Source organism: Diceros bicornis, chromosome 16, assembly GCF_020826845.1.
Source record: "Diceros bicornis minor isolate mBicDic1 chromosome 16, mDicBic1.mat.cur, whole genome shotgun sequence".
NCBI lineage: Eukaryota > Metazoa > Chordata > Mammalia > Perissodactyla > Rhinocerotidae > Diceros > Diceros bicornis.
The window spans coordinates 17262762-18176945 of record NC_080755.1 but is presented as its reverse complement, the minus strand read 5'-3'; the positions used below and the strand labels follow the sequence as shown (position 1 = coordinate 18176945).

Sequence of the window (914184 nt, the reverse complement as noted above, 5' to 3'; positions counted from 1 at the left end):
AAGTACTAATATAACTAGATTCATTCATTCTATGGATTACTTCAGATGACAATTTGAAATAAAAGTTAGTCTCACAAAGGTCACATATCTTTTTCAGAAATTAATCCTCAGTATCCCACTGTATCAGAGAAATAAGTAACTATTTTGCTTTCTGATTCCGTATACAAAATTTTAATTCTTTAGTTAACATAAAAACTTTAAAAAGCAAAATTACTTTATTCAGGAACTTCATGTTCACCTTATGCTAAGACAAATGTGCCTTTATCACTGACTAATCAAAAACATTACCATTTTTCTCATTAAGTAATGAAACTTTAGGTATGTAATTTTGCAAATTGACTAGATTTAGCATTACTTATATATTCTTTAACATAAAAACTTGGTTTTAATCATATTTACATTTACAATTATGGTACTTATGGCAAGTGAGATCATTTTAAATGCATGGCAGGGATACAGTTATTTTAAATACATGCATTTTAATGAAAAGTAACAAAATATAGAGTAGCAAATGTATAGGTGGAACACACATACAGATAAAAATTATGAAAAGGTCATGCAAATACCGATGTTTAAAAAGTAGTAATCTAGGGGCCGGCCCCATGGCTTAGTGGTTAAGTGTGCGCACTCCGCTACGGGCGGCCCGGTTTCGGATCCCGGGCGCACACCGAGGCACCGCTTCTCCGGCCATGCTGAGGCCGCGTCCCACATACAGCAACTACAAGGATGTGCAGCTGTGACATACAACTATCTACTGGGGCTTTGGGGGTAAAAAAAAAAGGAGGAGGATTGGCAATAGATGTTAGCTCAGGGCCGGTCTTCCTCAGCAAAAAGAGGAGGATTAGCATGGATGTTAGCTCAGGGCTGATCTTCCTCACAAAAAATTAAATAAATAAATAAATAAAAAGTAGTAATCTAAACAATAGATTATGAATGATTACTTGAATTAAAATAGAAAAATAATCAGCCTAAGTTTGTTATGAGTTAAAAGTTATGTTACTTTCATTGGGACTTTTATTTATGAATGAATTTTGGAAATACTAAAGATTTTAAAGTACTACTTCCAATTAAAAGAAACTGATTTTCTAAGGCTCCTTATTAATAAATTTTAAAAATCAGAAAAAATGTTTACTGTTAAAAGTAACTTACACAAAATTATTTGAATATGTATATATATTGATACTACTTTTTTACTATAAAATATTTGTAATAATGCAAGTAGGCTTTTTTAGACCCATAGTGATATTTATTTTTTTTTTTAATTTTTTGTTTATTGCAGTAACATTGGTTTATAACATTGTAAAAATTTCAGGTGTACATCATTATACTTCTATTTCTGCATAGATTACATCATGTTCACCACCAAAATACTAATTACAACCCATCACCACACACATGTGCTGAATTATCCCTTTCACCCTCCTCCCTCCCCCCTTCCCCTCTGGTAACCACCAATCCAATCTCTGTCCCTATGTGTTTGTTTATTGTTGTTATTATCTACTACTTAATGAAGGAAATCATATGGTATTTGACCTTCTCCCTCTGACTTATTTCACTTTGCATTATACCCTCAATGTCCTTCCACGTTGTCACAAATGGCTGGATTTCATCGTTTCTTATGGCTGAGTAGTATTCCATTGTGTATATATACCACAGCTTCTTTATCCATTCGTCCCTTGATGGGCACTTAGGTTGCTTCCAAGTCTTGGCTATTGTGAATAAAGCTGCAATGAACACAGGGGTGCATGTACCTTTGCAAATTGGTGTTTTCAAGTTCTTTGGATAAATACCCAACAGTGGAATAGCTGGATCATATGGTAGTTCTATCCTTGCTTTTTTGAGAAATCTCCATACTGTTTTCCATAGTGGCTGCACCAGTTTGCACTCCCACCAGCAGTGTATGAGAGTTCCCTTCTCTCCACATCCTCTCCAACACATGTTGTTTCCTGTCTGGTTAATTATAGCCATTCTGACGGGCGTGAGGTGATATCTCATTGTAGTTTTGATTTGCATTTCCCTGATAGTTAGTGATTTTGAACATCTTTTCATGTGTCCGTTGGCCATCAGTGATACTTAAATTGTGACTTTTTTTCCCATTCTAAGTTGCTTTTTTGGGAAATACAAGAAGAATGAGCATTTCTTACCAAATAATTTACTGCCATGAAAGTTTACTCTCAGCCACAACTGACCTTAAGATAGGACAGGCAACTGCTTGTGTGAGGCCATTTTAGAGATGTTGAAAATCACTCCAGCTCCCATGAAACTATAATATAACATTCTTTTTTTTTGGTTTATAATGTGAATCCTCATTAAAACCTAAATAATCCTAAGAAGGACACAATATTCTCACCTGTTAATTATTATTTATAATTTAGCATGAATCAAGTCTCTGAAAACAAACTTTGATTAGGGAGGAGTAAGGACTAATGTTTTAACTGAATATTTGAGAGAAAAGCAAAGAATGAGGTTGAGGAAGAACATGGGTCAAACACAAAGTCAAAAATTTCACAACTTTATTCAAGTCTGGCCCTAACAATTAATCTAAATCAGTTACTGGTGACATCCTGCCCACTCCTTGCAGATTCCTGAGAATTCAAATCCAGAGCCTAGATACCAATGGAGCCAACACAAGGGTTTTCCGAAGTCATGGTTTCAACATCACAGTCATGAGGCTGTGAGAACATTCTTGTCTGCCTGTGACAAGAAGGGGGTCCTGTGGTTAAAGTGAATTTGCCAGTGGGCATCTGAGATCCTGCACCTCTGCCTCCTGTATTAACTCCAGGGTCCCTGAACACTGCTTGGGGAGTACATTTGGAGTAGAGTTCCTATCAGCTGACATGTGTCAGTATGCTATTGAACACCAATCTGTATGCACAGTTAGAAAAATCTCAGTTAACACGGAAATCTTAGGAACCACTTATTCAATGGAAGAAAAGTATTTGCTGGGTTGAAGTCAAGTTTCCAAATCTTGCCATTATAACCTTTCAGAGAAAGGGCTAGGCTATGAGAGTAAAAATGTTATATAGGGGTGCAGGAATATTTTTTTCAAAGTAAAGGATGAAAACTACAAAGGAGATAGAAAAACATTTGGATGTTCTAAGATAAAATTCAAATGGAAACTTGAAGAATATGCAGTACACAATTTGTGTTCACACAATGCAGAAAAAGCTATGGAAATAATAATCACTGTTTAGAGGTGTGTATATTTGACAATAATTCTGGAGCTGGAAGGGATCCTAAAGATATATTTAATCCAGTCCTGTTATTTTACAACTTGAAAGTATCATTTATTCCATAATCACTGTATCCCCGAATAAAGAGTAAAGCTATTTTTAATCATTCAAAACCTAAAGAAGGCAACATAAAAAGCATAATAAAAGAAAAAAATTTGATACATTGGATCTTCCTAAAATTAGAACTTCTGTTCTGCAAAAGACACTGTTATAAAATCAAAAGAAAGCCACCAACTAGGAGAAAAATATTTGCAAATCACATCTGATAAAAGACTTGTATCTGAAATAGACAAAGAACTCTTAAAAGTCAATAATAAGAAAACAAAAAAAATCAATAAATTGAGGCAACAGATCTGAAAAGACATCTCTCAACAAAAGATATACAGATGTCAAATAAACATATGAAAAGATGCTCAACGTCATTCGTCATTAAGAAAATGTTAATAAAAACAATAATGAGATATCACAGCATACTTATTAGAAGAGCTAGAAAAGGAAAAACATAAACTGACAATACCAATTGCTGTTAAGGATGTGGAGGAATAGCAACTCATTCATAGCTGGGGAGAATGCAAAGTGCTACAACCACTTTGGAAGACAATTTAGCAGTTTTATATAAAGCTAAACATGGGTTTACCATACAATCTGGCAGCCATGCTCCTTGGTATTTAACCAACTGATTTTAAAACTATGTCTGCACAAAAGCCTGTACATCAATGTTTACAGAAACTCTTTTCATAATCACCAAATCTGGAAGCAACCAAAATGTCTTTCAATAGGTGAATTGATAAAAGTAAAACTTTAATATTAATCTAGTTAATATTAGTGTATCAAAATAGGTTCCTTAGGGGCTGGCTTGGTGGCGCAGCGGTTAAGCTTGCACACTCCACTTCTGTGGCCCGGGGTTCATGGGTTCAGATCCCGGGCATGGACCTACGCACTGCTTGTGAAGCCATACTGTGGCAGGCGTCCTACATATAAAGTAGAGGAAGATGGGCATGGATGTTGGTTACCCCAGTGCCAATCTTCCTCAGCAAAAATGGGAAGATTGGCAACAAATGTTAGCTCAGGGCTAAACTTCCTCACACACACACACACAAAAATAGGTTCATTAGTTGAGACATTAGTACCATACTAATGTAAGATGTTAATAATAGAGAAAACTGGGTTTGGGCATATTAGAACGTTCTGTACTATTTTTGCTATTTTTCTGTAAATCTAAACCATTCCAAAATTAAGAGTTTATTTAAAAATAAAACCTAGAGGATTTTTTTATTGGATAGGCATATGAACCCAAGCCCCAAGTTCCTATATCTGCACATCTGGAATTTCTTTAACATTTTATGATTAACTAGATTACTCAAATTAGTAATGATTTATCATTGTTAGTAAAAAAATAAAAATAGTGACATTAGAACTGCTAGGAAATATAATGGCTTTGTTTTTAGAAATTGGAAGTTTACTACCAAAGAATAAGAAAATCGCTAAATGGCCTAGAAAAATTTTTTCTCATGCTTATAATGACCTTTTCTCAAATTGTGATCAGAATATCAGTGGCAGAAGAATCACATGAGGTGCTCATGAAAAATATTGATTCCTGTGGCCAACCCTGGAACTACTGAATAAGAATCTCAGGATAGGGGAGTGTGGGTCTGCCAGGAAGGGGAGACCAAGAATATGAATCTTTAACAAGATTTTCAGTTTAGCCGATTGTTATCATAATTTCTGTGATTAAACATTTGTTACCGAGGAAGTAAATTTTGAAGATCTCTTAAAATAATGAAAAGTACATTTTGTTCATACATGAACATCATGGATTAAGTTCTCCATCTCTCTTTTTTTTTTTTTTTTTTTTTTTTTTTGTGAGGGAGATCAGCCCTGAGCTAACATCCATGCTAATCCTCCTCTTTTTGCTGAGGAAGACCGGCTCTGAGCTAACATCCACTGCCAATCCTCCTTGTTTTTTTTTCCCCCCAAAGCCCCAGTAGATAGTTGTATGTCATAGTTGCACATCCTTCTAGTTGCTGTATGTGGGACGCGCGGCCTCAGGATGGCCAGAGAAGCGGGACGTCGGTGCACGCCCAGGATCCAAACCCCGGGCCGCCAGCAGCGGAGCACTCGCACTTAACCGCTAAGCCACCGGGCCGGCCCTCTCCATCTCTTTTGCTTGAAGCATCAAATAATTAATACAAAGCTTGTATTTGCAGATATGCATGTGAATTTTGACTAACTTTCATGGTCCTGCTAGCACACTCTTTATTTGGTAAATTAATTGATCTTATTTTTCTAACTTGTTTTCTGAAAAGTCACTATCTGAAAGTTGTTTTTTAGGAGTTCTGTACATTGGAATCTTTTTTTTTTTTTTTTTTTAAGGTTTTGTCACCTTCATGCATTCACACACCTCAGGAAGTTTTGTAAATAGCAATTTTAGATAAATCCTAACAAACAAAACATGCATTACTCCATCAAAAAATTAATTTTCAATGAATTACTATTTTGATACCAGTTGCTGAATCACTTTTTTTGTATGTGTGTGTTTCTTTTTAATTTAGAAATCTTTCCATTTGATATTTCCTTGGTTGAATGGTATTCCATTTCTGTTGAAAGTCTAGTCGAGTCTTGAAAATCCTAAACTCAGTTGTGGTTTATTTTTTATTTTATTTTTGTTTTTGTTTAGCTATCTCTGATTTTTTTCTTCACCTAAACTTTTAACAATTCAGATGTATAAGACACTTTAAATTACAAATCTAACTATGTCCTAAAATGTCCTAGAATGGCAAATGATTCATTTTATCCAGAGGAAATAGCACCATGAAATCAGCATCTTTTTAGTTTATACCTGGGTTGTAAGGGCAGTAACAAAAATGCCTAGAGCTTGGCAAACAGAAATAATCATGGAAGTTGAGTTTGTTTTTAGTGTTATTACACACAAAGCTTTCTATTTTTCTTATATATTATTACAATTTTATAAATTTGTCCACAATCACAATTTGAATTTTAGACAGAAATGAACAGGTATATTTTTGAGAGTAAACGAAAAGTAAAACCAAAGCTAATCGGTGAGAGCTACATAGAACTTGATAGAAGAAAAATCTTAAAAGAAGCTGAGAGCTACCCAAAGGTGGCAAACTATGTCACAAAGTGACAACGCTTGTCCCTGAAAGCATTATCTGAAGTTGAACAATTATTTGGTGCAGTTGAGAACAAAAGTGATTGAAATAAATGTTCTCAAGTCTAGTACAGCTGGAGTTGTCTTCTGCATTAAGCCACTTAAGTTTAAAAAAGCGGGGAAAGGAAAGAGAGGGAGCAATAATACAATACTTTAGTGTATTTGTTGCATTTTAGGTATAGATTTTTAGTTTTTAGATTTAAAGATTCACATATAGAATTATATACGTTTTGATTATTATTGCTGCATTAAAATTGTACCCAAATTTAGAAGCTTAAAACAAGCATTTTATTTTGATCATGAATTTATGTGTTAGGAATTTGGGAAAGATTCAGCTGGGAAGTTCTTCCTTTGTGGTTTCTCATGCAGTCAGATCATGGCTGGGGCTACAGTCATCTGAAGGTTTGACTGGAGTGAGTATCCAAGATGGCTCCCTCACATGGCTGATAGTGGATGCTGGCCGTTGGCTGGGAGCTCTACTCAGTTATCAGTTGGAACACCAATTCAGCCTTTCCAGTATGGTAGTCTCAGAATAGTCAGAAAATGGGAAAATGCTTACAAAAGTGCTTATTGAAAAGTGAGAATATAAAATGGTATATGCTGTATGATTTAAAATAGTAGAAAAAAGGAAAAATTTTATAAACTGTTAATAAGGCAACTGATACAGAACTTTTTAAAATTTGTTTTATTTCTTCAGTTTATCATTTTCTCTTTACGACCAAGAAGACCTAAAGCAGTGCTTTTTTATTATAAAGTGTTAAAAAATAGAATGAATTTTCATACCTATATACATACCTACGCAAATTTACTATTTCCTTCCTTCATTTACTTGTCTTACTACATTATAATCTGGCTCGTTTTCTGATGATGCCAAGAACATATCAAATATTACTTCTTTTTGTAGCTTTTTCTGATATATCCAGACAGAATTCTTTGCTCTTAAAATTGTGCTCACATAGGGCATTTTAAAAACTTCAGATATAATTTATAATAATAAAATTCACCCTATTAAAGTGTACAATTCAGTATGCTTTATTATATACTTTAGTAAACTATTTCAGCAGTTTGTAGTGTATTCACGAATTTGTGCAACCCTCACCACTATCTTAATTCCTGAATATTTTCATCATCTCAAAAAGAAGCCCTGTACCTATTAGCATTCACACCTCGTTCACTGCTCCCCCAGACACTAGCAATCCCTAATCTACTTTCTGTCTCTATGGATTTGCCTATTGTGGACATTTCATATAAATTGAATCATTTAAGTGGAATTATATAATATGTGGCCTTTTGTGTCTGGCTTCTTTCACTTAGTATAATGTTATCAAGAGCCATCCATGTTGACTCATTTATCATTAATTGATTCCTTTTTGTGGCTGAATAATATTTCATTATGTGGATAGACCACATTTTGTTTATCCTTTCATCAGTCAGTTGACGTTTGGGTTATTTCCACTTTTTTGGCTATTATGAATAATACTGCTATGAACATGCATGTACAAGTCTTTATGTGAACATATGTTTTCCATTCTCTTGGGTATATACCTAGGATTGGATTTGCAGGGTCATATATAGAAACTTTATGCCTAACTTTTTGAAGAACTGCCAAACTGTTTTCCAAAGTGGCTGTACCATTTCACATTTCCATGAATGGTTCCAATTTCTCTACATCCTTGGCAACACTAGTTATTATGTTTTCAATTATAGTCACCTTAGTAGGTGTGAAATGGTATCTCATTGTGATTTTGAGTTACATTTCTCTAATGATTAATGCTATTGAGCATCTTTTCGTGTGCTTATTAACCACTCATATACCTTCTTTGGAGAAATGTCTATTCAAATCCTTTGTCTATTTTTCAGTTGTGTTGTCTTTTTATTGTTGAGTTGTAAGAGTTCTTTATACATTCTGGAAGCTAGATCTTTATCAGATATATTATTTGCAAATGTTTTCTTCAATTCAGTGAGTTGTCTTTTCACTTTCTTGATAGTGTCTTTTGAAGCACAAATGTTTTTAATTTTGTTAAAGTCCAATTTATCTATTTTCTTTGGTTGCTTTGCTTCTGATGTCGTGTATAAGAAACCATTGCCTAATCCAAGTGCACAAAGATTCACACCTATGTTTGCCTCTAAGAGTTTTATAGTTTTAGCTCTTATGAATAGGTATTTAATTTACTTCTTATTAATTTGTAGATGGTGCACAGAGGACTTTATACAGATCTTCTAATTATACTTGATATTGCATCACACTTTACTGAATTCATTCTTTACTCTTTCTCTATATTTTCATCTCCTAGAATACTGCACATAGTAACTGGTATGGTAGTACTGGAACCATGCAACCAGTTTAAACTGACCCCATCTTATTAACAGAATTTTAAAGTTGCCTTGCAGGGGCAGAGAGCCAAAACTGCAAGTCATGTAGCTGGAACATGTGCAGAGGAGAAAATTTTGACTTGAAATAGCACATAGAACCAAAGATTCTCCCCCCATGGAACCAAAGGACCCTGGGACATGACTGGAACTTGAAAGCTGGACTCTCATCAGAAGCAAGGGGTCCACGACCTAGGAAGATCTGATGTTAAGCCCCTGTCCACACATTACCGTAAATATTTAAAGCCCTCCAATCAAAACCTGCCCAGCCAGCACTTCTGCATACCAGCCTGTTCCCCCTAACTTCTTAAATGTTGCCCCAAATCCTCGATCAGACACACAGATTTGAGAGCCTTGCCTCCTGTCTCCTTGCCAGTCAACTTCGCAATAAAGCCTTTTCTTTTCCCAAAAGCCTGTGCCATAAGTATTGGCTTTTTTACATACATCAGGTAGTGGACCCCCTTTTGCTTGGTAACAGTAATAGGTCTGAAAAAATGATTATTTAAAAAAAATTGAATTGAATTCAACAGATTAAACAGTAGCATTGATGTATTACCCAAAATTTGTTAACTTTAACTTCCATGATGGTAGAATGACAAGCACCAGAAATCTAGGAAGCAAGCCCTGAGGCCACAGGGTGGAGTGTGAAGTTTCTGTCTATCTTCAGCTATGCAAAGCAGAAGAAAGACTTTGAAAATGCTGAAGATTTGGTGTCAAAGAAGGAAACGTCAGATGCGTTTACCAAATATTAGCTCGACATTCATGGCGTTGTTTTCCGTTAATTAGATTTCATAATAAAAATTCATGTAATTTCAGTTAATGGGTATCAGAAAACCCAAATAAACTGCTAACTTGTCGTTCACTCCTTTCAATAGACAGGGAACTCAGGCAGGTGCCCTTGTAAAGGGCAGATGCAAGATGAGCTACTGGAATATAAAAGGGTCTGATGGAGTAGGAGCCACACATGACCTTCCTTGTGTGAAAGAAGAGACTTGCCAGGAAAGAGACAAAAGGAAAAAGCCAGAGTGAAGGTCTCTAGGTGATCCAAGTAACAACCTAGATGAGAGGGAAGAGAAATCATCTCCTCTAGGCAGAACAAGGAGTGAGTAGTAGGTAAGTGCTTAGAGTCAACCAGTACTTTCAATTAGAGTCAACTTTTAATGGGAGGGTCAGGTGTTGTTAAAAGGGCCTGGGGCCGAGCACGTATGAGAAAGTATCTAAACAGAAGTGTGTAAAAATAAACTTTTAGAAAATGGAACACATTGCAGTTAGATATTGAGAAGCATATCTGATTTGTACTTAAATTTTCGTTTTATGTTTTGTTTTGAATGCTCCCTCTGATGGGGCATATGAAGCTGTGTAGATAAAAAGTAGAAATGATAGCTATATTTGCTTTTAAATTAATAAAGACACTTTTATGACATCAAAAACAACTAATAAAACTGTTCGTAATGCAAAATAAACCATGAACCAATCGTAGGAAACAGCACTTACTTAAATGGTTGCATCAATGTCATGTGGTGGTCCTAACAGACAATTTGGCTATCCATGCTTAAATACACTTAGATAAATACTCCCATGTAGGCACTGTGTGGGATTACAGAACAAAGAGGAAATAGCACATCCACATTAAGGAATTTAAGGCTTTGGGATAATTTCAGTTTCTAAAATAATCATTAACAACAATATACTCAATGGCAATAACTTGTGAAGAAAAGCCTGTGCTTCTGATTGTAGTGATAGTTGACATGCTCACTAACAAAGGGAGGGAAGGATAAGATACTCACTCTATCAATTTCCTTTTTTTCCTGTTAATGAAGTAAAATTTAATAACTATTCTGCCATCAAGAGTTGGTTAATGCAATGTTAAAGAAATACAAGTTTTTTTCGGCGAAATATCTATTTAATAGCATTTAGGGAGTACAAACTATTTGCCATGTACAATTCTTCCATCTTATGCTATAACTCTCAACTGTAGCAGTGGGAATGGAGATGAAAGCTTAGTAAAAAAACAGTTTAGGTTCTTGTAAGCATTTATTCACACGCATTTTGAGGAAGATTTGTATATAGAGCCTGACCTAGCTATAAAACCTCAGACCAAATCAAAGTTTTTGAAAGGTACAGAATCACAGAGACTATTTAATGTGAAGGCATGGGTAAAGATGAAGAAATTTGCCTACAGTCGCTCATTTGACTAATAATGGCAAGCATTGTTCAGATTTCATTGGTTACTTTGCAGAGCAGCCCCACTGGGGACAGTTTTCCTTTAGGTGGTGGCAATGGTGGTGAACCTAGATTTCCAGCTGTCCCCCCACTTTGCTCCTGGAGACCCAGATGACATTAAATCACAGAATAGTCAAAAGTGAACTTATCTTTCCCTACTGTGCTGGTCTCTTCTCTCACATTTTCAGTCTTCACCAATGACAGCACCAGTCACTTGGTCACGGAATCTAGAAACTTAGAATCTAGCACAGACTGTCCTCATGCTTTAACTTTCCATTGTAATAAACCCATACATACTGTTGAATTGAACTCTTTAATATCCCAATCATCCACCCCCTTTGTTCCACCCCCAATATGACAAACTGTTACCATCCCAAGCCAGACCAGAACCATGGTCTCCTAATTTTATTTTATTTTATTTTATTTTTTTCCCCCCAAAGCCCCAGCAGATATTATATGTCATAGCTGCACATCCTTCTAGTTGCTGTATGTGGGACGCGGCCTCACCATGGCGGGAGAAGTGGTGCTTCAGTGCGCACCCGGGATCTGAACCCAGGCTGCCAGCAGCGGAGCGCGTGCACTTAACCGCTAAGCCACGGGGCCGGCCCCAGAACCATGGTCTCCTAACTGACATTCCAACCTCCAGTCTTGATCACCTTCAAAGTATCTGAGTTCCAAAGATTACCAAAGTAATCTTATAAAATTACAAACCTTCTCATTTTCTTGCTTGAAATGCACCATTGTTCTTCAATGCCTACAGAGTAAAGTCTCAATGTCTTAACCCCTTAGCAAAGATTTAAGATCTTTCCTAATCAGGCTCCTTATTTATCCAATTGTATCTCCAACTTTTTCCTTATGCTTCAACAATATCAAATGACTTAGCTTTTCCTGCACATATTTGGTGTTACACTTTGGGGACTTCTCTCTGCCAGGACTTCTCCTGTTGTTGGTGTCTGCCTTGCTAAGTCTTATTCACCCTACAGTCCTTCAATGCCCTATTCAAATGTGTCCTCCTCTGAGAGCCTCTCCTGCTTCACAACAAGAAAAATGTTCTCTTTCTTCCTTGTCCTATTTCTCTGCTTTGTACATGCCTTTGTTATATCACATGTCATACTATTTTGATTATTTTTTCATGATTCTTTTTTCTACTGTGGTGTGAAAACGTATTATATTTAATCTTAGTACTCTCAGGATTTAAAACACTCTTCTTCATGTATTAAGTTCCCAATATATGTTTATGGAATTAAAGATTGTCTTGGAGCTCACAAGAGAAAATAAAGGGGCATTGCAGGCAAATGAAATGCAGGGAGTTATGTAAGGGTGCAGGGTCCTGGGAATGGTGGTAAGTATTGTGTAACCGGAGCTTACCATGGTCACATACTATAATAGGCAGTGGTGGAATTTATTAGGGTCAGATTGTAAATGATTTTATATGACAACTGTAGGAGGCTCTTGAAATAATCTAGAAAATGAGAGCCTGACCTTAATCATAGCAGATTGAAGGGGATTTCATAAGCATTTCTGAGGACAAGAATAGAGCCCATATTGGATGTGTGAAGTGAAGGAGGGTGAATAATGGAAGATTCCTCTGTGGTTTCAGCTCAAGAAACTGGGTAGATAGTGACACCATTATTTGAGATAAAGAATACAGGAGGTTGACCAAAATTAGATATTTTTTTTCCAGACAGGAGACTTCAGATATTCAAAAGACATAGAGCATGACTATTATTTGCGTGCAGATGGAAGCTGACTATGTTGGATACTTACCATCACTGAGATAATTTCAAGTTAGAATTGGATAACTTCCACACAAAGATTATGGTAATTTCCCTGTATACCACAAGGAATTTTGAAGAGGAGTGTCATATTGCCATCTCTGCCCTAATATCACCCTTGTTTGCCTTCTTGAAAAATGTCAAAATAAACAAACAAAATATAACCTCAAAGACAGCTAAAAAAAAAAATACTACCTCTTTCTGTGCATCCTCAGAGCACTTGAAAACAGTGAGAAGTTTACTGTTGGGCCAAGGCTTATACTTAACAGAGAAATAATGGAATTAACATACTTTTATGAATACATCTGGGAATCAGTTAGAATAGAGTCCTTGTTAGCAAATAGGTATCTAAAGGATATAAACACAAAACAAGATCATGAAAATCCAAGTACCAAACAAGTGCCTTTATTTTAGTTAAAGGCCAATCTGACGACAAAATTCTCAATGACACTACGTGGACAGAGCACAACTGTTTCCTCATAACCTCATGATGTCACTTGTCCAGGAAGTTTACTTGCTGAGATTGTTAAAAATTTTTTTGTAAAGTTTGACTCACTTTCAAGTGCCCCAAGACAAAAGAAATAACGTTTAAGCCATCACAAAAAGATAGATCTCAATTCAAGACAAGGAGTGAAAAAAACCATTAACATGTGACATATTTATATATTTAAAAAAGACCTCTTGATCTTAGAGGAGTGAACTTGGAAACACCTTTGTTTTATGCACAACACAATTAATCTTTCCATAGACATTTACTGACGACTCTCTTAGTCACTGAAAATACAAGATGAACAAGTCCTCTATCTTCTGGGCTAACTGCTCCCTGTCCTTTCAACTCTTTCTTATATAATATGGATTCTAGTTTCTGCATCACTCTTCTTGTCCTACTCTGGACATTCCAGTTTCTTACCAATCAACTTGAAATATAACTAGCAGATGAACTTTAACCCTTCAGCCACTGACTGAGATAAGCTGCAAACAGTAGAAGGCTCAATACCCCAGATCAGAGAGCTATTTTATGTCTCTTAATGGAACTATATCTTAAACATTAAATTTTACGGTAGGCACGCCTACTTTTGGTTCACATTGAGCTTATATTAAGCTTTTTTTTTTTTGCATAAATTGTTAGTAAATTTTTCCCTTCTACTTGATCAAGTGATCTTTTAAAAATTTAAGGGAAGAAGTTCTAACAAGAGGCCCTAACATCTATTTCTATTAAGTTTCATGTTATTGCAGCTCATTGCCTGAGCATGCCAGGCTCTTTATGAGTAGTCATTTGGTGCTCTAATGTGGTGCCTTTCCCAGGAGCACTGCTGCATTGGCAGATTTATTCAGCTTGGCTTCTTTATTCATTCCAGTGACAAAATTGTAAAAAGGGCATGGTAGAGCCCTGTTCTATGCCACTATTGATTTTTCTGACTGTCACCCTCCGTGACTGACACATTGCATTAATCAACACTCTTGGGATAAGATTGTTCAAATAAATATGATTTCAACTAATTGAACTACAATACAGTCCTCATTTTTCAATCTTGTTCACAGGATATGAGTGACTGACTTACATGCATTGCTAAAAATCAAGATACCTTCCCAGTATTTGTAAGCTTCTCCTGGTCTAGTCAATAATCCTATCTGGTACAAGTTAGCACGTGAGAATTTATTCCTTATGCGTGTATATTTATTTATATTGATGATCAGTTTCTTTGTTTAAGGGATTTATTAAATCATCTTTTTTGTAGTCCTTTGTAGAATTTTGCTGGGGACTGACATAAAATTTGGCAATATTTAATATCAGAAATTTTTCTTTACCCACTTTTGAAAAATATTTCAGTGACATCAGTACATCTAAAGTCCCAACGCTTCTCTCCATATCCAAAATTTTTTAAAAGATGGTTAACAATATTTCTTCAATTATATCTGCAAGTTCATTCAATATAATTTACTTTAACACATTTTAAGTACCTAAGGCTATCTTACTATTTCTCATCTCCATCAGACTTTGGATCTCTCAATAAAATTTTTCAAACTTTTCTATATTGCAGAAGTTTCTCTTTGATTAAAAAAAATCAATAACAACAAGAACGACACTGAAAATGAGTCAAGTGGTTTGGTAGCATTATGCCATCTGTTAAAATGATTGTGCTTGGTCCCTCTTTAGTCTTATTCCAATTTTGTTTTATGCAGTCTTATGTTTTTCCTTATACTAATAAGATTGGAGGCTGGACCATGTTTTCGTAGACATCTTTGGTTCTATGTTTCTCTTTTCAACATTTGAAATTGTGATTTTCAAAATCTGAGATCAACAGAAAGCCTCCTTTGAAGCTCATTGTGTTTCTTTAGAAGCTTTGCTTTTTCTGTCAATACAGAATAATTTGTGATTGTGCTGATTTTAGAATGTTTCATCCCTGTTGAATATTATTCCCTTTAAGGGTTGCTCACTATTAGATCATATCTTTTTTCTCTATGGATTTTGGAAGTGAAGGAGTCATGTTTAAGTATACCCAAATCTTTCCTATCATTATAATTTCTTCCTATGTCATTTTTGCTTAATACGTTCCAATTTTTGTTTACTGTTTATCTTTTTTTTTTTTTTTTTGTAAAGAAGATCAGCCCTGAGCTAACATCCGCTCTAATCCTCCTCTTTTTGCTGAGGAAGACCGGCCCTGAGCTAACATCTATTGCCAATCCTCCTCCTTTTTTTTCCCCAAAGCTCCAGTAGATAGTTGTATGTCACAGTTGCATACCCTTCTAGTGCTGTATGTGGGCCGTGGCCTCAGCATGGCCGGAGAAGAGGTGCGACAGTGCGCACCCGGGATCCGAACCCGGGCCGCCAGTAGCAGAGTGCGTGCACTTAACCGCTAGGACTCGGGGCCGGGCCTCCCTTTTTTAAATCAGAGTAACACACGCACATGGTAAAAGTCAAGTAGTGTTAAATAATTCATAATATTTCATCTCATTCCTCATCATCTCCAATCCTGCTAGTAGGAAGCAAGCATTTTTAGTTCTTCTAGTGATTCTTCTGGTGGTTATACCTGGAATTCTTAATAATATGCAAATATTTCTTGATTTATCAAGCAAATTTTTGATTCTGTGAATGATTAATAATTAGCTAATTTCAAATACCCCCATCTAACTCCCTCATAATGTTCTCAATTTTATTAGTTTTATTATTATTTTAGTTCAGTCATTGCTTAGTTTTGTAATTTTAAATAGAATTATCTATACATCTGGATCCATTAATTTTGGACAGTCTCTCCTTCAGTTGAAGATATTAGCTCTCCAACTTTTCCTCCTCATCTTCCTCACATCCGTCTTCTAAATTCTGTCAGGTGTAGCTTTATCTTTACAGTGGAAATACTGATGACAATCTATAATTAAATATTGTATAAGTTGATTCTTGAAACTCAGTAAATAGCATTTACAGGATTGCCGCTGTGTAACTACTGCCCAAGGAAGAGCACACTGCTCTAGGATACTATTTTAGTGTCTTCATGTCCAATATCACACACCCAGGAACATTTGAGAAGAATGTTGCTTAAATCCCAATCAAACAAATGTACCTTTTATATTTTCTTCAATTGTTTGAAATCATGTCTTTTTAAATTTTGTTTCACAAATTAACCATGGCTTTTTAGTACAGTTCTTTATTTTTCCTAGAATTTTTCATTTTCCCTACATTGTTCCTGGCTGAGAGAATAAATATATGAATTCCTCAATATAATACTAAGAACCTCCAGTTCCCTATTTATTTCATTTATTAATTGGAATTTATCTCATTCTTTGTAAAGACATTCTCTTAGAATTCACTGACTTTTGGATCTAATTTGAACCAATTGCTTTCTACACTTACTACAAGCATGTTATTCCAGTGTTCGTTTGACTGCGTTCCTAACTCAGTCACACTGTTTCTCTTTCTTGATTTTCACTCTTGTTTTGCTGGAGTACAACCTCAAGAAATTTCCTCAGAAAGGGTACATCAAAAGTGAGCTTTAATTATTGCTGCAAGAATTATATTGCCTCTATTTTACACTCACAATTGAGTAACAGTTTAATCAGGTATAGAATTATAGGTTAACTGTTTATAAACCTGCTGTCAGTGGGATTTTGATTGTTTTGTAGCTTTTATGTCCTCTCTCTCTGTCTCTGTCTCACTGTCTCTCTCAGATTTTCAGATATTTATTTATTCTTAATGTTAGGAGATTTCACAGGGATTTGTATATGCATGGATTTTTTAGGACTCATCTTTCTATGCATTCTATGGACCCTTTTTATTTTGTTTGTATTTTGTTTTTAAGCAAGCCAAATAGTTAATGGTGTTTCTTATCTTTCTCTTCACTATTTTTGGTGTTGTTCTTTTAATTCTCCTACAGTAGAATTCACTTGGTATAAATTTTATGAGTTTTGACAAAAGTATAAACGAGATAAACAAGATACAAAACTGTTGCATTGTCCCCAAATATTCCCTGTGCTGCCTCTTTGCAGTCAACTCCTCCCCCATCCTCAACCCCTGGCAACCTCTGATATGTATCCCATTCCTATAGATTTGTCATATAAATTGAATAACACAGTTTGTAGAGTTTGAGCCTAGCTTCTTTCACTCAGCATAATGCCTTTGGGATTCATTTGTGTTGCATATATCACTAGTTTGTTCTATTTTATTAATGAGTAGTATTCCACTGCATGGATGTACCACACTTTATATATCTGTCCACCAGTTAAAGGACATTGGGTTATTTCTAGTTTTGGACAATTGTGAATAAGGCTGCTATAACCCTTCACATATAGGCTGTTGTGTGAACATAGGTTTTTATTTCATTTGGGTAAACACCTAGGAGGAGTGTGCTCTGTATATGGTAAGTGTGTGTTTGAATATATAAGAAACCACTACACTCTTTTCCAAAGTGTTGTAACATTTTGCATGCCTACCAGCCATGCATGAAATTTCCAGTTTTTCCATATCCTCACCCGCATTAGGTATTGTGCACTATTTTTAATCTTAGGCATTTTGGTGATACCACATTGTAGTTTTGATTTTCATTTCCCTAATGACTAGTGCTTTGCACCCTTATTCATGGGCTAGTTTACCATCTATATATCTTCTTTAGTGAAATGTCTGTTCAAATACTTTACCCAGTTTGTCATCAGGTTGTTTCTTTTCTTATTATTGAGTTTTAAGTGTTCTTCATGCATTCTAGATACAGTTCTTTTGTCAGATATGTGATGTGCAAAAAATTTCTCCAAGGCTGTGCTTTGTGTTTTCATTTGTGTAATAGTGTCTTTCACGGAGAAAGGTTTTTATCTCGATAAAGTCCAATTTATATATTTTTTTATGGATTATGTTTTGGGTAACTAAGAACTCTTCACCTAACTCAAGGACCCAAAGATTTTCTCCTACATTTTCTTCTAGAAGTTTTATAGTTTTGGGTTTTGTATTTAGTTCTATGATCCATTTGGAGATCATGGTTGTACATGGTGTTAAGCATACATCAAAATTTTGGAGTTTTTTGCATATGGATATCTATATCAAGTCCCTTCATAGGACTCATTTAAGGGTCAATGATCCACTGTCTTCCTTCAAGGATTGTCATTTTAGAAGGGCAATGCCACTCTTAGTCTAAGACATGTTTATTCTTTTTCTCCAGAGAATACTGAGATTCTCATTTTATCAGCAGTGCTTTAAAATTTTATGATGACATAGCTTAGTTTGTTTTAAAATTTTATGATTATATACCCTAGTTTGAAACTGCTTATTCAATATGCTGAACACTTGTTGGGAATGTCAATAGATAAGATATTTCAACAAAGCAATGTTAGCAGATGAAATGGATTCCAGGCAGCTCTGGGCCGGCATATGCAAGGTATTGGTAAGAGCAACAAAGGAAAGAGGAAACAAACAAGGGAGATGAAAATAAGAAGAATGGAAAGCCTGGCCTTGGAGCAGCTGCATTAGATGATAACCTGCCCAAAAGATTCTTCCTAGGCTCTTGTCAAAAGAGTTGAGCCACGTTCATATATGGGAGAACTAGAGCAGCTTATCTCCATGTTAGTGGCCAAGGGGCCGTCACTCTTTATTCTAGTGCTTTGCAGAGTTGGAGAGAGGGGAGGATATTGTTCAGAATCCAATCAGTGGTCAGTTCCTAACTCTCCTAAGTACTAGTCATCTGGAGATCTAGTTGAGGTAGGATGATGAGAGAATAACGGACAAGGTAGATGTGGGATAGCAGGACAGCAGTAAGGACCAAGTGTGCTTAGTGATCTTCAGTTTAAAGTGAGATAGGGCAGCATGGCTCTGTGTGCATGTCTAGCCTCATTCACCTGTCCAGTGTGGGTACACTGTAGGTGGAAGGTGGGAATTTTGCCCAGTGCCATTATGTATATTAACTTCTGAAACCTCACAATCACACATTGCAATCATCTACTTAGTTCTCATCACAAAACTTTCATTCCAGTAGTTACCCAATCTATATTTCAGGGTTTTCCCAAAGCCAGTACTTTCCAAGCACAAGGATCTAGAATTCTCCACAAATGAATAGTCCTCTCATCTGTCCACGCCTCCTGTGTTCTTATCCCTCACTTGATTATCTTTGTGGGTCATAGAGCTCTTTCTGAGGGGAAAGGAAAAGAATAGGGCAAATAATTACACTGGCTTAGAGGGAAGGATACCTACCAAACATGTCTTATTGGAGCCAGCCAGTGGAAAAATGTTGAAGACTGTGTCTCCGCCAGTGTTTGAAACGTACCAGCAATGATGCAGGAGAGCAAGGTGCTAGAAGGAGCCAACTCAGTCCCTAACATTAATCCCTCAGTGTCAAGGGCAATGAGATTAACAGACTGATTATCTGAAGAGGGGCAAGGGGAAGCCTGGTATGTTATAGACGAGTGGTGTCAAATACCTCACTGAGTGCCTAAGTGCCATTTGAGGAATACTAACAGCAGAAATAGACGAGTGACTGGATGATGTTCCAGGATACATGGCCTCCTTTGCACTTTGGTGGATCACTTGACCTACAATATCTTTATGACTAAACCCTTGATCCTTTATTCTCTTGATCAGCTTCTCTAAGAAGTCTATGGACTGGAGCTGGTCTGCAAAATACTTGATGCTGGTCTGTGGGGAGATAAGTACCAAAAGTAAGAGTAAACCCTTAAAAACTTTTATAAGAGTTTGGCATTGCTGTGACATTCAAGCACATTTTGTATTTTATAAAAGTATTGGTTCTTGACAGATTAGGATTATTTTAAATTAGACTTGGTCTTTCTGAAGTTCTGCTCAATAGAACACTATTTGTAAAGAAAAATAGTGCATTTCTCAGGCTATTTTAAAATTTGAAATGATGCTCTTTTATACTTTCTCAAAGGGCATTTTTTGTCTTTAATCTTCCCACTCTCACCCCCAACAAAAAAGAGGAAAAAAGAGAAAAATATTCTGCCAAAATAACTTAAACTCATTGTTATAATGACCAAACCCATTCAATTTTCCTTAAACTAAGGGCAGCCCAGGTATGACTGTCACTCAGAAATGGGTTTCCCCCTGGTTAGTGTTTTCTTTGAGTCCTACCAGGATCATGTCAGGAGTGACAAGGTCTTCAAAAATCCTCCTTCTTCTTCATTTTATTCTTCTAATTCTCCATTTTCTATTTCCCTGTATTTTGCTGTTATTGATTTAAAGAGCAAGGAAGTTGAATATTTTGCAGGGCTTTATTGGAATGGAAGAAGCCCTCAAGAATGGTGCTTTTTAAGAATTTGATTTCTCTCTCCTTTTAGTACTGTCTTCAATGATCTGATTTTTTTTTTTTTTTTTTTTTTTAGTGTCCCTCATTCTCAACCAAAACACCTCAGTGGCTCCCTATTGCTAACTACATCAAAGCTAAATGCATCTGCTCGAGTAGGCTGAGTCTGTGGCTCTCCTCACACCATGCTGAACGTGTGTGTGTATAACAGAGACAGACAGCACTTTCGCACCTCCGTGACTTGACCCTCTTGTTCCCCAGGGGTTGTGAAAAGAGTTGAGCACTGCACTGTGAAGCGAAGCTGAAGGTGTTATATTGTGAAATAAAACTCGAAGAGCCAAGCTTTGAAACATAAAATATTCACACTTCTACCTGAAATCTCTTTCCGAATGCCTGTACAGTATTGGAATCTCTAACACAAGAACTATGCTGAAGTCTGAATTCTCAGAGGTGGTTTTTGTGAACACCTCATTATTCTTAACTTGGATGTTATCAACCATAAAAAAAAAAGGAATTGGCTGAAATGTCAGATGGCTTTATTTTAATTTAAGACTTGCGAAGAGCATAAATCTATGCTACTAGCTCCAGACTTGATCGGAAGAGGTGCCTGAGATTCCAAAACTAGTCAAGGGGACAGGAAAGCAGCATGTGAGGGATGGGATACTCTTTAAAACTATAATGCAGTTTGTTTCATTAGTCTTTTTAAGCAGAATCTTTTCCACGGGGAAAAATTCCTCCCTTCATCACAGGACTAAAATGAAAATTACCAAATTTCCGGTAAACTAGCAACATTTATCTAGAGCCTGCTTCGTAGAGATTATCATCCTAACACTCAGAAGGAGGCATCTCTATTAAATTTAATTACTCCTTCTTGCCAAAGCAGTGCTTCCATAGGTTTAGCATATATATAATTATGTTTTATATCATATAAGCTGTTCCTATTTCTCATTCTCTCACTAGACTACAAATTCCTTGAGGGCAAAGATCAAGTCTTACACTTCTGTGTTACCCTCTCAGCATCTACCATAATGCTTTCTACATACAAGATCATCAAAGAATGCTTGCTAAAATGAAATATTGGAAGAATAATAGATTGATCCCCCATGTGAAGTTTAAATGGGAAACTTGACCACAGTTGGGAGACAAGTTTAGTTATTAGTTCACTCATTTGGTCATTCTAAAAATATTTCTTTTGCACCTACTCTGTGCCAGTACTCTTTAAGATGCTAGGGATATAGCTACAACAAAGACATAGGTTGGGGCTGGCCCAGTGGCGCAGCGGCTAAGTGCACGCGCTCCACTTCAGTGGCCCAGGGTTCGCGGGTTCAGATCCCAGGGGTGCACCGACGCACCGCTTGTCAAGCCATGCTGTGGCGGCGTCCCATATAAAGTAGAGGAAGATGGGTGTGAATGTTAGCTTCCTCAGCAAAAAAAAAAAAAAAAAGGAGGATTGGCATCAGATGTTAACTCAGGGCTGGCCTTCCTCACACACACACACAAATAAATAAATAAAATAAAATACATTAAAAAGACACAGATCATGTAGTCAGTGCCCTCATGGAGTTTACACTTGAGTTGGGGCCCAAGACTGGATTGCCTTACTTCTGGCACTGCACCTGATGTGACTATGCCACAGGTAGTTATGCTTCTCCCCATTCCACTCTGGATTCATGACAATTACACACCTGCACCCAAGAGCTCCACGATTCTTATTTGTTTGCTGACATGTGAAGTAAGAGTATCTGATTGCCATTCATATTCTCTCTATACCCTAATAAAACAAAGACCCAGATATTTTCATAACTACCTGACTCTTCCTGGTGTCAGATTTCCTCCAAGATTTACTGATTTTGCTTATCCTACTGCCATATAGACCAAAATCAGAAGCCATGTAGAAAGACTTGACGATTCAGTAGAGGCAGTACAGTCTAGGAGAAAAGAATGAAAGGGCTTTAGAGCGTAGGAATCTGGGTTCAAGTCTTGGCCACAATACATATTAGATTTATGGCCTGATGCAAATCACTTAGCTTTTCTGAGCTTTACTTTTCCCAATTGTGCCTAGAAAATACAGAAGCTCATGAAGTAAAATTAATTATAGACATTGTGGAATAGATGTAGTCCAAATTTGAGCATTGAGAAAATATTATCCAAAATCTTGGTACCAGTTCAAATCAGGCCATGAAGGGAAATCACCGATCTGACTGCCCTGATGCATGGAGCAGTTTCTTGAGCAGCTAGAGGACTCGATACGTATAAAAGACCAATTTGTTACCTATTCTCCCACTGACATAAAGGACACCCCTCCAATACCTTGTGGTTGTTGTAACCATATTGCTGGAATACTGCCACTTAACTTGACAGCAAGAATAATGAATTAGCAATCTGTCTTAGTTTGGATACCCCGGTAAGCAGAGATTGAGACAAGAACTTCAGTGCAAGTAATTTGTTTGGGAGGTTAACACAATGTGCAGGAGTGAAGAACTACAGAGATTAAGAAAGATATAAGAAAAACTTATATATGGGTTACTTATCGAGGGAAACACTGTGAACAATAAGGCCTTACTCCCGCCAGGACTAAGATTATCTCCCAGAATAATCTATCTAAAGAACAGGAAGCAAGAGCTGCTATCCCTCATTGATCAAGGGTTGCCTCAGGATGTTAACTCCTCCTATATTTCCAAGATGCCTATGAAGATGAACAAGTGCCCGTGGATATCTGGTAGCTTTGGAGAAGCATTGAGGCAGAACACAAAGATGCTCAGTTCATGTTTAAAACAAGATGTTGTCAATGAAAAGTGAATCAAATCTACATGGAACTCTCCACCTAAGCTGTAGCTGGAATCAAAGTTACGGTCAAGAGGATGTAAGTTGGGGTACTGAATGCATCTCCTATGCAATCAGAATAGAGCAAGAGGTTTCTGGGAAAAAACATGACTGTGGGACAACTTGAACATAAAAACACGTGTCTGCCTCCTCTGAGGTTTTAAGGCCTCATATTAGGCATAAAAATCCCAAATAAATTGGCTGTTTATATTAGTTCTTTGTGTTTAAATATTTCTTTTCCTTGAAATTAAAAAATATATGTATTAATTTTATATTGTCAACTTTAAAAATAAAACAGCCATTTATTTTCCCAGTAAAACAGGTTTATTCAGGAATAGCAGAAAATTGCAATTCAGAACAAGCATGTTGTAGCAAAAGCTATAGGCAAGTCCAACAAACAAAGGAGAGGAATGTTACTTTATAGAGAAGAAGGAGGAAGTTGGGAGGGGGTGCTTTGAATGAAAGTCCATTGGAGGAAAGTGAGAGTTCAGGGTGGTGATGGTTTCTCATTGGCTGACTTGTGACACTTCCCAATGGCTGGGCTTGTTGCTGGGCTAGGAGAAATCTTCCCTTCCCTTGCTGGGATAGTAAAGTAGAGACACCTTGCTGCTAGGAATTCAAGGTACAGTCTCTTCCTGTTGGGGTCTGTAATTGACAGTTCTTCCTGTGGGGGTGTGTAACTGACATTGAGGGGTAGTGCTGAGAGTTCTCCCTTCTGGCCTTTCAACTCCGTTTTAAATAAGTTTCCTTTATTCAGTTTCACAATATATAAGCCTAGATGACTTTACTGGTAAGTTTTATCATACACTTACAGAAGAAATAATGCCAATTCTACACAAAATCTCAGAAAATTGAAACTCAACTCATTCTATGAGACTCAAGTATTATTCTGATATAATAACCAGAAAAGACATTCAAAGAAAAGAAACTTACTGACCAATATGGCTCATGAATATAAACAAAAAAATTTAACAATATTTTAGCAAATTGAACCCAGCAATACTGCAAAAGGATCATAAATCATGACCAAGTACAGTTTATCACTGGAAAGCAGGGTTGGTTTAACATTGCAAAATCAATCAGTGTAATTCACCATTCATAGACTAAAGAAATAAAAAAAATGTGATTATCTCAATGAATTCAGATTTATTATAAAGCAGATTTATGATTTATTATAAAGCAATGGTAATCAAGACAGTGTGAGATTGGCATAAAGATAGATACATAGATCAATGTAACAGAATACACAGAGTCCAGAAATACACCCACATATATGGTCAATTCATTTTTGAAAATGTTGCAAAGGTAATTTGGTGGACAGAGGGCTGATTGATTATCTTTTCAACAAATGGGGCTGAAACAGTTGCATATCTTCCCCATGGGGCCACTACAGGGAAGGGAAAAAGGAAAGTAGCTCCTTGCTACTACATGTGGGAAGATGGACTGGCCAACTCCTACAAGAGCGAATAGGCATCGCTGGTGAGCACTTGGCTGGAGGACACGGGTGTGATGCTGGAGTCATTGAAAGTGTGCCCTTCACCTGTCACAGGACTCAGGCAGTAGGATACAAAAAATAAACTTTGATCCTCATACTATATACAAAAATTAACTCAAAATGGATCATAGACCTAAACATAAAACCTAAAAACTCTAAGACTTCTTGAATAAAATAAAGGAGAAAAACTTTTATGACTTGGTTTAAGCAAATATTTCTTAGATACACCAAGTGCGTGATCCATAAATAAAAAATAATAAATTGGATTTCATAGTAATTAAGGGCTTCTGCTTTTATATAATTTTATTTATTTTTTTTTTTCCCCAAAGCCCCAGTAGATAGTTGTATGTCATAGCTGCACATCCTTCTAGTTGCTGTATGTGGACATGGCCTCAGCATGGCCGGAGAAGTGGTGTGTGGGTGCGCGCCCGGGATCCGAACCCGGGCTGCCAGCAGTGGAGCGCACGCACTTAACTGCTAAGCCACGGGGCCGGCCCAGGGCTTCTGCTTTTAGAAAGACGCTGTTTAAAGAATGAAAAGACAGACCACAGTCTGGGAGAAAATATCTGTAGAAAACATTTGTGAGTAACATATCTTATAAAGGACTAGTATCCATAATATATAAAGAATTCTCAAACTCAATAATAAGAAAACAAACACTCAATTAAAATATGCAAAAAGTTTAAAGATACTTCACTAAAGAAGATATATGGATGGCAAACAGGCACATTAAAAACATGTCCAACATCATTAGCCTGTAGGTCAATTGCAAATTAAAGCCACAAGGGAATACCACTGCATATATATTAGAAGGTCCAAAATTAAGAAGATTAAGCATACCAAGTATTAGCGAGGATGTGGAGGAACTTGAATTCCCATACACTGGCAGCAAGAATGTAAAATGGTCCAAACATGTTGGAAAACAGTATGGCAGTTAAATTAAAAATTAAAACCACACTTACCATATGACCAAGTGATCAAAATTAAAAATTAAAACCACACTTACCATATGACCAAGTGATCACTCTCCTTGGCATTTCTTACACTGAAATAAGAGCATTTGAACATACAAAGACTTGCACATACATGCTCATAAAAGCTTATTTTGTGATAGCCAAAACTGGAAAAGGATACCCATCAACATGTGAATGGATAAACCGAATGTGATATATACATGCAACAGCAAACTTCTCAGCAGTAAAAAAGAGTGAATTGTCACCATCAATACACACAATAATATGGATGATGCTCAGATACTATGTTGAATGAAATAAGCTGAAGGAAAAAAGTACATACTATATGATTCCATTTCTATAAAATTTTAGAAAATAATCTATGGATTATGGTAAGAAGAGGCAGAACAGAGTTTGCAGGGAAAGTGGGTTTGGTAGAGGGTGGGAGAGAGATAAAGGGACAGAGGAAAATTTTGGAAGTGTAAGATGTTTTCATTATCTTGATTGCGGTAATGGTTTCATGATGGTTTCACACACATCAAAATTTATCAAATTGTGCAATTTAACATGCACAATTTATTGTATATTAATTATATTTCAACAAAGCTGTTTAATAAAGCTGCACACTTCTCTGTCATCTTAAACCTTGTATATAAATAAAATTTCCTTTTTCTTCCTAACTCAGGATAATTATTGGGTATAGCAACCAGGTTTTAGGGCCACAGTATACAGATAATGTCAGTATCTCTAAAGTTAATTAGGCCTGTTTGTCCACACAAATGACCCTGGGCTTCTATGGCTTGTGAAATTGTGTTTCAGCTTTTTATAGTTTATTTGTTGTCTGTGATTTCAAATATCAAAATTTCTGTCCTTTGATTTATTGTTTTAAATCTGTCATAGAAATGAAACCCTTATCACCCATTTGTTAGAAGTCAACCAATGATTATAAGAGGATGTGTTGTGACAATACAATCTCTGAGGCCAGCAAACTCAGGTTCAAATTCTGACTTGCCACATACTGGCTGTGGATCCCAGGAAAGTTATTTAACTCAAGCATCAGTTTCCCCATCATGGAATGGGACTCCTTCTGGCTAATTCATAGGCTTGGTTGGGAGAATAAATAAAATACTGTCTATGTAAGGTCTAGTACACAGCAGACACTCCCAAAACTTTTCATTCCTTTCTTCACTGTATTAGATGAATTAACACTAACTCTGTAGCTGATAAACTCCGAAACCTCAATGGCTAAATGCAATAGAAATTTATTTCTTGCTTATAGAATATCCAATTGGTAGCAAGGGGGACGAGGGGCATCTCTTGGGGTCTCTGCCATTTTCAGTACAAGGGACACTCCATGTGTTAATATCCAACCAGCCATGCAAAGAGAGGTAGTGGACGATAGTGTAAGAGGTTTCTATGGGCCAGGCTTGGAAGTAACATATATCATTTCTACCTATATTTGTTTCACCGAAATACAGTCATATGGCCATAACTGTAAGGTAGTCTTGGAAAGGCAGATTAGCTCTGTAGTGGAGATCGAGTTTTGGTGAACAGCCAGTATGTTTCTGCCACATTCCCTGTGTAAATTAAGAATGACGATCTGAGAGGCCGGCCCAGTGGCGCAAGCAGTTAAGTGCACGAGCTCCGCTGCGTCGGCCCGGGGTTCGCGGGTTCGGATCCTGGGCACACACTTACACACCACTTGGCAGGCCATGCTGTGGCAGCGTCCCATATAAAGTGGAGGAAGATGGGCATGGATGCTAGCCCACGGCCAGTCTTCCTCAGCAAAAAGAGGAGGATTGGCAGATGTTAGCTCAGGGCCGATCTTCCTCATAAAAAAAAAAAATGAAGGAAGGTCTGAGAACACTCAGATGAACTTTAGGATATAGCCTTAGTAATATCCATTTATTGTGTAGAGCCTATGTTAGGGTGATATTTCAGAGGGTTCAGGTTCCTGGTATGTGAATTCTTATGTGCTGTCTTATCACTCTAAATACTAATGCTTACAAAACTATAATAGAAGTAATCATTGTGGACGTCATCAGCTACCATTTCTTGAATGCCAACTTTCCAACAAACATTACACTATGCATTTTATCAATATTATTTCATTAATTTCTGCTTTAGAGTGGAGAATGCTTAAGGACAGAAGGTATATTTTGTTCTTATTGTTTTCCTGAAAGTCTGCTGATATTGAGTAGAGTAAAAACAGACTATGATTGATACTTTTTGAAAGAATGAATATTAGAAACAGAATCTTAACCTCTAGGACATCAGCCTCAGTCGTTCTAGCTTCCCAGACTTGAATGTATACTCACTGTATTTTTTAATGTATTTTAAAATGCATTGGAATGGACATAATATTAACAGCGCATGTCTGGGAGCTATGCTTCTGAGGATTCAATAAATTATATCTTATGACAAATTTGTACCTAGAGAAACTTAATGCTTTTTTATTTATTTATTTATTTATTTATTTATTTATTTATTTATTTATTTATTTATTTATTTAGTGAGGAAGATCAGCCCTGAGCTAACACCCATGCTAAGCCTCCTCTTTTTGCTGAGGAAGACCAGCTCTGAGCTAACATCTATTGTCAATCCTCCTCCCTTTTTTTTTTCTGCCAAAGCCCCAGTAGATAGTTGTATGTCATAGTTGCACATCCTTCTACTTGCTGTATGTGGGACGCGGCCTCAGCATGGCTGGAGAAGCGTTGCATTGGTGCGCGTCCGGGATCTGAACTGGCCTGCCAGTAGTGGAGGGCGCGCACTTAACTGCTAAGCCACGGGGCCGGCCAGAGAAACTTAATTCTTAAGAGGATATGGCTTACTTACAGAATTCTTTGCATGTAACTTATCCAGTTATTTATGCAATCACTGGAAATTCACTGCTGGCTTTCCCTAAATTACACATTCTTTCACTAAAAAAGGAAGATGTCTTCCTTTTAAACCTGTTGAACACAACAATGAAAACAAAATAAAATTCTACACAAGTGTGCATGCTAATTGCGGGTTTAGTTGCTGGTTTATGCTAATTTCAGGTCATTCTAGTTTTATGTATTATTCTTTAATGTAGATTCTTTTTAACAAGGGTGATGTTTAAAACGGCATTTTCCTCCAGACATATCAAGAACATATCTATCTTTACGTGAAAAGAACATATCCATCTTTATGTGATTTAAATATGAACCGGAGTTGGAAAAGACAGTCAAATTACGTATAATGCAAAAAAAGTTATTGAGATTAATAACGTAACTATTTATTCTTTCAGCTGGCTGGATATATTGCAGGTAAAATTAAAGATCAAATCCTAATCCTATTATTTATTTTTAAATAATTTTACTTAACATAGTCTGTCAAGAACATTTATGTCTGTGGAGAATTTAGAATACTACATAATTAGAAGTGATTTCTTAAAAGGGTAAAATGTCTTGCTCAATTAAAATACTTAAAGGACAACTCCTTTTTTCAGCTTTATTAAGGTATAATTGACAAATAAAATTGTAAGATATTTAAAGTATACAATGTGATGATTTGATATACATATACATTGTGAAAGGATTTGTCCCATCCAGTTAATTATCACATTCATCACCTCACATATTTATCTTTTTTTTTTTTTGGTGAGAACATTTAAGTTCTACTCTCTTAGCAAATTTCAATTATACAACACAGCGTTATCAACTATAGTCACTAGGTTTTACATTAGATCCTCAGACCTCATTCATCTTATAACTGAAAGTTTGTTCCCTTTTGCCAACCTCTCCCTGTTTCCCTCATTCTCCAGCCCCTGGTAACCACTTTTCTACTCTCTTTTTCTATGAGTTTGACTTTTTTTAGGTTCCACATATAAGTGATACCATGAGATTTTGTCCTTCTCTGTCTGGCTTGTTTCACTTAGCATAATGCTCTCCACGTTCATCCATGTTGTCACAAATGGCAGGATTTCCTTTTTTTTTAAGGGTGAATAATATTCCATTGCATATATACACCACATTTTCTTTATCCATTCATTAGTGGATAGACACTTAGGTTGTTTCTTTACCTTGGCCATTATGGATAATGCTGTAATCAGCCCAGCCCAAGCTCCTAGTTGTCTCTCAAACTCTTATGATTGTCCAAGCCCCTTTCTCTGTTTTTAGTGGCTCCCAGTAATTGAGGGTGTGCCAAGATCTGTCAGTGTCCCAACAGGGAGAATTACAATCAGCACCTAGATGCAGGCTGATTGGAAGCTGGACCCTCAGGCAGCAGCTGGGAAAATGTGTAGTGAAGTCCCTTCCAGGGAGAAACTGGGAGATGGGAATTTTTGTCTGCTCCCTCTGTACTGGGCCCGGGTGTATAGCCATAGGAGAAAGGGGGGTGCTCCTATGCTTGTTAAGACCTGTTTCTTTGTCTGCTACAGTCCTGTGGGACTTGTGAATGCAAGCCCCATTGACTTCTAGGGCCAGGAAATCCAGGCTCATCCATCAGGTGGCAGCTGTAAAAGCTGGGGCCACAGATATGTATTCAGACTCCTTGCAGGGAGATACTGGCATCTCGGTGTTATTGTTGGAGCAGACTGGAGGTTAGGAGGTGGGAGAGGTGTCCACTGGCTTCCCTGGTCTCTGGGGAGGATCACAGCCAGAACCTAGCGCCTGCTAAATTAGAAGCCCAACCCTCAGGCAGCAGCTTTTAAAGTATGCAGATAAACTTCTTTCAGGGAAAGACTGGGAAATGGGTGATTTTGCCTGCGCCCTTTGTGCTGAGCCCTGGGGGGATGCCGCTTGAGAGTTGTTTCTTTATTTGCTCTAGTCTTGCGGGTGTCTGGGACACAAGCCTGTTGGTTTTCAGAGCTGGGTGTTTTGGGAGCCCTCCCTCCAGTTGGTGTCTGTGAAGGGCTTTGCATGTCATACCTAGGGTTTTAGATTTTATCTTGAAGACAAGGAGGATGTACTGAAAAATTATAAGCGGTAGAGTGAAATAGATAGCTTAGCAAGTGGATTTGACTAGCAGGTGTTTGGATTCACAAATATGAAACTGAGCTGAGAGGTCAAGACTGAAGATATAGATCTGGGATCACCATTTAAATGTTACTTAAAACCATGAGACTGAATGAGGATGCTGTGTTAATACAGAAGAAACTTGTATGTCTTTCACTCTTACCATTCAGACTGCTCTTCGCGTTCTTTCTTCTTGCACAGCTATACTTCATTTTAAGGGGATTTTACCTGTTTGATTATGTCGTGGTCTGGGAGGAATGCCACCATTTTGATTTAACCAGAGAAATGGAAACTCCTGACTAGGAACGCTATCTGTCCATGGTTTCCAATTTCCTGTTCTTACCAACATATTGCTGACTTAGCCTCCTTTGAGTTATCTTCTCAGAAGTAGACATACTTTTCTGTGTCTCTTCTACAGTAAGGGCTCTCATGCCACGTGCTACCAACAGTGTGCTTTGGGAAGGGTGCTCCCAAGGGTTAGGTAAGCTGTCCATATTAGTTACTTATGGCTGCTGTTACTAATTACTAGAAACTTGGTGGCTTAAAGCAACATGAATTTATTATCTTACAGTTCTGGAGATTAGAAGTCTGAAATCAGTTTAACTAGGCTAAAATCAAGATGTTAGTTAACTGGCGTTCTTTCTGGAGGCTCTAGGGGACAATCGTTTCTTAACCTTTTCTAGCTTCTAGAGACTATCTGTATTCCTTTGCTCACGGCCACCTTCCTCCATCTTCAAGGTGCATCACTCCAACCTCTGCTTCCATCATCCCATCTTTTTCTTCTGTCTTTGACTTTCTTGTTTCCCTCTTTTAACGGCTCTTGAGATTACATTGGGCCCATCGGGATAATCCAGGATAATCTTCTGTCTCAAGAGCCTTAATTTAATCACATCTGCAAATTGTCATGTCATATAACATTTACTAGTTCTAGGGATTAGGACATGGACATCTTTCCAGAGCCATTATTCAGCTACCACACTGTCTATGACTAGAAATGAACACAGACACAGCTGCTAGCCCTGGCTTGCAGTAGTGTGTATAGGCACTGTGCTTATATAAATAAAGTAACCGGCCACACATATGGGATAATTAAATAACATTCCTTAAGTAAAATTAAGTATATGTACAATAACTACAAAAAAGCTGTCAGTTTTACTTGCACAATATCACTGTTTATTTCCAGATAACTCTAAGAATTATAATGTAAATTTCATAGCCAGCTAGTGTAACAGGCATTTATCTTTTTTATTTTTTTGACCTCAGCATCATATTCTCCTTAATACCTCTCTGAACTTGTTTTGAGGAACCATCTATCTCCAATCCTGGGTACTTTTGGAAGAGTGATAAATGCAAGTGCCTGCTTTCCATTCTGGAAGTGAAAGAACCAAATGTTTCCTCTCCCTATCCTCATATAGCTGGGGAGTTAGTGCCTGACTGAAGGCTGGCCAGTCAAATGCTTTACCCTGTGACTTGAATCTTGATCCAGTAATGTGTGATTAGAAGAAACACTTGGCATTTACTCATGTTGACTGTGTAGCCCCAAACCAAACTTCTTCTGTCTTTGCAGCTTCCTAGCCCTCCAGTATTGCCTCAAATCCTGTTTCCAAGACTGCATTCCAGTCAGTTCCAGTCAATTCCCTTCAATTCCAGAAGCTTTCGACATCTTCCCAATAAATTACTTTCTCTTTACTTAGCCACATTTTATTTCTGTTGCTTACAGTCAGAAAACTCTAATAATAGCAGTGTTACATAGATATTATTGTTGCTAGGTTAAATCTACCATAAGAATTTTGTAAGATAATTGATTTTCTGCTTCAAGTAACTTTATTCATCGAAGTTACCTAATCTGAGTTAGGGCCTAACAGTTATATTAGTCTCTTATTTATGTGAGCTCATTAAAAATCCTATGGATTAAACATGTTTACAAATCTGGAAAGGCAAGGTAGTTGCTTATTCCAGATTATAAAGGCTATTTTTCCTATATCAGTACTTTGCCTTTTCATGGAATCTTAATGGAAGCAAAGCTGTCTCTATATAGTCATTCTTGAATTGGCTGGGGATATCTTTTAGAGCTTTTTTAAAGCATTGGTGATCACGGTCCACACTACAATACTGAAGATCTACCTCCATTTCTTTGAGTGTTTAGTGGTTTAAAGATTTTTTTTCTTTAATGGAAAATCACTCAGTGAAATTGCGGAAAAGTGATTATTTATCTGAGTCACATTTTTATGGAAACTGTTTTTCACTTCTCTGCATTTTTAGAAGTGTTTTCTTTAAAAAGGATATTCTATTAATATTTATAATTAGATATCACACAAAGCAGATGCTAAATCTTATGCTATAACTTTATGGGTACAGTTACATAAAGAAGATTATGTACTCTTTGGTATAAGGTTCTCTCTAGGAGCTGTAGAACAAAGGACATTCTCCATGAAGATGCCCATTCTTTTTCTAGTTGAGGGAAACATGAAGACCGTGATTAACTACGATTATTTTAACTATTATCATCCGTAACATTAGTACTTAAGTGGATAGAGCAGGAACTCCATAAATACGTAATCGATTGACTTTTTTCTCTCTTTGACCCACATCTCAGTTCACCTATACATACCATTTATCTTGTTCTTACTTTGAAGCCGTGTGGATTCTTTCTGTTTTCAGAGCAGAAAGGGGCGGTCCTCAGCCTGTGCGAGTGGCGGCTTCCAACTGCAGTTGGGGCGGATAGTGGGAAGTTTACTCAGGTCAAGAGGTCAAGAGGAAAAGAGATTCATTTTTCTAATTACCTTGAGCTCAATACCAAGAGGAACCGGTGGAATATGTATTGTCTAATCTAATTCACACAATCTCCCAAGAGCTACCGTTGTATAGATGGGGAAACTGAGGCTCTGAGGAATAACTCTTTGAAAGTAATGGCACTGGGTTTGAACGTCGGTCCTTGTGAGTCTAGACTCTTTTCACTACCCTGTCTCCTTCCTGGCGATTTCTTCTTCAAAAAGTCTACTAGGGGCCCTGAGGACGGACAGAATACTGCAAACCCTCTGCCCTCCAACTAGATCTCCTGTGATAGAAAGTGTTGTGAGTTCTCCTAATTCCCTCTTTTAAGAAGACAAGGTTAGGAACAACGGCTGGCAAGAGAGGAAGGGAAGGTTTAATTCTCCGGAGACGCTGCGCAAGGGAACGGATGGGGCACGCCCACTAACGAGTGGCCGCCTCTCGGTTCCATCCCAGGGATGCGGGGCTTTCCTCTCCTTCCAGTGTGAGTGCACTTGCCACCCGAAGGCTAAGCCCGCAGAATCCGCAGGCCAGGTACACGCTCCGGGAGACGCCGGGCGCCTCCCCGCGGCCTGGGCGCACGTGCCTGGGCTGGGGCCCGGGCTAGTGGCCGCGCCGTAGTAGCTGGGCGGGTGGGAGCGGCTGGCTCCGGGCCGCGGCCGCCGCCCGCTCGCCGGCTCCGGTGGTTGGGCGGAGGAAGCGCGGGACTCCTCCTCCCCACCGTATTAACATGCACCCAGGGGCGGGTGACCAGCCCAGCCTCGCCGCCCCAGCCCGCAGCGTCCCGGCGCTCAACCTCCGCGCCAGAGGCGAGCGCTGCGCTCCCGGCGCCGCAATCCCGAGGACACGGCCTCGCCGACACCTCCGGCTCCGGGGAATCGGCAGCATCAGCGGCGGCAGCGGCCGCAGCCGCCTCAGCTCCTCTCTTGAGTGCTTCTCATCACCTCGCTGAGAGCCTGTCCTGGCCCCGGGGACACCCCTTTCGTCCTCCCTGCGAGGCTCGTGGGACCGACGGACGGACGCAGGCACCGAGGGCCGGACTGCGGGCAGCGGCAAGGTAACACCGGGCTGCGCCGTGGGGCTGGGGCGTGCGCGCGTGGCGGCGGCGACCGGAGCCCGGGCCGCCGCCACCGCCGCGGGCGCGGCGCGCTGGGTGGCTCCTGCCCGCCGCGCGGTCGCCGCTTCTTTCGCCGGCGGAGGGACTACGGGCTAGGCTCTCCTGGCCCCCAGCCCGCCCGCGCCGCGCGTCCGCTTCTCCTTCCCCTTCCGCCGCCTGGGGCACACTCCCGGGCCCCCCTGGGCAACCCGGAACCTGGGGGCCGACGCGCCCGTCTCTGGGCGTGCGGTCCTCGCGGTTACCCCCAGGGGCCCGGGGAGGGGACGGATTTCTAATTGCGACAGGGTCCTGAGAGGGGGAGGGGAGGAGAACACCAGTCCCGGTTATCTCCACCGGCCAAATTCACACCTCCCCCCCCCCCGCCCCTAACCCCTGGTACACCTTGCAGGGCAGGAGAGGGCTGCTCACTGCAGGGGATTTCTGGACAGGCTCCTGGGTCATTTGCAAAGCAAGTTTGCACTGGCTTTTTAGGTGACATTTTGGCATTGGTTGTGGAGAGAGCCCCCTTCCCTGTGTGTGTGTGTGTGTGTGTGTGTGTGTGCGCGCGCGCGCGCGTAAGAGAGAACGCCAGAGAAACTGAGACACAAAGAGAGACAGAGGCACACAGGGAGAGACTGAGATACAGAAGGAGAGACACACACAGAGAACGGTGCCCAAGGAGGAGGTCACTGGAGAGTCGACCCCCGCCCGCGGCGGAGGCCAATTCCGGGCGAATCGCGTGGCGAGCGATGAGACTGGGTATTCAGCGAATTGAATGAGCGGGGCTGGAGCCGAGACGAAACAGGGACCTCTCCTCCGGGCTGGGAGAGATAACAAATTGCACTTTCATTGAGGGGCGGCTGCAGCTGCGGGAGGGACGTTCGGAGGGCCGCGCGGAGATGAAGACCCTGCATTCAGGACTCGGGCTGCTGCGCTCTTTGCGGAAGGCGAGCTGTCCCCGCTTCGCCGGGTGGCGCCGGGAGGCCGTGGGGAGGGGCGGCCCGCCGCTCGGGTGCCCGCGCCCGAGACGCTTAGTTCCTGTGCCGGAGCGCCGCTCCCGCCCCGGGCTCCCGGCTCCCGGGCTCGCCTCCCTCGGGGCCACTAGCGCTGCGGAATTTTCTGAGAAAGGGAGGGCGTGAGCAGGGGAGGGGGCTTGAGACCGCCAGGACAGGGACGTCGGTAGGTGAGATGTTATTTCTTTTACGGACTTGGGCGAGACTGTGCACTCCTGACACAGTGAGCTTGGCTCCGGTTCGTGAGAGGTCGATGCTCCTTGTCTCCCCCGGCGTAACACGTGAAGTTATGGAATTACAGTGATGAAAGACATATAATGAAAGTAACAATTGAAGACAGATCTTTAGCTTTTATAGTCTTCGTGAATGGCTTTGTAAAGTGATGATGGATCAATCTGAGTTGTAGTCAAACCCTCGGATGAGGAATGTTTAGAATTGGGAAAGCGATTTTAGGACCGAATGCAAACATCTTGCAAGTTATTTTTGCCAGGAAGGAGCTGTCTTTTGACTGTCAGGAAGCAACTTTCTATTGGCCTATGTAATTTTGCATATATAGCAATAGTCTTTATTGAAATTTGAACGGAAATGACATGAAGGCAAGAGACAAGTATCCTAATTTATCCAATGCCAAAAGGATAAAGTTTTCTTTGCTTAAAATTTTAAAAAGGAAATTCAAAGCCATAAAGAAATATTGAATATATATATGTCAAATGTATGAAATTTAAACGTTTAGGCTATAAAAGCTAACCTTCGTTCAGAAAATTCATATTCTGGCATGAAATTGGAAAGTTCATAGAAATCTGGAGTCAATAGCCGTGTTATTGATTTCCTTTGGATTTATTAGTTCAGTTTAAAGTTGCTGCAGTGAAGTCATTGCTTTGAAATAGTCCCAGTTCCGGATCTAAAATTCCATGACTATTTACTAAAAAAACTGACTGACTCCCTTAAGAGAAACTATTAGTTACTTTGTATGAGAAAGGACTTGAATGCATTTGCAAATGTGGGATATTTAAAATAAATTTACATCTATCTATTTCTCTTGGTATTTCTATTCTAAAGTTACTTTGCCAGATAAAATATATCTCAACAATTATGGACAATATAAAGATTGGAAAAATGAACTGGTTAACAGATTCTTTAAAAAATTATGAAGTAATTTTCTGAAAAATCTCTTCAAATCACACACGAGCAATTGTGCTTTGGGGGGAGTAATATGTACATGTTTTCCTTATAAAGGGAATTTCATGGTTTAGCATCTTTAATTTCTCCTTCCATATAAGCTTTGTTCTGCCAGAACTAAAACCTTGATAAAGCATATCAGTGATTATTGAAATCAAGATGTTCCTCTCCAAATATTATGTAACATATATAGAGAAATAACCTAAAACTAACTTTAGAAAGTGTTCTACTTTCTAAATCCTTCTAAGCTTGTGTCCTTTTGAATCAAACTTGGAAATACAAATCACATGCACTTTGACCTAACTCTATGGGTATGTATGCCTTTGTTCCATATAGCTATTTGATTTTTTTTTTTAAATATAAAAATTAATACTGGGAAGAGGGGAACTGAGGTTTTACTAACTACTCATTTAGAAATAATGTAACATAGTAACAGTTTCAGCTACAACTGGAGACAAGTACCATATTCTTTGAATAGCAGCTTCTGGAAACACAGAATTCAGCGTTCTGATTTTGATTTCATATTAAATTTCAAATTCACAAAGAACAGTAAAATGCTATCTAAACATGTATTTTTATAGTAAAGTTTCTATGACAGACTCAAATTCACATTATGATGTCTTCTGGATCATTCGCACAAATTGTTCCACCGTTTTTTTTTTTTTTTTTTTTGTGAGGAGATCAGCCCTGTGCTAACATCCGCCAATCCTCCTCTTTTTTTGCTGAGGAAGACGGCCCTGGGCTAACATCTGTGCCCATCTTCCTCCACTTTATATGGGACGCCGCCACAGCATGGCTTGCCAAGCAGTGCGTCGGTGCGCGCCCGGGATCCGAACCAGCGAACCCCGGGCCACCGCAGCGGAGCGCGCGCACTTAACCGCTTGCGCCACCGGGCCGGCCCCTCCACCGTTTTTCAGAGCAGATTTGCTCCATGCAGAAGGATCTGGTTCCTCTTAGGAAGCATTTAATTGGAAGACTTTTCTATAGAGAATTCATCTCTATAGAAACCACACTTGTCTCTCCTTGCTTAATTTTAAGGAAATGATCTAGTGGTAAGTTCTTTTGTTTCTTTTCTCTTTTCCCTTTGGAAATTATTTTCCCCTGCTAGAGGAGCACCATTAAAGTAGGAAGGCTGAAAGGACTTTTGCAAAATCTAAACACTGCTCCAATCCTCACCTCCCACACTTAAAATCTATGCCTTATATTTATGGTATATTGTTCTCTTATTGTACATTTTGTTTATTTTAAATAAACAAAACATATTGTTTATTTAAATAAACATAATCACAAGAAGACCCTTTGCTGGAATGTTAAAAATCTTTGTACTGCTGAGACACTTGGAGGTTTAAAAACACCCCATGTCTTGTGCTGTCTGTTTTGTTTCCAGAAGATCCTACAGGCTTGTAATTCTTCGTTTTCAAAGAAAGGAATCATTTCAAGTGGCCCCCAAATGACTTTCTTTCTTTTTTTCTTTTTTATCATCGGGAATTTGCAGCCTGATTCCTGTTACTGCCCAATGAAGGTGACTTTCTCTAGATGCGTGGTCTGTTAGGAATTGCCAAAGATGGTCTTCCTAGGAAGGTCTAAAACATTCTACTACAGAGGAGGAATTAGAGCTCATCTTCAGTCATTCACTTTAATTTATTAAACGTACACTGATAACTTGTATGAGATACCAGGTACCAGTTCCTTTTCTCCTAACACATACCTGTTTGGCTTATGCAAAATATATATTTGCTGTATTAGATAACATTAATGCAGAAAGCGTTAAAGCATTAATATATATTTGCTACTTTTTTGTGACCCTGCAACACAAACCGACAGAGCAAAACATGTGGTTGAGAACAAGAAAAATGGAGTGTGGATACAAGGAGGTTAAAAAGGTGAATGACTTCCCTTTGAGTACTTCTGTTCCTTACTCTGACTGCACCGAGGTTGGTATTGTGTATGAGATGTGTCGAACTATCAGTTTTAACATCTTTCGCTCTGGTAAATGGTAGGGGCCAGACGACTGGTGTATGAGTGAGAAACTGGAGATGCTCTCTTTCTGTATTGACTTAGGCATTTTCTTGGTTGGTGTTTATTGTTTTCTCCTTCCTGAAGTAGTTAATGATTACTGGGTAAGAAGTGATTTCCTACTTTGTAAGACCAGCTCACATACAAGAAGCCTTCTGGATATTAGCCACAGATCTATGACCCAGTTCCTTGGGACTTCTCTTGGGCAGATGAGAACCAATATAGCTGGGATATGTTTGCCCCATTTGGGGTTGTTGTGAACAAGATATCAACACTTTGGATCTACCATGAAGATGCAAACCCACCCTCCTCCTGAAATTTGCACGAAACTAAACTGTTCATTTTCATATTCACTTATTAGTTTGCTCATCTGTTGTCATTGGCAATTTCTATTTCTTTTCTCAACGTTTTCTTGTCAGGTTTATAAGCAACACACAAAACCAAACCATGTGAGGTGTGAAGAGTGTGATTTGGCAGTGTATTAACTGCCCAATCCTGCCAGGTTTTCTTAGTATTCAGCAGAGTGGCCGTCTTACTGAAACCCTGGATAAGCAATTAGGAGAGGAGGGTTTGTGCTGGGACTTGCTTATCTCCCCAGCTGTGCATGGGAGTCTCCACCAGGAGGGCTCAGAGACATTGAAATGGCTCCCTCAGGCGGCTTATGGGGAGGTCTCTCTCCGGGCGCATTTCCAGCTCTGCTGCTTTACTCCGTGACACGGTTTTGGCTAATTTGAAAACATCTGCTAGAGTAACTTCTCTTTTAATTCTACTACTGGAGAATGTGTCTGAGTAAATGATAGGAGGGCTGGCATTAACCCTCACTTGAGGCTTGAGATTAGACCCTTTCTCTGGAGACCCTTTCTTTCTCGGTTTCCATTTCAGTGGAAACTCACTGCGAAGTCTATTTCTGGACTAGAAATTTCCCTGCTAGATATCGCTGAGATTTCTTTACAAAAAACATGCTGCAGTTTCAGAGGAAAATGGCATTTTGATCTCATCTCAGACTTTGCAAACAACTGTTGTCTGATATTATTCATGATATTACTCTAGCAAAAAGGCGAGGCATAGTCCCTCCCTTCAAAACTCTTTTAACAGACATTAACCGAGAAGGCAGAGCAACTTTTTCATTCTTTCAGACAGGGATGTGCTTTCCCATTTAGAGCTGGGGAGGAGCAGCAGAGGAACCTTGAAGTGGTAACACATTTAGAAGTTTATTGTGTGAACCCTTGGCTAGGCAATTCAGATGAGACTCACTTGATTTGATAGCTTCTATGAAGCAGGATAAGATGTCTTTCCCCTGCTCTCCCTGGAACACTGCTTCTTACATTATTTGCTCCTTCATAGACCTCAGCTGAAAAGCCACTTCCAGTGAAGCTCTCCCATTAAATGCAGTTTTAGTGCTTTATACTTTTTTCATTGTCCTTTTACAGTAAATAATGATTCATTGACTTTTGTGATTATCTGATCAACTGTCTTCCCCACTGAGCTGTGCGTTCCATGAGATCAAGAACTAACTATAGCATATTCGTTATATATCACTGATGCCCAGCACAGCATCTGGCACTTAGTAAGTGGTCAGTAAACTTTGGTTGGGTGAATGAATGAATAAACAGATGAGTGAATGTAAATCTCTATTCCCACTGTGTAAGGACTGTAACTCTGAGGCTAGTATTCTATTGTGTTTGCCTGTCCCTCCTTGCAGTCTTCAACTCTGCATTCTTTGTTCCTAAGCTTACTCTGATAATACCTGGTAAACACAGGCCTGATCCCAGCATGGGCAATATGTGATGGGTTAGGTTGTGCTACATTTTCGAACTAGGGAAAATACAGTCTGCTGGTAAACAGAGGGAGGAAATAAGGATTAAAACAAACAAACAAACTCTGTCCCTTCCTCTTTTCTCCTTCTTCTTACTCAAAATAAACATACTAATAGCTTAACCACCCCACTTGCCTGTGTGTTGATTTCAGCGCCGCCTTTCAAGGCTTAGCACAATCTTCTTTCTCACCCTTCACCCCATAGGATTGAGCACTCCTTTCCGTGCCTCCTCTGAATCTGATACATATTCATATCTTAGTTTTATATTTCATTTTCTGTTTATATTTCTGTCTACCTCTATGACACCATAAGCTCAAGGGATAACAGATAGTGACTAATATAGGGTTTTCATACAGAAAGGATACAAATGTTCATTGGGGATTGAAAGATTGAATCACATCACAGAGATGAGAGACAAATGTAGTGGGATAGAGAGAAGTGGCTACAACTGACTTTCTTCCTTGAGGCTGATTTCTGTGTCGGTAGGTAGTTAGAACCTATATGGGGTAGCTCTCATTCATAGGGGATGTTGGAATCTACCATTTTAAATTATATGGAATCACAACCTTTTGGATATTTCCATGATTTTTTTTATACTAGTGTTTGGCCAGGCATGTAGTACATTCTATCCTACTCTCTGCTTCTGAGATACTTGAATGATATGGTGAAGTTGGCCAACTTCGTGGATATAGTAACCTGCCACTTGGCACTCTGCTTTAGTTGCTAGATCCACTGTTCAGCCTTAAATGATCTGTGAGGAAAGGTAAGACTCAACATGGACATGGCCCATGTTTTTACAAACCACGATGTGTAATAGTTTCTCTAGATCTGCCTTTCTTTTATTGACAATTTAAAATATTTTGCTTTGATGATAAGAGTCCTAAGGGATCTAGATGTCAGATGTCAGGTATTTGGCATGTATATAGCCTTTCCAAGTGTGGGAAAACAAAAAAAAATTATAATATCTCCAGAGTACTCATGTGTGGAGAATACAGAAGTGCAAAACATAGGTCAAATCCTTGGGCAGCTTAAAATCTAATCCAAAGGAGAAGATTAAGATGTAGGAAGTAATTAGTAAGAATGTGTTACAGAATAAAATTAAGCGCTCAAGTATCTGGGATCAATCATATTTATCTTGGGCTTTTATGTAGGGGGAGAGCTCAACAAAGAATGGGATCACTGTGGGATGCTTCCTAACCAGGAGGTCTTAAGCTGGACTTTCAGGATAGGTAAATAGGAAGTTAAATAGGAAGAAGGGATGACTTTTCAGATAAGACAAAACATTGACAAAGACATGGAGATGCAAACCAACTTGACATGTTCCTGGATCAGGAAGATGGTTTTCTCCTCTAGCTCCTCTGGTGCATTTTAATTAGACCTAGAGATGAATTTGATTGAGAAGGATGGGGACACACTATGAAGGGTTTTAATGACTATACAAGAGGGTTTAGAGTTGATAGGAGCATTGAAGGATTTCAAATAGATAGTGACATGAAGAAGCGGCTTCTTGGACTGATGGAAGTAGATCTGTCTACTACCAGATTGGGACAGAGAGAAGCATTAGGAGGCTGTTGCACTAATTGAAGCATAAATGATGAGAACCAGGTTTAGGGAAGTAGGAATGAGAGAAAAGAAGACATGAAATACTTTGAAAATTTTTCGAGTAATATTTGACACTTTCCTTTCTCAAGTTACTCTATACCTGTGTCACAAACTATTTTTCAATTCTTTATTATTAATTAAAAATTATTATGAAATATTTCAGAAATGCCAAAAAATTAAATATTATAATAAACACTTATGTACCCACCCCGCAGATTATGAAATGAGTCATTGCACATACTGTTGAAACTCCCAGAGTACTCTCTCTCCAAGCATATCTCCCCTCAGCAGTACCCTGTACACTGACTTTTGTGTTTATCATTCCCATGCATTCCTTATAATTTGCTATGTATGTGTGTGTACCCAAGCAATATAGTCTCATTCATTTTGCTATATTTAAACTTTATATAAATAGTAACATGCTCTTTGTAGTCTTCTTCACCTTACTTTAATTGATTTAGTATTAATTTAGTATTTTGTTGATAGGTGTAGATATTATTTATTCATTTTTACTGCTATATGGTATTCCATTGTATAATATATCATGATTAATGTATCAGTCTTCTTGTGATGGACATTCAGGGTATTTTCCAACAAGGCTGCTATGAACATTCATATGCACATCTCCTTGTACTATCATAGGAGCCTTTCCTTAGGGTGTCTCCTTAAGAGTAGAATTGTGGGAGGGTGGGATTTGTACCTCCAAATTTAACAGATAATGCCAAATTGCCAGAAAGAGTTGTGCATATTCATACTCCCACCAGCAATGTATAAGAGCTCCTTTTGTTCCATATCCTTGCCAACACTTAGTGACACATTTTATTTGCCAATATGGGTGTGAAATGATATCTTCTTGCAGTTTTAACATGTTGTTCCCTGACTCACTGCTATTAATGTTTACCATTGTTTTCCCCTCTGGATTAACATTCAAGTGTCTTTGGAATGCTTGTTCATGTATGTTGTCCATTCTCCCTCTGCTTTTCTAAAAAAAACTCATTGATTTGTAAGAGTTAATGGTATATTATGGATACCAGATTTTTTTTCTGTAATATGCATTTCAATGATCTTCTCCCAACTGGTGGCTTGTGTTTTTTTATGATGTCTTTGGGTGAAACGATTATTTTTAAAATTTAAAATAGATGTATTTTTGATTCTTCTCTTTATCGTATAGATAAGATGTCTCGTTTAAGAAATCTTGGCCAATTCTGAAATGATAAAGGTATCATCCTTTTATATCTCATAAAGTATTCAAGTTTTATTTTCACAGTTAGTTCCCCAAGACTTTCTTATCAGTGGTTATTTTATAAAGCCTTTAATTACATCCCAAATTTGGGCAAAACACATAACTTCTGTTAGTCGTAATTTCTTCCTCATTAAGTTAGAGTTTGAAGTAGTCGTACTGTATGAATTCTGCTGCTGCCGCTTGACTTCACAACTTCATCATTTTATGCCTGGAATGCACAGTAGTCTTTTAATAGAACTTCTTGCCTCCAAGGTCTCATTCTTCTAATTAAACTTACATCTAGATTTACTTCTCAGAGAACTGTCAAAGTCATAGTGAGACTCTTCAAACTTTGTCCCGGAGACCATGAGGGCAGCAATCACATCCGTCTTTAACTCCCGGGCATCCCCAGCTTGGAGCACATACCTGGGCGGTGGTTGGCCTTCAGATGTGTGGAGGGGACAAGCGTCTGAAGGCACAGCTGGCTCCCTTCGTTGCTCAGCTCCGTTTCTTAATGAGTCCCTTACATCAAACCTCTTCACCATGACCGCCCTGCTTGTCAGGACTCTGGTGTTCTGGCCCTTCTCTCTTCTGTCTTCATTTCTCTTCTCTTCCTGTATTTAAATTCTGTCGACTTGCAGACTCTCCTAGGGTTAGGACAAGGGGAGTGGGGGATTTTCTTTTCCCTTCACATCCTTCTAAATAGTTTGAGCTTTTTACCACAAGCAAGGATTGCTTTTAAAATAATTGTTTAAAACCCTCTCTGTCCTTCAAGGCCCAGTCAAATCCCACCTCTCACGTGAAGCATTTAGGACTGCTCTGGCCCAGGGTACACTCTCCTTTGAATTCCAGTAGCCTTTTTCTGGATCATTTACTTTATGATTTATATTTTAAACATTTTAGGTGAAAACTCTTAGATTTGAAGCTCCTTTAAGTGATGAATTGGCTTATCTGCTTTTGTATCTCTCTTAGGCCTAAACTCAGTAGCCAGCAGAGTGGTTTTTTCAATGGGTCGCAGCTGCTTTCCTGATGACTGGTAATTAGTTATTGGAGATGGCATGGGCTGAGTGGAGATTTGGATTGTTAGGAGATTGGAAATAGTGACATTACTGGAACATATAAGGGTTTGGGATAGGGAGCTAATTTGTAGTGAGAAAAATTGAGCTCAATTTTGGTTATGTTGAATTTTGAGATGATATTGGACATGTCCCATCAGCAACTTGGGAAACATTAAATCTGAGTTTTATGAAATGATAAGATTATTGATCTTTGATCAATGACAATTGATATCATTATCATATTGATTAGGAAGTTATCTGCTGGAAGGTGATCAGTAGATCTATGATGCTAGCAGCTGTTTCCATGTTCCAGATAGTAATGTTACCCCCTGCTCCTGCATCCTGATTCTGCTATTCTGATTCATCTAATTAGCTAGATGACTTTGGGCAAGTTAATTAATTTTTCTTAGCCTAGTTTTCTTATCTGAAAAATGAGGATAGTTAAAGTTACATATCAGAGTTTTTGAAAGGATTAAATGAGCCAATCTGTGTGGGCTCATGGTGGGCAATTAATTAAATGCTGTTATTAAAAATATATTTTATCTGTAAGAACTAATCTGCCAACCATCTTTTTACGTCAAAGTAGCACCAAGTAAAGAATTTAAAAGTTACTTGTCTAGTCATGAAATATTTTTCTTCTCCTATTGAAAATTCCTAGATCTTGTTTCATGTTCTTTTATTATCTGATGACAGTGACAGCAACTTGCCGAATGAGTTCAATAATAGTTGGCATTTACTAAGTACCCTGGTCTTTGTACTCTTGCAGGATACAACTTCAGGGATTGTCTGTAGGCTCCATGTGCTGTATTTATAGGGAAAGAGGCCCACAGCCCCTACAGCCCAGCCCTGTCTGAATGATACCATATGCTGTGAAGAGATTACAAAAGAAATCAAAGTCATGTCTTTCTCCCTAAGGAAGATTTAATTGTGAAACAATTCAGTGCATCTAAAGCAACATTCAAAATATGAATTTTAATTTTGTCTGTCCAGAATGCTTATTTATTAAGGCAAGATGGGACAGGGAAAAATACAGGGGCTAACCAGAAAGAGGCACTTATTCTTGATCTTTGCAGAGGAGCATCTCCTAACAGTCATGGTAGACCGTGAGTTAGTTGTATGTTGGCAGGTGGAGCACATGTCCTCTGATTACATCCACCTTCTCTGCTCCGTGGGCTTCTCTTCTGCCTCCATGTCATGTGTCTTCAGTCAGCTCACAGTTTCTCTCTTAGAAAGGGCTTGACGGACGAAAACCAATACAAATCAGAATAAGAACTTTACTGATTGATTAGGTGGGAAAGTTCCATTGGTTTTTCATTAAGGGAAAAGTTTCTGGGCAGTTATTCTAGATGTTTTGGGTTTTGTAATTTTTTAATCTGTTATAGGAACACAATATTTCATATCTTTGTGATTTAGGTTTAAAACCCCATAGAACAAAATACAAAATACTTTTTCTCGAGTCTTTAGTCTTTCAGGGATCCCTTTGAGTAGAAGTATTGGCACATATAAAGTGGCCTGAGATGCCCCAAAGAGAGGTGATAAACTCACTTTAAATGCACTTTAAATATTGGCAATACTAATTTACAGATAGGTTGTGTTCCAAAGTTGTGTTTATATGGTGAATATTTCTGGACATTGAACAGCATTACCCCGTAGAAATTGTGCTATCCAGTGGTGGCTGGCTTCTAAAGTTCAATTTCTAGAGTCTTTTTTACCCATTTTCTGGAAACAAAATAGTATTATTCTAGTGAAAGCCATATCTATGTAAAATTCAGAACCTTATATCTGCAAAAAAACCCAAATCTAAATTGTGACCAGGAACACATGCCACCCCTTCTGCCACAGATTTAGGAACTCCCTGGCTCTGCCAGTGGCCGGAGGCTGGATGCTGCTCAGGCAACAGCAGCTGCCATCACAGAAGTACGGTTTCCCTTGATCCAGGACCAGAACCTGGTGAGGGGATGTGGGGGGCAAAAGAGCTTGCGCATGGGTACTGTTAAATATCTACACTTATATAAACTACTTCTCTTTATTTGAATTTGAATGAAGAAAGGAAAGTCTAGTGTAGCCCAATTGTCCATATTATGTCTTGGACTGAGAACCAAGACCTGTAGGTTATTTATAAGTCAGATGTCAGGAAGTTGTTAGGAGTGGCAGGTAGAGCTGTAGTCCTTTGTACTTAGGTTATTTTCAACAGATATTTTTTTCAATGCATTTCAGATCCTAAGAAGCCCACTATTGGACGATGGGAATTACCAATTCATATATGCGTGCATGCATGCGTTCATTCAGCCAACAACAATTTACCGAATAGCTAGGACATGCCAAATACTATTCTAGGTGCTTTGAATTCAGACCTGAACAAGGACAGCAGACACAAGGAGTGCCCTTGTGGAGTTTTACATTCAAGTGGGAGGAAACAGACAACAAACAACAACCTTAGTACTTCTATTAGAATGTCAGAAAGGAATAACAGCTATGAAAAAAAAAGAAAACCAGGTAAGAGGGATTATTGAAGTACTGTTCTTTGATAGATTTCTGGTATAGAAGGAAATGAGCTTTTTTTTTTAATTCAGATCTTCACTGGAAATGTTCTAGCTTTAGGATTTGACAAGGCCCTAGGAGAGGTGTGGGGTTACTTTCACTGTTGTGTCATTCTTTTATCCTTTCTGTTTTGACAGCAGTTTGGATACTCCTCAGATATCGAATCTACCATATTGCATTGTAGCTACTTGTGTTTTTTAATCTCCCACTGAATTAAGAACTGAAACATAAGGCATGTTTCTGACAAACTTACATCCCTGTAATAATACTGCTAGAAGTAATAATAGTGATTATATATCTTATTGAATGCTTACTGTGCACTAAGCACATTATGCCAGCCCTACGTAGAAAGTGATATGATGCTTTACAGAATATATTTTCAGACCACAGAACTGCCATGGGTGGAGCTGATAATTGCACAGAGGTCTGTTAGCACCAGGCTCTCTATTCCCCCGGTTCCTAACCCAGTGCCTGGCATTTGGTTGGCATCCAAGAAGTGTCGCGTGAAATGGAAATCAAATAAGCTGCAGTTTTACAAAACTGATAACTCTGAGAAATGTGTCTCCAGTTGTCTGCAAGATATACACTCCTCTTGTTTTAAATCGTTTCACTTCACAGCCTAGTGGGACCAGGAGGTGGTTATTTGGAAATTCTTGAAGTGACCCTTGCCTTATTTTTCTTTAATTCCTTCCTCTTTTCATACATCTCATCTATAGAGAACAAAAGAGAAATGGAATTACTTCTGCTGAAATCATTACCCTCTAGTGTGAAGGCGAAGCTGCTTTGTTTTGTAATGTCTGTTGCATTAAGGAATCTCCGTGGATCTTTTTTAGAGTTTTACCTTGGTTTCTCCTAATGCCTGCTTCAGTGGGTTCTCTCTAGATGCAGGCGTCTTGATGGCATCAGGAACCAAGTGCATGAATAGGTTGTGTTTAGCTTACCTTCCACTTTCCACCTGCCTCTCCCACTGGTGAGAGAAATTTTGTGACAGAAGTGAGTCTCTGTGGGACCTTCTGGGGGTGTGACCATCTGCTTGCTCTGAAGAAACTCAGTACCTTCTTTCCAGGAAAAGATCTGTCAGCTGCAAGAGAAACTTCAGCTATGTGCTTCCCATTGAGCAGTCTATTTGAAAGGATAAATGAGCACATCCCTCAAAGACAAAGAAGCACAAACAGATGAAGTTTGCAATAAGGACACGATTTAGAGAACACGATTAACAAAGCTGGCACACCTTTGGCAAAGTTCAGATAAGAACTTGAATGGCAAGGGGGAAAAAAGAGATGTTAGATCGTCCTCCTAAGATTTCCCTGAAAAAAAGTGCTCATTGCCTCTTAGGATTCTTTGCAATTCAGCCTGATGGAGTTAAAAACTTCAATCTGTTTAAATAGACATTGGTAAATCAACATGGTTATATCTTTAACTCAAGAGCAAGGTAATTCAACTGACCTATAAAATACTAGAATGCTACTACTGATTATTTTTAACTGTAATTTTTTAAGAAAAAGGCAAGATGACTGTATAAGCATCCCTGATTCGGATAAATAAATATTAGTACGGGATTTCTGGCTCATGTAAATTGACAGAAGCTGAAATGGAGATGGATACATATAAAACTGATAAAATAGTGAGTGCCCTTTATGAAGTCCTTGTTGTCACTGTAGTGTCACAGACAACAAATGCATTTTATAAGTAAAATGTCTTAAATCTTTCTGCCAGTGTTTCTATATATTCTGTAGTTACATTCCCAAAATAAATTTGAATGTTTAATTGACATAGGACATAAATATAGTGAAAGTTCTAGACAGGTACTAGTAAAAGTAATATACTAAGAGTAAGGCATTAATTTGTTAAAGATAGGAAATATATGGCCAAACGGTTGGCCATTTTTCATTCTAAACGTGTCCTACATTGAAATTCACATTCAATTTATTTAAATTAGATGGGTTCTTGAGATTAATTTGTACACATAGGTATGGAGTGTACCAGAATCAAAACATTTTATTAGAAATTCTATAATTGAAATTGAGAAGTCATATATGTTTAGGTATAGGATGTAAGGATAATTAACATTTTCTAAGATATTTTGTTCCATCTGCCTGGAATTTTGCTTCCTCCCTACTCTCAACTCCTTTTCACCTGACTGCTTTCTTTTTCCTCCATTAATGCCACTCTTGACCACCATTTGCAAAATAGTTCAATCTGTCTCCCATTTTTCTCTTTCTCAGCATCTTAGCATAGAGCTTCTTAACAAATATTTGTCAAATATCAGCTCTTAATGAATATTTTTCCAGAGAATGAATGTGAGATAACAAAGTTATCAATAATTCAGATTTCTTGCTTATGATAACAAGGTATGTTTGAACATAGAGTTTAAATAATTATCAGTTGAAGAAGTTGAGTTTAAAGCTTTGGTTTTAAGTCTGAGTCCTATGAATATGTCAACTTCTAGTGAGTGCTCATCATTAGAAATGGGATCATTCCCATTTCAGTGAACTCACAGACTAATGAGAAAGAAGGAAGGAATAGGATTCAGTCCATTGGGGTAGCAGGATGATGAGGTGTTACACGATGCTGTGGTAGGACTGAGCGGGGTCACTCAATTCAGATGAGTGTCAGGGATGGTTTCTCAGAGATATGGATCAGTGATGTCAAGGCTGGGAAGAAAGCGTGCAGTAGTTGTTTTCTGATCCTTTTAAGTCAATTTGTATGAAGCTCCGCCTCTTCCTCACATTATGTTGCCACCAGCAGTGCTCTGTGGTGTGTAATGTGCACCTCTCTCAGGGTCTGTTTCACCTGACAAGGATGATCATGTGATTTTGAGGTTCTCTTAAATACTAATATTCTGTGAACTATAATTTCAAATGAGACTGGTGTTCCATGGAGGTTTCAGTGAAATATGAAATACACATTGAAGCTGAATGACTTTATAAACCATATGATTATAATGATGAGCAGGCTAGGGATCCAGCAGTTAGATTTTGAAACACTGGGGAGTCTGTGGAGGAAGGTTGAGTAGGTTTTCTGTAAACTAGGTGTGTATTTAACTGTAACAAAGGAAGCTGAAGATAAACTGCATTTCTTGGGGGGACTATGGGATATGCTCTTGGAGCGGATGATTGGTGAAAGTGATGAAGGGAAAAATGAGTGGGCAGAATGAAGGTAATGGGGTGGGGTTGGGGGTAAGTGATTGAGGACTGGGAGGGAGCGTGAGATTTTTAACAGTTATCTTGGGTTGAAAATCTTGGGGATAAAAAGTATTTAAGAAGGATTTGTAGAAGTTTTTTCTATGTCAGGTCTTAGGTAAAAATCCTACAGAAAAATCCACATTATTCTTCAAAATTTCTGGAATCAATTTGTTTTAATCCATCAGCAGACAGAGTCAGGCTTCAAGTCATTACAACTATGTGTGTATTAAGAAGAATGAGTAAATAAAGGTAATGAACACTTGTAAGGATCATGGGCTGAAATGTGATAGCCAAAATGTTTTCTAAGGAATTAAAATAATGTAGGACCTATTAGAGAATAGCATCAGTCTAGAACTTCAAAAACATTTATTGATCCTTTCTTTGCCATATACTATGTTTGATACTGGAGTACAGAAGCACCAGGTCATGGAGGGACCAGCATATAAACAAAAATTGGCAATATGTTATAATAAGTACACATGAGATACTGCCAGGACCCGGAGGAGGTGATACGTAAATCTTCCAAAGGAAGCTGTGGAAGCTCTCAAATTGTTTTTCTGAAGGAGACAGTCCATTATTTTGATGAAAAAAATTAGCCCTAGTAAAAAGAATTAAATACCTCTTCTGTGGTACTTCCTGTTTCTCTACCTTAAAACATCTTCCAACTATATTAATGGGCAATTCAAATATTGTAAGAAGCAAGTAGAAATGCCATATCAGTATATAATCATTTTAAAACTATGTTTACTACACAAGGAAGAGAAATTGGTAAATAAAAGCAAGATCATACCAGTATACTATATTGTACTAATTATTGTTCATTGATCAATTATTTAGCAATCTGAAACATGCAAAAGAGATTGAAAACATTATTCCTGGTTTCAGGTGTCTCACTTGGCTAGTATGTCGCAAGGGACTTGATTATTTTCCCTGTCTCTAAAGTTGCACTGAAAATCCTTGTCCACGTTTCAGTCAGTCGATATTCTTCATAAAATTTCAGAAATGAACCAGCCCATCTGTTCTTAGAGCACTGTCATTCCTTGGCAACTTTATTGGATTTTCCTCTTGGCTGCTTTATTGTTGCTTTGGAAAAATTGTTTTTCTCCTAAGTCCTGGCAGCATGGACGGAGAAAACCAAAGTCTTCCTTCCATTGTTAGAGATTTCTCCTTTGTTTCCTAAAGAGAAATTTAATCTTTTATGGTGGTTTATAAATTATTTATGATGTTACCTAAATCCTTTATTGGCATAAATAGGACTTTGATTGAACAGGGACTGTAAGTAAAGTGCTTTAGTTTATCATAACCACTATTTGACCCATTAAGAATTTAAACCCATAGGGCCTGCCCCGTGGCTTAGCGGTTAAGTGCGTGCGCTCTGCTGCTGGCGGCCTGGGTTCGGATCCTGGGCGCGCACCGATGCACCGCTTGTCCGGCCATGCTGAGGCCGCGTCCCACATACAGCAACTAGAAGGATGTGCAGCTATGACATACAACTATCTACTGGGGCTTTGGGGGAAAAAAATAAAATAAATAAAATTAAAAAAAAAAAAAAGAATTTAAACCCATAGGTTTAAAGAGAGAAGCCAGCTCCCCTTCAGAAAGGTGCCTTGCTGAATCCAAAAAAACTCCCTCATTTGTCATCATTTAACTTTATATCTACATGTGTCAGTAATTCTCAACCTTGTCTAGACATTGGAATCATCTAGGAAACTTTATAAAATAAAATATGAATGTAGACCACCTCAACCTCCATCTCTAGGGTAGGTTCAGATATGAGCAGTTATAAAGCTTGTCACATGATTCTAGGACACATATAGGGATAAGAACTGATGGCCGATAGCAGTGGTTCTTAAAGTATGGTCTCTGGACCAGCTGTACCACATTATCTGAAAACTTGTCAGAAATGCAAATACTTGGGCCCATTTCAGACTTAGTGAATCAGAAGTCTTACTCTGGAGGTGGGGCCCAGATGTCATTGTTTTCACAAGATCTCCTGGTGTTTATGATGCATAGTAAAGTTTTAGAAGCAGTGGCCTTTAGGTTCCTACCTCCCAGTGGGTACTTAGATTTTTATGTCTCTGCTTGCAGGTCCTAGGTAATCATCCTTGGGAATTGGCTCTTTTCATAAGAGGAAAAAACATAAAAAATCACGGCTTGAAACAAGGCAACATTACTAGAGTCTTCCTAACATGGCCATGTTTGTTTACTGTCCAGACCACTCCTCTGGGAACTTTCCATCCTTGCCTACTTCCCATAATGTTTCGCTGAGCTTCTGACCTTCTCCTTGCTACCAAAATTATCTTGCATATGTTGAGCCTCTCTGCTGATTGTTCTGGCCACTTTTCCTGTGGTCTGCTGGTTTCTGACCACCTAACTTATCTAATTTATGATATCTGCATGTACGTCTATTTGGTTTTGAGCCCCTGGGCTCTCCCTCAGCTCCTCCTGCATTCACAGTCTGTCTTCAACTTTCCTGGTCCCACCTCCTCTGTCTGTGACCTGCTGCCACGCGGGCTTTGGGTGCTATGCAGTGTAATCTTTTCATAAGTCGGGAGAGGGAAGTGAAAGAAAGAATTCAGAAATTAGGCAGCTTTCATCTCTGCAGAATTACATTTTTGTGGAGTGATTTTATTACTGTGATTAAAGAGTTATGAGTTTGTGGAACATCTGGAGTAATTGCATTCAAATATACTAAAACTCTTTCCTAAGTTAAATGATGGATGTGGCTAAATCATGGTAATTTTACATCAGCGCCCTCCCTCCATTGGTGTGGGGCTTGAGAGATGATTGAAAGCTGCTGCCTCTTTTGTTACCATTTTAACTTCTCTACTTTAATTTCTCCTCTCTTCCACCTTGTACATTGTTTTCTGGGACTGTGGGAGTTATCTTTCCTGACTCCTATTCCTTCTCTTTTCATTTTACCATAATATGTTTCCATTATTCAGAATTTTATGCGAGTATTTTTATGTGGCTATATTTTCCATTTCATGTATATTATCCTCCTAGTTGCTCCAGCAAGAAACCTGAGGCAATTTCTGAGGTAGCTTTCAAGTGAGTGAAAAGTGAGATAGCCTCTGCTTTTACTTCCTGATATCCACTTGTAAATTTTACTAACTGCCCACCTTTATTCTTTATTATTTTCTAACTGCCTAGCTATTCATCTCTCAAATAAACTTCCCTTTCACAACCGAGGAACCTCCAGCCTACCTGGTACCTTCACCATCTCTTTTCTCTGCTAATTCGAGAGCCTCCTTTCCTGCTCGTCCTGTGGTGCTTTCACCCTCCTTCAAACTATCCTCTGAAGTTATATAGATAAATCATTTTGAAACATTTTCATGTAGTTAAGTTCCCAAATTAAATCCATTTGATGTCCAGCCCTCCATGACCTGTAAGATAAAGCTTCAACTTTGTAGTGTGGCATGTAAGTCTCCTATGACCTGGTGAAGTATACTGTTCCAGCCTTAACTCTTAACACTCCTCTACATTGTGTAGTTTTATGCTTCAGCCCGCTTTATTTGTCATTTCCTAAATGACACCATTTTTAGCATGTTTCTCTCTATGTCTTGCCTCTGTTGTCTCCTCTTCTTGTGAGGTCCTTATTTCCTTTTCTGCATGGCAGACCTTTAAATGTTATTCAGGACAGCTCAAGGTTTCCACAGCTTCCCTTGGACGATTTATATACTACTTCCTCTGGGTTCTAGCAGTATCTCACGTTTACTTATTACAACATATTGTAAAACTTTGCCTCCATGCTGGTCTCTCCATGACCTGCCTGAGAAGAACTAGCTTCTTGCGGGACCAACAGAAGAATCATTCATCCTCCAGATAAACTGAGAATTGGGAACGCTAAAGGATAATGCTGGAACAAATGGGAGGTATGTGGGACCCAAGGTGGGTGAACTGGGTGATGGAGGCCTAGCAGTATGAGGAAAGGTAAGAGAGTGATGTGCAACTATTTCTGTAATCTGGACAGATTCAAGAAGAAAGAGGGTTTAGGAAAAAAGTTCAGAAAACAGAGAGTATAGCTCAAAAAACAAAGAGAGAGAAAGGAAAAGTTAGTTTATCAGTTATCTTTTGTTGTTTAACCAGTCACTACAAAAGTTAGTGATATAAAACAACCATTCTACTGTGCTTGCAGATTCTGTGGGTCAAGAATTCAGATAGATGGCCAGCCCCGGTGGTCTAGTGGTTAAGTTCGCCATGCTCTGCTTTGATGGCCCGGGTTCGGTTCCCGGGCGCGGACCTACACCACTCATCTGTCGGTGGGCATGCTGTGGCTGTGGCTTACATACAAAAAGAGGAAGATTGGCAACAGATGTTAGCTCAGGGCGAATCTTCCTCAGGAAATAAAAAAGAGAATTCAGTTAGCGCATAACATTCATGTTGGGGAGACATATATAGATGAGCATCTATGATATAAAGCAGGAGAGGAGAATGCTGTTATATAGGGACATGATGCTTTGGGAGTAGGAACAGGTTTTAGTTCATAAAATAAAAGATAGGATGGTGAAAACTTTATGAATCACATACCTTTTGGGATGGGCTTTGAAGGAGAAGTTTCATAGCCAGGCTCAAGCTCAAGGGCTGAGTGAGGAAATGAAAGGGCTAAACATGTTTAGATAGCATGATTAATTTGTGTGGCTGGAATATAGGGTGTGTGGCAAGATAGAGATCATAGAGAAGCTTTGGGACATAAACTCAAGAGTTTGATTTTATTCATTATGCAGCAAAAAATCTCTAACAGGTGAGATGCTTTAAGGTTCTGGTGATGAGGTTATGGAATAAATGGTCAAAGTGGTGAAGAGTGTCCTTGTTCTCCACCCTTCAGTCATCTTTCATGATAGGTACTTCCTTGGTTGTGACAGCACTGTAAGCTCCGTGACGGCTGCGATATTTATGGTGGCTACAATAGTGTCTCGTATGTTCATAAATATTAGATTAACAAATTAATTAGAGAATTTTTGTCTGCGTTTCCATCAGTGTATGTACGCATTATGCTTTAACGTCTTCAAAAACAAGGTATTCCTGGTAGAACTAAGTGGTTTTTAAAAGTTTGGTTTTGGTAACTGATTTCTATAAGCTATTTGAACACTTTTTGTTAACAATTGATTATTAATAGATCAAAATTATTAATAGGTCAAAAAATAGTTTCCAAGAACAAACTTAATTTAGGTAGAATTATAGTATGCTGGAACGGAAAATGTTCTAAGAGATGGCTACCTAAGACCTCTACTTTCAGGTTGGAAAAGGAAGATCCCTGGAGAGATTAAGTAACATGTCCAAGGTCACAATTAGTCCATTTCTGGCACTTTATTACAGATGAATAAATTGAAACCTAGGGAAGTTAAACGACAGCCACAGTTATCCAACTAGTAAATGTTGAAACCAAGATTAGGAATAGGCTTCTAATATGCAGTCTGATGTTATTTCCATTATAAAATGCTGCATGCCACTTTGATTTTAAAGTCAAATCTTAGCTTGAACTGTATGAGAGAAAAAAATCTCCATCTGGCTCTGCTAAATTCCCAGAGGAGAAGCCACCTCGTGTGGCTGCTGAAAAATTTAAATCCTAGGGTGGCAGAACTCAGGAAAGGAGAGGAAATGAGCAGTGTGGTCTTGTTGAATAACTTAATGTTTAAAAAAGACACATGTGGATGCTTGTACATTTAATTAACTTGTTGTGCTTGTTTTTGAAAATTGTATTCAAGTAGACTGGACTTTGTCTAAGGTAGAAGTCTCAGAAATTTATAGAATTATAAGACTATTCTCTAGAAAACACCTAAGGGACGGCTACCTAAGACCAATATTTTCAGCTTGGAAAAAAAGATCATGAGAGAGATTAAGTAACATGTCTAAGGTCATGAAACTATTAATGACTTTATCATAACTGGTAACCAGAGCTGTTAATTTGGGAGTGAATATTGCTTTTAAGATGTAAAGTGCACATCCTTAAAGGAAATAATTGGATTTAAGGCAATGCATTTTTAAAATATTTTACCTTTTTCATGTATAACAATTCGACGGATACCACAAACATGCCATCCGTCTTCAGTTAGAACCTCATCACCCACCATGAAATGCTCCCGTGCTCTCAGCTTCCTAACTTCAGTCCCCTTTCATCCTCCACACTGGACTACTCTCCAGATCTTTACTTTGTTGTCATTCTTTCTCTCTTCTTTATTCTTTTACCATTACATGCATTATTCCTAAAAACCTATTTTTTTTGTTTTGCTTGCTTTTGAACTTCATCAAAATGGCAGCAAAATGTTTGTATTCTTCTGCAACTTGCTATTTTTCTTTAATAGTATGCTTTGAAGATCCATCCATGCTAATGTACACAGTTAATATATTTTCAGTGTTGTACAAATTCCAGTTTATGACTATTCTACAATTTGTTCATTGATTTTTCTCATTTTTGATATGTGGCTTGTTTGATGGTCACTTTTGTTTGTTTGCTCGTTTTTGCTATTACCAACCAGGTTGCCACATACATTCTTATGCATGTCTCATGATAAATATGTGCAAGAGGCTGTGCTGTGCAGTGTGCCAGCTTTTCAAGGTAATGCCCAGCTGTTTTGCGAAGTGGCTGTGCCAATTTGGACTCCCACAAGTGGTATATGAGTCTCCAGTGTTCTAAATCCTTGCCAACACTTAGTGTCACCAGCCTTCTTAATATTTGCCAATCTGGTGGGTGGATATTAGCATTCAAAGGTTATTTTTATTGTGATTTGGGGTCTAATATTTTTCTGTAAGAAATACAAGTACAATATTACAAGAGAATGCAAAAATAAGACATTTTTTAAATATTCACTTGATACAAAATGATGAAGAGAAACATGACATATTTACATGAAAAAAGTCTGTCATGTTTTTGTTAGAGAATAGATATTTTCACACAGAGCGACGGTTGTTGATAAATTCAGCAATAACACCTTCATGTTCGTTAATATTTAATGATAATCCTGAATTAATTAAATGAAGTTCAATTTATTCATATTTATTTTTATCCTGCTGTTTTAACTCATCCTGGAAGAGAATATAGTAAGATGGGAATTTTATATATATATCTAGTTATCTCTCTCTCTATTTATATATATATGTAAATGACTCAGGATGAAATCATACATTGACCTAAATAGATTATGTTGCAAGGTTCATAGAAGTAATAATGCTGTAACTCTTAGGGCTGTTTTGAGATTTTCACAGTTTAATCTTTTTAAAACCCTCTTAGGTCCTTGGTTGAAACATGCCCTGGCTATGCTTATTATATGACATTTAATGACTCTAGTGATGTGACATGGGCTCTCCTGTCTCATGTTATAGGTTGTTCTCTGCCTCTGTGAGATCTGATGTGGTAACACCAACTTCCTATTTTAACATGGTGGTAAAATTTTGGAAACCCTAGTACCCACTTCCACCCTCCACTGAATCAATTAAGAGAAGCTTTGCTATAACTTATCAAAAATAGATGAATAACTCAGAGAAGTGGAACATCTGTTAGTAAAGAACCAGTAAGTGCCCAAAGTTAAATGAAATTTAATAAATATCTCCCTCTGTGATCACAGATCTGCACAGTTTACATATCAGTTTTGACAAAAATGATCGTCTTTGTATTATGAAGTTATTTTGTAATGAGATGCTGAACATTGACACAACGGGGTCACTTCATGCATTACAATTGCTGTAAGGACTCTGGATGGTCACATATCAATAATCAGAAGGGATAGAATTAGGAGAGCAAGTTTATTTTAGGATCTACTCAGAGCTCAGCATTTCCTCTGTAACTTATAATTCAAACCTGTGGGCATCCCAGAGCTTCTAAAAGAATGGATGACAGCAGCAAATGGTTTTTCTATCTGAACCTGGATGGAGCAGGCCTAGGCACTCTTGTTTCCCATCCATCTCTCCTACTCTCTTTAGGTGGGTTCCACCTTTTGATGGCAGCAAGGAACACAATCTAAATTTCAAGCTTTGAAAATTGCCAGAAGCCATGGCAATTTACAAAAGCTCCCAAAAGAATAAGCTCTACCAATCCTAGGTTCCTTCATTGCATTACGAGGCCCAGTAGAAAAGCTGAGGTGATGTGGCTTCCAAACACCCGTCTTACTTACCTGGCAGATTTGGGGGATCCAAGAAGATCAGGAGCTGACAAGTTCAGCAGAGCCAAGGGTGTCCCTCGGGGTTCCATCCTGTGTTTGTTGCATAACTCTCTTCCCAGCTCCATTTCCAACCTTCACCCAAGGTGGACCTAACCCATCTGCTTGTTGCCCTGTCCCCATTTATTCTTCCCTTCCTCTGCATGTGGCTTTACTCAATATGATATCACTAGCGTGGGAAAGCCGTCTCTCTGCTCCATTTGGTTAATTAATCTCCGACTGTGTCTGTGGCTCACCTTGTTCTTATATTTGCAAGATTATAAAAACTCAGACACTTTCCCTTCATAGTTTTCTTGCATCTTCATATATAGCACCAAACTATAATTTCCAAAATCCACTATGTTAAGGCATTCTATTTCTACTAACTCAAAATCTATAATGCTTCCAACTTAATAATCTCATAATCATTCTCAACAAATGATCTTCTTAACCAAACATATTTCATATACTCCTAATTTAACCTAATACGTTTTCTCTTTCATTATAATGTTTCCCTTCTGATTATTTCTTCTACTCAGTATTCTTGAAGGTACCCAATCACATTTTATTGGTTTTACATGATTTTGGATCTAATTGAGGAGATTCTTCATATGTAAGAGGAAAACATAACAATTTAATAATATCTAGAATTTACTGAGATCTTATTTTGTCCTAGGCGGATAATAGTTTGCTATGTGTTTTATGTGTGTATCATTTAATTCTTAAAATGACTCTATGATGTGGTAATATTATTATCCCCATTTTATAAATATGGAAACTGAGGCACAGAATTGTTCCTGATCACACAGGAAGTAACTTGTGGAACCAGTAGAGAGATGATGCAAACAGGAAAAGTCTGCTCCAGTCCCAACATTCTTCGTCACTAGTCTCTACTTCTTCATCAATACGATACATATTTTATCGTCTTTAAATCCCTTGTGAACAAGACAGGTCTTTTAAATAAATAAATCTGTTCCTTGGTCCAAGAGACTGGGCAGAAAGTAGTACAAGAATTCAAAAGCAGAAGCAATCACAGCCAGTATTTACATTTAAAAAAAGGCTTTCTGGACTTGAACTCAAAGGCATGAATGGAACAGGACTTTCAAATGCCATATCAAGACCACTGGGGGAGAGATTTTTAAGTAGAGGACAACTTCTCCTTCTACCATGGCCTCAGATCAGGCCATCCTGGTTCCCTACATGTTTAAGGGTATAGAGGTAGGAGTTAGGGTAGTTGGGGGACCAGAGAGGATGGGCAGTTTGTGTGCACATGGAATGTCATTTGTGTTGTAACATGACTCAACCATCACACAGGCACCCTGCTCCCTTGAGAACTTTTATCTTATCTATGCTTTATAGTGTTCTGGATGCTGTAACTTCCTTTTGCTAATTGCTTTTACCTGGAAGTGAGTCTGATCTTATCCATTTTGCAGGAAAAATGCTGGGTGAGTGTGAACTGCTAGGCAATTGGGTGTCTGGATCCAGAGGAGGTCATAAAATTTTCTATGATGTAGGATTCCTGCCCTCAAGGAATTTATTATCATGTTAGAGAGAAAAGACTGGTGCAACCAAATTCACTAGAGAAAAAATCCCTTAATACCAGGCTTTATGGAAGTAACTATAAAATCATTATAATCTGGTGGGGGTAGGGAGTTTGCAGATGGAGAGAGGTAAGGAGCAGTGTTGTCCATTTTCTTTCCAACCTCCCCTCAGCATATCCTACCTCCTGGTTAGGTTGATGAAGGTAGTGGTCAAGTCTGTCTTGGTCACTACAATGTCCTCAACACCTGGCATATTGCTTAGCCTGTAGCAGATATTCAATAAATGTTTGCATGAATGAATGAAAAGTATTTCGGGCTGAAAAATATAGGGAAAGAGTTTTCTGATTGCCCAAAAGCAATGTCCAGAGAATTGACTAAACTTTGTGTCTTTAAGCAGGTACGTAAGCGTCCTTGGCACAGGTTCAATTCTATTTGCAGGGTTGTGTTGCGTGCCCTATTATAGTGGCCGTGTCGCTGAGCTGGTCCCTGGAAAGTGGAGCTGACACCTTCCTTCACCTTAACATCAGCAGTGGGACAGTAGGAGCCTGAGCTCAAATCTGGCTCAAATAACAGCATGAGCATGGTTAGTTACTGCTGTCCAACTTCAGTCCTGGTGGCCAAATATGAAAGTCAATTTTACAATTGGATTTCAAAAATAATGTACAGTATATTATTTTGCTCAAAGCTGATTTAACTCTTTTGTTAACTCTCTCATAGTGATGATTTGTGGAACCATTTATTTTTTTAATTTAATACTTTTGCTCGTTTTGAAATTTTTTTCCTACATTTTGAGTCTGAAGACATAACAACAAAAAAGTAAATAAAATGCTAATCAAATTTTAGCCCACCGAATAATCTGTAGTTATGTTTCATTTCCGTGGACACTTGCAGAGAGTTTGGTGTATACTAAGCATTACATATGTGTTGGAGTGAGTGGGTAGATGGATGTAACTATATTTTAGATTTAAAAGAAGTTTCTTCCAGTAGAATAAACAATGGCAGTAAATGTTAGATTCATACCTCTAGGGAAATCTACCAATAAATTAGTTTTGGAAAACTAAATGAAGAATAAGGTGCAAATATAATAGTCAACTCACCATCTCTTGTATTTGTACTTTCCTTCCAAAAAAAAAAAGAAAGAAAAAAGCCTCCTAAGAAATAAATACTTAAGCAAAACTACTGCTTTCTTTTTCTTTTTCCAATTTGTGATTAATAACTCTGCACTTTCAGATATGCCATGAATTAAATCAGAATCCCACAGAGAACAGTATGCTCAATATTTGGTCACAGTTTGAAGGCATTCCCAGATGGTTTTAAAGAAAAACTAATTTTAAGAGAATGCAGTATAAATGACTAATTTTATCCTTGAAATTATTAAAAGTCCCTCTATCTCAAAGACTGTAGTTACCTTGTATTATGTTTATATCAAGTGTACATGAATTTAAATTTATATTAAAAATTTTTGATAATAATAAAACTGGGAAGATGGTGTAACAAGCAGAAACAGAAGAGATGAATTCTAGCAAATGTTTGTTAACGTTTTAAGCTTTTTCTAAACTGGAATGAGGAATTTGGGGTCCTGAGATATGGGACCCAGCATCTTATCAACTCAATTGTTTATCTGGAGTGGAGTAAAATTAGAAAGGAGGGTACCCTTTCAATCTGCAAGGATCCTACTGGATCCTTTTAGGACTCTCCACCAAGTGCCTAGTGAATTCATGTGGTTTCAGATTCTCTGCCCTCTTCTTCCCCGGGCAATGATAAGATCTTTTCTGGCCACCTCCCACTTATCTATTGTCTTCTGCCCTCAGGGTCCCTCTGGTATGTCAGCCTTCCCAGGACATCTATAAATGTTGTTCTGTTTTGGAGTAGGCCACCTTTTAGGAATCCTATGAACTGAGAATTGAAATAGCTTTTTCATGATTATCTTCTGTATTAGAAGAGGCTCATTTAGAGAGTACTGAGTTCTCCCAAAGAGAAACAGATGTGTGAATGAGCATATCTACCCTAGTTTTCTGTCAGGCATTGGAATAATCTAGTAAATTCTGTTGATAAAATATGAATTTGGAAAATTTTCTCTTAGATTATTTATGATGTGAACAAAGTCGAATCATTTACTCTACTTTGTTGTAAAAGGTTGAGACTTCTAACCTACGATAACAATTTAGGGAAACCATTCCTGTAGCTTGATGTGAAATGCCTTGCACTTAGTAGGCAAACAGATAGTCATAGTGAATTAAAAAAAAATTAACAACCTAATCACTTTCATAGTTGTTTAAAATGAATTGTGAACTACTTCTCACTTTAATATTAATGCAAATGTTCTGCCAGTGAACACTGCACAATTTCCATTATTCATTTTATGAAGAACTGCATAAAGTTCTCCATAAAGCTCTAAGAGGATATTTTTTTGATTAATCCATTTTCCAGATGAGGAAGCAAATACCAGTGGAAGTGAATATTTATTGGTTTTGGAAGAATTGGTGGATCACATTTAATGATAGCAAAAGAGCAATTTTATGATATTTTTTAGGTTTGAACTATAAAATATACTCTATACTAGTAGTATATAAAAGATCATTCTTTTATGACACAAATATAAATCAAAATAAATCTTGAAAGATGCATTTTGTGGACAGTATCACTAATCATGATGCTTAATAAGATTAGAGCCTCTTCCAGAAACAATTAAATTTCATACTTTATGTGTATAATTTAAGTTTGTAGGTGTAATTCATGCACAGTCTCCTTTAACAAGCACACATATGTGATTGGCTTTTAAATGGCTTGTAGAGTATATTTACAGCTATAGACTAGCTTTCTCTTAAATAATGAATGTTTATTACACTCAGGAATAAAGATTTTACTCTCATTTACTATATATAAATAGGTCATGCTAGTATTAATATTTTACTTAGGTGGTTCAAATTTCTTTGACATTTAGACTTTGTAATATTTAGAAAACAGAGATTTGTTTTTTTCCCAAATTTACTTGTATATATTTCTATATAGTTTTCTTTTTATCTATCAGATGATAATTTATTGCTTAGTTACCTTCAAATGTCTGAAATTTGAGAAAGGTTATAAATATATATTGAAGAAAGTTAATATGTGTCTGACAAATAAATTCACTTTTTAGTTATTTAAAAATATTATAAGTAAGCTCATTGAAGAAAAATTCAAAATTATAGATAAAAAAGAATTAATAAAATTCCAGTGATCCTAATAATATTTATATGAGCAACTCATTCAGATTCTTTTAAATGTACATTTTTTACTAAAATGTGATCATACCATATACATCATTTTATAACCTTTTTATTTGATGATATTTTAAATCCTTTTACATGTTATAAACATGGAATTTATTACCAATTTTGATGGCTACACATGATATCATTGTATGAATCCGTATATCATCATGAATCCATGATGTCATTTTATGAATCCATGTATATATATGAATATTATATATCCCCAGTACCTTGCTAACAGTGAGTCTTATTATTTTAAATTTTTGGCTAAGTGCTTGTCTGAATGGTAGCCCCTGAAAGGATATGACCTTATGACCTTATAATACAAAGGTGTGATTAAGTTAATGATCTTGAGAGGAGGAGTTAATCCTAGATTATCTATGTGGGCCCTAAATGCAATCACATGTATCCTTATAGGAGAGAGACAGAGGGAGTTTTGAGGTAGATACTTAGGAGTGGAAGGTAATGTGAAGACAGAGCAGAGAGAGACGTGGCCACAAGCCAAGGAATGCTAACAGCCACTAGAAGCAGGAAGAGGCAAGTTGTGAATTCTCCCCTAGAGCCTCCAGAGGAAATGTGGCCCTTTCCACACCTTGATTTCAGACTTCTGGCCTCTAGAACTGTGAGAGAATAAATTTCTGTTGTTTTAAGCCATCAAGTTTGTGGTAATTTGCTACAGCGGCCCCAAGAAATTAATACAGTGCTGTACCGAATTCACTATTTATGAACAGATATTGTAATAGTTTGAAGGGAAAATTTATGAACTAAATTCTCAATAATCATCAATACCTAGCCAAGTTCCCACTTTATCTTGAATATGTATTGTAATTCTCTCTCTCTTATCACCTCAATTGTCTTCAACAGATCTCAGAGCCTTGAGTCACCTCGTTGGCTCTGTCCTCACCTAAATTCTCCACCTAAGGCTTCAGTTACTACTATGCACTGAGAATCGCACTGAGAAATCGCAAAGTCTTATTTCTGCCTAACAGCTCACTACTGAGCTGTAGACACTATACAGTTGCTTTCTGGATAACTTATAAGCACCTCATACCCAACATATCTATTGCTAGACTCCACATCTTGCTCCACCTCCTTTATTATCTACCAGGGTGATTCATACCTCCCCCCACTCAGATATTTAAGCCAGAATCATGCATCTTCTCATTTATCGCCTCCACATGAAATCATTCCCAAGGCCCTCTTGATAAGGTGTCCTTAATATCTCTTTCTCCATTCCATCCAGAATACACAATGAGATAGCGTCATATATCATATCTGTAGTAGCTACCTCCACTGTATGTATCCCTCTCACCCGCATCCTCAACCACCTATTATACATCCTGTGTAGTGTAGCCAGAGGCTTCTTTCTAACAAAAACTACTGTGTCACCTTGTCATTCAGCACGTTGTTACAAAATAAAATCTAAACTGTTGAGAATGACAAGTGAGGCCTTTGGATCCCTTATTCCTGCCTACATACCTACCTACCATCTGTCTTTGGAAAACTGTGCTCTAGCAATTTGAATCAATTGCAGCTTCCCAATTTGCATGTGCTCTCACAACTTCCTGCTTTGCTCAAACCATTCTCTCCCTGGAATGTCTCCTTTAGCTTAGATAACTACTAATTCTTTAAACCTTAATGCAAGGTCTACTATATCTAAGAAACTTGCTTAATTCCTCCAGTTTCACACAAGCAGCATTTTCCTGTGGCCCCAGTTTTATAATGAGAAGTAATTTTTATGAATCTGCTTATCTCCTCATTAGACTGTGAGGTTCTTGAAGGTAAGGGCTGTCTGTCATTCTTATCTCCAGTTTCTACCAAAATGTCTACTAAGTGTTAGAAATTAACAAAAATTTAGCTGATACCAGACGTTGTGCTAAGGGTTCTATATAATCACATCTAATTCTTATAACACTTCTAGGAAGTGAGAATTATTGTTACCTTCGTTTTATAGGCGAGGAATTTGATTAAGCAAATTGCCTAAGGGCACACATTTAGTACAAAGCGGGCTCACATTTGACTGCTGGCAGTCTGATTTCAGAGTCATTGTTTTCTAATATAACCCTTTTAATACTAGAAATTTTCTTCTAAGCATTGCTTTAGGTGTATCCCACAAATTTTGGTGTGTTGTATTTTCTTTCAGTTCAAAATATTTTTAATATTGCCTGAGATTGCCTATTTAGCTCATAGGTAACTTAGAGAGTATACTTTATATTAGTTTTATTATTTTAAAATCTTAAGGGTTTTTTTGTAAGCCAGAATATAGTTTATGTTGGTGAATAGTTCATGTGAAATTGAAAAGATTGTATATTCTGCTGTTGTTGGAAGGAGTGTTCTATAAATGTAATTGTAAACTGTCAAGTTGTTCGGTAGCATTAGTCAGGTCTTCTATACCCTTACTGATTTACTGTGTCCTTGTTCTGTCAATTACTTAGAGTGTTGAGGTCTCCACCTATAATTGTGGATTTGTCTGTTTCTCTTTTCAGTTCTATCAGGGTTTGCTTCATGTATTTTGAGGCTCTGTTATAAGGTGCATATACATTTAGAATCATTATGTCTTTTTTGGAGAATTGACTCCTTTATTATGGCATGTCCCTCTTTATTACTAACAGTATTCCTTTTTCTGAAGTCTACTTTATCTGCTATAAATATAGCTACTTCATTGTTCTTTTGGCTAATGTTCACACAGTTTATCATTTTCCATCCTTTTAATTTTAACTATCTGTATCTTTATATTTAAAGTATGTTTCCCATAGACAGCATATATTTGGGTTTTGATTTTTTTTTTACCATCTATGTTAGCTGTTTTCTATTTGTTCCATCTGTTGTTTCTTCTTTTCTCTTTTATTGTCTTCTTGCATAAACTGAGCATTTTTTGTAAATCTACTTTATCTCTTATAGTAACTTATTATTTATTCATTTGTGTCAATTTTTTAGTGTTTGCCATATGATATGCAATATACCTCTGTATTTAATTAGAGCCTACCTTCAAATAGCATTATATCGCTTCATGCATCATGTAAGGACCTTAGAACGATATATTCTCACTTCCTCCCTTCCATCCTTTGTGCTATTGTTTTCATAAACTTTATTTTTATGTATGCTATAAATGCATAATATGTTGTTACTATTTTTGTTTTAGACAGTTATATTTTAGATCAATTAAAAATAAGAAAAAAAAGAATTTTACTTTACATTCATTGATTCCATTTTCAGCACTCTTCCTTTCTTTGTGTGGATCCAAGTTTTGTTTGCTATCATAATCCTTCTGCCTGAAGAACTTCCTTTACTATTTTTTGTAGGGTAGGTCTGCTGGCAATGAATTGTCTCAGTTTTTCTTTGCCAGAGAATGTCTTTACTCCTTCATTTTTGAAAACTATTTTCACTATGTATAGAATTCTGGGTTGATTTTTTTTCTTTCAGCACTCTGTTGTCTTCTAGTTACCAGTCTGATGTAATTTTTATCTTTGTTCTTCTGCATGTAATGTGTCTTTTCCTATAGTTGCTTTCAAGGTTTCCTGCTTGTCATGTTGTTTTGCTTTTGTTTTTAGTAGTTTGAATATGATATGACTAGGTGGATTTTGTTTGCTTTTTTTCTTTTCTTTTCTTTTTTTCTTTTTTTTTTTTGTGAGGAAGATCAGCCCTGAGCTAACATCCGTGCTAATCCTCCTCTTTTTGCTGAGGAAGACCGGCTCTGAGCTAACACCTATTGCCAATCCTCCTCCTTTTTTTCCCCCAAAGCCCCAGTAGATAGTTGTATGTCGTAGTTGCACATCCTGCTAGTTGCTGTATGTGGGACGCGGCCTCAGCATGGCCGGAGAAGTCGTGTGCTGGTGCGCGCCTGGGATCCGAACTCGGGCTGCCAGTAGCTGGGCCCGCGCACTTAACTGCTAAGCCACGGGGCCGCCCCCCCCCTTTTTTTTTGTGAGGAAGAATAGCCCTGAGCTAACATCCGTTGCCAAATCCTCCTCTTTTTGGCGAGGAAGATTGGCCCTGGGCTAACATCTGTGCCCATCTTCCTCTGCTTTATATGGGATGCTGCCAGAGCATGACTTGATAAGCGGTGCATAGGTCTGCGCCCGGGATCTGAACCTGTGAACCCCGGGCTGCCAAAGCAGAGCGTGGGAACTTAACCACTATGCCACCAGGCTGGCCTGATTTTCTTTGCTTTTTATCTTGCTTGGTGTTCTCTGAATTTCTCGGATTTGTAGTTTGGTGTCTGTCTTTAATTGTGGAAAATTCTTAGCCATTATTTCTTCAAATGTTTATTCTGCCCTGTTTTCTCCCTTCTCCTTCTGGGATTCCAGTTACATATATGTTAGACCATTTGATATTGTCCTGCCACCCTTGGATATTCTCATTTTTCTTTCTGTATTTCAGTTTGAGTAGTTTCTATTAATGTATCTTCAAATTCCTTCATTCTTTCCTTGACTTTGTTGAGTCTGCTAATGAACCTGTTGAAGGCATTCTTCATTTATTTTACTGTGGATTTTTTTTTTTAATTCTGGCATTTTCATTTGATTCTTTCTTATAGTTTCTTTCTGCTGAACTTTCCAATTTGATCTTGCATGCTATCCTCCTTTTCCATTAGATCTTTTAACATATTAATCATAGTTATTTTAAATTCCGTATCAGAGAGTTCCGCCATCAGTGTTATAGTTGAGTCTGACTCTGCTGATTGCTGTGTCTATTGGGAGTGTGTTGTTTTTCTTTCCTTTTCCTATGCCCTGTGATTTTTTGTTGTTGAAAATTGGATACTTGTGTAGTTCAATAGAAACAGAGGTAAACAATTTTTATGCTTAGAAATGAGCTTGCCTCTCCTTTTTTTTAGTCCTTTAGTGCAGGGTTTGAATGAATCTAGTTAGGAGTTGGATTAGGCTTGAAGTTTGTTGTCATTATCATGAACCTCACTGAAGGATAGGCTTCAAATTCCTCTAGTGATACCTTGTGTTTAGGATTGGGGCTGGGTTGTCTGAGGTGTTTTGTTTTCCCTCAGTGCCTGCTCCGTTTTCAGCTTTAGGTTTCTCCTTTGCCTTGAACCTCAGATCGAGTCTCATTCCACACTTTTGTTCCTTTCTGAGCAGTATTTTCTGTTATTTGCCGCTTGAGCTGTGTTAGCATGGTAGCAAGACATGGTGATGGTGATGGTGGAGTGTTCTCTGTGGTTCTCATTTAACCTCACTGTTAGACAGACACTGTATCCCTGGGTATTCAGGCTGTGGCCTCCTTAGTTCACCTGCCCCTTCCCCCTCCGAGCCCAGCATGTAGTCTTTACCCTCCCTCAGGTGCAGGTTTTCAGTTGTTTTATATTGTTTCTGTTTTCTTCCCATAGCGGCAGTGGGTTTTCTCTAGTACTCAAGGGTAGTTGCCCTTCTCTCAGCAGATTAAAGCTTTCGTTCTATAGGGGAGGTAGAAGAGAAGGTTCCAGGTGGAGTTCTGTGCCCCTCCAATGGCACTTGCTATTCCCTCTCCCCAGGTATGCATCACAAGTGACACTTCACTTAAACATTTTCCAGACTTTTCTGTCAGCACCTGGTGGGAATTGTGGGGAAACCAACCTGAAGGTGGCGTGGACTCCTCTTATTTCTGTGACCCCCAGGTGCTTCTAAATCTCGTGCCACTTCACCCTCGGCCTCTACTAGTTTGCCACCACCCTGACTGAACTCTTCTTACAGGTGTCTGGTTGTGTCTATCACAAGTCAGTGCTCACGTTATCTCTCACTGCAGTCAGCTGTCTCTTGTTAGATGTGGGGCCAATTGTTTTCTCCACAACCTCAGCTCTCCAGTGGGTACAAAACAACTCATGAATTTTTAGTTTGTCAAGGTTTTTATTGTTAGTGTGGGAGCAATCTCTTCCTAGCTTTCCATATCCCTGAGTGGAAATTGAAAGTCCCCAGAGCTCTTGTTTTTGGCTAAATCATTACACTAAGGCAGCATTTACCAAATCTTTTAGGTTCAGGACCCCTTTACATAAAACTTATTGAAAAGTCCAAAGATCTTTTGTTTGTGTAAGTTATATAATTGATATTTACTGTATTAGAAATTAAAGTTGAGATAAAATAATTTATTAATTCATTTAAAAATAAAAGTAATAAACCCATTACATATTACTATAATTTTTTTGGAAAATTAAACATTTTATAGAACAAAATATATTTAGTCATAAATATTTTATTGATTATTTTATAATTTTCCAAATCTGTTTACTGTCTGGTTTAAGAGACAGTGCAGCTGGAGCCTCATGTCTCCTTTCTGCATTCAGTGAGTTACCATATCACATCCTATAAACTCTGGAAAATTCCACTGTAAACTTGTGGGAGAATGAGAGCGAAAAATGGAAATTATGTTTTAGTATTATTAAGAAAATAGTTTTGATCTTGCAGATACTCTGAACAAGATGAGGATTGACCTCCCCTAATGGGTATAGGACTACTGCAGTAAGGAATAAATGAAACTATACCCCTGACTTCTAACCTTCACACAAATGAATATATATCAAATCGCAGTGTATTTGAAAGTTTAATTTTCTTGTAACATACGACACTTTTGATGTTTTAAGAAAGATAAAAATTTAAAGGCAAAAGTGGATCTAGTAAGTGATTGAACTCATGTTTGAACCCAGGTCTACCTGACTGTAAAGCCTATGTTCTGTCTCCCATGCCATTCTGTCTTTGATGGATTGGAAAACAGATAGTCAAAGTGCACTCATAATTAGCACTTATTTCCTATAGCATCCTACATTGGTCTTCCCAAAACTGAGATAGCATCTCTTACCCCCAGAGCAGTAAATAAATGATTAGAAGATTGGATTGTATAGAAAATTAAGTAATGAGTGTTACCTTTGGACATTAGAATTGTATAGGTCTGTATGTATTCAGGCAGTTCATAAGGTTCTTACTGTTTCAGATATTAACCAAACGTTTAATACTTTTTAAAAGTTCACGTTGTATGTTGTTCCACAAATGTCTTATGGTAAAATTCCTACTAGAACTAGAAAATGGTTGATAGCAACATGTAATTCTTTTATTTTTCATGAATGAAAAGAATTTGAAGTATAGAATTTGCTATTAATAAAATATGCCTATTTTAATATTCCTTTCTAATGTGGCATAACTCAGATTAGTAGTCTGACCTGAGTATATAGCTCATCTATGGAATTTGAAATTGTTATAAGTTATCCATGAGGAACACAATGGCCAGGACACCTGACAATAATTAACGACAGGATAGGCAATATTATATGAAGTGCGAACATACGCCTTGTTCTTTCTTAAAGGCCACTGCATCTTTGTAGAATTTCATGATGTATTAATATGTCACTACACATTTAGGTCCTGAAGCCTACAATATATTCTAGCCAGAATGCTTGCCAAGATTGAACAGCATAAACATAATGAATAGAGTTGCAGGTTTATATTTTACTGTGAAACCTCAAAGCGATTAAAAGAGAGGGAACTGATAAGATCTCTAAAAACTAAAACTAAATCCATTCTCAGGCACTCACCAATATGATTCATAATGCAAAGCTCATGATATAAGAGCCCCCTTTGTTGAGCTCCTACCGTATTTCAGTGTGTTAGGCTCTTTCTTGACATTGTTTTTATTCTTCATAATTACCTTCTGAGGCAAGTGATACTCTCTTTTTACAAATTAAAAAACTGAGGTTCGGGGAGGTAACAAACTTAGTCCAAGACCAAAGTTTGTAAGTGACAGAGCTTGTATTTGTATCAGCGAAAGTGCAAAATCTATACATATCATTTACATTCCACCAAGATTATTTTTGCAACAGTAGAGAAAAGGTAAACAAAATTTATACTAAAAAATTAATATTTGTTCTTAGAATCTTGAGTCATTAATCCTTTGTTAAAAGGCAATTCAGTATGCAGAATTATGTTGTAATGAACTTTACAAATCGGTAACCTGATTCATTGCATACAAGTTGTCTGATTTAAAAAATTTTAATTTTGAATGCTTGTTTTATAGTGCAAGTAATAAAATAAATTTAAATATTACAAACACTGTAATATTTTTTGCAGCTTATATTTTATAAAATATTGTCATATCATCACATTTTAAAATCAATTCCATGACTCAAATTGTGAAACACTAATTGAGAAAGTTGTCCAGAACATGATACTGTGGTCTAAATTATGAATTCCATTTCCATACATTTTTAATCTCATCCATCGTAAACATTAATTTATACTATATTATTACAAGTCTCTGTGCTGGGTACTAAGATTTACAGGGAATATAAGACACGTTACTTGATTTAAAATCTATTTGAAAATTATTCACTGACTGAAGATTGTTCCTCTAATATCAGCAGCCATTATGCAAATATACTGTCCTTCGCCATAAACAGGAAGAGGGATGAGAAATATATATTTCAATCAACCCAATGTTCTAAGCACAATGCTTTTTTATATAATATCACAGAAAATACTGTAAAATAAGCGTCATTATCTTTACTTTAGAGTTGAAGAACTATAGATTCAGAAGAGAAACAACTTGTGTAAATTGACAGCTAGTAATTGGCAAAGTCAGAATTCAAATATGAGAATATCAAATTTTATAGCCCATGTTCATTTGACAGTATGAAGGTGCCACCGACTCACTTTGCTGAGAGGGAATATATCCTCTACATTACTTACCACTGTTCTTGTAACAGACTAAATATATATCATAATAACAATGATTATTTATATACTGAGCATCATGTAAATAGAACTCTTCTGTGTACTCTAAATTTAAGCAATTAGGTAACTTTTATTTATTTTTTATGAGTAAAATAAGACAAACTATCTCATCTTTATTTTGAAAAGCAATTCCTAGGACATGTCCTAGAATTAGTTTAAATTTACTTTAATTCCTTAATACTTTAAGGAACCATAATTGTTAACATGTTATTGAGTGTTTTCTATATTCTGCCTTAACATTGTCCTATGTTCCTGAAATGGATTATCTTATTTAGTAATTTACAAAAATTCCATGTGGTACTATTTTCATTCATATTAGAGATGAAGAAACAAGGTTAATAGAGTTGAAAATCTGACCAGCTTCCTGTGGTTAGTAAGTATGTAACTCTGGATTGAACACAGGCTGTCGGATTCAGAGCCTAAGGATGAAAGATGATAATTCATTTTCATATTGATGATCTTCTGGCACCTCAAAACTGGAATAATTTTTGAATTTTTGAGAAGGACTGTGAAATGTAGGGTTCTAAAAAACATTTTCTTGACGCATAGAATATATAAATAAAATGCAGTAATCATAATTTCCCAGGTTTATGATTTTCAATGATTACATCCATGTCACTAGCCCCTAGATAAAAAACAGAACATTATCAGTTCTGCAGGTGCCCCTTATCTCCTCTTTGAGCCATTACTGCCCTTCAGAAGAAACCACTGTCCTGATATCTAACATTCTATTTTATTTCTGCCTGTGTTTGAGCTTTATGTAAATCTAATTATACCATATATGTTCTTTTGTATTTGGTTTTTGACTTCAATTAGCTTTCCTAGAAACTGACTCTGAGATAGAGATTAACATGCAGGAAGTTTATTGGGGAGTCCTCTTGGCAACATGACCTGTGAGGGAGTAGGGGAAGGAGGTTTCAGCAGAGGAGGAAGTTAAATTGAGATGCAGTTCCACCAAAGACATCAGCCAGTCCCACATGGACTCCAGGGCTGGGTGGCCCAAATGGGCAAGGGATCCAGGTTCTTGTACCCCTGCCTTGACCATCTGTCTTGAAAGGGTACCAGGGGAGGTGCACTTAGTATCTACTGTAGTCCACCACTGGGCCACTGCGATTCACGTGAGTCATTTAACCTCATGGGAAAGTTCCTCCAGAATTTTGGTTGGTCTCTTTTCCTGAGAGAAGTTGCAAGAGGAGGGCTGGTGGGGTGAAATAAAGTCCTTGCTGCAGTAGCTGGTCTCTGGGCCACAGGTGATACTCGTCATCTCCTTCCTACCAATTCTAGATTCTCCTCACTCTCAGTTAGCACTTCTGCTTGTCCAGACAGATTACTGAGTAGAGTGATCCAGATTTTCATCTCTAAAGGGTCTGAAATCCTGAACACCATGCCCTTCTCAGGCTGCTGCACTTCTCCGTTTACTGTCACAGCTGGTCAGGAAGATGTAAAAAAATGCCCCAGCAAGTTACGTGAGTGCCAAACACGTCCTTCACTACCCCATTGTGAGACCTCAGTCTTATCTCCTCCTGATGATCAGAATCATCAAATATTCCTGTCAGAATTGTGACTTCTTTCCATATCTGCTGGTCTCTTAATAGAAGATGTTCAGAGTGGCTAGGTGGCACCCATAGTTTAAAGTTTCATTTTTCCGTTGATGTGTACTGATGTCAGCTGACCAGATCATCTATCTGCCTGGTTGTGTCTGCCTCTTCTGTGGTGGCTGCTCTCTGGTAGGCTCTATCATGGGATAAAAAGCTCTCCAAGCTCTTCACACTTCGTGCTCGCTCCCATAGGTCTTTCCAGGTGCCTCTTCCTCAGACCTCCTTCCTCCCAATCTTCCAATCATTCTCCTTCCACTCCTCTGACCAATCAGGCAAGTCATGCATTACTGCCTGTAATTTTGTATACTGTACCCAACAGTGCTTGACATGTCTTGAGTATTCCACTTTCCCTTGTTTGTGGGTACTTGAGTAAATGGCTGAGGCCTCTTTGGTGAAAGACTGTGGGAATCATTAACATACGTACTTGCCATGAGTTTCTGGGTCCTTCTTCATTGGAACCCAGTTTTTCCTTTAGTAATGGGCTTGGTGTCTAAAAACTGGCTCAGGTCCAGAAATTAGGCAAGAGATCATGAATTTTTGTTGAGGCAGCTCTTCTCAACTTCATGATCATCCACCTTTGATTTGTTTTGATCATATAATTGAACAATACCCTTGTTGGCTGCCCATCTATCTTTCCACAAAGAATGCTGAATTTTATTAACCATCTCCATTACCCTATATGGGTCAACAATCCCCAGCTGCCATTCTGACTGCCATTCTTGATGATAATTGTGCTCACAATTGCTGTCATTAGCATTGGTCTGTAACAGCAATTCTGATGATCAGCCATGGCCTAGGAGGACAGTACCACCGAGCGTGTCAGTGTTGCTCGTGCCTATTTAGTTAGCACATTTCTTATGACTTTGGTAAACTGTGTATCCTCCAGGACCTCCCACAGAACGTGGTCACCTGGTAGGTGTTCTGGCCTTAGTATGTATATTCTGGAATATATACTCTACCATGCTCACTTCTTTTTACCTTTTGATCCTTTTTTCTATTGTCTGCCATGGTGTAGACCATTGCTTTCTCCAAATTTCTAACAGCCATCTTAGCAACGTGTTAGCACTGTCCTCTAGGATTATTTTCAGGGAGTTATATCCTATGTTGTAGGTGATTATTCCCATATCAGTAAACTGTCCCTTATGCAACATTATGTTCCTCACCACTTGCTCCAAGACTCTTAGGATCTAGACTGAACCCGTTCTCTCAGCTCTGGTCATACATGTTGGTTAGGTCCCACAGCTCCTTCAGTATATAGACCCCTCTGCTCCTTTAGCGGACCCAGAACTTACCCAGCCAGGCTATGTTGTGACTTGACCTAGTAATTTTTTTGGCAGCCTAAAGGGGAAGTGGCTGGCTATATCCTAACGGTAACACTTGTTCTCTTTAAAGGCAGAAGTCTAGTCATCGTCTTTATACACAGATTAGTGCCAGCCTTAGAGTGGAGTGGGCCACCTGGTTAGACCAAGGAGGTTCAGGGCAATCTAGTGATAAAATATTTTTGAGTGCATGACCGAGATGTCCATATCTCAAATCTCATGGTCGCTCTCCTTCCCAACAAGGGACCTGACCTTAGCACAGCAGACTTGCTGGGGCTGGCTAAGAAGTCAGATTTTCCCTGATATTTAATCCCAGAGCCTCCTCATCAGCCTTTTCTGCTCTCTGACTGCAAGAACTGAGAGTCTCTTTATATGTTACCAAGAAGGCTGGGTAGTCAGTCTTACAAGCTGAGGCTATCTCTACCCCCCGCCAATTCTCCCTGTATAAACATGTCACATCAAGAAATGGAGCTTATTTCTGCTCTCCTTGAATCTGGGCTGGACTTGTGACTGGCTATGACCGATAGAATGTGGCAGAGTGATGGTGATGTTCTTGGACTTCTGAGTCCATTAGAGGACTGGCAACTTTCTCTCTCCTCTTGGGACCCAGCCACCATGCTATGCGGAGCCCAAGCCATATGGAGAGGTCACATGAAGGACAACCGAGGTGCTCAAGTCGAAATCCTAAACTGATGTCCTAGGTTCACATAAATGAACTATATTTCATGTTGCAGAATCATATGTCCTCAGATGACTCCAGGCATGGAGAAGAAAAGCTGCCCAGCTGAGCCTAGTCAACCCACAGATCATGAGAGATAATAAAATGGTCATTATTTTAAGCCACTAAGTTTGGGGTGGTTTATTATGCAACAATGGAGAACAGAAACAGAGTCCCCCTGACCTTCAGACTTTGCTGTAAATTGGTGGCCTCTGCTTTTCATTGCCTTTCTCTAGTGTACCCTCAGCAAAAGCCATCTGATCCCATTGACCCTATAATTACTACTTTATCCAAACCTTTCAAACGGTCAAAACATTGTACTCTCCAGTGTATTCCCTTCCACCAGTAAAAGTTTTACTAATTGTATTATTATCACATCCCAAGGGCTACCAGTTCTCTGCTGGCAATGAGTCCTCATTGTTAGCTGTCTGGGGGCTGTTGTTGCACTATTCCTGGTACCAACCCTCTTAGCTTGAGTCCACCAGGAGACATTCTGAAACTCTAGAGATTTGCGTGGAGAAAGTTTATTGGGGAGCCCTCTTGGCAGCAACATCTATAAGGGAAGGAGAGAGGCAGGTTAGGCAGAGGGAGAATTTGAACTAAGATGCAGTTGCACCAAAGGCCTCAGCCAAACCCGTGGGGTGCTCTGGAGGAAGGCAGTCCTTCAGAGGATGTCCCACATTGAAACACTGGTGTCAGGCCCACATTAACCGTTCATTAGATGAGGGTTGCTCCTTTTAGCAGAGGAACTCAGGCATGAACCTTTGGCAGGTGACACTCCTGGCAGCCAGGGAAATAAATAACTTGGGTTGAAGGGGGGATTCTCTGTGGCACACCGTACCATACACTATAATTTCTTTTCTTGATCATGATTGTGAGATCCATCCATGTTGTTGAGTATAGCTATTAATAGTTTATTCTTATTGTGTGACTATACTGAATGTATTGAATAGTTCTATTGCTATGAACATTCTTGATCATGTTTTTTGATGAATATATATGTGTGTATATGTATATATTTTTATATCTGGAGGGATTGTATACCTGAGAGCAAAATTGCTGGATCAGAGCATATATGTAATTCCAACTTTAGCAAATACAGTTTTCCAAAATGTTTTAACCAGTTTATACTTCCATCAGCAATGTATGAGACTTCCATTATATATAGTTTCATATTTCATTTTAATTTTTGGAAACGTGATATTTTATATATGTATATACAGATGTGTGTATTTCTGATAATTCTCAATTAGAATGCTACATTATTTAGAAATATTTAGAATTCACTAATTTTTAAAAAATAGAAATTAATTTTATTTGTTGTTTTGACTTTATTAGTATTGAAAATCTATAGACTTATTGAATTTTTCTACCAATTTAATGTTTACCTGCTTAAAGCTTTAGCATGAATAACTGGGGGATTTGTTTTCCTTTCAACACTGTTAATTTTATGTCTCTTGATCCCTTCAAGAAGAGATAAATCTGTAGTTATTATCTTTTCTAGATTTGTGTATTCTTTGATAGAAGTAGGAAGACCAAAAAGTTATTATTTCTCAACATGACATGTATCTGTGAGGTGCCCAAATTCATAGATATCATACTGTGGTTGACTACCTTCCACATGTGAAGTGTTCTAAAGATTTTAACCTACTTGGAAAGAGAGAATTATGGAGACTGTAAAAGAAAGAAACAAATAAAAAATATAAGTGTAGTCTAAGGTGTCACTTTTTCAGCATCATTTTTTTTTTTTTTTGGCTGAGGAAGATTAGCCCTGAGCTAACATCTGTTGCCAGTCTTCCTTGTTTTCTTTTTCCTTTCGCTTGAGGAAGATTACCCCTGAGGAACATCTGTGCCAGTATTCCTCTACTTCATATGTGGGTCGCCACCACAGTGTGGCTGACAAGTGGTGTAAGTCTGTGCTCAGGATCCGAACCTACGAACCTGGGCCACCAAAGCAGAATGTGCCGAACTTAACCTCCATGCCATGGAGCCTGGACCACAGCATCATTTTTTAAATGAACACTGTCAGTAACTGCCTTTTCTCACAACATTTTATTATGGTTATTTTCCTTGTCATAAACAAAAAACATGCTACATCATCATTTTAATTATTTTGTATATTCCATGGTGTAGATATATCATAATTTATTTAAATAACTTATTGCTGGACATTTGGATTGTTTTCATTTTTTTAGCGCTTTTAAGTAATGCTAATTATATATATATGGTATATAACTTTTCATACTAGATTGATTTGTTAATTAAGCTTAAATTCTAGAAGCAATTACTAGGTTAGGTTAAAGAGTTTTGCTAGAGTTTGTCAAATTACCTCCTGAAATATTCTTATTTGGTAATGTCTTACCTCTGCTGTTGAGTATATAATTGTCCTACACTTTTTCTGGCAGTATTAACAACAAATCACCTTTGCTAATCCTTGTTTAGTAGTTAGACTGAATATTGTAGCATACTTTTATTGGACATTTTATTATTTCTTTTGCAAATTGTCCTTCACCCATTTTTAATTGCTTTGTTCATCTTTTATCAATTACTACCAACTATAAACCTTTTGCTATCCCATCAGCCAGTATGTCCCATGTGCCATATCCTATGTGTCAATGTCGTGTTTATATCTTGCCATTGCTTTTCAACTCTTACTGTAATTTTGACAATTTTTTTTTTTTTTTTGGTTTCTGGTTTTTGATTTTGCCTTATGCTTATAAAGACCTTTCCAACCCCTGGTTTCCTCCCTGATTTAGATCTCAAGTTGGATGGATCAGCCGTAGTGCACTGCTTACTGTTCTACTTCTGTGCTTTTTCATGGTGTTTTCTGTGCCTGGCATAGCACCACCACCCCACCCCCACAAATACAAATACACGCACCACTATAACTACTACCAAGAATATGCACCTGATAAAAATCGACCCTTTTAAGTCAAGACTTAGGTCAAGGATAAACTTTGCTTTGGATCCTTTCCTGAGTCTCCTCCTTTCCTCCCCTCTGTAAAGTTGACTGTTCTTTTTCTCATCTTTCCCTCTTCTACCTCAAAGTAGCTATCATAACACTCCCAACAGGTTTGTACGCTCTTACTGAACTGTAAGTTCTTCGGACAATATTTGTGTTATATTCATCTCCATATCTCGAGCAGTGTAGGATAGTTACACAACAGATGTCTATTGAGTCCCTGTTGGATGCTTTCAGATACACAGTTGAGTGAAATGATTTGCCCAGGCTTGGAGAGCTGCTAAAAAGCACAGCCAAGCCAAATCCCAACGCTCCATTCCTTTGACTGCACTGTGTTTTCGCTGTTCTTCTTGTGAGGTAATGAGGACCAGTAATGGATATCTTCTATGCAGATACTCAATCCAGAAATCCAAATCTCTTTTTCTTATCTAGTTTTCATCCAGCTAGGACTTATTTCATTTACTTGTGTAAAGATGACATCTCTTTCTCCTTTAAGGGAAAAACTTGAGTAGCCAAATAATACTTTGGATTGGTTTTAGGGAAGACTTCCATTCTCTTTAGAATTAAAGTCCTCCCACCTCCAATTTTCTTGTTTCGTACTGCAAATGTTACTTTTTTTTTTGCTTTTAACTAAATTGTGTTTTGCCCATTATTTTTTCTGGTTGGTAAAATTTGTATTGCTAAAGTGGGATTAAACTTAACGGTTATTGTTTTGTGGCTAGAATTGCGTGGAATAAGCCACCTTCTTACATAAAGTAAATGGACTTGATGGTTCACCAACTAACACAAAACTAATTTAATGTGACAGGAGAGCACAATTTTAAAAGTAAAGATCCAGATGATCCTAAAATCATCAACTTCTTTTGAGTTGGGAGAGACCACAGAAATTGCTGCCTATTCAAATCACCAAAATCAACATCATAGAAATTTATGTTTTTATTTGCCTTTTGACTAAATTGTCTCTATTTGCATTTTCTCATAAGGCCAGTGATTTTATATAGTTCTAGTTATTATAAGGTTTCTTCCTATTTCGAGTTCTATTGACCCCCTTTTCTCTCCATTTAATGCCTACTTGTTGGGTACCTACTAACCTCCTCTTGTACGTGGACTGTTGCAGTACTCTTCCTGCTGGCCTGCTGCTTCCCATCTAATTCACCCTGTCCCACAACCACTCCCAATCCATATTTTGCACTAATTCTAATGTGCTTAGGGCTGAAAAAAACATCTGCTTAGCAGTGCCTCTCTTCTCACCTGGTGAAAATATACCTGCCACTTCCTGGCAGCAAGTCAGTATTGTCGGTTAGAAAGGATGATAATACCTCTCTCACTCACAGACTGGTTTAACAGGTTACCTGGTATGCACAAAAGCCACTGTTACAACTACACAAGACTTCGTGGTAAATGCACAGGTCTTGGAGCTCTAAATCTGTTCCCTGGAACAGTCACAGGAAATGTCTAATCCTACCTCAACACAGCCTCCTGAATGTCAAAGCCCCACTTGTGTGTCTAAGTTCTCTCCTTATCAACTGTCTCTCTTTATACCCTACACACTTGGCCCCGGTAGACCCTGTGAGGATGTTTTGCTCTCCTGCCAAGTCTGTGACTTTTCTAATTTTACCAGTCCCTTCTGTGTTTTCCACATATTATTGCATCCTCTGATTTAATAGGATTTGCTGTTTATATTGGTACTTTTCCATTGGAAGAATTGAAAAAAAAAGAAATATATGACAAAATTATGTAGAATAAGAAACTATAGAGCCCATTCCAACTCGTTAGGTTTATTTTAGCCCTAAAAGCTATTTTCCAGTAGTGTATGTGAAAGTAAATTACTGTTCATCTGTATGTTATATGTAGCAGTAAACTCATCATAGGTTATCCACCTTATGTATTACCCGTGGCAGGTATATATATATATTTTATTGCTTTATTCTAACCTCTTCCTCCCACTTGCCACATTTTCTTACTGTCTCAGAGCAGTTGGTGTGTGCTCAATAAATGCAAACTCATGTAATCATTAGGAAGGAAGACTGGCTTCATAGGAAAAAAAATCAAAATGTATTTCAAATTAAGCTAGAACTGAATTTTGGATTATCTTAGGCTATTAAATGAGATTTCATTTGCTCACATTTCCTAATGCATAGCATTAAGAGTTGTCTATTCTTTTCAAGTAAGATGCAGTGAGATACTCATATGCTTGTAGAAACCAGGAACTGTTGGATAAAAACACTTTCATCACCATCTTCAGACCTTTTCCCCTTTCCTCCTTCTAGAGTCCTGTGACTTTGGTGTCGGGCATAAAGCCTCCCTCATCCAACACTGGCCGTCTGTGGTATCTCTACAGGCCCTCATCTTGAGAGCAATTTAGCAGAGGAGGCGTTTTGACTGGGATTGGGACACTTAAAGGTTGATGACCTGATAATGTGAGAAGGAGCAGCCAGGATTGAGCAAGAGAGAAAAATGGGCTTCAGAAGGAAGCCAGAGAGGAAAAGCAAAAGTGAGATTCAGTTCTCTTTAATGCTGCATAGCCTATTATACACACAAAATTTTCCCTCAGAATGTCAAATTGATCCTGCAAATAATCCTTGGACTCTCAAGTAGAGTTTGGCAAGAAAGAAAGAAAGAAAGAAAGAGAGAAAGAAGGGAGGGATCGGGGGAGGAAGGAAGGAAAGCCATTTCCATTCCAAGGGATAATCCCAGCTTCTTTAGTAAATTTTTTTTAATTTACATGAACATGAGAACAAGTTTCCTTATTTTAAAATGTAAAAAAAATTGATTTGCATAATTGAAACATTTCTTAAACATAATTTAGAATTTGGCAGGAATGATAGATTTATTGGGGGAGGGAAACTTTATCATCAGAATTTTTATATTTTAAAGTATGCATGGTGTGGGCCGGCCCTGTGGCTTGGTGGTTAAGTGCGTGCGCTGCGATGCTGGTGGCCCGGGTTGGGATCCCGGGTGCACATCGAGGCACCACTTCTCCGTCCATCCTGAGGCTGAGTCCCACATGCAGCAACTGGAAGGATGTGCAGCTATGACATACAACTATCTACTGGGGCTTTGGGGGGAAAAAATAAAATAAATAAAATCTTTAAAAAAAAAAATAAAGTATGTATGGTGAAATATTGCCTATTATTTAAAAAATTGTTTTCTTAAGGAGAATTTTCAGCTAAAGAGATCACTTATATTTTCTTTTAAAACATGGATAGCATTAAACATCATTATAATACTAAGTTTGAAAGATGAAAGAAAAATAATTAGAATTGTCATTATCTTGGTCAAATATATTATATTTTCTGTTTTTTAAAAGTTCAACCTATATATTCCAATTATATTGTAGTTGACTAGAGAGAAGTGGCCTTTTTGGCACAACTTCAGTACTTTGTTTAAATACAAAGTAAACATTTACATGCTCTTAATTCCCACTAACGATCTACTACTCACACATTACAATGGACACTTTTCAACAGCAATAGGGTTTATATTTAAAAAGTAAATTATAATGTATCAACTTTAAAATTTGCTGACATTTCCAAATCAGGACTAATAATATATAATGTTTATTTAGGAAATAAGCCTTTAGTTTGCAATATTATTCAGAAAAATAGAAAAACATATGGTAAGGATACCTTTTAATCTGATATTAGCAGGGCTAGGGTTCTACCATAACTGATATGTTGAGGCATTACCTCTTGCAATATGATATTAAAGAGGATTTAAAAATATGCAGTATTGTTGGAGATAAGAACATCTATAAATCCAAACAATCTCCGTCAAAGCTGGCTTGACCTGTAAGCATTCCAAATAATTACTTTGGGGGAAAGAGAAAGATTTTGGTGGGAGTTGTGGTAAGAAAAACAAGCTAGACCCCATTTGCTGCTGGCTACACACTTTTCATTATGGGCTACACCAGTCCTTTTGACTTTATTTTTCCTTTCTCTAATATTGCTTGTGGAATTTTGCCTATGATTTTCCTATGGGAAACCTCTTTACAATAGAAGTAGTGCATAGAGTATGTGAGTAGGAGTAAAGTGAAAAGTGGGTGTAACTTACAACATATGGAAGACCTACATAAAAGGCATACAAAAGGGCTACATTCAATAGAAATGTCAGGTATTAAGGATAAACCTTCTCTACCCGAGTAAACAACTGAAAATAATTATAATTATTGTTATTTGTTTTACACAGATTAATCCTTTTACAAAGCTTTTTTTTAACCAATTCAGTGCTTTTTAATAATAATAAAAAAGCAATATTCTATATTAGTAACGTCCTAATGTCAGAAAACTTGGCTTTGAGATCTGATCCTGATGTTCATGGGCCATATGACCTTGGAAATGTCCAAGGTCATGGACATAGACATTGATTTTAATCCATCTGATTCTTTCTCATCTGTAAAGTGGAATTAACCATGCTTTCTCTGCCTGCCTCCCATAGTTTTCTTGAAAAGCAAATAAGGTAATAAAAATAAAAACTACTTGTTATTTTGAAAATGACTGATTTAAATGAATGTGTAGGATTATTATTATTTTAGTTCCTAACAATAATATAAATGGAAATATCTGTTTATGATTAACCTATTTTGTTCATGTAAAAGTAATTCCCTCAAATTTAGTGGATTTAATAAAACATCGTTTATAATATAGTTGTGAGTTCAACTCTGACCCCTCAAACATCTTTTTTTTTTTATAATTTTATTTATTTATTTTTTCCCCCAAAGCCCCAGTAGATTGTTGTATGTCATAGCTGCACATCTTTCTAGTTGCCGTATGTGGGACATGGCCTCAGCATGGCTGGAGAAGCGGTGCGTCAGTGCGCGCCAGGGATTGAACCCAGGCCGCCAGCAGCGGAGCGCACGCTCTTAACCACTAAGCCACGGGGCCGGCCCCCCCCAAACATCTTAATGTCCTAAAGGAATATTAACCTTAATGTCTATTATCACAGCTAGATAGCACAAAGTTATGGACTTCTGTTTAGGTCCTTATTGGCCATAGAGTAGCCTACCTTAGCTGTTGCTGCCCAGGACAATAAATCTTACTGTTCTCTAAAAGCTACAATCAATAGCCCCCTGCTGTGGGACTGGGATTCCTTTCTTTCAAGGAGCCCTGGGCCCGTTCTCACCCTTGTCTGTGCTCCTCAGTGTGGTTCTTAAATAACCTGGGTGTTTGTTAAAATACGGGTTCTGACCCTTTCACTATGTGATTTTGTGATTATGCTAGTTGAATAAGACCTCCAGGTGCTGCTGATGTGACCAACAATTAAGTAATATCTCTATTTCTTGGTCAGTAAATTCTCAGTGTCTGACAAGTCGGTTAAGCGTAAGTCTTCTAAATATTTTACAAGGAAAACTCAGGGGGAAAAATCTTTGTTATGCCTAATAAAGTGATTGGCACTTTTTTTTAGATCTTCTTTTTACCAGCAATTGTGGCTAACTTTTTTGTTCTATCCAGGAAAAGCAGCATTAGTTTTGTAAAAAAGCTTAGCTTAAAAAATGCAAAGATGAAGTTAAAAGATTCAAACTTCTTTCACATCGTTTCTCCAACCAGAACCTGTGAACATTAACTGAGAAAATATAGTACCATTTTTGCAGAAGAGTTTTGTATTGCCAACTGTAGCAGCCATTGGTTTGGCTCAATCTACAGCTGGAATAAATGGTTGAAACTTTTAATCTGACCACTGACCATTTAGGAATGCTTCTGCTGACATTACTAACAGTGTATAACTTGATTTCTAGCTTTTTACCTGATTTACCCAACCCAATATTAATCTGCCTTGATAATGTCTAGACTTAAAAGTAATTTAGAAGATTTGCTATTTTTTAACCACCCAAGAGAAGAGTTAACTTGTGGGGTAGATGGTAGAAAAAAGGACATCCAGTGTTTTCACAAATAGGGAACTTTGGTAGGCATCTGAGGTAGGGGAAAGGACATCTTCAAAACTGTGAAGCCAGAGTCGAATTGTTCTACAGCAGTAGTTCTTAAAGTGTTTTCCCTAGTCAGCAGGATCAGGACACGTTGGAGCTTGTCAAAAATGCAAATTTTCAGGCGATACCCCAGATCGACTGAATTGGAAACTCTGGGAGTGGGCCCAGCAATCTGTGCTTTAAACAGGCCCTCCTGGTGGTTCTTATGCATGCTAAAATTTGAGAACTGCTCTAAAACATCATTTGTAGCCCTGAGATGCAGTCTTTCAATACCCCTAACCTAAAACAGCTTCTACTAGTCCAACATGAAACAGCTCACATGAAAGTGTTCATGTGACATAGGAAGAGCCAACTCAACGATTTACTTCCATTGATCTGGATCAGCGACTCTCCAGGCCAGACTTCTCAGAAGCACACGGCCATCATCCGCCACTAGCAGATGCTATAGCAGCAGGTTAGAAAGCTCTGCCTGTCCTTTCTCGGTTCAGAACAACAGCAGGAGAATTGTCCTTTATGATACACAAAGGGCAAAACTTGAATGTTTTTACAGAATAATTTAGGTCAGCTTGTCTCGAGGTAAAATCAGCCTGATCAGCCACCTGTTAACATCTTGGCGAAATCTTTGATAGTCTCCTCTCGTCTGAAGTGCCACACCTGCACCTTCTTGGCTGCCTGTGTGTATGGGGCAGATCCTGGTTTGTTGGGGTCCCAGTGCCTTTCCATAGTCAGGGCTTTGGGGATGATGTTCTAAGACTCAACATATCTAGCTTTTTGCCCAAATCAAGTTGCTACTTATTATGCATAATAATCAGTCTGTACTTACACACAATTATGCACAGAAGGAGAGAAGGCAGGTCTTGGGAGATACAGGGCACTTACAGAACAGGTGCTTTAGCTACATGCAACTTGAGGGTTTGTTTCCTTTTTTTCCCCTTTCCAGTAGCTGGATCCTTCTATGCCTACCTGCTTCTCCACCTGCCTCTCTTAATAAAGCCTGCCTCCACACCTGTAATTTGAAAGAAAAATTTAACCATCACGTATTTTGGGATTAATTGTGCTGAGTCAGAGTGCTGGCTTTGCTTGCAACACCCTCAACAAAGGATTTCTGAGAAAAGAGGGGAAAAAGTTTTCCTAAGCATCATAGCATAGAGGAAAAAAACCCCAAAACACTCAATATCAGTTATGTTTACATTTTTGTTTCTCTACTCATTAGCTGTTTAAGTTTGGACAAATAGCTTTCTGACCCTCAGTGTCATCACCTGTAAAATGGGGTAATACTTATTTTACAGGATTTTGTGTGCTAGATATAATTAAAATAAAGTGAATGCACAAAAGTAGACCCTGAACAACTGATAGCTATCATTTGTTACTCTTGTCATTTTTTAAGATATCCTGTTGGTAGAAGATTAAATTTATTTGCAATGTAGAAAAGGTAAGTAGTTTTTAAAAATAGAAAGATATCATTTTTTTTTTAAACAATTTGACATTGAAGTGAATTCTCAAAAAGATGTTTTGAAATCACCTTCCCTAAAGGTCTTTTAAATAGGTCACATTTGATTTGGAATGGTCTGGCTTGTCTTAGATGACTAAACTCTAAAAATTCTTTCCCATTTTGAGAGTTAGTGACTTATCTCTGGCCTAATGGACACATAGAAAATTGATTTAAGTAACACAGATGAAAGCAAAGGGACAACAGTTGCTCTCCATTTACCAATTTCCAGTGTTTGTGAAGTGGTTCCTAGATTTATCTTTTAGTAGCAGCAATAATGCTTTTAACTTCCATCCCCATAATCATCTTCCATCAGTTTCAAAACATTTTCTGTAATGGCTATTAGGTTAATAGACATTGCAGGCCTGCTAGACTCAGAGTTGGTAAACAACTTGTCCAGGATAGAGAGAGGCCAGGCATGTGTTATTTCGGGTTAGTATATCTATAGCATATCCACTAAATGTAAGTGCAGTTTCCCTGTTTACTGTATTTGACTTCGATTTCTAACGTAATTCTAACGTAATTGGGGAAAGTGAAAAGTAATATTTCTAATAAAAATAATTGCTTTATTAAAATCTTTTTTTTCCTGTATTTCTGCAGAAAAGCAGAGGAGACTGTGACATAACAAGAAATATATATTTGGTCTTCATTCCCTTTTCTGGTACGAAACTCCTAAAACTCTTGGAATTTCCTAAGTGATGAGAGATAAAGGTGTCTTTTGTCACGTTAGTGAGGTGACTTTTGGAAAGCACCAAAGGATAGGGACTAGTTACCAGTGGAGCCAACCATGTGATTAGAGGGTTGGAACTTTAAGTCCCACCGCACCCCCATCTCCTGGGAAGGGAGAAAGGCTGGAGATTGAGTTCAATCACCAGTAGCCAATCATTCACGCCTATTTAATTGAAGCCTTTTTAAAAAAAACAAAAGGACAGGACAAGGAAGAGAGCTTCTGGGTCAGTGAACGTTTAGAGATTCGGGGAGAGTGGTGTGCTCCGAGAGCATGGAAGCTCTGTGCCTTTTCCTCATACCTTGCCCCATGCATCTCTTCCATCTGGCTGATCTGAGTTATGTCCTGTTACAATAAGCCGATAAATCTAGTAAGTAAAATGATTCTCTGAGTTCTGTGAGCCAGTCTAGCAAACTATTCAAACCTGAGGAGGGGGTTGTTGGAACCTCCACTCTATAGCAGGTAGATCAGAAGCACAGGCAACAACCTGGATTTGTGATGAGCGTCTAAAGTGGAGGTAGGGGCTGCTGTCTTGTGGGACTGAGCCCTTAACTTGAGGGATCTGATGCTATACCCAGGTGATATCAGAACTGAATTGAATTGTAGGATACCCCGTTGGTGTCGGAGAATTTCTTCGTGTGGGGAAAAAACCTACATGCACATTGGAATTGGGGTACAGAATCTGAGGAGCAAATTGAAATGTACAGGAATTCACACTGGATATTGTTACAGTTAAAAAAACAAAATGCAACTGAGTAAATTTTAAAGATCTTCTTGGCTTTGTTCAACAATTCATGAATTGGGCAGCATCCAATCTAGCAGATAGAAAGGAGCTCCGAGGAGCTGTACAAAATGAAACCCTTATAGCAGAACGGCAGGAACAAAAAGTTATACTAGGCAAAAAATCAGATTGGTTATTACAAAGTTACTTCCCTTTAGTAGATGGTAGGGGTCCATCATGGCAGATTACCTAACTAGTACTGATCAGGTGAATCCTGATTGGATTCTGGGAGAGCTGAAACTATAATTAAGTCTCAGTTTGGTGACTTGGGGCTTAGCATAAGTGACTCCATTTTGGGCCTGTTGTTTAAATACTAACCGATGTGTTCAAAATGCATAAACATATGCTGTTCTCTTTTTCATTGCTTGCTTCACATGAGTGTGCCTTATCTCGCAATGTGATTTTGTATGCCCATGGTTTTGAGCACATAATAAGAATTTAGAAGTATTTGTTGACTTGAGATTAGCATTAGGTATACACTGATATTTCTAAAAAACATATATGGCAGTAACAACACACATCTGAGTACATACACCCTAACTAATATCATGCTGTGTGCTATATTCTCTGTTTAGAATTTATGCCTTAGGATGTCATTAAATCTTAAAAATAAAAGCACACACTAAATTAGAGGAACATATTGATGAATGATCTGTAAAACAGCTTTATTCACTATTAAATCCCTCTTAATAGCCAGGTAAATATGTCCTGAAAAGAGTAGAATTAAGAAATCTTTACTTCCGGCTGATTTACTTAAATTTTAAATACCACTGGCTCCTAAGAAGTGGTACGATTGAGCTACAAAATTACCATTTTCTCCTCATGTATCTTAAAATTTTATTAACTAGAAATGTAATAATGGGTGAAATTGACTAATTTTGGCTCTAATAATTCCAGATGTGTGACAGTTTTACCCCACTTAAAACTGTAGGACTTGTGGGCCGGCCCCATGGCTTAGCGGTTAAGTGCGCGTGCTCCGGTACTGGCGGCCCCGGGTTCGGATCCGGGCGCGCACCGACGCACTGCTTCCCCGGCCCACGTCCCACATACAGCAACTAGAAGGATGTGCAGCTGTGACATACAACTATCTACTGGGGCTTCGGGGGAAAAATAAATAAACCAAAAACAAACAAAAAAAATTAAAAAAAAAAAAGACTACTTCTGCAAGTTGGTCGCACATCTTAAAAAAAAAAAAACTGTAGGACTTGTGGCTGTGCTACTTATGAAAAAAAGGACTTGCTACACCTGTAAGTATAAGCAAGAACAATTAACATGTTTGAGAAAAAATATTCGGGGACTTTAACATATTGCATTACAATATACAAATGGATGTTGATAATTTCAAGTGAATGTTTATCTGTTCAAAGAAGGTAAATATAGGATCTGAGAAGTACCTTGGTGTAAATAAAGGTTGGTATCTAATGACATAGAAGTAATAAATCAAATCGTTTAAATGTTATGTAGACTTTAGTAATTTAAAATGGTCTTTCTTAGAATTAGTACTCACTGTGACTTTGACATCAAATAATTGCAACAAACCAAAATCAGTCTTATGAAACCAAACTGAGGAAGTACAGCCTTCTAAAGACTTAGCAAGTCATGGTTAGTGAGGAAACAACAAATAATAATGATTACAACAACTTGTTATACTTGTTATCCACTGGGTATTATGCTAAGCACTTTAAGTGTTTTATTTCCTTCTCACAATTACCCCTTGGAGGAATACTTGACCATACCCATTTGACAGCTAAGGGCACAGGGGCTCAGCGTTTAAGTGACTTGCCTTGGTAATACAGCTAGTAAGTAGCAAAGGGATCCAAACTCAGGTGTGTCTGGCTCCAGAGCCCCCGTTGTTACTGTTCGGCTCTCACTTAATTCCGTGGCACCTTTCCCCCGTCATTGTCAGTTCTTTCCCCATTTTGAAATATCACATAGATGATATTCTAATTAGATCAGGGAGAAAATTAGTGCAAATTATGCAATGTAGATTTTAGAAACAATGAGCAAAACCTAGCCAGGACTCCTTAATTCAGTGAATCACAAACCCTGCTCTTCAGCCCATTGGCCCTCTTCACCTATCTAGAAGACTTACTCCTCTGTCTGTCTCACGTGGCAAGAAAGATGTAGGAAGTTTTATTTCGTGCTCTTTCAGTTGAGCCTCTTTTGGCCACCCAAGTCCCAGTATGAGTTCCTACCTTCCTACATGAGCTAGCCAGATTGTTCTTGCAAGGGAAGAATGTTTAGTTTTCTCTCAGAGACAACCAATACCAATGCTACTGTCAGCTCCCACAGTTTGTTATATGGAAAACCTGCCTTGTTCTTTCTTTCCTGGTAAAGCCTTTTCCTTACTATCTCTTGGACCTCAGAATAGCAGAAGAACATAATTGCTGAGAATAATCCAATCTCTTTATTTAAATGTGCTATTTTGGAGAAATTCTTGGTCCTCACCGTCATGAAGGACATTTACTCTACAGAGTTGCTCTCATCCTTGCCCTTGTGGTGGCGATGGAATTCCATGTTGGGTTTCCAGGTGGTTTTACTCTTTCACAAGGTGAGGGTAATTGACCTTTAGATGACATCTTTTTTGTATCTTTGTAAAGCAGACACCTTATATGGAAGCTCAATCAGTTTGCTCTCTTCCTTTCTTAACTCTCTTTTCCTCCAGACTTGGAATCAAGTGTTAAATTTTTATTTCCTCTTAGTAATAGAGGCAAAATCTTCTAAAAGAGACTAATTAAGCATCTTTCACATGTTTAAAACCAATTACTCGGGGCCGGCTGGTGGTGTACCAGTTAAGTGCTTGCACTCCGCTGCTGGCGGCCCAGGGTTCGGATCCCAGGCGCCCACCAGTGCACCACTTGTCAGGCCATGCTGTTGCAGCATCCCATATAAGGTGGAGGAAGATGGGCACGGATGTTAGCTCTGGGCCAGTCTTCCTCAGCAACAAAGAGGAGGATTGGCATGGATGTTAGCTCAGGGCTGATCTTCCTCACACAAAAGAAACAAATAACCAATTACTCAATCTCTCTCCTTGCCGGAAACCTATGGAGTGAGAATTTCTGTTAGTATATCTAAGTTAAGCTCAGGATAGCTTCTCCATATATCTGTTTTCCAGGATGCATGTTTCTTGGGTAGAATAGACCCTGAGTCTCCATCAGATAGTCTCTGTCACTCTTCCAATGGTCTAGGGTCAGAATTGAAAGTGATCTTGAATTTGTCTTTATCCTGGGGCTTAGAAACAGTATGTTAATTCCAGCTTACACATTCAGTGTTAGGCTATTGACTACAAGTACTTTAATATTCCTTTTTGGTATTCGGGAGAGGCTGTAGAGTGTTCTTCTGTCTCCTAAAATTAGGAGTTCTATAATTCAATGGATATTGACTTAAGCAGTTTCTGTTATAAACTCTTGTAGTATTCAAAAATCATTAGGTTGTTAAAAAAAAAAAAAACATTTGGCCCTCAAAATATACACTGTATTTATCTACGTTTACCAGAATAATTCACCTTTTCATCTTCCCTACATCTGTCTCCATCCCTACTCTTTAATTAATGGCAAGTATTTATAGAGTACCCATTCTATGCCCAGTAGATTTACTAGGTTAAGAAATAATAGCATCTGGCTGGACATAATGCACTTTCTCTCACTGAGATATAAAATGGCGTTAATTTTTTTGTGTGTGTGTGAGGAAGATCAGCCCTGAGCTTACATCCGATACCAATCCTCCTCATTTTGCTGAGGACGATTGGCCCTGGGCTAACATCCATGCCCATTTTCCTCTACTTGGTATGGGATGCCACCACAGCACGGCTTGACGAGCAGTGTGTCAGTGTGCTGGAGATCCGAACCTGCGAACCCCAGGCCACAGAAGTGGAACCCGCCCACTTAACTGCTGTGCCACTGGGCCGGCCCCGTAAAATAGCAGTAATTTTTAATATGAGACAAAATCTTAATTTTATTTTAAACTTGCTACTTGATTTCAAATAAGTTTTTCTTGGTTTCTTTTGACCCAGGAGGCTGCTGTACTTGCCTCCTAATTTTTTTAGAGACAGTAACAGCAATATAAAAAGAAAAAAGATAAGATTAAATAAAAGTTAGTGCTCATTTGGAATTTTATCTTCTCATTTTTATTGTATATATCGATAGGGGAAAAATGTGAGCTTAGATAAGGAATTTCAAATGCAATATGCTATCTCTTCTACAACATATGTTTTGTGTTGGGACACTTCGAAGTCATACATAAAACTCAAATGAAAGACTGAAAATCAGAAATTGGAAAATTAACATTGGAATTTCTCGGTAAGTAAATAACAGTCTTCCTTCTTTTCTTTGGCACTATTTAACACTATTCTCTGATTATCCTGAGGAATATTTTATTTCTGCTGCTAACTAATGGCTTATTTCAGCATAGCTGGGCTTAATGAAGATATTTCCCATGCGTATCTCACGTTCGCTCGCTTGAGCTGAGCTATCTTTATTGTCAACAGATGAGAACTGATTCCCCCATAAAACATTTTATGAAATCTTTTAAGAGAAAAGAAATTGAAATGTCACTATTGACATCAGAACCTTACTAATTTCTCTGATCATCAAAATCTTGGTTTCTAAAAATAGAGTTGTTCCTACCTGCTTAAAATTATCTAATTCACTGGGAGAGGAGTGTATATTACAAAGAAGGAATATTTTAACAATAATACTGAAGTTTTCATTTAGGAACTACATTTTCATGAATAATTAATTAAATTAATTCTTTCAAAATATAATTGAAGCCAGAGATTTGGGGACTTGCCATTTTGGGGATTTTTTTTTTTCTCTAAATTCTTCTCCAAGAGAATCTTTCCATTTACAAGTGCATCATTTTGCATTATTGCTTTATTGTTTAGATGTTGTCATACTTAGAGTGAAGTTCTTTTCAAAATGCCAGTGAAATAGTGAGTGAAGAAAAAGGAAATTTTAAAATTCTTATCATTCCCAAACCTTTAATAGCTCTTTGTTTACTCCTAATTAAAGAACAGTAGACATTTGATAATTGATGCTTATTAAAATTTGAACAATTTATTAGCAACAGCAAAATCCATGCCTTCTGCTTTAAAAGGGTATATTTTGAGGCTCCTGGGGCTCACAGTGGGCCTTACTGTGGCTTGCTTCTTTTTTTTGTTTTCTTTGGGTATGCAGAAATTTACTTGTTACATTACCATATTCAGCCATATAGTTACTTTTGTATTCATTTATTCAATAAATATTTATTGCACACCTTCTGTGTATTGGTTGTACTAGGGGACAGAGACTCAAGGATGAGTAAAACATTGTGCCTACCCTTATAGAGTTCATGAACTAGTAAGAGGGACAAAAACAATCAGATAAATATAGACAAAAATGTAATTACAGATTGTGTCACTAAGTAAACAAACTGTAGATTGAGATAAAGAATAATGGGAGGGAGGTGCCAGTTTAAATAGATTGGTAAGGAATGCCTCTTTAAGGAAATAACATTTGATATGGGACCTAAATGTTGAGAAAGAATCAACCACATGAAAAATTAGAGGTGGAGTACTTTTTTTTTTTTTTTTCCAAAATAATATTTATTCACTTTTGGTTTAAAAAAACAAAAGATTCCACATAATTCTCACATTCCCAATTTCAAAGTCCTCACCACAGCCTAGAATGTCCTACATGATCTGATGATCTGACCCCTCTTCCTTCTGAAGCATCCTTGCCCCTTCCTCAGCCATTCCCATTACTTTGCTATTCTTGGAAACTTCAAGGGACATTCTCACCTCAGGGCCTATGCATTTGCTGTTCCCAGAAACCTACACGGACCCATTCCTTCATTTTTCTCAGACCTCTACTCAAATGTCACTTTTTCATAGAGCTTTCCAAGATCACACTAAAATAACATTCTCACCCTCATCCCCTTCACTCCCCGGCCCTTTACCTTGCTTTATTTCTCTTCATGCTCCCCAATACCTGACATTATATTATGGATTCATTTGGGTTTGTTTTTTGTTTGTTTTTTTTTTTGTGGTCATTTTCTCTGTGAGGAGAGGGATTGTGTCTGTTCTGATCCCTGCTGTAACCCGAGTACTTAGCAGTTCCTGGCACATAGATAGTAAGAGTTTAATCTGTTGAATGAATGAAAATAAAATCTGTGCCGTTCTTGCTTCAGTCCGTGTCTCTTCAGGTGGCACTGGGAGGTGGAGTACTTTTTAGGTATGTACAAATATGTGCAAGGCCCTTGGTGGAAAAGAGATAGGCATGTTCAGGAAATGGGGGGAAGAAAAGACTGCTGTGGCTGAAGCGTAGTGAGAGAGGGGCATGAAATAAGATAAAAGAGTCTAAGTATGCAAATAAATAGGAGTCTAGATATACAGTTTTCAAAGGCCAGAGTAAGGAGTTAGGATTTTATTTTAAGTGCAAAGGTCAGTCAACAAAGTTGTTTAAGTATGCACATGACAAAATCTAATTTATGTCTTAAGATTGTTGCTGTTACTTCAAGGAAACCCCAACTGTGGGAGTTTGACAATCACTTTGAGATCTGCTCTAAGTAATAAAAGGTGATAAAAGTCTGGTTCAAGGTGGGCAGAGGTCATACAGAAAAGTAAATCAATTCCTTCTGCATTTTGGAGATTGAATAGACATAACTTACTAATGGATTAGGTATGAATAGTGAGGGAGAGGAGGGAACAAGTGTGACTTGCATGTTTCTGGTTAGTACAGTTGCCTGCTGGTGCCATATCCTGAGGGGGAGAAGCTTGGCGTTGGGAACAGATTGATGTCAAGACTCCAGTGTTTTATCTTGGTCATTCTAAGTTTGAAACATACTTGAAACACCTAAGTTAAGATGCTAAATAGGCGGTTTGAAATGTGAGGCTGCATCTCAGAAATGAGACTTGACCTGGGGATATAAATGAGGGGATCATAAAACATAGAGATGATATTTAAATTCATGGGCCTGGGTAAGAACACCTTAGACTGTACAGTTATCATAGAGAAATCAGTGGATTGTTAAATTTCCTATCTTATATTAGCCTTTAAAGTTTAAGCAGGCTGATCAGCCAAGATAAGATATCTACCAGCATTATCTTTTATTAGTTGTCCTGAGGAAGGCATTTTTAAGTGTATTATGACATGAGGTCAAATTCCTCTTCTTCCTGGAGCATCTGAAGCTTGCCTATGGTCTCAGAATAAATAATACTCTAGTAAATGGTTTATATTGAGGACCTCTAGATCCTTGTTAACCTTTCATGAGAAAATTCTGACGTATTTTTACTCTCACTTTAAGGGTCCAATCAAGCAGTAAGTGAAGGAATCATACAGCTTCCAAAGGGAGGGTGGGTAAGCCCTGCCAGGGTGTGACCAGCGCTTTCACTAACATACCACAATGACGTGAAGTAGGAGGTCTCTGTCAATAGATCTCAGATTGTGCTTCCTACCACTTGTTTGTAAACAAGTTTGGGGCTGCCCATCTGGGTTGCTTATGGGATTGCGGGCCCCAGGCCCCATTTTTGTATGGCAGATGACTTAAGAGGAAATAGGCTCTGTTTCCCCTGACACACACTTCCCAAAAGAATAAATCCACTGATTAGTCTCTCCTCCTGAACCAATAGTTCAGTTTCTCCGCTTAAGAGTTTCTAACCCAAAACAAACACACAAGCAACAACAAATCAATAACAACAATAAAACCAACTACCTCAATCCCTTTTGCCTTACAAAATTAAAAAAATTTTCTTTTATATCAGATAAAGAGGGCCTGGTATCACAGAAATATGTAGATGAGGTGGAGTCAAGGCCAGACTGCTTCTCCATGCCAGTGAACTACTGTCTGATAGTATTCAGAAACTCCTTTGACCCCAGTGAGATGATTATTCAGCCTGAGAACATCTGTTTCTGGGAACATACCTTAACAAAGGGTATAGATCTGCTTGGCCATGAGACAACATAAGAGCCAATATTTCTACGTGAGCAACTCTGAAGGTTGCTGCTGCTGGGAAGGACTAGTTTATTTAAGTTGCAAGCTATAATTCAAAGGTGCTGCTGTGGGCTATGTGGTTGTTTCTTCAGTTGCCTTCAAGCTGAGAGGCTCTTCATCAATTAGTACCATAGAAGCCATTGAAAATAGGTGACAGCCTGCTCTTGGTTGGGGCCAACATCGCTCAGCATTCAAAGTTGCAAAGAAATAACCAAGGAATCAACTCTAGAGGATGGTGTAATGGGTAAATAAGGCTCTTAATTGAGCAAGGAATTGAGGCCCTAGAAATGTAAGAAAGCCTACTCTAGTTCAAATTGGCCAGAGGCAAAAATATGATGAAGAAAGCAAATTTTCTTGAGCACTTCCTCAGTAACTGCACTCTGTCATTTTTCTTGAATGAAAGAAGGGTGAGGAAAGTAACCTAGTTATATTTCCCTAGTTGCAGAAATCTGCTGACCAGTACTGTTGAGAAACAAGTGCCTGCATTTCAGAAAATGATCACAGGAGGAGCTGTCTTCACTAGGAAGTACTTTGTTTTGTAGCATAGACAGATAAGCTCTCCTTGAAGATTATGTATATCTAGTTTAAAGCAAACTTATATATAAATTTGACTCAACCAACTGTATCAAAGGAGATAGGCTAAATTAAGTTGAGGTAACAAATAACATTGCATATCACATACGTCCATTTTGGATTTCTTATTGTCCTGCACCCACCTTGTTTCTTCCAGAATGTGTGCAGGCTCATGGAGCTGGCTCAAGGTATAGCGCTTCCAGTTACAGGTCAGAGAAAAAAGAAAACAGGGAGGAACCATGAGAGAGGTCTTATAGATTTGCTCAAATGGGTGTTTAGGGCAGCTTTATTCATAATTGCTGAAACTTGGAAGCAACTGAGATGTCCTTCAGTAGGTGAATGGATAAATACATTGTGGTACATCCAGAAAATGGAATATTATTCATTGCTAAGAAGAAATGAGCTATCAAGTCATGAAAAGACATGGAAGATACTTAAATGCATCTTACTAAGTGAAAGAAGCTATTCTGAAAAGGCTATATACTGTATAATTCCAACTATATAACATTCTGAAAAAGGCAAAACTATGAAAACACAAAAAAAGGTTAGTGGTTGCCAAAGGTTAAGAAGGAAGAAGAGATGAATAGGTGGAGCACAGAGGATTTTTAGAGCAGTGAAACTATTCTGTATGATACCATAATAGTGGATATATATCACTTTACATCTGTCAAAACCCATAGAATGTACAACACCAAGAGTGAACCCTAGTGTAAAATATGGACTTCAGTGCTAATAATGTGTCTGTATAGGTTCATCAATTATAACAAATATACCACTCTGGTGGGGAATGTTGATAATAGGGGAGGCTATGCATATGTGGGGGCAGAGGATTATGGGAAATCTATGTACCTTCCCCTCAATTTTGCTGTGAACCTAAGATTGCTCTAAAAAATAAAATTTATTAATTGTTAAAAGTGGGGGTCATACACCACTTGTTCTCACAATTCAGTGGCCGACGTAGTGTGGGGAAGTATATTCCTTCCATAAGGAAGGGCAGAGAATATTTTAAAGAATAATGTAATTCGCTATAACAGCATATTCCTCAGGTCAAAAACTCGACCTAATTTATCCCTGTAACCACCATAAAAACTAAGAGTGCCTTATGTGTAGATGGTGTTCAAATAGTTCAGTAAAATTGGATTAATTAATTTTGTAGATATATCTTACAATCATAAAAGAAATAGACTTCTAGATTTAATAATGAAGACTTCACTAGTAGTATTTAAATTTTCTGTCATTAATTATGGGTTGTAGTAATTGATGTGTATTTTAATATTCATTATGTGCACCAGCAGACTCATGGCGTACAGAAAATTACATAATAATTCAGTTGAGCTGAAGACATGTTGGAGATATACATTCAATTTGCATATATTAGATGGTCTGGACTTGTTTATTTTAATAGCTTTTATATTGATTATAAAAGATCAACATTCCATTGTAGTAATTTTGGGTGATACATGAAAATGAGGAAATAACAATCATTTAATTCAACCAACCATAGAAACCCACAGTTAATCTGTTTTTGCTATCACCATTCAGTTGCTTTTTAAAAATTTTTAATCATAATAAATGCACATAACATAAAACTTACCATTTTAACCATTTTTAAGTGTACAGTTCAGTAGTGTTAAGTACATTCAATTTTTGTGCAACCAACCTCCAGGAGTTTTTCTTCTTGCAGAACTGAAACTCCATACCCATTAAACACTCGCAGCCCCTGGTAAGCACCATTCTGCTTTCTGTTTCTATGAAGTTGACTACTCTAGATACCTGATATAAGTGGAATCATACAGTATTTGTCCTTTCGTGACTGGCTTATTTCACTTAGCATAATGTCCTCAAAGTTCATCCATGTTATAATATGTGTCAGAATTTCCATCCTTTTTAAGGCTAAATAATATACTATTGTATGTATATACCACATTTTGTTTATCCTTTCACCTGGTGATGGACACTTGGCTTGTTTCTACCTTTTGGCTATTGTGAATAATGCATCTATGAACATGGGTGTACACGTGTTTCTTTGAGACCTTGCTTTCAATTCTTGTGGGTATATTCTCAGAAGTGGAATTGCTATATCATATGGTAATTCTATTTTTAAGTTTTTGAGAAACTGCCATACCATTTTTCATAGTGGCTCCACCATTTTACATTCCTATCAATAGTGTACAAGTTGTTCCAATTTCTCTATATCCACACCAATGCTTATTTACTGCGTTTTTTTCCACAGTAGCCATCCTGATGGGTGTGAGGTGATATCTCATTGTGGTTCAGTTGCTTTTTTGATACAATTTTGAAATATATTTTGATATATGAAGTGATTTTAAAAATATGTTAAATACTCTTTTGGTTAAGATGTCTTTGGTTGCAAGTAATATATGGTAATGAATGGTTCACAAATAAATTCATTGACTGCATTAGACCATAAAAATATTATTATTCTGCAATAGGTGGTTTATAACTATCAGAAGTTTTGTCCAAAGATTTTCACCAGTGTCAGTTATTCCTGGGATTAATAAATGTTTTTATCTCTGGTTCTGATTCAGGCATCATTCCTGTGATATTTGCAAGCTGTCACTCTGCTATCTCCTCTGAAATATCCTGTCATCTTCTTATACGGTTCTAGTGTTGCAATCATCATTGTGTTGTCTACTGCTCACAGGAATGAGTTGTTTTTGCCTTGTCTCCAATCTGTTACCTTCTCTCATTAAAAAATAAGATATTTGGGGGGAACTCTAAGCTGTCTAGAATGCTGTTATATCATAGAGTGAGAGATGAGCGTGAATAAGAAATGAATTTGGGGGGCCGGCCCTGTGGCTTAGCGGTTAAGTGCGCGCGCTCCGCTGCTGGCGGCCCGGGTTCGCATCCCGGGCGCCCACCGACGCACTGCTTCTCCGGCCATGCTGAGGCCACGTCCCACATACAGCAACTAGTAGGATGTGCAACTACGACATACAACTATCTACTCGGGCTTTGAGGGAAAAATAAATAAATAAAATTAAAAAGAAATGAATTTGGGGAGGTTAGGTAAGGAAAGAACCAGGTAATAAATGTCTCTTGTTCCAAGCCTAGGAGATTGGGCCTTTTCCTATAGGGACTGAATGCATAACTGGGAAGTATTGGGGTAAATAGTATGGAGGATGGATTGGAGACAAGCAATAAACATCAAGATAAGTTCAGAGATCTTTGCGTTGTTCCAAGAGAGAAATGAGGTTCTGAATTAGGGTAATAGCAATACTAAAGAGCCATTAAGAAATGGAATAGACAGGACAAAGTAAAGTAAGATACAGAGAAGGAGAATTTTAGGATGACTGCCAAGTTTCTGATCAGAGGATAGTGAAGCTAATGACTGAAAAGAAGGAGAAAGCTTTGAGCGAAAGAAAATGGCTTCCGTTTTGGAGATATATCCATGGAACATCCATTTGGAGATGTATATGGGTGGCTGGGTGTGCAGTTTTGGAAACTAGGAAAGAGTCCTTGAGCTGGGCATCTAGAGCTAGGAGTCTTCACTGAAGAGACAGTGGTTGGAGCCATGGGAGGAGAAGAGCTTGCCTAGTGCGAGCATGTAATTTAGGAACAGAACTTTAGGGTCAATAGCGTTTCAGGTGTGAGCAAAGGCAGAGAAGACAGTGAAGAAAAATAAGAAGGAAGAATGAAGTCCTGAAAGATGCCCAAATTTTTCTTAAGCAAGGTCTTTATTAACTTCAGATTTCACATTAGCAAAGAAAAAAAGATTTACTTTCCCCACCCTTCTCCATTGGTAACTCAAAACTTGTATGAATTTGGCACTTGGCATGACTTCTCCATATCTGGTTGTAGTTAGAGGTATTTATGATCTAACTTAAATCAAGAATCTCAAGGTAAGAAACAGACCTCACAAAAAATGACTCAGAAGGGTGACAGTGACAGGTAGGGGAAAGAGCTTGAGAGAGTCCAAGACCTGGGTGCTAGTTCAGATTTTTGCCGCTGAATAGCTGTGTTATCTTGAACATCTAATTTAATCTATCAGGGACTCAGTTTTATCATCTGAAAATTAGATATTCTCTTCATTTCCTTCCTGCTGTAAAATTTTATTGCCTTTAAAGCAAAGTCATCCATTTTGCTCATTCAAGGTCAGAGAAGTCTGCCCTAGAATATACATTTATTTCTGTTTATGAAATAATTTTCCATCATAATTACTTTCAATAACATTTTTAAATCATCATCTGGTCAATGATATGGCCTTGCTTTAATCTTTATTACATAAATTTTTTAAATATGGCCTTGTGTTGTTTATTTTCATTCATGTATCTCTTATTTCCCAATCAGGCTGTTAAATTCTTTTTCACTTCCCAAATTGTCTAACAAAATGCCTTGTAGACATGTTTGTAATAGAGGCTCAATAAATGTCTTTTAACTGATTGATATCACCTACCTTCCCACTCAACCTTGCCCCATCATTTCTTCTTTCTATCCTTTCCCAGGGTTGTCATTACCATTCCAATGAGGATTTAAGTAATTAGAACATTGTGGTTGTTCAATAAATATTAAAGAAAAGTATACTTCACCTTCTAATTTAAATCTTGTTCCATTTACAAAATGTGTTAGAATAAGTAGTTCTTTATCTCTGAGTGTTTTGGAGGCAACACTCTCTTTCACCTCACTCTTGTTCCACAGATTTTTTGCTTAAATTATACCTATTATGTAACTGTGACGCTTCACTATTTTTCTTTCTTTGCCTCATTTCTTTGTTTTAACTGGCATCTCCTCTACTGTAAACATAGCCCTACTTTCTGCATGCTTATTTTCATTCTCACATCTCTAGGTTTTACAGTGTTGGTCTCCCAGTTAGATATCTTATAATAGTTTCTAAAATAGTTACTGCTTGCTACTGCATTTCCTCACAAATGCTATGCATATGTGGTCCTTCTCCTTAATACAAGGACCTGAGAAGACTCCTACCCGTGTTTTTCCATTACCACCTGTGTTAACTCTTAACAGCCCTTTGACTTGGGTAGGTCTATTGGGCTGTCTAGGTGTGGCTAACTTAAAAATGTGTGATAACTGTAACTCTTGCTTCTACATATTGGTAATGTAGCATTAATCATGATGAACTGTAGTTATATTTGGTAATTTGCCATATCCAGTGGACTATAAACTCCTGAAGGGTTGTTTCAGTTCCCAAAGGAGGTCATAGCTATCATTGTAATCACCCCACAGCCCGTCCCTGGTCACAGGTGCACTTAAATATTTTTTGAGTAAATGACCTTTAGCTTTAAGATACTTATCAGCCCACATGAGAACATTTTCTAAATCCTCAGGGCAATTTTTAAAGTTGTGGCTCGTATTCTGTATATTTCTTTGTGCTTTTCTATGCTTGGAAAGCTTTCATATGATTTCCTCTAAGACTTAACGAAACTTTCATGTTCTCTGCAAAAGTAATTTGAACAACAGTATAACATTATTGTCAATTTAGGAGCATGTTAACCCTAAATCTATTCCACATTACTCCACAATTGATATGGGATTATTCATAACTGAAGTGATGAAGGAAAAATGTGAAATGTAAATCTACTTATATTTTTATTATGTATGTATATTTGTGTTTTATTGTATATCTTGTTTTAGAAGTCTCTGGATGGTAAGAACCATGAATATGTGAATTTCTTTTACTGGAACAGCCTGTCAATTCTGTGATATCCTGTGGTTTCTAAGGTCCATATGCTAATTCCCATGGCTCTTGTTTTATTTATTTATATAATGTGGTAAATTATTTTTTGCAGCAACAAGCAATCTGCATCTCTCAAATCAGATGTGATCAGCAACAGAGGGGCTTTCTGCTAACATATAAACCAGTGACAAAATGAATGTATTACAATGATGTAATTGAAGAAGAATGAAAAATAAATGTCCAATCTACTTAATACCAATTTGATCCAGATTTTGGGGAGTCTGAGGAAGGCATTTTGGGTGCTAACTTATCCTGGATATAGGGGTTATACAGCAGACATGGTCTCAAATAATCATAGAACAAACGTCATTGTCTCACCATTGCTTTGGCATTTTCTTTATTCAATATCTGCATGCTGCCTGATATCATCTGGGAGTATATACGAAAAGGAGAATGAGAAAAAGAAAGGGAAATCTAGTGGTCTAACGGTAGATCAAGGGAGTAGTTGTTAGTGTCAGTAAGGCTGAGTTCTATTTCTGGCTCTACCCTCCTTCCTGGCAACAGTACAGGCTGCCTAAGCTTTCATTATTACTTATTTTATTGTATTGTATTGTTTTTTAAAGTGATTATTTCCATGGCAACGAGGCACTGTTCCAGGCATCAGGGAGGCATGACAGCCACAATGGAGTTGGGAATCAGCAAAGATAAAGGGATTGGAGAGAAAAGGAGTGGGGGTATGAAGAACTTTGAGGGCAAAGATGTGGGATGGACCTGGCGAAGCACCAAAGATATTCTAATTTCAAATGTCAGTTAATGGAAAATTTTGATTTGTTCATGTTTACTAAGGCAAGTATATAAGACAGTTGCTTTAATTTTTCTAATAGTAAAAAACAGTATACTGTTTAATAGTAAAAAACAATATGCCGAATACTATTCTGTGATGATACTGCTGGTGAAAACACAAAGTCTAACCTCCAGATATCAGTAGGTAGTCTTTCTTGATCTGGCCATCATTCTTATCTTTTTGTGGGTGTCCAAATGATCAATGATGATGTGATAATTTTAGCTATGTCAGATTGAGGGAATATATAGACAGTATTTGATCTGGAGGCAGCCCTGATGTTAAAGAAAAAAAAATACTCCCACTATTGCTGTTAAGGTTCAACTTGTTTTCCAGAGATGAAGGAATAAAATTCTTTGGCGAAGATATGGTATATATATGAAAATTGATTAATACCTGGCATTCCATTCTGTCACCAAGGTGGACTGCGGTGGTTCCACAGGAAAACAAAAATAGTTAACAGATCAGTAATAATAATAATAGTAAGGATCTCAACTTCTTGAGCACTTACTAAGATCCAGGCACTGCTCTAATTAATTTCAATATATTCGCTTAATATCTTCTCTGGTAAGAGGAAGATTTTTAGAAATCATACTTAGTGTGTGCAATTACCTTCATAATGAAAATTCAGCTCTTAAAATGTCCTCAGTGGACCCCGAGAAACCTAGATAAAGCCGACATTAGGTAGGTTGGATATTTACTTCTCATTATTTGTCAGATACAATATTGAATCATACATTTGATTCTGTCCTTAGTGCTCACCTTACCAGGAACCCCTAAGTCCCTGTTGACCAAACCCGTTTTGGGGGATGAAAATTGTTTGTTGCTTCAAGAAATAATTTACCATTTTATGGCATTACCATAGTGTCTAGAAGCTTTTTTGAATTTTGCACTGTTTATTAGCAGAGTGAAAGGGCATTTTGCACTAATCTTTTCCTATTTACTGAGTTCTGGAGAACTGATCCAGAATTATTTTCTTGTGTTAGATAGGAGCTATTGAAATGATCTTAGTTAACCTTACTTTCAAACTTGTGGATTGGATGTACAAGTAGTGTAGGTTCAAATGGAAATGGAAGAATTTAGCTTCTTCTCTTCAGTATAATGATATATGGTTTTTCTTTTTTTGGTTACTTAAAAAGGCCACATAGTCACCTTACCTGGGTTAAAACAAAGGAAATATAATAATCCATTATATTTGAGCACTTTGTATTCTACATAGCATAGCCCCAAAACAATTCCACTTGATCCTCATGAGTAAACATTCCTTTGAAGTATTTATTTTCCTTGTTTTTTGAATGAGGGTGCTTCATTTTGTCAAAATCCATACATAGTTCATTAAATAACTAATCAGTTTAGAACTCAAATCTTTTAACTCTCAGTCTAGTATTGTTTCTAGTACAGCCTCCTGCTGCTAAACCAGAGAGAGAGATCTTACGTCCTAATTTTACTGGGATTATATTTTAAAATTTTAATTATGTAAGGAAAAGGAAAATTAATGATAATGAAAACCATGAGAATCTCATTAATATACTGAATATTTTGGGTTACATTACACAATATTTTACTCATTAATAAATATGCTTGCACAGTAGTTGAATTTTAAAAGTTAAAACTCCAAGATAATGACCTTTCAATTAGATGAATATTAGAATATTATTCTCCAGGTAATGTTTTGTTTGTGCTTTTGTACTGTCTAGAAAATAATACAGTAATTCTTAGAACATTTAGCCTTTGTAAGAAGAGGGAGTGAAGCTAATTAACTTCTGATTTCTTGGCTAAACTCTGTTAGGCAGATCAGTCATTTGACCTCTATTAGGCAAAATAATGTGGTAGAAACACATGGCCGGGAATCCCCTGCTAATTCTAAATACTGTTGCTGGACTAACTGACTGGTCCTATGTATATTACTTGGTTTCCAAGATAGTTAGTTGCCCTGCTTTGAAATAATTCAACATGTTGCCATTCAACCTACATTGTTGAAATATACTGTCAAATTCATGTTTGATTTAAAGAACTTCAGGAGACCCATACAATAGTCTTTATTACATTCTTGCTAAGTTTTAGCTACTATGCTGAAGTGAGAATTGTATGCATGTGAGATAGCATAAAATATAAAACAAGTGATATAGAAAAAGTTTTATTTTTCATATAGCCTTTTCAAAAAAGTAGATTAACATTCCTTTCCTTGAGGGTTAGCAAGTAAATATTTCATTTAAGCCTGGGAGCTAAAGACCAGAAATCTACTAAGGAGAAGATTTATTTCAAATTTTAAAATAATTAGTTCTCCTCCAAATTATTGTTGTAGTTTTGTTAGTTATATATGAAGAAACTTTTCAAAATAATTTCATACCAAGAAGTCATATTTCTTTTAAAAAATAGCATAATGCTATGTTTTTGTTGTCCCTGGAGTTGTTAATTCTTATTTCTCTGTTTTGAAATTTTGCCTATAAGGAAAATCTATTAATTGACCATGAGAAAGAAAGTAATAATAAAAACAATAACTGTAATGCAAAATAAAAATAAATATCTAATAATGGCTAACTTTGAGTGCTTAATATTTTGAAAGTGCTGCAAGCTTAAGAGGTAACTCCTACAATTATCCTCATTATATATATAAATATATATATATAAAATAAGGATATATCTATATGTATATTTAATGAGGATGTATATATCTATAATGATATATATATCACTATATACAATGAGGATATATAAATATATATGTATAAAGGTTTAGTGAGGTGGGCTATGAAATGGAATCTGGGTGAATCTGACTGTGGAGCCTGGGCTCAGTCACTACATTCCACTGTGTGAGATAAGAACAATTAGAAAGATATAAACAAGTGCCTGGAAGTTTAGAGGAGGAAGAGACCCCCTTGGTATGAAGAAATCAAAGATTTCATAAAAATGGTGGCACTTTAGTGAAACTTTGGCAGATGAATAGGATTTGAACATAGACATGCTAGTGTTAAAAATAACATCAGATCAATTAAAATTTTAATTAAGAGTTTATTGTGCATAAAAGAACAGTTCATAAACTGGGAGTCTTCAAACTGAAAGTGGAATGAAGTTCAAAGGTGCATTGTCATAGACAGCTTATAAATCGAAAATGCAGAAGCTATTTAACATTTACAGTGACTGGGTATAACAATGGAGATTTCCACATAGCAGTGGATTGGTTAAAAGTAATTATCTTATATCATTTTAGGAAAATGAATTGTTTTGTTTATGATTATTAGAGGCCCTTACAGGAAATGACCTAAGTTTTGCAGAATAAGCTAGATTAGATTTTGCTTACATGGCTTAACTGGTTTTGTCTGTATGTGGAATTCTCAAGCCAGGTCTCCATTTTATTTTATTTTAACACTAGTGAGTAAAGAAGCTTAAATACCGAAGGAATAGGAAATAGAGCCCTCTTATCTGGTTGCTTCCTATCTATTGATACGAAATGAAAAGCGAGACAGAATGTTAGAAAGGAGAGGGGAAACATGTAGTGGAGGATGTCAAGTATGAAATAACAGAAAGACATAATGATACCATTAATCTAGATACTTTCACTTTACTCCATGAAAGATTACTTTTGAAGATTTGGAGAGAAAAATCAGACTCATCAAATATTACCTATGGCCTGACTTTTTCAAAATGTGCTCCCTATAGCTTCTAGCAATTGGATATCATTGTGATCATATTTTATGGTATAAATACACCTCTGAATGTTTATCAGATTGGTCTTTGATTTTTTTAATATCTATCTATCTATCTATCTATCTATCTATCTATCTATCTATCTGTGAAAACAATTGTAAGGTCACTCCAATAGATACAAGAATGGCCATACAAGGTCTCAAACTTCTAGGACTTAGAAGCACAATAATTTTAACATGGGAAAACTTTTCAGTAAGCTATATGTCAATCACTTGGAATAGTATCTATTGGATGAATATATATATATATAAAAAATATATCTATAGATAGAAATCTTTGAGTAGTATTAGCCACCTGAAAAATGCTACATGTTAGGCTCATTGGTAATTAATGATTGTTTGTGGGAAATTAAAGAAATAAATTAGTATTCTTGATTGTTGGCTAAAGCTCCTTAAATGTTAAATTAGAGTGTGCCTCACACCTTAATACATCTGCTTTAATCAAATTAGTGGTGAAGGAAGTTGTATGTATGTAGCAGAGTAGAACTGAACTGGTAACTGCATCATTAAGTTGCCTTCTGGAATATATCTCAAGCGAGGCTGAATCCTGATACCAGAGCAGTGGATCAGAGACAAAGACATTACCTCATCAGTGTTGAGCCTGAGCAGAAATGAGATTAGTAAGCTAGTATACAAGCAATGAGTTGAGATCCTGGGAAGCATATTAATGGTATGGCAGAGCTTAAATGGAATGGACAAATAGGAAGTCAGAGGTTAGTAAAGATTAAGAGATAGTTCATGGTGAATATCTGCTAGATTGGATTCTACTCTCCATGATATCCCTTAATACTCAGCTTAGTGTGCTCTTGGGAGCACAGGTCTGTAAAGTGATCAACCTGCACATATATCATCTTTAGTAAATGAGAAGAGGGAGTGGTTTGGGAGAAGGAAGGGAAAGAGAGAAAGATGGAGAAGATTTATTAATATATATCTCATTTCCTTTCTCAGATTCTTTACCCTCCATTTTTATTCTATTGGTAGATTTATTTTCTCCAGTCAAGGGCAAGTTTTGAAGGGATGGTTATTTTATTATGTTTTAGTGGAAACTAGAACAAAAATATTTTCCAAAGTTTATTATACTTCTTTTACTTTCTAATGAGTAGTATTTGGGAAATCATCAAGGATAGTATGTTTGTGATGCATTATATTACCAATTGCGTGATAATACAACTCCTTTTAATAGTCATGAGTATAATTTTACTTTAAGGTTTTCATGTATCTCATTTATTCTATTCCTAGAAGAATATTTGTGTATAAGGGATACGACATATCAAGAATAATATTTTACTTGCATTCTTTCTTTTTCCATGAGATTTCATCTGGGTTTTGACTATGAAATTGGTGCTTGTCACATGTACTTAAACTAACTCTAAATGTTTAAGCAGTGTATATTGGTTTATTCATTTTTTCAAAATTGGCTCCCCTTTTCTAGTATATAACCTCTCTTTAGAGACCTCTTCTTTCATTTAAATATTTTTATTAGATCTCAGTGGTAGAATACATGCCTTAATTACTTGTTTCAGTTGAGTGAGATTCAGTTATATTTTTGGAACATAAGCTCAGCAACTTAGTCGATATATATTGAATGCCCACTGAGTTCTCAACATACAGAAGCTATTGGAGAAATGGAGCACTTTGCCTCTGCCCTAAAGAAGGCCCCAGTTTAGTTACTCATATCATTGCATCTCAGATGGAAATTGCTTCCATCTAAGCTTAAATTGTGAGGCACAGACTTTGTGTGGTGTATTCAGGGAAGGAATAATTGGTGTAAATTGGCATTCTGTCCTTATCCTTTCATGTAATTTAAGAAAAAGAATTTGGTTGGGCCTTGAAAGATGGCTGGATTTGGAATAGATATAGGGACAGTCCAAGGGATGTTCTTTATCAGGTATCTAAGACAAGACTCAGTCAAGTTAGCTTCACTATGAAAATATTTATTAAAAATTACAGTGATATCCATTAGGACCAAAGGAGGTGAAGAACCACTACTTTTCTCATGGGTAGAACTAAAAAGCCCTTGGGAAGAAAGCAACTATGTCTCTCCCCTTTCCTCTGCTCTTCTCTCTTCACTCTTATTCTCATTGTCATCATTTGGTTCTTGTTCTGCTTCTAAGTGCCTGCAGTCTGACTTTCTCTGTTTAATAATTGGCACAAGTAGCCCCAGGGGCTTCCATGGCTCCTGATGCTTCATGATTTTTCAGCTCCAAGAACAACTAGTAATTGATTCAGTCCTGGAGCCTATGACTATCTTGGTGAAATTCTTGAGAGACGATCTGATTGATTTAGTTGATGGGTATGGGGTGGACACTCAGTCCAACAAACTGGGAAGACATGGGATAGGAGATCACATGCTATGAACATGGAAGCAGGAACTCACTCTCTCTGGAGGGAAGGTGTCGGTGTGTAGTTGTCAAAGAACTCTCCGAAAGGGGGTGTTGGCTGAGGAGGCACCCCAAGTGCATCAAATGCAGAGGTACAGTAAGAATGGCATGGTGATTATGGAATTGTGAGACAACCAAGCTGTTAGAAGGAGGATCTGTGTTGGGGAACAGTAGGAAATAAAATTGGACAAGATGAGTTCAAATTAAGCAGCAAGTTAAAGTTCACAAGAAGACAGGGTACTAACACTTAAGGAATGCATATTATGTACCGAGAATCTTAGGTGCTTCCATATTGTATAGGGTGCTGCCTCACCTCCTACTCAGTCCACGAGCATGTGAGGAGCTGGTTTTTGTTTTTCATTTAGTTTTGGTTTTGTTTTTAATTATAATTCAATCTGTAGATTCATAGAAAATAATTCTTGATTTTGTCCCAAGGTATCAGACTAACTCACCAATACTATAGGACTACTACTCAGCTCAGTGTGGGTGTTAATTCTATTTACTGAGCATACTCTAGATGTTTACATTTAATTATACTGCATGATTTTGTGATTAAAAGTTACAGTTTATCACATTGCTCCTGTTAACTTGCCTTTTAAACTTTGAATTGAGAAGTGATATAGAGAATATGTTCATTGAAAACATTCAAACAATACAAAACTAAATGTGAAATGTAAAATGCAAAATGTGAAAGTCACTGTTCTTACCTCTTTTCTGGCCTCCCAATTTCACACTCTTCCTCATTCTACTGTCTTCCCTATAGATAACCATAGATGTGGGATACTTTCAGGCTCTTTTTCTAATACACACAGATAGAGAGAGAGAGAGAGATAAAGTTTTAGTTTTTACATGAATGAGATCATGCCGAATACATTATTTGTAACTTGACCTTACGTGTTTCACTTGACAATGCATCTTGAATATCTCTCCATGTCAGCACATGTAGCTCTACTTCCCCATATTTGACTGCTGCATATTTTTCCATAATATGGATTTAATTTAGCCATCCTCCAATAAGTACATGGTCAATATAAGTTAAGGAATTATACTATTAGTATTAATGCAATAGTAAACTTTATTATATATTTTTTGTGCATATGCAATTATATGTGGTGGATTCCAAATTGTATAATTTTTGGATCAAAGGATATATGCTCTTTAAATTTTGATACAGCCAAGTTGCCTTCCAAAAAGTCTGTACTAATTTACACTCCCACCAACAGTGTATGAGATTACCTGTTTTCTGCTCCCTCATCAGTTCTATGAAGAATGTTTTCTTGGCATCCTTTAAAAGTGAATCATGATTGTGTTTATATTACCTCAGAGGTGTGGGTTATGTATTTTATAAGAAAGTAATAATGTAAGGACATTTGTCACAATATAAGGACAATTTATAAGAATTTTTGAGTGATTGAAGATGACGTTAATTTTAAAATCCGAAGAAATGTAATCTCTTCGATAGAACTTGTTTATCCTTTAAAAGGAAATGTTTATCACACCCAACTCATTGAGATCAAAATACACTCCATGTTTTCTCCAACAAGAAAAACATGGCCAATGACTAAAGGTTTTACAGCTTTTATAAATACTTGATATTTTTCAAACAATATATTTGCATGAGAAAAATTATCACGGAGTCTAGGCATAATGGGCTTAGAGGAATATGCCAGTTCTTTTCTATTCTAAACTTGATTCTCTTCTTGAGATGATTAGAATGGTAGTAAATGCTCTCTCCAATTGCAACAGGCAGAACACGTCATTCACCTTTCTTTATCCTCTTCTTTATTCAGATTCTGGAGGGAGCATCATCCACAAATGCAGCCATCACGCCTGAACTCCGTACATGCGCACACACGTATGTGTGTGTGTGTGTGTGTGTGTGTGTGTGTGTGTGTGAATGGGGAATGAATATCAAGTACCAGGAATAGCCTTCTGAAATCCTAAAAATGCATCCATTACCTGGCAGAGTCCAGACCTTTGAAGGTAGTTGTGTTGGGAAGGGAGCAGTCCCTCCCATTGATTCACCAGATGGAGTTTATAGAATCTGAAGGCTCTGACAAAGATATACTCACTACAAAGGACCTAATCCAAAAGGAATCTAGATAACCATTGTCAAGGAAATTATATGTTAAGCGTACTCTGTATGTTGTGTGTTAATCTTGTAGTGGCCTGATGCAGAATAACAAGTTCCAAACACCTAAAATCGCAGGGCACTGCTTTGTGTCCAATGAGCGCTTAATGAATCTGTTAAATAAAATTTGTTTCACCTCTATCTAGTATTGAAGGAGAGAAATATAACCAATTAAGAATCACTGACCAAGTGCTCAGAATTCTTCTTCAAATAAACCCTGACTTTTTTATGGCTGTTCTTTTAAGACTAAAGACCATTTATTCTTCTGACTTAGGAAGTTTCCTATTGACACTAGTTATATCTAGACTAAAATGAATATTTCCTAAGCTGATGGGTATTCCTTCATAAGAAATGATAAAGATCACAGTCCTTGGATAGGAACAGTAGAGTTCCTATCGACTGAGACTGTAACAAAGATACATCACTTTGGTTTTCACTGAAATTTAAATAACCATTTATAACAGTGTAAGGCTATATGAGATAAAGCAGAGGGAGGAAGGACACATAATTCAGCTATTTCTCTGTGGATTCCAATAAAAGAGTTGTGGTTTTTATATCATGGAAAATGTAATCAGATTGAAAGCTCTCGAGATAGAAGAGAACGAGTTATGGAACTAGAATATGTGCCAAAAGTAATTACTGGGTATACTGAAAAATAATTTTAGTAAGTTGCGTAGGAGAGCACAATGACATTAACAGCTGCTTATTGCCTTGGCCCACATTCAGTATTTGAAATAATGCCATTATATATGCCAAGCACTATTTATGCTTGTGATGGTTTTAGGTAGCTATTTGATATTTTCTGTGATCAAATATGATTCAGTGTTTTCAGACTCTTCTGAAAGATTTTTCTTAGTTTAGAATCTACAGATTTTCCTTTTTATATTGATATATCAAATATAAGTGTATTATAAATTAAAACCACCCATGTTTGCCAAATTTCTATATATCAACATTTATAAATTGTGAGTTTGATGAAGAGAAAAAAGGTTTTGTATGGTTATAAGCAATGGGCCTCACATATGGATAGTCTTAAATATTAACTGGAAATAAGGATTTGCTCTCTTTGAGGAAGGCACTTAGTATGATAAATGCAAATCTCAAATCATAATTTAATCTAAAGGATTTTATTCTATTGCTTCTTATTCATCCTAGGCCTTTGCACAGACGCTTATTGAGATCCCATCATATACCAGGTGCTGTGCTTTGTTGTAGGGTGAGCATGGAGAGTCATAAGCCCTGTCCTCATGGTGTATACAGACTAGTGTGGTGCCTAAGGTTTACATTAAAGAGTGGAATAACATTGTCTCACTGGCTTTTTTATTGTAATGTTGAATCAAATTGATCTTGGGGGCTCTTATAGATAAAACAATTGCTTAGAAAACCATTTGCTTTAGAAAGAAGAACACAGCTTTGATCTCAGGTTGGTTGGTCTTGTTTTTGTTTGTTTGTTTGTTTGTTCTTTGTGAGGAAGATTAGCCCTGAGCTAACATCTGTTGCCAATCCTCCTCTTTTTGCTGAGGAAGATTGTCCCTGGGCTAACATCCATGCCCATCTTCCTCTGCTTTATATGTGAGACACCTGCCACAGCATGGCTTGATAAGCGGTACATAGGTCTGCGCCTGGGATCCGAACCCGCTAACTTAACCACTACGCCACCGGGCTGGCCCCCTGGTCTCGCTTTTGAATACCTAAATCACAAAGACGACGACTGGCTTCTGGAGCTGTATATTGTTGTGGAAGGGTGCTGAGCAAATAAAGAATATATGACATGTTTGGCTGGTTAACGTCTGACTGAATGCTAGCAATAAAACTTCTATTCCTGTTGAAGCTCAAATTGAGTGAAAAGTAACAACAAGATTTAAATTTTTGGACTAATTTATTCCACTTAATCCTAATGCTGCTGTTGAACCTTAGAATGTCATTCTCTAACTTCATTTCGTTCCTTATCAGCATCCATTTATTAATATTTCTTTACAAAACATGTTTGGAACTCGTGGGTCAGTGGGAAGTGTTATGGTAAGCTGATAAAAGTTAGAGGAGAGAAGAGCTCATGGTCACGGAGTGTCCAAAACAATTTAATTTCTGGATTTTCTCCCAAAATTATGTGGATCAAAGTTCTCTTTTGTGAATTATGTATAAATTGCTGTTTGTTTGAAAAGCATTAAATCCTCTAAATTATTAAAAGAGAAAAAGTGATATTTTAATTTTTTCTGATCAATTTTTCTATTAATGATAGTTAAAGGTCATTTATTTCGTTTTTTATTTAAAATCTAGTAGTTATATTTAAACTACAGTTTTATATATTACCCATAATTATATCTCATAAGACAGTATTTTTAACTCCCTAGTATGATCAGTATTGAAATCAGTGGATTTTCTTTTCCTCACTTCTTAACCCTTTTTCCCACCACCTGCTTATATTTCATAATATTTACCTTTTTACTGGGAAATACATTTAAAGCTACCATTGTTTGGTTTGTCAGATTTAAATGATATATTGTATTTCCACCCTCTAAAGGAAAGGAAATGAGAATCTTTAGAAAACATCCCATTTTTTTTAACTCCTTCTCTTTCAACTTTTGTGATAGTATTTGCATTCTCTCCTGTAACCATAATCCTCCATTTGTTTTAGCCTCAGTTCTACTGTTGAACAGATTCAATGCCCACTGCCATTCTTTTGTCATACTGTCCCCATTCATCTCTTGGATGGCTCTAGTAGTTTCAGTAATAAGTGCTCATGGGAAAAATGTTACTATAGTTTTTTGCATATAAAATATATTTGTATGTTGCTTTTTTACCCACATGCCATCTCAGCTGAGTATAAAATTCCAAACTCACATTTTCTTTCTTTCTTTTTTTTTGTGTGTATGTATTTAATGAATTTTAGAAGCATTGTTCCACCGTCTTCTAGACAGTGATGTGAAGTAGTTGGTGGCCAGCTGCATCATGTTTTTCCTTGTAAATAAGTCTTTGTGCGTGGCTTCCCAAATACTCTTTTCTCTGTTTTTACAGTCAAATAACTTTATTAGGTTATGTCTCAGGGTTGACCATTTTTGTGAGTTGTTTTCCTGGAAAATAGGGTGCCCTTTGAACCTATAGTGTCAAATATTATTTTCATTTTCTTTAAATTTTTCTTGAATTACATTGTTAAATATTTTCTGATTCTTTTTATTATGATTTTTTAGAGACTTCAATTATTGCCTACTTGGAACAATGTATCCCAAACAGAAATACTTATCTTTCCTTACAAACTTACTCCTTTCTATCTACACATATTTAATAAGATAAATATGTTAAATAAAGTATTTACATTGACTTCTACACTTGCCAGACGTGTAAGAAATGCAGATCTAGGGAGGATCTGTTCTTTGGATGAGCAGGGTGATGGGAGAAAAATTGAAGAAAAGAAAAAAAGGCTAGTAAATCATTCTATATAAGAAAAGGATAAATAGAAAATTCCAGAGTATGTATGTTGGAGAGCTGAAAAGAAGAAAAGAAGATACACGTGCAAGGAAGGAAGAGAGAGACTGATCTACTCTGTGTGCGCCGCTGCAGTGATGGGCGAGGCTGGCCTAGAGGTGGGCGCTGTGTGAGCAGTGGAGGCATGAGATGGCTTAGTTACATTTCACTCATACTTGGATTTCTGTTCTCACCCAAGTTGGAACCCTGGGAGTCTCCTTGGATTCCTCCCATTTCCTCACCTTCTTATTCTCTCACCTCCATTGACCCATGAATATTAGCCTCCATTTTCTGTTGATTCTGCTTCTGATCTGGCCTTTGTTATTCATTACTACTGCATGTCTTCAGTTCCTGCCTTTCTCAAGCCTTCATCATTTCCCTGTAGATTATTACTCTTCCCCTATAATCAATTTTTAACCCTATTGTTAGAGTGATCTTGTCAAAATTCAAATGTACCTTTCTTGTGATTAAGTTTACTCAGTGGCTCCCTACTGTCTGTACTAAGCATGATTAAGCCCAGCTCTTTAGCATGGTGTGTGACTGGACTCTAGGTTCTTGTTTGACCATCTCCCCCACACTCCCTGTACTCCAGCCATACGTAATTGCATGCATTATTTTTGCATTTTGTATGTTTGTTCTCTCTTTGATCTGTACCTTTTTGAAGGATGTTTCCCTCTGTCTCCCCATCACCCTAGTCTCAGTTCCTGTTACTTCAAGACCCAGCTTTAGCAGCACTGGGAAGCTTTCCTTCATGTTGGCACACACATCCAGCACCTGCCTCCCCCACCAAGTACATCCAGTCTGGGGTAGATGACGTTCTTGTAGTCCTCTTTATACTCTATGTGAATCTCCACACATACTATTTTGAACTCATTCCTTCAGCAAATATTGATTATCAGTACCATGTGGTCACTCAGCTGAACCCCTGACAAGGCCATATCCTGGCTGTCCATTGCCAGTACCTTCCTTAGTGCCTAGTAAGTGGGAGACACCTGGTAAAGGCTTGCTGAATGAATGAAGTAGTGATGAATAAGTATTTGTATTTATTTCCATAATATGTGTATAATGTTAATGTTAATATTTAGTGTTAGCCATTTCATGTCTGATTGTGTATGTCTTGTGGCCTGGCAAGCCTAAATTCCTCAAGAAATAAACCACATGTTGTATTTCTCTTGAACTGTGCCCACCCCTATCTCATAATGTTTTCTGTTTATTAAATAAGTACATTGAAATTACGTGGCTTTCGAGTATATTGTTGATTGGATTGCTGGTAGAAGCGTGTGCTGTAGTTAGATTTAAAGGATGAGAATATTTTCTCTACTTGAGAACAGCAACCTGGTCTTAATATTCCATCTTTAGAGAGATGCATTATTTCAGGTTAAGAATTAACACCTATTCCTGTGTCCTCCTCATGGTAGGAAATTAAAACAGCAGCACCTTGATCAGAATTAGACCATCAAGGTCTTGGGGCAGTAGTAAGTACAGCATCAAGTGGACTTGCTGAAAGGACAGAAAAGGGGGATGATGTATTCAGAAACCCGACTTTGCCTACCTTGCCACTTTGCTTCAGGCTAATCCCAAATACCAAAACATTTACTCTCTGTGGCAAAGCCTCATACATTTGTAATCTTCCTGCATTTTCTATTCCTAACTGAAATAGATATATAAATCCCAATTTTCATAGACAATGATTAAAGACTCAATAATTAAAACTAGAAATTATAAGGGTGACTGAAAAAGCTTAGAGCACGGATGAGATAGAGCAGGAAAGCATAATGGCAGTTGAAGTGAGGTAGGGTTTGAGTCATCTGAGCTTTGTGGGTTAAGAAGGTTGTCTGTTTAAATCACAAATGCATGCGATGCGATCTGCCCTAATAAATATTACATGGATAAGTCAACAAAATGCAAGTTTTAAAGCCAAGATGCTTAAACGCAGGTTTTTTTAGTGCCATACTTTTGCATAGTAGCGGTAACGGAGTTTTCCACTTCTCTCTCTTCAACTTCTTTCCCTGCCCCGGCCCTGCACTTAGCCGTGTACATTGTACTTAACAAAGTCTATTGTAATCACCTATTCATTTGTCTGTTTCTCTTGTACTTAACAAAGTCTATTGTAATCACCTATTCATTTGTCTGTTTCTCTTGGCCGACTGCAAACTCGTTTAGGATATTGACAGTCTTATCCACACATATCTCTGCTATCTAGCAATGTACCTAATACATCTAATTATTTTGGAATGAATGAGTCGGACAACTGCTCTTCTCTGCTGCTCATGTCACCTCTGAAGTTTTCTGAATCTTTCTGTTTCATTTTTGTTGAGTGTGATTGTGTGTACGCTATATTGTTGTTATGTTATTTTTGGCTAAAAAAGTATACTAGGCTGACTATTGGGGAATAATATGTCGTTAAATAGAATTAGTTGATCACCTCAGATGGAGGATGGAGAGGGAGATGATTAGCATTTCCTTAATTTTTTGTATTGTTTTACAGGGATATCACAAGCGTGTCTTCTTTTTAAAAAAACCATACATTTGCATATACACACACACAACAGAACTAGGGAATAGAGAAACAGAATGAAGATAAGAAATAAAAAACTCATACTTAGAGCCACTTTTTCATATTTCTTCCTTAGGATCACTAGCAACTCTGCCACCTACGTTCCTCTAGGGGTGATAAGAATCCAAGATTTGCTTCATTTTTCTCTCTGGAGACACAGGACTGGAATTAGTTGTTGGTGCCATTAAGTCCTAAAGCAAGATTAGGTAGATATGTTGATAAAAAATACTGAGGACAAGAGTAGAACTCAATGAGAAGCAATTCCACTTGAAAAATGGTGTTTTGCCTAAACCATCTCATTAATTACTATAGTTTTAACTCCTTATGTACCCTCGATTCTCCAGTCTCTATTCCAACTCTGACTTCTTTCATGAGCCTCCATGTTCAATAGATGCATGAACATCTCCATGTGAATATTCTGCAGGAACTTTGTAGTCATGATATTATCTCCCTACTACTTTCCCTCTCCCCTAGATCTGTTTTTCTGCCTACCTTCTCTAGCTCAGCTAAAATCTTCAGATCATTCTTCCCTCTGCTTCTTCTTCCTCCACACTCAGTAGGTCCTGCTGATTTTTGCCTCCTGAATGGTTTTTCTAATCAACCCCCTTCCTTCTAGTCTCACTACCTCTGTTCTAAGACTTAAGACCTTGCGTGTCTTACCTGGACTATAGTGCCGGCCTCCTAATTAGTTTTCTGGCCTCCAGTCATGTTCCCCGCGTCTACTCCTGTAATGATAATTGTTGCAATGCATCCATGACTGTATTACTCCTTTACTCAAGGCTGCTGTGGCTTGATCACCTGTCTGGTCCTCTGTGTGTCCAAATCACTGGATTGCTTCCGTTCCATCACATGGAGCACCATTCTCCCTTTTTTCTCTAAGGCAAGATTTGTACCAGGTTTTATTTTCTCTAAGAATTCTCCCTGATCTCATTTGCATACACTCCTATTCCCTTTCACTCTGGGCAAAATTCCTGTCCTCTTTATTCCCCAAGAGCCTGGGCCCATCTCTCTGTCAAATACTCACTATGGCATTGAAGGGAGGCATTTGTTTCTATTCCCCAGCATTGCACCTGTCTGTTCAGTAGGTATTTTAATTTGACTGCAGAAAGAATAAAAAAAGGTCCTTAGATGGATATCATAATTCCAGGGCAAATAGACAATATTAAATTATTTGAGTTAGAAAAAAGAAATAAATGTTATAAGTAAGTAAAGAATTGGATAATGATTCTAATTCTTGATGATGATTATAATCAGAAGATAAGACTGGGGAGTTCTTGTCAGCTAGAGACAAGGTAGAAGAACAAACATGTTTGACTCTTCGGTGAAATATACACACACATGCACACATGCACACATACGTGGTGTGCACACACAACGTTTATATTTTCTTGCATAAATATATATATATATATATAAGGTAGGAAAAGTTATTCCAACTGAAGAGTACATCTCTCATATAGGGAGAGGCAGTTCTATTTCTGTCTCTCCCATCAGATGGTTTTGTGGATCTTCTTAGAGATCTGTCTTTGTGACCTTAGAGATCTGTCTTTGTGACCTTAGAGATCTGTCTTCGCTTATCTGAAGCTGTTTCCTTCCCTTGGAAAAACAGCTACATATCTCTGATGCAGTGTAGGATGCTGGTCAGCTGTACTGCTTAAAACTTTATAGTAGTCTTTAACCTACTTTATTCCACAGTCACCGCTTCACCAGTGTTTGCAATAGAGAAATAGAGGGAATGGGGGAAGTGTCACTTGTTCCTCCCCTCTCTCTCTCTCTTTCTGTCTCTCCTATCTATAGAGAAAGTATGAATTTTAATAACAGTTTTACTTCAAATAGCAGTACGTAGGGGAGTTATTAATAATTTCTCTAGTAAAAACTTTTCAGTAATATAATACCACCTTTAAAATTAAGAAAGCATTATAAATCTGTAGCAGTCAAGGTTCCCCAGAGAAACAGAATCAATAGTATATAGAATGTATATATAGATATCAATACAGATATAATTTATCCTTTCTATCTATCTAGAGAGAGATTTATTTTAAGGATTTGGCTTGCAGTTGTGGGGGCTGGCAATTCCAAAATCTGCAGGGTGACCCAGGAGTCTGGAGACCCAGGGGAGAGTTAATGTTGCAGTTTGAGTTCAAAGGGAGTCTGCTGGCAGAATTCCCTCTTCCTTGGGGGGAGGTCAGTCTTTTGCTAAAGTTCTTCAACTGACTGGATGAGGCCCATCTACATTATGGAGGAGAATCTGCTTTATATGTTAATCTCATCTAAAAATACCCTCACAGCAACATCCAGATGTGTTCAACCATATATGTGGGTACTGTGACCTAGCCAAGTTGACACATAAGATGAACCCTCACAGGATCTAAACCATAAAAATTAAATACCATTGGCCAAATTGGAAGTGAAAATTGTGTTGGGTGGGAGGGAAAGATTTGTTAGAAAATTCTTAAAATTTCAGAACAAAAATTTAACCAAGATGCTGTTTCTGATTTGCCATCAATAAAACTATGTCTTGGGTGTTGTATTTAAATTGTTATTTCTCCTGGGAATTATGAATCTACCCCAGTGTAGTCATACCATATATATATTGCTCTTTGTTTTAAAGATCACTAAAATGAGTACATTGCTTATGTCCTTTATGCAAATATATGTTGATAAAATAAGATTCATTAATTTTTTTAGCATTTTGAGTAAAATATGTGACCAACCTAAAACTAAAGTAATATCTTTTTTAAAAACCACTTAAGTTTCCTGAAGAAGCAAATTTACTATTTCTGAGTGATCCCTCTGTCCCTGTAAATCAAGTTTTTGTATAACATTTGGTATACAAAATTTTGCTGAATTTTTTAAGGAATAATTTGATTTCTTAGTACTTCTGAAAGAGATAGATACATTTAATTTAATTAGGAAGCTTGTAGTGTTTTAGCGTAAAATCAAGCTTACTTGGTAAGATGAAGTGAAATCAACTTGAAGATAAAATTAGGAAAGTAGTCATAACGGATATATTTTTATTTTTTTAATTGGTGTCATACTAGTTTATAACATTGTGAAATTCAGTTGTTCATTATTATTTGTCAGTCACCATATAAATGCGTGATAAAATTAGGAAAGTGATCATCATGGATATATTTTTAAATCTAGTAATAGGAAATCAAATCATTGACCAGTTTATTTTTCAAATAGTTCTGGAAGCAATATGCCAACTAATGTTTCTGAAATTATACTCTGCCAGTTCCTCTAATGTTATCTACATTGCTACTTCTGAATAACTAACTATATTATGTGTTAGATGTAATTGATGTTTAAAATTAGTTTGCTTGATGGTCTTGAAGCAAGTCTTTTATAATTTAGGTCAGCAAAGAAAATGCCAGTGTACTAGATTAGCACAGTTCTCACTGCTTTTGTTCAGCAGTTGCAGGATAAGAAAACTGAGTACAAGATTCTCCCCCTCCCCCACTGACAGAGCAGTGTACTAAATTATTACATAGAATTTACATGTTATGAAAGTGAGGAGCAAAAAATCAATTTTTCCATGAGATTACTTTGCTGCCTGTCTATATTGTGTTTGATTTATGGCATGAAAGATCAGAAACACTATTTATTGACTTTTTGGATATAGCCTCTAGAAATATGCATGGAAAGTGTTTTGGTATTCTTAGTGTTATCTCACATTATGAGGTAGAAAGAGTTCACTTTCGTAAGTGTAACTGACAGGTTCTTACCTATAGTGTGAGTTTTTAAAAGTGAGAAGTGGAGGGGAGACCCAAATAAATTATTTTGAAATTATCCGTAGAAGTATGATCTACACCAGTGATTCTTAGCTTCTTTTCATCATTGCCCTACTAAGGGTCCTATATAGACATTGTTTTTCTAATAGCTCCCCCGTAAAACTTTAATACCGTGGATATACTGTACTCTATTTATGGACTCTGTCCCTTTTAACACAAACCATGGTAATATCTAAGATTTTTCACTTCTTGCAAGAAACAATCCTTGTGTTGAGAATGCGTGACTTCCTCTTTTTAGCTCTTCTCCATCAGATTTAGAAATGAATGGACTTTTACATTAAAAGGATTCAGGTTTTTTTCCTCAGAACCCTCATTTTCCAAGAAAAATTCAATTCCCCAACCTCCCTTAAAATGGTTCAAATTTATCTGTTTTCGGTCGTTTGATTTAACACAGATTTATTTACAACTAAAAATATCTTAAAAGATTATTTACTATTCAGAACCCAGATGGACTGTTTTCAAGGTTTCAGGATGATATAAATTCATTTTATACTGGAACTTTGGTCAACGGAATCCAGATCTTAGAGAAGTGTTATTGCCAAGTGTTGCTCCTGACTATATCAGATGAATATATATCTGAATCATTTTGACAATGTCTATATATGTTTATAGATCTTTGGCCAAAATTATCAAGATTTATTGTAATCTTAATGTAATTCCACTTGAAAAATCAGAGTATCTTGCTAAAGAGGAGAGACAAGATATATTTATACTGATATGATGTAAAAAAATCTATGACTAATTGCCAAGCTATCTACATTATTGTTGAAATAGAGATGTAGCTTTTGATTTAATATTAAATATAAATTTTAATTTCAAAAATTGACAATAGTCAAGTCGTTTATTTAAATATTTCATTTTTAATGGATAAAACTAAAAGACGATATTATATTGACTATAAAATTATGAAGAACAGGATCAAATAAATTTATTTTTTATTTTTAAATCTCTGCCTATGCTTAGCACTGGTTAGCTCAATTTAGTAATATGGAAGTTCATTTATTTGTGATATATACACATATACATATGCCTATTTTTCCACTGCCAATCAGGTCATTTGTATTTTGATAGCTTTACTGAGGTATAAATTACATACAATTAAATTCACTCATTTTAGTTGTGTAACTCAGGGATTTAAAGTACATTTGTAGAGTTACACAATTATCATTCCAATCCAGTTTTAGGACATTTTCCATCATCTCAAAAGACCCCTTCAGTCTGTTTGCAGTCAATTCTCGTTCCCACCTACAAGCCCCAGGAAGCCACTAATCTGCTGTCTCTATAGATTTGCCTTTTCTGAACTTTTCATAATAATGGAATTTGCTTTCTTTGAGTGTAGTTTGCTATTCTGTTTCTAGTTTTTTAAGGTGGAAGCTTAGGTTACTGATTTGAGATCTTTCTTTTCTAATATTGGTGAGCAAAGCTATAAATTTCCTTCTTAGCCCTGGTTTACCTGCCGCCCCATAAATTTTGGTATGTTATTCATTAGTTTTCATTCAGTTCAAAATATATTCTGATTTTTCTTGTTATTTCTTCTTTGACCTATGGGTTATTTAGAAGTGTTTTGTTTAATTTCCAAATATTTGTGGACTTCTCAAATTTCTGTTGCTGATTTCTTTCTGTTATGATTGTAGAAGACACTATATAATTGTTACTCTTTTAAATTTATTGAGATTATTTTATGCCTTAGCAGGTAGTCAATTTTGGAATATGTTCCATGTGAACTTGAAAATTTCGTATGTGTTGCTGTTGTTAGGGGAAGTATTCTATAAATGCCAGTTACTTCAAGTTAGTTAATAGTGTTGTTCAAGTCTTATAAAGCTTGATTTTCTGTCTAGTTCTGTCAATTATTGAGAGTGGGGTATTGAGGTTTCCAAGTATTGTCAAATAGTCTGTTTCTCATTTTGATTTTATCAGTTTTTTGTCTTGTGCACTTTGAATCTCAGTCATTAGGTGTGTATACCTTTATAATTATTATATATTCCTTTGAATTGACTCTTTTATCATCATGAAATGTCCCTTTTTGTATCTAATAAAATTTTTTGTCTTAAAATCTGCTTAGTCTGATATTTGTAGCCACTCCTGCTCTTTTATGGTTACTATGTGCACGCTTTATCCATTGTCATCCTTTTACTTTCAACCTGTTTGTGCTTTCAATCTAAAGTCTGTCTGTGCTAGAAGCATATAATTGAATCTTCTGTGTGTGTGTGTGTGTGTGTGTGTGTGTGTTTAACTACAGCTTGACAGTCTCAATCTTTTGATCACAGAATTTAATCCAGTGACATTTAATGTAATTATTGATATGGTTGGATTTATAGCTACCATTTTGCTATTTCTTTTTCCCTATGTCTCATGACTTTTCTGTTCCTCTCTTCCTCTTATGCTGCCTTTTGTGGTATTAAGTAGATATTTTCTAGTGTACCATATTAATTCCTTTGTTGGTTTCTTTACTACATTTTTGTATTATTTTTCTCAGTGGTTGCTCCAAGAATTACAATATGCATCTTGATTTACCACAGTCTACTTCAGGTTAATATTAATTTAATTCCAGTAAAATTTAGAAATTTTGTGGCAATATAGCTACAATAACAAGGAAATAAAAACTGATAGGCACAACAGCTTAGATGAATTTCAAGAGAATTATGCCGAGTGCAAAGAGTTAATCCCCAATGGTTATATACTGTATGATTCCATTTATATAATAACTTGAAATAACAAATTATAGAGATGGAGAACAGATTAGTGGTTGCCAGGGGTTAGGGATGAGGGATGTGTGGCTTTACAGAGGTAGCATGAAGGAGCCATGTGATTATGGAAAGTTCTAGATCTTGATTGTTCTGTTGGTTACATAAATCTGCATATGTGCCTATCAGTAATATATAATATATATAGAATGAATCTTATTCAGCCTTCAAAAAGAAGGAAATCCTGTCGTTTGTGACAACATGGATGAACCTCTGGGACATTATGCTAAGTGGAATAAGCCAGACACAGAAAGACAAATAGTGTATAATATAACTTATGTGTGGAATCTAAAAATGTCAAACTCACAAAAGCAGAGGGTAAAGTGGTGGTTGCCAGGGGGAGGGGGTGGGGAAATGGGAAGATGTTGGTCAAAGGATACAAACTTGCATTTATAAGATGTGTAAGTTCTGGGGATCTAATGTGCAGCACGGTGACTCTAGGTAATAATATTTGTATTGTATACTTGAAAGTTGCTAAGAAATGATGAAATCCAGCCATTTGTGACAACATGGATGGACCTTGAGGGTATAATGCCAAGCAAAATAAGTCAGAGGGAGAAAGTCAGATACCGTATGATCTCACTCATAAGTTAGAAGATAAAAACAACAACAAGCAATCACATAGAGACAGAGATTGGTGGTTACCAGAGGGGAAGGGGGGAGGAAGGAGGGCGAAAGGGATGATTAGGCACATGTGTGTGGTGATGGATTGTAATTAGTCTTTGGGTGGTGAACATGATGTAATCTACACAGAAATTGAAATATAATGATGTACACCTGAAATTTATATAATGTTATAAACCAATGTTACCTCAGTTAAAAAAACATGTTGCTAAGAGAGTAGATCTTAAGTGTTCTCACCACACACATACACAAAAATGGGAACTATGTGATGTGATGGATATATTAATGAGCTTGGTTGTGGTAATGGTTTTACAATGTATTTGTATGTCAAATCACCACATTGTATACTTGAAAGACATACAATTTTTATTTGTCACCTATACCTTAATAAAGCCGGGGGTTGGGCAAGGAAGCAACTCTTTACCTGAGGTCACTAGGATTGAGTGACTGCCTACTTTTCTATCTTCATCTTCTATAACTCTCCCTCCCACTTCCTAAGCTGCAACATACTGGCTTTCGTTATTTGTTTCTCAAACATGCCATACTGGTCCCTGAAGGCCTTTTAACTTTCTTTCTTTTAGAACCATTCTGCCCTCAGGTGTTGCATGACTAGTTCTTTTTAATTATTCACATTTGTGCTCAAATGTCACCACAGAGTAATAACAATCACACAATTTAAAGGAAATCTTCAGTCATTTATCATCCTATTTTATTGTCTTCATAGAATCAATCATTATCTGAAATTATACTGTTCATTCATTTGTTTGCCTGTATAGGGTTTGTTTCTCTCCAACTCTAACATATCAACTTCATGGAATAGGAATATTGCCTATTTTTGTTCCCTAACTTATCCTGAGTGTCTAGAACAGTGCCTGATTCTAGTAGGCCCTTTGTAAAGATTTGCTGAATGAATGAAAAGATTATACTTTCTGTTATTCTATCTGATACTTACAACAGACAAACCTTTAATTAAAAGCTCCAGTTCTGGGCAAGCACATATATAGATGTTTATCGTCTACCAACTCTCAAAGTATTGGCTACACTGGAGTTCATGTTTCAGATGATCTGGGATGAGAGGAAGCTAGTAGCATAGGTAAATGCCTCCTACCAGCTGCATTCCTTACTGCCCTGGGACTGTGGAATCCCTGGGAATAGGGAGCAGATAGGCCCTGCCCTTCAGGGGAGCTGTGTTTGTTGCTCCGTGGAGAGGTGCTGTGACTGTGAGATACCGGGCCATATGACTGGCAGATCTTGCAGAAGTGAAGTGATGTTTGCTGCTCTCACTGAAGGTGTCATAGAGCAGATGGAGTTCTCTGTGGTTTTTCAGGTCTTACAGAATTCTTAGAGTGTGTGCTGCTCCAACTACTCCAACTCTCATGCTACTTGGAAGTAGAGAATACTTGCACAATTGCTTAAATAAATAATTCATTTGTACCACAATTACATATTGAGAGCTTTATATATTCCAGGCATGATTTAGACACTAGCAATTCAGAAGTGACAAAACAGACAAAAACTCATATCCTATGAATTTTGTTTTCTAATGGGAATCCACAGATAAAGAAATAAATGGTATATCATATATATGCTCTACCATTTATATATATATATATACATATATATGATATACCATTTATGATGAGGTGATGTTTCCTATGGAGAACAGTAAGGCATAGAATGATAAGAATCCATCTTAAAAGGTGACATGGTGAGTACAGGAATTTGGGAAGGGGGAGGTTAGCCTGTGGGCTGCCCATGCTGGGGGAACAACAAATGCAAAGGCTTTTGTGGCATGTACTTGGTATGTTCTAGAAAAAGCCAGGAGGCCAGTTGACTAGAGCAGAGTAAACAAAGGCTATAATGGTAAGGTATGAGGTCCAGAAAGTATAGGATCTTTTTGGACAGAGGAATGTCGTGATCTGACATGATTTAAAAGATCCCTTGGGTTGCTGCACTGAGCATATACTGTAGGGAGCAAGGCCAGAGTGGAGAGTTAGAACACTATTTCAAGAATCCAGGCCAAAGGTAATAGTGGATTAGAATAGGGTAACAACAGTGAGGGTGGTGGGAAGTGCTTAGATTCAGGGTGTATTTTGAAAGTAGAACCAACAGTATTTTCTGATAGATTGGAGGTGATGCATGAGAGAGTGAGAGGAGAAAATGATGACATCAATATTTTTGTCTTGTGTTACAAGAAATATAGAGTTATCCATTTTTGACACAGGAAAAGACTGGAACGGGCAGATTTGGTGGGCTATCATGTGTTTGGTTCGGGGCATGTAGTATAAGATGCCTATTCGTTATCTACGTAGAGATTTGCCATGGCTCTTGGATACAAATGTGAAATTCAGACAGGAGGACTGGGCTAGAGATATACCTTTGGGAGCTGTCAGTGGATAGATAATAGTTAAACCTAGGAGACTGGATGAGTTTACCAAGGGAATGGGTAGACAGAGAAGAGAAGTCTCTGGGAAATAAAGAGGAACCTCCAAATGAGATTGAGAATGAGCCACTCATGAGAGAGACCCAGGAGGGTCCATTAAGTAAAGAAAGAGTACTCAGGACGAGTGTGTGATCGCTTCTGTCAGATGTAGTCATTGGGTCAGAGTGATAGATATACGATGAAGATGAGAAACGTGGGTGTCACTGGTGACATTCAGTGGACATTCAGTGGAGCTGTTGGAGGGGTCAGAGCTATGATTGGAGCAGATTTAAAATAGCAGTGTAAGAGAGGTATTAGAGACAGCAAACGTAGACAACTTTTAAGAAGATTTCTGTAAAGGGAGCAGAAGGGGAAGCAGAGAGCAGTAGCTAGAAGAGTATGGGGACCCAAGAGAAGATTTCTCTTTCTTTTTATAACTTTTTAATTTTGAAATTGTGGATTCACAGGAAATTGTAAAAAATGTAGAGGGAGGTCCTGTGTATCTTTACCCTGGTTTCCCTCAAAGGTAGCAGCTTGCATAACTATAGTACAATATCACAGCCAAGAAAAGAACATTGTTGCAATCCAGAGGTTATTAAGATTTTAGCATTATACAAGCACTGGTGTGTATTCTATGCAATTTTATCACGTGTATATTTGTGTAACCACCAGATCAAGATCCGGAACTTTCCATAACCACGTGGCTCCCTCGTGCTACCCCATTAAAGCCACACACCTCTCTCATCCCTAACCTCTGGCAACCTCTAATTTGTTCTCCACCTCTCTAATTTTGTTATTTCAAGAATGTTATATAAATAGAATTATATAGTATATAACATTTGGGGTTGACTTTTTGCACTCATCATAATTCTCTTGAGATTCATCCAAGCTGTGGTGCCTATCAATAGTTCCTTTTGTTTGCTGAATGGTATTCCATGGTATGTATGTACCCATTGAGGGATGTCTGTGCTGTTTCTAGTTTGGGCCTGTTATGAAGAAAGTTGCCATGAACAACTGTGTACAGGTTTTTATGTGAACATAAGTTTTCATTTCTCTGGGACAGTGTCCAAGAGTACAATTGCTGGGTTGTATGTTAAGTGCATGTTTAGTTTTATAAGACACTGCCAAGCTGTTTTCCAGAGTGGCTGTACAATTCTACATTCCCACTAGTAATGTATGAGTGACCCAGGTTCCCCACATCCTGGCCAGCATTTTGTGTTGTCACTGTTTTTTATTTTATCCCTTCTGATGTGCATATAGGGAGAGATTTCCGTTTAAGAAGAGAGTAATTGCAGAAAAGTCAGGAGCCTATCTGTACCTCTAGCCTCTTCTTAGGTAGCTTGAAGTTGTTAAAAACCAGCCCATATTTTAAAATATTGAGCAGCTGTTGTGATGTGTATGTACATAGATGTGATGTTTGTTTAAGAGAGGGCTATGCTCAGAAGATGTGGAGGTATTGAGATTATCTTGCTCTGTGGCATGAAGGGCAGTGAGCGTGTGCTTTGCATGGAGCCCGCACGCCTGTCACCAGTGGGAGCAATAGCCACTTAATGTTTCTATTTGTGTCCCAGCCTGAAAGTCTGATTCATCCGAGTCGTACACATCTGGACACTAAGACTACTCAGCCTCTAGGGTGAAATTTATGGTAGTTAGCAGTAACCGAGGAATTCTAAATTTGAGTCCTTGAGTTTTTTTTAATCTATAGATTTGTTTGTCTCTGGGACAGAAAATATGTAACTTCAAAGTGCCTATGAGTTGATATAAGCTTATTAAACACTGGTGAGCCCAACGCTAAAACTACAGGACAAAAGAAACCTTGGAAAACAGTGGGGAAAAATACATATTTAAATATATATTTTATATATATTATTTATGTATATATTTTATATATTTAAATACATATTTAAAATATGTTGTACAGGTTCAGGATTTCCTCATTTTTAGGACACAAAATGCTTTTCATTCTCAGTCTGAAAATAATGTTTCTCCTAAGCCAAATTTGCTCATCATAAAAAAATAACCAAAAAGCCAACAGCTGCAGAGAGCCTTTTACAATGAAAAGGAAATTATCTTGTGATGGAGAAAGAGAGACCTGAAAAGTGCCGATAGCAGGAGGTTGCCTGGTGGGGACCTGAAGGAGGCTGTACTGTGCTTGTTTTGCTCGGTGTGGGGCTCCCTGTTGAAGCTGCTTGTAACAACTTGATGGGACAGATGTAGCCACTTCAGGTCATTTGAAACATGTCAGCTCGGGAATGGTGATGGACACGGTGTTGTGACTTGCTGACCCCTGCTCAGGGGGAAGCCTTTATTGAGCCAGCTCATCCCCTGGGACCTAGAGAAAGCAAGGAAGAACAAGACAAAACAAAACATGAGATAAGCAGCCCAGTGTTCTGAAGTCAGAGAGGGAACAGTTAAAACCAGAAAGCCGCAGTGTATGATTTGCATTTTACATGCTGTAAACTCCTGACTTATAATTTAAAACGAAAGTTTTCTGAGAACCAGAATTTTTGCCCAAATGCTTGCCTTCTTACATTCGGTCACTGTACTTGATATATTTATATAGTCTTTTGGTGTGTAATTCTGCCCAGAAGACTTCCCAGGAGTGAGTGAAGAAGCATCTATAATTCTGGGTTGATAATCATTGTAATCACAGAGGACATTAGTGTTTAATTGTGTAGAGGGCTCAAAAACTCACATGCAGTCCCTCTTCTCTAGGAATTGACAACCACATATGCGACAATAATGGAGAGTCACATACAGAGTATCAATGATAAAGAAACGTTAAGTCACATAAGAGTCAAAGCTTAGACATTTCCATAAAATACTGGGCATGAGTGTATGTTGGAAAAGAAAAAGGCAAGAGTATGTGCAGAATTCTGGGTGGTGGTTGTTGGGGGAAGGGAATGTTGGCCTTTCTTAATTCAAATGGGAAAGCTTGTGGAACAGACAAGGTGTCAAGTGGGGGTGAGTCGGTGAGAGGTTGTTTGACTGCCAGGGGGTGAGGGAAATTTCAGGCATCGGGGAACACTTACCTTTGTTTAAGGAAAGACGCTCTACGTCCTGTGTATGTGTGTATCCCTCACAGCAAATCGGGCTATGACTTCCACTTAGCAGGTGCTAAGTAAATGGCATTATCTTGATCAATAGGACTTGAAAAAGGCAGAAGGGTTGCCTTTTCAAGCCATGATTAGAGAAAGTAGTGTTGATGAGAGCGCTAACTTCGCATAAACATAAGGGGTAAGGTGCTGAGGAAAGGGAGAGATTTGGGAGCATTTTTCTCTGAAGGCTGGAATTCTTGGCCTATATAATAAAATGGGTCTGTCATATTCAAGATAGAATCTAAAAGCCTAATACAATTCTTTTCTTTTAGGTGGAGAGAACAGCCCAAGTCAGGTAAGAGAAATCTGGCAAGAAGTAGGGAGGTGTATCCTCGTTTTGATGAAGTTGACAAATGCCTCTGAGTGATTAAATTTGATGTTATTGCAAAAGTTGTACAAACTTTTCCCGAACTTATGCATCAGACTTTTCTGGAAACAGTATACCATCTTCAGTGACGATCTTACTGTGTGGCACATTTTAGTACCTCATAGTTTTATTCTAGATTTGTAAATTAAGTGTGGCTTGTCAGTCTATGAGATATAATTCTTATCTTATTGCTTGCAATAGGAAAAAAATGCACTTAAATGTTTCAAATATACTGAAACAAACTCCTTACTAAAGAAGGATCATTAGTTTTAAGTCTTAGCATAGTTCAAGAAAAATGTATAAAATAAAGAAAATAAATTTGAGTCTAGTATGACTTAATGATTCCATTTGTATATCAATTCTAGATTATTCATGATGAAACTAATATTTTGATAAAAGATTACTTATGGAGACATCTTTTTTCAGAAGGAGTCAGAATGAATTGAATCAGAAAGGCATGGTTTTAGATATTGACTTTTTTCAGTTTATTTTCAAATGCTATAGATTTAAAAATATCTTGTGCTGTCTGTATATGTATCTTTTTAAGTTAGAGATAGGAGTCTATTCACCTAAGAGAACATAAGGTAGATTTTGAGTCAGAGTGACCTAAGAATTTGGCATGTGTAAAAAAATTAAATTCTTTATCTCAGAGCTACTAAGAACTTACAAATGTGACCCTGGAATAAATAAGTATGGCTATTTTTATGAAGTCTTACAAACCAGAAAACTCCTCCTCCAAATATGTCAAGCTTAATTTTCTGCTCTGTGGAGCACAGTTAGTAGGGTAGCAAAGCCCAGTGACATTTTCCACGGTGTTGAGTTGCCAACCACTAGAAGCCTGTGGCAGTGTTTAAACCTACAGCAAACAAGCTAACAATTGGTTGAAGAAAGGATTATGTAATTCTTCCTTAATATTCCTTTCTGTGGCGTTTACATCACTGTCAGAGAGAATCATAAAGGCAGAACTGGTGACTGTCTGCTAAGGTAGCGTTATCTTATAGCTATGAACCGATATCATCTTGCTCTTTTTTGCTGCTTGTTTTGGTTAACCTCCCCATCTTTTTGCCAAACTCCTGAAGAAATAGACCCTGTTTGAGTGTACTCACTTAAGTGTGTTGGGGGGCTGTGATTTCAGTGGTCATTATTTCTGCAGAGTGGCTTATATTAATTGCAAAGTCTCCTGGAGAGCAGTAATTAGTAAGATAATAACATGTTGCTACCTAGGTTCTAATAATACTTCAGTAATTAGATCCAGCCTACAAAATGAAACATTGATAATGGCAATAGGAAGAGTTAAATTCAGAGGAACTGAGAAACTTTATTTATTGTGTGAATACAGTAGAACAAAAGTCAAAAGAGGACCTCTCGTATAATGGACAACAGTATTTGTATGTTATAAAACTATTAAAGTGCTTGGGGAAATATGGTTATCCAAATGGTCCGCAGCCTCTCATTTTTACCCCTGGATCTGTGAATGACATTGTGTGTTTGCACAATAATACCTCATTTACCTGGCAGTGGTTGAACAAGAAGAGTGATAAATTTTCTAGATAATTGGAGCATATCCCAACTGCTAGATTTATTTTATGATTTTGCTTTTTAAAATTGGATATATATGTATTTCCCAGCCTTTTCTTAACAGAAGATGTTGATCATAATTGAACTTTTTCTTTTTGCCTTAAGGGAGTTACCTTATGGAAATTAGTAAAGCAATATGCTGATATCTGGCCATATTCGAGACACTGTGTCATAGGCCCTGTGGGTAGTGTAGTGGCTTATGGAGATCCTGAACATCTCACATTCTATTGGTAGAAATCAGTGGTTGTGTGACTAGTACTCACATTTCATATTCTGATTATAGATTTAATGATATTATAATTGTCTATTTTCCACAACAGAATGTAAAATCCTTAAGAAAGAGACTATATAATGTTCAGAGAAAAGTGAGACTTTCAGAGAAAAAAATCATGATGACTGCAGGTTAAGAGATTTCAAACTAACTAATGTGAGTTGATTTTAGTTAGTTGACTGGAGTTGTAGAGATGGAAAGTTATAGAACTTTTACCATTATCAAGGGAAAATGTGATTATATTTACTTTTAATGTTAAGGAAAATTGAAATACAGTTGGCCTTCTGTATCCTCAGGTTCCACATCTACAGGTAAAACCAAACTCGGATTCAACCAACTGTGGATTCAACTGACCTCAGATTGAAACACCTACCACTATTGTTTCTATACTGAACATTTACAGACTTTTTTTTTCTTGTCGTTATTCTCTAAATAATATAGTATAACTATTTACGTAACATTTACACTGTATTAGGTATTATAAGTAAACTAGAGATGATTTAAAGTATACAGGAGAATGTGTGTAGGTCATATGCAAATACTACACCATTTTAGATAAGGTACTTTAGCATCTGCAGATTTTGGTATGGGTGGGGGCTCCTGGAACCAACTGCCGTGGATACTGAGGGATACATTGTTTTGCGTTAGCACCTTTATATAGCTAGAAGTATTTTGTTAGTTTAGAAAAATATAATACCTCATTTTAAATTTGTTTTTTCTTCAAAAACAATCAGGTTTGGTACATGTAAATTAAAAATACTTTGCTAAGATATGTGCTGAACTAAACAGTACCCAATAACTAACATTTCCATCCATTTTTTGAGATGAAATAAACACGTGGAACAATCGACGCTGAAAGTAAAAGCCAGGATGTTATCTTTTCTTGTTCTACAAAGTAATAAACAGATAGCTAAAGCATCCATTTTTAGCAAAGGAGTTGAAGGATAACTTCTTTTTCTTTCTTTTGTTATTTTCTGTAGAAATGCATTCTCAGAAATTAATACTCGGTTTTAATTGCATCCTTTGGAAAGGATTTGGCATATTTAAACTATGAAAACTGAGAGAAAAGAGTTCATTGAAGAAAAAAATTTTTTTTCTTAATTTCCACGAAATTATAACCTACGTGCTAAACTGTGTGAATCTTAAGTATAAAGCTTAGTAAACATGATGGGTGGATATACCTGTGTAACCCCCACTAATATGAAGATACAGAATATTATCACCAGCCCGAAGAACTCCCTTGTCATACCTCCTAATTAATACTCCTGAGATGTAATCACTGTAATGCATTTTTCCACTATAAATTAGTGTTATCAGTTTTTTGAATTTTATATAAACGGAATGATACACTATGCTCTCTTGATTTTTTTTTTTTTAACTCAGTATTATCTCTGTGGGATTCATCCATGTTGTAGGCAATAGTAATTTGATCTTCATGACTGTAGAGCAGTCGATTTTATAAATAGAGCATAATTTATTAATCAATTCTGTTATTGATGAACATTTGCCTTGTTGCTGGGTTTTGACTTTTATGAATAAAACAGCTATGAAGATTCTGCCCCACATCTTTTTGGTGCACATACTTATTCATTCCCTTGGTTATATACCTGGGAGTGGCATTGTTGGTCAAAGGCTCTGCATTTGTACAGCTTTAGCCACCCAGTCTTTCAAAGTGATTAAACCATTTTACACTTGGACCAGTCACATGTGAATTCCACTTCCTCTATCTTTGCCAACACTAGGTATTATAGGTTTTCATAATTTTAGCCATTTTTCTAGAAGCTATCTTGTTTTACCTTTCATGTTAGTCTACAGTCCATCTGGCATTATTTTTATGTTTTGTACACAGTGTGAAGAAGTGGTCAAGACTCTTTTTTTTTTTTTCCCACATGCATTTTCAGTTTATCAAGCACCATTTATTCAAAAGACTCAATTTATTGTTTTCTCCATTCATTGAGATGGCATCTTTGTCATGAATTAGGTGGCTATATATGTGTGCATGTGTTTCTTGGCTGTTCTGTTTTATAAGTTACTAGCATAAAGTTTTTTGTAAGACACTTTTATTTACTTTAGAGATGCCCTCATTTTCATGTGGTATTGCTACATTTCATTCTTCTTTTCTTAATAAGTACTAAGAGTTGTTAGAAACAATTTTTGACGTAGTTGTTTTTTTCCATTATAGATCTTATTTCAACCCAATTTATTTCTGTACTCATTTTTATTCATTCCATTCATCTATTATCTTTGAATTTAGTTTGCTATGCTTTTTCCAGGTGTTTTTAAACTTTCATTTTGAAGTAAGTTGAGTTACAAAACATTTGCGAAAGTATTACAAAGAGTTCCCATAAACCATTCCCCAGCTTCGCTGAATGTCAACATCTTATACAACTGTGTTACAATTATAAAATCATGAAATTAATGTTGATACAATCTATAAACTTTCTTTAAATTTTGCAAGTTGTGCCACAAATGTCTTCTTCCTAGTTTGGGATAAATCCAGGATCACACATTGCATTTAGTTGTTTGTTTCTTTATTCTCTTTGATTTGGGGAGCTTCCTGAGACTTTGTCTCTTTTTATGACCTTGACATTTTTGAAGAGTTCTGGCCTATTAATATGGGGAATGTTCCTCAATTTGAGTTTGACTGATGTTTCTTCATGATTAAATTCAGATTACTCATTTTTGGCAAGAATACCCCAGAAGAGATGATGTGACTTCATTGCGTTATATCAGGAGGTAAATGATGTTGACATGTCTCATTTCTGGTGATGTTAAGTTTGATTACTCAATTGAGGTGGAGTCGGATAGTCTTCTGCACTATAAATTTACATTTTTTCCTTTGTAGTTAATAAATATCTGGTGGAGAGACAGTTTGAGACTATGCAGATATCCTATTTTCTCATATACCTTTTCCCACTAATTTTAGCCGCTGTCAATGATTCTTGCTTCTGCAACAATTATTACTGTGGTGTCTGTGAGATGGTGATTTTTCTGTTTGCATCATTCCTTCTGTATTAATTTCAGTTCTACCGTAAGGATGAGCTGCTTCATCCTTATTTATTCCTTCAATTACATATTTGTAGTATGGACTCAAGGATATATATGTTATTCCATGAGATGAATTTCATTATTATTATTTAGTTCATTGCTCCTTATTCTAGGTTTGGTCATTGGGAGCTCCTTCAGGTTGGCTCCTCTGTCTTTTTGACATGCCATCAAATTTTGAGCACTTGCTTAGTTTCTGGCATCGCAAGATCTTGTGGGCTCATCTTGCCTCATTCTCTCATCATGCTTATCTCTGCCTCATCCCTGAAATTGACCATTTCTCCAAGGATTTTTGGTTCATTTTATTTAAGAAGAGTATTTGAAAACCAGGATCTGGGGGCTAAGTGTGCTCATTGATCTTTTTTTTTGTGAGGAAGATCAGCCCTGAGCTAACATCCGTGCTAATCCTCCTCTTTTTGCTGAGGAAGACCGGCTCTGAGCTAACATCTATTGCCAATCCTCCTCCTTTTTTTTCCCCAAAGCCCCAGTAGATAGTTGTACGTCATAGTTGCACATCCTTCTAGTTGCTGTATGTGGGACGCGGCCTCAGCATGGCCGGAGAAGTGGTGCGTCAGTGCGTGCCCGGGATCCAAACCCGGGCCGCCAGTAGTGGAGCGCGCGCACTTAACCGCTAAGCCGTGGGGCCGGCCTTCATTGATCTTTTGCCATTGCTTCTAGATCCTCTCTCCCCTGACAGAGCTAGGACATATGTGTTTATAGACAAACACACAAATATCTATATCTGCTTTATATCTATTTGTGTATACACACACACACACACACACACACACAATCTTGAGTTCATATTGATATATCTGATTCCAGTCCAACATCACAGGGTTCATTCTAGTGAACTTCCTTCCATTACTAACTCCTCTTTTTTTCTGCTGAGGAAGATTTGCCCTGAGCTATCATCTGGTGCCAGTCTTCCTTTTTTGCTGAGGAAGTTTTGCCCTGAGCTAACATCTGTGCCAATCTTCCTCTTTTTGTTTGAGGAAGATTCACCCTGAGCTAACATCTGTGCCAGTCTTCCTGTATTTCGTATGTGGGTCGCTGCCACAGCATGGCCACCTATGAGTGGTGTAGGTCTGTGCCCAGAACTGGACCCGGGCCACCGAAGCAGAGTGTGCCGAACTTAACCACTAGGCCACTGGGCTGGCCCTTAACTCCTCTTTTTAACATTGAGAATCCTCACTCTTGTTGTCATCAATATATTTAAGTATTTACTCAATACGAAAATACACATAGTTTCACAATTGCAATTTCATACTTATGTGAAAAGCAAATCTCTGTGTGTACACTGTTTATGAAAGTTACTTAGGTTAGATCCATTCTTTCCCACCCCCTTCAGTGTGGTTATGTTATTTATTTATAATGCAATGTATATGAAAGCTATTTCTGAATATTAATTCATATTCTGTTGCCTTACTAAATTCTTTTATTGTTTGAGGTAATATTGTTATTGATTCTTTAGCATTTTCCAGATATCACATCATCTATAATTTAATCTATAGATATCACATCATCTATAATTCTATATTATAAGAAATAATTTTACCTCTTCTTTGCCCGTTCTTATACCTTTAATTGATTTATTTTGTCTAGTTGCATTTGCTAATACTTTCAGAACAGTCGGGAATAATAATGGAGATCCTCGGCATCCTCCTCCTGTTCCTGATCTGAGTAGAAATGCTTCTGTTTTCCCATTAAGTGATATACTGGTGTTAGGATTGAGGAATATAAATATTTTTCATGTTAAGAAAGAATCCATAGCTCTTATGTTCTTGAGTATTTTTATAATGAATAAATGTTGAAATTTTGTGAAGGCTTTTCAGCATGTATGGAGATAACTACATAGCATATAACATTAATAAATTTCCTAATATGAACCAACCTTGCATTTCTGGAATAAATGCCACTTGGTTGTGTGCATTATTTTCTTAATATGATGCTGTATTCTGTTTGCAGATAAATATGTTATGGTGCAATTATACCATATAGCAGTGAGGATAAACAATAAGCTGGACAAATCTAACATACTTATGCTGCTGAGTGAAAGAGCTGTACAAAAAATCCCCACTTGTTTCCTTTACTCACTAACTCTCAATACTTAAAATAATACTACTATTTTCAGTACGTCAAGTATGTGGGGGTTTTCCCACACAAAGCAATTCTCAAATTCTCCAGATGCCAGCTGGGTATCCTACAACTTAACTCAATTCTGACACTATCTACCAGGAGATGGCGTTAGACCCCGTAGGTTAAGAGCTCAGTCCCACAAGACTGCCCCCCTCCTTCAGATGCCAGTTGCCAGTCCAGATTGTTACCTGTGCTTCTGACCAACTGACTATAAATTGGAGGTTCACATGACCTCCTCCTTGGGTTAGATTAATTTGCTAGGGTGGCTCACAGAACTCAGGAAAACAGTTTGCTTACTAGATTACTGGTTTATGACAAAGGGTATTGAAAAACATGAATGAATAGCCAGATGAAGAGGTACATAGGGCGAGGTTTGGAAGGGTCTTGAGCACAGAAGCTTCTGTTTTTTTGGAGTTTAGAGTGTGCTACCTTCCCAGCCTATGGGTGGGTTCTTGTTCACCAACCTCGAAGCTCACCAAACACTGTCCTTTGGGGATTTTATGGAGGCTTCATTACATAAGCATGGTTGATTAAATCATTGGCCATTGATGATTGATTCAACTTTCAGCCCCTCTTCCCGTGGATGGTTCCCCTGGTAACCAGTCTCTATTCTTAGGGGCTTTCCAAACGTCACCTCATTAACTTAAACTCAAATGTGATTAAAAAGGGCTTGTTATGAATAACAGGACACTCCTTTCACCTTCATCACTCTGGAACTATTTCAAGTATTAGAGCTATTTGAGGACAGAAGACTAAATATTATAACGAAAGATTGTCCCACTGCTCCCACTGCTTAGGAAATTACAAGAGTTTTAGGATCTCTGTGCCAGGAACAAAGGAAGACCAAATATGTTCTTGGATAGGAAAAACAAGTTTTATAAAGATATATCTTCTTTCCAAATTCATGTTTGATAAACTTTCCAGTTGAACTTCTGTGGGATATTTTGAGAAACTGACCAAAATATTATGAAATTCATTCAGAAAGATAAATGTGTGAGTATAATGATGAAAATATGAAAAAAAAAAAAAACAGTGGAGATGACTTATAGGTTAAATGTCCTGTCAGATATTTAATATAATTTAAATCAGCAGTAATTAAGAGTTTTACATTAGCAAAGGAATAGATGAAATATTAGAACAAAATGGTTACTTGGAACTTGAAATATAACAAATATATTTAAGAATGGATATATGTCAAATACATTTAAGAAATTAATACATGACAAAAAGTGCTGTGTCACTAACTACGAATTTGGAAGAAAATTTTTTATCCTGAGCTTCACACTGTCCATTAATATATTTTACATAGTTTAAGTAGTTTTATATTAAAAAGAATTATCTTAGCTCTGGCTGCTATAACAAAATGCGATAGTCTGGGTGGCTTAAACGACAGACATTTATTTCTCAGAGTTCTGGAAGCTGGGAAGTCCAAGATCAAGGTGCTAGCAGATTCAGTTCTTGGTGAGGGTCCTCTTCCAGGCTTGCAGATAGCTGCCCTCCTGCTGTGTCCTCAGATGTCTGGAGGGGAAGCTCCTGTCTCTCTTCCTTTTCTTATAAGGACACTAATCTCATGATGGAGGCTCCACCCTCATGACCTCATCTAAACTAGTTACCTCCCAAAGGCCCCACCTCCAAATACCATCACATTGGGGATGAGGGCTTCAACATATGAATTTTGGGAAGAATGTAGTTCAGTCCATAACAAACATGAATCATTAAAATTAGGGAAAAAAGAATATTAGACATTCATTAAATTTCCAGAAAGAGCATACTGCTTAAAATTATTTATCAGTACCAAAGAATGATACATTTGACTTCCCAAAATATTTTAACATTTTGCATTCAAATCAATTCAACAAATATTTATTGAGTGCTCCCTCAGTGACAGGCCGTGTGCTGATGTCGATGTTGGGGACAGAGCTGTGAATAAGGGAAACAACACATGCTGGGTGCCCTAGGGGGAAGAAAAGGTGGGAGTAGGGTCACCTAGGGATCCTGAGATGTCAGGGCAAGCTTCCTGAACGTTTCTTGGAAGCTAACTAATCAGGTGGTGGATCAAATTTGTGGGAGGGCTAAAGTATTTCAGAAAGAGAAAGCAGTGCATGGCAAAGCCTTGGAGTAAGGAAGTGTAATAGACTTTTAATGAGACCATTCTCATTGCCTTAACATTTTGCTTAAAAACCTATAGCTGAGAATGAGGGATAATAAATGTCCCATATGTATATTAAAGACACATGTGCTTGCAGGACTGGCTGAAAGACAGTTGAATTGGTGTCATCTCCAGCTTAGATTGCTAGAAATTTGAAAGTTTTTTGAAGAAGATTTGTAGAAAGAGAAATTGCTTTGGCTTTTCATTCTTTCTAAAGCCAAAGGTTGGCAGAGGTGCCAAGAAAAGCATCAGAGGTGGAATGCTGGATGAGTTGTTCATGTAATGGACAAAAGTTATTCTCTAAAGGAGCAATGAAGAATGCCAAGATGGTGGTAGATGATAAGAATGAGTAGACTCCAGTGGAGCTGAGGGGCATGAACTTCAGAGAGACTGGGGTTTCTGAAAGGTACCCGTGTTGGAGATTATCGGATGTTTCTGACTCATGAGAAGCTGCAATGAAAGAAAAGTCATTGCAGGAGAACATTCCAAGGAGTTCTAAATAATTCATCCCAGCAGTTCCCAAGTGAATGGTGGCGGATGGGAAAGAAAGGAGGGACAGAGGACCACTGTGGATTGATTGGGCTTTGAAAGGAGACTTCTTCCCGGTGAATATGGCCACAGAGTTACCAAGTCTCTTCCACAGGTGGGAAATGGTGGCAGCCTGGGGCTGATGGGTGACAGTGACAAGCCTGGAAGAGGTCATGCAGGTTAGCATGAGGAATAGGAATATATCAATAGATAATTATGACTCTAATTAGGCAAAGGATGTGATAAGATAATTGAAGAAACAGAAAACAAACCAAAAGTGATAACGGAAATATGCAAACATGTTCATTGTCATCACAAAAAGCAAGATAAAATCAAAGCAAACCACAAAATTAATTTTCTTTGCCTGCCAAATACCAAAAATTTAAAAATAGATTACAAGTAGTAACAACAATGATATGAAACGTCTTGTCATTCCCAGTACTACTGGTACAAATACCACATTCTAAGAAGACAGGCTGTCCATATCAAGATCTTAAAAATGTTTATTGACTTAGTAATTCTGCTTCTGAGAGTGAAGGACAGTGGTTAACAATCATGACTTAAGAATGCAGATGCTGGAGTTAGACTGTCTGGATAAGAATGTAGATGTTGGAGTTAGACTGTCTGGATTCAAGTCACAGTTTTGTGACTTCCTACCTATGTGGGCTTGAGCAAGTTACTGGGACTTTTTGTGCCTCAGTGTTTTCGTCTGTAAAATGGGATTAAATATAGTACTAACCTTGTCAAGGTATTTGGTGGATTATTATATGTAAAGCAGTTAAAATAATATGCCTGGAAAATGGTAAGCACCATATAAGATTTTGTTTCTATTATTTTAGGTCTACAACTGCTCATCCAAAAGTCTAAGGGTTTCAGAATTCAGAACTTTTTAGATTTTTAGAAAGGTAATATGGGGTATATAGCGTTATATTACATAATGCTTCCCAGTGGGTTCTGGGGCAGGACCGCATAACCAAACCCATTAATATTTCTCTTGTGAATTATAAGAAGAGTATTCATATTGAGTGTCGTAAATAATGATGATAAGTGGCCTCACATCAGTTTAGGTCAAATCAGGTTTTCCTACCAAATGAGACACAAGAAAATCTTATCTTCAAGAGATTTTTTTGGAGTTTGGGATTGTCAGTAAGGGTTTATGGATCTGCATTCCATAATAATAAAAATAATAAAAGTTAAAATTTTATATGAAATGTTTATTATTGCATTATTTAATAAAGAAAATGTTTACTATTAAACCTTGAACTGTTTATATTAATAACATATATATGTGCTATATATCTAGAAAAAAAGCTAACCATTGAAAAATAGTCTAGAAAAAAATATACCGTATTATTAGCAATGACTATAATGATGTTGTAGAATTATGTAAATATTTTTATTTATACTTTTTACAGATTTTAATAAAGATATTAATTTTATAATGAAAGACTACTTTTTTATCAAATTGACTTTAGTACAGTCTTAATTGTTAGGTAAATTTGACTATAAGCAATTTGAAAAGTTGCCTTTTGTTATCTTTTCACAATGGTAAATGTCACTATAAATCAATCCTTCATGGTAGAGAGGCAGATTGTGAAATTTCTTTGAATGTTGTTTTGTTTGTTTCATGTGCTCAATTTCACTGACTAATTTCAGTCTCAGCCAATTTATTGCCTAAAACTTAGTGTAAGTAAACTTAAGTCGAGTTTATAAAAAAACAATATTTTAAGGGGCTGGCCCCGTGGATTAGTGGTTAAGTTCAGCGTGCTCTGCTTTGGCAGCTCTGGTTCGGATCCTGGGTGCAGACCTACACCACTTGTCAGCCGTGCGGTGGTGGCGACCCACATACAAAATAGAGGAAGACTGGCGTAGACGTTAGCTCAGGGCTAATCTTCCTCAGCCAAAAAAAGAAAAAAGAGTATTTTATATTAAACCAATATTAAGAGTTTAATTTGATATATTTGCTGTTTTGCTATGGACAACATCAAAATGTGCCAAATTGCCCCTCAAATATGAAAGAGTTCAGAAGAAGCAAGGACTTTGAAAAGCAGACAGACATGGTTTAAGTACCAGCTCTATTGCTTTCTTGTTGTCTAACTTAGAAAAATTACCAATTCCCTGAGTCTCAGTTTCCTTATTTGAAAAACAGAAATAATAACATCTCATCTGAGGATGAAGTGAGATAATTTCTATAAAGCACCAACCCAGTGCTTTATATTGTGTGCTCAATAAAGGAACGTTTGCTTTATCTTCCTTCCTAAGTTTTAACCAAGAATCAGAAAAAAAAAAAGAAGAAAGGAATAAAATAACTACTCTTTACTGAGCACTGTTAAAAGCATTTTACTTGTGTTAATTTAATTACTCTTTTCACAGCCCTCTGCATAGGGCCCACATAGCTTGTCCAAAGGGGCAGAGTCAGTGGCTGAGCTGTGACGTGAAGTCTGGTCGTCAGAGCCCAAGCCCACACTCTGGATGCCTAGAGTAGCCTGCCTCTGAACTGTCAGTTAAAAGATAAGAGTAAGGCTGCTATTCATGTGGTTTAACGTGTACAAATAATATTGGAAAAGTAACTATAAAGCTCTGTTAACAGATTTGCATTCCTTTTTTGGCCCTGTCTGTGTTTCAGCGCTCGGTGAATGGTGCTCTGGAGCACCTTCTGTGATTACACCTCACACCTTTTCCTGGGACACTTTCTTGAAAGGATCAGCTAACATCAATTGACTCAGATATCATCCCAGATTAATGGAGTTGTTGCAGAGCAGATTACGCTTGTCTTGCTAAGATTGGGTAAGAGTTTAAAAATACGCTTAACTGTTTTGGATCATGATTGATGTCGTGACCTGTACTGAAATATTGCTGCCTTGTTATAAATTGGAAAGTTGTAATAACTAAATCGTTATATGGTGGAGGGAAAAAAATAGGCTACCTCAAAAAGGCGTTGGTACATTGATGGATCTGTTTATTATTAGATAAGCATATGCTGATGTACTTGGAGATATTTTTATTACGTGTGTACAGTGTGGGGAGTTAACATTTAGTGCAAGGAGAATTTCATGACAGGCATTCTTCTTTTAAAAGGTAACTGAATACAGTTTTATGAAACTTGTAATTACGACAATCTGTGTTATTTCTACTGCTATAAAATCAATAAGTGTAAAATAGAGAGGCTATCTTCTTAAAATTGGTTATGATGAAAATGTACCTATTATGATCATCTTTATGCAAGTCCTTCCCTAACTGTGAGCTCCCTTACCTGTACTTCTAGTGCATATACGTTTTACTTCTGCATATCTTTTCTTCGACGTCAAAATTTTCTGTTCCATATGTATACTAAATTGCCAGTTGCAAAAGAGAGAATTGGGCCTGGGAAAGGACATTAAAGCTGAATCCGATGGCAGAATAGGAGTAGTCACTGCAGGGACTACGTGGGGGAGATGAAGAAGATGAACAAGTGGACTCTGCGTTGCTTGAAGTACACTCCAGTGGCTGCCGTAAGAACAGACGCTAAGGGATGCAAATAGCTGCTTTGGCCATGACATGAAATTATCTTGGGTGGATAGATGTTGAGAAATAAAGGCCATCCAAAGGTTGTCCTTTTCAAGGATACGAGTTATTGTGCATCTCAACTACTGAAGTTCAAGATGAGTCAACCTTGGAACGCATATTCATCTATAATGCGTAACAACTTTTCACATATTTCATACATGATGTACGGAAGGGATATCCCAAAAGTTTCTTAGTGAACAAATCCTGGTAAATGGAAATTGGGAAGGTTGAAGGTATGTAAATGCCCCTGGTCATAGCCTGGAGGCTGAGAACCTGGGCTTTGGGGACAGATCAGTTTCTCTGGTTTGAATCCTGACCTTTTGGCCATGACTTCTGGGGTAGTTGTGAAAACTAAATGAGCTAATTTATAAATTAGCAATTAATAATAAGTGTTCAGGGCCGGCCCCATGGCTTAGCGGTTAAGTGTGGGCGCTCCGCTGCTGGCGGCTCGGGTTCGGATCCCGGGCGTGCACCGACGCACTGCTTCTCCGGCCATGCTGAGGCCAAGTCCCACATACATCAACTAGAAGGATGTGCAGCTATGACATACAACTATCTACTGGGGCTTTGGGGGTAAAAAATAAATAAATAAAATCTTTAAAAAAAAATAATAAGTGTTCAAAAATAGGTATTAGTGTGTTAAATGATTGTGCAAACATTTATAAGTGCTTTTATAGGTTCACCAGTCTGTGATCTTAATACTGTTTTCTCTATGAGGACTGAAACTGCTCATCTGTAAACTCTCCTACTATGTTTAATTTTCCTTAATCTCACCTAGCCAATCATAGTTGGGGAGACTTTACTATATTTTTCAAGAGTAGATTTTTGGTTTTCAAATCTAGCATGGATTATATTTCTGAAGATCATTATATTTTAAATTTTATGACCTCAAATCTGCCACTTTCTAGCATCTTAGTATTGAGTAAATTACCTACCTTTTAAAAATATTCTCATCTTTGAAATGGGAACAATAGGATATCTATCTATGAGAATTTGGGGGGAAATTAAATAATGTAAGATATAGTGTATGATGCAGAAGTACACAATACATGTGAGGTACTGCTAATATTACTACTGTTATGATTGTAATTATCATTCTTAAACATAATCTTATCTACCTCTGATGTGGTTGCTGATTTTGTCCGTCTTTAGTTTGTGGCACTTGAAGCAGGTTGTTCTACAGAGTTTTCTATAAACTATTAATATATGCAAAATCTCAGGCCACTTTTTAACTTTAGAAAACATGATGTACCATCATCATTTTGTGCCCTCAAAATACGGTATATATAGTTTAAACACAAATGTCATTTCATGATGTTACTAACTTATCTTCAAGGACAACTGCTTTTAAAACTCCTTGTATTTTATCTTTTCCAGAGGAAATTATATAACTTCCATTTTAAATTGCTTCACATTTTGATGATTCTTAATATCCAAGTTTGGCCTTTTCACCCTTAACTTTAAACTGCTGACCCAACCTACTGAATCTATAAAATCATAAAATAAATACTGGGTAATCAGGATACTACCAATCTCTCCTACCTACTCCATCTGACTTCTATCTTTGTACTCTGTCTTATCTCCGTGTTCTGGAAGTTTAGCACTCGATTCCATAATCCAACCTTAATGCCCAACTCTGACTCAGATTATATTCACCATAGTTCAGTACTGAGTTGGAAATAACCAGTGAATTTTAGGAAACCAAAAAATTTGGCTCCGTTTCTCATATTAAGATCTCATATTGACCATGCAAAGCTATGTACCAGAGTTGATGATAAGGGTCTCTGTGAGTTATTATAAATAATAAAATCAAACTTGTTTTAGATTTTTCTCTCTATTCCATTTTCTTCATTTTTTGGTTTATTTCCAAAATGTTTTTAAATAATTATATGAGCAAGCAGGAATAAGAATATGTCAAATGTTCAATATGCAGTTGAAGATTTATGGCATATGTAGAATTAACAAATAAAGTAAACTTTCAATAGAGCTAATTTATCTTTTTATGTAATCTGGATCTAAACTAGATTTTTGACAAGAACAATGTAATTAAATTATTTCATTGAAGCATTTACCGGTAAGTACACCATGAGATCCTTCAGAGTGGGCAACAAGGTAACATTAGACCACTTGAACAAATTTTATAACTTCTTTTTATTTGCTACTTATAGTATCTGGATAAATAAAAGGACTTATTGTGCAATTGTATATAAAAGCTAGAAACTGTTTTTATTGAAAAGAAAGCAAAATTTTAAAACCATTTAGTCTTAGTGGTGTAAAATATTTCCTTTCAATTTTTAAAATGTAAGATCTTTGAGAGTGTTTACCCAAACATTTAATATATTTTTCTATTTATATCCTTGAACATAATCTCTTATAGTTCAAAAATATAAGTAAGAAATTCAAAAAATTTCATTGCCTACCATTAGAATCCAAACAATATCAAGTTCAGGGGTGATCTCAGTGTTACTAGAAACACTCAGCTGCCAAAATAGGTGATCAGAGAAGACTATCAGTTTTGGAGTATTATGCATTACCAGATATTTAATCTTGTGACTTAAAATTCTGTGGACTGGGGAAGGCTCACTGTATGCCAAGAATTTAGCTTATCTGGTAATAAATTCTGGAGATGATCTTGTGAGCTGAGTCCAGCTATTCCTGCTTTACTTATGGATGAAATGAAGATCAAGGAATTAAGCAATTTGCTCAAAGTCACACCCCCAAGAAATGCAAAGAGATGGGGTGGGGGGATGTCTAATCCAGATCAGTTTAATTTCAAAGTTGCCTTTCATTTTATCATGTTTTCCACTTTATTATTCTATCAAAGACTCTTTGAGAGAAAACTTCCTCCCAACTAAGTCCTTGTTTTTGATGTCTAACAGAAATAAGCAATTTCAAGTGCAATGATACCACTTTTTAAAAGTTTCTAGATGATCTGTCTGATTTTTCATGTAGTTTCTGAAGACTGTTATGATTGTTTCTTGCGAAGGGCAGGAGTAGAAGTACGGGTAGGTTTATAGGATGGGGAAGATGTAAGAAGAAACTTCAGGTGTCTGACTGCATACTTCTGGTGTCTCCCAGGACAGTTCCTGAGAAGAAAAATTCTGTTATTTTTCCTATGTGCGGAAGGAAACTAAACATTTGGTGCTGATGCTGGTGGTTAATGAAAATTTAAGGTCAACTTTAATTGCTATGACCTTTCATTGAGTCAATACCTAGTCATTTTTGGTATTGTTTACTGTGGTGTTCATTGATAACCCAATTGTCTTTCATTGATTTGTTTAAGTTGTGCTGAGAAATCTGTAGAAACAAAAAGTTCTTAATATTTGTGATAATTTTTATTTTCCAAAGGGTATAATGTATCATTAGTACTTAGTCTATTTTCTTGTTTAATCTTATTTCTACTTTATAAGAAAAATGATACTTTTCCCCCTTAAGCACATTTTCCTTATTGTATTTTCATATTCTTATGCTAAAAGTATGTGGATAATAGCAGTAATTCATAATTCTTGGTATGAATTGACAGGAAAGAGCATAGAATTTCATACAGACCTGAAATGAACTAGATTATATTTATGAAACATTTAAGTGCACCTTAGCTCTTAAATAGTATCAAAACTCCAATTGTTCTAAACATTCTAGAGATTTTTCTGAAAGAGTCATTTCATATGTAATCTCTTATTTAGGTTCACTTCTATAATATAATTTTAAGAAGATTGTGGTCTAGTGAATTTTCCTTTTATATTCTTTGTAAATGTCAATTTTATCTAGGAATAGCAAAATGTGTAGACTATTTCTTGGCAAATTTACTAAAAGAGATCTGCTTAGGTGTATTGAAAATGTGACAGTATAATTAAGAAGTAGGGTTGTCAGGCAAAGAAGAATAAAGTGAGTGCACAAATAGCTTCCAGCTTTTTATATTTGCCCTTAAATTAAGTCTTTGTGAGAGAGAGAGTGCTGGGCATGAAGTCAGAAGATCAGCTTGCTGACTGTGATTTAAGGTCCCTCCCTTCTTGGCCTTTGGAGATTTAGTTTATTTTTCCTTAAAAAAAAATACTGAGTTGTTGTGGGAATTAAATAAGATAATGTTTGTGGAAGTGTTTTAGCACTTTAAGGCTCTGTAAAAATGGTACGTGTGAATGTTGCTATTACCAGTGATGTAACATGGAAACTTTTATTATCGGAGTTTTAAGAGTCTAAACGTAAGTCTTTTAAATATTTTAATTTAAAGAATTCCAAAGTTAAGCATTTTCAGTGGGCTTGACGTCGCACTTACTGTTATTTTACTATGTCAGAGTGTGTCTCCTTTCATTTAGCGTGCAATGATTTGTGTTTCTTTCATTGATAGAACTTGTACGTTCAGAGAAATGGTGAATATTGACAAGCAATATTTTATTTTTGTTAAATATTAAACTCATGCTGGATTATTGAGTCTTGAAGATTCAGAGTTCCCTGTCATTGGTGTCAGAGAAATTTTCAGTGAGGGATAGTAAAGATTATAATTTTAGCAGTTCTGATGAAGTCAATTAAAATTTTGTATATTCTATGATATAAATTGGAAACTGGAGTGAGCTCATTATTGTGTGTGATCAGGAAACATAGAGAATTTATAAGAGGCATCAGTTTGCCTGTGTGGACTGTATTTCTTGACACCAGCAGATAGTTTTCAGGTATAGATGAAAACTCGGTCCTGACATCATAAGGTAAATGACAGTAATTTATAGGGGTGGAGTTAGAACCTAGTTTTGTCTGAGTCCAAAGTCAGGGCTCTTTAGCACGTAACTATACTGTCTTCATATATATTATAAAAGAAATCATTAATCTACAGTGTGTTAAAAGACTGTTTTGTCCCCATTGGTTCGACACCTAGTCTCAGTGCTATATAAATTGTAAAGTGCTTATAATAAGTTGTTTTGAAGGAAATTTGTAATACGTGAACAAGAGAGATATTTTTGAAGTTATACTACCAATTTTAGACTATTCACATCTAATAAATGACCCTTTTAATGTCTTGATCAGTTTCTTGTTGACCTATAAAATGATTCATAGATGACTACATAGGGGAAATAGTCTATTTGCATAATCTATATGTTAAGAAATAAGGAGCTCTCTGCTCTAAGTTTATTTAACATCTTATTCGTTCAACTTCTGTCATACTTACCTTCTGCAAAGGATGTACACTCATCAGTTTACCCTTTCGTTGTGAGCTCCTAGTGAGAACCTTCTATGATCTATACATCTTGGTGTCCTTGCTCCCAGCCATAGCTCCTGATAAATAGTAGGCACTCAATAAATGTCTAGGAAATGAATGATTGAAGGAGAAAAATAATGAGGTACATGCACAGGATCGTATAACATGCCCGTGTTATCATTGATCATAAGTGTCTTATTTTTTATTTCCCGTCTACTGACACATTCTGTGACTCATTTATTTACTCAAGAAGTATTTATTAGACATGTGCTATGTGCTCAGCACTTTTCTGGATCCTGGAGGTATATTAATAAGCAAAAGTGACAAAAAAATTCCTACCTTTATGGACCTTATATTCTAGCTAATAAAAGTGCACATGGTCAAACTTTTAAATCCTGTATAGAGTAAAAACATAACTTTTTTCAATAAATTATTTATGATCATAATTTAAAAAGGATTGCCTTAACCATGGAAAATAAATGTGAAGTTTCACAAAATATTCAAAGGTCTATGAATTCAGACTGATTGGAATTTTTTAAAGGATGCTATAAATAGTGATAAGATTGTATCTCTACTCAACATCCATTATCTTAAGAAATTCAGCAGAGAGATAAAAAGTGTGTTTCATTTCATAGTTTTCAACTCTGTTTTTAAATACAGTGGTGTTCCAAATACCACTAATAATTTAAAAACACACACAGGAGCAAAGGGAAGTCTTGAGACAATAGGAAAAATAGGACCAGTGGCAAAGGACATTGTGAAATGAACATTGTGAAATACAACATTTAAATAGATTTTCATTTTAGCTTTCAAAGGATAAGTTAAAAAAAAACTAAGATGGCTCCAATATAAGGAAGAGTAGCAGATCAACTCAAATATTTCAATAATGTCAGTAATGGTCTAGTGATGTTTATGGGAAAATTATCATTTTACTTATGTATTTATTTATTTTTTGGTTTGGACTGGCTGATAACTCTCTTTATTAATTAGCATTGACAATCAGCTCCCAACACACAACACACAAGTGTTAGTATAAAAATCAATCTAAAATGAAGTAGAGTGGATGTTAAGCTTTGAATTAGTCATCGACCCAACCCCTTACATGAGCAAAGAGATTAGATGTTTTGGGATCATTTTGTTATAAGGAACAGAATCTCTTTCTAGCTAGTTTAGATAAAAGGGATTTAGAGGGGTGGCACACGAGAAGTATTTTTCGTAAGTATGCTGTAGGAGTCCAGCCTGGCCTCCAGGTAGCTATTACTCTCTTTAGTTGACAGTATCTGTGGGCCTTGTGGCCTTTCCTCTTTTGTTCTTTCTGTGACTCTACTTCATCACTATCTTTCTACCTTCAGACCTGCCCCTTCCACACTTGGATGTGGCCAGTGCAGTGGCCCCCAAAGCATGGTTTCCACAGACTTTCCAGATCAGCTGTCTAGAGCTGAGTCCGTCTCTGTGGACCAGATTCCATTTCTGGAGAGGGTCTGATTGGTCTCCCTCGATCAGTTCTTCATTCAGAGCCCAATAAGCAGTAGTTAGAAGAATGGGGTTACCTGGTACATATATGTATAAGCTCCTTTTGTGCCAATGGGCAGCAAAAGTACCCAAGAATGGGGTTTGGGGATAGGAAGTCACCTTTGGCTTCTGTATTGTAATAGGCATATCACAATGTGTTAATAGTGATTATAGGCAGATTGGCATTTATGGTTTATTTTGGTGCTCCTTATGTGATACATTGAAAACTTATATTTTGATGTCTCAACTTGTGACCTAAATAGTAATGGAAACCAAGCAATAATCTTATACTTCTAAATGATAAAAATGTCACAAATAGATTCATGCCTATATTTAATATGCACACTTTACATACCTGAATGTGATAAATTGCTGATAGAATTTTTAATTTAAAAGTCCAATGGAATTCACACTTTTCCAACCCCCATAGCATTTCAATTTTGTGACGTTGCTGATTGTCTCCTTTAAAATAAATTTTGCACCAAAAATTTAGAATAAATGGTTCACGAAAGCTTAAAACAGGATATGGGTAATTTTACTTTTCTTTTCTTAAATTCTCAGGTTTAGTGTGTAAGCGTTGATGTCTAGCCCTGGAGTTAGCCACATTGCTCAGAAAAGGGACCTTATTTCCTCCAGACAGTGGCTTCTTATGTTTCCTTCTCTTACCAGAGCTGTGGAAACTATAGGACTTCCCCTTACAGTCCCCATAGTCTGAATTTTCAACGAACATATAAACCCAAGAATTCAAGTCCAACTAAAACAAGCTTAAGTGATATGATGAGGCTGCTTGGTTTTTTGAACTATTGGATTGAGTATGTAGCAATTTTTACTACTTTTATCATGCAAAACACTGACTTCATTGCTGGGGACCTAGTGGTGATCCTTGTTCTTTCTCTGGTGCAGTGGATGGTGGTGTGGGAGGTAGGTGGGGTAAAAAACAGCTTTATTATTTGATACACTTTTGCCATTTGGTCCAATATTCCTGCTCATTCTTTGGGATGGCTTTAAAGCCAACCATATAAGAATTCCTGCTTCTACTCTGGACTTTCTCACCCATAAGAAATTTGCCCCTATTAGGATAACTTTCATCACTCAGTCAGCTATTTTTTGATTTTGAGGAATTAACTGCTCACTGCTTTATTGTATTTTCCTGTAGCCATTTGGTCTATAATGCATGGAGAGATATTTTTATTGAGGTATAATTGACATATAACATTATATTAGTTTCAAGTGTACAACATAATGATTTGGTATTTGTATATATTGTGAAATAATCATTGCAATAAGTCTAGTTAACGTCCATCACCATACCTAGTTACAAACTTTTTTTTCTTGTGATGAAAACTTTTCAGATATACTCTCTTAGCAGCTTTCAAATATACAATACAGTATCGTTAACTACAGGCCCCATGACTTATTTATTTTATAACTGGAAGTTTGTGCCTTTTGACCTCCTTCACCCATTTTGCCCATGTCTCAGCCCCCTCCTCTTGGAACCACCAATCTGTTCAAGAGAGAGATTCTTGAGCCAATTTGTTTTTAACTGTATTAGAGTCAATACATCTATTGCATTAAATAATATACAAATTCATGTTCAATTTTTAATTTATTGTTCAAAGTCAAATGTAAACACTACTGAGCTTTTAAAATTCCTCATGGCTTTCTTCCTTGTTCCTTTGATTTTTCTCAAGGATTTGGAGTACCACAATGATGATTGCTACTGCATATTTCCTATAATTTAGATAAAATCAAAACTCAAAGGAATATATTGCTTTTATTTAAGAGCATTCTTAAGATAAAATCCATACTCGGAGGCAGATGTGAAAGTGAGAAATGGTATTAGTGGTTGTAGTTGCTGTAGTGTTAAACCTCTTGCCACCCTATGCTAAGGAGATAGGAAACCTCTGCTCTGTCTTGCGTCTTATATTCCTATCAAGTTGATCCCATTGTAGAATGTAATTTGAAGTTCACCTGTATGACCTGAGTCTGTGAAGACACATCTCTAAAGTCAGAGTAGGACCTTTATATAAACCCTTTTGCAAACTGAGGTCAAGAAGCTTCCAGCCGTCATTAAAGCCAGAGAACTCATTTGCTACATACAGTAACAAGGAGATGCTTCTGCAGCAAATAAATCAGGTCTAGAAAGTAACGGTAATTCACGTTTCATGTTGCCCAATCAATAACTTGAGTTATCCCGTTTCTTGTATGCAAATGGCATTAATGTGCTAACACAAATAATGTCAATTGATAATTACATTGTCACAGAGATGAAGATATGAAATGGACTAAAGTAGGGGTCTTTCATCCATCTACTCCTTCATTTATGTATTAGATTGGAAATGTATTTTGAGTGCCTTTCGTATATGGGCGGTACTGATTTAGGGATTCAAAGGAAATGCTTATTGTTGTTGTTTTTTAATCTGAGAATGTCGTCAATTATAAAAACAACCATAAATTATTTCCTTCCCTGTATTGATAGTGATGTTATAGATCTTCCCATTCAAAAGTGGGTTGCTTTGGCCAGTGAGACATTAGCAAAAGTGATGTGAGCAGAGTCTTGAAAAGTGCTTGCACAGTGGAGCCTGCCCTCTGGATCCTTTTAGTACCTAGTATCCACGGGAAGCAGCATAGGCCAGCCTGCTAGAGATTAGAAGCAGGTGGCCCAATTACCAACCAACTGCCAGAACTGAGTGAGGCTGCCTAGGACCAGCAGCCCCCAGCTGACCCTCAAACTGATCTCAAATGCGTAAGCTAACGTAGGTGAGATCAGCTGAACCTGACCCAGACGAGAAGAATTGTGAGCTAAATAAATGGTGGTTGTATTCAGCTATTGAATTTTGGGGTGGTTTATTAAACAGCAAGTAATAATTGATACAGGATATGAAATAATGCACCTTTAAAATAGTTACATAGGAAGGCAGGGTAACATATGGCTAAATATCTTCAAGCTTAGATTACCAGAATTTGCTGACAGAGAAACTTTTATAAAGATGGCAGAGCTGAGGAAGAAGAGCTTGGTTTTCAGCTCAACTTTAAAAAATAAGTAGGATTTGGGTAAATATAGGTGAGCAGATTATAGATCAGGAGAACATTAATTTCAGCACAGCTGAGAGGTAAGAAGGAACATGGGACTTGATTGTAAAAATCTTAATTTCAATTTGATGCAATATATCAAATGACGTCATACCTCTACTAGTTTTACCTCCAACCCAGCCCATTTATGATGAGAGCCCCAGAAACAGTTCCAAAATATCCTAATTTTCCTGTCCTTTATATTGGTCCATTATGGCTCCAGTTTTAAGTCCAGATCAAAAGAAGAGTTGAATTGGGTTGGGATATTTGGATGAGGCCTAAGAAATGTGCTTTTGGAAATGCAAGTACTTCTTGTTTTTACTAAATTAATCTCTACAGTCATATAAATAAATTTTCATTTTACTAAGTTGACAAATTAGGAATCAAGTTTATTAAAAAACTTGCTATTACTCTTTTCTTAGCTCATCTATCTCATGGTGCACAAAATATCATTCTTTTCCAGCTGAAATAATAAACCTATAATTTTGCTTTTAGGTATATGACAAGATTGTACCAAATTGAGAGTTGTTGTAACTAATTACTAATCATGATGTATCTAATCAAAATTGTCATAATGTATCTTGTTAACAGTACATATGAGCTAAAATTTCAATTAATATGCTTTTTATCTCTACTGAATTCACAATATGCCATTTAACTCTTACTCCCCCTTCAGATCATGGTCAAAGAACCCTTCTTCAAGGATGCCTATTTATGACTTCAGTCTATTTCAGTTTTACTATGGGTTTTTAAAGAGCTGTCCTCACTTCTTTTATGGGACTTTTTTCAGAGAATATTTGCACTCTCATTGAGTGATGTCTGTCTTCTTCATTGAATTGTAAGTTCCTTGAGAGCAAAGACCAGACATCTTTAGACTTAACCATTTTATTCTCAGCTTGGAGCTCAGCGTCTGGCATCTAGTATGCACTGAACAAATATTTGTTGAAAGGATGAATTAATGAAGAGATATCTCTTTTGTATGCATGAGGTCTCAGTTTAAATGCTAACAATGGAAAGTGATGAGATGAATTTATTCCAGTTAGAGGCAACAGCTGAGATCTTAAACTGAAAAAAAGTTTATAGAATCAACAAACAGAGAGACCAGGTGGAACCAAAGCTGGGCGATCCACGAGGAGAGGTAGGTTTAGAGAGCGAGTCAGGGCACCAATCATACAGGGCCTTCTATGTCATGATAAGAGCTTGGAGTTTATTCTAAGTATAACAGGAGAGACTGCAGGTTTTAAACCGAGTAATAATATAATATATGCTAAGATCACCCTTGCTACTGTGCGGGAAGTGGAGTGGTGGTGGGCAGGAGTGGGAGCTAGGAGATAGGACAGGAGCTCTAAAGTAGTGAAGATTTTGACCTCTTTTAGCTTCATTCTATGGATATGGAGAAAAGGGGATGAATTTGTGATATTTTCTGAAGAATATTTAGGATGTGCTTGACAGATGAGAGAAAGGAGGAATTGAGATATTTTCCCAGATTTCTGTCCTGAGCAATTGAGTGTATGGTGTTTCAGTCACTGACATGCAGAAAATCTATGGATGGGATGAGGGGTAGTGCATTGTTGGAGGGGTGGAGAAAACACAGTCCTGTGAAACATTTAATTGTGACATAAAAAGTAAAAAGGGAAATTGGTATACCATGAAAGCACTAATCAAAAGAAAGCTAGAATGTCTTTATTAATGTAAAACAAAGAGTTAGTTACCAGGGAAAACATTTCATAAGGAAAAAGAGATGGTTCATAAAGATAAAGAGGTCAATTCATCAAGAGGACATAATAGTCCTTAATGTGTCTTCATCTAATAACAGAGCCTTGCATCACAAGAAGCAAAATTTGATAGAACTGAACAGAGAAATAGATAAGTCCACAACTATAATTGGATATTTCAACACTCCACTCTCAGTAACTGATAAAACAAGTAGAGGAAATCGGTAAGGTGTAGAGGACTTGAACAAAACTATCGTCTTATATGACCTACTTGAATATTTCAACAACAACAGAGAATATATACATAGAATATTCATCAGAAGAGACCATATGCTGGGTCATAAAACAAGTCTCAACAAATTAAAGAAGATTGAAATAGTGCAAAGAATGGTCTCTGAACACAAAAGAATTAAATTAGAACTCAGTAACAGAAGAGTATCTTGAAATTTGGGAAATATTTGGAGATCAAACAACACACTTATAAATAATCCATATTTCGAAGAAGAAATCACAAGGGAGATTAGAAAATATTTTCAACTGGCTGAAAATGAAATCACTACAGATCAAAGTGGGTAAGTGCAGCTAAGCAATAATTAGAGGGAATTATCTTGCATTAAATGCTTATATTAGGAGTATCAAATTGACGGTCTAAGCTACTACCTAAAGAGACTGTAGCAAGTTTCAATGTAATTCCAGTGACAGTCCCAAGAAACGCCTTAGTAGATTGACCAGTTGATTCTAAAATGTACCTGAGATTGCCAAAAAAAAAAAAAAAATGGAGAATAGTCAAAATAATTTCTAAATAGAAAACAAAATTAAAGAACTTACAGTACTTGATTTCAAGTCTTATCATATACTATATTAGTACATTATATACTACATTAATCAAGACAGTGTGGTATTCAAGTAAGACTATTTATATAGATCAATGGAAAAAATATGGTGAATTGACTTTTGACAAAGGAGCCAAAGTAATTCAACACAGAAATGCTAGTTTTTTCAACAAGTGATGATAGAGCAATTGGAAATCCATATGGAAAAAGATAAACCTCAACTGTTACTTCCTATACAAAAACTAATTTAATCTGAATTATAGACCTATAAGCTATGTATAGACCTATAGTTTATAACTTGTAGGGAAAAACAAAGGAGATTATCTTTGTGACTTTTGGTGAGGCAAAAAGCACATCGTAAAAGGAAAAAAGTTGATAAATTGGACTTTTAAAAATTAAAATATATTGCTTTTCACAATGCACTACCTAGAAAATTAGAAGACAAGCCCAAGAATGGAAAATATATTTGTAAAATGTAGATGGTAAAAATTTTGCATCCAGTATATATAAGAACTCTTATGACTTAATAATGACAAACAAGCTTATGTTTTTTTAATGTGCAGATTATTTGAATAGACACCTCACCATAGAAGACATAGGAATGACAAACTCATGAAGAGATGCTCAACATCTTTAGTAATTAGAGAAATACGACTGAAAATCACAAATTAAATCATCACTCCCATGAGATGGCCAAAATGAAAAAGACTGACAATAACAAATGCTGCTGAGGATGGAGAGTGCTGGAAATATCATACATTACTGGTAGGAATGCACAATGGTAGAGCTTCTTTGGAAAACAGTTTCACAGTTTCTTACCAAGTAAAGCAAACACTTTCCATGTGGCCCAGAAACCCCAGCACTAGGTATCTCTCCAAGAGAAATGGAAACACAAGTTTACACGAAGACTTGTATTCAGGTATTCTTGGCAGCTTTATTTATAACAGTCAAAAACTGGAAATACCCCGAAGTGTCCATCACTTGGTGCATGGATAAACAAGTGGTGGAATATGGATACAATGGAATGCTACCAGCTTTTATAAAGGAACAGAGTATTGATTCATAGAACATGGATACATCTCAAAATCATTTTGCAAAGTGAAAGAAGCCAAACACAAAACATTGCATACTGTATGATTCCATTGATAGGAAATTCTGGAAAAGGCAAAACTATAGTGAAAGAACGCAGAAAAATGGTTTTCAGGAACTAGTGAGAATATTGACGTCCAATGGGCACAAGGGAACCTTCTGGGGTGCAAAAAATATTCTATATCCTGATTGAAATGGTATTCATCCAAGGGCAAATATTTTACAAATATTATTAAGTTGTGCATGTGCAATAGGTGAATTTTATTGTATGCAGCTTTTATATTTCAATGAAGTGCATATAGAAATGTTTGATTTTCTACAGAGACCATAAAGTATGAACCACTATATTTAGAATCTTTTTTTTGTTTTTTGTGAGGAAGATCAGCCCTGTGCTAACATCTGCCAATCCTCCTCTTTTTTTTTTTTTTTGCTGAGGAAGACTGGCCCTGGGCTAACATCCATGCCCATCTTGCTCCACTTCATATGGGACACCGCCACAGCATGGCTTGCCAAGTGGTGCGTCAGTGCGCGCCCGCGATCCGAACTGGCGAACCCCAGGCCGCCGCAGCGGAGTGTGCACACTTAACCGCTTGCCCCACCGGGCCGGCCCCTATGTTTACAGTCTTGAGTAATTTCTAATTCTATTACTGGATCTCTAGATTGAATAAAAAATTCCAGAATTTAAAAGCTCTTGATACTTAAAACCTCAAAGAGTGAAAAACATTGGGCAAATAGAATTGCTTAAAACAGCATTGGGCTTCATCAAGTATAAAGAAAACATTCATGAAAAATTGTTTCATGGTTCCCTGCTACCTCCTCATTTTGTTCATAATATCTAGAATCAAGGAATGTCCTAAGTGGTAAAATATAAAATATTATTGAACTGAATTGGTTTAGTATTTTTCCCAGATGACCTATTGGTCTGCTCTGGCTTTTCTGGAGTGCTCAAAAGCTGTCTTTGGTGTCTAGATGGATACTATCAAGTTTGGAAATCATTTGTGTCCTCAGAGTCTGACTTTAAAGTGAGTGTGGTCTGTGGGGTGGAGGCTGCTTTAAATTGAAAGTTGTTAGAGATAAACTCTCAAATACTACAGAAGCAGCTCTGCTGTATTTCACCATAGTTAAAGGGTCAGAGACAGCCTGTCCTCATCCTCAGACTTGGAGCTGCTGAGTATTTTGCTGTAGTGGCTTCTCCTTGTCAATGATTGAGTGCTTTCAACTATGAACATGAAGTCCAGTAACAGCTAAAATAATGATGATGATACATCATAATACTTATAATTATGTAATATTTCTTATGGCTAACACAAATTGATCCTGTGTAAATTATTTCCACCTCATTTTATGTTAATATTAATCTCATGTGTTTATAAATTTGTGGTGAAAATATATTGTGGCAATACTAAAGAATCTTGATTGTGCGTATTGAAAATGATGTTGTTTCCTGTATTTGACTGCATAGTCCTCAAATTAAGAGATGAGAAAAAGACATTGATGACATTGCTTTTTAAAATATTTTTCTTTTATAAATGATAACAAAGTTCATAACCATTTTGGCAATGGTATCTGATGCTATTTATTAAAAAATATCTACTTTTCCATCCTGAAATTCTGGAGTTAAAAGTATTATAAAGAATATTTTAATGCTAGCACCGAGAAAGGCTCATTAAGTTGCATAGTGCCTAATAGATACAAGGAGAGCAACAGTCTAGTAATTTTTCATTTCCTTTAAACAACATCTGAGAATCATGAGTTAGTCTTCTTTTTCAATTTTGTGAGTTTGGTTTTTTGCAGTGGTATTGTGTGTGTGTGTAAAATTATAATTAGGGTTTCCACCACAGATTTTTTTTAAAGCTTGGAAAAGGCAACTTTAATTCATTATAAATGAGCGCAAGAATGAATTAAAATTATAGCTTTTGACTGTGTTTACAGGAGAGAAAATGGGGGGACTTGGCCTGTTGACTATACAGCCCCACGTTTGACAGATCTCCTGCTGGCTTTATGGATTTGCCTCCTACTCAGTTTTGCTACTGCTTTGGCTAAGAAGAGAGTCAGAATGTACTGTGGGGGTGTGCTCAAGAGAACAAGAGAATTACAACTCTCCAGACTATGACAGAATATCATTTATTGAGCCATAATAAAAAAAATAAATATATTTAATTCAAACAGATCTTTAAAAAGTAGATCTAAGTTAGCTGTTCAGTTTGAATGTATCTAGAAAGAAAAACAGAGCTCATCAAATAGGCATCTTCTTCCATATTTGGAGTTGTTATGGTCACTTCCCCTTAGCCCACCAGCTAAAATGACGCAAGCAGCTGTAACATCGTGGGAGAGAACAAACAGTGGAAACATGAGCAATTATACAATATCTCACTGTCTTTCTCATAATTGCCTCCTTTCAAAGCATGCTGTGTTTAGGGGGAAAAATGCCCCTAGGACCTTCTGTGCTCCCATAATATTTTTGAAAGTGATTCTTCTAGAATTTAATTAACACTTGATAATGAAATTCTTAGCAGGAAGTGTCAATGGCAAAGACAAGGTTGAAGGGAGAGGGAGAGGAGACCAGTGATGGGTGAAATTCCCCCTGAGAGTGTGAGGGCTGAGACCTTAGAAGGCGTGGATGGACTGGCCTCAGAACTGAAGAGGAAAAAGGCAAAGGTGTTAAGTTGAGGAGTGGGAGGTGCTGCAAGTTCCTCCAAGTGCTGCCAAGTTCTGTTTCTAAAGTTCAGAAGTTATTTTCCTACTCAGAAACTTTCAGTGGCTACTGTCTAAAGTATGTAAAACAAATGGGGATTTAAGGACACAAAAGGCCCATCAGTCTCCTCTCTCATAAACTTTTCCTCATTCTCACTTTAATCTTGTGCATTGAAATGCTGCATCCTGAGTGCACCCAAGAAGGTTTGAGCCTTTTCAAGAACATCTTTCCCTACCTTGTGTTCCTGTTAATTTCCGTCAAAATTTTCAGAGCCAGTTGACATATTTCCACCTTTCTATAATATTCTACAATAACTACCTACGAGAGGTAAAATTAATTTCTCCTCCTGGGACCTTCCTTCTGGTTTGTTAATGCCCGTATAGTAGAGCTTGTCTCATGTACTAGCTTTATACATTTTGGTCCCCCAAACTGAACTATGCACTGCTTTGTGTTTTCAGTCCTCATGTTCTTAGCACTTGTCATGTAGTATGATTAGACACCCACTAAATGTTTAAATTTGAATATACAGAAGAAAGTAATTTAAGACAAGATATTCCTCATGTTTCAAAAAGCACAAAAAAAGTATTAAGGGCCACGTAATATAAGATACGATTACTGTTCTTTACTGTTCCAGAGATGATGCATTTATAACTTTTTCAACGTTTATGACAGAGGTAACTAATAGTAAAACAAGCAGATGCTAGGAATTCTGTAAAAACCAAAAAAAGGACTCTCAGATATTTCTTGAGATGAGAATTCTACATTATCTTAATCAGAAGCCATGTACAATATTTTTGATATTAATAATAAACGTAAGACACTTCAAGATCTAAATATAAAAGATTATCTTCAGTGTAATGTCTTTATTTAGGCAGGTAAATTCACTGAGGTTTTTTTTTTAATTGAAATATAGTGGCTTAAGATGGCCATTCTTAATGAACTTGCAAATTGAAAATGACATTTTTGAAAAATAAAGAAGAGACCTTGCTCTTCCCAGTTTTCTTTGTCTCAAGATGGAACTCCAATATTTTCTCCAGAAAAGCCTTTGTGAGTGTATCCTACTGATGCTCTCCCCCTGACCTCTTCTCTTATATGTGGAAAGCAATTCTACATTGTATAAGTGAAGACTCACATTGAGAACTGGCTTAATGCATTGTTTTAGATTTTGCCTGCACTTGAATTGGGTTTTGATTTTAATATTGTTACAACTTTCAAATTTCCTACTGTCTTTCACACAGTGCAATTTTATGATTCAACAGTTCACATCTTAATATTTCTTATTCTCCATAAAGATTTGGAAAGTTTGCTGTGTCAAGCAATAGAAATGCACTGAATTTGCCTTCAAATTAAGAATGGTGAAACCGTAAGAGAAATGTTTTAATGATGTCTGAAGTAAAATGAATCCTGGGAAGTGTTTGAGCCATTTTCTATATCTCCATGCTATGATATGTCTTCCTTTTAACTAGGTCTTTCCTTTTTAATATCACTTTTTCATAAGCAGAGAGATATTCCTATTAAAAAGGCAACTTAGTTCTTTTTATATGTTTTGGTCACTGTTCTATAGGTTCCCAACTGCAGGAGGTATTAAAGTTTGTGTTTGATCATTTGTGGAATCAAATTCTAATTATTCTTCAGCTCTCTGCCTTTCTCCTCCATCCCATATCTGTACTTGAGACTCTAGAGGGACATGAGAGAGATAAATAGAGACAAAATCATGGGTGAATAGGGAGCATGCAACTCACTTTTGGGAGCTTGTTAGCTTTTAGACTTTTTAATATCAGTAAATTCAGTGAAAGAATTATTCATGAAATAGTGACCTTAGTGCCCTGGAAAAAATATTTTCCCTCCCATCTATTCATTCCCAACTTCAGGAGCAGAAAATAGAGCAAGAAATATGCTCCTGTATTATTAGAAGATACAGGAAACCATTGAGTAGATTTTCAGAGGTAATTCCCTGCCATGATACCTTAAAAATTATAATACTGCTTTAAAACAATTACTGTGTATCTGTCTTTTTCTATGTCATGTTATGATTGATCACAGCCTGTCGAGTGTTGTTAGAGCAGAGTAAACATAGTAATAAGTCCAGCCCAGTGAGCAGACCAAATCATTCAGAAATGATGGTAACAGAAGAGGAGTTGTATGAGCAGGTGAGTGTATCAGTAACAGTGGTCCAATAGCAAGGAATGGATAGGCTTCCTACCAGGTGGTAGAGCAGAACAGCGAGGAATCTAAGGTCAGTAGTATGACTGTGACCATATGTAGGAAATAGGAAAGCATATGGACTTGTCTTTGTCTCCTACACTCTTCAAATTTTGTGTGGAAATTGTAAAACCTGTCCAGATTTCAAAACAGGCAAGTGACATCTCCACTTAGGCTACCTTAGGTCTAGGGTATCTCTCAGTGTGGACCTAGCCAGTAGGCCTGAGTGTAGCTCATGCAGTGAGATTGACGGGAGTAGGAGAGGGATTGCTGGTAGAAAATGCCCCCCCCCCAAAATTTAAAAAACCCACTGAATCCCTGGAAGGGGGTTGGCAATAACAAGTCAAGATCTCTATCCTTAATAAACTGGGAAACTCAGTAGGGATATGGGCAGGAAGAAAATGTCATGGATCTAGTGACCAAATTGTGGCACCAGGTAAACAGCAGCTCTTAGGAAAAGTTGATCCTGATCATTTAATCATAACTGGGGCCCTGAGCAGTGCCAGAACTTGACAAGTGTTCTGCTGGAGTGCCTTAAATCCTTCCTAACAGTCAGGATGTGGCTGCAGCCGTGCAGACAGTGTGCAGTGGCAGAGAACTATGCAGAGGCTGACACTATCATCAGTGGGGTCTGTCATCCTTGTCTTTTGTGCTTGGACACCCCTCTACTAATGCACAGTCCTCTGGGGCACAGTCATAGCAGGGAGAAGAAGTGCAGTTTTCTGGGAGATCTCTGAGTAAGACTGTGTCAGAATGACACTTGAAGCAGGGTTGCTACCTGTAACTGTGCACCCTAGCCCTACCTGATTCCTGTCTTCTCCATCTGCCCTGTAAGAGCACTTTACCATAGGAAGGGAGTAGAGGCAAGAGCCTCTTGTTTTCTCTATTGTACACCTGTGAACGGTAAATAGAACTTGTGGTATTTTCATATCCAATATAGAGTTTAAATGGTACATAGTTATTTCTTATGCCCGTGTGAGATTGTTATTCTTATTGCTTTCAGAGTGCACAGTGCTAGGTAACGCATAGACAGATAAACATTAGCAGTCCAAAGTTAATGAAAAATATTTAGACGAGAATATCAATATAATAGATCCAGTTGGGCGTAGGAAATGTGCATCTTCTGATGTCCCTTTAATTCATATTTTCAACTAGTAGAAAAAGAAGTCATAGACAGCAATGGAAGAAGATTTTTTAAATTATTTTTTTCTTGTATCAGTTCTTCCATGTTTTTCCTTATGTGTTTATACCAAATACCTATGGTACAGTTATTGGTAATATGTTTAGTAGTAACAGATCCCAATAATTCTATGAGCTCCTTAGCCCATCACATGTGCTATATCATCAGTTCAGCCATGTATTCACTCAATCAATATTTATTGAACACTTACCATGTGCCAAACATTATGTGGCTTCACTTATTCCTACTTCAGAGTAAAAAAATTATTATGACATATCATGCAGATATTAGAGACAAATAATCTGAATATTTATGAAGTATCTTTAAAAGGTTTGTGTATTTCTGTTAATTTTTCTTTAATATTTGGTACCTGGGCTGAATTAACTTTCATTAGTTTAACTTTGAAAATCACTTTACTTTAAAATTAATTGACCTTCATACCAATTTAAAAGATATAATTGCAATGAATTTGGTAATTATAAGCATAATAAATAGCATTCAATGCGTAATACCTAAAATACTATAACTTTTCCCTTGTCTACTTCTATGGTGAATTTGAGGAAATTTATTGTTGTAAAGCTTTTGTAAATCAATATAATTAAAGAGTGTTCAAAAGATATATCAAAAGCTCATTAAAGGGAGAAAGAGAGCATTGCCAGGTACCCAGATATTTGTAACAGCAAGTAAGCATTTAATTCATTGTAAAGGGCCGGCCCCATGGCTTAGTGGTTGAGTGCACGCGCTCCGCTGCTGGCGGCCCGGGTTCGGATCCCTGGTGCGTACCGCTTCTCCCGCCATGCTGGGGCCGCGTCCCACATGCAGCAACTGGAAAGATGTGCAGCTATGACATACAACTATCTACTGGGGCTTTGGGGGGAAAAATAAATAAATTAAAAAAAAAATGTTTTAATTCATTGCAAAATGTTTAGATGGTACCATGGTAGCTTGTATAGTCCATATTATTAGTTAAAAGTATATAGATAACAATAATATAAATGTATATCCCATTTATCATATGCCAGATACTATTATAAGCACTTTACATATATTATATAATTACATTCTTACAACTCTAAGGTTCAGCTTACAGTTCTTATCCTGGTTTTGCAGAGAAGGAAATTGAAGTTAAGTAACTTGCCCATTTAGTAAGGCACACAGCTGGGAGACCACCCTAGCGGTCTGATTCCAGGGTCTGTGCTCACAAACCCTCCTTCAAATGATTAAGTTAATGCCTATATTATGGCTAATATTTAATATTGTGGAGAATAAATTTTAATTTAATTCCCCAAATTTAATTTTTGGAAAAAATACAGATGTTGTTCTTCAGCTAAATGCTTCTTATATTATCCCTCCTTAAACCATGAAGGAATAACAATGTTTTAAATTATTGAAAACAGCACATTTTCTTTGTTTCTGTATGCTCTGGGTATTTCATTATCTCCTCTTATCAACTGGCTTTCCAACTCTTCGAATTTTTTTTTCTCTTCACCACATTCCTATGCTCCATCCCACTAAAATAACTGCCTCCATTTTGTGTCATAATCACCCCGAGCCTCTGTTTTCTGGATGTCCTCATTTATTTATTTGAGAAACATTTATTGTGTGTTTCCTTTATCCAGGCATTGGACTAGGTGCTGGGGAAACAACGGGCAATGAGACCAACAGATCTTGATCTTGAATAGGTTCTTGATCTTATGATATATTTTAGAGAGAGACATGCTATAAATCACTATTACATGATTAATGTTTTAATCACAATTACAGAATTTCTATGAGATTGTACAGCTAGGCAACTTTATATAGTAGGGGATTTGGGAAGCCTTCTTTGAGGAACTAATCTTTGAATTGAGAAATAAATGAGAATAATAAAAATTAGAAACCTGCAATTTGGGAAATTACAGAAGTTCATGAAGTCTTATTAAGTCCTCAGAGCAGTAATTGTTTGGTTTATACTTCCCGACATCGTTTCTCACATCGTGGTGCATTATTATGTCGTATGTAGTGTCTTCCAGGCATCGTTTCTAGACATCAGAATCTGCTTACCCAACTCTGAATCGATTTGATGCCAACTTGCTCAGAATTTAGTTAAAGCTCAGACATTTGAAAAATCGGCTTCCACATTTTTTCTATATGCAGGACCCTTGGCTTTGCCCCATTTACATCTCCATGAGGAAGACAGGTCATTCTCTAGCTCACAGAGATCTTCTCTTTCTACTCTTGTGGAGACTGGAAATTTTGAAGCTGGCTTCTGAAACTATTGTCCTTATCCTTGGCCCCGTGGTGGAGGAGGATGGTTCTCCATCTGGCCTCCTGACATTCCTCTCCTGAACTGCATTTCTCTAACAGGCCCAACTTTATCCATCATGGAAGTCTTATTGAACACTGCTCTGGGCAAGTTTTAGTCACTTTTTTATTATCAATTTCTTTATTTGGTGTTCCGGCAGCATGCTCCCTAGCCATCTTTAAGGTCTAACCTTTGGTGAAGTTCAACTTCATATTGTATTCAACTTCAACTTATGTATTCATTTTCAATTTATTATAATAGGAAATGTCATCATTTCAGGAGCCTGCCTCCTGGTTGTCTTCTTGCTCTCACAGGTCCCAATTGATTACCTCTCTTTTTGTTCTGAGGAAAGCCTGGTGAATTTCTATTTCTTATCTCAGATATGCTTCTAAGCCAGAGTCCATTTGCAGGAGACAAATGATGATTATCTCAGGCTGTTTACAGTTCAGGTTTTCTCTAACACAACATTTGGGTGCTCCTCCTGACAACACTAAGATTTTACAATCAGTTTTAAGTCTTAAAAATATCCTTGACCGACCAGGATGCACTTCCCTCGTAGAGCTCCGTGACTGACTGCCTCTCTTCCTTCAAGTCTTTTTCCTCAGATGGCCCTTGCTCAATGATACCTACTCAGACCACCCTATTTAGTGTTACAGCTTACCTCAACTACCCTTCCCCAGCACTTGCTATCAACTAACCCAACTCTATTGCTTCTTTATTCCATAGCACATATCACCTTCTAACCTACTATAAAAGTTACATATTTATTACATCTATTGTTTCTTGTCTGTCTTCTGATTCTAGAGTGTAAGTTCCATGTGGCAGAGGTTTTCTGTTTGTTTACTGATGAAGCACCGTGAACATTGCAATCAACAAATATCCACTGGATGACTGAATATAACATACAGAAAACATTACAAGCCTAATTCTTCAGTAGAAGAATAAGTGCATCATTTTTTAATAGACTTTAGAAAGTTAGAAGGAGGTGAAGTGAAGAAATATCTTCTAGAAGCAACATCTAGTTGTGAGCATCTTCTTAGTTGTGAGACACTGAACAAATTTTAAAATATTTCTCGATTTTTTCTATATAAATCACTTAAAACAGTACCTGGCAAAGTGTAAGCACTAAGAACACTCTTATTACTCAGCTATCCCTTCGAAAATTTTTTATGAAATTGATGGCATTGGATCTAAAGGAAACCATATGTATGATTCAAATGTAGAAATAAGTCCTAGTAATGCCCTGCTAAAATGTTCAAGAAGAGCAAATTCTAAATGATACACTAATGGCCTATAATTTCTCTTGTTGGAATCAATATAGAAATCTCAAGGAGAAGATAAACAGAACTTGACTCTAATATAGCCCCGAGACTATTCCAAAGGATTTGTTACAAAAAGATATTAAAAGCCTAGTATTGTTATTCACGAATGTTGTTCACGTATATTGTATTCAGTGCTATAGATAGAAACTGCAAAGGCATCCCTGGCCTTTTGGGCTTATTATCTAAATAAAGCAGACAGAAGTGATACAACCACTGTTATTATCCCAGTGGGCACTCTAAAAAAGTGAGGCTGATGCATGAATTAGGAGGTTTTATGAATCAGAGGGTAAAACGATTTTGCCTTTGTCAAAGTTTAGCTGTATGCAATAAAATGCTGAATAGTTCTGCTCAAGTTAGTGCCCAGGTGCACTGATGCAGATGAATTTTGCCCACAGGAAGAACACTTCCTTGTCAAGTAGGATGCTTGGGTCTAATGCATTGGAATTGTCCTTTGACTAATACCTAGGCTTCCTTTGTGTAGTGCTGCAGAAGTTTTTGAGTTGTTTTTCTCTTCAGACCTAGACTTTAAAGGGAGAAATAAATCAGCATTGTTTACATGCAAGCATAGAGTAAATGTGCATTTAGTGGGCTAAGTAAAAAAGAGCTTGAAAGAATTGAACCCACGAGAGAATTACTAAAATAGTCTGTAAGGCATAGGATTGGAGAATTGCTTACATGAATGAAGAACTGGGACAGGGAGGTGCTATCTTATATTCAAGAGTGACTTGGAGAAGCATTGAAGCAAGAATGAATGAAACTTTTCCCTTTTGATGTGTGGAATAATATTTACCATATAAATGGTAAAGGAAAGGTGACGTTTTTGTTGCTTTTAGATAAGTATCTTGGATTCTTAGCTACTGAGTGCTTCATTACATGCCAGGCAACTAAATCGAGGATGCAAAGAGGAATCAGATGGTTCCTGCCCTCAAAGATCTCACAGCCTAGTGTAGGAAAGAATATAAAAACATATGCTATTTGAAGCACAATACTAAACATGTGTTTCAAGATATTAGAAAATCACATAAAAGGTACATCTAATCTAACTGGAGGAGGGGAGTGGGTTAGATACACCTTCTTGAAGAAGTGACAGATGAACTAATCATGAAGAATGAGATGGGAAACTTCCTAGGTAGGATGACAATTGAAACCTCATTGTAGATTTTTAACTTCGAAAACACGAAGTTAACTACACATAAGTACATACACGTGCACACACACACACACACACACACTAGACACTCATAAATACACACAGCAGTGTTAAAAAGATAATGAAAACAAAAAATAAAGTATATAATTGAATGCAATTTAAAAAAAAGAAAAAACAGCTGGCTGCCGAGGAAATGAGGAGTATCTTCTGAATGAAAACTATCATTTCCCACAGGAATGATCTAGACAGACTAAATCTTTGTGTAAGGCTTTTAGTGAAGTGTCTCATAAGTGAGAACAGAGCCCAGGGATTCTAACAAGGATGGCAAAATGCATCAACTGAGGCTTTCCTGTTTCTCCTGCCACTTAATTAGATTATAAAAATATGGATGGATCACAAAATATTTAGCCCTCAAGTGTAGGTTGGAGGGGCAAAAAAATGATTTCATCTATCATTACAAATGTCCAAGAATCCACACATACTCTATCAGAGGAAATACTCAGATCCTCCTCCTCTAGACTTTGAGAAGTGGTGTAAAGTGAAAGGAGCTAAATATTGTTGTAAAAATATCATTTTCAAAAGGCCTGTGAATGGAATCTTATTGCCCCCATTTTATAGATAAGAAAACTGAGATTTAGAAATGCTAAATAACTTGCCCTAGTTCACAAAAGTAAGAAAGTTCTCGAATGAGAATTTGCCTTCATTTCTAGTAAGCCAAAGCTGTTGATTTTTCTGACACATATCATGTTGCCTCCTTGGCTTTGGTAATTCTCTTCTCTTCTCCACTAATCCACATTGGGCAAAGGAAGAGAGAATGAGCTAAGCAAATTATTTTACAATAGTTCCCCCTTGTCCGCAGAGGATACGTTCCAAGATCCCCAGTGGGTGCCTGAAACTATGACAGTACCAAACCCTATATAGACTATGCTTTTCTTATACATATATACCTGTGATAAAATTTAATTTATAAATTAGGCACAGTAAGAGATTAACAACAATAACTAATAATAAAATAGAACAATAACTAATAAAATAGAATAATAAAGTAGAACTAATGATAAAATACAAAAGCATATGATTTTTTTTCTTTCTTTATTAAGTAAAGAACTTTCACCTTTGCACTTAAAGTATTCTCTTTGGCATATCTAAATTGCCAGCATCACTACTCTTGCATTTTGGGGCCATTATTAAGTAAAATAAGGGTTACTTGAACACAAGGACTGCAATACTGTGATAGTTGATCTGATAACAAAGAAGGCTACTAAGTGACTAGCGGGCGGGTAAAGTACACAGTGTGGATCTGCTGGACAAAGGGATGATTCACGTCCCAGGTGGGACAGAGCAGGACGTCAGGAGATTTCATCCTGCTACTCAGAACAGAGCACAATTTAAAACTTATGAATTGTTTATTTGTGGAATTTTCCATTTAATATTTTCTGACCACGGTTAACCATGGGTAACAAACTGGGGAAAGTGAAACTGCAGATAAGGGGGCACTACTGTATTGCTCCTTGCATACCTCAGTTCTGTGATTAAAATTTTGGAGAAGGCAAAGGCTAGCTTTTAGAATGAAGTGCTTAGTTCACTCTCTTAACCTTTCAGAGTTGACCTACTTGTCCATGCCTATTTTTGTACCTTTTCAAATCCCATCAAAACTGCAAAACTCAGTGCAAATTCCCACTTTCTCTCTTGCTTTTGAAATCTACCTCAACATTTTTAAACTTTTCTCCCCTGACCCCACAAAATTCAGCTCTGGCTTATATTCCCCCATATATTTAGTATTATTTTTGTGTGCACTATTTTCATTTCCCTAAGTGGTTTGTTTAAAGGCTCGGTACACATGGATTATGCTGTAACTTTCTCCTTTAGACCATAAAGCACAATGCTGAGCAAACTGTGCATTCTCAGTGAACACCGTTGTCAGAAAGTGTACTGGTAACCGAGTCCTGAATTGAAAACGAGACCATCTATGTTGTCATATCTTGGCTACCTCCATCTAACCTGATCATTGTAGAGGTCTGTAGTTTATGGAATGTTCCCATATGCATTATTTTATTTTATGTTGCATCAAATGTATTTATATGACTTAGTTGTTGTAATGATCAGGAGATGTTTACTTGTCACTTGCTAATGAATGAAGCAATTACACTTGTTCTTCTGGCCTCTATATCATTAAAAGGCTTGGATTTCACGTCTTACTGTTTAATAACTTATTTTAGCTTGGTTGGAGCTTTTAAAAGGTGAAGTTCATTTTATTTGGCAAAAGAGTGTGATAACAGTTCCTTTGCCTGAGGCTTTGTGTTTTGTTAATTAGGTTTGCTGCCAGCTTTGCACATAGAAATTGAAGTTGTCCCTTAGTGTTTTTCTCTTTTTCCTTTCCTTACTTGAGGCTCAATCAAAGATCTACTACTATTTGTACAAACTTAAACCCTTTAATTTGTGAACACAGCCTGATCTTACTTTAGTAATTCTTTGTCGGGTAGCTGAAGGGCAGTCCCTGCATTTTTATTGTTACTCTGATGGAAAGGTTTTATGATTTTCCTACACCTGAAAAAAATAAGATGTTTAAAGTTATACATATGGTTCAGGAAGAGAGAATTAGAATTCTCTCTTAGGGTTTTGGAATTCAGTTAATCTTCCATAAAATTGAAAACGTTACTGTAGGTAACTATTACAGCTTACAATATGTGAATTACTTTAGAGAGCAGCTTTTAGATACAGTAGTTTTGATCACCATTTCATGTTTCTGGCGTATTTATTAGCTACTTTTTACGTGGCTCCAAATAAATTTATATTTATTAAGTACTTCGTGGAAATCAGCAGCCAGTGATAGGGTACGTCTATGTGGCTGCAGATGTTTAGTCAACAAGCAGTTTAAATGTGGAGCAAAGGCAACAGAGTGCAGCAGAGAGGAACTCGGGCTCAGGACAGGGCAGTGGGGTCACATGCTCACTTGGCCACTTATCAGACGGATAATCTTCCTCAAGTTACTTATTCTCTGTAAGCCTCAGTTTCCTCATCTGTATATGTGAATAACAACAGTGCCTTGCTCATGCATTTGTGTTAAGGTTCAAATGGGCTGACAGGTGTTTAATGTGTAATACAGGGACTGGCATCAAGTAAACCCTCAAGTTGGCTACTAGTGTGCAGAGCAGCCATGAGCCAGGGTGCAGTGAGCGTGGGCTCTGGGGCCCAGCTCTGCCATTTTCTACTTCCATTACTGGGCACATTACTTCCCTAGGACTTGGTTTCCTGCTCTGGTAAAGGACATAATAATTTATTGGAGGATTGTTATGTATAAATTAAAAAATTATGTAAAGCATCTAGAACATTATGTAGTATTTAGCAGAGCTTAAATGGTGGGTCTGTGAGCGCATGTGTGTATGAAGAAATATTTGCCAATTGAATGAATTGATGCACTTCAAAGGTGGAAATCGGAGAAGGCATTTGCGAGGCTCTTGCAGAATGGAAAATCTTTCATTGAAGTGACGTAAAGAAGGAGTAGGAGTTTGCTGCCTGGCAACGGATATCCTAGCAGAGAAAAAAGGAATCTTCTGGAATGTTTCAAACACATATGTCTTTTCACTCTACACCATGGAGACTCAATTCTGTTGGATTAAGTTTGTCTTAAGGGATGCATTCTTGCCAGGACAACCTGGGCACAAGCAGTGTCTCTATCCTACAGCATGTTAACACATTCCAAAAGTATTTTGGTGCTCAAAGAAAGGCTCATTGCATGAAATCTCAAATTTCAAACATATTAATTTGGGCGATTTTACTTATTAGCACCAAACTTTTGATGGCTCTGTATTTGCGTTTCTTGTGACTCAATTATAAAGTTAGATTGTATGCCTTTTAAAGTTCAAATTAACATGTTATTCTGAAGGAAAAACAAAAAAAATCTCACTCATTCTCCAAAGAATTTTTATATCGTTTACCTATAACATAAGAACATAAATAATCTTGCTTCTCTAGAATAAACAAGGTTAACAGACTTAATCGATTCTCATGAAAATTACTCAAATTGCCTTTCAGTAGATAACTCACATCCTAGGTTTTGGGATAAAAATTTAATTTGAAACACAAATACTAAACCCCCAAAAGAGGCTTAGAAAAGAATGTCAGTTAACTAAACCCTTAAACGTAGTCTAGGGGCCGGCCCAGTGGCATAGTGGTTAAGTTCATGTGCTCTGCTTCGGCAGCCTGGGGTTCACAGGTTCAGATCCCAGGCACAAACCAACGCACCACTTGTCAAGCCATGCTGTGGTGGCATCCCATATAAAGTAGAGGAAGATGGGCACAGATGTTAGCCCAGGGCCAATCTTCCTCACCAAAAAAAGAGGAGGATTGGCAACAGGTGTTAGCTCAGGGCTGATCTTCCTCAAAAAAAAAAAAAGTCTAAAATTCCTAAGTCCTCTATCATTTGGGAAATTCATTACAAAAATGCAATAATAAGTTATAATAACCTTTAAATTTAATATTTAGGTTTTTCAAAGTTATACAAGAAAATAATTTAAAGCCAAATAATTTTATGAGGCTTCTGTTTTTCCCTCTTTCTTTCTCATCCCTTCCCTCCTCCCTCCCCCTCCCTCCTCCTCTTTCTCCTGCTCCTCCCCCTCCTCTTCTCTGTCTTACACACACACACACACACACACACACACTCACATACTCTTCTTATCTCTTTTTTAAAATCTTCATATCTTCTAATATGAGTATGTGAAAATATTTGGAGGGACAGTAGCCCAATTGTTTGAAAAAGGAAAACCAGCCGTGGTCTCCGTGCTTCTTATATGGGCTTTCTATCACTCGCTCTACTTGTACCGCACTTGTAGCGCACTTTCCTGGGAGCCTGGGAGATTTGACATGTGAATCAACTTGCCAGGAAGCTTTCTTCACTCAGAGCCTAAGCAATTACCGTCCTCTAATCTGATTTTACGTTATCAGTTATCCATCAGTTTTCCAGATTGAAAGTTTTGTTGCTGTCGTCTCCTCTTCTGTAATTGTCTTTATATGATGTTTCAGAAGTGGCACCATGAATGAGGCTGATATCATTGTACTGAATAACTTCTCCCAAAACAAAACCTAAAATTCCTCTGACAAATAAACAATAGTCATGCCAAGTTTTCCTATACTCGCCTCTCAGTTCCACACAGTCTTATCTCTATTGTAGGTTTTTTTGTTTTGTTTTGTTTTAACATTGAAAGTAATAGGCAGTATTGTGAAACGTGGGCTTTGGAGTCAAAAACACTAAAGATGGATACCTCAAATTACTGACTTTCAGATACTGAGAATGTTATCGTATCTCTCTGAGCATGATTTTATCATGAGTAAAGTTAGAATAACAATGGTACTTCACTCAGAAAAGTGTTGGGAGGATCAGCTGGGGCAGCATATATACAAAGCGTATACCTTTGTGCACTCGATGTGACCTGTGGGTGTTTTGTTATTGTTTGTTGTTGTTGTTGTTGTTATACATTTGCTTATGTCCCTTCTCTCTTCCATCCCTATTCACCCCTACCTCCATCCCATTCAGGCGCACTCAGATCATGAGCTTCTTGGATTCAGTGTTTGTTCCTTTTCTGTATCCCCTCCACAGGGCCTGGCACATGATAGGAACAAAAATATTTATTGAATTAATTGAATGAATGAATGCGTTTCTTTAATAGTGTTAAGGCTGAATAGAATAAGACCTTTCTCTTCTTTTGGCTCCGATAGAAAGGGATGAACAGAAACCACTCAACTGAGCTACAAATGTTGGACTAACTGGGCTTCATTCCTTTATTCATTATTTCTGTGGCCCCAAAGGACTAGTCCTTCTGGGAACTGGGATTCCAGCAGTCAATAGAAAAGGTTCCAGCTCTTAAATTCTAGTGGGAAGAAACAATCTATAAAAAAATACATAAATGAGATCATTTTACTTAGTGGTAAGTGCCATGAAGAAAATTAAACAGGACAAATGATCAAGGGTTAAGTGAACATCTTTGGATTGGGTGGTCAGCAAAGAAGGTGACCTTTAATACGAAGAATGTATGACCAAACAATGCCTAACTTTGGAAGTGGAGGGGCTGCTTTCTGAAAAGGAACTAGCACAAAGACCCTGATGTGCAAGAATATATAAAGAATTCTTACAGATCAGTAATAAATGTATCATTCAGGGGTGATGACAAAAGAACACATATTTCCACATGTCAGGACTCAGAGTGTGTAACTTCTACATATACATCAAGAACAAGACGCTTGAGGAACTATTTTACGCTGTCTGCATACTCTGAAAGGGAAGAAACTTGAGAGCAGAAATAGTGGTGAGCAGTAGTAATAGTGGAGCTAAGAATCAAGTCTAAGCTACTATTGTTGTTAATATGGGTATGAAGTTTAACGCAAATATAAAAAAAGGATTTCTAGGGGGCTGGCCCCGTGGCATAGTGGTTAAGTGCATGCGCTCCACTGCTGGTGCCAGGGTTCGGATCCCGGGTGCGCACCCACGCGCTGCTTATCAGGCCATGCTGTGGCAGCGTCCCATATAAAGTGGAGGAAGATGGGCACAGATGTTAGCCCAGGGCCAGTCTTCTTCAGCAAAAAGAGGAGGATTGGCATGAATGTTAGCTCAGGGCTGATCTTCCTCACACACACACACACACACAAAAGATTTCTAGAGAACAAATACAAGATTCTTTAAATTGTAAAATCAGGAGGGGCATGGAATATGTGTTGGTGGGTGTGTTTGTATGTAGGGTGGGAATAGGTGTTGGGGAAAGCGATGAGTAAAATTCTGATCAAGGTTTTGTCTTGCATATTGATATTGGTAGAGATTCAAGTATTTTAAAATTTGTAGATAAACTATAGAATATAATTGGTACAAATAATTTATAAGTGGTTGAGGACTTTTTTTAAACTTTATTATTTTAGCAAAATGAGGCAAAAAGTGATATAATAATAACATAATCAACAGTCATAAATAAGAAGAATAAGATCAAATATTGTTATTTTTGCAGATTAAATCTCCCTATTAAAGCACAGACTCTCTTAGAATGAATCAAAAAGCAATATTTATCTATATGCTTTGTATAAAAGGCTTATCTGAAACAAAAGGACACACTTTTTGCAAGTAAAGACGTGGGCAAAGCTTTATCACACAAATGAAAAAGAAAATTTGCTATTACAAATGAGATTGTTTTTCTTTTGAACGTTCTGAGTGGATTTTTGTCGGTACATAGGAAAGCTATTGATTATTTGTAACTAAACATTTACTGTCTCTTATTAGTTTTAATAATTTTCCAATTGAATTTATCCTAAAGAATTACTTAGACCACTGTGTAATATTTTTTGCAGTAAAAAATTTAAAAAATATAAGCTTTTATATCCTACAGTAGAGGATGGATTGTTTATAAACAAATTATAGTTTATAAGAATATTATACAGCCATTGAAACCTGATATCTGATATTATCCTAAGGTAACCTTTTTTGTTTGTTTGTTTTGGTAAAAGCATTCTGGAAGAATACAGAATAGATGTTAATAGCTTTTAGTTTTTCATTCTTTTTTATATATTCTGAGTATTTTTTATGATGAATAAAAATTTTAAAAAATTAATAATTATATTTTAAAAAGCAAGACATTTCTACTTAGACAATATGACAAAATGGGGTTTTCATTTTCATAGATGCTCAATACAGATTATTATTTTTGGCTCAACTAAGTAATATAATACTTAGAATTGAGGAAACTCTTCTGAGTAGTGCTAAATCATAGTAATGAATGTAGAGTTTGTACTACATTAGAGAATTTTTTAAATAAAAAGTCAAAAGACGTAGGAGTGATTTCTTCCAGGAAATCAAAAATGTTTTAGAGATAGATCTATTGGGTGTTCTTTCAAAATGAATTTATGTTAGCAGGGCACTGTCAAATGGAACTATTATAACTAGAAATATATGAATAAAGTATATTTCAGTAGTTCATAAATTTTATTGTGCATTACCCAAATGGCTTATTAAAGAATAAATTGGTGAGCTCCAACCCCAGTTGGAGATTCAGTAGATCTGGACCGAGGCCCCAATAATATGCTCCTCTAACAAGTTCCCAGGTGACGCTAATGCAACTGGTCTAGGAACCTACTTTGAGAACCTTTGGTGTTAATTCTGAAACTGGGAAGACTCTCAAATTACCCTGCTTGCAATCTAACAAGTTAGTCTGCCACCGTTTTATACACATATACTAATGGAAGGCAGTAGGCTGTAGGTTAGAGACAGACAGTTTGTTACTCACGGCAAAAGCAGCAGCCAGTGAATTATCTTCACTCTGGTTCAAGTTCCCCACACCCCATCCCCACAGGGCAATGCTATAAGGCCAGATGTTTACCTGCACTTGCAGTAGGTTTGCCTCATAGAAGAGGAATACCAAAATTAGGAAACTTGAAGCTTTTATTGGCTGCTGGCACATCTGCCTGCTCTCCACCACGGAGAAAGGGATGGGGAGAGAGAGATTTTCCATTATCCTGGAATGTAAACAAATCTCTTCCAGAGAATTAGGAAGGAAAGAGTTTTGTCTCCACATCTCTCCAGTGCTCTCTATCCTAATGGCAACACTATCTGCAGCTTCTAAGGCTGTTATGCAAAGATCCTCGCAGGACCCTTTGCTCAGAAGGCTCGGGACCATACGGAAATATGAAAATAACCAGGGATAATAAAATAACCAGGGATCATTGTTTCCCAGCAGTGGGTATAGAGGATATGTTAAAATGACAGCTATTTTAAATTTCTAATTAAATATCTTTTTCATTTTCGTGAATAAGTTTTAATAATAAGGATTTGTCAATTTTTCCGTGTGTATATTATACTTCATTGACTTTTTCCCCATGGCATGGAGCTTCTTAGGCCCTATTAGGCATAGATGTATTTCCTCCAAGATAGAAGGCTGCATGGTGGAAAGAGAGGGCTCTTCACAGTCAAATTCACCCACACAGGAATCCCTCCTTTGCCACTTGTTAGCCTCTTAACTTGATGCTAAACCTTACTTAACCTCCCTGAGCCCCAGTGTCCTCACTTGTAAAATCAGCACTTTTTCCTTATTCTATTTTAGAAGATAAAAATATTTATCTAGTGCTTTGCATAGCACCTACTACATAACAGGGGTTCAAAAATTATAATTAAAATTATTATTAGGTGTGCCACAGCCAGAATCCCTTGCTAATCCAAACTAATGCACAGACCTATTCCATGCCTAGTTGAGGTGAAGTACAGGTGTCATTACCAGGAAAATAACTGCATATGATGCACCACTTATGGAGAAGTGCTGTTTGGTGATTAAAGATGTTGGAAGTTTAAATCCATCCATTGGCTGAGCAGGAAGGGGCTGCTTTGCCAGGTGTAGGAGAGCTGCTTGGGCAGACGCCACCTGTTCTGCCAGTTAGTTGACAGGTGATGGGAGAAGATAGGAAAATATGGTTTCTAGTGGTGATAACCTGGCCTCCGGAATGCAGTTCCAGGTGGTTATTTACTCTCTTAAAGCTGAAGTTGCCAACGTCTAGAGGTAAAGAATTACTTTGGAACACACAATGTTTCGTCCAACAGAGAATGTAGACATTCCAGAGCTATTAATCAAGGCAGCCGAGCTGAAAGCGTATTAGCTGCAGGATTTAGGAGAGAAGGAAACTGGGATTAACCTGCAAAACAATTCAAGATTGAAAGAGGATGAACTAACTGAATTACAGATTTTAGAAATTCAGCAAATTGTACCAGAGAACGTGTAACTCTGTGAATACAAGCATGTGTTCCATTTGGGTGGTCTAGTTTATTTGCTCATTGCTAGAATGTTTCTGAGGCTGGCCTTTCCTTTAATCTGCTGTGTTCTTTCCACCAACGTGGAGCTAGTTTGTCACCTTCTCCTCTACATTTGTGTATGTGTCTGTGTGTGTCTGTGTGTTTGTACTCCAGTTTTGAGCTGTGAGAGTTATAAAGGTGAGTGACACAATTTCTATCCTCAGTGAATTTACAATTGAGTAGGAAGGTAATGCATAAAATGATAATGAGGCAAAGTCTAGCAAATCAAGACAAAGGGAGTCTGGGCCCCAGTGTGTGACTGTCTTCATAGAAGTCAAGTTGAGTGTTGTGTATTTGCTAAGAACCTGGACTCTGACGGGAGAATCTCAGTTTTTACTCTCTCTCATTAATCTTGGGCCTGTTGTACTGCTTTAAGCCTGTTTCCTCTTGCTAAAATTGTATAATACAGTCAAGATTAAACGAGATGATGGATGACTGGCCAATAGTAAGCACTCAATAAATACTGGCTCAATTGAGTCTCTTAATACTTTAATCGTTAGCATCTTTAAATAACTTTAAGTAACACTTAAAGTACTTAAATAACTTTAAGTAACACTTATTAAGCATAAACTTGTGTTTCAGGCACTTGCTAAGCACTTTACCTACCTTTGTTAGATTTTATGAACAGTCCTAAGAGCTGGGTACCTTTTTTTTGTTTTTTTTTTTTATAATTTTATTTATTTATTTATTTTCCCCCCAAAGCCCCAGTAGATAGTTGTATGTCATAGTTGCACATCCTTCTAGTTGCTGTATGTGGGACGCGGCCTCAGCATGGCCGGGGGAAGCAGTGCGTGGGTGCACGACCGGGATCCGAACCCGGGCCGCCAGCGGAGCGCGCGCACTTAACCGCTAAGCCACGGGGCCGGCCCTGGGTACCTTTTTTACCCTCACTTTACAGATAATGATTAGAAGATTTGCGAGGTTATATAATTTGCCTAAGGTCACATAGTTAGTAAGTGGTAGACCCAGATGAAGTGGTACCAGCTCATTGAGTGTTAGTGGTCCTTGACCTCCGTTCATTCATCCGTCTATCTATCTGTCATCTACTTATCTTACTATTCTATCCTCATTTCTGCACACTGCTAGAAAAATCAGTCTTCTGGATATCTTATTCATTCACTATTTCAACAATCATTTTTTGTGCTCCTACTAAGTGTTACACATTGTGCTCTGGGGAATAAGGCATGATCTCATTCTGGAAACATAATACAATGAAATTCAACAAATGTTTGTTGAGACCCAACTAAGAATCAGGCACTGGGGCCACCATTAGTATACAGAGGAAGCCAGACATATAATCAAATAACCACAGTGCAGTGTGGTGCGTACTATCATCCAGGTGAACATGAATTCATTTGGAGCCACAGAGGCAGAAAGAATATAGAAGCGGAAGTGTTTTAATATCTGCACCATGCTGGATGCCGTACATGCTCTGTCTCGTTCACTCCTTACACCCAGCTCTGAATGTTCACAGAGGACATGTGTGGTCTTCCCAGTAAAGCCTGACTCTTATCCTGTGGAATCAGGGATGCCATCAGGGAGATTGGGACATTCGAGTTGTGTCTAGAAGGATAAGTGGTAAATGTCAGGGAAGACATTTTAGCTGGGAATATGACATAACAAGTGTGGTTTATCTGGGAAGAATGTATAGTTTGGCCTGATTAGAAAATAAGATATTTTCAGAAGGATAAGCAGGAAATGAGGCTACAAAGTTGTGTAGAAACAACTGATTCTGATAAAAGACTTTGAATTTCATGCCAGGGAGGGTTCTTGATTCACAGTGAAAAACAAAAATATGCACCAAAGGATAAAAAATTGGGGATATGAGATACTCCAACTTTGGGCTTAATATAACCCCAGGAATTTATAACTCACTGATTTGCCCATAGTTTGGGATGGGAGGGAACAGAGTAGAGATGAAGAAATAGAAGACACAAAGTTTAAAAGACATATATTTTTGGCGTACCCGAAAAATTAAATTATTCTGTAACCTGAGAGAGTGCCCCAAGCATCTGATTTACTCTGATTTTATACAGTTGGTAGAATAAGGGTATCATTATATCATTTTTAAATAAATGATGATTTGTCTAACTGGTGTTCCTAAAGTGGATTAGGAGTGGATCAATAAGTTTGTATTTGATCTATCCTTGAGGATGGACTATTAGTTTTACAGATTCACCCACTGTACTAAAATCGTAACTTTTCTGCATTAATTTTTAAGTCTCTTCTCTCCTGGGTATGTAGGAAAGTCTCCTAAACATGTATTAAATTAAAGAAATGAAGTAGGAATGTATTGTGTTAAAGTGATCCATCTTATTTTTGAAACCTTGAGTTCTCTCTTTGATGGCGTGTGGGGGTGCAGGTGGAGTGGGTGGGAAAATGGGCTCCGAAAACCAGTGAAATGCTACATTATGCATCGTAGTTGTCAATAATTTTAAAAAGCTATTAAGGTTTCTCTGAGCTAAAGCTTGTTGTCATAAAGATATTGATTCTGTATTCAGGAAACATATACAAACATAACCTCTTTAACAAATGCCAAATGGTCTTGTACATATCTGAATAAAAATGAGTCTTAATAATGACATATAGTCTAGAGAATTTGGTATGCTGTGACCTAATTGTTTTGTCATTGCATACGGAAACCTCCAAGAGGACACTTGGCTCTTAAGTGAGTCAGTATTATTTCTGGAGTGCAGTTTAATCTGATTTTGCTAAAAGCAGTGTTCTTATTTTAATAACATTGTAATTATGATCTCTATTAATATTATTGAATTTAACCTATAGACTAGATCTTACCTGTCCCTTCTCTTAGAAATTAGGAGACTTGTTTCAGAGCCAAAGTTGACTTGGCTCTGAACTGACTCTATCACAGACATTTTTTCAGAGGTATTATTGCTGGTAGCGTTTTCTGTATTCCCAAATGGCATATGTGTAATAATTGCATGCTTCATTATTGGAGCCAGTCCCTACCTTTGCACCTTTGCCTCTATCATCTTGCTCTATGCAGAGAAGGAAGAAATTTCTGTAGTAGCTTCCAGATGTTAGAATCCTAATTAACTTTGTCCTTAGACAGCACCTTGACCTGCCGTGGAGTCTATCTTCTTTTTCCTGTGTTCTTTGGAATACTGTATGTATTGTAATCACAGCTCTATCCAATTGAGTTATAATATTGAAGCTTTCAAAGCTATCCCCTCCATAGGAATCTGTAGGTGGGCCACAACAGATCTTCTCTGCTCCCTCATGCTGTTGGCAGTCCCTAGGAAGATAAGGACAGGGATGAGCTGCTGCTAAAAGCAACCCTGAGCCTCTTCTACAAGATGTTTGGTCCCATCTCACACCATTCCTCACTATGTTTCTAGCCTGTTCCTCCCTTAAGTAACTTCTATTTCCCAGTGCGGGGAAAAGATTGTCCTTGAAATTCTATCTGGCCTAATTTTTACTTGAAGAAAATATATTATACAGTTGTGTGTGTGTATGTGTGTGTATTTAACCTCCAAGCCTATTCCTGGAAATATATTAATTTAAAAGATGTAGGGGAAAATTTATCCTACACATAATCAAAGCAATATTTATAATAGATATTTTTCTTCTAATTTTTTAAATAATAGAAACTATTAAAGTGTACTATAGTATGGGCAAAAATAAATCATGAAAATGTAATGTTATAAGAGAATATCTGACAACATGCAAAATGTTCATATGTTGCTCCATAAAAATCTCTCTAGAATACAGTGTAATGATCTGATTTTTAAAAATATGTATATTCAAACATCAAAAAGAAAACTTTCATGGCAGTGGCAATCACTGAACATTTTGATAATGGGTGATTATTCAGGCTTTTTGCTTTTATTTCTGTTTTCCAAAACCACCTATGTATTGTTTATATAATTAAAAAATTAAACACTGAAAAAATTAATAATTTCTATAAACAGTATCAGTTTCTCACTAATCTGGTTAACTCTGATGGCTAACTCTGCTTAATTAGGGCAATTCTCTATCACTTATGCTATTCAACTTTGACCATTAAGTTTATTAATGGCAGAAAATAGATTGAAAAGACCTATTTGTAATGTTTTAGTTGAAAGCCGTCTAGCAGTGATTTCTGTACATTGCTGGGATTCTGGTAAAAATAGTTATCAATCGCCTACTGAATCAGAGTCTGTATATGAAACCCTGAAAAATGTGTTTTAGATATTGCCCCAAGAAATTCTATTATACAGCCCAAATTTGAGAACTGCTAGTCTAGAGGCAGCTTTGACAAAATGCTTTTCCTTTCTGATTTTATTTTTATGCAAATTAAACGTTTTTGCTTTTGTCATGCTCTTCCTTCAAGATCAATGCTTCAAAATTTTTCTCACATCTATAATTATCAATATTCATTAAGTGTGTATAAGCTAGTATCTTATTAGACTTCCTTTGCCAGGTGAGATTTTGACAATAAACTCAATATAAATTAATAGTGACACAAAAAGTATTACATAGCACTGTATTTGTGTTTCTTGTGGTAGATACAACTATTCTTACTCTATTGTAATAACTGAGGCTATTAGTGGCATTAAATATATGTGTATATGTATGTGAAATAATCCAATATTTATTCTTTAAAGAATATATGTATATCATACCTGGTAACAACTGGAATTCGGAAAGCTAGTTCTTAGTAGGTCATGAAGCCATCTGGTTATGGAAAGTTCTGTAGACAATCTGCTTAAATGAATATTTAGTAATCTCTCATGATAAAGACCACACCTATATGCATAGCACCAAGCAGAAAAAGTCATGGCCTCCCAGGGTCACCCCTCCCCTTGACAAAACCAGAGAAATGCGAGTAGCTTTGTAGTTCATTGTACAAAGACCTTCCACTCCCTTTCTAATGAACCTTGGCATCTTCTCAGTCTGTATTTCCATTTCCATTTATATTATCTGCCTGAACAGGACTGAGAGTAGGAAGTCCAGATGTTGTCACCAGTGCCATCACACATAATGTAAATATGCAAATTAGATTTCTTGTATTTTCAAAGTCAAGCATCTTGGGCTAAAAGGAAAAATTTTTTTTTAAGTATAATTGACATAGAACATCCTTTTAGTTTCAGGTGTACATCCTAGTGTTTATATCCATTACAAAGTGATCACCATGATGAGTCTAGTTTCATCTGTCACCATACAAAGTTATTATAATATTATTGACTATATTCCCTATGCTTTACATTACATCTCTCATTTATTTTATAACTGAAAGTTTGTACCTTTTAATCTCTTTCACCTATTTCACCTGCCACCCAACCCCTCCCCCCTCTGGTGACCACCAGTTTGTTTTCTGTATCTATGAGTCTGTTTCTGTTTTGTTTTGTTTGTTCATTTGTTTTGTTTTTTAGATTCCACATATAAGTGAAATCGTATGGTATTTGTCTTTCTCTGTCTGACTTATTTCGCTTAGCATAATACCCTCTTAAGTCCATCCATGTTGTTGCAAATGGCAAGATTTCATTCTTTTTTATGGCTAATATTCCATTGTGTGTGTATATATATCATATCTTTATCCATTCATCTATTGGTGGACATGTAGGTTGCTTCCATATCTTGGCTGTTGTGAATAATGCTGCAATGAACATAGGGTGCATATATCTCTTTGAATTAATGTTTTCATTTTCTTTGAATAAATACTCAGAAGTAGAATTCCTGGATCATATGGTAGTTCTATTTTTAATTTTTTGAGGAACCTCCATACTGTTTTGCATAGTGGCTGCACCAATTTACATTCCCACCAACAGTGCACAAGAGTTCCCTTTTCTCCACATCCTAGCCAACACTTGTTATTTTTTGTATTTCTGATAATAGCCATTCTGACAGGTGTGAAGTGATATCTCTTGGTAAATACTTGTTTTAAAGTGAAACCTCAATTCCTGTGTCTTCCTATTCCTCTACTTACAATGCTTTTGATTTTTAAAAAGATTAATAATATACAACTGTATTTCAGTTTCTCCTGTGGAATGCTCATTTTGTTATTAACAGAAATAAGAAATACCAAGACATTTTGATGATTCCCTGCAGGGCAATTTGTGTTAGGGCTATAAAAAGTGCATCATAGGCTGAAAGAGTTTATAAGACAGACCACGTATGAGTTTTATTTTCATGTTTTCTTAGAAAATTTTCATTTGTCCCTCCCTTTTCAATACTCATTATTTGATGTTAAAAAATTTATAGGGTTATAAATGTTAACCCTAAAAATCTAGGTGATCACTGATTGACAGCTCAAGTAAGTGGCCTTCTGTTTGTTTTATTTTTCTTGGATTTTAATTTGCAATTTACATCTTCACCCTGGGGAACCCAAGTGTATTACTTAGACTGGCTGTTGTGAGTGAATTCTAAAAGGTGGTTCCAGACAGACTAAACTTCACTCCTACAGTGGCTGGCAGCTTCTCTCTGCAATAACCATGTTCAGAGAAGTTGCCTGCCTTGCAGGGTGGTGCCGTGTTGTCTTTGATCTCCACACAAACGTACTCAGCTGTTGTGTCTTGCTAACAAAGAAAGAAGGGCCGAAGGTTAGATTTTATAGATTATCTCAACTAAAATTAAAGTTTTATATATATAATGTTCAATCCTCTGTTTTATACTTATATTCTATAAATTTCACCTACAGAATACTTTTTCATTTCAGTAGTTTTTAATAACTTTGTATTTTTCCTAATACTGTGTTTCTCCATTGATTGTAGAAAGTCTGTGCATGTAGCATATAAATACTACCTCGCATATAGATACTAACTAATAAAAACTTAGTACCTAGTATATAAATACTAATGAATATAAATACTTTTTGCAAGATTTAAAATGGTCACCATTAATCTTTCTGGTGACAAGAAGGGAGACAGTAGGTACCTAACAGCAATTCAAGTCACTATATTTGAAAAGCCTACCTTTGTGGGTAGGATGAAATGTAACAATTTACCAGGTATAGTAACATTAAAATAACCCAACCTTATTTCCATCTTGTGTAGAATATATATGACAACAACCCAAGGAGAATAGAATTTAAGTTTCAAAAGGTAAAGAATCTCAAAGATAAAAATTGCAAGGTGACAGAAAAATTCTCTTAATACCTGTATGTTGTGATTGGATGCATAAACTTATAACATTTTGTGTACAGACCTCTTATAATTATATAAGACTAGATTGTGAGATAAGTGCAATTGTTCATAAGTGTGGAATGACTAAGAGGGGTTTAAACTCATAATTCCAAGACAGATGCATTTCCACCTAACAAGACTTTAAAATTAGGTTTACTTGTTTCCCTCTCTTGGTTTCTAATAGAAGTCTTTTAAAATTTTTCTTTCTAAAAAAACTTTCCTTAAAAGTTTCATTACTTTAAAAACCTATTAAGAAAATACCTCTACCTCTACCACCCCCCTTCCGCATCCATCGATAATCCCTGTACGTACTTGTAAACAATGTTTTAACAGCTGTGGAATCAACCTTGGCCACCTGGGTATGCACACGGATGTTGGGCAGAATCAGCACTGTCATTATGGAACAATCTGTGATTTCAACCATAGATTCAGCAGCACTTTCATCACATTTTACTTTTCTGGTTTTAGACAACTCCTAGCATTCTTCGGAAATCAGAAGACTGCCAGGGATATAATTCTGATGTTGATCTCTGGCCACACAGGGTTTTCCATTTTGTCAATACTTTTCCTTACGTGCTCCTGGTTATTGCTGCATACATGGTAGATTATCGTTCACCCTTCAGGATGCTGTAAGTTCATCACATAAAAAATGTGGTCATCATAACCCCCCCCCCCACACACACACACAAAAGAGCAGTGGCACATCAAGGAACACCTGCCCACATCAGCATTTAGTCAGTACTTCACTGTTCCTTGTAGAGTGAGCAGCTTGCCCTCAGAAATAGGTCAGAACAGGACATTACTTTAATTATCTCCAGGAACACTGCATACCCTAGGCTGAAAACTCATCTGTTATTCTATGTTCCATTTCACATTATGCCCAGACACTTAATGCAGTAGAATAAGACACGAGAAGTTTTACAATGAGCAGCCCGTGAGAGCACGCATCCCAGAATATCCATCAGCAATAGAAAACTCTCCAATGTAAAAGATGAGCGTCCCTCTACCATTAATATATCCCCCCTCACCAGAAATTTAAGTTGCAAATGAAACCTGCTGTGCAAATTAAGTTCCAGTAACACCAAAGGCTAAAATTCTTGCCTCCCAATTTCTTATTCTGCTCAGTCTGAGGCAGATGGTAAACTGAACAGCAAGTGGATCGATTTTAAGCTATCTTCCAGTGCACTCTACATTTAAATGATTCTAACACTAAAACATTCATGTGTCCCTGTTTGTTTTTTTTTTTTTCCTCTCCAGAGCTGTGGAACGCATGAAAACATTCCAATACCGGGCCCACCCACAAAATTTCAAAAACACAAGCAAACCCCCAAGACCTAGAGCAGTTATCTCAGGCATCTTCATATGCACTGAAATAACGCATGGTATTAAATAGATCTTCCCTTCAGGTGTCAATCATGGAGCAGAATAGAGCTTTAGGGTCATTTGGAGAAAGGAACATTTGACAACCATGAAGGAAAAGATAAAATACTCTAGCTTCTGGCCTTTGCAGAGCACTCGTCATACTTTGCCAGTTCCTGGAGTCTATAACTTGTTAATTGAAACTTCTTTGAGAGAAATTTCCCATCAGAAGATGAATTGTGACACTATTCCTCTCATATTCCTAGAGAAAATCCCCAATGCACAGTGCCGCTTTCTCATAGAGTGGAAATCGAACCTTGCCTGCCTTATTGTAAAATTTAAAATTTGTCACGTTGCTACCCTTAGTCTCCTGACCTGACTCAATTTCCTTCTTCGCCTTAATGTTTAGCTCATGCATGTAAGATGTTCACTCCATTCCCTGTACCCCAGCCTGTATCTCTATTGTGATAGCCTCTACAGTCTTCCTTAGCAGGGCGCCTCTCTCTCTTAACATGGCCGTGAGTTCTGTACTGCTCTTGCATCTGTTGGGATCAGACTCACAAATGTCCATATGCTTATCCCTCACTTTTTATTAAAAACTCACCTCTTTCCCTGGCTACCATATTTCAGTTCTCAACCCCAATACTTTATATCCTCTTTCCCTGCTAATGTTTTTCTTTTAAGATCATCCCTAACATTTTCTGTCACCTTCCCTCTGATATAAGTCTTGTAAAAAGCAAAGTTTTCCATCGGTTTTGTTCTTTTCTGTATCCTTAGCATCATGAACAGTGATGCTAACTGACCTCACTAAATGTTTCTTGAATGAGTGACTGAGGCATGAATCCCCAAATCATGCTCTTCTGTCTTTCCTCCTCCCCAGCAAGATCCCACAGCAATTTTAGTTCTGTGCCAAATGGAACTGTGCTCTTCTTGCCCTGAATTCTGGAAGCCCACGGATCCTGTCTCCTGGAGCGGCTTCTCCCTAGGCCCTTTAGCTTTAAAGTCATTTCCGATGCTTGAACTGAGTCATTTGTTGGTGCTTTTCACTGCTTGTGCCCTGAGGGACCTCAAACATTGCCTTCCTCAGCTTTGGATTGTCCAGGTTCTGAGGAATGGTCGTTTTTGCTGTATTTCTAGTTGTAGTGAGGGATCAGCCTGCGATGGTCTATTTCCTTTCAGACAGACTCAGCTGGGGTTGCTGGCTTGCCTTCAGGTTTGTTTGATTTTATTACCTGCTGCTTAATTTAGCTCATCTTTCCTCTACCACACAGTGCTGTTTTGCCTGACAGTAATTTCTTCTTCCTTCTTGGCTTATGGATCCTGAAATTGTTTTTGTCCAGACTCTGTCCTTTCAAGTGTCCCTTGGTGAGAGAGATAAAGTTATTGTGTTCTGAGTTTGCCAAAGCATCATTTTGTTTTTCAAATTAATTTTGCCCACATTCCTCTCTCTGAGTAGGGTAATTTTACTATCAATCCAGGATCAGGCTACCTCAGTCCAGGCTGCTTTAAAAATCATCAGGATGTGCTTAGTTTCCTTTTCCCTTAAAATCTGTCTGAACTCCCCTGTGTGTTCTGAACATTCTCCTAAGGTAATTTCTTTCTCTTGTCTTTCCACCAACGTCTTCTCTTCTTTTCAATTTACTTCTCTACCTCTTTTAGACTTTTGTTTTTAACTACTTCATTTCTCTTTGAGGCTCTTTTTGGGATTCTAGATTGGAAAGATACCTTCAGCAGGAGAACTTTCAATTTCTCTCTTAGCTTTGAATTTGTGGTAATTGCACTGAGCTTTTCTGTGCGTGTACTTAGATAGAGAACATTGATAAGACGTCCCCTCAACCTACTTTGTTTTTTTAGGAATTAGGTCTATTACCCATAGTTTGGGTCCCTGGTATCCAAATGCTAATTAGGACTTACATGTGAACAACCAACATCACCAGAGACCCATGAGGCCATCACTCCAGAAGCCCCATGGATCTAAACCACCTCCTTAGTTGTATGCCATTGGAAACAGAGCAAAGCAGCCAGTCGGGTGTGAAACCTTGGTGCTTAGTGACTTACGCTTGTAAAATTGAATTTTTTTCAATACAAAGCACAAATTTTTTCAATACAGATACAGAATTGTATTTATTAACTGATTAACCTTCCCACTATTATTTTTTGTTTCCTCCTCTGTCTCGCCACTCCCACCCCACTCCACCCGCATTCAGCTAGTACTTTCTGGACCTGCTACCTCTAGGAAGAACTGGCATGTGTACCTCTGCTGCTGAAGGGCTTCTCCCTCCTTGGATGGCCACACTGGATCTTTAACTGGAAATGGCCTCTGGCCAATGGTTTTGAATCCCACTCATATATTCTTTTATGTGTCTCCTTTGGCAAGAGGATCATTTGTGTTTGTTCCCACATTCAAGCCCCTGAATTTTATTTAATTCTGCTGGCCTGTTAGCACTTTGGGTCTCAGCTTTCTTGGATCAGACAAAAGCATATTGATTCTACTGTTTGGATAGATTATTTTCTGCTTGACATTAAACTTATAAACAGTTTGATTAGAAATAGTGCGTTTTGGGGGCCGGCCCTGTGGTTTAGCGGTTAAGTGCATGTGCTCTGCTACTGGCGGCCCGGGTTCGGATCCCGGGCGCGCACCGATGCACCGCTTCTCTGGCCATGCTGAGGCCGCGTCCCACATACAGCAACTAGAAGGATGTGCAACTATGACATACAACTATCTACTGGGGCTTTGGGGGAAAAAAAAAACGAGGAAGATTGGCAATAGATGTTAGCTCAGAGCCGGTCTTCCTCAGCAAAAAGAGGAGGATTAGCACGGATGTTAGCTCAGGGCTGATCTTCCTCACAAAAAAATAAAATAAATAAATAAATAGAAATAGTCCTTTTTTGCTTATGTTAACTTCATTGAATAAAACATTGTGCAAGTATGTGGATGATTTCTTAGCAAAGTCTGTTAACTAATTATGTCCTCATTATCATGTTCAGTATGTTTCAAAAGATTCTTCACCCCAAACTGCTTCATCTTTTTAAAACTTACTTTACAAACTCTACTGATGATAAAGCCTTTCATACTCTGCTATTTAAATTTGCACACAAGTTTTCTTGAAGAAAAGCATATGTAGAGTGAAACGTGATGAAATTATTTTCACCAGAATTTGAAATCCCTGTCAGTCATTGTATTTTATTTTTATATTTATTTTTCAGGGTCCTTTACCCATTGTTGGCAACTAATATATTTAGGTGTTAGTACTGGTTTAGGAAGCCAAAATAAATCTAATCCTTGTGCTACATAATATCTCTTAAAATATTTAAAGATACAAATATATCCCTAACTATCCCATTTTACATATTAAACACCCTCACTTTCTTTAACTATCACTCATCTTGCAAGGTTTCAGGAGCATTTACTTTATTCCAAAAGCACATCAACTCATCAATGTTCCTTGTTTTCTTTTTGGTGAGGAAGATTGGCCCTGAGCTAACATCTTGTCAATATTCCTCTATTCTGTATGTGAGACTCCGCCACAGCATGGCTTGATGAGCAGTGTGTAGGTCCAGGCCTGGGATCTGAACCCATGAACCCTGGGCCACCCAACTGGAGCATGCAAACCCAACCACTACACTACCAGGCTGGCCCCACATCAGTGTTCTTTTTGAAAAGTGACTCCCAGAAATCAGCATTATACATCAGATGGGGTTTGATTTGTGCAAAGTCCAATGACATTACCACTTTCTTTGTTCTGCTTCAGTTCTGCAACCTATTATTTTCTTAGCTTCTTTTGACAGCTGTGTATACAGTGGAGCAATGTTGAGCCTGCTGTGCCACTTCCTATTGCTTGTCCTGTTCATTTTGTCATTTTTCACATGACCTGATATCAAAACAAGTTTTCCCCCCTGTGTGGCTAAGGTTGACACAGTGAACAAACTCATAACTGTTTTTGAAACTGAGTATTATAAAATTATGTGACTGAGACAAAACAGTCAAGACAGTTTGTTGCAGTGTCTGCTAATTTATGACATATTTCTTGTAGTTATTTGCTGTGATCGTATTTATAGTCTCTACAATCTAACTTTAATTTGGAGGCGTGTTTCCATGGTGCAACTGGAAAGTTCCTTTATTTCACTGCTAGCCCCGGTTATATGATCACAGAAAAGGTTGCTGCTACCCTTTGAGTACATAGATATAGCAAGGCTTTGTTTTCTTATCAAATATAAAAACTTGTTAATGCCTTAACTATGGCATTAACTCCTTCTGTGGCAAACCCCCTTTTCAGGCCTAAAATATTTTACTGTTTTCTGAAATGCTGGCCATACACCAAATATATTACTTTGCTTGGGTTGAAGTGAAGCTTGATGAGTTCAGTTAAGATTAATTGATGGCTTTGTACACACTATTTTCGTTTCTACAAGGGACTAATTTATGAGAGTATATTTTATCAGGTACCGTATCTGTACCAAATCTGTTCATAAATCATTTTGTCTCACCATCAGAAAAATCTATCATATTTACTCTTTTTATCATAGATATGTATAGATATTATCATAGATATTTATAGCAATGGGAATACTGATCATGTGGATTATTAATAAAAAGCTTTAAACATTTCTTATTGACATAAGTACTCATAACAAAGTCGAATGATTTTGAGTTCATTAAATAGACTACCCTTCTTATATTATATTCTCTTATAAGAAAATAGCTGTATTCTCATCACTTAGTGATATGGACAACAATAGAAAATGACTATTAGTACATAGGAGTGTGTGAAAGCTAATTATGGTGAATATAACCAGTATTAACGCAAGCTGTGTAGATGGATCATAGTTTTAAAAATTTGATAGCAAGCAAACAAACAAACAAAAAATACCACTGTAAGACTCTAACATTTCTCCAACTTTACATATCTCAGAAGCAGCTGCCTTCAGGTCATTGACATAAAATAGATATATGTTAGCACTCAACAGATAGTACTTTATTAGAATTTCAAATGAAACATGAAACTAGAGTAAACTTAGGCTGATAGTTTATTCCAAAATTAGCAGGCATAACTAATATATTTCTTGTAGGCTATCTCAAGATCTAACCAAAGACAATTTAGAGTTAAAGAGAAATTTATATTTCTACTAAGGTCATAAAAAAGAACAATAGGCTCATTTTGGAAGAATACAGAGGATGGAATTAGTAACAATACTATAAAAGTTTTCTCAGAATTCTTTATCAGAGGTAATTAGGCGTTGAGTATTTCATGCCATTTTTCTGCCCAAGACTGTGAGACTCACAAGTATAAGATGTGATGATTGCTTACTTCATAATTGGGAAGATGGACACATGGAGCCTCCTCCATAGAAAGATGTCAAGGGAAATGTGTCACTGTAAATGCTAAAAATTGTATTGTTTTTATCAGACTGTAGAAAAGTCTAATGTCAACATTTATTAAATTACTGTTTAAAACTTATTACAAGCCAATAAGGGGGTGGTGGGGTGGGAAGAGAGAGGGAGCAGTGTGGAATTGTGGAAATATCCCTCATCTGAGAGATAGAAGACATGGATTTTAAGCCTAGCTCTACCATTAACTAGGTATATGATGCTTTGAAGGCAGAGAAACAAATACTTAAAAATATACTAATCATATGCTTTTAAACAAGTAATTTATTCATACTAGACCTCAGTTTCCTTGTTTGTTTTCAGTGAAGTCGTGGAGTCAGGGATTTTATCTCTTTTGTTCATTGATGTATTCCAAGAACTAAGAACCGTGCCTGGCAAGATTGTTTCTCAATAAACATTTGTTGGATAGATTAATGAATGCATGAATAATTTCTTAGAGTAGCTAGATTGATTAACATTATACTTTAATTAATTTTTACCTTGAAGGGTTGGCAGGACTTAGACATGTTAAAAAATATTAAAATAACTTGTACAGTTATTAAGATTTCATTCAGTATCAGGAATGTGAAGTTCATGTAGAAGTTAAATAGCAACCAAAAGCCAGTGTGCTGGATTTGATAAAATCAATGAAAAAGAATGTAAATGTCAGAAAAATTTTAGCAATATTGCAGGAAAATAAGAAGCTTAAAATGACAGCTTATTTTTATTCATTGTAATTGAAAAGAAATTGGGAAAACTATGATATAATGACTTTTTTTATGACTAAATCAGATTTTTGGTTAAAGAATAGTCATGGATATACTTTGATAATTTTCACGCTAGTAAGATGAAATAACATCAATAAAAGTAGCATGGCGATGGAGTATATAAAATTAATGAAAACTGTAACAGTGAGATGCTATGCTTTAAGTTTTATCAATCTTCAAAGGGTTGAAAAATGATTTTTTTAATATTAGTAAATTTGATATAAAATAATAGGATTTATCTGCTTTGCAAGAAATATTTAGTTAAGAAAAAAGAACAGGGCAGGCCCATGGCCTAGCAGTTAAGTGCTTGTGCTCCAATGCTGGCGGCCTGGGTTCGGATCCCGGGCTTGCACCGACGGGCCACTTCTCTAGCCATGCTGAGGCCGCATCCCACATACAGCAACTAGAAGGACGTGCAACTATGACATACAACTATCTACTGGGGCTTTGGGGGGAAAATAAATAAATAAATAAAATTTAAAAAAAAAAGAACAAAGAACAAATTATTTAGAGTTCTCTTAATAATATTAGAATGTCAAACACATTTAAATCATTTTTTAATTAAAGATGTAGGCACTCAAGTGTTTGCTGAACAATAGGGGAGACCACATAATTTGTTTACCTACAGTTATGTCTGAATTTTACCCCTCATATACTTCACCACTAGGATCAAAATTCAATCAACATTTTATTTTTATAGCCCATGTAATCTTTCCCAAATAAGAAGCCCCTTTACTATTACCTTAAATTTAATCTAAATACCCACAGCCTCTTGTGTTAGCTAACCTTATTACGGTAGATACTTCACGACATATACATATAACAGATCATCACCTTGTACACCTTAAACGTCCACAATGTTGTATGTTAATCAAATCTCAATAAACCTAGGAAAGAATAAATAAATAAATACAGCCTCTTGCAATCACTGTAAAAACACATTATTTGGTGTATCTAAAATGCCCAAGACAAGGCCAAATAAAAATTACTAAATGCCAGTGCTACGTTTGTTCTTAATCTAATGTTAAAAAACAAAACTTTATGGACGTTTAAGGTTTTCCATTTTATAATATATTTCCAAAAATGTTACTAAGATTACTCTGTGAAGTGTTATTATCCCTATTTCATTGAAGAAGAAACACAGAAAATTTAAGTGACTTATGTGTACTTACGCAGCTAAAAAGAACCAGGAAGGACCTAAATCCAAGTCTGCTGTTTCCTCCTTCAATGCTTGTTCCTCACATTACTGTTGCCCACGTCACCATGGCCCACACTGTCATTGCCGTCACAAATGGCTGCCTCCAGTAGGACTCCAGCCTGTCTGAGTCAGCAAATAGATCAAGTGTACTAGTGTTTACAACTGTGTCCAAGGTTAAGGAATACGTTTTGTTGGTTTTGGCGAAAAGAGGTAATTAAAGATTTTTCTTCTTGTCCACTTAAGAGGACTATAGTACTCGTTCAGATTATCATTCTGAGAATAGATGTATTATATCAATACAAAAATAACCCACTTACATTCATATTTAACCTATATAACATGCCATAAATTAAAAACTACAGATTTGCAATGAAAATATTACCACCAAAGACTAAACAACAGCAACCAAAGAATAATAAAGAACCAAAGGTAAGGAGGGCCCTTTTTCTCCCCTAAATCAATCTGAGCATGTCCAGGAGTCCACAAAATCAAAAGCTCTCTCGCACTTATCAGGTCCCCTAACTAAAGGACCGTTTAATAGTAGATGTGTAAGAGAAAGAAGGTGGGGAAAAAGGCTTTTAGAGGAGTGGGCGCAGAGTGAGGGCACACATTCTACTTCCAATGACTGAAAATCCATGAAGAATACAATTTAATGCCAATGTTATTGTTCTTTTGGCAAATAAAAATTCAGACAGTCAAAATATATGAAGTGAGAGTAGAAGATAGCTTCGCGCTACCCCTACTGAGTTCTATTACAGTAGTATCTCTGGAAACTGTCTGGGTTACAGTAATATGTGATATCAATCCACAAAAAATAATGAGCACTAAATAACCCAAAAAGATAGTTATGGCAAGTGCAATTACGAAATGGCTTTTTATGCACAGCCAGTTCAAGGCAGTTTCCTTTAAGATGGAAAAATTAGTCTGTGGTTCATATACTAATCTACTAGACATCCTTCATGGAGCGCATGATGTATATCTTCCCCCACATAAAACCCACACGTACTATTCTTACTTTCAGAATACTAACATGCCTTGGGTTCAAAGTAACCATGACATCCTAAAATGATCAGAATTGGAATTACAGTTAAACAGTGCACACTGGCTTAAAACACTCATACACACACACACATACACACACATTCTCCATTTGTGAAATTGGGTTGTAAATAAAAATTTAAAAATTCTGTAAAGAAGTTTTAAATTACATAAAATTGCATAATTCCACATGTTTATTAAGGTTTTTTCTGATGGAAGAAGCTCACGGCATTATTGAATCATGAGGAGCTTCATTGCACACAGTCCCCAGTCGGAGTGTGGCTATTTTTCACAGTCCTCTATATCACCTATATGCACAGAAAGATGATCAAAAGACCATTACATTGTGAAGGGGGAAAAAAAACCCTCCTACTAGTCTGGTGACAACATTTTATTTTGACTTCTTCTCCTTTTTAAAACAGCATGAACTAAGCTACTAAGAAAATTTATTTATGGGTTAGAAACTATATTAAAGTCTAACAAGCAACTGAAATATGTAATACATGGGAAACCAATATTCATGCATATTTAACAAATAATTTAAGATGCACATTCCTTTAACTATTACATGTTTATATTTATGCATATGTATATTCTATAGTCAGATACATATAAGCTATATTTCTTTTCTTTCTTTTTTTTTTTTTTTTGGTGAGGAGGACCAGCCCTGAGCTAACATCCAATGCCAATCCTCCTCTTTTTTGCTGAGGAAGACTGGCCCTGGGCTAACATCTGTGCCCATCTTCCTCTCCTTTACATGGGATGCCACCACAGCATAGTTTTAACAAGCAGTGCATCGATGCACCCCTGGGATCTGAACCAGCGAACCCCGGACCACCGCAGCGGAGCGCACGCACTTAACCGCTTGCGCCACCAGGCCGGCCCCCTAAACTATATTTCTTATTTAAGCCTTACTTATAGGTTAAAGGTGTCACATAGAATTTAGGGGGCCAGATAGTCATTACTTGAATTTCTCTAACTTTATAAAATAAAAAATAGAATTTGAAAATTACTTATTGGTAGAATCATACTGTAAGACACATTGCACTTTTATCAGGAAATACTCCTACTATGGGAAAATACAATTGTTTGATTTGTTTTAACCTCTGTCTATAAACAGAAACTCTGAAAAGATCCCAAATAATCAAGAGAGCTCATTAGAATTCCTCAAACTGTAGCCAAAGCAATCTTACTATAGCATAATCGTGATCATATCTCTCATGCCTCCCCACTCCTCATCAAAAAAACCCCCAAAGGTCAGTGGTTTCCCATTTTTGTTGACAATGACACAGCCATCACATAGCCTACAAAAGGCTTATCTGGACAGATTCTTCCTACCCTCCTCCTACCCCGTGTACTCCTCTCTCTCTCTCTCTTTCCCTACTACCTGCAGGACATTTGCACATGCTCTTTCCTTGGAAAGTCTCTTCTTTACTCTCTTTCCTTGGTTAACTCTACTTATATTTACTATTTCAGTTCAAGAATAATTTTCTGATATTTGAGCAAAAGCTTTCCTAACCAATGAACTCTACTTCCAAATACAGAAGCTGTTCCTTTGTTATATTTCCATAGGACCGTTTATTTCCTTCAAAATGCATATGTATCTCAGTTTACAATTTGTTATGGGTTAATATTGATTAATGTCCACCTCTCCCACTCAAAGATAAACTTCACAAAAATAGAAAACAGGTAAGTTTTTACACACAATGTAATAATATGTCTCTGCACAATGGTTAGCACATGGTACATGCTCAACAAGTATTTCTTAGGAGAAGGAGCCATGCTCTGTTGTGGGTACTTATGATAGTCAAGAGAAAAAAAAAATAGCTAAAATCCCTGCTTCCTTAGGATTTGCATTCTAGCAAGGGGAGAAGGACCAAAAAAATACACTTAATAGACAAGCAAATTATGCAGTCTATTAGGAAAAGATAAATTCTAGGCAATATAGAAAATTTTATATCAGTAAGGGAATCAAGAGCACTAGGCATAGGGAGAGATATAGGGGTAGGTTGAAATTTTAAATTTGTATATACTTCTTTGAGAAGGTGACATTTGAGCAAAGGCTTGAAGGAAATGAGGAAATTTACCATGTGAATATCTGAGGGAAGAGCGTTCCTGGGAGGGGAAACAATCAGTGCAAAAATGGGAGAGTTCCTGGAATAGCAAAGGAACCAGTGTGGCTGGAGTGGAGTAAGCAAGTGGACAGTAGTGGTGAAGTCGCTAGAGAAATAACGGGGAGCAGATGTATTAATGGAAGTAATGAAAAGTATAAAATTTTAAAATGTATTTTGCTCCTGTCTCATTATTATTAACCACAATTTATAATACTGATTATAGTGTGCTACCAGATAGAGATAAGATTATTATGTATTTCCAGATTAATTCACAAATTGCCCAAATTAGAAGTCAGTCCCATTGCAGACAAATTCTTGTGAAGAATTTTTTTCTTAAATTTCAAAAAGTGATGGCTCAGGGGGCATGGATGATGCAAATTATTTGGATGCATCATACCAATGTGTTATCTTAATTGATCAGTGTAGTCTAATTTATCTTGGAATATTTGTGGTTAAGAACTGGATTTATTTCATAATTTCTACTTGTTATGCACTGAGATCTCTGTGTTTAAATACTCAATTATAGTTGAGGGTTCCTCAGTCATAGCTATCAGAATTATGATTTGATTGAATTGCAACAGGTGCCAGGTTCTGCACTGATTTGAAATGAAGGACACCTGCATGGATGGGTTGTCTGTATCTACCTGAACCTTGTAAAGGTTCCTTTACATTTGAGTAAACACAGCCTGATCTTAATACCAAAGCCTCTAATACAAATTCTATCCCAGTGGAGAAGTGCTTATCAATTATTTATGTTTTAATTTACACTAAAGACATTGGGAAAAGACATTTTGACTATCCAAAGTGACAGGGAAATGGAACATTTTCCATGATAGACCATAAGCTAGACTATAAAACAAACCTCAATAATTTTAAAAGGGTAGAAATAATACAAAGTATGTTCTCTGATCACAATAGAATGAAGTTAGAAATTAGTAGCAGTAAAAAATTTGGGAAACTCACAAATATATGGAAATTATGCAGTACACTCTTACATAACCAGTGAATTGAAGAAGAAATCAAAAGAGAAATCAGAAAATACTCTGAGATGAATGAAAAGGAAGACACAACACGCTAAAATTGATGGAATGCAGATAATGCATTGTTTAGAGGGAAATGTATAGCTTTAAATGCTATATTTAGAAAGAAGAAAGAGTTCAAACCAATCATCTAACCTTCTACCTTAAGACACTGGGAAAATAAAGAGAAAATTAAATCTAAAGCAGGGAGAAAGAAGAAATTATAAAGATTCAAGCAGAAATTGGTGAAATAGAGAACAGAAAAATGATAGAGAAAATTGATGAAACTAAGAGTTGGTGATTTGAAAACATCAACAAAATTGACAAACCTATAGCTAGACTGACCAAGGAAAAAAGAGAGAAGACAAAAATTACTAAAATCAGAAATGAAGTTGGGGATGTTACTGCTAATTTTACAAAAATAGAAAACATTAGAATATTATGAACAATTGTGCAGCAACAAATTGGATTTATAAAAATTAACTCAAAATAGGTCAGAGACCTAAATATGTGAACTAAAACTATAAAACTTTTGGAAGAAAACATGGGAGTAAATCTTCATGATGTTGGGTTTGGCAAAGGATCCTTAGAAATGATACCAAAAGCGTGAACAACAACAACAACAGGAAATAGGTAAATTGGACTTTATCAAAATTAAAAACTTTGTGGGGGACAGCCAGATGGCACAGCGGTTAAGTGCACACGCTCCGCTGTGGCAGCCTGGGGTTCGGATCCCGGGCGCACACCAACGCACCACTTATCAAGCCATGCTGTGGCGGCGTCCCATATAACGTGGAGGAAGATGGGACGGATGTTAGCTCAGGGCCAATCTTCCTCAGCAAAAAAAGAGAAAGATTGGTGACAGATGTTAGCTCAGGGCTGATCTTCCTCACACACACAAAAAAAATTTAAAAACTTTGTGGTTCAACGGACACCATAAATTAAGTGAAAAGACAACGCAGAGAATGGGAAACAATATTTGCAAGTCGTGTCTCATAAGAGACTTGTATCTAGAATATATAAAGAACTCTTACAACTCAATAATAAAAAGGCTACCCAATTAAAAATTGGGCAAAAGATGTCCCCAAGGCAGGTATACAAATGGCCAGTAAACACATGAAAACATGCTCACTATCATTAGTCGTCAGGGAAACACAAATCAAATGCACGATGAGCACAATATCAGGTAAATAACAAGTCAGATAATAAGTTAGCTAGGATGTGGAGAAATCTAAACTCTCATAAACTGCTGGTAGGAATGTAAAATGGTGCAGCTGCTTTGGAAAATAGTCTGACAGTTCTTCAAATGATTAAACATAGAGTTACTGTACGACCCAGCAACTCCACTCCTATTTATATACCCAAGAGATATGAAAACATATGTCCACACAAAAACTTGTGCACTTATGTTTATTGCAGCATTGTTCCTAATAGCCAAAAGGTGGCAACAACTCAATTGTCTGTCAGCTAACAAATTGATAAAGAAAAAATGTGTTATATCCATAGAATGGAATATTATTTGGCCATAAAAAGCAATGGAGTACTGCTCGATGCTACAACATGGATGAACCTTGTAAACTTTATGCTAAATGAAAGAAGCCAGACAGAAAAGAACACATATTATGATTCCATTCATATGAAATGTCCAGAATAGAGACATCTATAGACAGAAAGTAGATTAATGGTTGCTTAGAGCTGAGGGGCACAGGGATGATAGGAGGATGGGGTAGGGAGGTGATAGCTACAGGGTACAGAGTTTCATTTAGAGATGATGAAAATGTTCTGAAATTGACTGTAGTGACAGTTGCATATATCTTTGAACATACTAAAAACCATTGAATTATACAATTTAAATAGGTGAATTGCATGATACGTGAATTATTTCTTAAGAGGGCTGTTTTTTTCTTCTTAAAAAGTGATGGGAAAAAGGATTCGCATAGATAAATGGAATCCGCTGAATAGCTGCAAATCTTAGTTTAGCCAAATAACGTCGTCTCTTTTGTAATGTTATATGAGGGCTACTGATAAAATTAGTGTCTGAGTTTCATTCTTTAGAAGGGAATCTAATGAACAGAGTAAAGGAAAAATGGTCAGTCAGTAGATGGAGAAAGAAAGGAGAAGGTCTACCAATCTCCATCAGTCTGGTATAATTGTCAATTATCTGTATACAGCTAGCAAAGCCCTGGCTTCCTCTGATTAGTCAGGGCCACTTGGTCTTGCAGAAGACATTCCCTGTAGTGAATCACGGGGAAAGATCAGTACTGCTGACTATCCGGGTAATGCAAGACAATCTCAACTCAACTGTGGAAGTATGTGAATGTTTTTGGTAAGCCTCTTGTGAGTTTTAACTTTTTCTGATGGAATATATTCTTAATAGCTGTTGGCATAAATTTAGGTGTAACCGAAAAGAAGTACTATGTAGGAGATTCATTGTGTCAGAAGAAACTCTTCATACGGTCTGGAATCGGCATGCTCCAAAGGAAAGTTTGTTGTTCCATCCCACACGGTGGACAATCTTTTCCTGCATAATGGCCAATCTAAGAAAACTAAAAATGTTTATTGGCAGTGCTTTTATTTAAAATTGTAAAATACAGATCTGTGATCAGACTTACATATGATTTTACTATCCCAGAAAAAGAAAAGGATTTCATCTAAAGAAGATGATACCATCAACTATAAAATCAGCATGCAAACATGATTGTAATGCTGTGCTTTGAACATATGTCAGGTAATAACTGGTGGTGCTGGGTGAAGTGTTGGAGGGATTTCTTGGTTCAGCCAAAACCAGGAAAAGAAAAGGGAGCCCTCAAGAAGAGACCCATGGGGGCTGGGGAGATAGGAGGGGAGGAGCTAGTGGGATGGACAGTTTAAGAGATCAAGTCATTTCCCAACGTGGTGGGCAGTTAAGAAGTGACTGTTTTCCTTCTTCCTTCCCAAACTTGTTAAAACAGGAAGTTTTTGTTTCAATGCTCTGTTAGTTTTCTGGGGCTACCATAACCAATTACCACAAACTGGGGCACTTAAAACAACAGAAATTTATTCTTTCACAATTCTGGCGGCTTGAAGTCCAAAATTGAGGTGTCAGCAGAACCACTCTCTCCCTGAAGACTTTCTTGACTTTTCCTAGCTTCTGGTGGCTCTTGACAATCCTTACTGTTCCTTGTCTTGTAGCTGCAAACTATGCCTCTGTCTTCACGTGACCTTCTTCTCTCGTGTATCTCTGTGTATCCTCTCTTCTTCCTATAAGGACATAAGCCACTGGATTTAGGGGCTACCCTAATCCAGTGCAATCTCATTGTAACTGATTACATCTACAAAGACCTATTTGCAAATAAGGTCACATTCACAGGTACCAGGGGTTAAGACTTGAACATACCTTTTTGGGGGGCATAATTCAACCCATTACAAATGCTTTCCTTGGAGGAGAGTTAGGGGAAGCAGGGAACACTTTTATATTCATTCAATCTGTGTCGCTTTTGCTCTTTACCTCATTTGGTGTTGCAAAGAGTACCAACCCTGTCAACAGAGTTGGATCCCACCTTGGCCTGTTGATAGCAGAAGAGTAGCCTTGAATTATAAAAAACACCTTGGAGGCCAAGGGACTAAGTGTGATTATTATTGGCCTACTTTAATATTTTTAGGTGTTTTGTAGCTGTTATGACTTCACAGGGCATATAGTGATACTAGATAGAAATATACAGTCCATGGGTGCTGTGTTGCTCTCTATGTTTTACAGGAAATTTTACTTCAGGGATATTATTTTACAAGGATGTATATTCACCTCATGTTACATATCTATTCCATATGTAAAAGTCTCTACTGGTTTTAACCCAAGTAACACAAAAAGGTAGAATAAACTGAAATCACACCACACCTTATATCGTGATTTTTTGATGGATTCTTCTAAAAGGTTACAGATGAGGAAATCTTACATAAGTTTATAGGTGACAGTTTTTCAGAAGCAATTTTAATGACAGAAATATGCAAAGAATTATATAGTTCTAAGAAATTCAATAAATATATGTTTCTTACACAGATCTTGCTTAACTTACAATAGAGTTACCTCCCAATAAACCCGTCGTTAAGTTGAAGATATCCTAAGTTACAATGCATTTAATGCACTTAACCTAACCAACATCATAGCTTAGCCTAGCCTACCTTACACGTGCTCAGAACAGTTACATTAGCCTGCCGTTGGGCAAAATCATCTAACACAAAGCCTATTTTATAATAAAGTGTTGACTATCTCACGTAATTTATTGAATACAGTATTGAAAGCGAAAAACAGAATGGTTGTCTGGGTACAGAATGGTTGTAAGCGTATGGGTTGTTGATCTTCGTGGTCGCGGGGCTGACTGGGAGCTGCCGCTCAATGCCGCTGCCCAGCATCACAAGAGAGCATCCTACTGCATATTGCTAGCCCAGGAAAAGACCGAAATTCAAAACTCTAAGTAAGGTTTCTACTGAATGAGTATTGCTTTCGCACCATCGTAAAGTTGAAAAATCGTAAGATGAACCAATGTAAGTCAGGGACCGTCAGTATAATATTTTAATACTATCAGTGCCATTTAATACTATTCACACTAATATTATTCTACCTGCAGAAAGTTGGAATATGCCCTGCAAACATCATGAACTCCACATGTAAAAAAAACCAAGGAACCATGAATTCGTGCATTTTCAAGCAATTCACATGGTTTTTCTTTGCAAATGGCTGTTTGACTTATCTTTTAGCACAGTTATTGCTCATTCACCCCAATGTTCGGGGGATTAGAACTAGACCTCGGACTAATGATACATGTTTTGTGCAATCCAATCTGCCACCTCTGATCTTTTCCAAACTACAAATTAGGTGTTCTGATTTGGATTGAAATCATAATTAGAAATTATAGCACAGAGAATAAGAACATAATATGCTGAGGTACACATGGACTATAAATTTGGTAATTTTATCTAGCATTATTTTTTCTCACTAATTCTGGAACCTCTACTTGGAAGAGTTGTTGAGTTACTATATTGTATAAAATATCGTCTCTGGATGTATTCTCTATCTTTACATTTCTAGCTATTTCTCTTATTTGGATCATTTTGGGATCAACTAGATTGTATACTGGGCAATCTCCTGGTCCCTTCATCAGACAGAGTGATTCTTAGTTAGGGTTAGTGTGCATTCAGGGAGGAGGGCAGTGCTTCAGCTAATATTCAGGGATATCTCCTCATTATATGAAACTTACAGTCATCTCTCATTCAGATCAATGCTCTTTTAATCTAGATTTTTATTATAAGAATATCCTATTATCTAGTAGTCAAATTTCTGCCAACTTAAATTGTCTTGAATACAGTCATGAAAGGAAAAATATTGTTAAAGAATCGCAAGGAGAATTTGGTCATAGTGTTCACGTGCTTTCCTTTGTAGGAGAACAGGCATCTCTGTGTTCTCACAGCAGAGTCTGCTGACCGTGGATTGTATGCCTCATCCAAGGTACTTGATTTAATAAGCATGATTACCTGATCTCGCAGGCTTTAAGGTCTTCTCAAGTTATATTCAGCCATTTCAGCATAATCAATATTGGCATCATTAGATTAGAAGTAGGAAGGGCAAAAGCAAAGGGAAATTGGTGGGTGAGGTCAGACAGTTAAAAATACTAAGAAGTAATCATTGGGATTGACTTGACGAATGATAAGAATCATTGCCACCACAACTTTCAAAACTGAGTCCATTTAGTAGAGGTGCCTAAATATCACAAAAACAAGATAATACCATCACAGATGTCTACAATGGTGATATTGAACCATCAAGAAAAGATTAAAGTATGTTTAGTGTATTTTCTTTAGGGCAAGGAATTATGTAATATTTGTTAGAAAGATTTCCAACAAAGATGTTTAAATATTTACTATCTCAGGATTGATAGACTAGTTTTCTATTATCTGGAGAATTCTTTCCTTCATCATAATTGTCCCCAAAGGATAGCAGACAAATGATGTTTCTTTAAGATTGCCTTATCTCCTGTCAACTCATATATGTGAAATTGTGCTGTATTATAAAAGGCAAGATCACTGTGGTGAAGTTTTTGTAAATGTTGTTCTAACTAGAGGTTTGCAACCATGGTTGCATTTTAGAAACACCTGGGGAGTTTTAATGTATTGGGCCTCACCCCAGACTAATTAAATGAGATCTCCAGGCATTGGGTCTGGGCTTGAGTTCTTTATAAAATGTTCCCAGATGGTTCTAATGTGCAACCAGTTTGGAGAAAATCTGTTCCAAACGAATAAAAACATCCCTGTACCCCCAGAATCTCAGGCCACTTTCTTTTTTTTTTTAATTTTTGTTTATTGCAGTAACATTGGTTTATAACATTGTATAAATTTCCGGTGTACATCATGATATTTCTATTTCTGCATAGATTACATCATGTTCACCACCCAAATACTAATTACAACTCATCACAACACACATGTGCTGAATTATCCCTTTTGCCCTCCTCCCTCCCCACTTCCCCTCTGGTAACCACCAATCCAATCTCTGTCTCTATGTGTTTGTTTATTGTTGTTATTATCTACTACTTAATGAAGGAAATCATACGGTATTTGACCTTCTCCCTCTGACTTATTTCACTTTGCATAATACCCTCAATGTCCATCCATGTTGTCACAGATGGCTGGATTTCATCGTTTCTTATGGCTGAGTAGTATTCCATTGTGTATATATACCACATCTTCTTTATCCATTCGTCCCTTGATGGGCACTTAGGTTGCTTCCAAGTCTTGGCTATTGTGAATAACGCTGCAATGAACACAGGGGTGCATGTATCTTTACGCATTGGTGTTTTCAAGTTCTTTGGATAAATACCCAGCAGTGGAATAGCTGGATCATACGGTAGTTCTATCCTTGATTTTTTGAGGAATCTCCATACTGTTTTCCATAGTGGCTGCACCAGTTTGCACTCCCATCAGCAGTGTATGAGAGTTCCCTTCTCTCCACGTCCTCTCCAACACATGTTGTTTCCTGTCTTGTTAATTATAGCCATTCTGACGGGCGTGAGGTGATATCTCATTGTAGTTTTGATTTGCATTTCCCTGATAGTTAATGATTTTGAACATCTTTTCATGTGTCTGTTGGCTATCTGTATATCTTCTTTGGAGAAATGTCTGTTCAGGTCTTTTGCCCATTTTTTAATTGGGTTGTTAGTTTTTTTGTTGTTGAGATGCATGAGTTCTTTATATATTTTGGAGACTAAGCCCTTATCAGATGTATGGTTTGCAAATATCTTCTCCCAATTGTTAGGTTGTCTTTTCGTTTTGTTGATGGTCAGGCCACTTTCTCAATCAGGAATATCCCCAGTTTATAGATGGAGTTTTGAGTCAGCAGGTCTTTGTAGCTGCTGGAATAATTCAGGAGGAGAGCTGCCTCTGAATCCTGTGTCTGTGCTTGAGAAAATAATCCGCAGGGAAAGGAAAATTTCCTTATGAAAAACTGTTACTTCATAAATATTTGAGTGATTGGATCAAACAACAAAAGGACATGGTGAATAAGGAATATTCCTTTAATGTGAATATTCCTTTAATAAGGAATATTATTCACCATGAAAACTATTTAAGGTATAAGTCAATATCTGAGAACAGCATCTGAGACATGCCTACACAAAATGCATGACTGGCGTTCTTTAGAAAATTGTTCTTGTAACTTTACTTTTGGAAAGTAAGCTTGCCAAAAAGCATCTGATTACTGCTAAAAAAAAAAAAATAATGGAATCTATTAGTGATAGCTATAGAACGCTTATTAGAGGTTTTGGGAACTTAATTTTGTGGTGCTGGGGGGCAGAATTAGGAGTTTCCATTTTCCACATATAATAAATAATCTAAGAGATATTTCTTTTAATATAGAGGAAAAATAGTGATTTCCTTTTTGTGGTATAGGTTTTTTTTTTTATAATGATCTTCATTTTCAATAAGAGCTCCTCTTAAGAAAAACATATTCCAAATATTTAAAAATTATTACTTTTGGGGGCTGGTGTAGTGGTTAAGTTCGCATGCTCTGCTTTGGTGGCCTGGGGTTCATAGGTTCAGATCCTGGGCACGGACCTACCCGCTGCTCATCAGGCCATGCTGCAGCGATGTCCCATATACAAAATGGAGGACGATTGGCACAGATGTTAGCTCTGGGCTAATCTTCCTCAGCAAGAAGAGGAAGATTGGCAATGGATGTTAGCTTAGGGCCGATCTTCCTCACCAAAAAACGAATTATTACTTTTGTTGATGTCACCACCAAAATATTCCATTTTAGTGGAATATTAATTTTTCATGAAATTAATTGTTATCATGAAAAAATGCTTCCTGAGGTTTTAAATTAAGAGGTCATTTGTCCTGTACTATGTATTTTGTGCTTCTCCCTACTCCACAATGGTACCATTTGAGATGTTGGGCTACATGCTGACACCAGGAGCTGGGAGGAGAAAGGTTGCTGACTGAGGGCAGGATGTCTCTAGAGTACTAGCAGAAGGAGGTTTTGTTTTGCATTTTGCTTTAAATAGGCTGCAGCCATGAAGAGGACAAAATGAAATAAAAACATTGCAAAATGGTCTACGTGAGAGGTGCCACATCTTAATGAATCTGCCCTGTATTGTTCACACAGTAATACTTTGAACAACGCAACAGTGCGTCCCATCTGTAAAATTGATTTTCTCCAAGAGATCTGGTTCCTCTAGTGAGAGGAATTTTGACCATTTTGTCTGACACTAAATTTTAACACAGAGCTTCTGAACAATTAAAATGGTATTACTATAAAATGTGAAGGATCCTCTCATGAATAGCATGAGTTTGTGTTTCAATCATTAGCTTGCTAACATGAAACAGGCTGCACTAGGAAAGCCATTTCTAAAGAAGAGCAAAAAAAAGACATTAGAAACAATTTAAAAGAGAGAGAACTTCAGGATAAAATTATTTCAGAAGTCAAGTTTTGCAACTAGTCATCATGGTTAGATCTAAACTTTTCTTTCTTTTTTTTTTTTGGTGAGAAAGATCAGCCCTGAGCTAACATTCATGCCAATCCTCCTCTTTTTTTTTTTGCTGAGGAAGACCGGCCCTGAGCTAACATCTATTGCCAATCCTCCTCCTTTTTCTCCCCAAAGCCCCAGTAGATAGTTGTATGTCATAGTTGCACATCCTTCTAGTTGCTGTATGTGGGACGCAGCCTCAGCATGTCTGGACAAGCAGTGCGTTGGTGTGCACCTGGGATCCGAACCCGGGCCTCCAGTAGCGGAGAGCGTGCACTTAACGGCTAAGCCACGGGGCCGGCCCCAGATCTAGACTTTTCTAGATAAACATATGCGTTTGTAGAATGTCTGTAATGTTTGATAACTAGACTTATCATTTGCCATTTTTCCTTCATGGTTGTAACAATACTTATAAACTATTTCAATGCTCCTTTCCAATGGTTTTTTTCCTGAGTGAAAGTAAAATAATATTAGAATATGAATGGCACTGCTATTTTGTTTCCCAAAAGGAAATTTTTTCTACTTTCAGAGAATCAACATTATAGTCAATATCATGTGAAAATTAAATAGACGTGGAAAGGTCAAGCTGGTATTTCTTGGATGTACTTACTCTGATATCTTACTGCAACTTGGCAGAAATTCAATAAATAGCAATAGAATTATAAAAAGGATTTCCTAATATTATAACACAGTTAATATTCACTATCCCTACTCTCATTTACCAATTTTTAATAATTCACAAATCTGACACATGGCATTACTAAAAACCTTGTTCAAATTATCTCCAAATACCTGCCAATCACTAAGCAAGAAAAAAAGTTATATATAACATAGTACTGAATGAAAGAACTCTTTAAAAATCATTATTATTTACATCATTGATCTTATTCTTCACTGATTTCCTCTCTAATGTATAATTTCTTAAAATTGACATTGAAACAACCTAAAAATTGATTAAATACATTGATTTTAGTCCATTAATTCTTATATGTTTTCAGGTAAGAAGCAGACATGTGAAACATATTATCTTGAAAGTAAGAGTATGTATTTATGCAATATTTCAAGTTCAATAGTTATTCCTTCTCAACATAATAGTTTTTATATTTAATATCTCAAAAATTCTTACATGCACCTAACAATTTTGCCCTGTTTTGGTACAAATGGCATAAATGGAACTATAGTCACAGGACATTAGAACAGCTCTCACCCACAACACTTACTGTAAAACTAGAAAATAAAAGGTTAACCTGGTACTTTAAGGAAAGAAGGGAGAAGAGATGAACTGTGGTCAGTGTGGCAAGAGTAGTGGGCTAAATTATTATCCTAATACCCGTGTCAGCATCAGGTAGGCATTTATTCCTGTCTGTCTACATTCATGTCTCCTTTTCTCCTTCATTCATTACTTTTTGTGTGTGTGTGAGGAATATTAGCCCTGAGCTAACATCCGTTACCAGTCCTCCTCTTTTTGCTGAGGAAGATCGGCCCTGGGCTAACATCCATGCCCATCTTCCTCTACTTTATATGGGACGCCACCACAGCATGGCTTGACAAGTGGTGTGTCAGTCTGCGCCCGGCATCCGAACCTGCAAACCCCGGCTGCCGGAGCGGAATGCGTGAACTTAACCACTACGCCACTGGGCCGGCCCCTATTCACTATTTTTTCTTCCCTGGTATACTTTCGATTTAGCCTAACATAGAATAAAATTATTTTAAAATGCTATCTTTATTCCTTTTTAAGAGTTCCAACAACAGCAATCAAATTGAAACTTTAATATTCCAATAATTTAAAAAGTATATAAGCTATCAAACTCGAGTAATAGACAGATAATACACCATCTGACAGGAATACTTCCCTTGGCTGCAAGATTGGATTTTATGATTACCAATATATCTTCCAGCTCTAGCGTTTGTTAAAAAAAAATACATAGATGGGGAGAAGTTTCTCATTGAACATTATAAGCAGACAATGTAACTGTAGCATTTTCCAAAGTAATTTTATAGGCAATAAAATATTTCTGCAAGGGAAATATAAATAGCAAGTAACCTTTATAGTTTCCCACTGATATCCTATCCATCTTTGTTACAAGTTAGAAGTTCCAAGGATTAGGAGAGCTAGTGTGCCGGTAGCATGTAGCATTTATCATAGGATTAAGACAGCAGTTTACTGAAATATTAGATTTGTAAAATATATATGTATATTTACCTTACATTACAGTGACAGAAACAAATATTGATCTCCTATCTCACTAGGATAGTTGTGTTTGTGAAAAGCTCTTATCATAAAATGTCCCAAACCAATATATAAACATAAGAAAAAGGCAAAAGGAAAAGGAGAATAGATGCGATAGGGTAAATAAGTGTTGTTCAACTAATTCACATATCAGTGAGCGGGCATGTTAGTAAACCCATGCCTAAGATGGATAACAGACTTGCCCGGAATGTCCAATTTATATGAAAATTACTGTTGTTTCGTTTGTTTACATTACCTAATGTGTTAGGAAAAGTTGTACATATAGCCCATGTGCTGATTTTAGAAGTCTTCACATAAAAAAATCTCAGAGAGCTTGTTTGCACAGGATGCAGTTGATTCTTGTTCATTGTTGTCGTAAGACATGGATAAGTGTAATCTTCTGAAATTCACCCAAATCTCATTTAGTTTTTAGTTCTAACTCCCCACGGTTTATAGGAGGTGTGAAAAAACAGTTGAAATAGTTATCTTACTTTATTGTTCTCCTCTTCTTCTTCTAGCCTTTGAATGGAAATGCCCGTGAGCAGTGAAATAAAGAATAAAGTGAGCAAAGAAGCCAAGGATCTGTATAGTCAGCCCTAAAGTGTTCTATGCTGACCAGTTAACTAGTTAGACACTGGAGAATGGTTGAGCCCACTAGGAGTCCTCCAGTTCTTAAGATGAGCATTTGTGCCCTAATTGCTGTTATATTGATTTCCTATGCTCCCTAGCTCCATGTCATTGTTTTCTTTATCATCCAAGCAAGCAATTAGTGGAATCTGTTTATGCTTTATCTCTGACAAACCCAAATCACATTCTTTCCCAAATCGAGGACTGTTTGTTGTATAGTTAGGTGTGGTGTAGAGTTACTTACAGAGGTGAAGTGTTGGAGGTTGGTGCTAATGGGGTAGTTTTTTTTCAATATAATTTATTTTGGAAAATCAGCTAAAAGAAAAATGGCTCCCTGGTCAAACTGATCTCTAATGTATTCTACAAATTTTAGATTCCGTTAAATTATTGAGATTGATAATCACATTTTAAGAAGCAAAATGTTACAGGAGAGTTCTGCATACTGGACAATTCAGTGTTAATTGTATTAACTGGGTTAAGACTTAGCAGAAATCTGTCATTCTTCGAGGGAAAGAGTTTTAACTGGTGCACAGGGAAACATGAAGGGGAATCTGGGAAGGTCTAGCTGGATATTTATTGCATAGCCAGAGGGGCATCGGAAAGCAAGTGAAAAGCTCAAAAAGAAATTCAGAGGTGAGATTGAAAGATTCCATAGGCAAATTCTGCCTTCTTCGTGGGTTTATGTAGGGCTACGGTGGCAGTTGGTACACCAGGAGAAAACTCTGCCATCTGCTGCCCTCCCACAGCTTCCAGTTTCCATCTGCTGGAGATGAGCTTCCAGAACCAGTTCGGAAGACTAAGAACCTCAGGTTCTATCAATTAAGCTCAAGGTCTCCAAGGACTAGCATTTAATCTAGATTTAGCCTGCATTTCCTGTATAATTCCCATCCTTCACTGCTGAAAGTTGGAAGAAGGGCAAGTGAAATAATGAGTCATATCGGGATTTGGCTCAAGGCAGGGATTCTGAGGAGCCAGGTGGCAGACAGCCTGGGCGGAGGTCCAGACTGGGGGGAGATAGAGACAGGGCAGAGGTACAGTGCCTGGTTGAAGAGTAAATGCAGGTGGAGAATGAATCTTATGAAACAGTTAGGGAGACAAGGGCAGTAATCTAGCCGCTGATAGGGAGATCATCAAGGACTAAGAGCAAGTCTTATACAACACTGCCCAGAAAACAAAGAAATTGGGCTCCCTTCCTCTTGCTGGATTAGGTCTCAGAATATGAGCTCATTGTGGGAGCTGAGCCTAGCACAGACATTTGACGGCTTAGAGGGGTTCTGAGTGTGGTGATGAGGAAACAAACTGTTGGCCTGGAATGATTGCGGCATAAGGAGGTACTCTCCACCTCTCTCTTTCCCTCTTTATTTTTAGTTCAGTGTACAAGGACTTCCCTGCCTCCAGGGAATCTTAACACCTTTTTCCTAAAAAAAGCAAGAATCTGCTGGACAGACTTTATGGATTTTTCATTTTATTATTGATTTTGCCTACCATAACTCTTGCCCTCCCGAATATAATTTAACAAAGCACATATGACCTATTTATAAGAAGTTGTGGGAAAATATCTTCATGTGTGCTGTGTAAAGAAACTTTGATTAGAAAATGACTATTTGCTTTCATTATGATTAATATGTCTTAAGCAGTTCTGCTATAACAGAATGCCATAGACGGGGTGGCTTATAAACAACACAAGTTTATTTTTCACAGTTCTGGCAGCTGAGAAGGCCAAGACCAAGGTGCTGGCAGATTCCCTGTCTGGTGAGGGCCTGCTTTCTAGTTCACAGTTGGCTGTCTTGTCGCTGTGTCCTCACATGGCCAGAGGAGCGAGGGAGCACTGTGGGGTCTCTTTTATAAGAGCACTAATGGGCTCCACCCTCATGACCTAACCTCCTCCTAAAGGCCCCATCTCCAAATACCATCACATTGGGGATTTGGTTTCAACACAGGAATTTTGGAGGGACACCAACATTCAGTCTATAGTGTAATAATTAATTCAATATTAACCAAACTTTTTAATCATTAAGGAGTTGTTCATTTTGAGGTGCATGTTTGTAAATCATGTCTTCTTGTTTATGTAGTTTAATGTTCTGAAGTAACTGCAATCTATTCAAAAGTAAAAACATTAAAAAATGCAAAAGATAATGTACAATGAACACTTTCAAATTTGATAGCAACTCACTTTTCATAGCATATTTTGGGATAAACCATAGTTGATCAAATGTATATTCATTCATTTATTTGTTTTATACATATTTAAGTTCTAGGCATCAGGTACCAAGATAAAATAAACAAGACAGACATAGGTCCTGCCTTTATTGTACTTAGAATTTCAATGGAAATTAAAGTATTTTTCATCTAAAATTTTTTTTTGTCTTTGGCCAATCATTTTGCAGTAAGTCAGATTTTAGAGCCATTTATAAAGTCTTTCTTTGTGTTTTTCTTTATTTTTGCATTTTATTTAATATTTACTTTATTTGAATTTGAGTAAGAATCCATTTAAACTAATGGAAGAATTTATTAAATCTCACATGGGCATAATTGCATTTCAGGTAATTAAAGACAAGGTAGAAAGATGCCTCCTGTGTTTGTTTTCTATCACTGCTGTAACAAATTACCACAAACTTAGTGGCTTAATACAATACAAATTTATTATCTTATAGTTCAGGAGGTCAGAAGTCTGACCCAAGTCTCATTAGGCTAAAATAAATGTGTCAGCAGTGTTGCATTCCTTTCTGGAGGCTCTAAGGTAGAATCCACTTGCTTGCCTTTTCCAGCTTCTAGAGGCAGCCCTCATTCTTTGGCTCATGGCCCCTTGCTCCATCTTCAAAGCCATTGGTGGCTGGCTGAGTTCTTCCCCTGCTGCCATCTCTCTGGTACTCTTCTGTTCCCTCTTCCGCTTTTCAGGACCCTTGTGATTATATTTTTCCAAACTGGATAATCCAGGATAATCTTCCTATTTTAAGATTAGCTGATTACTAACCTTAATTCCACCTGCAACCTTAATTCCGCTTTGCCATGTAACCTAACATATTCACAGGTTCTAAGTGTTAGGACACAGGCCTCTCTGGAGCTATTATTCTGCCTTCTATATTTACTAAAATTTTTCTGTTGGTGCAAGAAATGACCACTCAGTCCAGCTAAGTACCTGTCAGTTTTTTTCGGGTGGAGATTCCACCATCTCTCTGAGTTGCCTGTTCCAATTTTTACTGACGTTTTTCTAGTTCCCTGTGCATAATCTAAAGTCCACCTTCCACTGTTTAAGCCCTTTCACACTTCTCTACAGCTCTAGGAGTCACTAGCCAGTATTCTTCTCCATTTGAAAATAGTTCATCTTCAGAAGCCATCTTTGCCTTCAAGCTTAGTTATTGACAGATATAGAAGAGATTGGCTTTATGCACAATATTAAATGTTTATCTTTATGCACAATATTAAATGTTTATCTTACATGTTTGATAAGAGGGAGTGATAATAACGAGAGCACGTAACCAGTGGAAGCATATTCTAAACTTTGTCATTATTAATTCATTTAATTATCTTAATAAAGCTGTAAGGTAGGTACTTACCCTGGGAATGAAAAGCTTGATAGGAAGGAATCTAATTTACTGTATCTCTAATAATCCTGATTCCACAACTTTGAATCTAGACCAGGAAATAAACACTAACTAGTAAGTAATAATATTTTACTTTGTATTGAAAGCTGTGGAACCACTTGGTGTGACAATATGTGCTGGTATAATAATAACAGCTAATATTTGTGAAAACTTACCATGTGCCAACACTGTTCTTAGTGCTTTACAGGGCTTATCTCATTCAGTTCTCCTCACAAAGCTATTAGGTGGGTGGTATTATCCCCATTTTACAGATATGGGAACTGAGGCATGCTTAAGTTAAGTAAGTTGCCCAGGGACACACAGTTATTGATTACTGGTCCCAGCCCAGGGAGGCTGAGCACAGAGTGCTTCCTTATTACCATTCTGTTGTGCTGCCCACAAATTGCCTACATATTGCTGTGTCATGAGGATTTTAAAATCTGTTCCTTTTCTTGCTGGACCCTGAATCAGTAGTTCATTTGAACAATGGCCAGTTTTATTCTTGTTTCCTTGCAAGTCATTAAATGCTAACAGTTACTCAGTTTAGTGTCACTTAGTACAAAATGCATTCGTTTATTTGTTCTTAAGTGTGGCCACTGTTTCATGATAATGCAAGAGTGCATTGTAAGTGTTCTTTATTTTCTCTCCAGTAATTTCTGGTAGTAGAACTCTCTTAAACAAATATACACCCTGCCTGCTTGAGAGCACACATGTGCACACACTCATACACAGAGATGGCACAGGAAATACTTTTACTTCATTAATTAAGGAAATTAGACAGAAGTGCTAAGTACTAGCTCACATTTTTCAGTTTGCTTTCTGGCTGTATCCTGCCACTCTACAGCAAAAGCTTTCTTTGAGTAGCTTCAGTTTTAACTAAATGGAGAGCTACATAGCTATCAATGTGTTATTTTAAAGCTGCAAATGGATATATTTCTCTCACCTATGACAAGGAAAAGAGAATATAGAATCTTAGTGTTGGAAGGGATCTTAGAAAGCACCTAATTGTCTAAGCCTCCCAATCATGAAATAATTTTCATATAGCATTCCTGGCACTTTCAATGATGGTGAACAAACTTCTTGACCAGGCATTCTATTCCATTTTTAAACAGATCTAGTTATTAAAAAGTTGTTTCCTTATTGATATGAGTTTCTGCTCACTATTTCTTTCTTTCTGGTATTAGCTAACTGAGCACACTGTTTAATGGGAATTCAATATATATTTGTGATTGATGAAGCTCATTCACGTTTTAACACGATAGACATTTAGCTCAATTCAGCAAATATCTTTTTGCAGCCACTAGAATCTAACTAGAAGTTAGATAGAATCTTTGCTTACCAGTTCACCTGCTACAAGAGACAGAGTTATACATAGATCATTTTAATTAAGTATATAATATAAGATATGCACAGGATGCTACAGGATCACAGAGGAGAGACTTTGGACGGGACAGGGAGGTAGAAAAGAGAGGAGGGGGTCAAAAAATGTTTTCTGGAATAAGTTTGATCTGAGTCTTACAGATGAGGAGGGGTTATGCCATGAAGAAGGAACGAAGAGGTGAAAGGACACATTAAGAAAAAGAATAGCAAGGAAAAAGCATGGAGACATCATGGTGTGTGTCAGGACACTATAAGCAGCTCCATAATGTGAGAGAGAGTTAAAGTGGAGAGTGGATGACTGGGGCTGGAGGGGTGGGTGAAGCCAGGTCACTGAAGGCCATGAGCACTGTATGTGGTCACTTTATATTTGTGGGAGTTGGGGATCAAGGGAGGCACAGGGTCACACTTGGATGGTTATCCTGTTTTCCTGAATTTGGTTTCTTTTCAGGCTAAGCAGCTACCCCCTTTCTTCATCACCCTCAATAACATATTTCACTTTTGTTTTGAATATTGAAAACTGAATTGAATATTCTAGTTGCTTCCTGACAAAATCAGGGTACAAGGGATTCGTGTTTTTCCTTTGCACACTCTAATTGCATTAACATCATTTATTTGTGTCAATATTTGGTAAGCCATGTCATACTGTTGATGCGCTTGAATATGTAGCCAATTAACATGCTAGGTCTTTTTCAAATGGCCTACTTTGTAGCCAAGACTTTCCAAACCTTTCTTGATGTCTTTTTATTTTATTTAACCTATGTGCATTTCTTTGAGTTATTAAATTTCACCCAGATCACCAGCATGCGTATCATTACTTCTTGATGAGCTCATTGGAATCCAGACTTTGTCTCTAGTGTAATCACAAATTTAGCTCTTTGCCATTTACCTTTCTGATAAGCCTACTTTTGTATCTTGGGGCAAATCAGCATAGAGATGTTGTTCCTAAGAATTTGATGCTTTATAAAAGGCATGAGAAAGATTCTCACTCACCTTCCCTGTATAAAATATATATCTAATATTTTTCTAGAAATATGAGTATTAAGAAACAAAAGCAATTTAACCATACCAGATACTCATTTATATTTAATATGTCTGTGCATAACAAATCAAACTGGAACACATTCTCTTGTAGAAGATAATTTATTTTCTTTTCTGTTTTAGACAAAAGTAGAGACATTATTTAATGTTTAATCACAAAACAAATGCTCCTTGTTTTCAACTTACGTGACCCTAAAATTGTATGTACTAGTTCCTTGATTTTCAAGACCGTGTCCTCTTTATTATATAAAATTGTTTTTATCTTCAAAGGAGTTCTTGTCCTGATATTATAGCCTGGAATATGTAGAAAGTAACAGAATTTAACATATAAAATGGAACAATAAAAGATCGCAGTAGACCTAATACACAGCGATTATTCTGATGGGCAGTAGATATTTTGTATTGGGAATGTCTGTTTCACTAATTCACTTGTCTTCTCTTTAAGGGCACAATAAGCCCTTTGACAAAAGTTGACTGTTTAGATTATTTTTGTTCTTTATATTATTATTTCTATCATTTATATTATCCATCAAAGCTCATTAACTTCCCTGTTAAATATTAGGTGTTACACTGTATAATGACACATAGGTCAAGTATGCACCCCAGTAAATCTCAGTGGGCTATTCACATTTCTTTGGGATTTGGTTTATTTCTAGAGATCACTTTCCTCCTCTTTCAGAGTGATGCAGACCCGGAAACTGAGCCTCTCCACTAACACTTTTGAATATGTAATTTCAGTAAAAATTTTCAGATCAAAATCTTCTCTCCACCATGTATGGGGGAAAGTTGATGAACTTAATTAATGAATAATTTATCTGTCCCTTTCTTCTGTACCCCAAAGTATCCAATTTGTGTATGATTTAGGCACAAGTCTAATTTACTGTCTTCTAAATGACTTTTTGCACAGATGTTCCAAGTGAAAACAGTAAAAGATTGTTTTCTGGGTCTGTTCCACGTTCCATATCCATATATCCTCGGCTCCTCTCGCTAATACCTCTGCGGCATCCCTTCCTTCTCTCCTCTCCGTTTATCCTCTGCCTTTTCTAGTTTCAGGCTAACACCCTACTGCAGTGGTTTGCTCCATATCCTCTGGAGGTTGAATGATTGCTAGGAGTCCTTGAATCCAGTTGTGTACCAGGCGTTGTCTGAAATAGAAATCATTGATGCCTTGCGTGTATGTATGACTAATATATTCAAAAGTATGTAGTTGCTTTAATGACTAATGAAATACAAAATCATGTACAGGTATTGCTACATTTACTTGGCAGTATTCCTAACTTGAAAAACAGCTATAACATCAATGTTTCATAAGATTTGTATTAGGAGAGCAGAAAGAAGGATTTAGAAGTCTCTGCTTGACTCCCGTTGCTCCTAATACCACAGATTTAAGATCCCACAGGGTTCCAAATCGAGGAAAAAGCAAATGCCCAGGAAATTAGTGCATCCTTCACACTTTTATTTTATTTTTGTGAATATTTTCATTTTGGTACATGCACTAGGATAAGGGGAGGTATTGCTATAATGAATTATCAGTTGGGAAATTATTGAAATGAAATCAATTAAATTTTATTAATTTTTTCCAAATGATTATAATTTGGTTGCAATGTGTAATATTTTAGTATTATATATATTTTCACTTTTTCCACTTCACTTCGTATCTATATTTTTCTTCCCTTTGGATAGGACAAGGTAAAAGTTATGCTTGATAAGCCTTACTGGCTGTGGGGGAAATGAAATATAAAATAGAATGTGAATCCAGATCGAACTCTCTTGTCCTTCAAAAATGGAAACTTTAGAAAGGGTAATCCATCAACAGATGGTCTTGACTGTTATATTGAAAACAGGAGTCTTTATTTTGTCTAACTATGTACTTGGCTCTTCTAGGGAACATTCTCAACATTCCCTATCCCTGAATTTTGGGTGGTAATATGGATTGGATGAGTCCTGTGCTTCTCCAAGCAAAAACGAAACAGAAAAACACGTTTTTTTGCTGACAGTATTTGACATAGTTTTTTTTTTTTAAATATATGTGTAACCCCTGTCACAATCTATAACAATTGCTTAATAAGGAAATAGAAAATTAAGTGGCCAATTTATAATTTGCTAGATTCCCTTTCATGTTGACGACCACATTAATTCCTAAGGATTTACCGTTGCTGGATTAGTTTATCTTTTCGGAGGATAGGAAGCCAGCAGGGATAGAAACAGAAAATTCTGAAAGTAAATTAATCAGGGGAGAGTAATAGAGCTTTGGGTCTTAAACCAGAGTTTATAAAAATTCTGGGAGACAGTTCATTGAGGGAAGTAAATGATTTGACTGATAAATTTCTTTGAGGAATATGGTTTTAAAACAAGTTCTTGTGAACAATTCTAAAATATAACAATTTCCGTATTAAACCATAACTGTTTAGCCAGATGCTACCAAGTAAAGTAGCATTTACATTAATGTTTATTACAAATCTCAAATTGTAGATTTAGCAACTGAAGTTGGCATCAGGCTCTATTTTCCCTTCAGACCTAGAGGATTTTAGCTGAGTGCCCTCCTTGGACCCTACGTCAGATAATGGTCCATCTTGCCATGTTGATGCTTTAGGCGTCCTACATACCATTTTGACATTTTGCTCAGTATTTCTCTCATTTCCTTACTATGGATCACAACGCCTTTCTGCTTACCCTGGCAGTTCAGTATTTTGTACTTTCAAGGTTTTCCAAGTGTAAACATACTAACCTGTTTATTCTGTTTTCTGCAGGCTTCTGTTCTCCTTGAAGTGGGAATAAATACATATACTATTAGTCCTTGGTGGTGTGTTATTTCTACTCTTTCTCTCAGCCAGAATCGATGCTGGAGTCACATTGTGGGAGCTTTGACAGTGCTCTTCACATTTCCTCCGTGCGGGGGAAAGGACCAGACGTTGCATTCCTACTCCTCCTTTCTAGCTGTCTTCACCCTTCCTCTTGGTCATGTCACGGTTCCTTGTGTCCTCGGGCTATCAAGGAAGCCTTGCGTTAAGAGCATTAAGAATAGTCCAATTGTCTTGATAGGGCATTATATCTACTTTTCAAGGAGGATCATTTTCAGTTTCACTACTTAAGGTTCTCTCAAGAGAGAGTAAAAGCCAGAATATCAGTATAATCCAAAATATTTTTTCAAAGCTTTTGGCATAAAGGACACTCACATAATAGTAAAATGAAAAAATGAAAATCTTAATCATGATGTGTGTGTATATACACAAACACACCTATTTTTCCCCTAAGAATTCTAAATTGGGTAAATTTTATAAAGCCCATTGGAGTAAAATGAATTCTTTTTAAGTAGCAGAACTTGTATACAGAAGAATGATTTTTATTACTGGTATTGCTTTTGACTAGGTCTTGCCCCAGGGCTGGCCAGGAGAACAGTGCATCAAGTGATTTGCTTGTAGTAATGCAGAGAGTCAGTGGTTCAACTTGGATTAGCATCTACATGCTGGCTTGTTGCCTTGAGTTGTCAGTGCTCTCTGCTTCTCTCCAGTCCTTGTTCTTACACATGAATATTAAAATAAAATATTGGGTGGGGCAGTAAAATCTAATCTTTAATTCTGTTACTAAAGAAACCAAATGAAGAATTATTGATACTGAATTTCCTTAGAATTAGTTGACATTTTCTAGATAAAAAGTCTATAGTAAAAATTTTACATTAAACATGGTTGCCTCTGTAGGTTCTTTTCGTTTGCAAAAGTCAAAAAATTTAAGTTTCTATTCAGTTTACTTTAGGAAAAGCTTAATTTATATCACTTCAATGGAGGTTTAAGTAGTAACACTTCCTAGCCTTGATTTGTACGCGATGGCCCAGACTTCAGGACAGATCAAACTGTGGTGGAAAGATGCTGAGTTTCATTGCTGGTACTCTTTTTTCCATGAGCAAAATTGGCACTTTGCTGAATAGGGAAAAGTATGGTCACTAATGACTACAGTTAAAAAAAAAAAAAAAGTTTAAATTAGTAAAGTCAGCTTGAAAGAAAATCAGAACAAAAGGTGAGGAAAAACACAATTTCCTTGGCAAGATGATGGAGAGGCAATATTCTGTTGAATAAAGGCACGAATTAAGAGCTCAGAAATCTGCAGTTTAGGACTAATGAAAACAAGTTTTCATATTCATTTGTCAACTCCCTTGTTTCCAGCTCCCTTCATTTCCACCTCTATAACTCGTGGCAAAAGGAAATCTCAAGGACAGATGAACTTGAATTTGTACTCTATTCCATAATGCATTAAGTCTAAATCCCTGTGCAGGGTTTTCATCTGGCATGCCTGAAACTAATTCCCACATTATTTCCCACCAGGCCCCAGCACCTCTTCTCTGTTTTGACCAGGTGGTTTTGATTTCTTAGCTGGTCTGTCATGCTAATTCTGTCCTTTTGTTTATGGTTTCTCCCTCTCTGCCTTTTAAAGACTCTGCATGTCTTCCTATATTTTGTTCCATTGAACTCCGTTCTATTCCATGCTGTTAGCACCTGACTGCAAACTGTCTTAATTCGTGCTTTTGTATATTAATATTTCCTTTGCAAGTAAGCTACTTCAGGTCATGGCTTATTCGTTGTGTTTCCACAGCTGTCAAGGAATCAAGGGCCGCTGCAAATCATGCCTTGTTTCAGTGTGTTGCTGTGAGAACCAGGAAATAGAGTCTGATGGGAAGAAAATGTTTTCATTTCAACTTTATGAAAACTGGGACAGACCAAGATGTGCATATTTGTGTAAAAAGATCCCTTCTTTCTTGCTTATTGACCTCAGAATGTGGTCTCATTGTCTATCTCTTGGAAAATATAAAACAATGTGATTGAAAGCATTATTGTATATGCTGGATATGCTCCCAGCTGCAGGACAAGTTTACTAGAGATAAGAATGATGTTTTAGATGAGTCTAATAAAGCCTAGATATTAGACCTGATTCAATTACCAACGATTGGGTATCTCAGAATTAACATCTTGAGCTATCAATTTTCTACTAACATGCTGGGTGACCATGGGCATGGTGTTTACCTTCCCTGGGTATGAATGTCAAGAACTTCAAGGCAGTTTGGACCAGTTAATCTATCTCTAATCAACCTTGCAGCTCCAACGTTTCAGGTTTCGTTTAATTGTTGATAACCCCAGTTACCAACGAAAGCACCTCTTATACAAAATAGGATACCTATGGATCATGGCAGTTAGAACAATCATTTCTAGGAATGAGGATTCCAAATTCCAGGTCTTGAGAAGAAGGAAGCTCCTGGGAAACATTTGCTATGATAAGCCTCTTCTCTCTTCTGTCAACAGTCCCGGCCTTACGTATTACATAGCACAACAAATATGTGTTGATCTTCAAAGGTGTTGTGCATCATGGGGTGTCTAGAGGGGGTGAGAGAGAAGGGGAGGCAGAACAAAATATGAGATGTTACCTACCAAAGATTGATTTTTATCTTCTCTGAAACATAAAAATTTTAGAAAGGGAATGGAGGAAGGGAGGGGCTGACACAGAGGTGGTAGATAGAATGCCAACCCTGAGAACAAAAGGAGGTAGAAACAGCATACAAAGTACAAATATAAATGGAGGGAATTGTTGGAATTTAGTCTTGTCTTTAGCAAAATCTACTGAGGATTAGGTAGATATTTATGCTTATTGTGGTCCAAAGCCATCAGCACGTAGGGATGATATCTTTTGATAATAATAGTTCTAAGAAATATCTCTGTTTTGTTTGCTGTGTTTGAATGTTTCATAATATCATTTTTCTTTTGTCACTGAAACTTATCTTTTGGGTAAATCCTGATCCTACTGCTCATTCTTTCGTTAACTCTTCATAGCATCCTGTGAAAAGTTAGTAGGGCTGGATGAATGGAATTGACTGGGCACAAAATCCTACTGCATAGTACACTAATGTGTTTCTTAGGATTTTTCCTTCATGTGACTTTACTGAGTTAATGAATGGTCCTTTGCTACTTCCTAGAAGTAGCACAAGTTAGTGAGTGTGCTGATGTAGCGCTACATATGGTTCATGCAGCAGCAATTGCCTGCCTTTATCCTCTCCCAGGGATTTCAGATGCCAGCCACCAGCACTAGGCCTGTTGATAAAAATCTTTAATTGCTGTGATACTTTGAATCTGAAGATCAATCTCCAAGTGTCTTGAAAGCATTCAGCTTCAAAAATTCTTGTAAGTAAGAAAAACGTGACTTCATTTAAGGAAAAAAGGTGGCTCGTGATTAGTGGCACAGGCATTGTCATATGTGAATTGGTTTCTGATGTTCAGCCCTGTGGCGATAAACAACACTGACATCTGGGGCAATGTTCTCTTGTCTCATCATCAGCAAATGTTTTATCTTCAATGGCTGCATTTGAATTCTGCAAAAACTGTTATTCTTGGATTTGAAGGTAAACCTAACTGCTTTGTTTGGTTTTGAATATTCAACTTTCCCTTCCTTAGCTATTAGTTTAAAGGGAAAGCACAAATGTTTTAAAAGCCCATTGCTGTAAGAGAGTTATGAGTGCTCTTTTGTGCAAAACAAAGGAGTCTAGAATGCAATGCTTCACGGGAATATTGCCGACTTTTTCTTTCTTTACTTTTCTGACTCTCCTCAATGTAAGTGAGCATGAAGTTTATTTTCAGTGGATACAATGAAGTCACTGCCAACCCCAACTTCAAATTCTTTTCCCAGATCTCCCTATCCATACTAAAAGGGTTTTTTTAATTTAGTTTCAGTAGAGTATACCCCCCCACACACACACACAATTACTCTTGTGTCAGGTTCCTGTTTACAGTGGTCTAAATGAATAAATATCATTTGCACATTCACAATCTCTGAATAACAAAAATGAGGCAAAACAGGTATAAGATCAGCTCAAAATTGCACAGGATGACCTTCTCTCTGTTCCCCGTGACTGTGTTGCCTCTCTAGTGACAGAAGCCACCAGGCAGACACCCTGAAGGCCCCTCATGGCTTGAGACAACTCAGTGTAACTCCATGAGGGGACACAGTCTTTTCGGTTCCAGGTGCCTAGATGCTTATTAAGCTGTTTAGTCCAGAACTCTGTTGGGTCCTCTCCAGAGCTCACGGAGAACCAGAGCGATGTGTGGAATGGAGTAAATGCTCAGTCCTTGTGTGTTACCCACCCCTCCATCAACACTGCCAAAGCCGATGTGAGGGCTTGGAAAGAGGAGCCATAGAAATGATGAATGGTTTAGTAATAGATGAAGAGGTTCAAGTTATTTGTCCTAGAGACACGTAAGCTGAAAGTTATACCCATATTCTTTCTCCTACAACAGTACTTCAAGTGTGTGTCTAGGATACTCTCCTAAAGCTCAACATAGAGTGGGATTCAAGGGAGCCCCACTCGTATTTTCTTCAGAGAAGATCAGCTTCTATCAGTTTTAATACTGACTTCTGCATATGATTTTATTTGAACCAGGGGTTGTGAGGCTACCAAATGTTTTTAAATCTCATTTTATTTCATAAAGAAAAAAAGTATGTGGCAAGTAAATATACTCTATTTCACTGGATTTTTAGTGAGGCAAAGCACTCATGGGCATCTGCTTACTTATCTGTCAAATGAGACACTGAATTCTTAGTCTTTTTCAATGCTAAGCAAATTCTGTAATTCTCCAAGGAGACCATAGTATGGTGGATTTTCTCTGACTTTGGTTACTAAGAAAAACACTGGAGGCGAAGTTAGGACCCCTGTGTTATAGCCCTCCTTGACCGTGACTTTACTGCACTCCCTTGGAGCCCAGTGCTCCCATCTGTAAGGTCAAGTTCTTGGACTGAATGAACTTGACAGACCTGCCAGCTTTAAAAGTTATATAATCCCATGTCCAGAAAACTTTTTAAAAAAGAGAAACAGTTTAAAAGATTTATATCTATGAAGATTTTTAAAGAGAAAGATAAATACACATCCTTCTCTCTCTCTCTCTCTCAATGCATCTAAGTGTATTTTCCTGAAGGCTGGACGCCTCTTAAAGTCTCTTTCAATTCAGTGTTTCTAGAAAGTACTTGATGCTCTAACATTCCAGCTTAACTTGGTTTTCTGTGGTGTTATAGATTTTACTTGTGTTTTTGTGATCTCTTTCAACCAGACATGAGATGGGGTTTTTTTGTTATTGTTTTTTATTATTTTGTGTCTGTATTTTTGTTTTTTTAGTATTGAATATATTGGATACAACAGCTGACTCAACTTACATGGTTATATTCTTCCTAAATCCATACATTAGGATTTTGTTTTATTGTTTTTCAGTATTATGTGGATCTGCTTTTAAATAAATTATTTATGCAATCAAGTGTTAAAAGAAAATCTTGTTTTATAGTTCAGCTCCACACGGAGAGTCTATATGATGGAAGGGACACATTGTCACTCCACTTCATAGTGGTAAGTTACATTGAACAGGACAAAGATTCAGCTTTTCTCCTTATTTAAAGTAAAATTTCTCAATAAAAATCCTGCTTAAGGATGATGGTGACAGGCATGAGAAGGTGCAATGCCATTAAACATGAACATAAAATTACAAGAACAAATGTCCCTCAGCTAAAAAAAAAAAAAATTAGCCCCTCAGTAATTTAATTAAACATGAAATATAAAACAGTAGCAAAATACTCTTTAATGGTGATCTTCAAAATTGTTGGCATCAGGACTTTCTCAGGTACAGAGAAACAGTGTGACACCGCAGCTGATGACTTTATTTTTTGTTTCTGTTAACGACTCAGGAAGGTGACAGCTGTGAGTGTTGTACCTAATAGCAGAAGTGAGCTCACCACAAATTATAAGTACCAAAGTTAATGTAGTGATAACTTCTCCCACTTAAATATGTTGCCCTCTCGGATAACAAAGCCTTCTATTTCTTCTAAGGGATAACTTCTGTTTTGAAACTGATGTGGGCCAAGGACAAAGAAAAGTATCTTGGAGTAGAAGGGAAGTGTGGTTTTCCCCCAGACATCTACAGGGTCTGCCCCTGCCTCCAGAGTAGCTCCCAAGGAACTTCTGCTAGACTTGGAAGTGCAATTTGCTTGGTGGAACCTAAACCCTTTTCTCTATAGAGAGGTGAAGTACTTGCCTATGGACACGTAGCTGAAGGATATGAGCTTAGAGACCATGAGATGTAACCCTGGGCAGTGGATAATGGCTTACAGATATGGGGAGATTGAAAGTTGAGGAAAAAATACTAAAATCTGTCATTACTGAATGGCTACTGTATTTACACAGGGTAAACGTGTTGCCTGTCTCCTTTGGGCGAGCATGACTAGAACCGATATTTACTGTTACTTATCTTTGGCAGAACATCTGATCACATGAGGCCATTAACTTGACAGGCTCCTTAGTACTCCCAAGTAGCCGGGTGCACAGTTGGTCCTTTCACATCTAGTCTCTTTTCCTTATTTTACAAAATGAAATTTCATTCATCATTCCTTCATTCCTTTATTCATTAATTCAAGAAATATTCACTGAGCACTGTGCCAGATGGTGTTCTACGCATTGGAAATAGAGTGCGAACAAAATAGACCCAGACTTGTCCCCATGCAGTTCACGTTATAGAGGGAGTGTACATCAATGAACAGAGTAAGTTATGACCATATATACAGTGTATGATATGGCGATGGGGCAATGGAGAGAAATAAAGCAGGGAAGTGAGTGGAGGGCCTGGGACAAAGTTGCAGTTTTCAATAGGGGAAGAAGGAAAGAAAGCCTCACTGAGCAGGTCACGTTTGTGTGAAGATGGGAAGGAGACGAGTGCTCTGTGACTACCTGGATGTTCCAGACAGAGACAGCGCACAGGGCCCTAAGGTGAGAGGTGCCTGGTGAGTTCGAGGAACTGCATGCACGCCGGTGCACTGATGCAGCAAAGGTGATGGAGAAGGCCGAGGCCAGAGGGGTACATATATCATGCAGGGCTTGGAGTCCACTGTGATGACTTCGGCTTTACTCTGAGGGAGGAAGGAAGCCACTCGATAGGTTTTGAGAAAGGAGTAACATGATTTGGCTGACTTGTTTTTATTGAGGTGTAATTGACATACGAGATTATATTAGTTTCAGGTGGAATTGACTGACTTTTTAAGAGGATCACTCTGGCTGCTGTGTTGAGAATAGACTGAAAGGGAGAAATTAGGAGGTCATTTATAAGCTTGAGAAGTCTAATAGACTCCAGGTGGAGATGCTGAGGGGCAGCTTGATATATGAGTCTGGACTTCATGGGAGCTCTCCATTGATATTTCTAGCTCTCCTTTTTCTACACTCATGGTAATGTGTCTAAATGTCTCCCCTCTTCCTCCTTGAATAATTAAACAGATTCAGCAGCTTCTGTAAGAAAATGATATAAAGGCAGTTAATTAAAGTAGAAAGCCATTTGTGAGCCTGATTTGCTAGAAAATGATAGAGAAGAAAAGAAAGTTTTACTTGGGGATAAAATAAAGCCCTATGCAGTGAAATCTTCACAAATGTTGCAGACTCCAAGGAGTAAATATCCTTAAGGATTTGCAAATATGGTTAGGGCTCCTGTGTTGTGTTCTTCATTTCACTGTGAAGGTCATTGTTAATTGTTTCCTTTGAGTTTAAAGTCAACATTGATGCTTGTTTCTTTAGGTTTTCTTCCTACTAAGCAATAATGCAGTGATATAGGAACCCCAGGACAGGCGTGCTGCTGAGAGGCAGCGTGGGCCTGCAGCTGGGGCTCCTTAGTGAAGGGCTGGGGAGCCAGGAGCACCATGTATTACTCTGCCATTTGAGGGCAACTTTGATCAAAATCACGGAGGTTTTGTTCATTTCTCCACCCCCCAGCACCACGTTAATACCCAAGGAATTAAAATAGTTTTGCTACGTTCGTCCCTGGCATATTGAATTTTAGATCTCAGTATATACTGAGTTCTTAGATAATAGGGATTTAATTATACAGTAGAAACAAGAGTGAAAACTTAGGTGACACTCTCATATCTATCATTTAGTGACCTTGGAAAAGGCATTGAATCCTCTTGACTACAGTATTTTTATCTTTCAAATTTTTGTTGTGAAAAACATATAGGGTAACATTTCTACGTATGCTTTTTACAATAATGGGCATAGAAATGAGGCAGAATATCGTAGTTGTAAAAACCATGAAAACTGAGGCTAGACTGTGTGGGTTCGAATTCTGGTTCTACTCCTTATGAGTGAGGGGAGGAAGAAATTTTCCTGTCCTCTTCTAGGTTCTTCTGGCTAGTCTAAGAATTAAATTGACATGAGACAGATTAATAGGAGAAAATCAAAGTTTAATAACACGTATACACGGGATAGACCCACCCAGAAAGCTGAGTAACTTGCCAAAATGGCCAAAGCCACCACCTTAAATACCATCTTCAGCTAAAGATGAAAGAGGATGTTGACAGTAGTGGTTTAGGACTTCAAAGGGGGAGGAAGTCAATTCACATAGAGATAGAAAAGTAAATGTTTGGTAAACGAATGTTTGCCGTGCCATGTACAGACAATGGGACATGGAGAGGACTCTGATCTCTAGGCCCTGCCAAGTATCCCCCACCACACCTAGTCCATATTCTTTGTAGATATCTCTGGTGATAGCTCTGTTCTTACTACAGGCCATTATCTAAATTCTTTTAGGCAGATGAGGGGGAGGTAAAAGAAAAACTTCCTGAGTCTTCTGTTTCTTAAAAATAATCAACCTAAAATAAACAGTATTCCAAAGAGGTATTTTTAGGGTCACAGACTCTTCCTCTTCATGAGCTGGGCAAATTCGGCCACATTTCTTAACATCTCTGTGCTTCAATTTCCTCTTCTGAAAAATGGGACTGAAAGTATTATGTCTCATGTAGCAGGTGGTTCTGAAAATGAAATGCCTTAATCCATAAAAAATGCTTACGACAGTGCCAAACACGGGAATGCCCTCAGTAATGATTTACAATCGAGGTTACTACTCTGACTACCAGTAGTGCTGCTATTGCCACTGCTGCCTTCCTCTTCCTCTCCCACCCCCGCTACTACTACAGGTGAAATTCTAAACATAACCAAAGCTCCTTAGAGGCTATCAGAATCCCAAGACATTATTTTAGAATAAGATAAGAGACCTTATCTCACTGAGTTTCACACCTTTGAAACAAGATGTTAGGAAAGAGTTGGTAACTCTCCCTCTTTTTTTTCCCCCCTGAATGGAGAAATAAAGGTAAAATGAGTTAACAAATGTCACAGGGAATTGAAAACAAACCTAACTAACTTGGAGCCTCCTCATTCCAAATCAGTGAAATAGCACAGGATGCTTCTCATCTATTGAGTAGGCTACCACAATTCTTAGACAACCTTTGTTGTTTGTCTTTGTTACTATTTTCATCCTGTGATACTACAAGACTCTTGTTTTCTCTTCTAAATAATTACCCTTGAGACTGAAGTCCTGATAAGCAAGAAGGAGATGTGGTACAGGCAAATGGTGGGAGTGTGGGGACATACACTGTGGACTGTCGGGCTCACACTGGCCTGGGGAGGATGGCAGACTCCTCACTGCAGCAAGAAGTTGTGGCCTCTTCTGTTCTCTGTGAATCCTCAGCACCCCAGAAGTGCCTAGCACCTAGTGAAAACACAATGGAGGGAAGTGGGAGTTAGAGGTGGTAATGTCCTAGATATTGCTTTAACATCTCATTGCTGTAAATGCTCTCAAGCTGTCCTGCTTAGGAAACATGACCCACTTTAAAACAAGTTTTTAAAAAGCAAAAACCACCCCCAAGTAGGACCCTTGTAATAGAGACATTCTATGTCAGTAAGTAACATAGTACAAGGGTGGAATAGTTTGAAATAATAGATATATAATACTTATTTTAAATTAAGTATATATTTTGTGGGGTTAGCTGTATACATACAAATGCTAACAATAAAATTAATTTGTACTTTTCTGTTACTATCAAATCATCCAGTTTTGTTGCATCCAAGACTGTTATACATAAATGTTTTGTCCTAGAAATTCTAACTAAAATTTGTTCAGCCTTCTGAAATAGTCTGCCATGGCTTTTTTTTTTTTTCTTTTTTTAATCAGGGAAGTAAAAAAAATCATTTAGAACATTTCCTTAGTTTTGTAAAAAAAACAAAATTCAACTGAGTAAATTTTGAAGATCTTATTGGCTTTATTCCATGATTCATGAATTAGGCAGCATCTCATCTAAAAGATAGAAAGGAGCTCCGAGGAGCTGTACAAAATGAAAGACTTTTATAGGCAGAAGGAAGCAGAAACAAGGAAGTGATACTAGGCAAAAAGCAGATTGGTTGTGGCAAGGTCTCGTTCCTTTAGGAGATGGCAAGGGTCTATCAGGCAAATTACCTCATAGTGCTGATCAGGTGAGTGGTTTAAGATTCCATTTCTGGGAGAGCCGAAACTGTAACGAAGTCTAGGTTTAATGACATGGGGCTTAGCATAAGTGACTCCTTTTTAGGCCTCTTGTCTTGTTTTTAACAATATCTAATGTTAAGAACTTCATAAAACCTAATTATGCTTTATTACCTTTTATAATTTTATCATGTTCTGCTCCTTCTGGGGAATATCAAATAAATATCCCCAAAATACACACATGCACGCATGCACACACTTACACACTCTCTTCAATAATAACAAACTCATATACTCAATAGTAATAACTAAGACAAAAATATGTAGGGAGGGTTTCTTTCTCATCAGCAAGTGGTGCTAAAAATTGCAGGTTTTCAGTGGTAGTGTTTGAATATGTATTTAACGCGTTGGATTTTTATGAAAAAGTTCCCCCATTCCTTGAGGATGACTTAAAGTGGAGCCTTACAAATGAAAAACTGATGACTCTGAGCCCTGCCCCCAGTCTTTTTGCTTTCTTTTCAGCATGTAGATGTGATCATGTCAGGTGAGTAAAAGAGCATGTTTGCATTTCATTGATATAAATGCTCTCAAGCTCGCTAGAAATAGCAGCAAAATCAAATCTTACTTTAAAAGGAAGTCTAATGCTTCTTGGCAAAATGATACTGCCCAAGCAGATTCTGATGATACATCATTATTTCCTGCTATAAGGTCAATGAGTTGCTCTGGGACTCTGTGTGTTATCTCTGTGCTGCTGTTGTCTGAACTTGCTGCTCATTTTAAAATCTAGGCCTATTGCTTATAAAGAAAAATAGCTTTGCTAGGATTAAGACTTTTAAGAGATTGGAATGTTTGTTTTATTGAGTTTAAAAAAAAAAAACTGTAGCAATAAAGCTGGTAAAACAGCAAGCTTTGCTTTTTTTTCTGAAATCCCTTACTTTACGAAAGAAATGTGCTGGGAAATCTCTTTGTAACATAAGCTCCCAAAAGACAACATAAGTCTTTTGTGGTTTTCGGGTCAACGTTTGTAACTCATCACAGTACATGTATTTGTAATACTGATGGAAAAAAAGGGTGTGCATAAAATGTTGGAGCATCAATAGCAATTAATGTGGAAATATTTGGACTTTACAGAATTAACAGCCATAGTAATAGCCCTCATGAATGCCATGTGCTGAGCATTCTCCTAAGCTCATGTAGGAGCTTACACAATTTGAATATCGGGGTAATGTCCTGAGTAATACCAGTAGTCATAAAAATAGTCAGCTACCACAACTGCCAGGTTGAACAATATGAAATTGCTAATATTAGATCATTTTTAACCTATTAAGTGGTAATTTTATATGATTTAACATTACTATACTTAAGAATAAAGAACTGAATGTTTATTGAATTTTATAAACTGTTCAGAAACTGTATTACTAGACCCTTGCTGCATTATAAGAAAAGCTCTACCAACATGGTGTGCTATCACAGTGTCCTTGGCTAAACCCATTCCGTCACACTGGATTACAGCAGATATCATTGAGTTGCAGATGGCTGGGATTTATGTTTTGCCCTATTGCCTGTCAACTAAAAGCAATTTCATCCTATATTCTTCAGCCTCTTATCCTTGTGATCTTGATAGCGATATGATCCTTCCTATTTTATGGTTGAAGAAAATGATGCACAGATCAAGTAACTTCTCTGTAGTCAATTAAATATTTTGGCTTGGGAGGGGGACAACCTATGATATAGAATCAACAAAGAAAGACCAACAATATTTATTTTAATGTCATTGCCGTTTCTCCTATCACTAACTTGGTCACTCACATATATATGATTGCTCTGTCACATTTAAAGCAATATTTACTCTGAAATATGTACCACATGATTTTCTATTAGGTAAATTGTATGAATTATGTAGTTTTTATTTTCAAGAGATGAATTTAATATGTTATGATCATGTTAAGCATCTAAAAAATATCTCAAATAAATCTAGAAAAAATGTTGTTATTTAATGAATAGTTTTTTTTTTAATTAGAGAACTAAAGTCATTTTTCAAATTCTTAGAATGTGGCACATTAATCTGACCAGAGCATGGTCATCTTAAGTGTCTTCCCCTCCTACAGAGGATGTGGAGGGAGAGAAGTATCTTGTTAGCCAGACTTACTGCTGCCACTCTCACCTATGAAAACACATTTCAAATTATGGTCCTAATAGAATGGATTGCATATTAAATAATATTATTGTATCAAAGTGACATTTTTTGGTGTACTTAAGATAGTATGATTATGTAGGAGAATGTCTTAGTTCTTAAGATATGCTGACACACTTAGGGATAAAACGTCGTGATGTCTGCACCTTAACTTCAAATGGTACGGCAAAAAAGAAACAAGAGATAGCAAGAATGAGCAAAAAAATAACAACTGATGAAATTAGATGATGGGCACACAGGTGTTCATTGTATTACTGTTAACTTTCTGAAGGTCTGAACAATTTGGAAATGTAAATGTAGAGAGAAAATATTCCAAAATATAGATATCCTACTTTTTAAAAGTCCATTAGCATGTTGCTTACTTTTTAGCCTGTGTAGGGTAGCCCATCTAGGAAAAAAAAGATGGGGCTGGCCTGGTGGTGTAGCAGTTAAGTTCATGCCTTCTGCATCTGTGGTCCAGGGTTCACCAGTTTGGATCCTGGGCGCAGACCTACTTACTACTCATCAAGCCATGCTGAGGCGGATTCCCACATAGAAGAACTAGAAGGACCTACAACTAGAATATACAACTATGTACTGGGGGGCTTTCGAGACAAAAAAGAGGAAGATTGGCAACAAATGTTAGCTCAGGGCCAATCTTCCTCCAAAAAAAAAAAAAAAGATAAGTGGGCTTCATTTTTCCAAAAATCAAAACTACACACCTGAATGAAATATCTTGCTTTCTTTATTTTAAAAATAGTGAACAGCTTTGCGCAGTGGCAGTATCGTAGCCAATGAAGTTTATCTGAGGTGCACTTATTGCTAATTGAAAACTTTTCCCAATACACCGCCATGATGACTTGAAATACAGTCATCATTGGCAATTTTTGACAGTCTCTATGGAGACCGAATTAAAAAAAAAATGGTGAACATATCTGGTGCCAAGGTGAAATCCCCAAATGATAATATATATCATCCAAGTAAATGGACTTAGAAGTAAACATTGTGGGACATGAGGATATCACAGAATAGCACATTGCTGTGAAATTGTTGTGTTTGATATTCAAATTTGTTTGTGTTATCGTGGGTTTGATAGCGAAATCTAAAACATGTCATCATATACTATAAAGTGACCTTGAATTAGCTCTTGATTTGATGAGATCATTGATGAAGAATATCTCCTCCCATGGGGATGAATTCTCTTCCTCTCATGATGGCCCAGGAATGCAGAGCCTTGGGGGGACCTGGCAGTAAGTTCACTGAAGCAAAACTGGGGACAAGACTGCCCTAGTACTCTGTGCCCATCAATTGTCAGTCTGCCTCCACATACCTGAGAGGTGATGATAATGCTACTTGTTTCTTTTGTCACTGTTATTTAAAGAGCACTTCCTATATGCCAGGCACGGTACTATGCACAGGCACTACCTACGAGAAAAGAACTATAATTATATCCATTTTATAGATGGGAAAATTAAAACCTAGAAAGATTTTAAGTAATGTGGTTCAAGAAACTCATTTTTAAAGTATCTAAGATGGACTTTTAATTCATGTGGGTATGACTCTAGAACTCCCCACTTAGCCTCTGCAGTGCAGTGCACAAGCCTCACAAACTATTGACTAATGGCAGCTTCATTGACAAAATTAGCTCTGGGTGTAGAGCAGCTGGGAGGGCAGGTGAGCTGGCAGCTGTGTGTACACTCTTCCCTTGCTCTGATGTATCGTCACCACGCCTGTGTGATCTGTAGCAGCTGAGCAGCTCGTGGGCACGTTGCATCACTGCGTCTCTAGCCCTCGTCATGTGTACGACGTGCATGATCTTGGGCAGCACTGGCTACCTGATTCCTAGTGCTCCTGCCTTCCTTTCTCCCCTTGTTTTCTGCCCTGGTATCCTAATGTTTCTGAAAAGAGTGTTTGAATGAGCAGAATAGCAAGATCTCTTTACTCTGCCACTTCTGAAAGGAAATCATGACTCCCTTCTGAAGTAAAAGGTTTTTTCTAAGTTTGTATTTCTAAGACCAGATCTACCCCCAAATACTTAATATCTGGCCACTGGCATTCTCCCTCATTTCGAGTCTGTCTCCCAGAAGGCTAGACATCCATGCTAGTACACATTGGAGCAGTCAGCTGTGAGAACAGATAGTGTCCTTGAAAAGGTGATCCAGGAGCAAAGTTAATTCCTGTGGATTAAAAAAAAATAGAATGCATAAAACATTTCAAGGTGAATCTTGATAAAGTTGTCACCTGGAGAATATTCCTTTGGCCTCTAAAAAGCCTAGGGAGGAAGCTGTAATCTTCCTAAAACAACGAAACGGAGAGCATTTTTTGTTTTATGGAAAGATACATTCTACAAAAAATCAGACTTATGCAATAGTAGGTCAAAGGCAGTGAGGATGAAAGGGAACTGCTTTTGAGTAGCAGATATGTGTGGCGTCGGATGGTTTCTATGACAGAAGCAAGATAATGCCATTTTGCTGTGTAATGGCAGATGACCATCCCAGATAAGTAACTATAAGGGACAAAATCCCAGTTTAGTATCACTGGCCACTCAATATACTAACAGAATCAGTGGCTAGGCTTCTATCTAAAATATTCAGGAGCACACCGATGGGTAGCAGTATGATGGCAGTTCACAAAACATATTTTTTTAAATAGAATAAAGAGGAATGAGGCTCCATACTTTTTACAGGTAGCATCCCATATCTTACAGCCAGGGCTTTTGGGGTTTGCATTTCTGTTTATTTCAGACTGATGGCAGATTGTTTTCCTTCTCCTCATTCATCCATTCAACAAAGATTTACCTCTTTGTAGGCACTGTGTAATTTCTATTGTATGTTCATATTTCATATGAAACCATTCTTTTGAAGAGTTGTATTCTAAGCTGATATAATGCATTTTTGTCGAATTTTATCAATAGACTTATGGTGATATTTCATCATCATAACTTAATGAAAATGAAAGGCAGTCTGTGAAAATTCACAGACTGGTTCACTCATAGATGCTGTAACCAAAATGTGGTTCTCAGATAGTAGCATCAGTGTCACCTAGAAACTTGTTAGAAATGCAAATTTGGGGACCTAACCTTAGAGTCACTGAATGGGGCATCAGCAATCAGTATTTGAAGAACCATCATGCATCAGAAACCCCAGGAGGCTTGCTCCATCACACAGTGCTGAGCCCCATCCCCAGAAATCCCAACAGAAACAGCCAGTAACAGCGAAAATTCTGAACAGTGATGAAAGACATGACTTAAGGCCCAGCCACTTACTGCTTTGGCTTTTAATAGACCAAAGATGAATTTATTAGGTCAACCCCAGTGGCCTAGTGGTTAAGTTCAGCATGCTCTTCTTCGGCGGCCTGGGTTCAGTTCCTGGGCATGGACCTACACTACTCGTCTGTCGGTGGCTGTGCTGTGATGGCGGCTCACATACAAAAAGTGGTAAATTGGCAGCGGATGTTAGCTCAGGGCAAATCTTCCTCAGCAAAAAAAAAGAAAAGAAAAGAAAAGAATTTCTCAAGTTAACCAAAAAAATAGATAAAAAGTCCACTGTTTTTTCTCTTTCAGTTATCAGCATCTTCACTGACATGGGGAGTAAAGTAATAGTGAATAATGGACCCATTAATAGTGAGATCAAAGGGCATGTGTATCTTATATTGTTATCCATCATCACTGAACTGAAATGAAATTGCGTAAGTTCGTGTAATTGCATGGAAACCACATGGAACTTATGAGAAGCTCATCAATTGTTGAGCTTTTCAACAGGAACATAGCATGCCTTGAAATAGATCCAAAAATTTTGTGAATTTCTAATAGAATACTTTCTACATTCCAGTGCTCTCAGCAACTCAGTTCACATCATAAAAGATAAAGTTATTTCTGTGTCATAACTGGAATTATCCAGAAGACTCTGATTATGTGAGTCATGTTAGAACACTTATAATTTTATTCTATTTGTTTTATTTTCATACTTGTCCATATATAGGAAGAGAAGATTATTGCACAGCTTGATATCTTTTTTCCTTTATGTTTTCAGTCTGGTCTTATATATGTTCTACTTTCATCCGAAAATTTCATTATAAGAGAATTTCTTTTTTATTGAGGTATAATTGACATATAACATTGTATTGATTTTAGGTATATACAAGAGATTGTTATTAGTCTGATAACTGATTTTCTAGGAACTTTCTGTCATTAAAAAATATTATCTTTTTAGGTCCCTATATCATTTTCCTTTTAAGTCTCAATTTTTTCTAAGATAATATTTTTATTTTAACTGTTTTTTCTGTAACAGTATATTTAAATATAATACAAGTATATTTGTAATAGTGTATAATAAAGTTATGGCATTATGGTGCTCATTCTCACTAATAAAATATACCAAATAGATTTGGATGCATAAGTACAGAAGTGATAAAAATACAATGCCAGGGCTATGAGGAAGAAAAACTACACATTTTTTCATAAAAAGTACATATAAACACTGTGGAAATCAAGTAAACAGTAATCATTCACTGGGATTTCCTTGCCTATTAAAAACAACAATTTTTATCTGATAACTAGTTTGCATTTCAGTAAGGACTATTTGGTTAATTGAGAAATTCTAACAAACAAGTAAATTACAAGATAAAGGAAATGTCTCTTTGGAAGGCAAACTTGACATGCTTGAAGGGCTTATAAGATGAAAGAATAGATTTAAATAAATAGACAGAGTATGGAAAAGAGGATTAAAAATATGGGTGAGGAAATGATATTAAGGAAGTTTTAATGGATTCAGTGTTGATTTGCTGAACCACATCCAGACTGAAAAATACGCTTTTGAAGTTGGACTACCTTGGAAGACCTATACTGAGGAAGGTGATAATCTTACTTTTTAACCTTCTAAAACAGTATTATTTTAGACTCGGTCACTGAGAATATCTGTGAACATGCTGATAACCAAGGAGGCTTATATAGTTTGTATTTAAATTGAAGACACTTGGCTTGGCATTTCGTTTCAGAAAATAGGTGTTGAGATACTACAATTTTCATTGTGGCTGTTGGAGCCACTCACCCTGATTCTCACTTAACTATACCATTGAATAATTTTTTAAATGTGAGACTGCTTTTTAAATAAGCAAGCCAGGTTTTGGTATTACTTACAAAGGAAGAAATGGATTTTTTTTTGTGTGTGTGAGGAAGATTGCCCTGGAGCTAATATCCATTGGCAATCTTCCTCTTTTTGCTTGAGGAAGATTGTCCCTGAGCTAACATATGTGCCAGTCTTCCTCTATTTTGTATATGGGATGCCACTAGAGCATGGTTTGATGAGCAGTGTGTAGGTCCATGCCCGGGATCCGAACCCGCTAACCCCAGGCCACCAAAGCAGAGCACACAAACTTAACCACTGTGCCACCGATCTGGCCCCAAGAAGTGGATTTTTTAAATAGTTGTTTTTTTTTTTTTTTCCCAGGGATCTTCTAATTCTTTACTAAAGAACTATAGACTGAAGACTGATAATTCTCATTAGGTAAAATTGTTTATCCAATACTTTAATGGTCCAAATTTTCTAACACTGGATTTTTTCTTCTCTAGCTCCTTGGTTTAAAAACCTAGACTCTATCAAATAAATGATGAAACAAATTGAATTCTGCAAATGATGTCAATAATTTATTTACTATTTAGGCAGTAAATCAAAATGCAACTCGTCATACATCTCATACTTAATGACATTGGTAACTGAGGCTTTGAAAAGTGCAAATGAGATGGATTCTTTCCGTTGCCATTTTGGTATCTTCTCCTTGGCAGTTATAAAATATGAATTAAGTTGTGCAATCAGAGCTACTGTAGAATATACACTGTGATATCAACAGCTCCTCCAAATTTGTTCAGTGTACACCTCTCCCAACATCACATAGTGGTCCTGCTTTGCCTTCTGTATGCTCAGTGATTAAGTCTATCAGATGACTCAAGTACTACTTCTCAAATCTTGATGTTCATGAAAATACGTGGGACATTTGTTATCAGTGTTCATTCCTGTTTTCTACTCCTCAAGAAATTATAATTCAATAAATCAGAGGCGTGGGGGACATTTCACAAATCTACTCTATCAAAAAGTCACTCCAGGGGCCAGCCCGGTGGCGCAAGCGGTTAAGTGCGCGCGCTCCGCTGCGGCGGCCCGGGGTTCGCTGGTTCGGATCCCGGGCGCGCACCGACGCACTGCTTGGTAAGCCATGCTGTGGCGGCGTCCCATATAAAGTGGAGGAAGATAGGCACAGATGTTAGCCCAGGGCCGTCTTCCTCAGCAAAAAAAAAAGAGGAGGATTGGCGGATGTTAGCTCAGGGCTGATCTCCTCACAAAAAAAAAAAAAAAAAAAAAAAAAAGTCACTCCAAGTAATTGGGGTGAAAGTGATTACTCTTGGAGAGATCTTTGCCTAAAGGTTACCCATTTCTAACAATCTGAAAGCATTAAGCAGCTCCCATTGCTAGCTCATTTGCTTTCAGCAGCCTGAAAGGGCAGTTACATATTTTGATTAGAATTAATGGTGCTGCTATAAATGTATAATCCCTCATTATCTTGTATCATCATGTTCTTTTTTACTGAATAAACCCTCTCAATAGTTACTGGATAAGTTTTTTCAAGGAAGGATACCCAAAACGAAGAATGAAAGAGGATATAATTTCTCAAAACTTATGCTGTATATTTACATAGTTGAAAATTTTTTTTCCAAAACTGAGAAGGCTTTTCTGCGTCTATTTAATTAAAAGAAAACACAATTCATCAAAATGTTGTCAGGAAGTTATCCAATTTACTTAAATTTAAAACCCAGATTTATTCTTATGATGGAAATAACTTCAGATGTCAGCCTCTTTTTTCTACTTAACAAGGGCGTAAACTTGACCTTTGGTTAACAATAGAAAATGGTTCGGAATTGCTATTAGAAGAATAGAAAGAAAAGAAAGAAGAACTTTCATGGATATCATCTCATTTAACTCATGATACTTTGAAGAAGGTGATATTTTCTTTTAAAAATGATGAAACAGACTGAGAGGAAATGTACCTTTTACAAATAGAGATGTGCCATACCTGAAATACTTTAAATGGTATATGCCATCTACAGATTGTTTTTGCAGGTAAAGGATCTTAATGAATTTTTCATTTTGTATATATAATAATATCACATCATAATATTTTCATTATAGCTTTACAACTCATAGTAACTCATTTGGCGCTAGTCATGATCAGTGATAAGAAGTAATTACAAAATGATTCATGTTAACATAACTTAGTTTAAGTTTAATAATTCATGCTGTCACTGGAGCCATTTGTACATATTAAATTTCATCTACTCATAACTCAGGCAACAATTGCTTCCTTTTTTCTCCTCTCAAAATGCTATCTGTTAGAGTCTCTTGCTGCAAACAGAAACTAACTCTATGTAACATAAGCATATCAGGAATTTATTAGAAGAATCTTGGGGAAGCCAACGTGTTTGAAGGGAAGGAAGCAGAGCAGGTCTCAGAAAAGGCAGGAACCTGACCCTCCGGAGCCCTGGGTGGAGGAAAAGTGGGACAGAAGCACTCAAATGCCTCACTCCTCCAGAGTCAAGGCATTAGCTCTAACCATTCCTTCTGTCTTTGGTTTCTCCACTCAATTCACATTCCTAACAGAAGGAGGCTCCAGGGACCCTTCTAGCTTCCAGGATCTATCATCTTCCCAAGATTATACCCACTAAAAGAGAGGAAATTCCTCAAAAGGATCTAGGTGTTCTGCTGAGAAGGGGAATGAATATTAGCTGACAAACAACAAGAAGAAAACAAATCTCTTTCAACTTTTGGGAAACAATAATAAATGACCTCCTCCTTACTCTCCTGAGTTCAATGTACATACACACACACAAACACACACACTCACACACACATTGAGAGATAGAGAGAGAGATCAGAGGTGACAATGTCACCTCTTTGTCATAATAAAGCTGACTGGAGAATGGTGTTAGAATTGCAGCCAATTAGGCTTGTCAGACCTCACCTCTTAATGAGACAGACTCACACACACAGGCGCTCAGGCAGCTGTGAACTCCAGCTCCCCCAGGGGAGGCCCGTGACCAAAGGACAGCATGCAGAACAGCATATGACCTTTTCCTATGCACGCAAGCTCAAAAGAAAGAAGGGACAGTTGCTGAACTGAATGAATGAAATGCTCCGTTCCTTCCCACCTCATCCACTAAAATGTCATCCCTTTTGCCATGAGGAAGAGTGAGTAAAAAGGCCAGAGGTATTATACTAGCAGAAGTCTTTTCACAAAAAACATGAGGTCGGGTAAGTCGGGGCCGCTCACCAAATTATGTCCATTACAGCTTTAATTTTTGTATCATAAAAGTAATTATTGCACAGTATAAAAATGCAGTCAATAAAGAAAGGTACAGATAACAGAATGAAACTTCTTCATAATACTACCTTCCCCAAAACCTTCTAACAATTTGATGTTCATGCTTCTTTCGTTCCAGACATTTATGCACATATGCATACCTACGTATCTTAACATACACACTTTGTTTACAATCCAAGAATTAATTCTTTTTTTTTTTTAAAGATTTTATTTTTTTATCTTTTTCCCTCCAAAGCCCCAGTAGATAGGTGTATGTCATAGCTGCACATCCTTCTCGTCGCTGCATGTGGGACGCGGCCTCAGCATGGCCGGAGAAGCGGTGTGGAAGCGGTGTGTCGGTGCGCGCCCGGGATCCGAACCGGGCCGCCAGCAGCAGAGCGCGAGCACTTAACCGCTAAGCCACGGGGCCGGCCCTCCAAGAATTAATTCTTAACTATGCTTTGTGCATGGTTTTTTGAATAGTATTTGCTAGTAATATTTTACCATTTGTTGAAGATTGTTGGTGGGCCAGTTCTACATAGGGAGAAGCCTATAGGGTTTCAAGGATGATTACTAACATGTTTTAAGCAGTGATGCATTTGTCCTGTATAGGACTGAGAAAGGAACCCTGCAAATGGGCATTCTACCAGCTGCAATGGCTGTGCATTTTGTTGACTCCATAATATCAGCAGATTAACATCTTCATTTATCTACTTATCTAGAGATCATCTTGTCCAATTCCTCATCTTTACAGATGAAGAAACTGGGGATGAAAAAATGTAAATGAGATATGTCTACATCAGGTTCAGTGCTCATCACCGCACCATGAAGTAAGCCTGCAAAATTTGTCACAAAACCTCGACATTGCAGGAGATTGATAATTTAATAGCACGTATTATATGCTGGATGTTCTGTTTCTATTATATAACTTAATCCTTAACAACAGTTCTTGCAACAACAATTATTATATTCGTTCCTCAGATAAGATTACTGAGGGTCAGAGATCCTCTAGTAATGTTAAATATTCGGATTCAAGTTTGACTGGTTCCAAACATTTTTTTATTGGATATTACATTTTATTGGAACTCACCACCACACAATATATTTCTGAATGTGGGAAAATACAGGAGAGAAACCTTGATTCCTGATTCCTCACTCATATCTGGAAGAGGTACAGAGCTGTTAGTAATAAGTCAAAAAATGGTGGTTCATTACTATGCTTTACATTTATTTATCTTTATTGCAAATCAAAAAAGCAGAGCATATAATCATCTGAAGCAGAGATTAAGCAATTTCCTAGGGAGGCACAGCTAGATAATGCAAGAGAATGCTGGAGCCTATCCACTTTGCCACTAGGCTACACTGGTAAAGTAATGTTTCAAGGGAGATGCTGGAGAAAATTATTAATTTTAGTATGAATTGTAAGAAGTTCAGGAACTACAATCCTGTCCTAAAGATTACAAATAGGTGAGGATCATAGCCTCATTTGGTAATTTATTGGTGAGTTCAAGATTAGTAACAGAAAGTCACCCACTGCCTTTCTCAGTAAGGCTTCCTCTACCCTAAGACTGAACCACTCATTAGCTGTTGACCATGTCCTCTGGGAAATGTAGTGGAGTTAGCATAGTCTTGACTTGTTCTATGTGGGGGTAAATATGTCTGGACCAGGAAGAACAGTGGACGTGATTTATTGAATTTTCAAGGATAGGAAAACGCTTTATATGTTGGTCTTCCATGCTGAATTGTGCCACCAAGCACATCTCTTGGAACTTCTCAATAAATGCTAAATAAAAATGAGGGAAAAAGAAAAAAGACCTATATGCAAACTGTTGGTTATTCAATATACTAGAGATTGGTAGAGACATAAGTCTTACATGTTTAAAAATCCACTAGAACAGACAGTTGTATAGATAGTATTATTTTCTTTTATGTAGTAGAAGTCATCTCCTCTAAGATAAATATCAATGGAAATAGCTCAGCATGGGAAATAAACAACATTGCATTAAAGTGTTAAGATAATTCATCTAAGGGGGAAAAATGTGTCATAATTTATCTATAAAATTTAAAGGGCCTGAACTATAAAATGCAGCCTGGGGATCAGGGAGTCATTTTTGACTGATCTTTGAAAACATTAGCTCAGTGTACTGCTATGGTACGTGAGCCAACAACTTCCTGAGCGTTACTAGGAAGAAATATAAAAACACAAGTGAAAATACTACAACATTCTTATACCATTCCAAGCTTCACTGGCACATATACTGTGTGCAGTTTTCACACTATCCCTCCAAGAGACCTAATCGACTTGATGAAGATCCAGAGAAGGAAGAGTCAAATGACTAAAGTGGTTATGGCACTTCCAATAAAAATAATTATAATCATTATATCCAACACTGCTTTAGTGCTTACTGTATGGCAGTCCACATGGGAGTTCCTGTACATGTATTTACAGATTGAATCCTCACAAAATATTATGGGGCAGGTAATACTATTTTATCCCCATTTTACAGATAGGGTTACCAAGGATCAGAGAATTGAAGCAACTCGCACAAGTCAGACAACTACTAAGTGCCTGAGGCAAGATTTGAACCCAGGCCAATCTGGTCCTAAAATTCATGCTCTTAACCATGACATTAAAAAGAGAAAGTCATGTATTCTGTTATGAGAAGAGGAAGGCAGAGAAAGAACATGTGGACATTTATAAAATGGTAAACTGTGCTGATGGACTTTACTTGGATTTGTCCTTCATTTATCAAAACAGTGAAAATAAGTCATATTTTCAGGTAAATAAGAGAAAGTGTTACTTTAGACAGTGCAGACAAAAACAAGTAAAAACTCATTTAATACATTATTCCAAATACTAGGAATAAAATGCCAGCAGGTTCAAAAAAGGCTTGACATTTTCGTGGATTATAGCTAAATAACCAGAATAACTGTTATGTCTCTGACAAATATTAACAATTTTCATGTCATTCACTTGATATTAATCTCATGTTAGTCTCATGATATCACCCTTGGCCTCCAGGTCACTTCCTCACATTTGGGGGAGGGGGGAAATGCACAGGCTCAGAGCCTCTCTTTTCCTCATCTCCTCCCCTAATGGGTGACTGTCATGAGTGATAGTGTCCTAGTTCCTCTCCCTTCACTCCTACCTCATTTTAGCAATTTGCTCACATTGGTGCACTTCGAAACTGCCAGTGAAATTTTTAATTGACAGTAAATTATTCTTATATTAATCCCCTCCTTTATTCTTATTATCCTTCTTTTTAAAATTCAACTGAGACCCTCTGCCATCACTCAAATTCTTCTTATTTTTTTGGACTCTCCTGGATAATCTCATTTCCTACCTGACCAGTCAGTCATTCCATTAACATTTTCAGCAACACCCTCACTTGCTTTACCCCAGAGTCATTGGACTCGACGTGCCCTGATCCCAACCTTAAATCCAACCAAATTTTCCCTTCTGCTTCTGCTTTTAGACACCTAGAAAGTGTCTAAAAATACAGTTCCTAATATTTGGCAAGGAGATATTAAATATATGATAAATGAGTCAATAAATGCATGAGAAAATAGAACATCTCTCCTAATTGGCTGTTGCACATTTCTGATTTCCAACCTTAGATGGTTCCTTAACATCCATCAGCAAGCAGCACTTATACAACCCTTTACAGTATCACGTGGTGGTTAAGAAACTGACACTGGAGCTATATCTGGGGGCAACGTAACATCTCAAAGCCTCAATTTTCGCATCTGTAAATGGAGATAATAATAGTATCCACCTTGTAGGTCAATTTCTTTCTATTTTTTTTCTTACTGTGCTTCTTCAGTTTTCTTCATTGGATATATGCAATTTTGAACTTTTAAAAGAAAACATGTTTTTAAAATTCAATTTAACTAATATTTAATGAGTATCCGCTGTATTTTGGATACCATGAGGGTACAAGATAAATGTGACATGCCTTGTGATTTCAAGGAGAGTTTCATCAAGTGGCAGAAGATGTGCTTCCAATGAGCTGGAAAATAGGCTTGAGTAGGATATGTGTTAAAAGTGAGGAACAAAATGGGCCGGCCCCGTGGCTTAGCCGTTAAGTGTGCACGTTCTGCTGCTGGCGGCCCGGGTTCGGATCCTGGGCGAGCACCGACTCACCGCTTCTCTGGCCATGCTGGGGCCGCATCCCACATGCAGCAACTGGAGGGAGGTGCAGCTATGACATGCAGCTATCTGCTGGGGCTTTGGGGGAAAAAATAAATAAAATTAAAAAAAAAAAATGAGGAACAAAAATGTTCTGGGTGAGCTCAGTAGAGGGAACAACACTGACCTGGCAGAAGTCAGGAAACAGGTCACAAATAAGGTATAATAGGCTTTAAAATTTTCTTTTTCATCCCATACCAAAAAAAAAAAGAAAGAGTTTAAAAAATAAGTTCTAGGGTCAACATGCTTTTCTGTTACTTCTTCAATAAATATCTTAACTCTTCTTTTAGATTTATTTTTATGGATCCGTAAGAAAGGAGATAATGTCAAGATGTATTCAAATTACCATGAGTAGAAAGGGGGCTAGTAAGAGGAGAGGCTGAGACTATTTCTCCCTCTTATATAATTACCAGTTACCAGAGCAGCACTAAATTCATTCACCTATCATAATTCTTCAAAAGGAATATATATTTGCTAAAATACGACTCAAAGAAGTGCTACTGTTTTGATAATGTATAGAACAAAAGGACTGGTTATATAAAATATTTTCCATTGGTATACTCTTTCAATCAAAGTTAAAAACCTGAAGAAATCTTTCAAAGGAACTGTTGTTCTCAGAAGGGAAGGTGGAAGAGTTTATGATTGGGAAATTAAATTGGCTGGGTGAATAACTAAGAACAAACTGAAAACTTACAGCACTTGAGCTGGGCGGCATTATCGTTGTATTGAATCACAAGTTTTCCTTGGTTACTGTCAAATGGAAATAGAAATTAAATTTAAACAGAGCTTATTAAGAATTGTTAGTCTGAAGAGTACTTCATCAGTCCTAAAGTATATATGAGTGTCATTTCTAATTAAAATTGAATTTTAGTGCTGCTAATACAAATTTAGCAATCTTAAGAATCTGCTATCTGGGAACCTCTCCAGTACTTTTTCGAGATGTTCTTGGTACCATTATCAGTATTCATTGGGGATCGTTATGGTTATGTGTAGTTGACCTTCCATCCAAGAAACTAAAACACAAAGCAAAACAAGAAAATTTACATATCTTGTGTTTGAAGAACTGTTTTTTTGTGTAATGGTAGATATTTGGAATTCTTCTCAAATTGAATCAGGGGCAAAAATTGAGATAATTAGGCATTGAAACCTTGCTTATAAAAATGTTTTTAAAATTTTGATGTATATTTTATGACAGGGGGAAGATATAATTTATGTGGATTATGTTTACTCATATTAAAATAAATATAGGAATAAAGAAACAATGACAGGCTATGAGTAGTCAAAATGAGGTTGAAATACTTTCCCAGATGTCCTATGATATTATCTGTTTCCTATGCAATCCTCTATCTCCATCAAAAACTATCTTCTATCTCCAATCAGAAACTTGTTGATCATTGTGGTGGGTTTAACACATGCGCACAAATTCTTGGATAATACTCCTTCCAGGTGGTGGAGCTTAACTCCTCTCCCCTTGAGTGTAGGCGGGACTTAACAGATGCTTCTAACATGAGTGTGGAAAGGGAAAAACAGTAAGTACAGTAGAGAGAATTGGCATATATCATCTTAATCAGGTCTTGGTTAATCACACTGGTGATAAATCATGTTGATAACAGGTACCTTGTTATATGATGTGATAAGAAGGGCATTTCACCTTCCCCCAAGCCCATAACGTCTATTTGTGAGAAAAATATCAGAAACCCATAACTCCAGTCTATTTGTGAGAAAAATATCAGAAAATTTCAAATGGAGGGATATTCAACGAAATATCTGACCAGTACTCTTCAAAATTTTCAAGTGCCTGCAAGACAAAGAAAGACTAAGGAACTCACATAGAGTGGAGGAGACTAAGGAGACAAGACAACAAAATGCAGTGTGCTTTTTCTGGTATAGATCAGGACCAGAAATAGAACATTAGTGGAAAAACTGGGGAAATCCAAGTTAAGTCTTTAGTTTAGGTCATAGTATTATACCAATGTTTCTTTTTTTTTTTTGATTGTGCTATGGTTATGTAGGATAACGTTAGGGAAACTAGGTGAAGGGTATAGAAAACTTTCTGTACTAACTTTTCAGCTCTTTTGTAAGTCTAAAACTATTTCAAGATAAAAAAAATTTTTTTTAATAAATAATTCATAACAAGTCGTGATTCTCATAATTAGTCACTCTGGTAGACAGGCTCCAAGATGGCCCCCTATAATCCTTGCTTTCCATATTTGCACACTTGTGTAGGTTCCTCTCCTATTGAGTCAGGACTGACTTATGTACCAGAATACTGCAAAAGGGATGGTTTGATTTCTGAGGCTCGGTCATAAAAGGTGTTGTGGATTTCACCTTGGTCTCTTGGGTCATTTGCTCTGGGGGCAAGTTAGCCTCCATGCTATGAAGCCTGTCATGCAGACCTGTGGAAAGTCCCATGTGGAGAGGAGTAAGACCTCCCACTAACAGCCAGCACCACCCTACTTAGCGTGTGTCTGAACCACCTAGGAAATGGATTTTCCAGTCCCAGTTATGCGTTCAGATGGCCACAGCCCAGCTAATATCTGACTTCAATCTCATGAAAGACTTTGCACCAAAAATACCCAACTGATGGTTATTGTTGTTTTAAGGTACTAACTTTGGAGTGGTTGATTATGCATCAATAGATGCTATTGATCAATAGATGATCAATACAGTTACTTAAATTGTAATATATAGGTTCATCAAATGCCGTTCTGACCAAGGAGATGATACTACATGTTATAGACAACTATTGTACCTGTTTAATGTTACTCAGAATGTTTTAGAACTTATATCAGATGTTCAACAATATAATTTGCTACAGAATTTGGAGTTTAAATGCTTGATGAAACGTGCTTATGTTCAAGATAGTGGTAAGAGTAAGCCAATGGAGGTCAAAATCTACCAAACTGAGGGATGACTAAATTGAATTTTAAATATTCATATTTCTTATATTTGCCCCTAGTTGAAAGTACTGCTGTTTTTTCCACATTACCATGAATGAGATACATTCCCATTTTTTGAAGAGTAAAACTTGGCTAAATCTAAGACTCTAGATCTACTGGAGACCCAGCCTCTAAATAAAACTCATAATAGTTTCACACATCATCAGTTGTATTTAGTGTCACTTTTTTTGTGTGACTGTTTCACGTTTATCAGCTGTTATATATATTTCTCAATGAGCTGCATCAGGAATTTATGCTTGACCTTTTCCTTACATTGAGTTACTCTCTTGAAGTCCAAAAAGCAGAACTTGCAAAATTTCGCACATTTCTTATGTTGGAACTTTATTTTCCTGTTCTAAATATCTGAATTTTAAAGTTGATAGTAAATTTCAGGCTCTTGCACTTATTTCTGCAAAAATGGCCTCTACAACAGCCTTGTCTTATCAATTCTGTTGTGCTATTATAATCCTTATGCCTTCATTCAAAAAATGGAACATGCATTAGGTCAACCTGCAGACTCCTTCAGGGTGCTGATTTATTGCAGAAAAATCATTACTGAGAAACCAAGTCTAACCCTTTATAATTTCTCTCTTCTATATATCTTGGCCTATCAATTAGTATATTTACATCTCTTATGTACGTATGAACACCTTTAGCCACATTTAAATTTAAGTTGAGCTGCTTTCAAATATGAAGAATTTTATTTTAATATTAACTGCTTATCAATAAAGTTAGAGATCAGAAAAATTTTTTCTATTTATATGTTGGGTAGCAGAAATTCTGGGGGCAGTTTTTGGGGTTTATGTCCAATTTTTTCTCTTTGTGAAACTAATGTGTAAAATTAATAGGCCTATGTATGACTAAAAGAATCTTTGATTTTAGTAATACCTTATTCTAAAATTTGACCTAACTTCTTAGTAAACTCCAAATATTTTTAAAATGCTTATTGATACCTACTATTAATAATGGACACAATGGGCTCGGTATCGTGGGAAAGTAGCCGTGTACTTGCATTCGCAGTGCTTATAGCCTATTCCCTACTATCTTGTACATTTCATGGGCCTTTAATGTTCACTTCTTGTCTACTAATAATCTGTCTTCTCAGTTGGATATATTAGTTATGGTTCAAACACCTTCTGTATCATTCATGGTCCTGGCAGGAAATAAGCTGCACTCAGTTTAACCGAAGAAACTTTTTTAAGGCAGAATCTACTTACAGAGTGGTTGCAGGACTAAGAAAAGAAATAAAGGATGTTGAAGGACCCAGAGAAAAAGTTATTTCCATTAAAAACTAAGAAACAAGGGGATGAGCCCAGAGAGGGCTGGAACCCTAAAAGAGAGATCATTCAGTGGGAGCAATAGTCTTCAGAAGTCGTAATTGTTCATGGTAATTTTGTCAAAGCAGTAAAGATACAGGGAGGAAATGCCTCCATCTCTCTCTCTCATCCTACCTGCTAATCTCCTGCTCTCCTGCAGATGCTTCCTACAGGCAAAAGTCCAATCAGAAGCCAGCTAGTTTGACAATATGTCCCAGAGACCAGCCATCCAGGCCTCCAGAGCAAGGCAGAGAAGTATGGAGAAGGGATCCTAAAAAGAGAACAATGGAGAAAAACAAGCACACCTTCATAAGAAAATGCTTTATTGGTGGCAGGCATTCTGATCTTAAGTCATACTTAAATGTACTTAAATATAATGAAGGATTCATAGTTGTTTGAGGTTTTATTCAAATATTAATATAAATTGAAATAATTACAATATTCTTGGATACAACATTTGTTTCTACTCAAAAGATAATATATCTGCCAATAAATAAACAATAAATAGTACCTGCTAGGTAATCTTGAAATTAATTTATGTAAGTGTTGACCATCTAATGAAACAAACTGGTAGGTGGCTTCTTTGGGACCATGGGTAGATTCCACAGTGCTCCTCTGTAGTTTTCAACAGTATATTATGCTTTTCATATTTCTCTAGCTAAAATTTCCCAAGTTTTGTATTTAAATGATTGCTGCTATTATCTGACTGGTTTTATAAAGATGTTAGGAGATTACAGCTAAAAACTTAAATAAAATGATTAGGGTCTTTGGTGTAGACATTTTCCCTCATATGGCAGGCCATATGAGCATCTGCCACAATGATGCTCTTAAGACTAATTCTCTGTCCTCCATGTAGGGTGAGAAGGGTAATGTTTTATGTTACAGAACCTGATGCTGGAAAAAATGAGCCTGTCACTACTACAGCTTCAAGAAAATCTGCATTTCTGGCATGGAAATATAATAATTTGGAGTAGCTTTTAGAATTATAGTAATGTCTTGACATATCTAGTGACCTTCAACTGTTGTTACATAATCTTGAGATTTATTAAGATCATTATAGATAATGAAATTCCAGATGACCTCACTAATTACATTTTCCCAACTATGTCAACTAGATCATTTCCTTTAAAACAAAACCACAGTACTTTGCTTTTTAGACTTAGCACATCCTGTCCAGATGTCAGAAGAACCCACTGATACCTCAGAGTGCAACATAAAAGGCTGCAACTATTTTGGTGCAGAATTATAAACTAAGCCACTAAATACAGAGTTTCAAAACATGGATCTGTTCTTGGAATACTTCTACAGTTTAGGAAATATGAGGAACAGTTAACTGGGCCAGTCTTACTCTCTAATGAATTATAAATTTTACTCCTCCATAAATATGTTGTATACTCAGCTGGAGGTAATAAAATGCATTTTAATATTTTTATTAAATATTATAAGATAACAATATTTATAAAGATGTCTATAAAGTATACAGAAAAACAATACACTAAACACCTGTGTAACCTACACACGGTTTTCAAAGAAAATGATATCAGTTCCTGAATGTGTGTGTATCATTCTCTTAATTTTCTTTTTGTTTATAGTCATTCCAATCTTGAATTATGTCCTTTATTTTCCTTCTGCATTTTAACTCCTCCAAATTAGACATTATGGTTTTATTCAGTAAATGTTTATATAGATTTACCCACATATTTGCCACTTTTCTGTCCCTCATTATTCTTGCATCTCAGACTCCCATCTGGTGTCATTTTCCTTTTGCCTAAAATGTATCTTTGGAATTCCTTTTAGGGAAGAGCCACTGGCACTACACGCTCTTCATTTTTTGATTTATGTGAAAAAGTCTTTAATTCTGTTTTGTTCTTGAAAGACATTTCTACTGAACATACAATTCTAAGTTGATAGTGTTTCTTGCAGCCCCTTAAATATATTATTCCACTAACTTCTGGCTTCCACTGTCAGTTCTGAGGAGTCAGCTGTCAGACTACAGTCAATCCTCTAATGACAACCTTTTCTTTTCACTTTTAAAATCACGTCTTTATCTGAAGTTTCACCCTAATATGTATAATTGTTAATTTTTTTTATTTATCATGCTTGGAATTTTGGCACCTTCTCACAGGTACTGAAAGAGTCAAAAACAGGCTTGAGCTCTATCTGATGAAGCTTATGAGGAAGTGGGAGAAAATGAAATGAACACTTGAAACACACCTGGTTTGGGGCTAAGGGTTATGCATTACATTTTGGACATATTGAATATGATATGTCTTTAAGGTATTTAAGTGGAGATATAAAGTAGGAAATTTGATATATGTGTCAGAAACTCAGAGAAGTTTGTACTGAAGATATAAGTTTGAACATCATATAAGTAAAGGAAGAAAATAAAATTATAGCTTTGTTGAAATTTTCTAAGATAAAAAGGTAGAATGAGAAGAGATGAAGTTTTACCATAGAGTCTTGAGATATTCCAGTATTTAATTGCCAAGAAAATGGGGAATGAGGACTGAGAGGAAGCAACAAGATATTTGGGGGAAATCAGGAATAGTCTGTGTTCACAGATTGCAATAGCATCTTTAAAAGAGAGTGTTTCATAAAGGAGGGAATGATCAACTATTTGAAATGCTGCTTGGAGAGATCTTTGTAAAGATACTACTGAAAAATAGCCATTTAACTTACTGACATGTAAAAATGGAGAGATAGCCCTGAAATCAGATTTCAGTGGGTTGAGGAGTAATGGGGAAGGAGAAAATGGAGGCAAGAAGTCATGTACAAGTCAATGTAGGCTAAAGTATGAGGCTGTAAAAAACAACCTTAAAATTTCAATGGGCACACTATCACAAGGGTTGATTTCATCCTCAAACTATTATCCATCGTGGATTGATATCAGCTCTGCTGATGTCGTGCATTATTCAGGGCCAGGATGACGTGGCAGCCATTATCTGGGACACCGTTGGTCTTATAGTGGAAGAAATAAAGAAGGTGACAAGACCATACAATTACTCTAAAAGCTTCTTCTTGGAAGTGGCACATATTACTTTCACATATATTTCATTAATTAAGAAAAGTCACATGACCAAACCTAATGTGAATGAGACAGCAATGAGGAGAGAATATTTTAATTAAACAAATAAACTATCATATGTATAGAGAGCTTTTTTCATTATAAATGAGGAGAGAAATGAGAGAGAGGCCGTATTAGTTGAGAGATTTTTTTTAAAGGGAGATAATTGATGATGTTTAATTATGATGGAGAAGAATCTAACCATAAGAGAATTATTGAATGTATTTGGAAAGGAGGGAATGGTTGACATTTTGAGGTTTCTAAGAAATAGGGTCCAATTTATGAGGGGTGGCCCTGGGCCTAGATAGGAAGACCTTCTCTCTCACTAATGAAATAAAAGGTTTTTTAAAAAAGGATAAGAGCTCATCCAGATAGATTTGTAGGCTCATTAGAGGATACTAGATGGAATTCCAATATGTGTGATGGCTTCTCTTTGCACTATGAAGTAGAACACAAGAAATCTTCTAAGACAATGGAGAAAATTAAGGAATGTGGCAACGGCTGAGGAAAGTGGAGAAGTTTTGAAACATTTCCTGTGGAAAAAAGTAGAGAGGGTAGAACAAAAAGTGTAGTCAAATTGCTAAGTATTCCTGAGGGCCAATTTGATTTTGCTGATTATAAATTTACAGTGTCACCATCTGCCCTCTTTCTTCAGCTGTATTTGCTCAGATGTAGGCAAAATAAAGCAGTGAGTTGTATTCATCCACAGTTGGGGTTTTGCCAGATGGAAGTGAAGAAATAAGAGAGATAAAAGATACTAAGTTCTTGGCAGGAGTGTAACTGAAGTTATGAACCATGGAATCTAAGCTAAAAGAAAAAAATGAAGTGAAGATAAGAAAGGCCTGATATACTGGAATGAAGGTAGATCAAAGTGGAGATTTTGATGAGGGAGAAGTGGAAGTCATTAAACATATAAGTTCAAAGGAGAGGAAGTGTAGGTTGTGACGGATTTTAGAGTTAGAGATTTGAAGAGTTTAGGGTGGTGACAAGTTTTGGAATGTGAGTGTGGAAGTGGATGGATTAGGTTGCTTGGAGACCGTGGCTTAGAGGTTGGATGGGTTATCCACTTGTGTGCTGAAGACATTCATTGTCACAGAAGGAGAGGGACTATGTGCTGGTACCAACAGCCTTGATGAATAAACAGTGATCTGGTTATCTGTAGCTTTTGGTGACAAGAAGAGAGAGATAGTGGCCTATCAAAATATCATGATTCTCAATGAATAGTCTTTTTTCCCCCAAGAAGCTACAGGGAGTAATCATAGAGAGAAGTAGAGAACAAATAAATCTAATCTTCAGATAAAGCATTTGACAAAATCCAACACCCATTCATGGTAAAAACTATCAGCAAACTAGGAATGTAGGGAACTTCTTCAGCTTGTTAAAGAAGATCTACAGAAATCCTACCCCTAGCATTATACTTAATGGTGAGAAACTAGAAGCTTTCCCCCTAAGATTGGGAACAAGCCAAGGATGTCCCATCTCACCACCCCCATTCAAGATTGTACTGGAAGTCCTAGCTAATGCAATAATACCAAAAAGGAAATAAAAGGTATACAAATTGAGAAAGAGGAAGTAAAGCTGCCTGGTCATAGATGACATGATTCTCTATATAGAAAATCACAAAAGAATTGACAAAAACACTACTAGAACTAATAAACAATTATAGCAATGTTACAGGATACAAAGTTAATATGCAAAAGTCAATTGGTTTTTTTATATACCAGTAATAGAAAAGAGAATTTGAAACTAAAAACATAATAGCATTTATATTAGCACCCCATAAAAATTAAAATACTTAGATATAAATCTAAAAAAAAAGTACAGAATCTAAATGAGGAAAGCTACACTGTGATGAAAAAGCAAAGATATAAATATATGGATATTCCATGTCCATGGCTAGGAAGAGTCACTATTGTTAAGATGTGAGGTCTTCCTAATTTGATCCATAGATTTAACACAATCCAATAAAAATCTCAGTGAGTTTTTTTGTGGCTATCAATAGACTGATTCTGAAGTTTATATGGAAAGGCAAAAGACACAGAATAGCCAACAATACTGAAGAGGAACCAAGTCAGAAGACTGATGACTTTTACTACTTGACTTCAAGACTTAATATAAAGCTACAGTAATTAAGGCTGCATGATATTGGTGAAAGAATAGAAAAAGTAGGTCAGTGGAATAAAATAGCCCACAAACAGACTCACATTTATAGTCAACTGATCTTTGACAAAGGAGTAAAGGCAATTCAATGGAGAAAGGATAGACTTTTCAACAAATGGTGCTGAATCAAGTGGACATCTATATACAAAAATAATAATAATTTATACAGATCTTACACTTTTTACAAAAATCAAATCAAAATGGATTATAGACCAAAATGTAAATCACAAAACTATAAAACATCTAGAAGATAACATAGGAGAAAACTCTAGGTGACCTTGGATTTGATGATGAATTTTTAGATGTAATACCAAAAGCATCATGCATGAAAGAAAACATTAAATTAGGCTTTATTAAAATTAAAAACTTCCACTCTGTAGAAGACAGTGTCAAGAGAATGAGAAGAAAACCATAGACTGGGAGAAAATACTTGTGAAAGACACATCTGATAAAGGACTGTTATCTAAAATATACAAAGAACTCTTAAAACTCAATAATAAAAAAACAGACAACTTGATTAAAAAATGAGCAAAAGACTTGAACAGATATTTCATGAAAGAAGATATACATGATCAGATGAAAAGATGCTCCACATCATATATCATTAGGGAAATGCAAATTAAAACAACAAAATACCACTACACACCTATTAGAATGGCCAAAGTCCAGAATGCTGGCAATACTAAATGCTGAAGCAGACATGAAGCAGTAGGAACAGTTGTACATCGCTGGTGGGAATGCAAAATGGTACAGCCACTTTGGAAGATAATTGGGCAGTTTTTTACAAAACTAAACATATTCTTACCATATGATCCAGCAGTCGTGCTCCTTGATATTCACTCAAACGAACAGAATACTTATGTCCACACAAAAACCTGCACACAGATGTTTATAACCGCTCTATACGTAACTGCCAAGACTTGGAAGCAACTGAGATATCCTTCAGTAGTTGAATGGATAAATAAACTGTGGTATATCTCGACAATAAAATAATATTCAACAGTAAAAATAGATGAGCTATCAAGCCATGAAAAGATAAGGAGGAACCTTAAATGCATTGTTACTAAGTAAAAGAAGCCAATCTGAAATGGCTACATACTGTATAATTCCAATTATGTGACATTCCAGAAAAGGCAGAAAACAGTAAAAAGATCAGTGTTTGCCAGGGATTCCTGGGGAGGGAGAGAGGGATGAATAGATGGAACACAGGGGATATTTAGGGCAGTGAAACTATTTTATATTATATCGTAGTGGTGGATGCATACCATTATACACTTTGTCAAAACCCATAGAACTGTCCAACAAAAAGAGTGAACTCTAATGTACACTGTGGACTTTAGTTAATAATAATGTGTCCGTACTGGGTTATCAGTTGTAACAAATGGACCATACTAATGCAAAGTGTTAATAATAGGAGAAACTGGGGCTGGTGAGGAAGGTATGTGGGAAGTCTGTATACTTTCTGCTCTAACTTTCTATAAACCTAAAACTGCTCTAAAAATCAACTCTATTAATTTAAAAAAATTCCATATTATTTCAATTTCCTTAACCCAACTCTATGGAGGAGTCAGATGGATGTTATCTACTCTGTTTAAGTATTTTGTGCTTGTCTCAATAACCAAATCCTACAACAAAAGATGCAAGATAAACCTGTAGACTCATTCATTGCTCTATTAAACTACAAAATATTTATTAATGCTTAACAAAATAAATGTGAATGTGTCTATACAAATGTTTGTGTATGGCATGCACACGTTTTTCCTAAGCATTTGAAATAGTATTTAAAAAGTTTGACTATGAACGTGGATAAAAGATAATAAGGAAGAAAATTAAAGAGAGAGTAACTAATTTAAGATCAGTTGGTAAGGGTAGGTGAATTTAAAGGATGCAGCATGTTTGTGTGTTCTAAAATTGCTCCACGTTTACTCCTTTTTGTCTCTACTTCTATGGTGCAAACATTGACCTTGTTCCAGTGAATTCCCAGTGTCCATCTTCCTTCCAAAACCTATTACTGCTCATAATTTTGGTAGGGGAGAAGGTACATCCACCTTCAGAGAAGCTGCACTGCCAGCAGTGTAATGTTTTCCCTTTGCTATGGCAGCTGCATTAGTGCTTGTTTTAAAAACATACAAGCCATTACTTGACTGTTTATTATCTGCCGGTGTCCTTGGCATGGAGAGGACGCTCCAGATTAGTGCTGATCCTCCTCACTTTGGGGCAGTAAATGAGCCAGTCTGTTTTAATGAAAGGTGGGGGGAAATGTCCCTTTAACTTGCCACAAAGAAGCAGAAATACTGACTGAAGGACTGGAATGGTGGCTGTCCTTCCAAGAGTATTTACTTTTAAGGTTCATTTTGTAAATCAATTCAATAAAAACATAGCATTGAGGCTGGCAGAAACCTAGATTATATGAATGTACTGTTCAGAGAATGAGACTCTATTTGCCCCCTTCATATCTGTTAATATGTTCACTCTTTCTCTTGAAACTCTTGAAAATTGTGTGTCTTTCAGTATTGACATAGATCATTGGTAGCAACATAAATGCTATATAAAGTAATATTTCGTCATATATAGCATTTATTTTAAGATATTTCATTGTGATATCTCTCAGTTGATGTACATCTAGATAACTTCATTGTGTTTTCACATTGATATGTTTTTTAAATAATCAAGTGTTCTATTTACATGTACACAATAGAAATGATTTGCACATATGGCAGAATTTCAAAGTATTTTAGAAGAGTTTATCACATTCGTCTCTATTAGGTATATAGGATATTAATAGCACAAAAGTATCTTGCATCTTGTAAAAAGGGAAGCTGGTGCAAAATCCAGTGAAATAAACTTCAGAATAAAAAGCATACATTGATATTATAGTAAAATAAATCTCAGCTTCCCTAATAAATGAGCCTGAATTTTTAATTCCTCTCTTTCCTTAATTATTTATAGGTCAAAAGTGCCATCTTCAGTTTATTGTGCATTTCTTATCAGAGGAAAGACACACTGTATCAAAAATTGCATTATAATCCTAATAATTAAGGTAAAAATTTTGGTGTTTGTTTGTATGTTTAGTTCTGTTGGGGTTCTTCCCCCTAAATGAACCAGATAATTAATCATATTCTCCAGAGTGGAAAATTGGCCTGATTAGACTAATGTCAAAATGCAATTCACTGCTAAGTTTAATTAATTCCAGTCCCCAGGCTAAATTAATAACTAATCTAGCCATCTAGTGGTCAACATTTATGAGATTGTGGTTTACAATAATGTTAGAGTAGGTGGATTATTTTAATATTGACTTTTATGTCTAAGAGATAGAAAGGTACGTAGGGCTTTTCTGTATTCATTGCAAGCTGTAAGTCAACGCTAAGATTATCCCAGGTTGCTTTGGGATTAGAAATGTATGTGAGCACCCTCTCCTCCACCCACCCCTAAAGCAGTGAGTTGCTTGTGGGCAGGGACCTTGTTTGATTTACCACTATGTCCTCTGTGTGCCTATCACAGTGTCTGCACAAGGTAGACATTCAACAAATCTTCTTAAATGAATAGGAAAAATGGGCCACTATGTGAGTGAAACCAGACTTACACATGGGGTTTTATACTGCATGCTTTTCCAAACAAAAAAATAAAGTGAAGGAGAACCCTGCCTCCTTAACCAGTGTCCGTGTGCCTTCATTTATCGGTAATCCAGTGCTCTCGTTCTCATCTTCATTTGGATCCTCATCTCTTCATCAGCTTCCCTCATTTTCTTTAGAGTCTCTGATATTTCTCTTGTTGTTGGCTCTTTAAACATTTCTGTCTGCAAACAAACAAAAATTAAAGCACCTTTTTGACCCCTTCTCCATCTTCCTACTATTTCATAGTATTTATAGTTGGGCTTCTTGGAGGCATTGTCTTCGCTTAATGTCTCCTACTTCTCATCTTCTGTGGCAACTACTGCTTATGCCAGGGCTCTCTGGCATCCACTGGAACTTCTTTGGCCAAAGTCCCAGAAGACTCTTTGGTGCCAAATCAGGAGGTCTTGTTACCCAGACTCTGAATCAACTGATGCGCTATGCCATGTTCCCTTTCTTTACTTTTAGTTTCCAGGACATTGACACCACTCTTCAATTTTCCTTCTGCTGGTGTGGCTAATTTTTAATCTTCTCAATCCTGATGAGAGACCAAGGCTTGTTCTTACCTTTGTCTTGTTACTCTTACAGAACATTCCCTGGGTTGGGTTAGGGGAGTCCTCATGGTTTTCTGTAGTTGTTAGACACTATTGATGTCTATATGTCTATAGCTCCCACTTGAAAATCTCCCCTCAGCTTCAAGGGGAGCCATTTCTATTGGAATTCCCCATTGACATTTCTAGTATAAAATACCCAAAATGTATCTCATTATTTCTCCAAGATTAAACCTGCTATTCTTCCTGTGTTTCACATCTCTGTGAGTGGCACCATCATCTCTCCAGAGGTCCACATTATAGTTTGGGAATAACCTCCCCTCATTAACCTTCAAACTAGTGGATTTTATGCTCTTAATGTCACTCCCGTGTATCTACTTGTCTCTATTCTTCCCACTGACTCTGTGTTAGTTCAGGGGCCTGCCAGGCATCATTTCTCACCTGAATTACTGCACTGGCCTTCCAGCTGGTCTCCTCTAATCATTTCCCATACCAATCTAAATGCAAAGCCGATTGTATCGCTGCCTTCCTCAATGCCCTTCAGTAGTTCTTCATTGCCCTCAGTGTAAAGATGAAATCCCTCAGGATTGACATTCATGTTTTGGTCCCTATTTACTCTGGAATCTGCTTAAAGGAAGAGCAGAGATGGGGTCTCATTAATTTTTATAGCCTCAAAAGTCTAGCTTAGTGGTTTGTACTTAATTAATGCCCCAAACATGTTTGCTCAATATATAAGCAAACAGATGCAAATATAAATGTGTTATTATTATGCTTTAATACATGGGAGAGAAAGTACCTCATGAAATAACATAAATATAATTTATTTGCAACTTTACCATCTGTAGATTTCTTATAACCATGTTTCCTCTCTTATGGTAAATACGATGTGTTCATGTTAATAATGCTGAGTTATTAGGGAAAAACTTCCTGAAAAACTCTTTGAATGGTTAGAAATTGATTAAGTTATTTTAAGTATGATTTCAGTGGTAGCGTGTTTTTGTTTCTGTTTTGGTGAGGAAGATTAGCCCTGAGCTTAACATCTGTTGCCAATCTTCCTCTTTTTGCTGAGGAAGACTGGCCCTGGGCTAACATCCGTGCGCATCTTCCTCTACTTTATATGTGGGACGCTGCCACAGCATGGCTTGATAAGCAGTGCTTGGGTCCGCGCCTGGGATCCAAACCTGCGAACCCCGGGCCGCCGAAGCAGAGCGCACAAATTTAACCACTATACCACCAGTCTGGGCCAATAGTATATTTTTTATACTCATTAAAAATTAATGATCCATATATGATATATTGACTCCCTATTAACCAGAATATTTGTATCATTAATGATATTATTAAAAGCAGATGACACACCCATTAGGTTATTTAATTTTCAGAAAAGTTGCATGATGTGGCATAATTATTATCCCTACTTTAAAGAACTAAATCACCCTATTCCCTTCTCTTACATTTCCAGATTAATAGCAGAATCAGTCAGTTTGTGAGTTATTGACACAGAAGCTGTGTTTTAAGGACTAAATGGCTCTGGCAGCATCCTGTGATCCAGCAGGACTATCTCAAAGTCACTGTGTTTGATGACCTTTGGAGTTCAGTGTCCCTTGCCCTTCCTGTCTGTACCATCCATTAGGCACAAGCTGCCTGCCTTCCTGTCACAGAGTTAAGTGAAGTACAATTGGACCTGTGTAGATTCTAAACCTGCAGGGAAAATGTATTCCTATTAGGAATGTCTGCTTTTGCAAAAAGAAACACAGGAAAGTAGTATATACAAAGTATGGTAAATTAATACATTTTCAAAAATGCATACAAAACATGTGTGTGTGTGTGTATATATATATATTTTTTTTTAAAGAGACTTTCTTAGAACACTGAAAACATGATTATATTCTCTCCTCATCTCGGTGAATGAGCTGTGAAAGAATGATCAAAAAAGGAGAAGGGGTAGAAAATGAAGCTAAAATATAATTCAGAAAAGCCTCATTAGTACAATGACTTATGTTTCCATTGCAAAAATAGCGTCCCATCACTCACCTGTAGTGATTCAGTCATTTTACATAATAATGTATTGCTTTATCCTTGTCTGGAGAGATTAAGATCTTGACCACTGTTTCTCTGTGTAAACATATTGAGTAATTACTGATATTTCTGGGTAAAAATGAAGGGAATTGTGATTTACCAGCAAACTTTTCAAACAGGATCTGTGCCAACCTATACCAATTCTGTTGGGGACTATCTAAGATATTTCACCGAGGAGACGCTTAAAAGGCCAGAGATCTTACTGGGCTCTAATGAGACATCAGCTTCCGTATCACCCTCTGCCATTTGCAAGGAATAGGTCTAATGTCTCCCAGATTTAAACTAAACACCCCACCAAAAAGGATGATTAAGCAATCTCTGTTGATAACTGTAACATTTAATAATGAAAAGAGTTAATGCATGCCTATCCCCAGTCTCTCATACTTTAATGTTGGTCCACCTTTTTTCTTCTGTACTTAGGCGTTATGAAGAACAGATGTTTATCATTCTCTACAAGCTGCTCATGATTAATGCCATTAATAACTCACCCCTCAGTGTAAAACACCCTGCCATCTGCACATCCATTGCCATCATAGTCTAGAAAATCTGTGAGATTTATTGTGATCTTAATTCACTAGACAGAGTGGCTGCAGCGTGCAGCGTACAGCGTAGTCCCATCTCACTCTGGTGCCTCAGAGCTTGGTGGAGAGAACTAGTGTCTACCTTTAACTTAAAAAATGTATTGTTGTAAGTGGATTAGGCTACATTATCCCTTTTGAATTTTATTCTTCCAACTTCTGGCCAATTCTTATGCTTCTTTAGAACTAATGCTGTGAGTCCTGCCCGCAAGGTCAAGAGACTGCAGTTGTAGTCCTAGCTCTGCCATTAATGGCCCTCACAATGCCAACAGGTCTCTCCTGGGGTCAGTTTCCTTATGTGTAAATGAAAGAGTTGAACTGGATCAGAGGTTCTCTTTGTGCATCAGGATTGTCTGAAGATCTTTTAATAGCATCTTAGGTCTGCCCTAGACCTAGTGAATTAGAATCCTCTGGGACTGAAATCAGGAATCTTCTAAATATTCTCAGGTGCTGTGTGCAGCTGTTTTCTATCTGGGAGCCATTGAGGTAGATGAAGTTCACGTCCACTCCAGCTCTTTAATTCGTCTCTGTTCTCTGTGAGGCTAGCACCCCTCTTTCATCTGCAAAGTTTTCCGTTCCCCTGCCCCATTTTCCTGAGTGATGTCATGTACATAGCAAATATTGAATCAGTCAAGGCGCTACGAATCATGTTTAAAAGGCTTGTACACTTGAATCATCTTTTCTTTTTCCTACCCCAGCACATATGGGGCATTAGTAACTCTTGAGTACAGTTTTCCAATCAGTAGTGTCCCCCCCAACAAAAAGATGCCCAAGTCACTCCATGAGCTGCTACATCATCGCTCATCACTTTCTGCTTTGAACTTGATGCTTCTAATTATGATCATAGAGTCATTCTTCCATTTATTTACTCATTCCTTCATCTATAAATACTTACCCAACACCTTTTAATTACCATACACTTGATAAGAAAGTGAATTCAGTGGTAAACCTAACTGAAATGGTGCCAGCCCTTAGGGAGCTAACAGGCCCGTAAAAGATGCAAACAGATAATGAATTGACTTTAAAAATGTATGGTGAGTGATAGAGGTCAGAGAGCATGCCATGGGTGCACTGGAAGAAGTGATTAACCCAGTCTAATTTAATTAAGCTGAAGGAGGGCATTTCAAGTCCAATGAAAAACCAGCTGTGAATACTCAGGGAGAGAAGTTTCAATGGAGTAGAGCAGCAGTCAGATTGCAGTAAATTAAGGAGTAGGTGGGAGGCCAGAAAGTGTAGATACTGAATATTTTGTGTCTGTCCTTTTCCTAGAAATCTTCCCTCTCTGTTCTCTCCCCCGGGCTTCGATAAGTCCTCTCAGAGCTCTTGTGCATCAGCCCCGGTAATGCACTGACTTCATTATACTGGCTGGCTGCTATGTGGCTGTCTTCCTTCACTACTAAACTGTGAGCTCTTTGAAGTCAAAGACCGTCTTATTCTTTGTATCTTCAACCTCTAACAGTGCAGTATGTATGGTAATCATGCAAAATTGCCTTTCGAACTAAGCTGAGCTAACATTTGCCTCTATCTATATCTTGGTATCCTCTTCACCACCACCCTTGTGCAAACTACCTGTAAGATAATAGAAAATATGTACTGGGGTCTCTGCCCCTAGTTCCTGGCACAGAGATCCTGAAACCCTTGTAATTTCCTACATGATAAGAGCACCAGGAGCGACTTTTGCTCTAATATTTGGTCTTCTTCCCTGATTCCTGACACCCGGCTCCTGAAAACCTTGTAATTTCCTGGATGATAGCAGTGTCTTTTGTTCTACTGAGTCAACTCTAGGTGGGCTCCTGGAGGGCTGGTCACCAGAAAGACCAAGCCATGATTAGAAGCTTGGAATTTTCAGCCCCACTCCTCATTCTCTTGAGAAGGGAGAATGGCTGAAAATGGAGTTAATGATCCATCATGCCTATGTGATGAAGCCCATAAAAATCACAACAGTAGGCGGTTTGGAGAGCTCCAGGTTGGTGAACAGTTGGAGGTGCGGGGAGAGTGGCACACCCAGAGAGGGCATGGAAGCACCGCACCCCTTCCACATACCTTGCCCTACACATCTCTTCCATCTGGATGTTCATCTATATCCTTCCCTTTAATAAACTGGTAAACATAAGTAAATGTTTCCCTGAGTTCTATGAAATGCTCTAGCAAAGTAATGAACCTAAGGAGGGAGTCATGGGAGCTCTGATTTACAGCCAAAGTGTCAGAAGCACAGGTGGCAACCTGGACTGGCATCTGAAGTCCCAGGATGAGGGTGGGGTTGGGGGGATTGCAGTCTTGCGGGACTGAGCCCTTAACCTGTGGGATCTAACACTACCTCCAAGGTAGATAGTATTAGAATTGAGTTAAATTGTAGGACACCCAGCTGGAGCATTGCTTGGTGGTGTGGGGGGAAACCCCCTCCCACATTGGAATTGTGTTCAGAACTTTCACACTACTATCTCACCTTTGTTACTGTGGCTTCTTGATTGGTTATCTGGACCCTGAACCTGTCCTCCTACACACCATTCTTCAATTTGTCCTCAAAACAAGTGCTCTAATAAAACCAAGATGGATATATTATTCCTTGTGTAAACCCTTTGGAAGTTAGAGGACAGACATTTCCCATGTGACTTTTCTCCCTTCAGGATTTCCTTTCTGTAGCTGTCTTCTGCATACTTTTTGTATTGATTACCATGTTTTCCACAGCAAGTAAAAGAATACCTTTCCTCAAACTGCCTTACACAGTGAGAAAATTATTATCTCACAAGAAAAAGTGAAGAGGTAGAGTGGTCTCTGGGGATGGCATATCTGGGCCCCAGCTTCAGTTCTTTGTAATGATCTTGGTTCAGCCCTTCTCAGTGTAATGCTTCATCCTGAATCTGGTAGCAAAACTGCTACAGCAATGGCTCCAAGTGTCACATTCCAACTTGATAATGTCCAGAAAGAAAAAGAGGGACTTCAGTGGCCACAAGAAAGCCTCTTGTGGCTTTCTTAATAACAAGGTGATTTTTTTTCTCAGTAAACCCTAGCAACTTACTCTCGTGCTCATCATCCAACAATGAGAAAAGTGGAAGAGTTACTGTGATTGGCGTGACTTAATCAGGATGTACCTGCTGGTCTGGGGCTGGAGTCATCTTGCCCTGAGCCATGAGGGTGGGGGGCAGAGATCTGAATGGGCTTAGGGTTCTGTTGGCAACCAGCTGGGGGCATTTGTTGCTGGGTAGGCAGCCAATGGTGAGAATTGCCCTCAATGCTTTCCTGATTCTCCCCACTCCACTCCCTTTCCCAGGAATAAACTACTCTCAAAAACCCAGTTATCCCACTTCTATCTGGAAGATTCCTCCCTACTTCCTGCCCTCCTTCGCTAAGTCCAGGCTCCTTGTACTTCAGGCCTCTACTTAGAATTCACTTCTTACAGAAACTTTCCTTGGACCTATGAGTGATACCATAGCAACCTCGATTTATCTTATCATAGCACATCTCAAAATATACAGCAGTTTCCTGTTTTCCTGTCTATTCTGCTGTGCTTTATCTTCCAAGGGGACAAGGACTATGTCTTTTTTTTTTTCCTTCTTTTTGTGGGGAAGATCGGCCCTGAACTAACATCTGCCAATCCTCCTCTTTTTGTTGCGGAAGACTGGCCCTGGGCTAACATCTGTGCCCATCTTCCTCTACTTTACACGGGACGCCGCCACAGCATGGCTTGACAAGTGGTGCGTCAGCGCGCGCCGGGGATCCGAACCAGCGAACCCCAGGCCGCCGCAGCAGAATGCGCGCACTTAACTGCTTGCGCCACCGGGCCAGCCCCATGTCTTTCTTATATATCATTGTATTCACTCCACCTGACATAGACCCTGGCACCAATATGTACCCAATAAAATTTTATTTATTAAATGTGAATTAACCTTTATAAATTATAGTTAAATTTCAGACAAACACATACTAAGTAACATAGTATTCTGCTTTATAATGTATTTTTATACATGTTCTTGTTCCAAAAAAGGATTTGTTTGATACCATCATAAGTGTATTTAAATATGGGGCATGCAGTCTTTTTAACTTTACTAAGTTAAAACAAAGGAGTATATACCTCAAGTGTTTGATGGCTATATCAGTTTAAATTAGTCAAGTTGAAGACTTATTAAAAAGAAAAGTATTTTGCACCATTAATCAAGGGAGATGTGCTTATCAAATATTCAGGATCAAAATGGAAGTTTCTGACTTACACATAACTGGCTACTGTTATTTAAATGAAAATGGTGTTTCTCTGTGACCCTCCTGTCCTCTGGCAAGAATAACTTTAGTTTGCTTGTGTTGGCCTCTTTTTATGGCTCCAGTTCTTTCCTTCTGGCAGCTCCCAGGTTGCCCTGTGGTGATTCACCACTGTCGTAACCCTAATCCTCACCCCTTGGGCACCACAGCCAAAGGAGCCGCAGGTCTCCTGCCTTCTGTTGCTGGTGGATGTGGGGGCGCCAGTATACTCGGCTGAGCCTCACCCTCAGCGCAAGTCCATTGGCTCTCACGCTTCCGCCTCTTCCCTTTGATGGAGCTGGCAGCTGCCCCAAGCCCATTGTTGGTTCAGCTGAGAAGAGTTACTGTTGTTTGCTTCTCTTGCCACTGCTTGGCACCTTAGGTGCTACCAGCAGTTTCTGTGGTCATGTGGGAGCTCTCTCCTCAGGTCTGCAGGGTGACTGGTTCTTTGCCTTTTGTAGCTGCCGCTTTGGCTTCCACCTGAGCACACATCTGACTAGTTGGCTTGTTTTCACTGCCCTCATTCTTACTCTCTCTCCTTTTCTTTCTTCCATTGGTCCTAGTGAGAGAGGGGGACATCTTCATGATTTTGAGTCTAAATGTTGTGGAAATCAAAGTTTTTTCCCTCATTGTCCCTTTCCTCCTAAACTCCAGTAAACTCCGTGTTACGTTACTGGCGTAAGGAAAATAGACCAAAACAAGCTCCCAACTCCACGTGTGGCTAAGACTCCAGCATTAAATTAGTCAAGCAGAGGAAACACTGGGCTTTGCATTGGTTCAAAAAGCATTTTAATGTGTGTAAAAGGAAAATAAGCTGTGATTCTATATGCTATCTTCTATTATTTCATGCAAATTTATGGTATTTCAAGCATGTTGTGTCTCAAATTTGTTTTTACAAGTTGGCTTGGAAACCTAATTACAATTTGTAATATCTTTTCTATGGAAATTATGTTCTATGTTCCAAACGCAATTTACAAGTGAACTTCCAATAACAGCATGCAGCTAAGGTGGAGACAGCCTATACAGGGAATCATAATGGCAGGAATTTTATTTCTTATTTCCTCTTTGATTGTTGTATCAAGGATAAATAGAGCAATTTTCTTTTTTAAATTTAATTGTGTAAAACTTCTCTATGTAGCTGAACTTTCGCTGAAAAATTATAAAAAATATTTTACAGATAAAGATCCTCAGAGTCGGTTAAAATTCTGTCTTTGAACTGAAATGGATACCTTGTATCATCATTAGAAAATGTAGAATTTATATAGTGTTATAAACCAATGTTACCTCAATAAAAAAATAAATTAAAAAAAGAAAAAGCATGTTCATTCCTTCAAAAATAGGGAAAAAAAGAGAAAATTTAAAAGACTAGGATTCAAACAAGATAAATATATCCCTGAGCAGCAACAGAAGCACAAATCTGGGATTTGAGTCCAAAAAACAGGCAGTGGTGGACGGCAGTTTGCTCTTTTGGAGCTACAAGGACTAGAGTGCTCCGTGTGGAAAAGAGAGTGGACCCAGAGTCTGCGTTTGGCCTCTCCCGAGGCTGGAGGAGCTGCCCCCAAGCATTGCCGGGAGCTATGACTTAAATGGAGCCAAGCTGCAGGTGGGCTCGATGACTATCCCAAATGGATAATTCCTTTGAAGCCTTTAGGATTCAGGTTAGATGTTTTCTCCTTCAGGGTCTACATTCTTGCCTGCTTTCCTTCTCTGATGACGGAAGGGTAGTCCTTCCTCCATTCCAGTGCTAATCCACCACCTGCGCTTCGATTCCATCGCCTCCAGCCTTTTATGAGACCTCATCAAGGAATCTTTCTCTTCTGTATCTTCAACTTCTTGGTCTTTGCTGTCTCTTTTACATGAATCTTTAAACATATTCAATTGACTCCATCCTAAAGACATTCTTTCTCACCCTTATGTCTCACTCTACCATTAATCAATTGTACTGCATACCTTCTGTGACTCTTTTTGTAAACCAGTGAATAAATGGGGATGCCTTCCCATGAAATAAGCAGGAAAGTGATGGAGATGAATGAAAGTAGCAGTGACCTTTGAGTTGGAATGTACCTCTGTTTTCTTTGCAAAGTAGGAGGCTTACTCAGTAGAGTAAGAGGAGGGGAAAGAGAACTGTCGGGGGAAGACATGGTTTGAAAAAGTAAGAAGTAGAATACTGAAGCCTTTAACTGTGGTGCAGAAAGATCCCCGTATTAGATAGTAGGTAGATCCTTGAATGCTGATGAAGACCGTCTCCAGACTCATGGTATGAAAGGCTGGAAGCCACAATTTCTTTCCTCTGACCTGAGGAGTCCCTCATCACTGACCCTCAGACCTTGGAACTAGGGCAACATCGGGGAGCAGCAGCCACTTCCTAGTATCCTCAGCTGGCACATATCCTTTGCACTGCTTATTTATATAAAATTTATGTATATATAAAATGAAGTGAAAAAAGCCTTAACCCTAGTCTAAGTCATCATTTTTGCCATTTTGAGACTCAATTCTCTTTTCTTCTTTAATCTACCTAAAAACTTCAGGAGTCATATGAAAACTTAGAATGCTTGTTTTAGGCAGTTGTGAAAGGACCTCCGTTACAAAGGAAAAATGATGAGAAATTACTTTTGAGACCTATTAAGTCAAACCTTCTAAGTCCCAGGCACCTACATAACTCAATAAGCCATAAAATAACCTAACCTCCACTCTCCAGCCCACTATAATTTTCTCTAGTGTCTTCCAGTCAAGACATCACCATGCCCCCAGTTATCTAGAAAAATTAATATGATCCTCTTGGTTCTACCCCTCCAAATCTTCTAGCAACTTCTCACTGCCACGGTTTTAGTTCAGTCAGTACACAATTTCCCTCTTATCGGCCCTCTGCCGCCAGTCGCACCACCGCTATGCCAGTCCTTCACACTCTATGAGTTACCTTTTTCAATCAAGCACAGTTTAATCAGGTCAGTCTTTTGCTTTATAACCAGCAGTTGGTTGTGGCTTCTCCTTATTTAAGGCAGTGCTGTCCTATAGAATTTTCAGTGATAAGGAAACATTCTGTATCTGTGCTGTTCAATATGGTAGCCACTAGTCACATGTGGCTTGAGCACTTGAAATGTGGCTAGTTCATCTGAGGAATTGAATTTTTGCTTGTGTTTAGTTTACATTTAAATAGCTGCACGTGGATACTGGCTATCATATTGGACAGTGGAAGTCTAAAAGGTAAAATCCAAAATCTTTGGCATAGTGTGTAAGATCCTTCATAGACGAACCGCGGCTTTCCCATCTCCCGTCTCATCTCTCATTCACTGGGTAGCTATACTGTAGACTCACACAGCTACCTATCATCAACTCGGAACTCCAAAAGGACCTCATGTTCTGGTTTGTTGTGTATGTATGTTGGTTTCTGTGTGTTTTTGTCTGATATGTTCTTTCTCTTCTTAACCTCTTGTGAACACCCATAAATCCTGTAAGATGATGCTCAAATGTGACTTCTGAAGCCTCCTTTGACCTCCTCAGGCATTAGTCAACTTCCTTTTGGGGGCTCCCGTAATAAATTGTATATTTTCTAATAAAGCATTTAACATACTGACTGGCAATTGCCTGTTTCCTTATCTATTATCCTAAATCTCATTTTTTCCCCTTAAGGAGCCAGTTAGAAAGCAAGTTTCAAAATTATTCCCTATGAAAGATAAGTAATATGTTGGGGGGAAAAAAGAATCAAGCTAAATTTCAAATGAATTATGAAAGAGAACAATGAAAAATAAAGTGGGAACAGGATCACCACAGTTACTGTCACTGCATTCTCTAAAACGTGTAAGACTTTTGAGGGAATTTAAGGGAAGGAGTTGACTTTGGCCTTCATAAACCGTCTAACACTGTCCTTTACAATTCTAAACTGTATTCTTTTACCTCTTACTTTGTCTGTATTTCAAATGTGTTCCTGTTTGATGTCAAATCTGTAAAAACTAATTAAGTGATAGATTTTCCATTGAGCACACCATATATCTTTCAAGGTTAAGCAAGAATAAAACACTTTGCCTGGATTTTCCGTTGTGAAATTGACGGGGGGAGGGAGGATATTTTTTGAGTGATGCACTGAAGTGGAAAAAAACAATACTGTCATTTAAAACTGCTGGATACAGCCGGCTTTGTACATGTTTTATAATCATTGTAAAAAATCAAAGTGAATTAATGATATTTTTGAAGTTTCCTGGGAAAACGACTTCCTGCTCATTGAATTATCTTGGCAATGTTCCCACCTTTTGAGCTCACTGGAGGGTGAAGAGAATAGCATCTTTCTTGTCCTGATTTTATGGAAAGCAAAGCAATCTGCTATGTTTTTGAGGATGCTATTATTACCATTAAAAAAAAACATTATTTAAAAGAGTCTGCTCCTTGGTACCTATTCAAACTATTCTAGTTTCATTGACACTGTTATGTACAGACAGTTGAAAGAATTAGGGCTATTAAGCAGAGTTGAATATTAAAGAAAATGAATACATAATGACTGGGTTTCTGTTACTTCCTATTTTTACTATGAAGAGTTTTATAGTTAACCAGATTTAAAATTATGGACCATGAGTTATTTGACAGTCAAATTTAGAAATGGTGATAATCCTAAGCCTCTTGTTTTTGTAGGAATGGTATCAGAAATGAATTTTGAGAAAGAGCTTAAGCATTAAACCATCTACCTCCTCTTTTTATTCCTTTCCAACCTCCTCAGGACGATTGGAACACTCTCCTCCAGGCTCCAAAGCATGCTGTGTGGACGGACATTTATTGCTTAATTTACCAGGTTATATTGTAATTTACCAGGTTATATTGTATTGTATTGTAAAATATGCAATAATATGCATATTTTTGCATTCCCCCTGTGAACTTCTTTAAGAATAGTATCATGTACTCTTAGTCATCATTGCATCCCCTGAGCCTAGCACATTGCTTTAAACTAGATAGGCACTCAGTAAATGTGCAAGGGAGGGAGAAGAAGAGGAAGAGAGGAAGGACATGGTTATTTCCTGGGCAAAATGAATGATGAGCATATTCGCATTAAATTTTATGACACCTAAAAGCCTAAAAGTTTTAAAGGGTGTCAAAGTAGAAGCCCAAATAAAAACTCATGGCAAAACAAACATATTCTTCTGCCAAACAGAAGTAAATATCTAAAACGCCATGAATTGTGTTAAGCATTCATTAGGCCGTATAGATTGAAAAATTGTAAGAATGAATATTTGCCTGCGTCAGTGTGATGTTGCGTTTTCAACTTTCATTATTATCAAGTACAAAATTTGTACTTGATTTTTTCTTTTAATATTTTAGAAATATTTTCTAAATTTTTCCTGCCTTGCCATAATATGTTGTTCTTATCAGTGTTGGTTTTAACAAGATTTTATTTTTCTACTGGATATGGTCTATCTTTGTAATCAAATTTTACTCAAAGTCTAATAGAAGAATTGAATAGAGCAGGTTCTCCTTACAAAGTTGTGACGATAATAATAAAGTGATCCTGATCGTTTGTCTAGGACCTTCATGTTTCCCACTTTTCTGACCTCCTTAGTATTCTGAAGTAAATCCTTTATACTAGATAAATAGAAAAGTGGTTAACAAAATGGTAACACCATTATCGGGACTGTGACCAATCACTTGCCTTACATGTGGAAATGAAGGGCAAGAATTACCCTGGTTTCAACATATACTAAGCTAGTCAATTATAATTTACCTGTGAATTACTGGAGGCATTTATCTTAAAATAAGACCTATAATAATGGTGCTTAGTATCGCCATAATTATTTAATATTGTTTTGAAAGTTATGGCCAATGCAATAAAAAAAATAGAGATAGAGGTATAAATATTAGAAACAGTTAAATAGTGATTCTTTATAAGTGATATTCTTACATATCTTGTAGATCAAAAGGAATCAACTGAAAAAAATTTACAATTACTAAAGTTTTGGTAACTTGGCAAGACATAACATATTCAATAATCAATTGTTATTTTTTTGTGAACATTCAAGAAATAAAATGGGAAAATATTTATAGAGGTAAAATTATATAAAATAGCTAGTAATCACTTTAAAGAATTATATATAATTTACATGAATAAACTGAAAAAATCATAATAGAAGACATTTATAAAAGAGAATGCTACATGTTGTAGATATTTCAGTTCTCTACAGTTTGACAGGTTTGTTGCAATCCTAATAAAAACTTCAAAAACATGTTTTTAAGAAAACTTAACAACATAGTTCTGAAGTTCATCAGAAATGTTGAGGAAATACAAACATATAAAAATGAATAAGGAGGTTACAAGTGAGCACTGCAAGACATTTGCCCAACAGTAATTAAAGTCATGTGTTGTTATCTTGAGCATACACAGATGGATTAGCTGGCCCAGAAATAGACCATGACATATCTAGAAATTTAATATATTACTAGAATGATCATAAATCTATGAGGAAGAAAAAAATTATCCAATATATAGGATTAGGATAATTGGCTAACAAAAATAGAATGAAATCAATGTACACCCTCATCTCATATAATGCAGTAAAATAAATCCTTAAGAATTAAAAAGTTATTTTTTTAAAGAACATTTAAAGAAAATGATTTAATATTTGTCAGCTCTCTGAATGGTAAAGAAAGAACTTATGCTTTGAAAAATACAAGAAAAAACAGATATATTTAATATGAAAGTTCTTCAACTTTTGGGTATCAAAAATCTTCATGTATATAAAAGACATATAATGGAATTTATTAGGCAAAAAGATTATAGTAATTGAGTGAGAAGACTAAAGTAACTCAGTATATAAATAAGCATAGACAGGGACAGACAATTTACAAAACAAGAACCATGATGATCAAACAAAGGTGGGAAGTTATTCAGCCTTGTAATTAATCAGAGAAATGCGAGTTAGGTTTAATTTCTCATCTATTAAAAAAAAAGCCCACAATAAAAGTAAAGCTAATTGTCATCACTAACTAGAGTACAGTATATATAGTATCTGCACTATTATAAATAGTATACAGTATAGAATTACAAATATATAGTTACAAATATACAAATACAATATATAGTTACAAATAACTAATATGCTTGCTCTATGAAGTCATAATAAAATGTATACCTATTGATATCCTAAATCTTGTTTGTTAAACTCTGCCTAAATATTTTAAAATACATGAATCTTATAGCTTTATATTGCCAAATTTTGGAAATAATAGGGAAAATCACATGTAAGATATAGGACATTCATTTAAGAAACCCTTATGCAGCCATTAAAGATGGTAATTGACAAAGCCTGCATACCACTCAGAAAATACTTGTAATCCAATTGTAACTAAACAGACACAAGATACAAAATTGTATATACATACAATAATAATGTAAAATATGATTATGAAAAAAGACCAGAAGGAAATACATCCTTCATGTTAACAGTTGTGTTTGAGTAATGAGACTCTGATTTCATAAGTTTGATAATTAAAAATATATTGAAATATAGGGCCTTTTAAAGAATGGAGTTATTTATCTAGGTAATCAGACTATCACTATGCTACTCAATCTCCTGTAAAGCTCTTGGGGGAGTGGTTTTCAACCGTAATGAGACCTTTACATCTTCTTTATAACATTGAGAATGCCAACATTCTCAGGAGGAAGAAATACTCTGAGAATTAAACAAAACACCTTGCCTCCCCATCTTTTTGTGGTCCTAAAGCTGATCTGTTAAGATAGTTTTCCATAAAGTAGTTTTGCAGAAATGGCTTAATTCCTAAAGACAAATCCAGAAATCAGAGATTCTCCATGTGTATGTGGTGATTATTTTAAGTCATTGGTTAAATGGGAGAACATTTTCCCCCAGTTCACACATGCCACTTAATATTAGCACAAATGACACACTCCCATTGGCATGGCTAGGATTGTTCATAATTATCTTAATTCATCAAATCTGATACTGTTACTGAACCAGGTTCGTTTTTGCCCGTTGGCTAGAAAGCCAAACACTGAGATGATGAGATTGCAGCAGAGAAAGGGTTTAATCACAGGGCAGCCAAGTGAGGAAAATGAGAGAATAGGTCTCAGATCTGCCCCCCTGATAATGGGGACTCAGAGATATTTATGGGGTAGGAGGCAAGATGGGCTGAAATGTGGAGATAGATGATTGGAGGTGAAGAGAGATGAGGTAATTGATGATCTGCACAAGCGTAGTCAGACTTCATGCCTCTTCATAGGACGCATGTTCACCAAATGGCGGTGTTAGCATGACCTAAGGTTGGAGTTTTTAGCCTCTTGACGTCAAAAGGTTGCTTATCGAACATCTTTGAGGGCCCGGTTGATGGGTTGGTGGTATCAACCGGCCTGAAGTGGACAAGGGGTTCTAATTCCTGAAAAACAGCTCGAACACTCATTACCATGGTGACCAAGGCTCTGGGGAGATGTTATCTATAGGAACCTAGTGGGAGTCAGATTGCCTAAACAGCACAGTTAACAATGGGTGGGTAAACAGGTAAAAGCTATAACCAGTAATTGCAAAAAGGAAAAAAAAACCTTTAGTTCCTAGCTACTTAATCATCAATGGCTAACTATTGGCTGGTTTCAATACCAGTCATAAAATACACCACATGTATCACTGAGTCAGGAAAAAAAAAAGTTTATATTTGAATTATGACATGCCATTGATTGTAAGAAGCATCCTATTTCATAGATGTTAAAATTTTTAAAAAATGCATATTAAAATTGATGAAAATAATGATTCTAACTTGCTTACAATCACTCCTCCTTTACCCTGCACCTCCGCTTGCAGTGATGAGAACTTGAGGCAGAGCGTGCCTCTTGCTGACCCTCTACCACTTAGTTTTCTGTCTCTCCTCCCACCACAATTGTTGCATTTCGCTTGAGCCACAAGATGCCATGGTGTTTGCTACCGCTCCAATGTAAGTAAGTGAGAATGGCATTGTTATAAGGATAATATTGAGTGTATCTTAATTGATTTTAGGTGTCCCATTGGAAAACCAGTGTGTAACAAATCATTTGATATGCACCTATAAGGAGTTTGGGGGAGAAAAGTGAATTGTAGCTTGAGGCCAAATACCGTAAATATCTTGTCTTAATTCGGATGATCGTGTTAAAGATGTAATAAAAAAACTGCAAAATTGAAACCTTTTACTACGATATGGTAACTTGAGAGTCCAGCCATTCACTGACATTCCTGGCAACTCTTTCATCCTATTAAATTTTTAATAGGATTAAACCTCATTTTTGAGGTTAGAGAGTTTTTGTAACATAATCAATGACAATCCAAATATATTTTTAAAGAATTAGAAAGGATGACATCAACTGATGCATTATTTAAATATGCATCATTCAAATATGTTCTCTAATGATATCTACTAATTGTGTAGTGGAGACATAACAGTACTTAAGAAAAAGAAATACACGTTGTCATCACATTTGTGGGGACAGAAGCTCATTGCTTTCATTGATAAAACCCTGGTTTGAGATCCTCTTGGAGCCTGTTTTCTTCCCCAGATGTGAGGTATATCTCAAATAGGTCATGACCCTCTTTTAGGAATCTAAGAATTGGTTTCAGCATCTTTCTCCACAAAGGTTTTCAGCTTCCCCTGTATTGCAGCAATTATGAGGGCTCTGGGAGATAAGTGCTGGCTCCCTACTCTTCCCAATCAATATTTTCTTCCTACTTAATCTCCAGTATTCAAGAGTTTCAGCTGCCACCTGAAGGTAAATGATTTCCAAACCTTGGCATTCTTACCTCTTAGAAATTCTAGTCCTGGATATTCTGCTGGCAGCTTGAACTCCTCATGTCTAAAGTATAACCCATCATCCCCCTCCTTGTCCCTCCTCTTTTTCGTCTTTCATATAAAACATTACTATCTTCTCGGTAATCCAGGCTAGAAAAACTGGGAACTTCTTTAACTTCATCCTCCGCCTAGTCCTCCACATTTAATTAACTGCAAATCCTGCCAATCTGATCATGCTCTGCCATTTCACTCTGCCTCCAGAATTATCTTCCTCCAGTACAGACTTGATCATCACTGCCCTGGCACTGCCAGAGACTCACATCTAAACTCCTAGAATTCTACCATTCTAGGCCCTCTGTATTTTGAAATCAACCTATTTCTGCAAAACTTCTGCCCTATATCTGCCCAAGAACCCTGTAATCCCATTTACCAACAGGGCCTCCTTCTCCAGCACATCCTTTATATTTCCTGTCTCTATGCCTTATTCCATATTTGAATACTTCTCCCAGTTTGGAAAGCCTTGATCTGGAGGAGTTGCTACTTCTGTTTCTCTTTTTCTCTGATTTTCTCTTAATATCTATTTACTTGTGCCTCTCTTCTCTTTATGAAAGGTTTTAAGATGTCTCCCAAAGATGGGTGTATACATGATACTGTACAATTACATAAAATAGAAGTGATGAGAAAAATGAAATAAATGTAGACACATAGCACAAAACTAGAAAAAAAGTTTACTTTGGAAATAAAAGAACAACAATAATTCCATGCACTTGCTAAGGCAGCTTCATCATCAGGATAACCTTCCCCTGTCCCCTGTGCTCCCTCTGGCTTTTACTTGCTTCTCTGTCACATTCGACACATTCTACCATGTACGTAGTGATAAGTCTTTCTGTCCAAGTAGTCGATAGATGTATTGGAAGCAGAAGTTGTGTCACATTCATATTTGTATTGTTGACAGTGCAGCGTAGGCACTGCTCCTGTAGGAAACATTGTGTTTTTATAAATGAAAAATACATGAATAGCTTGCAAATGAGATCCACATGGCAAGGAGGGTTTCTGTTTCTATTTTTTTTTAAAGTTGGGAGCAAAGAACTTTCATTTTATTCCTTAAACATAATGTCCATAGAAGCTTTGCCTGTAGCCAAGTGAGGTCAATTTCCTTCCCTATATTCTCTTACGGACCATTTCTCCATGGCCCTTTTCTAGTTTGTAATCATTTATACATCAGTGCAACTCCTTGATATCTGTCTCCTTTACTGTAATGTCCATGAGAATGGACACCTGCCTGTTCCTTTTCATGATGATAACCCACTGCCTCCCTGGACACTTGACAGGTGGCCATATTCAGTACATGGTGGTTGAGTAGTGAAGGAAGCTGTTAAGAACACTGGCCCCACCCTACCCCTCTTTGCTACACTAACACTGGACCAAGTACCAGCCCAGCTTGTCCACACTGCCTGTGCCCCAGGGCATGAAAGGCAACCCTCCAAGGCATAATAGCGATAACAAAGACACAAGCTGAGTATGGGTTTTCTGTGTTCTGATTTTCTTATTTCTAAGGTTTATCTTCCATCTGCAAACTCCTTCGTCTTTGAACATGTTGTCTGCTGTAGACAATAGGGTTGTCCTTAAAAAAGCAGTCTTCTATGAAAAAAAACCACCATCTGATATTCTGATGTTGATTTTAAAAAAAGTCTTCATGGGTAGCATACAAATTTCTCCTTTCATCGTTTTTAGAATAGTGTTAAGACAATGGGGGCAGCAAGCATAACACATTTGAAGCTTCCTCTCCTTACGCCTGTCTGTAGGTTTAAGAGTTTGTAAAGATGCATATTGTTTCCTCAAATGGCTTGTTTGTTCATGGGGTTGTTTTTTAAGAGGTAAAAAGGATTGTTATAGTCAAATGTTTTGTGTCTCGTGAATCTTGGATGGGAATTGCTTAATTTAGTAGTTTTCATGTGCACATAGACGCTCTATGATAAAACTTTCTGCTATGCTCTATTCCTGTCTTTCTAAAAAAGTAATCATTAGTGATGACAATTTCAATTTATTTTTCCTTCAAATGATCTTGGTGAGTTAAAGTAGAATACCCCTAATAACTCTGTTGAATCATAGAAGATATCCTAAAATTTCAAAACTGGCATGTGACTGAATTTTGTTAAAAATAAAGGCAGAATTAATAACTCTTTATGGGTAGAGTTTTTTCATTGGTAGGTTTTGACTCAAAAATAATTTATAAATCTAGAAAATATTAAGTAAAACACTAGGACATATTTTAAATACACACATATATATAAATGATATGCATATAAAATTATTAATAGGAAGTCTTTATTGGTGTTAGTTCTAAATAATTTCAAGATTTCTTTGGTCTTGAATTTACTATTACAATTTGATAAGATTTTTCGTGTGCAGTAAAGCTAATGATTTAGTGATTGAAGAATATATATCTTAATCCTTTTATCTCTGTATTTTTTACTAGTATTAAAAAGTATTCCAAAATTTCAGCTTTAGTTTCTACCTTAGAAAAATAGAGACCAAGAAAAAGTTTTAAAACATGAGCTGCTGAAAGTTAATCTCTTCTACATCTATATTATTCTGTTAAATGTTCAGGTTTTCATATGAGTTTTTGGATCTGAGTCATTGAAAATCCTTTTTTATTGCTGGGAATGTTACTGAGTTCACCTGGACTTCAAAAATATACCCAAAACAGAAAAGTCAAGAGGCCAGTGTGGAAGAAAATGTGCAAAACTCTGCATTTCGCTTTGTTTCTCTTAATTTCCCTTCTCACATTCATTCATTATTTCATTTATTTAACCGATATTTATAAAACACTAACAAGGGACATATTTTTCTCTAAATATCATCAAAACATCCTTTTATAAAATCCCACAAGAAATAGTTGTTGCTAGAATAGTCTTTTTAACCAAAAACCATAGAGCTTTTCATTTGATTTGTTGTTTAATTAATCTTTTCGTAGATTCCAGAATTGAAATTGGTGTTAGTCAGGTGTTTGAGTCTTTCTTCCCCGAAGCTATTGTTTTGGGGCAGTTGTACAGAGTCGTAATATTGGTTCCACTTTAGTACAACTACAAACCTCTAAACCTTTCTACTTGGTTGGGAGAAATTGCAAAGGTGAGTTATTACCTCTACTTAACTGATGATTTCATTTTTGACCTAGTTTCAATAATTTATGCATAATTTGGAAAATATAAAGAAAACGTATAAAAAATGAATTCTAGCCGGAGCTGGCGATGTCCCAGCACTGAAATCCAGGCCAGGCCTGCATCCAGCTCAGCCTCTTCTCTGCGGCATGCCCATACTGTCCTAAGAGAGAGCTTGGAGACTGTTGAGTCCTTAGTACATCTCACTTGAGTATAAGGATGTATTTGATAGCAGTGACTTCCAATTCTATTCAGTAGCTGGCTCATCAGTGCAGGCGGCAGCCTGTACAAATGACACGTAATAGAAATTTAAAGTGAACATCCATAAGGGGAGATATGAAAATTTACTACGCTATGTAGTTTTACATCACCCTTCAAGGGTATGCTGATTAAGATGTCTTTTCCTAGAATTTGAATTATCAGTGCCTTCCTTCAATGAGAAATTGTTTCCTATCTTTGTCACTCTTCTCACGTGCAATGCATCAACAACTTCTGCCAACTCTTTATCCAAAACCCATGATTTGGCATCTGCCCACAGCGTTAACCTCAAGTCTCAATCTGCGGAAGCCACATTGGTCTCATTTGGTTTCATTTTCCCACCTTAAGGAATGCTTCCTCTTTCCTTTGCCTGGAATTTGCTTCCTCCAGATCTTCTCTTGGTTGCCTCCCCTTGGCTTCAATGTTGCTTCCTCTCAGGGGCACCTAATATTGTTTTACAATTATAGAAATAGGAAAGATCAACAGATTCTACCTTTACAAAGTCTATTCCAGTTGTGTACTTTTGACAGGATGCCTTAAGGAGCAGTGTGGAGAGCAAAATTCAAATTAGTTGGGATTACAGAATAAATATGATAGCTTCCCATGATAGCTTCTGCTTTTGAAGATTAAATTACTTAATTTTATTCCAATACCAGTTCTAAGGACTGGCTGCTTGGGGGAATAACAAGTTGCAATGGTTATCAACTTATGTGCTTCTAATATTCCCATTGTTTCTTTGAAAGGCACACTTGTACAATCCTTGATTGTTATATTTAAGAACCACTATACTTTCTTTTACTTAGTCAGTTGGCTCATCAAGTGATTTTGAACAAAATAGAAATTCAAACCATAGTTTTTGGGTTTTTTTAGCGATAATGGGAGACGGATTGTGACAAGTAGAATCCTCCTTCCTCACAGATAGGAAATTTTATAAGAGCTTTTTTTTTGGTGAGGAAGATTAGCCCTGAGCTAACATCTGTTGCCAGTCCTCCTCTTTTTGCTGAGGAAGATTGGCCCTGGGCTAACATCCGTGCCCATCTTCCTGTACTTTATACGTGGGACGCCTGCCACAGAATGGCTTGATAGCGGTACATAGGTTTGCACCTGGGATCTGAACCTGCGAACCCCGGGCCACCAGAGCGGAGCACGCAAACTTAACTACTATGCCACTGGGCCGGCCCCACAAATAAGAGCTTTCTAACGGTCAGGAAAAAAAAAACGATGTCCCAAACCAAATGTATTGTTGAAGTTTCTTGCCCCATTTAGTTAATTATGTTATCTAAATGTGATTATTCCTCCCCCTCTGTCGTCTCTTTGCAATGAATCTCTTGTTGCTTTTTGTTTCTCTTCGTGATGATTTAGAATTATCACCAATAAATAATAATCTATGTGAGACTCATTCGTTCATTCATTCCACAAATACTTGCAGAATTCCTTTTCTGTGCCAGGCACTGAAAGTACTGACAGTATCAGGGTAGTTAAGATAAAGGCCCCACCCTTGAAAAGTTCCGTCGAGTGAGAGCTAGAGGCATTTGATAGAAAAATTCACGTTCAAAGTCAGAAGTTGTCAATGTTGAATCATCAGGCACCTTCATCTCCTGCTCTACCCCTTCGCAAACCCTCTACTTCTCGCATCATTAACACTCTATCTTCACACACATTTTGGGCTCTGATTTTCTACCGTTGACTTAGTAAGAGAAATTGGGAAATCATTTCAATGTCCTGATTTTTCATATGCTGCGCAATGAGGACAATATTTGATAATGGAAATTTTATGTAAAATATTTTCTGTTTCTATTGAGCAGAGAAATTCTGGGCCCTGTGCTAGGTTTGGGAGAGAGATACAAGTTTTCTGCACCCATGGAGCTTACTTTCCATTGGAGGAGATGAACAGCAAGTGTGTAATTGTAGAGATCACTGTATCATTGCAGTTGGACAAGTCCTCTGGAGGAAACACACAGCATCGCTTATCAGACTGTGAGAGGTGTCCTGACCTACTCTGTAGAATTCAGAATGCACCTCCCTAAGGACGTTCCATGAAAGCTGAGTCCTGAAGAATGAGAGACAATTAGCCACAGAAGAGGGGAGAAAAGAGTAAGCTTTTTGCTTGGAGCCTTTGAAGGATTTTAAGCACAAATGTGACATGATCGGATTGCACTTAAGGGAGATCATTATGGCTACTCTGTGGAGAAGGGATTAGAAAGGAGGAAAATGAAAGCAGAGAGAACCGTTAGGAGGCTATTCAAGTTGCCCGTGAAAGAGAGAGGTAGCTTAGATAAGGTGAGGGTATTGAAAATCTAGAGAGTAGATGTATTTTTTAGTGATAATTAAATCTTATGTAAGTACTACATGGGGACTTGGAGAATTCTCATTAATAGTATATCTGTGGTTTTCATCATTTAGCATTCAGGCTTTATTTAAAGTAAAATTTATATAAATACTCCTTTAATATGAATGGTTAGATTGAAAGAACATTTAGAAATATGCTTGAGTTATCATATCATAGAGTAATCACAAGATTCATGATGCAATCACAAAAAGTGTAAAAATAAATGTAAAACTGTAGGGAAAATGTCATTTTCATCTGTCATTATGGCAAATGTATTTTGATGTGTTAAATGTAACAAAACAGTTGTTTAAAGGAAAAAATTATCAATTTTAAATATATCTCCATGAAGAAATAAAGGAAAATTTGTAGCTTTTGGTAAGAAGGGATATATGAAGTACATTCTTTCTAGATACTTCCTCTTTCTGAATTAAGAGAAGTAATAAAAAGATTCTTTTAAGCTATTAGTTTCTTATTTAATGTATATCATGTAAGATTAATATACTTTGAAATATTTGTGATAAAAACAACTATTCTCAAATAACTTTCTCTAGACCAAGCATAACTGAATATTATCTCTGGAAAAGAAATTTAAAACTCTGCTTGTATTTTAAAGTGAAGAAAAGTCAGGTCTTTAGAACTTATGTGATAGCAAATTGACTGCTCTCTCTTTCATGGCTCCAAATCTGGAGACAAGGTTTCATTGAAAATTCATAGTATATGAAGTAAGCACCAATATTTACTTTTTAAATAGGATTCTTTTTTTAGAGCAGTTTTAGATTTAAAGAAAAATTATGCAGATAGTAGAGGAAGTTCACAGATACCCCCTTCCTTCAGGACACAGTTTATCTTATTATTAACGTCTTGCATTAGTGTGGTGCATTTTTTCACAGTTAGTGAGCCAATATTGATACATTAATATTAAGTAAAGTCCATAATTTACATTAGAGTTAACTCTTTGTATGTGCATACTATGAGTTTCGACAAATGTATAATGTCATGCATTCACCATTATAGTATCATACAGATTAGTGTCACTGCCCTAAATATCCTCTGTGCTCCATCCTCATTCCTGCCTCTTTCCTCCTGAGCTGCTGGCAACTGCTGGTCATTTTACTGTCTCTCTAGTTTTACCTTTTCCAGAATGTCATATAATTGGAATTAAAGTAGCTTTTTAAGACTGGCTTCTTTCCCTTAGCAATATGTATTTAAAGTTTCTCCGTGTCTTTTTTTGTAGCTTGATAGCTCATTTTTTTTTACATCGCTGAGTAATATTCTTTGCATGGATGTAAGACAATTTGTTTACCCATTCACCTATTGAAGGATGTCTTGGTTGCTTCCAGTTTGAGCAATTATGAATAAAACTGCTATAAATATTTGTGTGCAGGTTTTTGTGTGGACATAACTTTTCAGCTAATTTGGGTAAATACCTAGGAGTGCAATTGCTGGATTGTATTATAAGCCTATGGTAAGCTTTGTAAGAAACAGTTAGACTGTGTTCCACAGTGGCTGTGCCATTTATGCATTACAATGAGTAATGAATGAGAGTTCCTCTTACTCTATGTGATCTGTGTCTATTTTTTTTTTTTTTTTTGCATATGAATGTCCAATTGTCTCAGCACCATTTGTTGAAAAGTCTATTCTTTCTCCATTGAATTGCCTTGCTCTTTGTCAAAGGTCAGTTGACTACGTTTGCATTGGTCTATTTGGGGGCTCTGTATTCTGTTCTATTGATCTGTGTACTCTTTCATGAATACCACACTGTCTTGGCCACTGCAGTTTCATAGTAACTCTTGAAGTCAGGTAGCATCAGTCCTTCAACTTTGTTCTTCTCTTTCAATATTGTATTGTCTATCTGGGTCTTTTGGCTTTCCATATAAACTCTAGAATCAGTTTGTCAATATCCATAAAATAATTTGTTAGAATTTTGATTGAGATTCTATTGAATCTATAGATCAAGTTTGGAAAACTTGTTACCTTAATAATATTAAGTCTCTCATCATTTATTTAGCTCTTCTTTGATTTCTTACATCACAGTTTTGTAGTATCAATGCTTACTTTTTAGATGACCTGTTATGGAAGTTAAAATTTCTCAACCTAAATGTAATATAATTTTATTAAGACTTGTATTTTTTTATTGATGTTTTAATAGTTTATAACATTGTGAAATTTTGGGTTATACATTTTGGTTTGTCCATCGCCATATATATGTCTCCCTTCACCCCTTGTGCCCACCCGCTACCCACATTGCCTCTAGTAACCACAATACAGTTTTCTCTGTCCATGTGTTGGTTTATATTCCACCTATGAGTGAGATCATACAGTGTTTGTCTTTCTCTTTCTGGCTTATTTCACTTAACATAATACCCTCCAGGCCCATCCATGTTGTTGCAAATGGGACGATCTTAGTGTGTTTTGATTTGCATTTCCCTGATGATTAGTGATGTTGAACATCTTTTCATGTGCCTATTGGCCATCTGTATATCTTCTTTGGAGAAGTGTCTGTTCATTTCCTCTGGCCATTTTTTGATCGGGTTGTTTGTTTTTATGTTGTTCAGTTGTGTGAATTCTTTATATATTATGGAGATTAACCCCTTGTCAGATATATGTTTTGCAAATATTTTCTCCCACCTGGTGGGTTGTCTGTTCATCTTGATTCTGGTTTCATTTGTCTTGTAGAAGCTCTTTAGTCTGATAAACACCCACTTGCTTATTTTTTCTTTAGCTTCCCTAGTCTGAGTAGGCATGGCATCCAAAAAGATTCCTTTACGACCAATGTCAAATAGTGTGTTGCCTATATTTTCTTCTATGAGTTTTATAGTTTCAGGTCTCACCTTCAGGTCTTTGATCCATTTTGAGTTAATTTTTGTGCATGGCGATAGCAGATGGTCCACTTTCATTCTTTTGCATGTGGCTGTCCAGTTTTCCCAACACCATTTATTGAGGAGACTTTCCTTTCTCCATTGTATGTTCTTAGCTCCTTTGTCAAAAATTAGCTGTCCGTATATGTGTGGGTTTATTTCTGGGCTTTCAATTCTGTTCCATTGATCTGTGTGTCTGTTTTTGTACCAGTACCATGCTGTTTTGATTACTATTGCTTTGTAGTATGTTTTGAAGTCAGGGATTGTGATGCCTCCAGCTTTGTTCTTTTTTCTTAGGATTGCTGTAGCTATTCAGGGTCTTTTGTTGCCCCATATAAATTTTAGGATTCTTTCTTCTATTTCCATAAAGGATGTCATTGGGATTCTGATTGGGATTGCATTGAATCTGTAAATTGCTTTAGGTAATATAGACATTTTAACTATGTTTATTCTTCCAATCCATGTGCATGGCATGTCTTTCCATTTCTTTATGTCACCATCAATTTCTTTCAATAATGTCTTGTAGTTTTCATTGTATAGGACTTTCACCTCCTTGGTAAGATTTATTCCTAGATATTTTATTCTTTTTTATGCAATTGTAAATGCTATTATCTTTTTGAGCTCTCTTTCTGTTAGTTCGTTATTAGCATACAGAAATGCAACTGATTTTTGTAGATTGATTTTGTACCCTGCGACTTTGCTGTAGTTGTTGATTATTTCTAATAGTTTTCCAATGGATTCTTTACGGTTTTCTATATATAAAATCATGTCATCTGCAAATAGTGAGAGTTTCACTTCTTCGTTCCCTATTTGGATTCCTTTCATTCATTATTCTTGCCTAATTGCTTTGGCCAAAACCTCCAATACTATGTTGAATAGGAGTGGTGAGAGTGGGCAGCCCTGCCTCGTTCCTGTTCTCAGAGGAATGGCTTTCAGTCTTTCCCCATTGAGTATGATTGTTGGCTGTGGGTTTGTCATAAATAGCCTTTATTATGTTGAGGTACTTTCCTTCCATACCCATTTTGTTGAGAGTTTTTATCATAAATGGATGTTGTATCTTGTCAAATGCCTTCTCTGCATCTATTGAGATGACCATGAGGTTTTTATTCTTTGTTTTGTTGATGTGGTGTATCACGTTGATTGATTTGTGGATGTTGAACCATCCCTGTGTCCCTGGTATAAATCCCACTTGATCATGGTGTATGATCTTTTTAATGTATTGCTGTATTTGGTGTGCCAATATTTTGTTGAGGATTTTTCATCTATGTTCATCAGCGATATTGGCCTGTAATTTTCCTTCTTTGTATTGTCTTTGTCTGGCTTTGGTATCAGGATGATGTTGGCCTCATAGAATGAGTTAGGACGTGTTCCATCTTCCTCTATTTTTTGGAATAGTTTGAGAAGGATGGGTATTAAATCTTCTTTGAATGTTTGGTAAAATTCACTGGAGAAGCCATCTGGTCCTGGACTTTTATTTTTGGGAAATTTTTGATTACTATTTCAATCTCTTGTGATTGGTCTATTCAGATTCTCCATTTCTTCTTGGTTCAGTTTTGGGAGGTTGTATGAGTCTAAGAATTTATCTATTTCTTTTAGATTGTCCAATTTGTTGGCATATAATTTCTCATAGTATTTTCATATAATCCTTTGTATTTCTGTGGTATCTGTTGCAATTTCTCCTCTTTCATTTCTAATTTCATTTATTTGAGCCTTTTCTCTTTTTTTCTTGGTATGTCTCGCTAAGGGTTTGTAATTTTGTTTATCTTCTCAAAGAACCAACTCTTTGTTTCATTAATCATTTCTACCGGTTTTTTTTTGTCTCAATTTCATTTGTTTCTGCTCTGATTTTTATTATTTCTCTTCTTCTGCTGGCTTTGGGCTTTGTTTGTTCTTCTTTTTCTAGTTCTGTTAGGTGTAATTTAAAATTGCTTATTTGGGCTTTTTCTTGTTTGTTAATGTGGGCTTGTATTGCTATGAGTTTCCCTCTCAGGACCGCTTTTGCTGCATCCCATATGATGTGGTATGGCATATTTTCATTTTCATTTGTTTCTAGATAGTTTTTGATTTCTCCTTTAATTTCATCAATGATCCATTGGTTGTTCAGTAGCATGTTGTTTAATCTCCACATTTTTGTCACTTTCCCAATTGTTTTTTCATGGTTGATTTCCAGTTTCATAGCATTATGTTCTGAAAAGATGCTTGTTATGATTTCAATCTTCTTAAATTTATCGAGGCTTGCTTTGTTTCCCAACATATGGTCTATCCTTGAGAATGTTCCGTGAGCACTTGATAAGAATGTGTAGTCAGATGTTTTTGGATGGAGTGCTTTGTATATGTGTACTAGGTCCATCTCGTCCAGTTTTTCATTTAAGTCCACTATTTCTTTATTGACTTGTTGTCTGGATGATCTATCCGTTGATGCAAGTGGGGTATTAAGATCCTCTACTATTATTGTGTTGGTGTTAATGTCTCTTTAGGTTTGTTAATAGTTGCTTCATTTACTTTGGTGCTCCTATGTTGGGTGCATATATATTTATAATTGATAAGTCTTCTTGGTGTAGTGTCCCTTTTATCATTATATATTTCCCTTCTTTGTCTCTCTTAACCTGTTTTGTCTTGAAGTCTACTTTGTCTAATATGAGTATGGCATCACCTGCTTTCTTTTGTTTGCCATTAGCTTGGAGTATTGTTTTCCATCCTTTCACTCCGAGTCTGTGCTTGTCTTTAGAGCTGAGTTGTGTTTCCTGGAGGCAGCATATTGTTGGGTCTTGCTTTTTAATCCATCCTGCCACTCTGTATCTTTTGATTGGAGAGTTCAATCCATTTATATTTAGGGTCATTATTGATATATGAGGGCTTAATGTTGCTGTTTTGTCACTTATTTTCCTGTTCTTTTGCAAATCCTTTGTTTCTTTTCTCATTTGTTTTGGACTCCCAAGTCAGTTTGGTTGTTCTGTCTTATGACTCTTCTAGTTTTCTCTTTGTTTATCATATGTGATTTTGTTTTGATTATTTGTTTAGTGGTTACCTTGAGGTTTGTATAAAAGATATTGTGTATAAGATAGTCCATTATCTGATGGCCTCTTATTTCCTTATACTAAGCCAATTCAATCACTTTCCTCTTCCCCTTCTAAGTCGTTCTTGTTATACCTTATGCTATCTTGTGTTGTGGGTGTGTGTTTACAGTGATGAGATTATACTTATTTTGGGTGAATTCATTCCTTTCATCTTTGGTTTTGGTATTTAAGTGGTTGCTAACCTATTCCGGTAAAGATCTACTATTTTTCTGATTTTGTCTACCTATTTTTCTCCTTGCTCCAAGCTTTGTGTTCCCTTTCTTTTTTTTTTTCAGGCCTGAGGGCCTTCTTCGGTATTTCTTGTAGTGGGGGTCTCGTGACCATGAACTCCCTTAGCTTTTGTTTATTTGGGAAAGTTACTGTTTCTCCATCATATTTGAAGGAAATTTTTGCTGGATAGAGTATTCTTGGCTGAAAGTTTTTGTCTTTCAGTATTTTGAAATATCATTCCAGTCTCTCCTAGCCTGTAAAGTTTCTGTTGATAAATCTGCTGAGAGGCTGATGGGAGTTCCTTTGTACGTTATTTTTTGTTTTTCTCTATGTGCCCTTAATGTTGTTTCTTTGTCATTGACTTTGGCCAACCTTACCACTACGTGTCATGGAGTGGGCCTTTGCCTGTTGACATATTTAGGTGACCTATTGGCTTCACTTACTGGTATTTCCTGCTCCTTCCCCATATTTGGGAAGTTATCAGCTATTATTTCCTTTAATGGGCTCTCTGTTCCTCTTTCCCTTTCTTCTCCCTTAGGAATACTTATAATTCTTATGTTACATTTCCTAATAGAGTCAGATATTTCTCAGAGACTTTCTTCATTTCTTTTTAGTCTTAGTTCTCTCTCCTCTTCCATCTGGAGCATATCTGTATTCCTATCCTCTATAATGCTAATTCTTTCCTTCATATTGTCAGCTCTGTTCTTTAAAGATTCCAGATTCTCCTTTATCTCCTCCATTGTGTTCTTCATCTCCATCAGTACTGTTTGTTTTTTCTTTATGATTTAAATCTCTTTTGTGAAGAAACTCCTAATCTCATTAAATTGTTTGTGTTATCTCATATTTCGTTGAGTGTTTTTATGATAGCTATTTTGAAATCTTCTCTGTGTAGGTTATGGATTTCTGTCTCTTTAGGGTTGGTTTCTGGGTGCTTGTTATTTTCCTTCTTGTCTGGTGATTTCATGTACCTTTGCATTGTGGTTCCTGTATTGACTTTATTTTTCCTCATCCTGGAAATACCTGGTTGTAATTTCCACCTGCCGCCACCGTGTGGGGGTTAAGGGCTGTTTAATCTGAACCCCCTGTGCTCTGCCCCTGCTGTTCGCTGTGATCCACCAGCCACTTGGTGTGGTCTGGTCTGCTGAGCTGCAGTGTCTGGTTTGTGGGGAGGCGGGGGGGCTCTCTCTTTTGCCCGCTTGGTCCCTGGCATGGGGGGCTTCTCACACGCCCCTCGTTATCCGCTCTCCTGGATTGCTCAGATGTTGATGGTAGCCCTGTAGCTGTTCTGAGTCCTCCGTGTGGGAGTTTTCGCTGGCTGAGACAGCCCGAAGAGCTACAGTTTCCCTACAGAGGGCTGCCCCTCCCCCGTCTCTCGGAGCTACACCTGCTGGGATCGCTGATGTGATAGGGAGGGAGAGGAGTTCTCCTTACCTCTCCCCACTTCCTCCGGGGGCCCAGCACGTTCCTCTCTCAGATGTGCGGCAGTGTGGATCTTTCCAATCTTGCTTTTCACTGTCTAGGAGTCCATTGTTGGTCTGTGACTGTTCCTTTTGTTGTACCTTATCAGGGGAAGAGTTTACGAGAAAGCTCACTCCGCCATGACACTGACGTCACTAGGACTTGTATTTTTAAACTACCGTTATTTTTAAATAATTTTATCCAGTAATCAAAATGAAAACAAAAGGAAAAGAAAAAGTTGCAGCAACTGGGGAGGTCTTAATGAAATAAAAATAAAAACCATATCAATAACAGGTAGGAATTAACAAGAAAGAACTTCTTCAATAATTTTTACGGATAAAATACGTAGTCATTGATGACAAGAGGACCCTAGCTGTACAGCATTCATTGTATGGAGATGTCTTTCAGAAATATTGCAATTTTCATTTCTGGTGGTATAATTCCTGGATGTTTATCATATTTGTTCTCCTACAAATTAGAAAAGAACTTTAAAAAAACTAATAATTTGTAATTATTGAGACTCTTCACAATGAGACAGATTAATTTCAATATGACTAAATATGAAATAATAAACCATTGACAAAAATTTCATTTCAAAATAATATCTGCAAAGATATAATTTCTGCAAAAAAAATTTAGTGATTAAAAAAGGTCTACCAGCTGAATTTATTTGATTTAACTTAATCTGTCAGTGACTTTAAATGATGTTTCACACTGTTGCAAAGAGTCTGAGGTACTTATGTGAATGAATCCAGTTGGAAAATATTCCCTAACATATAGTTGGTTTTCAATAAACTTTTGAAACTGAATAATGACTGCATTTTAAAGGGAATAAATTAACAAGTAAATAGGAACAAAGGGAAAGTATTGACAGAGTTTTAAGGTGAACCCAATTAGCACAGAGAAATAACGCAAAAATGCATACCATAAATTTTTGAAAAATTAATAGAATTAGCTTTTTGTCAATCAAAACAAGGACAGAAAGATAATCAGATACCAATACCCTTTAGTATAAATTCTAGTTATACAATTTCTTCTAAAACAAACACAATTGAATTGCTGATTTAATTTTAAAAATCTCATAGGAGAGATTAGTATCTTCAGTCAAATTTTCTATAAAATGATTTTGTATTAGAAATAGCCCAGACCTCACAGCAACAATATAGAAAATGAATGATAATAATCACACTTTGCTTTTCATCTAACTGAATTAATATATGTGTATGTATGGAAATATATATATAAATTATAAATATAAAGTGTGCATGTATTTTGCATATACACAATATTAATGTACTCGTAATTGAAAAGGGGAGTTTCTCTAAAAATGGTTTTAGTTCTCAATACCTCAGTATCTAAAGTCTCCACATAAAATATCAAATAAGACACTTTAAAGAGAAAATTAAAACTTTAAATAGAAATAGTTGTTTGGTGCATATATTGGAGCACTTAAAGGAGCATTCACTCATGTTTTACATAAATTCACTAAATATTGAGATAAGACTATCTAATAGGCACTGTCCAGGGCCCTGGGAGTAAAAAGATGAGTAACAAAAGGGCGACTAGGGTAGAGCACTGTCTAGTGGGAAGGCAGGAATGTGCACAGACTGTTATAATAAACTATATCAAGTGATCTGATACGCATATCTTGACAGAACATCCAAGTAACCAGGGAGGTGGCTGGGAGAAGGGAATAATCTGAGTGACAGTGCTGGACACTGAGCACATATGATTCAGGCCTCAAAATATAAGTGGCTTTTGCAGGGTACTGAGTGAAAGAAGCCAGTCATCCTTGCCGAGTATTTAGAACATAAAAGCTGTATACATGTTGTAGCTTGCATAAAGGCATGGTGGGATCCCAGAATTATAGTTCTGTGTGGCAGAATAGGCAGATTGCGTTCCTAGCAGTAAGAAAAGCACATGTGATTTCCCTTTTATATTAAAAAAGAAAAGGCAAAGAGCTGTTGGCTTTTTATCCAAGTAGGAGGACCCCAGATGATGTGTTTTACTCTCTCTACAGGTTTATTGATACTTACAAACACCACTATTGAACAAAATCAATGTGTCTGTCTGTGAGGGTTGTTTACAATCCTAATCTATTGAGTGGATTTAGAATAATGACCCTACATTTACACTGAGAGATTTGTCTTCTCTGGGTAAAGTAAAACTGTGGTCTTCCAAAGCCCAATGGGAGAATTCCTGGCTTTTGAAACAGTGTATTTTAATGCAGCATTAACCAGTAAAGAGCTAGCTATCTGGTCTCCCAACAAAATGATCTTCATCTCCATATTAATAAATTTAAGTAATTACTCTGCCATTTGGTAAAATTAAGATGGCTGTGGATTTTCTTCCCCTGGGGTTTTGGTTCTGGTGCCTAATGCAGCTCTATACACTGTGCAGAAGCAAATTTAGATCATGGTCAATATGAGCAATTAAAAAGTCATTGTATGGGCCGGCCCTGTGGCTTAGCGGTTACGTGCACGTGCTCCACTACTGTCGGCCCGGGTTCGGATCCCGGGCACGCACCGACGCACCGCTTGTCCGGCCATGCTGAGGCCGCGTCTCACATACAGCAACTAGCCGGATGTGCAGCTATGACATACAACTATCTATTGGGGCTTTGAGGAGAAAAGGGGGAAAAAAAAAGGAGGAGGATTGGCAATAGATGTCAGCTCAGAGCCGTTCTTCCTCAGCAAAAAGAGGAGGATTAGCATGGATGTTAGCTCAGGGCTGATCTTCCTCACAAAATAAGAAATAAAAAAATAAAGTCATTGTAAAGTAGCTAAGCCTTGGAATTCATTTAATTATTTTAGATGCAGTGTGGGAAAAGAAAAGGTTACTTTTTCTCTTAAAGTTTATCCAGAATTCTTTCAAACATTTAAAGATCTTTTTTCTTTTTTGCAGTACTGATTTGCTTTGCGTAAACTACTTCTATTAGTCTAAAAATAAGCTCTTCGTAGAATATTATTAACTTTTCTGTGTGGGCATTTATGCACATTCTGTACTGTCACTCTCTGTAACAGATGAGAAAATACCCTCAGATCTCTTTTTTACTGTGAAAGCTTTCTGGAAAAATAAAATGAAAAGACTACTTAGACTATATCTGATGTGAAGAAAAGTATTAGTAGTAGACTAAGAGGCAGAATTTATAGATATGACTACCACTTAGCATTGGTAAAGAAACAATTTTGCATGAAACCCATGTAAAGATCATTCTGTTATCTTCCAAGGAAACCTACATGGAACGTAGTTTTTCTTGGCTTCTAGAAGGAAGATTGAAATCTATGAATCTTACCTTTCTGAAGGAAAGAGGATGTGGACCACCCTAAAGTAGCCACATAATTTTAAAAGAAGAATAGTTTACAAAACCAAACAAACAAGGTGATAAAAAGCTCAGGAAAGTGAAATGATAGTACAACAGGTAGTGGAGATTTTTGTTGATAATATGCCTTTTAGCTTGAAGCAATTTTTATTTCTCTAAACTGCCTACTTTTGGTAAACATATAATTATATAAATAGGGATAACGTACAAAAGAATCTTCCCTTTGATTGTCTACTCTCACACCATCTATGAAATTCTGATATATGTCTCTTCTTCCTAAATATTTATTTCTTTAGTTAGCCTTTCACATTAAATCAATTTATAGTCATTCAGTTTTGTGCTAGAATTAAATTTGGTCTATTAACAAAAAAAACCCTGAATTAGGGAAAATCATTTGCTTAGTATACATCAGGTTATTCGCAAAAAGATATGATGGCTTTCAGCATGTCTTGTGTATTCAACTTTCTTGCATAATAAGAATGCCAAGAATTTGAGATAATGTATATTTTTTTATTTCTAAAGAGGTTTTTTATTTGTTTGTTGTTTTCTTTTAGTCTATCTTGGCAACTCATGTTTCCGTAACCATCGTCCGTAGACTGTCTGTGAAGTAATAGAGATTTGTTTATAATTGCTATTTCTAAGGAGCTCAACTATGGTCATCTTTATCAGAAAATATCTTCCTTCCTGGCCTTTAGGAGGTGAATTCAATGTTATGAACTATTGACAGACAACATCTAATTAAGCTCGGTACATTTTTATTTCACTCAATTCTACCTGTCCATGGCCCAGTATTTATAAAACCCAGAATCATACTGAAAGATCTTTTATAGGCAGTGGTGTGCTGGTAATGTTGAATAACCAGCTTTCAGAATAAGATGTATAGTGTTTGCCAGCTTCTGTGGTGTGTGTACTTTCTCCATGGCCAACTTCAAGCTACCGGCAAGTCTTCACAGACCCCTGCTATGGGAAGAAATGAGCACAATCTCTCCAGCTGATACCAGCAAGCCCAGAACAACCATGTGAAATAATCCCAAGCATGAGGTTCTGAAAATCCCTCTATCCTCTTCTCTTTGATTGGCTGCACTTAGCACTGCAGATTGCGATACACATGTTGTTATTGGTGTTTCTTATAATGGATGAAAACAGCCCCTGTATTTCTTAGTGCTACTTCTGCTCCTTTCTCAGTAAGAACTCCCCTAATTTCTTTCCCTGGAGCAAACAAAACATCATGTACCCCAAGTGTCAGCTGTAGATGTGTTTGTTTGTTAGAACAACACATAAATAAGACCCATGTGAGAAGTAAGAGTGCCAAAATACCATGCACTTAAAAAAAGAGAGAAGAAATCCATAGAGATTTTACCAAGGGAGCAATAAAGTAAATTAAAGGTTGGTTTTTGTCCAGATAGAGTAGTGAAGAAAATGCAATGTGGATCCTTGAAGTTCTGTGAGAAGATCAGATAGAGGAGCTTTAGGTTTTGTTATGTATGAAAGTGTTTTTCCCCAGGATGATAGTGCTTCTCCTTTACTGATATATATTCTTGTATCACAGGTGGCCATTGCTGAATTTTCTCCTCTATGCTACGATAGTATGTCTTTCAACCAACTGTGAAATTAAAAAATTCTCCCTGTAGCATTTGGATACAGTTTGTTAGTTTGTATCTTATCAAAAACTGCTTGACTGCATCTCTGATGGCATTTAAATGATAATTAAAAGCAGAATTCCAACATTTCAGGAGTGAAGCATATTTTCAGTTTACTACTTAACTCGCCCACTGTAACTCTGCCAAGAAACTAGTCCATCACATGAAATAACAGGAGTGAATTTTTTCTATGGTCTTTAATTTATCACTCCATTGATGAATAACCAGAGTGAGAAAATGGATGTGATAATGGGTCTCTATTTTTTTTAAAAAATGTCAGACATCCTAGACATAAATCATCTTAAGTCAGGTCAAATGGTCAAGGACATGTGAGGCACTGTTATCTAACTTGGGCAGAAAAGAATATTATTTTACTTAAACCCATCGGTATCTCTTGTCCATCCCCAGAAGTTCTTGGCGCTGGATCTGTTGAGCACCGTATTGAGTGGTCTCTCTGCCTCCAGACTTTTCTTATTTCTAGACCTTACTAGACACCCTTGCAATTGCTATCTTCCTAAAGCAGAGCTTGGAACATTTAACTTCCCCGTGACTCTTTGCTTAAGGCCAATTCCTCCATCATTTCTTCCCAGTTAGAAGGGATTTCTCCTGCCTCTGAACATATCTATACTACACTAAAAAAAATTTTTAAAACCTTCACCATCTAAAAAACTACTATATGTAACAGAGAGAGAGAGAGAGAGAACACAAATGATAAAGCAAAGGGATAAAATGTATTAACATTTCAAATGTATTAATGTTTACCCTGGTGAATCTGGGTAAAAGGTATATGAGTATTTTTTGTTTATATTCTTGCAACTTTTTCGTATTTAGAATTTATTTCCAAGTAAATAGTTCAAAAAAAAAAAAACCTTCAGCATGTTATCTCAATTTGTCAAAACCAGTCATAATTCTCCTGTAGGTGCCATTTGTTCCAATTGTACCACATGATCTAGATGGTTATGGTATTGGCTTTGGATTAAGCCTTACAAGGTGTGCACTTCCTGATAGAGCAACATAGAGGAAGAAGTCAAATATGTGGAAGTTTGGGAAAGTGTAATGCCTCCGGGGTAAGTTAACTAACTCTCCCAGTTTTCTTGGGACAGAGGGGTTTCCCAGACACAAGGCTTTCAGTGCTAAAAGTAAGAAAGTCCCAGGCAAACCGGGATGAGTTGCTCACCCTACTTTGGGGAGACTCTGAATAGACAAGTGTAGCTGATGTCAAAAACTGAATAGTCAGGAGTACTGGCAGACAAGGCTTGAGCAGAACCTTGAATTCCAAATGAAGGCATTTCAGCTTCATTCTGTATGCAGTGGGAAACCAGACAAGCACTTTGAACTACAATGAGAGAGAGTTGTGTTCTAGGAAGTGTAAGTTGTGTTAAAGGAAAATTAATCTTTGATACACACATGATTATTCAGAGAGGGTGACCACGTCAAAGATGTTGCTTGCGGAGTAGGGGGGAATTCTCCCTTCCCCCTTATCCCCTTCTCGTTCTTATGATTGGTCAAATAATTAAAATGGCATAAGGCAGGTTAGCAGGAGAAAATTAAAGTTTAATATGTGTACACGAGGAATTCACATAAGCGTGAAGAATTCCAAAGACAGGCAAAATGAGGTATATATGTCTTTCTGGACTGAGGAGAGGAACATAGAGGTCTGAGACTTCAAAGGGGGAGAAGGCCATTTACAGGAGGATGAAAAGAATTAATATTTGGTAAACAAATGTTTGCTGGGCCACCTGTAGACAATGGGACCTAGGAGAGAACTTTTGATAAAATGGGCCTTGCTAGGTGCCTTCCTGCCTACCACACCTGGAGTTATCTATCTATATCTAACTCCTTCCTGGAACAGGCCCTTCTATCTTAAATTCTTTTAGGCTATTTGAGGGAAGGTCAAATGTTCTTCCTGAGTCTTCTGAGCCTTGATTGTTTTCAGCTCGAAATAATCCTCCTGCCAGAGTGGCACATCCTAGGGCGGCCCGCCCTGAACCCCATCATGCTCCATTGTTCAAAGAGTCCCATGGCCTACTCAGTGAAGTCTAAATACTTAGCGCAGAATGAAAGCCTTATTTATGAGAACTACCGTGTATCCAGGGCTATATAATCAACTCTCCCTCACCCCCTAAACAACTTGTAAGGTTAGTGTTCTCACGCCCAATTTGCAGATATAGAAACTGAAGATCAGAGAGATGAAGTGCCTTCCTTAAGGGCACTCAGCTGCTCATGGCAGAATTAGAAATCACACCAATATCTGCCTCTAGATTCTTGCTTTTCTATTCCAGGTTTATCTGTCACAACCTCCCCATAGAAGGCCATGTACTAGCAACATAGTTCTCACCACTTCCTGGAGGGGCTGCATGTTTCCCCATGGTGGGCGTGTCCTCCTCAGGCTCCACCCACCTAAACTCTATCCATCCTTTAATGATGCTGCTCCCTCCATGCAAATTCCCTGATATTAATTCAGCTAGAAATGATTTCTCTTCCCTCTGAAGACCTGGCGTATTTTATTTGTATCATCCCAATAGCCCTTCCAATTTGGACAGTTACTTGAAAAACAACATAATGGGTTAGAGAGTATGTTTTAAGACAAGATCTAGGTTAAATTCCTGCTCTACCCCTATCACGGGTAGTATGTGATCTTGGTCTGTGGCCCTATGCTATTTGAGCCTCAGTTTTCTCACATATAAAATCAATATAATATTACATTATTTACGGGATTACTATAAAAATCAATGAGATAAGTGTGTAAAGGATGACTTAACATACTATCTGACCATTGTCACCAATGAAATTTTAAAGCTATTAAGGGCAAAAATTCATCTTGCATTGTTTTTTTCTTTTTTGGTTCTGAGCTCTATGTTTTGAACATATAGGCACTCAGTAAGTGTTTGTTTAATGAATAAAATAAGGTTTTTACATAGGGGTGGTGGCATTGGAATGGAAAGGAAGATTTTTCAGAAAGAATAAATGAGACTTAATTAATGGTCAGATATGTGTTTGGTGAGGCTACTGGGGAAGAATTCAAAATGCCTGGAGTTTTGAGTCTAGGATTCATGTACTATAAAAGGAGATGGGACAGAGCTTTCATTAATTTTGATTTTATTAAAGATAAAATTATCAAACCATTAAAGTAACATAGGGTAGGGGAAGGCTTCTAGAGGTTAGAACTTGGGGTTATGTGTCAGTCTAGGCCAAAGTGCCCATTATATCAGGTGTGACCTTGAAGAAATTACTCCATGCCTCAGTTTCCTCCTGTCTCATAGAATGACAATATTTTCTATAATTAATGTAAAACATTTACCACAGTACGTGGTATACAATAAGCACTAAATCAATGAAAGCAACAATAACAAAAGTAATTAGGACTATTTTAATGTTAAAAGGAAATGATTAGGAATTTTAACTTGAACAGAAACTACCTGTATGTATTTTGTTGAAGAGTGAGCATTACTGCCTGTGAACATCATTAGGGCCATTACTTCTCACAGTTGCTGATATCATTTAGCAGAAGGCAGAGCACTTTCAGACAAATTCCTATGAACAGTGATGACTTTTTACTTATCATGTGGTGACATTTTTATGATCTATAATCCCTATTAGAATGGAAGTTAAAAAAATAACAAAACTACAATGAAGTATCATCTCGTGCCCGTTAGAATGGCTATAAATTAATAAGACAAGAAATAACAAGAGTTGGAAAGGATATGGAGAAAAGGGAACACTCATGCACTGCTGGTGGGAATGTAAACTGGTGCAACCACTATGGAAAACAGTATGGGGATTCCTCCAAAAATTAGGAATAGAACTACCATATGATCCAGCTATTCCAATTCTGGGTATTTATCCAAAGAACATGAAAACACAAATGCATAAAGATATATGCACCCCTATGTTCACTGCAGCATTATTCACAATAGATAAGACTTGGAAACATCCTAAGTGCCCATCAGTGGATGAATGGATAAAGATGTGGTATATATACACAACCAGATACTACTCAGCTATTAAAAAAACAGATGAAATCTTGCCATTTGTGACAACATAGGTGGACCTTGAAGGTATTATGCTAAGCAAAATAACTCAGATGGAGAAAGTCAAATACTTTATAATTTCACTCATAAGTAGAAGATGAAAACAACAACAACAATGAATAAACACATAGATAACAGAGATCAGATTGGTGGTGACCAAGGCGGGGCGGGGGCGGGAGGAGGGAGAAAGTGGTGTGACTAGGCACATGTGTATGGTGATGGATTGTAATTAGTCTTTGGGTGGTGAACATGATGTAGTCTACACAGAAATCGAAATATAATGATGTGCACCTGAAATTTATATAATGTTATAAACTAATGTTACCTCAATAAAAATTAATTAATTAATTAAAAAAACACAGATTTAGTCAATAAATAAAAAATATGTTTTCTTTATCTTAAGTTTAAAAGAAAGGGTTACATTTTAGTCTATGCTTTGTTGTCCTGCTGCTTGACTGTTAATAAAGATAAAATCAAAGGAGCAACCTTTACACAAGTCTTCTTAACATGTAAATATTTTATAGTTTTAGTGATAGGAACGAGGTTTCTAACATACTAGGATTTTCATAATAGACACAGAATTTTCCTTGCAGTAAGTGAATTTATTATAAATAAAAATGTTATGAATAAAGTTTTGTTTCAAGATCTGCCATCAAGTAAATAATCATTTTCATTATTTTTTAGTTTTGGTATTCCTATATTGAGCAGTCTTAACAACTTTGTGTTCACAAATACTCTGAAAAGTAATATGAAAAAACATTTCATTTAATATATGCTTTTTATTATAAGTTATATGAAATTTATTAAGTTCTCTATATTAAGATTCTTTTACAATCAAAGGTCTTAGCATATCTTTTCATTATATAAAATATGATTATAAAATTATTTGTAGATAGCCAGTATAAAATAACACCATTCTGAACTTTATATAAAAATTATATAATGGTGAGTGTCATTGATTAATTTGCCAAGGAAATGGGTGGGGAAAAATATTTATTTTTCCATGTGCTAAGCAGACACTTAATGAGCATCTACTTCTATTTCTGAGACACCATGCTAGACATTATGGGATATACAAAGATAAATAAGATTTAGCACTGATCTTCAGATTATTCCTACTAGAAACTAAGAAAAGTGTGCAGAAAAACTATAACATAAAACAGACTATGATGTGTTCTTAAACAACATGTTTTAGAATCAAGATAGGCAGACATCAAAAAATACATATTTATGAGAATAATAAAGACCTTATGCAGTGGATGTTATGGAGACTGGGTTTTCCAGGGCCTGTAGGATTTCTGTGGGTAGAGATAAGGAAGAGAGAACAAAACTCCAAGGTGATGTGATCTGAGTTTCAGATGTAAAAAGTAGTGTATACTGGACTAAGAATAGGACTTGAATGGAAGTAGTAGAGAGTTGTGTCTAGAAAGTTAAGGATAAAAAACTAGAGTTTCTAACTAAAGAATTGGAACTAAACTTGTAGTCAGTAGTAAGCCAAGTAAGTGTATGTGAATGTCTGTGTGTCTATGTGTCTGTGTCTGTGTTTGTTTGTGTCTATGTATGTATTTAAACAAAGGCAAGGGACATGCATTTGTCGGATTTCAATCATGAAAACAGCCACTTTAAGTATTGTGAGAATAAATGACTTATTATGGGAATTAGATCTCGCACAAATGTAGGAGGAGGTGGGAGAGTAAAGATCCAGAAGGGGAGTGTTGGAGGATCAGAGAAATAGTCACTACCTAGACCATCTTAGGGTGAAAGTGAAACCTGCAGGGAAACCCAGGGAGCTGAGCATGTGCTACCACAGACATGATACCTCAGAGGTGGCTTGTGCAGAGGTGGAAGGAGACTGCCATCTCTGGGGAAGCTGCTGACCCTGGGCAGCTCCTGTCTCTGAGGGTCAGCATCCAAGACCCAGTTGTAGGTAATGGGGTTCAGGGAAGGCTGCCCCAAATATGCCACTTTGGCATATTGATTATTTTTAGTTAAAGTTACTTAAGAAACAGCCAATGCAAGAAGGATACTCTGACCCTCCTCTCTGTCACCCTGTAAGCAAGAAATAGATCTCCTATGTGAAAGGGACCTTCCCTGCACCAGGAGGTAGAGAGACACCTTTATGGCCAGAGATAGAGAATTCGGGCCACGAAGCCTGTGTAAACAAACTCTGCTTAGTTTCTTTACTAATTAGTACCCAAGCCTACGTTTCTTTGTCTTGTCAGTTTTTCACAAATTTATTGTTTCTCTGACTAAAAGATATAAAAGCTGTCTGCTTTGGTCGCTTCTTTGGGTCTCATATTCTTATGGGGCCCTTGTATGTACAAAATTAAATTGGTTTTTCTCCTGTTAATCTGTCTCATTTCAACGTAATTTTATTAGACCAGCCAGAAGAACCTAGAAGGGTAGAGGAAAATTTTTTCTCCCCAATATAGGCCTGGGGCTGGTGTCAGTCAACAGGGCCAGCAGTCAGGAAGAGAAGCCAAGGACGCTGTGCAGGAGAGCAAGGACAAGCTGGTCCCTGCTGGGTACTTCTCCCTCTTCCGATCACCATGTCTCACCACAATAACCTTCCAATACTAATGGGTTTCTGCTCCATTCCACCTTCCAAATCTCACACAAGTTCCTCTTTTGGACAACCTAACTCAGAACCATAGGGGGCAGAGGAGATTCTGGGAAAAGTAGTTCCTAGACTTAGCCATGTTGGCACAATATGAGCCAGAGCATGACCAACACTATCTTTCTTTGGTATATTACCAAAGTACAGTAATGTGTAGGCTAAAAAGGAGAGGGGCTGGGGAGGAAGGGAAAGGAGATCTCTACAGTGTTGCAGGAGATTATAATTAGGATCTGAATGAGGGTAACAGCAGTAGAAATAAAGATGGCTTCTAGAATGGGGCAGATAAGGAAGACTAAGAAGTAGGAGTTAGCTCTGGGGCTTTGTACTTGTGCAATATGAATGTGTTGGGCCATTAAAAATAGAGAAGTCAAGGGGGCTGGCCCAGTGGCATAGCGGTTAAGTTCACGTGCTCTGCTTGGGCAGCCCGGGGTTCGCAAGTTCAGATCCTGGTACAGACCAATGCACCACTTGTCAAACCATGCTGTGGTGGTGTCCCATATAAAGTAGAGGAAGATGGGCACAGATGTTAGCCCAGGGCCAATCTTCCTCAGCAAAAAGAGGAGGATTGGCAACGGATGTTAGCTCAGAGCTAATCTTCCTCACACACACACAAAAAAAGAAAAAAAAATAGAGAATTCATGAATGGCTGCTGGTTTGGAGTAGAAATAAACTTGGTTTTAGATGTGTGGAGGTGCTACATAACCAGTGAAGAGGTATGTAAAATAGATATATGGAAATGAAGAGCTGGAATATTAGAGACAGAGATTTGGGGGGTCATTCATTGAGAAATGTCAGTGTCAATTTAGAACATGTAGGGAGAAGGGAAAGTCAGGTAGTAGAAGCTTCTGACCTAGGTTTACCTGGTGAACCTAGGGACTGGTAAAATTAAGTTGTGTGTCCAGGCAGCTCAGGGCAGGCTTCAGTCCCTATCACAAGGACTGGAATTCTAGGCGCAGACAGGAAGGCCCTTCTTGGGGGAAAGACTGGACTCTGGGTTGGGATAGGATATGATTAGGATTAAGATAATTGGGAGAGTTGTGTTTGGCGACTACTCTGAGGCACCTAGGACTAATGCCCTGGGAACACTGGATCAAATGTCTGGTTGATACAAAGAGGACTGGGGATGAGGGTAGAGATTGGGTGACTTCTGATTCTAAGAGAATAACTTATTTCTTTCAGGGTGGGAGGTGGGGGAAATGGAGGTCAGGCAGACGTAGGGATGCAGAAAGTAAAGTGGAATTTATACAAATACTGATACACATTTTCTTCTGTGAATAAAGGAACTAGAGATACCCTGGAAGCAGGAAGAAACCATGAGTGGATCCAACTGGGTGCAATAATGGAGAAAGGAGGGAAAGGACCACATATCTGAAATTACCTCTTTGTTAGGGAAGGAACTCTCAGCAGCCGTTACATATCTCATGTTCCTACCAGGTCTGTTCGCTTCATTGTCTTGTCTTCTATCAGATCACAGAAGGTTTTCCCAGCTCAAGTCTTGCTGGATTCACTTATTCATTCTTTTCCTCCTTTTGAGACTTTGTCGTTTATGATTGGGCTAGGCTGCAAGGTGATGCTTCACAAGTAGATATCAAAGTCCAATACTTAGGGTACTCCTGCTTCAAATTTTAATAAGTAGAACTACGGTTTATTAGTTTTCAGACAGAAAACATGGAAAATGAGTTGATTAAAATAATGAATGCCTGAAATGGTGGGACATCTTCCCACTTTCTATGCTTAATAATACATACATAGATCTAGAGCCACATGCTTATGGACCCTGAGAAGAGAAGCAGTCAGGAAGCCACATCACCTCCACTGGTCATAAAGTGCTTGATCCACTTCAGAGACAAGTTCAGAGGTCGACCTTGATTCATTGTAATCATATGGGCTTCTAGAGAAAACCAGCATGGAATTCTGAGATTGGGGCTCTGTGGAAAACTTTGAATTCCACACAGCACTAGCTAATGTGACGGTATGTCTAAGTAATAGGCTCGTTCTATTTTTGGCTCTTCCCCAAGAAGAGTTGTTGCCCCACCCTCAGACTCCCTGGACCCCTCAGGATGACATCTTCGCCAAAACTCAGGGAAGAGCTGGTGTTCACAAGAGTTGTTCCTTCCAAGATTTAGACCCTATAATGGAAGGCTTCATTGGCCTTTGATTCACAAGGGAAATGATCAGACTCTCCCACCTTCTGGAAATGTCCAGTGATCAAATGCTTATGTGAAACATGCTCAACATATATGCAAATGCTCAGCTCATAGGCTGGCAAAATCTGAGTCTACCGATTCTAATTTTAATGAAATGTTAGAATATTTATTTTAATCAGTATATTTCATTTTAGATCTTAATATTCCTCAAGTGCTGATGAAGTAGACTTGTAACTTCAGTAAAGTTTTCTTTCAAAAGATTCTTTTAAAAAATTGTGGGAAACCTTTTATCTTAGCAAAATAAAGGAAAGATTGTTCTCTAACTTTTCGAGGAACATAACAGTTTGGCTGAGAACAACCTAGGAAGTTTTAACTTCAGAGCACTTGGCCTTGAGGGCTACAATCAAAGTGACTTTCAGCCTGCACTGGAGCATTTACAGCTGCTAAGGAATAGTATCATTTAACACATGCACTCTCACAGATTTTTTTGTTGAAGAAAAATGTCATATTTGACTTTAACATGGATTATGCTTTTTTCTAAGAGTATTTCTTCTGATTTTTCTGCCGTGAAGCAGCTGCCGTTGCTATGCCATCAGCTCTGTTGCTATGGGGGATGCCTTGGGTGTTTGCCAGACTAGGATTGGTTATTTCGGCACCCTTATGCTCAGCAGTTGACATTTTTCTATGTTGAATCATGCTATTTTACCATAATTCGGTGGGTAGCCTCAATAATGTTGATCAGCTTTGAAAGAACTAAAATTAGATATAAAGCAATCTGACTATTTCTCTCCTTAGAAAACTTATTAAGAATTGAAGTGGTATGTGTAGGAAACATGCACTTACACATACACAGGCAAGACTAAATGGTGATATATTCAGAAACTTGTCTGTGTACAAGACATGTGACTCTTAAGTCATGAGATTCAGAGAAATAAAAAGGGATAAAGGTTGGCATTTATGCAGTTATCCTAAACAGAGAAATTATTTCAAATTGGAAGTAACCACATCCTGTCAAATACATTGACAACTGTCAAAATTAATGTAATAACTGCTATTTGGGATTCATGCTCCATAAATGCAGTTCTCTGCTTCCCCCTCTGCTTTTAACATGTTCGTGTCTTTGATAAAGGTTCTCTGCCATTGGGTCAACTTTCTAATGAGCTGTCCTTGTTGCTGGAATTTGGTGACATTAACTGAATATTACAGACAGTTGCCAACCAAAATTTGAAACTCTTTGAAAAGAAAAAAAGGCAGTCATTATCATAATGCTTGTCTTTCTTCTTGATCTTCTTTATCTCAACTGCCAGGACAATAACCTTTGAAAAATAAGATCTAGGAGCTTCTGTACCCTGATTGCTTAGTCACTAGTCTATTAAACAGAACAAGACCCAAATTTGTAATTTTTCCAAATATACATTCACAAGTGGGCTTGTAAAAGGAATATAAGTAGGTTGACTTAATACTGGGAAATCAAGATTTTACTACTTAGAAGCCTATAATGACCATATATTGTAATTATTTTTTCTATGACATTGTCAGTCTTCAATATTATAGAACACTGGAAACTAGGTTTATGAGTGCATTTGACATTTCCGCAATAAAATTTATTCTAGCAAATAACTTTGAATCATTTCATAAAAGCATTTATTCTCAACTGCTGAGTGGATTTTTTATCTCAATAATTCTCCTCCTAAAAACGCGTTCTGTCGGGGCCGGCCCGGTGGCGCAAGCGGTTAAGTGCGCGCGCTCCGCTGCGGCGGCCCGGGGTTCGCTGGTTCGGATCCCGGGCGCGCACCGACGCACTGCTTGGTAAGCCATGCTGTGGCGGCGTCCCATATAAAGTGGAGGAAGATAGGCACAGATGTTAGCCCAGGGCCGTCTTCCTCAGCAAAAAAAGAGGAGGATTGGCGGATGTTAGCTCAGGGCTGATCTCCTCACAAAAAAAAAAAAAAAAAAAAAAAAAAAACGCGTTCTGTCTATAACAATTAAAAAGGCTATATGCATCCGGGTTGCAGAGAACACAATTTAACATTAATTTCAAGGAATTAATTATATATGTCTTTTCAGACTAGTGAGATATATATGTATAGATAAATACAGATATTGTATTCTTGAATAAAAGTGTTTTTTATTCTAGATTGAAAATGATAACTGAAGAGGACTTCAAAACATGAATAATTCCCATGTCCAATTCATGATGGTATATATAGTCTTATGCATATTTAAGCCTTAAAATTGTGGTATATTTAGGAACAGAGCTCAGTGAAGGAATAAGGACAGAAGCACGCATATGTTGTTCTCAAGCTGTGTCCTCATCTCCCCCTTCCATATCCCGCCCCCCCACTGAAACCAAACAAAGAAGTGTAAAACCTGAATGAATACTAGTACTCTATTTCAAGATTTGCAAAATAATTTGAATTATTCTTTTATGTGGACAATATTTGAGAGGGCAGTAAGTAATGTTGTTCTTATTTCACTCTGTAAATGCTTTTAGATGGCCTGAAGTAAATGAGACATGTAACACTGCAGAATAACACTTGCAAATTTAAAAAACAGGGACAAGCAATTTGCTTCATGTCTTACCCCACAGGCATTTCAATCCTAGCGATCTCACAGATGTCACCCCATGTCCCTCATGCATACCTTAATTTTTGCACACACAATGCTCTAGTCTTACTGTCACCATTTTATTATCTGCTTTCCTAGTGAGCTTCTTGATGGTTGGGCCTGTACTTTAAATTCGTATCTGAATGACTTCGATTAGTGATTGCTGTATAGCTTAACTTCTCTTTCCCCTCTCCAATTTGCTCCTTCTCCCATCCTCTGTTCAATTGTTATCTAATGTCTCACGCCAGATGTCCTGGGGTCATGCATGAGCCCTCCCTGTCTATTTTATCTCATCTCCAATTGATTATCAAGTTTTATTCAACTCCATTAGATGCCATCTTCATTAAGTCCTTGCTGCCATTGCATTTTTTCATGTCCAAACTTATTCTTGTTGAGACTATACCAGTAGCTTCCATCTGGTCCCTATGTCCAAATTCATTCATCTCCAGGAATTTTTCCAAAACACAAATCAAGCCTCTTACTCACCATACTTATTTGCATGTCTAGTAGACATTTTATAAACTTAACATGTCCAAAGCCAACACTTGAGCTTCCCTAACACCCATAATTTTTTCAACCTCAGTCTTCTTCATCAAAGTAAATGGAACTCCATTATTGCCATTTCTAAGGAGGCCCAAACCTTGGAGTCTTTCTCAACTCTTCTCTTTCATGACCAGCATTTAATCAAACAGCAGATCCTTTTGGCTTTGCTTTGAAAATGTGTGTAGACTCTTACCACGTCTTCCCTCCTGCCTGGCCAGCAACCTGCTCTAAACCATTATCCCTGACACCCAGACCTCTGCGGTGGTCCCCAACAGTCTGTCTGCACCCTTGCCTCCAGCAGTACAGTACAGAATTCTGACAGAGAGGAGTGTGATGTGCAGTGAGTGGATTATTTTCACATTTTACAGATAAGAACCCTGAGACGCTAAGAGTGTGACTATGAGTGATGGAGTGAGGACTTGTCTCAGGCTCTGATTCCTAAGCACATATTCTCTTCACATAAGACAACTGAGTCTTGTAAAGGGTTAAGTGACTGGTTTACAGTGACACAACTGTAGAGGAAGAACAGGACTGGAATAAACTCAGTGCTCAGCCCATCTAAGTATTGCATAATTCGTACAAGGGAAACATTAAGGATGCATTTATTTTGACTAATAACATTTTGAAATGAAAATACACCTGGGAGTTCAGCAAATTGAGCTTTAGTTAACTCTACAGGGAACCATGAAACTTTCCTTTGAGAGCTGAGATCAGGGCATTGAGGGAACTGGAATTTTTTTTAAGTATATTCACAATAAACAGTATGTGTTAATGATAACTGCAACAACAATAGATACTTTTAATTTGCCATATATATATATTATGAGGTTACCTTTCTTGAGTATAACTAATATGTGGACGTTTATTCCATAAGATTCAAAGTAATTTATTTTTCTGGTCATAAAGGGTGGAACAGATTGTGTTCTTTTTGCACTTAAATAAATGTGTCTTTTTACAATTATTATCCACATAAGGGAAATGCAAATCAAAATAACAATGAGGTACCATGTTACACCCATTAAGTTGACTGTTATAAAAAACAAAAACAAAAACAAAACACCCAGAAAATAACAAGTGTTGGTGAGGATGTGGAGAAATTGGAACTCACCTGCATTGCTGCTGGGACTTTAAATGCTGCAGTCACTATGGAAAAGTTAAACATAGAATTACCATATAACCCAGCAATTCCATTCTAGGCATACACCCCCAAAAATGGAAAGCAGAGACTCAAACACGTACTTGTACACCAGTGTTCGTAGCAGCATTATTCACAATAGCCAAAAGGTAGAAACAGCCCATGTGTCTGTGAACAAAATGTGGTTTATCCGTACACAGAAATACTATTCAGCCTGAAAAGGGAATGGAATTCTGATACATGCTACCACATGGATGACCCTTAAAAACATTATGCTAATGAAATAAGCCAGACACAAGAAGACAAATATTGTATGTTTCCAGTTATAGGAGGTATCTAAAATAGGCAAATTCATAGAGACAAGACTGAGAAGAGGGAGGAATGTGGAGTTATGGTTTAATGGGTACAGAATTTCTGTTTGGGATGATGAAAACATTCTGGAAATGGATAGTGGTGATGGTTGTACAACATTGTGAATGTACTTAATGCCAATGAATTGTACATTTAAAAATCATTGAAATGGTAATTTTATATGTATTTTACCACAATACAAAATTATTATTCAAGTAAGAAATTAAAATGCAAATCACAAACATAAAGGGACTCTATGATGCGTTTATTACATACTACTTTGGAAATTTAAATTGTTCTATTGTTCTGTGTTATCTTTCATGAATAATATGATTTTCTTTGAACCTAAAATTTAAACTAAGCTTAGTGTTTTTTAATTGAAAATCTCATTGAGATAATGGTAGATTCACATGCAGTTTTAAGAAATTATACAGAGATACCATGGGCACTTTACCCAGTTTTTTTCAGTGGTAACACTTTGAAAAACTATAGTATAATATCATAACCAGGATATTGGTGTTGGTAAAATCCACCAATCTTAAGATTTCCACAGTTTTACTTGTACTTATTTGGGGCTGTGTATGTTTGTATACTTAGTTCTAGGCAATTTTATTACACATACTTAGGTTCATCTATCTACCGTCACAGTCAAGATACAGAGCAGTTCTATTACCATAAGGATCCCTTGAGAAACCCTTTTATACACACACCCACCTCCCTCCAGCACCATTCCTCTCCACTTACCCACCCCCACCCCCACCTGTAAACTCGGGCAAGCTCTAATCTGTTCTCTGTCTCAATAATTTTGTCATTTCAAAAATGTTGTGTAAATGGAATCATTTGTAAATGGTACGTAACTTTTTAGGATTGGCTTTTTTCACTCACACAACTCCCTAGGGATTCATCCAAGTTGATGCTTATATTAATAGTTCATACCTTTTTATTGCAAAGTAGTATTCCACGGTATGTTTGCTTAACTATTCACCTCTTGAAGGACATCTGGTCTTTTTCCAGGTTTTGGCTATAATGAATAAAGCTGCTATAAACCTATGTATGGGTTTTTGTGTGAACTTAAGTTTTTATTTTTCTGGAATAAACGTGTAATTGCTGAGTCATGTTGTAATTGCATGTTTAGTTTTATAAGAAACTGCCAAACTCTTTTCCAGAGTCCCTATCTCAGTTTACATTCTCACCAGCCATATGTGAGTGATCCAGTTTCTCTGCATCCTCATCAGCATTTGGTGGTGTCATTATCATTTATTTTAGCCATTCTCATAGGTATGTATTAATATTATGATTTTAATTTGCATTTCTCTTGCCAATGATGCTGAACATCTTTTGATACACTTGTTTGCCATCCGTATACCCTCTTTGATGAAATGTCTACTCAAGGCTTGTGCACTTTTTCCAATTTAATTGTTTGTTTTATTACTGTTGAATTTGAGAGTTCTTTATTTATTCTAGATACTAGCCCTTTGTTGGATATGTGATTTGCAAATATTTTCTACTACTCTGTAGCTTTTCATCCTCTTCACATGCATGTTCACAGAGCAAAAGGTTTTAATTTTGATGAAGTCAATTTGTCAAGTTTTTCCTTTTATGAATCACGCTTTTAGTGTCCAATCTAAAAACTCTGTATAGTCCTAGATCCCAAAGATTTTACTCTGTTTTTCTCCTGAAAGTTTTAAATGTATAAGTGAGTTTATGATCCATTTGAAGTTAAACTTTGTAGAAGGTGTGAGGTTAGGTTGATGTTAATTTTTTTGCCTACAGATGTCCAGTTGCCCCAAATGCTATTTGTTGAAAGGCTATCCCTTCCTCCATTGAATTGCTTTTGCACCTTTGTTAAAACCAGTTGAGCATATTTGTGTAGGTCTATTTTTGGGTTCTTTATTCTGTTCCGTAGATTTGTGTATACCTCACCAACACCTCACTGTGTTTACTGCAGCTATATATTAAGCCTTAATGTGAGTAGATTGATTTCTCATTTTTATTCTTCTTTGTCATGATTATTTTAGTTATTCCGGGGTCTGTTCCTCTTTGTATGAATTTTAGAAAAAGTTTCTGTATGTCTATAAAAGACCTTGCCAAGATTTTGATAGGAATTACATTAAGCCTATGGATCAATTTGGGGAGAAGTGACATCTTTACTGTGTTGAGTCTTCCAATCCATAAACGCAGTATATCTTTCCATTTATTTTGATCTTCATCAATATTTTGTCATTTTCAACATGTAGATTCTGTTCACGCTTTCTTAATTGTTTACCTAAGTATTTCATTTTCTTTGCATCAGTTTTAAATGGCATTGTGTTTTTAGTTTGTTTCCAGATGTTCATTGTTAGTATATAGAAATGTGATTGGTCTTTGTGTGTTGATCTTGTATCCTGCAAAATTGCTGAAATCACTTATTAGTTCTAGGAGTTTTTTTTAGATTACTTGGGATCTTCTATATAGACAATCATGCCATCTCCAAATAGAGGTAATTTTATTTCTTCTTTTCCAGTCTGTGTGTTGTTTATTTCTTTTTCTTGCCTTAATGTGGTGGCTAAAACTTCCAGTACTATGTTGAATAGAGAGTGGTGAGAGCAAACATCCTTGCTATGTTCTAATCTTAGGGTAAGTATGATATTAAAGTATGTTATTAGCTGTAGATTTTTTCTATATGCCCTTTATCAAGTTGAGGTAATTTCCCTCTAGTCCTAGCTTGCTGAGAGTCATCACAAATGTATGTTTGATTTTGTCAAATGCTTCTTCTGCATCAATCCTTATGATCATGTGACATTTTCTTTAGCTTTTTCATACTTTGCATTGCATTGACTGATTTGAGAATGTTGAACTAACCTTGAAAAATTGGTCATGGCATCTAGTTTTGTTCATACATTGTCAGATTTAATTTACTAGTATTTTGTTGAGGACTTTTGCATTTAAGTTCATGGGTGGAATCGGTCTGTAGTTTTATTATTTTGTATTTTCTTTGTCTGGTTTTGGTATCATAAAGTGAGTTGAGAATTGTTCCTTCCTCTTCTATTTTCTGGAAAAGATTGTGAATATTGGTGATAATACTTCTTTAAATGTTTGGTAGAATTCTCCAGTGAAACCATCTGAGTTTAGAGATTTCTTTTTCAGTAGTTTTAAATTATGAATTTAATTTCTTTAATAGTTATAGGGCTATTCAAATTATCTATCATATCTTGGTTGAGTTTTGGTAGTTTGTGGTTTTTAAGGAATTGGCCCATTTCTTCTAAGTTGTCAAATTTTTTAACATAAAGTTTTTTGTAATGCTCCCTTATCTTTTAACAGTTGCAGGATCTATAGTGATATCTCTTATTTCGTTTCTGAAATTGCTGATATGCATCTTCTCTCATTTTATGTTTGTCAGTCTTGTTAGAGCTTTATCAAGTTTGTTGCTTTTTCCCAAAGAAGCAGCCTTCTGTTTCACTGAATTTCTCTATTGCTGCCTTGGGTTTATTTCGGTCATTATTTGCTAGTTTTCTGTGGTAGGAACTTCACTTGATTTGAGACCTTTCCTCATTTCTAGTGCTGTAAGTTTCTCTCTCAGCACTGCTTTAACTGCATCCTATGTATTTTTAGTTTATTTTCCCTTCAGTCTGTGTATTTCATAAAATTTTCTTTTAGACTTGCTCTTTGACCAATGGATTATTTAGAAGTCTGTAGTGTAATATGTATATATGTAGAAATTTTCTCGTTAGCTTTCTGTTACTGATTTCTAGTTTGATTCCATCATGGTAACAGAATACATTAAATTTGTTGAGGCTTGTTTTTTGGCCCAGGATCTGGGCTATTTTGGTGAGGGTTCTGTGAGTGTTTGGAAAAAATATGTACTCTTCTGTTGTTGGGTGTCCTGTTCTGCATTTGTCTACTAGATTCTGTGAGTTGATTATGTTGTTCAGATCTTCTATATCTTTGCTGATTTTCTGTCTAGTAGTTCTGTCTGTTTTTAAGAGGAGGGTGTTAAAGTCCCAACTATAATTGTGGACTTTTCTGTTTCTCTTTTCAGCTCTGTCAGTTTCTGTTTCATGTATGTTGAGGCTGTATTTGTTGTGTACATATTTAGGGTTAGGATTGTCGTGTCTTCCTACAGGATTGATCCTTGCATCATTGAGTAATGTCGCCCTTTAGTAATTTTCCTTGTTCTGAAGACTTCATTATCTGATATAAATATAGCCACATCTATTTTTTTAAATTAATATTTACGTGGTCTATTTTTTTCTGTTGAATTTGAAGTGAGTTTCTTATAAACTGCATATAGTTAGGTCCTGTTTTCATTCACTCTGTCAATCTCTATCTTTTAATTCGCATATTTAGACTATTTATATTTAAGGCAATTATTGAGATGTTAGTACATATGTTGGCTGTTATTTGTTTTCTGCTTGTTTCCTCTGGTTCTTGTTTGCTTTCTCTTTTCTTGACTTTCTGTGCATTACTTGAACAGTTTTTAGCAGTCTGTCTTGATTTACTAATAATGCTTTTTTTATCGTGTTAAAATATACATAATATAAAATTTACCATTATAAACACTTTCAAGTATATATAATTCAGTGGCATTAAGTATGTTCCTATTGTTGTGCAACTATCATCACTATCATCTCCAGAACTTTTTCATCATCCCAAACGGAAACTCTGTATCCATTAAATGATAACTCTGCATTCCCCGCTGCTCCCAGCCCCTGGTAACCACCATTCTGCTTTATTTCTCTATGAATTTGCTTATTTTAGGAACATCATATACATGGAATCGTGCAATATCTGTCATTTTGTGTCTGGCTTATTTCACTTAGCATGATGTCTTATATGTCTATCCATGTTATAGCACGAATCGGGATTTCATAAGGCTGAATAATATTCCATTGTACGCATACCACATTTTGTTTATTCGTTCACCTGTCAATGGACATTTGGGTTGTTTCTACCTTTTGGCTATTGTGAATAATGGTGCTGTGCATATGGGTGTACAAATATCTGTTTGACTCCCTGCTTTCAATTCTTTTGGATAGGTACCAGAAGTGGAATTTTGCTGGATCACATGGTAATTCTATGTTTCGTTTTTTTGAGGAACTGCCCTACTGTTTTCTCCAACAACTGAACTACCTTATTTTATTTCCAGCTTTATTGAGATATAGTTGATATGTAACATTGTGTAAATTTAAGGTGTACAACATATTGATTTGATACACTTATATATTGTAAAATGATTACCACAATAGAGTTAGCTAATACCTCCAACACATCACATGATTACCATTTCATTTTTGTGATGAGTACATTTAAGATCTACTCTCTTAGCAACTTTCAGTTATACAATACTGTGTTATTAACTATAATAACCATGCTGTGCATTAGATCCCCAAAACTTATTCATCTTATAACTGGAAATTTGTACACTTTGACCAACATCTCCCCATTTCCTCTACCCTGCCAGCTCCTGATAACTACCAATCTGCTTTCTGTTTCTATGAGTTCACTTTTTTAGATTCCAAATATTAGTGGCACCATGCAGTATTTGTCTTTCTCTGACTTGTTTCACTTATTTCTGTCTGACTTATTTCACATTCATATCATAATGCCCTCAAGGTCCATCCATGTGAATTCATTTTTTTTAATTCCACATATAAGTGAGATGATACAGTATTTGTCTTTCTCTGTCTGATTTCATTTAGCATAATGCCCTCAAGGTCTATTCATTTGTTGAAAATGGCAGGATTTCCTTCTTTCTCATGGTGGAATAATATTCCATTGTATCTGTATACACACATCTTCTTTATCCATTCATACATTGACAAACACTTATTTCCATATTTTGGCTATTGTGAATAATGCTGCAGTGAATTATGGAAGTGCAGATATGTGTTCATTTCCTTTGAATATATACCCAGAAGAGGATTGCTGGATCTTGTGTAAGTTCTATGTTTAATTTTTTGAGGAACCTCCATACTGTTTTCCATAATAACTGCACAATTTAGATTCCCACCAAGAATACGCAAGGGTTCCCTTTTCTCCACATCCTCACCAACACTTGTTATTTCTTGTATTTTTAATGATTGCCATTCTAACGGGTGTGAGGTGATATCTCATTGTAGTTTTGATTTGCATTTCCCTGATAGTGATGTTGAGCACCTTTTCATGTACCTGTAAGCCATTTATATGTCTTCTTTGAAAAAATGTCTCTTCAGTTGCTCTGCCCATTTTTAATTCGATTGTTTGTTTTTTTGCTATTGAGTCTCACCAACAATGCACAATAGTTCCAGTTTCTCCACATCGTTGCCAACATTTGTTATTTTCTGTTTTGTTTTTTTATAATGGCCAACCTAATGGATGTGAAGTGATATCTCATTGTGGTTTTGATTTGCATTTCTTTAATGATTAGTGATGCTGATCATCTTTTCTTGAGCTTCTTGGCCATTCATATATATTCTTTGGAGAAATGTCTATTCAAGTCCTTTGCCCATTTTTTAGTTGGGTTGTTTGTTTTTCGTCATTGTTGTTGAGTTGTAGGAGTTCTATGTTCTGGATATTAATCCCTTATCAGATATATGATTTGAAAATATTTTTTCTATAGTCATTTTGAGTAAATTTTTTTGCATAGTTTTCATAGTGGTTGCTCTGGGTCTTAAAACATACATATGTGACTTATCACAGTCTACTGGTATCAACATTTTACTATTTTAAGTATGGAAACCTCACTCCATTTATGTCCCTTTGCCTTCTACGCTTTTAAATATCATTATCTTGAGTATTAGAATGCATTCTAACTTTTTTCAATCATCAAATATGATTTATGAAGCTTATGAGTAAAAGTATTGTATATAGCTGTCTTTCTACTCTTTTCCTTGTTTCTTTTTTTCTTATGCGCCAAGATTCTTTCTTTTAGTATTTCCTTTCTGTTTGAAGAACTGCCTTTAGCCAGCCTTTAAGGTTAGGTTTACTACTGACAAATTCTTTTAATTTTTCTTTGTATAAGAATATCTTTATTTCCTCTTCATTCCTGAAGGATAGTTTTTCTGAATAAAGAATTCATAATTGGCAGTTATTCTCTTTCATCATTTGAAAAATGTTTTGCCACTTCCTTATGACCTCCGTGGTTTCAAATGAGATATCTGCTGTTATTCAGATTGGTGTTCCTCTATAGAAATACTTCTTTCTCTCTGGCTGCCTTCAAATATTTTCTTTATCTTACATTTTTCAAAAGTTTAATTATCATGTGTCTTGGTGCATATTTCGTTGAGTTTATCCTGTTTGGGGTTTTCTCAGCTCCTTGAATCTGTGGACGTGTTACTTTACCAAATTTGGGAAGTGTTCAGCCACAATTTCTTTGACTACTCTTTCAGGTCTACTCTCTTTCTCCTTTCCTTCTGGGAGTCTGATGCAATGAATATTGAATCATTTGTTATTGTCCTACATACCCCTAAAGTTTCTATTCATTTTTAAAATATTCTGTTTTCTTCCTATTGTTCAGATTGTGTAAATTCAATTGATCTGTCCTTTGTCTCCACTCTTGTTTTGAGTCCATCCACCAAGTTGTTTTATTTTATTATTATTTCTGTTATTGTATTTTTTAGTTCTATTAATTTACATTGGGTTCTTTTTAATAATTTCTATTTCTTTGCAAAAAGTTTCTATCTTTTCATATGTTCAAAAAGAATTTGTAATTGATTGTTGAAATAGTTATATGATGGCTGTTTAAAATCCTTATCAGATAAGTCAACCATCTGACTCATCTCAATGTTGGCATCAGTTGATTGTCCTTTCTCATTTAAGTTGTGATTTTTCTTGATTTTTGGTATGACAAGTGGTTTTTTATTATATGTTGGACAATTTATCTAAGTTAGGAGACCTTTGGTCCTATTTATACCTTTTATTGTAGCAGGCAGTCACACTGTTTAAGTGTAGGATGTAGGTCCTGACCTACTTTTGTGGGCCATAGTTCCACTGGAAGTTTAGTTTTCAATGCCTTTCTGTTGTTATTTTGTCACCTAGGTTAATCTGGTGCTGCTGGGGCTTTTCACTGGTCCCTGCTGGTGCTGCCTGAGGGAGCTGAATGGGCTTTTGATGGCCAGGCCTCTGAGTGCCACTTAATGAGGGTGAGTGTCTTAGGTCTGCAGAGACAAAGAGGCTTTCTGGGCTGGAGCACTTGTTGTTAGATATTAGAGTTTTAATGAAGGGAAACTTGAAAAACTGTATCTGAAAAAAAGATATAAAATCAGAGAGGGGTGTACGGAAAAAAGACACAGAGAAGTGCAGAAGACAAAATGGGTGTCCTTCACAGCATTTTCTAGAGTTGGCCCTACACACTTTCCATCCATGATAGGGGTAGAGAAAATAAAAAGAGGCTCCCTGTCTTCCTATTCACTTCTTTTGCCTCTGGAATAGATTATCTCACCTAATTACCATAAAAATTAGCATTATTGCCCTGTATTTTAGCAGACATTTTATTGTGATGGCATTGGCCATGGGAAGTATATACACAATTTACTTCTACTGAATCTGCTGCCCAATGTGAACGATTAGGGAACCAAAGAAATTAAGTTACAACACACCACATTATTTGGGCATGCTACAGTTGACAGCATGCTTTCACAACAATTAGCTAACCTTGCCACATGAAACATGTTTCCCTCACTCTTCTAAAGGCACCATGAGGAACGTAGGTCTGAATAATAAAAGGTAGTTCAACTAATTGCTAACCCCTTAGATTTTTCTCCAACAACTACCATTCAGGATATTTTCTAAATGTGAATTCTTGTATATTTACCCCTCAAAAGTAGTGAATAAGGCATTCATGGTATATGAAAATACACTTCTGAATAGTGGGTATATACATGTTAGAAGATGCATCTTCAGCAGTTCAGCACCTGTGCAAGCTTATGAGTGAAGATGGTTATGAATTTGTAACAATAAATTACATTTTGGCTTCTCACGTCTTTCTATTGCTGGACTTTAGCCAAGATGTTTTAGTGTCATCCCTCAGTTGCAGAGTCTTCAGGGGATATGATAATCCACATCTACTCAACATACTTAAGTGGGAGAGTCAGACTGAAGCATTTAATATTTTGGAAGATACTAAAGCATAGTTTGTGATCAGCTCAAAACGTAACTATATTATATTTTTTAAATACCCTGGTTATTGCAGATAATAGTATGTACTGACACTGCAAAATATTGTAATTAAAGCATAGGCTTAGTATAGTACTTTAAACTGCATTGCCTTTTTGTTTTTCTTTATGAAATAGCTTTGGGGTGGCTGTTTCTATTCAGACTAATAGCAAATGCAGCCAGCCTTTGTGACCAAGAGCTCGATTTTGTCACTTCATTATAATAATTATTGGCAAGAGGAAGAGGTTGTATATTGATCTAGAGGCAAATTTACATTTTATTATTATTTCTCTGCCACTGCACAAGTTGACACAAAATAAAGTATGCATCATTTAAAATTCCTTTAAATAAATCAATTTCAGAAAATTTAACTGGGGCTTTGGGATTTCAGATTATTCACTTAATTATGGTTGTAATTCTCAGCAGCTATAGAGAATGATTTTTAATTGTTGCAGAGCAAAAGATAATTTTTCTTTTTTATTTATTTATTTATTTTGGTGAGGAAGACTGGCCCTGAACTAACATTTGTTGCCAATCTTCCTCTTTTTGCTGAGGAAGATTAACCCTGGGCTAATGTCTGTGCCCATCTTCCTCTATTTTGTATGTGGGATGCCGCCACAGCATGGCTTGATGAGCGGTGCATAGGTCTGCACTTGCAATCCGATCCCACAAACCCTGGGCCGTGAAGCAGAGCATGCTAACTTAACCACTATGCCATCGGGCCAGCCCCCAAAAGATAATTTTTAAATGTCATGGAATTTGCTTAAAGAAGTTCAACTTGAGGGGCAACATTCTCCTCTAATCTACGTGATTCATACTTCATCCTTAAGCTCCTTGAGAGCAAGGACCTTATCTTCTCCATCTCTACCTTGGTACTGCAAAACCGACCCCCCCCCCATTTATGTGCAATGACGAGGCTTTGATTATATGTACAAAATAGCAGATGTAATAATAAGGTTTTCTGTCTATGAGGCATTATAGCTTTGGATTGTCCATATTTCAAGCCAGTGTTTCTTAAAAATCACTTTTTTTTTTTTTTTACCAGTGATTAAATTCAAAGTGACTTCAATTCATATAACATTTTAGCATTTAAAAATTCAGTACAATTTACCATTACAGTACCAGGAATTTTCTTTTTTGTTTACCACCCTATTCCCAGCACCTAGACTAGTGTCTGGCACATAGTAGCCGCTCAATATTTGTTGAATATATGAATACATTTTTAAAGACACTGTGAAAAATAGCCAGTATAGGCTGCCTTTGTTGTATGGGATGAAGACTTCATATTTAGTGTCAGGAAATCTAAATTATTGTCCCAGCTCTGCTACTGATTTGCTGTGTGATCTCAGGTATCCATCTAATCTCTCTGTACCTTTCTTATCTATAAAATGAAGAAATTAGATTTGATGAATGATAAAGTCAAGTTCACATTCGAAACTGCATAATTCACTGATTCAAGATTAGCAACATGCATTTGGGAAGTGGCTGGCTAGAAACAAAGTTATAGTTTGTGACCATAGAACCAGTGTTGCCACCTGGCACATCCGGGCTTGGAATTAAGACTTTAGTCTCTGGCTACAAAAAATTTGGCTTTGACAGTTGAATTAATCATCAACTTGACAAAATAATAATAATAATAATAATAAAGCTTTTCTAAACTTCGGCATGGAAAACTGATTTTTAAGAATAAGGAAAACTAAATCTGACACAGAGGAGTGAAATGTAGCATAATGATAAAAAGAACTAGATTTAAATCCTAGCTCCAAAATTTTCTAATTGAGATCTTGGCCAAGTAATTTAATTTTTGTGCCTCAATATTAGCATCTGTTAAATAGAATGATGATAATGTCTAAATGAAGTAATTTGTTTAAAGTTCCTCGGACATGGTAAGCTCTGAAAGCCTTACAGCCAGGCTGATATAAAGGAATTAGACAGGTGGGTGAAAATGAACTAATGAGAAATAAATCCGTATATTTGGCTTGAGGCAAACACTGAAGTGAAAGAGAGGGTGAGTGCCTGGCTGAGACCAGACTGCCTAGGTCTGTATCATGGCACCTCCACTGAGCAGCTGGAATAACTTGGTCAGTTTCTTAATATCTCTGCATCTCAGTGTCCTCATCTTTAAAGTGGTGATAATAATAGCATCTACCTCATGGGGTTATTGTGAACTTTAGGTGAAACAGTCCATTTAAAGTGCTTAGAACAATGCCTGGCATATAGTAAGCCCTCAATAAAGGTGGCTGTTTTTATTATATTCCAATAAGTTCATTCAGAGGGAGAAAAATTGAAAGAGATATGAAAGATTGTCAGCCCAGTGAATGAAGAGGAAGCAAAGGGAATTCAGTAGGGCCAAATAGATTATGATAGTCTAGTGGGGTTGTGTTTTTGTTTTCGTTTTTTGGAAAACTACTTGTAAACCTATTAAACTTTGACGTTTTAGGAGAGAAAGGCAATTGAGAGTTCCCACTTAAGTCACTGACAACAAATATCACGGAGTCTCCTGCTTATTCATGGATGATGAACCTTCCTTTTAACCCAGAGATTCGCCCTAGGGAAAAGGACTTTTAGTCTTCTGTCACATGGATTAAAAGATATTGCTAAATAGTGCTGTAAAAGTTGTAAATAGATTGTCAGTCTTTTTGTAACAGGGCAACAGCTGTGATATCACAATGAGTCATTACACACCTTCTGTTCTCCAGGGAGCCCAACTCATCTTGTCTGTAGAGAAGCGAGTCAGGGGGCAGTACGTTAAAATTTCAGCACAGACAGTCCTTTAGCTAAACTCCTTATTTTGTTTTGGGGGGCAAAATTACGCTCAGAGACTGAGACTGTCTTTGCCAATAGTTTATTTAACACAGGTTTGCTGTGGGGTTTATAATCGTTTCACAAGCCAATAGCACACAGGATAATGTCTCTTAATAGGCCAATAAAGAAATAACATAACATACTCCAAACCAATGATAGATTAATCATACTATTGGTCCAGGCAAGGGGAGATGAAAGGAATAAAGTCCATATTTAGTTCAAGGTGTACCTTTTTATTTGAAGAGGTACTCAGGAAAGACGGCCTGACCAACTGAGAGCTTGTGGAGCTTCAAATGGAAGATTAAAATTAAATTAAATTAGAAATTAAATCAAAAACTGAGGGACTTCTGAGGTGGGTTGTCTCAAATTAGGAACTTCCGTCAGATGTCCAAGGAGTCATTGGGAAAGAAGACATTAGGAAATGTGAGACTAGATTAATTTAGTTTGCAATTATACTAAATTTTCAGAAGTAGGTGGTCCATTTCCGAAATTCTGTATACAGTACTTAAACTGTAAGTTCATAATGTTTGCAGTGCTTGTTAGCGTCTGTGCCAGTTCATTACGACATGGTGAATGTTAATGGCTACATATTAGCAGGGCCCAGGGCAAAAGGAAAATGCAGGCCCCTTGTTCAAAAAGCAGCAGAAAAGAGTTGTTAAGTATACTCAAATACATAACTGTTTCCTTTCTTCTACCATCTCTCTCTCAACTTGTCATAGTGTTTTTATTTGCTATTTAATGTAGTTCCAAGTAAAGAAAAAACAGAAGTTTAAATTAGCATGAGTTTTACCATTCATCTTTATATTGTGCAATGCAAATATAAGAATATTTAACCTGCATGCAGAATCACCAAAATTACACAATTTGTATTTAATAGATCATGCTTATGTATGTCATTCTTACCAGAACAGTGGAAACACCACAGAAAAGTGACTCTATCGCTTTTATTTCACTTCTTGACACATGCACATGTGTCGGCATAAGTAGTGGGCTAATACAGGGGGAAAAATGCAAAAAATAAAGGATATGGTAGGGTTTCTTGGTCATCCGTGTTTCTTAGAACACCAGTGCCTTCTTATGAAGTTTGAAGCAAGTTCTGGTTCCAATGGAAAGCATGACCTCTTGGATGTGTCAGCTTCCCCACTGACTCAGTCACAGATATAGCATACCTAACCTTGCTCTGCCACTGAATCCCTCTAAACTCCCAGGAATCCTGGGTCCACCAGAATTCACCATTGCACACACTGTGTGTGGATGAGGCAGTAAGGAATAGCTAGGGACATCATATTGTGCAGATACCCACTGCTCACCCACGTGCTCCTGTATCCCATTGGATTTTACCTGCAAAATACTGGTTCAAAAATGAAAGCATTAATCAAAGCACGGGGTTGTTCTGAGCATGGGGCCCTGTGCAGCTGCCCACGTTGCATACCCATGCATCCATCCCTGTCTTGAAATTTCTTATACCCAGATGAGGAATCAATTAGCAAAGTGGTTGGCAAAGGAAGTGGAAACTGGCTAGTCCTCCTTTTTTTATGATCTGATGCTGTCTCAGACATATAGGAAGTCACGGAATAAATGCAGACGTCGTTCTGAAATTGATTCTTACCCCAAGATCTGCAGGGGTGAGGGGACCAGGAGGCTGATTGATAGTTTAACATTGTCTTCAAATACAATGTTTTATAGACAATAAAATTTGAGTAAGATTTTAGATAAAACATGAGATTCAAAGGAATGATGCTGCTTATTAGGTAAAAGAGGTAATTGGGTGAAAAAACTTAAGAGAAACTATTTGAGTGGAAAGACAACTATACTGAGAGTTAAGAGGCTTGGGGTCTAGTCCTGGATTTGCTCTTGGCTAACTGTGGCCTCAGACAAGACATTTCCTCTCTCTAGTCCTCATTAACCTCATCTATAAAAGAGAGTTCAAACTTAGCTGGTTTCTAGTTTAAAATTTGTTTAGTTGAAAAAGCATTTATAAATCAAGAAACCCATTTTAAAGATATAATTGTAGACTTGAGAGAATTCTCTCCAGAATTTCCGGAGCTCCCAGCTGTGCCTTCAAGCAAATGTGCTTCCTCAGCTGTACACTGGGATCTATGGTCTGAATGATCGTCTTTCCCACATTTCTGCATCTCCTTTATCCAGAAGTACCAGTGATTGTTGCTGAAAATCAAGGGCGAGTTGAGAGAAGTTGGATGACTCTTTAGATCCATGGATTTATCTCATTTCTGTTTCATTTCTTCTTTGGATTTTCTTTCAGCTTGTGCCCAAACCAAAATTTACCTTGTTACCTGAAAGTTCTATTTTATGACTTATTGAGTACTATTATTAATATTTTATTGGGAGATTATTTTTGCTATATTTTAAAAAGGGCTGCCAAAATGTAAAGTATGGTTTTTATTAGGTCTTGCGGAAAATTGATTTTTTCACAGAAAGATAGACTTAAGCTTATAATATTGTCAATAGAGAAATAAACATTTAAAAATACAGGCAGAAAACAGAAGGGAATTAAAATTCTTGAGTTCCTGCTATGTACCAGGTTCTGTGCTCTGTATGTATTATTTTGTTTAACTCCTACATGATCGTCTGTGGTAGGTAAAACTAAGAATACTACCAGTTACCTATGCTAGACCTGAAAGTCTTCTGGAAACTTTTAATGCAAAGTCCAGCCCAGACTTCTCTACCGCATTCTGGTGTTGCATATCCAACCACCTACACAGCAAGCCCACTTGGCACTGACATCTCAAAATCAATATGGCCAAACTGAGCTCATCGTCTTTCTCCTGTGGCTGCTCTAGCCTTTCTAATGTCAAGTGATGGTAAGTGCACTCTTTCAGTTGCTTAGCCTAGAAACCTAGGGTCATTCTTGTCTGCCTCTTATTAACCCTCTCCCCCAGTCCATCAGAAGATCCTATTGAGTCTCGCTTCAAAATAAGCCCAGCCTGGATCTGACCTTTCCTCACCAGCTCCACCTGAGTCTGAGCCAATATCTCTTCTCACCAAGAAGACAAGCCTTCCACCTCCCTCTATCCTGACTTCTCTTGTGGTCTGTTCCCAACCAGCAGCCAGTATGAGCCTGTTGAAATGTAAGCTGTGTCAATTCTGAGCTCAAACTCCTGTGATGGCCCCCATCTCACTCTCAGAGAAAAAGCCAGAAAGCCTTGAGCCACCTTGATCCATCCCTTCCTCCACCTCCCCTGACTGCCCTACCATTTTCTCTTCTGCTAATCTCCCACTTCCTCACTTCCTTCCATCGCCACTGACTGCTTCAGGATTCCAAGAACAAAGAGGCATACGCCCACCTTAGGGCCTTATTAACCCTGGTGATTCCCTGTGCCTGGAACGTTCTTCTCTTGCATGTGAGTAACTCCCTCACATCTTTCAAGTTTTTGGTTACATCTCACTTTCTTAGTGATGTCTCTCACCTCCCCACATCCTCCAACCCATACACTTCTGATCTTCCTTAACTTGGCCTATCTTTCTTACATCTATAGCTTGTTTCACCTTCTAAAATACTCTATATTTTATTCCTTTGTCATATTTATTGTTTATTTTCTGTTTACTCAACTTCATTAAAATGAAATGTTCACTGATTATTCCAAGCACCCAGCATAATGCTTGGCATATGATAGATGCTCAACAAATCTTTGTGGAATGGTGGAATGAATGAATGAATGCTTTCATTTATTCTTCATACTAGCTTGACTAAGGTAGGTTTTATTGCCTCCATTTCACAAATGAGAAAATTAAAACTCAAAGAGGCTACTTAACTTTCAGAAGTCAGAAATCTTGTAAGAAGCAGGGCTGAGATTAAAAGAGGGTCTCTGATCTGGACCATTTTTCCACTTTATCACACTGCAAAACATGTACTCTATGAAAATATAGGTATTCCATAAAATGTGATGCATTTATAGTTTCTATTCCCCTTTCTCCACACTCTCAGCCAATATTTTTTTGAATGAGCATCTTAAAATACTGTAACTAAAGTGACTGGCTTGTGGAGTAACTCATATAAAATGAATGATATGAGGTGTATCAGTTAGGACTCTGGCTGCAGAATCATAGAAACAAACCAACTTGAGCTAATGTAAGCCAAAAATTAACTTAAAAATAAGTAATTAAAAAACATTTTAAGTAGAATCTGTCTTAAGGATATAGGAGCTCAGAGAAGCCACAGCAAAAAATGAAAAAGTGAGAGCAGGAAGCACGTGAGTTAGAGAGTTCTTGCTCCACCTTCCGTGTGTGTCTCTTTCAGTTTCCTTTCTCCACAGTTGTCAGTATTCACTCCCTCTGCCTATAAGGGACAAGGTGACCCAGCTGCATCCATAACTCTTTCACCTAAATGAGACTGCAGTCTCCTAGTCCCAAATTATAAGCCCTGCTTGGGTGAAGTCAACGATGGCCAAGGATGACGACTCCATGGTCCAGTCAACGATGGCCAAGGATGACGACTCCCTGACAAACAGCTGATAGAGGACACATTTGAAGGTTGGGGCATGCAGAGTGCTGGGTGGAGAGAAAGGGGCTGAGCAGACACCCCAAAAGTAGCTGACTCTAGAAGAAGCTGGTGGAATAGTGGAAAGCACACTGTTGAATCAAATAGCTTAAGTTCAGATTTCTGTGTGTTTTTTTTTTTTTTACCTTTATTTTGTTCTTGTTCTTTCTCAGATATAGGAGCTCAATATTTGTTACTTGATAGGAAGGAGCAGGAAGAAAAAATAAAAGAGAGACTTGGGGTTAGGAAAAGGAAAAATAAATCCGGAATTATGCATTCTAATCTCAGTTCTATCACCAGGGGGCAAATGCCTCAGGCAAATCAATTCCCTGGAATCAGTTTCCTCTTCTGTGTATTAAGGAAATTAGCCAAGAATCAGTAGGTTTCCCAGTCTGCTTGATCAGGAGAATGAACCTGGGAGCATTTTCAAAATGCAGATCTTGCATAAGATCCAAATATTATGATTTAATATATCCAAATACCTGTGAATATTCTAATAGGTTTTGCATAAAATTCTGTAATTTGTATTTTTCAGCAGGTTTCTAGACGATTGTGATGATCAGCCATATTGGGGAACCACTAGACTAGATGACATTGAAGACATCACCAGTGATTAAGATATTTCTTTACATAACTATTATCTAATTTAGGAAACACTCCAATTGTAATGAAATTGATTTCTTATTGTATATTAGGGTGTCTTTTTTGGAAATTGCATAATCTTTCCATTTTGTTTCTACGGACAATTAAGAGCAATGTCTAGCACAAAATAGATTCTCAATAAATATTTGTGAAGGAACAAAGATCAGTTCTGTATGTTTTAAAAATTATCAATTTTTCATTATCTCCTTGAGTAACCTATTCCCCATATATATAGGGAAAAATTTCTTTCAGAGTTTAGCTGGTTTGGTGGAATATTAAGAAAATTTAATGAAATTATTGTATATCAACAAGGGCTCAAAATCGTAATTTTACCTGATAGCTTTTGATAATGGAATCTCATTTTTATCCTTTATAACATGGATAAATGAGATCTATGTGAAAATATAATATTCCCAGCGTGTTTCAAGTGCTATGAAAATACATGATATTGTTGTTGCATTTTACCACCCACAGCATTCTGATATTTAACCTGTCAGCTTTGCCGGTCTCAAAATATTGCTTGAACAAGTTCTGCAGAGAATTGTATAAGCCTTGAACTTTTTGAATGTCGATGTTCTCTTTGGAAACAAATACATTGTTATGGGTTTCTAAAGGGACTGAGCTTTGAGGCAGAGATTCTGGGATGTCGTTCTGCCTCTGTGTCTATTAGCTGAATAAAATTGGGCAAGCCACATCACCTCTCCTGGCCTCTAATTTCTCTTCTGTAAAATGATTTCTACATTCATTCAGACATTGTAATTCATATAAATAATTAGGAGGTCCAAAAAATTGTTCACACCAGTGTTCTTTTCTGAATATCATTACATCTCTGTTTAATACTTAGATTTACTATTTTTCTCATTCCCTTCTGACACTATTTTAATATGCTACCCAGGCCCATAAAATTATCCTGCTTAACAGAAAATAGAAGCAGAACTCTGTTGGTACCTACACTTTTCAACACCAGACCAATTTTGTGTGTGACACAAGGCCTTTTCTTTGTGCCCTTTAGGAAAGGAAAATCACAGCTCAGTGTAAAGCATGTGACATGAAGAAAATAGGTACCTCTCCCCTAAGTCTCGGCCCAATTAGAAGTTCCATTTTATCCCTTTCTAGAGAAAGCACCACTAATAACTAGGGGTAGTGGTTTGGCTTAGGCATCAGCAAGCCCCTTGTAGTATACTTGGGAAGATTACACCATGGTTGATGTCCTCCTGGGATGTGAGAAGAACTAGCCTGGAAAGAATATGTTTTACCCCTTTTTTTAGTCACAGCTGCTTAGTTGCAATGTTGATAAAACAAATAATACACAAGAAGTGAATACAATCTTTGTGTATAATATATCTTTACAAAATCAAATGATCGATGCTTGCATTTTATTCCTTTTTAAAGAGGATATAAATGTTAATAGTAAAAAAGTAGATTGTAGAATATCAGACCTATTTATTACGATGAGTTTTTTATGGTTGATTTTATTTTCTGAAAACCATAAAAATATGAAGTGTAACATCATGCAAGAACACTGCCATGTAAATTTTCTATGAGGCTCTCTTCTCACATCATTGAATTTAATGGCTGCCAGAGTAGTTCTTATGAGATCTTCTTAAGTATCTTTTTGTTTCAGGCCAGTTATTCCATCTAATTTTTGCATTTTGTTATGTTTCAGAACAGTTGAACATCACGTACCAAGAGTGACATCAGGTTAAAAAAAAACGCCAAGTTTGAATCTTTTCCTGCCTTAGCAGCAAGAAAAATGGAAAATTGATAATCAAAGGTAAAATTATCTCCTTTCTCATTATAATATATCCCTGCAGCTTCTCTTCAGCCATCCTATGTGAAACAATTTCTTTTTTTTTTTTTTGATAGCATGGTATATTTGAATATAAATATTTCTGGCTTATGATTTCAGACATATTAATAGGCTACTAAGCTTAAAATCAGTGATTTTTAACTCCCTAGTTGCCTGTACAGAGTCTGGACGGGATGTGTTTTGTATGTTTGATCTTCATTCTTATTGTTAATCTGGAGTGGCACATCAGGCAGATCAATGCCATTTCTGTGACTGTGAACCAAAATTTTGTCCTTTAGGTTAAGCATGGAATTATGAAAGTAGATGACATAATATCAGCTTTTATTTTCTCTTAGAATGTTGTACAAATTTTAATTTATCAGTACAGACACGTTCAACATGATCTGCATGTGCTGAGAAAGGCTTTGGAAGCACTTGAGGTGAAGCTATGATCTCCACTCCTTTCATTTCATCATGTAGTTTGGGGAAGGAAAAAAAAAAAGGGTCTTAATGATGTACAAATCAGAAACCCTACATACACGGTGTCAGATCAGAGGGGCACCGATATTGCTGAGTGCTTCAATAAACTGTCATCTTTGTTTGGGTCGCTTGAACGAGACAATAACTTGGACACGGTAGTTGATTGGGAAGCTGATCCCACAGATCCAGAGTTAGAGAACAGGGAAGTAAATCAGGGAAGAAGCAAAGACCAAATAAGGGTGGGGGAGGAGTCCATCACCATGGACCAGGGAAACTGGATTCCTCTGGGAGCTCCAAGAGGGTACGGGACCCTCCCAGAATTTCTACCTAAAGGATGTGTAGCAAGAGGTTCCTCCGCTGGCTTTTCCCCCTGGGTTGTGGATTGCTCTCAGGGACATTAATTCTCCCCCAGTTCTGGGCTGGGTTGGCACCACATGGGGCAGAAGGCAGAAAGACACTCAGTTGTCACTTGAGGTAGACACTATAAAGGCAGCGAGGAGAACTGAGTTGGCACGGAATGGTCTGTCTCTGCAGCTATGGCTGAAATGAGAGGTGGGCCAAGGAGTTGTGATGCAGGGAACCAGAGGCATCTGTTACAGTTCCTTTTATTTTATTTTAAACCATAAAATAAATCACATTTTCCAAATAAATATCCCCAAGAGAAAAAATGTTTTGTATTTTAAAGACATTAAAGAGTTATATCCAGGGCCTGCCCGGCGGCTTAGCGGTTAAGTCTGCGCACTCCGCTACTGGCGGCCCGGGTGCGGATCCCGGGCATGCACCGACGCACCGCTTCTCCGGCCATGCTGAGGCCACGTCCCACATACAGCAACTAGAAGGATGTGCAACTATGACATACAACTATCTACTGGGGCTTTGGGGAAGAAAAAAAGGAGGAGGATTAGCAATAGATGTTAGCTCAGAGCTGGTCTTCCTCAGCAAAAAGAGGAGGATTAGCACGGATGTTAGCTTAGGGCTGATCTCCCTCACACAAATAAAGAGTTATATCCAAATGTCATAGAACCAGAGTGAACTCTATTTCAAAACTAACTTCTTCATCGATAAATTGTTCGTGTTCAGAGTGAGAAGTACATCTTGGTCCACATGTGCATTTGAGACATTATATAATAAGATTTGAAGTATGACCAAAATGTTGGAGTAGTTAGAGATAATATAACATTTTATTATATCTATACTTATTATTCACTGTATATTATTTTATATGCAAGAAGGTGTCTGTGGATACACAAAAACATAAAAACATAATTATTGTCTTTCCTATCTGGAAACAACCTGGTTACCAGTGTCACTATTTGTGTGAAAAACATGACAAATTAGGCATGTCCGAACATAATATTACATGGATGGTCAGAAGGCAAAATAGATTTGACACATTAAAGTGAATCAGGGTTTTTTTAACATGAGAACCTTAAACAGATTAAAATAAAGTCAGGTAAATGCTTCGGTTGTATTGTGACCTAGAAGATCATATGTTCAGAGGAAGAATGTAATTGGTGAGCTCTATAAGGAGCAGCTATTAAAACAAACAAACAAACAAACAACAAACATTTAAACATTAAAGAATGTGCATTCCCATCAAAGTCCTAGTAAAGGAAATGAAAATGCAGAGGAAAAGGCGAAAGGGCAGCAGAGAGAGGTATGGCAGGGAAACCAGAGCAGTGGTGGCTGATAGCAAGACGCAAGTACTGAAGAGGAGACAGAATCGAACTATGGGATGGAGAGAATCCCGTGACAGTGGAAAGTATCTCTTAGAACCAACCACATCCTGAACACAGAATGCAAACTGAGTGAATGGTCCCAGTTAATTTGAGGCGTGACAAATTCCTGAATCATCAAGGAAGGATTAATGACTGTGTCTTCTCACCTAAACAATGCAATCACCTTTCTATGGTCTCATTTGCCTCCAAAGCCTTCCTAAATAAAAATTCTGATCCTATCTGCTCGTTGCTCAGAAAATATTCTCTGATTTACCAATCATCATTGTCCAAACTTCTTAACCAAACATTTAAAACCTGCCACTCTAAGTTTTCAGACTTATTCCTTGACTTCACTCACCAGTGGTCTAGACCACAGTAGTGAAAATTCTGTGATTTGTATCAAATCCTCCAAGTGATTTTGATGCATTTTGGTTCTCAAACATAGATTCGTCTGGGACGAGGCCCAAGAATTTGCATTTCTAACTAATTACCAGGTGATGCTGATGCTGTTGGTCCGGAGACCTTACTTTGAGAACCACTATGTAAAACAAATGATCCAGGCTGGCACTCCAATTTCTACATTGCAGCTTGAGTCAAAGACTGCAATCAAAGGGCTCACTTGCCAACATCACCATTGTGGAGAGGTGCCCTAGTTTAAGAAGAGGGTCTGAGTCTTCTGGTCAGACACCATCGTAATATCATAAAATCCCCAACAATAAGGTTTTTGATACATTTTATATCCCTTGAAGTGTTATAGACTTTGTAGACCCGTAAGTATTTGTTGGACGGATGGTTGGATGGAAGGACAGACAGACGGACAGACAGATGGACAAGTTTGGCAACCAAGGGCTGGTTTCAGCAAGAAACTTAATGCTTTGCAAAGAAACTGCTCTGGCATATGCCATTAGGGAAAGACTAATTTCCTTCACATGAAAACCTCCTTATTGTATAAGACCATACTGATATATTATAAGACATTTTCTTAGGTGGAATAACTATGTATTCAGAGCCTGAGTGTCTGGGTATCAATAGTATTGTGCTCTTTAATAAGCAGAGTCTTTCACAAAAGACTTTTTGCTATTTGATTGAGTACAATGGGGGAAATGTCATTTATATCAAGACAAATTGTACATTTTACTTTGTAAAAGAGCCACTGGGTGTGTGAAACCAGGAAATCACATCTATTTAATAAATTCCTTTGCAAATGTCCCTTCCTTGAGTTTAAATTTTGCAGCTGCAGCATAATTTGAATGTTTATTCACATTTAGGACAATTGTGCTTTCTGGTTTTTTGCTTTTTTGCATTCAAATGTGTTCGTGTATCAATGTTGCACATTTTCTCTCTGCATCTTTTATCTGCATATGTCATCTCGTGATTGGCTTGATAAATTTATCCTACTTTTCTTGCTAAAATAACTGTTCCTGCTGTCTGTTTTCTGCCTACTCTTTGATTTATTCCAGAAATTGGGCTCAATGCCTACTTTTAGAGCTGAGTATGAAATTTATTCTGTATGTTTTTGTTTATTTATTTATTTATTATTATTTTTTTTTTTTGTGAGGAGATCAGCCCTGTGCTAACATCTGCCAATCCTCCTCTTTTTTTGCTGAGGAAGACTGGCCCTGGGCTAACATCCATGCCCATCTTCCTCCACATTATGTGGGACGCCGCCAGAGCATGGCCCGCCAAGCAGTGCATTGGTGCGCGCCCGGGATCCGAATCGGCGAACCCCAGGCCGCCCCAGTGGAGCACATGCACTTAACCGCTTGCCCCACTGGGCTGGCCCCTCTGTATGTTTTTAAACGAACTTCTCACATATTTTTTCTATTGTGTTCTATAGTGGCATCAACTTCAAAATGCACCCTTGAAAAAGCCTCTTATAATTATGTATTAGCATAAATAGTAATGATGATAACATGAATCCTGAAAATTTATTTTTGAAAATTTATTTCATAATTTACTTTACCAGTATAAAATTAAAATTTTTGTCATGTTCCTTTTAAAGGAACAGTCCTGGTTCCAACTTTGTTATTACCTTGATGTAGATTCTTGGCTGAGTCCTTAGGCCTCAGTTACCTCCATTATACAAAGAAGGATCTAGGATAAATATCTCCAGGGATTCATTTCAGTGCTTTATCTTGCAATCTCAGAATGCATATCATATGAAATGCTACTTAAAATCAGGCACGAAAAGTATGAGTGAGTCAGTCAATCAACTAATGGCATATATTTGATGGTAAAGTTGAAAGAGCAGGGTTTTGGATACGGAAAGATCTGACTACAAAACCTAGCTCTTTCACTATTAACAGTGTGAGCTTGGAGAATTTACTGAACCACTCTGTGTACCTTAGTATGTTCATCTGTAAAATAGAGGTAGTGTTATTATTACGTGCAAGGTTGCTTTAAAGACTAGGCATAATCTAAAAAATATCTAGCATTTATATGCTAAATGTATGTAGCTCTAAAGCCCTGTGCAGGCCTCTAAGCTGACCACAGCCCAGACTATGGTTTTAGTGATCAATGGAGATTACATTCTTCTTTTCCAATATAATGCTACAAGGCTTAGAAATTTTTATTTGTGACTCTAAAAGATGAATACAGTTTGGAAAATGTATCCATAATTTAGTCATCTGAAACTGGCAAGACTAATGGGAAAATTCAACAGAGTTTTTCAGGTGGACAGGATATCTGGTTCTCTACATTGCAAATAATTACACATAGCAAGCAAGGCCCTTTTCATAGAGTGACTCCTTCTGTGTCAAAGCATAAAGTTTGCAAATTGCCTTCTCTCCTCTGTCTTGTTATCTACTCACAGTTTGGGCACAAATTAAAATAATGATTCTGAGCCACTCCTGATGGCCTAGCAGTTAAAGTTTGGTGCGCTCCACTTTGGTGGCCCGGGTTCACTTCCCGGGTGTGGAACCACACTACTTGTGTGTCAGTAGCCATGCTGTGGCAGCGGCTCACATAGAAGAACCAGAAGAACTTACAACTGTTCACAACTCTGTACTGGGGCTTTGCGGAGGGAAAAGGAAGAAAAAAGGAAGAAGATTGGCAACAGATGTTAGCTTAGGGCAAATCTTCCCCTGCAAAAAAGTAAATAAATAAAGATTCTTCAGGACATAGATTTAGTCTGAGTAAATGTTTGTACACTCTTGATTTATATATGATTCCAATAAGTTCAAAGGTATTCCTTTGTTTTTTCTTTCTTGTCCTCTAAAACATTATTTTTATAGCCAATTTGCCTAATGCAACTTTATACCCAGAGGGAAAAGAAATAAAATTTTGGTCAAGAGATGATTCATTTACTACAGAATTCATGCAAATATTGAATATTTGTCAGCTCTTTTTATGTGTTTTTGAGGTTTAATTGTCACTTTGATATTGGTTAACCTCAGTACTTCTCTAACAGAAATTCAGAGCTGCCTACATAATGGGAGTAGACCAATAAAGTTTTGGTGGAATATTTCATCAATCTTAGCAGAAGATTTAATCATGTTGGTTTTTTTTCTATTTCAATATTCTATAAATCCTCTGTAAGTTAATATGTTTTGAGATATAGCTTACTGTTTTACTCTTCTATACTTTTTATGTCAGAAATCATTTAGGAGCTAAGAACTACTGGTGCTATTTGAGTACCTTGATTATTTCAGACATCTGCAAGATAACTAAAATCTAATTGTAGAATGCTGTGTTTATTTGTCATGTTGCAGAGACATATCACTGTCAAGATGAAAATCACATTGATGAGGCTCTTTCAAGCCTTAGGAGATATATGTATATGTACACACACAACACGCATATATAGCGCATGGTGGTGGTAGTGGTGGTGGTGATGGTGGCAATATTGCTTACTTAGACAACCCAGTCCTTCACAGTAGTATAGTTATTTCTAAATAGACCAATTATTACTGAAATTGGCATTTTCAGTGAAATCACCTATTAAGTACTCTCTGAAAGAAACATAAATATTCTTTGTGGTATGATAGAATAATTTCTTTATAAAGCAGAGTAGAGTAGAGTTTATTACAACTCACGTTTTTTAGTATTTGTTGACACTGTAAGAATACCCAAGGACAAGATTTACTATGTGGTAAAAAGATGCAGTTTGATGAGAATTATAAAAAAACAAAAGGAGGAAAGGCATGTTGGCCAAGTTTATTTCATTCTTGCTGTATTCTCATCATGTGCTAGAAGTTGTCACCTAAAATATCTTATCTATTTAAAAGCTAAGTTTAGGGAAAAGATGATACCATTTTAAACAGCCTGCATTAGTGGTGAGATTCCTTTACTCTTCCAATATAATCCTGGAATTATAAATCACATAAGGTACAAATTTGACAAAATAATTGTGGTGATACACAATGGCACTTCCAATATTTGAGCCCTTTGTTGGTATTTATTTATGATTAAAAACCAAGGTATGTGCCAATGTAAGGGAGGCATAATTTTATATCTGTCCTCTCAGGGTTTTTGGTTGGGCCTGAGAATTAAATTGACGTTAAGACAGATTAACAGGATAAAAGCACACGTTTATTTAATATAAGTTTAACATGATATGGGAGCCTTCATAAAGAAATGAAGACCTAAAGAAGTGGCAAAACCCAAATGTTTTATACCAGGTTTAACAAAGAGAGGCAATTTGGAAACATAACTGAAATATATGGGGAGGCTAAAGGGAGAGAAGAATTCTTTTAACAAGGTCTGTTTGTACAGAATTCTCTCAGCCTCCACTCCCTGTCTCTGGTGGTAAGAAAATTTCTTTCCTCCTTGTACAGGGAGGATGTCTTTCATATAGGAGTTTTGTCTCCTGCTTTTAGGAAGCAAAGGGGAGGTCAGAGTGCAGAACGCTCTTCTTACACCTGCTGTTTTTCAAGCACCTTGGCTCAAAATAATCCTTACGCCAAAGTGGCATATTTTGGAGTGGCGTATTCTGCCACTCTTCACAGGCATTGTTTTAAGCACTTTACCTCACTTAATCTTTACTATAACCTATGAGAAAATGTTATACAACTACAGGGAGAAATCGATAAGTCCACAGTCATAGTAACCGGTTTCAAGATATTTTTCTCAATAATAGAGGAAGCTCACAGAAAGTTTGTTGACAATATAGAGGATATGAACAACAGACTAACAAACTTCATTTAGTGGTCATATATAGACTTCTTCATTCAATAGTTGGAGAATACCAATTCTTCTCAAGTGTGTGTATAATATTTTTAAATTATGTGCTAAGCCATAAATCAAGTCTGAAATGTACTCTCCATTTCACAGATGAAGAAAGTGAGGAATGGAGAAACTAAATAACTTTCAAAGAACACAGAGCTAGTTATGTGGCAGAGCAGGGCACAAACCCAGACGATCTGCCTTCAGAGCCACTGGACTACTGCATTATCTGTCCATACTGATTGTCAAAGAAGAGACCTGGAGATTAAGCTCAATTTATTAAATTATATTTTGAAGCAAGGATGTTGTCAATTTTAACCAATTGGAGTGTCATGTGACCTACGAAGCTAGACTTAGAAGAAAAGAATTCAAACCATAAATTCAAAGTAGATTTAAACAATTGCTAAATGTTTTAAATAGTAAGAGCAAAGCAAAAATGACATAGTTTGAGTTATTACTTTAATTTAATTCCCTTTAGTAAATCATACCTGAATTATCGATCATGTTTAGGACCTACTTATTAAATATGAAGACAGCCACCGGTGTTTCACGGTCACATCAAACTCATTATTTCCAAAACTGAGCTCATAAACGCCTCCTCCCAGCTGTTCCTCCCTCCTCTGCTGTTCTCTGTCCCCATCTATGTCACCACTACCCACACACCCAGTTGCTTAAATTAGAAACCTGAGAGTCATCTATGAAATCTCTTTGACCGCCACCTTTGGTAAATTTGAATGAATTTGTTGAATGAAGTTCCATATTACCCATCTAATGTTTTAATGCCTGTCTAGTCAGATGATTACAGTCAGACAGAGTGTGGAGATCAGACATTATGCTCTGCTGATGTTTTCTAATGTGTTTTGGTTTCTGGCCACATTATTCAATTCCTATGTATAGTTTTGTTTTATTTTTTGTGTTAAGTGTAAATACATTCATGGAAGATCCACTATAGAATGGCTGAGATGTTTTCTCTTCTCCAAGAAGCTATTGTACATGTTGACAAATACAGCGTATTGCCTTTGACACACACACACACTCTCAGCAGCATTGCCCTCTTTAATTATGTCCCCTGGGAAAAAATAAGTTTCTTGGCAAGGCAGCTTTCCTCATCAAAGACTTCCTGGGTCTTAAGTAATAAGAAACTCAAATGTTTCAAAGTGAAACTTACAGTGGAGTTTAACTGGGCATATGTTTTAATCTATTTTGGGTATCAAGAAACTCTAAATATTATACTTAAAATATTTCATGAGGGATACAAGGAAGGTTTCATGCATTTTGATCCATTTTTATTTAAGAGAAGCTACTGGTAAATAATGTATCCATTGGTATTAAAAGCTGAATAATTTATCTCTTCCTTGACCTTTAAATTACTGCTTCTTCCCTGATAATTTTATTATCATTGTTTTTCACTCGAACCTATTTCTAGGTATGGAAAATTTTGCATAGTTAGAGTGTGGAGGAAGGTGCCTTGGGCAGGTAAACTGCAGGCCTGAGTTCCAATAGGATTTTAACAGTAAGTGCCCCTCACCCCCACCCCAGGGAGACAGTTAATAGAAAAAGAGAAGAATTATGGATTGAGCTCTAGGGAAGGCCCCATTTAGGAGGCAGGAGAGGAAGAAGGAATTAGCTGGGAAGTTCAAAGAAAATCAGAGCTGGGCAGTAGTTAAAGTGGTTAAAAACAGATTTTATTCAGGACTATTGCAATAGGGAAAAAAGAAACCTCAGTAGAGAACTGGATTCAATTTGAAATACACCATGGACAAGTAAGAATTTATAGCCAAGGAGCAGGGTAGGGGTCAGTGGATGGAAATTACTAAGAGGAAACATCGGGAGTAAGAGCATTCTGGTTAAATAGACCCAATAGGATTCTTGCTGAAGGCAGACCAGGGTGATCAGATACCAAGAGTAGGGGGTGAAGAATTTAATCAGATATCGAGGGTTATTGAGGGTGAGGGTTCTCTCTAAACTGACATAGCAAGATTCTTGCTACAACTGGGCAATGCAGGCCCGGCAGGGACTGACGCTGAGCCTAAGGTGGACGTCTGGAGGGCTCAGAGGAGCCTGACTAAAGTTAGTCAAGGAGAGTCTTTGTCAGAAGAATGCAAAGAGAGCCAGGAGAACAGGGGTGGTTTTTGTCATGAAGGCTAAAAAGACAGTTGCAGGATTCAGACTAGCAAACTTAATTAACATGTCATGACATAATTCTAAATTTATCAAATTCTTTCAAATATGGCATCTATTTTATGTTTGTGTAGTTATAAGTTGTGAAATTCTAAATTCATTTATCCCATCTCATCTACCTGACTTTTCCATTTTTTTTTAAATTGGACTACCATTGTCTCAATGTCAAAATCTTGAGGTCATGTTTGAATCTTCCCTCACTTAATTGCTTCTTATCCAGCCCCCTTAGGTCATGGGTATTTTTCCCCTGGTGCTTTCAAATCCCTCCCTTCCTAACAGCCTCCTCCATCCCCCTAGTTCAGGCCCTCACTGTCTCACCCCTCAGCTGCTGCAGTAGCACCCCTACCAATGTTGGTGCTTCATGCTGACCTCATTCCAAAATTCCATTTTGCAAGCCATTCTTAGCTTAACCTCCCCAAAATACCATTTCTGATATGTTTTTAATAGTTAGTGTTTGTTGACTCCTTATGTACCAGACGCTATGCTAACTGTACTATTTCATTTAATTCTTATAACCAATTTTAACTAGTAGGTGCTATTATTATTCCTACTTTGCCAATGAGAAAATTGACCTTTAGAGAGTTGGAATAACTCACTCAAGGTCACAGCAACTAAGAAGAAAAGTCTTTTAGAGGCTCAAAACCTGAGCCTTGAACCGTTGTTGCATAGTACCTTCTGTGGCCATGAATAAAAGAGATGATGGTGACCAGATTCCGGGAGATACAACTGGGTAAACTACAATTAGATTGTGAAAGATTCCATCAATCTCACCCAAGGGACAAAAGTTTATTCAACATTTTTAAGCCGGGGATGGGGAGAAATACGTTCAGATGGTGAATGGATTAGAGGGATTAGAATCTGGGGAATGAATCTCTCCCCTTCAGGAGCCCTATCATGAGCCCTTGCCTTATCGCATGTGCTGTCTTCTTTGCATGGGATGTTCTCTGCCTCACAAACCTCCTTCTAGATGCTCCTTCAATGTCACCTTCCTGGGAGAGGAGTGTGTCTCTCCTCCATACCCTTATAGCCTCTAGTCAAAGCACTTAGGGTGTTGAGAGCCTGTCATATTGCAGACCATTGTGCAGTGACTCACATTTGATTCTCTCCAAATCTGGTTGAGATGTTTCTACCCCCATTTCAAAGATGAGGAAAGTAGGTTCACAGAGTTTATGTGACTCATCTCCCTAGATTGTACTGAATCATTTTTGCATTACCAGTGCAAGTACCTAGTAAATGCTCAAAAAATGCGTAATGAGTACATCAATTACCCTTATCTGTTTATATATTTTATTAAAAAGATTTAAAACTCCTAGATCTAGATAGCAAGAATTATCTTTTCCATGCTTTTATATCCCTCATTATACCTAGCAAAGTGTATTGCACAGAGCAAATAAAAGTACTTCATTTATCTTAAGTATTCATTTATCTTAACAGATCTTCATCTTTTGTGATTTGTGTTTCATTTTGAATGCAAGATACTTTAGAGTAGGATTTTAAGTGAGTATTATTTTCCCAGAAATTAGTACAACACTAGGCTGTCTTGGAAGTCCATTTCTGCCCTAGAATTATATGATGTTTATATGCTAGATAACTATTGTACCTAGTAGAATGAAAATAAAGGTGGAATTAATATTATCAACTTTTATTGAAACTTCACATAGGTACTATGCCATTCACCTTACAGAAAATATGTCATTTTATTCTTATAATATCCTATAGAGTAGGTATTATTTTTAGCCCCATTTTACCAATGAGCACAGAACGTTAAGTAATTTCCCGAAGGTCACACAGCTAGTAAGTGGCAGAGCAGGAATTTGAACCAGGGCACCACTGCTCAAGAGTCTGTGTTCATTCACTCGATTAATAAGTATTTTTATACCCTAGTACACATTAGTCTTGATTTTACTCTCTAATAGGTGATCAATGAATGTATACTTAATGATTATATGAGATCTAGTCAAGAGTATTCACTGACTGATGTATATAAGTAGAATTATTATTTAGTGGTGGTGAACTCATTTCAGTTAAAAAATGATTTGTCTAAAGCATCCATTTTTAGTTTTTAGATTTTACATGCTGTACCAATTCATCCTCAATTAAAGGAAAGCAATTGCAAAGTGACTAGGAAATAGTCAATTATTACTTGAGCTGCCAAGCTTCAGGAATTAGCATTCTAAAATTGGCAAAAATGTTAAGCCAGGAAAAAGAGGTCATAAAACACCATTTCAAATGCTTTTGAAATTCTGCCAGATATTAGTAATTGTATTATAATGTAAATTTGGAATCATAGAATTTTAGAGTTGGATGGGAACTTTGGGATCATCTGTGCCAACTTTCTACTTAATGCCAGAAGTGTTCACACATGTTTAAAAAAATCAGGCATTTGACAAAAGTTCCTCTAACACTTGTGTGAAGTCAATAGAAACAGTTGTTGGATTTTTTCTACACATATTATATAACTTTGTTGCCTATAGCTAGCAAAATATTAGAACATTTAGCCAATTTAGTCCAGCAGGGTCCCTTGTCTCTCTTTCCTGAGTCTTTCGCATGCCTACACCTGGCCCTTTGAGGAAAACCTTGCCAACCTCTGCTCTAAAGTTCTGCAGCTTTTTATATGCTTTATTTCTAAATCTCATTATTTCTCATTTCATTCATCAGGTGGAATAAAATGATTGTGACAAACTAAACAACATAAACACAAAGAGCCTCCACATGGTTTGACTTTCTTCCCATAATGTCTAATAAGTAATTGTTCTTTCTCCCTGTTCCCCACGCCCCACATGCACTTTTTCCTGAAGCTGATAAACTAGGCACAATAATGGTCTTTCTTTCTGTGCAAAGTTTGAATGTCAACAATTGCCCTGGGATACAAATGATGTTGTCGCATAATACATTTCAGAAAAAAGACATAGTGATGTTGTTGATGATCATTTAAAGACATAATTTATAATCACATATATTTGTGACTGATTTTTTAATAGAATTAGATACCAACTGTCCCTTCTTCAGTAAATCCTTTTCCATGTGGTCCTTGCCTTCTCACCACCCTGTCTCATGATCCTTCCCTCTGGCTACCTCCTCATCAACCAAGTAGGACAGTTTCCTTATAAGTTTTACAAAGGGCCAACTTGTTGCTACTCCTTCTGCCCAGACACCCTCTGGTCTTTTTCCTGCTTCCAAAGTCCTCCTTTAGATCTTTGTTCAAATATCATCTTCTTAGAGTAGCCTTCTCTGACAACCCGTTAAGCTCCTGTTTTTTGACATTCATGACACTCATCACAATGTGCAGTCCTCTCATTGTCCACATTCCTGTCATGTGTGTGTGCACGTGTGTGCGGGAGTGGTACCTGGCCTCTCTACTAGAATGTAAACTTCATAGGGTCAGGGACTGAATCTGTCTTGTTCACCACTGTTTTTCTAGTCTCTAATATAGTTGGTGCTCAGTAAATATCGCATAAATGAATGTCCTGCAATTATAAGTGTTGAAATGGTAAGAGATATTAATGCACATTCAAATGTCATTGGGATCTTTACCCAATTTTGCTGATGCCATTTATGCATTCATTTACTAATTGGTCACTTATCACTGAATAATCATTATTCCTGGTACTGTCTGTGTACATACCTTCCTTTTATTCTTCACTTGTGGTGATGTGGGTGTATTTGTATCAGTGATGCCTCTGGAATTTGCTTATTCAGAAAATCTGGGAAATAGGGAATAGTCATCTGTCTATATAACTGAGAAAGTTTTTTTAGGTTACATGGAACTTTGAGAACCTGAAAGACCAATAGGGAGGGAAGCTGTTTGATGTTTTTGTAATGAAATCTTGTGGACTCTAATAGTTTAAATCACAGTGTTCGAGGTTTGGACATGGTAGAAAGGCAGTCAAATGACTGTATGATTAAGCTTTTCCAAGAAAATATGGTGAGGCATCTGTTTAACGTGCTTTGGACAGTGACCAGAATGTCCTATTCAAATATGTAATAAATAGTTCAGGATGGTACTGATTATGTTGTCTCTCATTAATTGTTGGAAATAGTTGTTTACCTGGTGGTCAAAACACTTTGAAATGTTATTTTATAAATTCTATCATTCCTTCCAATCGTATTTCAGAAAGAGGGATTATTTGCCTAAGGAATCGCACCCATTCATAGAATTATTGTAGACTGAGCCCCATAGTCCTAACACTCCTAAATAAGCCAATGCCAAAGTTGGCATTGGGTGGAATGCTCATCAGGTGGAGTGGTCAGAGGCAATTTAAAACAGTCCACAACTTCCCATCTGTCCTTCCTCACCTGTAAACCAGATGTCACAGGGCAGGCTGCATCGTTCCGTGTAGTTGTGGAGAACTGTGTGTCTACGAGAATGCAGATTGGCCTGTGAGGATGATGATGTGTGCCTGACAACTCTCATTCCAGGATGCACCACTAGTTCCCACCCTCCCCTGCATGATTAGGGAAAAGTAGAAGAGTTGCCCAGTGTGGCCTAATATGATTTTATAGAGCATATGAGAGACAGAATGCTGAGATGTTATTTATCATAAGTGTTACTCCTTTTGTCAGCTGCATGCTTGCGCAACTCATAATATATGTATACAATACTTTAATCTAGAATGAAATCATCAGGTCTTCATGGGTTCCTCTTAAACATACAGAAACTTTTAAGTCTCTTCCTTCTTCATCTCCAAATATCATTGTTAGTTTTTCTTTCTATGGAACTTATCAAAGGGACATCTTTATTTCTGGTGCTGCACACAATGAGTAGTAAATTAGCTATCACATTTCAGTAGCCCTTCTATTCTGATTTTATTAATTAGGTTTGGATAGCTCAATGGTGCTAAAGGATGGCCTTTGACTGCAAATGCCTCTCCCTCCCCTCCCCTACACCAAGCTAAGAAAATTCTATAGGTTCTATAGGCTTTTTAATTGTTCTGAATTTACCCCTAATTTATTCTAGAATACTGAGCACAACCTTTTGATGGGAAATTTGCAGGCATTTTGGGAAAACTGTAAGTAAAAAGACTTAATTTCCAGTTTTTCCCACCCTTAGCAATTCAGTTGAGTCATTGGAATACCATAATCATCTGTGGCCCAAAATGTGATATTGAAAGTCAAGAGATCTTGCATTCATTTCTAGTTTAATCACTGACTCTGCTTGACCTTGGACATATATTTTACCATCCATTTTAGTAAATGTGGCTGGCCTTGGAGGTTTTGTGAACTAGCTTGCATTTTTGCTGATATCATGCTCCATTTTCCTGCTTCTCCATGCCAATGTTATCTGTTAAAGATCTGCTTATCTTTATAAGGACTCAGCTAAGTCTATCCTTCCCGTCTATCATGCCTTTCTTCTCCACTAATTTGAATAACATAAGGAGATAGATTGTAAAGCATTTAGAAAACAGAAAGTGACATTTAAATGGTAAGTAGTATAATCATATTTTCTGGTATGAAATCAGCAGTTGCGGGAGATAGATACATAATTGCCTCTAGTGACATAGAATGCTGTTACAGAACTTGGTGGTGTTCTTGGGAAAAGATTATATAGCTAACAAAAGAAGGAAAAGTCCTTTTAAAAATAAGGTTTATCTCAAAATGCTTTTGGAAAAAACTCAGTCTTGCTGTGAGTATTGTATTCAGTGATTTCTTTTGACAGTATAAATGATTTGATTTCTTTGACTGTATAAAATGAACCTATTTTATACAGTCTTGAACTTTGTCAAATGAATTTTCTAGATGTGTTTCTTTTCACAGTGATCGGATGGTTTAAGTTAATGGAATAAGCCAGTAAATTACGTATGAAAACGTATCACAGCTTGTGCCCTACCTGGGATAGGTATCTTTAACATCTCCTATCTTTCAGGTCTTATTTTCAGAGGTCTTAGTTTACTATCATGTTAGAAGAGAAATTAGCAATAAAATAGTATTTTAATATCTGTTTTCCCATTTTATAGTAAATATGTGATCCTCACAAATGTACTCAATTATGCTTTTCAGATAATACATTTTTTTCTGAAAAACCATTATCAAGTCGATTGCTAGTGAGTACACTAGTGCGGTAGTACTGATTTTCCTCCTTGATGTCAATTGACATCTTTTGTTTCATCAATGAATCAACTAAATAAATGCTTCCAAATATTTCCTCTTCTATCATTCCTCTGAATCTGGGATCTTCCTTATACTTACTTTTCCACCTCCCTCTTTTCCCTGTGGCTCTTCTCTATCCCGCCATTCCTGCAGTAGAATTTGACTAATGATTACAAGAAGGGTGTCACTAGTCAACACCCTGATATGTTGGGAAGAAGAAATTAAATAATGTTTTTTTCCGTTCGGACAAATATTTAGTCTTTTGAAAATGTATTATTGGCTGCTAATCTATTTTCTCAGCTATACAATACCACATCCTACTTTGCATAGAGTGAAAGTAGGTAGGCACATGGCTTTGGAATAATCTTGAGGATATATGGTAGCCCATGTTGATGGTCAAAATCTCCACCTTATTCATATGTTCGACTCAAGATGGCTTCTTCTAGTTCCTCTTCTGAAGTGATATAATTTTCCTAGAAATTTCACCTGATATTACAGTATTCTGCGTCAAATGACTAGGAATAGAAAAGTGTTATTATGCAAATCTTTGTCTTTAAAGTGGAACCAAAAGGCCACTGCTATAAATGTATGGGAAAAATGAAGTGAAGGAAATTCATCTTCTGCACATACTGTTGTGCTACCTTTTGCTATTTCTTGTAGGATATGCCCATTTTCCCTTGAGGGAAAAGACGTTTCATTAATCTGGGCCAGCTATGTGAAGAGGTTTTATCCTTTGTAGAGGTTGCCTTTGAAAAGTTTCTTTGATATCTGTATATTTGGGTTTCTGTGATTTAAAAATAAAAAATCTTTCAGCACCACATGTAACCACTGCTAGAGTAATGGGGTTGCTGCTGTGAGGTTGCACAACAGACTTGGGGTAGGTCAGGGAAAAAGTCATTTTATGGTTTTAAGCAGCTTATGTATCCTTAAAAGGATCTTCCAAGAAGAAAGGCATCCCTATTTTTTTAGAACTATAAATGCATGGCTAAAATATACAGATACATATAAATATACTGTGTATTTACACTGTATGTATATATATTTTTATATATATACATATATGTATTTGTGTGGGTGTATATATGCATATACACACACATACATATATTACATTTGGACAACTATATAATCAAAACAAATAGGTATGGGGATGTTTAAAAATATGCTATGCAAGTACTTTAAACTATGCCTTTGTTCATGGTATTTAACAGGTTAATCCTGGGCTGGTTCTTTTTGGAGCTTTGTATTGTACAGAGAAATGTGATCGTAGAAGTTGTCCCTTTGCAATTGTGAGCAAATGAGTTTGTGCACAGCTGAGATTCCTGTTGCAATCTCTGCACTTAAGGGCAGTACAAAGTCAGCTCAGAGACAAAGTATTTAATAATTGTAGAGAGATTCGCTATATCCATCTTTGCAGTAGGTTTTATTTATTTTTTAATGTGACCCCCCCACCCCCACCCATGAGAGGCTTCACTTAAAAAGAGCTACAGCTGTGTCCCTGCTGTGCGCACGTTATCTTGGCCAGGTGCTTCTAATTGCACGCTTCCAGCTAGAAGCCTGAGCCCAGCTGTGCTGGGATTGATTCCTGCCACACAGGAAACCCAAGAGAGAGGCTGAACTAGGTCAGAAACTGCCTCACTCATCAGGTTTCACTGACTCTGGCTTGTGCCCTTATTTCCGTGTTTGCTGCTGCCTTGTCGCTTGGTCTCTGTGGGTCCCTGAGCTTGTGGCTCCAGTCACTCTGTCTTTGTAGAGGTTGTAGCATCCGCTTGTGGACCCAGCTCCATGCTCTGACTTTGGAACAAGTTCTTGGCTTCAGAGAAAGACATCAGGAGCAATAAATCTCTGGCCAAGAAACAAGTCACTCTGTATCTAGTCTCACTGTTTTGTCAACTTGAATCTAGTTTCTTCAGTGTCCCTTAGTTTCCCCTGTGGTTAGAGTTCATACTCTGGTATCCTTGATTCTTTTTTTTTCTCCCCAGAGTCCACAGCCCAGCCTTTCTGGGGTTACCACACTTCCCTGGCCCTGTCTGTGATCCCTGTAAACCTACCCCTTGAATCTCTACTATTCCAGCCCTATTTCTGCACAGCTAAATACGGAGTCTGGGTCTTTTGCCAATCTTGTTTGGGTCTCTGCAATCCATTGCAACACAATTTGAGATCAGCCTGTTGTCCCTAATGACTGGATTGCTCCTTTCCTTTGTCTGGTCAATTGCTCTGTGTCTGTTATGGCTCAGCTCAGGCATGAATTCTCCATGAAGCCTTCTCTGGCCTCCTCCTGCACCCCACACCCCCGCTGCTATGCTGGGCTAGATGGTCTTTCACTGTGCTCTCCTGATGGCCTGTGCATATTTCAAACATGTGCATTGATTTATATTATAACTATCCATTTACATATCTTTCACCTCCCCCCCAACCCCCCCTCCCTTCCCCCTCTGTGTGTCTCCTTGTGCCTGGTGTAAGTATGTGCTCTTTAAGTGTTTCTTGAGTGAATGAATGAATCTTCAGCCATGCGTTCCTATGTGCTAAATCTACATACAATAACTGACCCTTTGCCTTGCTCCTATATATTGACCTCCAAGCTTCAGCCAACTATCACTAGCCTTTGCTGGCCATGATCTGTACCTAAGCATGACATTTAAACACCAAACTAGACCACATGCTTTCTTGCCTGGTGCCCTATGACCTGATTCCTCTGTACCTTGTCTTGCCCATTAACTCTGGCTAGTGGTGGATAGTCTCCAAGAAGGTCCATTGAAGTTTGTACTAGCTGTTGACAATGACTAAAAGCCTGGGACAAATGCTTTCTCTGTCTCAGGCTGGGGAAATAATCCATATCATGATAATGTGATTCTCATGAGCTCTGAACCCTTGAAAGAACATGCCAAGCACTCAACCTTCTTCCTTAATGGGAAAATAAAAAATACTGAATTAATCACCTTTAACACCTTTAATGGTGATTAACAAGATAAAATATTTTATGGTGAAGGTCAGTAAACTCAAGACTATTATTTCAAAGTGAATGGATGGCTTCACCTGAGACCCAAGCTCTGCCTGGGGTCAAAGGCTGTTTTGGACCTTGTGAGAGAGGCCCTGCTCTGTCATTGTTTCTAGAGCTGGGGCCCAAAATGCCAGAGATCTTCCTTTCCTCAACCACACCAAAATTCTAAATTCTAAGCTATTTGTAGTTGGTGAGAGATATGACTACTTTTAGAGACAGTATTCAAATATTTTTCCCAATAATACTACATTCTGATAGTATTCATTTTGGGGACAAAATCAACCCACACTTAGTCATCAGAAATCTGCCTTGTAAACAGCATTCTGTTGGGATTCTGCCCGAAATCTCAATGAGAAGAAACGAGCTTAAATTAAGACACCGAGGAAGGAGAGGGTAACCTTCACTTTTCGTATTCGCAGAGCAGTGGCTGACGAGGTTCCACTGTGGCACCCAGAAGTCCTGGGTCATAATCTGTTCAGTCAGTGGTTCCAGTTACTTCCCTTGAGATTAAAGAATAGATCAGCATTTCCAAGTGCTCTGCCCACCTGGGTACTTAGGATGATTTGGTGATATTAGGTAAGATTTACTTAAGATTATCAGTTTTGATATGTTCTTGCCAGAACATTGTTTCTCTCCCACAGTCTAAGTATATTCCACCCATCTTTTCTTCAGTCCATTTCAGGGATTCTGCTCTTGCTGTTTCCTCTGCCTGGAATGTTCTCACAGTCAATTCCTTCTCACTCTCAGGTCTCACTGTATGTCTTAAAGAAAGCCTTCCCTAATGGCCCTAACTAGTCTTCACCCCATCTCACCCCACCCCTGCTATAGACACATTCTATCACGTCAACCTGTTTACTTCTTTCATAACATTTATAATAATCTGAAATCATCCTGTGTCTACTTGTTAACTGTTTGCACCACCTCCAACCATTGCCATTAGAATGTGAGTGTTAAGAATGGGGAGTTTTTACCTTGTTTTCTGCTGTATCCCTATTTTCTATCAAAGTGCCCGGCCTATTGTAGGCATTCAATATGTATTTATTGAATGAATAAAAGAAAGAAAAATAAAGGAGGGTGAGGTAAGAGAAAGAGAGAGAGACAGACAGACAGAGACAGACAGAGCAAAGAAAGTAATGAAGAAAGGAGGAAAGGAAGGCAGTCATTATGAACGATTTGTTTTCATGGTTGAGTACTTGAAATTTGGAAGAAAAGGAACCTGTGGAAATGGTGGCCAACGACTCTGCCATTTTTGGATCTCTTCTTTTGTCAGGAGAATTCTTCAGACCTCCCTAGCTGCTTTGAGCACAGATCTCATTCTTTCAATCATTGCTCAACTGCCACTGCAGATTTTATAATTACCAGTTATCTCTCAGTGATTCACATCAAGATTAAGCTGTGGACAATGGTTATGAAAAGTCAAGGATGATGTGCAATTCACCCTTTCGTGTTGGCTTTCTGTTATGACGGGGACTACATGTGGAACCTGTGTGGTCTGATTGTTCCCTTTGCAGCTTCAGCCTTTCCACTAGTTGGTGACGCCATCAGATGACCTGTAACAGTTTAATTGGGTGCTCTGATATATTTAGTCGCAGCTCACTGCTCCTTCTAACAATTGCTAACATAGTCGGAACAACCTGGGGCTTAATTTTATGGGTGTTTTTCAAACAAGAGATGGTTTTAAAGGTCTCTTAATAAATATCACTGTAATTAATCTTCATTAGTTGTCAGTCATGATAAATATTCATTTTCAAAATAGTGATTGTGTTGAAGAGAATCCTTCAGTTAAATGATGAACTGTCATTCAGCACATTCCTTTTTATTAATTCAGCCAGCCCCCTCTGCTGTTAAAAGGTTTTTTTTTTTTTTCATTTTCAATAGCTTTTTTACCTCCAACAAATACTTAAAATTCAGTCATTGTATCAAGTAAAGAATCGGTGCATATGTCAAGTAATTTCACCAGTGAGAATATTTATATATCCAAATGATATCTCATTTCATAGGAAATCCTATCAAAAGCAAAAGTTTCACCACATTATTAATGAATTAAAATATGGACAGAGAAAATTTCCCATTTAATAATGATCCAAATCTTTGTGGGTAGATAAGCTACTCATCAAGACAGAAAATAAACAGAATTTTTAAAAAGAGTACTTCTAATTAAAACAGTGAGCTTTGGGAGGTGGGAACCCTGAATTCTAGTCTAATTAATTCTGCCACCAATCACCTGTGTGCTCTTAGGTAATTATCCTCACTGTGTGTCCATATTCCAGCCACTTTCCAGTGAGTATAAAAAGTGCTATTATAATTTCAATAGCATTGTGAAACAGTAAAATGCTATTGAAATGTAAACCAATTTGAGAGGATATAAGCTCTTCACTTTGTCCTATAATGCACTAATTATTGGTGGCACTATCATTTAAAATACTGAGATAAAGTTATATTGGTATATAAAACATGTATAAAAGTAATAGAAGATACTATTGTTGTCATGAAAAAATATGTCATCCAAAAGAAGGGGTCATTGTTTGTATCTGCGTTATTTATAATGCAATGGCAAAGATGAATTTCAGAAGGAGGAGTGAGGATCACTGCGGATTCTCTCTGCAACAAACAGTCATTTAACAGCATAAAAGTATTTTTTTTAAATCATCATTGAAAGAGAATTGTCCTAAGGACATATAGCAAATAGAGAAATACTCAAGAAAAGGAGAAAATCTACTATATCTCCTTAAGGCAAGAGTCTGTAGCGTTTGAGCTATGACCCCACCTCCCACTCCAAGTTCCATTTTAGGAAAACTGCTCAAGAAGCTCTAATCTAGGCAGGTGTGACCAAGAAGATGGGCCTCCTTCTTTCCCCAGCAACCAGTCTGGGGCCATAGGTTTACTCTGGGAGGGATGGGCTGCTAACATTCTCATTTCTTCCAGCACCATTTGACAAAAGTTCTATTCCAGGTGTGACTAAGAGGCCCCGGACTCCTTTCCTCCACCTATCCCTGTTTGTAGGACAGAAGCTCTACCCCAGGCATAGCAAACCGAGAATCCAAGGGCCCTGATTGGTCTAACCCCAGTTCACTTATAAGGCTGAGGTTCCGCACAGGGAAAGAGAAGCCAAGAAGATGGGGCCATCTGCTGGTATCACTCTGGGAAGAGTGAGCCACTGTATTCTGTCCCCAACTCCTATGTGGTGGTACAGAGATTCTGCCGAGGGAGAAGTAGATCTCAAGGAGGAAGAACTCTACAGCTCTGCCTGAGGCTTTATTTGGAACAGAGCTTGGAGAATTCCAACCTAAGGGCATTGTCAAAAGCAATGAACACCTTGGTGAAGAGCAATTAAGAAGGCACCCATAGCTCCATGATACAAGCAACAACAAGCAAAATAACATAGCAGTCAGAAGTTTAACAGAGAGAAACAATGGAAAGAGACAGCTAAGGAGAGCCCTCCTGAGATCACATGTACCCTTGGTGGTCGGGAGGGGTCTGCCAGTGCTGGTCTGCACTCAGAAGCAATCAGAGCTGCATGTGGACAGACCTGAAAACATTCCCTAAACCATACACAGATCAGTCAACAAAGTGTAGAAGCCTCACTGGCACTAGGAGTGTAAGCACAGCATTTCACTAAAAACTAGCTTAACAACAGGCTACTTTGACCAGAGGCGGCTCTTAGGAGAGCAGGCTTAAGAACAAAATCACACCTATTTCTGGCAGTCTGAAAGACTGTGTGCATGCCTAAGACTGCGTCTTCTCAGGAGTGCTGGGAGAGGAAAAATCCAAGCTGGTTGTCCCTGACTAAATGTGGAGACAAACACATTAACTACGTAAACTGTGATAGCAGCCTGCAAGCCACATACACGTTGAATGGTAAAGAGTAAAAATATAACTGGCTGACAGAGCTTAAGCACAACCTTTGACCAATAAGTGGCTTAGGCTCTCCCAGCAGAAATCCTCAGGTAGCCAGGCTAAAAGATAAAAACAAAAGGCTGCACACCACAGGGGAAATAGACTACAAGTCACTAAATATATAAATAAATGACAGATAAAATGACAAAAACAACATCAGCCCCTTGGAGTGGGGGTGGGGGATAATCAGTATGCAGAGTTACTACAACACATTGTTTAAAATGTGCAGTTTTTCAACAAAAAATTACAGGACATGCAAAGACATAGGAAAGTGTGAGCCTGTATTAATTTACTAGGGCTGCCATAACAAAGTATCACTGACTGGGTGGCTTACACAACAGAAATTTATTTTCTCACAATTCTGGAGGCTAGCAGTCCAAGATCAAGGTGTCAGCAGGGTTAGTTTCTTCCAAGACCTCTCTCTTTAACCTGTAGATGGCCATCTCCCTTCAGTGTCTTCACATGGTGTTCCCTCTGTGTGTATTGATCCTAATCTCTTCTTAGAAGGACACCAGTCATATTGGAGTAGGGCCTACCCATATGACCTCATTTTACCATAATTACCCCTTCAAAGGGTGTCTATCCAAATACAGTCCCAGTCTGAGGTACTAGGGGTTAGCATTTCAATGTATGAATTTTAGAGGTGAAAGAATTCAGCCCATAACAGACCCATAAACAAAAAAAGGCAGGAAATAGAAACTGCTTTTGAATGGGCCAAGATGGTTGACTTACCAGACAATTATTTTAAAGTGGTCATTATAAATATGTTCAGTGAACTAAAGGAGATCATATCTAAAGAATCAAAGAAAAGATATGGTGACAATGTCTCAAAAAATATCAATAAAAAGAAAAATTATAAAAAAGTCCCAAATGGAAATTCTGGACTTGAAAAGTACAATAACATAAATGAAAGAATGATTAGAGGGGCTCAGCAGGAGACTTGAACTAGCAGAAAAAGGATCAGTGAACTTGAAGATAAGTCGATAGGGATTATGTAACCCAAAAGAGACAGAAAGAGAAAGAGAAAAGATAAGGAAAAATGAAGACTGTTTCAGAGAGATGTGGGGCACCATTCAACATAGCAACTTATGTATAATGGGAATACCAGAAGAAGAGATGAAAGAGAAAGGGGCAGAAAAAAATATTCAAGGACTTGATGTATGAAAACTTCCTAAATTTGATGAAAAAGCATCAATTTACATGTCCAAGAAGCTCAGTAACTCCAAATAGAAGAAACACAAAAAGATCTACACCCAAGCACATATAGCCAAATGTAGAAAGACAAAGAGAAAATCTTGACAACTGCAAGAGAAAAATGATTCGTCTCATACAAGGGAATCTCAACAAGGTTAACAGGTGACTTCTTATCAGAAACAATGGAGACTGTTAGGCAGTGGGCTGACATATTCAAAGTGCTAAAAGTAAGAAAATCTGTCAACAAAGAATCTTTATCTAGCAAAATTATCTTTGAATAATGAAGTCAAAATAAAGATAATCCCAGATAAACAAGAGCTGTTTGTTGACCTGGCTTAGAAAAAATACTAAGGGGAGTTTTTCGGGCTGAAAGTAAATCACACCAAGAATAATTTGAATCCAAATGAAAAAAGAAAGAGTGCTAATAAAGATAATTATGTATGTAAATATAAAAACAGTATATTTGAGGGCCGGCCTGGTGGTGCAAGTGGTTAAGTGCGCACGCTCTGCTTCGGCGGCCCAGGGTTCACATGTTCGGATCCCGGGCATGCACCGACGCACCGCTTGTCAAGCCATGCTGTGGTAGCGTCCCATATAAAGTAGAGGAAGGTGGTCACGGATGTCAGCCCAGGGCCAGTCTTCCTCAGCAAAAAGAGGAGGATTGGCAAAAGATGTTAGCTCAGGGCTGATCTTCCTCACACACGCACAAAAAAGTATAATTGAATATTTATTCCCTTTTCTTCTCTAAACTGATTTAAGCGCAATTGAATAAAACAATATGCATATCATGGTATTATTGATTTATAACATATAGAAATTTAATATAATAACAGCGTGGAGAAGGTGGATAGGAGCAAAGCTGCAGTGGAGTTAGGAAATGACACCAGATGGTAGCTCAAATCCGCAGAAACAAATGAAGAGAATCAGAAATGTTATAAAATAAGGTTAATATAACAAACTATATAAATATGTACTTGTTTTCCTTTCCTCCTCATTTCCTTTAAAAGACATAAGATTATAGAAAGTACTAATTATAACAATATATTGTTTTGTTTGTAACATATATCACCCAATATATATAAGATAATAGCACCAAAAAAGGGGAAGGGAATAGAGGTATTTATAGTAAAATTTCTTGGTTTCACTGTAATTAATTTTGTATAACAACTTTAAGAGAGCTGGAGTGGCTATATTAATATAAGACAAAATAAATATACTTTCAAACAAAAAATGTTGCTAGAGATAATGAAGGATATTTCATAATGATTAAAGGGCCAATACACAGGCAAGATATAACAATTATAAACATATATGCAACTAACAACAGAGTCCCAAAATACAAACAATATTGACAAAACAAAATTGAAACAAAAACTGACAAATTGAAGGGACAAAAGGAGAATTCAGCAATAATAGTTGAAGACTTCAGTACTCTACTTTCAGTAATGGATAGAACAACTAAACATAAGATAAACAAGAAAATCAAAGACATTAACAAACTTACTTATATACCAACTAGAGCTAACTGACATCTGTAGAACACTCCACCAAACAGCAACAGAATAAACATTCTTCTGAAGTGCACTGAAACATTGTTAAAGATAGACAATATAGTAGGCCAAAAAACAATCTTCAGTAAATTTAGAATATTAAAATTATGTAAACTATTTTCTCTGACCATACAGGAATTAAATTAGAAATCAACAACAGAAGGAAATTTTGGAAATTCACAAATATGTGGAAATTAAAGAACACATCCTAAATAACGAATGGAGCAAAGAAAAAAAATCACAAGAGAAATTAGAAAGGAATAAAAATAAAAATAAAGCATACCAAAACTTATGGGATACAGCTAAAGCAGAGCTCAGAATGAAATTTATAGCTGTAAATGCCTATATTTTAAAAATCTCAAATCAATAACCTAACTTTCCACTTTAAGACACTGAAAAAGGAAGAGCAAACTAAATCCAAAACAAATATAAGGAAATAATAAAAATTACAGCAGAAATAAATCAAATAGGGAATAGAAAACAATAAAGAAAAATCAATGAAACCAAAAGTTGAATATTAGAAAAGATCAATAAAATTGACATCCCCTTAACTAGACTGACCAAGAAAAGAGAGAAAACTCAAATTACCAAAATCAAGAATGCAATAGTGAATATCACTACCTATTTTACTGATTTTATTTACTACCGAAATAAAAAGGATTATAAGTGAATATTATAAATAATGTATCCCAACAAACTAGATAATGAGCAAATTCCTAGATGGAATTTCAAATTAGATGGAATGAGCAAATTCCTAGAAAAACACAAACTACTGAACCTGACTCAAGAAAAAATGGAAAATCTAAATAGATCTATAACATATTGCATTAGTAATTTTAGAACTTCCCATAAAGAAAACTCCAGGCTTAGATGGCTTTACTGGTGAATCTACTGAACATTTTATGAAGAGTTATTATTAGTCTTTTATAAACTTCTTTAAATGATAGAAGAGGTGCGAACACTTTTTTACTCATCCTATAAGACTGTCATTATTATGCTGCTACCAAACCAGGCAAAGGCATCACAAGGAAAGAAAACTGGGGATCAATATCCTTTATGAATATAGATGCAAAAATCCTCAGCATAACACTAGCAAACCAAATCTAGCAACTTAAAAAAAGGGGTTATACTCCTTGACCTAGTGGGATTTCTCTCAGGAATGCAAGGTTAGTCCAAAAATTGAATCATATAATACATTTTATAATAGACTAAAAAACAAAACCACAAGATCATCTTAAAACACACAGAAAAATATTTTACAAAATCCAAAGCTTTTCATGATAAAAAAAAAACCAAAAAACTCAGCAAATTGGGAATAGAAAGGAGCTGCTTCAACCTGATAAAGGGTATCTAGGAAAAACTCACAGCTAACACCATAATCTTTAGATGTAATCAGTTTCATGAAGTGAACAGACCTTTGTTTGCATTTTTAAGGAAAATGATTTGTAGGCAGAGAAGATTTTTGGAGAAAGAGTCAGCCTAGGACAAGAACATGGTAGGGTTGACTGGTATGGCAGCAAAAGAATCCTGAGAATCTAGGGAGACTTTTCTAAGGAATACTAGAAGGATAAAATAAATTAAAGAAAATGTGCAAAGAGTGTTTGAAGGATATCAAAAACAAACTCTTAATTTCAAAATATTCCCTCAAATGACTCAGCTCAAAGGAAAAGAGGAGACAATATTTTTTTTCCTTCTCTTTTTCCTCACATTCCCAGGATCCTGATCTCGAGTACTCTTACTACTATAATTCAGTTTTATTGTGGGCTATATAAACTTCTAGGAAACCTGGAAACCTAACCAGCGTTTCTCCCAAAATATAGTATCTCTGGGACTGGCCTCTAAACTGACTTAAAAATTGAACTTTGGGGACCTGACATAATCATAATTTGGAGACTGCCTTTGCACATAATTTTTACAGATGATTTGTTTTCCTAATTACAGTTTATTAAACTTAATTCTACAGTCCATGTCCATTCCATGAATACACGCTGGGGAAATTAATGGCTTGAGAGTAACCAGCACAGCCAAATATATATATATAAATATATATATATATATATATACTGTTTTTTTTCCTAGACACAAGAGAACTCTTCTACATGTGTGAATTTTACATATATGTAATATATGTGTATATATATTACAAATATATATATTCTATGTATTATTTAATTAATAAATAAATATATATGTATTTAACATTCTAAGACTTGAATAATCCTCAAAAAGCAAGCTAGGAAAGAAACTGAAGCCAAATCCTGCTCTATAGCAGGAAATGAACAAGAAAGAATTAAATGGTTGGGATTTAAGAAGAAAAGAATTTTTGGAATCGTCTGAGTTGGGATTAATGATAATTAGGTTCGTTGGAGTTGGACTTGGATCAGTTCTGAATTTGCGATAGGCTGGGGTCCTACAGCAGAAGATTCCGTAGTGAATCTAGGGAGGAGGAAATCATTTCAGAATTAGTGGCTCAGGAGATTCTCTACTGACTTATACCTGGTGATTGTTTCATTAAGTTGGAAAGGGCCTTCCTCCGGGATCAGGAGCTGAAAAAAGATATGTGGGTAGCCAAGCAGTGAAGCAGAGGGTCTAAAATCAATTGGCATTTTAGCCTCCTCTGAACATTACAGTAACCACTGAATATTTTATTCCAGTCGCTCTGTGACAGGCAGAATTCTGAGAATGACCCTTGCTCTGGTAAAATCGCCTCCCCTTTGAGTATGGGTGGAACCTGTGAAGAAGAGGAGATACCATTCCCATTATTATGTTATATGGCAAAAGGCAGACTATTTCAGCGGGCCCCATCTAATCACATGAGCCCTTTAAAAGCATTCATAGGTGTGCTCTGGCAAAATGGTCTGAGCCCCAAGTAGTATAGTTCAGTCAGTCCACACTCACAGCCATTTTCCCCAAAGTACACCCCAGGGCCATTTTGGATGGTGCAGGATGGTTTCCAGCTGTTGGTCACAAGCTGGGCCTGGAATTAGCACATCCCTTCCCACAGCATAATCAATGATATTGAGTCCAGGTCATGAAACCAGACTCCTCAGATGGGAGCTCACTAATAAAGCAGCTCATTGCCCTTTGGACAGCTCCAAGTCCAATTGCAGAGTTCTTACGTAAGCCTCCCTGTAACTTATAACCGTTGTGCTAATTGTACAACAGATACAGTTTTGTACTACAAGACCTGTGTCAAAAAGGTCTAGTAGTAGTTCTTTCACTTGACAATCCTTCAGTGATTTGAAGATAGGTATAGGTTTCTCCTAAGTTTTCCCTGCGCTCTTTCTCTTTCCTCTGGAAGTGTTCCAGGCTACAGTTGTTTAAATCTGAGCACATAGCCCCAGATGTGTTGACCAGTACCGACTAGAGGAACATTTCCTTCCTCAGACTTCATACTTCTCTCTGTTCAATGCTGCCTAAAATTGCTTTTAAATATTTTGCTGTGTGTCACATGATGAGCTCATTTTCATGTAATTAACAGGAAATGATTCCCAACCTTGTTTTGCATATGGACACATAATAAATGGCATTAATAAATAAACTGTTAAAATAAAACAAATACAAGATGTCGTTGGAGTCTTTCTCTGATTATGTAATATATGTTTTCAGTTTTGCAAGTAAAGAAATAAAAAACAGGACTCAGGCCAGCCCAGTGGCACAAGCGGTTAAGTGTGCGCGCTCCGCTGCATCCCGGGGTTCGCGGGTTCCGATCTCAGGCACGCACCGACACACCGCTTGTCAAGCCATGCTATGGCAGTGTCCCATATAAAGTAGAGGAAGATAGGCGTGGATGTTAGCTCAGAGCCAGTCTTCCTCGGCAAAAAGAGGAGGCTTGCTATGGATGTTAGCTCAGGGCTGATCTTAGTGACAAAAAACAACAACAACAAAAAAACAGGACTAACTTTTAATCAAGCCAGAAGCACTAAAAGAAAAATCTAGAAAGAAATTCAAACACACACACACTACATGGAAGCATAACAAAATGAAAGGGAAATGAAATCCAACAGCCAGATTATGTGGCTTTGACTCTCATTTTGGTTGAAATTCAAGAGAGGTCAACCATTGCTATCTTAATTCATTACTATCTTAGTCGAAGAGAGAAGTCCCTTTTTTTATTTTTCTTTTTTACAGTTTTATTGAGAAATAATTGACATACCATACAATTCACCCACTTAAAATGTACACTTCAGTAGTTTTGAGTATATTCATTCAGTGTTGTGCAACATCACCAGAAGGTATTGTCATCCATTTTGGGTCATGGGGAACAAGTAAATTGGGAAAAGGGAGGGAGGGAGGGAGCGAGAGATGGATAAAGGAATGTCTATATTCTCTATAGGTCGCACTGGACTTCTGTGCTTCTACTAGAAGGCAGACATCTTCAAAACAGTTTTCCCTAGAAAATTTAGCCTGTGGAAAATTCACTGTGTGATTCCATTTAAAGCTAATGGGAATGTCAGGGCTTATAAAAAGGCTGAATTGTGAATTACATTCCTCACCACCAGGCTCTCCCTTTCCTTTCTAAAGCGGTTCAGGCTGGAGTAGAATCTAAGCGCAGTGTGTGTTTTGCTTCAGCAAAGAGGCAATTGTAATCAAGTTGCCCTGTGTTTTAGCTGGGCAATTTAAAAACAAACACTGGCGTTGCGTTGCTTTTAATAAGGCCTATGTGATTTTATTCCCATTTTCTTTAAGTTTCAGGGACCAGAGTATTAAAGAAAATCTAGTGCATTTTATTTTAAGATTATCAGAATATGAATAGAATGTCCATTAAAAACAAACAGCTATAGCAAAATGCATGAATCTATTCCTTTCTGGGAGTTATAAAGTATGAATTGATCTAAGAATTGACTAAAATTTGGATGGTGGCCAGCACTGGCTGTTTATCCTGTTGTCCTCAACCTCAGACCCCCTTTGGGTGTATCTGGAAGTCTTTTCATCAGAAACGCCAAGTACTAAATCAGATATATTGTGCTGATAGTACAAGCCCTGGAAAACATCCTACTTCAAAAATGTTATTTTTCTATCGGCTATTTTTCTAAAGAAACAAGGGAAAACATAGTTTTGGGTTTTGTTTGTCTGTGAAGATAAGCAGCACATTACTAGATCTGTGAAATTCTGTGCCTCTGTTCCCTCTGCCGGCTGAAGAGAAGTACTACTGGCACTTCGTGGGTTTTGTTTTAGCAAGTGTGGGAGCCCATTTTCTGGCCTGCATGATTAAAAGAGATAAAGGACATACAATGGTCGATATTCAAGTTTCCAAAGACAAATGAAATTTCACCTACCTGCTCCTCTTCCTGGTCTCTCCTTACGCTCTGAGAATGTGGAAAGGTGACACACACAGGGCTTGGGGACATAACAGCTGATAGGACAGCTTTGTTTCAGCCAAAGAGATACTCATATGATGGTTGTAAAAAGAAGTGAATTCCAGAGAACGAAGTTTTGTGTGTGAGGAGTTCTCAGGAAGGGTCACGATTCTGTGTGACCTTTAGCTCTGTCAGTTATTTTGGAATATTGTAGGTATCTTGGCACTGAATATGCTGTTCTCTGAGTTGAGATGAGGAATCTGTCTCTTCTTTTTGTCATATATTATCTGTAAACTAGAGATAGTAAGCAACTGCTGCTTCTTAAAAATATATTGTTTTAAGTTTTTTTTAAGTTAAGCAGTTTTTTGTTTAATTATTGCCTTTAAATCCTCCTTTCCTTTGATATCTGGATATTGGGGTTAAAGAGACAATGGACATTTTTAGAAATAGATTGTACTTACGTTATTTTAAATAGCAAGGCGTTTCTGTCATCTACACGTTTATTTGGGTTAAACCAAAAGTTCAAAGGTAAATCAAAATTGCTAAGTTGAATTAAATATGCTTCGTTCACAAACTCAATGATAAATCAGTATAACATGACGTTAGGTAACATGGCTAAAGTATTGGAAGTAATTTAAAATTTGAGATTCAATTTACAATTTAATTTAAATGGTCTTTTCTACCTCTGAAATCATAAATTTCATTTCATATTGTATATTCTTAAGTATTTTTGATTCTCCTTTCCCCCAAGAAATGGTATCTAAAATTCACAAGCATATGTGACACTGGGGACTTTGCCACTACTTCTCAGAGTTTACCCTGCCTTCCTTACTGTGTCATGTCAAAGCTGGAGGAAAGACACACGAATCGTGGGGACTGTGGCCATGTGCCTGAGCGCTACTTCCACACCTCTGCTTTGCTTCATCCACCGTCATTCACTTGAGACTAATGGTGCTTCCTGAGCATCCATCCTCCAACAGCTGCTCTTGCTTTCAGAACACTGAGTACACTCCTTGGCTAAAGCACAGTCTCAGAGGATTACACACCATGTATGTCCTTCTCTCCCACACTACTGGAGGCTTCTTTTACCAGGAATATTGTTTTACTCTCCTGTGTGTCACCGGCACCCAGTACTGTGCCTAGCTCCCAGGATGTGTGTGTGCGCGTGTGTGTTTGTCATTGTTCATTGAATGAGTAAATGTGGTCCAAGTGCTAGACATTTTGATAGTCTGTTTTATGATTTCTTTTGCCAAGAGTTAATGCAAGGAAAGGAAGAAGAATTGACAAACCTAATAGAATTAGAGTGGTTGTAGAATAATTGTAATAACTAGAAAGATTTGTACTTTAAGCTATTTTATTTGAACTAGAGAAGGGAAAAACATTGGTTGAGTGACCAGGACCAATCTCTTTTTATTATATTCTTATTTTCTAGTATATATTCTGGAATGAGAAAGAGAAAGAGAGAGAGAGAGAGAAGATATGTATAACATACATGATCTGCAATCTAAAACAGAATGTATCAGAAAAAGAATGTTATCAGAAAATCAGTGTATTTGAAGACTTTTCAAAAATAAAAAGCATGTGAGACAGCAATTATCAGAGCAGAAAAACAAAACATATTAGAGTTGGAACAGTAAGTCAAGCCTGGTTCCTTAAAATGACCGGTAAAATTGACGAGTCCTTGGCAAAGCTGATCAAGAGGAATGATGGAAACCCTAAAAATAAATGATGTTAGAGCAGGAATATAACTACAGGTAACGGGGGGCGGAATTCAAGAAAGCATAAGAGATTACTTTGTACACATTTGAAAATTCTAGATGGAATTGTTATTTTTCTAAAATATACGCATTATGAAAATTGGCTAAAGGAATAGGAATTTTTGAGAACAATAATCATAGAGGAAATAAAAGTAGTCAAAAATCTATCCCTAAAATAGGCATGAGATTCTAAAAGTTTTATAGGTTATTCCTACTAAACTCTGAAGACATAGATAATTTTTATATTACAAAAATAATATATTATTTCCTATTAATTATTATAATACATAGTGTTTATATAATTATAATATTTATATAATATAAATAATAGATAATTTTTATATTATAAGTTATTTCTACTATAAAACCATGTCCAGATAATAGAAAAAGATTGGAAATAGCTTGGCTAATTAGAAAAGGCTAGTAAAACTCTGATACCAAACTAGATGAAGGGAACACACACACAAAAAGGAAAACTGTAGTCCAATCTTGCTTGTGAATATGGATGCAAAACTCTTAAATAAGCTATTAGTAATTAAAATATAGCAATGCATCTAAAGAATTAACATGCTGACCAATTGTGGTTTACATTAACTACATAAAGATAGTTTGATTTAGAATATCCATTAACATTATTCTCTCTATGTTAACAAAGAAAGGAAGAAAAAAATGTATGATTGGATGCTGAAAAAAACATTTAATAAAATATAAAACCCACTGCTCATTCTCAAAAAAATAACAAACAAGGAATAGAGAAAAGTTCATCTCACTTGTTTCAGCAAGCATCATAATCAATGGTAAGACATTAACCGCATGTCAATAAAAGTTAGGAACAGCATGTGGATACGTGATATCTTAGCTGTTCAACACTATAGAATTACTAGTCAAGGCAATTAATCCCAAAAGTGTAGTGGGATGAGAGGACAAACTTTTATTATTTAAAATGATATTATTGTCTATGTGGAAATCAAAGATGAACAGCTAACTAATTATTAGAACTAATAAAAGATTTAATTACATTGGCCAGAATAAAAATCAACAAGCAAACATAATTAGGTTTCTGATACACTCCCACTAACCAAATAGAAAAAATTTCTTAAATTCTCTTCACCGTGGTAATCAATATCACAAAATACCTAGGAATAGATTTACAATGAAATGCATTACACTTATTGAGGAAAACGATTAAACGTATGTGAAGTACATAGAAGCCCTGAGTAAAGAGAAAAATATGTCAAGCTCCTGAATAGGAAAACTTTTTTAGGAGACCAATTCTTCTAAAATTATTCTATAAATTTAATACGATCCCACTCAAAGGCCCAGAAGGAGTTTTCATCGGTTCTGACTTTAAAATTTATCTAAAGGAGGAAATGTGCAAGAAGCACCAAGAAATTTTGAGGAACACATAGGGAAAAAAAGAACCAAGGGACACTTTCTCTACCAGATATGAAAACATACTGTTGAGGGTTTTAAACACCCCCACCTCAGGTGCCTTACCTAATTGTAAAACAATTGTGCATAAATTCATGAGCTGGTTAAGAATTAAAATACAATTTCCATCATTGGAGATGAAGCCAGAGTGGAGAATGCAGCGTGGGCTTCCTCTTTCTTCCCTCAAATTTAACTTACCTATCCGGTCACAGGCAGAACAGCGGAGGAAAGTGTAGATGGCTCTGATGGAGCAGGGAAGCATCGCCAGGACTCTTAACCACGGAAGGAAGGGGAGAGGGAATGCACGTGCTTGTGGCCCTGCAGGTCCAAGAGACAGAGGCAAGAGCTTCCTTCTCTCAGTCAAATAAGTCACTTCTCTTCCCAAGAGGAGAGGTGAGTTAGGGAGAGAGAGGAGTGGGAAAACTCCATTACAAAATATGGGACTGAGTAATAGAGTTTTCCAATACAAAGTATAAAGTAAAGAAATTAAAATAGTTAAGTGTTGGCCCAAGAATAGACATACTGTTTATGAGAACAGAAATGAGTAGCAAAACACATTCATGTATATGTAGATATTTATTAAATGATAAAAAATAGCTATGTCAGTTGTGATCATTTCAGCTGCAAATAACAGAAAACCTAATTCTTAATAGCTTAAAAATTAAAAGAAATTTGTTGGCTCATAAGGGGAAAATGAAGGACTGGCTTCAGGTAGGATTAAGATCCAGGGGCTTTAAAAACATCTCCAATGATCCTGTGTCTTCCTTTGGTTTGCTCTGTTTTATGTGATGTTGGCTTTATTTGATAGCTGGGTCCCCTCATAAATGTGAGAGGGCATTCTCTCTTACATTTAGCACAAAAGAGATCATCTCTGTCTTGGCATGCCAAGCAAAGTTCCAAGTTTCAATCTAATTGGCTCAGATCACAGAAGTAAACCCAATATGGCCATTGTTATAAAATGGCTAAAGTTTATGAACCCACCCCCAATCCTAAGCATGGATTCAGTGTACACAAACCATAATGCCAGTGCTGGGTCAGAAGTGGTTTCCCAAAAGAAAATTTACAGTACTATTTCCAGAAGGCATGGCAAGAGTGCTTCCACCAAATGATAGATATCCACTATAGTGGTACTTCAGAAAAGTTGGGAAAATAATTGAGTGAATGAGTGAATGGATGAGTAAATAAATGTCAGACATCTATTTAGGAAAAAAAGTTAAATTCTTAACATCAGATTATTTTTTAAATTCCAGAATGTTGGTATATTAAAGTGTTAAAGCATTCTTTTGTGTATTAAAGGAGGATATATATATGTGTGTATATATGCATTTATACATATATAAGCAGTTACAAATATATAACATATTTGTATATATCGTGTGTATATGTATATATTTTTGTATTAGGAAGCACTGGAAGAATAAGAAAGAAACTAATTTAAATGGTTAAATATAGTGGCAAGAGGAGAAATGGGGAGAATAAAGTCAGCCAGCAGCAAGAACTCTCAGTATATATCTTTTTATATAACTTTGATTGTTTTCAGTATGTAAATGTATAACTTATTTTTTTAAATGTAGAAAAACTAAATCCAAAAGAGAAATTGGAAGAAACAGGAATATATTTATAACTTTGGATTAGGAAAGACTTTTCTAGAAAAAGAAAAGGTACAAAGGTAAAAGGTACAAAATCAAAAAAGCCTATACATTGACATCATCAACATTTTAAAAATTCACAACTATTCATAAAGCACATATATACAGTTAAAAGACAAGGTAATGACTGGCACAAATACTCGCAAAATATTTCAAAGACATAGAACTAATAGCACAAATATATGAGGAATCCCTATATGTAAATAAGAAGAAAGCTCAATAGAAAATTTGGACAAAGGATGTAAACATTCAGTTTCAAGAAGAAGAAGTGAAGGCAAGTGAGCCTTTCACTTTACTGTATTGGTTGTATCTTTTTTTTTTTTTTTGGTGAGGAAGATTAGCCCTGAACTAACATCTGTTGCCAATCCTCTTCTTTTTTGCTGAGGAAGATTGGCCCTGGGCTAACATCCATGCCCATCTTCCTCTACTTTATATGTGGGATGCTGCCACAGCATGGTTTGATAAGTGGTGCGTAGGTCCGTGCCTCAGATCCAAACCTGTGAACCTCGGTCTGCCGAAGCAGAGTGCATGAACTTAGCCACTATGCCACCGGGCTGGCCCTGTGGTGGTATTTTTTTATGCCATAAACATTTAATTTTAACTTATTGAACTAAAAATCAATTGATATCTTTGAGAGAGAGAACGCAGATGAGAATAGATTGACAGAGGAAGAGCAGATGATGATTCAACCCCGAGGCCTGTCTGACCATTAGGGAGCCCAGAGCACCTCCAGGCTCAGGGCACAAATGCAGGGCAGAATGGAACTGTGAGGCGGGGAGCCGGAACCTCATGATGACATGAAGGCACAGCTGGGAAAGTCAGCTGCTTTCCTCTTCCCAGGCCCTTAAAAAAGCAGCTGCCTGCAGCGGTACAACTGCTCACTGAAGAAGGTGAATGAACAACTCCAGTTCCTCCAATTCTCATCCCTCATTTTGTGCTGCTTCTCCATTCTTGCTGCTATTGATTGAATCATTGGAAAGATACAATTTGGACTCCAGTTTATTAATACTTAAGAATGAGTTGGGCCGGCCCGTGGCTTAGCGGTTGAGTGCGCGCGCTCCGCTGCTGGTGGCCGGGGTTTGGATCCCGAGCGCCACCGAGGCACCGCTTCTCCGGCCATGGTGAGGCCGCGTCCCACATACAGCAACTAGAAGGATGTGCATCTATGACATACAACTATCTACTGGGGCTTTGGGGGAAAAAAATAAATAAATAAAATTAAAAAAAAATGAATGAGCAAGCTTGCTTCTTCTTTCCTGTGACGATAATCATTTTATTTGTTTTCTTCAAGAATGGTCACATAGAGACAGAGATTGGATTGGCGGTTACCAGAGGGGAAGGGGGGAGGGAGGAGGGCGAAAGGGATAATTCGGCACATGTGTGTGATGATGGGTTGTAATTAGTATTTAGGTGGTGAACATGATGTAATCTATGCAGAAATAAAAGTATAATGATGTACACCTGAAATTTATACAATGTTATAAACCAATGTTACTGCAATGAACGAAAAATTTAAAAAAAAAAAAAAAAAGGTCAAGATCACCAAGAAATTTTGACAGCTCATAATAGGCTTGTCTCTTAATTCCACAAATAGAGCTTATTTGTCATGAAATAGTGTGTGAGTTATGGGTATATGTATGTGGATGAGGAAAAAAAAGTGTCAACATCTTTATAACATAAAAAGCACGACATATTAAGAATACACTCCTGGGGCCGGCCCGGTGGCACAAGTGGTTAAGTGCGTGCGCTCCGCTGCAGTGGCCCGGGGTTCGCCGGTTCGGATCCCGGGCGTGCACCGATGCGCTGCTTGGCAGGCCATGCTGTGGTAGCGTCCCATATAAAGTGGAGGAAGATGGGCACGGATGTTAGCCCAGGGCCAGTCTTTCTCAGCAAAAAAAAAAAAAAAAAAAAAGGAGGAGGATTGGCAGATGTTAGCACAGGGCTGATCTCCTCACAAAAAAAAAAAAAGAATACAATCCTACCCCAATAAACAAATGAGCAGAAAGTCTGAACAGGATTCCCTTAAGAAGTTAATATAGCTGGTTAAACTATGTAGCGATAAGATCAATCTCTTCAATATTAAGAAAAACATATTAAAAATGTTCACATACCAGATTATCAAAGAGTTTTGATTGAACTGACTCTCTCTCATTACCGGTGCAGCATACGTCAGAAAACAGTGCAATAATATCCTATAATGTTGGCATAACCGTTAGTTGGTGATTCCTCTTCTGCAATCCATCCAAACAAGCTGACCCTAAATACACAAAAAAATCTTTTATGCACAAACATATTTTTACACCATTATTTCTAATTATGAAGAATTGGAAAGAACTTAAATTCCAAAAAAAAAAAGAAAATTACAGCTATCTAAGCCACAGTAACTCTACTTAGTGGGATTTGATGTAGCCACTGAAAAATAGTGTTTGGAGAGTTTTAATAACATGGGGAAATGCTTGTTTTCTAACATGAGGAAATGCTTATTGTCTAATATTAACGCTATATTTTAGGTCAAAGAAATGAAGAAAAAGTATATTTTAAAAGATTGAATATGCCTACACTGAAGTGTCAGTTGTTATCTCTAGATAATTTTATTTCTCTTACACTGTTTGGTAGTTTCCAGATTTTCAATAATCAACATGTTACTTTTATAATGGAAGGAAACCATCGTTATTTTACAAAAAGAAAGAGAAAAAGCATGGGCCACGCATGGGACAGATCTAAGTTCAAAGCTCCTCATCTTATTGTGAACCTGGGGCAAATCACATTATCACTCAGGCCTGTCTCACTGAGTGGCAGTGGAAATGAAACAATAATGTTAAGTGCTCAATTCATAGAGGCAAATCAGTGTTGGTTCTCTCCTTTTCTTGGCCCTCACCCCTCACCCCACCTGCTTCAGTCCTTGAAGATGGCCCTTCTGATCTCCCTGCCCACCAAGATTTTCTTGCTTGATGTCATCTCCCTCCCCCTTCCTCTCTTCCCAAGTTCCAAGCTCCCTGGGAAGCAGCTCTGGTGTAGAAGTAATAATATAATAGGTAACATTGGTTAAGACTTTTATTATGTGCCAATTACTGTAAGTGTTTTATGTTATTTAATCTTTACAACAAACCTAGGAGATATGTATGGAGGGGAAATGAAGCTTAGAGGAGTTGAAGTAACTTACATAAAAATCGCAGAGCTGGCAGCTGAAAGAAACAAGATGCAAATCCAAAACCTGTCTTTTATCAAACCCAGTGCTCTTGTGGGAACTAGGAGTCCGAAAACTTGGATTCATGCCCAGGCTTCTCCACTTGGGTTGTTAAACAGTCAACCTATCTGAACTTCACAGAATATCTACAAGTCTCAAACAAAATAATAAATATCAACGTGCTATATAAAGTACCATGCAAATATTTGCTGTCCTCTGGATATTTATTCTTGAACATTCTATCTTTCCACAAACTCAGTTAACCTAAAATTGCAGTTTTATTTTTTCTCTCTGTTCTTTTTTCTCCACCATCCCCAATAATTTCTTCCTCTATTTTCTATATTTCCACCAGTAATTTTCTAAACTTCCTAACATTAAAATGTTGCAATATCTTAAACTGTTCCTTCTCCATTGCCCCCATTTAATCTCCATGTCCCATTTTTTCTTTCTTTAAACCATCTTTTGCTTCTCCTTCCCTTATTATTCCCTCTGCCACAGCTGTTGTCCAATTACTGCAATTACTTTCTAATTACCGCAGCCCTGAACTAGTGAAAGTGCTACCCCCTTTTCTCACTAGTTGGATTATCTCCTTATGTATGACAGCCTTTTCTTATTTTTTTTATGTTTTTTTCTGAAGAAGATTAGCCCTCAGCTAACATCTGTACCAGTCTGCCTCTATTTTATATGAGGGTCGCAGCCACAGAATGGCTGACGAGTGGTATAGGTCCACACCTGGGATCTGAACCTGTGAACCCGGGCCGCTGAAGTGGAGTGCACCAAACTTAACCACTGGCCACAGGGCCAGCCCCTTTTCTTATATTTTTGATGCCACTCAGTGACTTACAATAAATCTGTTGATTAATTTATACTATGAAGATATTTAACCTTTTTCCTGTATTTTCGAACTTAAATACCCATAACCTCCACAGTTGTTTCTAATGGACACTTTGAATAATGGGCTTCTTATATTTTTGTTTACTTATTTGACTTAGGGTATAAAATCTGCAACCATCAATTATATATTGAGTGCTTGAAATGATGCTGAATGATAAATATCAATGTCCTCCCTTGTGGAAAAATATCCCACTATATTTGTTAACATCCAATGGTTTCTGATGTCTTGTGGGAAAGTATATCTACCTGAATGTTTTTGTTGAAACATTTAAAATTTTTGTTTTTAACAAGGTAAGGAAGCTCTGCTGTATGATGCAGTAAAAGCATAACCAAGAAAATTGGTTCAATTCAGAACAATAATCATCTACGGAACTCCTGCCACATGAAAGGCATGCTGCTAGAACTTCAGGGAATACACAGATAAATAAGCCTAAACTCCTGCCTGCAAGAAGCTCGCAGTTGGAGAAAGAATAAGAGGGGAGTAGTAGCTATATCTACTGTGGAAACCATTATAGTTCTTAGTACAACATGATGACAGCTAACAAAGTACCATGAGGATTTAAGAGGCCAGAGATCACATTTGATGGGGCGATTATGATTGGCATCATGGAGAAGGCAGAATTTAAGACAAGGCATGGTGGGTATAAATTGAGAAGATGGAGAGTATTTGGGGCAGTAAGGACTACTCTGAGGCAGAAAAGAACAGAACAAGTTCAGGAAACAGTAAAATCTCCAGAATGGCCTGAGCATAATGCAGTCAAGCTGTAAGAGATGGGGATGAACCCTAATCCATGTTCTAGAATTCTTTGAATGCCGAACGCAGAAGTCTGTCCTCATTATGGTAAATAGTGGGGAGCCTTTGAAAGTTTTTGTGCAGTTGAATAATATAACTGGGCTGTGCTGTAGGAAGATTAATCTGGGAACAAAACACAGGATGGGCTGGATTGGGAAGAGAGAGGAGACTCTTATAAGAATAATGATGACAAAAATAACATCAACTAACACAGAGCGTTTACTATATGCCAGGCACTATTATCAGCACTTTACTTTTATTAACTTAATTCATTTAGTTTTCACAACAACTTTGTCAGGTACCATTGTTAGCTCAGTTTTGTAGATAAGTAAACTGAAATACAGAAAGATCAAAATAATTTACCCAGCATTCACAGCTAGTAAATAGCAGAGCCAGATGTCAACCCAGGCAGTCTGTAACAAAAGCTTCTGCCTCAGTCCAGTAGACACAGATGTTAAAAATACCTGTTAGACATGGGAAGGCTGGTAGGGAACTCTGAACCCATCAAGCTCCATTCCACCTTAAGATCAAAGAGAGCAAATCTGGCAACATCCTGCAGAACTGTGTGTGTCCAAAGGAAATACACGTCAGTTGACTAGGTCTTTGTTCATTCGAGGACGTATAAATGAAACATGTGAAAAGATTCCACAAAAAAAATTCAAACAGTGCTTTAAGCAAAGGAAAAAGGCTGTCTGTGGTAAGGACATATGACAAGAGACAAGAACATATATAGAATTTTTGGACAAAATATGGTGAGTGTAAATTTTCACAGACCACTATTAACTCAATTGAGAAAGTAATGTAACTTTCTTTACTTTTCTATAACTTATTTTTACCATTTTCTAGACCCTACATTCTACCCAAAGGTAAAAAAATAATACTAATCTTAAGTAGGTTCAGGTACACACAGTCTCTTTAGAATTTATTATTTTCAATGATTTCAGACATAAATTAAATCATTTCAGAGATTCTGCCTACCCCGCCTTCACTCTAAAGAGGCACGTATGGTCCAGGGGGAGGGGAACTCGAATGTGGCTTCACAGCATTGGAAAGAAGAGATGAATCTGAAGTTGTTCTCCTTCCTTTCTTGTCTGTACTCATGAACATATATCCCCATTGGCATCCATTGAGATGTATTATGTCGTTTCTAGTTGAAGGCTAATACCAAATTCCAGAGGCACACCATCATCATGATTATACAGCTCCTCCAGGACCACCAGTCCCGTCTGTTTCTGCACCCCACTTGGGGCACAAGGAAATTTCCGATGCTCTCTGGAAGGCATCTTAGGTTCTCTTTGCTTGGTAACCCCTTACTACCTTCCGTCCTTTACCCTTGCCACAACACATTGGCTGGGGAAGATGTCTCTACAAGGTTAGAAAGCACTCGTGCAAAATGAGGTACAATTGGGCCCTGTTTCCAGATGTCTAGACCTCTTTGGGGGTTCTGTTGTTCGATGTCTAAAATCATCGAAGCCTAAGTTCTCCCTCTATCTAAATCTCCCTCTGCCCAGCCTTGAAAATATTTATCTAGTTGGAGGAGGGTGGCCAGTGTCTCTATTTATACTTTTTTTAAACCATTGTTAATAGTGTAAATTTATTGATACTTAAAAACAAAATTTCTCTCTCAAAAAGAGAAATTCTCTCTCTTCTTTTGCCGTATCTTGCTTTGGTTTTAAGATTTTGTCTTCTCTGAATTTTAGAGCACAAAATCCAAGATTCTTACTCTTTGTATTAGGTTAAATTAGCCACCCCTTAAGGTGATGTGGCTGACTGACTGAAAGGGGAGAATGGTGTGGAGGAGGACACCTTTGTTTTATTACTCAAAATGCAATTCTACTAAATGGGTGGGAAAATGAAACAAAAGAGAAATGTCAGATAAGAAAAAAATAGTAGGTATATTAAAAGTATAAAAACTGAATTTATTATATAAGGCAATAAGAACAGATTAAATTCTACAAAAAAAGAACACATGATAGAGAAAACAAACAAGAGAAATTCATCAAGAGCACATTACACAGAGATGACAATTTTGAAGGGCAAGACAAAGATGCAGAAAATTAATTTTAGATTAACAGCCAACATTATATATAACTATGTACCACAGAGACATTTTCATTAAAATCAGAAATGTGTCATATATTGCTATTATTGTTTTTATTTCTTCTGGAAGTTCTCACCATACCAATAAAAAGAAAGAGACCAAAACTGTCATGTTATAAAGAACTAAGAATTAAAATCAAGACGTGAAATCAAGACATAGCTATTATCATGTTGGTTTCATGATAAACACAAAGGAAAACCCTGTAGTAGATACATGAAAGATTATGATACAAGAGTCAAAGTATAGCATCACAAAAAGTCATCAAGTCGTAAAGGAAGATAGCAAGAAAGGAAGCAAGGAACAAAGGATCTGCAAAACAGTCAGAAAACAGTCAACAAAATGGCAATAATAAGTTCTACCTATCAATAATTAGTTTATTTTATTTATTTATTTTTTTTGTGTGAGGAAGATCAGCCCTGAGCTAACATTTGCCAATCCTCCTCTTTTTCCTGAGGAAGACTGGCCCTGGGTTAACATCCATGCCCATCTTCCTCTACTTTATATGGGATGCCGCCACAGCATGGCTTGACAAGTAGTGCATTGGTGCACGCCCGGGATCCAAACTGGTGAAACCCAGGCCGCCTTAGCAGAGCGCGCACACTTAACTGCTTGCGCCACCGGGCCGGCCCCTCAATAATTATTTTAAATGGAAATGGATTAAATTCTTCAATCAAAAGACATAGAATGGCAGAATGAATAAAAAAAACAAGATCCTGCCTACGGGAGACTCAATTTAGCTTTAAGGACACACATAGACAGAGTAAAGTGATAGAAAGAGATATTTCAAGCAAAGGGTAAGCAAAAGAAAGCAGAGATAGCTATACTTAAATACCCAAAACAGACTGTAAACTAAAAATGGTCAAAAGAGACAGAGAAGTTCATTATATAGTGATAGATGGGTCAATTCATCAAAAGGATATAATAATTAAAATAATTACGCACCCAACATCTGAGCACCTAAACGTCTAAAGCAAATACTAACAGATCTGAAGTGAGCGATAGACAGTAATACAGTACTAGTAGGGGACTTTAATACTCCACTCTCAACAATGGGTAGATCATCCAGACAGAAAATCAATAAGGAAACAGTGAATTGGAACAACACTCTAGACCAGATGGACCTAACAGACATATACAGAACATTCTGTCTGACAACAGCAGAATACATGTTATTCTCAAGTGCACATGGAACATTCTCTAGGATAGAACATATGTTAGGCCACAAAACAAATCTTAATAAATTTAAGGAGACTGAAATCATATCAGGCATCTTTTCCAAACACAATGGTATGAAACTAGAAATCAATTACAAAAAGAAAACTGGAAAATTTACAAATATGGGGTGCTTGAACAGTGTACTCCTGAACAACCAATGGGTCAAGGAAGAAATCAAAAAATATCTTGAGACAAATGAAAATGAAAACACAACATACCAAAACATGGGATGCAGCAAAAGATGTTCTAAAAGGAAAGTTTATAGCAATAAATGCCTACATTAAGAAATAAGAAAGATCTCAAACAACCTAACTTTAAAGGAACTAGAAAAAAGAACAAACTAAGGCCGAAGTTAGCAGAAGGAAGAAAATAACAAAGATCAGAGCAGAAATAAATGAAATACATACTAAAAAGACAATAGAAAAACTGAGTTGATTCTTTGAAAATATAAAAGTGATAAGCCTTTACCTACCCTAACTGAGAAAAAAGAGAACTGAAATAGATAAAATTATAAATGAAAGAGAACACATCACAACTGATACCACACGAATACAAAGGAAGATAAGAAACTACTATGAACAATTATACACCAACAAATTGGCAATTGAAAAGAAATGGATAAATTCCTAGAAACATACAGGCTACCAGACTGAATCAAGAAGAAAAAGAAAATTTGAACAGGCCAATTACTAGTAACAAAATTGAGTCAATAATCAAAAACCTCCCAACAAACAAAAGTCCGGGACCAGATGTCTTCACTTTTGAATTCTACCAAAAATTTAAAGAATTAATACCAATTCTTCTCAAATTCCTTCAAAAAAAGAAGAGGAGGGAACACTTCCAAACTTATTTTACAAGGCCAACATTACCCTAATACAAAAGCCAGACAAGGACACTACAAGCAAATTACTGGACACTATCTCTAATGAACACAGATGCAAAAATTCTCAACAAAATCTGAGCAAACTGAATTGAACAGTACATTAAAAGGATCATACACTGTGATCAAGTGAGATTTATTCTGGGGATGCAAGGATGGTTTAACATCTGCAAATCAATCACTGTGGTACACCACATTGTATGGATGTGTCCATCGATGTGTCCACTGATGGATGAATGGATAAAGAAATGTATATATATGTATACATGCACATGCACACGCACACATACAATGAAATATTATTCAGCCATAAAAAGGCAGAATATCCTACCATTTGCAACAACATGGATGAACCTTGAGGGCATTATGCCAAGAGAAATAAGTTAGACAGAGAAAGACAAATACTGTATGATCTCACGTATATGTGGAATCTAAAAAAATAGACCTCATAGAAACAGAAAGTAGATTAGTGGTTGCCAGGGGTGGGGAGTGGGGAAGGAATGAGTAAAGTTGGTCAAAGGGTACAAACTTTCAGTTATAAGCCAAATGAATTCTAGGGATATAATGTACAGCATAGTGACTATACTTTACAATATTTGAAAGTTGCTAAGAGAGTAGATCTTAAAAGTTCTCAACACACACAGAAAAATTATAACTCTGTGAGGTGATGGATTTGTTAACTAACCTTATTGTGGTAATCATTTTGCAATGTATACATAGATCAAATTATCACATTGTACACCTTAAACTTACACAATGTTTATGTCAATTATATCTCAATCAAGCTAGAAGAAAAAAAAAACCACACTACTAAATAATCCATAGGTCAAAGAAAAAGTCACAATAGAAATTTAGAAATCATTTTGAATGGAATGAAAATGAAAACACAGCATATCAGAACTTGTAGGATACAGCTAATGTGGTACTTATACCAAAATTTATAGCATTAAATACTTATATTAATGAATAAGTTATTAATTAACTTAATCCACTAAGTTAATTAGTAATAATGCCATTTTTATTTAACACTTCACAGTTTAGAGAGCAGCTTTATTTGGTCTTTACTCTGAGCAGACCAAGACCAAGAGAGCAATTTAATGATTAAATCCAAACCAGATTTAGCGAATGGCAAACTAAACCTACTTCAAAATCCATCGCTCTTTGGAATGCCCTCTCAGCCTTCTTTTTCTAAAGTTTGATGCAGCAGCTTCCCCAAGCCTTTACCCACCCTTCCCACATGGTACCACACACCACTCCTGCACTGTGTCCCAGTTCTAAGCTTTATCATAGCTTGGATCATCCCCACCGCTGAGAAGCAGAGTTGAACATTCTATAAGCTCCACCTTGCAAATAAATGAAAGGTAATTATTTGGCACAAATGACCTTCTTTTCCTGTTTCTGCCCACCTTAAGTTTCCTTTAAGTTACCAAATTATTAAATCAAACTATGTTGATGGCAAAGTCAATAATCACTTTCAAAAGAAGTTCCCACAGTAAGCAAAATAGAGATAACTGGGAATTCAGGACAGAGCAAAAATAGAAAGACCTCTGAAACATTGAAGGAAGAGAGAGTCAGGTCAGAGAAAACTGCAGGATTTAATTTCAGATCATTCGATTGGACCAGGTAATTATGTTCTGAGGTTGTCTAAGGAAATCCCCTGTGTATTCAAAGTGGAAAAATACATTTTGTTTTCTATCGGGTCAGAGACTGAGATCAAGCAGGATGAGTTGCCAATAAGCAGCCCTGTGATTTGAAAGCTACATCAAAGGAACACAAGCTTGTAAAGTTTGTAAAACAGAAATTGACAGGTTTTACTCTAAAACTATTTCCATATGTTATTCAATTTATATATAAAGATACTATATGACAACTCTAGATCTGGACTAAGTATAAATGGATAGTCTTGTCCTAAATGTGAAGGAAGTTTGTCCTGTGACAGAAAGGATAAAGGTTTCCTAAGTAGCAAACTTCTGATTTAAGTTGGTTTTGCTGAATTAAACAAAGGAAGCAGATTCTTCAATGAAGATAAAGCCTCTAATTAGCCTGTAAGTGAATCGGATGCTGATGCATGTAATTGCTGCTTGGGGGAAATAATCAAACCCCAAGACCGCCCACGTTTTTTTCTGCCTTGGTGACTTGTCTGTGCAGTAAATAATTAGCTTCTTGATTTTTAAAGAGGTTGGCATTTGGAAAGATTCTGCAAATAGTGTTTTCCCTCTCCTTTTTCATTTACCCATTTAATTCTACCATTCAGTTGCACCAAGATTGCCTGGCCTGCCTCAGTAATTTTCTTCTGGTATATATAGAAAAATATAGAATGATCTGTTCTATATTTATGTCCTGTAAGTACAGAAAACCCTCCTGATTCATAGACTTGTAATATGCAGTTTTCAGTATACAATATGTTCCCCGTTAACCACCTGAATTTAGTTGATACCTGCTCCTTGCATGTTTTCCCCGATTTAGAGTCAATCATAAAAAACAAGGTTTAAAAAGGAAAACAAATCTAAATTTTTAACAATGGGGAGATTGTTGAAAAGGTCATTGTAAAGAATCACTTTTCCCATAAGGGAAATTCTTAGGATAAATTAAATGAAAAAAGAAAACTACAAGATTCAAATTCAAATCATGAATTCCATGACACCAGATAGAGAGATGATAGATTGATCCATTAATCAATTGATCAATTGACAGACATCAGTAAAAATAAAAATATGTGTCTATACATATGTAAATGCATAAGAAAAAATGATGTATACCAAAATATTTTCTCCACTTGGTTAATTATGGGTAATTTTTGTTTTCTTCTTCATATTTTCCCGAGGAACTATGCATTACTTTTATAATCAAGAAAAAGACACATTGTTTTTACAGAAAGAAAAGATGAGCATCTAATAAGGGTGCTTTTCCCCTAATGTAACCAGAAGAAATTAAAACACAATATTATGAAATAAAACAAAAATTAGAACAAAGTCATTTGGTCAGAAACCTAAACAGCAGGATTTATAGGCAATCAAGTCCCTATTAGTGCATAAAACCTTACAAACACTTAAGTGGAATATTCCAGGTGGTTTCCCTGAGCAAGTTCATACTTGGCCCCCTATTTATAGTGGGGATCCTATGTACATTTATCCCTTCTGAGTAGAACTTCATCAGAATTTCTAACTTTGAGGGTTCCTATCCTGAAGCAAGCCATGGAAGTGAAGCGAGCTACATAATTTGCAGGGCTCAGTGCAAAATGAAAATGTGGAGCCTCTTGCTCAAAAATTATTAAGAAAACAAGAAACTTAACCACCAGGCCACTGGGGCTGGCCCAATAACTGGAATTATTTAAAGTGAAATATAAATTAAGGAAATGAGCAAGGCTTTTCCAGATGGTTGTTTTTCTTGTTTTTTGTTTTGTTCTGATATCAAAGATAAACAAAGCTAGACACTAGTTAAAGGCTAAGGAAAGATTTTATTCAGTAATATACTATTGCAGTAGGGAAAAGAGTCCAGTGTGAACTGAACTCAACTTCAATTTGTACCAAGGTGCCTGGGTATTTTAAAGGGAGAATGAGGAAGTAGGAAGAAGGTCAAGCTGGGGCTTTGTAGAGTCAGAGAAATGAAAAATTACAAAAATTGGAAAGAGGAGGGTTGGTCCATCTGGTTTGCTAACTGGCACTTATCAAAGTTAGGCTCCTGCTCTCCCACAGAGGCTGGGAGACAGGGGCCCCGTCTCCAGGTGTTGGCTGGAACAAACAGTAAATTCTTTTGGCAGCCTTGAGTTTTCTCTGGCAGGTACTTTAAGGGGGGCTAGGGTCACCTAGGGATGCAAGCTTGAGCTATTAGAAACTATGTTAGTGTTTGTTCAAGTCTTTATAGGCCAAAGTTGAGGCCTAGTCAGGAAGAGGGCTCAGAGGAGCCTGACTATAGTTTGGTCAAGGAGAAAATCTTTGTCATGGGCTCACAGTGCTCAATAAATTATAGTCTCTTTCCCCTTCTCTAAACACATATTTCCTCCCTCATATCAAAAGGCAAAGAACAAGAAAAACAACCATCTGGAAAAGTCTTGCTCATTTCCTTAATTTATATTTCACTTTAAATAATTCCAGTTATTGGGCCAGCCCCAGTGGCCTGGTGGTTAAGTTTGGTGTGCTCCACTTCCATGGCCCAGATTCAGTTCCCCGGTGCAGACCTACACCACTTGTCTGTTAGTGGCCATGCTGTGGTGGTAGCTTACATTCAAAAAGAGGAAGATTGGCAGCGGATGTTAGCTCAGGGCAAATCTTTCTCAGCAAAAACAAAAGAAACAAAAGGGATAATAATTTCAGTTATCAAAAATAGATTTCACGAAGAGCAACAGTGTGGCACAGTGAAATAGGATTTAAAATTAAATCCTGGTTCCTCAAAAGCAAATTTTATAGAGGAAAGTACTACAGTATGTCTATTTTTAGCCGTAAAGAAGAACTTTAAATCTATTGTTCCCACACTTCACATTCTTGGTAAATAGGAACGTAATGTCATAAAGAATTTTTAATAGAACAAAATCAAACTTGAATTTTCTTTAAACTTGGAAATTACCTAGCAAAGGGAAAAGAAATGGCTCTGAGGTAGTTTATGACATCAAATTTGTTGTTGCCTTATTTCTGAACCTTCTTAACCAAGAAGAATTTTGTGAATAAACACTTTAATATTCTGAATTAAACTATGACAAATTTATTATGAGACATACATCTGCTGGTTAATGGTTGGTTTGGGCCATAGTTTCTCTGAGAGTGTGTAAGACTCACTTGAGGGACATGGTTTAAATCACAGATTCCTGGCTCCACTCTAGATTTACAGAGGCAGAGACTCTGGCGATGAGATGCAGAAATCTCATTGCGAACAAGCTAGTGAATCTTGTCAACATTAAAGTTGGACAGACACACTCAAATAACCTCTCCTTCATGTGGAAATAGATGAAAGATGAGTGATTTAGAACATGTAAAGATCAGAAGCACAGCTCTTTCTGCTTGTTTTCTCTCCCCTGGTCGGGGCAGGTCTACCTCTGCTCCTTTGACTCCATATGCAGAATCTTTTTTCCCTAAACCAAGCACCACATCCTGGATCTGAAAAAAATGAAACCTGAAAGTGGCCCCTTGGCTCATATGCATGGGAAGAATTCCAACACATACCCTCCCACCGATTCTCTCTCTCCTAGTTCCTTTCTCTCCACAAGCCGATGGACGATGGACGGTAGTCCAGGAGCATGTGCCTAAAGGGGCAGACAGCTCAAATTTGCCCCATCCACCTTTGGTTTGCTTTGAATTTACATGGGAAGTTGATGCTTCTGATCAGCCCCCTGTATGGGCTTGGACCCTGGGTGCCTTCTGGCAATGATGATGGTCTTTCAACTCATCAAACCACACTCCGTCACCTAAGCTTTGTGAACAAGAGAACCTATTTGCAAAGCAGTCAAAGTTTAGGAATATAATCTGTGGCCATAAAATAGAGAACAACTAACTAGTACACTTTGGGACTGAATCTGTGGTCTTTATCTCTTTATCACAGAACTATAAACCTGGGCTTGGCAGATTGTTACCTGAGTTCTCAGGTTTCAAGGAAACACAAATCTTTATATACATCCATCTGTGTCTCTACCTTTCTCCCTCAAACTCTTTAATTACCACTCAAGAAACATTACTGAAATCTAGGTTTTGAGATTATGTAAAGTTACTTCAAAGTAAGTTAGAAAGACTGTTGGTGTTGTGTAAAATTGTGGCACTGGCATGACCATATGCATTTATTTAACCTCTTTGTGCACCATTTTTTCATTTGAAAAATGGAGATTTTGAGGATTTAATCAAAATGTGTGAAATGTCTAGTGCTTCACTTCACATTAATACTTTGAGCTGCGCTGGAGATTGTCAACCCTCGTTTCATGAGTCACCATGGGGAGCTATTGAAATTACCAATTCATGGGTCCTCCCCAGAGATTCTGAGTGTGCTTTATGGCCACTTGTCTTAAACTGGGCCATTCATTCAATGATTTCTTTTAAATATCAATGAGTACAACTTTGAAAATGTGTCATGGAGTTTATGAGTCAAATCAGCTGATCTAATGCTGGTCCTGCTTGCCTCAGTTATTGATAGTAGGTGTTTTAATCTCTCAATATTTCAGTGTTAATTTTATTAGTTATACAGAATAGCCTTTCTAGAAGGATATGTATGAGGATAGTAAAGATTAGATCCCATTGTAACTCTGTCAGTTCTCTTAAGCTTTTAATAACTTACTTCTCTGAAAAAGGATCCAGTTTACCTCAAACTTTGACAACTAAGAGGCACTAAGGGAAGTATCTGTTATTTTCAGTGAATGGGGAAACTCCTAACACCAAAAAGCTCATGACGCTTTTCACAGCAGTCAGACCCTTGCCCTCAATGTCTAGGCCATAGTCCACCGCAGGCTTCAGCATCTCCCTGTTTACACGGGCTGCTTAAATTCCTATTAGGTGAACTTGCCACTTCCTGTGGTTTAGAGCTCTTGAGTACCAAATGCTTTCCTTCACAGAATGCCTAAATGACTTGCAAAGATGACCTAATAACACATTTAAATTTACACAGGGCTTTGGCACCTGTATACACCTAAACAGCTCACTTTTTTAGTATCATCTTTAAGATTTAGCAAGTTAAACATCAATGGGAATGTTGATTTCAAACATGGCTCTTGTCTACTTAGAGTTGAATCCTTTTAAATGAGTATCAGAAAAAAAGTCATGGAATATTTAACCAATTTATTTAATCCATTCCCTTAACGTATTTGCATTAATCATGCATTTAGATGATAAAATACCAAAAGGATAAAATTTGATCTTTAACTATGACCCTTTGGGTAGCATAGAGTGAAGGTAATCCATTCATATCTATTGGATGTCCCATATCTATTGGAGACCTGCTCTGAGCAGAACCAGTTCCTGCCCTCGCCGCCTCCTTCAGTCTTGTGAAGGAAGCCAACACCCAGCAAGCACTTACTGTATAATAACAACCACTAGTGATATACACTATGAAGGAAGGGAGAAAGAAAACAGAGTGTGTGGGAGAGTTTAATATAAACGGAGAGGGCAAAGTGTTTACATCAAGGCACAAGGCTTTAGTACTGATGCCTCCAAATATGTAAGTATGCAAACTCTTTGTTTTTGAAAACTTAGCTCTTTTGCATTAGAGTTTTTTTCTTTTGTTTTTCTCTACTTCATTGTATTAATTCTTCATTTTGAATCGATTCCATACATGAAAATATAGTTTCAACACTTAAATGGTATGGATTAGGTAGATGAGGCTTTTATTGTACCTTTGTTAACTCTCAGTTCTAGCAACTTTATGCCAGATCCAGTCAAATGTACCAACTACAGTGAGCTCTTTCCATTATACATAGTTTTTTAAAAATAAAATATATGGTATTGTTCTAAGGAGACAAGAAAAACAGCATATTTGGGAGAAACTACACTGAGCTGAGAATCAAAAAGTGAAGCTTCAGCACGTTTTTCTGCACTTCACATCATGTGACCTCACTGCAATGAGATGTGTACTCATTTCGGAGAGAATGCGGGAGGGAAGGAGAGAGTGAGGGGGTGAGGTGAGCTGGAGAGGAGAGAACCCTCAGAAAACAGGAGTCTTAGAAATGCAATGGCATTGTTAGAGAGAGATGGGGGAAAGGGTGGGAAGGATGAGGGGCAGGAACAGGAGAGGGAAGAGGAGGAGGAAAGAGAGGAGAGGAGAGATTATATGATGAGATATTGAGAGTCAACTGTGAAAAGAACCCTAGAGTGATAGTGGGTTCAGGTCTAACAATAAGCTCCATTATTAGATTACAGACAACAGATTCCAATTTTCTAAAAAAAAAATCTTTAGATTCTTTTTAGATACAGCATGTCTCTGGTGATGTGTTATAAACTCATGTTGCATTTAAATACAATTGAACAAAGAACAACTCTGTAATGAGAAACAGTGCTTGACTTGTTGCTGTTAGATAGGAATATCAAAATTGAATCTGTTATTCTCTCACTTAGTGCTATTATTAATACTTATATTCTAGATAATTGAACAGCATTCTATGCTTGCTTTTGTTTCCCAGACAAATGATGCCAGACAAAACAAGCTGTCTCTGGTTTTGTTCAATGAGATCCTTGTCACTCTTTATTTACCATCCATATTTAGGAACAGTGTACCTGTGACTGAAGTAATCAAACTAATTGAGGGCTCAGTCACATTTTTCCCATGTAAATGTAGCCATCAGGATCAGGAAGTATGGGTGCCTTCAACTGAGGTATAGTTGCTAAAATTTTCTCTAGTTATTAGAGATTCCAGTCTTTTCTTATTCCGTTTCGTTGAGTGTTTTTTATTTGTTGTATTTGTTAAGAAAGGAAGGAAAAGAAAGTATTTTTATTTGTTTCCTAGTTATCTTTTTTACACAATAAATAAAGGTTGACCCAGTCACAGCTCAGAAGCCTAGAACTAGCAATCATATTAAAATGTTTGACGATTTCTGGCTATTATTCACCAATACCATATGGTATTGAAACAAGAAAAAGCATATCTGGAGGAACTACTGCCACTGATTTTTTTTTTTAATGAGGTGATGCTGAGAAAGCTATTTAATGTCAAGTGGCCGCCCCCACAAAGTAAACACGAGGAAAATTCCCATTGGTAAATTTTGATGATTCTGAAATGGAAAACGTTTAAGTCATTTTACAGTCAAGAAAACTAATGAGACTAAAGACTTGACCTTCAAAAGGTTAGATTAATAGAAAAAGGAGAAAAATGTTCCAAGAAGGAAACAAAGTTTCTTTAGCAGAGACGGGAAGTTTTAATACTCTGTCCCGTGTGTTAGGTGTGGTGATTCATCCATTTATTCAGGAAACACTTTCTGAGTGCCAACAGCGTGCCAGTATAAGATGTACTCAATGAAAACTTATGTTTACAAGACAAGAAAGGATAACAATTTTGATATTACAAATGGTCTTTATCTCAGGTTTTCAGAACACTGCCTATTATATTTGTTCAATTTGGAGTTTGTGATATTGGTTAAGCTTGGTGAACATAGATTAGCTATTTGTTGCTTTAAATAAAATGTTAAAAAAAATTCCTTGAGCCCTGAGAGAGAATACATTTGGCATGATAATAATATAAGTGGCTGAACTATTTTTAAATTACATAGTAACTTTTAAAAATTTTGGCAATTGATTTGCCTTCCAAACTTAAGACTAACATTAAAATGACTTTCTGGGGGTCATGCTGAAATTAAAGAAAATTGGCAAGGGTGAGACTGTAAAATAGATTTATTTCTGTGGTAACATATTCTCCCTCCCTTCCTTCTAAATAGAGCAGACGGCCATTTTTATGAAAATTTAAGTGAGAGAAACTTGCTGAACTCTTTCAAGCCCTGAGATACAATATAATTCAACAGTGCCTAGAGAGAGTATTAGAAGTAGAAAGAACCTTAGAGATAATATATCCCTCTAACCATCTGACCCCCCAAAAAGTTACGATGCATAAAGAGGTAAATATGTAACTTACCCAAATTTAGACAGTTAGTAGAACTAGATTTAGAATCCATATCTGTTGGCTCCTTTTTTAAAGCTCTTTATTTCACCTGAGGCATTCCCTTCTTCTCTATTGTGTGCACATCTCTTGATAAATATTTCAAGCTTTATATGGTGTTGATTGTGGGGAAAAGATATATTTCATTTATTTTCTTCAAAATAATCTATTCCCATAAATAAGGTTATCTGCTCAGAAATAAGTTATAAAGCATGTTCTCCAATGCCTTCACCATCACCTTATGCCTTTTTGTTGAAAACATTGACCTCGCTTCATTCCTTTTATCTCCAAAAAAGTCTTATTGGGTTAGTTGTTTGTGGTGTTTAAATTATCAGAGTTTAAATTGTGAACTAAGAAAATTTCTACTATAAATAATCTGACTTTTGTTGACTCATCTGCCTAAGGAACTCCAAAATAGGGTGATTGATTGTTGGTATCTAATGTCATTTCCTCTCAGTGTCAACAGACGGGTTTTTTTTCTATTTCTTACTAAGCAGCTGATGTTGAAAAAAACATTTATAGGAAATTACTAGAATTTCTATCCACTTAGTTTGCTGTGTGTCAGGAACCTCTTTGCTTATTTATTTTGTTTCTGGCTAACATTAAAATAAAGTCACTTTGATCTGTGCATTAAAATACTTGTGTCGGAATTTTTAGATTTGCTTTTATCTCTTTTTTTCCCCTTCGTTATCCTCAGATAGCACTACTTGAAGGTGACTTTCCTGATTTGAAAGTGTGAAGTTGGAGGATTAAAATGAATTCGTCTACTCTCTGGAAAAGCATGCTATATTAGTGATGACAGGACATTTTAATACCTTAAGTTCTCGCCTTACGGAAGTGTGAACTCCTAATTGCATTTTCCTCTTAGATGAACAGCTGTGTCTTCTAGGGTCTGTATTGATTTTTACTTTGGAGCCTGCTTTGCATCAGAAACTGGCATTTACCAAATGCTGCTCTTTATTTTTTTAGTTTGGTTATGAGTTAAGAGCCTGGTTACTTCGATATCTATAGAGAACAGCATAAATATAAAACGTGATGACTAGTAATGTGGGGTTATGCCATCCAGTTTTCCCAATCTTCCCTCTTTCTACAGTTTATACTTTCCCTCTTCTCCATCCCATTTAATCTCCATAGAATATGTCCATTATTATGTGCTGCTTTTACAGGTGAGGAAACTAAGATTCAGGGTCATTAAGAAACATGCCTACAGTCACACTGTTTGTAGTGGGGGAGCCAGATTTTGACTACAAGCAGACTTACTCCAGATCCCAAGGTTTGACTCCAACATTGCTAATTCTATGACCATGTGCAACTTACTTAAATTCCCTTGCCTTAGTCTCTTCATCTATCAGTTCAAGATGTAATAACAATACCTACCCCATGGGGTTGTTGGGAGAGTTAAGGGAGTTAACGCTTGTATGTAACTCACAAAAGTAAAAATAACTATAAAAATAATGATGATGAAAATGATGATGATGATGACATGAAGATGAAGAGCACTGATTTCCAATATGATTAATACATTGACTGTTTAGGAAAGAGCACATCTAAGAGAAGTCAATCTCAATTTACGGAAAAAAAACTGTTTTACCTTCCCAATGGAGTCAGATTTCACCTAAAAATGCAGTAAAGTCCCCTTGCTTTGTGCCTCTAACCTATCTGGGCTCCTTAAGAGAATTCTTCTAAGGAGAACGTCAGAGGAAAAACATAGACTTAGAGTCTTTGCTCCACAAAGCTGAATGTCTACACAAAATGGATGTTACCTCTTTACTATTCATTGTCCCTTGTACCGGGGCATGGAACACAGGCACAGCATATGCCCTCAGTCTTTACAAGGCAGCTGCAGGAATCAAAAGATAATTAAAATTTAGACACCCATATGTGGGCACATTCTTTATTTTCTGTATAAAGAAATACTTTTCAATGGGAGGAAAGTATATAACCTTAGGTTAGACTGAAACTCTTCTCTTGCAATACAGCTCTAGGGGCTGCAATATGCTTAGGAACAATGGGAATTTTGAATGACAAAGTTGACATATCTCTGTAACGTGAAGGGATATTTGAACAGAGTTAGAGAAATCATAATGACAGCCTGGAAAGAAGAAGGCTATCATTGCCTTTTGCTCTTCTCCTTCAGGATAGCTCAGACAAGCAGGCCCGCCTTTTGGACCTATTACAATGTCAGAGAAAAACTTCTTTGTTGTAAGGGATTTCAAAATAGTGCATTAATGCACATTATGAAATAGTAATCACTACAGTAATGGAACTATTACTAGAGGTAATTCTACCTTAGAATGTGGTGTCAGCCACATCATTTTCCTAAAATGATGCTCACATACATTGCTTGTGAGCAGTAGGAATAAACACCACACTCCGTATGAGAAAGTGTTTATATTAATATTTAGTCATCTCAAAGAAAGATTCAAGTCGAGGCCAAAGATTTCTCAATAATTTTGCTTTTCCAATAAATATTTTAGTCATGTATTTGAATATATATACATATATATGACATACACAAATATACAAATGTGTACATGTGTATATATTTATATTTAGTTTTTAGTTTTTAAATTAATATTCTCCCATGTCTAAAAATCAATCCTAGGAAATAAGTCAGATATTTATGCTCATAGTTACAGAATTAGGTATAATAGTTAAATTTTGAAATATCTAAAATAGACAAAAATAATCTTTTAGTCAATCTCCCACATTAGCTTGGATCATCTCTGATAAAAAAATCACATTCCTCATAAATTATTAGAGGTCCCCGAAAAGGCATATCTTGGTTGAGCAGAGATGAGAATAAAGATTATGGCCTTAGAATAACACCATTTTTTTATGTAGGGCTGATTTCTGATGGTTCTTATGTTCACTAAAGTCTGAGAAACACTGCTTTAATCTTCACTTTTTTTTTAAATCACTTAATAGGTAGATTTCTGAGAGGCATGTATTAAAGTCTCCAAACATGATTTTTGACTCTGTATACCTATTATTATTGCTTCATATATGTGAAAAGCTCTGTTGTTCTATATGTTTATGATTATTATATCTTCTTATCCTTAATAAAGGATTAAACCTTTATTATCTCTATGGAAATATCTATCTTAGTCCTGTTTAATATTGCCGTGAATTCTATCTCATATTAATGTTTCCTCACCTCCTTTCTTCTTGTTGTTATTAGTCTGGTATATCTTTTGAAATCCACTTACTATCAACCTTTCTGTGTCATTTAGTTTTAGATGTGTCCGTTGTAGGCAGGCGTTCTGTTCTTTGTTTTTTCTTGTTGTTTCACATTATGTAAGAGTATCTCTTAAGCGGGTAATTTTATCCATTTGAATTTATTGTGATAACTCACGTTTGGAATCACGATTTTATTTATAATTCTTTTTTCTTACTTTTATTGTTTTCACCAGTTTTGATTTTTTCCTTCCTAATGTTCAAGCATCTTATTTCTAGGCCTGTAGGAGTTTCACTTAATTCTTTAGCATACTAATCACTGTATTGATTTGTCAGTATCTGTATCATTCTGCAATTAAAATAAGAACATTAACATGTTTTTACTTCCTTTCTACAACCTTCCTCACTCCCCATTCCTGTTTGGTCCCACATTGAGATCCTATGGGATCTCAGTTTAATATTATTTTTTTTTTTTACATTGTACGTCAACAATTATTTACTGTTATGTATGTTTAACAAGTTATTTTAATCATCACTATTTTTCATAATCAGCTTTCTTTTTCTTGGATACATCTTGTTTTGCCAGAGTACAAACCCATGGAAAACCCAAGAAAAAGGCTAGTTTAGCTAGGAATAAAATTATAGTTTCAAAACCAGTTTCCACCTGAATTTTGAAGATACTGTTCCATTATATTCAGGGCTCTTAAAGAAAGAAATCCTGTCAAACTGATTCTCTTTTTTAGTAAGTAAGTCACCTGTCTGTTCTCCCTAGAAGCCTATGAGAGTTCATATTTGTCCTTGCTTTCTGAAATATCAGCGTAATGTATGATTTGAGTTTCTTCAATCCCTCTTCTTGGCATGTAGAAGATCCTTTCCACCTGAAGACTTGTGACTTCTAGGATATGTTAATTAAATTATTTACTTTACTCGTCCACTATCCTCTTGTATATAATTCCATAAAACAGATGTTAGAACTTGTAGAATTATTTTAAATCTCTTACCTTTTTTATTATACTTTTTATCTCATTGTTCATTAAATCTATGTTTTGGGAGATTCCCTCCTCTTCCATCTTCCAGCTCACTAATACACTTCTCTTATTTCTATTGTAACAGTCAGCCAACTTAATGATTTTTTTTAATACTCATGATTAAAGTTTCTAAGTTCTCTATTTATTTGTCTAATCAATGTATTCTTGTTAAGTGCATGTAATATTCTAATTTGTATAAAGATATTAATTATACTCATTTTATATAGCCTTTTGTTTGCTCTTTTATACATGTCTTAGGGTATTCTTATTGTTGAGTTTTGTCTTTCTTTTTTGATGGTATTGATTTTTAGCAACTGTTCAATTATCCTTGGCTCTCTGCTCATGTTTGTGTTTGCAAATGTCTGTTTTATCCCTAAGGATGCAGGTTCTGATTGTGAGATCTGGCTTATGGGAAACAGACTTGTGCTTGATGCCAGTCAATATGCCAGGACCTTGCCTTCTAGGTAGCACTGGCTACCTGGGGCCTCTCCATTCCCAGTGCTACATTCAATAGTTTTTCTGGGGGCAAACGTGCTATGTTAAGCCCCTCAGCCCCCGCATAAGTAGTTCCCCAGTTGATCAGTCTGGGGATTTCTTCTTTTTTTTTTTTTGTTTTTGGTGATTTTTGTGAGAGGGTTAAAAACATATTCTTTCTATAATTTCCCAGGGTTTGCAGCAAAAGATATGATAGATAAATGTGACTAGTTTACCATCCATAACAAATTTCCTACCTAGCCTTGACACACCTCACCAATTTAAAGGGCATAAGTTCTAAATTTTTAAATCCTTAATTTAACATTCTTCTCCAACCATTCATTATCCATTTTATAAGCACTCCTCTGCTTATTCTGTTCTTAGATACTTCATCAAATTTAATTTTAGAATCCCTAAAGAACTGACAGAATAGTTTACAAAATAATATTATTTATATTATATCTAAAGAAATAACGTTAGGGAGTAACGAATATTATATTTTAAGATGCTTACAGCTATTTGGTTACAATTCATTCACTGCCATCCTCATTGTTTTCTCGCTGTCATTGACCACGAGTATTTTAAAACCTAGATTGTTAGCCACTGATATTAGTCCAAGTTTAGTCGGTTTTTCTGACTGCTGTTTCTCTGAGCTTAGGTTTCTGAAAATGAAGAACTGTTTTGTATATATCATATTTTGGGAAAGTTGTAATGCAAAAATATTTATCTTTATAAGTAACTTTCATATAAGTTCTTTGTACCTGGAATCATATAATTTTCCTCTTTTTAAATTTAGGTATAAATTGACATACAATATTATACTAGTTTCAAGTGCATAACATGATTCAATATTTGTATATATTGTGAAATGATCATCACAGTAAATTTAAACATTCATCACCATACACAGTTACAGAATTTTTTTTCTTGTGATGAGAACTTTTAAAATTTACTCTCTTAGAAACTTTCAAATATGCAATACAGTATTATTAGCTGTAGTTGCCATGCGTATGGGACTGATATTCTTCTTTCCGAAATATGATTCATCATAAATGTATGGTTTCTATGGAGGTACTAAACAAATCTGATATTTAGCTGTTATGAAAGAGATCAGAGTAGAAAATGTAGAATTAAGCGTTTGTCTGTAAATTCTGAATCAAAAAGTAGTGGTGAACATGAATATGATTTGCATGAAACATACACATTCACAGGTTAGGGCACCTCATGAAAAGCAAATGAAGAGAATAAATTGGTCACTATTACCTGCACTTTAAAACACAGACTTGTCAATCCCCAATATAGGATTTTCAGTGTAATTTGTAATGAGATTTGAGGGACTGCTCTTTCATTTATTCAAGAAAAGCTTATTAAGTACTCATTATGAACCAACTGCTTCAGACACTTTATCTCACTGGGAATTTTAGGTAAAATGCTTTTGGAAGAACTTACGTACAAGCAGGATAAAAATAATTACTATTTCTTAAGCACGGTCATGTGTGTGCTGTGAGATATATATATCTCACGTTTTATTCTCATGGAAATAATATAATGTAAATATTGTTAACCCCAAAAGGACATTGAAACTCAGAAAGGCTAAGTAACTTGCTGAAGGCTGTGTTGCCAAAATGCTACACTAAGACTAACTCCGGAACTCATGTTTTTGCCACCAAACAGCACTTCCTCCACATTCTGCTCTGCTAATAATAAGACAGACAACAAACTTGCAAGTCACTTAATCTCTCATGTCTCTCTTTTCTCACCTGTACATCCCAAAGTTGGTTAGGATGATTTCTCAATTCCTTCCCAGCTCTCAGGTTTTAGACATTTAACACATTCACTGTTGTTTTACCAGCACACAGCAGATGGCAATATAGAGCAAAGACCAGCTAACCCAGTTCCTTCTCTTCAGGCCCCTATGATTCTGTGAATAATGATTCCTCTTCATTTCTGTTACTAGCTCTTACAGAGTGACCACAAATGTAAAAACATTCTTATACTATAATGTATTCTGTGAAGAATATTTTATCATATATGTTAAAAATATATAGCTGGACATCATATTTATCAATATACGCAAATAACCTAAACATCTAAAACAGTCAGTATTGTTGATATTTTAAATATCTGGAAATCACAAGATTAAAGCTATGGCTTAAATATGTAAACACATAAAAATACATAACTATATATACTATATATACATGTAACATAGATATACATACAAATTTATATGCATATAAATATACATAACATTAATACATATGATTTAAAATTCATACCAAAATACAAAATGTATACTTTACCCATTCATTCAATATTTATTGAGCACCTGTTAAGTGAGGCTCTGTTACAAGCCTAGAGATCCAGTAGTAAACCCATAGACAACAAATCCTGCCCTTGTCGAGCCTACATTACATTGAGGGGGCAACAGACAATTGAATAAAAAGAGAGTATATTAATATATATAGTATGTCAGATGGTAATAAATTAAAAGGAGAAAAAAATCAAGGAAGAGGAATATGTTTATGTGGGAAAGGAGCATCTGCTTAGATCCTATTTTGTATATATTTATAATGCATGTTATATATGTTAATCTATATATAGCTTTATGATAAAAGCTAATTAGAAAGTATAAAATATATACAAGATACTATCCTTTTAATCCAAATGAGAGTGAATGAGAAAACCAGGGTAGAACCTAGGTACTAGATTGTGTGGTATGGAAAATCTCTATAGAATATCAATTCTATAGAATATCAGATCAAGGGCATCAAGGCTTTGGAATGCTGATGATAGACGTTAAAAGACTGGATAAGTTTTAGATCCATGAGGGCATTCCAGGTGGGTGAAATTATATGAGAAAAGGCTTGGATTTGAAAATGAATATAAAATCCTCTCTCTTCTGCATCTTATATATTCAGATGAAGAAAAGACACTTCCCTCCTGTGCAACATTGACTAAGTCAAGTTTATGTGCAAATGGTCTTCCAGTTCTTTGGGCTTGAGATATAAGGTTATTCCTGGACAACAAAAGCAAAAACCAACCCCTAATAGATTGTAGCAAACCCCAACATTGTATACTGGTACCAATAAGTGTAATACTGTTTCAGTGACTTTGCTATGTTTTGTATGCTAGCCATTAGCTTTTTCCCATTAGAGGAATTCTATTCTCGTTTCTATCACCTAGAAACTTCTATTTGGATACCACATTTATTCATAATGTATAGACTCTGAGTCTCTAATTTTATGTTAATTTTTTATTGATTTATTTATCTAAACTTAATAAAAGGCATTAAGTATACTTGGATGAATGTTTCCAAGGAAATATATATAGTATGTCTGGTGGTAATAAATGCACTGGGAAAAAAAAGAAAGTTTCTAGTCAACCTCTCCACTCTGCTACCAAATCTAACCCACAATTAGTCCAGGTGGCATCTGGAGATGCCTATGAATTAGGGAGATGGTAAGGTGTAGTGGGCTTAGAATGGCCTGGAAAACCCACTGAAAATAAAGGGGCTCTGTAGATTCTTTGTAGGTCCTTGCCTGGAGTTAGACTGGATATTTTTTTACGAACATCTCAATTCCTAGGTGGGCCCTGGGGGTCTCAGCCTCTCTGGAATTCTCCAGACTATACAAGGCCTTGGATTGCAGTCTCAGATGACAGTACTTTGGTTTCAATGATGAATTAATATTCCTTAACCTCTAAAGTTTTGTTATTAGTGCACCAGTTGTTAGCTTCCTTTGGAATTATTCTATCAAAGTAAGACCAGTGCTAATGCAAGAATTGACAAATTGTAAACACCGTGTATGGTGGCCATAAAAACACAGCACTCACATCTCTTGTTGCAGGAGTACAATTGTCTGAGGGCTCAGCTGCCCACTGTGGGCAGCCACCACATTTGTGCCAACTCTGTGTTCTCCATGTTCTGCTTCCAGCCAGTGATTGAGCACATCAGGAGCACAGAGACAGGCCTGTCCAGCGAACTGGGGGATGCTTCCTGAGGGTGGCTTTGCCTTGTGGACCTCCCATCAGCCTACCCAAACCTTTCTCAGAAATGCCTTACAGTCTGAGGTTCCTCCTTCCTTCCCTTTCTCCTTCCACAGGTGTCAGACCTGCTTTGAAGTCTGAATGCTCTCCCCACCTTCTCGTGCTCCCTCCTCCATAAAACTCTAGGCTCATATCTAATCTCATCTTTGGCATCTGCTTCACAGCAGACCTGAATTAACATATCATGTGACTATGTATCTATCTTTAAGGCGAAGACAGTCAACCTTCTGTTTTTCCATCTTCCCTGTGTTGACACACTCTTTGTAAAAGTATAGTCCTCCTCTGGGAAAGTCATCATCTCTGACTGACATTGAGAGAATCAACTCTGGCAACAGTGGGTGAAGATGATGCTTCCATCTACATTTCTCACCTTTCTTATTTATGACAATGACAATATAATTCTAAGGGATCCAGGGCATTCTGATATTTTTCTTAAAATTTTATGATGGCCCATTTAACTGGCATCTCTGGTGGCAGTGGGGACACTTGGGTGGCACACACATGTCTTACCATTCTGTGGTGGCTGTTTACCAAATATTGCCAGTTCTCCCTCCAAGCACATGGTAGAATTACATGTGCACCCTTTAAAGTTAAATATGACCATGGGACCTGCTTTGGCCAACAAAATATGAGCAGAAGTGCCCTGTCACTCCTGAGCAGAAACTAGGAGCCAGTGTGCACTCCCCAGTCTCCTCCCCCTGCTATGGTGAACTCGGAAACATGTATCCAGATGAAACCTTTCTCAGCCTGTGCCCCTCAGTGACTGTGGGAACCAGAGCCACCGCCAACCTCAGTGGTCTTGTCGTGTGGGCAAGAAATAAGCTTGTGTTGTGGTAAGTCACCGGGAGGTTTGGAATTATTTGTATTACAGCGTATGCTACACATGTCTCTCCCCACTAAAAATCTCCTTAAGAACAGAAAACATTCCGTCAACTTTCTGCTCTCAAAGCACATAAAATAATACTCAGGATAAATACTTAATGAAAAGTATTTAAATCATAAAATCAGATCACACTTGATTCAAGGTTTTGATGCCTACCTCTTAAATATAAAAAGAAGGTTTTCTTTTAACCATTCTAGAACTATGCATTTCCAAAGCCACTGCCCAAATAATGAAAATAATGTTCATTTTCTTTGAGTAAAATGTTATTAAAGAAGGTTGTTATGACAATCGGATATTGTGGCTGAAAATTGAGCCAAATTTTAAATGTTACTAAATATGAGCAATCACTATTCAGATTATCATTATCTTGAGTGTGTTTTGGTCTTCTTATGCTTTGTGTAATATTTGAGAAAATAATTTAAAAGAATCAGTAAAGTTACAGGGAATTTTCTATTCATTAAATTTATGCTAATACCTAAACCAGTGTTTGCTTCTCTTCCTAAAGGAACATTGCATCCCTTTTGTCTCTCTGTGTATACTGTTATATAGTTATGATTTATACTTGTTGACTTTCTATAGTTATGTACATGGAGATATTATATGAACTGTGATCTAATCCATAGAGAATTAGGGATTCTTTTTGACTTGGAAGAAATGTACACTCTTCAAAAAGAGACCAGTGGCTTTACACTCTTCAAAAAGAGACCAATGGCTTACTTCACCATCGTGAGAAGGCTTTTGATTAAATCCCTTGAGAAAAAATTAATTTTAAGAGATCCTACATCATGAGAGATTTGGGTTTTTTTTCCTCCCTATTGATATGGTACTCTCATGGGGCTCCCATGGTGAAAAGTTCATGATAATACCACTCAGAAAGTCTTCAGAGAATGGATATTTATACCTAAAGGATCAGAGAGCAATTGAGAACCATCAGGAGAAAGTTCTCCATTCTGCGAAACCAAGTGACAAAGTCACGTGAGGTCAAATGGCCTAGAAGTAACAGGGTGGCTGTCCCACTTCCCTTTGCCCTCAGGTTGTCAGGCTGCTCTCTGCTTAAGAGAATTCGAGAGTTATAAAATGACTTTTTAAATTTCTATAATACTTTTGCTTTAAAGTAATTGTGGTACCATAAAATCACTTTAAGATTTATCTGCAGGGGCCGGCCTGGTGGCACAAGCGGTTAAGTGTGTGCACTCCGCTGCAGCAGCCCAGGGTTTGCCGCTTTGGATCCTGGGTGTGCACCGATGCACTGCTTGGCAAGCCATGCTGTGGCAGCGTCCCATATAAAGTAGAGGAAGATGGGCACAGATGTTAGCCCAGCGCCAGTCTTCCTCAGCAAAAAGAGGAGGATTGGCAGATGTTAGCTCAGGGCTGATCTTCCTCACACACACACACAAAAAAGATTTATCTGCATGTACAGATTCCACATAAAAATGAAAAATTCCATATTTTAAGTATGTGATGCTAAATACTAGACTTTTCCCATCATTCCAGAAATAAAGTAAATAGAAAAATGGATTGGCCAAGATACGGTAGTATGGGACACTGTTGAATTTTGCTTAAATGGGCAAATTTGGCTTGCCCATGGCAAGCCCATGGGCAAATGGGCTTGGCATCTTAAAAACTTACTCATTCTGGTGGCTTGAAGGAGGCTGACCTAAAAAGGAAACTCTCAATTGCGGTTTCAAGGACACAGGCTGTTTGGAGAAATGAAAGTCATATTGTCATATGAAGAAAAAAAAAGAAAAGGATAAACAAACAACATATAACGACACATTCTGATGACTCTAATTAAATATGACAACAGATGATAAAAGGATGAGTCTTCACCATAAAGAGATGGTGGAAAGGAAAATGCCACAGTACAGCTTCAGCCGAGAATCAAAGTCTCCAAGTGTTCTTTGGAAAATGCCTCAAGAGTTACCTGCTGATTTTGTGAGCGTTTAGTAATGATCCCACATCTTTCCAAGATAAGAGACAAGTGATTTTCATCTTTCCACTTACCCACTTGGGTTCATAGATTAAAGTAATAAACAATTAATGGAAGATAAACCAACACTTTAGAGTTCTGTGCATTATCTTTTGTCACTTCTCCAGAATAGGTGACATACAAGGCTGTCCTGTGAGCATTACTAAGATTTTAGAAACTGCAAGTCTCCATTGAATTATTAATAGTCATAGCATTTCATATTAGCAATAATAAGGCTTGTTTGTAGTTTCAGCTCTCAATTTTGCAAAAGCTATTTTGACTACTATCAACATAAGTTTCTCTTCTGTAAAGTGAGGATGAAAATAATACTTACCCTGTAGATACCTCACAGGTATGCTCTGAAGATCAAATAAGCCCTGCGAATAAAAGAATTTGCATTTTGTAAAACTCAATGCAAATCTAAAGGATTTTTTGTGTGTGGGGGGGGGGAAGATCAGCCCTGAGCTAACATCCATGCTAATCCTCCTCTTTTTGCTGAGGAAGACCGGCCCTGAGCTAACATCTATTGCCAATCCTCCTCCTTTTTTTCCCCAAAGCCCCAGTAGATAGTTGTATGTCATAGCTGCACATCCTTCTAGTTGCTGTATGTAGGACGCGGCCTCAGCATGGCCGGAGAAGCGGTGTGTCGGAGCGCCCCCGGGATCTGAACCCGGGCTGCCAGTAGCGGAGCCCGCGCACTTAACTGCTAAGCCACGGAGCCGGCCCAAAAAGGATTATTATACAAATATGCATATAATATTAATGCTCGCTTTTCTGACTTGAAGTTTTATTTTTCCCCTAAAGTTCTCAATAAAAGAACCAAAAATATTAGCTTGTTTGGCCTCTACAGAGTATAGCTGTGTTCTCACAGAGAAACAGGGCAAGAAAGAACATATGGGAACTTGGCACTGGACCCACCTACTCAAGCAGATGTATGGAAATCCACTTATCACACTTTATTGTCATTGTTTAGTTAACTTTCTCCTCCGCTAGAGCAGGGATAATGTCTATCTTAGGAACCATCGTATCTCCAGCACTAAGCATAGGGTCTGGCATAGAGTAAGCCCTTAATAAGTAAGAATGAAAAGATGATGGATGGATGCATGCTTGCAGAGATGTATAGAGGGGTGGGTGTGTGCATGGGTGGATGGATGGCTGGGTGTGTGCATGGATGGATGGACGGATAGATAATCTCAGAGACAATTATGACCACAGTCAGGGGAAAAGTTAAAACCCAGTCCAATCCCATGGTTACAATGGGGTATCCTAAAAGAGAGTGCAGGGCTGGCACCCAGTAGTGTGGCCCACTAGGCAGCACATACCTGGGGAGTCTGTCCTCGGGTAACATGCTGGAGATGAGGACTGACAAGAGCAAGGCAGGGTCTCAGATTGTAGGCCAGCAAGAGGCAAACTCAGAAATGGGACTAAGGCAGATACCTCAGCTCCCAGAAGGGAGTGGGATGCTTACCATTTTACCAGAAAAGGAATTTCATAAGGGGACTGAGGCAAAATCCAAGACTTAGGAATTAGAGCCCACAGGGAAAGTTTGGGCCAAGCAAGAGCATAATTTTGAGAACAGGAAATGATGGGAGGCTGGACCAAGGGGATCATTTCTGGAGCACAGAGGCCCCAGATGTGATAACCAGCATGAGTGGCTTGGCCGAATAAGAAGAGGAGACCTGAAGCCGCTCAGCCAGGATTGACTCTCGAATTGGGCAAGACTGAGTTGGCATGAGGGCAGCACTGGCGAGCACAGCTACACAGAGCTAAAAATAGCCCAGGCATTGCCATCTGTGTGGCATAATCATCTATCCCCACGGGTATCGGGTTTTTAATTCTGATATGAGATTAAAGGTTACATGTGGACTAATGGCTTGCAAAGGATAGAAACATTTTAAAGAACTATGCATATAAGTAGTTCCTAGATTAGAGAGTATGTCTTATACTGAGAAAGGTGTTATGAAAGAGGCAGTGACAAATGTCAGCTCTTCTTTTTCAATCGCAAGCCAGCCTTTTACTGCTGCTTTTGCCTTGGCAACTAATATTCAGACTTGGCACTTATAATCAAAATTGTCCCCTGGACCCCCCTGGTTTGGGGTGAGATTGACTTAGCAGAGACCACAAGTTTATCAGGTCACAGTTTCCAGTTTCTATCAGTCCACCCATGCTCTAGGATTAAACTGTCAAGGGAAGAAAAGAATAAAATGATCAAAATCCCCCTTATTTCCAGCTTAGATTATTATACTGTGTGGGTGAGTGGGCACTGCTTGACTGACAGGACTAGTTGAGAAAAATGCTGCTTCTGACCAAAAAAAGATTTGGCAGACTGTGTGCTTCATGCTTTGTCATACTGTGAAAAACTCCAAGTAATTTAGAATCAATATGGTACAAGATAAGCACAAAAAGAAAAATTTGAATTTCATTACTTTAAAATGTCAAAAATGGGCTCTGATGGCTTAGATTAGTGTTTCAAATTTTCCTTCTAAATCGGAGCAATTTCTTCAAAAACTAACACGTTTTTTGAAAATGGCTGAATAAGAGTTTTTATATACTCTAGTATGGTGGAATTCACAATTTTTATATTTGTTTTTCTAATAATCTATTCAAATGAACATGGAATAGTTGGGATGGATAGTTCCTTCTAACTCAAATAGAAGTTTTTGGTCCTCATCAAATCTCAGCAATCTAATGGGAGAAACCATTTTAGTGTTGATGAGCAGATGCATGCAGCACATAACAACTCAGTTCTTAATTTAGATGAAGGTGGTTGACCAGGGTTTTCTCAGGGTAGTGTATGTCTTGAGACATCTGATATAAATGGACTAAAAACGACATCAACATCCACCCCAGCTACTGACACGTAAGTCATATGGGCTTGGTTTCTAGTGTGTCAGCTTCTCTTATCATAGGCACCTTTGAAGTTATATTTGGTAGCTAAACAGTCTTCATTTCATAAATAAGATCTGGGATGTTTCTTGTATCTATTTTATTGCTATTGGTTACCATACATAAGGCTTGATCATGATATAAGCAAATACAATTTTGGGGTATAACTAAGAAGTCCCATTATGTTCACCTAAGTAGTATTTATAAAATATCTTTTGAAATAAATATGTTTGGATAATCTACAACTTCTTACTCCACTATTATCTATATGCCAGTTAACATGCTAATTATGCATGTGTTATGATAAAGTAAGCTATTTTATTTCTCTGAAAGATTGCTTAAGCATTTCTTATAAAGACAGGAAGCTCTTGGAGGAGAATTAGAAATAGTAACATTAACAATGTAAATGTTCATTCTGCTTTGTTTCAGAGGAGGTTAAGGAAGATTTGACTTTAATTTTCTTCTGAAAATCAAACGTTGGAATACAGTAGGCTGGAAAATATGGTTTCCTATAATTCTATAACAGAAATCCTGGGCCAGCCGTGATGGCCTAGTGGTTAAAGTAGGGTGCTCATTACTTCAGCAGCCCGGGTTCGTTTCCTGGCTACAGAACCACACCACCAGTCTGTCAGTTGCCATGCTGTGGTGGCGGCCCACATTGAAGAACTGGAAGGACTTTTACAGTTAGGATATACAATCATGCAGTGGGGGCTTTGGGGAGAAAAACAAAGAGGAAGATTGGCAACAGATGTTAGCTCAGGGCAAATCCTTCCTTGGGAAAAAAATAAAAATCCCTTGTTTCAGGACAAGGTACCTGGAGGGTCATTAGAATCTCATTCTGGTCTTATCAATCTTACAATCAAAGTTTGTCACACCTCTTGCAATTCTGGCCTTCTGGGCCTACTCAGCTACTTCAGACTCAGCCTATCCAAGAAAGAACTTTCTGTCAAGTCCATATATCCTCCAAGGCTAAATAGTCCCAATTCATTCTTTATTACTATTGATGTAAGATCACTTAGTCATTTATTTAGTTTTTTTCTTTCAAGAAACATTTATTGAGAACACCTTAGGCACTGTGCTATGTGCTAGCTAGACATACAAAGAGATAATGCCCTGATACCCAGATTTAAGCATTTCTTTTACTTCAATCTCAGCCTGGTGCAAAGACCTGTATTTTAACTATTTATAATTATTCATTGATCTGCATGATTTATCTTGAGAATATGAGGCCCCAGGCATATTTAAAAATTTCATTTTTAAGTTTCCCAAGAATTATGCAGTCAACATTTATTGAATGCTAAGATGATATGGAAAGACACCCAATTTTCCTAGGCTAGGAACAGTAGGTCTGTTAAATCATTTATCACTGTACTCACTCCAGATGATCCTGTTCCCCTCTGATCTACAATTAGGTAAATATTATTGCTGAGATTTGGACAATAGACCACATGCAATCTTTACAAACTCTACCAGTAAGTCAACAATTGTACAAACGAACCACGAGGAGTAAATTTTGTAAAAAAAAAAAGAAAGAAACAAAGCTGTATATGATTTTGTTGATCAAAATTTGAAAATAATCAGCTTATAGGTCAGTTCTGTTCTGGTTAGCACCTTTGTATAATTGGCAGGTAAACACCAGAAGGAGACACACAGATTGCAGGTAAACTGAAGTTTCTTGTGGAATCTTACAGTTTTAGTGTGTAAGGTAGATTTGGCTCCTATGAGGTCACTACTATTCTTAGTAACTGTTTAAAATAGTGTCTAGTTTACATATATAAAAAAAGTTTAAAAGATTCTAAAAGAATATTAAAAGATTAGCCTTTTTAAACAAAGAATGCCAAATGGTGGTAAAGTGTTATGCGTGCCATGATCAACAACAAAAAATTCTAGTTAACATTATATTAATCAATTAAATGGTAGGAAATGCAGTAATAAGATTATGATAGCAAAGATGTTTTTTAAAATTATGTAGTATTTGCTACAATCTGATCTCGATTTCCTAGAAACTCAAAATTTTGGGATAACCAATGATTGGAAAGCCAATGATCAAGAATTATTGAAAGATACCAAGAAGTTATCAGTTCCTTTTTTCCTTTATTTTGAACTTATATGAAACTAATATTTTTTTTCAAATAGAGGAATGAGACAATTGGAAGAAGTTTGCACAGAGTGTGAGTAAGAGGCTCTCCTTACCCTTATGGTAAGGAGAGACTAAGGTACCTGAGTGAGGGGGGCAGGTAAGTCAGTAAGTGATGAGAGTGGCTAGCCTTGGAATCTTGTAGCCCAGTGGAACAGATTCATCCCTTATAAGAGATAAAATGTAATGTTGACTTGGGAAATCAATTTGGGTTAATTATTATAACAACTTGTCTTGAGTTATTCATCTCTTACGGATATAGTTATTTCATTTATATTGGTGTGTGTTGTTATTTGTTTTCTTTGTGGGGAGGGGAGGTAATAACATACAATATTTCCCGAAGCTTCCTAATGGTAAGATTCAACAAGACCCTTGTGCAAATGCAGATTACCAGGATTCTTTCTTTGCCAGACTCTTCATTTTATCTGAGATCAACCCTGGGGATGTGCGTGTTTAGCAAGTGTGCCTATTCATTCTCAACATTGACCACCTGGGGAAATGTCTACTTGCTTAGTTGTGCTCTGATTCATTGTGGTATTGAAAATTGGGGTGTGCAAAGATGTTCTTCCTGGCCTTTTACTATTGGAAGTTACACCTCTTTTACATGAGGCCTGAAACAGCTTTTAGACAGAGCCCATTCACTCTGGGTGGCCGGACTGTGACTATCTCCAAAACCAGGCATTTTAGGTGAAGTGACTGACTTCTCTAGGAAAGAGAAATCAGACTTTAGTAGACTCTGTAAAAGAATTGTCACTTGTCCTTTGTACTTTGCCCTTGTCTTTTGTATGAAATTTGTTGTCTTTTGATTTTAAATTTATTTTATTTTATTTTTTTGTGTGAGGAAGATCAGCCCTGAGCTAACATCTGATGCCAATCCTCCTCTTTTTCCTGAGGAAGACTGGCCCTGAGCTAACGTCTGTGCCCATCTTCCTCTACTTTATATGGAGCCACCACAGCATGGCTGGACAAGCAGTGCATCGGTGCACGCCCGGATCCTAACCGTCAAACCCCGGGCCGCCGCAGTGGAGCGCGTGTACTTAACTGCTTGCGCCACTGGGCCGGCCCCATGATTTTAAATTTTTTGAAAGAATTCTGGTTTGCCAGGGGTGACCTTTGCATCCCTTCTCATTTCTTATTCACTTATGCTTATTTTCTGCCCTTTCACTGATGGTGCCCAGTGTGTCTCTTGGTAATTACCTTTACAGTTTCTGGGTTCAATACACAGTATAGAAGAAATATTCTACATTACTCAGTTTATGTTTAGTACTAATTTTAAATGATTTTTAAATGTGCAGTTATGACATTTATCAGTCTTCATTATTGACTGCAAAGATAATATTCAAAAGTCATATCAATTTCCTCCCACTTAGTTCTCATTTACTAACGCTTGAGAGAATGATAAATTGGTACCTCACCACCAACTTTCTGACTCAGCTTTTTTTCCTCTCAATAAGTTTCTCCTGAGATTTGTTAGTCTTGTTGCTTCGATGTATCCTTGAAAGATACACACAAAGGGAAAAACAAATTGCTTCTGTGGATATTATAAATCAGAGTAGTGGTCCATAAAAGCTTAATGCACTTGGCTGCTCTAACTTATTAAATCAGGCTGGGGATGTTGAAGGATAAAAGGGAAAATGTGTCTGTCTTTCCAAGACAATCTTCAGAGATGAAAGGCAAGAAATAAGATGTAGGTTACATCTAAACTGAGCAGCCTTTTGAAATCTTCCACGTAGAGAATATTCTCCCCCCGGGGATTTTAGTGGCTGAGTGAAACATAAGATATAGTCTGTTGTAGAGTTTTAAGATAAATAAATGGTAGTTTCTTCAGAATACAGAAGGGGATCTGCCCAAGAACCGTGAAATTAGATACTATTATGACTCATACATTTCTGCCTTGACAAATTTCTGTTTAATTGTCAGACATTTGGTGATTAATTTCAGGTTTGTTGTTTTCTGTATTTGCATAATGTCCAGCAGAGTGGCTGTGCAAATACTTTTCTTTAATTAAATTTGATTGTATTGCCTATACTGGGCAATTATATTATAGTAAAATTATATTTATAGTAAATATTTCCAATAGAAATTAAGTATGTGCAAATATTACTACAGTAATGAAAATAATATGAGAAAGTCTGTTCTTCACTCTGCTTCCAACAAAAAAGATCAAGAGAAAAGTTAAAGTCTAAGTTTTTGGTGGGTAGAGATATAAACACATTTTTTAGTGGTTGGAATATAAAATGTTATATTTCATGTCAAATGATTTCAAATCTTATAAATGAATCTTTTAGAGGAGAAAAATTACCCAATATTCTGCTGTTAACTATTAATCATATATAAGCTTTGAATATTTTAGGATATTTATTTTAGCCAACATGATGATCTTTTGGGAGAATTAGGATGTTTTAGTCCAAAAATTTTAAAAAGTAACTGAAGTTTTCTACATTGTGGCTTTGAACCATAATTTTTTTATTAAAAAATTAACTAATATGTAATTGTAGGGGTATCAGAACTTGTATTAGTTTTCTATTCCTGTGTAACAAATTACCACAAACTTAGGAGCTTAAAATAACATCTGTTTGTTATATCAGAGTTCTGTAGGTCAGAAGTCCAGGCAGACTTGGCTGAGTTCTCTGCTTAGGGTACCACATGGCTGAAATCAAAGTATCACTTGGCCTGGATTCATACCTGGATGCTCTAGGGGAAGAATTTGCATCCAGGCTCATTCAGGTCATTGGTATAATTTAGTTCCATGCAATCACAGGACTGAGGTTCAGGCTTCCTTGCCAGCTGTTGGCCAACAGTTGTTCTCAGCTTCAAGAGTACATCCACATTCCTTGGCTCACAGCCCCTACATCTTCAAAGCTAGCAATGGCATGCCGAATCCTTCTTGTGCTGCCAGTCTCTCCAATTTCCCCTTCTGACTTCCCCTTCTGCCTTCCTCTTCTGCCTTTTAAAGGGCTCCTGTGATTAGATCTAGTCAAGATGATAATGTCCATAGCTTAAGGTCACCCTATTTGGGACTTTAATTACAACTGCCAAATTCTTTCACAGCACCTCCTAGATTGGTGTTTGATTGAATAACCTGGGAACCGTGGAGCCGTCTTTGGAATTCTGCCTGCCACAAAACTCTTGTAATACAGCTATCTGAAGGCTGTCATCATGTTGGTGATAAACTGCCTGTGAACTCTAGTCTTGCGGATATAAACTTCATAAAGTTTCAGCAAATACCATGCAATACAATAATCAAAAGGAATTTAGAAAGTTTGCAGTGTTTCATTAAACCAAAAATTTGAAGTAAGTTACATTTTATAGGGAATGAAGAAGAGAATATTATTTACATTAACTAGGACTTTTGAGGTATTTGATTTTTGCAAACTTTCCAAGTGACTTGAATATAGTACATTATGAAATTCACCAACCAAAACTGTCTAATCTAGTATTATGGGAAGAATGGCAAATCTGTAAAAAAAAAAAAAAAAAGTTTAGGAACATTTATTTACTCTATTGTTCTGTAAAGGGAGACATGATTGTTAGAAATGTAGGTCTCATCAAGACATTTATACAACACACTGGAATGAAAAAAAATTATTTTCTATAAAAATCAGCTCAAGTTATTGTTTATGCCATTTGACACCTCTGCCCAAGGCTGCAATTAGATCAACTTGGGATTTAGAGTATTTTCTTTTAAAAGAGATTCACAAAATGAGATTTCAAAACCTTTATTGTTAGTCTCTTTGTACCTCGTATACTCTTTAATGTGTTAAGAAATTATTGTTTACGTGCCTAACAGAGATGAAAAACATTTAATCACCATCCTTTGTAGGAGGCCCCTAGGGAAAAATTCTTTCCCATTCAGCAATAGAACTAGTGGGTTCTCCACTGCTAATGGTCCAGGTTCATGGGCGGGATATTAAAGAAAGGAAAGTTGCGTGAATGGAAGGTGAGGATGCCCATTCTTATTGTTTAGCTTTTTTTGTCAGACATAATAGCTATGCTAATCTGAAAATGTTTCTTTTGGGGGCATCAGTAAAAGTACAGAAGATACTTTCAAGTTAGAAATAGGATAATTAGAAGAGAACATTGCTCAAATTAAACATGGATCGTTAGATAAAGAAGACACCATGGCCGGGGATTCCATAAGGATGCCACATTGTGACGTTGAGAATGTTTCTTAATCTTGTAACAATATGACCTCTGTAACTGTAGCCTGAGGAGGAATATGTCCCATCTATATTCCTCATCTATAAAAGGTATTCCAAGGACTGATATGACAATCCTGGATTGTCCTTCCTCCTTCAGATAGAAGAGGATTAATAAATATAGTGTAACATGTTATGATGATGATGAATATCGATAAGCATCTTAACAAAACCCATTGGATGTCTCCATTTTCTTCCCTAAAATGAGTCGTTGAGTCAATAAACTGCAGGGAAATAGAACATGTTTTACACTGATATCTCCCCATGATTTTATTGCAAAGCCGGATTTCTATATAGTCGGAGGAACCTTTTGGGTGCCATGTTTGATCTCTGTTCTAGCTGCTGCTCTTGCTTTCCTCTGCTACTTATGAGTATGCACCTAGGGCGATGGAAAGGTGGACCCCATGTCTATTCAGGCACTGCTTTGTTTCCTTTAAAAATTCTTCTATAGCCTGTTATACTGTGGAGTGAGAATTTGGGTTCAATCCAGTAAGCGAAGGTATGGAGCTCTGAGGATTGTAACTGTCACACTGTTAACACCTAGTTTCTTGGGAGCCATCCTGGGGCAGATGGCTCACTGGCAAATATGTGGGGGTACTTTTAGCCACAATAGGAAAGATGCTTCTTGATTCAGGGAGCTAAGCAGCCCTTTGTCTTGTTGCAACTTACCTAAAAAGAATACAGTGTTGAAATCCCAAACTCATCTTGAGATTCCAGCCCTTTGTTGGCTTCTAAAACAATAGATATTTTCTTCTTGAACATCTCCCCAACAATTTTCTGTTGAGCACAACTTATTACCAATCTGTGGCATCTTAGCTCAAATGAGTCAAGTCACTCAAATTTTTTATGGCATGTCAGGATATGAGTGACAGCAGGAAAAGAGAAAAACTATACTTACAGCCTCACTTAGCAGCTTTTCACCCCATTGTGAAAATGGGATATTTCTTTTCTCTCTCTCTCCCTTTACTTGAGTAAAGGTAGAACTCTCTCTACCATACCTTGTTATGGATAAAATGTTTTGAGAACTCTGTAGGAAAAAAGCCATTAAACTGAATAAAACTCCATTTATATTTTATACATTATAAATACATTTTCAACAATAAAATCTGACTTAATTTTTTTAATTTCATTGTGATAAGAACACTTAACATGAAATCTGTCCTCTTAAATTTTAAATTTAAAGTACATTATTGTTGACAATAGATACAATGTTGTACATCAGATCTCTAGAGCTTATTCATCTTACTTAACTGAAACTTTATGCCTCTTGGTTAATAACTCCTTGTTACTCCTCCTCAGCCCCTAATAACCACCATTCCAGTTCTGATTTTATGAATCTGACTATTTTTGATACCTCATATAAGTGGAATCATGCAGTACTTTTCTATCTGTGTCTGGTTTATTTTACTTATCATAATATCCTCAAGGTCCATCCATGTCATCGCATATTGCAGAGTTTCCTTCTTCTTTAAAGCAGACTAGTATTCCATTGTATGTATATATCACATTTTCTTTATCCATTCATCTGTCAATATGCATTTAGGTTGTTTTCACATCTTGGCTATTATGAACAGTGCTGCAATGAATATGGGTGCTAATATCTCTTCAAGATCCTGATTTCAATTTTTTGGGATATATACCAGAGTGAGATTGCTGGATCATGTGGTAGTTCCGTTTCTAATGTTTTGAGTAACTTCCATACTGTTTTCCATAGTGGCTGCACCATTTTACCTTCATACCAACAGTGTGCAAAGGTTCCAATTTCTCCACATCCTTGCCAACACTGGTCTTTTGTTTTTTGATACTAGCCATCCTGACAGGTTAGAGGTGACATCTCACTGTGGTTTTGATTTGCATTTCCCTGATGATTAGTGAGCAACATGATCACTAATGATGAGCATTTTTTAATATACCTCTTGGCCATGTAACATGTAATTTTATGGTGCTGACTCAAAAGTAGTCTATCTTCAATAATAATTACAATTAACATTTGCAACATTATACAAAGAGCTTTCACATAGAATCCTCTTAATTCTGTGAGAATTGAAATATTAAATGCATGGAAAATAGCATAAGGGTTAAAAATATTGGTTCTTACTGTTTTGTCATTGCTTCTTTTGTATATTATTTAACCATCTCAACAAATAAGTAAATTAGACAGTGTTATCACCATCACCATTTTACATTTGAAGCATCATGCTCTAAGAAGTTAAAAGACTGACCCATGTTCCCAGTGCCTGATAATGAGTCTCAATGGTGGGAAGGCAAGAGGGGGAAGAAAACTAAATTACCAAGAGGAAAAATAACCCATAAAGTATTTTGAAAATATTTTCTACGTTGTGTCTTGGTTATTCATTCAATATTAGTTACTGTTTGTGGACTATCTACACCCTTACTTATACTCCTTTTCTCTCTTTTCATAGTCTTTTTTTGGTCTGTTTTACAGCTTATTAAAGAGAATAAGATGAAAAGATTAAACAAAGCTTCTTTATAAAATAGAAGATTTGAATGGAGGGAGATAAAACAGAACTATCTGCAGGCTTTTTTCATTCTCGCTCTTCTGTTAACTGCTTTCCTATAGGCTTCTGCTATTGGCTGTGAAATATGAAATGAATTATTCATAGGCCCCATAGACTGAAGACCCATATGTATGCCTTCAACAGTGTGTGTTTATGCGAGTGTATATGAAAATAAGTTACTGAAAGTTACCAACACTGGCTGAAAGAATGGTCCCAAAACAGTACTTAAACCCAAAAACCGAAGGCAAGTATTTGAGTATCCAGAAGTCCAAGTGATAAGTAAGTATACATTTGGAGCCCAAGTAGGGCAACCTGGCATCAAACCATAACTGTCTCTACCCTCCAAAGAGAGTGTGGTGAGCCAGCAGGTATTCAGGAACTTAAAGACTACTGGCACAGCCACATAAAAATCAGGTAATATGAGAGGACAGAGAAAGTATCAAATCCTTGACAATGACTCCAGATCCAAGAAGCATGCTACAGGTTCCCAATCCTTCAACATCATACATGAGATGTATTCATCAATGCGTGAAGCAACAACCAGAATCAACTGAATGAGTATGCTTATAAGTTGGAGTTAATACATGTCTAAATCATTATTTAATGTTGGTTAAAGTTTGTTATCAAGTCTCTTGCCCTGATATGGGACTGATTCGCTTCTTTGTAACTATGGCATCTAGGATTAAGAAATCACTCTTTAGATCTATGGAGAATTATGCCCACATTGCTTAATTATACATCTAGAGTTATTGGAGTGAGCAAATTTATAATTGAAAAACTATCAAAAGAAACTTATGGATATGAGAGCGATGTCTTTGCCTCTCCAATTAAAGAGTAAATTCAGTCTATGTTCTCTGCATCTGAAAAGCTCAATCCAAAGTTTCAGAGATCTGTTAAGCTTTATCTTTGCTAAATAGCCCCCAAAAGAGAGAAGGCATGGCTCAACTCAGAACAAAAGGAAAAGTTGGGTAAGAGATGAGCTCCCACCTTTCTAAAATCCATGTACACATTGGGTACAATGATACAATATTTATTAGCTAGTGTGGCTTTAACCAAGTCTAAGAGGTTTTAAAGTGAGATGTTCATATAATACATACAAATGAAAGTTAAACTCACTCACTGTATATATTAATTGAAACAATGGATACTATCCTTTCCTCTTTTTTTCACAAGCTGGCCATTTTTCTTAGCATAGACCCTGTATCCATATATCCATATTAATAATATACATTACAAAATGTCTGTAGCTGCAAGAAGAGCAATATACTTTACAAATTGACCCAAAAATGATGTTTCAGATCCCTCTGACATGTTGGATACTCTGTTTCACAAATGACACCTTGCCGCTCTTTTTCTCAACTCTTTCTCCTTTCTTCTGAAGTACAACGTTGCCTTCTAGTATTTTAGTGCCCGCCAGTGATCAGTTCTCACAATTCAATAAGTAAAGAGAGTTTGTGGCACTGTACCATATGGAATCTCTCAGTATGAAGTGACACAAATTGAGATTACAGTTTACAGAATTCTCAAAGAAATTCTATCACGCAAAAGCAGTTTCATGTCAGTTTGCTCAGATTAGCAAAGGAAATGTTACTAGAGTAAGGATAGAATATACTGAAGAGAAAATAATGCCACTTTTCTTTTGGTCCATTGAATACTTATATTGAGCTTTATTTATTTTGGTACTTAATTCTATTCTGAATTTTTCTTTCTCAGTCTTAAGCATGACAAATTTTCAACTCCCCCCTTTCCTCCACTTCACCTCCTGAAAAAATTTTAAATTGTAGTGGATTGAATAGTCCCCAACTGAGGCTTAAAATGTGTAATCTATTTTGAGAGAGCAAACAAGCTAACTACATTCTTTGTGTCAATGTGATAATCTTAAATTTCTTTTGAAAAAGTATTTAGAACAAAGATGTACAGTGATGAAAATACTCGTGTTTTTTGGTAAAGAATCTATGAAGTGACATCCTATACTTTCAAAGTCTTCTTGAGAAAGACATACGGATGTGGAAATGAGTAATAGTCTACTCAAGTTAAATGAGCTATAAAATTTGGGGCAGGGGCCACTACAGCAGATTTTTCCGTCTTTTTGTAATCATGTTAGGACTCAGTTTTTTCATTTGAAAAGTGAGAAGTGGAATTAAATGCTCTCCAGCATCCTTCCCAGTTGCTGCATTTTGAAATGCAGTGCTTTTACACCAAGACTAATTTTCATGTTCTCCTCACACCTGCTTTGTGTTTTAACACACCTGCTTTTAAAAGATGGCTAAATTGGTGACCAGCTGTGTTCCTTCTAGCATTACCTCATATCAAGGACTTGGTTTGTACAGTAGTATCTAATCAACTTAATAACAATTTTTAAAAGCTGTCATAGAAAACTACTAGCTTTAAAGGGATCTGGCCTATTTTTCCGTAACAGAAAAATAAATAAATAACCCATAACTTTTCCCAAACAACATATTAATGATACCTTTAGGTTTTCCAGGTAATATTTGTCAAAGAAGTGGACATGAGTTGTAAGTCTTGTAAGTATTGAATCAATTGTCACTGAAATTTGACTGATCATGTACTTAAGAATTTTCAAAACAGAACAGAACTGAATGCTGCATTTTAGATCAAATTAGCCAGTGGACTGTGATAGAATTGGAAAGAGGTGATCTCTTGGTGATTAAGAGAAAGAAAATCAAATTCTTAGCCAGAAACCATTAGCAACTGATACAGTGTCAAGTGAGTAGGTGGCTTCCTGGCAGCATAAAAGCTTTTTAAGTATGTAAGTGGCAATTTCCTGTTGTTCTCAGCTCAACAGATTTATTTCAGGAACATTCCTAAGGCCCAAAACCTGGTGAGGTGAAGGTATATATCTCCCCTCATCTAAGATAAGATATTATTTTCTGTGGAGTAAATGATCAATTTTTGTGTCTTTCTGTCCCTGAAGATTTTTTTAAAAATTCTTTTTTTCAATAGCCATATAATATGAAACACCCCCAGAACACAGCATTTGACTTACATTCTTTCACATAATGACATTTCAGTATCTTTAACACTGACTCAGAGACCTTATAACCTGTAATTTAATAGGTATTCTTTTCTCTGTTGTTGTAAAAAAAGTAAATTTTAGTGCAATGGGGTAAGACAGCTAAGTGGAAATTTGTACAGATAAAAGAAAAAGTCTCATTCCAATTACATTTTGGAAATTATAGGTACAATTTTGAGGGTAGATATTTGATTATATGGAATATTTCAGAAAGAATACCCAAAATGAGTGAAATAGGCATGATATGAATATAAATGGGAAATAATGGTGGAGTATACATACTGTTAATAGAAGTTGAACTTAAACACTGGTTTCTAAGAGCCAACATACTTCAAAATCTGAGAATAGAAAATATTAAATGGCTGTGTAGCTAGTTGCTGAAAAATAATTGATTTATGTTATTCAAGTACATATTTCTGTGATCACGCTGAAAATTCCTTGAGGGGGGACTAGAGTCAATAGACTTCTAGAGACATGTTGTGTTCCTGCTTGTGACTTTCATCTCAAATATATTAAAGCTGTTTCTATCTGGTAATTTATGCTTCTAAAGCTGTTACCATATAACATGGGGGTTCTTTTGCCTGATGCACATAAAAAAAAGCCAATTATAGCATCAGCTTTTGGGAAAAGAAATCACCTTTATTGCTAAATCGATCTGCAAGGAGACAGGGGCATATACTCTCCAATCTGTCTGCCTGATCCAGGGTTTGGGGCACAATTTATGGATGAAGGGCAGGGCGGTCTGAAGTGTGGAGATAAATGATTGCAGGTAAGGAGGAATGAAGTAGTTGATGATCTGCGCAAGCATAGTCAAGCTTCATGCCTCTTCATAAGATGCATGTTCACAAAATGGCAGCATTACCATGATCTGAGGGTGGAATTTTTAGCTCCTTGATCAAAAATGTCATTATCAAGCATTTGCACAGGCCCAGCTGAGGCGTTGGTGGTCTCAACCGGTCTGAACTGGACAAGGGGTGTCAGTTCGTGAAAAACCACTCTTAATTACTCTTTTGATAAGATGGGCTCAGTTGAACCAGTTCTGGAGGGCCCGCTGTTACAAAGCTTCTTCAAGTTACTTTTCCTTATTGAAGTGCTAATTAAAACAGTTCCGAATTTTACAGATTCTTATTGATACCTAATAGAAAATAACATAAATTTCTTCAAGTGGGTGTCAAGGCAGAGTTATCAATTGGTGAAAATTGCTTTAGCTCCCAGCCCATCTCTTTTCTCTTGCATTCTTACCCGCACACTCTATTCCTTTATTGGCCTGACTTTTCACCTGCTTCGAAGCCATCGTCCTGCTTTCAATGCTCAATTTTCCTTTTGCCTCTTGTCAAAAAATTTAAAAAATCTTTGTTCAAAGTTTATCTTTGAAACCAAAGCAGATCATTTCCTTTTTCAGGACATCTGTGTCATTTACGTAAAGTGGAGAATTTTATGAAATGAATCCCAGAAACAGGATTTCTCTGCACAACACACTTTCTCTGCACAATAGCAACTGTGTAGCTCCAGCTCTGCCCCCTCATCATGGGACTCTCCTTGACAGTGAGTGGTGCAGTGTCACAGGCTGGGGTCTTAGGAGCCTTGGCTAAGTGGGGAATTGGACAGGACTGGTCCCCAACTGCCTGCATGAGCAATGAGAATCCAGACTCCCTGCCCTTGGTAAAGCAGCTTTGTAGAGAAAGAAGAGTACTGAAATATCAAGTCCATCAGAAAGCTGAGAACAAAATCTGGAAATCAGAGGAGAGTATGCAAAGATGGTAAGGTTAGAATGACTGGGCAGGCACAAAAGGCAGAGCTTTGAGAGACCTGTGGGGTATTTGGGGAGGTGGGAGGCAGAAGCTTTCCAGAGAAGCCTGTAACTGAGTCTCTGTGAGAAAGAAAAGGAGTCAATCTGGACATATTAGTCTTGAGTCTTTCCTCATATCTCACCAGTAAGTCCTTTGGGATCCCAACCTTTGAATTTAAGATCATAAAGGCTCCACAGACTTTCGTCCAGCCTTTAGTCAGACATTGAATGAGTGTAGGGTCTACAGGGCATAAAAATAAATAAACAGGGCAGCTGAGGCTTAGGTGAATTGGGATGTCTGTGCCCCATAGGTGGACAGTTGCGCCCTGGCTCCAGCTGGTGGTTAAAATGTAGGACCGATGGACCCGTGTTGCCAATCACCCAGGATTTCAAGAAACACTTGAAAATACTTATCTTCATGTGAAATCTCTAAACTTTTTTTAATGCTGGAAGATAAAGCAAGGAAATTGATTTTGTATCCCTTAGTCTAACCAAATCCCTTCTTTTACTCAATAAAACACAAAAGTTCAGAAAAATTATCACAAGAATTGCCACACAGATGTTTAGTGTCAGAATGTCAGAGCTGAATGCAATCTCCTGATTCTTGGTTTAAGCTTTTTCTCACATGGTTATGAAATTCAGGGTGGTTATTTATAAGTGAAGGAGGCTGGAAGAATTCAAGTTATACTATTTGTTGAGCTAGAGTAAAATATGGTTTTCTAAAAATACTCAAGTACTTAAATTTTTTTGAATCTGAAACTGTTTCATTTATTTTCACCAAATCAGTGAATAATGATTGATATAGGGAAATTTTTTATACTTACTAATTGAAAAGTTACTTTGATGTAACATAAAGAGGAAAAAAAACTACTTCAGAGTCTAGACATTAAGTTGCCAGCACAATGAGAATGTGCATTCTTCTTGTCATTGATCTTTTATTTAAATAAAAACAAACTCATTTCTTTAAAAAAATTATAGAATTGTTCATGACAGATATGATTTAAAAATGATAAAGAAGAGGGCTCCGGCATCCTGGTATAGCGATTAAGTGCACACGCTCCGCTACTGCGCTACTGTCAGCCCAGGTTAGGATCCCGGGCGTCCACCCACACACGGCTTGTCAGTCCATGCTGTGGCGACTTCCCATATAAAGTAGAGGAAGATGGCCACAGATGTTAGCTCAGGGCCAGTCTTCCTCCACTAAAAAAGGGGAGGATTGGCACGGATGTTAGCTCAAGGCTGATCTTCCTCACAAAAAAAAAAAAATAGTAAAGAAGAACTATAAGTTTCTCCTTTTTGTAATCATTTTCTTACCTTAATAATGCCTGTTCCAAAAAATTATTAGTTCAAAAAATACCCAGCATTACATGGTCTGATTACCATTCAGTATGCGTGTGTGTGTGTGTGTGTGTGTGTGTGTGTGTGTAGTTAAAGTATCTTAACTAATAACTTTATGTCTCCATTTATTCCCTTTTACCCAAGCACTGTCTGTGCATTCAGTTTTGCTTATAAAAAAGAGAGAGATTTTTATTAGCCATCAGATAAGTCAACTGATAACTTTTTACTGTTTGAGCATAATAGTCTTCTACATGTGATCATAATTATGCTACTTCACAGCACAAGAAGACTCAGTCATTTTTCTTTCAAATGATGGTAGAGTTATAGTTTAGTGTGAGGAAAAGCAGGGAGAGTATGTTGTGTCTAGCATTGAGTGTTTACTATGATCGGGTTGCTAAATCCATTACAAATATAATATATTTTTTCTCGATGTACCTAACAATATGCCAGGCACAAAGGTTACAGAAGTATAAAGGTAATGCCTGGCCACAAGAAGGTAATATTAGTGAGGGGAGATTCACTTACAAAGTGGAAGAAGTGATGTTTCCTTGAAGTAAGGACTCTGTCCAGAAAGGTGACCAACTTTGCTGTAAAAGTGTTGAGCATTGTAACCTCCTGAGAAAGATTATAAAACTTGAAATGCTAGAGATTTTTTCAGGAGCCACATGAATAGAAAATTGTATATTTGTGAATAGTTGAAATGTACAGTTCTGTTACAATAAGGCAAGAGGACTGGATAATTTATAGTGGTTACTTGTGGTTTTTATGTTTTTATGATTTTAATATTATTAAAAATATAATGGCTGATATTAATAATACAGTGACAAATATTATATAATAAGTTGCTAAACTTCAATAGTAATATGGGAAGTGCAAAATAAAAGAAAATACCATTTTTCACCCAAATTATTAGAAAAAATTTTAATTTGATAACAAAAATATTTTGGCAGAAGTATAGGAAATGCATATGTTCTACATTACTAGGAAGAATGTAACTTTAGTGAGCCATTTTTTGGATAGCAATTTGGCAGTATTTAAATGTTAAAATTTGTGCTCAGTTTCATTTATCAATACCCAATGTAAATTCAAGGATGTTCACTGCTGCGTTTCCCATAATAGCAAATCTTGGTAATACTCTATAAATGTCTATCAATCAGTAGGGGAAAATTAAAAAACTTATCACACGACCATTTTATGGAATTCTCTACAGCCACTGAAAAAAATTTAAGTAATCTATATTTACTAAAATAGAAAGACCTCAAAGATAATGATCTTGTGTGCCAAACCACTATAAGATTTCTAGCCTGGTTGCTGATAGTCAGAAGATGAGTTAGATTTATCTGAAATCTTTGAATGTTTTACAATGTCATATATTATGAAATTAAAAATAAGTATAATTTTAAATTAAGGAACCACAGAAATTAGGGAGAGGTTGAGAACGGTTATTCTAGTACTTCCTAATCTACTGGAAATGTAGAAAGTTAATTAAGGACTACTATATTTAAGAGCTACACTTGGAAAGAATTTTGAGTTCATCTGGCCCAATATTCTGTAGAGACAAGAACATTCATTCATTCACTCTTTCTGTTGTTAATTCATTGTGTATTTATTCAACATCAACTAAGTCCCAGCCACTGTGGATACAAAGGTGACCATAATGGTTGCTGTCATTAAGAAGCTTGGGGGGCTGGCCCCGTGGCTTGGCGGTTAAGTGTGTGTGCTCTGCTACTGGCGACCCGGGTTCGGATCCCGGGCGTGCAACGACGCACCGCTTCTCCAGCCATGCTGAGGCGGTGTCCCACACACAGCAACTAGAAGGATGTGCAACTATGACATACAACTATCTACTGGGGCTTTGGGGAAAAAAAGGAGGAGGATTGGCAATAGATGTTAGCTCAGAGCTGGTCTTCCTCAGCAAAAAGAGGAGGATTGGCATGGATGTTAGCTCAGGGCTGATCTTCCTCACAAAATAAAAAAAAAAGAAGCAGCTTGTGGGGGAGGGGAGGGAGGGAGAGGCTTACAATCTATTGAAAACAATCCCTAAGAAAATTAATAATACTCTAAGAGTGATCAGTAGAGAGTATGATGGGAATACATGGGTTCCAGAACCTTCCTAGGAGCTCCTAACTCCATTCTGTAATCCCTAAATCTTTGGCTTCTAAGTGGCTCATCTCCCAATAGTGTGACATGATCATCTGCCTCTGGAATTGACTCAGTCCTGCTATGAAAGGTCTCTATGGATGGGCTTTTATTTGACTGCTTTCAGGAGCCTTTCAGTCTTCACTTTTTAGAGTGAAGTTTCCTCTTTGCCTCCTGATTCCAACAGTTATATGTAAAGCCCGTCTTCTTCAGACAGCTTTCAGGGATAAGGCAACCTGGACCCAACTACTCAACCTCTTCTTTTTTTTTCTTGATTTCTTATGTTTGAAACTTCACTGGAGAAAAACCAAGATAGCTATGTACTTAATGTACCGTTCCCTAAGGGTGCTCTGCAAAACAGTGGTCTTTCTCAGAATATCCATAGGTAGAACATGAAAAAAATAACACTTGGTCAAATGATTTGTGGGATAAATAAAGTGTAATTGAATCCTTTATTTTACTACAGAAATTTTCAGAGCCTTTAATTAATAGTTGCCTCATGAATCTCCAATAGGGGTAAAATCTTATTTAACCTCACATCCCTTTTATGTGTGAACAATGCAGCTATTATTATCTGGAAAATCCTGAAGACACAGTCTGGGAAATCCCTTTCAAATGTCAGTCCAAAAATATCAGTAATGCCCTCCATATGAACCAAATTTTCCTTAAACTGCTATCACTTATGCTCCATGATCAATATATTTCTTATTTTATTATAATATGAAGTATCAAAGCTGGGGAAATAGAGAAAAAAATTATTTTGCTTATTACTCATAATGCCGTGTTCAAGTTTGTCTACATGCATATTTTTACGTGGCTGCAGCCACCACATGTGGTTCTAAATATGTAAAGAATTTAATATTATTTCATAGAATTTTTCTAAGTTGCTCTATGGTGTTTATAGTCATCATTTTAATTGAAGCATCAGTTGCCACTCAGCAGTCGACATAACTGTTTCCTTATTGTTAAAGAGTTAGATTCATTCCAATTATCCCCTACTCTAAAACTGCAAAGAACATCTTAACATTCATCATATTTTTCATTATTTTCATTCAGATTCCTCAAAGAAGCATCGTCCTTTGAAACTCATTGTTGTAAAGCTCTTTTATGTACCTTCCTGAAGATTACTCTATAAACTATTCAGCAGCCCCTAGGGTTTTTACAAATGGTTCTTTGACAAGCTGTCATTGATTTCCCATCAGTTAGCTTTGAAGTGGCCACATGAGCTCCCTATTGAACAAGCAAGACCGCTTTTGGGCAGACAGACTGCAGCATTGATTGCAAACCTACTGGGTACACTTATAGAGGATTTTCATAAGTAGGTCATCATTTTAGTTCAAAATTCAGTTTTATTGATGGCATCGTCATCAATGCTTTCAATAGCTTAGTGGAAATATATTTGTAAATGCAACACATTTTATTGTATCATCTAAAAAGAAATCAACTTTTTATAGATACAGATTAACTCAACTTTGTATTTTAACCAGAAGACTTTACTTAATTTCTTTACCTTCTTTACCAACAAGAAGAGAAAATAACCCAGAAACCCATATTATTGAACATTATAACACCTGACTTATTCAGAAATCAAACTTCTGTGAAGTTTTAATCATTCAGACCAGGGATTTATTTAACAAATATTTACTGAGCACCTATTATTTGCCAGGCACTGTTCTAGCACTAGGAATACAGTTGTGAACAAAACAGACAAAAATCTTTTTTTCACAGAGCCCACATTCTGGTGAGAGGAGAAAGACAATACATAAAGTAGATTGCGTACATCGAATATTAGGTGGTGACAGATGCTGTGGAGAAAAACATCAACATCAGAGCAAAGTGAAAGGAATGCCAGGGGATGGAGGGAGGGTTGCAAATTTAAATAGTTGAGTGAGGCATCTGTGACTTTAAGGGAAGAGTATGCCAGGCAACGGGAATGGCAAGTACCAAAAATCCAATATAATTGGGAAAAAGCACAAATTTGGAATTAGGAAACCTAGATTTTAGGGTGAACTCCTGTAATGTCTACCTGTGTGACCATTAGCAATTTCTAAAGTTCAAGTATAAAATATGGGGATGGGCCTGGGGAATGGAATCATTTCTGAGTTTCTTTCCTGCTCTAAAATTCTATAACGATTTGTTCATTAATAACTGAGTCATTAAGAGGAGGTTAGATGGCATTTAGCACATTTAATTCACGAGGCAGGGAAATACATGATGCATTTAAGAAAACTCTCCATCACAAATGCTTACAATAAAAGGGTTCAGTGCTTAAATGTTAAACTTCAATAATCTGCAAAACGTAATTACGCCAAACACTTCAGTGAAACTGATCATCAGTAGGGTGGTACTGGGAGTGATAAGGATAAAGGGATGTAAGGGTAATAAATAGATTTTACTTTTCACATGTTAGTAGCACTGTTAGTCTTATGAAAGTTCCTATTTAGTTTGATGTGGCACATCATTTCAACATGTGGTGTGGTGTGCTCTGCATGTGGTCCGTGCATTTTTGAAAACTGTACAAGGTCTGATAGTAATTTATTTGCTATCAATTGAAGTATACAAGCAGATTAGGAGGCTGGCATCCTATAGATCAGATCAAAGTCATGCTGCTCTCAACATGTTAATTTTATGATCTGTCATATGCTTTTATATTTCCTTAAAAATACACTTTGCATAGAGCAACAAATAAACGTAATAGATATCTATGTCAATGCAGAGAGATGGTTCCCTGTGTATTTACATGCTTTGGGTGACCTTTGGTGATTAAAAATCCATGTGGCCTGAGACAGTCTTTGCACTAACAGCACTTCATCAGGGAAAGGAGGAGCTGAATTTTTAGAGTCTTCTGAGAAGCCCTGGGTTTATTTCTAGATTTTTCGATTTGGTTCCACTTTACGTCTGTTTCTAGGAAAGAAGCACACATTAATCTTCTCCAGATTGAAATGTTTTTTCATTTTTATTGAAGAAGATGAGATTGAAACGGATTGGCTTATCAAGGGCCCTTTAAGGAAGGCATCGCCATCATGTGCCGCTAGGCAAAACCGTCATGAAGGCACCACGAAGAATGGTTTTAAAGCTCAGCTCTGTGTGAAGTAAATCAGATTCAAGGTCATTTATTACTCAAGCTCTGCCCAACACTGCTGAGATGGAAGGTAAATTACGCAAGTCACCATAAACTGAGGTGTTTTTTATCTTATATTTTGCTATATCTCTGTTTTTGCAGCAATGGTATTCTAAGGTGATCTCAAATAAATTAAAATTTTATATAGCGAGTGGATCTGTATTGACAAGAACTGTAGAACTTACCTCTTCCTATGGAGAAGGGAGGGAATATGAGGGAACTAACATTTTTTGAATACTTACTATGCTTCAGATTCTGGACTGTATCACTAAATATGCCATTTCATTTAACCTTAGTACTGTATATTGTTACTGCTATTTTAAAATGGGGAAACTGAAACTCAGAGGAGTCATACAATCAGTACATAGTAAAAATCTCCAAAATCTCCATACTTTTCCAGTAAAAGCATGCTGACATCCATTATCTAGCCACTGACTGTACTGATAGAGTATTTGCTTGACGTTAAACCCAAGAGCAGCACTGTGGCTGCAGTAGAGTTAGGGTGGATCCAGAAGCAGGCAGCTGACTGTTCTGCTAGGGTGCACACTATTTCTGCACCGTTGGGACAGCTAGCTTATTCAGGCTGGGTCTCTCTTGGGGCTGAGCCACCACCCCTACAATTCATATCTTAATAATAATGACAGCTTCTAAATTCGAGAGGTAACAAAACTCTCAGATGGACTCACAAGGCCAAATGCCAACTGAGACATTTATTTTGTGAGATATTCCAGGACTAAGACCAAGGAAAAGATTTTTGCATCCCCTTTCTGATAGGTAATTTCACTGAGTAGTCTCTATCATAGCCCAGAAAAGTCTCATTGTGTGACCAAAGAATCAGAAATAGGGAACTGGATACTACTGAACCGATAATCGTCTAGCTAATAGAGGAAACTAGGATCTCCCGGTGCTTTTTCCAACCTAGAGAACCAGAAATGATGTTATAATCAGAGTTCCATCTTATAGAACGTGTTAGAGACTCAGAAAATTCTTATTCTCTCAACTATTCTCTTTTGATATTTTTTTAACTTTCTGGTAACACTCAGTCTCTATGTATTTATTACCTAGCATATTCTGAGGTTTAAGTATTCTACCCTGAAAAGTGCAAAAACAATTCTAAACTAGAGAAGATAGATTTGGCTTCATTATTTTCTTGATGCACCACTTTTCAATTCTTTTTACTTCCTACTCAGAATGGCATGTGAGAATCTGGGTACCTCAAATTGAAGGAGCTAGGGATGTTATGTGACCCTTTTAGACAAAAAGCCACCGACTTTTTGAAATGGTTTCAACAACCCCTAGAATGGTTTTCAACAGTATAGAAGCCTTTTCCTAGCACTTCTTATACTAAGTTCAACTTAACCTACTACTGTGTGTGTGTGTGTTTGCGTGTGGAGGTGGCAGAGGTCAAGAGGAATCAACTTAAGAACATCTTCACCTTTTAAAAAAAGAAGCACTGTTGTAACCATATGAACCTGACAGCGTGTCTTGACATAACACTGTCGATGCCAGAAGTCTGGGAAGAGCAGGCAGTGTTTTGACACTTAGACTCCCTCCCCACAACGAGGAAGCAGATTCAGTGGCTGACTGTATTTGCCTATATTAGAGATGGGACTACTTCGATCATAGCAAGCGATTGTTGCAAATCAAAGTAACCATTTTCTAAAAATACTTCGGATAGATTTGCTTGGCAGCTTAAAATGTCAGTTTGAAGAATTCTTCAGTGTTCATCTCAAGAATCCAAGAAGAGTCCTATATATATGGTGATATTAACATTCTATATATATTTTTTAAAAATTTGTAATCACCAGCAGTAAATAGGACTCAGGTGCAAAATGTCAACCTTAGAAAGTAAAGATCTAAACTCAGGAAACTTTTTAATTTGATATTTGTGTTCTGTTGAGAATGGCAGTGTCATAGTCCAAAAGTAAAGTGAAAAGGGCCTTTGGAGTCAGAGAACCAAGACTTGGATCAATTGTGTGACCATTGGCCAGTCACTTTACGACCCTGAAGAACTGTTGCCATATTGGTAAAATGGTTATAACAGCAATACTCACCCCACTGAGTTCTTGCATATATCACATGAGATGTGTGTTTTAAATGAAACGTAGCAGGTACACACCTGACTTTGGAGACAGGGTCAAAGCTGTTTCCCTGTACACACACCAAGCCTCAGGTGTCCTTTTTAATTATCATTCTCCCTCCAATTGTCTCATTTACTGCTGAATCCCCAGAACCTAGAATTATACTTGCCCCTTAGTGCATAAGAGGTATTTGTGGAAGGCGGGCAAGCAGGTAGGTTGGTGCATGCTCTTATCCTATTTGCCCGGTGTCTGTGTCTCGCTCTCTCTGCTTGGTCCGTTCACATTGATGACTCAGCAGCACTGCCTGCCTGCCTCTTGGTTTCTGTTTTACTCCTGGATTATTGTCTCCTAGGTCAACCATCTGGGTCTCAGACACTACAGCCCCTGATCAAGTCCCATCACCCTCTCGTGTCAAGTCCATGCTCCTCAGAAGGTGATTCCATCTCCAGATCTGCCCTGGGTGCCCCTTGAGTAGACACAGCAATACTCTACAAGGACAAAGTGTTTTTATCATTATACCCATCAAAAGTGAGGCTTCAGAGTGTGGTAGTCAATGGTGCCCTTCACCAAATATTTCTAGTCAACCCATTTCTGGTACATAAAGAGTTACGCTTCCCTGACCCTTCCTTGTTAGCTGTGGCCACGTGAGTTGCTTTGGTCAAGGACATGTGAGTGTGAATGGATGTGTCACTTCTGAGCTCAAGCATTCGGAGAAGAGGAGGATTTGACACGTCCCTTTTCTTGTCTTGGTGATCGTGGAAGCAAATATTCAGTGAAAAGCCTTAGAATTGATATTGCCAGGGGTAATACTCATTTGATCCAAGTCAGAAAAACTGGAATCCTGCCCAGCTGTGTTGCTCTCTGTCTGCACAGGCCTCATCAAGGAAGCTGGGATTCCACAATTACATGAGGTCAGGGCTCCACCATCTGAAGCTCCAGACTCAACCACAGCTTTCCCTTCCAGTCCTAAAGCTGAGAGAGAATTTTTCTGATGCTGATACTTAATCTAGAAAGACAAGTAATTCATATCTGATTTAAGAACAGAGCCAACAACCAAATAATTAGCAAGTAGGATGATATTTTTAAATGCTATCTCAGAGATTACCAAAGAGAGGGAGTTAAATTTGACTTCCAAAGCTTGACTTGTAATTTTGCACTTATAGATTAGATTAAAATTTTGTGAAAAGCTTTAGAAAAGATGAGAGATGTACCAAGACAAGAGAGCTCAGATCAAGTACATAGAGATAAATGCCAAAGGGGAAAAAAAAGAAATTCATGAATTTTACAAAATATAAAAACACTTTCACACACACATACACACGGACAAATGTCTCTGTATATATACCTTTTCTACTAAGTAAAAAATGCCAAATAAATTTTTTTAACTATTTTATTGAGGTCATATTGGCTTATAACATTGAGTAAATTTCAGATGTACATTATTATATATCAGTTTCTCTATAGACTGCATCGTGTTCACCACCAATAGTCTAGTTTTTATCCGTCACCATTCATATGTGCCTCTTTACCCCTTTCGCCCTCCCTCCACCCCTTCTCCTCTGGTGACCCCTAATCTGTTCTCATTATCTATGTATTTCTTTATTTTCCATGTATAAGTGAAATCATATGGCGTTTGTCTTTCACTTTCTGGCTTATTTCGCTTAGCATAATACTCTCAAGGCCCATTCATGTTGTTGCAAATGGCACAGTTTTGTGTTTTTTATGGCTGAGTAGTTATTCCATTGTTATTCCATTCCACATCTTCTTTATCCTTTTGTCCCTTGATGGGCACTTGGGTTGCTTCCATGTCTTGGCTATTGTGAATAATGCTATGATGAAGATAGGGATGCATAAATCTCTTTGAATTGTTGATTTCATGTTCTTTGGATAAATACCCAGTAGTGGGATAGCTGGATCATATGGTATTTTATTTTTAATTTTTTGAGAAGTCTGCATACTGTTTTCCATAGTGGCTGCACCAGTGTATGAAAGTTCCTTTTTCTTCACATCCTCTCCAACATTTGTTATTTCTTGTCTTGTTAATTATAGCCATTCTGACAGGTGTGAGGCGATATCTCATTGTAGTTTGATTTGCATTTCCCTGATGATTGGTGATGTTGAACATCTTTTTATGTGCCTGTTGGCCATCTGTATAACTTCTTTGGAAAAATATCTGTTCATATCCTCTGCCTGTTTTTTGATCAGGTTGTTTGTTTTTTTGTTGTTGAGTTGTATGAGTTCTTTATATATTTTGGAAATTAACCCGTTGTCAGATATATGATTTGCAAATATTTTCTCCAAGTTGGCAGGTTGTCTTTTCATTTTATTGATGGCTTCTTTTGCTGTGCAGAAGGTTTTTAGTCTGATGTAGTCCCATTTGTTTATTTTTTCTTTTGTTTCCCTTGCCTAAGTAGACATGGTATTCAAAAAGATATTACTAAGACCAATGTCAAAGAGTGTACTGCCTATATTTTCTTCTAGGAGTTTGTTTCAGGTCTTACATTCAAGTCTTTAATCCATTTTGAGTTAATTTTTGCCTATGGTGTAAGATAATGGTCTACTTTCATTCTTATGCACACGGCTGTCCAGTTTTCCCAACACCATTTATTGAAGAGACTTTCCTTTCTCCTTGGTATGTTCTAGGCTCCTTTGTTGAAGATTAGCTGTCCATAGAAGTGTGGTTTTATTTCTGGGCTTTGAATTCTGTTCCAATGATCTATGTGTCTGTTTTTCTGCCAGTACCATGCTGTTTTGATTACAATAACTTTGTAGTATATTTTGAAGTCAGAGATTGTGATGCCTCCAGCTTTGTTCTTTTTTTCTCAGGATTGCTTTGGCTATTCAGGCTCTTTTGTTGTTCCACATAAATTTTAGGATTCTTTGTGAAGAATGTCATTGGGGTTCTGATTGGGATTGCATTGAATCTGTAGATTGCTTTAGGTAACATAGACATTTTACCTATGTTTGTTCTTCCAATCCATGAGCGTGGGATGTCATTCCATTTCTTTATGTCTTTTTCAATTTCTTTCCATAACGTCTTGTAGTTTTCAGTGTATAGGTCTTTCACCTCCTTCATTAAATTTATTCCTAGGTATTTTAATCTTTTTGTTGTGATTATAAATGAGATTATGTTCTTGACTTCTCTTTCTGTTAGTTCGTTATTAGTGTATAGAAATGCAACTGATTTTTGTATGTTGATTTTGTACCTTGCAAATTTGCTGTAGTTGTTCATTATTTCTAATAGTTTTTTGTTGAATTCTTTAGGGTTTTCTATATATAGAATCATGTCGTCTGCAAACAGTAAGAGTTTTTCTTTTTCCTTTCCAATTTGGATCCCTTTTATTTCTTTCCCTTGCCTAATTGCTCTGGCCAAAACTTCCAATACTGTGTTAATAAGAGTGGCGAGAGTGGGCAGCTTTGTCTTGTTTCTGTTCTCAGAGGAATGGCTTTCAGGTTTTCACTGTTAAATATAATGTTGGCTCTGAGTTTGTCATATGTGGCCTTTATTATGTTGAGGTACTCTCCTTTTATACTCACTTTATTGAGAGTTTTTATCATAAATGGATGTTGGATCTTGTCAAATGCTTTCTCTTCATCTATTGAGATGATCATGTAATTTTTATTCCTCATTTTCTTAATGTGGTGTATCACATTGATTGATTCGTGGATGTTGAACCACCCTTGCATCCCTGGAATAAATCTCACTTGATCGTGGTGTATCATCCTTTTAATGTATTGTTGTATTTGATTAGCTAATATTTTGTTGAGGCTTTTTGCATCTATGTTCATCAGTGATTTGGCCTGTAATTTTCCTTTTTTGTGTTGTCCTTGTCTGATTTTGGTATCAGGGTTATGTTGGCCTCATAAAATGAGTTAGGAAGCTTCCTGTCCTCTTCATTTTTATGGAATAATTTGAAACGGATATGAAATAAATCTTCTTTGAATGTTTGATAGAATTCACCAGACAAAACTTTTGTTTTTGGAAGGTTTTTGATTACTGTTTCAATCTCTTTACTTGTAATTAGTCTATTCAGATTCTCTATTTCTTCTTGATGTGGTTTTGGGAGGTTATATGATTCTAAGAATTTATCCATTTCTTCTAGGTTATCAAGTTTGTTAGCGTGTAACTTTTCATACTATTCTCTTATAGTCCTTTGTATTTCTGTGGTATCTGTTGTAATTTCTTCTCTTTCATTTTTTACTTTGTTTATTTGAGACTTCTCTCTTTTTTTCTTAGTGAGTCTGGCTAAGGGTTTGTCAATTTTGTTTATCTTCTCAAAGAACCAGCTCTCAGTTTCGTTGGGCCTTTCTATTGCTTTCTTAGTCTTGGTTCTTAGTCTTTATTTCTGCTCTGATTTTTATTATTTCCTTTCTTCTCATAACTTTGGGCTTTGTTTGTTCTTCTTTTTCTAGTTCTTTTAGGTATAGTATAAACTTGTTTATTTGAGATTTTTCTTGTTTTTGAGGTAGGCCTGTATTGCTATACATTTCCCTCTTCGTTCCACTTTTGCTGCATCCCGTAGGTTTTAGTATGTTGTGTTTTCATTTTCTTTTGTCACCAGGTATTTTTTTATTTCTCCATTGATCCAATAGTTGTTCAGTCACTTGTTTGGTCTCCACATATTTGTGACTTTCTCAGCTTTTTTCTTATACTTGATTTCTAGTTTCATAGCGTTGGTCAGAAAAGATGCTTAATATGATTTCCATCATCTTAAATTTATTGAGTCTTGCCTTGTTTCCCAACATATAGTCTATCTTTGAGAATGTTCCATGTGCACTTGAGAAGAATGTGTGTTCTGCTGCTTTTGTAAGGAATATTCTATATGTATCTTTTAAGTCCATCTGGTCTAGTGTTTCATTTAAGGTCACTGTTTCCTTGTTGACTTTCTGTCTGGATGATCTATCCATTGATGTAAGTGGGGTGTTAGGGTCCCCTACTGTTATTGTGTTGCTGTCAATTTCTCCTTTTAGGTTTGTTAATAGTTGCTTTACATACTTTGGTACTCTGGTGTTAGGTGCATATATATTAATGTGTTATGTCTTCTTGGTAGAATGTCCCTTTTATCATTATATACTGCCCCTCTTTGTCTCTCATTATGTTTTTTATCTTGAAGTCTGCTTTGTCTGATATAAGTATGGCAACACCTGCTTTCTTTTGGTTGCCGTGTGCTTGGAGTATCATATTCCATCCCTTCACTCTGAGCTTATGCTTATCTTTAGAGCTGAGATGCATTTCCTGGAGGCAGCATATTGTTGGGTCTTAGTTTTTAATCCATCCAGCCACTCTGTGTCTTTTGACTGGTGAATTCAATCCATTTACATTTAGAGTAATTATTGATATATGAGGGCTAACTATTGCCATTTTATCTTTGTTTTCTAGTGGTTCTATATTTCCATTGTTTCTTTTCCTTGTATTTCTGTGTGCCATTTCCTTTTGGTGGTTTTCTGTGATGGTTTTCTCTTTATTTATGATTTGTGACGCTGCTCTGATTTTTTGTTTCATGGTTACCATGAGGTTTGTATAAAAGATCCCATAGATGATACTCCTTTTTCTGATAGCACTTATCTCCATTAGCCTATGCAGGTTCCAGCCCTTTCCTCTTCCTCTTCTATGTTTTTGTTGTCACACATTATTCTTGTTTGTGTTCTGAGTTTGTGACCAAATTGACGTTATTATAATTATTTTTGATGCTTTCTTTCCCTTTACCCTTTTTGTTATAATTGTTTGCAACCCTATTCTAATATAAAGCTGCAATTTTCTGATTTTGTCTGTCTATTTATCTCCTTCCTCAAAACTTTGTAAACCCTTTGCTTTTTCAACCTTTCTCATAGGGCAGATCTAGTGGCAGTGAACACCCTCAGCATTTGTTTGGGAAAGCTCTTATTTCTCCATCATATAGGAAGGATAATTTCACTGGATAGAGTATTCTTGGCTGACAGTTTTTGCTTTTCAATATTTTGAATATATCGTTCCACTCTTTCCTAGCCTGTAAGGTTTCTGCTGAGAAATCTGTTGAAAGCCTGATGGGAGTTCTTATATAGGTTATTTTATTCTGCCTTGCTGCCCTTAATATTTTTTCTTTGTCACTTTCTTTTGACGGTTTAAATATTGTATGCCTTGGAGAAGGTCTTTTTGGATTGATGTAATTAGAAATTCTATTAGCTTCGTGTACTTGTATGTCTAGTTTCTTCCCCAGGTTTGGGAAGTTCTCAGCTATTATTTGTTTGAATAAGCTCTCTGCTCCTTTCTCCCTTACTTCTCCCTCTTGAATACTTATAATCCTTATGTTACTTTTCCTAATTGAGTCAGATATTTCTCAAAGAATTTCTTCATTTTTTAAAAATCTTTGTTCTCTCTCCTCCTCCACCTGAATCGTTTCTATCTTTGAGCTCACTAATTCTCTCTACCATAAGGTCAACTCTACTTTTTATCCTTTCTACATTATTTTTTATCTCACTAATTGTGTTCTCCATATCCAGAATTCCTGTTTGGTTGTTTTTTAGTGCTGGAATCTCTTTGGTGAAGTATTCCTTCTGTTCATTAATCTTATTCCTGAGCTCAATTAACTGTCTTTCTTAGCTTTCTTGTAACTCATTGTGTTTCTTTATGATAACTATTATAAACTTCTGTGACTTCAGATTTGGTTTCTGGAGAGTTGTCATTTTCCTTCTGTTCTGCTATGTTACCATAGTTCTTCATGGTATTTGATGAATTGATCCTCTGCCAGTACATTTGTGGTAGTAATCACCTTATCTTATTTGGGTATGTCTTTGGTTACTTTGGTTATGGTCACCTGGGTCTTGTGTTCCTCTACTGGCTCTCTGTGGGATTGGATGCTATTGTCCCATGCACCACCTGTGTTGCTATTCCCCAGTTGTCTGGGGGTGCTGGGTTCATGGGTGTCACTGTTGCTGTTGGGGGCCTGGGGACCCAGGGACTTGTATGCAGCCCCTGCTGCTGGTGGAGTTGCTGTCGGGCATGCTGCCACTGGGAGCTGGGTACTCCCACCCTGTCTGCTCCCAGTTTTGCTGGTTGGTCCACTACCTCTGCAACTGCTCCACCAACTGTTGTGGGGTGGGGCTGCTGTCATGCTGCTGCCACCATTTCTTGGGCCTTCATACATGCACAAAGGGGCTGCTGTTTGTGTGCATGCAGGGCCACCACTGGCAGCTGCTGCCACCACCTCCCTGGGGGCATTTGCATGTGCATTGAGCCACTGCCACCAGCTCCTCCCAGGTGTTCAAGGGCATGCGGAGCTGCCACCACCCTGCCAGTGTTCAGGTGCACAGTGCAGGGCCACCCTTGCCTCCATTCACAATCACATGTACTGCTGCATGTGGATCCCCACCTTGGTTCACTCTGCGCCGGTGGTGGAGGTGGGGCTGCTTCCCTAGTTCCACTGCCTTCCAGGGGTCCAGTCTGCCCACCTTCAGATGTATAGCTGTCTCGATCTCTTAGGCATCCTGTTGTGCTGTGTAGGGAATCCTTTGTTCGTCTATGGATGTCTATTTGGTTGTAATTTAGAGGGGAGAGACAATGGGAACCTCTCACTCCGCCGTGATGCTGATGTCACTCACAAGTAAATTTTTTAAGATAACTTGATAAATGAAAAGAAACTAAAAACCAGATTCATTGCCAGGCCATTCCAGTTTTTCCCTACCTGTACAGCCTAAACAGTTTCAAGTGACCACTATGGTCTTCCATCTACTACGTAAAAAGTGTGTGGCTAAACTAGATGATCTCTACTGCCTTATAATTCTAAAATCCTATTGTCCTTCTAAGGTGATTGGGAACACACTTTGTTCTAGTAAGAAGACCAAATTAAACGGATACATGTTGAAAAAATAAACGTTAGTTTACTTATGCCTGACACCTTCAAAACATCTTTTGAGTTAGTTAGGTTATGACAAGAGACATAAAAAAAAGTTAACAACATTTAAGTAAAAATTTGGGTTCAAAGAAAATACAAGAATACAAATATACTCAGTGAAAGAGTAAATATAGCTGTGATTACAGGTCAAATATGGCTATAAGTTTCCTGAAAGCCATGGTAAAAAAGTTCACCATGACAGTTATATAGCTTTCAAAAAAGCCTACAGCTTCCCTAGTATTAAAGGCTTAAAAAAAAATTCTCCATGTAACACACTTAAAAATAAAAGGATAAATTGGATAACATTCTTGACAGGATTAGTTATTTTATCCCTACTCCTGAAAAAAATGAGAAAAAAATAAATAGGCAATCTCTCTGAATAGGCGATTCACAGAAAGAAAATTCTAAATGAGTAACAAATATTAAGACATGCTCAAACTCTCTAGAAATTAGGAAAATACTATTTAAAGCATCAATAAAATACCAATCTATAATCATCAGAGTGGCAAGAATTAAAAAGTCATGCAATATCAAATACTAGTAAAGATGTAGAAAAATGGAGACCCTAATTGGGAATATTATCTAATCAGCTATTTGGGAAAATTATCTCACTGAATTTACTTAAATTAAATATGCACACACCTGACGATTGTGCACACTCTAGCATTGTACTACTGGGTATATCTTTGATAAATCACTCAGGTCCTCAAGGAAAAAGATATGTTGATATTTATGACAGAGCTATTTTCTTGGTAGACTTACCAATATATGAATAGGATAGCATGTTATGGGGTATAAAAAGCAATAACTTAGACTTATATGCAGCAACATGGGTAGATCTTCAAAAAAAAAGCTGAAAAGAAAAAGTTAGAAACAGAAAGATATTTAAACCACAATATCATTTATGTAAATTAAACATGCTCCATGCCAAAGTTTTTCAAAGCTTCTTTTCATGCATGTGTGTGTGTCTGTATATAAAAGATGAAATAAAAGACATACTTTAAATATATTATAAAAGCTGCCTATGGTGGGAGAGGGGGTGTGAGATTAGTGACAGAAGATAATAGAGAAAAAAAGCAAAGCCAAAGGAAAGTAAATAAATAAAAGAGGAGTATTCTCTGTAGATTGACGATAATAAAATGTCATAAATGCAAGTCCACAGTCATCTTAAGTTTGCTTATCGGAGGTCCATTTTTTTCTTTAATTAAAGCTTTAAAAGTTAAGAAAAACAAAATTAAGAACATGTAGAAAACAACCATAAAAACACCAACTCTGAGAGTCTTCATGAAAGCTGGGCTTGAATCTCACACACTGAATTAACAGTAGTTTAGAGGGTTGGTCATTCTCACTTGGGGAGAGCAAAGGCAATAAAAACTTGTTGCTGTCATAGCAGTTGAGGGTGGGAACTGTATCTAACTAACTCATTTGAGGGTCCTCTGCCCCAGCATAGGAGCTGGCACATAACAGGTACTCAAATCTGTAGAATGAATGTATTCACATTTTAATAACAAACGTTATTATTCTTGTAGCTAAGCCTTGGGGCAATTCTGAAACATGAGCGAGGTTTTTCCATTAAGTAAACTGTATCAAAAGTAATAGCTGTATCCAATGGAAAAGTCCTGAAAGTAAGATTGGAACTCATCCTGACATTTACAGCCACTAGAGACCTGTGGTAGTTGCACCTTGATTTATACTATGGGTCAAATCTCTCAGAATAGGAATTCAGATTATTTCCTTTATTTAGACTGAAGCTGGATTAAGAGTAAGGTTTAGCCAAGCAGTGACTTCATTTATGTCTACATAAAAGGAATAGTTCTATTTTAAGACTTTGTCATTCTCATACTTGAAAATAGAGTGCAGGTTACTGACAGTAGAAAAGGAAAAAAAATCTATAAAATCATCACAGTGCTATGTCAACTATTGTCTTTTACCCCTGGCTTTTTTAAAAAAAAAGTATTTTATGCCTTATTAGTACCTATCAGTAAATAATAATGTTAAATTTTCCATTATTATTTTTTAATTATTTTGAGTTATTCTGAATTTCTTTCAGTGCTGATTCATGCATCAGACACATATCTGGGCAAAATTTAGCACTTCTTCCCTCTAATGCAGGAAATAGACATATTATTGTGCCTCTGCCTCCCCTCATCACCGTAATGATACCCTGCTTAGGAATATCTTAACAGGCGACCAAAGGAGGAGCTAATCGTTATACAAAGGGTATGTAATTTGCTATTGGGGTGTGTGGGTGTGTGTCTGTGTGTCTCCTGTCCTAGAGTCTCTGCATAGGCTTAATGCAGTGATCATGGCTAACCGGTCAGCCCTGTAATATAGAAGTATCTTGTTTAACAACCCTTATCATTAGAACAAAAAATCCTGGAAAAGACCTGACTGTCGTTTTTCCTTTTCTTTTTTGTGAGGAAGATTGGCCCTAAGCTAGCATTTATTGCCAATCTTCCTTTCTGCTTGAGAAAGATTAGCCCTGAGCTAACATCTGTTGCCAATCCTCCTCTTTTTGCTGAGAAAGATTGGCCCTGGGCTAACATCTATGCCCATCTTCCTCTATTTTGTATGTGGGATGCCGCCACAGCATGGCTTGATGAGCGATGCATTGGTCCGCGCCTGGGATTCGAACCTGCAAACCCCGGGCCACCAAAGCGGAGTGTGCAAACTTAACCACTACACCACTGGGCTGGTCCTAATAAATTATTTTTAAGTCTTTAATTGGGTAAATGTCAAGGGACAGAAATGTTTATGGGCTAAGTGTTAGAATCTTTAGTTTGAAGACTTCCAAGAAAAGAAGGTGAAGCATCTTTGAAATTGCCATAGAAGTCTCTGGATGAAACTGATTCATTGCAACCGTCTAATTTATATAACTTTTTTTTTATGTGGACATTGAGTGAAGTAAGGGGCACCATCTAATGCAGGAATGCGTAATGTCGGGAAAAATGTCTTGGTGATTAAATTGCTGGCTGCAAAGTGAACAGGTCCAAACACTCAGAGGAAGAGGTGCTGGATCATTAGGGTGAGCGGAATAGATTGTGCTCAGAAATGACCTTCACCAAGAGCTTTAGATGATGATTATGTTAGTTGAAACAGCTCCACACAGGAAGAGTGGTAGTTTTGGAAAGATTCAATCAATGATGCTTTTCACTTCTGTCTGCTGCTTCACACAAGACTAATTATTTCTTCTTTAAAGGCATAAAATTTGCTTTCAACTCTTGTGTAGTGGAATAATTGCCATTTTATAGTTGGGAGGGGGCTCTCACTTGTTGAACCTTGACTTCCCAAATCAAAGGCCATTTTGGAACTTTTTTCTTCTACTTTTTCCCGAAGGCTTAATAAATTCAGAGAATCTAAATAATTTTAATGATTAAATCAATGACAAAGTCACAATACAGATATCTGTGCTGGAAATTCTTCTGGCTTCTGAGTTGTTTATTGTAATTCTGTGTTTTCCTATAGCCTCATTTAAATCTCTTCTGATGAAGTTTAAATCCATTGCTTATCATTCTTCCCTCATAATGACCATTCATCCAACAGATATTTATTAGACATCCTTTATATGTAAAATTACGTATCACTTTTGTTGTCGTTAGTGCTGTCAAGTCAATTCTGATTCCTAGCAACCCTGTGCTCTGCAGCGTGCAACCCTGCCGTGTCTTTTTGCGCCATCCTCTCGCTTTCCAGTGCTGTATCAGACAATGCTCCACTGCTACTCACAGGGTTTTCATGGCCAATTTTTTTTGGAAGTGGGTGGTCACATCCTTCTTCCTAGTCTATCTTAGTCTAGAAGCTCCACTGAAAGCTGTCCACATGGGTGACCCTGCTGGGATTTGAAATACAAGTAGCATAGCTTTCAGCATCACAGCAATACGCAGCTGCCACAGTATAACAACCGACGGACAGGTGGTATGGTTCTCTGACTGGGAAACAAACCCGTGCTGTGGCAGTGAGGGCACAGAATCTTAACCACTAGACCGCCAACATGTCAGTTACTCTCTCTTTAATACATTATTATTTAAACTTGCCAGTTTTATTGGATGCTGTAATTGGCCACCCAGATACCCCTTTAGGACCAAAGTACTTATTCTACCTGCTGCTGGGAATATTGGCAGCTGATGGGTCTCCGCTGCCTCCCTTCTGGGGAACTACCTTTGGTTGAAGGGAGCTGCTTCACTCAAGATTATGCTTCCTCCCCAGGGCAGCCCACATCCAGTGACTGGTCAGTGAGGGGAATACAAAGGCCCAGCCACCTTGCTTCAATTTGGGACAATTCTGAAGGGCCATCCCAGCTCCAGAGTTCATTTTCCTCCACCCAATTCTTCTCTCTCAACTTTAGTAGGGTTTTCCCCAGTGCAGCCCCCATTGAACCTCCTGGTCTCAAATCTCCTTCTCAGAGTCTCAGGGAACCCAACCTAAGACATGATAAACCATAGGGCAGCGCCTGTCAGAGCCATTCTTCACAGTTCCCTCTATTGTTTCCAGCATCTCTGTTAGTAGCCAGAGCAGCACGGTGTTTTTGTTACCAAAATATCCATTGCTTATCAGATGCTAGCTATGAAAAATACATATACGTATTCTGATATTTTCCTCGAAAACTTTGCAGTCTAACTTGTGGCATGTGAGTGATTATCAGTGTCCAGATTATGCTTAAAAAGAGTGATAAGATTGATATTCAGTGCCAGTTTCTTTAGAAAAGCAAACTGAATCATTAACTGGTCCAGCAGAATGTTTCCAATTGACTTTCTACGGACCCAACTTTCTCACCCAGCAAATTATGCTTTCTTTATTCTTTAGCTGAGAAAGATTCGCCCTGAGCTAACATCTTTTGCCAATCTTCCTTTATTTTGTCTGTGGGCTCCCACCACAGCATGGCTGCTGATGAGTGGTGTAGGTCCGCGCCTGGGAAGCAATCCCAGGCTGCCAAAGTGGAGTGTGCCAAACTTAACCACTAGGCCGCTGTGGCTGGCCCACATTATGCTTTAAGTAGACTTCACTGTAGACTGTTTCACCAATCAGGAGAGCAGACACTGAGAACTAGCAAACCATTTCATCTGAGCATCTGTGTTTACGATGCGAATGAACTACTTTGTCTCATGCCTCAGCCCTTGCACCTTATGAGTTCAGGCTGGGTGGGCCGAGAGTGAAGTCCTCCTAACTAAAGAGATGCAGTTTCAGCTGGGCCACTCTTTGCTTGATATGTAGCTATGGTTACGCTGGGGTTTCAAAGGCAGTTGACTAATGTTTTTTGTATGTACTTGAAGAAAATGAAGATCAAGCACCTTTTCTGTGGTGGAAAATTAAAGACTTCTATTGTTTGTTAGAAAATAATTATTTTCATCCCCGAACTCCAAAGATAACAGAGCATCAAGTCCCAGAATGTTCCTGTTTTCTTTCTCACTATTTAGTTCTGCTAACCAAATATTTATTAAGCACCTAATCCTTATGAGAACCCTGGCCTACACATTTGGGATACATCCATGAACAGAACAGACACAGACTCTGCCCTGAGTTCCTACCTTTGTCCACTCTCTTTGCTTGCTATGGGAGAGAGAGAGATAGGAAAGGATGTAGCAATTATATGTAACATATTTCTAGATTTTCTGCACACACAGGCGTTGGTTTATTTATTCTGTTCTACTCCCAGACCACTTGGCTTATTCATTTGCTTAGATTATATAGTCACTTTATTTTGACTATCAAAATGTGATTTTTGGTGTGAATTAAAGTTCTCACCCCCTTCTTCATCTTTTGTAAGTATTGCTGGAGTGATGAGGGGCTGCGAAGGTGAAGGGAGGGAACTATCTTTGTTGAGCGTTTCGTGTACTCCACACACTTTCATAAGATATGGCACTTAATCTACACAGAGAATCTGAGAGTTAAATGCTGTTGTTATCCCTATTTTATGTATGAGGAAACTGAGGCATACAGATAGGTTTAAGTAACCTTCTGGAGATCACACAGATAATAAGTGATTGAACCAGGACTGAACCCAGGTCCACCTGCCTTCTCCCTGCTGTGCTGATTCTGCAGGTAGAAACATCACACCCCAGCCTCCCAAACTTATCATGACACCCAGAGCTGGAGAAACAATTTCCCTAAATTCAGTAAACATTCTTTTCAGGCTTTGAAACCAATGTACTTTAAGATGAATTAGAGCGATAGAGCCTCGTGGGCATAAGAAATTCAGAAGAAAAGTATGACAAAGATTGATGTAACGTTTGAGGCTTCCTTCGTGATGACTGCCACACACCTCCTCACAGTTCATCTTTAAGTATGAACCCTGGCTCTATTTCCCCACACATGTGCTCATCTTAGATTCTTCCACAGAAGCTTCTCCCAGAGAACGTACACTAGATTTTCTGTGTATCCTCCTCCAGCCACCTCCCTCTCATGTATCTTTGAATTGGGAGTAATTCCACACTTGAATATCAGTTGAGGGGGTGAGGCAAAGCCTGAAGACAACAGGCAAGCCAGACCACTGGCAGCCGTCTTCGTAGACCTGAGCCACTTGTTTTGGAGAAGTTATTTGAACTAATGGTTTTTTTCTATCAAAGATGAACACACTCTGAAAACCACTGTAAATTTATGTTGGTTTTATATGTGTAAAAATTTTATGTTCTTTCTCCCTACATTTTTAAGCATCTATAAAATTAAAAGCTAAATATCTATCTATAGGAAAAAAGTTGTTTGTTTGGTCATGCTGGAGAGAGAGAATGTGAAAGGGGAAGATGCCAACTGTATACTAGTTACTTAGATACATAAATCTGTTTATAGTATGTGTTTATTGCTCTTTAATCTTAAAGTTGTAAAATTAATGAATTGCCTGAAGCCAAAGGAGGAGAACTTTTTTTGTTTGTCATGGAAGATTTAAGGTATTTACGTATATAGGATATTACTTGTTTATATATCCTGTTTTGTTCCACAATGGATTTGAGATGGCTTATAAGGATAGTTAGATCAATGGAGTGATAGATTGATAGATCAAACCATCAAGACATAAATAAAAGTATCATTGTAGCCTGAATTTAGGGCCCTGAGTAGTTACTGACGTTAAGCTGATATTCCTAAAGCTGAAGCAAAAAGGAAAACTGTGTATTATTCATATTTTGTCCTGAAAGCACAGCATTCTTCAGTGAAGCAAAGATTTTCCTGACACCTTGGTTTGACAAGGACATCTTATCTGACGTGTGGTGGCCAGCGTTTCTTATGACATTCTGACAACAAAAGTAAAGACAGGTCACATAGGAAGCTTGAAACAATTTTTCCTTAATAGCAGCTGAGGTGGAAGCAATTTGCTGGAGAAATGAGAAAGCATGTGGTCAGCAGACACAGCCTGCCGATAGTTTACCTTAATTGCCAGAAAAAGGATGCCAAAACATAGCCCATTACCTGGCCCAGCACTTTCCTCACCCGTACATAGCGTGTGCAACGAGGTCACAGAACCCTCCTGCTGAGGCCAGACTGGGCTCAATTTCATTACAAAATAGTGCTCTTGGCCATTGCTACCGATTGGTTAGAACTGGCAGAAACTGAAGGCTATTTGTCATCATGAACTGGATTCTCTAGGGTCAATCTGTGCTTCAGCGGGTACTCAGGCCTCTGAAATGATGCACACCATTTTATGTGTATGTCTCTAAGCATATTTTTCTAGGAAGAGACTTCAGAGTTTCCAGTTCATGAGAAGATTACAGTAAGGAATGCATTGACCACAGGTCCTTCAAACACTGCTTCAATATTTCTGTCAAGAGCTTTCAATAAAGGGTGAGCAGCAGACAGTTCAAAAGCCTTCTCTCTGGCAAGGGCCTGGGGCTGGTGTTCTGTGCTGCTGATTAAAGGCAGGGCCATATGCACTGATGATCAAAGCCACAGTCGGCCACCACAGTCTTGTGAGAACTAAGAGCCTGGTGCAGGCTGGCACTGACACCCACCTTTGCATGGAGAGGACGAGGCAGAACCTATCAAAAATATTTCTTGAGTATCTGCTTTATGCCAGAAAATGAGGACACAGTGCTGAACAGATTCGGCTTATTCTAATGATTATACAATAATTAATTACTATTTTTGTTATTTGCTGTGAAGGACAGAAGGGCTGAAATTGTCCGTAAAAATGAGCTGAGTATCTTCCAGAACACAAACAAAAGAACAACATGTCTCCAAAATTCTCGCCAAGCGTAGGCAAGTATGCAGGATTTATTTTTAGAGTCTTTTACAGATCTAAAATCATCACGTTAGTTTAGAAATATAGAAATAAGGTATTTATAATATAGATGGATCTAAATTCATCTTTCCAGCTTAGAACTATAGAAATATATGGTTTATAACTTTGACCATAAAACAGTTTTTCGTGTGCAACATTCAGAGAATAGATTACTCAGACAATAATTACAAGTAGATTCATTAAATTTATGTTTAAATATTTAATGTTCACCATAAAAAGAAGCCACAAATTGATAATTTCTAAGAAATGTTGTGTTTCTTAATTTTACAATTGTTAAAACTATCCTGTAGAAGTGTGATGGCAATGTATGCTGGCTCCCATCTGATTGGCTTCTATTTCTCCATGAAGTATGAGAAAGCTTCACTGAGAATAGAGAAGGAAAAGGAGAAATGACAGAGGTTGAGGAGGGTAGAGCATATTAGAAATTATCACTGTAGTTTGTCCTTCATACACAAAAGCAGAGAAAACCTCTGTGGACTACCTAGATTAATCAACTTAATGCTTAATTTTTAACCATGAACCGATATCCAAAATGTACTACAAATTTGAAAAGTAGTATACCATAAGATTCTAGAGTCAGATTATCCAGATTTGGATCCAACTAACTCACTAGCTATGAGATCTTGGTCAAGTAACTTAACACTCTGTGCCTCATTTTCCTCATTGTATAATGGGGCAAATAATAGGACCTATCTTAGAGAAGTGTTTTAAATATTAAATGATTGATATATGCAAATGCTTACAATAGTACCTGATAAGACAGTAAGCAAGAGTTAGCAACCATTATTTGAGGAAAGCCAACAGCACAAGAGACTAAAGCTAAAATGAACATTCCAAATAAACGACCCCAATGGAAAAAGAAATTAAAAAATAAGAATTTTTTTAAATTTAAAAAAAGAAAACTTTTAGAAATTAGAATTTAATATTACTAAATTAGTATTTTCACAGAACATTGAGAAGGTATTGCAATCATAAAACAAGAATATGAAAAAGGAGCAATTTGTTAACAAGATAGTTAAAGAAAATGTAGAGCATGAGAAGTAAAAGGGCAAAACTATAAAATATAGATGGGCAGATCAGGACATCCAAGGACAAAGCTAAAATATATAGAAGACCAGTTCAGCAGATCCATGGCAGACTGCTTGCTGCTCAACAAAATCGGCTTTCTCTTCTTCCCATGCCACAGCTAGACTGCATTTCCAGCCACCCTTGCAGTTGGTGGGGCCAAATGTGTGAGTTCCGGCCAGTGGAACCTGAGAAGTGATGTGGGTCACTCCCAAGCCCAGCCCTCTATGCTGTGAGACCATGGCCGGTATTTTATAGTAGTCAGAGTCTTGTTTGTCTGTGGCCATAGCAGTGGGGAGGCTGGGAAGATGGGCAGAGGTCACAAGAACCTCCAGTGCTGCACTAGGAGTTTGAACTTGGTCTTGGGGCCATGGGGATCTGCTGAAGTGTTGGTTTTGTATACAGGGGAGTATAATCAGCGGATGTGCATTTCAAAAAATCCCCTCCTGTGGCTGGGTGGAGGACATCTAAGAGGGCAGGTGAGGTGGGGCGGAGTGGGGGCGAAAGCCAAGGCCAGAAGCAGTTAGGAAACTTATATAACCACCCAGGTGAAAAAGGATAAGGCCTGAATTGAGGCAGCGTCACTGGATGGAAGGAAGAGAGAGACAACAAAGGAAATTTTGGTAGATAAACTCAACAGTTTTGCTGGGTGTGGGAGTTGAGATGCCAGGGCAAGAAACAAAGATGGATACAGATGTCCTTAGTTTGAGAACGTTGAGCACTTTAGGGGGTGCTTATGCCTCATGGCCTCTATTTTTCTCTGTGAAATTAGAAGATCATTATTAGCACCCTCTCTATCATCACATCCTGTAATCTGTCTTGTGTCAAACTATTTTCTGGCTGTTTTGTTTATCCCTGCCTTTCAGGAGTTGTTTTCTGTCCTCCAACCTTGACACTCTAGAAGGTTCCTAAGCTGCCTTTTCCCCACATCAAGCATCAACTCTTCTTGTGAAGGCCTGTCTCACTCCTCCAGACAAGCGGGGTTGCTCCTACTTTGCGCGTTCTCTCTTCCTTGTGCTCTCCTCTCTTGTTGCACTTATGAAAATGTGGTCCACGTGCTCATTTGATATCTCTACAATTAGATGGGGAGCTTTTTGATGCTAGGGTTTTCTTTTTTCATCTTTGTGTTTCTTATTACTAGCAGAGGGCCTATAATATAATAGGTGCTCAGTAGATGTTTGAGCTAATTAGCTAATGAGAATAAGGGGACAGGAGAAAGGTATGGACTTTGAAATAGCACCATCCTCACCTCCATTCTCATGAGAAGAATCAAGGACGCCAAATAGCAACACGTGGAAGGACTGACAGCATGAAAAAGATTATAACTGAGGTTGAACCAACAAGTATATACAATCTACCAGTTGTATGATTCCTATTCTTTTAGTTGCTTCACAATTATCAATTTTCATATAAGAAAACTGCTTAGGAGAAAGAGCATGTAAACACACTTGCACTGGGGGCAGAGGGGGAAGAAAGAAAAGAAAAGAAATTACCCTGCCTTGCTAACAGCCAGAGTTTTCCAGAATTGTACATATACAGCATATTTAAGTAAACATAACCTTCACATCCACATAGTGAAATGGGTAATAGGTGACCATTACTCTTAGGGCATATATGCTTTTTCACAGGATGTGGAGTCTAGACTTCTAGCTGTTTAGCCAATATATTCTTCCCTTTCTCTTGGTATCAGAACCCCAGTTTTATTTGGACTAGCAATGTGGGCAGCCAAAAGACCACATTTCCCAGCATGCAATGCAGTGAAAGGTGGCCATTTATATAAGTACTGGCTAGTGAGATATTAGTGAAAAGATAGTATGGGACTTTACGTGGCTCTTCAAAAATAGCTGTCAGCTGGGAGATTTGCTCCTTTAACATCCTTCTTTCCTCCTTCTTCTGGCCCTGTGCCTGGTGGCTAGCACTCCAGCAGCTGTCTTGAAATATGAGGTGACCTTAAGTTGGAGGGTAGCTCTAGGAAGGAAGAGCATAAAGACAGTAAGTACCTGAGTCCCTGACTACCAAATACCAGCACTGAACTACCCAGCTCTGGGATGCTTTTCTTGAAAAAGAGTTATATCTCTATGTTTAGGCCACCATTATTTTGGGTTTTCTATTATAAACAACCAAACCTAATACTATCTAGTATGGCTTAACTTCTGGTAACTAACATAAGCGCCGTGATGATTCTTAATCTAATTTTACTATGATTGCCAGATAGTTTACTGTAGTGTATGCTCAGGAGGTTACAAATTTTCATGTCAATGGGAAAATAAGAGAAATGATATATAACCCTGCATTGTGTCCTGCAGTGTCTGGAAGGGCCTGCAGGTAGAGTCCATTACTGGAAAACAGCACAATTGTACTCCTTGTTGGTTACAAACACACTCAAATTTTAGGACGTAGGACAAATCATTTCTTGCCTTTTCTACATCTTCAGTCTTGAGTGAGTCAGGGATATATGGCAGTCCAAAAATCCTTTTCTCCCTTGGAATCCTTCCCTTCGTCTTTTCCACTGCCCTGTCCTCCCTACGTGCCCCAGCTCATCCTGCTGCTGCTCCTGGTGGTCTGAGGAGGGGACTCATTTGCCCAGTGGTTTCTGTTCCTTGGAGGGTGATGGTGGACACTGTCATTTTTTTTCTCAGCTATATTGAGATAGAATGAACATATAACATCGTATAAGTTTAAGGTATACAGCATGATGATCTGATATACTTACATATTGCAAAATCATTACCACAATAAGATTAGTTAACTTATCCATCACCTCACATAGTTAACCTTTGTGAGTATGTGGTGAGAACGTTTGAGATCTAATCTTTTGGCAACTTTCAAGTTACATAATACAGTGTTATTAACTATAGTCACCATACTGTACATTACATCCCCAGAACTCATTCATCTTTTAACTAGAAGTTTGTACCCTTTGACCAACATCTCTTCATTTCCCCTAGCCCCTGGCGACCATCATTCTACTCTGTTTCTATGAATTTGACTTTTGTAGATTCCACATAAAGTGAGATCATACAATATTTGTCTTTCTCTGTTGGACTTATTTCATTTAGCATGTTGCCCTCGAGTTCCATCCATATTGTCACAAATAGCAGGATTTCCTTACTTTTTATGGCTGAATAATATATTTATACCATGTATTTATTTATTTGTGTAATTAATTAATTTATACCACATTCTCTTTATCCTTTCATCGTCAACGGACACTTAGGTTGTTTCTATGTCTTGGTTATTGTGAATGATGCTGCAGTACACACAGGGGTGCAGATATCACTGGAAAATAGTGATTTCATTTCCTCCAGGTAAATATCCAGAAGTGGGATTGTTGGATCATATGGGTAGTTCTATTTTTAATTTTTTGAGGAACCTCCATACTGTATTACATATTGGCTCAATTTACATTCCCACCAACAGACACTCATTCTTTAAATGGGTATAACTGCAAGACAAACCTATCTCTATTGTGAGAACACTAATCACATTCATAGCATAACTTCCATGTGTTATTATGCTAAAATTTCCCATTTCCAGTAGAGTAAGGAGAGGAAGGAACAAAGGGAAGAGAGAATCCTATCCTGCCACGGGCATCTGTGTCCTCCACTAGACTGTAAGTTCTTTGAGGGAAAGTACTCTATTACTCCTCTTTATCCCCAATATCAAGGACAGTGCCGGGCACACTTCAACCATTTTGTCATTTATTTGTTGAATTAATGAATGAGTGAGTGAGGGAATGAATGAATATGTAATACTAGGCAAATGTGTTCTCTGGTGTGGTTGCTGTCCTAGCATCAGCTGCAACGCGGGAGGGCTAATGGATCTCAATGAATGCTTCTTGGTTAATGCTGTTCGTGAAAGCATACTAAGACCAGACAGTAAAGCAGTAACCTTGTCATCTGCATCCACTCGTTCCTGGAAAGGAGCAGAAGTCAAGAGGAGTCTGGAGCATATGAAAGAGAATTGGTGGCTATCACTCCCTTCCTATTTCCTGTAGCAAGGCTTTATCAGCACTTTTGTTCTCCTTCTGCCTTTGAATAACCCAGTTTCCCATTTTGTGCATTGATTCAAAAGTCAGAAAAGTTAACTAGAACCCTCAAAAAGCAGTGTATGGTAATTGTGTAGAAATTGTGATCATTATTTTTCCCCATCACTGGTTTTGGTTTGTCTGCCTTTCACAGCATGAGAATATAACACTTTCACAGAACAATTCAGAAAGTTAGAAAATACTGGAGATGAAAAATGATTTTCATTTTCAGACAGATGTGATATATCTTCAGAAGCTATTTATATCCAAACACTGTACCTGTCTTTGAAAAACTTGATTTTTAAAAAAATTGCAGCATAATGAAAGCCTCTACAGCTTACTGCATAGAATTTTTGGTAAGTCTTTTGCTGCTTGGATTTTAAGATAATAACTAAGAGAACATGCAAACACCTTGTAAAGATAGGAATTTTTGTTTATTTAACTATACTTGAAAAAATATAAAGCAAGGTGTTTAATTTTGTAAAAAGATGACAAGTTATCTTCATTTTACAGAGTAGCTGGGCATGGTAACTTTGCTGTTGTTATATCATAAAGTTGTACTGAAAAATCCTCCTGAGTGAAGTGCCCAGATAGAGGAAACACTATAAAAGAAAGCAAACTTAAGACAACCTAAAACAAAAGATAAGAAATAACTGCAAAGAGACTAATCTAAGTGAAGGTTGACTAGTATTCAAGTGATTTATGCAATAAGCATATATAAATACTTGAGATAATTCATCACGTAATGACAGAATAGCAAACCAATACATAAACACAGAATATCTTACTATGATGAAAATAGTATATGTTACTACAACTGTGCTTAGATTGAATGCTTAGCATGAGCCATGAGGTGCTATGCTGAATGTCTTAACATGTGTTATCCCATTTATTCCTCAATACAGCCCTAGCTCTATACAATTACTGTATGTTTTTTATTGAGCTAAACATTGCCATTATCTGCATGTCATAGAAGAGAGAACAGAGGGGAGGTTCCTCTTAAGGATGGCGACATAGGAAGATCCTGAACTCTGCTCCTCCCATGGACACCCTGAAACTACAACTACATATGGAACAGTTCCCTCTGAAAAAAACCCAAAAGCCAGCTGAGCAACTCCTACACATCAGGCAAATGAGAGGAAAACCACACTGAAGCAGGTAGGAGAGACTGAGACACAGTCTTGCCATAAACCCCACCTCAGGTGTAGCACCCATAATCAAGAGGGAACTCACAACCCAAGCTTCTCCTTGAGGAGCAAAGGGTTTGAACCTGCATCTGGTACTCCAACTTTTAAACCTGCACCTGAAAGATGAGCCCCCAAAACATCTAGCTTTGAAAGCCACCAGAGCTTGCATCCATGAGACCTACAATGCTATAGCAAACTGAAAAACAGTTCTCAAAGGGTTTGCATGGACTCATCACTTCAGGGCCCAGTACAGAGACAGCCAACTGAAAAGTGTCCAGTCTTTCTGTGAAAAAGGCTTATTTGCTTATCTTAAAGCTTCAGCCCATGGGCAGGTGCCATCTTTGTGGTCTCCCTCTGCCTTGCTCCAGCTCACTGGTGTCTCTCAGAAAGGAGCTTGTACACTCATCTAGCACCCTAATTTTTGTGGCTGCCCCCCAGGGAACACCTCTATATTGCCTGGCTCTGGTAGCCAGTGAGGCTTGCACTCACAAGCCCCACAGGACTGTTACAAACAGCCAAAAAGTTCTTAAAATGGGCACAAAGGGCACAGCACAGAGATAACAGACTGAAACACACCCTCAGTCTTTCTATGAAAGAAGCCTATTAGCTTATCTTCATAGCTGTGGCCTGAGGGGCAGGCTTCTAATTAAACACAAATCTAGGGGCCAACTATAATTGTCTCCAGAGACAGGGGAAGGGGGCAGGTGCCATCTTGGTTATCTCCCTCTGCCCTGCCCCACATCATCCGTGTCCCCAAGAAAGGAGCATATGTACACATCAGGCACCCCAACTCTGATGTCTGCCACCCAGAGGACACATTCCTTGATATCCTAGCTCTGGTGGCCAGCAGGGCTTGTGTTCACAGGTTCAATGGGACAGTAGCAAAGGAGGAAATAGTTCTTAACTAGCTATCACCCCAGGGCACAGCGTAAAGAGAACCGACAGAAACACCCGTCTGCCAGTCTCCCCCTGAAAGAGGTATATTTGCATACTTTAAAAGCTGCTGCCTGAGGGTCTGGCTTCCAATCAGCCTGAATCTAAGAACTGACTGAGATCCTCCTCTTTAGACACTAACAGGTCTTGACACACCCTCAACTACTGGGAGCCACTAAAAATAAAACTGGCTGCTTGAACAATCACAAGGGTTTGAGAGACAACCAAGAGTTAGGGCAGAGATGAATGATAAGGTTCATCTCCCACACAAGGCCACTCCTTCAAGAATGAGAGAGGTGGCTGTTTTATCTAATGCATACAAACCAACACAGAGAATCAAGCAAGATGAAGAAACAGAGGAACATGTTCCAAATGAAAAAACAACATAAAACTTCAGAAAAAAACCTTAATGAAATGAGGATAAGTGATTTACCTGATAAAGAGTTTAAAATAGTCATAAAGATGCTCACCAAGTTCATGAGAAGAATGGATGAATAGAGTGAGACTTTCAATAAAGACAAGTCACAGAGCTGAAAAATACACTAAAGGGGTTCAACAGCAGATTAGATGAAATGGAAGAAAGGATCAGTGAACTCAAAGTTGGCAGTGGAACTCACCCAATCAGAGCAGCAAAAAGAATGAAGAAGAGGAAAGATAACTTAAGGAACTTATAGGACAACATCAAGCAGGCCAACATTCGCATTATAGGGGTCCTAGAAGGAGAAGAGAGAGAGAAAGGATGGAAAACATCTCTAACCTGGGCAAGGAAATAGATATCCAGATTCAGGAAGCCAAGAGAATTCCAATAAGATACACCAAAGAAACTCACACGAAGACACATTATAATTAGAGTGTCAAAAGTTAAAGACAACGAGAGAATCTTAAAAGCAGCGATAGAAAAATAGCTTGTTAAATACAAGGGAACCCCCATAAGATTATCAGTAGACTTTTTTTTTAGCAGAAACTATGTAGGCCAGAAGGGAGTGGCACAATGTATTCAAAGTGCTGAAAGAGAAAACTGCCAACCAAGAATGCTACCTGGCAAAGTTGTCCTTCAGATTTGAAGGAGAAATAGTTTTCCAGACAAGCAAAGCTGAAAGAGTTCCGCACCACTAGACCAGACTTCCTAGAAATGTTCAAGGGACTTCTTTAGAATGAAACGAAGGGGTGCTAATTGGTAATATAAAAACATATGAAAGTATAAATCTCACTAGTATAGGTAAATATATAGTAAAATTCAGAATAATCTAATTATATAAAGCTAGGCAGTTAAAACACTTCAAATCTAGTATAAAGGTTAAAAGACAAAAGAGGTGAAAATAACTATAACTACAATAATTTGTTAATGGATACACAAGATAAAAAGATGTAAATTGTGACATCAAAAACATAAAATGTGAGGAGAGTAAAAACGTAAAACTTTAGAATGCATTGAACCTTAAGTTATTATCAACTTAAAATAGACTGTGATAAGTTGTTTTATGTAATGAAGTAACCACAAAGCAAAAACCTATTGTAGATACACAAAAGATAAAGAGAAAGGAATCTAAGTATATGACTACAGAAAATCATCAAATCACAAAAGAAGAAAGCAAGAGAAGAAGAAAGGAACAAAAGAATTACAAAACAGCCAGAAAACAGTTAACAAAAATGGCAATAAGTAGATACCTATCAACAATTATTTTAAATGTAAATGGACTCAATTCTCCCATCAAAAGACATAGAGTGGCTGAATGGATTAAAAAACAAGACATGTCTATATGCTGCCTAAAAAAGACTCACTTCAGATGTAAGGACACACACAGACTGTGTCAGGGGAAGAGGTGGAATCTCCCTCTGCTCTTTTCCTTAAGGTTCTTATAGCTGGCCAAATAATTAACAAGACAGGTTAGCAGGAGAAACTAATACCAAGTTTAATAACATGTATACATGGGAGAAAGCAGGGACACGGCGTTTCTCAACACAATAGCAGAAATTCTCGTCTTAAATACCATGTTCAGCCAACGACAAAGGAGGATGTTGGGGGTGGGGGGAGTCAGTTACAGGAGATTACCACTAAAGCACAGTAAACAAGAGTAAGGTTATTACGCAGATTTAAGGCCTCACCTTCCACATTGATAAGCCTCTAGAAATGAGGCCATCCCCCGCTCTTCCCAAAACAGAGAGGGAGATACCTTTACAAATGGAGATTTCCCTTATAAATGTAAATGATTGTCTGGCAACTCTTCGCAGGGTCATCCAGAGAATGTGGCCAGAGAGACAGAACTTCCGATAGGATGGGCTTGTTGGTGCCTTTTCTATTGTAACCTCTATCCTACATTATCTTTACAGCCATCATGATAGATCTGTTCCAGGAAGGAGGCACCATGTCAAATTCTTTAGGCAGTTAGTGGGGGAGGTCAAATGTCCCTCAGAGAAAACAATCAAGGTAAAGAGATATATTTCAGGGTGGCCAAATCTTGATCTCCCACAACTGCAAGTGAAGGGATGGAAAAAGATATTTCATGCAAGTGGAAACCAAAAGAAAGCTGGAGTAGCTTTACTTATATCAGACAAAATATACTTTAAAACAAAGACTATAATAAGAGACAAAGAAGGTCATTATATAATAATAAAGGGGTCAATCCAACAAAAGTATATAATGTTTGTACATATTTATGTATCCAACATAGGATCACCTAAATATATAAAGCAAATATTAACAGACCTAAAGGGAGAAATAGACAGCAATACAATAATAGTAGGGGACTTTAATACCTAACTGTCATCAATGGATAGATCATTCCAGACAGAAAATCAATAAGGGAACATTGGCCTTAAGTGATATGTTAGACCAGATGGACTTAAAGATATAAGCAGAACATTCCATCCAAAAGGAACAGAATACACATTCTTCTCAAGCACACATGGAACAGTCTCCAGGATAGATCATATGTTAGGCCACAAAACAAGTCTTCATAAATTTAAGAAGATTGAAATCATATCAAGCATCTTCTTTCCACAATGGTATGAAACTAGAAATCAATTACAAGAAGAAAACATGTGAAATTGCATTCACAAATATGTGGAGATTAAACAACATGCTACTGAACAACTAATGGGTCAAAGAAGAAATCAATAGAGATCAAAATATACCTTGAGACAAATGAAAATGGAAATACAACATACTGAAACTTATGGGATGCAGCAAAAGCACTTCTACAAGGGAAGTTCGTAGTGATAAATGCCTGCATCAAGAAACAAGCAAGATCTTAACCTAACTTCATACCTCAAGGAACTACAAAAAGAAGTAATGAATCACAAAGTTAGTAGAAGGAAGGAAATAACAAACTTCAGAGTGGAAATAAATGAAATAGAGACTAAAAAGACAATAGGAAAGATAAATGAAACTAAGAGTTGGTTTTTTGATAAAATAAACAAAATTGGCAAACCTTTAGTTAGACTCACCAAGAAAAAAAGAGAGGACTCAAATAATATCAGAAACGAAAGAGGGGATGTTATGACTGATACCACAGAAATACAAAGGATCATAAGAAACTACTGTGAACAATTATATGCCACCAAATTGGACAACCCAGAAGAAATAGATAAATTCTTAGAAACATATAACCCACCAAAACTGAATCAAGAAGAAACAGTAAATCTGAACAGACCTATTACTACTAAGGAGATTGAATCAGTAATCAAAAACCTCCCAACAAACAAAAGTCCAGGACCAGATGGCTACACTGGTGAATTCTAGAAACATTTGAAGAAGAATTAATACCAAGTCTTCTCAAATTCTTCCAAAAAATGGAAGAGGAGAGAACACTTCCAAACTCATTTTGCAAGGCCAGAATTACCCTGATACAAGAAAAAAGGAAACTATAGCCTAATATCCCTGATGAACATATGTGCAAAATCTTCAACAGCACATTAAAAGTATCATACACTGTGATCAACTAGTATTTTTGCCAGGGATGCAAGGATGATTCAACATCCACAAATCAATAAATGTGATACACAACATAAACAAAATGAAGGATAAAAATCATATGATCATCTCAATAGATAAAAGTCATACAAATTAGAAAGGAAGAAGTAAAGCTGTCACTATTTACAGATGACATGATAGATACAGAAATCTCCAGAGGCTCCAACAAAAAACTGTTAGAATAAATGAATTCAGTAAAGTTGCAGGATACAAAATTAACATACAAAAATCTCTTGCACTTTTATCCACTAATAATGAACTATCAGAGAGAGAAATTAAGAAAAAAAAATAGGGGCCGGCCCAGTGGTGCAAGCGGTTAAGTGCATGTGCTCCACTTCAGCGGCCCAGGGTTCACAGGTTCGGATCCTGGGCACACACCAATGCACTGCTTGTCAAGCCATGCTGTGGCGGCGTCCCACATAAAGTAGAGGAAGATGGGCATGGATGTTAGCTCAAGACTGATCTTCCTCACAAAAATACATAAATAAATAAAATAATTTACAAAAAAAAAAGAGAAAAGAATAAAAATACCTAGAAATAAATTTAACCAAGGAGGTGAAAGACCTGTACACTGAAAACCATATCACATTGATGAAAGAAATTGAAGAAGACACAAATAAATGGAAAGATACTCGGTGCTCATGGATTGGAAGAATTAATATTTTTAAAATGTCCATACTACCCAAAGCAATCTACAGATTCAATGCAGTCTCTATACAAATTCCCATGGCACTTTTCAAAGAAATAAAACATACAATTCTAGTATTTGTATGGAACCATAAAAGACCTGAATAGCCAAAGAAACCTTGGGAGAAAAGAGCAAAGCTGAAGGTATCATGCTCCCTGATTTCAAACTATATTACAAAGCCATAGTAATCAAAACTGTAAGATATTGGCATAAAACAGACACATAGATCAAAGGAACAGAATAGAGAGCCAAGAAATAAACCCATACATATATGGTGAATTAATTTATGACAAAGGAGCCAAGACTATACAATGGGGAAAGGTTATTCATGTCAATAAATCATGTTGGGAAAACCAGACAGCCACATACAAAAGAATGAAATGAGACCACTATCTTACATCATACACAAAAATCAACTCAAAATGGATCAAAGACTTGAACATAAGACCTGAAACCATAAAACTCCTAGAAGAAAACATAGGTGGTAAGTACCTTGACATCAGTCTTTGCAATGTTTTGGATTTGACAGCAAAAGCAATGACAACAAAAGCAAAAATACATAAGTGGGACTACATCAAACTGAAAAGCTTCTGCACAGCAAAGAAACCATCAACAAAATGAAAAGGCAACCTATGGAATGGGAAAAAATATTTGCAAATCATATATCTGATACTGGGTTAATATCTAAAATATATATCTAAAGAACTCATATGACAATAGCAAAAAAAAAAAAAATCCAATTAAAAATGGGCACAGGAATGGAATAGACATTTTGCCAAAGAAGACATGCAAATGGCCAACAGGTACATGAAAAGGTGCTCAACACCACTAGTCATCAGGGAAATGCAAATCAAAACCACAATGAGAGATCACTTCACACCTGTTAGAATGTCAGTCATTAAAAATACAAGAGATAACAAGTGTTGGAGAGGATGTGGAGAAAAGGGAACCCTTGTGTACTGTTGGTGGGAATGTAAACTGGTGCAGCCACTATGGAAAACAGTATGGAGCTTCCTCAAAATTAAAAATAGAACTACCATATGATCCAGCAATTCCACTCTGGGTATTTATCTGAAGGAAATGAAAGCAGTAACTCAAGAAGATTTCTGCCTGTTCATTCACTGCAGCGTTATTTACAATAGCCAAGACACGGAAGCAACCGAAGTGTCTGTGGACAGATGAATGGATAAAGAAAATGTAGTATACATATATATACATACACACAATAGAATATTATTCAGCAATAAAAAACAAGGAAATCTTGCCAGTTGTGACAACATGGATGGACTTAAGTGATATAGACCGAGAAAGGCAAATGCTGTATGATTTCACTTATGAGGAATCAAAAAAAAAAAAAAAGAAAACTGAACTCATAGATACAGAGAACAGATTGGTGGTTTCCCGAGGCAGGGGGTGGGCAAAACGGGTGAAGATGGTCAGAAGGTGCAAACTTCCAGTTATAAAAGAAATAAGACCTGGGGATTTAATGTACAGCATGGCAACTATAGATAATAATACTGTATTGCATATTTGAAGTTGCTAAATAATAGATCTTAAAGGTTCTCATCACAAGAAAAAAAATTCATAACTATATGTGGCGATGGTTATTAGATTTGTGTTCATCATTTCATAATATATACAAATATCAGATCATTATGTTGTACATGTGAAACTAATTTAATGTTATATGTCAATTAAATCTCAATAGAAAAAAAAAAGAGGGAACAGAGGCCTTGATTTTTCCAGGGATGTGTAATTCAGGAGTATTGAATGGTTAGTATGTTGATGATACTACTATTACAGCCGTACTGTAATACTACTACTACTGTAATACATACTTGTAATACTACTATTAAATTTTTGCAGTGACAGCTGTGACTGCAAAAATTCAGCAAACATCCACAGCTGGAGTAGTGCTCTTAAAGTGTACGTCTATTCTCATCAAGGACCAAATTAACTTTATACTAGTTGGTGGGAATAGAGTAGTAGTGTTCATGGGAGTGGAGGGGAGAGTGTTAATAAAGAAATGAGAAATAGAAGGGTCACTCCCATGGGAGCAGAGAATGCCAGAATTTCAAGTGCTTCTTGGACCTTCTGTAACAGAAGATTGGAATAACTTGTTTTCTGTCTTTTCAAACATAATTTAGACCTGCTCTGGCCCTAAAAGACAAACAGGGTGCAGAGGCTGGCTGGTCCCCAATAGTTGCTATTTTCCCTTTCACCAAAAAGGCAAGACCTGAATACTTGATAAAATGAAGATAAATCAAGAATTTCGTCTTCATCATTAAGCATGAAAGATGGGGTAAAATTGTTTCAGAAAAATTGACTTGAGCAGTGGAAGGAAGACGACTGAGAAGAGAAGAATGTGGTGATGTGGCGGGGGAAGAGGGGCACGTGCACAGCGGGGAGGCAGGGGCTGCTGTCCTCCCCTTCAGGCCACCCTGCATGCTGCCACACAGTAGTCTCGATGGCAGAAGTGGAGCTGGCCCCTGCATTCAATGCCTTCCACATCACAGGCTTGAAAATCACTTCTGATACTCACACCCCAAAGCTACGCCTATGCCACCACCTCACACTGGAATTTTGAGCCACAGAGCCCAGCTTTGAGATACTACTCAGCTCCTACTATAGATACTTACTAGCTGTGTTGCCTTGAGAAACCACTTAAACTGTACAAGCCTTAGTTATTATTTTTTTTAATCTATAACATATGAATGGTTGTAATACATTCCTTGGTTATTTGAAGAATTAAATGAAATAACATTTATGAAAATGCTTTATAAATTGTAAAATGGATTACATTTATTAATATAGTGTAGGCCTATCAAATAGAGATTTCTAAAAGGATCACGACTTTAAAGGAAATTCTGGAGTGATTCCTTTTAGGAGGAAACATGGGGTGTTGGGGTTAAAAGGACAAACTCTGGGACTAGCCTACTGGGTTGAACCTTGGCTCTGACATTCACTAGCTCAGGATCCAAAACAAGTTCATTGAATTCTCTATTCCTCTGTCTCTGTCTATAAAATGAGGTTTAAAAAAATACCTCCTAGAGTCGCTAATAAGGTTGAAATGAGTTCATATATGTAAAGCACAATTCCTGGCCGAGAGCTACTGCTCAGTAAGTGGTAGCAGTCATTGTTCTGCTGTGACTTAAATTTAGGACTTGCAATTTTAGGATTTAAGGTTTTGATCATTATCTTTATGATCATAGATACAGTAGGCAGAATAATGGCTGTCCACAGACGTCCAAGTCCTAATCCCCAGAACCTGTGAATATATAATACTACACAGCGAAAAGGAATAATAAAGCTTGCAGATGGAATTATGTTTCCTAATCCACTGACTTTAAAATAGGGTGTTTATTCTGGGTTATCTAAGTGAGCCCAGTCTACTCACATGAGTCCTTAAAATCAGAGAAACTTTCACAGGTGGGTGAGAGGGATGAGAGGTATGTTTCTGACCCCAATTCCAACATAGGGTTTTTTTTCCAAGACACCACCAAGCAAGTCTCTGACACTAGCTGGTGCCCTACAATTCAACTCAGTTCTGGTGCTATCTACCTGGAGATAGTGTCAGATCCCACAGGTTAAGAGCTCAGTCCCACAAGACTACCCCCCTGCCACTTCAGATGCCAGTCAAAAGTCCAGGTTATCACCTGTGCTTCTGACCCACCAGCTACAGAATGGAGGTTCCAATGATCTACCCCTCCCCCTTGGGTTCAATTAATTTGCTAGAGCAGCTCACACAACTCAGAGACAGTGTGCAGAGCTTCCATGCCCTCTCCGAGCACACCACTCTCCCCAAATCTCCACGTATTCACCAAACTGGAAGCTCCTCAAACCCTGGTCTTTTTGGTTTTTTTGGAGGCTTCATTACATAGGTATGATTGATTAAACCATTGGCCATTAGTGATTAAACTCGATCTCCAGCCCTTCTCCCCTCCCAGGAGTTCAGGTGGTGGTCTGGGATTGGGGGGTGGAGGGTGGAACTTCAAGTCCCACCCCTCTAATCACATGGTTGGTTCCACTGGCAACCAGCCCCCTCCTCGGGTGCTATCTGAGTTACCTCATTAACATAACAAAAGACCTCTTTTATTGCTCTCATCTCTTAGGAAATTCCAAGGGTTTTGGGAGCTCTGTGCGACAAACAGGAACAAAGACCAAATATATGTTTCTTATTATAAATCACAATATTACAGATGGAAGAAGAAGGAAGAGAGAATAGAAGTATGAAAGGGATTCAGCCTGTCATTGCTGGCTATCTAGATGGAGGAAAGGGGCCCAGAGCATGGTGAGAATCTATGATGTGCAGTGCACAGTCTGATGTGCAGGGGAGCAAGAAGATACAAGGTACTGTCTGTATCCAATGAATGTACAAAGTAATTGAAAAAAAATGAGAATGTACAAAATAAAAATGTAATAAAAAATAAGATAAGGGAACTTACACTGAGTCCCTTGGGGAGTTCAGGTATGAGATCAATTGTTCAGATAAGGAAGAGAAAGGCTTTAAGTAAAACCTGAGGTTTGAAAAGTAAGTATTAGGGAGTGGGTGGGATTTAAGCTGGGCCATGCATTTGTTGGGGGAAGAGGGAGAATCCCCCTCTGCCCCTTCCCTTAAGGTTCTTTTGGCTGGCCAAATAATTAACAAGACAGGTTAGCAGGAGAAAATAATACCAAGTTTAATAACATGTATACATGGGAGAAAGCAGGGACACTGCGTTTCTCAACACAATAGCAGAAATTCTCGTCTTAAATACCATCTTCATCTAAAGACAAAGGAGGATGTTGGGGGTGGGGGGAGTCAGTTACAGGAGATCACCACTAAAGCACAGTAAACAAGAGTAAGGTTATTATGCAGATTTAAGGCCTCACCTTCCACATTGATAAGTTTCTAGAAATGAGGTCATCTCCCCTCTTCCCAAGACAGAGAGGGAGATACCTTTGCAAATGGAGATTTCCCTTATAAATGTAAATGTTTGTCTGGCAGCTCCTCCCAGGGCCATCCAGAGAATGTGGCCAGAGAGACAGAACTTCTGATAAGATGAGCTTATTGGTGCCTTTCCTATTGTAACATCTATTTTACATTATATTACAGCCATCAGATAGAAGATCTATTCCAGGAAGGAGTTACTGTGTCAAATTCTTTAGCCAGGTAGTAGGGGAGGTCAAATGTCCATCAGAGAAAACAATCCAGGTAAAGAGATATATTTCAGGGTGGCCAAATCTTGATCTCCCACACATTTGTAGGGGAGAAAAGACTTTCCCTCTTCTCTCCTAGGTTCCATGGCTGAGTCTATGAAATAAACTGACAACAGGCAGATTAACAGGAGAAAAATTTACAAATTATTAATTTGTAATATTACATGCACGGGGGCATCACAGGGAAAAAAAGTGAATACCCAAAAAGATGTGAGATGCGAGAGTTTACATACTGTCTTAACGGGAAGAGGGTGGGATGTAGGACACTTAAGGGAGAGTAAATGACTTTTAGGAAAGACGAATGGGCCCTTAGAAGAGTAGATGGGAAGTATGATAGTTATGACAAAGTTTGTCTGGGTGTGGTGTTGCCTTCTAGTCTCCTCTCCTGTGATGAGTCCATCTTCCCGGGCTGATCAAACTCCCGGGAGGGGAATGATGACAATTGAGTTCCTTTTGGAGGATCTGTCTTTAGGCAGATGAGGGAAGTTCAGAGAAAGCCTCTGCCTCCATTTGCTGTTTTTCAGTTGCCTTCAGCCCAAAATAATCCTTATGACAAAGAGGCATATTTTAGGGTGGCATATTCTGCCACCCTTCACATTCAATAAACAATTCTTAAGCCTTTGGAGAGTCAAAGATGAATAAGGCATGGCATTTGCCCTTAGAGCTGGAGTAAGAATTTAGGGATTAGATAAGAGGAGAAACACCAGCTGCTAAGTAGAATAAAGACTCAGAGGCAGGAGTGTGTGTGACATTTCTGAAGAACGGTGATTGTGGATGTGTTTAGCCTGCACAAGGTGAAAGCTCAGGTAGGTGACCAGTAAGAGACTCAGTCTTTTAAAACCTGACTGCACATGAGAAACTCCAAGGGGGAACTTTACTGAATCACCTCTGCTACAGGTGAGTTCCTGGACATCTGTGTTAAAAATAAACAGACCCACCCCGTGGCATAGTGGTTAAAGTTCAGTGTGCTCCACTTCAGCAGCCTGGGTTCCCAGGTTTGGATCCTGGGTGTGGGCCTGCACTGCTCGTCAGACAGGCTGTGGCAACAACGTACATACAAAATAGAGGAAGACTGGCACAGGTGTTAGCTCAGGGCTCATCTTCCTCAAGCAAAAAACGAGGAAGATTGGCAACAGATGTTAGCTCAAGGCGAATCTTCCTCACAAGAAAAATAAATAAATAAACAGACCAATTTACCAATAAACTTTGATACACAGCCAGAGTTAAGAACTACTGGAACAGATCAGAGAGTGGAACCTGGATTATAGAGGCTTTAAGTTTCAGACTGCTTGAAACTAGTAAGCAGCTGATTGCTGTGGACCAGGCATGTTGGAGGGGGATCCCAATTCGCAAGGCTAAGGGGGGATGGAAAGGAAGAAACTCAAGACATAGGTGCGCTGATAGCCATGGCAGAGTGGATGGAGGGAGAGAATACGCAAACAGGAGCCTGCTGACTCTGCACATTCACCGCGCCGCCCCAGAATGCCAGCACCATGAGGGACACAGTTTGAGAACTGGATAGGTATTTGTTGAATAAATAATTGAATCAAGTAAATGTATGAAAAAAATCTGGAAACCGGGGCTGCGGAATATGGTATCACCGGACACAATATGGAAACTCAGATAAATGTATAAAGAAAAAATGCAAATTCAGTTTTAGGTTTACTAAATTCAAGTAAACTGACATGATAATAGGAGTTCAAACAGTTGGCAAATCTGTCTCGGGTACGAAGGAAATTCATAGGGCTCCTGAGTTTCTGTAAGTTTCCGTCACCCCCTCCTGTTTCATTTGTATGAGACCAAAGTATGTATTATGCTTCTAACAGGCTAAATCTACGGTGGGATCCACTGAGTGCCACTAGAGGGTCTGGTATCTGCTGTAGAGAATTCCTGACTGAATGACAAAGATGCAAAGAACAGTAAGTCACCATGGAGGAGCAGTGTGGAAAGAATGGAGCCCGGGAACTGCAGATATCCTAAATTAAAGTAGGAAAGGATTAGTGTCATAGGAACGTATATCTAAATTGCAAAGCAAACTGCCAGCTTCCTACTCTGCCTCCACAATCCAGCACATCCCACCACCAACACACACACCCCTGGAGGCAGTTATGGGCCCAAAGAGCCCTTTGAGTAAACTCCTATCTGACTTTTCTTGGAACCATAATATAGAAAGAAATGCCTGAGGGAAAAGGTCAGTGCACACACAATCGGAAATCAATGGCATCTCTATTTCTCCAAGCTCACCACTAACATTTCAACTTTAAAAATGTGCCCCATTATTTATTGGTTGATTTCTTAGTGATTTTGTATAGGTTACTTTGATGGAAGCTGAAAATCTTGCACACTGGTTATTATATACTTTGAAGCTGAAATTAATGGAATAGAAACACCCTCTTTTTAGTGACTATTTTTTCTTTTCTGCCTCATGTGGTTTTCCTTTTTATTTTGTTTTTCCACAATGTGGATCAGTGAATATTCCGGTAGTCTAATTCATATATATTTTAGGGCTAAAAAAAGAACACTATCATTGACTGAGGGTAGGGCTGGATAATGTTAGTATTATCTTCTTCAGTGAAGAAGAACTGGTTAATTAATAAACAAGAGGAGAAAAAGAGACCACAGAGGAGGAAAATCCTCCTAGCTTTTCAGTATTTAATCCACCTGCTCTATTTGTCATATCCAGGAAACAAGAAAAAGAAAAGGATTCAAAAAATATTAATACCATAGAGAGGAGAACTAACTTTCAACGACCTCAAGTCCTGTGATCTTTCTTTAATTATGGAAGAAACAGCATCTGAAACAGAGAAAACATAAGCAGCTCAGGAATATAAAGCTACCTATCCCTCTGAAGTCAAAATGACAATATTCTTGCTTACAGAAGAAGAGTCTACTTAACTTACATATGCACCATATATATGAATTGTTTAATTATGATATGGCCTTAAGTTATTAATATTCCCTGGAAACTGTAGCTGCTGTGGATTCCTCAGAATTTATCCTGAATATTCTATGCTTTAAGCTCTTAAATCACCCACCAGGGCTACAGTCAAGCTGTCAGTTCTTTGACTCATCTCTACCTTCAAACTAGTTACTGAATACTTGATGATCTTCCTTCCTAGAGCCTAAGGCAGTACCAGCACTGGCATCCATACAGATTGTTAATGCACCACACAGCACCTTTATTTGTCCGTGTACAAATGATGATAAACACATTTATGAAATTGGCAGAGCTAATGACCACTTCCAATGTCTGCTTGCTCCTGCCTATTCTCCTCTTGGGAGTTTTTTCCATATCTATGATATTGCTCTCCCCAACCTCTTTGCTTTCCTATATTCTCTCCCTCTATTAAAACAGCAACAGATTTTATATCATCAGTTTGTCTTTAATAGAAACACTTTCACACCAAATGGCACCTCTTTCAAACTTTCCCATTCAATGCCTATTTGAGCCAATCTCTATCTGTAAAGTGAAAGATTTTGTTTTCTGTTTAGAGTTGAGTTTCTAAGCTGAACATCAGGGATAACTTTAAATGCCTTGAAGATAAATCGGCTTCAGATGTTAAGCTACCTGAAGAAGAAGAAAACGGGCCCCCGAAGAAATTAGATCCTTGGGTCATTGTCTTCTTTTCTTTTTTTTCTCCCATCTCTTAAGTCATTCTCTTCCCATTCCTCTGCCCAATGCTGCCCAGGTGATGTGGACCCAGGGCCAGTTCTTATGGCACCCTCTCCCTCTCCACCTCCAAGAGCAGAGAATCCAAATACTATCCTATTAGAGGTCTATTAGAATCCCTTGGGAAGCTTTAATAAATCTACTGCTTTCTTCCAGTGTATTCCCTCCTCATTTATCTATATTCCCTTTGGGGCCATGCTCCTCTAAACCTCATCCTCTACCTCCCCAATTAAGAATCAATGCTAACACCCTGTTGGGGTAGGAAAGAAGAAGAGATGTTTATGATGTCCCATAGCCTGGTGATCTTTCAGGGGCACTTCAGAAGGGCAAATCATGTTCCATGGGCCTCAGTGTCAGCATCCAGGACACTTGGGACTATAGTAGGAATGAGCTGCTCAGAGATTCTTCACAGACTGGAGAAGGCAGAGTTAGATGGAGTCCTGGCAGTGTGAAAAGACACCCGTAGATCCCTGAACTGTGAAGATACTCATTATTGAGGAGTCGAATATTAACATTCATGGATATCAACACGACCAGGATGATTCAACAATATGATGCATCAGAAAAACTGTTCACGTAGACATAGGCATATAGATGTTTACCAACAAGTAAAACCAAAAAAGACTAAAAGTTTGACTCTTTAAAAATGATCTGGAAAATGGCAGCAAGGTGGCATAAATTTTTGACCTCCTTGAATTAACCCATAGAAACAGAGCAACTAAGAGAGCAAAAGCAAATCCCCACACCCCACAGACAACATCTACAGTAAAGCAATGGGAAAACACATCCCTGTGAACCTCTAAATATGGTTGGTTTGATATAAACTACTGGTGATTTGAAGACCTGCATGGTATCAGCAGACATAGTAGGGGAAACAGAAAGAGAGCAAAAGGGCTTCCGATGGCCTCAAGAGGCTATAAAGTCTTGCTGGTTCCAATTTATGGGTAAACACAAGAGAACCCTGGTAAGGTCACATTGTGCTGGAACAGCCTGGGACCCATGGACCCTTAACAGACATCCCCTCAAGACAAGGTCCCACATTGAGGAGCAACAGTGGAATCCAAATTGAGCAGGAAAGAGACAATAGAGGCAAAGGAGACAAAGGAAAGAAAAGATCCAGATAAAAGTGGGGGAGGGGGGAAGAGCCAGCAGATGTCAGACACAATAAAGACGTATTTGTAAACACTTTCTCCAAACAATAGACACGGGAGCTCTGTGATGCTAGGAAGTTATCCTGGCCCACCCTTCCCTTCTAAGGGTGCGAGAAAACTCATGTGACAAACATTAGTAAAGAAAAAAATTGCAACCAAAGCTATCATAAGGAAAAATGGACTGAGAAACACAATAATGTGTCTGCAGACACTAAAAGCATGCCAGAAAGACACACAACAAAATAAGAAAATTACCATCTAATATTTTAAATCAAACTAAAAAATTTGAAACAAAGGATAGAAGCTTTGAAAGAACAGCATCACTCAGAATTAGAAAAACTCAAAAAGAAGCTAACTGGAGAAAGCAAAGACTTGGAAAGGGACTTTATAGAATTTAGGAAAATATTAGAGATGAAAGAATAATTCATTTCAAAATTTGAGACCAAACAAGAAGAAACAAAATGATAAATGAACACCACAGAAAATGCCCTAAGAAAAATAGAAGAGGAAAGAATATTTTTGAAATAAATAAAGATATATATATGATATTTATAAGAAAAAGACCCAAAGTACATATAATAGAAATCCCTAAAAGAGAGAATCAATGTAATGAAAGAGAACAAATATTATCAATTATAATTCAAAACTACTTTTCCTAAATAAAAAAAAGACTTGCATTACATATTGTAGGACGTACCTGACAAAATTAACCCAGAATGACACCTAAACATAGTCTAGTAAAACTATTGATCTTGAAAAAGAAAAAATTCCTTTGGGCACCCAATTAAAAGGTCAAATCCCTTATAAAAGAAAGAAAATGAGATTGTCATCAGACTTTTTGACAGCAGTGCTTTATGCCAGAAGACAATGGGGTATGTTTAAGAAATACAAGAAAAGCAAATGTGAGCTAAGGATTTTATATCCCCCTACACCGACCTTCAAATGTACTCGTTACAAATGTTTTCTTTTTTTTGAGGAAGATTGGCCCTGAGCTAATAACATCTGTTGCCAATCTTCCTCTTTTTCTTTTATCTCCCCAAAGCCCCAGTGCATAGTTGTATAGCCTAGTTGTAGGTCCTTCTAGTTCTATGTGGGACGCTGCCTCAGCACAGCTTGATGAGCAGTGAGAAGGTCCGTGACCAGGATCTGAACTGGCGAACCCCAGGCCGCCGAAGCAAACATGCGAACTTAACCACTGTGCCACCATGCTGGTCCCTCATTACAATTTTTTATGCACGTGTAAGGACTCGAGTGTATTCTTCTTCTGAGCCTTTCCTGGGGAATTTACAACAATCTTCATACCACCAAAATGATTAAAGAGACGTCACCATTAGAACTGGTAGTGAACATTAAATGTACATTTATTTGTATAACTCAGAGTACCTGTAGGTTTTAAGGAGAGGGTATAAAATGAAATGGTCATTTGCTTTGTCTACACTTAATTGAACTGTCTAAAAATGAAGGAGGATGGATTAGAGAGAGAATACGAGAAGTAGAATGAGCTTCCTGATTGCCTCAAAGATATCACTGAGGAGTAAACAATGAGTTGAAAGTAGATTTTGGGGTATGGGGGACAGGGTGGAGAAGGGACCATAGCTAATTTCAATTTTATTTGTTAGTAGGATATCAAGAGAAAGTAAAAAGGAGATTAACGTTATCGTACACAGATATTAATAAAATCATGTCATATAATATAAACTTGTTTAAAGAAATTAATAAAAGGCATCAGAACAAAGAAACACAAACCTTCCTAAATAAAAAAGATATGCAAAACAGAGAGAGAGAGAGAGCAAGCAAGTAACATAGACCAGAGCGTCTCAAACTCTGTAGTGAAGGACCAGTTGTTTCCATTTTCAATCAATGACAGGCTGATACTTTTGTAAAAGACAAAATCACATGCTTGGACTTTCTAGTGATGGCAGATTGCCTACACGTTTCTAAATGTTCTCTTTTAGTTTCTGTACCTATATCATAGCTTGGAAACAAACAGTTCATGGACCAGCTCTAGTCAAGACAGCACAGTGAAAGAATAGGAATGTAAACGTAATATAGATATAGGGGTGTGTGTGTGTGTATATGGAAATATATGTAACATAAATACGACAAAACTGAGGTCTGTTAAATTAATTAAACAAGGAAGCCATTAGGCTGAGGTGGCTCTAATGCCTGGTGGCCTATGTAAGCACACCAAAATCTAAGCCTGAAATGCCTCAAGGTTACAAAACTGACACCTAAGGACAACCAATCACAAACAGCCAACTAGGCTTCAAGCTGCAGCCGATCAGTAATTTCCTTTCTTTGCTTCTGACTTTTCTCTGTAAAAGCCCCTCCCCAGGCTCCCATCATTGGAGCACTCCGTAACCACTTCCACTTTGACGCTGCCCAGTTAGAATTGATTTTTGCTCAAATAAACTCTTAAAATTTTTAATATGCCTCAGTTTATCTTTTAACATGTCAAACATTCAGATCCTATTAAAACATGTAAAAGAGCTTAATTCACCTTTGTTTTTAAGAAAGGATTTTCAGATTACCTAACAAAGTAAAATCCAACACTCCAGGTATATATATATATATTATTATTATTATTACATATTATTTTATATATGTACATACTTTTCTCCATTTGGAATAATATACATAATTATTTCAGGTGAGAAGAGTCTGCAAATTATGCTACCTTTTATCTAATAAAGGGGGAGGATAAAAATATATATGAATTAGTTTTACAGATTTATATATAAGTATGTATTAACATTAATGAAAGGATAAATCACAGCATTTAAAAATAAAATAGTTACATAAAGGTAGAGGAAGGAAATAGGACAGAGAAGACAGAAATAGAAACTGCTTTGTTTTGTAAATTTGACTTTAGAGTCATATAAAACTTACATAATTATAAAACAAAATTAAATTTAAAATAAAGCAATCTCTGAACATCAAAAGCAAAGTGAGACAACTGTGCCTGTGTATCCAGTAGGTGGCATAACAACACTAAGAGGACTATTCCTAGTGACTCTAAGACACACTGATTTCACTGTTCATCCTAAGTGGGATGTTATCATAAGGACAAAACTGCAAAGAAGTTTGAACTGGTTTTTTAAACATTTTGTTGGTGGTAGTCTTAATATTTATTGAGACAGTTGTGTGTGTGTATTATAGATAAAAGCAAATGAGTAATTTGTATTCATGACCTTAAAAAGCTGAATATTTGACATGGGAAAAGGACACACAAAAAATTCTCTACTGTGGAATTTGAATAAGAAATATTATTTCCTGATGCATATTATTTTATTAAACTAAAGGATTCCTAGCTTTGTCCTCTGAAACCACTTAGAAACAGTGCTCAATCCCGCACACTGAGATCATGGTCCCAACATACCATTTTCCACTAAAAGGCATCAAGGGCTCCTTGAAGAAATAGCTGATTCCAGGTATGTGGCAGGAAATGTACAAGATGATCCCAGAATATCAAAGGCTGCTTTAGTGATATCAGAACTCTGATAGCAAGTTAAAGTGGCTCCCAGTGGCCAAAGATGAGAAAATGTGAACAATATAACAGCAATAGATGGAAACACATCAGATGTGTTAAAGTTTGTGAATTCCTACTGATACTGTGAAAACAAGATACTACTGATCATCCTTGAAAGGCAAGAAAAGCAAAATCATTACTTTACAAACTAGCAAATAGAGGGAAGAGATCAAATATTTATTCTGCCTTCCCGATAGAAACCATTGCAAGTAACCAAGTAGTTGATGAGGAGATGTTTCTTCCCATAGAAGTATTCCATCTAATAAATGAAGGAGGAATTTTAAAATTACAATATCACCATTTTACGGCCTTTAATGAATTAATTATTTGATCTAGACAGTGGTCATCAATGACTGCCAATATCACAAAAAAGCCACCAGACATGCTTCTGGTTGGAGGTATACAGCACCACCTAGGGGTTGTTTTCGCCAGAAATTGAACCTCAATCTTATAGCATCTATGCTATTCAATACTAGTAGCCACATGTGGCTATTGAGCATTTGAAATGTGGCTAGCCCAAATTGAGATGTGCTATAGGGTAAAATAAACACCGGATTGCAGAAACTTAGTGTGAAAAAAAGAATGTAAACTACCTCAATAATTTTTAATATTGACTACCTGCTAAAATAAGATTTGGATCTATTGGATTTAAAAATTATATCATTAAAACTAATTTCAACTATTTCTTTTTTAAATGTCTTATTATAAAATTTAAAATGATATTTATAGCTAATATTATATTTCTGTTTGGACAGCACTGCTCTAATTGTGCTTAGAGGAAAGCAACTTACAGGAAAGACCTTGGACAGAGGAACATGTTAAATGACACCAGAAGAATGGAAACAGCAAAATCCAGGCTTTCAGAAACAGTGCAATTCATATTTCTAATCCATTTTAATGAGAGTCAGTTACTAAAAATGTATGTGTCTGAGCATTATAATTCACGTATAAAATAGTCCTAAATATTAATATCTATAAAATCATAGATTTGACATCTCAGTTACATTTTCTCTGTTGCTTATTGAAATAAGTGCATAACAATTAAAAATGTATATATTTGCATTACCTGAATTAATTTATCACCAGTGGTATGTGAACTACACTATGGAAAACACTGATATACAACTTATTTTTCCTGAAATTTTAATTTTTAAATCTGAAAACTTTATTATCTCAGTTTTATCAGAAACATAAATACATAGTTATTATTTCTCTACTACTAGAAAGCCTTTGTTTAAAATTCACTATGTCCTAAAGCTCCAAATAGCATTCCTATATCTCATGAGAATGAACTTTAATTTTCTTGATTAAAATATAACACAAAACCAAATTAGATATGTAAAATTTTAAAATCCTCTCCATTCTGTCCTCCATCTTTACCATTTTCCCCAAATTGGAGATCAAATTAATAAATGTATTATAAAATGTCAGACACTTTAAAACTTAGGTATTGAATTAAGTTTACTCAGACTTCAATTTTAATATATTTCTTACATACCTAACATAATAGGCACCCAAAAATATTAGGTAATTTCTCTCTCAGTTCATTAAATCAGGAATTATTTAATGGTATCTAAACTTTTACTTCTATTTTTACTCATATATGAAAAAAATTATGCGAGGTTAGCATGCTTTAATCTTTTATCTGGCCAAGTAAATATGATAAAATGTCTGACTAACCCACAGAAAGATATCTTACACACCCATATAGCAATACACCGATAAATACGGTATATATATAGAAAATAAATCTTGGAATTTTCTTTTCCTTCACTCACGCTGCACCAAAGTGAGAGAACACTAGGGGGCAGTGCTGTTAGCGTAAAGATCTCGTGAGGCTTGGAAAGGACGGCACAAATCTAACTACCACTCCCTAATGCGATAAACGGGGTCGGATAGCAACAAAAGAATTTGTTTAACCTTCCTTTGCTGAAGTTATATGGACCATACCCATGTTAATCATGTTGATCTCTTGGAAGAGACTTTGCAGAAATTCTGAGCCCTTTAGCTTGGTGACAATCTTTTGGTGACATGCTCTGTTAAATTTAACTCAGTTGGATTCCAAGTCAACAAAAGTGTATTAAGCAATTAACCCTAACGCTTCTCGGACTTTTGGCCAAGATCAAGTGTAGTAATTAACTCATAATGTCACTACCTACCTACAAAAAAGAATAGGCCCAAAACTAAAAGGTCAAAACTAAAAAATCAAAAGTTATAAAACCATTTTTACATTTTCTAAAATTATCTTAGTGTCTATATTAAGAACATAAAATTCTTGGAGCAGTGACTATATGGTATGCTTTGCAAAGAGTATTGGGTACAGTCTATATAGATGCTTAATATATGATAATAAGATAAACATTTACATGTCAGACTCGGAACGGACTGCTAAGTGCCAATGCCTTTTTAATATGCAGTGAATTTTCTAATATCTAGGCAACAAATCAATTTTTTTCTTTTTTCTTTTAGAATATTAGAATCTATAAGTACTATATGAGCTATGATCTGAATTGTGAGTTTGACCTACTTAAATTTTAATGAATCATTCTAGAGTGTTCACATTGTTTAATTTTGAACAATTTTCTAAGTCTATTTCGAATATATAATTTAGCAGCAGTTGGTTCAGGTAGTTATAAAAGTGCATGATTAATATAATTAATCCTAGTTGATTCTGATTCATTTCTTCAGATCTTTTGGCTTTGAAATTGTACCTGGAGTTTCTATAGCCTGTTTGTCTTGGGATTTTATAAACAAGAAATGGTTTGCTCTCCTCCATGTAGTGGCAATCATCTAGCTTTTTGCAATTAGAAATTGCGGTTCACCATGGTTTCTATCAGGTTTGAGGAATTTTTCGTCTCACCATATCAGTCAGAATCCCGTGGGAAAGAGACCTCACTTCAAAGGACTGAAATGCAGATTTAAGAAAGGGCTATTTACAAAGCAGTGGGCAGGGGTAAGAGAAAGCAACCAGAGAGGTTGAGTTACCTGGAAATAAGCACATTGGGAAGCAGTCCCCACCCTTGGCTTGAAGGGACAGAAGAGGGGATGGAATAGTATTTCCAGAGCCTGTGGGGACTGGACCTGTAAAGGAGCTGCCGTCCTAGAGGAATCACTACTGAAACACGAATGCTGGGAGAAAGTGGGGCAGAAAGATCAGACCGATCTGTCCTCCCACCCTCTGCTCTTCAGCTACTGCCTCACTTGACCACCCAGAGCTAGACAGGGAAAGGGGGACAACTGAGGGAGGGGTAGCCACAGCAAATGGAGAATAAGAGGACCACTGAATGCACTGACTCAATGAAAACAGTCTACTATTTATCGGAGGTTGTCTATATGGTTCCTCCTTAGCTTTTTACTTCACTCATCACATTCTTAGCAAACCAAAGGGAAACCAATATTTTAAGGAAACCCTTTCTTACAAATGTCAGGCTTTTAGATGGAACTTTTATTCCCTATCTCATATATCTTGTCTTTTGTGTGATTCGAAAGGAAGGATTTTCTGTGACATAAAAGTCTAGAACTTTTACTTTTCAGCATCTCGACCTGACGAGCTTTTAAGTGGATTCAGTGGAGTCGCTGCTCCTTGAGCTCAGTCAGTGCTCTGGCAAGAAGGGAGACTGGATTCATTGTCTCCTGTATCTCTAAGGAGTTTCGGTTAAAGCCCCAGCTAAGCTAATCATCCCCAACCTGGACTGTTGGAATCTCACCCTCTTTGGCTAATTTATAGATTTTTCTTTCCTTCTTATAATCTACTTGAAACTCTAGCAGAAAAAAAAATAAAATGCAAAACATGTTGTCACTTTCATAAAATATTGCTCTCATTGTGTCCCACCCCCATCCCTCCTCACCTCCCCTTCCCGATTTTTACTGAAAGGATGAAAGAAAAGGAGACCTCGATGGTTTCATTCTAATTACACTATCATTAAATGACTGATGGCTTTGTCGCATATGTATGGACAAAGTTCTGTAAGAAAGCAATTGATTAAAGCCAATGACTTTCTTTCAAAAAGCATATTCTGCCCTGAAATTTATCAGTCAATACAAATTCATTCTGTTATTTTTCTCTTTTCTAAGCGTCCTCTGCATTATTCAAAGGAAGCCTTGTCTTATTCTGTTTCCAAACTCCTTTCCCTTTTCTTTCCCCTGCGCTGTTGATTCCTCTCTTCTTCCCACTTGCATCGTTGGTGCACTGAGTGGGTCCTGTGTGTGTGGGCTTTGCACAAGTAGGCTTTGTCTCTTCGTCTACTTGCTTCTGAAGATAAATCCTTGGCAGACATGCAAACAAATGGAATGGGTTTGTAGATTTCTTCCAGGGGTGAGGCTATTTTGTGATCTTCTGTAGTCTTCCTATATGCAACCCAATCGCAAAACTGACTATTTTCTAACTGTCCTCAGAAAAATTAAAAACTGGATTCTGTTACCTGCATTGGGGCGAATTTAATATTGCTGGATTCTCTTGTGATTACCAGGGTACATCTTCTCACGTTTTTTATAAATAGATCTTAAAAGTTTTCCAGGGACCAGTGTTAGCTAAATAATCTTAAGAGTTATTACAAAGAAATTTTAATTATTTTTTAAATGTTTGTGCAGTTATCAATGCCAATATTTATAGTTCGGTTTATTTGTACAGGTTGTACAAGTTACTAACAACGAGACCTAATTTAAATAGGTAGCTTTTATGTGAATTATTATTTTTGGAGAAAGTGAAGAGAAAAGCTAAAGGATCTGTGCCTTAAAAAAAGTATCTATAACGTCAGTTCAAAGGAGCAAGTAGGGCCACTAGACAGCCCTACTTTGCAAAAGAGTTGCTTGGCCAAGGATGTTCCAACCAAGAAATCTTTTCAAAAGATGCTTTAAATTATTAAAATAGAGGAAACAAATCTAAGGAGGTAAGCCAATAAAGTAGGGACTTTTTTAATGAACATTTTTTAGGCATATAGAAAGAAATTGCTAAGAGTTAAGGGATTTTTCTGCACACACAGTTTTATTAAACTAGATTTATTCTGTTTATTGTGGAACTACGTGACTGGATTAGCCATCAGGGGAGAGGAGTACTCTATTCACACAACCTGTTTGAATTCACTTGTCATCCGGGGCATGCTATGGCACTGCCTCTGTGTGGGTACCTCCAGGGGACAGTACCCTACATCTTCCTTCTCTTCCATTGACACCTGGCCGCTCATCGGCTCCATTCCTGCCCACAGCGGCTACAGGAATCAGTGTAGTCTCCCCTGTGCTCCACTTTATTAACACACAGGAGCCTTGGAACCTTCTCCTCCTGGCCCTATACAGCTTCAGTTTCCATTCCACACCTCTGCTGGACCCAGAAAAGACAATGCCGACCACCAGCATGGACCTGAGCTGCGCTGAACGACAGCCAGACTGGCTCCCTTCCCACCAGAAACGTATTTTGACAGGGCTGTGGGAGAGAGAAGCAGAGAAGATACTGACTGAGCACCCAAGAACCTAAGAAGCGCAAAAATCGGAGGGCGGGTGTGGGGGGCAGGGAGTCTGCAGTCTCTTCCATAAACCCTCGTGGAAAGGATCACAATGAGGAATTTCATGCTCAGATTTACACCCAGTTGTTTATCTCAATTAACCACTTAAAGTCAAGAACTGGCACTCAGGAAATTTCCAAGCACATTTACAGCTACCTGGACCCATGTACACAGACTGTCAGTGAAAACCAATTTCCGGCTGGCCCCGTGGCTTAGGGGTTAAGTGCGCGCACTCCGCTGCTGGTGGCCCTGGGTTCGGATCCCTGGCGCGCACCGACGCACTGCTTCTCTGGCCATGCTGAGGCCGCGTCCCACATACAGCAACTAGAACGATGTGCAACTGTGACATACAACTATCTACTGGGGCTTTGGGGGGGAAAAAAACAAAAGGGGGGAGGATTGGCAATAGATGTTAGCTCAGAGCCGGTCTTCCTCAGCAAAAAGAGGAGGATTAGCATGGATGTTAGCTCAGGGCTGATCTTCCTCACAAAAAAAAAAACAATTTCCAGGGGCTGCCCCGTGGAGTAGTGGTTAAGTTTGGCATGCTCTGCTTTGGCAGCCTGGATCGCCTGCATGGACCTACACCACTCATCAAGCCATGCTGTGGCTGCGACCCACATACAAAATAGAGGAAGATTGGCACAGCTGTTAGCTCAGAGCGAATCTTCCTCACCAAACAGAAAAAAAACAAACCAATTTCCAAATCTTAATTGAAAGTGAAGAAACAAACCATACAAGCCACAAAGTATGTACACAGTCACTACTCTCTCTAATGAAATCCAAGAGTTAAAGACTGTATTTAAAAATACGGTCTTAAAAATGTGTCTAGAAATCTGTAGAGTACATAAGAAAGGAAATATTATGATTATATTTCATTAAATAGGCATCATAGGATTATGACCTTTGAATAAATTATGAACTCAAATGTATCTAAGAAAATTATAAAGTACAAATAAATATATCTGAACACACTCTTTTTAAACTTTAATAGTTATAATAATTACAACACTAGCTCATAGTGTTGTTCTGTGGGTTTAAATATGTAAAGCACTTGGAGCAATGCCTGGCACAGAGTAGGCCCAGTGTAAGTACTAGCTATTATTATAGAGATGTAATTTTTTTATAATTATGGTAATCATTTAATTTTAGAATTTTAAAATAAGACGAAAGATTAGTGTTCAAGTCACTCGTTTTCAACCTTTTTTTTTTTTTTTGCAGCAAAATGCATTTTTCAAAAGTCCTTTCTGCAAACAAAAAAGGTAGAGTGCATCCCCAATGAGCAGGCCAGATAAAGAGGAGCCTCTCGGCTTGAAATGGGGCCCAGATTCCCATCATCAGCAGTCTCCGCTTGAGGCAACTCTGGAACACAGTCTGAAAACTAAGCCAAAACACCACAACAGTTCACAGATGAGGAAAATAAACCCTAGGGAGGTAAATACCCTCATTCTTAAAGCTAGCACATTGAGATTGCTTTCCAGAAAATAAGTAGTATCTAATCTGCCTGGAGACAAACGCTCTTTGCAGGGCAATATACAAAATATTTAACCGGTAACCAACCAGAATATCTCTGCCTAGCCTGAGCCTGGTGCTGTTGATCCCTCTGATGTTAGTCATTAGCTAGTTAGTTGCTAAATTACAGAGCATTTTTGTGGGAGGCAGGGTGTCACAGTGGAAGGGCTGGGGGGCCCGGGGGCTCAGGATAATAGCATAAAAGTGATTTTAACAACTGTTGATTTCAGCCATGTGCAGTCCTGCTGAAGGTACACCAACTAAATGTCTGCTCTGGGTGTTTGAGATGCCCTCTGTAGGCTGGAAAAAATCTACATCAGATTGGAACCCTGTTGAAAATAGCTGTACTATAAACAGAAACCCTGGAGAACACTATCTAGTTCCTCTCATTTGGTCTTTCTAGAAATTAAAGTTCTGTTCTCCTCTGGCCTCATCCAAAACATTTAGGCATTTATTGTCTTCCAAAAGAAGGAACTACTGATGATGTTCACCATTTTTAAAGAAGGTAACAGTATGAATCACCTCTCTTAGATGGGAGAGAATAATGTGAACCAAATAGCCATTTCCATAAATGAATTTACTTATAGTAAAGAAGTATTGTTAAGTTAAAATAAAATTCTTAAACCCAGGTCATTGCAGACAGTTGAACAGTAGTTGTCTGGGATAGAAATTGAAAATGATTGCTTTGTAGTGGTCATTCAAAATAAGTTGAAGAATCCAAAGTGACAGCTAAAAGCTACTAATTATAAGAGTTGATCTGTGGCTCCATCTTTACAAAAGAATTTACAAGAATACTTGTCATTCCCTTGTACTTATTGAAATAAATGACTTCTGCCAGTGGTTCTTGACACCACCTATCTACCCACATAATAGGCAGGTGATGGTGACAGGAGGAAAAAAAGAACAAAGACTTGCAGAGTGCCCTGAGTGGGAGAATTAGTAGGTTGGGTTTCAATGGGAAGAGGATGTTCCAGAGGCGTATGGGGAGAGATGGGAATGGGAGATGAAGCATTGTGTGTGTTAGTGGGACAATCAAAGCATATACAAACAGCTTATTAATTTGAGCTAGAGTGGCTTCCTGTGACTTCATGAAGTTTAGACTCCCCTATGTCGAAGGCAGATCTGTACCTCTTTAGTATTCCAGAAAAATATCTGTGCATCACTTTTCTGGCTCCTGGGGAAAGGAGAGAGGCAAGGGATAAAATTCGTTTAAGTGTATGACTTAAAATGAAGAGCATTTGGCTAATGAGTAAGCAGCTGTTTGGTTAAGCAAATGACTCATACTGGGATATTTATGGAGCACAACTATTTTTCAAGCCTGTAAAAATGTAAAGAAAAAAAGTCTCCCTAAGATCCAAAAGCAGATGTTAACTGCATTTATGAAAAAAGTACTACTGAACAGTAAGCTCTTCCTTCAGGTTTATCACTTTATATGAAAACATATGTGAGTCTGCTTAAGAAGTACTACATTCATTTTTCATTGAGCAGAGAACATTTACAGATTACTTAGTTTATGCCAAGCATTGTTCTCTGCAAAAAAAAAAGGAAGATAAAGGCCCCAGCCTTTAAGGAGTAAAGTCTGATAGGAAAGTTATATCATATATCCCAAAAATATAACTAATAATGAAAATTGATTTTTTTTTTGCTTGAGGAAGATTTGCCCTGAGCTAACATCTGGGCCAATCTTCCTCTATTTTGTATGAGGGTCGCTGCCACAGCACGGCCACTGATGAGTGGTGTAGGTCCGTGCCCAGGAACCGAACCCAGGCCACCAAAGCAGAGCATACCAAACTTAACCACTAGGCCATGGGGCTGGCCCTAAAAAGTGATTTTTTTTAAAAATGACAACATATGAGTGCCATGGGCTACAAATTGGCATAACTTTTTATTTACTTATTATCATTAATTATATAAATATATTAGTTATATATAATTATCATGTATTACAATTATATTAATGTATAATATATTATATAATATATAAATCTAAATTAATGTTACATTATGTATTAACATAATTAATATATAATAATTACTAATAGCTTACAATTAACAGTTTATATTTATTGAGAGCTTACTATGAGCCAGGCCTTGTGCATTCGAGGCCTCCTGCTAGAAAAGCATGTATTCCAAAGAGAGTTTAAAATGGAACTAAAAGAAATATCATAAATCACGTTGAGAAGAGAAGGAGAGAAGTGTGACAGTAGCCTGAGATAAGAGATGGCTGTTGGGATGAGCATCACATTTGGCTCAGAAGTACTTGCTAATCAAGATAGAAAGAGAAACAGGATCTCAAGGAGGCAGATCATCTGGCTGATGTCTTTGAATAGGGCTTACACAGGAATTAGATCTAAAATTGCCTTTGAAGAATGGGTAAGATTCGATAAATGGAAGGGATTTCCTAGAAGGGAAAATGGCCTGAGCAAAAACAGTGAGGCAGAAATAGGAGACAGTCACTCCTCACTGACTGAACACAGGCGTGCTCAGAATCGGAAAACAAGCCCATCTGATTAGAATGGAAGACACATATGGGGACTAATGGGCGACAAGAGTAGTCAGGAATCAAGTGCTTCGGGGCTGCTAAATCCTGTGGGAAGGAGTGTGTACAGCTGAAAGACTGAAATGGATTAGTAGCAGGAAGACTGTTCTGGGCTGAATGCAACATGTCTGGCTACATGGCAAGATTGGAAGCAGAAATCTGGTTAGGAGTTTGCTGTAGACGGCCTAGGAGAAAGGTATGACAGGACTCACCAAGGTTGAGGCAGACAGAATGTCAAAGAACGGAAAATGAAGTCAAAGCAAGGAGAGGTGATGACTATTAAGCTGTGAGAAGCCTCAAGAGAAAAAAACAGAGATGGCATTAGACTCTGAAGCCTGGGTGACTGGATGACAGTGATGTGAGTAAATCTGTCTCATCTGACGAGAAGTGATTTTAGATAAAGTGGGTTTAGAGTGCTTGCTCAGCTCATTCTATTGACAAATACATGTAACAGTCTCGAAGGCATCCAAAATATGTGGAACTGCAGTCAGTAGCTAAGTGGGGACTTAGGATATCTATTTGAATAATCTAGTGGAGGTGAGACTTGGGGTAACTGAAGTGACAAGATCTCTAGACCGGAGGGGCAACTGGTGAAGATTACCTGCGCTTAGGAGGTGTGTTAGTCTGCTAGGGCTGCCATAGCAAGTACCACAGACTGGGGGGCTTAAACAACAGGAATTTATCTTCTCACAGTTTTAGAGGCTAGGAGTCCAAAATCAAAGTGTTGGTTTCTCCTGAGGCCTCTCTCCTTAGCTTGCAGATGGAAGTCTTCATATGGTCTTTTCTTCTTATAAGGACACTGGTCATATTGGATTAGGGCCTACCCATATGACCTCGTTTTAAATTTAATAACCTATTTAAAGGTTCTATCTCCAAATACAGTCATATGCTGAGGTACTAGGGGGTTAGGACTTCAACATATGAATTTTGAGGGGACACAAGTTCAACCCATAACAGAAGGTAACAAAACTCATAAATGGGGAAGAGAAGGAGCATTAAAGCTTTAACAAGAAGCAAAGGACGATGAAATTACACACTCCTCTTCTTGTTTGTATAAGTGGTACCAGAACTGGCGTTCTCTGAGGTCGTGCCCCATTAAACATCTCCCATTATATAACAACATTGCGAAGTTAATTTTTAACATCGCATCTTTTCTATTCTGTGTACCATGGAGCATAGTGCCTGTACTGAGTCAAAAATGACCTAAATAATGTGCATATGTGTGTACCAAAGTAGCTGAGAAGCATAAATGACGTCTCAGTGGAATTACTTTTTGAGGCAATTTTTTTTTTTTTTTTGTGAGGAAGATCAGCTGTGAGCTAACATCCATGCCAATCCTCCTCTTTTTGCTGAGGAAGACCAGCTCTCGGCTAACATCTATGAGGCAATTTTTTTATATCAGTAAAATCCGCATCCCAAAATCCTGGTGAAAATCACAAGAAAAAGTGGTTAAGATACTGTATGCTTTGTCTTAACGGTTTTCTGATTTTTTCTTTCAAAAGACGACCAACTGGAGAAGTTTCCAAAGCTTTTCCATTCAGTGAGGGTGTTTTTTATTTTCTTCTGTCTCTTCACTGGAGCCTCTTCTCTTCTTTCCATTATTTCTGACCAAATAGGGCCCTCTGTGCCTTTCTTTCCACTGGGAATTTCAAATCGCCTGTCTTTTCATATCTCTACCTCAGGTCGCAGTTCCTGGTTCCTGTGGAGGCGTTTCAGTGGTATCTGCCGTCATTATAGGGCTGTTCGCTGAAAACCTGCCCACTGTAACCTTCCTGCTGATTGCATTATCTCTTCAAAAAATACTATAGACTTTAGAGTGGGCTAATGATTTATTTCCTCATCCTGATAAGTGTTGCAAATGCTTTTCTCACAATGAAAGATTTTCTTTTTTTTTGGAATTTAGATGTTTTTGTTCTTGGCAGGAGGGTGAAGTGTGAGGAACGCCATAATCTTACATCTTTGCTCAGTTTATGTTCTTTTACAGATTTAATCTAGTATTCACTTCTTTCAATAGAGGACCGAAAGCATTTTTTTTTTTTACCGAAATGTGTCTTAGTTAAACTCTGGAACTCCAAAGACAGCTCATTTTGTACGTTACTTAGTGGAAAATATATTTTCACCCCCTAGTAACCAGCTAATGGAAACTTAGCTGCGTCATCTGCTCACAGCAGTGACTGATACAGTGCTGAGTACACCAGGAAAATGGGTTTTATTTTGGAAACGTTGAGTTCAGGGTCCTGTTAGAACGTTCAAGTAAACTTGCCCTTCTAGCGTTGTTGTGAGATTAAATGAGTACCTGGCATAAAGTTGATTCAAGAAATAGCAGCTGTTGAGATGATTATTATTAATTCAAGGTATCTTTTGCCTTTTGCTGTTGGATATCCCCTAAACTCTTGCAAATACTAGATTAATGAGGAAGAAATATGCTTATAACTTTGCTCTGAGATCTTAAGGCAAAACAAATCTAAAAAACAAATATTCTTTTTTTGTGTGTGGGTAAAAATACTTAACATGAGATCTACTCTGGATCTGTTGGACAATACAATATTGTTAACTATAGACACAATGTTGTACAACAGAGCTCTAGAACTTATTCAACTGAAACCTTATACTCAGCGAACAGTAACTCCCCTATTCCCCCCCACCCCTAGACCCTGGCAACCACCATTCTACCTCTGTTTCTATGAGTTCGACAATTTTAGATACCTCATTTAAGTAGAATATTGCAATAATGCAATATTTGTCCTTCTGTGACTGGTTTGTTTTACTTAGCTTGGTGTCCTCCAGGTTGCCACATATGGATTTCCTTCTTAAAAAACAAATATTCATCTGTATTCCTTTGATTACTCTAATATTTTCTGTAAGTAAATCTTATAGGAATCTATGTTCCTGATATGTGATTTTAATTCCTTAGATACAAACAATATTAATTCCATTTTACTCTTCAGTCATCATATTAAAGTTGAATAATTATAGAAAATTACCTCTAAGAGAAAAATTTTAAAAACAAATCTTGTAAAATATGTAAGCAATTGAGGTTTCTTGTTTTCGTCCTTCACTATTCCATCATAGTCTCAAACTAAATTAATAAGTAACTATTAACCACCTACACTCTGCAAGGCGCTGTGCTAGAGGGCTGTGTTATATACCGAGAAGTCAAGAATAGGCTGCCTGCTATCACTGGGCTTCCAGGCCAGCTGAGGAGAAAAGGCATAAGGATGAAAGGAAAGAGGGATATAAATGCAATGAATGTCTGAAGGGCCTACTGTGTGTCAGACACATAGATAGTAAGAACTTCTCATAGGCTATCCCGTTGAAACCTCACCACATCTCTGAGAGGTGCCTGACATTATCCCCATTGATGTTCAGAGAAGGTAAATTACCAGCCCTACATGACAAGTGTGTCTGTTCTGCTCTAAAAGCATAAGTATTTTCTGTATTATAATAGCCATTGTGAAAAGTTAAACAGTAACCACCAACAACATAATAAAGAACAGTCAAGATAACTGTAAAAGAGTTGTCATATGGTAATAGTGATGAAAAGTATGTGTTTTAGGACATCAGGGGAGGAAAGAATCATTGGATTAGGATAATCAAAAAAATTCCTACAAAATATAACCCAACACTATATCCTATATATATATATCTGTGGTACGATACACCAAAAATTCTCTGGTATCCAGTCCAGTCCATCCAGGGACAACCAGACAATATTCAATCGGTTCTTTATTTCAATTTCAAGCATTTTATTCCAACCCAAACAGAAACTGAAGGCATTACAGATTCAGGGAGAGCTTTTCTTACCTAGTTGACTCATTCTCTAAGCTCTTGCCAGGCCCCCGCCCTTAGCTTTCGGACCTTCTGCAGCATGATGGGCCACCTCTTTACAATGGGCAGAGAACATTTTCCAGGAACTCTTTCTTCCTTCCCTTCCCCTATGGTCCCTAAATCCTCTCGTAACCTTTTAACTCCCTCATGCCAAAGCCATGCCTCCTCTCCTCTTGTATATGATTCCAGCATGGGTTGTCATCTCAGCCATGTCTGGGTGATGCTGGTGTGTCCATTTCCTTGCCAGCTTTGAGTCATATCACAAAAGGTGGCAGAAGAAGAAGGGGAGGAAAATCAAGACTTCTCCAAAAATAACTATGATCCGAGTCTTTTAAGAGGTGTTCTGATTTAATAAATTAGTGCATTTTCCCCACAGGAGCGATACCTTGAACTCTTCCTATCCAGAAATATGGGCCTTTTGTAGGAAAGCATTTCTAATTTTTAATTTTCTTCTATTTTGAAGTTTCACTGTGTCCAATGTATTTGTTATTTGAGCGTTCTTTAAAAATAGGAATCTATATAAAAATGAACCAAGATCTTATCTTTAAAAAGTAACCTCAGAAAATGAGCAGTATTGAGCATATGGACGTATTATCTGGACCCTAGAGAAAGAACAATGCAATGAAAATTGCATAGGTTTTTTTCAGAGAGGAATAAGATGGATATGTGGCAGTAACACCTGCACATCTAATGCAAAGCTCAATTATTCTGCTAGAAATTAGGAAAACATCCTTCCTTTTGCAAACACAATTTAAATCACATTGAACAAAATTACTATGGGCAAAGATGCAAATCCCACCTCATTTTGGACAGAAATTATTAAGCCATGAGCACTTCCTGCTCCTCCTCGTCAGGCACTGCTCCAAAACCGGATATCTCTAATTTGGCAAAGTCTTTCTTATCTGGCTGATGTACCTGCTAAAAACTGAGCCACAGCTCCCAGGTCTTGCTATCTCCAATTAGCCAAGAGCCATGTGTGCTGCCTCTGGAGTAGACTTACTTAAGATGCATCAGATCAGATTCTTTTGTCCATTCCTCTTCTCCCTTCTCACCATTTCTACCTCTCATCATATCTTCATTACTCAGTGCAACCACCTTACCCAGACAAGTGGATTATTCTTATGCTTTCCACATATTCTTCATTTAATCCGACTTCTAAAATTTTGCTGTGCTGTTCCCCCAGTTTATATGCCCTCCTCTATCTCCCTGCCTGTCAGAACCTGTCCTATATACACAGTAAATTCCAAATGGAAGAGGAGCTGAACGTGCAAAATCAAATTATAAGAAAACTAGGGGGAGGGCCGGCCCTGTGGCTTAGCGGTTAAGTGCGCATGCTCCGCTGCTGGTGGCCCGGGTTCGGATCCCGGGCGCGCACCGATGCACCGCTTCTCCGGCCATGCTGAGGCCGCGTCCCACATACAGCAACTAGAAGGATGTGCAGCTATGACATACAACTATCTACTGGGGCTTTCGGGTAAAAAATAAATAAATAAAATTATTTAAAAAAAAAAAGGAAAACTAGGGGAAAAGAATGAAACAGTCTTCAAAAGTTCTAGAGTGAGAACTTTTAAGCTTTGGACCAATAGAAGAAACCATAAAAGTAAGAATCAACATAATTGATTTCATAACATTTTAATATTTCAGTATGGCTTTAAAATAAATAAAATGAAAAGTATTAACAAAAAGCCATATAAAAACATCAACAAATATGTGTCAAGACAATTTTAAAAAGAGAAAATATAGCTACAAAAGAGTCATATAGAAACATGTTAATGATTTAACATCCCTAGTAATTTAAAGAAATGCAAGTTTAAATCATGAGATGCAATTTTTTTGCTATTAAATTAACATATTTTTAATATGTCATCAGAGATTAGGTCATGATGATAATAATATCTGGGAAGCCTACAGCTGCTGACACCTGAGCCAGGGCCATATACGCTCTTGCACTACCTCCCCCTCCCAAAAGAGGGATCGATTTCCAAACCAGGCTATTTGATCACCCAGTAAAGGGCACGAAGGTAACAGAGTTCTTCCTAACTGAGATGAATTGCAGCTTCCAGGAATGAAATAACTCATAACTCATAGCTTGTTATTATTTGTCATTGGCTCCAAAAAATTGTACGTCCTAATTAAAAACAAATTTATTGACTACTTTTTGCAAAGGGCAATGTGATGGTTAATGTTGTGTGTCACCTTGGCTAAGCCACGGGACCTAGATATTTGGGCAAACTCCACCCTAGATGATGTTGTAAATGTATCTTTTTGATGAGATTGACATTTAAATCAATGGACTTTTAGTAAAGCAAATTACCCTCCATAATGTGGATGGGCCTTATCCAATCAGTTGAAGTGCTTAAGAGAAAAAAGACGGAGGTCCCCAGAGGAAGAGGGAATTCTGCCTCCAGATTGCTTTCAGCATGGAGCTGCAGCATCCCCTGGGTCTCCAGCCTGCAGGCCTATCCTGAAGATTCGGGACTCATCAGACTCCACAATCACATGAGCCAATTCCTTAAGATAAATCTCTGTATACACACGTACACGTGCGCACACACATGCATGCCCTATTGGTTCCATTTCTCTGGAGAACTCTGACTAATACAGACAAGAAAAACCAGGTAATTCTTTTCGCTGTGCCTATTCTTTTTTACTGAAAATTGTTTTTTTCTAATTAGATACAAGCAGCTTAAAAGCAGGACCCAGTATTATGTTTCTCTGTGTTCCTTATAAAATCTAGGAAAGTGCTTGGTATTTAGTAGGTATTCAATAAATATTTGATTACTTAATTTGAATGAAGAGAGCCAGATGATAACTTAATACTGCCAAAATTAAATCTTCTTGGGCAGCAATTTGTTGAGACTTTTTTTAATTAACCGTCAGACACGACAAGCCTGCTTATAGGACAAGACTCTGCTGACTTCAGCTCATGCTGCTTTGTTGTTATCCTTTTGGAGCACCAAACCTAATTCATGTGCAGGCCCAAGGTCTGGTTCCTATTCTGGGTCAAGGCTAAGACTGAAATCTGGGTGGAGAAAAGCAACTCAAGGTTCTCCTCTAGCTACTGAAAGAAGGTGGGTGGCCTAGCTGTCTTTGGTCGCAGTGGTCTGGGACAGACGTGGCATCTGACGAAGGCTGACCGGACGAAGGCTGGGATAGCCATCTCAATGCTTGATTAGGCCTAAAGCCTGTATTCCAGCATTCCTAGCTTCAGGAAACAAATGTACAGCTAGACCAGAGACTAGAATGGAAGCAGACCTCATAGGCCCCAGGGTACAGGACTCTAATGGTGTCCTCTGGGCAAGGGAGCAGGCTTATATTCACTTTCTGAGTCTCAGTTCATACTAAAGTGGATTTTGATTCCATTGGGGAAAAAAACTTTCCTTTGCGTATTTTTAATGTTAATATTAATACCAAGATACTTTAACATGATTTAATTAAAATATCCTTAGTTCTAGATTTTGTAGCTTTTTGAGGTTTAACTGATTGAAAACTGAGAGTGAAAACTCTATTACTACTTTGCAGTCTGATAAAAGGTCAAGATGTTTATTTCCTTCATTTCTCTTTTTTAAAGATTTTCTTTTTTCTTTTTTTATTTTGTGAGGAAGATCAGCCCTGAGCTAACATCCATGCCAATCCTCCTCTTTTTACTGAGGAAGACCAGCTCTGAGCTAACATCTATTGCCAATCCTCCTCCTTTTTTTATCCCCTTTTCTCCCCAAGGCCCCAGGAGATAGTTGTACATCATAGTTGCACATCCCTCTAGTTGCTGTATGTGGGACGGCACCTCATCATGGCCAGAGCAGTGGTGCGTCAGTGCACGCCCAGGATCCGAACCTGGGCTGCCAGTAGCGGAGCGCGCGCACTTAACTGCTAAGCCACGGCGCCTGCCCTAAAGATTTTCTAAAAGGTGCATCACTTGATTTGTTGTATTGAGTAGTCCAATATTTCTCCCTCATCTCCCATATGTTTGCAATCCATATTTGCTATAATTTGTAGCAATGACATTTGTTGTAAAATAGCGTGTGACAGTTGTACCTGAATAGTACAAAGTGTGTTCATTACCGAGGCACTCTTTCTTTGGAGGACTTTTTATTGTCATTGCTACATAATTGATCCTAATGGCTCCAAAAAGAATACCAGGATGAAGTCTTTTTTTTTCTTAGTTACCATATTTTCCTGGAGCCCCAGAGTTTGACAAATGCAAACAAATCAGCTCATATATTCTGAGCTTTAAAACTAAAGCTCTGATCATTCAGCCAAAGTAAAATTCAATAAAATCATACTTTTATATGAAAGAAGGGAGGGATAAACTGCATAAATACAGTGGTATTCAACTCATCTTAAATTCTGCATTTTCATTTTTGTGATGTGTTTACTTCATCCTGCTATGAAAAATTGTGTTCTATTGCTCTACCTACAGTGACAAACATTAATCAAACTTACCATTGTTATTAAGCACTGATTAAACGCCCACATTCTAACACAACAAATCTGCTAGGTTCTCTACATGTGCCTTCCATCTTAACAGACAGACAAGACAGACTAAAGAGAGCCTTTTATCAGAGATATTTAGTCCTAGAGTCTTCCTTTACATATATTCTACACATGAAAGGCCCTTTACATGAAGCATAATTTAAAATATTAAATAAACATCATCTTTGGATAGTGCTTCCTTGGCTGCAAGCTGACAGACATAGAATGGTTGGCAGAAGGAAGTTGGCAATCTTATTAAAGGCAGTAATTCTGATTTTGCATAGATTTGTGGATGTTCATGGCTAAAATAAAGACCTGAAGAGCTGGATCTGTGCTACTTTCTTGGTAGAATTTTTTTAAGAACAGACTGAAATGGTGAAACTTCTGTACCTTGGGCCATGGTGCTCCTTTTCTGCGAGTATGGGTATCTTTATTTTATTCTGGATCCCTTTTACAAATTAGGTCCTGGATCACTCTCTTCTTTCTAGGTGTATCATTTTTGTTTTGAGAACAAGCACGCTTCTCTCTTTATCTTCTTTTCCTAAGGCTGGAATGTGTCAGTGGTGTAACTCAGGAGGTACTAATGGAACAGATTGTGCAGCAGGGTGTTTTGTAAAACCCAGTGGTAGCTATAAAATAGGAAACCTTGTTGTGCTCCTCTGCCATTTAGTCTTCAAGAAGGAGTGACTAAAGACTATTTCTTTTTAGTTGAGAATTATTGGGTGTGTTGATTGGCCAACTGATAAGTAGTGAGATTTCTAATATAGCTCCATAATATTGGGGTACTGTAAAATTTGGTACATGTAAATGAAAATACTTTGACTTGGAGAATTAAACTACTTTAATCTATTTTTTCCTTCTAAATTCTTTCATAGTAATAAAATAGTCATTATTTTCTTTGAATATAATTAGAGAAAATAGTATTTCTCTTAGAATATACTCCCTATTTCCTGGTGCTGCTCATTCATTAATTATGTATTTCCCCTTTTTGTCTCATTGGCCTGTTGCCACCTGCAACATATGTCTTTTAAAACAAAATTGGAGGAAGAATGCTCTTCAAAAAAAAAAATCAGTCGTTTTGTTTGTTACCAGTTTTTTTTCATTACTTTTCTTCTTGATGCAAAATGTTGTCTGTTACTCTGATTATTAGCCCCATAAAGTTAGGCAGGGGAAGGAGAAATAAAAAACCTCCTTTACGTGATATTACTTATGAGCTGTTCAAATAATGATTTGATCGGGTATGATAATTTAAAGTTTTAAGGAAAAGTATTTTCTTTGAATTTCAATTATCTTTACTTTTTCTAGATAATATTTGCACCAGTAATTGAAAACTAGTTCTAAACCACCCTCTAAACATTACTGTGCTCTTTCTAAAACTTCATGAAACTACTATTTGTCTTTAGAAGTCTGGGAATATAAAGTTGTTAACTATTTAAAACTTCCATGATGGTTTTATTTACGTAAAGAGATGATACACGATATTTTTTTTTTGGTAACTTTCTGTATTTTCAAGTGTTCTTTAAGGTGTACATTCAGCCATTTTATTCAGTAAATATTAGTCGACTGCCTGCCATGAGCCAAATGACATGCTGGTTACTGGGGCTTTAAAGAGAAGAAGATAGACAAGTTCTAGAAATTTTGCTGCAAAAAATAAAACATTGAGATCAGTAGCTTGAAAATGATGTGAAGTTGAGACAAGATTTGGCTTTTCATTTTAAGATGAAATGGCCCCTTAGCATGTTTAAATGCTGAAGGAAAGATAGCGATGGACAGAAATGGGTTTAAGATGCAGGAGAAAGAAGAGGCGAGGGTGAGGACCTGGTGAACTTATCCTTGTATTAGAGCAGGGATAGCTCCCTCATCTAAGCGTGATTGAAGAAGGAGAGATGTGATGGAGTTAGGTAAATTTTCAGGATCAGTGTCAGGAAATTTTCCCAATAAGTTATTTTACCTGTGAAGAGTAAAAGGTAAGATTATTTGTTGGGAATGATAAGCAAATAGGCAAATAGAAAGTTCAAAACAGCTGCTGGGAGAAAGTGAGGGAGGGCTGACAAGGAAAACGTGGGCTCTCGCTTGGCATCAAGTGTCCAGTGCAGCTGAGCCATACATTTATACTGGGACCAATCTGCACAGTTGGGTGATTTTCTAAGAAGCTCTCAGTTTTACTTATATAATGGAAATAAATAAATCCAAAAAATTTTAAATAGCTCCACATAATCTGAAGCCAAAAGTAGACTCAATTATGACTTAATCCAAAATAACCAAGTATGGGCTTCAGAAATAGAACAGAGAGATAAATGCCACCATTACCTCTATATATGATATCTTCTCTTTAGATACTGTAATTTTTAAACAGAGCTAAAATACAGCCTGCCTTTCTCCTTACCAGTGGTTCTCAAACTTGAAGGTCAGAATCAACTGGAGGGCTTTTTGAAACAGACTGCTGATTAAGTTTGTGATTCAGTAGATCTGGGATGAGACCCTCGAATTTGCATTTCTAATAAGCTCCCAGGTTCTGCTGAGGCTGTTGGTCAGACACCATATCTTGAGAATCACTGCTCTAAATCAGACTACAACAGCAGTTCAAATAGCTGCAATGGTTCAAGTCACTGGAGCTCCTATGTTCAGGATCTATTTCTCATTCATTGCTGATTCTCCCCAAGCCAACTACAGTGCCTGGAACATAATTGGCACCCAAGACCTCTTTTGAGGAAGGAAGGTAAACTAGCATTTCCTGAGTGCTCTCTACGAATGTGGCAGGCATGTTCTCTCTGTGAATGCGGAGGCATTTCCACATACACCAAAGCATTAATTGGTTGATATATCTCTTTGCCAAAGGAATAAAATGCCAAGTTATTGACATACCCTAAACTAGACTAATAACATTTACTTCAGAATATGATCTTAGTGCTGTATAAAGAATATAAAAGGTCACAACTAACTAAAAATATAAATCTTTGAAAACTATAAAATGTCAAAAATTATATTATTTGCTCCTCTAATCAAGACATTCTATTTAGTACTGTAATCTACATTTTAGGGAAAATCATAAGTAACTTGGGCATAGCTATTGGCAGAACTAGGACTAGGACCACAGTCTTAATTCTCATAAAGTCACCCCTGACATAATGTCTTGCCAGGTCCCTTCACAGTTTTCTCTCTGTGTCTTAATCATTCAGCCGTTTGAGTCAATTGACTAGTCCTTTTTTATTTATTTATTTTTTTGTGAAGAAGATCAGCCCTGAGCTAACATCTGATGCCAAGCCTCCTCTTTTTTTTTTTTTTCCTGAGGAAGACTGGCCCTGGGCTAACATCCCTGCCCATCTTCCTCTGCTTTATATGGGATGCCACCACAGCACGGCTGGACAAGTCGGTGCATGCCCGGGATCCGAACCAGCGAACTCCGGGCTGCTGCAGCGGAGCGCGCGCACTTAACCACTTGAGCCACCAGACAGCCCCTGACTAGTCCTTTTTTAAACCATTCTCCTATAGGCTCTTTGCCACCTTACTTCCTGGTTTTCCTTCTGTTTCTTTTACAAGCCCCTGCTTTCTCCTCCTCTGCTGGACCTTGACATGTTGGCATGCCCCAGGGAGCTCTTTTGCTGACTGCCTTCTCCTCTATCCTTTGATGATCTCATCTAGTCCCAGGGCTGTAGATAACACCAACGTGCTGATGTCACCCAAATCTGCATCTCCAGCCCGGACCTGCCCTCTCAGCTCCATACTCATTTATCCAACTGTCAACTGGGCATCTCCACTTGAATACCTAATAAGCATCTCAAATGTAACGGGTCTAAAACAGAATCTTTATTTGCCTTGAACCTACTTCTCCCCAGTCTTCCCTGTTTTGGTAGATATTACACTCATATTATCAGTTGCTCAGGCCAAAATTTTAGGTATCATCTTGGATTCCTTTCATATGCTATCTTTCCACAAAACCCTCTAATCAGTTTTTGCCCCCAAACTGATTTCTGGTCCAGCCCCTTTTGGACTATCTCATCTGCTGCAACCACAGTTGAAACCAACTTCTCTCTTCCCTTAATGCATGGCAATAGCTTCATAACTCATCTCCCGGGTCCCACTCCCACCCTATTGCTCCATGTTTCACCAAGCAGCTGGAGTGATTTTGTTTGAGAGTGAATCAGGCCATAACAATTCTCAGATTATGACCTGCCAAAAGTTACCTTCCAGGGATAGGATAAAATCCAGCTCTCTTATCATGAAATGCCTGTAGGCACTACTTCTCTACCCTCATCTCCTACCACTTCCCTACCCAGCCACCTTGGCCTTCTTTTTCCCTCTTGAACATAAGAAGCTTCTCCTGCCTCTGGGTCTTCTCCCTTTACAGCTGCTGTTCCCTCTGCCTGCAGTGCCCTCCCCCAACCCCAGGCCATTCCCAACCATATCAGCCAAAGTGGTTCCCCACAACACCATCGCTCTCTATCCCATCTTTATTTCCTTCAGAGCACTTATTTTAAATCATTTATGTAGTTTAAGTATTTATCTGTATCTGGCAACTAGAATGTAAAGTCCAAGCAGGCAGGGATTTTGTCTTCTTCATCACAGCATCCTTTAGCACGTTCTTTAGAACATAGTACACCACATGAGCATGTTGAATTGATGAACTTTAAATCTGTTGTTTTTCTACAACACCATGCAGGTGCCTCTTTAGGTATTATTTCATAATCTGGTCAGAATCTACTCCAATATCTGGATAATGGGTTGTTCCAATCAGTGATAAATATACTCAAACGTGCTTTTGTTGAATCCCAGAAACCATAATTCCAAAGACAGATGCTTGGGCTGCTTAACAGAAATCTCATGCCATTGTCTTTATGCTGTCCTTCATATTTGTTTTTAATCCAGGTCATAGACTATATTTTGAACTCAACATAAACCCCCCCTGGGTAGTATTTTTCAAAATGTTACAAACAAGATCAAGTTTTTCATTCAGGTTCTCCAGAAAATTCTAGATAGACTTTAACTTGAAAGTTGGTACAAGTTCCCATACTGACCTGAAGCCCTAGCTCAAATATATTTGACAGTGATTCTATATTTTGTGGTGGTGGTCAGCATTTTGTGTTCCGAATTTAGGCCACAGAAGAGAAATAAAGAGAATCCATGCCTCACGCTGTTTACAAGTTTTGTGGGTTTTTTCTCCCAAGTTTAAATTCTATTGCTATAGCGTTAAAAACAATAAGAATCTCTTTTTGGCCAGGTACTTAGGATTTGAAATGTCCTTGCACTCTGCATTCGATTTGGAGTTGACATAAATTTGGTTCGTATCTACCATGGCTGGTTAATTCTCTTAGCAGAATCCTTTATGAACGTGCAAGAATAAGAGCTAGATTCGTTCATCCCATGTAAACCAAGGTGAGACTCCCTTGTTTCCATGGCAAACTCCCTTTGTTCACAGGTTTGCACTTTCTCCTTCTCATATTTATGTGCCACCTCTTAAAAACCCTTGACTGATAAAAGCTTCCACTGATTAAAACATACCTCATGTTCCAGTAAGTCCTGAAACACTAAGTGTATTGAAAGCTACTGTTGGCACAAGTGTCTCCCTGAGGCTGACCTTGTCCCACTGCTATTCTAGGTCTTGGAGTGTACGAGTTTATTAAGGTCGCTTTTGCTAATACTCCCTTTTCCTTCAAGGCTCTTCCTCATCAGCCCACTCTTAAATGGTGGGTTTCCCAAAGCACCAGCATTGAGGTGCATGCCCTCAGGGGATTTCATCCCCTGCACTGATGACCTCCATCTGTTTATCCCCAGCCCCATGCTCTTTCCCCAGCATTGCTCATGCTGTCCTCTATCTGTTGAACATGTAGATAGCCAGGGACTCCTCAAATACCACAAATCCAAAACCAAACTCATTATCTTCGTATCTCCACTGACATGTCTACTCAGACACCTTTCTTCCTGCGTGGCATCCCAATTCACACGATTAACAGGACTATTACTGACTCATTGTCCCAAGCTTGAAACACTGAATTTTTTCCTGAGCTTTCTACCCATAATAAACTGATCCTGAAATCATATAAATTCTACCAAAGAATATACCTCTGGTCTGACCTCTCCTTCCCATCCGCACTGCCACTTTCAGAAGCATAATTTATCTCACTCTTTTGTGTTTTTGTGATGAGACTTGAGGATAGATGGGTAACTATACATATTCAATTCATCATCTTGGCCTTCTCCTCTTAATTTTATCTCAGGAATGACTCCTGCAGCGTGTGAGCAGCACTGGCCAATGGAAATATAATATGAGCCACATATGCAATTTCACATTCTCTAATAGCCACATTATAAAGGTAAAAATAAAGAAGTGAAATTAATTGTAAGACTGTAGTCTATTTAAGCCAATACATCTAAAATATTAAGATTTCAAACTGTAATTAATAAAAAAAAATTAATAGATATTTTACTTTCCTTTTTCTTTGTACAAAGTCTTCAAAATCAAGTGCTCAATGATCACATGTGGCTAGTGGCTATCACATTCAATAACATAGATATAGGAGGTGAACTGGACTGGGGCTAACACTCATGGAAGGATATACCTATAGCTTCAATGAGAGATACAGCCATATATTAAGGTCCTGGCAATGAAAACAAAGAATCAATCCATAACCACCCTGAAAATTATTGAGGGAGCTATCAACAGAGAACTTATAAAAAGCATATGGAGTCAAACTGAAGATAAAACCACAGCCCGAATTGGGCAGATGTTTGTCCAAGATATAAACTTGCAACTAGGAGATGAATAAGTCCTGGAGATCTAACACACAGCATCGAGATTATAGTTAATACTGTGTTATATACCTCAAAATTGCTGACAGAGTAGATCTTAAACATTCTCATCACAAATAATGTGATAATTAAGTGACGTGGCAGAAGCGTTAGCTGATGCTATAATGGTAATCATATTGCAATATATAAATGTATCAAATCAACATATACACCTTAGACTTACACAATGTTATATGGCAACTATATCTCAATTAACAAAACAAAACAAAACACCACAGCCCAAAATACACAGAGAATGGACCTTCAAGGGTAAAGTAAAAAAAAAAGCAAATGCCACTAGAGAAGCTCAGAGGCAGACTGAAGCCAACACAAGCAAGGGCCCCAGGGCAAGTGAGTGGGTAATTAAGAGATGGCCTTGGGGTGAGCAGGGTAAGTAGGGCACCTCATCCTCACGCACCTATGAGCCCAGGCAGCTGTGATACTTTCCTCCAAGCTAACGGCCCAACTGTTCTCTCAACAAAGGGCATCTCCTCTGCTGGTTTGTCTTTGAGAGAAGCAGAGTAGAACCTGGCAGGATGTGAAATGGTGCCATCGAATCTCTGCTGGCCCCAGGGGAAGGCGCTGAACATGTATTCTGAAGTGAGGACTCTAATAAGAGAGGCCCAGGGCTATGCTCCAGGTAAAAAAACAATCCCCTCTTCCCCACCCCACAAAGCGAGGCAGTCTCAGCATCCTACCCTCCCCACAACTATAGACGGCAGACAGCAGAGATCAGAACGCACGTTAATAGAAAAGGTAATAGGGTTTCTTATTTGAGCTGAGGAATTCAGTCTTCAATCCTGTCCTTCAAAGTAAGTGTGAACAAAAAACCAAGAATCACCAAACTTCGAAAGAAAATCAACACCTTCAAAGAGACATCAAATTCAACAAATTGAAGAACTAATCCCAAGGAAATAGTGTCAACAGAAAACAACTAAGACAACTTTTAAATAAGCATGAAAATAAAATAATTATGTTCCTCAAATATTCAATAACATTTAATAAAATAAGAACAAGCCACTATTTTTTAAATTCCCAGGAGTTAACCATATGATCAAAAAACGCTCTCAATCTAAAGACTGGATAGCAGAACAAATAGAGCTAAAAGAATGAATGTTCTGGAAGGATTCTCTAAAACATCATGTAAACTAACATAGGGATAGAAAGAATGGGAAGAGTCAAGACATATAGGAATAAAGAATAGAGCAAACCTCCAACGTTTGTCTAATAGGAGTTTTAGAAGAGCAAAAACTGGAGGAGAGAAAATACTGAGCAAATTAAAAGAAAACTTCCCTGAACTGAAGGGCACAGCACGGTTCACTTCCAGAAGATTCAGATATAAATAAATATATGCATGTATAAAATGTTCCAGGCTGGAGGGCAGGGTGGGCACAGATTACTTACAAAGAAGTGAGGAGTGGATAGGCCAGACATTTCATCCGTGATTCTATGTGCCAACAGTCATGGGATCAGTTTTCCCAAGTGCTGAGGGAAAATGAATACTAGTTCATATCTAGTTCATACTCAAATTTAGTATGGGAAAACAAAGAGTCTTTCAAATATAGTTTACCAAATGAGGTCCTTTCTGAAAAAATAACTAGGGAATTTATTTCAGCAAATGAATCTAAGGAAGAAGAAAGAGTAAAAGTATTAGAAATGATAATAAAAGAAAAATCTTACTGCTAAGGTCTAAATGCCTGATTGTATATAATACAATTTTTAAAAAGTCTCAAACAAAAATTTCCAGATCTTATCAAAAAATCAATATACTAGGGTATTATCTTATTCCAAAGAAGGATCAGAGGATTAGATATGACCTGTTACTACACAGCAATGGAAGCCTTTACTGTATGTGACTCAGAGTCCACGAATCTGCTCAGTCACACCAGCATCCCTCATCCAGTTCTCCCCAAAATCTGAGCAACTGAGGCCACTGCCTTGGGCACCCTGCTTTAGAAGCCCCACTTGTGGCCTTCCTCTGTTTGTGCCCCTTGCAGTAGCATGAGGGGCCTGTGGGTCCCCCGAAATCCGTATTTCCATCACCCTACTTGTAGGCCACGCTGCAGTATCTGGGATGCTGGAACTCCCAGTCAAGTGGTCCTGAGCCCGCTTCCAACGTCTGCATAGCTCTTCCCTAGGTCTGCCCTCCCGTGGCTGACCAGGCACCGATGTGTGGACTCATTGGCGGAAGGATGGCCAAGAGGTATGGTTTGCAGGGAGCAGGGAATTACAGCAGAACTTGGACACCCTCGCAGGTGCCCATGTTCATGCCACTCACGGCGTGGAATAGGTCCAGGTGTGGGAAGAGAATGGGCAAGACCACAAGCTGGGATCCTCCATTTATGTTCCTGTCCTAAGCCCCCAAAATGTTAGGGACTGTCCTGGCCTCATCTTTGACACCAAGAAAGACAGGGAGGGAAGAGAGAATTCAATAGAGAAAGAAGTGAGGTTGAAAGCAGACTTAAGAAAAACACCAACCGGACACAGCTCTTGAAGTGGGAGAAAAGGAAAGTTCTCAGAGGGAATGTCAGGTGCTTATCTGCAGTCAGTGTCAGAAAACCCAGTTAAAAGTGGCCTAAATGACATGTATACTTATTATTGCTCATACCACAGGAGGGAGGCTGCAGGATAGTTTCTTTCAGTGGCTCAGAGAAATCCTCAATAATCTATCTCCCTTCCTTCTTTCCTCTCTGTGTCCGTGGTCAGTGCGCTGCTCAGTCTCTTTGGCTGCTCCCCTCAGGGGCCCAGGATGATGACTGTAGTTCTGAGGGATGCACTAGGCAACAATGTCCACAAACAGGAAAAGAGCAAGCCTGTCTTGTGTCCCTTTAAAGAGTATGAAAAGCTCCTAGAAGCTTCCCCATCTCCCCCACCACCAGGTCTCATTTGCCAGAACCTATCACTGACCAGAGCAAGTACATTTACTATTGGCCAGGACTGACTTAGGCTAATACAAGGCTGGCCATGAAACTGGTGAGGGTCAGCTGTCTCTGAAGCAAAGGCCACCTGGTCACTGAATGGAATCAGGGCTCTGTCACCCAGAAGAGGGGGCATGACTGTTGAGCAGGCACTTCCAGGGAGAACGCCAAGGACAGAAGCTTAGAGCAGTGGTTTTCAGAGTGGGGTCCCCAGACCAGCAGCAGCAGCACCTGGGAACTTAGAACTGCAAATTCTCTGGCTTAACCCCAGATCTCTGGAATCAGAAACTCTGGAAGTGGGGCCCAGCAATGAGTGTTCTAACAAGCCCTCCAGGGTCCTCCAAGACACTCTGAAGTTTGAGAACCACTGCCTATCCCTGATTCCCCTCTGTTAGGAGGAATCCCAAAAGAGAAGTAAGGAGGGAACAAGCAGGCGGCTATGAGAGCAACCAAGGGCGGGAAGCAGAGTTGTTGGCAATATCAAACGCAATGAAGAGGTACTGTGTTTTATTTAAAGAGCTTATCAGGGGTAGGACATTGAGAAATAGAACCTAAAGCAGTTACAATTCAAGTGAAGGGTTTTCAAGGGAGACCTGTGAAGTTTAAAGGCAGAGGAAAAGAATCCAGTGGAAAATCAAAGATACTGGAAATAAAGTGATACTCAGGGGAAGATTTTCCCAAAGACTGTGAAGGAGAGAAATTTATAGCCACACTCTCCAAAACATTAACCACTTGCCGTGTGTGGCTATTGGGTGCTTGAAATGAGACTTGTCTGAACTGAAATGTGCCATTAAAACAGACACTGGATTCCAAGCCTTAGTATAAAAAGAGAGGATGCACAATAAACCATTAATATTTTTATATTGATTACATGTCAGAATAATAATACTTTTTGATATATTGGTTAAATAAATATTAAAATGAATTTCACCTTTTTTTCTTTTTTAGTATGGCTACTAGAACATTTTTTTTGTGTGTGTGAGGAAGACCATCCCTGAGCTAACATCCGATGCCAATCCTCCTCTTTTTTGCTGAGGAAGACTGGTCCTGGGCTAACATCCGTGCCCATCTTCCTCTACTTTATATGGGACGCCGCCACAGCATGGCTTAACAAGCGGTGCGTCGGTGCGCGCCCAGGATCTGAACTGGTGAACCCTGGGCCGCCGCAGCAGAGCGCGCGCACTTAACCACTTGCACCACTGGGCCGGCCCCTAGAACGTTTTTATTTACATTTGTGGCTCACATTTTGCTTCTGATGGAGAACTCTGGTCTAGAGCAAAAGGAAGTCTAATAGGTTTGGAGAAAACCTGGATGAAAGAGTTGAGAAGTTTCAGATCAACATAAAGGCCTAAGGGAAACACCACATTCAATTGTTTCAAGATTCTTCTCATGTTAAGTTGTGTCAAAATATTGAGAGAAAAATGTTCTTGCCCCTTGAAAAGAAAAAGAACTTAAGGAGATTATAAAGATACAGAAGTTATCCTGTAAAAGACTGGCTACTCACTTCAAGCTGACAGGAAGAGTTCAGTTCATTGAATGAGGATGTAATTTGGTGCTGAAATTTCTTCTGTGTTTGAAAGAAATCTTCAGTAGGTTGAACTAAACTATTGGTGGGTGGAGGAAGAAAAAAGACCAAACATAATCCCTTGCTTTTCTGGTTTCATGATTGAAAAGGAAAGGTCAAAGCGTAATAAGATGTCTGAAAGTCTTCCTTGCGGTATTATAGACAAGTCCGTTTCAGAAATGCAGCGAATGTCTAAACACAGGACTTGCTTGGTAAGAATCCAGTACCAATGACTAAAGGAGACAGGAGGAGGGTGGCCATTGAGGGCTTTTTAAAAAAAGGTTGCATGTTACCTCCTGAGAAGCTGTCACTCAAAATATTCTTCTCAAGGCTTGGAGGCAACACAGCTGAGAGAAATAATGTAGAAAACATCCTATTTATAACTCCATAGTCTTAAATTCCACAAAACCTGCCACAAAGGCTTTTTTCCTAAAGAGGATTAAACTGTCTTTAAGCCTTCTGTTTATCAAATTGTGAACTCTCTTAATTGCCTTTTCTCAATTGTTTTCTTGGCCAGTCCTAAAAACCTGACTTGGCTAGGAGATGACTTCTTGTTTGTTCTGTAGCATCTTATTGCCTCTAAATCTCATTCTTTCTCAACAGCAGCATTAAAGTCCCAGCTATGGTACCAGACTGCTCCCAGCCTCCTTCTTCTACCTACTTTTCATGCATAACTACTTCTGCCTTATTGTTGTTTAAAAAAATGTGAAATAGGGAAGAATGTTAAAATGAGCCCACTGGAGAATGTACTCCCACCAAATACAGACTTTAATATTCCCCTACTGAGTTCTGCATGATTTAATATGAAAGAGAGATGAATAAGATCATAAGAAATTCCTTTAATTAGAGAGAGAACTATGGATTTAAGTGCTTTGCTTACAATGGCAAAAACTTTTAACAGAGATTTTAAATTTTCAAGTAAGCAATGTCTAAAATAATTTTGAAGCAGAAAATTTTGAATATGTTTTAAAGGTTAACTTATACAAAATAGAAAGGAATTATCAGTGTGAATATTAACAAACAGATGAAGTTTTTAAAAATAAGACACATGAGGGGCCAGCCTGGTGGTGTAGTGGTTAAGTTCGTGCGATTCACTTTGGCAGCCCAGGGTTCGCAGGTTTGGATCCTGGGCACAGACATACGCACCGCTCATCAAGCCATGCTGTGGTGGCGTCCCGCATACAAAATAGAGGAAGATTGGCACAGATGTTAGCTCAGGCCAATCTTCCTTGCCAAAAAATAAAAATAAGACACATGAGAAATCTACTTGGTTATTCAATTAGAACACAAACGTCATCCCCTTAATGTAAGTGTATTAATTTCCTATTGCTGCTGTAACAAATTTAGTGTCTTAAAACAGTACAAATTTATTTTCCTACATTTATGAAGGTCACAAGTCCAAAATGGGTCTCAGTAGGCTAAAGCCCAGGTATTGACAGGGCTGTGCTCCTTTTTGGAGGTTCTGGGGGTGACTTCCCCTTGCCTTTTCCAGCTTCTAGAGGCCACCTGCATTCTTTGGCTCGTGGCCCCTTCCTCCATCTTCAGAGCCAGCAGCATAACATCTTCAAATTAATCTCTGGCTCTGACTCTTCTGTTTTCCTCTCACTTATAAGGCCTCGAGTAATTACATAAGGTCCACCCAAATAATCCAGGATAATCTCCTGATCTCAAGATTTTTATCTTAATCACTCCTGCAAAGTCCTTTTTGCCATGTAGGGTAACTGTTATGGACTGAATGTTTGTGTCCCGTCCCCAAATTCATATGTTGAAACCCTAACCCCCTATGTGATGGTATTAGGAGGTGGGGCCTTCGGGAAGTGACTAAATCTTGAGGGTGAAGCCCTCATGGATGGGATTAGTACCCTTGTAAAAGAGACCCCACAACCTTGTCTGGATCCTGCTTTAAAAAACCAACTGAAAAAGACACCAAGGAACATTTGAATATGCACCAAGTATTAAGTGAGATTAGGCAATTATTGATAATTTTATTAGGTGTGATAATAGCATAGTTATTTTTTTTTAAATCTTTATAGTGAGAGATGCATACTTAACTGTATAACTGTGAAATTATATGTATAGGATTTGCCTTTAACATACAGAAAAGATGAGTGGGAGGAATAGATGAAACATGGTGACAAAATGTTGGTAACGTTCAAAGTGATGGTGGGTAATGAGGGTTCATTATACAATTCTCTTCACTTTTGTGTATTTGAAATTTTCCACAATAAAAATAGTTTGAAAAAGAAAAAAATAAAAATAAAAAACATAAAAGAGATCCCACAGAGCTCACTAGCTCTCCTTCCACCACGTGAGGACACAGTGATGACTCTGCAACTTGGAGGAGAGCTCTCACCAAAACCCGACCATTCTCCAGAACAGTGAAAAATAAATGTTTGTTGTTTGTCGCCCAGCCTAGGGTATTTTTGTTATAGCAGCCTGAATTGAGGCTTTAACAATTTCTCTTTCTAGAAAAGAAACGAATAAATAAGAAATGTTAGAGGAATTCGTTCAGAGTGAAACATATTTCACCTTCACTTTTGAAAGATATTTTCTCTGAGTATAGATTTCTAGGTTAATAGTATTTTTTTTCTTTCAGTACTTTATAGATCTTCTCAGTTACACTTCTTCTGTGAGAAATCTGCTGCCATTCTTATCTATTTCTCTGTATATAATGTCCTCTCTTTCTTTGGCTGCTTTTAAGACTTCCTCTGTATCACTGGCTTTTTACAATTTGATATAAATTGTATGTATTATGATGTACCTTGGAATAGTTTTCTTCATGTTTGGAATTCATGGAACTTCTTCAATTAGATTTACAGCTTTCATCAAATTTCAACCATTATTTCTTCACTAACCCTTTCAGGGACTCCAAATTTCATATATTAGCCTGCTTAAATTAGCCCCAGCTCAGCAATGCTTTTTTATTTGTTTTTGAGGAATTCATTTTTCTCTTTGTTCATTTTTGGGTAGTTTCTATGTCTATGTCTTCAAATTCACTAATCTTTTCTTGTGCCATGTCTAATCTGCCATTAATTGCATCCAGTGTATTTTTTATCTTACACATTAGTTTAATCTCTCAAAATTCAAGTTGAGTCTCTTTTATATCTTCTGTGTCTCTACTTAAGTTTTTGATTGGTTAGCAGACATTGTGAATTTTACCTTATTGAGTGCTGGATATTTTTGTATTCCTGTAAATATTCTGGATCTTTGTTCCATGATACAGTTAAATCACTTGGAAACAGCTCGATCTTTTTGGATCTTGCTTTTATGATTTGTTAGACGAGTCCTGAGCAGTTCTCAATGTAAGGCTAGTTCTTCCCCCCTCTGAAGCAAGACATTCCTGAGCACTCTACTCAAAGCCCCATGAATTCGGAGTTTTTCCAGTCTGCCTGGTAGGAATGGGCACTATTTCCAGCCCTGAGTGAGCACCACACACTCTTCTGATGGTTTTTCCCCCAGCTGTGGGTAGTTTCTTCACATGGATTTGCTGGTCAGACCCTCTGCAGATCTCTTGGATTCCCTCTCTGTGTAGCTCTCTCCTCTTTGGTACTCCGTCCTGAGAACTCCATCTGCCTTGGTCTCCCTGGACTTTCTGTCTCCTAAATTCAGGGAGTCAGCTGGGCTCAGCCTGGGTTTCCCCTCCAGGCACCAGAGCCTGGAACCTCTCTTTGGAATAAGTGGGAGCAACTGACAAGCTTAACTCATTTCTTTCCCATCTCTCGGGGGTTACTGTCCTTCATTGCGTGATGTCCAGTGTTTTGAAAATGTTTCATATATTTTGTCCAGTGTTTTTGGTTGTTTCAGGCTATTTCAGGAGTTAAATCTGGTCCCTCGTGACTCTCCTTGGGCAGAAGTACCTCATCACTTTAGCACTTTATGGACCCTTTGAGAAGTTCCTGATCTTATAATCATCATTATCTCAAAAAGCCCCTTCACATGTTTCTTATAGACAATTCTAAGACTTTCATTTCTTTGAACACAATGCTGTGGCACTAGAGAGATAAGTCAAATAACTTTTTGCTTTAAAATCATTAAGTGTGACTGGAACCTTCCAGTGTGAAATAGTTTTATTATTTTACTTATTAGTAAAAATGTTGTTTAACTTTCATTGAAGTACATTCACTGTTTGATCCGTCACTCATCCTATTACTCATCTTCAAATGTGTCAATTAAAATAAAATCTGTTCACACCACTTAACATCAAAAATCGTGTTTTGGCAGTTTAGTATCAGAGGCTTCTCAGTAGAGACAGTACCCTACAGGGCCTTTTATTCCCATCCCTTGTGTGGCTTCATATGGTTCTAATTTATGATGAGATGAGAAATGTTTTTAGGATAATATCTTTTTAGGAAGATAGCTTTATTCTAAAATATATTTAATCTTTTAGTTCTCTAAGTCTTTATCTTTTCCACAATTGACCATTTCCTTCCATAAAATAAAATACCTATGCATTTGCAAATGATAAACAATTGCCTATAGCTTTTATATTTTGAGAAAAACAAAATACCAATATTTACCTAATATTAAGGGCAAGAGATGAAGTGTCTTCTCATAATAATAATGTTAAAAATAATTGTCCTTGGGGCCTGCCCGGTGGCACGGTAGTTAAGTTCGGATGCTCTGCTTCAGCAGCCCAGGGTTCACAGGTTCGGATCCTGGGCGTGAACCTACGCACCACTTATCAAGCCATGCTGTGGCAGGCGTCCCACATATAAAGTCAAGGAGGATGGGCACGATGTTAGCTCAGGGCCAATCCTCCTCAGCAAAAAGAGGAGGATTAGCAACAGATGTTAGCCCAGGGCTAATCTTCCCCATCAAAAAAAAAAAATGTCCTTCTTCAGTACAGCTTGACAGTGGTGGAGATAAACATTTCCAAGTGAAAAGCCTTGGATGAAATAACTTCATCCAAACCATGGAATCTTCTCAGCCATTTTCTTCCATTTTACCAGAGACTAGTTTATGAGAATTCCAAAGAGATGACTAAAAAGTGTTCTGAACCCAATTCCAATGTGGGGGGGGTAGCAGTTTCCCCACACCAAGTAATTTTCAGACACCAGCTGGGTGTCCTGCAGTTTAATTCAATTCTGACACTATCCACCTGGAGAAAGCGTCAGACTCCACAGGTTAAGGGCTCAGTCCTACAAGACTGCTGCCCTCCTGCCCTCACTTAAGATGCCAATCTCAAGTCCAGGTTGTTACCTGTACTTATGACCAAGTGGCTATAAATCAGAGGTTCCCACAACCCCCTCCCTGGGTTCCAATAATTTGCTAGAGCTGCTCACAGAACTCAGGAAGCCAGTTTACTCCCTAGGTTACTCATTTATTACAAAGGATATTAAAGGATACGAATCAACAATCAGATGAAGAGATCCATAGGGCAAGGTATGGGGCAAGAGCCCAGAGCTTCCATGCCCTCTCCTAGCACATCACTTTCCCCAAATCTCCATGTGTTCACCAACCCAGAAGGTCTCTTGAACCCCATATTTTGGGTTTTATGGAGGCTTCATTACATAAGTATGCTTGATTAAATCATTGCCCATTGGCGATTGAACTCAACCTCCCCAGGGGCAGGGGATGAGGGGGGAAAGGAAGTTCCAACCCACTAATCCCACAGTTGGTTCTCCTGGCAACAGCCCTCATCCTTAGATGAAGTCCAAATGTCACCTCATTAACATAACAAAAGACACATTTATTGCTCTCATCGCTTAGGAAATTTAGGAGTATTAGAAGCTCTGCACCAGAAACAGGCATGAAAACAAAGTATGTTTCTTATTATAAATCACAATATCACAATGACTTAAAAGCTTAGTGTGTATTTTATACTGATTGAAACATCAGATACTTTACTATCATTTAAACAATCAATATTTCAATGTTTGAAATATTTCTGTTTGGAAAAAAAAGAACACTGGGACGTACTATTGCATGAGATAAGGAAGTTTAAAGGATTGTTTACTCAAAAATCTGAGATAAAGCAATTCCTTAGGACAATTAATTTTTTGTAAAGACTTAGCTTATTTTCTATGCTGCATATTTGGTTTACAACTAATAGACTTGGAGAGGACCTTCACTCTTCTAAGGGATGAACACAGAGCCTAACCTTAGTAGGAACTCAGTACAATACGTAGATGAATCCTTTCATGCTTAAGTAGGCAATGGCCCTGGACATCAAGAGAGCAACATGTAGCAATCTGTCCTGAACTGTTTAAAGAGATTCCAAGTGCTTCTTTACTTACTGTAAACTCTCTCCTGCCTATAGTTTTATTACATTGCTTATGATTCTGTGGCAATAAAGATAAATTGTTCTGCATCCTCCAAAATCTTTCATATACTTAAAGATGTAATTATTCACCTGATAGCCATCTTTCTTTATGTAAGACAGTCTCATTGAAGTTTGACAAATGAGTATTTGTTCAGTTAGATGATCAATATTAATTTATCCTCTTCTCTGTGAACAATGGCAATGTGTGATTTTTTGTGTCACCTCTCTGCTCAGTCAGTTGAAATACAAGGCTAGTTGGGTCAAGACTGCAGGTTTGTGCCCAGGGTCAGCCAGTTCACTTGTGGAGAATCAACCCCTTGCAGTGGGTCAGAGGCTACCCAGCTATCTCCATTCAGACACTTGCTAAATATGTATCACAAGGGAGACTGGTCAGCGGTGTGGAGTTCACTCAGAACAGCCTTTGCTACCAAAGGAAAACCTCCTCCAGGGGTGGAGGCTTGGTCACAATGCCAGACCACCATTACTTGATACATCGTGGTAGAGAGCCAAGGAGTTTCAATGAAACTTCCCCTGACTTTTTTTTATCTGACATCAAAGAATAAAAGCAGTAAAAATCATCCCTGAGAAGGGGAAATGTTTTTCTTCCCTAAAATGTATGATCTGAGTCAGTGTTAGTTGACTTTGGTCAAATGCTCCACACATGGCATTGGAATCTGTCTTAAAAACCAGCTAGTCATTATCAAGAACATAATATACCATTGGCAACCATCTCCCTCTAGTATAGCAATTGTCGTATATTTTTCTACCATCCTGCATTTTCCATAAAATATCTCAGTAATTCTAATAAACTAAAGCTTCAAGAAAATTAACACTCAGTTAATAGGTCAACTTTTCCTCTTTGTAAACCAAAAAGGTTTTTGGAATTACAAATGATTTTAGTGGATACATTTGAAATTAAATTCGGTTAGAGAGATAGACCAAACAGTAAATCAATAAACAAAAGAAAAATGAGAACCCAGTACACCAGTTTCAAGATACTTTGACAACTACTTTCCAAAAGTTTTCTAATATATTCATAAAAAGACATGTTTTACACTAAAATTTAAAAGTCAACCATTTAAGACTTTTAAAATATCAACTTCAGTGTATTAGATGTCTATTTCCACTGTATGATAGTGATTTTCTTCCCTAGAAGTGTTTTTATGTATGTATTTGTATATGTGTGTAACTTGATGCTTTTAATTTTAGCACTGAAAATGCAGAACCATTACAAAACGACTGTCAGTCATGTTTTAATTCACTCATTGTGTTCTGACTTGAATAAGCTCTAGATAAATTGCATTAGCCTTATAGCATGGGGCACACATGTCGGAACTAATGAGCTTTCTTCAGTTGCTGTCTAAGGTCTGCTGATGCAAAAACACTTGACTTTTTAAATATGAAAGGCAGGTAAGGTAACTTCTTACTTGAATGATTATTTGCCCTCATGTGCTGCTGTTAAAGGAAGAATTTCTCACCTTCTTTCCCGAATTTGGATTCCTCTCCAATTTTTCCATTCTTTGAGCATGGATAACTGTCATCCCATACAATTCATTCAAAATGATATCTATGCTTTTCTTTTGAATTGTTGACCTATCAAAATTCTCTTTCAGTTTTATCGTAGTACTACAACTAAACAACACAGTGAACAAACAGTCCTTTCGAAGGCTGGTAGGGATAAGATAGTTTTTGCCAAGTGAATTTGCCGCAGGCTAGGGCAAGTGAAGGCAGAGTTCAGAAAAGTCACCTGGGGTTTCAGCAGAAGTTAGGGCTGGTTCCAGTGCTGTCACTACTTCCTAAGCTTGAGAAGTTCTGTGTCTATTCTGTACCCATTCACTCATTCAGTTGGTTTGCACTAAATATTTATTATGTGCTATTCACTGAGAAAATAAACATTAGCAATGTTAGAAACAGTCCCTGTCCTCACAATATTTCCTATGTAGTAGAAAAAGAGATGCTTCGAATAATTCAGCAGACAAGTGTAGACTTAAGTGTGATACATGCTCCTGAATGTAGGTGTGGTCTGTGCATGTAACAGAGGGGGCTTGACTCCATGAAGAGGTGCCTATTGACCCCAGATTGAAGGATGAATGCCGTTAACTAGGCAAGAGAGAGAACATCATTTCAGGCTGAAGTACATGTGTGTGAACCTATCCCCCTTCGAGACCAAAGATGGTGATATGACTTTCCACAAATGATGCAATATTGGCTTCTGCCTCTTTTTTGGAGTTTCTGTCCTGTAAGGTTTATTAACTACTCCTGTAAGGTTTTTAAGGATGCTTAAGCAATTGAATTGTTCACGTATCAAAATTGTGCCTTAAATGGCAAATCCGATAAGCAAAGAGCAGCGATCAGCTTGTTCCTGAACATAGAGATATTTAATTGGTGGCATGAAAAAAATCTCTGAGTAATGTGGAATTCACTTCTCACTCTGCCTTCAGATCTCAGATATTGTTATAAAATTGCATCTATTCTAATGTTTTTCCTAGCATATACTATCTGTGTTTTAGAATTTAAATAAATAAATTTGTTTTCCTTAAAGAAACAAAATATCATGTGGACTACAAAATGTGTAGACAGGTGGTCTTCAATAAGATATTTTTCCAGTGTGACTTAAGCTACTATTTAGTCTAATTATTACTAACACTTCACTCATTTTATAAATGATCTTCTTAGAAAGATTGAAAATAACAGATTTCTTTTTGAGAACAAAGAATAAACTAGTATTTACCACAAATGTTATATCTATCTGATATTAAATACAAATAATTACATATTATATTGGGTCAACCACGTATACTCAGTTTGATGCTACATAACACAAGAGATAGTGTTGTCCTATGTAGAAAAAGGTATTGTTTAATAAGTACAAAAAAAGTGTTCTGACCAGTGAAATTATCTAAGATAAGGTGATGGAGATATTACAGCCAAGGTCCTGTGAGGAACAAGACACACGCTACATGATTCAATGGTGGTAATTTTTTTTTTTTTTTTTGTGAGGAAGGTCAGCCCTGAGCTAACATCCATGCTAATCCTCCTCTTTTTGCTGAGGAAGGCCAGCTCTGAGCTAACATCTATTGCCAATCCTCCTCCTTTTTTCGCCCCCAAAGCCCCAGTAGATAGTTGTATGTCATAGTTGCACATCCTTCTAGTTGCTGTACGTGGGACGCAGCCTCAGCATGGCCGGAGAAGCGGTGCGTCGGTGCGCGCCCGGGATGCGAACCTGGGCCGCCAGTAGCAGAGCGCATGCACTTAACCGCTAAGCCACGGGGCCGGCCCCTCAATGGTGGTAAATTTAATATAAGGAATTGGTTACAAAGATGGTGGCAAGAGCTGAAAAGCAGAGTAGCTGCGGGAAGCCTGTACCACCCCAGAGCTGAGGGTGGAGACACAGGGAGAAGGTCTTACCAGAACCCAAAGCCACAGCTGGGTCCTACAACCACTGAGATCACTTGAAGCAGAGGGAAGGATAAACGCTCTGGCTTCTCCCTTGCTCCTGCCCTTCAGTTTCCCACCAAGCTTCCCAGCGACTCAAGCCAGTTGTAAGGGAGACTGGGAAATGGAGTTTGCAAACAACTCTGTGATGCAGAGCAGAGTAAGGGAAGGGCAAGGAATGAAGCCTGAGGGCAGATGATTGGCACAGAGCCAGAAAATGACACTGAATGGTACCATGCATAAGGATTCAGGGCCCTAGGACCATTGGCGTTTCTTTTTCTTAATCTTTTCTTCGAAACAATAGCTTTCCTCAGAGCCATTCTTAACTGTTCCTCACTGAACGTGTTATTTTTTTCCTTCTATACTTTCACAAATGTAGGCATTCATGCTTGGCTCTACCCCTGTAAAAGAAACACACTAACTAGATCCACTAATCTGCAGTGCTTGAGAAGCCAGGCCATAGGCAATGTCGACACCCACATGCATAGAGCAAAAGGAGAATTCTGTGAAACCCTGATAGCAGTCAGAAAAAAAAAAACCCTCGTCAATACCCAACTCAATGTGTGTAGACTGGAATGCAGTCATGGTGATAGGAAAAATGGTGGGTTTTGGGATTGGAGGGAGTGGAGCGTAGAGACCCAACCTAGAGGCATCTCTCCTCCTCTCCAGCCGCCTTCTTTATTGTTGGAATCCATCCATCCAACGAATAAAACCAGGAGCTTTATCCCATTCATCATTTAAGACTGCTCCCTAGCAATATCGAGAACTTAGTGGAAAATCTTATAAACATATCTTCAAATTAAAGCAGTAAGGTCTAAAAGCACGTCAGGGTTTAAATGAATTGAGATGAATGTGATTTATTCCTTTTTTTCTTTCAATCAAAATTCGGTGTTAATTTTAGCAGTGACTCAGATCATTTTTGGCATCTTTTATTAGCAACAAGTCAGAACCGTTAATTATGAATAACTTTAGTCCACAAAGAAAATGATAGGACTTTTCCAAAAAGATTTTCATCAGTTAGAGACTAAATTATTTTAACACTTGCTAGTTTTCTTGAACAGAGGAAATACTCTGCAAAATTTTAAGTGTTTTTTTTTTTTTTAGTTTGTTTGCTTGTTTTAGATTAGGTAAATTCCCAGAAAAACGTCTTTACTGATATAATAATGTAATTAATTTGACAAGATAATAAAGCATATAGATAACTGATCAAAACTATTTTGATTTGGCTTGGGAGATGATTTAATTTCTTAACGTTTGGCTTTATATGTAAGACTTTGATTTCTTGATCCCTGTTGCTTGTGGGAACCATGCCATTGACACATTAGTCAAGGCCCTGGACTAATTTGGTTTAATAATTATGAAGCATGGTGCGCAAACGAACCAAGCCAGAGTCTTCTTGCTTCATATCTACCCACCACATTGTCAGACTGGACCATCCATGAGTCAGAGGAGATCCACACAATTGGCCTGCCATCCAAGACAGCAATGGAGACTAAGGAGGCTTCCATGGGAGAAGCTCACTACTTTTCATTCTTTTAAAACTATTTGTGCAACCAATAGATTCAAGGAAAAAACAAGGGAATAAAGTAACCTAAGCTATAAAATCCCTAATCAGATAAATGTTTATATTAAATATACCTGCTATAGCTTTCTACCAAAATCAAAACGATTATTAAGATTCAAGTTTTGGGACTCAATTTCCTAAAAGATGAGGTTGCCAATAGTATCATCCCCAGTCTTGGCTTATCTAATAATTTTCCTTAATAGAGATTCTAGATATGTAGCCCATAATTATCTTACACATCTACTCCAGCAACTAATATGTTAATGTTTTTATTATATTTGAAGGAAACCTCGTTATTTGAAATCATTGCTTTATAGAACATATTAACTCTTGAAATCCCAAAAGAAGATGTTACTGTCTTTGTTTTATGTAAAAGATACTGAGCAAGTATGTTTAAGAATCTTTGATGGTTATTTTTTCTCTTTGGAAATTTACCTGGACGTTCCTTTGAACATTTTTTATCTCTACATAAATGTTAGAACCAACCATAGCACTCGGTGATACTTCTAAGCCCTACATCCTGCCCCAAACAAAACTTTTTCAAGTATTATTATTATATATTCCCAAAGCATGAGAGGTGAAGAGATTGAAGAGTAGTGTATGCTTGTTGCTTCAAGTTTGCTTTTGTCTCATAAAGTGGCTCATACTTTGGCTGGTGAGTTCTATTTTCTTCCTAAAGCACAGTATTAAATACAATTGGAGATATTCTAATAGGTGATGTTCATGAACTAACATACCTGGCACTGTTAAAGATTTTACGTATATTAACTCTCTTAATCTTCACATCAATCTGATGATGTAAGTATTATTGTTATTCCCATTTTAGAGATAGGGAAACTGAAAGCACAGAGAGGTTAGTTAAGAACATGTGGGATTCAGACCTAGGCTCTCTGGCCCCAGAGCCTGGCTTTCAATGGCTATGCTGCCTCTGAGATTCTTACCCTAGACGTAAGGAATTCTCAGCTTTTTTGAAAAGAAAACACAAGTTAATATAACAAAAGGCCACCCAATTATTAACCAGACTGTGTTGTTAGAACAAGAGTCACATTCTCTGTTTTTCTCCAAGGATACCGTGGACGGGTTCCAATCCCACCACACCTGGGCAGAAGGCTTGGTGGGGCCCACTGTTCACACCAAAAGCCCAAGGTAGAAGCACAGCAGGGACCCTCTCAAAGAAAAGCCAATTCTCAGCTTCTTGCTGTTATCACACGATTCTGAGGGAAAATACACTTTCTTCAGTAACTGTTCATTACAGGTGGTAATTCTTAAAGCAGGCATATGCATGCTCGCTAGAGGTGGCATCTGTCAGTGTCATGGGGCCTCAGCCCCAGCTTACACCCTCAGCAGAAAGTTGACTGGGGCAGCTAAGAATCAGTGTTAGAAATGATCGGAGGTGTCAGTAGTGCTCCAGCTGTTTTTAGAATAGCGAAAATCAACTTGCACTCATTTTGTACTTCCATTTTGGGGATACTGAACAGGCAGGTAAAGACATTTTTCTTGTATATTCCACCATCATTGTGTGTGTATGTGTGTCTGTGTCTGTGTGTGTGTGTGTATAATGGGTATAAAAGTGATAAAAGTGATGAAATATGTATGAGAGACTGTATTAGTTTACTAGGGCTGCCGTAGCAAAGTATGGCGGACTGGGTGGCTTAAGCAACAGAAATTTATTATCACAATTCTGGAGGCTGGAAGTCCGAGATCAAGGTGCCAGCAAGGTTGGTTTCCTCTGAGGCTTTTCTCCTTGGCTTGTAGATGGTTGTCTTGGTATGTGTGTCTGTGTCCTAATCTCCTCTTCTTGTGAAGACACCAGTCATACTGAATGAGGGTCCACCTTAATGACTTCATTTTACCTTAATTACCTTTTTAAAGACCCTATCTCCAAATACAGTCACATTCTGTGGTATTGAGAATTAGGACTTCAACATAATTTGGGAGGGACAGAATTCAGCCTACAATGGAGACACAAATCCAGGAACTGTGATACTGAGGAGATGAGATACAAATATAAATTTGAGACGATAGTATAATAAAGCAATTAAAGTGATATTATACAAATAGTTGGAATCGTTTAGAAAGAAGAAAATTGGAATGTGAGTTATGTTATTTGAATTTCGGTTTATTTTTAATGCCAATTTTTCTTAGGTGTGATTTGCAGTTTCCAAGTTATCTCCCCTTCCCAATGGCTGACCAGTTCTACTGATTTGCAGATTCATAAAGTGAGTAATCCTATGTTAGGTCCAGATCATTTCCTGGTAGTGATGTTCTTTTCTTCATGCCAGAAAAATAAAACCTCTTTCACAGCAGATAATTCTCCATCTTTGTAGTTTATCACATTTAAAACCATGACATGAATAATTTCTTTGACGATGCCAAAATCAAAATAGCGTTTCATAATTAAGTCAGTGAAGCCTGGCAATCTATGAAGCCAAACTTCCAAATATCCAAGTAAAGTTTGTTTTCCCTTTTTTCCTTCCTTCCTTCTAAAATATATATTTGTCAATTTAACCTCTTTGATCCTTGGAAAATGACAGAAGTGAGCAGATTCAGAAATGGAAGACAGAAGATTGATCTCAGAGAATTAAACAACCAGAAAAGCGATGTGAAATAGAAAACTAAATGGAGAGCAGCAAAAAAAATGGTAACCAATTTTCTTTGAAAGTGAATGGTAAAGCAAGCTGAAGATGAAACCACTTCTTATTTTTAATAGCTGCCTCAAGAGATGGCTTAGGTAGGAAAAGCCTAAAAACATTAGTGGTCCTGATTCTCATCCTTAGGGTGAATCCTCCCTATCGGTTGCCCCATCTCCCAAATTCTACCCAAACCACTACCCCTATATCCAATCCCTAGAGGGTATATTAGGTGTAGGAAAAAATTCATTTTCTTCATAGTTTGGACAAAGAATTTTCTATAAGAATTTGAAAACAAATGATTTCAGTTCAAGAAACATTAATGCTCTTAATGTGTTAGGTATTGTACAAAATTAATTTCTGCCCTCAAAGGGGAAAAAATCCCAGAACAGATCAAAGTTTCTGGCCTTAACTCTGGCTACAGACTGGCTTGGCTCACCGTGAAGGGGCACCTGCATCCCGTGTTGTTCTCTCCATCCTGTTTGGGATGGATGCAAGACTAAGATACTGCAGCCTTTCCTAAGGCAAATGTGGTTGTCACCAATTCAGACCTAATAAATTTGTTCATCCTCCTGAGCACTCACTTCCAAGTCTGAATGTGATTTTCCTAGATAATTTCTTCTGTCTCCAGGACCTGGAATACTTGTTATATTCTGTAGCTTTCCCCTCCCAGGGAGGAGGTCGTATAATATAGAGCTGGAAACTCAGGCTCTGCAGTCAGATGCCTGCCTTCAGACACTAACACTTTTAGTTCTGAGGCCTTGGGCCTCAGTGTCCTCATTCATAAATTGGAAGGATAACAACACTCAGAGGGTTGTTGTCGGGACATGTGTTCAAGTTGCTGGGCACAGTGCCTCGTACATAGTGAAGGCTCTCAATATTAACTTCTGTTATGGTTCATTGGATGGGATGACCCCGGATGACTGCTCTCTTGGATAATGAAGGTATCTCTCTCTCTCTCTCTGTCCCTCTCTCTCTCTCTCTGAATCCCAAGAGCCTTCCAGGCTTCTGATCTTACAGTTTTCCCCTTCACCCTTTCTGGAATTCTTTGTCTCCAGATTCTGGGAATCAACCTTCTGTCTCAACCTATTTTCTTCTGGCTTGTTCTATTTATCATCCAGTTAAGACTCCTTCCACCTTTGCTCAGCCTTGGCTCCCGTCTTCAAGGCTCTTTCCAGCATCAGTTTAGGCCATGTGGCCCCATGGGAGGAGTGACACATGCCTGGAGCCTGAGCTTACTCCAGAAGCCAGGGCCCATTCCTCTCCTTGTCTCAACAGGTTCCATTTCCATTTTGAGCCTGGTGTCCTGCACCGTGTTCCCTGTCTGACAGTGCAAATTATTGCCCAACCACAGATCACTGGCAAATTTTGAATTCCATCAAAGACAAATGTTTTTGCCTCAGATTACAAGTTTCTTTCACATCCTGCTCTTCTGATTTACTAGAATTTAATCATTACAGTTTTGTCTTTACTGTACATTTAAAGTGTTATGGCAAACTAGCAGACATCATTTCCAACAAAGGAAGAAAATGCTATTCCTGCCTCATAGCCTGTGGCTTTCTCCACTGTGATGGACTAAGGTGTTCATTTGCTCCTGCCAACTTCCTTAATAGAGTGAAAGGATCTTTCACATGCCATTCTCTCTTCTCTCTCTCGTCTTTCTCTCTCTCTCTGTGGGAAATTTTTAAGTCCTTACTAAAAGTCAGGAAATGCAAAATTATTTCACTCACTTAAGCTCCTGTGTTTATTATGTATGCTATACATCTGTCTTAAAAAACTCTGTAAAGAGAACAAACAGAAAGAAGTTTCAAAGCAAAGTTATGATTTTTCAGAAGTCTGGATGATGAAGAAAAGGGAGCTTTAATGAAAACAACTGTGTAATCTTAAAACTAAATTGTCTGTTTAAAGATGCTTCTAAGGTTGACTGCAATGCCAACACTTAATTTACAAACACTGATTTTACAGGACTTGATTTTACCTGAACCAGGTGGTTACTTATTTTGACTTGAGTTATTGCTTTTAGCACCTTTCCCAATAGGTGGGAAGGAGGAGATAATGAGAAGCAATGAACCAATCCTAGATGAATCAGTCCAAAGCCAGACAATAGTTTTACTCCTTAGCAAGTTGTAGTAAGGCAGTTCTGAGGGAGATTTCAAAGTACTGGCTTAAATGGGGTCCATTTAATCTATTATTGCATAACAAATTACCCCCAAATTTAGCAACTGAAAACAACAATAACCATTTATTATCCATACAGTTTCTGTGGGCCAGGACTTCCGGGAGTGGTTTATTTGCATGTTCTGGCTCAGCGTCTCTCATGAGGTTGCACTCAAGATGTTGGCAGGAGTGTAACTTCACGGGGGCTGGAGGATTTGATTCCGAGATGGTTCACTCACATGGCTAGCAAGTTTTTTCTGGCTGTTGTTAGGAGGCCTCAACTCCCGGCCCTGTGGACCTCTCCACAGAGCTGCTTCCCCTAGAGCAAGTGATCCAAAAGAGCAGGGCACGAGCCAGAATGTCATTGATGACCTAGCCCTGGAAGTTACACACTGAAATTTCTGTAACATCCTATTGGTCCACAGGGCAGCCCTATTGCATGTGAGAAAACACTATACAAGGGCATGAATAGCAGGAAGCAGTGATGGTTGGGGAACATATTAGAGACTAGGGACCACATATACCACAAAGGTAAAAAGATCTTATAAATTATATGGCCTTATAGAAAAACTGGTCATTTGTGCTTAGAGGTGGAGAGTGTTATTTGTATTAGAGCCTCAGGAGTCAAGACTATCTTGAGTTAAGCCAAGGATTAGGCATGTTTCTTCATTCATGGCACATTACCACCTCTGGTTCTGGCATAGGCTCTCTTTTATTTTATTATTCCATGTTTCTCAATTCCTCTTTCCCTTACTCTCCCTTCAGTAAGCATCAACTGAAAAGACCTTGATGTTTATCTGTGGATATCCATGTATGTATATATGTATCCCTGTAAGATACATGAGGGTTAATGGTTATTTTTAAATTCACATAAATGAAATTGTACCATAGGTCTTTCTCCTTCTGAAATATATACTCACACCACGTTTTAAATGTCTATTCCTATCTAGTTCATTGCCGCATCATTTTCAGTAAGCTACGTCAGTCACATGTTACCTGTCCATTCCCTTACTGTTGGTTACCTAGATCTCCTCCAGTTTCACCATCCCTCAAGTTATGCAGTAATGAACATGTGGACGCCCAGAGCTTGGCCACTTAGCACCACCTTTACTTCTACTGTCCTAGTTCAAGCCCCATCACCTCCAGCCTGGATCTCCTGCTACCTGGTTTCTCCGTTTCCACTCGTTCCCTATAGTATATTCTTACCCGGCAGGCAGCATGATGCTTTTAAAAAGTGAGTCATCACATGTCATTCACTTGCTCCAAGCCCCCAGTGGCCTCCCATCATTCTTAGAGTAATGCCAGCGTGCTCACAATGGCCTACGCCCTCACATGGTCTGGACCCTGCTATCTTGCCGAACTTCCCCTCCCCCACACATCTTCTTGCTTCTAATTCTCAAGTTACATTGACCTCCTTGCATTAATCATTCCTTCAAGAACATTAATTGAGCAAAAACTATCTGCCCAACATTCTCCTGGGTACCTGGGGTATAGCAGTGAACTAAACAGACAAGCAGGCCTGCCTCATGGAACTTTTGTTCTAAGGTCTGAACACCCACCACGCACACCAAGGCTGCCGGCCTGGCACGTGCTCTCCCTCTGCCTGGCGTGCTCTATTCCAGATTTTCACATGGGTCCCTCTCTCACGTCATTTAGGTCACAGCCCAAGCTCCTCCTCAGAGAGGCTTTCTCTGACCTCCTCACCACTTCCTCTCCCGACGCCCTGCTTTATTTTCCCTCAAACCGCTTATCATATCTGATATCGTATCTTCATCTGTTAATTGTCCGGCTCCCTGGTCCGACTGAAAGATCTAAGAGGACAGGGCATTTTTTAACTTTTTCTAGTTATTTGGCCAATAGCCCCAAACTATGGACGTTTTCATGTTTGTGTTTGTGTTCTGATGCTGCATTGCTGCCAAGACCTCAGTTAACTCGGCTCTCAGCATATCTCCCTTGGCAGCACCATCTTACCAGCTGCTATTCCACTCCCAGCTAAGAAACTAGATAGCCACACTTTATAATATCTAATGTCTGAGGAGTGGTTTCATCCTCCTAACAACCCTATCAGTTCTGGTCTGTTATTTCCACTGTCCAGTTCAGGAAACTGAGGCACGGGGAATATAAATAGCTGTCTCATGGTGACTCAGTTAATATATATCAGAGCTAGATTAGAATGAATGCAGTCTGACTCCAAAGCCCTCACTCTTAACCACGGTAATACATGCCTAACCCTTTCTAGAATTGCATGTGAAAGAAAGAAAAATTGGCTTTAAGTGTCTGAGGGACCGCATATGAGTAAAAGACATAAACTTTAGTGCATGGATTGTGTGATATACCCGTTTTGGTTACTTCTTATTTAGCACCGCATCTCAGCGAGGTGAAAGTGTTAGGTGGCTGAACCCTAGGTGTGCAAGTTGTTTCATATCCTGTAAGCCGGATTTGCAATAAATGCAAGGTAGTAACTTGAAAGCATACAAAAGGTAACACAGCCTAGAGCATTCGCTTCACTCCCTCCACATGTTATTTCAGAAGCTGGCCTCTCCCGGGTGTACCCATGCTTCAGCCCCTATTCAGAGCTCATTCTCTCCCTGCATCATAAGCCCTCCATGTGCTGCCTCCGTGAGTTCTCTGCAAACTAGGTTTTAATAAGGGCTGAAGCACATAGCTTATGTGTCAGTGCCGACTGACTTCAAACACCCACACGAAATGAGTGTGTGTCTCTCACTCCATCCACCTTCGTTGGCTTTCAACATGTGGATTAGAACTTCCCAGTTGTGGGTCATCATTCCTGGTTCTTTGTTCTTGGATAAGCTGACAGTTGCCACATTACCCCATGTCTCCAAATTGTGAGTCATTTTGTAGATATTGGAATGCTGGAACCTCTCTAGAATGCTATTCAAGAACATTTCATTCATTCACTCACTCATTTGTTCATTCAAACATCATATTTAAACTCTTACTGTAGGCCAGAAATCCTTCAAGGGTATTAAACAGACAACAGGGCCTTTTCTCAAGGCATTCACAATCTAAGAGAGAGACAAGAATGTCCCCAGAGGATTTTAATAGTGTCGTGCAATTGTGGAGGCACTTGGGGGAGGGAGCACCTGTCCTGGAACAAGGGGGTAAACTCTTCCTTTTCAAAGGCTGGACCTAGCAGGAGGAGCCGGCCAAGTGAAAAGGCAAAATGATAGAGAAGGGAAAGGCCCAGCACCAGCCAGAAATGACATGATCTGTGGGAAAAACCAGAATTTTGTCACTGAGGAGACAACTGTAGAACAAAGAGTAGAACAGGAGTGGAGATGAGGGGGGCACAGGCCAGTCAAGGAGGTTTGACTGTGGTGAAGGCACAGGGAGCCAGAGGCTTTCAGCAGATTCATGTCAGGATGAGATCACAGCTTAAATACAGTCTAATGTCTGTGTAGAGATTGGACCCACAATGGGTGAGGGGTGGAGGCACCTAGTGAGTCTCTGAGGGGTTCAGACTGTAACCCCGTAACAGGGTAGGACTCTAAGATGGGGGCTTGACTTCTAGAGGATAACCCCAGGTGACTCCAAGGAGAGAACTGTGTATTATGGTCTGGTTAAGTCTTTTATTGGAATTAGTTACTAAGGCCAACATTGGGGGTTTGACTCTCGTGCAGGGTTTGCACGAAAAATAAAATATTTTCTTTTCCTTGGTAAAAAGACAGACTTCCAAACCCTGAAGGGAAAATGGCAGAATGGAAAAGGCTTGGACTTTGGAATGAAAGCTAAGTTCAGATCTGTATTCTAGCACTAGCTGTGTGATAAGTTATCAAACCTGTTTGATCACGGCAGTCTTCATCTGCAATGTTTAACTATATATACACAGTTCTGATACAGTGTTGGTACTCAGACTCAGTAACTATTATGTCATTTGCATTACTGTTACTGTCATCATCATCACTTTGCAAAGAAGAAGTAGACAGGAGCAGCAGATGGACCACTGTACACCCATATCTTGTTGGTCGTGAGAAAATGTATCAAATTGTGTCATCAGCCCATCGTTGGGCATAGTAACCCAATACTCCTATAAGCAGCAACATCCAAAATACTTCCTTGTGAGGCACACTTGACCAAGTCCTTTTCAATCCAATTTGCTCACCACTGCCAGATTAAGCTGCCTAAAATACTGCTATCTTTGATTTTTTCTGCTTTAGAATATTCAATGGTGCCCTATTACCTACTGAATTAGGTAACACCATAACTAATCCTAAAGTCATTGTTGGAGCTCACTATGGAGTGCTGTTCCATTTCTATTTCCCTAAGGAAGGGTAGTATAGTCGAAATTCCATAGAACCTATAAAACGAGGACATTTATACTTGCTTTATCCACCTCACCAGGTTGTGGTAAGGATCAAATCAGACAGTATCTGCAGAAGTGTTCTGTGTGTTATAAAGCACTATATACAAGAAAAAAGGGAAATCGTATTTACTGAGGGCCTACTGTATGCCGGGCAAGTATGTATTCTTTCTTACAATCGTTACAGTAACTCTATTAGATATTTTTGTTCTGTTTTCAAAGATTAAGAAAATCTGAGGCTCAGCACGATTAAGTCCCTTGGGCGAAGATACACAGCTCTCCAGAAGGAAACAAGGATTTGAATTACAAACTGTGCTTTTGATCCCTCATTATACTGCCTCATCCTTCTTTTAAAATACCCTGTCACTCCAGCCAGACTGATCCAGCTACTGCTCCATGGACACTTGTTCTCCTTGCTGTCTATCCAATTTTTATCCTCTCTTCACAGCCTTGTTTAGAACTTGCTCTGGCTGTACCTCATTAATCCATCACTTCCCTTGCCCCTAGACTCTTTATTTGGCACTAAATCATAATACAGATGGCATGAGGGATTTTTGTACTGCTGTCTGGTATTACTCTTAATTCTGAAAATATTGTTTTACTCTGCGTGTATGTATAATCTTATGTCACCAATAGGTCTGAAAGTTTTTTGAAGGCAAAGATTACCCCTTCTCTATAAGGCCTAGCATTCTATCAACGAATCAATCGATCGATCCATCTACACCAACATAAGGCAGATGCCCCTAGATATTTAAACATTTATTGAACGAATGGAGGAATGAATGAGTCAATGATAATGAGATTGAATAGTCTCATTTTTGTAAGTCTCCTCTGGAGGGCGTCCTCTTTCCAGGGAGCCTCCTAGCTTGGCTGCTGTATGTAGGCCTTGAAAGTTGTTCCGGCCCAGAACCTATAGGGACATTCACACAACTGCAATCTACTTTTACAGTGTCATGGGTATGATCACTAATTAAAATGAATGAAGAAACTGCAATGGAAATGACTGTCCTTTGTCACTACTTTTTTTTTTAGTAAATGCAGTTTCATTTTTAGTGAGTAGGCAAAGTCACTAAATAAAAGTAACCCTTAGCTAGCAGTTTTACCCAGAGAGACTGTTCTTCCCACACAGCTGCTCCCCGCCTGGGATGATGCAAAGATTGGATCCATAAATTAGTGTTTAGGAGCCCATTTGAATGCCTCTAATGACCCCAAGTGACCTAAGAATCAGCATCCTGTTGTCTTCAGACCAGAGTGTCCATAGGAGACTGTTTTGGAATACTGTGCAGGAGGATACCATCTCTTTTTAAAAAGACTATCAATTTGATGAGTCTGCCAGCTTTTCTGTATAATGTAGCCACTGGAAGGCATTGTATCAGGCCCACCCCTTTTAGCTAACCCCCAAAACATGTCCCTCAATTCTCTCTGATCAGGTCCCAAATCAATAAGGGTGTGAGAAGGGGTGTGTTCACACCATGTCTTTAGTTCCTCTCCCAGAGGGGCTTGCACACAAGAGTGAGGAGGCTGTGACTAAGGCCAGTGGCCAATGAGCAGGAGGGCCAGGCTGTCAGAAAGAGAATAATCAATAGCCAGAAAGAGCAGACCCCTGCCCAGGGCCGTGCTGTTGTGTCATCTTCTTGCTCCTGAATGCAAACCTAGAGAGGAAGAATGGAGGGAATACTCTGGAGAATGGAGGAGATCCTTTCATGGAGTTTAAACTTTGAGTCAAGCAAACTTGATTTCTAAATTGACTGTGAAATTACCAAAAAAGTTATGAAAAAAATTCCATAAACTCCTTAGCAGAAAAGGGGTCTTGAGAACAAATGGAGTTCAGATACAGAAAAACAGAACATTCCATTTCTGCCACCTGGATTGTGGCTATAAATTCTGACCTTGCTATGTGTATTGGTGATTATTTTATTCATGTCCATTTTCCTCAGACTATAAGCTACAAGAAGGCAGAGGCTATCTGTATTTTTTTTTTTTTCTGTGAGGAAGATCCTCCTCCTCCTTTTTTTTCCCCTTTTTCTCCCCAAAGCCCCAGTAGATAATTGTATGTCATAGTTGCACATCCTTCTAGTTGCTGTATGTGAGACGCCACCCCAGCATGGCCTGACAAGCTGTGCTTCGGTGCGCGCCCGGGATCCGAACCTGGGCCACCAGCAGTGGAGCACGCACACCCAACCACTAAGCCACGGGGCCGGCCGCTAGGCTATCTGTATTTTATCTTTCGTTTTATCTTCAGCTCCAAGTTAAATGAGTGCCCTGCAGAGTAACAGGAGGCAGAGAGTTAAAGGAGAAAGAGTACAGCCTCTAAAGTTAGAGGACCTGAGTCCACAGAATATTAGTTGCATAAATGAATGAATTCCCAAATGTAATATATCACCTAGTGATCCACTATCTTGAACCCACACCAACTCCCAAGGTCAAATATTTTCCCATTCGTTATCTGTAAACTATAGAGCCCACTTGGACAGCAAGCTGAACCCTGACTTCTGTCCCCTCCTCTACCTGATCACCAGTCTGCCTTTCCAGTGTTCCTCCAGTAGGAACCAGGCTGGGCCTGGCTTGCTTTGTCTGGTTTCACACTGCACCCCAGGTTCATGTTCTCGAAACTGAGAACATTTTTCTTTCTTTCAGCTTTTTTTCTAATGACCTGTGCAATTGATTTAAGTGTTTTCTATTTCTGGCAGTTAATGCCTAGCATCGAGCCGTCAAATGCATATGGAATGAGAGTTTTAGGGACAGGGGAAGCCAATTCTAATGTGATTTTGTACATTGGTCTGTTTGTGTTTCAATCATGCCCTTGATTCCATTTTTATCTGTGAGATGTGCTGGGCAGAGATGAGACCAGTCTCCTCCAAAAGTGGCTCAGTCCCTACTGCCCTTGTCATGTCCTTACTTTGACCTTATCATCAGTCACACCCCATCGAGTCCCTCAGGGATCCCAGAAGGTGGAGATTTGGTGTCAGCTGGGAGCAGGACCTGAGCTCTTCCTGAGGGTATTTCTGCAACTTTCCATCTTAGACGCTGATACCACAGCTTCATTCTGGCACAAACCTTGCAGGGTGGGGAGAGGGAATTGTTCCCATCTGCCACTGAGCTTCAGAAGATGCCTGTGAGGCCCTTTTTGTTGTCATTGGCTAGATCTCCAGAGGGGAAAAAACACACAAGGAGACTTTTTGACCTCACAATCTGTAGGAGGTGGGATGTCATGGGTTCTTTGGTTTGGACTGTATGTGTTCACTCACCTCCCCACCTCAAACTGCTGTGACAACCTCCATCAGCCCAGTGGCTTTCAAATGGCCCTTCCCAAATGGACAGCGACATGCCAAATCTCAGATTCAACCATGTGGGCGAGTTGGGAAGGAGGCTGTTTACATACATTCTGGCCTCTCTGACCCAACCTTTCTGCTTCTGTGACTGGGCCTGTGGGTGTTTAGTGTCTGCCACAGAAGCCCTCATCAGGAGAAGGCCAGGTAAAGCAGCAGTCTGAGAAGCAGAATGGGAGGGAACGCGCAGAGATCCAGAGACTTAGGCGGCACTCCCCAGGGCACGCAAGCTGGAGGACTGCAGACGAATCCATCCTGCCATTGCTGGAAGGAGATGAGTCACAGTTGAGGCCAAGATGATGTAGGAAGCAAAATGTGAACTCCCAAATGACTTCCTGGACGCTGTATTTATAGGCTGTACTTGCAAAAAGCCATCTTCTTTAACTGGGATTAATTATTACCGTAATTACTTTGCATTTTGAAAAATAATCCTCTGTCCAAAAGTAATACTAAACTGCGGTTCAGATTGTGGGAAGGAGGACATTGAAAATGATGCACCTTTAGATTGTTTTGGCCGGGACTAGTGAATGCTCCAATTCTGCCCTGAGTCCTTGCTTTCCAAATGCCAGAGGTGCTGTTAGAATTACCATGGGCATAATTAATTAACTAATTACAAACACCGACTCCCTTGCCCCATCCTATTGCATCAAAGGGGAACAGGGCTCAGGAATCTAGATTTTAACAGGTGTCCTAATTCATTCCAAAGCATATCCAGATTTGAAAACTACTATCTAGCCACTTTCCAGCCCTGCCCCTCATCTTCAGTCCCCAAGGAAGGCACATGCCCAGAGAGGAAGCAAATGACTCCTGGTTCCCAGGCCCAGAACCGAGGGAATCAGGCAGGACTGCATGAAGAGCTCCTTCCTTGAGTCCCATCAGCCTATTGGGTCAAGGCCAAAGGAGATGGAAAGACTGCTTGTGCCATTTCAACCCCAACTCCCAAGCCCAAAGCTTACATCTTACCTCTCAAAGCAAGGAAAGGCAATAACTACCAATTAGATACCAGCAAGAGGCTGAAGGGAGACAGGTGACAGCATATTTGCCAGCAAGTCAGGCCTTGGTGGAGTGAGCAGGGTTGGTCAGGAGCAGTTCGTGGGTCTGGCCCAACCTTTAGCTTGGCACAGTGACTGCACCAGAAGGTATGCAGTGTCTAGGGGCCTCCTTAGGGGAGAGAAGGGGCAGGCAGTAGAGAAAATGGTGGATACGGTAGTTAGGCCCTGCCCAGAAGGTAACATAGGGGCCATTTTAGAGCAGCTTTCACATAACCATGACAACAGGGTAGACAGTTTCCAAAACCACAAAAAAGGATCTCTCATGATATTTCAAGGGCCAGTGGGCCCTTCTTCTTCGATCCTAGTACTGTATGGTTTCCTACAGGTGCCTGGATAAATATCCGAGAGCTCTCTGGACTGTTCTTACCCCACCTCTTAGTGTTACTGGAAAGTGGTGCCATTATCGCCTCATCACACCTACTCTCGTGGTTCTGTCCCTTTGGGATCCATGGAAAGAGCAGGCACAGAGGGACGTCCACAGAGTACCGGGGACCTAATTCTGAGCTCACCACTGAGAGTCACAGGCCAGAGCATCTGGAGTAGTGACCGAGTGTACAGCCCGTCAGGCTGGGGCCTTTCTAATGAAAGACGCGCTCAGAGCTGCACCAGCTCAGGGGCAGCCTACACAGGCTCTGCGCCTCAGTCCCCCACTCAAGATGTTAAATGCTAAAAATGAACTAATGCAGACTTCTAAAACAGACTGCTCCAAAAACTGTCTCAAGAAATAGGAATGATGATTTCATAGGAGAGTATTTTAAAATGCAAGTATTTTAAACTTGGAAAAATATTTGCCACGTGTTTGATAGCAGTGGGCTCAGCACAGGGCCAGGCCCACAGGAACTATTGGATACGCTGTAACTGGTATTGTAGTCATTAAAATACGCTTGCTACATGTCAATAGAAGCATAGGAAAAGAAAGGGCTCACTGCAGACAGTTCACAGAAAAAGAGGTTCATATGGCCCATAAAGCATGTAAAATACTATCTTCATTAAAAATTGAATAAGTATAAATTAAAATAACAAAACACCTTTTCCTCACACATTGAATTGGCAGAGTTTGCTTTTTGTTTAAGATAATACCCAGGGTCGGCTGGGGGGCCGCCAGACACTCACGACGTTTCTATAGAGTGATCTGCCAACTCACATTACAAGATTACCAACTTCGGAAATGTTCATCTATACTTTGGTGCAGTAATTCCACTTCTAGGGAGTTCATCCTAAGAAAAATATAGAACATGCACAAATACTTATCTGTGGAATATTCCTCACACTGTTGTTTATAAAAGCAAAAAAATAGGAATTATCTAAATATTTAACCATCGAGGTTTGACTAGGTATATTATTGCACAGTGTAAAGACGTTCAGACCTTTCTATGATGTTGCAGACCATCTGTCTGTTACCATGCAAAGATGGTCAGGATAGCCACTGTTAGGAAAAGGAACTTACAACACCTGAATTAAAGTTTAGAAAAAGATCATAATGTGTGATAACAACGATGATCTATGGTTGGTGGAATTATAAATTTTTGTTTTTTTTGTTCTGCTTAACAGCATTTCTAATTTTTCTGTAGTGCATAGACATTGCTTCTATATTAAGAAAAACAATAAACAATTTTGACTTTCAGACTTCAGGATATAGTCCCAGGCTTAAATGCATGTCTGCATCGGGATCCTTCTTTCATCCCGCTAATATTTATAAAGTACTTCTATATGCCAGACTCTGTGCTGCTGCTGGAAATAAAAGTATAAATGTTAGCTGTTAACTCTTGGCTTGGTATTTGTGTTACTATTAGCAATATCATTAGTCTTAGTACTGGCGTCAAGATCAATATTAGGATTATTAAGATAGTCAGTGTAGATACTGAAGCAGGTCATTGCAGCTTAGTATGTTCAAACACAGGGAGATATAGGAGGGGTCACTAACGTAGACTTGGGAAGCCAGAGAAAGGAAGGCTCCCTGGAGGAAAGGGTGATTACAAGTTTAAGTCGATGTTGCTGGTAGAAGGAATAGCACATGCAGAGAGTTCAGTTAAGAGAGCTCTGGTACTGCAAGGAACCAGGGTTGTTCTGCTTGGATGCTGCAGAGTTAGGTGGGGAAGGTGCTGGAGATGGGGCAGGAGGGGCGGGGTGGGCAGGAGGCAAAGGGAAAGAGGTCAACCGGAGTCAGATCAGGAGGTCTTGGAAACTGTGCTGGGGACTCTCAACTTGACTTAGAGCTTTTGGAAAGCACTGGATGAGGCTTGCTCTATGGAAATGTCTCTTGCTGTGTGGAAAGGGGCCTGAGGCCAGCAGGACTGGAGTCACAGAGACTGATCTCTCCTCCTCTCCTTTGATTTAGTTTGTGGTATTTGACTTTGTCATGTGCTATATTCCTCATCCGCACATACGTGGTCCTTGATAGATGTTTTGTCAGTTCAAGATACCTCTGCTAATCTTTCATTATACTTCTAACTTTCTGAAGAACCTTCACATAATACTGCCCTCTGCCCCTATTCAGTGTTACTGCCTAAAACTCATTCCTCCCTTTCTGAGGAGAGATCTTGCTACTACTCAGCCTGTGGAAAGTATTCTAGTTCACTAAAAGCTGCATGATGTGTGTCCCTCCTGCACTTTTCTCTACCCCATTACCTTGGGCTCTCTGGTTTGTTTCTTTTGTAGTTTTAAGGCAACTTCACACCCCAGGCCCTCGCTGAGACTTTCTTACCAAGAGCTGAACACCTCCCCTTTGGTAAAAACTTTAATGAACACAGTGAGGCGGTTTTGCTCATGGGTAGATAAACAAAAATCCACAGCATAGAATTTAAAGTTCAGTGGAGAGAAATAAATTTGGTCCATATTACTGTTTTTCCTGCTAAATACACATATCATAGGGATAGAAAATGTTTATGTGGATTCACCTGCCCCCAGGGAGAAATCTATGGAGCCTTTTCTCAGCACGCACCTCGAGACTTGGCAGTTCTGGGAGATGGCCTCCAGGTGACACGAAGTGGTTTCCCTTGCTGCATCTAAACATTATAATTGGTTGAGAGGCAGTTATGAGAGCACTTTCCAACATTGCCATCGATGTTTGCACTTGAGCAAAAAACCACAAATGTGGCTCTGACTCAGATGAATCACACACCTCAGCCCTGTGGAGGGCTTCTCTCTTCTGACACAGATGCAGTGGCCCAAAATCATTGCTGGAATGGTCCAGACTGTAGGATTTGCTCTGTCAACTTATTCATTTCAAGTTCATTTGCAAACCCATGGGGATGATATGCTATGCCTTGATAACCTCAGACTTCTAGGTCTTGGCTTAGAGTGTGATTAGATTAGGTAAGCAACCTTACTAAATTTCTTCCATCTTAAATTTCTTCCATCTAAAAATGAAATCATCCAAAAGGGCAAGAAAAGAAAATTGTGCTTGGAAATCATAACGCATAAATTCAGCAGAGTCGGTGAGGGCCCACACTCTGGAGCCGGATGCCTGTGTTAAGCCCAGGTTCCATGACTTACCAGCTTTTTTACTTTGAACAAGTTACTTAGCCTCTCCATAGCTCAATTTCTCTGTCAGAAAGTCGAGGGATAATTAATACCCACTCCATTGTACTATTGTCAAGATTAAATGAGCTAATGTATCTGAAGTACTTGGAACCATGCCCAGCACATAGTAAGGTCTCTATACAAGCCAACTATTATTATCATCGTCATTATTAAATTATTATTAGCAGTAGTGGTATCTCTCTTCACTCCTCTCTTCATTTTTGATAAAATAATCAATAAATTAGAGCACTTAATTCCAACCTCCTTTCCTGGAATATTTTCAAGGAGCATAATGAACTTTAAGCATGATGACTGATGTGAGACATACATCTCTATGTTCAAATGCTCCTCCAAGGAAAAATGCTTAGGTGCAACAACTTATCTGCCAAAGGGATCGTCAGAAGGTCTTGTTCCACAAACCGGATGCCTAGATCCTTAAAAATGAAGAACTAAGTGTGTCCTTATAGTCAGATTAGTTCAGCAAATGTCTTGAGCACCAGATGCTGTGCTGGTTACAAACACAAACAGGAAATGATACAGACAGATGCCATGAAGCAGCAGAGAAAAGAAGTAGCTACGTGGATTGGGGAGGGAGGTCTGAAAAGTTCACGTGGAGGAACATGTAATGGTAAGTTACATAGAGTGTAGAGAGACCACCAGTGGTGGGGAAGGCCACGGAGGAGGGAAATCCCTCAGCAGGTGGATCTTCCAGGTCCTTTGCTTTACATGACTGGCTTACACCTCTGATCATCTCAGCTTTCTGAAAACTGTTATAATAGGAAGGAACTTTTTTATTGGTGTACAAGTTAACAAAAATCTAAATGAATCTAACATTACATTTTTAAAAACATTCATATTACTTAATGATATAATGTACACCGTACATTTTACAATTTGCATTCCTTAATAACAAGTTCACTTGCTGGTATCTCTATCAATTTACTCTACTGTACTTCATATTAAAAGGAATAATTCAGATTTGCCATTCTTATGCCACTAGTAGAAATGGTTTTTTTCAGTATCAAAACCCTAACTCATATGTATAGCTGAAGGTCTAACATTTAAAACTTCTCTGCTGATGTGATAAAAATTTATGCCGCTAGTTGCTTTCCTCATATGTCACAGTGGCACATTTATGATTCTTATATTGATGCCAGAGCCATATATCATACTTTAATGGGGATACATCATACATTCATTTAAAAAATATTTATTTTGCCAGGGATTGATGCTGATAAATATAATTATATATGTTCATTTGAATCTGGAATGTACCATAATGTAGACTTTGTTCACTCTTTCAATAAAAGCATTTATACAAAAATTCAATCATATGCTCCTCAATAAAGCCAGTGGTTTTCCAAGAACTTTAGGATGTAAATATACTGTTACAAATCCTCTTTTGCCTACTAGTTTTAGCATCCATTGATTATTCTTGCCTTTATCAATTATTACCAGACCATGTGATCTTCCAATGTGGGAATCATCATCACTTCCACATTCATTAGTTCATATCCTACTGTAAGGAAGAGCTTTCTCTTATTTATTTTGTATGGACTGTGTATTCTTATTTTACTCAATTATTATTTGTTTTGCTGCTCAAATTTTCTGAATCTGTTGCCCTAGATTTGCCCTAGATTTAAGCAGAGGGAGCACCTTCAAGCAAATTCCTATGTCGTTTTAATATGTCCCCATCATTTTTTTGAGCTTTTCCTTACTTTCTGGCATAACAGTATGTTCCAGGATCATCTCATATTTTCTCAGGCCCAGCCCTGGATATGATAGAGAAGTCTTTTCTCCAAGCAGCCCTGATTCCTTTTAGTCAAGAATAGTAGTTAGAACCCAAGACCTGGGTGCTAGATGTGCTCATCGCTACTATGGTGCCATTGCTTCCAGGTCCTCTCTAGGACTAGGAACTAGGAAATACATACATGCACACGTGTATACACACATCTCTAGCGATTTGTATCTAATAAAAACCATTAGCTTAGACTGGCAGTTCTCGACCAGGGCAGTTTTTCCCCAAGGGACATTTGGCAATGTCTGGAGATATTTTTGGTTGTCAGAGCTGAGGAGGAGGAGGAGGGTACTACTCACATCTAACGAGCAGAAGCCAGAGATGCTGCTAAATATGCTACAAACCACAGCACAGCCCCTCACAACAAAGAATTATCTGACCCAAAATGTCGAAGTGCTGAGGTTGAGAAACCCTGGCTTGTACTGTTATTTCATGTTTCGATCAAGCTCAGCAGTGTTCGCTCTTGTGTTTCCTTCTCCAACAGTGAGAAACATGGCCTCCTTCAGCCACCGTATACTTACTTATGTGATCAATCCTTGAATACACAGAAAGGGTCTTTCTGACATTGTTGTCCCATACCTCTGTAGAAAAACAGACCTACAAACGGAAACTCAGTATTTATTTAGATGGGATTTTTTTCTTTCTAACTTTTGGTTTTTTGTTTTTGTTTTTTTCTTTTTGGTCTTCAGCCTGAAGATAGTCAAAATACCACATTCTAAAGTTACTTGGGTTGGTTTCTCCCTGGAGTCTAATTAATGCATGAGAGCGACTTGAGCTTTATTGGTTTCCTTTTCTCTGTACCTGTAGCTTTGAAAACAAGCCGTGTTTTACTTAGGTCTGTATGTCCTGGAGTATGAAGGTCTTTAAACACGTTAGCCCTATTGGCCTGTATGATTTTCTGGCTAAACTTCTTATACCAAAGGAAGTTATTTTCATTATATTGTTTTTACCTTACACTTTTGCCTTAAAAGAGCAGGTGAAGATTCACAATTATGACAGTTCCAGGGTCTGCTGAGGCTATAGCAGGAGTGGCCAGGGCATCCTAAGGCTAGGCCTGAAAGTGACTGCTCAGGGTTAAAAACCAGTGGTCAGCCTTCAGCCTTCATGTCTAAGTTAGAGGTAAACGGGAACTTCTTAACATAGACACCACTATTAGAGATTATGTTAGAGGTAGTGCAAAATAAAATTTCCACGTTTGTGTTCTTGGGGCAGGTTCTTTGGGAGGTTCTTTGGGATCTTAAAATTAAAAAAAAAAAATCCCATGAATCTGTTATTAAACAGAAATGCAACAAGAATGGGCTTACGTACAATATCACTGATGAACATCGATGCAAAAATCCTCAACAAAATACTAGCAAATCACATGCAACAATACGTTAAAAAGATTATACACCATGATCAAGTGGGATTTATTCCAGGGATGCAGGGGTGGTTTAACATTCGCAAATCAATCAACGTGATACACCACATTAACAAAATGAAGAATAAAAATTACATGATCATCTCAATAGATGCAGAGAAAGCATTTGACAAGATACAGCATCCATTTATGATAAAAACTCTGAATAAAATGGGGATAGAAGGAAAGTACCTCAACATAATAAAGACCATATATGAGAAACCCACAGCTAATATCATCCTCAATGGTGAAAAACTGAAAGCTATCCCTCTAAGAATGGGAACCAGACAAAGATGCCCACTGTCAACACTCCTATTTAACATAGTACTGGAAGTCCTAGCCAGAGCAATCAGGCAAGAGAAAGAAATACAAGAGATCCAAATTGGAAAGGAAGAAGTGAAACTGTCACTATTTGCAGATGACATGATTTTATGTATAGAAAACCCTAAAGAATCCACCAGAAAACTTTTAGAAGTAATAAACGAATATGGTAAAGTTGAAGGATACAAAATCAACATACAAAAATCAATTGCATTTCTATACACTAACAACAAAGTAGCAGAAAGAGAAATTAAGAATACCATCCCATTTACAATTGCAACAAAAAGAATAAAATACCTAGGAATAAACTTAACCAAAGAGGTGAAAGAGCTGTACACGGAAAACTATAAAACATTGCTGAAAGAAACTGAAGAAGACACAAAGAAATGGAAAGGTATTCCGTGCTCTTGGATTGGAAGAATTAACATAGTTAAGATGTCCATACTTCCTAAAGCCGTCTATAGATTCAATGCAATCCCTATCAAAGTTCCAACAACATTTTTCACAGAAATAGAACAAAGAATCCTAAAATTTATATGGAACAACAAAAGACTCTGAATAGGCAAAGGAATCCTGAGAAAAAAGAACAAAGCTGGAGGTATCACACTCCCTGATTTCAAAATATACTACAAAGCTATAGTAACCAAAACAGCATGGTACTGGCACAAAAACAGACACACAGATCAATGGAATAGACTCGAAAGCCCAGAAATAAACTCATACATCTATGGACAGCTAATCTTTGACAAAGGAGCCAAGAACATACAATGGAGGAAAGAAAGTCTCTTCAACAAATGTTGTTGGGAAAACTGGATAGCCACATGCAAAAAAATGAAAGTAGACCCTTACCTTACACCATACACAAAAATTAACTCCAAATGGATTAAAGACTTGAATGTAAGACCTGAAACTATGAAACTTCTAGAAGAAAACATAGGCAGTATGCTCTTCGACATCGTTCTCAGCAACATATTTTCAAGCACCATGTCTGACCGGGCAAGAGAAACAATAGAAAAAATAAACAAATGGGACTACATCAAACTAAAAAGCTTCTGCACAGCAAAGGAAACCATCAACAAAACGAAAAGACAACCTAACAATTGGGAGAAGATATTTGCCAAACCATACATCTGATAAGGGCTTAATCTCCAAAATATATAAAGAACTCATGCATCTCAACAACAAAAAAACTAACAACCCAATTAAATAATGGGCGAAAGACCTGAACAGACATTTCTCCAAAGAAGATATACAGATGGCCAACAGACACATGAAAAGATGTTCAAAATCATTAACTATCAGGGAAATGCAAATCAAAACTACAATAAGATATCACCTCACGCCCGTCAGAATGGCTGTAATTAACAAGACAGGAAACAACATGGGTTGGAGAGGATGTGGAGAGAAGGGAACTCTCATACACTGCTGGTGGGAGTGCAAACTGGTCCAGCCACTATGGAAAACAGTATGGAGATTCCTCAAAAAATCAAGGATAGAACTACCATATGATCCAGCTATTCAACTGTTGGGTATTTATCCAAAGAACTTGAAAACACCAATTTGTAAAGGTACATGCACCCCTGTGTTCATTGCAGCGTTATTCACAATAACCAAGACTTGGAAGCAACCTAAGTGCCCATCAAGGGACAAATGGATAAAGAATCTGTGGTATATATACACAATGGACTACTACTCAGCCATAAGAAACGATGAAATCCAGCCATTTGTGACAACATGGATGGACATTGAGGGTATTATGCAAAGTGAAATAAGTCAGAGGGAGAAGGTCAAATACCGTATGATTTCCATCATTAAGTAGTAGATAATAACAACAATAAACAAACACATAGAGACAGAGATTGGATTGGTGGTTACCAGAGGGGAAGGGGGGAGGGAGGAGGGCGAAAGGGATAATTTGGCACATGTGTGTGGTGATGGGTTGTAATTAGTATTTGGGCAGTGAACACGATGTAATCTATGCAGAAATAGAAGTATAATGATGTACACCTAAAATTTATACAATGTTATAAACCAATGTTACTGCAATAAACAAAAAATTAAAAAAAATTGCTAATATAATAAAGAAGTAAACAGAAAAAAAGACAAAACGTTAAAAAAAAAAAAAAGAATGGGCTTACGTAAAGTAATGCTGCTGGGCCACTGTACTCAGGATGAGGTATTTTGACCTCTCAAGAACCGATTATAGATATCATCATAGCACGTAACCAAAAGGCAGGCAAAACAAGCAAAAAAAATGAAAACAAAACAAAAGCAAGATGTCTTTATTTCCAAATCTAGATCTCTCAATAGACCACTCTTCTGAACTCCAGAACCTCATATCCAACTGTATGCTGGATATCTCCTTCTAGGGCCCCGCAGGCACCTACACTCACTAAAACCAAAGTAGATTTTATTAGAGTTAACTGCAATTACTGGTTGCAGAGGAACTGTCCTGATGCTGAGCAGAGAACTGGAACATGCTTATCTCCATAGCAGGGCTCAGTAATTAGGTCAGGAGGTAGTTGACTCTATGACCTATTTAATTGACTAGCAACACGTGCTTATGTTCTCTCATGACCCTTAAGAAAGGTCTACATGAGTTTTGCTATTCATTCTGGCATTTACTTGTTAACTTTACCGTTCACAATGTGGTTTGACTGATATTTGATTATCTTGGCAATCTTCTCCAACTAACCCCTTGCTTTTTTTCCCCAAGAAATTCATCAAGTTTAACAACATTCTCAAGTTCATATGCATAGAAATTGATAGAAACAGACTTCAAACCTGTATCTTCTGACTCCAAACTCCATGTGCTTTCTACCACGTCATGCTTTCTGATCAGTGTGGGAATTGCAGGCACTAAGTTTCTCCTGTGGTGAGTTTACTATCACACACAGGGAAACAGTGTTTGCACACACACACACACACACACACACACACATATCCATATTTTTTTTTTCTCATATAAATCCTTACAACACCTTGAAGTAGTCTTCCCATTTTATAATTGAGGAAACTGTGGCTCAGAATACTGAATTATTTTGTCCAGTATTACTCAGATAAGAAGTGACAAAGCTAGAGCAAGAAACCAGATATTTGGGTTCCTAGTTTAAACTTTCTTTACATTAATAGTTCATAAAAGAATGCTTCCCTGGCTCATGCTCTCTACTTCTGTGGAACTATAAAATCATCCCAAGTTGCATCAGTATATTGGGAAATTACATAATCCCTTTTGCCATGTAGTGATTGTAAATGTAGCAGAACTACAGTTTTATAAACGTACAAGTTGGATTTTTGATGGTTAGGGCTGTTGTTGAAAAAGTAAAAATTATCCAATAATCCTTTCTAGCAGTTATCAGCACTGCAAGTTTCACTTTTGCCAGAGTAACATAGAAAACTGACATATAATTACTTGTATGAATCGGAATATAGCACTAAATATTTAGTGAAACTATTGAAAAGGGGAAGCAATTGATAAAAAGTGATCTCATCTTTAAAACAAGATGTGAATGTTGATTGCTATCTGGTCTACAAGACCTTTCATATCAATACACATTGCTTCATGGATACTTTGACATGTATCCTTGGGGGTGGGGAGGCAGTAGGGGGGGAATGGGATGGGAGAGAGAGCTGGGCTCTAACTGAAAGCCCAATATAATACAACACAATATAAATGTATTTACCTCACAGCTATCAGGGGAAACTTGAAGGGTGAGACATGTGGCGATAGGCAGCACTAAATATACTCTGGAAAAGAAATGGGGCATAAACTGGACATGCCAGGTGGCAGCAGAGGGAAGATCGAAAACTTGAAGATGATCCACTACAATTTTCTTAAGCTTCATGGTAGCCTGGCTTATAATGCATCAGAGAAATGGTGAGAGCAACAAGCATGGCAGATCTATTCCATATTCCATCCTACTAGTTGTTTCTCCAAGCATTTTTGAATTCTTGCTTACATTCAAGGTGGTAGATGCAAAGAAGATGTCTTTTCTCAGGCCTGTAACATCTGCAGAAAATCCATCTGGGCACTGACTCTCACCTCCGAGGCAGCTTTATCTAACTGTGTGCCCTGCTGTTTCACAGTGCCTCTTGCACTAGCTCTTCCTTACCATTGTCACTTTCTTAGTTTACAAATCAGTCAGCTTTGTCAAAGCTGGCTGTGTCACTCATTAGCTGTGTGGCCTTAAGCAAGTGCTCTAAATTTTCTGAGCCTTTGTTTACTCTTCCATAAAATGTGAGTGATAACATCTTAGCGTTGCTGTAAGGATTAAGTGAGATAATATAGGTTAGGCACTTTATTCAGCACAGTACATGGCATATCATCACATCAAATCACTTGTCGCTATTACAGTCATATAACCTGTATCTAGCACATTTCAGCAAGTGCCTGTTTGATAGCATGACTCAAGAACCCTCCCTTGACCCACCCATTTCTCCACTGCAGCCCTTTTAGCTTGCTAAAGTAATACTATGACTATAGTACCCCCTTGTGCAAAACCCCCACAGCTCCCCTTATCAATCCAGTAAATTCAAGATTTAAACACATTCATAATCTAGCCTCAACCTAACTTTCCAGGCTTATCTCCCAATTAAACTCACAGTAATCTCCATGGTCTGCACCTGATGCATTGTGCTTTTGTAGTGAACTACCTTGCACATGAAAACTTGGTACCATCAGAGGATGCTATCAGGTTCCCTTAACTGCCAAGGAAGGGATACAGATTTGCTGACATAAACCTTCAAAGAAAGCTCAAGGATTTGAGATGTGTGAATTTCAGGTCTTCCCAAGTTCTTACCAAGGAGATTAAAACTACTCAATATGCCTACAAAATTGAGTACTGGAGAAAGGTCAAGGCCTTTACCACTCTTTCTTGTTGATCAACTTTATCTATGTTCAGGAATCTTCTTGATACAGCATTGTATGTTATTTTGGCAAAACTCTCATTGGGCTGTGCATGTCACAAATTATCCAAACTCTTTTTGTCCATCTCCTTGCATATCTGGACTGGGCATAACTCTTGAGTACCTTGTCCAGTGCCTGCATTGCATACAGGTTCCTGAGATACCCATTGCTAGTGCTTGCAACTTCTTTCCTGAGCCTTGCATTCCTCCTCAATTCAGCTGCACAGTATTTCTTCCATCAGCCCCTTCCTTTCCAGTCCTCCACCACCAGCCACCCTAGTTCAAGGCCCTATCACTAATACCTCTATTGCAATAGGCAACCTCCTGGTTCCCCTCCTTCCACCTTCTCTTACTGCCCTCATCCCCCCAGGAAGGATAGTCTCTGTTCAGAATGCCAGTCCCTGGAACAACCTGCAGCACAGGTGGAAATCATGATCCAGAAACATATTAATGGCTTTACCAAGGGCCTCTAGCTCTTGAATCCAAAGTTCTGTGATACAGTCCCCTGAATGGCATTTTATCCCTCATCCTCCTTCAAAACCTGTGTTTGGTTGGTCATTAGTTAGTTGTTAGTCTCTCTCCACCTAATTGTTAGAGGCTAAAGAAAACCTGGAAAACATCTAACCAGAGCATCTTTATCGCAGAGAAACTGGGGCTCAAAGATGTGAAATGACTTATTTAGCATATATTCATTCAAAACTAGAATTTTTCTGTGTGTTGATTTCTACTGTATTCAGCTTATATATTTCAAATCTCAGTCTGGAGTGCTTTGTTTTCATAGCAACAGGCACGATATTAAAACAACAACAAAGCACACAGCCAGTCCACGAGCCCGGTAATAACAGGTCTGGTGTGTTTCACAGCTCAGCTTGGATAGAAATGATTGCAAAGAACCAAAGGAACACGAATGTGCAAGCAGCATCTTCATCCTTCAGAATGGTGATGTTCTAGCATTCCTTCTCTACCAGATTCTCTAGCTTATTGTCAGACCTGAGGAAAACTGTTAAAATGTTTCCTTTCTCTTTAATACTGTTTGGGTGAGGGGAAGGAAAGCAACCTCCTTGAACCTGGTTTCTTTACTTCCTTCCTACAATCCTTACTACCACCACCATTCCATATCCTCACACTGTAAGGGAAAATGTGTTATTTGCTTATTTTGATGTTTTTATCTATTTTTCCTTTCCCTCCGGGTATTGACTTTCCCATTTATACAATTTTCACAATATAAGCAACTTAGTATGATTATTATTGCTCCAGCAGAGTATTTACTGCATGCCCTTACATACTTAATGCTGCATTAAGAACCACCCAAAATAAGCTCAACAGTTGTCAAAGCCGAAGTCTCCTCTTATTTATGCTGCAATTTATTTAGTAGCAAATGACAGTTGAATGGGGCAGACCTTTGCTATTGACCAGGGATATGTCTAATGATTTGACAAACTTCTACATTTATAAATACTAGTGTAGCTTGTTACTCTATAAAATGATATAAAACAACATATCATATTTTAGGTGACTCTTCCAGAAATGAGGACATCAAGATACCAACAAAACTGCCTAAGAAAGAGAAATATTAGGCTCTTTGGCCTTTAGCCATCACTCTTAGACTGACCTCCAGTGCCTTCCCATTCTTATCCATTGGTGCAAGGGCAGGATGCTGCTGGGCTGTCGATAGGTCATTCAGTCCCTAATGCAAACCCCTGCCTTCTCTAATGGACACTCAGTCATTCCCTGGGAAATTCACTATAGTGCATGTGAAACGGGCAACATCCTCATGCGTCCTCGATGCTCTTTCTACCCTTTGCACTCTTTCCTCTGTCAGCACTCCCTACTACAGTGAACAGCTAGTTCCCCACACCCTTCCACAAGCATCGGCTCCTAGATTAGGTGGGAGACAGTGAAGCCTAATGGTTACAAGCACAGACTGTGGAGCTAGCCTTCCTTCACTGGCATCCATTGGGGTAAGTTACTTTATTTCTTTGTGCTGCACTTTCCCCATTTTCAAAGGGGGAATTAATAGTACTTATACTGTAGAATTCTTAACAGGATTTGATGAGTTAGAATAGATAAAGCACTTAAACAGGGCATCTGAAACTGAGGTTTAGTCTTTTAGAGTATTCTGCTCACTAACCAAATCGTTGGCAGGAACTTTGGAGGAATAGCTCAGGAGTTTCAAAGTACATAGTGATTAGTATGGACATGCTTTTAACAGAAACCATCATGGTAACCCTGTATGCCATCCATTACCACCTCCTTACATAGGGTGGTCTTGTAAACTGTATGTTTTGTATTGTTTCATTTGGTCATTTATAGATGTTGGTCCAAGTTAGAAGAAAGCATAAGATTTTTAGAGTAATAAAGGGGGATGCTAGAAAAGTCAGAATTCCGTTTTTCCTAATTAAAATAATTTCCACTGCCATTTTCATACCTTTCTGGTTAGGAGCACAAATTGTAATGGAAGAGAGTAATACACGGATCTCAATTTCATTGACGAGGATATTACACTGTACAAGTTTTTAGAAGTTACAGGAAGGAGTTACTGGACAACAGTTCAGTAAATGTTATTGTTTACAATAATAATGATGATATTATATAGCATGTGAATGAATGTTCGAGCTCAGTACAAACTAAGCAATAGGTAAGGATTTTCTCCCCTCGAAGTCATATAGGTTGGGGTAGATCTGAGAGGAGGGGAACCAAGTTTCTGTTGTGTGGCTTCTCACGGTCCCGTTTGAAACCTGTTCTTATCTGAGGCCAGCAGACCCTTCTCTGTGGAAATCATTATCTCCCAAGATCCATGCCAATTGGGATTGCATGCGCAGTCCTGCCCACTCTTGACAGATGGCAAGGAGCCCGAACCTTCCATATGCTCCTCTGTTCTCCGTGAAGGGATGGGCATGTGAACAGATTTGGCTGATGACCGTGGGTGTCTCTCAAGCAGCATCCCTATCCTTGGGCTATTTAGCACCAGACAAGGTCCCAGCACGTTGGACATGCTCTGTGGTGGAGAGCACAGAGACAAAGCAAGCTCTTCAGATGTCTGGCTATGAGTCTGGATATCTCTGGGGGCTTTAATTTGCTCACTTGAGCAAGGGCAATATGGTTTAGTGTAGCATCAGTTTCTACAGGCTGTTGGGCATCTTGCTATAGAGAATAGGGAATTTTCTGTTTTCATTGACTTTCATTCTCATCTAAGGTCTAAGATTTGTCAGAACTATTATTTCACAAAGGCAGCAAAATGTCTTCAGAAATGACATTCTCCCAACAGAGAGAACTTGCAAATTTTGCATCCAGATGTAACTGATCTTTCAGAAATAGCCTATTCTGGGCTGGGAGGCTGTTTTTCTTGTTTCATTGTTTCTTCCCCCTTGTGATCACTATTTTCAAAAATCACAAGTTTAATTGATTTTGAAAGTCTCCAAGTTTACAGAAGAATGCCGAGGAACAAATCAATCACATCTTATGTTGGGATTCAGTCCAACAGTGCCACTTTCAGTTGCAATTACCAGTTTCAATCTTTGTTCCTTTTCTTTTCTTTCCAGCTTTCATTGTTCTTTTTTAATCCTCTTGATTACCTCCTTAGGTCCTAACTGGGCTACTCATTCCTTGAGCAATGGTGCAGTGAACTGCCATTTCCTTCACCAGGTGACCCACTACTTTAAATCTCCATGAGCTTCACTTCACAGGGCCTCTGACTGAAACTCAGTTACTGCGCTCTCTTTAAGTATTCTCAGTTATTCTTGTACATAATTGTCATAGCTGAGATTATTACACTCAGCTTATAATAAAACTATTGAAATTCTTTTTTGAAAAAAACCATAGTGACCATTGGAAGGGCTTTTCATTAAGGCTGAGCTGGTAAATTGCTATGAAAGTAAAACGTAACAGTTTTCCAGTACAAACTAGTTATGGGTTTCCCATTTGTCATTTATTTGACTATTAATCTCTTGGTTTCTGTTTGGAAACAAAAAAGATCTCATCCTTATTGAAATGTTTTTAAGCTAGCAAGACATATGGTAGTGGATTAGGGAGAGAACAATTTCGGTTACTGTATATTCTTAAACAGAAGACTAACTGCAGAGTGGGATTTAGTTTAAGGAGCAATAATAATGAGAACTTGAACTGTAAGAGATTTTTCTGCTTTCAATTGAGGTTTTGATCTATTTTGAATTTTTTTCCAAGTCCAGAATGGTCTATATTTCAATTCTGCCATTGAAAAATTATTCTCTGTTCTTAAATCACGATAGAAAGTATAAAAGGTAATTATATGCCTCTTAAGGAAAATCCAGGGATTCAGTATTTTTCTATCCCATTTTGAGTGATAAATAGAAGCTGTTTAGTAGAAATATTTATTTTATCTTGTAGTTCCATAACAACTTCCTGCAAAGAATTCAAGGTATATCTTCCTACTAATGAATCCTCCCAGAACCTTAATAAGTAGAGACCATAAAAGCACAGAGCTGGAACAAACCTGAGATCATCTAGTTCAGAGGTTTAGTTTTTCTTCAGCTGTGGAAACCTTTTTTCAAACAAAAAGTTACATGGGGGCTTGATATATAAACAGAGAAACAAATTGCACTTCTAGTTGAAGCAGAAGGCACAGTTTCCCTGGTTTGGCTTCTTCCAACTTCCAACGCCTCGAAGTCAGCAAGGGGCCTTCTCAAATCACAGTTCTAGTCCCACCTCTGGCTATGGCCCTGAGCTAACATCCGTTGCCAATCTTCCTCTTTTTTTTGCTTGAAGAAGATTAGCCTGACCTAACGTTTGTGCCAATCTTCCTCTATTTTGTATGTGGGACGCTGCCACAGCATGGCTTGACAAGCTGTGTGTAGGTCTGTGCCGGGATCAGAACACATGAACCCCGGGCCGCCCACCTAAACAGAGCATGTGAACTTAACCACTACACCGCCAGGCTGGCCCTTCCTTTGACTGTTTTAGAAGGAAACAAAGGCACAGAAAGGGGACATGCCTTGACTTGACCAAACTCACCTGCCCAGCCGCAGAGGTGAGGCCTCCGACTGGTCAGGCCTGTAGACACACCAGCCTCCCACAGCACCGTGGGTTTCTGTTTGAGGTTTAGCCCCTATCTCCTCCCTGGCTTTGCATTTCTCCAGGGCGCTTATGGCATGCTGTGTATTTACTTTATGTATTTATCTATTTAAATATCCCCACTCAATTGTAAGACCCTGGAAGGGAAGAACTAGTCTTACTCCTTCACATTTCCCCCACAGCACCCAATGCAGTGCTTTATACAGAGTGGGTGTTCAGGCAACAGTTATTAATGTGAACTGAAGTTGCCCCACATGAAATGATGGGCCATATTAGGTTATAGCACTAGAGTTACTGGTAATATGAGAAATCTGATTTTGTTTTGTTAAAGTTTAGCTATCCTTATAGAACAGATTAATATGTAACATAATCTTTTCAAAATAAAGGTGGGCCTAAGAAGAATAACCCTTAGTTGTTAATTGGCACATTAAATATCATAGCTCAGTGGTTTCAAAATGTTAGGTGTCAGAATCACCTGAAGCACTTGTTAAAACAGTTTAATTCAATAGGCCCAGGGTCTGAGAATTTGCATTCTAACAAGCTCCCAGGTGATGTTGATGCTGCAGGTCCAGAGACTCACTCTGAGAACATTCATTGACCTGTCATTGCAATATACTAATTTGACATTAAGTAAATTTTCAACCTCTGTCACATACTGATCCTGTAGCCACTAAATAGATGTCAACTTCTTTGGTAGCCCAGCTGCAAACAGAGAGGAAGGGGAAGTGCTAAGATTCAGTACGAGGAATCAGGACTTCTTTATTTCAATTCCTGCTAAATATTTCACAAAGGAGACAATCCGCTCATTAGGAAACAGACTTAGATTGCCGTGCTGTAGGACTGAGAATTTATGTTATTTCCTTGCTGGGTGATTCAGTTAGTTATAACATACCATGTCACTATGTACCCCACAATGAGCAATACTCTAGTCACTGAACAACTTGAAAGTGACCAATAACTTGCTAGTTTTCTAAGTGTTCTAAGCCATCTCCTGAGAGTCTAGGGAGTACACTTCTCCTGACAATCAGATAAAATGAAGAGAAACTCATTCATATTGTAAGGGAAAAAGAAACAACTTAACTTTTAATAAGGATCCAATCTTGACCTTCTTTGCAGGATTACTGCCTGTCATCCCCTTCACCTACCATCAGAGAAAAGGTTTTTCTTCCTTCATTGGTGTGATATGATTCATGCAAAATCAATTCAGTTCAACAAATATTTATTGAGTACTGCTGATAAGCCTACCACGGTGCTAAGAATAATCAAATGTGTGTAAGATCCAGCCTTCATCCTAAAGGCCTGCAGAATATATGCTATGGGTGTGTCCCAAATGTCACTCGAAAGTAGGTGCCCAGTAAACTTAGTCTTCAGAGAGAAAGGCATTTACTATCTAAAACTTTCTAATAGGAGTTATGTATTGGCTCTATTTTGTACTCATCTAATTAAGCTAGGGCTTTCTCAACTCGCAGCTGGAGAAATTAAACTCTAGAGGGTTTAAATGTCTTATCCTCAAGCAATTCATGGGCCAAAACCAGGATTAGAACTATGACTCCTCACAATTGCCAGCAAACAATCATCCTTGCAGGTTTTGTAGAAATCTTCTCCCACCTCCACCCCGCCTTTCCTGTTGGCGTTCATGTTTTTTTAGACACTACTGATGACATCAGAAAGATTTCTATTCTCATTTTCTTTAATAGTTTCACATATTTAGAAAATGAACTATCCCTCCTCAATTCTTTATTTCTATCCAGGAGAGGAGGTGAGTCACTCCATTGAAGCTTGCTACAAATACAGCTCCATGATCACCATCCCCCGGATCGTGCAAAGTCAGCCCTAGCAGATGGCACTTATTCCTAATCACCAATTTTGCCCTTATTCCAAGCAGTCACTTTTAGAGTTTTAATTGCTCTGCAGTCCACTAAGAAGATGGTAAAACTTTAGTCCACCTGGGGTCGCTTACCCAGATGTCGTGTTCATTCAACCTAAATGGTTATCCAATTTGAATTTGGCCTATGGAAAGCAGCGGGTTTTAATGGATGGAAATTTTGGTCTGGAACTACTTGAATTTTTTTTTTTAATTCAAACCCCCACTCTGCATGCTTTGTCTTAAATCACTAAATTTCTCTCTCTTAATCTACTCTCATTCTGCAGTGGATAATACCAACAAAAAAATTGCTAGCAAATGTATTACATTTCACTTCTTTGAAAATAGGTGTGTCGGGGAGAAAGCTGTCCTGTGGATAATAAGAGAACATCTCCAAATGACTGCTTTTGTGACTCTTTAGCACTTGAATAATGTGATAATGTACATGCTCATTGAAAACATGTTTTAATTGTTCCTTAATATTAGCTAGGAATGCTAGATCGCTGACAGCAGGCATTCATTTTTATTGTCCAACTACTAACTTGTAAAAGTTTTTAACCATGAAAAAATAGGAGATAATTACTTCCTATTCATGCCACCGAAAAGTACATTCGGAAGATCCTCTCATTGAACCCATCAGAAAAAATGCTAGATCAAGAAAGCTGTAGTTGATCCATATGAACCTTGAACTTAAGTTGGCTTTAAAGTAGGGGAGGAAAGTATTTCTTCTAGAAAACTCGAAACCAGTTGAACATATCATAGATATGTAGGCAAGAGAAAATCATGTATGGAATATCTATTTCTAATGTGGAGTTTTTAGCATTCTAGGTAAATAGAAAGGTGAAATTACATAGAAGATGTCTTTTAAGGCAGGTAGTCAACAATAACTGAACACCTTCCTTGTGCAATACTCCAGAGAGACGCCAAAACCAAAGCATATGTATGGTCTCTGCTGTTCAAGGAATTTACCGACTGTTAACACTGTTCACTGGAAGAACCAAAAAAAAAAGAAATCTATAGTTTCACAATTCCAAGTGTTTTCTTTTTTTATTCAACCACTATCTCATTTAAGAAGTAATTATCACTAATTAATAAATCAAAAGCAAGAAAAGATCCATAGTCAGTAATAACAAACTAGTGTCCAGGGTCCTTGGGTGTCATTACTAGACGGTTGATCCTTTATAAAACCCAGCCTGTGAATATAACAAGTTGCAGTTAATGATTCATCCAGTGACATTAATGACCAGTGACATTAATTTGAGACAAAAGTGCAGATTAACTTGATTACTAATCAAGGACTGAAACCTTAATTTCCATCCAGTCGTTTGGTTTATATGATCTCGGGTCTTGAGTAAGAGAACTTAGGTGCTAAACACCTGTAAGCCATGACTCTGATGAGTCTTTCTTGCCTACGGTCAAAAATCTGCCTTAGGAAAGACCTTCGGCAATTAGTCTCAGCTGTTTAGGACAGAAACTACTCTTACCACCCTGTGCTGCTATAGCAAAAGGCTGTCATGGCAATAAACACCCAGGTGGTTTTAAATACAGAATTATCACTGTTACTTAAATTTTTCAATGTAGAGAAAAGTTTATTTCTAATTTGTGCTCCCAAATACCACCACCGCATTTTTAGGTAATATGCTTTTTACCTACTGATTTCGGTAACTCAAGCTAGAATTTCCTAAACAAACTATACCATGCCGCCAGAACTAGGAAGAGCAAGATGAATAAGGAATCCTATTACTGTGGTTTAAGCATCTTAAAAACTGAAATATGCAAGTCTTTGCCTGATAACACATTTATTATTCAAGATTTAGGAGTAGGCTACCCCTAACATAATGCTTCAAACACGTTTTTGTAAACTTATTACTTTTCAGAAAGTTTGTTAAAAGTATGGTCTAATTAATGCAAAATCGGATGTTACATGACAATATTATGTTTAAGGATATTTTTTCACTGAGAAAACATATTTGTGAGATAGTCTGAATGATTTTATATCTCTCCTCTTAAGAATGCCACATGAAATAATCAGACATAAATATAAAATCTGTAAAAAAAACACATATAACCTTCTGTGGCAGTGGCTACCAATTGGAGCTGCACAGCAGAATCACCAAGGGAACATTCTGAAAATACACATGGCCAGGCCAAACCCCAGGTTTTCAGGAGTAGGGGCCAGAAATAAGTAATTTTTTAAGACTGCTGCTGCTGATCTTGAGTCACAGCCAGCCGGAGTTAAGAGCAAAATTCTATAGTTATGCACTATTTTTAAGATGTTTAATCAATGACTTATGAGTGCCCAGTTTTTGTCCCATATAGCAATTACCTCTAAATGTCATGAGATTATTTATTTATACTTCCTAAATATGTCACATTCATAATCGTGCATATATCTCTTCCCCCCATTACACTGTCTCTTTGTATATTGTGTTCTTCTCATTTTGCCCGTGAGCCAAGTGAACAGGGAATTATGTCTCATTCAAATGTGTTCAGTACAGTGTCTAGAACATTGGCACTGAGTAAGTGTTAAAAATAACAGCAGGAACTGCATGTTGCTTTCATACACCAAAGATTCTTTCAATGCAGGTATATCAGGTTTAAAATCTACAGTTACAAGTCATATGTACAGGAATGTAACTTTTCATTATTTTCTACAAGTAAATTAAACTTACCTCTTGAGACCAGAATTCCAGTGAAGACCAAGAACGTGGAATACTGGTGCCATGAAGGTAACAGTCGCTCCGTGTAAGGGTCTCTCTTTTAGATAGATATTTGGTCAAACTAAAGATTCTTTCATCACGCTGGGAGGCCTACTCAGCATTCGGATCGTGGTTGTCTCCTCACAGGCTGCCCTCACTGGCCTCTGAGCTGTGGCTCATCCCTCCTCATCATTGGTGTCTGCTGAGAAGTAGCAACACCTGCCTGGCCCTCAGGTCCACTATACTGCCAACTGTTGCTGACACTGGTCTCTGCCACAGTCTTTGATCATGAAGTGAGTGCACCTGTGTTCTCCATGCCCCACTGTAGGCCTCTGGTTCTTTGCACACTTCTGCAACTGCTCAGAACAGTCACCTGTTCCTTCCTCCCTCAGCCAAGGAGTGAGGGGCTCTCTGAGGTCACTCGTCCACCAAGTCAGCCCTGGGCCCTCACCAATTACAGCGTGAATCAAGCATAATTATGAGGCTTCTATGGTAGGCTTGCCATCCTTCCAAGCTTGGATTCAGGCAAGAGATCTGGTGTGCACCCAGACCTATCTTACCCGAACATTTTTATTGCCACACCACATGTTGACCCTAGGAGTTGATAGGGTGAAAAATGAGCCTTCTAGCAGTGCCATTCATTATTTATACACTGTTTTATAGACTGTGGGTCAAGAAACAATTTAGTGTTCATGGCCAGTAGATAGGATAGGATAGGATCAACTAGAATAGAACATATTGCTGCATTACTTTTTTAAAATACTGGATCAAGAAGAAAATCCTATATTTCTTACTGTACTTGTAGTCAAAAAAAGATCAGAAACTCTGGTCTCTCATTTTGTCCCCTTTACACTCTTCTCGTCTCCCAATAAGAGTTTTTATCTTCAATATCTCTGCCTCTCCCAATAAGAAAACACTCCTATAGCGTCATCCTTCAAGCTCTCTATTCTCTGGTTAATTTTGTAAACTATACTCTGAGCGTTGCAGACTCTCCCATGTCTGGCTTTTCTCTCTCGTGTCTGGTCCTCCCACTTTCAAGTCAAGACGTTCATAAGGACAGCATCTAAACCGAGGGCATTTTCATCCCTGCTCCCTCTGCATCCCTTTGTGTCCTCCCTACCCTGGGGCAACTAGCTTCACCCTCTGGCCTCATTTTAATGGTCAGAGGACCCAGGGAATCAAGAGAAATAAAGTACAACACAGACAGCAATTCAAAATTTTAGCCTGCCACCCAGGAATGTGGCACTTTTCTAACACTTTAAATAGGGATTTTTAAGTGTTTAGACACATAGGGACAATTCCCCTCAACTGTTTGATTTATATATACTGGTAGTCAGCTACTTATAAAGGCTAGATGAAGCAGAGTCATTTAAAAATATTTTCTCCAAACATTTAGTTTTAACTTAAAACATATAAATATAAATAATCATTCACTAACTTTTTCATGAAGGACCAAGGCCTTTTTTTTTTTTTTTGGAAAATGACTATTGATTGGAGTTCTAAGTTGTCTTTCTTGCATGAACCACATTCATAGCTTATTATCTATGAATTCTTGTGTCAGTTTTCCTTAGATTTCGACATGCAAAACAATCTGAATGCAGAATCCTTCTAAATTGTCATTATTTTTTCTATTATTTACACTTGTCTCACGCACAACTACTTTGGCAGCAATTTTTAACAACTCATGTCTATTCAATCTTTATAAGCCTTTCTTAATTGAAAGAGAAACAACTCTTTTTTAAAGGGTTTTTAGAGAAATGACTCTTCTGTACTCATACTTCAACATTCTTTGTAATATTTAATTAAATTACATAACTGTAATTCCAAGTTAGATCAACATAAACAGATTTGAGGAAAAGTCTAGAAAAACTCTAGAGTAGCTTAATAGTGAGCATTCACTGTGCCTCGGGCAGCCTGGCTGTGTTTTCAGAGAGAAGGAAAAGTGCCCATTAAGCTGGGGAGTGGGTTAGGTGGAGTTTTGTGAAAAAAGCTTCTACTGTACTGAGAAAAAAATTCGACATAAGATAAAGCAAAATGTAAGCCAAAATAATTTCAGAAAAGTGTCTTCATCTAGTGGAAAGAGCACTTTCTAGGTGGGGGAAGGAGGAAGCAGAAGTGAGGAAATTCTAGATTCTAGACATGGACACTGGCTAATTGGTGACTTTGGGTAAATCAATTAAACTTCCTGGAGTTCAGTTTTTTCTTTTATAAAGATAGACTAAGTTTTTTCAGCTTCAAAATCCTATTATCCAGGGGCCGGCCCAGTGGCATAGTGGTTAAGTTTGCACACTTTGCTTCAGCGGCCCAGGGTTCGCAGGTTTGGATCCCGGGTGCTGACCTACACCACTCATCAGCTGTGCTCTAGTGGTGACCTGCATACAAAATAAAGGAAGATTGGCATGGATGTTAGCTCAGGGCTAATCTTCCTCAAGCAAGAAAATAGAGGAAGATTGACCACAGATGTCAGCTCAGGTGAATCTTCCTAAGCAAAAAAAAAAAAAAAAAAAAAAAAAAAACAGCCTATTATCCATACTTACCCAAGGTGTTTGTGGGTAGATGTGGTTTAGGTGAGAAGAGGGTGAACCATGCTCAGTGTCCTCATCTGTGAAATGGGGGATGTGGCCTGGATCAGCAATTCCTCGGGTATGTGCTATAGAATGACCATTCTGAGAAATGGCAAGAGATATTCTTCAAAAAGTTCAGTGGCCAGGCAGTTTTACAAAATACTGGGGGTAAAAATGTTAAAAAGGTTTCTTTACTGCAAAATTTCTCAGGCTTTAATAGGCTAAAGGGTGTTGTGAATCTCTAAAGAGATGTAATAACCAGCTTCCCTTAAGCATATTGCACCAAGTTTCTTTTTTTCATAAAATCTTTCAGGACTAGAGATCCACAGAACACACTGGAAAAATTCTGGCCCAGCTCTTCTTCTGTGGTTCTTTCTAGCTCCAACTCCACTATTTCACTGGGGCCTGCATCATTGACTCATTGAGACTTTTAACAAACAAGGTATTGGAAGTGACCAGAGAGGCAATGGGGATCATTTTTAAAAGAAAAAACCTTGAACAAAGTCAGAAAGGGGGATGGAAAGTTACCAGAACCTTCTTTTGATGTTTTCCTTTGTGCCAAGTAATGACCACCACTAAACTTTGTAATTATAAAGGAATTTGTATACAGTATTGGTATTGATAGAGGTGACTCCAAATTATCTTTATTAGTTCTTTGGTCCTTCCCTTTATGTACCTACATTTCAACTCTCGATTTATTTTTCTCATGTCAGTGAAAGGGCTATACAGAGAAAATGGAACAGAGATTAGAGATAATAATAGTAATGAATAATACTAATGAATAATAGAGTTGGGCCTTTCTATCAAGAAACCTTGCAAATTCATGCACCTTCAGTAGTCCACAAAATGTATTTATCTGTACCAAATGAATGGGGTGCATGTTTTATTCCTTTTATATTTTATCTACAAGGTATAAGTAGGCAAAACCAAAGTATATCTTAAAAGACTGAATGATCTCAAGATTTCTTAAGGAGTGAATAGCATTTTAGTGCATCATCAACTAAGAATTGTATAAATTATACTGTCTTGTAAAAACAAAATATTTAGTCTTGACGGCTTTGCTTTACTTATGAGGTCTGTCTCTTCCTCAAATGCTGATCTTTTAAAGTATAAAAGATCAAGTGCGTTTTCTCCTTGTTTGAATAGATTCTTTAATCATCACTGAAAACCCACCAAATGGCAACTTCAAGAATGCTTATGATGGGGCCAGCCCCGTGGCTTAGCGCTTAAGTGCGTGCGCTCCGCTGCTGGCGGCCAGGGTTCGGATCCCAGGCGCACACCAACGCACCGCTTCTCTGGCCATGCTGAGGCCACGTCGCACATACAGCAACTAGAAGGATGTGCAGCTATGACATACAACTATCTACTGGGGCTTTGGGGGAAAAATAAATAAATAAATAAAATTATAAAAAAAAAAGAATGCTTATGATTGACGCCATTATAGTCTGACTCTATAGACTGAAGTTCAGAGGCAGGACCAGGTGAAGTCCATGGGCTCCATTTCTCCAGCAGCATCCTCAGAGGCCCAGCCTACCCTTGGCTTAACCCCAAGCTTGAGGACCCCAAAGAAATAAATAAAATTCTAAAAGTCTGTATCCTTAAAGGTTTAGGTCATTCTGAAGCCGCGCCAGCACTGCTGCAGGGTTTGTAGACTTAACCAGGCTTAGAGCCACCTGCTGAGTTGTACCGCCACTGTTGACCACAGAGCAACTCGAACTTGCTCTAGACCATGCCCAGCGCTGCTCAGCCCAGTGGGCTACGGAGCAAGGCTGCATGGCCTGTTTCGTGTTGGTCTGGGTAGTGCCCTGTAAAAGGAGACTGCTCTCACATGTAACCCTTCACAGCCTTCGGTGACTTAGAGGATTCATTCTATGTAAATGCTGTGCCTGAGGGTGGATCGCCTCAATTCTGTCGATGATGTAAAGGGGAGCAAAAGGGAATTCTCACCAGACTAGGGTCAGGAAGGAAAACCTTACCTCCAGCCTGGAGTTTCAGGCTTGATTACTGGTATTTCCTTATAAAAGTGATCCATCTCTCTGGGAGATCATGGGAATAAACGTTACTCAGCCAATAGTCATCCCCACGAGAGTCTCTTTTGTTTTTGTTTTTTGTGTTTTTTGCTGAATAGTTCCAGACAAACTAATATTACTAACATTACTGCCTTTGCCTTTTCAATATCGGTCTTTTTCTAATGAGGCATCTGCCCTGAAACAAAACAACAAATTAAAGGTTAGAGGCAGCTATTTAGAAAGATTTTTGAAATGTGTCCCATGATAATCTCACTTCACCCTGTTAAGAATGGTCAGCCTAAATAACGCACAGACGGCTCTCTCCAATGTTTCTATAAACAACCAACAAATATTAGACCCTGCAGAGTAGACTACGTACTAGAAATACAGCTCATATTGTTTATGGTTCTATTTAAGGGTAACAGAATTTTAAAGAATGTGGTTCCTCTGAAGTTTGAACCATAGGCTGCAAAGAACCCAAGGACTGTTTTTACCCATGCATGTTTGCAGTGTGAACACTGTGCTAGTCATATATAAACTTATATATGTCCCTACAGTATATTTATAGTGTTATCTCAATTTTCTTACATCTAAAATAGAAGGATTTGGACTAGATTATAAATAATATTGATTTTAAAAATAATTTTTTAAAATATTATTACATATCATTTTTTTAAAAGGAGGTAGATTTCCACAAATTGAGTGAATTACTACATTCAAATTCCCAATGAGCTTTCCCTTGTGCTGAGTTTGCTGTCCATTTCTTCAGCTGAGGTAGCATTTGTAAGCAGTGCACTGATTTTATACATATCCTTCCCTCAGTATATCCTCTAATATCTCCATTAATTTCTTAATTCAGTCAGTAAGGTATTTAGTCAACAAAAATAGAGTGGGGTAGAAAGATGTGTAGGAATTGGTTCTTGCTTTCCTAGAGCCTGCAATCTGAAAGAGAAAATAAGGCACTTAGGAAAACACTGAAGGAATACCCTAATATAATGTACATATGATAAATATTCCCCCACAGGCAAAGTGCTGTCAGGGCTCAGAGGAGAGGCAGATCACTCCCAGATGGAATGAACAAAGGCTTCATGCAGGAAGGAGAATTTGAATGGGCCTTAAAAGATGAGTAGGATTCTGAGGGCTTTCCACTTAAAGTCTCAGGGCAAGAAGATACCAGGTATAGTCTAGGAATCACGAATATCCACATGTTTATGCAGAGGAACTCGGGCTGATGCATTTGGAAAGACAGATATGAGCCAGCTTTTGGAGGACCTTGGATGTCTGAAGCCAGAGCTTTATTGCTAAGTGAGAAGGAACCAGGGCCCGTTTATGAGTGGATCATGCTAGTGCATGGGGGGGCTGGTAGAGGCAGGAATATGGCTGAGAATATGAGATAATTACAGTACTACAAACTAGAGGCAGAACCAGATCTGCTGTGGAAGACAGAGAAGTCAAAAGAAGAGAGGAGATGCGAGAGTCATTCATTTATCCATTAAATCAACATTTATCAAGCACCTGCTTCATGTCACTGTTTTCCAGACATTTATATACCACCACCAAGATTTTTGCCATATTCATTTCTACTGGTATTATTTTCTCCCTTAATAATTTTCTACAAATAGATTCATTTCTAATTTAAATATATTTATTTTTTTAAAACAAGAAATGCTATCACTTCCAATAGAAATTAACCATAAAAATAAGAACAAGGAAAACAAAACAAGTTACTCACTTAGGTAGATGCTGTGTCTGTTGAAACCTGCTGAAAAGGGAAGAAAACAGAAAGGTGTTAAAAACATATCGTCAAGAAACAGGAATTGAAATGGAGATAACTTGCTCCCTACATGATTCAATGCCGCTGTGCTAGGGTCCTTTGCTGTAGGCCAGCTACTGTGCCGGGCCCTGGGAATGCAAAGGGGAACTTCACCGTCTGTTCTCAGAGAGCTCGGTTGAGCAGGAAGCTAAGATTCACACAAATGAACGCTGCACAGTGCAAGAAGAAAAATCTAGTGTGCTATGGACATCTTAGGATAGTACTGGCTGGTTGACAACTTTCTCTTAGACTTCTGCCTCAGCTCATTATTACTTGGAAATTAAATCTTAGTTCTAGGGTTTAATTAAATTCCCACTCCATATGTGTGAAGTGTTTCCCTCTAGTTGCTGAGAACAAGCATCATAACCTACCTTCATTTTCTGAGAAAACCAAATGAAGGGGGAGATTTCTTAGGCTGAACAAAAATGTTAAAATACAATGGGAAATACCCTCACATAGGTGGTAAAATATTGCTCCATATGAGGATCTAGGAGGGTCAGTCAGGTGTCAGATCCTCCTCCCCTGTCAGAGCTACACCCTGAGATGAACTGACCTCTTAACAGCCTGAGATCATGTGTCTGATGGCCGGGAGCATGGAGACCACTGTCCCTAGGCAGCCAACTCCTAAGTTCCTTCATGTGGTTCAGCTTTTATAGTTTTAGGAGATTATAAAGCTCATAATGATGAACAGTGAACTATTAAAGTAGAAAGAGTATTGGACTTGAGTGTAACCGTGGCTCCCTCGCAGTGGGAGAAGAAATGACTAGAAAGAAGAACGATGGGTGTAGAAAACAATGGCAGAGCTGTATTGGAGATGCCAGTGTGAGAGGTGACTAAGAGATATGGGAGGGAGAGCAGTTGCATTTTGAAGGATGAATAGACGTTATATAGGCAGTGAAGGGATTCCCCAAGTGGAGGAAGTAAGCACTGTGCACAAAGTCACAAAAAACAGGACAGCAGGACAGGTGAGGGAAACTGCCAGTGGTCTGGTGGTTGTAGCCCGGGGTTTGAGGGAATGGTGGGGGAAGGTAGAGATGAGGCTGGAGGATACTAACAGCAAGGCTGTGAGGGGCTGCACAGGCTATACAAGGAGTCAGGTTTTATTTTGAAGGAAATGGAGATAGTTTTGTGCAGGGAAGAGGCATGATCATATTAGGAGGGTATAAAGATCATTCTGGAGGAATGCGGAACATGAGGTAGAGGGAGTGACAGAAGAGGCAGTGGGACTTGGACAGAAAATCTTTTTTGCCTTTTCTGAATATCTTTCTCCTTTGCCCATTTTGCTATTATAGGTACCCACAGACCAAATAAGGGATGTCCAAGGCAGGATTCTGTTACATCAAACTCCCACATTGGAGAAAATAGCTTTCTGAAGTCAAATTCCTTTTTTCTTCCAAGCCACCCAATCTAATCTAACACAGTCATGTGTGGTTCCTCCTGCATCCCAAAGGCATAATGTTCCTCTTTTACAGGTCTTGGAGTACCCACTCAAATTCTTTTATGAGAGGTGTCAGTGAGCCAGCAAGCTGATGGAGTTTTTCCCCTCCTCTTGTTTTATTCATTCAACATTTGTTGAGCATTTACTCTGTGCCTGGCATTGGGCTAGTTGCTGAGCAGTCAAATCCCTGAAGCAGTTCACATTTACATGGAAGACAGAATAACGTGCAAATACCTACTCTTCAGTGAGAGAAATGCTTAAAAAGTGCTAAAATGCTATTCTTTCCAAAGGGCCGTGAGTGCCCAGGTATAGGACTCAGTGGTGGCGGGAGGAGAGATAGTGAGAGATCCTGAGCAGCGGATCTATGGGCTCGGACGAAGAACGACAATGTCATGTGTAACATATGCAAGTGTTATAAGTTACCTCAAACTTCCAGCAACCGCCAGGAGAGACAAATTGTGACACCCAAAGCAGATCCCCTCTCTGTCTCCCATTCCGGTTCTCTTATCCCTTGGGAGTATAGAAGGAGATTTTCCTGTGCGGTCCTCCACTACCCATGGATCCAGTTTACACTCTGATGTGTTGCCACTGGATTCCAACACTTTTCACAGAGTTCATATTGTGTTTCTCCACAATTTATTTTTTCAGGTTTTTTTCACATACATTCAGTGACCCAAAGCAATTCTCAGGGTCTAAAAATAAAAATAAATCTTGATAGAAGGGATTTCCTCATCTAAAGGATGCAGAATGTTGACCATGTTTAAAATCGATGATGTAGCTGCCAGTTGTATGCCAAGGACCTTAACAGGAGAACTCTTGCAATTTATAGAGCCGGTTTTTCCTAAAAGAGCTTCCCCAGAGAAGAGAGGAAACAACAACAAAGAGAAAGAGAAAACAATACAACTCTAAGCCCCGCAAGCAAACAGTGGAGTAGTAAGAGAAGATGCCCTATTTCTAGTTAAAGATGCTAAGTGCTAGAATGAAGCTCAAGGCAATGGTAAGGACATTTTCTGAAATCTGATCAAATCTGGGCGTCTTGTGTAAAGAGAAAGAAGTAAGACAAAAGCATCCCAGCTTTGAATCTCATTTCCTAAGTAAGCATCCTAAAGTTTTCTTCAAGTTTAAAATGAACCATCCTTTTAACCTTCCCATTCCCACGAGAAGCCACTTCTCATCGGACTTACACACTTAGCTCCCACACTCGCCACCAACTGCTTGTGCTCAGATCTCCTCCGCTGGAATTTTAGGCTGCCCATATATTTGGCTGGGAAATGAAATTTATAATCCTACTTAAGTGGAATTTTGCCTTAACACAGATTCATGTAGAGGAAACAATACCCCTCAGTGCTCAGAAGAAAAGCTGCCTTGGGCAGTGGTTACTACAGGGAACGCTAGTGCAGGCTGCTCATCAGATGACACCCCAATGAAGTATTTATTGTGAGTTCTCTCCCCAACTTATTTCTTTCATTTGGCTTACAGGTCTTTACTTATCATTGTAGTGCAGGATGCCTCCCTGAACGATGTGAATTCCCCCCGGTGCCAGCAATAGCAGATGGTGAGGAGAAGGGGCCATGCAGAAATTGAAAATTTCCAGGTGAAGCTTAGAGATGTTCAGAGAAAAAGGGCATTTTCTGTGGAGAAATTCATAAATTCTTCTAGGTTTCTAGCATTTTTCACTTTAAATGGCCTATTTAAAAGTGTAGATAATGTATATATTGAGTACATGTCTATGTCTCTGAAATATGTATGTAATCTCCATGGTTTCAATTGTTGTCTTATTAGATAATAATAACAGATGAATAATCCTATTTCTGTTTGCTGTTGGAATACATGATTTTTCTCTGGTATCCTCTTTTTAGTTATGCTTGTGTTATACATTTAAATGAAAGCACATTTCCTCACTGGCCCATCAGTGACAACGAAGTGACAGGGCTGCTGCACCACAGGATGTCGGCTTGCCCCTCACAGTTGCCCCTTACACAATTTATGCAGCCATATGCTGCAGCCTAGGTGATAGCGCATCACTGCGTTGAAGGACAAAGACAAACTTTCTTACTGATCCTGTAGAGGTGCATAGTACGAGCTCTGGGATCGACTTCCTGGCTTAACTCTGAGTAAATTATTTAATCTCTCTGTGCCTCATTTCCCTCCTCTGGGACGTGAAGATAATGAGAGTACCTACTTCATAGGGCTGCTATGATATTTACGTGGGACAACACATACAAAGTGCCTAGGACAGTGTCTGGCACATGGACATATCTATTTGCCTAATGTTTGCTGAAATAGACTAACAGGTATAAACTTTACTAAACGACCTCTTTAATAAATTAAGCCAATATTTTGTAAAATTTTCAATGCCTCCAGATCAAAGAGGTAATTATAAAAAAGACTACTTATGGAAGGCATTTAATATATTATTGCCTGACAGATTATATGATACAATTATCACCATTTCATACCTTATATATTGTCTCCTAACACAAGAATGTACTTTCCATGAAGGCGGGGATGTTTTTTTTTTTTTTTAATTTTTATTTATTTATTTTTCCCCCAAAGCCCCAGTAGATAGTTGTATGTCATAGTTGCACATCCTTCTAGTTTCTGTACGTGGGATGCGGCCTCAGCATGGCCGGAGAAGCGGTGCGTCGGTGCGAGCCCGGGATCCGAACCCGGGCTGCCAGCATCGGAGCGCACGCACTTAACCGCTAAGCCATGGGGCCGGCCCAAGGCGGGGATGTTTGAGTTGTGTTTACTACTGGATCTCTGGTCCCTAAAACTGTACCTGTCATCTAGTAGATAATAAATATTTTGGGGAAAAAGTGGAATACATGAATGTTACCTCTTTTATTAGCTTTTATAGATAACTGAGAAGTGATTTTCTACGTTGGCTCACTTCTATATTGAGGCAAAAAACATTACCCACATATTATATAAAGGTGTCAGTGGTGGGGAGAAAGGGGTAGGAGTGGCTGCAGCCTTGGGCTTAGCAGCATCACAGACCTACATCTTTGACTTGTATAAAGTTGCTGAGTTCTGAACAAGACCTCAGGGTCACAATTCATACCTGAGGATGTGCATTCCCCGGAAGCACTTTCTTGATTAGCTTATTAAACGTTTATTAAATGTTTAAGCCGGATGGTTCTTCTTGTATCAAAAAGAGGTGATATGATGAAGTATGATACTATTATCTTTTTTTTTTTTTTTTTTTCATTTTTTTCTTTTAGCAGCTAAACCTTTCTGCAAAGGCAAGTCCAAAAGCTGTGGAGATCCATTGATTGCAGGGCCATCCCTGCTGTGCTGCCTGCAGTGTCCTAAAGTTTCTTGGAGCTATTGATGGGGCAGAAAGATGATGTACTTTAAGTTTCACAGACCCAGGTTTAAGTCCTAGCTTAGCTGCTTACTAGTTGTGCTCCTGGGCAAGCTATTGAAATTCTGTGAACCTCAGTTTCTTCATCTGTGCAAAGGAGAGAAATCAAGCCAAGCTTTTGAGGGTTTGAAGGAAGGTATATTCAGTTCCCGGCACATAATAGGCACATAATAAAGCAAAACTTGTATTTCACTGGATTCAAAAATTCCAGTGAGGACCTTGTAGCCCACTTCAGAAAGAGAAAAAGTCTTCCCTCGTGACATCAATTTATTATCAGCAAGGTTCTAACCAGAAGTCCCCCTGTCTTCAGAGATGTGCAGAGAATCTGACATGGAGTTTTCTACAACAGTTCTTGCAATCACTGCCATTGTAGCTCAAGAGCTTCTAATTGCTGAGAAGGCCAAAGGAGGATGAATGAGCCACAGGACAGATGCAGCCTGTGTGCTGCAGATGAGACAGCAAAGCAGGCTTTCATCAGCAATCTTCATTAGGCACCGCTCAAATACTGCCCATTGAGCACAGTGCCCACACCAAAGACACGTTATTCCCGGTACAAAAACAATAATTTTATTTATAAATTACCACATTTTTCACATGAAAATATCTTGTTTCCCAAGCAAGAGACTTCCCATTCTTGTATTATTCAGCTCACATTTATTGAGTGCATACTATGTGTCAGGGATTTTCCTAGGAAATGGTGATATGAAAATGAGTGAGACTCGCTATGTCCCCTAGAGTCTCATGGTCTACTGGGAGAGACATGCATATAAGGCAGTAAATTACAGCAGACATTCTAGTGCCTGGTGGAGGTATAAATGATATGCTTTAAGAAAACACATGAGGCAGTTGTTACCGCTGCCTACTGGACTCAATGAAGGCTTCACTGAAAAAGTGACCACTGGGCAGGGCTGGAAGGAAAAGTATGAGATTAGCCTAAGGGAGGAAAGGAAGCTGTGTAGTCTAGGAAGAATCACAGATGGAAGAAATAGAGAGTCTAGTTCAGTGGTTCTCAAAGCGTAGTTCCTCAACCAGCATCAACATCACCAGGGAATTTGTTAGAAATGCAAATTCTTAGGGACCACCCCAGAAACTCTGAGGACGTGGTCCAGAGATCTGTGTCTTCAAAAGCCCTCCAGCTGATTCTTGTGCACACTCCAGTTTGAGAACCACTGTTACAGTCAACTGATGGTATCAAGTGAAGGAAAAAATATGTTAACAAAGTATTTATATTTTGCATAATACAGAGATATAAGGATAGACATAGATTTACCACCCCCACTGCAACTTGTTTCTACAAAGGATTAAGGTGGTTTACAAGATTATATATATCATGAAAAGGGATAAAGTATACAGCCAAAGGAAACAATGAAAATAGAATCAAAGTAGAAAAGTAATAAAACCATTACTATTTGTCATAAATTTCCCAATAAACTTATGGTATTCAAAGCGTTAAGTGGAAATGCATTCACTTTATGAGAGTAACAGTACCTGCAAGATTCAGTGGCAGTTGTTAAACACACAGCTTTGCTAGTACTAAGACCTGAAAGAGATTTCCCTCATGGTGCCTCATTCAGAAGACACTCTTTGCAGAGGTAGATGAGATCCCGACAGTAAAAACCATGCAAGTATAAGTGTCTGTTTCTTATAACTCCCTTCCATAGGCCAGTGGCTTAATATCAAAGAGAAGTTCAGTGAAAAGAACCCAGTGAGAGGCCTTAAAGATGAGGTCAGGTTTACAGCTCTCGCACGATCTGACTCACATCAGAATGGTATCATCACACATGAAAGGAGAGGTAGAAATGGAAGCATTAAAAAAGCCAGAGGAGAGATGAAATGGTTAGACGTGAACAAAATATAGAACAGGCGTTACACATTGTCTTAAGAACCTCATCTTTGAAGAATGTGCTGCTCTGGACTCTCTGAACTTCCTAAATTGAGCTGTCGTCGTACTCAACTTTTGTACCTTCTAGATTTCTTTTTTCAAAAGCTTTTTACTTGGTGTATTACATGTGCAACATGTACCACACAATCTAGTGCTTGATTAGATTCTGCCTTGTATTATTCTCTGATTGTTTCACGTTTATGTGGTTTATTTTCTCAACTAGTTCATAAATTAGGTAAAGCCTCTCATTTCCATGTTTCCATTAGCACAGGGAATATTTTAAGAGGAGGCTGTATTTGTACCTCCTCTTTTGTTTTTTTTTTTGGCGAGGAAGATCAGCCCTGAGCTAACATCCATTGCCAATCCTCCTCCTTTTTCTCCCCAAAGCCCCAGTAGATAGTTACATGTCATAGTTGCACATCCTTCTAGTTGCTGTATGTGGGACGCCGCCTCAGCATGGCCGGACAAGCGGTGCGTCGGTGCGCACCCGGGATCCAAACCCCGTCCGCCAGTAGCAGAGCACACACACTTAACCGCTACGCCACGGGGCTGGCCCCTGTACCTCCTCTTGAAGGAAGAATAAGAATGTGCTCAGTGAACAGAAGTCAGTATTTGAGAGAGCACAAAGCACATGGCATTGGAGAGCATGGCATATGGGGAAGAATACACCAAGTCCAGTATTGCTCGTGTAAGGGGTGGGGCATGATGAGAGACAAGGCTGTGTCATAGATGGGGGCCAGATCCTGAAAATCTCGGCTTTGGGTCATGTTCAAAGGTTTAAATTATATTGTAAACGTGTAGGGAGTCTGGGAAGAATTTAAAGCTAAAAAACAACATGACCAGATAACAAAGATCACATTACAAATCATACTGCTAGCATTGTGGAAAATACTGTGGAGGGTGTGTGTGTTAGAGGTGGTGAGAACAAAGTCATTAAGGCATAGTGGTTAAGAGCATGCTGGGTTCAAAATGTACTAACTGTTCGATCTCAAACAAATTATTTAATATTTAGTAGTCTGTTTTCTTATCCAGAGACTAAGTCCCTACCACATATTATTTGAGGATAAAATGAGATAATGCTCATTTAAAGAGGTCAATATGTGCCTTGTATATAGGTGCTCAAAAATGCTTGTAATTATTATGCTTGCTAGAGGCGGAGGGGCCATTCCTTTTTTATTCCCTTAGTATTTATTATTTACTGTCTATATTTTTCCAACCAAAATCCAGATGAGAAAGCCAAGAGCTTGGAATAGCTTGAACAGAAGCAGGAGACCCATGATGCTATTTCTAATCAGCTTTGGGAATAGAGCTGAGACTGGACACTGGGAATTTGTCGTGGCATCAGTCCCATCCCCAGTGACATTCAGTAGCCCCCATGTGGAAGGACAGAATGATGGTGGCATCAGTCCTTGGTTTTATATAGTCCAGAATAGATGAGACACAAGGATCACAGAGCGGGGAGCTGAGGGTGATAACAAAAGAATGTTTAACGTGATGTGTCTCCTAGGCTGGCAAGGGAAGGAGGGAGACCCGAGGGGCTGATAGTACTGGAGAAGAGGGAGGAGTTGAGGAACCAGAGAACAGAAGAAATCATCATGAGCGCTATCAGAGAGCAGCGGAAACGGGAGTAAGGAAATGAGAAAACTTGAGAGACAGGAAGTTGAGGGTGGGATATTAAGAATCCTTAATTCTTTTTACAATACCCAGTGCACTGCATGTAAACAACAGTTATGCAATAAATAAGTGTTGAATTAAATTCATGTGTGTTGATTTGATTTGACTTCAGGCCCGAACATTTAAACGATATATTCACTGCCGTCTTACCGGCCAACACCTTTGTTCGTCAAAACTGAATGACTTTAATCCAGGGGCAATGAATGTCGTCATATTTTCTTCTCTACCACAGCAAAAGTGTTTTCAGAAAGTTTAGTGGAGAAGGATTTGTTTGTTTAAAATTTAAGATTGGGTGTAGAAATCTAAAGGAGAATAAAAGACTGGTTCTAAAATGAAAAAAGCTAAAAGAGAGTCTAATTGCTAGAGAGGTGAAGAGTAAGAATAAGGCACTTTTAAAAATTATGTGAAGATGGATGCAAAAGGAGGGACTGTGTTTGAGGAATTGCAAATCTAATTCTCATCAACAGCCGCCACTACAGGGGCCAAGGAACGCTGAACTTACCTGCGGAAAAAGCCTTCACAGAGTGTTGAAAATGGCTGGCTGCAGAGACTGCCCTTCTTCTCACCCCCGCATCCTATCTGACCACTTCTCTCTAACGCATGCATGCACCAACGATAGTTTCAAAAGAGTGAATGTAAAATCTGAATGAGTGTGCACAGTTTGTTGGAGCCGATAAATACTTAAGGTGATAAGGCCATATAAAGACGCCTCAGCCAATTCTGATGGGGCTGCTTTCGAGACTCACATTCGGTCCCTCTGGGACATACAGCACTTTGTGGTGGTTCTGTCATGCTTGCAGTTCCCCAGCTGGGCAGCAGGGTCCCTTTACTTGGATGGGTGTGCTTTTGTGGGCCTGCCATGGTTCTGCCATAGATGACGACAGGGTCTCAGCTACTCCGGGCAGGGAGGTGGGCCTGACTGGATCCAGAAGAATGTTAGGCAGCTTCTCTGTTTTTTCCCCTGGGGCTACATGGAGTCTGAATCTGCTTCTCTGCATGTTTGCTTCCCTCCTCTCTACTCACATATTCCCCCTGCAGGGCCCTTGTTTCTGCTGCCCCACAGTTTCAAATAGCTCGGGACTCGGGCTTCCTATGGTGCCAAGACTGGCCCTTCCTCTACTTGACTTTGCAGATAAGCTCACCAGGACTCTAGGAACATTCCCACTTAAATTTCTGGGAGCCAGCATCTGACTAACTCAGCTAAGCCTCTGCATGGATGGCCCTGAGTTGAGCCTTCAAACCCAGTTCAGTCAGCTCAGAGGAGGCAGTGATCACCTTCAACATTCCTGGCCAGGATGTCGTCAGCAGTTGCTGCGGGTAGGGAAAAAATTCCCAAAAGCAAGTGTCAGCTGAACAGCTACCACAAAGGGGACCACTATAGGTATTTTTGGGGCCTCAGCATTCGGTACAGTAGATTTGTACAGCAAACTTGGTAAGAAAAGCAGCAGCATTTAAAAGAAAGGAATTTATGAGAAAAAACTTTTGATTCAGGTAAAAAAATATATACTAGCTATGAAGGAAGTTGCCTAGAATGTGCCAGAACATGTTCACAGACTATTCAGCTAGTTAGAGAGATGTAGACAAAAATAACTCAGTTTTCATCAGAGGCTATTTCCACTGCTTCTTTTCAAGTTGTATTGTGTTGTTTTTGCATTTTTCCATCTCTTCATCATGGCTGTCTTTATATCCTATTAAACAGTTTTTTATCATCATTCCTGTTTCTCCTAGATTAATCAGTGGCTTGCGTTTTTTCCTCACCTTTTTCTTTTCTTTTGGAGTAGACACCTATGATTTTTGCTCTTCTCTGTGAAAATTCTGTAGACATGTTTTACTTTCATAAGATAGGGTGTCTCCCTGCCCACAGTGCCTACTGAAGAGCTATTGGTCATGGCTGGTCAAAGTGACCACATTCTCTTAGCGACTCCCAGGGGAATGCATCTGTAGGCATAGCTAAGATAATCAGACCCTCTTATAGATGTGCAAAAGGGAACAATTCCATGGGGAGCACGTCTCCAAGGTCACATAGACTCAGGATAGTGACCTTTCTACCTGTGTCAATCCAAAATAATGTTCTGAGGTTTTATAATGTACTGCCGCAGTTATCTCCACATAAAATTCCCTCCTAGGTCCTATGATACTTTACTCAACCATCAATATGTATATACCAATATTAATGACTTACTAACCATTTCTCAGGGAACACCACCCTCTACCTTTTTATGCTCAAAAACTGTAATGAAACTGCTTTCTTAAAGCTTTGTATGAAGACAAAGACAGCTGTAATTGTGCTACCTACTGTGACCAAATTGGAGGAGGTTTGCAGGTTTTTTTTGTTTTGCTTTTTGTATAATACCATATCTTTTGAAAGAGAAATGCTCCAAGGGCATTTATTTGTAGGAGCCGACTGATTGAAGGAGGTATTCACAAACAAAATCAAACTGCAGATGATTAGGATAGCAATTAATGTTAACAAAAAGCTAAAATACATTCTGCATGTATAAAATGGCTTAGCAGTGTGCTTGGAGTAATATAATGTATATTTCAGACTGTGCTTATTCAAAGGTGCTCTCATGGTATTTGTATGATTTTAAGCTCACAACACATGAAAATCTTCAAGTAGAGAAGCCTGAAAAAGTGAAAGAAAATAGCATTCAGTTATGCTTTGCAGCTACAAATTCAGAAGGTCAGAAAATATCGGAAAAGTGGGCCTTTGGGCAATGTTGACACATGCTGTCTCCTCTGTTAAGTTTTCTGCTTACTTTTGCACTAAAATAGCATGGCTTTGCTTTTTTAGTAGTATATTGATGAGAACTGTTCCCTTATTTTTTTTAAAAAAATTATTTAAAATCAGAAGCCTGTTGAGCATTCATATAGTTCTTCATTCTCAATCTCCATAGAATTGGGATTTATTATTAATAGAGGGGAAAATTGCTAATAAAATATCTGCACCCATATTACATAGAATTTTTTTCTGTCTAGAAAAAGTGCCATGTGTGTTTAGACTGTGATGGAAATGCACATGTGTGGGCAAGGAGGCCTAAAATGGAAGACACTGCCTCAGCTGGCCAGGACATTCTCAGCCTCTTTTGGGGTACTCCTTCTTCCCTTTCAGTCTTCACTCAAGAACTGCCCGAGCAAGAAATAATTGCCTCTTTTAGATCTTCTTGCCTCTCCCCCCTCCTAAATCTAGTCTCTAACTACAGCCAGAGAAATCTTTAGTATAAGAATGGCCATGTCACTGCCTAGCTTGATGGAGCATGGAGCTCTCATGGAGCACAGAGCACCATGAGAACTCTCTCGCTTTCATGGAGCACCACCACCTGCAAAGTAAAGTCTGTGTACTAAGATAGCTTACAGAAGATCTCCGGGATTTGGCCCTGACTACCCATCTCACTTAGGAATAGGTTCAGGTGTGAGAGTCAGAAAACAAAAAACAGCGGCATAGAAAAAGATAAAGGTCTGTTTCCTCCCACATAAACAAGAGGCATAGGTACATGTCCAGGGCTGACATGGCACTCCACTGTGGCCAGGTCCTTCATCTTGTGCTGCTCCCATCTTCCCCATCCTCAAACTGTAACTTCCACTTCATGGTACAAGGTCACTGCTCAACCAGCCCTCATTTCTGCATTCCAGACAGGGAAGGGATAAAGAAGGTTATGCCCTTCACTGTAGAGACATTTTCCAGAAATTGCACATGCCATTTCCAATTATATTCCATTAGCCAGAATTAGTCACCGGTGCACATCTAGGGAGATTGGCAAATGTAGTCATTATTCTGGGTGTACTTTATACTCTTCAATAAGGGAGTCCTTTCATTCTCTTCAGTTGAATGTTATAACCTGGCATGGGCAGGTTGTTGGAGAGAAGCCAAAAACACTACTTGACCCTAAAAAGGTTTGTGGAGATTTCTTCTTCCAGATGTCTCCTCAAACCAGAATACGGTGCTCCCTGTTCTCTTGGGCAGGATCCTCCATGTTGTTCTTTCTAAAGCAAGTCATGATTGCCTGGCTGCCTGTCCTCACTGAGTGAGAGAATGGAAGTCTTTCACTTGTCTCTTCTCTCTGCATGTAAAGAAAAATCAAGAACAGCAGCTCTAAATAAAGACATGCACAGAAATCAAAAAGAAATAGGGACTTGCCAGCTTTGCAAGACTATTTTCCCCTCATCAGCATCTTCTAATATGTGGTTTGTTTGTTTTTTCCTCTGGTCTAGTAAATTACCTACCTTGAGAATTTCCTTTACAGTGCTGGATCGTTCTTGCTTTAGTCATCATCTGTACAACAATGCTTCTGCTCCAGGTGTGGGAACTCTGTAAAAACTGGGTGCATCTCACACTCAGAGCTCTTCTCATGGTAGCCAATATAGTCAACAAATTTTCCAAGCCAAAAATCAGGACATACGGTCTGATGGTAAAATCAAACTTAGGAGGACAACAAAACATAATTTTGAAGTCATAGTGAACAAGAAAAAATGAGATGATCACCATAGTCACAGAAACCCTTTTGAAGACACGTTGACTCACACTCCCCGCCCCTGCTCAAAGAGGAAGGCATGAAAGGCAATTTCCCTTTCTATTTTCAGAAATCTTTCACGGCCACTTAAAATCTAATTCAGGAGCTAGCAGCTTCCTTCTCCAAGAATGCAGAAGATAACAAGAACTGTCATTTATCTTTTTTCATGACTGGGTCATGTCTGTCTGAGCACATCCTAAGCCCTTTGGCCATTAGGGATTTGTGTTATGCGTTTGATTGTCTGCAACAGCAAACTCCAGGCCGTGCCTAGGAGGGATGCTCAGTTAATTCTTCTCCGGGATGCTGTTAGTCACACCACAGGCTACAGCAGGTGACGTCCATGGATGCCACTTATAAACATTAATTAGGAGATGGAAAAAAGTAAGCGGCAGAAAGAAGTGGTGCTAGAAATGGATTCGAAGAGTAAGGAAAGAGGAAAATAAAGATGCCAGAAAGAAGAGCAGGACCTCGATGGTAGATGCGACTAGCACTGGTTTAGCCATTGAGGGTTTTACATCATCTGCCCTCGTTCATCAGGAAGTCACTGAATGTGTTGCTTTATTTTATAATCACAAATTGATCTATTTTACTTTTTTTTTTTCTTTTTTGCGAGGAGGACTAGCCCTGAGCTAACATCCGATGCCAATCCTCCTCTTTTTTCTTGAGGAAGACTGGCCTTGGGCTAACATCTGTGGCCATCTTCCTCCACTTTATAGGGGACGCCACCACAGCATGGCTTAGCAAGCGGTGCGTCGGTGCACGCCCGGGATCCGAACCTGCGAACCCTGGGCCGCCGCAGCGCAGCACGCGCATTTAACCGCTGCACCACTGGGCTGGCCCCTGATCTATTTTACTTTTAAAATGACAAGAGGGCGGAAGAGAGTGTCAGACTTTTTTATAGAAAGGGCCAGGATATTAAGTCATTCATTTGGCCTTCACCAGAAAGAGCAGTTAGAAATGTTCGTGATTGTTCATTACCATTTTTTCATGACCTTATTTGCCCACATCATAGAGAAAAAAGGATCAAGATCTCAATATCCTTATACAAATATGAAGTAAAGAAGGAGGAAAGTTAACTTATTTATCCTTGATGCAATTTATTACGCTCTAAGAAAATATAAGTGCTTGTAATATAAATAGCCCACTTCCGTTTTAGTAAAAATCACACTGTGTATGTTTAATTTTCAAAAATTATCATTGGTTACATCATTTAACTTAAATCATTATTAATGGCTTTAAAAAGGCTCTTTGCTCTGCTTTTCCTCAGGTAACATCATCTTACGTGAAATGCTGTTCACATATTAAAGACAACTAAATATTGAATACATAATTCAATAATCTTGTACATTTTGGAGTAAATATATATAATTCACGTTTTCAGCTCTTGCCAGTTTCACATCTTATTTAGCAGAAAATATCTACCCAAGACCAAGCTTCTTCAGAAGGAAAGTTTGAAGCATTATTTCATATTGATTTTATATATTAAGATTCTATTATGTGTAATCATAATACTTAGGTGACTATAATCCAACTGGATTGTTTTTGTTTTTTCAAAGGCAAAAATGCCTTCAATGGGACCTGTTTAAATAGAGACTTCCTCATGCAATGGATCTTTACATCCAAATTAGTTTGTGCCACAGCTTTGCTAAAAATATGTACTTAACCCTCTTATATCCCTCCACCTGCTCTTGGGATCATAACTTCATACAAAGCAGTCCCAAGGTATTTTATGGTGAAATTTCCTTTTTCATTAGTCTCTCCTCAGTGGGCAAGTTTTGATTTATAGGTTCTTCCTGATCCACAGGTATCATGAGTCCTGCTTTGCTTTTTGTCTCTTCAGGTGTCAGTTTCTTTCTCTCCTTCAAACAGATTGTCTTCTGTCTAGATATCCTGTAGTCAGCAGGCCAGGCAAGCTCCTCAGACTTTAAAGTCAAGGCAGGTAGAGCTTCAAGGGGTGCTATATTCTTTGGTGGGTTATGGAGAGTCAGAAGTCAGAGGCTAACGGGTAGCAGAAGGAGCATTCACCTGCCTACCTCCTGCCTCGCCTTGAAAACCACTGTCCCTAGAATGCCCGTGTGATGGGCCCTTCCTTCTTTGGCCCTTCCCTTGTCACACAGTCACCTTTCTACTCAGTAGATGTGACTTGAACCACAGGATGGACTACTTTGGGAAATTTTGCATTGATGCATTAATTCCTCGAATAAATATTATACTGAGTTCCCACCATCAGTCAAGCACTTTGCTGGGCAGTGGATGGGTAAAACATAGTCTCTACCCTCAAGGAGTTCATAATTTAGTAGACTAACCAATTTCGAAAGATTCCAGTGATAAAAATTTCCCATCAGTTTTTCTGAGTGATTAATCCAGAAACTGAGAGGAGGAAGAAAGGAGCTTCATAAAGCATGGTTAGAGATTTTCAACATTGTCAGGAGCTCCCACATACAGAACATGCTGTGGAACAGACAAGACCTGACCTCTCAGAAGTCCATGTTTTTCTTCATTAGGCCATGAGTGGGTGTTTTATTTTGTTGTTGTTGTTTTAATTAAACCATTTATCTCTCTTTCTTTCTGAATATCTGAAATGACATTTGTGATATTTTGGAAAGTCACATTGGCTTTTCAGGACACCTCTTCATATGACAATTTTTGTATTGTAGGAAGCTTTAAAAAAATCAGGCTGTCAATAGGAACTCAGTCAACTAACATTCGGTTAGAGTCAAGAGGAAATACTCTGCATGGTGGAACAGCAGCCTCTGTTACTAAAGCATGGGGAAGACCTGTGCTCCCAATCAACTGAGTTCCCCCAGGTGGATCTGCAGGAGGCCCTTCTCTCCAAGGCAAGGCTGACCCTTGGGCCCAGGTCTTCATGTCCTCAGGAACACTGAAGGGCCTTTCCTTTGGCCATCTTGCCATTGCTTGTAAACATTTAACCAGAATCTTTTAATCAAGGAAGAGGAGATGGCATGATATTCAAACTAGCCAGTTCAAGCTTATTTGTTCTTGACTGCTCTGTTTGTTGAGAGGGAGCTCTGAACCCTCCCGTGACAGAAATACAGGGGCAGATTTTCTCTACAGCTCTGATTTATTTGCCACACTGTTCCTTTTTTCAACTCTAATTACCCATGGGGGGATTGTTTGTGTGCTGTAACTGTTACTACAGAACTGGGAAAGCATGTGACAGAAGATAGAAAGATACATCCTCAAGTCAAGTTGTAAGGTGCCAGTAGCCTCTTTTATTATTTTTTTTTCCACTCACATTTATTTCATAAGTGCTTACTATGCCTTTACATGGCCGGCCTGGTGCCAGATAGGGGGATGTAAAGGTGACTAAGAGGAAGCAGGCCTGAAAGGAACTTCAACTGTCCAGGAGAATGCCTGAGACAAACGATTCCACGCGTAGAAACACAGAGGGGAACTAATTCCCTCTGCAAGGGGGATCAGCAAAGGCTTCCCAGAGAAACAGCCCTGCAGGTGTGCTGGCTTTATGGTTAATGTACACTTAAGAATAAAACCAAGAAGCAAGGGAGAGATGCAACCAATTATTGGAATTCTAGAAGGAGGGAGGAGTTTTTCCTTCCAATAATTTTAAAACAACTTTTATATTTTGATAGTTTTCTCTTCCAGGGTTTCTAGCTTTCACCCCTGCTGTCTCCCAGTGTCTGATTGGAGTTGGCTTTCCTGCCTTTCAGAGCTGGTAGAGCTCTTCCAACAATGCATTAAAGCTGCTTTTAGGAATAGTGATAAGTTCTTCTGCCAGAAAACAAACACAGTAGCAGCACAGGCAAAAGAGAGCAATAGCTATTTACCAAAGGAAGCGTTAACCATCTTCCCCTCTTGTTCTTCATTGCCCCCAGGTCTTTGCGGGAGACGGGTCTGGAACCTAGCCCCTGGGTGTCCATGACCCCCGCGTCTCCGCCCCATCAGCGATGAAAGGGTTATCGGGCAGCCGCAGCCATCACCACGGCGTCACCTGTGATTCCGCCTGTGACTCGCTGTCGCACCACTCGGACCGCAAGCCATACCTGCTGAGCCCGGTGGAGCACCACCCCGCGGACCACCCTTACTACACTCAGCGCAACTCCTTCCAGGCCGAGTGCGTGGGCCCCTTCAGCGACCCGCTGGCCAGCAGCACCTTCCCGCGCAGGCACTACAACTCGCAGCAGGAGCTGAAGGACGAGTGCGCCCTGGTGCCCCGCACCCTGGCCACCAAGGCCAATCGCATTCCCGCCAACCTCCTGGACCAGTTTGAGAGGCAGCTGCCACTCAACCGGGATGGCTACCACACGCTGCAGTACAAGCGCACGGCCGTGGAGCACCGCAGCGACAGCCCCGGCCGCATCCGCCATCTGGTCCACTCGGTCCAGAAGCTCTTCACCAAGTCGCACTCCCTGGAGGGGCCGTCCAAGGGCAGCGTCAACGGGGGCAAAGCCAGCCCCGATGAGACGCAGACCGTGAGGTATGGCAAGCGCAGCAAGAGCAAGGAGCGGCGCGCCGAGCCCAAGGCCCGCCCCAACACCTCCCCGGGCTGGTGGAGCTCCGACGACAACCTGGACGGCGACATGTGCATCTACCACGCCCCCTCGGGCGTGATGACCATGGGCAGGTGCCCCGACCGCTCAGCCTCGCAGTACTTCATGGAGGCCTACAACACCATCAGCGAGCAGGCGGTGAAAGCCTCTCGGAGTAACAACGACGTCAAGTGCTCCACCTGTGCCAACCTGCCGCCCGTCAACCTGGACGCGCCCCTCCTGAAGAAGAGCGCCTGGTCCTCCACGCTGACCGTGAGCCGAGCGCGGGAGGTTTACCAGAAAGCCTCGGTTAACACGGACCAGGCCATGGTGAAGTCAGAGTCGTGTCAACAAGAGCGTTCCTGCCAGTACCTTCAGGTACCATTTATGTCGAGTGATGGATGTTTAGAAATTGTATCTGCTAATTGTGTGGTGTTTTGTCTTGGCTCTACTATGAATTGTCTGCGTGAACCTGAGCAAATTAGCATCTCAGTGGCTAAGTGCTTCTATCAGAAACAAACAGGCTAGCAACCTCATCCAGTTATCTTGAGATACTAGATCTAAAAGTGCCTTGAAAAACACGCCTACATAAAGACAAGGAGTTATTAATGTGTTGTGTTCCTCCTTTGTCTGAGGGATCGTGGGATAGGGAGGAGAGAAAAGGAGAGTCTGCACAGAATTTTAAAATAAATCCACCTTTTTACAAAAGTCAACAATAATCTTTTGAATTTTGGAAACAGTTTAATTAGATCTATGCAGAGTTTTTTTGTTTTGTTTTGTTTTTTGATTGTAAAATTCTGCCTGAAGCTATTAGTTTGGGAAAATTGATCTATGTCTTCGCTATGGCAATTGTCATCACCGCCAACACTAACCACACCCCCACCCAAGCCCCCACTCCCTGGAACACAGGAAATTGGGATAACGCCTGTGCCCTGAGGAGGTGGAGATCAGCCAGTTTGGGGGCCTGACAAGCACAGCTGCAGAGACCCAGGGCAACAGAGAAGAGGAGGAAAAGAAGAGGGAAGCATCCACACAATAAAATACAATTAGTGTCAGCGTGTAAATCCCACACACGTACAGACCCAACGCAGGATGCTCCTCCCCTTCCACAGTATCCTCATGTTTTTCCCTGCTGCCCTACAATCACTTAAACTGGATTTCACCTGGATATAAATATCAGGGGCGGAGTCTTTTTCTTCCCTACCTCCTCCCTCTAGTCTTGTCATTTTTCCCAAGACCCAATCCCCCATAAGAAGGACCCTCATAGTTTTCCTTTTCAGAGTGTCTTTTTTCTCTGTTCTCCCTTGGTATCTTCATCTTTTTAAAAAAGTTTTTGCTCACTATAAAAGCATGACATACGGGCCGGCCCGGTGGCGCAAGCGTTGTGTGCGTGCTCTCCGCTGCGGCGGCCCAGGGTTCACCAGTTCAGATCCCGGGCACGCACTAATGCACCGCTTATTAAGCCATGCTGTGGCGGTGTCCCATATAAAGTAGAGGAAGATGGGCACAGATGTTAGCCCAGGGCCAGTCTTCCTCAGCAAAAAAGAGGAGGATTGGCATTGGATGTTAGCTCAGGGCTGCTCCTCCTCACAAAAAAAAAAAAAAAAAAAGGAAAAAAAAAAGGCATGACATAATCATTTCCTACTCTCGCCTTAAGAACAAATGCAAGAAAAAAGTCTTCCCTTGAGTTCATCTTTTTGCTCTCTTTGGATGCCTCCTGAGAAACCGGGCTCCCTTGGGAATGCCTTCACCAAGCCCTGAGAATATTCCAGGCTGGCAGTCAGTGGGCAAGGACAGTGCCAGAGCCCATCCCCAGAGTTCAGAAGAAGCCACCAATGTGTGGGTAGTTTTCACAAACAACACACAATTACGTGGGCAGTATTTCCCACTGAAGGTGGTGTTGCCTGATTTGCTGTAAGGTTGCTACATGCATTAAGTCATCAAGAACTGTTAACAGAATTTTAGAGCTAAAGGGATCATCTAATCCAACCTCTTCATTTAGCGTATTAAAAACTAGGCTCAAAGAAAGGCAAAGGTTTAGTGAGTTATACTGTTACTATGTGGCAGAGGTAGGACTGGAACCCAAGTCTCCTAATGTATAGAAATGACCATTATCAGAGTTACAACTGAAGGCTTTAGAAATTCTTTAAGCACATAAATTTCCTCCACCACTGAGAATATTTTGATAAGAATATCTGTCTTGAAGAAAGGATTGGTAGTGAGATAGACGCCCTAGAATAGCATACATTTTGTCTATTAATTTTCTATGACTAGTGGCAAAAACAAGACAAATTAAAAAAAAAAAAAAAAAACAAAGCCCTGGACTTTAATAAGTAGTGATAAGATTAGATGAGAAATACCAGATTAAAGAAGGATACTCTACATGGATCTAGGACCAGCCTTGAATATCAAGTGATTTAAAGCCACATGACCAGTAAGTTATAGAACTGAGATTTAGACTTAGATCTATTTGATGCAAAATAGCTTTTTCCAGTACACCCCAGCACAACCCTGGAATCAAGGGCATGAAAATAGTGAGCAAGGAGAAAAATAATCTTTAAAGTAAACATTATTATTAAAGTTCTTCAGTAAAATGAGAATGAAAGCTTGAAAGGTTTAAGTATTAGATTTAGTATAGTAGCATTATTGGATCTCATATTATAAAGATTTGGAAATTCTATTTTCAAATTATTTATCTTCTTTTGAGCCACTTTTTTAAATGAAATATTTGAGGCTTACAGAAAGGTATCAAGAAAAAAATAAACACCCATTTATACATCACCCAACTAGAGAAATAAAATATTAGTTACAATAAATCACACAAAATTAGCTTCCTCAATCCCATTTCCTTCCCTTCCTCCCCAGAGTAATAGCTAATCTGACTGTGATACCCAAAGCAGCTTTGTTTTTATTTCTGAAATTATTTAAAGATTTAAACAAAATATTTTCTATCCTACATTGGGCAATAATTAACCCTAAACCAAGCTAGTGCAACCCTTTAAATATAAACTGAGCTCGAAGTCACCCATTCTTTAACAAATATTGACGTTTATATGAGCACCTGTTCTGTGCAAGGCTTTCAAACTGGGGAAAAAAAAAATTCCGTATTTCGACATGGGGAGAAAGTATGTTAAGCAAATAAACTAAATGTAGAACAGTGTATTCTTCCCAACCAGTTGCGAGGTTAAAGAGTTCCTCTAAAGAAAGGAAAGAAGGAGCTGGACATTTCCAAGGGGAGGGGGGAGAATGAGAACTCCTGAGAAATGGACATTCTCTCCAGATGTCTTCTTGCTTTATAGAAAAGAGACACTCTGTTGTCCTGCCGAAGCTCCTCTGAGAAAGATAGGTGTAGCCTGCCTCTGCTAGCTCACATGGAATAATTTCACTTATAAACTTATTCTTAGAAGCAAATTGGGGAACATAGAGGTTTTTGTTTTTCAGTTGTATTGCCTTAATTACCAAGTAATATTGAAACTGGATTTACAAATGTGTTTGACTTCAACATCACAAGGTTTAGTGAACAAAGCATGGAACTTGAAATAAGAGGGTCTTTGTTCTAGTCCCTGTTTGCCACTTGGTGATCCCTCACTATAACTAGTGACATGGCTTGGAACCATCATTTCAGCTCTCTGGGTCTCCTCCTCTGTTATGAAGTGAGGCACTTGGTCTAGAGGGCCTGTGATCTCAGTCCACATCTTTGAAGTCCCAAGTTACATGTGCAGAGTACTAATTACAGCAATTTTCAAGAGTTGTAAGGCCTGGAGCTCTCATTTAATAAATGCCTACCAAAAGTAGATGTTCTTCCAATGTTATCTTTCTCTTTAAAATTCTGTGAGGTATTTTACAGTTGAAGAAACTGAGATTTAGTAAATTGGGTTAAGTAACTTGCCCGGGGACACACAGCTAGCACATGGTAACATGGTGGGTCAAAACTGATTCTTCTGCCTTCAAAGCCTGGATTCTTTCCATTTACCTTTTTCAATCCCTAGTCACTCCAAATACAACACAGAGGGAGGAAGCGGCATATATCAAAACCTATCATTTGTGAGAAAACGTATGGTATCTCATTTAGTACCTGAAATAACTTTGTAAAGTAAGTATTACTATTTACTCCAGCTTTTCAGATGACAAAACTGAGGCACAAAATATTAAATCATTTGCCCAAGAACTCATAGATAGTAAGTGGGAAAGCTAAGACTTGACCCCAGACCTGAGTCTATAATTTGCTTCAAAAGTAGAAATAAATGCATTTTTTTCATTTTATTACTTGTTTCATTATGTAGCAAATCCTTACATTCATTTGACCTCACATATGTGCATGCAGTTAAGAAAGCATGTGTATGAAATGTGACCCTTCTTAGGCGAGCAATGGAATGACTGATATGTTCCTAATTGAAAACTGAACAAAGGTTAAATTAATTTTCACCAATAATTGAATCTAAATACTAGCAAAGTTTTGATTCTCTCTTCGTAGAATTATCACTTACAATTCTTTTAATTTAGGTCCATGAAGGGACATGGATTTGCCGTGATTATATAGAAAATGAGAGGTCTATAAGTATTTGTCTGACATTCCTTTAGAAATAAAATGCTGTAGCTTGAAATCATTGCAAGTTCCAATTAATAGTCAATTGGTGATATGTGCTCACTCACAGGCTGTTTGTAGTTAGTAAAAAAAGACTTGCTTTTTTCCCCCAATATTGTTATTTTTAAATGTCAAGAATCAGATGTCTGCTGTTTAGAACTATTGTACTGCTGCCAGTGACTGTCTAGATCAGGGTTTGGAGCAGGGACATGGATTTGAAGACGTTAAAACTGTCTAATTCTCAGTTGAGATGTGGTTGGCTTTTATACATTTGGAATAAAGCATTTATGGCACATCTTAGGGTAAGTAAATAAAATAGGAAGGGGTTCAAAGGTGTTTTTGTTGTTGTTTTGTTTTTGCTTTAGAAAAGCAGGATTCTTGATTCTGTATATGCCTCTTTATGTGAACGTTATGTGTTGAGTGACTGGCATATAAAGCCATTCAGAAGAGCAAGATTTTAGATTTCCAACTGTTAACCTAAAAAAAAAAAATCCCTTCAAATCATGTATTTTGCGTTCATCCAGCAGCAGAAACAGGAAAAGGGAAACAAAACGCTCTCCGGTAGAAGTAGAGAGAAACACAGAGAGAGAGAGAGCAAGACAGAGACCGAGAAAGCAAGCCCTCTCAGAGATGAAATTTTAGGAGAACAAAATGATCGACCTTTTTAAGGCTGAGTGGGTTTCTTCAGTTTGTGTGCAAGTTTCAAGAAATGGCAGGACTGACCAGGTTTGGGTACAACTCTTTTATTACTTTGTATTTGGTGATTGTGTGTTGTTGGTTTGGGTGGTTTTTTGGGGAGGAGGGAGGATAGTTTTTGTTATTTTATTTCTTCTCTAAATAATGGCTAGTAAGACTGGAAGAGCTAATAAACTAATGTGTGTACAGATGGTAAGAAAACAGGTTGAGACATCAGATACCTGCAAATCTGTGTCTCCAAATTTGCCTCTCTTCGTAAAATCTTTAATTGACACAGATGATCCAAGGTGCTGGGTGCTATTAGAGGACATTGTGTGGTTAATGATTGAAATGTGATCAGTCATTTTCCATTACAAGAATCCTGAATGCTTACTATTCCTTTGCAAAATTAAAATTTCTGGATGGTTGGGGTGTTTTGTCTGTTGGTTAAGTAAGACTCCACAAAAGATCACTGAAGAATCATTCATAACAAGCATGAACCCGGGATTTTTTTTTAATGCAGGTACAACTATTTTTCAAAATTTTGTTTTAGATTATTTCAGTCTTTGCCCAGTGGGGATTTTCTTCCCGTGGCTAAGGTTTTCCTTACTGCTGTTTTTAAACAATTTAAATTATATTAAATCAGTTAAAACTACTTTATGTGAAATGTATGACAGTGTTGAGCAATTCTGCTAGTGACTTGGGTTACTGCGATGTTTCCTTGCTGCCCTTTTTTTTTTTTTAATTCCATCAACCACATTGATGGTTTTATTTATTTTTAATTTAAATTGCCTTAATAATCCAGCAAGGAATGTCCAGATTTTTTAATGTGTTTCCTATCTGGCTTGCACAATCGTCTCCCTATTTTTCATTGATCTTAGTGGACATGTTCATCTTCATTGATAGAAAACTGAGTTTACTCCTGCCTGATGTTAGCTTTGAATGTAGAATTGGTGATCAGCAGCTAAATCTTGGTAATTCTCTCACTAATTCTTTATAATTTTCACTATTGCCTATATCTCATTAATGGAGGGAGGGGAGACAATTGGCAAAACACCATGAGAAAGCAGGGGTCCAGAAAGAGTCAGTGGTAGGACGGGAAGATCAAAAAGAAATAGGAAATCTTTGAAATCTGTTAAAGAAACTTTATTATTCTTGATCTGCAATTTCATTCTTCTAAAGACAGTTTCAGCAACACCAAAAGTGCTTGGTTAGCAACAATCAAAGGTTTCATAACAAATGCTTTCTGACCCCACAGAGTCCAGTTTCCTAATGGAAGGCTACTAACAGCATTGCAGCACAGAGTAAAAGAGAAAAACTAGCCTTGGGTCTCTTAGTGGCCAGTGGACTTTATTTCCTCTTTCTTATTCTCCTTAGAGGACAGTTTGCTTGGGTGCAAATTAAAGACAGGAATTCAAGGTAATCATTGACCACTTTGTAGACAAAGATTCATCCATAATCTCCAGTCCATTTGAAATCATGGCTTTACACGACTTGACACAAACAGTGATTTGTGAATGGTAGGACACATTGGTCTTTTGTTTGAGATTTTATATGAGCCACTAAAAAATATATGCAGCATTGTCAAGCTGACTTTGGTTTGATGACTAGATTAGGTTTTCCATCATTTTGGTTTTAGGTTCAAAGGCAACACCCTCTCTTAGTGGATTATTGTGAATTTAGAGTTCAGTAGAAGAAATTTTTACTTAATTAAGCTTCGTATCATTTTTCTCATTTTGGAAAAACGTGTATTGCTAGGGTTCCTGCCCACAGAGTTCATTGATATGGAGTTGAATCATGGAGACATTCCATTTTTAGAGGTCTAAACAGTCGACATCTGAAACTTTGTGTGGTTTGAACTATAGTACCCCTTAACAGTCATTTTTTTTTTCTGTCATTTGCTAGGAAAGCTTGGTATAGAAAAACAATTGGCCTTTTCAGGTAAAACTAGGCTATTTTTAATAAGATCCATGAAGAGTTATATGAGCTCACTATGATTTGCATTACTCATCTGAAATTTTAAACCCATAACTTTTCCCATGGGATAAAAATAACATGCATGTGTAACGTCGCATCTAGGGCTCATTTATCTGCTTCTCAAGACCATCTTGCCTCATCCTCCACCAGCAGGCTCTGTCTCTCGTAACTGCCGTTTGGAATACATTTGGCACAGGGAAAGTTTTTTTCCTTATTTTGTAAATGCATATTTAAGTGTTTTTGTAAATTCTTAGACTGAAAGCAAAGTTAGGGGTGCTTTAATTTTTTTCAGTGAATGATTTTTTCTCCTTCAGCCCAGTCCTCTCCGTTTGTAGCTAAAAGGTAAAGATATAGAGAAGAAAATAATTACTATTATACATGAAGGAGGGAATATAGTGTAAGGAGAAGCATTTTATCTATTCCTTCTGTTACTTTTGACTAATATTTCATTTCTATTTTTTAAATCTTTTATTTCTTGGAGAATACTCAGATAACCAAGGAAAGACCTCTTCTGATTCTCTGGTCTTTTAAGTATAAGAATATATAGGACTATCTTTAAAAACTGGGATTTTCTTTTTTCATTTGCTAAAGTTTAGCAATGTGCTGCCTTGCTTCCACTTCTAAGATAAAGAGACTTCTAATTACATTTGCAAAATGAGTTTTCTAGATAGGTAGATCTTTTCTTTCGCGTACATTAGGTCACTATTCTCTTTTTATTGGAGTTTCTACTCATTGTCCTCACAGAATTAGGAAACTTCCTACAAAATTCAGGCTTGTGATATGACAGAACTGTATATGAAGCAGAATGATGTGGAGTCTAGGGTCACTGTATGCCATGTGCATGCGTACAGGTCCATATGTACAGGTTAGAGTTACTATATGTTGTGTGCATGTATACAGGTCTATACACACAGGTTAGGGTCACCGTATGCTGTGTGCATGTGTACATGTCCATATACACAGGTTAGGATCACCATATGCTGTGTGCACGTGTACAGGTCCATATACACAGGCTAGGGTTACTGTGTGCTGTGTGCATGTGTACAGGTCCATCTACACAGATTAGGGTTACTGTATGCTGTGTGCATGTGTACAGGTCCATGTATACAGGTTAGGGTTATTGTGTGGTGTGTGCATGTGTACAGGTCCGTGAATACATGTTAGGGTTACCGTATGCTGTGTGCATGTGTACAGGTTCATATATACATTTTAGGGTTACTGTGTGCTGTATGCATGTGAACAGGTCCATGTATACAGGTTGGGTTACTGTGTGGTGTGTGCATGTGTACAGGTCCATCTATACAGGTTAGGGTTGCTGTGTGCTGTGGCCATGTGTACAGGTCCATATACACAGGTTAGGGTTACTGTATGCTATGTACATGTGTACACATCCATGTAGACAGGTTAGGGTCACTGTATGCTGTGTGCAAGTGTACAGGTCCATATGTACATGTTACATCTATGTAGGCATTTCTGCACCCATACTTCTAAAATATGTGTTTATGCATATGCTTTCTTTGATCTCTGATTCATGACATAAGATCCATTTGAAACATACCATTTCACAAAGTCCATGTAAGAAGAATGACTATAAAGTGGAACACGGATTTTTCATAAATCCCACTAGAAAACCTATTACTTTGCTTTTACAGTGATTATATTGAACTTCCATCTCAAACCGCTAGTGTAAACCAGTTAGGAGTGTCCTGTTTCCCTGGTGTGAGTATAAATCCCTTTCATACAAAGAGACATCCAACAACAGTGAAAGGAAATGACTTGTGCTCCCCTTATTTTTTTTTAACCACCGTTTAATATAAACCTCCAGGCTTGTCTAACTCCTCTCTGATTTTACTGTCCAGGTCTCTAAAACTGTAAGGTGTATAATTAAAGAACCAGGCAGGTTTTTTTTTTTATTTTTCAAAAAAAATGACAGTTTTGTATTTTCGTTACCAGGGGCAATGGGGGTGGGGGATGGGCACAAGGGGTGAAGGGAGACATATATATGGTGATGGACAAACAAAAATGTACAACCCAAAATTTCACAATGTTAAAAACTATTAAAACATAAATAAAATTTTTTTAAAATGACAGTTTTAGGGTTCTAGAACCTCCTCACTGGAAGGCCATCTGCTCTACCTTCTCATGCACAAACTTCTCTCTGCAAGGTCGACATAGCATCTTCCTACCTACCTATTTCTCCTCTGATAATAACTTTATGCAAGAATTATTTGAGATATTTTAGTCCAGCACACTCTTTCTAAAAATGAGAAAAATAAACACTAGGGAGCTACCTTGACTGATATAAGATCAGTCATCTTGTAGTAGCAGGCTGAGACTAGCAGCTCACTGCCTGGCGACAACCCTGCTCTTTTTCCCGTTATGTCTCACACATCTGTGAAAACCTTTAAGGCTCTGTTCAAAGACTAGCTTATTCATCCTTTTAAGGCAATGGGGTCAAGGCACAAGGAGGCAAATGGAGAAAAGAACTGATCTGAAAGTTAGATTTGAAACATGTTTGTGGCTTAAAAGGTTCACAAGAGATGAAGACAGTTGTGAACTAAATAATTACCTGCAATTTGTAATTCTGTGGTTACAAATGGCAGGGTAGTATTTTTCACTTCTAAAAAAAAAGAAATGGGTATGTTTCTCCTGTTATCCCTGTCAGTCCCTCCTGCATCCCAATGGTTTCGTTATGAGTGAACCACATTCCAGAGGAGGACAAATGGAGCAGAACTGCTCCGTGTTTGGGTGTGTGATCTGTAGACGCTCCACTCAGAGCCCCAAGACTGGATTCTGAAGACGACGCACTTCCCTCTGGCATCTTCCACTCTCTTGGCAGCCAGCTCCCCTCACCTCTCACCTCACTTTCCTAGAATAAAAATTGTTAACATAGCTGTAACCATATTTTCCAAAGCCAAAAAGAAAATTTTATATATATATATATATAAAATTTTCTATATATATATATATATAAAATTTTCTATATATATATATATATATATATATATGTGACCTGTAGGAGAGAATATATTGAGACAATGGGACCAAATATATTAAATCAGGGCAACTCTAGAAAATCTGAAAGGAATAGTGCATAGGAGATGCCAAGGGCTACAGGCTGATCTCTTGGTTATTGATTTTGAAATTAAAAAGTAAGTAAATAGAAAGAAGATCTAACTCTAAAGTTGGAAATGCTGACTAAAGCATTCTATGGTGGCATCCATATGGGTAAAAAATAGCGTAATATGACCATATTCGTCTGCGTGTATACAATCATATATGTGTGTGGCCACTTACTCTATCATCGAATATTTAGGGCAATGGTTCCTTAAATTTGTGTGCACAAGAATCACCTTGAGAGTGTGTATAAATGAGAATTTCTGGCATCAATCCAAGAGAGTCTAATTCTGTAGATCTGGAGTGATTCCGATACAGAGATCAATTCAAGAACCACACTCTAACCCAATTTTTTTAGGGAACTATCAGACTAAATTTATCATTTTATCTACTGAAGGGGGCAGTAGAGTCTAAAAGATGAAAACAGGCTTCAGGCTATCCATTGGCTTTAACATTTCCACTGACTTTCGACATGACTTTGGGCTCCCTCTCCTTAGTGCTTCCATTCCTATGTCTGTAAAATGGGCATAACGACGTGACTCTTGTGTTCGTTCAAGTCTCAGAAAAAAAGTTTAATTTCAAATTTGGGAAATAAATGAAAAGTACCGTGTGAAATGTTTGAGTTTACAAATCCTCAGATGTTAACCTGCTTCGCCACTTCCTCGTGTCTTTTATGTACCATACTACTTTTTCTTTTACCTTTTGCTTGATCTAATTTTGACTAAACCATGGTTAGGATGAACATATCTGATTCGGTGGTAAAGGAAAGCCCTCTCCCAATGTTAGATGACAATAGGTCTTCACCACAGTGTAGGTTTAAGGCTTCTTCATCCCCTGTGCCAACTAAACACATAAAGCTTTGGTCTGCAGGTGAAAAGATCACGAAGGGTCAGTCTTTTGATAGCTCAGCATCCATGGGTCAGGTTTTCCCAGGGCTCAGTATTTATCGAGGGAACACAGTTCTTCTGGCCTCCTCAAGCTTTAGTTTGTTCAGGTAAAACCTTTTGTTTTCATACCATAAGTCTGTCAAGACCCTGCTGCCTTATTCCAGGCAGCTTTAGTAAGTCAACAGGACAAATTTAACTAACAGCAACAGCTCTGGGGCTTGTCTGCAAGGGGCCTCTTCATCACCTTTTTTGGCTTATCCAGGTTCTCTGAGGAGTGTTTCCACCATGGCAACTTTGATAGGTGGGAGTTCTTGCACCACTGCTAGCAGAAGACAATGGGCCCTTGTCCATCACTCTTCTTTGCTCATGCCCAAAGTCTCTGATTAATCTGCTCCCTTCCCTGAAGCCAGCTACATCATTCTTATAAGGCTGTAGAAATTCGAACAAAGCAAATGAACATTGAAGCCAGTTCTCTCGCAGAACCTCTTTTCTCCACAGAGCCATGGGAAGCTCACACTTCCTGTCAGCTATCTCTTTTTGGTAATCTAAAGACAATCTACCTCACATGCTTCCCCATTGCCACCAAAACAATGAAAACAAAACCTATCAGAATTCATGGGAAGAATGGACTACATTTAACAAAATTATGACCCTTAATTATAGTTGAGAAACTAGTTTTGCCATTTTTAGTTGTAAAAGTGGAAAGAAATGATGATAAAGATCCTCCTGTGACCACAGTAGAATACCTATTAGGTCACCCAGGGCCTGCAGTCTACACTTCGAAGACTGCCTGCTGACCCAAGTTCTGCTACAGGCATCAGTTGGACTGGTGGCTCCTCCAGCAGTAAATAGATATGGAGAGAGACTCTCCTATAGGACTTTTCCCTTTAAAGTCCCTTTACTTGTAATCCTCAGAGAATTCATGTCTTTTTTTCCTTCTCTCCTTAACTAGTAGAAGTTTAGCAGGCTTCTCGGTAACTCAGGGGGTGTCAGTGAAAGTAACTGTCATTTGTTTGCAAATGAAACCTGAGCTTTCTGAAAATGACTCCCATGTAAAATCTTTCCCCCATAACACTCCTCCAGCCTTCTCGTTGATTTTAGATAGTTTCCTGTTCTCCCACCTCTTGGAAGTATTCCATGGCACGCTGAGCAGACACTTTTAGTCAAAAATGCCTATAAATAGCTGATTTTCCTGCTTGCTGCCTTCTCTCTGAGGCTTTCACAAAGGAGGTGAAACAAATCCACCAAAAACAAGAACTCTCGGTGAGGGGTGTGTGGTGAGGCTTACGAAAAATCAGATCCAGAGGCCAAAAATTGTCGTGTAGGTCTCTTTGCCATATTTAACTTATGCAATCACTGCACAGAAAAAGAAACATTTTATTTCATGCCAGATGATCTCATGAACTGAACAGTCAATCAAAAATGTCTCGTATGAGCTTTCAGGCTTCTTTAAAAATTTGTATTTTGACTTTCATGTTGCTTTTTTAAAAAAATCCCAAAGCCAATTGTTATTTATTAGATTCCATTGGTAAATCGAGATAACTGATTTCTGTAGCTATTCTATGATAGGAAATTTGAAACTCCTTCCTTGTTTTTTCTCCAAACTGCCCTTGCTTACAGAGAGCTTTTACTCTGGCCTGCCTTCTCTTGTTTTCCTATGCCCCACCCGTCGTCAACAGCACCAAATCTCCCAGAATGGTATTATGGAATTCCCTAGAAGACTGTACACATGCTAGGCAAGACCTTAATATCATCCTCTGCTGATCTTACTAACATCAACCTTAGAAATCACATATGTGACGTTAACTACACTCCCTCCTGCTTCCACCTCTCCATTGAGCAAAAGAGCATTGGGCTTAGCAGGACTCTCCCCTTTTCCTTTCTTCCTCTTCTCTCTTCTTTCCCTTACTTTTTAGGCAGCTATTTCATTATATAATGTGGAATGGGAGAGTATCTCAAAACCATGTTTACAGATGAGGAAACTGAGCCCCGGATATTAACTGGCGTTTCCATGGCTCCTCAGTTGTAGAGAGTGGTGGAGAAGCAGAGACACCAGGGCGTCTTCCCCAGTCCCTCTTACTCCATGTGTTGGTGGTCCTCAATCATGTAGTACGAGGCATTCATTCATCTTGGTGTTCTGTAAACTCAAGAAATTCTGCTGCCAGCCCCACTCCCTGCTTTTTCCACTCTATTCACTGGGTCTAATTCGGTGTGGCTTAGTCTGTTACTAAAGCTTCTAGAGAATGCATCTCATTATGCCTTTCTTTATGAACTCCCAGTGAACATGCACTGTCAGTATAAGCAGATATCTGAAAGAACTTAAAAGGTCAGTCAGCCCAGTGCATGTTACACTTTCTAACCGTGGAATTCCTTGTTTGTAAAGCAAAATATATAAAACAATTTAAAACAGAGCTACTCACATTAAAGCAAGAATAGGAGGATTTAAATCCAAATCCCCCCCCCGCCCTGTCCCCCACTCCACTGCCCTGCATCCAAGTTTCTCTGAAGGGGGACTCCTAAAGCACAATCTGAAAACTGTTGCCCATTCTCTCCCCACTAAGCAGATCTAAACTAAGAAAGAATTGAATGATCCAGCAAGGAAAAGTCTATATCCACTCTTGATAAACCTACTCTTGATAAATCAGATAAATCAGGAAACCCTGATAAAGGCCAAAAAATGTTAGGGAACTATCCCATGCTTGCTAAGTTTAATGAGAAGCTCTCCCAGGCTGCAGTCCTGGTGCCCTGTCCTTCATGAAAATGACAGCCGATCATGGGGTGCCAAGAGTTCCTGATTGACTCTCACTATAAAATCACTTCTTGGCTTTCACAGACAAATTCTTACATCACCTTCATGCCTTCTTCCTCAGCCGTGATCCAGAGAGAGGGACTGATTTTTCTAAGAACACACAGACCTCTTGATTCCCAGTCTAGCACTCTTTCCACAGCACCACACTGAACATCTTCTCATCTCCATCACATGCTGGATGCACTGTCATGTGATAATGAATGATGGCAATAAGAAGATGAAGGAGGAGAAGGAGAAGAAAAAGGAGAAAAAGAAGAAGGACTATATTTTATTGAGAAAGGTTTATGGGTCTATATTTAACATATATCATCCTTATTTCCAGAAGTTACTGGGGTAGCTGTTCATACCCTTATTTTATAGAAAATGGGAGATAATTTATTTGCTCAAGATTATACTGCTAGCAAGTGACAAAACGTAAACTTAAACCCTATCAGTCTGATTCCAAAATCTGTTCATTTTCCACGATATCATGCTGCCTCTGCTTTGTAAATATTCCCTTTGATCTTTTCCTGAAGGATTGTTTCTTGATGAGAATTTATTTTAATAACCATTTTTAAAAATGACTAACTACGGTTACAAAACAGATTCCACCTCTATGATTAAGTATAAACCTAAATCTAGTTTGGAAAGTGGCCACGTTAGAAAGCAAGTAATATATGAGATTAATTTGCAAAGTCAGATGTATAAAATGTTAAATTGTAGTAGAACAATATTATTTCATGTAACTGGAAAATTATATCTCAACCTGTGAAAGAACCATCGCTCTAGGCTATTTTTGCTTATTTGTTTGTTTCAGTGAGAAACAATACTCTTGACCCCTTGAGACTGCCAACCTGATTGCAGTTATAACATTGTTAATAACACTGTAAGGTTATGTCCAAATAAATGCTGTTGGCCCATTTAATATCCTTTACTTGGATTAATTTGGAGACCTTTGCTTCTATAAGAAGTAATTTCACTAAAATGATGAAGAGGTAAACTAGGAATCCCCAAACCCAATTCCTCTATGTCAGTGCGACTTTATTTTTTGCCCTTTTGGGATAGCAGATAGCTATCTTTCAGGCACATTGTGAGCCAGAATTCTGCTGGCTGCATGAGCTCCATATATCCCAGATTGTCAACTAAATATTTGGGAAGTTTACCTATTTTATTATTTGTTAAGTTACTACTCCAAGTCTGAAGAAAAAGATATGTTTCCCTAAAGGTCTACCTTTAGAATGCTTCTTAATTACCTATAAAAGTATAACTGAATTAAGTGAGTCATATGGTATCCAGTGCAGAGCACTCGTGTATGTTATCTCAGAGGTGGCTGCATATATCCAATAAATAGTGCTTTTAGAGAATGTTAGTAGAGTTTAAAATAAATTCTTATAATAGATAACAATACAGAATGGTCAGATTTTTGAAATCCCTCAGGATAAAAGGTGCCATACTCAGTTATGTACTTGGAAGTCAATGTAGTCTTCATTATCCTTCTTCTCAGCTCATTTTGGATTTTTCCTCATGTACATGTATCTCACTGCAGATAATTCAATGTTCCAGCAAGCCCTTATTTAATGCCCTCTCCTTTTTGTTTAAGCCCAGATGAAGTTAATTTAAAGTGATGAATACAGTCTTAATATGTTCCACAGCCTCCACTTTCTCTTGGTTCAATATTTTATGAAATATCCCTATGCATAAGAATGAAGTGTTAATTATTCACTTAACAAGGACTTGTAAGTAACTAAGAAATGAAAGAATTCACTAAAATTAAACCATGCCAATTTAATCTCATTTAATTATAGTAATGGATGAATAGAATGTAGCATTGTATTTCTTAGCTTCAACCAGCGATAAATCCATCCAACTATCGTAATATGTAGTCCCTTTGCATCACCTAGACCATGAGCGTATAATGAAAAATTTTGTTAAATGGTTTAATAGAACTGCCATGCTCAACAAGCCTTTAATTCAGCCAAGATTTATTCAGCACCTGTTTGACCCAGACTGAACTCCAGGAGAGGTGACTAGATAAAAGTGGGAAAGGGAAAGACCAGTTTAGAGAAAGGAACAGAACAGATGGGGTAGCCCACCACCCAGCTGGTGAGAATAAGTAAGTGAAGGACAGGATTTAGTCTCTAGTTGACAAGATGATATGGAATATTTTTTTCTAAAATACTCAAATTTCTCAAAGATGAAGGATATGGTCTAGCCCGGAGGTCCAGACTGGAGGCCAGGCCCAAGCAATTTAACTCTCTCAATTTAACGCAGCACTTCTAAGGACAACCAATGGTGTGAGGATGAGAAAGAGCGAGGACAGACTTTCCAGAGGGGCATGAGAGGTATCAGACTCCTGAGCCCAGTGTAACCAAGCTGCTGGCCCCAGAGGCAGAGAGGCTGACCGGATCCTAGAGCAGAAGTCTGGGCAGACAGCAGAGCACTGTTGGTGAGGGAAAGCGTCCTCACACTCCTGCAGCATTGTGTGCTCAGCCCAGCAGCAGGCAGCAGGCTGGGATCACTTGGATTCTGTGGATGGCAGTGTAACACTGTGCACCCAGAGAATTGAGGTGCAGCTGGGCCCACCTTTGGAGACCTGAAAGTTCACAGGCACAAGAAGAGCGGAGAGGGCAAGTCATGAGATAACTCCAGGGAATAATGAGTGGGTTTATTATTACACCAAAACCTAACTGTACCACCAGATCATAAACTTGATGCAACGATTAGATTAGGAAAATTTTTCGGAACAAAGGCATCAAATCTCAAGTAAGGTGAAAAGCTTCTTGTTATTAAAAACGTGTATTGGGAGGCTGAGTGAACATGTCAGGGATAGAGCAAAGGAAATTTCCCTATATGGTGAAAGGAGGGCAGATGGCCCCTAGGGTTCCTTCTAAATCAAATAATCTAATTCTGTGCTGTCCAGTAGGTAGCCACTAGCCACATGTAGTTATTTAAATTTATATTAATTAAAAAATTAAAATTAAAATCCAATTTCTCAGTCCCAGTAGCCACATTTCTAGTGCTCAGTAGTCACGTGTGGCTGGTATTTACCGTGTTGGACAACACAGATATAAAATATTCCCATTGTTGTAGAAAGTTCTTTTGGACAGCATTGCTCTAGTTGTTTTTTGTCTATTTTAATATATTGACTTCTACTAGATTTGGGCTTTGCCATGACAGGGTAACCTCCTGTTGTGAGGTCCCAGTGCTTGGAGGTGTCCGAGCTGGCCAGTACTTTTCTGTGTGTCCACATGGGCACAGGAAGGCACAGTGAGAGTGAGGGCTGCCCTGTGTGAATGCCTGTTCCTCCACTTACGCCCTATGTGGCATTAAATAAATCACTTCGCCACTCAACTAGTTTCCTCGTTTGTGAAAAGACTTACCTTGTGGAGTTATTTTGAGGAGTAAATCCTATAAAGTACCTAGTTTTCAATAAGTGAGGCCAACTTTTCACTAGAAACACGAGGACTAGCCTGGGATTTTGCCCAGATTCTCACCCACCATTTATCAGTCACTCGTTCTGCGTGGGGCATGGTGCTGGGCGCATCACAGGCATTGTGTCCCTTGATCTTCCCATCCACCCTGGCACTGTCCCCTCCAGGACCTATTCTGCTCCTACTCTGCATTTTGTACCTGACTCACCATTAGCCAACCAGGAAGTACCTGACATAATACTTCCATTCACACTCTCTGGGTTTTGGGCTGAAGCTGTCTCTCAGACCACGATCCTCATCTGTGATTCTCTTCCTCATTTATGAAAGATGTCTGCACAACTTGTCTCCTACTCACGCTTATTTGTAAATTACAATGTGTTGGCACCTGTAGGAGCTGCATCTGGGTGCAAATGTATTCAGAAATTGGCAATGCATACTAATATCTGCCACAGCCAGTCACACAGCCGGTGCCAATCAGACTGGCGCCCCTCCCCCCTAAAAGGTATGATTTACATCTTACCTGAGGCATTCCTGCCTACCTCACTTTCTTCTGCCTTTGACCAAAGGGCAAGAGCTTTCTAGAGAAGCCCTTGGAGTATTCACTGTGGGTTATCCAGGGTAGTGTTTACTTTAACCCTGTTTACTGAGATGAGTGAGTCTCACACCTTCCCATTGCACACTAAAAACTTGATGTACTGATTTATAGGTGTCAATGTGAGACTTAAGAACACCATTCTGAATTATAAATATAATCACCTATTTAGATAATAGTCAGTAGTCTCATGGAATAATAACCAGGATGTACTTTCTAAAGTAATCTTCTGTTTTAAGGGAACTGGTATTACCAAAAACATGCTGTCTGGCCTCATTTGTTTACTTACCAAACTTCAAAAGCTGTATTTTCTCGTGATGCTCTCTGAAACCAAGTGTTCTCTGGCCATTTTTGAGGCCTGGGAAGAGAGAGATTGCCTCAGCCCAGCAAGCCAGAGAAATGCCATACGTGGCAGGCCAGTTGGGAAAACTTAATTTCCAGAGAAGGCCTTTCTAGAAAAGCTTATTAACGGAGGACTCCCTAATGCAGAGCCTAGAGGAAGAGGGTTTCTAGGCTCAGAGCATCACGGGGAGGTTGCTCATAGGGCTGAAGCAGCCTAGAAGTAGAATTGACGAGCTTGCACATTTGACTGTCTTCTGAAGTAATCCTGCCTTGAGAAGACCCTTTGGTAGAGTAGGGGGCAAGGTGGGGGTTTGAGAACTCAAATGCAGAAAGACAGGGTGTACCCATCAACCTAATTCAAATGTTCTTAGCCTGGGCCTGTGTACATTTAGGGTGTGCAAGAACGGACTCCAGGGGATCAGTGAACTTGTGAACTTACATGAAAAATTGGAGAGAAGGGGTGTTTGTGTTCATTCTACTTAGAAGAAAAGTCCTTAGCTTTTATCACGTCCCCAAAAGAGAGAAAGAGCCACTAGCAAGTTTAAATTATGATATCTTTAAAATTAGGTAGCTTTTTCCTTAAAAACTTAAAATTGATGACTTTCTTTTTTCCTTATAACATTTAATTAGAAAAGCCTTTTTGGTTATAACCTTAGAATAATTTGAAGAATTTTTTTTTAAAGAGTAATTATTGTGGGTGAATATTACCTAAAATGGGTAGATCCTCTGCTAGAACTTAGAGATTCTGCTATAAAGTAAAGCTTGTAATAGGATTTACTATAAAGGAGCTTTTCTTGAGTAATCAATTCAATACAAGTAACAAAAAAAGATCTGCTATATACAAGAGTTGAAACTAACAGGAGAGAGGAATTCAAAGATTTGTAAAATAGTGCCTACTCTCAAAGAGTTTATAGTCTAGTGGGACACTAGATGGATAAATAAAATACAAGGCAGAGTAAGAAGCAGCATAAAGATACCTGAATGAAGAATATTGGGGTTCACAAGAAGAATTCCAGCCTGAGGTCTAGGAAAGGAAGGATAGAGGAGACGAGATGTTTCTCCATTTGAAATGCTATATCTCTGAACCTTTGGTTTCATTTCTATGGAAGCCTATTGTGTGAGGTTTGTCTTAGCATTTTCCCATTGTTTATTAATCTCTCAGTAATTCAGCCCTCTATCCCCCATGCCTAACTTAGTGTCTAGCAAACACCATTTATGGGTGAATGGATGGATGGGTGGATGAGTGGGTGGGTGAGTGGGTCACAGGCAGGAGAGAGGGAAGGCACAAGGGAGAGGGAGGAAAGGAGAGAAGAAGAAATAGAGTGCAAAACATCATAGCAGTTATTTCAGCAGCCAGCTTAGTTCAGAGTCTTGTGGGAGAGCAGTCAGAGAGGAGGTTAGAAAGGTGAACATTTTCATGGGTCAGAAGTCCAGGCTCAGCCTGGCTCAGCTAAGTGTTGTGCTCAAGGCCTCCCAAGACTGAAATAAAGGTGACCTGGGCTCTTATCTTTAGCCTCTGGAGAAGACTCTGCTTCCAAATGCATTCAGGTGGATGGCAGAATTCAGTTCCTTGTAGCTGTACAACTGAGGTCCCTTCATCTGCAAGCCAAGAAATGGCACATTGAATCTTTATCATGCTTTGAATCTCTAACTTATTCTGTCACATCTCTCTGACTTCTTCTTCTGCCCTCAGCCAGGAGACAGCTCCGCTTTTTAAAAAAAATTTTATTTTATTGTGGTAAAAATATACATAACATAAAGCTCTTCTTTTAAGGGATCATGTGATTACATAGGGTCCACCCAGATTAGTCCTTTTAAGATCACTGATTAGTAACCTTACTGACATCTGCAAAGTCCCTTTTGCCATGAAACATAACATATTCATATGGCATGATACCAGGGGGTAGAGATCATGGAAGCCAACTTTCTATCTACCATAGTAGTTATCAAGAGAATCAGTATAAATAGTAAATTGGTGAGGAGAGTACCTTCATTGACAGCTGTGCAATTGGAAAGCCGTGAAGTTAGTTCTAGGAAGAGCAAGTACAGCTTTGGAGCCGGACAGCTGTGTTCAAACCCTGTGTCTTACTGATTATGCAACTTTGAGTGAGTTATTTAACCTCTCTCTGCCTTGATCTCCTCCTCTGAAATATGGAGATAATAACAATACCTATCACAGAGGCGTTTTGAGAGGTTTTGAGTAAAAGGTATAGAACAATGCTTGCAAAAGGGACATTATATAATGCCTCAATAAATGCTATTATTTTTAGTAAGCCTGAAAACATGCTGGTAGCAATGTGAACTGAAACAAGAGAACAGATTTAAGAGGCATTGCAGAAGTTACTTTTAGAGATCACAATTTCATTTAGTCAGGCTTTTGATGAAATGAAATCCTACAGCATCTGTATTAGTTTCCTATGGCTGCTGTAATAAGTTACCACAAACCTAGTGGCTTAAAATAACACAAATTTATTATCTTACGGTTCTGGAGGTCAGAAGTCTGAAATGGGTCTCACTAAGCTTAAATAGTAATATCAACAGGGCTATGTTCTTTCTGGAGGTTCTAGGGGAGAATCTATTTTCTTGCCTTTTTCAGCTTCTAGAGGCAGCCTGTATTTCTTGACTTCTGGCTACTTCTCTCATCTTCAAAGTCAATTGCATCAGTCTTATCTCTGCTTCTGTGGTCACGTCTCCTTCTCTGACTCTCCTGCCTGTCTCTCACTTACAAAGATCCTTGCAATTACATTGGGCCCACTCAGATAATCAAGGATAATCTCCCCATCTCAAGATCATTAACTTAATCACATCTGCAAAGTCTCTTTTGCCGTGTAAGGTAACATATTCACACGTTCCATAGATTAAGACATGGGCATCCTCGGGGAGCCATTATTCTGCCTACTACAGACTCTATCACCTAACATATGATATATTTTTAAAACCTAACCATTTTTTAAACTTTGTATGAAAAGTGTGTGAAATCATCCATCCAGCACATATCAGCTAAGTGAGATCACTGTATATATGCACTGGATATTTCTTTTCTGTGGAGATGGAATGAAAAGCCGTCAGTTTCTGTGTTTGTTAGATTATTTTAAACTATTAGACTATTTAAACTATGTTAGTCTATTTTAAACCATTTTAGACTATTTTAAACTATTAAGTCTAGATTTCTGTTTGTCTATGAATTACATATTTGCTGCTTTTTTATTTAAAATGTTTATTATTCACCTAACTTTGCAGTAAAACACCAATTCTTTATATCACTTGAAATATCCTTCCAATATTTATAAATGTAAATACATACATTTTACACATTTGCAATTAATGTGTTATATATATTTTTGCCTTTTGTTGTACATAATATAATTTTTAATTCAAACACTTGTGAGCACTAACTATATGTCAGGCATGCTGCTAAAGACTGGGAGTACAAGGTTGAAAAGATATGACTTCTGTCCTGAAGGAGCTCTCATTATAGTGGAAAGGGAGAGGGATACTGGTGGTAAGGATTTTTAAAAAGAGAAAACATGTTTAAAATACACAGAATTGCTTAGACTTGGAGATTGAATGACTGAGGTGTCAGGAAAGAGAAGAGTAGAAATGACGACCAGTTTGTGGCTTGAAAAATTGGGTGCATGTCAGTACCTCCAATTGAGATAGATAATATGGGAGAAAAATAAGTTTGGGTGGAGAAGATGATTTAGTTCTAAACATCTTGAATCTGATGTGCCTGTGGAACATCTGGCTGAAGATGTCTCATAGGCAAGCATTCATTTATTCAAATACTATTTGGGAGATTATTACAATGATCCAGACAAGAGATGATTGTGGTTCAGACTAAGGTAGAAGCAATAAAGATGGAGGGAAGTAAAGATATCTTTCTACCATATGTAAAGATGTCATGTTGGTCAAAAACCCTCAGATGAGGAACACAGAAAGGGAAGGCAGGAGAATTTCTGATTCTGGGCTTCAGGAAGATGTCAGGACTGGAGAAAGCTTAGTTGGGAGTTTTCTCATAGAAGGTAGAAAAAAGTTTGAGAGTGAATGTGCTCACAGTGGGGCCTGTGTAGGTTAAAAGATGAGGCAGCACAAGCCAGTTTCCTGGGCTACACAGACGTTAAAGCACAGACAGGAAGCAAAGGAGAGCAATAATAAAGAGTCAGAAAGATAGAAAGGAAATCAGAACAGCATGGAAGCAAAGGGAGAAGAGGATTTCAAGAGATAGGGAAAGTTCAGTAAGGTCAACTACCAAAGAGAGTGGTCAGGTTAGACAAGGAGTGAAAAATCTACCAATGAATCTGGCAATTAGGAAATAACGTTGAATTTGCCAGTAGTTTCCCTAAAGTGATAGAGTAAAAATAATTTTGTATACATTGTATGCGTACATATGCTTCTCATTTTAATAAATGCTTATTATTTTTAATGTCATTCATTTTAATGAAAATATGCACGGCTATTAAAGTATGCTAATACACCATGGTTGGAATATTCATTTCTTAATTATCTGACATTTAAATTTTTTTTACAACTTTTAACCATTGTGAATAATGCCATAAATGTCTTTTTCAATAAAATGTGGAAACCTTTTTTCTGGTTAGTATTCCCAAATATTATGTACTATTCTTCAATTCAAAAAAAGAAGGGCAAGTAAATCTTGGTATCTTAAAATAACTTAAATATTCTAATTTTGAATAATTATTCTGCAGAGACTTTTTTTGCTCTTTCTGTTCTTTTCAGATGGAGACAATCACAAATGTCTGGATTGTTGACTAACCTGGAGGGCACAGTTCTAAAGCAAGCATTTCCTTAGCATACTACATCCTGGAGCCCTCTATTGATGTAGCATCATAGTGTATAATAATCTGTACATGAATCCATTTCCTTTCTCTACGTTACAATTTAACACCCTTAGTAATAGATTTCTTCACTTTCAAATGACTAATTTCCCACCAATTAGCTATTTTTGTTGACCTCACTTCGCTAGAGATCCTCCATCTAAGTTTTATTTTAGCAATCACAATTCTCTCATCTAATTAACAAAAAAACTGGGCCATTGCCTCAGTGGCCTGCATTCAACCTTATTTTGACTGGCGATTTTCTAATAATACCTCACTCTCCTTTCCACCCCTGTACTTATAATAGTAGTTTCTGTTCCACTGAGTTCATTCTCTTTCCCCCGTTCTTTTTGCCCCCATTCTAGTTTTTTTCACATTTCTTTTCCTTGTACTTAGTAAGCTATTCAGATCTTTTAGTGTTACAAATGCCTCAGGAAGCATCTGATTATTTGTTCAGTAGAAATTCCTGGAAGTATATTAGCTGGGCCAGTGGGTATACAAAATGTTAAGGATTTTTGCACATATTACCAAATGACCTCTAGAAAAGTTGTCTGAATTTTCACCCAGTACCAGTTTCCATTCTTGACACTATTTTTAGAAGAGTCTTCCCTATTGTGAATACAAATCCACCTCCCTTTAACATGGATGTAGAGCTATGTGAAATAAATCTAATTACTCTTCCAGCTGGCAATCCTTCCACTGTGTAACAAAAATTATTATCTGACCCTAAGTCTCCATTGTTCCGTCTTCAAAAGACCTAGCTGCTTCAGCAATTCTCTAAGAACAGGCCTTGAAGCGCTTTCAGCATCCCAACTGACAAATTGCATCTAGTTCGAGGAAAATCAACATCCCTCTTAACTTACGTATAATTGTGTGAACAATATTTCAGTTGAATTTGGACTTCACAGCGTCCATCGAAAATCTTTGAATATGAACACTCCACTTCTATCTGTGTACTAACTTGTCCAGCAGCTGTGCCAACCTGTCTCACACTCAAAATTTTTGAGCCATTTTTTCATGTGAAATCATGTTGACATGTTTTTTCCACCCTGTGCTGTGCACTTGGATGGTTTAACATAATGTAGACTATTATATTTATCTTTATTAAATGTCATCTTATAGATATGAACATGTCTTTCTGGCCGAGGGCCACTCCTTACTCTTGTATAGGTCGTGCACTATCTGACTCTAAAGAACACCACTTATATTAGTGGTTATCTTAGTGTTATTTATTTATTACTACAATTTTCCAGCAAATGGCAGTAGAATCTTGAGGAAGGGACAGCTTGTCTCTAATTCAACCACGTAACAGTGCCATTTGCACTACCAGAAAGAATGTTTTCGCTGTCCAAATTGGAGAATACTAAATCTGAAATCTAATATTTTAAATAGTTTCCCAAGATGTATTATATTGTAAATCTCATAATAATGTCTAATATATCATCATCGAAATTGATGATTTAAAAAATGTTCAGAATAGGGCCAAAAAAGAAAGGCTTATGCATGCCACTAGAGACCATTCTATAGTTTGTCATGAAATTATTTACATACCATTTAGGGAAAGTCATTCAACCAGTATGAATCTCCTATCCAGTCCACATTTCTTTATTTTGTTTTAAAGTGTATCATTTTATTACATGTATTATTGGGGAGGTTCATATAGTTAATACATTTACTGGGGAAATTTTGTAAAATACTTAGGAAAATAAGAAGATAGAAATTACCCACAGATAATGACTGTGAACATTTTTCAAAGAACAGTTGTTGCTGTTCTTTGAAAAGACTGATAATAATGATAAACCTCTGAATAAACTCACCAAAGGGAAAAAAAGAAAGTGTAATATAAACGCTATTAGGAATGAAGAAAAGAACATGGATAAATGTACAGTAGACATTAAATCTACAAATAGAATAGAAATAGACTTCCTATCAATACAGTGAAAACTTTAAGTGCATAATTTCTTAGAAAAATAAATTCTTCAGAACTCAATAAAAACAGAAACTTTGAATATATCCATAACAATTTAAGAAATTTACACATTAGTTCAAAATTTACTCAGAAAAAAAGAAGACCAGAGCCAGTTTTATGAAATTGGCAAGGAAAAGGTAGACTGTCATACAAACGTTCTTCTAGAGATCTGAACAAAAGAAAAGTTGCCCAATTTATTTTAGGATTTAGTGTAGTCTTAGACAAGGGCAGTCTGAGAAAGGAAAATTTTAATGCAATTTCTTTCATGAACTTGATGCAAAAATCTTAATAAATATTTCAATAAAATTAAATAATTATAAATAATATGAAATAAAATCAGATGGGATTTATTTAGTAGTGAAAGAAAGGCTTAACATTACGAAAGATATTCGCATAATTCATAGCATTAGATTAAAGGAGAAAACATGTATGACTATCTCAATATATGCATAAAAGGCATTTCATAAAATTCAACAGCCATTAATGATTTAACCAAAAATATTATACCAAATTAGGAATAAAAAAATTTTTTAAGTGTATCTATATATATATATAGCTGATGGAAACTTCATGTAATGTTGGATCACAAAGGTATTCCTTTTAAATTCATGAAGAAGACAATAAACTTCTAAAATGGATTGAACTCCGTTTGGGACCTGGTATAATTGACGCATTACATTGCATTAGGTTCAGGTGTACAACATAATGATTTGATATTTGTCTACATTGTGAAATGATCACCACAATAAGTCTAGTTAACATCTGTCACCATACATAGTTTAACAAAAATTTTTTTCTTATGATGAGAATTTTTAAGATCTGCTCTCTTAGCAACTTTCAAATATGCAATATAGTATTATTAACTATGGTCACCATGCTGTACATTACATCCCCAGGACTTATTTATTTTATAACTAGAAGTTTGTACCTTTTGACCCCCTTCACCCATTTTACCTATCTCTACCCCCATCTCTGGCAACCACCAATCTTTTCTCTGTATCTATGAGCTCAGTTGTTTTTTTTTTTCCTTTTTTTTAGATTCCATATATAAGTGAGATCATACGGTATTTGTCTTTCTCTGTCTGAGTTATTTCACTTAGCATAATGCCCTCAGGATCCACCCATCTCATGAATGATAAGATTTCCTTCATTTTCATGGCTGAATAATATTCCACTGTATAAATATATATATATATATATATATATATACACACACCACATTTTCTTTATCCATTCATCCATCGATGGACACTTAGGTTGTTTCCATATCTTGGCGACTGTAAATAATGCAATGAACATGTAGGTGTTGGCATGGTTCTTTGCTGACATTTTTCTGTTGAAGTCATGTCTGTCTATAGCTTTTCCTCTAGTATTTTCCACTTAGAAAGGCTCATTTAAGCAATATTACCCAAATTCTGGCAGGTTCAAAGCTGTCTTTCTACTTGAGTTTTTATACTTGAAGGAGCGCCTGACTGGATAGAACTCCTTGGCTCCTGCTTTCCTGTCGTGATATCTTACGGATATTGCTCCACTGTTCCCTGAGGATAAATAGTTCTGTGGGTGAGTCCAAAGCCTCACTTTCTCTCCCTTAAACTCATTTTGTCTCTTTGCCTGACTGCTTACAGAATTTTTTCAAAAAATTTTTCTAAGATACATCTTCATGTTGACCATTCTGGATGACTTTTCATGGACATAATGTGTACCTTTTCAATAAGTAGATTTAAGGTGTTTTTTATTTCGAAAAGTTTTCTTGAATTATCTTTTAAGATAATTATTCTATTCCACTGCTTTGACTTTCTTCTTTGTGATTATAGCTATGCATATGTTGGATAATTTCCTTGACTCTCTCATCTTTTTTATCTCTGCACCATTTCTTTTTCTTTTTTTTTCATTTTTATCTTTCAAGTCTCTTTCTTTACCTTCCTTTCCTTCAATTCTGCCAGTTCCTATTTCACATCCTCCAGCTGTCTACCAGCAACCTTTTGTTGTCTTCTCACTTCTTCCCTGAGTTCTTATAAATCTGCTCTGTGATCTTCCTTTATAGCTTTAATTGCTTCATTAATTATTGTTTTGGTAATATGCTTTTAATCTTCTTTGTGGCAGCATATTTTTCCAGTGCATTTTCATTGTTTACAAGAAATTTATGGCTGCTCTTTTTCATATTCCTTGTAGTACCTACACGTGTATTCCTTTTATGTTACTCCTATTCGAATGAGTTGCATTTTCCTAGAGAATCAGAAGAAGGTTCCTGTGGAGAGAATAGGGGACAGTAGTTTTCTAAGCATTCATGAATCAAGGGCTTCCTTTGCTGTTGCTACAGTTATAAACTGTTTCTTTATAATATGAGGCATCTGTGTAGTCACACATCCTCTGACTCTCAAACCTACTTCTCTTCTCCTTCAGTTACTTCCTGCATGACCTCACAGGCTGCCTGTCACGTGGGTACCCAAATGATACAGTCATTTTTAGAAAGAATTTTTCTGGCCTTTAATGAAATTTGCCCATTTACCCTCCACCACCTACATTCATCCCAGCCTTTTCCACAGTGCTTTCCTCTTAGATTGAAGTCCTCAACCGTTGATGGGGAGTGTGTATTTGACAGAGCTTTCTGAGCTCTGCTAATCAAGATCCCCTTCATACCTCCCATTTACCTACCACATTATTATGACTTACCCCTTCACTTTCTGCCTGACTCTGACTTTGGAGTTTGTGGATTTTCTGCTGGTTCTGCTAAAATTTGTGGGTATTCTCTTCATTTTGTTGTATTGTTGTTTTTGTTGTTTGGAAAGGATTCCAGGAAGAAAAGTGAGAAAATTCAGTTCCTGTGAAAACCAGTCCTGTTAACATTAAGACATATTTTCCTCCTGTTTTCTTTCTATAAAGATGACTTTACATAAGGAAGCTCAGGGTATGTGTTTACCTATCAACCAAGTTAATCTTCAAAAATAAAAATAAAGCAGAGTCGGCTTAGCATACTACTTCTTCATAAACCCAGGCTTCTTTTCTTAGTGCTCAGAGACCTTCCATCGAACAACATATTCTAGGATGATGCTGCTTTGTCTAGGCCCATCATGCTATTATGTTTTGGATGATCCAAAAGACTTGTCCATCTTTGTCTTTTGCTACCACATTTCCTTTAATAATCTTTAAGATCACCCACCTTGAATCTGGTGTCCTACCGAAAGCTCTTTGAGTACACAAAGACATCATTTGCCTGGGCACAAAAACTGAAGCTTAATGTTTTTAGGTATGCCCTCTTTTTAAAAAGGGAAATGTCTTCATTGGGAAAATTAAATGATTCATCTAATAAATCTTATGATATTTTAAATCAACATCCTACATGCTAATTTTCTAAGCAAAATGTATGTGTTTGACTAATAGTGGATCTTCATACAGTAGTGACATCACAGCCATGTTGACCAGGGAAAGATATAGAATGGTCAGACTATATAAACAAGAAGACCAGTCGTGACACCCACCATAGAACACGTGCTTTAAATATATTTTCCTAGTAGCAATTATGCTTTCATTACTCTCTTACCACAGCCTGCCAATTTAAGAGCTCTTTCATTTATTCATTCAAAAAATATTTATTAAGTGCCTACTATGCCAGGCCCTGTGTAGGTTCAAAGGATACAATGAGATCAGCAAGAGACATTATTCCTACTCTCATGCTCCTTATTGTCAGTGGGGACATAAACATTATTCAAATCAACCACACAAATAAATTTAAATTTACTACCATGGTCAGGGCTACTGTTGAGTTATGGTGGGAGCTCTTCCCTGTCTGCAATCAAGGCTGTCCTTTTCTTCATGGGGAAGAATTATGGCTGAATTCAGCTTCCCACAGGAGTAGGGCCCCTATGGATTCTACAAGATAGGCAACTAGTATTTCTTAGCACTCCCCTAAACATCTGGCACCTAAGATCAGAATTCTGGATCTCTGAGCCCAGAGGGTTTATTCTCTGCCTTCTCTCCATGCAATGCATCTCTCATACTTGCCCTGGAAGAGTGACCAATGGGGAAGCAGGGTCTCTCCATAGTGAGTTTAACTAAATGACTCAACCCAAGCAAATCTCTTCAAAGATGCCAAGTGTGTAGTGACCCATGCACTTCCTGAAGCTTCTGCTCATAAGTACAAGTTTATCCCAAATGACCACTTTGCCCAATACCTACAAAGGAGATTATGATACTGTAATAGCATATTGACTTAACAAGGTCAGGGATGCATGACCTAGGAAGTAATGGTTGAGCTTAAGTCTGAAGGAAGAGCTAGAGTAAATTAGGCAATGAGCCAAAGGAATCATGCAGAGGCAGGAAGACACAAAAGGCTCAGAAATAATCTAGTGTGGCTAGCTCACCAAAATGGTATAAGGTGAGTCTGGGCAGATGTGCAGAACTATATCCTTCAGGGCCCTGAAGGTTATGTTTAAAATTGAATCTTTATATCCTTGTTTATGTGTGTAGGAGGGTAAGAGTGGGGGAAGCTGATATCCACTTTGCCTTCTGAAAACATCCCTTCAGATGGAGTGAACCAATAAGTAAAATGGAAGAAGGAGAACCAGTTAGAAGACAAATATAATATTCCAAGTGAAAGAAAATGGTGACTGGGACTAGGATGGTAACAATGATATTGAGGCAAGTGGATAGTCTCCAGAGATTCCAGATCTATGGGACTTGGTCATATGGAGGGAGAGGGAAGTGTCCAGAATGATACCTATGTTTCTGACTTGCATAAAAGATGGTGTTTCCATTCACTGAAGTAGGGAATTCTAGAAGAGCTACGGTGGGGGGAGGGCAAGGAGAAAATGAGTGTGATTAGAAGGTGCTGTGTATGAACTCTGAAGTATCTAAGTGAAGTTGTCAAGTACCTGAAGTTCCTATGGGAGATCTGGAATGAAAATATGAATTTATGAGTCATCTGCATGTAAGAGGTTTTCGCAGGATTCAAATTTTTCTTAACCATGCTTATTCTTTTACCCTTTCCAATTTGAAGATTATTTTTTTGATAGAGAAAGTGGTAAAGTTTGAGAGTTGGATGTTTTGTCCTCTTCCTCCCTCCTCCCCACTGCTCCTCCTCCCGCTGCCTCTCCTCCCCTTCCTCCTCCTTCATCATCATCTGTTCACATCATACCATCTGGACCAAGCCTTGGGGTTGTCCTTGTTCTTCCATTTGTTCCAATTCATATCTTTTAAAAAGGTTTTTCTTTTTACTGTCCTTGGATTTTTTTATTCCTTTTATTTTTTTTTAATTCACAAACTTCATTTTATTCTGGGCTTTACCCCTCTTGGTGCAATTCTTGTAGATGCTCATCACTTACCTATATTCTTCCTTGATTGTGAACCTGTCTCTCATGTTTGAAACAAGTTTCTTTAATGTAAACACTTCAACACCCTCCTTGTACAGTTCTGTTGGTTTTTCTTAAAGGCTTTCTTCTTTTATTCTCCTCTAAAGTGTTTGATATTATATCATCAGAATTAAGGTCTGTGACTCTACGTTCCCTCTTGAATCATCTGCCCCTTCACACTGTCTAATCAAAAACAAGCCTCCTCCTCTTTCTTCTCTTCTTTCCCCTCTTCCTCTTTCTTCTCATCCTCCTCCATCTTCTTCTTCTTGCTCTCACTCTCTCTGATTTGGGGGAGTTTTCCCTATTGGAAATTAGCCATGATTAAACACCAGCACAAATGGTCCTTGAGGTAGGTCTACAGCTCGTGAGTCCCCAAGGGTTTCCCACATTCAGGGTTACCTTTACTCTTTCCCCACCTCTCCCTATCTACCTTCTACAGAATTTATTATATATAACTAATTCTTATAGTTACAGACATTATATGACAATGTTTCTGTGACAAATTAATAATTTTAACATTTTTATTGAGACATAATTTTCAAACCATAAAATTCACCTATTTAAAGTATTCAATTTAATTGTTTTAGTATATTCACAGAGTTGTGCAAACATCACCACGATGTGAGATGAGAACATTGTCGTCACTCCAATGTAGACCCCATACCCATTAGCTTTCACTTCCCAGTACTCCTACCCCAAGTCCAGGGCAACCACTAATCTACTTTCTGTCTCCATAGATTCTGCCTATTCCAGACATTTCATATACATGAAATTGTACAATATATGATCTTTTATGACTGACTTCTTTCAATCAGCATACTATTTTCAAAATTCATCCATCTTATAGCACATATCAACACTTTATTTTTAATGCCAACTAATATTCTGTCATATGGATATACCACATTTTTTTATCCATTCATCAGCTGATGGAAATTAGAGTTGTTTTCAGTTTTTGGATATTGTGAGTAATGGTGCTATGAACATTTGTGTACAAATTTTTGTGTAGACACATGTTTTCATTTCTCCAGGATGTATGCCTAAGAATGGAACTGCTGAGTCATAAGGTAACTTTCTGTTTAACATTTTGAGGCAAACCAATCATTTGGTTATTGCTTTTTCTTTATCATTTCTCATTAGAGGCAACCATGTTCTTATTAATTCAGGAGAGGAGAGTTTTAGCGTTTGGTTTTGCAATGTGACAAAGACAAGAAAGGTTTAAAAGTTTTTGAGCTAAAATTGCTTTGCTCAGTCTCCTTGTCCTTGTCTGTTGATAATCTAGAACGGGTCTTGTTGTGATTGCATATTTTACTTGCTAAAGCTGGATTTTAATAAATGCTGCCTGCTCCAATTCTATGAAGTAAGGCACCTGGGAGAGGACGCTGCAACAGCTCCTTTGCCCATCGGGAAACGAGACACACACTTCAACTAAATAAGATTTTTCTGGGCTGTTTTCTATGGAAGTCATTTTTTTAAGAAATAAAAAGTGTTTTCAAAAGGTTTCTAAAATACAGTTAATTCATTCAAAGAAAATTAATGAATTATTAAAGAATGTGACAAGAATTTTATGTCCAGAGGACAGGTATCTATTGCTGTTTTACTCCTGGAGCCCTAAAGCCTCTGTCTTTATTAGCTATCTGAATGTTGTATCCAATTTGTGTGTGTGTGCACACTTATCTGCAAAATTGTAAATGCATCTGTCTTTCCATCACTAGTCAGACAATCAGGTATTTTTTTTTTTTTTTTAGAAAATTGCAGAGATCGCTCCCCTACATGGATTTCTCCTAGATAGAGTATACATTATCCACTATTTGTGCTGCAAAGTAAATCAATAGGCTAAGAATGCACCAAGATAAGGAAAGATAGCAGTGTACTTTGCTGGGACAGTCAGCACGCAGGACACTGTTTTTCTATGCAAAATTGCACGGACTTAAAAATCTGCACTAAGTATTCACTTCAGTGTCATTCTTCAGTTAAAAGATTTGATTTCAGTGAGGATCTTCATGTGAATAAAAATGTAAAGTTGCAAGCCTAGAGTTGTGAGCCATGGCCAACGACACCCCACCTCCCAAGTTCTGTGTTTACTGCCTTACTCACCCACTTTGCATCGGCAAATCATAGAGAGAAGCTAAATGCTCTCAGCTGCACTATACCAAACCAAAGCTGAGATGAATAATGAACTTAATTTTCCATAAAGACATTCTGTTTGGCATTTCAGCTAATAAGGTAAGCTAACGGCAATTCTGGGCTATGGAAAAGAAAATAAATAGTCTCTTTGTGTTTGACTTCTGTGCTAATCCATAATTTTTCTTTTAACATGCTGGAGTTAATTTCATGTTTCATGATATCTGTGAATTGGGGATGAAGAATTTTATAAAGAGTACCCCCAACGCACCCTTTTCCTTTGATTAGGTTGCTTATGGTACTAGAGGGGCTAAGGGAGAATCCAGCTTTTTTGTAAGAATGGCATCTATATAATAACACTTTTACCATCTATAGTGCAAAGTGAATTTAGTTAAACAGCAGAATATTTAGATGCAGCAAAGACAGAGAAAATTATTTAAGCATTGCTTATTGAATATATTTAGCATGATATATTGTAAATTGATGTTGAATGTGCTCGAAAGAAAGCAGAATACATACATCATGTTGGTTTCTGAGTCATTTTATTTCTAAGTACATGTTATTCTAGAGAAGGTAGTAATTTTCAATTGCTAAAATTATTCCACAGCTTCGGTTTAGGTGGGTTTTATTTTGTAAGATTGTATTTTAAAAGAAAGCAGCATACCAGGAATGTGAATTTTCATTATTACTTCCTTGATTTACCATGGCTGAAATGATTTCAGTTCATGTGGAAAATGTACTTGTTCGTCCACTGAAGTTCATGGCATTAAAAACCATCAGACCTCTGAGACTTCCATTGCTACCTTGGCTACTGTATCTTCAAACACAAGAAGTGATGAACAGTTGCTAGGCTGGCTTTGCTTCTTGTGATAGAGATTTTCAGGGTTTAACACGGGGATTTTTATTTTAGTCAGATCGTAGCACAAATCCCTGAAACTATCAAAAGCTTAGCAAGATGGAGAAGAAATTCTGATCTTTTCTTTTCTATAAGAAGGACGAAAATGAAAAACATGATTAAGATTTATGTTTTCCGGACTCACTGTCATGTCACCTGAAAATCAGAGACTCTATTCTCTCAAAGTAGGTGACCTCAAAAGAGATTTTAGAAGGTCTGTTCAAAACAGCCGAAGTATGTGGGAAATTTTGGAGAAATGGAAAGGAAATGTTTCTCTTATTCCTACTGTCTGAGCTTCCATTTTGTTTTTTTTGCATGGGAAATGAGATGTGGGTGCTAGATATTTTTGTTTTGTGGAAATCTTTAAACATCACAATTAGACTTTTGTAGAAAGGGAAGAACTTTTATTTCCCCTCCTCCTTTAAATTGTTCACAATGCCTGTTTTTCTTAGAAGTATAAACCAGATGCTAAGTTTGAGCACAAGTATTTAGCTATCAGTAGTGACTTAGTTCCACTTACCTATCACCCATGTTCCACCTATCACTTTTAGGTATTTCTCTTGAAAAGCCTCTAATTTAGTAAACCTATGAGAAGCAGGAGTGTGGCATGTTAGTCTATCACAGTTCATTTTTAAGAACGCCAAGACAGACATATGTTACCTATTCATACTTCAGGGTTTTAAAATATGTTCAATTTCTGTTTGTAGAACTCTGTTGGAAGCTCAAATATGGTGGATTGTTTTGGATGTGTAAGGTGTTCGGGTTTTTTTCCTCTTTTCCTCCTTTCCCTCTCACACCTCATCACTCCAGACACCCTTGGCTGTCCCATGCACTTTGCTTCTTTAATTCTAACATTTTTCCCATTTCCCTTCTCCCCAGTATCACTGGTCCAGAACCTATGCATTGCACTGTGTCCATTTTAAAGCTGGGAGAAACAAACAAACTAGAAAACAAACTTTTGTAACCACAAAGTTGTTGTCTTCTATTTCCTGTCATTTGTAGAATAAGAAAACTTTTATACCAACGTGACTTTTTAATCCACTTTTGCTACCTAAAACCAACCTGATGATGAAAATGTGCAAGGCTCTCTGACCAGCATCTTTTTCATGATTCTTTTTTCTTAGTGTTCAGCCCACACATGCTTCCAAATGAGAGGCAAAGTTGTTAGTCCTTCCAGGCATTTTTAATGGGGCCAAATGCAAAGCATGTGTTACTGACAGACTCGCATGTTAACTCTCTGTATTAGTTAATTAATTGAGAAAATCTAGAGAAAGCAGTACTGCCATCTTCCCTTCACACACGCACACACACACACACACACACACACTTAGCAAAATCCACAGAGCACCCATCAACTGAGGACAGTGATAAGCGAGGCAGCAGCATTGTCGCAGATGGCCCGCCATCATAAGAAGTTCTTGGCACCATGGCAAGGAGGCCCGAGCAGAAGGCAGCAAACAGATTTGTTCCCAAATACAAGTGAAACCCGTTCTTGGGGGCAATCAGAATTAAGTGGAGGAGGGGCAAAGATCAGAGAGGACTAAAATATCACTAGACTTGGTTATTATTGTTAATGTTACTTCATTTATTCTCACAGGCTGGGGGACCCAAGGATATCTGCATTATGAAAATAAAGGCATTATTCAAAACCTGTCATCTCTAAGGCTGGGCTCAGAATCTTCCCCATTAAGCATCATTACCCTGTGTTTCCCACCCCTGTAAATAGCACCACTATCTACCCATTTCTTTCAATCCAGAAACACAGGGGAAAACCTTGATTTTTCTCTCTACCTCACCCTCACATCTCCAAGGTAGATTCATAAAAGTTGGTTGGATGAATGAATGAATGAGTGGAAAAATCACCAAGTCCCATGAATTTTATTCCTGTTCACTTTTCTCCATTCCCTGTGCCACAATCCTTGTTAAATCTGCATAGGTTCTCACCTAGATTATTATAGATACCTCCTAAGTGGTCTTCTTGCCTCTAGTTTCCCCTTAATTCAGTCCATTCTGTACACTATAGCCCAGATGATCTTTCCTAAACATGAATAGAATCACTAAATCTTCTGCTTATAAATCCTTCAGTGGTTCCTCCTTACCCTCGGGGTAAAGTCCAAACTCCTTACCATGACTTACAGGGTATGACATAATTGGGGACATTTTTCCCTCACAGCCTCGTTTCTTAACACTCCCTCTGTCCATTCTGCATTTCAGTCATACTGATCTACTTTTAACTTTATCATAGGTGCCATGTTCTCCTGCCTATGGCCTTTGCATGAGCTGCTTCCTCTTTTGTCTCTTCTATCCATCACCCCAAACTCCTCTCTTCCCTACTTACCCCCTTTTCAACGTTCTAGTCATGTCTGAGATGGTACTTCCTCCAGGAAGTCCCCTCTGACTGGCCAAGTTTGAGTCCAATATCCTCTCCCAGTAATCCTCATAGCATCCATTATTTCCTTATCATGCTTCTTCTATTTTATATAGGATCGCCAATTCCACTAGCCTATCAGTTTCATGAAGGTAGATATCCAGTCTCATATTCACAGTTGTGGCCATGAACAAGCGTAAGTAAATTCTATCTGAATGCACGAATAGATACTTGGACTTCTTAACAAGCTTTATTACCTCTTGTTTTGATGAGGTTGCAGAAACTGAATGCAGTGATTCTTTATATGACTCATTCCTGAAAAGTGCTATGCTAAAGCAGTTCACATAAATTCTTTAATCTTCATGCTTTTATTCCCATTTTATAAAAGAGAGAACTGAGGCTCAAGTTGCCATGAGGGACACTGATAAGGAAAGGTACCTCAGTCTGTTGGATTCTAGAGGCCAGGCCTTTGTATTCTCCACATGGCCCACTGCCTCCTTAGGATGAGAGAAAATTTTAATTTTAAAAATGAATAGTGGATCATAGAAAAATCCTTGATTTTCCACTGCCTGCCCATTCATTTGCTTTCTGGCCTCCAATAGTTTGCCCTGAGTGGATTTTTCTCTTATTGTTATTCTGAAAGTAACTTTCTTTGTGCTCTATTCTTTATTCTCCAGCTTTCTTCTGCAGCCCCTGTGTCTACAGGAGTGTTCTGCCTTTCTTTCTCTCTCCACGGTGAAACATTCTGTTTCATTTCCATTGTCCTTTTCAACATTGGTTTTTTCCTAGTCCTGCTCTGTGATTACTCTTTCCACGGCGCTTTTGCCTGAGCTTAGTTAGCCCCTAATGTTCCTCAGCCGCAGCCCAATGTCACACTGCGTAGGGGGCTTCCATGGGGCTTTCATGGGGGAAGCAAATTGCTGCTCGTTACCACCCAACCACTTAATTAGCAGTGCTCTCTGCAGAAGAAATATCTAGAAGTACAGCTAGAGAAGGGACATGTACAATTTCTGGGAAATGTTCCATTTTGTGTTGACTGTGATAGTCTTTAGGGTCCTTGGGATGGAAACCAACATACAGACACACACAGTCACAAAACATGAGAGACAATACGGCCTTGTGTGAGGAGCATAGGCATTCGAGTTGACAGACCTAGGTTTGAATCCTCTTTCTACCATTTTTCTATCTAAGTGACCTTAAACAAGTCAATTAATTTTTCTGTGCCTCAACTTCTTCATCTGTAAAACAGAGGTAATAATGGTGCCTACCACGTGAAATGTTGCCTGGCACAGAGGAGGTACTCAACCATGATGGTAGTGTTGGTCGTTGTGGTATATGGAAAAATGGCTCCAAATATGGCCACATCCTAATCCCAGGAAATTGTGAGTGTTGCCTTATATGGCATATGTGACTTTGCATATGTGATTAAGAATCTTGGGATGGGGAGATTATCCTGCTTTATCTGGATGGGCCCTACATGTAATCAAACGTGTCCTTATAAGAGGGAAGCAGGGGGAGACTTGACCAAAGAAGAAGACCATGTGACCACAGAAGCAGAAAGAGATTTGAAGATGCTGTGGTGCTGGTTTTGAAGACAGAGGAAAGGGCCTTAAGCCAAAGAATGCAAGGAATGCAGCCCTAGAAGATAGAAAAGACAAGGAAATGAATTCTCCCATAGAGCTTCCCCAGCAAGCTCAGCCCCTGTGATACCTTGGTTTCAGCTCAGTGAACCAGTTTTGGACTTCTGGCCTCCAGAACTGTAAGAGAATAAATGTGAGTTGTTTTAAGCCACTAAGCAAGTGATAATTTGATATATCAGCCGTAGAAAACTAATACAGTGGTGATATTTTGGGAAATTAAAGACGACTCCAAATGAGCTGATAATATAAGAAAGGGGATATTACAAAGGCTGATGTGTGGGGTGGAGAGCCCCTCTAAGTATTAAATATGTGCCTGAATATGTGGTTGGAGGTATCACAGTGCTGGTGTGTTAGGGAAGTCCAGAAGGAGAAGGTCGAAGGGTGAAGCCGTGTGTGGGGATTTTAGACGTAAACAGCAGTGAGGTCTTGCGGAGAAGGGAGGTGATGAATGGTGGTTGAGAGTGGGACATGACAGCAGAGGGTGGCTGAGCAGGTGGTGGAATGCCCTGTTCAGAAGCGAGTGATCAGTTCAGAAGAAAGGCCGGTTTGGGGAATTTCCCTGGGCTGAGGTGTGCTGAGGAAGGGAGGAAATGTGGATTTAGAAAAGAAGACCCAGGAACAAAAGGAGCCATTTTCTGTTGTTCTCAGCACCATATTACTGATAGAAAAAGACAATTCAAGAAAAGGAATTCTGAAAAAGATCTGTTGTGCTTTAAACCAAGTCAAGACTATTAGCAGGAGACTGAGTGCTTTCACCTTCATTTATTTCTAGCAGTACCCAGAAAGGCCTAGGTATGAAGTGAAGTTTGTTTTGTTTGAACTCTCCATGTATTATGTAAGTTGGTATTTGCTACAGAGCACACTGTGCCTTTTCATGTGGCCATGCCTCCACATGTGCTATTTCCTCTGCCTCTTCTCCCCGGGTCCAGCTGGCAAAGTCTTGCCCATCATTCAAGTCTCAAGTATGACCTCCTTGAACCAGCTTCCGTGCTAATTGCACTGCCTAGTATGTATTTTCTAGCAATTTCCATACTTCGTTGTAACCACACTTGAGTGCTTGTTGCTCCCTCCCCTCAGCTAATTCCACCTCTCCCTCCAAAAGACAGAGAGATGACGGAGGGCAAATACCAGTCTATTAATACTTATGTCTTCTGCTCCCACAGTGCTGGGCATATAGCAAGCATTCAGTAAATATGAATGATTGCTAAGAGAGTAGATCTTAAGTGTTCTCACCACAAAAAAGAAATAATATTTAAGTGATGTGATGAGATGTTAGCTAAAGCTAGGTGGTAATCATTTTGCAATATATAGGTGTATCAAATCAATACATTCTACACCTTAAACTTACATAATGTTATATGTGAATTATATGTCAATAAAGCTGGAAACAACAACAAAAAAAGATATGAGGGGGCTTCAAGAACAAAAAATAAACGTGAATGGATGGATGAATTGATTAAATAATTGTATCCTATGGGCAGGGTTATCATGGGATAAAGAAAATAATAAAGTTCATGAATCCTAGGGTTAATGTCTAAAGAAAATAAAGTCTTCCACCCTATTCACTCAAAAGCAAGAAATTATAAAAGGAAATAACACCAGAACTGCTTCATGCATGAAACATATTAATTCCTTTATCATCTATTGTATAGTTCAAACTACAACTCAATATTTGAGCTAGAATTTAAGAACAAGTTTTCTTCACTTCCAGATCTAATTTGCCATCTCTTTGATGACAGTTTTTTTTATCAAGGCAGTCTATAAAAGGAGAATAACAAAATACTATGTTAAATGCACATTAATTTGTTTTCAAGTATAATGAAACCACAGGTTGGTTTTTACCTATTGTATTTCACATTTGAGAGAAAATTGTCTAAAATTCAATTTTTTTCTTTAAAAAGACAAATTTGTCATGTTCAATACATACTACTATTATTTATGAATTTTATTCATAAGTAATGAAAAAAAATCATAAATAGCAGTATTTATGAATAGCATCAAACTATTATCTTTTTATTACAAAAATAGTAAAGGCAGTAGTAAAACAGATCGTGTTCACATTTGGAATAAAATTATCTTATATAAGTTAAATATATCACTAATAAATTATCAAGTGATTAAATATCTACAGCATCTACCAACAACAAGCAAGCAATTCAAAAGGCCAGCTTAGTATGGCCAAGTCTCAGGAACAAATTATAAACTACTTTATCCTCATTCAACATCCATCTGAAATATTTAGTAAATTTAGAATTCCGTAGTTAACAACCTGGCTCTGAGAGTTTACCGGTTACTGTGAACTGAAAAATTTGCAGCTCTCTACCGAATAGGGTAATTGCGGGCGAAAGTGAAATCCTACACTTCCCACGTACATCAAACATGTACAATTTGAACACTTCCTGTGTGTGCAAGGCACAATGCCAGGCCTTGAACGTGATCCAGATATGTGTACCAGCCATGCCCAGTTACTGTGCTTTACAACTACTGAGAATGCCTAGTCATATTTGTTTATAAACCATACAATGGAATAGTTCTTAACAACTGAAAGACCTGGATAAGTGTGGTTAAATGGGTGAATTGCTAAAAAAAAACAAAAAAAAAAAATTGCCTTGAAAAAAGAACAACTAACATTTTAATATTTTCTTATCTCAAGTAGACTAGTTATATTTTTACTAGATTTTATTTCTCTGTAATCAGTTCCTGTGCTTGTGATAGGAGAGTAATTTTGTTGGGCTAAAACACCAGGAAAACTCTGTCCTTTTACCCACTCACTGACGCTCTCTTGCACATGGTCAGCTCTTATTCTGACACAGTTTCTGAATCTATTTCTCTCTCCTCCCCATTGTTTCAATTCCATGGCTCCATCCCAATCTACATTATTTTTAATTACTAAGAAATTAGATGTCATCAACTAGTAATGTACTAGTTAAAAAAAAATTGTCTCTTTTCCCAACTACCATGGAATCTGGAGAGAGAAAAAATGTTTAGTATGTGCATTCATCACTGCATGTGACTTTTATAACCTGGGATATTTTGCTTTCTCAAAACGAAATTATAAATCATGTCTGTTTTTTTAAAATTTGATATTTTTGAAAATTTGGTTTATGAAGAGGATACATTTGTATAAAGTATAAGATTAATAAGTCCATTGCTTGACAAAATTAATGTATTCACAACTGAGTCAAAAATCACATAAAAATAGAGCTGAAAGGAGTCATAAGAGGGAAAATACTTAAATATCGCCTTATGTCTAAATGCTTCACTTTTATAGAAAAGAAATAAACACTCCAAGTTATTGAGGAGGGAGAGCTAATTCATGATAGTGGAAGTTTAAATGTAAAAGGAAAAGAGGAAAGAAAATAACATATGTTTAAATTCCAAAATCCTGCTACATCATGACACCCAAAATTGGAAAGAAGATGAAAAACACATCTTGAAAGCCTAGTCCACACACTTGGCCCCCCCGTCACAAAATCTCTGTGCCATTTTATTAACACGCTTTTTCACATGTAGCAGTTGGATCTAATGAGAGGCTAAATCTTGCCTTTGTGTTAGAAATTGATTTATTATTTCCCTCATTCCGAATTCTCCTGTAGCCAGCCCCAGGGCCTCAAGAGCCTGCTTCGTTGTTCATCATTAGTATTTATCACTTTTACAGATTGCCTCAGGGTGCTCAGAACTATACCATGCTATGTAAAAGAAAACACAAAATCCCTGCTCTTGGGTAGGGAGGGGGCAGACCATTAAAAGCATCCACAGAATGTAAGAAAAGAAAAATACAGCAGTGATGAAACAATGTGGCCAGCAGGAGGGCCACTTAGGCTACCTCTGAGAGGTAGATTCCTAGAGGAGAGGAAGAATGTGTGGTTGAGAATTCTTTCTCCCTCTTAACCTGACCACCCACTGCGGTGGCTTCAGGTCAGCCGGCTACCTGGGAGCAGGAGCAGGTGGCAAGCCCGAAATGGAAGGAGCCAGGTATTCAAGTCACATAACAGGAGGAGGAAAAAGTGCAATTCCTCCTCAGTGGGCAAATACCATTCACCTGCCATCTGTGTGACAGCATTCAGGGTCAGGAGAACGCTTGACGAAGGAATATAGAGAATCTAATTCCATTACGTTCTATGAGTACTCAGAGAAAACTTCTATAAAAATTGCGGATAGAAATGTTGCATAGTGATGACTTACACCTATGCCCTCACACAGATCTGATTTCCTCTTTCATATTACCCAATAAATGCAATTTCCTGCTGAAGTGTATTTTTTAATAAATAAAATCTCTAGGATTCTAAGATAGGTGTATTTTTCTGAGTAGGAAAGTGATGCATTTGGTTTCATTTCCTCCTGGTGTCATAATCCTTCGCCATCAGCAATGCTACCAAGATTGAAACACTGATTTTAATGTTTCATAGTTTAATTGACTATAGTTCTCCTGTATATCTACTCGGTTTGAAATTTTGGGTGACAGCATATTTTCACCTCAATCTATTTTAATTCTTATCCTGCACTCTGTGGCATCGTATGACAGCAGGTTTAAGGCTAATATTAACCACTTCTTATTTTTGGCAGGTTGATATAAACATTATTAAATAGGTCTATAAAGTCAGGTAAAATATACTCAAAATCATCTTTATATTCATTCTTGTAACCACGGTGCCTGCCACATTGCAGGCACTCAAGAATGATAGGGGAAAAGTACATAAATAGAAAGGTAAAAGAAGAGCAAAATCTTAATATGTAATTATAAGGGACCCTTTCCAACCATGTTTAGGTTTCCATTAAATTAATTACAATCACCGAAAGGTAAAACTCAGGTGAGATGCCCTTATACATCCAATGAATACGATTGGTTCCAAAAGAGCTATAGTTTATATGTTAGAAAAGAGAATAATATACATGAAATCCTCATAAAATAAAACTTGCCTTTCTTATATGATATAAATGGTAAATGTGGCGTTAGGGTTCTGCTTCTTTCTCCAAAGGATATTTTTTAAAAAGCTCCCACAAATGTCATCCCATCTATTTTTAAGCAGAGTGCGGCTGGATAAACAGCTGAATTGTCTAAACCCAATGGGAAAATTCAGCATTTAAATAAGCTATTTTATCTCATTGAAAATAAGTTGTGCACACTGACACAGAACATATGGATCTTTACATAGAGTTACATGTAAATTTTCTTAACTTTGAATATAAAATTCTAGCCCAAGCTGAAAAACTAGGAAAACAAAATATATTCTTTAATAATAGTTCTTTAAAGATTTTAATTTCTGCTTTTCCTACCCAACTTTTATCAATTTACAGTTAAAATCTGTTCTTTAGGTTTTCTTTGCAGGTGATAGAGTAGTATCCATAGATTGAGATAACGTAAAGACAATATCACAAAACAGACCTATGTTGGTTGTAAATTGGTGGTCTTTCCACAGATTTCATTTCTTTAAAGAAAAATGGGTTGGAGCCAGCCAGCCCTGAGGGTCTAGTGGTTAAAGTTCAGCACTCTCACCGCCTCAGCGGCCCAGGTTCATTTCCCTGTTGCAGAACCACACCACATATCTGTCAGTTGCTATGCTGTGGTGGCAGCTCACATAGAAGAACTAGAAGGACTTAGGACTAGAATATACAACCATGCACTGGGGCTTTGGGGAGAGGGGAAAAGCAAAAAAGAAAGATTGGCAATAGATGTTAGCTCAGGGGGAATCTTTCCCACCAAAAAAAAAAAAAAAAAAAAAGTGGCTTGGGGGTTTTGCCACAGAATTCATTTTTTAATAAAAGGGTTATTTTTAATTTAATTAATTTTTTATTGAGGTCACATTGGTTGATAATATTTTATAAATTTCAGGTGTACATCATTATATTTCGACCTCTGTGTAGACTGCATCATGTTACCACCCAAAGTCTAAGAAGTTACATATGTTAATTCTGAAAAAGTACAAACTATACAGAATGGCATAGAGTTAAAAGTAAAAGCCCCCTGCTTCCCAGTCTCCCCATTCCTACTTCCTAAAGATAACCACCACTATTATCATTTTAACATTTTCCTTCTGATATTTTATACATGTATTCAAACACAAAAATATATATGTATACACGCACTTTTTTCCTTCATTTTTAACTGACTGGGTATCATATGTAAATACTGTTCAGCACTTGGCTCTTGTACTTTATAAAATATACTGGTCTTCTTTCCACGTCAGTGCATGTAGATCCACCTCATTCCTCTTAATAGCTGTGAAATGCTTCACTATATGGGAGTGTTCATTCATTTAGCAAATGTTTAATGCTCTTCTATCATGTGCTGGGCACACTTCCAGACACTGAGAATACAGACTTGAACAAAACAAAATCCCTGCCTTCATGAAGATCTCATTCTACTATATTTTAACATTATGTATTAAGGAACTAGCATATTAACAGTACACACTGAGCAACGCTATTCACTATCACATTTTTAGCTTTTACAAACAATGCCATAATGAATCACCTAGTAAATAAATCTTTATACCAACTTATCAGTTGAATAAATTGCAGATATTATTTTTATATATTCAGTCTTTCAGTCAATGCTTTCCTTATTCTATCAACTTCTATAGAAATGGATTGTGAATTTTTCATTGTTAACTAAATTAATGCAATAATAGCATTTTACACTGAGGTACTCTATCTTCTGTAAAGTATATCCCCAAGTACTTTAATAAAGATATTAAAATTTTGTCTGAGTTGAATCCTCCTATACTAGCCTATGATAATACTCCAAAGGGGAATCAGCTCAGATCCCCAGTATCCCTCTACTTCTATTGATCACGTGTGCTAAGAGCTTCTGATTTAAATATTTCGTGATACCCAAATGACTCCCAAACACAATCTTTATGTCTCCTTTTGGTTTCTGTGTAACATGAGAACAAAGGAAAGATGTTTTGTAAATCAAAACAAAACAAATAACTGTATTTCTCCATTCATAGAAAATTCAAGAAAATTATGCCTCCTACAAAATTGAGCGGAAAAATCAATTGTTACTTATGTGATTCTCGTTCAGAAAGCCATCCATAAAAATCCCAGAGAGGGAAAATTGTTTATGAGTTTCTCTTGCCTGCCCCATTTATTTATTAGAACTGAAATCAGGTCAAAATTTACATTCAGGAAAATATCTCTATTTCTCCTATAAAAAATAATATTATAGGGGCTGGCCTGGTGGTGTAGTGGTTAAGTTCACACACTCTACTTCGGCGGCCCGGGGTTCGCTGGTTCTGACCCCAGGCGTGGACCTACACACTGCTCATCAAGCCGTGCTGTGGCAGCGTCCCACATACAAAAGAGAGGAAGATTGGCAACAGATGTTAGCTCGGGGCTAATCTTACTCACCAAAATAATAATAATAATAATAATAATACTATAAAATCATTGTCATATAAAGAGTCAATCAGAATATGAGCCATAAATTCTGGGGAAAAGTACAATAGAGGTCTGTTAGGTGATTAATAAGGACATTGTATTATTTTTATGGATTGTGTGATGTTTGCAGTATTGTCACTTTTTTAAAATTTGGAATCTGTTTTTATTCTTTTTTTAATTCTAAATAAATACTCAATTCACTCTTTTAAAAGAAAAGCTTACATCTAGGAGCATCTTGGATAAAAGAAGAAAAGAAATCCGAGTTGCCAGATGGGTGGGTGTACAAGAGAGAAAGTAGTCTCACCCCCTCTGCCTTGGTGGTGGTGGTGGGAGCACTAAGATGCCCCCCTTTCCCACCTCTTCCTACCCCTCAATGGCCGACTCACTCCCAGAACATATTCTGTATGTTTCAGACTTATTCCAGTGAGATCAGGGACATTTGACTGGTTTGGGTAGAAACAAGGAAGCCACGTAAATTTTTTTTTTTATGATTTAAGAACTATGTCCTCCTAAAAAAAAACGTTCCCTGTGGACATTCTGACACAAAACAGTTTGTTTTGTTTTGTTTTGTTTTGTTTTTTTCTGGATGTTGTCCAAATCTGTCTCAGGGAAAAAGAAAATAATTTCTTTTTGTCAAATAGGATGTCATAAGTAGAGCTTTCCTATTAATTCAGAATTTTTTACTCTGCACAAACAATTGCAAACTTGAGTAGGAGGTTAAGTGCCCACTCATCCAGCTGTAGTGAGGTGTATGTGAATTGCAGAAAGCCAGCATTGTTACTAGGAAGTATGAATATTCAAAGAACACAAATCAGGTCAGTTTGACTCATTACCAAAAAGGTAAAGAAAGAAAAAAAAAAGACTGAAAAAATCCTTTCTCAAATGAAATACATCTGCGTTGTTACTGTCCGTAGGTAGTTCACAGCTTCTGTAATAGGAAAAACATCGTCACTGAATATGAAGTGTGTGTATGTGTTCATGTGTGTGCGAGAGAGAGAATATGAAAGCCTGAATTCCAGTCAATATTTGGCCATAGAAGGAATACAGGAGTGTGCGTGCCATTAGCAAAGATTCTTCTACATCTAAAGATAATCATTTATTATCCTGAATAAGACATTCTTACCTCATTAGAGCTTTTACCATAAAAGGTTTGTATGGGCTAGATTTGTGATATGAAATGCAAGACATGTGACACCTATTTTTACAGGCCAGCACCACTTTCACTTCTCTTTTGCTGTATTTTGTTTGTACAGACTCCTTGAGTGGAACAAATAATGGTGTAGGCTTGACACAATGTGTAAGTTCCCGAAGATTAGGTTTTGTTACGGTTCCTCCTTTCTACACATAAAAGCCACCTTCTATTTTTGTCCTCTATGTATCCATACTGCAAGATCAAAGCAATTTTACAAATTGTTGAAAAGTATTCATATAGATTAATTATTTTTTCATTTTGTTGAGTTTGGTGGATAGATAAATAGTTACAATATGATAAAGCTGAAGGCACACAGGTTCAAGAGAGAAGAGATCTGGATTCTAGCCCAGTTCTATCAAAGCATGATGTGCATAGATGTTCACGTGAAGAAGAGGAATTGAATTTGATAAACTGAGTAATATACTCAGGTTTCTTTATTGGCAGATATCCTGGAATCTTTGAGATGCTAATATGGATGGCAACTCTCTATGAGAGCAATGCTATATAGAGCCAAACCTCTTCCGTCTTGGAACCCTCTTCCACAGAGCGTTTCTGAGGATGAGTGTACTTTGGAATACAGTGGGTGAGATGACAATTTTAGGATTCTGCTCAACTGGTCCTGCCACAGTCTGGTGATGGGCTCTCTGGGCCTGGTGGAGTTCATTGACCCTGCTTTGGGATGTGGTTGCAGTTCCCTGAAGACCTCCACAGAAACATCCAACTGCAGGTCCCTAGAGGCTACCAAAGACTCTCCTCTGGATGTGTCCACCCCGCCACCCCCCCGCCAACCCAACACCATGGTACTATACCCCCCAACCAGCTCCTTCATGCACAGGGGCCCCTCCTGACCTGTTCTGCTGAGATCTCTACTTGCCTACATCTAATGCCAGGTTTCCTCCCTGCCATTGGTGGAGGAAAATCCAGCACTAAAGTTTCCCACACTTCCCAACTGATTAATAAATCAGGTTATAACTCAGGTGATGTAATAAAAGATTTCATGAGCTATTTTATTTTATACTTTCCTTAGAACTGGGAATATAAGCATGAATAAGATGTAGTCTCTGCCAGACAAATGACATCATCCCTCCTCTCAAGTTGCTTACAGATTAGTGGGTGAGACAGATTTGTAAGCAAATGGTTTTAAAATAATGTGATGTATTATATTAGTATTATGTTCAGGTGATTAGAGTAAATTTTTTTTTCTAGGTTAGCTCTATATTTGTTTTATTTAAGCAGGTCATTATGGAATTCTTGGTATTTTAGAATATAGAAGGGTTTAAATAAAAGATCAGTCTCTGAAATTCCTATTTATTTCATATGGTATGATGTTTCAGGTGACTGTAGATTTTCCTGTTCATTTGTCAAAAAGAAACGAAAATTTCATGAATGACTCCCTTGCTCTTAAAAACTTGTCAGTTAGATTGACGTGCCAGGCACTCTGCTAGGCACTGGGTGCAAAGCCAGCATAGAGAGGCTCACTCTGCTTGGATGGCCTTTGGGGACCTCCTGAACAGCTGGTTAGGGAGTTGGTATTTCCACTTATGTCTTTGATCCAAACTAACTCCTTAGAAGAATGAAGGGAGCACATGCAGCTCACAACTGAAGAGAACCTGTATATCAATAAGCGGTGTGGTGGCCCTGTCTGCCTCTGAAGTCTTGCACCCACTACCCTAGAAGTTGCCACTCGAGTTCCCATCTGTGATAGTTAGTTCTCTGTAGCCATCTGACTAGGCTAGAGTACCCAGTTATTTAACCTAACACTAATCTAGGTGTCACTGTGAAGGAATTTTGTAGATATGGTTACTATCCCCAATCAGTTGACTCTAAGGAAAGGAGATTACCCTCAATAATATGGGTGGGCCTCATCCAATCAGTTGAAAGTCCTAAGAGCAAAAGTGAGATTTCCCTGAGCAGCAGAAATTCTGCCTTCAGACTGCAACATCAGCTCCTGGCTGAGTTGCCAGCCTACCAGCCTGCCCTACGGGTTTCACACTTGCCAACCCCCGTAATCATGTGAGTCAGTTTCTTAAAATAAATCTCTGTTTTCTGTTCTGCTCTGAGAACCTTGACTGACCCATCATCCCTTACACACAGGCCTCTGGAGATTCCCCCAAGTGCATGGATCTTCCCCACCCCAAGCCCCCTGCCACCTCCAGGCTCAAAGAGCTTTGGAATTATTGCATATTCCCTCATGGCTCAGCTCTGTTATGAGTTAAATAGGCTGTAGGGGTTGGCCCCATGTGGGAACTTAATCATCACTCACAACATGATTCCTACATGAAAATACCATCTGAATTCCAATAAACAAGCTTTTATTTAGTACACATTACATATATATACATATATATAATTTTATATCATCTTTATCCTTATAGTAAGTCCCTAAAGTATGTTACTGTCCTCATTTTATGCTTGAGAACGCTAAGGTTAAAAGATATTAAGGTAACTGGGCCAAAATCACGTGTCTGTAAGTAGTAGAGTCAGATTTGAACCTGGGTTATCCTGATTCCAAAATCTGTACTACAGTGATGAATCACTTAACAACATAGCTATGTTCTGAGAAATGTGTTGTTAGGCAATTTCATCCTTGTGCGAACATCATAGAGTGTACTTACGCAAACCTAGATGGTACAGCCTATTACACACCTAGGCTATATGGTACTAATCTTATGGGACCATTGTCTTATATGCGGTCCATCTTGGCCAAAATGTGGTTATACGATGTGTGGCTGTATATTCATTGCACTATGCTCCTTCCCTATAAGTGAAAAACTACCTGAAGATGAATTACATGGTGGAAAAATATTCCGTTTTCTTCTGTGTGCCACATTCTCTTTGGGGAAGTATTTAAACATTACCTAACATTTTATTGAGGGCTTACTACGTACCAGGCTCTTGTTTTAAAGATTCCTTCAATGAAATGTCTAGGTTGAATTACACATCGTTTCTTAGTTGATAGTTGAACACTTCAAAATTCTAAAACATGTTGTTACAAATGATTTTTGTCCCAGTTCCATCCATTTTGCTTTTGTTTTTTTTGTTGTTGTTGTTTTTTGTTTGTTTGTTTTCTGTGAGGGAGATCAGCCCTGAGCTAACGTCCATGCTAATCCTCCTCTTTTTGCTGAGGAAGACCAGTTCTGAGCTAACATCTATTGCCAATCCTCCTCCTTTTTTTCCCCAAAGCCCCAGTAGATAGTTGTACGTCATAGTTGCACATCCTTCTAGTTGCTGTATGTGGGACGTGGCTTCAGCATGGCCGGAGAGGCAGTGTGTCGGTGCGCGCCCGGGATCCGAACCCAGGCCGCCAGTAGCAGAGCGCATGCACTTAACCACTAAGCCACCGGGCCGGCCCAGTTCCATCCATTTTGGTCATGAATATTTAATGGAATTTTTTTCCTCCTGTTCCTAAATGAGAGATGTTTCATATTGACATCAAATACCATATAAATTAGAATAAAAGGACAGGATTTTTCTAAAGTCAATGAAAGCCTTTTATTTCCTTATTTGTTTGTTTATTTACTTTAGTTTTTAAAAATGTTTTGCACCCCATAGCGCCTGCCCCTGGAGGTTGATACATAAGAACGTGCAAACACATTCAACATCAGGCTGCCTGCTCTTGCTTTGCACATGTGATACTGACCCAATTGGTGGACTCACTCCATTTGGTTGGGCAGCTCCAACCCTGGCCAGTGAGTTCTCTGACTCTCGGCTACATAGGAGGCCAATTCAAAAACACACTCCTGTCTGTCCTCATTCTGAAGATAGAGAGCTTTTAGGAAATATTCTTCTAGACAAGTACAATCCGTAAAAGTAACGGTAACTAAGGACCAGAGAGCTCAATTTGAGAAGTATTCAAAGCTACTCATTCAATAAGCGCATACTAAGCATTTACTTTACAGAAGGTACTTTGGGAGAAACGAAGATGAATAATGTCTCTCTGATTAATAGTGAATGGATGCTTTATACTGGATGCTCTAAAAGCAGTGTTTTTCAAACCAATGGTCACAACCAATTAGTGGTTAATGAAATCAATTCAGTGGGTCACGAGCAACATTATTTTTAATCAAATAGAATACAATAGAGGAGAATAAAAAAGAAGGCAGAATGCATGGCATGCAGAGAGGTTAAGTATTTCTTTCTTCCAGTTGTATATATGCATATACTGGTTTCCAAAATAAGACGTATTTCTTACTGTGAAACGTAGTCAAAAACTGTTTAAAAGCTACTGCTCTAGAGAGAGAGAAAAAGAAAACAATAGCCTTGCTCTCAAGAAGCTTGCATCTTGCTGGGAAGATAAAGCTAATTAATGAAAAGCAGAACTCTTTGTATAAAGCAGCTAATGACCAAGGAGTAAAATGAATGTTGCTGATTTAGTGTCCCAGTGGGATTAGGACCAGAAAAAAATCACTGTGACAGTTCATTACTCCTTTCTCCTTGAAAAACTTTCCTCACTCAGCTTCCAGAACGATACACCTCATTGATCCTTCTCAGACGGCCTTGCTTGTTCCTTCTTAGCTCCCCAAGGCCTGAAGTTGGATCAGTGCCAAACTGGCACAGCTGTTGAGCCACTTCTGTCTTCTACCAACACTCATTTCTTAGGTCACCTCATTCATTCTCAGAACTTTAAATGCCATGCGAATACTCACATTTCTTTTCCCAGCCCAGATTTCCTGAACTCTCAAACTTACATATCCAGGTCCCTCTTCAATCCCTACTTAGACATCTCATGGGCATCTCAAGCTTAATATGTCCCAAAACTGAACTCCTAATCTTTGTCCCCCAATCTGTGCCTCCCTTAGGCCTCCTCATCTCAACTAATAGCAATTCAATCCTTCCAGTTGATCAGGCCAAAAACCTTGGCGTCGTCCTTGACTCCCCTCTCTTTCTCTCAATCCCCACATCCAAATCATGGTTAGGAAACCTAGTGGCCCTATATTCTCCTGACCCCCAACACTACCACCATTCCTCACCTTCAACTCTAGTCTGGATTATTGCATGAGCCTCCTGACTTGTCCCTCTGATTCCACCCATATCCCCTCTAGTCATTCTCAACTCAGCAACCTAAGTGATCCTTTTAAACCAGAACGTGGCACATCTATCATCAAAATCTTCAGTCTGTTCCCATCTCACCCTGAGTAAAAGCCACAGTCCTTATAATGGCCTGCAAAGTCCATGTGATCTGGACCCCACACCTGCCCATCATCAGGCTGTCTTCATCTTCCATCTCCCCTCACTCCACTCCACCCACTCGACCTCTGCTGGTCAGCATTGCAGCTGTGTTACCCCTCAGGACCTTCTCACTTACTCTTCTTTTGGACTTGTGCACTCTCCCTATGGATCTCAGGGCTAACTCCCTCCCCCATTCGATCTTTACTCAGAGGTCACCTTCTCAATGAGGCCTTCAAAGGCCATGCTCTTTAATATTGCGTAGCCCACCACCCTCCCTCATCCACATCCTCTCTGTTCCCCCTCCTCTGCTTTCTCTTCCTCCGTGGCACATATCACCATCTCACATACATTTTACTTATTTTATTAATGTCTGTCTTCCTCCTTCCCCATGAAGGCAGATTTTTTTTTCTGTTTATACGTTGCTATATCCCCAGTACCTAAGGCAGCACCTATTTCACAATAATATGCTCAATTAATATGCATGGAATAAATGAAAAAATGCTTTCAAAGTATTTTGAAAAAGTCACAAAAGAAATGGTGCTTTTAACTCCAGCTTAACCACTAAGTGAAGGAAGAGAATCCCATAATAGAGTTTGGTCTAAGGAACCTTACCTCGAACCCTACAATGAATACTCCAGTTGGGACATTTCCTTTCAATGGAGCTTGAGCCAGTCTGGAAATACTGGTTTAGCTAGCTGTTGAGTGTATCACACTCATCTGTGCACATGCTTGTGTAACAACTCCTGCTACTTCTAGATATCATGCTGCCTAGAGGAAATGGGCTGAAATATAGGCTTAAAGTACTGATCCTCAAGAGGTAGCTTCCCCATACGATGATTATTAAAGTGGAATTTTATATTACACGTGTGCATAGATGCCCAAAATATTTAGTTCTTTCTAGAGATCAAGAACTAGATTCACATAACTTGAAAGATAATAGTTTTATTGAATTAGAATGAATGGGATTCGTGAAGGAAAGATTCTATTTTGACCCATTTGAATGCAGTGTACTTTTAGGTGTTGTGAATGTAACTTGGAATAAAAAGTCCAAACAGCACCAAGATGCAGTAGTAATCTGATGACAGTGATGAAAAGCAGGAAATTTTGAGTTGTATCCCTTTGTAAATCTATTGTTTTTTTCTTTATAGACACCAAAAAGCTAAGTTAATGATTCACAAGTATAATAATTAACAGCCTTGCTTCCCAAAATTAATGGTAAAGAAACTAAAGGAAAATATTTGCTGAAGTTTATTTCAAAAGTATTAATACCAGAGATGATTGGCTTGATATTTTATAGACTCTAAACTAGCTATACCATTTGTTCATAATAAGATTATCAGACTTTTTCCTAAGGAAAAAATCCATACTCATAAGCATTTGGAAAATAGCTGTACTATTTGTTTGTTATATAATTATCAGATTTTAAATTCTAAGGAAAAAGGTCCATATTCATAAGCATTTGACAAGTAGTGGGGGCCTCATACATGCTGAGAGATTTATAAGATTTTAGCCAACACTGAAGTTTAGTTTTGGTGAATGATATTTCTGTATCTGGGCTTCTATTGACTCAGGAGGAAGATCACTAACCTTACCTACATCTCTGCTTCTGAATACCAGACAGAATTCTAGTTTGCCTCATGGAACTCGGTTTTTGAAATTATAGCTACAAATCACAGGGGATGTGGTAGCCAGACACCACCACACAAGTGACTGCAACAATAATGGAAAAATATGATAGCTCAGCTAGCCATTGCAAGCCAGCAGATATGCCTCCAAAGACATGTTAGAAATGAAGAGTTGCATTAAAAACTAAGAAAGTGTTCTAAACAGTCAGTGTAAAGACCTAAACCTCTGTTGTTTTTATCTTGCAACCTTGTAAGATTCTTTTGTTCTTATAGTCACTAAAACTTGTAGTCAACTGTAACTGCTCAGTGATGTGTGTCCTGTGGACATTACTTTGAGGTCTTTTGGTTCTTCCAAGCATCTAACCCTCACTACTTGTTACAATTTTCAAAATGTTATAGCAGGGCCGGCCCCGTGGCTTAGCGGTTAAGTGCACGCGCTCCGCTGTTGGCGGCCCGGGTTCGGATCCCGGGCGTGCACCGACGCACCGCTTCTCCGGCCATGCTGAGGCCGCGTCCCACATACAGCAACTAGAAGGATGTGCAGCTATGACATACAACTATCTGCTGGGGCTTTGGGGGAAAAAATAAATAAATAAAATCTTTAAAAAAAAAAATGTTATAGCATTGTATCTCCCAGCATTAACACTCGAGTTTTATGTTTAATGGAAAATTACTAAGTTTTGAGACTTATAGACAGCAGCATGAAATGATGCATAGAAATTTGAGTAAGAGAAACCTGCCTTTCAATTCTGACTCAGATGTACTAGCTGTAAAGTTTACTGTAAGTTATTTAATAGCACTAAGTCTCAATTTTCTCATCTTTGAATTGAGATTAATAACAGCATCGGGTTGGTGTATTCTGCGAAATAATGTTTGTGTGTTAGGAATTATAAAATGGCTACCAGCAGGCCCTAAGGCTGATTGCTTCCCTATTGATGTAGTGAGAGAGAAAATATCTTTGTCTCAGCATCCCAAGGTTCAGAGATGCTTGCTAATTGAACAGACTTAGATCAAACACTCAGCCCTGAGCCAAGCAATGGAGCTGAGAAATGTGATGTGCTGATTGGCTGAGCCCAACTCCTGTAACACATGGACCTCAAGTGGAGGGAGGAAGGTTTCCCCAAAGCAAAATCACAGGGATATGACTACAAGAACCTGAAGTAGAATGAGGGTAGCAAAACCCACAGATGTCCACTACAGTCAAAATACAGAGTCAACAACCAATAAAATTCACTTTCCTCCCCTGTCCCCACATTGTACTGGAATGTAATATCTTAGTTACTAGTTCCTGATATGGTGTCACAAGGGCATCTTCCTAATTGATAGTGCCCCTTTTGATGTCAGCCATCACCTCAGTGACATTCTCTACTAGCCCCCATAGGCCCATGGATCCCTCCCCTACTTGGAAGGTCACAGATCTTGCCCTTCTGCATTTCTCCTGCAGTGCCATTTCTCAATGGTATCATTGTACTTCACACACACACATTCAACTCCTAAGGAGCAGTTTTACCACCGGGGAGAGGATTTATGAGAACAAACTACAAACCCAGTAGGTAATTCAGAGGTACTGAAATTTAATACTCAACTCAGTTTGACTTGCTTTAAAGCTATTTTTACTCTTTTCCTTCATCCATCCCCAGATTTGCCTGATTCACTTAAAACTTGTAAACCCCTTTGAGACCAGAGACCGTGGTTTGTAAAATGCTTTTGGTGTATGTATTTACCCAGCAGCTGCTATAGTGCTGGGTACCCTGTAGAAAACTATAAACGTTCATGGGTGAGAATAATTCCATAGTGTCACAGTGAGCAAATGCCCATTGCCTAGTACTCTTGACAAACTTCTATTCAAGCATGTTTAAAAATGTTATTTGGAGGGAGATGTGGCAAAGGGTATATGGCCTATTTAAAAAGAAGTAGGTATTTACTCTTGTCCTTAAAAGGTAATTTTAAAGCAATCTGAAGCAAATTAAGTTTTACATCAGTGTCGGGCTTCAAGGGGAGTTAGAAGGGGCGGTTGCCAGGGAAATCTGATTGGAAAACACCAATCAGGCCTTGGGATCTACACATCGCGTAATTGTAATTTTCCTATTCTTGCTCTTTTTTTCTGCTTTTGCTATGAGAAGAGCAAGCTAAAAAGGCTACAGGGACATTTATGCCAAGTCGCATTTGTCAAGTTGAAAGCTGTGTGGAGCAGAAAAGCAGTTCTCCCAGCTGCAAAGAAGATGCAAAGGAGCCGAGTGAGTAGGGAATCTGAGAGCTCACTAAAAGTGCTTAGAAGGCCAATACATTACAGCCATTTCTGTAAAAAGTGGTAGGCGGGAACTTGAAATCCAGGGTGAAGCCTCCTTACAAATACTGAAAAGCCTCTGGGGTGCTTGGAGGCCCCCAAAGCCACCCTTGAAAGGTGTGTCTGTCCTGAAAGTTTTCTGATTCCCCCTGAACTGTACATTTGTGTTTAAGCAGGGTCTGATAACAACAGTAGATAGGGCGCCGTGAAACTGTGAGACAGCAAACGCTGTTTTACTTCATAATTAAGTATTTATTATTTTAAACCCTCTTTATCTATGCTAGCAAATTAGTGACAAGATATTTGTGCTTATTTCAATAGTTACATTTTACTAAAAAAAATACAGTTGAGTGGGAGCGTGCATTGCTTTTCTTTTTTTTAAGTTTATTTGTTCATGCACTCAATCAACATACATTCATCAGAGGTAGAGTGATATTATTAAAAGCTTTGGTGTCAAATGCAGACTCCTACTTGTTGTTATGACCTTTGGCAAGTCATTTCAGCTTTTTGAGTCTCAGTTTGGCAGCAATAAAATGGAAATTGGAATGCCTATTTCATAGGACTGCCAGAAGAATTAAAATAGAGTAACATAGATATCACTTCCAGTCCTTTGAGATTATTCCATAAATGTCAGATTATTCCGTCAGTATCAGATCCCTAGCTCTCCTTTCATAGATACAGTTTTTCCTCCTCATATTTACCCTTCCTCAGCAGGAAAGGCCACGTAGATTGACCTCCCTCAGCCATAGCCAAGTGCCCTCATTTACCTGGTTGCTTTAATTGACATACTCAGTTGTTGAAGAAATCAACAACTGCTGAGGGATAGTCTTGCAAATATAAACCTATTATTGATACCCACCATTTTAATCACTGCTCTTCCTTGCTGTATCATCTTTACTTCTACCTTATCAATCAAATGCCTAAGTTATTTCTCCCAGCCTTTTGGTTCCTGATGAAATAGAACTTTGCTTTACATCCCACCTCAGCCTTAGGTTCATCAGTTTTCCTCCCAAATCTCTGCAATCTGGAACTGCTCATAGAATTGCACTGGCCTCCCCTGGTATAATTCAGGACATATGCTCCATTTCAGCTGTCCCGGCTTTCTAAGTGTCTTCATTCCTTTTGTGGCTCTCAGATTTCCCAAAATCTCACGCATTTTCATTACTCCAAACCTCACCATCCAACTTTCCATCCTGAGATAATGGCTCTCAAGGAGTCACTCACACGTGGCTTCATCTCTCAGCCATCATCTCTCAGACCATCACTGGTGCAGAATGTCTGACTCTATCTACATTGAGTTACACTTTATGACTGTGGCCCGAAGTGGGGACTCAAAACCACATGTGCTTTGAAAGCGCCTTTTAAAAGTAAGCCTTCCCGTGTCTGAAATAGTATTTCTTATAACTTTTATTTCAAGGCATGTAATCTTTGTTTTATTAAGTTTTTTTCCTCCAGACAGACCTTAAAACTCTTAAGAAGTTGTTATCTTCTCTGAAATATGTGTTCTTTAGATGATCATAAAGTAACAGTTGTTATGCACATGATAGCCAAGATCTGAATATGAGGGAAAAAATCCTTGGACTGTGAACAGCAGACCCCAGCATGGGGACAGTGTCACCCAGGACTGCTACTAACCTCTTTGGAACTCAGTTTCTTTATTTGACAAGCTGAGATTATAATACGCTTTTTATTCTTCAAGGCAGTTGTAAGGATCATGACACATTATGTGAATTTATGTTTTTTGCAAAAGCATGACATAGATGAATGCTAATTATTATTATTAATTTGGTCACTAAGAAGTGTAAACATTAAGTTCTATAATTACTATCCCAGAATATATCCATTTCTTGTCCTTATTTTTGCACGTATTCTTTAAAAGGGTGTTTGATTCTAAGATCCATATTTTTCACATTTTAATATCTTTGATATTGGAATGTATCATACAATCTATGGAGCGTCAGAGTTTCATTGGTGATGTTTCTTTCCTTCTTAGTGGTACAAAAAATATTGAGGGGTTTGCATTGGTATCTTAGATTCAGGTATTTGGATCTTAGAGGAAAGCTGAAGGAAAGAAAAGTAAGAGCACCTTATCTATTCAAAATGGAAACTGTATTAACCAAGTGGCGACAGGGCCCACAAAAACCAGCAAAGTGTTTGAGATATTCAGAACAGAAGGTGTTACCTTGAATCATATCACCTTTAAAGGTTCCCCATAGGAAAGATTTTTAAAAGCCCCCTACCTGATTATAACTTTAGCTCACAGATCTCCCAGAACTAGTAGGATCCTCTTTCAACTGAGTTTGGGGAAGCCTAAAGGGAAAAAAGAAATTGGCAGCACCAGAAGATAGTCTGCTTTCAAAGATCCAGAAGAGAGAGAAATACATTTTTGTGCCTGTGGGCCAATTTAGGAGAGCCAATTTCTTACCATAAATGATATATCTATAGTAAAGGAGGAAGAACTATTCCTTTACCCTCTAGGTTCTTCTGGCAGGTCTAAGAATTAAATCGACATGAGACAGAATAACAGGAGAAAATCAAACAAAGTTTAATGACATGTATACATGGAAGAACCCCAGGAAAACACAGCAAATCACCAAAATGGCGGAAGCCACTACCTTAAATACCATCTTCAGCTGAGGACAAAGGAGGATGTTGGGGGTAGTGGTTTGGGACTTTGAAGGAGAGGAAGGCAATTCACATGGAGAAGGAAAAGCAAATGTTTGGTAAATAAATGTTTGTTGGACCATCTATAGACAATGTGACCTGAGAGAGAGAATTTTGATAAAAATGGGCTTAACGAGGTTCCTCCCAATCTACCACACCCAGAGTTAGTTATCTACGGTGATAGCTCCTTCCTGGGACAGGCCTTCTATCTTAAATTCTTTTAGGCAGTTAGGGGAAAGGTCAGAGTTTCTTTCTGAGTCTTTTGTCCTTAAAAATAATCAAGCCAAGGAGACACATTTTGGGTTGGCAAATTCTGATCCTGCACAATATATAAATATATATGAAATTTTTATATTTTTACATATGTATTTACATATACATTTCATTTGCATTTATATTCTTATACTAGAATATCTACTTTAGTGAATAGAAGGATGTTAGCTAAATTACCACTGCTTTTTAATCCCCAAGATATTTATGACTGGCCATACTTAAAAAATAGCCACGAACAGACAGATTTTTAACCTTTATTCTCAGATTTTTATGGTGCTTTGAAGTTCACAAACTATATTCACACACATTATCTGTATTCATTATACATCTATCATCATCCCCATTTTACAGATGGAAAAACTGAATCAAGGAGGTGAAGTGACTTATCTAAGCTCATATACAGTGAGTGAACACAAAGCTGGTATTGGAATTCACTCGTTCATTCAGTGTCATATTTACCCAGAATCATATTATGTTGCTGGCATTATACTAGGCCCTAGAAATAGCAAGACAAACACTAAGAAATTTGCCCCCTTTTACCTTTTCCAACCTCCCTCCTCACCTCTGTAACTAAGAGGTGGATAGAGCAGAAGAACCTTCATGCAATTCAGAGCTCCTCTGATCCCCAGCTGCTGGCCTTTACAGGCCTCATACAATCTGGAATGCATAGGTCTAGGGTCAAGTTTTCTAAAAAAAAAATCTTCTCCAAATACCAGCTTCGCTGGGAAGCCAGGCAAGCTTCAGGTGGCCCAAGAAAGCAGGCTGCCCTCTCAGTCCTGCAGAATAGAGACAAGTCCCCCAGGACAGAGCTGTGGAGTACTTCGTAATACGAAACCCTGACTTAAAAATGATGGGAATAGGCAGTATATTAGTAGTTTAAGTTTTTGCTTAATGTATTTCAATTTTTCTGCCCCCCCCCCCATTACCAAAAGAAATTGAAACCAGGCATCAAAGTCTCCTTGGAAGCCAATGTCATCCATCATGAGGGTGTATCTGTGTGCTTTTAACACGCCAAGTGCTGTGAGTAGTGCAGAAGTCCCATAAAACAGACCTCTACTGAGCACTTCCTGTGCGCTTGTGGACATTACCTCATTTAATCCACCCATAACTATGTGGGGTAGGAAGTGGACAAGGAAATTGAGGCACAGAGAAGTTAATTAACTTGCCCAAGAACGTACCTAGTTACTGGTCCAGCAGGAATCCAAAACTGGGCGGTCTGGTTGCAGAGCCCACATCTCTAACCCTCCAGCAATACTGCTTCCCCCAATTTCAGTGAGCTTACTGAAGTAGTTGGAGAGATGACACAAAGTTGCATAAAACAAGTGGTGTATATAAATGCCATTGTATGATTATGCAAATTAAGCAGTCAGAAGGAACATGTGGATCAGGTTGTGGGCCATACAGTCTCCATTACAACTATACAAGATGCCCTTGTAACTGGAAACCAGCTATAGTCATAATACATGAATGGGCATGACTGTGTGCCAATAAAACTTTATTTATAAATACAGAAGGCAAGCTGGACTTTGCCTGTGAGCTGTAGTTTGCTGACCCCTTATGTAGAGGACACATGCTATAGATTTCATAAAGGAGATCAATTTAGACTGGAGCAGTTGGAGGGAGTTTTGAGATTGCTGAGTTCAGCCTTGAAGGAAGATTTGAGATGAGCTTACAAGACCCTACGTGACCTGGCCCTGCCCCCCCAGCCTCTCCTCACATCACTTTCCTCTTGCTCAGTAGTCTCCAGCCACGCTGGCATGTTTGTTCCTAGGCTTTGATTACACCAGGCTTATTCTTACTCTAGAGACTTCACACTGGCTGATCCTTCTGCCTGGAAGCTCTTCCCCCACTCTCCTCAAAGCTGGCTCCATTGGTCACCAGATCTCCTCTCTAATATTACCTCTTCCTAGTGGCTTCTCTGAGAAACAAGTCAAAGCAGCCCCCACAGCCACTTTGTCACGTCATCCCATCTTATTTTCCTAATGGCATTTATGATTCCTGGAATTATCTTGTTCATTTATGGGCATGCTTCTCTCGTATCCATCTCTTCCTGCTATCCTTCTAGAATGTAAGCTCCATAGAATGAGATCAATGTTTGTACTATTCCCAGTGCCCGGACCATGGCTGGAAAGTAAACAAGCAAAAAATACCTGCAGAAGTGAAGGAAGAAGAGAGGGAGCCAAGGAGGGAGGTGGGAAGGGAGACTAGAAAATGTAAACATGCCCCATTAGGGGGTGTTTAATTTGCTCTTGTTCTGTGACTGAATAAACCATAGCCGTCTTTAGAATGGCCCATCATTCAGTGCCCATGACACTATTTCAATTAAGAAAACGTCCTCATCCTGTAATTAGAGGATGATAGCACTTGATTATGGTCATTCCTTCGTCAGAGGTAGGTCTTCTGTACTTCTGAACAATGACATGTGGTTTAAGTCATAAACTGGCTATACCTGAAATAGAAGAGTGTGCGCTAATTCTCATTTTGTCTTATCAAAAATAAAGGTCTCCATTAGAGCTTTAATGCTTAAACGTATGGATTAGAAGGCAAATAATCCTCTTTTTCTCTAACCCATAACTATCATTAAACCTAACTTTTTTTAGATTATTTTTATTATGGTTTCTTTAACATTTTGGGGGTCCAACCACCCCTAAGCTGGTGCAGACAAGCAGGACATCTGGCTAGCCTGTCATCAGCAAGTGCCCAGGCTGCTTGTCTATCTACTCCAGCTTTCCTTCCTTACCAAGACTTCCATTCCCTTAAATGGCCAGGACCACTAATAGCGAAGGCCTTCTCAGACAGCTGCAAGGTTAGTTTTTTCTTTGGATTTCTCTACATCTTTTCTGTCTGTGCAACTGATGCAGAAAGACACAGCAGCCTTTGACTGGATCACAATAGTAGCTGCAGCCACGTGATTCTCCTTTCTTTCCAATCAAAAGGGAGTAACGTTTCATGCTCTGGCTCCTTACAAAGTGGTATGCTTTCTGTGAAAACTATGTACCCAACCACTGTCTCCCCTTTTGCTTTAGAGTTTAAGAAACTCAGAATAAAAAACGTGGCTCAACTATAGCAGCTTTGCTGACCCTTAGTGTTCAGCAACAGTATTTTTCTTCTCCAAGGTCTTGATTTTCTGTTTCTTTACATTTTCCCTAGAACTGATGTCTGTATTATTTTATATGTAATCTTGTTGTAGGCTACCTTTAGGTGTATGAAAAATGTATTAATTTTTAAATTCCATTCCACTGTAAGTCATTTCCATAAACATCTTAGCTACTATCATTTGAAAAATATGTTTAATTGAAACGTATACAGATTAAATACTTCCCAGTTGGTTCCCTTAGCAACAGTTGCAGCCTGTTTCTGGCAGAAGCCCAAGTTTCTACCATAAGCTAACTTCGAAAAAACACCTCACCAGAAATTTGCCATGTTTTGTTTCATAAGCAATATGAGCTAATAAGTTTGTCAGTAGACTCTGACAGATTCCAGAGAGCAGTGCTGATGATCTGTGCATCAGTCCTGAGAAGTGGCAAGTGTTCTGTGCATCCTCTATGACCCTCAGCTGTACCAACTGAATTTATAAAATGTAATTGCTAAGCCAATAATAAGGTTCTGAACACGATCATATCTTTGCAGTGAGTCACCTGCCAATTGAAGGAAAACAAGACTGTTCTCAACATTTATCATTTTCCTAAAAAATCTCCCTTGTTGCTATGGTGATTTTGATGCTTTTTAGCTAAAAGAGTAAAAACTCTACATTGTTACTACCATAATTAATAAATGGCAAATGGATCAGATGTGATGGATTACGAAGGTGTCATGGGACTATAATTGTTCAGTTCTGCAGGTGCCATAGATCATAGTCTAGAAAGAGATACAGCATCCAATAGTGGTCAACAGTAAGGCCCAGGACCTGCCAGGTGGGAACTCTGCCCTTCATAGCTGGCACTTGGGGTGAGTTACAAAACACTGGTTTCCTCATTTGTAAAATGGGGATAATAATAATACTACCCCTTAACTGTGTGGATCAAATGAGTTAACATTTATAAAGCATTTAGAACAGTGCCTGCACATAGGAAGCGCAATTTAAGAATTTGTTAAATAAAATAAACAAGCCGCGTAGTGAAGCTTAATCAAATTTTATTAGTACTTTTCAGAATTAGAACCTACAAACCACTGTTTTCAGGTCCCTGAATAGCAGCATCTCTTCAATCGGATGTTTCTAGATAGAAGCTTTCAAATTATATAGGTAAATTCATAATTTAAAGAGGAAACAATAGTGCTTTTATTAGTGGAACATCTATTCTCACTTCCTAGAACCTATACTGTATAGAAATCTATGTCTAATCTGTGTATGTGTCATTGTGGACAATTTTCTTAACACTTTAGATTTAAAATTCATATATTATTAATTGTAAAACTTAGATTTAGCAAATTCCAATCCTTGGAGTTAAACCAGAAGGCTTTGACTCCCAGTGCTGTTATGTGTTCTTTTACCAGCTATGTGATCTTTGGCAAATTTCTTGAGCTCTCTGTCCTGTCTGAGAAACACAGAAAGAATGCAGAGTTGTTGTGTTGATGAAATAAGATCCTATAAGCAAATTGCTTACATAGTTAAATGCTAATAATGAAACACTGCAGTATTTAATGGATAATCAGTAAACAGCGTGAAAATATTAAACACCTTCTTACCTTCTCATTGCACACCTGGCCAGTTCCAGGGAGCCCTTTCTGGTCTTCCTTCCCCATCACCATTGCTGATAACTCCTGTTTCTAGCGTCTCGTTAGTGCGTATTCCATTTATGGCGCCACATCTGAAACTTTCTAACATGTTGATGTGGAACTGTTCCCAAATTTATTTATGCTTTGTTTTCTCATCTCTGTTATAAGCATGCTGAGGGCAAGAACCAGCCTCCCCCTTTTTTTTAATCTCTTTTAATTAAGCCCTGTGCAGCTTTCTGTGCACTGTAGGCTATTTGTAACTTCTTAACGGATAAAAAGAGTGGTCATTATGCATTTCTTTTACCAAATGGAGGAAGAATGGGACCCTAGGTTGAGTCCATGTTGAAGTGGAAAATCTAAGAGGAACTGAGGAGAAAGTCATAAAGAAGCCCTCTGACACCTAGTGTAGTGCCCTGCTGAACTCAGAGGAAATGAGTGTAGAAAGAAAAAAGTGTACTGAGAACATTATCTTGTGTGGTACCCACAATTAGGGACATAGAGGAGGATCCAGCAAAGCAAGAGGAAAAGACCAATTCAGATACGTACTACTTATACCAGGTAAGTAGAGTAACCAGAAGGCCAAAAGAGGAGAAACTCTTAAGAGGTGGTGAGTGTATGTGTGTGTGTATAGGCCAAGAAAAATTAAAATTAAGAAAATGCCACTAGGTTTCATGAGAAACCTAGATCATTGGAAACCTTGAAAGAGAGCTTTAAGCTGGTCTATGGAGGCTAAATCCCAATTAAGAAAGATTCAGAAAGAATAGGTGATTGGAAAATGAAGGCAGCTGGTATAGATCACTGGTTTAGGAAGGAGATTGGATATGAGATGGTAGAGATGGGAAGCGCAGGAAAGGTGTAGATAAAACAGAAACATTCTTGAATTTTAAATGACAATTGAAAACAAATAATTTAAAAGCTCAAATAAAACTGCTCTCCTTTCCAATGGCATTCTTACGCCTGACTCAGTTATTATTAGCATGAGAAAACTGAGAAGTATAAATGAATCAGAGCCAGTGGTTTTAATTTTTCCTAACATATAAGTTGTTTTAAAGATTGATGTGGATTTGCAAGTATTTAAAATATTTTCAAACAGATTATAGTAAAGCACTATTATTGAAAAGTTAATGTCTAAAGTTTTAGGTAATTATCTGTATTACCTATATTCAGGGTCATACGAAAAAAACAGGAAAGAAAAGAAAAATATAGGATTTTATTAAAAAAATGAATTATGTTTTATATCTGAATAGGTTCCTCAAGATGAATGGACAGGGTACACCCCTCGAGGTAAAGATGATGAAATTCCATGCCGAAGAATGCGGAGTGGCAGCTATATCAAGGCCATGGGAGATGAAGACAGTGGTGACTCAGACACAAGTCCCAAACCTTCTCCTAAAGTTGCTGCACGAAGAGAAAGCTATCTCAAGGCTACTCAGCCATCCCTTACAGAACTTACCACACTCAAGTAAGTATTTCCAAGGCTATAATTCTGGTAGTCCAGCTCCTTGTATTTTGCCTAGGGTCATATTTTGTGACTTCTAGAGTAAGTGGGGCAGGAAACATCCTACAGATGGAGCAGTGTGATGCATGGGATGGTCTATTGAGTTTTATGTTGGGTCTGACTTGTATGTCCCAGTGCCTTTGAAGACATGGGCATCCAGGTGTACTCTGCATATATCATAAGCTGGACCTCAACCCACAATTAGAAGAGTTTGAAACCATCCATAATGGCTTGTGAAAAGAATTAAGATTTCTGGTCAATGAGAATATTTATATATCCCAACACTTGGACATTTGTTCAACCGCTAAATCTGCGGGGCAATTCTTCCTTAAAAGACTCTTGAATTTTTTGGATAATTGAATAACGTAATAGAACAGATTATCTCAGAGAAGCTTACAGAATGTGGCTATGCTTAAAAATTGGGCGCTATGTGAAGGTTCTTGATGTGTTTTTAAATTTAGACACTCAATACATATTATAATTTGTAAGACCTTAAAAATGGTTTTTTTGTTTTGAAAAATATGATTATGAGTAGTCTTTACCTTCATTTGTGCTATCTGTAAACAGAGAACAGCATTACAAAAGAAACTACTGAAATTGATTATTTTAAGCAAGGCCTGGTTTGATTTTTAACATTATTTATGGAGAGTAAATCAGAGCCTTGGAACATATCATCCTGTCGATCATCATTTGGACCTGAAAAATATCTTACAGATAATTCATATTTTTAAGTGCCTTTGATTCTATATTTTGAGGAAATATTTATTACTATTCATGCATTTATATTGCATTACAAAATAAAATATTAAAAGACAAGATAAATAAAATAAAAAAAGAACAAAGCAGTCGGGTTAAGGAAAACAACTAAATTATTAACCTAGAACACTGAAAAGCAGCTGACTATTCTATGATAGGGATTTATTTGAATAATAAAGTACATTATATTTTAAAGAAGTGGACAGGGAGAGTCCCCTCATGAATTTTTTTTCAAAGGGTCATGTGGAATCACTCTGGATCATTTCAATAAAAAATTAATACCAATGAAACTAGTAACCCAACCCAAGAAAATAAGCTCTTCTTTCTTTCTTTTGGCTTCCAGTTGCCATCCTCTTTGCCTTTATTACTGCAAGTGTTCATTTCCTAGTGCTGCCGTAACCAAGTACCATGAAATGGATGGCTTGAAGCAATAGAAATTTATCTCACAATTCTGGAAGTTAGAAGTCTGAAATCAAGGGGTTGGCATGGTCATGCTCCTCTGCAAACTGTGGAGAATAATCCTCCCTTGCCTCTTCCTAGCTTCTGGTGTGGCCTGCAATCCTTGGCTTGCCTTGCTTGCAGCTGCAACACATCCATCTTTGCCTTTCTTGTCGCATGGCCTTCTCCCTGCTCTGTCTTCACATGGTTCTCTTCTTAGGGCACCAGTCATACGACCCTCCCTAGTGACCTCATCTTAACTTGATTAAATCTGCAAGGAACCTATTTCCAAGTGAGGTCATGTTCATAGGTACTGGAAGTTAGGACTTCACCATATCTATGTGGGGACCACAGTCTGACCCGTAACACTGCCACACAGGTAAAAGTTGACCATGGAAATGAAAAATAGAAATAGGTCTTCACTGCACTTCGGCACACCTCACAGAGGCTCAGAAAATGAAATATACCCAGTCTGAAAAGAACTGGATATGTAATAAAGGCAGTGGGCCAAGGTGGTATGAAATGGGGGTCGCCAAGGACCCTTCGGCAAATATCTTATATGGATTTTAAAATATCTCTCCATTAAAGACCATAATAGGTAGTCATGGCCATGGCATTAATTGATATCTTCCAAAAGATGCAAAAGAGGGAATGCTTTATGTAAGAAAATCACTTGAACCTTCAAGATTTCAGTTTCCTCATATGTAAACCAAGTGATGTGATTCAGCAACCTCCAGAGCCCCTTTCTCCTCCTTAGTATTCTGTTAGTTTATCCATCAGGATGTAATTGTCACATCAGCTGGATGACACTTTGGGTCTTGGATGATGAGATAGAGTGATTGCTGCTGCTCACAGTCATACTCAGGTATGAGGAGAACAGAAATGAACAGAGCCATAGGAAGAAGAGGAGAGCGCTCTGAGGAGGCCGAGGACAGGGTAAGTGCAGAAATCCACGTTCACAGTTGTGCCTTGGGGCTGCTGTCGTCATAGCTTCAGGGCTGTGGGGAATCTGCTCTGAATCATTGGAACTCTTTCTTTTCCATTTGCCTTCTATAAAATACTATCTTCCTTTAATACCCTGGACCCTATTTTTACAACCTTCATATATTTCTTTTACTGTTCAGAAGTTTTAAGAGCAGAAAGAGGCAAACGCACATATAGTGGCTAAGCTGCCGGTAGAGGGGGTCAGCTACTTCAGACAGTAAAATCAATCGTTGAGATGAGTTGAGTTGAGTTAGTGACTGCTGTTTTCTTCCTCCAAACCTATAGAAATTCAAAACGGTAATCAATTTACTAGGAGACCTCTACTAAACTGAAAAACTTTTTTCTTTACTCAGGATGGAATTTCACCAAACCATCTTTGTTGCCCCGTATTTTTTAGCAGGCAAGAGAACATCGACCGTTATTCAAACATGCCTTTCTTCTCTGTGCTACCATCCCATCCCCCAGACTTATTTCTTATAGTTCACTTTGTCTCTGTTCATTTCTCCCTTGCCTGCTTTAGGACTTCCACTTCTCATTATAGTCTACATATTAAGCTTCCATCATACTCTACTACATATGAGTATTAGTGATTTCCAGTTTAATGGCATTTAAGGAGGTACACAAGGAGAAAAGAGAAATATACTATGGAGGCAAAAATTCATATATGACATGATTCATAATCAATGCTTTTATTCCTTGATGATGTTTTGACTAGAGATCATTATTTTTCTAGAAGTTTGAAGCACTCAGTCTCTCATGAGATAAAAGATCCCCATATCCTGGAATTCTAGTTCCCCCAAGAAAGAAAACTATATTTTTGTTCCTACTTCTTTGACATTTAAGTCAAGTTTTTCTCCTCCTTCCTCCTCAGCAATTCACAGGTTTAGGGATGAATCATACCCATGAACCAAGATAACTAAAATTAGCCAAGTGAGATTGGGGCAACATTTTGTTTGAGGTTTTCAACTCCCATCTTCTCTCAGAAATGTTGGAGAGAAGGTACTCCTACACTTTCTTACATTGTTTTTCTTTTTTCTTTTCCCTTTTCTATTTTCCAAAGGCATCTGGAGTATTTATTTCTGAGGCTAGTTTTCATCAGCTACTTAATGTTAGTGATTGCGTCTTCTGATATATAAGGCCTAAGTTCCGTCGAGCAGTCTGGAGTCAGGAGTAATCTTGAGACAGTAAACTCCATCTTTGGGCTGCAAAACTGTAGCTACTCTCTGAGGACCATTATTTGTCTCACTTCTTCTTCTTCTTCCACAACTATTAACAAATCTCTTCACCTCACCACTAGCTTTTCCTTCTTCCTTTGTTATATGAACTTGAAATGGTACACCATCCAAGAATATTAGTATTTTCAAAAATAACTTCTGAATTTTTAATAGTAAATTCTCAGGCAAGTAGGGGACAGGTCTGGGGGCTAGAATTCCCTCAAGGCATGTCATCACAGCTCGGCCGTGACAAAGGATTTAAGCCTTTTACTTGGATTGGCTAGAATATGCTATTTATTCTGGAACTGATACTCTTGCCTGCTACCATGATTAGTTAAAACCATGTCCAAATCCCATCTTGGACTTTTTTTCCCAACATACTGTAAAAAGAACTTTTAAAAAATAACATAAAATGAACTGTCATTTAAAAGATTCTAACGTTAAATTCAAATGGCCATTAATTCAAATGCCTAGAGAAATAACAGTTTAAAATTTCTTCGTACTTATTTATCCCCTCATCCAAGCACTAAGAAAAATTTTCTTCTGGAGTAAGTAACCAACATTATAGACTTTTAATCACCTCTAAAATTGGCGAGAAGGGGCCCAGACTTCTGTGCATGTTTGGCTCTGGAGAGGACTAGTCAGAGCTCCTAGCAATTTTGATCAAGTATCTAACAAAAAGTCTTCAGGAAGGTTTATTTTCAATCCTAAATGCCTTGGAGAAAAATAGTTTTTCATTTCCAGGATGGTTAATTCTGTTCATCTTCATTCTTTCCCTAATGCTGAACCTTTTTTTTTTTTTTAATAAATTGGTGAAATACTAAATACCTCTGTGGCTTTTGGCAACTGGATTAACGTGTCTGAACCTCCCCCGCCCCCCTAATTAAATGAAAGGCTTGGCTGTTAGCATGGATGGCACCAGCAGATGACTCCCATCACAACTCGCCCCACTCCCCCGCACCAACCTGCACCAGTGGCAGGCAGCATTAGCGGATCCCAGCATTGATGGATCCCAGCAGCCTTCCCACTGAGCACTTTCCTACAGAGGCTCAGAAGTCCTCTCAACAGAGTGCTGTAGCCACCACTTCTTATTGACCAGTGATGCCATGGGGTGCTACTCCTTGTCTACATGGTCTTTAAGGAACCTTTCAGCACTAATAAGTATAATTGTAAGGATGAGTTGCAGAAAAACTGATGTTCATCATCTAGAGACAAAAGGAAGTCATACTGGTAAACAAAATAGTTTGAGAAGAGATAGGGTGTTCTCCTTTAACTTTAATTCTGAAAATTTAAAATGAGTCAGTTTTACATACAGGAACCCCAAACTGTAGCCTCCTGTTGGAGTCTCTGTTTTTTGGTTTTCTTTGTATAAGTTTTTCTCCCTTTTTTCTCACTAGACACACTGTGTCCTCTGCCGCTTCCTCACATTCCACATGCCCCTCCTACCCACCTACAGTTCCTCGTGTTCCTTCTCTTCCCAGAAAAAGAAGGCGGAGGATATGAAGATGGGAGCATTGCGATTTTTTTTCTAAGGATGTGAACCATATTTAAGAACATAGCAATATATATCATCCCATCTTTGTCCCAAGTGGTATGAAATGTCTCTGTTTTCCTTTGTTGTCTGCTTTCTGCAAATGCTTTGCTATTTTTCTCCTACCTGTTCTCAGTATAATTGTAACATATAATAGCAAATGCTCCTCACAATGGCAGAGAAAACAGAATAACAACCTGACAATACAAAATTGTGAATTTACCTCTTCAGAAATATAGACTTGGGACGGTTTCCCATCCTTCTCTGACAATAACACTTTCTTCTATTATCCTCTATCCTCCCAACTTTCCTCCTCTTCTAAAATAAGAAATGGAAAAATTTTAAAACAGGGAGACTCATTCTCTTGCTCATAGACAAATTATCTAAAAACCTTTCAACCCCCTGCTACAAATAAGGCTGGTTAAAAAACAAACAAAAACTTGTATAAGAATTTACCTATTATATTCAGCTCCCATCACCACACCCAGCTTAAAAAAATTGGTCCCTCTTTGGGGTATGAATACTGTCCTCCAAATGAGATGGGCGTGTGTGAGTATTGTAGTCTGTAGCATATCCTCGTCTCTTGCTATTAACTGCTCTTTAGAAAAGCCTGCTTTAGAGGAAAACCTGCATAGGCTGGGTGGTCCCTACAACTATCGTGACCTCAGAGAGGAAAAAAATACATGTATGTCTTTGAGGGAGGTGAAAGAATGAAAGGAAATTCAGATACTTTTTAGAGAGAAGGAATGGAGAGTTTAAAACATAGGAGAGAGATTTAAGTTTTAATGAGGTTCTAAGTGCCTGATGGAACACGAAGGGTTTAACATTACTTTTTTTTTTTTTTTTTATTTAATCACCACAACTCTATACATGAGATGTTCCCCACTTTACAAATGAGGAATCTATGTCTTAGGGAGATTAAATAACTTGTCCAAGGTTACATGTCAACTAACTGTCAGAGCTAAGATTTGAGCCCGGGTGTTGAAAGCAGAAAGAATAAAAAGCTGGGTGGAATGACAGACTTACCAAGACTGCAGAGATGAGCTATGTAAAAGAGGGTTCAAAAAGGAAGATCAACTGGGTATGGACAGCTGAGAAGCAGTGCCCAGGAAAAAGAGACGTTAAGACATTCATTCTGAGAACACCGTGGATTTGAGGGGGAAGTCGGAGGCTGCAGGGAAGTCACTTCTGACCCGGAAGTGTAAGCAGGCGGACATGCAGCTGAGACAGGAAGGACCTTGACAACATCTTGACTCAGGCTTGCCTGGGGTGAAGGGAGGAAGGACCACATGACCAAAGGATCAGAGATAAAGGAGGCGTTGGCTGACGGAGGTCACAGGGAAAAGTGAGGGCCTGAGTGCAGCAACGTCGGGACCAGTGTAATAGCAAATCCTGTACCTGTGTCTGTTCCGTGGCTGTGCAGTGTATAATCTGAGCCACCTTCACATGACCTGGCCCTCTGTGGCTGTGTAAACAAGGCCCTAAAGACAGTGGAGAGATGTGAGCAGTGGAAGACCCCAGAAGAGGGTTCTGGAAATGAAGATTCCCCACTTTCTTTAGGTAGTACTGATCAAAAATGCTACCCACTGTCCTGCCGGGATGATTTCTGTTTGCAAAGAGCCTTAAAATTGCTTTACTTTGCGCATCTGCTAGCTACCATTTCCTCAATTTAATATCTGTGTTCTCTATTAAAGTGCAGACAACCAGGTAAAAGAGAACACTCTCATTAGATTCAGAAATTGTATTCGTGTAAGCACTCACGCACTCATTCATTCATGTAAAACATTTACTCAGCACCTTTAATAGTGAAGTACTGTGCGAGGCATTTATACCTTGGTTTCAATAAATTTATTAAATGCTTTACTAAAATCTGGTTAGAGTCAAGTGGGAGTAAATACATTTATTCATTTTTTTATTTATATATTTTTTAGAATATTTAGATGTACTCTAGAATCCAAAAATGGCAAAAGCAGGCACTATAGAGAGGAAAGAAACTTAAAATTCAGAGGCTCGTGGTATTAAAGTTGATCATTTTGTTCAGAATTTTTTTCTGGTCAGAAAAATCCACTTTACCTGGCATGGGGAGGGCTTTTTTTTTCCTCTTCTTTTCTTTATTACAGGTTACTATTTTGTCAGTATAGTTCAAATTATTAGCTTTGCTTTCATTTTATATCATTAAAGAAATCCTCATGCACCTCTGATGGCAGCACACTATGCTGGAATGAAAAAAGCTACTTTAAAAGGAAGTCTAGGCAGACATATTAGGAGCTGCCTCTAATCCTTTTTGGAAGCAGGCTGGGCATAAGTCCTAAATAAATGTACCTTTACCCAGGATGCATCTGGAATAGCAAAACCATCGCCATTCCTATATATAAAGCAGGAGGAAAACTGCAACCCAAGGAATTTAGGTGAGCTGCAAAGTTATTAATTATTGAATAAATTAATTTGGTAATTTTGAGAGAAACTGCCAGGCATCTTTTAAAACAACCTGAACTATATTTCTTTGAAAGCCTTGATAATTCTGCTTGGAGACGTGAGTGGAATGGAGAAAATATCTGTATGAGATTTTTCTAGCCTGTGGAGTCTAAAATTTCAGCATGTGACCAGCACCATATTCTTATCATGTACATTAATCCTGTATTTTGAAGCTAGGCATGCAGTAAGATGAAATTTCAAGGCACCCAAATAATTCACTGCTCCCTAAGTACATCACTTCTCTTCCTGACTCTTCCATTTCTGTCAACTGAATTACGTTTTTCCTAAATTCAGTCTTGAAACATTGAGGCTCACCTCTCACCTCTTCAAGCTTTAGGGCTTCATTCTTCTCACTTGAATGACTGCAGTGGACCAACCTATCTTGCTGCCACTAGCCTCTCTCCGCGACAACTCCTTCTAGAGACTTTCTGCCAGGTTACTGGCTGTCGGGCTGCACGTCCACTTGGGTGAGCAGTGCAGGATAGGTTGCAGAGAGACTGAAGAAAAGACCCAGAGACGGCAAATGAGACATATAGGTTCATTAGGAGTTACTTCCAGCGAGGTCCAGTGGCAGCCAGCTGGACAGCAGTGTACACCCGCCACCATGGGCGGGGAGGGGACACTAAGGTTATATGCTTGTCAAGGGGCTGTCCCTGGTACAACTAGCGTTCCCAGGAACAGTAGCTCACGTGGAGGGGATCTGTGTCCCTTTAAGACGTGATGTTCTTTCAGTGAGGTAAGGTAAGATCCGGGCTGGCCAGGCCATGGATTGTTACAAATCCCAGCAGCTGGGCATCCTGCCCAGAAGGGAGCCAGAAGGACACATGGTTGCACTGGGCTTGTGGGTTCTTGCTGAGCAAGCAATGCCCAGGCCCTAAACTGGGGAATCATCTCTGATTCCCATTTTGTCTATGTACATAGTCCTCAATAGCATTCAGAGTTTCACTAAGACTCCATTCTCCTTTGTGATCTTCTTTCCTGCTCTCCCCTTATAAGTATTCTAGGCTTCAATCACGGAGCTACTAATTGTTCTTAGGATCTATTTTGCTAGTTTCAGGTCTATGCTAGTCAGGATAGGCTAGATTATGCTGGAAGTAAAAAACAACTCCCAAATCAGAGAGGCTTCTAACAACAAAAATTTATTTCTTGCTCATGCTGCCTGTCCATCTTGGGTCAGTAGGGAACTTTGCTTGCCGTGGTCACCCAGGACCAAGCTGTGGATACACCACATCAACAAAGGCTCCCAAAATCACCAAGGCAGGACAAGAGCACAGGGTCTTAATGTTTCCACTCATTTGTGGGACAGGTCGCCTCCATTCCCCTCTCATGAGCAAAAGCTAGTAACATGGTAATGTCCATCTTCAAAGAGGGCAGAGAAGGCAATCTTACCACGTGCCCAGGACACGGATACACAAAACAGTATTTGTCAAGCAGTGGTAATGACTATCAAAGTCTATCCTTCTGGACACCAAATATTTGGCTCACTCTGTCTTGCAAGCAAAATACATTCATGCCCTACCACCACCATCAAGGGGAGAAAACCCAAAAGCCCTGCCCTGGCCCTATCTTAGCCCTATAACCTCAAAGTTTGTGTTCTGTGGGTGATGTGTGATAGTCTGTACAGCAAGAAACGATACACTGTTATCTACATCTCGTCCAGACTCAAAAAGACAAACTGTTAGCCTCCCACACACCCAATATATAATGGCAGGACAAGGACAAAACATCTATAATAAACACTCCCATTCAAAAAGAAGAAGGTGGGAGATAACAGTAGTCATTAGTTCATAGCAGTTCTGTGATCCCGCTGGTTAAGATGTTCAGGCTTCGGAATGGGGAATGTTTCTTGATTAGGCTGCAGTTCTGCTCCCTGAGAGCAACTTCCTTGTTCGCCATGTCTCCTAGCTCCCTGCTTTGGGAGAGTCTTCCGTTTCTGTTATCCTCCTTGACCACATCCAAAGCACACATCAGGGAAGGTGTGCTCCTTGGAGCCCAACAGACATTTTAGAACTCCTCTCGTTACTGTATCTTTTAATTTAGGCTTGTGGTTCTTTTGGCAGTGTAGCTCTCTCAAGACTGTAGTCAACTTCCTATCTATAGGTTCTGGTGAGTACTGTGTAATAATCATCACGAACTCACAGAACCCTTTTAGATGCAATGATCATTTTTCCTCTATTTGGTTGCCTTCCCACCCTCATGCCTCTATTTCAGATACTCTCAGCTTGTCAACTTATTAGCTGCTTTTCTCTGAATCATTTTGTCTAATCAAAAATATTTACTTAATTATATCTTCATTCTAAACCATCTGACTCCATCCAGAGGTTTGAACAATGGCATGGCCATATCCTTTATTTGAACCTTGCCCCAAGGGGTAGTTCTCATCATGTCTTCTTCATTCAAAGGCCTTCTCAGGTTTACCTTTTACAATTGGGTTGAAATCAGTTGCTTCTTCCAATCCCACAAGTCCAAAAATATCTAGCCTCTCCATATTCCCTTTCATTACTACTTACAATCTAACCCATTCTTTCCTGAGTTTATTTCAAACTGCGCAACACCTTGTTGACGGCTGCCAACAGCAACCAACACATGCTATTAACATTGTGTTTTGCAACTACTTTCCCTAGAGTTAGGAAATTATTTGTTACATTATCTACTTTCCAAGTTGTTGTACACAACAGTTTACCAAATGATTCACCACGGCATAACATGGATCAGAATGTTTCCAGCCTCTGATAACAATTACCTTGCTGCCTGCTACCAAATTCTGAAATCATAGCCACATATTTTAGAGTATTTTGTTGTTGTTACATAAGTACCCCACTTCTGGTACGAATTTATATACTAGACAGGATAGGCTAGGTTATGTTCTCTTAATAAACAAGCCCAACTCTCAAAAGTTTATTTCTTGCTCACAATATGTGTCCGTCATGCATTGGCAGGAGGCTCTGTTCATTACATTCACTCAGATAACCAAAAAGACAGAAGGTCTATCTCATTAGGTATTTCCATGGTCATCGAACCAGAGAAAGGGAATGTGGTGAATTGGGCACTGTTTCCTGGAAGTGATACACATCACTTTTGTTCACATTTCATTGCTAAAGCCATCTACATGCCCACACTAATTTCAAAGAGGCAGAGAAGTGCAATACTACGGTGTGCCCGAAAATGGAGAGCTGAGTGTATTTGGTGAACAGCAGTAATGGTACCTCAAGACCTTTGTTTATACTGTTCCCCATCCTATACCCCAGGAGTACCATCTCCTCTTCATTTATTTGTTCAAAAAAAGACTGACTATGGCATGTTGCTCAAGAGTGCAGGCTCTGAGGTGAGATGATCTGAGTTCAAAATCATAGCTCTGTTACTTCTAGATGTGTTACTATGGGAAAATCATTTAACAAAACATTCTGTGTCTTAATTTCTTCATTATTTATACAGGAATGATAATATTTCCTATCTCAAGAGTAATTGTGAAGATTCAGTAAGGTAACATATGCAAAACACTTAGAATAGTGCCTAGCACATGGTAAGTGCTCCATCCGTGTTAGCTGTTACCATCATTATCATTGTTGGCCATCTACTATGTGCCAAGCATTCAGATATATTAGTAGTCAGGATTCTAGGTATAATAGAACTTACAATCTTTTTTTTTTTTAAATAATTTTATCTATTTATTTTTTTTCCCCCGAAGCCCCCGTAGATAGTTGTACATCATAGTTTCACATCCTTCTAGTTGCAAGAACTTGCAATCTAATGGAGGAGAAGAGTAGAAGAAAGTCTCCATTCTTTTCAGTCTTCCTCTCAAATTTAATCTCTCCCTATTGGCTGTTATTTCTTCCTCCCAAGAACTCCCAAAGCACTGTGTTGAAACATTTCTTAAGGTAGTTATAGCCTTCTTACACACTCTTCTATTTTCTCTGTCCCCCTTGTCAAAGGGGGTTTAAATGCTATCTGAAGTAATGTTTGTGAAGCACTTGGCACAGCCCCAAGGAGATGCTGAGTGAATGCTAACTCACCATTACACAATCCCCATATGCCTGAGGTGCCTTGAACAGTATCTTTCCAGAGTAGCTTTAACCCATAGTTGTTGAGCTGAATTGTCATCTAACATCTGCCCAGCACCCTTTGGCTGTGTCTGTGCTTGCTCAGACTCTTTACCCTCCCTCTGCCTCTGAATCTGTGGGTCTCTGGAAAGTTCCCTGTTCCTTCTCAGCCCTACTTTGCATTGCCAGCCCACCTGGAGGCTCAGAGCTCAGTCTGGCAGGTACACATTAGCATGTTAAAAATATCTATGCAGCCATCCCTACTATTATCATCCACTCTGAACATTAGCATATTTCCCTCAGTTTCTCTGGGGAATCCCTGTTCTTTCTAATTCTATGATGAGGAGGGGGGTGGCTATAAGAAACCAGCATTAACTAGTCCTTTTAGAATTGGAAAAGAGTCTTCTTCGATGATCACATTAACTACTTAACACTCTTCCAAACTTATTTGTGAACCGAAATAAACCAATGAGGATGAAATATATTTGATTATCTATCCTGATAATTAGTAATATTTTAATTTGCTTCCAAGCCTATTTTTAAAGATAAATAATTATAAATAACAGTTTATAAATTGTTTTCAGTACATCTTATTCGATCCTGCCAATGGACTCAGAAGGAATTTAGAACTGATTTTAACTAATACTTTACAGATAAACCAAGGGTTTTGCATGGTTATGAGCATCTTGAGGTACAGCCAGGTTTGGTCCTGGGTCTTAAGCTCCAGCCCTTTGCTTTCCACTCTAACTTTCTTCCTCCCACTGCCTCATGGAACCCTGGGGACTTTTCCCCGAACTAGACTATCCTCACTATCTGGACATCACTACTGACTTCCAGCTCAGAAACTTCTTTTAGTTCTTTGGACCACTTCTTTTTCCCAGATAAAGCAGAGCTGAGAGCTCTAGGCATAGATCCAGGTTACCAACTGCATGTGAAATTGCCACCACCTCGGTAGCATCATCCTTGTGCCAGATTTCAAGAGAAATGGACACTCTGCTGTGGGTATGGGCACCTGAGAAGATTGGACTGATCTTAGAGCTCATGTATGGTGAGGGTGGGATTAAAAAACCTAGATAGGACCACCATCTCTGGTTGTCTCCCTTATTCCCTTTCACTCGTGAAGAAAGGTTGTGTCAGAGATTTAGAGTGAGAGAAGCTAGTGATTAGAATAGCATGTTCATCCAGGCTAAGACTGTGCTCTTCTTCATTGAAAGGAACCACCCAGCGATGTTGGGCTGGATCCAATCAGCCGATGAGAGCCAACGATGCACATCTCTTTCCAACTTCACACTGGTTTTGTCACACCCTGATAGTTCGATATCGGCCATGATGGGAATATCTACACCACAGAAATCAACAAACTACAAATCAGAGCTTCCTCCCAGCGAGCCAGTTTTCATACGTTTACCTGTGTGCCATTGCACATTATCTTCATGTAGTCTTTCTTCAGAGATAAGATGAAAGAAAAATCTTAGAAGCAAACCTGGAAGGAACCTTAGAGATGATTCCAACCCTGTTATATTACAAATGGGGGAATGGAGGCCCAGAGAAGAGCAGTGACTTGTTTAAACTATTCAGCAAGTCTCAGGACCCAGGTCTTCTCAGTCTCAATCAAGAATTCTTTCCAGAGAAATCAAAGTTTTCAGGCTGCTACCTTCCCTGAGGACAACAAGAGAAATATAAGGTTTTGTCTCCACTGCACATATATGATTAAGTGCCACCAAGAGTGATGAAAACAATTTTGTGTAATTATTTGTAAGTTTGAAAATTACATTACGTATGTTACCGCAGACTAAAAGTGCTGTAATTGTTAAGAAAATCGAAAAGTTATTATGAAGTAGAAATAGCAAGGGATGGCTTCATGAAACAGAAAGAATTCAACCTGGAATGTGAATAATTACTCAGAGGCAGCGGACTAGGGAGGGAGAATGTGTCTGAATACGAAAAAACCAAGCTGATTGATGCACGAGAAGCAGTATTTAAAAATGGGAAGCCAGCTTTGGAAAGATAGTGAAGACCGTTATAAGCAAGATCCGTAAATATCCAGAGAATTAGTTTTGTTTTATTCTGGTGAGTGATAAGGAACCGTTGGTAACAGAGAAGGGGAATGAAGTGATGTAAGTGTTGTTTTAGAAAGATGGCCTGCATGGTGTGGAGTGAAAAGCCAGTTACAGGACAGCTTTTCTCTCATTTAGATGGAAGTATATTCTATATGATTTACGTGGGTATCTGTGTCAGGAAGGATGTTTTCTAACATCTCAGTAGTCATTCTGTCTGTGGGGAGGCTTTATGGGTGATTTTTGCTTTCTTTTTTGTGCTTTTCTCTTTTGTTGTTTCTTTTTTATTTGTTTTGTTTTATCAGAGTATATCTAATTTTAACCAAAAAAAGTCATCTGGAAGAATAATAATGACTAACACCTAGAAACACTCCCTATATGCCAGTATATATAATAATTCTAATGGTACCTATAGGACAGGAATTATTATTATCCTGAATTATACATTGAGGAAACTGGGACTCAAGCGGTTAACTGACTTGCCAAAGGTCACAGAGCTAGAAGTGCCACAGCAAGGATGTGAATCCAGAGCCCGTACCTTTAACCACTATACTATACTGCCTCTGGATGTGAAAGAGAGATGAAGTGGAGGCATAGAGTTTGAAATCAAGTAAATAAGCTGAGTGAAAATCACACTGATCCATACATGAAATGCTAGAAGCGTAGACTAGGGTGATACCAGGAAGGGCTGGTATGCAGAGTTACACAGATACATAAAGATACCAAAAATCAAAAGCCAACCAAGAATGGGTCAGATCCTTGTTGTTGTTGTTTTCTCTTTTTTGTTATGGTGATATCCTATACCACAATGAGCACCAGACCTACACACATCTCTTTTCTGTTTAGGAACAATGGAAATATTTCCTTTTCTGTTATAATAACAATAATACTCGTAAAAATTTCAATAGCACCAGAGTATTTTATAATATGTAAAAGTCTTCCTCCCCTCGCCAATCCTTTTTTACACTTTCTTAGAGGTAAGAATTTTAACCATTTCTTGTGTATATTTTCAGAAATGTCCCATGCATATATGTGTGTATTATATATACACATGTCTACACTTATTTTATACATACTGTTCTACAATTTGCTCTTTTCACTTAAAATTATGTCTTAAATGTTGTTTTATATAAGTGCATGTAGATTAATTTTTTAAAAAATTCTTTTTAACAACTGCAAAGTATTCCATTGTGTGTGTTCAGTAATTTGTATAACCACTTCCCTCTTTGAACAGGGAATATTCTTTATGCAAAGCTATAGAAGGCAAAAAGCCTTAGTTATAAGAAAAAGAGATATTTGCAACATATAAAAATGGTCATTAAATTATAAATCTTGGGGACCGGCTCCATGGCATAGTGGTTAAGTACGTGCACTCCGCTGCTGGCAGCCCGGGTTCAGATCCCAGGCGCGCACTGAGGCACAGCTTGTCAGGCCATGCTGTGGCGGCGTCCCATATAAAGTGGAGGAAGATGGGCACAGCTGTTAGCCCACGGCCAGTCTTCCTCAGCAAAAAGAGGAGGATTGGCATAGATGTTAGCTCAGGGCTGATCTTCCTCACACAAAAAAAAATTATAAATCTTGGATAAGAGTGCAGGAAGGAGCTAAGAATTTTAAAGTAACTTCAATAAACGTGAAGGCTTAGGATCTCAAAGCACTTGATCATTTGAAGAGAATAAAAATGAGGCAAAAAGCATAATATAAAGTGAAATATGTTCCCAGCTACCAAAATCAAAAAGTATAATCGTAAAACTTGCCTTTTCAATTCCTTGCAAGCAGGACTAGGTTCTACCAGACTATGGTTGAATATAAAAAAAATCTACCATTGATGAAAATAACCCAGGGGCCATTGTAAAAATAAGTGGATTTTTTGTTTTTCGATTTTTTTAACTTACAGTCATGGTCATATTTAATCAACAGCTAGAAATTTTCATCTTATTTTCCTTTTTGAATATTTTGAGATTGGCTGAGCTGTTTAGAAGATAGGTTAAGATCTGCCTTCCTATTCCTCTTACCCTGGCTGTTTTGGAAAAAAATAACAATCATCTTGGGTAGAGGAAATTCCTAGTATTAGCAGGAGGGAGAAGTGACCCTTAGGGAAAAAAAAAATCTTAGGTTGTTTTTTGTTTGATTTTACCAAAATAAGGTAAATCCATTAAATACCTGCACTACTCCACCCCCTGCAGCTTCCCTGAGTTTACTTCAGTAGTTGCCATAGCAACCACCCACACTTTAAGCAGCTGGGCTGAGTATTGTGGAGAACAGCTTGGTGAGTCTCTAACTTCTATGATCATTTCCTGTGCCCTGGAGGTAAATCTAAATGATAATTTAAATATATTAATAATATTTTCTGTGCTCCTTTATTTTAAAAAAAACCTTTACTTTTTAAATGACATGGTAAAATACTGAAAATATTACAATTGTCATTTGAGTCTCCTGGCCACCCTCGATACTGTTAGAGATGGAATAACTTCAAGAAGCAGAGGAACACTGTGAAGAAACCCCAGCACATGGAACAGCACGCTTGGCCACCCCCGTCTATCTTCTTCCCTCTCCTGTCATCACAGAGCCCACTCCTCAAGGGCCCTCCAGTGATAATCAGATTGCAGTTCTGCTGATGTAGAGGCAGCCTGAAATACGGGGGAAGGGCAGACCTGAGTATGGACCTGCACTTTACCACTTTGCAACCCTAGATAAGTTACTTAACTTCTCTGAGTGTGGGGTGTTTTTTTTTTTTTTTTTCATTTTTAAAATGATTCTAATTGTCTATAATCAAATAAATATTGAGAGAATTAAATGAGCTAACAAATGTTAAGCACCTAATCTGAAATGCTTTATTCAGTAAACATATATTTAGTGTCTCCAACATGCAAGATACAAATTTTACTTTAAAATAAATAAACAAATAAACCTAAAGGAAAAAAGACAACTGGAAAACCATAGAAACAGATACATTTACAGAGAATAGACTACTCAACCACCCACACTGTGCCAAGCCAATTAGGCACACTCTGCCAGGCCCTATGAGGTTCTTCCTCACAGAACTGGAATCCTATTCTCCTCCCCAAGTGGATCCCCTAGAACTGGCCCTGGACTATGTTTTTCTTCTACTTCGTAGCTGCTCTTAGCCTTTGAGCCCCATAGGCTTATCCCCAGTCCCTGTCCCCAAAAGGAAGGCACTTCCCTGGCTGACCTGAAAGGCTCATTGGCTGAAGGAGCAATCTGCTCCTACCAAGGCCTCTCCAGTTTTACTCTCTGACTGAGGACCTGTATGTCTTCCCTCAAAGTCATGTCTCTGTCCTTATCCGTTCCTCATTGATTCATCTCCTCTGTCAGAAGACTTCACAGGCAGGCTGCCGAGACTGATCTGCGGTTTGGTGAAGCTAAGTGTTTTACTTACTGTTCTAAATGAGTATCTTTGCCTGTGTTTCCAGGAAATCAATGGTTGGGGAGCAGGGGTTACAGTGGACCAGATCTTTTTGCTTAGAACCTCCTGATACACTAATTCCTTGACTCACTTGACCTATGTGGGTGAAACACACCACTAGAGTGTATGGGGTAGTCTATGTGATCTACCACTAAAAATGTTAAGAATATGCTGTTTCCATGCCCACTAGCCTTTAATAGTAGAAAGCTTTCTTTCTTCTCTTATTGTTCGTATTTTTCATCCTTTGATCTATACCTCACATTCATTTTCTGTCTCTGAGTACAATAGCTCATGAAAGGGTGGTGATGCACCAATGGAAGGAAAACTACTGGGAAATGCATTTTTAAAGTCTTAAAAATGAATTCTGGTGATTATTTTTACCAACAAAGTGCCTGCTGCTGGAATTTATTTGGATGGCATGATGAGGACCCACCAGCTCCCATCTCCACCTGTGCAACTTTAGCTCTTAGTTTAGTGGCCAAGCATTTGTGACTGACAGGTCTATAGCATACTAATGGATCAAAGTCAGGTTACACATTTTGACTTCCTCCCAGGATCTCTTGAATGAGCTTTTACTCAGTACATGTTCCCTCTCTTTTGGGCTCCTCAAGAAAACCCGTTACCTGAGTCCTTCTGATGGAGCATTATGACTATTCAAAACACTTCTCATATGCAGTAGTTATGAGAGTATTTCATTTTTATGTAGCTTTTACAGTTGTAAAAGTTTGTCATTATATCTCATTTGATCCTTCAACAACCTTCTTCTATTCAGGAGAATCTGCTCCACCAAATACAGATCATGAGCAGAACTGGAGCTTAGGCCAAGTCTTCTTACTCTTCAGCCAGAATGTTCTCCAGAATACCAAATGCCAGTAAGATATGAGTAAAGGACATAATTTTTTTTTCTTTGTGTGAAAGATTAGCCCTGAGGTAATAGCCAATGCCAATCCTCCTCTTTTTTTTAGTTCTGAGGAAGATTGGCCCTGGGCTAACATCTGTGCCCATCTTCCTCTGCTTTATATGGGACGCTGCCACAGCATGGCTTGACAAGAGGTGCATCAGTGCATGCCCAGGATCCGAACCTGCGAATCCCGGGCCGCTGAAGCGGAGCGTGTGAACTTAACTGCTGCACCACCAGGCCAGCCCCAGGACATAATTTTTTAAAAGAGAAAACAAGAGTTGATTTCCTCCAAATCTTCACTATGGAAAATTTCCCAAGATGACCTTGGGTCTAGACTTGTAAGTGCTATGCCTATTTTAATCACAAATTAATTTCAATCTATATATTTCTACACTAGAACCCAGGAAAGATGCAAAGGAATGACATCAGTAGTCAATCTCAGTGATAATATTTCCCTGAGGTTGCTGGGGAAACCTGGCTGCCAAGTGGCAATAACCCAGTGGGAGGTGTTGATTCTTACCTCCTTAATCATGTTAATGCTTTCCTCATCAGATGACATCTGTCTATGATAGACCAAGATCTGTAGCTCTGCCCTCTCCACTTGTTTAGCCTCACAGCATTGCCTAATGCCTAAAGAGATTGTACAATGAAAGGATAATAAATTTTGTTGTGGGTTTTGGTTGGTATATACAAGGATAACATTTGTGTTTTATTTGGGTAATTTGCACTCAACAAGCCATGCAACCCTAAGAAAACAGGTAAGGATAATAGAGGAAAAAAAATCTTAATGAGTATCTAGCTTAGCCCTCAATAAGAAAATCTCCTTGTCTGACTCAGTGGGGAGATTTGGAGACATCATCATGGTGGTGTGAGAGGATCCCTTTGTCCCTCCCTTTCAATCTACAGCAAGTAAAACATCCGTAACCCAACAAAGACTACATTTCCCAACGTACCAGGACACCGGAGAAATCCTCACGTCGGTATATATGAAGGTGTTTGGATTAGAGCACATAGAGGAGGCTAAACTGGGGGAAGCAGAGGTGGTGCCCATGACCCTGGACCTCCAACTGCAGCAGCTGCCAGCCGCTGTCCGCCTCAGAGAACCCATTGGGCAGCAGCAGAGCCACGCGTGCGACTCCAGCCAGGCAGCTATGGTGGCACCTGCAGCCATGGGGAGCAGAAAGCAGCAGAGATGGAGCACTGGGATCCTGGGATCCTGGGCCCCCAGCCACAGCTCAGTGCCTAGTAGCAGCAGTGAAGGCACACACAGAACTCCAACATCCTAACCACATCAGCACCTGTGACCATAAGGTAACAGGTAACAGCAGAGGCAGTGCCCTGCAAACGCAGCTTCCTCCCTACCCTCTCCCTCCCCCTGCCACAGTGGTGGAACTTCTGATCCCAGTAATCTTGGAAGCAGCAGAGGTGTCGGCCATCCCTGCACTCTGGCAGTGAAGCCAGTGACCACAGCAACACTGACAAGAGCAAGGCATCAGTGACCCTCAGAAGTGCAGGCAGCAACTACGAGAGTACTGGTGACACCCCAAATGCAGGCAGTGGAGGATGGAAATGTGCAGATCCTCACAGTCATAGGCAGCTCACATAAAGGAAACCAAAAACTAGCACTATACTGCCACCTACTGAAAAACAAAAGAAAAGCCAATAATAAGTTTGAATCAAAACAAAGCTGTAACTAAATAAGAAAAGTATTTGATACAACAAATGCACTGTCCAAGAAATAACTCAGCAAGCACCACAAAAAGCCACACTAACACAGTATCACAAAAAGAAAATAACAATGCTCCAGAAACTGAACATAAAGTCATGGAAGATTGTGATCTAACTGATAAAGAATTCAAAATAGCTGTCATGAGGAAGCTCAATGAGCTACAAGAAAACTCAGAAAGGCAGTTTAATGAGCTCAGGAATAAAATCAATGAACAGAAGGAATACTTTCCCAAAGAGATTGAAATTATAAAAAAGAACCTAACAGAAATTCTGGAGCTGAAGAACTCAATAAATGAGATGACGAATGCATTAGAAAGCATTGGAAATAGAACAGACCATACAGAAGAGAGAATTAGTGAGCTCAAAGATAGAAACCTAGAAATGATGCAGGTAAAAAAGGAGAGAGAACTAAGATTTTTTTTTTTTAATGTAGAAATTCTATGAGAATCATCCACCTCCAGTAGAAAAGGCAACATAAGGATAATGGGTATCCCACAAGGAGATGAGAGGGAGAAGGAAGCAGAGAGTTTATTTAAAGAAATAATAGCTGAGAACTTCCCAAACCTGGGGAAGGAACTGGATATACAAATCCATAAAGTTACTAGAACACCCAATTATCTCAACACAAAAAAGATCTTCTCCAAGGCACATGATAATAAAACTGTCAAAAGTTTATAGAATGTTAGACAAAGACAAAGACAAAGAAAGACTACTAAAGGCAGACAGGGAAAAAAACAATAGTCTACAAGGGAATGCCCATTATTCTATCAGCAGATTTCTCAGCAGAAACTCTACAGGCCAGGAGAGAGTGGAATGATATATTAAAAATGTTGAAAGAGAAGAACTGTCAGCCAAGAATACTCTATCCAGCAAAGTTATCTTTCAGATATGCAGGAGAAATAAAGGCTTTCCCAGACAAACAAATGCTGAGGGAGTTCATCGCCACTAGATCTGCCTTATAAGAAATGTTGAAAGGAACTTTCCTACCAGAAATGAAAAGGGAAAGGTATACAAACCTTTGAGCAAGGTGATAAATAGACAGGAAGAATCAGAAAATTGCAACTCTATATCAGAATACATTAGTAAGCATTTAATTGTAATATAAAGGTTAAAGGGAAAGGAAGCATTAAAAATAACTATAACCACTTCAATTTGGTAACAAACTGACAATACAAAAAGGAATAATTTGTGACAACAAAAACGTAGAAGGGGAAGAGGTAAAAGACAGAAGAGATTAAGATGGCAAATGAAGATAAGATACTATCAACAGAAAAAGGACCTCTCATCATATCTATGAGACCTTTTGAACAAACCTCATGGTAACCACAACATAAAAATTGAGAGCAGTGTCATGAAACATAATAAAACAGGAAATTGAGAAAAAAAATCAGAAAATCACCAGACTGAAATGGCAGACAGAAACACAAGAAAAAAGAAAGAATGGAAATATAGGGCAACCAGAAAACAAATGACAAAATGGCAATATTGTCTTCAGATATCAATAATCACCCTAAATGTAAATGGATTTAATTCACCAATCAAAAGATACAGAGAGGCTGGATGGATTAAAAAACAAGACCCAACAATATACTGCCTCCAGGAAATCCATCTTAGCTCTAAAGACAAACATAGGCACAAAGTGAAGGGGTGGAAGATGATACTCCAAGCAAATGGTAACCAAAAGAAAGTGGGTGTAGCCATACTAATATCAGACAAAAAAGACTTCAAGCCAAAAAGGATAACAAGAGACAAAGATGGACATTATATAATGATAAAGGGGACAATCCATCAAGAAGACATAACATTTATTAATATATATGCACCTAACATAGGAGCACCAAAGTATATAAAAAGCAATTATTAACAGACCTAAAGGGAGAAATTGACAGCAAAACAATAATAATAGGGAACTTTAATACCCAACTTACATCAATGGATAGATCATCCAGACAGAAAGTCAACAAGGAAACATTGGTCTTAAATGAAACATTAGACTAGATGGACTTAAGAGATATACATAGAACATTCCATCCAAAAGCAGCGGAATACACACTCTTCTCAAGTGCACGTGGAACATTCTCAAAGACAGACCATATGTTGGGAAACAAAACAAATCTCAATAAATTTAAGAAGATTGAAATAATACCAAGCATCTTTTCTGGCCACAATGGTATGAAACTAGAAATCAACTATGAGAAAAAGCTGGAAAAGTCACAGAGATGTGAAGAATAAACAACATGCTACTGAACAACTGTTGGATCAACGAAGAAATCAAAGGAGAAATAAAAAAAAACCTGGAGACTAGTGAAAATGAAAATAAAACATACCAAAATCTATGGGATGCCGCAAAAGCAGTACTAAGAAGGAAGTTTATAACAATACAGGCCTACCTCAAAAAACAAGAAAACTTTCAAATAAACAATCTAACATTACACCTAAAAGAACTAGAAAAAGAACAAACAAAGTCCAAAATCGGTAGAACGAAGGAGATAATAAAAATCAGAGCAGAAATAAATGAAATAGAGACTAAAAAGAAAATAGAAAAGATCAATGAAACTAAGAGCTTGTTCTTTGAAAAGATAAACAAAATTGATAAACCCTTAGCTAGTCACTAAGAAAAAAAGAAAGCTCAAATAAATAAAATTAGAAAGAAAAGAGGAGAAATTACAATGGATGCCACAGAAATGCAAAGAATTATAAGAGAATACTATGAAAAGCTATATGCCAACAAATTGGATAACCTAGAAGAAATGGATAAATTCTTAGAATCATAAAACCTTCCAAAACAGAGTCAAGAAGAAATAGAGAATCTGAATAGACTGATCACTAGTCAGGAGTTTGAAACAGTAATCAAAAACCTCCCAAAAAACAAAAGTCCAGGACCAGATGGCTTCTCTGGTGAATTCTATCAGACATTCAAAGATTTAATACGTATCCTTCTCAGACTCTTCCAAAAAATTGAAGAGGATGGGGCACCTCCTAACTCATTTGACAACACCAACATCACTTTGGTACAAAAACCAGATAAGGACAACACAAAAAAAGAAAATTACAGGCCAATATTGCTGATGAACAGAGATTCAAAAATCTTCAACCCAATATTAGCAAATTGAATACAACAATACATTAAAAGGATCATACACCACAATCAACTGGGATTTATTCCAGGTATGTAAGGATGGTTCAACATCTATAAATCCATACCCCACATTAACAAAATGAAGAATAAAAATTACATTATCATCTCAATAGGTGCAGAGAAAGCATTCAACAAGATTCAGCATCCATTTATGATAAAAACTCTGAATAAAATGGGTATAGAAGGAAAGTACCTCAATATAATAAAGGCCATATATGACAAACCCACAGCTAACATCATACTCAATGGTGAAAAACTGAAAGCCATCCCTCTGAGAACAGGAACCAGACAAGGATGCCCACTCTCGCCACTCTTATTCAACATAGTATTGGAAGTCCTAGCCAGACTTCCAATTAGGCAAGAAAAAAAAAAAAAGGGATCCAAATTGGAAAGGAAGAAGTAAAACTGTCACTATTTGCAGATGACGTGATTTTATGTATAGAAAACCCTAAAGAATCCACCAAAAAACTATTAGAAATAATAAACGAACACAGTAAAGTTGCAGGGTACAAAATCAATGTACAAAAGTCAGTTGTGTTTCTATACACTACCAATGAACTGGCAGAAAAAGAAATCAAGAATACAATCCCATTTACAATCTCGACGAAAAGTATAAAATACCTAGGAATAAACTTAACCAAGGAAGTGAAAGACTTGTACACTGAAAACTATAAGACACTGATGAAAGAAATCAAAGAAGACACAAAGAAATGGAAATACATTCCACGCTCATAGATTAGAAGAATTAACATAATGAAAATGTCCATACTTCCTAAAGCTATCTACAGATTCAATGCAATCCCTATCAAAATCCCAATGACATTTTTCATGGAAGTAGAACAAAGAATCCTAAAATTTATATGGAACAACAAAAGACCCCAAATAGTCACAGCAATCCTGAGAAAAAAGAACAAAGCTGGAGGTATCACACTCCCTGATTTTAAAGTATACTACAAAGCTATAGTAATCAAAACAGCACAGCATGATACTGGCAGAAAAACAGACACACAGATCATTGGAACACAATTGAGAGCCCAGAAATAAACCCACACGTCTATGGACAGCTATCCTTCAACAAATGAGCCAAGAACATACAATGGAGAAAAGAAAGTCTCTTCAATAAATGGTGTTGGGAAACTGGACAGCTACATGCAAAAAAATGAAAGTAGACCACTATCTTACACCATACACAAAAATTAATTTGAAATGGATTCAAGACTTGAATGTAAGACCTGAAACCATAAAACTCCTAGAATAAAACATAGGCAGTACACTCTTTCACATTGGTCTTAGCACTGTCTTTTGGATATATCTCCTCAGGCAGGGGAAACAAACAAAGAAATAAATAAAGAAATGGGACTATATCAAACTAAAAAGCTTCTTCACAGCAAAGGAAACCATCAACAAAATGAAAAGACAACCTCCTGATTGGGAGAAGACATTTGCAAATCATGTATCCAATAAGGGGTTAATATCCAAAATATATAAAGAACTTATACGACTCAACAACAAAAAAACAACCCAATTAAAAAATGGGCAGAGGATCTGAGCAGACATTTTTCCAAAGAAGATATACAGATGGCCAACAGACACATGAAAAGATGTTCAGCATCACCTAATTATTAGGGAAATGCAAATCAAAACCACAAGATATCACCTCACACCCGTCAGAATGGCTATTATTAAGAAGACAAGAAATAACAAGTGTTGGAGAGGATATGGAGAAAAGGGAACCCTCATTCACTGCTGGTGGGAATGTAAATTGGTGCAGCCGCTATGGAAAACAGTATGGAGATTCCTCAAAAAATTAAAAATAGAACTACCGTATGATCCAGCTATTCCACTTCTGGATATTTATCCAAAAAACATAAAAACACTAACTTGAAAAGATATATATCTTTTCACCTCTGTGTTCATTGCAGCATTATTTACCATGGGCAAGATTTGGAAACGACCTAAGTGCCCATCAACAGATGAATGGATAAAGAAGATATGTTATATATATACAATGGAATACTACTCAGACAAAAAAAGATGAAATCTTGCCATTTGTGACAGCATGGATGGACCTTGAGGGTATTATGCTAAGTGAAATAAGTCAGATGGAGAAAGACAAATACCATATGAGTTCATTCACATGTGGAAGATAAATAAACACATAGATACAGAGAATAGAGTGGTGGTTACCAGAGGGGAAGGAGGGTGGGAGAGTGAAAGAAGTAAAGGGGGACATTTGTACAGTGATGGATGGAAACTAGACTTTTGTTGGTGAACACGATGTAGTCTACACAGAAGCCAAAATATAATGATGTACACCTGAAATTTATATAATGTTATAAACCAATGTGACCTCAATAAAATAAGAAGAAGAAGAAAAGAAAATCCCCTTGTCTATTTCAAGGGACCTGGGGACTTTTTCCTGTCTCCAACTCCCTTGAAATCCAACTGCCCTGTTGCTTGGGACACTCAGTAAGTGGCTCTGTGATCCTCCTGATCCTGGCCAGTTACGTATGTCCACAGAGTATTAGGGTCATGCCAATTTGGAAATAAGTGGCGAACTCACAAAGGAAATTGGCTGAAGTTACTTTTTCCCTTAACAATAAATAAGTTTTCTTTAGATTATTCTACAATCTCTGAGATATTCTGTCTTCTTTAATATACTGATTCCATCACGCGGGAATGAACGCACAAGGCCTCACAGTGGGAGACGAGGAGACAGCAGCTTTGCAGAAGTCAGCCAGAGTGGGAGAGGAAACTAGTGACGCACTTTCTTTCCGCCATATGTTATCAAATTAGCCAGATCCTGTGTGCTGAGAATTGGCAGAGCTTCCTCTGCTGCTGGATACCTTGAACAGTAGTTCACAGCCACGCAATCACCTTGATAATTAGGTGGAGTCCCTGCCAACTTTTGCAATCTGCCCTCTAGGAGGCAGCCGGCCAAACCATGCCTTTGTGGCCATGTGTGGGCCCATGTGGATGATTCAACCCCGTCGTTCTATGTCAGCCTTTCCTGCCCCACACAAAATCCCCAAGGATGAGAAGCTCTCTTTATACATAGAGGAACCTTCAACATTCAGCATAGTGTATGTGCCAAACAGGGAACATGCTGGATTGGTTATTCATGGGCCCCTCCTCAGGCATCACTTCCCATTGCCATAGTCACATTCAGCAAGGTATTAGGAGCAAAACTTTTAACACGGAGAATTCTGAAGTCAGAAAAAAATGAATTAGTGCCTGTAATTCAGATGGGCTTCCAACAAGTATCACAATAATGCCTGTTGTCAACTACACAGAGTCTCTTATTTATATTTCATGTCCCAGCTGACAATTGTCCTGTCTTATTGCTGGTCCCTGAGCTGTCACCTTCCATGTGTCATAGTTAGAGAAGGATTAAAGGAGGACGTACAGCCAGATAGGGGAGCATGAGGGCAGGCAGTACTGAGAGACCAGCTGGGACCTCGCCAGCCACCCCTACCCTTCAGAGGAAAAAGGAAGAGATGTGCAGAGTTAGAAACGAACATGTAAATGCATGGACATCCTTGTTTGTTCATATATTCATCTATTCAACAAGTACTTACTACCTGCTGTGTACCCGGCACTATTCTAGGCACTGGAGATACCACAGTGAACAAAACAGATAGTAACTTCTGCCCTCTTGGGGAGCTCGCATTCTAGCAGAGTAGGAGAAAGTAAGCAAGATAGATAAGTGAAGATGGGGCTAAGAGCTGGGAAGGAAAAAATTAAGCAGAGGGAGATGCTTTTAGATAGAGTGACCCTGGAAGGCCATACCAAGAAGGGGATATCTGAGTAAAGACCTGAAGGAGGTGAGGGAGTGGGGGCTGCAGCTGTCTGAGGGAAGAGGATTCAGGCAAGGAGCCGTAAGTGCAAAGTCCCTGGAGTGCACGTGGTATGTTTAAGACACAGCACAAGGGCCTGTGTAGCCAGAGCAGAATGGGCAAGGGGAGAGCAGTAGAGGAGGGGTCCCAAGGGAATGGAGCCAGATTGACGACAGGTTTGTAGGCCATGTGAATACTTTAGAGTTAGTATATTGAGTGAGATGGGAGATATTAGAAAGCTTTAGGTAGAGGAGTGGCATTTTAAGGGAATGACTCTGGCTGCTTTTTTGAGAAGAAACTAAAGGGAGCCAAGGATGGAAGCAGGGAGAAAGCTATGGCAGCATTCCAGGGGAGCAGCAAGGGCGGTCTGGACAAGTGGCAGCTTCGGGGGTGGGGAGAGACACCGTCTCTTCTGAAGGTACAGACTACCAGGCGTATGAATGGATCAGATGTGGGCTGTGAAAGAAAGAGCTGAGACAAGGGTTTTGACCTGAGGTAGGGGGGACTGTGAGAGCAGCAGATTTGAGAAGAAAGGACAGAAGGTCCTTTCTAGATATTTAAGTGTAAAAAACCAATCATAAATCCAAAAAGAAGTTGACTGGCGCATCCTTGTTAAAGGCCCCTGCACCTTTGCCGTGACTTGGGCAGGGGGAGGGGATGAGTATAATAATTGCTTCCTATCAAGAAATCTAAATGTCTAGGTTAATTTATTTTATATCAAGTAAATTTTAAACATTTCTTTTATTAGGCCGAGGATTGATTATTTAAGTATTTATTTAGGTCACAAGCCCTTTTGAGGAGCTGGTGAAAGCTGAGAACATTCTCCCCAAACAGTACACATTCCATCCTGCGCACAGTATGGGGAAATTCATAATCCCACAAACCCACAAGCAGCGAGTTGAGGCAAAGACTTTCCCACTGATATCAAAGAGCAAGGGTAGTCCCCAGTGAATGCTTTAGTGGGGTTTCATCTATGCATTTGTTTATTTCACAAAATTGCCCTTGTAATATACAGGAAAAATACATCAACTTTTTGAAATATGAACTGATAGTTATTTAAGAAAAAATAAACACTGTTGATATTTTTTCACAAAATTGGTCCTCATGCAAAATCAAGCCTGCACGTCACTGCTCTTACTCTCTTCCCAAGCTCAGTCACCAGCCCAGGGTTGAGCTCCTCTTCAAGGATGGCACTAACTCACCACTCCCGAGAGAACCTATTCTATTATGGGCTGCTAAACATTATAAATATTAAGCCAAAACCTCTTCTCCTGGGTCCAGGCCCCAAAACACATGGCCACACAGAACAATTACCAAAATATCCAAGAATCCACCCATTTTTACCATAACCCACCTGCCATAGGTATGAGACTGCAGATCAGCAGAGACCAGAGAAGTTATGAATGAGTCGAGTCAAGTCTGGGTTGGCTGGCCTGTCAATGGACCCTCCTTCTGCAAAGGTACCATGCTATTCAAATCACACTGTCTGTCTTCACCCAGTCCTTGGAAATGGAACCTGAGGTAGAGCTTCCATGCTCTTTCTCAAAGGAGAAGAAGGAATGACAGGGAGGGCAATGTGAGGCTGGGAAGAAGGGAAAGCAAACACAAGGAGGGACAGTACCTGGCTGGCCAGAGCTGTGTAGAAAACAGCTGGGTGTCTGGTTACATGGGACCTCTCTGGGGAGGCCATATGGAATACTGCATGCTGGAACAGTCCAGCAGAGAGAGAAAAGGCAAGCAGTTTATCTACTGGTTCCTTCCAGTTTCCTGTCTCTCATCCATCAAAACTTACCCTGCAGTGTTTTATTTAGGCGACACTTCCGAGTTGCAATATTTGGCCCCTCCACTCATCCAGTAAGGAAGCCTGAGCCTTCACAAGCCTAGCAGCTTACTAGGGGTTGAGGCCGAGGGGTCAGGCAGGACCAAAAGGACCTGGAAGGTGCATAAACTAGGTCTAGTACCTTATCCTACTAGTTCTGCCAACTCAGCCTCAATCTGGACTGATGGTGTCCAAGGAATCCAGTCTGCATGGCAAAGTATGGCAAGAGCAGCTACAGGTGTTGGGGACACATGCTGTCAAGTCAGTAGAATCACCTGGTTCCTTCTGGTCTGCAGGGGATGCTGAGCCAGCAAGTGAATTGCAGAGCTCAGGGTTCCACCTCCAGTGTGGAAGGGGTTGAGAGGAGGGAAGTGATGGGGCCGGCCTGGTGGCATAGCGGTTAAGTTCACGCAATGCGCTTCGGCGGCCCGGGGTTCGCAGGTTCAGATCCCGGGCACGTACCAATGCACCGCTTGTCCAGCCATGCTGTGGCGGTGTCCCATATAAAGTAGAGGAAGATGGGCACGGATGTTAGCCCAGGGCCAATCTTCCTCAGCAAAAAGAAAAAAAAAAAAAAAGGAGGATTGGCAACTGTTGTTAGCTCAGGGCTAATCTTCCTCGCAAAAAAAAAAAAAAAGAAAGGAGGGAAATGAGAGGTCAGGGTCTCCAACAAAGAGATCACTGTGACACCAAGGCAGAGTGTCCCATCATAATGTCTTAAGTACCCACAGCTTGGCTTAGGGAAGAAGGCTGCTGCTCTGCAGACCTGTGACTATCCAGAGCCAGCCAGTCGTGCAGCTGGGACATGGGCTCCTGGGATAAGACACTGTCAGGTTGGATATGGACTGGGTGAGGGCTCTAGCCAGCTATAGGTGGAGTGTCCTCCATGCCTAGGTGGGAGCAGACAGGGATTGACACATTACTTTGCAATTAAAAATGACAAATTGCCTATTTGCCTATTTTAATAGTGCTTCATTTCAGTTGCTCACCTGAGCAACAGGCTTTAAAATGCTGAAATTGTTATACTTTCTAGGAAAATATATTTCACTTCACATAAATTACCTGGCTATCTATATATAATACTGTATATTACATAATGATTATCATTGACACTTAAGTAAATATTCTGTGTGTTTTTGTCTGAATAAGGTATCTATCAATCTCTCTTTCACACACACACACACAAATATGCACACACAAATATGACCTTGCTTCAAAAAATAGCATCATGCAACACAGACTAAGCTTTGACAGCTCTGGATTCAAGCCAGCTTTATGAATCCATAGCCCATTGTTCTTATGAGCCACATTGAGTTTTCTGAGAAGAAAATGCTGTTTTTCACAGATTTCCCATCTACACTGATTTCTGGTGAGTACTGCTGTGCTATATTCAGCCAATTTTGATTAGTAATTATCATCATGCCTTGCAAAGTTGCTAGAAGATAAGGTGTTTATCAAGTATATTATTACAATGCCCGTACCTACTTTTCCGAGGGATATCATTTTTCATATCCTGATGAGCTGCCACATATTCCCCACGTGTTCTCCAGAAACATCATCATGGTTGACAGGTCTTTATCACCTCAGCCCAAAAGCCATGCCCATGGCATACTGTCAAGGTGAACCTGCACTAATTGATTCTGTCATTTCTAAGAGACAGAAACCACATCTGCAGGAGCCTGGTTGGTTTTTTTGTTTTAATGAAGCAAAAGTAGCTTCCATGTTTGTCTGTGCCTGACTGCAAAGTGACAGTGATTTATCTCACATTGAAAGCAAGTTCAGGGGCCTCCTTGAGAAGCACATAAATCCACCAACCGCCTTGTGACAGATGCTGAAGCCCTGCCAAATACCCTTACAACGATTCCTGCAGAGGAAAGCTTCCACTTCTCAATGCCAAAAATATGGCGTCCAGTTTCCTAAAAACCACAAGTCCTTCCCTTCTCCCCAGAGTCTGTCAGGGACAGAGAGGACATAAAGAAAGACAAGCAAATAGTCTTCCTTCAGTTAAGTCTAGTGTCTGTTTCCTGCTTTCTTGAGTAAACTGGATATTGAAAAATCACAGTCTAATCCAGCTTCCTCATTGTATAGATTGAAGAAACAAAGACTCAGGGAGACTTTGAAACTGTCCATACAAAGAAGTGGCACCATTCACCCATGCGTCTCCTTGTTTTACAACCAAACAAAGAGAAGGAAGCTCATTCTAAAATCTTATTGGAGACTTAGAATTTTAAAATTTTCCACTGATTCCACTGGGGCCAATAGGCATTTCCCCAAACTAAAAATCAATTGTACTTAGTTAATATTTGAAAGCCATGAAGAACTTACTGATATTTGCCCACATTTAGGCTAAAAGAATCTTCTTTGACTCTGAAATACTTTATGTAACAGACCTATTGCTTACAATAGTTTCCAAAATATAGCTTCTGTCAATTAAAGTATTATTGCTGGTTACCTACCATAGTCTGGTGCATAAATTCTGATATTTCCTTTTTACTGTTTTTTTTTTTTAATTCTTTCAAACCTGAATTTTTTTTAATGTAACACTGTCACCTCTTTTGTATTTCTCATTAACTCTTTGATCCTCATCACTCTTAAAAGCACTCATGTCCTACTAAGATACCACCTCACGCCTGTTAGAATGGCTATAATCACCAAGACAAAAAACAACAAATGTTGGAGAGGATGTGGAGAAACAGGAACCCTCATACACAGCTGGTGGGAATGCAAATTGGTGCAGCCTCTATGGAAAACGGTATGGAGATTCCTCAAAGAATTAAAAATAGAGATGCCCTATGATCCAGCCATCCCACTACTGGGAATCTATCCAACGCACCTGAAATCAACAATCCAAAGAGGCTTATGCACCCCTATGTTCATTGCAGCATTATTCACCATAGCCAAGAAGTGGACGCAACCTAAGTGGCCCTCGACAGACGATTGGGTTAAGAAAATGTGGTATATATATATACAATGGAATACTACTCAGCCATAAAAAAAGACAAAATCGTCCCATTTGCAACAACATGGATGGGCCTGGAGGGTATTATGTTAAGTGAAATAAGCCAGAAAGAGAAAGACAAACACTGTATGATCTCACTCATATGTGGAATATAAACCAACACATGGACAGAGAAAACTGGACTGTGGTTACCAGGGGCACTGGGGGTGGGAGGTGGGGGGGTGGGCACAAGGGGTGAAGGGAGTCATATATATGGTGATGGACAAACAAAAATGTACAACCCAAAATTTCACAATGTTAGAAACCATTAAAACATCAATAAAAAAAAAAAACACTCATGTCCTCCCAAATGCTGCAGCCAGGGGACATATCTGAGTTCTCATCTTTTTTGGCACATCTGTAATATTTTACGTGTTGACCACTATCTTCTTGAAAGTCTTCTGTTGGCTTAAGTGATACCCCTCTCCTCCTAAACATCAGACTCTTCCCTCTTGGTGTCTTTTAGAGGTCCCCTTCCTTCACATCTCTTTAAATACTGAAACACTCTATGCTCCTACCTTGGTCTTTGTCTCTTCTCATTTGACACTGTCTCCTTAGACAATCTCATCTGCAATTGGAGATTCATCCATTGTCTGTTTAGTTTTAACTCCCAAATCTACCTCTTCAGCCCAGGCCTTTCACATGAGCTCTACATCTTCTAGAACTTTCCAGATCCCTCTGAATGACTCCCCTCAGCTCAGTGTTGAAAGTTGTCGCAACTGGGCTCTTCACTCTCACACACCTCTACTTGTTCCCTCTTCTCTGTTTCCCACCTCAGTGAATGACATCACCATCCAAACCCTTCCTGAGTTCGACATTCGGGCTCTTCTTTGTCACCTCTTTTTCCCTCAGCTTCTATTTCAGTAGGTTATTAAAGTCCATTAATTATGTCTCCTAAATATTTCTCTAATAAATTCTCTTCTTCGAGGCCCTTGTCACAGGATTGACCTCACTGTGTGGTAACTATTTGTAGACACGTTTCTCTCCCCTACTAGACTAGAAGCTAGGACTAGACTGAGAACTAGGACACTCATATCCATTTGTTTCTTCGATGACTAGCACTGGAGGTGTTAGCACATAGTAGGTGCTAAATTAATTCTTGTGTGAGTGAATGAAACTACATCTATAAATAATCTACAACATTGAAAGACTTTTTTAAATGGAAAAATTAGCTATAATATCACCACATTACAGGTGGTTTTGTTGTTTGTTTTTAGCAGGTCTTTTCAATAGTTTGTCCATAACCACACATTTTTTGGGTAATTATAATAATAATGGACATAAAATTTTGTCTTCTGCTTTTTTCACTTAAGCATTGATTCATAACCATTTCTCCATGTGCTTATGTGGGCTTTAGAGTTATCCTTTGTAATGGCTACATTGTATGGCAAAAGTAGCTCTAAAATGATAGTGATAGGATTGCCAAGCCGACTCTGTGAAGAGTACAAATGATACACAGAGCTGAGTGCCAGAGGAGCCTGCCAAAGTGTAATGACTTTGAAAAACTACTTAACTCAAAGCCCCAATTTTCCCATTTGCCAAATAAGCCTAATCATAGTAGTTTGTAATTCTCAGACAAAGGGTATTGTATAAGTAGAAATTATTTTTAGTATCTTATAGGTTTGAAATATGTTTATAGGATAGAAATAACTCACTTTCCTTGGTCTCTCCCTTTGAAGACACAGCAGGTTAATGATAACCTACCTTTCCAGCACAGCAAGGATTGAAAGGATTAAGTGGGGAAGGCCAGGCAGGAAGATTTAACTTCTTTTGTTGTTTTGGAGTCATCTATTTTCATCTTTTAAAAGTTTCCTCCCTGGGGCCAGCCCGGTGCCGCAAGCGGTTAAGTGCGCGCGCTCCACTGTAGGGGCCCAAGGTTTGCCGGTTCGGATCCCGGGTGCGCACTGACGCACCGCTTGTCAAGCCATGCTGTGGTGGCGTCCCATATAAAGTGGAGAAAGATGGGCATGGATGTTAGCCCAGGGCCAGTCTTCCTCAGCAAAAAAAAAAAATAGGAGGATTGGCAGATTTAGCCCAGGGCCAATCCTCCTCACAAAAAACAAAAACAGTTTCCTCCCTGCCTTTCTCCCATAATATTATTATCTTTGTTAGAAATCATCAAATTTTAGCACTGGAAGGAACCTGAGGAATTATCCCTAGTCCAACTCTCATGTTTCAGATGAAGAGTCTGGAAAAACTAAGCAGCTTAAAAGTCCACACATACTCGACCTCTCTAGGCCCCTTCCAGAGTGACCCATTTCTGGGAGAGTTTTGGAGTCAAAAGAAGCTCCCAAACTTTGGGTGAGTTTCCATTAATTTTCCAGAAGAAATGAAGACCAGCAAGAATGAAAAAAACCTCCCAGAAGATAGTGAAATCCCCTTTGTCCTCATGATAATACTGTATTCTTATGACTCATCAGTTAAATAATACTAACCACAGTGAAATCATGAGGAAATCTACCATATTAATATAAGCTGATTTTCCTCTTGTTCATGTCAATGTGACAATATATCTTTGTCAATGTGACAATATATCTTTGCCAAAAAAAAGACAAAACCATTTTGTGATGTTCCTATTTTGATTATCATTAACATTTTTCCCAAACTTCGTTTCAGAAGCATAAATTGTCTTGCAGTGCTCATTACCTCGGCTTGTTGCATAAATAACCATTGCTAATTCTCCCATTTTTCCTCTCAAAATCCACCATTTGATAATGGCCATTTTCATTTATGATAATGTAAAGATGCAAATGATGCACTCCATGAAATCTCTCTTAAGTTGCTTTCCCCGTTGAAGCACATTCATTTCCCACTCTTCTTTTTTTTAATAAAAATTGTATATATTTAAGACAAACAGCATGATGATTTGATATACATGTACATAGGAAAATGATTACTATAGTCAAGCTGATTAACTCATCATCTCCTCACATAGTTTTTTTATGAGAACACTTGAAATCTACTCTCTTAGCATATTTTCAGTATCTAATACAGTATTATTAACTACAGTCATCATGCTGTACATTAGATCTCTAGACTTGTTAATCCTCCATGAATGCAACTTTGTACCCTTTGACCAACATCTCCACATTTCTCCCACCCCCAGCCCCTAGTCACCAGCATTCTACTCTCTGCTTCTATGAGCTTGACTTTTTTAGATTCCACATATAAGTGAGATCATGAGGTATTTGTTTTTCTGTGCCTATTTTGCCACTATAACTTTGAGCTACAAGCTAGAGTTCATCATTAATATCAAGCTTTTGGTAAACAAACGAGACAGCACTGAAAAACTTCTTGCACTCAAATGCCGTGTTTTACACAATGCATGCAGTGCTTGAAAGTAATTTACCAAGGCAAATTGTATTAATTTACTGAGGCTGTCCATTAACTTAGCTTACTTTTGAGGTACACTTAAAAGGCATGCTCTTTGCACAATGAGAGCCCCCTATTCCCACCTGCGACAGCAGACGATTGCCCAAATGCTGAGACCTCCTCATTAGAATCAAGGACTATTCAAGTCTGAGGATTCCCTGTCAGTATCCAGCACATTTGGTCCAAACGTTTGCTTACATTTCTCAGTTTGAGGGTACACATACCACTGATAGCCTTTTCCACTGATGACACTTCTCTTCATCAGAAAGATATTTATTGGGCCGGCCCCGTGGCTTAGCGGTTAAGTGTGCACGCTCCGCTGCTGGTGGCCGGGCTTCGGATCCCAGGCGCGCACCGATGCACTGCTTCTCCGGCCATGCTGAGGCCGTGTCCCACATACGGCAACTAGAAGGATGTACAACTATGACATACAGCTATCTACTGGGGCTTTGGGGAGGAAAAAAATAAATAAATAAAATTATAAAAAAAAAAAGAAAGATATTTATTTTCTGAACTCACATCTACTTCTTTGCAATTTTTACTCATTTATTTTCATTAGATATTTTAACATAGCCACACACAAAAAAATCGCTCTAAAATCTTCTAGAAAATGAATAACCTCCATGCTCTATTTTTCTGTAAGTTCAAGTTATATGAAGTCTTATATGTTAATATCAGACTTCAGTAAAACAGGCTCTCACTCTTCCCATAAAACCTATCAGAGAAATATAAATCAATTTTCCTATATTAGGGAATTGGCACTTAAGTACTTTCTTGAGATTTCTTCTGGGTTTGTTTCTATTATCTGTAGCTACTTTTCCTTTTCTAGTACTAAATATGTGACCATCTAGTTATCATCATAAAAGTCAAATGGAAGCATCTGGGCCAAAATAATGCATTGATACCATCTTAGCTGTTAGCCTGTGTGGAAAGTAGAATAATGACCCCCCCCCCCAAAGATGTCCATGTCCTAATCCCCAGAACCTGTGCATATGTTACCTTACATGGCAAAGGAACTTTGCAAATGTGATTAAGCATCTTGAGATGGAAATGTAATTATAAGATATCTTATAAAAGGGAGGCAGGAGGGTCAGAGTCAGAGAAGGAGATGATGACAGAAGCAGAGGTCAGACAGAGAAAGAGAGATTGGACAATGCTACACCGCTGGCTTTGAAGGTGAAAGAAGGAGCCACAAGCCAAGGAATACAGGCTGCCTCTAGAAGGGGAAAAGGCAAGGGAACAGATTCTCCCCTAGAGCCTCCATAGGCAACTCAGCTGAGACTTTGATTGTGGCCCAAAAGACCCATTTTGAACTTCCCATCTCCAGAATTATAAGATAATAAATTTGTAGGGGGGAGGGTAGATTATTTACATTTAATGCAATTGTTGATAGTACAGGATATAGGTTAATAGTGTTATGATTCTCTGTTTGTCTCCATGATTTTTCTTCCTCTGTGTCCTCTTTCCTGTCTTCCTTTGAACTATTTGAAAACCACTAATATTCCATTCTACTTTGTCTGTTGGCTCTGTGACTCTGTTTGTATAGATGTTTTAATGGTTATTACAGGATTACAAAACACCCAACTTTCCACATCCTACTTAGATTTATTTCCCCCAACAATATACAACACTTTTCTTTCTCTTTTGTCATAATCATCATATACATCACATTTTCATATACTAAAAATCCCATTAAATGATGTTCTGCACTTGCTTTCAACAACATATTTTAAAGAACTTAAGAGGTGAAAAATAATCTCTTTAGCCAGATATTTACCATTTCACTTGTTCTTCCTGAATTTCTCTTGTTCCAGTTTCCCTCTGTTATCATTATCCTTCCATCTGAAAACCTTCCTATAGCATTTTTTTTTCTTAAAGCACATCTCCTGGGGATGGATTCTAAATTCGTGTTTTTTTAAACCACTAACTTTATGGTAATTTGTTACAGCAGCAATAGGAAACTAATACACCTCTCATTTCAGAGCTACTTACATTATTGAGAGGATATTTATAGACATAAATAAAATGAATACACAAATACTGCACAGATTATTCAAAAACATGAGAAAGGAAGCAATCATTATTTTTTCAGTCCATGAAGTGAGGTGGATATTAAAAAAAAAAATCTGGAAAAAGCCTTGAGGCAGGAGTGTGGTTGTCGGCTTGTCGGCTACAAGGAACAGCAGAAGGTGGTGAGTGGCAGGGAGCCGGCAAGGGGCCATTGGTTAGAGGAGGCCAAGGAGGCGGGCAGACACCTGGTCGTGTGCAATTTACAGGTTTCATGGAAACCTTTGAATTTTAGAACACTTCTAGAGCTCATTTTGTTTTCCTGATTTAGTTTTTAACAAGATAAGATTTCCAGAATGCCCCTGCCCCTGGTCTGGCACAGCGCGCTGGCTCCAGATCCGGCCGAGCCCCGCACATCTTGTCAGCGGCAGCTCGGAGTGGGCGCGGTGAAGAGCGGCACTGGGGGCGGCCGAGCCGGGCAGGAACGGGCAGTCATTAAGCAGCCTCATCACAGAACACACTGACACTGTGGGTGGGCTGCCGTTGATTGGGAGAAAATATCTTCATCGTTTAGACACCTGAACAGATGAGTAAAAATAGAATCCCCAGGATTTTTAAAAAATAAAACACACACACAGCAGATCCAAATTGCTACTGAGACTATAACAGCTTGAGGGGAAAAAAGAAAAGAAAATGGAGAACAAACTTGGATAGAAAACTAGGGAAGAGGATCGTAATTCCACGGACCCCAGGTTGTTGCCGCACAGACGCAACGCCGGGGGGGCTTCAAGGAGGAAGGAGCCCAGGTTAGGCGTCTCGTTCTGGTGCCTAAAACCGTGGAAGGAGCCTCCTGCAGGAATGCCAGGGCGCAGCCCTCAGGGACGCGCTATGGTTTGAAGGGTTGGTGCTACTCCCTTAATCGGCCTTTCCCCTTACACACTTGCGTGCAAACTACACACAAACACAGTTTGTTTCTTTCCACTCTAGTCTTTAAAATGACTCCTGTTGTGGATAAAAGACCACAGACTCAAAATTTTGAAATTAGGTTTTTGTTGGATACTCAAGGCATACCTACAGAAAGAAATGAGCCCACTAGGCAGCCGCGGGGCTGGGAACAAGCTTACCTGAGGGCATCGAGTTTACATATGGGAACACATAGGATTCCCACCTCCACCACCATCATCATCTTTTCCAAAAATTGCTTTAGGATCTACAGGAAGGGAAAAGCCTTATATTCACAAGTAAGCAACTTCCAAAGGAAATTACTTTTTTTATTACAGCTTTATTGAGATAAAATGTACACACCATACAATTCACCCATTTAAAATGGACAGTAAAATGGTTTTTAGTATATTCATAAGTCCTGCAGCTGCCGCCACAATCAATTTTAGGACATTTTCATCACCCCCAAAACCCCATGCCTCATTTGCCCGTTTCCCCCCAGTCCCTTCTCCAGCCCTAGACAACCTTCAATCTACTTTCTGTCTCTATGGATTTGCCTATTCTGGACATTTCATAATGACTGGCTTCTTTCATTTAGCATGTTTTCAAGGTAAATCCATGTTGTAGCATGTATTAGTCCTTATTTCTTTTTATGGCTCGATAATATTCATTGTATGACTACCACCTTTTACTTATCCATTCATCAGTTGATGGACGTTGGATTATTTCCATGTCTTGACTATTATGAATAATGCTACTATGAACATTTGTTTACTAGTTTTTATGTGGGCATATGTTTTCATTTCTCCTGAGTATAATGTAGAGTGGAATTGCTGAGTCAGTATGGTAACTTTATGTTTAACTTTTTGAGGAACTGTCAAACTGTTTTCCAAGATGGTTGCACCATTTGACATTCCCACCAGATGTGTATGAGGGTTCCAATTTCTCCACACCCTGGCCAACACTTGTTATTATCTATATTATTGATTATAGCCATCCTAGTGAGTGTGAAGTACTATTTCATTGTGGTTTTGATTTGCATTTCCCTGATAGCTAATGATATTGAGCATCTTTTTATATGCTTATAGGTCATTTGGACATCTTTAGAGAAATGTCTGTTTGGAACCATTGCTCATTTTTAATTGGGTTATTTGTCTATTTATTATTGTTGTGGGGGTTCTTCATATATTCTAGATACAATTCCCTTGTCAGAGATATGATATGCACAAATTTTTATCCCGTTCTGTGGGTTGTCTTTCCATTTTCTTGAGGATGTCCTTAGAATTGCAAAAGTTTTTAATTTTCACGAAGTCCAATTTATCTATGTTTTCTTTGGTTGCTGTCTTTATTACTGTAGCTTTGTAGTAAGTTTTGAAACTGGGATGCGTTAGTGCTCCAACTTTGTTCTTTTTTAAGATTGTTTTGGCTATTCTGGGTCCTTTGAATTTACAGAGGAATTTTAGGATCAGCTTTTCAATTTCTGCAAAGAAACCAGCCTGGATTTTGGTAGCAATTGCACTGAATCTGTAGATCAATTTGAGGAGTATTGCCATCTTACAATATTAAGTCTCTCAATCCATGAACATTTATTTCCATTTATTTAGGTCTTTCCATTTATTTAGGTCTTCTTTAATTTGTTTCAACAATTTTGTAGTTATAGTTTTCAGAGTATAACTTTTGTACTTCTTTTTGTTAAATATAGTCCTAGGTATTTTACTCTTTCTAATGCTATTGTAAATAGAATTGTTTTCTTAATTTTAATTTTTGTTTTAGTCATAGCTACTATGTAGAAGTCAAATTGATTTTTGTATATTGATCTTGTATCCTACAACCTTGCTGAACAAAAGGATATCACTTTTGAACTGGGTTTAAATACACAGTTTTTAAAAAAACAATGGTAAATGAGGTCAAATACATTTTAAAAGAAATTCAAATATAAGTTTGAAAAGAAAGGAAGTCATGTTTCTTGTTCAGAAGAACAAAGGGGAATAGTACATTGAAAGTCTGTAAAGACGTATCATAGTTTGTCACAGGAGTAAAAACATTGCAGAAGTTCTTTTTAGTTGAGATTTTAACCTTTAAAATATTTAACACAAAGTTCTCTTGGTTTTGAAGGGACTCATTTCCTTGTAACCTCAACACTCACACTTAGCATAAGCCAAGTTTCCAGACTTGCTTAGCATCCAAGGGAGGAGGTCACTGAACAGCAGCATGGTCACTACTCAGCCAACTTAAGGAGCATGAGAGAAGATTCATTGCCAATGCTTTCTTCTTTCTCTAAAAGAAGTTGGGCCATTCTAAAGAGATTCTGGGTCCTTGTCGACATTTTCCCCAAGCTAGTCTGACGCATGTGCTATAAACACCAGCAATGTCCCTCCTTGCATGACTAGTCTGGTGCAGTTGGTTTATATCTAATGTTTCATACTAAAATCTTGGAGCAAAAGTGAGCTTTAATACCCATGGAGGCATCCTTTGCACCTATATAGTTTATCCAGAAATCTCCTATACAGTTTTTAAACAAATAAACAAGAAACAGTAACAAAGGCAAAAATAGCTGTTGTAATTAAATCAAGGTACATGGATATGTACCTTGCACAGAGGTGAGAAGCCGTTGAATCAATCAGTCAAAAAAAAGAAAAGATGTGAGTTTGTTGAATTTTTAAGAATTTGAACAGCAAACAATCTTATGTTTTAAAATTTCTACTTTATTTAATGGTATGTAATAGGCAAATATGGTTTAAAACTTTAAAATGCCCTTTGAAAATATGCATATATCCTTTGCTCACAGCAGGTCCACTTATGGACATCTATGCTGTAGACAGTCTTGTCTAGGGGCACAAACATGTATATTCAAGGGTTAAAAATTGAAAGCTGCTTAAATGTCCATTAATAGGAAAATGTTTAAATAAACTATAAACATTTATTCCATGGAATACCATGCCACCATTAAAAATAGAGATGGCCTCCAAAAGAACTGACAAAAAAGTGCACAAGATAAATTATTTATAGAAAAAAACCAAAATATATAATATCACATATATATGGTATCTCACACTTTTAAAAATCACGTATTAAAAAATAAATATCTCAGGGACTGGCCCGATGGTGTAGCAGTTAAGTTCGCGCACTCCGCTTCGGCGGCCCAGGGTTTGCAGGTTTGGATCCCAGGCGCAGACTGACACACCGCTTGTCAAGCAATGCTGTGGCAGCATCCCATGTAAAGTAGAGGAAGATGGGCATGGATGTTAGCCCAAGGCCAATCTTCCTCAGCAAAAAGAGGAGGATTGGCAAGAGATGTTAGCTCAGAGCTAATCTTTCTCACCAAAATAAATAAATAAACAAACAAACAAACATCTCAGGCCAGCCCCAGTGGCCTAGTGGTTAAGTTTGGTGTGCTCCGCTTCGGCGGCCTGGGTTCAGTTCCCGGGCGCGGGCCTGTACCACTTGTCAGTGGCCATGCTGTGGTGGCGGCTCACATACAAAATAGGGGAAGATTGGCAACAGATGTTAGCTCAGGGTGAATCTTCCTCAGCAAATAAATAAATAAATATCTCTCCATAAAGATACTGATACATGAAGATAAAATAGGAAAAATACGTGGAAGAACCTCGCAGTAAGCAGAAAATAGCTCCCAAAGATGTCCACATCCTAATCCTGGAAACTGTGAGTGTGTTATGTTATATGGCAAGGGAGAATTTAAGTTGCGGATGAAATTAAGGTTATTAATCAGCTGGCTTTAAAATAGGGAGATTTCCTGGATTATTCCGATGAGCTCAATGTATTCACAAGGGTCCTTATAAGTGAAAGAGGGAGGCAGGAGAGTCAGAATCAGGATCAGAGGGATGCAGCACTCAAAAGACTCAGCTGGCCACTGCTAGCTTTGAAGACGGAAGAAGGGCCATGACTCAGGGAACATGGCAGCCCCTAGAAGTTGGAAAAGGAAACAGTCTCCAGCAGAGCCTGCAGAAAAGAAAGCGCCCTGTTGACACCTTGACTTCAGCCCAGGAAACCTGTTTTATACTTCTGACCTCCACAACTCTAAGATAATAAATGTGTGTTGTCTTAATCCACTAAACTGTGGTAATTTGTTACAGCAGCAATAGGAAACGAACACGGATGCATAATAAACTAATAATAAGTTATCATGAAAGGTGTAGAATTAAAGTGGGAAGAGAGGATACCTTTATCTTTTACACTTTACAGCTATTTATTTTGTTTTTATATGAACATATATACCTTCTGTAATTTAAAAGATTTTTTTAAACCTGTGGGGTTGTCTCTGAGAGAAGAGTAGACAGACAGACAACTGTAATAAAGAAGGTGTGCACTAACTGCTATAAGGAATATGCCATTGAGGATGTTGAGAAGGCAAGGATAGCTTCCTTCTGTTTGCATCAGAGCAAACTTCCTGGAGGAGGTAGGATTTAACTGGATTTTAAATAGATAGAATATTGACAAGTAAAGAGAGGAGGCGATCAGAATGAAGAGGCAACGTGAACAAAGGGACAACCCAGGCAGGTTGGAAGACCATCCAGTGTAACTTGCATGGTACACAGAAGAGCTGTAAGACCTACAGCCGGCAAGAGTGTTTGGGCCTGATGCCAGAGGCCTGATGGGCTACTGTGGGTTTGGGCTTCATTTGGTAGGTGATGGAAACCAATGACGGTTTTGGTGTTGCGGAAAAAAATGATTGAGTTACTTTTTAAGATTAATCCTTTAGTGCAGAGAGATAAAGGGAAACTGGACAGGAGAACCCCACCAAGGCCCTGAGATAAGGACAGAAGGAGAGAGGGCAATGCAGATAGAAATTTGGAGATCCTGTGGAAGCCAGTTCTGGAAGCCGTAATCGCTCATCGGCTATGGACTGGCAAGAGAAGGAGCAGAGTAATATGAAATGTAGGGCAGAGAGCAGGTTGGGATATACTGAGTTTTCAATGCCAGGGGAGTCTCCTGTGTAGAAGCCGTGTGGGCGGTGGGATAAGGGTGACTTATAAGGCTCTAAGACTGGGTGGGGCCATGCAGAGCGAGCACAGAGCCACGGCTGGAGCCTGGACAGCACCCATCTGCATCTCCATGGCAGGATCCACCTTTCTATCACATCCTCGTCCCTTCTCTTTACCCATGTGCTTCCCCTGCCTGCTCTCCCAGGGAATTTTTATCCCTAGTTATAGTGATCATTTGTTCTTCTTCCCCATATCCATGCTTAGCCTTTCTGTTTCACAAATATAGTGGTTTAGCTCCTGAAGTCTTGCACTTGCGCATGTTCTGAGGGGTGTGCATGTCTCTCCACATGCTACTGCTGTGCACAGGTCTCTCTCTGCCTAAGCATTCTAGCAAGAGATCCCAGCGGCCCTGAGAAATCTGTGCCTACAGCCCATGCTATCAGGAAACCTGCTTTTATTGCTAACCTAGATCCTTCCATCAGAAAGGTCTTTTTTTCCCTTCCCCCTCAAAACAGGAGGCATGAATGACCTGCTTTTTATGTGCATCATAAAAGGTAATTAGAGATGTGCACAATTAAAATTTTCTCTTATAGATTCACTGTCTTTAATTAGAAATTCTTCTCGAGTGAGTCTCAGTGAAAATACTGTGAAGGGAGGGGCTGATAAAAAGCAAAAATAAAAGAATGGATGTGAGAGACTGCTTACTTTGGGAGGATTCATTCCATTTGGGTTCTATGGACACATAGACAGCAACACATCCCCTGATCTCAGAAGAAGATCACCCTACCCCCAGGACTCTGATGTTAGATCTGAAGATCTTGTTTCTATTGGCCTTTTCCTCTTGATACCCAGAGGACCAAGGACCAATTATTATTGGCTTGATTGTTTTATCATACTGAAAGAAGCAATATTTCGTATCAAAATGCAAGACATTTTCTGACCAGGTCTTGCTAATCCACTCAAGCTTGTCACTGATTTGGAACATCTTTCAGAATCAAAACATAGTCTCTACCCCAGACATCCTTGGAATGACATTTACGTCTCTCTCTCTTTTTTTTTTTTTTTCCCCGTAAGAGGAGATGATCCTAACAATATTCTACGAAAAATTTCCAGTAAAAAGCCTGAGAATTGCTTTCTTTTCCTTACTTTCAATATGAAACAATAGCCAACAGGACTCTAAGGAATTTATTTTAAGATATAAACTTGGGAAGAGAGGCTGGCAGGGGTTAGGGAAGTAGCTCTTCCCAGCTACTTATGCATATTCCTCCACCACCTCCACTTTTATGAAATTATCTACATCTTTTTCTTCAATGTATTTCCTTCAGTTGATTCCCTGAAATGATCACTTGGATCACACTGGTTGATATTGAAATGGCCCCTCGCTGGTGAGGATACATTTCATCATGGAGTTCCTAGTCACTGGGGAATATTTCAGAATTTTCAACTGAACTTTCCCCACTCTCTGCCAAAATACCCCAGCCACATTTATGAATGGGTATTTAAAAGGAAACTTTGAACTATCATTGAAATATAGGTTTTTAAAAATGTATAATGCTTTGAAATGATTTTGTAAACACACATATAATATAATTTTCCCAAGGATCTCTTTGAATTTCTTTCTCAAAATGGCAACTGAGCAAATTTTACATAATTTCCACTTTATCACGTTCAGGGTTAAAAAAATAGTGCTATGTCCCCAAAGAAGCATGCTGGCACTGGGGCAGAGGAGGGTGAGTAGGAAAAGCATTTTCACTTTTAGGTTGTGATGGTGAGTCAGCATAGCCCCCAGAGTGGCCAAATTCCCTACGCGAAGAAGCCAAGAACTGGGTCTATGTGAAAAGTTAATCATGTATTTGTTCCTCCCAGAGGCCAGTCTCTTGGATCTAGGTTGAAGCCACTTGAGCATGGTTAGATGAAAAAAACATGAGAGAGGACTGACTTGCTGAGGATTGACTTCATTTGGGTTCTACAAACACACATAAAGACACTCCGTCTGACCTTCTGGAACTATTTTCCCTGCAGACAGCTCCAAATGCTCATTATGATAGTGGTAACCTTCACAAGGAAAAATTAATTTTTCCTTTAAAATTAGCCACCTATACTCTTCCAGATTTAGAAGACTTATATTCCCCTTCTGAATGCAATTTTATATTCAGTGCACAATCTGTTATTTGGAGACTGATGATTCAGTATGAGAGTTACACAGACTTTCCATTCTCCTCTCTCTCTTCTCTCTGCCTGATCACTGGTCATTTCACTGCTCATTAAATTGTGTACAGTGAAGTGAGCACCGATTCTGGATTCTGAGGACGTAGGTTCCAGCTGTGCCTCCACCACATACCCAGTCTAGACCACAGATGTGTTGGCTGGCGGGTGCCTGGGCTTGGAGGTCAGTCTCACCCTGGACTGAAACCTCAGCTCTACCACTTACTGTTTGTATGACTGTGGACAGGTGAATTAACTTGACTGTGTGTCAATCTATTGATCTATTCATTGGGAATGACATTAATACCTATCTCACAACATGTGATGAAACAATTCACATATAAAGCCCCAAACACAGGAGCTGATATGCAATAGGTGGCTATTGTGATATGTAATGGTAACTCTTGTTATCATAGTTGTATAAAATCAAATGTGTCCCCAACCCTGTCTTCAGTGCCCTAACCTATAAAATAATGCCTACCTCACAGAGTTGTAAGAATTATCCTATTTGATAATATGAAATATCGTGCATATCATAGCCAATAAAATGCTAGTTGTAGCTAATTCTAAAAAAATTTGAGTCAGAAGAACAATATGAAATCTCATATGCTACTTTGGGAAACAATGTAGCATTATCCACTACAGCCACATGAGTGTCTTCAGGGAAGAACCCCAACCTCATAGAACAGGGCAAGGAGGAATAAGGGCCAAAAGGAGAGGCCTGGTGGACAAGCAAGGTGGCTTGCCACAACTCCACAGTTGCCAAAGTGGACTCTGAGATGTAATAAATCAGAGCAAGACAGTTTATTACTCACAACACAGCAAACAGCAGGAACATCAGATGGTTGTGCTGGTTCCCCTGCCTCCCAAACCCACTGGGCAACATGATGGGCCCAGATGGAACCACTCACACAATGGCTGTGCTGCAGCTGAGAAACACAGGGCCGGGGACTCAGCATCTTTTGTAGCAAGCAGCAAACAAGTCAAGCCTCCCCCTTCCCCCAAGGAGTGAGCAGCAGTCACACTGTGCTTGCCTTGACCTACTTAGTTTCTATGTGACCAGCTACAGGAACTGCTCAGTATCAGGGATGAATATGGCTTGAAGACTGACACACTCAGGAAGGACATGCAGGGGTTCTTGGGGCCCATGGTGGACTGTCTCCCCAAAATGCATAGGTTATAAACCAGTAATTCCCTTCCTAGGTATATACACAACTGTGTACGCCAAAAGACATAAAATATTAAAGCAGTGTTTTTTTGTTTTCTTTTGGTGAGGAAGATTGTCTCTGAACTAATATCTATGCCAATCTCCCTCTATTTTGTATATGGGACACTGCCAAAGCATGGCTTGATGGGTGGTATGTAGGTCCGCAACTGGGATGCGAACCTGCGAACCCCAGGCTGCCGAAGTGGAGCATGTGAACTTAACCACTATGCCACCAGGCCAGCCCCCAAGCAGTGATATTTTTAATAGCTCCAAACTGGAAATGACTAAAATGTCCATCAACAGTAGGATAAATAAATTACAGTATGTGCATATATATGCATACATATATGGAATACTTATACCAGTAAATAAACTACAGCTACAGCAAACAGCCAAGATGAATCCTATAAACACATTGAGTGAAAGGAACCAGACACAAAAGAATACATACTTTATGATTTCACTGATCTAAAGTTAAAGCAGGCCAAACAAATCTATGATTTTAGAAGAGCATAGTGGTTACCTTTGTGGAGGAGGGAGGAAGTAGTGATTGGCAGGGAGCCACTGGGATTCTAGTACTGTGCTCTTTCGTGATTGAGAGTTGGTTCCACAGGGTATATTCACTTGGTGACAATTCACCGAGCTGTAAACTTATAACCTGTGTACTTTTTTGCATATATGTTATATTTCAGTAAAATAGATTTATTAAAGAAATTGGCCAGGTAGGAAGAATAGAATGATTGGGCCCACTGCCACCATCCCCTTTAATGATGAGCAGCCCCTGCCAGCAACAAGAAGGGAAGCAGCAGTTAGCAAGCCAGGCCTTCTAGCCAGACGAGTCTGCCTCCTTTCCATTACATGGCTCCAACCATCTGAAATGGAACCTCTTCAAACATCAGAGATAGACACTTTCCTAAATGAGCATTAAAAAAGGCATCACCAACATTCCCTGACCTTCCTGATAGTAATCCTACCATAAATGACTTCTCAGAACTCTTGTTTATAAGAATCCCCAATTACCACAAGTCGGCCCATCACTGACTATTACATATTCCTCCTGATTAATTACCTTGTCACTAAGGACAAAAGGATGATGAAGCTTTGGTGCCTGGCAGACTTCAGCTATTGACCAGGCTTTTATTAAAGCTTAAACAGGAAATCTGAGCTTCTTGGATCCTAGCACTCTCAAAGAGGAAAATTCTGGCACTGGGTAATTTGAACAACTTATGGATGCTACCAAATCCCAGAAGTTGGCAATTGCTGCAGAACTTTCCTCAGACAGCTGCTGAAAATTATTTCTAATAAGTAGGAGGATGGAGGTGGGGTGGCAGCTGCTGGGATATAGTGGGGGAGGTGAGCAACCTAATTTGGGGGTAGGAGACTAGGCAAAGAAGTCTTATTTCTCAGCTTGGATTCCCAATAACAGAAAAATATATTTTGGTTCTTTCTGTTACTTGGCAATTTTATAACTTCTCACATCTGACTGTCAGGCTACACAGAAATATTAGCAGAGAGTCTGAATTTATTTCCCTCTAATCTGCTTGAGTTAATGTAGCACCAGTCTTTGGTGCTCCCAAAACAGAGCAGAATATATTTACTAATATATTGTATATAAAATCAGTTAAAAATAAATAATGTTTAGCAATCAGTTAAAAATGAATTTGGATAGATTTTTATCCATAAGGGCAAGAAGTTATCCAAGAAAGCTGTAGTTAGTTATACTAGAACTTGGTCTACCAGATCTAGCCTTCATCTCTAGCAGATCCATACTCATTTTATCTGAAAGGAAACAGGATAGCTGGAATGATCAATCCAAATGTCAGTATAGAACCATACTAGAAACTCAGTTTAACAGTTTCTGGTAGAAATCTTTATCCTAGTATTCATCATCCAATATTTTTATTGTCCATTTATTTGTCTGTTTCCTCTGATGACTATGGGCTTCCTTAGGCCACAGATTTCTTTATATATCATAAGCTCCACCATCGTACCTGGCACACAGCTGGCAGTCAAAACATTTTGTTGCATTAACAAATAAACTCACTTGGCTAGTATTATGGAGAGAGAGAACATAAGTGCTTATTGATCCAGCTCAGCCCATGTGACTGAGGTTCTCTCACCAGCAAGTTTGACTATCACTACTTTCCACCAGGGCTTGGAACACAATGACCCAAACTTCTCTCCAGACTTTATCATCCTTTCTATATTTTTTAAAAATAGACTACTTTTTTAGAGCAGTTTTAGATTCACAGTAAAATTGGGCAGAAAGTACAAAGAGTTTCCATATACCCTCTGCCCCGCCATGTGCATAGCCTCCCCCGCTGTCAACATCCTGCACCACATCAGTACATTTCTTACAATCAATGAACCTACACTGACAAAGCATTATCACTCCAAGTCCACAGTTTACATTAAGGTTCACTCTTTGTGTTGTACATTCTACTGGTTTTGACAAATGTATAATAATCCACCATTGTAGTATCATGCAGAGTAATGTCCCTGCCCTAAAAATCCTCTGTGCTCTGCCTCCTCATCCCTTCCTCCCCCCTAACCCCTGGCAACCACTGATCTTTTTACTTTCTTCATAGTTTGCCTTTTCCAATTGTCATATAGTTGGAATCCTACAGTATGCAGCCTTTTCAGATTGGCTTCTTTCACCTAGTAATATGCATTTAAGGTTCCTTCAAGTCTTCTCATGGCTTGGTAGCTCATTTCTTTTTGGTGCTTTCTATATATTTTTTTAAATTTTTTGTTTATTGCAGTAACATTGGTTTATAACATTGTATAAGTTTCAGGTGTACATCATTATACTTCTATTTCTGCATAGATTACATCATGTTCACCACCCAAATACTAACCCATCACCACACACTTGTGCCGAATTATCCCTTTCGCCCTCCTCCCTCCCCCCTTCCCCTCTGGTAACCACCAATCCAATCTCTGTCTCTATGTGTTTGTTTGTTGTTGTTATTATCTACTACTTAATGAAGGATATCATATGGTATTTAACCTTCTCCCTCTGACTTATTTCACTTTGCATAATACCCTCAATGTCCATCCATGTTGTCACAAATGCCTGGATTTCATCGTTTCTTATAGCTGAGTAGTATTCCATTGTGTATATGTACCACATCTTCTTTATCCATTCGTCCCTTGATGGGCACTTAGGTTGCTTCCAAGTCTTGGCTATTGTGAATAACGCTGCAATGAACACAGGGGTGCATGTATCTTTATGCATTGGTGTTTTCAAGTTCTTTGGATAAATACCCAGCAGTGGAATAGCTGGATCATATGGTAGTTCTATCCTTGATTTTTTGAGGACTCTCCGTACTGTTTTCCATAGTGGCTGCACCAGTTTGCACTCCCACCAGCAGTGTATGAGAGTTCCCTTCTCTCCACATCCTCTCCAACACATGTTATTTCCTGTCTTGTTAATTATAGCCATTCTGACGGGCGTGAGGTGATATCTCATTGTAGTTTTGATTTGCATTTCCCTGATAGTTAATGATTTTGAACATCTTTTCATGTGTCTGTTAGCCATCTGTATATCTTCTTTGGAGAAATGTCTGTTCAGGTCTTTTGCCCATTTTTTAATTGGGTTGGTAGTTTTTTTGTTGTTGAGATGCATGAGTTCTTTATATATTTTGGAGATTAACCCCTTATCCGATGTATGGTTTGCAAATATCTTCTCCCAATTGTTAGGTTGTCTTTTCGTTTTGTTGATGGTGCTTTCTATATTTTTAAGATGACACTTCTGATTATTTCAACTAGTTTTCATTATTTCTGGGGGAGAACCCAGAAATTCATTGTCTCAATCCTGACTGCAATTAAAATTATCTGAGGAGATTTTATAGACACAGATGCCCAGGCACCTGTCAAAGACTTTGATTTAGTTGGTCTGGCGCGGGGTCTAGGCATCAGTATGATGTAATATCTCCCCGAGGGATGCTCCCCAAGGGATACAACCAGAGTCGAGGACCATTGCTATAGTTGCTATGTTTGTTCTAAACACCTTAGAGTTTGTGAATATCTCTAATAAAGGAGGCTATGACTCCATCCACCACATGCCCCACAAGTAATAACTTATTTTTAAAAAATCAGCAAAGTTATTGTCACATGTCATATCTAGCACAACTGATTTTTTTTTCTTTTTTTCGGCCTCTGCCAGCTTGTTGCTTCATTAGGAGTGTAGATGACTTAAGATGGACTATTCTATTTTTTTTTAATGCTAACATTTTCTCGTAATCTAACTCCAGGTTCAGACCTCTCTTGGCCTCTTGGGCCTCCACTTTAAAATAGTGTAGAACTGGGGGCCGCCTGGTGGCATAGTGGTTAAGTTCGTTCACTTGGCCTTGGCAGCCCAGGGTTTGCAGTTTCAAATCCCGGGCATAGACCGATGCACCACTCATCAAGCCATGCTGTGATGGTGTCCCACATACAAGATGTTAGTTCAGGGCCAATCTTCCTCAGCAAAAAGGGGAGGATTGGCAAGAGATGTTAGCTCAGGGCCAGTATTCCTCACCAAAAAAAACAAAAACATATATATAGAACTAGAAAGTCATTTCCACCTTGGTTACACCCAGGATGGATAAACAGTCCCACCAATACACAGCTAACTTCAGGAGATCTGAATGGAGAGAAATCACATAAACATCACATTCAAATGTAAGTGCCACGTATTAGGTTGCCTTCCTCATGAAGGACTCTTAGCACATCTGAAGTATACACTAAATAAGTAATAAACAACTTAGAAATAGAATAAATGTCCAGTTTCACTTAGCCACATTTGACAAACCTCTCACAATACTTCTGTATGCCTTCGTCATTCTGCCAACTCTCATTCAAATGTCAAGTTCAGTGAGGTTTCTCTGCCACGTCCCCTTGCTGGGATGATTTCAGACAAGCAGAAAGAGATCAAATTTGGGCAAAGATTAATGTCTGACCCATAGATGAGATTACCTATAGGTAATGAATGGGCAAAGTTTCTTTGTAATCAACAGAAATATGAGAGGCAGCATCATTTAACAGGAAAAGTTCTGACGTGGGAATTAGGAGATTGACCTTTGGGTAAACTATTGAAACCCTTGGGCTTCCATTTTATCATCTATTAGAGCAAAGGAGCGTTCCTTTTCAATGCCAGCACCGTGTGCTGATGACCTTTCCTCTAAGCTACAGCCTTCTACATGCACCTTCCGCCTTGGCGGGTCCCCTGGAAAGTCTGAGAGGTGTCGCAACTGTAACATGTTCCAGACTGAACTCTTTCTTTCCTCCCCCCACCCAAATTGCCCCCTTTTTTGATCTCGTTTCTCATTCTTACTCTTGCCACCTTTCTCTGTCACTTCCTAGAAAAAGTCCTTAAAAGTGTTTTGTGTCCTCACTGGCTCCAGGTTGTCTCCCCCAAGTCTTTCTTAGCCCGGTCAGGCTTTTTCTCCCACCATACCCTGTAGCTGCTCTTGCTGAGGTCACCAGTGACCTCCCATTGCTAAATCCAATAGTCCACTCTCAGTGCTCATCATGCCTGATCTATCATGCTCATAGGTAGAAGGGCCTGGAAACACTTTCTTCACCTGGCTCACAGAACATCATCCTCTCTTGGCTTTCCTCTTCCCTCAATGGAAGCTTCTTTCCCATCTCATTTGCTGTTGCCTCCTCACCTCTCCAACCTCTTCCCATTTGAGTGCCTCAGGGCTGCATCCCAATCCCATGGTGGCCTCAGTGACTAGCATGGCTTTAAATATCATCTATACGATGGACTCCAGAATGGATATCTCTAGCCTTATCTTCACTCCTAAACTCTAGATTGAGACCTCTAACTTCCTCCTCAACATCTCAACTTGTGTCATCTCAAACTTAGCAGATCCAAAACAAAAACTCCTGTCTCTTCCCCACACCTGCTCCTTCCTTAATCTCCCGACTTTAATAGCTTCTTCAGCTTTCCAGTTGTTCAGACCAAAATCCTTGAGGTCATTCTTGACTCTTCTTTTTTCTCACATTCCACATCCAGTTGTTTCTATTGTCATAACATATCTAGAATCTGAGCACTCTTAACACCTCTACTTCCAACACCCTAGGGCAGGCCGCCATCATTTCTCATCTGATTACTGAGGTCACTTTCAGACCAGTCTTCCCACTTCTCCCATGACTCCCTACAGTCTGTTGTCTACACAGCCATCAGAAAATCTTGTGAAAACCTAAGTCATATGGTGCTTCTCTCTGTTTAGAATCCTCCAATACCTTCCATCTCAATCAAAGATAAAGCCAAAGTCCTAACAAAGGCCAACGTGATCTATACACACACACACACCCCTCCTCTCTGATTCCCTCTCCTGTTACTCCCTTCTGTTCACCCCACTCCAGCCACACTCCCTCCCTGCTGTTCCTGGAACATGCCAGGCACATGCCCACATCAGGGCATTTACATATGCTCTTTCCTCCATCTCAATGCTCCTTCCACAGTCATCACTCTGCCTAGGTGCTCAAGCCAGGAATCTATAGACTTCCGTTTTGTTTTCTATCTCAGCATCCTGCTTATTTCCTTTATAATACATATCATTATTGGGGATTTTTTATTACCCTTTTCCCCTTTTTTGTTTGTGCTTGGGCTTTGGCTCCCCCCAGGCTTGGAAGTTGCTCTTGCTCCCCAACTAAATAATAAGCAGCATGAGGGCGAGAACTAAATTGACTTAGTCCCTATTATCCCCGGCACCTAGCACAGTACCTGGCACATAGTAGATATTCAATACATAGTTGTTAAATAAGTAAATTAATGAGTGAATTGGATAAATGACCAGCTCAGTCTGACTGTCTATGTCCTAAACTGACTATGATGGGAACTATACAATTTCTGCATCATTACCTTATGAGCATGTCAATAGGAAGGATTGGGCACGGTGCACCTGTCACTCGGAAAAAGGGAACAAGGCAAAGGGAAAGAAGTGTCACCTGGCGTCTGAGGCAGTGCCCTAGAAATCTATGGGAAGGCACCAAAGTTTAGAGGCTTGATGCAGCAGCTTCCTCTAGAACCTGGGTCCTGATAGCCAGGAAAGTTGTCCTCTCTTGCCTTTTCAAAAGCTAGAGCAGTCCAGGCCAGCCTGCAGAAAGCCGTTCTCCACCTGGGATAGATTCTTTGCATTTCAAAGTGACTTCATGGACCTGCTAAGGTTTTCTCATTGTCTGTATCACTTGACAGGAAAATACCCTTTCTTGAGAGAGAGAGAAATTTAGTAGAAATCTGAATGCTTTGAGAATTTTAAGCCTGTGTTAAATGATTATTATTTTTTCTTGTGGGTGAGGAAGATCAGCCCTGAGCTAACATCCTTGCTAATCCTCCTCTTTTTGCTGAGGAAGACCGGCTCTGAGCTAACATCTATTGCCAATCCTCCTCCTTTTTTTTCCCCAAAGCCCCAGTAGATAGTTGTATGTCATAGTTGCACATCTTTCTAGTTGCTGTATGTGGGACGCGGCCTCAGCATGGCTGGAGAAGCGGTGCGTCGGTGCACGCCCGGGATCCCAACCTGGGCCACCAGTAGCGGAGCGCGCACACTTAACCGCTAAGCCACGGGGCCGGCCCAAGCCTGTGTTAAATTAAACAACTAATGTCTTTTGCAGTTCTAACTCAAAACTTTAGGACAAATGGACAAATTACAAACTAAATGGACAGGCAGATAATTTTTATTTTAATAGATGTGTCATAAATGCCTGTACAAAGAGGTCTCTCTCTGTCTCTCTCTCTCCTTCTTTCCAGCATTTGTAATTACTATACATTTATGAACAAACTTAGGGTCGCATTAACCTTGACAAATTCATAGAGCAAGGATAACAGCTTCTTTTTATAAAACTCTTCTAGATAAATCCATTTTTATGGATATTTCATATGAAACCCAAAAATATTACACTTTTGCTTGTTGAGATATTCTGTATTTTTTCATCTTTTTGATTTAGCAATTTGAGATCTCAGTCTTTCGTCCTCATTTATGGCATATGTTATATGCTCAATTTTTCATGTTCATAGTCCATGTTCATAACGTAATGATGGGGAAATTATAGTCCTGATCAAAATCAATTATGGATTAATTGGATTGGAAAATTTTACTATTTTATCACATAAAATTTTTGAGTCCAGAATGCCTAATCAGATAATGCCATGTTATATTAGGAGGTCTGTAAATCCACTCCCTGCAAGAGTCTACATAGAGAAATATCTTTGAATAAGCTGCTTTGCAGGTAATACTGATATCTTGTGACTTCTTGCTGATGCCTTTAGTTGAAACTTATTCCTCACCCACACTTCTATTCACATTTATTTCTTCATCAATCTTCATCATAAAAATATTTCTAACTCAGCATTAAAACAGTCATTACAAAAGATGTTAATGAATAGCTAAATGCCATCATCACTGCAGACATTATTTGTTCATGGTACTATATCATTCCTGTGCTTAATATGAGCATTTAAAATGTTATTCATTCATAGCTGTATCATCAGTTTCTCTAAACTTCAGAACAGGACACAGGGGACCTTCCTTTCATCATTGCCCACAAGACCCTGAACAGATGGGCACTGGTACTCCACACTGGGAGGTTACTCGGGTTTATGGGTGGGGGCTGGTGAGAGTGGCAGTCTGGGCTCCCCTCCCCACCGGAACCAGGCCTCCCAAATGAGGGGCTGGGCAGTAGCAGCCTACTAGGAGAACTGGCAAGTGAGGATTTGAGTGGTTCTGGAAGATCCCAATCTACTATTTGGAAACTTCTTGACAGAAAATTTCTACAGTTTCCAGTGCTAAAATTCTATGACTTGAATAAAGTAATGTGTTAAAAAAACACTTCTAAAATTTGTTTTTTAAGCATGCCAACATTTACATTATCAATATTCTTAACATAGAATAAACAAATTAGCATGAGTTTAATTCTACAAATTCCAAAATTCTCAAATTTAATAGCACTATAATTTAGCAAGTCATTTGTCCCTATAATTGATAACTCTCTAGAACTATGTGAAGAAGTAAATGGATATGACTTTCGGTGTGGAATAGGGTCATCAGAACAGCTTATCCACAGATGTTCTGCCTACCCCCTTGCATTGATAGCCGTTCAATTAACTATTTTAACTAATCTGGAAAATATTTTGATCCAAGACAGTACTTTGTGCATAGTGAGTACTCAGTAAATAGTTATCTACCATTATTGTTGTCAAGGATAGTTAGGTACCTGTTGTATGCAAAAACAATTTTATTTAGTGGTAGAGTGAAACAAAATAATGAGAAGATATGGTCTCTGGGAACACTAGTTAATTACCAAGTGTCCTTACATCTTGGGAGCTGACTGAGTTCATGTGCCTGTCAGGGCGCCTAACTCATTACCAGGGAGTGAGTCAAGGACTGGGAATACAACCCACCAAGAAACTGGGGGTTTTTTTTTTAGCTTCCTGAGTTTTATATTAGAACTTTAAAACTTTCCTCATATAATATCAGCATAGTGCCCTTTCACATTAAAAAAAAAAGTCCCATCTAAGAATACACAGGGAACTCATTAAGAACTCTTTCACTCCTTTATTCTTCTAGCCTGATTTTAAAGCACTAGTAACAATGTTCTCTTCTCTTATTTTTTGCTTGAGGAAGATTTGCCCTGAGCTAACATCTGTGCCAATCCTCCTCGTTTTGTACGTGGGTTGCCGCCTCAGCATGGCTGACGAGTAGTGTAGGTCCGTGCCCGGGATCCCAACCCACGAACCCAAGCTGCCAAAGCAGACCACGCTGAACTTTAACCGCTAGGCCATGGGGCTGGCCCCAATTGTTCTCTTCTTTTAAATGGGAGATGCTAAAGTTCATTCTTGGCAGGAACACCGAGGTAAGGACTAGGAACCCAGTTCAACACAAGGAGCAAAGAGGTGAGGCCCTCTTCCAGGTGGTACTGGAGTTCTAGAGGGCTTCGAATTGTTCTGTTTAAACTTTAATGCACATAAGAATCACCTGGGCACCCTCTTAAACTGCAGATATTGATTTGGTAGGCCGGAAATGGGGCCTGTGATTCTGCATTTCTAAAAAGCTCCCAGGTGATACAGGTGATGCTGGTCCTAGGACCAAATTTTGAGTAGCTTGCTTTTATTTTTTTATTTTATTTTATTTTTTTGTGAGGAGGATCAGCCCTGAGCTAACATCTGCCAGTCCTCCTCTTTTTGCTGAGGAAGACTGGCCCTGGGCTAACATCCATGCCCATCTTCCTCCACTTTATATGGGACGCCGCCACAGCATGGCCTGTCAAGCCCTGCGTCGGTGCGCACCTGGGATCCAAACCGGCAAACCCGGGGCTGCCACAGCGGAGCATGCGCACTTAACCGCTTGCGCCACCGGGCCAGCCCCTTGAGTAGTTTGCTTTTAAAAATACCCTGAGAGCCTAAATTAATTATTCTGGGGTGGGGCTCAGTAATAGAGGAGGGGGTAAAAATAATAATAAAATTCCCAAAATGGTCACATTATGTGTGATTTGCCAGAAAAGACTCCTTGTTCCTGAATATATTTAAAGACAATAGGCAGATACAGCTAGACGAGAAAATAAATAAACAAAAAACCCTAGCTTATTAACTGCTTTTACCATCAGTCCCTATGGTTGTTATAAAATAGTCAGATATTGCAGCATATTCATAATTCTATCTTATTTCAAATTTGTGCTTGTTTTCCCTTAATGAGCTTTACCACTTTCAGCTTAAATCCTGGAAATGCTAAATCAGAAAGAGGAATGTTCTTTTAGCCTTAAATATTTATCTTGTAAATACAAGCAGGCAGGGGCCACCTGGAGTTTATTTTAAAGCGCCCCAGGGCAGGCTGTCAGTAGACCTGTGCTCTAGTGAGCTCTGCGGCTAACTAGCTAGTTAGCAAAGCTCCTCTGAGCCTCAATTCCTCATCTGGAAAATGAGAGACTTAGAAAAGATGACCACATCAATCCAGGCCCGTGACATTCTTTGATTCTTTGATTAAGTCACCAATAGCAAATATTTAACAACTTGATTTGAGCGAATTAACTTGGATTTCGTAACAGGCGTCTTTCTTAGAGATTTGCATCGTGCATGTGCCAAACAGGTGCGGACCGTCCTAGACTGCATGCGCTTTCTGCTCATTCCTCGGTGTCGACCGCCCCCTGCAGGCGCTCCCCGGACTGACTCGCCTCGTGGTTAGGGCACGTCTCCTTGGAAACGCTCACTCGCTCTTTCTTTCACTTAGACAGCTGGGCACCGGAAAGAGTAGGACAGAGCATAACTGCCTTTGTCGTTAGAGAAGAGACAAAAGCCAATTAATAAAGACCCAGAGAAGAGGAAGGACCCTCAGGGGTTACAAGAGGGAAGGAAAAGAGGCGAGTCTTAGCTGTCCAGAGGGCAGCATACGAAAAGGGATCTTTGTTTATTTAGTTTGTGGAATGCCCCAGCTCGCATTCCATACACATTACTTATCGGAAAGTTGGGATTTTCCAAGGCAGAATATGTATAATCTATTATATTGCTACCATAATAGAGAATGTTTTGACCAGAAAGTTTTTAGCCCTTTTTATAGTAAATGCTTGTTTAGTGCTTCTCTATAGAAAAATTAAACCATCTTCAATAGGGTGAATATTATCTTTCCACTCTCTCACTCAAGGCATGAGAAATTACTATTATTTACCATGGCACAAAGGTAATAAAAAGTGGGTAGAAGTCATCTTTTCAACATCTAAGTACATTTCTGGAAAAGCTTTTGACTGCCAACAGTCCTAATTATTACTGTCTTTGTACCTAATTGATTTAGTCAGAGTACATGTGGTCATTTGAATACTATTTGATTCTAGTGATAATGGATTGGTGGGGCATGTTTCCATTTTGCTCACAAATGCTTTAAAATATGTTTCTGCCATATATCGTGGGCAATTATACCTTCCGTTCAGAATCTGTTAATGATTCTTCACATTTTCTGGAAAACCTTTTTGTTTCCTTTTTGTTTGGATGAATAAGTAGTTATTTTCTCTAAATATAAGTTTCAGAACTGTTGCATTTCTGCAGCTAATGCAGATGTCCAACAGCCTATGAATGTAAGTTCTTGTGTGTTTTGTGGCACATCAAAATTGTATTTTAAATGCCTTTCTATGGTCACCTCCAGTCTTTTCATGCCTCAGTTAAGGCATTGGGGTGAGTATCACTGTAGTAGCCAGTGAGGTGTTGGAAAAGCAGGGGGCGATATTCAGGAGAGTAGTCTGGTCATTAGAGACTACCTGCATTTCCCAGAGAATCAGAGAACAAGAATGCTTCAATCAGAGAAGAACAAGAGGAAAGTCCCACCACCTCCCTTGGCTCCTGCCTTCCTTCCTCTCCAGTGACCGCAGCGCTGACCCATCGGGCAAGGAAATGGAATATACTGGAGCCTCATACATAGTGGTGCCTAACCAGGTCCTCAAGCCCTCACCCACGAGTACCTTCTTAAAGTGTGCATTGCTCACTGCCATACACACAGACCCTGGTTCACCATGGCAGAAGTTTAAAAATTTGGAGAGTAACTTGGTTCTGCTCATTCTCAGACATGAACTCAATTTCAACATCCAGCTTTGGACTAGGTGAGGGACCACATTATTAGTTCTTTCTACCTTCTAACCCACTCATTGTCTGAGGGTAGAATTGTTATTTTTTATTAAATTTTTATTTTGACATAATTGTAGATTCACATGTAGTTGCAAAAATAATATAGAGATCCCACACACTTTGTACCCAGTCTCCTCCCAATGGTAACATCTTACAAAACTGTAGTACAATATCACAAGCAGGATATTGACAGTCAAGATACAACACCTTTCCATCACCACAAATATCCCTCATGTTGCCTTCTTACAGCCACATTCACTTCCTCCCACCCCCACCCCCTTCTTTATCTCTGGCAACCACTAATCTGTTCTCTATCTTTATGAATTTGTCATTTCAAGAATGTTATATAAGTAAAATCATACAGTATGTAACTTTTTGGGAATTACTTTTTTCACTCAGCATTATTCTCCGGGGATCCATTGAGGCTGTTGGCTGAGGAGTCTTCCATGGTATGGAGGTACCACAGGTGGTTTAACCCGTTGACCCATTGAAGGACATCTGGATTGTTTCCATTTGGGGGTATTATGAATAAAGCTGTTATAACATTCCTGTAAAGGTTTTGGGGTGAACATAGGCTTCATTTCTCTAAGATAAATTCCCAGGAGTACAACTGCTGGGTCATATAGTCGTGTGTTTAGTTTTAAGAAACTGTCATGCTTTTTTAGAGTGGCTGCACCATTTTCCACTCCCACCAGCAATGTATGAGTGATTCTGTTTCTCTGAATCTTCACCAAGATTTGTTGTCATTATTTTTTATTTTAGCCATTCTGATAGGTATGTAGTGCTATCTCATTGTGGATTTCATTTGCGTTTCCCTAATGCCTAATAAGGTTGAGCATCTTTCCATGTGCTTATTTGTGATATGCCTCTTGGTGTCTTTTGCCCATTTTCTAATTAGATTTTTTTTCTATTGGGTTTTGAGAATTATTTGTTTATAGCAGCTACTAGTCGTTTGTCAGATATGTGCTTTTAGAATATCTTCTGTTCTGTCACTTGTGTTTTCATCTTCTTAATAGAGTCTTTCATAGAGCAAAATGTTTTAATTTTAAGTCCAATGTATCAAGTTTTCTTTTTAGGGATCATTCTTTTAGTGTCAAATTTAAGAATGCTTTGCCTGGCTTAGAATCCCAAAGATTTTCTCTAAATGTTTTTTCTAAAAGTATGTTTTGCATTTAAGTCCATGATTCATTTTGAGTTGCTTTTTGTATAAGGTGTGAGACTTAGGTTCAAGTTGTTTTTGTTTTTGCCTATGGATGTCCAATTATTCTAGAACCATTTGTTGGAAAGGCTCTTTCCTCCACTGAATTGCTTTTGCACCTTTGTCAATAATCACTTGTGCATATTTGTGTGGGTTTATTTCTAGATTTTCTGTTCTGATCCATTGATCTATGTGTCTGTCCCCCCACCAGTACTTCGTAGTCTTGATTACTGTAGCTATATAGTAAGTCTTTAAATTGTGTAGAGTGAATCCTGCTACTTTATTCTTCTTCAAAATTATTTTAGCTATTCTAGTTCCTTTGACTTTCCATGTAAAATTTTAGAATAATCTTTTCTATGTCTACAAAAATATGGGATTTTGATAGGAAATGCATTAAACCTGCATATCAGTTTGGGAAGAATTGACTCTTTACTATGTTGAGTATTCCAACTCATAAATGTGGTATGCATCTCTTTATCTAAATCTTTTTTTATTTCTTTCATCAGCATTGCATAGTTCTCAGAATAAAGTCCTGCATGTGTTTTGTTAGATTTACACCTAAGTATTTTATTTTTTAAATGACTATAAATGATGTGATATTTCTAATTTTGGTGTCCATGTGTTCATGATAGTATATAGAAATATAGTTGATTTTTGTATGGTATTATATCCTGTGGCTTTACTGAATTTACTTATTAGTTCAAGATTTTTTTTTGTAAATTCCTTGAGATTATTTTCTGTGTTGGCAAGTATGTCATCTGCAAATAGGGACAGTTTTATTTCTTCCTTTCCAATCTGCATGCCTTTTGTTTCCTTACTGCACTGGCTAGAATTTCCAGCACTATATTGAATAAGAATGGTGCAAGTGGACACCCTTGCCTTGTTCATGATCTTAGAGGAAAAATGTTCACCATTAAGTATAATGTTAGCTGTAGGTTTTTTGTAGGTAATCTTTATCAAATTGAGGAAGTTCCCTTCTATTTCTATTTTTCTGAGGGTTTTTATTATGAATGAGTTGTTGAATTTTGTCAAATGTATTTTCTGCATCGATTGATAACATCGTGTGATTTTTCTTTTTTAGCCTGTTAATATGGAGCATTACGTTGATCGATTTTCAAATATTGAACCAGCTTTGTGTCCTTGCAAGGGGAATACCCCATCCAAGTAGAATAAGCTCCACTTAGTCATGATGTATAATTCTTCATTATTGCTGAATGCTATTAGCCAATGTTTTGTTAAGGACTTTTAAGTCTTTATTCATGAAGTCTGTAGTTTTCTTTTTTGTACTTTTTCTGCTTTCAGTATCAGGATAATACTAGCTTCATAAAATGAATTGGAAAGTGTCCACTCTTCTAATTTCTGGAAAAGATTTTGTATAATTGGTTTTAATTCTGCTTGAAAAGTTTGGTATAATTGGTTTTAATTCTACTTTAAAAGTTTGGGCCTGTGGTGACATAGTGGTTAAGTTTGCATGCTCCACTTCTGTGGCCCGGGGTTCCCAGGTTCGGATTCCGGGCGTGGACCTATGCACCGCTTATCAAGCCATGCTGTGGCAACATCCCATATACAAAATAGAGGAAGATTGGCATGGATGTTAGCTCAGAGACAATCTTCCTCAAGCAAAAAGAGGAAGATTGGCAACAGATGTTAGCTCAGGGCCAATCTTCCTCACCAAAAAAAAAAAAAAACAGTTTGGGCCTAAATATTTCTTTCTGGGAGTTTTTAAATTAAAATTCAATACCCTTGAGGCCAGCCCAGTGGCATAGTGGTTAAGTTCGCCTGCTCCGCTTTGGTGGCCCAGGGTTCAAAGGTTCAAATCCCAGGCGCAGACCTACACACCATTCATCAAGCCATGTGTGGCAGCATTCCTTAAACAAAATAGAGGAAGATGGGCATAGATGTTAGCTCAGGGCTAATCTTCCTCAGCAAATGAGAAGGATTGGCAACAGAGGTTAGCTCAGAGCCAATCTTCCTCACACACACACAAAAAATTCAATATCCTTAACGGTTATAGCTCTATTACCTGTTTAATATTGGGTGAGTTGTGGTAATTTATGTTTTTCAAGGAATTGGTCCATTTCATCTAAGTTGTCAAATCTATGTGTGTAGAGTTCTTCATAGCATCCCTTTATTATCATTTTGATGTCTGTTATGCTCTTCTCTGTTTCATTCCTGATAATAGTAATTTGTGTCTTCTGTCTTTTATTCATTGTCAGGCTTGCAAGAGGTTTGTCAATTTTATTCATCTTTTCAAAGAATCAGCTCTCTGTTTCATTGACTTTCTCTATTGTTTTTCTCTTGTCAATTTGACTGATTTCTGCTCTTATCTCTATTCTTTCTTTCTTTCTGCTTATTTTGAGTTTATTTTGGTCTTTTTTTCCCTAGGTTCATGAAGTAGAAGCTTAATTATTGGTTTGAGACTTTTTTCCTTTTCTAACATATGCTATAAATTTCACTCTCAGCATTGCTGTAGCTGTGCCCCACAAATTTTGATATGTTGTATTTTAATCTTCATTCAGTTCAATGTATTTTTTAATTCCCATTGAGACTTTCTTGTTGATCCGTAGGTTATTTAGCTTTGTGTTGTTTAACTTCCACATGTTTAGAGATGTTCTTGTTATCTTTCTGTTTTTGATTTCTCATTTGATTCCATTGTGGTCAGAGAACACACTGTGTATGATTTCAGTTCTTTTAGATCGATTGAGGCTTTGTTTTGTGGCCCAGAATATGGTCTACCTTTGTATATGTTCCATGGGTGGTTGGAAAGAATGTGTATTCTGTTGTCTTGGATGAAGTGTCCTCTAAACGTCAATTTGATTCTGTTGGTTGATGGAGTTGAGTTCCTTTCTGATTTCCTGTCTAGTTGCTCTATCATTTGTTGAGAAGTGGATGTTAAATTCTCCAACTATAATTGTGGATTTTTCTTTCTCCTTTCAGTTCTATCAGTTTTTGCTTCACTTATTTTGCAGCTCTGTTGTTTGGTGCATAGGACATTTAGGATTGTTGTGTCTTCTTGATGGATTGATCCTTAAATCATTATGTAACGTCCCTCTTTGCCTCTGGTCATTTTCTTTGCCAATAAACTTTACTGATAAAATTTATTTATCTGGTATTAATAGAGCCACTCCTGTATTCCTTTGATTAATATATGCATGATACATCTTTTCTATCCTTTTACTTTCAGCTTATCTAAATCACTACACTTGAAGTGACTTTCTAGTAGATAGCATATAGTTGGGTCATGTTTTTTAATTCACTCTGCAAATCTCTGTTTCCATTAGTGCATTTAGACCATTTACATTTAATGTAATTGTTATGTTAGGGTTTGTCTTCCATTTTATTTTTTGTTTTCTGTTTGTTCTTTCTGGTTTTGTTTCCCTGGTTCTTTTTCCTGCCTTCTTATGGGAAATTTGAATGTTTTTTAGAATTCCATTTTGATTTCTCTATAGTGTTTTGTATAGCTTTTTAGTGATAGCTTTAGGAATTATAACTTATCGCAGCCTAATGGTATCATCATTTTATCAGTTTAAGTGAATTATGGAAAGCCACCTCCCTTTATATCTGTTTACTTCTCCTGTTTATAACATAATTACCTTAAATATTTCCTCTAAAAACATTTTGAACCACACTAGTGTTATAATTTTTGCTTAAACTGTCAAACACAATTTAGAAAACTCAAGAGAAGAAAGAAAGCCTATTATATTTATCCATAATTATGCTTAACTGTCCTTTCTTCCTTCCTGATGCTTCAAGGTTTCTTCTTTTATCATTTCCCTTCTGTTTAGAGAACATCTGTTAGGCATTCTTTTAAGATAGATCTGCTGATGACAAATTCTCTTAGTTTTCCTTTGTCTAAAAATGCATTTATTTCCTCTTCATTCCTGATGGATAATTTCACTGGATTTAGAATTATGGGTTGGCAGTTCTTTACTTTCAGCACTTGAAAAATGTTATACCACTTTCTTTTCACCTCCATGGTTTCCGAATAGAAATTTGTGTCATTCAGAATGATTTTCCCCTATACATAAGTGCACTTTGTCTACTTTCAAGATTCTTACTTTGTCTTTAGTGTTTAGAAGTTTAATTATAATGTGTCTTGGCATGAATTTCCCTGGGTTTATCCTGTTTGGGGATCACTCAGCTTCTTGAATCTGTAGGTTTATGTTTCTTGACAAATTTGGGACATTTTTAGCCATTATATTTCTAAATACTTTTTCAGCCCTGCTCTCTTTCTCCTCTCCTTCCTAGACTCCAATAACATGAATTTTAGAGCTTTTGTTATAGTCCCGCAAGTCCATGAGGCCCTACTATTTTTTTTCTCTCTCTCTGTTGTTCAAACTGGATGACTTCTAATGTTCTATCTTCCAGTTCACTGATTCTTTCCTCTTTTCTCTGCATTATGCTGCTGAGCCCATCCAGTAAGCTTTATATTTTAGTTATTATATTTTTCAGTTCTAAAATTTCTATTTGGTTCTTCTTTATATCCTCTATTTCTTTGCTGAAACTATTTATTTGCTGAGGCTGTTTATTTTTTTATTAATTTCAATTGTGTTCATAATTATTCTTTGAAGCATCATTATCATGACTACTTTAAAGTTTTTTCAGGTAATTATAACATCACTGTCATCTCAGTGTTGACATCTGTTGATTGTCTTTTTTCATTCAGTTTTAGATCTTCTTGATTCTTAGTATGACAATTGAAACCTGAACATTTTTGTATTATGTTGTGAAACTATGGATGTTATTTAAACCTTCTATTTTAGTTGGCTCTTTATAACACCACTCCAGCAGGGGAATACAGGGCACCACCTCATTGCTGCTAGTAGATATACAAGTCCAAATTCCCCACTCACACTCTGTTGACACCTGAAGTGGAGGTTCCTCATTACTGTTGAGTGGGTGTGGGAGTTCCAGCTCCCCACATGATCTTCACTGATGCCACACTGAGGGGTATCTTGTTATCACCGGGCAATGATGAAAGACCTGACCCCCCACTAGGCCTCTTCTGCAGCCGCCTCTGCAAGGAGGGAGAGTGATGCCTCATTACTGCTGGGTGGGAGTGGACGTCTAGGCTCCCTATGTAGTCTCCACTAACACCACCAGTGTAGGAAAATCTTCATGGGGATGAAAGTCCCAGATCCCTACTTGGCCTTCTGTAATACCACCTTGCTGGGAGTTTGGGTCACCTCATTACAGCCTCATGAGAATGGAAGTCTAAGCTCTCCACCCAGCCTTTGCTGGCATGGGTGTAAGTGGTACCACAGTTTTTTCTGTGATGTTCAGCTGGAGTAAAGCAGTCATTGTCTAAAAGTGTTGTTTCTTGTGTGAGATTGAGCAAGTGTGGGCATATATGTGTGTAGCCAGAGCCATAGGGCCATGTTAAGCTGGGAGCTGCTTTCAGTTATTCAGGTTACACAATAATATAATAATCTAAACATTTTTTATTTGAGGAAGAGCCACCTTTTTCTAATTTGTACAAAAGTATTACATGGGCTAGTAGCAGCCCTGAATGTCTGGGAGCTATATTTACATTAAGTTGCAAGATAATTCCTCAATATGTAATAACCTCACGAGTTAAACCTTAATTGAACTAGGCATACATAAAGAATATGGCCAACTACTTGAGCCCAACCTAGAGCCAGAACCGCTCTAGTCTACCCAAAACCAGGTAACTGCCACAAATAAGAAGAAAACATATAAAGCCATGAAAATTTAGTCTCCATCTGAAGGAACTCAGATATGATTGTAGAATTGCTATTGGTAATATTTTAGGAACTGTGGAAAAAGTACTAGGAAAAAAGTAAATATTATCTCAGTTTTGCAAAGGAAGGATTCTAAAAATCACAAATAGTTAATCTTCTGTGATTCCTTGGAAAAATTCCACAATGAATTTTAAACAGATGGTTTTGTGATGATTTAGAAAATAGGGAGCCATTTACTAATAAGGCATATGCAGAACTACCTATATTTCCTTCTTTGAAATGGTTGAGACAGACATAGAAAAATGTAATTGCATTTAGGATAGTATTTAAAACAGTGGATCAGAATAGGCTTGCAGAAAAAAATAAAAATCGGAGGAATATGGGCTGGGTAATAGGGGCTTATGTGAAACAGTCTTACAGCAAAAACTGTATTATTAATGGACTCAGGCAACTTGGAAGATTACCGATTCACCCAATTCTAGTCAATAATTTTACAAGTGATTGGGTAAAAAAATAGATGGCATGCTTTTGGGGAAGGTGCAAGGTCGTTAAGACTACAAAAGTTAGAATTAGTTTTCACTTCTGAGTTTACAAACTTGTCAGCCTCACTTTCCTTATCTGTAAAATACAAATAATAATGCTTCATAATTGTTATAATAATCCATAATATTGGTGTGCTAACTAAATAAGACATTGTAGATAAAGCGCTTAAATGCACAAGACCTTGGAATATTCACTAATTTGGGATTTTGTTACTTTTGCTTCTGCTATCATATTTGCTGGTGACACATAACTGGCAAGAATAGTGGATACATTGTAAATATAGCATGGGGATGACAGGATTAGCCTTTGGTTTCAATTTAATAGGAACAAAAGTGTCCAAAATTCAAATGACTTATCATTTGATATGCATAAGATCTAAAAGTTGTCCCAAGGGAGCTTACCAGGAGCTAAGAACGTGATAAAAGGCCAAACAATGCAAAGCTTTCTCAGACTACATGGCAGAAGGATTTTCTACAGAACAGACAATATGGCCCCTCTGTATTCCGCACTTGTCAGCCCACATTTGGAAGTCTGAATTTGGTTCTGGGTGTTTCGTTGTCAAAGAGAAAGTAACATATTGGACCAACTTTAGAGATGAATCATCAAGGTCGTGGAGAGCCTGGAAATCTTGACATAAGAGGACTAGATAAAGGGGGTGTGTTGCCTGGAGAAAAGAAGGCTTAGCTGGGGCATGACAGCTGTGTTCACAACAAATGAAGACTCTTGAATGGAGGAGATGTCTTTTTTGTGACCTTTTGACGTGCTAGTAGTGAGTGTAGACACAGAGCATTTGACGGTGGGGATTTGAAGAAAACCAATATCAAAAGAATTATTAAAGAGTCTGTCTTTAGTAGCTTTTTTTTCTTTCTAAAGTGAAGTCAGAATATGCAGCACTTTGTGAAAAATCTATCAAAATACTTTTACACAGGTTTTAACTGCTCCAATTTGTTGATGTCAGCTTACATCTGTATAAGTACATCTGCTCTACTCCACTTAGATGGAAAGAAACACAGTGTATTCAGCTCAAAGCAGCATTTAGGTCACTGTTTCCACCCCCTCCTAAGAACTACCATTGTGAGCTCTTTACCAACTAGCACATTTGAATTGTCATTACATCTTTCTTAGTGATGACATTATTTCTTTTCTTACCAGTTCCTAAACTGACAGTATTGTCACCAGTCTTTCTGCCATCTCTAACTGCTTTTGGAATTATTTTTCTGGATGTCTTAATCATGGCAATGCAATTTATTCTCAATTATACTGTATCAAGTTTTAATTTTATTACTGTTTTGCAATTACTATGGCAGGAAAATTATACTCAGATTTACTACTATACGTTCCACCAAATAATAGAAGTATTATTTTTCTGTTTTCAGTGGTGACAACAATATTTAGTCCCTGAAATACTACTATATTATTTATTGTCCTTAAAACTTATCATAGATCAATAGAGTGTCTTTTCAGGGAGAAAAAAGTGATGGTTTGTTTTTATTGTGGTGGTCCCCAAATTTGTTGGTAGCTTAATTGCTAAGAAATGAAATTGAAAAGTTGAAGTACTTCTGTTAAAGAGGGATTCCTACTTCTGGTTATATACTCAAAAGAATTGAAAACAGGGACTAAAACAAATATTTGTACACTCATGTTCATAGCAGCATTATTTGCAATAGCCAAACAATGGGAGCAACTCAAGTGTCCGTCGACGGATGAATGGATAAACAAAATGTGGTATGTACCAACAATGGAATATTATTCAGCCTTTAAGGAAGGAAATTCTGACACATGCTGCAACTTGGATGAACCTTGAAGACGTTATGCTAAGTGAAACAAGCAAGACAAATACTGTATGATTCCACTTACATGAGATACCTAGAGTCAAACTCATAGAGACAGAAAGTAGAATGATGGTTGGCAGGATCTGGGGGGAGGAGGGATTGAGAAGTTTAATGGGTGCAGAGTATGAATTTAAGATGATGAAAAAGTTCCGTGGATGGATGATGGTGATGGTTACACAACAAAGTAAATGTACTTAATGCCTCTGAACTGCACACTTAAAAATAGTTGGAATGGTGAATTTTATGTTATGTGTATTTTGCCACAATTAGAGAGATAGAGATGCTTATTGTGCAGTAAATTCTCAAACTCTATAAGATGGGTATTTTTATCCCTATTTTAAAGAAGAGGACAGTGTTGCTTGCCCAGTGCCATGGAGCCAACCGAGACTGGAAGCCGGGTTTATCAAATTGCAGAGCCAAGTTCAGCAGAGCAAGCTCCCCACTGTGAAACTACTTGTATCAAAGGCAGCCACCCCCACAGTAAATCACATTTCTCTCTGGATTTCTTAAATTGATTGAGTGATCAATTTTGTCCTAAGCAAACTAAAGTGAAGATAATTGCAGGAATCATTTTGAGGTAATACTTGAGAATTGTTCCTATGACACTGGTACCCCTGGAGCAGAAGAAAGATAGAGAAGGGGCCCCACTACTCGCTTCAGTTGTTCAGTTCTAGGTGGTGATTTGCCTAAGTGTATATGCACTGTGTACTTGCACAGACCTCCTTTGATGATAAAAGCAGACCGTAGTCCAAAAATTCCTGCACGGGGTTCTTTGGAAACAATTCTTTATGTACTAAGTGCTGTATCCTCAATCAACCAACAATAAAACTCTGCTGGATACATTTAAGTATTAAGAAAGTTTCTTTCCTTACTGTTCCCAAAGAAAGAAGCAAAATCTCCTGGGCCTGACTATAGCCTTATGTATCATGTTGTAAGGCATCACCATTCTGCTCTCTGTCACTCAGGAATGGAACTCTGCAGGTCGTCCCTCAGTACCCCGTCAGCTGCTGCCAGTTCTCAGAGTCTGCCCTGTGCGCCTCTCTGGTCCTCCCCTTCCATGGTGCCCTGATTCTCTTCAGACCCTCATCAAGGTCTTACTGGGCCTCTTGCCACAATGTCTTAGAGGCCCTCAGACCCCCACCACCCCTCCCGTCTCACACTTATTCAACAAATGTTTAAGGAGGCCTAATATATGCTGGCCACTGTGCTGAGCTTTGGGAATACAGTGATGGAGTCCATGTATTCCCATGATCCCAGGTGTGGTCACTGCCCTCAGGAACCCACAGTTTTATGGAGGAGACTGATAGTCAGGCAATTACAACACATTCCAATAAGCCTCTGATAAGAGCAGGCTCAGCCCGGTACACCCCAGCATCCTGAGTATCTGCCCTCCCAAGTACTGCCCTGCACCCAGTCCCTCCAAGCTTTTGCTCTCACAGGTCTAGAATGCCTTCTGTCTGGCTCACTTCCACCTGCTGACATTCTTACCATTCAGGGTCTAACTCACAGCCATCTTCTCTCTGAAGCTCTTCCCAATGCCTCCCCTCACAATGAGTCTCTTCTTTTTCTACCCTCTATTGCTGCTTTCTTGAACATCTATTATAAGCTTAACACAGATTATCTTAGAGTTAGTTCTGCATGTTTGGCTCAACCTAGAGACTGAATCTCAAGGGCGAGAATCATGTGTCCTCCATAACATCTAGCACAAGCATTATGGGCAGTTGGCATTTGTTTTGTATTGCTTTAAATCTAATGTTGCATAGTGAGGAGAATCTGAGGAGAGAATACTTGAATTCCAAGTGTCAGAAGAGTCTAAACATGATGGATAAACATATTTGGCACTTTGGAAGAACTGAATTTTAGGTTTCTGATTTCTGTGTCTGACGAAGTATTGTGGAAAGAGCTGCACCTTCATTTTGGACAAGGCCCACTTTATAACTAAAACAGATTATCCCAGCTTCTAGCATGTGGCTTTGCACGTAGTAAGCCTGTGGCTTTTTGGTAGTCTCCTCAGTCAGCAATCCCACCTAAATTAGTCTCTTTTTTTCCTAAAGAGCAGTTGATAGAGCAAATAAAAGGTGTAGCATCAAATGAATCCCCAAGATTATTCCCTCAACTCCTCTTTCCCCGACCCTGAACCCTGGGCCTCTAACAGATAGCAAGGTCTACAGCTATTGTAGCTGACAGCTATTGTCAAATTGTCATTTGACAATTGGAGTATCTCCTAGAAATAGTGCTGACACTGAGCCCTCATATCAAACGTTTTTGGAAGAAGAACAACAAAGAATATAACAGGAGATATAGGAGTTTGTTCTTTCAGTTTGTATCTTAAACTGTAGAAATTGCCCTGTTTCTAAGCTGTGGTCTTCTGAGGGGGCTAATCAGTTGGTGAAATGGATCTCTTTGTGAAATTACAATCCCAAAAAAGAGAAGGAAAATTAATGTTTAAGGAACAGTGTGGTGTTGCAGATGAGGTAAATTTTGAAAAAAAGAATCTTTCATTGTCAATGTGAGCATCTAGAACAAAGGAAAGTCAGGCATCTGCAGTCTTGATGTATTTTGTAAATATTTGTTGGCCAATCATGGTCAATATCAACAAGAAAATTACTTTAAGCTGAAGCCACCATTATGATAGCATCATAGAAATTTAGAGCTCTCTCATTTTACAGATGAGAAAACTGAATCCCAAGAATTTAAAGTCATTTCTTTCAAGGTCATTCTAATAGTTAATAACAAAGCCAAGACTTGCATCCAGTGTCCAGATTTCATTGGTCAGTTTTTAATATATCAGGTATTTACTTGTGTCAAGTTTCTTTTATTTCTTTTTCTTGTCTGATTGTACTGGCTAGAAACTCCAGTATGATGTTGAAATTAAGTGGTGAGAACAGTCATCCATGCTTTGCTTCCAATCTTATGGGGAAGGCCTTCAGTCTTCCACCATTAAGTATGATATTACCTGTAGATTTTTTGTAGATGCCCTTTATCAAATTGAGAAAGTTCCCTTCTATTCCAAGTTTATTCAGAGTCTTTATCATGAATGGCTGTTGGTTTTTGTCAAATGCTTTATCTACTTCTATTGAGATGATCATGTGGTTATTGTCCTTTTATTCTATTAATATGGTATGTTATATTAATCTATTTTAGGATGTTAAACCAACCTTACATTCCCGAAATAATTCTGACTTGGGTAATAGTGTGTAATCCTTTTTGTACGTTGTTGGATTCAGTTTGCTATTGTTTCATTGAAGATGTTTGTGTCTATATTAATGAGAATATTAGTCTGTAGTTTTCTTTCCTTGCAACATCTTTGTCTGGCTTTGGTATCAGAGTGATACTAGCACCACAGAATGAGTTTGGAAGTATTTCTTCCTCCACTATTTTCTGGAAGAGTTTGTGGAGTATTGATATTATTTCTTCTTTAAGTGTTTGATACAGTTCACCAGTAAGGGGCCGGCCCAGTGGTGTAGTGGTTAAGTTTGCGCACTCTGCTTTGGCAGCTCAGGGTTCACTGGTTCGGATCTTGAGGGTGACCATACACACCGCTCATCAAGCCATGCTGTGGAGGCATCCCATGTACAAAATAGAGGAAGATGGGCACAGACATTAGCTCAGGGCTAATCTTCCTCAGCAAAAAGAGGAAGATTGGCAACGGATGTTAGCTCAAGGCCAATCTTCCTCACACACAAAAAAAATTAAAAAAAAAAACAATTCACCAGTGAAACCATCTAGGTCTGAGATTTTCTTTGTGGAAATATTTTTAATTACAAATTCAATTTCTTTACCTGTTATAGATTTATTCAAACTTTCTATTTCTTCTTGAGTGAGTTTTGGTAATTTTGTTTTTCTAGAAATTTTTCTATTTCATTTAAGTTGTTGAATTTAGTATTCTCTTATACTCCTTTTAATTTCTGACAAGTCAGTTGTAAGGTTTTCTCTTCCATTCCTAATTTTGGTCTTTTAGCTAAAGTCTCCCCTTTTTTTTTTAAGGAACCAACCTTTGTGTTGTTAAAAACAACTAATTTTTTTGTTTTTCGTTTCATTCATTTTTATCTCTAATAGCTGTTATATTTTCCTTCTGCCTGCATTGGGTTTAGTTTGCTCCTCTTTTTTATGATTGTTAAGATGAAAGCTTAGATTATTGATTTGAGATCATTTCCTTTTCTTTAATATACTTGTTGATAACTACTGATTTCCCTCTAAGTGCTCCTTTAGCTGCATCCCATAAGTTTTGATACATTGGATTTTCATCTTCATACAATTCAAAATACTTTCTAATTTCCCTTGTAACTTCTTCTTTGACACATGGGTTTTTAGAAATGTGTTGTTTAATTTCCAAATAGTTGTGGAGTTCCAAAATTTTCTTTTGTTATTGATTTTTAATTTAGTTCTATTGTGGTTAGAAGATATACTTTGTATAATTGCAATCTTTTAAAATTTATTCAGACTTATTTTATGGCCTACTATGTGGTCTATCCTAGAGAAAGTTCCATGTGCACTTGGAAACAATGTGTATTATGATTTTGTTCAGTGAAGTGTTCTATAGATATCAGTTACGTCTGGTTGGTTGATAGTGTTGTTCAAGTCTTCTATATCCTTCTGTAAATTGTGGTATCCACTATTAAGAGTGGAGTATTGAAGACTCCAAGTATTATTATTGAATTATTCATTTCTCCCTTCAATTCTGTCAGTTTTTGCTTCATGTATTTGGGGGCTCCATTGTCAGATGCATCTATGTTATAAATTGTAACATTTTTCCTAATGGATTGACATTTTTGTCATTATGAAATGTCCTTCATGTCCCCAGTAACATTTTTTGTCTTAAAGCATATTTGGTCTGATAGTAATATAGCCACTCCAGTTCTCTTTTGGTTTGCCATCCTTTCACTTTCAACCTATTTGTGTTTTTGAATCTAAAGTGTGTCACTTGACAGCAAATAGATCCTGTATTTTATTCAGTCTGACAGTATCTGCCTTTTGATCGGGGGGTTTTTGGGGGTTTTTGCTTTGTTTTTTTGGTGAGGAAGATTGCCCCTGAGCTAACATCTGTGCCAGTCTTCCTCTATTTTGTATATGGGATGCCACCACAGCATGGGTTGATGAGCACTGAGTAGGTCTGCACCCGGGATCCAAACCCAAGAACCCTGGGCCACCAAAGCGGAGCATGCGAACTTAACTACTACGCCACTAGGCCAGCCTCTTTCTGGGGGTTTTTAATCCATTTACACTTAATATAATTATTTATATGGTAGGATTTAGATTTGCCACTTTGCTATTTGTTTTCTATATGTCTTATGTCTCTTCTGCTCCTCTGTTCCTCCATTATTGCCTTCTTTTGTGTTACTTATTTTTTCTCTAGTGTATCATTTAAATTCCTTTGTTGGTTTTTTAAACTATATATTTAAAAATTATTTTCTTAGTAGTTACTCTGGGAATTATAATATGGATATTAACTTAATATAAGCTAGTTCATATTAATATTAATTTAATTCCAATAATGCATAGAAACTTTGCTCCAATATAGCTCCCTTTGCTACTCCCTCCTTTGTGCTGTCATTGTCATACAAATTACATCTTTATTCTTATAAAGATCAGCACAGTTTTGAAATTATTGTTTATGAATTTGTCATTTAAATAAGTTAGGGAAGAAAAGACTTGCAAAAATATGTTTGTTCTGTCTTTATTTTTACCTATATGATTTTCTTGACCAGTGCTCCTAATTTCTTCGTCAGAGTTACTATCCAGTGTCCTTGATTTTTATCTTAAAGGATTTGCTTTAGTATTTGTTATAGGGAAGGTCTGCTGGTGATGAATCTCTCAGTCTATTTATCTGGGAATGTCTTAACAACTTCTTTTCTGAAAGATAGTTTTACTGTATATGGATTTCTTGGTTGACAATCTTTTTCTTTCAGTACTTTGAATATTTCATTTCAATGCCTTCCAGCTTCCATGATTTATGATGAGAAGTCAGTTGTTGATCTTATCGATGATTCCTTGTATGTGATGCGTCATTTCTTTCTTTCTGCTTTCAAGATTTTCTCTTTGTGTTTTCCTTTTGATGCTTTGACAGGGGTATGGCTAAGTGTGGATTTCATTGAGTTTATAGTATTTGGAGTTTTTTAAGCTTCTTGGGTATGTAGATTACAGTTTTCATCAAATCTGGGAAGTTTTTGACCATTATTTCCTCAGATATATTTTTCTACCTCTCCTTCTGGAACTCCAATTACAGGTATGCTGGTGTGTTTGATGGTGTCTCACAAGTCTTTGAAGATTCTGTTCATTTATCTTTATTCTTTTTCTTTCTGTTTCTCAGACTGCATAATCTCTCTTGACCTATCTTCAAGTTTACTGATTCTTCTTCAGCCAGCTCAAATTTGCTGTGAGCCCCTTGAGTGAATTTTTCATTTTACTTATTATTATTTAGTTATTACTAACAATGAGAAATTATTCATTTAGTTACTGCATTTATTACTTAGTTATTTAGTTCATTTCAGAAAAAATAATTATTTTCGACTCCAGAGTCTATATTTGATTCTTTTTTTCATTATATCAGTCTTTTTATCGATATTCTTCACTTGGGGATACATAGTTGTCATACTTTTCTTTAAATCTCTGTACATAGTGTCCTTTAGTTCTTTAAACATATTTATTACTGATTTAAAGTCTTTGTCTATTATGTCCAATATCCAGATCACTTCAAAAACACATTCTACTAGCTGTTTTTTTCCCTCTAAATGATCCATACTTTCTTGTTTCTTTGCATGTCTCATAATTTTTTGCTGAGAATTGTATATTTTAGATAATATATTGTAGCAACTCTTGAATCAGATGTCCTCCCCCATTTCCTTTTTATTTAAACCTCTGTAATTAAAAAATAAAACACATATACAGAAAATCACACAAAACAAATATATGACTTAATGAATTGTTATAAGGCAAACACCCTTGAAATTGCCATCCTGATCAAGAAGTGAAACTTGACCAGCTATCCCAGTCCCAATCACAATTGTCTCCCTCTCCTAAAAAATAGCCACTATCCTTATTTTTATGATAATCACTCCCTTGCATTTCTTTATGGTTTTATTATCTGAGTGTACTTCTGTAGACACTATACTTCATGCTTTCCATTTCCTTAATTTGATATGTAGTTTGAGTTTCTTAATCTACAGATTTCCCCCTTCATCCTTTCTCTCCCTCCTACCCCAGTTTTTTCCTGTTGTTGATTTTGTTTGTTTGTTTTATTCTGTTGCTGCTTATTTTTATAGCAACTTTCCTGGACTACTTCTTTAGATTCTATATTCCCTTCAATGTACAGCCACTGACTTCTCTGCTTTCTTTCTTCTTTTTTTTTTTTTTTTTTTTAATTCTGGCTTACCTTTTTAAACCTGGCTTCCTTGAGTTTACCCTGGAGTCACCATAGTTTAGTGATCAGCCAATGGTTGATCAGAATATTTCCTTAAATACCTTAAGCCAATAAGTCTTCCATCTTTTACCAATGGCATTTGTGTATGAAGGCACACTTTCAAATTTCAAGTAGTTTAAAAATCAGCCTTAACTTTCACTTCTTGCTTGTGCAGGGTTTCAAGGTCAAGAACAGGTGAGTGACCAAGGTCCTTTCTCAGGTCTTTGTTGGGCACGTGCACAGCCTTGTACATACACGAAGCCTTCTAGATCTTCAGCAGTATATCAAAACTTTCAATATCCTCTATAGCCATCAAATTTTCCAAGTCTTTCTTTTAAATTTTTGGCCAGGCTGTTGTTTGCTCCATTTCCAGCTGAAAGTATAGCCTTAAGTAGCTATAATGTTAACGATTTCAACCAATTGCTGCTGTTTTCAATAGCAACCTGGTATAGGGTTTTTCCTACAGATCTGAGCTCTCAGATAAAATAGTTTCAACGCCCCGGGAATAGGGTGTTTACAGAGAGCTGTGAGACTAGTCAAAATGTTACTGTGCACAGAAGATGATGCTTTCCGGAGAGCTCCAAGAGGTGCATCCCCCACCATTGGTTTCAGGGTGCCTTCTGTTTATAGCTACTATGCCACGGAGCTGGGGAGCAGGGAGGTGGGAGTATTCCCAAGTTAAATCACCAGAGACCCTACTGTTTTTGTCTAAATTCAGTAGGTTTTATTGAAAAAATAATTTTCAGTTTGTTCTCTTCCTTTGGTTTCCGGAATTCTGAAATGGTTGATTTTAATAGTTTTGCCAGTATTTTTGCAATTGCTTTTGTGTAGAATTAGAGTCACTAAAGTTCTCACTCTGTCATTTCAAAAGTCCCACCCCGCATGTAAAGTTTCTTGCTCTGTTATCTTGAATAGTATTTTCCTATAAAGCCTTTATGGCCAAGAGAATTGAAAATATACGCCAACTCAAAAATTTGTGCATGATTGTTCATAACAGCGTAATTCTTAATAACTAAAAAGTGTAAACAAATCAAATGTCCATCAACTAATGAATGGACAAATAAATTGTGGTGTACATCCATACAATGGAATATTGTTCCCCATAAAAGGGAATGAAGTACTGGGGCCGGCCCAGTGGCGTAGCGGTTAAGTTCGCGCGCTCCACTTCAGCAGCCCAGGTTCATGGGTTTGGATCCTGGGCGCGGACTGACACACTGCTTGTCAATCCATGCTGTGGTGGCATCCCATATAAAGTAGAGGAAGATGGGCATGGATATTAGCCCAGGGCAAATCTTCCTCAGCAAAAAGTGGAGAATTGGCAATGGATATTAGCTCAGGGCTAGTCTTCCTCACAAAAAAAGGGAATGAAGTACTGATATGTGCTTCAACGGGGATGAACCTTGAAAACATCATACTAAGTAAAAGAAGCCAGTTGCAAAAGGTCACAGGTTATATGATTCCATGTGTGTAAAATGTCCCAAGACAAAAGCATAGAGACAGAAGGTAGATTAGTGGTTTCCAGGGGTTAGGGGTAACAAGAAATGGAGAGTGACTACCAATGGATACAGGAATTTGGCGATTCCTGGGAAGATAATGAAAATGTTCTAAAATTAGATAGTAGTTATAGTTGCACGATTCTGTGAATATACTAAAAACCACTGAACTGTATACTTTAAAGGGGTAGATTTTATGGTATGTGAATTATATCACAACAAAACTTTTTAAAAATCCTTTACAGGGTCTTTAACTACAAGTGAGAAAAGAGAATTTTGTTATTTTGAAAACTTTTTCAGGTCTAGAGTAATGACCAATTGAGTTACCCTCTTCATTCATTTATGTATTCATTCATTTATCTATTTCATGAGATGATTCATGTGCAGTTCCTGGCATAAAGAAAGTACTCAAGTAAGTGTTAGTTACTATTATTAGCCATTAAAAAAAATTTATGTGCCAATGTACCACTCTGTAACAAAATGAATGAAATATTGATTCTATCTTCTAAGAGCTCAAAAATCTAAGGAGTACACAGATGTGTTAACAAAAAACTACAACAATAGGAAAAGTGTCTAACAGAGAAATATAAAAGACACTGTCGGAGTATAGATGGAGAAGTACCTTATTTGGTCTGGGGGGAACAAAGGAGACCTTATGAAGAGAAATGACATAAATAGATGCTCTAACCCTAGTGACCTGCTAAATGAGTTGAAGTAAGAGTTTTGTGGGCGGAAAGTGGAGGAAGGAGTGTATTTCAAACAAAAGAAACAGCATGTGCAAAGGTAAAGAAGCATAAGGGTATACGCATGGCATATATGAGTTAGTAGCAAAAGATGATACTAGAAAAGTACGTAAAGAGTTTAGACTTTCTCCTGTCAATGAAGAGGATTCACAGGAGGATTGTAAGCAGGAGAGTATCCTAATCACTAGCAGGAGAAGAGAGATGAGGGTACAAGACTGGTGGCAGCGAGCCTGGTTTAGGAGAATAAAGATGAAGCCTGAACTAAGGAAGCAATGGTGCAAGAAGTGTTGAGGAAGAGGAAGAGGAAAGCAACTTTAAATGTATAGAGGAAGTAAAACTGAGAAAATCTGATCATCAACTAGATTTGGACAGTTAAAAAAAAAGGAGACAGGATAAACACTTGGATTTCTGGTTTGGTTGATGGGGTGAATTTCAGTGGCATTCATCAAAATGTGGAATAAAAGAAAAGAAGCAAATTTGAGGCAAAAGGTAACATGTTCATGTGGGGAGTCATGAGAACTTTTGATACCTGGGGAACATCCAGACTGAAATGTACAGTAGTTAATCAAAAGTTTAGTTTTGAAATTTCGGAGAAACCTATGGGATACAAATAGATTTGTGAACTGTCAGCATAAAGTTAGTAGTAGAAACCATTGAGTAGATGAGATTGTCCAAGGAGATAATGTAGAGTAAAATGAGAAGATAAAGAATTGTAAAGTCTTAGGGAATAAAAACATTTAAGGGCAAGGTAGAGGAATAGGAACCCAAATGAGAGTTCAGGCAAGATTCCCTAAGAGATAGGAGATGGGAAGAGAATGGGAATGTAAAAATCAAGAGGAGACAAAGGTTCCATTTAAATTACGTTGAACACTACTTAACATCTTGAAACTATGGTTTCTTTTTTTTTTTTGTGAGGAAGACTGGCCCTGAGCTAACATCCGTGCCCATCTTCCTCCACTTTATGTGGGACGCCACCACAGCATTGCCTGACAAGCGGTGCGTCGGTGCACGCCCGAGATTCAAACTCGGGCTGCCAGCAGCGGAGCACGCACACTTAACCACTATGCCGTGGGGCCGGCCCCAATGGTTTCTTTATCTATAGATTGATATTGATGATAACTACATGTTTTTGTAAATGGTAACAAATGTCAGATATTATTATGAAGTAGAAATAACTCAAGAGGCACCTACCAAAGTGAAGAAGTTTAGTGCAAGTTATACTTTTATAAGAACTGCAAAGGCATTACATATGGACGTGCTGAGAGGAAAGCTGGACTCACTTTCACCAAAGCAGACTGACCAATAAAACATCCCGCATTTGATTCCCTAAAACTAGTAACCGAGCAGTGTCATCCACTAAGTACCATTTTCCACACTGAAGCCCAAGGAATTAAAGCCTTGCAATTTAAGCCATGAATGCTTCTGAGAGTGACTTGATAAAAGTGTCATCACCAAGGCCGAAATACTTTCATTTTCAAAATAGAGCAATTGGATTAACTCCCAGAGGCAATAAAATGTTTCCTCTGAGTCCTATGAAATAACCTTAAATTTCAATACTTTTATAAGTCAGAGTCAAGACAAAGTGGAAAAGAACAAAAATTGGGGGGCAGATGGATCAGTAAGATGGCCCATCACCTCCAGAAATTCTCCCATTAGACTCAGTGATCTGAAATCATGAAACATTTTGTTCTCTGGAGGAAAAAATCCCAAGCATCTGAAGTTATATTTTTTCACCTTTATTTAGATATAATTGACAAATAAAGTTGTATATATTTAAAGTGTACAATGTGATAATTTGACATATGAAATGATTACCACAATCAGGTTAATTAATACTTCCATCGCCTCACATAGTTACTTTGTGTGTGTGTGTGTGTGTGTGTGGTGAGAATGCATGGTCTACTCTCAGCAAATTTCCAGTACACAACGTGGTGTTATTAACTATAGTCACCATGCTGTACTTTAGATCCCCAGAGCTTATTCATCTTATGAAGTTATATGTTTAGTAATATATTACAAAGTTAATCGGTTTCTCTATTGGGACGTTGGTTAAAAATTTTGTGGTCTGACTAACAACAAAAAACAAACAACCTGATCGAAAAATGGGCAGAGGATATGAACAGATATTTTTCAAAGGAAGATATACAGATGTCCAACAGGCAAATGAAAAGATGTTCAACATCACTAATCATCAGGGAAAAGCAAATTAAAACTACACTAAGATATCGCCTTGTACCTGTTAAAATGGCTATAATCACTGAGACAAAAAATAACAAATGTTAGAGAGGTTGTGGAGAAAAGGGAACCCTCTTTCACTGCTGGTGGGAATGCAAACTAGTGTAGCCTCTACGGAAAACAGTATGGCAATTACTCAAAAAATTAAAAATAGAAATACCTTATGATTCAGCTTTCCCACTACTGGGTATCTATCCAAAGAGCCTGAAATCAACAATCCAAAGAGGTTTATGCACCCCTATGTTCATTGCAGCATTATTCACTATAGCCAAGAAGTGGAAGCAACCTAAGTGTCCCTCGACTGATGATTGGATAAAGAAGATGTGGTAAATATATACAATGGAATACTGCTCAGCCATAGAAAAAGACAAAATCATCCCATTTGCAACAGCATGGATGGACCTGGATGGTATGATGTTAAGCGAAATAAGCCAGACAGAAAAAGACAAATACTGCATGATTTCACTCATATATGGAAGACAAAATAACATACAGACAGTGAGAACAGTTTGGTGGCTACCACGGGGAAGGAGGTTGCAGGGTGGGCACAAGGGGTGAAGGGACTCATTTATATGGTGACTGACAATAATATACAACTAAAAGTTCACAATGTTATAACTATTATGACATCAATAAAAAAAATTTTGTGGTCTGAGTGCTATTGAATTTTCTCTTTTTTGCATTGGCAACCTTACTGATATGGGGGGCCAAGCTTGTTTGTGTAGCTGCCTCATAGTCACTTAAGGGGGTCCCATCTTAGGGTACACTTAAAGGACATGATAATGAATGGGACTAGACCAGGCCAAAATCTCAGTTCAGTTCTGATAAGCCATGAAAGGTTAACTTAGCATTAGTAATTTAGGGAGATGGTAGAAAAGATGGATGTCATTTGAATAGGCCAACATCGAAAAATAATTAATCTAACATGAGAGCTAATATTTCTGAGTATGCACACTCTCTTTCTTCTTAGCAAATCAACTTTCTTTTTAGATGGTGATACAGTAATCAATACATTATTTTTCTTCAATGAGTGTTTTTGCCTCAGGAGCACATGTACATACTGTAGCCTTTATGTTGATAGCTATGGGCTCTGCTCTCTTAGTGGATGAGATAAAAAAAAGTTCATTTCTTTATATTTAGTGTATTATTAAAGTGTGTGTTGTTTTATCAGGAATGACTCACCAAAGTAGAACTATTAAATCCCTTCTGAATGATTTTTCACTTTGAAATTTGGGAATTATGCCTTATTTCATAACAAGAGGCCAGGGTGAATGATTGTTGCAGCGATACCTCATTTCCCCATCTCAGCCAGCAGACACTCATTTTTCAAAACACCAGACTTTCACTTCTTCTTTTGAATATACACCATTTATGGAACAGCCACCCATTGCTGCTCTGATAACCATTTGGAACAGCATCATCATTTATGTTGGCAACATCATTGCTCTGGGTCAGGTTGCAAAATAACCAAAGGAACGCATTTGTTATCTAACTCTCAAGTTCTAAGAGGAAGTGAACTTTAGGTTATAAATGCTTCTAGCTAAGGCTCTCTTTTCCTAGAAGAGATCATAAAATGAAATTGAATGAAAAAAATGAATTCTTCAGTTTACTTGTTTGTTGGTTGGGATTCTTGGCATGGGCATTTATAAAGTGACCCATTGTGAATCACCAAAATAGCACATGACACATGGAAAATATTTGCTTGACCTGGGAGAAGTATTTTCTCATTTGGCTGCTACTCAAAGGCTCCATAGGGAACATTTCTGGAACAATCAGTCTCTCTTGTAATAGTAAAATACATAAGTTTACTTTTTGTGTGTGTGTGTGAGGAAGATCGGCCCTGAGCTAACATCTGCCAATCCTCCTCTTTTTGCTGAGGAAGACTGGCCCTGGGCTAACATCCATGCCCATTTTCCTCCACTTTATATGGGACGCCGCCACAGCATGGCTTGACATGCGGTGCGTCAGTGCGCGCCCAGATTTGGTACCAGCGAACCCCTGGCCACCGCAGCAGAGCATGCACACTTAACTGCTTGTGCCACCGGGCCGGCCCCTACATAAATTTACTTTTGATGTTAAATTCTAGATCTGTTTTGATTTAGTCCTTCCCTCAGTGCAATTGCAAAAAGTAGCTGCTGATCAAATTCTCAAGTTTTAGTATTATTGAGTCTATCTTTTTTGGCTATTGTATTTAAGTAATTTCATACAAGATTCAAGAATGGGTGCAATCTTATGCACTGCTAAGAGGACATTTGGAATATGGAGAATGTCTTTACCATCTGAGGACGTGGACATAGATGTGCATGGATCTGATGTGCAAATGGGATTTGATTTTTTATCAACATTTCTCTAATTACTAGTGAGATTGAACATCTTTTCATATGCATGGTGGCATATAAATTTGTTTTCCTGTGAATTTATGTATCTATGTTCCTATGATTACCTCTGTAGCCTTTGCCCATTTTTATTGAGTTTGTTGCATTATTTTTATATTCATTTTTAAGTCTACTTTAAATATTATGGATGCAAACCCTTTTTGTTATGTTGTGTAGTGTTGCAAATATGTTCCCTACTCCATGACTGTTTTTCTTAACTTTGTTTACAGTGTCTTTTGTTGAACAAAATTTTAATGTAGTTCTACTTGTCAACCTTTTTTTGTGTGTGTGGCTTCTAGGTTTAACATCATGCTCCTAAGATCTTTCTCCCACCGTTTTCCTTTGCATTTCTTTAGGCCTTCTTTATCGCCTTCCATAAGGTTTTATAGCTTTGTGGGTTTTTTCATAAAATTCTGATAAATTTCTTTTCCTAATTTTTAGGCATACAAATTAAGATTTTAAAATACATTCTTCTATCACATATTAGATAACTTTAAATTTATAAGGGTTTTGATTTTTAGTCTACATGGATAGCAGGAATCCACTGTTTTCCCTGAATGGATGTACAGTTCATCTAACAGTCTTATTAAATAGTTGATCTCTTCCCCACTTATTTGAATCGCCATCTTTGCAATATACTGAATTCAAATATATACTCAGTTCTGTTTCTGGAGTCCTTATTTTATTCCACCGATTTGTCTGTTCCTTCACTAACACCACACTGTTTTCATCTTTGTAGCTATAAAGTATACTTGAGATCTGAGAAGTAAATTTATAGCCTTCTTTTTCATTTATTTTTATTTTCTGACTGTTCTTAGACCCCCTCCTCTTACTCATCTTCCGTATTTAGTTTTCATGTGGACTCTCAAGTCTATCTACTCCCCTTAAGTTCCATTGATAGTTAACTCGGTCCTATCACCTGTTGTTTAAATTATTGCAATATTGCAACCACCTTGACGGGTTTTTCTTCTCTACTTTTGCCCACTATAGTCTACTCTCTAAACTCCCTTCATAAGGAATCTGATTATTTTAAGGACTCATTTAATTTTTAAAATAGTTTTATTGAGATATAATGTACCTACCATATAATTTACCCATTTGAAATGTATAATTCAGTGGTTTTTAGAATATTCACAGAGTTGTGCAACCATCACCACAGTCAATTTTAGAAGATTTTCATCACCCTAAAAGAGAAACTCCATACGTTTTAGATATCGCCTCAATCCTGCCATCTTCCTCCTCCTTTACTCCCCAACCCCCAGCTCTAGGCAACCCCAATCTACTTTCTTCTTTATATATCTGCCTATTCTGGACATTTCATATAAGTGAAATGTGGTCTTTTGTAACTGACTTCTTTCACTTAGCATGATGTTTTCAAAGTTCATCCATGTTGTAGCATGTATTAGCATTTCACTCCTTTTTATGACCAAAAAATATTCCATTGTATGGATATACCACAGTTTACTTATCCATTTATCAGTTGATAGACATTTGAGTTGTTTCCACGTTTTGGCTATTATGATAATGCTGTTATGTATCTCATATAAACTTTAAAATGAGTTTATTATATTCTAATAAAAAATTCTGTGGGAATTTTTATTGCAATTGCATTAAATTTATAGATTAATTTAGAGAAAATTTAATTTTTTTACAATATTGAATTTTTCATCCAGGAAAATTGTTTTCCATTACATTTATTTAGGCCTTGTTTATTGCCTTCCATAAAGTTTTATAGTTTTCTTGATAAAATTCTGGTGAATTTCTTTTTTTTGTAATTTGTACTTACTTTATAATGTTTTGCCATTTTGAACAGAATTTTTTTTTTTTTTTTTTTTTTGCTTGAGGAGGATTTGCCCTGAGCTAACATTTGTGCTAATCTTCCTCTATTTTGTATGTGGTCACCACCACAGCATGGCTGCCGATGAGTGATGTACGTTCATGCCCGGGAACCGAACCCGGGCCGCTGAAGCAGAGCAGCACGCCAAGCTTAACCACTAGGCCATGGGGCCAGCCCGTTGAACAGAATTTTTAAATTAAAATTTCTATTTGGTGGTGGCAGTATATAGAAAAACTATTCATTTCTCTATTTTTACCTTGTATCTAACTATCTTCAGGATCTCTCTTATTAGTTCTAACAGTTTTTCAGTTGATTTTCTTATCTCTTCCAGATAATTAACTATATAATCTGTATATACCTATAATCAAAGTTTATCTGTTTCTTCACAATATTTATATTCCCTATTTCTTTTTTTTATTTTCTGATTTTATTGGCTAGGATCTCCAGGATGATGATAAATAATAACAACTATACTGGGCATACATCTTTCTCCTTATCAACTTTAATTTTTAATTGTAAGCAATATTATAGCAAAAATAAATTTAATAATGAAAGAAAAATCACCCTGAATCCCATGTGAAAACAAACTTTAAGAATTACTAAAAAATTATTTGTATATGAATAGAAAGAGTAAGGAAGGATATACACCAAACTGCTATGGGTAGTTCTTTTAGGGCTGTGGAATTCTGGAGCAGGGGCAGGGGCAGAGAGGGAGACCCTCTGCATAGCTTGGCTTTTTGCAATGAGCATTCCCTACTTTTGTATTTTAAAATGCATCTTGGAAAACAGCCAAAGAGTACAAAATATGTAAAGACTTGTCTTTGCATATCAAGATTTACAGATATGTGTATTGTTAATGGCTAAAATTTTAGTTTTGTTCACTAAGTTAAATCTCAACTAAATGAGACAGTCAAAGATTAGATAGATAGATCGACAGATAAATAGATGATAGAAAGATTGATAAAGAGATAGAAATATTGATACAGTCATAAATATATACCTACTTGCCATTACTAGAAAGTCCAAAAACAAAAAGATGGCACAGAAAAAAATGGTTACAAAGGGAAAGCTTACAAATTACACAGAACAGAATTCTGGGGCAGGGCAGTCAGATCTATTATCTCCCTCCCCATGATGTCTAGGAAAATGTGAATGGAGAAATTATTTCATGGATTGAAGTGAGTTTTTTTTTTTGCTGAGGATGATTAGCCCTGAGCTAACATCTGTTGCCAATCTTCCTCTTTCCTTGCTTGAGGAAGATTAGCCCTGAGCTAAAATCTGTGCCAATCTTCCTCCACTTTATATGTGGGTTGCTACCATGGCATGGCTGACGAGTGGTGTAGGTCCGCACCTGGGATCCGAACCCGTGAACCCAGCCACTGAAGCAGAGTGTGCTGAACATAACCACTACACCACGGGGCCAGTGCCTGAAGAGAATTTTAATTGCTCTCTATTGTCATCAGAGCTTGATAATTGCCTGTCAAAAATTTTCTTTCTGAGACACCATGGAGGAGTTTGGCAGTCACAGGAGGGCATCAATATTACTTGCCCCTGTATATAGGATACCACATCAATGATTGTACAGCCACATCCTGTTACTGTCTACACTTTGGAACATGACTAAAGAAATGCACCCCTTCGGTTGTTCTCTTCTAGGATTTCCAATGAACACTCCCCCAAACTCCAGATCCGGAGTCACAGTTACCTGAGGGCGGTAAGTGAAGTCTCCATCAACCGAAGCCTGGACAGCCTTGACCCTGCAGGCCTGCTCACATCACCAAAGTTCCGCTCCAGGAATGAGAGCTACATGCGAGCCATGAGCACCATCAGCCAGGTGAGCACCGTGGCTGCAGGCCATTAACTATCTGCACAAGGGTTAGTGGAAACTGAGAGGGCATGAAGTGAGGAGGCAGTCACTCCCCAAGTAGACCGCTGATGGATCAGGCAGGAGGTCCAGTCTAAATGCTACGTGTGTTCGGCCACAGCAAGCACCTGGTATCAGCAGTCTACCAGCAGGGGACGAGTTCTCTGCAGGTGGATACAGCACATCGGGGGAGTCGTTGGAAATTCATTAACGGTCAATCAGCACCAGCAAATTTGTCATTAAGGAGTGGATGGATGAAGCTTCAGTTGTAAAGATGCTTGAAGGATAGAAGGACAGGGTAGACGTCACTGGCAAAACCAAGGCAGCGTCTAATCATAAAAGTACGACTATTAAGCAGGTCCTCAAGATAGGGACCCAGGCATAGGAAACGAGATGCGATCTATTTACCTCAACTGGGTCATAGGTGAATATTGTGTTTTGGTAATGAGACAGAAACCCACTTCTAAGAAGTGGTAGGCAAAACTGGGGATGCAGACTCGATAAAGGTTGCTTAATGCTGCATTCAGAATATTCAGCTGCCTCACCTCTGATATCTCCCATTGAGGGGCTGGGAGAACATGGGAAAAGGCTGGGCTGCCTAAGCTCAGGGGCAGAGCGAACCTAGGACTCTTGGAGGACCTGCCCCTGCAGCTTTCAGGGGCCACCAGAGGAGCAGAAGGTGCCTCAGGGGCTTCCTCTAGGAGGACAAAGAAGGTATTTTTTTAAATGATGTTTAGGAACTCTGAATTTAAATTTATATCACAGTTTTTAAAAATAAGTAACATACAATTGATTTAGCTAATATTTATTGATCAAAACACTGGGCAAGATTATGCAAGTTATTCAGTGATGAATAATACATCATCCCTGCCCCCCAAAAACTTACAATCTAATGGAGAGCATACAAAAAACATGAAAGTGCTATCACAAACATTATTTACTTGAACACCATAAAAACACTCTGAGGGAGCTGGGTCAAGAATTAACAATAAGAGCCATATTTACTGGGTGGAGCACAGTGCTAACTGCTTTCTATTTTCGTAATATTGGTCCTTATAAACACTCTGTAAGATATGTAAATAACCAGATGTTAAATGAGACCTTCTTTGTGGTCACAAAATTGTCAACAAGATCCCAAAGCTAAGGAGAAAAAGGTGTTAAGTATCCAGGATTCTAAAGAGAGAGCTTCAAAGCATGGAGCCTAGGAATATGCATTTAAACAAATATTCCAAGTGATTCTAATCAAGTAATATTTGATCTGAACTTTGAAAAATGCTAGCCTACATCATATTCAAGGAATAGTGAATGTTCTGGTTTACCCAGAATACTCAGAATACTTGTAGAGGCAACAGTGGGAAACCTGTTCTGAATTTTGTCCTGGAGACATTTTTTAATGCATGGCCTTGAGTGCCAGGCCCAGGAGACTGGACTTTATTCGTTAGGAATGGGATTGATTAAAGACTAATTAAAACTTCAGATTTTAAGCAGGCAAGAGATATGATCAGAACTTAGATATAAGATAATTAATCTGGCAAAAAAGTATAGAAAAGATTGGCGATGATGAGAGGCTAGAGGCAGAGAAGCTAGTTTGGAAGACATTGTGATCATCAAGGTAAGCTACTGATGGTGCTGTTGCTGATGGTGGAAGTGATGGTGATGATGATGGTGGTGGAGATGGTGATGATGGTAGTGATGGTGGGGAAGGTGGAGGGGGTGATAGTGGTGATGATGGTAATGGTGGTGGTGGTGGAGGTGGTAGTGATGATGGGGGTAGTGGTGGTGATGATGGTGGTGGAGGTGGTGATGGTGGTGGTGGTGGTGGTGCTGGTGATGATGGTGGTGGTGGAGGTGGTGATGGTGGTGGTGGTGGTGGTGGTGATGGTGGTGGTGGAGGTGGTGATGGTGGTGGTGGTAGAGGTGGTGGTGGTGGTGGTGGTGGTGGTGGAGGTGGTGATGGTGGTGGTGGTGGTGGTGATGGTGGTGGTGGAGGTGGTGATGGTGGTGGTGGTAGAGGTGGTGATGGTGGTGGTGGTGGTGGTGGTGGTGGTGGTGGAGGTGGTAGTGATGATGGGGGTAGTGGTGGTGATGATGGGGGTGGTGGTGGTGGTGATGATGGTGGTGGTGGTGGTAGTGGTAGGCTAAGCACTGAAGTTGAATGGTAGGCTAAGCACTGAAGCATCTCTGATCTGTCAGAGTGAGACTCCAAAATAGGACTACTGCTCTCACCTTGTCCCTGCCATCAAAATTAAGCTCCCTGCTCTAAATGGATTTCTGAAGAGCAACAGCAGGGACCACAGCAAGGCTCTGAGAGCAAGGCAGGGTGGGAATCAGGGGAGCTGGTGTGTGGGATTCCAATATTTGCCCACAGTACATTTCCTTACTTTAAAGAAATCTCCAAGAGCATACACCCCTCTTTGTGCTAGCTAATGCTTTCTAACAATACTCACTATCCCAACTCTCAGGGAAATAGTTGGTGCCTCATTTTGGTGAAATTTAGATGTGTTTCGTCCTTACTTTTTTCACAAGACACAATATAATATTTAAAACTTCTTTAAGCTTAGCTTTATTCTGGACAGCCTCATGGTCATATAGCCTTCCGGAATTGTAAAATATTCTATAAATCCATCTGTCATACATACAGAATACATCAGTGGGTTTAAAAAAATTTTTTGGAAAATGTTTATGCACATTCACTGCTTTCATAATTTTACACGTTTAAAACAGGAGAACATGTCGCTTCCCACAGCAGGACTTTACACCTACACAGCTGACAGCTTTTAGTCCTTATGCTGTAGGTCTGATCTTCCTTGAGATAACGTCACTTCCCAGCACAGGTTGGTAAGAAATCAACAAGTCACTGAAGAGGCACATGTGGGCCTTGATGCTATGGCGGGTCAAGCTCTGCAATTCAATGATGTAATCATTTCACCTTAAGTAAAATACAGAAAGAATAGCCATCTTAAATGCATTCCTGGGCCGGTCCCGTGGCTTAGTGGTTAAATACATGCGCTCTGCGGCTGGTGGCCCGGGTTCAGATCCGGGCGCGCACCAACGCACCGCTTCTCCGGCCATGCTGAGGCCGCGTCCCACACACAGCAACTAGAAGGATGTGCAGCTGTGATGTACAACTATCTACTGGGGCTTTGGGGGAAAATAAATAAATAAATAAAAATTTAAAAAAAATGCATTGCTAATGATACATCATTTTTCTAGTTCCATATTCAATTTTCAAGCAACACAGTATCTTTAAGGATAATTTCAAATTTTCCGTTGCAGTCCCAACATTGTTATTATTCAAAGGAGAATAGTTTCTTCTTCAAAGCAAAACTACCATATATACTCTAGACTTTTCAAAAAGTGGTTGGCTTTTATGATGTTGGAGATATTTTCTCTTATAGATCATTAGTAGCTGCTCTAATAGTATAGAATTTAAGTGCATTATATCCTGTTCCCTTTTAAAACCTGATTTATTATTCGTTAAAGCCTCCTAGAAAGATCAAAGTAAAATGTTGGAAGCTAAGAAATTGGTCTAGAATAACTAAATTGTTTGTTTCTGCCATTCATACCTCATAAAAAGAAAATATCCCTAAAAATAGATTGTGCTTGGATGATAGAAAAAAATTGAACATCTTTTTATCTGTTTATTCTCCTTCTATGTTTTTACTATATATGCATCTAATAAAAATGGGGGCTTTTTAAAGTAAGGCTTGAGAAGAAAGAATTTTAGAAAGTCACATTTTTAAAAAATATTTGGTATAATAACTATCATTTTCAAATTAGCTTAATTTATGTCTTTGTATTTCAAGTCCAAATCTCAAATATCTTCATCTGGAATGGTAAACTAGAAGCTCAGACATATTTTATCTGGCAACATGTTGGGTTTCTATATCATTTTTAAAAAGTGAATGTTATAGGCAGTTATTGTGCTTGTTGGTAATACCAGCAGTTTAACTGTGACTTAGACCTAGACCATCCCTTCACTGTATATAGACAAAGAAATGGAAACTCAGCTAGTCAGTGACAGAACCTAGAAAACTCAAGTATCCTGAATCCTAACCGGTATATTCAATGCCTGCTGGTATTGGGTATTGGTGGCAACAATATTGCTAATAATAGTAGTAGTAATAATGGAAATGATAACAATGGAATAGTTACTATGTATTGCCTACCTGATATGTGCTATAATCTTTGTATATTATCTCATTAATTTCATATCAACTGTAAGAAAGATCATTTTTTAATTTATGAAACTCAATTTTAGAGAATTGGAGTAATTTGTGTCATTCTTCCCACTACACCATCTCAGAAAATAATATCCCCTATTTAAGGAGTGCCTACCGTGTGCCTAGAAATATAATATGCATTTGTATGTATTATTTTATTTTTATCCTTAGAGCATCCCTATGAGGTAGGTATTATTATACCCATTTTACAGATGAGGAAAGTGAGGATCAGAAAATTCAAGCAGATTGCCCATAATAAAGTAGAAAGAGCATTAAACCACTCCTTCTTCCCATATAAAAAATAAATCCAAGCAGATTTAAAATCTAAGCAATAATACAAAATGACAAAAAATTAAAATTAGGAGAATATGTTTATGATATTGTGGTGAGAATTATAACTTTTAATAAAATAAGAATTCCAGAAAACATAAAGTAAAAGATTGACATCTATTCTAACTAAAAATTAAATATTTCTGTGTGGTAAAAGACATTATAAAGTTAAAATACAATTGATGGAGGAATATTTAAACACATCAAGAAAAAAGGTTCATGTTCCAATTGCCTAAAGTGTTTCTACCAATTAGTATGAAAAGATAAACAACCTAAAAGAATTTGGGGCAAAGCTTATGAAATAGCAAATCAGAAGGAAAAAAAAACAAAGACCAATAAATATAGGAAAAGATGTTCATATACGCTAGTAGGCTAGTCAAGACAAATCAAAACAGCGCAATATTATTTTTGACCCAGCAGAGTGGCAGAAGCAGCTAACATCTAGTTCTGGTGACCATGTTGAGAAACAAGCTTGGCTTACTTGCTGTTTGGATTGAATTGCTGCAGTTGTTTTAGAAAGTAAGTTGGTAAAATCTACAAAAAGATAAAACATATCTTTTGGCACAGGAATCCCACTTTTAGAGCTCTGTAATACAGAAATAAAAACACATGTAAAAATAAATGCACAAGGATGTTGGTCATAGCATGGTCTCCAAGGACATACCTGAATCATCATCCACAAAGGAGTGGTGAATAAGTTATGGTACAATCATACTATACAAGATTATGGTGATAATGACTTAGTGTCTGAATCTCCCTGAGTCTCTATACAAAAGTAGGCAGAGCAACTAGATAGAAAAACCAAAAACTCATGAAAAACATTTACCACAAAATGAGGTGACAAGATATCCCATGAACCCAAAATATAAGTAGATGAGAACAAAGTAGCCATAAGCCTCCATCGTCTCCACGTCCGTGTAGGAGGATATAGAGGAAAACAATGACTTTCCTGATGGGCTTGAGCATAGCAGAACAAAACAAGCAGCAAGTATTCACTGGAAAGCTCAGGGGGCTTATGTGAGAACAGCATGTGAAACTGGGAAAGATTTGCCTGTTCTTATACCAGGTAAATTCAAGGAGCCGGCAGTCAGGTCAGAAGAGGCTGGAACAATCTGAGCCCACATGTACGCTAGAAACCAACCAACCAGTGTTTCTATCTAGGGTAGGGTCCAGTACTGAGAAGAAACAGTTGGGAGTGGAATCAAATATGAGCAAGATAGAGACAAATAGCCAAAAAGAAAAGAGAAGGTTCGGATAAAAGTTGGAGGTGGGAGCAAGAGAATCAGGAAATCTCAGAAAGTAACACTAAGCTAAAACAATAGAGGAGGAAGCCCTGTGAATTTAAGGAGAAATGCCAAATGCATCACCCTCTTAAGGTCAGAAAAACTAATTTTACAGAAAAAGGAGGAACAAAAAAGTACCCATTTTAAATCACATTCAAAGTCACTATAAGAAGAAAAGAGAATAAGGAACAGAATAACATTCTTACAGAAAATAAAAGCATACTAGAAAGACACACCCACCAAACAGATCAAAACTGTAATATGCTATTTCAAAAGGAGCTAAAGGACATTAAGAAAGTGACATAAGACATGAAAGAAAAAGATATATCTGAATTTCAAAAACTTAAAAATGATGTCACAGAACTCAGGAAAGAATTAGAAGTAAAAGAAAAATCATTTCAGAAATGAAGATGAGACTAGAAGGAATACAGGCACAAACAAATGAGACGGTTCATACACTAAGAAAAATAGAATCTAAAAAGGAAGTACATTTTTAAAATCATAAAGAAGAGGTAAAAATTATTCAAGAGAAATCGATAAATATTGGAGATAGGCAAAGATTGAACATACAGATAATAGAAGTCCCTCAGGAAGAAAATCAAAGCAAAGGACCAGAACAAATAATAAAAACAATAATTAAAGAAAACTTTCCTGAAATAAAAAGATGATTCAAAATTACATTTTGAAACAGCATACCATGTACCTGAGAAATTGACCCAGAACAATCAACACCAAGACATAGCCTAGTAAAATTACAAGACTTTAAAGAATTAAAACAACAACAACTTTGGACTTATAGACAAAAAGAGCAAATAACTTTAAAAAGAACAAAAGTTAAATTATCAGAGTCTTTAACAATGATAGTTTTTGCCAAAAGAAAATTGAGTAACATATTATTATACTCAAGGGGAAAAAATGTGAACCAAAGATTTTATATCCAGAAAAACTGACTTTCAAATATAAAAGGCATGGACAAACTATTATAAGTATGGATGAATGCAGAGAATATTGCTGCCACCAGCCCATCTTGAGGAATCTACTAGACAATGAGCTTTAGACAACCAAAATGACCAGACGTAAGAACTAGTGGCTAACGATGTGTAGGTTTATTCCTGGACTCTTGCTTCTGTCGCGTTGGTCTGTATGTCTGTCCTTATGTCAGTGCCACAGTTTTGAGATTACTATAGCTTTGTAGTAAGTTTTGAGATCAGGAAGTATGAGTCTTCTAGCTTTGATCTTTATCAATATTGTTTTGGAAATTAAGATGTATCTTGATGTATTTTTCATCATATTTCTTGTGCTTGGAATTCTTTGAACTTCTTGGATTCCAATCTCTGACTAGTCAGTGTTCCAGAGAGAAAAGAGATAACAAAAGGAAGAAAATCACTAATGAAATAATTCAAGAAATGGTCCCAGAACTGAAAGACATGATTTTGCAGATTGAGAGGGCCCACCCAGTACCCAGCACAATGGGTAGAGAATGATCCACACAGGGAAAAGCATCATGAAATATTAGCTCATTTGGGACAAGAAGATCCAAAACAGCTTCCAGAAGGGGATAGGGGAAACCAGCTCACATAGAAAGGCTCAGGAATGAGAAAACTCTCTGCCTTCTCAATCTCTAGCAAACATGGAGGCTAAGAGATAAGAAGCGAAGCCTGAAACATCTGAAAGAAGAAGGAATGAAGGCTAGAATCCTAAATCAAGCATACTCCCTGAACAGTGGAGTTGGGATACAGACATTTCCATCTATGCAAGGTGGCTGCCTTGCCCAGGAAAGCACTGGAAGATGTGCTCCACCAAAAGGAGGGAATAAAACAAGGAAGGGGAAACAGAGGCTCCACCACAGGCTAGTTAATGAAGGGCACCCCCAGAGTGATGGGGCAGGAAGAACCCAGGACAGCAGTGGGCTTGGCAGCTGTATATAGTAATAGAAGGACAGAAGGATCCAAGAGTGATGCTTCAAGGGCAGGAAGGAAATCAAGAGGTTATCAGAGGTCTATGAAAGTATCAAGAGATTCACGTAAGCAAGTTTTTGGCAATATGGACACAAATACCATAAGATCCAGTGGAAGAATTGAAAGTGGTTGCCTCGGGGGAGGGAGAATCTGGAGTGGGTAGGGTGGGACAGGGGCCTGCTCTTTTTCCCTATAAGCTGTCTAGAACTATTTGACCTATATTTGTGTATAAGTTTGATAAAGAATGATCTTTTTATATGAAAAAAGTAGTGGCAAGCATTAAATATGTAGTTATTTGTGAAATTAAGACTAAATGAGGGCTGGAGGAAGATGGGCACAGATGTTAGCCCAGGGCCAGTCTTCCTCAGCAAAAAAAGAGGAGGATTGGCAGATGTTAGCACAGGGCTGATCTTCCTCACAAAAAAAAAAAAAAGACTAAATGAGGGCTAAAGTGGGAGAGAACATACAGGTTACATGCGCTGACGATGTAAATATAGCACAGCTATTTAAAAATGAGCAAAGAATGGAGAGAACATATGCAAAAAAAAAAAGGAATTGTTAGCTGTTTCCAATAATGATATGGGCAGTGGTAGTATTAGTATGCTATTCTGAGACTGTTGTGCATATGTTATGGAAGATAGCAAATGAATAACTGTAGACTATCCTAATCCTATTATCTCCCATGTCTTTGAAAACCAAGATTTTCATTATAGCGTAAAGATATAAGTATAAATATAATATAGAAGAGGTTATATTAAAACTCTGCAGTCTGAATTTGAATTGGATATATTCATAACCTACTTCTGCCCACTGAACAAGGACCAACCCATGGCAATGACAATGAAGCTTCCTGGTGCCCAGATTGTATTCTTCTGACACCATTTCCCACTATAAGAAGAAAAAGCTTTTGGGAAAAATACTGATTCCAGGACTGGGTGGGAAAGATATGAGATGAGTTTGGAATACCTTGACATACCAGATATCAAGGAAGCTATCAAAGACTGCTAGTTTCATGTCAAGAGGACTCAGGAGCCAACCTAAGAAGCTTCTACTGGCCAAAGATGAGACAAATTGGACTTCACTAAGAATAATCATTGAAGTGAATTTAAAACCATTAACTATTTTTAAATCTATGAGTTCATTTTTATATTTTTAAAAATTAATTGATGGGGCCGGCCTGGTGGCACAAGTGGTTAAGTGCGCACGCTCTGCTGCGGCGGCCCGGGGTTCGCCGGTTCGGAACCCCGGGCGCGCACTGAGGCGCCGCTTGTCAAGCCATGCTGTGGCGGCGTCCCATATAAAGTAGAGGAAGATGGGCATGGATGTTAGCCCAGGGTCAGTCTTTCTCAGCAAAAAAGAGGAGGATTGGCATTGGATGTCAGCTCAAGGCTGGTCCTCCTCACAAAAAAAAAAAAAATTAATTGATCACCTTTGGTAGATAAGAGGAAACAAATTTATTGTCTTGAAAATTAGTAAATAAAAGGGGAAAATAATCAAACATTCATCTTGCTGTTGTTATGTGAACTAAACCATTGAGTAATCAAATAATATGAGAGGAAGCATTTCTTTATAAATATGTTCCAATTTGTAAGTGTAGAAGTAATGATGGGATTAGAATATCACCATTTTGCAATCCCCAGTGAATTCATGGATCTAGGCATTGAGCACAATGACTCCTAACAGCATCAAAAGAGACCTAGATATAGTGTGCCTCCAGCTGAAAGAACACATGACCTCTAGTCTTGCCAAAGGGATTGAACCTGAGCCTGCTCCAGCCTCTGGCTCCAGCTTACAGTTTTCAGGAAATACAAATGACAGAGGAACATCCTAAATCCCCACCATGAGTATGAAATCAGCAAATCCAGACTATGGGAAGCTTTACAGGTCAAATGACCCAGCTGCTTCAACAGATCAGTTCTAATTAAAAAAAAAAAAAAAATGGATGAGGGAGACCTGTATGTTAAAGTGAATTAAAAGATACATCAAATTTTATAACTGAGTAAGACTAAACTATAGGATTCAGGGATGCACACTTGGGTGAAAAAAACATAAAGAGATGCAAAGAAGTGATTGCAATAAAACTCAGAGTAGTAGCTACTTTTGGAGGGAGGGTGGGGGTTGTGGTTAGGATGGGGCATTTGGAGGGGCTTCTGGGGGGCCTGGAAAAGTTCTGCTTCTTGATCTGGGCAATAGTTACAAGGGTGTTTGCCTTATTATAATTCATTAAGTTATAGTTTATTTTGTGTGGTTTTCTATATCTGTGTATAATAAAAACAAAGGGTAAAGGGGAACGAAGGAGAATCCTATTAAGAATATAAATTTAATCTAGAAGTTTAGGTGAAAAAAAACAGGTTGCAGAATTATATTTACTTTATGATTCAATTTTTATGAAAAATAGGGGAGGGGGGTACATATACCCTCTGGAAAGATAGTCATCCAAGTTTCATAGTGGTTACCTTGACAGGTAATAAATAGTTTATTATTTCTTTGTGATGTTTGGCATGTTGATTAAAAGGGAAAAATCTAATAAATGATACATATACATATATGTAGATACATATACACACATACATATATAGTTTGTTTTACTTTTTACTTTGAAATCATTTCAAACTTGCAAAAGTTGCATGTATAATACAAAGAACTCTTGTACATCCTTGACCAAGATTCATATTCATTGATTGTTAAGATTTTGGCTCATTTGCTCACTCTTTCTCTCCGTTTCTCTGTCTGTCTCTCTCTTACTCTTTCTCTCTGTCTTTTTGACAGTAAATTCCAAATAAGGTGCATTTACCTCTAAATGCATTTCCAAGTATTTCCTAAAAAACAAGGATATGTATAATATATATATTTACTTTTTTTTTTTTTTTTTGGTGAGGAAGATCAGCCCTGAGCTAACATCCGTGCTAATCCTCCTCTTTTTGCTGAGGAAGACCAGCTCTGAGCTAACATCCATTGCCAATCCTCCTCCTTTTTTTTTTTCCCCAAAGCCCCCCAGTAGATAGTTGTACATCATAGTTGCACATCCTTCTAGTTACTGTATGTGGGACACGGCCTCAACATGGCTGGAGAAGTGGTGCGTTGGTGTGCGCCCGGGATCCGAACCCGGGCGGCCAGTAGCGGAGCGTGCGTGCTTAACTGCCAAGCCACGGGGCCGGCCCCTATATTTACTTTTTTAATATGGACATATATAATTATTAGCCTTGAAAACATGCAGGGATTTTTTTTTTTTTTTTTTTTTGGTGAGGGAGATTCACCCTGAGCTAACATCCGCTGCCAGTTCTCCTCTTTTTTTTTTTTTCCCTGCTTGATGAAGATTAGCCCTGAGCTAACATCTATGCCAGTCTTCCTCTATTTTTTTTTTTATGTGAGATGCCTCCGCAGCATGGCTGATGAGTGGAGTGGGTCCACGCACAGGATCCAAACCTGCAAACCCATATGACTGAAGTGGAGCACGTGGAACTTTAACCACTCAGCCATGGGGCCTGACCCCGTGCAGGGATTTTTATATCAAATTAGATGAAGTATGCAAAAATACTATTTTAACCTGTAAAGAATTATTATTATTAAGAAATGCATGTCTCCAAATGATGAATGGATAAAGATGTGGTATATATATATACAATGGAATACTACTCAGCCATAAAAAAAGACAAAATTGTCCCATTTGCAACAGCATGGATGGACCTTGAGGGTATTGTATTAAGCGAAATAAGTCAGACAGAGAAAGACAGACACCATATGATTTCACTCATATGTGGAAGATAAACAACACATGGATAAAAAGAACAGATTAGTGGTTACCAGAGGGGAAGGGAGTAGGGGGGAAAGTGAAAGGGGTAAAGGGGCACATGTGTATGGTGATGGGACACATATGTATGGTCGCAACTAGACTATTGGTGGTGAGCACGATACAGTCTATACAGAAACTGATATATAATAATGTACACCTGAAATTACACAATATTGTAAACCAATAAGACATCAGTAAAATAATTAAAAAAAAAAGAAATGCATATCTCTTTTCCATTTGATATGCCTTAAGATAATTGGTCACTTTTGTCTGAAGTTTAAAGAAATTTGCCATGATTGGAGTGCATCTTCAGATAACACAAAATGAAGAGTCGGTCAAAAATTGCAATTATTTTTGGTATGTGCTGTAAGCTTAATTGTAGTTTAATCTGTTAAATTCTCAATTACTCATGAATTTGATATTAGGAAGATTAGACATATGAAGCTCTCTATAAGGTAGCAGAAATTTGAGGAATGTGCCCACATCTCTATCAAATCAGCTGCAAAGTAAGAAATTGGTCTGGCTGGTCTGGCTTATTTTTTTTTAGCTGGTGCTGAAACCCAATGAAATTTATGTCCAGAGGAATATAAGTAAATAAAAACTGATTCCTCAAAAAAGGGAAGACTTCATTTGGAAGATTTTTAAAACTCATTTATAAACAATTTGTGGACCATATCAGCTTTTTATAAAGAAGCGTGAAAGTTTCTTTAAATAGTATGTAGATACTACGAAAATCTTGATAGTGCTTTTCCAGATTTTGACATATCTGGATTTGGTCCATTTCTGGGCAGAATGTGGGTATCTTACCAGAAAACAGAGGTACTTTGCACTACTTTTCCATACTTTGCACTAAATTAAGCTTCAGTCAACACTGAAGTTATCTGATGAACTAGTCACTTCCAACGGAACAATAAAAATAGTAGTTTCTAAAATGTTTGTGCTGAAAACAGTTTCATTGAAATACACAAACTCTAACCATGGACCAATAAAATTGTTCCCTAGGTTTGCGTTTATATATAAGAAGAATTAGCACCTGGGCATGCACTGGAATAGAACTTCCCAACCCCACACTTCCTTGCATTCTAAAAACAAAGCTCTTTTTCTTTCTAATTTAATCGACTATTTGGGATTATAAACTAGATGCCGTTCAATAACAGTCTGTAACGTAGAGGAAATAAAATGCATTGGATTTTCAGGTAATCAGAGGGGGCTTTCTTCTGGGGGGTTGAAGTCTGGAGACGCTTGAAGGGAGAGCTTGCCCCTCCACCCAGCCGCGAAGCGCACGATGTTACGGTGTCCTGTCTCTGCCCGCAGGTGAGCGAGATGGAAGTGAACGGGCAGTTCGAGTCGGTGTGCGAGTCTGTGTTCAGCGAGCTGGAGTCGCAGGCCGTGGAAGCCCTGGACCTGCCCATGCCCGGCTGCTTCCGCATGCGGAGCCACAGCTACGTGCGCGCCATTGAGAAGGGCTGCTCCCAGGACGACGAGTGCGTGTCCCTGAGGTCCTCGTCCCCGCCGCGCACCACCACCACCGTGAGGACCATTCAGAGCAGCACGGGTGAGTGAGCAGAGCGGCTGTCCCCCGGGTCCCTGGTGATGCCGGGCCATCACCAGCCTGGCCTCTGTGCCCGGGCTACCGCATGACTGTCCCGAGAGACTGCACATTGTACCCTTGCTGTTAACCACCAGTAACAATACCACCCATGCCCTACAAAGCGATGATTTTGCTTCCATGTCTCTATCTCCAGCCTCTGGCCACATTCACCTCCCCCATCTCTCTCTCTCTCCGTCTCTGGTATCAACAAAGGAAACTGCAACTACAGGACCAGGAGGGGGAGGTCTTCCCAAGATCCCCACACAGCATCCTAGGAGCCAGCAAACTCATCCCACTAACTCCTATTCTCCATCATTAGGCTCTGACGGTTTAGGGGTATGACCCCTAAATGAATCAGACATCCTGATTGCTGAGCGTCACAGAGTTGGAATACTTTTTTAATTCCAAGATATCCACAAAATAACTATCCCAAAAGACCTGAAATATCACTTTGAGAAAATAAAAAGGAAGAAATGGATGATCCAGTAATATTGATTAAACATTTTATGAGTTTTGTTTCATGATAACAGAGGGCAAATTTATTTTATTATTTTAAAACCTTCTGACTATCATATGTATAAAGCACCTCCTTCTCCCTCTAAACTGAATTTAGGTTTATGCCATTAAACTGCACTTGTATCAGTGGATTTTAGGCAGAGAGGCACAGAAGAGCTTAACTGGTTTCCATGACACTGGAACCTATAGAGGAATATAGCCATGGGTTATGTATGACAATGTGTGTGTTGTGCACTTTTTTTTTTATAACATTTGGATCCAAAAAGAAAATCGCCTCCATCTAGTCTTAACTTGGATTGAATTCAGCATAACTCCAATACAGAGTAGTTCCGCAGGAAGATCATCAAACCTAGAGTTAAGATAAATAATGATGAATAAATTAGAAGGAAAAGCCTATGCCAGGATATTGTATTATTCTGTTTTCATTCTAGGTGCCTTAAATGTCAGTAATTATCATTCAGCCTAGAACTTTTGCAGGCTTGAGAATTAATAGGTCCTCAAACCTGAGTTAAAAATCCTACTAACTAGAGATATGAGATTACGATACGGATTTGTAAGAAACCATTAGCGATTGAACAATAGGAGTTCATTTTGACTAATGCAAATGAAGATCTCAGGACTAAGGGAAAGGATGCTTCTAGATGCTGCACGGGCTCAGCAGCTCCACAGGGAGCCCATCGACTCGAGCCCTGGCTGGCCGTCTCCAACTAGCCATGGTGAATGTGTATCTTGCTCACTAGGAAATTCCACAAAGACAGCCACAGACGAGGTTAATAAATTAACTAAGGTTGATTTATTATGAAATGAAAAATGAAAAAATGCATTTTTAAATTCGTCCATGGGCATATTTATGTGTGTGTTTACATTCGTGCAGTAAGTGTTGTTTGAAGTTCTGCCCTGTGCCTCTAGCGTATCACCGTGTCTTTGGTGTTTCCCATTTTCGCCGCCCCCACCCCACACACAACTCTTGCCCAGTGTCTGGTCCATTCCCCTGTATAATAGTCTCATCACCTGCCAGCTACTCTTCTGTGCTGAAAACACTTCTTAAATACACAAAATGCAGATTGTTGCCCAGCAGTGCCAAGGGAAGGAAAACGGCCACTGGCTCACTCCTTTCCCTCAGGGAGCAGTGTTGTGAATAAAGGGGCAAGAGACTCGGAATGGCTTTTCTCTCCTCAACCCTCAGAGGATTTTGTGGTTTAGTCATTTACGAGACAGTTTACTTACACTTTCTGCATCAGTTCTTGTGCTATGCTCTTCACCCCAAATTCTGTATTCTGACCTTCCTAAGACCCTCCCCAGATACTCTGGAAGTTCCCAGAGTGCAAACAATGGAGTGCCAGATAAAATCCAGGTTGCCAGTTAAATTTGAATTTCAGATAAGTAGTGAATAATTTTATAGTGGAAGTATATCCCAAATATTGCATGGGACATACTTATACTACAAAATTATTTGTAGTGTCTGTAGTATTTGCTAAATCTGACAAGCCTATCAGAGAAGGAGATGAGTAGGGCCTGGGAGGGTGTCCTGTGTTGTTCCATTTAGAATGTAAATCGAATTGAAGTGGCTTTAGCCCACGGCCCTATGTGGGAGAACATCGAAAAACAGGGAGAAGGAAATGAAAACACCACAGAGGTGATTGCATCCGCTCCTTCTTGGGCTCCATGCGCCTCATCCTAAGTACTGGGCCCTGTCCACCTGCAACTCTCTGGGTGGGAAGGCTCCAGTCTTGGCTGCAGCTGCAGGGGGTAAGGGGCAGGAAGATGTGACTTCTCCTGGGAGTGGTGAGGCATAAAATGCCAGATTTCTGCAGGGGGTAGCTGGGGACTTCGCCCGTAATCATCAAACAAAACATTATGATATACCATCTTTACAGTCGTGAAAAAATAAACAATTTAAGGACTAAGTATTGTGGCAGATTCTAAGTAAGCCCTTCAGATATTTAAAAGTGCAATTTTAAGAATTCTAGTGTCATCTTTCACCGTTTCTTTATGCCATAGATTTGTTCTTTTTAAAAAAGCCATTATTTTATGATGTAATAAGGTTGTGTCCTTCATTCTACCCCTCCCCCTACTCCTGCATTGTCTCTTTCTCTCTCTCACACACACGCTTTTCTCTCTCACATAATATCACTACTATCATGTTAATTTTCTTCTTCTGCTGTTTCTGTCTGACATCAAATCAAATACAATAACATAGAAACATAGAAACATATCTACTTTCTCACAGGACCTACTAATTTTTGAAAGAATGCACTCATCTGTGGAAATCGGGAAATTACTTTGCTCGAATTTTAACCGTTTCCCCCATGTCCACAGGTCAAATTTACATCCGTGCTGAGTAGGACATGATGTAGATTTCTCCTTTTACTTCTCTTCCTTTGCTCGTTATTCTTGGATACTCACAACAGATTCCATTTTTCCTAAACTTCCCCTTGCCTGGAAAAAAATCTTTTTTCTTTTTGTCAACTGAAGTTATTGGCTATAAGTTTTCCCCACAACAATCCACATTCTGTGTCTTTGATTTTTGTGTCAGCCTGTTTTAATTGTTCAAATCTTCAACAAAATATACTATTAAGATTTTCTCATCTAGCTTTGTCCATTCTTCATATTAGCAAAATGAAACCAAAGACAAAAGTCCATAGAAGCATTTGATGCCACGTGGGAGAGTCATGAAGATGGGCTCAGCTCCATGTGGCCCTAAGGATCCCCTAGCGATGTGAGCGAGGATTAACAGAAACTCGTCCCAGCAAATCAGGGCAAATTAGGAATTGGGTTAAAGAATGACTTATAGTTATGCTTCCTTTGGTTTTTTGACTTTTGGGCTTATCTAACTATGATAGAATCTTATAGTCTTTCAACCTGTCATCTGCTTCAAGCACCCAGATATCTCTCCATCTAATACAGTCAACAAGTTTTATGTAAACCACTGCACCTGGGACTATTAGTTTAGGATTAGAGCTACTGTAGAAAAGTAAAATGAAAAAGTGGGTTAATTATCCTCATGACTGTGGGAAAACAAGCACCCTTGCCTCAATCGTCTGAAGGTATTAGGTATTTAGGTAAAAGTAGAATTTGGTGGCGGTATTACTGGCACACAAACCTCTACTTCAGAATATGGATTAAACCCACTTCTTATGGAATATACCAATGCAATTGTATGTGTTTAAGGATGAGTTTTCTATTTACTTCCTATGCTGAGCATTTTCTAGGACCTATCAAAAGCACACCACATTGTAGCTAGACGGACTTGTATCTGGTGATACGAGTGGCCTGAATAAGCAAAAACATTGTAAGTGGATACACCCATACAGAGACACAGACCACACATGGTCAGAAAGGACACACATAAACTGTTTGCAGTGGCTACTGAGCAAGTATTAAGTGGCAGGGTCAGGTGGTATGGAGAGAGGGAAATTTTTTTTTTTTGTTAGGGAGATTGGCCCTGGGCTAACATCCGTGCCCATTTTCCTCTGCTTTATATGGGACACCACTACAGCATGGCTTGACAAGTTGTGCATCGGTCTGTGCCCGGAATCCGAACCTTTGAAACCCGGGCCACTGAAGCAGAGCACACGAACTTAACCACTATGCCACCGGGCCCCCTGGGAAATTTTGTAAATAAGAATTTATTGCTTTTTATGATTTTAAAAGCTAATATAATAATATTTGAATAAAAATAATACTGACAGAATAGGCAGAGTATTATGATAAATGATACTCTGGTCTTTTAAGAAAAGTTTTCACTTTGAAATTACAAGTTTTGCAAAGAAGCTTTATGTAGCAATAATATAATTTTTATAAAGAGTAAGTAGGTTCATTTGCCACACTGTTCTTCTTGAAGTTTGGCCTGTGTGTTATATTCTTTTCTTATTAGAGGGGAAGCTCTTAAAAGTTGATGGAGTTCAACTGATCTCCCTTCACAGAGCCCCGAGGAAGGGCAGTGCGGACCCAGGATAAAGCATCCCCCTGGGCGAGGACCCCAGACAGGGAGTCAACACTGTTTGCCCTCTTGGGTATGGCTTGCGACCCCAGTGACAGCAGTATTTGCAGTTTGATTTTTCTAACAAGAGATCATATTTTCCTCTAAATTGAGACACATTCTTCCATAATCTTACGTCACACACTCTTCCATTGCTATCAGCTCTGACACACTTACCCAAGTCTGGCTCAGTATAGCAAAAGTAGCTACTCTTTTGATCATCTGAGGTCAGAGCTAATGTTCCAGGAGTCCTCCCACACATTTGGGTCTTCACTCCCAGTCAGCCATCTTATCTAGGAGATCATATTTGAACCTACCCTCATGCACCCTATACTCCAATCCCATGCACGCTGCTCTCCACCCCCCACTACCAAAAAAAAAAAAAAACCCTAAACACATAAGATCTTTTTTTTTTTTTGTGAGGAAGATCAGCCCTGAGCTAACATCCATGCCAGTCCTCCTCTTTTTGCTGAGGAAGACTGGCCCTGAGCTAACATCTATTGCCAATCCTCCTCCTTTTTTTCCCTTTTTCTCCCCAAAGCCCCAGTAGATATTTGCATGTCATAGTTGCACATCCTTCTAGTTGCTGTACGTGGGATACCGCCTCAGCATGGCTGGACAAGTGGTGCGTCGGTGCGCGCCCAGGATCCAAACCCGGGCCGCCAGTAGCGGAGCGCACGCACTTAACCGCTAAGCCACAGGGCCAGCCCCCCTAAACACATAAGATCTTGAGCAGAATAACATTAAGGTAATAATTTCATATTTGCAATACACATAGTAGGCATTCATTAATGGAGGAAGAAAGGAGAGAGAAGTAGAAAAATACTTTTTTATTGAGATATAATTGCCATATAACATCATGTAAGTTTAAGGTATACAACATGTTGATCTGATACTTTTATATAGCACCACAGCATTAGCTAACACCTCTATCACTCACATAATTATCTTTTCTCTTTTGTGTTGAGAACATTTAAGATCTAGTCTCTTAGCAACTTTGAAGTATATAATACAGTATTGTTGACTACAATCACTATGCTGTGTATTAGATCTCCAGAACTTAATTCATCTTCAACTGCAAGTTTGTACCCTTTGATGAACATCTCCCCAATTCTCCCACCTGCCAGCCTCCCAGTAACCACCATTCTACTGTTTCTATGAATTTGGCTTTTTTAGATTCCACGTATGAGATCATATTGTATTTGTCTTTCTCTCCCTGCCTTATCTCACTTAGCATAATGCCCTCAAAGTCCATCCACGTTGTCACAAATAGCAGGAATTCCTTCTTTCTCATGGCTGAGTAATATTCCATTGTGTATATACATCACATCTTCTTTGTCCATTCATCCATTGACAGAGGACACTTAGGTTGTTTCCATACCTTGGCTGTTGTGAATAATGTTGCAATGAGCATAAGAAAAACATTTAAGTACCTTATAAACTGCATAATCAACAGATGATTGAATAATCAAGGTGACTTTCCTAGGGAAATAGCATTGCCATTAAAAGTTGAATCATAAAATATTAGCAGTAGAAGAAAATTCTATATCATTTAGTCCAGGGTCTGCAAACTACAGCCTATGGACCAAATCCAACCTGCTGCCTGTTTTTGTAAATGAAGTTTTATCGGCACAAGTCACACCCATTTGCTTCTTTATTGTCTGTGGCTGCTTTTACTCTTTAACAGCAGAGTTGAGTAGTTGCTGTGAGACTGTATGGCCCAGAAAGCCACAAATATTTACTGTCTGGCCCTTTACAGAAAAAGGTTGCCACTCGTGATCTAATCCTCTGAACCCATCTTAAGGTAAGAAAACTAAGGACCCAAGTGTGGGGCCTCGAGCTGGAGGCAAAGTCAGAACAAAACCCCAGGTCTCCCTTCCATAGCCCTTTGCTTGTTTGGGTCTCAGCTCTCCAAATTATATATTGCCTGATTATAAAGTTAACCTGAACTTCATTTTCTTCATGTGTAAAATGAAATCATAATGCTACTTCTCTTACCAGCAGTAATGACCACTTCTGGAGAATCCTTAGAGTTCAGAGGAGGCTGACTTCTTTCCAGCAGGCGCTAAGTTACTTAACAGGTGGTTTTTATAAAGCAATGAGGGAAGTCCAAGGACAGATATCAGTCAGAAGTTTTTTGAACAAAGAGCCTTTCTTTTCTATTCCAGATGGGATCAAGTAACAAATATTCAGATATTGCCTGGACTTGTTCGTTTCCTTGAATTTCTCAAAACATCCAAGTAGAACTGGGGAAATCCACTTACCCCCATCTGAGGAGGCTCAGACCAAAAAAAAATAAGAGCACGTTTTGTGGCACAGCCTATGCCTCTTGTGAGGTAACTTGTCTGGTTTTTATGTCTGAGAAAACTGATGTGCTAAGTTTTGGAAGAATTTTGGTTTTAACTTTTCCTTTTTTCTTTTTTTGTTTGTTTGTTTGTTTGTTTTTGTAAGGAAGATCAGCCATGAGCTAACATCCATGCTAATCCTCCTCTTTTTTTTTTTTGCTGAGGAAGACCGGCTCTGAGCTAACATCTATTGCCAATCCTCCTTTCCCCCCACCCCCAAGCCCCAGTAGATAGTTGTATGTCGTAGTTGCACATCCTTCTAGTTGCTGTATGTGGGACGCGGCCTCAGCATGGCCGGACAAGTGGTGCGTCGGTGCCCGCCCGGGATCCAAACCCGGGCCGCCAGCAGCGGAGCACGCGCACTTAACTGCTAAGCCATCGCTCAGCCTAACTTTTCCTTTTTCCTTTGGGGCACTGTAGGTGGCATTCCTCTGTACTCTAGTAGAAGTATTATGAAGTCATAAAATGCAGAAGTCCTGTCCGGCATAGAAGATATAAAGTATGAGGAATGTCTTAGGCTTTCATCTCTGCGGCTTGTTTTGCCGTACGTAAATCACCTCTCAGAACAGAGCCAAGCTTCCAAGTGTCGTGCTCTGTGGACAGCCCACAAGTCACACTTCCACCTTTGCCGTCTGAGGGGCTGTCGCATGGACAGCAGTGAAGGGGTGCCAGGGTCTTCTGGCCTGTAGGATTGTTGTGAGGTTCCAATGAGATCGTTAATAAGGAAGCACTACGTAAATGACACATTAGAATGCCTCTTCCCTGGCTTTGATTTTAAATATCTCAATCTGGCTTAGTTTAGTAATAATAATAATGGCTAACCTTTGAGCACTTGCTATTGACAAGCATTAGGAACCAGCTGTATAGATTTTCTCGTGTAATCCTAACAAATACTCTGTGACATTCACGTGACATGATATCATCATTTTCATCCTACAGGGAAAAAAAGTAAGGCTTAGAGAGTTTACACAACTTAACGAAGGCCCTACAGCTAGTAAGTGAGAGTAGGCCCTTAAATTCTCTTGATCCATCAATAAATGCTTGGTAAAGTATAATACACCCTGAAATAATTTAATACAAGTCTGTCTATGGAATACGAGGCCTAGAAGCTCTCTTCTTTCATTTTTCTTCCCACAAATATTCATTTAGCTTCTGCCATGTTTAAAAACTGTTTTCCATAAAAATTTCTGAAAATCCCTCTTTTTAAAAGAAACCGTTTTGTTCACATATTATTGACATGGTTCCTCATGTTCATTTGTCTAACTGTGGAATATTTGTTTAAAGTGAAATTAAAGATGTAAAAAATAGAAACTAAAATGAATAGAGAAAAAGCCTGTAAAAGGAAAATATTCTCTGAGCTTAAAATTTCATATTACACTTTGTCATTTTGACATTATGACAGATTTAAAAGATCAAATATCCAAACCCTTGATCTAGTTATGCTATTGTCAGATAGCACTGAATGGAAAAAAAAAGAATTTTTGCCAACTCCTATGTAAACTAAGCAGGTGGTAAATTCTGTTTTGTGGCTGGTGAAATGATCAGAGGTCTCTGCATTGCACTAAGTGAAAAAATATTACAGTAAATTTGATGCTGATCTGACTGGTCTCTTGATTCAGTTGTAAAGCAAAGATGTGAGCCTTCACAACCCAGTTGCACAGATCAGTCAGAAAACACGAATTAGAAAGTCAGGCTCCTTTAATGTGAATATTTATTATATGGGAAATTTCTCAAAAAAGTTAATGACATGACAACAGAGAAATTCACTTCTTTTATCTTTATGATACCTCCATGGACACTGTTTTATACTTAAAGAAACTGCCATTTTTAAAAGCCTTCATAGTTCAGAGTTGTCTGATCTAATTTATATTGAACTTTAACAAATATAGCAAAGTAATAGCAATTGGAAACCATACATGTGATGAATGCTGGCACTTGAAGAACCCTACACAGCCGCTTTGGTAGCAGAATTATGTAGCTCCAGGTGATAAATCCAAGACCTGAGGTTTTGTATTTCTGTCTATTACTTTTGCCATTGGCTTTCTGTCAAGCATTCAGGGCCACCCTTTACTGCTGCCAAGTGTGCTTATTTAAAAACAGAGGAGACAAAAATGAACAGTACCATGATTTTACTGTATTGGCAAAAAAGAAACAGTCTTATATTTATCGTAATAATGAATCAATTATCATGTCACTATTAACACTCTGAAAGCTTTCTTTGACATTTACTGGTGTCCTACTGACATGCACATTCCACCAGCATAAAGAAAATTGGTAGAAAAAGGTAAAAAAAAAAAAAAAATTATCAGTATTATTGAGAATATTAATTCTAATAAGTTTTAATTTAACTTACAGAAGAAAATAACTAGCCTAAATTATCTCTAAAAATATGACAAACTATCAAAATTTAATTAGTTTTCATCCCTAAAATATTTTATGGTTTTATGACTTCAAAAGGATACATATTGTTATTGAAATTAACTTTGATTAGCCAATTTCGTATGTTAGAGGTATATCCCTGACAAGGGATGTGATCAAGACAGAAACTCATCCTGAATTTCTGGGTAGGATTGCCATCCTGTCTCTCTTAAAGGCCAACCTTGAATTTCTTTTCCATCTGAGATTCTTATTCCATCACATGTTTTCTCCCACAATTAAATTTAAAATTTTAAAAAGAAAATCAGTGAGTCCATTTCATCCACTGCTTTGCTTCTGATAAACCTTTCTCCCTTCTAAAATGTTGATTGTGGCCAGAGAATCATAATGAGACGTTAAGTGTTTGCTTTTATCATTTTCAAGGAACTTCTTTCCATCATCTTTATTTTTAACTTTTTATTTAGAAATAATTGTAGATTTTAGGAATTACAAGAAATTACAAAGATAGTACAGAGACGTCTCTTTTACCCCTCACTCCATTTCCCCCAGCGGTTACATCTTGGATAACCAGAATACAGTATCAAAACCAGGAAATTGACATTGGTACAATGTATATGGATAATTCATACCTTATACATGTGTAGATTCTTGCAACCACCAACACAATCAAGATGCAGAAATATTCCATCACCACAAAGATCTACTGTGGTCCACATTTTACCAGTTTGAATGAAGTATAGAAACCTTACCTCCCTTCAAGTCCCTTTGCCCCCTCCCATTTAAAATATAATTACCTTAAATATTTCCTCCACATACACTGAGTCACATCACACAGTGTTATACTTCTTACTTCAAATATCAAAGAAAATTTAGAAAATTTTAGAGGAGAAGGAAAGTCTATTGTATTTACCCAATTTTTTGCCAAATTTGGGCAATTTTCACCCATTATCTCTATGACTGCTTTTGCATCCCCCTCTCCTTCTCCTGTCCTTCTGGAACTCTAGTGACACAGTGGCCACAACTCCCTCAATGGGGGATTTGAGCAGAGTGGTTTCCTTAGAAGAGGATGCAGGTAGGAAAGCATTGTTTCCTCTCTATTATGTGACATTTTCTGCCTGTCAAACACAAAAATAATTCTTTCCACCCATAGAGATGCCCCACCTAACACAACCCAACTTTCACAAATGGGAAGCCACCTAAAGTTACGTTTAGCTGCTGCATCCTGTACGCAGTACCTCTTGTCACTGTCAGAGTCCGTTATCTTCCTTCCCAATCCTGTCCAACTGTTATTTCTCACCATTCTACAGCCTACAGGCTAAATTATATACTCTTTAAAAATACCCAACTATTCAAAACAAAAACTCAACAATCTTGATTTAGAAAAAAGTGAAGACAAAGAATTCTCAAAGTCAGCAGTATCCATTGTCCTTCAAATAATCTGGGTTGACTTTAGTGGCATATCAAGTTACAATTGAACTTTAATAGAGCACAACTTGTCTTAAAAAATAATACTAATACCAGACATTCTCTCTGTATATAGCTTATGGAATTACCTTGTGTTTGTTAAATTGAGATGGCAGCTACATCAATATCTTTTCTAGTTTTATTGACAGCGCATTTACTCTATCCCATTAAATAAAAACAATGTTGATGTAAATCCGGGTAAAGCTGACACAAATTAAAGTAACTTTCTTTTCATTTAAAAATTAGTTACCTGAAACATGAATAGTTGTCTATCAGAAAAAGAGAGAAAAAGAAACCCACGCTCCAAAAACCCTTAACACCTTCTAAATTACTTAAATCAAGAGAATGAAAGCTCTTAACTATGGCCAATAGCAGTCTTGAAGTCTCTACTACTCATATAAGGTGTCTGTTAGTATCTTATGACCCAAATAATGGGTTAAAGAATTTAAATACTACTTAATTTATAGCTTTGCAGTGGTTCAGCAATTAGCCTTCAAAACACAAACCTATATTTCTTGCACATGAGATTTGCCCCATGAATATTTGCTGATAGTTGATTGAAGGGTGAAAATCTAGGATTTCCTCAGGAAATTTTCTGCCTCAATGAATGCTGTGAGTTTTTAGGATGACTCCTACATGTACACAGAAGCAAAAAGTTCTTTACTTTCTTCTCATGCACCTGAAAATAAACCACTTCATTTTAGAGAGATTGGGATGATCGCGTCTCCCCCACACCATCTTGAGGAGCAAAGTTTCAATAATTTCTTATTTGGAGAAAGAACTTCTAGAAATGGGTAAGATAGTAAGAATCAAGGAGACTGGTAAATGTTAATTTCTGCAAAAAAAGGCTTCCATTTTATTCTCAGGCTGTTAATTCCACTTCACATTTTTTCTCGCCACTTCTAGCCAATGCCTCATGGAGGTTACATATCCACTTTTTCTTTCTCTTATCTGTAAATAAGGAACTTGTGCTAATAGTGTCCTCAGTCCTGACCTCGTCTCAAATCTCTGCTTAATCTGTGAAAATCTGAAAACGGGGACTTCATGGACTGCTGATCGCGTCTCTGGAATGAATATTAAAATATGAGAAAACCTCTAAAGGATTTGCATCGACATTTATTCTTTGTGTTTTTTCTAGCTTTCTCTTAAAATGCATCGTATTCGTCATCCTCAGAAATACTAGAGTTCTATGAAAGGCCAGAAAAAATACTGATAAGCTCTAACGCAGCTGTAAAGCTGCTGGGAACACGGGGTTTCTTCCCTATTTTGAATCTCCATTAAAAAACAAAAAACAGGGCCGGCCCCGTGGCTTAGTGGTTAAGTGCGCGTGCTCCGCTACTGGGGGCCCAGGTTCGGATCCCGGGTGCGCACCGACGCACCGCTTCTCCGGCCATGCTGAGGCCACGTCCCACATACAGCAACTAGAAGAATGTGCAACTGTGACGTACAACTCTCCACTGGGGCTTTGGGGAAAAAAAGGAGGAGAATTGGCAATAGATGTTAGCTCAGAGCCGGTCTTCCTCAGCAAAAAGAGGAGCATTAGCAGGGATGTTAGCTCAGGGCTGATCTTCCTCACCAAAAAAAAAAAAAAAACAAAAAAAAACAGCAAAACTCTCACTCTTTGCACCCATCCAAGCCATAAGATACAACCCCAGCCATGTGTTGAAATCTCTAAAAACTTTTAAAATATTTATTAGTTTTTACTTCTAATTCCCTTCTATGAATCTGTTCTGCAGAAGTAATATGAAACAGAGAAAAATTTATAGGCAAAGATGTTCACCACGGCATTATTTATGATGGTCAAAGATTTGAACAACCTTTGTTGGTGGTGAATGTTTGTCTCCTAGTAGGGAAAAGGTTAGGTAAATTGTGGAATATCCCCTTCGATGGACTATTAAGCCAACTATAAAAATTATGTTTAGAAAGACTTTATAATAATGTAGAGAAAGAGAACTTCGGACATTATATCAAGCTAGAAATCGACAGGACACTGAGGCACTGTCCAGAATTGTGTGTTTGTGGATGTGTGTATGTACACACAAACATACACGCACAGTTCAGAACTATGTCAAGAAATTGTGCCTAGGAAAAAAAACAGGGAGGAAATGCACTAGAATATTAAACAGTGGTTATCTTTGGTATTGGAACCAAAGACGGTTCTGGATTTTCTTTACACTTTATTTTCCAAATTTTCTGTAGTGGGCATGTTTTACTTTCATAATAAAAGATTTTATTTTTTAAAAAATAAATAGCTAACATTTCATGGTTGGGATCCTATTTTGAAGCAATAATACATCTCACATCAGCATATCCTTCAGATTTCATCTTTTTTCTTTTAATTTTCTTAATTAAACAAAGTCTCTTAGTTTCACTGGTTAGACTGAATAATTGAAGATGATCCTTTCCTTTGTCTTCCCTGACTCACATAATGGTAGCAGGTGAGGGTTTTGTAGATTTTGTAGTTTTTCTTTTTTCCTTTCAGATGTCAGAGGCAGTTAATTTGCAAACAACAGTTGCAGGTGGTTTTCGAGGAGAAAGGAGTTTAGGACAAAGGAATAAAGCTACATAAAACCAGCTTATGGTATCTTTAGAAACATAAATCCATGCCTTTGAGGTTCTTATTCCGACGAAGCTCAAGTCTCAGAGGCACACTTTCAGCTTTTACCTGTGTTCCAGCCAGAAAAGCTCCCCAGGCAATTATGGTGAGAGAAAAGGTCTCTGCCACAGCCACGAGCTAATATAACAGTGTAGGCCACCTGTGTTTTTAGAAAAGCGAGAACTCTTTAAAAAGTAGAAAAAGTGAAGTGCTGAATGGAGTTGTGGAGAGTCATGGAAAATACTCATCATCGTTATTCTTTAGGAAGAAAGTGATGTTGACAAATTTACACTAAAAAAGTATTAGGAACTCTTGCTTCATGAGAAGAGTCAAAGCAACAAAACAAAGGCTAGTGCTTTTTCGGATACCTGTAAACTTTCACGCAGCACCCTGCTAGCTCTGGTAGAAATGGATGTTACTGGGTTCACTGGGGACATTCGTCACAGCATCTTTTTCCTTTTTCATACCTCCTTCCAGACTTTTTCTTTGCCTCTGCTTTTTCTTATTCTTTTCCAGTCTTTTCCAGGACTTGTCCGTTTCTGACCTATCCCAACAGCTCTAGGTGAAACTTGGGGAAGGGTAAAAAGAGCCATGCTGATCAATTCTCTCTTTTCTCACATATGTTCTTCTAGAATTCTCTGTTTGAGGAAACATGGCATGCATGAGACCCCAGAAACAAGCAGTTGAGTTCCCTTCATTCACATGGTCAGACTACATTGGACAAGACCACTGTGGGCTGGCATTTCCCAGCCCATATCTTGTAGGACACGTTACTTCTGAAGTGTTGTGAAACCTTCATCTAAGGAGTGAAAGAGAAAGTACCTCTGCTGTGTTGTCTGCTGAATTTTAAAACCCACCTACATCAGTTAGTACTTTTAAACCTGTTAGTAGATCTATGGTATTCAAGCTGAAGGTGTTTAATGGGAGGGTTTCAACCAAAGACAATGAGCAAACCGAAGCTTACTTCCTGCCTGGTGCTCTGGGGTTTTGCCATTAAATTAATGTCGACTGTATGTGTTACTCAGAGTCTTCCTTCTGGGGCTGTCCTCCATCCACTCATGTACAACCCCTGGTTCTTTTTGAAAAACAATTGACTATTTGACCCTGTGTGTAGTTTGTAATGATCCCTTCCAAACATAACTCTTCTTGGTTTCAATTGCATAATGGGGAAGCCCTAAACCCTCTTAGAAGATCATGCACAGTTTTGTTTTGCTTCCAAAGAAAGACTTCATAAGATTATATTACTGAACAGGACACCCACACTTCTCTTCCTCAAATTGGCTCTGAGTCAAAATTATGTTTTTTTAAAAAAAGAGGAGTAAGAAACTTGTGGTCCTCAGATAAAGTTCTTTCTTAATTAAGGAGCTATTTCTGATGTAAACACCACACCTCCAGAAACATTTGGACGATTCAGAATAGGACAGAATCTTGATAGTGTCTCTGCTTGCTTGCCTAGGTTTTCTTACATAACCAAAATGGTAAATCATCCTCAAAACCTTTTATTTTTGGATTTCTCACATGTTTTTTCTCTTTTGACATAGGCTGAAGAAGAGGCAAATAGCTGAAGCATTAATGATGTAGCCATATTCTGCTTCCTGGGCACTTCCTGTGAATGTGCCATGCACGAATGTGGTTACTCAGCAAAGGCGTCAAACCGTGGATGCTGCTGAACTTCTGCAGCACGCCAGGCTTTCCTGCATGTTCTGTTTCACAGGCAGTGTGTTTTTATATTGCACACATGTCACACTGCATATCAGAGGAAAGACCACAAAATACTTATGAGGTACTAAAGGTTATGATGAGGTGAAAGACTTAAAGCAACCTCTGAGTTGTGAGAAGAGGATTATAAGAAAAAGCATAATTCATCAATTTGCTGTTTACTTCTCCCACCACAGAGCATGCCCTTATCCCGTACCACATACCTCAGTTTTATCCCAAAAGTCAATTTGCACATACTCATACTTCTAACTACTAACAAGCTACTGGAAAATGTACTCCTTCCCTTTTCATCTAAAGCCTCTCCCAGCTTGACAAATCTTTCTAATTACTGCATAAAGCTAGATTGTCTGAATTGTGTGTCCACAGGCTTCCAACACTATCCATCTTGGATTTACCCTGTCTTCATCCTTATCTTTCTTTGCTCCTAATCTTCTCACTTGCCTGGTTAATACCAGCTTTTGTAGGTTTGGGTACCTATTAAATGTTCTGGAAAATGTGAGCGGGAGTTCAATCAGTTGCAGCTGTGCAAACTCTAACTGAGCTGATAAAGCTGTGAATGGTGGGGGGCGGGAGGGAGAAGCAGGGAGAGGGAGAATTGGTTTAACTACCTGGATTCAAAATTAACCCCGATTGTACTTGCTGGTGGTTCAGGTTCTGCCTTGTGTATATAGATCCTCCAACAGCCAGTGTCTGATTTTGCACCAGGGCACTGTTTTATGAGGATTAATTAAAAATAACAGTTTTAAATGCCAATAATGGGTCTTTTGCAAATATTCACTATATCCTCCCCACCCCCACCCCTCTCTCTACCCACCCCACCTCCATCTGTCTGAGCAAATCTGAAGGATAACTTCATAAGGAAAAGAATATCAGTAGGACTACCTCACTATCTTACAAGTTTGGCTTTCAAACTGGTGAATTGATTGAGAGATAATTGGTTCAGTTTAGACAGAATTGCTTCTACTTTGATGCACCTGCTTAAACTTAGAGTTCTGCAAGCTGCAAAGGGTGGTACCTTAAGCATTTTAACTAAAACTTATCACCTCTTTTGCCTTCCGCTTTTCTCTGCTGGAGACCCCTACATTTCAGCGGCAGTGGACAAAGGAATGATTACAGGGGCAATTCTGTGACGTGATAAGCCCTTGCCAATAGTTAGCTCCCCACCCACCTGCCATTGGACACCCACTTTAGTTGCCTTTAATAGAGCTGCTTAAAATCAGAGCTTGTTAACTTGGAGAAAATAACACCTCGGGAAGTTATCAGCTCTTAATAACTGAGGTTAAATAAGTGTTCAGATATTTCTCTAAGGAGATCACAGGTACAGGTGGGAAACGTGAGCCCCAGGTAACACTTCCCAATGAGAAAGCCTGGGGGGCCAGGAGATTGAGGGTTTTTTCCATGTAAAGCAGAGACCAAAACACAAGCCCCACACCTGATACTGCCCAGGCTCCCAGAGCCATCCTGCTTGGTGCCACAGAGGCTGCCGCTCTGAGCCTTGTACAGTCCATGCTGTCACCCACCACTCTAGAGCAATCAAGAGATGAGGATGGGGTGCATCAAGAGGGTCTGGGTGGGCAAGTGCAGTGAGATTCCCCATTTAGTAAATGTTTATTCTGGGTTTGCAAACTCAGCCTTTAGGACAGCCCAGAATGAAACCCAAAACTTCTAGGCTTTAACCAGTCATTCTTTGCCATCACCCCCAGGCCCAGTGTGAACTTGCCAAAAAGGCCTCTAACTAGGACCTGTGCAGTATGCATTTCTACATGCCTCCCTTCTGCATAGCCCATCCTCACTGCCTACCCCTAAACCATATAATCACAATCAGAAGGACTATATCTTCTTCCTAACCACAGTCAACACAGCTGATTATCTGTATGGGACACTTGAACCACTTTTCAGGTGGTTGGTATATAAAGTCTCACCTGGGAGGGTATTTTTATTTTTTGTTTTACATTTCATTGTTGTTCCCATAGACAAGCTTTAGAAACAGGCCACTTCACCTGGCTGTTCTTTAACTTGGTTTTTATGGTTCATAGTGATATGCTCTGATTCACTTTTATGATGAAAAATTTGATCACTGGAGTCATTATGTGAGGCATCAGGCTGTAGCGTTTATCATCCCCAGTTATCAGGTTCTTATCAGATTTAATGCCTGAAACAACAGGTCATATGCTCCTTGCCTTTTTACTTCCTCTTGTGTGCCTTCTTACACTGGGGCTGAGATCATCAAATTTACAGCCCAGGCCTTCCCCAGGATGGCCCCTCCCACCTCCCTTCTGTATTCTTCTGGACCTTTCTATTCCAGGCACATGGCTTTCTTGTTGCCCCTCACCCACAGTGCTTCCCAGTTTTAACCGTCTAGCCAGTCACCAGGGCTCGCTATCCCACAATGGGGAGCTGTGACCTTCTGAACCACAGCCAGCTCATTCCTGCCTCAGGCTCTGGTGCTGCTGCCCCTATACCTGGAATCCTCTCCACTCCCCCACCCCTCAGTCCTCGTTCCTCCTCTTCCTCTGGGCACTGTCTGTTGACCACCTGGCTCCACCCCCTGTCACTCCCCTGTCCCTTGCTATGCTTTCTTTTTCTTCATGACACTTATTGCTAAGTGTCATGACATTAGATAGTTACTTGGGTATTTGTCGTTCAATTCTGGAAGAGAATTTTTCTGTCTTATTCACTACTAAGTCCCCAGCTGTTAGAACAGTAACATCTATAATAGATGCCTTAAAATATCTGTGAAATGAACATATGGAAGAGAGCTGTGCTTCTCTCTCCACAGTTAATGACACTGACCCTCATGGGAGCTTTTTTGGGAACAATGTGAAGACCATCAGACCAGAATATTCAACCTTTTTAGTTTATGCCTTTTTGATAAAGAAAAAAAAACCTCACGTCCCTCTTCAGGTCTGGAGCTGGGGTGAAGTGGAGTAGCGTAGGGGGCTGGGTAGGGCACCCATCACAATCTATAGGGACAGGAGAGAGTTTTCAGTTTATCAAGAGGAGGCATGAGCCTTCAAATCATCTTCCCTAAATATGCCTTCTCTCAACTAGGGATTTGGTAAGAGTAAGAGACAGTTTGAGAAGGTCTTGGTTTATGGTAGTCAGTCTCTCCTAGTGTAAAATCAAAGACCTTAGGGTACTTCTGGAGACGCCGCTTTGTACAGAGAGTATGAATCCATCCATGTCCCAAGCTGTCTGTCCTAAACTTAGCCACACAAGAAGAATCAATCTGTACTACAAGAAATAGCAGCTCACTATTTAAAACATTATCTGTGCTGCCTCTCATTGGCTGGAAGGATAGCAATGATTCACCCTCAGTGTTGTGTGCTGATCTACAAAGGGAACCAGATTTGGGCCTGTCCTGGGTAGGTCCTGTCGAGGCGAAATAACCAATAACCATTCTATAGATAAAAGAAATAAGGTGAGTTTACTTGAGCCAGAGTGAGGATTATAACCCAGGAAGGCCTTAGAAAGCAGTCCAGAGAAGCATGGTTTTCAGTACAGTCTTATATCTTTTTAGAACAAAGAACATACATTAAACACATCCAGGAGGGCCGGCCCCGTGGCTTAGCGGTTGGGTGCGTGCACTCCGATGCTGGCGGCCAGGGTTCGGATCCCGGGCGCGCACCGATGCACCGCTTCTCTGGCCATGCTGAGGCCGCGTCCCATGTACAGCAACTAGAAGGATGTGCAACTATGACATACAACTATCTACTGGGGCTTCGGGGGAAATAAATAAATAAATAAATAAATAAATAAATAAATAAATAAACAAACACATCCAGGATACATTTTCATCAAAGTTTCAAAGAGATATTTAGTTGCAAATTAGCAGGTCAACATGATCCTAATGTTCAGAAAGGGCCTAATCCTGGTGTTACCAATAGGATGTTACCAATAGGGTGTTACCAATAGAGCATAGGAGGAGAAGTATGCATTCTTATCCTAAGACAGTGCATTCTTTACTTTAATAGTTAAAGCAGATGTACAATGTATGTTTGATAGGCCATAAGTCAGGCTTTTTAGTTCAAGCCGAATCAGTTTTTGAACCTGAATAGTTACCTCATATATCTCAATACATGAAAATATCTTGACATTTTCCCCTTTTCATCAATAATCTTTCGATAGAAAGCATTGATGATCAAAACATTGTCCCTTGGTGCCAGAGTGGTTGCTGCCTGCTCTGGGTCCATCATATCCCTCAGTGCTACGCTTTTATTTCATTGATTGGCCCAGTTATCCACACTGGGGGGAAACAGTCAGATATAGTGGACAAGCATAGAGGTATATATTAACAGGGGAAGCATTTCATAGGTTATGTAATTTGTCGATTATTTTTAGATTACCACACAAACATTGTACATGTGCTTTTACATGACTTCTTATAGTTATGTTGTTTATAACAATTATAGAACAATAATCCAATACTTGAAATGATTAGCTTAAAAATGAATTCTTAGGCATAGTCTTAATCAGAAAAGGAAATTCATTCAGGGTTGTAAGATCTATTGATCAAGTCACTGAGCAGTCATTACTTTAGCCTGCATGCCAGTCTTACAAAGCAAAGAAAGCAGTAATTAGTTAGAATATTATGACTAATACAAGAATTCTAAGGAGTAATAGAAATAGGAATTTCAATCCAGATTGCAAAAGGGAGCCAATACTGGCAGGGAGCCAGCTAAACAAATCAAAGCTAGGTGTAAGGTCACTTACGGCATTCGCCTGCTTTTTCATGTGCTTTAGCAAAGATGGCACATTGGAAAATTCATCAGGTATAAAAACACAGCATTCAGTTTGAATGATTGCACGTGTACTACTTTGGGATGCAGTTAAAATATCTAAAGCCATTCTATTTTAAAGGGCAGCCTTTCTCAATAAAGACATTTCGGTATTTAATGAGGCTATTTCTGCTTGACTATCATTAAGGGCTTGTTGAATAAATTTAGTCAGGGCTTCTATATGTGATATGACATCTTCTAGCCCCAAAGAAGGAACAAATATAGCTGCTAGTGTGATCATACCAGTGGAACAATGAATGAGCCCATGTGGCCTTAAAAAGAGGAAGATTGGCAACAGATGTTAGCTCGGAGTGAATCTTTCCCTGCATCCAAGGGAAAATCAGGGTGCAGTGTCCTAGCCGTCCGGGCAGTAGCCAAGGCCAGAAGTTTGTTCCATATAACCATTGAGTTCCATTAGAAGCCACCCAATAAATGCCTGGCCTTCAAAACTAGTCTGTTCCAAACCAATCATTTTCTTTAAGTATGATAGTATTATGAAAACCTTACATGGAACAATTATAAAATGGGCATGTGGTTTCAGCACTAAAAGGGTTTAAATGAGGAGATATAAGGTTGGGAATACAGGCCTGGTCCGGAGTCTTGGGACAGCTGTCTACAATAGATGCTGTCTTCTTCTTATCCTGGTTGAGGTATTTGTCTTGGTCAGTCGAAGTCAAGTGTCAGAAACAGGAGTTGAAATCTACTCAGGCAGAGGAGCCTTTTTTTTAATGAGAAATGTGAACCTGTGAGTCTATGCTCTTTAATTTTGCTGCACATGAATTGGTTAAAAGTACCTGTTACGGTTCTTTCCAACGGGGCTGCAGAGAGTCTTTTGTTTGACGCCTCTTCCAACAAATAGATTCTCCAGGTTGTGGTCCATGATCCTTAAAGTCTTCATCTCTTGGGAGCTCTCTGTGAAAGGAATCAGCTACCAACCTTTCATTTCTTTTAATGAGACCCTGATAACAATGTAATATATCCCCCTTAAGCAAAGTTAGTTCATACATTTCCTCATCTAATTGCATAGGCCATCCTGTTATTATTTCAAAAGGAGACAGCTGATGTTTACCAAAAGATGTAGATCTAAGATTGAGAAGTACTAGCCAAAGAGCTTTTGGCCATGAGAGATTAAATGCTTCTGAAAGCTTTGCCAGTTGAGTTTTGATTGTACTGTTAGTTAAAATGTTGCATTATTGACCAAATGTCACAAATAGATTTAATTATTTGTCTGGTGAAATGAGTTCCCTGGTCACTGTTTAACTTAGTAGGAATTCCCTAAAATAGGAATTATTCTTTCCAATAATTTACCTAATACTAAAGCCATCACTTTTCTTCAGGGAAAGGCCTCAACCCAATGTGAGAACACATCGATCATTACTAAGATATTTATATCCTTGATATAGTGGCATTTGAACAAAGTTCAATTGCCATACCTCAAAGGTTTCCTTAGGGAGGGGAAAGTGACCTCACGACCCTTGAAGTGTTTTCCTGAGATTATATTTAGGACATATAGTACAACTAGCTTATGCTTTGTGAGCCACTGTGGGAGAAAGTTTCCAAAAATATTGTTTTCCCCACAAAATCATCTCTTCAGGTGCCCAGTGGGTAATTGATGCATATGCTGGAGCAGTGGCAATTGTGCTCCAATAGGCACTAGGGTTGTTTATCAAGCTGGAACCACATCTGTGTGGTGGTATCAAAAATTCCCCCTATTTGTTGCCACCTTTTTCTTCTTCCATGGGGCTCATTTCTTGAGCCTGTAGAAGGAAATCTTTCACTGGGTTAGCAGAATTAATAGAAAGTAGTGGACATTCTCAAGGCTAGACAGCATATCCAGCTTGATCATGTCTTTGCTTATCATTTAAGTAAGACCCATCTGTAAACCAAATTAGATGATAGAATGCAGTTGTGGTCATTTTCCTCCAGTGGTACTGGAAGCAAGGTAGCAGGGGCTAAGATAGTGAATAATATTTACCTATGCAATATAACCAAAGAAGGTTTATCATCATTTACTTGACAATGCTTCTCATGCAGTTTTGCATACCAAACAAGCCTAATTAGTTTAGCATCTCCCTCTTTATAGGAAGAGAGAATAAATTTATTTGAGAAGTCCCAGGGCCCTCTGAAATTCTCAGAGAAATTTAGGTCAAAAGAAAGACTTCATTTAGGATTTGAATTTTGGGGAGCTTGTCAAAAATATCAAAAGGTTTTAAAACACTTGGTTAAACAAGATCAGGTGTTTGCTGATCTTGTGCCACTCTGAAACACTGGTCACTGTGAAATAATACTTAGTTATCCATTTAACCAAAGTGACAACAGATGTTAAAGACAAACGATTAAAAAAAAAAACCTTAGTTCTTTTAATATAGAGATTTCAGCCTTTTAGAACACAGGAAATTATTGACAAAACATAGAATTTCTGTCTTTTGGGTAGCTTTACTCAAAGGTAAAGAAAAATCTTTTATGATCTCATTATCAAGGACAGACTAAAAGTCCAGGAAAACTATCCTTTAAGAGAGAGAAAACCAAATTCTAAATTTTCTACCAGCTTACTTTTGATATTAAAACTCACTTACTTAAATTTATTCCAATCTAAGCCAGCTTGACCATGCATAAAACTCTTTTCTCAAGGTTCCTTTTTCACAAACCTTCTACAACTTTCTTTTTACATTCAGAATTTGTCCCATGCCTTTTTTTTTTTCCCCTAGTACTTTAGGACAAATTTATCTTTCTTAGCAAAACAAACAAAAATATTTCCTTTCCTTATACCTTCTTTACTGAAACATACATCTTACTTTCCTTGAATACGCAGATGTTTTCCTTACTAATTTTTAGTAGCTTCAATCACATTTATTAATTAAAATTCTTAACCCTTAAAGACTTTAATTTTTAGTGAAAACTAAGAAGTAGGCAGTTATAAACTGTCTTTTACATTAGCATTCTGTGGCTTGGAAAATTTATAAATACTTTTTATAATGTCTAGAATCATGCTACTTCATAGTATAATCTTTTAAGACATGTTTACTAATAGACCCAAACATCTTGTAGTTTCTCTGTAATAAGAAGCCAAAAGTAGATAAACCTGTATTTAGTAATTAATGTCTAATATTTTATCTTATGTGGAAATGACCTAGATACTCAAATTTCTATCATTTAACTTAATTTAACAAAACTCTAAGGTTTCAAGTCACTAGAAGATTTTGAAGTTAAGTACATATACCATAACATATAATTATTGTTAAAAAATTCACCCACGAACTTTTATCTTCTCACATCTAGTTAGTTTACTTGTTACTTGTTATCAATAATTATGTTTAGATTGCCTACAAAAACTTCATGAGACATTGGACAAAATCAGCTATCATTCTAAGCTATTTTGCTGACAAATTTTGTAACAGAGATATATTAGCTTGTTTGACTAATAAACCCAAGCTGCATGTCTGCATCATATCCAATGCTGATAACTCTGAGGACGTACTTATTTCAATCAAATCAACAAACTTAAACAAGTTTTTGTTTACCAAATATTATTTCATATCATGTTAACTTGAAAGACATTTGGTTTCTCTTATATTTACAAATAATTTATGTAAGCACTTAGTTTAAGCCAATTAAATGGAGCTCCTTTAGAAATTGTACCATCCAGATGTAGAAAAATATCACACATATAACACACACATAGAAACACACAAACACATAGACAGATGCAACAAAGATTTTATAGCCTCTGTTTTAAAATTTTTCCTGAGAATTTTGGGCAAGAGTGCTTTCATGGCAGCCTGCATTTCCAAAAGCTGCTTCCCTCACACCCACCCCCCTCTTTTTTTTTTCAGATTTAGGAATCTGGGATGGTCTAGATAATAGCTCCCAGAGAGGCCACAAATTTGTTTTTGAGATAAACAGGGAAGGTTAGTTACTTATCAAAGGACTGACACACCCATCCAATTACATTTTCCTTAATTTGTTTCTTTCCTTCTGGGTACTTAGTTTTATCTTAATTTAGGGAAGAAGACCTAAAAACATTCCTATCAGGCTTTCAATATCAGCTTCCAATTTGGCCAAATTTCTGATCATAAGTTACTAAATCCTTTCAAATATCTTGTCAGGTTTCAGCTGGGACAAACAGTAACTATTCCTGGCAGCATTAAACAACCCCAATAATTTTTAATTTTAGTTTCTGTTTGACTGTTTAGTTGTAGCAGTTTCCCAGAAAGTCTCTTAGAGTCTCATTAACCCTGGGAGAAGCTCATATTGGATCCTCCTTTGAAGGTAAATTATGAGGGTGTTCTTAAAGCCATGATTTAATAAGTGCACTTCTTAAATGATCTTACCTAATTGGAACATTCCTTCTAATGGCCAATGTACAAGTTTTGGAGGCTCAAAGGAGCCCCAAAGTGACCATTGTAATTTTAAATTATCTTGGGTTCTCTTGATCCAAGGATCCAACCATTTACAGTTATCCCCATTTTGTTAAGCACTTGCAAGGACTTAACACCATACATATTGTACATGAAGCCCACCAGAGTTCCAGGGGGAGGCTGCTCATTCAGGGACTGGTCAGCTTTTAGTAGCACTATTTCCCATTTTCTTTTAGTTTTATTTTACTATAAAGTCTGAACAATTTCTAAGGACATTGTAGTGGGTCAGAAATGTGTTGCTTGTGAGTGTTACTCCCTAAAGAAAGATTGTAAGCACTCTCTTACATGTCTTAGTTTCTCCCACCAGAAGTCTAAAACTACTGTGGGGGCTCAGAGCAAGTGGGTGACCAACCTCATATGCTCGTCTCTGAATGAGCCGTCAATTACTTAAAGTGACTGATCACGGTGGAATTCCCTATGGGACTGCTGCACGTCTCGAGGCTCAACCTCAGACACCCTCACTAGGTTCTCAGTCACCTGAGAATGCCTTGCGGCTGGGAGGAGCTGGTGTCACTTCTCTTTGGAGCTGAATGAGTTTTCAGTCCCTCATTTGGCTTTAAACAATTTGTTCAGACTTTGTAGACACAATTCTTTCCAATTTAATGCCAAATTAAAAAGGACAGCCTGCTCTGTTCCCTCCAAAGTTCTCCCTAGGTTCCTCTGGCCTAGGAAATTCCCCACAGGTTCCTCTTACCTAGGAAATGTCCTGGTACCCCCTAAAGACATCTAGTCTTAAGATTTGAAACAGCTCAAGTTCAAGTCAGGATCTATGACTTAAATAAGGTGGTCCGCGTTTCAGGAGAGCTCGTCGGGGGCACTTGAAGAGTGCCATGAAGCCAGAGGGGCCCAATGAGCCCATGTGGTACCAAACGCCAGTTCAAAGTAGATTCCAGGTGGTTTCTGGTGGGTTTCCCTGAAATCCTGCTGTGCTACGCCAAGAAATGTCAAGGCAAAATAACCAATAACCATTCTATAGATAAGAGAAATAAGGTTAAGTTTTACTTGAGCCACAGTGAGGATTATAACCCAGGAAGACCTTAGAAAGCATTCCGGAGAAGCATGGTTTTCGGTAGAGTCTTGTATCTTTAGAACAAAGAACATACGTTAAACATATTCAGGATGCATTTTCATCAAAGTTTCAAAGAAGTATTTAGTTGCAAATTAGCAGGTCAATGTGACTCCCATGTCGGGAAGGGGACTAATCCTGGTGTTACCAATAAGGCATAGGAGGGGAAGTATGCATTCTTGTCCTAAGAGAGTGCATTCTTTAATGGTTAAAGCAGATGTACAGTGTATGTTTGGTAGGCTGTAAGTCGGGCTTTTTAGTTCAAGCCGAATCGCTCTTTGAACCCAAATAGTTAACCCCATGTACCGCAATATTTGAAAATCTCTTGGCAGTCCTTTTGGATCTCAGAGGGAGGAAAGCATACCCTCTATTCCCACACTGCCTACTTCTGATTTCTGAATGAAGAGGAAAGAGAAATATCAAGTATTATCAAGTAGTATCTAATCCTTTAGTCCAGCAAACACTGAACACTTCTCTGTGCCAAACCTGTGTTCAGGGCTAGAAACACTAACATGATAAGAAACCATCCCTGCCCAGAGGAGTTCACAGTCTCTCATGGAAAGCAACACTTTTAATTTCAATACCATTTGCTAAATTCCCAATTTTTGCATTGCTTTTATAGTGGCAGAATTCTCTAGGACCCAGTACAAATGTACATGTTCTGTACAGACTGAAAAGAGGCTGAAAACCCTGGTGTAATCTATCTCCATAAATTACTACAGGATTTTGTACAGTTGACTTGTGGAGTACTTTCAACTCCACTGGCATCTTGTTGGAAACTCAACTCTGGCTCAAAAGTGCTAACAGTTCAGCTTATATTAAATGGAGCTTATCAGATCAAAGGAGCTGGCTCAAGACTGCTGTTTATGTATGTATATACAGTGAAAGTTTCTTAAAATGCATCCTTCAGAGTCTTAGGAGGACTAAGGGGGTGTCTTTTGGTGAATAGCTGGAGGCTGAATGAACCAGCACAGAGTGCAGGAAGGTGACTAGGGCGTTGGAGTGGATGTTGGGTTGCACTGCAATTTTCCAGTTTTGTTTAGGGCAGGACTTGGATTTCAGTTACCTGTACGTACATTGGAACTACAAGTCTTGGTCTCAGTAAATAGTGGCATGAGATTTAGAGCCTAAATCTGATGGTGGTCGTGAAAAAAACTAATAAATTAAGAAACTTGAAGGGAAAAAAATGTGAAAACTAAAAAAGACTAGACATTATAAGGAAATTCCCTTGAAAAGAAATACTCGAGGAAGAAATGGGGAAACCAGAAGATCAATCACTTCCCTTCCTTATTCCTTCTTAAAACTCCTTCTGCTCTAATGCGGTTCTCTCAGCCTGCACTTTCATCCGGCCACCTCAGTCACTTTATCCCATAATACACCATCAAAGATCCTGGGACTAGCTGACCATTCTAGGCCATGGTGCCTCAGAATCAATCAAAGGCCCCGAGTCATCTTGGAACCCCAAAGGTTTTTCCAAGAGCTAAATCAAGGCCAAGATATATCTCTCTTTCCTTGGTATTTCCCACTCAACTCTGATACAACTAATAATCCTAAAGTTTAGAAGTTCTCAACAGTGCTTAGGAATTTCATTTAAAAAGGGGTAGTGGGAAGCTTGTCAGCGTTTCTCAAACTGTATTTCAGGATTTCATGAGATGTTCTAGAAAAAAGTTCAAAACAAAAAAATATGTATCTCACTTGTTGAGATATATTTGAATGTACTTCACATGGTATAAACTTCTTAGGAGGTCACAATGCTGATTACCATATTAAAGACTCTAAGAAACCCTATAGTGACCTCTTCTAATTGATCTAGAATTTTCCAAATTGCATAAACCACAAAATATTTATTTTTCTCAAAACATATTTTTATATCTCTCAGAAATATTCTTTCAAAGTATACAATTTGGGAAACATTTGAACAATAACCATGCCACATTGGCCTGGGTGTATTTGTGTGGGTCCAAATCCTAGAAGCAGGAAAAGGGACCTTTTTATCCATCACCCTTGTTTTCCTTTGCTGAGGTGGGTGGCAGTTCTCAACATGTATCAGCTTCCCATTGAAATGGTTGATTACCTTCTCTTTAGTGTTGCTGTTTAGAGGAGGAAAATGTCAGGTCAACTAAAAAAGGATACATGATACATCTTGTCTGATATATACAAGGACAGAGATTATTTTTCAGGCATTCAGAGTATGGCCAAAATAGGGCAACCTGACCCTGGTGATGGGAAATCTAAAATTATGTTTCTGAAATCCATTAAAGGTCAATGGGGAACCGAGCTTACTTGGCAGCTGGGTTTACAACTTTGTTGATGTAGCTGATGAAAAGGTTTGTTGTTTGAGGATATCATTTAGTATCTGAGGTTTGAGAGCAGTTTGGTTTTAACATGAGCAGGGAAATAAATTAAAATCTGCCAGAAACCACTGATCTTGCTTTGTAAATAATACAATAATAATACACAGAATCTTCTTCAAAGATTCTTTTTTTACTTTAGTCAACATTTGTTCAGCGCTATAGTCTACAAAAACATTGTGTGAAGAGGAGACAGAACACAGGGTAAGATATTAAGATCTTTCTAGAGAGACAGATATATGGGTATACTATATATATCAGGAAACACGTGAAATCAGGAGCAAGGTGAGGGCGTACTAAACGTGTGCAGGATACGAATGAGCTAAACCTAGGGTTCTAAATTGTGGCATTTCCATTGTCAGATTGGTTTCTCATAAATACTTCTCTACAGTGGAGTCAATGGTAAAGGGCCTTGGAGGGTTCTGGAGACCAGAAAGGAGGCTGGATGACAGAGACCACAGTCTCCCATATCCCTGCGGTTTGTAAACAGGTAAAGAATCCACGGGGGAGGAAGTTGAGGATGCAGACACTGCCAAATGTTTCCAAACCATCCCAGTCTACCCCTTAACCTGTTCCTCAGCCTGCTCCTCATCTTTAGGTAAGATGTTTTTGTTTCTTATTTTTGTTGTTTTGTCTTTTTTTTTTTTTTTTACATACCTAGAATATAATACCTTAAACTAATGGGAGAAAAGCAAATATTATCAACAGTAACATTCTAAAATTTGTTCTAAGACCTTGTAGTAGCCTTACATGAACAGGTATTCCACGTTTTTCTTTTTCTTTATGACTTTTCAGAATTACATTAATCTTTCCCTTAGGTCGCCAAGATGTCCCAAGGGTAGCATCTGTTCCATTTCCAAAGATGACCTCCCTCTGCTTCCCTTTACAGTGTTGGATTTCTACTTTGCATCTCATGTCTCTGTCTGATTTTGAGTCACACAGATTCTTTCATATGAATCAAGAAATTTAGATTTGATAACCATTAACCATACATATTTTGGATGGAAAATAATTCTGTCTTATAATGTGACTAAATTTTACATCAACCTTTGAGGTTTGGAATAATTGTACTCATTATTAGAGAGCTGCTATTTATTCAGAATTTGTCTTTTAATACTGTAGGTTAATCATTTGTTTTCTTTGTCCATTTTTATATTCTCCATACATGTTTTACTTCTTAGCATAACATTTGTTTTTCTTATTTTTTGGACATTGAGTTCCTAGTTTTTTCTATGAAGGTATTACATATGCTTCTACAAGTCATTTTTTATAGCTGCACCTTCAATACTTACAGTAGTTCTAAAAGCACTTTTCCGTTGTGGTGACTTTATACAGTTAGTTAATATTCTGAAAGCTTGATACATTTAGAGCTCAGTTCCTAGAGTAAATGTTCTTCGTAATTCTTCATAATTCTAAATTTGGGTGCCAATTTCTTATCATATCTGATAAGGTCATCATCATGTTTAATTTATAAAGTGATGAATGAAGAAATATAGCAAAGCAAGCCCACTTTTCCATCATGTTGTTTGCATATGCTTACATTATTAGTTTTATCCTTAATATTTTAAACCATCTGTCCATTTTATGAAGCTTAATTCAGTGAAAAGTAGATAGTACAGTCAGAAAGTCCTAATTGGGCATCCATCAGTTGAAGCACATCAAAGTGCACTGAATACAAAGATTTGAGGGAGGGTGCCTGGGTCTGTCTCCTATTGTTACTGTCACAGGGTTGGTGACTTAAAACAGCACAAATTTCCTATCTTGGAGTCCTGAGAGGTTAGAAGGACAAAATGGGTCTCACTGGGCTAAAGTCAACATGTTGGCAGAGCTGCTGTATTCCTTCTGGAGGTTCCAGAGGAGAATCTATTTCTTTGCCTTTTCCAGCTCCTAGAGGCTGCCCACATTCCTTAGCTTGTGGCCCCTTCCTCCATCTTCAAAGCCAGCAATGGCGGCCAAGTCTTTCTCACTCTGCATCATTGTCACTCTGAACCTCCTGCCCCCTCTTTCACTTAAAGGAACCCTTAGGATTACATTAAGCCCACTAATTACATTAAGCCCATTAATCCAGAATTATCTCCACATCTCAAGATACTTAATCACTTCTGCAAAGTCCATTTTGCCAGAGAAGATAACATTTACAGGTTCCAGGGGTTAGGACTTGGACATCTTTGAGAGAGTCATTATTCTGCCTACCACAGTGCCTTTGACCTCTGTTCTATGTGGAGGACCCCACACTCCTACTCACTCTTGAAGGGAGGGTGGTGTGCACCCAACTTCATAGATCTTCAAAGGCTACTTAGAACCTGAGTAATGATTTCTTTGGTCTAGGCTGAATCTCTTCTCTTCCTGAGGTAATTGAAGTCTCTGTGTCCATAGTGAAGGCCTGCAGGGCAAACGAAAAATAGCAGGGAAGAAACACCTTTGTATAAAGCCTCCATTACTATCCACAGAACTAGTATAAAGGAACATTGCACTTGCCCTATATTAGACTGAATAAAAATATGCAATATTTATTACTATCATAACCAATATATTCTTTAAATAATGCTACTAATACTATTGACAGCACTTTGCTATAGTTGTCAAAACAACGGTTGTGTAAAGTCTTCCTCCATGCTTCCTCAGTGTTCTGTTAGGAATTCCTAGTCACACTTGACCACAACGGTCAGGTTTCTAAAAACACCCTCACACAGCATTGCCTTGGTAAGCCTTGCTGCTACATCATTACATGATGGCAGGGGCCTTGAATAGCAATTATTTTGTATCACATAAAGACCTCCTAGGTTTCCTGGTTTATTCTTATAATGAGGATCTAAAGGGTAGCAACTTTGGATTTGCACTATGGGACACTGAGTACTAGAGAAACACACCTGTCTCTTTTTCATGATCCTCTCACTTGGTTGTTAACAATACATCATGCTTAAATCCACTTGTTTACAAATGAACCTCCTTGTCAAGGCAATAACTACAAGGAGTGAGGAAGATGTGGTTATTATTTACCAGATTATGCAGGCTTCTCAGCAATGCTCAATATTTTTATTTTAAATATTTAGGGGGAAAATGTTAGTGCTTTTTAAGTAATGCCAGATGTTAAACTATGGCTACCAAAAGAAAAATCCAATACAAGAATACTCTGTGCTTACAGCTTTCTCATTTAAATAATCCTTAGACGTTTTTCACTATATGCAAATCCTTGCTTGACTTTATCAGATAAATTGGCAGACTGTGCTCCCTTATCTTACTGTTTTCTTTGCAATATTGCCAGTTAATAATGACCTTGTACATGTCAGTGTGGTTTAAGTGATTGGTTGTATCAGAAATTGTGGTTTTCTTTTCTTATTTTTTTTTTGGTAAGATCAGCTCTGAGCTAACATCCATACTGATCCTCCTCTTTTTGCTGAGGAAGACTGGCCCTGGGCTAACATCCGTGCCGATCTTCCTTTACTTTATATGGGACGCCACCACAGCATGGCATGACAAGCAGTGCCTCGGTCCGCTACCGGGATCCGAACAGGGGCCGCCAGCAGCTAAGCGCACGCACTTAACCGCTACGCCCCGGGGCCAGCCCCTAGAAATCGTGGTTTTCTAGCGTGATTGCCTCTGATTTTCTTTTCCTGCTCCATCAGAATCTTAGCTATTTTTCTCCTGAAGAAAATGACCCTCTCCCTTAGGGTCTGCCTAGTATTTCTCAAAGAAGGCCTCCAACTGCCCTGAAGGGGGTTTCCTTGGTCCCCCGTTGTCTTTCCTTCTTCAGCTTCTCATAAATGATTAGTTACTCAGCATACTGTAGAATCTTGAGTGGATTACTTTTCCTGGTATGAATGAGAAAGAGAAACTGATTGATGCAATGAAAGTGGAGGATCTCCAACTTTCAAGAAAAGTATGGCTTAAATAAAAACGTTTTACTGGATCATATTGTTCGTATATTGTATTCTAATGAGCGGTCACCTGTCTTGGAGAACATCTTTCATATCGGTGATAGAATACAGTTATTTGACCAGCTGGATCAAACATCACCTTGTTCTATTCTTGAATAATAATAGGCACCAATTAGTGATCCCTTTTATGTTTCAGAAACATTGCTGTGTGCTTTAAATTCATGACCTTATTTAATCCTTCTGTTACTCCAGTGAGGGAAATATTATTTGCTCCATTTTACAGAGGAAAAAATTAAGAATCTTGGAGAATAAATTAATTTGCCAAAATACATACACCTAGTAAGAAACTGTAATATCACATTCCCTTTCAAATACTAGTTTTATTTCATTCACTTTTTCTTACAATCATTTCTCAACAATATGTCTAACAATATTTGCCTTTTACAGTCTTACAAGTATTCTCTGAGATGATTTAATACTCCTTAATTATTTGCTTAATGCCTCATTTCCTCTCTGTGATGACAATCTTTTGTCTGATCCTCATTATTGCTGTACATTCCTCATATGGGGAAAGCTGCAGCTATGTTTATTTCTAGCCACTTAAGCACTTATTATTTCATCCTTGGTTTTTAGATGGGCCTCTAGAATTGAAATGCATCATTTATCATCCCAAATAAAGATGAAAAAAAGTGTTCCTCTCTTAACAGATTTGGAGGTTTTCTAGTATAATCTTTTCTCCATAAAACCACAGGCTAGGTTTCAATAAAGCTATATTTTATAGGGTTGTATCAGAACAGTTCTTGCTCATATATTACTGATATTTTTAGTTTGGGTTGTTTATTATAAAGAGAAACTAAATTGATCTCTTGATGTTTTCTATACAAGTGACCAGATATACACATTCTCACCTGATTTCAGCTAACATCAGCATATTCTCCATATTTTATCAGAGTGCTCAATAAGAAATACACACTCTGTATTTTTTGTCAAGGCTTTGGATACTAGTCTTCAATTAAGTAATGCTCATAAATAATGGAGAATGCACCTAGAAGTTCCAGATTATGAGTGCTTTTCCTAGAACCCAGTAAGAAGTCCTGCGTTTCAACATCATGCCCGTCCTCAGAGAGTTAGAATCCAAATTCTACAGCCGACAGGGACTTTGAGTTCATCTAGAGTAGCTGCCTCATTACAGATTAGGTAACAAAGATCAAAATAACTTAACAGTAGTCAAACACCTTGTTAGGGAAGAATACGACCCAAATCCAGGCCTTCTGACTCATAAATTAATAGCATCTTTAGAAAAATCAGAAACCTAGAGAGGATTTGGGCCCAACTTCTTTTCTCATGTGTCTTCTTTACTACATATCTAAAAATTGGTCATGTGGCTTGGACTTCAAATCTAGAGCTTTTTCCAAAAGCTCATAGTCTCCTAGTAATAACATACTGGCTTTTTGTGGAGGAAAGAAAATAAATATGAAGCCAAGCATAAGGAATCTGCAATTTATCCAGCAGTATCAATTTATGGAGATACTTTATATGCCATTCTCTGAGGAGACAAATAAACATTTTATTTAGTCATGATCATCTATCAATAAGGTAACTAGAGATCAGAGCTCTTTGAAGAAGATGATTATAAAAAATACCCATGAATTTGAAAAATGCTTCACATTTTTATTAGTATCACACAGTGAATATGTGTTAGTTTGTGGAACTGGAAGCATAGTTTTCTCTTTGAAGATCCTGGTAAGAGAAATTCTTTTTTATAGATACTCCTGGTCACAAATCAATGTGAGAAATGCCCTTTAATTCCTCCAAGACGTCATCTCTGACCCTAGAAATCAATAAAAACAATGAGAGGATAGTGTTGTTTTCAAGTCCATTTAAACTTCTTGAAGTTTCCCTAGAATAATGCCACTTTGTAGTCCCTACTCTGGTGCCGGAAACAGTGGTTGAATTGAATCCTGGTCAGCCTCCATTTTATGTTGAAGAAGTCTGTGCCTGTAACGTGAGTTGAAATGAACCTCCCTTCTTTCACCAAGACAGCTAATCCCACACTTTTTCAAGTCTCACCAGATCAGCTGTGATTCCAGACTTGGTCTCATCCCATTGGGACTAGGTCTTCTTAGCTTGTTTTGCTCATCTTTCAGTAGGATTATGGAAATCAGAACTGGTAGCGTAGGTTCACAGAGACCTTCTCCATTCTTCCTAGGCCCACGTGTGTGAATGATAGCATTTGTTTGTGGAGAACATTACCATGGGTAAAACAATACGTTTTCCCCTAAATTTTCAATAACTAAGCTTTGAGGATGAAAGAACAGAACACATTTGACAACAGAATAGAATATTTAAAATCAGGACTTTCTCAGAAAATTTAGACTCTGTGATCACTGTACCAACTTGCACTACTTTCTTCTGCCCTCAAGCCTATGGACATCACTCCACTCTTTCTAGGTTCCCACTCATTTGTAGATCCCAGATAGGACCTGAGGGCAGAGTTCACAGCTGGTCATTCTGTGGTTTCCTTCATTCAACCCTAATGGTTTTGTTTGCTCCTGTTCTGCTGCCACAATCATATAGAGATAACAGATGGGGATCTCCAGCCAGTCTGTCCTGTCATGCTGCTGGCCTGCCGCTACCAGACAATGTGAATATTTCACTACCAACTAGAGATAAGAAAGCCACAAAGATTCTACAGTCTTAAGCAAGACCTCTTGTGAGGAACTGCTGTGCTATTCTCTTGGGAAATAGCTCCATAACCTAATAGAAGTCAGAAAACCATAGTGACACCTCATGTCCTTATTGGCCTTCTTAAAGAGCCGAAGCAGGGGCTGGCCAGGTGGCACAAGCAGTTAAGTGGCGCACTCCGCTGCAGCGGCCCGGGGTTCGCTGGTTTGGATCCTGGGTGCACACGGACTCACCGCTTCTCAGGCCATGCTGTGGCTCCGTGCCATATAAAGTAGAGGAAGATGGGCATGGATGTTAGCCCCGGGGCCAGTCTTCCTCAGCAAAAAAGAGGAGGAGTGGTATCGGATGTTAGCTCAGGGCTGGTCTTCCTCACAGAAGAACAAGAAGAGCCAAAGCAGCGGAGAGCTCATGGGCCATACCTAGTCTCCCGTACACTCTGTAATGCCTGCTGCATGTGTGTTGTGTAGTGATCCACAGGGGACTGAGCACAGGGATATCTGAGCTATGGGGGGAAATGAAAACTGTAGAGGGTCATCACATGCTCTTTCCCAGTGGTTTGTACTTAGTTCCTGATGAGACGCCACGTGTCAAGGGCCTCAGTCCAGAGCTGTGTTTCTCTGGAAGTAAAAGTTGATATTAATTCTCGCAACAAAATGAATGAGAATGTTGGCACACAAGCACTTGTGTGATTACAGAGACCTCACTCTTTTTTTGTTGGGAAGGCCAGCTAGTACAGAATTAAGGAAGAGTTATAGGAGAATGAAGGTTAACAAGAGCTTCTGTGAAATAGTAAAAATCCACTGGGGGGAAACGATATTTCTGGCAAAGACGTGGGGGCCTTGTTGATCAAGAACACAATAGTCATAACTTAAGCGTGGACCACCAGTGATGGTTACAGCTGTTCCTATTCACTGACCATTCTCTGGGAGCTGGGCACTGCCCCCAACATACAGAAATGCAGGGCATATCCCACACGTGCATTTGCTGTACGAATATCCAACACATTGTGATGTGTAGCAGAAATAAGTGCTTATACTTTGCTTTACTGGAGTTTTGTTCTATATTTAGGTAGAAAAGAGCAGTGTCTAAGAAAATTGGAGGAGGTAAAAATGCTTCTCTAAGTTTTCTATAAAATTTGAAAATGAAGTTAGTGATATAGTAGCCTGTCAGGATATTGTAATGTTGATTCTGCCCTGTTTTGATTTTAGATCCTTGCTAGTTCTTATTAGAAAAAGAATTAAAATGTATTCTATCCAAATTTATAAAGCAATTATTTAATGTTGTAGGGACTACAGGGATAAATACAAGAGTCCTCAAGAAATTCAGTCTATTTGGAAGATAAGACACAAAAAATAACTATCATATTAAACACAGTGTGCTTTATTTTATAAAAGAAGTAAGTTCACACAAGGACTTTGAGATTTTATAAGAGAGAAGGGGAAAATGAGAGAAGGCTTGATGAAGGAGGGGTCATTTGAGCTGGGCCTTAAAGAATCTATGGGATTTCAATAGGCAGAGATTTGGAGATAAATCCATAAACAGGTTAAGCATAAGGAATAATCAAACAAATGGTCTGAAGGTGGGAAAGCCCTGAGTATGTTCAAACAAGAGGAGGTAGATGAGTTTTGCTGAAGCATTGGATCCATGAAGTGGGTGGTTACAGATGCACCGCACTAGAAACATGGACCTCCCCAGATCATGGAAATCACTTGCTGTTTAGCTGAGAATTCTGGATTGAATCCTTGGGAAGCCACTGAAGGTTTTTAAACACAGAAATGTCTTCGTAACTGCCCCAGTAATACATAGGTGATGAGTAATACTAGAATAGATATAAGTGGTAGTTGGGCTAGAGGACGGAAATTCTCTTGTGGAATTAGGGTCCAGGCCAGATAGGACAACACATGAAACACACATAGAGCTGATTCACTGGGGCAAAATAGAGAAGCACTAGAGTTCACAAATGGCCCTAGGACAAATTGAAGAGATGAATAAGATGTAAGATAAAGGGATTGTGGTCAAAGAAGCACTTTCACTGTTCAAGCACTTAGAGCTGGAGTTGTTTTGAGAAATGCAGATGTCTGAAGTGTGACTGGGCTGCTGGTGAGGAACTGGAGTGGAGAGAAACACCACTAAAGTTGGGGAAATTTTGTGAGGCCATAAACATAATGTTGAAAATGGGAGGGAAAGGTCAATGAAATGGGCTAACATCACTACAGAAGGTGAGGAATATCCTGGAAATTAGTAGATAAAGACATAGAAAAATGGTATAAGCAAATTTTGCCTCTAAACAAGAGAGTCTATAGGGTGGTGATAACAGAAAAATGATTTATAAAGGGCAGTAAGAATGAAGAAGTATGGTGATCACATGAACACTGAGAACATTGATTGCATTTAGGGAGGGAAACCTGGTGATTGGGAACACAGGTAGCATAAAGACTTCTCACTGACTAGCCTGCTGAATTTTTGTTACTGTGCAAAGGGCATGATCTGCTCACCACGAGACAAAAGCCAATCATCAAGAGGCAAGATGGTGGCAGAGAAAGGGCAGTTTATTACAGCTTGCTAGGAAGGGGGAAGATGGCCAACTAATGTCTGAAAGAACCATCTTACAAAACAAAGACTACAGGCAGTCACATAGGGGGCTGGTCTCCTGGTGGGGGCGGCATCTCGTCTCAGGGTGGGGGCATCCATCTGATCTCTGGGTAGAGGAAGGCATCTAGTCTCAGGGTGGGGGCATCCATCTGTTCTTGGTTCCTGATAGTCTTTTGTTTTACTGGATATGCATCAGAGACCAGAGCAACACCCTGGTCTTCCAGTTGTCATTTATGATGGCTGTCAGCATAGACTTTCTGCCCGGGGGTTATCACATTCCTGAGAAGCTCAAGAGAACAAAGTTATCAATTTATAGCAGCTGGGAGGGGCCATAAATCCATAGCGCATGTCTGGGTTAGTTAATCAGAGGTCATTCAAATTTACACTATGGTTTCTTTTCTACAATATGGCTTCCCTTAAGTCACCCTTGCGTTGAGCCGGTATCATTTTGAAGATTAATCCATAGAAATGTGGCACTAATTCCATTCACGAGGGCTCTGCCCTCATGACCTAATCACCTTCTAAAGGCCCCACCTCCTAAGACTATTACACTGAGCATTAGGATTCCAACATGTGAATTTTAGGGGGACACAAACATTCAGACCGTAGTACTCATCTTTATTCAGATTGTGGGGATGAAATGAAATAATACATATAAAGGTTAACCCAGTGCCTAGTACTTGGTAGTGCTCAATAAACACTAATGTGTGGGGATGATGATCATGGTGGACTTGGTGGAAATGATAAAAGTGATGGAAGCAGTGGAGGTGGGAGAAGTGGAGGTGACGATGGTGGTGGTGGTAGAAGTAGTGGAGGTGATGGTGGTGGAAATGGTGGTGGAGATGGTGATGGAGGTAGTGACGGTGGAGGTGTTGATGGTGGAAGTGATAGCGATTATTTCTTTAAATAGATTCTAAAAAATAAAAAATAGAACGACTTCATCAAGACTATATTGTTTAGGTTCTCTCACAGGTTGCACTCCCATCAGTCGTGCATGAGTATGTGTGGAAGAAAATAGAAAGTTAGCTCCTGGGGAGTTCAAATTCAAAATCTGTTTCCCACCTTTATGAAAATAACTAACTCCATTCAGACTTAAATAATCAGCTTCCATGGCATGGTTATCATTTCTGCCCTAGTACAGCCATGAAGCAGGAAAGCATGAAGTGCCCATTTAAGAGTAGGTAGAATTAAGAATACCCTCCCCTAGTTATCAAGCATTTATTGAGCACCTAGGTGCCAGGCACTGGGCTCCTCCTGAGGACACAGCAGTAACACTTACACAGACTCCACCCTGATTTCAATAATGAGATAATTTGAGACTTTTTTTTTGGAATGCTTATGCATATAAATGTTTACCATGGTTACAAGTGCTATGAAGAGAAAAATACGAGGTGTTGCTGAGGCAACCATGAAGTGTGTGGTCAGGGAAAATTCACTGCCTCTTCCTTAAGTAAATCTTCCTTGAATTCCAGGTGAGGGGACAGCAAATGACAAAGGCCAGAGGCAGGAATGAGACGGAAAAATTAACTAAAAGAAGCCTAGTGTAGCTGGAACATAGAGATTGACAGCGGGGAGAGGGAGCAGGAGGGGATGGGAGAGATCCAAGATGAAAGAGAAAGTAACAAGGGCCCAGGTAACCCAGAATGTTGTACACCATATGAAAGATTTTGACAGTTTTGCAATGGGAGGCTGGTAAATGGTTTCAACCAAGGTCAAGCAGCTTAACTTTTTCAGATGTTCTTAATAAAGTAAACTGAAATAAAGCTAATAGATTGACATTGATCTCAATATGCTTAGTTATGGAAAAGTTAATGTTAGATGATTAACGACCAAATAAATATCAACTGGATATCAACCATTTTGCTTACCTGACAATTGTCAAAAATTAATTTCAGGATATGCTTAATACAAGCATATATATTTAAAATTGTTATTTACACCTAGAAACATTGAAATAGAAATTACTTAGAAATGTCTCATAAACATAACACAATGTTATGCTTGATTGCACTTATGGAAAATACGCTCTTGCATTTTCACTTTAGGCTCAGAGAATGACAATCAACATTTTTGCAAATCATTTGCCAAATGAAAATGAAATCTTCTAAGATGAATTTGTTTCTGAAGGATGGATATTGCATTCGTGTAAAGATTTAGCTGACAGCTACCAAAAAGGAATTTTGGGAATAAATTGGAGAAACAGCTGTCTAGGAAGTTATCAGTTGCCAGCTTTGCTTGGAATGGAGTGGAATTCCCAGAAAGCCAGAGTGTGCGCTGCCAACCCCATGTAGCTCATTGATGATTGTATGCCTTTTGAAACACATCAGAAGGCGCAATCTTCTAGTCTCATCTCCTCTTTAAAAAAACGTATTTCCAGGTTCTCACAAGGTGTATAATTTTACACCATTATTAATGGTTATTACTACCATTTATCTCTCTGGTTATCCACTCATTCCATTTTTCCTAAGTCTGAATATGCCTTGCACACATTTAGAAATGCCCTGCTCAGTTACCCTTCAAAAGGTAGAAGTTAGTAAAATGATCTCACTTTGATTATCTTATTCCAACAATAAGGAGTTTTCACTTTCTTAATAATATTCGCTTTTTCCACCACCATATATACAAGGTTTTAAAGATGCAGTGTAAAATAAGAAAAATATCTAGAATGCTTGGAACCCTAAAACTAGTCTATGTTGTCTTGTCTTAAAGATTGGGATTGTACAATATAGTGAATATTTATTTTTATTTAACAAACACTTATCTTACACTTGTATTTGCTAGTCATTGTTCAAAGATGCTCTACAAATATAAACACATCAAATATTACAAGGAGCATTCTGTTTCTGATTTATAGTGGACTTAATTTTTCCACAGCTCCTTAAACTGAAGACATTCTGGTGTAAGTTGCCAAGCTAGTTCTGAGGACCAGAGTAGAAATATATCACAGTGGAGTCCAATATTTGTCCAGAGGCATATAGGAAAGTACTGGGGAGTAAAAACTTTTCCTCTGCCCTCTTAAATTCTTTTCTTCGAGGCCTGTGAATTAAACTGACAAAAGACAGATTAGCAAGAGAAAAGACAGATTTTTATTCATGTACATATGGGAATTCACAGAAAAATATGACTCAAGGAGATGGTTAGAATTTGCAGCTTATGTACCATTTTAATAGGGAAAGGGAAGGGAGAGAAAAATACTTATGAATGACTTTTAGGAAAGATAGGGGCCGGCCCCGTGGCGTAGTGGTTAAGTGCACGCACTCCACTGCTGGCGGCCCGGGTTCAGATCCCGGGCGTGCACTGATGCACAGCTTGTCAGGCCATGCTGTGGCGGCGTCCCATATAAAGTGGAGGAAGATGGGCACAGATGTTAGCTCAGGGCCAGTCTTCCTGAGCAAAAAGAGGAGGATTAGCGTGGATGTTAGCTCAGGGCTGATCTTCCTCACAAAAAAAAAAAGGAAAGATAAATGGATCCTTCAGAAAATAGATGAGAGATATAAGGTTTTGTGACAATGTCTGTTTAGATGTGGTGACATTTCTCCTCTCTGGTGATGAGTCAATCTTCTCTGGTTACAGATACTCCTGGGGAGTAGATTTATGACAACTGAATTCTTTTGGGAGGCTCTGCTTTTAGGCAGATAAGGGAGTTCAGAAAAAAAGCCTATCCTCAAATGCATTCAGCTTAAAAAATGTTGTGCCACAGTGACATATTCTGAACCCCTTCAAAAGGAACCAAGGCCAAAGAAAACTGCCCTTGACCCCCCACTCCTAGCAGCCGTTTGGGCTCTGGGCTGGCCTTGAGGGTGGAGCTCTGCACTGGAATGGGACTGGGATGGACCTTCTCAGGTCCCAACATACTCTCAGAGGTCCAGTCATGCTAGTGTGGAAGTGTCAGAAATCTGCTTAATTCCAAGCTTGCACTGAGGCAGCCTCAGGGAAAAGACCAGCACTGGAAAAGCCCCAGTACCCAGAATATTCCTTTATATTTTGGGGTTTTAATAACGTCTCATAGAATGAACTTGGCCAGCAGCCTGACTCTTTCAACAGTACAGAATTTTTTTTAATTTCCCCTAGTCTACCATAGCGAGAAACTCACATAGCTCTCCTATCAACAAACACTTATAGAGCATTTACTAGGTATCAGAGAGTATATGCTATTAATAGCATCCTCATTCTGACTATTGAGGAAACTGAGACACAGAAAAGTTTACTGACTTTTCCAAGGTCAAATGGCTGTCGGTGGCATAGTCAATATTTGTACTTATTCAGTTGGACTCCAAAATTCAAGCTCTTAGCAACTGTGAATTGTGCCTCTGTGCTGGCCTTCTTCCTTGACATTTTTTATCTCAACTAAATGAAAGCATAACAGATGCCTTCAAGAGGCTTTTATCAATAGTATTAAGGTGACAATATTATAACCTAAAAAGCAGTCTTGCTAATAATATCAACCTCCTGACCCATCCTAATGTGATAGATTCTTCAGATCTGGTCACTTCTTCTGCCCTAAGACGATATCCAAAGCAGAGTAAAACTGTACACGTTATCCATAGGTGAGTCTGACCCTTGATTCACAGTTTCGGTTCCTTTATAGTCCACCCCTCAATACACATAACCTACCCCAGACCCCAATGTTTCATGCTTGTTGTCGTTCAGCTCTGGATTGACGGCCTCGGTCAACATGCTACAGTATCTTCAGTAACATCGTTGAGAAGCTTTACACTTACTCCTAGAAATATCTGCCCCAAAGAAATTTGTAATTGAATTGGTGGTAATGAATATACTCATGCTTTCTCCAGAGTGGAGATCCATTTGCGGAAGAAATGGAAGATAGTATGAATAACTCCATAGATTCCTAGATTGTTAGAGCTAGGTGTATTCTAGTTTCAGGTTATTCTAACCATTGGCCCCCGTAATTGGACATGGTGCCTACACAGTTTTAGGGGGCTGAAGGACCCCCTAAATCCTATCCAAAGACCATGTTCTGCCTCCAGCTTTGTTACCACATTGACTTGCAGCTGCTATTGATTAGGAAGTGTATTTGATCCTTTTATGAACAGCATTGCTATATGCAACCAAGAAACAACACATTTTTGTTGGACACATACTGTCTGCCAGGCACCATGCTAGTCATGGTGGATACAAAGATAAATCTGGTATAATCCTCGCTTTCAAGTTTCCATTAGAGAGAGAGCAGGAAGGCAGAGAGAGGCATGACAGTGCAGGTGCGCACAAAATGCCAAAGAGAAGTCAGGAAAGGTTTTATAGCACAGGGCATATTGGAGTTGGTTCTGAAAAATGAGTAGATGTGCAGCAGCCATTTACATGACCATGTGTATATTAAAAATTGACAGATTAGAATCTGATCATTTCTTTTAAGAGCTACGTGAAAATCTCAGGAGATTCTGCTGAGGGTGGAAAGGAAAGAGTCTTAATTTCAAAATTTCGTTCATATCTTGTCAACCCATGTCTAGACTTGAGGTTTAAAACTGTATTTTCTGGGTCCTTCCTGGTGGCATAGTGGTTAAGTTCATGCGCTCCGCTTCCATATCCCAGGGTTCATGAGTTCGGATCCCCGTTGCAGACCTACACAGCCGTCATCAAGCCATGCTGTGGTGGCGTCCCACAGACAAAATGGAGGAAGATTGGTACAGATGTTAGCTCAAGGACAATCTTCCTCAGAAAAAAAATGACAAAAATACTATATTCTCTGATCCCAAATAAGACTGGAAGCTGCATCTTTCCGCAGCTTGATTGGCATTCTTTGGGCTATGTGATGGTGTAACAACCGCACACAAACACCAGGGGGCGATGCAGTTTCACTAGAAATCGCAGGAAACGCTCCATGTCTCATTGTGACTAGGAACATTTACAGCATCCTGGTGCAAAGGTGAAATCCTTAATAAAAAAGAAAGTTCCGCTAAGGGGGGAAAAAGAGTTTATAAATCCTTTCTTTGAAAGCTTCCTGAATTGCCATCAAAATTGCCTCTCAGCATTTGTGCACTGCTGAACATTTTGCCGTATTATTTGCAAAAGAATTACTTTTCGATTTTTCTCAACACAGCTGCCTAATCTTTCCTGTCCTCTGCCTAAGAATAGTTATTCTAACCAACCCCCAGCTAGCCTGAATCACATTGTTGGACTCTCTTGCATCCTGTGCCCAACCGTGGGCTCTCTCTCTCCGTGCCCATTCAGCTCATGCAGCTGCCTCTGGCTGGAGCTGCAGCTCCCTTTAAGGTAATTCCAGTACGGGCTTGTGTTTTGTTTCCAGCTCGGCAGCCGCCAGGTGTCTGCCCTCCCTTAACCCCCAAGGATGAGAGATCAAAGGTGTGCCTACATCTGCCTCCTGCCCAGCTCTTTAATCTGTTACATGTTCAAAAGGGACAAGTGCACTATTGTGCACTTAGGGAGGGAGACAAATCAGAGAGACGGAAATGGGCAAAGTCCCAGACTGTGTGAACTCACTACAATAATGTGGAACACGTCTGTCTACGTAGGAGTCCTGCCATTTGGGGAGTGTGCCTTTAGAAAAAGCAAGAATGTTTGGGGTAAATGGAGATCTTCCTTTCTCCAGTTGAAGCCCTGCTAAACCCACATAATGAAATGTTATACACAGACCCATTTGGAGAAATATAACGAGGCAAAGGAAAATACTTTTTAAATTATGAAATGGAAGGTATAAAGATATTTAAGGGATCTTGGCTTATTTCACTTTCATCAAAAATGACACACTAAAGACTTAAAGAAATAGAGCAGAAAAATGTTAAGAAAGACCATTTCCAATGGATCATCTATTTTCCACATCCACAGGACTACGCAATTGGGGAAATGCATTTTTAAAAACAGTAGGATGCAAATTAGGTATTAAAGAAACAGGGCTGGAAGCAGTGGTTCTGGAAGATGCGGAATCCTTACTGAGACCTCAGCACTCGTGCAGGCATCAGTTCTTTTCTCCACCGTTTTGGATGAAGGGGTAGGGTAGGAAAGACTCACGATCTAGTAAGAAATTATTTCTAAACTTAAACTTAGAAATAATTGAACAATTTGAACACCCACAATTTTCTTTAGATTCTCAGAAAAGCTGCCTGATTTCCACCAAAGACACAAATGTGAGCGGGTAGTGATTGTTTTTTCTCTCTGCACTCTTATGCCCACACACACCCAGAAGGAGCCTTCTGCTTCCTCTCCTACCCTACACGGGGGTGACAGAGAGGAACTTGAGCAGCTTCGGTTGTGCTGAGCTGTTCTCATAGACAATAGCAAGCCGGGAGAAGTGGCTTAATATTAAGTCACGCTCTCTTTCCCCAGTTGCAATGGCTTTGAATCCAAATGTTCACAGTGTATGAGAGAGAAGAATAGTGGCACAGTTACTAAAGGCTATGGTGAGGGGAGAGTCCTTATCAGTTGCGTCAAATATCCATTCACCTACTCAACAAATATTTATTCAGTACTTACTATGTCCAGACACACTGCTGGACTCTGGAAATGCAGTGATGATCAAAGAGTCTTGCTCTCTGTTCACAGAGTTTGCAATCTAGAGACTGGCACTAATGAAATAATCACAGAGATAATTGCTCTGAAAGAAAGAAATACAGTTCTTGTGGGAGAATCTACTGTAACAAGGAACTAATCTAGAGAGTCAAGGAGAATTTCCCTGAGAAAAATCCTTATAAGCTAAGAGCTGAAAGATCAAGAAGGGTGAGGGAGGGTACATGTTAATATTCAGAGAACTGAAAGGGCAGTGTGGTGGGGTACAGAGACCTAAGGGATGAGGTACAAGGGGAGGACAGAGAATTTAGGCACACGTGACTGTTTCAGTTATCTGTTGCTACATAAAGTTTTACCCCAAAGCATAGCAGCTTAAAAACAACCACTTTAGTATACTCTATGATCTTATGGGTCAAGAATTCAGGCAAGATTCAAGGGAGTTTGAGCTGGTCTAGAGGGTCCAAGACGGCATCATTCACATGCCTGGCACTTTGGTTTCAAAGGCTGGGAGTATGGGCTTAGCTGAGGCTGTAGAACAGAGCACCTATAAGTGGCAACTCCAGAATTTCAGCTTCAAGACTTCATATATGGCAGCTCAGGGCTCCCAGAGAAGTGTCCAAGAGACAGAAGATCTTAAAGTCTGGGCCCAAATACTGGCAGAGCATCATTTCGACCATATTCTATTGGTCAAAGCAGTCACAGAGCTCACCAGGATTAAGGGGAATGACAGAGGCACCACATCTTAATGGGAATAGTTTCAGGTAATTTGTGGCCATCTTTAGTCAACCACAGTTCACCCTCTGGACACAAACTATTTACATTCTTCTGTAAGGCAAAATATACTCACTCCTTCTAAAGCCCTCCAGAAATCTCATCTCATTATGGCATTAAGCTCAAGTCGGAGGTCCAAGTTCTTACCATCTAAATAAGATTCAGGTGCTGATGAGGCTCCTTTGCTGCAATTCTTTAGTACAATTTCACTCAATATGAAGACCTTCGAACTAAAATGAAAAGATATCTGCCCCACACACACCCAGCGCATACTGATGATACAGAGGTGAGATCAATGCAGTGAACACTCTCATTCAAAGAGCAGAGGAACAGGAGGCACATGGCAATCATTGTCCATAGCAATTCTGAAATCCACATGTTGCCAGTTCCTTAACTGGGGGGTCCACTCCTGCTCCCTGGGAGTAATTCTCTGCAGCTCTTGTCTCCACCCTCTAAACTCTTAGTTGCACCTTTTGAGGTATCTTGTTTCCATAATATCTTAGTCAATTCGGGCTGCCATAACAAAATACCATAGACTGAGTGGATTAAGCAACAGATATTTATTTCTTACAGTTCTAGGGGCTGAAAGTCAGAGATCATGGTGTTCCCCTTTGCCACCTTCTCACTGTGTGCTCCATGGCTTTTCCTTAGTATATTAGAGACCTTAGGGTCCCCAAACTTCAATGGGTAGGAAATAGACTGAAAAAATTATTCAGTTGCACATTCCATTTCATATGTGCCTTGGACTGATCCTCTTCTTATAAGGGGGATTATAAGGGCACTAATCCCATATGAGGGCCCCACTTTCATAACCTCATCTAAACCTAATTACCTCCCAAAGGGCCCATCTCCAAATACCATCACATTGGGGCTTAGTTAGGGCTTCAACATATGAATTTGGTGGCGGGGGGGGGGGGCGGTGGATGGCACAATTCAGTCAAAGGCACATAAGAAATGGCATTTGCAACTGAATAACCTTCTCAGCCTATTTCCTACCCATAGAAGTTTGAGGACCCTAAGATCTCTCACTTTGAACTACCTCTGGCCATTTTTGTCCAAGCTGAAGATGTATTCACTGGTACACTTCTCTTGAAATCTTTGTGGGCTTCCTATAAATCTTATTAGACCTCACTCCGTTAGACAAAATACACATCCACAGTTTTTTCAGGACAGGCCCTTCCTTGGCCTGGGCTCAGAGTCAGGGTGCGATGGGACAACACCCTTGGGATTCTCAGAGCCTTTTTCTTTCTTTTAGAAGCCTATGAGGCACACAGGTAGAACTTTCTGAAGTCATAAAAAGGGGTCTTATAGCCATACCCTTGAGATGATCTTCAACCTCAGTCAATTTGTTACTTTGGGAGCCTTTTGCCTTTGAAAAGGCTAGGAATGTTAAACCCTTTTATCTTTTTTTAAACCACCGGGTACTAGCTCTATATTTCTCTAAATTTTGCTTGACAACTGAGCTGTTCTTTTTGTAATTCTTCTTTACCTCTGCTTTATCATATGTAACTATTTTAAAAAACCAACTGGCACTTTAAGCATTCTGCCTGAAAATCTCCTTCCTAAAATCTATGAATTCATTAGGTATATTTTCTATTTTCCATATTACTACAGGTGATAATGTTGCCAAACTTTCTGCCACTACATCAGAAGAGTTGCCTTTTCTTCAGTCTCTAAGTGCAATTTGCTCCCTGCCCTCCCAGCCTTCACCAACAGTTTCCTCAAGGCCTTCTAGCTTCTTCCCTCTGCCTGGGCTTGATGCCTAGGCTCAGCTGATGTTTATCAGAGTGTCTACATCATAGCAGCCTCAGGACTTCTAACCTGGTGGCTCAGGATTCCCAGAGGGAGTGCTCCAAGAGACAGGAAGAAGAAGCTGCCTGTTTCATAAGGCCTGGGCACAGATGCTGGGAGAGCATCATTCCCACTGCATTTTAATGGTCAGAGCAGTGACAGAGCTTGCCCAGATTCAAGGAGAGGGGACATAGCCCCACATCTTTATGGGAGGTATATGAAAGAATTTGTGGCCATTTTTATTTATGCGCCATGGGTGACATCAGGAAGGGCTTTTCATGTCATGTTAAGGCTTTTGATCTTTATGTGAAGAATAATGAAAAACCACTTAAGAATTTTAAAGGGATGAAGGATAAAACGTAATTGGACTTGCCTTTTGAAAAGATCACTCCAGCTACAGTTGGAGAATGCACTGGAAGGAGGATATTAAAGACTGAATGGCTCTTTCTTAGTTCCTCTTTCTCTATCCATGTCTTATCATACAGATTCATGTGATAATCTAACTGTGGTAATTTGCCCTAGGGTAATGACAGTGGAGACAAGGGAACTACAGATTCTAGAGATATTTGGATATAAAATCAATTAGCTAATATTCCTTGAAGTCCATTTAGGGCATAATCTTGTCTCCAAGTAGTTGACAAACTTACTTCTTGGGGACCTTTTTAACATTGTAATCCTGAAACACCTAAATATCTACTGTAACTTCTGTATATTAACTCCACACGCCAATGTTTACTGACCTCCACGAAGACTAGTCTCTGAGTAGAAATAGACAGTGGTCAATATAATGAAATCTGAGAACTCTGATCAATAATATCCACAATTAAGATGACATATTTGAATTACATTTGCTGGGATTGATAAAATCTTCTTTTAGGGCACGTGGAAACACTTGGGAATGATCGCTTATTCATTTGGTAAATATTTATTGACTATTTACTCTATGCCAGGCACTGTTCTAGGCAGAGGAGTTACAGCAGCCAGCAAGACAGACCAGGTCCCTGCTCTCATTCTGCTTACATTCTAAGAAGGAAGACGGATATAAACCAGGAACCAAGTGATAAATCAATGAGATACAGTCATGCATCGCTTAATGATGGGGATGCGTTCTGAGAAATGCATCATTAGGCAATTTCCTTGCTATGCAAACACCACAGAAAGTATTTACACAAACCCAGATGGTGTCGCCTACTACACACCTAGGCTATATGGCACTAATCTTATGGGACCACCGTCACATACGTGGTCTGTCAATGACAGAAACGTCATTACGTAGCACGTGACTATGGTTTCAATAGTGATAACTGCTATTAAAAAATAAAAGAGAGAGATGAGCTAGAGAGTTATTACTGGGGCTGCTGTAAATACAGTAATCAAGGAAGGACTTTCTGAGGAAGTGACATTTGAAGTGAAATCTGAGTGAAGAGAAAGAGCCACCTGTAGGAAGATCTAGCAGGTTAGGGGAGAGCACTCAAGCCAGAGGGAGCAGCAAGCGCACGAGCCGGGGCAGAAAGAAATTAGCGTTGAAAGCGTAGCGAAAACCTAAGTGGCTGAAGCATCTTGAATAAGGGAGAAAGTTATGTGAGATGAAGTGGGAGAAGTAGAGATAATCACTTAGGGCCTTAAAGGCCAGTGTTAAAAATTTGATTCATATTTCAACAACAATGAGATGTCATTGAAGGGTTTTAGTGAGCTCTAGTCATTCACACTTTAGCATGAATTATTTTAACCTGACCCTTTCTCCTAAGAATTATTTTAGATTAGTTGGAATTAATCATTAAGTGAAAGTGGTAGGAAAAAGAGTAAAATATTTTTGGAATTGGAGAACTGCTGCAGAAAGCATGCCTGGTTAGGATTGGCTCTGATTTGCAGGAAGACAATGGGCATGGTCTGCACCAATCGCCCACAAGATTAGGAATTTTACTGTCTAAAGATATCATGTTGAGAAAGAATAGTTGGTTTTCTTTTTCTTTCTTTTTTTTCTATTTTATTTTTCAAACATTTCTGCAAACTATGAAGAATTAAATGAGGGGTGGAATCCATTGTGTGTGTGTGTGTGTGTATATATATATATATATGTATGTGTTATGGCTTACCCTGAATTCCAGGCAATGTCATTGTCAGCCAGTCACCAGATAATGTCTATTGTGTGTCCTGGAAGTCAGCAGTGCTACGTGTAGCTTTTCAGCATCAACATCAATCATTTCTTAAATATTCAGATTTTTTAAAATATTCACATTTTAAGATAAAAGATGTATTTGCCCTCATTCTATAATTTTTTGTATAATGTTGATATTAGCTATCTAACTAGATTTAGCTAATTCTAGACTTTCGCTATAACATAGTTTCTTTGCAATATAAAGGCCTATCCTACTATAGGGAAAAGCTTGATTTGAGGTTTAAAAAAATAAGAGAAGTCCATATGGAGCTAATGAATGACTCATGTTTTTGTTAAAATAATGTTTATAATTAGAGTTCTGACGTCAGACTTTTGTTTTTTAAATTACCTATTTTAATTTAATAAATGCATTACTGGGCTCTGGTAAACCACCACCGACATCCCCCATAAGAATTTGTTTAGATTTTCTCGCTTTACTTGCATAGAGCCTGTTCCTACACAGTGATTAGAGCTTGTTGTTGTCCTTTCTTTTGAATGACTGTGTGCTGGTTATACACAAAAATAAATATGGCTGAAAAAAAATCAATATTCTGACCTGGTTTCCTCTATAAAGATTCTACAGTTTAAAAAGGATGGGATCATTGCTTAATAAGTCAGTGACTCATACCTCTTGGCATAGTTGCCTGACCAAAAGAATGCCAAGTCCGTTTAGGTTGTGTTTTTAGTTGATTGTCAATGACTGTTATTTCCAAGGTGATCTATGTATAGTATGTTTTTGCATATGACGGGTTTAAGAGGTCTTGAAATTACTGGCAAAATAATTGTAAATGCTAAGTTTACTCACATTTGGCTTGTTCAGTTAAATTATAACCTCTTTTGTGAATATCTCAGAATTATTCTGAAAATCAAGATTTTCTTCTCTGGGCTTGAGTGGAAAGAAACATCAGTTATGACAATGGTGTGCTATACCTGGTTCATACCAGCTTACAAGAGCCAATTGTTACATTTTGGGGAATTTTGTGAGCCCATAACACAACCATTATCACAAATTAAATTGTATAAACTTACGATTAAATAAATTATATTAAAAACAAAAGTAATAAGCACCTAAAACTCTTTACTTCCTAATCATTTGACTACATTTTACTATCCATACTCTTGAGGTTGTTTACATCTGCTGTACCTGTATGGTGGAAATACTACATAATGGTGTTGCTACTGCCCATCTCTTCCCAACTCCATGTACAGTGACATCAGGCGGGTAGCTTGAAATAGACCGTGGTGGGAGTATTTACATAGTGTTAAAGCTGAGAGAGGTCTTAATTTAATGAAAATAATTTATATGAAGGTGAAAAATAATTTAATAGTAGATCACATAAAAGATGTAATGATACATTTATTAGGAAAAGAACAGATTGGGATGCAACTCAATGCATGATTTTGTCAAATCATGGTTGAATCACTGGCTATGGATACAAGACTGTGACCGGAATCAACAAAAGCGTTCTGCGAGACTCAATTGGCTATATGGAACTTGCAATAAAGAGTACTGTACATTTTATTATTATTTGTAGATTGTGCGCTAAACATCCTTTATATTGGTAACATTTGTAATAAACACGCATATGTATATATGCGTGCTTTTTCCCCTGGAGAGTCCCTTGTTAAACATTGACCGGACACTACTGGTTCTGCAGGAAAAATAAAATTCAATAGGTAACTTAAAAGCAGCTTTTTCAGAAAGTTATAATTGAGAGCAAGTTTGTCTCCTGGTGGGCATAATCTGTGAAAATCATTGTGTGTTCATGCTGATACAAATTTGGCTTACCAATATTGAACAGGGTTTTGTTTCCATCTTTAATTTGAAACTCCTCCAATTTGAAAGAGAATCAGAATTTCAACCAAATGATACTGTAGACATTTTTGCTCAGCCTGAAGTCTCATGGCTATCCCATAGAGTTTGGGGAATATTATTTACTTGTGACTGCGACTTAGAAAAAAATACTTTTTAAATCAAATTATTGGACCAGGTTTAATTCATTTTAGTTTAATATTTTCATCTTTAAATTCACCAAAAATGTGCATGAATGTCCAGTCAAGGGCAATGTCTACTTGCTTCATGAACAATTTGACAAGCTCAGATAGCCCTTTAACCATCTCACCTGCAGGGCGCGGGAATGCTGAACACATCAGAGCAGAAAATGGCCTCTGGCCCAACCATTCCAGAGAAGGAAGCTGCCAGATCACACCATGGTTTTTAACAACCTGTTATACATTTCAACCGAAGCCCTGCCCCAACATAGATCAAATGATCTCTATACACAGTATTAAATAGGAAGTACTAGACACTGGTGTTCTGTTGTGTGAAGTTTTATCGATCCATCATTCAGCATGGTTTATATATGGAAATAGTCATTCAGACAGACTTGGTGTTTGTTTCGTCCAAAAATACATCAGATCCCTTATTTAGTGAAAAACTCCCCCAAATAGTTTTAGTGGGGAAATGAAGACATCCATGAGGTCTAATCAAGGATTGAAAATTACTTAGTTTTTAAAGTTGAAATTTGTTTGTTAAATTCTCAACATGCCAGCAAAAAAATCCAGATCTGAAGCATGTGTGTGTTATAAGAAGAATGGAAAAGGTAATTTGGGTCCATTATATAACTACCAATTTTTGTTTTTATTCAAGGTGTCATAAAACTGAGTTCTGCAGTTGAAGGTACGTTTTTACAACCACAAAATCAATAGCGTTGTGCTTAAAGGTTGCATAGTGTGGCTTTGTAGCTAGACTGCTTCTGTGGCAGTGGTGTTGATGCCATGTTCGCCATTCCGTCTGTGTTTCTCCTCGTTCTGGTCGTTTTATGCCACGTGTCTCTCAGCCCTCCACAAGTGGCATTAACACTGACCCAAGTGGGCAGCATTTATGACAGCGAACATGTCTGTTTCTAGTTCCTGATGTGATTGCTCAGACCCAGTGCTCTTTAGAGATTCCCTTGCTCTCCAACAGCCTTATTTGAGGCTAGACATTGAGTCTTCTCAGGAACCCTGCCCCCAATTCTTTCAGCGGGTCCTTCTCCGGATTGTTTTGGTCCCTTATCCCAATGTAGCAATCATGTTTGCCCAGGAAGTATGTAGGCATGGAGTCGTTAAAGCTTCCTGACGAGAAAATCGAGTAGTTAAGACATTTGCCAGTCTGAAACGCAAGCTCTTCCTGGGCCGTGCGATGTACCGCCCAGGAGGTCTTTCAGGGACCAGCTTCCTTTAGTGTTATCCATACCATCCTACCAGCGAATGCCAGTTCCCTTTAGTTGTGCCTTCAAGGAGCTGAAAAGAAAAGGAAGCGGGATTTAAAGAAAGAGGAAGATCAGTGGAGAAAGAAGACATTGCAGTGTTTTGCCGAGTAACCCCTGAGAATATTAGAAATACCTCATTGTTTGAAATGATTAATTGGTTATTGGTATAAAATTGATCTCCTTACCCTCATAGGAGCATACAATCCGAAAGTAGAGAATGTGTAATTTTCTCTTTTTGTGAGTTTCTGTGTTTGTTTTGGAGGGGGGGGTGTGTGTGTGTGTTCTCATTTATTGGGAGTGTGTCAGTCATGCTTCGGAGGTTTCTTCATCCCTGCTTAATCAGGGGAGGCTCCTTGGAAGAGGTGGTGGGCTTTAAGGTGAGTCTTCACATTTAAAAGGAGATGTGGCTTGATGAATGGGCAATGCATGGAGGTGGGACTGGAAAAATGCAAGGGGGGTAGGAGTGGTGAGACCATCTGCTTGACTCAAGCAAAGAGATTGGGTGGGCTGGAGTCTGAAGAATGGGAGATGAGAGAGGGGCTCTGTAATGTACCCATGGGACTGGCAAATCCAAAGTGGAGGCCTCTGGGCCTTATGTAGATTTAGTACTGTCACATACAAAACAAAGTTGAAAGGCAATATTTCTGACATTCATGGCAGAAAATATGCTACTCCTCTAAAGTAAGGAAAGGACCAGGAGAAGGTGCAGGCGATAGTGTTTACAGGTCGAGAGAGAGAGGAGCAAAATGATGTTGCCTCAAGGAGCAAGGGAGGGTACAGTGCATGTTTCAGGCCTCTATGAGGCCAAGTGGGAATTCAAGTTCCCTCTGCATGTAACATGGAATTTTATTGAGAGACTATCCAAACCTCTCTCTGACTAACAAAACATAGGAGACACAGCAACAAAATCAAGCAGGACTATGAGAATGACCTTACCTGCAGAAACTCCCAGTGGCGAGTGAGCGCTGAGTTTCAGTTAATTATCTGTAGAATTCCGGACAGCAGTTGGTCCACCCTGGGCTGTTTTAATGTTTTATCAAGGAATGGCTTTGGAGTCAGAGGTTTACATTGCCTGCTTGGCTTAAGCACAATATTCCACTTGCAGCAGAAGGATGGAGAAACAAAATAAATTTTTTAAAAAGCCAGGAAGCCAAGAGAACATTAGATAATTTTAAAACTACTGTTCTGCCAGAACAATTGTCCTGTTCGTCATTTTGCTAGTAACTGTTGTTGCTACTGGGTAGCATGGCCTATTTGAACCCCTCAAACAGATTTATGTTCTTCAGGGAAAGATGAGGGTGAGGAAGAATAAGGGCAAGAAACAGACTGACTGCCTGGGCTTTCTCGGCAGCCTCCTCGTTACTCGGCCTCCTCGGAGTCCCTGGGACTCACAGGAAGTTCTCGAGTGGCCGTAGCTACCAGAGGTCAGGCCTGCTTCCACTGCTGCTTGAGCGTCTTCCTGGCAGCCTCTTGGCTGAGGGCTGTAGAAGCTTGAAGGCTTGGGAGCATGCTCTGTTGTAACTGTGTCGGAACGTGTGTGCAGGAGGCCGTCTGGGGTGCAGTTGTTGGGCACAGTACGTGTGTGTGCTCAATGCATGCAATTCTTGGTGCATCTGGAATGTGAGATTTTTGACAAGCATGCTCAACAGAATATATGTCAGACACTGTTGATTCGAAATCAAACCTCAGATGGTAGTCCTGATAAATGCGTAGCTAATTCCCGTACTTGGTATTTTCCATTTGTGGAATGAATTCAAGGCAGCTTCGTACAGCTTATCGTGTCAAGGAATATGCAAATCAGTGGAGGGGATCCACTGCCAGAAATGAAGCCTATTCCCTTTTCTTTAAAAACGACTCTGTTCTGGATTATCCTAGAACTCTGAAAATAAGCATTAATATTTTAGGTAGGTGATCTTTTTATTTTTTTCCTCTCTTCTTTTTAAGGAAAAACAATTGTTCAAGTCATAAGAGCAAATCAACAAAGATTCCATTTGCTACTTCCGATCAAGTATTTTTGTCTTGCCGTTTTGTTCCTTTTGTTTTTCTGGAGCATGGGTGCCCCCTTCAGCATTGTGCAGCTTCATGTAAGCTTTTAAAATTAGCAGAAAGAAAAAAGCTATTTATATCACATTAATGGTAAGGTTAAAAGGGAAATGTCCTTTCACATTTTAAAGGCTTAAAATTATACATAAGCAGAAACACGCCAATGCTTTAATTATTTTGCAATGAAGAAAAATATTTGAACAGGAAAAAAAGTAAGTTTGAAAGAAATAATTGCAAAATTTTATTGAGAACACTGGTGAATTCTGGACTCTAATTTTAGATTGATAGTCCCAAACTCTGAGAAAATTGAGATAAGAGAGAAAAATCCAGACAGCAAGTGGGGACAAGGGGAGACAAATCATCCATGGCAAGAATTCCGTGATAGAATCTTCTAAATATTCCTCTTAAAAGGGATTTTCCCTCTTGAAATTGGAGCAGGAAGAAAGTTTCCACAAGTAGGACCAGCACACCAGCCTAATCAAGGTGAAATGAGACGGAGGTCACGGAGGAGCTGAGTCATGCCTGAGTTAGAATTACTCTGATGCTCTGTAGGCAGCTATTCCTTTCCCTGGAGGGAGGGTCCAGCCCGAGCCAGAAGCTCTCAGGGTGTTCAGACGTGCAGGAGTGGGGAGCATTCAGGCAGGGAGGCGGCAAGCTGGAGGGACAAGATGAGGCAGCAGAGGCTTATGACAGGCCTTTGCAACTGATCACTAGAGTGTGTTCTGTGAGGAGACTTGCCTGAAAGGTGATTGTCTATACCTTACAGGTAGGTGAGAATCCAAAATACCAAAATGACATCAAATTCTTTTGAAAGCCTATACGAGAGAATGAAGTTTGGCTTCTCTGAAAATGTTCCATGTCTTTAAAAATGGGAACAGATGAGCCTCTATGAAGAAATCTAATAGACGGGATGATTATCAGCCCTCGCCCACTTTCGATGGCCCCTTGCGTGGGGATGCTGGAGGGCTTCAGTTAGCATGAGAGGTGAAACTTGTGTGTATTAACAGTAAACCTCGAGGGTCTCCGTGAACAGCTTCGATTTCATAAACAAAAGCTCCCCTGGGCATGTGGAGCTTTCATTTTCCTTTTTTCTTCTTGTCACTTCATTTTATTTAGATATTTTTAAAGTGTCTTATTTCTCCATGGTAATGGCTCATGTTTTGTTTTGGGAGCAAAATTATGCTCAGAGACTCAGACTGTCTTTGTCAATAGTTTATTTAACACAAGTTCACCATGGGATTTATAATAGTTGCACAAGCCGATAGCACACAGGATAATGTCTCTTAATAAGCCAATAAAGAAGTAACATAACATACTCCAAACCAATGATAGATTGCTCACACTGTTATTACAGGCAAGCGGAGATATAAGGAATAAAGTCCAAATTAAATCGAGGTGTATCTTTTTATAGGAGGAGGCACTCAGGAGAGATGGCTTGACCAACCGAGAGCTGACATCCAGCTGCCAGTGCAAAATGAAAGTGGGAAATCCCCCACTGCTAGAGCACATTGCTAGGGAAGGACAGCGCCAGTGCGGTGGGCAGGGTAATCTTCCAGGGGCCGCTGCGCAGCTGTCACCATTACCAGTAAGGGACTCACCCTTACCACGGTAAGAGCTAATGTCCCAAGGTCTTCAGACAGTTTATTTAGATCAGCAGAGTGCCTTGCCCAGACCAAAACTCTCTGATATTCCTCACAAACTCTAGGTATTTATCGTCTAAATGTCCCCTTGCCATGGTTGTTTCACATGTTCTTATCAATAAGCCCCCACCAGTAGTTTGTCATCAGCTCAGCTACTGAGTTCGTATCAACAACAACAGAAGAGATGGTGACATCCTGACACAACTTATTTTATTCTTATATCAAAACAACTTTTTTTTTTCTTTCTTTCTTTGTTATAAACAGGTGGATTAAAACAACTTCACTTAAGTCATAAACAAGTGGATTTGAAATCATATCAAACCAATGCACAACAGCTCATGAGCCACAATCCCCATCAGATCAGGGGACTTAGTACTATTGCCACATCCAAGGTGGTGTTTTCTACAGCCTCATGGCCTCTGACCTGGCAAATGGAACTACTCCTCGAGAATAAGAAAAAATAAAATAAGTAAAAACTTGACTCGATCTTTGTTCCCATTTTCAAAATTCACAATACACACAGCTTAATGTCTGTATTGTAAATCTGTAAAAATAGAACTGCTTTTCAGTTATGAAACTCTGATCTGACCTTACATGCTCGTTGAAGACTGAGATACTCATTTACTTTGCTTAAGAAATTCTATTTTTTGTAATATGACATGCAATGTTTCCAAAAATAATCCCTCTTTGGGTTGCTGTAACAAATTACCATAGATTGGATGGTTTAAACAACAGAAATTTATTTCTCACAGTTCTGGAGGCTGGAAGTCAAAGATCAAGTCACTGGCAGATTCAGTGTCTGGTGAGAGCCCTCTTCTGGGTTGCAGACTGCCGACTTCTTGCTATGTCCTCACATGGTGGAAGGGGCAAGGGAGCTCTCTGGGGTCCCTTTTATAAGGGCACTAATTCCATTCCTGAGGGCTCTGCCTTCATGACCTATTCACCTCCCAAAGGCCCCACCTCCTAATACCTTGGTGGTTAAGATTTCAACGTATGGATTTTGGGAGGACACAAATATTCAGTCCATAGCAACCCCAAATGAATTTAACATTTAAAAAATATTTCAAATTCATTGATGTCATTCCCTCCCTAGATGAACTTTGTTCTTGTCATTCTTTCTATTTTTTGAGCAAAGCCATATACTCAGTGTATCGGGTTAGACTGTGGTAAATCCATTAATAAATAGACAGCTGATGGACCTATTTCTAGTAATAAATTTAGAATGAAGTTTCAACGTTTTTACTACTGGAAATCAAAACAAAACGTCTTTATAGACCTTCAAGTGAGATAGCTACAGAGGGTGGCCTCCAGGGAAGGGGAAGGAATTCCTCCCCATTCCACCAGAGTGAAAGGCAGCAGTATGTCAGTAATCTAAAAAGAGAATGTTGTAGAAACTGAAAACAAGACTCAAGAGAGTAGTTTCTGCAAAGAAACCCAGACCTCCTGCTTACAAGACTAACCTGGAAGCTGGATCACCCTACTGAGCGAATAAATGTTCTCTTCTTAAATGTATTTTGCAGAGACTTATTATACTTTTGGTGAAATTCACTATTAAATAGCAACACCTCTGGGAAGGGTGAGCATTAAGCTGAGAATTTACCAAATAGCTTCCAAAAACTAGGACCCTCCTGAAATGGCAAAGATGGAGCCGTGTGACCCAGAAACTGGAAGAGGATGAGTCAAGTTTTGCCTAATTTGCAGTCTTTCTTGGGATTACCCTCACCTCATATAGAATTAACTAAAATTACCATTGGCAGCATTTCAGAGCTCTCTCCCATTCATCTTTTTTTTTCTTTTTTTAAGTTTTTCTTTTTCCCCTTCTTCTCTTCCCTCTCCCACCTCCCCTATTCCAGCTGCACTTCTGTCTCTGCAGTGTAGTAGAAAGTGAAAGGGGGTCCTTCAGGCAATAGAAAGCCAACCACTAACTGGGTGGGTTTGGCAAGTGACCACTATTTGCCTTGTGGTCCAATAAAATGGAGATCTCTATTCCCCAGGGCAGCTATAAAGACCAAACAAGATGATATGTGTAAACAACTTAACATGGCGTATGGAATACAGTAGGTGCTCAATAAACTCTTGTTCTCTTCTTTACCTTTCTCTTTCCCTGCCAACTTCCCAGGCCTCCCTGCAGCCCTCCCTCTTTCCACTGTCCAAAGATCTAACCAACAAATGATCACTTCCACTTGGATTATATCACAGCACACTGCTGAAAAGTCGGTTTCATTTTGGGCAAAGCCGTGGACAAACAAGCAGAACAAACCCTTGCTTCTGAGCTTGGAGAGAACTAGGAGGGAAGCAGCTCCTCATATAGGAAGAAAGTTCCCTGATCACCTTGCCGGGAGCCATGCATCTCTGTGGGTAGGGGAGCAGCTGCCCCAGAGAACAGTGCCAGGGGCCAATCATAGCCCCAATTGGGGTGTTCTGTCAGTTGGGATGATCCCCTTACCTGGTCTTCCCGTCCTGGAGGTGGGGAGGAGAGGAAAGGTTTTCAGGCTGGTCCAACAAATAAACGAAGTGTTGGGTAAGGACTGATTTCGTCAATATTAATAGTGTTTTCTTATGAAGTAGTTTATAAGTTCACGGTGTTCCCAAGCATGCCATTTGTCAACACTGATCAAGAACATGGAAATTTTTGAATAAGGAGAGCTAAAGTGTACAACCACAGCTATCCAGAGAGCAGACTTCTATAAATCTTTGAACTACTGGAGCCAAAAACTAATAAAGTCTGTGCTGAATAAGCAGCCTTGAGCACCTAGCAACAAATTAGCATAACCCAGAAGACGGTCTGCATCCAAAGCATGACCTACCCTTCACCACCTTCCCTGGGGCAGGAAATAGAAATTTATAAATCAAAGGCAAGCTGGAAAGGAAAATCTGCCAGTCTGAGTCAATGAGTTGTTCTCTTTCTTTTCTTTTTGTTTTTTAAGAGTGTAAGTTTCGATATCTCTGTGTTTGTTTTTATTATTTTTAGCAATCTACTGGAAGTTTTCAATGTAAACAAAGCTCCTACTTTAAAAGAATAACCAACTCTATTAAGCTGCGTAAGAAGGCAGCTTTTAAGCACAGTGGTCTAATTAGCTGTCTTTGAAGCCAATTCAATACTGATATCAAAGCCACTTCTAGTATTTCAATCCCAGATTTAGAAAATAGCCTTTATATTTTCAATCTAAAATTCTATTCTGACCTCATTGTTAATTTTGGAATACACCATAATTTAGACCACTGCTGAAATCACTTAATGCTGTGTTTTGGAGTACGAACCTGGAAATCACAGTCTGTTAAATTATCCATCACACCCATGAAAATTAACTGTAAAATCAACTTCATGTTGATCCTGTGTGCATCTGGTATTCAACCAAGATGCTTACATATCTAAATATTGCCACAGCTGTGTATACAACAGTTTTGTTGAAGCCATCAATGCTTTAAGTTAGAAGAACATACATTATGAGTTTTGTTTGGTTTCACTGAGGAAAAAGCCAAAGCATTTTTACAATTATGTGTCAATGAAATGCAAAATCAGGTACCAGCCCAAAAGCTTTATGGATCTGAAATGTTTTGAAGATGTGTATGGGTTTTCAGCTATTTCCTAGTTTTAACCAACATGTATGCTTAGGTGAAAACAAAAACTGCTAGATACAGCTCTGTTGAGTACAGTGTTTCTTGAACATATGCCTGTTAGGGGATACAGAGGCAAGTTTAATTTCCTTTTAAGCCTTCCGCATCCCATTGTTGATTTTATACATGGCCTCCTCAAATATAAACTCCTAACGCTGAGTTTGGAACACATTCTATTGGTAGAAAGTGTAGAATTGCAGAAAGGCCATTCCTAGGTTCAATCTTCGTAGCCATAACCTCTTGGCTGTGTTATGATCTGAAGCAAACTACTCTCTCTGAACTATACTTTCCTCGTCTGTAAAATGGGGTTAAATCTGCTTAGCACTCAGACGATTAAGAGGCTTAAATAAAATGAGATAATGTTGAAGTACCCAGTAAAGTGGTTGGCACATAGGCATTCAGTATATTATAGATATTTATTTATATTGTTTTGTCTATTTTATTTTTACTACATTGGCTCAAAATCTAATTATCAAAACTCCTAGAAGTTGAGTTCCTGGGTCAAAGGGTAAATGCATATAATAGAAAGTGATCTTCAAAAGCACTTCAAAGCAACCAGGAAAGCTCGGACCTGCCATGGCAAGAAACAGCAGCGGGCCCTTCGACTCGGGTCAGAAACAAATCCTTGCTTGAGCAAGGTCTTTAGGAAGAACACAGACGTGGGCACAGCTTGAGCTTCATCAACCCCATTTCCTCAGTGAAGAACGTAGCGCGGGGAATAGGCTGCGGTCTGACTAACCAGCCTCTCCAAGTGCTGGGTTCGCCTCAGTGTGGGAGCCTTGTTGTTTTCCATCCCTTGTTCAAGCAAGGATTCGTTTCTGACCCGAGTCGAAGGGCCCGCTGCTATTTCTTGCCATGGCAGGTCTGAGCTTTCCTGGCTGCTTTGAAGTGCTTTTGAAGATCACAGTCTATTATTGCACGTGAGAAAGATTTCTGGGTTTGATCCTGGGAGTGGGCCATTCTGCATTGCTTGGCCCAGAAACCAAGGATTTCAGCGTGAAATTTGGAGGAAGCGCCCCTGGCTTTGAGAGCAGGGTGGCATGCTCCTGGCCCAGAGCAGGCCTTAAATAGCACTTTATGCCAGGTTACCCCATTTCTCTTTCTCTATAGCTATTTTTATTTCAATAAATATTTATTAAGCATCTATTGCACACAAGACATTACTATTCTAGGAGCTATGAGAGATACAAAAAAAATCATCATGTAATCTATCTCATTAGGCTAATAATCAATTTAAAAGGCAACTCTATGAATAGCAATACATAGCACAATTATGTCAGGTGGTGTATTTCTTATATTCATTAAACTGATGCTCTGTCATCATATGCATCCGAGATTTAAGAGGCTTCTTGCCTGGGTCACTATGGTACATACTGTGCCAAGCTGGCCCTACAGACACCTCATCTGTGGGCACATTTTAAGCAAAGGGGCTGTACTTTCTGTACAAAATTCTAGTCCCTGACAGTCCATGATCTTTGCTCTACAAAGCAGCACATCTGTGCTTTTCCTATGCTTTTGTACAGGGCTCTCTGGACACAGCCAGGAGCACCCAGGCCACAGGCCACAGATGTGGGGACTTTTGTATTCGAAACCAATGGGCATAGAAAGCTATTTTAGGAAACCGAAAGTTCAGTGAAGCATTAGTTTTTGAGTGCCTGTGGGCTTATCGCTGAGCATGGTTAGATAAAATAGATTAAATGAAATGAGACTTATTCTACAACCATTGCCACCTATCTAATATCCACTTTGATACCATAAACTGGTGTGATAATTTTAGGATCTTGGTGAACTTTCTGCTACAATCAGACTCATTTAGAGCTGTTCTCCTGCTAATGTAGGAATCCAATACTGAAGGTATCAAGTACTGATGGAATCGAGTGCTTCACTGATGTTAAAAACAGCAAATACACAGTGCCTCAAGAGCCTGATATTGTTCTTTAAATTTTCCGTCTCTTAAAAATGTAAGATGGGGGCTGGCCCAGTAGTGTAGTGGTTAAGTTCGCACACTCCACTTCGGCAGCCTGGGGTTCACAGGTTCGGATCCTGGGTGCAGACCTACACAATGCTCATCAAGCCATGCTGTGGTGGCATCCGATATACAAAATGCAAAGAGGAAGATTGGCAACAGGTGTTAGCTCAGGGCCAATCTTCCTCATCCAAAAAAAAAAAAAAAAGTAAGGTGAACATAGTCACTGTGATCTTCACAAAGCACAAAATTATTTTATTAACAAGATGACATTCAAGGCAATGAAATGCACATTAGTATGACTGAGGGAAGAAAATGAAAGTGTGAGATCACAAAATTACAGAAAAAACACCTGCCTAGCAGAAAAACAAACCAAAACCTAGAACTGATAGTGAAAGACCAGTTGAATTATGAATTGAAAATATTTAAAGTGCTACCATAACGTGAGGGTGAGGTAGTAGTCTTTCTTATATTTGGAATTGGTCCCTACCAAAACTCTATTATATTAATATATTTTTTAAAGAAATAGAAAAACATTTTTAAAGTCAAAATAATAAATACTGGAAAGTGGCCCCAGGAGCAAACTGTGGCTACTTCTACCCAGTAAACTAAATATATTTCTATAAGGCAGACAAGAGGAAAGAGTCTAGCTAGAGAACTTTCTGGGGTCTGCAGCTTGTCCATTTTATATTACTGGAGTGAGAGGCTTAAAATTAGGAAGAAGTGAAATTCCTTGGTTAGCCTTTGCATCTTTCTTGCTTTTTGACTATCTCTATAAATATCCATAAACATACACATGCAAAAATATAAAACAATATTAATAAGAACAGGATATCCCAGCTGCCCATTAGGTGATCAGGCTCATTCTGAGGTCCATTTTCTGAGAGTCCAGTTTTGTTCTTAGGGAAAAGTCAGTTATCTTAGAAAGACATAAGAATTGGCTTACAGTATGTAAAAGTATAATTGAAAAAAAAACTTATATTGAGCCAGGCACTGCTGGATTCAGAGATAGTCAAGACAAGAGGATCTAATTGCTTGAGGAGACAGAAATCCATAATTACAGTGCAGTGATGAGAGGTGTAAGAGGCACCCTCTAAAGGTTAAGAGAGCACAGAGACAGAATGGATAATTCAGGAAGGTTTCACAGGAGAGGTGATAGCAGATATGAAATTTAAAAGATGAGTAGGAGTTTGCCAAGTAAAGAAAGGGAAGGTGGAAATTACAGACAGTGGGAACAGCATGTGTCAAGTTAGGCAAGCAGGAAAATATATATATATATTATATTTTTTATACATGTATATTAATTATCTGAGAAAGGAGCAAAAGGTGTACAGGGAGAGAATAGGAAGAAGCGGAAGACAAAGGGCTAAGTTATAAAAATCCCCACAGGGAGTTTGGACTTCATCCTTTAGGAAATGAGGAGCCATTGCAGATTTTTAAGCCAGTGAATGCAATGATCAAGTTCTTCTCTTCAAAAGACAACTCAGAAGGCAGTGTAGGGAATGAATTAATAAGGATTTTGACTGGAGGCAGAGAATCTCGTGATTATTATGGAGGCCTGTCAAGACCAAGTCAATCCGTTGGTTGAAGATTGGATTCATGGAATTGATGACTATTTAAATGTAGATATGAGGGAGAGGAATGTGGGGTTACAAACTGAATATTGCCAATTTCTTTATTTTTGAAGGTTAGGATTAAATGTATGGGGGTTCAATTAACCAAGAAAGATTATTGAACATAAGAAAGTTGGTAGCAAATAACCAATTGCAAGATGGAGACGGTGGCCAACTCCTGGAGGGAATCCCCATTAAGGTACATCCCAGGCAGCTTCTCTGGTCCCCAGGGGTTGTCCTCAGCCACTCATCTACCCTCTGCACAGGGGAGGCCACGCCCACTACTCAAATATGAATGAATGAGTTGGCTGCATCAGTGAGGTAAGCCTCTGCAGACTGCCAAGAAGGTGGATTCCCTATTCATTGACAAAAATGGGACAGACAACCAGACTCTTGACTAGTTTATATATGAAACTTTCTGTGGTCAACAGGCTGGAATAGTTGGACTTTCTATTGTAGTGATTTCTGAGATGATTATACACTTCTCTCTACTTCATTCCAATGGAAGCTCTAATGGAAGCCAGGAAAAGTGTCTCTTTTCTATTGTTACTCCGAATGCCTCATATCAGATAATAAAGTTAGAAAATTTGCTCTCCTTAAAAAAATAGGATATAATTAAATTGAAATAGCAGGTAAGAAATTTAATATTTGATATCAAGATTAGAATTACTTTATTCACCCCCGAATAAATCTGTCTGTGCAAATACATGACAAAGAGAGTCCCTCAGTGTTTGAGACCAAGATCATTATGTAAAAACATGGTAGCTTTCCAATTACCTCATCTTGTGTGACTGACTATAACAATATAATTTGAGTTAATAATCCATGAAACATTTTGTATAAAAAATCATAATGTATGACTTAGTAGGCCATGAAATAAGAGAATTCATGTAGAAATTCAGGCAATATTCTCAATATGATTACGTATGTCTGGATTTTATTCATATAATGCTGGGGCATTACACATAAATGAGAAATTGAAAACTCAAAGAAGAGAAACAAAAGCAAGAGTTGGATCATGATCAGTCAAGACAAGAAGGAGAGTCCGAAAATGTCTTTTAACCAACTATTAGAAAAACAAAGAAGGAAAAGGAGATCAAAGTTTTCAATTACAGGAAAGGATCTCATTTGGATAGCAATAAATACATAGTATCTGTTTTTTCTTTGGAGTAGATTATAAAGGCTATAAAATGTTATATTTTAGAAGAATGATTCAACTTTTAATTAACTTAATTTTTCCTCTTAATATATATATAAAATACAAGTTTTTGGTGGGAAGAAGGTCCAAATATTACTTGGTTTAAAAAAAATCTCCACAATACCCGTCCAGTCACATTGTCCAAATTTCTCGTATATCCATCCAGATATTTTCTGTGCATGTTCACCAATGAAATCATAATTACGTAAGAGACAAAATTACATACAGACAAAATTATTCCAATCTGTTCTATAACTTGCTTTTTTCACTTGACATTGTATCTTTAGCATCTGTCTATATTAGTAAATATAGAGTTATCTCCTTTTTAATGTCTGCATGAAATTATACTTTTATGGATGGCCATAGTTTATTTAACTATTCCTTTATTTATGGAAATTCAAGTAGTATTCAGTATTTTTAGAGCTGAAGTTCTTAATCTGGATCAATGAATGGACTTTGGAGTGTCCCTTCAACCATCTGAAATTATAATCAAAATTTATTTATGTGTACATATATGAAATATTTCTGGAGAAGAGTGTATATAGCTTTTAACAGATTATTGAAAGAGTCAATGACCCAAAATATAAAAGAACCTTTTCATTACAGAATTTGTAGAATTGCCATTTCAATGATGTTTTAGAAAACAAGATTGAATACAGTTAGGAATAGTGTGTCTAAACTTTTTTAAAATCCAGACCATCTTTTTCTATACTATAGGTACATATACATAATCACCCTGGCGTAAATCACCTCCTTACACTCTGAAATTCTGATAGATTCCCCCCTAAGGGAAATATGCAAAGCATCCCCCTTTCCCTACCCCCCTTCTGCCCCCCACCCTCAGTCACACTGAGAGTCATTCACAGTAGCACCTCCATCCTAACAGATTTGGTCAGGCCTTACTTTCAGTCATTGTAATATAAAAACCAATAGGTATTTCATTTTCCAATTTTAAAATTATGTTCTGATAGGGTTTTACTTCTAGAAATATGACAGGATATATACATATATGTTCTTAAAAAAATCAAAGCTCTAATGAGTTAGTAAGGAGTTACTGGAAAGCAGGAGATTGGAGAGGGTAACCAAAACAGTGAAGGTGCTTCTGCTCTGAGGGCATTTGTGAATCAGGTTGATCTTAAGTTCAGGTTTTGATGGTCTCCTAGAGTAGGAAGAAGCAGACAAACACTAAAGCCCAGAGCCTGCCCAAGGAGAAGTCTAATAGGAAAACCCCATCCCATAAAAAGGAATATTTTTCTAGGCCTCAAATAACTTTCCAAAATAATTTTCCAAGGAAAGTGATCGGCTTGCTGTCAAAAATAACCAGGCACACAAGGAAACAAGGCACCATGATTGAGAAGAAAAGAGACTCACCAAAGATTAAGCTATTAGATGATTAGAATTGTTATAATAAAAATATATGTGCTATATATAAAGAAATAAAAGATAAGCTTTAGAAGATCTGCAGGGAAAAAGATATTTAAAAATTACCAGGAAATTTGAAAAAGTGGTTACTTCTAGGGTGGGGAAGGGTTTATAATGGGGAAAAGATGCAGAGGGAACGTGAACTGGGGTTTCTGGTGTGCTGACAGCACTCTATTTTGGCTTGGATAGTGGTTGCGGGACGTTCATTTTGTAATTATTCTTTAAGAATATTGCAGAGAGGGGCTGGCCCAGTGGCTTAATGGTTAAGTTCACACGCTCTGCTTCGGCAGACTGGGGTTTGCAGGTTCAGATCCCCGGCCTACTTGTCAAGCCATGCTGTGGCGGCGTCCCATATAAAACAGAGGAAGAGGGGCATGGATGTTAGCCCAGGGCCAATCTTCCTCAGCAAAAAGAAGAGGCTTGGCAATGATGTTAGCTCAGGGCTAGTCTTCCTCACACACACAAAAAAATGAATATTGCAGAGAGGGAGAAGGGATGCCCCTCAACAAAATTTTATATTACAAGACAAACTATGCTTTCTAAAATTACGAAAACTACCCTCTTTCCCCTTTCTTCCCCCTCAGGATTCTGATCTGCTCACCTGTTGGAGAATCAGCTGGGTAATGTTTAGGGCTGGAGAGTATAGGGGAATGACTGTAGAGAGAGGGTGTGAGGAACCACACATGCTCTAGCAGTCCTCTCTACCCCATGGATCTGTACTGGGGAAAGAAATGTGGGGGAAGGCTAAGAGAATATTCGGACTGAACAAATCCATTCCCTTCATTTGCATGCTTGGGGCCTAGTCCTTATCTTCCCTGAGCTCTGAAGCCTCATAACTTCTCCAATCTGTTCTTCTCAAGAGCATATCTAACCTAAAGTATTAGTAACCACATACCAGAAACAACTGACAATAAATTACTAACACTAATAAAATATTAGGGATATTATTATATTATATTATATCATATCATATCATATCATATCATATCATTATTAGGACAACTATGAGACCATGTAATTCTTTTAGAATTAAATTTTTAACAGCTTTATTCAGAAAGAATTCACATACCATAAAATCCACCCATTTAAAGTATATAACTCAATGTTTTCTGCTATGGTCCCAGAATTGTGCAACCATCACCCACAAGCTGAGCAGGGAAAATTCTCATCTACCCAATTAGTCACTCTCCACTCTCTACCTCCAAACCTAGGCAACCACTAATCTACTTTCTGTCCCTCAGAATTAAAATTTATGCTTTTGGCTTAATTGCCTTAAAGCAAACTATTTTCTATTTTGAATGCCTGAAGTTGCCCCAGATCTAATCTCCAGGAAATAATGTGCTAATTCAGGCTATGATTGTTTTCTGTTTGGGGCACTGTGTGAGTGGCGCCACCTTGAGGAACTGTACGCATGCGGAGCAGCTTCATAGCAACATGCTTGACCTGAAGATGATCTCTCCTCACCACCATGACCCACCCATGCCCCAAACACACATACACACACAACCTAACAGGGTGGTGACAGAAAATGCCAACACAACTGCACATAGGTCTTGGTCACCAAAGCTAATAGGTGAATTGTGTCCACTCCTTATATAATGTACTGAATACAGTAGTTGTGGAATTTGGCCATCATAGAATCTTGAGGCATATAATGTGTAGAGCTAGATTTCCATGAAGGGGGAGGTGAAGCCTGCTTGGGAGAGACAAATGAAGAACCATCTCCTTCGGGAAGTGGGCCAGTAGAAATCCCTGCCATGAACCCACGGAGGTGGAAGGAGAGGCTCTGTGAGGCAGGCACTGGGCAGACTCAGGGCTCATCACTTTGGTTCTTCCTTTTTGCATATTCTGTGTGTGGTGAGTAGACTTTGCTTCTGGGAGCATCTGTGGGAGACCATTCTTTTGTCTTTGAGGACAGGGAGGAGGAGCATTCAGTGAAAGCTGCCTGGGTCTTTGTGGTCTATTTCTTGGAGTTTAGATTATTTTGCTCCTGAGATACTGTCTTAGTCTTCTCCAGCTGCTATTACAAAATATCATACACTGAGTGGCTTAAACAACAGACATTTATTTTCTCACAGTTCTGGAGGCTGGAAAGTCCAAGATCAAAGTGCCAGCAGGGTCGATGTCCAGTGAGAGCTCTCTTCCTGGCTTGCAGATGGCCACTTCCCTGTGTCCTCACATGGCCTTTCCACATGGGAGTGAGGGAGGAGAAAGAGAGAGAGAGATCTCTGGAGTCTCTTCTTATAAGGGCGCTCATCCTCTCATGAGCGCCCCATTCTCACGACTTTGTCTAAACACAATCACCTCCCAAAGGCCCCATCTCCAAATACCATCACCTGGGGGTTAAGGCTCGAACCTATTAATTTTGGGGGACACAAACATTCAGTCTATTACAGCTACCCTTGGATGCATATGGCCTAAATCAGATGTAACATTATGAGCAAACCCTCTCATTAGTTAAACAGCATACACAGAATAAATTTGAATTAAAAAGGGGCAAGGTATTCTTCATCTGTAAATTTCCCCTGTTCTTGTAAATAGTCTTTATCATGACGTTTGGGAGCATCTTGAATCTTAAATTAAACTGTTTTCGTAGAGGAAAAATAAATAGGTTTTTCCCTTCTAAGAAAGGTAAATCTTAAAATTTGTGGATTCGAGTGGTAAGCGAGCGTGCTACCAAGTCCGTACAGCTCAGAGAAAATGACACGGCAGAAATGAGCCGGCAGCGGTGCCAAGCTGTTTCCTTTAAAATTCCAGAGGCTCACCCAGCCCTTCTGGTTTCCTGGAATGCTTTCACTCGGTCGTCATGTGGTAGCTGAGGAAAAACCCTGCAGCATCCATGAGTGAGCTGGAATAACACCTCCTCTGCTGTCCGGGACAGACACCCGGAGTGACGCACACGCAGCCCTGCACGTGCTCATCAAGGACGGTCAAGGACACAGTGGCCAGTCGCCTAGAGGCTCACTCAGGGACGGGGTGGCTCAACCCACTCTCACAAAGGGACAGTTCACACCGAGGTCACCAGCACCCACTGTCGCACAGAAGAGGCTGACATGACCACATGGCTCAGACTAACATCGGCCAGGCTCATTCTCTGTGTCATGAGAAAGGTGGAGCAGAGGTGACTGGGGGAAAGTCTGGTTTCCCCTAAGCACTGGCATTTTATTAATCTCATCTCAAATGCTGTCACTCACCCGGAGAGGTCCTAAATGCGCCTTACTTCCGCTTCTGAAGCAGCGGGATGTGGCGGCAGCTGTCTGGGAAATATAGAGGCTGCCCCAGGAGGAGAGAGGAAAAATACCAGATCCAACTGGACGGGTCAGAGGAATGCAGGCAGCGAGGGAGAAATGGGAACATCCTCACTGAGGTCCAGCCACATCCTCCGGCTGGAGACCCAGGTTGCTGCGAAAAGTTCCCTCAGCTGGGAGGCGATGAGAAATGCCCCCATTTTGTAGGGGACTTTTCCTTTTCACAGAGCCTAGAAAAATCTCAACGAGAGATGTTATTAGCAGAACTTAAAATGGATTGAGTCCCTTATATGTGAACTTGTGAAATGTGCCTTATATATGCAAAGCCTGGAAATAGGAGATTAATACCAGGGCTGGTGTAAATAATGGCTATTAATTGCAATTAATAACATTAACTATAATTAATAACAATAGTATTAAGCATTTACTTTGTTTTAGGTCCTGTACTAGCACCTTTACATATATTATTTCACTTAACCTCTCAACAGCTCTATCTCAGAAGTACTTTTAGCATGCCCATTTTATAGATAAGGACACTGAGACCATCACGAGCACCCACAATCACTCAGCTAATAGGAGGCAGATCCAGAACTCAAATCAATGTCTGTGTGATTCCAGGATTTTAAGCTGTGGCTGGAAGGGATGACCCCACTCGTGCTTTCAAAAGTGAGTGTCTTTCCAGTATAAGATTGCATCCAACAGGTAAGGAATTGGGAAAAGATGAGAGGAAATAACTACCCCTCTGCCACCCCATTCTGGGACAAGTGGATATGACAGTGCAGAGCTCTGTAACCACGATCTGGCCTTATTCCAGGTCTTTCCATCCCAGGCACAGGCTGTGTGAAGGGGGTGGGGACTTGTGGGCACATGGACTGAATTCTGGGCTCCCTCTCCTCCCACATTCCCTCTGCAGAGCCCATCTTGGGGAGATAACTTTGTCCATCATTCCCAGATTCCAAGCCAAGCAAAATCATGAAATAACTAGTTTAACTGTGGATTCAGTAGGAACACACAGACATCTGAGGGTCCACAGGTACCCTTCATTTTTGAGGAACCAGCCCAGGTCACTTATTTTTAAGGTGAATCTTGGTGTGCATCAGAATCCCCAGAGGGCTTATTAAAACACAGATTGTGGGCCCCACGGCCAGAGTTTCTGAATCCGTAGTTCTGGGGTGGGGCCCGAGAATTTGACCCACAAGTTTCAGGTGCTGCAGACACTGCTGGTTGGGAGACCACTCTTTGAGAACCCTATTTTAAGAGATGGAAGCTTTAGCTTTGTCTGTTATTTCATTTCTGGGCACTTATCACTGCCTTTTTAAATGTGGTAGCAGCTCTTCTCAAGGATTTTCATCCTTACCACCTGTGTTGGTTTCCTATTGCTACTGTAACAAATGACCACACACTTGGTGGCTTAAAACAACACCAATCATCTTATGGTCTTGGAGGTCAGAAGTCTAAAATCGGTCGGCAGGGCTGTGCTCCATTATGGAGGCTCTAGGGGAGAATCCATTTCCTCGCCTGTTCCAGCTTCTAGAGGGGGCCTGATTTTCTTGCCTTGTGGATCCTTCCTCCAGCCTCAAAGCCAACAGCAATGTAGCATCTTCAGACCTCTCTCTCTCTCTCACCTTGACTTCCACAATCACATCTTCTCTCTGACCCTCCTGCCTCCCTCTTATAAGGACTCTTATGATTATATTGAGCCCTCCTAGATAATCCAGGATAATTATTTCATTTTAAGATCCTTAATCACATCCACAAAGTCCCCTCTGCCATGTAAGGTAACATGTTCACAGATTTCAAAGATTTGGGATTTAGGGGCCATTCTTCTGTCTACCGCCCCACCCATCCTACCACCTGCTTAAGCAGCAGGTGTCCCTCCTATCCTGTATCACCCTTCCCACAAAAGAGACACCAAAACAATATCAGGATTTGCATGATGCAGTCCTCTCTTCTGGCTTTCCTGATAATAAAGTAGTCTTGCAGGAGGGCTTGAGGGGCTAGGGAGTGAAAGAGAGTGCAAGAGGAGTGGGAGATGGAAGGCCTGTGGTGCCTAGGAGAAGAGGAAAGGAGTGAGTGAAGTGCTCATCGAGATGAGCCTCTTAGATGGTGCCCAAAGCACCTAAGTCTCCGCATACTTGCTAGACTTTCTAGAGTCTAGAGCCACAGTCCCTCCCCTTCTGAGTCAGGAGCCTCCAGTACCTCCACTGGGCTTGCTGAAGGTCAGCACTCACCCCACACTCAGCCACCAGCACCACCTTCCGGGCCTGCCGGAAGAAGAAAGAGGAACTGTATTGAAGGCTTTCTTGCCTTTTGAATTTCTGGTTATTACCTTCAGAACTTTTCTGGGCTGAAGTTGCAACCTCAAGGCTGTGAACTGTCTGTGAATATGTTCGTTTGCTCAGGCTGCCATAACAAAGTACCATGGACTGGGTGGCTTGAACAACAGAAATATGTTTTCCCACAGTTCTGGAGGCTGGAAGTCCAGGGTCAGGGTGCGGACAGGTTGTTTCTCCCGAGGCCTCCCTCCTTGGCTTGCAGACGGCCATCTTCTCCCTGCGTTCTCACGTGGTCTTTCCTATGTGAGCACGTGCCCCTGGTGCCTCTCTTCTTGTTAAGACCCCAGTCATATCGGATTGGGGCCCACCCTAATGACCTCATTTTAATTTATTCACCTCCCTAAAGACCCTGTCTCCAAATTCGGTTATATTCTGAGGTACTGAGAGTTAGGACTTTAATATATGAATCATTGGAGGGACACAGTTCAGTCCAGAACAGTGAGCTAGAACCCAGGAGATTCAAAAAGGTCACTTCCATTCTTTCTGTGTAACAGGTGGGCAAGGCGCAATTAGGGGGAGTGGGGAGAGGAGGGCCGAGCTATTGACTTTAAAAGTGGGCACCTCGACCCAGAACTGCCTTCTGGTAAGTGCCTTCGGTTCAGGAAAGGAGAAGGCAGAGGAAGTCAAAGAAGCCCCACAAAAGCAAGGCTCAGTCTTGGTCTTTGTAGGCAAGCAGCAGCATTTAAGTCTCACCCTCCAGAGAGCCGATTCCCCGTAGAAGGTTTTTTGCTTGATACATAATTCATAGCTAGTCACAGAAATTTCACCAAGTCAATACACACCCTGGACACAGAGGAAGTAAAGGAGCAGACAGTGAGTGATTGTGTTTGATGCTGTCTGGAAGGGCTGTGTGATAGAAATGATTTCATTCCCAAGGCATGGCGCTGAGAGGGAAGTCAAACAGCCCGCAAGCTCAAACAAACTGAACAAACAGCCTTATCTTATTCTTGATTCAGGGGTTCCTCCTTCTCCAAAGCCCTTAGGGGCAGGACACTGAATTGTCATTGTTCCAGTAAGTGCTGTGGCAAGGTCCTTCCTGGGACATCTGTCTCTGTGATTACAGGACCTGGGATCTCTGACATTTTTCCTTGACAAACCTTTACTAGTCGCTGGTCAATCTCACTATCCAATATAGGCTTAAAGTATATATATATATATATATAAAGTGAAATAAGCCAGCCACAAAAAAGACAAACACTGTATGATTCCACTTATATGAGGGACCTAGAGTGATCAAATTCATAGAGACAGGAAGTAGAATGGAAGTTGCCAGGGGCTGGGGGCAGGGAGAATGGGAAGTTGCTGTGTACTGGGTACAGAGTTTCAGTTTTGCAAGATGAGAAGAGTTCTGAAGATTGGTTGTACAACAATGTAAATGTACTTATTGAATCGTACACTTAAAAACAGTTAACATGGTAAATTTTATGTTGCATAATACTTTAGCACAATCTTTTTTTTTTAAAAAAAGAATGCTAGAAGCAATCATGTAATAGAACACATAGTCTGGGTCAGGCCAACCTAGATTTGATTTTCTTATCTGCCACTCACTAGTTTTGGGACAATGTTCTGTTTATTTCTATGTAATGAATCACCCAAAACCTTAGTGCCTTAGAGCTACAGCATCATATGATTATTTCTCAGTTTCTAAGGGGCAGGAATTGGAGAAGAGCTTCAGCGGGTACTTCTGGCGCAGGGTCTCTCCCGAGCTTGCAATCCAGTGGAGGGCTGGAACAACTGGGGGCTGTTTGGGCATCTCTCCCTCTTCATATAGTCTCGAGGCTTCTCTGTGTGGTCTTTCCACATGGCTAACGTGGGCTTCCTTACAGCATGGCACCCTTAGGACAATTGGATTGCTTATGTGGTGGCTCAGGGCTCCAGGCAGGCAGCTGTCCTAGGGAATAAGACAGAATTTGCATCAACTTTTCTGATCTAGCCTTGGAGCTCATGCAGTGTCACTTCCTTCACACTTTCTTGGTCACAGGCAAATCACACACCTCCCCAGATTCAAGGGGAGGGGATTTAGACTCCACCTCTCCATGGGAAGTGGCACAGTTCTAGAGCAGGGTTTGGCAAACTAGGGCCCTTGGACCAGAGCTGGCTCACCTCTCCCAGCAGCCATGCCCATTCGTTTACATATTGTCTCTGGCTTTGCCACAATGGCAGGGTTGAGTGGTTGGAACAGAGACTGCAAAGCCTAGGTCCCCAAAGCCTGAAATATTTACTGTACGTATCTTTATAGAATAGTTTGCTGACACCTGTTCTAGAAGAACATGTTAGATGGAAGATACCGTGGCAGCCATCTTTGGAGAATGCCTTCTCCCACAGGCAGGTTATCAGCCTCTCTGAACTTTACCTCCGTCTCCAAGTCTATAAAATGATAATCATGTGTGAAAAGTTCTTAGCACAATTCCATGCCTATAATAAAGTATAAAATTTATTTCTTTCCTTTCCAGGTTTAATTATGATTTGAGAGCCACAGAAAGGTGTTTGCTGCCACTACAGGTCTATTAGCAGTGTCAGAAATTCCCAATTCTAGACACTCCTTGGAATTAAGGCAGACTTTACAGAGATCTCCTTTTAAAATACATATTTATTACTCTTTAGGAAAGAAAGTTCTACAAGAATTCTTTTGAAAATGCAATCTCCCCCCCCTCCCTAATGCATTCCTTTATCAGACTAGCTAGATTTTTACCTATTAAAGAGCAAGTACCTAAGGGAATAAAAGAAATCTGGTAAATTTGAAATTGAGTGGGTGGGGAAGAGCAGGATGGAGCAGATCTCTGCTTGCCGATGGAGAGAAAACTCAAGAAACTTTACCTACTTTCAGTTGTGTTCAGGGCTGCCTCTGCCTCAGACAAAGCAATGAAAAATGTTTTCTTGGCCTTCCCTTATCCATCCTACTGCCCAGACTTGCTATCTCTGCTCCAGCCTCCTCCCACCTGCCAAAACATCCCTTGGATTTTTTTCTCTACTCACCTAAACGTTTCCAAGGCCAATCCTCCAGCAACTCCCGGAGAGATTATCTGCTCGTGACCCCGATTTCCTCCCTGCTCCAAATTCCAACAGGGTTCTACTGGAGCCTGTTTATTTAGTGCATCTGAACTCTCTCTCTTTAGCAGCAAGCTTCTATTCAAGAAAATAGAGACCCCCAACTGGCACTTATATGGTAACATAAGACCTTCTGGTCCCAACTTTTCTACTCATTTACTCAAAAACCACCAAAATTATCAACTCTATTTATGCATCATTAAAAAATTATTTTTTACCTCCTCTCCAAGTTATGTTTGACTCTAATGCCTTTTAAAATCTACTTAGCTTCACCCTAAACTGTGTTGGAAGAATCATTCCTTCTTAATGCAGCTATTTGTCACCATATTATTTTTATATCAAATATTATGAGAGTTTTGGAGGCAGTGGGAGAGGAAGTATGCAATTTGATGATTAGAGACCATTCCCTTTGGCCCAATTAATTTTTACAGTATTTTCCTCCTCCTATTTAGCCTAGATTTGCAATTTGATGCGAATTTTATAAAATATTTTTGTGGTATCTCCAGAGCTCTGACTCAATTCAGTCAAAGACCAACTCAACTTATGCTGCTCCAGGAGAATTGTGGTTTGGAAAAATTACTCAACTGGCTCCCCAAGGAGTAACATCTATGACTATTACTGCTGGTCCTGCTGCTACTGTAACACCTGCAGAGCCCGTTACAATTTACAAGGGGCTACCTCTTTACTGTTTGCTGTAACCACCATCTTAGAGTTATTGTCCCATTCTACAGATTGTTATAAGATGAAGTATAGAATAGTTAAGTGCATTGCCATTGGTCACAGACCTACTATCTTACAGACCTGGAATTCTAATTTTTGACTCATCCAGACATTCCTTTCATTCGTAAGTTCGTACTTCCTAAGTGTCCCAGACACTGGGCCCTTTCAACCAATATTGTTTTTCTTACTCTTTCTCCAGAATGCCAACTCTTTTTCCTGAGAAAAGTTTTGGTTATTTTTTTTTTCCCCATGGAAAGATTTGCCCTGAGCTAACATCTGTTGCCAATCTTCCTCTTTTTTTTTTTTTCACTCCCCAAAGCCGCCGTGGATGGTTGTATATCCTAGTTGTAAGTCTTTCTAGTTCTATGTGAGCTGCCATCACAGCATGGCAACTGACAGACAGGTGATGTGGTTCCACACCCAGGAACCGAACCTGGACCGCCGAAGCAGTGAGAGTGCCAAACTTTAACCAGTAGGCCATCAGGGCTGGCTCTGGTTATTTTATATCGAATACCACTTTTAAAATAAAGTGCTACCAACATTTCACTTAAGCTCAAAGTTTTTTGACAGCATACTTCCTAATCTAGTCCCTCTTATATTAGTGATAGAAAAATGGACTAAAATGACAGACTTTGAGAGATATTTAGTGGAAAAGCTTTGGTTGTTTTGCTTATTTTTATCTCAGGTAAACATCTGAGGAATAACTAAAAGTAAAAATGTGTCTGAGATAGTCAATGTTTCAGAAGTACTTTTATGACTGAAACTATGAATGTGAAGGTCACATGAAATCATAATTTTGAGTGTCTGTAACAAGAGCACCGCCAGTCGGTATACTGAACAACAGAGTTGTAACCTGAGATTCAGTTTGTTTTATCGCCTACCACCTACCTGCCACTATACTGGATAATTGAGACATCTGGTTGCCATGGAGATGGGATGGCATAATCTGATCACCTTCATATAGAACTATAGCCTCAGAGTTTTGCAGGCCCTTTGCACAGGACCATGGGTGCACCTGGCTTAGTAGCTGCTAAGACAAAGCGAAGGCATTTTTCTTATGGAATTGTTGATGGTGGTGGCGTTGTTAGTGTATCCTGGTTATTGAGCACTTACTGTGGGTCAGGTAACATGCTGAGTATTTCTCATCTATTACTTCATTTCATCCTCCCAACAACCTTATAAGGAAGGTGTTCTAATCCTCATTTTACATAGTAAAAAACTATTGTTTAAAGAGATTAAGCAACCTTCCCTGGTAATGCACTTTTAAATCATGGTCTGCCTCCCAAATTGACATTCTGAAATATGCAGTATTGCGTCTCAGGCATGGGAAGCAAAGCAAAGTTACTGTTGTCTGTTTGATAGAGTTCTAGTAATTTAAGCGGATAATTTGAGAGCTGGTATCCCACTATAGTAAGGAAGGAAATCTGGTTGACAGGCCTTAAGCAGAGCTTGAGAAGTTCTGTGATTTTAAATGCTCCAGTACTCCACGTAAACAGAGTGAGCTGGTCCCAGGCACATCCTGCCCTCCCTCCCTCCCTCTCTAGCTGCAGACCTTCCGTGTGGACTGTGAAGGCAGAGGGAAGCATACTTGCAAGTGGTGTTTTTGTTTTGTCTTTTCTGAACTGAAGGGTGATAGAGTATGAAAAAGCTTTAAACCACTAATAGGGATCCATCTTGCAAGACATTAGAAATTCGTGGCAACTTTTGTGTTTTCCAAGGTTTAAGACGGCAGAGCCGGGAGTCTTGATTTAAGGGGAGTGTGTTGAAAAGACCCCATGGGGCTGTGATCATGGGGGAAGGTGAAGGCTGCTGAACCCCAATGCAGGCCATCCGGAGACAGCAGTTGGAGGCTGGGATGAGGTACCATGGAACAAAACTGGTAAGGAATTAGCTGAGGAGCAGAAGGGGCAAGCCACAACTCCCACCCTGGGAAAGAGCTTTCACTTATAAAAGAAGCAACCCTGTCACAGTCAGCTTTATTCTCTCTGTGTATCTCCTCCTATCGGGGTGGCTACAGGGCTGACATGGGAGAGCATGGGACTGCTCAAAGCTGGGTGGGCAAGGAAGGCCTCTAAAGAGAGGATTTATGAGTTGAGACCAGAGTGATAAGATGAAGTTTTAATATTAAACACAAGGGAAAGGCATCCTAAAACGTGTACTCACATGTGCAACATTTGTGCAAGGCTCTTCATGCTGCAGAAACCCAAACATCTGAAAAGTATAGAATTTACCCTCTCAGGTAAACTCCCCTCAGGGAGTTTTCAAGATGGTTTTTGTAATATTTGAATGTTGTTGTATCAGATAATATAGGAAGGAGAGGAAAAAGAAAAGAGCCCACTTCCTGTGTGTCAGAGATAAGTGCCACACTGTGTCACCTTACGCTATTATCAACTTCTTCATTCATCTCATTACACTGTGAGATCATTGATGCCGTTACCCTAACTCGATAGATGAGGAAAGAGGATAAGAGCGTTGAATCATCTGAGGTCACGTGACCTGTAATTGGCAGGTCACTGGATTTGCACTAGGTCTGGTTGACTTCAAGGCACTGCCTTTTCCAGTCAATGAAGGACATTGGGCCACCAAGGCTAAGAATCTCTTTGAAATAAAGAAAATTTGGTCTGATGATACCTTGTGTAATAGAATTTGCCATATAGAATCATTTAATCCAACATGTAAATAGAGTAATAAATAAAGATCTACCTGATCACTAATTTTCCTCTGCTTTCATTCAAAAGCTTTGGAATAGGATTATAACAAGAACAATGAGTTCTAGTATAATAAAGACATGTAGGAGGTACTAATGGAAAACAATGAAGTGAATCTTTTTTTTTTGCTGAGGAAGACTCACTCTGAGCTAACATCTGTTGTCAATCTTCCTCTTTTTGCATGAGGAAGATTGTCCCTGAGCTAACATCTGTGCCAATCTTCCTCTATTTTTTGTATGTGGGTCGCCAACACAGCATGGCTGATGAGTGGTGTAGGTCCGTGCCCAAGATCTGAACCCATGAACCCGGGCCACCAAAGTGGAGCACACGAACTTAACCACTACGCCACGGGGCCAGGTCCATGAAGTGAAGCTTGATGAACAAAACAGAGTTTTCCAAGAAAGGAAAGACACTTAGCATATATAAAGTCATTGCATGAGTGCCAAGCCAAACAAATAAATAAAATTTTAAAAATAAAATCAAAGTGACTTAGATGGTAAAGGCATTTATTTTCTCAAATAAGTCTAGAGGCAAGGCAGCCAACGAATTTATCAAAACCAGCTTCTTGCCATTTTCCCACCTGTCATCCTCAGTGTGGGTGTGTCTTCTCAGGCCGATGCTCCTGTGGTCCTGTGATGGCAGCCACAGTTCAGGGTATCTCTTGCTGATGACAATGTCTAGAGGAAGAAAAGTGATGTCCCTGCCTTGTGTCGCTTTAAATAGTAGGAAGTAAACCTTCCCAGAAGCATTCCCATCAGACTTCCCTTCCTATCCCTTTGTCTTGTAGACCTGTGACGATTCATCCTCCAAATCTAAGGAGGGGCCCACTTCCCCGAAAAGTCATGGCTGCTTGGGAAAGTCAACAGCACTGAGGTCCTGTTAGCAAGGAGGGCAGTTAACGAGAAAGCAAACAGCGATGTTTGCCACAGGCATAAAGGCGTGTAAAAGATGGTATTCTGGAAACAATAAATTGTTAGATGTGAAAATGTCAGGAGAGGCGAATAAAATCTGCTGCAGCCAGATGGTCTAGGAGTTATATGCCAGTGTATGGCTGTGTCTTACCAGTCAGTTTTCCTTAAGCTTTTAAAGACAGTGAAATATCAAACAATGTTAAAACGTTTTCAATATTCTTTTTTTTTAATGGGGCAATCGTATAAAATTTCTTTCAAAAACAAATGGTTAAGAAAAGAAAAAATATACAGCAACATATAGGATAAAAGCAAAATTACATAATTTAGTCAGGTGTTATAGCAGTGAAGACATAATGTATCTAATTTTTATTCTGACATTTGTACTTTTTTATGATTACAATTGTAATGCATGTTCATTTTTTTTAATTGGAAAATTCATAGAAGCCCAAAGAATATATAGTAAAAATTATTCCTTAGTCCATCACTTGGCTATAGCTACTTGATGTCAAAGTTGGGTCCTCGTGTACACAGTAGTTTTATATAGAGTCACAGTCATGACTTTTTTTTTTTCTTTTTCTTTGCACTGCAGTGTCAATTTCTTTTTAGCATAATTTTCTGTCAGAATTCATAAAATTCTGTTAAACAAAAGCAAGCTACTGCTAGTCGGTTTAGAGGGAAAAAAGCAGCAAATAAAGCAAATGCATACACTGGCTTATAAATCATAGAATACAACATATCACATTAGGAAAAAGAAATAAGTAGTATCACTGTTGTTTTTGTTTCTTTTTTTCCCTAAAGGAGTGTATTTCTGTTTATTGACTTTCTACTTTCTAGAGCAGGTTATCTAAACCCAAACTATAACGTAAGGAAATAACCAAGCCTGTCCTTGATAGCAGGGACTTCTTCAGAAAGTTCTGGCACAGGAGGGATGGGGGAGGGTTATACCAACTGAGGCCAAATCTCATCCTAGTGAATTACAGCCTTTTTCTTAAGAGTGGTGGTGAGTCAGGGTACCAGGACCTCAGCACTAAGAAAGGCATTAGGACCTCTTGTTGACACATTCAGGAAAGTTGTATCTGTTCCTTCTGCCTCCATGGAATGGCCACTACAAGGGGTCAGGATGTGCAAAATTCTTTAATTTTTCTCTTAAAATTTTTAAGAAGAAATGTGAACATCTTGCCCTCTAATAGAAAGCAGTAGTGAGATTGTTTTTAAAAATGTTGGGACCTGTCTAGGCAGGCATCCATTATGGACGTTGTTAGGTTTTGATTTTTTTAAGTCCCCTTTTTCTTTAATTTTATGATTCTTTTTCACACAAACTTGTCAGTGGCACTATCAGTTTCCAGGAAACGTTTTTGTTTTATGTTTGCTGCTTGCTGTTAAAAATCTGTAGAAAGGCAAACAATATCCTGCCACTGAAAAGCTGTTTGACCTTGGGAAAGTCACTTAAACTCTCTGGTCCTTAAAAGGAGAAAGTTGAAGCCAGAGGTTCAGAGTGGCAGACTGGAAGAGATCTTAGAGATCATTGATTTCTGCCCTTCCTTTTATATATGAAAGATCTGAGATTCAGAGAGGTCAGTGACCAGCCAGAAATCCAACAGCTGTCTCCACCTCTTATTGTTTTGACTTTTAAGAGGAGTCCAGTGGGTTTGAAAATATGAACTGTGTAAGATGTGAAACATTTGATGCACAATGTTTATCCAACAAATATTTCCTGAATGCCCACTTGGATCTCAAAGTCTGGTAGGGAATTGAGAAGATCATTATAAGGTAATAAGTGCTCTGTGAGATAAAAAGTGGAATACTCTAATGAGAACTACGAGAAGCATTTACAGGGACATTCCAGAAGTCTTCCTGCAAGAGGTGACACCTAAGCTGATACCTGAAGGAGAAGATGCCAGGAAACTTGATGGTTTGAATAACTAAAGTAAATGTGGTGGGGGGGGCGGGTGTAGAGCTCTGGGACCTGAAAGATGAGCAGGAACCAAGGTATTCAGAATCTCCAAAGCCCTGGGTGCAAGACTGTATCCTCAGGGCAGACCTCTTGGCTGGAGTGACAAGATCTGTTCAGTGTCTTCAACTTTTGCTCTAAGTGTATAGAACAATTTGGAAGCAGGGACAAGACAGACCCAGTGAGACCAATTAGAAAAGTATTTCTCAAAATATTTTGACAAACAAAATACATTTTACCTGCTCCCCGGGATGTACACAGATCTGGACACACACACTGAAGCAAGTTTCACGAAACAATACTTGCTTTTCCTGTTTGATACACTTTGACATTTTCTTATCTATTTCATGTTTTAAATGGTGAAACGGCACGGCCCACCTCAATTGATTCCAGGACCCATTAATAAGTCACAACTGGTAGTTTGAGAAACTTTGAGTTAGGAAATTGCTGTGATCCTCCAGAGAGGAGATAATAGGATCTAGGGAAGCAGAAAGATAGATAGAAGGATGTGGAGTGATGCCACAGGAATTTAAGAGATAGGAGAGAAGGAACCAAAGGAATTAGAGATAATGCCCCGAGTTTTGGCTGGAACTCTGGGTAGATAAAGGGGTCATTTGCTGAGATGGGGAGTTAACTGAAGATCTATTAGGAGGGTAAAGATACTGAGCATTTGAGAAATGCCAGTGTGTTTTTTTTGGTAAATTGTGTTTTTTTTGGTAAATACAAACGTATCCTTTAGTTTGAGGCATATCTGAAGAAAAACCATCTAAGGACTACATTATGTAACTCCAGAAAGTGTTCAAGTTTTACAAAAAGAGGGAGAAAAATGGTGGTGATGGAAAGGAGGAAATCGTTCATGGTGGGGTCTGGGCTCTGCGCTGAGTCTAAAAATTCTACCGGGAAAGAAGGTGAGTCAGGCTATAAATCTCAGGGAAAGAGCCCAGATCAAAGACTCACCTGGAGCTAGCAGGGCTTTTGTAAGGCTGAGAATAGGGTAACTACAGCCTCTGGCTTTTCATTGAGCAAAGCTGTTGGCAGGAGTTAGGTTCTTTACACACAAAGTTGGCATCAAATTTAGAATTCACAACCACTAGTTCAGAAACATAAACGGCATTTCTTATAAAAATGGAAATCCGTTAACTTTATCCTTCGTGCACGCTCTCTGACAGCATCGGGTCAAAGGGAGTTTTTTCCCTTCCTCTTTTCATAGCTTCCACAGTCCCAATCCTTCTCCTTCTCAATCTTTTATTTTACAAAACAATACGGAGTGGTGGTAGCCTGTTGCTAGTTGAAGATTTTGAACAACAGGTGTTTCTGAGCTGGGTTTATTGAAATGGTCTTGTCTGTGTCCTGGGGGAGATTGTAAATGAGATGTCAACAGGAGCTCCTTTGTGTGGATGGCATTCAGCCTGACAGAGAGGAATTTCCTTACTGTGCTAGTATTTAAAGTAGATTTGTTGCTGCTTTTGCTAAAACTTTTCATCCAACTGCCTGAGCTAACAGCGCTGAATGAGTCACTCGGTGTGATGCCGACTTCCTTCCCTGCTTAGCAAAGCCCTGACTCGGTCACTTACGTTTAGAAAGCAAGGCTCCTAAGAAGATTTCTTGGCCTTTCATCAGCTTGAGCCTCTTTATTAGACCGTCACGTAGATCTGAGCTGCCAGCAGCCCTGTTCCCCCGGGAGAGGGCAGCCAAGCCTGGCTGTTTTTCTCTCTCCCTGGAAAACTTGCTGTTTTGCTCACTTTCTTTTTAAAATCCAAGGAGAGTGACAAACACAATTTCCTGCCTGAAGCCTTTTTCCTTTCTCCCTCCCTCCCCTTTTTTTTTGCAAATGACAGGCAATTTCAGTTTATAATTACCAAGGGCTGAGGTTTGACTAACTCCACCCTTAGCAGATAAGGGAACCGTTTCATCACCTCTCAGCCAGGTGCCTGCGGGTGACAAGACGTGCCTTTATCTGGAGACCTGACAGGGTTATCGGCAACTGCAAATGAACTGAACCTCTGAGCCGTGGCCATCAACAGGCTTCCCTTTCCTGTGATCAATTTCTCAACTCTTTATTGGTGGTTAATTTTGTAGTTAACTTTGATCCAAAGACTAGCACTGGTTTCCTCTAGTTTTTGCGCATTCCTGCCGCTTAGCACTTCAGCAATCATATCGCAATCGTAATTATGAACAGTGTAAATTGCAACCATGTGCAATCCCATAACATGAACATGAAATTCCAACCTCGGCCCCAAACATACAACACACAGAATATTTTATCATCCTCTGGCTTGGTAGATTTGCAGTGGGTATAGTTGCTTTTTCAAAGAGTTGATACTTAATAAAAATCTTTCACTCGTGATAGTGGAAATCCAAAGTAAGCAATTGTATTGCCCTTACTTTCTACGGTTCCTTTTGAAAAACAGACTGTTATCCACACCAACAGACAGTGCAGGGCTTGTTTAGTGCTTGATCTTGTGTCTGCAGTTCACTAACACATCTACCCACACATCAGTTTATTCTTTAATTCAAGCTGTGTTACATGGATTGTATCTTGGTTATCCCTTAGGTTGGAACTGTGGTATAAAAATGCATATTTTGAAAATGATTTTCAAACTGTGTACAAGGTAGTGCTTTAATGAATGAAGAGTGCCCTTGCAAATAAACTTCTAGGTAAGTGTCCTGAGCTGCATCAAATTAGCATGGTGCCCTGCCTGGACAATAGCACAGAGCCACCCTCCTGTCAGTACAAATTATCATGGGCCAAAAACAGAATGTTGGTTTTATTTATTTTGCTGTGAAGTCAGACTATAGCTTGAGGGTAGGGGTTGAGAATGGGAAAGAGAGTGATAGAAAGGATGAATTAAAAACTACACACAACCTTGCAAATATGAAGTGTTAATCTGCAAGAACTCATCAGACTACACCATTCTTTAATTTATATAGACATAATTCCACCTTGCAGGAAGAAGCCAATTAAAAGCCCCTACTAGCACCCCTATTACCATTATAATAAAACCCCAAAAAGGATGTTCTGAGTACAGTGTCTGAAACACACACAGTGATAAACCAGTGAACACCCAGAAATCCAACATGGTCAAGGAAAAGAGACAATGTCAGACCCATCACCAAATCTGATCTTGGATTCCTCTTTTCCTTAACCATGTAGAAACCTTGCCCACCCACAAAACCAAGCCCACCACCATCCTGGCACCACCCATCTGCCACCTTCTGCATGGGCTTGGTTGGGACACAGCTCTAATTCCAGGACCTGAGATGCCTCTGAAGGAGGAAGTCCTCAGCGGGAGCTCTTACTGCTCCAAGGCGTCTGAAGGAGTGGGTGGACATCATTCCTGCACTTGCAGTTCTGAAAGCCATTGGCCAAAACCTGACCTTGAAAGTACTTGCAGTGTGACTGTCCTACCTCTTCCTGCAGACAGGTCAGAGCACGTGACAAAGGGGCACTGGTCCAGATACCCGGGCTGTGCCATGTATATTAGCTTTCTACAATCCAAAAAGTTCTGAATTCTAAGCATATTTCACTAAGAGATTCAGATAAGGGTTTTTGGACACAGGCATTGTTCTCACAAGGGTTCAAAGGAGAATCTTGAGGACAGAAGTATAAGGTGTGGGAGATTAAAATTGGCCACCCTGAAATATGTCTCTTTACTTTGATTATTTTCTCTGACAGACATTTGGCCTCCCCCAAACTGCCTAAAGAATTTAACACAGAAGACCTGTTTCAGGAAGGAGCCACTATCATATGATGGCTGTAATATAATGTAAAATAGATGTTACAATAGGAAAGGCACCAAGCCCCTCTTATCAAAAATTCTGTCTCTCCCAGGCCACATTCTCTAGATGACCCTGAAAAGAGTTGCCAGACAAACGTTTACATTTATAAGGGAAATCGCCATTTGTAAAGGTATCTCCCTCTCTGTACTGGGAAGAGGGGGGATGACCTCATCTCTAGATACTTATCAATGTGGAAGGTGAGGCCTTAAATCTGCATAATAACCTTACTCTTGTTTACTGTGCTTTTCTGGTAATCTCCCATAACTGACTCCCCCCACCCCCAACATCCTCCTTTGTCTTTAGCTGAAGATAGTATTAAAGATGAGACTCTCTGCCATTTTGTTGAGAAACTCAGTTTCCCTGGTTTCTCCCATGTATACATGTTATTAAACTTGGTATTATTTTCTCCTGCTAACCTGTCTTTTTTTGTGTGTGTGAGGAAGATCAGCCCTGAGCTAACATCCCTGCCAATCCTCCTCTTTTTCCTGAGGAAGACCGGCCCTGAGCTAACATCTATTGCCAATCCTCCTCCTTTTTTTTTCTCTTTTTCTCCCCAAAGCCCCAGTAGGCAGTTTTGTATGTCACAGTTGCACATCCTTCTAGTTGCTGTATGTGGGATGCCACCTCAGCATGGCCGGGTAAGTGGTACATTGGTGCGTGCCCGGGATCTGAACCCAGGCCACCAGTAGTGTAGCACGCGCACTTAACTGCTAAGCCATGCGGCCAGCCCCTAACCTGTCTTTTAATTATTTGGCCAGCCATAAGAACCTTAAGGGAAAGGGCGGAAGGGGCTTCTCCCTCTTCCCTAACAAAGGCAGCTCTTTCAAAGATAAGTAAGGAGGCTTAGAGGGGAATAACCTGGGTTCCAAATGGACCCTGTCTTGGAGAATGTGGGCAACCCACACCCTCCAGCCTCCTTGTCACTTGCAGAACTGGGGTTATTGGTACAGCACCTGGCTTTATTAAACACAACGAATGAGGATGATGGTGGGGGTAGAGTAAAATGATACAGATTTTCGTGCTGGCCTCACCAATTTCCTAGGTTACTTTTATTTAATTTTGGCAAATGACAAAAAGCCAACTGTAGGGGCCAGCTCAGTGGCGTAGTGGTCAAGTTTGAGCACTCCACTTCAGTGGCCCAGGGTTCACAGGTTCAGATTCCAAGCATGGACCTACACACTGCTCATCAAGCCATGCCGTGGCAGTGTCCCATAAACAAAATAGAGGAAGATGGGCACAGATGTTAGTTCAGGGCCAGTCTTCCTCAGCAAAAATAAATAAATAAATAAAGAGGAAGATTGGCAACAGATGTTAGCTCATGGCCAATCTCCCTCACCAAAAAAAAAAAAAAAAATGCCAACTGTAAAGTGGAATTTTAAATGCAGTCTTTAAGAGGCCCTTTACGTACTAACTGGGAAGGCTGATTAGAGGACTGAACTGTGTTTGCAGCATGGTGCAGACAGAAAGAGCCCTGGGGAACACCTGGACAGAGTCTTCTCCAGATCTGTGTCCTCATCTGTCAGGGGCACAGTTGGATAATGAGGTGTCATTTTAAAGCACTGATTCCATTACTTGATTGTCAATAAGGGGCTGGTGTCCTTCCTGGGCAAGTGGGCTGATAGAAACAGTATTCCACAGGTTAATTCAGATCGTTTTTCCTGTTTTTTCTTTGAAAAGGGGGGTTTTGGAGAGGAAAGAGGAAAGGAGTAGGATGAATAATTAACTGCCTAACTACACAGACCAGGGCCTCCTGTGGCCTCCCACATGCCCTGCTCTCCAGGCCCAGGTAATTATTCCTCATCATGCTGAAACCAACAGGAAGGAATGGTGGATGCATTTTCTTTCTTCTTTGCTTCCCCACACATCCTGTTTTCCTAGGTTTGGGGGTTTGAGTTCGCCTTGTGCAAAAGCTTCTGCTCCATGTCAAGCCCTCCCTCCAGGCCCTGTGTGCCCAGGGCAGCAGCATCAGGCTGCTTTGATAGGCCTGCCCTCTCTCCAAAGCCCAGAGAGTCTGCCGGTGAGCAGGTTACCAGTGAATCCAGCCAGAAGTTTCAGTTAGGACGGAGCCTGACTGGACTCTCATGAGACGTGACCTACCCTGGTTTGTACACAGGCCACTCACCCTGCACAGACCTCTCTCTTTCTCGAGGGAGACAAGTTGGTGATACGTGCCCAACACCCTGCTCCCATCTAGAAACAGTCAGCTACTCCAGACAGCCTCGGGGTTAGGTACACTTGAGTTCTACTTTGTTCACAGCAACGTGGTGGAAGAGTCCTCTTCGGTCGTGTGCTTCCGATCCAGATTCTTCCTTGTATTCCAGGCTCCAGATCCCATCGTGTAGGTGATACTCATTCTCATGAAATGAGACCTGGAGGTAAAGTTCTTAGCTTTCAGATATTCATCTTGCACAAGCAGACAGAGCACAGAATAATAAGTCAAAGAATAATAAAGAGTGAAAGGAACTAAGGAGAAGAAAGGCAGCTGCTCGGGGAAAGGGCAGTTAGCATCATGGGCCCCTCACATGGCCGTTTGCTCAGTGCCTATGGGGAAAGCCAAGCAGAGAGGATGGAGGGAATGAGGTGGATAATCCATAGGAGCAACTGGTTTCAGCTGATCTTAGGCTGGCCTTTCACATACTAGCTCCATGTCAAAAGTTGGCCAATCACAACTGCTCTTGGCCAAAGCCAAACAGAAGCAGGCATTGGTGACAGATTATCTTGCAACATCCAAGGTCACAGAGAGTGGTTTTGCTGACTATTCATTTTACTTCTACCCTAGTGACTTCCCTTTCCTGATTATTAGTCTCTTTTTCTTTTTCTCCAGGAAGTCTTTTCTCATCCCTGTTCATTCCTTCATGTAACAAGTATTTACCACAGTATGACTATGTGCCACACATGTCCTAAGTACTGTGGTCACATCATGAATAAAACAGACAGCAGTGCCTGACCTTCTGATTCTTACATCCGTAACTAACTCCTTTCTCTCAGCGTGGTCAAGAAAAAAAAACTCACCAAACAGAATGTAGGAAAGTATTGCTGAGAAGTGACATCTGACAAGAAATGAAAGCTGGTCGATGAGAAGCTTAAAAGAAAAATGTCCTTCCCTGCAGCTGGCACCATCATGACTCCAGGCCTCCCAGGCATGCTGTCTTTCAACAAGACCCCGTCTGCCCTAACCCGAGGAGTTGGTAGACCAGCTGCCCAAACAGGAAACCTTATATAGTTCTGTAACTCTGACCTTGGGCCTTGAATCTTCCCCTGCCGGTAAACAGTCCATTCAACCCAGGAAGACCTGCAGACCTGGCTGGGACAAATTTTGAAAAACATACAAATATTACAGACATTGAAAAAAATCCCTAGGTTCTAGAGGAAGTGATATATCTGATTCAATGTTAGAAATCACTTCATAAAGTAATGGAACAAATGGAAATTTAATCCTAGCAGATCAAACTGCCAGGGCAGTCGCTTGTGTACATGGATGACTCAGTAGCACCTGTTGGAAAGGCCGGGGAAAATGAGCCATGAAATCCTGATGGCATTCCCTACTGGAAGCAAGCCCTGCCTTGCGAATTAGTAAGCCTGGTGTTCTCAGCGTCCTGACTTCAACATTTGTGCCTCGTTCTATGAAGACTGTGACTCACCTTCGCTTCTGGTCAAATGATTCTTACTCAGAGCCCCAGGTTTTTAATCTTTAGTACTAAATGGTCTGGGCAAATACTAGCCAAATGTCTGTCTACTTTCAAGATGTTCTCCAATGACTGATTTCAGGCAACAACTTGTTTTACATACACAACCCTCAATTTCTAATATTATTTAACTTGTTGCCAAGCTTCATTAAAAGTCCACATTAGAAGCTTTAGACCTCAGTCTCTGGACCTGGGCCTTCTAAAATGACTTTCCTCCAAACATCATTTAACTTCCTTTAATTTAGTTAATTAATGGAACTTTCTGAAGAGAACAGTTACTTTAATCTGAACCTCTTTCTTAGTTTCCAGTTAACATTTCCAGAGAGGGAGAAAGAACAGACTTCCTCGAGACTGGCTGGACCTACCAGCAGCTCACAACCGTAGTCGTTCCTCCAAATCAGAGACAGAGAGCTCTGAGGAAGGAGCACCAGGAGGAAGAAGACTGGTTAAAAATCCTGGCTTGGGCATCTCTGTGGGTGTTTGCCCCACACAGAGATAAAAGAGCTAAGGTGGGGCTGCAAGGCATGCTCTCTGGGAAACTGGGCCTGCAGTTTGGAAATCCTAAGTAATCCTTGCAAACAGACTAACTGGAAGCCAGCAAGGCAAATTAGAAATGCTTCCACCTGAGAGCAGGTTTTCTGTGTACACCCTACAAATTCAGATAAAAATGGAAAAAGCAAGTCCCACCTAGCAGGAATCCTCAGTTTCTTGGCTATTAATCCTCACTGCCATCCACCTAACCAAATGGCTCCAGCAGTTCTTGCTTTTCAACTTGCCACCAAACAAAAAATGTTATCTTAGGTGCTGCTTTAAAAAAAAAAAAAGATCGGCAAACTTAACCCAGAAATATTATCCTGCACCTAGGGTAAAATTTCTGTTAAGGCGATAAGTTAAAAAGCAAGACATTCTGAGTCTTGACTTCCACTCTTTATGTTTTTTGGAAGACAGTGCAGCAAAGATGTCCACCCCTTTCCACAGCGTGACTTACCTTGGAGCTGAGCAGCGATTTCAAGGTACATCAGTGATGTTCCGAGATTGGCCACAAGGGGGCACTCGAGAGTAGGGTTGCCAGCGCTAATTACTTTGTTTTCTCAGCCTTTTGGTTGGGAGGGACGGAGGGGGGCTGGGTGTGGGGGGTGATGGGGGAGATGGCAGCTGGCTTTAAAAAAATCCATTTGTTCTCTGAAATTATGCTACTTGCCATTTTATACGGCAGAGGTTGCCCCGTTACCTGTTGCCAGGTTCCCGAGAGTGCTTGGGGAAAATGTGGGCGAAAAAGGTAGAGCACACAGCTTCAGCTTGGTAGCTTGCAAGCTCTTTTGAGGGAGCTGGAGCTGGCATTTGGAAAGCAGCTGCGTGGATTGCCTGAGCATTGTTTGGTTGTAGTTCTTGCAGAGGAGTGGCTGCGTCTTACATCATTTCCAGGCATGAAGTGCCTGGGGCTTTTTATTTTTTTATTTTTTAATGACTAATTCTGATCCCTCCCTCCCTGGATTTTGGTACAGTGCGTGCACTGTATGCTACAGCCTCACCTCAGGAAGCCCGAGTTTTGTAGCAACTTGTTAAAATAACTTGAGTGCCTCAAAAAAAAAAAAAAGTTGTGACTCTGAAACAAATCTTTCCCGTCTTCCTTCTGAGAACAATGTCGTGTTTGATTAGCTGCAGAGCGCAGCTCCCTGAAAGATCTGTTTTCCCCACAAGAGACATGCTGCTATCAGTTGAATAGATCTCGAAGCCAGACATGCCCAGGCTTGGGGCCTTTGTCTGGCATTAGGAAGTGTCTGGAATACTAGTAACTACCAACTGGCGAGTCTTATGACTATAAGAGTTATTACACCACCCCTCCCTCTCTGTCCACATTCCCTCTCCTCCCCCTACACGCTCACACAAGCTCGCTTTTTTCTACTTCTACGGAGAAAAGGTTAGCTAGTCTGTGTGGTTTCCGTGGAGGGTGGCTTCAGTGGACGTCGTTCTCATAGCCGCGTCCCTTGAGCCAAAACTAACCGGGAGAGAAGGCTAGGAGAAGCCGTGTGCCCCTTCCAGAAGCCTGGCTCCCCTCTGCTCTCCGCCTTCTCAGCATGGGGCCGGCAGGGCACGGACCACTGACCACCACACTTTGGGTGGCCTGTAAATGTTAAGCTGTAAATATTTTGAACCAAGGGAGCGATTTTTCCATGTGTATTTTGCTTTGTGGAGTTTCTCCTTTTTTGCCGTATTTTTAAGGTTGCAGCTGGTTCACCCCTTGTTGACCACTCCACATTCATTCATTCTCCCAACCTTTGAGAAGTTCCTGCAGGGCGTGAAGAACTGTGCTAGGAGCAGTTTCTCATGGAGAGCATTATGCTCAACTGGCCAAGGCGTTTAAATGGAAGGTTTAAGGGGGGGATGAATACAGATGGTTTGGGTGAATGAAAAGAGATGGGCTTTGGAGCCCTGAGTATACTCACTTGACCACTTAGTGGCTGTGTGACTTAGAGAAGTCAGTTGCCTGCTCTGAGCCTCAGTCTTACCATCACACAAATGTGGATAGTGAGATCTTCCTCTGTCACGAGACCATGTTGATCAAATTCTTAGCACATCGTGTTCTCTCTCTTTGGTGACTAGGTTGATCTAATGACACATCAAGTGTCTGGACTGATTCTCCATCTCCTCATCTTTGTTTTCTCCTGGGTTTGTGCTTTTGTCCTGTGAAGGCCTCCAGCCCGACCACTGATTTGTCTGGCATTGGGGAGTCCAGCCTCTGTAGCACCCCACCATGAGGAGCACGACCTCCACAATTCATTGTAAGCTCGGAACTTCTGGACCTACTTGCCTGGAAGCAGCAGTAGCAAACTTCTCTATTAGCAGTTTTGCCTCGTCTGTGCCAAAACACCTTCCCAGGATGCAGAACATCCGTCACTGCTAACAAACAGCCTTGTTGGAGACTCTCCCTGGCCTCCTCTCTTGGCTTCCTTCTTCAGCTATTTAGCATCACTCTCAATGCGTCTTTTCTCAAATTAGTTTCTAGATTTTACTTATATTCATAAAGCCACAGGAGCTCAGTTTGGAAGAAATCTTGTCAGCTTCTTCAGGCCCCCTTAAGATGGTGGTACAATTTCAACAACTTCCCAACCAAAAGATGAGCTGGTCTGTGCTTGAACACCTCCAGGGACTGGGAGCTCACTTCCCAGTGAGGTCCCCACATTCCATCTCTGGACAACTGACTACCAGGGAATTATTCTTGATGCCTCTCTGAACTTTTACTTCTGTGGTTTCCCATGGGACCTCATACAGAACAAGTCCATGCCATCCTCTACACAGTAGCCTTCAAAATAATTGAAAACTCCTCTGTCTTCCTTCTCTTGCTCACTAAACATCCCCTTTTCTTAAACCACCCCTTATAAGATAGAGTTTTTCTCTCCTCGGAGCACCCTGCGATTTCCCCTTAAGAAGAAGGGTCCAGAATGAAATGCAGCACAAGGATCCTTCCATTGTTCTAGAAATCACACTTCTACTCATACACACCTTCATAGAAAGAGACAAATTACCCCTGTTAAAACCACAAGTCCACTCTTCCCATCCTATATTGTGCAGTAGTCATGTCCCACGTTTAGGTCCTTCCACGTTTCTTTTTTTTCCTTTTGGCCTCTTCACATCATTTTGCTTTCTAAAGTAGCCTCTAGTTTCCAGTTACCTCTCTAATATGTTCTTTTTTTTTTTTTTTTCTGTGAAGAAGATCAGCCCTGAGCTAACATCCAATGCCAATCCTCCTCTTTTTGCTGAGGAAGATTGGCCCTCGCCTAACATCCGTGCCCATCTTCCTCTACTTTATATGGGACACGGCCACAGCATGGCTTGACAAGGGGTGCGTGGGTACGCCCCTGGGATCCGAACCTGCAAACCCTGGGCTGCCACAGCAGAGCGTGTGCACTTAACCGCTATGCCACCAGGCTGGACCCTCTAATATGTTCTTAATCTCACGTGTGGTACCTCTGCCCTGTCCACTGGGTTTGCTGATGTTCCGTATCAGTGCTTCTCAGACTATCTCAGGTGATGGACCAGTTTGTTTATTTGTTTGATGCCCAATCTGTTGCAGGTCAATACTTTGGTGAAATGCAATAAAAATGACTTCTTAGAAAAAGGAAAATAAAAAAACAAAGGCACACAAAAAACAAGCCCAGGGGCCGGCCTGGTGGGGTAGTGGTTAAATTCACATGCTCTGCTTCAGTGGCCCAGGGTTCACAGGTTTGGAATGCAGGCACAGACCTACGCACCACTTGTCAAGCCATGCTGCGGCAGCATCCCACATTTAAAGTAGAGGAAGATGGGCACAGATGTTAGCCCAGAGCCAATCTTCCTTAGCAAAAGAGGAGGATTAGCAACAAATGGTAGCTCAGGGCTAATCTTCCTCACCAAAAAAAAAAAAAAAAAAAGCCTACAATTTTCTTTTTGTTCTATTCAACCAACAAAATACTCTGTAGAATTGCTATAAAAGTGTCTAAAAGCTTACTCTCAATTTTCATGCTGTATCTCTCTATGCACTCATCAAATAGTTTGTGAATCGACGTCTGTCTGTGGACCACACTTTGAATAGCACGACTCTGTGCACAGAAGTGTGCTAGAAATGCTTAACAATGGGTTCTCTGGGGAGACACCTACTTATTTATGGCATTTGCCAATTTCCATGGTGTAAATATTCACACCAGGGTCAGTTTTAAGCTATCAATGAAATGTCACTGAACACAGACTTGGGAAGAAATTTGCACAATCAACTTGACCAAAAAGAACCAGTTCTAGCACCCCACTGTTAACCCCATTCAATTTTGTTTTTATTTTGTGTGTGTGGGGGCGGGTTGGTGAGGAAGACTGGCCCTGAGCTAACATTGCCAAGCCTCCTCTTTTTACTTGAGGAAGATTGTCGCTGAGCTAACGTCTGTGCCAATCTTCCTCTAATTTTTGTATGTGGGATGCTGCCACAGCATGGCTTGTTAAGTGGTGTGTAGGTCCACGCCCGGGATCTGAGCCTGGGAATCCCAGGCTGCCAAAGCGGAGTGTGCGAACTTAACCACTACGACACTATGTCAGCCCACCATTCAATTTTTTAAATCTCCTTTTTTTTTTTTTTTTTAAAGAAGCAGATTATAATTTTATTTATTTATTTTTTCCCCCAAAGCCCCAGTAGATAGTTGTATGTCATAGCTGCACATTCTTCTAGTTGCTATATGTGGGACACAGCCTCAGCGTGGCTGGAGAAGCAGTCCGTCGGTGTGCGCCCGGGATCCGAACCCGGGCTGCCAGCAGCGGAGCACGCGCACTTAACCGCTAAGCCACGGGGCCGGCCCTTAAATCTCCTTTTTAATAAAGTACTTCCTTTTGAGGACTTGTTAAACTGCTATTCAGCTAGACCAAATCACCCAATCAGTAGACCTTTGCCCTCAACAGAAACTAGTCACTGGATTGAGGCAGCCCCTTTCTCTGTCTGGTGGTCTTCAGCTCAGTAAGAGTGGACCCTCTGATACAACCCACAGCAAATCCAAGACAGCTTTGACCGTGACTTCTGTGTGGAAGCCTGCCCCTGCTGAAGGCAGATCAGATCACAGCTTGCTCTGTGGTTAATAACAACAACTTAGGATAACTTATTTACATCAAAAAGGTATTGTTTGACTGCTGTACAACTCCGTGTATATGTATATTTTGCAATTCTTTTGTTGTCAGTTCATGTTTTTGTTTGTGGTTCCTTATGGGCTTGTTCTCATATTTGAAAGCATTTCTAAAATTCAGTAACCGAGAGCTGATAAACAATTCCTCAACATAGCTTTGTAGTATGTGACTCATTGGCTTAGCCAGTAAGAACATATTAATAAGAAGATACAAAAAGGGGGATTGATCCCACATCCGCTTTATGGCCACTTGACATGTGTGCTCTTGATCACAAAGGATAACCAGAGTGGTAAGAGAGTGCAGATATTTTTCCAGAAAACCTTTACCGCGACAGAAAAAAATAATTCCTGGCACAGGCCTTCCTGAGGCTTACAACACTAGCATTATCTTGCCATGCAAATATCAACCATATTGAATGCACAGTCACCTAGAAGCTGAAATGGGATGGGAATTTGTTCTCGTTTGTTTTCTCTGTGACTTTTTTTTTTTAATAACTTCCTAACTCAAGTGTAAAAACCGGTCTCTGGTCTGTCTGTGCTCTGCAGTATCATCTCAATGAAGTGATCTCGCTGAGATCCGGAACTCCACTCCCGCTCACTCTTCTTATAAATGGATGGCAGTGCTTTCGGTCACCTTTGAGCTGCGGTACTATATTATCAGGACCAGAGAAGGAAAAAATAGCATTTTATTTAAAATGAGCAAATAGACGTATCAGGGCAGGGAAAGCAATAATAACGATTAAAATACAACATCGTTTCTTTTTCAAGTTCTACTCAAATACAAAAAGCCCTTGAGTTTTTTTTTTTTTTTTGAAAAAAATATTTAAAAATTTTATCCCAGAGGTTTTTTTCTAATGTATCTTTTTTCTCCTCTTTTTTTAAGTTTATTTATTTTATTGAGGTCACATTGGTTTATCACATTATATAAATTTCAGATGTACATCATTATATTTCAATTTCTGTGTAGACTACATCATGTTCACCACCCAAAGACTAATTATCATCTGTCACCGTACATATGTGCCTTATTACTCCTTTTGGTCTCCCCCCTCTTCCCTCCCCCTTTCCCCCCTGGTAACCATGAATCTAATTTCTGTATCTATGTGTGTGTTTGTTGTTTTTATCTTCCACTTATGAGGGAAATCATAAGGTATTTGATTTTCTCCCTTTGACTTATTTCTCTTAGCTTAATACCCTCAAAGTCCATCCATGTCGTCGCAAATAGCAAGATTTCATCTTTCTTATGGCTGAGTAGTATTCTGTTGTATGTATATACCACCTCTTCTTTATCCATTCGTCCATTGATGGGCAAAGCACTTGAGTTTTTAAATCAACCTTTCTGAGAACGTTACTCTTCAACAAATGAAGTGTTTCGCTTACTGTATATAAGCCGCTCATTTTCTTTCTGTCTTCACCAGACAAGATTTACTAACTTGTGTTTCACCTTTCTTGAGCCTCCCTCTACCTCATGCCTCCTGGCACTCAGACCTCACTGGATTTTAAATCATTCATGCTGCTGAATCCTGAGAGTAGAATTTAAAAAAAAAAAAAACAGGAGCGAAGAAAGAGTTTAGGGTTTAGCCTGCAAAGCTGGGACAGAGTGATGCTGGGAAAAATTGGGGGATTTAGTTGTATGAGTTTCTGGAGCAGCCTTGGATGGAAAAGAATTGGTGCAAGAGAAGGAAGGGAATTCTGAGAAGTGAGTTGTGTGTTGGATCTCCTTTCTTCTCCTTCAAAAGGCAATCTTAAAGATTCGAAGTCCCTTTAAGTTCCTGTTGATGACTGACGGTTGGTGCTTCTTTGAGTATGACTCCAGCAGAATTGTGCGAAGCTCCACACTGCAGTAAAACCTCATAACAAAGTCGTGGGATATAACACTTTGGCCAATGATTCCTGTCCTCTATTCGAATCCTTAATTCAAAGTGAGGAAATCTCAAATTCTTCCCTCCTTTAGGCATTGAGGACACCATGTCCCCAGTATTCCTCCTGTCCAGTCTCCCTTTGTGTATTTCCAGCATTGTTGCTGCCGTCCTACGGTCTTGGTTGAGCCAAGGACCAGTTATCCCTATTGATATTGAACAGGAGCTGACGGTGCCAAATTGCAGTTGGCCCCAGGGAGCGTCTCTAAGCCCAGTCATTACCCTGCAAATAATGTGACCCCTCCACCCCATATCGCACTTGTCACATCATGGCAGAATTTTTACTGTCAGTCACAGCAAATGAAATGACACTACACTTGGCTGCACTGTCCAGTTTTGATTATCTGCACTGAAAGAGGAAACTGAGGATAGCTAACAAGCAGTAAATAATCCAAAAATCAGACATTTGATGTTGGAATGTGGTGTTTAGTTTCTTTGGAATATGAGTGGGCTGAATGTCCCGAGAATCCATTTTGAACAAAATAATGAGTTCACATTATAAAGACTTGTCTTAGGAGAAGTAATAAAATGATCTGGTTTCGTTAGGTTTGAATAGACAGAGCCTATCCCCCTCTACCCGCTCGGGTCTTCAGATGCAGAATAGAGACGGAGCATCATCCTGAGCAGGGCTGTCTTGTTCCAGCCGTCCTAGGAAGCAGAAGGTAGTTCCATGTGGTTATGGTGCCTGAAACTAAATCGAGTGAGGTGAAATATCAACAATGCATCTGCTTGTATTACTTAGCCAGAAGCTTCCCTGTGGCCTAGTGGGAGAACCTGACACCAGTTGGTTCTGCTCCCGGCTCTGCACCTTGAGGGCGCTGTGAGCCTCCACTGGTCGCATTACCTCCCAGGACTGCTTATTGCTGAGCTCTGTTCAAATGTAAAGGTCTTTGTTTTATGCAGTAAGCTTAGATGGAAGATTTTCCTGGGATGAGCCTCTGCCAGTCATCCATCCCAGGTAACTGAGAGTCGCCTACATTTGTATTATTTATATTAACACACACCTCCCAGAGCACATAGGATATTGTAATGTGACATCTGTGTGTTTTTTTCCTTCAGTTCTCAGGCAATCCCTGGGCAGTAGCCAAACATTTCTGTCCCTATCCCTTTTCTGGTTAAGGAAATTACTCCTGCAGTGGACAGCAGGACAGCATCATAGGCTCCTTCTGTTCATTGTTCATGATAGGATGCTTCCTTTGAGTGGCCTCAGGAAACATCCTAAATATCAAAGCGAGAATTTCATCCAGCGAGATGGCCCAAGTGGCAGCTGGAGCCACAGGTAGCGAGTTGGGAGTATGTGGTCAGGATTAGCTGAATTGGGGTAACAGCAGTGACACCAGCTGAATGGGAAAGGCATGCAGGGGGTGGAGGCGGGTTTGGGGAGAAAGTGATGTAAACACAGTAGTTTGAATCAGTTGTTAAGGGGACTAAACAAGTCTTTAGAAAGCTAGTTACGGAATTGTTCTTTACTGGGAGGGAGTTCCCACTTGGAAACTTAATTCTTTTTGATCTGTATTTTCCTATATCGTGCTTCACAAATGGAAAGCTGAACACCAGGGTGTAAAGCTTCTTCAAGACCCGCAGGGTTACGATGTTGGAGAGAGGGTCTTGAGGCAGCTTCAGCTGGAGCCTCACGGAGGACCTTGACTAAACCATGTGGGTCCAAAACTGTGTGTCTCCTCACTGTGCCGCTTCAGGCCCTCGAGTTGATCACTTCGCCCTGAAGGACAGCACTTTAGGGAGTAGGCTCACACAGACCGCGCACGCACACACACTGATTTAGAAACTAGTGTGTACATTTATTTTACAATAAGAGACTTTTGTACAGTATATTCTCTATTACTGGGTAGTTCTGCTTGGAAACAACAACAGAAAAATTCAGAACAAAAGTTTATATAGTGAGCACCTATCCAGGAAAAGAAAAAAAGAGAGGAAGAAGGAAAGGAAGATAGGGAGGGAAAGAATAAGAGAGAGAAACTGGATGATGAGGGCCGGCCCGGTAGTGTAGTGGTTAAGTTCTCACGCCCAGCTTCAGCAGCCCAGGGTTTGCGGTTTGGATCCCGGGCAGGGACATATGCACTGCTGTAGCATAGCCAAGCTTGTCAAGCCATGCTGTGGCAGGCATCCCATATAAAGTAGAGGAAGATGGGCACAGATGTTAGCCCAGGGCCAATCTTCCTCAGCAAAAAAAAAAGAGAAGGATTGACCACAGGTGTTAGCTCAGGGCTAATCTTCCTCAAAAATAAAATAAAGTAAAATAAAATAAAAAATAAAAGAAACTGGGTGTTGATAAAAGTGAGTGGCAGGAAGCTATGATGGCTGCTGAGCTCCACCCCCAACTCAGGCACTTGGTACCGTTATCAGGATCAGAACACACATGCTCACAACCTCTTTGCTTTCCTTCTTTTTTCAATGTTTATTAAAACCACCAGAATCTTCTCTAGTGAGTTACTGTGTTTAACATTAGCTATATTTAACATTCTCCTGAGAAGGCAGAGACTACTCTGCCCCGTGCCTGTGTGTGTATTATCTCTCAGGGTGCACTGTTTCCTGGGAAGATTTCTACAGTTGGCTAATCATGTCTATTTTATGTTGATTCATATTAATTTCCATTTCAGAAACTTCCAGAAACCAACTGGGAGGTTGGTGTTTTCCAGCCTTTTTTCCCCTCCATTTTGTAGGGATGTCACCTCACAGGAGGCCCGGATATCCCCCCCAAGCAGGAATCTCACTTAGTCTATCAACAGACTTGTTTTCATGTTAAATGTCTTCTTCTTGTGTTTCATGTGCCCTAATTTCCAATGGACGTCAGTTACAATATCGGAAATTACAACCCATGCCGAAATCACAGTGTCTTTGTTTTCACTGTCTTCCAGTGTCATCTTGCATTACAACATATAAGAAGACACCACCTCCAGTCCCACCCAGAACTACCACGAAACCTTTCATTTCTATCACAGCCCAGAGTAGCACAGAGTCTGCCCAGGATGCCTACATGGACGGACAGGGCCAGCGAGGAGATATTATCAGCCAGTCTGGACTGAGCAACTCCACGGAAAGCCTGGACAGTATGAAGGCTCTGACAGCCGCCATTGAAGCCGCAAATGCCCAGATCCACGGCCCTGCAAGCCAACACATGGGCAACAACCCTGTCACCGTCACCACCACGACCACCATAGCCACCGTCACCACAGAGGACAGGAAGAAGGACCACTTTAAGAAAAATCGATGCCTGTCTATCGGGATACAGGTAATAGGCCCCTTTCTGTCCTTGGAAATAGGAACCCAAAACTAAGAAATGTGACACTTCTCGTTTTCCAGAAGATTTGCTATCTTGCCATTTTTGATGATATAGCTATGTGTGGGACCAGATTTTCAAATTATTGGTTCTGGACTCCCTACATTGTTAAATGTGATAAAAAAAATTATGAAAGTATTTTGTCTATAGACATTATTAGCAGCTGTTATTTTTGTTCTCTGAATTGAATGTGTGACACAAAGTGTAGGATCATTAGGCAAACACGAACACAATCAAACATAAAGTGCCCTCAGTTCCTAATGCACATTTTGATTCTTGAAAAAGGAGTGGACCTCCAAGAATAACCTGGGTTATCAGGTTGTGTTACAGTATGTTCAGCATTGTTGAGTAACCACATGAGAACAAAAATGTGAATTACTTCTCATGGATGTGGGAGTGAGGGAGGGTGAGACCAAGTGACCGATAGTGTGGAAAGCAGTAACTCACATCACAGCATCATGAAGAAAGAATGTGCACCAGTTTCAGCATAATTGTTGGCTATTTAATCATGCATTTCATAAAAATGGTAGATACTTCAGCAAGCTTCTCAGTTCAGTTCACTGTTTTCTGCTGCTCAAAGATAAGATCAAACTGATTCTTATTTTTTTACATCTGTTCAGCTTGGCTTACCCAGCTAGAAATTTCCTTCTGTCAGTGGAGAAGAGTCATTCTTTTCCCCCATTTTTGTTGTGCCATATCATCCTGCAGGTGCCCTTTGAATAATAACTTCCTGATGTGGTGGCCAATAAATCTATCCACACTGAACCAACTCTAAGGGACATCTAAAAGCCAGGCATGGGGTACATTTGTACAACGATGATGTATTTTCACAGTCCGTTCTATGGAGCCCACTTTTAAAGGGCAATTAAACTTTCTCTAGTGGCAGTGAGTCAAATGCTTTTTTATCACCTGCAGGTTACCATAGCACAAGTTGTCAAGTTTCCTAAAAGAACTTGGAGCACTGGTGCTTGGGGCTAGATGACACAGCAGGAGGCCAGGGCCCAAAGCCAGCCTCCACCCCCCACCCCCCACGTCTCTCTAGAAGCTGATTCCCCTCCCACAGCCGACAGGATTTTGAGGAGTGAGAAGGAGCCGAGGTTGGTCCTCTGTGTTGTCCTAGGCGATTTACTTAATCTTCCTGAGCCTGCTTCCTCATCCATCCCTCATAGGATTATTTTGAGGGTTGAGTTTACAAAACCCAGCTTCCTCTGGGAGTACAGAGTTTCAATGTGGGATGATGAAAAATTCTGGAGATGGATAGTGGTGATGGTAGCACAACAGTGTGAATGTACTTAATGCCACTGAACTGTACTCTTAAAAATGTTTAACACAGAAATTTCTGTGGTATGTATATTTTACCACATTAAAAAATATATCTATCTATCTAGCACATCCTTGGCACCCAATAATGTTAGTTTTCTTCTACTTTCTTAATGTTCAATTTATTTTTTCTTTATTTTACATTACTTTTTCAATAGATAATATATTTCTATGGCTCAAAATTCAAAAGTTATAAAAAGGTATAAAGTGACCAGCCTCCCTCCCATTGCTATTCAATAGCCAGCTATTCAATCTTCCTTTCCAGAAGAAATCAATATAACCAGTATTTGCATCTCTATGCAGAGATATTTTATGCATATTCAAGCAAATATATATATTTTTTACTCCCCTTTTTGACTCAGATATTAGCAGCATATACCTCACACTATTCTATATCTTGCTTTTTTTCATTTAACAATATATTTTAAAGATAGCTATTTATCAGTCTTACTGTTCATTTTATTTAAAAGGTGCTGTATATCCATCTTAATCACCTCCCAGTTCTGCTGGTTGATCTTACAGGTTACTCTCCAAGTAATTCTCACTCGGAATAAATCATTCATATAGATGAAATCCAACTTGTATTATTATTATTTTCACCCAGTAAGATGGAACTACTCTCAAATCCACATAAAACATTGGAGAGAAAGTTTTTGTTTCAAAGATCATCCTGCTTTTTAAATATTTGGATATTTTAGTGAGCAAAGTCATTACTCTTCCTCTCCCTCCAATCGTTGTTCACTGCTGTAGAAATTATATGGGAGTCCTGAGTACTTTATATGGTTGTCTCATGTGGCTCCTACAACAACCCTGTGGTGTAGGTGGTATTATTATCTCTACTCCATAGATGAGAACACAGAGAAGTTAAGGAACTTGCTCAAGGCCACACATCTTATGTTGACAGAGCCTAAATTGCATCTTGATGTCTAATATGACCATGTCATACTACTTCTTGGATGGAGAGTAAGAAGTAAATAAAAATCCGAGATGCAAGATAGTCATCAATTTCCTTACACTGTAATCTAATGTACATCCTAATCCCCAGAATATAGGACACTAGGATCTTGGACTCCTTCCCACCCTTTACCTCTTTAGGGTCAGAGTTTCCAAGCCTTCCCCAACATTTTTAATTTAATCCATGCCTAATAGTTAATGTGACAATCATGTACTTTACAACCTGTGTGAACTTAGGCCAATTGCTTAATAGCTCTGTTTCCTCATCTGGAAAATGAGAATAGTCCCTATTTTATAGGATACTTTATAGGTTGTAATAAAAATTGACTGGTATAATATATATAAGGCTCAAAGCATAGTACCTGGCATAAAAAGAGCTTAATAAATATTAGATTTAGTTGTTATTTTATTAATATTATCCTCCTTTAAAATCATGATTAGCCAAATATGCTGAAATTTTATCACCTGCCATGGGCTTTCTCAGTTTTTTTCAGGACAGAAATTTAGTTACCCTGCAATTTCTTTAAAAATTTTGAAAGCCACTTCATAAATTTTAGTAGATTAACCTAGATACTATATAAGAGAGGTGACATTTGTGAATATTTGGCTCTAACTAAGGGGGTAAAAGTCACAGAGATAAATTTACCTACAATGACTTAAAGCTTAGAAAATGACAACACTTTGATGCAAATAAGCTGTGGGTTTGGATAAGTGGGGTAAGCCTGGAACACAGGGAACTCTGTCTTCTATTCTTGTCCTCATGACCCCTGCTTCCTTTCTTTCTCCCTTTCTCTATGCATTGAGGAACATGGTTCCTAAGGGAAATATCTATCATGCATCTTTTGAAAAAAGTTCCCTTGGGTAATTTTTGAAACTACCCCATAGTGTAAGTGTGCAACATCCTACTTTGTCTGACATCCTAAGCATTTTTAATTTACGTGAGTATAGCCATAGGGAATCGGTTAGAATCCCATTCAGGAATACAGAAGCCATGCTTGCATCTTGAACAGAGGCAGCTTAATACACAAAATTGGTTCTACAGGTTTGGGAAGGCTGAGAGAGCAATAAAGGGATGCATGGAGGCGTCACCACTCCTAGAACTAGGAGAACATAAGGGGAAAGGTTGGGATCCCAGAATTTAGGAGGTCAGAGGAGTGGCCCCAGTACAGCCAGCCTCGGACCACTGAGGCAGGCGTGGTCAGTCGGTGCTGGGACATCTGAGGGTGTGACACAGCTGGTGCATGGGCTGTCAGATGTCAAAGGCGCTGGAGGCTGGAGCCACAGCTGCCCTTGCAAGCTGAACTGATGCCACCAGAAGGTGGAAACAGGAAGGAAGTCCCTTCCCTTCTCCCACCATCCTTTCTTAGAACAAAACTGGAAGCTGGCTAGCAAGGAAGCCTGGGAAATGTAGTTTGCAGAGTCCTGGCCCTTGTGCACAGAGCAGATGGATGTAGAAGATGGTCTTGGAGATGCCAGACAATAAGTCAGTCACTAGAACAAGGCACTTTGTCTAATAAAGAAATACATGTGCTATTTCCCTCAATGAGCACATGTGTTAAAAAACCTAAGATGGGTGAGGTGAATATGCAGGCTTGGTTCCCATGTTCTTCTGGTGGGAGCATCTCATGGCACTAAATATGATTCTAGAATATTTAAAAATATGTGTTTTTATATAATATGGCTCCAAAAGTCAACTACTTTATCTGGTGCTTTTTCTGCTGTCCTAGTGCTAGGTGTGTGGGGACGGGGTAACTGGTGGCTGTGGGTTTAGAGCAAAGTGGTGTGTCTTTGAAAAAGTCAAGGGTAATGTTAACAGTAATTTTTTTCCTTAAAATTACAGAATAAGTAATACGTGCATACAGTATTATTGTAAAGAATTGCTATGATATAAAAATATTCAGAACAAAATATGAAATTCCCCTTTCTTTCTACCACTAACTCCTACTCTTCTCCCCAAAGGTGGCCGCTGGCAGCAGTTGGTTACACCATCTTTTAGTCTCTCAAGAGTAATTTCAACTACAGATGAGTTTCACATAGTAGCTTTAGACCGTCCCTCCTCCACCTCCAGATGTCAGATTGTGACGTCCGTCTATTATCATTTAACTCAGGTTGCAAAACAACGTAAAAGAGCTTTAAGCTTAGTCTTTCACATTATGTAAAATGCAATTGCTTTCTCAACCTTTGAATTAAAAATAGAAGAAAATTAAGTTGTTTAAGATTGCACTCCTAAGATTTACTTATTTATCTCCTTTAATACCTGTCCAAGTGTACAGAGACATATTTTGTGCCCTATCTGAAGAGATAAGTCCAACTGCAAATGGCAAAACTTGTCCCTACCAAGTCAAGTGAACTATTTTAGAACAATACAAACCAAATGAGTTGTGACATTGATTTGAAAGAGGGCTTTGAGAAATAAAAAGGTCACAGTATCTCTGATTCAGAATCCATTGACTTAAAACAATAAAGGAAAACTGTGGAGATAGTATTGACAAAGAGTCTCTCCTTGACCAAACTCCAGTCAGGCTCCTCTGAATTCTCTTCCCAACTAGGCCTCGACTTTTGTATGTATATGTCTGTCTTTGCATCATCTGGTTTTAGTGAGAATCTTGCTGGGTCAGTTTAGTCAGGATCCCGTACCCTCAGTATCTGATCACCCTTGATATCAGATGATTCCTTATCCTCCACTATCCCCCGGGTGGTGTCTGATCACCCTGAGCTGCCTTCAGCAAGAACCCTGTTAGGTCGATTTAGCCAGAATCCGCCCCTACGCCTGCTGTTTCCCCTTAGTAATTTTCTATCCACTGGCCCAGCACCTTGCTCCTTGGCTATGAATTCCCACTTTTCCTTGTTGTATTTGATGTTGTCCAATCTCTCTCCTACTCGAAAATCCCATTGTAGTAGTGCCTATACCTATCACAATACTTAACAAATGTGATGAATAGTTTTTTCTTTAGCAATATTCAATACATTCAGACTTTGGAAACTTTATTTTGATGTCTTTGAAATCAGAATCCATGCATATTTGGGAATAGATATTTTTAGGAGGACTTATCTCAAGTCAAAACTAATGAACCTACAGAGATAATTTTAAAGTATCCCAAAAAGAAGAAATATTTTAGTCATGTTTTCCAACTATCATGCATTAAAACTAGAAATTAACACTAAGCAGATAACAAAATCTAACCATTTGAAAATGTTAAACAATCTTCTAAATAACATTTGGATTAAAAAGGAAATTTGAGATTATTATGAAATAAATGACAATAAGAATCCTATAAATCATCACTTTGAGCTAAGGCCATAGGTATGATTTCAGAAGAATTCATAGCCCTATGTTCTTTCATAATTAAGCAAGAAATATTACCATACAAATAAAACATTCAATTCAAAAATAGAAAAAGAACAACAAATTAAAAGAAAGGAATTACTAATGATGAAAGTAGAGATAAATGCATTAGAAAACAAAACAGAGCAACAGCAATAACAACTAAAATAGAATTGATAAATTAAACCAAAACTGATTCTTTGAAAGATCAAATAAATAGACAAGTCTGAGAGGAAATACAAATCAACAATATAGTAATGAGAAAACCTTTTTTTTGGGGGGGGTGGTGCAGAACTCAAATGTTCTTCCTGAGTCTTCTGAGTTTTTGTTTTTGTTTTTGTTTTTTTTTGATGTTTTAATAGTTTATAACATTGTGAAATTTTGTGTTGTACATTTTTGTTTGCCCATCACCATATATATGTCTCCCTTCACCCGTTGTGCCCACCCCACACCCCCATTGCCCCTGGTAACCACAATACAGTTTTCTCTGTCCATGTGTTGGTTTATATTCCACATATGAGTGAGATCATACAGTGTTTGTCTTTCTCTTTCTGGCTTACTTCACTTAACATAATACCCTCCAGGTCCATCCATGTTGTTGCAAATGGGAGGATTTTGTCTTTTTTTGTGGCTGAGTAGTATTCCATTGTATATATATACCACATCTTCTTGATCCAGTCGTCAGTCGAGGGACACTTAGTTTGCTTCCACTTCTTGGCTATAGTGAATAATGCTGCAGTGAACATAGGGGTGCATAAGCCTCTTTGGATTGTTGATTTCAGGTTCGTTGGATAGATTCCCAGTAGTGGGATAGCTGGATCGTAGGGCATCTCTATTTTTAATTCTTTGAGGACTCTCCATACCGTTTTCCATAGAGGCTGCACCAGTTTGCATTCCCGCCAGCTGTGTATGAGGGTTCCTGTTTCTCCACATCCTCTCCAACATTTGTTGTTTTTTGTCTTGGTGATTATAGCCATTCTAACGGGCATGAGGTGATATCTTAGTGTTGTTTTGATTTGCATTTCCCTGATGATTAGTGATGTGGAACATCTTTTCATGTGCCTATTGGCCATCTGTATACCTGAGAAAACCTTTTTAAAAAATATAAAAGAATTCTTGTGTCAATTTTATGCTGGTAAATTTTAAAGTCAAGATAAGATAGACATACATATAATTACTAATACTAATCCAAGAAGAAGTTTAAAATCTGGGAGAAGAAATCTAATAACCATAGAAAAAATTGCAAAGAAAGTTAAAATTATACTTCCTCCAAAACGGTACAGCCTCAGATGATTTTACAGAAAAGTTCTCCTTAACATTCAAGAAGCAAATAATTTCTATTTTATTTAAAGAATGTACTAATACAAGGAAAAGTCAGGATTCTCAATATATTTTATCAAAGAAACTTAACTCTGATACCCAAACTTGAAAGAATACAAGAAAAAACAATTATAGAAAAACAGGCTTATAAATACAGCTGTAAAAATTCTAACTAAATTTGAGAATTGATTCAAATATACACATATATTTTTTCTTTTTTTAATATACCATTACTAAGTATTGTATGTTACAGAATTTCAAAGTTATTTTAGCCTTAGGGGGAAAAATATGATATCCAGATAGATGCTAAAAAATATAGTATTTGGTAAAATCCAGAAACTATTCCAAATATCAAAATGATCAAAAGCATCCATAAGAAACCAAATTAAATTTATATTTAAAGGTGAAATGCTAGAGATATTCCAATTAGAGTCAGAAACCAGATAAGGATTCCTGTTTTCACAGGTTTATTCAGTACTATTTGCCCTTATTAGCCAACACACAAAGCAGGAAAGTAAAATGAGGTATAAATATTCAAAAGAAATAGCAAAATTGCTTTTATTTGCACATAATATGCATGTCCACCTAGAAGATGCAATGGAAATCAGCAAAAAACCATTAGAATTCAGTAGACTGAAAGAATACAATATAAATATGGAGAAATTAATAACTTTTCTCTATATTATTAACAAACAGAAAATGTAATGGAACAAAAAGATCCCATTCACAATGGTAACAAAAACTATAAAAAACAGGATTGAGCAAGAATATATAACACCTATCTGAAAAGAATATAAAAACTTCCCTTATACAAAATATAGGTGATCTGAATAATGGAAAACTATTCAATATTCCTACACAGGAATACCTCATAGTGTAAAGATAGCAATTCTCTCAAAATTAATACAAGTACTTAAAGAAATTCTAATAAAAATTCCTATGTAATTTTTATCACTTGGTAGAGGCTGGGAGGAGGGATTTGATAATTTGATATGAAATTTTATTTAGAAGAAGTTAATACCCTGAAATAACCTAGAGATTTGGGGGGTATTTTTAATTACATTTTTTTTTTAATAATTTTATTTATTTATTTTCCCCCAAAGTCCCAGTAGATAGTTGTATGTCATAGCTGCACATCCTTCTAGTTGCTGTATGTGGGACTCGGCCTCAGCGTGGCCAGAGAAGCGGTGCGTAGGTGCGTGCCCGGGATCCGAACCCGGAACGCCAGCAGCGGAGCGCACGCACCTAACCGCTAAGCCACGGGGCCGGCCCTTAATTATATTTTTTTAAAAAAAGAACTGCAAAAGTTGAGGGCTCCATGTTTATTAATTAGGGTTCTCCAAAACCAGATTAAAGATGCAAGAGAAAGAGAGAAAGATTTATTAGGAGGAGTGCTTGTGAAAGACAAAGAGGAGGAAGCTAGAAATGGCAGGGAGCACTTTCAGACCATGATGCAGCTCTGACACCTGTGGAGAAAGGAGGATTGTGCATGGAGAACCTCTAGACTACAGGGCAGTTCCAATGAAGGTTTGGCTAGATCCGCGGTGAGTCCTTAAGCCCAAGTCACCTGTAACAGAAAACCCATATCTCACAGGAATGGGCCTGCAATAATATGCCCACAGTGCTCTATCATTGGCTGGGGCAGCACAGCCTCAGCCTCTGGTGGATCAAGAGGAGCAGCAATGGGGAAGGTCGCTCAACTACACTCCTCCCAACAGAAGAGCTAAGCAGTGCATTTTCACAGCCACCACACCATGGACAGAGGAAATACCACCAGAGGAAGCACCAGAAAATTTGAAGCTAGTTCTTGTTCTACCACTTCCTAGATGTGTGATTTTAGACAAGTTAGCTATGAGCCTTAATTTCTTAATGTGAACAATGAAAATAATAACATCTGCCTAGTCTACATTAAAGGGTAATTATAATGGTCAAAGGAGATGAGTGTGAAAGTGCTTTGCAAAAGTGCAGTAAAATAGAAAAAAAATGTAAACATTAATGGAAGGCATTGCCCAAAGTCCATAATTAGATTAAAGAAAAGGAACACTGACATGATAATAATATCAAGGACATGGAATTTTTATTAAAGAAAATCAATATTTAACTAACAACAACAAAAGAACTACAAGAGGAGACTTGCCATATAAAATATTAAGATTTATTACAAAATTATATTAGGAAAAAAAGAGAGGAAGTAATAAGACCAGTAGATCAATAGACTAAAAATAAGTCTCTATATATGGTGATGTGTGGGTAAATATATATGGGTAAAGTTTGGCATAAGATAAAACTGGCATCTCAAATCAAAAAGATGAATTAGTTAATAAAAGGAGCCAGATCAATTGATGATCTTCCTGGGCAAAACAGTTTTAGATCTCTACTTTATATCTTATACGAAAACATTTCAGGATGGTGGATTTAAGAACTAAATATGACAAAAAAAAAAAAAAAGAAAGGATAAAAGTAAATAAAAGAGAACTTCAAAAACTATGCTCTTGGTAAAGAAGGCCTTTCCAAACCATAAAAGCTACATTTGACTACATAGTAATTTAAGATTCTCTACAATGAAGGACAAAGTTTAAAAGACAAATGATAAACTGGGAGAAATTATTTACAGCATAAATAACTGAGAAAGGGCTATTAAGGTCATAAGATATAAAGAGATCCTATAAATAAGAAAATAAAAACAACTCAATAGGAAAAACAATCCCAAAAAACTAACAAAGGATATGAATAGGCAGTTTACAGATAGAAGTACAAGAGGCCAATACGTATTTTTCACCTGTGACATTAGCAAAAATGTTCAAGTTTGCCAATATTTAGTATTGATGAGGTTGTAGGGAAATGGATACTCCCATACACTGGTTATGGCGGGATGATAAATGCTTTGAAGAGCAATTTGGTAATATCCTTTGTAGTTGAACATGCTCCATACCTTCCATCTAACATTTCTACTTCTAAGACTTTTTCCCAAACAACATTTGTACAGTTGTTGTAAAGATACATATAAAATGTTAACTGTAATACTGTATGTAATAGCAACAAAGAGAAAATTACCCTGATGCCCATGTTGTTTACATAGTCATTAAAAGGAGTATTTATGTAGCCAACAAAAGGCTTGAGTTAGAGCTATATTTGCTGATGCGATACAATGCCCAAAAGATAGCAGTGTTACTGAATAAAGCAAAATGCAGAAAGAATATATATAGTATAATCTCATCTGTGTAAATTTAGTATTAATAATCATTTATATTTATAATACATATATTAAAAGATGGACAAATATGCATCAAAGGAGTGACAGTGATTCTTGGGGAACTTGAGCGTTCTACATCATATACTTCTGTATTTTAATTTTATATAACTTACATTGAATTGCTTTTATATTTAGAAAAAATAATTTATTAAATACATAGGGGAAAAAAGAGGAATAAACCTAATTGCTCTGAATAGTCATAAAGTGTATTTCAAATCAGGGTTGGGCCTAATCTGTCACGTAAGCTCTCCATTGTATATGGACACATTTTCTACATGAGCTGTAATATATACATAACTATTTAGAAACTATACAGTGATAGTAAAAGCCAATTCCTTAGTTTAAGGGAAAAAAATGAAGATTTTTAAATAAAATTTTATAAAAATTTTATTAATAAAGTTAATAATAATGATAATATAATACCTATATCTCCCAATATCAACAATTCTAACTACAATAAATGAATTTTCTTCCTTCTTTTGTATTTTGTTATCTGCAAATTCAAAACTTCCAAGAACATATTTGCATGTAGTACTCCCTTCTAACATACTGCTCACAGGTAAGTAGAAATTTATTAGGCACCTTGAGAGTGAACAAAATTGCATTTTACAAAGATCAACAGAGTCAAAGAGCACACTAATAATGTAGTGATGGCTCTCATCAAATACACAATGTTGAATGAAAAGGTTACAAATCACAAAACATTCCAGTAATACTACAGATATTTCTAACAAAATGTGGTATTTGGTTTTCAAGTGAGATGACTAAAATGGAGCACTTCTACTTATTTAATTATGTCTTCAGGTGGATGATGCTGAAGAACCTGACAAAACAGGGGAAAATAAAGCACCCAGTAAGTTCCAGTCCGTAGGAGTGCAAGTAGAAGAAGAGAAATGGTGAGTCCACACGCATTCGTCCTCTTTCGTCTTGATGTTGGCAAGTATGGTACAAGTATTTTTCCCCATGATAAACCTACAAGATTCAATGATATTTTCCATTAACCTTTGGGAGCATTTAGAGGGTAAGCTTGAATCAGTCAATATTAGCTCATTCCCTCCTCTACTTTATACTGGAGACCACTCCATTTAAGTTTTAGCTAGAATAGTAGAGTAAGCACATCACATTCACATACACATAAATACTGTGTATAGTACAGTTGTGTTGCCAAACTATTCCTCTTCAAAATGCCTTCTCATTTTGGACTGTAGACTTGTTAAGAGAAGAGGTCTAATCTTATTCCTATTTTTATTCCTAGCACTTAATAGTGTCTGGTGTTTAGTATGCATTTGATGAATGATGAATGAATGAATGAATGAATGAGGAGGAGGAAAAAGAGAAGATTTCCCTATTGTTATCCTGAATCACCAGTTACTTTAGAATGCTCTTTAAAATAAGTTTCCTCTAGAATCGTAGTATCTAGAAATGGGAAATTTAGAGTTTCAGATCACAAAATCCAGGAGTTGGAAGGGACTTCTGAGGTCACTACATTCATTTTATAAATGAGAACTTGATCCAAAAAAGTACATGAGTTTCCCAATCAAACTGTGAGGTCCACGATGGATGGAACTATGATTTATTAATAGTAGTACTGCCAGCTTCCAAAACTGTGCTTTGAACATACTAAGTATAAAGTAAATGTTGGCTGAATGAAGTAAAACTGCAGTTATGGTAGGAGAAAGAGCTCTGTATTATAAATCAAGATATCATCTGAACTTTACCACTAACTTTCTGTGTGTTAATTAGGGGAAATCAGTTGGATGTCATCCATCCCTCAATCATCCATCCCTCCCTCATCCATCCATTCAATAAATATCTATGGAATGTCTCCTATATGCAAGGCTACATGTAACATAAAATGAAAATCTGAAAAGAAGTCATGCATCAATTCATATTTTAGAGCCTCCTGGTACTGACATTGCACTTGCATCTAAGACGTTTTCATCTATGTATATATAATATTTTTATGTAATTATATTTTATATAATTATACAATGCTGGAAGCCCAGAAAATTGGTACAACTCTTCTAGAAACTAATGCAGCAATAGTTATACATCTATCTATACCCATTGACCCACTAATCATATGTGTGGGCCTATCCTGAATGAAATCACTCAATGGAAGGGAAACAATTGTGGAACATTCTCTATCATTGTAAAAGAAAAATATTAATTATCAAATGTCAAACAATAAGAGAACGCTTTTGTAAATTATAGCACGTCACCAAGGTAGAATATTATTCAGCTATTAAATGTAATTTATAAAGAATTACAGAAACATGGGGAAATTCCCATGATACAATGTTAAGTGAAAAAGTTGAATACATAATACCCATGTATAATATTCATGAAGATAGACAAGCACTGAAATGTAATCTGTAAAAATGGTAGGTTTAGAAGTGATTTTTTATTTTACTCTAAAATGTTTAGTTATGGTATCTACTTCAAGTTTTACTCATCATTATTTTCAAACCAACCTTTCTGGCGCATGTTCCTGTAATTGTTTTAGAAAATTTTTTGAAAATGTAAACTTAGTAGACATGAAAGATCTCATGGTAAGAAAACATATTCCTGGGCCGGCTCCGTGGCTTAGTGGTTAAGTGTGCGTGCTCCACTACTGGCGGCCCGGGTTCGGATCCCGGGCGCGCACCGACGCACTGCTTCTCCGGCCATGCTGAGGCTGCGTCCCACATACAGCAACTAGAAGGATGTGCAGCTATGACATACAACTATCTGCTGAGGCTTTGGGGGAAAAATAAATAAATTTAAAAAAGAAAAGAAAACATATTCCTCCTTCCCCCACTAGCCCAACTTACTTGTTTTCCTCAATGGTGTGGTGGTTAAGAGCACAGACTCTTGAGCCAGAACATCTAGATTCAAATCCTGGCTCTGCCAGGTTCCAGCTGGGGTGCCTTGATCAAATTACTGAATATCCTTATATGTAAAAAGAAGATAATAGGTGGTTCTGGTCCAGCATGTAAGGAGCTTAGAAGTTGCCACTCTGTCCTAACAACAAGTAAAAGCTGAACAAACTGAAAAATTGGCAGCTCTTCTTAAATCAGTCAGAGAAGTGAGGTCACAGGGCAAACCACTGCCGCCAAAATCAGAGAGACAGATAGATAGAGAGAATCACAACTTACTGGAGTAGAAACCCACAAGCAGAAACCTCCATGGGAATCAGTCATAGGTTAGGAGAACCTAACTGTAATTGATGAATTGCTGGAAGCTCAGGGAAGGCAAGTCTGAGAGTTAAAAACTTCAGGAGGACCCAGTTATAGGGGGGTGTCCACATTTTTGTGAGTTTTACCTCCAGTAGGTCTACCAGCTCCTCACAGTGAATATTAGAGAAAAACCCCCTCGTGCTTCTGGCAGAGAGAGGGGAAAAGGAACCACATTGAAATATGCCAGAGCATTCTGTTCTTAACAAGATCTGCCCTCAGGAGAAACTATTTTACCAGAACCAAACCTGCTGGGTTTTTGTCAGAGCCTAACCTACCTAGGGGAAGGGAAATGCCCAACTCTGGTTCCCCCTAGCCTTCCACATGGGAGAAGGGAAATACCCAACCCCAGCTGCCTCTAGCCATCCTATCCCACATAGGGGGAGAGAAACTGAGAAGCACTGTTGAAGTTCACAGTCCAGGGGCACAGGCTCACCAAAAGACTGAGACCTAATCATAGGACTATAGAATGCTTCCCCTCCTCGCTCACCCCACCATCACATTCCTAAAGGCCTGTTCACCACAGTTCCTTTTACCTGGTACATCATGTCCACCTTTCAACAGTAATTTACAAGGCATAGTAAAAGGTGAAAAACACAGCTTGAAGAGACTGAACAAACATCAGAACCAGAGTCATATATGGCAAGAATGTTGAAATTTTCAGACCAGGAATTTTTTAAAACTATCATTAATATGCTAAGGACTTTAATGGAAAATGTAGACAGCATGCAAGAACAGATGGATAATGTAAGCAGAGAGATGGAAATTGGAAGAAAGAATAAAAAAGAAATGCTAGAGATCAAAAACACTGTAACAGAAAGAAAGAATGCTTTTGATGGGCTCATTAGTAGACTAGACACAGCTGAGGCAAGAATCTCTGAGCTTAAGGATATAACAGTAGAAACTTCCAAAACTGGAAGCAAAGAGCAAAAAAAACTGAAAAAAAATCAGAACAGAATATCCAAAAACTGGGATATTTATAGAAGGTATAACGTGTATAATGGGAATACCAGAAACAAAGAAAGAGAGAAAAGAACAGAAGCAATATTTGAAGTAATAGTGACTGAGAATTTCCCTGAATTAATGACAGACACCAAACCACAGATCCAAGAAGCTCATAGAAGTCCAAGCAGGATAAATGCCCAATACCTTACACCTACGCATATCATATTTAAAGAAAATCAAGGAAAAAATCCTGAAAGAAGCCAGACAGAAAACACACCTTTCCTTTAGAGGGGCAAAGATAAGAATTACATGAGTGTTCCCAGAAACCATGCAAATATGAAGAGAGTAGAGTGGAATATTTAATATTTGAGAAAACAAACCACCAGCCTAGAATTCTGTACTCTTTGAAATTATCCTTCAAAAGTGAAGGAGAAATAAAGACTTCCTCAGACAAACCAAAATTGAGGGAGTTTGTTCCAGTACAGTTGCTTTGTGAGAAATGTTAAAAGTTCTTCAGAGAGAAGGAAAATTGTATAGTTCAGAAACTCAGATGTACATGAAGAAAAAAATCAGAGAAAGAATAAATGAAGAGAAAATAAAAATTTTTATTTCTCTTATTCTTTTTTTTTTTTTTTTTTGAGAAAGATTGGCCCTGAGCTAACATCCGTGCCCATCATCCTCCACTTTATATGGAATGCTGCCACAGCATAACGCTGCCACAGCATGATGCTGCCACGGCATGGTTTGACAAGCGGTGTGTTGGTGCGTGCCCGGATCTGAACACCAGGCAGCCAGCAGCAGAGCGCACGCACTTAACCAGCACTTAACCACTACACCATGGGCCAGCCCCATAGATAGGATCTTAAAATGCAAAATTGGGCAGATGAGATTACCTACTGACTGCTGGGGGATTTTTTTTTAATCTAGTGATAAAAATGAAACTCTTGTTTTCACATTGAATGGCCAATACCATCCATTTCTTCCTTCCCCAAATAAACAGACTGATGAACGACAATAACCTAACAAAAAGTGAGAGAAAGAAAACAGAGCCAGAGAAAGAGATAGTGCAACGAGAGGAAGATTAAAAGACTTCGTAAGAGGCCAGAAAACTCATTATCACCTTTTGAATCCATCACAATTTAGGAACCAAATCTAACATAGCAAAATCTATTTGGCTGATTTGTCTATTAAGGGATAGACTTGTAAATTTAGAGGGCTCTTCAGTGTTCCAAATTGAAACAAAAGGAAGAAGTTAACTCATTAGTAAAAAATAAAATGCACTAGTTAACCGATCTGCTTCAAGAAGAGGAATTGAAATGGAGTATTACAAATCTTCCTGGTATATTTGCAGGCAGCCATGATATCCTCAAAATGCCATCGAGTGCAGACGTGCCACATCCATTCTCCAGGGCTGCCTCTTGGTGGGGACTGTGCACAGAGGAATGCTGTCTAAAGGTCACTGGTTTAAATGCCATGGCAACACCAAGCCAAGGACAATGAATGAATGTGGTTTTGAAACAAGACTGCTTTTCTTAAACCAATGAAGAAACTCCTCATCTCCATCAAACGTTACCTATTTCTGCTCAACTTCTGTTTCACAGGTCAGCCAGTGGCACTGGTTGATAGGATCCACACAGCATATATTTGCTGATCTGCAGGACTGATTCTAAGCAAAGCAGGCAAATCTTGACAACACCTCCCCCAGGAATACTCACCTCCGCCACTGTTCTCCATCCCAATGCCTCCAAACATCCTGTCCCTGTTCTCTCTCATCCTTTTGACTGCTCCGCAGGAATTTGCATGAGGTATTCTTGTCTTTCAAGCTGATAATTAGCAAATCTAGTCAACCAATCCTTTCTGTTTACTAAGGTGAGAAAGCTAAGAGGCTCCCAGGAATCTCCCCTTTCCTTCCAAGTAACAATTGTATTTCAACAGTGGTTCAAATTAGACCTTCTTACATTAGCCCACTAGTGACTCTAAGACTCTAACAGTGGACACAAAGAAGAAGAATATTATTTATTTTCATTATAAAAATAGTAAGTATATTTACTTGGAGGAAAACATACAGCAGCATGTTAACAGTTTATAACTCTCTGATGGGCTTTAGAGTAATTGAAAAAACTGTATTTATGTGTGTGTCTATATCTTATTAAGTACTATCTATCTTTTCTATACTAATTGTGTATTATTGAATAATCTAATTAATGATAAGAAAAGTAAGATAGTATTTATGCGTTGTAAAACTTTATAAATTACAGAAACAAAATAAAATCCTCCATAATCCCACCCATTAACCATGAACTAATAAAGGGGTATATTTTTACCCATACTTTTTCCATGAACATTTTAAAAGTTGTTGAAATCATCCTATGTATAAAATTGAGTAATATTTTAAAAATCAACTAATATTATAACAAAAGCTTTTTCATTATTAAAAATTCTCCTGCTGTTGAATATCTACATTATTTCTAGATTGACTTTTGATTAAAGAATTTGAAAAAAAAATACACACATCTATCTTTGAGGGTTTCTGAAACTAAATGACAGTAAGAGGATTTTTTGTTTGTTTTGGCATAAACTGCCAAGGATAAAGAGAACAGGAGAGGGGGAAAAAAACAACAGCAGCAAAATTTTGGAAGCTGTAAGGCAGATAGACAAGTGGTAACTGACAGCCGACCAGAGAAAGCTGAATCTAAAGCCAGTGATGCAGAAATCCAAGATGTAATTTGATTTAAATTTCAGAATCCACAAAAGGCAAGGGAATTGACCTCATTGGGAGCTCTGAAAATAGGATAAAGGTGGAGCTAAAACCTCCTTGGATCTGCAGAGCCAAGTGACAGTCCTTCCCCTCTCTGGCAGAAGACTGGAGGTTTCTCTTCTTCAGAGACTGAAACAATGAGTCTGGTCTGGAGGACACCAGCACAGTTGAGGGCACGGTTACTGTAGAGAAAATAGGAGGATAAGTAAAAATTTATAAACAAAATGTTGAGGCATCCTGCCCTAAGCCTCTTTATGCTCACTTGGTTCCGAGAACCCCGGCAGCCAGGCATATTCTCTCTAGGCAGGAGTATGGAAGTCTGTTGTGGGGGAACTGACCAGCCTGAGCCCAAAGACTGAAAGATACCTACATCAAGGATTTTGCAAGGTAAAAGCCCAGCCAGATCACCCTACACTTATGATTAGAATGGATAAGCCCCTCCCCAAAGCACTGACTTCTGACTAGTATTTAGGCTTGGTCATAATAAAGTAGTCATAAAAAGCAAGTTCTGAATATTGATCCAAATTTACAATGTAACTATATCAGGAGAATAGAAAAATACAGAGAAGACCAGAAATGCATTTGTGTGTGCGCGTGTGAAAGAGAGAGAGAATGGGGAGGAGGGGTGATGATGAGGTAAGAGAAATCTAAATCTTCATTTTTCCTAAAGACAAAAACTAAAATATCAAAAAATAGCAATTTTTATTATTTAAGTAGCATTTAAAAGTGAGTGCCTCTGGAGCAGAAAATCGTTACACAAATGAGCCAGGAATTTCTATTTTTCATAGCCAGCCGTGTAGAACCATTTGATATTTTAAAACTGTGTGCATGTACAACTTTAATAAAAATAAAAAGTGGACTGACTAAAATAGGAATGTATAATATTATGATAAATTCCTTTGTGCAATAAGTATTTTTACCATTTCGGGTTATTCTATTTCCTGTAATGGAGTTACTGGGTCTAAGAATTTTTACATGTTTTAAATGTTCTTGATATTCATTTGCAAATAGCTCCCGGAAAAATTTGTACCACTTTACACTCAGAGGGAAGCACTTGAGGGCACAGATACCTGTCCTCCTCAAATTCCATCATATGCTTTTTTTGTTTTGACAGCTTTATTGAAGTTAATTGACATACAATAAACTGTACATATTTAAAGCGTACAATTTGATTAGTTTTGACATATATTTGTCAAACATATATTTACGTATATGAAATGAAACTATCACCACCATCAAAATAGAGAACACATCCATCACCCCCTAAAGTTTCCTCCTGTCCCTTTACAGTCACACCCTCCTTCCCACCCACCTCTCCTCCCCCACCCCTTTCCCTACTTGCTCCCACTGGTTTGCATTTTCTAGAATTTTATTTAAATAGAATTCTGCAGTATGTCATTCTTTTTGGCCTGATTCCTCTCAGTCGGCATAATTCCTTTGAGATTCATCCATGTTTTGTATGTATCAAGAGTATCATTTATTGCAGATTAGTATCCAATGTATGGATATACCAAATTTGTTTGTGTGTTGACCTACTGATGAATAATTAGGTTATTTCCAGTTTGGAGTTATTACAAATAAAGCTGCTATGAACACTTGTGTACAAGTCTAACACATGCTTTCATTTTTCTTAGGTAAAAACCTAGGAGTGAAATCTTTGGGTCTTATGGGATGTGGATATTTAATGTTTTAAGGAACAGCCAAAGAGTTTTCTAAAGTGGTTGTACGTTTTGCATTCCTACTGTGTGGAAGTTCCAATTATTCCACATTATTTCTACTGTGTGAGTCCCAGTTGCTCTATATTGTCAATATTTGGTATGGCCGGTCTTTTTAATTTCAGAAATGCTACTAGGTGGTTATCTCATTGTGGTATTATTTTACATTTCCCTAATGCATAATGGTATTGAACAACTTTTCATGTGTTTAATTGCCATCTATATATCTTCTTTAGTGACGTGTCTAATCAAATCTTTTTAAATTGAGCTGTCTTTATGGTATTATTGAGTTGTGAGAATTCTTTATATTCTGGATATAAGTCCTTTGTCAGATATGTGATTTGCAAATATTTTCTCTCAGTCCGTGGCTTGTCTTTTCATTCTCTTAGAATTGAAGAGCAGAAATTCATAATTTTAATGAAGTACCATTTTTTTAATGGATTGTGCTTCTCTGTCATATCTAAGGAGTCTTTGGCTAAGTCAAGGTCACAAGGATTTTCTGTTTTCTTCTGGAATTTTTATAGTTTTAGATTTTATGGTCTATGACCCATTTCAAGTTAATTTTTATATATGGTATAAGATATGGATCAAAGCTTAATTTTTGCATATGAATATCCTTTGTACCTTTTTTCATATATTTATTGATATATATGTATGGATCTATTTTTGCATTCTCTCTGCTGTTCCATTGATCTAATTGTCTATCTTCATGCTAATGCCATGCTGTCTTTGTTTATTTATTTTTTATTAAGGTAGCATTGGTTTATAACATATAAATTTCAGATGTACATCATGTTTCGATTTTTGTGTAGACTACATCATATTCACCACCCAAAGACTAATTACCATCCATCACTGTACACATGTGCCCTTTTACTCCTTTGCTCTTCCCCCACCCCCTTCCCCTCTGGAAACCACCGATCTAATCTCTATATCTATGAGCTTGTTCGTTCTTGTTGTTTTTATCTTTCACATATGAGTGAAATCATATGGTATTGGGCTTTCTCCATCTGACTTATTTCGCTTAGCATAATACCTCTAAGGTACATCCATGTTGTCAGAAATGGCAAGATTTCATTTTTTTTTTTATGGCTGAGTAGTATTCCATTATATGGAATCTTCTTTATCCATTCATCCATTGATGGGCACTTACGTTGGCTTCTAAGTCTTGGCTATTGTGAATAATGCTGCAGTGAACACAGGGGTGCAAATATCTTTTCTAATTAATGTTTTTGTGTTCTTTGGATATGTACCCAGAAGTGGGATGCTAGATCATATAGTAGTTCTATTTTTAATTTTTTGAGGAATCTCCATACTGTTTTCCATAGTGGCTGCACCAGTTTACATTCCCACCAGCAGTGTATGAGAGTTCCTTTTTCTCCATATCCTCTTCAATACGTGTTATTTCTTATCTTTTTAATTATAGCCATTCTGACAGGTGTGAGGTGATATCTCATTGTGGTTTTGATTTGCATCTCCCTAATAATTAGTGATGTTGAACATCTTTTCATGTGCCTGTTAGCCATCTGTATATCTTCTTTGGCAAAATGTCTGTTCAGACCCTTTGCCTATTTTTTAATTTTTTTGTGTGTGTTTTGGGGGGGGGGTTTTGGGTTTTTTTGTTGTTATTTGTTTTGCTGTTGTTGAGTTGTATGAGTTATTTATTTATTTATTTTTTGTGAGGAAGATTGGCCCTGAGCTAACATCTGCCAATCCTCCTCTTTTTTTGCTGAGGAAGACTGGCCCTGGGCTAACATCCATGCCCATCTTCCTCCACTTTATATGGGATGCCACCACAGCATGGCGGCGACGGTGTGTGCCCGGGATCCGAACTGGGGAACCCAGGGCTGCCGCAGCAGAGCACAAGCACTTAACCGCTTGGGCCACTGGGCCCAAAATTTTTATATTTTGGATATTAACCCATTTTCAGATATTTGCAAATATCTTCTCTCAATTGTCAGGCTGTCTTTTTGTTTTATTGATGGTTTCCTTTGCTGTGCAGAAGCTTTTTATTTTTAATCTGATGTAGTCCCATTTTTTTAATTTTTTCTTTTGCTTTCCTTGCCTAGAGAGAAACAGTATTCAAAAAGATGATGCTAAGACTGATATCAAAGAGCATACTGCCTATGTTTTCTTCTAGGAGCTTTAAGGTTTCAGGTCTTACATTCAAGTCTTTAATCCATTTTGAGTTAATTTTTGTGTATGGTATAAGAAAATGGTCCAATTTCATTCTTTTGCACATGGCTGTCCAGTTTTCCCAACACCATTTATTCAACAGACTTTCCTTTCTCCATCGTATGTTCTTGGCTTCTTTGTCAAAAATTAGCTGTCCATAGGTGTGTGGGTTTATTCCTGGGCTCTCAATTTTGTTCCATTGATCTGTGTGTCTGTTTTTCTGCCAGCACCATGGTGTTTTGGTTACTATAGCTTTGTAGTATATTTTGAAATCAAGGAGTGTAATACCTCCAGCTTTGTTCTTTTTTCTCAGGATTGCTTTGCCCACTCAGGGTCTTTTGTTGTTCCATATAAATTTTAGGATTCTTTGCTCTAGTTCTTTTTTTTTTTTTTTTTTTTTTTAGTGAGGAAGATTGGCCCTGAGCTAACATCTGTTGCCAATCCTCCTCTTTTTGCTTGAGGAAGATTGTTGCTGAGCTAACATCTGTGCCAATCTTCCTCTGTTTTATATGTGGGATGCCACCACAGCATAGCTTGATGAGTGGTATGTAGGTCCATGCCCGGGATCTGAACTTGCGAACCCCAGGCCGCCAAAGCGGAGCACACGAACCTAACAGCTATGCCACCAGGCTGGGCCCTGAAACGCAACTGATTTTTGTATGTTGATATTGTACCCTGCAACTTTACTGTATTCGTTTATTATTTCTAACAATTTTTTGGTGGCTTCTTCAGGGTTTTCTATCTATAAAATCATGTCATCTGCTAATAGTGACACCTTTACTTCTTCCTTTCCAATTTGGATCCCTTTCATTTCTTTTATTGCCTGATTGCTCTGGCTAGGACTTCCAAAACTATGTTGAATAAGAGTGGTGAAAGTGGGCATCCTTGTCTTGTTCCTGTTCTTAGAGAGATAGCTTTCAGTTTTTCACCATTGAGGATGATATTAGCTGTGGGTTTATCATATATAGCCTTCATTATGTTGAGGTACTTTCCTTCTATACCCATTTTATTGAGAGTTTTTATCATAAATGGATGCTGAATCTTGCCAAATGATTTCTCTGCATCTATTGAGATGATCATGTGTTTTTATTCTTCATTTTATCAATGTGGTACATCATGTTGATTGATTTGCAGATATTTAACTCCATCCCTGGAATAAATCCCACTTGACCATGGTGTATGATCCTTTTAATGTTTTGTTGTATTTGATTTGCTAGTATTTTGTTGAGGATTTCTGCATCTATGTTCATCAATGATATTGGCCTGTAATTTTATGTTTGTGTGTTTTACTTGTCTGGTTTTGGTATCAGGGTAATATTCGCCTCATGGAACGAGTTAGGAAGCGTCCCCTCCTCTTCAATTTTTTGGAAGAGTTGGAGAAGGGTAGGTATTAAAGCTTCTTTGAATGTTTGGTAGAATTCACTGGGGAAGCCGTCTGGCCCTGGACTTTTGTTTTTGGGGGAGGTTTTTGATTACTGTTTCAATCTCCTTACTAATGATTGGTCTATTCAGATTCTCTATTTCTTCTTGATTCAGTTTGAAAGGTTGTATGATTCTAGGAATTTATCCATTTCTTCTAGATTATCCAGTTTGTTGGCATATAGCTTTTCATAGTATTCTCTCATAATCCTTTGTATTTCTGTGGTGTCCATTGTAATTTCTCCTCTTTCATTTGGATTTTATCAAATTGAGCCTTCTCTCTTGCTGGAGTCTCATAATGAGTCTAGCTAAAGGTTTGTCAATTTTGTTTATTTTTCCAAAGAACCAGCTCTTAGTTTCATTGATTTTTTTCTACTGTTTTTTTAGTCTCTATTTCATTTATTTCTGCTCTGATTTTTATTACTTCCTTCTACTGATTTGGGGCTTTGTTTGTTCTTTTTTTTCTAGTCCCTTTAGGTGCATTGTTAGATTGTTTATTTGAGACTTTTGTTGTTTCTTGAGGTAGGCCTGTATTGCTATAAACTTCTCTCATAGTATTGCTTTTGCTGTACCCATAAATTTTGGTATGTCATATTTTCTTTTTCATTTTCATTTGTCTCCAGGTATTTTTTTATTTATCCTTTGATTTCTTTATTGACCCAATAGTTGTTCAGTAGCATTTTGTTTAATCCTCATATATTTGTGGCTTTTCCAGTTTTCTTCTTATAGTTGATTTCTAGTTTCATATTGTTGTGCTCAGAAAACATGTGTGGTATTATTTCAATCTTCTTAAATTTATTGAGACTTGTTTTATGTGGTCTATCCTGGAGAATGTTCCATGTGCATTCAAAAAGAATTTGTATTCTGCAGTTTTTGGATGGAATATACACTGTCTTGACTACTGTAGCTTTATAATAAGTTTTGAAATTAGGTTGTATAAGTCTTTCAACTTCCTTCTTTTTCAAAGCTTTTTTTTTTTTTTTTTTTTTTTTTTGTGAGGAGATCAGCCCTGAGCTAACATCCGCCAATTCTCCTCTTTTTTTGCTGAGGAAGACGGCCCTGGGCCAACATCTGTGCCCATCCTCCTCCACTCTATACAGGACGCCGCCACAGCATGGCCTACCAAGCAGTGCGTCGGTGCGCGCCCGGGATCCGAACCAGCGAACCCCGGGCCGCCGCAGCGGAGCGCGCGCACTTAACCGCTTGCGCCACCGGGCCGGCCCCACAAAGCTTTTTTTTTTTTTTAAGCTATTCCAGGTCCTTTCCCCTTCCGTATGAATTTTAGAAAGAGTTTGTTAATTTCTATTAAAGACCTCTTGGATTTTGATTGAGATTGCATTGAATCTATACATCAATGTCAGGAGATTTGATATCTTAACAATGTCTCTCCATTTATTTAATCTTCCTTAAATTCTTTCACAATATTATATAATCTACAATGTTAAGGTCTTACACATATTTTGTCAATTTTATTCATAGATATTTCATTTTTTCCTGCTATTGTAAGTGATATTTATTTTTATTTCAATTTCCAATTGTTCATTGTTAGGTCATAGAAATACTGTTAATTTTTGTATGTTGATCTTCTGTCCTGTAATGTTATTAAGCTCACCCATTAGTTTTAGTAGCTTTTTTGTAGATTCCATAGGATTTTCTATATAGACTATCATGCTATCTACAAATAGAGACAGATTTATTTCTTCTTTTCATCTGGATGTATTCTTTTTCTTGTTTTATTACACTGGCTGAAACTTCCAATACAATGTTGAATAGAAGTCATGAGTGTTGAAATCCTTGCCTTGTTCCTGATTTTGAGTGAAAATATTCAGTCTTTCATCATTAAGTATCATGTGAGCTTTAAGTTCTTTGCAGATGCCCTTTATCTAGTTGAGGAAGTTCCCTTCTATTCCTAGTATGTTGGGAATCATGATCAAGAATGGATGTTGGATTTTGTCAAATGCTTTTTTTGCATCTATTGAGACAAGATTTTTCATTTTAGATTGTTAATATGATGAATTGCATTGACCAATTTTTTAAAATTATCATGAAATACATATAACATAAATTTACTATTTTAACCATTTTAAGTGTACAATTCAGTGGCATTAAGTACATTCACAATATTGTGTAATCACCACTATCTAGTTCCAAAATATTTTCATCACTCCAAACAGAATCTCATACACATCCAGTCACTCCCCATTCACCCTTCCTCCCAGCCCTTAGAAACCACTAATCTGTTTTCTGTCTTTATGAACTTGCCTATTCTGGATATTTCTTATAAATGGAATCATATAGTATGTGGTCTTTGTGTCTGGCTTCTTTCAAGTAAAATAATGTTTTTGAGGTTCATCCATGTTGTAGCATGTATCAGTATTTCTTTCATTTTTGTGGCTGAATACCCATTGCATAGTAATACTACATTTTGTTTATTCATTCATCTGTCAATAGCCATTGGGTTGTTTTTACCTTTTGGCTATTGTGAATAGAGCTGCTACAAACATTTGTTTACAAGCTTTTGTTTATCACCTGTTTTTAATTCTTTTGGTTATATATCTAGGAGTAGAATTGCTGAGTCATACAATAATTCTATGTTTAACTTTTTGAGGAAGTGCCAAACTATATTCCACAGTGGCTACACCATTTTACATTCCCATCAGCAATGTATGAGGGTTCTAACTTTTCCACATTCTGGCCAACATTTTTTATTTTCTGTTTTAAAAATTATGACTGTCCTAGTGGGTATGAAGTAGCATCTCATTGTAGCTTGGCTTTGAATTTCCCTAATGACTAATGATATTGATTATCTTTTCATGTGCTTATTGGCCATTTGTATATCTTTTTGGAGAAATGTCTATTCAAGGCCTTTGCCCATTTTTAAATTGAGATATTTGTCTTTTTGTTGTTGAGTGTTGTAAGAGTTCTTTTTATATTCTGGATACTAGACTCGTATCAGTTATACAACTTACAAATATTTTCTCCCACTCTTTGGGCTGTCTTTTTACTCTCTTGATAGCATCCTTTGATGCACAAAAGTTTTTAATTTTTATGAAGGCAAGTTTATCTGTTTTTCCTTTTGTCACTTATGCTTTTCAGTGTTATTTTTAAGAAACCACTGCCAAATCCAAAATCAGGAAGATTTGCCACTGTGTTTTCCTCCAGGAATTTTATAGTTTTAACTCTTAAATTTAGGCCTTTGACTCATTTTGAGGTAACTTTTGTATGTGGTGTGAGGTAAGGATCCAACCTTTAGCTATTGATTTTTGTTTAATTCCATTGTGGTCATACTTTATGCCTTGAATCCTTTCAAATTCATTGAGATTTGTTTTATGGCCTAAAATATTGTCTATCTTGCTAAATAGTCTATGTGCACATGAAAAACTGTGTATTCTGCTATTTTTGAGTGGAGTGTTCTATAAATGCCAATTAGGTCAGGTTAGTTTTTCAGTTCTTCTATTTTTTTCTGATTTTCTGCCTACATATTCTATCAATTATTGAAAGAGTAGTGTTGAAATCTCTGACTATAATTGTGAATTCATCTGTTTCTCCTTATAGTTCTATCAGTTTTTGCTTCATGTATTTTGAGGCTCTTTTAGTAGGTGCATAAACATTTAAGATTGTTATGTCCTCTTGATAAATTGACCTCTTTATTATTATGAAACATCTCTCTTTCTCCCTAGTAATATTTTTTATTCTGAAATCTACCTTGTCTGATATTAAGATAGCCAATTGAACTTTCTTTTCATTAGTGTTAGCATGATGTATCTTTTTCATTCTTTTAGTGTTAAACTATATGTATCTTTATATTTAAAGTGGGTTTTTTATAGGCAGCGTATAGTTGAGCCTCACTTTTTAATCCAATCTTACAACCTCTTCCTTTTAATTGGGGTGCTTAGACCATTTACATTCAATGTTACTGTTGATATGCTTGGATTTAAGTTTGCCAGCTTGTGTTTGTTACTTGTATCTCTTCTTTGTCCTATCGTTCATTTTTTTCTGCCTTCTTTTGGATTAACTATCTTTTTATGATTCCATTTTATTCCCTTTGTTGGCTTATTAGCTATAACTCTTCATTATATTTTTAGTGGTTGCTATAAGTATTAAAACATATATCTTTAATTTACTATAATCTACCTTCAAGTAAAATTAAATCACTTCATATATAGGAACCTTACAATAGTATGCTTCCATTTCTCCACTTCCCAGGTTTGTGCTATTGTTATTATACATTTTACTTCTACATATATTAAAGCTCCATAATACATTGTTATTATTTTTGCTTTAAACAGTCAATTATCTTTAAAGAGATTTAAATAATAAGAATAAAAGTCATATATCTATCCACAAAGTTACAATTTCCAGTGTTCTTCATTCTTTTGTGTAGATCCAAATTTCCATCTAGCATCATTTTCTTTCTCCTTAGAGGGCTTCTTTTAACCTTTCTTATAGTGCACATCTACTCATGATGAATTCTTTAAGCTTTTGTATATTGAAAAACTCATTATTTTGTCATTATTTTTTAAAGATTTTTTTGCTGCCTATAGCACTCTAGCTTGTCAGCTTTTTCTTTCAAAGAAGAATAAAGATACCCCAGCCATAGGTAGGTTTCTTACCCCATGCACTGAACATAAGTGAATGCTCTACTGGGACCCTGTGCAAATCTCTGGGGTTTTCTCTGTGCAGTTCTCTCCTCTCCCACACTCTGCCTTAGAAACTCTAGCTGCATAGCCCTCCTTGGACTCCCAGCGATGTCTCATCAAGTCAGGGAGACTGCTGGCTCCACAAGGGGACCACTCCCTGTGCTGCAGCCTGGAAACTTGCACCAGTCATTAATTAGGGGCAGTCAGAGACCTCATTTGTTTCCCATATCTCAGTGATCAGTGTCCTTCATTGCCTGATGTCAAATGTCTTAAAAACAGTTGTTTCATATGTTTTGCCAGTGTTTTAGTTGTTTCAGATAGAAGAGTAAATTTCAGTCATTCTTACTCTATCTTGGCCGGAAGCAGAAGTCATCGATATAGATTTTATTTGGCCTATAAGTGGGGTAAGCCTTGTTATTTAGCACTGCTCTCTGGCTTGGAAGGTCACAGAATGTGTGGAAACCATGGAGTAAAAAGAGCCTTCTTGTTAAGAGATCCAAATTAAAAGTAACTTTACCTCTCTGTCTCTAAAATTTGAGAGTTTTATACAATAACACCAATAGCCTCTTTTAGGTGTAAGTTCTCTGATTCCACATTCCAGCAGTGTTTCCTCAATTTTAGTGTGGCATTATGCACAGATGGAGACTCTTAGCTGATGTCTAGGCCCAGTCTCCTGGGTCTTGCCTTTCTGCTTACTGCCATATTCCCCATGTTGCTGTGTTGCTGTCGTAATCTCTAGTTCAGAAGCAAGAGATAAGCATGAATAAGTGTGTGATACAGGTTCTGGCCTCCTGCCCCCATAGCAACTCAGCTACCTCTCATAAGGTTAGATATTTATGATGTATCTTGGAACAATTTATAAAGCAATCATCTTCGGTTTTCACAACTAAAAGTGTTAAGGGGAGGCTTTGAAATTATACACTTTTTGGTTATTTATTAACATTGTCAAATTGACAAATTGACATCTGTCTTTAGTGGTCATATAGAGAGAAGCTACTGGTCTCACAGCAATTTTCTGGAAAGGAAACTCCAGAATGTTATTTTTCTGGTGTATGTATATTTAATATTTCCATCTACGTCTTTGTAAACTACTTCTTAACTGCCTGGGATCTTTATCTGAAATCATACAAGTGCGAGTCAGTGCTACTGCTTCAGCATCCAGAGAATGAGAGGAGAAAACTTTTCCTAGAATAAATGGGTAGTAAATCACTTTGTGGCCTCTTTTCCTTCCTCATCAACTCCCCTGCCCCCGCCATTCCATTGTGAAATAGGTGAAGTTGGGTAACAGTGAGTGTCTGGAGCAGAATTTGCACGTTTGGAGGTGTGTGTATGCAAAGGGAAAGCCAAGATCCTTTCATTTAGTTTGATGGCATTGGAATGGGAGCAGATGGGAGCAGATTTTGATGATTTGCATACAAGCCTCTGGTCTTTCTTATCTCCAGTTGGTGGAGCCATCTCCTTCTCTTCTAGTATAGCTTTTGTACGTTACAAAATAATACTTAGGCCTTCAGGACACACTTAATGCTAAGGGGATAAAATGCTGACATCAACATGAGCTTGTTAATAACAGCTGCCATTTCAGCAGGTCTATGAATGCACAGACTGAGGCATAGGTGTTGAAGGAAAGCACCAGCAATCTATTATGAGAGCTCCCCATTTCTAGAAACAAATGCCTCGGCGAATAGGATTATTATACTTTTGTTTTTCACCAAAATTACCTCTATTTCTAGAAAATTCTGAGTTTTTTTAAATCTTCCTTGCTTCACACATTAAAGCTCATGGCCTCATAAGTGGGCAGAACAAGCACATGGAAAGGTAGCATTGTTTTCTCTTTTAGCACAATGTCAACTACATAAAAGATCTCTTTTGGTTGTAAGTGACTTAAATATGTAAATATTTGGGCTTGTAGTGATTTGTGCCTTTCAACTAAGCAGGATGTTAAAACAAAAGCCAAAATCTAGACAGCATCTTTTGACAGCCAGTTCAGGGACCACAGACTTGGAAAGACCTTTGGCAGTCAAAAACATCCCTCCTTTGCCAACCCAGAAGCTTTGGATCAATCCCCACTCCTCACAGTTTCCTTGGAGTACTACATAGCCTAGTTCCCACTCTTGGTATTATATTTGGCAAACAACCTCGTTTCTTTGCCAAGTTAACAATACCATGACCTAGCCAAACAGTCCCTTACAGGACACCTGAGTTTTAAAGGTGTGGCGTTTGTGCGTTTCAAATTTCAAAAGCCTGAAACTTGGCATAATTCCTGATATGCCTCATACACTTTTTCTTTCTTTCTTTTTTCTTTCTTTCTTTCCTTCTTTCTTTCTTTTTTTCTCTTTCTTTCCTTCTTCCTTCCTTCCTTCCTTTTGTCTTTTTGTCTTCCTTCCTTCCCTCTCTTTCTTCCTTTTTACATGTTTTTCAAAACAATTTAGTTTACAAAAAGAAAAATGGCCATCTGACTCACAAACCAATGGCCTCCATTTGACCCCCAAAACAAGACTCAATGAAAAAGAATTGAGAGTGAGACCTCTCAGGCTTTGGTTAGTTACCTGGGGTCAGTAGCCAAGGAGTGACCTCATGCTCATGTTGCTGAGGGAAAGCACTTCTTTCTAGGGCACAGACAGCTCAAGGATGTTTTGTTGAGAGTCCTAACCTAGGTTCCTATAGTGACAGCCCATCAAGGATACTAGCACCTGCCCAGCTGGTACTAGATGATTGGCAACATGCTGGGCCCTCTCCAAAGTTACCAGATGATAACAAGCCCACTGTCATTATTTTCCATTTCCTCCCTTTCTAAAATTTGACAAATACATTACAATTATTTGGAGTAGAGGAAGTCTTTATGTAGAAAACGTATTCTAGTTTCTTTTGCTTAAAGAGATCTTCAGGCAAAAGAATGATGAACATGGAGGATTTTAAATAACCAATGGATGCTTGTGTTGAGGTAGTTTTAAAATCTGTTGATAGGACGGTGCTAACCACACACAAATGGGGGGCAGGAGAGTTCCTTCCCACTGAATTTGTGAACAAGGACTGCATGACACCTAGGTTCCTCCACACACCGTTCTAACTGGGAAGCTGATCTGACAAGAAAGAGTGAACCTCTGTTTTAGTAAGTTTTAATTCTTGATCTCAATCTCCTCATCCCCACGCCTTTCTTTTGATCTATCTTTTATTTGATATAATGAGACGTCTTGGCTTTTACATCAGTTAAAGGGTGCCATTTCATGAAATACCAAGATGGTTGCACTTTCGAAGAGTAGCATTTTCAGATCCCACATATATTCAGCCTTGACAGAAGGCTTACTGAAAAATGTCTAAAGGCTCCTACAAAGAAAAAAAGAACAGCATAGGACTAGTGTTTCTCCCTTTGAAACCAGATTTAGCCCTGAAAAGCAACCATTATGTGAATGAGAGGGATAAAGAAGATACCCAGAGGCCAGAGGATTCTGTAACGCAATGACTGAGTTTGTCTCCCTAAAATAAGCTTATGACTTGAGTCTCACATAGTTGAACACCTTACAGATCCAAAGCATGTATGTTCTAAAGATACCGACTGTGCTTGGTTTTTGTTCATGACTTATTTTGTTTCACTACAGCCCCATCAGATGGAGGGGCGAGAATGGGCCTCTGCAATTTACCATCTATGTGTTGATTTGTAACGTGCTGTACAGAAAATTCATGGGAAGGGGGGCAGAAAATCCTCCAATTGGAAATATAAACTTGTTTCATAGAAGGAGCACAAAGTAACAGCAGAGGTGAATGCTAACAAGTGACTTTCCTTTCGCTATTCAGAACAGACAGGGTATTGTGTCCCATTCTGGTTGATCCAGTCTTTGGTTTCACGGTTTTCTGCTCCTTAGGCCAGAATATTGGCGGTGCTTTTCAGAAGTTGTAATTATTACACATTGTGCCTTCAAGGCATGAAGGACCGAAGAAGCTTCAAGAATGGAAATTGTGGGTTTGGAAACAGCCAGCCACTGGGTGCAGCTTTTAGGCTTACCATCCACCAGCAACTGATCTATTCTTTTTAACAATACAGAAATTAATCCAGTGACTCCTGTCTTCCTTTCAAAATTTTAAAACAATAACGACTCGATTGCACCCTTCACCCAGAAGGAACTTTGCACATGAAAGACATAAAATGTTTTGTAGAGCAGAACATTCTTTGAAAGCTCTGGGTGGAAGAAAGCACTTGCTTGAGGAACTTAATTGATAGAAACAGTGCAGCCTGGACAGGGCTGCCTGAGTTCAAAGGCACCGCTTTTAATCCCAAACCATTTTAATTTTACTTAACTTTTATTTCTTTCTGGGTGACTAAACCACAAACTTTTACTAATCTACTGCCAAGTCATTTTTCTTAAGAAGGTGGATATTTTACAAGATTCATAGCCAGGAGCCCTCTGTCAGGAATGCCGGCGGTATGGTTTTGTGCAGATAAAAACAGGCACAGGAAAGTAGGTCATTCTGCTTTGTATGTGGAACAGACTCTGTCTCTGGCAAGTTTGCTTGATTGAAAACACTAAGGCACTAGCCCTTCTTTAAGTTTGGAAATGTAATGCCTCTGGCAATACATGATCTTGGAAAGGGAAGCCTAGTGTTTTCATAGTTGGGATTTTGTGTCAGTAGAACAGCCAGAAGGTCAACTGTTGCAGGGAAAGTCATCCAGTTCACACAGACGCAGCTGGAAAGCTCAGTTTCAGGAGATGACATTTAACATTTTGGAGATGAACAAGAAGAAAGCAGAAATGGCCTACTGCAGCCAGGAAATGAGTGGCTGTTGGAAGAAGCAGTTTAGCAATTTAGATCTCTCATTGCTGGTATGAGAGATCTTATAACATTGCTGTCAGACTGTCACACTATGTGATTTTTTTTTTTAAATGGCCTATCCGAGAGTTAAAGAACTTATAGAACGACCAGGTATAATCCCTTCAACAGAAGTAATTTCTTGAAAACAGCAAACAGGGACATGGGCCAGTTTTGGCTGGTCTGTCTTCATAAAATGAATCACAACACATTTGATCATTTTGACCGTCCTAATAACTAACACACATCAATAGTGCAGCCACTTTTTTTCTTGACATTTATTCTCTAAGGAAAAAAGTGGATTTATTGAAATGATTGTACTCTCTCTTTTTTGTGACTTCTAGTCTTTCTACAGTCTCGCAAACTACTTACCTGTATTGCTCTGTTCGTTCTTTATTTTTGATGGACCAGAGTATTAGTATTAATTGGCTTTAATAGAGTATTCCAGGAGAGTTAAGAAAAAATACATCTGGTTTATTAAATGTTGTATAGACATTGTTTAGTGCACTGTTCTTTAAGGCTGGCACTATTGAATATGAAACATTAATTGAAAATCAACTGGCAAATAAGCCATCTTAAAATGGCATAATCATGAACTAGTCAAGAAGTGTACCAGGGCCGGCCCCGTGGCTTAGCAGTTAAGTGCACGTGCTCCGCTGCTGGCGGCCCGGGTTCGGATCCCGGGCGCGCACGGACACACCGCTTCTCCGGCCATGCTGAGGCCGCGTCCCACATGCAGCAACTAGAGGGATGTGCAGCAATGACATACAACTATCTACTGGGGCTTTGGGGGAAAAAAATAAATAAATAAAATTATAAAAAAAAAAAAAAAAAAAGAAATGTACCACCTCACAGCCATTAGGATGCCTACTATCAAAAAAAAAGAAATGTTGGCAAGGATGTGGAGAAATGAGACCCTTACTGCTGGTGGGAACATAAAATGGTGTAGCTACTATGGAGAACAGTATGGCAGTTCTTCAGAAAATTAAAAACAGAATTACCATATAATTCAGCACTTCTGAGTATATACTCCAAAGAATTAAAAACAGGCTCTCAAAGAGATATTTGTACACTCATGTTCATAGCAGAATTATTCACAATAGTCAAAAGGTAAAAGCAACCCAAGTGTCCATCAATAGATGAATGAATAAACAAAATGTGGTATATACATACAATGGAATATTATTCAGCCTTTAAAAGGAAGGAAATCCTGACACGTGTTACAACACAGATGAACCTTAAAGATATTATGTTAAGTAAAATAAGCCAGTCGCAAAAGGACAAATACTGTATGATTCCACTTATATGAGAGACCTAAAGTCGTCAAATATGTAGAGACAGAAAAAATGGTGGTTGCCAGATGCTGGGGGTGGGGGCAATGGGGTGGTGTTTAGTGGGTATAGAGTTTCAATTAGGGAAGATGAAAAAGTTCTGGAGATGGATGATGTCGTGATGGTTGCACAACAGTGTGAATAATGTACTTAATGGCACTGAACTGTCATACACTTAAAAATGATTAAAATGGTAAATTTTATATTATGTGAATTTTTTCAAAATAAAATATTAGATCAGGAAGTTACCTTAAAAAAAAAGAAAGAAATACAGAGTGGGGTAACGGACACCTGATGCTGCCTTCAGTGGACTCATATGCTTCGTCATTGTTTCCTGCCTGCTCCAGGAACCAAGGAAGCTTTTTTTGGTGTGCTTTAAATTACTTAAGGCCCACACCTTATCTTGCCTCCTTGTCGAGAAAGAATTCACTGCTCCACTTTTCTTCCCCACCTCTCCTACTGTCCCTATGTCCTCACCTTCATTGTAGGGGTCAGCCAGAAATACATAGAGCCATTTGGTTGAGAAACACTGATCACATGGATGTCCATGTAAAATGCTCAGATTGAATCTGTTAACAAGTTGTCTTTTATCACCTTGGTAGAAGGACTGTGGGAAGGGAAATTAAAGGTGCAGGGGAGTTCGGTACTGGAGAACTCTAGAACTGTGAGCTGATTTTGCCCCCAAAGACTTTGTACCAAATTATAACCGTGACCTATATGATGAAGAGACAGGTGAATCCTTACCACGGAAAGGAGTTTTAATTTAAGAGGAACTTAATGACAATTTAGTTTGCTTTCACGAAGTCATCCTTGGTAAGAGCTGTCCCTGGAAAAATGTGGTTATGCAGGATTCATGATAGTCTTGGCCCAGGTTGGGTTGGTTTTCTCCCCTCCATTTATAAGCAAATTACACAGGCTAAGATATAACTGAATTGCTTCCTTACCCCTCACTAACCTGAATTTCAGGATTCATGCCACCCCAGATTTGGGGAAGTTGGACGTTGGACGTTGTATTAGCTTTGATAGCTGTACACTTTCCTCCACTTCTAAAATTTCTCTAAATATGCTTTAATATCGCATATTGAACAAAGACGAGAGATCTGTGTTCCTTATATAAGAGCTATGGCAATCCATATCCTTGCATCAAGGGCCCACCTCCGCAGATTGAGACGATGAGACCCACCAAGAAAAGCAGAAAGTGATTTTGCTTCAAGAAAAATCCTTGAAGTAAATCTCCTTTCTCTATTCCTCCAAGCTTCCGCAGGTTCACTCGATCCAACAGTGTGACGACAGCAGTGCAGGCCGACCTGGACTTCCACGATAACCTGGAAAACTCTCTGGAGTCTATAGAGGACAATTCGTGCTCCGGCCCCATGGCCAGACAGTTCTCCCGGGACGCCAGCACCTCCACCGTCAGCATTCAGGGCTCAGGAAACCATTACCACGCCTGCGCAGCCGACGATGACTTTGACGCGGATTTCGACCCTTCGATTCTGCCTCCCCCGGATCCCTGGATTGACTCGATCACCGAAGACCCCCTGGAGGCCGTCCAGAGGTCAGTGTGCCACCGGGACGGCCACTGGTTTCTGAAGCTTCTGCAGGCAGAGCGAGACCGCATGGAAGGGTGGTGCCAGCAGATGGAGCGGGAAGAGCGGGAGAACAACCTGCCGGAAGACAGTAAGTGCCGCCGCCGCGCGTCTGCGCAGCGGCGCGGGGCTGGGCTTATCTGTGGTTTAGACTTCGGCCTTCCCTTCCCTGCCGCTTGCCCTTGTCTAGCCCTGCAGTTCCACACCAGAAACCAGAACATGTGGACGACCTAGGCGATTGCAGCTAAGAGTCCAGACGCCCTTGCGCTGTACAATAGAAGGAAAACCGCTGGGCAAATGTCTCACCATCTCTAGCTCTAGATCCGTGACTTGTAACTCTAGATCTTTTCTTCTCTCAAAAATACCAGGCTCAACGTGGGGGTGGCCTCATGTTTCTAACGTGGTTTCTCTTCCCCAAGATATTCCTGAAGTGGTGCTGATTCTCAGGGAATTAACAATAAGTCTAACCACGGACACACGTGCATTGGGCATTATAATCTTACAGTTTTATTACTTTCATTAACATAAAATATTAAAACAAGGCTGGTCACTTATAAGCCAGTAGAGGCCACGCTTATTTACATTCTTAAACCTGTTTAGCATGCACTGTGTCAGGTTTATAGAGGCAAACCTTCAGCCATTAAAGCAATTAACACAAATTCCAATTTAATGGGTTAAAATAATGATAAAATGAATGATGAATAAATAAATAACGGAGGCCTTGCACACCATTATTTTCAAACTCAGCCTTTTAACAACAATTCCTATTAACAATTGACAAAGAAGTTACCAGATTACCTCAATTCTAAGGCACATTTTGCACAATTTCAACAACTCCAAAATTGGGATGTAGTTTATAATCAGTGTATATTTTAATGTTGCATGTTTATTTTCCTCTGAAAAACTACTATTAAATGAATAGTGGATCTTCCAACTGATGATATTTTTGAATCAAAGAAATTTAGTGGTATGCATTAAAGCCTATCTTCGTTTTTGTGTGGGAACCACCTAGAAGAGCATTGTCATCATGTGGCTTTTTAGAGCTATTTTTTAAATCATCATTTAACTTTTTATCATGAAAAAATTTTAAAACATGCACGAAAGTAGAGAGTTTAATACAGTGAACCCCCATGTACCCATCGCCCCATTCAATAATTGGCCAGTCTCATCTTCCTATCTTCCCCCACTTGTTGTCATTTTTGCCAGAGTATCTTAAAGAAAATCCAAGATGTCATGTCACTTCACTATACATCTCACACTGATAAGGACTTTTTTTCCACATAACCATTGTGCATTATCATCCTTAACAAAAATAGTAATAATTTCTTAATAATTAGATCTAGAGCAACTGTAAATCACGTTAAATAGACTTCCTAAGTGAGCCAAACTAATTGTGTCAAGGAACGATGAGTTTTCCATAAAGGAAGTATTTTTTATGAAAACTGAGTCTGGAAAATAGACAGCAGGTTGTGGGGTTTCCTCGCTGTGTGCCCCGCCCTGCTCACAGCTCTTCTCTGTTCTCACCCCTCCTGCCTGGACCCTCCCAACTGGCTGACGAGCTTATTTGTCGCCTTTATGAGCCGGTTAGAAAATCCATAAATGGGTTTCTGTAACGTTCCTTTTGTTCTTTCATATTACGAGTGCAAACAACTTAGCAGTGGACAAGTAGATCTCCTTGACACTTGCCCCTGACAGTTGATGCCACTGCAGGCTCACCTGAGTGCTGGACCACAAGCAGGATTCGCTTGTTGCCCTGGTAACGGGTGACTGAGGCACCCCCCAGCAGCAGTGGGGGGGATAGGTTTCAGTAAGAAAGTCTTAGCAGTTGCACCTTCTTATTCTCCTTTCCCCTTGTGGGCACACCCAAAGTTTATTACATTTTCCTAGAAAAAATGACAGTATCTAAGGAGCAATGGCATCCTGTGTGCTGCTCAACAGAACAAGCTATGGTTCAGATTTGAATTCATTCAATTCATTGATTTGGTACTCATTCTGGCTTCCTGGTTGGCTTCCAGTACGACCTAGGGAAGCTGCTCATCTAATGTTTTCTTTTAATCTGATGTTTTCTTCCAACCCGAAACTAGATCTGCTAATCTTAACCCAGCTCGATAATGATGCATGAGGATAGTTGTATACAGATTTAGGAAAATCTTCCTTGAGACTAAGGAGCTATGAAAACAATTTAATGTATTTTGATACAACCACATATATTTGAAAGGTGAAAATCTTCTTGGAAAACCAAGTTCTTATTCTGTGTTTGGGATAAAAAAGAAGCATATTTGTATTTTAAATGTACACTACTGGTAAAGACACAAAATAATGAACATGAAGGAACTGCCCAATCATTCATTGTTCCAGAATTTTACTTCAGATGTTACTTAAAATGTTGATTTATAAAATAGGACTTAAACCTATTCCATATGAAGGTATTCTGTTATCACAGTATTTGTTATAACAAGATTTGTTCCAAAGAATAATAATTTGCTGTCTTTGTACATGAAGGTGCCACTGCCCCACCATTAATAAACTGTACTTCTTGAGGACGTTTTCTTCAGAGTAGTGATGAATTTTCTCAGATTTACCTCTTTGTTTTACGAGCTTGCCGCCTGGGGAGTGGTTCGAGGGTCATGGGTGTAGAGCAAGCAGAGATAACTAGGGGTGGGAGTATTTTTTGGTGCTTTGCTTTAAAGTATCCAACCGAGTAAATTAGTTTTGGTTGACAAGTATGCAATGAAGCCTGCTTCTTTGGGGAGTTGGTCTTCCTCTGTAGTTTGAAACGTTTTAATATCAGAACCCCTTTTTCTAATTAAAAAGAAAATTACGCTCAATACCAATCCGTGTAAGAGGAGGAACAGTGAAGCCCTTTTGGAGAGGGCCCAGAGTCCTGTCAGCTCAGCCTCCACCGCTCCTTGGACCAAGGTCCCTAACAACCGCCACTCCCCACAAAAAAATCCTAAGATTCCTAAAATTCAGTTTGAAAGCCGATGATCTATAGTGAAAAGTCTAAATTATTAACTTTTAAAAATATAATTTTATAACTTTAGGTCAAACTGCTAATACAAAGTTTAGAGGTAAATGCCCTTTATGTATGCTTTTTTAAATGTACAAAACTAGTTCATATTAGTAACATCTGTTCATATGAAGCCCATTTAGCCTACAAAATATGGCTTTTCCTTCAAGACTCAGCTTGGGCCTCACCTTCTGGAAGTCTTTGCAGAATGCCTCCCCTCAAGCTGAATTGGGAGTCTCTCCCAGGTGCTTCTGTAGTAGCCTGTACATTTGTCCATCAGATATTTCCAACATTATTTTATGGTAATCTATGTAGCTCTCTCCTCCACCGAGAAATGAGCTCTCTGAGGACAGAAATTATTCTTGTCTCATTCATCTTTATATCCACTGGCCCCCTGACAGTTCCTGGCACATAGTAGGGGATCAGTGAATATGTATTTGAGTCATGGAAATATTTTGGAAATTCTGCTTTACAGAGTATTTTACTTAACAAAACCTTTCTTCGTAAGTAGCTGCAAAATACTCAATAAGTAACTAGCAGTTATTGTTGCCAAAAGCTGGAAGGGGTGTTCCTTTGTGAGGTGGTGAGCCCTTCTGATCAGAGCAAGGATTGGGCAGAGAGAGATGAGCACCTCCACAGAAACAGGAAAAGGGACTTGTGTGTTGGTCACCTGGATGGTCTAGATGAACCCCGAGTGTCCCTTCCAGCTTTTGGGATGTGATTTCATTCCACGAGCTCTTGAAGATTTCCTCTGTCTTTCATGTCCTGGGAGGTACAAAACAGGAGCTTCCATCTCCCAGCATTCCAGAATTCTAAAGAGTGCAAACGTAAACTCATATGCCGGGTCCAAGAGTCGGCAATTTCAAATGAGGCAAATCCAAATCAGGGAGGATCTGACCAGAAAGCCATAGCAACAACCCTCCTCAGGAAGAAAGGGAGAATTTAAGCACATGAAAGAATATTCATCTTGTCCTTACAATACCCCCTGGCAGTGGGCTAGGGACTTTGACAGGTGTTGTTTTATTTGCCCTCAAAACAGCTCTCTGGCAGTATCTTGTCCAAGGTCACAAAACACAGAAGTGTCTGATGGAACAGATACAACATGAATAACATTTGACAAGATAATGATACTTTGTTTGTCGCCTGGTGCTGTCCTCTAAAGCTCTCCATACATTTCTGTCCCCGGCGCCGTGGCAACCACAATTCTGTTCTGATAACTGGGCCTGGAGTTGCAGAGGGCCTTTGTTTTACTAATTCTCTAATTTAACCTTTTCCTTATTTATAAGAAGGATGGTGAGAAAGAGAGGCCAATCCTGTTTGGCAGGCATAGCCAATATCTGAATAACGAGCTTAAAAAATAAAAATCTGTGTACATCCAGAAAAATAGCTTTGATAAATGGGTCAAGCACAGATATGTCTATCTCTCAGCCAAGCTACCTTATGTGTTCCTTGGGTCCTATATAAGCAAGGCCTCTCTTCAGGGTACATGACGAAGGTAGCTCCTTGACAAATCCCTCCCAGGAGGGCTAGTCTTCCAAGTTATCATGGGGAGATCAGCAGATCTCCAGAGTGAGTGAAAGGAAGATTCTAACCAGACTTGCTTAATTTATTTTGTGGGGCACCAGAATTATCCCAATTTTTAAATATTTAAAAATGTTTGGTGAATGTACTTAATGCCTCTGAAGTGTACACTTAAAAATGGTTAAAATGGTTGATCTTAACATATATTTTATCACACACACAAAAAAATGCCCCCTCTCAAAAAAAACTTACAGCAGCTGAAGGAGGTGGAATAAGCCTGCTATCATTGTGTTCATAGTTATTCACCATGCTTATAAGAATGTAAGGTATATTGTTACATACCTTCCTGAATTCGGAATACAGTATGTCCATGGTAAGGGCAGGCGACGGGGGAGGTAAGAATAGAACCTATTTGTTCAATGGAACTTGAGGTACAGATTTTGGGCACGGGGTGGTTGCAATCATCTTCCTCTATTAGAGAGTTAAAGAAGAAAGGAGCCTTCCAATTTTAAATACTTATCCACTTATTTATTATTTTATGATGGCGTTATCCTAATTCTGACAGCTGCTTCCTAGGGATATTGTGTTCAGCATTCCAGGACTGGAAAACACTTTCCTGGTTTACCTGAGACTGGATAAATGTGCGTAACGAAGGACAGAATGAAAACAGGCGCTAACAGTCGCCTAGTAACCACAAGCTATCGTGTGAAAAGTATAACGATAAATGCGTTGGGTGTGTGGAGCTATTATTTTCCTTGATAAAATAAAAGCAGAGCGAGGACTTTATTTCTTGTTTTAAACCTTCCTCCCTAGCAGCCGATAGTAGGTTTTTGGCTTGATAACAAAATAATGAAAATCTGCCGTGAGCGAGGTTTCCTCCAAGCCAGGCAGCTGACAGAATGCTTGTTCCTGCAGCACTTGAAGTAAAATGATACAAGCTTTTCTCAGACAATGAAGCCCTTGTGTGAAACAGCTGTCTCGGGGAGATGGCTCAGTGCTATTTGACAGTGGCTTGTATGTTACATAGATGCGTCTGGTATTATCTGACCGGAATGAAACGACCAGATGGAACTGAATGCTTCTAACCAGGAATGCAGTCTACCACTGCGGGTTAAAAACAGAGGCTCGGGTTTCCATGGCCCTGGGATGAAATACTGGTTGATTGTACTTGGAAATCTATCTTTGCCTCCTGAATTGTGGACAACTTATATGTGGAATTTTCAGGCTTTATCTGAAATGAACTGATAAACCTAGAGCATGTGCAGGAGGCAGATTAATTCTGCTTTGCTTTTGCCCGGTAATAGCATCCAAGTTAGTGAAACTTGGTCTTGAGTCCCCCAGAAAGCTTGCGAGCCTTGGCAGCGAACGTGGGGCTGGTGATGAAACCTGAAGTGGGGTTTGCCTGGTTTCAGGTTGAGTTACGGAAGCCGTGCACAGTCATCATTGTGACCGTCTATCATGCGATCGCCAGGCTTACTCTGCCTGGTGTCTCCTGTGGCATGTCTCTACAGCCTGTGAAGCAGTGGGTGGCAGGCAAAGGAGCGCTCTATGATTTCTGCAATTCACCTGCCTCAAACCTTGTATATTTCTAAGGGGGTGAAGTGGGTGCATCCTAGCTCCTTTCTGTTTTATTCTCATCTTCCTTTTGAAGTGACCTTCAGAAGGTCCCTCCCCACCCCCACCTCCCGTACACACCGATACATGCACACACGCATGCATGCACTCACACACACACACTGCATAGTCTCTTTTTTAAGGTCTGGCCAACCTGATATTAGTGACCACAGAAGAAGCGGCAGTAATGAAAACGAAATCGTGTAATGTGCCTTATGTTTAACCTTCTAGAATGCTCAGTTAATTTTGCTTTGCATAGCACTGGGCACAAAGAGGAAGGTGTTGGTGCCAGAAGGACATTACAGAGCATCTTTTTGTGGGTGTGTTTCACTGGGAGTGGTCTTGAGGTTGAGGAGGGCGCTGAGGCATGGAGAGGTGAAGTGATGTGGCAACGTGAAGGCAGAACCAGGCCTGGGAACAGCTCTCCTGTTCCCTAGGCCAGTGGTGTTCCCCTTAGTCCAGACTGTAGAGAGCCGGAGGTTGCAGAGAGAGGGACTGACTCATGGAGCAAGATCTCTGATTGTGCTCTCTAACAATAACTATTTTTGTGGAATATAATTGCAGTGGACTTCAAACACAGTACTTTTCTTCTGTATTACCAAGGGAAGTGTTAACTAATTTCACTGCATTCAGTTTCAAAGGCTCAAAAACTGTTTAATCTATGTGATGTATATGATGTTACTATTTCATAGTTGATGTAAATTGAGATATGGATTGAAGCATAACCATCTTTTACAAGTAAGATTCCTGGAGTATGGACTGGGGGAAAAAAAGTAAAATTAGCTGACTTTTTGAAAACTTGCTCTTTACAAACAAAACAATGTTTTTCCCTATGTTTTAGTCCTGTGGAAGCTCTGAGTTTAGTCTATGGGAAAATTTCTACTTGAGAATTCTATTCTTTATTCATTAGCCACCAAGTTTTGACTCCTTAAGAAAGAAAAGCACTCTTGTTAAATGCAGAGCAGCCACTGTCAGCCAGGAATGAAACAGATCCATGTTTTCTGTGGAGACCTTTTTTTGACAGCGGCTCTGGGTCACAAATGTATTTGAGATGCAGCTGGGCAGTTGGTTGGAGAAATTCTTTTCCACAAGGACACACTTGTAAATAAAAATGTGGAGACAACTTTTTTAAAATTCCTTTTTCCCTCCTTTACCCCTAAAATCTACAACATTGGGGAAAAAAGAAAAAGTCAGTAAAAAATCAAAAGTCGAGGATAAGGAGGTTTAATTCACCCACGAACGTGTTCAACTTATCCCAAATGGCTTGGCTTTCCAGCCTATGTCGGCACAAATAGCATTATAAACAGAAACTCAAGAGGAATAATAGCCCAGCTAAGACTATATTAGCTACTTAAGTAGTCAAGACTATAACTTAAAAAGTGATGCTAGACCAGGCAAAACCTTAAAGAATCAGAATGCTTAAGGCCTGGAATGTTGCAGTTAATTTATTTTCCTGGTTAACTTAGAGTTTGTAGATGAGTCAGTTAATTTTGAAACTTACTCCTTCAACAGAGTGCCAGGAGTTACATGGGCACAGTCTATGCCATCAAAGGGCTTGTGGTCTGGTTAGAAAGTCAGACATATAAATAGATTGTGCTGGAAAGAACACGGAAAGAGCAGAGACGGAGCTAAGCATGGGAATTTGAGGAGCACTGCAGAGGGAGAGGTGAAAGGAGAGAGGGCTTTCTGGAGGAAACACACCTGAGCACAGCGGGAGGGGCCCAGGTGGGCGCCAAGGCAGGAGGCATCCCCAGCTTAGTGGTAGCCTGAGCAAAGACACAGAGGAGAAAGACAGCTTTTGGATTTGGAAAACTGGGGGCACAGAGCACTGAGGGGGTGGGCAGAGGTAAGGCTGGACAGGTGGGCCTTGCCTGGGGGCCGTTGAAGGGAGTTTCCTGCTTATCCCACGGATGATAGGGAACCACCGAAAAGTTCTAAGCATGGGAATTATGTGAGATAAGAAGACCCTCTAGTTCCCTTCATGAAACCAAACCTCCAAGATTGGCAAGGGAAGGAGAATATTCATGCTGTGGATGGAGTGGTGGGGCCTTGTAGTCCTAATTGTGATCAACTAGGAAATCCTGAGGGGAACATGGATTTGGGGAGACAAGAGGTGTCGAGCGGGTGGTGAGATCAGCTACACTGAAGCCTGAGGGCTTGGTATACACCAGAGTTACACGTGTGAGGAACAGAAACGTATTTTGCAAAATAGCTGAAACCAAGAGAAGGGATGAAATCACTCAAGGAGAATAAGGAAGTGGGCTCAGGACTGACTCTGGTGTTCAGCGTTTATGAGGTGGAGTGAGAAAGAAGTCCCTGAGGAGCAGGAAGGCAGCGGCAGAGTCAGAGAGTGTGTTGTGGGAGCCAAGGGAGCTGAGTTTCCTTTGTGCCAAATGCAGAGAGACCCAGGAAGTCAAGGAGGGTGAGGAGAGAGCAGACTGCAGGGAGCAGAGGGACAAATGGGAGCCAAGGAAGCAGAGAGAGGCCAAGGCATTCTACCCTTTGGAGAATTGAACGTTTAACGGACTGTATTAGTCTGCTAGGGCTGCCACAACAAAGTACCGCAGACCGGGTGGCCTAAACAACAGAAATTTATTTTCTCACAGTTTTGGAGGCTAGAAGTCTGAGATCGAGGTGTTGGTTTCTTCTGAGGCCTCTCTCTTTGGCTTGCAGCTAATCTTCCCTGTGTGTGTCTGTGTCCTGATCTCCTCGTGCTATAAGGACACCAGTCATATTGGATTAGGGCCCACCCTAATGACCTCTTCCTAACTTAATTACCAATTAAGGCACTATCTCCAAATAGACACTTCTGAGGTAGTGGGTGTTAGGACTTCAACACGGATTTGGGGCGGACACAATTCAGCCCCTAACAGGAGAGAAAGAGGAATTTTATATTAGCAAGAGGGGATCATGAGATTGGGGAGGATTTTTCCCCCCTTAAAATGGGAGAGACTTGAGAATGCTCTTAGGCGTCTTGGGTAATGCTCTAGTGGAGAGGCACAGATTGCAGAGAGAGGGAAGGACTCATGGAGCAAGTTCTCAGAGCAGCCAGGAGGGAATCAGGCCAAGGACACAGGCAGATGGGAAGAGTGGATGTAGAGAAGTCTTTAGGGTGGCACAGGTAATGGTCATGGACAAATGGTATTAGGCATGAATGTAAGTAACTCTCTCCTGGAACCTGACATCTCTGCTGTTGTCAATCTAACCTGAAGGGTCTGCTGCTCGCCCATCATGTAGGACCTCTACACTCTTTAGAGGTTTAGGGGGCTGTGTGGAGGACAAGTATTAGGAGAGGCAGAGCATTGAGAATATTCATGCCTGACTTCCTCCATTTTCTTCATCTCACAGGAGGCAAGGTTATTGTTGAAGATGAGGGAGCAGGGATCGAGTTGCAAGTGAATGAGAGTTAGGAAAGGAGAGTCAGAGAGGGAGGTAACAAAGACCATCTCCAAGTACTAATGAACAGCAGTGAAAGATCAGCTAAGTTTGGAGACCATGGGTTTACAGTGGCTCTAAACCCTGTAGCTAAACACTATTTAAACATAGGGTGGGAATATAGCTCTCCAGGCCAGTAGGATTTATCTGGCATACTCTGCACCTGAAGATGGGCCTTGTTTTGCAGTAGCAGCAGCTGCTCAAGAGGAGGGTTCTGACCCTTCATTTTGCAATGAGTCTGTTTTCTGCACGAGGCTCTGGCTTGGTGGTCTAGGTGTCCAGCATTGGTAAAGGTCCTGTCTCCTCTGTGTATCTCTGTCACCCAGCAGCCAGCAGGCCACTGTTTTAGCTCTGATAGGTGGAGGAACTATGCCAGACTCTCTGGGCCCTTGAATAATTGTTATGAATTCCTAATATATACAGACCAAAGAAATTATTCACCCACTCATTGACACTTGTCTAAATCTGCCTGAATGAAAGCCACAAAAAAGAGGACATTCAGTCAGTCCACACTATTGGGGAAAGGGGTCAGAGTGTGAAGATTAGCAGGAGAAATAATTCCCTGTTTTGGATCATGCCACCTTTTAGTTTCCCAGGTAAACGCCCAAGAACTGAAGAATGTCCATATGACATAGGAGTTATAATTCTTGCTATGTTCTAACAATTTTCGTATATTATTTCATTAAATAATCAGTAATCCAGTGAAGATAGTAATATGATCATTTGATAGATAAAGAAAACAGAGTCTAAAAGTACGATAAATTCTCCCAAGATCAGCAGCTGGTAAGTGGCATTCCTGACTCCAACACCTATGCTCTTTCCAGTGTATTACACACAGAGGAAGTTAGACTGGAGAAGAAGTATACTAGGTAAAGCACAGTTAGCCGGCAGGGTCTGGGAAGCACTCCACCCCGCGTGTCCACTGCAGCAAGCTTCACCACTGGTGGGGCAGCCAGACATACTCTGTTGTATTGATGTGTAACGTCCAGGTTTCAGGGAAGTGCGGTTGAGGGTATAAGAAATGTGTCTATTCTTCTCTGTTTCTAAGGCCTAAGGTGGGCCTGATGATTGTGGAGTTGGCCTAGTAAATAAGAATTGGAAGCAGTCAGAGAAACCAGTGCATCTGCCTTTTCAATTCTAGAGACCCAACTCTTCTTGGAATTGTTTTTTTGTGTGTGAGGAAGATTCCCTCTGAGCTAACATCTGTTGCCAATCTTCCTGTTTTTTTTTTGCTTGAGGAAGATTAGCCCTGAGCTAACATCTGTGCCAATCTGACTCTATTTTGTACGTGGGTCACTGCCACAGCATGGCTGCCAACAAGTGGTGTAGGTCCACGCCCAGGATCTGAACCCACGAACCTGGGCTGCCAAAGCAGAGCATACTGGACTTAACCACTACACCACAGGGCTGGCTCCCTTCTTGGAATATTAAAGGATATATATGTTAATTAGGCTTAAGAATTTTATTTTTTTCAAACACAAGTTCATACATGTTTATTACTGAACCAACCTACTAGTGCAGAAACATAGAATCAGAGAGAAAAATCATTTTCCCAATAAAACATGTCCACCTATCCAGATAGCAGTGATGTTTTCAGCTTGATGTGGTAAGATGCTAGTGACCTTGATACAGCATAAATATGTGTGTCATCTCACGTGCAATTCCTTATAGATCCAGCCTGGTTCTTCTCCAATGTCTCCTGTTGGAGTTGTACCTGATTTTATTACCAGTTTTCATCCAAATCTTTTGGGGAATGGGATGATTCTGCTTTTATTTCTTGGCCAGGAATCGCTTGATCCTACAAGTCTTGTGAGAAGACATGGTGAGGCCCAAAGTCAACTGCACACACTGCGATGGCAGAGAAAGGGAGAGAGAGCTATGCTTATGGATGTGAAATACTCATTTTTGACTCAGCAATAAGTCTGGCATATCCCCAAAGGAAACGATGTGCTGCAGCAGCACACTGAAACTCCATGCAGCTTTGCTATGGATTCCCTTGCAGGGTTAAAAAGAATTGTTCATTCTCTTCATCCCTGTGCCTTTTATAACACCTCCTTGTTCCAAAAATAGAAATCATACCCCATGGGGGTCAGTGGAGGGAGGAGGTATGCTCTTTTCTAAATGTCTGGGTTTTTGATTCAATGTAGCCAGGAGATTTAAAATCATAGTTTTCATAAAAGATCCCCACACACACCCCAAATAGTCTTTGTCTGCTTCTCATTATAATGTATAATCTTTAAAAGAAAAACCAAAACTTGAAGCTTACACCCACCATCTTTTTCAGGTGATCCCTGGATCCTCCATTCTTTTCACAACTGGAATTTCTTTGTGCAACAATCACTTTGCCTAGATTTGCTTTGTCCTCCCATCCTAATGTGGGACAGGGGTCGGGTTTGCTGAGCTTCTTCAAATTCTCCTATTGACTCATTACAGCCACCCCTCTTCTATCCGTTGGCACTGGCTAAAAAGTGTTGATGCAAGAAAGAAATCACCCTCAGACGGCTTCACTCAAGTAGATTCAGACCCAATTTTCAGTAAGTGTTGAGAGAAAAGAGTACAACTGGACCAGGAGTGAGAAGACAGGGTCCAGGCACCGTGGGTCCCAGGAAGGCACTTCCCAGTTTTGGCCCAAATTTTCTCAAATGAAGTCATATCTGCCCAGCCTTACAGGGTCCTGTGAGGATTAAATTAGATGTGCATATGAGAGTGCTTTGAGATACAAGGTAATACTATAAATAGGCAGACTTTTGCAAAAACCAAGCAGTGATGGCCTTCCAAAAGATCTTCCTGGCTTTATGTGGGGAACTAACCCAGGCCTGTTCTCTCTATTAGGATCTCCCATAAGCATCTATTGTGAGATGAGAGATTTCTAGAATTGTAAGGGGGGGAGTTAATAAAGAGGTGTCCACTTCTTAAATGGAAGGAATTTAGTTCAACAGTGTTTTCAGTTGTTGTTTTGTACTTCCACTGAGGGATAGACTAACAAAAGAGCTGGGGAGAAAAGGAAAGAAAGAAAGGGATCTAAGAAATTAACTATCAGGTTGCTTATAAGACTCCTAGGGAGATCAGACTTACGTATATAAAAAGAGTGGCACAGCAAAACAAGGCCTATAATATGATTAAATATTACACAAATGGTATAAATCATGGTTAAAAGGCAGGCCTGGGGGAATACAGTAGAGATCAGTATTCTGGAAGATGCATTGAATATGCCCTAAGGGAGATGGATAGTAAAAACTGTCAACTACATTTGATTTGAACAATCTGGAAAGACTATATGGACCAGAATGTGAAGGAAAATAACTAAACAGAACCCCAGGAGCACATCTTTCTCCTGGATCAACAGAGCCTTAAGACGCCCCATTCTAGCTTTCAGAGAGTCTGCTACACTAAGCCATGGAGTCTCCACTGTCCTAATGGGATTGCCCCAATCAAATGCTCTCTTGTTTACACTCAAGAAGGCCCTTAGCTGTCACCTTTCTAGGACCAGGAAAGAAACTTTCATGAACTTGGGGATGGGACTAAAATATTCATTGTCTAGTCCAGTGGTTTCCTCTGGTGAGGGTGGCAAATGAGACAGAAGTGGAGAACATATATTTTATCTGTAGGGCTTCATTTCAATGGAGAGAGAGAAAAAAAAAAAAAGAAAAACAAATTCAGAAGCAAATTTTTAAAAAATTAACATTCCTTCCTCTGGGGTAGAGCACATACATAGCTGTTTGCTATATCACCCTTTGTACTTTCATGTGTTTTAATTTCTTTCCAAATAAAAAGACAGTGGCATTTTCAAGTGACGATTGCTAAAACAAACTGCTTGGCCCAGAGCCAGTTTTCATATTGCAACTGATACCACCCCAAACCATGTTTTTTGTTTATTTGTTTGTTTTCCATTTCTTAAGAGAGAGCACAAAATCACGGAATGTTCTCTAACAACCATTTAAAGACTTCACTGACCTCTGAATTGCTCAGTCATGCTCATTCCCATCTCTCCCAATCCAACTAACCTAACCGATCCCGAACATTTGTATCTGTGTGTGTATGTTTGGCATAAGTCTCTCCCGCTACCCCTCATCAGAAGGTAGTCCATGAGGGGAAGACTTTGCCTTGCTTTTCACATGTCATATCCATCCAGCACAGTTCCTGGCACATCGTATGCCCTTAATAAATATTTATTGAGTGAATGAATGAACTCCCAGAACCAACATGGACTGTCCCTGCTCCATGAAAATGTAATTTGAAGATCTGCCTTGCCCACCATCTTTCACATAGATCCCAAGTGTCCTTTCAGGCTCCTCTGGCTTTTTTGGCCATGGCCTTGAGGGCCAGGCCAGCCTCTGTAAAGTTAACTGCCACCGTGCTACAGCAAAATAGTGAGATGCAAGGCTAACCCTGGAAAGATGCACTGTATCTAGGCCTCTTCCAGAACTTTCTACAACCAGGTTGGGCTGTTTTATATGCATGGGAAAAGCCCCTAGTTGCACCCCATATATCTCATTTACTATTGCTCCCTTATCTTTCTTTTCCTAGCATCCTTGATGAAGTATTTTTCTTTCCAGCCTGCTGAAGTTGGTATGGAACATTTTAGAGTAATTTCAAAATGACGTTAAGATGCTTCTTTCTTCTTTTTCTCATTTCTTTACCAACTCTCAGCCTTTTTTTCCGCTACTTTTCCTGTTTTTGGTGTTTACCATTTACTGTTTATTAGTTTTCTACTTCCTCAAGGCCTGTGTAACAAATATGAAATTTACTTTCAGGAGAAAAAAGTTATCTCACATACCAAGTGAATGTCTAATGGAAAAACAAAACAGAACTAATTCCATTAGAGCTTCTTTCTTAAAAATGAAGGTGAGTTTTTAGTTCTCTAGAGAGAAAACGTGGAGAGCAAGGAAGTAAGAGTTATCGTCTGCTTGTCCCAAGCCCTCCTGTTTCATGGTGTCACTGTAGGCCCAAATCGTCACCTCCCTACCATGGGCCTAGGAAAGATCATCACTCAGACACTGGAAATGCAGATAATCCTGGAGCCAATAGGGAATTTCCACTCAAGGAACATGATGGCAGAAACCTGGGAAACAAAAGGGCCACAACTCCACCCCACGTTTTTGCTCCAAATCTAGGGCTTTCGCCAGACCATGCTGAATGGGGAAAGATGTCCCTTGTTTTACTTTCAAGAAGCATCAAGTTAGCCCCTACCTACGTGGTTGGGTGTTGCCCGAAAGATTGTTTGGAGCAGTGCCTTCTCCTCAGTTGAGCATCACTGTCTTCCTGAGCTCCTCTTACTGTGGCAGTCTATTATATAGTGCAGGTATTCAGGGGTAATTGAGAACCATTAGCTCAAAGTTTCAAGGTATATCAGAAGAGCTCGAGTTGCCATGTCAGTTCCTAGGAGCTATGCAATCCCAACCAGCCGATTGGAGACCTAGGTCCTAATTCTAAGCTCCCAGGATTCATTCTGAGATTTGCTGGTATCACAAGCCTACTCTTCAGCAAGATAATTCAGAGAGGTTTCCAGGAACCTCAGAGTTTGCCTAAAGCTGTGCGTTCATTTAGGAAGTGCCTTCTCAGACCTGACTCTGATCTGGGCGGGTCTTCCAAAGCACATCGCTGTCCCAGGCAACCAAGGATGTCTGGTCACCTTTGAATAATCCAGACTTTGGTTTTTCCCTCTTTGCTTCTGGGCAGAGCAAGCGTGGGGCACACAGTTGGCACACCCACAGAGGAAGTGTAGTGTCCTGATCCTAGGTGATGTTAAACACTGAGTGCTTGCTATGTATCAGACACGGTCCTAAGCAATTTACATACGTTACTGCTTTTAACCCTCACAACAATCCTACAGATAGGTACCATTGGCCCCATTTTACATATGAGAAAACAGAGATCAAGTGACCTGTCCAAGGCAGTGGCTGGTAAGTGTTGGAGCCAGAACCCTCAGCCCACTCAGGGCCTGCACCCTTAACTGCTGTGGTGCCCTGTGTCTCCATATGCTGTCCTTTCGCTTCGGGGGGTGTTGAGATAGGGAGAGGAGGCCTCACACAACGGATTGATCAGTTAAAGAGGAAAAGGATACCCATCCCAAAAGATTTTAAAAGCAGAATGAAAAAAAGAGAAAACTTAGGCCTGAGGAATTGTTGCCATACAGCTGTCACGGGGAACCCCTTGCTATCACTGAGGCGGCAAATTTGAGCTGTTTGGCATGACTGCTGACATGTTAGAAAGTTCGTGAATGCCCTGAGTTACATGTGTGGGAAGGCCGAAATATTTGAGCAGTTCCTAGGCATCATGTGCCTCAGAAACCACCATCTAGCCTGGCGATTTTAAACAGAGAAGCAAATTACTAGAAAACACTGGATCAAAATGAAGTTCCTTTTTCTTTTGTTTTCTTCTCCTCAGACTTGGTGAGGAAGGAGGTCAAGAAAGGGAGACCTAATTCTGCTCTGAGTCTCAGGCTCTATAAATTCAGAACAAAACAACAACAGCAAAAACAGTGCTTCAATCCTGTAATGTGCCTGCCAAAAAGATTTCAGAACGGGGCAACGCACTTCTAAGAAGTCTCCCCTCTGGTTTTCTATGTGGGCCGGGAAGGGGCAAGCAGGGCGCCTTCTCCCCTTCCTTCCTGACAGGGAGGGCGTGTTGAGAACTGCCTGGTGGCAGGGCTCCAGCAGCGCAGCTGTGCCCCGGTCCCCACTGGGTGGAGGGAGAGCCTTTGGGACAATGCAGACCTCAGGACAGCTCTGTGCAGAGCGGCTCCGCCCCGTCTCAGCACGCCCATCAGTTGAAAGGTTCTCGCCTTAGACTGCACGGAAGGCAAGAAGTAGCTTGCAAAGGAGAAGATTTTCAGCACAGTGCATAGAGAATTAAACCTATATTAACAATAAAATCGGTCTGTGGAGTGGAAAAGCTGGGACGGTGCTGGTGTTCCCTAGGCAACAGGCTGAAAATGTTCACTCCTTAGAAAATCTTTCAACTGGCCATGGCTCTTTCCTGACAGTACCAGTAGCTGAGCTCCGGAAAAATAATGAAGGCTATGGATGGGATATGGTGAGTGCCAAGAGATCCCCTCCAAGTTAGGACTGCCTTCCTGGTGTTTGGATTCGGATTAGAAAAACAAGCTAGCAGACCGTGATTGCTGACACCAGTAAATCCGTTAACTCTGCCGGTAAACACTTGAAATTCATCCCTGCAGTCAAAGGAAAAAAAACAAAACTCTTTGCCTCTTCTCTTGGTAACATCCAGGGCTGTGATGGAAAACTCCGTTATTCCTAAGAAATTTGCCTGACGAGCATGTTTTTTTTTCCAAGTTGGTTTTATACTTTAACCTGGGAGCCTCTGTTACATAGACCAACAGAGGAAAAAGGGTGATTGGGCTGTGTGCGTGTGCGCGTGCAGGATGCATGCTGTTTTCCCTAATTATGGCAGCGTAACTTCCTCTTTGCTTTCCCAGACTCAACAATGAGACAGAATGTGTAAACTTCTTGTATGTTTGCTCTCTTCAGTCCTAGGGAAAATCCGAACCGCAGTGGGCAGTGCCCAACTTCTCATGGCCCAGAAATTCTACCAGTTCAGAGAACTGTGTGAAGAAAACCTGGTAGGTACCATTCCCCATCACTGCCATTCCCCTGCTAGTACGATGAGAAGAACATGTCGTCAAGACTGACCCAACTAAAGTAAAACTGACTTTGAACCAAGTCAAGGCCCACTGGACTCCTTCAGCTGGAATAGAGAGTTTTCTGATGAGTCTTACTTCCTGCTTTTCTTAAAATTAAAAATATTTATTTTATACTTAAATAATCCCAGAAGAAAAAATCCAATCAAGTTAAAACTCCATTTCCTGCTTTTTTTGTAACTGAAAATTTTCCCATTTCCTGGCTTTCGCATGGCCTCTGTGATTTCCTTATTCTCACCAAAATAGGGAACGGCCTGATATTTCAAAAATAATATGACAGAAAATCATTTTAGATAATGATTTTCTTTCTGAAATAGCTGTCAGGGCCTATTTCCTCATCAGAGTTCTCTGTTTTAATTTGAGAGCCTGAAGTGGAAGGCATCAGAAAGTACAGATTTGATCTCCCTGAGACAAATGAATAATTCGTCCTCCTGGGACATACAAAAACAAAATAAAGCAAAACAAAGAGACAAAAACACTACTAGCATCAACAACGTTTTTTAAATTGATTGCAAAACACAAGGGCAAGAGCTGACTCACATATGCCTTTTTTAAAAAAAACTGCTACTATCTCTGTGTCACTACACAAGAAAAGCTTTTATTGGTCGATTGTTGGTCAAGCTGGATCTAAAATAAAGAAAATGAAAAGCAACTTGTTTATCTTGTGGAAAGTAAAAACATGAATACTTGCAATCTAATTGACCTAAACTATGATTTTAGAGTTTTAACTACATCTTCTTAACAAGGACAATTATAGGCTGAACGGGATTTATCTAGACAGGGTTCAACCAAGAGAAAATAGAAAGCATGCAAAAGTTAGTGCTCCCCATCCCTCTTCACCAGGCTTTTCTTTTTGAAACCTCCCTTTGGGGCTATCCTTTCCCTCCTCCTCACACCCACCCCCTACATCTATAGTGTGTTTTCCCTTCCCTCAGGAAAAACCACCTGACCCTTCTTCCACCTTCTCTGAAATTCTATTCTAGGTTATGAGATAATATATATTAGTAAATGTATTGATAAGTGAATTCAACAAATATTTTATTGAGCTTCACTGTGTGCCAGGTACAGAATTCCTGCTAATTTGTAAACTTGCTAATGTGTCACAGATCTTAATTAACATGATTCTTTGTTCTTTAAATGTCAGAAAGTTCATATGAAGCCATATTTCTCAAACAGGCCAAAAGATACATGTGGAGGCCAATATGTACAAGTTACAGGGCAAGCACAGCATGCTTTTTAAAAGAATTATGTAATGAGCAAGGATATTATGAAGTAGAATGCAAACATTGTGGAGATTTTGAAAATGAAATTGCAGACAAAATATTTTGAAAATTTTGCAAACTTCTAGGAAAGGTTGATCTTGTTAGAGCTAGCTTTTGCCATTTCCTAATTCCTAACGGGCTCACATTCCTTGGCCACTAGAGGAACATAGGTGGCAAATGTGAGAAGCATGTCAGAAGTAGACTGAAGCAGAAGTGCACTACGGGCAGAGGGCCATTGAAGGCTGGTCCACCCACGCCCCACAAGGGAGGGTCAGGAGCCCACTATGTGCCAGATGCCATGCTAAGAGCTTTTAGATTTATGATCTGGTTAAATCCTCAAAGCAACGCTATGGAGCAGATAGTAACATTTTTCTGGAGATTTTCTTGTTGAGGAAAATGGTCATGGAAAGGCTAAGTAACTTGGCCAGGGCCACATGGTAAGAGGCAGAGCCAAGATTCATATCCCAGTCTGTTTGACCTCAATCCCTGTAAGTCTTCCCCCCACCCCAGGATTTGAGTTCCACTCCTCACCCTCATGGAGAGACTTGGGGCCAATCAGTGAGCTCCACCTCCTCTGCAGCAGGAAGCACGGTGGCCTGGTGGTGGCATTGTTTAGGTTTACAAAGCTGCATAAAAGTGGCACTAAAATTGATCACAACTAGACTCAGCTCTCGTTTCTTGAGTTCTTACCCTGAGGAGGAGAACATCTGAAAACACTTGCACGTTATTTCACACTAGACTCTCAGGTATAGAATAAATGGATGAGAGTTACTTTTTCCAACAAAACTAAACCAAGGAACAGCCCTCCTCTTCCTACCATAGCCTCTGCCATCTCTGCCCTCCAAATGGTCTGGTTCAGACTGAGGCGAGTGCTACATCTCTTTCTAGTGCATGGGATGTCACATGACCCCCTGATTCTGAGCCTGGCTGAATGTCTAAACTCCTTCTCTCTGCTTCCCCATCCATCCCCTTGATGACGTGGGAGCAAAGAGGTTCTTGGTGAGGAGGGAACAAATTGCCCATGATGCAGAATTAAACTAACTCTTTGGACCTATTGAACTATCATTTCATGCACTGGTGCACTGAAACAATTTAGCCAATAGGGCTTGTGACCTAAAAGACTTTAGTCAACTCCAAAATATGAGCAATTTAGTTTTTAGTTCCCAATAACATAAGGAAATATATTGTGAGATCATAAAACTCCATGTGAGAGATACTTTGTCAAAGCTGTTATCTGTCTATTCTGAACCTACATATTTAGAAATTTTTTTTAATTTACTAAATCAAAATACTATAGAGAAGCCCTTTCATTAATTCAAGTGTCATTAGAATAGAGTTTAATACTGAACCAAACACTTACAAACGTTAGAATTTACTTCTGCCAATAAATTTCAGAACTGTGGGTAGTTTTAGAAGTATAACTTTATAAATACATCTTTACTTGTATTTACTTTGAAGCCAGACCAATAATGCTAGTCCATCAAAGGACTAAAAAAGTTCTTTCCAACCTATTAACTTTGATGGTCACCAACCTTGCGCTTTCTGAAATTCTGATCATATCATTTTTTACAGGGGTTGGTTTTAAAAGTACAAACTGGCCTCTAGTTATTATATGGCATGAAGTTTCACGGTCTATCCAATTGCCTGGAATCCCCAGAGGTAACCAAAACTGACCCCAGCTGGAAACCTCTGACATATGGAGGCTCCCACCCATCCAATCACGAATGCCTGTAGCTACTGTTGTAGTGGTGATTAGCAATGAGCACGACACGTTCAATCTCTTAGTTATGTTTTTTCTTAGATCATATAAATTAGAAGTTCATGCTTTATAGTACTTGGCAGGAATATGTGGATGGGGGCAAAAAAAGTCAATACACAGACATCTATGTGTGTATATAGATATGTGTTCTCACATTTGCTATATTATTTTATGGTCAATTTAAAACTAATTTATTTCCAAATGATTTTGTCAAGTACTTATATGACAGAATGACTTCCTATATTGGTAACATCTTAATTGTTACACATACAGTATTTTGAAAATCCAGTTATTTTATTACTCATCTGTTTATCCTATTATTTCACTCAACATGAATATTAAAGTGAATCTTCTTTTAGATTCCTTATCTGTTCTCTGAGTAAGTTGGATGGCATGGCGTCAAATACTGACTCTAATAATAATACACTGTATTTTTTTCAAAAATGGTATTTTCATTTAAATATGATGTTTTAAATGCGTCATATTGTAGAACATACACTCTGGATTTTTCAAATGTTTAGACTATAACTCCATATGATATTGATAGATGTTGTATTACAAAAGAAGAGTTTTACAACATTGACATTTGAGAATCATTGACTCAGTTGGATGAGTGTATAAAATTACCACTTGTAGTAAAATCTAAAAAAAACGGTCAAACTCTTAAAAAGAGACAGTAGAAAAGTGGTTGCCAGGGGTTCTGAGGTAGGGGAATTAGGGAGAGGTTGGTAAAAGGGTACAAATTTTCAGTTATAAGATGAATAAGGTCTGAGGATCTAATGTACAATATGGTGACTATAGTTGATAACACTGTATCATATAACTGAAGGTTGCTAAGAGAGTAGAACTTAAATGTTCTCACACACAAAAAAAGATAAATATATGAGGTGCTGGATGTGTTAATTAACTTGATGGAAGGAGTCCTTTCACAATGTATGCATATATCAAATAATCATGTCGCATACTTTAAATATCTTACAGTTTTATTTGTCAGTTATTCCTTAATAAAGCTGACTATATATACATAATTTAAAATAAATAAATAAAATTACCATTTGTAGCCTCACTTGTATCACCTGTCTGAAAACCAAAAGGAACGCATCCTCCTTATGTTATTTGAAATATTTGAGAATGCCACTTTGGTCCTGTGCTTGTTGTCACAGATCACCTCTGAAACATGAATGTTTTTCTTTCTCTTGTGCAGAATCCCAATGCTCATCCAAGGCCCACCTCCCAGGATTTGGCGGGGTTCTGGGACATGCTGCAGTTGTCCATAGAAAACATTAGTATGAAATTTGATGAACTTCATCAGTTAAAGGCCAATAATTGGAAACAGATGGATCCTCTTGACAAGAAGGTAGAACAATGTAGATTTTGTATGGTTCATTTAAAAACCTGCACAAACACTGGACAGTCTAAATAGGCTTCTTCATTCAGTCTTGCTGTTTACAATGTGAAATGGAGCTGATATCATATTAATTTCATTGTAATGACAATGTTTACATAGTAATCATTTGGGATATTATCTGTAATATGTTTCAGGCATATTTTTTAAAGAAAAACCTGTCTTTGTGAATTGGAAAATGGGAATGTGGCTTTTTTTGTTAATTAAACTTTAAGTTAAACCATTTTAGTCACTGGAAGGAACTGCCTCCATTTTGCTTTTTAAACTAAAATAAATGACATCTTCAGTGCATGATTACATAGAGCCAGAGTTCAACTTCCTTACACCCCTAGGATGTGTTCCCGAGAAAAATAGGAAACCCTGAAAACTAACGGACTTGATAATCATTTCATAAACATAGTAATAAAGAAACCACTGTTGTTCAAGTTTAAAAGTACACACCATAAAGTTTCACAGTAATCATAAATGTTGGGATTTTTTTTTTTTTAAGAGTTTTACTTTTGGTTGATTTGCCTTGGGGAATATTGCTCACTGGGTTCCTCATGCAACAGTTTAGAAATAAAGACTCAAATTCTTTTACTTTAATTAATAAACTGCAGTTTTCACATTTGATTATGGTGGTTCCACCAGGTTCACACAGGTATCCAATGGCCATTGCCCTGGGCTGGCCTGGTGGGTATGACTTTTTTTAACCCTTTGCTTTCCTATGGCCTGAGGTCAAATAGTTCCAAGAGATTCAACTTCTAAAAATGAGGCCTGGCTATTCCCGTGAAGCACTGGGGGCCCCGCCCTTTTCGGATCTTCTGACCTATCAGAGAGCTAACAGCAGTCCAATCCAGTCTGCTGCTGCCCATCATAGTATCAGGGTGCTTGGGGTCAGTGGGCTCCCTGGAGAAATCCAGTCACAGATGGCGGTGCGTAATCAACAGGAGGGCTGTCGTCATTGTCCCTCATCTCCAATTCTGTCACCATCAACCTGGCGTGTTAAGCATGAACGAACCATCGATGTACGTGGGGCCTCTAACTTGGGAAGCCAAACATTCACACTCAATCTAGTTTTCTTTAATCTGTGTTTAAAACTGTCTGCTAGGGGCGGGCCCGGTGGCGCAAGCGGTTAAGTGCGCGCGCTCCGCTGCGGCGGCCCGGGGTTCGCTGGTTCGGATCCCGGGCGCGCACCGACGCACTGCTTGGCAAGCCATGCTGTGGCGACGTCCCATATAAAGTGGAGGAAGATGGGCACAGATGTTAGCCCAGGGCCGTCTTACTCAGCTAAGAAAGAGGAGGATTGGCGGATGTTAGCACAGGGCTGATCTCCTCACAAAAGTAAATAAATAAATAAATAAAACTGTCTGCTAAATAAGCTTTTAAATTTCTCTTATTTTAAGAAAACACTACAGATGTACATACATACTGGTAATTTAGTTTCTAGAGCTGAGCCATCTAATTTCTCATCTATTGATTTTTTTTAAATGTTATTATTTTAAAAATGTAAAAGGAAAGGAAGATATGGCTAAAAAAAGATATGGATTTAAAAAAATCCACTGTTACCCAACAATGAAGATTTAAAATGTCCAAAAGTTGTGATGCTAAGCATTGATATGTGTAACCTATTGACATTTACACAGTAAGTCATTAGTTGACTTCTAAATTTTTATACACTTTGTCTATGATCAGAGCTTTTCATGGCCCCATGAACTTGAGGGGAAAATTGAACAAGCACTGTTAGAGTTGGCAGAATACTGTTTGCACTCTGTGCTTTCCTTTTCTGTCCCTTGGGCCACACAGACTCCAGCTTAAACAGCCTAAGGGCAACTCCAGTGTCCTAAGTTGAGCTAGACACTTCACCCACCAGGCAAGGAGGAAATGCTGTCATGAGCATGAGTGTTGAGACACAAAGAATGCCCTTTGGAGAATCATAGAATCCATAATTTAAGATAATTTTCACAGTTTTATGAGAATTGAAGGTATTTTATTAAAAATGAGAACATCAGATTCACGTGGATGTTTTCGCAGCCTGAAAGCACACCATCCTCTCCCTAAAAATCTTTATGGTTTAGATCCCCTTCTTTCCCAGGGCACTTTTTTTCCGGCCCAAGTGATGAATAGCTTTTGTTTTTGCAGTGGCATTTAAAAATATCTAACCGTTTTATAGTTTGCTGCTACTAAGGGGGATGACCTCTTTCAGTCCTGTGTTAAATTTTCATGGCACAGTGTCCTTGTGATTGGAATTGCCTTCTGGGCCACCACAGTCATCATGAGGTCCCTAAGAGTGACGTCCGGCAGGATGTTTTCGGAGCCATCTTAGAACTGGCTCCACCCCTGAGTGTAGGGACAATCAGTGGCCTCACTCCAGGGTGACCCTGGAAAGTATATCGGTGTTTGTGTGTGATGTGCAAACGGGTAGAACTCACTGTGGCATCAACAAAGCCAAAGAACACAGACTTATGATCTCTTCTTCCTCATTTGGTTATGGAGGTGTGGGTGGGCCCGGGGAGGGGGGCGGTGATGTTTTTAAACTCTGAACCACGCTCGCACCCGCTGCCTTGCCTCCCTAGAGGGGATGCAGAGTTCTAAGATGCTGCCGCTGCCACTTCAATCCTCTCCCATCTCTGGCACCCGGGAGAATCTGGAGCCTCCAGAGAGAGCCACACTAAATGTGCTGGGAGCCGCACCCTTTCAGCAGGGGGCATTTTAAGTACCCACATCCTTCCCTTGGAGAGACCTAGCTCTGCAGTCTAGTCTTACCCTTGGCCTTAAGCTTACCGGTATTTTTTTTTTTCCCTGCATCTTTTGAATACCTAAGCCAGAATAATGAAGAAAAAAATGTATATACAATGTGCAGATCAGAACTAACTACCCTTAGGTTAAAAAAAAAAAAAAGTATGTTCTAACTGCTGACCTATCCCAGTTTTTCCCAAGCTTGTCCTGAGAAGCTGTGTAATGTCCTGAACCTTCTGCTTTGATCAGGAGAGAAGGGCCCCTCCTCCAGTGCCAAAGAAGCCGGCGAAGGGCCCCGCGCCGCTGATCCGGGAGCGCTCGCTGGAGAGCTCGCAGCGCCAGGAGGCCCGCAAGCGCCTGATGGCCGCCAAGCGCGCCGCGTCCGTCCGCCAGAACTCGGCCACCGAGAGCGCCGAGAGCATCGAGATCTACATCCCCGAGGCGCAGACCCGGCTCTGAGGCGCCGGGCCCCGCGCGCGCACCCCGCCTCGTCGCCACCAAGTATCTGTCCTCCCCCTCCTCTTCCCTCTCCCCCCTCGCCCTCCGAGCCCGTCTGTTTCTGAGCTCAGTGACTTCCACTGTCGCGGTGTAGTTGTCGATCTTGCAGGAGCCGTCCCCCACTAACCCCTGCTGCCCGGACCCGTTTGCCCATGTTCTTCACCGAGCTTCGCCACCCGTACCGACGCGTCACCCTCCCTCATTCGGAGAGCCGACCCTTTCTTTTCTTGGCAAAACCAAACCCACCTGTGTAGAAATGGCCCCTTTAGGTCCCCCACCATCCTCAGTTCTCTCCAGCTAGTCTGTTCCTAGAGCTCAGCAATATCAAACCATAGAGTATTTCAGAAATCCAGTATCACAGGGTGATCCTTTGGGACTTAACCGTCTTCCACGTGAAAGAAAACTAGGGCTCCGAGTCCCTTTATTTCCCCTAAGCGGTTATTATTTTGTAAAGCAGATGGAGCACTTTATTTCCAACCTCAGAAATCACGCCATCTCACGGAATCAATGAGTGACAAACCGAGAGGGAACGGAGATGGGCTGGCGGTGGGGGACCGGGATGTGTAGTGGGAACGGGAGAAGCGAAATCTGCAGGTGCCGGGGTACCTGCTCCACTCACAGCTGCACAAACTGCCTCACTGTTGCCTCATCCATCCCTGCTTCAGATGTCTCAATCAGCAGAAGATTGTAAATTCGATCTTTCAGGGAAATTAACCTATTCTGAAAGGCAATAACATGAAGGGCCAGGCAAAGGAAGCACTGATAGTTTAAGATACTACATAAGGGTTTTTCTTTTTTGTCCTATTATTAAGAAAATTTAGACCTGCCGTGTTTTATCAACTTTTATTGTACTATGTGTATTATATTGTGGTGGTGGTGGGGGTCTTTAAAGGGGAAAGTGTTGGTTCTGTTAATTTGTTAGTGTCCATCCTGGGGGGCCTTCCTAATTACACATGTATAAGTACACATCTGCTTATGAAGTGCTGTAAATGACAGCCAGGCTGTCGTCAGAGACAAGTTTGGATTTTCCTATCATCCCTTTGAATGCTACACATCCGTCTATTTTAACCCAGTAGTTGACACCGCAGACGTGTTTTCTCCTTTAGTCCTCTCTCATCACCACATGGAGTCCTATCATATCCCAGCATAAGGGTTTTGTCTTATGTCAAACTGATCAAATAAATTTCCTATCCCAATAGACATGCTGCCTCATTCCGAAGAGCTGCCACTCATCTTGAGGTCCCAGGTAGTGAGAGAAGAAATTTGATCTGCAAGGTTCAGCATCCACAAGGAGCGGGGGGAGTCATGATTCACAAACACTGGAAGAAACCCAGGCTTTTGGCAGAGAACGTTGCTTTACATTTTGAGCCTTGATGGATGGGCAGTATGCACTTTGCATCTAGCTGAAGTTATCTTTAAATTCCCTTACTCGTAGCAGTTTAAACATTTAGAATGTGGTGATCTTAAAGTATCACTGGCATTTTATGTCCTTCTCCCACCCTAAAGCATTAGAAATTACCATTAAAAAATGAAAGACTTTTAAAAACATACATCAAATATGCTTGCACCAGAAAAGCTTTTTTAAAAAAATACACTCTCATAGCCAGGTGCTAATTTAATTTTATTTATGAAATTAAGAGAGGTGATGGGTTCTGGCAACAACTATTTTCATGGACATATTCTAAAACCACTAGAGAATTCGCTACCTCTCAGAGCCATTGACGCTTTGAGCTATCTTTACAAACAGGGCACAAATGTTTACTGCTGTGGTTTACAAGAAAAGGGCTACTAACTTATTTAAAAAACAACCAACTAACTTTTAACTAGGGTGTACAAAGCACCTTGGGTGCTTTGTAAAATTGGAGTATACAGAGATTTTGAGCTTCAAATATTTGCTGGTTTTAAAAAGAATACACCTTTTCTTTACTTTGTAGCAACAATGGAAGGTCACACAAAGTTTGCATCAAGTAAGGCCAACTGCCACTTTGGGTAGCCTATGGTCACATTCCATCCTGAAAATGACATGGAACTCCCAGATTAATGTGAAGGAAGCAGCATCCATTTGAAGACGCATGTTCCCATCTACAGCTCTGTGCCCTGAGGTAGAGATAAGATTTGGATTAAGAAATAGATTTCTAATACAATTCAAGATCATCCTACGATATTTTCTTTGGAAACTGGTTTAGCCCAGGATATTTTAAAGAGAGACAAGAGAAGGCCTATTTATCTTGTCTATGGGAATGGTATTTGTATATTCATAAGCTATTTTTGGTAAGAATTTTAAATCTTTTAGCTGAATGCCTGCAGGCATCATGACCTTTGCCTTCCTTAAAAACACGAATTGTACGAACACTTTATAAAAAGCTAATTATTGACGTTAAAACATGACCCCTCATAAAGCTGCTTGTTAACCACTTGCCCCCTTAAACTGACATCCATGAGCATAACTTTTGTTACATTGTTCTTTTTGATGTAATTTGTAGAAATGTTTTTTAGTTCATAATGGAAAATGTATGTACCCTGAAAAATTACTTATTTTGTTTAACTTTGGTATAAAGGCATTTTCTTGGGGAGGGGGGGATTACAAAAGAAGTTTGTCTCCCACATCAAAAAACGTTCAAAGAAATTAAGTATTTATTATATTTTTTGCAGATGTTTCCATACAATTCACATAACCTTTTTGTAAAGAGAGATGAAGAAATGGATTAAAGATTTTTAATATTTGAAATGGTAAATAGAACTAATTTATTTGTAATATATTTCTGTTATTTATAGATGTTTCCTTAATGTTTTACTGTGCATTACCACTTTAATTTAAGCCTTATCCTTGTGAATTTACCATTTCTTTTTTAAAACATGTCTAGATGCATATTTTAAATAACTGGAATGTAAATCACTAGCATATCTGAATTCCCAAATGTAATTTTTAAAAATTATTTTGGTTTGGAAAACAAAGATTCATTTGAAAGCCTTCAGATGGAGGGGTGGGGAACATTTTTATGGCTTTATGAATTGGAATTTCATAGGCTTATTTACCTAGATTGTGTGTGGACAAAAAAATAATTGTAAATAGATGAATGTTTCCCATAATGTAAAAAGAAGAAATTAATAAAATAATTAATGCACTGCTTTCAGGTCTGTGTGTTTTCACTACAGAGTCCTACTTCTTCCAAAATATAAGTAATTGTCTTTTGGGGGAATAATTAAGCAATTAAGAAGCACATCATTCTAATTTTCATTGTAACAACACATGCGCTAGTCACTGTTGAGCAGGTGGGTACACCTTGTATCCTATGTAAGGGATTTAAATACTGAAAACTAAAAGTCTTTTGCTATGATGATCACACGCATATGAAAGTTTCAGGGCAGGAGACGTAGACTTTATGAAAGAAGTTATTAGCCTCTCAAACATGTGCAAATCTGTATATATTTTACCCTCTTGGATTTCTTTGAAAACATTTCATCAATTTTGTTTCCTGCACAGTTCTTCAGGGTAGGGAAAAACAGAACAATACTTTGTGGTTTTCATCTCATCTTCGCAGTAATGAAAAACTCTCCTCACTGAGGTTTAGTGACTTGCTCAGTGTGACACAGTTATTAAGTGACAGATTTGAGTCCAAAATCCAAGCCTTCGTTCAGCTGCTTCTTCAGTGGGGTCTCCATCATTCTTCCCACATTAAAAAAAAGGACTTGCTCTTATGAGAAAATGCTGCAACTCGAAACCTGTGTCCACAGTACTTCTCCCCACTAAGTTCTTGGGCAAACTCATCCATCTACATGCAACAAACCTGGAAATTTTTAAGCAGATAAGCCATTTTTTCTGTTTTTATACATAAACAAGACCTGTGCCAGTCACCAAAATAACACAATGTACCTTTGAAACTGCTTCAAAAGAGGAATGATCAAGTGGCTGAATCCCTGTGAGGTTGCAGAGATCTCATTACTCTGGCTCATTCGCTGACTCCTCATGTACTCTGAAGCGTGATTCTACTTGTTGCCTTTTAACAAATTAGTTCTTATATTTGATCGGGTCTCCTTAAACATTTTGGCCAATCCCAAAGCAAAACGAGTCAGTGTTTGTATGTAGAAATTTGAATCTCAGTGAAGCAATTCCCGTGTTACAGAGTCCACTCCGTTTTCTATAGAAATTGAACAAGTTTGCTCTGAACATGAATTTCTTTTTGTATCTTTGAAATCCACCCCTTGAAAATATAAATTGATTTTGGTTTAAATAAATGACATGTTAAAAATCACAGTGTCTGAATGTGTTCGTTCTCCGATGCCACTGATACTCAAGTGTGCCGAAATTTACCTCGGTTTGCTTATAGGCTGTTTGACCTTCAGCTGCAACACCAAGATCAGATCAACTTCTTTTGCAAATAGAAACTGGTGGTTGGGTCTGAAAACCCTCTCTGGGTCCTAACTCATTTACTAGAATAAGCTTACAGACTAGGTCTTAAATTCCTCTGTAAAGCACTCGTCATCTCCCCTGAGGCAGAGAGAGGAAACAGCGTGCTGCTTCCTGGTCTGTATGTTTTCCTCTGGGCTTACTCCTGGCCCAGGGAGGCATCATGAGAAAATCATGAGACTGCGAAGCCCCAGTGCTCCCTGAGTCTCTGTTTAGCCAGCCAATGGATTATAGTCGTCCCTTGGTATCTGTGGCGGATTAGTTCCAGGACCCCCCAAAATACCAAAATCCATGGATGCTCAAGTCTCATATAAAATGGCACAGTATTTGCGTATAACCTAGGGACATCCTCCTGTATACTTTCAATCGTCTCTAGATTACTTATAATGTCTAATACAATATACATACTATGTGAATTGTTGTTATACTGTATTGTTTAGGGGATAAGAAAGACATGGTCAGTACAGATGCAACCATCTAAGCCTTTCAATCCACGGTTGGGTGAATCCAAGGACGCAGAACCCACGGATATGGAGAGCCAACTGTATTTTGATGTGTCTTCTATGTTAATGAGCACAAGCCTGAGTTTATAGAAAATGGCGGAAAGCAAGAAAGCATTTTAGTAAACACCAAAAGTCGAGCTCTGCCGTATAGCTGATTGAACTGTTGCTATTCATTGCACCAAATGTTTTCGCTCCTACGGAAGAAGATTGTCATTCTGCCTTTTCACACTTCAGTCTGCCTTCTGGGAGAAGTAGATGCTAATTTCCTGTTTCCGGATTGCTAGATAGGTAAATCAGTGTCATAAGGGAGCTTCTATTGAGATCTCAATAAAGAGATTCTTCCATAGAAAAAATCTCCCTTTCACTTTGGAAAGAGAGGAGGGAGAAGCAAATAGAGTCTTAGTTTTCTCTTCTATTACAAAAGAGGAAAACACATTCTTCGTATTGACTCTACAGGAGATTATAAACAATTACAGGTTTTGTAGTCTTAAATCCTGGTGCTTTCACTGCTTCTGAATGCCAGTTCTCCACAAATAGAAAATATTCCTGCATAGCTATCCTCTGAGATGTGCACGCATAATTATCAGTTGTTGGATTCTTCCTTCTTTCTAGGTCTTGCAAGTCCAATGCCTACCAGCAATTTCTGTTATGAAAAATGAAGAAAAACATCTAAGGAGTTAATAATACTATGGATGGCCCCATAAAGTATATTGGAGGAAACATCTCTCCAGATTAAAATAAAAATATTCTACTAACTGAAAAAGAGAGGGTCTATTTTAAAAGGTTTTTGGTCTTAGGGAATAACCTCTTGCTATAGAAAATGCCTACTTCTGTAAGTGACATTTTTAAAAATACCAACTTTGTCACGTCATTTCCTTTCTAGAATAAGACCTAATGTACTTTGCAATCTCAGCCAATACAATGTCTCTTTGTAATTCTCAAGTGTGAGAAGAAGCAGATCTCAAAGACAGCACTTGAACAAAGGTGAGAAGGAGATAGGTTAAATAATTTACTTTCAGATTCCTTTCCAGTTTGATTTAATTTAACACATTCATCAAGAGCCTCCCCTCTCCCCAGCATGCTCAGGGAAGAAAGCCTCACTGTCTTCAATACCTTCTCTGGGAAAAGGTGAATTTTCTCTTCCCTGCAGCTTGGCCCCTGGCAGGAGCAGTACCTGGGAAGTCTTGGTGAGCCAGACCCTTCCAACATTGAACTTGACAAACATGAAAGTGCAACCCAAGGCCTCCTGAATTGTTTCTTACATTAGTCAAGCAAGGTAACGGCCTGGAATGATTCAAGAAGGATCCTTTCCAAGGAGCTGGTGTCTTTGTGTCCAGTCTTGAGTTGGTACACCAAGGATCCCATGACTGGCAGCTTGTTCAAAATGAAATCTTACAGAGGGAGTGAAAAATTGATCAGTAGCTTGGAAAATTGGAACAGTGGAGAGGTGCTGGCACAGGAGAACAGGGGTTTCCAAACTGAATGTGAGTGAGTGTAAGAGAATGTAAGCACTTTCTAAATAGTACTGAAGTGAAGAATAATTATTCAGATAATTCTGAGTAATTCTGGAGAAAAAGAAAGTAAAACACCCTACTAATGTGGACCTAAATGTTTCAACACTAGACTATTCAGGATCTGTCAGTGGCTGAATTCATCATGTAATTGTTGTCAAGGGTACTTCATTTTTTTTTTTTTTTCTCCTGAGGAAGTTTTGCCCTGAGCTAACATCTGTTGCCAATCTTCCTCTTTTTGTATGTGAGCCGCCACCACAGCATGGCCACTGACAGACTAGTGGTGTAGGTCCTCGCCCAGGGACCAAACATGGACCGCCAAGGCAGAGCACGAGGGGCACTTCATTTTAAGATAGGTTATGAGAAGACCAAGGACCAGCTATTCTAGCAAAGGCAAAACATTAGAATTGGGGTAAATATTCAACGGAGACAACTTGGGGTAAATATTAAGGAAATGCTTACCTAAATAAAGTGTAAGGTCTTGACTGCTCTGAGAAACTCCGTGTACCCTCCTGAGAGCACTCATTCTGATAGAACTGTGTCACCTGAATGATCCTCATAAAAGAGAGCAGATTCTCTATGGCTCTTAGTGTTTAAATTTGCTTATTAGATAATAGACACAGAAAAAATAGGTCTCCCCACGCACTCCATGACGCCTGGTGACTTTTCAGGAGGATTGATTTTCCAGCAGGGTTTCTGTCAGTGACTCCAGATTCACAAGTGCAGAGGATCTAGCTGGGAGAAAACAAAGGCAGAGGGAAAAGTCCCCACACACTCCAGCGGAAATACCCATGTGTCATTTTGATTATAATGTTCTGACTTGGGGTGGGGTAGGAAGGTGTCCCCATACTCTTGTAAGACGTTTACAGATCCAGTCACACGTCACATAACGATGTTTTGGTCAATGACAGACTGCATATAAGATGGTGGTCCCATAAGATTAGTACCATATAGCCTAGGTGTATAGCAGGCTAGGTTTGTGTAAGTACAGGCTATGATGTTCACGTAACAACAAAATTACCTAACTACGAATTTCTCCAAATGTATCCCTGTCGTTAAGCGACAAGTGACTTTATTCCCAGCATTTTTCTTAGAGACTGGACTGATCCTCAAAACAGTGCCTTGAGTGCGCCTGTTTGCCCAGGAGAGACACAGCCATTCTGTAAGTGGGAAGAGCTCTGATTATGGGGCCGGATGGCCTGTGTTTGAATCCTAGCTCTACCACTTACTAGCTGTGTCTTTTTGGGGAACTTACTTAACCTCTCTGTGCCTCAGTTTCCCCATTTGTACAATTAGCATGAAAATAGTACTTACCTCATAGGGCTGTTCTAAGGATTAAATGAATTAATATTTGTAAATCTTTTAACACAGTGCCTGGTACATGGTAAGCACTCAGTAAATGTTCAATATTATCATCATCATCATGATCATCATTATTATTACACATTTACATTTACTAAGAAAGTATCTTGTGCCCTGGCTGTACTATTTTATATGTATTCTGTCACTTAATCCTCACAGTAACCCTACCAGATAGTCACTACAAGTAAATCACAGAGATATTAGGGAGCATCCCACAGTCACTGGTAAGTGACAGAGCTCATATTTGAATCCAATCTAACTCTAGATCCTTTGTTCATATGTGTGTGATTTGTGCAAAACAAAGCAATTTATCTTTTTTTTCTGGTAAATAAATACACATATGAAAATTTCAAGCAGAATGAAAGAGTATACCATGAAAATAAGCCTGCTTTTCACTCTAATTCTTTTCTGCAGTATTCAACATCCTTGAACAGTATGTTGTATATCCTTCCAAGATTTATCTATGCATATTCAAGTATATATATTTTTTCTTTTCCCACAAACTGGAAGCATACTATACACATTCCTTTACTGTTGGCTTTTTTTCATTTAGCAATGTGTTGTTCCATTTCAGAACATTGTGATCTACCTGTTCTCTTTAATGGCTCCACAGCATTCCATTTTATGGATGAACCGTAATACAGTATGTAGCCCGCTATTGATGGATACACAAGCTGTTTCCACTGCTTGCCACGACAAATAAAATCTGCAGTGAAAAACAATGTATCTTCAATACATGTGGAATTGTATCTACAGGTTATGTTCCTAGACAAATGACATGAACTTTTGTTTTTATATATTGCCAATTGACTTTCCAAAGTAGCTACTTTGATTTCCACTTCACCAAACATGTATGAGTTTTCGCTTTTTTTTTTTTTTTTTTTTGGTGAGGAAGATCAGCCCTGAACTAACATCCGTGCCGATCCTTCTCTTTTTGCTGTGGAAGACTGGCCCTGAGCTAACATCTGTTGCCAATCTTCCTCCTTTTTTTTTTTTTTTCTTTTTTCTCCTCAAAGCCCCAGTAGATAGTTGTATGTCATAGTTGCACATCCTTCTAGTTGCTGTACGTGAGACGCCACCTCAGCATGGCCGGACAACCGGTCTGTCGGTGCTCACCCCGATCCGAACCCCGGCCGCCAGTAGTGGAGCGTGTGCACTTAACCACTAAGCCACGGGGCCGGCCCCACATGTATGAGTTTTAACACCTACCTTTGCAAACAAGGAAACAAAGCACTTGTAAAGTAAATTCAGAGGCTTAAAACAACAACAAAAAACCCCAGGTATCTTCCAGTTGGCTCTCAACAAGGAAGGAAAAAAAAGTCTCTAGAAATAAGGAGGTGGTTTTAATTCAATCTTTTATGTAACTCTCAGAACAAAAATGCCAGAACTGAAGGAAGGAGCAAGCATAACATCAGCAGTAGGGTGTGAACTCATCCGGGGAATTGGGTCTATTTGCATACACCTCAATGACCCCCTCAAGAACTCAACTGGCTTGTGCAGCAGGGTCTAGGTTCCCCAAGGGGGCACAAGCCAGGACTGGGAGCAGAGGGTCAGCACTTTGATGATTAGTAGGCTTATATCACAGGACACCAACTCCTCTGCATGGTAGTTCTTTTTTTCTTATTAGTTTTTTTTTTTTTTTAAGTGAAACGCCACTCCTAAAAAGGCTTTGCGATGCTTCACAGAATTAAAACGTAAAACACTGAACAATTTTTAAAGGAAAAAAATTTGGTAGGTCAATAACTTCTCCAAGCTCCCAGGCCCCCAGGGTCCTGAGTTGTGGCAAATGAATACTAAACTTCTTTCTAGGCTTCCTAATAGCCAGGATTGTGTTTTTTAATTTGTCTTCACTTAGTTTGGAGACACCAAAACTTTAAAAGTCCCTTTCATGCTCTAAGAGCTACCAAAATGACTTTGCATACGTTGCAAACCTAATATGTGAGTTCACAGGAGCACAACTGCCTTGCTAAACACAGCTGACAAATGACACATAGAATGAAGTACAATTGCTGTCTTGAAAATCAACCCTCTTTTATTTAACTGGTTTGAGTGATTTTTGGTTCTTGGCAAACAAATGGTCACAGAACAAGACAGACTTAGTTCTGACATACTTGTTGAGTCCTACATCCTTTGGAGTTCAATCCAAGAACATGTCCTTCCCTCTAGGAAGTAAGCAATATTTCAGTCGGTATTTTTTTTTTCCTTTTCTTTTCAAGCAGACCTTTGACAAATAAGTCCTCATTTTCCTGTTCAGACGGGCCCATATCAGAGCATGTGACTTTCAAGACCTATTTTTCTGTGAGCAGGAACTCTTCATTTCCCAAATGCATCTCTTTGTCACGCTAAAGATTGCAACTCTTTCCGCCCTGCAGTCTCTGCTGCACCCGTGCTGGCCGGAAGACGCTGCTGTCCCTTGGGGCTGTCACCACCTAACACCAGTGTTCAGCTGCGACCTGGAGGGCAGTTTCAGCTGCATTTAGGCAAACAGCCCTGTGTGGTTTATTACACATTAGGACAGAAGATTCTTCCTCAGTGTGGGAAAGCACAGAGGACTGACGCAGCAGCTACAGTTCTACGGTCTGGTTAATATTTCAGCCCCAGACCTGGAAAGACTATGCTTTGATGTTGAGTTTAAACAAACATTTCTTTATTAAATGTAAAACACTGGGCTGAGCTGCCCCTAGCCTCTCATAGCCACATCCTACCGTTTGGAAGGTGGGGTAAAGGGAAGAGAAGAAGACACATACTGCAAACGCAAAAGAAGCAAATTAAAATGAAAACTTGAACGCCTTTTACAAAATACATAAGGTGATTAATTGGAGGGAGGATGGCAAAGATTTATGGAAAGTGAGATTTGACTTGCAGGCTTTGAACAGCCCTGAGAACAATGGTTCTCAAACTTCAGTCTTCCTAAGCATCACTTAGGGATCACTTAGCCACCCCCTAGCCCCACCCCCAGCAGATCCTGACTTCAATGGGTCTGCTCTGGGGGCCAATCTGCATTTCTAACAAATTCATCCCAGAGTCTAATGCCAGAGTTCCTGGGTCAGCCACCCTCTGAGAAACTGCGGTCCAGCATTGGTTTTCAACCTGGGAAGCTTTAAGAAATCTGCACAGCAGATCAATTACAGCAGAATGGGGGGAGCCAGGGGAACTAAAAAGCATCCATGTTTGGGTGCAGCTGAGTTGGAGAACCCCGACTTTAAAGGCATTTTAAGCAAAGGAATGGGTTGAGCAAAGGCACGGAGAAGGGTCAGAGCAGTGAATGTGTGAGGAATCAATCAAGGGAAAATAGGTATGGCTAGATGACAGGTGCATAATGGGGGCTGTATTTTAACTCATATGACAGGGCAAGGACAAACAAGAATTAGTGTACTGTGCACAAGAAAAAGCATTCTATCCTTACCCAAAGCATTACTAGGAATTTTATGACCTGCTTACTAGTGGAACACAAACAATTTCTCCATTTGTGTCTAAGAGGAGTTTGTCTGGGCATAAGTGAGTATGTCAGTCGAGTGCAAGGTTTCCTGTTGATGTTAAACATCTCTGTCAGTCTGGCTCTTTAGCCATCATTCTGAGAATTAGAACACAGAAGGCAGAAAGTTCAACATTGTATAGCATATTCCTATGAGGTGACTAGCTTGCATCAGTTTATTTTCCAAAATATACTTTGCAATAAAATGTGAATCAGTTAGTATGCACCCGAGACTTTTCTGCATAGTCACATACCAGAGAGAATCAGCATCTTATAAGGAGTCACCTAAAATGACAGCTTTCTCATGTATCACTGTCTTAGTCCATTTGGGCTGCTATAACAAAAATACCATCGACTGGGTGGCTTAAAGAACAAATATTTACTTCTCACAGTTCTAGAGGCTGGAAAGTACAAGATCAAGGCTCCAGCAGGTTCAGTGTCTGGTGAGAGTGTGCTCCCTAGTTTATAGACAGCCGTCTTCTCACTGTGTCCTCACATGGCGGAAGGGGCAAGGGAGCTCTCTGGGGTCTCTTTTCTAAAGGCACTAATCCCATTCATGAGGGCTCCACCTTCATGACCTAATCACCTCCCAAAGGCCCCACCTCCAAGTACCATCACATTGGAGATTAGATTTCAACATAAAAATTTTAGGGCGACACAAACATTCAGTCTATGGCAACCACTCTTCTGTTTTTACATAACCCCAGAATCTAGAGGATATTGGCTATGTGTACTCAGTTATTTACATAGTAGTCAGTGCTACTCTCCCAGAGGAGCTTAAAGTCTGAGAGGTCAAATCCTATACAACAAAAAGACAGTGACAATTTGTGTCACAGAAAGATCCTCAAGCTCCGGTCTGAGAACGGATTCCCTATTTCAATCAAAGTTTACTACAATTGATTTCCTGAACAGTCAGATTTGAGATTTCTCTCTGGATATTTTATATAAGAATGAGATTTGAACTATAAGGAAGGAAACCACATATCCCGAACTTTCCAGGACAATTTAGATGTTATAGATTTTGTCTATTGATGTTGATATTGATGCATAAACAAATCAGAAAAAAAGTCCTTTGTCAGACCAACTGGCCTAATATTTGGTTCAGAAGCATACTGTTCTCCCCTTCATCAAATCACTGCTGCTCCCTCCTCTCCCGCTCAGAAATCTATGCAGATTTTTCTACAGATTATAATTTGCAAATCTGACTTCTGGAGTCGTCCTCTCTGCTCTTTCCTGCTTTTAAAATATCTCTCAAGTCTGTTGGTCATATTTATATATGCATATATGGACTTATGTGTATATAAATATCAGAGATTACATGGGCTGTCCATGGCCCTGGAAATTAAATTATTCTGAGCTATCCATTCTCGTCTCCCTCCTCCCCACCCCACTTCCCTACCTGTGGAAGATCAAGTAACTGCCTAGGATTTTTATTAATTCTCAGGTAGAGGCTTAAAGTCTGTGGTCATTTTAGGTTTTGGGGTGCCTGCTTACATAATGCTTGTATTCTCTATCATGTTAAATTGGCCTCAAAATGAATCCCTTTTTCCACTTCTATACACACACACATGCCCACAATCCAAAAGCCTTCATAAATTCAAGACGTGGAGTGTAAGGAGACAGAGTGGGTGTCAAAAGCACAAAAAAGCATGTGGCATAAAGTGGTTCTTAAAGTATAGCAGGATTCTTTAAATATCCTTCAGCCATCCCACCTCCACGGAAGCGTGCAGACCAACTTCACTGCACCGACTTTCAGCAGCTCCCCATCTTGCTGGTTCCTCTCCTTTTGCTCTCCCTTCATTCATACTAAATATTCTCCCACTTCCCTTTCTAAAAAGAAAGATTCTCTATTTCATGCAGATCAAAGTTGCTGTCCTCTGAAAGTCTCATCTTCTCACCCACGCACTCCTCAGAGGGTCAAACCTGCAAAGAGATTTTCCAAGATTAATTCTAGTGCTAATACTGAGATTAAAAAATGTATTGCACATTACAATTTTGTATACGGGGAGAGAGAGAGACAGAGAGAGAGAAAGGCAGGAGGATAGAGGGGGAGGGAGGGAGAGATTCCATATACTACCACGACAAAAGCCTGACATTGGGGTGATGTTGGATAATGCTCTACAGCGGAGTTCTCATTGCTGCCTTTGGACAGAGGCAGCTGTTTGGAATAAGACAGATCTCAGTTTGACTCCTGGTCTTGCCACTAACTAGCTGCACAACCATGGGCAAATCAGTTACTGTCTTAGCTCAGGCTGCTTTAACAAAAATACCACAGACTGGGTGGCTTAAATGGCAAACATTTATTTCTCATAGTTTTGGAGGCTGGAAGTCCAAGATCAAGGTACCGGCAGATTCAGTGTCTGGTGAGGGCCCACTTCCTGGTTTGCAGGTGGCCTTCTTCTTGATGTATCCTCACAGGGCCTAGAGAGAGAGCACTAGCTCCTTCCTCTTCTTATAAGGGCACTAATCTCATCATGGGAGCTCCACCCTCATGACCTCATCTAAACCTGATTACTTCCCAAAGGCCCCCCCTCTAAAGACCATCACATCGAGGATCAGGGCTTCAACACACGAATTAGGTTGGGGGGGAGACAAAGAGTTGATCGTCTATGGCCCCTTGCACAAACAGAATTAGTGGTAGCTATTGTTAGTATAGTACTTAGCAGGAAACAATTTAAAGGAGGCATTCAGATTTTTTTTTTTAAGTGAGTATAGTGGCTTCACATCCTTTCTGGAACAAAGTGGGGTGTACACCCCACATAAAATGTATGTGTGTGTGTGCGCGCGCGCGTGGGCGTGCATCTTATACCAGGGTCTCACTGTCTCCTTCCTTGAACTAAAGTCCTGTTTTCATTAAAAGTGAACGTGGAACTCCTTGATATGAGAAATACTGATTTGGGGAAATAGTTCTTTTTTAGTTATAAAGTTTTCAATAAAACTTTTAAACATTTATTAGTCAAAGCAATGAGCATTCCAGAACCTACTTTGTGGTCTCTGAATATCTCATAAAAGAGACAGACTTTCTGGAAAAAGAGCTGATTTTCAGGGCTGGGGCAATAATAGACCAAATAAGCTCAGGTCACCTTATTATACCAGAGAGCAGGAAAGCTATAAATGACTGTGGCATTTCAAAGAAACTAGGAGCCAACTTAAAGAGGCTCTCACTCGCCAAAATGGGACAATTTGAGCATCAATAAGAAAATAACTGCAGTGGATTAAAACACATCAAATATGTGAAGTCCATGAGTTCATAATGATACTCCACATTTTATACTCAGCACTAACAGAACTTTCTGCAATGACGTGTCTATGTCTGTGCTGGAGCATTCTTCCCACAGATACCCACTGGTCTTTCTTCTTCAGTTCTCTCAGGTCTTCAGCTGAAACTCTCCTTCTAAATGAGTGCTTTCCTATCCTCCTATTATTCTCATTTCTTCTGTAAAAAGTTGTTGCAGTTGGTAGTGTTTTCCTGTTAGTTTAGATATAGAGGGATTAAATCAAAAGGGCATGGGCGACTCAGGATGGAGAGAGGACATTAACTGTAGGAGGTGAGGTGGCAGGTAAGTAAAATCAGTAATTCAGAGTAAAAGATGGCAATGAGTACATAAGCCTCTGGCTCCCCTCCCCTGAAATTCTCAGAAAAATTTGTGGGGGGAGTACTCATCCCCCCATCAGATGAGATGGGGACTGTAGTACTTTTAAAAAGCTTTTAAGGGGCTGGCCCCGTGGTTGTTAGCTCCGGGCTGATCTCCCTCACACACACGCAAAAAAAAAGCTTTTAAAAGAAATGGTGACTGAACACAGGAAGCAGGAAGACTTGGAATGTGAGGTTATGCAAAATGGGGGACACATCCCAATAACCCAGAGCTGACACCGTGAGAATTCACAAGATAATAGAAATATCACAAATCAGAAAGCAACCTTTCCCACGTATTGGAAATGCTACTATATGTTCCATGGGAGCAACTTGCCTGAAGTTGAATTTGTGTGAAACTTTTATAATCCATGAAAAGCCTGTGTTAAGTTATATTTGTATACTTTAGAAATTATAAGGTACTTCCCTGTGTGTTGATCTTATTTGATCCTCCCAATAACTTTATAAGGTACATCTCAAGCATTGGTTCTACCAGTGATCAGAACTGCCCTAGCTTAGGAGCTAGGAGATTTGCTTCTACACCACCGCTATACTTGCCCTGTTTGGGGGTGTGGGAGTTGGGGGTGTCCACACAGAACATGGTTTGTTTGGGGCTTTATCTGCAGGGTAAGCCGTGGGCAGTGTGCTATCAGATGAAGGAACAGCTGTCCTGAGGCCTCAATAGCACAGGAGGGCGAGTCTCTCTAAAATGGAGCCCGCTGGTCAGGTGCACGTGGTGTCTAGCACGTGCTTGGCTTAGAAGACTTCCATCTGCCTGATGCCTTCTTTTCTCGCTCCATATCAGCACCTTTCATCACCATCCTCTGCCATCTCCCAGGCCATGAAGCCTCGTCTCCCTTCCCCTTCCCCCAACAGCCCTCATCTCCCCTCACCTCCCCGATGGATGATCTGGCAATCCCTCACTTCTCTCTTCAGCCTATTGTTACGGCATAAACCCTATGCCTTCCTGTCCACTTTCCCTCTTTTGATTCGCAAAGGTATACTTTGAGAGTAAAACCAATGAACGAAATGAATCTATCTTTGTCTTTGCATTTCTGCCATCACATCCTTCATGGTCCTCAAGGCCTGTGGATGCCTCAGGCTGAAAGTAGAAGAGGCTGCACAAAGTGGGAAGAAGGAAAGCACAAAATGTCCTATACTTTCTCCACACAGGTAAGATTTGTTGCCTCCATTTGCATATGAAGACACTACGGTACAGAATCATAAGTCACTTGTGCAAGATCACAGCCAAGCCATTCTACGCAGCTGAACTGGAAATAGACCTCCTGCCCGCCCATGGGCAGTGAGCTTTTTACTCCATCAGGCCTCTGCTCAGAGGCCCACGAAGGTTGGCTAATATATTGTGTATGTATAATGCTAACTTTCCTGTCAACTTTATGACAAATTGTGAATAAGATTGAAGCAGCATGTGGAGCAGAATAAAACACTGGTTAAGAGTAGTCTGGAAGGTCGTTCAGCCCAGAATTCGAATCCCAGCTCTGTCAGTTACCACCTCCATGACTTTGGGTAAGCTTCTTTGCTCACTAAGCCTCAGCATCCTTGTCTGTCAAAGACTGAGAACAATACCTGTTTTACCTACTCATAGATTGTTATGAGGATTCAATTGGCTGACATGTTTCAAAGAAAACATTCAGCAGAGTCGGCACATAGGAGGCACTCAATAATTGGAACCTTAAAATTTCTACAATAGCAGAAGTTTTGAACTTTTGTTTCTGAAACAAAGTCCTAAAACTCTTTAGTTACAACATCTTAGATTAACTATTAAATCTAACAGCTTTTTAACCAGTTGAACAGGTTACTTCATGTTGTTGGTCATTTTTTCTGCATTAGTCATGAAGACTGGATGCCAAATCACTCATTTTTTTTCCCCAACACTTTCCAATGTAAAATTTCAAACATACAGCCAGAGTGAAAGACTTTTACAGTGAATACCTCTAACACATACCCACTACCTAGATCCTACCATTCACATTTTACTAGACTTGCTGTATCACCTATCCATCCACTATACATCCCTCTCTCTAGCCATCAATCTACCTGATCTTTTCATGCCTTTCAAAGTAAATTGCAGACCTTCCCCTCTGAATACTTCAGCATACCCATCACTAACTAGAGTTTAATGTTTGCTTACATGTATTTTAATCACTGAATTTTGACATAAAAGGCACGTTGGAGATCATCTAGTCTCCCTCCCTTCCTTCTACAGATGTGGAAACGGAGCCAGCACTGCATTCTCTGGAAATGGTATTGGCTTTTAGAGCAATGATCCCAAGCAACATTGATAGCCATGTTTTAGGATTTTTTTCCATTTCATTTTTTTATTGTCTTTGTTTCCTTTTTTTTTTGACAACTTTATTTTTTTAAAGCAGTTTTAGGTTTATAACAAAATTGAGAGGAAGATAGAGAGATTTCCCATATACCCCCTGTCCCCACACATGCATAGCCTTCCCCGTTATCTGCATCACTTACCAGAACGGTATATTTTCCACCAAGGATGAACTTACATTAATGCATCATAACCTCCCAAAGTCCGTAGTTTACCTTGGGGTTCAGTCTTGGTGTTATACATTCTATAAGTTTGGACAAAAGTAATGATGTATATTCGTCATTATAATATCATACAGAATATTTTCACTGTCCTAAAAAATCCTCTATACTCTATCTATTCATCCCTCCCCCATAACCCTTGACAACCACTGATCCTTTTACTGTCTTCGTAGTTTTGCCTTTTCCAGAATGTCATGTAGTTGGAATCATACAGTATGTAGCCTTTTCAGATCGGCTTCTTTTACCTAGCAATGTAAGTGAGATTTCTCACTTAAGGTTCCTCCATGTCTTCTCACAGCTTGATAGCTCATTTCTTCTCAGCGTTGAATAATATTGCATTGTCTGGATGTACCACAATTTATTTACCCATTCACCTGCCAAAGGACATTTTGGTTGCTTCTAAGTTTGCCAATTATGAATATAGCTGCTATAGACATCTATGTGAAGGTTTTTGTGTGGACATAAAACAGCTCCTTTGGGTAAATACCAAAGAGTGTGATTGCTGAATTGTATGGTAAGAGTATGTTTACTTTTGTAAGAAACCGCCAAACTGTCTTCCAAAGTGACTGTACAATGCATGAGAGTTTCTGTTGTTCCACATCTTTGCCAACATTTAGTTTTGTCCATGTTTTGGATTTTGGCCATTCTAATAGGTGTGTAGTAGTATCTCATTGTTGTTTTAATTTGCATTATTTGGTTTTTTGAAGTCCATCTTGAGTACTTCTAGATGGTGCTATGGACTGAATTGTGCCCCATGCCCCTACTTTATATGTTGAAGTGCTTACCCCAATGTGATGGTATTTGGAGATGGGGCCTTTTGGAAGTACTTGGGATTAGATAAGGTCATGAGGAGGGGGCCCTTGGGATGTGATTAGTGCTCTTATAAGAAGAGACACGAGAGAGCTTGGTAGCTCTTTGTCTACCATGCAAGGACACAGCAAGAAAGCGGCCATCTGCGAGCTGGGAAGAGAGCTCTCACCAGAACCCAACCATGCTAGCCCCTCATCTCAGACTTCCCAGCCTCCAGAACTGTGAGAAATAAATTTCTATTGTTTAAATCACCCAGTCTATGATATTTTATTATGGCAACCTGAGCTGACTAAGACAGATGGATTATAAATATATTGAAACTATTGGCTCGTCTTATCATAGACTGAAAATCAGTACCTTGCAGAGAAGACTAATACAACTTTAATTCTTTGTTGAAAATGGGTGAGATAAAAATTATGAATAAAAATTGTCATAGTAGGAAAAATATTTGCTAATTATATATTTGATAAGAGATTAATATCCAAAATATATAAAGGAGTTCTACAACTCAACAATGAAAAACAAACAACCTGATTAAAAAATGAGCAAAGGGGCCGGCCCCGTGGCTTAGCGGTTAAGTGCGCGCGCTCCACTACTTGTGGCCCAAGTTTGGATCCCGGGCGCGCACCAACACACCACTTCTCCGGCCATGCTGAGGCCGTGTCCCACATACAGCAACTAGAAGGATGTGCAACTATGACGTACAACTATCTACTGGGGCTTTGGGGAAAAAAAAAAAAATGAGAAAAGGCCTTAAACAGACATTACTCCAAATATATACAAATGGCCAATGAGCACACGAAAAGCTCAACATCACTAATCATTAGAAAAATGCAAGTCAAAACCACAATGAGATACCACCTCACATCCATTAGGATGGCTACTAGAAAAAAACCCAGAAACTAACAAATGTGGGTGAGGATGTAGAGAAATTAGAACACTTGTGTACTGCAGATAGCAATGTAAAATGGTGCAGCCACTATGGAAAACGGTATGGTAGTTCCTCAAAAAATTAAAAATAGAATTACCATATGATCCAGTAATTTTTCTTCTATGTGTATACCCAAAAGAATGGAAAGCAGGGTTTCAAAGAGATATTTGTACACCCATGTTCATAAAAGTATTATTCATAATAACCAAAATGTGGAAGCAACCCAAGTGTTCATTGACATATGAATGAATAAACAAAATGGGGTATATGCATACAATGGAATATTATTCAGCCTTAAAAAGGAAGGAAACTATAACACATGCTACAACATAGATGAACTTTGAAGACATTATGCTAAGTGAAATAAACCAGTCACAAAGGGGCAAATACTGTATGATTCCACTTATATGAGAGACCTAGAGTAGTCAAATTCATAGAGACAGAAAGTAGAATGCTGGTTGCCAGGGGCTGGGTGTGGGGAGAATGGGAAGTTATTGCTCAATGGGTACAGAGTGTCAGTTTTGCAAGATGAGGAGTTCTGGAGATGAATAGTGGTGATAGTTGTACAACAATGTGAATGTACTTAATGCCATAAAACTGTATACTTAAAAATGGTTAAGATAGTAAATTTTATATTATGTGTGTTTTACCACAATTTAAAAAAATAAAATAATTGTCATGTAGTAACTAAGTACTCTAAGATAAAAAAGAATTACTCTTTGGTAAATGTCTATCAGGTCTTTAAAAAATGCTCTACCAATACTTCACCATATTTGTACAATGTTTATGGTTTATGAAGCACATCAGCACCTATTACCTCATTTATCCTTATAGAATCTCTGTGAGGCTGATAAGGTACAGTAGTCTCCCCTTTATCCATGGGGGATACATTCCAAGACTCCCACTGAATGGCCGAAATCACAGATAGTACCAAACTCTATATATGCTATGTTTTTTCCTATACATACATACCTATGATAAAATTTAATTTATAAATTAGGCACAGTAATAGATTAACAACAATAACTTCTCTTTGGCATATCCAAATTGCCGGCATCACTACTCTTGCACTTTAGGGTCATTATTAAGTAAAATAAGGGTTACTTGAACACTATCACTGCGATACCTCTACAGTCGATCTGATAACTGAGAGGCTTACTAAGTGACTAACGGGCAGGTAGCATATACATCATGGATATGCTGGACAAAGGGATGATTCAAGTCCCAGGAAGGACGGAGTAAGACAGCGCAAGATTTCATCTTGCCACTCAGAATGGCAAGCAATTTAAAACTTATGAATTGTTTATTTCTGGAATTTTCCATTTAATATTTTCCAACTGCTATTGACAGTGTGTAACTGAAACCAAGGAAGGCAAAACCACAAACAAAAGGGTCTATACTATATGCTATTCCCATTTTATAGGTGAAGAAATTGAGGCTCATACAGGGTCATGGAGCTAGGAAATTGCAGAGTCAGGAATTAAAGGCTGGTATTCTATCTCTAAAAGTGGAGTCATTCTGTTGCACAGGAATGCTTTTGGAATCCTTAAGGGTAAGCCACCCCTGCATCTCTTGGGGCTTGTGGTATGTCATGGCACAAGTGGCTTTAACTCAATTGGTTCTTGAGCCTCACCAACTTGCCATTGTCATAGGTTTGTTTTCTGTATGGCCCAGTTCACTTTACTGCACCACATGGTCAGAGACAGTGGGTCTAACCCTGGCCAAACATCTTTTTCAAACGGATGTTCTTAATAATAATTCTATATAGATAAAAAATTTGGATAGACATTTCTATCCTGCTACTGGAAAACTCAAGTGCTTGCTGTAGATGCGTTAGTATTAGACGTGTGTGAGAACCTATGTCTGCAAGTATGCAGCCAGTTACAATTAAGAGGAAAGGAACTGGACCTGGTTTAAACAATAAAATAATTTTATTGGTTCCTCTAAGTGCCAAGTTTAAAAAGTTCATAAGCCTTGGGTCTGGAATTATATACAGAAATTTATGGTAGAGTCAGGGCTCCTGGACTCCATTCACTTGCTCTGCCCTCTTCCAAGCATCAGCTTCTTCTTCAGCCTGGCTTCTGCTCTGGTGGCTCAATGGACACAGCAGTTCCTGGTCTCATATCCACACACACAGTGTCCAAAGGAGGAGAGATCGCCTTTGTCCCAGCTTTCTAGGCAAAATCATGAGTTTTATTCTGATTGGACTGGTGGAGTGCCACACGGGAACCAGTATTGAGGCCAAGGCAATGGATGTGCCAGTTGACTTCGTTGAAGTCCTGTGTTCACCTCTGTGAGCCAGGAGGAGTATCACCTTTCTCTAAATCACGCAATTCCCCAAATGGAAAAATATATGAAGTTGGAAAGGAGAAAGGGGAAATGGCTGTTGAGGAGGAATCAACAAGTGTCTTCCACAGCCGAGCTTTCCATTCAGTGTGCCTGGGCCCACGAAGTGACTGGGTTATGGAATGCTCAGAGCTCAGCAGGGCTTGGAGCTCCAGGCAACATGGGGGCAGCTGGAATTCCCAGGCAAACTCACCAGCCTGAGCTGCTACATATGCTGTACAAATGTTACTGTTTTCTATGTCTGCCACGATAAGAAAGGATTGGGAAGTACTGCACTATCAAGCCAGTTGATGGTTCTCACTCCATGAAAGCAATTTATCCACCATATTAATAGACTCAGGTAATCTTCTCCTGACAGTACTACTTTTGTGAACTAGTCTCCTATCTTAAATTTCCATTTCCAGAAAAGGTTGTGGAAAAACTAGTTTGGACACCACCTAATCTACATTTGAGTCTGAATATAGGGTAAAGTACACACTAGCTTTGATAGCAGGAATAGACTGAGTGTTCTTCACCAACATTCCCTGTATGTGGGGTTTAGGACTGATCCAGCTACATCTGATTATAAACAATACTGGACTCCAGCCCCCCAGACCAGGATTTCCTATTTGGGGTCTGATAGGTAAGCCCCTATGCAAAAGGGTTCCTGAACCCAATTCCAACTTGCGTGTGTGGAGGCTTCCCCTCACCAACAAGCAGTTCTCAGACGCCAGCAGGATGTTCAAGAATTCAACTCAATTCTGACACTGTCCACTGGGAGATAGAATCAGATTCTACAGGTAAAGGGCTCAGTCCCACAAGATCGCCCTCCACTTCAGAGGCCAGTTGCAAGCCCAGTTGCTTCTGACTGACCGAATACAAAGTGAAAGTCCTTACAACCCCTTCGGGTTCTATTAATTTGCTAGAATAGCTCACAGAACTCAAGAAAACCCATTTACTCACTAGATTACTGATTTATTACAAAGGATATTCAAGGATGTGAATCAACAGCCAGACAAAGAGATACATAGGACGAGCTCTCAAACAAAGGAGCTTCTGTCCTCATGGTGCTTGGGGCCCTGCACGGTGGCACCTGAAAGCATTCTGTTTCCCAACATGGAAGCTCTCCAAAAAAGGCTGATGAGCTGTCCTTTTGGGTTTTTATGGAGGCCCCACCACTTAGTCATGATTGACCAAATTATTAGCCATTGGCAATGACTCAAGCTCCAGCCCCTCACTTTTCTCGGTATGTCGGGGGTGGGGTGGAGTGAGGGTAGAACTGAAAGTTCCAACCCTCTAATCACATGGTTGGCTCCAATGGCAATTAGCTCCCACCCTTAAAAGCTTTCCAAAAGTCACCTCATTAACATAACAAAAGACACTTTTATCATTCTTGATACTTACAAAATTCCAAGGGTTTGGGGAACTATAGATGAAGACCAAATAAATATGAGATATATATTTTGGTCATTAGAATGACCAAATATCTATTTCTTATAAATCACGATATACGCCCTGCCTGGCTTCTGTCATGGTCCTTTGGCTTTCAAGTGATGAAGGCAAAATGCAGGGTGGGAGCAAGGATAGATCCCTTTCCAAAGCCACACTTGTTGGTTCTGTCTCTCTCCAACTCACAGAATTACAAAATGTTAGCACCTATTCACAGTTTCTCCAGCTTTGGCTTGCAGCTTAGTTGTGGTGAACCCTTCGACACGTGCTAACAATGACAACATAGAAAGACAGAGAAAGAAAGGGTAGCCCAGAGTTCCTGTTCCTTCCATCTCCTCACCCAGACCTTTAGTAACACTGATGGAGCCCGGCTCTTGCTTACGTTCTCTTCACCTTACCTTCATTTCAGAGGCCCTCTGCATAGAATCTGGATAATTTAGCAGTTAGAAGTAAAGTCTGGACTGGGAAACACTGAAGTGGATCCAAGGCTTTTCACGGACGAGCAATCTGTGGTTGCACAGGGCTCCACGCTCAGAAGGTGTGACTACAGGCCCTCCAGGACCAGTTCAACTGACCTCATCTTATCAACGGAGTAATTAAGAGTGGTTTTTCAGGAACTGAGACCCCTTGTCCAGTTCAGGCTGGTTGAGACCACCAACCTGTCAACTGGGCCTGTGGACAAGTGAACTTTTTGACGTCAAGGAGCTAAAAACTCCACCCTCAGATCATGGTAATGCTGCCATTTTGTGAACATGTGTCCTATGAAACTTGACTACGCTTGCACAGGTCATCGATTACCTCACTTCTCCTTACTTCCAATCATCTATTCCCACACTTCGGACTACCTTGCCCTTTACCTCATAAATATCCCTGAGTCCCCATTTTCAGCGAGGCAGATCTGAGATTGATTCTCCCGTCTCCCTGCTGGGCTGCCTTGTGATTATCAAAATCCTTTCTCTTTGCAAACTCATAGCTTCAGTGATTGGCATAATCATGTGGTGGGCAAAACAAACCTGGTTCAGTAACAAAGGTCCCTGTGCTTAGTTTAATGTTCTGCTATAACCATCTTAAAATTCTTAATAATTGTACCTTTGAACTTGTGTTTTGTAAGTAAAGTCCAATGAGACAGCAGCAGATGTGGATTAGCAGAAAAGATATGCATCCTAGGTGTGTCTGCAGCTATTCCTTGCTGCCTCGTTCTCATATAGTGGTCCCCATGCCCCACGAACACAGGATTCCAGTGGACCCACGATGTGTGGGAGATCAGTGAGACTCAAAGTGGGTGCCAGGTAAGGTGCTAGGTCTACAACTGGGTAAGCGGAGGTGCTGACAGTCCCAAGAAACCATGCATTCCATTTGAACCAGAAAGAAAGCAAAGACATTCTGAGAAACATGAACAAACAAGGAACCCTATCATGTTCTTTCTTCTCCTGTTACATCCCTGTATTAGTCAACCACTTACACTGAAAACGGTGACATAAAAGGAAAGAGAAAGAAAGAGTAATCCATAGTTCCTTCTCCTTTCAGTGCTTCCTTACTCAGTAAGCCAAAGGTAGGGAATGTTGGTAGGATATAAGCATATTCAGAAGTGAAAAAAATGAATAAACAACAGTCTAGTTACTTTTATGCATTTCCACTGTTCTAGTTAGAACAAAATATACGTGCATGTACAAGCTATTAAATAGAAATTGTGTAATTTGGGTGATTTCACATATGAGTTAACGTGCTCTTATATTTCCATTTAAAACTGCCATTATACAATACAAAGATGAAAAATTTGTGCTAATAATTTAAAATTGTAGTTTTTCTTTAGTTTAAACAACATTAAATAGCAAATAGAAAACACCATGACAGGTCGACAGAAAGGAAAAAGTTTTACATTTTAGTACCTTTAATGGTAATTTTTTCTTGTTTCGTGAAGGGGAATCGTGTTATACATTTTGCACTGGGCCCTGCGAATTATGGAGCTGGCCCTGTGTTTGAATTATGGAGCCCAGACACGTAATGTTTGAAATCCTCCTGCCAGGAGATTCTGGTGCACAGCCAGACTATAGAACCTGGGTCTATGTCAAAGGCTTCCCAAGGCTGTATTCCTACCAGCCTGCTCCACCACCCACCCCTGCTCCCTCTATCTTTGCCTAACAGAGTCCTGAACATAGAGTAAAAGTTCTTTGCGCACAAAAGTGACTTGCCTTGCACAGCTGCAGCTCTCTCTCTCTCAAGTAAGACTTACACTAGTCTTCAAACATTCTTAATTTTAAAGCATGCAGCTGCCCAGCCTCTCTGAAGGGACAGCTCAGTTTTAAAAGCACTACATGCCTACTTCAGAGGCTACACATTTTTATTCCTTGGAGTCGTAAGGTTCTTTCCTATCCGGTTTCCAAACGCCTGTCTGACTTCTCACTAAGTTTACAATTACAGTCATTTTCCTAATCAACTCCTAGTCAAACTACAGGTTTTCCTGGACTCTGTGTGTCCTCAAGAGATCCTTGAGGCCCTTGAGCTCCTCCTCTCTGTCTCCAGTGAAGAACGTCACACCTGGTCTTGGCAGGGCTGGCCTGGCACTCTCCAGCCACCAGGCCATGGTGCACCCTCTCTTCTGGCCTCCATCTCCTTCTCACTGGCACCACCCCATTCTGTCCTCCCTCCTCCCTTCCCCCACTGCCCTCATATTCTGCTGTCTGCCAGCTGCTTCCTCTTCGCAATTCCCATTACTTCTACCTGAAATGAAACACTTGGACTCTTCAATTTAATATTTTAACATAGACTGTTCTCTTCCCTGGACTGAAGAGGCATCCTTACAGTTTACAATCACCCTGCTGATAGTTTTGTCCAAAGAAAGCAGTCGTTTCATCATTTTGAGACCCCTCTACTAAACTTTTATTTGCATTCTGTCACACAGGAAACTTTTTACTTATGTTTATGATGATCAGTATTTTATGGAACTTTTGTTGGTTTCAAATAACCTACACTGTTTTCAGATCTATATGCATGATTATTTATGTCCTTAGAAAATTCGAGCTCTCAGAGGCCGAAGGTATCATCTAATCCAACCCTCTGCTTTACTGGTGAGAAAACCAGCTTCAAGAAGTTCGTGTTATGCTGGCCTAGTATTATACTTAGTTCTTCTGAAGCTAAGCCCAGAGCTCTTCCTTCTGCATCAGGCAGCAGCTTCGGCTGTATATCAAAATCACAAAAGCCAAGAAGCTTCCGGGTTGGAGAACACATCCACGTGCAGGGAGTGTGGCACACCCCAGTTCCGTGGGGACAGAAGCGCCTGTGCTCGGGACCCTCCCAGACCTCGCCCTATGCACCTCTTCATCTGGCTGTTCATCTCTATCCTTTACAACGTCTTTTATAATAAACTGGTAAACACACAAAAAAGGGAGATAAAGAATGAAAAAAGGAGGGCAAAAAGGGAAGAAAGTCCAAGGAGAGAGAAATTTTCCTTGAGTAACTAGGGAATGAAGCAAAAGCAAAACATCTCAGAATAAACAAACGAGATTACATTAAACCACTCATTGTTTGTAGTAAAAGACTGACTGTGATACATGATAAATGTTCTCTGGAGTATAAAACAACAAGATGAGGAACCGGAGGCTTAGAGAGGTCAAGCAACGTGAAAAGGTTAAGAGACGAACCCAGTTTTCTCATCTCATCTACATGATCCCCAAAAGTCCTTTTACCTCCAAAAAAAAAAAGAAAAAATATACCTCTGTTTCTGTTCTACGGGTGTAATAAATTTAGCATCTTTCACAAGAATGGAAAAAACTATCACAAAAGGCAAAATGAGATCTCTTCAGAGTATTCCTCTTAAGTGAGCCCCGACGGGGGAGCAGGAGAAAGCAAACTGGAGGCTGTGGATGGTCAGCCCGTTAGTAACCAAGAACTAAGAACCTAGTTTGAGAGAGATGATGATTACCTAGTCTTCAGCACAACAGCCACAGCTCTTTCCAGCCTACAACCCATTTTCGAAGCCCTCACACCACTTTCTTGTCTAACATCCCAGGAAAGAAGGAAATAGACAGGATTAAGGATGGGGGAAGTGACCTGAACTGCTGCTGTTGTGAGAAACCGGAGAAAGGCAGGCTGGAGGTGGGGAGAACAGGCAGGGCCAAGGCATGGCAGGACAAGATCAAAGGCTGCAAGTGGATTAGGAACATTTACCTGCCAGGCGGCAATGTGGAAGCAGGACTCTGAACCTGGCCCAGGTAATGGTGGGTGTGGAGGTTCAGTCTCAGATACAACAACAACATACATCCATAGGTGCATCTGCTTTGCTCTGAAACTTTTAAAGCGTTTCTACTTTGCTATCTCATTGAATCCTCTCAACAGCCTTGATATTTAGGTTTTATTTTTACCAAATTTAGAGAAACCTAGGCTTACAGATATCAAATAACTTGCTTGAGGCTACACAAGTCCAGTTGTCTTTCACCTATGCCTCCAGTTGTTCTAAAACACCTCCCATTGCAATGTAAAAAATAAACTATTTTTTAAAAACCCAAATACTGACACACAAAATCCTGGAGGCCAAAATCATGTGGGCCTTGGAAGGGAAATGAAGCCCAAGGACAGGACTGACTCATAGTTGAGTGTGAAAAGGATGAGAGGCCAATTGAAAAAAAGGACTGGATGTTATCTGACCTACCACTCTTGAATATAAATAAGTCTTGGTAAAGGACATCGCCATATATTTGTAACTCAGAATTCCCAATCCATTGCCAAAGTCCCAATTAAGATCACCCAAACCTGTTATCTGAGTGCCATCTTCAAGGACAGGATATGTTGCACTTAGTAGCTGCTTTACTGATAACAGAGTTCCCCTAAACTGAACTGTTTCTTCTGGTTACTTCCAGCATCAAGGCCAGCAGGCATTAATTTACATACCCACATGAATGCCATTGCAAATTAGCCTAAGAGCCCTGAGTCTCCACTTGCAGAGATTTGGGTTCCAAAGAAGGATAACCCCCGGTATGAGGATGCAAGTTTAGCATTGTGACACCCAGTATAATCGTGGAAAACGATTCAAGGAAAACATGCTGTTGTGTGAACCCAGTGGGCAGACGTAGAAACAGGAAGGCTGAGATTAGAGTCTGCTTTACAATTCTTTTGATGTTTCCCGAGCCAACTCGGGAAGCCAGGGAGGCTCTGAGAGAGCTGATCAAAGGTACTTCTGCAGGTTCAAATTAACACGGACTTGGCAAATCAGGGCAGCACCTGCCTTCGAAGAGCAACACATTTCACCAAATAAAGTTAATCTTTTAGTCAAGCTTGGGGGTGGCACTCCTTTTATAAAACTTACACTGGCTCAATTTATTCCTGTTGTGTTTTAGGTCTCTGGAGGGAAAATAATGCTCTGCCTCATTTTCTTTGCATGGAGGTATTTATTTTAAAGTTGATCTTTGCTCACGGTGTATACCGTTTAAGACCTCGGGCTCTAATCAACATATATCGCCTTGTTTCAGAAAAGGTGGATGCTTTTGGGTTGGAGGAGAGAAGAGTGGGAAGGCACTGTCATAAATCTTCACTTTCTTTTTAAAACTGCGAGTGTTATTTGATGAAGCTATACCTTTGTCCCAGAGCAGTCTCTCCTCTCTATTTGGGGAAATACAGCTTAAAAGACATAACTTTCGTACAGAGGAAATTGATAGGAGCCGCACAGAGTAACTATAGACACTAGGATAAGTCTAAAGATGCTCAGAGACAAAATGAAAAACAGAAATGCACTAAAAAAGGTAGTCACCCAAGGTCGCAGGCTCAGAAAGCTGATACTTAGGGAAATGAAATGCATTGAATAATAGATTAAGTGTTAAGACTTACACAGAGAAGTTACAAAACAGATTTCTTGGCATTGGAGAGTTCATTATTTCAGGTCCTGCCTAGTCATAAGATTTAGGAAACCAGGAGGATGTGTCAGATCCTGCAAGTCTCCCTGAGAAGCAGACATGGCCAAAGGGAAATGGAATGGGGGAGCGAAGGGTGGAGTTTGATAGACAGCAAAAAAATAAGTTGAGGTATCTGGAAGATAAAATTTGTATATGATCATCTGCCAAAGCAACCATCAAATTTTTACTGAGCAGTATGATAAAAATGAGACTATTCCAAGTTGTTTCATTTCAGGCATAGCGTGTGGAAAGAACGTGAGTTTGCAGAATCACCCAGTGAATGTGGGCTCTGTTATAGCCAGTAAGCACAGACAGGGTGAACTTGGATGAGTCTGTTTCCTTAGCCACACAATGGGAATAACATCTCTCATCAGGGTTGTGAAGACTAAATGAGATACACACATAACGTGCTCAATCAATATAATACTATAATAATAATATAAAATATTCAGTAAATATTGTATCTTTCCTTTCCAAATTAATCTAACATTTTTCATTTCAGTACTGGATTTGCAGATGATACCAGAAAACAGCATTACAATTGGAGGGACTGTTGATTAGAGAATTTAAAATAAATGATGTTCCAGATTGTGAAGATTTACTGTACAGGTAGGCTGGAAAAAAGAAATGTTAGCTAATATAACATACACATTGAGTGAGTAAATCAAATTTCAAAACAATAATCATTGGAAAGAACTTTAAAGCAACAAGCCATTAATGATCAGATTAGGTAACAAGTCAAAAGATAATAAGATAGTATTTTTTAAAGGCATATGTTAAAAGTTAGATGACTATCTTTTGCTGTACTTCAATCTATTTATAGTCTCTGAAAGCCTTATCCTCACATTAAAATTTATATGGAAAGAATACATGCCTTTAGAGTATTAAAAATATATATATATGTGCAACAATTTGAGACCAGATAGAAAAGCTGAATTTGTCCTAAGATCGTACATTTGAGTAATCCAACCCAGTGTGAACATGTTCAAGTTGTGGTAATTTTAATTGTAAAGACAATAGTTTGGAATATTAAAAAAAAAAAAAAATAGCGCCAAGCTGGCAAAGCTTCCTAGGGTAACGATTTATCTTCTGAAATCCCTCTATGGTTTCATTTTCCTTAGTTATTAGTGCTATTAATTAAATGTCCATCTATAAATATGTTCTCTCCAAGTCTGAGTAAATTCCCACCATGGGATTTGATTTCATTTGTGAGTTATCAACACAGTGCTTCAAAGGTTGTATATTCTATTGGTGTCTATAAAACATTTCATTCAAAAATCCTATTTCCTTGACATTTGGTGAAATCCTTGCACTACCTATTGTTATATTCATCACTTTATCACCCTTCGCTTATTTCTCAGCTGGCCTAATGTGACCATCAACCAAAAGTTACTGCTCTTTTTTCAGCCACAAAGTGTTTGTTGAATATTTTCTCTTTTCAGTCTCCGAATCATAAAACTCATTTCAGTCTATTTTTAGTTAGAGGTCAAGTCTTGACACATCCTCCTCTTAATGAGCTTAATGAGACCTAAAATCTGATCTCTAAACATTGCTTTTTACTCTCTGGCCAGTTTCCGGAGATAAACTTTATTTTTTAGCTTGATACAAATGCATGTTTACCTTCTTGCAGTGTTAGGTCTATTTGCTAGTGGCTTGGCTTTACAGATTGTATGGACTGAATGCATACTATAATATGAGCCCAGTGCCAAATACCAAATTTATGTTAAACTCTTAATTGGATAAGTTGACCTGGGTGATAATTCTACAGCAAATTATATCTTTTACAAAAATTGTCTAATGCCCCAACAAAAAGGCTGCAAAAACAAAAATTTTTTAGGTCTAGAAAGAGAATGAATTGTCAACTCCCAATGTTCTACTTCTGAAAAGAAACAATGGTTAATTGAAAGAATTATTTAGTGCAGTGTGTCCCAAACTTGTGTATGCATTAGAATCACCAAGGGATCTTTTAAAAATTCCTAAACCCAAGCCACAGTTTTTTTTTTAAGCTTTCCAGGTGATTCCAATGTGCAGCAAAGCTTGAGATCTCCTGATTTCGAGTTTAAAAGTAACTATAGTAAAATTCTAGTTTCTAGTTATGGTGGAGTCACCACCATATTCTTTTCAGACTAACCTCCCTACAGGTGAGAATAATATAAAGTGTGAACAAAAAATTAAACAAACAAAAAGCTAAGTGAGGCCTGGAGAGTGACCAAAAAGCAGGCAGAAACTGGAGGGTTGTCTGCCCTTAAAAGGGATCTTCAAGAGGTAAGATGTGCAAGTGTGTAGCTTGATGCCTGCAGGCACTCCTCCTTCTTCAGAAGGCTTGGAGTGGCAGAAAGCTGCAGCCTTAGTGCCTTGAGGTGTTAAGGACAGAGTTGGTGTTGGCAGAGCAAATGGAAAGTTAGGAGAGGAATCTTGGAAAAGAGGGAGCTGCAGAAGGAACAAACCTCAAACTCTGACTCTAAATTTTGTCCAAATCCTTGGTCTGCTTGTGCAGGGAGATCCCAGTGGGCCCACTGAAAGGCAGCAGCTGGAAGTTGAAAGAACTGATGAGAGATTTGAGCTCCTATCTACTACAGGGGAGACCGAGTTTGAAGTTTCAGTCTAGCCAAATGAACCGCCTGCCAGAACAAAGCTTAATGCTCTTCGGAGAAATGTAGCAGAATCCAGAGTCACTATTAATGTGTTATCCATAACGTCCAGCATATAGTAAAAAGATCACTAGACAAGCAAAAAAATATGTGACTCTTCCTGAAGCAAAATGCAGTCAGACTGACTCTGAATATGACACAATGTTAATTTACAGACAAATACTTTAAGGCAGCTTTTTAAAATAGCTTATACTCATAATTAATAAACTGATGGGGGAATCTCAGCAGAGAAACAGGAATGATAAAAAAGAACCAAATGGAGGGGCCGGCCCAGTGGCGCAAGCGGTTGAGTACACGCACTCTGCTGCAGTGGCCCGGGGTTTACAGGTTCAGATCCCGGGCGTGTACCGACACACCACTTGTCAGGCCATGCTGTGGTGGCATCCCATATAAAGTGGAGGAAGAGGGGCATGGATGTTAGCCCAGGGCCAGTCTTCCTCAGCAAAAAGAGGAGGATTGGCAGATGTTAGCTCAGGGCTGATCTTCTTCACAAAAAAAAAAAAAAAAAAGAACCAAATGGTAACTCTACATGTGAACAATACAATAACTGAAATGAAAAATCACTGGATGACTCAACAGCAGACTACAGATGGCAGAAGAGTTAGTAAATTGAAAATAAATTAATACAAATTATTCAATCTGAAGAATAAAGAGAAATAAGACTGGAGAAAAACAGCAGAGCCTCAGAGACATGTGGGACAATCTCAGGTGACCTAATATAAATCGTAGTTCTAGAAAGAGAGTAGAAAGCAGAAAAAAATTTGAAGAATGGCCAACATCCCCCAAATTTGGTAAACAAAACAAAACAAAACATAAACTTACAGATCCAAGCTCAAAAAACCTCAAGCAGGATAAATACAAAAAAACCCCACACCTATACACATCATAGTCAAATTGTTGAAATTCAAAGATGAAAGAGCCAGAGAAAGACATTACATACAAGAGAACAATGATACAAATGACAACTGATGTCTCATCAGATACAGTGTAAGCCAGAAGGCAGTAAATGCCTTGAAACTGATAAAAAAAAAAAACTATCAACTCAGAATTCTATCTTTGGTGAAACCATCCTTCAAAGATGCAAGTAAAATAAGTCACTTTCAGTGATCGAAAAAAGATTACTTGTCACCAGCAGGCTTACACAATTCTCAATGAAATTTTAAATTGAAGAGAAATGATGTTGTTCTGATTCAGAAGGAATGAAGAAAACCGGAAATGGTAAATATTTAGCAAATATAAAAGACTATATATTCTCTTTTCTCTTAAATTTTAAAAGACACATGACTGTTTGAAACAAAAATTATAACATTGTACTGTTGGATTTATCTGGTGTGTAACTATCATATTTATGAAAAATGGAGGAAGAGAGGAGTGAATGGAAATATACTATTGCAAGATTCTATATTTTACATGAAGTTGTATAATACTAACCCTAAGTAGATTGTGATATGTTAAAAATGTATATTGTAATCCCTAGAACAGCCATTTTTTTAAAAATAGAGAGTATAGTTTACAAGCCAATAGAAAATTTAAAACAAAATACTAAATGTGTTCAATTAACCTGAAAGACAACAGGAAGAGAGAAACACAGGGAGAAAAAAACCCAAATGGTAAACTAAATCCAAACATAGCAATAATTATATTAAATGTAAATCAACTATACACACCAGGTAAAAGGCAGAGATTGTTAGGCTACATCAAAAGAGCGAGACCCAGCTATACGCTATCTGAAAAGGATGAAATTTAAACACAAAAATACAAATAGGTTAAAAGTAAGCAAATGAAAAAAAAGAACTGTGCAAATACTAAACGTGCAAATACTAAGCAAAAAAATCATTCCTATTTGGCTTCAATATGAATAGGTAAATAGTTTTTTACATTTACCTTCCCAATTAGCTTTACTGGTTTTTAAAAAATGGTTTAGGGCCGGCCCCATGGCTTAGCAGTTAAGTGCTCGCACTCCGCTACTGGCGCCCTGGGTTCGGATCCCCGGCGAGCACTGACACATCACTTCTCCAGCCATGCTGAGGCTGCATCCCACATACAGCAACTAGAAGGATGTGCAACTATGACATACAGCTATCTACTGGGGCTTTGGGGAAAAAAAAGGAGGAGGATTGGCAATAGATGTTAGCTCAGAGCTGCTCTTCCTCAGCAAAAAGAGCATGGATGTTAGCTCAGGGCTGATCTTCCTCACCAAAAAAAAAAAAAAGGTTTACATTTATTACACACTAGCTATTATCAACCAGGATCTGTATCAACCTCCAGAGGAAAAAAAATCAAATAAAACATAAGCCAATTTGGGGTGGTTTTTTTTTTTTTTTAAACTCTTGGGTTGCATTTGACTCTTGAAATTTATTTTTCTTTTAAATCACTCATATGGATCCTTTTTCCCCTTTCTAATGATTAATGAAATGTCTTAAGGAGGAAAACCTTTCAGGATTTGCTAGTCTTCTTTCTCTGTACTCAGAATTTTGGCCTTTGATCTAGCTATTATAATAGAGCAAGGAATGATTCTTAATCACCTTTATTTCATTTTTGTTTATTTTGTTCTTTTTATATAATGTATTATTATTTCTTTTTTGGCTTGTATCTATTTCTGTGACCCTGAGGTGGGACCAGCCCACTCAAGGCTGATGTGCCTTCAAAGCTGCTCCCAGCACACACACTACAGCACACCTTTATTTACTTCTTGGTTGTCCTTGTCAGTTTTTTTCTTTCACTTACAAAGTCTGAGTTTAGCTCTTTCTACAGCAGGGACTTTCGAAATAGGGTATCATTTGGAAGAAATCTTCTATATTCTTTCAACAATACTGAAGCTCCAATGCTCCCTCAAACTTAGACAATTCATAGCTGGGGCAGGGCTGGAAAGAACAGGACTATAATAATAAAGAAACCTCATAGTAAGCATGACTACAAAGAATGGTTTTGTGGCATGTGACAAATCTGCTCAACCATGTATGTGGAAGGAACACCACCAATTCCCTTCTGGCCATCCTGGTTTCATAAGTAATTGTCTATCCCAACAAATTCATTTTTCACCAACTGTGACCCTAGAAAATAAACCTAATAAACAAACAATTCCACAGTAGACAGAACCCCACTATTTTGATCACTTTAGAAAATGTTTTAAGATGTTTTAAAAGCTGATTTCTGTACAAATTAATGTTGTATGTGAATGTGAAGGCCTTACCTAACTGCACCATTGAATAAAAGTTATTTCAAAGGGCAAGGAGAAAGAGGAGCGATACTAAGAGATTGCTTGGGTTGTTGTTTACTTCTGAAAACTTAAGACATAATCAGGTGTTTCAAGACCTTTCTTTTCAACACTGGCCAGGTCTTAAAACTTGCAGGACAGATCACCAAGGGATTTAGTGGTTACCTAAACACTGATGGAATGATTCATTTCACTTTGTCATGCAGTTTTAAGTAAAGATTTAAGGGCCTGCTATGCCTCGTATCAAGAGTAAATATCATACATCCTGTTTATACATACTGGCTTGTTGTCCACAGTTCTTCGAAGAGCTGGCGACACCCCCCTAACTTACACTCCACCCTACCCCCAACTTCCTGCTCATTGGGGTGCTATATTCCTACTCATTGTTAAGAAGTGCCTTCCCTCAACAAAATACTCTGCATTACAGTAATTTTTAAAGAAAATATTTTATTACGCCATGAAAAAAAATGTATCAATCAACTAGATTCGTACTTGTTTGAAAAAAAATTGAAAATTTATTAATTAGACAGTATGTGGGCATCCTGTTCCACATGGGAATGAGAAGATGCTATAGGTTCTCTAAGTATTGCACAGTCTGAAAAAACACGAACAAAAAAAGGGAAGGGGAGGGAAAAAAAAAAAAAATCACATGATCTTGGGAACCATCTCACATTATGAATAATCTACCAAGAAACATTTAAAAAAGAAAACCCTTTGTTTCTACAGTAGCTTTGAGTTTATAGTTCTTGGAATGACTGTATTCCATTGAAGACATCTCAGTAACAGGAAGCTTCATTTTAGCAATCCCATGTGCAAATATTAATAAAAAAATATATAAAATAATGCAGTTCATCTCTTGCCATCACCCCGGCAATCATAACATCATTTTTGAGAACTGTTTTGCTTGAAAAAGAGTTAAGCCGTAAGTTTTGCCTGAAGCTCCATCTCTGCAGCCCGTTTGAGTGCAACATCTACTAGAAGCTGAAATCCACTGAAATCCTGGTTGAGGTCCGGTGGAGTAGGGGGAGGAGTGTTGAAAAGACCACTCTGTGTATTTGTACTTGGTCCAGATTTACATGTGTCCTCCGGGTACATGAGGGAGGGATCTGTAAAGCCGCTGGCTGCTATCTGCTGGATATCTGTGTTTTGTCCCACACCAACTGGCTGGCAGAGAGAGAAAGGCACATCTTTCAATGCAGTCACAGTGGTATGACAGATCACTGACGGACGAGCCAAAATTGATCCCGGGGACGATGGCTTAGGGGACAGTGGCCTCCCTAGGGCTGGGTTTGGTCCAGCTGTACAGGAATGAAATGGGCTCTCCTCTAGAGCTGGCATGAAGTTTTTGATACTCATTGCTGACTCCACAGAGCTCGTTTCAGAAATCTTGGCCCCACGGCGGGAAATTGTGAACTGATTTGGATCTTTGCCATCCTTTCTCAGCATGTCAGGGAGGAGCCTACGGCGGGCGTTGATGAACCAGTTACAGACCTGAAATCATATGGGTATGCTTTAACACTCAGCAAACACGTTCTCAGAACCTTCTACGGGTGCCTAATTAATCTCTCTCTTTGCATTAAGGAAGGCATGAAAAGGCTTATCAGAACTCACAAAGTGATTTCAAGGCATAGCCAAGAAAGAGAGCTGTTTCCTGTCATAAACCTCCTCCTCTTCTAATACGAATTCTCTTTTTGTCTCATCATCCTCAAACCTTTTCAGGAGGAAGAAAAAGGTATAAATTCTCAAATGTCTGAAAATGATTTTAAGGAGGAAATTTCGCCTTTTAACTCTCCCCCATATTAACCTATTACCTACTGCCCCAGCATTTAAGTTAATCAACTACAGGAAAACCTTTCCTGTATGAAAAGGGCCACTCCTCCCAGTTACTGATTTTTCCCAGTTCAAATGACTATGTCAACAGACATAACATGAATTACCTCACTGCAGTCTGTCCTTGTTTAAATATCAAACCAGTTTCCTGGACAATAGAGTAAGATTTAACCTCCTTTTTATGTGTGTGGCATAAAGGAAGGCTCTCTTAGGCATTAAAGGAAACGCTATTTGACAGATGACTGTTAAGTCTTTCTGTTTCTCCAAATAGCCAGTTATTAGCTTTGAGCACTATTAAGTTTACAACAAAAAGATATTCCGTTTTTTTTGAATGAG

At 38.4% G+C, this 914184-nt stretch overlaps 2 protein-coding genes, 1 non-coding gene and 1 pseudogene across 9 annotated transcripts in view; 2 read left to right on the top strand and 2 right to left on the bottom strand.

The window, feature by feature from the left end:
* The first annotated feature begins 34195 nt into the window (after positions 1 to 34195).
* Positions 34196 to 878146, top strand: DLGAP1 (DLG associated protein 1). 7 transcript variants are annotated; one of them, XM_058556882.1, is made up of 16 exons: positions 34196 to 34579; positions 142055 to 142215; positions 323608 to 323715; positions 498623 to 498696; positions 540827 to 540941; positions 542572 to 543264; positions 554636 to 555667; positions 619419 to 619633; positions 705297 to 705474; positions 718406 to 718646; positions 817227 to 817600; positions 828625 to 828716; positions 852077 to 852498; positions 869478 to 869569; positions 873873 to 874025; positions 877041 to 878143. In XM_058556882.1, the coding sequence occupies exons 7-16, from the start codon at positions 554708 to 554710 to the stop codon at positions 877248 to 877250; spliced, it is 2937 nt and encodes a 978-aa protein (XP_058412865.1). In that variant the 5' UTR covers positions 34196 to 34579; positions 142055 to 142215; positions 323608 to 323715; positions 498623 to 498696; positions 540827 to 540941; positions 542572 to 543264; positions 554636 to 554707; the 3' UTR covers positions 877251 to 878143. The 7 variants fall into 7 exon arrangements, with proteins under 7 accessions (XP_058412865.1, XP_058412866.1, XP_058412868.1 ...); XM_058556883.1 differs by lacking the exon at positions 498623 to 498696 and having other exon boundaries at positions 540847 to 540941; XM_058556885.1 differs by lacking the exons at positions 498623 to 498696; positions 540827 to 540941; positions 542572 to 543264.
* On the top strand, positions 231100 to 231240 carry LOC131415528 (U4 spliceosomal RNA). Its single transcript, XR_009222493.1, has one exon. It is a non-coding gene; the product is annotated as a U4 spliceosomal RNA (small nuclear RNA).
* On the bottom strand, positions 863653 to 863837 carry LOC131415325 (large ribosomal subunit protein eL39-like; annotated as a pseudogene).
* A 34361-nt stretch (positions 878147 to 912507) lies between the features above and the next one.
* Positions 912508 to 914184, bottom strand: part of TGIF1 (TGFB induced factor homeobox 1) — an 8054-nt gene continuing 6377 nt past the window's right edge. Inside the window, exon 4 of the mRNA XM_058556890.1 lies at positions 912508 to 913509. Coding sequence (XP_058412873.1) covers positions 912934 to 913509 — 576 coding nt within the window. The 3' untranslated portion in view covers positions 912508 to 912933. The remainder of the gene's footprint in view (positions 913510 to 914184) is intronic.

Excerpts from the sequence above, each read along its gene's own strand:
- DLGAP1 (XM_058556885.1), top strand. The coding sequence starts at position 554,708 with ATGAAAGGGTTATCGGGCAGCCGCAGCCATCACCACGGCGTCACCTGT. Across the intron at positions 852,499-869,477 it reads GAACAACCTGCCGGAAGACA|TCCTAGGGAAAATCCGAACC; the intron begins GTAAGTGCCGCC and ends TGCTCTCTTCAG. Across the intron at positions 869,570-873,872 it reads AACTGTGTGAAGAAAACCTG|AATCCCAATGCTCATCCAAG; the intron begins GTAGGTACCATT and ends TCTCTTGTGCAG.